This window comes from Hemiscyllium ocellatum, chromosome 34 (assembly GCF_020745735.1).
Source record: "Hemiscyllium ocellatum isolate sHemOce1 chromosome 34, sHemOce1.pat.X.cur, whole genome shotgun sequence".
Classification (NCBI taxonomy): Eukaryota; Metazoa; Chordata; class Chondrichthyes; order Orectolobiformes; family Hemiscylliidae; genus Hemiscyllium; species Hemiscyllium ocellatum.
In genome coordinates this window covers 21,026,454-21,970,459 of record NC_083434.1, presented here as the reverse complement: position 1 = coordinate 21,970,459, position 944,006 = coordinate 21,026,454, and the positions used below count along the sequence as shown (strand labels likewise).

Below are 944,006 nucleotides of genomic sequence, written 5' to 3'. Positions count from 1 at the left end.
GGCTCTCCAGACAAGTCAGTCTCGGTGCTTGTCCATACTGGTCAGGGGGTTTATCAGGGATGGTTCATGGAGTCATAGCGAAAGCAGACAACTCAAATCAAAATTGCCCTCAGCTTCTATGTGGTCTTCAGATTTGAACCAAGGACACAAGGACTCTAATGGCATTGACCTCCACATGAGATTGCTGAGCAGATATTCTGTGGAGAATGGCAGAAAAATTATGTAATTTTATTGAAGGAACACTTGAGACCTCATATCCATCAGTTTGCATGCAGTGGCAGCCATTTTGTGTAGTTACTCCATAGTGGACTTTAGATTCAAGATCACCGGTCTAGTTTCCAACAGAGTTCTTGGTTAAACCTGATCAGGTCCTGGGGATTTATCCACTTTTAACCATTTCAAGACATCCAGCACTTCCTCCTCTGTAATCTGGACATTTTGCAAGATGTCACCATCTACAGTCTACATCTTCCATATCCTTTTCCACAGTAAATACTGATGCAAAATATTCATTTAGTATCTCCCCCATTTTCTGCGGTTCCACTCAAAGGCTGCCTTGCTGATCTTCGAAGGGCCCTATTCTCTCCCTAGTTACCCTTTTGTCCTTAATATATTTGTAAAAACCCTTTGGATTCTCCTTAATTCTATTTGCCAAAGCTATCTCATGTCCCCATTTTGCCCTCCTGATTTCCCTCTAAAGTATACTCTTACTTTATACTCTTCTAAGGATTCACTCGATCTCTCCTGTCTATACCTGACATATGTTTCCTTCTTTTTCTTAACCAAACCCTCAATTTCTTTAGTCATCCAGCATTCCCTATACCTACCAGCCTTCCCTTTCACCCTGACAGGAATAAACTTTCTCTGGATTCTTGTTATCTCATTGCTGAAGGCTTCCATTTTCCAGCCGTCCCTTTACCTGCAAACATCTGCCTCCAATCAGCTTTCAAAAGTTCTTGCCTAATACCGTCAAAATTGGCCTTTCTCCAATTTAGGAGAAAGTGAGGACTGCAGATGCTGGAGATCAGAGCTGAAAATGTGTTGCTGGAAAAGCGCAGCAGGTCAGGCAGCATCCAAGGAACAGGAGAATCGACATTTCGGGCATAAGCCCTTCTTCAGGAATGAGGACTAAAGAAATCGACAAACCTGACTGCCCCGGCCGACCCATTATCTCAGCCTGCTCCTGCCCAGATCTCCCGTCCACCGCCTCCAACCTCATAGTCCCACAACCCCATACCGCCCGTTTCTACCTCCTGCCCAAAATCCACAAACCTGACTGCCCCGGCCGACCCATTGTCTCAGTCTGCCCTCATTCCTGAAGAAGGGCTCATGCCTGAAATGTCGATTCTCCTGTTCCTTGGATGCTGCCTGACCTGCTGCGCTTTTCCAGCAACACATTTTCAGCTCTTTCTCCAGTTTAGAACTTCAACTTTTAGATCTGGTCTATCCTTTTCCATCACTATTTTAAAATGAATTTAATTATGTTGTTTAGTTACTCAACTTCCTGTTGATGTTCTGGCAGGCAGCCCGAACTTAGTGCAAAAAGATACATGGACCTTGTTATTTTTACAGTTCTGCGTTGCTGATAAACATCTCATTCCAAGAATCCCATTTTTAAAAAAATCATTGCCCATCTTTAATTCCCCAAGTGGGAATCATTGCTGTGGGTCTGAGGTCATATATCAGCCAGACCAGGTGAAGATAGTAATTTCATTCCCTGAACAACATTCGTGAACCAGATGGGTTCCCCCAACAATCAACACAGTATTTGTTATTCCAATAGCCATTTCAGATTTTCTGCCATCTGCCCTGGTGGGACTTTACCTGGGGTCTCTAGAACTTTACCTGGGTCTCTGGATTAACTGGTCTCCAGCAATAAAACCACTAGACCATCACCTCCCCTACATGTTTAAAGGGTCTACACATTATGTGTCCTTCTGGCCCAAAGACAAAAGGCAGCAGTCAGCAGAATATTGTGCAAACATCACAAAACTAGATCACTCTAAAGGCCTCCAACAGGATATAATATCCAACAGTTGCACAATGAAATCTCATGAGAGCCAGCCTTGTTTGAATGCTCTCCCCGTGTCTTTGTGGGTCCCATCTGGGTGGTCCGATTTCCTCCAACAGTTCAAAGATGTGCAGGTTAGGTGATTTGGCCATGGTAAATGTAAGTTATTGGGATGGGGTGGGTGTGGGTGGGATGCTCTTTGGTGGGTGATACAGATTCAATGTAGCCTTGAATAGCCTCTACCTGCACTATAGGGATTCTATGAAATCATGACGCAGTGTTTAAAGTGTAATACATTGGCTACAGTCCTCAATGGTTCAAGGATCCCTGGCATCCAAGGCTATATATAATCAAGGATGTTTCCAGAATTGGAGGGTTTGGGTTATAGGGAGAGGCTGAATGGACTGGGTTTTTTTTTCCCTTCTGCAATGTTGGAGTCTGACAAGTGACCTATTAGAAGTTTATAAAATCATGAGAGGCATGGATAGGGTGAATAGCCAAGGTCTTTGTCATAGGTGGGAAAGCCCAAAACTGGAGGACATGAGTTTAAAGTGAGAGGGGAAAGATCTACAAAGGACCTGAAGGGTAGCTTTTACATACAGAGGGTGGTGCATGGATGGAATGAGCTGCCTGAAGAGGTGGTAGAGCCTGATACTATTACACCATTTATAAGGCATTTGGATGGGTATATGAATAGCAAAGGTTCAGAGGGATTTGGGCCAAATGCTGGCAAATGGAACTAGGTCAGATTGAATGTATAGACAAGTTAAACCATAGGGTCTGTTTCCATGCTTTATGATTCTATGACTTTAAGGGTCAGTTCACTCTGGAATCTGACTTGTCCAGTATTCCCATCAGCTGGGATCACAACAGAGGCCTATGCAGTGGCAGATTTACAGTGGTGGCCCTGTGAATGTGACGTAGCAGAGAAAAGATGGTGGTCTTTACTGTTATAGAGCACAGAAGACCTTTTTCCTGTCATGCTGGTCATCCCACTTCACAGTGCTGCCTGGGTCTGCATTTTGGCTGAATGTGGTGGCATGGCCTCCTGTAGCAATTTGCTGGATAAAGGACAGATGTCCTCCCCACTTCCCATTGACCAGTCCCTCCAGGTCACAGTTTGCAAAGCTGTGCATCCAAGGCTATATATAATCAAGGATGTTTCCAGAACTGGAGGGTTTGGGTTATAGGGTGAGGCTGAATGGACTGGGTTTTTTTCTCCTTCTGCAATGTTGGAGTCTGACAAGTGACCTTTGCTTTGCTTTGTTCTGAGCCTTAGAGGTGGAATGTCACAGTGTGAGAGACATTTCTTGGCTTGCAGCTTGGTTTTCAATTTGGCACCAGTGACGTCAACCCTGGAAGGATCCTGGCAGTGTCATTTACCATGGAGATATTTCACTCAGAGCTTTAAGGTTTTGCCACCAACTAACCTCAGAAAACCTTGCTCTTAAAGGTTCCTCATTCAGAAACCTCGGCATTTTCCAAGAATCAGTATCAGCAAGGTTTTATACAATGGATAGTAGAGCCAAGCTTCACCATCTTCCTTATTTGAAAGAAACAATACCAGACCTTTTCTAAATTGCCGTGCAAAACAATGATAGTGGTTAAAACAATTTCTGTACCTTTGCATGTGAATTTGAAATAAATTAAGAGTTTAAAACAAGAGCAAGAGTCAGACACTCAGCCTTTTGAGTCTGCTTTGCCTTTCAATAGGATCATGGATGATCTGATTTTAACCTCAACTCTACATTCCTGCGCACCTCCGATAATCTTTCATCCCCTTGGTAATCAACAATCAATCTGCCTCTACCTTTAAAATATTTAAAGATTCTGACTTTTGAGGAGGGGAATTCTAAAACACCTTGGGGAAACAAAAGTCCTCATTAATCTCGGTGGAACCTTCTTTCTTGCCTATAGCCATGCTGTTTGAAAAGTGCCTGATCTTGTCTGATTGTCTGATTGGTTAGTCCTCCGATGGGAGACTGTCTGGGAATACCCAGGTACAGTAAGCTTTTTTTGGTATAAAAACTAAAATCACATGGATTTCGGGGTTGGCTGGCTAGATGGATACAAAACTGGCTTGGTCAAAGAAGACAGAGGGCAGCAGTGGAAGGGTGTTTTTCAGAATGGAGACTGGTAACTAGCAGTGTTCCACAGGGATCAGTCTTAGGTCCTCTGTTGTTTGTAGTATATATAAATGATCTGTAGGAAAATGTGGGTGGTCTGATTAGTAAGTTTGCAGATGACATGTAGATTCGTGGAGTTGCTGTTAGTGCTGACGATTGTGAAAGGATACAACAGGATACATTGGCGATTTGAGCACAGAAATGGCTGATGGAGTTTAATCCAGATAAATGCAAGGTGATGCATTTTGGAGGATCAAAATTAATTGTGAATTATTCTCTAAATGGCAGAACCCTTGAGAACATACAGATGGGCGTGTAGGTCCATAGTTCCATAAAAGTGACCACACAGGTGATTAAGAAGGCATATGGCCTTCATCGGCCAGGGCATGGAGTACAAGAGTTGGCAAACTATGCTGCAGCAAAAAGAAAAACCCCTGTTCGGCTGCATTTGAAGTATTGTGTGCAGTTTTCATTGCCACACTTCAAGAAGGAAGTGGAAGCTTTGGAGAGAACGCAGAGAAGTTTCACCAGGCTGTTGCCTGGTCTCAAGGGCATTATTCATGAGGAAAGATTAAAAAGACTAGGATTGTTTTCACTGGAAAGACAGCAGCTGAGAGGAGACCCGTTAGAGGTCTACAAAATTATGACAGGCATCGATAGGGTGGATAGTCAGAGGCTTTTTCTCATGGTTGAAGTTTTAGTTACAAGAGGGCACAGGTTCCAGGTGAGAAGGGGGAAAGTTTAAACGAGATGTGCGAGGGAAGTTTTTCACACAGAGAGTGGTAGGAGCCTGGAACACACTGTCAGAAGAGGCACATTGGAAACATTTAATAGGCATCTGATTGGTTACATGAATAGGAAGGAAATAGAGGAATATGGACCGAATACGGGAAGAAAGTTTGTTTATTTTCAGTTTAGTTAGGGAATGATGATCAACTCAGACTTGGAGGGCCGAAGGGCTTGTTCCAGTGCTGCACTTTTGTTCTTTTTTTCCCTCTACAATTGCAAAAATGCAATAAAATGTTCCAGACAATTCTAATGTACTTTACGACTGCTTCAAATAGTTCAGCTTGAGCATCTTCCCGATAGAAAAAAAACTATGAAATGCAACTATAAATAGTTTGAAAAGACCTAATTTACATATATTATTCCCAACTCTAAAACCACTTTAAAACAGAGAGAAAATCACTTTCAAAACATTTGTGGTGTACAAGTAAAATTAGATATCTGTATATGTGGTGCTGGAAAAGCCCAGCTGGTCAGGCAGCATCCAAGGAGCAGGCGAGTCGACACTTCGAGCATGAGCTTTTCATACCTGATGTCATTCCTGATGAAGAGCTTATACTCGAAACGTCAACTCTCCTGCTCCTCAGATGCTGCCTGACCTGCTGTGCTATTCCAGCACCACACTTTTTGACTCTGATCTTCAGCATCTGCAGTCCTCACTTTCTCCTAGCTATCTGTATGGTCAGCCATGATTCAAAAGGGAATATTCTTGCCTCTGAGTATGTGGATTGAGTTCAAGTCTCACCTAGTCTAGTGTTACATATCAATGGAGAACTGAGGAAGTACATTTGAATGAGATGCTGAACCAAAGTCTCTCAGATGAATTCTAAAAGAACTCATGGCATGTATGAAGAACAGGGGAGCTCACCTTGGTGCTGTTGCCGATAACTATGTGGAGGAATGGATTAACAGCATGAATTCACTGAATGGTAATGTATGGGCTAAGAGGATGCTGGGGAGACACCTCATGGAAGAGACATTGAACTAACTGCGATCTGTCATCGTGCATATTGTTAGTCTGTAAATAAAAGATTGTTGTTAAGATGCACCTAGATTACTATAGACTCATTAAAGAGACAAAAAGATCACCAAAATGGTGAAGAAAGACGAAACAACCAAAATTCTACCAACGTCACTATAACAAATTCTACAATCATTTCTCTCATGGCTGTTTGCCAGAAGCTTCCCACATACATTTTATTGATGTGTTTCCTACTTTAGAACATCCTGAAAAATGTTTACATATAAAGTAAATGAAAATTCTTCCTTTTATTATTGTATATATAGAGTAAAATGGCTCATTTCACTGTGAATCATATGTAATATTATATATGGCTTTGCACACTATTTCTTGTGTGACAAAGGTCCCTGAACGAGATACTGCAGAGTATTGCAAAAATAAAAGCAATGGCAATCTTTTATAGGCACAGGAAAAACTTGCTTCTTTTTCAGCAAGGAAGCTTTTCAGTTGTAAACATCACACATTCTTGTACACATGAGATTCAGGAATATTACATAATGCACAAGGGAAAACTATGGATAAGTGGGATGGATAAACCAAGGGTATCTTTCTGTCAGAAATGGTGTATGTGAGGATTTAGAGAAATCACACTCAAACATGAAAGTGAATGTTAAATTCCAGAACGCGACTGTCAGCTCAAAGCAACACCTTTCTTCTGTTAATCCAACTTGATGGTCCAGAATTTGGAGCAAATCAATGAGTGAGGTATTTAAATAAAAATTTAAATAAGATAGATTGATTATTACTAACTCCATGTGTATTCAATACAGATTTCTTATAAATAAATATTTTTACTAAAAACCTTTTCAAATCTTCTACAGCACAACTATATATAAAACACAATACCAAAACACAAAATGATAGAGGTGGTACAACAATGTCATATCATAATACTATTAATGATAAACTACCTACTATTCTACCAGAACAAACATATCTACTTCAATCAAATTAAATAAAAATTAAATTTAGCTGAATTCAAATTATCTTAAATTAAGTTATATCACATTACTTCATTCTATTTCACTCACCAAACCTCCACAAAAGCTCCCACCCCTGGGAGCACCATGCATTGTATCTGCATTTTATTTCCCCAGCTTCCCCCTCTCAAGGCCCCACAGGCGCTCAAACTGATTTCCACAGCTATTAGCACGGCCCTAATTAATATTGATAATAAATCTGCATCAATATAATTTAGAAAGGGCTGCCATGTCTTCTAAAACTGCTCTGTTTTTTGGTACACCATGTTTGTGAGGTAGTTTTGGAGAAGCTGTTCCATCTCCAGCCTGCACCACCCCATAAGAACTGGGGGGTTTTCCAATGTTCAATTAATTGAAATGTTCTTCCTCGCACAGTGGGTGAGAATGTTACACGGTCTTTTCCCATGTTCCGCCAGGCAGGGCAAATTTGGCAACCCCAGAAGAAGAAATACCACTTTGAGTTCAGTTCCCAGGATGTCCTTCAGCTCCCTAACAATAACTCTCCAGTATCTCCAGATCTGACAACATGACCTGTAGCAGTGTGTGAGAGTGCCTATACTAATTTTACACTTGGGACACCCTGGTGATGGTCCTCTCTTGAACTTAGCTAGCCTCTCTGGCGTCATATGAGAGCTGTGTAAAACCTTCAACTTCATGGCCTGCGCTTTATTATGTATTGAGATTTTCTTTACATTTTCCTATATACCTTTCCATGTTTCCAGTGAAATATCCTCTCCTAGTTCCTGACTCCAAGTCCTACAGAGTCTCTCCACATCTTCTAAGGCACATCCTTTCTGTAAATGATACAGAGTACTAACTGAGAGAGTGCCCGTACAACAAAGCACTCTTTTCTCTACGTCTGACTTGTAAGGCTGAGCTAACAGCATGGTCTTCCTCTGTACATAATCCCTTATCCATATTTCTGACTTGGTTGGCTAAATGACATCAAGACCAACCCCTTGAATAAATTTCCCAAACAAGAGATTCCCTTATTCTTCCATAACTTAAAGCCGGAGTCCATTGCCCCAGATTTAAATTGTGGGGCTCCCGCCAAAAGGGTAAATGGCGAAGCCTTAAACCAATTGCCCTTGTCTTGACCCATTCATTATCCTCCAAGCTTTCACTTTATTTAAAATGATTGCTCAATCACAGATTTTATCTTATCCATGAATAATAAATTAACTAGGGGTCACCTTGATTGCGAGGCTTTAAAATCCAGCCAAATCAACTCCGAATTCCCCCATCCCCATACCCGTCAGCCACATTTGCTAATGGGGCGCTTATTTGATATTGCTTCCAGAAGGTGCAGTAGGTCCACCAGCCCCTCACCCTGTGGGAGCTGCAATTTAGTAAATTTAATTAGAGGGGGCTTGCAACATCAAATAAAGGACCCTGACCAACCATAGAGCCTCCGTAACACTTGTCTGGGTAGCACCAATGGGAACATTCTCATGGCGTACAACAGGCGAGGAAGAACATTCATTTTAATCAGGACTATTCAGCCTAACCATGATAACGGTAATCCCTCCCACCACTGCAGATCCTGTTTTATCCTCTCCAATAATTGTCCATAGTTAGTTTTACACAGCTCGTGGAAGGTAGGGGCAATAAAAATTCCCAAATATAAAAAACCTTTTCATGACCATCTAAACAGGAACTGCATTCAATCCTTCAGACCAGACTCCTCCACTAATCTCCCCACTGGCACAGCTTCCCACTTTGTAATGTTGATCCTGTAGCCTGAAAAACCGCCAAATAAATTAATTTTTTGAATCAATCGACGAACAGACTCCTCTGGATTGGCCAAGAATAAAAGGACAGCATAAGTATGTAGGGTGACCTTATGATCCCCCATTCCCACCCCTGGCGCCACTATTTCAGGATCCCTCCTGATAGCCTTGGCTAATGGCTCAATTACCAAGGTAAATAACAGCGATAAAAGAGGACACCCCTGTTGACTACCTCTCCCAATATTAAAGTTATCTGACTTAGTTCCATTTGTGATGACTGCCACCTTAGGATCATTATACAATACCGCCACCCATGTGGCAAAGGCTCCCCCCAGATCAAAGCACTCGAGGACCTCAAACAGCTACAGCCATTCTATCCAGTCAAATGTCTTTTCCATATCTAGGGAGACCACCAAACTTGGGACCAATCTTTGCTGGCATACCTGCACTAGGTTCAGTCCCCTCCTTAAATTGTTGGAGGAGCTACGGCCCTTGATAAAACCTGTCTGATCTTCTTTGGCTATATAGGGCAATACTTTTTCCAACCTCTGGGCCAACATGTTTTGACAGAAGTTTAAAGTCTATATTCAACAGTGAAATTGGTCTGTATGAGGCACATACTTCGGGATCTTTCCCTTTCTTTAAAATGAGGGAGATACTAGCCTCCCTAAAGTGGGGGGGGAGACAATCCTGTGTACAGAGGAACCTCGATTATCCAAATACCAATTATCCAAAAATCGGTTATCTGAAGGAGATCTCAAGATCCCGACAGAAACATCACATCAAAGACATGTTTCCAACGGTGATCGCGTCTTTTGTTCACAGTGATTAAACAGGCACTGTCTCCAAATGACTAACTCCTGCCCTCTCTCTCTCCCCACACTTTCTCTGGAGTTCTACGCAATGGTATACCCTAAATCCTCCCCTTCCGCACATAATCTCTCCAACATTGTCCTGTACAGGGCAAAGGTGGAACCTGTCAAAAAGGTCCAGTAACAAGTTGTGTGTGCATGTATGTGCTATTTGGAGATTCACCCAAAAGGCAGTAGCAGCAGCAGCAGTTTTGTTGTTGGTGTCCAGCCCAGCTGCCTCGGAGAGGGGCAGTGCAGGAGGGGGGCAATGTTAGACGGGGTTGGGGGCAGGGTGGCGGTGTTGGACAGAGTTGGGAGGTGGGGGGGCGGTGTTGGACGGAATTGGGAGGTAGGGGGCAGTGTTGGACGGGTTCGGGGGTGGGGTCAGTGTTGGATGGGATTGGGGGTGGGAAGTGGGGTTGGATAGGTTTGGGGGTGGGGGGCAGTGTTGGACGGGTTCGGGGGTGGGGTCAGTGTTGGACGGGATTGGGGTGGGGGCGGTGTAAGTCGGGATTATGGGCAGGTGGTGGAGTTGGACGGGTTGGGGATGGGGGCGGTGTTGGATGGGGTTGGGGGTTGGGGGCAGAGTTGGGGGGTGGCGGGCAGTGTTGGACGGGGTTGGGGGTGGGGGGTGGGGTTGGACGAGGTTGGGGTGGGGGGGCATGTTGGATGGGTTGGGGGTGGGGGACAGAGTTGGATAGGGTTGGGGCATGGCAGGCAGTTTTGGACGGGGTTAGGGGGTGGGGGCAGAGTTGGACGGGTTGGGGGGGCAGGAGCGGTTTGGGAAGGGGTTGGGGGTGGGTGGTGGCATTGTAAGGGTTGGGAGGGCAGGGTGGCAGTGTTGTATGGGGTTGAGGGAAGGCGGGGGTGGTGTTGGGGGCGGGGCCTCGCGTGCGATGTGGTGCTGCAGTCTCCTGAAACGGGAGCCGACTTTAAAAACTACGAGCCCCTGAGGAACGGCGTTTAATCAATTAACCGAATAATCGATTATCCTAATGAAATAGTGCCCACCCATCTCGTTTGAATAATCGAGGTTCCCCTGTATATGAATAGCTATACATCCCCAAAGGTGGCTCCACCAACACATTTATGAATTCCTTATAAAACTCACTCAGGAATCCATCTGGTCCCAGTGCTTTGCCACCCTTTATTGCTTCTTTCACCTCTTGTATCAATAGAGGTGTATTTAACAGGGAGAACTTCTCCGCATTTACCCTGGGGAAGTCCAGATTCTCAAAAAAGAGCTGCATTCTCATTGCACCATCCTCGCCGGCCTTTGACCGGTATCACTCTGCAAAGTATTTCCTAAATCTAATATTGATCTCCATCAACTCATGGCTAACTGTGCCAGCCTTCTCTCTAGCTGACATAATGGCTTGGGAAGCATTTTCCTTTTTAGCCAGATATACCAGATATCTACCTGGCTTATCTCCAAATTCAAACAATTTTTTTTAGCAAAGGAGACCTCTATTTTTTTGTCACCTGTGTGTGCACTGAGTCGGGAGCAATCCAGAGAGCCGTGACTCGCTGAAGCTTGACCAATGAAGGCCTTTTATAATATGCTTCCTCAGTTACCTTCAGCCGGGTCTCCAGCATCCGTTGTTGCTCCTCCCTCTGCTGCCTTCTAGTCGTTGAATACGAAATGATCAGGCCTAATAAATATTGCCGAATTACTGGCCGTACCCGAGTTTATATCCCAGAAGGCCCTGAACTCTCTTGTAAGGTACCTAATGAATTTGCTATCCCTTAACAGGAATGGGTTCATGCACCAGTGCCGTATGTCTGTTCCACCACCCTTGATTCTGAGATAGTTATATTCCCAATTTTGCTAGCCAATATTCTGTCCAAACAAGCCAATGGCATAAGAAACATGTCAATTGGCGTGTGGCACTTGTGTGGGTTGGAATAATAAGTAAAATTGCTTCCATTAGGGTCGAGATGCCTCCACACATCCACTAATCCCAACTCCTCACACATGCCCACCAACTGACTAGATTGCGTGGGCGTACCTGCCAGGCCCTTGGCATCCTGTCTACCCCAGGATCCATTAGGCGGTTAAAATCCCCTCCTATGATCATGTGGCACACCCCAAGAATCATTAATTTAGAAACTGCATCAATGAGAAATTTAAGAGGGTGTGCCAGGGGACAATAAACATTCAGGACACCATACTCTTCTCCATGTATTAGAGCATTAAGAATGGCAAACCGTCCATGTTGGTCCTTAATTTGCTCGTTCACCTGGAATAGCCACTCCTCTATTCTTGGAGCTAAAGGAGGAGAAGAATACCCAATCATAACTCCCTCCTTGCAGCTTCAGATGTTCCTTATCGGTTAAGTGCATCTCCTGCAGCAGAGCGATGTCAATCCTTTCCTTTCTAAGGCTTGACAGTACCTTCTTTCTTTTAATGGGGGAATGGCTCCCTTTTACATTCTAGGTGCACCACCTGAACAAATCACTAGCCATGGTCATCCAGGGCAGTCCGTGGTTACTCAAGAGGAGGAAATTTATCTGAGATGCAGCGAGCGAAGAAGACATTAACTCTATAAAGTCTAAAGATTACTCCTACAAAAACTACTACAGCTAAAAAACTAAGCACTACATTTAACGTAAGCATGGCAGATAGTGGCTCCACCGCTGCTTCAATCTTTTTTCGGAGTTTGGAAACTCTGAGAGCAAATGCTGCTGGCCCATTAAATCCAAAGGGGCCACCCCAGGAGTTTGAGTAATGGCTATGGGCACCCCTGACACAGTAGGGAAGTGTCCTGCCTGCTGTACTCCTATCGCCCATTTTCTTTTATTCACCTTCATCCTGATCTTAGAGCTGTCAAACCACAATTTTAGCAGCTCCAGGTCTTCAATAGCTTTATATTATCAATTCTTCTCCTAGAGGTGGTTACCAGGTTTGGGGTAAAGGTCCACCTTGCCAGGGGTTATGTCACAGAGCACAGCAGACTCCTCAGACTGCCGCCATCTTGGATCTCACTGATTTTGTTTTAATGGAGAAGGGCGAAATTGGAGGAACACCACCTTCAGGATAACTAAAGCCAAGGAATAAATGGCAACTTTGTCAGGATGCCCACATACAAGTGTCAAAACAAAATATTTTATAAACACACTTGGCCAACTAATATCTCCAAATGAAGTAGAGGAAAGGAGACACCATGGACGCTGGTGGACAGTGTTAAGACATATACCAGCCATGTCACACTAAAGAGAGGAGCTGAAAGGTTTATGTTTAGACCATTTGAGACAATATTTAGTCCTTTTAAAACTATGGTGATTGTTATTTAGTAAATGTGAACGTGTGGAACCATTGTCCGCCTATTACAGAACCTGATTTTGTACTGGTTTAGTGCCAAGCAATAAAACCAAAAATCTACTCTAAAATTTCATAAAATGAAAGATAATGTATATTACTTTCCAAATCCAAATGATGCAAAGGAAAAGTTGAAACAGAAGTTCTGTAGCATCACCTCATGGTGAGATAAGGAACTGTTATGAGTAAAGAAATTGGAATTATCTTTATAAATGCCTTAAAGGCAGCATAGATGCATGTTAGTACTGTATTGCTTTTTTTTAAAATATTGGCTTTCTCATAGGAAATGTTTACATTACAGATTCCAAAGCAACGTAAGAGTAGTATTTGGATGCCTTAGGCAAAAGTGAGGACTGCAGATACTGGAGATTAGAGTCAAGGCTAGAGTGGTGCTGGAAATGCACAGCAGGTCAGGCAGCATCCAAGGAGCAGGAAAATCGACATTCCGGGCAGGAGCACTTCAACAGGAATACTTTATTATAATTGGATGATCTCTCATTGATCACCGCACTGAGAGTGAATGAGAGTGAAGAATGAGAGAGAAAAATCTTGAAAAGATTTGAAATGAAATTTGAGATATGCTCAAGTACAAGGAAGTAACTTTGCTTTGACTGGAATTTTGATCTTTAGGCTTTTACTCTAGATATCTTCCTCAAGATCAGCAGGGATTAATATCACGGACTAGTGCTTGTTTTGGAATATATTAATGATCTGGACTTTACCATACAGAGCATAACTTCAAAATCTGCAAATGACACATATCTCAGAAGTGTAGTAAGGTAATGAAGAGAAAAGTAACTGCCATCAGGAAGCCATGATCAGAAATGGATAGAAATATGCCAGATGAAATTAAATGTAAAGTGTGAAGTGATTCATTGGGTGGAATCTTATTGGGAGTCTGAGTGAGATTTATGGCAGAATTAAATGAGAAGTCCAATGAGACCATTAGGAGCATTTCCCTGCATTTTCCATGCTTGCCTGGTGGGTTTCTCACTAGGATGAAGCAAGTTTTTTTTTAGATTTAGATTTAGATTTTGATTTAAATGTTATTGTCACATAATCAAGTACGCGATACAAGAATACAGTGGAAAGTGTACAATATTGCCACACACTGTGCCATCTTAGATATAAAATCTTAGTTACAAAAATAGAGAAATAAAGAACTGTATTAAAAAGTTGAGCACTACAGTCTTCTTAGTGTAAAAGTAGAAAAAAAGATAAAATTAAGACATCAAACATTACATTCCTTCCTGGAGCCATAGGCCTGGGTGACACAGTGGTTAGCACTGCTGCCTCACAGCGCCTGAGACACGGGTTCAATTCCTGCCTCAGGCGACTGACTGTGTGGAGTTTGCACATTCTCCCCGTGTCTGTGTGGGTTTCCTCCGGGTGCTCCGGTTTCCTCCCACAGTCCAGGTGAATTGGCCAAGCTAAATTGCCCATAGTGTTAGGTAAGGAGTAAATGTAGGGGTAGGGGTATGTGCTTCGGCAGGTCGCTGTGGACTTGTTGGGCTGAAGGGCCTGTTTCCACACTAAGTAATCTAATCTGCTCCAAATGCTCCAAGCTGGGTTTCCCCAAGAGGGTTTGCTCTCCTCACTCTGGACATGCTTTCACCCGCGCTGGGCTAAGACCCGCACGTGCTCACCAAGCTTCACCACCACTCACAAGTACGCGTTGCCACTGACTGCCGCTAAATTGTCAGACTAAGTGGTCTATTAAGGGGAGTTATAGCTTATTAAATGTTAAATTAATGGCCCACTTCCCCTCAGTAACTTCAGTTATCTATTTTATCCATTTTTGGAACTGAAGGCTCTAACAAGTGGCTGTGACCACAGGACCCCAACTATTCACAATGCATAGAATCCCTACAGTGTGGAAACAGTGTATCAAACAACAAGCTCAATATCAGTCAATGCATTAGTTCCATGCGAAGAAAACAAGGGGCGGGGGGGGGGGAAAGGGGGGTGGTTGGGGGGTGGATGGTCTTAACGGGGACAAGGGAAGGCCATGTCACAGGAAGGAGAGTTAAGTACCTTTTTCTTCAAGATTGGGGACTGCAAACAGGGGGAAAACAGATGGCAATAATTGTGAATTGCAACTGTTTCTGTAAGGGGGTGATGCAGCAAAGCATGAATGGGAAGGGGGTCATGTGGGAGGGAGGTTCTTCCATGGTCATGAGCACCCTAGTTTTCCAGGTGAGGGGATATGTTTGGACTGTTTGAGACAATACTTAGTCCTTTTAAAACTATGGTGACTATTATTTAGTAAATGTGAACATGTGGAACAATTGTCCGCCTATTACAGAACCAACCTGATTTTCTACTAGTTTAGTGCCAAGCACAAGTATGATCACAGTTGCCAGGGGCTAGGGCAGAAAGGTGGGCAGATTTTGGCTCATGTAAATGGATTAGGTTGGGCTTTAGAGATGAGTGTCGCCTCTGGGGTTCAGAGGAAAGCCTATTATGAAGTTCAGGGCCGCACTATTAAGTAGAGATGGAAGTTGAAAGCCACTGACAAAACACTATTGTTCCCCATAAATGGTGCAATGGGAAAATAAGCAATGCTGATGATAATAGCTGTGACTACACCTGGAATGAGCTGGACAAATGCCTTGACTTTGAGGAAATTGGTTGCAGGACCCTCTGATGTGAGGAAAGGGAAACAGTAATGTACATAGACTCATGTACTGTACAGGGCATGGACCTGCAAAGCCCATAATCCTTGGCCATCCTAATACATTGGCTCCATGTCTGTCATGCACCTCCCTGCCCCAAACATCAATAACCAGCTCATTCACACCTTTGGACACAGAGATCAGGGAAAGAAGAGAATGTTTTATGATGAGGGGCAATGGTGTCAGTAGAATCCATTGCCCAATGTAAGCCTTGTTTCTCTTGCTTCCACATGCTGCAGTAGGCTCTCAACACAAGACGTCAATCCATAATACATCCTGTGTGGATTGGAAGTTAGGAATCATGCTGGCATAGCTATATTTGAGAGACGCAAACAAACAGTGATGATTTATGCATAGTCCATTGGGACTGCAATGCCTAACTAAGGTAATGTGCTAAACATCAAGCTCTGTTTTTTTCCAGAATCATCACAAAAGTTAAAGTGTTTTTTTTTAAATACGTAGAATTCCCCAATTTGCCTGACTTTCAGACCCAGGTTAACAGAAAACATGGACCAGGTTTCTAAACATAACAAAAATTACTATTTATTCTTATAACTTTCTGAACAAGATGGGTGGGCACTATTTTGTTTGGATAATTGATTATTCAGTTAATTGATTCAACGCCTCTCCTCTGGGGCTCGAAGTTTTCTGAAGTTTCCTTTTTCCTCGCTCTGCCTGCCTTGCTCCCTCTCTCTGTCTCAGGGTTTGTTTCTGAGCCGACGCATACTTGCGTGTAAGGGACCTGCAGCATTGCTGAAACCTCCCCCCCACCCCCCTTACCCCCCAACCATCAGTTCAATGGGATTGATACAGTGAGCACTTGCTAAGTCTGCTCCCTGTTCAAGAGCACACTGGTAGCAGCACACTGCGTGCGAGCTTCCGCCCAACCCATCAGCCCCTGTCCGATGCAGCCACCGCCCAACCCATCAGCCCCTGTCCGATGCAGCCACCGCCCAACCCATCAGCCCCTGTCCGATGCAGCCACCGCCCAACCCATCAGCCCCTGTCCGATGCAGCCACCGCCCAACCCATCAGCCCCTGTCCGATGCAGCCACCGCCCAACCCATCAGCCCCTGTCTGATGCAGCCACCGCCCAACCCATCAGCCCCTGTCCGATGCAGCCACCGCCCAACCCATCAGCCCCCGTGAGCACCCTACCCCATTTTTTTCGGATAATCCAAAATTCGGATGATTGATATTCAAATAATCGAGGTTTTTCTGTATACTGTAACTATAGAAAAACAGTTATAAACTGTTAGCATCTAACTGTACTGGTTAAAATGCTAACCTCTTTATGAGCTGCCCTTACACATTCATACAGAAATGGATAGGAGACCAATATAGGCAGAGGGAAAAACTAAGTAGTTCCTGTTCACTGAATCGTCGGAGATGGTTCTTGTGCTGATTAGGATACTGTTTCTTGGTTTTCCTTCTCTGATACTTTCACTGGCCTTCAGGAAACAGTGGGTGGCTGGTTCACAGTGATAAAAGGGTTATTGGAGAAGATGAATTTAAGGATATTAGTATTAGTTGAATAAAGTGCCAAAAAAATGAATGAGATTGAAAGTTCATAACTCCCATAGTCCGCATATCAACATCACAGGTTAGTTATGGATATGTTGGTTTTCATCTTCCAAAATCTGTAGATATTAGAACAGTCTTTGTGAATTGCAGGGTTAAAAATGCAATCTTACTAATTAAAAAAAGGAAGGAGGGAGAAATCCAATAATTACTGACCAGTAACCTTATCATTAGTAGTAGAGAAAATGCTGGAGTCTATGATCTTAAGGTCCTTTGTCATATACTCCTTGGAATTAAACAAAGCCAACATGGATTTATGAAAGACAAGTTGTGTTTGACAAACCTGGTGGAGTTTTTGGAGGATATAATTGGTAGAACACATCAGGGAGAACCAGTTGGTATGCTGTATTTTATTTGCCTGAAACGTCAATTTCTCTGCTCCTCGGATGCTGCCTGACCTGCCGTGTTTTTCCAGCACCACTCTAATCTAAACTCTGGTTTCCAGCATCTGCTGTCCTCACTTTTGCCCTGTGCAAAATCAAAGCACATTGATTGCTATTTAATGGCATGGATTGAGAACTACTTAGTAGATAGGAAAGAGAGTAGAAAAAGATAAGCCATTTTTGGACTGAAAGGCTGTGACAAGTGGGTTACCATAGTGCCCCACTTATTCACAACCCATAGAGTCCCTACACTATGGAAACAGGTCAATCAGCCCAAGAATTCCACATTGACCCTCCAAAGAGCATCCCACCCAGACCTATTCCCTTACCCTGTAACCCTGCATTTCCCATGGCTAATATACCTAACCTACACATTCCTGAACAAGACTGGCAATTTGGCACTGCCAATCCTCCTAACCTGCACATCATTGGATTGTCGGAGGAAATCAGAGCACCCAGTGGAAATCCACACAGACACAGGAGAACATACAAATTCCACACAGGTAGTCACCTGTGGGTGGAATTGAACCAGGGTTGCCAGTGCAGCAAGCAGTTAGGAAGGCAAGTGATACATTGGCCTTCATTGCCAGAGGGTTTGAGTACAGAAGCAGTTCTAGTTACAGCTATACTGGGCCTTGGTGAAACTGCACCTGGAGTATTGCATGCAGTTTTGCACTCCTTACTTAAGAAAAGATAGATTTGCCATAGTGGGAGTGCAACAAATTTTCACCAGACTGATTCCTAAGATGTCATGTATGAGTACATACTTTCTAATAAACCTGTTCAGAAATGTTATGACATACCTGTTGAACAGGAGGAACTTGAATCCAGGCTGCCCAGCCCAAAGGTAGGGATCAGGTTCAGGGTATGTGGAGAGCTTGGGTCGACTGAACCTGTCTTTAATGGAGTTTAAAAGAATGAGAGGGGATTACACTGAAACAAAAACAGTTGACAGGGCTGGTCAGACTAGATGCAAAGTGTTTACCCTATCATGTTTTCTCTGTCTGGGGGGGTCTGGAGGAAGGAAGGGTTCACTGTCTCAGAATACATAGTAGTCCATTTCAGACTGAGACAGAGAGATGTTTCTGCACGCTGAGGTTGGTAAATCTGTGGAATTTTCTACCACAGAAAGCTGTGGAGGCCAGGATCCTGCATATATGTAATAAATAAATAAATTTCTAGCGATCAAAAGCGTGAAGGGGTTGAGGAAAAACAGTGGGAGCATGACATTGAGATAGATGATCACATTGAATGGTGCAGTGGGCTCAATGGGCCTAACAGCCCGCTCCTGTTCCTATTCTCTAGATTTCCATGATTGAATGCTCAGACTTGAACTCCTTGACTTTGTAGAGTAGTAAGCAACTTAGAGTCATAGAGCTATACAGCATGGAACCAAAATCTTCGGTCCAACTAGTCCATGCCATCTAGATATCCTCAATTAATCTAGTCCCGTTTGTCAGCATTTGGCCCATATCCCTCTCAACCTTTCCTACTCATACACCCATCCAGCTGCCTTTTAAATGTTGTAATTCTACCAGCCTCCACGACTTTCTTTGGCGGCTCATTCCATACATGAACCACCTTCTTCATGAAAATGTTGCTCATTAAGTCCCTTTTAAATCTTTCCCATCTCAACTTAAATCTATGTCCTCTAGTTTTGGACTCCTTACCCTGGGGAAAAGACCTTGGCTATTTATCCTACCCATGTCTCTCATGATTTTACAAACCTCTATAAGGTCACCCCTCAGTTTCCAATACTCCAAGGAAAATTGCCCCAGCCTATTCAGCCTCTCCTTATAGCTTAAATCTTCCAAACTTGGCAACATCCTTGTAAATCTTTTCTCAACCCTTTCAAGTTTCACAACATCTTTCCTATAGTAGGGAGACCAGAATTGTATGCAGTATTCCAGAAGTGGCCTAACCAATGTCCTGTACAGCATCAATATGACCTTCCAACTCCTATACTCAATGCACTGACTAATAAAAGCAAACCTACCAAATGTCTTGCTCACTACCCCATCTAACAGTGACTCCACTTTGACGGAACTATGAGCCTGCATCCCAGGCAACACCCCTAACCTTACAATTATGTGTATAAGTCCTGCTCTGGTTTGCTCTATTAAAATTCAGCACCTCACATTTATTTAAATTAAACTCCATCGACCATTCTTCCGCCTATTTGCCCATCTGATCAAGGTCCCGTTGCACTCTGAGGTAACCTTCTTCACTGTCCAGTACACCAGCATTTTTGGTGCCATCTGCAAACTTACCAACCATGCCTCCTATATTCACATCCAAATTGTTTATATAAATGATGAAAACCTGTGGTCCCAGCAAACTTGTAACAGCATACCGCTGGTCACAGGTCTCCTGTTCGAAAACCAACCAAAAATAGACTGTGGTATGATCTTTAAACTGCAGGAAAATATAGATAGTAAACCAGTAGCAACATGCAGAGGCAATTTACTAGTCTGATTATGCACAGTGGCTCAGTGGTTAGCACTGCTGCCTCATGGACCCAGGTTTGATTCTCACCTCAGGTGACTGTCTGTGTGGAGTTTGCACATTTTCCCCATGAATGTGTGGCTTTCCTTTGGTGCTCCAGTTTCCTCCCACAATCCAAAAATGTGCAGGTTAGGTGAATTAGCCATGTTAACTTGCCCATAGTGTTAGGTGCATTAGTCAGAGGGAAATGGGTCTGGGTGGGTTACTCTTCAGAGGGTTGGTGTGGACTTGTTGGACCAAATGGCCTGCTTCCACACTGTAGATAATCTAATCTAATCTGTTATGGACCAGGCCAGATGTCCTGGAAACATTTTAAGAAGTAACCCAGACCCTAACTTTTCTAGTTGTTTTAGGCAGGTGTAAGGTAGAAATTCCAGGAGTGATGCAGCTGATCAAACCACTTTGTTTCAAGTAAAACAGAATTTATTTACACACCACTGAATGATACACAAGCAAAAGAAAACAGAATTTAGAATAACAATGCTTTGAAAACCCAACTGGCTCTATCACAAATGAATGATTCTGTTTCAATTTCCTGCAACATCCCCATAAACACACCCCTTGGCAAAAAAAGGTAAATTCAAATCCAGGTTCTTACAGGAGAGATGTTAGAGAGAGAGGATCAGCCAGGGATCATTTGCTGAAGCATAGAACTTCTTTTCACTGTAGCTGCCTCTTTGGCCCTGGCAGTTTCTAACTACTGAAACTAAACCAGACTAGAAAAACACTGAACTAGGAGAACTGGCCACTCCCCTTTCATTGTACAACTGTTTTTAAAAGTGTCTAAAGGCCATTTCCCTGATTGTTGTCTTATTAGCCATTAACAAAGACCCTACGTACAGCCAAATCGGAACCTTTTTTTTTACAATCCTTCTTGGAAAAAATCGAAGGACAGCATACCTTTGTTAAAGGAGCAGCATTATCACACATCAAACTGCAGATTTTGATTACTCTAGTATACAAGCTCCTGGGAACATATAATGAAGTCTCATTAAATCTGTACTGGACATATTTTAACAAAGACTTTGCATGCAAGTTTGCTAAATAACTTGTCACCCTCTGTACCTTTTCAGCAATTGTTTCAGAAGAACTGAAAAGTTGGTCCCTGACTCCGTAATTATATTAAGTTCCATTAAAAAGAATAACAGGAAGTCATGAATATCTCTTCTCTCCCTGCATAAATATATCACAGAATATGGATGAGCTGCCAAGAAAATGTTTCCAAGGAGATAACACTACGAAAATATCTAAATGTAATCTAAAAGAATTACTGGTGTAATAATTTAATTCACAGATATTGACCAGTGAGCAGAACAAACCGAAAAATGTAGATGCAGTTTAAGGCACTTGTATATTTTCCTATATATTATATTTACACGACTAGCTCCGGGAGACTTATAAATTGTTTCAACACATTTTAACTGACCTAAGTTTTAACTGCTGAGATAGAATAAAGAGAAAGTACAGAATGAAGAGAAAAAGAAAATCATTTGCAATTTGCTGCAGTCAGGTCCTGATAAGTGAATAGTAGGAGCTATAAATGTGATTTTCTGTTGTTTTATGAATTCAAGATTTGAGTTAATTTTCAGAAATTCTCTGCAACGCCTCAACTAAGACTCTTCCACTGTTACAGACGTTTTGCTGAGAAGACTCAAGGCGAAAGAAGAGGTGCCGTTCTTGTTATTTCTTTTGAAGTGTTCATCAGCTGACACTTGACCAAAATGAAACTGCACTGGAGCGACCTCACACGGATTGATTTCAGTCACAGATTTACTGGTGCAAAACACATTCAATGCAAGAAAGTGCACATCGAAAAATGCTTAATTTAAAATTTAAAAGTTTAATCGACGTGCATCATCTACGTTGTGAGTGGGAAATTGACAAACAATGAAGTTGGAGTGGAAAATGAAACCTAGGCACCGCTGGGATTCGAACCCAGGATCTCCTGTTTACTAGACAGGCGCTTTAACCAACTAAGCCACGGCGCCGCGATAGCCTTTTGACTCCAAGATTACAAGACTCTGGTAGATCCGTGCAATTACTTGGAAAATAGTAATATATTAATGATATGCCTTTCCTGCTAGAACATTTACTATGCTACTATTAAGTTTATCAACGTACCGGTGCACCTTTTGTGCATTTCATATGTGGAGAGGGTGGGTGCAGTGCTGTCTTTCATGTCATAATGTTTCCATGCGCCCCCCTTGGCTGTCATTGACATGAGAAAGGGAAAGGAGCAGAGCCCCAGGAGCACGCGCAGCTCCGGGCCCGGCGACCATGGAACCCGGTGTAGCAAAAGCCCTTGGTCAGGTGACCAGTCCCAGGCTGCGTACCTCTTTCATTCACAGAGCCTGTCTCACTCACCTTTTCCTGTCGAATTAGATTCTCGCTGACTTGGTCTTGTTGCAGAATTCTGGGTCTTCTTCCTAACCTCAGCATCCCTGAGGTTCCTCGCACCTCATTAAGGAAATACAAAAGAAAATTTCAAAAAAAAAATGCTGGAAACGCTCAGCTGGTCAGGTACGTGTATGAATTTAGCTTTCTTACAATTAACATTTTTGACCAGAATCCAAAAGCATTAGCTTGCCTTTACTGATGTCCACTGTTTTGTCTTCTAATATCAAAGAATTGCCGTTGTCCTTCATTCATATGTAACTATAATTGCAAATATTACAGCAATATTGTTTAAAAGTCAAATACGCCTTTCTTAACGTAGTTTTTAAAGAAAAAAATCAGCGGTTTATGAGATCAGCAACGTTATAAAACGCATTTGGCTTTACTAAGTTCCAGGAAGGGTTCTTCTGGAAACTTAAGCCATTTTTTTAATTGCTTCACCCCAACTCCATCATGTGCTTATACATCCTAAGGATTGGTTACTAATAAGCTTCTAAATCAACATCAGTTCGTCCTTAAGAACCATGTATCTCCCATAATGTTTCAGTAAAACATCTAAAGTCAATTACAAAACCCCCATTTATCCGTCTGGCTTTGCATCAAATTGTCATATTTTCCTCTTCACGCATTCTCTGGATATTGTAAATATTTTATTTCCTACTTAAATTGCTTTAAATGTGACTTTTGTGATGCACCATTAGAATTTCTGTCTTCTGACCCTTTCCTCATATTTTCCACCTGATTACGTTTTTATGAAGTCCTTGCTTTATGTCTGGAATGTATTGCCTGGGAGTGTGGTCAAGACAGATTCAGTTGGGCTTTCAAAGGGGAATTGGAGAATTAAATGATGCAAAAATATTTGCAAGTCTTTTGGGGAAAAGGTGGGGACTTGGTCTGACTGAGTTGTTTTTGCAGGAGTTTCCATTGCAGCATTTTAGGCTAACATCTTAAGCTGAAATATTGATGGCATTTCCCCTATCATGATGTCAGAAGTGGGGATGTTTGTTGATGGTTTCACAGCATTCAGTCTCAATTATTGTTCCTCAGATAATGAAGCAGTCAATGAAAAAAGACCTAGACAACATTTCAGGCTTGGGCTTAATTGAGACATGGATGTCACTTATCAAACAATAATTTCTGGTAAGATAGAATCTAACCATCTCTCCTTGACATTCATTGCCTCTATCATCAATGATTACCACACCATCCACATCCTGGAAGTTACCATTAACCAGAGACTGAACCAGGCCCGTCGGATAAATACTTTAGCTATAAAATAGGTCAGAAGATGGGAATTCTGCAGTGAATATCTAGCATCCTGATCCTCCAAGGTCAATCCAATATATATAAGAGACAAATGAGAGGTGTAATGAAATACTTTCCGTTTGCCTGGTTGTGTGCAGTTTCAACAACACTGAAGAAGCTCTACACGACTTCACACAAAGTTGCCCAACAAATGAAGAAGGGTTATGAACGGATAGAAATGGTATCATCTCTACCAGTATACAGGAGTGTACAGCATGGCAGCATGTGAATGATAATCATTCTACCTCTCAGAGATTGTTTAATTAAAGAAGGAAGCATCCACAGTTTCTAATATAACCTTGGGTTTTCTGAACTAATAATTGCTTGGTAGTATAGAATTTAAACATTGATAAAGTTGACATGAAGTCAAAGCTTTTCATCTTGTATTCATCAGGACTAAAATGAAATGAAATCAAATCTGGAAAGCAAATAACAATTTAAACAGTATGAGAAGAGAATGCTGACTAGCTGTTAGCATGGGAAAGCTGCATGAAATGTTCTCTGTCATGCTTAGTTAACTGATTAAATTCCATCTAGGCAAGTCAATTCAGATTGGTCAGATTGTTGCCTTGGGGATACAGGAAGGATTGGCTGCCTCCAAAACTAACTAGCCCCATTGAAAATGGTACAATATATGGAACACTTTCACATATTGACAAAGAATGGTGCCCTATGTTTGGAAAAATATATCTTCTGATACGTGCAAATCAGTCACAGGTTCTGACTGATAAATTAGTTTCCAATTTAAGATAAATTTTTAGCATAAATATTAATATTATATTAAACTGTATCCAAAAGCAGAATCACATATAATGTTGGACACTATGTTCAGAATTTTGCAAGCATGGACTGGTTGACCACAGTTGAGTATGTGGCACACAGCAGACAGTCGAAGGCACATATGATATGATCTAATCCTCCAAGGTACGGTCTATATACTTGACAGTTCAGTGACACAAACTCATTCCATATTAATCAGTCAGACGATGTACAGGACATCTTTTTGGCTTCCTGTTAGTGGAGAATACCAATCATGTGTCTACTGCAAAGCACCAGCATGAGACACATAGCTTCAACCTTTGTGGACTGCTCATACATGTTGCTACCGATGGTTCAAATGTTAAATTATCATGGAGTTAGCCATGTAGTGTCAGAAGATCCATTGAAGCTCCTGAAGAATGATTCAAAAATCTATCTATTCAGAATTATTACACACTCCTGGAGCAAGCGGAACTTGAACCCAGGTCTCCTAGCTTAGAGGTAGCAACAATACAACTGTGTTACAAGTGACCCTGATGTGGGTGAGAATTGTAGCAGGTTAAGTTGCTTGTGTGTTGCAAATTATTGTTTAAATTTACTGGCAGATGATTTGGCTAGATTGTCATCATATCATTTGTGTTGCCCTTGTTTTTAAGGTTCTCTTTTCATTTCATACACTGGTAGTGCCCCATCCTCTACATTGGGAGGCCTAGGTTCAAGTCCAAATCACTCTAGTGGTATTTTAGACCACTTCCAAACAGGTCGATTAAGAAATATCTACACTTGGTTTGAGAGCATGCCTGAAACTACTGGTTTGTTCAATAGAGATTATTTACTGACATTGAGAAACTCTGACAAGCAAACTGATGCGCTGGAACAAAAATGAATCTACCCGAGAAAACATAGGCTTCGCCCTTATGGCTGCTATGTTGCAAATTAAGCGAGCAAAGGGCAGAACTTATATAGTTAATGGTAGGGCCCTGGTTGATGTCGTCAAACAGAGACACCTCGGGGTTGAGGTCTTTGAAAGTTGCTTCACAGATAGTCAGGGTGGTTAAGAAGGCATTTAGCATGCTTGCCTTCATTGCTTAGACCATTGATTATAGGAGTTGGGATGCCATGTTAAGGGTTGTACAGGATATTGGTGAGGTCATTTTTGGCATACTGTATGCAGTTCTAGTTCACCTTGCTATGGGAGGGACATTATTAAATTGGAGAGGGTTCAGAATGTTGCTGGGGCTGAATGGTATGAGTTATAAGGAGAGACTGGATAAGCTGGGGCTTTTTTCACTGTTGTTTAGACGGTGACTTGATAGAGTTTTATAAAATCATAAGGGACACAGATAAAGTGAATAGCAAAAGTCTTTTCCCTAGGGTGGGGTGTTCATAACTAGGAACTACCAGATAAAGTGGCAGATGCAGGTACAGTTACAACATTGAAAAGACATTTGGATAGGTACATGAATAGGAAAAGTTTAACCGGTTATGGGCCAAAGCTGGCAAATGGGACTAGAGTGGGAAACCTTATCAGTATAGTTGAGTTGGACTGCAGGATCTGTTTTCATCCTGTATGATTCTGTGACTTTAGATCCTTTTTTTGAGTTTTCCTAAATTTGACAACATAGCTAGTAAATATAAATTTGATAGGCTAAGGAGGAGGAACTTTCTTCTGATATTTGTCATACACGTTTATTGATGGCACAATCCCACAAGATTAGATTTTAGTGCTGATCAAGTCAGCGGAATAAGATTTTAAAATGAGTTGTGCCCTTTAAGATAATATCACCATATAATAGAATTAAAAAAAATAGAAGTTATTACAAAACAGTTAGTGTTCTAGTGGTATTAGCATTGAGTGTAATTATTGATTAATTGAAGGAGACAACAAGGAATTTGGTCATTCTACTTTCTGAAATTTTATTCTCTCCACTACCATAGATTGTATGTCACTGGATTGAAAATGTCAAAACTACTTTTTTTGAATCTCAAGTCATTGGATTTTAATGGAAATTATAGAGGGGCCACCAAAATTGGATGGATACAACTGCTGAGAGATTTGAGGCCCATTTGGCTGTAGAGAGCCCTTTGAACTATCCCAATTTAAATCAGGTAAATGTGAATTCCAGTTGTGGGTAACTCCAGAACAATGAACTGTGAACATAAGATAACAATAAACAAAGCAAATAATTTCTTGACACAGTGAAATGAGAATGTGAAACTTGCTGTCACGTAGAATGGTTGAAGAAGATAAAAGTGCGCTTAAAAAGGAGACTTAATGTCCATAGATAGGACAGGGGAATGAGACAACATGGAAGGGGGTAACTAAATTGGGAGGAGGCACTTCTTCCAAATGCTAACTTTTTGTGCTGGAGATTTTATGTAAGTGGCTGTTGACATTATAAAGGTAATGAGCTTCAAGGAGGACTTATCAGAACTCTCATAGATAATAAATTGCACTTACTTTTATTTGAGTGAGATTTCAAATTAAAACCAAATGTATGAATGTTATATATCTTTCTTCACTTTTTTTGTATCTTCGATACCTTGTACCCTATGACCAAACTAATGTGTTAGTGAGAACATATCAGATGCATTTCAAAATTGATCAGGTTTGCAAAGTGACTTATATGAATATCATAATAATATTTATTAGCTGATTCAATCACCTTTTGTGTATTCTAATGATTTTTGTCCATCAATATATGAAAAAGAGAACATTTTAAGCAAAAGCTATACATCAGAATAGTTTGGGAAATAGTGAGTTTTGAGAAGACTTGTAGCTCACATTGAGTTTCTGGATGTAGGTTTGCACGCTGAACTGGAAGGTTCATTTTCAGATGTTTTGTCACAGTACTAGGTAACATCTTCAGTGAGTCTCCGGACAAAGTACTGCTGATGACTCATGCTTTCTATTTATATGTTTAGGTTTCTTTGGGTTGGTGATATTATTTCCTGTGGTGAGGTCATTTCCAGTTCTTTTTTCAGGAAGTGGTAAATGGGGTCCAAGTCAATGTGTTTGTTGATAGAGTTCTGGTTGGAATTCTCATGCGTGTCTCTATTTGGCTTTCCCTGGGATGGATGTGTTGTTCCAGTCCGAGTGGTGTCCTTCCTTTTCTATATGTAAGGATACTAGTGAGAGAGGGTCATATCATTTTGTGGCTAGTTGATGTTCATGTATCCTGGTGGCTAGTTTTCTGTCTGTTTGTCCAATATAGTGTTTTTTACAGTTCTTGCACGGTATATTGTAAATGAAATTAGTTTTGCGTGCCTGTCAAGGGTCTTTCAAGTTCGTTAGCTGCTGTTTTAATGTGTTGGTGGGTTTGTCGGCTACCATGATGCCAAGGGGTCTGAGTAGTCTGGCAGTCATTTCTGAGATGTCTTTTATATAGGGGAGAGTGGCTAGGGTTTCTGGACGTGTTTTGTCTGCTGGTTTGGGTTTGTTACTGAGAAATCAGTGGATGGTGTTCATTAGGTATCCATTCTTTTTTAATACAGTGTACAGGTGATTTTCCTCTGCTCTGCATAGTTCATCTTTGCTGCAGTGTGTGGTGACTCATTGAAATAATGTTCTGATGCAGCTTTGTTTGTGGATGTTGGGATGATTGCTTCTGTAGTTCAATATTTGGTCTTTATGTGTTGTTTTCCTGTAGATGCTGGTTTGAAGTTCCCCATTGGCCGCTCGCTCTACTGTGACATCTAGGAGTGGCAATTTGTTGTTGTTTTCCTCCTCTTTGCTGAATTTTATGCCAGTAAGGGTATTATTGATGGTCTTGAAGATTTCCTCTAATTTGTTTTGTTTAGTGATGACAAAGGTGTCATCCACATAGTGGACCCAAAGTTTGGGTTGGACGGTTGGCAGAGCTATTTGTTCGAATCTCTGCTAAGAACCCTGATATCAGAGATCCCATGAGTCTTCCATTTGTTTGTCTGCAGGTTTTGTTTTTGAAGGTGAAGTTCAAAATGCATACATCAATCTGCATCAACCTTATCCTTATCTGTATGTAAGGATGTTAGTGAGAGAGGGTCATGTCGTTTTCTGGCTATTTGATGTTCATGTATCCTGGTGGCTAGTTTTCTGTTTGTTCAATGTAGCATTTGTTACAGTTCTTGCACGGTATTTTGTAAGTGACATTCATTTCGCTTATTGTCTGTATAGGGTCTTTCAAGTTATTTGAAGACTTTTCATATTGTATTAAGCTGAGAACAAAGCAGATGGAGCCTCTCGCCTGAAAGTTGAGATTCCTGACAACAGCACCACTTTTTAGTATGCCTTTCGTTCAGATATCCAGTTGATTTATTTATCCAAAGAAGAGACTATAGATTGTAAATGTTGACTTTGTTTTTCTCTCCAGAGGGCTGCCAGAACTGTTGCGCTTCTCCAGCACTTTGATTTTGGGTCCGCAATGTTTAGTTTTTTTCTTATCAGTTCATGGAATTGGGTATTGCTGCTTGTCCCTTGTTCCTGTTAGGAAGATGGTAGCAAACTGCCTTCTTGAACTGCTGCAGTCCACACATTATAAGTAGACTAATGCATGTCGTAGGAAAGGAGTTCCAGGATTTTAACCGAGTCATGGTGAAGGAACAGTGATGTATTTCCAATTCAGGATGATGTCTGCCACCCTTGACCTTCTAGATGGAAGTGATTGTGGGTTTGAAAAGTGTGGTGTGAGGATTGTTGGTGAGTTGTTACGGTGCATATTTTAATTGGTACACACCGCTGACAATGAGCAACTCCATAAGTCACATGACACCTGGTTATTTCCAACAGGTTTATTTGAAATCACAAGCTTTTGGAGCGTTGAAGCATCTGGTGAATCGATGACTCCGAAAGCTTGTGACTTCAAATAAATCTGTTGGACTATAACGCAGGGTTGTGTGATTTTCTGACTTTGTCCACACCAGTCCAACACCGGCACTGCCACATCATGGCACTAAGCAACTGTTGTGAAGGGAGTGGATGTGGTTTGCCTTGACAGAGGGTCATTGAACTCAAAACGTAGGCACTGCTTTCTCTCAATTGATGCTGCCTGACCTGCTGAATTTCTCCAGCAATTTGGTTTTATTTCAGATTCCCAGCATCTGCAGGTTTTTTAAAAATTTTATTTTAGTCATATGCTGGGTTGCATTCCAGTTAAGAGTTAGGGGGAGGGAGTGTAAGCACACCTGAGTTGCAGGTACTGTATATTGCGGCTGGGGAACATGATGCGGGACCCGTGGCTCCACCTGGAAAGTGTTGCCGCACCTCCGCGCAGGCTCCTATGGGGGGCGCTGGCTGTGGGAGGGTGGAGACGTGTCGTAAACAGTGGCGGGCGGCAGTGTCGCGCCGCGGGCTCTTCTCGGTTCGTCGCGCCCGCCCTGGCGCAGTGAGGGCTGCGGCCGACAGGAGCCGCCCGAACGGCAGCAGCAACCGAAAGGCGAAGGGAGAGAGGGGCGAGAGCCCGAGGCCTGCGTAGGCCTCACACACACACACTGTCTCGCTCTATCTCGGCCGTTAACACCGACAAGATGGAGAGCACCGAGGAGGGTGAGAGCGAGCGTGGGGTTCCGGGAGGGGGAGGGGGAGGGGGGGAGCCGAGGACTCGGGGGAATTGAACAGGCCGCTCACTGCTTTCAGGGAAGGCCCGGAGGGAGCGGGGTGGAAGGTAGACCTGGAGAAAGGGAAGCAGCGTTCGCCCAAAACAAAAACACCCTGGCGGCGCGGGATTTTTTCGGTTCAGAGGTTGTGCTTAAGATACCCTCACCCTCACCCTCCCCCCCCCCCCCCCCATTCCTCACCCTCCCACCCCCCCCATTTCTCACTCTCTTCCCCCATTCCTCGCCCCCTCCCACCCCCCATTCCTCGCCCCCTCCCACCCCCCATTCCTCGCCCCCTCCCACCCCCCATTCCTCGCCCCCTCCCACCCCCCATTCCTCGCCCCCTCCCACCCCCCATTCCTCGCCCCCTCCCACCCCCCATTCCTCACCCCCTCCCACCCCCCATTCCTCACCCCCTCCCACCCCCCATTCCTCACCCCCTCCCACCCCCCATTCCTCACCCCCTCCCACCTCCCATTCCTCACCCCCTCCCACCCCCCATTCCTCCCCCTCCCCCTTTCTGTTTATCCCCTCCCTCCTCCCCACTATCCCCCTCCCTCCCTCCCTCCCTCCCTCCCTCCCTCCCTCCTTCCCTCCTTCCCTCCCTCCTTCCCTCCCTCCTTCCTCCTCTCTCCTTCCCTGACCCCTCTCTTCACCCCACCCCCCAATGTGATCTTTATGGTCTTTGTTTTGTCAGTTGATTTTTAAACTAACAAGTGCAGTAAATATTTCCTACCCAAACAAGTTTCAGCATTTTGGTTTAGAATTCCAATCTGCATGAATGCAAAAGCACACAAGATTTGTTGTGATGATGCTGCAATTTTCAAAAAAGAAAATTGAAGTGCTTTTGCTGACTTCTACTTTCTGCATGTAGTAACTTCGCACAGGCTGCTTATCTGCCTCTGTAAATGAAGCATCATGTAGTTTTGATTACACTGGGAAGGAGAAGAATTGCTACGACAGAGCTTTATTTTTACTTCTAACTTTGCAGGTCTGGTGATAATAGCAAACATGCATTAAATCTTGCATTTACAAGTTTCAACAAACTTTATAGAATTTAAGATTATTTTAGCTTCACGATCTGGATAATTTAAACCATGACTATCATAGCTTCATCCAGATCTAATGGATCACAGAAGTGCCTCAAAGGTAGAATGCAGAGGGTAGTGGTGGAGGGTTGTTTTTCAGACTGGAGGCCTGTGACCAGTGGAGTGCCGCAAGGATCAGTGCTGGGTCCATTACTTTTGATTTGGATGCGAGCATAGGAGATATAGTTAGTAATTTTGCAGATGACACCAAAATTGGAGGTGTAGTGGACAGCGAAGAAGGTTACCTCAGATTACAATGGGATCTAGATCAGATGGGCCAATGGGCTGAGAAGTGGCAGATGAACATTAATTTAAATAAATGTGAGGTGCTGCATTTTCGGAAAGCAAATCTTAGCAGGGCTTACACACTTAATGGTAAGGTCCTAGAGAATGTTACTGAACAAAGGGACTTTGGAGTGCAGGTTCATAGCATCTTGAAAGTGGAGTTGCAGGTAAATAGGATAGTGAAGAAGGCGTTTGGGTCAGAGTATTGAGTACAGGAGTTGGAAGGTCATGTTGTGGCTGTACAGGATATTGGTTAGGCCACTGTTGGAATATTGCGTGCAATTCTGGTCTCCTTCCTATCGGAAACATGTTGTGAAACTTGAAAGAGTTTATAAGGATGTTGCCAGGGTTGGAGGATTTGAGCTGTAGGGAGAGGTTAAATAGACTGGGGCTGTTTTCCCTAGAGTGTTGGAGGCTGAGGGGTGACCTTATAGAGGTTTAAAAAATCAAGAGGGCCATGGATTGGATAAAATAGGCAGTGTTTTCCCTGGGGTGTGGGAGTCCAGGACTAGAGGGCATAGTTTTAGGGTGAGAGGGGAAAGATATAAAAGGGATCTAAGGGGCAAAGTTTTCACGCAGAGGGTGGTACATGTATGGAATGAGTTGCCAGAAGAAGTGGTGGAGGCTGGTACAATTGCCACATTTAAAAGGCATCTGAATGGATATATGAATAGGATGGGTTTGGAGGGATATGGGCCAGGTGTTGGCAGATAGGACTAGATTGGGTTGGCATATCTATTCTGCATGGAAGAGTTGGGCCGAAGGTTCTGTTTCCGTGCTGTACATCTCTATGACTGTGTGGCACTTGATTTTATTTTGCACTTACTGTATATGAAATATGTAGCATTGATGGAGCATGAATAGTCACAATTTATTGGAATTGTTTGATTAGTACTTCAAACCATTGGGGAAATTCCCTAGATGACTGACAACTCATTGTTCTTAATTGAGCATTTGGGACTTTTAAAAAGTATTTATCTTTTATTTGTGATGAATAGTTAAATCTAAGAGTAGGTGCCCTGTAGTATGGTATGGCTTTTGTCTGATTGTTTGGTTGAGGAGTATAGGATTGCCGAGCTGAGTTGATCTGGCATTGTCTCAGTTGAAGGAAAGTGAGCTTACATGCCCATGCCCATCCATTCCACAGCATCCACATCCACTTTTAAACTCGAACACACAAATCAAGGCTGACACTGTTGTGCGGCACTGAAGGAGCTTCACACTGTCTCTTTTGGATGAGAAGTTGCCTGCTTGGATGACTGTCAAAGATTCCAAAAACAACACTTTCCCAAAAGAACAAGGGTGATTTGCCCCAACCTCTTGGCCAAGATGTATCTCTGTATCAACATCACACGAACAATTTTGTTGGTCAATACCACATTACTGTTTCTGAAGTTTTGCTGTGTTTGATTGTTGTATTTCTACATTACAACAATGACTACACTCCAAACATACTTCATTCACTGTGAAGTACTTGATGACATTCAATGGTTGTGACAAGCTCTTTTTACCAGAGGGCAATCTGTGTGTTCTAGTTTTTTAAAAAAATCATGATGTTTCAATGTGTTTTCAAATTTTGCATTGAAAAGGCTCCTGTTTTTACTACAGCTATTCCTAAACTCAAAAGTGGTGTCAGACTACTTCTGCAGGTGCGAACTGCATTGCATCTCGCAGTTACATTGATTTACACACATTTGCTGGAACTTCACGCTATATTTTACCTTGTATACCTACAAAGGAAGGGTCAGTTGTTTTTGAAAGATGTCTGATTTTTTTGAAGTGTTCTAACTGTTGCACCATTTTGTGACTAACCCACTTAGAACTTTAGTCACTGCAAATTGAGCCAAGCAAATGAATTGATGAACTATTTGGTGAAGTGTGATTAAGCAATGTGTGACAATCTAGAATATAGATATGTAGTTTTGATGTGAATAATGTGTTGTAGTACCTAGCGTATTTGTGATCAGCTGATCTGACAAAGCATCTTATAACCAGTTAATATCCTTTAAAGTGCAGTCACTTATAACATAGGAAATGCAGCAGCTAGTTTGTGCACAGTAAATTCCCACAAACAACAGTATGATAAAGAGAGATGATCTGTTTTTGTGAAATGTATTGAGGGATAAATATTGGCCAGCACTCTGGGGAGTGCTCGTGCTCCTATTTGAAATAGTGTCAGGGGATCTTTACGTCCACCTGACAGATGAGGCCTCTTTTTAATGTAATCCAAAAGGTATCATCTCCAGCAGTGCTGCACAGACGCATCAGCCTAAACTCCAGTGCTCAAATCCTGAATGCATGAAACTTTCTGTACTCCAGTGAGAATCTGTCAACTAAACAACAGCTGGCAAAGTCAGAATCAGTTTTAAAAGAATACTATTCTTTTGTTAAAATGTATAAAAAATGCATAATTGTTGGTTTTAACTGAGGTTATTTCACCGTCTTTCCACTTTGGTGTTCTGCCTTTCTGAGGCACTGAGGTGATTTATGACATTGCAGATGAGATTAGGTAAATCGATACCTAAATCTGGCACCATCAAGTCTGGGAATTTTATATTTTTCCAAGTGATTCATTCCACTTATTTTAGCGATCAAGCCCTTTAGATACTTTGAGCTGAGATTATGGTAGTGCTGATTATTAAATGGTTTAATTTAAAGTATAAGTAGCTGCCAAAGGACTCAAACTGTCCTGGCTAAATGTGCATTCCAGAAGCATGCACCATTTCAAGTTTTGGGCAGGCAAAAGGTTGGAAGAAAACTGCAAGCCAGGGACCATCAGGAAATGCAGATGTCAACATTTTGGGTGTCGACTTCTGCACCTCCTGAAGCTGCCTGGCTTACTGTGTTCTTCCAGCCTCCTATCTGTCTACTTTGGATTCAAGTATCTGCAGTTTTTTTTTGTCTCTAACCGTTTCAAGTTTGACAGTGATGCTAGATTGCAGCTTTTGAAAAGACTCTTTCATGTGACAAAAAAAAGACTTCTAGGTTGACAATTCTACGATGACTCTGCATGATGATGGCAAAAATACATGATAATTTATTGACAACTTACTGACATCTTCTCACCTGACATTATTTAAACATTTTTTTCAACAAGGCAGACAAGTTACTTGGGCCCTTCAGGCTGTGAGTTCAGCCTACAAAGTGTCTGACTGATGTTCCCTGTTATTTTAGACAATATATTGGAACTGAGGGTCACTTGCTTCCACTCTGAACTAACAGCAATTGCAGCATCCAATGATCCAATCTCTGACTATGCAGACTCTGCTGTGTCTAGGTGGTACTTGAAAGTTGGGGTGGCATGGTGGCTCTGTGGTTAGCATTGCTGCCTCTGCGTCAGGGATTCTGGTTTGATTTCAGTTTTGGGCCAACTGCCTATGTGGAGTTTCCACATTCACTCCACATCTGCATGGGTTTCCTCCCCGTCATCCAGTTTTCTCTGACAGTCCAAAGACATCTAGGAAATGTTGATTGGCCATGGTAAATTTCCCCATAGTTTCTAAGGACGTGCAGGCGATGTGGATCAGCCACGGGGAATGCAGAGTTACAGGGAGGAGTGGTGTGCTCTTAGGAGGGTTGGCGTGGACTCAGTGGGCTGATTGTCCTGCTTTCATGCTGTAGGGATTCTCTGATTCAGTTGTGTAGGTGAAGTGTTTGGAAATTTGTGAATATTTTCCAAAACCTCAACCTCATTTCTGAGGCACATCAGGGACACAGTGGTGCATTCCTGAATGAATCTTCTCCATATTTGGTTGGATGCAAGCCAGGGTCTCTCACCAGTCAGTGGGAATGTTTAATCTTTTCAGGGGTGTGTTGAGGACCTTCCTAAAATATTCCCAATGTTCCACTAGGAGACTTTTGCCTTGAATTCATTCCAAGTAGAACAATAAAACAGACTGGAATTGTGAAGATCTTTTTAATAATGGATGTCTATTTAATGTAATCCAGAGAGATGCAGGTATATACACTGGAGTGGTTTTTTTTTATGGGTTGTTTCCAAACTTCTCAGTGTTTAAAAAAAATCGAATTCTCTAAGAAGCTACCTCGGGTATTGAGTAAAACCAGTAATTGGTAAAAACGTTCTGTTTCTTGTCAGTAACTCTCAAAAATGTGAATTTGCATTGCTTAGCGTTTTAAAAATAAAATTGTTCATGGGATATTCGCATTGCTGAAAAAGTCAGTGTTTATTGACCGGTTTAGTGAGTTTTAACATTTTAGTGAACTCGGGTTTAAGTCCGGCCACAAAAGCAGACTTCAGTGGGTCATAATGGCGATATTCAAAATCCTTGTCATCCTGCAAATTTGGGACTTCTGTATATTCTTTCCAGGTTATTCTAAACCTTTCCTCACTTTGTGACTTCTGTGGGTTTTTGAAAACAAGCTGTACTTTTGTTCCATTGGTCTTATGGGTATGAGGGTATAGTCCACAATGTTTTATTGCTTCGCTGCTCGTTTGATGCTGCCTGAACTGCTGTGCTCTTCCAGCACCACTGATCCAGAATGTTTTATTGCTGTCCAGCCAGCTTGCAGCTTCCATTACTCTCCAAGCGCACCTTTGACTGCCTCATGGAGGTGGCATCCTCCTCATTTAATTACAATAACATTCAAAATTTGTGCACCATCCCACAGATGGACCATATATATTCCCCTTAACCGATCTAGGCTTTCCCATGTCATCATTGGCCCCTTGTTCAGGTGAGGCATTTCTTTAGATCACCTGTTTGTACTCTTAGGAGCTGCAGATACTTGCACAGTGTGCATTTCAGTCTGCAGTACCAGAACATTCTCCTCACTGTCATCCTCTAATCTCTGCATGACCATATTTTGAATGTTTACTTTCCTGGTTTTAAGGGGCTATAAAAATAATACACAGGATATACAGTCCTCGTCACTTTTCACTGCTAGAGTCCCTCTGTTTCCCAAGGGCAGTAGCTTTGTTTGTCTGAATCCCTTCGTGGATATCTCGGGCAATCGGGTACAAATTCTGTGTGAGCTTGGGAACCGGGGAAGAAACTGACCGGACTGTTATCTCATCCTTCAGTTTCTTGTTCTCTTTTTCAAGCTGCTGATTTTTAAGGTGAGCTGTTTCCTGTATGGATCTTTTTGCAACTGTTCTTGAGTTGCTTTTAATTGCTCTTTAAATTTGGTAGCTTCACAATCATGGGCTGATCGGGACATGACTTCATTTCTCTGGCGAATTTGTCCCATTAATCCAAGGGACCATTTAATTCTGTCCTTATTTTTCTGTTGGGTGGTTTTTCCCCAGACCTGTCTCATGTCATCTAGGGTCCACTGTTTTTGGGGCACATTGTTTCTGCTCAATTTTGGTTAGGGTCTTCCCTAATGAGAACAGTACCTCAAGATAGTTCTGCAACCGCCGCAGCATTTCTTTCACAGTTACATCAGGAGGGACTCGCTAGCCTCTGGACGTTGTAGGCAGTTTCCCGGGGTCACTCATAATCATCCTAATTCACGTGTTTTGGGCACTTCCCTGCAATAGACCATGTTAGCCAATCTGAAGTCTAGACGCAGGGGATTCGAAATAAAATAACCAACGCTCAAAAGGTTTGGGATCGCCTTCAGGAACTAGATCATAACTGTTAACAAGGAAGCTTTTTACCCTCTAACTGTCAGTAGCCAGTCAGTTTAGCTGGTGTCCCCAGCGATTCTGTCAATTACGCCAAGTTGTGAGGTCATGTTCAAATAACAACCAAAATCGGTGAGTGATGGAAATAACCTCTTCCTTCAGCAATTGCAGCACAAGTTCGAGGCAGCAATAGAATCCTGAAATACAGTTCTTACAAGAGCCCCTTTATACGCAGCTCTTACATATATTAAAATCTCATTACTATCGTGCTGCATCTTTTTATCTATAGCACACAAAGGTTTGAAGGGCTTCTATCCTGGAAGACAGGAGATGAGTTAAAACATGCAGAGTGCTGGGTATTACTTTTGATGGGATTAGGGGTGTTTGTCTGGTTTGCTTGTTTAAGCAAGGGATGTCAGTTTTTTTAATCTTTTAAATTAGTAAATATTAGTAAAAATACTAGGCCTGTATGCTTTAAACAAGTTAGAAATCTTAAAATGAATAAAGGATATTAAACTGATTACTACAGCTGTGTGGTGAGATTTATTTACAATTTGCAGGTATGAGTTTCATTCATTCATGCAATTTCATGTAAATGCTGTTTTGTCAGCCAGTTTCTTAAAGGGATAATGGCCCAGTTAAAAGGGCTAAATAATATGATGTTTTGTGGAGACATGACAGGGATGGTACTGCAGCTTCTGGAGATTAGAGTCAAGAGTGTGGTGCTGGAAAAGCACAGCATGTCAGGCAGCATCCGAGGAGCAGGAATATCGACTTTTTGGGCAAAAGCCTTTTATCAAGGTTCTTGATGATGGGCTTTTGCCCAAAACGTCAATTTTCCTGCTCCTCTGATGTTGCCTGACCTGCTGTGCTCTTCCAGCACCACACTCATGTTCTGTATGAGATGGTTGGTGAGGGAGACTTGATGGAGGTGAAAATGTTCTGTATACTGAGGTAAACACTGCTTGTAGCAGGGGCTGATGAGGTGTGGGAATGCAGTGATGGGTTTGAATGGGTTGTTTTTAAACTTGGATACTACAGGACTGTGGTTTTGTAAATGAATGAATGAAACCAAGCTATTGTAATTAACGGGTTAGTAAAGGGTTATGAGTGATTGAATAGAAACATGGTATTAATGAATATTGCAAGCTGATGAGTGAGTTAATAAAGACCGGCTATAACACAATATTTTGCTAGAGTCGAGAGTGTGCTGCTGGAAAAGCACAGCAGGTCAGGCAGCATCCGAGGAGCAGCAAAATCAACATTTTCGGCAAAGGCCTTTCATCTCAATGCACAACATCTCAAACTACCTTTAAGCTGAAGACTGGATGTTGACTGCATCTTGCCGCATGACAGCATAGGCTATATCAGTATCTTAAATGAAATTGTGCAGTACTCTTGTGATGGAGGGAAGTTTGTTGATAACGCAGCTGAAGATAGTTGGGTCGAGGATACTCCCCTGGAGAATTCCTGCAGTCAAGTCCTGCGACTGAGTTGGTTGACCTCTGACAACCGCAGTCAATTTCGTTTGTGCAATGCATAATTCCAACCATTAGAGAATTTTCCCTTGACCCTTGTTGATGTTAGTTTTGCTAAGGCTTCTTATTGATAATGCCAAACGCCCTAAAGGTGAGTGCTCATTTACAGTCTACCTGTTACAGGGCGGTAAGTTATATGGCAGCATCTGATACATTTCAATAATGAGTATGTCGGGTATATTTTGATAATTGTGTCTCACCTTTGGTATCTAGCTACTGGGCAGCAAAATGCACATTTCTGATCATTAGAAAAATGATGTCTGTTGCCTGTCACAGAATCCAAGTGAGCATTAAATGTAGAAAATCAAACATGTAGCAATTGTCATCAAATTCACAAAATATGGCTTGGTCATAAGGACACAGGGTAGTTGTGGAGTGCTGTTTTTCTGACTGGAGGTCTGTGACCATTGGTGTCCCACAAGGATCAGTGCTGGGACTTTGTTTGTAATATATATAAATGATTTGGATGAGAACGTGGGTGGTCCAATTAGTAAGTTTGCAGACAACATGAAAATTGTGAATAGTGAGGAAGGTTTTCAAGGAATACAGCAGAATGTAAATCAGTTGGATGGAGTTAAATCCAGGCGAGTGAGGTGATGTATTTTGGGAGGCAAATACATAAGGAAAGTATTCGGTAAATGGCAGGATCCTTGAGAGCATTGATATTGAGAGGGATCTTAGGTTGTAAGTTTCCAGAGTGCTTGGTCAGAGTATTGAATATAAATTCTAGCAAGTCATGTTGAAGCTGTGTAAAACTTTAGTTAGGCCATTTGGAATATCGTGTGCAGCTCTGGTTGCTGCACTACAGGAGGGAATGTGTGGAGGCTTTGGACAATGTGCAAAAGAGGTATATCAGGATGTTAGGAGAAAATGTGGACTGCAGATGCTGGAGATCAGGATTGAGAGTGTGATGCTGGAAAAGCACAGCAGGTCCAGAAGCATCCGAGGAACATTGCTGATGAAGGGCTTATGTCCAAACTGTTGATTCTCCTGCTCCTCAGCTGCTGCGTGACTTGCAGTGCTGTATTTCAGGATGTTACTTGGATTGCAGTGAATTGTACAAACTTGGATTGTTTTCCTTAGAATGTCAGAGGTTGAGGGGCAACCTGATAGAAGTATACAAATTATGAGAGGCATAGATTGGACAGTAGTCTTTTTCCCCAAGGTGGAAATGTCTATTAGAGACCATAGGTTTAAGGTATGGGGGCGAAGTTTAGAGATGTGAGGCAAGTTGTTTTTGCACAGAAGATTAAAGAACAAAGTCCCAGCACTGATCCTTGTAGGACACCATTGGTCACAGACTTCCAGTCAGAAAAACAGCGCTCCACAACAAATAAAACAATGAGTTATTTAGACAGACTCGCACAGGTAGGAAGGAGAAGGTGAACTACGTGCACGCAGATTGGATGAGTTTAGATTGGCATCATAGTTGGAGATTTGGTGGGCTGAAGGGCTTGTTCCTGTGCTATACTGTTCCATGTTCTGAGTGACTCAAATCAGTGTGATTTCTTTACGGTGTTTTTATCAAACCTTGCATGCAGCTTAAAACCCAAATTCATATACAACGCAAACTGCCAACGAGCTCCTCAAACTTTGCACAGATTTCATTTGAAATGGGAGTAGCTGTGGAAAATAAAGCAACTACAAAGTTAATGTAAAGGCAAGGTCATCATGGTCCCAGCAGACCTCATTGAGAGAGGCAATTTGTGGCGACTTTAAGCTGAGCGGCATCACGTTTCCGGCAAGGGCTGAGATTGAGAAGACTGGACCTTGATGGTGACCGCAGCTGGTATGGGATGTGATGTTGGTGTCATTCTGTATTGCAAGTCAACTGTCCAGCCGGCTGGGCAACTGACCCCCATTTAGCCATGAAGGAATTTGTGAGTGATGTGATCTTTTTGTATTTTAGTCTTGCTGCATGTACCAAAAGTAATTACAAGGCTATCGTGTCACACATAAGTCAATTGATTAAGCTGGAATTAGTTGAGCAATATGTCAAGCCTAGTCTCACTTAGCTTTAAAATGTATTTTTTTGCAAGTCTTGCTTTTGTTCCATGTATTAAATCAGATGAGTAAAATCTATGGTAGTGCACAGAAATTGTGTTTCCATATTAATTGTTGCCTTAACTGTGCCTCAGTTCCTTGTCTCCTGGATTGGGGAGTGACTTCTTTAAAAAGTTGTTCAATTCCTGTAGTATTGTTGAAGGGGTAGGGTTCATTTTTTTTTACCAGTGAAGAGCTGAAATTGAGCACTTGATGGTTCAATCATGTCGGGTGTTTTTTTTTCTCACCTCCATACTTGGAGACTGGTAGAGGCTGTGAAAAATCTACTCCCAGGTTTCTGACTATTGTTTGCAAACAGCCATGTAGAAATGCTTGAAATTAGACAGAGTAACTCTTCTCACAAGTCCTTGATAATTCTCCCTAATTTATGATGGAAGGTCCGTGATATTTTCTCCGTCTGTGTACCACTACGAGGCACGATGATAAGGTGACATCATGTAACTTGGTGATGAAATGCCTGTGCCATTTGAAATAACCAAAATAACTGTGTTTATAAAGCAGTAAAGCACCCCATGGCACTTCAGAGGTGTGTTATCAAACAAAAAATTGATACTGTGCCAAATATGATTCAGCAGATGAGCAGAGCCATGGTCTTAAGGTTGGGCATTAGGGAATATTGTAAAGGGAAAACAGAGGTAAAGAAGCAGAGTATTTTGGATGGAATTCCAGAACTTAAAGCCATGATAGTTGAAAGCATAGCTATTTGTACTGGAGTGATTAAATATAAATCTTCAAAAGATCAGAACTGGAAGAACACGGACGTCTTGAGGTTTGAAATCTTTGTTCCAATTTTCATTCATAAAATCACTGTCTCTTGTTTGACATGTAGTTCCGGAGCAGAGACAGTCTCCCCTTCACTACCTCTCCCAAGTTCCTTTTTCATAGATGCTGGTGATCATTGTTTTGGGTGGACAATTCAGTAGGGAGTCTGAAAATTAATCCTATTTTTGTTCACCGATTGAAATGCTCCAGTGATTAGCGGACAAGAAACCAGACTCTTCTGCCTGCAGTTTGACTGCTTCTATGGTTTATATGCTTCAGAAAAATCTAACAGTTTGTTTGGAATGATTTCTTAATTTTGCAGCACGTTGTGTTGATCAATGAAATCTCTATCCTATTCTGCTAGCCTTTGTACTTGATCATGCTACTTTCATGCTAAACAGGTTGACCTCCATTAATTTGCTATTGAGAGAATTGTTAGGAAAATTATCTTGTTTTCTTACAGTCAAGGGTTGATATGACCCGAAATAAGACTTGTGCACACTTGAGGGAATTATAGTAATGTTCAGTTATCTTCGTTATGCACACACTAAGCTTTGTGAATTATAATAACTATTGAGATCCGTTTATTGCTTTCACCCATTCAATCCTAATATTGTTCTACATATTACTGTATTTTGCATGTTGTAAATTTCCATGGTGATCTTAACTGCTAGGTCTTAGTTTCATACTGTGTAGTCTCTAACTTTAGATTAGATTACTTACAGTGTGGAAACAGGCCCTTCGGCCCAACAAGTCCACACCGACCCGCCGAAGCGCAACCTACCCTTACCTAACACTACGGGCAATTTAGCATGGCCAATTCACCTGACCCGCACATCTTTGGACTGTGGGAGAAAACCGGAGCACCCGGAAGAAACCCACGCAGACACAGGGAGAACGTGCAAACTCCAACTTGGTGGTGTTTTAATGTTGACTGTTCAGAGATACAGCATTGTCCTGAAAATTATATCTGATTTAATAATTAGAGTCATAGTTGTACAACACGGAAACAGTCCCTTCGGTCCAAATCGTCCATGCTGACCACTTATCCTATTCCTGACAACCGGAAGTGGCAGAGACAAACCACGATAAATGCCAGTGGAAACAACGCAGAAGCGCTTCACAGGAGGCTCCCAAGCACTGAAGATGTCACTTAGACAGGGGACGAAACGTCTGCCACACAAATTCCCAGCTCGGCGAACAGAACCACAACGAGCACCCGAGCTACAAATCTTCTCACAAACTTTTGAATCCTAAATCAATCTAGTCCCATTTGCCAGCATATGCTCTAAACCCTTCGTATTTGTACCCACCCAGATGCCTTTTAAATGCTGTAATTGTATCAGCCTCCACCATTTCCTCTGGCAGCGCATTCCATACATACACTAGCCTCTGTGTGAAAAGGTTGCCCTTTAGGTCTCTTTCATATCTTTTCCCCCCTCGTCCTAAACCTATGCCCTCTACTTCTGAACTTCCCGAAGGAAAGACTTTGTCAATTTATCCTATCCGTGCCTGTCATGATTTAATAAACCTGTATAAAGTCACCCCTCTGCCTCTGTCGCTCCAGGGAAAACAGCCTGAGTATTCAACCTCTCCCCTTAGCTCAAATCCTCCAACGTGGCAACATCGTTGTAAATCTTTTCTGAACCCTTTCAAGTTTCACAACATCCTTCCAATAGGAAAGAGACCAGAATTGCACTCAGTATTCCAAAAATGGCCTAACCAGCGTCTATACAGCCACAACATTACCTCCCAACTCCTATTCTCTGACCAAGAAAGGAAAGCAAACTAAATACCACCTTCACTATCCTATGAGCCTGTAACTCTGCTTTCAAGGAATTATGAACCTGCGCTCCAAGGTCTTTGTTCAGCAACACTGCCCAGGACCTTACCACTAAGTATATAAGTCCTGCTCTGATTTGCTTTTGAAGTGCATAATCCCTTCTGAAATGATACTATGACCTGGAGTCATTTATGATCAACTTGTGGACTTAAACAGCGTGTGAGGAATTTCTCAGTCAAACGGGTGCAGCAGACATTAAATACACCACTTCAGGCCTGCATTTTATTCATCGGTTTATTGATCCGTTATAGTTGCTACTGGAAGACTGGCATAAGAAATTTCCAAAGCTTATTAAAGAGTGCACATGCATTTACATCTTTAATGCAGATGCAACCACCCTCTTCAACAAATGGATACCAACTAAAACATACTGAGCCAAGGGCCAAACTGCAATTGGAAGTATGCAACTGATGGATCAGATATTAGTGAGTTTTGAGAAGATTTGTAGCCCAGGTTGACATCCTACATCCAGATCAGGTATCATTCTTTGCCAGAAGCATCCTAGGGAAGAACACCGCTTGTTACTCATCAGAGTGTTCAAAAGGCCAAAACTGTTAAACCATGTCAACTGTTTGGCAGTTAAGTATGAAGAAATCCAGAAGGCCTGAATGACATCAAGTTTTTTTTTACTTTTATGGGTTCAGCAGATTGACTGACTATATGCAGTTCCAGAAATGTAAGATCCTAATGTCCAAAGACTAAGAGAAATACAACTAGTTAAGCTGATGATAATGCTGAGACTTGTGGTGTATGGATAATAATGCTACTGTGGAAGTTGTTACAAGGGCGGCTACTTCAATGAGGCATAGAGAAGCTGAACATCAACATGTTATCAGTCCTGAAGCATTCAGTAAGTAACTCTCATTGTGCAGCTGTTTTCAACAAGCAACCAGTACCAATGAAAAGGTATTTGAGTTACTGGACTTAGTTTCAAGAATTGTGAAGAGGGAACCATTGGTGAAGGTATAACAACTGTCCTTCTGTCTTGAAAAATGTTTACCAGTATTTCAGGACTTATGTTAAGAAGCTGGCAAATTAGGATTTTTCTCTGCAGAAGAAAGGAAAGACAAAGATTTAATAAGAGAGATTCAAGGTCATGTTGGAGTTATTTAGACTAGCTGAAGAGTCATTACTTCCAGTGGTAGAAGATTTGTGCAACCCGGAGACTCCGATTTAAGTTAGTTGGCAAAACAACCAGAGATAAGGCACGGAAAAACATTCTTTTATCATCCAGGTTGAACTGACCGAAAGGGCAGTGGAAGCAGATTAAATAGTAACGTTCAAAAGTAAATGAGTAAGGACTTCAAGGAGTAAAACGATTGCAGGGCTACGGAGAAAAGTAGGGAAGTAGCATCAGTTGGATAGCTTCTTCAAAGAACTGGAGGCACGTGGATTTTCTGAGCATAATTGCATTACTTTTGTAGGAGTTTGCTCTTGCAAATTTGCTGCTGTGCTCTTTACATCACTTTCTAGTGCATGAGATGTGCCAGCATTTAAGATGGCTAAAGCGATCCATCCACAAATGTGCCCTGATGCCATTAATGTAAAATATCTAGATGCATTTCCAAAAAGTTGTAATGCCCAAGTGACCTTTACTTACCTTGAAGCCATTTTGTCTGGTCAAAGGTGAGAATTGCCAAAGGGAACTTGGGATTAATGTAGCATCATTACTAATTGTGACTAAAGAAAAACCTGAAACTACCGTTGTGAGTATTCATTCAGAGGACAGAACTTATACACTTAATGGTAAGGACCTAGGGAGTGTGGCTGAACAAAGAGACCTTGGAGTGCAAGTTCATTGTTTCTTGAAAGTGGAGTCACAGGTAGATAGATAGTGAGGAAGGCATTTGGTATGTTTGCTTTTATTGGTCGGTGCATTGAGTATAGGAGTTGGGAGGTCATATGCAGATGTACAGGACATTGGTACGGCCACTTTTGGAGTATAGTCGGTTCTGCCATAATGCGGGAGTTCCATTCTTGTGCAATATAAGAACATCACATAATTGCAGCACCATTTAAACTAATGGGGCCGGAATCAAATTAAAACCAATGTACACTTTAAAAGTTCACACTATAGAAACACTGCCCCCAATTCATTCATCATGTTACAGCAAATTTGCACTAATAAAATGCATGTTATAGCAGAACAATCTGTACTGCACGCAATTCTAGTCTCCCTGCTATAGGAAGGATGTTGTGAAACCTGAAAGAGTTTAGGAAAGATTTACAAGGATATTGCCAGGGTTGGAAGATTTGAGCTATCGGGAGTTTCTGAATAGACTGGGGCTATTTTCCCTGGAGCATCAGAGGATGAGGGGTGACCATAGAGGTTTATAAAGTCATGAGGGGCAAGGGTAGGGTAAATGTTCAAGGTCTTTTCCCTCGAATGGAGGAATTTAAAACTCTTTAGTAGGTTTAAGGTGAGAAGGGAAAGATTTAAAAAGGAACTAAGGGACAACATTTTTGTGCAGAGGGTAATGCATATATGGAATGAGCTGCCAGTGGAAGTGGTAGAAGCTGGTACAATTACAACATGTAAAAGGCATCTGGATGGTATATGAATAGTGAGGGTTCAGTGGGATACAGGCCAAATGCTGATAAATGGGATTAGATTTATTTGGGGTAGCTGGTTGGCATGGCGTGTTGGACCATAGGGTTTGTTTCTGTGCCCATATATCTCTGACTCTATGACTCTAATTATTTTTATTGAAGATGGTTATGCTGGGCTTGCTCGTAAATTGTGGGGTGTAGATAAAAATGGACTTTAATTTTGACTTTTTCTTTACCAATCTTAGGTTGAGGATGTGACTGGGGTTCCCTATAATCATGGGTACTCCACCTAGCAGTGGCATTGACCACGAAAGCAACTTTTCTACATTGCTGCAGTGACTACTGTTTAAGTGCTGCTTTGGTGGTAAATCATTGAGATGTGATTAGATTGCTTAGTGTGGAAACAGGCCGTTCGGCCCAACGAGTCCACACCGACCCGCCGAAGCGCAACCCACCCATACACCTGCATTTACCCCTTACCTAATACTATGGGCAATTTAGCATGGCCAATTCACCTGACCCGCACATCTTTGGACTGTGGGAGGAAACCGGAGCACCCGGAGGAAACCCACGCAGACACGGGGAGAACGTGCAAACTCCACACAGTCAGTCGCCTGAGTTGGGAATTGAACCCGGGTCTCAGGCGCTGTGAGGCAACAGTGTCAACAAGACTAATCGTTTGCTATTACTATGTTTGAAGAGCATGTTACGATTTGTTTCTGCACAGCCTTTATTCCAACTTTAGTCAGTCTCCCTGATCTTTATTGCCATTATTATTCTGGTATGTATCACTGGCCGCCTTTTTCTTCTGTATTTTCTCATCAATATACTCACTTTGACTACTCTGTATTTAAATGTGCAAATCTCTTTTATCTTAATTGTCTTGGGATTTGCTGCAGTTTGGACATGTTTCATTCAGATTTGCTCTGGAAAATTACATATGCACTGATTCCTACACCTGTTTGGTAACTAACATTAGTTCTGTTTTATGCAGAAATCTTGCGTCTGCAGATAGATTCTGTCTATAGAACCTACTTCATGGTGATAAGTGTGAAATCAGCCCACCCGCATTTTTCTGACATGTTTTTGTAAAGGGAAATGCCTCATCATTATGTCTGCTCAGCATTCGCTGAGCTAACTTTAAGGACTGCAGAATGCTCAACATTTCTTCCCAAGTATTTTATTACTTGATTTAAAAATCGCAACTGCTTTGAAACTCCACAATATTGTGGTTAGAGCCTGCTCTCCTTTTCTGCTTTACAGTATCTGATCTTCAGAGAGACATTATTGACTGAAGTGTTGTAGAATGACCAATAACCATGAAAGTACTACGTCCCAAGTATTTCTTTCTCTTTACCTAGCTCTCAGGTGAATGTCTATGACTAACCCATTGTGCCCATTCAGTTTCTATCCTCGTTAACCTCCCTTTCAACATGGAACAGCATGGTGGCTCAGTGGTTTACACTGCAGCCTTACAGCACCAGGGACCAGAGTTCACTTCAAGCTTCGGGCAACTGTCTGTGTGGAGTTTGCACGTTCTCACCGTGATCTACATGGGTTTCCTCCAGGTGCTCCAGTTTCCTCCCACAATTCAAAGATGTGCAAGTTAGGTGAATTGAGTGAGTGGTGCTGGAAAAGCACAGCAGATCAGGCAGCATCTGAAGAGCAGGAACATCGACATTTCAGGCAAAAGCCATTTCTGATGAAGGGCTTTTGCCCGAAACGTCGATGTTCCTGCTCCTTGGATGCTGCTTGACCTGCAATGCTTTTCCAGCACCATGCTTTCGACTCTAATCTCCGGCATCTGCAGTCCTCGCTTTCGCCAGGTTAGGTGAATCGGCCATGCTAAATTACCCATAGTGTTCAGGGATGTGTAGGAGATAAATGTAGAGTAATGGTGAATGGGTTTGGGTGCGATACCCTTCGGAGGGTTGATGTGGTCTTGTAAGGTCAAAAGGCCCATTTCCACGCTGAATGGATTCTATGAATCTATGAAATGCTCTATCTGCTAAATTCAATTTATACAAAGAAGCTTTCAATTATCGCATTGCTTTTCCAGATGCAATGCTTCTGAAAGTTCAAAAGTATCACCTGTAAGGACTGCATTTAGTCAGTACAGCGCTTGTTACATGACACCGCATGTGGCAATTGGCTTATTGCAATAATATCTACTGGTTGCTCCTTAAGTTTCACTAATATAGGTAGTTCTGGCATAACTTGCAATTTGGCTATAATGTCGCTGAAGAATTAGGGAACTGACTTTTGGAGAAGGCTCACTTCCATTGGCAATAGCACAATTCCAACGGGGATCAGTTTGTGCACTTTGTCCTGTGCATGCGCCAATATGCACGCCAAATTCTCCACACCATTCTGCTTATACGCCGCTATCTGCACGTGTAACGTTGCCGGTCTTTGTGCCGTTCTGCACGTGCACTGAAGATTGTGCCTGTGAGATGTCTGCGCCCAAGTCTCTGGTGCATGCGCAGTATGGCACAAAGACAGGTGCTGATATCACGCATGCACAATGTTGGTTAGCAATAGAGCAACTTTCTGTGAGACGTACTGTACAGAGAATAGCTTTCTTACATTTTTAAATGTACCGTATTAAATTTATTTTTTTATGGTTTTAACCTTCATTCAGGCTGTGCTTATACTTGGTGTTACTTTGAGTGATTTTTGAGCAATGGTGAGTGATCGTTTTTGTTGGTCTATCCCAACTTCACTTTTCACATAGGCCCCATGATCTACCAAGTGTTTTTCTATTAAGTGAGGTTTTTCTGGAGCGCAACTATGGCATTATAGGAGAGCTACTTGTATCACTGTATGTGAATCTTTTCACCTCATTCTCAATCCTTGGCATCAAGCATTATTGCAACTCTCTATCCTTTTTTCTCCTGAATATCAGAAGTTCATTTCAGAATCATCAAGAATTGTCATAGATTTAGAGAGGTAAGAGAACTAAACCAAATTCAAGGAGTCAAGTGTTATAAAGGGACAATCGCTGCAAGTGGAATATGCAGTAAGACCAACCATATTTGGTAAGGAAGGAAGGTGTTTGCTACCTGGAACGCTGAATAAACAACTCGAACAGTGGCTCCGATGGAAGTTTTGAAGCAATAAACAAGAACGACTGCAGATGCGAGAGCAAGTCTCGCAACATCTGTAGAGAGGAAAACAATTAATGTTTCGAATCCAATGAGCCTTCTTCAGGATAGAAGTTTTGTATTGTGGAAACATCATCTTACAGGATATTAATTTGCCAAATAATTGAAATGTGGTTTTAGAGGAGAATAGAAAGATCTGCTGAGCAGAAAAAGTAACAAATGAAGTGCTTGGCAGATGTGCAAAGAAATTTGTTGAATGTAATTAGAAAATGTTAAAGTCCGGATAATATACATATCAAGAGGAAACTGATTTGTGGTAGATGTTAAAGAGGAAAGATTTCAAAGAAAAAGAAGTGAGACAGAATAACTATGTGGGTGGCATGAAAACTGAGGGAAGTTATTTTTAAATGAAAGGAATCTCAAGAAAGATGTAGAAAGACAATTGAGTTGAGGATTTGAGTATAAGTGATGGTGGTGATGAAACTCCAATCCATGAAACTGTAGAATGGGTTTATATTTTGTGCCATTCCTGGTTTTTTCCTGACTTTTCAGACTACAGTTTAGGGAAGGAAAGTGAGATCAGTACAAATGTTCTCTGGTGTTTTTTTTTGTTGCGTAAGTCCAATAATTGAAGTTGTGATAGCTTTTGAAGAAGTAATTTTGGTTGTTTTTAAACAATGAGAAAAAGTTGTTTGTGATGAATACTAGGCTGTAGTTGAGCTATCATTGCTGTGGGATTGCAACATAATTCTCCTCGACCAAAGACACTGCTTTCTGAGATGTAGTATCCCATTCAACAAGAAACTGTATCAACATTTGTGATACTGTTATGTGGCATATAATTGCAGTGTAGTGTGAAGCTAATTATTTTGAAAGTTTATATTCAAAGCATTTTCTAATGTTATAATCTGTCAACGTCATTTGAAAGTGAGCATGGCTTCATGTTTTTGCATCCGAAAAGAGATGAATGGAGCTTTGCTTAGACTGTTAGACTCTGCAATTGGCACATTTTCACGGTGTGAAGTATTAGTAACACTTTGCTATTATCAGCTGTGCATCATATATGGCTCAATAACGCACAGTTAGATATCTAGTCGTTTTTTGTTTTGTTTTTTTCTTGATTAACTTTCAATCTCAGTTAGCTCAGTAACTTCAGGCAGTGTTACACAGTGATGCTGCACATAAGTGATTGGAGGTGGAAGAATGAGGTTTGGGAAAGGTCTTACTTGCAAATCTCCTGCAACTAACTTATTTGTCTTGTGCTGCTTGAGTCATTCTAAATAAAAAATGAGGAAAGGTTTTTCATTAAAACAATATTTTTCTGCACTTTGAATGCTAATTGGAATTCTTCAGTATTTGCAGTTTTTAGTAAATTTATTTAATTTAACATTTCAGAATAGTTTATGGTGTAAGAGTTTACTGAAACTTCAATACTATAATGCTTTTCTTCTTCTTACAGATATATGTCGAGTATGTCGTTCAGAAGGAACCCCAGATAAGCCTCTTTACCATCCTTGTGTGTGCACTGGCAGTATCAAATTTATCCATCAAGAGTGGTAAGTTTGATATGTTGCATAATAAACTTTATCAAGCAGAATTGTGAAGAACGGTTAAAGTATTGTAAATAACATGGAAACTACGAACAACTTTCTGCCTACATTGGTTTTCTTGGATACAATTGCATAAATATTTGTACCGACTAATTTTGAAACATGTTTGTAGTTAATTAAAAGTCAAGAGTGTGGTGCTGCAAAAACACAGCAAGTCAGGCAGTGTCTGAGGATCATGAAATCGACGTTTCGGCAAAAGACCTTATTCAAGGTTCCTAATGAAGGGCTTTTGCCGGAAGCGTTGATTTTCCTGCTCGGATGCTGTCTGACCTGTGCTTTTCCAGCACCACACTCTGGACTCTAGTCTCCAGCATCTGCAGTCCTCTCTTATGCGTAGTTAATTTAAAACCTATCCACTGGCAGTAGATGTGGGAAATTAAAACAAGAATATTGAATGGTTCCAACGTGATTCCAAGTATTCTATTTTGTTTATCTAATGACTGAAGCATTTAATTGACGTTAGATGGAAAAACTCAATTTAAAACTGAGCTAATATCAGGATTGTAAAATAAAAAAGCTAGAAATGCAATTGTATCAGTATCTGAAAAGAAAGATTAATCCTTTTGTAGCTTCTAATTAAATATTTGAATTGTTGCTGGCCTGGGATTTATTCTCCCAATCCTCTTTCTCAGCCCAGGAGAAGAAGAATAATGATGATGCATAGGGAAGCCATTTAATACCACCAGTGCTGCAGTGCTAGTTGTTTGGTAGATCTATCGAATTAGTTCCACTCCCCTGCAAGATTAGATGCCAGCTGGAAAATTCTACTTAATATTTGCATCACAGTCTCCAACATTGTAGCTCTCCCTTAGTACCACTTCAAAGTGTCTATCTGGAGTATGTACTCAAGACTGTAGAGAAGAATAAATTTATAAATTTCTAGTCTGAGTGGGATTATTATAAACTAAGACAAGCTGAGAACTGAGTTGGGGGAAAGCAGTGGCATGGAGGTAATGAGGCCCAGTTTTCTGAAGAGTGGCAATTTCAAGAAGATTGTTGATCTGGCTTTTTTACGAGCGAAGAGTTCAGTGTTTCTGAGTGAAGACTCCATTCAGTGCCTCAAACAGAGCTGTACTTTTATTTTGTCATTTTGGTTCTTTGTACAGAGGGTGAACTCTGCCCCCTTTCAAGACAGTCATCTGGATATTTTAAAATCTAAAGGCGCTGATGGTCACTTTGACAGCTGCTGTCAAACCATGAGTGCATTAACTATGTGTGATGTTAGGAGCTGGAACTGTAGTTTGTAGGGTCGGAGCTGGAGGGTATGATGTAGAATACTAGATAAATAAGATGCGAGCTAGGGTTGCATACCAGGCAAGTAGGATGCCAGCCAGCTGGGTAAGGGACCAGCTACTAAGTGGATAGGATGCTGAGAGAAGATGATAGGTGGGTGGTTATGTGATGTAATGTTTTGGGGGTGGGGGGGGAGGAGGTGTGCTTGCATCCTTCAGCTCTTCCCTTATTGCAGTTTGTTAGACCTCCTTTTGGGTCCAAAATTTCTCCCAGTCCTCAGACTTTAAGTAAGCTGTAGCATTCTTAAAAGCCACTTTTCTCTTGGGGATTTGAGCTTTGGAAAAGTGTCATCAGCAGCAAACTTTGTAATATTTATTTAAACACTAGCCATTACCTGTCTACTGTCAAATCTTTGCCTATTTTGCAAATCATCGATAGCCAATTTGTCCTTCATACCCTCATCATTTCCTTTTGCTCAGATTTAAGACTCTAGTTTCAGAATGAACAATGCCACATTTGTGCAAAATTCTCCCATACTGTGGTTACTATTTCCCAAAAGGCCTTGCTCAACACCAAATCCAAAATTGTCTGATCCGTAGGTGTTCCCGAAACCCATCTTGTGTACGCTCTAGGGATTGGTACTCTATCATAGTTGTGCAAAATTGGTTCACCCAGTCTATGTTGATCTTGTGCTGAATGTTAGTACCACAGTTCAGTGTTCCGTTAACAAGTCCCACCAATATGGACTACCCTGTGTTGTTTCCTAGCTCTGTCCAAACAGATCCAACATCTTGAGCCTTCTCTCTAAATCCTAATCAATAATAAGTAGTTGTCTGAGTAGGAGTGCCTCTTTTTTGTTTCTTTTATGTATTCTGTCTCAGCCTGTTACTCACAGTGAGTCTGCTGTTAGGTAAGATTTTTTAAAAAATTTCATCGTTGAGCTGTCGCTTATTCCGAAATTCGAAAAATTCTGAATTCTGAAAAACAGCTCATTTTTACATTACTTACGGTGTGGAAACAGGCCCTTCAGCCCAACAAGTCCACACCAACCCGCTAAAGTGCAACCCACCCAGACCCATACCCCTACATTTGCCCCTTCACCTAACACTACGGGCAATTTAGCATGGCCAATTCACCTAACCTGCACATTTTTGGACTGAGAGGAAACCAGAGCACCCGGATGAAGCCCACGCAGACACTGGGAGAATGTGCAAACTCCACACAGTCAGTCGCCTGAGACGGGAACCCAAGCATTTTGGATAAAGGATTGTGTACCTGTACTGCAGTTCCTACAAGTTGCAACTGCTGGAAATGAAACTAAATTACACACTGTTAAATAGCTGCTTGCATGTAGTAGATACTGTGCAAATGTAGTGTGTACAATGAGGATTCATTGAACAAAAATTAAAACAAACTTTATTAAAGAATGCATGTGGGAATAATAATGACTTTTTTATGGTATGGGAGAGGCTGTCTTGTTGGAAAATTATTTATTTTTGTAAAAAGAGAAGTAAATAACCACACTTGACAGTATTAATATTTTTCACTTTCTTTCCAGTTTAGTTCAGTGGCTCAAACACAGCAGAAAAGAATACTGTGAATTATGCAAACACAGATTTGCTTTCACACCAAGTAAGTACAGCGGCTAAGATCTCAGTTTTGTGTACTTTTTGAAGATTGTTCTGGTCCTGCTGATTTTCTATCAATAATTATCTTAAGCCACACATTCCATACAGCTCGATGGTTGAGTAAGGAACTAGCTTTGAGCCATTGATGCCCTGTTAAGGTCAGTTAGTTGATTTGCTTTTGTGTCCTTCCATATAATAGTAGTATGGTTGGGATTGAGAATTTGGCAATGTCATTTGTCAACTCTTGCACTCTTCAGTACTGTTTGTTCAGGCATGGTTTGAAATAGAGCGTTCAGATGTCCTTTTGTAGATTGAATAAAGTGCTTGCATATTAAACAGTTGAGTTTCCATATTTTCACACTCAAGTTAACTTTGGTTTGATCACAAAGCAGTATTGGGGATGTTAGTTGGGGTTGCCCCTAGTTCCAGCAATGGAAACTGTTAACAGTTACAACTGTATTTTGCTTTAGGTAGCATAAACAGGATGAATATAAACACCAGATTATCAATAGTATCCAAACATGGCAAACGCTATATACTCTTGATCACGTCTTTTTATCTTGTTCAAATTACATACATGTTTCAGTTTTGAACTGCAGTCTTCACAGATTTGTATTTGTTTCAAATTGGCATCGGGCAGTTGTGTACATATTATCTTTTGGTAAGACTAAGGTTCACTAGTGGTTACTGGAATTGTCCGGAATAGAATTAGAAGCTTATAGCTGCTCTTAATTCTTTTGATGAATATAGCGATGCTTTCTCAATATATGTTTGTGTATCCAATGCAGAAATGGGGTAGAATATCCCAGCAGGAGTTAAATTTAGAACCTTGGAAGCCATGATACTTTGAGTATATATGTTTTATGGAACGAATGTATGGTTACTACATTTTTTCAAAAGGGAAACCATCAACTTCACTGGTTTTTTCATACTTTCTATATCAAATACAAAGGAATTACCAAGATGGCATGTCATATCAAGTGCAATTAGGGACGGATAATAGATGCTGGCCAGCCAGCAATGCCCATGAACGAGTAGAAGGTTCATGTGCACCTACAAAAATTGGAATTCTCATTTATTGTAATGAATATAATATAAAATTAAGAAAAGTTTGCTATATTGGTCAGACCACATCTGAAGTGTTGTATACAGTTTGGCCTCCTTATTTAGGAAAGGACTTGCTTGCATTAGAATTAGTTTATTCCTGGCTCACTTGAAAGATCTGGTGTTGAGGGCATTTTGTTTTAAGACAGTTGGAAATTTCCAGTGGATTTTAGAAGAATGAGAGGTAATTTTATTGAAACAGTTAAGATCATCTGGGGACTTGATAAGGTGCATATTGAAAAGTTCTTTTCCCATGTGGAAGAGACTAGGATGTGGGGCCCTCCAACTACATTTAAGATGGTGATGAGGAAAGCATTTTTTTTTTGTTTTTAAACTGTCGAATTAATTCCCAAAGACCAGAAGGAGCAGAGTCGGTGAACATTAATGCAGAGAGCGAATCTTGACTACAAGTGAGAGTTTCAAGGATTGGCCAAAAAGTGGTTTGGAGGCCATTGTCAGATCAGCTTGATCCTATTCAAGGATGGAGCAAGCTCAAGGAGCCAAATGGCCTAATTTTGTTTTTCACTTGTGTGTTTATATATTATCCAGTAACTTAAGCTTATATTCCTCATCTTCCTCTTCAACTTCAGTTGTTTTCTGAATGTGTCATTTAGTCATAGAGATGTACAGCATGGAAACAGAACCCTTCGGTCCAACTCGTCCATGCCAACCAGATGTCCCAACCCAATCTAGTCCCACCTGTCAGCACCCAGCCCATATCCCTCCAAACCCTTCCTATTCATATACCCATCCAAATGTTAAATGTTGCAATAGTACCAGCCTCTACCACATCCTCTGGCAGCTCATTCCATACACGTACCACCCTCTGTGTGAAAAAGTTGCCCCTTAGGTCTCTTTTATATCTTCCCCTCTCACCCTAAACCTATGCAGTCTAGTTCTGAACTCCCCGACCCCAGGGAAAAGACTTTGTCTATTTATCCTATCCATGCCCCTCATAATTTGTAATTTGCCATGGCACGAAATATGCCATTACTCCTATTCTTTTCCTGTCATTTTGAGTGACTAACTTAGATCAGTAATGATTTTTGCTCCTAGTCAGAAAGCATATCATAATTTCAATGCATAAAGAGTGGTTAGTCTGGGGATTTGGGTTTTTACTACTAGAGTAATGGCGACTGATATGGTGTGAGGCCTGATTGCAGGGCTGGGTAAATCTCTGGGAAAGGAAGAGTTGTATTAGTCCTGGGAGCTGATGGAAGGGTTCCCTTTTGCATGCCAAGCTCTTGACAGAGTCCAGCTGGATCCACTTGTGACTGAGATATCATTTATTTAATCAGAGGCCACATCGTTTAGTGCTGAACGAGGAATATTTAGTTCACAGCAAGGAAACATTGCTTTATTTTGGAGGCATTTTGCTGTGGTTATTTTTAGGAAATTTATTTAGGAAGTAAAGGCTCTTGTTTTTCGGGGAGGATTGAATGCTGTAGTGAGGTATTTGTTGGATTTTAGTGCTGTGGTGGGCTTCATGAGGGTAGGTTTGTTCATATGGTATGGTATGAATGTTTTGGATGGATTTAGATTTGTGATGAGACTTGGAAGTATTTAATGATGTAGTCAGAAGTTGTGGGGGAGTTAGTTCTGTGATGGGGTTGTTTTGGGGGTGAAGAGCTCTGGTCTGGTCTTAGGCAGTTTAGTATGGAGGTGGCATTTTACTGATGGAGTTAAATTGCTTCAGGGCTTATTTTACTTTGATTTGTCAAAATTGATGTTCTATTAAGGGAAATTTTTGGCTAGGTGAAGTTTCATCAGCAGGCTCTATCTGGACGCCCAGGGAATGGCACATCCAGAGAACAAGATTGCACCTACACCTTTGACCTGGATTCTGTGGATTAATATATTTCTACATTCTCATGAAGAGTTAGTGGTTAAGGAAGTAAGGCAATTCAAAATCTGGAGAGGAGTCATTCATATACAGGCAGTTTATTTTCCTTCAAGCTAGCACCTTCCAACAGTTGCTGCAGTCAACTGATCTCTGCATGTTTAGGATTTTGTCTTTCTTCCGCACATCGGTCAGTGAGGCTAAGACTGGGTCCAGAGGTTGAGAATCTGGGCTCTATAAAACCTTGTCAAGGCTACACTTGGAAGCTGGAATGTGAGAACTTCTAAACTGGCATGAATGCCAGTCCACATTCTGCAGCAAGTGTATATAACTGACTAGGAGCTACACAACCTTTGTGTCAATATCACTGTTTTACAAGAAATAAAGTTAGCTGTCATAGGCTATGTTTGTGATACCAGTTGAACTGACTGCATGGAGAACGTGCTGAGACCACCACGAGTGTAGTGTAAAGTTAGCTTTAAGATTAGAGGGGAAATATTTAAGAGACCTGATGGGTGATGTGTGGATGGAATGAGCTGGTGGAGGAGGTGGTGGAGGCAGGTTAATATGGTCTTTATTTGGAGGCGAATGGACAATTCAAAGTGCTTTGTAGCCATTGAAGTACCTTGGAAGTGGAATCATTGTTGAAATGTAGAAAATGTGGCAACCCAGTTAGCACTTCGGCAAACGTCTCTGATAATCAGTTAATCTGTTTCTGATATTGAATAATAACCGGAACACTGGGAGTAATGCCATTTTCTTCCACATTGTGTCGGAGGAATTATGTACATTCAACCAGAAAGGAAGTTGGGGGTTTTCTAATTAACAGTAAATTAAGCTAATGAGACCACAGCTGTTTATAAACATTATGACACCACTTTTGGGCATATTGACATGAATAATCCCGTTAATTTTATTCAAATAAAATGTATTACTGTGCAGTATGGTAATTCTGAAGACCATAAGAAATAGGACCGGGGTAGGTTGTTCGGCTGCTTGATCCTGCTCTGCCAATCAGTAGGATAATGGCTTATCTGCTGTTTATCAATCTACTTTCCAGTCATTTACTAAACCCTTAATTCTTCTACTGATCAAGAATCTATCCATCTGAGCCTTAAATATGCACAAGGGTTTTGCCCCCACAGCTTTGTCAAGGAGTTCCAAAGTCACTCAACTATCTGAGAGAAGAAATCCTGTTTGTGAGATAATTCATTGCAATTTAAAAGATGTGAGGTGGAGTCCCAACCTGTTTAACTTTGGATATGAGACATACAGCGAATCGTTCTAATGAACCCCATTAGAACTGCCTCCAATGAAGTATCTGTCTTTAAATAAGAGGACCAAAACTGTTCACAGTTCTACAGATAAGACCTCACTGGAGCCTTGCACAATTGCAATGGGATTTCCCTACTATTGTAGTTCAAGCACCATGAAATAAGGGCCAACATTTCAAAAGCCTTCCTGATTATCTGCTGCACCTGTGTTAACTTTGTGTTTTGTGCACAAGATCACTCCCAAGTCCCTTTGGGTCACAACTTTATTCAGTTTTTTTGCTATTTACATTATACTCTTCTTTTGTCCTCCCTTCCAAATGTACGGCAGCATGCTTTCCTACGTTAAACTCCGTTTCCCAGTATTTTATCCACTTGCTTTATCAATATTTCTCTTACCAAAGTGTTTTATCATAGAAAATACTTAAATAGTTCAATTCCTTCATCTCAAGGCAAGACCTGAGAATGTGTTTTTTTAGGAGCTTTATGTCTAACTTTTCCATCTGCACTGTTGCTGAGGCCTTGGTGATCCACCCGGCTGTGGATTTTTAGATTCACTGTAATCATACCCATTAATGTGGCAGATCTATATTATTTGCAGCTGCTTTGAAATATGAATGGCAATCAGTGCTTCCTGACAATCAAATCTGAGCTGAACAATCAGCTCTTCCATTTTGACCTCATTACTATTTTGAGTGGGAGCAAGTTTCAGCAAATATGTTTTACCAATCCCTGGATGCTTGGTTCTTCCTAGTGTTGGGTTTGTTTTTAGTGAAAATTGAATTTGCTTTTTTACTAGCCAGACCTAAAGTTTCATCAGTAATTAGACTAATAAAATACCATTAAATATTGCTGTATAAGTGAAGACGACGTTTGGTATGCTTTCCTTTATTGGTCAGAGTATTCAGTACATGAGTTGGGAGGTCATGTTGTGGCTGTACAGGACACTGATTAGGCCACTTTGGAATATTTTAATTAGATTAGATTGCTTAGTATGGAAACAGGCCCTCTTACGGCCCAACAAGTCCACACCGACCCTCCAAAGAGAAACCCACCCAGACCCATTCCCCTACATTTAACCCTTCACCTAACACTACGGGCTGTGTAGCATGGCCAGTTCACCTAACCTGCACATCTTTGGACTGTAAGAGGAAACCGGAGCACCCAGAGGAAACCCATGCAGACACTTGGAGAATGTGCAAACTCCACACAGACAGTTGCCCGAGGCAGGAATTAAACCTGGGTCTTTGGCGCTATGAGGCAGCAGTGCTAACCACTGTGCCACCATGCCGCCCTTGCGTGCAGTTCTGGTCTCCTTCCTATTGGAAAGATGTGAAACCTGAAAGGGTTCAAAAGAGATTTTACAAGGATGTTGCCAGGGTTGGATGATTTGAGCTATGGGGAGAGATTGATTAGGCTAGGGCTGTTTTCCCTGGAGCATCAGAGACTCATGGGTGACTTGTAGAGGTTTATAAAATCATGAGGGGCATGGATAGGGTAAATAGACAAAGTCTCTTCTCTGGGGTGGGGGAGTCCAGAACTAGAGGGCCTAGTTTAGGGTGAGAGGGGAAAGATATAAAAGAGCCCTAAGGGGCAATGTTTGCACGCAGAGGGTGATAAGGTGTATGGAAAGAGCTGCCAGAGGAAGTGGTGAAGGTAAGTAGAATTGCAACATTTAAGAGGCATCTGGATGGGTGTATGAATAGGAGGGGTTTGCAGGGATATGGGCCAGGTGCTGGCAGGTCGGGCTAGTTTGGGTTGGGATATCTGGCCAACACAGACAAGTTGGACTGAAGGGTTTGTTTTCGTGGTGTACATCTGACTCTGACGTTAGACATGAGGTGCATTGAATTTTAGCTGTAGGGAGGTAATGAGCCTCTGTTAACTAAAGAGATAATAGTCAGATGTATTTTTGAAAGTCTCTGGACTGACCAATTCAAATACTTTTATCATTATTGCATTTGTGTCATATTGGTCAGAAACAAATTGATGGATTTTCCGGTTAAAAACTATTACAGCACAAAGTTAGCATCAACTTCTTCCACTTTGTACAATGCTGTTCTTTTTCAAACTTAATGTCTTCTAGAATAAGCACATCAAACAATGATTAAAATACATCAAGGCAGTCTAGTTTTTGAAGGTGAGGACGAGGTGCGGCTCCTAATTGCCACTGAGATCGCAAGAAACAAGCAAATTTATTGTAAATTTTACTTCAGTTTTTAATTAAAATACTGATGTATGTTTAAAAGTGGCCATTTTAATTTGCTAGAATGTTGTGTGACATGGAAGTTAATTTATTTAACATAACTGTACTGAGCTTGCAAATTGATAATTCTAACATGGATTGATGCAACCTTTATGCTACCTTAATCCAACTATAGAGATTTTGTTTGGGCTTATTTGGATTGTACCAAAATTTCGTGTGTATATTGTACTTCCACAGCAATACAGAACAAAACTTGCTTTAGCTTTAAATGTCAATCCATTTTCTGTGCTGTGTGGAGAACAGTTTGACAAAGATTTGGATTTTGCAGTTGTAATGGTGACAAAACGCTATTCATTGCCATTACCTTATGAAAGAGACTTGCAATAACTGCAGGTATCTGCACATGCTGAGTTGAATGTGGAAGTTCTAAAGTTGCTGCAAAGATCTCTTCCCTGCTACCCTATAAGATGCATTGTATAAAGCCCTACAAACAGCAAACTTTTTAAAAAATACTGAATTGGTGAAAATGTATTCTTTCACATTTTCAGTGTTAAATGTTATGATTAATGCAATATGATTGCATTGTCTCTCAAATCCACTAGTCAATAGGTCATAATATAAAATTTTTTTTTCTAAAATTACCAAGAAAGTCAATGAAATAACTTGTCCATATCATGTCTTAAATGAGATCAATCAATTGGATTTCTTATTAAACACGATTTTGGTTTATTTTCAAAACAAAACTTAGTCAGTGAAGGAATAACACACAGTCAGCCCAAGAGATGTATGAATGCTTATCCTTCTAAATATTCCAAAATACATATACACACGTTCTCAACCACTCTCCCTCCCTCCCCTCGTTTTCAGTATTGGGAGATATCAGCTGACATCTTGTTCTTAGCAGATTTCTCTCCAACTGAAATAGGTAAAAGAGAAACTTTCTCTCCAAGCTAGTCACTGTTCAACAACGGCCTGTTACCAGTCATGTGATTTAGAAGAAGCTTTGCTTAAAAAGAGCCATTAGTGAACTTCCTTGAAAGAAACCACTCAATGTCGATAAAACTTGAAATAAATTATTTTTGCACGGTTCTTCACAGCCTGATTCTTTCATGCCATGTTGAAGAATTTGATTATCTTAGCATTTAAAGATCTCCAAATGTTGCATGTGATTCGTGAAATACAATTTGGTTTTTTACATGTAGCAGTGTAATAACACAGCTAATGGTACAACTTCTCTAGCCATGGACAACTTATTTTTTGTCAATTATGATGAATTCCAGGGAATTGTTTCAAGTGTGTTTTATAATCATGTCATGTTTTATTTCTAATATCTTTGTCCTACTTGTCCACTCACTGGAAAATTTGAAAAAAAAACAATTAATTTGCTTTACTTTATGGTTTGTATGCTGAGAATTCTTAAATGTGATTGCTTCTTGCCTGCTTTGTTGTTCCTTTTGCTAGATATTGTAGATCCCTTGACTTGGCATCAGATTTCTTTTAACATTGAGAGGAGTGAAATTCATATGAGTTTGCTATGTTCTTGAGGGTAGGTTTCTTCAAGCTCACTAACAAGTGCTGAATTTGTGCCAAAGTCACAAAACATAAAACCTGTAACTATTTTTGCCTCTTTCTTTCTATCCACAATGTCAGCTTTAGCTAGAAAGGTTCATTTCATGGGAGCAAGACTGAGTATAAACATTGTCCATAGAAAAGAAAGGGCAGCGCATTTACCAATTGAGTTTGGTTTGTTTTTTTTTGGTAAAATTATTCTGCAAGTGTAGAATTGAACAGCTTATTTAACCGATTATGCAATGTCTTGCTTGGTGCTATCTACTCTAATTCTATTGCAGTGCTTTTTTCCTCCGTTTCAAATTCATTACTTAATGTCAGGGATTATAATTGTATTTTATAATTATGGTAAGTTTCTGCTTCACATTTTGTTTTAGTTTAACATTGTGAGCCAGTAGTATCCAATGCATAGATCTAATGTTGCTAGCTTCTCTTTAAGTTCAGTTGTCACAGGCCCAAATGATGCAGCAGGTTAAACTTCATAAATTATTCAATTTTAAAAGAAAGTTGCAGTGTGTGGAATTCATCTTTCTGGAAATGAATTTTCAAGCTATCACCTTCCTGAGTATATTTTACAATGAGCACTTTATATCCAAAAATATATTTCAAAGATGTTAGGCCTTCTAAATGATCGTCTTTTAAAAATGGTTTTAATGAATATGTTTATTTTTAAAAAACTTGTTTCCTTTCCAGTTTATTCTCCAGATATGCCATCCAGACTTCCAATTCAGGATATTTTTGCAGGACTGGTTACAAGTATTGGTACAGCAATAAGATACTGGTTCCATTACACATTGGTGGCCTTTGCATGGCTGGGAGTTGTACCCCTCACAGCATGTAAGCATTAGACTACATTTAATACAGTTTCAAATCATTATTGACATGTACAAATGAAATTATAGTGCATTTTTATATTTTTGAATAATTTTAGGAAAGTTGGTTTGTTTTCCACACTTTATCTTAAATTTCCCAATTATGTTCAAATCTGAAACTTTTAAACTTAATGTTTTGCACTAAGATTAAGTTGGTCAATTGAAGTTATATAGTGAGGTACAATAAAATTTTGAATGATATACAGTTGATTCTGCTATAACATGTTTCTTCAACACAAATTAGCTTTAACGCAATAGGTCTATTTGTAGAAAGTGAACTGTACTTACCTACATTGGCTATAATGCAATTCCAGTCCCATTAGCTTAAATGGTGCTGCTATTGCATGATTTTCTGAGGACCTGAGAATGGAACTATTGCGAACTATCAGAACTGAATGTAGAGTCAAAGCTGGCCCTCCAACCCATTATATCCCTACCAGTTCTTTGTTAAGCCAACTCATTCTTCTCAGGAAATTGGTTCTCCAATTTTATTCATTCAAAAAGAATAATGGAATCTGTTGAATAATTATGGAAAGTAAGATTGTATTATTTTTAAATCTTATTTCCTATCCCTTTTAATAGTTTTTTAATGTTTGCTTAGAGTCTTGAGCCTTGTAGAAGTTGATGAAGCATGTTACAATTAAAGGCATTTTTGAGAAACTAAAATTAAATTCATTTCATTTATCCTATCTGAGGTGGCGATTAACTTCCAGTTTGTACACGTTCTACTGAATAAACAAGTCTTAATAAATATTGAACTATCTTAAAGTGTTACAAGATAATTTCCTTCATTGCATCCTGATTTAATCCATTAGAATGTTCGTGTCTATTTGACACAACTTGGACATTGTCCATTATTTTAAATGAAAACTTTAATTTGTTATTAATTCTGCTATGGCTTCTATTTTGTGGAATCTCTTTAAAAGTACCTTTCACTCCCTCGTCTCCATTTTGGCTTTTGTTGAAATGATCATAGCATCAGTGTGTTGGGGTTTGGGATCACATTACCACGATGCTGTGGAATGTTCCACTTTGAGCATGCCAACGAGTTTGATGCACCACCACCCTCCCCATAACTGCAAAGTTTAAAGCCAGAGAACATAACTGAATTGGAGACCACTTGTGCTTGACTAAAGGTCTGAGACAAAATATGGTTGTCCAAATTGATTGATTCCTCAATGCGGGAACTGTCCATAGCTGACAACTAATTATGATTTTGACTGGATTATGAAAATGACTACAAAATAGCAGGTTATTCTGCATCTGTATTTGGACCTTAAAATGGTGTATTTTATGTTGAACATCTCTAATGCAGGTCTCCATTTCCCTGATTTCCCTCTCTATAATCATATTCAAGATGAAATTCCCACAATGACTTGCGCAGGGTCTTTGGTACATTTTGCCAAATTTGACCTGTTTCTTCACTAAAATTTGACTGTTACTAGTTATGCATAATTTCTTCTACATTTTTTGATTTTCATTTGGAAATATGCTGAGATCATCATTTTGAAATGTATATGCAAGGTGATGAGTGCGCCAAAATGGTGAATGCTTGCTGTTTTGTGTAGGATGAAAATTTAAAATATTCTATTCAGAAAGACAATCATAGCTCAAGTGACATTTCACACTCCCTTTTTTCCCCCTATTTAGGCCGTATCTACAAATGCTTGTTTACTGGCTCTGTGAGCTCACTGTTGACACTGCCACTAGATATGTTATCCACGTAAGTTTTTTGTTTAAAAGTAATTTTATGGAGCAGCATAAGTACAGAAAATGTATAGTTCCTTAATATATTGAGACTTTAAATATTATTGGTCTCCATTCACTAACTGATTTGAAGTTTTAAATATTCTTGAATACATATGTGGTAACATAATCTTTTCTGTTCCAGTTTTTGTATGCTTCCTGAATCATTCTTTACAATAAGAGCTGGTATTTATTCAGACCTTTTTCTATATAAAACCTGATCATGATTTCAGTTTATTTCTATACATTTTTTTCATATGGAGATGTCTCAAAATATTTCACACCAGTTGTTTTCTTGAAATGTATATACCTCTGGTATGGGGAAACACAGCAATTGACTTTTAAACACTGCACTCCCGTGCGCAACAAGATAATTTCACGGCTAAGCTGTTGTCATGTTGGGTAGAAGGGAAATGTTGGCTGGGACAAAATAAAGAATTAATACTGTTCTCTGTAAACAACAAAAAAAACATATTAATGTAAAGGGGAGGCATACCTGTGAAATGAACTATCAGAGCAAGGAATTATTTTGCCTGCAGAGAAATATTCTACTATTTTTCGGGCTGCAAACTGATTTGTCAAGTAAAAATTTATTCTTAGCAGCTAACATGTAGTGATTACATTCAGCATTTCCCAACGGCGTAAACTTGGTTGTGCAACCTGATGTGATGTCAAGATTTTTAGAAGAGATGTGTCCAATGTTTCATCCTACAGTTCTGTCTTTCTGGTAACCACCAGTCCAAAGTGCCGAGCTTTGCTTCCAGGTTCGGTCTAATGAATTTCTCATCTGAAGCACAAGTACCAATAACATAATTTTTAATCCATCATGCCACTATGTTAGTGCCATGTTTCATTCCTTTTGTCATTGCTGACTTGTCAAATGCTACTGTAATGCATTCAGCTATTAGTGATACTTGTTATTTTCAAACAACATAAATGTTATTGCAATGCTTTCGTTTTCCTTTATTTCCTCACCCTATGCAAATCTCCCTTCTGTCAGCAATTTCAATTTGGTTCTGTGAAATCAAGTTCAAAAGGTGTTTTTGAATGAATTCTAGTAATTAGTACAAGTTAAACACTGGTTTTAAACAATTTCTGATGTGTTGCTTAATTTAACAATTGCACTTTTAGACCTTTCATAACTGATAGCACTTCTGGCTCAGATACTGGTTTTGTTCAAGGTTAGCCAATTTTGAATTTGTATATTTTTAAATGTACCCATATGTGGGGAAGACTCCTTTAATTCAGATATGGAGCTACAGGTTTTATGAATTGTAAACTTTGCATCATTTGTTTGAGCCACATGATAAGTACAGATTTGCCCAGTTGTACATTATGCATTAAAATTTCAAATCACTTTTAAGTGTAGAACTGATTCTGCATATTTAAACTTCTGTTCTGTATATTTCCAGAGAGAATCTGCTGGCAGACTCTTTGCAAGGTTGTTTTGTGGTAACATGCACACTCTGTGCATTCATTAGCCTTGTGTGGTTGCGAGAACAAATTGTGCACGGTGGAGCTCCACAGTGGCTGGAACAAAACCAGGCCCAACCGCCCAATGGAGTCGGACAAAATGAGGTAGGGGCTATAGAAATGAATTTTTGTTTGTTGCTGGAAGTAATAAGGAAGATGATGGGCAATGTAATTCAACCTTTACATGTGCTTCTTTCCTCATAATATATATTAATATTTTATTATTTGTATCCTTGTCTATATTATGTAGTTTAGGATTTTTAAAAATGATTTTGTATCTTCTAAAATCAAATTATTTTCCATCTTTTAAACATAATCATTTCAGTTTTTTTACACTGTTACTCTGTGTAATTATCCATCACTCCCAAGCAAAGTGCTCAGTGGTCAAAACATGAATTGTAAACAAGACTCTGTATACTACATTGACATTGCTCATTGTAATGCCAACTGGCTACATAGTACAGCAAATTCAGAACCACTTATTGTTTGGCAAACTTATGACAGTAGATGAGTTATGTTAAGAAAAGGTTGTAGACTGCAATGAACTGCATCATGTAGATACAGACTGAGCAATAGTAATTAAACATGTTAATTACACAATTTAAATATTTCTCTCTGTTTCCATAATGGTGATGTCTCGGCAGCAACGTTAATGCAGTGAATTTAAACGCCCACTTGTCCTTGTGCTGTAATTTGTATACAGGCTTGATGAGAGATACAAAGTTGAGAATTACACTTTGGGTTTTGACCTTTCTACTCCTTCCCAACTGACCTGAAATCTTTAGAGCAAACCTATAACATTTATTGAAATGTTTAATCATTGAATTTTGTATAATTAATTAGCAATTTCAATCCTGCAGCCTCCAGCAGCTCCCAATGCTGCAGCTGAGAACCCCCAAGCTGCTCAACCAGCCAACCAGGCAGAAAACCCAGCAGCTGGTGCTGCCGGGGTAGCTCCTGCAGAAGCTGAGAATGCCGATGTTCGGGTAGATGAGGGTGAGAATGAGGATGATGAAAATGATGATGAAGATGATGCTGTAGTAGAAGATGGAGCTGATGCCAACAATGGTGCTCAAGGTATTATGGATATATCAGTGGTATGTGACTTCAATAATTTAAATTGGTGCAAACCTTTCCTCTTCCAAATCCAAGAAGAATACTTTGGTGGTAACGCGTTAGTCAAGAGGTAGGCATAAATCTGTTCATTTAATCAATACTGTCCTTGTGCAAAACTGTAACTGCTACAAGCGCTTGCTTTTGCATGACATGTGCCCACCCATGGACAGCCATTTAGTTGTCTTCTGTATCTTGCCCAATGTCAGGATGTGCGTACATACCCAAATTGCTCATGAAAATTACAAATGGGGTTGAACGAATCCTTTGAGTAAGTTCTTTATCCTTCCTAGAACATTCCTTATGGCCCTCTTTCCAAAATGTCCTAGTAGTTTGTTGTCAATGTTTATATTGCAAAGTTCCAAACTGACTCCAGGCTCTCAGCAATCTGTTTGACTCTTAACTGCATTTTAAAATGGCCCAGTTTGCCACTCCATTGTATCTAACAGCTTAAGCTTCAAAAAAGGGTAAGTCGATTGGCATCAGAAATGGCAATGACCAACTCTGTCCTTTCGACCCTGCTGAATCCTCCAAACTAAGATCTGGGTTTAGTGCCAAAATTGGGAGGATTGTCTCGCTAGTCAAGCAAGCAGCCAGTCATAGCCATACTTTCAGAATTATACTGTATAATAAATGTCCCAGACATTGCCATCACTGCACCTGAGTATGTGCTGTCCCACCAGCAGGATAGACTGAACAAGGGTGGTGCTGCAGTGGTTGGGAGAGATTTATCCTGGGAGTGCTTAATGTTGGTTCTGAACCCCATGACATTTTAAGGTCAGATATGGGAAGGGAAACTATCTACTGAAAACCACATACTGCACCCCTTCCACTGATGAATCAATATTGTATTTTGAGAACCACGTAAAGGAAAGTGTGTCGCAAGGGCATCTGGGTGTACTTTGGGTTGGGGACTTAATGCCTGTAAGTGTCTCAGCAGTACCACTGCTGACCCAGCTGGCCAAGTCCCTAAGAGCATCTTTGCTAGACTGGGTTTGTGGCAAGTGGTGAAGCAACAACAAGGACAAGCATACTTTACATAATCCAATCTGCTTGCTGCAGATGCATCTGTCCGTGACAGTACTAATGAGTGACCATTACACAGTCCTTCTGGAGATAAAGTCCTGACTTTATATTCCAGATGCCTTGTATCATTTAGTAATGCAGTACCATGCGCTAAATGGGATAGATTTCGAACAGCTTTAGCAGAACTGCGGGCCACCAGCAGCAGCAGAATTCTACTTCTGCAACTTGATGGTTTGACATTGCAATCAAGAGTGTGACCAGTACTGATTCATTGGGAAATGCAAGAGGGCATGTCAGAGGCAGCTCCGAGCATTCCTGAAAATGAGCTATTGACCCGGTGAAGCTGCATCACAAATGGCAGAAAATGGATTGGATCTGAACTCTGCAGTCCTGCCACATCCTGTTGTGAATTGTGATGGATAATTAAACAACTCACGGGAAGAAGCATCCCACAAATATCCCTGTCCTCGATAGGTAGGCCCAGCATGTCCGTGCAAATGACAAAGCTGAAGTATTTGCAGCAATCTTCAATTGGAAATGCTTAGTGAATGATCCATCTCGGACCGGACCAAATTATGTAAGATGCCAGACTTCTGCAAATTCAATTCACTTTATAAGCTATCAAGAACTGGCTGAAGGCCCTCAATACTGTGAAGACAATGGACCCTGGCAACATTTCAGTAATTGAAGTACTGCAGAGGTTGCCACACCCTTTGCCAAATTGTTCCAGAAGAGTTAAAAGACTGTTTACCCAATCTCATGAGAAATTGTCCAGGTATGCTATATACAATTAAGCAAGTCAAATCCAACCGGTCAAATGGCACCCTTCAATTTACTATCAATCTTCAGTAAAGTGATGAACAGCATATATATATAAAAAAATGAACAGTATAAGACAGCACATATTTTCTCTTTTGAGACTCTCTGCGGAAATTGAAGTTGAAACTGCTCTGACCAGAACCCTAGGAAGGTGTTACAGTTTGAAAATCATGGATATTGTCAAGCCATGTAATAAAATGTTGCTTTTTAGAAGCTGTAAGAGGGAGAATTTGAGCCTAACAGCACTGAGAGTATTTCAAGTTAAGGAATTTCTGCTGATGACAGCCCTCAGATTCATTGAGCAGCGCAGTATACAAAAGCTATAAGTTAGTAGAGTAATGCAGAATATAACAATCATCCAGAGTCTGCAGATAGAAAGCATCCATCACTCTCGCTCCCTCTCCCGAGCGCTCTCGCCTCCTCTCCCAAGTGCTCTCGCCCCTGAAATTTCCTTGATTTTTCTGCATTCTTTTTCTTCAAAGAAAAAGTTGCACAAGAAAAGATCTGAATTCTCCTGATCAACCATCAAATCAAATGTCAGTCATTGTTCTTCAGGCAACAGTGCATTATCATTGTAAAAATCATAAGGAGTCTGAGAAATATAACTTTCCACCATGTGGTCTGAACTTTGTTCTTTTGGAAATTTGTTTACCCAGTGTTCTTTTTCCAGTTGTAAATATTAAAAGGTTTTTTTTGTAGAAAATCATAGAATCCCTGCAGTGTGGAAGCAGGTCATTTGGCCCACTGAGCCCACACAGCCCCTCAAAAAAGCATGCGACACAGACCAACCTCATCCCTAAAGTGCTGCTTTTCCCATTTGCTCATTCGCCTAGCCTGTACATCTTGTACACCATGAGCAATTTAGCAGGGTCAGTTGACCTAACCTGCACAGGGGAGGAAACCAGAGCACCTGGAGGAAACCTATGTCGACACTGAGAATGTGCAAACTCCACTCTCACAGTTGGCCAAGGCTGGAATCCTTGGTGCTGTACAGCAGCAGTGCTAACCACTGAGGCACTGTGCCACCATTTTTTCTGTACTGTTGTGATTGTGTTTATTGGGGTTTTGAGGGTGTATAGTTTGCATAAAATTAGAAAACTTTTATTTTTTGCTATGCGGAACATATTACAATATATTACCTACGTTAATGTTGCAACCTGATGGCAAATGAGTTAGTGGTATTGTCACTGGACTGGTAATTCAAGATCCCAGTTCTTGGACATGGGTTTCAATCCTGCCAGGGCATGTAGTGACATTTGAATTAAAATAAAACATCTGAAATTAAAAGCTACCTTCATGGCAACCATATAATCTTTATCAACGGTTGTAAATATCTGTCTCCTTCATTAATATTCTTTAGGAAAGGAAATCTGCCATCCCTTGCCTATTATGGACGATGAGAGTCCAGACGCAGAGCAGTGCAGTTGACTCTAAATTGCTCTTTTAAATTTTGCAGCAAGTAACTTAATTCAAGGGCAGCAAGGATTAGTAATAAATCCTTGGTCAGTCATTACTGCCCACATCATAGGAACAAAAATAATTTAAATTGGTAATTTTTATGGTCTCATTGGGATTTTATACATTTTTACATACTGTGGCCTGTGGAACAGTGGGCATGATTATTGGCATTTTTCACGGGTCCTGACAACAGCTCCATGAAACGGCACTTGCTTAGCAATCATCTGCTTACCGGTGGGAGTGATGGCGGCAGGTGGCTGTGGTTAGCACTGCTACCTCATCCCCTGGGATCAGGGTTTGATTCCAGCCTCCGGTGATTGTGTGGAGTTTGCACATTCTTCCCGTGTCTAAATGGGTTTCCTCCGTGTGCTCCGGCTTCCTCCCACAGTGCAGGTTATGTTGATTTGTCTATGCTAAATTGCCTTTTAGTGTCCAGGGATGTGCAAGCAAGGTGCGTTAGCCATGGGAAAGACAAGGTTACAGGGAAAGGGTGTGTTTGGAATGCTTTTCAGAAAGTTGGTGTGAACTCTATGATCCGAATGACCAACATCCACACTGTAGGGATTCTGTGATGCTCTGTTTGGCTTGTGCCAGGGCTAGTCAGCACCTGAGCTCATTAAAGCTTTTGTTCCATATATGGACAAAGGAACTGGGCGGCACGGTGGCACAGTGGTTAGCGCTGCTGTCTCACAGCGTCTGAGACCGGGGTTCAATTCCTGACTCAGGTGACTGACTGTGTGGAGTTTGCACGTTCTCCCCGTGTCTGCGTGGGTTTCCTCCAGGTGCTCCGGTTTCCTCCCACAGTCCAAAGATGTGCGGGTCAGGTGAATTGGCCATGCTACATTGCCCCTAGTGTTAGGTATGGGGTAAATGTAGGGGTATGGGTGGGTTGCGCTTCGGCAGGTCAGTGTGGACTTGTTGGGCCAAAGGGCCTGTTTCCACACTGTAAGTAATCTAATCTAATCTAATTTCAAAAACTGCATTCCAGAGGAGAGGTGATTATTACTGCCTTTGACATTAAGGCCGCATTTCACAATATGGTAGAAAGGAGCCAGAGCAAAACTAGAGACAGAGGGAATCTGGAAAAATTAGCTGCTGGTTAGTCATGTCAGTAACAAAAACCAGATGTTTGTTGGTAACAAGTACCAGCCAAATTCTATCTTCAACAAAATAATCTAACCACCGTTCCTTGACGTTCACTGACGCTACCTTCGTCGAATCTCCCACTATTGGAATTACCATTGACCAGAAGCTGAACTGGTCAAGCTTCATAAATACTGTGGCTATAAGGTTCTATCAAAATTGTGATAGAATCTCTCCCTACTTAGTTGGATGAGTGCAGCTCCAATAACAATCAAAACTTGTACTTGCTTAATTGGCACTGCATCCACAAGCATTCATTCCCTCTACCACTGACAGACTTTTCTAAAATGTACTGTATAAAATCACCAAGGCTCCTTTGGCAGCATCATAATGCATGGTCGCTGCCATCTAGAAAGGCAAGAGCATCAGATATACCACCAATTCTGAGTTTTCCTCCAAATCTGTCAAAATCCTGTCTTGGAAACATAAAATTACTCCTTCAGTGTCACAGGGTCAAAGTCCTGGAATTCCTTCCCTAAACAGTGCATCTACCCACACCAAAGGTGTGGTTCAAAAAGGCTCACCCCATCACCTCTCAGCCAACTAGAGATGGACAGTTAATGTTGACCCAGTTTGTTGAACCAACTTGCCCCAAATGAAAAAAAGATTCACAAGCTTTCAGCCAGTACTGTCTTCTGGAGTTATTGCAATTCATCTTGAAATTCTCTCAGCTTATTCCATGTACCCAATCTCATCACCCTACATTTGTTCACTTGAAATTATTCACGGCACTTTCCAGGGCTGGTCTTCAATCTGTTTGAAGCTTTTCTGCCATTGTTCTGCTTGTACCTTGTTGCTTACAGTCTCATCACATCTGTATAATCAAACCTGAGCAACTTTGTTTCTATTCTTAGGTGAAATATATTGATTGGAATGGTTAATGCACTCTGAATCATGAATCAGTGGTCTTAGTTTGTTTGAGTTGATTTTTGATCAGCTTCAGAAGTTACTTTTGCCCCACACCTCTACCCAACAATACACCTTCCCAACTCTTTTCTCTGTCATTTGTTAATGACAATTCTCTTGCCAAAGCAGTTGATGGCTTCAGTGCTGAAGGAGATTACTGTATAAATAAACTACGTTTAGTATGTTGGCAATTAATGGATTAAAGCTATTTTTCTCTCCTCAGATGATATGAATTGGAATGCATTGGAATGGGATAGAGCTGCAGAAGAGCTTACATGGGAGCGGGTATGTGATCACAAACTCTACTTCAGTTATTCTTTTACTATAGAGATTTTGAAATTAAAACTGACTTTCTTGAGTGCTTTTAAAAATGTTAATCGCAATAAAATTAAAATAAACAGTTACTTTAGCAGTGAGGGTAAGTGGCAAGAATATATTTTGATTTTAAAAATGCAACTTTCCCTTGACCTCAACACCTAATATAGACAACCCGATCAGTTCTGAATCATGAATTGCATTGAAGCACCTGGGTTGTTTTTCAGGCCTGGGAAGGTTGCCAGTCCGTATTGATAGTGATGGGCATCTGAAGGTGGACCTGTAGTATGCATTTGCCAGATCTGCAGAAGGGTAGTCACTCTTTATGAACAGTTGGAATTTCTCCTCCGAGATAGAAGAATTTTATATGAAAAACTAGTTGTGAGTACTAACTCAAACAGGCCAATTATTATCAGCTCATTTTTGTTTGCATACACATGCACAGACCATATATCTGCAATATAAAATCTGTTAGAGGTGGTTCATGCATCTCTCTTCTAAATGTTTTAGATTGCATAGGTAATCATATATGACTGCACCTTCTGGTATTTGCCCATAGCATGATACTGTATACTACTTGTTAGTTTGTTAGCGAACTAAGGTGATGAAAGATATTCAAGCCTTTAAGTTCGCTTCTAGCATGAATTTACAGATAATGTTTAGGGTATGTAAATCAAGATTAATTGAAGATATCACTGGTCATCAATGATTTGCTGCCCTTCGATAAGACTGAACTCTTGTAGGAAGTCTAGCTCGCATTGAGAGGTTCTGTGAAGGAGCAAAGTGGGACCAGGATGTTAACTGCTCAGTAAAATGAATTGGTCAGGGCTTTGGTGTAACTGGAGCTGAAATAAAATTAACTTGGGATGTAGTGTGAACAACATCTGATATGTCTGTGCGTGTGGGGCCAAGTTAATGAGAATGCAACTGTGTTGCAATGAAGTGCGTAGGGTATTTATACATTGGGAAGAAGGTTCTAAGATGGTCTGGTGACAAAGTTTGGGATAACTAATTGGTTGAGAATAATAGTTTGTAATTAGTCCTAATTATCTATTTTGCTCACTAATACCTTGATGGTTGCAGGTGAATACAATGGGGGCTGAGAGCTGAGGTGTTCTATGATGGCATTTGAGCAGCAATCTGCAATTGCAGGAACGTTTTAAACTTTGTAATAATAGTTGTTTATCTAGTTAATATTATGAAATTTATCACGTAATATTGTCACATATAACCATCACTAATATGCAGCTAAATGTCAACACTGAGTCATTAGTGCGGAAAAAGAAGCTATTCAGTCCATCAAGTTCATGCTGTTTTCTAATATATTTTTTCTTTAAGATGCTATGACATGGGTCTTCTATATGTTTTAAAGTTAATATTGCAATTTGGGTAATGTTTTGTATGCTATTCAATTTAGAATTGGTTATTTTAAATTGATCAATTAATGGTATTTTTGTATTGCGTAAATGCACTTAGTTAATTTGAATTACTGTATAGCTCAAAATAAGCTTTATGTGAGGAGTTAAAATAAATTTCGGGAATCAAGTAGTTGTGATTAAAATGTGTGCTGTTAAAACTCATCCACTTTTGTTTCATAGATGCTAGGATTGGATGGTTCCCTTGTATTCCTGGTAAGTTTTAAAAGGAGTTCCGTATTTCAAATAAGTCATCTTTATGCATTCAAGAATGGAAGAGAACATTGCAGTTGATGTACAGGAAACTTTTTATTAACCCCCACTTATGGGGGGAAAACCAAGCGTGTACTGGTTGATTCATGAAGGGCTTTTGCCCGAAACGTCTATTTTCCTGCTCCGCGGATGCTGCCTGAACTGCTGTGCTTTTCCAGCACTCTAATCTAGAATCTGGTTTCCAGCATCTGCAGTCATTGTTTTTACCAAGAGGTCTGTATAATCAATGTAAAAATACACACTAAGTAATAGAAATTAATCCATCACTGTTCTATTTAATTTCACCATGCACCCCATGTAAGTTTTATTAAAGTAATTATTTAGTAGCAGAGAACCTTCTCAGTCACATCCTCAACTGACAACTCAGACATTGCAGAGATTGCAATAACACGGTAAACCTCTGGTATTTCAGGGATGTAATGTTTGCTAGTTTATCGAGGTGATGAATCATTGGGTGCCCGTTAAAACAAAATTTGCTACACTTGTTAATGCTGTCGACCCATTTATAGCTCAGCAGAAATACACAGAAGGGCTTTTGTGTCTTAAGAGTTATTAGCTCATGGTTAAAACTGTAGATTCTTTATGCTTAGCTAGCTTAAACCTATTTTGTGCTTATATTATCAAACGTTTTGATAATATAGGAGAAAAGTAACATGGCCGACTTTATCAAAACAAAAATGGTCCTATTTAGGTCTGTAAATAAGTTGTGAGTAAACTTTATTGTTTAAATGTGATAGCTAAAACAGGAATGGTTTAAAAATCCTGCTTTTTAAAGAGCTTTGTAAAGTTGTCATTATTTAATCCAAACTGTTATTTTGTATTTTTCTGACAGGAGCATGTTTTCTGGGTGGTTTCATTAAATACGCTGTTTATTCTTGTGTTTGGTAAGTACCCCTTGATCTAGATCTTACATCTAATTATAAAATCTTCAAGTTAGAGTTGAGTAAGTAGTTTGTTTTATGTGCACATCCACCCATGGGAAGTCAATTATGGTAATGGTTGTGTCCCAGAACATATTCTCAGTTAATACTCAAAGCAAAAAATATAAATGTATGAAAGTAATTTATGGATTCTATTGCATTCTCAATAGCAGAGTAATTGATTCAGAGTGCAGTTCTGGATGGGATGTCATCAATGTTCCTTTTGTACTCATGCATTTTCCTTAAGTAAAGGAAGTAAAAAAATTTCAGTTCTACAAGAGTATAAATAGATATCCTGCAAGAGTTACCAGTGCTTTGGGACTCTGTTTTAAGCTGAATCTCTTCTTGGGCTATGGGTTTATGATGCTGAATACATTCAAAGGGCATTGTTACCCTAGTGACAACATAAACATCTAAAATAATGTTGTCAAACAAGGATGAACAATAACACTGGTGATGTCACACCACAGGAGGTGTTAGTTTAATATTGATCATGTTTGCTGGACAAGACCTGAGAAATCCACATTGCATTGAGTAACGCAATAGTAAAAATGTTTTAACTCTGGGCAAATTGTGGAAGCTGAGATGGAAGTATTGAATAAGCTATTTGACAGTGATTATAGAGTCCTCATGGCAAATTATAGCTTGTGTTCACCTGATCACCTATCGTTAGATTGGATTGCTTTCGAACCTTTTCAGCATAGAAATTCTGGGAGGTAAGACTCAGTTATTAAAGTGCCATGAGCATATACATTGGAGATATGTTGACTTGAGTCCATCGAAACTCTTAAAATGGGCATCAAATAATGAGTGAATGCTGAAATACCTTGCCTAGTTTTAGTCTGTCCCTCAGAGTTCACCTGTTTGCTGCAGTGTAGCTCTACAGTCACCAGACATTCTTTTATGTATTTTTATTGTGATTAATGATTTTCCACTGATCAAACTATAAGGCCAAACAACTAAATTTTATTTCATCCTCCCAAATTTGTTGCCAATGGGGATTGCTGCACAACAATTAGGAAATTAGATTCCTGGTTCATGGTTTCCACTCCATTGTAGTGTGTGTGCGTGAGAGAGAGAAACAATAATCTCGCTGCCTCTGCCTTGACTGAAATCATTTTATTCGACACCAATTGAAGAATAGAGCACTAAACATTTTATAGCTGTGTACACAACAAGAGGTCTTGGTCTACATTGGTACCATTGACTTTGGTAGGAAAGGAAATGTGGTTCTGGAATCAGAATTGAAGGAGCTGAATAGAAAACAAACAAGCAGGGCCTCAAATATAGTATTCTACGGATTATAATCCATAGGACATGCAAGTGAATACAATAAGGCAAGAATAAGACAGATGAACATGTGGCTGGAAGACTGGTGCAGTAGAGAGATCTTGAGGTTCCTGGGATACTGGTTCTATCTCTGGATAAAATGGCACCTGTACAAACTGAATGGGTTGTCCTGAACAGAGCTGGATTGGATCCCTTACGGGACATTTTGCTAGTGTTGTCATAAAGTCTTGAACTAACTTGACATGGATGTGGGAAGAAAGACTATTAGAGGAGTACTGGCATGTACACAGTACTTGGAGAGACAGATACTGCTGGTATAGAGATCAGAAAGTCAATAAGTTACAATGGAGGAAGCGAGAAATTAATGAAGTCTAAATCCGAGTAACTGCATGTTTCTGTTTGTACAATAAATATGATTGGGGTGTTATAGGCACAGATTGCCATGTGGAAATATATTGTGGCGATAGGAGATCTAGCTTAAGAAGGACTAGGGGTACTGGATGAAAGATATGCCTGGGCATAAAATGTTCTGAAAAGGTAGGTAAAGAAGGAGAGCATTGCAATGATGGTAAAAGTGGATATCCCAACAGGTTTAAAGACAGAATCTATCTCGCTGGAGCTAAGGAATAAACAAATTACTGTGTTTAGTGTAGTCTATAAACCATCAGCTAGCAGAAAGATGTAGAGGAACAAATTGGCATATCTCTAGCTTTCCTGCCAATGTTATAGAGTGGTTTGAACTGGGGATTTTAATGACCCGGTTGTACACTTGGACAGTGGGAGCAGTAAGAATGGAGAATTAAACATTTCTGGATTGGCTTCAGAAAAGCTTCCTACAGTAGTGTATGTCCAGTCTAACTTGAAAAGATGCACCATCGGATCTGGTTCTTGATCAACTTGGTCTACGTAATTTCCAAGTATCAATGGAGGAGCATTTGACAGACTGTTTAGGGTGATGATAGGAAAGAACATTTTCTTAGTGTGGATTATCTAATTAACTGTGGTAGAGCAGAATCAGAAGCTGGCCAGATGGGGTGAAATGAGACTTGTAGTTGAACAATGGAGTGCCTTCATTGAGGAGATGGTTCCCATCCAATCCAAAAATATTCTGTCAAAGGGGAAAAGGAGAGCAAAACCACTCCAGAGCTGCTGAATGAAAAAGGACAAGGAAATTAAAATACAGATAATTACAAATGAGATAAAGACAATTGAGAACTAAGAGGGATGAACTATGAAAAGTCACATTAAGATTTGTGCTGATACTATTTTTGTCTATACTTTTAGTGTGACTTATTAGAAGTAGAATTTGTGATTACACTGATAGTAATATTGATGCTTTTGTATGTTTCAGCATTTTGTCCGTACCATATTGGACACTTCTCGGTTGTTGGTTTGGGCTTTGAGGAGTATGTAAGTACCAATATATGGTGCGTGTCCTTTGAGACGATAATAGATAGTTAAACTAAATTCGTACAATGTCTTGGTATCATCTGTAAATATATTTATGTTGTGTAAATTAGTACCTGTGCTTTTTTTTGTTAAATGCTGTGGTAATCCAGGTTACAGTTGTGATTGTTTTTTCCCAGCAAATTGTTGGGAATTTTTGTTTACCACAAGTCAATGTATTTTGAAGAGTTTGGTGCCACATCCAAATAGTGCGATATGTTTTCCACACTGCGCTTGCTATTTTGAACAGCTTTATTTAAAAATAAAAATTATTTGAAAAACCTGTTTTTTAAAAAAAATACACTTTTAGTTTCCTGAAGAACTCATGTCTGTTCTGTCATTTTGCCCTTTTATACCATTGGGTTACCAATAGATATGAATATCTGGCAGGAGCACACTGTAGTAATTAGTGTGTCACATTGATTGTACTGCATCTTGGGTTGAATATTCCTGGCCCCTCCCTTGCTCACTCAATGTCATTCTTATTTTCCTTCCTATCCCAGATACTTTCATGTGTACTAATATCCCAGTTAGCATTAGCTACCTGAGCACAAACCAGCAATTTAATTTGAGCTTTTTTTTTGTCCGCCCCCACTGCATTCTGCCATCATGAGAACAGTATTTCTGATTAATAATCTGTTCTATAACTGAAGTTTCTTGAATTACTACATAGTTGCATTTTCATAGTTTCTAAATTTATAAAAGTACTTTAACTATACTTTGAAAAAGATAATTGTGAATGTTGTGTATTAAGTTATAAATGATGGAAATGCATTGATACCCTCATGCTGAATGGTAATGCTACCATTACAGAACAATATTAAATCTATTCTTAGACTTAAATATGTGTTTTCTTTATATGCAAAAAAATTATCAAACACAAGATCCTATGATTTTTGATCTTTTGGTAACTTTTATTGTAACTTTATTGATCTTTGTACCAATTGCTATTCTTTTTTCAGGTTCAAGCTTCACATTTTGAAGGCCTGATAACAACTATAGTGGGCTATGTACTCCTGGCTATGACTCTGATAATCTGTCACGTATCCTTCTTATTATCAGAATTGGTTGTGAACTCAAAGTAGCAATGTAGTCTTCATTACTAAATGGTAACAGTTTAAGAACTCTAAATCTGACACCCTCCAACATAAAGCAGCCTGTTTGATTGGCATCACATTCACTTCCTTGACCAACAAAACTCTAAGTGTGTACTATCTACAGGATGCACTGTAGAAATTCACCATTGCTCCTTACACAGAACCTTTCATACCATAGTGATTTTTCCATCCAAAAGGACAAGGGCAGCAGGTCCATGGAAACACCACCACCTGCAAATTCCTCTCCAAGCTACTCACTATCCTGACTTGATGTATATTGCTGTTCCTTTAATGTCACTGGGTGAATGTCCTGGAACTCCCTCACTAACTGCATTAAATGGCAGCCTACAGTACATGGACTGCAGCAGTTCGGAAGGCAACTCACTGTCATCTTCTCAAGGGCCACTATGGATGATCAGTAAGTACTGGCCCAGCCAGTGACACAATCCTATGAGCAAATAAAAAAAAGTTACTGAAGGTTATACACCAGTTAATACTGCAGGGAATTCAACTGTGCTGGACTAACCCATCGAACCATTCAGAAAAGCCTTTCAAGCAATGATGGTTCAGCTCTTTCAAGTTATGCAAATGTGAATTATTTCAGTAGCCTGGTCTTTATCTTTTATGACAACACACCATTCAAGATTAGGTCCACTCTCTGATATGGTTTGTTCTCATTGTACTGTTTACATAAAGCATTATTTTGTTGCGTTTGTTTAACTTAACTGTGTACAGGGCTTGGCTGCACTGGTGAAGTTCCAACGATCCCGACGTTTATTGGGCGTTTGTTATATTGTTGTGAAGGTATTGTTGCATTGTTACAACTATCAATGTGTTTTGTCTTAGATCTTTTGTGTGCTGGTAAACCTTAAAAATACTGTATCCTAATTATGATTCCATATGTTTATAATGTTTTTGAAGGTTTCAAAAGCAACTTTTTATTGAAACTCCGAAGTGAAAAGATTTGATACAAAATACAAAAAAGTGCCGAAAGTCTGTTAGAATCTGGGTAGAGAGAAAGTATTTTAGGTTGACCTTTCATTAGCATTGGAGGAGATGATGAGATGTATTAGGTTGTAAATAAATCAATGGGGAGATTGGAGAAAAAGAATAAAAGGTCCTGGATAGACTGGAAAGCAGGAAAGATTGATGTGGGTTGATAGCGCAAGGCCAAAGGAGCGATGCTTTAACAGGTAAAGAAACAAAGGATGGGTCTAGAGGATTGTGAATGACCAAATGCTGATTAGCTGTTGTCTGCCAGCAAAAATAAAGATAATTAGAAAAACCAAAACCAGGAAGGAATGGTAGACAACGGTTATGGTCAAAAATTGTTGAACTCTGTTGAGGCTAGTAGGCTGCAAAATGCCTAAACAAAAAAAGGTGTTTTTCTTCATTGTGCTTCATTGGAACAACCTCCAAAAGCTGAAGACAGAGAGCTGAGAATTACAGGCACTGTTTGTTCTCTCCCTTTCAATTGCTTTACAATGTTTTACATCTGTAAACGCTAATGAACGACTATCAAACTGAAATGTTATATTTACTCTCAAATAGGACCTAATTTGCTGCATGCTTCAATCATTTCTGCTTTTATTTCTATTTCCAGTGTTGATTGTATTTTATTTTTGGCTTCAGGTACAAAATATATTACCCATTGAATTTGCTTTTATTGTCAGTAATAAATTGACCCCAGTAAAATCTACTATGCTCTATTTTGTCATTGCTATCCTCAAGCCTTTAAAAAGGTCATTAGCAAAAACTTCCTTATTATCTTTCCAAACAAAAAAGGTTTTTGTTGATTATCAATGAACAAAGTCCCACACTAAGGGCATTCTGATTTTAGACCAGGTACGTAAAAATATTTCTGAATTAAATTCACAGCCAGATCGTAATTTAGTACGGCTCCTCGTTAACTGAAAATAATATGTGGGTGGCATCCCTCCAGGGTATAGTCTATGATTTGAGAGCAATCTCTTGGAGACATCTGAGTTTGGATCTTTAAAGTAGTGGTGATAATTTGAAAAATTGCCGCTGAGTTTGACAACTCACCTGACATAGTACTGCTGTGCATTTCTATGGGAGTCTTCCTAGCCCCTCGTTCTTAGAAATGTGCAGTGCAACGTCTGTTGTGGAATTTGATCATAGTGGAGGTGGGACATAGAAAATAGGAGACATCTGCCTTTGTCTTCCTTTCTTTTAAAGAACAAAGAAAATTTACAGCCTAGGAACAGGCCCTTCGGCCCTCCAAGCCTGAGCCGATCCAAATGTACTGTCTAAACTTGTCGATCAATTCCTAAGCATTTGTATCCCTCTGTTCCCCACTTACTCATGCATTTATCCAGACGCATCTTAAATGAATGTACCGTGCCTGCGTCTACCATCTGTGCTGACAACGAGCTTCAAACACCCACAACCCTCTGTGTGAAGTACTTTTGCCGTGTGTATCCCCCTTAAACTTTCCATCTCTCTCCTTGAAAGCATGACCTCTGGTTATTTGATCCTTCACCCTGGGAAAGAGTGCAGTTGTTTTGAAAGCTTCTTTTCCCAAAGGTCCCAAGCAATGCAACAGCTTATAAAACACCAATTACTGCTCCTTGAATTTGAGAAAATCTGCTCCAACAATGAAAGTACCTCAAAAAAAAATGCAATTCTTACAGCCACAATTTTTTTTCCTGTCCTCCATTTTGGATTACCCACAGTTGCAGCAAAAAGAATTATAATTAATAAGATTTGCTCAAGTGTACAGAATAGAGTTGTCGAATGTATTGATGGAGATTTTGTTTAACCAATGATGTGTCTTTATGTATATTATACAGAACATGTTTTTTTTTATTTAGGTGTCCTTGCTGGTAGTTGTGGAAATTGGTGTTTTCCCTCTGATATGCGGCTGGTGGCTTGACATCTGTTCACTCGTAAGTTGCTTCATGATAACGAGCTTTATCAGTGATTCATTGGAAAGTAGTTCTCGAAGTTTTATCCTGTATTTTTAAAAAAAGGTGTTTTAATCAAGTATGTTTTTGAATTGCTGTTAAACTTGTTGCACATGCTCATTTTCAAATCCCATTATAACCTCGCTCATTCCTGTATCCGTAACATAATCCAGGTCCATGATCTCTGCACTACACCAGTCTGGTCTCTTGAACCCACCTGATTTTAATCTCCACCGATGGAAAGCCTCAACAGTCTTAATTACCCAGGAGCATCTTGATGGAAATTTAGCTCTGTCATTCTTGAGTAACAGGCATTCTGGCTAATACGTTTGCCCATCTGTTGCTGTATTGACATTGACTGACCATTTCTCCATCCCACCTGCTCTTAAATGGAGCCCAGCTGTGTTAATCTGAGTGAAGAACATTTTAGCTACTTGAGCTCCTCAACATGCCAAAATTAGCTAATCAACACTGTTCGGTGTGATTTAAGGTCATTTAAGTTGAGGTTCATGTTCGCAATATTCTTATTCCAATTGATTTTTTTATATTGGGGTAATACTTTTTGACAAGGTTAACTGTATGAAACTTTCTGTGGACCCCTGTTTAAAATGCCTGCCTCAAAAGATGGCATGGACTGAATGGTTGGCTGAGCTTAGAGCCAGTAAGAGAGTTTAGGTCCAGGATTGTTTATGCTGTCTTGTGCTTCTCTAGTGCATTCTGGAAAGGATTGATGTTTGATAAGCCTCAAACATTTTCAGTCAGCCTTGGTATTTTTTGGGATAGATAGCAAACTGTTTTCTGGATTTTTCTGCAAGACTGTTCTGACTCTGTACTGGGTCTTCTGTTGAACACGCCTCGATGTGCTTGTCACTTAAATGAACAACTGATAAACAATTGCTTTCTTTTGCTTGATCTCTGACATGTAAGGATGCAGAATTCAATTACAACCATACTTTATGGCATTTCTCAGAACAGTGTCAATGTACAAATGTATAATTTAACCTGATTGTGTTACACTTGCATGAATGTTGCTAATCCAGGGAAAAAAAGCTGTCTGCTCACAACAAAAATTAAGGACTTTACAAGCCTACAGAAAACCAGAAATAAGATTTCATAATTTCAGATTTACTGAGCGAAAAGAAAGCTAGCATTTGTAAATAAAGCAATGACACATCTAAAAGGACTGTTAGGTTCTTAATAGTGAAATGGATATTGACTTTTAATCACTTTTAGCCTGGATTAAAAAGTGTATTTTTAAAAATGGGGCTATCATGAAATGTAGATTAGCTGCAGTGATGGGTCTGACATTTTGCTGATTTTAATCTGCTCCAGGAAATGTTTGATGCGACATTGAAAGACAGGGAGCTGAGTTTTCAATCTGCGCCTGGAACCACAATGTTCCTCCACTGGCTGGTGGGGATGGTCTATGTGTTCTACTTCGCATCTTTCATTCTTCTACTCAGAGAGGTGAGCAGATGTTAATTCAGCCATTCATAGACTTGAAGTTCTGCTGGGATTTCTGTAATGAAGTTATTGATTCCTGCACCTCTTTTAGGAGATGGTTGAAATCTAATGGCAACACAATCGTGGCCATCTTCACAAAGTTTCTCAATTCTGCTTCACAGTGCTTGAGTGCCTTGCTTGTGTCTCCTTGTTGTGTTATGCTTATATCGTTTGAAAACAGCTTGATTCTGCAACTTCTGTGTGTTCTCAGCCGAGTTATAGTGTGTCAAGCATTTTTTGTATCAGGCGTCTGTCGCTGAATTGCAACATTTTCCTTGCCTTTAGATAAACCATGCACTGCGGTTTTTCCTGCTAGATGAACAAATATTATCTTGTTCTTTTATTTTCTGAGCTAGGCATTCACCAAGAGGTTCACTACTGCTGTTGGGCAGGGTCTACGTTAATTTGGCAAGGTGATGGGCACTAGATTGCACAATTAGAAAGTAGAAACAAAATAAAAATATGGGTTAGGTAAGTTGGAGAGTAGCACACTAAGAAATAGAATGGTATTTGGAGGCATGAACAAAATACAAAAATTTAAATATTGCTGCAAAAAGACACTTTTTTTTGTATGCAAGTCATTGTTGCATAGGATTTTCAGTTGGGCTTGCACTTACGTGCATTGGAGGTGACATAGTTAATGTTCGAGGCCCTGTTCTTTGCAGATTGTCCTCAGTAAAGGCCTCACCTTCATTCGACTACACTCCTGGATCAATATGTTCAGCACACGTTGCAACATTGAACATTTCTTCCGTCTCCTGGCTTACTTTTTCCATCAAGACTCCTGCCCGAGGATGACGACTCGTGACTCCAACACACACCATTCACCTGGACACACTGCTGGCCTGTTAACCACCCTCGATCTCCATTTCCAACTGCCACTGTGACATACACCACCTCAACCTGTCCACCCCCCTCACCCACTCCAACTTCTCATCTTTACACCACACAGCCCTTCACTCCCTCTGCTCCAACCCCAACATCACCACCAAACCAGCAGACAAGGGGGGCAGTATGGTAGTTTGGTGCACCACCCTCCATATGGCTGAAGCCTGGCACCAACTCATAGATACCTTCTCCTACTGCACTCGTGACCACAGCCTCACCTCCCATCACTAAAACGCCTTCTCCCAGACCATCCACAGCCTCATTACCTTTGGGGATCTCCCATTCACAGCCTCCAATCTCATAGTCCGGGAACCCCACAATGCCCAATTCTACCTCCTATTCGGAATTTACAAATCTGACTGCCCAGGTCGACCCATTATCTCAACCTGCTTCTACACCACTGAACTTACCTTTGCATACTTTAATACTGTCCGGTCCCCCTTAATCCAGGAACTCCCCAACTACCTTCGGGTCACCACCCACGTCCTTCACCTTCTCCATGACTTTTGTTTCCCCGGTCCCCATCGCCTTGTCTTCACCATGGACATTAAATCCCCATGCACATCTGTCCGCCATAACGAAGGCCTCCACCTTTCACTTCTTCCTCTCACCCCGACCCAACCAGTACCCTTGCACTAACATTCTCATTTGACTGGCTGAACAGATCCTCACCCTCAACAATTTCTCCTTCCAATCCTCCCAACTTCTCCAGACCAAAGGCGTAGCTATGGGTACCTGCATGGGCCCCAGCTATGCCTGCCTCTTCAGATATGTGGAACAGTCCATCTTCTGCAACAACACCAGCACAATTCCCCACCTTTTCCTCCTCTACATTTGATGACTGGAGCGGTGCTACCTCATGCTCCCACGAGGGGGTTGAACAGTTCATCAACTTCACTAACACTTTCCACCCCAACCTCATGTTTTCTTGGACCACCTCAGATACCTTCCTCCCCTTCCTGGACCTCTCCATCTCCGGCAACCGACTCAACACTGACATCCACTACAAACCTACTGACTCCCAAACTATCTGGGCTACACCACCTCCCACCCTGCCTCCTGTAAAAATATTACTCCTTATTCCCAGTTCCTCTGCCGCATCTGCTCCCAAGAGGACAAATTCCACCATAGAACATCCCAGATAGCCTCCTCCTTCAGTACCAGCAATTTCCCTGTAGTTGACGATGCCCTCCAAAACATCTCCACCTTTGTCCTTGAACCTTACCCCTCCCAACACAACAAGGAGAACACTCCTCTGGTCCTCGCCTTCCACCCCACCAACCCCTGTATATTGCGTCATGCTCCACCATTTCCGACACCTACTAACAGACCCCACCACCAGAGAGATATTTCCATCCTGTATCTGCACTTCAGAGAGACCACTCCTTCCACGACTCCCTTGTCAGGTCCACCCACCCCCACCGCCCAACCACCACATCCGCCAACACCAACCCACCTTCCTCCTCACGCCGCAAAACCTGCGCCCACACCTCTTTCTCCCCCCCCCCCCCCCCCCCCCCCCCCCCCCCCCCCCCCCCATCCAAGACCCCAAAGGATCCTTCCACATCCGCCAGAATTTTACCTGTACCTCCACAAATGTCACCTACTGTATCTGTTACACTCTATGTGGACTCCTCTACATCGGGGAGACAGGATTCCAACTTGCAGATTGTTTCAGAGAGCATCTGTGGGACACCTGCACTAAACAACCCCAACACCCTGTCGCCGAACACTTCACCTCCCCCCTCCGACTCCACCAAGGACATGCAGATCCTGGGCCGCCTCCATCACCAAAGTCGAACTACCCAACGCCTGAAGAAGAACACCTTGTCTTCCACTTGGGACGGACCCATCACGTGGGATCAATGTCGATTTCACCAGTTTCCCCATTCTCCCCCCCACCTTATCCTCGTCCCAGTCTTCCAACTCGGCACTGCCCTCTTGAATGGTCCTGCCTGTCCATCTTCCTTCCCACCTTTCTGCTCCACCCTCCTATCTGATCTCTCACTTTCATTCCCACCATCATCTAAACATTGCATTCCCAACTACCTTCCCCAGCCCCACCCCCTTACATTTATATCTCACCCACCTTGGCCCACAAGCCTCATCCCGATGAAGGGCTTATGCTTGAAATGTCAATTCTCCTCCTCGGGTGCTGCCTGGTCGGCTGTGCTTTTCCAGCACCACACTCTCGACTCTGATCTCCAGCATCTGCAGTCCTCACTTTCTCTTAGATAGGAAGAATATGTATACATACTGCCCATTCCAACACAAAACAAAAACATTTATCTGGGCAACATTGTGACCAATGAGTCAATCTGCCTAGTTTAAAACTTAAACAAATCTTGGTAATTAATTATGTCTTCATTAACTGGTGAATTCTTAATGGCACCACCTTTACCGATCAAAGCCTATTTGGTAGCCAGTTAACACTTTTAAAATAATATTGCCATTTGATATTCCATTTGAATTGTCATGGTGAGTGCAAGGTAGAAAGCGCTCAAATACCCAAATACAGGAACGTCTAAGATAATTTCAGTGCATGTGTGAGTATGCATGAATCATTGTAAATCAGGTTGACGAACTGCTGACACAAGTCTGTGCCTGGGGTATTGCTGTGATAATGCCGACGTGGGCCAAAAAGAGAGCGATTGGATATTTGACTTTCTTGAATGCAAGTTGTTCTGGAAAGACGCAGAATGAAAGAAAGCAAAGTGAAGCATTGGTAATATTGATTAATAATGTTGCAGTCTAAAGAAAGGATGTCTTCTGGAGTGGGTGCATACCAGAATGTATTTGGTTGAAGTTAACAAACATTACTGGTGTCACTATAAAACTTGGTGTACTCTATTCACTTCCAACTAGTTGAATGGATTCGGAGAAATTTTCAGGGAAATTTGCATCGGTATTCAATAGGTGCAGGATAATTGTTTATTTTAAAATGGATTCTCCCAATATAAACTTAATATTTGGTAATGCAGAGAGGGTGAAACATTTCTGATCTGTTCATGAGAACCTTTTGATAATTTCCAGCCTTATGGGGAAGGAAGCATTGTTAGGGCTGGTTCTGAGCAATGAGATGGAAGTATCAGGAAAGGGAACAAGACCGTAAAACTATGCAGTTTGGATTGACCATTTAAAAAGAGCAAATTTGTTCAGATTTTGACCATCTACAGATTTTGCTTTTAGTTTGAATATTTGCTCTCAAATGTTTATTTAAAAAAAGAATATGCTAAATACTGTTGATACTTTGCTATACTATAATCGATGTGGTTAATCCAGAGTGATTAAAATTTAGAAACTTAGCTGTTCCTTAGTTGGGGAAACCTGATCGACCACACAGTTAATCACACAACAGTTTTTAATTTTGCTCAACTGAATTTTTTTAAGCCTCCTGCCTCTTTCACTACTTTATTGATGCTCCTAAGTGCAGTGTTTAATGTTTTGTTTCAGGTGTTGAGACCAGGTGTCTTATGGTTTTTGAGAAATCTGAATGATCCAGATTTTAATCCAGTCCAAGAGATGATTCATCTACCTATTTATAGGCATTTCAGACGCTTTATATTGTCTGTGGTAAGTACAGTATTAATGTTTGATTACTCTTGAAATTAAATTCTCTCTTTAGAATAAAGAATTTAACTTAAGAAGGAATGCACAATAAGAAATGGTAGCCTTGTGCAATTGAGTGGGCAGATGTTTTAGGTGAAAAAAGAATGAGCAACCTCTGGAAAAGTTTGTTTGGAAACAGAGAATTTGGCAGTATTCAGGTGAGTATGATTCTGTGAAGTACACATAGTGGAGTGGGGTGTGTGAACGTTGAGTTTTTGAACATTTTAATTTTTTTTCGTTGTCATTGTAAGAGTAGGTGGAGATCTACCAAGGAAATAATGGAAACCTCTAATTCCATCAGGGGTTTTTGTCGTAGTTGATCACTATTTTTCAACAATTGGGTTTCAGAGAAGCATTTTGAAAGTTAGTGAAACAAAAGTAATTTTTTTTGTTCAAATACTAAATCCTTGCAAATCTATCTGTAAACACAGGTATACTTACACATAAGTTTCATGTAAATAGGTTGGCACATATCAGACAGAATCTAAGTATAGAGATTTGAAGTTATGTAAATCTGAAAACTTTATTTTAATTTTTCATGTATAACTTGATTAAGATTCTTATCTTATTCTTTGCAGATTGTCTTTGGCTCTATTGTCCTCCTTATGCTTTGGTTGCCAATTCGTATTATTAAGACTGTAGTCCCTGATTTTCTACCATACAATGTAATGCTTTACAGGTAATACCTGTTCTTATCTATACTTGCCGGCATAACAACTTGTAACCTGTATGCACACTTCACTGAAAGTTCTGTGACAGCTGGGATCAAAGTCTTTTGAGGGTTTCTCTTGAGATTTTGTCAATGGCTACTTTTTGATTTTCAAGAACTGCTTTTTCATTCTCACTGATTCATTTGTATCCAGTGTATTCAGTGCCATGAAATTGGTGTGTAATTGTGTTCTTTGCTTTCTTGTTCACCTTCCCATTTATGATGGATTCCTGCGGCCAAGACACTGCTGTGAGTTTAGTAAGTGTTATGATCCCAGACCATACCAGCAAATTTTGCTATTGATCAAGGTCTAATAATCATTATTTGTAAATTAGACAAAAATGAAATCCAGGGGATTGAAGAGAAGGGAAAATTCAAGAGGAGAAAATGAAAGTTCTTGGCTATCAGAGGAAAGATTTGTACCTTTTTGTGTTCTAATTTGCAATCTTGTTAAACAATGTGTATCACTCGTTTAGTGTTTGCTTTTTTTGGTTTCTCTGCAGTGATGCCCCAGTCAGTGAACTGTCTCTAGAGCTTCTGCTACTGCAAGTTGTATTGCCAGCTTTACTGGAGCAAGGACACACTCGACAATGGTTGAAGGGTCTGGTCCGAGCTTGGACAGTCTCAGCTGGATATTTGCTGTACGTAGTTCTAACATTTTCTATTTGGTAATATTTGATACGGTAAGAATTTGGACTCTACGTTAGGTCTTGTTCGCAAAAGATTCGTGCAGGCACACGTCAATCCAAAGTGTTTAGGATAATACTTTGTTCGCAGTAGGAAATATTTACTGTGATTGAACAGTCTAATGTCGTGATATTGTTCCCTTATCCAATCTATTTTAAAGTGGATTTTCTAAGTGATAACACTTGGATTTCAAAGTCCAGACGAGGTGGTGGAGGCTGGTACAGTTACAACGTTTAAAAGGCATCTGCATGGGTATTTGAATAGGAAGGGTTTACAGGGATATGGGCCATGTGCTGGCAAATGGGACTAGATTAGTATAAGCTATCTGGTCGACATGGGGGAGTTGGGCCATAGGATCTATTTCTGTGCTGTAAATCTCTACGATTCTCTGACTTAATGAAGCTTTCACTCACCTTAGAAATTAGGTGAGATCTAATTGCTGTGTGCTGATTGCAAGCATTGGTGCTTGCTGCTTTGCTTGGGGAAAGCTGCTCATGTTGAATTAGTGATTGCTGGCACAGGTTTCTCCTTTCACACCATCAGTTTTAATCTAGCTGTAAGATGAGAGAATTGCTTTGCATCCATCAGGGTAGGCAGCTAAAAACTTTATTCATGCAGACAACACACTAGAACGAAAAATAACTCTGTCCCTTCACATTTAATTTTAAATGTGACTTGATAAACGAAGTAATCATGGTATACATATCAGACTATGGTAAATGTCAATTGTAAAAAAAAGGCTTTATTTAAAGAACAACACACCCTCTAAAGAAACATAGAATCACCAATAGCAGTCTCTAGATGAACATATTTAATTGTACACGTGCAAATTCCGCAATTTTCAGTTTCGGGAGCAGTAATGCTCATGGTCTTTTGATCCAGTCTGTCCAGGTACAGAAATTCTGATGTGTATCACCGATAGACATCTTTAAGAATAAATTCAGCGGAATGAATACTACATAGACACAATAAGTACCGAGTAAATCCATTTGCTGCAAAACTTCAGGATTTCTTATTGTTTAATATCTTGAATGCATTTTCTTCACGCTGTTAGGGACCTCCATTCATACTTGCTCGGAGATCAGGAGGAAAATGAGAACAATGCGAACCAACAGGCAAACAATAACCAGCAAGCTCGCAATAACAATGCCATCCCTGTAGTAGGGGAAGGACTTCATGCAGCTCACCAGGCCATACTGCAGCAGGGTGGGCCTGTAGGCTTTCAACCCTATCGGAAGCCTTTACAGTTTCCTCTGAGAGTAAGTGACTTCTAAAGTTTCAACCTTGTTTTAATACTTAATTATCGTCAAAATTCTTTAACAATATAAGCACAAGTGTAAATTTTTTGTATCTGTGTGTCAGATGATCATAACTGCTTGAAGAATAAATTCCTGCTTTTAAAAACAACGACAGATAGTGTTGCAAGTTTACTCTTACACAGGAATGTGGAATAGTTATTGTCTGTTGTAGTTTTGAAGAATGAGAGAGGCGAAATGAGTAGAACTTATGAATAAAATAAAGGTGCAGTCACTGTGATGGGGCTAAACAACAAGCCTGCAAAAGCCAGTGGGAGATAGAGGAACAGATATGTGAGCAGATCATAGTAAGCTGTGGGTGATTTTAATTTGTTCAGTACTGACTGAGCTCCTTTAGTGCCAAGGTCTTAGATTGGAGACAAAAAAATCTGCAGATGCTGGAATCCAAAATAGGCAGGAGGCTGGAAGAACATAGCAAGCCAGTCAGGAGGTGGAGAAGTCGACATTTCGGATGTAGCCTGAAGAAGGGTTACGCCTGAAAGGCCTTAGATTGGGCAGAATTTGGTGCAGCCAGAATAGTTTCTTGAAACAATGTGTGGATAGTCCAGTTAAGGAAGGACCCATACTAGACCTTGAATTGGGCAATGATCCTAGCTGATGGAAGTTTTAGAAACCGTGATCATAATCATAACATTAATCCTAAGTTTTAAGATAGCTATGGATGAGGGTAAGATTGGTCCACAAGTGAAAGTGTAAATTGGGTGAATTACAACCATATTAGGCAGGAAGAGGCAAAATTAGATTGGGGGAGGTGGCTGTTGCGGCACAATCCACATCTGATAGGTGGGAGTCTTTTAATAACAGTTGATTGGAGTTTAGGATCAGCATGTTCCTGTGAGGATAAAAGATAAGGATGGCAAAATTTTGGCCTGAATGATGAGAGTTATTGAAAGGAATGTTAAAACGGAAAAGGAAGCATATGTATGGTTTAGGAAACTGAAGTCTAACAAGGCCTTTGAGGAAGATAAATGAAATAGGAAAGAACTTAAACAATGAGTTAAGAGGTTGAAAAGGGGTCATAAAGTGTCCGTGGCAAGTACGATTAGGAGTGTCCCAAGGCATTTCATCTATATGTTCGGAGCAAGAGATTAGCTAGGAAATGGGTAGGTCCACTCAAGGGCAAAGGGAATTTGTGTTGAGCCTGAGGAAGCGGGTGAGGTCCTAAATGTGACTTTGCTTCAGTATTCACCAAGGAGAAGAACGTGGACAGTGATAAAACTAGGGAGGGATATGTTATTTTGGGGCATGTCAATATTAAGGAGGAAATTATGTTGGATGTCTTAGACACTTTTAAGGCAGATGAGTTAAGGGTCTGGTGGGATCTATCCTAGATACTGAGGGAGGCAAAGGAGGAGATTGCTGGAGTCTTGACAGAGATCTTTATATCCTTTTTAACCACTGGTGAGGTCCTAGAAAACTGGACAATTGTCAGTATTGTCCCTTAGTTTAAGAAGTGCACAGAGATAATCCAGGAAATTATTGGCTGGTGAGTCTTGCATCAGTGGTGGGGAGAATATCAGAGAAAATTCTTAGCAACATACTATACTTGCATTTGGAAAGGAATGGACTCATTAGGAATAGTCAGCATGACTTTATGCAGGGGAGGGTTTGTCTCCAATTTGAGTTCTTTTAGAAAATGACAAAATTAATTGAGGGTAGGGCAGTGCAAGTCATTCTGATGCAACGCACGTTTCATCAATGCGAATTGGCTACAACGCAAACTTTGTACTGAACAGGTATAGCAGTTTTCCATGGCACAGTTTTCTATAGTGAGGTTGCAGAGGAATGCAACTTCAATGTTAGACCAGAAGTAAAACATTTGGTAGGCTAGTCCAGCAGATTGAGTCATGTGGGATTCATGTTTTGTTGGATACAAAATTGGTTTATAGAAGGCTGTGGAAGGGTGTTTATCTGATTGGATGTCTGTGAACAGTGGTGTTCAGCAAGGATTGGTTCTGGGATATCTGTTGTTTGTAATATATGTAAATGTTCAGGTTGAAAATATATGTAATCTGAATAGTAAGTTTGCAGATGACATGAAAATTGGTGGTGTTTAGGAGAGTGAGGAAGGTTGTCAAAGGAAAGAGCAGGATATGGATTGTTTGGCAGAGAAATGGCAGATGAATTTAACCTGGATAAATGTGAAGTGATGCATTTTGAGGTCAAATGCAAGAAGGAAGTATGCAGTAAACGGGAGGACTCTTCGCAGCATTGCTATTCAAAGAGATCTAAGAATGCAAGTCCACAGCTCCCTGAAAGTGATGACACAAGTGGATATGGTGGTAAAGAAGGCATACGGCATGCTTGCCTTTATTGCCTGCATTGAATATAGAAGCTGGTAAATTGTGTTACAGCTGAATAAACTTTTAGTTAGACCATATTTGGAGGGGAAAGTATAGAAGCGACATGGAAGACAATTTTTTTTTCACGGGGAGTGGGTGCCTGGAATGCACTGCCAGAGGGCTTGGTTGAAGCAGATACAATAATAATGTTTGAGGCATTCACATAAATGCAAACAGGTAGGCAACAGAGGGATATAGGCTATTTACAGGCAGATAGGCATGGCATCGTGGTCAGCACAGACCTTTTGGGCTTAAGGGCCTGTTCCTATGTTATAATTATCAGCATTGATGAAATAATTTCGTCTGAATTAATTTCTGAATTCCACTACAAATCAAAGGTGTCAGGATCTCTAGAGCATGTGTACTAGGTTTTAAGTAATGCTGCTGGTGCATGAGCACCTGATCATGTTGCCTTTCCAGTTCATTAGCATGAATATCTAACATGTAGGCTGCATGTGGTTGCTGTGCATCACATCCCAGTTAAAATTTCTGCTTTACTTTGTGGGTAAGTTTGACTTTCCAGTGCAGTGCATTACAGATGTGCCAAGTGGGAAACCTTGTGTGTAGGAATTTCTCACTTAGCTCAGTTAATAATTAATTGGCTTTATGCTCGAAGTCATGGTCTCAAACCACACATTGGGAGGTAATTTTTTTTTAAAATTACTATTGCTTACTCATTATTCTTTGGTAAGTGAATAAATTGTAAACTGGTAAACAAATCCATTTGAAAATAGCTGCAAATACCCAAGGATATTTCTGATTGGAATTTGTGTTTGTAAAGTTACCATAGTCCCAGAGGGCTTGGAATTAAATGTTTTAGCATGTATTTTACTCAAATTTGTTCTCATTAGAGAGACAGAGAGGCGACTGGTAGTGAGTTTAACCGGAAGGTCACTATGTTTCAGATTCGTGGTAATCTCAACCGGTACAGGAGTTGAACTGTTGGCTTCACAAATCAGCTGTCCTGACGACTGAGCTAATTGACCTTAATTAACCTTTATAAAGTTAATCAATTCATTGTGTCCTTTTTTTAATAACTCATTTTTTAAAAACATGACTTGATAATCGGCATCATGCAATTCTGCTGATTCATGGCATCTGATTTTTATTTTTAAAAAATCAGTAGCGCTATCTACCAATTATTTAATTTTCTAGGAAATTGGTGGGTAGCAATTAAAGTAGTAAATAGTCCATTATAGCTTTTGAGAGTTATTTTCAGTGATTTCAAAACATATTTTCTCGGGTTTTTGTCCTCAAAAACATATTTGAATTTACTCCTTTTCTATTGTAATAAAATTGAACTAAGTTACTGTTCTTAAATGAACCAATGAATATATTTCAATGGAAAGAAGAAAACAGATTATTCTATTTCACTGCACTGGTGCATGCAAGATTTTGCATTTGTGATAATGCAAAAACACTTTTTAATCAGAAACTTGAACTCTAATTTAACTGACAACTTCTCGGTTGTATCCAATGCGGAAACTGTAGCCCAAGAGCTCAATTTGTTTTGTGGCAGTAAGCTATCATTGAAAATTGAGTTAAAAATCGCACCATGCCTGTTTATAGTCCAACAGGTTTATTTGAAAGCACGAGCTTTCGGAGTACTGTTCTTTCATCAGGTGTTCAGGAGCAGCGCTCCGAAAGCTAGTGCTTTCATATAAACTGGTGTGATTTTTAACTTTGTACACCCCAGTCCAACACTGGCATCTCCAAATCATTGAAAATTGAACCTGCTCTCCCTTATTGAAGTTTCAATGGTATACAAACTTAAGAGTTCTGATGAAAATATTGTAATTTGCTTTCAAGCCAGGTCTGTACCATTTGAAGTATTTTGATGTAAGCATTCTCATTGGCTTGAAAATAAATGTTTTGGCATGTATTTTAGAAAAATTTGTTCCTTATTTCATCTAGATTCTACTACTGGTAATTTTAATGTGTGTGACGCTGTTGATTGCCAGTCTCATCTGTCTCACTTTACCAGGTACGTGAATATTTAATATCCCTTGAAATAACTCTTATGAGCATACTTGCAGTTTATCATAAAACTTCTCTAAAATGTATTCTTTCCTGGTAATCCCCTCATATATTTTTATGCAGGGTATGTTGTATTTATTACATAACTTAAAACATGTTTAAGTGCAGGGATTTCAGAGAGCACTGAATAGCAGTCATATTCTGGATTAATGGTGCTGGAAGAGCACAGCAGTTCAGGCAGCATCCAAGGAGCAGTGAAATCAAGGTTTCAGGCAAAAGCCCTTCATCAGGAATAGCAGTCATATGTCAATAGTTCTTTAAAAATCTCTTGGCCACCTCTAATAGTGTGGATTTCAAGTTTCAGGCATGTGCTTGTAGATACCAATAAATGTTCTTCAAGATCTTGAGCCACCTCGGAATGTGGGTCACCATTCCAAAAGTAACATTGACACATTAGAAGTGGATTTGAAAAGATCACCAAAAGTGGGTGTATGTACACAAGACTGAGGAAAATTTAAGTAATTAAAATTTTTGAGTCTACATGATTAAGAGGAGACTTAGGTGGGTTTTAAAATGGAATATTCAAATGGTATTGATTGGATGATAATTAAGATGAATTGAATAACACGATTCAGTAGAATTTAAAATAACAAAATAATTAGGTTCCATTTTGCTCAATATTAATGGTTGTTTAAAATGATCTTCCAGGCAAACTGCAATTAACGGCCCTTAGACATTCAGAATGTGGGTATTAGTTTGGGTGAATTGTGATTCCAGACATCTAAGCTTTAAAAGCTCCAGTTGAATCGTTCAAAAGCCGATGTTAAGTCCCGAAAGATGTTCCTAGGCCTTGTTGTCTTGTTGAACTGTAATGTAGTTAATTTTACCGTGTTTTGTATTGCATTCAAGCAGTCACACCCTTCTGGCACTTATTTTGTTTCCAGTTTCAGCAGGCCGTTGGATTATGTCATTTTGGACTGGGAGTGCCAAAATCCACGAGCTATATACAGCCGCCTGTGGATTGTATATCTGCTGGTTGACTATACGAGCAATTACAGTGTTAGCAGCATGGATGCCACAGGGGCGAGATGTTATTTTTCAGAAACTAAAAGAATGGTCCCTCATGGTGAGTCAGTTCGCCTGAATTAAAATTGGTCCTGTTTTTGCTTACTAAGTACATATTCAGGAGATGCATTGAGTACTGTAGAAAGCTTAACTATTGCTGTAATTGGGGCACATAGCATGGAAATCAGAAGGAGTTTTTTTAAAGTAAAATGTTAAACCAAATATTTCTATAAAGTAATAATCTAAAAATAAGTTCACAGAATTGCTACAGTTGGCACAATTATTCTTGGTTCTGTCAGCATATTATTATGATGACTCTGGCTGATGTTGTCAGAAGGCAAAGTCATATATACAGGTCTGGCTAGAAGGATCATATGTTGATTTGTTTTGGATTTAGCAAAGTAGTCTTTCACTGAAATATAAACACACAATGTTGCAGATTTTGCTTTGACAATAAAACTAGTTTATTAACAGAAGCAATGAAAACCAAGCAGAAAAATAGAATTATCTGGAAGGTGACAGCCTAGTAGTATTATCACTGGACATTTAATCCAGAGACACAGGCATTGTTATGGGGTCTCAAATTTGAGTCCCACCGCAGAAGATAGTGGAATTTGAATTCAATAAGAAAAACTGGAATTAAGAGTCTAATGATGACCATGAAACCATTGTCAATTGTCAGAAAAAGCCACTTGGTTTATCAATGTCATTTAGGGAAGAATATGCCACCTTCGCCTGGTCTGGCTGACATGTGACTTATATTGACTCTTATTACCCTTTGTGATGAGTAATAAGTGCTGGCCTAGCCAGTCATACCCTAATCCTGTGAATGAATAATAAAAGACCAAACCATCCACCTGTAATAAAATTCAAGACTTTAAAGGGACAACAACTGTCTTTGTTGTATATTCTGGGTACCTCTGGTATATAATAGTCTCTTCAGGGTCCCTGTATCTAACAGCTTGGTAGATTTAAGTAACTTGTGACCATAAGATTTTAGGTTAGCATTGCAGATAGCTTCTTTCTGAAATTGTCACATACCTGAACCTAAATGCATTTAGCTTTAAGCAACCTGTTTGAGGTTTTACCCAATGCTTCTGGTCTGGGGTGAACTATAACACTTCATTCTAAGAGCCTAGTTCACTATGTATTCTTTCTTCTCAGGAGCACAGGTCCATACAACTGTCCTGTTCCAAGGATTTCAGAGGACTGCTGAAAACTCAAATTAAAACTGAAACCAAAAGCTTCCCTCTTTAAGCTATGAAGTTTCCCTTGAGCTTCATAAAAATCAAGTTTCAGATCTCTAGCAAAGCTTGAGTCACCATTATTTACCTTGCTGGGTCGCAATACAGTGTAAGATAAACAGAAGTCCACCAGTGGTGCACAAAAGCCCGTTCACTGTAAAGCCAGGTCTCAGAAACTGTTGTAAAACTAATCAGACTGGTTACTGTAAAACATAAATTAATTATTGACTTCAGACAAGCAACATCCACTTTTACACTGACTCATATCTAAACTTCGAATAAATGATATAAAATAAGTATAATCGTTTGAATTTTTACATTTATTTTTAAGGTGCCCAGTGAAATATTATTGATAGTATTTATTACTGCAGTCACAGATATGTGCATGTAATGTTTTTGGTGGAGGTGGAAATATGGCACAGAACTATGGAGTCTGGGCACGTTGTGTTCTATGTTTTTAAAATGACTGCAAGAGCAGGTCAGAGGCTAGGAATTCTGAATCAAGTAACTCATTATCTGACTCCCCTGTCCACCCTCTACAAGACAGGTCAGACTTGTGTTAAAATACAGTCTGCTAGTCTGGATGAGTGTTGTTCCGGCAACTTTGCAACTCCAACTTCCAAGACAAAGTAGCCCACTAATGGGCACCCTATCCACCGGCTTAAGAGTTCACTTCCTGCAATAACTGCAAACAGTTGCAGCAATGTGCATTGAGATGCAATGTGACTACTCACCAAAGCTCTTTCAGTGGCACATTCCGAACCCAGTGCCAAGCAGTAGGCACCTGGCCATACCATTGTGTTCTGTCCAGGTGAGGGGTAAATCTGTTCCTGTTTTTTTTTAACCCGTGGCCATGACAAAGATTTATGTACTGTTTAGTTCACAGCAATATCTCACTACTTGTTAAATGATGAACTATATTGATTTTTTGGAGCTGAGTGCACGGTATTCTTGAGTGAAAGAAAAAGGAATTCTAGTGATTCCTAACCCTGAGGACAAAGATAATAAAACTCAGCATCAAAAATTCACCAGCACCGATATAAACATTTGAAAGGGGAAAGTATATAGTACAGAAAGGAAGATCAATTTGTACAATTTCAAGAACTTTCTTGTTCAACTCTCACCTTCTCCAGATGTGTATCATCACATTACTAAACCGGTTCATTCAAAAATATCAAAAAAAATTATCCTTTGTGTACTTAGTGTTAAATTTTAAACCAAGGTGACAGTTGCTAATTGGAAGGTAGCTGATGCAACAGCCAAAGATGGTTGGGCTTGAGACTGTACACTGGAGAACTTTTAGTCTCTTGTGATGCAGTGGTAGTTTCCCTACCTCTGGACCAAGAGGCCCAGATTCAGCTGCTCCAGAGGTACGGGATAACATTTCTGAACAAGTTGATTGGGCACTGTCTACCTTGAGATGCACTTGCAGAGATGACCTGGAAATAACATGACTGATCTCCAATAGCCGCAACCATCTTCTATTTTGCTACGTATGACTCTTACCAATGGTGAGTCCCCCCCACCATTCCCATTTATTCTAGTTTTGTTCAGGCTCCTTGATGCCACACTAAGGTGATGGAATTCAACCCCCTGTCCATTTTGTCCATGTTTGGATCAAGACTGTAAGGAGATGGGGAGCTGAGTGACCCTGATTTAATCACAACGTTTCCTTGCTCATGGTTGACCTTATGCCATCAGATTTTGTGATCTAGAGTGAATTTTAAGGACTCCAATGCAACTTCCTCCCACCTGTATACCACTGTGCCACCACCTCTGTTGGGTCTGTCCTGCCATTGATGATGTCTCACACATTGTATGTAAGGTATTGTAGAGTTATGACCAAGTCAGGTTGTTGCTTCAGTAGTCTATGAAACTATACTTAGTTTTGCAACTATTTTCAGAGAATCCCTACTGTATGGAAACAGGCCCTTCAGCCCAACATGTCCACACCAGCCCTCTGAAGAGTAACCCACCCAGACTCACTCCCCTACCCTATTACTCTACATTCATTTACCCTGAAGCTCCCAGAGGAAACCCACGCAGATATGGGGACAATGTGCAAACTCCATACACAGTTGCCTGATGCGGGAATCGAACCAGGGTCCCTGGCATTGAGAGGAAATAGTGCTAAGCACTGAGCCACTGTGCTGTCCCAACCCCGAGCTATTAGTCATGAAGACTTTGCAACATCAACAGGTCATTCTCAGCGCCATAGTTGACACTAGGAGCTCTGTCCAGTTCGTTCCTTATGCTTTGAGTCTCTACCAGTCCATATAACTTTTTAGGGCATTTCAATATGGTCAGCCATATTACTGTTCATCTGGACACTGGTGAACCATTGGGTTTTAACGATGATCGGCAATGGTTTCATGGTCATCAATAAATGTCTGCTTCCAGGTTTTTACTGATTCCATTTCCACCATCTGCCATGGTGGGATTTGAACCTGACTTCACCGAATTTCTCTGGATTACTAAACCAGCAATACCATTAGTATACCTCCTCTAATACACTTCCCCAAGTATATTTACAGCTGACAATTTAAGAAGAATGTGACTGAAAATGCATGAATAGTTTTGCTTTGTTTTTTCTGCAGATCGTTAAGACACTAGTTGTGGCTTTGCTTCTAGCTGGAATGGTACCTCTTCTTTTAGGACTCTTGTTTGAACTAGTTATTGTCGCCCCCTTGAGGGTCCCTCTGGATCAGACACCACTCTTTTACCCATGGCAGGTATGTGAAGTGCCTTCAGTATATTCTTTGTCATGTTGTCTACACAAAATAACTAACACATCCCACAAAATATATTGGCAGAGGAACTATGGAAATAATTCAAATTGATATCCGTTTAATGTGAACATTAATTATACCTTCATTAGGCATACGATCTTAAAAACAGGATGGAAACTTTTTAGAATGGTTTTTAATATTTTATAAGTACTTTAATCACAGAACAACCTCGGTTATCCGAACTCTGTTATCCAAACAAAATACTCACCCATCTCGTTCAGTTAATCTAGGTGGTTCTGTATATACTAAAGAAAAGCAAGCTTATCTGATCATTTGTTTTGTGCCTGTTTTAGAACCTTTGTGTCAGACCCTTCCACTCTTAGCTCAAATCTATTGCACTCTAGTTTTAGACTCCTCGCTGTAGGAAAAAGACCTTGGCCATTCACCCTACCTGTGCCCCTAGTGATTTTAAAAACCTCTAAGATCACCTCTTAGCCTCCAATTACTTCTGGGGAAAAGAGCCATAGCCTATTCAGCCTGTACCTATGACTCAAACCTTCCAGTCCTGGCAACATCCTTGCAAACCTTTTCTGGGACATCTCATGTTTAACTACATCCTTCCTATAGAAGGGCAATCAGGATTGCATGCCGTATTCTGCAAGTGGCCTAACCAGTGTCCTGTACAGCTGCAGCATGATGTCCAAGCTCCTATACTCAACGTTCTGACCAATGAAGGCAAGCGTGCCAAGCACTACCACCACACCACCCTGCCTACCTGCGACTTAACTGTCATAGAACTATGCACTTGCACCCTAGTTCTCTTTGTTCGGCAACACTTCCCAGGGCCATACCATACACTGTGTAAGTCCTGCCCTGGTTTGCCTTAGCAAATGCAATACCTCACATTTAACTAAATTAAGCTCCATCTGCTGCCACTCAGTGTCAGTCAAATCGTTTGGTTTCTTTCAGCACAGCATCTGAATCAGTTTCTGGATTCCTATCATTAGAAACTACTTTAGACAGAAATACAGAGTCAGAGAAAAATAGCTTGCATTTCTTCCTTACTTCCTCTGAATACTTCAGAAAGGATTGCAAGATGCAGATTAAACATTTTAAAAAGTGGGCGGCACAGTGGTTAGTACTGCTGCCTCACAGCACCTGAGACCCGGGTTCAATTCCCGCCTCAGGCGACTGACTGTGTGGAGTTTGCACATTCTCCCCGTGTCTGCGTGGGTTTCCTCTGTGTGCTCTGGTTTCCTCCCACAGTCCAAAAATGTGCAGGTTAGGTGAATTGGCCATGCTAAATTGCCCATGCTAAATTGCCCATAGTGATCGGTGAAAGGACAGATGTAGGGGAATGGGTCTAGGTGGGTTGCACTTCGGCGGGTCGGTGTGGACTTGTTGGGCGGAAGGGCCTGTTTCCACACTGTAAGTAATCTAAATGTGCAGTTTACATATTGCTGTGTACTTTATATCCAGTGCATTATTTTTGATATCCAGTTTTGGAGACACATGCAGCTTGTATTTTTCCAGTGTTCCATACCAGATAGTCAAATTCCAGTTGATCTGCTTCAAGCAGTGTTTGAGAATGTAGTGAAAAGGATCAGTGGGTGTACTCTGGTTTTATGAAAGGTTTTCTGGAATTTTCCCATGCAGCCAAATGGATTAAAGGGAATTTCTATTTTAATGCCTCATTTAAGAGATCCAAACCTGTGACAAGAAGGCAGTGTTTCTTCAGTGGTGCACTGGGCAGTTTAGACTACTGCCACTCAAACTGAGCTAAAATGTTTGAGAAACTATTTAAGGGTACATTAAACTGACAGGCTGTTTCTAGAACCAAATATTTTAACATACTAGCAGCAGACAGTTGAATTTACACCAGTCAACTCGTGGTCATACTTCCAATCCCTGCCAACACTGCCTTTTGGTTATCATTCCATTAGTTTGTCTTCCTTTATGTGCAAGTCTGGGTCATGGCTGCAATGGTTAATGGATCATGTTACAGCAGAACTCCATGCTGTACTTCTGGCACCTGCACATCTGTACTTTTCTGGTACAAATCTTGAGATCACAATTAAGAACTCCTGCTATTATACCTTTTATATGTTATAATTATTCCTCAGTACAACTGAAGGGCATAAAAACAAACTATATCTCTACTGATGAGTTAACATAAACACAGAATTACATAAACCTAGCATGATTTCTAGAGGCGAACCAACACTTTACACATTGTATAACTAAATTTACAATGAAAATGGCAAATCTTCCAGTTGATTATGCCTCTTGGTTACTTACTGGATTAAGTTCTCTGTAAAGGAGTATTGTGATTTGAGTCATGTTCAGGTTTTGAAGATGTTCCATTCGGGAAAACAGTTTGTGGGAGGAATGGTCTTTCTAATTAAAGATATAACCACTTGTTGTTCCATTTTTTTTTCGGATTCTGATATTTTGGTTTTGTAACAGGATTGGGCTCTTGGTGTTCTCCATGCTAAAATAATTGCTGCTATAACACTGATGGGACCTCAGTGGTGGCTGAAAACTGTCATTGAGCAGGTAAAATTGAAAAAAATGTATGTCGTAGAAATTTTGGAGGAAGTGATTTGCTTTGTTGCTGTCATAGAGTCATAGTGCTCTGTAGCATGGAAACAAACCCTTCGGCTCTACCTGTCCATATTACACAGTTTTCACAATTAAACTAGTCCCAGTTGCCTGCAGTTGGTCCATTTCCCTCCATACCTGTCCCATCCACAAACCTGCCTAAATGTTTCTTAAATTGCTATATTGTACTCTCTTCTACTACTCCCTCTGTCAATACTCAATTATTTTCCAAATCAGCAACTGATTACAATGTCACAGTTGCAGTTAGTATCAGTATTGATAGAAACTTGTAAAATGGAAAAGAATTTTCCTTTGTTATTGTTGGGTACTGAAGGAGCTTTGTTGTTAATTCATTTAAATTTTAAAAAATTTTTAGTTTGCTTTAATGTGTTCAGGCAGAGGCCATCTTTGCAGTGATTCTAAAGTACTACTTTTATATTAGACTTTATATATTCAAGCTGACATCATTTTGAGTTAGCGCTGTGACTACCTTTGATTTCACTGCCACATACGCAAGCTCTTTTCTATAAAGTCCTAGAAGACATAAGCTATATCCCGAAATTGTTGGCAGGTGTGACTTTATAAACCGGGGCAAATAGGTCTATATCGGCAATTAGAATGCCTCTTAACTTTAATTCTGGTATTCTTGACCCCTCCTCCGTAAGGCTAGGAAATCAGATGTTGCCAGTTAATTAGCTTGAGGTTGTATCGCACCTGTTCTGCACCAGTAGGTTTTCATACTTGTTTACATTAAATTATGTTTCTAAGTAGTAGAATTAATACAATACTGCTTGTATGTGAACTTTTATAAATCAGCATAAACTTCCTTTTTTTTAGGTCTATGCAAATGGAATTCGAAATATTGATTTGCATTTTATAATTTGCAAACTTGCAGCACCAGTTATTGCGGTGCTGCTGTTATCACTCTGCCTGCCATATGTCATAGCTGCTGGTATTGTACCTCTACTGGGTAGGTACTGAATCATTTGCCTGGGATTGCTTGCTTAAAACTATTTGTTGGAATGACTGCTTGCTTGACAGTGTTTATTAATACATTATTCTGCTCGAGACTTCTGGCTGTCTGAGCTTTTCTTTATTTAGATGCTAAAGTTCGAAAATGGAGTGTAAATTATTACCTCTGAATGTACTTTCTCCATTATTATATAGTGAAGTCACTGCTATCTTGGGTATATTTGTTGAATAAATGTATCCAGCAGTACATACTGTAATAGTTGAAGCCATCTATAGATAAGACACTATAAATAAATCCTTTTCATGTAAACATTTATAGTCTATATGAATATTTCATAAAGTTGCCAGGTAATGGTTCACATCTTTGCATGGTACAAACTAATCATTTTAGCTTTGTCACTAAAACAATTTCTGCTTTAAAATATTGAAATAACTGAATTAGTAGACATGATTATACTGTCCGAAGAATCTGAAACACAAAAGTAGAAATTGCTGGAGAAACTCCAGTTTGGCAGCATCAGTGGAGAGAAAAAAAAACACAGACCTAAAACAGTTCTTACAGAGAGTCACTGGACTCAAAACATTAATTCTACATTTTCTCCACCAATATTGCCTGCACAGTTTTTGCTTTTGTGTGTTTTAGGTCTCCAGAATCCATTGTTAATTTTTTTGAATAAAAAAATCTGTTTCAAACTTTGCCAGTGATTTTGGATCATATCCCAGAAATAAATTGTTTGATTTCCAATTTTTGTGTATGCAGTGTATTGAGTATAAATTTAATTTGTCCTTTTATTCCCCACTGCAACATGTAGGTGTAACTACTGAGATGCAGAACTTAGTCCAGCGTCGAATTTATCCTTTGCTTCTCATGGTTGTGATACTGATGGGGGTCCTGTCCTTCCAAATCCGACAGTTCAAGCGCCTCTATGAGCACATTAAAAATGACAAGTAAGTGTACATTACTGAATGGTTTGCCATTGACCAGAGAATAAAAATAGTAAAACATTTGTATTATTTTCTCAACATGAATCTGCCCAAAGATCTAAATGTAGTTTAATGCATACTTAGGATTGAATTCAATGTTGTTCACTTACTAATGAAATGTAAATGTTAAGCCACAGAAATTTCATCTGTTCTTGAGATTAAATATTCAAGGTTTATTATAATATGTGAAAATTTGAATAAACTTTTTGTAGGTTTTTGATTTGGCAGTACCTTTGGGTAACTGGGTCATTTGAGACCCTAGTTGTGCTATCCCTTTTTCATGTCACCAAGGTAAGGATCCCACCTTCAGGATCCCAGGGTCAACAATGCATTTTTGATGTCTAAGGTGTTAAAACCTCAAGGTACAATGACTTCCTATAGGCAGTAAAATCTTCAGAAAAATGACTGTGATCCCTTAAGCATGAGGAAACAACCAAAAAAATGCACCATGTATTCCTTTTCCCACTCATATTTGTGAACATGGTAATCATTTAAAACACAATAGGAAAGTGTTGCATATTGAGGTTTGGAGAAATGAACAGTGAGATTGCCCTTGGTCTAGATCACCACCACTTGTACAGTGCATTTGTGTGCTGCTCAATAATGGGAACAGAAGAGCGTTGCTGTCTTGTCTTTACTGGTTTGTTGAAACTGGTGTAGGCAATATCTCCCAGGAATTCAAAAGGATTCATTAAATTAAAGACGAGTCTGTATTTCTGGAATGATTCCATCCGAGATGGCAATCAGAATTAATGTCAATATCTTATGCACATTAGGAAGATGTATCTTCATTTCCTGTTATCCTGTGATGTCGAGAAGCACAAAGTCAATTTGTTTATAAAGTTACTTTTTAAATCTGCAAGTGTGCAAGTTGTAGAAAGAGAAGGGTGGTCTGGATTTCTCCATTGGACTGTCTTGCTGATGCACGCTACATAAAATAGCTCGTTATATTTGTGTCACAAGTGACTGACTCGATTAATTATGTGGCTAAATACTTTTAACAGTATCTTCCAAAATGTGCCTCAAGTATTATCTTATTATTTAAAAAATTTACTTGCTTTGTTGTAATGTTTGTATCCTTTTTTGTTTTATCTGAAACCTAGGTATCTTGTTGGTCAACGGCTTGTTAACTATGAGCGAAGGGCGGGTAAACAAACCATGACGGCATCGTCACCTTCTGAAGAGTAATGGATGTTGACTGGCCCTGCCATCCCTCCTGTGTGCTCTTCCTCCTCCTCCTGCCCGCCCCCTTCTCTTCCCATCTTCCCATGCAACTTTTGCTAATGTCCAGCAAAAAGAGCCCAAAATTGTCCTGTTTTCTTCCCCAGTGTTGTTGATGATAACTGTATATGTGTAAATAGAATGAACATTCTGAGCCCCTTAAAGATAAATGAATGTGCATTGTAAATCTTAAAATATGTATATTAATTTATTAAATGTAGTCATCACTTTATTTGAACTGTTGTCCTACATTTTGGGAGTGACAATGGCACAGAAGCAATACAGTGAAGATGTGTTTGAAGACTTCATGAGCTCACTTTTTAAAAAAAAAAGTTCATACTGACTGGTGTTTTAATACTCTGAAATAAGAATAACTCTTAAACAGGGAAAAGCAAAACAAACCTATCAGTGCATTATACCAATTACATTTCTCCATATGATTTGTCATCTTCACGCAATAGTCATACTTAAATAGCATGACAATTTCAAAATTTGTTTGGAAGAAAATCCTTTTGAGATCAACAGTATTGCAGTCTATAGTAGAGCATTATACTGGTAATACCTCCACAGAAGCTCTTTATAGGTTGATGTATATTTGACAATATATTGTTCTCCCTAAAATCTCCATACAGATGTAATTCAGAAGTATCTCTGTTTTGAGATCTCTGTTGCCATACCTTCATTTGCTGTCTTTCCAGCAGTGTAAAGAACATTTTTGGTTAAGATTCAGGCTGTCTAGCTCAGGCGGTGACATGACACCTTGTAATTCATGGTACCTACACTTTGCTAAAAATTAGATAACTGAAAGATTTTAATCTATGATCTTCATTCCATAAATGCCAAGCACTGTGAATCAGTGTGTTCATTGAATTTATATTCTACCCAATATAACAGTGAGCAGCTGGTGATACACCCTAGTCCACCAGGAGTAAAGATAGTATTTCACATAAGACTAGTGTGTGTGTGAGGTGTAGAGAACATTTCATTTTGAACTTAATTGTTAAAAGACAGGCTTAAAAACAATTTGTCACTTTAAAACTATGTCTTACTAGGTAATGAAATCTAATATTGGCTAGATCTGGACACTAGTTAATGCAGTTTTCCCAAATTTGATTATATTTGTTTGTACATTTGAAAAGAATCTGCCAAAATGGCATGTGTATACAAGCTACTGTTTGATCTACAACTTCATTTTCACTGCAAGTACTAGTGAAAAGATAACGCATTATCAAAAGATGAAAAATTATTTTTTAAATATTGTACAATGCAGCTGATTTAAATGTGTGACTGCACTTGTGTGCAACCATATTATGCAGCCTACCTACAGTAAGCACCCAATACTAATGAAATCTTGCAACACTGACTAGAGTTAAAATTTCAAAAGTGATAAAGTCCAAGTTCATTTCCTCTAAGCCAAACTTTTTTTTAGTGGATCAACCCCAGCACCTTCAGGTGTGTGCACTATATGATTTCGTTATCAGCCAGAGGCGCACGAGCCTTTTGTAAAGGAATTATTCCTTTTCTGAGTTCAGGTCGTCCTTGACCATTAGAGCAGATGAGTTTCAGCAACAGCTGCTTAGTCCAGCCTCTGTTGGAGGCTCAATAAGTATCAACTAATATTGTGATTCAGATTAAAACTTCCCAGTCAGCAATCCAGCGCTCCATCAACTCACTACTGACTTCTCAACGAATGTCATTTTTGTGAACTTTGTTCTTAAGGACAATTTCATGTCAGTTTCCTGACTTCAAAACAACTTGACTTGAAGATGTAAACAATTGAAAAGTGAGTTCATGCAGTAACGAGTAGGTTCACCCTTTTGCTGCTTGCACAGAATTGCTTATCCTGTTTGATCATGGGCTATCTTCTCAGTTCAGAGCTGCATGAGTATAAATCTAATTGAAATAGTTGTCAGTGCAAGTACTGGTCTTCATTGCTTTTCCTTGTGATAGCAGTTGGGAGGGTCTGTTGAGGTGAGGAGATGTTACCATGGTGTTTTTAAGGGGGAGGGGGTGAACTGTTTTAGTTTCCATAATTTTGCCATGCTTCTACTAAGCATGTGTCTGCAATGTAATGTTTGCGGATGTTGCTGACCACCTGAAAATTTATCCAATTTGTATTTTGTATCTGGATTGGAATGATTTTTCCAGCCGATCAAAGAAAGCAAACCTCAGCACTGGTGAACAAATGAAGATGACTTCTGGGATGTACTGAAATGTCAACTGTAAATGTAATTTTTATTTTAACATTTAATACAGATATTAAACTATTCTGGAAAATTTTTGTATTTACAAAGGTGACATTTAGGATGGTATCATAAAACCTTTAATATAATGATATGTTGTAGATGCTTTCTCTATTTGCACCCACTTTGCAGTACATAATGAAAGACTGTTACTCTGCATGACTTTTCCTTCCTAGTCATTTCCTGATCATGTCCATGGCTATCTCAACTGAGCACATTTAGTCTAACATTCAGTTTCAGCATAATTAATTCAAGTAGCAGCTCTGACTCTTTCTCCCTGTTCACCAGGAATATACTTGTTCTGACTGAAATTAATTCAGCACACCCCAGGCAAAAGTGGTTTTAATAAATTTGCTGATCATTGAGTTGGCCCAATAGAAGGCATACAAGACAAGTAAGAAGTCATGTAGAATATCAGTAAGTATGACATTTGTAATCTTAATACTGTCCCATAATGTTGTCTCTCCTTTTTCAACACTTAAGATTCATCTAGTGTCTTACTCCTGAAATTGCATCAGGTAGGATCTATAATCTTGTCACTTCAGAAAATTTATAGGAAAGTTATCTTAAAATAGAAGATTGTATTGCATGGCAGGGTGGACTCAAAGGGCCATAAAATCTACTCCTTCATCTCCCAACAAGAGAAAAAATTATCAAGCCTTCTAATTGTCGTAGTGACACGGTTTGCTTTAGTTTTAGCACTTATGCAGTACCTAATCAAATGCCTTTTGAAAATACAAACCTAAAACACACATCATTAAAATACTATAGCCAGGGTAATATCAGTGAAACTTTCCCAATGCCTTCCCTGTCTTTTCTCCATCCCACTTTATCCAAAAAACCTGTGAAATCATTTCAGAATGATGAGAGTACCCTTGAAAGAATGCCGAGGGATTCATTGGAATGTTTCAAGGGATGAGAGATTTTTGTCTTGAGGGTAGTTTGGAGAAGATGGCCTTGTTCTTCTTGGAATAAGAGGTTCTGGGGAGATTTTACAAGGTCATGACAGGTATTGATAAGTTGTGCAAAGAAAAACTTTCTGTTGGCTCGTCATGCAAGTGATAAGGGCATAAATTTAAAATTTTGAATAAGATGCAAAGTACGTGAGGAAGAGCTGTTTTATACAGTACTTCCAAGATTGGTCAAATTGGCAAACATTATTTCAAAAGAGAAGTGGATGGGCACTTGTGGCGAGTGGAATCTACATGTATGCCACAATGACATTGACTCTTAGTAAGGCGCTAATTAAGTACGTAGTATTTGTTTAGTAAGATTATTTTGGTTTATTGATCTTGCTCAGTTTAAGTTTAAAGGATTTTTCCGTATTCATTTATATTTCTGACCTCCTTTCACAACAGTAGCAACTTCACACAGACTGGCAGTGCTCAAAGAATGCAGGCTCTCACTATCTTCAAGAGGCAACTAGGGAATGAATAAGATAAATGTCAGCCTTAACAGTGACATCCATGAGATGTAAGATTTCAAAAAAATAAGATGCAAAATCCTGCATTCAATCCATGATCTGTGCTAAATTAGCAGGTTGAGAACAGTTGACTTGGGGATGGGGACAGTTGATGGACATTGCTTAGTTTTAACCACTGGGTCATGAAAACAAAATGTGATTACTTCAAGGGATGATGGAATAAAACTTAGATGATGTCACACAAATGACTTACTGGCGATATCCGAATCGGACTGAATTTGATGACTTTGCTTGGGAAAATCAATGTGGACAGATTACTGAGACCATTTTTATTGCAAGCTTTCTAGCCATACGGCATCCTGTTTTAGACATAAAAATCATGCTGATAGTTTGGAGGGATTGAGGTTAGTGAGAAATGGTAGGCAGTCTGCATACATTTGCTTGTATGATATAACACTGTTTCCAGAATGGCTTGAGCCCTGATGAAAAATGCTTTCGGGCCTTGCTGTTAGAGATCTACAGCACAGGAAAAATGTTCTGTGGCCCTTAATGTCCATGCCATTCAAAAGTAACCATCTGACATCGTCCCATTCCTGCATTTTGTGCTTGATATGGGAGACTGTTCTATGATCACTACTGAAGTATTTTGCCTAGATAAGTGTGAACATTCATCAGTTTAGACTCGATTACAATTAGTCGTCATTTAGTAATTCTTCTGTCTTCATGATTGAGAATTTTACTGTGAAACTGACTTTAGAGCTTGACCTTTACCTGGCTGACTCATTCGTAGATACCTTAAACAGGTTTGTCAGATGCTAGAGAAGCCCAGAACTAGTATCTCATATTGAACGAAAGTTAATATTTTGGTTCAATCATATTTAAAATGTTAACTCAGTTTCTCTTTCCACAAATGTTGCCAGATCTGCTGAATTTCTCCAGCAATTTGTTTTGATATTTCTGGGTTTACAAGTTTAAATTTTTGAGACTATTCAGGATCTTTTAAACATGGGTCAAATGATCCCTCATTCTAATGACCTCCAATGGATAACAGGTCCAGCCTGTCCAAACTTTACTTATAAGGCAACCTTCTCATTCCAGGTGCTTATCTAGTGAACTTCATCCGAACCATCTCTATTTCAGTTGCACAACAGGATAAAAGCTGTACATGTTAGTGAGCCCACATCTCAAATACTGTCACACAGAAACATTACAACCTTCTTATGCTCAACTAAATTGTGGCTTATATTCTACCTCTATTTGACTTTCCTGTCTCGTGCCCATTTCTTCTGATTACTTCATCTAAAAGTCCATTGATCTTTGACTTGAGCACATTAAATGACTGCACATCCACAGCTCTAGGTTAAAGAATTATGAAGATTCTCAAACATTAGATTCCTTCTCAGGCCCACATAGCTGACTCCTTTTCCTGAGACTGTGCCTCCAATTCTTGACATATCACATTTTCTGTGAAAACTCTATTTTTAATGTTTGTTAGATCACCTCATTCTCCTTAAGCACAGGGAGAATAAGATGTTCTATCTACAATGTAAATTTCATGTCAAATAACCTTTACTTCATACATTCCAATGGGCTTTACATGTTTTTCAGCACTTCAGGAGGGCATTGTGGTCTTTTTTTCATTGATTCTTCATAGTGTTCCAAGCTTCAGTGCATCACTCGTAATGTGGGTGTATTTCCTGGCATGTGTCAGTCTGCAACACTCGTCAACAGCTGTTTGGGTTGTCCATTGCCTTTCAGTGCAATGAACATCTTTCACCAAGTTCATAGTGCTCCAGCAGCAGTACTTGTTCCACTCAAGTTGCTTCTCGGGACCTATAATGAGGGTATTGATTCAGTGTGAAACTCAATGAAAACCATCGCGCATCTCTAACTGTATGGCAAAACCACAACAGCCAATTTGATGAGACTTTAGATTGCAGGAAGGCTCTGACAAGAAAGGCCGTCCTTCCCAAAACTTGAGCTATGGCTTGATGCTTATCTGCCAAATTAACTGAAGGGAATAAAAATGTGAAGTGTTGGCAATTAGATCTGGCAGCATGTATAGAGAAATAGTTAATGTTTTGAGTCCAATATGAAGACTTTGGAATCAAAGTTATGTTCCAAAGTAGAATTACATTCAACTTGAAGCATTAACTTGGCTTCTCATTCTGCAGATATTGCCAGATTTGTGTTTCTTTAGCACTTCGCTTTTATTTCAGATCTCCAGTATATACAATTATTTTATTTTATTTGACTGCGAAGAATATATGCAGAGTCTACTGAATATTCCTGTGTAGGACAATTCCTCCTATCATTAGTCGAATGAACTTTTGTTAAACTTGTTTTCAGACATGTGTGTTTATTGTATACAGTGCAAAACCATAATCGTTCAACTTTGCTCTCACCCAGTCACTATAATTCCAGCAAGACTTATTTACTCTATTACCCCAATTCCTTTGGGTTTCCTCTGGGTGCTCCGGTTTCCTACCACAGTCCTAAAATGTGCAGGTTAGGTGAATTGGCCAAGCTAAATTGCCTGTAGTGTTAAGTGTAGGGGAATGGGTCTGGGTGGGTTGCGTTTTGGCAGGTCAGTGTGGACTTGTTGGGCCGAAGGGCCTGTTTCCATACTAAGTAATTAAATCTAAATCATTGTGATAAAGGTTAATATATAATTTGCATTCCAAATTGTTTACAATGCCTACTTTATGATTTATCAACCAAGGAATCTTAAACCATAATATCTATTTGTCATAGTTTGTTACTGGTTAACAAATATTCTTTTTTTAACTTTTCCTGCCAGCATGGATAATTTGACGTTACCCATATTATATTCCACCTACCGTTATCTTGTCCTTATACTTACCCTGTCTGTATCCTTTGGTAGATGACTTGCATCTTTGGCAAAGCTTAATTGCTTTACCATCTAACTTCATATTGTCCACAAGTCTGTAGACTTTACACTTGGTCCCCTATGAAAACCATTGATAGGCTGTAAATGACTGAGGTTCAAAAGTAACCTTTGCAGCACTTCAATAGTTAAAACTTTCCAACTTGAAGATAAACCATTTATTCTTCCACCCTTTTGTCATGAGTATTCCTCAATCCCATGAGCCCCAATTTTGTCTTCTAGCCCAGTGTGTGGAATCTTTTAAATAAACTATGTCACTGTTTGTGATGCTCTTGTCTCTGAGTCAGATAATTATGGATTTAAGACTAACTGTAGGGCTTGAGTGCAAAAATCAAGGATGGTACTCTACTGAGTGATGAGGCACTGCCATACTGTTGAATGTGTCATCTTTTGGATGAGATGTTAAACTATCAGATATCCCATCACAATATTTTGAAAAAAGAGCAAGGAAGATGTACAATATCCTCACCAAAAAAATCTCTTAATCACATTGAAAATCAGGTCTGGTTATCATTACCATGCATAGGTGAGTATCCGCTGAGTTTAATTTGGCTAGGGTATTTCCTACACTAAAATAGTGACTGCATTCATAGATTAGAATATGCTTCGGAATGTTCATGAAAGGTGCTATGTATATTTGAAGCCTATCAAATACTTCTGTAAAAATACAAACATATTGACTCCTCATCTTCGTTAGTCCTTAAAATCTCAGAAAAGCTCAGATTTGTGAAGCACATTTACACTGTTGACTGACTCAACACTGCTGACTCCATCAATTCATTATTGTCATTTTAAGCATCCTGTTACCACATGCCTAATAATAGAAGTGGAGACGATGCCAGTCTGATGTCAAGCTAGCTGAAGCACATGTCCGTATTTTTTCTCCTGTTTTAAGTCAGGAGTTTATGTTCATAACTTCAAAATCTGTGGGGACTATTTTGAAATGTAGGGAGTTCAGAAAGATCAAAACCAATGCACCTACAAACTCTCAGCACCTTTTATAAATGCTACAATTATGATCAAGGGTTTTGCTGGTTTTAAGGCTCATTAATTTATCTAGTACTATATCTGAGGCAGCTCACTGGTTAGCACTGCTGCCTCTCAGCGCCAGGGGATCGGGATCGGGTTCGTTTCCAGCCTCTGGTGACTGACTATGTGGAGTTTGCACGTTCTCCCCTTGTCTCCGTGGGTTTCCTCCCACAATTCAAAGATGTGCAGGTTAGGTTAATTGGCCATGTTAAATTGCCTATAGTGTTCAGGGATGGATAAATTTGGTGCATTAATCAGGGGTAAAATGTAGAATAACTGGGAATGGGTTTGGTTGGGATACTCCATAGGAGGCTCAGTGTGGACATGTTGGGCTGTTTCCACACTAGGGGATTCTATAACTATCAGTTCTTTATTTTCATTAAGCTCTTGCCCATACATTTTTAGAATGTATTTGTCTTCAACTATCTCTGCCTTTTTCAGTGGTTCTCACTATCACAGATACCAGCCTTAAGCCAATTCAATTCACTCTACATTATGTCAAGATACAGTTGGAGGCACTGGATACTGCAGAGACTACGGGTCCAGATAATGATCCAGCAATAGTACTGAAGACTTCCCCTAGCTAAGCTGCTCCAGTACAGCTACAACACTAGCATATACCAGACAATATGGAAAATTGCCCAGGTTATGTCCTGTTCACAAAAAGAAGGACAGATCCATTCCAGTCAAGTACTACCCAATCAGTCTACTGTTGATGATGAGTAAAGTAATGGAAGGTGTCATCAATAATGCTATCAAGCAGCACCTGATCAGCAATAACCAGCTCAGTGTTGCTCAATTTGGGTTCTGCAAGGGTCACTTGGCTCAAGATCTCACAACAGTCTTGGTTCAATCATGGACATAAGAGCTGAATTTCAGAGGTGAGGTGAGAGTGACAGCCCTTTACATTAAGACCATATTAAAGCGAGCATTGTATCAAGTAACCCTAGCAACGCTGGAAATAATAGGTATCGGGGAGCAAACTCTGTTTGGAGTAATACCTGACATTGGAAGATGATTGTGGTTATTGAACGTCAGTTATCTTCACTCCAGGATATCTTTGCAGGAGTTCCTCAGAGTAGTATTGCAAGCCCAACCAACTTCAGCAACTTCGTCAATGACCTCCTCATTATCATTAGGTCAGAATTGGGGATGACTGAATCCGTTGTCAATTGTTAAAAAAAATCTAGTTCACTAATGTCCTTTAAGGAAGGAAACTGTCATCCTTAACTGGTCTGGCCTACATGTGACTCCAGACTCACAATAATGTAGTTGACTCTTAATCAACTTCTGGACAATTAGGGATGGAGAATAAATTCTGGCCTAGCTAGTGACACCCTCATCCTGTGAATGAATAATTTAAAAAAGTTCTTCAGTAGGAACCTTGTATGGACATCTTGTTAATGCATAGTTTAGTCACCTTGGATCTAAACACAGGCCTGGAGTGTCATCTTTCTTCAAAATGCGTGAAGAGGATTCACTAAACAGTGTGATGGTCAGCTTTATAAATAATGTTTTCTTTAACCATGGAATCCAATTCCAGTGTGAGCATAATCGGAATGTGAATGCTGCTGATTTATGAGGAAAGTCAATGCTGGATTGGACGTCATCTTTCTGATGTAATATTGCCTTTAAAATGGCCAATAGAATCAAATGGTAGAGGTTGGTTGGGTCATTGATTGACTTTGTTGTGGTCTGGTATTAGAACTTGGTTAGCTTATGGAATTTGTGTATACATAGTTCAGTGCGTGCTGGTGGACCAATGATAAGAGGCTTCACTATCAATGGTGGAAACGTTTCTGGTGTCCATACAAGAAGCAATATTGACATTTAAAAGTGTCAATATTGGTATTTAGTGCATGTTGCTCTTTCCTTTCAGGATATATCACTAGGCTGTGGGTAAAGACCGCAGTCTTTCTGACAGCACCAAGGTAGCGTGTCAATTTGATATCATGTACTGTTTGACCGGGGTCTGTAAGCTGTAACATTGCAGTCAAGTCACCTTATGGACGTCATTGACATGATTGCATGCCACGAATGGAAGTTTGGAAATATGTTTGGCATTATTCATTGATTTGTGTTTTCCATATGCTCCTGTGGAGAATGGTGTTTCACCTTAGTTTTCTCCAAACACTTTGATATCTTGCAAATTTTAGCCCAATATCCACTTTAAGAATATAGCTGAATGAATCACAAAATGCTGGACAGTGTTTTAGTGGATGAGATCCACGTCTTGTACAAGCTTTGGATATTTTCCTGACTGGCTTGACGATACAATACTTGCTGCAAAACAAGAGTCACCAGATCTGCAGTTCTACATTTTAATAAAATTTTAGAGACATGCGAGGTGCTCATTTTGGAAAAGCAAATCAGAGCAGGACTTACACACTTAATGATAAGGTTTGAGAGAGTGTTACTGAACAAAGAGACCTTGGAGTGCAGGTTCATAGTTACTTGAAAGTAGAGTGGCAGGTAGATAGGATAGCAAAGAAGGAGTTTGGTATTCTTTCCTTTATTAGTCAGATCATTGAGTATAGGAGTTGGGAGGTCATGTTACGGCTGTACAAGACATTGGTTGGGCCATTTTTTGGAATATTGCATGCAATTCTGGTCTTTTTCCTATCAGAAGTATGTTGTGAAACTTGAAAAGGTTCAGAAAAGATTTACAAGGATGTTGCCAGGGTTGGAGGATTTGAGCATAGAGAGAGACTGCATAGGCTGGGGTTGTTTACCTTGGAGCGCAGAGGCTAAGGGGTGACCTTATCAAGGCTTATAAAATCATGAGTGGCATGGATAGGATAAATAGACAATGGGGTGGGGAGTCCAGAACTAGAGGGCATAGGTTTAGGGTGAGAGGGGAAAGATATAAAAGGGGCCTAAGGGGCAACATTTTCATACAGAGGCTAGTGCATGGATGGAACGAGCTGCGAGGGGAAATGGTGGAGGCGATACAACTACAGCATTTAAAAGGCATTTGGATGGGTATATGAATAGGAAGGGTTTAGAGGGATATGGGCCAAGAGTTGGTAAATGAGCCAAGATTAGATTAGGATATCTGGTCAGCATGAACGAGTTGGACCAAAGGGTCTGTTGCAGTGCTGTACATCTCTATGACTCTATAACTTTTAATGCATCAGTGGGTTAATCTTTAGATTTGTCCAGAAGTACTTTTCTGAAAATATTTGATAGGTATATAAGCAATGATCAGTTCTACCAGCCATACAATTAAGTTAGCATTGGTAAAATCACATTCTATACCTTTGCCTTGACACTTACCTATGAATTGTTCATATTTTCACCATGCTGTTGACAGTGTGACGTAAACTCAAGCCTATGAATCCTGAAATTGATGTGGACCTTAAGCTGATCTTTTGAAAATTGGAATATTTTGTCAGGACTTTTGTGATCAGCTCTCAAAATAATGGAGAATTTTATTCTTCATCCCCCAAGGATATAAGAATTTTGAATGCCTAACTTTCTTTATCAATTACTTGTTGATCCAAGAAGTGAAGACTCAATCTAACTTTAAATATTTGAAATTCAATGTTTAGATGTTTGCTTTCAATTCCTGCAGTGCTGCCTTGTGTTCTTTAAAAATGTCAGAATGAAAATCAATATTGAGTATTATGCTTTGTTTATTTTGTGTTGGCTTCACCTTTTTTTTCCTGTTGTAGCTTTAAAAGCAGTTGCTTTATAAATAGTAGGTTTGTGCCCTAATGTGGTGTTTGTGCTAAAAAGAGTAGTGATTGTCACAAACCACTTTGTTTTCATGTTTATTGCTACCTTTTCAAGAAGCAAGATGGCATAATAAACTGAGGTCTGGATACAGGTAAGACCTTTTTGGCATAGAACTTGTTTTCTTCCCCCCCGTGTTTTTACCCGTATTCTCCTCTATTTTACTCATTCTCTTAATTTCCTTGTAGTATCCTAATTTCTAAAATCCTCCAGCTTACTACACTTTTTGTCAACATTTCAAGACTCTTCCTTTATGACTATCTTTAACTTTTTGTTAACCATGGTTGGACCACATTTCTCGTGGGTCTTTTATTCCCAAATAGGAAGGGGTAATGGTTAGACTCTCCTTTATTGAAGATGGTCATTGCTGGCACTTGTGTGGCATAAATGTTACTTGCTACTTGTTAGCTCATGATTAGATTTTGTACAGGTCTTACTACATACAGACGTGAACAGATTCAGCATCTGAAATGTCATGAATGAGACTGAACAATTTGCTGAGATCATTATCTCAGACACATGTTCTGCTTTGCAGGCCGGTCCTTGGCTCAATACATTAAGATACTTCATACTGAGCTGGGGTTTTTTGCCCTTTTTACCGTGGTCTTGTTCCATTGAACTCCAATCCAGGCTGAGTGGAGAGGCAGCTACCAAGTTTACCCCAGCTGAAATAGGAATCAAACCTGGACTGTTGGCATCATTCTGACTGCATGTTGTGTTGTCACAAATTATGAATTTTCTGTAAGTTTGTTGTTGTTTATTTGTCTTTTATGTCTTTCAAATCAATTGCCAATTGACTTTATACACTTTATCTTTTATATCTATGTAATTTCCTTCTTTCACAATCAAGGCTTAATTAAGTCACTTTCAAACTCCAAATAAAAAATAATTTGTCCCCAGAGGTTCTGTTATGACAAGATTATGAATTAACCATGTATCATTACACAATATCTAAAATATTCTGCTCTGGAGAATGTTCTTCAACATACTTACCCAGTAAATGTTTTTGAAAACATTTCATGAACTCAATTTTATACATCTGTGCCTTATCACAGGTATTTGATCTACATACAGAATGGGCAAACTGATATTGTAGTGAGAGGATACCTTAGTTACATGTTTAAACTCTGATTGATGCCACTATTACTGTGAGGGAGCTTTTGAATTACTCCCATATTTTTCTGCCCTATGTTTCATAGCTGCATCTAAAATGTTTTTAAGGGTTTGTTGTCAGAATGTGGGTGCTGTAGGTGAGTCCATTATTTATTATCCATGCCTAATTGTCCTGGAAAAACTGGTGGTGAGCTGCCTCCACAAACTGCTGCATTCCTTTGAGTGTAAGTGCTCCGAGGAAAGGGTACCAGGATTTTGACCCAGTGAAGAAGTGGTGGTGTAGTTCCTATGCAGGACGGTGTGTGGACTGAGAGGAACTTTCAGGTGATGAAGCTCCCATACCTCAACTTCCCTGTTGATAGAGATCATGATTTTCAAAGGTGTTGTTGGGGGAGCTTCAGTGAATTATTGCAGTGCATTTTGTAGATGGCACTTGCTGCTGCTACCGTATGTTGGAGGGCAGAGGAGTGAATGTTGAATCTGATGGATGGCTTTCCAATCAATAGGCAGATTGGTCCTGTAAAGTCTTGTTAGAGCTGCATTCATCCAGGCAAGTGGAGCATGATCTATTACACTTCTGATTTGAGGACACAGCGGTTCAGTGGCTAGCACTGATGCCTCATAATGCAAGGGACCCGGATTTGATTCCACCCTCAGGTGACTGTCTGTGTGGAGTTTGCATGTTCTCCCCATGTCTGCATGGGCTTCCTCCGGGTGCTCCGGTTTCCTCCCATAGTCCAAAGATGTGAAAATCAAGTGTATTGGCCGTACTAAATTGCCCATAGAGTTCAGGAATGTGCAGACTAGGTGGATTAACTATGGAAAATCCACAGTTACAGGGTCTGGAGGGGATGCTCTTCGCAAGGTCAGTGTGGACTTGATGGCCTGTAGGGTTTCTATGATTCTATACATGGTGGACAGGCACTGAGGAGACAGGAGGTGAGCTATGTGCTGCAGAGTTCCTAGCCCCTGACCTACTTTTATAGCCACAATATTTGTATGAGGTAAAAACAATGACTGTAGATGCTGGAAACCAGATTCTGGATTAGTGGTGCTGGAAGAGCACAGCAGTTCAGGCAGCATCCAACGAGCAGCGAAATCAACGTTTCAGGCAAAAGCCCTTCATCAGGAATAAAGGCAATGAGCCTGAAGTGTGGAGAGATAAGCTAGAGGAGGGTGGGGGTGGGGAGGAAGTAGCATAGAGTATAATGGGTGAGTGGGGGAGGGGATGAAGGTGATAGGTCAGGGAGGAGAGGGTGGAGTGGATAGGTGGAAAAGGAGATAGGCAGGTAGGACAAGTCCGGACAAGTCATGAGGACAGTGCTAAGCTGGAATTTGGAACTAGGGTGAGGTGGGGGAAGGGGAAATGAGGAAACTGTTGAAGTCCACATTGATGCCCTGGGGTTGAAGTGTTCTGATGCAGAATATGAGGCATTCTTCCTCCAGGCGTCTGGTGGTGAGGGATCAGCGGTAAAGGAGGCCCAGGACCTCCATGTCCTCGACAGAGTGGGAGGGGGAGTTGAAATGTTGGGCCACGGGGAGGTGTGGTTGATTGGTGCGGGTGTCCCGGAGATGTTCCCTAAAGCGCTCTGCTAGGAGGCGCCCAGTCTCCCCAATGTAGAGGAGACCGCATCGGGAGCAACGGATACAATAAATGACATTAATGGATGTGCAGGTAAAACTTTGGATGTGGAAGACTCCTTTAGGGCCTTGGATAGAGGTGAGGGAGGAGGTGTGGGCACAGGTTTTACAGTTCTTGCGGTGGCAGGGGAAGTGTCAGGATGGGAGGGTGGGTTGTAGGGGGGCGTGGACCTGACAAGGTAGTCACAGAGGGAACGGTCTTTGCGGAAGGCGAAAAGAGGTGGGGAGGGAAATATATCCCTGGTGGTGGGGTTTTTTTGGAGGTGGCAGAAATGTCGGCGGATGATTTGGTTTATGCGAAGGTTTGTAGGGTGAAAGGTGAGCACCAGGGGCGTTCTGTCCTTGTTACAGTTGGAGGGGTGGGGTCTGAGGGCGGAGGTGCGGGATGTGGACGAGATGCGTTGGAAGGGAAATTGCGGTCTCTAAAGAAGGAGGCCATCTGGTGTGTTCTATGGTGGAAGTGGTCCTCCTGGGAGCAGATATGGTGGAGGCGGAGGAATTGGGAATATGGGATGGCATTTTTGCAAGAGGTAGGGTGGGAAGAGGTGTAATCCAGGTAGCTGTGGGAGTCGGTGGGTTTGTAAAAAAATGTCAGTGTCAAGTCGGTGTCATTAATGGAGATGGAGAGGTCCAGGAAGGGGAGGGAGGTGTCAGAGATGGTCCAGGTAAATTTAAGGTCAGGGTGGAATGTGTTGGTGAAGTTGATGAATTGCTCAACCTCCTCGCGGGAGCACGAGGTGGCACCAATGCAGTCATCAATGTAGCGGAGGAAGAGGTGGGGAGTGGTAATTACGGAAGATCAACTGTTCTACGTAGCCAACAAAGAGACAGGCATAGCTGGGGCCTATACGTGTGCCCATGGCTACCCCTTTGGTCTGGAGGAAGTGGGAGGATTCAAAGGAGAAATTGTTAAGGGTGAGGACCAGTTCAGCCAAACGAATGAGAGTGTCGGTGGAAGGGTACTGTTGGGGACATCTGGAGAGGAAAAAATGGAGGGCCTGGAGACCCTGGTCATGGCAGATGGAGGTGTAGAGGGATTGGATATCCATGGTGAAGATGAGGTGTTGGGAGCTGGGGAAATGGAAGTCTTGGAGGAGGTGAAGGGCGTGGGTGGTATCTTGAACGAATGTGGGGAGTTCCTGGACTAGGGGGGAATAGGACAGTGTCGAGGTAGGTAGAGATGAGTTCAGTGGGGCAGGAGCATGCTGAGACAATGGGTCACGTATGTGGGGAGTTCCTGGACTAGGGGGGATAGGACAGTGTCGAGATAGGTAGAGATGAGTTCAGTGGGGCAGGAGCATGCTGAGACAATGGGTCGGCCAGGGTGGTCAGGCTTGTGGATCTTGGGAAGGACATAGAACCGGGCAGTCTGGGGTTCCCAGACTATGAGGTTGGAAGCAGTGGGTGGGAGATCTCCTGAGGTGATGAGGTTCTGTATGGTCTGGGAGATGATGGTTTGGTGATGGGGTGTGGGGTCATGGTCGAGGGGGCAGTAGGAAGAGGTGTCCTCGAGTTGGCGTTTGGATTCAGCGGTGTAGAGGTCAGTGCGCCAGACTACCACTGCGCCCCCCCTTTATCCGCTGGCTTGATGGTGAGGTTGGGATTGGAATTGAGGGATTGGAGGGCTGCACATTATGAGGGTGAGAGTTTGGAGTGGGGGAGGGGGGTAGACAGGTTGAGGCAGTTAATGTCCCGGCGACAGTTGGAAATGAAGAGGTTGAGGGCAGGTAATAGGCCAACACGGGGTGTCCAGGTGGATGCAGTGTGTTGGAGGTGGGCGAAGGGGTCCTCGGAAGGTGGGCGGGAATCCTGATTGTGAAAGTAAGCTCAGAGGCGGAGGCGACGGAAGAATTGTTCGACGTCACAGAGTGTATTAAATTCATTGATGCGTGGACGGAGGGGGATGAAGGTGAGTCCTTTGCTGAGGACTGATCGTTCGTCTTCAATGAGGGGGAGGTCTGGAGGGATGGTGAAAACTCGGCAGGGCTGGGAGCTGGGATCTGGTGTGGGTGTGGAGCTGAGAGTGGGGTCAAAACCTGTAACTGGAGTGGGTGTGGTGGTGGGGGGAATGGGGGTGGAGTCATGAGCAGGGGTAGTGTTCCCTTCGGGGTTCTGGGGAGTGGGGTCTGCGGGAGGCGTGTCAACAGAATGCAGGTAAGTGGCACTGGTGGAGGCGGAAGTGGTGGCAGGCACGGCCGTAGGGGTGGCGGAGGTCACTGAGCATGTGGCATCAGCGATGATGTGAGGGACGGAAGTGATGTCACGTGTGATGCATGAGAATTGTGAGGGGCGGAAGTGGTTGTAGGAGTGGCCATGATGAGGGCAGAAGTGACATCATCAATCAGCATGGGGGTGGTAGATGCATCAGCCGCATGGCTAATGGCATCTGAGTCGTTTCCGAGGCCGGGGAATCTTCTGGAATGTTTGAGGAGCACTGGTTATGGAGGTCGGTAGATAAAAGTTTGTTGTACTTAGCAGTTTTTGATGTTTGAGATGGAATTGAAATACAGTTTGTTGAGGGTATGAATTCTCCTGAGGATGTAGTACAGAGTGGGTCCTTTGCAATTCTGAGAGAGTGTGGCCCTCAGCTGAGGCAGGACTGACTGTAGAGAGCTTAGGTGCCGGCGCATTGCTGCAAGAAACCAAAGGACTGTCCATCGGCTGACAGGCGCTCGTGCCTCCCCCCTCCGGCGGTCAATATTTATATGGCTGGCCCAGTATAGTTTCTGGTCAATGTTAACCTGCAGAATGTTGGTATTAGGGGATTCGGTGATGACAATGCCATGGAAGGTGTGATGGTTAGATTCTCTTTTATTGAAGATGGGCATTGCTGGCACTTGTGTGGCACAAGTGTTACTTGCTACTTGTCAGCTCATGATTGGATTTTGTACAGGTCTTACTAAATACAGACATGAATAGATTCAGCATCTGAGGTGTCATGAATGAGGCTGAACAATTTGGTATCATCAACTATCATCCACACCTCTGACTTTATGATAGATGGAGAGTCATAGACGAAACAGCTGGAGATGATTGAAACTGGGAAAGAATGCTGAGGAACTCCAGCAGAAATTTTCTGGGACTGCGATGATCTACATTTGACTATTTCAGATTACCTCTTTTCTTTCTCTCTCTACAGTCTCTTCCAAATTTTATTACCAGGCCAACTCCCGCCTGTTCCGGTTTGCCTGCCCCTTATGAAAGTCAAGGATCCGGTAATATTAAACTCCATATAACTGCTGATAGAATTGTGTCTCAAGACATGCGTGATGCAAAAATAGTCACCTTGTACAAAAACAAACCACATTAAATTGACAATAACAATTACTGTGGCATCTGTGTGTTAGGCATGGTTAGGGAAAGTCTTTGTTCACATTGCCGTGAGCAGGTTTGTGTAAAGGTTTGTAGCTTGGGTGCTGGTTGCAGTTGTTGTGGGTATGTTTGCTGAGCTAGGAAGTTGGTTTGCAGATGTTTCATCCTCAGTTCTCTGGAGCCTCCTGTGAAGCCTTGCTGTACAGTCTCAGAATTTATTTTGTTTCGTTCCCACTTCTTAAGTAACATCTCCATAACGGAGATGTGGGATTCACAGGGACAGGAATGGTTGCTTGATGTTCCAGGGTTTAGAATGTATAAAAAGAACAGGGAGGGTGGAAAAAGAGGAGGGGGGTGTAACATTGCTAATCAGAGAGTGCATCGCAGCTACAGAAATGAAGTTTGTTGAGGAAGGTTTGGAACATTTTGTCAGGATTTTTGGTGACAGTGATCACAACTGCCTCACATTTACAATAGCCTTGGAGAGGGAAAGGAGCAGTTACCGAGGGAAGATATTTAATTGTGAAAAAGGAAATTTTGACGCTATCAGACAGGAGTTGGGAAGTATAGACAGGGAACAATTGTTCCACAGAAAGGGCACAGCAGACATGTGGAGACTATTTAGGAGCAGTGATGCACAAATTTGTTCCTCTGAGACAGGTAAGAAGGGGTAAGATTAAGGAACCTTGGATGACGAGAACAGAGGAACTTCTCGTCAAAAGGAAGAAGGCAGCTTACGTAAGGTGGAGGAAGCAAGGATCTAGCACAGCTTTAGAGGATTACAGGCTTGCTAGAAAGGAGCTCAGAAATGGAGTGAGGAGAGCCAGGAGGGGGCATGAAAAAGGCTTGGCAAGACGAATTAGGGAGAACCCAAAGGCATTTTACTCATACGTGAGGAATAAGAGAATGCTCAGGGAGAAGGTAGGGCCGATCAGGGATAGCGGAGGGAAATTGTGCGTGGCATCTGAGCAGATAGGGGAAACCCTAAATGAGGTTTTTGCCTCAGGTTTCACCAAGGAAAGGGAACTTGTAAATGAAAACTTAGAAGAGCTGTGATACAGTCTTGACCAAATCAAGATCGATGAGGTTGATGTGCTGGAAATTTTGAAAAACATTATGATTGACAAGTCCCCAGGGCTAGACCAGATTTATCCTAGGCTGCTCCGGGAAGTGAGAGGTCGTACCGGAGGATTGGAAGGAGGCGAATGTTGTTCCACTTTTAAGAAGGGTAATAGGGAAATCCCTGGCAATTACAAACCAGTCAGTCTTACGTCTGTGGTCAGCAAAGTTGTGGAAAGAATTCTGAGGGATAGGATTTATGACTATTTGGCAAAGCATAGTGTGATTAACGGCAGTCAGCATGGCTTTGTGAGGGGCAGGAGAAAGTGAGGACTGTAGATGCTGGAGATCAGAGCTGAAAACGTGTTGTTGGAAAAGCGCTGCAGGTCAGGCAGCATCCAATGAGCAGGAGAGTCGACGTTTCGGGCATGAGCCAGAACTCAATTCTTTCTGAAGAAGGGCTCGTGCCCGAAACGTCGACTCTCCTGCTCATTGGATGCTGCCTGACCTGCTGCGCTTTTCCAGCAACACATTTTCAGCTTTGTGAGGGGCAGGTCATGCCTCACAAATATTATTGAGTTCTTTGAGGACGTGTCAAGACAGGTCGATGATGGTAGAGCAGTGGATGTGGTGTATATGGATTTCAGCAAGGCATTTGATAGGGTTCCCCATGGTGGGTTCATTCATAAAGTCAGGAAGTATGGGAGACAGGGAGATTTGGTTATCTGGATTCAGAATTGGCTGGCTGACAGAAGGCAGAGAGTGGTTGTAGATGGAAAATATTCTGCCTGGAGGACAGTGTTGAGTCGGGTCCCGCAGGGCTCTCTTCTTGGGCCTCTGCTGTTTGTAACTCCCCCTCCCAAATTCCCTCCCCCCTACCCTTTATCTCAGTCCGCTTAGCACACCAGCCTCATTCCTGAAGAAGGGCTTATGCCCGAAACGTCGATTCTCCTGCTCATCGGATGCTGCCTGGCCTGCTGTGTTTTTCCAGCACCACATTTTTTCAACTCTGGTCTCCAGCATCTGCAGTCCTCACTTTCTCCTCTGCTCTTTGTAGTTTTTATAAATGACTTGGATGAGGAGGTTGAGGGGTGGATTAGTGAATTTGCAGATGACACAAAGGTTGGAGGTGTCATTGATAGTATAGAGGGCTACTGCAGGCTGCAGCGCGACATAGACAGATGCAGAGCTGGGCTGAGAAATGGCAGATGAGTTCAACCTGGATAAATGCAAAGTGATGGATTTTGAAAGGTCGAACTCGAATGCTGAATATAGGATTAAAGACAGGGTTCTTGGCAGTGTGGAGGAACAGAGGGATCTGGGTGTGCAAGTGCATAGATCCCTCAAAGTTGCCACCCAAGTGGATAGGGTTGTTAAGAAAACATATGGTGTCTTGGCTTTCATTAACAGGGGGATCGAGTTTAAGAGCCGTGAGGTTTTGCTGCAGCTGTAAAAGTCCCTGGTGAGACCACATTTGGAATATTGTGTCCAGTACTGGTCACCCTACTATAGGAAAGATACAGAGGCTTTGGAGAGGGTCCAAAGAAGGTTTACCAGGATGCTGCCTGGACTGGAGGGCTTACCGTATGAAGAAAGGTTGGATAAGCTCGGACTTTTCTCTCCGGAGAGAAGGAAGAAGAGAGGAGACCTGATCGAGGTGTACAAAATAATGAGAGGAATAGATAGAGTCAATAGCCAGAGACTTTTCCCCAGGGCAGAATTGACTGGTACGAGAAGTCATAGTTTGAAGATATTAGGAGGAAGGTTTAAAGGAGACGTCAGAGGTAGATTCTTTACACAGAGAGTTGTGAATGCATGGAATGCATTGCCATTTGAGGTGGTGGAAGCGAAGTCATTGGGGATATTTAAGAGACTGTTGGACATTCACATGGATTGCAGAGAGTTGAGGGGTGCGTAGGTTAAGTTACTATATTTTACATTAGGATTAAATCTCGGCACAACATCGTGGGCCTAAGGGCCTGTTCTGTGCTGTACTTTTTTATGTTCTATGTTCTTCCGGTTGCCACTTCCGGTTATTCGTTGCAGTGGTTGGTATATTGGCTCTAGGTCAATGTGTTTATTGATGGAGTCCGTGGAAATGTGCCAAACTTCTAGGAATTCTCTGGCTGTCTCTGTTGGCTTCTTGGATTTATGACAGCGCATAAACCAACAGCCACGCTCAGGCAACAACTCACAAGAACAAAGGACCCAATACCCATTATGTGCAGGACAAACGTGGAATACAAGATTCTATGCAGAGTCTGCATGAAACACCATATACGACAAATAGGCAGACAACTAATGATCCACATTCATGAGCATCAACTAGCTACCAAACGCCACAACCAGCAATCCTGAGAATCTATACACACAGATGACAAGAGCCACAAATTTGACTGAACAACACAATTATAGGACAAGCCAAACAGAGGACAGTCGGAGAACTCCTAGAAGCTTAGCAAATTTCCATGGACTCCAACAATCAACACATTGACCTAGACCCAATATACCTATCACTGCAATGAGCAACTGGAAGCAGCAGGAATGAAACCAAATAAATTCCAACCTACACAGTATAGCAGTGCTTTGCAGGAGGCTCCACAGCATTGAGGATGTCCCTAGAAAGGGGACAAAACATCTGCAAATCAAATTCCCAGCTTGGAAAACATACCATAACAACTGCAAAACTCTACTAAATTGTATACTCTGCTGTACTGAAGTGCCTTGCTCCAAATTACACCAAACTGAACTGTATTGACCTCCACAGACTTACTGTATTGAATTGTTTTGAATTATACTGTATTGAATTGCAGTGAATTGTACTACATTATGTTGCGTTGTACTGAATTATATTGAACTGAACTGTATAGAATTATCCCAAATTATCCGACACTGAATTATATTGAGTTATGTAGAATTGTACTGCACTGAACTGTATTGAATGGAGAGAGTCTTCAGAGAGTCTTTGAAATCATTTCTTTGTCCTCCTGTCATTCTAACTTTCAAAAGTTAATTGGGGGCAGATGTTCATAGGTAAAGGGACAGCTAGAAAATTTGAAGCCTTCAAAAATGAGATAACGAGAGTCCAGAGGCAGTATATTCCTTTTAGGGTAACAGGCAAGGCTGGTAGGTCTAGGGAATACTGGATAACTAGAGAAATTGATATTTTGGTCAAGAAAAAGAGGGAAGCATATGTCAGATATACATAGCAGAGGTTGAGTCTTCTTTATACCTGAGAAGACTAAAAAGGTAGTGGGAGTATACTTAAAAGGGATATCGGGAGGGAAGAAAAGGGAACATGAGATAGCTTTGGCAAATAGGGTTAAGGAGAATCCAAAGGAATTTTATAAATACATTAAGGATAAAAGGGTAACTAAGGAGAAAATAAGGCCGCTCAAAGATCAGCAAGGGAGCCCATGTGTGGAACCACAGGAGATGAGGGAGATCCTAAATGAGTATTTTGCATCAGTGTTCACTATGTAGAAGAACATGGAAGATACAGAATGTGGGGAAATAGATGGTAACATCTTGAAAAATGTCCATATTTCAGAGGAGGTGCTAGATGACGTAAAACATATAAAGGTGGATAAATCCCCAGGGACTGATCAGGTGTACCCTAGAACTCTGTAGGAAGCTTGTGAAATGATTACTAGGCCCCTTGCTGAGATATTTGGATCATCAGTAGTAATAGGTGAGGTGCTGAAAGACTGGAGATCGGCTAATGTGGTGTCACTGTTTAAGAAAGGTGGTAAGGAAAAGCCAGGAAACTATAGACCAGTGAGCCTGATATTTGTGGTGGGTAAGTTGTTGGAGGGAATCCTGAGGGATAGGATTTACATGTATTTGGATTGGCAAGGACTGATTGGGGATAATCAAATGTCTTTGTGCATGGGAAATCAGGTCTCACTAATTTGATTGAATTTTTTGAAGAAGTATCAAAGAGGATTAATGAGGGCAGAGCAGTGGACGTGATCTACATGGATTTCAGTAAGGCATTCAACAAGGTTCCTTTTGTGGTAGACTGGTTAGCAAGATTACATGTAATACAGGGAAAACTAGCCTTTTGGATACAGAACTTGTTTGAAGGTAGATGACAGAGGGTCGTGGTGGAGGGTTGCTTTTCAGACTGGAGGCCTGTGACCAGTGGTGTGTCACAAGCATCGGTGCTGGGTCCACTGCTTTTCATCATTTAGATAAATGATTGGCATATAAACACAGGAGGTATAGTTAGTATGCTTGCAGATGGCACCAAAATTTGATGTGTAGTGGACAGCGAATAAAATTACCTGAGAGTAAAATGGGAACTTGGCGAAATGGGTCAATGCACTGAGTGGTAGATGGCATTTAATTTAGATAAATTAGAAGTGCTGCATTTTGCAAAGGCAAATCAGGGCGGGATATATATACTTACTGGTAAGGTCCTGGGGAGTGTTGCTGAACAAAAAGACCTTGGAGTGCTGGTTCATAGCTCCATGAAAGTGGAGTTGCAGGACAATAGGATATGAAAAAGGCATTTGGTATGCTTTCCTTTATTGGTCAGTGTACTGAGTATAGAAGTTGGGAGGTCATGTTGCAGTTGTGCAGGACATTGGTTAGGCCACTTTTGGAATACTGTGTGCAATTCTTGCTTCCGTCTTATTGGAAGGATGTTATGAAACTTGAAAGGGTTCATATAAAAGATTTACAAGGATGTTGGTTTGAGCTAGAGGGAGAGGCTGAAAAGGTTGGGGCTGTTTTCCCTGGAGCATCGGAGACTGAGGGATGACTTAATAGAGGTTTATAAAATCATGAGAGACATGAATAGGATAAATAGAAATGGTCTTTTCCCTGGGTTGAGGGTGTCCAGAATAAGAAGGCACGGGTTTAGGGTGAGAAAGGAAAAATTTGAAAGGGACCCAAGGGGCAAGCTTTTCACACAGAAGGTGGTACTTGTATGGAATTAGCAGCCAGAGGAAGTGATGGAGGTTAGTACAATTACAACATTTAAAAGGCATCTGGAAGGGTACATGAATAGGAATTGTTTAAAGGGATATGGGCCAGTTGTTGACAAATGGGACTAGATTAATTTAGGATACCTGGTTGGAATGGATGAGTTGGGTCTCTTTTTGTGCTGTACATCTCTATGACTCTAATGCCTTCTGTCGGCTGGACAAAGAAGATTTACTCAACAATCCTAAGCACATGGTCAGCCAAGTGGAATTGGTTTTGAATGGTAATGACCTGGATCCTGGTGCTATTTATTCCTTCAAGGATGCTGATGTTTGTCCATCTGTCTTCTCAGCTGATGCAGAGAATTCTTCTCTGTAAATGGCCCTGAGATTATGTCAATGTAGTCTAAGTTTCGGCTTCACATAGAAGTGTTGGAGGATAATTACCTTAAATACAAAGATTTTGTTAACAGCAAAGATGTCACAATTGTGATAGATGATCATCCCTGGGTGCATCTTGGTGGTGTTCACAGATTGGATTACTGCATTGATATCAGCCTGAGATAAGATGTGGCTCCCTGAAACAGGGAAGTTTTCTACATTTCAGAGGATTACTCTGTGGATCTTAATAGAGGGATTGACCAGAATTTGCCCTGGGATCGGGTGAATCTGACTTGAATCTTCTTGGAGGCTTTGAGGCTGAAACCAAACCTTACATGATTAAATTGAGTTGTGCCAAATTATAGTGCACGAAAATATGTGGAGCTGAACTGAATTGTACTGTACTGAATTGAATTAAATTATACAGCATGGTATTTGAACTACATTGAGTTTAACTGAACCTTTTTAAATTGCATTGAATTATGCTGCACTGAAATATATAGAGTTGAACTGTATTATACTACACTGAATTGAATTAAACTGTACTGCATTGCACTAAATTGAGTTGTAATGAATTATTCTGCACTGAACTATATGCAGTGGGATGTATTATACGACAGTAGACTGAACTGTACAGCCCTGACCAATGTTGAGTTGTACTGACCTACTTGCCATTGTATTGTCCAAATTTTTCCAGCTCAGTCTCAACACATCATCGTGCGTGACGTGAGCTAACATCCGCGTGCTGCCCGGTAACCGAGCAACCAGACTAACACAATGGTTGCCCGGGTAACCGGCGTCCTATGGCAGCACGGCTTTCCGCTGTCCCCGCCCACCAGCGCGGAGCGGCCGGAGCCGGGCAGGTAAGGTAGCAGCTGGTAACTGGCCATCACTGTTTCCCTGGGGCCGGCCGGGCTTCCCATACACTCACAGTGGCACAGTCAGGATAGGGGGGCATCAGGCACAGCGTGGGGCTGTAGTCAGTCGTAGAATGAGTCCGTTCTGCCCATTGTGCCTCTGCTGGCAAATCCCACTTTCCCTTTTCCTCACCCTTAGTCCTGTAGGTTACATTTTAAACGCAGTGAGGATTTGTGCCTCTGTCATTTCTTCAGGCAGTGAGTTCCAGATCTACACCACCTCTGGTAACTCCTCTTCTTGAAGAATCTGAGGTTAAGGGCCTAATGATGACCATGAAACCATTGTCATTGGCAGAAGAGCCCATCTGGTTCACTCATGTCCTTTTAAGGAAGGAAATCTGTTACGTTTGCCTGGTCTGGCCCAGACATGACTTCAAACCCATCGCATTGTGGGTTGGCGCTAAACTGTCCTATTGCCAATAAATGCTGACCTGGCCAGAGACACTTACATCCTGTGAGTGAATATATAAAGAAAACCCTATGAGGTCAAGGTCACCATGTTCATCCTCTGGGGTGTTTGGATGGCTGCTCAGGTTGACCAGTATCTGAGGAGTTCTGCTGCATCGAGGACAGGATACCATAAGCACTTGATTTTTACATGACTTGTTGGCTTGAGATTGCCTCTCCTTGGGTTTTCTCAGCCTCTGATATGCACTGGAAGGAGACCACACCACTTTTTATTTGGTTGTGCCAGGTGTTCTTTCGTGAGTGAGCTTCTCCCAGGTCAATTTCAAAAATTCCTAAGGGATGCCTTCAGTGTCCTTGTAGTGAGGTCTTTGAACTGCGTAAGACCAAACCACCAATCCATGCTCTCCTCAGAAACGATGCTTTGGTAAGTCAGTGTTAGACCAGCCCAATTTGGTGACTGTCTCAATATGTTGTGGATGCTAAGCCTGCCAGCGCAGGTCAGTATCTCAGTGTCATGTACATTGTCATGGTCTTCCAATGCTTTCAAAGAGAGCAGAAGTAAAAGTGGTTATGTTCTGAGGCTAGTACTCAGTACAGCTCTTGCTGCATAGATAAAGCAAAATGGGCAGGACCTATTGCTCTATAGAATTTCAGTTTATTTGTTGCTATTCATTCATGGGATGTGGGCATCGCTGTCAGGGTCAGCATTTACTGTCTAGCCCTAGTTGCCCTTGGGAAGGTGGTCATTAGCTGCCTTCTTGAACCACTGCAGCCTGATTTGGAGATTTTTAGTTCCAGGTTGATTTTCAAAGTCTACCAAAGGGGATGCTTGTTTTGGCAATTTTTGCATGTGTCGTCATACCCTTTGGTAGACTTTGAAAATCAATCTGGAACTAAAAATCTCCATATCAGGCTGTAGTGGTTCAAGAAGGCAGCTAAAGTGTCGTCATCAATCAAAACAAGCCAAAGAGAGTGTGTTAATTGAGGGGTTCTGGCTTTGTCTAAAACCTTTGAGTTGAGATCACACCTTCCTGCAGCAGGCTGGTATGTTAGTTATGTAGAATGGGTCTATATTTTCTGGAGTTTTGAAGACTGGCACAGCTTTCTGGAATTTGAATGTTGTTGACTTGAAAGTGTCCTAGAGTCTTGCATGTTATTAACATATTGTGTGTTGTCCTGATTATATTCCACATCTTTGGGTTCTCAGAGTTTAGTTTTATATATGTTTGTGCACAATTGGAATATTGTACAGTTCCATGAGTTAGCTTCTGTTTCTCCTCAATGTTGCACCATTCAATGGTGTGACTTTGTAGGATCTAGGTGTACGGCACATTATGGTACCTCTGTGGGTAACACATATCTTGAGGAGAATGACTCTGACCTGTCCTATGTACAGATTAGGCAGTTTCATATTTACACAGCAGTCATGCATCACTTTCATTCTCCCTCTGTATCTTGGAGGACATAAAAAAGTGGTAGCTTGGTAGGTTCCTCATTTGTCTTCCAGTTGTAATCTCTGCTGGTCACAGTAAGCCCATGTCCAAAGCTGTAGCTATATTTGTTCCAAGTTTGTAACAGATATTGAAATGATGTATTTTTACTAAAAGTCATTGTAGTTCAATTGGTAATTTGTCAGTGGTTTGTGCCAAATAATTTCCAATGGTTTGTGATCTCTATCTGCAACGAATTGCTAACTGAATAGGTATGTTTGGAACAACATTCCCTTTAAGCACCATGATCTTTGGGAGATTCCACATATGCAAATCAGTGTGCTCACACACATTGGCTTCTGTTTTTGGAAGTTTGGGAAAAAAAGGGAAATCTTGGTATGGAATCTTGTGATACCAAACACCAGAGCAACTATCTCACACTTAATGTTGGAAAGAATCAGGTTGAGATTGTGATTGACCATAGGATATAAATGCCTCTGGTTTGCTATCTTGTGTAATGCAGCTCCTAGCTCTTTCTAAGATGCATCGATTTCTAAGGTTGTCTTCTTTCTTGGGTCATTCTACTGTAGGATGTATGCTTCTGATGACAGTCTTTTTTTGAGTAATTCATAAATATGTCAATCCTCTTATCATACATATGTGTACACCTTTCCTTTAGAGTTTTCTTAGCAATGATGCTTTTTCAGGAAAGTTTTGTACATATGATGCTAGGAAACTAAAGTATTCTTGACCTCTCTGCATGTCTCCTTTGTCTTGATAATGTGCTTTATTTTTGAGATTTTGGAGAAGATTTGTATCTCAGGTTGTGGATCAGATTCTAAGATTGCTCACTGAGCTGCTGGTTTTGTTCTCAGATGTTTCATCACCACACTAGGTAACATCATCAGTGAGCCTCTGGTGAAGTGTTGATGTTCAGTCCTGCTTGCTATTTATCTGTCTCGGTTTGTTGTGGTGGGTGATATCATTTCTGGTTCTGTTTCTGAGAGGTTGGTAAATGGAGTCCCATTCTGTATGTTTGTTAATGGAGTTCTAATTTGAATGCCAGTCCTCTAGCAGTTCCTGTGTGTGTCTTTTTTTAGCCTGTCCCAGGTTGGATGTATTGTCCCAGTTGAACTGGTGTCCCTCTTTGTCTGTGCGTATGGATACCAGTGATAATTGGTCATTTCTTTTGGTGGCTAGTTGATGCTCATATATCCTGGTTGCTGGTTTTCTGCTTGTCTGTCCAATGTAATGTTTGTTGCTGTCCTTGCAGGGTATTTTGTATATGACATTTGTTCTATCTTGTTGTTGGCATGGGGGTCCTTTAAATTCACCAAGAGCTGTTTCAGTGTGGTGGTGAGTTTGTGGGCTACCATGAAGCCTAGGGGCTGAAATGGTCTGGTCGTCATCTCTGAGAAAACCTTTGGGATTTTCCAAGGCATAAAAGTGTCCTTGGCTCATCTGAATATCCAGTTCTGAAAGCAACACAGGATTTTAAAATAATACAGTAGTCCTGACACTGTGGAAAAAGAACTATATGAATGCAAGATCCTTGGGTTCTTTAATAGGATGATACCAAAACAAGCGGGACATTCAACAGTCAATTCTGTTATCGTGGGGTCATTACAAGCATACCATTGTGTTACTCATGTTGTTACTGGTAGAGTGGTAACATCAGTGATATAACATGATGTGATGAGTATGACAAGAACATTAAAGTTATAACATGGTGTTACTGTTATAACAAGATATTTATGCTATAATGGGGTGTTAATAATAAAATAGGGCATCAGTGAAATCATAGGAAATTTACCTTATAAGTGGGATATCACTGATGTAATGGGTGATAATGGCAAAATGGTATTAATGAGATATCAAGTACAACGGTGATCTTGTAGCATAACTGGAATATTAGTGATGTAACAGTATTATTTGTACAAGAGGTCAATAGCAAAATGGACTGTTTGTGGTAAACAGGGATGTTATGCTGAACCTTGTGTTTCTTGGCTATGTGTTGTTTAGAATATAGAACAGGATGGCACAGTACAGGCCCTTCAGCCCTTGATGTTGTGCCAACCTTTTATCCTACTCTAAGATCAAACTAACCCACATACCTTTTAATTTACTATTATTCATGTGCCTATCAAAGAGTCGCTTAAATGTCCCTAATATATCTGACTCTACTACACCAGTGGCAGTGTGTTCCACGTACCCACCACTTTGAGTAAAGAACATACCTCTGACATCTCCCCTGAACTTTCCTCTAGTCATCTTAAAATTATGCCCCCTTATGATAGCCATTTCTGCTCTGGAAAAAATAGTCTCTGGTTATCCCCTCTATCAATGCCTCTCATCATCTTGTACACCTCTATCAAATCACCTCTCATTCTTCTTCGCTCCAATAAGAAAAGCCCTAGCTCCCTCAACCTTTCTTTGCAACACATGTCCTCTAGTTCAGGCAGCATCCTGGTAAATCTCCTCTGCACCCTCTCTAAAGCTTCCACATTCTTCCCATAATGAGGTAACCAGAACTGAACACAAATGTGATCTAACCAGGGCTTTATAGAGCTTTTTTTTTAGATTAGATTACTTACAGTGTGGAAACAGGCCCTTTGGCCCAACAAGTCCACACTGACCCGCAGAAGCGCAACCCACCCATACCCCTACATTGGCCCCTTAACTAACACTACGGGCAATTTAGCGTGGCCAATTTACCTGACCCACACATCTTTGGACTGCGGGAGGAAACCAGAGCACCCGGAGGAAACCCACGCAGACACGGGGAGAACGTGCAAACTCCCACAGTCAGTCGCCTAAGGCGGGAATTGAACCTGGGTCTCTGGCGCTGTGAGGCAGCAGTGCTAACCACTGTGCTACCGTGCTGCCCACTGCGAGGATATGCTGCAGCATATCCTCGCAGGTCTTATACTGAATCCCCCTGCTAATGAAAGCCAACACACCATACACCTTCTTAACAACCCTTTCAACTTGGGTGATAACTTTGAGGGATCTAGGGACATGGACCCCCAAGATCCCTCTGTTCCTCCACACTGCTAAAAATCCTGCCTTTAACCCTATAATCTGTATTCAAATTCGACTTTCCAAAATGAATCACTTCCATGTCACACTTTTCCAGGTTGAACACCATCCGCCACTTCTCAGACCAGGTCTGCATCTTGTCAATGTCCCATTGCAACCTACAACAGCCCTCCACACTGTTCACAAGTTCACCAACCTTTGTGTTATCAGCAAACTTAGTAACCTGTCCTTCCACTTCCTCATCCAAGTCATTTATAAAAAATCATAAAGAGCAGAGGTCCCAGAACAGATCCCTGTGGACCACTACTGGTCACTGAGATCCAGGCTGAATACTTTCCACCTACTATCATCCTCTGTCTTCTATGGGCCAGCCAATTCTGTATCCAGGCAACCAAATTTTCCTGTATTCCATGCCTCCTTATTTTCTGAATAAGCCTACAGAGGGGAACCTTATCAAACATCTTGCTAAAATCCATGTACACCACATTCAGTTTGAGTCCAGCTTTTTGGAGGGTTTTCCACTGTAAAGCATAGCAAGATTTCTCACCATGCCTTCCCAAATGAACCTCATTAACTAACCAGTCTGCCCTTATGGTGTCCCTCCTGCCCAACTCTAGCTCCATTCTACCATGCACTATTTCCAGAATAACTTGGTACTCCCTGGATATCCAATAAAGGACAGGCATTTCTTGAACCAATCTTTAAAAGCTGCTGTGCACCCAGATGAGTATTGGCAATCCAGCATTGTCCCTTAACAGCAACAAATGGCTCAGCAACCACAATATCGCAATGCTGATAGCTCATAATGACATGATTGATATGCCTGTGCACCTACAACCCATTCTCGCACCCTGTTTGCTGTTTAACCAACAGGGCACACAGCTTACCCATCCTTAGCCACATCCCATCTGAATGTCTTCCCCAAGTCAACACTACTCTATACCCAGTGCCCAATGGAGATCCACAGCTTGTCATTGTTCAGCAGGGGAACAGTATATACAGGCAAACAATTAGATAGTTTCAAACATCAGCTTTTATTAACACCCAGCAAAAAGGAAACACAAATGAAACAAATAGAGGCTGCAGTTCACTTCCATCAAACACTGGCATGATGATATACAACTACATTTTACAGGCAATTATGGTCTGATGCACCCAGTTCTCATCTACTGAAACCTGGGTTTCGACCAGGTGCTGTTTGTCTTGTGGATGTCGACACTGTTAAGCTCTGACAGTCTCAGGGAGAGCTTTCTCCTTCGCAATGTCCTCATCCTCCTCTTGGGAAGACTACTCCCATTCTCAACATCTATCACATAACGTCATTACTTGCTTCAATTGTACAGAGCAGAGCACACCTGGGTGTAGCATGACCGGATGATTAGCCCCTTCCTTATATCTTAATGAGGCCTATCCTTGCCCTGTAGACTCTCCCTGTGTGTGGTGATAATTGTTCCTAAGAACTCTACCTCCTATAGCCTACCATGCTGGTATATCAGCTTATCCCCATACACCTTGAGTTTCCCTTGTTCTCACCTCTGCATATGTGTCTCTCACCCCACCACCCCCCTCACAAGCTTTGACTCCCCTACCTCATTTGGCAGTAATCCTTCCACTGCCCCTACATTCCCTTGTTGCATCCTCCTCAACGATCAATGCAGAGACTCTAGGATTGTATTTGCCCCAAGACCTGACTGACTTCCGACGAGCAGCCCCTTGGTATGACTGACTGGACTCCTGATTGCTGTCATTGCAGCTCTCCAACTCATGATATATGACTCCGCTGACTGCTTGTGATAGCCCTACAGGGCTGCCTGTTACCCCTCCCAGGACTGTAGTTTGACAGATCCCCTCACCATGCCCAGCCCAAGCAAACAAATAGCCATGACTAAGCCCCTGGATTGTGTGCAGACTATGCCCTTAAGTGATGGAATCGGCACCCCCACCCTGACTGATAGCATTCCTCCTTGACTGTACTGAAGAGCAGTCCCCACCTACTTTCCAGCATGGCTGTATAAATAGGTACTGTGTTTGCCAAGCAGATATTTGGCACATGGTGTGGGTGCTGGAAGAACAGGATGGTGTGCCATAGACAGGGTGGTTAAAAAGGCATTTGAACGTGTGCCTTCATTGCTCAGTCCTTCAAGTATTGGAGTTGAGAAGTCATGTTGAGATTGTACGGCACATTGGTGAGGCCTCTGCTGGAGTGTCCAGTTCTGGTCGTCCAGTTATAGGAAGGATATTATCAAGCCAGAGAGAGTTCAGAAGAGTTTACTAGGATGTAGCCGGTATGGAAGGTTTGAGTTATCAAGAAAGACTGGATAGGCTGAAACTTTTTTCACTGGGGCATAGGAGGTTGAGAGGCGACCTGATAGAAGTTTATAAAATAATGAGAGGTATAGATAGAGCTATTGGTAGGTGTCTTTCCCTAGGATAGACAAAGGGGCACACTTTTAAGGTGAGAGGAGAGAGATTTTAAAAAGACATGAGAGGCAAATTTTTTACACAGAGGGTGGTTTGTGTTTGGAATGAACTTCCTGAGGACATGGTGCATGCGAGTACAATTACAGTGTTTAGAAGACATTTGGATAGTTACATGAATGGGAAGGATTTGAAGGGATACGGGCCAGGAGCAGACAGGTTGGAAAAGTTTAGTTTGGAATTATGTTCAGCATGGACTGGTTGGACCAAAGGGTCTGTTTTTGTGCTGTATGACTGAGTCTATGTCCGCTCCCACTGGACAGATACCTATTGACAAACATGAGAAGCAACTTGTCTGTGCAAAAAAAATTGTTGATGCAGCAGTACTGATAGCCTTTATGCTTTGATTGATGTGGCACATTGTAATCGACATGGCATGGCATGGACGCTATTAGCATGCAGGTGATCGAGCGTTCAGAGCACGTGAGTAGCTCTGAGGATCTGTACTTCCTGAGTGTCCTGTAAATGGATTGAAGAGATGCCATGAGGATCATGATGTGTTGGCAGACGTCAGATACCAATGTCTGTGGATGAGCAGTGGGTGTAGCTAGTGCCCATAGGTTGTGCCCTGAGATGCTAAAGAATTTAACAAGTTAGAGCCCCCCTTAATTCGCAACTGACAGCTGCCTAGCAAGTAACACCCACCGCCATATAGCAGATACATAAAGGGTATAGCAAGTTGCTTCCAATGTTGAGAAAGCCCTCACTGGCTATCTCACACAATCCTGTCATGTCTCAGTCTCACCATCGTCCATGTTGGTTAGGCCCCTTTAAGATTTCATCTACTATTATTATTATTAGGGCATGTGATGTAACAATATTATATGTGTACCAGAGGCATTGGTAAAATGAGGAGGTTGGAGGTTTTTAATTCCTGTAACAGGGGCATTAGTAACAAGATTGGAGGTTATTGGTAAATTAGAGTATTGTAATATAATAGGGGCTGTTGCTTATTCAACAGTTAATAAAATTATATGGTATAATAAAATTAAAACTCCAGATGCTGGAAATCTGAAACAAAAACAGAAATTGCTGGAGGAACTCATCAGGTCTGGCAGCATCTGAGAAGAGAAAGCAGAGTTAATGTTTTGGGTCAATGACCCTTCTTCAGGGCAAAAACAATAGAGCAGTGCTGCTGGTGGGCAGTGCTTACAAATCATTATTTTTTCAATTAGTCAAACAAGGGATTTGTTGATGGGTTTTTGAAAAGAATTCTAAACAGCAATGGAATACCATGGGTGATTTGGTGATGGGGTAAAACAAACATTCAGCTTTGTGTAAAAGCACTCCTGGATTTAAAAACAATAAAAATGCAATGGACAAAAAAATGAAGTGAAACAAAGCCTAGTGTTGGGTTGGAAACAGAGACCTCATTTTGAAACCAGAAAGTCTTTGGTGCACAGGAGTGGATTGAGAAAAAACTCATAGGCAGGATCCTGGTGAAATTTTGTCCTCAAAGAGAGTTCCATTGGGGTTCCAAGGGGTTTAGATAGGGTTGACAGTGAGAACCTTTTTCCGCTAATGGAGTCAGCTGTTACTAGGGGACACAGCTTTAAATTAAGGAGTGGTAGGTATAGGACAGATGTTAGGGGTAGATTCTTTACTCAGCGGGTTGTGAGTTCATGGAATGCCCTGCCAGTAGCAATGGTGGACTCTCCCTCTTTATGGTCATTTAAGCAGGCATTGGATAAGCATATGGAGGTTATTGGGCTAGTGTAGGTTAGGTAGGCTTTGGTTGGCGCAATATCAAGGGCTGAAGGGCCTGTACTGCGCTGTATTTTTCTATGTTCGATGTAAAGCATGGAACAGCAAAAGTGTCATGTTCCCCCACCCTCACCCCTCCCGTCCCCTTACTAAACAACAGTAGTCAGGGGCAGTCAAGATACTGGACTACTTGGCTTGCCCCTGTCTCGCTCCACAGAACAAATGATTAATGCTGCATGTGCACTGAGATCCTGTATGTCAATTGCCTATTTAATGGCTTCATCAGTCTAAGGTCTGGTAAGCTACTTTACCTGCAATGTAGATAACAGGTTGAGGAAGGTAATGCACTAGCCATCCCCTGTGTTTAAAGAGCATTTCTAACTTCAGGTTCTCAATGCAGCAAATTCGGGGGAACAAAAATTTGTTACTTGTCATATCTTGTTACTAATTGTCAGGCTGTTGTCAAATAGGCTTGAGAAATAGATTTGATTCACGATCTGCCATCTTGGAATTTGTGACCAAATCCATATTTTTTTATTTAACCAACCTCTTCAGAGTTGATATAACGCACCTCTGGAACAGGTTAAACTTGAACCCAGGTCTTCAGGCTCAGAGATAGAGGCACTACCACTGCACCACAAGCTCTAGTTAATGACGCCATCCCCTCATTCCCAGCTGAGCCTGTAATCAGCTACACAAAGGACCTTCCCCCATTTACTATTCTTTAAAGGGGCAACCACACATCTTTTGTGTGATGTAGACTAGGTTAGATTCCATACAGTGTGGAAACAGACCCTTCGGCCCAACCAGTCCACACTGACCCTCCAGGAGCGTAACCCACCCGCCCTCTGACTAATGCGCCTAACAACTATAGCCAATTTAGCATGGTCAATTCAATTCACCTGACCTGCACATCTTTGGAATGTGGGAGGAAACCGGAGTACACGGGGAGAACGTGCAAACTCCATACAGACAGTCACCCAAGGCTGGAATTGAACCTGGGATCCTGGCACTGTGAGGCAGCATTGCTAACCACTGAGCCACCATGCCGCCATTATGTAGTTTTGTTTGCTGGTGCAAAGTCAGTGGCAGTCCTGTGGTCTGTGTTAATGGAGGAGTTTTGTAAGCCTTTTGGAATTGGACACAGGCAGCACAGTGGCTCAGTGGTTAGCACTGCTGGCTCACAGTGCCAGGAACCCATGCTCCATTCCAGCCTCGAGTGGCTGTCTGTGTGGAGTTTGCACGTTCTGCCTGAGTCTGTGTGGGTTTCCACTGGGTGCTGTGGTTTCCCTTCACAGTCCAAAAGTCAGCTGGATTCTATAATTTATGAAGGAAGTGGTGTTCAATCTTGAAACTTAGGTCAGAAGAATTGAGAGGACTACCAGGAAATCATAACAGGGCCATTAACCACAGTAAAGTTATAGAGTCATAGAGATGTACAGCGTGGAAACAGACCCTTTGGTATAACTTGTCCATGCCGACCGGATATCCCAAAGTAATCTGGTCCCAGTTGGCCCAATCGCTCGAAGCCCTTCCTATTCACGTACCTATCCAGATGCCTTTTGAATGTTGTACTTCCTGGTAGCTTATTTCCCTTTTAAATCTTTCCCCTCTCACCCTAAACTTACGCCCTCTAGTTCTGGACTCTCCCACACCAGGGAAAAGACTTTGTCTATTTATCCTATCCATGCCCCTCATGATTTTATAAACCTCTATAAGGTCATCCCTCAGCCTTCGACGCTCCAGGGATAATGGGCCTAGCCTATTCAACCTCTCCCTATAGCTCAAACCCTCCGACCCAGCAACATCCTTGTAAATCTTTTCTTAACCCTTTCAAGTTTCTCAACATCTTTCCGATAGCAGGGAGACAAGAATTGAACGTAGTAATCCAAAAGTGGCCTAGCCAATGTCTTTCACAGCCACAGCTCCCATACTCCCATACTCAATGCACTGATAAATAAATGCAGCATTCAAATGAGTTTTTCACTATCCCATCTACCTGCAACTCCACTTTCAAGGGACTATGAACCTGCACTCCAAGGTCAGCAGCACCTCTCCCCTGGACCTTAGTGTATAAATATCGTCCTCACAGTTATCTAAATTAAACTCCATCTGCCCATCTGATTAAAGTCCTGCTAAACTCTGAGGTACCTTTTTTTGCAGCCACCACTTTTGGTGTCATCTGCAAATTTACTAACCATACCTCCTGTGTTCACATCCAAATCATTTACATAAATGACGAAAAGCAGTGGACCCAGCACCGATTCCTGTGGCACACCACTGGTCACAGGCCTCCAATGTGAACAGCAACCCTCCAGCACTACCCTCTGCCTCCTACTTTTGAGCCAGTTCTGTATCCAACTGGCTAGTTCTCCCGGTGGGTTGGTGTGGAATTGTTGGACCGAAGGGCCTGTTTCCACACTGTAGGGAATCTAATCTAATCTAACCTTACTAACTAATTACCATGAGGAACCTTGTCAAATGCCTTACTGAAATGCATATAAATCATGTTCCTTACTTTATCTTTATCATTCCTCCTTGTTACTTCCTCAAAAAACTCAATCAAGTTAGTGAGACATGATTTTCCAGACACAAAGCCATGTTGGCTATCCCTAATCAGTCCTTGCCTATCCAAATACATGAAAGTCCTGTCCTTCAGGATCCCCTCCAACAACTCTCCTGCCAGTGATGGCAGGTTCACCGATCTGTAGTTCCCTGGCTTTTCCCTAACCACATTTTATAAATAGTGACACCTAGTTAACACCAATATCCAGTATTCCGGCACCTCACCTGTGGCTATCGATACAAGTATCTCAGCAAGGGACCCAGCAATCTTTTCCATTGCTTCCCACAGAGTTCCAGGGTACAATTGATTGCGTAAATGGAGCAAATGCAACAGAGGAAGGCAGACCCTTATGACCCATCAATGGGCACTTGTCCTACATCTACCTCAGTGGCATGTGAGGTGTGTGCTTTTCACTAAGAACATGGTGACAGGACCATGTCCCAGCTTCCCTATAGCTGTACCACCATGAAGAAGGTGCTGCCAATGGCCATCAGGGTCAGCATGGCTAGAGTGGATTGTTCCACTTCAGAGCAGGTGACATTAGCAGTTTGTCACAGTTAGTTATCCACCGCTGCATCAGGGAGGTGACAGAATGAGTAGAGACTTCACCATCTTCTTGATGATGAGCCAGAAGCAGAGGCAAGAGCCCTTGGAACTTCCAGACTTGGGGAATCCACAATGGCACAGAATGCCATGCAATTGCTGGTGTGTAAATGAATCTGCAGGCTCCACATGTTAACATGGAGATGTTTCACATCTACAAGGGAGATCACACCATTAACATCTGATTGGTATGCAACAACCCCCAAGATTCGCTCAGAGAACGCTGGCACCAGTTACCCCTACCTGCCACCTTCAGCCTACTGGCAGATAGCTGACAAGGTATGACCACTTCACCCTTGTCTCAAGATTCTTCTCTGCCATGTGATGATGTATGGTCAGCAGTGCCAACCAGTCAGGAACAAGCTAAGTAACCAGCATCGTACAACAATAGGCTTGTTACTTAGACCAATTGTGGGAGCTCTCCATTACTTAGAAGAGTTGTTTTCAGGTTCATGGTTATTTCCTGTGTGTTTTACAGCCTCACTATCATTAAGCCACAGAATTTGTCATCAGCCCTATGGAGGCTATCTTGGGAGAAAGCAGAGGAAGGGAAAAGGAAGCTCAATCAACAAACTGTGAGTGGGTGCTCAGACTCCAGTTCCACTCAGATCTCACGCTCGGATCACAATTGCTTCAAAATGTCGAACTTCTCAATCTATCATCTGTGCCAACACTGTGTCATCTTAGACAAGATTCTGAAATAAAGGTTACTGACAAAAAGCGAAACCCATTCCGTAGCAACCTTACCCAGCTACACTTCCAATAATATATACAAATCCTAACTACTCACACTGGTACATTCCCTGGTAGCTGTTTTATTGGTGACTTTGACTGTCCTATGCGCCTATGTGTATTGTTCCTATAGTGCCTGGCTGACAAGACTGCAGATGACCTTATAGGATAACTTTGAGCTGCTTGAGGTCTTGAGGACCCTTTCTTGGACTAGAGCAACACAACATATACAACAGCATGCTGGGATGACTTGCTAAGAGCCAACTGGCAAATCATAGAAATAGAAACACGAATGTTGGCATTCTGAATGAGGCCAGCAGACGTTTGCATCCCTGAAGCTATTAGCATTTGCCTCATTAATCTGACAAGGGCACAGACTGGTGGGCGTCTCTTGAGATGGGTAGGTATGAGGCCACACGGCCCTCATGATCTCAATTTGAGCAATCACTGGTGCTTCCAGTATCTCAACACTGGGATGTTGAGTGAACCTGTATGGGAAAATAAGGCGTTGGCTCCCACATGCCGCTTCATGACTGTGGGATCTACAAGTGCGACCATGGAGTTAGCTGCCACTTCCCTGCCAGAAAGGAGGGGTTCTCAATTTTGTGTGAAGCCTTGTGCAAAATTGGAGTCAGGCTGCTCCATGTGCCTCGATAGCTACCAAAGACACTGTAGCAGGCATACCAATGCATCATGTCATGCAAACCCATAGCATTGTCAGGGTTACTCTCCCAGCAAAGCTCTCATCTGACTTGCCTTGCCCTTATGAATACATGATGTCACTTCCTCCATTCAAACACCACCACTAAGAGTTGCTCATGAAAACCTGGGAGTTTGCTCTGATAGGTTGCTCCCATTGCTGTCCTGAATTTCTGGCCTAGTTTTCTGAAATGGTTCCAGCAGGTCCTGTTGCATGAGTAGTTTTCCTTGACAAGTAGCTTTTAAGCATGGTGTGCTGGTTTATCCACATTGCTGAGCTCCTTTTTTGAGCTTGCAGCCAGTCAGCAGCGGGTTTAGGTGGGACTGTTTGCTCCAATTATTATAAAGAGCCGTCAGTATGAACTTTGGGTTCTGCATCCTGCAACAGAACGTGACCAGGCATTGTTGAATTATCCCTCTTTATCACGGATCTCATTTCTATACTCTGCCTCAGACATCCTCCTGAACCCTGCAGGAATCACAGCCCACTCAGTAATAAGGAGCAGTTATTCAGGCAGCTGACAGCATATGCCAGAACCTTATACTCTGTGATTTAACTCCCAACAAAGTATAATACATAATTGCCAGTTCTACATGAAGTTCAGCAAAGCAACAATTCTATGTTTTATTTAATAGATATCATACTGATCTTGCAGCCATTGACAATTATTTTACGCAAGTGTTTGACTATTCAGTACTCGGCTATATTCATAATGAAAATTCACTTATAGTAAACATGCTTTATTCAGATTATCTGCTAGTTCACATATTAAAGTCACATTAAAAGTTTGATTAAGTTTAAAATGAATAAGAACGAAGCATTATTGGTGAAAAAAGAAATATTTTGAGGAAGCTTTTCATCTTGGTTCATTATGATTGATGTAAGAAAGCCAAGTTTCAAAGGGTTCAATGATTGATACTACACGACAGAAGGGTACTGATTCGTTGACAAGCCAACTCTCTTTAGTTGCAAATATGCCAGGGAACTATTGACCTCTGAGCTTTTGTTTAATTCAAGAAGGCAAAATACCTGGTTTCTTTCCTCTTGTCTGTAATTGGCTGGTTCCTGCTTCTAGCAGGTGTAAGTGGAACACATTGTGATTCTGATTTTCAATTGATTATTTGGATAATTCTTAACACATTCAGGATTGTTTGATAAATACTGACGGTCATGGAATCGTTTTTAACTTCAGACATTGTGCTCCAAGTATTGCAAACAAGGCTCAGTTTAGTGCACTTAGTACTCTGCCTATTGTGAAAGGATATGCCGTTTGGTACAATTTGCCAGTTATTGGGGCATACTTGGAATGGCACCAGCACTTTACCCCAGAAAAGTCTCCGTTTGACCTCAAATTATCCTGAATGGTAAGATATCTGAATAAACTTGGAGCAAGAGCTGGAGCTAGCCATTTCAGACTGCTACAATGTAGTAGTCCCAGGAAGGTATATTCCTTCAGAAGCATGTTGTCATCAAGACAGAAAGATGTTCTGCCTACCACACAAGTGGGTAATGGACAGGACCGGTTGAAAGAACAGTTAATAAAGCATCTTAGTCTTTACAAATAAGGACATAGAATACAAGAGCAAGGAAGTTATGATAAACCTGTACAAAACAGTAGTTCACCCCAACTGGAGCATTGCATCCAATTCTGAATGCTGCAATTTAGAAAGGAAGTCAAGTCATTAGAGAGTTTGTATAAAAGATTCATTTGAATACTTAGAAAGGATGAGGGACTTCACCACAGGAGAAACTGGAGCTGTTCTGTCTGAAGGGGAGATGGTTGAGAAGAAATTTGATCATGAGGGAAACTGTTCCTTTAGTTGAAAGGATGTGAGAGCCCCAGGGCTCCAACTTTCAGCTGATTGGTAAAATAATCTAAAGGTGACATGAGAAAAATTTGCTCACACAGCAAATGGGGAGCTGGAACACATAACCTGAGAGTGTGATAGAGGCAGACTCAATCGTACTTAATAAAATAAATTGAATCATTATCTAAAGACAGAAAGGCAGGAGATTGGCACTATGTCAGTTGTTCTTGCAGCAACCCAGCACAGATACAGAGGGCATATTGGCATATGTGAAGTAATCATTCGATGATTTTAGTATTAAATTTTCACTTTTCTGTTTTACTTACATTTCTAGATTCCCATCATCAAACAATCTTAATTTGGTTCATGCGAAAATGACTTGAGTATCACAGCTGTAATGTTCTGGATTTTCGGTGTGCTTCCCTGATATGGTCCTATTTTAGTGTCTTTCATTTTAATTCTTCTTTACAGGAGCCATGCCACTTCCTGATGTTATGTTCTGCGCTCAGCAGATTGAAATCCCACCTGAGTTTCCGGACATTTTAAAACAGTTTACAAAAGCTGCCATCCGGACCCAGCCACGTGATATTCTTCAGTGGTCAGCTGCGTGAGTAACACCTATGTATATCAGAACTAAAAGGTTCAAAATTGCATGTCAATTTGTATTGAGACCTTGAGTTATAAAGCCAAGGTTGTAAAAGAATAGAATTAAAACAGAACATGCTGGAAATATTCACCAGGAGAATCAGCATTCGTGGAGAGAAACATAGTTAATGGTCTTTCTTTGGAACAGAAATTGTTAGATGCGTAACAGATTTTAAACAGTGGAAGTGCTCGGCAGGTAAGGCAGCATGTATGGAAAGGTGCCTAACGTTTCAGGTCTTTAGCTCCAAAAGATGGAAGGTATGGTAGGTTTTGAGAAAATGAAGGAGACAGGGGTCGGAAATTAGTAAAACAAAAGAAGGTGTTTTATTGGGTGGAGAGCAGGTCAGATTAAATGACAAAATGTTTTATAGTACAGAGCCAAAATCCAGGCTCTGTAATTAGCTTAAATCTGTTATGTCACTAATACTTTGACCTTGATCTGAGTTTCTGACCCCATATATTCTAGCAGAAGCTTCTTTGGTGGTCAGTGTTCAATACTTTCACCTCCACAGTCCTGGTTCAATTCCCAGTCAGGGACCGAAGACTTGCTATTTTAGAGGGGCTCTTGGGATACAGTGATAGTATCTCCTGGATTCAGGTTCCTCCAGAGGTGCGTAATAACAGTGGATAAGAAACTTCTCACTTTAAAGAACAGCCATTTAGATGTTTGTCCTGCCCTTGTCTCTACCTGCCACAACATGCCTAATGCTAAATCTCTCACCCACATCTTTGTCTCTGTTTAACCTATGCATTTTTCCCTCTCCTAGCTGCCTTCCCCTCTTTTCCACCCTCTGGAGACTTCAATTCTTCAACATTCTGCTGCACGTGTCCTTGAAAATAAATAGCTCTTCTCATTGTTCATGTCATTCAGTTTTTAAATTGCAAAATTATTCACACATACTCATAAGCAGGAATAAAAAAAACACTTAAATGTACTCAGACTGTTTGTACATTTGAAGCATTATTTATTTAACAAAATAACCATAGTGTGGATAAGATATTTATGTTATCCCTGAAGGCTTTTTCAGCTTCACCTGTAGTGAACAAGTTGCTGTCTTTCCCTGTTCTCATTGTTTGAGACTACACCAGACTGTTTGCATTCCTACTTCAACCAGAGTGTAATCTGCTAATCCTCCTTGTCGCCAAGGTAACCTGCTTTTGCCTCTGTCATAGTGCTCATCTCCTTCCATGCTTCAGTGCATTTACCATTGAACCCCTCATCCATAACTTTCTATCTTTACATTTGCCAATTTCCTTGAACCTTCTATCGATTTAAGCTTATCCATTTCTGTTTTCCATTTCCTAAATCATATCAGGTACCACTCAAACATTTTTTTTGCACTGGCAGAACTGCGGTGGCTGACTGACAGGAAATTAATTTAAAGTTCTCTTACTTATTTTCATATCCCTCTAGGTCTCTCCTTCCCTGCCGTGATAATGTCCACAACTCTACAATTCAGATTTCAGCATTCCACCAACTTCGGCCTCCTCCACCTCCTCATTTTAATTGCCCTCCATGAACAGCTGGGAGAAAGTGAGGTCTGCAGATGCTGGAGATCAGAGTCGAGAGTGTGGTGCTGGGAAAGCACAGCAGGTCAGGCAGCATCCGAGGAGCAGGAGAGTCAGCATTTTGAACATAAGCTGTTCATCAGGAATCCCGATGAAGAGGTTATGCTTGAAACATCAACTCCCCTGGCCCTCGGATGCTGCCTGACCGGCTGTGCTTTTCCAGCAGCATTCTTTTTGACTCTCTGAACAGCTACTTATGTAGTTAGCTAGGACTTGATCTCTAAAATTTCCAATCAAAACTTCTCAGCCTCTCTACATTCCTCTCCACCGTATCGATTCACTTTAAAATTTATCTGTCTGATCATGCTTTTGGACACCTGTTCTAATCATTTATTATATGACTCAGTGTTCATTTTATCCGATGACCCTCTGGTCACATTTTGTTGCCTTACTTCATATTATTTGCTGCAATGATTCAGTTATGTCCTGGCCTTCCGTTACAAGTAGTTAATTTAATCTGAGATTGGTTTGGTTCTCATATTAATATAAGTTCTACCTTCAGTTTTAATTAGTCTTCATTTGTTCTGGAGAATCTTGTCTTGGCTCACTGAAACTGGATTTTGGCTTCTCTTGAAGTCTAAAGCAAACTGCAAATATTTCACACATTCAATGTACCTAGGGCAGAATGAGTTACTTTCAAATTTGCTTCATCTTTAGATGGCCATTTCATTATGTAACTCTGAGCTTGTGGGCATAAATTAAAATTGTGATGTCATGACATTTGTATGTTCAAAAAACATAGGAACATAGGACCTGCAGTAGGCCATTCAGCCCCTCATGCCTACTCTTGTCATTCTAGATTATGGCTGATCACCTACCACAATGGCATTCTCCCATGCTTTCCCATAATCCCTTGATGTCACAAACAATTAGACATTGATTGATCTCTATCTGAGCTTCCATAGCCCTTATTATTAGCAACAAGAGCTTTCACCCATTCGTGCCTTTGATGTAAAAACTATCCCAAAGTTTTCACAGAGGCTTAAGTTGAAAAATATAAATGTAAGTTATTAGGAGGGATGAGGTAGAACAGGGAGTAGCAGCAGTTGGGGAGACAGTGAGATAATAGAGGGAGTTACAGAGTAGGTGATTTAGGTGCTGATGAAGACATGGTTTCCAAAAGTGGGAGAAGAGCGATTACAGTGAAAGAACATAAACAGTTTAAGTAAGCTATAGCCATTAGTTTTAATACTGTCCCTTTCCTACAAAAAGTACATCTATTGATGAACCATTTTTGCTCTGATTAAGAACAGAATTGTCCACCCCCCTTCATTTCACCAATGCCCGGGGAATGACAGTGGTAGTTTTAAAGGAATAAAATGTAAAAGATGCTTTAAGAATTCTATCAGAAATATTACCTTCTCCAAGCTGTGACAAGATGGTGCATTCATAACTATTCTATAGATTACTGTATGGCTGAAACTAATGGCACATTCTGATCATTATTGTTAATTTAGGTATTTTTCAGCGTTGTCTAAAGGTGAAACCCTTCCAGTGAAGGAACGGTATGAAATGCCAGTGGCAACTCAGAAAAATAACACTGGTCTTACACCAGGTCTTCTGAAGATTCTGCACAATCAGGTACCATACTGGAATGTTAAAGAATGCCCTTTAAGACTGCTATTAGAAACAATCTGAAAATACACACCATCACTGCCGAAATGACCACAATTCCTTGCTTGCATTTATACTCGTTAAATGTTCCCAGTTTTTATTTGAAAAGACTGGGCAGATTGGACGCAGGGATTTTGTTTACCCTGGCTGTTTGTGCTAAGATCTTTCTAAGCTGTCTTTCATATTATCTATATTATTTGGCTGGGAGGTCGTCAGGATATGGGAAAGCCATTCCAGACTGAGTTGAGGGGAAATGTCTTTGCTCAGAGGCTGGTGAACCTGTGAAACTCTGCTGCAGAGAGCTGTAAGCACCAAGTGACTGAATATTTTTAAGAATGAAGAAAGTAGATTTCTAGAGACTAAATGTACCAAGGATAACTGGGAAGGAGCTGGGGAATACCATTCTGATAGAGGATCAGCCATGTTAAAGAGCTTCTACATCCTTCTGTGAATATGTTCCAGTGATTAATACTATTTTAACTAAACATATAAAAATTAAACTGGAGAGAGTGCAGAAGAAATTTACCAAGATGCTGCCTGTGCTGGAGAGTCTAAACAAATGAGAAAAACTTTGGTAGGCTGGAGTTGTTTACCTTGGCTATGCCAAGGTTTGAGATAGGACCTGATAGAGGTATATAAGATCAAGAGAAGCATAAATAGGATAGATAGGAAGTTATTTTCTCCATTTTCAGAACAATTAATAACCAAGCAACATAGATTTCCCATTAGAGATAGTGGTCTAAAAGGAGAATTGAGAATTTTTTTATCACCCAGGTAATGGTGGAAGTCTGGAACTCACTGCCTGAAAGAGTGATCGAGTAACCCTAATTATTTTTAAGCAGTATTTAGACATTTGCCTGCATTGCCATAGCCTCCAAGGTCAAGATTAGTGTAATCAGATCTTTGTTGACTAGTACGAACACAATGGGCCAAATAGCCCTTTCTGTGCTTTAAATGTCAGTATGAATCTGCCAAGCCAGTTTCATACTATGATCTGACTTATACAGTAGTATCAGCTGCTGGAATCATAACAAATTGGAGGCTTGTCTGAAATCCAGCTTTATTGAATAGAAGAGTGATCTGCGACATTTGAAAAGTAACAGGTACGCTGAGGTTCTGAACATAAAACAGGAGTGTTGTGCAGAAGTTTATTGCACAGATTAGGCTTCCAAAACAACTGTGAAAGTAACTAAGATGTTTCTGGAATTATAAGACATAAGTGTTTATTGTTTTATATCTTTGACTAAGGCTAAACTGAGAAAGTTAGCTGATAAATTAAAGATAGAATGAAAAGCAAGATCTCACAAGAATGAGATGCTTAAAGTAATTAGCTAGAATTAAGAATTAAAAGGAGAGAAATCTGAAATTGAAATGCCACAGCTAGAATTAGTGCCAATTCAGATAGAAGTGAAGAAAGAATTTGACTTAGATAAGACTTAGATAGACATGTTGATAATGAGAATCAGGTTCTGAATATATTAATTCAAAGGGAGATGTATTTCCTCATTGTTCAGACCATTTAAATTGTTGAAAGATAATGGAGCAAGTCTCTGATACTGACTGATGATACCATTTGTCTTATAGGAGGTTTATGAAGGAGAAAATATTACTAAGTGGAATATCAAACTAGTCAAATTGCACAGTGTTGCATTAAAGAATGATTTAGTAAATGGAGGACTTGTAGTTGGAATCATGGAACAAACCCCCATGGAAGGAAGTGATTTTATCTTGGAGAATAACCTGGCTGATCCAAAAATATTGGCCTCACTGAAGTTGTTGAGAAAGGGGTGCTGGAAAAGCACAGCAGGTCAGGCAGCATCCGAGAAGCAGGAGAATTGATGTTTTGGGGATCAGGCCTTCATTAGGAATTCCTCTTGAAGGGCTTCTGCCCAAAACATCGATTCTCCTGCTCCTCAGATGCTGCCTGACCTGCTGTGCTTTTCCAGCACCACACTCTCGACTGTGATCTCCAGCATTTGCAATCCTCACTTTCTCCTCAATGAAGTTGGTAGAACACCCAGCAGTGGTGGTAGAAACTGAGATATTACAGGAGGAGCACTCTTGATTGTTTCCTGGTCGTGTTTAACAAACTCTCTGGCTCACAGAATTGGCCAGGAAGGGGAGTAGTCTGTGAAAAAGGAGATGGTTTGTTAATTCAGTTATCGGATACAATTTTTGAAAATTTAAAAAGAAAGGATGAGGGCAAAGGGAATGATGTTGCTAAATTTATCACTGCAGTCAAGTGCTTAGGAGAATCCCTGTATTGTTAATGGATAAAATGTTTACATTGGTAGGTCTATGATAGGCAGTGTAATTGACTAGTTCTGTTTTTGACTTCAGCGCAGAAGAAACAAAAGCATAGATCTGTTGAGGAGAACCAGTTGCCATAGGAGATGTCTTGTGGAGTTTCCATGCTGGGGAACTTGATTAGAAGACTCCATGTTAGAACTCAGAATGTTTTGGCCCTTGAAATAGTGAAATGTTTATGCCAGCAAGCTAGGAAAACATCATAAAATTGTCTCTGAAATCAAAGAGAAAGAAACTAAAAGGAGTTGATCAAGTAGAAGCTTAGAGTTGTAGTAAGAGTAAAATTTCTCTGGACTTCAGGTTCTGTTAGAGAAAGCTTTGAAGGACATATTGAGACTTTATTTTGCTGTTTGTGTTCAGATCTTTCTGTCATATATCAATATAAATTATTTTGTTTCTTTTCTATTTTTGTAATAAGCATTTCTTCTGTTGTCAAATAATAATTGCAGTCTTGTGTGAGTATGTTTGTGACTAATCACCACATTAACTAACCAAATAAAAATTAACTATGTAATCTATCAAGTCTCATTTCATTCTGGGATCCAACTTGACTAGTCATGCCATAAACTGGGATTACAAGAGATTAGATTACTTACAGTGTGGAAACAGGCCCTTCGGCCCAACAAGTCCACATCGACCCGCCGAAGCGCAACCCACCCATACCCCTACATTTACCCCTTACCTAACACTACGGGCAATTTAGCGTGGCCAATTCACCTGACCCGCACATCTTTGGACTGTGGGAGGAAACCGGAGCACCCGGAGGAAACCCACGCAGACACGGGGAGAACGTGCAAACTCCACACAGTCAGTCGCCTGAGGCGGGAATTGAACCCAGGTCTCAGGCGCTGTGAGGCAGCAGTGCTAACCACTGTGCCACCATGCCGCCCACGGCATGGTAGCAAATGAGTCTGCGAGTCTGGTGTTGATCACAGATGGGAGAAAACCTCAGCAGAAATACTGACAGTTTGGGTGGCCTGAGTATGAAAATGAATGTCAGCAATGTTTTCTGGCATTTAAATAGGTGATCTCTATATTTATCACCAATATTTCACTTCTAAATTTGGAACCATTAGATTCCCTACAGTGTGGAAATAGGCCATTTGGCCCAACCAGTCCACACCGACCCTCCGAAAAGTAACTCACCCAGACCCATTTCCCTCTGACTAATGCACCTAACACAATGGGCAATTTAGCATGGCCTCTTCACCTGACCTTTATATCTTTGGACTGTGGGAGGAAACTGGAGCACCCAGAAGAAACCCATGCAGACACAGGAAGAATGTGCAAACTCCACACAGACAGTCACCCAAGGCTGGAATCAAACCTGGGATCTTGGTGCTGTGAGGCAGCAGTGCTAACCACTGAGCTATTGTGCTGCCCCAATGTTAGGTAGTCATTTAAAAGTAGGGTATTGAAGAGTGCAACGAAGAGTGATTAGGACAGAACATTGAATAAAAGAAAAAAACTGAATGCTAAAATAGTTTAAGATTAAATGGGCTTTAAGGGCCTTCTGCTCAGAACCTTTATCTTGGTGAATGAGAAGAACTCGGTAAATTGAAGGAATGTTCCTTCTCTTTTTATATATGTCTGTACGCATTTGTATTAGCTGCATTAGATTGCTATCGGATATGAATTGATGTTTGCTTTACATTTGTAAAGGTCCTTAAATATTACTGTACTGAAAATCAACATTTAAAAGCATGTACCTATGTGCTTTAGCTCTCTTCAAAGATGATTGTTGACGAGCTTGAGTTAATGGAAAAATGGAAAGACCTAGGATTGCCATTCCAACAACTACAAAACATTCTGCAACTGGGCAATTTACAGAATGAGATTGAATGGATGAAATTCTTGGCTCTTGCTTGCAGCGATTTGGGTGGGGTATGTATAATTTTGTAACCTGTTTATATCTGTAAAACTAACACAGACCTTAAAATGCCAAAACAGCCAAATAGACAATGAAATGTTCATGACACATTAATAGAGCATTATATTTGCATTATTTGTTGAATTTCTCACTTTCTCTGTTATTAGGTTGTACTAATAAACAAACTAGTGCAGCGCTATAGTACATGGCATGAACTGATGTGATAGATATGGTATTCATAAAAAGCCAATTATGTCATTTAATATAAAACTTACCACAAGGGTTACTTTGTTAGAGATTGCCAACTTCATGTCAGTGAATACTAATTTCTAGACTGTATAATAGGTTAACTCCAATAACTGGGTTAAAATAAGGTCCTTGACAACCATCAAGAGTCCAAAGACCAAGGCAGGTGTTTTTGTCATCCCCTCAGTCAACAGAGGCTTCAACTTAGATTGGAGCTCTTAATGGGGGAACGAAAATATCAAGATATGTCCTGCCACTCAGACTATATCAACAAATAAACAGAGCAACAGAGCATGTTTGTGGCTTCCATCCCAAGGGAAGATGGTTGTAAGGTCCTAAAATGGCATAAAAGAACTTAGAGCTTAAAATAATGTGTTTCCAGTGTCTTTGTGTCTCTCTCTATTTTTCTAGGATTTTCTGAATAGGCAACCCAGTTGACCACCTGAGGGGTTAGCATTCCACAGATTAAAATATTTAAATCCATGGTAATCAAATACAAATCTATTCCCTTTTTGAACCAAGACTTTTTTGAACTGAAGGTTCAGCTGCCAGTGATGAAACAAAGGGATGGGAGTGGATAAAAGGCAGGAGAAGGTTGCAGAATGAGCAAAGCTACAAAGGAGTTTGTTGATAAACATGACATTTTAAAATTTATTGGATTGGAGCACCAGGACTTATAATTTTGGAAAGGGTGTCTAGGTGATTAATACTTATTCAGTTTATTTAAATGTTTTGAATTTACCCCTTGTTTAGCTCAGACATTTCAAATTCCCCAGTGATATACCCATTGGCAAAACTAAAGCACTGAGTTAATCAATAATATCAAATTCTGTTAAGTAAGGTAAAATAAACAGCACACTCATTTGTCAACTAAGGACTATTTAACTGCCTGTCAAAAGATCCAAAATATTATACTTGTAGAAACAGTGGAACATTTTGACCCTGAACTATTTTCACAGTGATTCCTACCTTCAAGCAGTGACTAACCAATCGAAGTGAGGACATGGCCAGTTAAGGCGAATTGTTGAAAGAGATGTAGGCTTGTGAGGCATCAAGGATAGGTGGCCTGTTGACTGCTGACCACATTTTCTCCACCCACCTTCAGCTGTGCTCATTAGCCAGTCTGTGGAGAAGCTTCTCCTGCAAGACCGTAGTCTTACTGGCTGTAGCATTTATTTTAGTTTTAAAGTTGCTTAGAGGATAAGGAGGAGGTGTCCGCTTTTTCTTTCTGACCGTAACTGACAGGCTGGTAAAAGTTCTGGAGGGTCAATGCTATTTGTGAATTCTGATGACTGCTTTCCAGTATTATGAGGTAGCGACCTCCATTTGATGCTGACATCAGGGTTCTCACTCTAAAATCCTGCCCATACTTTATTTAAATGTTGTGCACAGCAGGAAGCAAGTGCCAAAACTGAGACATGAATGAGGCCACCACTCATAGCTGTCTCATACCACCATTGAAATGATTTTCTTCTACCTATTTGTCCTATTAGTAATCCAATGTACAGACTTTTGGACTCCTTTTTCCCAAGGTAGGAGCAAGTGGGACTTGGGAAAACATTGTTGAAGTTGGGAAAACATTGTTGAAGTTAAGGCTGACTGGGGATTTGCTTGTGCCACTTTTGCACAGTCAGTAAATCTTATTGTAGCACACTATTAATTGCATACTGTAATGAGGTTTCCTATTATAGTTACCACCATTCATATCAGCCTTGCTTATCATAGATAAGTGGCACAGTGGCACAGTGGTTTGCACTGCTGCCTCACAGCGCCAGAGACCTGGGTTCAATTCCCGCCTCAGACAACTGTCTGTGTGGAGTTTGCACATTCTCCCCATGTCTGTGTGGGTTTCCTCCGGGTGCTCCAGTATCCTCCTACAGTCCAAAAACGTGCAAGTTAGGTGAATTGACCATGCTAAATTGCCCGTAGTGTTAGATGTAGGGGAATGGGTCTAGGTGCGTTGCTCTTCGGGAGGCCGGTGTGGACTTGTTGGGCCGAAGGGACTGTTTCCACTCTGTAAGTAATCTAATCTAAAGGATATTCACTTATTCAGGGAAATTCTACTCATCTTTTCTCAGCTGCAGAGCTCTCAATTCCAGAGGCACTGTTTATATTGTACTATATTGGGAAATACTTATGCTGTAAACATCAACAGAACCATATGATCACATTTACAGACATATATATAAAATTCTTTTTAAGACTCTATTCAGTGCCCTGAAATATGCCTGTGAAATCCTAACGACCGACCCAATTGGAGGTGCTGCCCACATCGAATTTGAAACCTTCAAGTATTTGTACATCTACTTAGCAATGATGGATGAGGAAATTACGGAGTCTGAAATTCATGCAACTCTTCAGGCTTTACAGGAAGATGTGTGAGTATAAATACAGGTCAACTGTGACTTTTTGGGGACTTCTAACGTCAATTGAATGGATTTTAAAAAAGTGCAGAATGACACTTGTTGAATACTAAACTTAAAATTGAATACAGAATAACAACTATAAGACAATATTACATTAAGAGTTATAACGATATGAATATCAGCAGAATCTTATCATCACTTGCCTTTCTATGTTTGCTTTAATTCTTCATAAGGAATTCTAGGTAGTAGAATAGGTATAGTGCTGAAGGTAGTAAAATAATTTCAGTGCTCCAGTCCTCTTACACACCTCTATATCTAAAGAAGATAGGACATTTATAACCAGTGCCTCTGCGAATTCCACCCTTACCTCTGTCAGCATCTTCACATTTTTCTCACCTGCTCCTGGTGATTTATCAACTTGAAGTAAGCCAGTCTTTCTCAAACTTCCTCCATAACATTTTAGTCCATCTAGCATCTGAACTGTAAGCTCTTTCACTATGTCTAGGCAGCATCATCTTCCTTGGTAAAGAAAACTGCAAAGTTTTCATGTAGTACCTCAACCTCTGCCTTTATGTCTAGAGCTACCTTTGGTTCCTCATCTCCTCTTATTCTTACCCTTTTGATATTTAAATACCTTTAGAAGAGTTTGGATTTCTTTTCATGGTCTATTATGAAAATAGACGCTGGAAATTTGAGATTAAAAACAGAATAAGATGGCTACTTTTTCTTTTATTTTCTCTTGAAAAGCCTTTTTCAGCATCTCCAGCAGGATGAGAGTGAGAGCAAGCCAGGCCTAGTTGGGTCTGATGAGGCAGTGGTGGTTCAGAGCTGGCTCAGAATTCGTTCAGCTACATCTTTTCATTTTCTATTATTCTTAAACTATTGAAATGATACAGGGTTATAGTGACAAGTGAAATCTTTTCCCTTTATTTCATTGTAAGATGCACATGACAATAAATCATTGTCATTCATTCAATGTCCCTGCATGTTTATGCAGTGACCCTTTGAGCCATAAAAATGAAAATGATCATGAAACCTGAGTTGCCATGGCCACAAAGATGCTATATTTGACCACTGTCCTTTAATAGTGAGCAGAAAATCAGCCAGGATGCCTACTCCTGATTTCAATGCAGTTACCCCTTGCATCTGGTCGACTTCATCACTCATAAATATAACATCAGCTTGGTTAAGAAAGAAAAGGAACCTATATCTCGGAGGAATGCATAATCAGTGTTGAACAATAGAGGGCAGTCTATACTAGTGTGGAATGTGCAGCATTATATTGTAAGTGGATAAATGAAGATGATGTTACATGAATGGATGAAAGAGTGAAAAAGGAACTTTTAAAAATGTTTTTAAAATATTGTGTTTTAGAGCTTAGGGAGCAATTGCTGGATTTTTGGATTTTATACCTTTTACTTTTTTAGTGTAAATGATCTTTACCGGCAACCTACAAACTATAATCGTTTGAGTACATAACAGATTTTACATGACCTTCAGCCGAGCTGAACTTTGCCAGTGTTGATACGAAAGTTGAATTTTTATGGCACATCCCTGAACACCTATCCTCAATTTCTGATGATGTTGGATTGGATAATGCCCCCTGTCACCCCAAAATAGTTACATTCCTGGGACCGGAAGGATAAACAGGCTGTATGGCTTTGCTGAAACCCACCCCCAGCAAGATAACTTTAAAAATGATCCATCCTCCCATGGATTCCTATTCCCAGTCCAAGTACTTTTATATTTTAAAAGGAGCTAATTTAACTAGGTTTTCTTGAGGTAAAGTGGAGAGAATTTATTAGCTAAAAGCAAAATACTGCAGATGCAGGAGATCTGAAATAAAAACAGAAGGTACTAAAGAAACTCTGCAAGTCTGGCAACATCAGTGGAAACAGAAATAGAGTTAATGTTTTGAATCCAAGTTTGACTCTTCCTTGGAACTGAAAGGAGCTGGATAATGCTACGGTTATTAACTAATAAGCTGTGAGAAACAATAATAAAATGTGACCCGTACATGCACATTAGAAATGAGAGGCAAGTCAAGAAACTAAAACTTTAAAAACAATCTGAATCTGTCTTTGGCTTGCCCATGACAAATGGAGTGTGAAACATTGAGGTTCTTAATGTGGATGATTTTCATAGCACTGACATTGACAGTTGGATGGCTGTTTGGAAAATCTTGTTGCAGTTCATTCAAAAGTGGCCTTGTTTTCACAGCTGAAAAATGTGGTGCTGGAAAAGCGCAGCAGGTCAGGCAGCATCCAAGGAGCAGGGGAATCGACGTTTCGGGCATAAGCCCTTCTTCACCAGTCAGAAAGTGACCTTGTGTCCTTTTACCTGTACATGTGGAGGCAGCATGTGAGCCCTTGTCTGTGACTCTTCCCTGCGGATGGGACTTGACTCATATGCTGGCACTGTAGCATGTCAACTCTCTAGCTCCTGAATATACAGAGAGCAGGGCTTACAATTGGTTTTAAACCCTTTCCTATAAATTCCAGGAGGGATAAAACATACGCATGTCTTTCACCCAGAATTACCTTTCTGTCAACTCAGGTCATATTCACAACCTAGGATACAACCCAAAGGAGATCACAGGTCAATTTTCGAATAGCATCTCTCTTTGAATTGTTGCTGTCTGAAATTATCTTAACACACTTAAGGTACAACATTATATGATTCCTCTGGTGTAATACAAAAGGTTTTTTAGATAACCACCTGCTTTAAATCCTAAGCCATCTTTTGGCTTGTATGTCTAAAAAAAATACACGTGGTACTTAAAATTTTGATATACCATAATACACACTAGGGTTATGAACCATTGTCACGATAGAACCTCTACTAGCCTACTTGATAGAAAACCAACTGCTAATCCTTTTAGTTAGTTTTTCCTCATGTGTTTATCTAGCCCTTAAATATAACTATACTGTTATGTTTTCTGGTTCTCATAAATAATAACATGCGGCATGAATTGATTACATCTCTTATTTGCATGTGGTCTATGGACTGATATATTGTTGCTTGGCACCTGACTGCAAGGCAGTAGTAAATGCGACAGCCAGGATATATATTTGGATTACAATTAGATCCTATTTCTTTACAAGTAATGTAACATTTTCTATTTGTCTCAGCTACTCCTTGTGTTAGCTACATTTCCACCATTGGCTGGGTTCTCATAATCTTGCAAACACAAGATCATCCAAACTCTGCTGCCTGTGCCTTGACAAATAGCAAGTTCCTTTGCCCTATCACCTCTGTTGACCTGCTTGGGTTGTCATTCAATCAATGCCTTGTCTTTAATGTTTTCTTCCTGGTTTTCAACTCCTTTATTGCCCCGCCCTTCCATAACTCTGTTATCTGCTCCAGCTCAGCAACTCTTAGAAAGTACTTTGTTGTTCTAACTCTGCCCTTGATCTGATCCAGGAAGTACTCATCCTCCCTGCTGCTATGCAGTAATCCAAATTGTTTCAGTTTCCAGAGCAGTTAGGGAGACTTTAAACTAAACTCAGCAGGAAGATGGGAATCTGAGCACAAGGCAGAATCTTTTGGAAGTGATGGAGATTTTGGCTGCTGCACAGAGAACCGGTGAGATCCCTGTAACATCCTTTTTGTCGTACAGGTATTTGTCAAGCCAACAGTGAGACTTGTCCCAGAAATTCAAGGACCCCATGGGTCCAAGAGCTACCAGACAGATGAGGTGATGGTGTCGTGGTAAGGTCACTGGACTAGTAATCCAGAACTCCAGCCTAATGCTCTCAGAATGTCATTATGAATCCCACAAAAGATGTGCAGGTTAGGTGGACTGGCCATACTAAATTGTCCCCTATTGTGCAGGGAGGTGTAGGTTAGATGGATTAGCTATGGGAAATATGAGGTTACAGGGATAGGATGGGGGCTGGGTCTGGGGGGATGCTCTTCAGAGGGTCAGTGTAGACTCTGTGAGCTGAATGGCCTCTTTCCACACTGTATAGATTCTATATTTCTATGAGAAATGGTGAAATTTGAATTCATTCTTTTTAAACATCTGGAATTAAAAGCCAGACTAATGGCAGCCATGTAACCACTGTCAAATGTCATTGAAAAGTTATCTGGTTCACCAATGTCCTGTAAGGAAATAAATTGGTCTTCCTTACCTGGTTGGGCTTACATGTAACTCCAGACCCATAGCAATGTGGTTGACTTATGTTACTTACAAAGTTAGTTTATAGAATACTGAGTTGCAGAACCCAGCTCGCAGATTTCATATAGTCTTTGGATTTCTTGAAATTTTATCTATCTAAAGAAGGAACCCCTAAAATAAAATTCAACACAGATACAGACGATGATGTTACCTTATGATATAAAGACATTTGATAGAATAAACCAGGAAGAAAACATTAAAGACAAGGCATTGGTTGAATGACAATCCAAGCAAGTCAACAGAGGTGATAGGGCAAAGGAACTTGCTATTTGTCAAGGCACAGGCAGCAGAGTTTTGGATGATCTTGTGTTTGCAAGAATATGAGAACCCAGCCAATGGTGGAAATGTAGAACTTGCTAACACAAGGAGTAGCTAAGACAAATAGCAAATGTTACATTATTTGTAAAGAAATAGGATCTAATTGTAATCCAAATATACATTGAAAACCAAGAAGTAGCCCTCAAAAATAAAAAAAAGATCTTAAAAGGAGGCCTCAAGAAAACACTGTATTACAATGTGCTGGAGCACCCATTGAGAGTAGTCTAGAATCAGACCAAAGATTTTTTCAATAGACCATGGATTTTAAAGACCAAGAGATTGACAGAATTAGGAATAACTTATTATGAAAGTCTAGTATACATTTTAAAAAGTAACTTGTAATATGAGAAATTATTGTTTTGATTAATCTATTAGATGGTAGAGCATGACGTTGTCTTGTAGTTAACAAGTACAATCAACAAATCAGAAAAAAACTGAGTATAAAACATATATAACTTTGATAGTGCAGAACTAGAATCAATAAGGCTTTACAAATCACTGATAGTTATTTGCATCAAATAAAAGTACATTTAAAATTTTTACATTGTTGTGCAAGAAAGAAATAGTATTGTGATGTGTTGTTGCCCTGCCCACTGTCTCCTGGTGATGGTGTGATGTACATACATTGGCAGTAAACCAAGTTTTCGCATTGCTGCTGACCAGAATAGTGCTTTTACTGGGTCAGACTAGATTTGGATTTGATAAGCTTAGCTGAATTTGGATTGAGCTGAGTTTTGCTGCTGTTTATAGGCTGTTTATTAATCCCTACTGCTTATCTACCTACCTTAATAATAACATTACACAACCAAAACAAAATTCCAAATGTTTGAAGTCACAAACATGTCTTGTGCATAGGAAAAATAATAATTGTATACAGATAACTTTGTTATAACTGATCAAAAAATGTTAATTTGCTACTTTCCTCCTCCTCCTCATCAACAATGCAGAAAGTTGCTTTTAGGTTTTTAGAAAATAAAGCATTTTTAATATGGCAAAGCCTCCTGAGGCACTTCACGCAAGTATATGTTTGGATGTTCTTTGAAGGGTTGGTATGGACTCAATGGGACAAATGGCCTATTTCCACACTGTAGGGATTCTATGATTATACTGCAAAACTTGGCATTCATCCACACAAAGCGATATTAAGGATTGTAGTCAAAACGTTAATCAAACTGACTTTAAAGAGCATCTTAGAGGAAAGAGAGATAGAGTTTGGGGAAGGATTTCAGCAGCTTAGAGCCTGGGTAACTGAAAGCATGGGCAGTAACAGTGGCTTGACTCACATCGCGGATGCTTGAGGGGCTAGAATTAAATGAATGCAGATGTTTCAAAGAGTTGTAGGGCTGGAGGAGACTTCAAGGGATTGGGAGAGGGGTGAGTGGGCCAGCGATACACTATGGAGCAATATGAAAAACATGGATGAGATTTCTAAGATGAAGGTGTTGTTTGGCCGGGGCCATTGTAGCTCAGCAAGCACTGGGGTGATGGGTGAATGGACTGTGATCTAAGTAGAATCAAGAATTTGGCGGACCCAACTGGATCACTGAGGCACCCAATTAATCTGTTAAATTTTTTCCATAACCCAGTCTCTCAGAGTTGGGAATGACTTGCTTCCACGGCAGTGGGATGCATTCAGCAGTGGCTAACTAGTCCAATCCTGGAGCGGCAGACTCTGCCCCAGGTGCAGCAGGTGGTGTTTGAGGGGGGAGATGGGTGGACTGTTCTGGACTCTAAACGCTCTTTCCGCTGCTTGCACCTCAGCTTTCACGCATTCCACTCATGACGCTCGATATGGTTAGCACCTTTGCGGCTGCTTCTTCTCCAGTTGGTGCGTTTAGGACAAGCGCAGTTGAAAATGTTGTATTTGTTTAGGGAGACTTTCAGGGTGTAGTATTTCCTCTGCCCTTCTAGTGATTGCTTACCATGGTGGAGCTCAGAATGGAGCACTTGTTTAGGGAGTCTTACGTCGGGCGCGCAGATAATGTGGCCTGCCCATTGCAGCTGGTCACAATACTGTGAATATCGACAGGGGAGAGGATTCTCATGCTGATACACCTGTCCTGCCAAGGGATTTGCAGGATTTTGCAAAGGCAGTGTTGGTGATTACTCTCCAGGGATTTGAGGTGTACGTTGTATTTGCTCCATGTTTCTGGTGGATACAGGAGGGTGGGGTCCACGGCTGCTCTGTAGGCCACTTGTGTGATGATGGATTTGAGGTCTCGGATTTCAGACACTCTGTACCTCAGGTATCCAAAGGCTGTACTGGCACATTGGAATCAATGCTGGATTTCATTGACAATGTCTGCTCATATTGAGAGGCGACTCCTGAGATATGGGAAATGATCCGTGTTCTCTAGGGGTTCACTGTGGATCTTGGTAGCTGTGGGGGCAGGGGGCAGTGTTGTTTGTTCGGAGTTGGCTGGTCATAAACTTGTTTTCCTGATGTTTAATCTGAGGTCCTCATAAGCTACAAACTATCATTGAGGCATGTCCTGAGAGTGTCTGTACTCACAGGCATTGTCTGTGAAATGTAGCTCGATGACAGAAGTTGGAATGCCACTGGTGGCCACTTTCCACTGTCACACTCCTCTATTGTCGAGAGTGTAGTGCTGGAAAAATCCAGCAGGTCAGGCAGCATCCGAGGAACAGGAGAATCGACATTTTGGGCATAAACCCTTCCTCACTGTCACACCCCTCTATTGGCAATGCAGTTCTTTCAGGGTAATATCAAGAATTGAATAATTCGATTTTTATCTTCTAACTCATTGTATGACTTATTGGTTAGCTCAGTTGGTTGAACAGCTGGTTTGCAATGCAAAGTAATGTCAATAATGTGGGTTCAGTACCCACACTGACTGGGGTTACCATGAAAGACCTGCCTTCTCATTATTGCCCATTGTCTGAGGCATGGTGACTATCATTTTAAACTCCTCATCTCTATAACAAGAATGTGGGACTATGTTGACTTTACCTTTACCTGATAAGCCAGCTAACACACTCAATCAGTAAATCATACTGATAGAGCAATGTTCATTTGTCTGACTTCATGACTCAGTAACAGGAGGCTGAGAGTCTGTAATTGGATCCTCCCTAAATTGCTGGTTTACATATCTTGACTGTAATGCACAATCCCCCCATTGATCTGTTAATCCAGTCCTCCATTTGAAAGCTGAATGCTCCCATTTAATTTCATATCTAGAGAGAACAGACATGGTAACGTGGGTAAAATGTGACCTAATAATTGCATACTTTTGCTGAGATAGATCAGCAAAGAGTGATTGTACGTTCAGAATTAAGATCTCTATTTCATGAACGTAAATCCAGTGCAGTTAATTCTGGGTTCATGGGAAATCTAAGCTACTCTTGTTGATCAAAAATGTTACTTATTCCTTTAGCAGCTGTGGCTCAGAATTCATGGAGATTTTGCAGAGATCCACCACAATGTTATGCTTTTTGAATATTGGAAGTGAAATTAAAACCAGAAACCTCTAAGGCATGAAGATGCAGGTGACACGCAGTCTTTTGACGTTTTGGAATGCTTTCAAGTTTAGTCCAGAGAATAGGAATATTGTTGTTGGCACTTGTTGGGATTCTATGCCTTGATCCATTAATAATGTCATTACAAGTTGCTCCAAATTATTCACTAATTGGTAGTGTTGCTTGAGCTTTAGAAGTGGTCAGTGTAGTATAAAGTGCTCATATAAAGTTGACAAAGCATAGGAATTTTAGTTTTTGTCTGGCATTGACTAATGAGAGAAAACTAAACATTTCTGTAGAGTTCAGCTTTAATTTCAGTCTGACTTTTCTAGTTGTGTAAATTTATTATTTTCTATCTCAAGTTTTAGGAATACGTTAGGTGGTGATCATCTCCTTAATCCATTGTTTTGTTGATATATTTTTAGACCTGCATGATGTGCAAGTGCACTGTGCACGATGTGCTGTACAGGTCTTTCATAATCTCAGAACCTCCTGCCATTGGTCAGCCCAAACCTGAATTGTCCAAGTCTCACTGCATTTGGACCTGGGCTGTTTCAGTATCTCTCGAGTTGTAAATGGTGCTAAATGTGAAATCATGAGTCAACCTTCCCACTTGGGACCTTATGATGGAGGGAATGTCATTGCTGAAGCAGCTGAAGATGGTTGAGGCTAGGACAGTACCCTGTGGAACTTCTGCAGAGATGTCCTGGAGTTGAGATGATTGACCTCCAGCAACCGCAACCATCTTTCTTTATGCCAGGTATGACTGTAACCATTCAGGGAGTTTCCCCCGGATTCCCATTGAGTAAATTTTTGCCTGGCTCCCAGTCAAGGGCAGTCATTTTCACCTCAGCTCTGGAATTCAGCTGTTTTGTTCATGATGTAATCAAGGCTGAGTGGCTGTGGCAGAATCTAAACTGAGTGTCAATGAGCAGGTTATTGCTGAGCAAATGGTTTTTGAAAATACTGTCAATGGCACCTTCCATAACTTCACTGACAATGTAGAATAGACTGTTGGGGCAACAATTGATCATGTTGAATTTATCCTATTGTGTACAGGACATACCTGGTATGTCAGGTAAATGCCAGTATTGTAGCTGTACTGGAACAGCTTGGCTAGGGGTACAACAAGTTCTGGAGTACAAATCTTCAGTATTATTGCCAGAATGGTGTCAGGTCCCAGAGGCTTTGCAGCATCCAGTAAATCCACCCAGTCCTTGATATTATGTGGAATGAATTGATTGGCTGAAGACTGATATCTGTGGTGCTGGGGACTCTGAAGTAGAAATGGACCATCCTCTCGGCACTTCTTACTGAAGATCAAATACTTCAGTCTTACCTTTTGCACTGATGGGCTGTACTTCCCCTACATTGAGAATAGGAATAGTTGTGGAGCTATATATTGAATGTGACTCAGTCCTAAAGACACTCTATGTATATTTCAACCCAAAATGGAAGCTCCCAGAGACCAGGGGAATCCAATCCATTTGTTTCTTAGAGGGCTGTCACTTATTTTGGGTATGGATCATTGAAAAATGAGCTTATTCCCAACCACGTCATCATCAGAGTACGCAACAGAAGGTTGTCAAATTTTTTAACAATCAAAGGAATACTTAACTTTTATAAAAGTGATTCAATACGCCACAAAGCCCAAAGTTAGGGAGTCGAATCATGCAATGATCTGGGAAGTACCAAGGTTTCGGCTGAATCAGTTACTTGAAATAGGTCAAAAGAAGACAATACCACCCACTCAAAGGTCTTTACAGCTGGTGAACAAGTGTGAAAATAGTACAGCAGCCATTTTATGGAATACCACTGATGGCAATAATGATCAACGGGGGAGCAGACTGTTTCCACCATAGGAAAGCAGTTTTCCAGCTCTAAAAAGTTAGCCAAAACGAAAATGCAAGGGAAAGTCTCTAAAAAGCAGCACTTTAAATTGGGAATGTAGGAAGGAAGTAAAAATGGGAAGATAAAGGCAAAACTAAATCAGTCCCAACTAAGAGTTTCGGCCCAAAACTTTGACTTTCCTTCTTCTTGGTTGCTGTCTGACCTGCTGTGCTTTTCCAACCTCACATCTATTGACCCCAAAAATAAACTCTGGTCAGTTATATACCAAAAAGGAGAAGCTACAAAGTCCCAAAAAATTAAGATCACTACCACACTTAGCCACAAGGGACGGCAGATCCACATCCCAGAGAATCAAGGGATATCTTTATTAAGCAAAAATGCATGCATACAACTAAGTCTCTAAAAAGAGTGAGCAAAGTCCTACATCAAGACAATGATTTGGAGTTTTGACATTATTCCCATAGCTCTTCAGCCCTCAATATTCAGTCCAGCTCACTAAAATCACTGGGAAAAGCATTTTTCTTAAATGCAATACCTACTAGTGATGTGGAAGACATGAAAAGACAGTGCACTAAGTAAGATGTAACAGAGAGATGTTTCAAACTCAGTTAATGCTGCAAAGAATGTGGAACAGATAGCATGTGTGGATTTGTTGTATTTGTTTTTCCTCTGTACAAATCAAATAATGTGATCCCAAAGGTAGAGGTTGAATTCTCCATATTAAATCTAGCGAAATCAAATTTGAAGTTTGGTAATTAACTCCAAGAATAGAGATGTGGAATTATCCTGATGAAAGCTTCTTACCTCCTTGCTATCATGCATTGTGTTGCTAGGAAACCAGCATTGTCCTTATCATAAGGTCATTATGGACTTGTTTTTACTCTTTATTAACTTTAAAGGCCACAGACATTGTCTTCCATAATTTGGCATGCTATGCTTTTCATTTAGAATAGAAACTGATCTTTATATAACTCACTCTTTGTAGGTATAATTTTATGCCAGCTGGGAGTGGATAATATTAGGTGCTGTGAATAAACTATCTGTGTCTGCTTGTGTGAACAGGTTTTAGTTGCTGTATCTCCATTGGCCTTGCTTTCAGTTCTCTGGGCCCTTAATTTCTGAAATTCCCTCCCCACATATCTCTGCCTCTCCAGCTCCCCTTCTTCCTTTTTGACAGTCCTTAAAACCAATCTTTTAAATTAAGCTTTTGGTCATTTGTTTTAACATTTCATTCTTTGGCTTGTCATATATTGTTAGTAACACCACTTTGAAGTGTCTTGGACATTTTATTACTTTTGTTTTCTTCACTTGTGGGACATAGGCATCACTGACTGGCCAGCATTTATAGCTTGTGCCTAGCTGCCCTTTAACTGATGTCAACCACAATAAAGGCATTATATAAATAAAGTTATTGAACATTATCTTTATCTTTTAACCTCTTGCTCCTTTGGGACATTTGGTGATTGCATGGTCATACACTGGTGTTAAATACTAATATTTTGATCACTTGCACTATAAAAACCTTTAAGAACTGGATCTGAGTTTGAAGCGGTGAATCATTTTTAACTGGGTACACACACCTTTTCATGCAATATTCAGCTTATACTGAGAACCAGAGAGACCTCCAGCACTGACGTATGTGTTAATTGTCATCATATGAACTGGTTACCTAAGGAAGTGCTACTTTGCATTGACAAGGATTACAGGGGAATATTTTAAGAACTACCTCCTGGAAAAATTAAAAGGTGTTATAAACCTGTTACTTCCTTTTAAGTGATGGTGAGCCCAACACATATTTCTGGATGATAGTCACGTGGTTGGCCTTCTAATGTGGACAACATTTGGCACTCATAGAGTCATCTAGTATGGAAACAGACCCTTCAGTCCAACTCGTCCATGCCAACCATGTTCCCAAACTAAACTAGTCCCACCTGCCTACATTTGGCCCATATCCTGCCAAATCTTTCCTATTCATGAACTCATCCAAATGTCTTTTAAACACCACTACTTCCTTTGGCAGTTCATTCCATACATTAATTCTGAGGAAAAACATTGCCCCCATGTCCATTTTAAATCTTTCTCCTCTCACCTTAAAAATATGCCCCCTACTTTTGAACTTCCCCACCTTGGGAAGAGACCTTTTTATCTATGCCCCTCATGATTTTATAAACTGCTATAAGATCACCCCTCAACCTCTTACGCTCCATTGAAAAATGTCCCAATCTATACCCTCCAAAAACATTTCTGATGTATTTTCTGTGAGGTCACATGCCAAGAGCTCAGGCTCCAACAATGTTGGTTTTCATATTCATTTTCCAATTGTACCAGCCTCAACAGCTTTTTTTTAGATTATGTTCCAGATTTCCGTTATCCTTTGTGTGAAGAAGTAACTTCTAGCATCACCCTGAATTACCTGGCCTTCATTTTAAGATTATGCTCCCGTATTTTGGTCTTGCCCACTAGGGGAACCTATCTATCTATGTCTAGCCCATTAAAAGTTTTGATTATCTTTGACACATCAATCAGAACTTCCCTGAATACTCTGTATGCTAGGAAATATAAGCATATAAGCAACCTGTGTCTATAATTTAACACTTACAGTGCTGGTTATCATTCTGGTGGATCTGATGCACACCAGAGAGCTATATGTGATCAACCAGGTGGCTACCAATCGGAATTCTGTAACATACCTTTCACCCTTCATATTCCAGATCTTCCGAGATAAAAGCCTAAATATACTGTTCATATTTTAAGGGTGGAAGTGGGTAGTGCAGATGCTGGAGATTAGAGTCAGGAAAGTCCTAATGAAGGGCTTTTGCCTGAAATATCGATTTTCCTGCTCCTTGGATGCTGCCTGACCTGCTGTGCTTTGCCAGCACCAGTCTAATTTTGACTATTCATATTTTAAATTATATCTTGTACTTGCTCACTAGGTTTATTTTTAATAATATTTGTACTTGGATCTCCAAATCTCTCTCTTTCATCCACAACTTTAGCTTTATTCCATTTAGAAAATATCTACTATTCTTAAGTTCAAAATAGATAACCTCACTCATTTCCACATTGAACTCCACTTGCCACAGAGTTACAGACTTACTTTGTATACCTATGTATCCCTCTCCAACTTTCTATTTTAAGTTGCATTATGTTGCATCTACTAACATAATATTGTTAGTGAATGTAGATAATTGCTTCATGAGATACTTTTGAATCTTGTCTGCACTTTCATCCATTATGTCAATGTAGTTAAGACCTTATGTGCAAGAGCCACCTTCTCCCATTATCCCTCTAAAGTTTGCATATTTACAAGGTATTAGAGGAGGTAAATTCTACTCGGTCGGATTATCGGCACTCTTACACAGGAATCAGGATACTACGTAAACATGCTAGTGTGCTAGATCATGTTTCTGATTATCTGTGAGTCCTTTTGTCAATGTTGACCTTTACTTCACTGTAGCAAAATTAGGGATCCTGGTTCCAAAAGATGTGAGCCTAGGTAATAAAGATTTCCTGGGTCAGAGATTGTTTGAAATTTATAAATAGACCTGAATCTGGAATGTAAAATGAAATAAGGAGCCTTTATTTTGGTGGGCGAAAACATATCTTTTAAGCAGCCAACAATTCACCCTATGTTTCACATATTCTAATAAATCAGTACCAAAATGTTCAAAATAGTCACCTTTGTGTTGCCTACTTTAAAAACAAATCCTTCTGATCTTCAGTTGAATACAAAATTATCATTACACAACTGAATGATAAATGTGTGTTTCCAGGATGTCCAAGTTGGTGTCATGGGATTGCTTTTAATTGTCTTATTTAACATTTCTGCTCCTGTACAGGCTCATTAAAGTTATAGGCAGAACTGTCCTCTAGAGATCACTGAATTTCACTGGGAGTCTTCACACTAAAGCTTAATCTATACAATAGAAAAATAATTACTGACCTCATTATTTTGAATAGGACAGTTGTACTTCACAGTTAGAATCTGTGTGAAGGCTGTGTTCCTATCTTGTTTTAGAAGAGAAATGGTGTAATTGCTACAAAATTGGTGTAAGATTTAGCTTTGGCTTCAGAAGTGACAGCAATCAACATGTATACTTCATTGACATTTTACATATACGTAACAGATACAGTCAATACAGAGCAAAACTTTTAACCATCTTGTCAAGACCATAGTGATTTATCTGCCACTTGGTTAGTAATCTATGCTTGTTTGGTGACCTTTTTTGCCTCAATTTTAAAACATATGATCTAAGTTAAGTAGATTAGCAGTCAAGCTTTTTCTCAACAGCTTAAAAGTTAATTAATTTCCTTCAGAATTTTTTTTATTATTTATTCATGGGATGCAAATGTCACTGGCTGAGTCAGCAATCATTGCCCATTTCTAATTGCTTAGAGGGCAGTTAAGAGTTAACTACATTGCTGTGGGTCTGGAGTCACACATAGGTCAGCCTAGATAAGGATGGCAGATTTCCTCCCCTACAGAACATTCATGAACATGATGGATTTATATTATAATTGACAGTGATTACATGACCACATTTCTATTCTAAACTTTACTGAATTCAAATTTCACCATCTGCCATAGTAGGATGCGAACCCGTTTCCCCTGAATATTAGTCTGGGATTCAGGATTACCAGTCTAGTGATATTTACCACATTGCCAATCCCTCCCTGAGATAAAGTTATGAAAGGGATAAAATTGTTAACTGAAAAAATTAGAGGTACTGAGATTAAATCAAATATAGATAAGACAAAAGAATACTTATACTGAGAAATGTCTGATCAGTTCCTGTGGTATATTGTTGGAGCTTGTTGCTTGAGATCGTTCTTGTTAAAATGAGGAGGAAATCAGATGCAACAGCTGTGATGACTTCCATAGGTTAGCTGGTATTTCCTTATACAAATGGAACTCAACTGTAGTTTGAGAGAGAGAGAGATTATTTGTTCATCTCTAGTTCTGTGATTTTACATACTGCTTGATTTTCTTTCAACACAACAGATGGTTCCTTTCCATTTCTCTTTATCATCACTCAATCAAATCATTCCCCCTCTTACCTCCGAGTGTCTTCTTCCTGGAGTTTGGCACCTTGACTGTTTTTATACAGTTCAAAACTGAGTAGCAGGCATGTGTTGAGGAGTTAAGGGTGCCACAAAGCAGTAAGTTATGCTGAGTCGCTTTGAAGTTCTTCCTGTTGTCTGCTGTTCTCTTTGAAGTGGGGTGGACAAAGTCAAAAATCAAACAACACCAGGTTATAGTCCAACAGGTTTATTTGAAATTGGAAGCTTTCAGGGGTCCATTTCTTCATCAGGAGCGGACCATGTCCCTTAAGAAGTAGCAGAGCTATAACCTGGTGTCGTTTGACTTTTGAATGTTCTCTTTGAAGCTTGAATTCTCACACCTCCGTTGGCTGTTTACAAAGTCCTGATGTTTTATCAGTCTTTCCAGGTCTGTGTATTTCTCTATAATCCACACTGAAGTTGTAGTTCTATAATTAGGTGACGTGTAGCAGCCATTTTCTAACTCAAGTTAAACTCAGATTATTTTTACAAACATTCATATTATCATGACTCTTTTTAATGGCATTCCAAATGGCCACATATTAATTATTTAAGGTTAGTCCATTATTAACATAAATACCTTAGAAATTAGCACAAATTCAGCCTAACACCCATGATGCTGGCAGGGAGTTGCAGAATTTTGACCCAGCTATACTGAAAGATAGGTAGTGTATTTCTAAGTCTGAATGGTGGGTGGCTTGTAAGGACCTTACAGGTGGAGGTGATTCCATGCACCTGCTGCTCTTGTCCTGCTGTCAGTTTGACTACTGCTGTCTAAGGATCCTTGGTGGTGGAGTGAATGGAGTTGTGAGGATGTGATGACAATCAAGATGGCTGCTTTGCCGCAAACTGTCAGCTTCTTGAGTCTTCTTGGAGCTGCTCTCAATCAGGCAAGTGGGCAGTTCCATTACCCTCCTGACTTGAGCTGCCACTGACCTAGAATCATAGATTCCCCACAGTGTAGAAACAGGCCATTTGGCCCAACAAGTGCAAACCAACCCTTTGAAGAGTAACCCACCCAGATCCATTCCCATCCCCGATTACTGGACATTTACCCCTGACTAATGCACTTAACCTACACATCCCTGAACACAATGGGCAATTTAGCATGGTCAGTTCACCTGACCTGCATGTTTTTGGACTGCGGGAGGAAACCGGAGCATCCAGAGGAAACCCCACAGACATGGGGAGAAGGTGCAAACTTCACTCAGTCACCCAAGGCTGGAATCAAACCCTGGTCCCTGGCGCTGTGAGGCAACAGTGCTAACCACTGAGCCACCATGCCGCTTGGATCTCGGGCCCTCCAACTTGACTTTTATTACTCTGGACTGTTGAAGCCAGCCTATCAAGTTGCTGGCTCTTTGAAAATCTCACTATGGCCATTTCCAGGTTCCCAATCCAGAAATCGGCACTCCATCTGGATTATCTCCCTCAAATATAAATGGAGCACAATGTCTTAAGACATTTTAAGTGGATCAAAGGATCCTGGGCATTGTGTTCAAGAGGAGATTAAAGTGCACTGGATCAACATCCAGTAAAAGCATAGATTTACTGGTTTCATCTAATGATTACCCAGTGGTTAGCACTGTTGCCTCACAGCGCCAGAGACCCAGGTACAATTCCTGTCTCAGGCGACTGACTGTGTGGAGTTTGCACATTCTCCCCGTATCTGCGTAGGTTTCCTCCGGGTGCTCCGGTTTCCTCCCACAGTCCAAAAATGTGCAGGTCAGGTGAATTGACCACGCTAAATTGCCCGTAGTGTTAGGGGTAGGGGTAAATGTAGGGGAATGGGTCTGGGTGGGTTGAGCTTCGGCAGGTCGGTATCGGTTTGTTGGGCCGAAGGGCCTGTTTCCACACTGTAAGTAATCTAATCTAATCTAATCTAATCTAATTTATTCTAATCATTCAAGTGTTATTAATTCATTGTAGAGTCAATGGGAATCCGGGGAAAATATCTCCACTGATTGCATCATACCTGCATAAATGAAGATGTTTGTCGTTGTTGGAGGTCAGTCATCTCAGTTCCAGGACATCACTGCAGGAGTTCCCCAGAGTAGTGTCCTAAGCCCACCCCCCTTCAGTTGTTTCCTAAACAACCCTCCTTCCATAAGGTCAGAAGTGAGAATGATCACTGATGATTGTACAGTCTGCAACAATATTCATGACTCCTCAGATATAGTATCAGTCCGTTCAACAAAACCAGGACAATATTCAAGCTTCAGCTTGGTAGGTAACATAACACTAAACAAGTGACTGACAATGACCAAGAGATAATCTAAACATCATTCTTGATATTGAATGGCATTACCATCATTAGTCCCATACTATCAATCACTTGGGATTTATCTTTAATTAGAAAATGAACTGGACTAACCATATAAATACTGTGAAGTCAAAAGCTCGGATCTCTCCAGTGACTAATCCACCTTCTGACTCTCGAATGCCTGTTATCCTCCATTTACAAGGCACACATCAGGAGTGTGATGGAATGCCCCCATTTGCCTTGCTGAATGCAGCTCCAACAACGTTCAAGAAGCTGGACTCCATCCACAACAAAGTAGTCTGCTTAATTCACATCACAAACATTCGCTGTCGCCTCTGCTGACCATGTTACTGTGTGTGCTATCTATAATGTGCACTGTGGAAATTCACAAGGCCTCTTAGGCAGCACCTAAGTGACGATTGGGGACAATATTTCATTCTCACTAACACTCAACACTGGAGCCCCCCCCCCCAAGGTTGCGTACTCAGCCTCCTACTCTACTCACCGTATGGTATGGCAACTGTACCGTTCAAGATTGGAGAAGGTTACAGAGAGTGGTGAACTCAGCCCCGACAATCACAAAGGCCAACCTCCCAGCTATAGAATCCATCTACCAGACCCACTGTCAAGGAAAGGCCGCCAGCATTCTCAAAGATCCATCCCACCCTGGCAATGTTTTTCTACAATCTTTACCATTGGGGAGAAGGTACAGAAGCCTGAACACCCATATCAGCTGATTTCATAACAGTTTCTACCCTACTGTTGTTAGAATGCTGAATGGACTCTCAAACTCTTAACATTTGCCTGTACCTGTGTTTTTGTTTTGGCTGCTGTTTACCTATTATTTACTTATCTGTGCCACTTAACTATGTGATCTGCCTGTATTATTTGCAAGACCACTGTGCCTTGGTACATGTGACAATAAGTTCAATTCAATTCACCTTTCAAACACAACTATTTCCATCTAGAAGAACAAGGGCAGCAAGTATATGGGAACATCATCACCTGGAAGTTTCCCTCCTAGATGATAATTAATCTAAATTGGAAATAAATCATTATTCCTTCAATGTTTTTGGGTCAAAATCCTGGAATTTGCTCCAAACAGTATTGTAGGTCTACCTGCACCAATTAGTCTCCAGTGGTTCAAGAAGACAACTCACTACCACCTGCTCAATGGCACCTAGGAATGGGCATTATATATAGGTCCAGCCAGCAATGTCCACATCCTTTGAATGAACAAAATAAAATACTTTAACTCATCCTTATGTCAATCCAAGTAATTTCTCTTGTTCATTTGGGTTCCTGTGACTTTTCATGCAGTAAACTGATTAAAGAATTGTGCTTTACATAATATTTTTGTTAATTATTCCACTGAAGAAGACTTTTTCAAGTTTGTTGGTCATTTTAAGGCCACGGAATCTAATTGTTGTAGGTAAACAAACCCCACAATCCCACGATATAGTTGTTTGCACAAAGCATTTTGTTGTACCTATATTTTCTGAATTTTGATGTACCAACTTTAATGTACTTGTTATATATCTGTACAAAAGCAAAATGCCATGGATGTTGGCAATTTGTAATAAAGTAGAAGTATTCAAAATTATCAGCAGATTGGTTAGTATCTGTGGAGAGCCAACCAGAGGATGTAGTGGAAATAATACCAGAAAATGTTTGAAATACTGAATAGGCCTAGAGTAGCATCTATAAGCAAATGAACAGAATTAACAAATTGGATTTAATCCTTTCAGTATGGCACATGTTGGGGGGCTTGGAAGTCATCAGTGATCTGGTCAGATTCATAGCAATTGCTAAACCTAATTGATGTGGCAGCAATGTGGGAGATGTGAGCTTGCCACTTGATTGGCACTCTATCTAACACCTTCGACATTCAGCCCCTGTATTACTGATGCATAGCACTGTACCATCTACAGGATGCATTGCAGAAACTCTTATGGAGGGGTGTGGATAGGATAAAGAGACAAGGTCTTTTCCCAGGGGTGGGGGAGTCCAGAACTAAAGGGCATAGGTTTAGGGTGAGAAGGGGAGAGATATAAAAGGGACCTAAGGGGCAACTTTTCTCACAGAAGTTGGTGCATGTATGGAACGAGCTGCCAGAGGAAGTGGTGGAGGCTGGTACAATTACAACATTTAAAAGGCATCTGGATGGATATATGAATAGGAAGGGTTTAGAGAAATATGAGCCAAGTGCTGGTAAATGGGACTAGATTATGTTAGGATATCTGGCCGGCTTGAACGAGTTGGACCGAAGGGTCTGTTTCCGTGCTGCACATCTCTATGACTCTATGACACATCAAGGGTCCTAAGACAGCACCTTCCAAAGTGCAGTCACTACCACGAGAAGGACAGAGGTAGCAGATACATGAGAGTACTGCCACCTGCAAGTTCCCTTCCAAGTCACACACCATCATGACGTGGATTTACACTTTCATTCCTTCAGAGTTGTTGGGTCAAAGTCCTGGAATTTCCGACCTAACAGCAGCGTGGATGTACCTATACTTTTCACCTCCTGGATTGTGCAGTTCAAGGATGGACAATGCTGAAATGCCCTAATAAATTATATCCACATCCTGTGAATAAATAAACAAAATTTAATCTATAGTTAATCTATCCCTGCATTGGTTGGAGCTGAATGATCTATTGGAGCTGAAAATAACATTTAGAACTGTGGAACAATTCACACAGAAATTTATTTCTGATCTTTTGTGGGATGGATTAAATTTTGTAAACCAGAAGATAGAACATTGGTGAGAAGATTTACAAGCATTCCAAAAGTGAAACACTGATTTTAAACACTGACAGATTTAAATGGAAGACTCAAACTTATCTAAATGCTGACTCTTCCTCCATATACAGTTACAAATAATTGGTTTTACAATTTTTAGCTTAGCATGTGATTGTAACATTGCAATATAAGCTATCAATTGATTATTCATCTTTAACAAACTACAACAGAACTGTATATAGTGAGCAGTTTTCTTAACTGCTAGTTTTATTAAAGGACAGAATTAATTCAAGGATAGAATCATGAGCAGTCGATTACATTTAGGCCAATAGCTGCTGCTTGTAGCATTCAGTGAGTTCAGCCACAATTCATGTGACAGCATGCTACATAACAAATTACCCACTACCCAGTTTGTTGTTCTCAAGTTTGTTTATGGTAAATCAGTTGAGCCAGCCAAAGCATTTTTGCTAAGAAAATTGATTTTCAAAGTTGTTTTTTGTGTGTGTGTTTTAGTTATTTTAAGAACAGCTGTCATTTCATTAAATGTCTATATCCAAACTTTATCCTTCAGAATACATACCTATAGTGGCAATGCCTTTTTCCAATGCGTTAATGGTATCCTCCAAATATTCAGATGATTATGCCATTAAAAAGTACATCTGAATAGATTTAAAAAGAAACTCAACAGTTGTGTTGGGATATTCTTAATTTGAAGCTGTTCATAATAGTGAACACAGGCTTAAGGTGAGAGGGGAAAGATGCAAAAGGGTCCATGGGGCAATTTTTTTTCTCATAGGGTGGTGAGTGTCTGAAATGGGCTGCTACATTTAGTGATGGAAGCGAGTACAATTTCATCATTTAAACAACATTTGGATAGGTTTATGGATGGGATAGGTATGGAGGGATATCAACCAAGGACAGGCAAATGGGACTAGATTAATTGTGAAAACTGGGTAACATAGACAAGTTAGGCTGAAGGGCCAGTTTCCATACTGTAAACATCTTTGACTCGAATAGTATTCATTAACCCAGTATAGCACTGTGCTAGTATAGAGGCAAGAAACAATGGTGAGAGTGGGAGTGGAAGTGCAAGGCACAGACACTGTTTGTGAGGTAGAAATCATTGCTCTGAGAGTTGAATAATCTAGCATAAAGAAGCTTATTGGCAAAGTTTTGAATTAAAATTGAGAGGGGATCTTCAAATCAGGTCAACTATTCCTTTAGGTTTACTCACTCTGTTTGGCTATATTTCTACAGTCGAAGAGAGTGATGCTGGAAAAGCACAGCTGGTCAGGCAGCATGCAAGGAGCAGGAGAATCAGCGTTTCCTGATCAGGACGAAGGGCTTATGCTCGAAATGTCGATTTTCCTGCTCCTTGGGTGTTGCCTGACTGGTTGTTTTTCCAGCAGCACACTCTTCAACTCTGATCTCCAGCATCTGCTGTCCTCACTTTCTCCTATATTTCTAGAGGTTTTATTACAATGTTTCATTTAGAAGCGATCTTCCCCGACACTCTCACAACATGCCAACATGAAAGAAAATTCTCTCCTAATTAGATTGGTCTTGACTGACAACCACCTAATGAGGGAGCAGTGCTCTGAAAGTTAGTGCTTCCAAATAAGCCTGTTGGATTATTACCTGGTGTTGTGTGATTTTTAATGTTAATAGAAAAGGCCTATTTTTTAAATGAAGCTTCAATTATGTTATTACTAATAAATGAAATTGTTCAAAGAAAATGAAAAAGTGCAATTTGTTTCATGCTCCAACGGTTTTTCACTTGGTTTCTTTGATGCATAGTCACAGAAATTAATCTTCCATTTCTGGAGGCCAGGACAGTCTTGGAGGGTTGGCAACTCCATGTTTTGATTATCAGCATGTGATATACCCACCATGAAAGAATGCTGTTGTCAGATCTGTTCTTGGTAATGAATTAGACATTGTATGCCTGAATAAATCAAAGGACTGTGGATGCTGGAGATCTGAAATACAGAAAAACAAATTCCTCGAGGAACTCAGCAGGTCTGGCAACATCTGTGCTGAGAAAACAGAATTCACATTCCAAGACAAGTGACCCTTCTTCAGAACAATTACCTGAATATAGGAATGACAGTAACTTAAGTTCAGGTTGAAAATAGGTAGAGCAAAATGGATTTTGAGGATAAATGCGTTTGACTGGAAATGAGCTAATGTCCATGAAAAAGAATATAGCCCATCTTGGATGAGAATCGATGAATAGGAAATGACAGCAAAACATTAAGAGGCTTATGATGTAAAGGTAGGGAAAATATGATGCAGAAGAATACTGTGAGATATATAATCAGGATATAATCAGAAAAATATGAAAGTGAAAACAAGCTGGTGGTGGACATTTAGTTAAAGGGGGAGGAAAGATGAAATCTTGTGCTCAATAAAATCAGAAGTGCAAAGATATTTAGTAAGTATTCTACCTTAGTCTTTGCTTGTAAAAAACAGTAGAATACCTAATACTGAAGGACAGATTCAAAAGGAAACTAATTAAAAGGTCTCTAGGATTGAAGTTAAAAATCACACAATGGTCACTGGACCCGAAACATTAACTCTACTTTCCTTCCAAAAATGCTGCCTGACCTGCTGAGTATTTTTCCAGCAATTTATGACATTGTTTCTGATTTCCAAGCAAATCCGATACCTCTCATTTTTTTTTCAAAGAAATCTTTGGTTTTTATTTAAGACTTTGCATTACTGGAAAAGGAACAAAACCAAATATCTCTTTGAAAAAACATTGAGAGGTATCGGATTAAGCAGCTGTGTAGATGATGATAAATTAATGTAGGCTGAAGAAAGGTCCCTGAACCTGAAACATTAATTCTGCTATCTCTCAGTATGTATTGCCTGACCTGCTGAGTTATTCCAACAGTTCATGATTTCGTTTCTTAATTCAAGGAATCATGGTTTCCTGCCTTCTTCAAATCTTTTCCAGTAATTGATAAGCTTTCCTTTACAAGGTATTAAAAAGTGAATAATTTTAAAACTTTATCCCAAGAAATTATCTCCATTCGAATATAACTTTGAAGTAGAAATTTTGAAATCTATAATGTATGTGTTAAAAATGCAGAGTACTGTACTTGACATAATCAATTTTTGCAAGTCCATTTGCACATTGTCACAGTAACTATGGGGTTCATACATACATATATCTTACTGAATGAAAACACAGTAACCTTTATATGCACTGTTGCTCCTTACAGCAAAGCATGAGAAATTGGACATAGCATGAGCATTTACTGTAGTGGTATAGGGAAGTACTATCAGATAAGCATAATTTCTTAATAGATAAATAATGAACAACAATTCCGGGAATATTACCACTTTATTTTGCCTCCATTCTCATACTCTTAATCATTTCTTTTGATTTTGATTAAGTTAAAAATCACACTACACCAGATTAGAGTCCAACAGGTTGATTTGGAAGCACTAACTTTCAGAGCAGCGCTTCAAAATAAACTTGTTGGACTGAAACCTGGTGTTGTGTGATTTTTAACTTTGTCCACCCCTGCCCAACACCAGCACCTCCAAGTCAAGGTGACCTTCGATTTTGATGTACATTTCAAGTTATCCACAGAAATCAAATTTTTAATCTTGTGACCGAGTCCTAGAAATTGATTCGCAACACCACCAACACCTATGTATGCAGCAGCTTTAATATTTTAGAATATTGCAAAGTGCTTCACAGGAGTATTTTGAGCTAAACATTACAATGAGCCATGTGAAGGTATTGGGCCGGAGGACCAAAACCTAAGGCATGTTAAAGGAAGAAAGCAAAGCAGAGAGCCAGAAAAATGTCTGGAGCATATTCCAGCGCTCGGAGGCTAGAATACTGAAGACAAGAGTATAATGGTGGGACAATTAAAATTGGAAATGCAAATGAGGCCAGAATTAGATGAGTGTAGATATCTTGAAGGTTTAGGGGGTTTGAAGCGATTACGGGGCTAGAAATGTTAAGGCCAGGGAAGGATTTAAAAACCAAGATGAGAATCTTAAAATTGAGATGTTTCTTCACTGGGGAGCCATGGTGGTTCACAATGGCCAGGCATGGGCTAGCATCCTTGCCTTGCGTCCCTTGCAACTGTCAAGCTACAGTTGCTTGAATGGCCTACCCTGTCACCTCACTGGCATAGATGATTTAAGTTTTGCAGGTCAGTTTCAGAAGATGAGGGTGTCATTGCAAGAAATGTGGGGCAATGGTGTTTGGCAGTCAGGTGGATCACAGCTGCAACTATACAGCCCATTTCCAATAGCAGCTAATTCAGGTTTGCACTCGGTCACTCAAGTTCTGTTTTCCCATGGCCTAGAGTGGTCACTGACCTACGTTAGCTCCTGGTGTAACAACATGTATATTTAAGTATTTTCACCTGTGTATACAAATTTCTCCTTATGTCTACAATGTTCTCTCACCCTGTAACCCCCTGAAGTCTCTGTTCTTCTAATGCAAGTCTCACTTCGTACACTTCACCAGTTTTCATCCTACGTGAACACATTGAGTCAAGGTGCCACTGTTAATGATTGGGGACATTGCTATTTGCTGCTTCCCTTGTTGCTGTTGGAATACTTTACTCTTAAGGCAGTCCTTTGAGGAAGTATGCTGTAAGATAAAGAGGAAATAAGGTGTCCTTAACAAGAGGTGGCAACACAGTCAGGAGGGAGTTCCTTTGGGAACCCTCAACATGAACACTGGATCCCATGGAGTCTCATGGCATCAGGTCAAACATGGGTAAGGAAATCTGCTGATTACCTATCGCAACCCCACCCTCGCTCAGCTATCAATCTGTGTATTTGGGAATACTTGTCAGCAATGCATTCATCCAAATGCACTTCAGCTAAGTGCCTGAACCACACTGTAACTACATTTCCTCATCACATAGACAGAATCAAGTGGTTCATAGCATTATTGTCTTTGTTCAACTAGCTACGAGAAATAGCCACTCCTCTCTGTGGCACTAAAACACCATGTAACATTAGAAAGGAATTGTATGGACATATTTGAAAGAAAGTGTGACCTTAACTCTCATGCCCCACAACTCTTGTTAAGGATATTTTCACATGAGTTTAGAGCTTCTTGCTCCAATGCTTCCTATTGATGATCATTATATTGTGTGTCCTGTCCTTTGGTTCCCCCTCGTTTAATACTGCCTGGTTAACTAAATAAGGTGCTAGTACTGGCAATCCGTACTTAATAATGACATAATCTTGCAATTGTATTTTTGTAATAACAAAGTGCAGAAATAGATATAATTTAATTATCTCTAAGAAAGAGACTTTTAGAACTATTTTTAATGATAGTGTGTAACATGGCAAGTGATGGAATGCAGTAAAGTTGTACTTTAGATTATGAGACCTGAATTTGATGATTTTTTTTCTCTCATCATCTTGGAGGATCCATAAATCGTTTATTAATCACTTGATTTTTCTATTTTGTTTCAGGGATAAGCAAGGTGGATTGATACAACCCAGAAACTTCAAACGACTTAATAAAAAACAACCTGAAGCAAGTGCAGTTCCAAAATGACTAAGCATAATCTTTTTGTTCCTGCAAGATTATGTTCAATGTTGGTCAAAAAAGTATAACTTAACATAGAGAACAAGCAACAATTTACCTCTCCAACAAAAATCTTCATATATTCCACACTGATCATTTTCATGCTTAATAAAGTTGCATTGTTCCAAAGATTTGCAGGTTTTTTTTCTATTTTGTACATTTTGCTGTTGTTTTTTATGCTGACTGTAAAAAGAATCCATTTGTTGTAAAGAACTTGGGGGCATCCCTGAGGAACCGTTATGTGCAAATGAATGCATATATGACAGTTTAGAACTAGGTATCTTCAAAATAAGATAATCGCTAATAAATGCAATAAAGAATTCATCAGAAAATGCTTAGAATATGAAACGTGGAGGATCCAAGATGGTGGCATCCTGTTAGGATTGCATTTGCTGGGCTCCATGTTGCAACACCGCCCTGACAGAGCCAGAACTCATCCTAAAGACTTTACTGTGAGTAAAAACACAGTAAGGGTAAAAAATTAACTTAACTTTGTCCTTGCAGCTGGAGAATGCTGGGAAAAATGGAGGAAGCTCACCTGGGGCCGGGACCATGGCCCAGCCCACTGAAGCAGCAGGCTTGCTTACTCACCAGGCCCTGCTTGAGCTGGCTAAATCTCGTGAGGTCCTGGGGAAGCAGATCCAGGAACAAAAACGAAGAGAAGCTGGCTCCTGTATCTGTTATGCTGCAAGACCTGGGAAAAAGGACCAATGAGCTCGAGTGCTGGGCTGCAGGGGTAGAGGCAGAGACTGACTCCTCTAAGAGCCGGATTGAAGCCCTGGAAACACAGGTTTATTGAATCTGGTAGACAATCTCAAACAGGGCAGAAGAAAGAACCTGTGCATTGTTGGCATACTGGAGGGGATGGAAGTGAGCAGCTGGTGGAGTTCTTCGAGGAGTGGTTCCCAGAATTCCTTGATTTAGAGGTTGAGACGGGAAGGATAACAATTGAAAGAGCTCACCAGATTGCGATATGAAGGCCAGGTGCAGATCAGCGCCCACGTCCTGTCCTGGTAAGGTTCCATCACTATAAAGACAAGCAGAGGGTCATGGAAGCCTGTAGAGCCCAGGGGAGGGGCTTGAGCATGTTGGTGTGTGGCAGCTCCAGGATCGTGTTTTTTCAAGCTCTCTTGGCAGCAGTGGTCCGCAGAAGGAAGTCCTATGATGGCATCGAGAAGAGATTGAGAGAGCTTGGGATTCAGTATTCTTTAAGATATCCAGAGATGCTTCAGATCAATCATAATGGTTCCATACATTTGTTCGACTCGTCAGAGAATGCAAAGAACTTTGTGGACATGTTGACTTAAGTCGAATGGCTGAATAGGTGTAGAGGACAGAGCTGTTTGGGTTTGTTTTTCTTTAAAAAGGACTTGGTGGAGTCTTCTTTCTGGTAATAAGTTGTGTGAAATTATGTCCGGGATGGATAGAGTATTTATCTTTAATCTCTAAGTTATGTTAAGGGATGGGTGACATATTTATTTTTAGTTTACTTGTTTCTAGGACTAACCTTTTCTCTTCCCGGTGGTCAGTATATGTGACGTGACCCTAGCTGGTAGGAGTTGAGAGGGTAGTTAGGTTGTAGGATGTGTAGGTACCCTATTTGAATAGGGGTGTAAATTCTTCCAATCAGTGCCTTTGGCGATTCTTTGTTTTTCTGTGTTTGCTGTATAGAGTTTTTGTAAGTTTTGTAGATTTGTTGGCTGTAGTTATTTTAGTCTGTGTGGTTTTTGGGTTTTGTGGATTCTTTTGCATTAAAGCTCAGCAATCTGTAGTTCAGGTTCTTCTTCTCTGGAGTCTAAATGGTGCTATAGAAGGTTATGGCTAAGGATGTGTTTAAATGGAGCACCTGGAATATGAAGGGGAGCCATTCACCTGTCAAGAGAAAGAAGGTACTTTCCAGCCTTAAAAAGGAAAGGGTAGATGGTACCTTATTACAAGAAACACACTTGGATGATGCAGAGCATTTGAAGCTGCAACAGAATGGGTATGACTGGGTTTATTTTTCAGCTTTCAATATGAGGAGTAGAGGGGTGGCCATTCTAGTTAAAAAGAATCACCCATTTAAGTTATTAGAGTGCATCAAAGACACACACCGGAGATTTGTAATCCTCAAATCCCTTAACATAACTTAGAGATAAAAGATAAATACTCTATCCATCCCGGACATCATTTTACACAACTTATTACCAGAAAGAAGACTCCACCAAGTCCTTTTTAAAGAAAAACAAACCCAAACAGCTCTGTCCTCTACGCCTATTCAGCCGTTCGACTTAAGTCAACATGTCCACAAAGTTCTTTGCATTCTCTGACGAGTCGAACAAATGTATGGAACCTTTGATACATGAGGAAGAATACAGGACTTCAAATGTTTATTGTTCCCCCAGCCCACCCGCTTAAATTCTTAACCTTGCATCTTAATATGTGATCTTAGGAGGGGATTTCAGTTGTCTTATTGATCCTAAGGTAGATAGATTGCCCAAAGGCCCTCCCATATCTTCTTTGTGATCTAAACAATAAATAATAAAGGATTTGTGTGCTGAGTTGGGGTTAGAGTCATAGAGATGTACAGCATGGAAACAGACCCTTCAGTTCAACTTGTACATGCCGACCAGATATTCGAACCTAATCTAGTCCCACTTGCCAGCACCCAGCACATATCCTCCTAAATCCTTCTTATTCACATATCCATCCAGATACCTTTTAAATGTTGCAGCTGTACTGGCCTCCACTACTTTCTCTGGCAGATCGTTCCATACATGTACCACCCTTTGCATGAAAGAGTTGCCCCTTAGGTCTCTTTTATATCTTTCCCCTCTCTAAACCTGTGCCCTCTAGTTCTGGACTCCCCCACCCCAAGAAGAATATTTTGGCTATTTATCCTATCCATACCCCTCATGATTTTATAAACCTATATAAGGTCACCCCTCAGCCTCCGATGCTCCAGGGAAAGTAGCCCCGCCTTTTCAACCTCTCCCTGTAGCTCAAATCCTCCAACCCTGGCAACATCATTGCAAATATTTTCTGAACCCTTTCAAGTTTTACAACATTCCTCCGATAGGAAGGAGACCTGAATTCCACGCAATATTCCAACAGTGGCCTAACTAATATCCTGTACAGCCGCAACATGACCTCCCAATTCCTGTACTCAATACTCTGACCAATAAAGGAAAGAATACCAAATGCCTTCTTCACTATCCTATCTACCTGTGTCTCTACTTTCAAGGAGCTATGAACCTGCACTCCAAGGTTTTTTTGTACAGCAACATTCCCTAGATCCTTACCATTAAGTGTATGTCCTGCTAAGATCTGCTTTCCCAAAATGCAGCACCTTGCATTTATCTAAATTAAACTCCATCTGCCACTCCTCAGCCCTTTGGCCCATTTGATCAAGATCCTGTTGGAGGGCTTCCATTTTACCATTTTTTTAAATTTCAGAGTGATTTTATCATTGCAAAAATATTCTTTATTCATAAAATCATCTATAAGTACACACAAATTTTCTAGATCATATTTCTTCAGTCTTTGCTGAGAAAAAAGAACACAAACACTGGAACTTTGACATTTCTCAGAGCTTCTCCACAGTTGCAAAAAAAAGAGGCATTTTCTACTTCTGCAGCTAACTCTTTATGTTCATCTGTAGGCAGTGAGTTGGTCTGACAACTGAACAAACCTTTGTTATACTTGGGCAGAAACACCTGAGGCAGTGGTCTTTCCTAACTGTGCCTTGGTGGCAGCTGCCTACGCTTTGGTGCGTTCCTCAGCACATAGTCCTGGACATGGAATGTGTCTGCAACACTCAGGTAAAGGTAATTCTACACTGGGAAACTGACAGGTTTTGGGCTGGCCAAAGAGTTGATGGTCCTCCTAGCGCAGTCAATATTTGTCCCAGGGACAGCCTGTAGACCACAGGGCTGCTTAGGACAAGCCGTAAGAAAAACTACTGCATCCCCCTTCACACCTTCTTTGCAAAGGTACATTCCAGAGGAAGATGGGTGACAGTGTCTTCACCAGCACAGCTGCTTCAAGTGCAGGTGACGCATGGGGTGCACATGAAGGGTCTGATAGGTAGTACCATTCTCACCACTGACCAAGTGATGTCTTGGTGCTTGTTGGGAAGTTCTGGTGATGAGACATTCTGCCTAATGACTTTGACAGTATACTCAGGGAACCAAGCAACAAGATCCACCCTCTCCTTTTCCTGCAGGGACTTGAGGACACTACATGCTGATCACTTCCTGATGGACTTGCAGTCAAAGGTGTTTTTCCTTGCAATTATTTTTACAAAGGACAAGTGAATCAGAAAGTTTTTATATTGTTGGAAAAATATACTTCATTCATTAAAAATGTCTTTATATGCATATAGTTGCCGACACAGCTCTTTGTGCATGAAGAACAAACAAACATTGGAATTTGTCATTCTCTACAATTCCCAAAAATCCAAGGCATTTCTTATTTATACTGAACAATATATACATACAGTTGAGGCACCAAGAGGATCTGATAACTGGATGGATCCCTCCATTGGACTTTGGCAGAAAGACCTTAAGTGGTGGTCTTTCCTCGCTGTGCCTTTGCAGCAGCTGCCCCAAGCCTTAGTGCATTTGTCATGACGTAGTCTTGGACCTTGGAATCTGCCAGTCTGCAACACTTAGTCAAGATCAACTCTTTGCACTGGAAGTCTGACAAATTTCAGGCAGGCCATAGAGTGTCTTTCACCAAATTCATGGTCTTCTAGTCTCAGATGTTAATTGGCTTGGTGTGCAGCCCAGGGAACAGCCCATGGAGCACAGAGTCTCCCATCTCAGAGCCGCTTGATAAAAAAACACTGCTTTTATCTCCAGGTCTTCTTTGCAAAGGAATATTCCAAAAGATGAGTGACAGTCTCTTTGTCCTGTGTAAAAAGTGAGGTCTGCAGATGCTGGAGATCAGAGCTGAAAATGTGTTGCTGGTTAAAGCACAGCAGGTCAGGCAGCATCCAAGGAGCAGGAAATTCAACGTTTCGGGCCAGAGCCCTTCATTCCTGATGAAGGGCTCTGGCCCGAAACGTCGAATTTCCTGTTCCTTGGATGCTGCCTGACCTGCTGTGCTTTAACCAGCAACACATTTTCAGTCTCTTTGTCCCCACAGGCACTTCAAGGTTATGGGGGTGGTGCACAAAGACCAGGTGTGCAGGAAGAACCTGATGGGCAATGCTCCTCCCTGCACAGAAAGTTTGCAAATGAAAACCAAGATCATTGCTGAATGTCTGTTGCTGGCTGGCAATCTCCCTCAAACTCGAGGAACCACAACACATATTTTAGTCAGCATGTGTACCTTCATTGGAGGTGAGCGTCGCTGACTGTCCCATGCTTAATTAATCTACTGGAAGTCAATGAAAATGTTACAAGTACAGTGGACACCAGCAGCCCAGTAGATGTGATGTATCTAGATTTCCAAAAGGTATTCAACAAGGTGCAGCACAAACGACTGCAAAAGAAAAAGGTGTACAGCATTACAGACAATGTATTAACATGGGTAGAGGATTGGGTAATAAACAGATAGCAAAGAGTAGGGATAAGTGAGTACTTTTCTGGTTGGCCATCAGTGACTAGTGGTGTGCCTCGGAGATCAGTGTTGGGACCGCAATTATTCGTAATTTATACAGATGATTTGGAGTTGGGGACCATGTGTAGTGTGTCAAAGTTTGCGGATGACACTAAGATGAGTGGTAGAGCAAAGTGTGCCGAGGACTGTGAAACGTTGCAGAGGGACATAGACAGTTTAAGTGAGTGGGCAAAGGTTTGACAAATGAGTGCGATGTTTGGTAGGAATAACAGTAAAAAGGACTATTATTAGAATGGTTTAAAAAAAATGTTCCATGCTGCTGTGCAGAGGGTCCTGGGTGTCCTTGTGCATGACTCACAGGTGTGTCTGCAGGTGCAACAGGTAATTAAGAAGGCAAAAGCAATTTTGTCTTTCATTGCTAAAAGGATTGAGCAGGGAGGTTATGTTGCAGCTGCGTTGGGTGCTGGTGAGGTTCCACCTGGAGTACTGCATGCAGTTTTGGTCTCCTTATTTGAGAAAGGATATACTGGCACTAGAGAGGATACAGAGGAGGTTGACTAGGTTGACTTAGGAGTTGAGGGGGTTGGTGTATGAGGAGAAACTGAGTAGACTGGGATTATATTCATTGGAATTTAGAGGAATGACGAGGGATCTCATAGAAACATATATAATTATGAAAGGAATATATAAGGTACAAGAAGAGATGATGTTTCCACTAGCAGATGAAACTAGGGCAAGAGGGCATAGCCTCAAAATTAGGGGAGACAGAAAAACTGCAGATGCTGGAATCCAAAGTAGACAAGCAGATGGCTGGAAGGACAGAGTAAGCCAGGCAGCATCAGGAGGTGGTGACATCAATGTTTCAGGTGTAACACGTCTTCAGGACAGGGGGTGGGTGTAACGGGAGCTCCAGATAAAGGGTGGGGAGGCTGGCCTGACCTCCCAGTCACCACCCATTTTAATTCCCCATCCCACTCCCTGACATGACCATCCTTGACATCCACCATTGCCATAGTGAATCAAACTGAAATTGGAAGAACAATACCTCATCTTCTGACTGGGCAGCCTCCAGCCTGGACATTTAAATGCTGAGTTCCCCCATCTCAAAAACCTCCCTTCTCATCCCTGGCTCACTTCCCAGCCCCTCCCTCTGATTGACCCTTCCTTCCAGCTACCAACTGGATTCATCCCTCCCATCGACCAACCAGGTCATACCCTCTATCTGTGTTCACCTATCCCTACCTCACCACCCCAACCCTCCACCTTCCCCACCCTCTTCTTCATCTGTAGCTCCCCTTACACTCACCCCTGGCCCTGAAGAAGGTTGACACGTGAACAGTTGACTTCTCCACCTCCTGATGCTGCCTGGCTTGCCGTGTTCTTCCAGACTCCTGCTTGTCTACTTCAAAATTAGGGAGAGCAGATTTAGGACCAAGTTAATAAGAAATTTCTCCACCCAGAGGGTTGTGAATCTGTGGAATTCAGTGCCCAGTGAAGTAGTTGAGGCTTCTTCATTGAATGTTTGTAAAGCTAAGATAGGTAATGTTTTGAACAGTAAAGGAATTAAGGGTTATGGTGAGAGGGTGAGTAAGTTGAGCTGATACAATGGTAAGATCAGCCATGATCTTATTGAATGGCAGAACGGGCTCAAAGGGCCAGATGGCCTACTCCTGCTCCTAGTTCTTACATTCTTATGTATTTCTTATGACTGCTTTTTTCAAGTTTTAGCACATCTTGGATTTGTGGTGAATGTAGCTTTTGATACACTCCTAACCTGGAATTACATTGTTTTGATGATGTAATTGTTATCATTGCTTCTGGATTAGTTCCAAGTCTGCACTTTCTACTTTGAATTTGATCCAGATGTAATGTATTATTGTAGATTAAACAAAGTTCCATTCAAGCTAATTACTGTTGAACAGATTGACTGTACAAAAAAAAGCTGCCAAATTCTGCATGTGCAATGCATCTTAACCATGGGTGGTAGGTACCATTCTAAATATGGTTTGATATTTCCCATAGAGGGCTTGGTAAAACTTTATTACTTGCCTGTATCTTCTATCCTACATATGAACCACCGGTAATAACACAGACAACGAATTGTAAGGAAGCATACTGTGATAATAGGCAGAATCTTCTGAGACAATATATTGAAAGTTAATTCATCTGCTCTGTTCCTTTTATCCCTGTGCCTTGTCTCTATCTTCTTTTTAACCATACTCTAACTGTTATCATGGATTTTTTTTTAAACCTAATCTTTTGATAATTAAATTTGCAGAAAGGTCTGATCTACATCATTTTCAAATCATTCTGTACAGTCCACTCCTTTACTCTGCGAGGGTTTTGGTCTCACTGTATGCTGGTTTTAACTATTCTTTTTAACTCCTATTAACTCAGATGCAAGCCCAATTATCAAAATTACGTTTCCTGACTCATAAATTACAAGTTAGGTGAAATAGGCTGGAGGCTTATGTGAAGTATAAACACAGGCATCATCCAACCAAGTCAAATGGCCTGCTTTACTGCTGTAAATTCTGTATCCAGGCACTTTCCTACTAGTCACTCTACTAAATGATATTGTGATAGCTGACAAAACATCCCTAAGCTATTGGCTTACATTTTGTTTCTATAATTTTGGTCTTTACATCTTAACAATTCAGACCTGCATTTCACTTTTCTTTCAATCCCTTGCCACGTTAGTTTCAAAAGATCTCTATTTTCCAAACTGCACACTTTCTTACGCTAAATTAATGTTGTCTTCCTACTGTGTTCTGAGCGTGGCATTGTTCAGTAAGTTTCTTTATGCTAATCCTCGTTAAGTGTCTACTCAGCCATCAACAGCCCGAAGTGATCATTGCCTGGATCTCAGGCTTGCATGCAACCTATTTCCTGACTTTGAGGCTATACTAGTTGTTTGATTTTAGTCAGTTGCTGTTTCGCTGATATCTCCTCAATCTGAAAGCAATTGTGCTGTAATTTCCTCCTGTTGTTTAACTTGAAGTACCACCCAGTCTCTCTGAACCCAAGCAACAAATGCTGAAACCAAAACAGAAATTGCTGAAGAAACTGAGCAGGTCTGGCAGCCAAGTGTTGGAAGAAAGTAGAGTTAATGTTTTGAGTCTGGTGACTTGTCATCAGAATCATCACATGCTGAGTTCTCCTAGAATCCAATATGTGACACTTTTCTGCACATAACTTTATTGTCTCTCATCATTCAAGGGTAAAGCAGGAGTATTCATAATGTGTAAAATCAAAGAGGATTTTGGACCTTCAAAAAATGGGCACAAAGAGCCATTTTTACATGTCTTGCAACATTTTTACGGAGTGTCATTCTGCTGGTCAAAATAGGTCTATGGCTCAGCTAACTAAGTCAATGGTTTGTTTAAATGAAAGAATTATTTAAAGACAATTCCATGTCAAATGCCAAGCTTCACTCAGACACACATCTTGCCACATAACATGGGCACATTACTGTTCATAATGCTTCAGTATAATCCTTAAAGCAAAGGAATTCTTCTTGCAGTTTAACGTGAGCAGGTGCTAGTTTTCTGGCTGCGAATATTTACTCCATGTTTTACAAATAGTAAAATAGAAATTAGAAAACACAGCAACCAGGAACTCAGCTCAAGTTCCTCATGGTGTCCATCCAGCACACTAGCAATTGATCTAAACCCATATACATGTTCTGCCCCAAATCATTTTAATCATATTTTCTTCAACAGCCTCTTCTTAAATGTTGACAGTCTATGCTTGAATCATTGACTCTGATAGTACATTCCGCACATGTATGCTAGTCAGTCACTGTACACGGGCTGTTTATTTCAACTAGATAAAAGCTTTGACAAAGGGTCAGTTAGACTCAAAACATCAGCTCTTTTCTCTCCTTACAGATGCTGCCAGACCTGCTGAGACTTTCCAGCATTTTCTCTTTTGGTTTATTTCAACTATTATTTCAAAATTTTAATGTTTTTCATCAAATAAAATTTCCTGTTCTAAGAGTATAAAATGATGACTTCAAATTTGTACTTCTCATATTGATCAAGATATAATTTACTATATTCAAATATCTCAAACTTCTTGATATGGATTATTATCAAACAAAATTTGACTGACCAAAGAACAGTGCCATTCTGACAGGTGACCAAATGCTTCATCACAGAAGAATGTTTTCAGGCGTATTTTAAAACAAAATGAAATTCAGAGGCAGTGACATTTGAGGGACAACTTCCAACAGTTAGGACTGAGGTGCATGATGGTATAACTCCCAAGCTAAATGGAAGAATCACAAGCGCAATGCTAAGCAGCAACTCAGTGAATTCAGATTGTACATTTAATATAATGTGTAATCTTTTCTTCGTTGTGCACCTTACAAAACCCTTCACCTTGGAAGGCAAGAATTTTCTATTTAGTTGCTCCAACATTAAAAGTTGCAACTTAAATGTTGTTAAACTGATAATTGCTTGAGTTGGGAACAGTATGCAACATAAATTGCCTAAGGAGAACCCTTTCATATTTGGAAGTTGATCCCACAAGCAGAATACTTGCTCCAGTCATAACTCAGGAGCTGTAATTATAGTTGGCATTACTGAGTATACCACAGGACAAGTGTCTTCACCCCCATTGCAGTGTCATTAATCAGACTGTGCATCTGCTATATTCTGACTTGTATAAAGTTTAAATAATAAGGCTTGTTCTTCCCATGATTCTGAAGGTAATAAATGGTATTGTAGGGATTGTTCCAGAGTATCACAAATGACTAGTGTCAAAGAAGCCACTGTCAAAGTTCATTCCACTGTGAGGCGGCTATGTGATACCATGCTTACCCTGGGAAGCATTTCAATAACATTCTCTGTTGCAAGATGAAATCAACTCAAGAGGACAAAGAGGTTTTGCTGGCTGTCAAGATTTCCTCCAGTCCAGATTTTTTTCAAGTAGAATACAAACAGAAAATACTGGAAATAGTCAGCCAGTCCATCAAATTCTGTTGAGAGAAACAGGGTTAATATTTCGGGCAAATTCGTCAGACTGTAACTACTGGTACTCAGCTATTCAAACAGGAGTGTGGGCTGGGGGTTGGGTGGTGTGGTTGCAGGAGGGAGGAAAGAACAAATGGCGCAGGAGAGTTGTGTGAGGAAGGAGAGAGATGAAACAATAAAAGAAAATGCTGCAGGGGGAAAGGGACAACAAAAAGAACGAAACATGTTCAGAGCAGTTGTAAATGAAAAAGTAGAGTCATCACTAATAACTGCTGTTCAAGATTGAAAGAAAACATTTCTGGATGGACTCCAAATGTCACCTATTATGCATAACTGACAAGAAAACATGCCACTTCATTAAGCTGATATTGTATGTTAATGATGGGGACTGAATGATGTATTTACTTGACAGAGCTAAAAACATCAACAAAAGCCTGGTTCGACAGCAGAGTGTTTGTACCTGTAGCTGATGACTCCTTAGAAACCTTCTCTGACCAGGTCAGTAAAAATATCATGAGAACAGCAGAGACTTCCCTGAAAAACAGCTTATCACATTGCTGCAGGTCCTGCATTACACTGGTGACTACACTTCAAACTTACAAATATAATACACTGGTTTGAAGAGTAGTATCAAGACTGCCTGAGGTCGTAAAAGTTGCTTTTTGCTTTCCATTGAGTGCACCATAAAGAAATACTACAAATAATTAATGGCATCAATAGAGAGAGAAAGCAGAGTTAATGTTTCTAGTCCAGTGACCCTTCTTCAGTAGGGTTCAGAAGAAGAGTCACTGGACTCAAAATGTCAACTCTGCTTCGTTTCCACAAATGCTGCCAAACCTGCTGAATTTTTCCAGAAATTTCTGTTTTTGTTTCAGATTTCCAGGAAACACAGTTCTTTGTTTTATTTTGTACTAAAAATGTTCATTATTTGGAAAATTCACAGAGGATGTTCCACACATAAATAGTTGATTGCTACAGGCTGCACAGTAGTATCCAGGAGTGCGCGTTCAGCACGAAGATGAGAAGTCCCATGGGACTGCTGACTAAAAGGAATGCGGTGACATGGAGAAAATTAATGAATTGTCTGAGAGATCATTGCCGTACTCTGTGATCAGAAACTAACCACATTAATCTGCCACTGAATGATTATATCATTTTAAGGAAAGCATTATGCACTCCTTGAAAATGAGAATGATGACAGAAATGAACAGCTAACCTTTTTTTAATTTCAAAAATATACTTTATTCATAAAATAATTTGATGGTCTGTACAGCTGGTCATGCCATACATACATAAACATTTACATACAGAGATCAGAATTTACCATTTGTATATACAGGTCTGTACATTTATCAATCATATGTCCATATATTTAGCTGAGGCATCAGCAGAGCCCAAATGACTGCGTGGGCCCCCTGTTCTTCTTAGGCAGGCAGATGTTACACGATGGTCTTTCCCCTCAACACGTAGTCCTGGACCTTGGAATGTGCCAGTCTGCAACACTCAGTCGGGGTCAACTCCTTCAGCTGGTAGATCAACAGGTTTCGGACCGCCCAGAGAGCGTCCTTCACCAAGTTGACGATCCTCCAGGCACAGTTGATGGTCGTCTCGGTGTGCGTCCTGGGGAACAGTCTGTAGTGCACAAAGTCCCGCGTCACGGCGCTGCTCGGGACGAACCTCAACAAACACCACTGCATTCCTCTCCAGACTTCTTCTGCATAGGCACATTCCAGAAGGAGGTGTGTGATAGTCTCGTCGCCCCCGCAGCCGCTTTGGGGACAGCGTGCGGTGCGGCTGAGAGTCCAGGCGTGCATAAAGGATCTCACAGGCAGAGCCCTTCTCATCACCAGCCAAGCCATGTCTTGGTGCTTGTTGGAACATTCTGGTGATGAGACATTCTGCCAAATGGCTTTGACAGTCTGCTCAGGGAACCGCGCGATAGGATCCACCCTTTCCTTTTCCCGAAGGGTCTCAAGGACACTACATGCTGACCACTTCCTGACAGATTTGTGGTATGAGGTGTTTTTCTTCATAAACATCTCCATGAAGGACAGGTGATACGGAACGGTCCAACTACTCGGAGTGTTCCGTGGCAGCGAGGCCAGGCCCATCCTTCGCAACACCGGGGACAGGTAGAACCTCAGTGTGTAGTGACACTTGGTGTTTGTGTACCGGGAATCCATGCACAGCTTGATGCAGCCACACACAAAGGTGGCCATCAGGGTGAGGGTGGCATTGGGTGCATTTTTTCCCCCGTTGACCAGATCTTTGTACAGCGAGTCCCTTCAGACCGGGTCCATCTTTGACCTCCATATAAATTGGAAGATGGTCCGGGTGACTGCAGCGGCACAGGTTCTGGGAATAGGCTAGACCTGTGCCACGTATAACAGCAATGACAGTGCCTCACACCTAATGACCAGGTTTCTTCCCATGATGGAGAGCGACCGTAGCTTCAATCTGCCCATTTTCTGCCTCACTTTGTTGATACACTCCTCCCAAGACATGGCGCACACCCCAGCTCCCTCAAACCAAATACCCAGCACCTTCAGGTGGTCGGTCCTGACGGTGAAGGGGATCGAGGATTGGTCGGCCCAGTTCCCAAAGAGCATGGCCTCGCTCTTGCCTCGGTTTACTTTGGCCCCCAAGGCCCGTTCGAACTGGTCACGTATACACATGAGTCTGTGCATGGACAGCAGATTCGAGCAGAAAACGGCGATGTCATCCTTGTAACAGGGAGGCCTTGACCTGCAGGCCCCCGCTGCCAGAAATAGTCACCCCTCTCAGGCTCGCATCCTTCCTGATGGACTCGGCAAATGGCTCTATGCAGCACACAAACAAGACAGGAGAGAGAGGGCAACCCTGCTTGACTCCAGATCTGACTGAGAAGCTATCTGATTCCCACCCATTGATGGAGACTGTACTGACAATGTTGGTGTAGAGCAGTCTGATCCAATTTCAGATTCCCTCCCCAAAGCCCATTTTGGAGAGAGCATCTCTCATATACCTGTGTGATATCCTGTCAAAGGCTTTCTCCTGGTCTAGGCTGATCAGGCAGATGTCCAACCCTCTGTCCTGCACGTAGGCGATCATATCCCTGAGGAGTGCGAGACTCTCAGTGATCTTCCTGCCCGGTACAGCACAGGTTTGGTCAGGGTGAATCACCAACCCCAGAGCAGACCTGACCCGGTTGGCGATTACCTTTGACAGAATTTTGTAATCCGCATTCAACAGTGTGATTGGTCTCCAATTTTTGAGTTCCTCCCTCTTCCCATTCCATTTATAGATGAGGGTGATGATGCCTTTCCTCATGGATTCACTCATAGTACCTGACCCAAAGCATACTGACATACACCTCCAGCAGGTCCCATCTCTCCACGCTTCAGGCTCTCTGCCTTTATTCCTGATGAAGGGCTTTTGCCTGAAACGTCGATTTCGCTGCTCCTTGGATGCTGTCTGAACTGCTGTATTTTTCCAGCACCACTAATCCAGAGCCTGGCCAATTAAGTCCCACAGAGCAGAATAGAGCTCGACCAGTAAGCCGTTGTTTCTGGGAGTTTTACTCTTATCGAAGGACTCAAGGGCTTTGGTCAGCTCGTCCAGAGTTAGTGACTGGTCCAGCCTCTCCCGGGTTCTGTCGTCTTAGTCCTCCATGATAGAGGGCAGGAACAACTGGGAGGCCGCGCTGTCAGTCAGCTTCGAGTCATACGGACTGGCCTGAAGGATTTGTTGATCCTCATGACGTCTGCCTGAGATGACGTTCTCGAGCCATCTTCTTCCTTCAGGCTGCTCAGCACGGATCTCTCTTTGTTCACCTTCTGGAAGGAGAAACGTGAGCACGTCTCGTCCTGCTCCACTGGACCGGAAGATTATCTTGGAGGCCTCTGAGGCAAAGAGCGAGGCTTGCTGGCCCTTCATCTCCTTGAGATCGTCCGTGACATCGATCCCCATCGCCTGGAGCAGGAGCAGGTTCTGCATACTTGCCTGGAGCTGGGACAGATTTCCCCACCTCTCTCTCGCCTCCTGAACACCTTTGAGGATGAAGAACCTCTTGATGTTCCCTTTTACTGTTTCCCGCCAGTCCACTGGGGACTCAAAGAGGGGCTTCACGGTTCTCCAACCTGCGTAGTCCCTCTTGAGCTCCTCAATGTTTCCCGGGGTCAACAGCTTTGTGTTCAGCTTCCATGTTCCCTTAACAGCCCGCTGCTCGTCCTGTAGGTGACAGTCGGCCAGCAGGAGGCAGTGGTCAGAGAAGAACACCGGCTTGACATCGGTGGAGAAATGAACAGCTAACGTTCTGACCCATCACTTACTATTTTTCCAGAGCCATACCAAACAAAAAATGAGAAAGTTCTGCCTATTCTAGTCATGGTTCGTCCAGATTTCAATTCCCAGGAGCAAGCTATTAACATACCCAGTGTGAGCACCCATAGATTCCATGCAGTCTATCAGGAGTCAGATTGAGTGGAATTTACAAGGGAGACCCTTAACTCCTACAACTATTCACTGCCAAAATGCATTGAGGTGAGGGAGCAGGTGGTAAGTTTACCCTTTGCAGAATTTGTTGTGTCAGTCCAAATGGGATGTACTATACTTCTCACACAGCCAGCTTCCACCTCAAATTTCTCTGACCATCCCTCTGGTCACACTCGTCTCCACCTCTGTTTTTCTCACTCTCACGCTTCTTACAGTCACTCAACCAATAAGGGACGAGGTTTTCTCAAAAGCATGCTAATCAGACGACTTTGTCCAATCAACAGTGACAGTCACAATTGAGCTGTTAAACTCAATAAGTTTATTGTTGCCAGTCTGTCCACTTGGTGAAGCGAGAGCTACATCCACAGTCTTCATACATAGATACTAACAGGATAAGGGCACAGATTTCTTCAAATGTTGATGGCCAATAATCTGTATTAGAGTAGATGGTGTCTGTCTTATAAAGACTATGCAAATTGAGAATAGTTGTTGGCTAATAACTGCACCACGTCGTTAGACCGGTCTTCATTTCAACTCAAATATAGGCCCTGATTTGATTTGATTTATTATTGTCACCTGTACCTAAGTACAGTGAAACATTTTGTTTTGTATGCAATACAGGCAGATCATACCATACAAAATCACCCTGCCCGGTGATTGGACAGAGTGAGGAATATAAAGTTATGGCTGCAAAGAAAGAACACAAAAAAAGCAAGATCAATATTAGATTTGAAATTTGAAAGCCCCATCCAGAAGTCTAATAACAGCAGGGAAGAAGCTGTTGTTGAATTTGTTGATATGTTTAAGCTTTTGTCCCTTCTGCCTGATGGAAAAGACTGGAAGAGATTATAACTGGGTCTTTTGATGATGTTGGCTGACTTTCTGAGGCAGTGAGAAGTGTAGATGGAGTCAATGGATGGAAGATAAGCCTGTGTGATGGTTTGCATGACCCCCTCAAATAAAATGGGCCAGTGTCTCCTTACAATATGACACAACACACAACGTCCAATCCCTGTCTTAGATCTTTGCTTGTGGGTTCTCTGTATTTAGGGGCACAATGTATGAAAAAAAACTGTCAAGGAACTGGAGCTAACCTCTCAATTCCCTGTGTGAGAATTTGAAACTGATTTGCAAAACAAAGCTTCTCTGAGAATAATGATTTTCACCCAACCTGTGCACAAGCCAGGCGGAACATGAACCAGCGTACAGGACCCGAGAAAGTCCTAAATTCCAAGAGCTGACATGGTAGAATTTGAAGCTGTGTACTTAGAGCATAGTGCCTCAAATATATGTAAATATAGTCCTGCATAAATAAGAAATGCTTTGGGTTTTTTTTCACAACTGCAAGCAATTCCAAATTCCGATGTTTGTTGTTCTTCATGTGCAAATACTGGACTGAACTGCTTCAGTAGCTGTATATGTACATAAAGTTTGTTTTATGAATAAAGTATACTTTTGCAATATATATAAAAAAAAGCCTGGCCTCTGAATTACTCGTTCTTTGTAGCTCTTTCCTCACCAAGCGCACAGTTTGGCAACAATAAACTTATTGAGTTAACAGCTCAATTGTGGCTATCACTGTTGATTGGATAGTCATCTGATTATCATGCTTTTGAGTAAATAATTACTGCTCCATGAAAATGGTGAAGTTAAAAATCGAGGTGCCGGTGTTGGACTGGGGTGGACAAAGTTAAAAATCACACAACACCAGCTTATAGTCCAACAGGTTTATTCGAAAGTACTAGCTTGATGTTGTGTGATTTTTAACTTTGTCCACCCCAGTCCAACACCAGCACCTCGACATCATCACTAAAATGATGCAAGGCTTAATCCAGTGATTTCGACCACTGGGTGACCTGTTCAGAAGTTATAATGCATCTTATTTGTGACTAATGTAATTGTTTCCAATAGAGGGGGAAATAATCGCGGAAATAGTGTACGCTTGGCTCAGACGCACATGGTGTGAAAGTTTAAAGAGAGATATTGTAACACGATCTCAGAAGAGCAATGGCTTTACCACCCTTAATTACTGAAAACATCATTCCCACTGGTGACATTTCATTACTATTTTTACCGACTGCAACGGTTACGACTTGCTGTAAGAAGTTGAACAACACACGTGCCTCACTCGGGCTCACATTACTCCATGTAAACAGTAAATGGTTAACATCAAATTCAATGCAAATGACAGAAACGCGTGTTTGTCATGTCGACTGCCTGAATGAAAATAAAATCAGCCAATTCGGTCGTCAACTTATTGAAAGTTTATTTTTTCCCAACAAGTAAAATGCGAATTTTAAGGTTGCCAAAAAAAAGCCTCCTGTACTTAAAGAGGAAAGTAATGTCAGTGCATCCGATTACCCATCTGTTCGATTCAGCGCTGGCAAGGCCTGTCAATGACAGACTGAGGTCGAGAGCAGACAGTCTACTACTGCTGTCCTTGTCCACACTGCGACTTCCACCCAGTAATAAAGGAATCTAAAACAACTATATAGTATGCTCTTTAAAGACCATTGTTAATTAAACACTTACTGGAAACCGGTCACGGGGACACCTGTGGTAAATAACCGCGATGGAAATTCGAGTCTGAAAACCCAGCGGAATTCCCCCTCTCCAGCCAGAGCAAAATGTGTGCATGAACATGGTTTCAGTTACAGTGAGAGAGATCCCACTACAATGACGGCCTCCTGGCCCAGGGAGCTGGGGGAGAGCTGACCTTCAGGTCTAAGGGTGGGGCCGAAACGCTGATTTCTGCCCTCTCCCACAGTGAAGGGGAGTCAGCCAGCTCCCTGTAGACAGCTGGGGTAGGGGGAGAGGGGTGGGGGGAGTGTGGAAGGGTGAAGTGGAGGTAGACAGAGGGGTGGATTGAGTGAGGAAAATGAATTGAATAGGAGTACAGATAGGGAGTGGGGGAAGGGGGCGGAGAGGGGTGGGAGGGAGAGGGGAGGGTATGTGGGACTAGATTTAATGAGGAAGGGGAAGTAAATGAGCCTCCCCTCCACCCCCCATCCCGTGGTGAAGATCTGGGAGTTTGAGCTGGGATTCTCCCCCGGGCCGTGGGGATGGGGGCGGGCCGTGTGTGTGTGTGTGTGGAGGGGGGTGTCCCAATGACCGAGTGAGGAACACAGCAGCTTCAGACTCCTCCCGCTGCCGCTTTAAAGCCGAGCTCCTGTCATCGGATTAGAGCCGAGCCGCTGCCCCGTGTCTGTGTGTGTCAGAGCAGCATGGTCTGGAGCTGGAGCCTGGGGGGAGGAAGCGGCTCCGAGTGAGAGCCCCGAGCGCAGAGTGAGCGGAGCGGTGCGGCTTCAGGGCGGGCTCCGCACCCGGGGAGCGGCAGCGAGGACATGGGGCTTCAAGGATGATCGCTGATCGGGAGGAACCCACAGGGACAGGCACCGAGGGAGACAAGGAGCCCAAACACTCCCAGCCCACCCCACCCCACTCCACCATCCTAAAAATAAACCCCCAGGATCTTAACCCACTTTCTCCCCCCAAACCCAGGACCTTAATCCACTCCCCTTACCACCCCCAAAAGAACTCGGACCTCAGACCCCACCCCCCAACCCCCAAAGAAAACCCAGGACTTCAACCTACTTCCCCCTCCGCCCAATTTCCTAAGACTGTAGCCCATTCCTTTTCCCATCCAACCCAAAAGGAGCATCCTGGGATTCTACTCGTTTAATCTCCAAGGACCCAATTCATCAGGATTCAACACTATTTGCTTCCCCCATCCCCCCCACTCAAGGCCTTGAACCCCGCACCCTCACAACCCTCACCCCAGGACCCTTCATAACCCTCACCCCAGGACCTCTGTCTGAGGAGTCTGACTCTCATTCACCTGGAACTCTTCTGTCAGCAAAGAACTATTGCACACTCGGATCCAGGGCGATGGGTTCCCAGGGGTGGTAGTTGTGAGAGTTTCCCTGTCTGCCTCTCCTCAGTTCTCTCTTGTTTTATTATTGGGGACCCCACCACATGCTGCTGATGACGGAGGTGAGATTGGCAGAGGACAGTGGGAAAACCAGGACAACTGCCATGTCACCCAATACAACCCATCACCTGCAGGTGTTCGAAGAGGAGTGGGAGGATGCCGAGTTTGAGGAAAATTGTGAGGCAGGCAAGGAGCCTGATACCTACAGTGTCTTGTCAGATGATTCCTTCTATCCTCCTGACCTGCAGTCAATTAACAGTGAGGCTGAGATCGCAACAAGTGGCCCACTTAGCCTGTACCAGGCCTGCGCCATAAACAATGCCATTGGACTTAAGGAATTGATGTGTCAGGAGCTGAGTGAACAGGTGGTGATGGAGAAGGACAGAAATGGAAGGGTAAGTGAGGAACCGGGGCATGATTTATACTTGTACAAATACACATGTACACTTGCATATGCTGGCAGATACAAATGGACATGCTGCCAGACAAATACCATGCAGGCATGTGCACGCGTGCACTCACTCACACACACACACACCTGCTGCTAGGCACATGCATTCACTGCCAGATGCATGTTCACATTGTCAGACACAGATTCTCACATTGCCAGGTGCATACACATACATAAATACTGCTAAACCCCAACACCCACACTACAAATGAAAGTACACATACTGCCAGCCAACATGCATACACATAGCTTGAGGTCTAGACACTGACAGACATACACACTGTCTTGCACGTTCATACTCTGATGGACATATCCACTCTGAAGCATTTCTTTCCCATATATTGCATTTCCCCTTTGTTCATTTACTTTCTTTTTTTTATTTCTGGTATTCATCTCAAAAAATTGACAGTGAAGACAGTACAAAGTAAATAAAGTTGTAATTTTCTGATTATCAATTACAATATCACCCATGTCTATCATTTTACTCATAACTGCTCTTGTTGATATATTTGTAAAAACATTTATTGTTGTCCTTGATGAGTCTGAAGTTCTTTCTTCAAATGCCCATGTTTATGGTACTTACCATGTTTTTTATGTGTCTCCCAATCTGTGGGATCTCTAACGTTCATTATCTACATAACAGATGTTTCCTTTAATACTATGTGACTTTGCACTTGGAGAAAGTGAGGACTGCAGGTGCTGGAGATCAGAGTCAAAAAGTGTAGCGCTGGAAAAGTACAGCAGGTCAGGCAGCATCCAAAGAGCAGGAGAGTCAACATTTCGAGCATAAGCTCTTCATCAGGAATGAGGAGCTTATTGCTAGAAACGGCAGCTCTCCTGCTCCTCGGATGCTGATTGAAAGGCTGTGCTTTTCCAGCACTACACTTTTCTTGTTGACCAAGGTTGTTGAGTTATACACATGGAGCTGTTGTGTATCGGTCTTTTATTTTATCGTACATTTTTTGATCCCCTTCCAATGTGTATAAATAGTTTAAACCAGCAACAGCTCTGCCCAGTCTATCCTGCTCAATTCCTGTCTCGTCCTTCCAAAATCTCTCACATTTAAATTTTAAAACCTGAATTTTTGACAGCTGTATCTGGAATATGTTTTGCAGGAAGTTGTCTTGAATAGATTTTGACATATTTGCTGTTAGGAATTATGTTGCTTATCCCACTACATAAGGAAATTAAAGCTATGGCATTAAAACTCTGTGTCTTGTTTTAAACAACATTTTTTAAATCTCTATGTCTATGTAACCTGCTGTCTTTTCACCGCTGGCTGGACAGCTATAAACAGCTCCCACCACAGTCTTCCATTTATTTATATTCTTCAGTTATACACTTAATATTTTTACTTATTGGCTCATCTGTCTGACTAATATCCCCTCTTATGCTTTATTAGTATTCATTATTAATATTGATACTCTTTTTCCATTGTCCCTACCCTTTCTAAAGTTCATATAACCTGGAATATTTATCTCCAAGTCATACCCAGCACTGTAGTCAGGTCTCTGTGATGGCCACTGTGATCTTTAAGTTCATTTTTTGTCTAAATGCACTATAACATAGAACTTTTAATTGGACTTTTGTTGTAACCTAATCTCTGATGTTCTTAACACCCATTTTAACTTATCACATTCCTTGATTTTATCACTTCTGTTCAGTCTTTATCAAGTATGTATTTTGTTATTAACTTACATTTGTTACTGAACCTGATGAGCTGGATTTTGCTCTCACCCCCCCTCCTCTCAAGGAAAGCTTTTGCTTTAACCTCTTGGCTGTTTTAGCCCAAGCTCTTCATTCCACCCCACCCTATTTTCTCTCCCTATTTTAATTGAGTTGAAGTCCTTGTAAAATACTGATGTGATTTAGATATAGACTCATCTCTAGTTTTCACTCCAAGGCATTAAGAGATGGAGTTGAAGAAATTGTTGGTGCACTTACCATAACCATTAGAAACTCTCTCAATTTATGAATCGTCCTTGGATTGGAAAGCCAATTTTACTCCATTGTTTAAAACCACAATAAATAAGAGTGCCTATGGATATTATTTAAATGGTTTTCCAGTAAACATTCAACGAGGTTTTACCTCGGCAATGACTTATAGTTTGAGAATGCATGGTATTGTCAGCAAAACAAAAGTACTGGGAATACTCAGCAGGTTTGGCAGTATCTGTGAAGGGAGAAACAGAGTTAACGTTTCAAGTCAAAAGTAGCTCTGTAGCAGATCCACAGAACAATCAAATGACAAAACACTTAGTCAAAGTAGAATTTGAAGAGAAAGTTTCAGATTGAACTGGGAGGCAGAGAGGTTAAGCACAGAAATTACGCTGAAATACAGCTGAATGCATAACTACAGGAACATTGGGATAAAGGAAATCAGGGCTGTGTAAGATGTCAAAGTTAGAAGAAATAACAACTCTCAGAAAGGGCTCAAAGGCTGAAGGAAGTCGGAGATTATGGGGTAAAATTATGAGGGAATTGAATATGGGAGAAGAATTCCGTACTGCTCAGGAATCTGCAGCCAATGTGTATTTGGGCGAGCAGAGGGGTGATTGTTGAATAGGTGTCTGCTCCATAACTCAGTGACATCCATGGGTGTTGGATGTTTACCTCATGAGTATGCTGTCAGTGACTTAGATGTTGGAAAGTGGGCAAATTGAAATTCCTGTCATAGAGCTCGGGCCAATATGCCAGCTTGCTCAAGTCTGCTTTACCTTCCATTTAAAAAAAAGTCTAGTATCATTGAACTAATGCCACAATTTTTATTGCTAATCTTGTCTCTCTTCTAGCCACATTATTGGGCTCACTTCGTCAGGGTTCCACAAACAGCAATGTGGTAAATGACCAACTATATTGTTTCAGTGATGTTGATTGAGTGATGAATATTTGTCAGAACGCTGGAAGATCTCTATACCTCATCTTTGAAATTGACCATGGGATCCTGTATTTCCATGGGAACGCTCAGACAGGATCTTGGTTCAACATTGCATCCAAAAGACCCCTCTTTCTGCAATGGAACACTCCCTCAACATTGTGTTGGAATATCAACCGAGATCATATGCTCAAGTTCCTGGAGTGGTTTGAAGGTGCAACCTTCTGATTTAGTGGTGACAATATGATCACAGACCTGTGGTTGTCATTTGCTGTTCTAGCGTAAATATTCGTTTATACATGGCAGTCATCCCTATTCTCCTTTGTTTACAGGGCTAAGCATGAAAATAATCACATCTTCTTCTTTAGATAATCTTTCTTCATGTCAGCAGTTCACTGATTAGATTAGATTCCCTGCAGTATGGAAACAGGCCATTTCACCCAACAACTCCACACTTACCCTCTGAAGAATAATCCACCCAGACCCATTCCCCTACCCTATGTTTACCCCTGACTAATGCATCTAACACTACGGGCAATTTAGAATGGCCAATTCATCTAACCTTCACATCTTTGGATATGGGAGGAAACCCACACAGACACAGGGAAAATGAGGAACCTCCACACAGACATTCACCCGAGGCAGGGATTGAGCCCAGGTCCCTGGCGCTTTCAGTGTTTCAGTTTGTATTGTTATGGCCTGATGATGGGACGATTTCACTGTCAAGGATTAAAAGACTTCTGCAAATTTTGGCAAAGTGCCCAAGTCACAAGTGGCCTTTATCTCCCCCTTCACTATCAATTAATCCTGTAGTTTTACATGTTGTCCAGTGTATTTTTCTGCAGTGTAGAAATCACAGTTGCTGAGCTCCAGCCGAACACCTGCCTTTGTCTAAGTTGTGCAACATCATATGAATATACAGGTATACTCCAGTGCCTATGTTTCTGACCATTCAGCCCATCAAATGTATTCTGCCAATGAGTTAAATAGAATTAAGAAGTGTAGTATGTACAGCACAACAACAGCCATTCAGTCCAACAAATCCATGATGGTGCTGGGTTCCATAAGTATACTCCCACCTTATTTTATCAAGTTCCAGCAGCATAACCTTTTATCTTCTGTTTTTTCCAAAGTGTGTTTTCCTAGTATTCCCTGAAATGATTTATGCTGTGCACCTTGATAGAGACTTCCACATTTGCCCCTTTTTCTGGGTAAAGCTGTTTTTCCTGAATTCCCTACTGGACCTATTACTGATGACCTTACAATGGAGCACTGAGTTACAAGACTCAACCTAGTCTTTCCTAGAGAAAGATTTTCTTATTTCACTGACATTCCAGTTTGTTGGATCAGACATTATGTTTGCCAGTATGAAAAATAGCTTTTACGAGAGCCTTGCACCTGGATTTTCTTCTGTATGTTAACTGTATGGAGTGAGGAGAATTTTCAGCTCCCTGAACCTGTTTTCTAAAAACGCTGCCTAAAGTCAGATGGGTTGTTGGGTAGACCATGTTAAGAATTGTGGTGGATGGAGTGCTTCAGAGCTTGGGCACTGTCCAAAATTTTAAAAAAGTAACATCCTGCCCCTACCCCAAACCCCCATCTTCACCCTCTCACACATTTCCATGCCCCCTCCATACCAACCCCTGCCACTTCATGTCCTCTACCCACCCTTTTATATCCTGATGCCAATCCATAGTTGTCACACAACGATTTTTGCCTTTACACCTGCCAGGTCAACTGATTATAATGTCAACCATGGGTGGATTTCAGGATGCATGTTTGATTAAATAAACTAAAGTTCTGAGTACCTATTGCAGCCTTTATTGCATTGCAAAAGCTCTTAATCATAAAAAGCTATGTACTAAATTTGTATTCTTTTATCTCATAAACGAGCTGAAAAATGTGTTGCTGGAAAAGTGCAGCAGGTCAGGCAGCTTCCAAGGAGCAGGAGAATTGATGGTTCGGCATAAGCCGAACGGCACGGTGGCACAGTGGTTAGCACTGCTGTCTCACAGCGCCTGAGACCCGGGTTCAATTCCCGACTCAGGCGACTGACTGTGTGGAGTTTGCACATTCTCCCCGTGTCTGCGTGGGTTTCCTCCGGGTGCTCCGGTTTCCTCCCACAATCCAAAGATGTGCGGGTCAGGTGAATTGGCCATGCTAAATTGCCCGTAGTGTTAGGTAAGGGGTAAATGTAGGGGTAGGGGTGGGATGCGCTTCGGCGGGTCGGTGTGGACTTGTTGGGCCGAAGGGCTGTTTCCACACTAAGTAATCTAGTCTAAGCCCTTCTTCAGGAAACTGATTCCTGAAAAAGGGCTTATGCCCTAAACGTTGATTCTCCTGCTCCTTGGATGCTGCCAGACCTGCTGTGCTTTTCCAGCAACACATTTTTCAGCTCTGATCCCCAGCATCTGCAGTCCTCACTTTCTCCTAGTCTTATCTCATAAAGCCTGGTAACAACGATCATTGAGCTAATGAGTTTATTGTTTTTTATAACAATAAATATTGGAATTCAGAGCCCACATCAGAGTCTGTAACCGCTTGGAGTCATCAATCAAATGGTGAACTGACAGGCACGTACTGTGATAATTGATGGTTGTGAAATCAGTCATGCAACATTTGTTCAGAAATAGAAACTTTTTTTTCATGTCAACTGAATGAAATCATAAACTTTTTTTTGATACTCCAATCTTTTTTAAAAGGTTTGAACTAAGATGTTGAATTGCCTTGATGTCGACTGTATTGGTGTTTTTGATGTATTTGAACAATTCATGATTTTATGCTCCTTTCCTTTTCATCATCATGTCTCTGTTTAACATCCACCTTCCTTCTTCTAAAAGATATCTGATCTCTCCTGAAAGTGTCCTGGGATATTACAAAAAGGCATAGCATATCTCTCCAAAGGAGATCCCTGGCAATCCAACTGAATCACAAATCTCAGGCCCTGCTCCTGAGAGGTCTGATCTGTGTATTTCATATTGCAAGATCTCAAAGGAGTAGTGCATACAACTGCTGAGCTCTGTGGGCAGCTGCCTATGTGAAACATGAAAAGACTGGAGGATTTGAGCTATAGGGAGAGGGTGAACAGACTGAGGCTATTTTCCCTGGAGTGTCGGAGGCTGAGGGGTGACCTTATAGAGGTTTACAAAATTATGAAGGGCATGGATAGGATAAAGAGACAAGGTCTTTTCCCTGGGGTGGGGGAGTCCAGAATGAAAGGGCATAAGTTTAGGGTGAGAGGGGAAAGATATAAAAGAAACCTAAGGGGCAACATTTTCACACAGAGGGTGGTACGTGTATGGAATGAGCTGCCAGAGTAAGTGGTGGAGGCTGGTACAATTGCAACATTTAAAAAGCATTTGGATGGGTATATGAATGGGAAGGGTTTGGAGGGATATGGGTCGGGTGCTGGCAGGTGGGACTAGATTGGGTTGGGATATCTGGTCGGCATGGACGGGTTGGACCGAAGGCTTTGTTTCCATGCTGTACATCTCTATGACTCTATGACATTCTCTACCATTGCGAAAATCCAGGCCAAAATGATGCCAAATAATTATTTATTAAAATCTGCAACATTTTAATTCGCTGAATGCTCCTTTCCAAAATGATATTTTTGTTTGTATCGGATATCACTTTCTCTCAAAAGCAGAAGCTTGTTACTTCAACAGGATATAGAATCAAAACAGTGAGCAGATGTTGGCAATTTGAAATGAAAACAGGAAATGGTGGGAATATTGAGCAGGTCAGGCAGCATCTAGGGAGAGAAAAATGGAATTAACATTTTAGGTCAATGATCTTGCATCAGACAGAAAAGCAAATTCTATCTGAACAATTTCAACCCGTTGAAATTGGTGTGGTTGGGAAAAACATTGCTGTCTTGGCCGTTATGAGGCACCTCCCTTTCATGTGTGTTTTTGGTTTAGAACATATTCCTAAATGACTAATGTCACAAAATGACAATACTTTACAAGAAAAGTGCAAATGCCAGATCAACAGGATGTAACAGGTTTTAGACCGAGGATTCAGTAAATTAAACACATAAGTGACTCTGCCATAACTAATATGCGTTGTCTATGAAAATGCACATTTTTACATGACATTTTACATTTTTTCAAGTCATGATGATTAGTTTTGGTAAGTGAAAATAGCCTTTCAGTCAGTGGAAGATATTTAGATCACTGATCTGGACTTTAGCTCCATTTCTCCACCTTGGAGCTATATCCATTCATTTTGCTAACAAACAAAGAAACTATCAATCTTTGTCTTGAAATATTCAATTGAACAACCAATAAGAACTTTTTGGGGAAAGAACTTCAGATTTACATAGCCCTGTGCTGACCTCACTATCGAAAGTTCTAATTGTAATCTTTAATTTAGACCTTACTCCACTTTTCTGACTTCCTCACCCTTTCAAGTCTTTTGATCATCCAGAACTGTTTGTTTAGATTGTATTACAATTTCTTATACTCAAGGGAATTCAAGTGTAGTCTATGTCACTTGTCCTTGTTATTTAACTCTTTTGGACCCATTTATGCAATAAGGTTGAATGAAAGGTCAGTAACTAAAATTCTTTGATAATATTTAAACCAAACATACATGTGATAAACAGATGATACATGTGGGAGCTGGATGTACCAATTGATAGTCCTAACAAAGAACATTTCTGACTTTCACCACCATAATTAAACAATGAAAGGACTGACAAGCAAGCGTGATAAGGCAGTTCTGATTCCTATTCCCAAATTTGCATTCCTCTGTTGAAAATGTTTGTGCTGGGAATGCAAATTTGTACAGTTTAAGAAATAAATGTAAGTTCTATAATGCCTTTAACGACTTTAAGACATACTTTAGCAAAGGTCATTGACCTGCAACATCTCTCCACAAATGATGATGCCTTACTTCCCGAGTAGTTTGTGCATCATTTGCTTTCATTTCGTATTTCTAACATCTGTAGTATTTTGCCTTTTGTTTTACAACCAGCAAAGTATAGTCTCCATTCTAATTTAGGAAACATAGCAGCCAGATCATACACGGCAAGCTCATAAAATCAAAAATCAGATAATGACCAAAAAACCTTTTTGTTTTTAGGTGTGGGTGAAGGGATGAGCAAGAACTTGGTAAAATGTCCAAGTCCTCTTTAAAAATAGTGGCACAGGATTGTTTTCATCCAGCTGACAGAACAGATGAGCCACTACCTTAACGTCTCATTCAAAACATAGGATGGATTTGTATTTGTGTCTTTGGAATAAAGCTTAAATGCACAAGTTCTGATTCGAAGGTAAATAAGTTACTGTTGGCCCGCAACTGGCACTTAAGCACTTTTCCATACAGGGTGGGGATTATCATTCACTTGTATATAAGATTTCTTCCAGCTGGTGAGCAGTTGGGTTGCCTGGTGAGGTATGGAAAAGTGTATTTTACCCACTTTCATCATGAAAAACATTGAAAGTGACTTTACGGGTGTCCGCTGATTGTGTGGAGTGTCACACAGTCGCCACACTTTGGGAATTTAAGGGACCTCCAAATAATGATGTCCTGTCAGTAATTTTAAGAGATGGAATGAGGATGGGAGAAGACTATACCTTGCACCCACATATACAATATGTGCTCTGCGCATCTGAAGAATTGTGTCAGGATTGCAAATATATAAAATATTGTCTATCCAAACAATTCGCACAGTTGTGAACTTTAAAAACTGTTTAGTGGTCAACCCAGTAGTTCCATATTGTCTTTAAATTAAAGTTTCGAAGAGTTGCCTTGCTGTAAACTGAATTCACAAATCTCCTAGGATATGAACTAATCCACGGTTTGTTGATTATAGTTATGTTGTCATTTGATGTTAAAGAGAGCTTCATGCACTAGACTACCGCAGTTATTTCCTTCCATATAGGAACAGGGGCAAGGTAAGCTCCTCCTCCAATAACCGTCTTTTCTGGAAGATATTGCCTATACATTTTGGTCAATCATTTAACATCTGCCCACATGCTGACCCCATTTGCATAACCGAATCATGTTGCATCACCATCTCACTTAACCACGATGCGACTCTGATGGAAAATAGTTAACGTTAGTGAGAAGACAAGATGAATAGACAGATTATCAAGGCTGTTTGCAATTAGAATTTCTTATTTTGTAGGTTTTGCACTGGTGAGATGAATAACATTTCATATTTGTTTTGAAACCATGTTAACTATACCCGAGGAACAACCAGCTCTGCATTAGGGTCCTTGCTGAACCTGACAGTGCAGAGTGATTAGGGACATGTTCCCAGGCAACACATCCTCTCGGAACCTTTCTACTGTAGATCTCACATAATGACTGATCAACAACATGACTGATGAAAGGCTCAAATCTCCCATTTACCAGCAAGTGGCCAATAAAACTGAACAATTCAGCTACCTCTCTGCACAGTGCAGTGCATTTAGCTAACTGACAGATTGTTTCAGTCCAGTGGTTCCAGAAATTGCTATCATCTGGGAGTCTGTGGTGGGGACCATTTTTATATCCCACCTTGAAGGTTTTAGCTTAATATCATCAGTAACAATCAGTAAAGGGGTGAGTATATGCTGTTTGACCTTTTAAAATAAAATTCTACCTCCATGTGAGCTACCCTTTTATATTTCTTTTTAGTTTCTTTCTGTCTTGTTTGCATTATACTAATCATCGAGATCGACTGCCCCAAATCAACTCAATGTTATGCCATCTGATAAAGAGAATGCTGCCAGTTATGTTGTATTGTTATTTGAATGTAAAGTAATACAACATTGAGTAAGCTAAAGGCTGTTATTGATTTTAAAGCCCAAGTCCTGAGGACCTATTGGATTTATAATGTAATCATCATCAGTGAAGAAATCTCAGGGGTGAGATCCCACGAGTGAGAGACAGAATCCGAATGCAGTAGCTTTATCACAGAAAATGAGTTAGTTATTGGAAAGTTGCTGTCCTGAGCTTGTCAGTAGAGAAATATTGTATATGCTGCTGAAATATATTCTGTTTAGAGCTGAGTAATTAGTTGACTATAAGGTGCTGTGGGATGAAAGCCCCTCCTTCTTTCTTTCTTCCCCTCTCAGACAGCGCTGCTAGGTTCAGGCGGTCAGAGAGTCTCTGATTCAGTATCAAACTCAGCAACAATTTCTGAACCCAGTGTCAGTTGAAGAACTCCTGCATGCTGCCCTCTTGGAAGAGTTTGTGCTGTATCAGCTGCTCTTGAATCTGTTCGAGTGGAGGATATATAATTAGCAAGTTGATTACATCATGCAAAGGTATATTTAGTAATCTCTCAAAGGTTAAAAGGTGACAAAGGTTTTTATCTACTATGTGTGTTTATCGATGATGATTGCTTTGGGTTTGATGTGCTCTTAGATTTGACGATTCTTCAATATTGACCTGAAGTCTCCAGAAATTACTGATTAATTTCCTGGACACTAACAGAAACCAGCTGGACAGAAATAAAAACAGCCTTTTTAAAAGACATTTTCTTTGAACACTTTTTTTGTTTTTGGCTATAAAATATTGCAGATGGGGAAAATGTTGATCAAATGGATGGACAAATTGGAGGAAGAAAGTCATGTGATGAAACCACCAGGAACATGTCCAGTCAGATTTAGTAACTTTATTTGCTGCTGGTTTTTCTCCATCGAATCTAGGGGTTTCTGTGTAAAGCCCCCTTCCAGAATTTGAGCAACCTGTATTGAAACTTCATTGAATACTGAGTGAGAGCTGAACTCTGGAGCTGTTGAACGAAAGCATCACCTGCCTGTTCTGCGAGTTGCATGTAATGTCATGGCACTATTCAAATAAAAGCAGGGGAATTCTCCTTGTGCAAATTCAATTGACCCTTGATTACATATTTACTTATGGTGGGTGGGCTGCTGATTTCAGACCCATTCATTCTATTTTAAGGGTGAGCTCAGCACTTGGGAGGGCTGGACATCTGACCTAGGTTTCACATCTCAACAGCATGCCGTTCCCAATGGGCTAACTGGATGTTTGCGCCGTGTGTCTTCACCTGCCTTTTCCCATTTCCCACATGATCCCAGTTTATTTCTAAAGTGCCAGCAGCGTGCAAGGATGATCCATGCAGTTTCCAAACAGCAAATGCTTTGCATCGCTGAAAACCTCTATCACCTGATAATGCTGCAGCCAACAATAGGCAGCCTATAAAAGAATCTTTTTGTGAAATATTGCATTTCGGCCACAAATTTTCTTGTCTGACTTCAGCACCATTAACATAAAGATCTGAGAGCACAAAGCGGTCAAGGATGTTTTTCAAAATTAAATATCACTTGGAAATATTTCACATTCACTTTACTCATGTGCACCATTGGTATTTGTTGAGATTAGTTTAGAGAGTTGACTGTACTGGTCACCTCATGGTTAGCTTGCATTGACAATCATGGCATGTTAGGGAGAATTCTTTTATTGTGGAAGAAATAAGATTGGGTTCTTTTTGTTCGTTCTCAACTGAATGTTACTGTTAGTGCCCAGTGCCTCGTTACCACCCTGTAGAACATGGCTAAACCTGTAGTTTTAGTTAGCCCTCTCTATGCAGTATAAGAGACACTGTTCAGGACCAATCTCAGTGGGGATAAATGAAATATTGGTCAACCCAAAACCCTCTGAGGGCCCTGACAGTACAGAAAAAAAAGGGTGGCATGGTAGCTCAGTAGTTAGCAGTGCTGCCTCACAGTACAAGAGACATGGGTTTGATTCCACCCTTGGGTGACTGTGAGGAGTTTGCATATACTCATTTTGTCCATGTGGGTTTCCTCCCACAATCCAAAGATGTGTAGGTTAGGTGGATTGGCCATGCTAAATTGCCCATAGTGTTCAGGGATATGCAGGCTAGGTGGGTTAGGCGTTACAGAAATAGCATAGGAAGGTGAGTCTGGGTGGGCTGATCTTTGGAGGGTTGGTGTGGACTCAATGGGCCAAATGCTTCCACACTGTAGAGATTCTATGATTCTAACTGAGGAATTAATAATGGAAAATAATTTAAACTAATATTTTGCATTGGTTTTCATGGTGGAGGACACTACAAACATCCCAATGTTAACAGATGAGCAAGTTGCTAAGGGAGAAAAGATCTTGTAACAGTTCTCTATTACAAGGGACAAAGTATTGGACAAACTGATGGGATTAAAGGCAACAAGTTTTCTGCATCCAAGAGTTTTAAAGGAGATTGTTGCAGAAATAGAGAAGGCATTGGTTGAAATATTCCAAAAATCGTTGGATTCCAGGAGGATTCTAGTGGATTGGAATGTAACATGATGGCACTCTATAAGACGGAAGGGAGATGGAAGGTATAGGTGAGTTATCCTAACATCTGTTGTTGGGGAAAATACATGAGTCCTTTATTAAGGAAGAAATAGTGGGCTCTTTGAAAAGATTAACACAGTTGGAGTCAACATGATTTTTTTTAAAGGGAAACCACGGTTGACAAATTTCCTGGAATTGTTGTGGTTCTATTCACCGAGCTGGGAATTTGTGTTGCAGACGTTTCGTCCCCTGTCTAGGTGACATCCTCAGTGCTTGGGAGCCTCCTGTGAAGTGCTTCTGTGATGTTTCCTCTGGCATTTATAGTGGTTTGTCTCTGCCGTTTCCGGTTGTCTATTCCAGCTGTCCGCTGCAGTGGCCGGTATGTTGGGTCCAGGTCGATGTGTTTGTTGATTAAATCTGTGGATGAGTGCCGTGCCTCTAGGAATTCCTTGGCTGTTCTCTGTTTGGCTTGTCCTATAATAGGAGAAAGTGAGGGCTGCAGATGCTGGAGATCAGAGCTGAAAAATGTGTTGCTGGAAAAGCGCAGCAGGTCAGGCAGCATCCAAGGAACAGGAGAATCGACGTTGAGGGCATAAGGGCTTTTGCCCGAAACGTCGATTCTCCTGCTCCTTGGATGCTGCCTGACCTGCTGCACTTTTCCAGCAACACATTTTTCAGCTTGCCCTATAATAGTAGTGTTGTCCCAATCGAACTCATGTTGCTTGTCATCTGCGTGTATAGCTACTACGGATAGCTGGTCGTCTCATTTCGTGGCTAGTTGATGTTCATGGATACGGATCGTTAGCTGTCTTCCTGTTTGTCCTATGTAGTGTTTTGTGCAGTCCTTGCATGGGATTTTGTACACTAAGTTGGTTTTGCTCATGCTGGGTATCGGGTCCTTTGTCCTGGTAAGATGTTGTCTGAGAGTGGCTGTTGGTTTCCTGGAGTTCTTTGAGGATGCAATGAGATGATAAAGAAAAACTGGTAGATGTAGTGCATTTGGATTTCTAACATTTGATAATGTGCCACATAAAACTTTATTGTTTCAGAACAGGACCTCAAGGCACTAGGGGTAAAATATTACCATAGATTGGAGATTGGTTAATACATAGACAGAAAATTGGGATTAATGGGTCTTTTCAGGTTGGAAAGGTGCAACTAGTCAGGTGCCACAAGTATTGGTCCTAAGGTCTCACAATTATTTACTATCTATATTAATGACCTTGAGGAGGGGACCGAGTGCAGTGCATCTAAATTTGCTGACAACACCGAAATAGTGGGGCATTTAAGATGTAAGGAATCTATCAGGGAACATGGTGAGTGGGCAATAATCGGTAGATAGAGTTTAGTGTGGAAAAGTGTGAAGTAATGCATTTCGATGGTAAATATCAAAAAAGAGCAGACTATTGTTTAAATGGAGAGGGATTCTAAACTAAAGTTTATGTTTACGTGCATGAAACAAATGGTGCAAGTGCAACATGTAACTAAGAGTTTTGGCTTTTATTGCTCAGGGTTAGAGTTCAAAACTCAGGAAGTCTTGCTACTCTCTGTGCCACTGAGGTCACACCTAGAATACTACTCACTTGGGTTAGCTCGGTTGGCTGGTCAGTGATACCAACAGCGTGGGTTCAATTCCCACTCTGGCTGCAGGATTCTCTTTCTCATCCTTTTCCCCTTACCTGAGGCATGGTGACCCTCTGGTTAAACCCACCAGCATTTGTCTCTTTCTGATGAAAGTAACCCTATAGTTTTAATTAAAACACCCACATAGAAATATTTCTTTATCCATCAATAGCTACTTTTATCATTTTATTTCTTTACCATTGGAAACACTAATTAGACCGCTCCTCAATAATTGGAGCAAGGGGCTGGAGTCCAAGTTGAGTTTATGTATCTGTGCTCCTCCACTCAGTGATCCACAGACAATGTCTCCTCAACTCTGTTACTTCGTTCTGTCGTTTTTTTTTTCTCCTTTTAGAAGATCATAACCTGTCATGAAACTTGCACCTTTGTAATGTTTTTAGGGCTTTTCTGTAATCTGTAATTTTTGACTGACACTTATCCATGGTTTCACCATGAGTACCCATAAATAAAAAGGCAAACAATAAAATAAATGAGTCAGCTTCTGAAACTCTTCCTGCTGTGAGAAAGCCCCTTCAGATGGGGATTCCAACCTGGTGTCAACAGGACTGTTAGAAAGTCCCTCTGCCTTGTAATATACATCATGCCAGATACAGGGTCTGGAGAGGAGATGACACAGAGTAGACAATAGCCAGTGTTATTCATATCCTTGTTTGAAGCATTCCCTACCTATCAAGTGTTGAATCGTGTTTTGGCCCACTCAGTGTCCTCTCCCATACTATAAAAGTTCTCTACAGAAACTTGAACCAAGTGTAGAGATTGTTAGTTCATAATATCTTTTTAAAAAGTGGGGTAGGCCATTCGGCCCATCAGTGGTTCAGTAAAGTCATGGCTGATTGTGTCCTTAACTCACTCACCTGTCTAGCCCCCAGAACCCTTGACTGCCCTGTCGATTAAAACTTCTGTCTAACTTAAATATATCCAATCACCTAGCCTTCTACTAGGACTCTAGGGAAGAGAATGCTAAAGGTTAACAATGCACTCAGTGAGGAAATGATTCCTTTTTTTGTATCTTAAATGAGAGACCCCCTAATTTTTGAACTGAGTAGATACTGTACAACATGGTCATATTAATCATATGGTGCAGAAGATGGCCACTCAGTCAGTTTTGCCTGTGCTAGCTCTTTGAAAAGGCTATGAGGGAGATCCAAGATTGCGACGACTCAGCAAGTCTGAGTCTAAATTGCTCCTCCCAAGACCTAGGCAAAGTGGGCCACCCTCCCCCACCATACCCACCAAATCAACTAAAAATATTTTTTTTTTATTTAATGTTAATACTAAATTTATACAGTTAGTACTAAATTTATACAGTTCAGTCCCCTGTAAAAATGACTAGGGGGAAAGGAGCCCGCAGTTCTCAGCAGGCAGGAGCCCCACCCCCATCGTCCCCAGCTGCAAGAGAGGTGTCCACAGCCGCCCCAGGGGACTTACCTTCGATGGTGAGCCTCGCAGAAATAATCTCCAAACTCGACACGAAGTTCAATGCTTTCATAGAAGAGTCCCGAAGTCGGTGGAATTCCCAATCGGCCGCTCTACAAAAGTACAACCGAGACATCGAAGAAATTGAATGCCGAGTCGGAGGGGCAGAACTAAAAGCCGCGACCTCGGAGGCCATTGCAGAAACAGCCGTGGATTGGGTCCGGATTCTCGAGCAGCATGTCCAGACCTTACAGAAATACATTGACGACCGCTGGGCCTTCCCAAATGGGAAGAAGAAGGTCAGCTTACAAGGTTCCTTGGACAGTGGCTTCCACATTTATTGAATCTGGAGGCTGGATCAGGCCAGGTATGGGTAGAATGGGCCGGGTCGCAATACATGGGCCCGGCTCGAACCAGCACCCCCGCCCGGTCCTGTTCCGGCTACAGAGCTATAAGGTGAGGCAGATGCTCTTGGAAGCCTCCAGAAATCTTGGGAAAGATCCACAAGCCATGACTCATAAAGGATCCAAGATTATGTTATTTCAGGACTTTTCCCCAGCTTTGGTTCGAAAGAGGAAGGCGTTTGATGAAGCAAAGAAGTGTTTAAGGGATTTAAACATTCAATACTCCTTGCGCTACCCAGTTATACTACGCTTCAGCCATGAAGAGTCCGTGTTTAACTTCAGATCACTGGAGAAGGCCAAGGACTCTCTTACACAAATTATAAGAGTTAATTTATGTTGTTTTGCCCTACCCCCACTCTGGTTTAACCCCCCTTTTTTTTCCTTTTATTATCATACTGTTTAATATTATCTCCAGGGGGGGTGGGAAGAAGGGCTTATTTATTCATCCTTTACTTAGTGATTTCCTTTCCTTTTTATATATATGTGTGTGTGTGTGTGTGTGTGTGTGTGTATATATATACACGCGCCAGTGGGTCTAGTTAATGTAGATGGGGTGAAGGTGGCTACCTTATCTTATTTTATCTTTGTCCTTCGGAGCGAGGTTGTTTTCCCCTGTTATTTTAATTATTATTTGCTGAGACTGTAATTTTATAGTCATATATGTTCATATATGGTATTAACATTACCAAATATATCCAGGTGTTGGTGTAAGTGGAGGGGGGGATAGGGTACTCACTGTTAGTTCTAGTTCAGTAGTGTACTTGAATTTTCTTTATCCTATCATGGGGTGCCTGGGTCAAGGGTGGAGCACTGGTTGGGAGAGGTTATGATGGGTTTTTTGGAAAGGAAGTGATGCCCCCTGGGAATAAGGGGGAAGATCTCCATTTAAATACGTTTTATACTTTCTTTTTAACTATTTATAAATAGTTTTTTTTATTATATCGATCTGAATGTGCTAAAGAGCTTTTATTTTTGTGAATTTTATATGCTCTATGCTCAGGATGTTTTGGATAAATACGGGTTTTGTTGTGATCTGATGTTAACACATTCTGAGCATGTCTATCACTGCTCAGTTTATGTGTTATCCATTGGATTTTTTTTCTCTCTTGAATAATGTAAGAATTTTAATGATACACTCTCGTTAATTGTAAGTTAGATGAGTAGTTAGTTGAGTTTTGTTTTTGTTTTCTTGGTATTTCTGTTCTCTTGTTTGATAGATTTTGGTTATCATTTATTTAAGATTTAAATGTATATCAATGTTAATACTTGGGTCTTTTTTTTTAGTTTTCTTTTGTAAACTTGTGAAAAGAAAATATAAAAAAAAGAAAAGGCTATGAAATTAGTCCCATTCTCTTGATTGTTTTCAACAGCCCACCAAGTGTTTCCTTTCCAGGTACATATTCAATTTCTTGAGCTTCTTAAATATAGGTTTACTCAAAAGCAGCGAAATTATGGTGAACCTATATGACATTCAAATAAGGCCACTGCTAGAGTAGAGGGCACAATCCAGTTCTGGTCACTGCTCTTTAGGAAGAATGAGTGGACCCTTGAGAGGGTGAATAGGAGATTTCTGCTCCAAGGTTAGGCTGAAAAATTGGGGTTGTTCCCTTTTTAGGAAAGGGGATTGGGAAGAGGGAATATGATAGAGATGTAGAACGACAATTAAAAGTAAAGAGCCTTTTTAACACTGATGGTACAACAAGTAGGGGACACTAGATTTAACACTTTGGACAAGAATTATAAAGGGGGGGGAGTTTTTAACACAAGTGATTTTATTCCCCTAGAAACTCTGCCTGTGAGAGGAGTGGAAGGTGGAGCTAACATTGATTTCAGGAGAATATTTGATAGGAACTTGATGGAAATAAAATTGCTAGGCTGCGGATATAGAGCAGGACAATGGAACTGTCAGGATTGCTCCATAGAAAGAATGTATGGATTTAAAAGACTTCCTGCAGACAAAAATCTCTCAACACCTTAAAAAAAAACTCTTTCTAAGTTGTGTCCAGACAGCAGTGAATGAATTAGTAAAGTTAACAATAAGTACTTTAAAATGTGTCCAGGGATACATTCAGTGGCCCTTTTGCCACGTTATTGGTGGTTGCCATAAAAGAACAATGAACTGTCCCATAATATTTACTTCATAAAAATATATCAGCAGAAGCTGATATAGACCTAAACACGATTGACACAATGCTTGTAGCTGTTTGCATAATGAACTTCAGTTACCAATTCTAACTAAAAAAATCAAAAGAACTGAGGATGCTGGAAATCAGCAACAAAAACAGAAATTGCTGGAAAAACACAGCATCTGTGGAGAGAAATTGTTTTGGGGTCCAGTGACCCTTCTTCGAACTAAAGCAATTCTAACTGTTAGGGTTTAATATCGATTTCAGTTGTGCAAACTATCTATCTGAAGGGAATTCATTCACTCCCCTATACACCAAGATGCAGAGTCATGCAAAGGCTGCAATGGTCAATACGTGCACATGCTCCTGTGCTCGCAAATAGAAAGGAGATTGCTCATTTTTAAAAATAATGATCAACAGAACAGGACTAAGCTTGGGTGGGGAGGAGGAGAGTGGAATTGAACAGTCAGATATCCATTTCCTATTGCCTGAATGACTTGGTGGCTGCTTCATTTTTGTTTTGTAACAGCGGTATTCAGACCTCTCAAATATCTGTGTCTCACTTTTGTATATTTTCTTTCTTTATCACCTTTTTTTTTAACCTGTGCTGTCATCTGTGCATTCATTAAATCCTCACCGGTGGGTGATATCTTTTCCTGTCTTCCCTCTGACCCTTTCTCCCTGTCTCTATTCCTCTTTATCAGGTGTTTCTCATGATATCTCCAGTTTCTGAACAATGGTCACTGCCCTGAAATATTTGACCTTACCCTCCTTCTTCCAACCTGGCTTCAGTGTTTTCAGGACACTCTTTCCCAATTTTATTCCAGATTTTGAGCATTTGCAGGATTTTGATCTTTGTTGACTTTCACCTCAGCCCTCGTTTTGATCCATGGTTGTAAGATGAAATGCTGTAGTTTTGTTCCAGGTCTGTTTTTTTCAATCCTCACGGTGCAAACAATAGTCCATTTGTTGCTGAGAGTGGCCTTGCTTGGAGATTCTGTGATTTGTGATATCTCATCATTGGACTCTCTTCACCTTCATTAGACCTCAGTAATTTTGTATCACTGTTGACGATTTAAATGTTGGCTTGAAACTGTTTAAATACAAAGCTTTCATTTTTACAGTCGGTCTTATTGACTATTTAATTTTCCTCTTTTCTGTCAGCTTCTCACCAATTCTCTGCTTTTTCATGTGTTTCCTTATTTTTAATGTTCTCTTGGAGCAGCTCATCTATATATCAGAAATTCGCACTGTTGGTTAATTTGCAATTTTGCTCTGTGCTCCATCAAACTCCCTCTCTCTGAAACTGCTGGATGCCTTCTGTTTTCAGACTGGGCTGATGGTGGCCTGTTACCAGGGGTTCATGGACATTGTCTTTCTATTGGCTGGATGCCCCCACCTTGATGTCAACTGGCAGGACAAAGAAGGCAACACAGCTCTGATTATTGCAACACAAGCAGGTAAGAACTGGTTTGCCCACTGTATTTATTATTTCCAGTGCATTCTGACAGCAGTGCATCTGTGTTACCCCTCCATTATTCCCAATTTGGTTCCCAGTAGTTGAGGAGGTAGAAGCCAACCTGCTGTCAGACCTGTTCCAGTGCAATCCCACATTTTCAGTTGGATGCATCAGTTATGTGAAAGAGCAACTCCCCCTACCTTATTAATTTTATTTTGTACTTGATGATTTCGAAAATGGCTGCCCCCATTTCCCATAATGCAACTGATCTGCTAGCCCAGAGTGGTTCCAGTCCATCATCCCATTTGATTGTGATGACCTCTGATTGTGACTGCAAATAAAGCTAGTTTCTGTTATGCCCATGAAATATGGTTATGGAAGTAAAGGAAATGGTCATCCCCATCCTTTTTTAATTAAACACCTCTAACATTACCATTGGCAACCAAAGCTGAAGGCTGTTGTTTCTTTCGAGGCATTTTGGTTCAGCAGTCAGTGCGAAAACCGTAATTACTGTGGCCACACTTGGCCTTCCATCATTGGGTTGCTCTGCAGGTAACAGTTCCAAAAAGCAGCCTGAAAAGAAACATAGCAGTCCTAGCAGAGGATGGGTCACTGTACTGTGGTATTACAACCACGTCAACAAAGAGAAATTTATCATTGACTTTAGCATTCAACAAGAGTAATAGTCTTGACATATAACCGGAAGCCTTTTAGTTAAAAGCTTAAAGTAATTAGTTGGATCAGCTGTCAATGCACTGAAGGCCATTCAGTTCTGTCTCCTGTGATGTAATAGTTCTGCAATGATGGAGGTGGCTCATGATCAATGGTGCTTTTTATCAGTGCTAATGATTAATTCAGACGAGTACAGTCATTTATAATTAATGCCTAACAGAGTGTACTGTTGAAGAATGGAAGTGACATGCTAGTGTACTGGGCATGACCTGATTGTAACAACCTGAATACAGAAGAGATCACTCTCTTGCCCACTGAAAGCTGTTTGTGTTTTCCCCACTTTGCTCACCACACAATATCAGATTCCTGAGGACAGCATTCCTTATGGAGGCCTATGCTCACTCAAATCAAGGTGGACTGGGATACCAGTGTGAGTTAAAGTTCATAAGAAAATGTAATATTTAGTTTAAAGGCAAGAAGTTATGTTCTAAAAATAGTATTTTAAACCTGAATAAAGATAAATACAGGGGTATGAAGGTAGAGCTAGCTGAAATAAATGTGAAACCGGTTTAAATGGTAGCAGGAGCAGACTGTTAAGTCAATATTTAATAACTTGCAGCAATGATTTAACCCGGCAAGAGAGAGACTCATTGAGAAAGTTGTATCTTCAGTGGCTAAATATTTAAGTTACGGACAGTAGCAAATTGAAATAAACACAGTACAAATCTGCAAAATTTGATGGTAGATCAAAAACTTGTCAAATTTTAAAAACGAACAAAGATGACAGAAGAAATAGTAAAGAAGGAGAAAGAGTGTGAGAGAAAACTAGTTAGTAATAGCAAACCAATGAGTTTCTACAATTATTTCAGTAGGAAAAGAATAAAGCCTCTGGAGGATGTCTGGTGAATTTATAATGTTAACCAAGGAAATGGTGAAGGCAAAGTAGTTTGTGTTTGTCTTCACTGTAGAAGCTTCTGAAAACCTCCCAAAAGTACTTGAAAATGAAAGGCCCATGATGTAGAGGTGCTGGTGTTGAACTGAGGTGGACAAAGTCAGAAGTCTCATGACACCAGGTTATAGACCAACGGGTTTATTTGAAATCACAAGCTTTCGGAGCACTGCTGCTTCATCAGCTGAAGTGGGAAAATCACTTCACCTGAAGATAGAGCAGCACTCCAAAAGCTTGTGATTTCAAATAAACCTGTTGGACTATAACCTAGTATCGTGTGACATTTGACTTCGAAAATGAAAAGGTGAGTGAGATGGGGGGAATGTAAAACCCATCAACATCATCAGGTGCATGGAGAATTATTATTCCTAAAGTTGACAAGTTTCCTGCACTGTGTTGCCTGCACCTGAGGGACTTATAGATTATAGGGATAATAATGTTTCTCAATACCTCAGATTGCAGAAGATCCAAATAGATTGGGGTGGTAGTAGTGGTGGGGGGTGGGGGGGAGTGGGGTGGAGAAAAGTTAATGTCATGGTGGCACAGTGGTTAGCACTGCTGCTTCACAGCACCAGAGACCCGGGTTCAATTCCCACTTCAGGCGGCTGTCTGTGTGGAGTTTGCACGTTCTCCTCGTGTCTGCGTGGGTTTCCTCCGGGTGCTCCGGTTTCCTCCCACAGTCCAAAGATGTGCGGGTCAGGTGAATTGGCCATGCTAAATTGCCCGTAGTGTTAGGTAAGGGGTAAATGTAGGGGTATGGGTGGGTTGCGCTTCGGCAGGTCGGTGTGGACTTGTTGGGCTGAAGTGCCTGTTTCCACACTGTAAGTAATCTAATCTAATCTAAAACTTTATTCAAGAAATAAGAAAGTAGGAAAGCAGGTCAGTTAGATTAATATCTGTTGTATTAAGAGTTTAGAGCAAGATATTTAGAAAATTGTAATGTGATTAGGCAAAGCTAGCATTGTATTGGGATCGGTAAATCATGTTTAACTAATTTATTACTGTCTTTTGAGGATGTAACAGGCGGTGTATGTATGGGGGACCAATGGATGTGGTAGTATTTAGATTTTTAAACACTATTTGATAAGGTGCCACATCCAATGTTATTATACAAGAGCACATGATGTAAGATGTAACGTAATAGCACAAATGAAGGTAGAGTAGTGATAAACCTGTCTTGTTCAGGTTGGCAAGCTATAGCAAGTTGAGTGGCAGGGAACAATGCTGGCCCTCAACAATTTATAATCCATATCAATGTTTTGCATGAGGGGGCTGTTGTATGTTACTGGATTTGCCAACGACACCAAGATAGGTAGGAAAGTATTTTGTCAAGAGATGATAGTCTGAAAAAGGAAATAGACAAATTATATGTGTCAGCAAAAAGAAAGAAGTATAATTGGGAAAATGTGAACATGACCACTTTGGCAGGAAGAATTGAAAAGCAGCATAATCTTTAAGTGTGGAGAATGTGTAGAAATCAGTATTACAGAGGGATCTGGGTAACCTGGTACATGAGCAATAACATGTATGCAAGTATGGCAAATGATTGCTTGGTAGTGCATTGCTCAACCTTGGTTAAAGGACAAATGAAGTTGAATCCTTTTATCTTGCATTAATTAGGACTAGAATGCAAAAAACCATACTTGGAAAAGAAAGATCTTTGACTTTCTCACTCAGTTATTTTAGCCTTTACGTCTTGTTTACTGACAATTGTATTCCGTTTGATGTGCGAGAAAATGGTTGTCACCCAAACAGCATATTTGTGCAGAACCTGTTTGGTATATCCATGGCACTCATAATAACACAGATTCATCAAATAGTCCTTTAGGTTAATGCATATAAATCACAATGCTCAGACACGATCAATTTAGATGTCAGCGATTAACCTTCATTAATATGACCAGAACTGTGAAAATAATCTGATGTAAGCCTATCAACTTGAGATGTTGGTCCTGATTTTTGTGAATGAGGTGGGAAGGCTGAGTTGGGAAGCTTCCCAAGCTGACATCTCTGTCTCCTTTTAAAAAGGTGCCAGCCCCCAAGACCACACTGCTTAGCATTTATGTCAGGGTAGAGGCAAAGTCAAGAGCAAATGCATGTATACAAATATGGGCTGTATACAGTAATCATTGGTACCAATCTGGACTCATTGCAATCCAGGAGAGAACACGTTGATAGAAATTCAGCAATGCTGGTGAAATGCTGAGCTCAGTGAGATTGTGACATGTAACACTGGGATCAGTTCACTCATACAGTGATTTCAGTTAAAATAATTGCTAGTATCCTTTGGGTCACTTTTTTTTGTGAATTCTTTATGTGAGCATCGCTGACAAGGCCAGCATTTGTTGTTCATCCCTAACTGCCCTTGAGATCAAAAGTAATCAGATAGCTGTTGCAATTGTCAGTATTGTTTACAAGCAAAGAAATTGGCCTGTGGAAATCATATGACCATACAGCTCAAGTCTCTTGGTAGCGTCTTGCTAAAGATTGAAAACTCACCTGAAGTTTTGTGTTACACAGAAAATTGATATTACAGGCAGTTTAAAGTAGGCAGCGCAAACTGAAGGAACATGCTGTGACATTGTAAGACACAGATACCAGTTAACAGAAGCATGACAGTAAACTATAAAGCAGTAATTTAATCTGGCAGTTGTGTTGAGATTGCAAACAACCAAAGCTAAGCTCAGGTGGTTTTTGCTCATCAGTAGAACCCAGAGACTGATTTATGATCTTAATCTCATGGCGTTTCCAAGTTTTTTTTTAAGACACAAAGCAGTTTCTCAAGCAGTGACTGGAAACTGTTAGCCTGAAGCATTACAGGCCTGAAGAAGCCCAGGGAGTGAAGCATAATTATAGGACTAGGCCATCTAACCTGACCCATTATTCAGTTACATCCTCGATCTCCCATATTTTAACTTTACTCCTCCCCCGCCCGCCCGCCTTTCATCCATTTCAGTCTTAGTTTCGATATTTGACCAAAGCAATCTCTAAAGCTTTTCGGAGGAGGGATTTCTAGATGTCCGTCACGTTTTGTATGAATATGTTCTTAACTCACTCCTGAATGGGCTAGCTTGAATTTTAAGGTTGTGTCTCCCTTGTTCTGGACTCTCCATCACAGGAAGCAATTTCTTTATGTCTAACCTATTAATTGTCTTAAATACATTGATTAGATCACCCTGTTGAGAAAATCCACAGTATATGTCTTTCTGGAGGTGCTGTCCCAGATGGGGCTTAAGCAAAGCTCTGTACAACTGTAGGGTTCCTTCCACTTGTTTGGATTGGAAAAGTCCAAGGAATGGGCCAGAGAAGTGAAGCAGCACAGTGATGGTTAAGGTACTCAATCCAAACAAAGAGGAAATTAAATAGTGTGTGAATGTGAAGAGAGCAGTAGAGAGAAGGAGAGAATGTGAAGGGAGGAAATGGGGCAGAGACAGAATGGGACAATGTTCTGGGAAGAATCGCGGTTGTTGGAACTGGAGATCATGATTGAGAGACATTGCTGTCAGTTGACTTTAACAAATGCTGTGTTCTCCTGAATTTACCCAACCTCATTTACCCCTACAAAAGTAGGGAATTCAAGGCTGACACACATCTCAAAATTGAGAATCTGCATCAATGTATGATTGGTGGACTGTCAGTATGCAGTTGATGAACTGTGCCTGAGTTTGATAGTTCATTGCTGGAGCTGGTAGATTGCTGATGAGACCTGTTATCTGTTATAAGCAAACTGAATGAAATGTTCCTGTTATGTCTGGACACTATCTCTCCTGGACAAATTCCTGATTTCCTCTGGGAGTACGAATGGGGAGTGAACTGATACCTGGTTGACATCTAGCGGTGACAGTAAAACTCTGTGCCTCTGAGACCTTTGAAAGTCAACATTAAATTTGCTTTAAATTGTCTGTGGGGCAGAGACTGGGAGCAATTGACGAACCAATATTATTAAGCCAGAGAGTGTTCAGGAGATATTTACTAGGATATTGCCAGGAATAGAAGGTTTGAGTTATGCAGAGGCTGGATAGGCTGAAACCTTTCTCACCAGAGGGTAGGAGGTTGAGGGGTGACCTTATAGAGGTTTATAAATTCATGAAGGGTATAGATAACGTGAATTGCAGGTGTCTTTTCCCTAGTGTGGGGGATTTCAATATTAGGGAATGTATTTTTAAGGTAAGAGGAGAATGATAACAAAGGGGCAATTTTTTTACACGGTGTGGTTCATGTATGGAACAAACTTCCAGAGGGAGTGGTGAATGTGAGTACAGTTACAATGTTTAAAAGACATTTAGGTAAGTACATGAATAAGAAGTGTTTGGAGGGCTATGGGTCAAGAGCAGACAGGTGGGACTATGTTTGGGATAATGGTCAGCATGGACTGGTTGGACCAAATGGTCTGTTTTCGTGTTTTATGACGCTATGAACATTCATTCACCCTTTGCATGTTACTTCTATGGAGACAGTGGTTCAGTCATTCAGAACCATTACAACATCTGTCCTCCCATAACCGGTTTCATACATTATAATATATAACAGAGATTCATATTTCTTTCGATGATAACCCTTCCACCCATGCATTGTCATCAGGGAATCTCACAGTGCTGTCAGAGACCAACCATGATGATTACCCAATTAGTCCCAATCATCTCCCATAACCCAGCAACTTTTTCTTTTCCTTTTTTGAAGTGAATATTCAGTTTCCTTTTGAAAGTTACCATTCATCATACTTCCACCACCTATTCTGGCATTATAACAACATATTGCATATATTGAAAAAAATGTCTTCTCTTCCCTGGTTCTTTTGCCCAATTCATTTAAAATATATCTATTGCTGTGCATGTAAATTCACACATCTAGAACAAATTTACATTGATTTAAAATCATAGAGTTCCTACAGCGTGGGAGTAGGCCATTCAGCCCATCAAATCCACACAGACCCTCCAAAGAGCATACCATCCCATGTAACCCTGCATTTCCCATGGTTAACTCACCTAGCCTGCACATTCCCCCAACACTATAAGCAAATTAGCATGGCCAATCCACCGAGCTTGCACATCGTTTGGACTGTGGGAGGAAACCGGAGCACCCACTGAAAGTCCAAACAGACATGGGGAGAATGTGCAAACTACACACAGTCAGCTGAGGATGGATTGGAATCTTGGTCCCTCTCATGTGAGGCAGCAGTGCTAATCACCAGTGACACGTGTTTGGCACTGTGGGTCAGTGGCCAGCACTGCTACCTCACAGCGCCAGAGACCCTGGTTGGATTTCAGCCATGGGGTCTGTGTGAAGTTTGCATATTCTCCCCATGTCTGTGTGGGTTTCCTCCCACAGTTCAAAGATTAGTTGGATTGGCCATGGGAAACGCAGGGATAGGGAAGAGGATTGCTCTGGATGGGAGTTCTTCCAAGGGCCAGTGAGGACTCAATTAAAAAAAATCAAGAAGATAAAATATAGAGCTGAGCATAAAAATTGAAAAAATAAGGATATGTATTTCTACTTTAACTGTTAAACACATGCCTGGAGCTTTTATTCATTTTCATGATATGCTGGTAGACTATCGACTGTAATACATAGCTCACTAGAACAAATGAGAACCTGGACTCCTCAGAACAGTCTTACGCTGTGGGCAATTTGGAGTTGTCAGGGGGTTATCTGAGGAAAATTCAATCAGATGGCTTCACCCATCAAGATAGATTATGTAAAATAGAAAACAAAATATGATGAGCCAATGAGCTGTAGTCCAAATGATTTGACCAGCCAACACTATAAGTAACAAAAACAGAAACTGCTGGAGAAACTCAGCAGGTTTGGCAGCATCTGCGGTGAGAAAGCAGAGTCAACCTGCTGTGTTACTCTGGCAATTTTAGATTTCCAGTTTCCACAGTTCTTTGTTTGTTAAATTCATAAGAAATCTGTCTCCTAAGAACAGACAGGTTTCACAATGCTGAGGTTTCTGCTGGGGATACATTGGCAGTATGGTCTGGATATTGTATCCTGTTTGCAAAGGGTAAATTACTCCCAGGTTTCTGCACTTGCCTGTTAGCAAAGGTTAGAATTTGCCATCTCCCATGAATCAGCACACTTGAGCAGTTTAATCAATTTATGACTGGAACACAATATCCTTCAGCATCACAAGGAGCAGCTGAAGTGCCAAGAACTTTACCACTCTGCAGTTGGCTGATGATCTTGGCGTTATTTTTTAATTGGCTTCAATTGATTACTGGTCAGTGCAGTCTTCAATTCATCAATCACTGCCACAGACGACACATCCTTGTGGCTTTTAATTGCAGGTCCTTGATTACCAAAGGCAGATAGTCTAAATTAATCAAAGTTGAACTGTAAGTAGGTTAAACTGCAGTTGCAGCAACTGGGAATACACCACACCTAGGTCAGGCTGCAATTGATCTACTGGTCACTGCACATCCAGTAATTAACACTGGATTCATGTAACCACCCCTACCTATATACCACTACACCCAATCCACTTGGGCTAAATAAGATAAACTCATCCAAACTGGCACAATTATGAGACAATGCTGTGGCTTTAAGAGGTTATTTTGTTCTTTTTTTGAAAAAGGTTTTAAAACAGAGGTGCTGAGCTGTCTAATTGGAAAGCCAGCAAAGTAAATAACTCATGAGGCCTTGGGTTTCTTTTAAAAGTTGGAACAATACAAGCAGCCTGATGGGGTGTGGTCAAACTCCCACAGAACCAGGATCTTTTGTTTTAGTAGTTGCTGTTGGGGTCTTGAAGCAAAAGCTATTCTTTCCCTCTCTCGGTTACAAACACAAGCTGTGGGTTCTCTACCTGCCGTAGAAATTGCGTGTAAGATATCTGTTTTCTGAAATTGACTTTTGCCAAGAGTGTGTTCACTGTCAGTCAGGTCTGAAATATAGACCTGTGTTCAAATGGAACGGGCCAGAGGTTTTTCTAATTTTCGTTGATGTTGGTAATAAAACTGGTAAGACTATAAAGGTGATTTGTTCTCCCACCCTTTCACTCCCAATTTATGTTTGTGTTGATCCTCATTTACTCACTTTAGGAAATGGAGGAAAATATACTGTTAAGTTGAGCCTTTTTAAATCCACCTAAGCTCCTTCTGTCACAGTCTCAGGTGGGTGGAAAAATATCTCAGGGCACCAATTTGATGAAGAACTGAAGATTTTTACCTGGTGTACTGGATAATAATTGTTCCTCAATCAAAGCAAAATATCTGGCCATTATCAGATTCCTGTTCATGAGATCTTCAGTACAACAGTCACTTTAACTTCACAGGGGATAAAAGCATTTCATAAAATGCTTGAAGATTCCTGTGCTTTTAAAATGTAACAATAATGCATGTTCTTTTTTGCTATGGTCAGGTAGGTCATCATTCAGTGATGGATTCAAAGCTAGGTTCCAGAAGGGAAACACTGCTTTTTGCTGAAATATTTGTTTGTGTGGACTGAGACCATATGATTTGCGGTATGTAAACAGCATTGCACCGTACTTTTGACAGGACACATCACAATCACAAATTGCTTGCTGAACTATTTTCCCGGAATTGACATCGAGAGGAGGAATGCGCATGGTTTCACTGCCCTGATGAAAGCAGGAATGCAAGGGAAAACAGATTGTGTCAGAGCCCTGATGTTGGCAGGTAGGTACTGACAATCTGCTTGTCTTTGCATTTAGTTCCAATATAATCCTTATTAAAGGCGGAAGGACAAATCAATCAGACTGCTTACAAAGCATATGGAATCCTAGGTTTTGTAAATAGGGGAGTAAAGTTACAAAAGTAAGAGATGCTAAATCTTTATTTTCTTCTTTTTTGTTATATTACATTGAATTCCATGCCCACTGATCCTGGTGTGCCATTGAGAATGTCTCCAACACTGTACAATATTTTTGCCCAGATTCTTTTTTTTCTGTTTTCCATATTGCAGTAATAAGGGAAAGGGCGGCAAGTGTTCTCTGGGTCATGTGATAGGTCGAACATACTGAACGGAAAAAGTGTTTGAGGACTATGACTTTAAGTTACACTGGTTACACATTTTGCAACAAATCGTTTGGTTTTACATTTTGTTGTTAGTGTACGTTAAGGCTAGGCATTGTCAGAATTTAAGGAGGAGGTAGGTAAGTTTTTGAAGTATTGGGGATTTGAAGGTGATGAGCAGCTGGCATGAAAGTGGAGCTGAGATGTGGGTAAGATCATCCATGATTGTGCTGAATGGTGAGTAAGGCCGGAAGGGTCAAATGCCCTTCATCTACATCTATTACTGCATATCACAGTTTAGGAAGGATGTCAATGCATTGGAGACAAAACAGAGGAGATCCTGTGATGAGGAAATTTAGTTATGGAGATGCCAGAATACCTGGGATTGTTATCCTTGAACGTAAAGAGTTAAAGAGAGATTTAATGAGGTATTCAAAATTATGTAAGGTTTAGTCAGACAAGAAGAAATAATTTAAATAAAAGTACAGGGAAATTTGATAATAGAACAAACTTAAAGGCTTTGTATCTAAGAGTCATAGAGTCATAAAGATGTACAGCATGGAAACAAACCCTTCAGTCCAACTCGTCCATGCCAACCATATATCTTAACCTAATCTAGTCCCATTTGCCAGCACTTGGCCCATATCCTTCTAAACCGTTCCTATTAATGTACCCAGCCAGATGCTTTTTAAATGCTGTAAATATACTAGCCTCTATCACTTTCTTTGGCAGCTCATGCCATATGCACATCATCCTCTGTGTGAAAAAGCTGCCCCTTCAGCCCCTTTTATAACTTTCCCCTCTTACCCTAAACCTATGCCCTTTAGTTCTGGACACCCCTCATTCCAGGGAATAGACCTTGTATGTTTATCCATCCATGCCCCTCATGATTTGCTAAAGCTCCATAAGGTCACCCCTCACCTATTCAGCTTCCCCCTGTAGCTCAAATCCTCCAGCCCTGAAAGGATCCTTGTAAATCTTTTCTGAACCCTTTCAAGTTTCACAACATCTTTTCGATAGGAAGCACACAATATTCCAACATTGGCCTAACCAATGTTCTGTACATCTGCAACATTAACTCCCAACTTCCATACTCAATGCTCTGACCAATAAAGGAAAGCATACCAAACACCTTCTTCACTATCCTATCTATCTGCAACTCCATTTTCAAGGAGCTATGAATCTGCACTCCAAGGTCTCTTTGTTCATCAGCACTCCCTAGGACCCATTAAGTGTATAAGCCCTGCTCTGATTTGCTTTTCCAAAATGCAGCACCTCACATTTATCTAAAATAAGCTCCATCTGCCCATTGGCCAATCTGATCAAGATCCCATTGTAATCTGAGGTAACCTTCTTCACTGTCCACTACACTTTGAACTTTGGTGTCATCTGCAAACTTACTAACTGTACCTCTTATGCTCGCATCCAAATCCTTGATATAAATGACAAAAAGTAGTGGACCCAGCACTGATCATTGTAGCATACCAATGGTCACAGGCCTCCAGTCTGAAAAGCAACACTCCAGCACCACCCTCTGTCTTCTACCTTTGAGCCAGTTCTATATCCAAATGGCCAGTTCACCCTGTATTCCATGCGATCTAACCTTGATAACCAGTCTCCCATGAGGAACTTTGTTGAATGCTTTACTGAAGTCCATATAGATCATGTCCATTGCTCTGCTGTCACCAATCCTCTAAATTACTCCTTCAAAAAACTCATTCAAGTTAGTGAGACATGATTTCCCATGCACAAAGCCATGCTAACTATCCCTAATCCATCTTTGCCTTTCCAAATACATGTAAATCCTGTCCCTCAGGATTCCCTCCTACAACTTGTCCACCACTGACATCAGGCTCACTGGTCTATAGTTCCCTGGCTTGTCTTTACCACCCTTCTTAAATAGTGGTACCACGTTAGCCAACCTCCAGACTTCTGGTACTTCATCTGTGACTATCGCTGATACAAGTATCTCAGCAAGAGGCCCAGCAATCACTTCCCTAGCTTCCCACAGAATTCTAGGGTACACCTGATCAGGTCATGGGGATTTATCTACTTTTATGCATCAAATCAAATCAGTAAGTTTGGCTACGACACCAAATTCATGCATTAGGGATAGTTTCCTCAAGCAATATGTTATGGAGCCAATCAGGGAGCAGACTGGCTTGGATCTGGGAATTGGTAATGAGGCAATTTTAATAAATGACCCTCTGAGTAGAAGATCCCTTTGACAGCAGTGATCATAACAATATGGAATTTAATAATCAGTTCAAGAGTGAGAAATTTGGGTTGGATATGACTGTGTTTAACTTAAATAAAGAAAATTGCAATTAAATGAGGAAAGAGTTACCTCAAGCGAACTGGAGAGATAGATTAGCAGGAATGACAGTAAACAAACAGAGACAGACATTTAAAGAGAGAATTCATGACTTTCAGCAAAAATTCATCCCAATAAGTAAGAAAGATTCTAAAAGAGGGCTAAACCAACTATGGCTCACCAAGCAAATTATGAAGATTATTAAATTGAAAGCAAAGCATACAAGAAGCCCAAAGTCGGTATTAGTCGTGAAGATGGGATACATTAAGAAGCCAGCAAAGCAGGACTGAAAAGATAATATATCCAGAACAATTAAACTACAAGGGAAAATAGTAAGCAATATAGAAACTGACAATAAGAGCTTCTTTAAATGTATCATAAAGGAAGCGAGGTCAAAGTGAACATAGGCTCCTTAGATGAATAATCTGGGAGCACAGGTTTGGGGAACAAGGAAATGGCACAGGAGTTAAACAGATATTTACATCAGTCTTTATTATGCAAGATACTTTAAACAACAAATTAATACTAAAGAATGCAGGGGAGGAATTAAATGCCATCATTACCACTAAAGAAATAATATGACATAAACTAATGGGATGAAATACAGTTAAGTCCCCTAGCTGTCTTGTTTACATATAGGAACTTAAAAGAGGTAGCTGCAGAGATAGCAGATGCCTTAGTTATAATTTCCCAAAAATCCTTGCATTCTGGAGAAGTATTAGAGGATTAGAAAACTGCTACCCCTATTCAAAAAGAGGGGGGGGGGGGGGGGGCGGAAGAAAGCAAATACGTATAGGCTAATTAGCCATCTATTATCCAACATCTATTGTCGGAAAAGTATTCGAATCAATTACGGGGAAACTGCCATATCCATGGAATCATTTTCCATGGTTTCAATTACCTACAGTTTACCGCAGCCTGAACATATTATATGGAATGTTCCAGAACCAGGACCAGGGGGCTGTCGGGGAGGTAAATTTCCCATTGAAATGAATGGGTTTGCTCCTATCCATGGTATCGGGTTTCTGCAGTAGATCTTGGAACGTATTCCCTGCGGGTGGTGGGTGGGGACGACTGTATTAAGGAAGTAATAGCAGAACATTTGGAAAATCAATACCTCATCAAGTGGAGCATGGCTTCCTGATAAGGAAATTGTCTGATTAATTTATTAGTCTTTTTGAGCTAGTCTCCATGAGAGTGGATGGAGGGGAACCAGAAAATGTAATGTATTTGGACTTCCAGAAAGCACTCAACAAGATTCCTCAGAAAAGGTTATGTCATCAGATAAGAGCCTGTGGTGTTGGAGGTTGTATTTTGGCATGGATTGAAAAAAATTGGCTCATGGGCTGGAAACAGTGAATAGGGATAAGGTGTTTTCTTTCAGTTTGGTGATCTGTAACCAGGTATCAGTGCTGGGAACACAACTGTTTCCCACAAAGTGTACAAATGATGTCAAGAAAGGAAGTGAATGTAGCTAAATTTGCAGAAAACACAAAAATAGGTGGAAAGGCGAGTAGTGAGGATACAGTCTGTTTACAGAGATACATTGATGAGTTAAGTGAAGTAGCTGAAAATGTGTTGCTGGAAAAGCGCAGCAGGTCAGGCACATCCAAGGAGCAGGAGAATCGATATTTCGGGCATGAGCCCTTCTTCAGGAATGAGGAGAGTGTGCCAAGCAGGCTAAGATAAAAGGAGAGACTTGGGGGAGGGACGTTGGAAATGCGATAGGTGGAAGGTGGTAAGGTGAGGGTGATAGGCCAGAGTGGGGTTGGGGGCAGAGAGGTTAGGAAGAGGATTGCAGGTCAAGAAGGTGGCGCTGAGTTCGAGGGTTGGGACTGAGACAAGGTGAGGGGAGAGGAAATGAGGAAACTGGAGAAATCTGAGTTCATCCCTTGTGGTTGGAGGGTCCCTAGGCGGAAGATGAGGCGCTCTTCCTCCAGCCGTCATGTTGTTATGGTCTGGCGATGGAGGAGTCCAAGGACCTGCATGTCCTTGGTGGAGTGGGAGGGGGAGTTGAAGTTATGAGCCACAGGGTGGTTGGGTTGATTGGATCGAGTGTCCCAGAGGTGTTCTCTGAAATGTTCCGCAAGTAGGTGGCCTGTCTCCCTAATATAGAGGAGGCCACATTGGGTGTAGCGGATGCGGTAAATGATGTGTGTGGAGGTGCAGGTGAATTTGTGGCGGATATGGAAGGATCCCTTGCGGCCTTGGAGGGAAGTAAGGGGGGTGGTGTGGGCGCAAGTTTTGCATTTCTTGCAGTTGCAGGGGAAGGTGCCGGGAGTGGAGGTTGGGCTGGTGGGCGGTGTAGACCTGACAAGGGAGTCACGGAGGGAGTGGTCTTTTCAGAACGCTGACAGGGGAGGGGAGGGAAATATATCCCTGGTGGCGGAAATGATGACGAATGATACGATGTATCTGGGGGTTGATGGGCTGGTAGGTGAGGACCAGTGGGGTTCTGTCCTGCTGGCGATTGGAGAGGCGGTGCTCAAGGGCGGAGGAGCGGGAAGTGGACGAGATGTGGTGGAGATCATTGTCGGTCACGTCTGGGGGGAAATTGCGGTCTTTGAAGAAGGAGGCCATCTGGGGTGTTCGGTGTTGGAACTGGTCCTCCTGGGAGCAGATGCAGCAGAGACAAAGGAATTGGGAATATGGAGGATGGCATTTTTACAGGGGGCAGGGTGGGAGGAGGTGTAGTCTAGGTAGCTGTGGGAGTCGGTCGGTTTATAGTAAATGTCCGTGTTGATTCGGTCGCCTGAGATAGAAATGGAAAGTCTAGGAAGGGGAGGGAGGAGTCTGAGACGGTCCAGGTAAATTTGAGGTCAGGGTGGAAGGTGTTGGTAAAGTCGATGAACTATTCAACCTCCTCGTGGGAGCACGAGGCAGCGCCAATACAGTCATCGATGTAGCGGAGGAAAAGGTGGGAGGTGGTGCCAGTGTAGCTGCGGAAGATAGACTGTTCCGCATATCCTATGAAGAGGCAGGCATAGCTGGGGCCCATGCGGGTGCCCTTTGGTTTGGAGGAAGTGGGAGGATTGGAAAGAGAAGTTGTTCAGAGTGAGGACCAGTTCAGTCAGTCGAAGGAGGGTGTCAGTGGAAGGGTACTGGTTGGTACGGCGGGAAAGGAAGAAGCGGAGGGCTTTGAGTCCTTCGTGATGGGGGATGGAGGTGTACAGGGACTGGATGTCCATGGTGAAGATAAGGCTTTGGGGACCGGGGAAGTGAAAATCATGGAGGAGGTAGAGGGCGTGGGTGGTGTCCCGAACATAGGTGGGGAGGTTCCTCATTTCCCCTCCCCCCACCTTGTCTCAGTCCCAACCCTCGAACTCAGCACCACCTTCCTAACCTGCAATCTTCTTCCTGACCTCTCCTCCCCCACCCCCACTCCAGCCTATCACCCTCGCCTTAACCTCCTTCCACCTATCGCATTTCCAACGCCTCTCCCCCAAGTTCCTCCTCCCTACCTTTTTATCTTAGCCTGCTTGGCACACTCTCCTCATTCCTGAAGAAGGGCTCATGGCCGAAACGTCGATTATCCTGCTCCTTGGATGCTGCCTGACCTGCTGCACTTTTCCAGCAACACATTTTCATATCTGATCTGCAGTCCTCACTTTCTCCTGGGTTAAGTAAGTAGGCAAAAAATTGACAAGTAGAGCACAATATGGCAAAATGTGAAGTTCATTTTGGAAATAAGAAAAATGAATATTATTTAAATGGAGAAAAACTAAAGAAAGCTTCAACACAAAAGGATTTTGGGGGTACTTGTGCACAAAACAGGGAAAGACCGGATGTAAGTACAGCAGGTAATCAGGAAGACTAATGGAATGTTGGCTCAAAGGGAGATAAGAGAAAGGAATTCTTACTGCAACTGCTGGTGAGACCACACCTGGAGTACTGTGAACAATTTTGAACCCATTGTTTATGAAACGTATAATTTCATTGGAGGCAGTTCAGAGAAGGTTGATAAGGGGGATGCCTGGTGTGGAGAGATTATTTTGAGTAAAGGCTAAGCAGGTTGGGACTCTACTTACTGGAGTTTAAAGGAGTGAGAGGTGATCTCATTGAAACATCAAAGGATTCTTAAGGGACTTGATAGGGTAAATACTGAAAGGATGTTTCCCTTCATCAGAGAGTCTAGGACTAGAGGGCATATTTTTGGAATAAAGGGCTGCCCATTTAAGACCGAGATGAGGAGGAAGTCCTTCTCTGAGGGTTGTGATTTTTGGAAATCCTTTCCATAGAGAGCTGTGGGGGCAGAGTCCGTGTGTATATTTAAGGCAGAGATAGATTCTTGATCAGTATGGGGAAAGGACAGGGAAGTGAGCATGAAGAATATTGGATCAGCCATGATCTTATTGAATGGTGGAACAGGCTTGAGGGGCCGAACAGCCTACTCCTGTTCCTATTTCTAATGATTGGGAGGGGAGGAGAAATTATTTTACATTCATTCATGATCTGGAACACACTGGCTGAAACCACAATGGGAATTTATTCAGCAGTAACCTTTAAGGGGTAGTGGAGTTTTACTTGAAAAGGAAGGATTTTCAGGACTCTGGGCAAAGAGTAGCGCAATAGCCTTCATTTCAAAAGCAGGCAGAGTTATAATGACTTAAATTGCTTCATTCTTAGTTCTACATTTTCAGATCCAGGTATCAAAAATCCTCCTTTGAACTGTAGCATAGCTGATGCCTATAGCTGACAGTGACATTGAATAGGAGAAAGTGAGGACTGCAGATGTTGGAGAGTCAGTCGAAAAGTGTGTGCTAGAGAAAGTGCAGGAGGTCAGGCAACATCCGAGGTTCAGGAGAGTTGATGTTTTGGGCATAAAGCCTTCATCAAGAATGTGGCATTGCATGACTTGCAGCATAGTTACAGCGAGGTGACAGTTCAGTGGTATTATTTCTCGACTATTAATCCAGAGATTCGGATAATGTTCTGGGGACCTGGGTTCGAATCCCATGATGGCAGATTGAATTAGAAATCAATAGAAATCTGGAATTAGGTGTCTTATGATGACCTTGAAATCATTGTGACTGTTGAGGGGAAAAACCCATCTTGTTTACTCAAGGCCTTCAGGGAAGGAAATTAGTCATCCTTACCAGCCTATGTGTGACTCCAGACTCATAGCAATATGGATGACTCTGAACTGCCCTCTGGGCAATTAGAGAGGGGCAATAGCTAGCAATGCCCACATCCAGTGAATACATCTGAAAGAAAGAGCCTCTTAGCAGAACAGCTCCTTCTGACGTGTTTCTTGATGCTCCAACTCAGTTCAACCTTTTGGACAACAGGAAGGGATGTTTTTGGTGTCAGTGGCAATCATAACCACTGTAAGTTGATATGCCATCAAGGCAAAACAGCTTTAAAATTCCAATATGTGGCAAGACAGGCACTTATTGCTTGATGTTATGTCAAAATGGAGTCAGTTGTGGTTTTTCACCTCCATCCTTCAGTATTGAGAGTTCCTTAACCTCCCCTTCACTCTTCTCAATAGCTACAACCTGTGGAAGCTGATTCTTGGACTCATGCCCTCCCACTGACTGATGTTCAACACCTTGCACCATCTCATAGGTGGCACTCTTAGAGAGGCAGTTTTAAGGAGCCCACAAGAGTAGGAAATGTGATGTGCAGGGTGAGTTAATTAGATAGGATATGAAGTTTCAATTTCTCAACAACAGGTTGAGATTCTGAGATGAAAGTCAATAACATGTTTGTTGTGTTTTGTGAGTTTCCTTGTTTGGTTCTATGGCACAGGAGAGGGGAGCAGGAGAATGGAGACTCACCACCAACCAACATGAGAAAGAGAAATGGGGGTGCTTTCTAGTGGTGTTGGTGACATGGAGGAGGGATTCAGGGTATGACAAAATAGGATTAGAGGAATTAATGCATCACCTAGGAAGGGTGTGACAGTCTGGTTGTGGTGGGAACAGTCAATCATGGTAAGAAAGTAAAAGTCCAAGAGGAGTGCCTGTACAATGCAAATGTATCTCAGAATATTGACTGGTGGTGCTTGAGTAGATTTATAATGTTATAAATATCGCCACTGCGAGTCATGTTGGACAATGTCCTTTACAATGTGTCCTCTCTTCATTGGCTGTAGAATTGTTATGAAATCACACCGTCTTAAGTACAGAAAACAACTCCGCTGATGGACGTGACATGAATTTGGGCAGCTCAGTGTGTTGCCCGGAATGGAAATTTAAGTGGACACCACCTTATGGTGTTTGGACAATGATCTGAATTGATACTTAGATTCATACTGTTGCTTTACAATTTTATTGATCTAACTCCATTTATTAGTCATAGCATTATCACCTTTCCTCAAACTACAAGAGAGGTATTCCACAGGATCCCGTGCACAGCTTTTTTGCTCATCATGATTAGGAACTCTGACTCCTGTAGAACATATAAATTTGGTTGGTTTACACCCCAGATTTTGTTCAGAACTCTAAAATCAGTTTCTATCCTCTTAGGCATCCTTGGTTTAGATTAATTAGATTCCCTAAGTGTGGGCTTTGTGGGCGGCACGGTGGCACAGTGGTTAGCACTGCTGCCTCACAGCGCCTGTAGACCCGGGTTCAATTCCCGACTCAGGCGACTGACTGTGTGGAGTTTGCACGTTCTCCCCGTGTCTGCGTGGGTTTCCTCCGGGTGCTCCGGTTTCCTCCCACAGTCCAAAGATGTGCGGGTCAGGTGAATTGGCCAAGCTAAATTGTCCGTAGTGTTAGGTAAGGGGTAAATGTAGGGGTATGGGTGGGTTGCGCTTCGGCGGGTCGGTGTGGACTTGTTGGGCCGAAGGGCCTGTTTCCACACTGTAAGTCTAATCTAAAAAAAAAGTCCACACTGACCCTCCAAAGAGTAAACCATTCAGACCCATTTCCCTCTCACTAATGCACCTAACACTATGGGCAATTTAGCATGGCCAATTCACTTGACCTGCACATCTTTGGACTGTAGGAGGAAACCGGAGCACCCAGAGGAGACACAGGGAGATTGTGCAAACTCCACACAGTCACTGAGGCTGGAATCGAACCTGGGACCCTGGTGCTGTGAGGCAGCAGAGCTAACCACTGAGGGGAGTCCTATCAATTTTTTTTTCTTTCAGGAACTTCTATTGGAATGAGAATTATTGGATGTGATCTGGGAAAATTAATGTGTGCTGTAGTACGTTGCATTGCAGTATTATGGAGTCTATGTCAATAGTAAGGGAATTTGGATAATTTCAGTTATAGATCACTGAGCCAAGCTTGTCACTTAATTCTAGATAATAACCAATTCCACATTGCCTGAAGTCTATCTTAATGAAGTTACAATATTAAATTCTGAAAGAAGGAGAAATACATTGTATGTTTTGTTTCTTATTTGTATATGTTTGTTCTCTAGGTGCAGATATGAATGCCACGGATCCGGGAAGGGGTTTTACCCCACAACAGTGGGCACAGTTTACAGGACGGTATGAAACCATCTGTCTCATGCGTAAACTCCTGGCTAGGCCTTGTCCCATCCAGTTCAGTGACCGATATAAGCCCGAATGGCCAAAATTGAAAGAACTCGTAGCCAAAGCCAACGAGCCCAAGAACTGTTTGGAAAAACTCTGTGAGGCGATCACATCAACCTTGACTATCAACTTTCCCCGTGACCCGCAAGAGGATGGGCCTCTTGACCACATGGTCCAGATGACCACCGCCATCTCCAGCCCTTTTGTTGCCACCGGGTGTAGGACAGTCTGCCCGAGCAGCCCTCCTTGTGTGGGCAAGAGGAGGTTCACCGTGCAAGAGATCCTGAGGAAGCAGAAATCTCGGGACATGAAGGCTTCAGCCAAGGAGTACATCAAACACCAGAAATTATTTCAGAACTCTCATCTTGTCATGGTCTCGAAGAAGAAGGAACGGAGGGCTAGCCTGCCCCCACTGACCTCTCCCTCCAAGCATGTGACAGCTTCTTCCTCCAGGAGGGGAAGTCTGATGCCCTTGAGTATGATGAAGTGGAGTAGTGTGCAGCCTGGGATAGTGGTGCCTAAGGTGCGCATATTTAAGGCACCTACACCGACCTATGAGCCTGAGAGATCACGTAGAAAGAGCAGTGCAACGGGGGGCAGCAACTTCCTCGAATTACCACAGTGGAAATACAAGGAGCTGAAGGAGGAAAGAAAGAAGGCGGAGGAGGAGGAGAAGAGAAGAGCCGAAGAAGCAGAGCGTGAGAGAGCAGTGAAGCGAAAAGAAAGTCATAAAGTCAACAGGACCTCTTCAAACAGAAAGTAGATGTAAAACGAAGGAATTGTGATCTTGCACTTACAATTGCTTCTTTTGATCAGTAGCAAGGATTCTTAACCATGAGAAGGAGGGTGTGAGCTGGTAAAAGTTTCTAAGTTAGTCACGTTGACCAGTGAATGGGTAAGTGTGACATGCTGTGGAGAGTATGATTTTAGGAACAGAATACAGTCAGCTGTTCCCTGTTAATTAACAAAATATGACATTCTCGGAGATCTTCAGCTCAATGAATCAACCCTTGTTTAAATAGTATCAAGAGGACTATGGTACATTTAAAACTGCATAGGTTCTGGTCGGCATGGACGAGGTGGATCGAAGGGTCTGTTTCCATGCTGTACATCTCTATCACTCTATGACTCTAAATCTGTGATTATCAAAAAGCTTTATTTTTAATATGCCTCATGGACAGTTTAGCCTTCTGGTTAATATGCTGGGTATGGCAGTGTGAGAGACTGCTTTATACAGACTTGCTTGCACAGATGGTGCACCCTCCACATTTTCCTTAAGCATTGAACATACTGATCAGCACAGCCATCACGCACTACACCACTTCAATTGGTTGATAGGATTGAGCAGGCTGGCATGTCAACAGGAGTTCAGTTCAGTCCATTGAAGTAAATCGTACAGTGCAGTGGTGAGGCAATCGCATTAGATGTCCCATTACTGTATGATCGATTGATATTCCAAAATAGAGTAGAAACCACAGTTATTGACTGTCATTGGTTCACAAACCGCAAATGGATGTTTGCCTGCAGAGAAGTACGTTTGTTTTGGTGGTGACTGTATTGGCGGAACAGCTATGGGTAGCCACAGCACGTTCAAAGGGGAAGGTGATAGAGTAAGCTATGAAGTGATTAAATGGCTGTAGGAAAGCCGGCTGCTAATATCAGAATTAAATTTGCATTACTTGAATGCATATTTTAGAGAAAACACTTCAAAACACGGGAAGGAGGGAGGATTCTGGGCAGAAAAATCTACCTCTTTGGTCTATAATTGTCCTCTTCTCCTATCTCATCTGTGTTGCTGAGGGTGCTGAATTCCTCATTCACTAATGCTCAATGTAGTCATTATGCTTGGTTCTCACAACAGAATGGCAGTGTGGGAAATTTGGAGTACTGTCCTTGCACTATGGCATCCTTAGCTCTTCCAGGGCAGAGACTATGCCTATGTAATGGAAGTGAGTTCACAAAGGATTGGGAGTTAACACTCATCATTTTACGTGCAATCTTATCTGCCTGTTAGACTGCAATGTTGTCCATTTCTTTGTTTCAAAAAATCTATGTGAGATGCAAATACCAGCAATTCATTTCAGATTTTTAAAAGATGTGCAATTATTCTGAAAACTGAGAAGAACTGCCCCAGCTCAGACAAGAGGGTCAATTGAAGAGAGTGGGCCTCCCTATGTGGAAATGCTCAAAGACTGAAGGATTACAGAGTGAAAATGGGTGTCCCATAATAGATCTGTCAAATGAGAAACCCATTCATGAAGTTCAATGTTCTTTTATTGTCACAAATTCAACAGTCATGCTCAAGGCTGCATGGTCCAACCAACTGTCCCACAAAAGGTTATGAGCTAAAAGTGAGAACAGCACGTCCCCATTTGGTGGACCCCTGCTTGTGTTTGCGGTCCTGTGATTACCTCTAAGAGGAGAAGAATGGGAGATCGGACTAAATCCTACCTCTATCCCCTATGGCCATTGGGTTCCCAGCACATTTACTTTAGCCATAAGTGGGGGCCAACTGATGAATACCACTATTCTACTACACTGCTGTGCTACGTTATCAGATGTTCAGGGTGTGCTGCATAATCCCCTTTTCGTTCATGACAATGAGATGTACAAGTAAAAAATGTGCCACACAAAATGATCAGCAACACAAACTCAGTTAAACAAGGCCCTGGGCTCTACATGCAGAACAAGACTCAGCCTGTGACGTTGTTCTTGCTTCTCATGTGCTCCCCTTTTTATTCTCCTGAACTCTACAGAAAAAAAACACATTGGCTGGGGATGAACTTACAGGGCTCCAATCCACAATCTGTACTTTCTCATTTAGAAAAGTGAGCATAGGCTGGTCACAGTCCAGCAGTTAATAGGCTTGCAGCTCAGTAAGACGTAAAGTATTATCATCGCTAACCATCTTCTTATTTTTCTAACAGTTGAGCCAGCTGGGTAATTGAACACTTGGATTATTTAGATTAATTAAAGTTCCTTCTTCTTATGTAAATGCTCCTTTTCGTTTCAAGCCTATAAAATGTTCCTTATTGGCCTACAGCTCATTTGAGATGCCTGATTCCATTTGGTAACACCTCAGGCAGTTCATAGTGTCAATCTCTTCCTATTACCTTAGAAGGTGTCCAATGGCAATGTGAGACCAGGCTAGTTGGGGAGTATGCTCTGAGACAGTGACAGCTTTGCAACCTACACTGTTTATTGCAACCTACACAGAATCAGTTTATTGTCAGTATCATTTTTACAAGTAGCATTATTATTAGGATTATACTGAACATATTCCAGGGAAGAAATCACTTGGTGCTGATAATGTGATTCCAATTGATTTAGAAGGGCCTTCGCAAAAAGTAACCAGTTGCAGATCCATATGTCCACAAACAAGGTAAAGTTGAAAGATTATATATATATTGACCATCCCGCTACCATTGCTATGGTCTCAGCTATGGGCCAGTTGGTTGAATATTTGCCTGTGAAAGACAAGGTTCTGGGTTGAAATCCAGTACAGTAATTAATGTTGACACTCTAGTGCGGTACTAAATCATTATAATGTTAGTTATTGCCTTTCAGATGAGATGCATTTGCCTGCTATATTGGATACAAAAGATCTCTGGGTCAGGAGAAAATTAAGTTGAGGGAGATGGCTATTAAAGATCCTGGAGATACAAGGAGTCTGGGGCAATGTAGTTGGTGGATGGGGTTGTGGAGTTCATATGTGATAAACTAGGGTTGCTATGTGGTCAGCTTAACAGTTACCCAGAATTCAGACAATCAAAAGCCTAGCTTCCTGGTTAAGCAGAGCCCTCTGAATTCACTGGCATTAAGGGATTCCATTGCAGGAGAATTGCCTATTTTAAGCTTCAATTTCGTGGCCAGTTGACAAGGAATCTGCTATGTCTAATTCCTCAGGATCTCAATATGCAACTCCAGTCTATGATGCAGAAATGACTCTCTTCAATCAGAATTTCAGGATCACTATTTTAAGTGTAGAAGGGCTTTTAAATAACTTTACATCTTTAATGTAGTTTACAGCATTTGTTTTACTACAGCCCTGGACTGCATTTGGAGGACAATTTTAGATGTACTAATAATCATTGCAGACTGTCCAACCTCATCTTGTAGGATGATAGTTTTTTTTTACCTACATCAGTTATCCTCTGTAATCCTTCCTAAGTTTGCCTTCCTCCAGAAATAGCCAAAAATCCTTATCTAAACAGCAAGTGACATTGATTGCAACATTCCCCCCCCCACCCCCAAATAAGTTTTATAACTTTTCCAAAGCAAATGATTCTCAGTGTCCCAGGAGGAAGAACTTGGAATCTGTTCTCTGTTTATTGCCAGCAGCTAACTCTAACTAGCCTATGGACAACCAAGCACGGCTTCCAATCAACGATGTAGCATGTTTTAGCTCTAGGGTGGAATATATTTAACAACAAGGCAAGGAACTCAGGGATGAGGCAGTCCACACCAGCAATAGCACACAGGATACCTGTACACGTTATTTCTGTCTTCACTGCTAGTTCACCAAATAGCAATAATTATAAATATTTGGTCTCACCTTTTTCCCCCTTTGTGCTGTTTTATTGAAGGGGAAAGGTTTAAGGTAGGCCCATTATTGAAAATGTAAAGGTTGAACACTGTGTGAAAGTAAAATGTTTATGTGATTTTTTAAAATAATGTGCAATAACAAGTTATTTTTAATGTACCAGCTGTTATAAAACTACATGAATTGCATTTTAAAATAATTGTACAGACTTGCTTAATTGGTATTGGTGTGAACCTTTCCAAGGTTGATCCTTGTTTAAAAGAAACTAAATATGACAATAATTATATGCACTTGCAAAAATGCAAATATTGAATGTCATAAAAGCAAGACTGAATCTCACATTATAATCAATGTTGAAAATATGACTTCTTAATAAAAATAAACAAGCTGAAAAAGCAGACTATTTTTATTTTTCTGTCATTGAGGTATTATCCTTTTCAGCAGAAACAGGGTCCCAAGGGATTTCCTTTGCTGCATTTTTGGTATTTAGCAGCCAGAAGCCTGTGTCAGCCAGTTTTAATCTTCGAGGAGAAAGTGAGGTCTGCAGATGTTGGAGATCAGAGCTGAAAATGTGTTGCTGGAAAAGCGCGGCAGGTCAGGCAGCATCCAAGGAACAGGAGATTCGACGTTTCGGGCATAAGCCGTTCTTCAGGAATGAGGCATTCCTGAAGAAGGGCTTATGCCCGAAACGTCGAATCTCCTGTTCCTTGGATGTTGCCTGACCTGCTCGCTTTTGCAGCAACACATTTTCAGCTCAGCCAGTTTTAAGACCATCTAGAATACCTGACAATTGATTTCAGTCTACTCTCTCAGGCCATGCTTGTGCTGTATGACTGGGCAAAGTAAACTGTTTTCGCTTCTTAGCTTTGGTCAGTAAGAAGTAATTTTTAAACAAAAGGGAACTGCAGAACTCTTGGTAATTCCTTACCCTCCAGGACTATTAATTTTAAAACAGAAAACAGATTCTGTATAATATACAGTAAAAGCAGAAAATGATAGAAAATTCGACAAGTCATGAAGCATCGTGGTGATTTAAAAAAAGACTGGATTTTCACAGGTGCATTGGAACCCGATGTGGGCCAAATTGGTGTCCCAAATGTGGACTGAGCAGCCATAAAAACACTGGCACGTTTGTTCTGAAGTGGTCGTCTCCTAATTGGCTGCCTCATTTTCCGTTCTTTATTTTTTAAATTCACTCATGGAATGTAGACATTGCTGGATGTGCCATCATTTATTGGTTGTCCCTGGTTGCCCTTGAAAAGGTGGTGGGGACCTGCCTTCTTCAACTCTTGCAGTCTATATGCCAAAGGTAGATCCACAATGCCTTAAGGGAGGGAATTCCAGGATTTTGACCCAGTGACACCTCTGACCCGAGTCCAATCCAGTTAGTTCTGCTCAATGATCTGCAGAATTGGTTGACGTTCAGGATCTAGCAGGTTTTAAGCAAGTCTTTACAGGCAGGAAAGTATGGAAGAGGAGTAGAAGTAGCAAATACGGGATAGTTAACATGGTTTTGTGTGTGGGAAATAGTGTCTCACAAACTTGATTGAGTTTTTTGAAGAAGTAACGAAAAAGACTGATGAAGACAGAAGTGATCTATATGAACTTCAGTAAGGCGTTTGATAAGGTTATCAAGGTTAGATGACATGGAATAGAGGGAGAACTAGTTATTTGGATACAGAACTGACTCAAAGGTGGTGGTAGTGGAGGGTTGCTTTTCAAACTGGAGGCATGTGACCAGCAGTGTGCCACAAGGATTGCTGCTGGGTCCACTGCTTTTAGTCATTTATATACACGCTCTACTATAATGCACATTTTGTTAATGTGAATTCACTATAACATGATTGACAAATTGAGGACACTGTTTCTAAAGTGTGAATTTTTAAAGTATGTATTGGTTATAATGCGATTCTGGTCCCGTTAGTTTAAATGGCGCTGCTTTAACGCAATTTTTTAACGCAAGAGTGCAATAAAATGAACTCCCGTGTTATAGCAAAACCAACTGTGAATGATTTGAATATGAACATAGGAGGTATGGTTACTAAGTTTGAGAATGACACCAAAATTGGAGGTGTAGTGGACAGCGAAGAGTACAATGGGATCTTGATCAGATTGGCTAATGGGCTGAGGAGTGGCAGATGGAGTTTAATTTAGATAAATGTGAGGTGCTGCATTTTGGAAACGCAAATCACAGCAGGACCTGTCCACATAATGGTAAGGTCCTGGGGAATGTTGCTGAACAAAGAGACCTTGGATTGCAGATTCAGAATTCCTTGAAGTCACAAGTGGCAAAGGAGGCATTTGGTATCGTTGCTTATATTTGTCAGTGCATTGAGTGTAGGCGTTGGGAGGTCATGTTGTGCCTGTACAGATCATTGGTTAGGCCACTATTAGAATACTGCATTCAGTTAAGGTCTTCCCACTACAGGAAAGATATTGTGAAACTTGAAAGGCTTCAGAAAAGATTTACAAAGATGTTGCTAGGATTGGAGGGTTTGTGCTAAAGGAAGAGGCAACCTTATAGAGGTTTATAAAATCATGAGGGGCATGGATAGAATAAACAGAAAGGTCTTTTCCCTAGGATGGGCGACTCCAAAACTAGAGGGCATAGTTTTAAGGTGAGAGGGAAAAGATTTAAAAGGAACTTAAGCGACAAATATTTCATGCAGAGGGTGGTATGTGTATGGAATTAGCTGCCAGAGGAAGTGGTGGATGCTGGTACAATTACAACATTTAAAAGGTGTCTGAAGGGGTAAATGAAGAGGAAGGCATTAGAGGGATGCTGGCAAATGGGACTAGATTTATTTCGGATACCTGGTCAGCATAGGTGAGTTGGACCAAAGGGTCTGTTTCATGTTGTATATCTCTCTGACTGAAATACAAAGATAAAAACTGTGCCCTTAAAAAAACGTGGCATACTGAAGCTGGTAGATCAGATTTAAAAGCAAGGCCACATCTTTTGATAGAAACACAATTAGAAGAATTAGGCTAAATGACTCTTCAAGTCTGCTTTGCCGTTCAATTAAAACATGGCTGACCTTTTACTCCAATGCTCATACTCTCCCGATTTTGTTTCATATATTTACTGTCTAGAAATCTATCATTTTCTGTCTTGAAAGTACCCAATAACTGAGTTTTCATATTTGATGTATAGAACTGTAAAAGGTTTACTGTTCTCCATGAAGAAATTCTTCCTCAGCTCCAGTCTTAAATGGTTTACTGTCATTTTGAGACTAACCACCATCAATGTGACTTAAAATCTTTTTGCTAACAGGTAAAGTTGCCATAGTCCTACTGGACTTTAGGGCTGCTCTCTCATTAGAGACAGAGAGGCAAATGTTGGTGGTTCATTCTGAGAGTCACCCTGCCTCAGGGGAGAGATTGAGATTCCTTCATGATAAACTCAACTGGTGTGGGAATTGAACCCAGATTGTTAGCATCACTCTGCATTGCCATCCAGTCAACTGAGCTAACCAATCCTCTTGCTCTAAAATAACAATCCTTTATTAACAGGGTTACACTACCTCTTCCATATTGCCTATTCCTTTATAAATGTTGACCACACTCCAACATTTAGTTCCCAGCTTTGTTCACTAGCGACTGCATCTCCTTTATGGAAATGAAAAGTAAGTAAATATGAGTTAATTGTGCCATCAATTCATTTTCCTTTTAGGATTTTCACAACCTCTCATCTTATCTACTGATACAATATTAAGTATCTACGCTTTCCCTTCCTGTCACTTCCTTCCCTTACGGTTTTGCTTTGTCCTAGCTCTTTTATCACAACTTGCCTCACATGATCATTTGCAACCTCATCCCTGGTTAGTTTATTTTTAGTTCATTAATACTTACTAATAGTTTATCACTATTCTACCGTCCTAATTTACACAGTTCTGGTGAAGACAGGCTTAGCTGTACAGCTACAGCCTTCCCCAGTGCCCCATGAACACATTTCTCCCACGTCAACTCAAGTATGTATTTAAATCTCTAATCTTATTTATTCTATGCCCATTTGCACATAGCACAGGTAATAATCCAGAGTTTAGTGGTTCTGCCTTTCAACTTGCCCCGAGCTGTTTATACACTCAAAGAACAAAGAACAATACAGCATGGGATAGGCATTTTGACCACCAATTAATTAATGATGTGTCAGTTAATGATGTCTTTCTAAACAAAAACCTTTTGTCTCTCTGGTCTGTATCCCACAATTCCTTACCTATTCATATATCTGTTAATCTGCCTCTTAAACATTGCTGTTGTATTCACCTGTTCCACCTCCTCTGCCAGCGCTTAGGCACTTACTACCCTTGTATAAAAAGCCTGTCTCCTTTAAACTTAGCCCCCCTTATCTTCAACCTATATCCCCTAGTAATTGAAATTTCTATCCTGGGATAAAAGATAACTTCTATCAGGTTGCCCCAAATCCTTTAACATTCGGGTGAAAACAAACCAAGTCTGTCCAATCTCTCCTCATCGCTAATACCCTCCAAACCAGGCAACATCTGGTAAACTGTTTCTGTACCCTCTCTGAAGCTTCCACATCCTTCTTGTAATGTGGAGACCAGAACTGGAGACAAATGTGGTCTAACTAAAGTTCTATACAGCTGCATCATGACTTGCTAATTTTTATACTCTACCCCCTGACTGGTGAAGGCAGCCATGCTATCTGCCATCTTGACCAACTTATCCATTTGTGTTGCCACTTTCAGCGAACTGTGGACCTGGACGTCTAGATCCCTCTGTATGTTGAAGCTGCAAAGGATTCTGCCATTTACTGTATACTTCCCTGCTGCATTAGATCTCCCAAAATGTATCACCTCACATTTGCCCAGATTAAAATCCATCCGACATTTCTCCATTCACGTATCCAGCCTATCTGTATTCTGCTGTATCTTCTGGCAATCCTCCTCACTATCCGCAGCTCCCCCAATCTTTGTGTCGTCCACAGACTTACTAATCAGACCACCTACGTTCTCCTCCAGATATATCACAAACAGCAGGAGTCCCAGCAATGATCCCTGCAGAATACCACTGGGAACAGATATGTAGGATCACAGAATCCCTAAAGTATGGATGTAGGCCAGTCAACCCATTAAATCCCTCTGAACAGCAACCCACCCAGACCCACCTCCTACCCTATCTCTATAACCCTGCATATCCCATGGCTAATGCACCTTGCCTATACATCCCTGGACAATTTGGCCGACCTACTTAACCTGAACATCTTTGGGCTGTGGGAGGAAATGAGAGCACCCAGAGGAAACCCACCTAGGCACAGCAAGAATGTGCAAACTCCACATGTGAGGGTAGTCAGAACAACACCCTTTCACCACTACTTTGTCTCATATGGTTAAACCAATTCTGTATCCATCTTACCAGCTCACCATGGATGCCATGAGACTTCACCTTTTGCATTAGCCTGTCATGGCACATTTTGTTAAAGGAGAAAGTGGGGACTACAGATGCTGGAGATCAGAATCGAAAAGTGTGGCGCTGGAAAAGCACAGCAGGCAGACAGCATCCGAGGAGCAGGAGAGTCTATGTTTCAGACATAAGTCCTTCATTAGGAATGTTGGGGGAGGTGGGAGGGAGAAACGGCTGAGAGATAAATAGGAGGGGGGTTAGGTAGCTTTGAAGGCAATAGGTCCGATCAGGGTTGAGGGAGTGGGGTGTGGGGGGAGAAGGGCAGTGAGAAAAAGACTCAGATCCTTGTGAATGAAGGAGGAGAACTTCTTCAAGGTGGGCATCCGTAGAAGAGGCTTTACAGTAAGGTTACGGGTGTCGGGCTGGAAAAACACAGTGGGTCAGGCAGACCTTGCTAAAGTCCATATAGACATCTACTGCCCTGCTCTCATCAGTCATCTTTTTCACTTTCTCAAAATACTCAATCAAATTTGTGATGCATGATCTTCCCCACACAAAGCCACATTGCCTCTGCTAAAAACTTCACATTTTTCCAAATGTGAGTAAATCCTATCCCTAAGAATCTTCAACAATAATTTGACCTACCGCTGACATCACTGGCCTGTAATTTCTCGGATTATCTCTGTTTCTCTGTTTAAGGAGGGCAATAATGTTGGCTATTCACCGGCCCTCTGGGACCTCACCTGTGACTAAATAAACAGAAACTGTTTCCTAATCCGACCTAGGGCATTGATGCGTACAGCTGGATCCTTACCTTCCCACTGCAAGTACCTCTGCAGCCCAGTGAAGATGTGTTGCACTCTAGTATCAGGTTCGTGACACACCCTTCTGGATTCTTACTCTTGGATGCAGAGAGCTGTGTCTATATCTGACTACATTATCCCTGACTACTGATACATTTCAATTAACTCCCTCATTTAAATGACTTCCTGTACTATTGTGCTACAAAGTCAAAAATCCCAACACAAGGTTATAGTCCAACAGATTTATTTGGAAGTACAAGCTTTCGGAACGTCGCTCCCTTCAACAGGTAGCCAGCCTGATGAAGGAGCAGCACTTCAAAAGCTTGTATCTCCAAATAAACCTGTTGGACTATAACCTAGTGTTGTGTGATTTTTGACTTTGTCCACCCTAGTCCAACACTGGCACCTCCATATATTGAGCTGAAAATGTGTTGCTGGAAAAGCGCAGCAGGTCAGGTAGCATCCAAGGAGCAGGAGAGTCGACGTTTCGGGCATGAACCCTTCTTCAGGAATGAGGGAAGTGTGTCCAGCAGGCTAAGATAAAAGGTAGGGAGGAGGGACTTGGGGGAGGGGCATTGGAAATGCACTTTCCTCATTCCTGAAGAAGGGGTCATGCCTAAAACGTCGACTCTTCTGCTCCTTGGATGCTGCCTGATCTGCGCTTTTCCAGCAACACATTTTCAGCTCTGATCTCCAGCATCTGCAGTCCTCACTTTCTCCTACCCACATATATTGTGCTACAGTCAGTTCTTTCAACGACAATTTGCAAGAACTTCAAATCTAATGGACAATTGCAAAGCCTTAGGTTCAGCCATTTTTACCTTCTCACTCCCTTTATCTGCCTTGGTTTCAATCCCAACTCCCTCTCTGACTGTGGATTCTACTCAAAGACGTACATCTATTTCCTGGAAGAAAGTGCCCAGCAAATTTATCCCTTCCTGACATGTTACACTTCCTGCAAAATGTTTGCTAGCTAAATGATTCGGAGCTGGGTCCTCCAACCACAATTGCTGCTTACATTGTGCCTTGGATCACACAGATGTTCATAACCTTCCACATCCTGCAGCTCACACATCATGTGCTCTTCCATTTTTAAATAATAAAAGTAACATTTAATCAATTTAAATATATTTCTCCTGTCCTCCTGTGCTTTTATTCTTTTCTCATTCTACTTACCCTAACTCAAATTCCCAGTTAAGATACATAGGAAATGTTTACTCACACATCTAGTCAGCTATTAGCAAACCTGACTACTAATAATAAAACCTCACAATTACTAATGTATCCAAATTTTGAAAGGTAAATGAGAAAATATCACCAATCAACTACCCTTTTTTCTAACTTTGTGCTCGATTTTCTCAGAATTCAGAAAATTCACTTTAAAGCTATGGATTGAGCTCTTTCATGATGACTCCTAACCTGACAGTTTCATGACCTTTTACTAATTATCTTTATAAGATAGCTACTTAAGTGGTCAGCATCTCCTCTCTGACAGTATGAAATTCACTCCCAAGTGCACACACTGTGTCTAACTGTGGTCAATGATGAGCTACTCTATGAGTCTGGTTACTTTGTGTGCTTAGCAAAACAGCTGTATTTATATGACTCGAAATGCTACAAAGATGAGTGGGCACAGTTGGCTCGATAAACTAGTTCACACAAGCTTCCTATTTAACTAAACTGCAGCTGCCTCGCCAGCTCCTTCATACCTGATTAAGAACAAAAGAAACTTAAGTTTAACAAAAAGTGAGAGTGGTGGACTGACAATAGACATTGGTTAAAGTCTGTCCACTGAAAATGCAGGTGGACAGGATGAGAGCGAGTGGATCTTACGAAGATATGGGAGAAAGGAAATTAGGAGCAAAGTTAATGCGCCCTTCTATTTTGGGCAAGAGCTCAAGGTGACACCAAAGTAGTTAATAACATGCTGAGAGAGTTAACCCAAAAAGGACTGGAAAGAATATTTGACTTATCTCATGGGGGAGGCAGTGGCCTAGAGGTATTTTCACTGGATTGTTAATCCAGATACCCAGATAATGTTGGGGTGGTGGTTAAGGTTCGAATGCCTTCATGGCAGATGATGGAATTTGAATTCAATAAAAAAAATCTGTAAATAAGAGTTGTAATGACCATGACACCATTGCTGATTGTCAGGAAAACCCCTCTGGTTCACTAATGTCCTTTAGGGAAGGAAACTACCTTCTTTAGCCAGTCTGGCTATATGTGACTCTAGACCCACAGCAATGTGGTTGACTCTTAACTGCCCTCTGGGCAATTAGGGAGAGGCAATAAATGCTGGCCTATCAGCAATGCCCTCATCCCGCAAATGAATAAAAATGAAAAGGCTAATGTAACCAGGACATGTATGGGTTCTCAGTTGTAAACTAAACAAATCAAAGAAGTAAAGTAAGCATGAGTTCAGCCAGGTGAAGGTGGGTGGTGGTGGGCAGTGGTGGATGGAATCTGACTGGACAACCAAACAAAGAAGATGTGAAAGCCCTATGGGCCATCTTCATAGAGATGACAGTGTAGACAATCTGAACATTCATGGGGGACATGTATATAATTATCTTAGCAGCAAGAGAAATTCAGTTAATATGCTGAATTCTCTGTGGTCATTTATCAGCCATTTCCCATCAATGGAGGTGGCAACAGAACCAAATAGGCGAGAGGTGCCCATGAGGAACATCCTGTCTGTGTTAACTCTGACAGAACTTTGCAACTGATCCCTCTCCTCAACTTTCACCCATCATGTGTATTATTTCCCTTTTGAAAGCAACAACTGCGGGTGTTTTTACCTCCCATTCAATTGGGAAAGTTTTATCACATTTCTGTGTAGACATTTTTAGCTGACATTTTAACCCCTTGTGCTTTGTCTCTGATCCACACAGCGGGAAAACTATTTTGAGTGAAAAGAAAATTGCAAGCCATTGCCTAGTTTCAGAACAAGTTGTGAAAGTCTCTTTTGTCTCAATCTCGCTCTCAGCAAATATACTGATAGTGGACTATTTTACCTGTCAAGAATATTGTGGTTCTGTTCGCCGAGCTAGGAATTTGTGTTGCAGACGTTTCGTCCCCTGTCTAGGTGACATCCTCAGTGCTTGGGAGTCTCCTGTGAAGCGCTTCTGTGATGTTTCCTCCAGCATTTATAGTGATTTGTACCTGCCGCTTCCAGTTGTCAGTTCCAGCTGTCCGCTGCAGTGGTCGGTATATTGGGTCCAGGTTGATGTGCTTATCGATTGAATGTGTGGATGAGTGCCATGCCTCTAGGAATTCCCTGACTGTTCTGTTTGGCTTGTCCTATAATAGTAGTGTTGTCCCAGTCGAACTCATGTTGCTTGTCATCTGAGTGTGTGGCTACTAAGGATAGCTGGTCATGTCGTTTCATGGCTAGTTGGTGTTCATGGATGCGGACCGTTAGCTGTCTTCCTGTTTGTCCTATGTAGTGTTTTGTGCAGTCCTTGCATGGGATTTTGTACGCTACATTGGTTTTGCTCATGCTGGGTATCGGGTCCTTTGTCCTGGTGAGTTGTTGTCTGAGGGTGGCTGTTGGTTTGTGTGCAGTTATGAGTCCTAGTGGTCACAGTAGTCTGGCTGTCAGTTCAGAAATATTTTTGATGTATGGTAGTGTGGCTAGTCCTTTGGGTTGTGGCATGTCCTCGTTCCATTGTCTTTCCCTTAGGCATCTGTTGATGAAATTGCGCAGGTATCCGTTTTTGGCGAATACATTGTATAGGTGTTCTTCTTCCTCTTTTTGCAGTACTGGTGTACTGCAGTGTGTTGTGGCCCTTTTGAATAGTGCCTTGATGCAACTTCTTTTGTGTATGTTGGGGTGGTTGCTTTCGAAGTTCAGGACTTGGTCTGTATGTGTGACTTTCCTGTATACCTTTGTGGTGAATTCTCCGTTCAGTGTTCTCTATACCATCACATCTAGGAATGGGAGTTGGTTGTCCTTTTCTTCCTCTCTAGTGAATCGGATTCCTGTGAGTGTGGCGTTGATGATCCGGTGTGTGTTCTCTATTTCTGTGTTTTTAATTATTACAAAGGTATCATCTACATATCTGACCCAGAGTTTGGGTTGAATTTGCGGTAAGACTGTTTGTTCTAATCTTTGCATTACCGCTTCTGCTATGAGTCCAGAGATGGGTGAGCCCATGGTGTGCTGTTGATTTGTTCATATATTTGGTTGTTGAATGTGAAGTGTGTTGTAAGGCACAGGTCCAGTAGTTTGAGTATGCAGTCTTTGTTGATAGGTTCCCTGTCTTGTTGTCTGTTCTGTACGTCCAGCAGGTTGGCTATTGTTTCTCTGGCTAGGGTTTTGTCGATAGAGGTGAACAGTGCCGTTACATCGAATGAGACCATAGTTTCTTCCTTGTCTATGTGTATATTTCTGATGATGTCCAAGAATTTCTGTGTTGAATGTATAGAGTGTCTGTTTCAATTTCTGCTGTAGTTCTTTAGCCAGTTTGTGTGATGGTGTCCCTGGTAGTGATACTATGGGTCTGAGTGGAATGTCTGGTTTGTGCACTTTAGGTAGTCCATAGAATCTGGGTGTGTTGTTGCTTTCAGGTTTCATTCTCTGTAGGTCAAACCTGGTCATCTGTCCTTTTTTTGTAGGTTCCTCAGTGTGTTGTTTATCCTCTTGATGAGCTGTGGGGTGGGGTCAAACTCCCTCTTTTGGTAGATGTTGGTATCTGCAAGTAGTTGTTGTGCTTTTTGGATGTACTCTGCTTGGTCCAGGATGGTAAAAACAATGACTGCAGCTGCTGGAAACCAGATTCTGGATTAGTGGTGCTGGAAGAGCACAGCAGTTCAGGCAGCATCCAAGGAGCAGAGAAATCGACGTTTCGGGCAAAAGCCCTTCATCAGGAATAAAGGCAGTGAGCCTGAAGTGTGGAGAGATAAGCTAGAGGAGGGTGGGGGTGGGGAGAAAGTAGCATAGAGTACAATGGGTGAGTGGGGGAGGGGATGAAGGTGATGGGTCAGGGAGGAGAGGGTGGAATGGATAGGTGGAAAATGAAATAGGTAGGTAGGACATGTCCGGACAAGTCATGGGGACAGTGCTGAGCTGGAAGTTTGGAACTAGGGTGAGATGGGGGAAGCTGTTGAAATCCACATTGATGCCCTGGGGTTGAAGTGTTCTGAGGTGGAAGATGAGGCGTTCTTCTTCCAGGCGTCTGGTGGTGAGGGAGTGGTGGTGAAGGATGCCCAGGACCTCCATGTCCTCAGCAGAGTGAGAGGAGGAGTTGAAATGTTGGGCCTCGGAGCGGTGTGGCTGATTGGTGCGGGCGTCTCGGAGATGTTCCCTAAAGCGCTCTGTTAGGAGGTGCCCAGTCTCCCCAATGTAGAGGAGACCGCATCGGGAGCAAGGGATACAATAAATGATATTAGTGGATGTGCAGGCAAAACTTTGATGGATGTGGAAGGCTCCTTTAGGGCCTTGGATAGCGGTAAGGGAGGAGGTGTGGGCGCAGGTTTTACAGTTCCTGCGGTGGCAGGGTAAAGTGTCAGGATGGGAAAGTGGGTTGTAGGGGGGCGTGGACCTGATCAGGTAGCCACGGAGGGAACAGTCTTTGCGGAAGGCGGAAAGGGGTGGGGAGGGAAATATATCCCTGGTGATGTCTTTTTGGAGGTGGCAGAAATGTCGGCGGATGATTTGGTTTATGCGAAGGTTTGTAAGGTGGAAGGTGAGCACCACGGGCGTTCTGTCCTTGTTACGGTTGGAGGGGTGGAGGTCTGAGGGCGGAGGTGCGGGATGTGGATGAGATGCGTTGGAGAGCATCTTTAACCACATGGCATGGGAAATTGCGGTCTCTAAAGAAGGAGGCCATCTGTTGTGTTCTGTGGTGGAACTGGTCCTCCTGGGAGCAGACACGGTGGAGGCAGAGGAATTAGGAATACGGGATGGTAAGAGGTAGGGTGGGAAGAAGTGTAATCCAGGTAGCTGTGAGATTCGGCGGGTTTGTAAAAAACGTCAGTGTCAAGTCGGTCGTCATTAATGGAGATGGAGAGGTCCAGGAAGGGGAGGGAGGTGTCAAAGATGGTCCAGGTAAATTTAAGGTCAGGGTGGAATGTGTTGGTGAAGTTGATGAATTGCTGAACCTCCTCGCGGGAGCATGAGGTGGTGCCAGTGCAGTCATCAATGTAGCGGAGGAAGAGGTGGGGAGTGGTGCCAGTGAAATTACAGAAGATGAACTGTTCTACGTAGCCAACAAAGAGACAGGCATAGCTGGGCCCATACGTGTGCCCATGGCTACCCCTTTGGTCTGGAGCAAGTGGGGAGGATTCAAAGGAGAAATTGTTAAGGGTGAGGACCAGTTCGGCCAAACGAATGAGAGTGTCGGTGGAAGGGTACTGTTGGGGACGTCTGGAGAGGAAAAAATGGAGGGCCTGGAGGCCCTGGTCATGGTGGATGGAGGTGTAGAGGGATTGGATATCCATGGTAAAGATGAGGCGTTGGGGGCCAGGGAAACGGAAGTCTTGGAGGAGGTGGAGGGCGTGGGTGGTTCTCGAACGTATGTGGTGAGTTCCTGCACTAGGGGGGATAGGACAGTGTCGAGATAGGTAGAGATAAGTTCAGTGGGGCAGGAGCATGCTGAGACAATGGATTGGCCAGGGTGGTCAGGCTTGTGGATCTTGGGAAGGAGATAGAACTGGGCAGTGCGGGATTCCCGGACTATGAGGTTGGAAGCTGTGGGTGGGAGATGTCCTGAGGTGATGAGGTTCTGTATGATCTGGGAGATGATGGTTTGGTGATGGGGGGTGAGGTCATGGTCGAGGGGCAGTAGGAAGAGGTGTCCTCAAGTTGGCATTTGGCTTCAGCGGTGTAGAGGTCAGTGCACCAGACTACCACTGCGTCCCCTTTATCTGCTGGCTTGCTGGTGAGGTTGGGATTGGAGCAGAGGGATTGGAGGGCTGCGCGTTGTGAGGGTGAGAGGTTGGAGTGGGGAAGGGGGGTAGACAGTTTGAGGCAGTTAATGTCCCGGCGGCAGTTGGAAATGAAGAGGTCGAGGGCAGGTAATAGGCCAACGCGGGGTGTCCAGGTGGATGCAGTGTGTTGGAGGTGGATGAAGGGGTCCTCGGAAGGTGGGCGGGAATCCTGATTGTGAAAGTAAGCTCGGAGGCGGAGGCGACAGAAGAATTGTTCGACGTCACAGCGTGTATTAAATTCATTGATGTGTGGATGGAGGGGGATGAAGGTGAGTCCTTTGCTGAGGACTGATCCTTCGTCCTCAGTGAGGGGAATGTCTGGAGGGATGGTGAAAACTCGGCAGGGCTGTGAGCTGGGATCTGGTGTGGGTGTGGAGCTGGGAGCGGGGGCGGAGATGGTAACTGGAGTGGGTGTGATGGTGGGGGGAATGGGGGTGGAGTCATGAGCAGGGGTGGTGTTCCCCTCAGGGTTCTGGGGGGTGGGGATAGTGACATTGGGGTCTGTGGGGGGGGGCGTGTCAGCAGAATGCAGGTGCGTGGCGCTGGTGGGGGCAGAATTTGTGGCGACCATGGCGGTACAGGTGGCAGAAGTCACTGAGCATGTGGCATCAGCGATGATGTGAGGGACGGAAGTGATGTCACGTGTAATGCATGAGGAATTGTGAGGGGCGGAAGTGGTTGTGGGAGTGGCTATGATGGGGGCGGAAGTGACATCATCAATCAGTGTGGGATGGCAGCTGCATCAGCTGCATGGCTAATGGCGTCTGAGTAGTTTCTGAGGCCAGGGAATCTTCTGGAATGCTTGAGGAGCGCTGTTTATGGAGGTGGGTAGATTAAAGTTTGTTGTACTTACAGTTTTTGATGTTTGAGATGGAGTTGAAATACTGTTTGTTGAGAGTATGAATTCTCCTGAGGATGTAGTACAAAGTGGTACTTTGCAATTCTGAAAAAGTGTGGCCCTCAGCTGAGGCAGGGCTGACCGTAGAGAGGTTAGGTGCCGGCACATTGCTGCAAGCGTGGAGCGGATGATCTTGAAGGAGACCTGTTGCTGGTGTTTTTGAATCTGTAGTCTGTCCTGTTCGGGTCCGAACTTTGCTGGTTTAAAGGTGGTCCGGAGTCCGAGTGGGATAAGTTGGTTACGCAGGCAGGTACTGAGGAAGCAAATGTGGCTGTGGTAGCGAGTTTGTTTCAGGACATGGTTGAAGAGCTTCAGGGCAAAGGAAATGACCTGGGAGTTGCAGTGGGAGAGGGACTCCCTGAGATTCTTGTAGAGAAAGGAGGAAAACTTCTTCAAGGCAGGCATCCTCGCACTGTCATTCTGCCTTTGTCTGCTGGTAGCATGATTATGTTCTTATCATTTCTTAGTGCTTTTAGTGCTTCCCTCTACTTGGTGTTGAGATTATGTGTTTGTCTTTTCTTTGTTATCAGAGGTACGATACTTTGTCTCACTGTTTGTTGTGTCTCTTCTGTCAGTCCATTGTTCCTGAGTGTGCATTCTAGTGCTGCTAGGAAGTCTGCTGTCTTGGCGTCCCTATGGTTGTAGTTGAGTGTCTTGGCCTGTATTGTTCTTTCCGTGTCTGTGAGCTGTCTGTGGGAGAGGTTTCTAATCCAGGTGTGTGTTGTGGTGTCCTCTCTGTTGTGTGTTAGTTTAGCCATTTTTTCTCTTAGTGCCGTCTTTTTGCGGTGTGTGGTCCTGTTCTGTCCTATGGTGATGGCCTGTTCTATGGTCCGGGTCCATTTCTGATTGGTGGTTTTTGAAATTAACGATTTTTGGTGCGCAATTTCTTGTCTGTATTTGTATAGTCTGTTGTGTGCATCTGTAATCATTACCTGGATCATCCTGAATCCATTCTGTCTGGTTGTGTCCCTGGCTTGTGGGTTGTTGACTGACGGTCTGTATCTGACACATGGTGGAAGGATTCGATTCTTTCAGCACACACACTCCGATGACAAGCAACATGAATTCGACTGGGACAACACTACTATTATAGGACAAGTCAAACAGAGAACAGCCAGGGAATTCCTAGAGACATGGCACTCATCCACACATTCAATCGATAATCACATCGACCTGGACCCAATATACCGACCACTGCAGCGGACAGCTGGAACTGACAACCGGAAGCAGCAGGTACAAATCACTATAAATGCTGGGGACGAAACATCTGCAACACAAATTCCCAGCTCAGCGAACAGAACCATAACAATGAGCACCCGAGCTACAAATCTTCTCCCAAACTTTGAACACCTGTCAAGAATACTAAAAAGGCCACATCCTTTGACAGGGCTTTCAAACTTGGCACCGTGAATAACAGCAACAATTCCAAGTCAGTAAATCAACATTCTAAATTAGCCAAACAAAAAAAAATCAAAGAAGTGGAAATTAGAAACAAAAACGGAAATTGCTGGAAAAACTTAGCAAGTCTGGCAGCATCAGTGGAGAGAAGTCAGAGTTAATGTTTTGGATTCAGTGACCCTTCTTTGGGGCTTCTTTAGGGTCACTGGACCCAAAAATGTTAACTCTGCTTTCTCTCCACAGATACTGCCAGACCTGCTGAGATTTTCCAGCAACTTCTGTTTTCAATTCTAAGTTAACTTCTTGATGTCAAATGTCACTGTCCTTCAGCAGTTTAGGGAACATTTTAGTTCCTCCCCTCGCCACTAAAAGATTATGACAGTCGTGGAATTCTGTAGAGCAGTTAAAGAGCCAATATCCTTGTTTGTCTGCTGCTCAATGTCTTCCCCACAGCATAAAGCCTTACACATGCAAATTGATGAGAACTTTTTCATACATGGATAATTGCCCAACTCATGCTCACAATGGATAAATACAACGAAAACATGGGGCACTTAGAAAATGTAAACAGCAAATTAGTGAATAAACACAGCTGCTTAACTGCTCGCAGTATCTTTGCATTGGTCCCTGTGGAGACATATTCTATTGAGTGCATTACAACCAGGGTGATTTTCATGGAATCCATTTGCAGTTTAAATGCACAAAACTCACTCAAGCAGCAGGTAATTGGGTGTCATTCTTTTTTTTACAGCTGTGATCCCACCCAACTCTGACCTTGGCCTCTTAGCGATGTTCAAATTAACTCAACAGAAGCTTAAAGAATAGTACCCCATCTTTCAAAAAGGCATTAGACAGCCTTCAAGCCTCATTATTGATTTCATCCATACTTCCATTTTCTCACATAGCAGGTGCTGGTTATGATTCTGCTGTAACTGTTTAAAGATCCACTGGATCTTATTTCATTTTATATTTGCCCATTATCACCTATTTTTGTCTTGTATTGTCATACCTTTAAAATTGAACAACAACTGCCCTCCATCCCATCAAGAATCTCTTTCACTGTTGTTCTTTGCCCTTTCCCCTGGTTCTGCACTTCTGTTCAATTTTAAATCTCTTCCTCTTCCTTCTCATTGAAACACCAACCACCTGAAATGTTAGTGTTGCTTCGCGGTTCACACATATTCTGTTATTTGTAGCTGTTAAATAACTTTATCATTCAGTGGTCTGAGCAGAGTGTATATTGTCTGATGCTCACGATGTAGCAGTGAAGGTTTGAGACAATATTGTGATGTCCTTTTGCAGATTGAGATGTTAAACCAAAGCCCTGTCTACCATCTCAGGTGGACACAGAAGATTCAGTTGTCCAATTTTGAAGGTGGGTTTATTTTCTGAGGACAGTCTATGCAACTATTAGGACCTAGGCTCTGCTAGTCCCATCTTCCACCTCTCTGACTTTATCCTTCCTTAAGACACTCCTTAAAGTTTCACTCTTTGATCAAGATTTTAAGCACCTCATCCAATTTCTCCTTACATGCCTCGAAATGCTCCTATGTAGTGTCTTGAGATGTCTTATACATCAGCTGTTCTCCATAAATTGCTGAATTGGACAAAAAAAGTAACAATCCTTCCCTGTCTTTCTTGATTTGTCTGGTTCCTTTAACACAGTTGAGCAGTCTATCCTCTTCCAATGCCTTGTGTGCCTGCCTGGGAGGGTACCTATACTCCTGGTTTCGTTCTTACCTCTAAATCGTATTCATAATGCCAACTGCAAATGATTAGATTAGATTACTTACAGTGTGGAAACAGGCCCTTCGCCCAACAAGTCCACACCGACCCTCCGAAGAGTAACCCACCTAGAACCATTCCCATACATTTACCCCTTCACCTAACACTATGGGCAATTTAACATGGCCAATTCACCTAACCTGCACATTTTTGGACTGTGGGAGGAAACCGGAGCACCCAGAGGAAACCCATGATGACACGGGGAAGAATGTGCAAACTCCATACAGGTAGCTGATTGAGACAGGAACTGAACCCAGGTCTCTGGCGCTGTAAGGCAGCAGTGCTAACCACACTGCCACCCAAATACTTCTCTTCTCAAATCGCACTATTACCGCTGGTGTTCCAAGGACCTACTCTGACCCCTTGCTATTTCTCATTGACATGTTGTTTCTCTGTGCCATCATTCAAAAAAAAAAAATTCTGGTTTTCACACGTACATTAACAATAGCCAGCTCTATCCCATTGCCCCTCTAAATACTCCATTATCACAAAATTATCAGACTGCTTATCTGGCATCCAGCATCGGAGGAGCAGAAAATTTCTCTAATTAAACAATGGGAAAAAACCGATACTAATACTCAGCCATCCAGTTTACCAAAATATTTTTCCTTGCACAGAAAGAGAGAATAGAAAATAATCTCTTCCCGTGCATATCCAGGGAGGGTAAGTTTGAAAAGCCCAAAAGGAGAGATACAGGGTCCACTTTAATTTCCGTTCCTAAAATTTCTGTCAGGGTACTTGCTACTTTAGTCCAGTATTTACGAATCTTACGACAGGTCCATAGGCAATGTACAAGAGTGCCCACCTCTATTTTACATTTGGGACACATTGGAGATGCTCCTGCCTTAAATTTTGCCAATCGATCCGATGCTATATGGGCCCTATGAATATCTTCAGCTGGATAGCCTGGGTTCTGTTACAGATGGTGATTCTTCTGGTGTTTTCCTAAATGTCATTCATGTTTCTATAGAGATTTCTAGTCCCAAATCCTGATCCCATGTTTTAAGCAGATTGTCCATATCTCCTGATACTTCAACATGTAGTAAATGATAAATAGTACTGATGGAAGATACCCCCATTGGTCGTAGTACTCTACATTCTCTATCTGATTTATAAAGACTATCTAATAACGTAGTCTTCTTCTGTATATAATCTCGAATTTGGAAGTATCAAAAGAGGTCTCCATTAGGTAATCCGAATTTCTGACGCAGCTGTTCAAAAGACATCAGGACCCCTTCATTGTTCCTCGCCTTAGTTTCCATATATACAGCAGCGCGGTCGGAAATTGCTATACTACCTATTTTACTGGATGATATGGAATTTTAAAAAATTGAGGGGGCAAAAAACATATCAATTCTGGTATGGCATTTATGTGGATTGGAGTAAGAAGAAAAATCTCTGCCCTGTGGATGAAGACATCTCCATACATCTACTAATCCTAATTCTTTGTTCAGGTCCACCAATTATCTAGATCTGGGAGATACTCCTGCAGTACTCATGGGAATCCTATCTATTTCCGGATCCATAATACAATTAAAGTCTCCCCCTATAATTGTATGACGGGCACCAAGAGCCATCAATTTTGAGAAGGCTTCCATTATAAATTTAAAGGGGTGTGCCAGCGGGCAGTACAAATTTAGAATCCCATATTCCTCTCCATTTATAAGGGCTTTAATCAGAATATATCGTCCAGATTCGTCTTTTATCTGATTTAGAATTTTGAAAGGGAAATTCTTCCGAATAAGAATAAGAACTCCCCTACCTTTTGAGTTAAAAGAAGAAAAAAAGGCCTGATTAAATCCACCCTGTCATAATTTCAAGTGTTCTTTATCCAACAGGTGTGTCTCCTGTAGGAGAGCTTTATCAACTCTTTCTTTCTTGAGATTTTATAATATTTTCTTCCTTTTGATTGGCGAGTTACTCCCCATGACGTTCCAGGTGCACCACTTAACCAACTGATCAACCATAATTGTCCGGGCAAATCCGAGACCCCTCGGGAGGGGAAACCCTATCCAGAACATCCCGAGCATAGAGCATATAAAATTCACAAAAATAAAGGCTCTCTAATACACTCACAACAGTATAATAAAAAACTATTTCTAAATAATAAAAAAAACGTATTTAAATGGAGATTTTCCCCCTTGTTCCCAGGGGGTGTCATTTCCTTTCCAAAGGTCCATCGTATCTTCTCCCAACCAGTGCCCCACCCTTGACCCAAGTGATCCTCAATAGGATGAGGAGAATTCAAATATACTACAAAGCTAGAGTTAACAGTGAGCACACTACCCCCCCCCCCAACCACACCAACAGCTGGATATATTTGGTAATGTTAATACCATGTATAAACATATATAGCTATAAAATTACAACCTCAACAAATAATAATACAAAATAACAAGGGAAAACAATCCTGCTCCTAGAGACAGAGGTAAAATAAAATAACGTAACCACCTCCCCTTTGGGAGGGAGAAAATCGTTAAGTAGAGAACAATTAAATAAATCTCTCTCCCCACCCTCCAAGATAATATTAAGCAGTAAGGTAAAAAAAAGAAAAAGGGGGGGATATAAACCGGAGTGGGGGAAGGCAAACCAACATCCATTATCTCTTACAATTTATCTAAGAGAGTCCAAAAATTCCTTAGCCTTTTCCGGCGATCCGAAGTTATACACGGATCCTTCATGGTTAAAGTGTAGCGTCACTGGGTAGCATAAGGAGTACTGAATATCTAAGTTCCTTAAACACTTCTTCACCTCATCAAATGCCTTCCTCTTTCAGACCAGAGCTGGGGAAAAGTCCTGGAATAACATGATCTTGGATCCTTTATAGATCATGGCTTGGGAATCTTTCTAGAGGCTCCTAGGAGTTTCTGCCTCTCCTTATAGCTCTGCAGCCGGAACAGGACCGGGTGAGGACGCTGGTTCGAGCCGGGTCGCGTATTGCAACCCGGTAGGCCCATTCCACCCTGACCTGGCCTGATTCAGCCCCCAGATTTAAAAGCTGTGGCAGCCACTGCTCGAGGAACCCTGTAAGCTGGCCTTCTTCTTCCCCGTTCAGGAAGGCCCAGCAAATGAATATTTTTTCGGTGACCTCGATTATCAAGGTCATCAATATGATTCTCTAAGGTCCGGACTCGCTGTTCGAGAGTCTGGACCTGATCCACGGCCGATTGCACTGTAGTTTCAGAGGTCGCGGCCTTTAGCTTCGCCCCTCCGACTTGGCGCTCAATGTCTTAATGTCTCGGTCGTGCTTTTGCAGCGTGGCCGAGAGCAAGTCCCATCCACTTCGGAATTCTTCAATAAAAGCGTCGATCTTCGCATCCAATTGGGAGATAATTTCCACGAGGCTCGCCACCATAGGTAAGTCCCCCAGGGAGGCTGCAGACGCCTCTGCTGCAGCTGGAGAGGGTGGGGGAGGGGTTCCTGCTTGCTGAGAGCTGCGGGCTCCCTTCCCTTTAGTCATTTTTACTGAAGATTAGATTGTTTAAATTTAATACTAAGCAACTAATTAAATTAAACAGCTATTTTAAATGATTTGGTGAGTGTGGTGGGGGTGGGTGACCCACTTTGCCCAAGTCTTGGGAGGAGCACTGTAGACTCAGACTTGCTGGGTAGCCGCCATCTTGGATCCCCCACTCTTTAATGTTATAATCACCTCCAGCCCCTGAACCCTCTAAGATATTGGGTCTCGTCTTATTCCGGACTCTTCCCAATCCCCTATTTTACCTGCTGCACCATCGGTGACTGTGCCTTCACTACCCACCTCAGATGAGTGAACTGACAGCTCCCCTTGATGCCGATGTAGGCATTTGAAGACCTAGAAATGTCCAGATTGAGGAAACGGGAACTTGAGATTCTGGAAAGGGTACTCCAAATTCATAGCATACACTTTGTTATCTTTGCGTTTTCTTCTGGCATACTGTTGACCTCAGTTATGCCTTCTACAAAACTCTCAACATGTATACTGAGTCAGTGCGCTGTTGTGCGTGAGGTTTACACCATCATACATCATGCATAACATACACACAGGAGCATCCATACACACATACTGTATGAGTGTTTAGCCCACTTATCCCAGAAGCAATGACTTATCTATTATTTCTAAAATATCAAAAACAAAATTGTATCTCAGGTGCCAATTTAATTAAAATGGCTATTATTTGTTCAAATGTGTTTCAACAAAAGTTTACAAAATTTAAAACTGTAGCTCTTTTCCTAAAATCAAAAGCTTTCTTCAATTATCAGATATCAGGAGTCCAACTGGAACGACACTTCCCACAGATTTCGGTACGTTCGCTCGAAGGGTCATATCCTTCACTTGCGAGGCTGGTGGATGGAATGGTTGATCTGGTGTGAAACCGGCAGTTTCTCCACTGATGGGTAGGGCTTTTGGTGAGCAACTTGGGCAGCAGCTGGGGGAAAATCCTTGTCTCCCTGTGGCAGGAATGATAACAGCATAATTAGTTTCTATTCGACAATGTAAACAAAACTAAAATAATCCTGGAGAAACTCAGCAGGTCTGGCAGTATCAGTGGAGCGAGTTAAGTTTTGATTCCAATACCAGGGGTAAGCAATGACGAACAGGTCTCTGGCACAGGTCTGTCCCTGTTGCTCAGAGGGAAGGGGGAAGAGGAGCAGAGCATTAGTCATTGTGGACTCCATAGTTAGGGGGAACAGGAGGTTCTGTGGGAACAAGAGACTCACGGTTGGTGTGATGCCTCCCAGGCGCCAGTTGTCTCTGATCGTGTTTTCAGGATCCTTGAGAGGGAGGGGGAGCAGTCCACATAGGGACCAACGATATAGGTAGGAAGAGAGATGGGGATTTAAGGCAGAAATTCAGGGAGCTAGGGTGGAAGCTTAGTGCTAGACCTAAAGAGAGAGCTAAGAAGAGCCAGGAGGGACATGAGACGGCATTGGCTGACAGGATCAAGAAAAACTCTAAGGCTATATCGGGAATAAAAGAATGACTAGAGTAAGTTTAGGGTCAATCAAGCATAGTAGTGGGAAGTTGTGCGTAGAGTCAGAGGAGATAGGGGAAACACCTATCTCTAGTTTGATGCCTGTGCCATGTGTCAGTGAAGCAAGGAATAGGGAGAGACAGGAGTTGAACATGTGGCTACAAGAATGGTGCAGGAGGGAGGGTTCTGGATTCCTGGATAATTGGGGCTTTTTCTAGGGTTGGTGGGACTTTTACAAACAGGATGGTCTTCACCTGAACCAGAGGGGTACCAATATCCTGGGGGGGGAGATTTGCTAATACTCTTCAGGTGGGTTTAAGCTAATTCAGTTGGGAGATGGGAACCGGAATTGTAGTTCGGGTATACAGGAGGATGAGAGCAGTGATGTCAGAACTAGGATTTCAAGATCGCAAGAAGGCACCGGCAGGCAAGAAGTTGGTTTGAAATGTGTCTACTTCAATATCAGGAGCATCCGGGTGGTTTCCTGACACAGTATGTAGATGGACCAACAAGGGGCGAAGCCTCATTAGATTTGGTACTGGGTAATGAACCTGGCCAGGTGTTAGATTTGGAGGTAGGCGAGCACTTTGGTGATAGTGACCACAGTTAGGTTGTTTACTTTAATGATGGAAAAGGGATAGGTATATATCTCAGGCAAGAGTTATAGCTGAGGGAAAGACAATTATGATGCGACAAGGCAAGATTTATGATGCACAGGATGGGGAAGGAAACTGCAGGGGATGGGCACAATTAAAATATGGAGCTTATTCAAGGACCGGCTATTGTGGGTCCTTGAATAAGTATGTATTGGTCAGGCACGGTGGACATTGTCAAGTGCGGGAGCCATGGCTTACTAAGGAAGTTGAATTTCTTGTCAAGAGAAAGAAGGAGGCTTATGTTAGGATGAGATTTGATGGCACAGTTAGGGTACTTGGTAAGTTACAAGTTAGCCAGGAAAGACCTAAAGAGAGAGCTAAGAAGAGCCAGGAGGGACATGAGACGGCCTTGGCTGATAGGATCAAGAAAAACTCTAAGGCTATATCAGGAATAAAAGAATGACTAGAGTACGTTTAGGGCCAATCAAGCATAGTAGTGGGAAGTTGTGTGTAGAGTCAGAGGAGATGGGGAAACGCCAAATGAATACTTTTCATCAGTATTCACACTAGAAAAAGACAATGTGGTTGAGGAGAATTCTGAGATACAGGCTACTAGACTAGATTGAGGTGCATAAGGAGGTGTTATCTAGTTTTACACTTTCCAGAATTGCTGTCCCCTGGGCCAGATGGGCTTTATCCTCGGATTCTCTAGGAAGCCAGGGAGGAGATTGCTGGGCTTTTGGCTTTGATTAGATTAGATTAGACTTACAGTGTGGAAACAGGCCCTTCGGCCCAACAAGTCCACACCAACCCGCCGAAGCGCAACCCACCCATACCCCTACATTTACCCCTTACCTACCACTACGGGCAATTTAGCATGGCCAATTCACCTGACCCGCACATCTTTGTGACTGTGGGAGGAAACCGGAGCACCCGGAGGAAACCCACGCAGACACGGGGAGAACGTGCAAACTCCACACAGTCAGTCGCCTGAGTCGGGAATTGAACCCGGGTCTACAGGCGCTGTGAGTGCTAACCACTGTGCCACCGTGCCGCCCACAATCTTTATAACATAATTGTCTACAGGAATATTGCCAGAAAACTGGAGTATAGCAAATGTTCCCCTGTTCAAGAAGGGGAGTGGAGACTGGAATTCTAGACCTGTGAGCCTTACTTACTTTGGTTGTGGGTGAAGTGTTGGAAAGGGTTAAATGCGATAGGATTCATAATCATCTAGGACAGGAATAAGTTGATTAGGGATAGTCAACACAGTTTTGTGAAGGGTAGGTCATGCCTCACAAACCTTATTGCGTTCTTTGAGAAGGTGACCAAACAGGTGGATGAGAGTAAAGCGGTTGATGTAGTGTATATGGATTTCAGTAAGGTATTTGAGAAGTTTCCCCATGGTAGGCTATTGTACAAAATACGGCGGCATGGAATTGAGGGCGATTTAGCGGTTTGGATCAGAAATTGGCGAGCTAAAAGAAGGCAGAGGGTGATGCTTGATAGGAGCTATTCATCCTGGAGTTCAGTTACTAATGGGGAACCACAGGATCTGTTTTGGGTCCACTGTTGTTTGTCATTTATATACATGACCTAGATGAGGGCATAGAAGGATGGGTTAGTACATTTGCGGATGACATTAAGGTTGGTATTAGATTAGATTACTTTACAGTGTGGAAACAGGCCCTTCGGCCCAACAAGTCCACACCGACCTGCCGAAGCGCAACCCACCCATACCCCTACATTTACCCCTTACCTAACACTACGGGCAATTTAGCATGGCCAATTCACCTGACCCACATATCTTTGGACTGTGGGAGGAAACCGGAGCACCCGGAGGAAACCCACGCAGACACGGGGAGAACGTGCAAACTCCACACAGCCAGTTGCCTGAGTCGGGAATTGAACCCGGGTCTCAGGCGCTGTGAGGCAGCAGTGCTAACCACTGTGCCACCGTGCCGCCCACCAATTGTGGAATTGTGGATAGTGATGAAGGATGTTGTAGGTTACAGAGGGACATAGATAAGCTGCCGAGCTGACGGAAAAGTGTGAGGTGATTCACTTCGGAAGGAGTAACAGGTACGCAGAGTACTGGGCTAATGGTAAGATTCTTAGTAGTGTAGACGAGCAGAGACAGATCTCAGTGTCCAAGTATACAGATTCTTTAAAGTTGCCACCCAGATTGTTAAGAAGGCATATGGTGTATTAGCTTTTATTGGTAGAGGGATTGAGTTTTGGAACCATGAGATCATGCTGCACCTGTACAAAACTTTGGTGCGGCCACATTTGGAGTATTGCGTACAGTCTGGTCACTGCATTATGGGAAGGATGTGGAAGCTTTGAAAAGGTTTCAGAGGAGACTTACTAGGATGCTGCCTGATACAGAGGGAAGGACTTATGAAGAAAGGCTGAGGGACTTGAGACTGTTTTCATTAGAGAGAAGGTTGAGAGGCAACTTAATTGAGACATATAAGCTAATCAGAGAGTTAGGTAGGTTGGACAGTTAGAGCCTTTTTCCTTGGATGGCGATGGCTAGCATGTGTGGTAGTGTAGATTAGATGGGCTTCAGATTGGTTCCACAGGTCAGCGCAACATCGAGAGCCGAAGGGCCTGTACTGTGCTGCAATGTTCTATGTTCCATCCCCAATGAAGAGTCATACCGGATCAAAACAGCAACTCTTTCTCTCTGCACAGATGCTGCCAAACATATTCTATTTCTCTAGCACTTCTTATTTTTATTTCAGATTTCCATCATCTGCAATAATTTGCTTTCTTAAAAAATCTAATTTGTGGAGAATGATGAACCTCTTAGCGTCTTTCACAACCTTCAGGTGATTCCAAAGAATTTTACAGAAAATGATATTTTGGAATGTAGTCACTGTTGTAATGAAAATTGGCAGCTGACCTGTTTGCAGAACATTTGTAAAGACCACATGATTCTTTTTCTTTAAGAGAGATTGGTTCAGGGACGAGTCTTGGTCAGGACAGCAGGGAAAGCTCTATGACAGCTCTGACCTTTCTTTCAGTAAGGCCTGCACATCTGTCATTTTCAGTTAAGTATTATTTTCATTTTTAAAAAAATTCTTGTATTTAAGTACCTCACTGGTTTTGTTCCTCTCTAATGCTATAATCACCTCCAGCCCCTGAAATCTCTAAGATATTGGGTCTCGTCTTATTCTGGCCTCTTCAGCATCTCCTATTTTACCGGCTGCACCATTGGTGACTGTGCCTTCATAGTCACATACCTGTGGACATGACACTACCCAAAGAGAAAGCCATCAGACTTCTATTTCAAATAGTTCATGGGACGTGTTGCCTTCTATAGATATTTTCCAATCAACTTATTCAGAGATGTTACAACACATTTCTGGAGGAGGTCGGATTTGAACATGGGCCGCCTAGCCTAGAAGTACGGACAAGAACACTGAATCTCTAGATCTCTTTCTTAAGACTTCTATATGGGAAGGTTAATTGGTTCTCAGTTTCACAACAAAAGTTAAAGGTATGCGTGTCCGTTTTCAGGAGTGAAGTTTATTTTACCTTTCATTTAGATCATGGTTACCCCTGATTCTTAACTCAATCTGTGCACCTTTGATCACAATACTTTAATATCTAATCCCAACAAAAAGCCATCAATCTCAGTTTTGAAATTTCCAATCAGGGTTATCTTTAATACCTATTCAGGCTGAAAGGAGTTTCAGATTACTCTCTGTGCAAAGAATTTCTTTCTAAGGTCGTCACTTAATGGTTCAGTGAAGGTTTGTGTTAGATTCTTCCACCAAAGGGAGCAGTTTATCTCCATTAACCCCATCAAAAGCATCAAACTCCATCAATGCACCACTTTACTGGCCTTGCACTGGAATGCCTGTTTGAATCTACAATCTTCTGAATCAGAAGAGTCAAGAGATCAACCAACTTAACCATGGTTAATGAGTTTCTCCACGCAAGATTAGAGCTTACAGGATAATGATGTGGTTATCATGGAAGTCTCAGTTCAGCAAAAATTCTGTTTACATTACAGTAGTGACAACACTTCAAAAATCTAACTCACTGGCTGCAATGCATCTCATGAAACACATTATAAAAATGCAAGTTCTTTTTTTAAAAATCTTCCCATGACGTGACAGTTAAGCCCCTTAATCTTTCCTGAGTTAAAATTAATTCATTTTTACAATAGGTAATTTCCCAAAATTGAATGCGAAAGCAACCACGTAATGTGGACAGTCAAAGTGGTCCAGAAAACCATTTCCAAGGGTTAATTTCCTGAGGGGCTTCCTGTTGCAAGTTGTTTCTGCCAGGTTTTCCCTAATTTTCCCATCAACACCAAAATGACAGACTGCAAAAATCCCCAATCAAAAGGAATTGGCAAACAACTCTAGGCTGTTATTTTCAAATGGGCGGTAGATAAATAATCGAACAGTAGATATATAATAACATCAGTGACATATTTTAGAGGTAACATCCAGTAGTACATTCAGTATTGCTGTATAGAAACAGGCACAAGCCTGTCAAGTGACTACTCAACTCCTGAATGTTTAAACCCTAAAGGGTTGGTTCGGAGTGTCCAGCTACCTACATCCTTCTTACCATTAGAGACAAATCTCTCAAATAGAAGCTACTTAGAATGTTTAATCTGGAATACCATAGCAGATCAGCTTTTTAGCCCAGAGGACCAAATCTCCCCAAGTCTCTCCCTGATTCTAATGTCTTTCAGAGTTTTTATGGTGTATGAAACCCAGCTGCTCCTCCTCTGATCTTACTCTCAGCAAACTGTCTATCATCCAACTAACCATCCTGGCCTCAGTGCTATCAGTTCCCTTTCTTCAGTTACAACCCCCCTCTTGTTCAAATCAACCATCATCAGCCCTCTCAAACAAAATACACATGCAACTCCTCTGTCCTTGCAAACTGTCGTCCAGTTCTGATCTCTCTTATCTCTCCAAAGTCCTTGGACTGGTTTTCTGCCCTGCTACTGCACTAAAATAGCCCTATTTAAAGATGCAAATTATATATTGTGCAACTATAACATGATAAAATCTCTTCATTGGCCTTAGTCTGTTTGGCATCTTGGGCATGACTGACCATGTTCTTCTCTTCCTTGAACATCTCTCCACCAATGGCCAGCTGCATGGATCACTCATCTGATTCCCTATATCCAGTTATGGTCAAAGGATTACCTGCAATGGTTCACTTCCCACTCTTACACTGTTATCACCCAGGAATTTACCCTTAACACCTCCAATTTCTCATCTGGGTGGTGCCTTTGGCATCATCATCTGAAAACCCATCCGGTTCTACAGGTACACTTCCAGCTCTACTTTACCACCAAACACAACTTTCCCACCGTTTACAATTTGACATGACTAACCCTAATCCTATCGCATATCAGTTATCCAGTACTGGATGACTGGAGATAACTATTTTGAAATGTGTCCCTATCACAAACTCCATTTGCTAACCACCAACTCTAACCTTCTCCCCAGAAAAGGTTAGTGTGTGTGAAACTGGGCGTTTTTCAACTTTGGCTTTCTAATGACTAAGATGAACATCTATCTATGTATCTGCTTCATAATCAAGCCACCTTTCTTCCACCCAGTAACAGTGCTCTGCTTACGTCTCAGCTCACCTGCTTTAATCTTTTATTACATCTAAATTACACCTAATTTCATTAGGCTCCTGCCTGGCCTTCCACCTTTCAGAAACTTGAGCTCATTCAAAGCTTGCAGTCAAGTCTTGTTTATTTATCATCCCTAAACTGGAATTCAATTCTGTGGGGCCTTTCTTAAGCAGAAAAGAAAACTGAATCTGTACCTGCCAAGATGAAATATAGTACGTTAAGCGACCAACTTCCTACATTGGTAAATTAAGAAAAAAATACTTGTACTGGGCATTTTGAAATCTATTTTAAAAGAAAACTGTAATATTCTACTCACTTGCAACAGATTAACCAATTGAGGAGCAGGCGGCTTGGGGAGGTGGGTGGCCCTGTGGTAGGGTGGGGGCGCTATTCATCGGCAATGGGCTCCAAGCTGCCTACTACAGCCATCACTTACTTCTAGCTGTTTTGTGGCTCCTGCCTGATGCTATCTTTCTGAGGTATTTGTAAGCAGCTTTCTTGCTAGGACCGCAGCTTGGTGGGGCTGCTCATCATGGCCATGAGTCCCTCTATTGTGACCATCGCCTTGGGTGAGGGTCAGGAGCTATTACAGCTCAGCTCAGTCCGGCCAGCACCCCATAGACCAGGGTTGAAAGGCTGGTATTGGCAGGTGAAGGAGAGAAAGGGGGCATGGTTATTAGGAGGAGCTCCTGAACTTCAAGAACAGCTGGTATAGAGAGATCTGTTGCACCCAGGTGGGTCTTGGGGGTGATGACAGCATTTCGGGGACAAGGTGACAGCTTCATTGGGCAGTCTCAGGTCTGGTAGGTTCAGTCCCTGCTGTACAACTTGAACAGGGAGGATGGCACCTGGAGAGACTGCAAGTCTGAAAGGGAATGGTTGTTCCAAAGTGACATTAATTGTGTCAGGCACTGGAATGTACTGCAGTAAACAACCCTATAACAAATGTCATGGCACTCAATAATAATGTACCAATGTTAAAGTTAAATGAGGTACCTTTAAACACTAGGTTCCTGAAAGTAAACAATGGAACTTGTCAATAATACACAAAACCACTTACAATACACATAGGATCAGTCTAAGGTGGAAGCGAAAAGGCATTGAATGTTTTGGAGGCATTGAATGGTTAAGGCTTCAGGTGTTGACCCTTCTCTTTTACTCCATGTGCTGACAACTCAACTATACATTTCCAGCAACCTCAAACTTTTAAAATTGCTCTAATTATAAATAGACATCTCACCAAAATTGAAGAAAATGGAGAAGTAAATTGTGTCTTACCCTTGCTAAAGCACCAGAGATGATGATCGGAACAGTTGGCTTAGGGCTAAACAAGAAAAATATGATTAACACGACTGTGTCAGAGAGAATTGTTATGCTTTGATATTTAATACAGACAACAAAAACAAAACTCACGCATCATCAGAATTCTGCTCAGCCTCATGTAACAAAAAATCCATAAATAGCAACATTGAGAGAAAAGCAAGATACTTAAAACAATACCATTTCTGACAGCTGTGTCAATATTTTAATAGTTTACTATCATATCTTTCATTCACTTGCTGAAATGAATTTACAATAAGCCTTCATTTATTTGTTTGATCTCATCCTTTGTATCGCATTTTTCAAATTCAGGCCTTTCTATATATTTTGGATCTTTAATGTCGATCCATCACTTAACAGCTCACAGGATGAGCATTGTAATGACCTGCCTCCAGAAATGGGCAGGTTGGCATCAGGTGAGAGATATTTTTAAAATTCTTTAAAATATTTTCCCACTTGCCCAGTACAACCATACTTTGCAGCTAAAATTCAGCCCCCACATTTTTAATAAAGTTTGAAGCTTTTGTCTGTGAGTGGAAATTGTTTTTAATTTCAGAAATATACTTTATTCATAAACATATATTTCTCTAAAAACATAGACACTAAAGCAATTTGGCTCTGTATATAAAGAAACAAACAAACAAACAATCAGTGGAGTTTGACTCTATCCAACAAACAAACCAAAGACATTGCTTATTTATACAAGACTATATTAATATAAGACCAGAGGCTGCGAGAGGGTCTGATAACTAAGCAGACTTCCATTGTACTTTGGCAGAAAGACCTAAATAGTGGTCTTTCCCCACTGCACTTGGCACCAGCTGCCCCACCCTTTAGTGAGTTTGTCATGACACAGTCCTAGACCTTGGAATGTGCCAGTCTGCAACACTCAGTCACGGTCAACTTCTTGCTCTGGAAGACCAGGAAGTTTCAGGCTGCCCAAAACGTGCTCACCGAGTTTATAGTCCTCCAGGAGCAGTCAATGTTTATCTCGGTATGTGTCCTGGGAACAGGCCAGAAAGCACAGAGTCATGGAACTGCTCGGAATGAACCGCAATAAAAGCCACTGCATCAGTCAAATGTCAAGAAGGTGGCAAAAAGTCTGATTCAGCCTTATACAGTCACTAATGAGAAGGATAAGGTTTGTTGCTAGAAAAAGAATTGGAGGTGGGGACCTAGGCTAAGGGTCTAGTGCAGAAAAGTGAGGCTAGTGTAGGTACCAGCATAGTTTTAGCAGTATAGACTCAATGAACCGAAGGGCAACTTCTGTACTGTATGATTTTATAAAGACAATGATCTATTTTTAGGGTCAAATAGAAAGAAAAGGAACTTGTTGTTGACTTCAAATGCTTCTGTTCACAAACTAGTTAATGGGATGTTCTGGCATATTGAGACAGTAATATCAGTAAGCAGGTACACATGTGGCAACCAAAACATTTACAATCCTTTAGTTTAAATTGCCAAGTAGTGAAAGTAGAATGACTATTAAGATAAAACCCCAAAAGGACTGCAGACATTTTAAAAAGAAACATTTGAATTTCAGGGCCAGTACAAGTATTTTGCAATAAATCTCAAGTTACACTGTAACACCATAAAACTCATGTACAACTAATTCAACATGCTATAACTTTTGCAAGACTTTTTTTTAAAAAGAAAGGCCAAGTGATGGAGTTGAAATTCTCATCAAATCATGATTCTAAGGGTGCTTGTGGAAAGCTGCACTCTGCACCCCATGTAGAATTGAGCACTCAGGGGAACAGCAAAATGTTGATGTCCATGTTATTCTTCACATATCTCAAATCCTAAAGTTGCTGTCAATTTAAGCAATCACAAGGACTGTTGATAATTTGCCATCATTATACAATAAAATTGATACCTCTCTGTTTCTTTTTTTGTTCCAATATTTAGCTGGAGAAAATTGTCATCTATTCATTACTAGATGTTGGACAAGAAATCTGAGGCAATGAAGGGATTGAGAGGGATATTGTGGTGCTACTGCTTGGTGTCACCAGCATAGATGTTTGTTTTTGGGTAATGCCATCAAGGGACAGCACGTGGATGAAAAATGGGGTGGGGTGGGGGTGGTCCAAAGATAGATCCCTGGAGGATGCTAGGGTTAACGGTGCAGGAGGAGGAAGAGAAATTAATGCAGGCTATTTTCCAGCTACGGTTAGGTTGGTAAGAACAAATCCAGGTGGTCCACTCCAAGCATGGTGGACAAGAGCATTTACAGTGCAATAACAAAATAGGAAAGGGATTGAAAGTTTAACTTTGTCCATTACATATGCTGTTAGTTGTGCTTTTGACAATAGTAGTTGTTTGGTACTGCAGCCGAAGTGGAAAATTGATGGAAGAGATGCAAACATGATATTCTGGGAAAGATGGGCACAAATTTGTGAAGAGACAACATGTTCAAGGTCAAGGTCTTGTGAGATTAGCTGGAGATGGGTGGTAGATTATAAAGGTAAGTGATCAAGGTCAGTTTTTGAGCTCTCAGGAAGTTTGCATTGTTGCCTCAGTTTGAAAGGTGAAGGAGATAAAGGAAAAAAAAGACAGATATTGCATCATATTGTAGTGGATGGATACTGCAGGGTTCCAATAAAAGGGCAATAAAATGATCATTTCTAAAACTCCAAAGGCACAGCAACATTGTTAGAATGATGGCAACTAAGTTCTTTGTTAATACAATGTGTCTTGAATTTACTTAGAATTTTTAAAAAATATTGGGATGGGGCTATCACTGGTAAGACCAGTACCTATTGTGCACTCTTAGTTTTCCAGATACCACTGAGAAACTTGCTAGTTAGCATTCAATCCTTTTGATGTGTGACTGGAATCACCTCTAGGCTAGACTAAGCAATGACAGTGGATTTCCATCCCTTAAGGACTTTAGCTGGAATTCAGCGATAATCCAGTAGCTTCATTATCACTTTAATGACTGCCAAATAGAATTCAAACCCTTAACAATTTGTGATTTGAGGACTTTAACTCCTAATTAATGGATTATTAGTCCAAGACCCCTATACTACTTGTTTACTAGTGAATATAGTACACACCTGAGCATATTTTACACACAATTCAAATATTCCAACTGCAGAATTTGGAGGGGAAAAGAAATAAGGAAGGAATTTCATCCCAACTTCTGATTTATCAATTATTTGGATCCCCATTTTAGCTTACTGTCACCCATGGGCATTTGTTTGTACTTTTTAAAAAACACCTCAGCAGACTCTGTAGGAAACTAAAGAAAAATTGAGGGGATCATGTTGTGCACTCTCTTATCTATAATTGAATTTGATGCTGGGAAAAAGTGAAGACTGCAGATGCTGGAGATCAGAGTTCAAGAGTGTGGTGTTAGAAATGCACAGCCGGTCAGGCAGCATCCAAGGAGCAGGAGAGTTGACGAATCATCGATTCGCCTGCTCCTCGGATGTTGCTTTCCCAGCACCACACTCTACGACCTTGAACTTGATGTTCCTTTACCAAATTCAGGCACTAACTGAAGATGAAAAGTTGGGAAGAATAAAAAATATTAATCTATTCTTTTCCCATTTCTATGGAACTACAAATAGTCCAGTTGGGGTAATGAAAGGAAAAAGGTATGATGCTAATCTTGCTCGAGGGAAGAAGGGCTCAATAAGTCTCTTTCAAAAAATGAACTTCCCATTACTTTTCCAGCTGCTGCTCCCACCAGCTCCACAGCAAGTGAAGTGTAACAAATGGAAAAGAATTGCCACCATCCATCAGAGAATATATTTTGAATGCAAGACAAATTGACAGCGAGCCCACAGATGTTATCTCTCACAATCACAACTATTGTTATCTCCTCCTCTCGTGATCAACTGTTCCTGTAAATTCAATGCTCCAAGCAACTAAAATAATTTGGTCAGGAAAGCTTTGGATAATTATAAACCAGTTTTATACAGAATTTACAGCATAGAGATATGGCATAATTTGTTTATGCCAACCCTTAATGTTCCATGAGCCCCTTCTCGTGCTACTTCATTTAAGCCCATCTATATATCCTTTACTTCTCTTTAGTTCCATGTATTTACCTAGTTTTCCCTTAAAGCCTTCCATGTTATTCACCTAGTGGCTTCTTATATAATAAAAAACTAGAAGAATTGCAGATGCTGGAAATCTGAAACAAAAACAGAAATTACTGGAAAATCTCAGCAGGTCTGGCAGTAACTGTGGAGAGAAATCAGAGTTAAGGTTTCGGGTCCAGTGACCCTTCTTCATAACAGGTCTGAAGGAGGGTCACTAGACCCGAGCTGTTAACTCTGAATTCTTTCCACAGATGCTGCCAATCCCCATACGTTAAATGAGGACATTGGGCAGAAATGTAGAGAGAGGCAGGTGCAGAAATCAAAGGTGTCAAGCATGGTGGCCCTTCACTCACTTGAACCCAGCACGTCAGCCCCCACCCAGTTACGAGACAGGATGCAGTCCCCACTGCCCTGGGGCCCACGGAGAGAGTCAAATGGAAGCAGAGTCAGTGGTCAGACCCAGCATGAAGATTGTCCTGCAGGCATAACACATTGTACATGGGCTAAATTGGTGCTTAGTGGGAGCTGTACCCCACTGCAGAGGGAGGAACTATCCTCATGGGGCTGCTCACCAATCATATTGTAGGGAAGGAAGAATAATATTGGTATTAGGTGAGTTTCTAACAAGTTCAATCAACTCTTATTTATTTACTTCTGGTTGGGGGATGCCAATTTTGGCATTGCCCACCCTCTACTATTGGGGTGAGTTTTGGAGGGCCCTTGTGGCACAATGGCAGTGCCCCTACCTCTGAGCACAAAGGCCTGGGTTCAAGTCCCACCTATTCCATCACTGAGCAGGTTCATTAAAAATATCCAGCATCTCTGAACAGGTTGATTAGAAGAAAAGTAAGGTTCAACTTGGAGCCTAGTAGGGAGGGAACCTGGCCTATTGTAGCTGGTCCACCATGAAAAACACCCAGAGGGTACCACTGCTCCAGAATTCCTAACTAGGCTTAATCAGACACAACATTACAATAACAACATCTCGATCTTAGTTCTGGACTTCCTCACAAGAAACAGCATCTCTACACTCTATCAAAATCCCTCAATTTTAAAAGAAATTGAAATATTTTAAGTACACATTTTAATTTAATTAGCTTTGAAAAGAATTGGCTTCTCCCTCTCCAACACAGTGTCGTCTGTCAGTTTCCTCTTGCATTACATCCTGGCTCATCATGGTGATTCAGTCCAGGGTGGGAGCCCAAGTGATTGCACTAGTTGGTCCCACTACCATCTATTTTGCTCCCCTTAGTTTCCCCTCTTCATGATCATTTAAAATTTGTTGCCTAATGAATTGCAGAGCTTCAGTAAAACCCTCTGCTTTACTGCTGAACTTCAGTTTGTTAATCTTCCTCATATTTTCAAGAATTACTCCACCAGAATAACATGGTAATAAAAAAAAGTCAATCTGCAAAACATTTAATTATCTCAGGCATTATAAAACTTTCTGCTCCTTCCAAGTGATGTTGGCTTCCTCTGAGCACACGTGAACTATCTGTGCCACCTAGAGGTTGCTGTTGAACCATTCACTGTCAATTTAGGATGGATTGTGCCGTCCTGGGTCAGTTGCAGACTAATTGCCGAGATTGATTGGCATGGTTAGTTTACAACTATTTATTCAGTAGGAAGATTCAATCACAATATATTAAGTATTAGCATGGCTCTATTCTAAATTACCATAAAGATGAGAAAATGTATGCATAAAATATATTAATTTATTTTAAAATTGTGAAGGCGTTTGATTGGGCATGCAGTTGCTATTTCTTATGAGAAAGTCCAAAACTAGGGGCAACAGATAAAAGATCATATCTGATCAAGACTAACAGGGGATTCGGGAGCAGCACTCATATAGGCAGGAGCGCATCACAGTAAGGGAGAATCCACAGCCATAGTGAGGCTTTTCCCATCATAAGGACCCAAATTCCCAGCGGGACAGGCCAGATAACTTGATCATTTCCATCCCATTCTCAAGGTTTACCTTCAAATCCCTACAGCTTTTGATATAAATCAATTCAAAACCTCTTCGAAAGAGTTTTAATAACCAAAATTCCTTTGGCATGTCACTCAATCATCAAACTCAATGTTTACTAGCCATGACTTCTTTGTTTTAAGCTCCCCTTAGACCACAGTACAGTTTTCCCCTGTCCATTTTACACAATGTTTTGATATATTTGCTGCTCCTACATCAACCCTGAGCCACAATCTGGGAATTCCCGAGCTAACTGCACTTTATGAGTATCTTCACCACATGAACTCTGATGGTTCAAGTCCATGGTGCATAGCCACCTATTCAAGTGTAACTAGGATTGGATAATAAATGCAAATTGCGGGGTTCATCCCAAAAACAAAGCAAAACTACCCCATGTACAGGACACCATTAATTCTTGGAGGATAATGACTATTGCTCTGTAGTTATCTACATTCTTATATGAATATAGGCACAGAGTAATGGTTAAAAGATATTTTCTGGGCAGGATGAAGGTTTGAATTGGAGTTCTTCAAGAGTTGGTTTTGGGACACCTTTTCTGATATATATTAATGATCCAAATCATTGCGTGCAGGAGACAGATGACAAGATTTTCCAACTTCACAGATGACAAAAAACTGGGGAGCATTGAGGAGGACAGAGAATTACTACGAAATGATATTGACAAGTTGGTGAAGAGAACTCGAAGATGATAGATGCACGTTGTTCCCTCAGCCTTAGAGGGAATTACAGCTGCGGCATTATAGTTAAAGAGTCAGAACTTTCAAGGCAGTGAAGAATATTCAAAAACATCAACTGTGTCTCTGTGCTGTATTTATCTGTTTCTCGTTCTTCTAAGAAAGAATTTGCATTTATAAATCATCTTTCACTCAGTATGTGCAAACTCCTTCACAGTCAATGAGATATTTTTGAAGCTTAGTTACTGGTGTAAAGTTAATGTTGCTTATGCAGCTCATTTTTCCTCTGTGAACGATTGAAGGATATAACTGTTCAAATGTTGTACTTAGTTTTCCTATCAGCTTATGGTTCTCATCTCTTTCATGACAGAAAAAGTTCTTAGTTATGTTTAATGTCTGCAGCTATGCACTGTAACCTCATCAAAGGTGTGATGATTTCATTAACTGCTTGAGAGAAGCTGGAGAAGTTCACAACTGTCCACTGAATCCACAAAGTGATATGATTACACACCCACCACATTCTTTGATCATTTTTCTCAATTATACACTGCAGTTAGCGAATCTATTTATGCTTTCTTACTTTCTCTTGGTTGGTGTGAAAATGTTTCTGTGTCAAGTACTAAATTAGAAAAAGTGCTTTGTTCTGAACTTTAGATTATTGCTATAATCACATCTCAATTAACTTAATTAGTTGGCTTTGGGCACCACTGCAAATAAAACAATCTTGTATCTGCCAGCCATTAATAAACGGCTGTCTGGACTGCTCAAAGTCTGCAGGAAAAAAAACAAGAAATAAATGTAGTTTCAGAGTAGCTTCACATCAAGGGTGAAGTGAAATGAGTAATTGTTCCAAGTTAAGCAGGTGCAGTGTTGGAACTAAAGGGAAATTTTCTTTTGCTTCTTTGTAATTCTAAATAATACCATTGTTTGTTTATAGAAAAGAAACTCTCAAAACCAACAGAAGATTACCTCTTGCATTTAGGCATTGTGTTTCTGTTGACATTTTTACAGAGTGCAATTCAACAATTTAGCCTGTCAAAAAAAAGGGACCATTAATGTAAGTCTGTTTTAAAACGAGAGAATATAGACTTCCTCATACATTCCAAGTTCGCCACATTGTTGCAGGCAAAATGTTACACTATTTCACAAATTTGTTAAAAATAATAAACATTAACTGCTTCTTCTAAAATGTCCATTCCAGACACAAGTTATTTTAAACTCTTCTCGTACATCTGTCTTTGTCCAACTGGGATGAAAGGAATCAGTTTTGTTTAGTACAGTTATGCTTCATAATGCAGTAGCTTCCACCACTTCTTAAAATGGGAGTGAATGGCATGTAATCCTCTGTATATATAAAAGTGTTATTGTTGTCTGGGTATATGTCTGTTAGCTCTGTTTCGTTGACGTAGCCAGAATGTAAGTGCAAGAAACAGCGGAAGGAAATGTGGCAGTTACCTGCTAAAAGGCCAATGAAAAGAAATATCACAAACAATTGTGGAAGTAATGGGAATATCTTTTTCTGTTACGTGAACTGTCCGAACTGTCGAAATTGTATTCGGCCAGTAAAGGAGGCTCAAGGACAGGTTACGAAGGATTTCCTGGATATGGTGAAAGTATTAAATGAGTACTCTTCACTTTCGAAGGTGATGTTAGACTTAGAATTTCATCATTTTAATAATTCAAAATGAGGGAGGTTACATGTTAGTTACACAGCACACTACAGGTACTACATCTGGAGGACAGTGCAGAGTATCAGAGTCATGGAGATGAACAACATGGAAACAGACTTTGTCCAACCTGTCCATGCCAACCAGATATCCTAAATTAATCTAGTCCCAGTTGCCAACATTTGGCCCACATCCCTCCAAATCCTTCCTAATCATATACCCATCCAGATGCATTTTAAATGTTATAATTGTACCAATGTCCAGCACTTCCTCTGGCAGCTCATTCATACACGCACCATCCTCTGTGAAAACACTGCCCCTTAGGTCCATTTTAAATCTTTTACTTTAAATCTACGCCCTCTAGTTCTTGACTCCTCTACCCTGGGAAAAAACCTAGGCTATTCACCCTATCCATGCCCCTCATGATTTCACAAGTTTCTATAAGTTCACCCCTCAGGGAAAACAGCCCCAGCCTATTTACACTCTCCCTAGAGTTCAAACCCTCCAACCCTGACAACATCCTTGTAAAACTTTTCTGAACCCTTTCAAGTTTAATAACATCTTTCCTAAAGCAGGGAGGCCAGAAGTGAAGGTAGTATGTCAAAAGTGGCCTAACCAATGTCCTGTACAGCCACAAGAAAACCTATACTCAATGCACTGACCAATAAAGGCAAGCATGCCAAACGGATGAGTCATCTTATTAAGGAAAGATGTACAGAAGATTATCCGAATATCAATTGTCTGAATTTCTGATTATCTGAAAGGAGATCTCAAGGTCCCGATTGAAATATGACATCAAAGAGGTGTTTCAATCCTGATCGTGTCTTTTGTTTACAGGTACAATGATTAAAAATGAACGCGACATACTGAAATGCTGCTGAGAACATTTCTGGACATCGATGGGAGCCCAGGCACCGTCTCCAAATGACTGACCTCCGGCGCTCTCTCTCCCCCCACACTTTCCCTGGAGTTCTACAGAAGTGTGTGCCCTGAACCTCAACATTGTCCTGCACAGGGCAGAAGTGGAACCTGCCAAAAAGTTGCAGTAAGAAGTTGTCTGCGTGTGTGCTGTTTGGAGACTTACCCACAAAGGCAGCAGCAGTCTTACTGTTGGTGTCCAGTCCGGCTGGCCAGGGTGGGGGCAGATCGGCCGGGGAGCGGGGGCGTGGACAGTGAGTGGGGGTGGATGGGAGTGCGGGTTGGGGGTGTGTCCACGTACGATGTGCTGCTGCCTCGTCTCTTGAAAGGGAGGTGGACTTTACAGAAAACTCCCAGTCCAGAGGAAATCAATTAACCGAAAAATCAATTATCCGAGCAAAATAGTGCCTGTCCATCTTGTTCAGACAATCAAGGTTCCTCTGTAAATGCATTAGAGGTGGTTTAGAGAAGGTTTACCATACTAATACTGGAATGGGTGGCTTATGTTACATGGGAAGGTTGTATAGGAGGTGCTAGAGGTTAGAAATGTAAAGGGCAATGTGTCTGAAACACATAAGATCCTAAGGAGTCCTGGCTGATTGGATGCAGAAAGTAGTTCCCTTTTATGGGTGAATTCAGATGTAGGCATCACCTATTTAAAGTTAAAAATCACACAACACCATGTTATAATCTAACAGGTTTATTTGGAAATACAAGCTTTCGAAGCAGAGTGCTTTCGAACAGATATAACCTGGTGTTGTGTGATTTTTAACTTTGTACACCCCAGTCCAACACCAACACCAACACCTCCACATCACCTATTTAAGACAGAAATGAGATGAATATTTTCTCCCAGAGTTATAGGTCTCTGTAACTATCTTCCTCAAAAGGTGGAGAGAGCAGAATATTTGAATATTTTTAAGGCTAACGTAGGTAGATTCTTGTTAGGCAAAGGATACTGGGGTTGGTGCTATTCAATTTGGAGCCAATGTATTCTGGGTGATGCTTGATACGGCAGGCAGAGTTTTGGATGACCAAGTTTATAGATAGTGGAACATGATATGCATCAGAATAGTAAGATCCAGGGGTGTCAATGGTATGGATGAGGGTTTCAACAGCTGGTGAGCTTAGTCAGCAGAGAAGTCTGGCAACATTATGGAAGTAGAATTACGGAATTTTAGTAACGATGTGATCAGAAGCTCATCTTGGGATCAAATACAACACCAAGGATAAGAACTGTCTGTTTCAGTCTCAGTTATTTGGCAAGAAGGAGTTTCCTCTAAATGCAAAAGGTCTGTCTGTGCCTCAGACTAGAGAGTCCCCTAACACAATTGATCTCTTGGAACTCGACACACCCCTCATTGCATTATAGCCAGTCTCAATACCAGAAGCTTGGCTGTCCGTGCTATGTTCCCCTGGGAATCTATCATCCCCTCCATTTTCCAAAACAGCATACTTGTTTGAAATGGGGATAGCCACAGAAGACTCCTGCATGAACTGCCTACCTCTCTTATCTTTCCTGGAGTTAACACATTTATGTGACTGTATCTGCAACTTTTCCCCCTTCCTATAACTGCCATCCATCACAACCCCTTGCTTTTGTAAATTCCTAATTGCCTCTGTGTCTCCAACCGATCCATTCGATCTGATAAGATTCACAACCAACCACATTTATTGCAAAGTAACCCGTAAACTCTCCCTAAACTCCCACATCTGACAAGAAGAACATATCATTCTACTAAAGGCCATTTTTGCCTCTTTCAATCTACAGTGGAGGCAAGAACAATTGTAACATTTAAAAGGGATCTGGATGGGTATATGAATAGGAAGGGTTTGGAGGGATATGGACCAGGTGCTGGCAGGTGGAACTAGATTGGGTTGGGATATCAGGCTGGCGTGGACAAGTGGGACCTAAGGGTCTGTTTCTGTGCTGTACATCTCTATGACTATGACTATAAATGCCTTTTACTGGGTGGAGCCAGTCTCATTAAGACTGCACTATACACACACACACACACACACACACACACACACACATTTTTAAACCGCACTGGCGGTTTGTTGTCTGCATGGTGACTTTTAGCTCTGTACAGTCATGTGGCTGAGGGGGAACCCTGGAGGCTTGAGTATAAAGTTTGTGGCAGGGACCAAAGAAAATGGCTTCAGTCTACCCTTGCGAATTTAGATAAAATTATTGAATACATTGTTTTATATGGAAACAATAATCCAACCATAGTATGGTAGCTAGAGAAAACCATATCCAATTGAAGACCCTTAAAAGAATGTGTTTCATACTATTGCAATACATAATTCAGCGTAGAGACAGGAACATACTGTTGGCACTTAACATGGCTTCATGAAAAGTCTTTCAGATTTGTTTTACTTGAAAAGGTCACCAATATGGTAGATGAGCAAAGCTCAGCAGATATTTTTTACTGAGGCTACCCAAAAAGCATAAGAGGCTTCTCTACAAAATAAAATAAACGAACGCTTTGACAATTCATTCAATTGCAAACAACAATTTATCTTGCTTTTAAATTACAATTGTTCAATTAGCCACCTGGGGGCAGTCTAAGACCATCACATTGACAAAGACATCACAATGCAGAGTCTGATCCTCTCATCGTTAGCACAACTCCTGCATTTTCCAAATTGCAAGATTGTATGTGTGCTACTAATAAAGAGTATGTTGCAAATTATATTAATTTCTTTTGTACCTCACAGAGAATTCCCATCACATACAGTAGAATCTTTCTACACCAAAGCACAGCCTATTAAATTATGTATTTTCCAAAGGACACCAGTCCTAGTCACTCCAGACAGTGCTTCTTTTGCATTTTTAACATTATCTGTTTCTATTCAACAGCACCAGGATTGTTGTTATAAAATACCATTTGTTATTCTTAGCTCTTAATCATGAACCAGCAATGAGCACTAAGAACATCCCCACCCAGCTCACAATATTATTCAGGCATCTCAACAGCATTATATTAAATGCCATGGCAAAGATTAACTCAGTTTTCCTACAACTAGGTAAGTTTTAGGAGGTTAGAGGCTTTCAGTAAATTTGGAGATTAAATAGGTAGCAGTCAGTACACAAGGCCCTATTGACTTTTGAGCTAGTGAGTTTTCACTATGTCAAAGAGCTCCTCCTCCAGGATACTTCAATGAAGGGAGGTCTTAACTTAGTATTAATAACAATGATTTCAATGAGAAATTTCATGATATACTCAACATCTGCTAAATAACCTTGGTTAGTTATATCAACATGCTCTACATTAAATGTCAATTAATGAAAATATTACCAAAAGCAAAATATTGTGGATTGTCTCCAATGGGATTTTAGTTTGGCTCTTTTGGCTTGTTTGTTTGGTTCCTGGTTCCTTTTCTTGTTTGATCAGGTATATGCCTAACCCCGCCCTTAGAGCCACACCTCTACCCTCTGCAAACATCTCCAAATTACATTTATTTTCACACTTCTTCCAAATGAAACTGTACCCTGCCTGTTCTGGTCAACCCATGCCCAGATATTAGCATTATTTCCAGCATTCCTTGAATCACAGCTCTCACCACATCTGAAAATCCACATTCAATCCCACTTATTGCTACATGAGTGCTCTTGCGTCCTCTCATCAGCAGCGTTGCCTGGGTCAGCAGCATTTCATCCTTTTGATTCATCCACCACTTTGACAAAAAGACATTCTATTCAGGAGTCAAGGACCTTACTTCAGCAATTGGAAATCCATTGGACCCTTCTTGCCTTCCATTTTCCCCTGACCCCACCGTACTATCCCTTCAAACCTCACCCAGTGCCACGTTTTATCTGTTCTGTCTGACTCCAATGTTATTCAATGTAAAAACATGTTCAGCAAGCCCAGGGTCCACTAACAACACTGGCCTGCCGGGCTCATTATTATAGCCTGCTATTGCCTAACTGAACACACTTCTTCCTCTCCTAATGCTATACCTTTTTCCATGTTGTCCAGGCTCTACCAACCCTAATCCAATATTCTCTAATGCTTATTCAGGGTCTCTCTCCTACCTCAATTATTGTATGTGCTGATGAAGTCAGTGCTCTTTCTGCAAGCTGGACATTTTTTTTAAACTTTGTTTCAAATCTCCAACCTTCTCTCATCTTCAAATGGTCTTTCTCCAATTCTTCCTGCCCCTTTTGCAACATTTCTATCATCATTCACCAAGCTCTAAGACAAGTGCACTGGCACTGACAGGTACTCTGATTACACATTCTTAACACTATATAATCTACAAGGATTCTGGTCCATTTTCCAAGTTACTCAGTCTCACTTGTTGCGATGCTGCAACCTCCCACTCAAGTGCTTCTGATACACCATTCATTTTCCTCAGACGAGGTTTTCTCTGGAAATAGTGTTGAGTCAACCCTCAACTACGACTATCTCATTGCTGTCACTCCTTTTTCTTTCCTCTCAGAGTTATGACAGGATTCCTTGAATCCTCCATTTCACCAGCCCCTGCATGTAATGGATTACCTGCCACCTTAATAATGGCACCACCTTATCCTTTCAATATTCTAAAGCAGGACATCACAAACTGTGGGTCATGACACCAAGGGGGCTGTCAATCATAATTTTGGAATTGTGAGCTCAGAGGCAGGATTGGCTGAGCTGAACTCTGACTGAGTGTTGAAAGCTGGGTGGACTATATGAATCTTCAGGGTGTAGTGTAACCAGCTAAAACCCAAGGCCCAATTGTATTGTTGAAAAACCATATGGAGATTTCAGTGTTTTCCTAACACAAACCTTGTGAAAGAAAGTCTTCCCACACAGGTAGATAGGATAGTGAAGAAGGCGTTTGGTTAGCTTTTCCTAATTAGTTAGAGTATTGAGTACAGGAGTTGTGAGGTCATTTGCGGCTGTACAGGACGTTAATTAGGCCACTGCTGGAATATCACGTGCAGTTCTGGTCTCCTTCCTATTGGAAAGATGTTGTGAAACTTGAAAGGGTTCAAAAAAGATTTACAAGGATATTGCCAGGGTTGGGGAGTATGAGCTATAGGGAGAGATTGAATAGGCTAGGGCTATTTTCCCTGGTACGATGGAGATTGAGGGATGACCTTATAGAGGTTTATAAAATCTTGCGGGGGATAAATAGACAAAGTCTTTTCCCTGGGGTGGGGGAGTCCAGAACTAGAGGGCATAGGTTTAGGGTGAGAATGAAAAGATATAAAAGAGACCTAAGGGGCAACGTTTTCACACAGAGGGTGGTACGTGTATGGAATGAGCTGCCAGAGGAAATGGTGGAGGCTGGTATAATTACAACATTTAAAAAGCATTTGGATGGGTATATGAATAGGAAGGTTTGGAGGGATATGGGCTGGATGCTGACAAGTTGGGATATATGGTCGGCATGGACAAGTTGGACCGAAGGGTCTGTTTCTGTGCTGTACATCTCTATGACTCTATGGTACCCTGGAGTCTTACAGGTCCCTCACCCTACACCTGCTCTTCACCCCAAGTCACAAGTCTCTCTCACTTGTCTGCTTTTGCAGGTAACTTACCACTAAGTGGCTTTGCACTCCAATCCGACACCTATTGCTGTGCACCAAAGTGGGGTCTGGGCTCCCAGTGGGATAAAGGTTGCGAATGGCTGTACTGAAAGGATTATTTCCTCACCAACATCCTGTTCCACTCTTGCCTTATTTCTGAAACTGGCTCTCTTTCCCATGACAACATAGAAGCCAGGCGACTCATTCTTTCACCTCTGCCCTTACCATAGTTATCATCAGGTGAAATAATGATTTATCTGGTTTTTTAAAATTTGTACACAGTATTCCCTCCACACTTCACAGCCTCATCATAATGGGGAGGCCAAATGCAGAAGTGGTGGCTGCTTTTCAGAACATCTGCATTCAGTGCACGATCATGACTGAGATTTTCAGGTTGCCCTTTAATGCTGTTCTCAGCCCCCACATTTATCCTTTATCATCAACTCCAAAACTAGTCAATTGAAGAAAAGATCAGAATAATGTGCATACCAGAAATCTAAATAAAATCAAAATTTTGGAAATATTCAATGGGTACATCATCTGTGGGGTGGAAGAAGACATTTCAGGTCATGAGAGCAATCATTTTTTTTCCTTTCTCCATTTAGTCTCCAGCCACGAAAAGCCTTTCTTACCCCACATGTTGCCAGACTTTCCAGTATCTACTGTTTAGGAATAACTCAAAGAACAAGAACTTACATTTCAATTTGGCACTTTACATCTTCCAGACTCAACATGGAATTTTATAACTTCAGATCAACCACTGCTCCCATTGTTACAGATAAAAGAACAAGTCATGTTCTTCTAACGTCATTTTTGGCTCCTCTACACATTTTCTTTTTGTACACACTGTTTTGACCTGCTGAGTACTTCCAGAACTTAGATTATGCTAATATTATATTAGAGCTGAAAATGTGTTGCTGGTTAAAGCACAGCAGGTCAGGCAGCATCCAAGGAACAGGAAATTCGACGTTTCGGGCCAGAGCCCTTCACCAGCAACACATTTTCAGCTCTGATCTCCAGCATCTGCAGACCTCACTTTTTACTCTAATATTATACTAGGCTAATAACATTAAAAATCAAAGTAATGCAATGAATGATACTGAAGTAGCAGGACAGAAACTCAAAATAGACCCAAAAATAATAATAGAAAGATTAACTTCACCGTTCTGGAAGAGTAGCAAGAAAGCAAATAAACCTAGCAGAATGCTAAACCAGATTAGAATAGACTACTGCCTTTTAGAGAAACTACCTTTCACACTGTACTGGTTAGAATTGACAGTCAATACCAAAAGGTCTCAATAAAACCACAGTATCATCTGATTTCTCTAACCCTCAAAGAGAACCTCATTAATCACCAGGTGGCAGATCCAGAAGTGTCCTCATGATTTGTGTTCCCAGCTACTTTTATTTTCTGCAAGTTTTTTTTAGAACTGAAACATGCTAAGAATGGATATCATTTTCTTTAAGCTCGTTTCACAAGTCAAGCCAGCTACTGAGGTGGTTAACTACCCAGTGTTTATCATATCATTTTGCCTTCCAACATAACAGCCAACATAATCTGATACAATACAAACCATACTCTTGATTAAATGAAATAAGAATGGATTACAAAAAGATAGAGGGTGAGGGGAAATGTATGTACAGAAAGCGGGATAAAAATTAAAACATGTTGCTCAATGCAGCTTTCTAGAGAATGTTGCATGAAAACATGTGCTCCTCTCTTCAGTACAGTTAGTGAAGATTCTAGAGCAGCTTTCAATTTTATGAGAAATACAAATTATAGGACTTTAGAAAAATCTTAATACCCATCTAATTGGGCTTCTATTATTCTCTTACTCATGTGCTGCAACAATCATTTGATCCTAAGTCTACTGGTTGGCCAATTATGGCATTTAATCTCTCATCAGTCGAGTGGGCCCAAAGAGGTGGCGAGGAAAACTCCAGTGGTGGACAAGTTTAGACACTGCAGTTTCTTCTACCCATCTAGACACTTATAATGTTGCATCTCAAATTACTCACAAGCAGTGCACCAAACTACAACTTTCTGAAAGAAATTTCAATGAAGGTTTGACATCAAAATTCAAAAGCACACCACTATCATGTGCCCATAACCTTGTTTTACAAATTTACACATGCATTATACATATGACTCACCTACAGATATCTACTGACATCCATCACATTACTCAGTTGGTGCCTGACTTAACCAGATAGTAAGCTTTGTAGTTGGCGAAAAGTTGCTTTAAGTATTGTTTAAATTTGACAACTGAACTGAATTAATTTGGTGCCCTTGTAATTCACTGACAGTAAACCAAGTTTTAACATAAAAGTTTGGCTTTTCTAACACTTTATCACAGCTAAACAATTCAAAATACTTGAGAGAATTATACTGGAAGTTATGTAGCAAACAAAACTTTAGAGTTAATTTTCTATACATTATACAAAAAAAGTCATCAGCTTTGAGTAAAAAGTAAGAGATAGAGTTCCTGATGAAGAGCTTGTGCTTGAATTATAGATTCTCCTGCTCCTCGGATGCTGCCTGACTGGGTGTGTTTTCCCAGCACCACAATCTTTGACTTGAGATACATAGTACCGAGGGCTGGTATAGGGTGTTGCACACATCCAGACGGTAACACTCTCATGTTTTTCATCCATGGTGAACAGCAACAAACAGGATAGCTGCCTTTGATTTATTGTAGCAGAACTGCATTAACTTTATTCTGTGAATATCTGATACTGAATGTGGACTTTTGCAGAGACTGAAGTGGGAATTGGAGGAATGTAGCGCGTTCAATTTCATCTGCTATCCAAAGATAAGATTGGCAATGAAAAGTCGGAATGGCCCGCATATGTCTTCATATTCACTGTCAATGTAGCCTAGTGGGCTGCATTCGGTCTTTTGAGTCAGAAGGTTATGGATAATGTTTCATAGGACTTCAGCACAAAAATGAAGGCCAGCACTCCAGGGCAGTACTGAGGAAGAGTTGCACTGGCCAGCAGTGCCATTTTTCAAATGTAACAAACCAAGAGCACTTGTACCTTCTCAGGAGTAGGTAAAGATCTTTTGGCATTCAGTTGAAGACAAGTGGAGTAGGGAGTTATCACTTGTGTCAAACTCATATTTATCCCACAAAATCTCAAAAACAGAATATTTGGTCATCATTACATTGCTGTTTGTAGAAGTTTGCTGTGTAAAAAGATGGCTGCTGCATTTCCTAAGCAGCAGTGTTTCTGGCCATTCTGCTTATAAGCTACTCGTGTTAAAAGATGGCTTGTCATGCTACAAATTGACAACACTTCAAAACCACTTAAATTGTTGTAAAGCTCTTTGTGACATCATGTGGTTCATAAAGGACACAGTGTAATTCAAGTTCATTTTCACTTCATGCCTCGATCTCTGCTGGGAAGTGAGGTCAATAAGGCTCAACCCTATCACTTACCTAGACTTATGATCAAATTCAATACATAGGAGTATGGAAGCTATTGGTAAAATAACAGAGCACTGGAATAGTTCTGATACACAAAGCATGTATTGCCAGATATTTAGTAAAGGTGACGGATTGGTACCTTATCTTCTGTCATCCTACAATTTGTAATCATAATTCAGGTACTACACCCCAAACAATTGAAATGGTCTTCTATAAAATTCCTTCCTCTCCACTGCTTCATTATAATCTGCTGCTTTGATTAAGCTTAGATTCCTCCTCCACTGACTCAGTATATTTTTCTGTTTAGAAACTGTTTCCAAAAAGCACTTTGAGAGATCCTGACGTTAAAGGAGCTGCCACACAAATGCAAACTGTTGTTATATTTTCCTGTTGGATCAACAGGAGGTTGCACACTAAACTTTTGATACTTTTGCTGCCGAGTTATTTCTCAGAGATTTCTCTTTTGGGCCATTTACCCCTACTTCCACAGCCTATGATGTTAACCAAAGGCAATATACTTATTTGCCTGAGATATTAAACCAAGGCTAAGCCTGCACTCACAGGTGCATTTAAAAGATCTAATGATTCTACTTTGAAGAACAGTGGGATTCTCTCACTTCTCCTCGCCCATACAGCATTTATCCCTCAAACACCATCTCTAAAACCTGAGCAGATAGACAAGGCCTTGCTTTAACATTTTAACCAAAACACAGCACCTCTGACAATGTTGCACTCACATGGTACAACAGCGGGACTTTGAGCACAGAATAGGATATGCACAGGTTGTATGAGCCAGCTCTTGTTGGTTAAGATTATTTTAAGATCAGCTGAAACAATTACTGCATCACTCAACTGCGCTGCAGCCCCACATCCTAATCATTAATGGGAAAACTGAGAAGCTAGAAGACCAAAGGGCTCCAATTCTACACTGGTAGCAGTTTTCCTTTGGCTCTGTTTTATATGACACAGGTGTTCATTTGCACAAAGTTAAAAATTGTTAACTGAAACAATCCAAATTGTTCTTGACAGCGGATACAAAACTGGGTGTAGGTTTGTTCACTTAGCAGGAAGGTTCATTTTCAGACATTTCGTATCAGATAGATACAAAACTAGCACACAAAATATTACAGATAAATCCAGGATTTCTTTTCTCCAATGCTAATGCATTTTTTAATGGTTGATCAGCAACAATAACTTGCATTTGTATAACATCTTAAGACATTCAAAGTGTAGTATGATTGAAATGAACAAAAAAACATCACTTTGGCTACATTCTTTTACATATACATGAGCAATAAAAATTCATGCAATTGTTTATTCTGCCAGCAGTGTTCTGTTGATGGTTTTGTTTCCAGGGAATTCCAGGGTTGAGGATGAGATGGGGAGCTGACTGATTAGGCAAAAAAAACTCAGGTAAAGATTGCTTAGGAGGGAACAACAGCTGAACAGGCGACACTTGTAACCAGCAGGTGCAGCTAAAAACCCAATGAACAAATTGGAAACAAGAAAAGAGACTGGTTGGAATTGGAATTATATTTTTCTTGATGGAGACATGGGTCAGATGGATGGACAACCTATGGAGATGATTATCAATCATAGGAATTCTCCAGCTGTCCAATGTCTGATATACTGTGTCTGAAATGCTGCAATGCAGTCATTTCAGTTTCCAGTCTCTACTGTCTGAATTGTTTGAATGTGACTGGTGGAAAGCATATTAATACTTTATCATTTCTAACGAGTAAACCATTGATAGTGAGGGATTTAGAAATGTTGCAATTTAAACTACAATTCCAAATAATTGGACACAGGGGATGCAGAAAATATGGCAAGGAGAACATAGTCATGTTCCCTACTGCAGTTTAAGACATCAGGGCCAATGAACATCCTGATGAAGGGCTCTGGCCCGAAACATCGAATTTCCTGTTCCTTGGATGCTGCCTAACCTGCTGTGCTTTAACCAGCAACACATTTTCAGCAATGAACATCATATCAAAACACGTCATCAGGAAACAACATGATATTGATCTTGCTAGTTCTCTCTCTAAAACACACCTTAAGAATGATCATATTGACCAAGCTTCTACATTCCTGTTTTTACCATCTTCTGAGGTAGTTCAAACCAAATTGTGTTTAATAATGCTCCTATGAAGTAGCCTGGATCATTAAAACATACTATATAAATGCAAGCTGTTTTTGCAATCTCTTAAATTAATCCCCTGGTCAAACTGAATGGTGGAGAAAAGTAATGTCTATCTTAGTCTAACATCCTGACTGTCCTGCAGCAGACGTTGTAGCCAATTTCAAGAGGAATGTATTGCAGTAACATATTAAAATACAGTAAAAATCACATGGATGAAAGGACCATTGACTCAAAGTGCAACAGTTGATATTAGCTCACAACTTGCCTGAGAGGGGCATCGCGCAGTATGCTAAGTTAGAATCTCTATCGTCAATCAGTTTGAAAAATATTTATGCGACAAATTGCTGGAAGTGGGAGTGAATGACAACAGACTGAGAACAAAGTGCCATTCAAAACCTTGGTGAAGAGAATGGTTAGAGGAACAATGGAAAATGGAAAAAATGAATTGGGGTGAATTAAGGTTCAGTCAAATACTGGGAGGGAAAGAAATGTGCTTAATCAAAAAATTCAAATGAACATTTTAAATTAAGGGAAAAAAACACTCTTGGAACTTGCTGGGTCTAGAAATGAGATTGCATAATTTTTAAGTATTCCCTTTAATGGTTGAAGAGGTTGAGTGATAATGCAAGAACATTAATCTTGTTATTCAAAAGCTCAGTAACCTTATGTTGTTACTGTTTTATTAACAGTGCAAATACATCAATATCTTGAAACTGACAGGGATGTAGAGAGCAAACCTTTGTTTTTGCCAGGTTGAGAGTGGGAAATACAAATCACCGAAAGAATTCGTGGTAATTCAGAACTCAAAGTTGTAAACAAATTATTTCATTCACATTATATTTCCTACAAACTTTGGACCAATTCCTCTGATTCAATTCAAAGTACAGTAAAGAATCTCTCCTGGAAGGCCAATGCAAGGCCAAATTAATTAACATGACCAATTCCTGGTGCTGGAGGTTAGGGAAATGACATTGTCAGAATAGTGCAGCTTTACTTTTCAGATGGTGGGTAAGGTAAAGACAACTCAAATTCTAATAGAAAGCATATATTTTATCTTAGTGCAATGATTGCCAACATATGCCGGTTATTCCAATAGATCAGGCCATTTGTGTCTTTGTCCACTGGTTTTAGCTCTGAATTCTGAGGACTCTTCTCAAAGATTGGTTGTTTCAATGTTCATCTGCTGAAGAAATTATTCTACAGCTGTACTGAGGGTGGTTTTCTCGATCTTGCATACTTAAGAGTAAAGGGAAGACCTCTTAAAACAGAGATAAGGACAAACGTTTTCAGCCAGAGAGTGGTGAATCCATGGAATTCATTGCCACAGAAGGTTGTGGAGGCCAGGTCATTAAGTATATTTAAAACTGAGATATATAGGTTCTTGAGTTTCAGGGAGATCAAGGGTTTCAGGGAGAACGGGGTTGAGAAACTTATCAGTCATGATTGAATAGCTGAGAAAACTCGATAGACCGAATGGTCTAATTTCTGCTCCTATGTCATAGCGTCATAGAGATGTACAACACGGGAACAGACCCTACAGTCCAACTCGTCCATGTCGACCAGATTTCTCAACCCAATCTAGTCCCACCTGCTGGCACCCGGCCCATATCCCTCCAAACCCATCCTATTCATATACTCACCCAGATCCCTTTTAAATGTTGCAATCATACTAGCCTCCACCACTTCCTCTGGCAGCTCATTCCATACACGCACCACCCTCTGCATGAAAAAGATGTCCCTGAGGTCTCTTTTATATATTTCCCCTCTCACCTTAAATCTATGCCGTCTAGTTCTGGACTCCCCCACTCCAGGGAAAAGACTTCGTCTATTTATCCTATCCATACCTCTCATGATTTTATAAACCTCTATAAGGTCACTCCTCAGCCTCTGACACTCCAAGGAAAACAGTCTCAGCCTATTTAACCTCTCCCTATAGCTCAAATCTTCCGAACCTGGTAACATCCTTGTAAATCTTTTCTGAACCCTTTTAGGTTTCACAACATCTTTCCAGTAGGAAGGAGACCAGAATTGCACATAATATTCCAAAAGAGGCCTAACCAATGTCCTGTACAGCCGCAACATGACCTCCCAACTCCTGTACTCAAGATTCTGACCAATAAAGAAAAGCATTCCAAACGCCTTCTTCACTATCCTATCTACCTGCGACTCCACATTCAAGGAGCTATGAACCTGCACTCCAAGGTCTCTTTGTTCAGCAACACTCTCTAGGACCTTACCATTAAGTTTATAAATCCCTCTAAGATTTGCTTTCCCAAAATGCAGCACCTCACGTTTATCTAAATTAAACTCCATCTGCCACTTCTCAGCCCATTGGCCCACATGATCAAGATTCCGTTGTAATCCGAAGTAACCTTCTTTGCTGTCCACTACACTTCCAATTTTGGTGTCATCAGCAAAAGTACTAACTATACCTCTTATACTCACATCCAAATCATTTATATAAATGATGAAAAGTAGTGGACCTAGCACCGGTCCTTGTGGCACTCTATTGGTCACAGGTCTACAGTCTGAAAAACAACCCTCCACCACCATCCTCTGTCTTCTACCTTCAAGCCAGTTCTGTATCCAAATGGCTAATTCTCCCTGTATTCCATGAGATCTAACCTTACTTTCAGTCTCTCACGGAGATCCTTGTTGAATGCCTTACTGAAGTCCATATAGATCATATCTACTGCTCTGCCCTCATCAATCCTTTTTGTTACTTCTTCAAAAAACTCAATCAAGTTTTTGAGAAATGATTTCCCACGCATAAAGTTGTGTTGACGATTCCTAATCAGTCCTTGCCTTTCCAAATACATGTACATCCTGTCCCTCAGGATTCCCTTCAACAACTTGCCCACCACCGACGTCGGGCTCAGTGGTCTGTAGTTCCCTGGCTTGTCCTTACCACCTTTCTTAACAGTAGCATCACGTTAGCCAATCTCCAGTCTTCCGACACCTCACCTGGGACTATCGATGATGCAAATATCTCAGCAAGAGGCTCAGAAATTACCTCCCTAGCTTCCTATAGAGTTCTAGGGTACACCTGATCAGGTCATGGGGATTTATCCATCTTTATGCATTTCAAGACATTCAGCACTTCCTCCTCTGTGATATGGACATTTTTCAAGATGTCACCATCTACTTCCTTACATTCTACATCTCCCATGTCCTTTTCCACAGTAAATACTGATGCAAAATACTCGTTTAGTATCTGCCCCATCTCCTGCATCTTTACACAAAGGCTGCCTTACTGATCTTTGAGGGGCCCTATTTTCTCCCTAGTTACCCTTTTGTCCTTAATGTGTTTGTAAAAACCCTTTGGATTCTCCTTAATTCTATTTGCCAAAGCTACCTCATGTCCCCTTTTTGCTCTCCTGATTTCCATCTTAAGTATACTCCTACTGCCTTTATACTCTAAGGATTCCCTCAATCTAGCCTACCTATACCTGACATAGGCTTCCTTCTTTTTCTTAACCAAAACCTCAATTTCTTTAGTCATCCAGCTTTCTCTACACCTACCAGCCTTTCTGTTTACCCTAACAGGAATATACTGTCTCTGTACTCTCGTCATCTAATTTCTGAAGGCTTCCCATTTGCCATCCGACCCTTTACCCCCAATCAGCTTTTCAAAGTTCTTGCCTAATACCGTCAAAGTTGGCCTTTCTCCAATTTAGAACTTCAACTTTTAGATCTGGTCTATCCTTTTCCATCTCTATTTTAAATCTAATAGAATTATGGTCACTGGCCCCAAAGTGCTCCCCCACTGACACCTCAGTCACCTGCCCTGCCTTATTTCCCCGGAGTAGGTCAAGTTTTGCACCTTCTCTCATAGATACATCCACTTACTGAATCAGAAAATTTTCTTGTACACACTTAACAAATTCCTCTCCATCTAGACCCTTAACGCTATGGCAGTCCCAGTCTATGTTTGGAAAGTTTAAATCCCCTACCATAACCACCCTATTATTCTTACAGATAGCTGAGATCTCTTTACAAATTTGTTTCTCAATTTCCCTCTTACTATTAGCAGTGCAAGTTTTTTTTCTAATGACTTAAAATTTAAATTTAAAATGAACCCATGGTACCAACTTGAAGCTGTAAGGCAAAGATTGCTGATGAACCAAAAATGAATACAGATGCAATCAAGGACTTAAGTTAGTAAACCACAGATAAGTCATCTTGATTTCTATCTGATCACAGAGTATATTTTCATACTGAGCTGTCATATATACAGACTTAAAACAGGAGGATGGTGACGGATGTATCGGGAGATAAATAACACATCAGCTGCTAAAGCAAGGTTCAGGAATGCAATTTGAACTTTCTCTGGAGGATCCTTTAAAGGACTGGATATAAATGAATGTCATGCTGCAATTTTCTAAATGAAGTGGTTAAACGTCCAATCATGCAATCAATCCATGCTGAATTTGTATCTGAACCTGTTAAACCATCTTTGCTCCAAAAGCAGTGCAGTTTAATCTAAATCTTGTATTACCTTGGTAGTAGCCTGCAGTAACAGAGGTTACAGACAAATGAAAGCCTTGCAATGAGTCAGTTGTTTCTATACATTCAAATGATGTGGGGGACTGGGGTGGGCAAAGTTAAAAATCACACAGCACCAGGTTACAGTCCAACAGGTTTATTTGGAAGCACTAGCTTTCAGAGCGCAGCTTCTTCACAACTACCTGAAGGAGCAGTGCTCCGAAAGCTAGTGCCTCCAAATAAACCTGTTGGACTATAACCTGGTATTGTGTGATTTTTAACTTTGTACAAGTTCAAAGACTGCCCATCTCCATTCTGGTGCTGTTGTGTTATCAATAAAGTGTACATGTAAGCTTCAATAGTGAAACTAAAAACATGTTTGAACTGTTTCCAGATTGATTAGTATAAAGTGTTTTGCTTCTTGAGCCACTGTAGTCGGCAACCTGCTGTATAAACAATGTACAGTGGGCTGCAGTTAATCCCAACAATTAGCTGTGCTGGACATTAAGGAAAAAAGAGAATTAGCGAAAAACAGTGGAAGAAAAGAGAAAGACAAAGATAGAGGGAGCAAGGGGCAGAATCAGCTGCAGAGGGAGCAAGGGGCAGAATCAGCGGCAGAGGGAGCAAGGAGCAGAAGATTTGAGGGGAAAATAAGATGCATTTGTAAAGCAAATTCATGAGCTCAACATTTCAAACTGCTTTGCAGCTATCACAGATTTTTGAAACCTAGTGGTTTAATGCAGTAAAGTCATGTGAAGTTCAATAACAATAATGAGCTTATCTGTTCTAACACTGTTGGTTGAGCAGGAAACCCCCTATATTTCTTCAAAATAGTGCAATGGGGCAGTTGACACCCACCAAGATAGTACTCATTTAAGGGAGACATCTCTGCAGTGGTTTAACATCCTTTATAAAAGATAACACTGTGGAAATGCAGCATTGGCCCAAATTACATGCGCTAAGGTAGAGCAGCACCTGAATCCACAATATCCTGGCTCAAGGTAACTAACATGTATCACTGGTTATTTATCCAAAGCAAGTGGCAAAGTAAGATTCTTTGGCTGTTGTACTATGTCAGGCAGTTGATATGTGGTTATACCTTTAAGAGACATGCTCTTGTCATCATTATATCACAGCATCTGACCTAATGGCATAAAGGTCTCAGAGTCCAGCTCACAGGGTCTTCTTGAAACATGACATGTTGACGGGAGTGTGCTATACTACATCTGAATGGCTTACCTTGAGCCCAGACACACAATTGCCTGTGACTGTAATATACATATGTAGATACTACACCCTGTGATAAAAGTTAATTGAATTCTTTAACACTATGTGACCTACATCTCATTTGTATGATCCATATGTATCAAACCATGATAGTTGAAGATCACCATCTATCTCATGGTATCACATCACTTTAACCTCAGAAATGCGGGTAAGTTAGGAATCATAATTTGTGCATGAATAAAACAATGCTGCAGTTAAAAATCCAGGACATTATTCATGCAAGTAATTGAAATAAATACTAAAATCTCAATGAGCTGTAACAACACATTGACATAAAATTACTGCAGAGATATCTCCCTTAAAGCCCAGCATTTCTGAGCACCACTCACTTTACAGCATTTCAATGTCAAGATAATATGCCTCTGGAAAGTATTGCTGTGATCCAAAGTACAGTTTTTACATTGAGTGAAGTGTATTCAACATTTCAGTAATGGACCAAAAAAAAGACTAATTAATGCATTTGGTATTACTGAGAAAGAGGTGTCACTGCCAGAGCTTTAATATGCATTGGAACCAAGCGACTTATATGAACACAACAACTTATATTTATTTAGCACCTTTAATATAGTGAGCCATCTGAAGTGCTTCACAGAGGTGTAAATTAGGCAATAACTATGATAATGTCAAAACAGGATGTATTAGGACAAATTCCACAGAGTGCATAGACAATGGGATTGCAGGAAGAAATTCCAAAGTAAAGTGCATGGACAGCTGAAGGCATTGTGGCCAGTGCTGGAGAAATGGTGCGAGAGAGTGTGAGAGAAGTGATGTACAAAAGGTTAAAATTGGTGGATTGTGGAGGGGTGTAGGGCTAAAGGATGCTGCAACGACAGCCAGGGACAAAGGATGAGATTCCAAAATCAATGCATTAGTGGACAAGAAACTCGTGTCAGTCTATGAACTCAAGATTACTGGATGAAAGCACTTGGTATAAGACAGGAAGCTGAGAAATTTTGCATTAGTTCAAGATCACGTAGGGTTGAAAATGGGAGGTCAGTTAAAAAGCAATTGCTAGAATCAATTCCAATTGTAGGTCAACAAGCATGATCTGAATTAATCCCATTTATTCAGACAGTAAAAATTCTACAGCAGAATAATTACATTGATTCATTTAGACAATAAGCAATAAAGATTTTACAGGAGGATGCTGCAGTAACTCAAGCTCTGCTTTATTGTCAACAGTTTCTCCTTCACATGCTTGCCTCAACCCAACCCAGTGGCTTTTGATTCAACTGTTAAGACTACTACACTAAAAAAAATCAATTATGTAACTAGTCGGATGTTCATCATTTCACAGCCTTGAATAAATGGCACCTAGTCACCACTGAATACTTACTGTGACTTGCATTTTAACAGCATTTGGTTTGATGCCAGCTGCCTAAGAACAGCTGTACAATGTCTCAATTTAAAACACCTAATTAGCTTTTTATGATTGTTTTCTTCTGGTTTAAGAAGGTTTAATTTTGATTGCAAATTATCTGTTTACACAAGGGCCTTCCCTTTTAGCCTCAGCGCATAACTCCTGACTTTAAAATATGCAAAATAGAAACTATTTAAAATCCCTTACTTGATCAATTTAAGAAAGGAGTGAATTAAAGTGAATATGATAATACTCAACCATATTCAGAGAGCCATCTATTTTTGAAGCTTTATTTTAAAAAATCTGTCATACATTTAAAAGTTACAGTCTAGATTCACAAACGCTGAATAAATAACTAAACTGGCTGTTGAATACAGCAAAGATGTGTTGAATTTTTTAAAACATAGTTTAAAGAACTAGGTCTTCATAAGGAAGATTTTTTTAAAAAAAAGAAACTACCAATTTATAATTATCACAGCCGCAGCCAGATCTCCAGTCCAAGACAGAATACTGACATATCCATAGCATCTATAGTCATTGTTGCAACAGTTAATCAAAAATATTTTAAAGACAATAGCAGACATCCTTGTTTACGTTTCAGAAGTTCGCTAAAGGATGCACATAAATTCTGTATGAACAGTATGAAGCTATGTGGATTATTTTCCTTTCTAGATGTAAGACTTGAAAAAGGAAGACAGACAACATTTACTTGCCATTGATGGAAGGAGGGCCTATATAATTTAATTACATTCCTATTTACCCATCATGTTATTCCTTCCAAGTTATGAATAACTTACATTTATATAGCATCTTTAAGTAAAAACTCTTGCATTTATATTGTTGTTCTCATAATTACTAGATACCTTAAAGCACTTTACAACCTATGAGAAAAACCTTTGGAAATATAATTCCTGTTGTAATGTAGGAAACATGTCAGCCAAGCTGCAAAAAGCAATTTCCACAGCCAGCAATATGAAAATGACCAGATAATTATAATTTTGATTAAGCAGCTAGGATAACTTCCCAGCTCTTCTTTTTAAAAGCATTGTGGGATCTTTTATGCGCTCCTGGTGGGTAGATAAGGCCTCAGTTTGGCTTCTCATAGATGTGGAATTATGGTCCTGTCAGATATTTTAGGAAAAAACAAAATCAGAAAAAAAAGTGACAAGCCAAAAGGAGAAAAAATTAGGGCAAGAGTCCAAAACCTTTGTCAAAATCACGTGCACTTTTATTTTGAATTGCAGTAATGGGGTGGTGAAGTTGCAAAGCAATATAGTCTCTGATGTTCATTTAATTTCTTCCAGTTACTCAGTGGAGATCTAGAATTCGCCATTAATAATAGGGTCACAGCCTACCACAGCAGATTTCTTGTCATGTTGTGCTGCACATGAACTTCTTTTATGAACAGCGCACCTTCTGATTTTGTTTAAGAGAACTTAAATAATAGGAGAAGATTGCACAGCTGCAAGAATAAACAGAAGATAGAAAGAAATTCTTGGGTCATCTGTTACACATAATCGTGAAATCCCACTTATTTTGCTTATCCAGTAAATCAGGTTAAAAACACAGCCTGGAGCAATGCAGATCTGAACACTCCATTGTTTCACTGAAAACCAAAAATCAAACCCAAGTGATCCTGAACAGAGAGAATTAAAGGGCTGTGTGTAACCAGCAAAATGATAAAGCTGCATTTTGCTGTTACTTTGTTACAGGCAGTTAACAATTATTAACCTTCTATAGAAAGCAATGAAAAGGAGAAGAATGATAACAAGGATATTAGAATGATAGCAAGGATGTTAAAGCATGATGAATTTTACAGTATATGTAAAGAAGAAAATCAGAATTTTACTGAGGGTTATCAGTTGCACTGAGTCATCTATATATATGCAAGAATAAATTACACCATTTTTGGGCTCCTGATGATCAGCACAAACTTTTTTTTAAATTAAGTGATGACTGGAAAATTGCGACAGCTGTGTTGGGGCACACTGACCTTATGTCCAATTGTTTGATCTGGCATTTGGCAAAGCAAGGCTCTCTGCCCTTGCCACTAACTTGAGGCTTGCTCATAATAAACAATTAATTTCATTGCATGAGGCATGTTTAACATCACGTATTAGCAGAAGAGGAATTAAAAATGTTCTGCAATGGAACTCAAGAAAATGAAATGTTCATTGGAAATAGAGAGGATTTGATTTTAAAAATCAATGATATCGGCACAGAATCTGCCTGAGCTTAATAAAAATACATAGTTAATGTAGAACCATAGAAATGGGATGAGGAACAATTGTGTTCTTTTGGGATCTTTCCCACTGGGAAGCAGGTCTCTTGTGGCACTGCTAATGTTTCCACCACTGAGCCAAGTCTCACCTGCAACAAAGACGTGTAATAACATCACTGGAAAGGTTGATTACAAAATATAAAAAAAACTACAAATATTCGCTCATTTAAAATTAGCATTGCAGAGAAAGGAGAATGCAGTGAAGACTGGAAGTCTTGATTGTTAGTTTGTTTGATGTCAAATGATGTGGCGAATGTGGAACCTAATGAGAAGGCCAAGGGGGAAAAAAAAGGTTTGTTCTCACTGCCTCAAACAATCGCTTTTTAAATCCAGAAAGTTGGGTCCCATTTGGTTTTGGGGAACATAGAGATTACCTCTTTTAGATTCTCATATGCACCTGCTACATGACCAATCTAAAAGTGCCCATGGCAACCATTCATCATACAACAATGTAGTGACAGTATCTATTAATGATGCCCTTAAGCAAAGGACAGAACTGTGCACAGATCAGTGATGATGACTTTAAAGCAAAAGTAGTCTAATTGAGTGGAAGGGGGACAAATTGCAATTGAGGGGATATTTCACAGTAAACAGCCCATTAATTTTAAAACATGTAAACACTTTATCCCTTGTTTCCTGGAATATTCTATAAAGGTAGAGGTTAAGCATTTTATTTTTTGTTACTACTGATATAACTTTAACCTTCCCACTAAGAGACACTCCAAAAACAGAGATACCAACAGATGTCACTGATATTCTCTATTCTCCTCAATTTCAGATTAGAAATTCATCGTGTTATGGAAGTATCGTGTTATGGAAGTATCGTGTTACGGAAGTATCGTGTTAATTCTTCAAAGAAAAATACCATGGATGTTGGAAACCTGAAACAAACACAGATGATGCTGCAGAAACTCAGCAGGTCTGGCAGCATCTGTGGCAAGACAGCGGTTCTGAAAAGAGTTAAGAGTTATATCGGATTCAAAATTTATCTGCTCCTCTTTTCACAGATGCTGCTAGACCTACGCAGCTTCTCCAGCATTTTCTGTATTTGATGCCAATTCTTCATTATTCTAGCCATTGCTCATAGCATCAAAGATTGATTCCGAACATTCTTGAAGCAAATACAAAACAAAATCCAAGTACACACCCCTTCATTCTGCTTCCCCCATTTTGCATGCGATTGCAACAATGCTGGCTTTTGCCTCTTCCCCACTTCCTGGTGTCAATCACTTATTCTTCTGCTAATCTGGCTGTATTTAAGATTCTCACCAGCATATCTTTCTCTGGTCTTTGGCCTTCCTCTTTCTTCCTGGCAGTCTTAAGTCTATTGTTTACCTCATCACATCCCCCTCTCTCTCCACAACAGATGACCATTCCATTTCAAACTCTTTTTGGCTACTTTCTTCAATGCTCCCATAATCTTCACTGACCTCTTGATTTACGGCTTCTGATTTTGCCCTTTTTTTATAACTTTATAATACATCTCAGCATCCACAAATCATTAGTATCCAGACACTGGTTCCTGTTTTCTTGATGCTGTCCAAATTCCTGCACTAGATAACAAGGCTTGGTTCAACTTCCTTTTAGTTTCAGTGGTGAGGGGATGCAGTGGTGTCATGGCAATATAATTAGACTAACAAACTAGAAACTCAAACTAACGTAATGGGGTTATGGATTTGAACCCCACCAGACAAACAATGATATGTCTAGGCTAATGGCAACCATGTAACCATTGTTGACTGTCATAAATAAAATCTGATTTACTAATGTCCTTTCAGAAGAAAATCTACCATTTCAACTGGTCTGACCTACATGATATTCCAGACCAAAGCAATGCAGTTGACCCTCAACTGCCCATTGAAATGATTTAGTTTTATCATACTGCTACAAAGTCGAAAGATTGGTAGGAAACTCGATTTACTATATGGCATCAACTTCGGCACCAGAAACAACAACAACAGTAAACACATACTCGTTGACCCTGCAAAGTCCTCCTTATCAGCATTTGGGTGCTTGTGCTAAAATTGGAAGAGCTGTTCAACAGATTAGTTGAGCACCAGCCTGGCAGTGTCAGTAAAGTATGATTCAGTGAGTATGATTAATCACCAGACACCATCATCGCCATTCTTGGGCATGTCTTATTCCACCAACAGAACTTCACCAGGTGTTGGAACAGTGTTATCCAATCTGGAGGGAGCTTCCCCTGGGTGTCCTCAAAATTTACTCCAGATCCCATTAGGTCATCAGGTCAAATACGCACAAAGAAAATTTCTGTTATCTACAACTTACTGTATCCACCTCTGCCTCCCTGGCTGATGAAGCATGTTGAACACCACTTGCAGCAAGCACTGAAGATGCTAAAGGTACAGAATATTCTCTAGGTAGGGACTTCCACCCCAAGAGTAGCTCAATAACATCATGACTGGCTGAATTGACCAAGTCCCAAAGGACGTAGCTGGTAGAGGTAATCTGTGTTAGCTATTAAGGGAACTGACATGGGGGAATAATCGTCACTTTGTCCTTGACAATCCTACTGCTCCAACTGCACTTGCTCATGACAGCGTCAGCAGAAGTGACCTGTCTACCCTGTCTTCACACTAAAGAAATCCTCCATCATATTGGCAGTATTAACTTTGTGCTAAAATACAATAAAATTCAAAAATATCTAGCAACTCAAAAGATGGCATCCACGAGACAATGCGAGTCATTAGCAGCAGAACTGTATTCAAGCCCAAGCAGATCCAAGATGGTGGCGGAATACGATTCCTCAGCCAGAGCTCATCCGGTCCTTCCGTTTCCTTTTTTCTTTCAGCTCAGCATCGCAGCCTTTCAGCCTGGCATGCCCTCAGCGGGGATTTCCGGCCTCAAGGCGATTGCAGAGCGGTCCCCCAGTCTCAAAAGCCTCTCGATAAAACCCGACGCAGTCTAGAATCAAGGGCCAGTATGGATTAGAGGCCAGGTGCTGATGTGGACTGGCTTGGAAGGAATGCCATTCTGAACACTATTTCTTCATTTTCTAATTTATTCCTATGATCTGTAATGCTGGACCTTTTATTTCTTTATTTTTCTAATTTTTTTTCACTAAAGAATCTGTACATAGATACATTTGTACCCAAGATTGTGCTGTAACTGGCAACTTGTTAACTGTGCTCATTTCAGTGCGTGTGGCAATAAAGTTAATGCTAATTCTTTAACTTCATAGCTGCCCATTATCCCTCACTCTCTCATTGCCATCAAGCCAAGAGATTAACCTTAGTTCAATGAAGGGTGTAGGAATACATGCCAGGACCAGTACCAGGCATTCCAAAAAATGAAGAGTCAATTAGTGAAGCTATAACACAAGACTACTTGCAAGCCAAACAGTAAAAACAGCACACAATGGACAGGGCTAAGTAATCCCACATTAAAGGATCAAATCTGTACTCTGTGTTCCTGTTGCATCAGGCATGAATCTTGGTGAACAATTAAACAACTCACTGGAGGCGGAGGTTCCAAAAATCTCTCACCTCAATAAGTCCAGCACATTAGTGCAAAAAACAAGACTGAAGTATTTGCATCTATTTTCAGGCACAATGTCAAGTGAATGATCAATATCAGCCTTCGCTTCAGGTCCCCAGCATCACAGATGCTAGTCTTCAGCTAATTCAATTCTAGTATGAGCCCAGCTGATGTTATCACCTGACACATCAAATCCCAAACAGGAACTGGGTGATAGATCATATTTCGATTTATTTTGCTTTTAATAATGTGGCCTCTCACTAAAATATAAACATGCAGTGCTGCAGATTTTGCTTCAACTATAAAACAGAAGTTTATTAACAAAATAAATGAAGATAAATTAGAACATCCAAACCATCTATTTATAACACCAATGCAAACATGTTTAAACACACAACGAAAATATAACTATTAACTCCAAAACACTGAGTTTGCATTTCACTCAGGTCACTCAACTCCTTACCTAATTGCAACTTTCATCTAAACATGGACAAAAGACTGACCTTGAGAGGGGTAGTGAGTCCTTGATATTGAGACAACATTTGACTGAGTATTGCATCAAGGAGCTAGAGCAAAACTGGACTCAATGAGAATTAGGTTTAAAAAAAATCTCCCCGCTGATTGCAGTCATACCTAGCACAAATGAAGATGGTTGTGGTCATTGGAGGTCAGTCATCTCAGTTCCAATACATCCATGCAGAGTTGCTTGGAGTAACATCTTCAACTGCTAGATCAATGATCTTCTCCTGTTCTAAGCATCAGCTCTTGATATTTACTGTCATTGCTACTGCTAAATCTCCAATTATCAATATCCTGGGAGTTAAGACTTATCAGAAATTCAGTAAACCAGCCACAAAAGTATTGGACTATAAGAGCGACTCAGAGGGTAGGAACTCTGTGGCAAAATAATGACCTCTTGTTTCCTCAAAGCCTGCCCACCCCCTATATTGCAGAAGCAGGGGTATCAGGGAATATTCTGTACTTGCCTGAATGAATGCTGCTTCAGCAACAGTGAAGAAGATAGATACCATTTGATAAAAAGCAAGCACTTACTCCCTTCACCAACATAATGGCAGCACTTGCACAAGGTGCACTGCAATAACCCACCAAGTCTCCTCTGACAACATCTTCCAAACACACAACTCTAACCACCTAGAAAGATAAGGGCAGAGATGCATCAAAACACTAGCAACTGCAAGTTCCCCTCCAAGCCATCCTGACTTGAAGCTATAATTGCTGTTCTTTTCTCCTTGCTGGGGCCATATCCTTGTACTTCCTTCCCCTATCACTTGTGGGTGTCGCTAAAAGCGAAGGACAACATGATTCAAGAAGGCAGCCCACCACTATCTTCTCTAAGATGATGCATTATGGGAAATAAATGCTGACCTAATCAGTGATACATCTAATGAAATAATGAAAAACAAACATTTCTGTCACAAAGCACTTCACTATAATTCTGCCATTTTTGCCTGACCTAGCTAATCCATTGACTTCCTTAGATTTCAATATTTCCATCCTCTACTCACCACAAGTATATGAAGCTACTCAGTTTCTCCAAGTCTCTATCAACAATCTTCTCCCTTCTCCCCCATCCTTTTGTCTGGGTTTAAATAGTCTTTGGGACTACCATCTTCATTCCCATCTTCCAGGGCTTTTCTCCAGTTCTCAGAATTGGTTCAGTGCTAACTATTGGTACAATCCAACTTCAGCTTTGAAGCTCTCATTCTCACATGTTGCTTCTTACCATTTTCTGATATGCATTGTAAGTGCCTATTTAGTCACATTTATTTCTCAGGGACTCCATGAATTCGAATACATCTCCAGAATACCTCCCTAGCACTTAGTCATAAATCTTCTCTTGATGGACTTGATTAGTTACATGGGAAAACATTGGGAAGGCATTTTTAGCACACTTTGTCTCAAAACATAAACCGCTTCAGTGTTGCACTTGCAGACATGAACTGAGCCATCATTCATGGATTCCACTATTTTTCTTCAGTCCTGGATCTATGACATTCCCCCCTATTTTGAAGATGCATGGTAGGATTTTAATTCTATGGTAGCATTTACAAAAAAATGTTTTATGTTGTTTTAGATATAGTCATAAAAATGCTTTGTCTCCATGCCCTGGGGATTTTATCTTGCAATCAGAAAACAACTGAGTAGCTTGTTCAAGATTTGGACTCCATATTGACCAAGACCGGTCCATACTTTTGCTGGAATTTCATCTGATCCTATTGCTGTACCATTTTTAATTCCTGTCAGTGCTGTTCTGGTTTATTCCAGATCGATGCTAGTTGCAATTTCTTGGTATGTAGCTATTTCTTTTGGTCTTTGATTTAGTGTGTTGTTCATTCACTAAAGTATTGGCGCTGCTCTTTACTTTCACCCCTTTTCATGAAGGTTATGTCATTTGCATTCTTTATTCTATGCACATTTCTAAATATACATTTTGTTACACCCTTACTGATGAATGATAACTTAGCTGTGAGAAAGGGAATTCCCAAACTGTGGTCAGAGCTATTGTAACTATGAACTCCAAGGTAGTTGCAAAGCACAGATTTGCACGGACCTGGGATCAGTTGTAAGCCCTTTTAAATGCATGCGATTTTTAAAGCCATCGAGCCTGGCCCAATCCAATGAATTCTGAGGCACGATTGCTGGCACCAATAGAGACTAAACAGTATGAGGGGTCTCAGTTGTTTAGACTGCCTGTATCTCCACTGTTGGAACACCCATCATATTCAAAGCTCCTCCACCAGCATCTACCAAGTGTGAAGCAGTGAAACAGGCTCACAGCAGAAAAAAAGTTCAAGCAGCACTGTTTTAAGAGCCATTGCATTTTGTGTAATATTTTGCTTCAAGATGAACTCGCTTTCTGTCTGTGGTTCTTGCAAAATCAAGTACATTCCTCAGCAAGTCAAAAACATCAATTTCCTATTTCAATTAGTCATGATTTTGAAAAGACAACTCTCCACAATCCCTGAAGGTTTTGCACAGGTGGCAGGTGTTCCAACAATAATTGCATGTAAATCTCTCATGAAAAAAATAGAAGTGGAAGTCTGAAAGTTGTAACAGTATGAAATTTAAGTTCCCTTTCTCAGAAGACATTAAAGATGACAATCACACTGAGCAGCAGTTTGGAGAATTACTTGCAGATCAGCAGTGTAAAATGTGAAGTCACGTGACAGTTCTTCTTAGAATCTGCTGTGCTTACTTGAGACCGCATTTGACACATAAAACCATTCCCTCATCCAAATATGGTGAAGCATTAGTTAGTGAAAACATAATGAGCAGTAACTCTGAGTCAGAAGGTTGTGAGTTGAACTGCCGTTCCAGAGACATGACTAACATCTAGGCTGCCAATCTGGTGCGGCACTTTCGTTCCACTTTCGGGAGGAGAGACAAAGTCAACCATTCATCTCTTTTCCAAGCTGATGCAAAAGATCTCCTTGGAACAATTTCAAAGCAAAAACAGGGACTTCTCCTAAATATGGTGGTCAATATTAATTCCGCAAGCAACAATCACTAAAACACTTTGCTTTCTGAAGCATCTAGCTTTGTTGACTGGTTGCTGTACTTCATAAAATGGGAACGAGCACAAGCCCTGACATAAAGTAAATTCACGGTGGACATTCAGTTGCTCTTAAGAAGCAGACCTTATACTTTACAAAAGTCTTTACCCAAATACAGTGAACCATGTCATCAACATACGAGACTGCACTGATTTTTGGGGTTAGTCATGCACCAAATTACAATCTTGTGCTGAATGATTTTTTTTGGAGCAGTGTGAGCTGTATGATGTTTTTTCTGGAGAGTTTCACACTGAGGTCTAGCATGATTTCTCACTGTAACTTACCACATTCACCTCATTAACTAATGCCCTGCCCTGATGTCTGATTCTAGCCCCATCTTATCACATGCTGCTCTCAGATAGCTTGCCACTTCATGTGTATTCAATAAACTAGCTTCTCCTGGTGTCCACATTTAAAAAGCCACAGTGCACCTAGTGGAGTGTGGGCATGCTGATGCTGCCCACCTCATATTCACTCAGAAAATGTCAAAAGATGGGCATGGTGGTGCCACAATTCTCAGACAAGGCCCTGGTGGAAGGGATGGTGCAGAGGAAGGGTGGGCTCATCCCAGGGGACTAGCAGTGGAGGCTACACCACTAGACACTGGCAACCTGGTCCAAGGTCACCACCAAGGTCAAAGTAGTCTCCACAGAACAGAGGAAGGGTCATTAGTACAAGATCAAAGACCTTCTCCACTGTGCCAGGGTAAGTGCCACACTCTGTTACCTCATACTCATTCTCTGTTATTGCACCATCTCTCACCTTCGACAGCACCTCCCAAACCCAAGACCACTTCCATCTAGAAGGACAAGGGCAGCAGATAAATGGGAAAACTACTACCTGTAAGGTCCCCTCCAAGTCAGTCAGCGTCTTAACTTGGAAGTGTATTGCTGGTTCTTTGCGCTTGCTGGATCAAGATCCTGGAATTACCTCCCTAGGGGCATTGTGAGTCAAACTACAGCACGTGGACTGCAGCAATTCAAGAAGGCAGCTCATCACCTTCTCAAGGACAACTAGGGATGGGCAATAAATTTTGGTCAGCCAATGACGCCCACATCCCACAGATGAATAAACAAAAAGAATTAAGCCCTGATCCTATATGAGAAAAGAATCCTGACCCTCTCAGAAGGAGGTTGGGATCATTCTGGTGGTGATGCCAAGGCATCCATGATCCACAAACCAACAAAGTACCATTGTTCATTCCACTATAACTCTCACACAACCTTATTGTCAGGGTCATTTATCACATACACTTGCAATCACTGGCCACAATGAGGACCCAGTGGTGGCAGCAAATAGGGGCTTTGTCCACATGCACAAGGAGGAACAAGTTCATGTGGAATACAATGGCCTTTACAGTCTGCAGGAAGCTGCAAGAATGCAGCGATGCTATTGGGATGCAGCTGCTCAAGCCCTGTCATCTGGTGGAATCCATAGATAGACTGGCAGCTGCCATGGAGAACCTGGTCCAGCACCCTCCATTACCTCAGCCATTGACCCTCAGGGTCAAAGGCATGGCGACAGGAAACCTTGGGTGCACTCCAGGGTGCCCTTCCTCACACAGAGACAGATAGTGTCAGGAGGCACCCAGTTGGAGAAGGAACCAGATACAGGCTGTTCAGAAGTCTCCTTTTAGGACACTCCAGAGATCCTTGAACCTCCACGTACCTGCTCCCCTGACCCTTGCAAGTTGAAGATGAAGAAACTCTGATTGTCTCTGTCAAAGAAAAGCCCCTCAGCATGTCTGCATCTTCCAGAGGTTATCCAACCAAAGCCCCTAGAGCTGATGGGTCTCCAATATTGAGCAAGTTCTGTCCACCGCAGCTGCAGAACCTGGGAAAACACTAAGGCCTAGTGGAAGGGAAAAAAGGTAGACTTATTGAGGGCACTTTGGTGGCTCAAGTGATAGCGCCTCATGTAAAAATGATCACATTTGTATAAACTTTGGGGCAGCACAATGGCTCAGTGGTTAGCACAGCTGCCTCACAGCACCAGGGACCCGGATTCGATTCCTGCCTCTGGTGATTGTCTGTGTGGAGTTTGCACGTTCTCCCCGTGTCTGCATGGGTTTCCTCCGGGTGCTCTGGTTTCCTGCCACAGTCCAACAGTGTGCAAATCAGGTAAATTGGCCATGCTAAATTGCTCATAGTGTGAGGTGCATTAGTCACAGTGAGAAGGGTCTGGGTAGGTTACTCTCTTTGGAGGATCGGTGTGGACTTGTTGGGCCCAGGGGCCTGTTTCAACACTGTTGGGAATCTAATCTAATCTAAATTGGTTAAGCCCCAAATGGAACTGTGATGCATCATGATGCTGAAGTTCATGTCACACAGGATATCTGGCAGTCTCTCGCAGATGAGGATGACTCTCTCCACTCACAGGGTGAATCTGTAGATGATTATACTGTTTGATGTAGCTTCCGCAGGCTCTGATACATTTGGTGCAGAAGATGGTCATGGGAACGGGTGAGTGGGGTGTTAGTGTGGGGGGCAGTGCACTCCTAATGCTGTTCCTGCCTGGCTTCTGCTTTCTTCCAATGGCAAGTCTCAAGGTGTTCCACACCTTCTTAAATGCTCCTCCTCCACTTTGCACGGTCTTGTGCAGTGATTTTCAGGTATCTGTAGGAATGCCGCACTTCACCATTGAGGCCTCGAGGTAACACTGAAGCATTTCCTTTGTCCACCTGGTATTCATCTCCCATCTCAGACTGGAAGTAGAGCACTGGCTTGGGGAAGAAGGGCTTATGCCCGAAACGTCGAATTTCCTGCTCCTTGGAAGCTGCCTGACCTGCTGCGCTTTTCCAGCAACACATTTTCAGCTCTGATCTCCAGCATCTGCAGACCTCACTTTCTCCCCACTGGCTTGGGGAGTCTCATGTCAGTCATGCGAACAATGTGCCCAGCCCATCATAGCCAAATCAAGGGTGGTCAATGCCTCAATGCTGGGGATGTTGGCCTGGTTGAGGACGCTTGTGTCTGTGTTTCTTTCTTTCCAGTGGACTTGTAGGATCTTGTGCAGGCAGTGGTGGTGGTACTGCTCCAGCACCTTTGGATGTCTGCTGTAGAGAGAGTCCACATCTCAGAGCCATGTTAGAAGGCAGGAACCTTGCACAAGATACACCATGGAGCAATGCCTGTGCTGAAAGCCTTTCTGCAGCATGTGGAAGAATATTGAATATAGGGCAATCAGTCCTGCTGATACCATTGCCCTTTGCCTCCCGATTCTTTCCTTGGCTTGTATGTACAGAAGTGATGATGTGAAGAACTGGTCAGTGATATGTAGGGCAGGAGGTGTACAGCACAGAGGGAGAAAATGCCTTAGGGACTCCAGGTATTAGGAGATCCACTGGACAGTGACTTCAACAATTAATGGATCGGTGGATCTCTCCCTCACATGTTGAATCAATTACAGCTCTCAGTATTTTTGATTTCTAGCATGGTGGAAGGTGACACTGAGCACTCTTTGGCCAGTGGTTTCCAGTCTCCACCTCAATGTGGCGGTGAAACTCTGAACATTGAGATCCTGTTCCTGGTAGCCTACTTAACCTCATTGGCTTCATGCCTCCCCAAGTCCCCAAGCAATATCTACATATGCCTGCACCTAGCCACCTTACTCTCCTTCAGCCCTTGGCACGTGGCTATGCCAGGTATTATCATATACTGACCACTCCTTGAGGACAGAATGCTAATGATCATGGATGAAACGCCCTCCCACATTAACTCATTCCCATCCGTGCATAACTGTATACCCTCTTACAGCTGCCCTGTTCAGTCTTATACCCACATGATCTGATATGATTGCAGCATACCCCATAGATCACCCTAACTAGACAGTCCCAGATGAGAGGCGCCCAGACCATTGTACGTCTTCCCGACGAGGTTAGTCCTATCTGCAGGCTGACAGCTATGAGCCACAGGACTGACCATGAATCACTCCCTGGACTGAGGCAAGAAGTTCCCCAACTAGAACACCTTGACTGGACAACTGTGCATGGATACTCCCTTGGATAGGTATTGGGGATCACTCTTGACTTACTGTTCCTGGGTCTTCTGATTGAAAGATGGCTTTATTCTCTTCAATGAATGACTATTGCCCTAAGACTTCGTGATATGGCTGCTTGCTTGCTAGCTACACATGACGTGCCGCACATGGTACAAGTGAGATATTGACATTATACACTGCCATACATCATGATGGTCCCTCCCACTCCCTTAACTGAGGATTGCTGAGCAGCAATACATGCAGCATAGTCATGTGACTGCGCTAATTGGCAAGGCAGCATGTGGTTGACGTGAGTAGGTAGATGCTAAATAAATGCCAAATAAGTGGCTCCAAGGCACAAGAAAAACAGAAATTGCTCAAGAAAATTAGCTGATCTTGCAAAATCTGTGGAAAGCATGCCTCCGAAGAAGGGTCACTAGACTTGAAATATTAACTTTGCTTTCTGCCCACTGATGCTGTCAGACCTGCTGAGCTTCTCCAGCAATTTCTGTTTTTGTTTCACATCATCAGCATCCACAGTTATTTGTTTTAGCTCTGAGGTACAGCTTGGTTCACTCAGTGAGCTGGATACTTGTCTGTGTGTGCAAGTTGCCTTGCAGCAGCCTTTCAATGCTAGATGCTAATACATGCTGCAATGTAAATCGGTTCTTCCCACATATCCTGCAAGCAGATCCAAAAGGTGTTAAGATACTCCTCTGTTGAAGTGTACAGACTCTGTGGTTGTACTTGTTGATTAATTTGGATGTTATTCACTCCCTGCGGTTGTTTTACTAGTGAATCCAAAATGTTCACTTCTTCATTCATGCTATTTCAGGTCTGCTGCTTACTTAACATTCTTTCTTTAAACATGAAGAATTGAAGAGTTCCTCTTGAACTTGTGTTGCTTCATAGCCTGATTCAAAATCTGCCATAACAATTTGTTTCACAGGTTGTATTTGAATAAATTCAGTTAAAGATTCATCAATGATTTCATTGGGTGTGCTGCTTACTATTCTTCTCATCATCTGCATCATCTCATAAGATTGACTAATTCTTGACATTTGAATTTCTTCAGTGTTGACATGATTTGTACTAAATTTGCAGTTCCAGATTTCACAATGAGTTGTGAATCTTCAAAATCTTTGGAGATTCCGCTTGCCACCTAGGTTATCTACAGCGCTAACTGGGTTTTGCTTCTAATTATCCCAATGTATCTTGGTACACCTTCCTGAAGGAATCTGTATTAAATCAGTCTATAATCACTAATTATTTCACAATTGTAAATGACTATCAGTGCTCAAAGTCTCCATTCCTAGGCAACCATCTGCATGCTGGGTTGGCTATCCTTTTATATAATACTAAGGAATAGTGGTGCATCTTCTATGTCTCTTCAGTTTCTTGCATTTTTGCCTCAGCATATTTTGACTTCCTGGCTCCTGTCTCTTCTCAACTACATGAAAAAGAATTCTTACACCATCAGAGCTAATCTCAATAGATTCTGCCTTCTCTTTGAGCTCCACCATGCCCTATAAAAGCTCAATTGTTTATTAACAAGGGACAAATATTAGTTGAACAAATATTTCCTTAACCTGTGGTGCCATATGTGGCTGCCCCTTGACCAGTTATTGCATGACTTACATTTCTTTAAACAGGTGTGGCTTAATTGGCTGCATTTTGACATGTTCACAGTTGACTGAAGCTGGTTGAATATAGTTTGCCACTTGAATAAGGTCAAGGTTAAGGCAAGCATTCATTTTAACGAGTGAGAATTCTTAATTGTGAAATACATATATATTTTACATCATTTTTACTCTTTTACATCATTAATGTTGCAGATTGTCTGCAGCACATATTTAATATTGAGTCCTATATCCTTTGGAGCATGTAATTTCACTAGTGTAGGCTGCAATCTCTGTTTCATCATTCATAAATGATCTGAGAATATAGTGACACCTGGACCCAGTGTCAAGCTCAAACTTAATCAGACATCCATGGCTTCTTTCCAAACTCCTTCCTTCCAAAACAAGTTGATTCGACCATTCATTTTCCTTAGGAAAGGATGTTCCTGCTCTGTATTTGTGTGAGTAGCCACATGACATCCTGTTGTTCTGTAACTGTGACTTAGATCTGCACATCTTCCAAAACTGATGCAGTGTATAGCACTCTTTAATAGCTGGACACTGCTTGTGCCAGAGAGGATTTCTTGTTCTACAATACTGACACTGATTCTTAGAATTTGCTGTCCACCCTACTCTGCATGCTGGCTTGTGATATGTCCCTTTAGGATTTCTAAATATCATAGACTGAGTGGATTTGGCAAAGATCCTGTAATATGGCTAATGTCCTCTCAGGATTTCAGGGATGTCTTTTCTGATTTCTGCTTCCAACTTCAACCAAATGACTTTCTATAATGACAAATATTGTGGTCTGCACCAAATCTGACAAAAGATTCATCAACATGTCAGACAATTCCCTCACATATGAATTCTGACTTGAAAGCTCCACATTTTTTCATTACTCCGTGGAAAACATTTCTTAAATTATTTATGGAAACTCCAAGATGCTGATTTCTGTTAAATGTTGTTCTATCACGAATTTTTTGTGCTCTCAGATTAAAGTAATTATCAAAAGTATGCGTGTTTTTCTGCCTTGGTGAGTTAGTCTGACCTGAATACAACAGTTAACTTGTTCAACTTCTGATTTAGTGCCCAGTTTGTAAACTGCTCTCTCCAAGATTGTGAATTGTATTCTATTTGTCCTGTAGTGGAATTGCTCCTCCTTGGAGTGGAGGCAGAGGGATTGGGAGTAAAGGATCACATTTTTACAGCAAAGGGGTGTATCCAGCAACTGACTCAACACAAACATCTATTTCAAACCCACTGACTCCTGCAACTACCTTGACGAAATGCCCTCCCTCATACCCCTCCTGGAAAAAAGAGATCCCTTATTCCCAACCTCAATCTGCTCCTGGGAGGAGCAATTCCACTACAGCACATCCCAGATGTACTCTTATTTCCAGGACTGCTATTTCTCCTCCCACATAATCAACAATGCCCTACATCACATCTCCTCCATTTCCTGCACCTCTGCCCTTGAACCCCACCCCCACTTCTCACATTCCACCCCACCAATCTCCAGGGACAGCAAATTATCCTCTGCCATTTTTGCCAGCTAGTCAGATCCCACCACCAAACAGATATTTCCCTTCCCATCCCCAACTGCGTTCTGCAGAGACAATTACCTCAGCAACTTCCTCGTAAGATCCATGTTCCCCACCAACCCAACTGCCACACCTGGTACTTTCCCCTGCTGCTGCATGAGAAGCAAAACCTGTGCCCAAACCTTTCCCCTCACCTCTGTCTAAGGTCCTAAAGGATCATTTCAAATTTGGCAGAGACTTTCCTGCACATCCACCCACCTCATTTACTGCACCATGGCTCTTGACCTGGTCTCCTCTACACTGGGGAGATCGAGCACCAACTCACAGAGCGGTTCAGGGAATATATCTGGTCCACACACACCAAACAATTTCACTGCCCCATGGCCAACCACTTCAACACTCCCTCAAGGACATACAAATCCTGCCCCCCCCCCCAATCGCTAAATCAAAGCCACTCACCAACTGGAGGAACAACACCTCATCTTCCCTACAACCACATTGCATCAATACTGATTCTCCGGTTTCCATATCTTCCCACCACATCCCAGATCCAGCCCTCCAACTTTGCACTGCCTCGTGACCTGTTCTACCTGCCCATCTTCCTTCCTACTGATCCGCTCCACCCACCCCACTGACCTTTCACAATCATCTCCCATTTGCATCCACCTTATAGAAATTCCAGCTACTTTTCCCACAACCCCACCACCACATTTCTCTCTCAGCCCCCTTCCCACTCCACATTCCTGATGAAGGGCTTGTGCTGGAAACATTGACTCTCCTGCTCCTCTGATGCTGCTTAACAAACTATTCCAGAGGATGTACAATCACTTTAATGTGTGTCTAGAGTGTCACATAGGCCAAGCAGGTAATGATAGCAGATTTTCTCCTTAAAAAGGCCATCAGTGAACTGTGAGTCTTTTCAACAATTGATAGTGATGACATGGCTTTGAATCCAGATTTTTAAATTGAATTCAAATTGCACCATCGGTTTTTGTGAGATTCAAACCCATGTCCGTAGACCACTAAACTGGGATTCTGGATTACTAGTCCAGCAATATTACCACTGCCTTCCCTGGCAGTATTATCTCTCCTGCTATTTCTTCCCAATGCGATTATATATTTTTCCTACTTTAAAGCTTTTCAGACCTGTTGTGCAATAATGCATCTTTACTCTTGTTGCTTTAAAGACCTTTAATCCTGCAATACATCAACACTGCTTTGTTCCCTTGGCCAGAAAGACGTATAAATCTCTTGGATGGCAATGCTATACAGTGCTTGTTTACCTTGTGCAAAAAGAAATGCTGCTGCTTTATAATGTTTACAGCAGTATTGCCAAAAGGGAGGCTTGTTCCTTTTCCACAAGTAAAATGCTGACGTCTTCTTGCGGTTTATGCCATAGTAAACAGCTCCCATCCTTTTGCCCAACTTTATCGAATAAATCCTGCTGCCTGTGGACAGAAAGACTGAATGCAGTTTGCCTGACAATTAAGGCTTCCCAAATGATTCTCACTGTCCACAGGGCTTCTATTATATGTGATTGCCCTCCACTTTTAATAAAGAGTTTATTTGCTTCAATGACTTCTCCAAATGATACCTAGTTTCTGTAGCTTTATGAATTCTTCCCATCTTAACTGGGAAATTCATAAGCTTCACTGATGGATTTCCTGTTCTTATTGTGGCTGGAATAAAGTCATTGCTCTCCGCTTCTACTAGAGACAATCTGCTTGCATTTCTAAATTGCCTCTTTTATCCCACTAATTTTGGAATTGCATTGTTCTCGGCTGAAATTACTTCTGTGCCCTTTGATTTCCCTGACTGCAGCTGTGCCTTTTGGTGAATGAGTACTATGGTGTCAACACTCAATGAGCTGTAAGCACTTACTTTTATATAAACCTCAGCATTTTTAATGTATAACTGCACCGCTTGTTTCAAACCTTCAACTTCCCACCCCACAGGAGTTCTAACTTTATTCACGGAGCCTCCAATAATTGTTTGCGCTCTATAACTGGCCATGTAATTGTAACCGCTCTTACAGTTCATCAGCACCTGATGTAATCTGTAAATGCCAGGTGCAACAAGTGTACCAACGCCACATTGCTTCAAGCTCACACTTGCTTTGGTCATTCTCTTACGGCATCAGAAATACATCCCCCCTTGATAGCAGATTCTGTCCCCTGGAATCTTGCCATGAGTTTGTCTGCTACAGGCTGTCTGAATTCCTTGAATTGGAAATTTCTCTTTGCTTCATTAAAATTCAATCTTTAGTTCAATCAAATATGAATCCACACTAACATGTCTATGAGCATGCAATGCCAACTGCTTCCAATGCATAGTTGGGCAGACAGTAGCTACCCTCCCCTTTTACTGACTGGGATCTGCTTGTGTGTGCAAGCAAAGTAACAGTGCAGTTCCCAGTGTTTCAAATGTTTTGTTAGTAAACTCTACATTTGATTCTGGGGGATGTGGATTTATTTTAAAAGTTGCAATCCAAAAACCAGGGTGGGTGAGCATGCATTAGTCTACCTTAGCAAGGGACGGAGTGAAAAGAAAAGAATGTCAATCACAAAAAAGAAACCTTATTGTCTCGGGCTTATGAGAGAATTAACAATCACTTTAAAATCATTCAATTCGTTCTTTTTGCTTGACTTAATGCACCCAGCACAGATATCAACAAAAACAAAAGAGTGGATCTTAAAACATGTTGAAGGGCTTAACATTTTGACTTAACATTCACGGAATGGATGTGATTTTCAAAAAATACAAGATGACAATCCAATGTTGACCTCCTCCAACTATATTTTATTAAATCCTTTTTTGGAATATGGATGCCATTTATTGCCTTTGAGAAGTTTGAATAGCTGCAGTCCAGCTGGTGCAGGCTCAGCCTCACTGCTGTTAGGAAGGCAGTTCCAGGAGATTGATGAGAAATAGCAAAATGGTTCTAAAGTCGGCATAATGCCTGACTTGAGGACAATTGGCAGGGGGTGGTTATCCTCTATGGGGGCTATCAGATTGTTCAGTTGGCTGGAAGGCTGGTTTGCAACGCAGAGCGGGTATTTCAGATGTGGTAAGAGAAGGTGAGCTCGAAGCAATATAGCATTGGTACACTAGTTGCACCTGGCATTGGGTTCAATTCCCATTGTCTACCATGAAGGTCCTGTCTTCTCAAACTCACCATTCATCTGAGGTGTGGTGATGCTCAGGGTAAACTCACTACAGGTTCAAAATCAACGTTGAGGATTGCCAGGTCTGTTCACTTTCAAGACATATATCACAATCCAACCTTAGCTAGTGAATCAATAATGCAGGTATGACAAGAGATCCCAGAGAATAGTGATGGCACTCTGTGGGACATTGAGTGAAAAATAATTTAGCAAGCATGACTACATCCAGCTATTGCTTGATCTGTCTGAGAGATCCCTCTTCTAATTTTAATGCAAGCCCTCAGAGTAAAGCTTCACAGGGTGAATCTTGCCCGTCACTGCCTGCACATTCCACATTTTGTCTCATCATACCTTGGTCTCTCTCCCTATTCCTCCAATATTTTCTCATCCTTTCAACTGGCAACTTATTTCACCATTTTTACCTCTTCAACCTAATGTTAAAACCCTCTTTCTGCTTTCTGTCACCACTGGATTCAACTATTTCAACAATACCCTGGTCAGAATGCAATAAACTTCTCACTTTCCATAAACCTCAAGACTTCGGAAATCCTGCTGTTGGTATCTTGAATTCATCAAGTCCTCACTGATGTACAATGGAGGTTTCCTACTGTTACTTGTTTAAAGTATACACTTTTGGTTAAATTTCATCTTGGCCCAAACAATCACATTTCTGTAGGCTACTTCAGTGCTATCATAGAGTCATAGAGATGTACAGCATGGAAACAGACCCTTCGGTCCAACCCGTCCTTGCAAATCAGATATCCCAACCCAATCTAGTCCCACCTACCAGCACCCGACCCATATCCCTCCAAACCCTTCCTATTCATATACCCATCCAAATGCCTCTTAAATTTTGCAATTGTACCAGCCCCCACCACATCCTCTGGCAGCTCATTCCATACACGTACCACCCTCTGTGTGAAAGAGTTGCCCCTTAGGTCTCTTTTATATTTTTCCCCTCTCACCCTAAACCTATGCCCTCTAGTTCTGGACTCCCCAAACCCAGGGAAACGATTTTGTGCATTTATCCTACGCATCCCCCTCATAATTTTGTAAACCCCTATAAGGTCACCCCTCACCCTCCAGCACTCCAGGGAAAACTGCCCTAGCCTATACAACCTCTCCCTACAGCTCAAATCCTCCAACCCTGGCAACATCCTTGTAAATCATTTCTGAACCCTTCAAGTTTCACAACATCTTTCCAATACGAAGGAGACCAGAATTGCACGCAATATTCCAACAGTGGCCTAACCAATGTCCTGTACAGCTGCAACATGACTTCCCAACTCCAGTCTTCAATACTCTGACCAATAAAGGAAACATTATCTGAATTAAACTCCATCTGCCACTTTTCAGCCCATTGGCCCATCTGGTCAAGATCCTGTTGTAATCTGAGGTAACCTTCATCGCTGTCCACTACACCTCCAATTTTGGAGACATCTGCAAACTTACTAACTGTACCTTTTATGCTCACATCCAAATCATTTATGTAAATGACAAAAAGTAGTGGACCCAGCACTGATCCTTGTGGCACTCCACTTGTCACAGGCCTCCAGTCTGAAAAACAACCCTCCTCCACCACTCTCTGTCTTCTATCTTCAAGCCAGTTCTGTATCCAAATGGTTAGTTCTCCCTGTATTCCATGAGATCTAACCTTGCTAATCAGTCTCCCATGGGGAACTTGTCGAACGCATTACCAAAGTCCATATAGATCACATCTACCATTCTGCCCTCATCAATCCTCTTTGTTACTTCTTCAAAAAACTCAATCAAGTTTTTGAGACATGATTTCCCACACAAAAAGCCATGCTGACTATCCCTAATCAGGAATAAAGCTAATCAGTCCTTGCCTTTCCAAATACATGTACATCCTGTCCCTCAGGTTTCCCTCCAACTTGCCCACCACTGACGTCAGGCTCACTGGTCTTTGTTCCCTGGCTTGTCCTTACACCCTTCTTAAACAGTACACCATATTTGCCAACCTTCAGTTTTCCAGCACCTCATCTGGGACTATCGATGATACAAATATCTTTAGCTTCCCACAGAGTTCTTGGGTACACCTGAACAGGTCCTGGGGATTTATCCAACTTTATGCATTTCAAGACACTTCCTCCTCTGTAATATGGACATTTTGCAAGGTGTCACCATCTATTTCCCTGCATTCTATGTCTTCCATATCCTCTTCCACAGTAAATACTGATGCAAAATACTCGTTTAGTACCTGCCCCATTTTCTGTGGCTCCACGCAAAGGCCGCCTTGCTGATCTTTGAAGGGCCCAATTCTCTCCCTAGTTACCCTTTACTCCTTAATGTATTTGTAAAATCCCTTTGGATTCTCCTTAATTCTATTTGCCAAAGCTACCTCATGTCCCCTTTTTGCCCTCCTGATTTCCCTCTTAAGTATACTCCAACTGTCATTATACTCTTCGAAGGATTCACTCGGTCTATCCTGTCTATACCTTACATATGCTTCCTTCTTTTTCTTAACCAAACCCTCAATTTCCCCATACCTACCAGACTTTACTTTCACCCCAACAGGAATATACTTCCTTTGGATTCTCATTATCTCATTCCTGAGGGCTTCCCATTTTCCAGCCACCCCTTTACCTGCGAACATCTGCCCCCAAGCAGCTTTTGAAAGATTTTGCCTTATACCATTAAAATTAGTCTTTCTCCAATTTAGAACTTCAACTTTTAGATCTGATCTATCTTTTTCCATCACTATTTTAAATCTAATGGAATTATGGTCGCTGGCCCCAAAGTGCTCCCCCACTGACACCTTAGTCAGCTGCCCTGCCCTGCCCTGCCTTATTTCCCAAGAGTCGGTCAAATTTTGCACCTTCTCTAGTAGGTACATCCACATACTGAATGAGAAAACTTTCTTGTACACACGATCCCTAAATTCTCCATTCCTCTAATTTGGTTTTTTGCTAATACTACCAATCCCACTGCTGAAACTCACCTGAGAAACTGTGCCTTTAGCCATCTCGGGCCTGCACTCTAACAATCTGTCCTAAACTCCACTGTGTCTCTAACCCCATCACTGCCCAACTTTGACAAAACTTTGTCACTTCTTTTAATTCCTCTAGCTTTGGCTCAGCTGCCATTTATATCTAAGGATTTCTGCATGATGAGTAATGAGACTCTTATTTTACATTAAGGGCTCATTATGAGTGAGTTGATGATCTTATTGATCATTCTCATCTGAAGATCATGACCATAAAAACAGATCTTTGAGCAAATTCAAGTCAGCTCCATCACTGAACCAGGTAATGGTTTATTCATATTCCCACCTTCAATGCATACTCTTGAATATGATTTTTAGTTGGATAAATTTATCACTCAGCCTGTAATTGTCCTAGCACCCAACATCTTTTAAGGAATGTAAGTTTTATATTGTTTTATTATGCCTCCAAATTTACCTGTTATGGGGTGACTTTTAGCTAATGTGTGTAGCTGCTCCTGTCAGGATATTTGCTATCATTTTCTGATGCTTATCAGTCTTGCTCCATTCCTATGCAGCAATCGCAGCTCATTTGCAACTGATCTGACATTCATTATCCGACTACCTAGTTTATGCTGCGCTGCGCTTTGTCATCCAAGCGAGATCTCTGTAGCTTTACATGCCCAGTAAAACAACTGAACCAATGATTTTTTTCTGAGATGCTACTTTTAAGAGTTAACTTTTACCCTTGTAATTTCAAGAACCTCTTCGTTTGTCTGACAGTCAGTATGGATTTGAGGTAAACACCTTAGCATCAACATTTCAAAGTCCTCTATCTTGCGCCTTTGATCTTTAATGTCCAGGGTTGTGAGACATAAATAAAATTGGGTAGAATGTAGCATTATAAGAGAGCGTCTTTCCTCCTTGTTACATGTTTATTGGTAACATATCCTAATATTAGTTCAGGCTAATTTATAATCAAAGGTCTGCATCACATCTTCCATATTCTAATATCTTTTCTCCTAAACAGATAATTTTATTTGTTTATTCCAATGTGCCAATATCCACTTCAACTATTACTCTAATTTCTTCTAATGTAACCCTTCTAACTTCTGGTGCTTTCGCCATTTGTCATCTTTTCGTGCTCACACTCTATCCCCATTCCAATCCGAGCTTTTCTGGATTTATGATACTCTGTTTCTGAGCATTGTGCTGTCAGCATGCAGCAAGTTTACTATAATTCTTGCTTTCAATTTTTATATCTGGAAGTACACCTAATTCTCAGAATGTGTGTTGTGGGCACTTTTGATGACAGTACACATCTGTGTTGTACTGCCTTCTTCACTTGAAATGAATCAGAATACCCCACTTCCAGCTGCACGCATATTATTTGGTCTCATTATAGACTCTAAATCTCACTTTTTAAAAAAAAAACACTCAATGTGAAATGTCATCAACACATATATGGTGATACATATGATCAAATACATTTTCATAGTCTATGAAGAAAGGCTCAATGTTCTAGTTTAGTTGTTTTAAAAGTTCTTATTAGATTCCCTACAATGTGGAAATAGGCCCTTCGGCCCAACCAGTCCACACCGACCCTCCAAAGAGTAACCCACCCAGATCCATTTCCCTCTGACTAATGCACCTAACACTATGGGCAAATTAGCATGGCCAATCCACCTGACCTGCACATCTTTGGACTGTGGGAGGAAACCGGAGCACCCCCACGCAGCCACGGGGAGAATATGCAAACTGCACGTAGACTTCTTCCTATTGGTTTTCAACAATCGCTCGAATGAGAGATTAGAGATTAATGATTTTTAAAATGATTACCGTTCATTACTTTAGGTTCGTAAGTGACAACAAATATCGAATGCCTCATCCACATGGTTTATGTTTGATAACAAACTTCTGTTATCTCAGAGTCATAGAGATGTACAGCATGGAAACAGACCCTTCGGTCCAACTCATCCATGCCAACCAGATATCCCAACCTAACCTAGTCCCACCTGTCAGCACCCGGCCCATATCCCTCCAAACCCTTCCTATTCATATAGCCATCCAGATGCCTTTTAAATGTTGCAATTGTACCAGCCTCCACCACTTCCTCTGGCAGGTCATTCCATACACATACCACCCTCTGCATGAAAACGTTGCTCCTTAGGTCTCTTTTATATCTTTCCCCTCTCACCCTAAACCTATGCCCTCTAGTTCTGGACTCCCCAATCCCAGGGAAAAGACCTTGTACATTTACCCCCATCCATGCCCCTCATGATTTTGTAAACATCTACAAGGTCACCCTTCAGTCTCCGATGCTCCAGGGAAAATAGCCCTAGCCTATTCAACCTCTCCCCTTACCTCAAATCCTCCAACCCTGGCAACATCCTTGTAAAGCATTTCTGAACCGTTCAGGTCAACTCCATCATGGACATGATTACTTCATTAAGCAAGGGCTTCTTCTTTTCTGTCAATATTTATGAGGAAAAATCAGTCTTCTGCATCTCCTATTCTTCAGCTTGCAGTTTTCTTGACTAATAGTGGAGTCTGTACAGTGAGAGGTCCCAGGGTGTATGAGATACTAGCCTTATTAACGGTGCCTTTGGGTGTGTCACAACTTACTGGCCTCCACCTTCGAAGCCATTGCCCAATGAGCTTGATGAGATCTTCAGTTCTTTTCATTACTGCCAGACTTAATGCACATTAGAATGGGTGATAGCCTCACACAACTGAAAAGGTTGATTGTCTCCGTTCTGCATGACTGCTGAGTTCAGATCCCATAACTCACTCCTGATGTGCACAACTGGCTACTTGGAGGCATCAGTAAGAGCTGGAGGTTTGAGAGACAATGGCTTCCCCTGACCATACAATCCTTTTGACATGGGTGTGCAGCTTTGCAGAGAATCAAAGGATACTATGGCACTGGACTTAAAAAAAAACTTATATACCTAAATTGGCAACAACACCTAGGAAAGATTCCCCTTTGAAGAGCCATTATTTTTTTATTACCATGAAACAGCAAGCTTCTTATTCAATGTGTATCTGGCAAATTTAAGTCTTTCTTCCTATACCTTCCTCTTACTTTCCTACTTAGCTTCAAATAAAATGTGATGCTGCTATTTGTGCATATAAATTAGTCTTTCCTATTTATTTTGACCAGTTAAGCCCTTATGTTCTGTAAATCTTGTGCTTCTAATTTAGAGTACTGCTTATACTCATGTAAAAATCAAATTTTTTAGACTTTAAAAGGTTAAATTTATGGGATCGATTATTACACAGATACTACTTTTGAGGTACTGAAATTCAGGCAGCAGTCCAAAACACCATATCCATTAGCTTTAAATCACAATTACATGACATCTTAAATATATAAAACAAAAAAAAACATTCAAATCCTGCAAAATTGCTTTGTTCAACATCTTCAGCACCAAATAAAATTTCATGATCATCAGGATGAATGATATCACCGCACGGATCCTCTTCATCTTTGCTGTCCATAGTTAACGATAGTACATCATCAGTTTCTTCTTCTTCTTCTTCATCTCTGTCATCCCATAGTCCTCTGTACTGTCCAATGCATTCGAAATTCCATATTTGAAAATGGAGTCAGCTTTTATTTCCTACTACGAATCAACAATCCATTCACATATCTGTGGCAGTGATGGAGTTTACATTCTGCCTCCTTTTGTTTATGTTTTATTTTCTCCATCATGCATCCAGTTATTTCACTTCATTCTCATTAAATGGCTTATTGATACCAACATCTACTAGTTGCAAAACAGCTAAGTCTGCAGGGAATTACAGCTACATCAGTGTTATGTGATTAGATGGTATTAACAACATTCTTCACTGGATGTGATCGACATTGGTCCCTGGCAAGCAAACTCTTCCTTGCGTAGTCCACCAGGTCATAAATTCCAAACTTCCTTTATCCATTTTCTACATCCACCTTCATCCATTCAGCCTTGTGGATGCATAAGGATGACATTTCCTTTAGGAAATTTGTCCTTTGCCAAAGGTTTTTCTTTTAAAGCAGCCACCTGCTTTAAACTTAGTGCCATCTGCCATACAAGAACAAACTAAAATAAACCTACTTTTCTCATGGCTAGTGGTTTTCACAAATACTGTTTTTTTCTCCTTTTTGGTTGACAATTTGATTCTCCAGTATGCAGAGAGTAATAGGCATTCCATCCAGGTTTCTAATGCACATTAACTTGTAGCCTACCTTCTGCTGATCCCTGATTACAAACTGGTGAAATTGCAAGGTCTTGTCTTCTAGGTCAGCAGGTAGCTTCGTGCAATCGTAGTTCTCCGCCAAAGTACTAAGTCATGCCTTTTCGGGAACCTTGTGCACCATCCAGCACTTCCCTTAAAATCAGAAATTCCATTCTTTTTCTTTAGTTCTTTAGTGCACGGATTCAGATGGCTTCATGGCTAACACGTTTTCCATTTTGACGATTTAAGTACCCACTCAAACTTTTTTCTCCAGTTGTGGACACTTGCTAGGTTTACCTCTATTGGCTCATCTTTGTTTTAGTATTGTTTGACGTTGGTTTGGTATCTTTCTCTAGTCTCGGGTTTCTCCGAAAAACAAAATTCTCTTGCTGCTACATAGTTACTTGTCTTCTCTGCAACTTCAAAAACTTCCAGTTTAAACACTGCTGTATTTAGTTTGTTTATTCTGGGGGCATTTCTACACAAAATGGCGAAATTTCAAAACCTCAAATAGGTATGTGACTATTCCAGGAGATTAGTTGTCACCTGACTGACCTTACTTAAACTTACTCACCAAGTTGGTGTGAAGTGTACATCAAATCACAATAGCACAAAAAAAATCATTTCCTCATTGTAACATGTATGTATAAGATACCTTGACTCACAAATGTTTATCTTTTGTTATCTGTGAAGAACTAGGGTTGACCTTTACATGAGATATGGAAAATTCCAGATTTTTTGTCCAAAACTAGGGGGTCGACGTTGACAGGAGATTGACTTTTACTCATGTATACACGGTAGTTAGTTAATTAGCTTTCTCTAGCCAAATTATAATACACATCGTTGCTTTAAATCCCTTCAGTAAAAAGCACTCTTTTGCCATCACTATTTTACAGTGTAAAGGGCCTCATTTAGAGCAATGTAATCTGAGATGTGTAACTGTCAAATCACAAAGCAGAACTAAAACTGCTTTAATTGTGCTTGTGGATGTCTCCACATGGTAATGCACTGCATCTATCCATTTAAAAATTGTACAGCTATTATTTATCTGTGCATCAATAACAGCTCAAATTCCCAAGCCTTAGCTACCCTGCTTAAAATCTATTAAATTTTGCCAAAATATATATCTGAATTCTTAATTATATCTCCAATTCTTCACCCACTGCCAAATCCATAATCATAATTAATTTTGACATCCTTTTACACTCAGTTCATTTTATTCCATTGTTCTTCCAACAGTTAAATTCAATTGATTTTCTGTTGCTTTTTTAAAAAAAATACATTTCTTTTTAAACAAAATTCACAAGATCTGGCTATTGTTAGCAACACTTTCAAATTTCAACAAAGTGCAAAGTGTCTTAAGAAAAATAAATCTCAAGGCACAATGCTGGTGTTAACAATAGGTTCTGTTCAATGAATATTTTGTAATTCACAAACACATTTCCAAAGACGCAACACACTATAGTATATGTGGTGCTCTCAGGATAACCTGAATGGTACAACAACCTTCCTTCTCCAAGGGAATCAACAGTTCAGAATCTGTAGCTGGATTAATTCATGCCCTTTCTCAGCTGTATAAAACATAACTTTTATTAGCAAGAAAAAGAAACTAAAGTAAATCTGATGAGGTCTTAACTGGATTGGAGAGGCTTTGTTTCATACACTCACTCCAAGTGGCAGCACCCAGTGTTAAGTTTCGCATTGATGGAAACCTACATACATCATTTTAAATGCTTCCAGTACAACAAAATTTTCTACAATTTATATCTTGGCAATATATTGAAAAAATAACTAATAACACTGAACCACATCCATATATTTACTGATAAAAAAAATCTGGATTCATCATTTATGCCAGTTTTTTTCTTATCAATAATAGCTCCTTCTACCTTTAAGAATTTTATTTCTCTATTGGAGCAGGATGCAGAGGTAACAGAGTCAGAGACTTGGAGATATACAGCACAGAAACAGATCCTTTGGTTCAATTCCTCCATGCCAACCAGATATCCTACATAAATCTAGTCCCATTTGCCAGCACCTGGCCCAATCGCCTCCATTTTCTCTGGCAGCTCATTCCATATACACACTACCCTTTGCGTAATAAAGTCACTCCTTAACTCTATGCCCTATAGTTCAGGACTCCCCCACTCAGGGAAGAGACTTTGACTATTCACCTTATCCATGCCCCTCATGATTTATATAAAACCTCTATAAAGGTCACCCCCTCAGCCTCTGATTCTCCAGGGAAAACAGCCCCAGCCTGTTCATCCCCTCCCTAGAGCTCAAATCCTCCAACCCTGACAAAAATCCTTGTAAATCTTTTCTGAAACCTTTCAAGTTTCACAACATCCTTCCAATAGGAGGGAGGCCAGAATTGCACACAATATTCCAAAACTGGCCTCACCAATTCCTGTACAGCCACAACTTGACCTCCCAACTCCTATACTAAATGCTCTGACTAATAAAAGGAGAGCATACTGATCACCGCCTTCACTATCCTATCTATCTATCTATGACTCCACTGACAATTAACTACAAATCTGCACTCCAAGGTCTATTTATTCAGAAACAGTCCCCAGTACCTTACCTTTAAAAGGTATAAGTCCTGTCCAGATTTGCCTTTCCAAAATGCAACACTTCACATTTATCTAAATTAAACTTCACCTGCCACTCCTCAGCCCATCTGATCAAGATCCTGTTGTACTCGGAGGTACAATTGATTTTCCTGTCCTTCTTTCCTGTCCATTGCACCTCCAGCTTTTGTGCCATCTGCAAACTTACTAACCATACCTACTATGTTCACATCTAAATCATTTGTAAATGATGAAAAGCAGTGGACTCAGCACCAATCCTGTGGCACTTCACTGGTCACAGGCCTTCAGTCTGAAAAGCAACCCTCCATCACCACCCTCTGTCTTCTACCTTCGAGCCAGTTCTGTATCCAAATGGCTAGTTCTCCCTGTATTTCATGAGATCTAACCTTGCTAATCAGCATACCATGAGGAACCTTGATCCATATGGTCAGTAAGGCATTTGACATGTCCACTGCTCTGCCCTCTTCAATTTTCTTTGTTACTTCTTCAAAAAAACCTCTCAAGCCATGTTGACTATCCTTAATCAGTCCTTGCCTTTCCAAATACATATAAATCCTATCCCTCAGGATTTCCTCCAATAACTTGCCCACTACCAATGACATGCTCACTGGTCTATAGCTCCCTGGCTTTTCCTTATCACCTTTCTTAAATACTGGCACCATGTTAGCCAACATCCAGTCTTCTCGCACTTTACCTATGACTATCAATAATCAAAATATCTCAGCAATGGGCCCAGCAATCACTTCTCCAACTTCTCACAGAGTTCTAGGGTACACCTGATCAACTAATGGGGATTTATCCACCTTTATATGTTTTAAGATATCCAGCACCACCTCCTCTGAAATATGAGGATTTTTCAAGATGTCACCATTTATTTCTTCACATTCTATCTTCCACGTCCTTCTCCACAATAAACACTGATGCAAAATACTCGTCTAGTATCTCCCCGATCTCCTGCGGCTCCACATAAAGGCTGCCTTCATGATCTGAGGGGTTCTACTCGCTCCCTTGTTATCCTTTTGTGTTTAATGTATTTATAAAATTCCTCTGGATTCTCCTCAATCTTATTTGCCAAAGCTATCTCATGTCCCCCTTTTGCTCTCCTGATTTTTCTCGTTAGTATACTCTTACTGTCTTTACACTCTACGGATTCACGCAATGTTTGTTGCCTATACCTGACACATGGTTTCTTCTTTTCCTAACCAAACCTCAAGTTCTATAGTCATCCAGCATTTCCTACACCTACCAGCCTTGCCTTTCATCCTAACAAAGACATTCTGTCTCTGGACTCTTGCTATCACATTTTTGAAGGCTTCCTATTTTCCAGCCAGTTATACTTTCGTACATGTTTTTGTCAATATGCTCCACTCACTTTCATATTCCTTACTTTCATACAGTTTGAGTATTCTATCACAGAAAGAGGCCCCTCAGCTCAACCGGCCCATGCCAGTCATTAAGTACTTGCCTACTCTTATCCCATTTCTCGCTTCAATGCTTTATTTAAAAAGGTTAGTATCCCATATGTCTTCCAAACAAACTTTGAATCCCATAGGTCTTCCTAACCACAGAATCCAGCTAGCCTGTTGTTTTCAAGGATCCATGGACATGCACACCAGGGTCCCTTTAATCTTCAGTACTTCCTAACATTCATCATGCATTCCCTTGCAGTATTATTTCTCCAAAAAGGCATTACCTCATTTTTTAGGATTAAACTCCATCTGCCAATATTCTGCCCATTCAACCAGCTCATCTATATATAGTTTTCCTCCTCACTATTTACTAGACCACACTTTTGTGTGTCACCTGTGAGCCAACTAATCAAGCCTCCTACATCTGTGATTAGATTGTTAATATACATTACAATCAGCAAGACGCTCCATACCGAACCCTGCAAATACTATTGTACACAAGGTTCCAGTCACAAAAACAAACTTGAACCAGCACACTGTCTCCTGCCATAAGTCAAACTACTCTGGACCCCATGGGCTCTTAGCTTTTCCCATGTGACACCATGTCAGGAATCTGAATGAAGTCTATGTGGACTACATGAATTACATTACCCTTATCTACATAGCTAGTCATTTCCATGAAAAAGGGAAACCAAATTTGCAGACATGATTTTCCCAACAAAGCCATGGTATTCTTGATTAATCATCACCTCTCCAATTAGTGATTAATTCTGCCCCTCAGAATATTTTCCAAAAGTTTCCATATCCGTAATAATAGACTCACACTCAGCCTACAGTTCCCTGGTTTATCCGTACCACCCTTCTTGAATAAGGTGCCAACTGCCACATTAGCTGCCCCTGCTTTTGCCTCCACCTTTCCTGTGTTCAGGCAGGACTTAAAAATTAATGTCAGGATTGTTCCACTCTCCTCCCTCACCTCTCATAGCAGGCTGAAATGCATCTTATCTGGGCCTATGGGCTTATTCACTTTTAGGCTAGCTGAAACCCCCATTAATGCCTTCTCCCTCTCAATGCTAACTCGTTCACATATAGCAAAGACGCCCTCTTTGATTTCTATATCTACATCAGACTTCTCTATAGTGATGCAAAGTATTCATTCAAAATCTCGTTCAAATTCTGGCTCCACACAGGTCGTCACTTTCATCCCTAGTAGGCCTTTATTTTTCCATGATTAGCTTCCAAATATACTTATAAAACAAACTTTGGATTTCCCTTTATTTTACACATTTTATAAGAAAAAACATGCTGTCTTTGCTCTCCTATTTCAAGTAATCCTTTGCAGTTTCCATTGCAATGGTAACTATCATGGGCGGCACGGTGGCACAGTGGTTAGCACTGCTGCCTCACAGCGCCTGTAGACCCGGGTTCAATTCCCGACTCAGGCGACTGACTGTGTGGAGTTTGCACGTTCTCCCCGTGTCTGCGTGGGTTTCCTCCGGGTGCTCCGGTTTCCTCCCACAGTCACAAAGATGTGCGGGTCAGGTGAATTGGCCAAGTTAAATTGCCCGTAGTGTTAGGTAAGGGATAAATGTAGGGGTATGGGTGGGTTGCGCTTCGGCGGGTCGGTGTGGACTTGTTGGGCCGAAGGGCCTGTTTCCACACTGTAAGTCTAATCTAGTCTAATCTAATCTCGCTTTTACCCCATCCCTCATCTAATCCTGTACCTTCCTTGAGATCTAAGGTTCCCTGGCTTGTTGACTCATTCCCATATAGGAACGGGCATATCAGCTCCATAAAGACAAAGACAATTTCTTTTCGAAGAAAAGGCCTGTTCTCATGTCGGCCTTCCTACAAGTAACTGTTTCTAGTCTTCTTTGGCCGTGTGCTCCCATCACAGAAAAATATCATTCCGCAAATTCAGAAAATTAGCTTCATGTCCATCTTTGTCTTTTCCATAACTCAGTAGAATTTAACATGATTACGGTCACTGTCACCAAAATTTTCCCTCGCTAACAACTAAAATTAGGTTCAGCACCACCCTATCTCTAGTTGGTTTTCCTATAGCCTTGCCTAACAGGCTTTGCTGGATATTTTAAGAATTCTGTGCCCTCCTAGTCTTTCATAATTTCTATCCCAATTAATTTTGGGAATGTTCAAATTTCCTAATCCCTTATTATTTTTATACCTCAAATTTGGTAATATCTCTCCCTATTTGCTGTCTGTAGTGCAGTCCCAACAATGAATATCCACTTTTTAAGTTTATCCATGTTGCCGCAATATCATCCCTCCTTCACTTAGAAGGTGACTCCTCGATCATTGTGACACCACCTCCTCAAACCCACCTGAAGACTCCATCCTCCTCTCCCTGTTATTAACTACCACACTCTGCTTTAGGATTTGTAATCTTAGAGATTTGAAGATTAAGCTCCAGACTACTGTTTGCAATCAGTGCAGGAGATTTAAAAAAAGAAGAGGAATTTAAATATAAATGGAGTGCTGTTCTCAGTTTGTTTGAATGTCCAATCATAGAGTCATAGAGATGTACAGCATGGAAACTGACCCTTCGGTCCAACCTGTTCATGTTGACAGATATCCCAACCCAATCTAGTCCCACCTACTAGCACCCGGCCAAATCCCTCCAAACCCTTCCTATTCATATATCCATCCAAATGCCTCTTAAATGTGATTAGTTATATAATTATTACAGATGATGGAGAAGGATGATGACTGAGTAAGGTGGCTGAAGGCAAGAAGTCATATGAAGAAACCTCAAAGGACCCAACCAGAATAATAATATTTCTACTTTACTCACTAAAGCTGGCTCCATCTTGCTAATAGACCCTGGAGATAGACTATAATTTTTAAAGTCCAGATTAGAGAGTGTGCTGGAAAAGCACAGCAGGTCAGGCAGCATCCGAGGAGCAGGAAAATCGATGTTTCGGGCAAAAGTCCTTCATCAGGAATAGAGGCAGGGTGCCTGCAGAGTGGAGAGATAAAATAAGAGGGGGTGGGGGATGGGGAGAAAGTAGCATAGAGTACAATAGGTAAGTGGGGGTGGGGATGGAGGTGATAGGTCAGAGAAGAGGGTGGAGTGGATAGGTGGGAAGGAAGATAGGCAGATAGGACAGATCATGAGGGCGGTGCTGAGCTGGAAGCTGGAGCTGGGGTGAGGTGGGGGAAGGGGAAAATGAGGTAACTGGTGAAATCCACATTGATGCCATTGGGTTGAAGTGTTCCAAGGCGGAAGATAAGGCGTTCTTCCTCCAGGCGTCTGGTGATGAGGGAGCGGCGGTGAAGGAAGCAGGACCTGCAAGTCCTCGGCAGAGCGGGAGGGGGGAGTTGAAATGTTGGGCCACAGGGCGGTGGAGTTTATTAGTACGATGTCCAGGAGATGTTCCCTAAAGCGGTCTGCTAGGAGGCATCCAGTCTCCCCAGTGTAGAGGAGACCGCATCGGGAGCAATGGATACAATAAATGACATTGATGGACGTGCAGGTAAAACTTTGATGGATGTGGAAAGCTCCTTTGGGGCCTTGGATAGAAGTGAGGGAGGAGGTGTGGGCACAGGTTTTACAGTTCCTGCGGTGGCAGGGGAGGGTGCTAGGATGGGTGGGTGGGTTGTTGGGGGGGGCGCGGACTTGACCAGGTAGTCATAGAGGGAATGGTCTTTGCGGAAAGTGGAAGTGGGTGGGGAGGGAAATATATTCCTGGTGGTGGGGTTTGTTTGGAGGTGACGGAGGTATAAATTTTAAACAATATTTACATTTTATTTCAAAATTGAGCCATTTTGAATGGGCAGAATACTTCTTCCAAAGTAATGATAATCTGAAAAGCATCACCTGAGAGACTGCTGGAAGTAGTTCAACATTCAGGAGGGGAACTCAATAAATACTTTAAGGAGAAAGATTTGCAGGGCTACGAGGAAAAGGCAACCAAGCAGGACTTACTGATAGTTCTTTCAGTAGCTAGTACCAGTAGTATGGGCTGAAGGGTTGTACCATTCTATGACTCTACAACAGCTTACTGCATTTGGGTAATTAATAATGGAGGCTAAAGACATGGCAGACAAATTGAACAGATATTTTGTGTTGATCTTCACGAGGAGATAGATGTACCATCCCAAAAATAGCTTAAAATAGGAATTGAAAGAGTGGGAGGAACTCAAGAAAATACAATGATCGAATATGTTATCTATCAAGGATGTTCCAAATCCTATCGATATGCCTTTGAAGGCATTATGATTTATTGCGATGGGAATTGAATAAAACAAAAAGAGTAGGAAGATTATGTTTCAATTACAGGTAGCTCGCCTGTGACGCTGGAGTTGCGTTCCAGAAAATTTTCGCTTAATAGAAAAGCGCTCAATATAAATAATGGGGCCTAAGTGGAGTTAGGGGCAGACTAGCAAAGAATAATCACTCACCATCGCTCAAAAATTACCCAAAAGTCTAACGCAAAGTATAGTGCAGCCTGAACGAAGGTTGAAGTCATACTTATTAATGAAACAAAAGTAAAAACTTAACACAGTACATTTAAAAAAAACGTAAGAAAGCTGCTCTCCATACTGCACCTCTCACAGAAAGCTGTTCTCTTGGAAGCTGACTTTGCGCATGCACAGAATGATGCGGAGACTTCAGTGCTGACATTAGTGCATGGGCAGAACAGCACAAAGACAGGCACCAATGTTGTGCATATGCAGAATGGCGTGCACAGTGGCGCATGTGCAAAATGGCACAAAGATTTTGGCACATGCACAGAACGAAGCACATGAACCAATCCCACTGGAATCACACCATTGCTAACGGAGGCAAGCATTCTTGAAAATACTGTTCCCTAATTTTTCAATGACATTATACCAAATCGTGCCGCCAAAACACGCGTTATCCCAGAACTACCTGTATACAGGGCACTGATGAGCCCACATCTGGTGCAATGTGTACAGTACCAGTTACCATACTTACCATAAGACATAGGAGTGGAAGAAAGGCCATTCAGCCCATCGATTTAACTTTGCCATTCAATCATAGCTGATGGGCAATTTAACACCACTTAACCACACTCTCCCCGTAGCCCTTAATTCCTTGCGAGATTAAGAATTTATCAATCTCAGCCTTGAAGACATTTAACGTCCCTGCCTCCACTGCACTCCGTGGCAATGAATTCCACAGGCCCACCACTCTCTGGCTGAAGAAATGTCGCTTCATTTCCATTTTAAATTAACCCCCTCTAATCCCAAGGCTGTGCCCATGGGTCCTAGTATCCCTGCCTGAAGGAAGCAACTTCCCAGCATCCACCCTTTCTAAGCCATGTATTATCTTTTAAGTTTCTATTAGATTTCTCCTCAACCTTCTAAACTCTAATGGATACAATCCCAGGATCCTCAGCCATTCATCATATGTTAGACCTACCATACCAGTGATCATCCTTACAGTTAGTAGCTGTTCCGAGAAGATTTACTGGATTAACACCCGAAACGAGCAGACTGCGTGATAATGAAAGGCTTGACAAGCAAGGCCTGAAGTTTAGAAGAGTCAGAGGCAACTTAATTGAAACATGAAAAATTCTGAGGGTGCTTGACGGATGGATGTGGAAAGCATGTTTCCACTTGTGGAAGAGTCTAAAGTAAGGGATCAGTTTAAAAACAATGGTGCACCTATTTAAACAGAGATAAGGAAACATTTCTTTTCCTTTGAAGTCTGAATTCCTTTGGAATTCCTTTCTTCAAAAGGCAGTGGATGCAGGCCCTTTAATTATTTTAATGCAGTGGTAGATAGTTAGTTAATGAATTTTGAGAAGATTTGTAGCTCAGGTTGAGATTCTGGATGTAGGTTTGGAAGGTTCATTTTCAGACGTTTCATCACCATACTAAGTAACGCCTTCAGGTGAGCCTCAGAGTGAAGCTGGTGTTTCCTGCTTTCTATCTATGTTTGGGTTTCCTTGGGTTGGTGATGTCATTTCCTGTGGTGACATCATTTCCTATGCAAACGACATGGCCCTCTTTCACTAGTAACCTTACATACAGATCAGGAAGGACACCATTTGCACTGGGACAAGCCAAACAGAGATATGCACAAGAATTCCTAGAAGCATGGCATTCCAAATGGTACTCTATCAACAAATACATTGACTTGGCTTCCATTTACCACCCCCTGAGAAAAAGAACAGGAAATGACATCACCAACACAAGGAAAACCAAACATATAAATAGAAAGCAGGAAACATTGGCAGTGCTTCGTCCGGAGGCTCACTGAAGAGGTTTCCTCATATGGTGACGAAACGTCTGAAAATGAACCTTCCAGCTCAGCAAGCAAACCTACATCCAGAGTGGTAGATAGTTTCTTGGTTACCAAATAGATGAAAAATTAATTAGGGATATGCAGGACCATAGAATTGACATTAAAATCAGGCCAGCCATAACGTTATTGAATGGTGAAGAAGCTCAAAAAGACTGAGACACCCACTCTTGTTCATGTGTTTCCTAGCTCAGCATCTTTTAGAATAGGAAATAATTCATTTTGCTTAGTGATCTCAGTACCAATAAGACTTAGGTCAATCCCACAAAACTCTTGGCAGTCACGTTTATTTTTAAAACAATTAAGTCAATCCATAGCCCAAAAGAGGTTCATGAAATGAATTTAGTAAGCTGAGGAAATGTTAATTTCATTTGACAAGATTAAATAAATTTCCCATGTCTCACTTTACCTTGGCAACACAACTGAAGGAAGGCAATGATGAACAAAAGAAAAAAAAAAGCTGGTCAGTGCATGGAGTACTGATTTATTGTACCCTTCAAAACTGAATCAGAGATTGATTTTTGATTAGGGCAGAGATCACATCATACAAAGGGTATGATGACCATGTTTTTCTCAGTTGCTTTTAAAAATCACCTGACGGAGTTGAGGAATTGTCCACAATTCTTTCTTTAGTAGTTTGGGGTTTTCCCTTTTGTCTCTAAAGACGTTACCAGATGCAAGGGGCTAAAAAGTGACTGGATGGTTCATCATGATGCTCTCGCATTGGAGAAGCTAGATTCAGAAGCTCACTTTACCACCCAGTCAATTCCATTTATTTATACAGTTCCACAAATAGAGTTTAGACTATCTTTGAAATGAATTATACCCTTGTTGCTCCTTTATGAACAGAAAAAATTGCAGATCCCATGTTTGGTGCACAACCACAAATGAGATCAGAGCAAGCTAGACAGTGCAAAAAGATTGTTCATGTTTGCCATTTTTTCTTTATTATGCCGTTATCATCGATACACTAATCTCATGCTAAAACATACCTGTAAGTATAGCAAACTAAAACATTGCATCAGCTCACACTCTACTTTTTATAGCACATTTATCAATTGCTCCACGTGGAGATAAGTCAATCTCACCTGTTGCTTTCCCAGTCTTCACTCTCCTTGTCTTTCTCTGCTGCAGAAACATGGGGCACAGAGCCTGGATGTTTCTTCACAATTCGCATACCACCTGCTTTGACTGAAGACACAGCAGACAAATAAAAAAGTAAATAAAGGGCAGCAGAAAAAGAGAGAGAAGATCAAGTAGAGAAAGGTTGGGATGGGCAAGTGGGGGACACAGAGCACGAGAGTGAGACACAGAAGAAAATGCATAATAAAGTTTTACAAATCACTGTAAATCTTAATCCTCCTTAGTAGTTAGATTGTATCTTAAAATCATAAATGAAATCATTTACAGTACGACTGAACAATACCATTAACTACTTGTTGTGTGTGGCTGGATGCACAAGGTACAGTTTAGTAACAAAACATTCTTTTGAGGTACGAGCTTTCCCAGATGTATCAATTCTGCATTTACCTAATCACCCACATCTCTCAGTATATTGGCTCTCCTCATGACATGAAATTTAACAACTTCCTGAATTGGCAAAGTTAACTGTTACTGTATGAAGGCACATACTCAGAAAAATTGAATTAGAGTTGGAGATGATTGAATGAGCCTGGCGTTCATAGAAGTAGTGGATGGGAGTGTAGTCAAACTGTAGAACGAAGTGGAAGAAAACAGTGTTTGAAGAAGAAACAAAAATTTGCATTTACACAGCACTGCTGATGACTGCAGAACACCCCAAAGTTCGTTACAGCCTTTTAAATTAACTCTGAATTCCAATCACTGTTGCAATCTATTTGGAAAATCAGGGCAAGATTTCTTAACAGATTTCAGCATTTTTGCAATGACTGATGTCAAACCAACTCAGCAGCAGTTGCCCACTACCTCTCCCTCATTTGAATCTGCTCTGACAATTACAGAATCTGGGAATTTCGGAAAATTATAGTCAGTGTGTCCACTACTTCAATTAATCATTTTTAGCTTCTCTGCACAGATAAAAGGACTTTTGCTTTTAAAAACTATTCCCTGTAAGAACTAATCAATTGAAGGACAGTTGCTGGCGAATTCTGCCCTTTAGTACCCCAACGTTTTTATTCTCAGCTCTATTGTTCAGTGTCTTGACTTTCGACATGAATTTCTAAATTTTCCATCATCCGAACTCTTCCCATAAGAATGCACCCAGGGTATATCTCAATTCCGTGTAATGAGATGGAAAGCAACACAGGCATACAGGTCCCGTGGAATGGAATTTTGCATAGAGACAGACCAAGGGAGAAGGGAGTGGGAACACTAAAATAGCAATGGTGCCCTCCGATTTATTAGAGGTGGTTTTAATCTGCCTACTCAAAGTTTATTTTTCAACTTTAAAAAGAACAAGTTACAATGGTGTTTTGATAAGAGATAAGTTACTTAAATTAAGTTTAGCAGTACTAGTACACGCTAACCGCCAACTCTGACACTATGCAATAAACTTTAGGGGTCACAACTGGTTGAACCGGTGTACATTTCTGCTATTCAGCAGGAACCAGAATTATACTTCAGGTAATCTATCAAGTGGCGATTCAGGTGTTAAGTTAAAAAAAAGTCAATGTGTTTCTTTTGAAAACATTAGAGTTAAAAAATAAATTTAGAACTTGAGAAATTAAAAAATAAAAATATGACCATACAACCACAAAGTCTTCAAGGCCTTCTATCATGGAAATGAAAGATTGTGTTGTCTGCTGATAGAATACTTATTGAAAAAGTGCAAGTGCCCCAATTTTATAGTCAGTCGCCTTCTAAAAAAGCAAATCATATTCTAATCCTGCCTCCCAGATGAATGTCACTCGTGTGTGGAATATTAAACTGCTTTCAAGCAAGCCAATTATGTAATCATTCCTCACATCATCCGTGGAGATTTCGAAGACAGAAGTGTATCCATACTGTCTATGTGCAGATTAAAATAGGAAACCGAAGAACATCAACACACAACCAAGGTCAGTTAGTTAATTAGTTAACATTGAACTGGAATTTTATAGATTACATTATACGAAGGTCAAAATATGATAACTTTCTTGGGCTTTTAAAAGTTACAATAAAAGCTGCTACCAAACAGCCAAAAAAAAATTAAAAATCAACTTAAATCTGACTAAAAGAAATACAACAGACAGGAGGCTGGAAGAACACAGCAAGCCAGGCAGCATCAGAAGATAGATTAGATTAGATTTACAGTGTGGAAACAGGCCCTTCGGCCCAACAAGTCCACACCGACCCGCCGAAGCGCAACCCACCCATACCCCTACATTTACCCCTTACCTAACACTACGGGCAATTTAGCTTGGCCAATTCACCTGACCCGCACATCTTTGGACTGTGGGAGGAAACCGGAGTACCCGGAGGAAACCCACGCTGACACGGGGAGAACGTGCAAACTCCACACAGTCAGTCGCCTGAGTCGGGAATTGAACCCGGGTCTTCAGGCGCTGTGAGGCAGCAGTGCTAACCACTGTAACCACTGTGAAAAGCACTCCCATTTAAGTATTTTACATTTTTACTCTTTCTGGTTTCCCAATAACTAGTGTAACGTGAATTTCCAATTTGGACTGAGTTAGATAAACCTCTAGTTCCCTCCTGTCAGAAGGCAGTGGTTAGGGGAATAGAGAAGTCAATGTTTCAGCTGTAACCTTCCTTCAGGACTTAGGGTAGGTTTGGGGGCAGCTGCAGATAAAGGGGGAGGTGGGGGCAGGGTGGTGAAGTAAGGATAGGTGAAGACAGGTAGAGGGTACAACCTGGTTGGTCAGTAGGAGGAACGAATCTGATGGATGGCAGGGAGCAGGGAAAGGGAGGGGAATGTGCTGGGAAGAGAATCTGGGGATGGGGTGGGAGGTTATTTGAAATTGGTGAACTGAAATGTGGAGTCCTCCGGGCTGTAGACTGCCTAGGTGGAAGATGAGGCGTTGTTTCTCCAATTTGCGTTATGGTTCATTTTGGCAATGGAGGAGGCCAAGTCAATTATAATACTGAAGCAGAAATGTTCATAGTGTCTTTTGCAGAAGCACTCCCATTTAAGTATTTTACATTTTTACTCTTTCTGGTTTCCCAATAACTAGTGTAACGTGAATTTCCAATTTGGACTGAGTTAGATAAACCTCTAGTTCCCTCCTGTCAGAAGGCAGTGGTTAGGGGAATTGAAATGGGCGCTGACTGGGTGGTCTGGTCAGCCCCTGTGGACTTGGTTGCGATGCTTGGTGAACTGTTCCCCAAGTTTACGTTTGGTCTCCCCGACGTAGAGAAGACCACACTGGGAATACCTGATGCAGTAAACTAGGTTGGAAGAGAGCTGAAAATGTGTTGCTGGAAAAGCGCAGGTCAGGCAGCATCCAAGGAACAGGAGATTCGACGTTTCGGGTATAAGCCCTTCTTCAGGAATGAGGAAGAGGGGCTTATGCCCGAAACGTCGAATCTCCTGTTCCTTGGATGCTGCCTGACCTGCTGCGCTTTTCCAGCAACACATTTTCAGCTCTGATCTCCAGCATCTGCAGACCTCACTTTCTCCTCGTAGGTTGGAAGAGAGGCAAGTGAACCTTTGTCGCACCTGGAAAGATGTTTGGGAACCAGGATGGAGGTAAGGGAGGTGATGTACTGGCAGGTTCTGCATCTTTTCCGGTTGCAGGAGAAGGTACCTGAGGATTCTGGGAGATTGGTGGGGAGAGTGGCACAAACCAAGGACTGAAAAAAGGGAATGGTCCTTGTGGAAGGCAGAGAGAGGTGGGGAGGGGAAGATGTCCTTGGTGGTGGGGTCTAATTGGAGTTTGTGGAAGCATTTAAGGATGATGTGTTGGATGTGGAGACTGGTGGGGTGGTAGGTGAGGACAGGAGGGGACTCTTTCTTTATTCCTTTGGTTTGGGGGGGGGGGGGGTGCGGAGGTAGAGCAGAGCAGTGGAATAGGGATTGGAGGTGGTGCGGCAGAGAGCTGTCTAGATGATGGGGGAGGAAAAGCACATTGTTCAAAATAGGTGGACACCTGGGGAGCTTGGGAGTGGAATGTCTCCTTGATCGAGCAGGTGTGGCAGCAGCAGAGGAATTAGGAGAATGGGATGGAACTCTTGCAGGATACTGGGTGGGAGGTGAAGTAGTCCAGGTAGGTATAGGAATCTGTAGGTTTGTAATAAACGCCTGTCTGGAGACTGACGCTGGAGATGAAAATCGTGAGGTCAAGAAAGGGGAAGGATATCGTGTTAGTGGGCGGCACAGTGGCTCATTGGTTAGCACTGCTGCCTCACAGCGCCAGGGATCCAGCTTCAATTCCAGCCTCGGGTGACTGTCTGTGTGGAGTTTGCACATTCTCTCCATGGGTTTCCTCCGGGTGCTCCGGTTTCCTCGCAGTCCAAAGATGTGCAGGTCTGGTGAAGTGGCCATTGCCTGTAGTGTTAGGTGCATTAGTCAGAGGGAAATGGGGCTGGGTGGGTTACTCTTCAGGAGGGTCGATGTGGACTTGTTGGGTTGAAGGGCCTGATTCCACACTGTCTCCACACTGTCGGGAATCTAATCATTTAAATCGGAGATGAACCAAGTGAATTTGAGGGTGGGGTGGAAGTTGTGGACCAAGTCGATGAACTGCTCCAGTTCAGCCTGGGTGCAGGACGCTGCACTGATGCAGTCATTGATATAACTGTGGAAGAGTTGGAGCACGGTATCTATGTAGGTACTGAAGAGGGACAGTTAAATGTAGCCAACAAAGAGGCAGGCGCAGCTGGGGCCCATCCGGATGCCCATGACCATTCCCTTGATTTGGAGGAAATGGGAGGAGTTAAAAGAAAAGTTATGAGGGTGAGGACCAGTTCAGCGAGTCAGAGGGGGGTATTGGTGGAGGGAGACTGGATGGGTCTATTGGAGAGGAAGAAGCAGATGGACTGGAGGCTATCCTTGTGGGGTATGAACATGTATAAGAACTGCACGTTCATTGTGAAGGTAAAGTGCTGGGGACCAAGGGAACAGGAAGTTGCTGAAGAGATGGAGGGTGTGGTTGGTATCGTGGGTGTAGGTGGTTAAGTGCCTGACTGAAGGGCAGAGGATGGAGTTAAGGTAGAACGAGATGAGCTCAGTGGGGCAGGAGCGTGCCAAGATGATAGGTCAGCAAGGGTAGTTGGGCTTGTGTATCTTGGGGAACAGATAAAACCAGGCAGTATTGGGCTGCGGGTCTACGAGCTTGGAAGCAGTGGAGGGGAGATCACCACAGGCAATGAGGGCACAGATAGTGCTTTCGATTTTGGCCTGATGGGGGTTGCAGTGGGGTCACAGGCAAGGAGGAGGTAGGATGTGGTGTTGGGAGAGCTGGAGTTCGGCCTCTGCAACACAGACCACTCTAGACTATGACTGCCCCACCTTTGTCAGCAGGTTTGATGGTGAACTGGGGGTCGTTGTGGATTGAGTGGAGTGCTACACATTCCAAGGGGGTAAAGTTGAAATGGGTGAGGGGAGGGGTAGAGAAATTGAGGTGGCCAATGTCACATCGACAGTCTGCAATGTAAACTTAGGGAAAGATTCATGGAGCATCGCAGCCAGGTCCGCAGGGGCTGACCATACCTCGCAGTCAGCATCCATTTCAATTCCAACATGAACATCCTTATCCTGCTCCATTGCCAGAATTAACCACAGCACAAAGTGGAGGAACAACACCTCATCTTCCACCTGGGCAACCTACAGCCTGGAGGACTCAACGTTGAGTTCTCCAATTTCAAGTAACTTCCCTCCCCATTCCCCCCCCACCCCATCACCCCCCCATCCCCCCCCCCAAGTTCCTTCCTCCTCCCTGCCACCAACCAGATTTATTCCTCCCACTGACCAAAGATGTTGTACCCTCTACCTATCTTCACCTATCCCCACTTCACCACCCTGCTCCCGCCACCCCCTTTATCTGCATCACCTCCACCCCCCCCCTCACCCCCCCCCACCCCAGTCCTGAAGAAGGATTACATCCAAAACTCCAACTTCTCCACTTCCTGATGCAGCCTGGCCTGCTGTGTTCTTCCAGCCTCCTGCCTGTCTACTTTGGATTCCAGCATCTGCAGTTCTTGTCTCCAAAAGAAAGTCAATGCCATTCTTCTCTTTCAGATACCAATTAACTTGGTTATTTTCCAACATTTTATGATATACTTGTGCTGGTTCTTTAAAAGAGAATACCCCTGCTTATTACCCACAGCCTTGCAAGTTCTTTGTCAAGTACCTGTCTGACTCCATTCTTGGAATATTTATGGAACCAGATTCCAATACCTTCCAGATCATAATTCAAAACTAAAAAATAAAATTCTCATCTTCTTGCTAGATCTTTTGCTAATGAATTCAAATCTCTGACCTCTGGTTACTGAGCTACTCACCAGAGGGAACACTTTTCTAAACTCCTCAGCATCTTGGAAATGTCAACAGAACACTAATTAAAACCTCTGTTCCAAGGAGAAGTCTTCAACCTCTCCTCATAATTGAAGTCCCCCCACCCTGGTAAACTGACTCCGTATCTTTTCAAGGTGCTCAAAATAGTTTACCAGACTCCAGTTGAGGTCAAACCAGCAAATTGTGAAGTTCTACCATGATATATTCTGTTTCTACTTAACTCAATTTAAAACAAATAATAATGCAGATGTTTGTTTAATTATTTTTCAGCATTTCTATGTATGGATACAAGGTTCCTCTGTTCATTTGCACTTTGCAAACTGTACTTCGCATGTCGTATGTTTGCAAGCTATAGCAAATTTTCTTTCCACATTGCTCCTCTGAAAGTACCACACTTCAGAATTTTATATGAAAAATTATATCATATTTCTGGACATCTCAGCATTATGTTACCCTGAACTTTACAGCTATAACACTGCACAGCTTAGTTCACCTATAGGCTCGAGGATGCCACTTATCTGGTCAGAGATCAGATAATTCATATAGATTGTAATGTGTATGCAATCCAAAAAACATTTTGCTTGAGAACAATTTTGAATTAGCTTCCAGTCTTAAAAATGTCTATCCACCACTAGCCTTCTCGTCACTCAGCCAGTTTTATATTCACATCATATTTTCTTTAATTCCATGGGTTTCCATCTTCCTCATAAGCCTATGTGGTACTTTGTTGCATGACTTCTGCAAACACATGAACAAAATAGCTATCACGCTGACTTGTATCATTTATGACTCTTAAGTTCAATCATTCTGGGGATTATAAGTGCTTGGGCAAAAATCAATCTACAATTTACAACCAAAAAGATTAAAAGCCCATGGTTTAACAAAAAGAAAAAAAGAACAAAATGCCGCAGCATGTCCAAAAACTGAAATAGGCTCAAGCTCTTAGCACTGAATGACATTCCGTCCACTGGGTCTATGCCAGCCTTTTGAAAGAGCTGTTCAATTTGTTCCACTCCCCTGAAAATTTATCTCCTTTGAGTATTTATCCAATTAGGTTGGTGCTAAGTTGCAAAACTGAAAATGTGTTGCTGGAAAAGCGCAGGAGGTCAGGCTGCATTTCAGCTCTGATCTCCAGCATGTGCAGACCTCACTTTTTCCGCTAAGTTGCAAAAAAAGTACATTTGACCAATTGTCAGATCCAGTGCATGAGGGAATACCTGGCAGACATGCTGAGCCAAATGGCTGCCATCTATACAGTTAGATGACAGGTCACAAATTTATGAACATGAATGACACTAATCACCATGCAAATCTTTCATTCAAGTGACACCGTATTAACTCATACCATATTTTCCACTATTAGTTTCTTTCTGCATTAAAGTCATATTCCATCAAGTATACATTTACTGTTTGGGCATATCAGAAATGAAAAAGTGTGGTAGAAGATCAATAAAAGTTACAAATGTAATGCTTCTCTCTGCCACTGGGGAAAAGTTAACTTCTGTAAGTATGCACCTGCAGGTCAACCAACTCCAAACATCTCTTGGGGGTTGTTTTTAAATATAATGGCTTCCTTCAAGGTCTCTTGTCTGACTGTCACAATAATAATTATTCATTGCAAACAGGATTACGGTGGAAATGTTTTGAAGTGCCAGCCTGTATAAAATGAGAAGCAGAGGTTAAAGGTTTAAATGCAATTGTTCTAAATCAGGAGGGATGTGTGCTGTTATAGTGTTGCAGAAATGTGAAAAATAACAGAATCCACTAATAGGTTAAAATGCTCACTAGTCACAAAAAGTAGCTTCCAGACTACCGCTTAGAGCACGAACGTAAAACTGCAAAACCCGGGCAAAAGGTTGATATTGTAACTTTGTATTTAAGCTACAGTATCAAATCACTGGGTTGCCTGGTAGAAAATCTAAGCCCTAAGAAATGATTTAGAACTAACACCAATTCAAGGATTACATATCTTTGCATAGTCCACTCATCAACATTGCATATTGTGAAGTCACGTTTCTCAAAGAGAAAGAAAGTTAAACTCATTTCACCTCCTACTGCACTGTTCTTCACCAAGCTCAATACTGCTTTTCTTGACAGTGCATTCATAATGGTGTGAGATTCTATAGGTAGTCATGGCCCTCCAGCTCCAACTAAGCCACCCTTCAAGCACAACACACTCAACTGAAATACAACTGATCTAAACCCCATCATCCAATGCACATGCATTACTTAGAGCAAGGGTTTACTGACAGTAGTCTGGAGCAGGAGCCGTAGTCCTAGCTGATGTTTCCTTTCCTCACTCCAGATGAATAGAATTTACTAAGCTTCCACAACATATTCTGGCAGTGGACTCCTGACATTAGGCATTTATTGTGTAAAAAGGTTTTTTATTTACAGCTCCTCTGGTTCTTTAGCCAATCACTAAATTGGTGTCCTCTGGTTCTTAAATTCTTTAAACAAATAGATATTAGAGTTGTTTTTTTTCCTATTTTATTTGGACCTTTCACAATTTTGAAAAGTTCTATCAAATATTTTCCAAACCATCACTTCTCCAGGTACCCAGACACACAAGTCTATCCTCTAATTAATTAAGTAGAAGATACTTTTTTTGCCCTAGAAACACAAATCTTTTTGCACCCTCTCAATGCCTTTGCATTCTTGCTAAAGTTCTTCTTGCCAGAATTGAACACAATACTTCAGGTAATTCTAAATCAGTATTTCAAAAATGGTTCACCATAACTTTCTGGCTTATATATTCTTCTTGATTTATAAATTAATTTTAGTCAACCTGTTTCATCATGATGTGACAACTAGGGCAGGCAGAACTTGAATCTGGATCTCTTGTCCATTGGTAGAGAAACAACTTGCATCAAAAGAACCGGTCACCTTGATGTATAAAAACCCCAGATCGTGTACACCTTATTAACTGTTTTTTGATTTCCTTGATTTATGCATTTATATTCCAGGTTCACGCATTAGAATTATAGCCTTTATATTATATTGATCTCTCTTGTTCTGCACATTGTGACGTAAACACTTCACCATTCTCTGCATTAAAATTCATCTGCTGTATGTGTCCTTTTGAGGTCTCTCACACCTCAGCACAGAACACAATATTTTGAAGTGTTGTGTCATGTGCAAAGTTTTGCAATACATCCTGCAAACCTAGTCTAACTCATTAATATGGATCAAAGATTTTCAAACCTTCAACCAGCAGCATGAAGTAGGTTCTACAAAACAGAGGTGGCTACCTACCACCCCACCAACCTCCGTATACAGCGTATCATCCGCCGTCATTTCCGCCAACTCCAAACGGACCCCACCACCAGGGATATATTTCCCTCTCCTCCCCTATCAGCGTTCCGCAAAGACCACTCCCTTCGTGACTCCCTCGTCAGGTCCACACCCCCCACCAACCCAACCTCCACTCCCGGCACCTTCCCCTGCAACCGCAGGAAATGCAAAACTTGCGCCCACACCTCCTCCCTTACTTCTCTCCAAGGCCCCAAGGGATCCTTCCATATCCGCCACAAATTCACCTGCACCTCCACACACATCATCTATTGCATTTGCTGCACCCGATGTGGCCTCCTCTATATTGGGGAGACGGGCCGCCTACTTGCAGAACGCTTCAGAGAACACCTCTGGGACGCCCGGACCAACCAACCCAACCACCCCGTGGCTCAATACTTTAACTCTCCCTCCCACTCCACCGAAGACATGCAGGTCCTTGGACTCCTCCATCGCCAGAACATAACAACACAACGGTTGGAGGAAGAGTGCCTCATCTTCCGCCTGGGAACCCTCCAACCACAAGGGATGAACTCTGATTTCTCCAGTTTCCTCATTTCCCCTCCCCCCACCTTGTCTCAGTCGATTCCCTTGAACTCAGCACCGCCCTCCTAACCTGCAATCCTCTTCCTGACCTCTCCGCCCCCACCCCACTCCGGCCTATCACCCTCACCTTGACCTCCTTCCACCTATCACATCTCCATCGCCCCTCCCCCAAGTCCCTCCTCCCTACCTTTTATCTTAGCCTGCCTGGCACCTTTTCCTCATTCCTGATGAAGGGCTCTGGCCCGAAACGTCGAATTTCCTGTTCCTTGGATGCTGCCTAACCTGCTGTGCTTTAACCAGCAACACATTTTCAGCTCTGATCTCCAGCATCTGCAGACCTCACTTTTTACTCGAAGATATTTAGGAACTTAAAGCCCATGCAGTTGAATCTAACAATTCAAAAGAACAATTAAAATCAGGGACGTACCAATTGCAAAATTTTCAGAAGTGAGAGAACTGCTAAGATGATAGAGGTGTACAAGGTAATGAGGGGCATAGATAGAATAGATAGCCAGAGACCGTTCTCCAAGGCAGAAGGGGTCATAATTTTAAGGTGATTGGAGGAAGGTATGGGGGAGATGTCAGAGATAGGTTCTTTACACAGAGAGTGGCGAATGTGTAGCATGCACTGCCAGCGGCGGTAGTAGAGTCAGAGGCATTAGAGACATTTAAGCAACTGCTGGACAAGCACATGGACAGCAGTAAAAGGTTAATCTTAGATTAGGATAAATGCTCAGCACGACATCATGGGCTGAAGGGCCTATACTGTGCTGTACTGTTCTATGTTCTATCTCAGGGGATGCCAAAATTGGAGAAACGTTAAAAAGGGTGGACAGGGCAAAGACCATGAAGTGATAACTTCTGCTATAGGACAATCAACTCTAATTATTAACTTTATTTCCCTCTCAAAAAAAATGCTACCAGTCTAGCAAATTATGTCCAGCATTTACATTGCTTTGCTTTTCATATCTGCTGTATTTTGTTTATTGGTTAGTTATTTTTTTAAAACCAGGTACACTTAAATCACTTATGAAATATTAAATTTTGTACCAGATATCTTCAAATTTCTAATTCCAGCAGTGTGCCAGCTTATACTTTCATAACATCACAAGATATAGGAGCAGAATTAGGCCATTTGGCCCATCAAATCTGCCCTGTCACTCGACACATTTCTCAACTCCATTAGTCTGCCTTCTGCCTGTAACTTCAACTTTGCAGGTTGTTACCTGGTGACTTTTTAAAAATTTATTCTTCAGTGTTTAGGTCAGCGTTTATTACTCATTCCTGTTTTTAAACATATAGGAAATGTGACGTGGAGGTGCTAGAGTTAGACTGGGGTGGAAAATGTCAGAAGTCACACGACACCAGGTTATATTCCAGCAGGTTTACTTGAAATCACAAACTTTCGGAGCATAGCCCTTTTGTCATAAAATCAGGGGATACGCTCCAAGAGCTTGCGATTTCAAGTGAACCTGTTGGAATATAACGTGTTGTCATGTGACTTCTGACGATTTAGGAGATACACTTTTACGGACATATGATTTTAAAAGTTACCTACTAATAAAACACATTCGGAAATACCTAAAATCAGAATTTTACTTAACACCCTCAACAGTAAAGAGAGCAAGTTATCAGATTAATGGTGCACTCTTTGATCATTTAGTTTCTTACTATTGGCCTTTAAAGCTGTCACTCTGAAGCAGTCATTTCTGGAGCCCTGGATGGCAACGGAAGAAAAACCTCTCTCTCATTGCAAAACTACAACTTTAAATCTTTTTTTTTCGAAATTGAAATTCAGTCACCAAACACTCAGCAGCTTAAGCTGGGCTGAGATCCACTAATCTGTGCAATTGCATCACTTCGACTTTCTCTTCCTTACTTAGGTGAACTTTGCAGAGAAAGGGAAAATAAACTAATTATATGGTGCCATAAGCCGTCCTTCCTGACAGCTATGGCTTAAATACGTACCGGCAGGAAGGTGCCCAGCTTTGGTTTCCACTTTCTCCTTGGGAGGTGAGGACATCCTTACCCCTTGGATACTTTTCACTCACCCTTTGCTACAAAGTGGCAACGTGGCTACTGATAAACAGCAGCCGAGCATGCGCACATCCCAATTCCTCCTTCCTATCCACCCCGATGTGTCATCACGGCCCGGGAAAGAAAGGGTCTGGGAACGGGTATGCCATCACTGCGCAGTCGCAGTGCGGATCCATGACGTACGTGGTAGGAGGGCGAGCAACACATATGCAAAACAGCATTGTTATATCATTCGCAGACCAGCCACTCATAGAAGTCGCTGGAATTCTGAGAACCAATCAGAGGAGAGAGGGCGGGCACGTCTTTTGAATAGGGAGGTGCTTTCTGTGAGAGATTTGGATTTAGAGCTAACAGTGCACCTCTTATAGGTGCTCGAGAATGGAGAGGGTTAAAATTACCCAAATGTAAAGCACATTCTGAAATACCTAATATCAGAATTTTAAGTAATACTCTCAAAAGTATACTGAGAGAAAATTATCAGAGTTAGGGATTAATGGTTGTAGAGAACCCTATTGCAGCACAGAAGAAGACCACTTTGCAACTTTACTCTTCTCGTTCCCCATCAGCCCTGTAGTTTTTTTTTCTGTCTTGAGGTTTCACTTTTATCAAGGTGATTACTGAAGCTGTCCCACCATAAACACAGGCACTGCACTCTAATTTTAACTGTTTCTATGTCTAAAAATAATTTTTCATCATGTTGCTCCTGTGTATTTCCCTTTTTTTGATTCATTCGTTCATAGAATGTTGGTATACCCAGTATTTATTGCCCATCTCTAGTTGCCAATGAGAAGGTGGCAGTGAGTTTCCTACTTGAGTCACTTCAGTCCATTTGGCAGAACCATAATGCTGTTACAGAGTACATTTCAGGAATTTGACCCACTGACACTGAAAAGATGGCAATATATTTTGAAGTTAGGATGGTAAATAGCTTGAAGGATAACTTGCAGATGGTGGTGTTCCCATGTATGTGCTATCCTTGACCTTCTCGGTGCATAGTGGTTGTGGGTTTGTCATGTGCCAACCCGGTGAATTTCTGCACTTCGCCTTGTAGATGATACACACTGCTGTTACTGAATGCCATGTTGGAGGGACTGGATGGCAACACTTCCAAAAACAATCAAGCAGGTTACTTTGTCCTGGATGGTGTCAAGCGTCCTGAGTGTTGTTGGAGTTGTACTCATGCAGGCAAGTGACAAGTCCCTTAAAACTGGTGTCTCCGGTCCTCAATCCTTCTGCCAATTGGAATAGTTTCTCCCAATCAATCCTGTCTAGACTCCTCATGATGTTGAATACTCGTGTGTATGCATTATAGTTAATAAAATTGAGTCTGAACCATCTTGATTTATTCAGCCGTCAAAACAAGTGCAGCAGCTGATCTCATCTGATTTCCCTTCACCCACATCTTTGGGTTGCAGTTCCATTTTGTCACAATGATAAGATGACATTTGATTTCATTTATTTGGAAGGAAATATTTATAGGACTTTGGAGAGGATATGGTGGAACTGAGTCGACTTGAATAGTTAATTCAATGTGTTAGTACAGATATCTTTGAACAAATGGCCATCTTCTATGCTGCATGATTTTTGGAATCAATTTCCTGACCTTCAGATAACCAGGATACTATCCTTCCACTGTAATTGTCAATTATCCTGTTCACATGCACAGTTATAGATGAACCAGCTCATCAGAGTGTGGCACGGTGGCACAGTGGTTAGCACTGCTGCCTCACAGCGTCAGAGATCCGGGTTCATTTCCCGCCTCAGGCGACCGACTGTGTGGAGTTTGCACGCTCTCCCCATGTCTGCGTGGGTTTCCTCCAGGTACTCCGGTTTCCTCCCACAGTCCAAAGATGTGCGGGTCAGGTGAATTGGCCATGCTAACTTGCCCCTAGTGTTAGGTATGAGGTAAATGTAGGGGTATGGGTGGGTTGCGCTTCGGTGGGTCGATGTGGACTTGTTGGGCCGAAGGGCCTGTTTCCAGACTGTAAGTAATCTAATCACAGGGCTCACACTCACTAATTCTGCAGCATTTATAATCACAACCGAATTGCTTCATAAACACCAATGATCAATCCAATGGAATAACTTTCTCTACGAACAGTAGTAATTATGAAATTAGTGACTGATTCCTCTGTGTTGGCAGCTGTCTATGCCCTGAGCTCTGGAATTTCCTCTCTAAACTCATCATCCTCACTATGTCCACTTTTAAGATGTATCTCTTTAACCAAACTTTCAGTCACCTATCATAATATCTCAAATATCAATCTCAATTGCAAAGAAGAGCTGTTGGACATGAAATATTATCTCTGCTTCTCTTTTCACAGGTGATGCCAGACACTTTCTGCTTTTATTTTAGATGTCCAGCACCTGCAGTGTTTTGCTTTTACTCTTATAATTTTTTTTGACATTATACCAATTTTTGTCTGACTATCTTACACTGAATGCCTAGTGATGTTTCACTACATTCATTAGATGCATTTAAGTTGTTGCAGCAGGCAGTGTGAACATTTTAAAGATAATGATCTAGATGATGCAAGGTGCAAGGACTTGGATCGCTGATCGTGCAGAGGGTTTCTGTTTCTGTTTTGTAATTTCTATGTAAATCTATATTCCATGAAATGGATGATGTAAAGTTGTGATATACTATAATTACCTTCTCCTGGCAGTCACTTAGAGAGTGCAGCAGGTTTACATAAGCAATTTCCATTTTAGGCATTGATAATTCAGGATGTTATCTGTAAGAGACGGCACTTGTAAGGTTATTAATGTTGCAAATGTAAGCTGCAACAATGGCACCTATTCAACAATTTGAAAAATTGCCCAGGTGTATCCTGTAAATAAAAAACATGACAAATCCAACCCATCCATTTTTCACCCTTTACTGTCAATCATCAGCAACGTGAAGGAAAGGGTTGTCATAATTGCTCTTGCGTGGCACTTACTCAAGAATAAACTGCTCACTGCTGCTTATTGTGAACTTTGCTGGGACCACGCAGCTCCCTATTTAATTACAGTCTTGGTCCTAAGTAGTCAAAAGAGCTGAACAGTGAAGCGGGGTCAGAGTGACTGCCTTTGACCAAAGTCAACATCAATTCTCCAAGTGACTGCCAGGAGAAGGTAATTACAGTATATCACAACAACTTTACATCATCCGTTTCATGGAATATCGATGTACATAGAAATTACAAAACAGAAACAGAAACCCTCTGCACGAATAGCAATCCAAGTCCTTGTACCTTGTTTTCCTTCCATCATCTATGTTTTGGACTGTGGACTAAAATGTTGAACAGTCCAGCACAGGAACAGGCCCTTTGGTCCAGCATGTTTGTCCTGACCATGATGTCCTTTTAAACTAATGCAATCTAACTGTTCATGTGTTTGTCTAAACGCCTGTTAAATTTTGATATTGTACCTGCTTCTATCACCTCTCCTGGTTATGCATTCCTGGCACCTACCACCCTCTGTGTAAAAAAGAACTTCCTCGCAAACCTCCCTTAAACCTTTTTCCTCTCATTTCAAACCTTTGCACCCTAATTTTGAAAAAAAGTCATTCCGTGGGTTGTGAGCGTCACTGGCTGACCAGCATTTACTGCCCATGCCTAGTTGCCTTTGAGAAGAAGGTGGTGAACTGCCTTTTTCAACCACTGCAGTCCACTAGGGAGAGAATTCCAGTATTTGGACCCAGTGACAGTGAAGGTACACCAATATATTTCCAAGTCAGGATGGTGAGTGGCTTGGAGGGGAACTTAAAGGTGCTGGTGGTCCCATATATCTGCTACCCTTGTCCTTCTTGATGGACATGGTCGTGGATTTAGAAGGTGCTGCCTGAGGATCTTTGGTGAATTCCTGCAGTGCATCATGTAGATAATACACACTCCTGCTATTGAGCGTTGGTGATGGAGAGAGGGGATTCTTGGGGATGCAGTGCCAATCAAATGGGCTGCTTGGTCCTCGATGGTGTCAAGCCTCTTGAGCATTGTTGGGGCTTCACTCATCCAGGCAAGTGGGGAGTATTCCATCACATTCCTTACTTATGCCTTGTCGATGGTAGGTGGGCTTTCAGGAGTCAGGAGATGAGTTACTTGCCGTAATATTTCTAGCCTCTGTCCTCCTTATGTAGTCACTGCATATATGTAGTGAGTCTGGTTGAGTTTCTGATCAATGATAGCTTCCAGGATGTTGATAGTGGAGGATTCGGTGATGGTAACACTATTTAATGTCAAGGGATGGTGGTTAGTTTGTCTCTTATTGGTAATGTCATAGCCTGGCATTTGTTTGGTGCAAATGTAAGTTGACACTTGTTAGCCCAAGCCTTGATATTGTCCAGATCCGGTTGCATCTGGACCCTGACTGCTTCAGAGTCTGAGGAATTGCATTTGGGCTGAACATTATGCTATTATTAGCGAACGTCGCCACTTCTGACATTATGATGGAGGGAAGGTCATTGATGAAGCAGCTGAAAATGTTTGGGGCTAGGACACAGCCCTGAAGAATTCTTGCAGAGACTCCTGGAACTGAGATGACTGATCGTCAACAACCATGACCATGTTGCTATGTATCAAGTATCTCTCTAACCACTGGAGAGTTTGCCCCCAATACCCATTAATTCCAGTTTTGCGAGGGCTCCTTGATACCGCACTTAGTCGAATGCAGCCATGATGTCAAGGGCTGTCACTCTCACCTCTCCTCTGGAATTTAGCTGTTTTGTCTCTGTTTGAGTCAAGACTGTAATGAAGTCAGGAGCTGAGTTGTCCTGGCAGAACCCAAACTGGCCATTACTGAGCAGGTGCTGCTTGATAGCAATGTTGATGGCACCTTCCATCAATTTACTGATGATCATGGATAGACTGATGGGGCAGTAATTGGCTGAGTTGGATTTGTCCAGTTTTTCATGTGCAGGATATACTTGGATCAGGTAAATGTTGGTGTTATAACTGTATTGGAACAACTTGGCTAGGGGAGCAGCAAGTTCTGGAGCACAAGTCTTCAGAAATATTGCCAGAATGTTATCCCGGCCCGTAACCTTTGCAGTATCCAGTGTCTCCAATAGTTTCTTGATATCACATGAAGTGAATTGAATTTGCTGAAGACTGGTATCTGTGATGCTGGGGACCACTGGAGAGGGCCAAGATGGCACTTCTGGCTGAAGATTGCTGCAAAATCAGCCTTATTTTTTGCACTGATGTGTTGAGCTCTTCCATCACTGAGGATGGGGATAATTGTGGAGCCGCCCACCTCTAGTGAGTAGCTTAATCGTCCACGCCATTCACGATTGGATGTGACTGGGCCTGCACAAGTTAGATCTGATCCGGTGGTTGTGGATTGCTTAGCTATGTCTGTCACTTGCTGCTTATGCTGTTTGGTGTGCAAGTAGTCTTGTTTGGTGGCTTCACCAGGTTGACACCTCATCTTCAGGTATGCCTGGTGCTACTCCTGACATGCACTCCGGCACTGTCCATTTAACCAGGGTTGATCCCTTGGCTTGATGTTAATGGTTGAATGGGGAATATGCGAAGCCATGAGATTGCAGATTGTGCTGGAGTAGAGTTCTGGTTTTGATGGTTCACAGCGTCTCATGGATGCCCAATCTTGAGTTGCAAGATCTGTTTGAAGTCTGTCTCAGTTAGTACGGTGATAGTGCCACACAATACATTTAGTTCAATGCAAGAGGCCTAACAGGGAAGGCAGATGAACTCAGGGCATGGTTAGGAACATGGGACTGGAATATCATAGCAATTACAGAAACATGGTGCAGGGAGGGATAGGACTGACAGCTTAATGTCCCAGAATACAAATGCTACAGGAAGGATGGAAAAGCAGGCAAGAGAGAAGGGGGATTGATGATTTTGATAAAGGATAGCGTGACAGCTGTACTTAGGAAGGATATTCCTGGAAAAACATCCAGGGAAGTTATTTTGGGGGGAACTGAGAAGTAAGAAAGGGATGATCACCCTATTGGGATTGTATTATAGACCCCCTAATAGTCAGAGGGAAATTGAGAAGCAAATTTGTAAGGAGATCTTAGTTATCTGTAAGAATAGTAGGTAGGGGATGTTAACTTTCCAAATATTGACTGGGACTGCCATAGTTTTACGAGTTTAGATGGAGAGGAATTTGGTAAGTGTGTACAAGAAAATTTTCTAATTCAGTATGTGGATGTACCTACTAGAGAAGGTGCAAAATCTGACCTACTCTTGGGAAATAAGGCAGGGCAGGTGACTGAGGTATCAATGGGGGAGCACACTGGAGCCAGCGACCATAATTCTATTAGTTTTAAAATAGTGATGGAAAAAGATAGACTAGATCTAAAAGTTGAAATTCTAAATTGGAAGAAGGCCAATTTTGACGGTATTAGGCAAGAACTTTCAAAAGCTGATTGGGGCCAATGTTCACAGGTAAAGGGACAGCTAGAAAATGGGAAGCCTTCAGAAATGAGATAACAAGAATCCAGAGAAAGTATATTCCTGTTAGGGTGAAAGGAAAGGCTGGTATGTGTAGGGAATGCTGGATGACCAGAGAAATAGAGGGTTTGGTTAAGAAAAAGAAGGAAACACATGTCAGGTGTAGACAGGATAGATCGAGTGAATCCTTAGAAGAGTATAAAGGCAGTAGAGTATACTTTAGAAAGGAATCTGGAGGGTAAAGAGGGAACACAAGATTGCTTTGGCAAACAGGGTTAAGGAGAATCCAAAGGGTTTTTACAAATCAAGGACTAAAAGGTAACAAGGGAGGGAATAGAGCCCCTCAAACATCCAGAAGGTGGCCTCTGTGTGAAGCCACGGGAGATGGGTGAGATAATAAAAAAGTATTTTGCATCAATGTTTACTGTGGAGAAGGACATGGAAGATATAGACTGTAGGAAAATAGATGGTGACATCTTGAAAAATGTCCATATTTCAGTGGAGGAAGAACTGACGTCTTGAAACGCATGAAGGTGGATAAATCCCGAGAACCTGATCACGTGTACCCAAGAACTCTAAGAAGTGATTGTTGGGCTCCTTGCTGAGATATTTGTATCATTGATAGTCACAGGTGAGGCGCCGGAAGACTGGAGGTTGGCTAATGCAATGCCTCTGTTGAGAAACATGGTAAGGACAAGCCAGGGAACTATAGACTGGTGAGTTTGACATCAGTGGTGGACAAGTTGTCGGAGTGAATCCTGAGGGACAGGATGTACATGTATTTGGAAAGGCAAGGACTGATTAGGAATAGTCAACATGTCTTTGTGCGTGGGAAATCATGTCTCACAAACTTGATTGAGTTTTTCTTTGAAGAAGTAACATAGAGGATTGATGACAGCAGTGGACGTGATCTATATGGACTTCAGTAAGGCATTCGACAAGGTTCCCCATGGGAGACTGCTTAGCAAGGTTAAATCTCATGGAATACAGGGAGAACTAGCCATTTGGACACAGAACTGGCTCAAAGGTAGAAGACAGAGGGTGGTGGTGGAGGGTTGTTTTTTTTAGACCGGAGGAATGCCAGAAGAATAAGTTCTGGGTCCACTACTTTTCGTCATTGAAATAAATGATTTGGATGTGAACATGGGAAGTATAGTTGGTAAGTTTGCAGATCACACCAAAATTGGAGGTATAGTGGACAGCGAAGGTTACCTCAGATTACAACAGGATCTTGACCAAATGGGCCAATGGACTGAGGAGTGGCAGATGGAATTTAATTTAGATAAATGCAAGGTATTGTGGGGAAGCAAATCTTAGCAGGACTTGTACACTTAATAGTAAGGTCCGAGGGAGTGTTGCTGAACAAAGAGACCTTGGAGTGCAGGATCATAGCTCCTTGAAAGTGGAATCACAGGTAGATAGGATAGTGAAGAAGGCGTGGTATGCTTTCCTTTATTGGTCAGTGTATTGAGTATAGGAGTTGGAAGGTCATGTTGCAGCAGTACAGGATATTGGTTTGGCCACTGTTGGAATATTGTGTGCAATTCTGGTCTCCCTCCTATTGGAAGGATATTGTGAAACTTGGAAGGGTTCAGAAAAGACTTACAAAGATGTTACCAGGGTTGGAGGATTTGAGCTATAGGGAGAGGCTGAACAGGCTAGGGCTGCTTTCCCTGGAGCGTCGGAGGCTGACGGGTGACCTTATAGAGGTTTATAAAACCATGAGGGGCATGGATAGGGTAAATATACAAGGTCATTTCCTTGGATTAGCGGAGTCCAGAACTAAAGGGCATAGGTTTAGAGTGAGAGGGGAAAGATACAAAAGATACCTAAGGGACAACCTTTTTACGCCGAGGGTGGTACGTGTATGGAATGAGCTGCCAGAGGAAGTGGTGGATGCTGGTACAATTGCAACATTTAAAAGACATCTGGATGGCTGTATGACTAGGAAAGGTTTGGAGAGATAAGAGTCGGTGTTGGTAAATTGGACTAGATTGGGTTGGAATATCTGGTTGGCATGGACAAGTTGGACTGAAGGGTCTGTTTCCATGCTGTACATCTCTATGACTCTATGACACGATGGAGGTTATTCTAAATGTGAAGGTGGGACTATGCGGTGGTCACTCTTACTAATACTGTCATGGACATTTGCATCTGTAGTTGGCAGATTTGTAAAGATGAGGTCAAGTATGTTTTGCCATCTTGTTGTTTCCCTCACCACCTGCCACATAGTCTCGTGGTTATGTCCTTTAGGACCTGACCAGCTCAATCAGTAGTACTATTTCCAAATCACTCTTGGTTATGGACATCAAAATCTTCCACCCAGAGTATATTTTGTGCCCTTGCCATCCTCAGTGCTTCCTCTACGTTTGCTCAACATGGAGGCATACAGATTCATCAGCTGAGGGAGGATGGTACTTGGGAATCAACGGGCACTTTCCTTGCCCATGTTTAACCTGAAGTTATGAGACTTCATGGAGTCTGGACTCCACCCTGGGAAAAAGACTCGACTATCCACCCTATCCATGCCTCTCATAATTTTATATACAATGCAAGTTAGTCCAGTTTCTCCTTATAGCTGATACACTCCACTCCAGGCAACATCCTAGGAAACCTCCAAATCATTCCTTTGGTTTGGCAAAAGGAACTGCACACAATACTCCAAATGTGGCCTAACTAAAGTCCCATTCATCTGTGACATGACAGGCCAACTTTTGAACTCAATGCCCCCAACCCAACCGATGAAAGCAAGCATGCTGTATGCCTTCCTTACCACCTTATCCACTTCTGTTGCCACTTTCAGAGAATGAAAAATTAGCTAAGATACTTCATGAATCAGCGGGGGAGAACACAGAATATGGAACAGTAGAGCACAGAGTCCAGACAAATTGGTGCTGTGTGTTTGCATTTGGGGCAAACCTACCCAGAGACAGACTTTTGATTTGATTTTTAATTGTGTTCAGTTGTTGTGAGCTTAGGAGAGCCCAGCACATCATTAATGTTCTTATTGGACTGGTTGTTATTGAAGAAACCCTGTGGGAAAAGGGGGAATTAAAACAGAAGAAGACTGAATCCTCAGAAGCTTGCAGTATCAACAGCTCTCTCGATTGCCTTACTTTGGAAAGTTGACCTCTCCAACTCGATATCAAAAACGTGTATTCACATTTGCAGAAAATAAGAATATTAGACTCCCCAGATAAAGCTCCTGGATCCAACCAAGGAACCAGGAAACAGCAGAATGATCATCACTGTGCAAATAGCATTGAATCAAGGAAAAGGACTGTTAAACCAACCTGTCTAGTTTTATAATGTTGATTCAGTACTTAGATTAGATTACTTACAGTGTGGAAACAGGCCCTTCAGCCCAACAAGTCCACACAGACCTGCCAAAGTGCACCCACCCAGACCCATTCCCCTACACCTAACACTACGGGCAATTTAGCATGGCCAATTCACCTGACCTGCACATTTTTGGACTGTGGGAGGAAACCAGAGCACCCGGAGGAAACCCACACAGTCAGTCACCTGAGTCGGGAATTGAACCCGGGTCTCTGGCACTGTAAGGCAGCAGTGCTAACCACTGTGCCACCATGCTGCTGTGCCACCCTGTGTTCCTCTGATGATTTTCTTCCCCTTTTTGTGTTTGTCTGGTTTTCATTCCATGCGCGTTAGGACGTGTTCTAAAAGGCATGTAGATTAGCAATTACAATAAATAGTAATTTTTTTGGTAAATGGAAAGACCTGGCATGCATATTTTAAAGACTGAATTAGACAGTCTGTTAGAATTGGGCAAATCGGTTGTTTAATCAAATATTCAGTCATAATAAATCTGGAAGCAGTGGGGTATGATTTCCAATGCACTATTCTGAGCGAATCATGACTAGGGAAAACCTCTGCACATATTGGAGTCATATCTCATGGAAAAAAAATTGGTTATGATATTTGGAGGTCAATTATTCAGTCTCAGAACAACACTTCGCTTCAGGATCCTCAGGGTGATATCCTAGGCCAAACTATCTCCAAGAATGTGTGAAGAAGCCTCTTATTGATTACTACCTACTGATACCACCCTGTATAGTGAATGAATACTTCTCTATGCTGAACACCATTTGGCGAAAACATTGAGGGTGGCAAGGGTACAGAATGTATTATTCATCAGGAAATCAATCCTACCTTATCACCAAAGGGGGACTCGATAGCTCCATTACTAACTCAGCTGATTGACCCTAAAGGACAAAGCTACTAAACTGGGTCTGAGGCAATTGATGAATAAATCACCAAGAGGCAAAAAATTACTTTACCTTATCATTGCCATCTACCTGTCCCAGATGCTGTCCATGACAACATCAGTAGGAGTGACCACTGCACAGTCCTTGTGGAGATAAAGGTGCGATGATGATAATGAGGTCAGCCAGGTGAACCTCATAGAATAGGAGTTCCCTGATTCGGACTGTTAACCTGGTCCAATCAGGGAGTCCAGATTGACCTATAAAAAGAGGAGTGCCAGGCATTCTGACACTTTGAGGGTTGACTCTGAGGGAGCTGGATCAATGTCAAGGACTTTTCATGTGTAAATAAAGGGTGACTTGGTGGTGGGATACTGGCCTCTGTGGAGATATTTCAGAAACCCTGTCTTCACTTTGATGATACCCTCCATTGTGTTGTGAAGCATTTCCACCATGCTAAATGAAACAGACTTTGACCAAATCAAACATCCATGAGGTGCTGTGGGCCATTAGGAGCAGAAGAATTGTATTCAACCGTAACTTACAATCTCCTGGCATTGAGTGATACCCACATCCTGAAAATTAATAAATAGGGCTCCTCCAGGTCCACAACTCCTTTAATTCAGCACCTTTGTTAATTGTTCCCAAATTTATCAATGTGGTAAGGTCTGGGATCGATTTTCTAAACCTTTCCACTTTGTTTTCCTTCTTTTTAAGACCATAAGAAATAGGAATAGGAGTAGGTTCTTCAGTTCCTCAAGCCTGCTCCATCATTTAACAGGATCATGGCTAATCTAACATTCCTCACGTCCACTTTCCTGTGTTTTGTCCATAACCCTTGACCAAGCTTTTGTCCATCCAACCATATAGTTCTTTACATGGTTCAATGTCACACTTTGTTTTGTAAATTCTGTGAAGTATCATCAGATGTTTTATTACAATAATTTCACTCTTAAATATCTTGTGAAATGTGCGACATCAATCAGATTGCAAAACATCTCTATTTGAGCATTTAACTTTCTCTGCTAATTTAAAATTATACTTTGACAATCTATTTTCTTTGTTCTTTGCTGCTCCACAATGACTTGATTTATACCCACCAGCTCTATCTCTGTCACCTCATTTGCAAATACTTCTGTATAATTCATCCTTTATGTAAAGCAACTGTGAATGCACAACAGATTCAGCCAATGGGTTAATGTCAACTTGTTATCAAGTCTGGAAACTGGAAAAGAATTATATATATATATCTCCTGATATAGCTTTAAGATGTTCTCTGTTCCTAAATGTAGGCACCCAAATACCGTAAAAAAGACAAAGTTACGGGTGCTCTATGGGGCTGCATTCCCCCCCAAAAAGGCAAAATTAGAGGTATATGTGTATGTTTTGATTGTCATTTCAGAGATGTGGTTCAGATGGGTTTATTAAGACTAAGAGATGAATATTTAAATGTTAACATCATTTAGGAAAGATGGGTAAAAGGAATATGATGCAAGGGAGTGGTCTAAATGAAGAATGAGATTAGTTCATTAGAGGATCTTAGATTAACAGTTCAAAATGTGGAATCAGATTAGATGGAGCTAATTAACAAGTGTCAGCAAACATAGAAAATTGGAATGGTGTAGGCCCTTTGGCCTTTTGAGCTTGTTCCACCATTCAATATGACCATGGTTTATGCCGCTTTCTCCCCATACCCTTTGATCCCTTTAGTTCTTAGAACTATATCTAACATTCAATATTTTGGCCTCAAATGCTTGCTGCGGCAGAGAATTCCACAGGCTTACCACTCTCTGGTGAAGAACGTTTTTCTCATCTCAGTTGTATGCTTAGACTGGAATCCCTGGTTCAGGACTCCCTGGTCATCAGGAACATCCTTCTTGCATTTACCCTGTCTAGTCTTTTGGAATTTTATAGGTTTCAATAAGGTTCTCCCTTCCCTGCACTCCTTCTAAACTCTAGTGAATATAGAGGAACCTCGATTATCCAAATACCAATTATCCGAAAATCGGATTTTCCAAAGGAGATCTCAAGGTCCCAACAGAAACATTACATCAAAGACGTGTTTCCAACAGTGATCGCGTCTTTTGTTGACTGTGATTAAGCAGGCACTGTCTCCAAATGACTGACTGCCCACCCACTCTCTCTTCCCACATTTTCCCTAGAGTTCTACAAAGGGATGTACCCTAACACCCCCCTGCTTCCCCAGATAATCTCTCCAACATTGTCCTGTACAGGGCAGAGGTGGAACCTGCCAAAAAGTTGCAGAAAAAGTGGTAGTCCTGATCTTGATGTGCAGTCTGGCTGCCCTGGAGAGGGTGTGGACGGTGGGGGGCGGTGTTGGATGGGGTTGTGGGGCGGTGTTGGATGGGGAGGAAGTTTTGGGGGTGAGGAGTGGTGTTGGACAGGGTAGAGGGGTGAGGGGGTGGTGTTGGACGGGGTAGGGGCGGGGGATTGAGTTGGATGTGGGGACAGTGTTGGACGGGGTTGGGGTGGTGGGGGAGGTGGTGGTGGTGGCGGGGCTTCGAATAATCGATTATCCGAACGAAACCATGCCCGCCCATCTCATTCGGATAATCGAGGTTCCCCTGATAGTGCTAAATGATCCGAACTCTCTTCATGTATCAGTCCTGTCATGCCAGGGATGAGCATGGTAAGGATTTGTTATACTCCTTCCATAACCAGAACATCTTTCCTCAGGTAAACAGATCAAAACTGTACTCAGTACTCCATGTGTATTCTTTCAAAGCCCTGTGCAATTGCAGTAAGACATCTGTGCACCTATACTTGACATTTCTCACTATGAAGGCCAATGTACCATTTGCCGCCTTCACCACCTGCTGCACCTGCATGCTTGCTTTCAGCGATTGGTGTACAAGGCCTCCCAGGTGACCTTATAGAGGTTTATAAAGTCATGAAGGGTCTGGATAGGGTAAATAGGTAAGGTTTTTTCCCTGGGGTGTGGGAGTCCAGAACGAGAGGGCATAGGTTTAGGTTGAGAGGAACAATATGAAAGAGACCTTAGGGGCAACGTTTTCATGCAGAGGGTGATGTGTGTGTGGAATGGGCTGCCCAAAGAAGTGGTGGAGGCTGGTACAATTGCAACATTTAAGAGGCATTTGGATGGGTATATGAATAGGAAGGGTTTGGAGGGATATGGGCCAGGTGCTGGCAGGTGGGACTAGATTGGGTTGGGATATTTGATCGGCAAGGAGGAGTAGGACCAAAGGGTCTGTTTCTGTGCTGTACGTCTCTATGTCTCTATTCAGTCATGTGAACATCAATTGAATGTCAAGGCGAAGTAGATAGTTTGCCTCTTCAGGGTGATGGTTACAGCCTGGTATTTGTATGGTGCGAATGTTACTTGCCACTTTTTCTCCCAAGCTTGAATATTGTCCAGGTCTTGTTGCATTTGAACATAGACTGCTTCAGTATCTGAGGAGTCATGAATGGAGTTGAACATTGTGCAGTCATCAGCGACCATCTACACTTCTGACCTTATGATGGACAGAAGGTCGTAGGTGAAGCAGCTGAAGATGTTTGAGCTTACGACACTAGCCAGGAACTCCTGCAGAGATGTCATGGAGCTGCGATGGCTGACCTTCAACAACCACGTCCATCCTCTTCTCTGTCAGGTATGACTAACCATGAGAGCTTTCCTCCTGATTTCAGCTTTGCTGCCAGCGCTCTTTGATGGCACACTTGGTTGAATGCGACCTTGATGTCAAGGGCTGTCACTCTCACCTCACCTCTGGAATTCAGCCCTTTTGCCCATGTTTGAACTAAGGCTATAATGAGGTCAGGAGCTGAGTGGCCCTGGCAGAATCCAAACTGGGCATCACTGAGCAGGTGATTGCTGAGCAGGTGCTGCTTGTTAGCCCTGGTGATGACAACTTGCATCCGTTTACTGATGATCAATAGTAGACTGATGGGGCAGTAATTAGTGGGGTTGGATTTGTCCTGCTTTTTATGTACAGGACATACCTGAGCAATTCAATTGGCTGAAGATTGGTATCTGTAATGCTGGGGACCACTAGAGAAGGCCGAGATGGGTCATTCACTCGGCACTTCTGGCTGAAGATTGCTACGAAAGCTTCAGCCTTATCTTCTGCACTAATGTGCTGAGCTCATCCATTAGTGAGCTAATTGTGGAGCCTCCTCCAGTGAAGTTGTGTAGTCATCCACTGCCATTCACGATCGGATGTGATAGGACTGCAGAGCTTAGATCTGATCTGTTGGTTGTGGGATCAGGTAACTCTGTCTACCACTTGCTGCTTATTTTCTTTGTTATTTTCTTTGTAGTCTTGTTTGGTGGCTTCACCACATTGAGATCTCATCTTCAGGTTTGCTTGGTGCTGCTCCTAGCATGAGCTGAAAATGTGTTGCTGGAAAAGTGCAGCAGGTCAGGCAGCATCCAAGGAGCAGGAGAATCAACGTTTTGGGCATGAGCCCTTCTTCAGGAATGAGGAAACTGTGCCAAGCAGGCTAAGATAAAAGGTAGGGAGGAGGGACTTGGAGGAGGGGCATTGGAAATGCGATAGGTGGAAGGAGGTTAAGGTGAGGGTGATAGGCCAGAGTGGGGGTGGGGGCGGAGAGGTCAGGAAGAAGATTGCAGGTTAGGAAGGTAGTGCTGAGTTCGAGGGTTGGGACTGAGACAAGGTGGGGGGGAGGGGAAATTAGGAAACTGGAGAAATCTGAGTTCATCCCTTGTGGTTGGAGGGTTCCTAGGCGGAAGATGAGGTGCTCTTCCTCCAGCCGTCGTGTTGCTATGGTCTGGTGATGGAGGAGTCCAAGGAACTGCATGTCCTTGGTGGAGTGGGAGGGGGAGTTGAAGTGTTGAGCCATGGGGTGGTTGGGTCAGTTGGTCCGGGTGTCCCAGAGTGTTCTCTGAAACGTTCCACAAGTAGGCGGCATGTCTCCCCAATATAGAGGAGGCCACATCGGATGCAGCGGATGCAGTAAATGATGTGTGTGGAGGTGCAGGTGAATTTGTGATGGATATGGAAGGATCCCTTGGGACCTTGGAGGGAAGTAAAAGGGGGAGGTGTGGGCCCAAGTTTTGCATTTCTTGCAGTTGCAGGGGAAGGTGCAGGGAGTGGAGGTTGGGTTGGTGGGGGGTGTGGACCTGACGAGGGAGTCACGGAGGGAGTGGTCTTTTCAGAACGCTGATAGGGAAGGGGAGGGAAATATATCCCTGGTGGTGGGGTCCATTTGGAGGTGGCAGAAATGAAGACAGACAATACGATGTATATGGAGGTTAGTGGGGTGGTAGGTGAGGACCAGTAGGGTTCTGTCCTGATAGCGATTGGAGGGGTGGGGCACAAACGTGGAAGAGCGGGAAGTGGAGGAGATGCGGTGGAGAGCATCGTCGATCACGTCTGGGGGGAAATTGCAGTCTTTGAAGAAGGAGGCTATCTGGGTTATACGGTATTGGAACTGGCTCCCAGCATCCCCTCCTGCACTTTCTATTGAACCAGGGCTGATGGTTGAGTGGGGGGATTTGCTGGGCCATGAGATTACAGATTGTGCTGGAGTGCAGTTCTGCTCCTGCTGATGGCCCACAATGCCTCATGGATCCCTAGTATTGAGCTGCTAGATGTGTTTGAAGACTGTGCCATTTAGTATGGAGATAGTACCACAAAATACAATGGTGGCTGTTCTCAATGTGAAGTTGGGACTTCATCTCCACAAGGACTGTGCGGAGGTCACTATTATCAATACTCTTACCATGGACAAGTGAATCTACAGCCAGCAGATTGGTCAGGATGAGATCCAGTATGTTTTTCCCTCTTGGTAATCTCACTACCTGCCACAGACCCGGTCTAGCAGCTATGTCCTTTAGGATCCGACCAGCTTCATCAGAAGTACTGCTGTCGAGCCACTCTTGGGGGACATTGAAATCCCCCAGGCAGAGTACACTTTGTCTTCAGTGCTTTCTCCCAATGTTATTGAACATGCAGGATTCAACAGCTGAGGGAGGATGACACATGGCCATCAGCAGGAATTTTCCTTGACCATGTTTAACCTGAAGCGACAAGTCTTCATGGTGTCTGGAGGCAATGTTATGGACTCTCTGGACAACTCCTTCCCAATTGTGTACCATTGTACTACCACCTCTGCCGCTGGTGGGACAGGACATATCCAGAGATAGTGATGGTGGTGTCTGGGACATTGTCTGTAAAGCTTGATTCCGTGAGACAGTTCTTTCAGCTTTGGCACTGTCCCCCACATATTAGTAAGGAGCACTTTGCAGGTTTGGCTGGGCTGTTTCTGCCATTGTCTTTTTCTCTGCCTAGGTTGATGCCAGGTGATCTGTCCAGTTTCATTTCTTTGAGACTTTCTAGCAATTGGTACAACTGAATGGCTTTCTCGGCCATTTCAGAGTGCAACTGAGAGCCAACCACGCCGCTTTGAGTCTGGAGTCACATATAATCCAGATCAGGTGAGGATGACAGATTCCATTCCCTGAAGGACATCAGTGAGCCACATGGGTTTTTGTCTGACAATCAGCAATGATTTCACAGTCATCAGTAGATTCTTAATTTTTATTGAGTTCAGATTTCGCCAGCCGTTGTAGGATTTGAACCTGTGTCTCTGGATTGATAGTGTAGTGATTATACCACCAGGCCATTGCTTTCCAAACTCTCCGAAGACTTTTATAAGTTTAATAAGGTCGCCTTTCATTTTCCTATGTTTCAATGAGCACAGGCCCAACCTACTCAACAGCCTGTCAAAAGATAGTCCCTCCATACCTGGCACCAGCCCAGTGAGCCTTCAATGGACCATATACAATGCCAATCTATCTTTCTTTAGATAAGGGATCCAAAGCTTTTTACAGTATTTCAGCTGTTGTCTGACAATGTCTCGTTTAGTTTTAGCAAAACCTCTCTGCTTTTATTTTCCATTGCCTCTATACTACTTGACTTCCCTATTACTAGGAGAAAGTGAGGACTACAAATGCTGGAGATCAGAGCTGAAGAAGGGCTCATGCCCGAAACGTCGATTCTCCTGCTCATTGGATGCTGTCTGACCTGCTGAGCTTTTCCAGCAACAAATTTTCTTACCTATTACTAGGTTTTGTGATTCATGGATAAGGACTCCCAAATCCCTCTGTTCTCCATTTAAATAATATTCAGCTCCTCTATACTTCCTGTCAAAGTGCATAACCTCACATTTCCTCATGTTACATTCCACTTGCAAAATGTTTGATCAATCACTTAACCTGTATTTGTATCTCCGCCAACTGTGTCATCCTGACCACTTGCCCCTCTATCTGTTTTTGTGTCATCTGCAAAATTGGATCAGTATTTTCACTTGCTACATGCAAGCCATTATTATATTGCAAATCATTGCAGACCCAGCACTGATCCCTGTGGCACACTTAGTTATAGGTTACCATTTTGAAAATATCCCCTTTATTCTGACTCTCTATTTTCTATTAGTTAATGAGTCTCTACCTATGCTAATGTATTACCTCCAACACCATGGCTTCTTATTAGATGTTGTAGTGAGATGTTGTAGTTTATCAAATGCCTTATGAAAATCCAAATATATTACACCCTCTGCTTCCCCTTTATGTAACCTCTCAAAGAATTCCCATAAAATATAACAGGTATGATTTCCCTTTCATGAGGTCACGCTGACTGCGCTTGATCATCTCATTTATTTCTCTGCTTTTACATCCTTCTCATCGACTCACATCTTTCCAATAACAGTCATTAAATTAACTGGCCTATCGTCAGTTACTTTCTGTCTCCTCTCCTCTTTAAATAAAGGTGGACAGGAAGGAAATTATGGTGGAGTAATCTTATTATATAGGATGGAATAAATATGATAGCAAGAAATTATCTTGAACAGGAAGATGTAGAATCCATATGGTTGGAGGTGAGAAAGCAAGAGGGTCTTTCAAGTTCATTAACTGCTGTTTTAGTGTGTTGGTGGGCTTGTGGACTACCATGATGCCAGTCTACTCAGACCCCTTGGCATCATGGTAGCCCACAACCCCACTAACACACTAAAACAGCAGCTAATGAACTTGAAAGACCCTATACAGACAACAAGCAAAACAAATGTCATTTACAAAATACCATGCAAGAACTGTAACAAACACTACATTGGACAAACAGGCAGAAACTAGCCACCAGGATACATGAACATCAACTAGCCACAAAACGACATGACCGTCTCTCACTAGGATCCTTACATACAGGTAAGGAAGGACACCATTTTGACTGGGACAACACAACTATCCTAGCACAAGCCAAACAGAAAAATACACAAGAATTCCTAGAAGCATGGCATTCCAACCAGAACTCTATCAACAAACACATCGAGTTAGACCCCATCTATCACTCCCTGAGATAAAGAACAGGAAATGACATCACCACAGGAAATGACATCACCAACTCAAGAAACCCAAACATATAAATAGAAAACAGAAATTATCAGCAGTGCTTTGCCCTAAAGCCCGCTGAAAATGTTATCTAGTAGGGTGACGAAACGTCTTGAAAAGAACCTTCCAGCTCAGCGAGCAAACCTATATCCAGAACCATGATTTCTGCAAAACATAGATTTGTGTGGGTCTTACAAGTGATATGTGTTTAATGACTGTCACCACCTGACCGCACGGGGATCTACAGTAGAGGAAGAGTTTACATGACTATGGCAAACCAACTATGTGCTAAGTCCATTTGCAACTCTCCAAACATCTCCCTTTGCACGAAAAACACAAGAGAAGTGTTCACTGTCATTAGTAGTTACTTAAGTTACTGAATATTCATGGTCACAAAGAAAATTATAATCACTTTTAACTCAAGTGATGTGGCTGTGATTCACAACTAAAGTACTCTGGGTATATTTATGGGAAAGTTCAGCGCATTTATAATGTTGCTTCCTATTTGTAGCCTGAGATTCCCGAATAACTGTGTCATGTATAATTCTATTTTATCTTCATTTCTTTTAAATAATAAACTTTAATTTATTGTTAAAACCAAATATGTAGCATTGTGTGTCTCAGTGTTTCAGTGAAAGGCCACCTCATGAAAAAATTTATCAAACACTGTAAGAGCGGGCTCGTCTAATCATAGCATCGATTGCGATCATAAGAGAAAGCCAACCACAAATGCATCCATTATCTCTACAGCTACCTCCTTCAAACTGAGAGATGTACCTCATCTGGTACTGGAGATTTATCAACTTTCCACGCAATTAGCTTAACATGTCATTCCTGATGAAGAACTTATGCTCAAATCGTCGACTCTCCTGCTCCTCGGATACTGCCTGACCGGCTGTGCTTTTCCAGCACCACACTCTTTGACTCTGATCTTCAGCATCTGCAGTCCTCATTTTCTCCCAACTATGTCATGTGTGTAAGTTAGAAAATTTTAGGAACAAAAGGACAGAATTAATCAATGCAGCCTGCTCAGCCATTCAATGAGATCGTAGTTAATCACTTATGTCAATGCCATATTCCCGTGCTATCATCCTATCCCTTGACATGAGTAGTATTCAGAAATATTTCAAATTCTGCCTGATCCTGCTCCATCAGGCAGCTTCCACAGACATCTGGGCTAGAGAATTCAAAGATTCACCATCCTCTGAATGAAGATGTTTCTCCTCAGCTCAGTTTTAAATGGCTGATATCTCATCCTGAGATCGTTTTCCCCCATTCCCCGGTTTTAGAGTCACCAGAAGGGAAAACAACATATCTACTCACCCACCCTAACCCCATGAGAATTTTGTAAATTTCTTCAAAACTCCAGAGAATTTTGCTCAATTCCCTCAATGTCTCCTATTAAGACAATCTCACCACCTTGAGCATTAGTCTGGCGACTTACATTCTGCTCCCTCTATGACATAAGTAAGAGACGAAAGTTATACACTGTACTCCGGGTGCAGTTTTACCAAAGTTCTATACAACTGCAGTAAGATATATTAACTCCTGTGCTCAAATCCCCCTGTCATGAATTCCAATATGCCATTTGGCTTCCTAATTGATTGCTGCACCTATTAGTGATTCATGAACAGGGATGCTCAGGTCCCTCTGAACAACGACTCTTCTCAACTACCCACCATTTAAGAAATCATCTGGGTGGCATCCTATAGGGGTCTGAGTGATAAAGGCTATAGTGAGATTGCAGAAGAATCAATTGAGAAATCTTGTGAAGCCAGTTTAGCTATCGGGAGCATCTCAGTCCATATTTTATGCTTTTGATGAGCAACATAATGAGATTCTTACTAGGCAGCAGCAAGTTGCCAATTAAGAATTATAGCGAGATAAATTCTTTATTAATACCACAACTTAGAGTTATAGGGTCATACAGCATAAAAACGCACCCCTTGGTCCAACTTGTTCATGCCAACCAGCTTTCTCAAACTAAACTAGTTCCATTTGTCCACACTTGGCCCATATCCCTCCAAATGTTTCCTATTCATGTACCTGTCCAAATGTCTTTTAAATGTTGTAACTGTAGCTGCCCCTCAGCTCCCTTTTAAATAGAGTCATTGAGTCATAGAGATGTACAGCGTGGAAACAGATCCTTCAGTCCAACCCATCTATGCCAACCAGATATCCCAACCCAATCTAGTCCCACCTGCCAGCACCCGGCCCATATCCCTCCAAATCCTTCCTATTCATATACCCATCCAAATGCCTCTTAAATTTTGCAATTGTACCAGCCTCCACCACTTCCTCTGGCAGCTCATTCCATACACGTACCACCCTCTGTGTGAAAAAGGTGCCCCTTAGGTCTGTTTTATATCGTTCCCCTTTCACCCTAAACCTATGCTCTCTAGGTCTGGACTCCCTGACCCCGGGAAAAGATGTTGCCTATTTATCCTATCAATGCCCCTCATGATTTTGTAAACCTCTATAAGGTCACCCTTCAGCTTCCAACGCTCCAGGGAAAACAGCCCCAGCCTGTTCAGCCTCTCTCTATAGCTCATATCCTCCAACCCTGGCAGCATCCTTGTAAATCTTTTCTGAACCCTTTCAAGTTTCACAACATCTTTCCGATAGGAAGGAAACCAGAATTTCACACGATATTCCAACAGTGGCCTAACCAATGTCCTGTACAGCCGCAACATGACCTCCCAACTCCAGTCCTCAATACTCTGACTAATAAAGGAAAGCAGATCAAACGCCTTCTTCACTATCCTACCTACCTGCGACTCCACTTTCAAGGAGCTATGAACCTGCCCTTCAATGTCTTTTTGTTCAGCAACATTCCCTAGGACCTTACCATTAAGTGTATAAGTCTTGCCAGAGATTTGCTTTCCCAAAATGCAGCACCTTACATTTATCTGAATTAAACTCCATCTGCCACTTCTCAGCCCATTGGCCCATCTGATCAAGATCCTGTTGTAATCTGAGGTAACCCTCTTCGCAGTCCACTACATCTCCAATTTTGGTGTCATCTGCAAACTTACTAACTGTACCTCTTATGCTAGCATCCAAATCATTTATGTAAATGACAAAAAGTAGAGGACACAACACTGATCCTTGTGGCACTCCACTGGTCACAGGCCTCCAGTCTGAAATACTACCTTCCACCACCACCCTCTGTCTTCTACCTTTGAGCCAGTTCTGTATCCAAATGGCTAGTTCTACCTGTATTCCATGAGATCTAACCTTGCTAATCAGTGTCCTATGGGAACCTTGTCGAACGTCTTACTGAAGTCCATATAGATCACATCTACTGCTCTTCCCTAATCAATCCTCTTTGGTACTTCTTCAAAAACTCAATCAAGTTTGTGAGACATGATTTCCCATGCACTAAGCCATGTTGACTATCTCTAATCAGTCCTTGCCTTTCCAAATGCATGTACATCCTGTCCCTTAGGATTCCCTCCAACAACTTGCGCACGACTGATGTCAGGCTCAGTGGTCTATAGTTCCCTGGCTTGTCCGTACCACCCTTCTTAAACAGTGGCACCACGTTTGCCAACCTCCAGTCTTCCGGCATCTCACCTGTGACTATCAATGATGCAAATACCTCAGCAAGAGGCCTAGCAATCACTTCTCTAGCTTCCCACAGAATTTTCGGGTACACCTGATCAGGTCCTGGGGATATATCCACATTTATGAGTTTCATGACATCCAGTACTTCCTCCTCTGTAATCTGGACATTTTGCAAAATGTCATCATCTATTTCCCTACAGTTTATATCTTCCATATCCTTTTCCACAGTAAATATTGATGCAAAATACTCATTTAGTATCTCTCCCATTTTCTGCAGCTCCACACAAAGGCTGTGCTGATCTTTGAGGGGCCCGATTCTCTCCCTAGTTACCCTTTAGTATTTGTAAAAACCTTTTGGATTCTCCTTAATTCTATTTGCCAAAGTTATCTCATGTCCCCTTTTTGCCCTCCTGATTTTCCTCTTAAGTATACTCCTACTTCCTTTATACTCTTCTAAGGATTCACTCGATCTATCCTGTCTATACCTTACATATGCTTCCTTCCTTTTCTTAACCAAACTCTCAATTTCTTTCGTCATCCAGCATTCCCTATACCTACCAGCCTTTCCTTTCACCCTGACGAGAATCCAGAGAAAGTATATTCCTGTTATCTCAATTCTGATTTCCCAGCTGTCCCTTTACCTGCAAACATCTGCTCCCACTCAGCTTTTGAAAGTTCTTGACCAGTACTGTCAAAGTTGGGCTTTCTCCAATTTAGAACTTCAACTTTTAGATCTGGTCTATCCTTTTCCATCACTATTTTAAATCTAATAGAATTATGGTCGCTGGCCCCAAAGTGCTCCCCCACTGACACCTCAGTCACCTGCCCTGCCTTATTTCCCAAGAGTAGGTCAAGTTTTGCACCTTCTCCAGTAGGTACATCCACATACTGAATCAGAAAATTGTCTTGTACGCACTTAAGAAATTCCTCTCCATCTAAATCTTAATATGATAGCAGTCCCAGTCGATGTTTGGAAAGTTAACTTCCCCTACCATAACCATCCTATTTTTCTTTCATATAGCTGATATCTCCTTACAAGTTTGTTTCTCAATTTCCCTCTGACTATTAGGGGGTCTATAATACAAGCCCAATAAGGTGATCATCCCTTTCTTATTTCTTAGTTCCATCAAAATAACCTCCCTGGATGTATTTCTGGGAATATCCTCCCTCAGCACAACTGTGATGCTATCCAATATAAAAAATGCCACTCCCCCTCCTCTCTTGCCTCCCTTTCTGTCCTTCCCATAGCAGTTGTATCCTGGAAAATTAAGCTGCCATTCTTGCCCATCCCTGAGCAATGTTTCTATAATTACTACGATATCTCAGTCCCATGTTCCTAACCATGCCCTGAGTTCATCTGCCTTCCCTGTTAGGCCCCTTGCATTGAAATAAATGCAGTTTAATTTATTAGTCCTACCTTGTCCCTGCCTGCACTGACTGTTTGACTCACTTCTGTTCTCAACTGTACCCGTCTCAGATTGATCTCTTTCCTCATTATCCCCCGGGTCCCACCTCCCCACCTTACTACTACTCTCCTGAGCAGCTCTAGCAAATTTCCCTGCCAGTATATTAGTCCCCTTCCAATTTAGTGCAATCCGTCCTTCTTGTACAGGTCACTTCTACCCCAAAAGAGATTCTAATGATCCAAAAATGTGAATCCTTCTCCCATACACCAGCTCCTCAGCCATGCATTTGTCTGCTCTATCCTCCTATTCCTGCCCTCACTAGCTTTTTAGCACTGGGAGTAATCCAGATATTATTACCCTTGAGGACTTACTTTTTAAATTTCTGCCTAACTCTCTGTAATCTCCCTTCAGAATCTCAACCTTTTCCCTTCCTACGTCATTGGTTCCAATGTGGACAATGACCTCTTGCTGGCCCCTCTCTCCTGTGACATCCTTGATCCTGGCACCAGGGAAACAACACACCATTCTGCTTTTTCTCTGCTGGCCACAGAAATGTCTGCCTGTACCTCGGACTACAGAATTCCCTAACACAATTGGAAGCCGTTGTACCCCTCGTTGCATTAGAGCCAGTCTCAATACCAGAAACTTGGCTGTTCGTGCTACGTTCCCCTGAGAATCCATCACCCCCTACATTTTCCAAAACAGCATACCTGTTTGAAGTGGGGCTAGTCACAAAAGACTCCTGCACGAGGTGCCTATGTCTCTTACCTTTCCTGGAGTTAACTCTTCTATGTGACTGTATCTGAGAATTTTCCCCCTACCTATAACTGCCATCCATCACATACTGTTGCTCTTGTATATTCCTCAGTGTTTCTAACTGTCTCTCCAACCGATCCATTCGATTTGATAAGATTCGTATTCAACAGCATTTATGGCAGATGTAATCTGTAGTAACCCTTAAACTCTCTTTAAACTCCCACATCTGATAAGAAATACATATCACAATACTAAAGGCCATTTTTGCTCCTTCAAAATCTACAGACCCAGAAAATATTCCTCTACAAAACACTGCCCCAGGTTAAATTAATAGTTGTGACTTATATTTTAAGTTTAATCAAGAGATATATCTCCAAAAACATATAAACAAGAAAAAAACCACTCTACTCATGATTGCAGCCTTTCTGTTGGACACACTTAAAACAACGATGAACTTATCTGATTCTGTGCTGTGAACTTCGTCCAAACAGGTTCCTCGAAGATTAGTTGTGAATTTCACTGTTTGTTAATTTTCCCAGACGCACTCCGATGTCTAGCGTTCAAAACAGCAAAGACAGTAATTGTGCAGGTTCTCTCTCTCTCTCCTGCACTGTCCTCACCACGTGCTTCCTTTTAAAACTGTTGTTGTTTTGACTTTTTTTTCCAAAGTTTCAAAACAATGCAACAGCATATGAAACAGTAAATGCTGCTCCTGAAATTTGAGGAAATCACCTCCAGCACTTAAATACTTCAAAAAAAGGAGCAGCTGTTACAACCAGAAATTTTTCCAGTCCTCCATCTTGGATTACCCAGAGTTAGCTTTTTCTTTTCTCACCTTAAAATTATTTCCCCTAGGTTTGAACTCCCCTACCCTAGGGAAAAGATCTTTACTATTCATCTAATCTATGCCCCTCATGATTTGTAAACATCTATAAGGTCACACCTCAACCTCCTATACTCCAGGGAAAAAAAAAGTCCCAGCCTGTCAAGCCTCTCCTTATAATTCAAACCCTCCAGTCATGGTAACATCCTTATAAATTTTTCTGCATCCTTTCCAGATTAATAACATCCTTCCTCTGGCAGGAGAACCAGAACTATACACAGGATGGCTGGAAATGGGAAGCATTCAAAAATGAGATAACAGAAGTCCAGAGATAGCATGTTTCTGTTAGGGAGAAAGGCAAGGCTTGTAGGTGTAGGGAATGCTGGATGGCTAGAGAAATTGTGGTATTGGTCAAGAATAAGAAGGACGCATATGTCAGGTATAGTCAGCAGGGATCAAGTGAATCCCTAGAACAGTATAAAGGCAGTAGGAGTATACTTGAGACAAATTGGGAGGGCAAAAAGGGCACATGAACTTTGGTAAATAGGGTTAATGAAAATCCAAAGGGATTCTACAAGTACATAAAGGACGAAAGCCAAAATAGGGAGAAAACAAGACCCCTTAAAGATCAGCAAGGCCACCTATGTGTGGAACCGCAGGAGATGGGTGAGCTACTAAACTATTATTTAGTATTACATATTGAAGATGTAGAACATGAGGAAATAAATAGCAACATCTTATAAAACATCCATGTTACAGAGGAGAAGGTGCTGGATGTCTTAAAATGCATAAAGGTGGATAAATCCCAAGGATCTGATCCGGTGTACCATAGAACTCTGTGGGAAGCTAGGGAAGTGATTGCTGGGCCCCTTGCTGAGATATTTGTATCATCGATAGTCGCAGGTGAGATGCCAGAAGACGGGAGGTTGGCTAACATGGTGCCACTACTTAAGAAAGGTGATGAGGAAAAGCCAGGGAACTATAGACCAGTGAGCCTGACATCATGATGGGCAGTTTATTGGAGGGAATCTTGAGAAACAGGATTTACATGTATTTGGAAAAGCAAGGACTGACTGGGCATGGCCAACATGGCTTTGTGCATTGGAAATAATGTCTCACTAACTTGATGGAGCTTTTGAACAAGTAATGAAGAGGATTGATGAGGGAAGAGCATTGGATGTGATCTATATGGACCAGCAAGGCATTCACCAAGCTTCCGCATGGTAGACTGGCTTGCAAGCTTAGATCACATGGAATAGAGGGAAATTTAGTCATCTGGATACAGAATGGCTTGAAGGTAGAAGACAGAGGATGGTGGTGGAGGGTTGTGTTTTAGACTGGAGGCCTGTAACCAGTGGTGTGCCACAAGGATGGGTGCTTGTTCCACTATTTTTTGTCATTTACATAATGTAGGACGTCTGATTAGTAAGTTTACAGATGACATTAAAATTGGAGCTGCAGTGGACAGCGAAGAAGTTTACCTCAGAGTACATTGGGATCTTGATCAAATGGGCCAATGTGCCGAGGAGTAACAGATGGAGTTTAGTTTAGATAAATGTGAGGTGCTGCATTTTGGAAAGGCAAATCAGGGCAGGTCTTATACACTTAATGGTAAGGTTCTAGGGAGTATTGCTGAACAATGAGACCCTGGAGTGCAGGTTCATAGCTCCTTGAAAGTGGAATTGCAGGTAGATAGGATAGTGAGGAAGGTGTTTGGTATGTTTGTCTTTATTGATCAGTGCATTGATATAGGGTTGAGAGATCATGTTGTGGCTATTCAGGACTTTGGTTCGGCCACTTTTGGAGTATTGTGCGCAAATCTAGTCTCCCTCCTGTAGGAAGGATGTTGTAAAACTTGAAAGGTTTCAGAAAAGATTTACAAGGATGTTGGCAGGGTTGGAAGGTTTGAGTTATAGAGAGAGGCTGAATAGCCTCGGGCTGTTTTCCCTGGAGCGTCGGAGGCTGAGGGGTGACCTTATAGAGGTTTATAAAATTATGAGGGGCATGGATAGGATAAATAGGAAGGTCTTTTCCTTGGGGTGGAGGAGTCCAAAACTAGAGGGCATAGGTTTAAGGTGAGAGGGGAAAGATATAAAAGAGACCTAAGGGGGAATGTTTTCACCAGAGGTGAAATGTAAGTGTGATGCATGTGTGGCATGAACTGCCAGGGGAAATGATGGAGGCTGGTATGATGACATTTAAAAGGCATCTGGATGGGTACATGAATAGGGAAGGTTTAGAGGGATATTGGCCAAATGCTGGAAAATTGGACGAGATTTATATACGATGTCTGGTTGGAATGGATGAGTTGGGCTGAAAGGTCTGTTTCCATGCTGCACATATCTATCTATGATTCAGTACTTCAAAAGTGGCTTCACCAGAAGGATTGGAGGAATATGGGCCAGAGCAGGCAGGTGGGACTAGTTTAGTATGGACTGGATGGACCGAAAGGTGTGTTTCCATGTTGTATGACGCAATGCCAAACGTCCTGTACAACTGCAGCATAATGTCGAGCGTGGCGCAGGAAAAGCACAGTAGATCAGGCAGCATCTGAGGAGCAGGAGAATTGACGTTCCAGCACCACGCTCTCAACTCTGATTTCCAGCATCTGCAATCCTTACTTCCTCCTGCAACTTGATGTCCCTATTCTCCTCAATGGTCTGACCAATGAAATGAATGTGCCAAATGCTGCCTTCACCGCCCTATCTGTTTTGTTAATGTTCAGCATCCGATCCTACCAAATATGCCAAAAAAGGTAAGTGATAGTAAACCTCAACATAGGGACCAGAGCAGGTACCTGGCGACTTCAGCTTGTCACTTGCTCCAAAAGACCTGTACATTATACACTGGCACTAACTTTGTGGGGCACACTCCATGGGCACATGGATCCATGGATATTGGATCCCAACATGTGCCACCCTCTGAAAACCCTCATGGCACAACTGTGATCCACTTACAGGACACTTCTGCACTTCAATGCTGCACCTCATGTCAGCTGAGTGACTATCATTGTGATGCGACAGCAAGACGCTGTGCTCAGGGAGGTGCACCCAGCTCATTGACCGGACCAGGATTTTCATTTACTGTCATAGCAACCTCTTACTCTGAGCTTACCTGGACATTCATATCATCCCTATTTTTATTTCCTTGCCATTGTGTGTTTTGTAACCCAGCCAAAGCTGCCATGGTCATTCACTTCTGTCTTGCGGGGCTATTTAACACAGACTGTAAGCCAAGAAGCTTGTTAAGGTTTTCAGCAGACAAGGGGGATAGCCTTCACTTAGTGGATACCAGCACACTAAGTCAAAGGCAGCATTCAATCCTAGTCAGTCACCCAGCCAATAGAAGCAGAGTCAAGGTCCTCTCCTCATAAATGTTGCGTGCCAAATAACACAGCCCATCTTGACTCTTTCGGTGCTATTGAGAACTGCCTTCATCCTGGAATGAGAGCGAGATATGAAGGGAGAAGAAACAGCTGTAACTTTTGGTGCAGCTGAGAAGTTGAATAGACAGCGCAGATAACATGCATGGTTAGTGGAGTCGAGAGAGAGTTAGGGACGACGTTGCAACAGTGGTGACAATGGTAGAACATGAGTCTTGGAAACAGGTGGGTTACGTATTGGAGAGAGATTGGTGGAATGTATGCTGGCAGAGTGGACCTTCTCATTGCCCTTCTTCTTAGAACTCTGGGCATTCACTGACCTGGGTAAAAGCCTCAGACCAGGCTGGAATGATGTGGTGTCACAGCCTGCACTGCTGGTCCTGGAGGAAGAGGAAACAGGGCAACAATTTCTCCTTGTTTGCTATGTGCGAGATAAATGTCAGGGCAGCTCCAGACTGACTGTGCTTGTCTGATGCACAGTGGACTTCTAAAGGTGACACACATACAAGGGATGCTGGGCTTTCTGCAGATATCCAGAGAATGGGAAGTTCTTCTGAGAATGGCACACAATAAGACGGGATAGAATTGGACATGAGAAACAACTTTTAGAGGTGGAGTCAGTAGTTAATAAGATACATTAAGAAATCTCATTGGGTTCGATGGCAAAAATCCCTCCAAAAAATATGATGCAACTCACATGTAGACAGAAATAAAATTAGTTCCCCGTCTTTCTGTTGTTTTCTATCAAAGAGGATAACTTCACACTTACATTATGTTCATAGAACACAGAGCATAAAACATAGAACATAGAACATAAAACATAGAACATAGAACAATACAGCGCAGAACAGGCCCTTCGGCCCTCAATGTTGCGCCGAGCTGTGAACTATATATTCTATCTACCATGTTGTGTCTGTTCACTTTGTTTATGTAAGCATCCTTGAAGTCTTCTTGTATCCTCCTCAAAATTTATATTTTGACTGAGTTTCCTGTCATTAGCAAGCTTGGAATTATTATATTTGGTTCCCACAGCTAGGTCATTTTTGTAGATTGTGAACAGCTGAGCTCAGCACTGACCTTTGCGATACCCTCCATGCTGGCATTCTGAACTTAACCTGTTTATTTCTACGCTGATTTTTGTCTGTTGACCAATTTTCACTTTATACCAGTGTATTTCTCATGCGCTGTTTTTATAAACTAACCTCCTGTGTGGGATTTGCTGAAAATCCAAATGTACCAGAGCTGCTAGTTCCCTTTTTGTGATTTTAAGGTATATTTTAAAATAATTTATTTTAGAGTTTGAAGTTTGTACTGTTAGCATGTGTGGTATTTGGTCTGTATGTATGTTTGAGGGATTTAATTATTCACTTTTAAGACTTTGTGAAACCACGGTTTGTAAAAAGAAAAACAGAGCAAGATGGATAGTTATAGGAGGCTAATTTATTTACATAGGAAAGTGTTTACAAGCAAACAAAGCAAACAACATTGCAGAGCAAACTTCAGTTAGAAGGATCTGAATTTTTTTGGGCTTCAGCGCGGCATTCATAGCTTGAGGAAAGTTTCTCTTATGGAGAGGGACACTTTTTGACGATTCTGTGAAACTAAATTTTAAAATCCTGATTTTTTTAAAGAACTGCATCACACTAAACATGGAGTGGTGTAAAGTCTAGAATCATAAAATCCAGCAGTGTGGAAGCATGCCATTTGGCCCATTGAGTTCACACCGAAGAGAATCCTCCCAGATTCACCCCCTTACCATATCTCTATAACCTGCATTCTCCATGGCTAATCCACTTTGCCTGCACATCCCTGGACACTATGGGCAATTTAGTATGGCCAATTTAGTATGGCCAATCCACCCTAACCTGCATATCTTTTGACTGTGGGAGAAAACCAGTACACCCAGAGGAAACCCACACAGACAGGAGAAGAATGTGCAAAATCCACACATAGTGACCTGAGGATGGAATTGAACCCAAGTCCCTGGTGCTGTGAAGCAACAGTACTAACCACCATGCCACCCAGTGCCTTTATGCTGAAATGCCTGAAGAATTAAGTGATACTCTGCACAAACAGAAGCGGCATGTTTTAAACATCACCAACTTAAAATTCAGAATCAGTCATTATGGAAAAGGTAAGTGATATTTATTTAAGTCTGAATCTTGATTTAACATGAGAATAAAAGCAATATTTAGGTCTGATAATACTTTAGTTTGAAATGTAAAAACAGTAGTGTTCAATACGCCAATCTACAGTCAGAGTTTGGTAAGGCTAAGTTCACAGACCATGCCATAAGGTGTTGCTGGTTCACTTTCAGTGATAAATATTCCTCTGAGTGATGTGTGCATGGAGGTAGATAATCTCTTTCTATAGGCTGTAGTTTTGCTGCAGCGTTTCTCTCCATAATGGTCCAGTCTGATCTCTGGGATACGTTTCTATTGATCAATTGTCCACAGTCAGTTTCTTCCTTCCGTCTCCTCTACCTGACATTTAGTTAACCTTACAACTGCTGGTGTCTGTGATACTGTCATTTCTCTATTGAATTTCCCTTTCTTCCTCTCTGTACTTCAAAATTTGCACTTACAAATTAAATTGTCTCTTATATTTTACATTCTCCACTACACAAATTAACCTTTTTGAAACATTTGAATATTCAAAAATGTTATGATCTAACATTGTTGATTTTCTTCCTGATCTTTCAAATTCCTTGTAGACTCTTTCTTTCAGATAAACTCTAAATATCTGGTGTTACTATAGCAATTCCACTTCAAGTACACTGACCAATCATTTGTGAACAAAAGCAGAAATTGCTGGAAAATCTCAGCAGGTCTGGCAGTGTTTGGGGAGAGAAATCAGATTTAATGTTTTGAGTCCAGTGACCCTTCTTCAGAATTGGAGCAGTTCTGAAGAGGGGTCACTGGACCCAAAATGTTAAATCTGGTTTTTCTGCACAGATACTGTCAGACTTGCTGAGATTTTTCAGCAATTTCTGTTTATGTTTCTGATTTCCAGTGTCGGCAGTTCTTTCAGTTATTTTGTTCAATCATTTGTGAATTTCAGTGATGACCAGCATTTTCCAAAATGTCAAATAGACAAAACTCAAAAAAACCCAGTGATGACCAGATTATAATTAGTTTTAGAAAGTCTTGATTCTAAATGATTTTATTCCACTTTTACAAAGCTTTCACAGTGTACAATCAGCAGACAGTAATGAGGTTTATAAAACAAGGTGACATCTCAGCTCAGGGAGAAAGTGAGGACTGCAGATGCTGGAGATCAGAGCTGAAAATGTGTTGCTGGAAAAGCGCAGCAGGTCAGGCAGCATCCAAGGAGCAGGAGAATTGACGTTTCGGGCATGAGCCCTTCTTCAGGAAAGAAGAAGGGCTCATGCCCGAAATGTCTATTATCCTGCTCCTTGGATGCTGCCTGACCTGCTGCGCTTTTCCAACAACGCATTTTCAGCGCTGACATCTCAGCTCAGACAATGCATTAAAGGTGTGAGGTCAGAGTCTGTCTGTATCCCAATCTTGAGTCAGACAGGTTCTATTTCCAAAGTAGGAATTTATATAATGTTATACGGATTGACTGCCTGCAGTGACTGTAAGTTGTGTCCTTTTTGAGCAAAAATAGAATGTATCTGCAAAAACAATTCTGCAAATGCAAATTCACCCCAAAGACCCCATATGTGTGCGTCTCCACATGAGTGCACGTGATAGAGGTTTTGCGTTTGTGCATAGATAAAATCCTCTCAGCGCCCCACAATTCAAGAACAAAGAAACATAAATATTCCTTCATTTTGAATGTATTTGCTTGGCATCAGATTTCAGTGTCACCTGCATTATATTTATAATAAGAATTACCTTCAACTTAATAATTTCCACATTGTTTAACATCTAAGATCTGTGATCAGTGCTCAGTTGATGGAAACCGAAGCTGTTGACATCAAAGCTGTGGATTCATGTTTCATCCATACAAAACTACACCAAATCTCTCTGCCGTGTACACGCTGTCTCTCAGACACACACACTCATGCTGCCCCACACACCCACACCCACACATACACCCGCTTACAGGGTTACACTCATGTACAAGCTCTACCAAGCATGTACGCACGCAAACACACTCTCCCTCACGTGCACTCACACTCACACTCATTCTCTCTCCCTCACGTGTGTGTGTGTGTATATATATATATATGTATATATACATATATACATGTATATATACATATACATACATACACCTCTCCTCCCCCACACACACCCACACAGACCGACAGACAGACACACATACGCATCTTTGGGGTGAATTTACATTTGCACAATTGTTTTTGCAGATACATTCTATTTTTGCTCAAAAAGAACACAACCTACAGTCAATGCAGGCAGTCAATCCGTATAACATTATATAGATTCCTACTACGGAATTAGAACCAATCTGACTCAAGATTGGGATACAGACAGACTCTAACCTCACACTTTTAATACATTGTCTGAGCTGAGATGTCACTTTTTTTATAAAACCCACTTCAGTTACGTCGAGAATGTGACTTAAAAAAAGTTCTGGGATTTACATATTAATGAACCGAAACGTGCAACCCATTCTAAAAGATGAAAGACTTAACAGCAATCTAAGTTTGTTCAATACATCATTTCAGTTGCATGACACTGTGACCTTTTGCTATAAATTATGTGTCTTACGATCCTTCCCCATGAGTTACCTGGTGAAGGAGCAGTGCTATGAAAGCCAGTACTTCCAGATAAACCTGTTGGACTATAGCCCGATGTTGTGTGATTTTTAACTTTTGTTCACCCAGTCCAACATCAGCACCTCCACATCATGAATTGAATCAAACAGCCCAATCAAGTTCATCAGTGCGGGTAGTAAATGTGTTTTTCAGACAGTCAGCCTAGTTTGGGAAACAGTTAACATTATTTGCTGTTTCTTTAACTTATGAGTGTTTTAATAAAACTAAGTTTGAACTGCAACCCTTTGTCTCAAATAGTAAGGGTACCTGAGTAGATGTGTTTTATGAGTAAACTGGTCCAGTGATTATGTAGAATATTCACAGCAACACTTCTATACTTCAGTTATGTGGGAATAGATGTAAGCATTGCTGCTGCCTTGTCTTGTTGATTCTGTGCTGAATGGTTGTTCACACCAGACTGGCTTGATGGCAGTCAGGCCTAAGGCCCAATATCAGATGTCAAGCAGACCTAAGGCCCAACATTGTGTCAGTCAGGCCTGCGGCCCAATATTGGGTGTGAAGGAGGAAATTTTGGATTTAATCATTCATGTGCTGCCCTTGAGAGTCCAAGAATGCCACATCTAAATTCCTACCTGCATTTATCTAATAGACTGTCTCTTTAAATGAACCCGAGCAGGACATGTCTATCTCTGAAACTGTGGTTCAGTCTTTTGTGCTGTTCCTGACCTGCACTTGCAATCAGTCTTGAAATGCCTTGATTTTAGAATTTTCATTTTTGTTTTCAAATGCCTTCATGGCCTCACTTATCCTGATTGCTATAGCTTTCATCAGCTCCACTACCTTCAGATATCTTTATGCTCTACCAAGGCAGATCTTGTTTGGACTTCTCATTTTAATTGTTCCAACATTGGTGGCTTTGACTTCAACAGACCAGGACCGAGTCTAGCACTTCCTCCTTAAACCTCTCCATCTCTACTATTCTCTATGTGTAATATCTTCTTTAAATTTAATTCTTTTACTTTTGGTCATCTGTCCTAATATAGCTTTATGAGACTCCAAGATAAATTTTATTCGATAACCCTCCCATGCAGCGAATTTGGGTATTATACAGCATGCTAAATGTAGTATTAAATGCAAGTTGCCATCGCGAGGTTGGTTGTTTCCGAGGAGAAACCCCTTTTAGTGCACACAGAGCAACCCAAGCATGAAAATATTTAGCTTGACTCCTGTGTGTATTCCATTTCTTGGTCACGTTGCAAGTCAGGAAGCACTGCCCACCACAGAGTAAGCAACAACTGCCAAAAACAAATTAATATTTCCACGGCTCAACTGAAGCATACTTAAGCCAAAAAGCATCTCACTCATCCACCAGCCATTTTATAGTTGAGCATTGTCTGAGGTACGGATTGTTCAATGAACCTGTGTGACCCGAATTTGCAAATGGGTATTGTATCAGCCTGTCAGGTTGCGTACAATCATGATGCCGCCCGTTCTTTTGTGTCTGATGCTTCCAAGGTTCACTGGTGTCAAAGCCTTCTATAAGATGATGTGTTGCAGTGTGATTCTTACACTTATCAAATTAGTTCGAACAGTCTAAGATTTCTCAAAACATAAAAACTGAAATGTGACCTTTTGGAGATATTCGAGGTCATGAAAAGATTTGATAGAACAGGTGACAAAAAAGTTTCCTCTTTTGGACAAGAGCAAAATTAAGTATCATAAATATAGGACAGTATAAAATGGATTCAGCAGTGACTTTGTGAGCCAGGAAGTAGGTGGAATTTAGAACTCTCAACCATGGGGAGAGGCTGAGGTGAGTAGCACAATCTACTTAAGACAAACACATGGCGGGAAAGGAATAGAATAAAACACGTTGCTGGAATAAGACGAAAAAGGGACGGGAGGAGGTTTGTCTGAAGAATAAACGCTGTCATGGCTTCATTGAGTGAAATTATCTGTTCCTGTGCTGCAAACACTTTACAACACACAACAAAGCAAATTGTATGGTCATTATCACATTGCTGTCTGGGAAACCTTGCTGTGTGCAAATTGCTTGTCATTTGCTACTTCTACTATAACAATGACTGCATCTGACTGCAAAGGCTGAAGTGCAGCTTGGAATATTGTGAGCTAGTGAAAGATGCTGTATAGTTTGTTCTTCCATGAAGAATGGTGCATGACCAGATGCAGCAAAATACTTGTTTATTTTTAACGTGGAAGACTGTAATTTTAATTTGGGTTAGAAAGCTGCATCAATAACCACAATCTTTTTACCATACTTCTTGTTGTATCCTTTGTCTGGTTTAGGATCTGATAACTTTAGACAAAGTTTTAAACTGTTGCACTATCTCTGACAGAATTAACTTAAACTTAATTTTGCTTTATAAGAATATTTTATTCCAAACAGCAGCATACTATCATATTAACCTGCTTGTCAGTTCGTCTCTGGTGGTATTGTGCTCTGTGGGTCCAGTTTAGAGAATATTTTAATCTGTGTTGACCTATTTATTGCACTTGGGTTGAAAATGAGTTCTTGTTAGATTAATTACTTGCGTCCATTTAAAAAGCAGATGCAGCGATTAAAACAAGGTCAGCCAGGTGGGCCTCATAGAATATGGGCTGTTAATCTGGTCCAATCAAGGAGCCCTGACAGACAGAAAGAAAATGGGTCAGAGGTTCTGTTTGCTCTGAGAGCTGGGTCTGAGGAAACTGGGTCATGTGTAAATAAAGGGTGACTTGGTGACAGGATACCGGCCTTTGTGAAGTTATTTCAGTAGGTATAATATTATGCGTAAATTGATTATAATTTTTGTTTCACAAAGACATACAGGGTGAAGGCTGTATCTGTGGGTCCAGTTACAGTGGTTTACCGCAGCCTGAACATATTACATGGAACATTCTAGAATCAGGGACTGGGGGGGCTGCCAGGAAGGTAAATTCCCCATTTAAGTGAATGGGTTCGCAAATATCAGTGGTTTTGAGCATCCGCAGTAGTCTTGGAACATATCTCCTGAGGGTACAAGGGGACTACTGTATTCCAAGGTGACATCCTCAGTGTACAGTGAAATTGTTAAGTGCAATGTTTTTGAAAAATCAGAATTTACAGCATGCAAGGAGCCCATTTGGCCCATGGCATCTATAGTGTTTTTTGACACTGCCTTAATCCATCTCCCTAAGCCTACAATGATTTCTCTTCCCCCACCGTCAATAACAACAATGTACATTTATTTTCTGTGGTTAACATAATGAAATATTCCAAGGTCCTTCAGATGAGCATTATAAAGTAAGATGTGTGATTTGTTTAATTGCTTAGGACCATTAGTGTTGTATGTATGGCTGTTCACATGTATTACCTTACTTAGAAGTTAGAACATTACAGTGGAGTACAGGCCCTTCGGCCCTTCAGCCCTCGACATTGCGCCAACCTGTGAAACCAATCTAAAGCCCATCTAATCTACACTATTCCATTATCATCCATATGTTTAACCAATGACCATTTAAATAGCCTTAATGTTGCTGAGTACACTATTGTTGCAGGTCGGGCATTTCACGCCCTTACTACTCTCTGAGTAAAGAACCTGCCTCTGACATATGACCTATATCTATCACCCATCAATTAAAAGCTATGTCCCCTAGTGCGAGCCATCACTATCCAAGGAAAAAGGCTCTCACTGTCCACCCTATCTGAACCTCTGATCATCTTGTATTCCTCTATTATGTCACCTTTTAACTTTCTTCTCTCTAACGAAAACAGCCTCAAGAACCTCAGCCTTTCCTCATAAGACCTTCCCTCCAGGCGTATACCCTATAGATGGATTCTCGGACTTAGTGTGCATTAGTGCAGTTTAGAAAGAACATTGCTCACTCAACACCCTCCCAATTATTTTGCCAATTGCCTTAGAATTTAGTGTAACCTCTGATTCTGATTGTTATGTAAATAGAAACAAGTTCTCCTTATTTGAACCATTGCATAGTTTTCAACACCTTTAGTAAATCTCATCTTAACACTTGGATTCAAGATGGTACAGAATGCTTTCCCAATGGTCCAACCCTTGAAGGCTGCTGTTGCAGCCACTTTACCTGCAAGGGAGGGACACGTTCATCACATTTTATCTCTGATGTCACTGCCTGTGATGGTGCATGGATGTTTTGTTCTAGCAATGTAGTGGTCAGTAAAATTGCGACATTGTAACTTCCCTCATTGTAAGGTCCATTTACTCATCGAACAGTGTGGTCTTCTGATGGAGATTCCATACCAAATGGTGGACGAAAGAAATACCTGCATCTGGTCATTGCCCTGCTTGGCACTGCGGTTAGGGCAACGATTGGATGAGGGAGTAGAGGCATGATGTGACTGTGGGCGGAATGAGTGCTGGCATCTGATTCCAGACAGATAGCAGTGATGTCAGTGGCATGGACTTCCTCTCCTCATGTGGTAGCAGAATCACAGAATGTTTACGAGGTGAAGGAGGCCATTCAGTCCATTATTCCTGCACCAGTTCTACCACCTCAGGTCAATCTCTTTCATTCCATGCTACATACTTCCTAACTAGTTGCTGTGTAACAAAGCTTTTTCTCGCATTAGCTTTGCTTCATTTGCACATCACTTTAAATCTATGCCCTCTTGTTCATTTTGCTTTAACAAGAGGGAAACGCTTCTTCCATCTACTCTGTCCAGCCTGTCTACAATTTTGAAAACCTCTATCACACCTTCTCTCAGCCTTCTCTCCAAGGAGAACAGTCCCAACTTCTTCGATCTAACCTCATCACTGAAGTTTCTTATTCCTGGAAATGTTCTTGTAAATTATTTCTGCACTTCCTTCAATACTTTGAAGTCTTTCCTACAATATGGCACCCACAGCTACATATAATACTGCACTTGAGGTCGAACAAGTGTCGTGTGCAAGTTCAACACCAGCTCCTCGCTCTTGTACTCTATGCCCTAATAATAAAGCTGAGAACACTGAAAGCTGTATTCACTGATATCTTGGCCTGTCTTATTAACTTCATTGATCTATGCACATGTCCACCCAGGTCCCTCTGCCTCTGTGCACCATTTAGAAGTATACCCCCTATTTTATATTGTTGTTCAAACCAAAATGCATCACTTAACACTTCTTTGCATCAAACCTATAAATCAACTTCTTCCTGTCCTTTTGGAGTTCCACACTGTCTCTGCACAGTTTACAGTTCTTCCAAATTTATTGTTATGTGCAGACTTTGACATTGTTCCCTGCACAGAATGGTCTAGATCATGAAAATATCTCAGAAAGAGAATGGATTCTGATACCGACTGCAGGGACTGAACTACAGACCTACCCCAAGCCGGAAGAATATCCATAGACCACATCACTCAGTTTCCTATCACTCAGTTAATTTTGTGTCCATGTTGCTACTGTCCCTTGTATGCTATGACCTTTGACTTTCTTATAGATTTGTTGTGTGACACTGTATCAACCGCCCTATAAAAATCCATGTGGCCCACATCAACAGCATGAATCTCACCAACCTTCTTCTGTTACCTCCTCAAAAAATTCCAGCAAGTTAGTTGAACACAATTTCATGTTGTCTCTCCTTAATCATTCCACTTTTTTTTCCACATGATGACTAATTCTAGCCCAAATAATTGTTTTTGGTGACGATGCACTTATTACTCTGTGAAGGGAGAGAGGACTCTTTTGTCCAAGGACAAAAGGGAAACAAATGATATTCAGAAAGTTGGTCTATATCTCAAGGGTGCAAATGTGTTGCTGGTCAAAGCACAGCAGGCCAGGCAGCATCTCAGGAACAGAGAATTCGTCATGCTCGAAACGTCGAATTCTCTGTTCCTGAGATGCTGCCTGGCCTGCTGTGCTTTGACCAGCAACACATTTGCAGCTGTGATCTCCAGCATCTGCAGACCTCATTTTTTACTCTATATCTCAAGGGGACTGAAACGGAATGTGGGAAATTATGTTCTGCTCTGGGCAACTAAACTCAGGAAGGATTTAATGGCCTTGGAGGAATAAATTCACAAGGTACATTTAAATAAAGTTAGGCGCCTGTCGGAAATAAAGAACTGATGACAAACAAGGAACAAGAAAGGTAATCACAGTTCTCCATAGATTTTAAATAGAATGCTGAAGTGCTAATACATAGCAAAGATTCCAGCAAAGGAGAGGAGAATGATGACAGGGTGTGTTTGAAATGTTTCATATGCAGACACGTATGTTGCATTGCTAACTGGCAGATTATATAGGGATCATTTGTGATTAAACTGGCTTGTGGATTTGAATGATCAGAATGTCAGGTGATATTCATTTGCCACAATAAATCAGCTGAGCTTTTTACAGGAGAGAGCTCTGTAAACAGTTTTAAATACTAACATGATTTGATCCTTTACAAATGTTTGAATTGACATCTGCCCTGTGGTGTGATAAAGTATTGCGAGGACCCTTTCATAAATCTTACAATGATCCATTTTCAAATAAAGATCAGAATCATTATTCCCAAATTAACCAGCTGTCCATCTGCTCCTTGCCAGCCTCATTTGAAAGCAGGATTACCTGTGTAGTGGAATATTGGGCTACATTTAAGGTGATGATGAAAAGGCAGTCCCAGCAGTCTGAAGTTGTAGGGGTGGTGAGGTTCTGCAGTCAGACTCCTGATGAAGGACTTACGCCCAAAACATTGATTCTCCTGCTCCTCGGATGCTGCCTGACCTGCTGTAATTTTCCAGCACCATACTCTCGACTCTGATCTCCTGCATCTGCAGTCCTCACTTGCTCCTTCTGCAATCATCGCCCAGGCGATGAAAGGATGGCCACTGGGAATGAGGTTCACTATTGGATTGGCATAGGCTGGTGGAACAGGAGGCAGCCTTGCTATGCAGTGTGGTAAGTTCCAAAGCCAAAACATCAGTGAGGGCCTCAGTTAGCCTGAGGTTGGCCCTCCTAACCCTGACCCTATTGCTGGTAAAACTCCAGAGAAAGTGAGCAGGTGATGGACATGACATTTCTTACTTTTCACTTGATTTTCCAATCTATCCTGTCACCTACCAACGTACTCCTATGGTTCCTGGGTATGGTGGGGCAGGAAATCTGGCACCCGTGTCTATGCTTCCAAACCTTTCATAATTTTAAAGGCTTATTAGATAGTTTTTCAGCCTTCTCTTTTCATAAAATATCTACCTTGGTCAGAGAGTCATACAGCATGGAAACAGACCCTTTGGACCAACCAGTCCATGCCAAACATAATCCCAAACTAAATTAGTCCCACCTGCTTGCACCTAGCCCATATTACTCCAAACCTTTCCTACTCATGTACTTACCTAAGTGTCTTTTAAACATTGTAACTGTACCCAAATCCATCACATCTTCAGGAAGTTCATCCCACACATGAACCACCTTCTGTGTAAAAACATTGCCCCTCATATCTTTTTAAAATTTCTCTTCTTTCATCTTCTTCCCCAATCTTAAAATCCCCATCTTAGGAAAAAGACTCCTACCGTTAACCATACCCTGATGATTTTATAAACCTCGATAAGGTCACCTGATTAGAGGCAGATGTTCACAGGTAAAGGGACGGCTGGAAAATGAGAAGCCTTCAGAAATGAGATAACAAGAATCCAGAGAAAGTATATTCCTGTCAGGGTGAAGGGGAAGGCTGGTAGGTATAGGGAATGCTGGATGACGAAAGAAATTGAGGGTTTGGTGAAGAAAAAGAAGGAAGCATATGTAAGGTATAGATAGGATAGACAGAGTGAATCCTTAGAAGAGTATAAAGGAAGTAGGAGTATATTTAAGAGGGAAATCAGGAGGGCAAAAAGGGGACATGAGATAGCTTTGGCAAATCAAATTAAGGAGAGTCCAAAGGGATTTTACAAATATATTAAGGACAAAAGGGTAACTAGGGAGAGAATAGGGCCCCTCAAAGATCAGCAAGGTGGCTTTTGTGTGGAGCCACAGAAAATGGGGGAGAATATTTGGCATCAGTATTTACTGTGGAAAAGGATATGGAAGCTATAGACTGTAGGGAAATAAATGGTGACATCTTGCAAAATGTCCAGATTACAGAGGAGGAAGTGCTGGATGTTTTGAAACGGTTAAAGGTGGATATATCCCCAGGACCTGATCAGGTGTACCCAAGAATTCTGTGGGAAGCTAAAGAAGTGATTGCTGGGCCTCTTGCTGAGATATTTGTATCATCGATAGTCACAGGTGAGGTGCCGGAAGATTGGAGGTTGGCAAACGTGGTACCACTGTTTAAGAAGGGGGGGTAAAGACAAGCCAGGGAACTATAGACCAGTGAGCCTGACCTCGGTGGTGGGCAAGTTGTTGGAGGGAATCCTGAGGGACAGGATGTACATGCATTTGGAAAGGCAAGGACTGATTAGGGATAGTCAACATGGCTTAGTGTGTGGGGAAATCATGTCTCACAAACTTGATTGAATTTTTTGAATAAGTAATACAGAAGATTGATGAGGGCAGAACAGTAGATGTGATCTATATGGACTTCAGTAAGGCGTTCGACAAAGTTCCCCATGGGAGACAGATTAGCAAGGTTAGATCTCATGGAATACAGGGAGAACTAGCCATTTGGATACAGAACTGGCTCAAAGATAGAAGATAGAGGGTGGTGGTGGAGGGTTGTTTTTCAGACTGGAGGCCTGTGACCAGTGGAGTGCCACAAGGATCAGTGCTGGGCCCTCTACTTTTTGTCATTTACATAAATGATTTGGATGCGAGCATAAGAAGTACAGTTAGTAAGTTTGCAGATGACACCAAAATTGGAGATGTAGTGGACAGACAAGAGGGTTACCTCAGGATCTGGACCAGATGGGCCAATGGGCTGAAAAGTGGCAGATGGAGCTTAATTCAGATAAATGCGAGGTGCTGCATTTTGGGAAAGCAAATCTTAGCAGGACTTATACACTTAATGGTAAGGTCCTAGGGAGTGTTACTGAACAAAGAGACCTTGGAGTGCAGGTTCATAGCTCCTTGAAAGTGGAGTCTCAGGTAGATAGAAGGCGTTTGGTATGTTTTCCGTTATTGGTCAGAGTATTGAGTACAGGAGTTGGGAGGTCATGTTGCGGTTGTATAGGACATTGGTTAGGCCACTGTTGGAATATTGCGTGCAATTCTGGTCTCCTTCCTATTGGAAAGATGTTGTGAAACTTGAAAGAGTTCAGAAAAGATTTACAAGGATGTTGCCAGGGTTGGAGGATTTGAGCTATAGGGAGAGGCTGAACAGGCTAAGGCTATTTTCCTTGGAGTGTCGGAGGCTGAGGGGTGACCTCATAGAGGTTTACAAAATTATGAGGGGCATGGATCGGATAAATAGACAAAGCCGTTTCCCTGGGGTCAGGGAGTCCAGAACTAGAGGGCATAGGTTTAGGGTGAAAGGGAAAGATATAAAAGAGACCTAAGGGGCAACGTTTTCATGCAGAGGGTGGTATGTGTATGGAATGAGCTGCCAGAGGAAGTGGTGGAGGCTGGTATAATTGCAAACTTTAAGAGGCATTTGGATGGGTATATGAATAGGAACGGTTTGGAGGGATATGGGCTGGTTGATGGCAGGTGGGACTAGATTAGGTTGGGATATCTGGTTGGCATAGACAGTTTGGACCGAAGGGTCTGTTTCCATGCTGTTCATCTCTGCTGCAAATGTGTTGCTGGTCAAAGCACAGCAGGTTAGGCAGCATCTCAGGAATAGAGAATTCGACGTTTCGAGCATAAGCCCTTCATCAGGAATAAGAGAGAGAGAGCCAAGCCGGCTGAGATAAAAGGTAGGGAGGAGGGACTAGGGGGAGGGGCGATGGAGGTGGGATAGGTGGAAGGAGGTCAAGGTGAGGGTGATAGGCCGGAGTGGGGTGGGGGCGGAGAGGTCAGGAAGAGGATTGCAGGTTAGGAGGGCGGTGCTGAGTTGAGGGAACCGACTGAGACAAGGTGGGGGGAGGGGAAATGAGGAAGCTGGAGAAATCTGAATTCATACCTTGTGGTTGGAGGGTTCCCAGGCGGAAGATGAGGCGCTCCTCCTCCAGCCGTCGTGTAGTTGTGTTCTGCCGGTGGAGGAGTCCAAGGACCTGCATGTCCTCGGTGGAGTGGGAGGGGGAGTTAAAGTGTTGAGCCACGGGGTGATTGGGTTGGTTGGTTCGGGCGGCCCAGAGGTGTTCTCTGAAGCGTTCCGCAAGTAAGCGGCCTGTCTCACCAATATAGAGGAGGCCACATCGGGTGCAGCGGATGCAATAGATGATGTGTGTGGAGGTACAGGTGAACTTGTGGCGGATATGGAAGGATCCCTTGGGGCCTTGGAGGGAAGTGAGTGTGGAGGTGTGGGCGCAAGTTTTACATTTCCTGCGGTTGCAGGGGAAGGTGCCGGGGGTGGAGGTTGGGTTGGTGGGGGGTGTGGATCTGACAAGGGAGTCACGAAGGGAGTGGTCCTTGCGGAACGCTGATAGGGGAGGGGAGGGAAATATATCCTTGGTGGTGGGGTCCGTTTGGAGGTGGCGGAAATGGCGGCGGATAATACGTTGTATGCGCAGGTTGGTGGGGTGGTAGGTGAGAACCAGTGGGGTTCTGTCTTGGTGGCGGTTGGAGGAGCGGGGCTCAAGGGCGGAGGAGCGGGAAGTGGAGGAGATGCGGTGGAGGGCATCGTCGATCACGTCTGGGGGGAATCTGCGGTCCTTGAAGAAGGAGGCCATCTGGGTTGTGCGGTGTTGGAATTGGTCCTCCTGGGAGCAGATGCGGCGGAGACGAAGGAATTGGGAATATGGGATGGCGTTTTTACAGGGGGCAGGGTGGGAGGAGGTGTAGTCCAGGTAGCTGTGGGAGTCAGTCGGTTTATAATAGATGTCTGTGTTGAGTCGGTCGCCCGAGATAGAAATGGAAAGGTCTAGGAAGGGGAGGGAGGAGTCTGAGACAGTCCAGGTGAATTTCAGGTCGGGATGGAAGGTGTTAGTAAAGTTGATGAACTGTTCAACCTCCTCGTGGGAGCACGAGGCAGCGCCGATACAGTCATCGATGTAGCGGAGGAAAAGGTGGGGGGTGGTGCCAGTGTAGTTGCGGAAGATGGACTGTTCCACATATCCTACGAAGAGGCAGGCATAGCTGGGCCCATGCGGGTGCCCATGGCAACTCCTTTAGTTTGGAGGAAGTGGGAGGATTGAAAAGAGAAGTTATTCAGGGTGAGGACCAGTTCAGTCAGTCGAAGGAGGGTGTCAGTGGAAGGGTACTGGTTAGTGCGGCGGGAAAGGAAGAAGCGGAGGGCTTTGAGTCCTTCGTGATGGGGGATGGAGGTGTACAGGGACTGGATGTCCATAGTGAAAATAAGGCGTTGGGGACCGGGGAAGCGAAAATCCTGGAGGAGGTGGAGGGCGTGGGTGGTGTCCCGAACGTAGGTGGGGAGTTCTTGGACTAAAGGGGACAGGACCGTGTCGAGGTATTGGGAGATGAGTTCGGTGGGGCAGGAGCAGGCTGAGACAATGGGTCGGCCGGGGCAGGCAGGTTTGTGGATTTTGGGCAGGAGGTAGAAACGGGCGGTGCGGGGTTGTGGGACTATGAGGTTGGAGGCGGTGGATGGGAGATCCCCTGAGGTGATGAGGTCCTGGATGGTCTGGGAGATGATGGTTTGGTGGTGGGAGGTGGGGTCGTGGTCAAGGGGGCGATAAGAGGAGGCGTCCGCGAGCTGGCGTTTGGCTTCAGCGGTGTACAGGTCAGTGCGCCAAACTACCACCGCGCCTCCCTTGTCTGCGGGTTTGATGGTGAGGTTGGGATTGGAGCGGAGGGAGTGGAGGGCTGCACGTTCTGAGGGTGAGAGGTTGGAGTGGGTGAGAGGGGTGGACAGGTTGAGTCGGTTGATGTCACGGCGGCAGTTGGCTATAAAGAGGTCGAGGGCGGGTAGGAGGCCTGCACGGGGTGTCCAGGTGGATGGGGTGTGTTGGAGGCGGGAGAAGGGGTCGTCAGAGGGTGGGCGGGAGTCTTGGTTGTGAAAGTAGGCACGGAGGCGAAGGCGGCGGAAGAATTGTTCAATATCTCGCCGCGTGTTGAACTCATTAATCCGAGGGCGTAGGGGAACGAAGGTGAGGCCCCTGCTGAGGACTGATCTCTCATCCTCAGAGAGGGGGAGATCTGGAGGGATGGTGAAAATCCGGCAGGGCTGGGAGCTAGGACCTGGTGTGGGACTGGAGCTGGAGCTGGAGCTGGGGGCGGGGTTAGGGGCGGGGACAGAGATCGAAGTAGGGGCGGAGTTAGACGTGGTGACGTTGCTCGACGTGGGGGCGGGGTCATGCGTCGTGACGGAAATAAGCGTGGGGGCGGGGTTACGTGAAGCGACGGGAGATGGCGTGGGGGCGGGGTTATGCGTAGTGACGAAAGACGGCGTGGGGGCGGGGAAACCTGAGGATTTGTGCTCCTGCAGGTTAGTGATGTCAGTGGGGGCGGAAGTGGCTGCGTCGACGGCAACCGGAGGGGCGGAAATGGTTGCGGCGACGGAGGAGTGGTGGTCATTCCCGGTGGCCGCGTGGGTCGCGGGTCCGTCGGCGATTGTGGAAGCGGTTGTGTGTGTGGTGGTCACCGGGGCAGTTGTAGGGGCGGCGATCGCGGGGGCTCCGAGGTCGGTGGGGGCGGAAGTGACGTCACGGTCGGCGGCGGCCTTTGGTGCCGCGGGCGCTGTGGAGGCCACATGTGTAATGGCGTCCGACAGGCCTGTGGAAGATTCTGGAATAGTTGAGGGGCCACGAGTGTGGGGGTAAGTACATGAAAGTTTTTGGTACTTACTGTCTTTAATCTCTGATAGGGCTAGGAAGAACTGTTTGTTGAGTTTGTGGATTCTTCTGTAGATGAAGAACAGCAGGGGTCCTTTGCAGGTCTGTGAGAGTGTTGTCCTGAGCTGGGGTAGGGCTGATTGCAGGGAGTGTAGGTAGCGACGCATGGCTGCAAGGGTGGAGCGGAGGATCCGGAGGGAGGTCTGTTGCTGGAGGCTTCGGATTTGTTGTAGGTACAGGTTGTCCTGGTTGGGTCCAAATTTTGTTGGTTGGAATGTAGTTCGGAGTCCGTGTGGGATCAGTCGGTTCCTTAGGCAGGTGCTGAGGAAGGAGATGTGGCTGTGGTAACGGGTCTGTTTGAGAACGTGGCTGAAGAGCTTCTGTGCAGAGGAGATGACCTGGGGGGTGCAGTGAGAGAGGGACTCACTGAAATCATTGTAGAGGGAGGAAGAGAGCTTCTTCAAGGAAGGCATCCTTGTAAGAGGATTCGCAGTAGGTTAAAATCTTCGAGTAAAAAATGAGGTCTGCAGATGCTGGAGATCACAGCTGCAAATGTGTTGCTGGTCAAAGCACAGCAGGTTAGGCAGCATCTCAGGAATAGAGAATTCGACGTTTCGAGCATAAGCCCTTCATCAGGAATAAGAGAGAGAGAGCCAAGCCGGCTGAGATAAAAGGTAGGGAGGAGGGACTAGGGGGAGGGGCGATGGAGGTGGGATAGGTGGAAGGAGGTCAAGGTGAGGGTGATAGGCCGGAGTGGGGTGGGGGCGGAGAGGTCAGGAAGAGGATTGCAGGTTAGGAGGGCGGTGCTGAGTTGAGGGAACCGACTGAGACAAGGTGGGGGGAGGGGAAATGAGGAAGCTGGAGAAATCTGAATTCATACCTTGTGGTTGGAGGGTTCCCAGGCGGAAGATGAGGCGCTCCTCCTCCAGCCGTCGTGTAGTTGTGTTCTGCCGGTGGAGGAGTCCAAGGACCTGCATGTCCTCGGTGGAGTGGGAGGGGGAGTTAAAGTGTTGAGCCACGGGGTGATTGGGTTGGTTGGTTCGGGCGGCCCAGAGGTGTTCTCTGAAGCGTTCCGCAAGTAAGCGGCCTGTCTCACCAATATAGAGGAGGCCACATCGGGTGCAGCGGATGCAATAGATGATGTGTGTGGAGGTACAGGTGAACTTGTGGCGGATATGGAAGGATCCCTTGGGGCCTTGGAGGGAAGTGAGTGTGGAGGTGTGGGCGCAAGTTTTACATTTCCTGCGGTTGCAGGGGAAGGTGCCGGGGGTGGAGGTTGGGTTGGTGGGGGGTGTGGATCTGACAAGGGAGTCACGAAGGGAGTGGTCCTTGCGGAACGCTGATAGGGGAGGGGAGGGAAATATATCCTTGGTGGTGGGGTCCGTTTGGAGGTGGCGGAAATGGCGGCGGATAATACGTTGTATGCGCAGGTTGGTGGGGTGGTAGGTGAGAACCAGTGGGGTTCTGTCTTGGTGGCGGTTGGAGGAGCGGGGCTCAAGGGCGGAGGAGCGGGAAGTGGAGGAGATGCGGTGGAGGGCATCGTCGATCACGTCTGGGGGGAATCTGCGGTCCTTGAAGAAGGAGGCCATCTGGGTTGTGCGGTGTTGGAATTGGTCCTCCTGGGAGCAGATGCGGCGGAGACGAAGGAATTGGGAATATGGGATGGCGTTTTTACAGGGGGCAGGGTGGGAGGAGGTGTAGTCCAGGTAGCTGTGGGAGTCAGTCGGTTTATAATAGATGTCTGTGTTGAGTCGGTCGCCCGAGATAGAAATGGAAAGGTCTAGGAAGGGGAGGGAGGAGTCTGAGACAGTCCAGGTGAATTTCAGGTCGGGATGGAAGGTGTTAGTAAAGTTGATGAACTGTTCAACCTCCTCGTGGGAGCACGAGGCAGCGCCGATACAGTCATCGATGTAGCGGAGGAAAAGGTGGGGGGTGGTGCCAGTGTAGTTGCGGAAGATGGACTGTTCCACATATCCTACGAAGAGGCAGGCATAGCTGGGGCCCATGCGGGTGCCCATGGCAACTCCTTTAGTTTGGAGGAAGTGGGAGGATTGAAAAGAGAAGTTATTCAGGGTGAGGACCAGTTCAGTCAGTCGAAGGAGGGTGTCAGTGGAAGGGTACTGGTTAGTGCGGCGGGAAAGGAAGAAGCGGAGGGCTTTGAGTCCTTCGTGATGGGGGATGGAGGTGTACAGGGACTGGATGTCCATAGTGAAAATAAGGCGTTGGGGACCGGGGAAGCGAAAATCCTGGAGGAGGTGGAGGGCGTGGGTGGTGTCCCGAACGTAGGTGGGGAGTTCTTGGACTAAAGGGGACAGGACCGTGTCGAGGTATTGGGAGATGAGTTCGGTGGGGCAGGAGCAGGCTGAGACAATGGGTCGGCCGGGGCAGGCAGGTTTGTGGATTTTGGGCAGGAGGTAGAAACGGGCGGTGCGGGGTTGTGGGACTATGAGGTTGGAGGCGGTGGATGGGAGATCCCCTGAGGTGATGAGGTCCTGGATGGTCTGGGAGATGATGGTTTGGTGGTGGGAGGTGGGGTCGTGGTCAAGGGGGCGATAAGAGGAGGCGTCCGCGAGCTGGCGTTTGGCTTCAGCGGTGTACAGGTCAGTGCGCCAAACTACCACCGCGCCTCCCTTGTCTGCGGGTTTGATGGTGAGGTTGGGATTGGAGCGGAGGGAGTGGAGGGCTGCACGTTCTGAGGGTGAGAGGTTGGAGTGGGTGAGAGGGGTGGACAGGTTGAGTCGGTTGATGTCACGGCGGCAGTTGGCTATAAAGAGGTCGAGGGCGGGTAGGAGGCCTGCACGGGGTGTCCAGGTGGATGGGGTGTGTTGGAGGCGGGAGAAGGGGTCGTCAGAGGGTGGGCGGGAGTCTTGGTTGTGAAAGTAGGCACGGAGGCGAAGGCGGCGGAAGAATTGTTCAATATCTCGCCGCGTGTTGAACTCATTAATCCGAGGGCGTAGGGGAACGAAGGTGAGGCCCCTGCTGAGGACTGATCTCTCATCCTCAGAGAGGGGGAGATCTGGAGGGATGGTGAAAATCCGGCAGGGCTGGGAGCTAGGACCTGGTGTGGGACTGGAGCTGGAGCTGGAGCTGGGGGCGGGGTTAGGGGCGGGGACAGAGATCGAAGTAGGGGCGGAGTTAGACGTGGTGACGTTGCTCGACGTGGGGGCGGGGTCATGCGTCGTGACGGAAATAAGCGTGGGGGCGGGGTTACGTGAAGCGACGGGAGATGGCGTGGGGGCGGGGTTATGCGTAGTGACGAAAGACGGCGTGGGGGCGGGGAAACCTGAGGATTTGTGCTCCTGCAGGTTAGTGATGTCAGTGGGGGCGGAAGTGGCTGCGTCGACGGCAACCGGAGGGGCGGAAATGGTTGCGGCGACGGAGGAGTGGTGGTCATTCCCGGTGGCCGCGTGGGTCGCGGGTCCGTCGGCGATTGTGGAAGCGGTTGTGTGTGTGGTGGTCACCGGGGCAGTTGTAGGGGCGGCGATCGCGGGGGCTCCGAGGTCGGTGGGGGCGGAAGTGACGTCACGGTCGGCGGCGGCCTTTGGTGCCGCTGTTCATCTCTCTGACTCTATACCTCATACCTGGGGACATTCTGGTAAATCCTTTCTGAACCCTCTCTAGCTTAATAATTTCTTTCCTATAATAAGGTGACTAGACTGTACACAGTAACGCAAGAGGTGCCTCACCAACGTGCATGCGTTTTTATGCTTTTTGTATTTTGACACAGAGCACAGTACCTCCTTTTTGGTCTGACCATGGTTTGATGCAAGGTTTGCATAACGTCTCTATTTTTTAGTTCTATCCTTTTATAAATAAACCCCAGAGCCTGATTTGCTTTCCTGTCCATGTGGACATGTGCAGCAACAATGCTCTAAGATCCCTTTGCTTCGGTACCTCATTTAAAGTTTTATTTCTGAAATCTTTAAATGTGACCTTACTTTTTCTGCCAAAATGTAATGCAACCCAATTCTTAACATTGAAATCCATTTGCAAATTCGGCAAGTGTGTTTATCTCTTCCTAATTTGTCAATGCATCTCAATTTTAGCGCTGTTGAAAGTAGTCACGTTGCCAGCACAGTAGGTAGTGTTCGGGCCCCTGAGCCAGTCTGCTCCAGGCCAGTGATATCCTTTTCTCTCTGTCCTTTTCACTGTTTTTTTTTTACTTTTCTTGTTTCTTTTTTCATCTTTTGAGGCTGGAGTGGTGTCGGCATGGCATCGGCTGCAACATCTGACAGAAACTGACAGCCTTTGACATCCACAAGTCCCTTTTAAATACTCTATCCTTCCTCTTGAGAACTTGATCTATGCAAGTTTTTTGCCAAGAGAGTGAGACTCCTGATTTCCCCGACCCCAGCGATAATTACCTGTGGAACACTACCTTAAAAGTCCTTAAGGTAGTGACACGCTACCTTTAAAAGTGGCAAAACACGTTTCACTGAATCTTCCGAGATGTATGTGGCAATAAAATAATTTATTCATTCATTTAAATTTTGAAATTGTGGGCTGAATTATCAGGGCCCCCACATAAAGGTAGGCATATGTCACTTTTAAGGCAGTGTTCCACAGGTAATAATCACTTGAGTCAGGAGTCTCACTCTCTTGGCAAAAGACTTGTACAGGCGTTGCTCAAGGAGAAGGAATGGAATATTTAAAGTGGCTCATGGATTTCTGAAAGTATCAGTTTCTTAACGGCAGAGGAGAGGCAAGTAAGTAATCGACTGCTATCATCACTGCCCCAGAGCAACATCCCTGCTTGATAAGAGGGTCTGTAGGTCAAATGAGGAGTGGCATTGGTAATGCTGCCCAAGTGGTTGAGAGAATGGGTGTTCAGCACGCAGGATTTAAGCGGAGTTGGACTCACCTGATGTTGCAGGCTTTGAAGAAAGGGGGTACAATGCCAATGACAATTGGGTGGCTACCTGTCCAAAATGAAGACTTCAGCCGACAATGGAGGCACAACTCTTGGATACTGGGCCCAGTGGCGATGAGGGGCAACATCTTTTGCAAGGCCAGAACCATCAGCGCTTCAGCAGGGCATGGAAAAGGAACATAGAACATAGAACAATACTGCGCCAGGTCCTTCAGCCCTCGGTGTTGCACTGACCTGTGAACTAATCTAAACCCATCAACCTGCACTATCCCATCCATTATATTAGTAAGAGAAACATTATTGCTAAAGTTACGAGGATCCCTGTGGATATACCAGATAGTCATTTGACCAGACCGTAAGATGTTCAGCCTTATCCCCATCCAAGCCTGTATGACATGATTAGATTGGGTGGACTCTTCAAGATTAGCCCTATCATAATCTAATACCTACACCATGAACCAAGGTTGACTCTGGGAACTGCTTCCAAACATCTCTCAGACTTTAGATAGTATCTATTTGTGTAAAGTTAAGTGCTTTTGCACTTGCATGAATCCTGTATTCTCAACTATTAGGCCATTCAGAGGCTTTAATTCACATATGGAGCAGATCAGCCTAACTGATCATACCATTTTAATTCAATGAATTTGTTGCCAGTCAATCCTTATTATATGTTACAGTAAAACAATGCTGAGCTCCTGTCAGGCTTTACAGTGGGAATGTCACAGGAAAAGAATTCAATTATTATTTGAGATTTGAAAACAAGGTGTAGCCTTGAAAATTCAAACTTGACTGACACCAATGAAATAACAATTGTAAGCAATGTAAAGGGAGCTGCCAACTCTTGGCTATTTCACACGACTACATAATGTCAACTGTTTACATGTCAGGATTGTGAACTCCCAAATTCTCAGAGCTGCACAGATCTATGTATTGTGTAATGTTGCTGAAATGTCCAAGGGCAGAACTTTCCCAGCTCATGAATGACATGGGTGATGGTAAGAAAGTTTTAAAATATCACAAGAGTTGGTTCTTCTTGGCATTAAGAGTTCAAAAGACCCATTTTCTACCAATTGTTAAAAGGGGAAATGAGATTCTCACCAGCCAGTGGCAAGAAGTATATTTGCATTCGTTAGCATCTATTATCTTCTCATTATTAGTTAATCTGGCCTCATCTATACAGTTTCCCATTCTCCAACATCCTGGACAGAAACTAGTTGGTTACAATCCCTGAAATGAATGCCAAAACAGTTACCTTGCTGCTTGCATCTCTGGACTTCAATCTTGGACACGAGACATCAATATCTCAGGGCATGTTCCATGGGCAGTGACTGTACACACCTCAGTTTGATTTTTGATTTGATTTCTCATTGTTACATGTACCGAGCTGCAGTGAAAAGTATTTGTCTCGTGTGCTAACTTGACAAAGCATACCTCGCATAATTACATCACGTAAACAGAACAGAATGTGTTACAGCTACACAGAAGGTGCAGAGGAAGATAACCTCTAATATGAGAGGTCCGTTCACAAGTCTGTTAACAACAGAGAATCAACAGTTCTTCAGTCTGTTGGTATACTTCCAACAGAGGATAGAAGAAAGTATAACCGGGGTGGGAGGGGTCATTGATTATATTGGCTGCTTTCCTGAGGAAGTGTATATGGGGTCAATGGAAGGACAGCTGGTGATGGAATGGGCTGCATTCACAACTTTCTGTAATTTCTTTCAATCTTAGGCAGAGCAGTTATCATACCAATACCATACCATACATCTGGATTGGATAGTTTTTACGGTGCATCTGTAAAAATTGGTAAGAGTTATTGTAGACATGCTGAATTTCATTAGCCTTTTGAGGAAGAAGAGATGTTTGTGTGTTTTCTTGACTGTAAATGGATCAGGACAAATTGTTAGGGTGATATTTATTCTGAGGAACTTATTGCTCTTGATCAATTCCACCTCAGTTCCATTGATAGAGGGAGGGACATATCATCCACTCCGCCTCCTGAAGTCGATGACCAGCTCCTTCATTTCGCTGACATTGAGGGTCTTTTCATCATGCCAATAAACTGTCTATGTCTTCCCTGTACTTTGTCTTGTCACTTGTTGAGATCTGATGTGGTGGTGTCACCAAATTTGTAAATGGAGTTTAAGGTGAATTTGGTCACGCAGTTGTGAATGTATAGGGAGCATTGTAAGGTGCTGAGTACGCAGCCTTGGGGCACTGGTGTTGAGGATTATCCATGGAAGAGGTGTTGTCTCCTATCCTTTCTGAAAGCGGTCTGTGAGTCAGGAAGTCGAGGATCAGTTTGATTTATTATTGTCACTGAAAAGTTTTTTGTTTTGTGTATAGTAGAGCCAGATCATACCATGCAAAGTGCACAGAACAGAGCGAGGAATACAATGTTACGGCTGCAGAGGAGGTGCACAGAGAGCAAGATCAACATTAAATTTAAAATTTGAGAGGTCCATTCAGAAGTCTAATGACCTTGGGGAAGATGCTGTTTTGGTTGGGCATTTATATACACTTTTATATCTTCTGGGGCCTTTGATTATGTTGGTTGCTTTCCTGAGGCAGCAGGAAGTATAGATGGAGTCAATGGATGGAAGGATTGTTTGTGTGATGGACTGGGCTGTGTTCACGACTCTCTGTAGTTTCTTCAAGTCATGGGAAGAACAATTGCCAAACCACACAGTGATTCATCCAGATAGAATGGTTTCTATGGTGCATCTGTATAATTGGTAAGCGTCCTTGTGGACTTGTTGAATTTCTTAGCCTCCTGAGGAAGTAGAGATGTTGTCATACTTTCTTGATCATTGCACTGACGTGGATGGACCAGGTCACATCGTCGGTGATCATCATCCCCAGTAGCTTGACACTCTGGACCATCTCTACCTCAGCACCACTGATTCAGTCAGGGGTGTGCCTCCACTCCACTTCCTGAAATCAATGACCAGCCCCTTCATATTGTTGAGTTTGATGGAGAATTGTTGTTTCGACACAATGCTGTTAATCACTCTATCTTTCCTGTGTTTGAGATGGTTAGTGTCATTGGCAAACTTGTAAATGGAGTTGGAGTGGAATTTGGCCACATAGTTGTGAGCATATAAGGATTATAGTGGGCTCTGAGTAGTTGTTGAGGATTGTGATGGAGGATGTGCTGTCGCCAGTTTTTATTGATTGTAGTCTGTGGTCAGAAAGTCGAGGGTCCAGTTACACAGTGAGGAGCCAAAAACCTAGGTCTCGGAGTTTAGAGATGAGTTTAGTTGGAATTATGGTGTTGAAGACAGAACTGGAATCAATAAGCAGGAGTCTGACACAGGTGTCCTTGTTATTCAGACGTTCCAGGGATGAGTGTAGGGCCAGAAATGGAGTGTGGAGGGACGAGACCAAGGTCTTGAGATTTGGAGATGAATTTTGTTGGAATATCTGTGTTAAAGGCAGAGCTAAAGTCAATAAATAGGAGTCTGCTGCAGATATCCTCCTTATCCAGATGTTCCAGGGATGGGTTAGGGCCAGGGAGATGACTGCCGTGGACCTATTATGATGATAGGCAAATTGTTGTGGATCAAAGCAATCCGGGAGGCTGGAGTTGACGTGTGTTCATTCCATGGACATTGATGTCTGCCACACACCAGCTTCGTAGGATATGTGGAACAGTCCATCTTCCGCAACTACACTGGCACCACCCCCCACCTTTTCCTCTGCTACATCGATGACGGTATCGGCGCTGCCTCGTGCTCCCATGAGGAGGTTGAACAGTTCATCCACTTTACCAACACCTTCCATCCCGACCTCAAATTCACCTGGACTGTCTCAGACTGTCTCAGCGTTCCGAAAAGACCCCACCACCAGGGATATATTTCCCTCCCCTCCCCTATCAGCGTTCCGAAAAGACCACTCCCTCCGTGACTCCCTCGTCAGGTCCACACCCCCCACCAGCCCAACCTCCACTCCCGGCACCTTCCCCTCCAACCACAAGAAATGCAAAACTTGTGCCCACACCTCCTCTCTTACTTCTCACCAAGGCCCCAAGGGATCCTTCCATATCCGCCACAAATTCACCTGCACCTCCACACACATCATCTATTGCATCCGCTGCACGCGATGTGGCCTCCTCTATATCGGGGAAACAGGCCGCCTACTTGTGGAACGTTTCAGAGAACACCTCTGGGACACCCGGACCAACCAACACAACCGCCCCGTGGCTCAACACTTTAACTCCCCCTCCCACTCCACCAAGGACATGCAGATCCTCGGACTCCTCCATTGCCAGACCATAACAACACGACGGTTGGAGGAAGAGCGCCTCATCTTCCACCTGGGAACCCTCCAACCACAAGGGATGAACTCAGATTTCTCCAGTTTCATTTCCCCTGCCCCCACCTTGTCTCAGTTGAATCCCTCAAACTCAGCACCGCCGTCCTAACCTGCAATCTTCTTCCTGACCTCTCCGCGCCCACCCCACTCCGGCCTATCACCCTCACCTTGACCTCCTTCCACCTATCACATCTCCATCGCCCCTCCCCCAGGTCCCTCCTCCCTACCTTTTATCTTAGCCTGCTGGACACACTTTCCTCATTCCTGATGAAGGGCTTATGCCCGCAAACGTCGAATTTCCTGTTCCTTGGATGCTGCCTGACTTGCTGCGCTTTTCCAGCAACACATTTTCAGCTTTTGGCATTTAGCCCTCATAGTCACAATTAAAAGGTCACTATATTTGATGTTGCCTGATGCTTAGCACAGGCACAAAGCAGGCAGCTTGTTCTGGTCCTCAGTATTCATGGGTTAAGGGGTTTGCGATATTGTATAGCATCATGCAATGTTAATCTCACTCCCACAGCATGTACCAGCAGATAATGTGGAAAACACTCCACACGTATTTATCAACCAAACAGCCATACGTCAAAGTCGAAGAATAATAGTGGCCAGGCATGTCAAGGGGTGGCCGCTGTCAGGGGATTCCAGTACGGTTAGGCAAGGGCATTACTCGATCACAATCAAGAGGCTTATACATAATCAGTTGGACACTTGTTGTCTGTTTCAATCCAGTCTGGGAGGTGGGCTACAGTTGTTCCAATATGTCCAGTGTGAACAGTCTGGAGATCCACTGTAAATCAGTCAGGGAGCTGCACACAATCAGTCACTAGTCTGGTTGTTCTTCAAATGGAAGTGCCCATCAAAGTTGATCTTTGGAAGGGCCTTGAGCAATCCTGGGGATCAGCAGAATGAGTCAAGGGGGTATATTTCCAGGGGACACTGCTGCGTTAGCACATTTGAGGAATTCATTTCTGGGGATTGCAGGCAGCAAACTGGGATATAGAGGGGAGAGAGTGTGTTGCTGGAAAAGCACAGCAGGTCAGGCAGCATCCGACGCACAGGAGAATCGACCTTTCGGGCCAGAGCCCTTCATCACCCCATTCCCGATGAAGGGCTCGGGCTTGAAATGACAATTCTCCTGCTCCTCAGATGCTGCCTGACCTGCTGTGCTTTTCCAGCAACATAACCTTAACTCTGATCTCCAGCATCTGCAGTCCTCACTTTCTCCCTGAGATACAGAGGGGAAATGATGGTGACAGAACATAAATCAACACAGTGGTGGAGATGGGATGTGGTGGTGACTGCAGGAGGAGTTTTATTGGCAGTTACGGTGCTGGTGCTATGGATCACTGTGGTGGGCATGGCTAAACTAAGGTTAGTTTAGAGGTTAATTAATAAAGGCTGCACATGTAATTCCGGGTGGTAACTCCCTGTGCCCAGCACAAACAGCCTTCCACATTCAATCAACTAAATGTGAACTGCAAATACAAAATGGCTGCAACTAGACCTGGAGTGCACTGAATCAGTGTGTATTTTCAGTCTCAACATGCAGGCTCCACATTTAACTGATGTGAGCCCCTTCCAGCAGATTACACTTTTAATCTGGCTCAGTGGGTCACACTGCTGCCTCACAGCACCAGGTTCCAGGTTCGATTCCAGCCTCGGGGTACTGTCTGTGTGGAGTTTGCACATTCTCCCTGTGTCTGCGTGGGTTTCCTCTGGGTGCGCCAGTTTCCTCCCACAGTCCAAAGATGTGCAGGTCAGGTGAATTGCCATGTTAAATTGCCCATAGTGTTAGGTGCATAGTCAGAGGGAAATGGGTCTGGGTGGGTTACTCTTCGGAGGGTCGGTGTGGACTGATGCTCCGAAGGGCCTGCTTCCACAGTATGGAATCTAATCAAGTATTTTACAATGTTGTTTGGAGTCATCTGTAATCCTTATGATTGTGCAACTGAAATGCATAGATTATCCAACTGTGTGAGGTGTAGATGCTGATGACAAGCAATCTTCTCTATGCCACTGGTCATTGTAGATTTGAAAGCAGTCAGCTCTGTGAAGCTGAAGTAGTTACAGGTGACCCTTAAAAGCAGCGTCTTCAGGACTGCACAGATACTACAGTTGCTCATTGGCTGCACAGGACACAGAACTGATTCCTCTCACTTTCAACTGTACATATTCTAGAACATTCTCTTGTGTGCAATGTGCTCTTTGTGGGTCTCAGTACTCATGCAGCATATACCATGTCCTAATGTCTCTTTCCAACATTTCTGATGCTGCAATCATCAGAATGTGCTCATGTGTCAAAGGTCAAGGCAAAAGCATTCCATGGCCCTCCTTGTCAAGTGCTGTCACTGTATGAAGGAGAACACTAATTTGTCACTTGGTGGTGATGTGAATGCTGACTGTTCACACTACTAGGAATTTAAAAGGCACCTTAGAGGAATGTGGGCCAAATGTTGGCAAATAGGATGAGATTAATTTAGGGACAGCATGGACAAGTTAGACTGAAGGGTCTGTTTCTGTACTTTACAACTCTATGACTCCATCTGTTATTTTTTTTTGTTCTCCACACAGGTTCACTGCAAGGGTGACAGGTCAATCCAGCTGCAACAGAGGCTATCATTGCTGTTACAAATGCACAGAGAAATGGAGGAACAAATATGTCCGCAAGTCCCAGGCTAGCAGCAACCCTCAGCAGATGCTGAGCAGCAGCCTCATAAGGACACAGTTGAAGGTCCCCTCAGGGTTACAGGAGGTCGAGAAGATGTTTTCCTTAATGTTATTTCCTCTGGGTGTGAGAGGTACAATGTTCCTGTAGGCTTCGGACGTCCCAGGACATTGTCACAGAACTATGCCAAGTGCCGGATTGGGAGCTGTGATATGGAGGTGTTGGGGAGAGTGGGTATCATTATCTTGTGGCTGCGAAGGTCACAGCTGTGCCAAACTTTCAAGCATCTAGCTCCTTCCAAGGATCCACTGGGGATCTGTGAGGGATCTCTCAATCCTATACTCATAAATGTCTCCACTGCAACCAAAGCAATTTGTGTGACTGCTTCACCTCATTTCTGTGTCACAAGGTCACTCACTATTGCAGCCCAGGCAATAGGATTTAGCAACATAGCTTCTCCCAGGGGAAGGACGTGATTGGCTGTGTGAATGTTGCACTGGGAGAGCAATTTCATTACACAGTTGGATTTCTCAATAGAAAAATGGTTAAATTCTACCAATATGCAAGTCAACAGTGATTAGCAATACCACAGCTTAAACATTTGCTCCTTGAACCTAGTAGCCACCTATATCCTTGAGAACTCTCATGTTCTTGCAGTGTTTCAAGGGCCAGATGCCTTATATGAATGGCTATAGGACTACCCTCTGTGAATATGGCTGATTCCATTACACAACCCCTGACTGAGGCCAAGTGCTGTTACAACATAACCTATTCTTTGGCCATAGAGTAGTAGGGAGAATGATACAATGCCTTGAAGATGGAGTTCTCCTGTTTGGATCAGGTCGGAGAGCTCTCGCACACTTTTGGACAAAGCGTATCATGCAATCCCAGCATGCTGTGCTCTGCACAACTGGAGCAGGCAATGAGGAGATATGATGGATGCTAGAGAGTGTAAGAGAAGGAACAGTCTTCTTCTGAGGAGGACGACATTGAGCAGATGGGTCATCACCTTCTGCAGGACACATGGCTGCAACCACGGGAGCTACAAATCAGGCAGCACTGAAATGACACCCAATTCCTGTCGATGAGAACTGGGTGCAGTGATCATTCAAGGACTCTAAAATTGCTGGTGTTACAAAGACAATTCTGCTTTGGTACAAAGAGGCAACTTCAGCTTCTGTTTTTTTTTGTTCTCCTCTTCTACGAATGAATAAAAGTGAATGTTTTGAAATATTTGATGTCTTTCCTGACCTATATTGAAGAACAATAAGATTCTTGATTACTCTGGCAGCTTTGGGATGATGACATGAGAAATCTCGTTAGGCCTTGTGGAAAGAAATCCTCCATGAAACTCAGCAAAAATGACACAACTTATTTCCAGTAAGATTCAGCACCAAGTACTTACTATCATTGCTGTGTCCGAAGCAGGAAATCTCTATAATCAGCAATCTTGGCTCACACTGAGCCTGAAAATGGACTATACTGTACTTCCAAATTGAAGTTGGAGTTCTGAGCTTCCAAATTTATTTGCATAATCTGAATGGACCAGTGTAATCAAGTAACATGATAATATCATAAATTATTTTCCTTGCCTTAAAAATATTTATTAATGTATTTTAGAGTGGTAATCTGGTGCAGTTTTCCTTAGCAATACAGCTGAAAGTGGGCAATCACAAAAGTTAAGCAGTTTTGTAAGATTATCTAGTCAACCACTTCTGAGTCATCTGATTTTAAATCACTGAAAATAACTTGAAACATCTATTTACTAGTTTCATGGATGAATACAGTTGTTTCCTTAGTAAATTAGTTTCTTAAAACTTACAACAAAGCCTCCTTTAATGATTGGAAATATAAATGAATTTGTGGAAACTTGCGATGCAACATTATTTCAGTCTGTGGTGCTCATAATTGGGGACAGGACTACCTTCAAACATGATGTTTCTCAAACCAGCGCTAATGATCGCAGAAATCTGAATATACTTGACATAATTTGTGCTTACATTCCCATGATCTGTATATCTGGTTTGATCAATTTCAGGGAAATGGTTAGTGCAATCTCCAGGTATGTACATTGCAAACCATTGAGTTATCTGGCAACACTGGATCATTTTATACAAGATACTGCAATGCCTTTGAGCTTAAGCCAGTTATGCATGGTACAATCCGTGAGAATTTTCAAAGCCATCATATAGAAGGGAATTACTACAACATTTGGCTGTATTGCATTGCTTAAAGAAACTTTTTTGAACTTTGTTTAAAGTTTTTAATAGCATCATTTATTATCTTTTTTTTAAATCACATCACCCAGATTCTTTCCGACTGCGGTTTAAAGGCTACGTAACCCAATATGCTGCTTACCCTTATAGTTTCTTTTTGTTCGTTGTCGACAAAACACACTGTAAAAAGCATTTAACAAATTTAAATCTCATCTATCTACATCTACAAACTGTCAGCAGGACAATTAGCTAGCCATCAATTTCAGAGTATTTTTTTCCTACAATTAAAATTCATAGTGTCTTTTTTTTGTTTGTTTTTTTCCTCTCATTTGGCACCAATGAGTACTGCTGCGCTATTGTTCCCAAAAACAAAGTTGCTTTAAAGCGGGCAGTATCCCTTTTATGTTTGCCTATGCAACTTTATAGCCTGCAAAACTCTGCAGAGCGTTCTTTTAAGGCCAATATGCGGTGCCTTGCGACGTACAATGTGAGCTTTGCACGAAAGGTTCCAGTTTGCATGGGGCAATGTTTTATGTACAATAGTTGCACGCCCACGAGTCCGTTCATGAACTCAAATGTGTTGAAAAGGGACAGAAACATTTCACTATCAAACCCAGGAGCTCTGTGATGGGGGCCTACACTTCTCAGTAAAGACTTAGGGAGGGTGTATGGTGGTGGGATCATTGTCATCAAACATGCTTGTTGTGAAAACTACACTATTTTGTCCACCAATGGATTTTTTACAAGACCCACCAACCCCTCCCTCCATGGCCAAATTAAATATTGGGTAAAGTGTGAAAATCAATACAGAGTACTATTTGGTAGTAGAACACTGTGTTTCTCAATGTCAATTGAGAGTAATATTGGACAGGCTGTTTTGAGGAGTAATTTTGAGTGGTGCAAAAGACAATGGAAAGTAATGAGAAGCAACCAAAGTCTTCACCAGATCCCATGGGTTTCCTGCCTGGCAAGTTGGGCTAAAATTGACATCCATTCCCAAACCCCCCCCCACCCCCAAAACCTTTCTCCTCTGAAAGTTCAATGTGCTTGAAGCCAGAAAAGGGATACTGCAGATTAATACGAACAGACTTTATGGCACATCGGAACCATTGTTGACTTTGTATGAAGAGAAAGAAACATGGAAAAAAAAGACTTTTTTTCTTTTTTTCCCTTGACTTTTTTTTACAAACATGGATGACAAACTTCATTATTTACTGTTAACACTGTATCATAAACAAAACCGGTAGAAATGAAAAATTGTCTTCAAATATCTACATCTAAAAGTTTAGGCAGTGAGAGAGAAAGAGAGAGAGTGTCTCATCAGTTGAGCGTGTGGAATGATGTTCATAATATCAGCGACTGATGGGAGTTTTCTGTTAGTGATCACACAAACAAATCCACATACCAGAACAAACAATACTGCTAAATACTTCCTTCAGTTAATTACTTCATAATAAAAAAAGAAAACTCAAAAATTCACACATCTGGTCAAATTTGCTTAGCACATTTTTTTTTGTCCGTAATTAAAACAGTATTAAGAACAAGAGACGGAAGGAGTACTTTGGCATTGCTGTAATGGACACAATGCTCTCATTGATCAGTAATGTACATCCAATACTTCACAACAAAGCATAAAGAACCCAAGAAGGCGGCGAGAGAAATGATCTTGCTGTACAGAAGATTACCCGACTGCAAACTACAAGCTGTGACACACAATCAGTTGAGAATGTTTGTTTCCAAGAGGTGACAGACTGTCCCAATAACAATTGTAAACACATTCAGGTTCTTGTGCTTGACCTTTGACCTGGCCTTTCCAACTTCCCTCCAATCACTTTCAAACACTTTCCATTGCCAACTTCATTCCTCCCCACAATGCCATTTTCTTTGCACACTTTTGACACTCTTTCACCCCTCCCCCCTGCCTGAGCACAATCCTGCTTCACTGGAAGCAAAGCAGAAACTTTGAATCCTTCCCCCAACCCTTCACCACCCCCACTCCCCCTCCTCCAAATTCTGGTGAGTAAATTTTCCAATTTCTTTGTATGAGCTGAATGTCACTTGCATTTCTCTCCGTACTTATCCATCTGACCGCCATCTGTTATGATTCACCTGATGACTGTCCTACGGAACAGACCACTGATAGACTAAGACTTGCTGAAAAATGTCTTGTGGTATTCATGCACATGCACAGTTCCCAGGGTCTTGTATTATTATTCTTTTCTTGTGTATCTGCCTCCTCTGCTCAGACCCAAGGGGCCAACTGCTTAGACCCAGGAGTCGGGTGAGGCTGGGTAATGGCTCGTCTCGTAGTTTAACTCACTATAGGGACGGGCAGCGGAGTAGAAATCTACATAATTGCCTGTTGACTTCAGACCGAGATGCATGTTGTATTCACTGGCTGCTGGGCGACTGTGCACTTGATCATCAAAGAAAGAGTCATCATAATTTCCTGTCGAATTTTGATAGGGTTGATAGGTGTCATAGTCTTTCCTACTGGGTTCCTGTGCCACAGGTTGTGATGAGACCTACAGAGAGTACAAATAGGCATTAATGCTTATTTTCCTATAACAATGGTGACCTGCACTTAACGTAATACAAAGCCCCAAAAATTTGAACAAATGAGGAGACATTGGGATGGATGATCATCCATTTCAACAAGTGTTTTAAAGGAAGAGGGGCAGATGGCAACCGCTACAGAAATTAAGTCCTTGGCAGCCATGGTAGACATGGTTGCCAACAATGAAGCAATTAAAATTGGGGATGTTGAAGAAGATAGCATTGGGGGAGTGCCAATATCTCAGGGGGACTGTAAGTAACACTGCAGATTGCAGAGATTGAGATGACTGAAGCTACTGATGGATGTGAAAACAAGTTTGAGAATCTGGGTAATGCCGCTCAATTGTGATCGCATATAGGTCGGCAAGTACGGTGAATGATCGGGTGAATGGAATGTTATAAGAAGTAGGACACAGAAACTAGAGCTTTGATGAGCTTAAGTTGATTGAGGTGAAATTTGGAAGGCCAATGTGTGTAGTCACATTCAAAGGTGCAGATGAGGGTTTCAGCAGGAGACCACCTGAGGCAGGAATTAACTCAGGTTTTGTAGTGACGTGTGTGTGTGTGTGTGTGTGTGTGTGTGTGTGTGTGTGTGTGTGTGTGTTTTCAGAAGCCTATTTTGGCGTCAAATATATCACGAAGGTTGAAATCAGGTTGGTTCTGCCTGGAAGCTGAGGGAGAAAAAGCATTGAAAATATATAAAAGAAAATTTTATTGCATTTGGGTGAGTGTAGAAAATCAGAATTTTATGTGTGAAGTGTAATACTATCACATGATCTGAGCATTAGATGAAAGAGGATTGATGGACATCATCATAATGTCTAACATCTAGAAAGACCCTGGCATCAAATGTATGGAGCAATGCCACCTGAAAGGTAACCTCCAAGTCACATGTTGGAAATCGTGATCCCCTCTGAAACAGTCATTTTAATATTGCACCTCTGATATTTCCTGTGTTGCATGAGGCCTGAGTTACAGTAATACTTAGCTTCTAAAAGTGTGAACAGAACATTTATCAGGTGCCACACTTCCCTGGTTTGGTTCCTGACCTCATTATAGCCTTGGTTCAAACGTGGACAAAAGTGTTGAACACTGGAGGTGAGGTGAGAGCGAAAGCCCTTGACATCCAGGCTGCATTTGATTGAGTGTGGCAACAAGGAGCCTAAACAAAACTCAGAATCAATGTGTATCAGGCAGACTCTATGCTGGTTGGAGACATACCTGGCTGATAGGAAAAAGATTGGGGCTGTTGGAGGTCAGTCATCTCTGCAGGAGTTCCACAGGGTAGTGTCCTAGACCCAACCATCTTCAGATGCTTCATCAATAACTTTTGCTTCATCATAAGGTCAGAAGTTATGATAATCACTGATGATTGCACAATGTTTAGCACAATTCATGATCCTCAGATACTGAAGCAGTCCATGTGCAAATACAACAAGATCTGGACAATATCCAGGCTTAGACTGACAAGTGACAAGTAACATTCGCACTACACAAATGCCAGACAATTGCCGTCTCCAAGAGACAACCTAACAACTGCCCCTTGACATTAAATGGTGTTATTATCACTGAATCCCCCACTATCACCATTCTTGGAGTTACTATTGACCAGGAACTCAACTGGACTCACACATAATCATAGCGGCCACAAGAGTAGGTCAGAGGCTACTACTGCTACGAAGAACTCACCTCCTAACTCCCTAAAGCATGTCCACCATTTACAAGGTACATGTCAGGAGTGTAATGGAATACTCTCCACTTGTCTGGATGAGTCCAACTCCAACAACATTCAAGAAGCTTAACATCATCCAGGATAAGGCAGCCCATTTGATTGGCACCACATCCACAAACATCCACTTCCTTCACTACTGATGCTCAGTAGCAGCAGTGTGTACTATCTACATGATTCACTGCAGAAATTCACCAAAGATCCTGAGACAGCTCCTTCCAAACCTAAGACCACTTTTGTCTTTTAGAAGGACAAAGGAAGCAGATGCATGGGAACACCATTATCATTTGCAAGTATCCCTACAAGCCACTCACCATCCTAACTAAATATACTATCGTTCCTTCACTGGCTCAAAATCTTGGAACTCCCTCCCTAAGGGCATTGTGGGTCAACCTACAGCACACTGACTCAGTGGTTCAAAAAAAAACAGTTCACCATGCCCTTCTCAAGGGCAACTTGGGATAGGCAATAAATGTTGCTCAGCGAGTGATCTCCTCATTCCATAAGTGAATAAAAAAAATCAAGAGGGCAGCTCACCACTACCTTACAAAGACAATTTGGGATGGGAACTAAAATGTCAGTGATACCCACATCCCATGAATAAACAAAAAATTTAATGAAAATCTATTAACCATTTACAATATAGATCTGAACTTCACTGGGACTTTCTTCACAAAGGCCTCATGCATTCAGACATCAGTGATGAAGCAGTCTAACTATTACCATTTCTATTTTAGCATATGATATATTCCCTCACGAGTTCCTTTTGCCCATGAAGTGTTTGCATTATGAACATTTTACATTATCTTACATTCACCCCTTGCAAAGTCACTGTGGCCATTCATGAATCAAACAGATAGGAGCTGCAGTGGTTTGACCAGTTAGCCTGACTGTGGCCTCATGTTCTTTGAAGGACATCTAGGATTGGTGCCTTCCTGTACAGAGGCATGTGAATCATCCAGTGTATTAATCAATCTATCTTGTTAGTCATTTGTATATTTGGCCCAGTGGTGGAAATACCTTCAGCTGGTGGATATATGTACAGATCTGTCTCTCCTTCATTGGAGATGGCTACATCAGGAATGTCATGAGTGACAAAAGGATTTCTTGAGCATTGCAACAACCAATGAGGTGGTGCCATGCAATAATTTGACCTTGAGTTACAGAGAGTAATGATTCACTCTGATCAAAAGGGTTTAAGCTTGAAAATAAAAAGATCTATCCCACGATTGAGGTGCAAAAAAGTAGGCCTTCAGAGGTTCCTTAGGATCTAATCTATGGATGGAATGGTGATACAATTGGAAAACATGTCTTTAATGGCTTTAAGAGCTTCCCAGTCACCAAATTGTCCAGCTCAATAATGAGTTCCACACTGTTGAGCAGGGAGACGGCCTGTCAGAATCGTAAATCTGAGACCCAGGGTGTAAGCAGAACACTTCTTATAGACCCAGATAATAGCTAGAGCCTCAGAGTTTTCAATGTTGTTCTATATTTGTAAGTGTCCTGGAAGTATAGTTTATCATTCCATGAGAACTGTCAAAATGAATTCAGAACAATGTGGCCCCTTGACCAATGGATGATACATCAGCTATGACTATGGTGGGTAGGTCTGTGTCATAGTGGGAAAGTGTTTCTGTTGAAGTGAGCAGTCACTTGATTGTATTGATTGCTCTGTTTGGCATTCAGCTCAGTACCAGAAATTGTCCAGTTTAAGGAACTGTTGCAGTGGTCTGTTAAGGTGAGCTAAATTGGGCAGAATCATTCCTAGCCATTTAACAAAACCCTGTAACATTTAGGCATGGTGAGAAGTCCTGACGGCTTTGGGCTTCTGAAAGTCTGCTTTGTCACAGGAGCCCATGGCCTAGATGGCTGACACTGGATTTAGAGAACTTGCATTTATGGTTAAGTGTAAGGCACATAACTTGCAAATGTTGCAATACTATTCTGACCGTGGAATCATACTTGAGGATGTTGTTCATGTGACAGATAACTCCCCTTTGAGTCCTTCTAAGATGCTGGTCACTGTACACTGAAAAATCTTAGGTCCTGAGGCAATTCAAAATATTAGTCAACTGAAACAGGTATAGCCAACAAGCACGATACACACCATTAGCAATTTAGATTGCTCATCTAACAGTAGCTGTCAGAAGCCACTGTTTGCATTGAGCTTAGTAATAAAACAAGCTATTTGTTCACCTCACAAAGCTGTCATCCACAGATGCCAAGGGATGGATTTCACTTTCTACAGCCTTCTTTAATCAACTGTACAAGGTTCACACAAATGTGTAGTTGAATGAACAGTTAAATGGTTTGTGTCACTGGCAATATGTGTATAACCTCCTTGTAGTGTGAATTCAGTTTCTTGCCTTACCTTTTTCCAAGAATGAGTGTGGACTCTTATTTGGAGTAAACAAATGTACTGGTTTGACATCTGGCTTTAATGTAATATAATAAAAAATTGCAGCTTCCTTAGATCCATGAATAATTTTAGAAATTCTCATTTGAATTCTGCAGGTTTGTTTTGATTATTTAGTTCCTCCACCTTGCAGCTAAGTTACAGTTCCAAGCAAGCAGTTCAGTTCAAGAATGTGCATTCCTAATCTTGAATATTGGAGGGGTTTCTGTAATTTATCTTTCATCACATTGAGGTTCAACAGTCAATTGCCCTTTCATTTTTAGTTGAAAGCTCCCTGGACCATGAAGTTTTGTGTGAGATGGCTGGAGAAAACCAGTCTTTAGCAATGAACTCCTCTTAAGATTTTGCAACCCTTGCCCAAGAAAGGCACTTCATGTTCATCTGTACATTTCATTTCTTGGAACTGATTTTAAAAAAAAAATGCAGGTGTCACTGGCAAAGCCAGTGTTTGTTGCAAATCCCAAACTGGTCTTATTCTGTGTGGCTTGCTAGGCCATTTCAGAGGGCAGTTAAGTCCGCGCCATCACTGTGGAGGTGGACTCACACACAGGCCAGACCAATTAAGTACACAAGCATGAAGATGGGTTATAAAAGATTGTTGACTTCTCTACCTCCTGATGCTGCCTGGCTTGCTATGCTCTTCCAGCCTCCTTCTTGTCTGCCTTGAATTCCAGCATCTGCAGTTTTTTTTGTCTCTGACCAATTATGTACAGCAGACCTCCTTCCCTAAAAGACATCAGTGAACCTGATGTTTTTTTTAAACAATAACCAATGATTATTTTATTATCAGAATTACTAAGACCAGTTCTATATTCCTGTTTTTCATTGATGAACTGATTTTCTAAAATCAATTAAGTTCCACCATCTGCTCTGTCCTGAGAGTATCAGCCTGAGCCTCTGAATCACTCACCCTTGTGATTGTTCCAAAAGATGTCCCTTTAAGTCTCTAAATTGAAATTGGAGGATTTCAGCTGTAACATACAACTTTAAAATGCCCCTTCCTCTTGCAGGAGTGCCAGTCTGCACTAACGGCTGTACAAGCTCAGCACCAATGTCATTCTTTTCTGCCACAATGTAGACTTGGAGCAATGGTAGTAACTGCGGTCCTACCTTTCACTGCTCTGCTTTCTCCCAGGCACTCCCTCCTGTCTCCACCTTAGCTGGCATTTAGTAGTATAGCAATAAAAATGTGCTGCAGATTCCTGGGGGGCTTGTACTGAATCTTACCTGGTGTCAGAAGTTTTCCTTTGAAAGCTGAAGATGCAATCAAAAGCTTCAAGGACCTCATAATATTTAATGGTCTCTTCAAACATCACCAGTAGAGCTGCTGATTGTAAATGGGAACACAGCAGATTCCGTCGAGGTTTCTGAGTAGGTCACAAAGTGGTCCTACGTGGATGGAATCAGTGACAGCTGTTTTTTTCCAGTGTGGGGTGAGGTTACGGCATCCCAAAAAGTCTAAGGGCTTGGGCAGAGCTAAGGTTTTTACTATAATTCTGTACACTGTCAGTCAGTAATCATTGGGGTTTGGTATTAATGAATTGGTCTGAATATGGCTTTGGGTGTTTTCTGCTGGGCTGATGTCATTCACTGTCCTGCTGTGATCAGGGTTGGCTGGTATTCCTTGTAGGTGTCTCTCAGAACGTGCCCTGCCTCTGTCACCATGTACTAACATCACAAACAGGTTTGTAAAGTTTCAGACAGATAAGGACTAGACAACCTGTTACCGTTGCAAACTGATGAACATTTATTCACTATTTACACTCCAAGCAGAGGCATGGGAGAGCTATCAGGAGGCGCGGTTAGTAAGTTTGCAGATCAGACCAAATTTGGTGGCATAGTTAACAGTGAAGAACGGTCATCTAAAATTACAAAGGGATCTTGATCAACTGGGCTAACAGGCTGAGGAGTGGCAGATGGAGTTTAATTAGATAAAAATGATAAAACAACAAGGGCAGAGCTTAGACAATTAATTGTACACTCTGAGTAGTGTTGTTGAATCGCGAGACCTAGGAGTTCAAGTATATAATTCTTTGAAAGTCGCAGGTAGATGAGGCGGTTAGGAAGGCGTTTAGCACACTTGCCTTCATTACTCAGACCATTGAGTGTAGGGGTTGAAACATCATGTTGCAGTTCTGCAGGACATTGGTGAGGCCACTTTTGGGGTACTGTACAGTTTTGGTTGCCTTGGTATAGGAAGGATGGGAGGGGATTCATAAAAGATTTATGAGATTTTGCCAGAACTGGAGGGTCTGAGTTATGAGGAAAGGCTGGACAGTCTAGGACTTTTTCACGAGAGTGTTGGAGGTCAAGGGGTGACCTTATAGAGCTTTTATATAATCATGTGTGGCATAGCTAAGATGAATAGCAAATATCTTTTCCTAAGGTTAGGGGAATTCATAACCAGAGGGCATATTTTTAAGGTGAGAGGAGAAAGATTTAAAAGGGACCTGTGGGGCAACTTCTTCACACAGAGAGTGGTTTGTTTGTGGAATGAACCCCCAGAGAATGTGGTAGATGCAGGTACAGTTGCAACATTTAAAAATATTTGGACGTGTAAATGAATCGGAAAAGTTTAGTTGGATTTGGGCAAAATGCAGACAAGTGGGACTAGATTAGTTTTGAAAACTTGGTCGGCACAGACAAGTTGGACCGAACGGCCTGTTTCTGTCCTGTGTGACTCCATGTCTAGAGCCTTCTTCATTGAGGTCCTGGATCCATGAGAGCTGAAGGAAAGGCAAGTAAATGGAGTTGAGGTGAATCAACTGAATATCAGAATATGGTTGAGTGGCTGAATAGTGTACTCCTGTTCCTATTAGCATGACCAGATGGATCAGAATTTCAGTTATCACGTTTTCCTACTAAGACAGTATACAATTCCAGTTTCCTAAGGTTGCCCTGGGCTGCTCTCAAGGGTTCTAAAGAAGTGGCAAAAGCTTACCAAATTTGGTCAGGGAATAGGAATATCATGGGTTTGTGCTCAGGGACAAAGTAGGCAGAGTAGCTCAAATTATATGGATAAATGATTAAATCTTTCTGGCAAAGGGAAATAAAACTGGTTTTAGTAATGCAACACTTCCAGCAGGAGTCAGATTCAATTTGATTTGCATCTTTGAAAGTTGACTAAAGTGATCCGTCTGATTCCTCTGTTCTGGCTGCTGCCTTATGGGAATTGCACAGATTGGAAAATACACACACACACACACACACACACACACACACACACACACACACACACACACACACACACTCACTCTCTCTCTCACGGAAGAACCATTTTCACCACCTACGTTTCTTCTCTGTGCTATGTCCATGCTATTCAAGATAACCAGGTACTGAAAGAGGAAACTCTGCTCCCTATTTATTTTTAACATTGTACTGTTCCTCTGCTACAGTAAATTATAAACCTTTGAGATATATTTGGTAACTTAATCATGTTGGTCATTTTCTGAGCCCAGGCGTGGTGCACAATCCATACTCTAAGGCCAAAGAAAAGTTCCCATTCCACAGGCATATTCAACTTCCTGGAACTTTTCACCACCCAACCCCCACCTTAACCCCTGTATTTAGGAACGGATAAGTGAAATTTTCCCTCTTTTAAATGAGGCCGTGTTACTTTACTGTTTTTTTAAAAAAATGCCCGGTAGCATTTTCTTTTTCTACTGGTTTGTAAATGTCATGGAATTTACATTGAAACACTTGTGTGTGATATCACTGTGGCAGAAAGGTTAATTGGGTTCACTTCTTCCTCAAACAATGCAAGAGGAAAAAGGAGTCAAACTCCACTTGAATGGCAAGTGATGTAGCAATAGTAAGACAGAGAAAAGGTGTTGCGATTCACGGATGGAAAGAAATATGTTGACAGCTGCTGTAGGTCAAACACATCGATCAGATGTTCTGTAAAGTTTGTAACAAACCTGGTTGTGCTTGGTACCTTCAACGGGCGTCGCATAGGAATTTCTGAAGCCTGATCCGGCTACTACAGAAAGCTGGGCTGTTATAATTAAAAAAAGACATAATCAAAATACTTGAAAGTTGATGTCAAGGCTTGTTGAACATTAGGGTGAGCAGTGACTAAATCCTCTTAGGTCAGCACATGCAATTCACCACTTAATATAGCCAAATTATTAGCTTCCTTTGAAACTTTGTTACTCTTGTAATCTTTGGGTCCCTTCAAGCTTGATCAACCTTGGTCTTAACTGAGCTGTAGATCTAGGCCCTTTACCTTGATTTGTCACAAAAATAATTCAGGTCCAAATTGGATGTGGAAGACTCCTTTGGGGAAATTCAAAGACAAAGGACTTATGCCCAAAATGTTGATTCTCCTGCTCCTCGGATGCTGCCTGACTGGCTGTGCTTTTCCAGCACTACTCTCTTAAACAAAGATAATTCAGTGTGGGAATCACAGCACTGACAATTTGCCAGCTTGTGTTTCATGATATGTATCACGTACACATTATCGTTATAGCTAATTGCATTGAAAACAATGGTTCCAATAGTGTTCTCCAAAACACCTGTAATGATGCAGTGACTTTAAGGGGTGTATTTTGTCCTGGTTTCTTTTAAGAGAGAGGTTATGAGCGGTCTGTGATAATGTAAACTGCTTGTGAATGCCTTTGTTTTTTTTAAAAAGTTGGAACAATACAAGTTGCCTGGATGGGTATGGCCAGCTCTCCCAGACCAGGATTTCCAGCTTTTTTAAAATTTTTAGGTTTAGCTCTAAGCAGTTGATGTTGAAGTCTCAACAGGGTCGAAAACAACAGTACATGCCTTGTGGCTGCTATTCTTTTAGTTTTCACTTGATATTTTCTCTCTCTCTCTTTGCTGCTGGGTTGCATGTAAGAAAATCTGATTTCTGAATTTGCCTTTCTGCCAAGGGTTGTATTATGGGAAGTCACAATATTGGAATAGTTCATTAATAATAGTTACTGTATCTATTATTCAGTTAAGTTTTCTAATTTTTTTTTAGATTAGATTACTTACAGTGTGGAAACAGGCCCTTTGGCCCAACAAGTCCACACTGACCCGCCAAAGCGCAACCCACCCATACCTAACACTACGAACAATTTAGCATGGCCAATTCACCTGACCCGCACATCTTTGGGCTGTGGGAGGAAACCGGAGCACCCGGAGGAAACCCACGCAGACACGGGGAGAATGTGCAAACTCCACACAGTCAGTCGCCTGAGGCGGGAACTGAACCCGGGTCTCTGGCGCTGTGAGGCAACAGTGCTAACCACTGTGCCACCGTGCCGCCCACACGGTTAGGCTATTCTAAGTTCTCCTTTCTGTTGTTGTATTTTAGCTACAAGGTTTGAATAAATTGTGTTTTGCTTAACGTCAAGTAGCTTGACCAGTCGAATTGCATCTGGAATACAGAACTATACATTTGCCTTTAAAATAAGAGGAAGTTACGGTCAAGGCTACCTTCTTCAAATATCTTTAGGAGGTCTGGTCTGGTTCATAGCACACCATTTCTAAAAATTCCCTTTCACAGGATGTGGATATCACTGCTAGGCCAGCATTTGTTGCCTGCTCTTGATTGCCATTCAGTAGGTGTGGTGAACCTGGACAGTATTCATTTTGTCAGAACCCACAGGGATAAAGAAAGGCGAGGCCATAGAGAAATTTGAACACAAGGTAAGAGTACATTTTAAAATCAAGATGCTGCTGGACCAGAGGCCAATGTGGGTCAGTAAGCTCAGGAGAAACCGTTGATTAGGACTTGGTGCAAAATAAGATATGAAGTTTATGGAGTGTCTAATTTAAGAGAGCATTGGAATAGCTGACTCTGCAGGTAACAAAGGCATGGACAAGGGTTTCAGCAGCAGATAAAGCTGGACAGCCAAGGACAAAGATCATTGGAATGTGAATGTCTGCTGATTACAGTGTCTACTTGTAACTCAAGCTTGACTTGTTTGTAGTGTTCAGATTTGAACTTTGGACACTACTATTGGCTGAAGATTTATAAATCAACAGGTTATCTTTCTAAGAACTCTATTTTTCTCCAACTCCGCCCGGTGGGACACCCCCCCCTTACCCTATTATTGGCAGCCATTTTGACCGTAAAATCTGGAATTCCCTCCCTCAACCTCTCAGTTTCTTTCTTCTCCTTTAGATTCCTTCAGGGATTCCAACTCCACAGGGCAAATTTAACCGCAGATGATTTTCTTGTCGGCCCTTGCAAACTGCCAGCCAACAAACACTGGCAGTGCTACCCAGAGATAAACATAAATCTTCACCAGGGATCTTCACCTCATTGGCAACTCTGCCTTCAGCTGCGGAGCCCTTAAGTTCTCCAACTCCCTCCCTAAATCTCTCTGCGTCATTCCCCTCCTGAAATTATTGTTTACTATTTAGTTCTTCAAGCAAACTTTCAGTCGGGTGTTTGACAGCTCCTTATGTGGTTCAGTATCAAAACCTGTTTGATTATGCTTATGTGAAGTACATTAGAATGTTCAAGGGTGCTAAACTACATTAAATGCACTATATCAATATAAGATTCTGTTTACCACTCGTCTTTGACATTCCTGAAATATTCATACTTAAAATTCAAATCCACTCAGCTCCTGTCGCCACATACTTTTGACTAAGATTGTGTGATGAACATTGCTATAGAGCGCAGTGACATCAGTAAACATGACAATATTTTCACCGTATTGTTCTGCAGCCATGGAAGAACTCAACAGCAGTTGAATAGCTCAACTTAAAAACCATCTGATCTGTTCAGTCCCTTGCTCAAGTGCTCATTCATAAGTAAACCAGGGTAGTCTGACAAGGAGAAAGTAAGGGCCTGATAACAGGGGTTGAGGGACAGGGTTGCTGTGGAGGGTCAGAATGGATCTGGAGCAAGGGTCAGGAGAGGGCAATGAATTGCACTTTATAAGTGGCCTGGGTTAAAGAGATGGTAGATAAGGAACGAGAACTCCTGGTTCTGATGACTCAACAATAAATCCCACTGTGAAGGAAGATCAATAAACGTCAGCTAAGCATAGGTCATGATTTGTAGATGACAGTGTTGGGCTGGGGTGTACAAAGCTAAAAATCACACAACACCAGGTTGTAGTCCAACAGGTTTAATTGGAAGCACTAGCTTTCAGAGTGCCACTCCTTCACCAGGTGGACAACCACTAGTGCTTCCAATTAAACCTGTTGGACTGTAACCTGGTGTTGTATGATTTTTAGCTAAGCACAGGGTTCAGCTCAACTGTAGTGACATTTTCATAGCCTTATCAGACTAACCTGGTTTACTTATGAATGAGCACTTGAGCAAGGAATTGAACAGATCAGATGGTTTTTAAGTTGAGCTATTCCCAAAAGGTAAGGGAATGAAGTGGACAAGAAAACACTGGAGGATATTTCACTTCAGAATTTTTAAGAAAGATGTGTTTTAGTCACTCACCTGGAAGAGTGTCTTTTCTGGAGATATGCTCTCCTTTACTCCCATGGTAGCCAGAGTTGGTCCCGGTTGTGTCATAGTCAGACTTCCTCTCCTTTAGGTTAATCACCTCTCGGGGAGAGGCTGGGGCACTCGCTGGAAATAAGAGAACAATACACGAATCTCATACATTTCCTGAAGCATCTTCAAACAGACACAGGTCAGTCCCTCATGAAACAGGCAGAGTGTTCCCTTTGTCTCAATGGTAAAAATGCTTGTAGGGGGTGCAAGGCAAAAATTTGGGGCAGAAATTAATCTTAGGGTGGGAGTGCAGAATAGTGAATTGAAAGCTATTCAACCTAACACACCGAAAACAATGGGAGAGAACATCACTGTGCTAGAAACTCAAACAGTGCGCTCACAGCCCTGAAGTGTAACTTGATTCTGCAATGTATTGTCTCAGAATTGGGAACAACATATTCCAATTCATTAAAAGGTAAACACCTTGAGCAAAGATGAACCGAAAAGGCGAAACTGACAATTGTGGTGAAATGTGTAGTGAGGAACACTGTTCTTATAGAGTCAGAGAGTTATACAGCATGGAAACAGACCCTTCAATCCAACCAGTACATGCCAAACATAATCCCAAACTAAACTAGTCCCACCTGTCTGCTCCTGGGCCATATACCTCTAAATCTTTCCTATTCACATATTTACCTCAGTGTCTTTTAAACATTATAACTGTGCCCACATCCATCACTTCTATGAGTAAAATGTGTCTAAGAAGAGGCTGGCTGTTTCTGTTATCACTCATTGTCAGAATCTGAAATCAGTCTCTGCTTGTAAATGAAACTGCTGCTATGGAAAGCAACACCTGTGAAGTTATGATATAACTAGTATTTTATCGCAATTTTCACAACCTCAGGATGTTTCCATGTGGTTTTTTTAGTTAATGAACTCTAAATTGAAATCACCATTTTGATGAAGGTTATGCAGCAGCCATATTGTATAGCAAAGTCCGACAAACAACAGTATGGTGATGACTGTGTAAGATCATGAGAGGCATGAATAGGGTGAATGCATTCAGTCTTTTTTCCCAGGGTTGGGGAATTGAGGACTAGAGGGTATCAGTTTAAGGTTAGATTGAAAAGAATAAAATGACACCTGAAGGGCAACCTTTTTACACAGAGGGTGATACGCATATGGAATGAGCTACCAGCGGAAGTGGTTGAGGCAGGTACTTTAACAACATTTAAAAGGCATTTGGACAAATACATGGATAGGAAAGAATTGCAGGATATGGGCCAAGTGCAGGGAAATGGGGTTAGCATGGATGGACATTTTGTCCGGCCTGGACCAGTCTGGGCCAAAGGGTCTGTCTCTGTGCTTCGGACTCTGTGACTGAGTAATCTGTTTTACTGATGACGGCTGAGGGGGATGTATTGGCTGAGGAACCGGGGTGAATCTCCTTACTTTTAATTGAAGCTGTGCAGTTCATCTGCTTATGTCCACCTGAGAGAGCAGTTGAGGCCTCTAGGAGTGCTGTACTCCCTCAGTACCGCATTGGACTGTCAGCCTAGATGTTGTGTTCCATCTATGGAGTGAGATGGGAAGCCCCCATCTCCTTACTCAGAGGTGACAGTGCTCCCACTAGCCCACCCAGAAAAAGCATCAGCAGCAAGTAATACACCAGAGAAAACGTTCAGCAAGGTAAAGAGCACAAAAGACAACTTCAAACACTGTTTCAGATGGTCAATCACATCTGTTCAGAACCAATTAAAGAGAATTGGAAATCTCAGCAGTAACCGATTAAGTGGGTTAATAAAACGGAAAGGATTAATGGCTGAACACGACTGCTCTTTCTGTCCTGGATCACTTTGAGAATAATTAGCTACAACTATTCAGGACCATCTGAAAATCTTATGTTCAGCCAGAATTTGGTGCCTTGAGAATTTTGTGCAAAAGGAAAATCTATCCTTTAAAGCATTAGAGCTCTGAGCCTTTAGGTTAGATTAGATTCCCTGCAGTATGGAAACAGGCCCTTCGGCCCAACAAGTCCACACTTACCCTCAGAAGAGTAACCCACCCAGACCCATTCCCCTACCTTACATTTATCCCTGACTAATGCACTTAACACTGTGGGCAATTGAGCATGGCCAATTCACCTGAACCTACACATCTTTGGATTGTGGGAGGAAAACAGAGCACCCAGAGGAAATCAATGCAGACATGGGGAGAATGTGCTACCCCCCCCCCCACACACACACACAGACAGTCGCCCGAGGTGGTAATCCTCCCCTGGTCCCTGGCACTATGAGACTGCAGTGCTAACCACTGAGCCACTGTGCCACTTTGTCGTTCCTGTTTGTTGAAAAGCTCAAAAAATTGAATGTGCTTACCAGCTAAGAACTAAAAAAATGCTGCAGAATTTTGTCTTTGTGAAAAAGGTTAACGTTTGGAGAACAAAGTTACCTCTTTTACCGGATACAACCTGCTTGATATTCCAATGGTGCACTCCAGCAAGTCTAGCTGAAAACAGGAGTACAGGTTTCCTCTTTTAACAGTAATAGATATGATTTATCCATTCCCCAGCTACCTGCATTAAAAACCATCAATGGCTTGTTACCTTGGCAAATCTTTGACAGAAAATCTCTTTTTGACAACTGACAATTTTATTGCACAACCGCTGGGACAAGTATTCTGACCTGAGTTCCATCTGGGAGTTTGATAGGAAGCCAAATACATGCCAAGTCAATAAATGTTTTCTATGGCTTTTATTTAGCCATCTACCTACCCAGTGTACAACCCCTAATAAACAGACAAGAACAGTGTTGCCAAGTGTTGCTTCGGAGATTGCCAGGGAACCATGATATTCAACATCCTTCCGCTCTGCAACTAAAGCTGCAATGTAACCTGTAACTCATCCCAGCACAACAACTACTGAAAGTGGGATGTGAGGAAGCTGATTTTAAAATGAACTTGCACAAGTGAATTATTTTTGCAGTTGCATATTTAATCCAAAGGATAGTATGAAGACTTTCCACCAGACAGGTTCACTTGAGTCATTTTTATTTTGAAAATAGAACAATGACATGTGGCCTGAAGGTTGAAATTTGTAGCTGTGAAATGGTTCAAACACTTTAGCCCTTTAAAAAGGAGAATATACCACAAAACAAAATGTGCTGTCTTATTACCTACAAAAATAAAGTAACACTAGGGTGAGAGCGGAAAGATTTAGAAGGGACCTAGGGGCAACATTTTCACTTAGAGGGTGGTGCGTGTATGGAATGAGCTGCCATAGGAAGTGGTCGAGGCTGGTACAGCTGCAATATTGGATGGGTATATGAATAGAAAGGGTTTAGAGGGCATCTGGATGGGTATATGAATAGGAGGGGTTTAGAGGGATATGGGCCAAGCGCTGGAAAATGGGACGAGATTAGGTTAGGATATCCGTTTGGCATGGATGAATTGGACTGAAGGGTTTGTTTCCATTCTGTACATCTCCATGGATCTAAGACTCTAACTTTGTTTTCTGGTGGGCTCTGAGAATGGAGGGGGCCAGTTACTTGAATATCCTAATCGAAAGTGAGTTACATTACACAGTCACAAGGCAATGAATGTACCGCTGTGTTTTTGACGGGCTAAGGGGGAAACAGCCAGTCAGTTATGGCCCAGCACAACAGGTTGATCACAGCAAAACTACCACATCTGAAGGTCTATCTCATACCACATCTGACACCATGAACTTCAGTTCAGTCTTTCAAAAAGTACTGAGTTTTAGATACTATTGCTCGAGTGTCATGTATTTGTATTGACCCAATAATGTAATAATTTTAACATAAAGGTAAAGAATAACTTGTGCAGATTTATGATATTTTAGTATTTATAGTTTTAAAAAAAAAGTAAAATCTGAACACTGAAAATAACGGGCTTTTAAAAAAGAATTGTGCTGTCAAAAGTTCTGGTTACTACAGAATTCTGATTACTACAATGCCATATTACACAAAGTATACTGTATTACTAAACACTGAGTGCCATCAAATGTCAACACTTTTGTTAATGATCTGTACTGAATAAGCTTGAGTACAGTGTTATATGTGGAGTGACAGATAGTCAAGGGTACAAAACAGGAAGGTGGACGGCACTATTAAGGGGTTTAAGTGGTACTGTAGTGTTTATGCCATGATTTATGAATGGCACTCAGACTGTGACTGAAAAATATTTGTGAGTATTAAATTCTTGCTGTTTATCATTTTGTTTGTTCAAAATGATCACTACAGATAACTTAGTGCAAGACTGAAGGAGCATGCCACTACTGGAGGTGCAGTCACAGATTCATAGTCATAGAGATGTACAGCATGGAAATAACCTTTCTCAGGAGAACATGAAACATCTCAGGGCACTAGTCAAAGCAGAGCAGGAGAGTTCTCCATGATATCTCAGCTATACAATCCCTTAACCAATATCACTAAACATCAAATAATATGGTTCTTATTAAACTGGACTCCTATTTGTGGGCCCTTTTGTACGTGTCTCACATGTTACAATAATGATTACACTTCAAGTATTTAAATTAATGTGGAAGGGCTTTGTGAGACCCGCTGTTGTGAAAGGCCGAGCTAACTGCACAGGTTTCTTCCGGGGAAACCAGCTTTGGGTGAACATGGGCAGAACTTGTGTACATGTGGCAGGACTGGATTCAGATTTGCTTGGGGACCACGGTTGGTGCAATTCTGCCCAGCTCCCATTAAAATTTGCTGGAAAGACAGTGGTTTGTTTTGGCACTGTATTTCTCAAAGCCTCTCCTTGCACTGATGCCTTCACCGACCCACACAACAAATGTAAACTTCTCAATAACCTCTGCCTAATTCCACATGGTGAACAGCAGGTGAAAGTGGGAAATGAGATTGTGAAATCCTTATGACCACATTTCTGGTGTGTGGTTCTTCAGACTTCTGGTAGAGTCAAATATGGAGAGTTAAATTTAACTTGACGGCAGAACACTTTTCAATCTATTCCCGTTGTTCTGGCACCTGCAAAACCACTGGTAATAAATATTGGTAAGGTCACATTGTTACAATAAGTAGACATTGCTGGACAATAAAAGACAAAAGGGCATTTACTTTTCCTTCTAACATTGGTCACTGCCTTCACACAGCCATTGAACTGCCTGACTGTCAGCCTTATGTTAAAATCAGACTGTTCCACTCCAATTTGGTACAATGGACTCTTGTGTTTGCAGTCTTGAGTACTCATGGAAGATACATTCACTGTTCTGGAGGTCTGTGTTATGGGGAGACCTGCACTACAGATTTATATCTATTAGCACCTCCAGCTCCCTGGCACTGGTAATTCATTCCAGCTGAGTTCAAGCTCTCTCGGGTAAGATGCTGAAAGGGCTTGAGAAAGTTTGCAGCAATAAATACCAATGCCTTCTAAAGCTGAAGTAAGGTAAGGGGTTTTGTGGAAGGAATAAACCTATTAAATAAAGATAATAAAACTAATCGAAACCTAGAAATACCTTGAAGGTCGTAACAAATCTTTGTGACTGATTGGATTTTACAAGAAACGCTGATAGGAAGACTCACTATTCAAAGCTCTTTTTTTCCCTTTTTTCTCAATGACACATACAATTTCAGGTCAATTTCACAGATTTAATATCAACCAACTAGTGATCTTTTACATGTTCTGGCTCATTTAGAAGTGCAATTGCAACAGATGAGTTACTGCAGTAGAATTTAAATAACATTCTCCGAGATTACTTCTGTTTCAGATCAGTCCAGGGTGCTTGGGCAAGTTTCTGCAAAATTAACTCTGAGAATGCCTTATGTGAAATTTGACACAACTTCAGAAAACGGAAGCGTGGTTATAGCATAATGTTACGCGGAATGAGTTGGGAAATCTGACTAGAGAAGAGGATCTGTTTGTGGTGTGTGTGAGAGGCATGAAATAGCTGAGAAATGCTGATAAGTGAAGCATTCTGCGGAGACTCAACTAATCCGGTTCAATTTCCATTTTCTTATTTAATTAGAGGGTTAAGCACGAGAGATGGCACCTAACATGTTGCTCCCACAAAGGAGATAACCCACTGTATCACTCACCAATCATCTCATTAAGACTGGACACGCAAGTGAAACAAATATCTTACCCTATAACTGGCCTCAGTACTGCCAGCCAGTCTAAAACCAGCAGCTCCTGGGTCTCCAAGTTCAAGCCAATTCCCCAGAATTCCGAGACCAATGGTGAGATGCTAAGTTTTTTTCTTCTTCAGGGCAGGTTCCATGAGGAGTGAGGGTGTTCGAAGGCAAGATCAGGAAGTTGAATTTCAGGGGCTACCCTCTAGATTCCAACCTCACTCACCTTTCCATGGTCAGCCATTTGGGAAACCTGCCACCTTTTTCACCCACTAGGATGGCAGGTGATCATTGAGCTGGCGAGTTAAGTTCTTATGTAGCTACTAATTGATCACTTAAGGGCCTTAATTGTTGATTAGTCAAGGAAGTCTCTTGCCTAGCATGTAATTTTCAGAGATGGAGAGGGAGTTGTGAGTTTTTTTCTGAAGCCAACTTGCCAACTATTTCCCCTCAAAGCTACCCCTGTCTTAACATCCAGGGAAGGGGATAATCATGCCCAGTATACATAGTTACAGACAATTCCATCCAGAAATGCTTTTATGTAGACTGGTTGACCTCCTGACTCTAGTTGTTCTCTGTAATTCCTACATTACAACAATGACTACACTGTTTAAAACCATTGTGAAAATTGGCAGTAGAGTTTTTCACGTTCAGAGATCATGAAAGTTCTTTCAATATTTAACTTTCTATTTCTTTCTTTAGTCTGATTTCAAATATCATTTGGCACTGTGACTCGGGCATGCTGCTTCAACTTGGGAATTGGTTACTTCCTCAGTTTGACAGACATCATTGTGTGCAGAATGAAAAGAAGGTACACTATCCAGTTCACAGAGCCAACGTCCACTTCTGTGAGATGAAGATGGTTCTATAAGAACGCAACATGGTGACATGAGTGTATAGGCATCTATTATGTTCAGACATGATCACACTGGTTTACAGCACGGAACTGTAATTGTATAATGATGCCCATCAGTCTTGCAAGACCCGATGATGCATTCAACTCAATTGCCTGCAAAAAAATCAATTCTATTTTGAAACAAGGTGATGCTCCTCATTCCCTTCTTAATGCCAGTGCAGTGATATGTGGGTCATCTGACACTGATGGATAATAAAATGTACAGACAGAGTAGTCTCTCAGTATAGCTTCTCTGAATAAAATATCCCCCTCCAGCAGGGTTAAAATGACTCCCCACTTTTACTTAAAGATAGCTACTTGACTAAAGCATTTCAATATTTAAATATTTTGGAAAGCCGCATCCTTTCATTTGATCAAAAGCAGAATCACAAAACAAAGTCAGAGGATCTAATTCATTAATGTTTTCCTTCAGATGTTATCAGCTATTCGGAAAGTGTTGAGTGTTATTCTAGAATGATCACATATGTATATCCTGGTGCACAAACGAATGACCACACAGGTTGTGGAGCACCAGGATATGATCCCATGGTATAGATTTTGGACCGTAAGAGAATTATCCTGCAGCTGGTTATGAGGTACAGAGATAAAGTCCCACAGATACTCCTGGGTGATCCCAGAGATAGGTCAGCATAATGACACCAGAATAGGCCTTAGGACACAGACATAAGATCCTCAAGGTGTCTATGGCGGTACATGAGTAGGACCTTAAAGGTAAAGTTCTGTCATATAGGGATGTGCTTCCCACACTTGGTAATTGGGTTTGATTCTGTGGGTCACTACTGAGCTCGAGGTGCATAACTTCTCATGTGTAGGTACTGAGATATAGTGGTTTGATGACAGAAGTAAGCACTTGGGTATGGAAGTATTATCCACAGTTTGATCCTAGAGCACAGGGGTATGATTCCAATAGTAAGAGACGTTTGAGAGTGGTGACAGCAGTTGCTAGGCCGAAGGGGGTCTTAAATGATCCTGGTTCTGGACCCTGATGACTGAAAACTTTGGCACTTCTGGTTGAATATAGAGACCAGGGCACAACCAAGGTCCCAGTCACAACACTTATGGGTGTGAGCTGACTCAGGAGTAGAGGGTGGCTGTGGGGAGGCTTTGAGAGATTTCATGAATAAGGACATCTGGCATTGGCAACTGCTAACACAGGAGGCAAGACTATGATCTGTGAGGTAGAAGTGGTGGTGGTGGGAGGAGGTGGGCAGGGGTTGTTAGTGTTGTGAACAAGCTGCTGGGACTTTAGTTGCTGTGGGTGCATATAGCACTGCATTTGGTCCTCCGGTGAACCGATGGCCTGGGTATGTGTCTGTGTGTGTGTGTGTGTGTGTGCGCGTTCATGTTCATTTTGTGCTGAATGAAGACCCTTTCCTCAGACTTGCAACTTCCCTTCCCATTACCTGCCCAATCTCCTCACTTGGTCCTGTCAGACTGTACCTTTGCTCAGGCTCTGTCACAGGACACTGTTCTCGGCGACTGATGTAGCAGTGTTGAGATTTGCTGAGGGTACAGGGGTGAGGGATATAGCTGGCACTGTAGAGAGATGGGGGTTTGTGGGCAAAAACAGGGACAGTGGGATGAAATGTCTGAGGGGGTGGGGGCAATGGTTAGAGAGTTGGGGAGATGATTGACGGTTTGGCAGACAAGGTGGGTGAGGAGTGGGAACCAAGGGAATGATAACATCATTCCTGATGAAGGGCTCCGGCCCGAAACGTCGATTTTCCTGCTCCTCGGATGCTGCCTGACCTGCTGTGCTTTTCAAACAACACACTCTCAACCAAGAGGTGATACTCCAGTGTACATTGCAACCCATAGAGTAAAATAGCAAAAGAGTTATGGTGACCTTTAATAACAGACTGCATGCACCTCAGACTTGGAGGTTGAATCCAATTTGGGGCAACATACTTTAAAAGGAATTTCAAGACTTTGGAGAATGTGCAAGGGGTTTATTAGGATAGATCCAAGCTCTAGTTATATGAAAAGGCAATAGAATCTAGGATTGTCCTCCTCAGAACACGGACTGTCGAATAGAGATTTAATACAGGCATTGAAAATCATGAGTGGCTTTGACAGAGTAGATTGGGATAAAATTGTTTCCAAGAGAGGCCAGTCATTAACTAGAGGCACAGATTTGTGATAATTGGCAAAAAAAAGCCAGAGATGAGGGAAGTTTTTTTCACACAGAATGTTTTTTTTAGATTAGATTACTTACAGTGTGGAAACAGGCCCTTCGGCCCAACAAGTCCACACCGACCCGCCGAAGCGCAACCCACCCATACCCCTTACCTAACACTACGGGCAATTTAGCATGGCCAATTCACCTGACCCGCACATCTTTGGACTGTGGGAGGAAACCGGAGCACCTGGAGGAAACCCATGCAAACAAACGGAGAACGTGCAAACTCCACACAGTCAGTCACCTGAGTCGGGAAATGAACCCGGGTCTCAGGCGCTGTGAGGCAGCAGTGCTAACCACTGTGCTACTGTGCTGCCCATGTTAGGATCCAAAATGAAATGCTTGGAAGGGCGGTGGAAGCAGATTCACTGGTAACTTTAAATTGAGATCTGTACATAAAGGGAAAAGATGAAAACACTAAGGGGAGGGGCACTAGTGGATAGATCTTTCAAAGCGACCTTTGGTTTGTGAGTCAAATAATCTTCCAAGTTGTATCATTCTATGATAAGCAATTAGCCATTTTAAGTGTCAACTTTTGAAAATGTTGATGATTGTATGTCAGAGCGCTCAGCAGCCAGATAACCAAATCACAGTGAGGCTTACCCGAACGATTATTGGGGGACATCCTGACTGGTGATATGGAGGGAGTACGTGAGGAGGAGTAGGGCCTCTGTCTGTCCCGTTCTATTGTGGAAGCTGAGGCCACAAAGTGATATTGAGACCATCCGTCCTGCAAAATAAAACAATATCAGTGCATTAAATATTATTAGTATGATAGTATAAATGTAGGTAGGGGCAAAGGGTACCCCACGAGCATTCCCAGAAGGTAAGAGGTTATCCATTAATACAACCAAATAAGATAAAAAGAAAACTGTTTAAAAATGGGGGAATGCCAGCCAGCATGAAGATTTCAAAATCACACGTGATCATCCAAACATCAAATCTAGCTTCAGTTTTATTATTCAACCTCACAACATGGGAAACCCATTTCAATCGCAGCAGATATGGGTGGCAAAATCATCATGTTAAATGAGTGCCATTTTGGGTGGAATTGTGAAGTCATATTGATTACTAAATGAAGGACTGAAGAAATATGAAAGGAGCAAGTAATCATCATGAGAAGATTTAACGAGCATAAGAACCAGGACTAGGAGTAAGCTGTTCGGCCCCTCGGACCTGCTGTGTCGTTCACTATGATCATGACTGATCTGATGCTCATTGCTTCCACCTTCCTGCCCTTATAAGGTCCTAATGCTCAGAGGTGCTCACACAAAAAGATAATGAGAGAAATGCTAAATCTTTTTCAACATGCAAGAAACAACAGTCAGTAAGAATGGTATAGCTTCCAGGCAGAGATCAGATCAAGAACTCAAAGCAATATTTTGATTTGATTTGACTTAATTTGATTTATTAGCATGATATGTACCGAGGCACAGTGGAAAGTGTTGTCTTATGTGCTTTACAGGCAGATCATATTGCAAACGTTCATCAGGGTAACAGAACAGAGTGCAGGATACAATATTACAGCTGCTGAGAAAGTGCGGTGAGATATCAACATTAACATTAAAGTCCATTCAAAAATCTGATGACAGCAGGGATGAAGCTGGTCTTTAATCTGTTTATAAATATCAACTATCTGGGAGTTATTACAAGACAGAAAGCTAATTAAAGGGTTCAAACAAGTTTCTCAAACAATGCTGGTGATCAGAGAATGATTACAAAGCACTATTGTAATGGTTCAGGTGAATATCTCAATCATGACATCAAAATATTTATAGCAATCACTTGAAGACTGTGAGGAGCTGATTCTTGATATTATCCCTGAGTAACTGTAAAAGGTATCCCTCCTGGTTTTGGACTCCCCCAACAGAGGAAATAGTTTCTCTCAGCTGCTTTACCGATCCCTTTAATCATCTTATATACATCACTCGGCTCATTCCTTAATCTGCTCTAGTCAAGGAAATACAAACCCAGTCCATGTCACAACCTGAGCTGGGGCAGGAGGGCTAAGACAGCTGATGAATTTGCAACTCCTCCTCTTCAACAAGTAGCCAAGATTTCTAAATTAGTGTGTTCCACTTATTATAGAACACTTGAGACAAAGTTACAAATCTACATTTGGGTCAGCATGATTATAAGAATTTAGTGGACCGTCAGTGGTCTGGGATTAGGATGGAGTTGAAAGTCATCGGTTTTCTGTTCAGTACCACCATACCGTTCTTGTATGGTTCAGTGTCAAAAGATAACTTAAAACTGTACAGGACAAACACCAGCATTAATGAAACTCAAGTTCTGTTGCTCTTAACACTGTAAGCTTATTGAATCCACTTGATCCTGGCTAAAACCTTAGAACACCATCCTAATTCATCAGTTACATGAGGTTAAATTAACTTTGTATTTAATATCAGTGAGGTCAGATTTTCCACCTTCCTGATCTTTTCCTTTGCCTCTCTGAGTGGTGTTTGCAATTTCCTGAGACAATCTGACATTCAATTTATCAATCACAACCGAGTCACATGCCTTTCCAAATAGACAGACTTGTGCCAAAATGGTAGCTTCTTTATTTCTCCATACGGTGTTACAAAAAGGTCAACCATCAATTTACGTGAAATCAGAAGGGCACACAACAAGCCAGCTAGTCTCTAAAGGTAAAAAGCTAATATCCTACTGAAACTTTACTGGCAATTGGTTCTGATAAATGTTGATTTTTCTTTACCAAATGCCAACTGAGAGCTTTTATGTTCTATTTTGGATCTTCCCCATTTACTTCTACATTCTAAATTTTATGTTGTACCTTAATACTTCACCTGTTAACCACAGTTCTCACCTTTTGAGTCAGAAATGTCAGAGATGGGGAGGAGCAGGAGGGGAAAGAGGTACTGGGAGTATGATGAGGGCAAAGTCATAATTGGGAAGGCAGGGGACAGAAGGCTAATGTACAGGGTTTAGTGCTGCGAGCATGAGGTCTGTGATCAAAAGATTTGGGGGAAGGACCTCTGGGGCTGGAGTTCTGTGCTGAAGTAAAGAATCTGCAGTTTATGACTGAAATTTCACAGAATACTTCCTTGAGCAGTCTGTGCGGAGGACATCAGCTCTTTTGGCCCAGGAGATTTAAAGAGCCATGTAGCCTAGGGAAACAGAGCCTCTGTTCACCACATAGCCTGGGGAAACAGAGCCTCTGTTCACCATGTAGCCTGGGGAAAGATAGTCTTTGTTCACCATGTAGCCTGGGGAAAGATAGTCTCTGTTCACCATGTAGCCTAGGGAAACAGAGCCTCTGTTCACCATGTAGCCTGGGGAAAGATAATCTCTGTTCACCATGTAGCCTGGGGAAAGATAATCTCTGTTCACCATGTAGCCTAGGGAAACAGAGCCTCTGTTCACAATGTAGCCTGGGGAAAGATAGTCTCTGTTCACCATGTAGCCTGGGGAAACATAGCCTCTGTTCACCATGTAGCCTGGGGAAACACAGGCTCTGTTCAGTTACTGGGATTACAGCTGGTCCTTGCCTTCACTTGCTATTAAATTTAGGCCATGGTGTCAATTGATTCCTTCAGACCACGACATTACCAACTTTGATGTATTAATTAGTCCCTCACTCATCTTTAGCAGGAGCCTTGACGTGGCCTAAATTTGACTTTAAATTTAAAAAGGCACGAATGGGGGTTCAACTGCTATTCTAAGACCATTTTTGGTCGGTCAAAATCAAGGCCAACGTCTTGGTGTTTTAGTAGAAAGTACATTGTAGGAAAGAAAGTTATCTGCCATTGATTGCTACAGTCGGATGAAAAGGCTTCAAGAGACTTGAATTGAAACAAGCTGCATTGCTATTCCCATGAAAAATAACACTTCCCAAAACATTGATGTCAACCACCTAGAAGGACAAGGAGAGAAGATACATGTTGTAGATTGGTCTGAAGGGTTAATGCAGAGAAGTGCCATAAGCTACATTCACTACAATGATCCCATGTAAAAGTGTGGACAGAACAGAATCTGAAAGGACTGAGACTAACATCAGATCCACCTCAAGGTTTCTGTAGCAGTGTCTATCACATCATTGTAGTCTGCAAATGGTTGTAAGTGTGCAGTAAACTATGTTTTATGAACTACAAGATACGCTGTAAATGTGCCAACAATCTAGTTTTCCTCAATCATACCAGACCGTGTAGTTTCCTTAAACAGGATAGTAGCAGCAACGTTTACATGTGCAGCAGCTCATGCAGATAGTAAGCCAACGTGCCCACGTGTAACCACCATCACCTCCATGCTCGGCACAAAGTCACTTCCCATTCATACTTGCTTATGTGCTACTATTCTTTCACTGTCGCTGGATCAAAGTGCTGGAAACCAACATAACAATACATGTGGGAGCATCATCACAGTAAGGACTGCAGCAGTTCAAGAAAGCTGCTTACCATAACTTTTCAATGGCAACTAAGAACAGTCAATAAGTACCATAATGTCCATATTGAGGAGCAGGAGAATCCTGGTGAAGGGCTTATCCCCGAAACGTCAATTCTTTCTGCTCCTCAGATGCTGCCTGACCTGCTGTGCTTTTCCAACACCACACTCTCGACTCGGATCTCCAACATCTGCAGTCCTCATTTTCTCCTCCTCCATAATGTTCGTATCCCAAGAATGAGAGAAGGAAACACTGACTGACAACTAGCTGTGTAGATATCAGTCTAGTGTATCAGCATGCTTCATGCTATACCTACTGTGATGGTTCTGTTGGTTTGTATGGGACATTTCCTTGATTTATTTAGTTCCACTTCAATTTTTATGATTAAAACCAGGTGTCTGAGGTTTCAATAGATTTCATGAGGGGAGAGGATTCTGATATTTTGACATCCAATGGACAAACAGTTGTGTAGATAGAAACTGCCCATTCTGAACTTTCTCCTAGACTGGCAGTCCTGCAGAACCCATTGAGATTGAATGTTGGTAGACTAAAACTTAGGTTTAAGTAAAGGCATAGACATCAGTACATCTTTATTATTATTAATTTGAAAATTAATTTTTGTCAGCAGTTTTAGCATAGAGCTTCTGTCAATTCAGAGAATTTATTACACAGTGACAATTTTGAGATTAATAAGACTGACTTGTTTTGGGACTTTGTCTTGAAATTTAAGGTCAATGGAAAGGTGTCAGGTGACCTGTTCTGCAGTCTGACAGTAAGCCTGGATGGTTTGATTGTTTGAGATCAAAGGAGGGTTTACATTGTTTTCCTGTGAAGTAGGTGCTTGAGGCAATGGAATCAGCATGTATCTGAACAGTGGAAATGTAGACTCCCAAAACAGTGTTCAGAACATTGGGTGTTAAATAATTGTGCTTTAAAATTCGTTCAAGATGAAAGAGTTGGGCTCTTAAGGATAGTAAATTAGCATGGCTACCCAGATTTAAGATCTAGTGTGATTCACATTGTCAGGGAGAAGGATACAAAGGAAGCCATCATAAAGATCGGATCTCACGCTTTCCTAGAGTATTACAAGGTACCATAGACAGTGTTACGAGTGTGACTGGACCTGGGATAAGGGGAAGCAACGAGAGGCCAAACCGAGCTTTTATGTTGCACCTTGAAAAAAAATATGTGGGAGCACATACCTTAATTGAAAAGATAAAGTTGATGGGGAATTAAAACAAAGTTGGAAGAGTCATCCAGCTTGGGCAACAGGAAGTACCTCTGGTTCAGGAAAATCTCATTGTGAAAGACAGTTTGAGGGAAGAAAAGAACATAAACAAACCTTTGGGAGCTAAGAACCACTTTGGGAAAATTCTAGAACAGTGAATCCTACTGCAAGCATAGTGTAATATAACCCGTGAAGTGTATTTCTTGGTTGAGCAAAAAATAAGGGGTAGCATTTCACTTTGCAGCTTAAAACATAAATTGCCTGTAAAATAGTGTTGAATTAATAATGTTTTAGTTACTTGTTAAACCAAATGTCTAAAATTGCCGCAAATAGCTGGCAATTCAAATGGATGGCATGGTGGCTCAGTACTTAGCAGGGCTGCCTCAGAATGCCAGGGACCGAGGTTTGATTCCAGCCTCAGATGACTGTCTGTGTGGAATTTTTACATTCTCCCTGTGTCTGGGTAGGTTTCCTCTGGGTTCTCCAGCTTCCTCCCATAATCCAAAGATGCGTCGGTTAGGTGAATTGGCCATGCTAACTTGCCCATAGTTTCTAGAGAGGGATATGCAGGCCAGCTGGATTAGAGTTGAGATTGTGGTGCTGGAAAAGCACAGCATGTCAGGCAGCATCCAAGGAACAGGAGAATAGACGTCTTGGGCAAAAGCCCTTCATCAGAAATCAGCCCTTCATCATTAGGCTAGGTGGATTACCCATGGGAAGTGTATGGTTACCAATATAGGGTAGCGGGGGGGGGGGGGGGGTGGGTGGGTGGGTCTGGGCAGGGATGCTCTTTGGAGGGTTGGTGTAGACTTGATGGGTCAAATGGCTCGCTTCCACACTGTACGGATTCAATGATGAATTCAAATTTGTCCTTCAAAGTTATCTGAATCAATGGGAATTCTAACAATTCTAAAAGAGTTTGTATTTGAACTCCAATATCTGCCATCAGTGGTAGAGCTCTCAGCACTGAGGCAGTAGGTCATAGGGTGAAGTTCCACTCCTGGCAATTGAACACCAATCTAGGTTGACATTCCATTAGTACTGAGGAACTGCCACACTTTTGGATGAAGCATTAAACCAAACACCCATCTCCTCTTTTAGGTGGATGTGAGGCATCCCATGAAAGGGAATTATCCGATATTTATTCTTCAATGAACATAACTAAAACAAATTACCTGGCAATTATCAGACTCTTTGTTCTGCACTATTTGACACTGCATTTCCTACATTACTGCAATTCAAGGCACTTAACATCCTCTGAGATGTCCTGAGGTGCTGAAAGATATTATGCAAATACAAGTCATTTATTTCTTTACTTGTACAGTGCCACATTTGGAAGGCTGCTTTGACTTTAGGAGATAGTCTAAAATGGGCAATGCTTCAATAAATTCAATACATTGTACAATGACTGACTGAAATGATGCCAGCTCTATTATACAATAGCAGTCACAATTATCTCCATTTAATGCTGACATTCATTGTCCTGTCTGTAGGGTGTCAGTGCTCATTCCTTACAGGCCTTTGGTACTGAGCATCACAGAAATATTTGAGGAGCCTGAAGGAATTAAAATTTCACTTATGAAGTATTGTCACGTGTAGACTCCTGGTTTTGAAGAGAATGATTACAAGAAAGGGAACGGACTATACCAATTGTTTGAGTATGTTTACTGCATTCCACTAAACTAGAATTCACAGGGAATCATTACCACTTAGCATTAAGACAAGCCATGGGCTCTTCAAAGCAAACAAAACTTACTTGACCATTTATTTCACAAGTTAATTTTATTTTCTAGATCTCATTGTCCTGTTAAGTTACAACCTGAATTGCTCAGTTTTACCTGCAGGTGGCAGAAAGGATCTTTACAGCTCAACTTTTAAAATACTAGATTTTTAGGTTAGATTCCCTACATTGTGGAAACAGGCTCCTCAGCCCAACCAGTCCATATCGACCCTCCAAACAGTAACCCACCAAGACCCATTTTCCTCTGACTAATTGACGTAACACTATGGGGCAATTTAGCATGGTCAGTTCACCTTATCTGCATATCTTTGGACTGTGGGAGGAAACCCATGAGACAATATGCAAATTCCATACAGACAGCTACCCAAAGCTGGAATCAAACCTGGGACCCTGATGCTGTGAGGCAGCAGTGCTAACCACTGAGCCAATATGCTTGATAGGACTGTATGTGTTATTGCATAGCACACATAACAATACCTTGCTGGACACTGGACACCAATTGTTCAAGATACATATTGTAGTGAATATTGTGATCATTTAAAAAGTAATCCAGTAAAAATAATTGGAAGGACAACAACTGGGAAGTTCTATCCAAAGTAAACATGGCTCATTTCCCTGTTCTTTCCCCTCCTTGACCTAAGGTTATAGCAGTAAAATTGTGTCTCTTTCATTTTCTTCATATTTGTTTGATCGTTATGAATAGAATTAGAACTGGGGGATAATGGCAGACAGGTCATGTAACAAGACCACCAGGAATACATCCAACCAGAGACAGCAATGCCTGATGCTACATGTGTTGTATCATAGAATCCCTACAGTGTGGAAGCAGATCATTCAGCCCATTGAGTCCACACCGACCTCCCACCCACAAAGAGCATCCAAAACAGACACACCCCCTACCCTTTACTCTGCATTTCTTATGATCAATCCACCTAGTCTGCATGTCTCTGTGCACTATGGGTAATTTACCTAACCTGCAGATCTTTGGACTGTGGGAGGAAATGGAGCACTCAGAGGAAACCCACACAGACACGGGAAGAATGTGCAAACTCTACACAGATGGTCACCCGAGGCTGGAATCAAACCCGGGTCCCTGGCGCTGTGAGGCAGCAGTGCGAACTACTGAGTCACTCTGACAGCCTCCTATTGGCAACTGGTAATATTGGGTGTCAGTCAGTAGTCGCGTCCGTCAAAATGAAAACCAGATCTGGTTACTGGATTTGGTATAGCGCAGTACTCTGTTGCAACCATCTCCCTTTCTTTGATTGGATCAGACAGCCTATTTGATTTATAGTGGCAGAGAATAACTACCAGTGACTTTTCATGAGAAGAGTTCTTACCTTGAACCAGATAAATTTTGTCACTTAGTCAACAAGCATGTACAAGTTACATCAGTAAATTATGCAGTGTTACTAAAACCATGAGGTGGTAGGTTCTTACTTGAGATTCTCAGCTGTTCTGCCTCTCTCTACCCAAGACCTACGACATGTTCAGCTTAATTTAGACTCCAACATTAACTCTCCATTAAGGATTACCTTAGGATCATAGAGATCTTCAGCACAGAAAAAAGCCCTTTGGCCCCTCAAATTCACATTTTACTTTATCTCACAAGATTGAATCCACAGTCGGAGATGTTCCAAGGTGTTTCACAGGAATATTACAAATCAAACACAAGCACTAAGAGGAAGGAAGACAAAAAGATTGTCAAAGGAACAGGTTTAAAAGAGCATCTTTGAGGAGGAGACAAAGGTGAAGAGGTTTCAGGAAGAGAATGCTTAGGGTCTTGGCAGCCAAAGAACAAGCCAATTGGAAAGGTAGATGAAAAACAGGGATAATCAAATGGTTCTACGTCATCTCCATAGCAACTTTTTGCAGCCTCAACTTCTCTACTTCCCCCAGGAAGTTATGAGCTTTGTTTTTGGCATGGGGCATTACATCATTATTCACAATGTGAGATTTTATTTTGAACACAATTAGCCGAAGAATTTTCCACTGCACCTGCACTCAAGGTCTGAATATGCACCTCAGAGAGTCAGTGCAACTTACCTCCCCACCTGCCTTTTCAGACAAACAGTTAAAGAGCAACAATCCAAACCAAATTACACTGCTCAAAGTTATAAAATCTTCAAGATTCAACACATGCTACAATGAAGTCCTTGTACCATGTGTATTGCTTATCTCCAGAGGCTGTGAAGCATAGTGACTCCCTGGGATTCTGCAGCACTGAACAGTACTATTATGCTCCAGGGAGTCCATTCTATACACGTAAAGTAAGAGTAACGTAAACTATATCTAGAAGTGATTCTATCAGGAACCAGCATTGTCCAATAATGAAGAAACCAAAACAACTGCAAATGCTGGAAATCAGAAATCGCTGGAAAAACTCAGCAGGTCTGGCAGCATCCGTGGAGAGAAAGCAGAGTAAATGTTTTAGGTCCAGTTCTGAAGAAGAATTATTGCACCCCAAATATTAACTCTGCTTTTTCTTCATAGATACTGCCAAGACCTGCAGAGTTTTTAAAGCAATTTCTGTTTTTGTCCCATAATCACTTTTGTTTCACGATTGATTCATTCTCTTATCTTGTCTATGTATTTCAGCCATGGTTCAGTGGTAGCAGTCTAATATCTGAGTCAGAGGTTGTGAGTACATTATCTCAGCTGATTCTGCAGTGCAATACTAGGAGAGTACTGCACTGTCAGAGGTGCTGTCTTTCAGTTGGATGTTGAACAGAGACCTGATCAAGCAAATATACTTAACATTTTACACAAACAATTATTACTTGTCTTTAATGATTGTGGTATGGCATCACTGGGTTGACCTGGTATGTCATATCTCCAGAAGGTCCTGGTGGATATACTGAATAAAATGCAGGGAAAAGGTTACAATGCAAGTTGAAAGCTCATGCACTGGAGATACACTTACAGTAAATCTGCAAAAGAACATGCATATCATGGGGAGAGTTTAAGGTAGGGGCAAGATAGAGGGGACGAGCAGCTTGCAGAGACAGCGAGAAACAAATAAATGTACACCAGATGCAGAAAGACAGTTGGTGTTTCTATACAATGAGAGAAAGTGGATGAAAACCTTGAAGGAGGAAACAGCAGGGAACAAACCTAAGGCACAGAATGAGAGACAGGCAGGACAAGTATTTCGAAAATGACACGTTTATTTTTGCCTGCAAGCAGCTTTGCTGAAATCAATCAGTGTTCATCCACTTGCCTTTCTCTCAGAAGGTGATCCCAGGTAAGCTGATAGCTTTCGCAGCTTTTACCCCGAGGCACCAAACAAATTGTTCCTATTACCAACAAGGGCATTTCAATTCCCTTTGCTTTTGGCCACGTCAACAATTCAGTGGTGATCGTGCGACCTACCGAGTTGGGCAATCAAGCAAGCATCCTATACAAGGGGAAAAGTGCTTGAGGATTGTTGGATTGGTTGTTACAGAACTTCCAGCTTCTTGCCTTGTTCCAAAGATTGGCATCACTAGAAGTTGCCATCATTCATATTCATTCATGTGCTCAAAACGATGCACAGGCAATTGATATATTACTTTTTTTTACTTTCACACTGAAATATAAAGAACAGAGTAGTGCTGTAATTCATTAGGAAACAGAATCTTTCAGCATTAGGCCATCCCATTCTGTACCAACTGATTCAACCATTTAGATGATATGTTCCATTCTTCTTCCCTTTACTCACAGAGTCATATACCACGGAAACAGACCCTTTGACTAAACTAGTCTGTGCTGACCAGGTTTATTCAAGTGAACTCTTTTACATTTGGCCCAGATCTCTCTAGACTTTTCCTATCCATGTGCCTTTCAAATATTGCAATTGTATCCACCTCTACCACTTCTTCTGGCAGCTCATTCCATATACGCACTATCCTCTGTGTGAAAAAAATGCTCCTCAGGTCCCTTCTAAATCTTTCCCCTCTCACCTTAAACTTATCCCTGGGGAAAAAAAAATCTTGGCTGTTCATCTTATTTAAGTCCCTCATGATTTTACAAACCTCTGCATGCTCACCCACAGCCTCTAACGCAGCAGGGCAAAAACTCCCAACCTTTCCAGATATCTCAATCCCTCCGGTATTGGAAATATCCGCGTAAATCCTTTTCCCACCCTTTTCAGTTTAACAACATCCATCCCACAGTAGGGCGACCAAACATGTACACAGTACTTCAAATGTAGACTTACCACCGTCTTGGACAACCATAACATGATATCCCAGCTCCTGTACTCAATGCTGTGACCAATTAGGGCAAGCGTGCCAAACTCCTTCTTCACCACGCAGTCTACCTGTGACACGACTTTCAAGGAACTAGTTGGTCTGATTTGATTTCATGAGATTTATTTATTGTCATGAAATTTATCACAAATACAGTGAAAAATGTTGTTTAGTGGCAGAGCAATGAGATCCTTAAGTGGCTACTTAACGGTCTCATGTGCCCTACAGGAGAGAAGGATGACCTTCCTCCTTTATTCCTGCCCCAAAACTGGTCAAGGGGAGGCAGGAATATGCCTTTGTCCCACCATTGCAATCTCCTGTTCAAAATAATAGCCCTGCAATCTTCAACCTCACCTCGGAGAGGGCATCAAATTCTACTTCTTGTGTCTCCTTCCACAGATAATGTCTGACCTCCTGGGTGTTTCCTGCAACCCATTCACACCCTCTTGATGCCACTCATGGTTAATTCAAAGTCAACCACACCCCTATGCTATTGCTACCAGCAAACTTCTACCTGCTGCATTCAAGTCAAGATTCTTTATCTCTAGTACACATGAAGAGAATAGAAAAGTGAAGAACTAAATGTTTTACCTTCTTATAGAGGCTCCTCAGATCGCGATACTGCCACATACTGTTCAGAACTTGAGATGCTGCCTTCACCACCTTCGGTGAGTGCCTGTTTGTAAAACACCACAGCTCAAGTTAGAAATCACTTTAACCCTTTGGCAGATACAATTAACATGACTGAAAATGTCAAGAAAACAAAAATAGAATTATTTCTCAAGGAAAAGAAGGGAATGAAGCTGATATATTAAGTTGGTATGGATCAGCCTTCTCAATCATTATCTAGCAAGCTTTTTGTTTCAAATTAAAGTTTGAAATAAATAAGTCTGAACAAATGGCTTTTAAAGGTTAATGTAGTGTATGATTGATTTTATTCAGCAGTTGGAACTTGAAGATCTGCATATTTATTCTCCGTGAAAAGAAGCAAAATGTGGAACTATTATTCCTTTTTAATGCAGCAGACTAATTTGGATAAATCTGCAATTGATGGGCAAGAATACCAGTGCAGAGATGACTGGTGTGAGAATTTAAGGTACTCACAGTCATTAGGCACAAGCTAAAGGGAGGAAACAGAGCTCCACAGTAGATTTTGAACTAGAATTGGTTGGAAACTTATGAACATAAATCTGGCATAAAATCTCCGTGCATTTTTTTTACATGCAATATGTCAATTTACTCTCAGCTGTCACTTAGAATTCAGTGATTATGCTCTCACCTTTGAGCCAGAATGAAGTGGTTTGAAATTTCACTATTGGGACTCAAGCACATATTTCGGCAGCCACTCAAATGCAGTCCTGAGGGAGTGATGCACCATTGAAGTGCTGTTCCTTGGATGCAACATTAAATCAATGGTCCATCAGGCCTCTCAAGTTGACAATCCCAAGACATTACTTCAAAGATGAGTGAAGTTTATTCTTGGAGTCTGGTCAATATTTACCCCTCAATCATCATCAAAACAGATTTTTCAGTTGTTATTTCATTTCAGTTTGTGGGGCCTGGCTATGCATATAAAGAATACCTTGTTTACTACATAACCATTATAGTATTGACAATGTGTTATGGTATTACACTTCAATTGCTGAGGTGACAAAAGGTGCTGTCTAAATTAAGTCTTTATATCCATTTCCTTCAATGGATTACAGTGAAGTTGTCTGTTGTGAACGTGGGAGCAAGACGCTCTTCCTTACTCCCTGTTTCCGACTGTCCAAATGTAGCTGCACAACCCATCCCAACATCTTCAATGACAGAACCAATGGTGTTATCACATCATTCTGAAATGGATACATTGGCACAAAGCGACTAATTAGCACACTTGATTTTAACTCATTAATAAAAATGTCTCTCCTAGCAAGGTTGAGTCATGAAGAGACATTTATTAATCAAATCTAAAATGTTTTAGCAGGCTTTGTGCGATGGATAATGTTGAAACCTGAGTATAGCTACTGAGGTACAGAGCAGCTCGTGGTCAAACAAATTACTTTGGCAATGCTGAAATATTCAGGCGATAAGTTAGTTGGTTTCTCAGTATTGATGAATAATAGTCACATACAGGGCACACTAATGCTCTTGATGTTTAATTCCTGATTTTCTTCTTGTTCTCTTATATCAAATCACCACTAACACAAATACTCACAAGCTATTCATGTGAAATGTAACTGCTGAACACCAAATACAACAGCATTACAAATGAAATCAATGCTGGGGCATTATATTGTTCTTAAATTTTAGATTTTTATCTGCATGTCTTGAGAGGCATAAAACGTTGTCTTCCATCTTCTGGTCGATGCGGTGTTTGGGTTTGATGAATTTCAGGTTGGATTTTATGACATCGAAAGGAGTTTTAATGAAGAGTGAAATACTTGGTTCTTTGGTTGAAATTCATGAAAAGGGACAATTCTACATAGACAGGCTGATTATATCAGTAAATTTGATTGTGAAGAAAGTGGTGAGGGATTTTGTTGGGATGGGGGGAGTCTTTCTTGTCATCAAGATGTACAGGTACCTTAAAAGATACATACCACCCTTCTTCTGCAATTAATGTATATTATGTTTCAGCATGAATAAACTTTTTCTCCATTTATATTGACAGATTTATTTTACAGGATGAGGGAGAATGTTACAAAACTCCTTATACATTCTCTTTGTTCCACACTTTTCACAGGATTTCTACTGGAGGAAATGGCCATTCTAATGTATAGTGTGGTTCATGTGAACTAACACTAAATACTGCTCCAACAGCGCTGATTTCATGCACAACTTATGCAATCAATTATCATTATGACAGATTAAGTTGCATTTTTTGATTTATTCGCAGGTTCACAGTTTTGAGATAGTCACATAAAAGTACAAATTTGCAGAACTGTTGTTTAAAAAGCTGAATGAGGGTTGTAAAATTTTAGGAAAGTCTGCAATATAAGTATGTGGAAATCTATATGTAAGTCAGTATATGTGAATGTATATTGTCAGATCTCGACCCTACCTTCGCAATACTGATTTGCTGTTTACTTTCTTGTCTATGTTTATGAATAGGTCAGTTCATTTTTTGGAGCACTGTTCCCCCACCCCAACAAAACCTCATCAAATTTTGTCACCCTATCCTAAGCAAATGCATATTATGTGGCACAGTAGTTAGCGCTGCTGCCTCACAGTGCCAGGGACGTGGGTTCAATTGTACCATCACGCAATGGTGGGTTCAATTGTACCATGTCTGTGTCGAGTGTGCACATTTTATCTGTGCCTGCACGGATTTCCTCCGGGTGCTCTGGTTTCTTCCCACAGTCCAAGGATGTGCAACTTATGTGGATTAGCCTTGGTAACTGTGGGGTTACAAAGATGGGTGGGTCTGGGTGGACTGTTCCTCAGACAGTTGATGTGAACTTGATGTGTTGAATGGGCCACACCAAAGGGATTCTATACTATTCTATACTATGTCTGGAGTTAGAATAGTGACTCTTAGTTACTGAGGATATACTGTACAGATATAACTGTGATAAGCTACAGCATTTTCTACAAAGGTGATTTAGAAACCTCCTCAAAAATGTCTGAAGTATGAAAAGAGGTCTGGATGAGTTTCCATTTGTTCATGGGATGTGTGCATCACTGATCAGGCCAGCATTTATTGCCCATCCTTAATTACCCAGATGGAAGTTAAAAGCTAAAAGTGAACCTCATTGCTTTGAACCTGGAGTTATGCCTAGGTTTGGCTCGGTAAGGAAGACAGATTTCCCTAAACAACATTAATGAACCAGGAGGATTTTTAACAGCAGTTGAACATGGTCACATGACTTCAATTAGACAAGATTTTAATTCCTGATTTATTGTAATTACTGAATTCACATTGCATCATCTTCTCATGGTGGGGTTCAAACCCATCTCCCCAAAACATCAGGCTGTTTCTGGAATATGAGGCTGGGGGTATTACTACCATACCACTGCCTCACCATGTGTGTAGAATGGATACTTGTCATTGGACAGCCTACATCACAACACACAAGTTTTACTTCCATTTACTACATTGGGGAAAGAGCTAAAATTATCTTCTAATTCATTAGTGGTTATTTGAGGCTGTAACACAGGGTCATGATCACACCAAGAGGAAGGGCTGGAGACACGACTTACAGGACACATAAATCTCTGTCATTAAACAGATATCCAACCATGGAAATTATTGATCCAGATTTATCATGGGTATATATATTCATTTTGAGAGTTCTTTGGGGCAATGGCAATGTCCTTAGTTCTGCAGCCAGGAGGTTTTGATTCCAGTCCCATACAGCTTGATGTATAGAAGTCGGGAAGCGATGTTGAGGTTGTACAGGATATTGGTGAGGCATCTTCTGGAGTACTGTGTCAAGTTCTGATCGTCTTCTTGAAGAAAATATATTATCAGACTGGAGAGGGTTCAGAAGAGATTTACCAGGTTGTTGCCAAGAATGGAGGGTTTGACTTATAAAGTGAGACTGGATAGGCTGGGACTTTTTTCACTGGAGTATAGATGGTTGAGGAGTGACTTTATAGAGGTTGATAAAATGATCAGTGGTATAGATAAGGTGACTGGCAGGTACCTTTTCCTTAGGATGGAGGATTTCCAAGACTAGCGGACATATTTTAAGGTGAGTGGAAAAAGATGTAAAGAAGACATCAGGGGCAACTTTTTTTACACACAGACAGGTTAGTGTTTGGAATAAACATCCAGAGGAAGTGATGGATTTGGGTGCAGTTATAACATTTAAAAGACATTTAGATATAAGTACATGAGTAACAAATGTTTGGAGGGATATGAGCCAAGAACAGGCATGTAAGAATAGTTTAATTTGGAATTATGGTCAGCATGGACTGGTTGGACTGAAGGGTCTGTTTCATGCTGTGGGACTCTATTCTAGGGTGATGCTCTATACCTTGACTGAAGTGAATAAAATAGTAATTGGTGGAAGACTGCCAAATTTAACACTTCTGCTCAAGCTCAAAGCTGGCCATATCTTGAGTGATTTCTCAGTCTGCGAGTGTTTTCTTATCTCTAACACCTTTAACAAAGGCAAATGTCAATAGCTTGGAGCTGCTGGTGTCCCAAGTTCAGAACCAGTCACCTATCCCAGGTGAAATCGCACTGTAGTTCATTCTTATTGGACAGAAGAGACTGGCTGAGCTGCAATTGCCCGGAATTTGAGCCAGTAGCAGAATGGAAGCAAGTCAGTGATTCCTCAGCTTTTATAATTAATCCCCCAGAAAAAAAATCATGGTTATGCAGACTAATGCTCATAACTTACAGGTCTTTCAGTCAAAGCTTTCTTCATCAGCATAGAATCATAGGTAAGTATAGCTGAGAAAGGAGCCACTCAGATCATGAGGTCTGCATCAGCTTTTTCAAAGTTAGAAACTCAAGGCAACTTAATTCTCATCTTTCAGCAGGAAAGCATCTTCTGTGCAATATATTTCAGACAGTGGACATGAATTAAAATATATTGTTGTATTTTCCAGTTCCAGAACTAAAAAAAAAACAAGCTTTAAAACTAAATGCAAATCCTTGATCTGTGTGTATTAATGGCCTGATGTGCTAGTGTTTGGAGTAGTGTACCGTGTAGACCACAGCTTGAGGATGGCCATGAAGTAACTCTGCACTACAAGTAAAATGGAAAAGACACTTTCTGTTCTGTGTGCTGCAAGCCAGCTTCTGTCAAATGGAAACAACTGAAAAGAATTCCAACTAAGCTGCAAATTCTATTTATGGCTACATGTGACTTTGTGAGTTATTTGGAATTCTCTTGTGACTGATATTGAATCTTATCTTGTTTGGATTCACTTCTTATCTATAATCTGTGTGCATGTGTTTCATGTTACAATTTCTTCTAGTGTTTCATAATAAATAAACTCACCTGTTAATCAAGAAAGTCTGATTAAATTGGCTTCTTTTAAAACATAAGTTCATTTGGTCTGGATTACTAGCAAGAAGGGATCTTTAGTAAATTGACTAACTGAGGGGGTAGGTGAAATGAAACAAACATAATTTTCTCTTCGCATAGCTGTGTAGCTCTCCTTTTCAAGTCCATACTTATGCAAGTGGTTGTTAATTTTCTCTATAATTATTGTCACTAAAAGCTTTCCTACCACCAAAACTAAAAACTTACAGGCCTGACATTGAAAGGTTTACCCTGTTCCCCTTTTTGAACAAGAGTATTTTGTGATCCTCCAGTCCATTGGACCAGTCTTCTCCCAACTGAGGGGGACTGGAAGAATGTGAGCAACACTTTCATAATTACTACCTTTACTTCCTTCAGCAGCTTATGAAAACTGGGTGACCTATCCACTTTAAATAATGCCAGCTACCCTTCTCTATCTTTATCTCATTCATTATTCATACAATCTCCTTATTTCCTACTGTTTTGGCAAAATCATTTTCTTTGCTAAAGGCTGCTGCAAAGTACCTAAATTCTTATCTCCACCATGCCTTCTGTTTCCACAAACAGATCTTTATTTGGTTAATAACAGGCTCCTTGGCAAATTTCTTCCTATTAATATACCTAAAGGATCCCTTTTAATCTTAGCCGCTGATCTATTCTCATGACATCTTGTTTTATTTTTCACTCTTGCTTTATATTTCTTGACATACAATCTGATTCTTTATTGAATCTGCTACGTACTTATTTTTTGTGATTCATTTTATACCCTAGTGTCTTCCTCAACTAGAATACTGTGATTTTGCTTGCACTCTATTTTCTCCCCAAGGGAATACATGGACCGAGACTGAACCAAAATTACTGCTTACTACAACTTGCCCCTTTATATTTCTGTCGTACGACTTTGACTCAAATTCATCAAGGCCAGACAGATTGCTCCTCAATTAGTCTGTCTCCAGTTAATTATTTTATTAGAGATTGCTCATTAACCACCTTCATTATTGATACAAACCTTATAGCAGTATGATCACTATTCCTGAACTACTTCCACTGTTTAAGTCTATAACAGGAAAGTTAAAAATCACACAACACTAGGTTATAGTCCAACAGGATTAATTGGAAGCACACTAGCTTTCAGAGCGCTGCTCCTTCATCAGGTGGTTGTGATGAAGGAGCGTCGCTCCGAAAGCTAGTGTGCTTCCAATTAATCCTGTGGGACTATAATTTGGTGTTGTGCGATATTTAACTTTGTACACCCCAGTCCAACACCGGCATCTCCAAATCGTAACAGGAAAGCTCATTGATGTCCCAGCAGCAATCGAGACCCTTAGATGTATAGTTAATGGCCACTAAGGGTCATCATCCTGCCAAAATACAACCAGCAGCAGACAAGGCTGTGACAAGCCTGGTCTCGTTTGCGAGTGGACTCCCCAGCAAATACCTGATTCACTGGTATTCAGAGATGGATTCAGGGACCCAGCATTCAGCATTTTCATCTGAAATAGGACTGCCAACTGTACACTGATGTCCCAGACCTTCTGGGAATTGAATAATAATCTTTAGGACAGCAACTAGGAGAAAGATTGTATTTTTTAACAACAAAACTTTCGTAGTTATAAAATATTGGGGGAAATAATTTTTACATCAACAATCCAAATTAGTCTGGTTGGCTCACAAAGAGACTGCTGCCTTTCTAGGAGTGAGGATTCAGGGCATGGTTCAAACTCTGATGCCATATGAATAAAACCTCTATGAATATTTTTGTAAAATTAACAAAGTTCAAGACTTACACAATCAATGGTAGGGCCTTGGGTAGTGTTGTAGGATAGAGAGTCCTAGCGGTACAGGTACATAATTCTTTGAAATTTGCATTACATATAGATAAAGGGTGGTTAAAAAGGCATTTAGGACGCTTGTCTTCATTGGTCAGAATCTTTGAGTGTAGGAGTTGGGGTGTTATGTTGAAGTTGTACAAGACATTGGTGAGGCCTCTTCTGGAAATACTGTGTCCCGTTCTGGTCTCCTTGTTATTGGAAAGATATTATTAAGCTGGAGAGGAATCAGAAGAGATTTACCAGGATGTTGCCAGGAATAGAGGGTTTGAGTTATAAGGAGAGGCTGGATAGACTGGGTTTTTTTCACTGGAGTGTAGGAGATTGAAGGGTGACTTGAAAGAGGTTTATAAAATTATGAGGGGTATACATAAGGTGAATGGCAGGTATATTTTCCCTAGGGTGAGGGATTTCAAGACAAGGGGGCATATTTTAATGGTGAGAGGAGAAAGAATTTAAAACGATATGAGGGGCAATTTGTTTTGCACAGTAAGTGATCTGTGTGTGGAAAGAACTTCGAGAGGAGGTGGTGGAAAAGGTTACAGTTACAATGTTTAAAGGACATTTAGATCAGTGCATGAATAAGAAATGTTTGGAGGGATATTGGTCAAGTATAGGCAGGTGAGACTAGTTTAGTTCGGGATTATGGTGGTTAAAGAAAAGTTGGATTGACGGGTCCATTTTAGTGTTGTATTACTCTATGAGAATATGCATTAAGCCTTTGGCCTCTGTGCCTTGATACAGTGAGATCCTCAGACACAATGGCATCACCTGGAGCTCAGAAAAACTGTGCCCAGTTTACATACTTGTCTCCTTTACTCTTGGCAATGCTGATGAGTTTCTCGATTCCTCCTGAATCTCGCAAGGCCTTGGCATTTTCCATGTTTTTAGTGATGACTTCATGCAAAGCACAGCAGATGGCAGTTATTGTCTCGTCGGAAATGGTTTTGCTGACTGCACTTGTGCCGGTTCCAGTGCCAGTGCTGCTGCTGCCTCCAGGAAGACGGTGGACAAGATCTCGCATGGCATATTTGCCTTGGTGGAAAAGGAGAGAGAAGGAAAAAGACAGAAACATGATTAGATCATATTTGGGAGCACAGCACAGAGCACTATTCAGGGTCTCCATATTGCAACACATAGAGAATGGAGGTACTGGAGAAGGTACAAATGTAATCCAGAAGGATCTCAAAAATAAAAGGCTATACCTAGCAGGAAATCCAGAACAGACTAGGGACAGTTGAGGTTATTGGGCAGGCCACTCAGTCTTGGGCCTATTGTGGCCCTTAACTGGTCACTTAAATGCCCCATCAGGACCCTAAGATGGACCAAGCCAAGTGGATAACTTGCTTAGAGTGGTGCTGGAAAAGCACAGCAGGTCAGGCAGCATCTGAGGAGCAGGAGAATCGACAAATTCCTGATGAAGGACTTTTACCCGAAACATCGATTTTCCTGCTCCCCGGATGCTGCCTGACCTGCTGTGCTTTTCCAGCACCACTCTAATCTTGACTCTAATCTCCAGCATCTGCAGCACTCACTTCTGCCAAGTGGATAACTTGGCAGCTTTCACTGGGTGGGATGATTACAGGCAAATGGATTTTCATTGGGGTATTCCCTATTCCCATTGAAAGCACCTCTCCTTTACTGGGCCATGGCCCTACTGCTTTAAAACTCTCCATTTAACATCTCAGATATGGCCCCCAGCCTAATCACTGGGACGTACGTTCAGGACCCTGCAGATACCCTAGATTTAGCTTCATTCCAGCTTCCATATACTTCACTTTGGGGTTTGACTGCAATGCCTGCAGGGGCCACCATCTGAACCTGGTACTGATGGGACTACAGAACAGTCTGATTGGCCAGCAGCTCTCTCAAATGGGACTTGCCCCCAAGTGGAACAGAGGTCTCACCCCAAGTCAATGAACACCTCATTGAGTGTAAAATGGTAAGGATAGCTGCATTTCTTTAGGCTGGATCCCAACTAACATTTCAGCTGGTGGGGGTAAAGAACAGAGCATTTTGTAAACGCCAGCCCAATGTAACATTAATACGTTCAGAAATTTACCTGCTGTTTATTAAGATCAAGCTAAAAAGAGCCTACGAAATGGCCAATCCTCCATTATTCTCTAAAATGATAAAATGTCTGCCACTTAACGCACAAGATACACTGCAAAATAATACTTCAAAAATACAAATTGTAAAGTGCGTTGTGATGTACTGCAGCTCATGAATGGCACAATATAACAGAAAATTCATCCTAAATCACTTTTAACAACTCTTTCATTTTCTTTGAATCAGTTCAAATCATTAAAATGAAACCCAGATCACTAAAATAGACTAACTATCTCATATTTATTTTTATTCTCATATTTGCTGCTTGTGGGGCCTTGCTGTGAGCAACCTTTCACATTTACCTGCAGAATATGAGAAATTTCAAAAGTCATTAATTGGCTGTAAAGCACTTTGAGCATGCTGAGGTCATGGATACAGCAATATAATTTCAAGTTCTTTCTAAATCCCCTTCAGCAAACTGAAATAGCACTTGGCAGACCCAAAAAAATTATGTTGCAATTTTAACAAGCTGATAGCAGACTATAACATCTCCAGCAAAGATTTCTTTTAAGCTTTATGCTAATCATTGATAAAGGGTGTTGGAAAATTGGTTTGAAGAGTAAGGCTTCATCCAAAGTGATTAATTAATGGTTCTAGTGAGGATTTGCCTTATAAAACCTGCATTTATATCACAGTTTTAATGGTGCAAAGCACCTCAATGGAATGCTAATGGAGTTTGATGTGAAGCCACATAAGAAGACATTGGGGGAGGTGAGCAAAAGGATTTATGGAAGACTTAGTTTATCAGAAGTATTTTAAGGGAGGAGAGAGAAAAGCAAAGCATGAGTGAGTGAAATCTGGAGTTTACTGCTGAAAACAACTGAGAGCATGGTCATTAATGGTGGAGCGGTGAAAATCAGAGAGGCCAGAATTGAAGGACTGTGGAGGCCTCAGAGTAATGTCAGGGAGGTGGTTTTTATTGTGTCCAAAGAAGAATGAAGCCTTTTAAGAATTTGTTAAAAAAAAAAAGATTTTAGAATCACGCTAGTGGCGAAACAACGACTAAAGTAAATGAGAAAGTGAAGGATGGTGATTGAATTGGTGTGGATTATGTTTCAGGCACCAGAGGTTCTCATAAGCTGAACTTTATCGAGAGTGTAAGGTAGGAGGCCAATTTGAATATTACACCAGTCAGATCTCAAAGTAACAGGTACAGGTGAGATAAAGGGCTCTTATGCCAGACTACTGGCATATGTTGTCAACACTACTCTTCCAAGTTATAACAGCATATATTTCTAGTTTAATTGCCACAGAAAGAGAAAGATATTTGTGCTTCTACACACCAATGAGCTCCTTGTTTCTGACATCCAAAGCCATATTTCGTAATGCCGTGGCAACAGCACACACAACACGGTCATTGTCTATTCGCAGCAACTCCACGAGAATGGGCAAACCTTTCTCCTTCCGGACTGCAGCACGGATGTAAATAGACCACTGTGAACATAAACAGCAACACATTGGCAACTCAAAACAGAACTACTGTTAAAGGCTGGCCAACAACTACTATCTAGCTGTGAAAGGAGAGTATAGGCTTGAGGCCTGCATCCCCAAATTTTAGCATTTTGTATTCTCGCATTTAATTTATGCTTTGCTCTTGAATTTGATACAATCTGCATTAAACCTATACTGAACTTTTAAAATAAAAACCGAAAGTGCTGAAGAGAGAAACATGGTTAACATTTTGAGCCCAAAACTAATTTTCAAATCATATTGAGAGTCATCATGGACTTGAAACATTAATTCTCCACAAATGCTGTCAAACCTGCTCAGCCTCTCTGACACTTACTGTTTTTGTTTTAGATCTCCAGCATCCACAGTGCTTTCTTTTAATTCAGTTATTAAAAGGTACTTTGCAGATCTTGATTTTGGACTAAGTGTAATTAGCTTCGATTAAATCAAATAATTAATCAAATATGTAACAGTAATCAGCTGTAATATTATTAACAGTGGATTTGTTTATTTCTCTAACTCCTTTATTTGCTTTCCATGGTGATCAAAGCAGGTCATTTTAGGAAACAAATCACAGAGTGTTGGAAAAACTCAGCAGGTTAGATTACTTACAGTGTGGAAACAGGCCCAGCAAGTTCACACTGACCCGCCAAAGCACAACCCACCCATACCCCTTACCTAACACTACAGGCAATTTAACCTGACCTGCACATCTTTGGACTGTGGGAGGAAACCCACGCAGACACGGGGAGAACGTGCAAACTCCACACATTCAGTCACCTGAGGCAAGAATTGAACCCAGGTCTCTGGCGCTGTGAGGCAGCAACGTTAACCACTGTGCCACCGTGCCGCAACAGTTGTGGAGAAAGAAACAAAGTTCACATCTCAAGTTTCATATGATTCTTCTTCAGAATCCAGTTATTCAGTTCTGAAAAAAAAACATATCGGACTTGAAATGTCAACTTTGCTTCTTTCTTCTCAGACATTGCTGGATCTGCTGAGTCTCTTCAGCATTTCCTTTTGTTTACTTCAGATTTGCATCATCCATAGCATTTTACGTTTATTTGTTCATTTGTTTGGAACTGTTGTTTTGTCTCAATTAATATTGAGAGTTGAAATACAAACCAGTCCAGTGGAATGGTCAATTCTGGTGTGGAGCCAGGAGATGGAGTTTGGTTGATGGACGGTAAATCTGATTGATGGCAAGTAGGTGACACCATCGAAAGGATGTGTAAACAGCCAAATCCATAAGACCACCGTGTCTGGTCAACCGTTCAATGAGATTATGGCTGATTTCTACGTACGTCCATTTTCCTGCCTTATACAAGTAACCCTGCATTCCGAAAATGATGAGAAATCAGTCCATCTCAGCCTTGAATAACTTAAGAACTCAGCCTCGACACCCTCTGTGGTAAAGATTTCTACAAATTTACTACCCTCTCACAGAAACAAAATCCTCCTCATCTCTAAATTAGTGATTACTTACTCTGTGATTGTGCCACCATCCTAACCTTTCCCACATTCACGCTGTTAAGCTCCTTAAGAATCAATAAGATTAAGTATGTTTCAATAAAATTTCCTCTCATTCTCCTAAACTCTAATGAGTAAGCCCAATCCACTCAACTTCCATTCATAAGAAAATCCCTCCATAACTGGAATCAACCCTGTTAGGTGTTTTCTACAGGCCTCCTAATAGTCCTAGAGAAGTAGAGGATAATATTGCGAGGATGATTCAGGAAAAGAGTGAAGGTAGCAGGGTGGTTGTTATGGGGGACTTTAACTTCCCAGATATTGACTGGGAGAGCTATAGCTCGAGTTCATTAGATGGGTCGGTGTTTGTCCAATGTGTGCAGGAGGGTTTCCTGACACAATATGTAGACAGGCCAACAAGAGGTGAGGCTATACTGGATTTGGTTCTAGGTAATGAACCAGGCCAGGTGTTAGACTTGGAGGTAGGTGAGCACTTCGGGGACAGTGACCACAACTCGGTGACTTTTACTTTAGTGATGGAGAGGGATAAGTGTGCGCCGCAGGGCAAGAGTTATAGCTGGGGGCAGGGAAATTATGATGCAGTGAGGCATGACTTAGGATGTGTGGATTGGAAAAACAGGCTTCAAGAGAAGAACACTAATGAGATGTGGGGATTGTTCAAGGAGCAGCTACTACGTGTCCTCGATAAGTATGTACCAGTCAGGCATGGTGTAAAGGGCCTTGTGAGGCAGCCGTGGTTTAGTAAGGAACTGGAATCCCTTGTGAAAGGGAAGAAGGCGGCATATGTAAAGATGAGGCGTGAAGGTTCAGTTGGGGCGATAGAGAGTTATAAGGTAGCCAGGAAGAATCTAAAGAGAGAGCTAAGAGAAGCGAGAAGGGGACATGAAAAGTCTTTAGCTGGTAGGATTAGGGAAAACCCAAAGGCTTTCTATAGGTATGTCAGGAATAAAAGGATGACTAGGGTAGGTATCGGTCCAGTCAAAGATAGTAGTGGGAAGTTGTGTGTGGAGGTGGAGGAGATTGGAGAGAGACTAAATCAATACTTTTCATCAGTATTCACTCAGGAACAGGACACTGTTGCTGACGTGAATATGGAGTCACAAATGATTAGAATGGATGGCCTGAAAATATGCAGGGAAGAGGTTCTGGGAATATTGGAGAGGATGAAAATAGATAAGTCTCCTGGGCCTGATGGCATTTACCCTAGGATCCTATGGGAAGCTAGGGAGGAGATAGCAGAGCCATTGGCCTGGATTTTTATGTCGTCATTGTCAACGGGAATAGTACCAGAGGACTGGAGGATAGCGAATGTGGTCCCCTTGTTCAAGAAAGGGAGTAGGGATAGCCCTAGTAACTATAGGCCAGTGAGTCTGACTTCAGTGGTGGGCAAAGTCTTAGAGAGAATGGTAAGGGATAAGATTTATGAACATCTGGATAGGAATAACGTGATCAAGGATAGCCAGCATGGTTTTGTGAAGGGCAGGTCGTGCCTCACAAACCTTATTGAGTTCTTTGAGAAGGTGACTAAGGAAGTGGACGAGGGTAAAGCAGTAGATGTTGTGTATATGGATTTTAGTAAGGCGTTCGATAAGGTTCCCCATGGTAGGCTAATGCTAAAACTACGGAGGTATGGCATTGAGGATACATTAGAGGTTTGGATTAGGAATTGGCTGGCTGGAAGGAGACAGAGGGTAGTAGTTGATGGACTAAGTTCATCTTGGAGTGCAGTTACTAGCGGTGTACCACAAGGATCTGTTTTGGGACCATTGCTTTTTGTTATCTTTATAAATGATCTAGAGGAAGGGCTTGAAAGCTGGGTAAGCATGTTTGCGGATGACACAAAAGTCGGTGGAGTTGTGGATAGTGAGGAAGGAAGTGGTAGGTTACAGCGGGATATAGATAAGTTGCAGAGCTGGGCAGAAAGGTGGCAAATGGAATTCAATGTAGCTAAGTGTGAAGTCATTCACTTTGGTAGGAGTAACAAGATGATGGATTACTGGGCTAATGGTAGGCTACTTGGTAGTGTGGATGAGCAGAGGGATCTTGGTGTCCATGTACACAGATCTCTGAAAGTTGCCACCCAGGTAAATAGTGCTGTGAGGAAGGCATATGGTGTACTGGGCTTTATTGGTAGAGGAATTGAGTTCCGGAGTCCTGAGGTCATGTTGCAACTGTATAAGACTCTGGTGCGGCCTCATCTGGAGTATTGTGTGCAGTTTTGGTCGCCATACTATAGGAAGGATGTGGAGGCATTGGAACGAGTGCAGAGGAGGTTTACCAGGATGTTGCCTGGAATGGTAGGAAAATCTTATGAGGAAAGGCTGAGGCACTTGGGGCTGTTCTCATTGGAGAAAAGAAGGTTTAGGGGAGATTTGATAGAGGTGTATAAGATGATTAGGGGTTTAGATAGGGTCGACACTGAGAACCTTTTACCGCTAATGGAGTCAGGTGTTACTAGGGGACACAGCTTTAAATTAAGGGGTGGTAGGTATAGGACAGATGTTAGGGGTAGATTCTTTACACAGCGGGTTGTGAGTTCATGGAATGCCCTGCCAGTAGCAGTGGTGAACTCTCCTTCTTTATGGTCATTTAAGCGGGCATTGGATAGGCATTTGCAAGTTATTGGGCTAGTGTAGGTTAGGTAGGATTCGGTCGGCGCAACATCGAGGGCCGAAGGGCCTGTACTGCGCTGTATCTTTCTATGTTCTATGTTCTATGTAACCCAGTGAACCTTCTCTGGACTGCCTCCAATGCCACTCTACTTTTCATTAAAGTAGACCAGTGGACCAACACTGTTCACAGTATCCCAGATACGGTGTGACTAGTGTCTTATACAGTTTTAGCAAGGTTCTCCACTTCAATATTGCACTCCATTTGAAATAAAGCCCCAATTCCATCTGCCTTCCTTCCTATTACCTGCTGACAATTACACTGGCTTTTTGTGATTTACGCACAAGCACTTCATAGACCTTCTGCAGTCTTTCTCCATTTTAGTAATATTCAGGTCAATTTTTCCTGTCAAACTTTATAACCTCATATTTTCTGACATTATATTCTCTTTGCCAATGTTCTGCCCAATCACTTAACCTGTCCATATCTCTGTAGATTCCTTGAGTCATCTCATTACCTGGCTTACCATCTCAGCCATCAAGTCCTGCAGACTGTAAGCCTTGTGGTGCGCGTGTGAAGAACTTGTTAAGGACTCATGGTTGTTAAATTCTCATTGTGAGAAAGTCTCAATAGAGGCCTCAAAAGAGGTTAGATTTTGGACTTGACGAGGAACATCATCCAGCATTGCTGCTAAGTGGATGAATACCATGGAGGAAGGAACATCACTGGAGAGTCAAATCCCATGTAGTGTTAGTCAGAGACTTGGTGATGTTGGGAACTGTACCATTTTAGGGAGCTGGCTTGATACACTAATTTAGGGTTACCACTTGTGCCATAATAAAGTTATCTACCTGTCTTTAGATATATAAAGTAGGAAAAAGTGCTTTACTCTTTTTTTTAACAAAGTCACTCTTTTCTCCCTTTTATTATTAATACATGTTGAATAAAATTGATATCTTCATGCATTATATAAAACTGAGTTATTCATTCCTTTGTGACTTCAAAAGAGACTTTTACACTCAACAAAAGGTGCAACTCCTTCTGGACGGGCATTCCTGCTCATCGAAACCAGCTAATTTGTGATGTCCTCAATCATAAATGGATGTAAAAACTGAAAGAACTGTGGATGCTGTAAATCAGAAACAAAAACAGAAGTTGCTGGAAAAGTTCAGCAGGCTTGTGAAGAGACTTCAAAGTTAACGTTTCGGGTCCGGTGACCCTTCCTCCGAACTTGGTTGAACAGGCTTTTGGTCTGGAAGTGGGTGGGAAAATTTCCTTTAAAAAGTAAACGGGTAACTTTTGTCTGATCTGGATCGGTAACAAGGTTGGGAAATTTAGGCTATTAATGAGCCAGTGCTTAATTCACGGAAGCAGATTCCTTAGAAACTTTCTCACAATGAGAATTTAACAACCATGAGTCCTTATCAAATTCTTCACAGTGGAAACAATTAATGTTGATGAATTCAAATGCAAGCTGGCTACATTTCTTGCAGAATGGTGTAAAAGTAGATTGAAATATGATAAATGTCAGATGTTTGTGAGGTTCAAACAGTTGCGAGATCTTACAGAGCGTATAAAGGCAGATGAGTCTGGCCACATGCTGATGAACAGTATTTTCCAGAATATATGTATAAGTGTGCATGAGCGACCATTCCTATAATCCTCTAATGTTTATGCCATACATTAGCATAACGGGACTCAACAATTATTCTACCTTTGACCAAAGCTTCCCAAAGCTGTGTACCCATCGTGCTTTCTTTCCCTCCCATGCAGGCCTGATTCAGACAGATTGACCGAGATTGATGATTACTGAACAATTATTTTATCTGTCTATCACACAACCACCAGCATGGTAGAAGGAAGATTAAAAGCAGCTAGACCTTTCTTTAAATAGAAAAACAAATTTTAATCATTAGTCAGATAGGCAGACTTCATCCTTATTGCAACAGGGCTGACTAGAATTTTGCTTCAGTTCTACTGATTCTTTCAGCAGTGATAGAACAATGCTGTCAAGAAAGACTTGCTTTGCATAACCTACTCTCTGATACTTGGCTTGGGTACTGTCAGAACCATTCAGCTCCTGACTTCGGTACTGCCTTAGTTCAAATATGGATGAATGAGCTGAATTCCAGAGGTGAGGTGAGAGTGAGTGATCTTGAGATCAAAGCCACTCGTTAGCTGGGATTGGAAGGAAAATCCCCCATTGGTTGGAGTCATACCTGGCAGAAAGGAAGATGGTTGTAGTTGTTGGAGGTCAGTCATCAGCTCCAGGACATCGTTGCAGGAGTCCCTGAGGGGAACGTCACAGACCCAACCATCTTCAGCTGCTTCATCAAAGACTCCTTCCATCATACAATCATTATTGGATATAGTCGCTGATGATTGCACACTGTTCAACACCATTCACACCTCCTCAGATACTGAAGCAGTCCGTAGCCAAATCCAGCAAGATGTAGATAATATCTAGGCATGGGCTGACAAGTGGCAAGTAACATTTCAGCCACATAAATGCTCACCAAATGACTATCTCCAATGAAGGAGAGTCTAACCATCACCCCTTGACATAGTATAACCATTACTGAATCTCCCACTTGGTTACCATTGGCCACAAACTGATTAGAACTAGCATTATAAAGACTGTGATGACAACAACAGGTCTCAGGGTAGGAATTTTGCAGCAAGGAACTCACCTCCCTACACCTCAAAATCTGACAGCCATCTATGAGTTGCAAGTCAGAAATGTGAGAGAATACTCCCCACTTGACTGGATGAATACAACTCCAATAACATGGAAGAAGCTCGTCGCCATGTAGTAAAAAAGCAGTTTGCTTGATTGGCATCACATTCACAATATTCATTCGCTCCACCACTGATGCTTAGTAGCAGCGGTGTGTACCATCTACAGGATGAACTGCTGAAATTCACACAACACCTTTCAAACTCATGACAAGTACCACCTAGAAGGACAAGGGCAGCAGCAATATGGGAACATCATCACCAACAAGTTCCCCTCCAGGCTACTCAGCACATGAGGAAATATATCACTGTGCCTTCAGCATCATTGAATCATAAATCTGGAACACCCTCCCTCATGGCATTGTGGGTCTACCTACAGCAATTGATAACAGTGGTTCAAGAAGGCCTATTGCCTTTTCAAGGACAACTAGGGATGGGCCTAGCCAGTGTCATCCAAATACCACAAGTGAATTAAAATAGTATATTCTTGGGGAGACCCCATCTAGAGCACCATGTTCTCCTGTGATAAAGAATTACCCAAATTCCTAGTATATTGAGAGAGATGTTTATAATATTAACAGATTCAACAGGGTGACAACTTCCCCTGAAACAAGAATCAAGAATGAAGGACTATATTCTTCAAAGTTGGGCCATTGTGGAATGAAAACAGGACGATAGCAGCTGTTGCTTCAGTAAGAGGGATTTGGTTTAGAGTTGATCTGGTCTGTTGCTGCTTGCATGAGTTTCTAGCTGGACTGGAACTGTTACAGCTATGACCTCAAATTTGGTCAAGAGTGCTGATGGATTTGCCTCAGGAGCTTTTACATGTGGACTGGATGTCTGGGGACCTTTTTCCCTGGAGTGTAGGAGGCTGACAGTGATGTTATAGAGGCTTATAAAATAATGAGGGCGTGGATAGACTGAATAGCCAAGGTCTTTTCTCCACGGTAGGAGAGTTCAAAACTAGAAGGAATAGGTTTAAGGTGAGAGGCAATTTAAAAGGGACCTGAGGGGCAATGTTTTTACAAAGGGGAAGGTGCACGTACAGAATGAACAGCCAGAAGAAGTGAGTATAATTACAACATTTAAAAGACATTTGGACAAGTACATGGAGAGAAAAGGTTTACAAGCATATGGGCCAAATGCAGGCAAAAGGACTGGTTCAGGTTGGGAGACTTGGTGGGCATTGATGAGTAGGACCAAAGGGTCTGTTTCAGTGCTGTTTGACTCTATGGAGCTTTCCTGATGACAAGTAAACATTTTGCTTAAAGCTTTCAGGTGCACTGGCATTCCTGACTGAGCATTCATTAACGTACAATAAATCTCATTAATTCCCTAGCATGCTGGAATTATTTTCATAGTACTAAGCCTTTTAGGTAATCTTTCACATAAAGATTAGCAGAAATCTGCAATTCTCTCCCCTAAAGGGATGTAGATGCTTGAAGAATAGGAATTTCCAGGCTTGAAATACTTTCGATGGCTCTTTATTTCGGAAGGATATTAAGAGAAAAAGAATAAAAGTCAATAAATGTAACTGGGGTGTACATTGGCTATAATTTAATTGAATGGTGGAATATGATTGAGCTTCTAAATATTCTACTCCTGTTCCTCATGATTCTATTGCCAGTTATGAGCCATATGCTGCTGTCCAAGTGGGAATTTTGGAATATGTTTTGATTTTTGTCATTTCCAGTTAATGTAAATGCATCACACTGTGAGCAGGATGGCCAATCCTAAATTGGCCTTGACTCACTCAGGATAATCCAGTATAGGCATGCTCTCTGTGATGTCCTGCAGCCTACTCCTTATGACAGGTGAACCCCACCCACCACTGTCGGGGCACATTCCTGCTGATTACACACATTGTTTTGCTGCTGAATGAGAAGATCATTAAGGTATATCAGCACGGGTACATGAGCACCAAGCCTGCATTGACAGATACAGGAAGAGTCATCAGTTCCTAGGCCTATGATTGTCTGAGTGCTTTGCTAGTAGGAAGAACAGGGCATAGAGGACTGTTCTAAATGAGAGGTAGTTCAGTGCTGTCAAAAAGCTGCACTTGATGAAAACCAATAAAGCATTATATAATTTGTGTGCCTGAGTTGTTTATCTGAAGTTATCTTTTGTTTTTGTGTCCTTGTCTCACTCCAGGCAAAGTGTATGTTCATCTATTTGTGAAGCAAGGTCAGTGAGCGGTTAAGTGGTTGGCATGGTGGCTCAGTGGTTAGCACTGCTGCCTCACAGTGCCAGGGACCCGCGTTCAATTCTTGCCTCGGGCAACTGTCTGTGTGGAGTTTGCACGTTCTCCCTGCGTCTGCCTGGGTTTCCCCCCACAGTCCAAAGATGTGCAAAGCACAGCAGGCCAGGCAGCATCTCAGGAATAGAGAATTCGACGTTTCGAGCATAAGCCCTTCATCAGGAAGGGCTTATGAAGGGCTTATGCTCGAAACGTCGAATTCTCTATTCCTGAGATGCTGCCTGGCCTGCTGTGCTTTGACCAGCAACACATTTGCAGCTCTGATCTCCAGCATCTGCAGACCTCATTTTTTACCCAAAGATGTGCAAGTCAGGTGAACTGGCCATCTAGATTGCCCATAGTGTTAGGTGCATTAGTCAGGCATAAATGTAGGGGGGGTGGGTTGCTCTCTGGAGGGTTGGTGTGGACTTGTTGGGCAGAAGGGCCTGTTTCCACATTGTAGGTAATCTAATCAAGTAACTTCTCTTTTGTTTTGAGTGGGAATGTTATCTGTTGTGTGAGAGCACTGTTGTCGTGTCAGTATTGCTATAATAGTGGCTGCAATGGAGTGACAGAGATTGACTGATTGGGCATGTGCAACCTTACAATGTTCACTCACACTCACAGAGGCCAATAGCACACACCCTGGCTGAGTCCAGCAGATCATTCATCCTCACATGGCACTAGAGCCAAGTTCTCGTGAGTCTCCTCCACAGATATCTCTGTCAAGCTGTCTTTGTCAGTTGGGATGGCCTCCTGTTCACACCTCCAAGGAAAAGAACCTCCCTTTTCTCCTGGACAGGCTTGAGGAGAATCTCTAAGGGCGTATCGCTGAAGTGTGGTGCTGCATTTTTGCTTGCTCTAGGACATCACCAGAAGTGGGTGGGGTTTTGAGCAGAGGTTGGGTGATACTCCTGGGTTGCAGAGAGTGAAGTGTTGTCTGTGCGTCATTTATAATGGTGCCTGCAAGTTGGAACTCACTAGGTCAGGTGAGGACAGAATTTCCTGTCCATCTGCCCCTAAATTTGCTGTTTTTATCCATTCATGCATCTGCAATGAGCTAAGAAGAAAATAACAGCATGAGAAAACCTGACCCTTCCCCCTGAGCTTTTGTTTTTAGTCCCACCTCCACACTTAGTCTCAAAAAAAGCAAGCTCTGTGCAATCTTCAAGTGCCACAGAGTTAGAATTTCGATCAGAGAATACAGATGTGATTGAAGCTTCATTTTAAAGTCATCTGTTATTTTTATATTTCTACTATCAAATTCAATGTCCATACTATAATGGTAATTGTCAGTGCAAACGTGTTTTGTTGTAACTGCAGATATTAAGAAAATGACAGATTGTGTGTCTTCAGAAAAGGAATGGAATGGTATTTGTCCACCACAGAGTATATTATTATAATAGTAAGTCATTTTGCTGCAAAAGGGCTTTAATTTATTAAAATATCACAGCACACATTAATACATTCTATTTAAAAATCAATAGTTGTAGCACTGCAGTTTATTAAAGGTTGCGGTAAAGCAATAGCATGTCCCAGTGTTTTATTGCAACATTATTTTTCACTGTTTCCACATCCTACTCTAATTTAGCAGCTGCTATTTTCATGAGATTGTAAAAAGTGTCACTTTGAAGTACTACATCTAGTATCTCTAACTTTAGTCTGGTCATCAACAAGGAATCTTGCATGGAACGCAACCAGACACTTATTACTTTCACCATTGTGCTCTATGCATGCAGTGTGTACCATCCACAGGATGCATGACAGCTCTTCAAGTAGCACTTCCCAAATCTGTGGCCTCCACTATCCAAATAGAGAAGGGCAAGGTGAAAACATCATCACCTCTAAGCTCCCCTCCACAGCACATAACATGCACACTTGGAAACATATTGATACTATTCTTTTATTGTTGCTGTGTCAAGATCCCGGAACTCTGATCAAGGATCATTCAACCCAAAACATTAACTCTGATCTCTCTCCACAAATGCTGCCAGACCTGCAGAGCTTCTCCAGCAATTTCTGTTTTTGTTCCTGGAACTCCTTGTCTATCTTTTAGGAATGCATCCGTCACGCAAATGCAGGTGGTCAGGAAGGCAGCTCTTCACTCCTTTCTCAAGGGTAACTAGGGATGGATAACTGACCATGCTGGTGAAACCTGTAACCCCAGAATCCATAGGATTAAAAAACAACAAAGGCACTGAGAATGCAAGATATAGCCTGCAATTTAAAGCTGTTTTCTTGATGAGCAGGGCAGCCAGAAATGACTAATGCTCGAATGCTCAACAACTACATCGTGACAACAAAAGCTATAAACTCTCACAGAACCATGAACACCTGTCAAAATTGTACTCCATGGCGTAAAGCTGAAGAACAAGTCCTATCTGACGGCCATGTGGATTCTCTCTCTTGGGATCATCTTTCACAGCTCTGCACACAACCACTTGTAGATCAGAGGTGATTTTTGGTCATAATTAATTCTGATGCTGAGGAGTAGCCTAATTTCTAAGTTTCTGGTGAATCCTGAAACTTATATTTGCTGCAGGCTTGTGCTGTTACAATGACACATTGACATTCTAGAGGTTATACAGGATACAAGTCTCAGAAAAACAATGAAAGGACAGAAATAACGCTGATAATTGATCATCATCAATCACTTGATTTTCATTTATATTCATTTCAATATCCCAAAGTCAGAATTACATCCAAGGAATCAAAACTAGTGTCGTCTTCATGTGAGCTGCAACTGGACTAAGGCATATGTTGAGGGGCTAAAATTTTGTCTTTCTTTTTCTTTCAGTGTAATCTCTTATGTTGACTTTTTTTATTTGCCATTTGCTAACGTAAACTTGTCACACTCTAATTAAGTCCTCCCATCATTGGCAACACTGCAACAATTCTACTGGCAATTACAGTGTGACATGTTCACAAAGGAAAATCTCATTGTGAAGAACTGATAATGCAAAAAATTGAGAGCAAGTGTGCTGCAGTCAACTTTTCCTTCTTTGGATGGCAGCTATTGTAATATACTCAATTATCTCTTTTCTTTTAAATATAAAGTTCTGAACGTAAAATTACCTTGTTATTTTATTACTTGTCCATGGGATGTAGGAGTCACTTGCTCAGCCAGTTTTGTTACGGAACCCTAACTGTCTTAGCTTCCAAGGGTCCTTTCAGAGGGGCAGTTAAGAGTCATTGGGTGCTGTGTGTCTGGAGTCACATGTAGACCAGATCAGGTTAGAATGACAAATTTCCTTCGCTGAAGGGCAGTATTGAAGCAGATGGGAATTTATGGCAAACAACAATATCCACATGGTCACAATTAGGTAAGCTTTTAATTCAATTTTTAAAAATTTAGTTCAAACTTGAGCATCTGCCATGGTGAGAATTGAACCTATGTTCCCATAGCATAAGCCTAGGTTATTAGTCTAGCAGCATGGTCATTACACCATTGCCTCCCCTTGAAGAAAAGCAATATTTATATTTCGCAATGTCATTGCACTTAAGCTGTACAATGTGAGAAAACCAGGTGAGGAGGGAGAATGGACTTCCCTCTTTTTAACTTACTCTTGATTGGTCCCAACTAATATTTTAACTTTCTTTTTAATCATGAAGCAAAGTATAGCCTGCTTGAAAGTGAAGTAGCAATTGCCAGGGTTGAGTGAAAGACAGAGAAATTTTGTTACCTGCTAATACAGAAAACAATAAGAAGAATCATGATGTCAATCACACACACAAACATTAAGTAATATGTATAAAAGGGACAATGTCTAGTACGGAGAGGGAGAACAATGATTTGCAGTTTAAAGAATCCTCAAAGTCCTTGAAGTGTTATCACCTTAACTAGTGGTCTCCAAACCTCTTAAACACATTTTTAAAAATGTAAATGAAACTTGGGATCTATCCTTAAGAAAATATAGAATTAATAGCATATTTTAGTGCTCTGTAAATCTAAGACCAAATATGTATTCATTTTGTCCTCTATTCACCAGGTCTCAATGGGATACTTGTGACTGTACATTGTCTGCCTTGAAGGAAGCGTTGTACTTTGAAACTGTTCCAAACATAAGATCCATCGAATGGGTATCTGTAAGCCAGGTGTGATACTCTTAGTTAGGAGAATGCTACCTCCCAGAGGTGTAAAAGTCAAAGTAAAGAGTCAAAGTAAAGTTTCACTTCAAAAGCACAGGAGATGTAGTGTATATCTTTTCTTCTTTACAAATCCCCCAAAACCACTGTCCCTTGTTCTGATTCTCAGCTTGATATCATTTTACATAGTAATTATCTCCATGCAAACTCCACCACTACTTTTTAAATCAAATACCTGATAGGATTTGGTAGTCAACCCACCAATATCTACTTGAAGGAAAGGATTTGAGACAAAGATGAAGTTTTGTTCCATCACATCTAATTACCAGCTGAGGTGACCTGTTGAGTTCCTCTGGTAAATTTGCCAAGTATACACAGAGATTTTCTGGGGGCGCACTTGATCAACATATAGAAAAAGTGCACTAACTGCAGTACTAAAGCCTTATTTGCCTGTGTTAGTTGGCACAGTTGGAATATAACACAAAGAAAATTGTGTGTGGAACATTTCTTATTGAGATTCATAACCAGAGCTGTTGTTGCAGCAGTCTGATATAAAAAAGCCCTTCGATTCCTACAGCAGGTATTCACCCTAAAGCCCTTTCCATTAACCTTCCAGGTGAGAATCTTTTGGTTTCATTGATGTGTATATCACGATCAGAATTGTGTGGATGTAACCCTGCAGTCTCCTCCAATTTTTTAGTCAATATTTTGAAGCGAGCAAATCAGATGCCATCAATCCTCAAAATAGGGCATCCTGTTGATACCTTTTCAAAGGCCGAATTCAGAACTTGAATCTATGTTCCTGATTATACACATTGCTACTATTTCTGGGATTTTCAGAGAAAGCTCTGAATTCATATTGAAAATTAGGAACTGTTCTGATATACAAAGGGAAGCTATTTTTGTTGGCTGAGTGCTTATTGTAGATAGATTTCAAATAATTGGCAAAAGAACTTGAAAGGAGATAAACAACATTCAGTTAAAACCACATTTTTGAATATATTACTTATCAAGTGTTGGAAGCTGAGCGTAAGAAACAAATTTCACAACACAATCAATAAATCCTTGCAAAGGGAAAAACAATGCACGGTTTTGGGCAAAGTGCAAGATAAAAGAACTAATTGCATAATTTCTTTAAAGAGCCAGCACAAGTTCCATTTGGGTGAATGGTCTCTTTCTGCATTATACGATTGTAGGTATGTTCTATATCAACCTGTTCAGAGATGTTAGCGCACACGTCCAGAAGAGGTGGGACTTGAACCTGTATTTCCGAGCTCAGAGGTAGGCTCACCACAAGAGCCCTCAATATATGTTAGCAAGATAGGAGTGTAGAAAGATCTTAGAGACACAGAGAATCTTTAAGGGGTTACTGGCAATCCCCTTTAGTCAGTTCAATTGACTAAGGTCAAGACATTCCACTGCTGAATGGCCAAGATCAGGAAAAAGGATCTTATTTTTCACTTGCCTTCGCAAGGCCTGTTGAGGATTATTAAGACAAGCTAATGACAGTAGAATTTGAACATCAAACCTTCATCTGATTGAAATATTTTGGACTTTTACACAGTAGCAGCTTTATCTATTTAACCAAGACCTAACATGGGATTTAAGATGCTAACTTCTGGACTTCCAGCTGTTGTTTGCCACACTCTGAACCTAATGCAAATAGCATCCCATTTATATGTCAAAACAATGTCTGAAAACAACATTAGATTAACTTGAGAGCCAAAAATTCTAATTACTTCTCCTGTCAGTTATGGACAAAGGTGAGGTGCAAACCGAAGGCGTGAATAAAATCAATAACCTGAATAAAGAAAACAAGACTTGCCCAATAGCTTTTTCGGTTAATTCTGTGTTAGCAGGAGACAAAGTCATACCTATCTTGGCTTCAGTATCTGGGCTACTGAGTCAGTTGATCTCAACCAGGGCCCTGATCGTGACCTTCATTAAACATAATAGAATACTAATCACTATGAAGCCCCTGATTTATTAATTCTGCCAAAGTGCTTCAACATGTATGAGTGGGACTTTGGGTGAGGTGCTGGTCAGATTCAGCAGCATGCTTCCCACAGGCTAAAAGCTATTTAGTGACACTAAGTTCACAGATGACACCAAAATAGGTGGTGTAGTGGACAGTGAAGATGATTATCTCAGAGTACAACCTTGATCAAATGGATCCATGGGCTGAAGAGTGGAAGATGGAGTTTAATTTAGACAAATGTTAGGTGTTACATTTCAGTAAGGCAAACCAAGGCAGGGTCTTTACAGTTATTGATAGGGCCCTGGGAAGTGTTGCTGAACATAGAAACTTAGGGATGCAGGTACACAGTTTCTTGAAAGTGGAGTCATGTGTTGACAGGGTAGTGAAGAAGGTATTTGGTACATTTGCCTTTATCGGTCAGTGCATTGAGTATAGGAGTTGGGAGGCCATGTTGCAGCTGTACAGGACACTGGTTAGGCCACTTTTAGAATAATGCACACAATTCTACTTACCCTTCTATAGGAAAGATGTTGTTAAACATCTGCAAGGATGTGCAAGGACATTGCCAGGACTGGAGGGTTTGAGTTGTAGGGAGAGGTTGAATAGGCTGGGGCTTTTTTCCTTGAAGCATAGGAGGCTGACATGTGGCCAAAGTCGCAAGGGACAGGGATAGGCTGAACAGCCAAGATCTTTATCCTAGGGTGTGAATGTTCAAAACTAGAGGGCGTAGATTTAAGGTGAAAGGTGAAAACTTTAAAAAGGGCCTGAGGGGTAATGCTTTCATGCAGCGGGTGATAATAAGACCACGAGACATACGAGCAGAAATTAGGCTATCCAGCCCATTCAGTCAGCTCTGCAATTCAATCGTAAGTGGCTGATAAGTTTCTTAAATCTGATTCTCCCACTTTCTCCCCATAACCTTTGATCCCCTTGATACTCAAGAACCTATCTATCTCAGTTCTAAATGTACTCAATGACCTGGCCTCCACAGTCTTCTGTGGCAATGAATTCTATAGATTTACCACTGTCTGGCTGAAGAAGTTTCTCCTTATCTCCGTTCTAAAAAGTCTTCCCTTTACTCTAAGATACATGTTTGGAATGAGCTGCCAACAGAAACGATGGTGGTGGGTACAATTACAACATTTAAAAGGAATCTGGATGATTATATGAATAGGAATGATTCAGCGGCATATGGGTCAAATGCTGGCAAATGGGACTAGGTCAGTTTGAGATGCCAGGTCAGCAGAAATGAGTTGGACTGAAGGGCCTGTTACCATGTTGTATGAATTTATGAAAAGGTTGAGACTCGAAGGGAGATTACAGAGAGTTAGGCAGAAATTTAAAATGGAGGTCCTCAAAGGTAGTAATATCTGGATTACTCCCAGTGCTACGAGCTAGTGAGGGCAGGAATAGGAGGATAGAGCAGATGAATGCATGGCTGAGGAGCTGGTGTATGGGAGAAGGATTCACATTTTTGGATCATTGGAATCTCTTTTGGGGTAGAAGTGACCTGTACAAGAAGGACGGTTTGCACCTAAATTGGAAGGGGACTAATATACTGGCAGGGAAATTTGCTAGAACTGCATGGGAGAATTTGAACTAGTAAGATGGGGTGGGGAGTGGTGCTGGCGGTGGGTCCCAGGGAGATAATGAGGAAAGAGATCAATCTGAGATGGGTACAGCTGAGAACAGAAGTGGGTCAAACAGTCAGGGCAGGCAGGGACAAAAGAGGACTAATAAATTAAACTGCACTTATTTCAATGCAAGGGGCCTAACAGGTAAGGCAGATCAACTCAGGGCATGGTTAGGAACATGGGACTGGGATATCATAGCAATTACGGAAACATGGCTCAGGGATGGGCAGGACTGTCAGCATAATGTTCCAGGAAAGAAATGCTAGTGGATGTACCTACTAGAGAAGGTGCAAACCTTGACCTACTCTTGGGAAATAAGGCAGGGCAGGTGATTGAGGAGTCAGTAGGGGAGTACTTTGGGGCCAGTGACCATAATTCTATTCATTTTAAATTAGCGATGGAAAAGGATAGATCTAAAAGTTGAAGTCCTAAATTGGAGAAATGCCAATTTTGACGGTATTAGGCAAGAACTTTCGAAAGCAGATTGGAAGCAGATGTTCGCAGGTAAAGGGACGGCTGGAAAATGGAAGCCTTCAGAAATGAGATAACAAGAATCTAGAGTAAGTATATTCCTGTCAGGGTGAAAGGGAAGGCTGATAGGTATAGGGAATGCTGGATGACTAAAGAAATTGTGGGTTTGGTTAAGAAAAAGAAGAAAGCATATGTCAGGTATGGACAGGAGAGATCGAGTGAATCTTTAGAAAAGTATAAAGAAAGTAGGAGTATACTTAGGAGGGAAATCAGGAGGGCAAAATGGGGACATGAGATAGCTTTGGCAAATAGAATTAAGGAGAATCCAAAGGGTTTTTACAAATATGTTAAGGACAAAAGGGTAACTATGGAGAGAATAGGGACCCTCAAAGATCAGCAAGGCAGCCTTTGTGTGGAGCCACAGAAAATGGGGGAGATACTAAATGAATATTTTACATCAGTATTTACTGTGGAAAAGGATATGGAAGATATAGACTGTACAGAAATAGATGGTGACATCTTGCAAAATGTCCAGATTACAGAGGAGGAAGTGCTGGAGGTCTTGAAATGGTTAAAAGTGGATAAATCCCCAGGACCTGATCAGGTGTAATGGAGAACTCTGTGGGAAGCTAGAGAAGTGATTGCTGGGTCTCTTGCTGAGATATTTGTATCATCGATAGTCACAGGTGAGGTGTCGGAAGACTGGAGGTTGGCAAATGTGGTGCCACTGTTTAAGAAGGGTGGTAAACACAAGCCAAGGAACTATAGACCGGTGAGCCTGACCTCAGTGGTGGTCAAGTTGTTGGAGGGAATCCTGAGGGACAGGATGTACATGTATTTGGAAAGGCAAGGACTGATTCGGGATAGTCAACATGACCTTGTGCGTGGGATATCATGTCTCTCAAACTTGATTGAGATTTTTGAAGAAGTAACAAAGAAGATTGATGAGGGCAGAGCAGTAGATGTGATCTATATGAACTTCAGTAAGGCGTTCGACATGGTTCCTCATGGGAGACTGATTAGCAAGGTTAGATCTCATGGAATACAATGAGAACTAGCCATTTGGATATAGAACTTGCTCAAAGGTAGAAGACAGAGGGTGGTGGTTGAGGGTTGTTTTTCAGACTGGAAGCCAGTGACCAGTGGAGTGCCACAAGGATCGGTGCTGGGCCCTCTACTTTTTATGATTTGGATGCAAGCATAAGAGGTACAGTTAGTAAGTTTGCAGATGACACCAAAACTGGAGGTGTAGTGGACAGCGAAGAGGGGTACCTCAGGTTACAACAGGATCTTGACCAGATGGGCCAATAGGCTGAGAAATGGCAGATGGAGTTTAATTCAGATAAATGCGAGGTGCTGCATTTTGGGAAAGCAAATCTTAGCAGGACTTATACACTTCATGGTAAGGTCCTCGGGAGTGTTGCTGAACAAAGAGACCTTGGAGTGCAGGTTCATAGCTCCTTGAAAGTGGAGTCGCAGGTAGATAGGATAGTGAAGAAGGCATTTGGCATGCTTTCCTTTATTGGTCAGAGTATTGAGTACAGGAGTTGGGAGGTCATGTTGCGGCTGTACAGGACATTGGTTGGGCCACTGTTGGAATATTGCGTGCAGTTCTGGTCTCCTTCCTATTGGAAAGATGTTGTGAAACTTGAAAGGGTTCAGAAAAGATTTACAAGGATGTTGCCAGGGTTGGAGGATTTGAGCTATAGGGAGAGGCTGAACAGGCCTGGGCTGTTTTCCCTGGAATATCGGAGGCTTAGGGGTGACCTTGTAGAGGTTTACAAAATTATGAGGGGCATTGATAGGGTAAGTAGGCAAATTCTTTTCCCTGGGGTAGGGAAGTTCGGAACTAGAGGGCATAGGTTTAGGGTGAGAGGGGAGAGGTATAAAAGAGACCTAAGGGGCAACTTTTTCATGCAGAGGGTGGTACGTGTATGGAATGAGCTGCCAGAGGAAGTGGTGGAGGCTGGTACAATTGCAACATTTAAGGGGCATTTGGATGGGTATAAGAATAGGAAGCGTTTGGAGGGATATGGGCTGGGTGCTGGCAGGTGGGACTAGATTGGGTTGGGATATCTGGTCGGCATGGACGGGTTAGACCGAAGGGTCTGTTTCCATGCTGTACATCTCTATGACTCTATGACTCTGTGACCAATATTTACTCCTCAACCAACAACACAAAGCAGATTGTCATGTCATTATCACAATTAATTCAATTATCACATTAACTCAATTGGACTCACCACATAACCACAGTGGTTACAGCAGAGGTTAGGAATACTGTGGCAAGTAACAGACCTCTGACTCCTCAAAGCCTGTCCACCATCTACAGGGCACACTGAAGCTCAGTAGCAGCAATGTGTACTATCTACAAGATACACTGCAGAAATTCACAGAAGATCCTCAGACAGCACCTTCCAAACCCACGACCATTTCCATCTTGAAGAACAAGGGCAGCAGATATATGGAAAGATCACCACCTTCAAGTTCCCCTCGAAGCCACTCACCATCCTGACTTGGAATAACATTGCCATTCCTTCAGTGTCACTGGGTCAAAATGCTGGAATTGCCTCGCTAATGGCAATGTGGGCCAGCCCACAGCAGGTAGACTGCAGCGGTTTAAGAAGGCAGCTCACCACCACCGTCTCAAAGGGCAAATAGGGACAGCAATAGATACTGGCCAGCCAGCAATGCCCACATCCCACAAATAATACATTTAAAAAATCACTTTGTGGAATTCTTTGTGTGTAAAATAGCCAGCTATCGCATTAAAGAGGTATTCAATCCTTTTGAATTTGGAGAAGAATAAAAATAAAATAATAGAGAACAAAAGAAACTCAGAGCATTTAAAAGGCTTAAGGGCTGGTCAATAATTTCTTACTTATAAAATCATTACATTTCAATTGCTTTATTTAATCATTTATATTTAGGCATATAGTAAGAGAAGTCAGACAATAAGCACCTCAAGCCTGTTCTGCCATTTAATTAAATCGTGGCTGATCTGTATCTTAATTCCATTTACCCACTGACATTTTGTCGCGTTAATACTCTTGCCTAGCAAGAAATCAATTAAATCAGTTCAGAAATTTTCAATTGACCTAGTCTCAGCAGCTTTTGGAGAGAAAGATTCAGGAGATTCCACTCCTCTCTGTTTGAAGAAGGGCTTCTGATTATAAGGTACTAAGACCATAAGACGTAGGAGCAGAAATGGCCATTCAGCCCGCTAAGTCTGCTGCCATTCAATGAGATCATGGCTGATCTGATAATCCTCAACTCCACTTTACTGCCTTTTCCCTATAACCCATCAGTCCCTTACTGATTAAAAAGATGTTTATCTTAGCCTTGAATATATTAAATTACCTAACCTCTACAGTCCTCTGCACAGATTCATTAGATTCATTATGAGAAATGAAACTCCTTCTCATCTCTGTCTTCACTGGGTGATCCCTTACTTCCTTACACTGAGATTCTGCCCTCTGGTCCTCGACTCTCCCATAAGGGGAAACAACCACATCGCATCCAACCAGACAAGGCCCAAAGAATCCTTTGTGTTTCAATAAGGCAGCCTTTCATTTACTTAAACTCCAATAAGCAATGACATCACCACTGAGTGGTCTAGCTATAATTTTAACATTACGCTCCTTGCTCTAGATTCCTTACTGAAGGAAAAATTTATATGTGTCCACATGTCAATTCATTTAATAATATTATAACACCTTAATTAGATCACTTATTCAATTGCTACGCCTGAAGGATTAAAAACCTTGTGTATGTAACCTGCCAGCATAATTTAATCACTTGAGCCCAGCACAATATTGGTGGATCTGTACCTTCCTTTTATCTTCTTTAGTTGCTCTGAGCTGAATACTTGTGCAAGCATGGAGTGCAGTTTGGTATCCGAATATCCACACTTGATTGTTTCTAGAGGAAATCCAATTTATCTTCACATTTCTGATTTGGTAACCATTTTCCTCTGGTCTCTTTGAGGGATGGGAGTGCTTCATGAGCAAAATGCAGACTGTCCTGGCGAAACTGTGATTACCCATTCTTAATTGGGCACAGGAACAGGATTTTCTATCACTTAACAATTTTATCTGGTGGTGCAGGGCTTTCAAAGCTCCTTAGAAGCATGGCAATTTGAGAGTTTATGAAGAATTTGTACATGCTGCTGAAGAGTTTGGAACCTACCGAAAGGGGAGTGTAAAGTGTTTTCACGCATTCACATGTCTCTATTGACATTACGTTGTAATGTAAATGTGTTTTTAGTGGAGTGAATCATCATAGGTTTCCATCCTGAAAAGTGAAGTTGATCTTTACAGTTCCCGGTCATGTGTACTTACTCATATGCATTACACTATTTTTTTCAAAGTCAGACAGCAGCATTAAGCAGTGGAAAATGTAACAAAATGTCCTCTCGGCCTGTATGGCCATCCTTTCTACTATAAAACACATGGCTCTGGCTGATTAAACAACAGGTTTAATGTTTTAAAAGATCTAACCACTTGACCAATACTTTGTGATTCCGATACTTTAAAAACTAGTCCTCATGAGTAAAAACCTGTTCCCTTCCATCAATTGACAGGTTTTCTGATGTGAAACTGAAATGATCACCTTCTCTGACAATACTCTTTTTTTAGATATTGGTGGACATTATTAATGCTTAGCTGAGCTTCAACTACTATTGGGTTTCAATGCAGTTGTTGTTCCATTGGTTGAGAAAGAATGACAGTTTTGAAAGTTGTTATATCAGATTGTCCTGCTGACATGATGCAAACTAATAGGATTACAAGTATTGCATTTTTCTTCCACTCGGAAGAATGCATCTTCTATATCATTGAAAAGAAAGCATTTGTCAGTTGGTGAGAGGTTTATTCTTCTCCGTGAGGGAATATAAAGTATGTTCCATTAGTATTGCATGAAATCTGATGATATGTACATAGTTGGCGACTGGCAATGGTGGATTCACAGGGGATATCAAAGTCACGTAGTTGATTTTAAGGGCATAAGACCATAAGTCATAGGAGTGGCCCATCGAGTCCACTCTGCCATTCAATCATGGCTGATGGGCATTTCAACTCTACTTACCCACATTCTCCCCGTAGCCCTTAATTCCTCGTGACATCAAGAATCTATCAATCTCTGTCTTGAAGACATTTAGCGTCCTGGCCTCCACTGCACTCTGCGACAATGAATTCCACAGGCCCACCACTCTCTGGCTGAAGAAATGTCTCCGCATTTCTGTTCTGAATTGACCCCCTCTAATTCTAAGGCTGTGTCCACGGGTCCTAGTCTCCTCGCCTAACTGAAACAATTTCCTAGCGTCCACCCTTTCCAAGCCATGTATTATCTTGTAAGTTTCTATTAAGTCTCCCCTTAATCTTCTAAACTCCAATGAATACAATCCCAGGATCCTCAGCCGTTCCTCGTATGTTAGACCAACCATTCCAGGGATCATCCGTGTGAATCTCCACTGGACACATTCCAGTGCCAGTATGTCCTTCCTGAGGTGTAGGGACCAAAACTGGACACAGTACTCCAAATGGGGCCTAACCAGAGCTTTATAAAGTCTCAGCAGCACAACGGTGCTTTTATATTCCAACCCTCTTGAGATAAGCGACAACATTGCATTCGCTTTCTTAATCACGGACTCAACCTGCATGTTTACCTTTAGAGAATCCTCAACTAGCACTCCCAGATCCTTTTGTACTTTGGCTTTACGAATTTTCTCACCGTTTAGAAAGTAGTTCATGCTTTTATTCTTTTTTCCAAAGTGCAGGACCTCGCATTTGCTCACGTTGAATTCCATCAGCCATTTCCTGGACCACTCTCCCAAACTGTCTAGATCCTTCTGCAGCCTCCCCACTTCCTCAGCACTACCTGCCTGTCCACCTAACTTCATATCATCGGCAAACTTCGCTAGAATGCCCCCAGTCCCTTCATCCAGATCATTAATATATAATGTGAACAGCTGCAGCCCCAACACTGAACCCTGCGGGACACCGCTTGTCACCAGCTGCCATTCCGAGAAAGAACCTTTTATCTCAACTCTCTGCCATCTGTCAGACAGCCAATCCTCAATCCATACCAGTAGCTCATCTCGAACACCATGGGCCCTCACCTTGCTCAGCAGCCTTCCGTGTGGCACCTTATCAAAGGCCTTTTGGAAGTCTAGATACACCACATCCACTGGGTTTCCCTGGTCTAACTTACTTGTCACCTCTTCAAAGAATTCCAACAGGTTTGTCAGGCACGGCCTCCCCTTACTAAATCCATGTTGACTTGTTCTAATCAGACTTTGCTCTTCCAAGAATTTAGAAACCTCATCCTCAATGATGGATTCTAGAATTTTACCAACAACCGAAGTTAGGCTAATTGGCCTATAATTTTCCATCTTTTGTCTTGATCCTTTCTTGAACAAAGGGATTACAACAGCGATCTTCCAATTATCCGGGACTTTTCCTGACTCCAGTGACTTTTGAAAGATCTCAACCAATGCCTCCGCTATTTCCTCAGCCACCTCTCTCAGAACTCTAGGATGTATCCCATCGGAGCCAGGAGATTTATCAATTTTAAGACCTTTTAGCTTTTCTAGCACTTTCTCTTTTGTAACGGCAACCATACTCAACTCAGCCCCCTGACTCCCTTTAATTGTTGGGATATTACTCATGTCTTCCACTGTGAAGACCGACGCAAAGTACTTGTTAAGTTCTCATGGTTGGCATGGGAGGTATAGCAATCTCTGATGCATGTAGGGCGAGGTACAAGGGACAATTGATCACTGTTGGGAGCTGAGGTACTGTGTTGGAGATTTGTGACTGGTCTTCCGCACAGTACTCTGGTGTGAATCGCAAACTAAGCTGAGTATCTCTCTCTGGTATGCAAGAGCAAAAAATAGTGTGTGAAGCAACGCATGGCTCAAAAATTTGGCCTGTCATGTCTGGCATTATTCCTAAACTGAGATGTACCTTGAACAATTACAAGCTATTAGGAGGTATTTGACAATCTGATTTTCCCATTCCATATTTAGCCTCTACTCAATGCCCTACTCTTTTGCACTGATGGAGGGAACATTTATTGCCATCTAACCCTGAACAAGCAGGCATCTGATGATAGTGAGCATTGTCTAGAAACTAGAAATGTTTAGTCTGTCTAAATTAATGGCATCAATTTGTTCTCTTTGAATAAATATTGCAAGTGAACTATTTTGGAGATAATGACACAAGAGTACCAGAACAAAGCAGAAACAAAATTGAGTAAAGAAAGCTTAATGGATGCAGGTTAATCTCATTGATAATTCAAAATGAAAGTGAGTACTCTCACAGTAGAGCTTCTAATTTAAAAGGGTCACAAATTCCACTGGCTAAAAGATTCTGGCAATATCTAACCTGTTACTATCGCTAGTACAGCAACATGAATTTTCACTTCTATAGCTCAAATAACTCAGCAAACTGTTTCAATGCACTTTGCATGAGTGCAAATAGAAAAGACACTAAACCACCTATGGATTGACATAAGGACAACAAAGACATACCTGTGGAATATCTGAAAGGAATAGGTGAGACAGAGAGACAGAATGATTTGGAGAAGGCTTTATAGGAATTAATGGCAGAAATTCAAGGATGCACAACTCACCTGAATTGGCAGAAGGCAAAGGTTTTGGGAGGGTTGGCTAGTGAAGGTTGTAGAGTTGGGAGTACTGCAATTATTCAAGGGTTTGATAACTGCAATAAGAATTTTAAAGGCAGGAAGAACAACATAGAAAATAATATTTGCAAGCACAAATTTGAATGACTTACCTTCCAGCTCCCTGCAGCCAAATTCTGTAAGGCTCCTGCTGCCCCCTCAAGGGTATCTGGATTTGAGCACTCTGACAAAAGTGTGAGGTAGGGTTTGACGATTGAGGGATGCCACAGGAGCTGTATGCCCTTTGGTGGGTCTGTTGCTTCTGGAAGCGGTCCAACACCATCCCACTAAGGAACAAAGAGGGAATACAAATTAAATCTCCACGCAAAGTGAAGTGTCTTGCAACAATTTCTTTAGCCAGCACAGAATGCTGGCAATGCTACTGTACAAAACTCACGAATGACAGAACACCGACTTGTACCACAGCAGCTGAGCATTCGGTTACAAACACAATTTGGGAGCGGAGAAGAGATAAGACATCTAATGATTTCCCAATGGGGAGAAAGAGAAATTTGGAAGTAAAATCCTGTCTGCCTAACCTTTTCAAAAAACCTTCATGAGAAAACCCAGAGGAAAGGTGTTAAGATCATTTCCACTTCATGAAATAGAAATTTTCACATCTTTTTCCAAGTTCACGTCAAGATTGTTCCATGTGGCTTTTAGCATCTCAATCAAGACCATCCATTTTACCTCAGCACCCAACCGGAACCAAGAAAGACATACATTAATAAATATCTTATTCTGGTTTTCAAGTTACTGGCTTCCTCCCCAGTTCAGAAGACTTCATCCATTTTTGAACCTGCTGAGCTGGGTACACAGCCAGACCTTGCTCTTGTGTTTGGGTCACTGTTTCAACCCACAGCAACCACACTCCTCATTGCTACCAAACCCATATCTCTTTTGCCACCACCAACACCACTGATGCAGCTAAAATACGTACAAATTTCCAGTGACTTCAACGAAAGTAAATAATTACGTACGTGGGAATGAGTATAAGAACAGGAGTGAACCATATAAACCATCAAGCCTATTTTGCCATTCAATTAGATCTTCTCTGAACTGTAGCTTAACTCCAATTACCTGTCTTGGTAACTTACTTTTTCTTTATTCTTTCACAAGATGTGGCTGCTGTAGAAAAGGTCAACATTTGTACCCATCTCTAATTGCCCTTTAACTGAATGGCTTGTTGGGCCAATTCAGAGAGCTGCTAAAAGTAAATGCCATTCCTGGAGGGTTGGAAATATCATGTGGGTTAGACCAGATGAGGATGATAGATTACCTCCCCTAAAAGATACTTGTGAACCAGATGAGCTTTTCCAACAATTTTTTAAAAATACATTCATGAGATGAGGGCATCACTTGTTAGACCAGCATTTATCGCCTATCCCTATATGCCCAGAGGGCAGTGAAGAGTCAATAACATTGCTGTGGGTTTGGAGTCATAAGTAGGCTAGACGAGGTAAAGATCATTCCCTAAAGGACATCAATGAACCAGATGGGTTTTTCTTGACAATTGGCAATATATTCCTGGTCATCATTAGACTCCCAATTCCAGATTTTTATTGAATTCAAATTCCATCATTTGCAATAGTAGGATTTGACCCTGTGTCCCAGAACATTACTGGATCTCCTGGTTTAACAACCCAGTGATAATATCACTAGGCCATCGCCTCTCCTAATGGATAGTAGCTCAAAGGTTACCATTACCGAGACTGGTTATTTTAAAAATCATAATACATATTTATTGAATTTATCATCTACCAGCTACCATTGTAGGATTTGAACAGATGGACAGTTAAGTAAAAAAACGCAGAGACATTTTGTTTACCAGGAGGTGTTGGTTGTAATAACTGTACATAAAGTGCATATAAAGAAAATCTTGCGGTAAACTAAGAGCGTGAAGATATAATACGAGTAATCTAGTTCAGCCGTAACTGACATGCAAGAGGATTACCATGATCCCAAACATTTTTATTACTTGTGTGAGGAAGTCTTCCCTGATGTCACTCCTAAACAGCCTAGCTCTAACTTGAATGCAATCTGAACGCCCCTTGGGAGATGTAAAACCTGCTGCCTTTTTGCTATCATTCATTTTACACCATCAGGCAAAGTCTATACCTATCCAAAGTGTCTGCGATAATCAGCATGCTCAGCATCTTCCCCTACAATGTGATTTATACATTCACTTGTGAATCAGACAATAACTCACCAATAACTACTTCATCTGTGAGTTATCTCAACAATCTTCCTTGCAGAAACAATCAGCACATTTTTCAGAGAAGCAGTGAGTATCTTCCACTCATGTTCACATTTTTTTAATGTGATGGGGATTTACTGTATGAAAACATTTTCATTGATAAATTTATCTGCACTCTACATTCTGATGTGTCTTTATCTTCCTCTCTCTGTAGACAATGGATGATGTATTAAAAAGAGACTCTATTCAGACAGAGAACTCAGAGGAATAGGAATGGTGCTCCCAATATAATGCAGCTGAGCAAGTCCTTACATCTTCACTTTGCCATTGCTTATCGAAGTACTGAGTCGAGGATAATAAGGCTTTCCTCATGGGGCCAGTGGAGAAGGGACAGGCAATGTGAAACTGCTAGATCAAGGGAGTCATAGGGGAGAGAGAAAGGAAGATTTGCATTTGTGCAGATCTTTCACCAAGTCAGCGCATCCCAAAGCACTTAACAGTCAATTATTTATTTCTGAAATGCAGTCACTGTCTTGAGAAACATTGTAGCCAAATAGTACATAACCAGTTCCACAAAACTGGTGACAATTAGTTTAAGTGAGTGATGTCAGTTCACGGATATATAATGTCCATGACAACAGACAGAACCTTCCTCTAAAAGGTAACGCCCCAGAGCTTTATTACATTCAATTGAGGGGAAAGATGGGGATTCAGTTTAACATTTTAGCTGGAAGATTACACCTCCTGAGTGCATCGCTACTACCTGCCTAGATTATGCACTCAATTCTCTTAAATTGACATCTTCTGACTCAGAGGTGAGATTGCTCCTTCTGGAACGATGGCTACACCTGAGGAAAATTTCTTATCTTCTTCTGCCATTGCTTATTGCTTATGAAGAAGAAGATAAGATTTTCTTGACTGAGAGAATACAGCAGAAAGAGGTAACATCAAATTGCTCTGATAACAGTTAGATTAAGAACAGCATAGGCCAATTCTGCCTTGTCTAGCTTGCTATAAGTCCCAGTATTTCAGCTTTCCAATAAATTTATGGACTTGAAGTGTCGCTTAATGCTTCATAAACTCTCCTTCATCAAATCCTATTGCTTTTCCACACTATCCACACCTAGCTTTCAATCAAAGTATAATTATTATTTTTATACAAAAATATACAAACTAACAGTTACTGCCACTGAATTCTGATTACTCTGTGTATGAGCAGGAACTTCCTAAACTCAGGCCTGAATTTACGTTTCAATAAATTGAACATAGTGGTTTTCCCATTCCAATGCCATGGATTACTTGATAGCCATTCATATTTGAAATGATCCTGTGATTACCTAAGGAATTTCCAAAATCTCTTATACTTTTTAGTGCACTTTGATTTTTTTTCTCAGCCTAACCTTTATGGTTAATCCTGAGCTGCCCTGAGAGGTGCTCCTTCTTGAATTACTGCATTTGATATAAGTCAGCAGCTTTCTAGACCACTTTTGAAGGTGGTTAAGAACCAATTATTTGGGCAGGGGTAGCCAATGCTTGAGGCCTTTAATACTTGCAATCATTGTGCCACTAGGTGATGATGTAATCAGGTTCAGAGATTTATCATGGTTCAGGAGTCAATAAAGTTCAAGGGCTTGGATAAAATGTGGACACAAGTGATTTCCAGTGTCCTACTTGTTCTGAAGTTGGAAGAGATGGAGAAAGGAATCAGCACAGCCTATTGCTCCATAGAGGAAATGTAGTAAGGAATGAAATACTAGTACCTTCGTACCAGACAGGCTATAATCTGGATTGTCCAATGTAAAATTGGGCATCTGAGTGAGGCTAGAGTCACAGGCAAGATAGAGCATGAATAGCATGTTACCATCCTTAAAGAGCATGACAGAATCAGTTAGGGTTCAGGACAATCCTTCAAAACATACCCAACAAAGAATATTTCTTCCCTTGTTGACTCAGGGGTGTCTCTCAAGGAATTAAATGCTGTGGGTTATAGTGGTGGTTGGGGTAGGGAGCAAAGCCTGGGATAAGGAGTGTCTACTCATGATATCTCAGTCACTGTCAGTGCAGGGATGACTCGTTGGAGTAGATATTCTTTTCCTGTCCATCATTTACATTGCATTTACTGCCTATCCCCAGCTCATAGAATTCCTGCAGTGGAAGCAGGCCATTTGGCCCATCAAGTCCACACCAACTCTCTGAAAGACATCCCATCCAGACCCACCCCCTCTACTATATCCCTGTAACCCTGCATTTCCCATGGCTAATCAATCTAGTTTGCACATCCCTGGACACTATGGGTAATTTAGCATGGCCAATCCACTAACGTGCACATCTTTGGACAGTGGGAGGAAACTGGAGAACCTGGAGGAAACCTACAGTTACCGAAGAGGGGAATTAAACCGGCTCCTGGTGCTGTGACACAGCAGTGCTAACCACTATGCCAGTGCACAGTTGCCCAGAGAAGGTGAAAAAGTGCTTCCTTCTTGAACCATGGTAGTGGTTTTGGGCTTGTGATGATGCTGTCACTTGAATGAGGTTATTTTGTCTTTGGGTTTTTTTCAAGAGAGGTCGCAAAGGCAGAGGTGCTTAAATATGTGGAAATGTCTACTTTAATAATGTCAGGGGAGTGGCCAGTTCTCCCAGTTCAGTTTTTTTTTCTCGTTTGGTTTCATTGCAGCAGAGAAGTAGCTGGCAACAGTAATAGATGCTGCTACAATGCAAGAAGGCTCCATGTTTCAGCAGATGATCCCTGACTGAGTTTTCTCTCTGAAATCTCTCCTGCCTGTAAGAACCTGTGTTGGAATTTACCTTTTGCCAAAGGGTGTGTTTATGGGATATTACGGGAATTGGAACAGCTCTTTAGTTAGGTTGTTATGTCGTGTCGGTTAAGCTTTCCAATAGTTGATATTCTAAATTCCATTTTCTTTTGCTCGTATTTCAACTGTAGTGTTTAAATAAACTTTGTTCTGCTTAAAGCCGTTAGGTTTGACCAACTGCATCACACCTGGAATATCCACTCACATCTGCCTTTAAAATAAGAAAAAGTTAGGGTTTGGGCTACCTTCTTAAAATATTTTGAGAGGGTCTGGCCTGGTCCATAACAGGCTTTAGTGGTTAACTAAACCGAGTGGTTTGGTTGGACGTTTCACGATCATTTACGAGTTAGCCATGCAGTGGTGTTGGACTGGAGTCACATACATGCCAACCTGGATAAGAAAGGCAGGTTTTCTTTGCTACAGTATTGCAATGAGCTAGCTCTGTTTTCGTGACAAAATTCTACATCACTTGAGTGGTGCTTTACAATATCCTAAAATGGTACAAGATTATATTGATTCCCATACATACTACTGGTGAGAAGGTGTCTTTACAGTGTGTAGAATCAGCTGGAGAGAGAAAGCCTGTAAAAAGCTGCATTTGCATAGTATCTTTCAAAATCTAAGGGTGTCTCAAAGACCACTGGCCCAATTAATTATTTTTGAAATATAGTCACTGCTGTTTTTAGGTAAGTACCACAGCCAATTTGCGTAGAGCAATGTCCCAGACACAGTAATGATCTATGCAACCAGTGCTTTTATGGTGGTGCTAGTTCATAAATAAAAGCTGCTTGGGGCATTGGAGGAATGGCCCTACTCCTTGTTGAATATTGCCGTAGAATCTTTTACATTCACCTGGGATAGTTAACTTCAATGCAATACGTACGAAAGTTAATTCACTTTAATATGTGAATGGCAGGAACTTAAAATTGAAAGATAAAATTGAGGATACAATGTAAGCTTTTAACATGGGGGACTAAATGATACCTGTTACCAAGTCCAATTCTCTCCTCCCCTATAACCTCACTTCATTTGAACATTACCTTACAGTTCCCCATTACCCCATTCATGAGCAATGCTACAGGAAATTCGTTGGCAAATTTCTAATGTAGCTTATTATATCTATTCTACACCTTTAAAAAAACTTCAAACATTCATTCATCCAATATCTCCAAGGTACCATTATTTCAAATCTGCATCCAGTTTGAAATTCTGTTTGAGTGAGAATTCTCTTTATAGCAGTTGCTGGATACTTGATGGCTAAGTTGTCTGAGGCATCATCTGACATGACTAGAATTGTGGTGGGCAGGGTTGGGGGACTCAGTCTCATCTTAAGTAAAGAATCGCTGCCTGACAGGTGGCATTGTTTTTGGTAGGAGAACAAAACAAAGAATAGCAGATGCTGGAGATCTGAAACAAAACAGAAATATCTGGAGAAACTCTGGAGGTCTGGCATCATCTGGAAGGAGAAAGCAGAGGTAATGTTTCAAGTCCAGACTCACAATGCTGACTATACTTTCTCTCTAGAGATGCTGCCAGACCGGCTGAGTTTCTCCAGCAATTTCTGTTTTTATTTTTATTGGTAATTCCTTCACAGTTCCCACAAGAAACCCTTGCTTAGAATTCTCCACTATTTTTAAAATTATTTAAATTTAAAAAGGTTAAGATTTGAGGTAGAGTCCTTCTTCTGACCCTCTCATTTTATAGGATTTGTTCCAATTGGATATGAAGCAGTATGTATTATTATGATCATGATTTTTGTGTTCTTTGCGACATTTACCTCAGATCTTATCTCAAAATATCCTCTGACAGCCTGTTTACAGGCAACACCAGTACCCTCATCTGCTGCGAATACTAATGTGCTTGCTTCAAAGGCTTCATACACAGCTGTTGGTCTCTCTCTCTATCACTCTCACGTCTTAATAGCCACATTTCCTCACTGCTTTCACTGTCTTGAATGCACCCAATCCTCTTGAATACTGCAAGCTCTCTTTCCTTTTACTTATTGACCCAATATCCTTTCATAGCAACTCAGTTTACTTTTGTACATTTGTTGGATCCTTCTCTAGTACGACAAGAACTTGCATTTCTGTCATGCCTTTAATGTAGCAAAATACATGAAAATGCTTCACAGAGGCGTATTGGCTCATAGAGAGAGAAGTGGTGACATAGTGGTAATGTCACTCTTTACCAGTCTCCAACCCCAGGTTAATGCTTTGGGGACATGGGCTTGAATCCCACCACAGCAGGTGGTGAAATGTGAATTCAATACGTATCTGGAATTAAAAGCTGGCCTCTTGACAATCCTGTAACCATTTTCAATTGTCATAAAAAACCCATCTGGTGCCTGATGGCTGCCATCCTTATCTGGTGTCTATGTGTAACTCCAGATCCATATCGATGTGGTCTCGATGTGACTGAAAATCACCATATCGATGTGATTTGTGCCCTCTGTAATGGTTCAAGCTGCTCAATTCAAATCAGGATGTGCAACAAACCCTTACCAGTATCACCCACATTCTGAATGATTGAAACAAAATCAGGTGAAGTGACCAAAAATATCTGGTCAAAGAGATATGTTTTAAGGAGCACCAAGAAGTGAAGAGGTTTAGTCAAGGAACTGCAGAGCTTAGTACCCAGACAGGATGTCAACATAGAAGCAAAGGAAAAATGAGAGAGGCAGGAGTGCAGAGTTCAGAAGAACATTACAAAAGTAGTGGACGGCAAAGCCACAGCGGAATTTGAAAACAAAAATGATCCAATTCAAATCAATAAACGCGGGATGATCATTGAATGGGACTTGTTACGGATGGGGGTGAAGGGGGGACGAGTTGGGGGATTGGTCTTGTTTGGAAACATCAGCTTTCAAAGTGATTTCCTTATACTGAATGGGGAACTACAGATGGACAAATGATCTGTTAAATCTAGATCTCGTGTTCCAATTTATCCTCAAAAGTATTCAACTTTCTCAGTGTGCTTTTCCTTGTATATCGATATTAGCTGTCCTTGGATTTGAGAATGGCGTCTACTCAAGGTTCCTAGTTTCTGATGTAGGCCATCGCGTGACTTAACAGGCCAATTCTCAATCCATAGATCTTTGGGCGCATGGGGCAAGACTTTTGACATACAGTTTCCCAATTAAATCACTTTCCAGCAATGATTATACCTTTTATTGTTTATTTTATTGTTTATAAAGGAATTTCAGATTTCTGGTGATCATGAAAGCTATGTAAATACAAATCTTTCTGCTTTCTTCCTTTCTTTGATTTTTCTGCCATTACTCTAAAATTGGCTCAATTATTTTTAAATTGAAAGCCTCCTATTAATTGCTGTAGCCTGAACCATCCCATCAAATTCAATTACAGTATAGGGACATCACTGGTCTTTAAGGTTCCTCTGGTACAGGCTAACTTAGCTGTGCTGCTCAATGTCAGCTCCATGTTATATACTGAGATGTCTTATCATGTGCCATTCTATGCCCTTACATTTTAAAAATCACCATTTTCCCTCAATTGACATCACTTTCCAGTCTTTTGTAGAAGTCCCTTTAATTTGCTCAAACAACTCTATATCAATCTGACAACTTTGCCCAAGGAGTCTACAGCAGTTGCCTGTTATTACTTTCCTCCCTGCTACTGTCACAGGTTTCCACTCACATTACACCTAACAACCTGAGAACATGTCTGCATCGTCATTGATTCTCAGGTCCTCTCTCCTTCTCCATCTGTCACCGCTCTGTTCATTCTGAAACTTGCTGCATACCATCTAGATTTAATTTTCAGTTAATTTAACAATATCAGGCTTTATTATCTTTCTTTAGTTAGCAGTAAAATAGAATTAATTTGTCTTTGCCAATCTAACTGTCATGTGGAGAATGTGCAAACTCAGCGATAATATCTCTGCTGCCTTACTGTCTGGATTTGATTTACTATATGTTACAGAAAATAGATACTAGTGTCTTCTTCCAATTTTCTCTGGCGATGTTTTGCTTAATAGATATTATACTCCTCCTGTTTTCCATGAAAGAACCTCTTCAGCTTAGACTGTGTTGTAAGCGTTTTTCTTAAGCAATCTATTCAGAAATGCTAACAAACACATCTGCAGCAGGTGGGACTTGCACTGAGTGTCCTGGCTCAGAGACCACTGGACCATAAGTGTTCCCTGTCTTCTGTGTAAGCACTGTCCGTGTATAAACACTGGCTCCTTACCAATTTGTCTTCATGAAAATGCCCTTGCTGCTTTTGTTTTTAACATTATATCTTCCTGATGAACTGTTGTTGTGATGTGGGCTTTGCTTTTAGCAGTGTATCTATCTGATGTGGCAATGTTTATGTCAGCTCCTGAAATATAAGAACTAGGTGTGAGTAACCTGGTACTGAACGATTCAGTGGATGTTTATGACAGTTCCTGATATGTACCTACATTGCAGTCACAGGCACCTTAGTTCCATTAAAAAGGGTGGTACACTTTCATCAAAGTATCATGCTTCAAGTGGTCACTATAAAGATGGAGTCTAAAAGGGGTCCCAAATGTAAAATAGGTGGAGGTACTCTTACCCACTGCTTCTGGACATGACACAGGTCCCGTATTTAGTGGAGCGCTGTAGCGGGGGAGATAGGGAGAGTTGAGGATTGAAGTTAAATTAGACCCGATATCTCTCCTCCTAGGTCTACTGAATTTATCATCTTTACATGGGTATGTGTAGAAACTATTTATTATTCTTACTTACTGTGCACAGAAGAATATTCTGATGAATTGGATGTCTGAGAACCCACCGGGCTTGTTGGTACAGCGGAAATTAGTTATGGAGCACATTCCCTTGGATTTTTTCACAAATATGGAGCACCACACAACAGACCTCTTTTATAAGGCATGGTAGACCTTTTGGAGTTATTTGGACACAGATCTGTCTGCTATCTTAACTAGGGTGTTTGTTTAACCAGGATGGTTAGGTTTGCTGAGCCCTGGGCCCTGGAGGGGGGACTCCTGAATTAATACAGGTATATACACAATGCTTCTGTTTATTGTTTGGGAGCTTTGTGCTGAGCAATGTTATTTTGTGTTCTTTTGGTTTTTTTGTTGTTTTATTAGTCACTTACTTATTTATTGGTGTTGTTTTGCACAGCGTTTTGTTTTGTTTTGTATTATAGGGTAGATTAGTAGTTAGTAGATAGTCGTATTGTAATTTGCATTTTTAAAATTATACTGATATTTGTTATATTTTCAATAATTTAACATTAAAAAAAATTTTTTTTGCTAATAAATATACTTACAAAGAAAAAGGAGTCTAGATGTTCGTACCTTCTGACCACACATTATGATGCAATGATATAATGAATATACCTCTAAAAGTTCTGGTACATACTAATTGTGATACTTGATACAACAACAGGTGGCATGATGGCTCATTGGTGAGCACTGCAGCCTCACAGCACCAGGGACTTTGGTTTGGTTCCACCCTCAGGTTGACTGTCTGTGCTGAGTTTGCGTGGGTTTCCATTGGGTGATCTGGTTTCCTCCCACAGTCCAAAATTGCCCAAAGTGTGCAGGGTAGGTGGATAAACAAAGGGAAATGCAGGGCTACAGGGATACAGTAGGGGGAGTGGGTCTGAGTGGGATACTCTTCGGAGAGTCAGTATGGACTCAATAGACCTGTGTCCACTGGGTAAGGATTCCATGAACTGTCTCATAAACCTTACAATTGGGTCTTTTCTAAGAGGTATTCAAAAGAATGTTCCTTCTCACAAAAATAGACATTTATCTAAACTTTTTTTTTGGAAAAGTAGATAATCTGAAAAGTACTTTTTAAAAATGCTTTTCAGAACCACAAAATGCCAGAAAGCACACACGCAAAAAAAAGAATACTTCTGAAGTGTGGCCCTTGTTTGTTTAATTCACTCATGGGATGTGGATGTTGCTGGCATGGCCAACATTTAATGTCCATATCAATTACCCTAGAGATGGTGAGCAATCAATTCCAACCATTCCAACATGTGGTGCAGGCACTTCCACAATGCTGTTTAGAGATAGTTCCAGGATTTTGACTCAATGATGAAGGAATGGTGACACATATCCAACACAAGATGATGTATAACTTGGAGGGCAATTTGTGTTGGTGATGCTTCCATGTGTCTGTAGTCCCTCCAGCCAGAAGAGTTATGAATTCTAACATATAAAATGTAGCAGCTACATTGAAAACAATACATTCTGCAGCTGGCCATGAGCCGATTACTAGATTGCCTATTTTCGTGATGTTGGTTGAGTCTTACATTTTGACCAAAGCACAAGGGAGAATGTGCTTGCTCTTCAAGATCGTGCTAAAGGAGGTTTTATATCCATCTAATAGGGCAGATTGGGTTTCAGGGGCATTGCTCAGCTGTATTACTTCACTTTCAACAACGTAGCACTTTCTCAGTGCTCTGGGATGTCATGGGGTTGGATAAGGTGTGTTACCATCGCAACTGTTTTCTTTTCTTAAACATTTTATGTGGTGACTCAATTTCTTCCTTTAACCTTGGGAATTTGCTTCTAACAGAAGTTACCTCAGGGCTTCTTTTGAAGTCAATTGTGAGTTACATGAAGGACTAACTGATAAATGTATGTGTTGTGTGCTTTTCCTTTCAACTTATCAAATGTCCTAGCCTCACTTTAAAGAACAGACAATGTCAATGAGGGATTTTTAATCGGATAGAGAGCACAAGAGTAAATCAGTTGATGTTTGTTCAAATTAATGTTTAGCTGATGGTGTGAGTCTTGTGTGTAGTTTTGGAAAGGAAGTTCAAGTTCCAGTAAATGAACAATGCAGATTCACCAGGCTGGAATCAGGGATGGGAAATAGCAGCCATGAAGAGAGACTAAAACTACAGAAGCATGCAAGATTAGAGTGAGATTTAATGGAAGTTTTAAAATTTTAAAATTCCTACAGTGTGGAAAGAAGTGATTTGGGCCATTGAGTCTGCACCAAACCTCCGAACAGCAATCCACCCAGACGCGACCCTCGACCCTACCCGCCATAACTCTGCATTTACCCTGGCTAATCCACCTAGCCCACATGTCCCTACAGGAACACTACAGATCATTTCTTCTGTTTGGCTACTCAGCGAGGAGGGGTCGTAAGGAGGTTGTAATGGAAAACTGTCCTTAACAGGGAAAGAAGTAGGAATATCAGAATGTCTTTATGTGAACCATTGTTACAGGCACAGCAGAGGAGAGAGCAGATATACTGAAGTATGGAAACATATAGGCCCACAGAATAGCGCTGGGCAATGTGATTTGTACTTAATTGCTACATAGAAGACCCAACATAGACACAATTGATATGTGGCTGCCTTTGTCACTAAAAGGTTCTAAATTATCCTTCAAACAACATTCACAAATCTGACTTTTTGGTCATTACCATTTCTGGGGACTTATTGAGCACAATTTGTTGATACACTTTGCGACATTACAACAACTACTATATTTCAATTGCTTTAAAGGACTTTGGCATGTGTTCAGGTTGTGAAATTTGCTGTATAATAACAAATCATTTGCAGTTTTAAAAATTGACATGTTAAATGTGTTAACGAAAAAGTCAGCTAGCATTTTGAAGCTTGCTCAAGTTTCATGTCTTGGATATAGACAGAACCAAGGAAGTTGACTCTTTGGAAAGTAGGTGACTTGTAGATAATTTATTCAAGATTATAAAGGAGATAGACAAAACTAATCCTGGTACATTGATTACAGTTGTAAGGACATACCACTCTATGAGCTGCTGATTATGATGAAGGCTCACCATCGTCCTCTTTAAATGGAGGAAGCTACAGGGCCTGCTTGGTCTAGTGAGGTAGAGGAGAACCACTTTCTAGTCTAACTAGAGGAGTCTCTTGCAGAGTAAAAATCACATTTTATTGTACGTTAACAATACGTTGAATGTATCAGGTTACATTGCTAGACATGCTAGCTATTGGTACAGAGACTTTGAGGAGGACCAGATGTCAGGCCTCACTCTTTTAAGATCTGTTCTGCCCAAATTACATCTTCATGAAGTGCTGCTTGCAGCACTCCTCAACATTGACCCTTTCAGACCCATACACAACAACTGCTATTGTGACAGGCCTGAAAGCTAGGAGATCTACATTAAAAATCAAGAATTCAGCCACTAAATCAGGCAGACCTTTTTCATCTATATAAGGCAATACAATGGCAGAATGAATAGCTTGCAACGTTATTTATACAGATGGCATTAACGAATTCAACAGTCAATTAGATGGCTTTCTGTCAGCTGTACTTCCTGTGGCTGGATTTCTGGTTGTGTGGTTATCAGTCATCCTCTGATCCCTTCTGCCTCCCTGAGTCATTATTTGGATTGTTCTACCATGGAAGCTATCACAACCCTATCATATTCTCCCAAGTGCACATTTCCAATAGTCCAAAACAAGAACTTAAATTGACTGTTTTATATTAATCCAATTAAAATGACTCCTACTGCTTATCAGGTTGGGAACCCCACCGGCCTGATTTTTGATTAGAATCACTGAATCATGTAGCATCAATACTGGCTGTCTGTGCATTTGTAACCTCTTTGAAAGATTTATCTCACTAGCCTTACTCCATGGCTCTTTCTCAACATCCTGCAAATCTTTTCTTTGCAGGTTTCTGAGGAACATGGTGTAAAGATAGGTCAATGAGTTTGTTCTTTTAATCTGATCCATTCCTTTTACGAAACCATAAGCAATCTCCTTAGTTCAATTTAAAAGAGACTTTAGACACAACCAAGCCACCCTGTTGTCTGCACACCTACACTGGCAGGTGAACTTGCAAGGAAAGGTTCTGCCAGCAATTGATTCTTCTAGAAACTATTTTTGTATTGCACCTACAAAGAAAGACAGTGTAAGAAAATTTCAAACTCATTTGCTGAAATGTGGACAGGCATCATCTTCCATTGCTATGTTATGGCACCTTCTGACAGGTGAATACTTTTTTCTCCGTTGCTATGGAGATGCTATCACTGCTAATGGTAAACTCTTACATCAAGATTTGGTCTTTTGGGATCTACAAGCTAACAGAGCTCTCCTCTCTCTTTCTTAAAAGTAGGAAATGATCCAGCTAACGTCACTTTAAATTTCTCAAATTTTGTCCGTACATCAGTTGGAAATTTTGTCCGTACATCAAGAGCAATCTTGCTCACTGGCACCATTCTGTTCTCCATTTTCTCTTTTTGTTTCTTGTCTTCCTCCTCTGATAAAGGCCATATTCACAAAATGTCGACTCTCCTACTCCTCAGATGCTGCCTAAGCTCTTGTGCTTTTTCCAGCGCCACACGTTTTGACTCTGACTTTCCAGCATCTGCAGTCCACATTTCCCCTCCTCCTCTGAGGGATATAGCCTCCTTTTCAAAATGCCTCTAGCTTGGGCTTGATTGGACAGGTAGTGGTCACTTTCCAATACTTCCTGTTCTCCACCAGCCTACCCTCTGCTGTGGCTATTACTTACAAATGAGTCTTGATAGAGAATCTCAGGAGATTGTTCCACAGTGTGGCATATAACATAATGATTTTTCATGAAATTACGAGTAATGGTATGATTTATAAAATAAACTTGTAAAGCCTTGTAAAAATAACCAGGGTTGAAACAGGTAACTAAAATGGGATGACTTGGTGAGTTGCAAAATTGAAAAGTGTTTTATCCCTTGGGATGGACATTGCAGGGATAAATGTCCACCAACATTTTCCACATCAGTGACTGGGCTAAAATCTTGACCACTGGCAACAACATTCCATGAGACCTTAAGACATAGAAGTAGCAGTAAGGCCATTCGGCCCATCAGGTCCACTCCACCATTTAATCATGGCTGATGGGCATTTCAACTCCACTTAACTACACTCTCTCCGTAGCCTTTAATTCCTTGCGAGATCAAGAATTTATCATTCTCTGCTCTAAAGGCAGTTAACGTCCTGGCCTCCACTGCACTCTGCGGCAATGAATTCCACAGGCTCACCACTCTCTGGCTGAAGAAATGTCTCCTCATTTCTATTCTAAATTGACACCCTCTAATCCTAAGGCTATGCCCACGGGTTCTAGTCTCCCCGCCTGACAGAAACAAAGTCCCAGGGTCTACCCTTTCTAAGCCATGCATTATCTTGTAAGTTTCTATTAGATCTCCCCTCAACCTTCCAAACTCTAATGAATTCATTCTCAGGATCCTTAGCAGTTCACTGTTTGTTAGGCCTACCCTTCCAGGGATCATTCGTGTGAATCTCCACTGGACATGCTCCAATGCCACCTTCCTGAAGTGTGGGGCCCAGAATTCTAAATGGGGCCTAACTAGAGCATTATAAAGTCTCAGAAGCACATCGCTGCTTTTACATTCTAATGCCCTTGAGATAGATTCCATCAACATACAGTGCTGGAGCTAGCAGTTTTGCCAAGAATTGGAGAGTTCCATCCAGCATGGAGGTTGTTTCTGATCTCAATCAGATCATAATTTCAAACAGGCAGCGTCTGCCTCTCGTGGTGTCAGACTAATTCTGTAACCGTCATGCCACACATCTCCAGACAGATTCAAAACACCTCCACGCACACAGTTCATCAATACGACACATTCTAAAAATAACATTGCTGCAGAAAGTCTTTAAAATGTCACTTTGCTGTCAACTAACATAAAGGGCAGGAGCAGGTGGCAGGAAGATCAAAGCCCAATGGGAGACCGAGTAAATATTTAGCACAGTAACAGGATAAAATAGGGTGACGTTTGTCTCACAGGATCCTTTAAGGCTGTGTAGGAAAACAGCAAAGCCAGTGGGACCACCTGAAACAATTGGTCTACCATTGTAAGCTACTGATTGACGCTCATTTGATAGTCCAGACAGATAAGTGCATGCCTGTCCCAGTATAGCATTGAGAGAGCACTGCACTGTTAGAAAGAAAGATTTGCATTTACATTGCGCCTTTCATGATCACAGAACATTTCAAAGTGCGTTACAGCCGATGAAACGCTTTTGAAATGTGGCCGTACAGTCAGACACAAGACGGCCAAGTTGAGCACTGTAAGCTCCCATAACAGCAATGCGATAACAACAAGACAGTCTGTTTTTGTCATGTTGTTTGAGGGACGAATATTGACCAAGGCACCAGAAATAATACCCCCAAAAAATGCTCTAGGCTCTTTTTATCATTGACATAATGTTCCAATTGTAAAAGTGACACCTATGACACTTCAGTGTTTCCACAAATTTACAGTGGTGTCAATTTTAATATCTGTGCTTAAGCTCTAATCTAGAACTGGGGTGAGAATCTGATGAATATCTGGATGGGCCCAAACTGTTCTGGAGTTTGTAAGAATGAAATGTGGTGTTATTGAAATACCCAAGATTGTGAGAGTGTACACAGACTTTAATAACCTAGAGATCCCAGAACATGTGTTTTGCCATAAGGTTTTGATCATTTGAGATAAGGAAACATTTCTTCACTCCACTCTGAGTTGTGAATCTGTGTTATTCTCTGTCCCAGGGGGTTTTGGATGATAGATCACTGAATATATTTAAGGCTGACAGAGATAGAATTTTGTTCTCCCAGGAATTCAAGAGATATGGGATGTGAGCAGGAAAGTGGAGTTGAGATCGACCAAGTGTATTGAATAATGATTTAATGGGAACATTCTTAAGTTTTTAGTCCACAATGTTACGGCTCAGGCAGTAGTATAACCCACTGAGCTACAGTTGCTGCGTAAAGTGCTACATTGTCAATGAGATGTTAAACCCAGGTCTGATCTGCTCTTTCAGGTGAATGTAAAATATCCCCTGAGTGTTTTACTGAATAGCAGGGGAATGTTCTCCAGTGTTGAAGTCAGTATCCATCCTTGTTTGTGGGGCCTTGCACTGTGCAAGTTATCTGCCAGATATACCACTTTACAACTGTGCTGATACTTTAAAACCACCTTACTGGCTCTTTAGGGAATCCTGAGATTGTGAACAATGGAACATTATTGGAAACTCTCCATTTTACTTCTTGGTCGTACAGAACTTCAACATTGCTAAAAGCAGACATAAAATTTAAGCTTTTCACCTTGCACCCATCAGGACTGAAACATAAGAAAATAAACTTCTAGAAATGAAGTATCAATTTATACAGCAGTAGCGGGTGCTGATTCATTGGACAATAAGTAGCAGGGAGATCTGAAATGAATTGGGAATTTTAGTAAACTGATTATATTCAAACCAGGCACATTGACTCTGATCAACATACCAGCTCAGTTGGTTGGATGGCTGGTTTGCGATGAGGAGGGATGCCAACTGCATGGGTTCAATTCATGCACCAGTGACATTACCATGAAGGTCTCATCTTCTCAATCTCAACACTTGCCTGAGGTATGGTGACTCTTGGGTTAAACTCACCACCAATAAGCTGTCTCTAATGAGACAGGTGCCCTGTGGTCCTCTGGAACTATGTTAATGTTACTAATCTACCAGGTGCCTTGATGAAAAGGTCACTTGCTGAATATACACCTTTGATTCTGACAGGTGTCTGGTCTACCCTACAATACCCTGGGATGGGAAGGTGTCTCAAACATTTGAGCAACAGATGAAGTCAGTCATTTCATACTGCTACTTTGTATGAGCGCTAAATTTCATTATCAGAAGGTTACCGTCAAGTCATAAGGGTGCACTGCCCACTACAGAAATTAATAATACGGTATATGAGTTACAATGATGCTTTGATGACAAGCATGTAGACTGAATGTCCCAACAGCTTGAGGGCCTTATCAAACAACGTATCCCCAGGGGTATCATGTCACCCAGCCTGTGTTTGCAAAACTCAGAACATAATGTCTAATACTAAATGTGATTCTGTGATGGACAACATTTACAATGGATTAAGTAATCATGATTGAGTAGAGAATTGCATGAAAACCAATATAAGATTAGTGAATAGGTCTATAGTGTGATTTATTTGCATGTGCTAGAGGTCCACATATTCATACGCATGGTCCTGTTCCTGTAGGGAAAAGGAATATGTCTCCACAAAAACAAGGAAAGGTTATTGGAGAGAGCCCATCCCCTGCTGCATCCCATGGTAAATTGCAATTCCCTTCCTAAAATTGGTTTTCTTACATTTCAGTCCCGATGATTGCAACATAAAAAGCTTCGACATTTTATGTCCCTTTTTAGCAATGTTTAACATGTTGAAATGATGCACCAGCTATAGAAGACTGCATTGGTTTCATACTACATCTAGAACAAATGTCTCAAAATTAAATGGGTTTCATTAAGGCTTGTGTTTTTTTCTTGAAAATCATGTGGTTGAGAGTGAACACCTATGTCAATCTCAACCAGTAACTCTCTCCAGTCTGGAGGACTATAATTGAACTTTCTCATGTTGAGGGGAGCTAAGAAGCTGAGATGCAGTGGACCCTACAACAGGCAGCTGAGAGAAGATAAATGCCTGATCAATTAATTTCCATTGGGTCCATGATCATGGCTAATGCCAACTGGACTTTGAAGAAGATTAACACAGCATTCACAAACAACCCCAAACATATTTAAGTGCGATGTTTTTTCCTTTGTGCATCAAAAATCTTTTCCTAGAGTCACACACTCTACACAAACAGCTACAAATCATCTCAAAACTCACTCACACACTTGCTAAAGTCAGTAAGAAGTAACTTCAAACAGGTCTTCAAAGTCATTTGTACAGTTTGAAGTTTGTTCTTTACATTTCTGCCATGTTTCTTTCAAATGGATTCATGCTCCACAAGGTTCTTAACTGCCTGATGTGACCAAGTTTAGGCAATGGGAGAAAATGCAAAGGATCACTCAACTAGTGCTACTCTCCAGAATGATAATAACCTTGGCAGTGATTTTCAGATAACGAGAACCATTTAATTGGTCCTAATGGGAGGGGGCACAAGGTTGCTACATTAATTGCTTAGCTCATTAAAAAAAAACTGGCTCACTGAACAATTCTCCTATTGGATGGTGAGAAATAGACTTCAGAACGATCTTAGGGCAGTAGAAAGTTTGCATCATGTCAAGGAAATGCATGGGTTTTTAAAGTCTGCCATTATTTTGTGGTTGCACGTTGCGCTCACAATAAATAAAAGGTGACTTAGAAAATACTCCTGTAAAACCACCAACACCAACCCATCATAAGATCGCTTGATTTAACAAGAAGGACAGAGCCTAATTAATTGACTACTTAGCTGCTCAAACACTAATCACAAATTGAGTTCACACGAAGCCAGAGATGAGTTGTCCCCACTCCTCAGATGAGATGGATTATCACCTGATTTTGACCCTTCTTTTTCTTCTTCTTCTTGCCCCAGCAACCTGAACTCTCGCTGTCTTTCCCGTTGCTGTCGCTGCACAGTAACCCATCAAATTCATCTGTGCCCATCTGTTGTCCCTGGGCTGTTTCTGCTGCCAGCCGGTAAGAAAGGTTCCTCAAGATGCAGACGCAATTCTCAATTGTCTAGGAGGAGGGAAGACAGGCCAAAATTAATAACATTGCATTATAGAATTAAAAAGCACAAGGGGCCTTTTGATTCATCACGACATCCTGATTCTTTGAACAAGTTATACAATTTGTCAATTAGCCCTGCTCACCTTGTTCTGTTCCCACAGCTCTGCAGATAAAAGAGAGTTGAAAGATGAGATCTATTTACACAAGAGCAACTAGGACAACAATGATTCCATTTTCACATCTAACCAGCTATCTGCTTCCTGCAGTATTATTTATCCATAACTAACGGCAAATGCCGTAGTTTTGTTGATGCTTTGATGCAAGTTCCAACTAACTGTGTCCCAACCTGCCATTGATCATTGAAATTCAGGTTGTTAATACTGGGCAAACAAATGCAGCATGTCCAATTATCTTCCTTTGCTGACTCCAATCACCAAGTCACCATCACCTCACCTGGTTGATGCTGTGGTACAAGTCTCCAGTTTAGTCTCCACTGCTTATTATTACTGGTGGCAAAATTATCTGGCATTGTGGGAATGAATTATTAACCTCCAGAAGAGTGTGTTGTTTTTTGCTGTTTGGGGTTTGCATGCTGGGGTTGGTGAATGTTTAAATGAGCATACTGTGAAAATAATAATCCAACAACATCCGCTTGTCAGATCAAGGAATCATAGAATCCCTAGTGTGGATGCAGGCCATTCTGCCCATCGAGCCCACATTGCTCCTCTGAAGAGCATCCCACTCAGACCTATCCCTCTACCCTATCCCTGAAACTCTACTTTTCCCATAGCTGATTTACATAAACTACACATCCCTGGGCTATTTAGCATGGCCAAGCCACCTAACTTGCACATCTTTGGACTGTGGAAGGAAATCAGAGCACCCGAAGGAAACTCATGCAGAGAATGAGCAAACTGCACACAGGGAGTTGCCCAGCATTGGAATTAAACCCAGATCCCTGGTGTTGTGAGGCAGCCACTGAGCCACTTTGCCACCCATGTGAAACTGTAAATCCTGGATGAGATTTATTTCTGTGGCATGAACTCAATGCGTAGCTATCTTGCATACTTTTAAACAAAACCATACCCTAGGCTTTGGGCCATGGATCAATCACATCCCAATATTGAAAGAAAGCTTTTGAATGAATCCCTATCTTAATGTTGTTTTCTCATTTTGGAAAAAGTTTCTTTGTTGTGAGATAAAGTTTGTTGCTTTATTATTAAGCACAGGAAAGTAAATTGCCTAAAATAGTTTGCCTATGTCATGAGTGAAACTTTTCTGAATTGACACTATAGAAATAACAAGTACTAATTCTCCATCTTAGCAGTCTTCCTGTGATTAATGCAGACAGTGATGACACATTGAGTTAGACCCCATCTACCACCCCCTGAGAAAAAGAACAGGAAATGACATCACCACAGAAAATGACACCACCAACCCAAAGAAACCCAAACATATAAATAGAAAGCAGGAATTACCAACAGTGCTTCGCCCAGAGGCCCACTGAAGATGTTACCTAGTAGGGTGACGAAATGTCTGGAAATGAATCTTTCAGCTTAGCTAGCAAACTTCACCCAGAACCTCAACCTGAGCTACAAATCTTCTCAAAATTCGCTAGTACTAAACTTCCTCTGACAATTGTGATATATCAGACCACATGAACTGGCACCTATTCGCCTGACCATTTCATGCTCCCTTTGTGGGTTGATATTCCAGGGAGTCAAGTAATGCCTTCTTCTGTCTCTATTTCAATGTGAAGCATTTATACAACCTCTTCCTTAAATTTGAGGCAGCTTGAATTTAGATCTACTACTTAAACTTGTGTTTTAGGTATTTGGAGTTCATTAGAATGATTCAAATTCTGGAACTGTTGCAGTGTGTTGCTATGCTTTACTACTTCTCTGTAATTATCTAGTAAACATATTCCAACCATTAGTTATAACCTGGTGCAACCATCTGACTATATGACATATATTCCCTCTTGCATTGGATAGAACAGTGTTCTAGGAATCAGCTGTATGAGAGCTCACAGAACTTATAAAAAGCAAAATTTCAGTTCAGAAGATACTGTGTCTGAAATGTAAACTGCTTATATTCTTAAAAGGTAAGTTAAAGTTTTCTTAAGAAAGTGAATTTATAACTTCGTATGTTGATGTTCTACATAACTCATGATAATATACCTCTAGACATTCTAAACAAGACTTACATGCTAAATAAAAACAAGAAGAACTGCGGATGCTGTAAATGAGAAACAAAAACAGAAATTGCTCGAAAAGCTCAGCAGGTCTGGCAGCATCTATGGAGAGAAATCAGATCTAAACGTTTTAGATTGAGTGATTCTTCCTCAGAATGGGACTTTATATCTTGTTATTTGTGAGTAAATTTTCACAGACATTTTCTCCTGAAGATAACCTGTATTGATCACCATTAATTTTTGGTAGGAAATAAAGCTTTTGGAAGTAAATTATCACGTTTCTGTAAAGTCAAAGTGTTTAGTGTTGCTGCAAACCAAAAATCTCAATCCCCTTTATTCCAGTGACACTGCATAAGACAAAATAAAATCTGAAAATTGTCTTACCTTGCTATCAATCTCACTGCTCCCCAGAGCGGACTGAATCACATACAGCAAAGCATCGGTGAGGCCATCACATTCTCTCATCCTTCTCCGTGCCTCTTCACCAGCTGAGCTCACGTTCCTGCAAAGGGTGAAGTACAATTGAGAATGTTAGACTAAATCCTCATTAAAGGACTAACTGGAAAAATTACAGGGGGAAATGACACACATTTACGTGACCTGAGCAAGCACAAACAGAATCTAAGGAGTTGTTCTCATAACTAGAACTATGTTGGCATAAAGTTAAAGAGTTCTATAACTTGCAATCTTCAAGAGTTGTGGAAATGGCTCCATATCAATACAGTAATATAAAGATGACACAGAACATATCAGTGGCAGCTCTACATTTATGTGCAAGCCACGGATTTCCTCCACAGTTTGACTTGGGAGTTATCCTGGAGATTCCAGGTCAAAACAGGCAGGTTGCTAATGTTGACAGGAAATATGATTTCATCAAAGCCATGTCTTCATTTGTTTGCATTTTCCAAAAGATTGTTGTAGAGTATAGGAAAATCAATGTGATTGGAATATCAATGTTAAAAATGAGCAATTTGGATATCAATTGATCTCTTCAATATATTAGTTTGAAAAAGGAATATCTGAGTGGAGGAGGGACATCACTTTGCTCTATTATACATGATAGTCTCCTCATTGTTGACAGAATTGCTTTTATGTATTATTGAACAGCTGCCACTCAAATCGATGTCTAAGTTATTGAATGTTGGAGTCTAAATGGTAACTTATACAAGTGGAAATAATGTCCTAAAGCAAAACTTTCAAAATGTGAGGTTGAATCTTCACTTTGAAAAGAGGGACATGAGAGTATAGTGTTTTGTATTCTGGATCCTCAGGAAAGAAGTGTCAACTTTCCTTGCTGTAAATAAAGTATAAAGATTTGCAACACTGAGGTTATTAAAATATTCACAACCATCTGTTGGCCCGGAGTTTTATGCCACAATGACTCCTCACACAGTTGCACTGTTTGTTCTTGCAGTTCCATGAGCTGACTTTGAAATGATTCAGCCTCAAATCCCCAGGAAGCTATTAAAAGTGAAAACAATTGCAACTTAAACACTCCGCTGTGCTTTCAAAGAAATCTCAATAGTTTACAGAAAAGCTTTGTGGAGATTATTTCTTTGTCATTCTCTTCTGGTCTCTGCATTAGTAGATAAAAAGGCAGTATTTCCCAGCAAAATCTTCCTGAAAAGAAAAACATTAACTTACCTCCCAAAGTATATAAACCCAAAATTTAATCTTTCACTGTTGCACTGGAAGGACTCAATGTTTACACCAAGAATTTCTGAGTGAAAACATCAACAAGTAGCAACATTGATCAGAGTTAAAAATCACACAACACCAGGTTATAGTCCAACAGGTTTATTTGGAAGCACTAGCTTTCGAAGATCTGCTCCTTCATCGGGTGAACAACCACCTGATGAGGGAGCAGCGCTCCGAAAGCCAATGCTTCTAATTAAACCTGTTGGACTATAACCTGATGTTGAGTGATTTTTAACTTTGTACACCCCAGTTCAACACCGGCATCTCCAAATCACAATATTGATCAGGACCTGGAAGATCTGCTGGATAGATTTGAGAATTTCTTTTCTGATCTCTTTTCCCTTAACTAGTCTGGGTTTCTGTCTGCTTTCTTTCTTCTCCAGAAGATTACCGAGCATTCAGGTGATATGGGGAGTATATATGTTGCAAAGTTGTGTTGGGCAAGCTATATGGACCAGAGAGTCATTTTCCTACAGAATCATAATTTCTTTGTGCCTGCTATTAAGTAGCTGGGGTCCATACATTCATATCGCAGTGGGAGCCATCATACGTTCTCCACAACTCATTTCACTCTGCATGATAACAAGAAACGTTGATGGCACTGGCTATAGCAAAGGCTGTAAGCCCTGACAACATTCTGTCAATAGTACTGAACATCTGTGTTCTAAAATGAGCTGTGGCCCTAGCTACATTCTATCAATATGACCACAACACTGGCAACCAGCCGAATCTGCCCGGCAACATTCTGTCCCCAAAAAGCATGATCAATCAAATCCAGTCAACTACCACTCAAATTGGTCTGCTCTCAATCATCAGCAAATGGATACATGTCATTGACAGTGCTGTCAACTGGCACTTAACACAACAATAATCTGCACACAGATGCTCAATTTGAATTCCACCAGGGACAGCATGCGTCAGAACTTGTTACTGTTTTGATGGATTCATAGTCAAAATAGCTGAATTTCAGAAGTGTACTGAGCGTTATTGTCTTTGACATCATGGCTGAATTTTACCAAGCGTGGCAAGGAATCTCAGCAAAACTGGAGTCAACAGAAATCAGTGAAAAATCGCTACACTGGTTGGAATCATACCAAGCAAAAAGAAGATGGCTGTACTTGTCGGACATCACATCAGCCCCACTTCAACAGAGCAGGAGTTTCTCAGGGTAGTGCCCTAGGCCCAACTATCTTCAGCTGCTTAATCAATAACCTTTCTTCAATTTTAGATAATTGATAATTATATAGTGCGTCCATTTGTAACTTGTCAGATACTGAAGCAGTCCATGTCCATACACAGTAAGACATGGACAAATTCAAGCCTGGGCTGAAATGTGGCAAGTCACATTAATGCCACACAAGTGCCAGGCAATGACCATCTCCAATAAGAGTATCTGACAATCTCTTCTTGACATTCAATGGCATTACCTTTGATGAATCAATATTTTGATTAATCAAATCTCCATCTCCAAATCATCAATTACCAACGAAAATTTAGTGCACGAGCTCTATTGTGGCTTCTAAAGCAGCTCTGGGACTAGAAACTCTTTAGCACCTGCCGACTTCACAAAATCTTTCCACCATCTACGAGGCACAGGTCAGGAAAATGATGGAATTATGCTGATCATTATAGCTCACACAAGACTCGAGAAGCTTCATGGTATCCAGAAAACAAAACCTTGCTTGACTGACTCCCAGCCTTCATACACTTTCTTCACCACCGATCCATAAAGGTAGCAATGTGCACCATACTTATTCCTGAGTACCTTGCAAACTTGTGATCTCATCACTGAGAAGGATCAGGGCAACAGATGCATGGGAACACTAATACCTGTAAAATCCTTTGCAGTCAACACAGTCCATGGAACCATCATCCTTCAGTGTAGCTGGTTCAAAGAGCTAGAATCATGTTCTTAACATTACCAGTAGATGCACCCACACCGCATGGATTGCGAAGGTTTAAAAACGTGCTTCACCATCATCTTCCCAATGGAAAGTTGGGACAAATAACAAATTCTGCTCTTGGCAGTGATCCTCATATTTCATGAATGAGTAAAAAAAAGAGAAAATGATGCCCTTGAACTTCCCGTCACATGAAAATCCAAGTGGAAATTGTCACTTTTAAAAGATGTAACTTGATGAAATGAGATTTGCAGGTCTGTACCAGCACTGTAACGAGCAGTGCTGCAGTGAAATGCTGACCCAATGTGAAAACTCACTTAAGTGACATCCCCCAGATTCAGTGAATAAACCAATTAATTCTTCAACAAACTTTAATGGCTGTCTGTTCAAACAGATGCTACCTTCCACCAACCTTCTTACAAATGCCTGAGCACCATGACAGTGCTTTCTCAGTGGAAAGCTATTCATGACATGAATATGATTCTGTGACAATGTGCCTAAGTGAAATTTGTAAACAATTATTAAGGTACTCTACTCACATCTGTGCCAGCCAACTGCTCAACTGCATCTGAGCTGCATGAGCAGCTTTGTTCATCATTGCTTCCCTGTAGGTGTGCCAGCTGACACAGACTCTGTGAAACTGCTGAGCTGGGTGAGGATAGTCAATCTGTCTCGGGGGGGATTGTCATGTAGTTCAAGGGACAGAATTTTATACTTTGATCCATGCCTACATCCCTCTTGTTCAGTCTCTAAATCAGCAAGTCCTTGAAACTGCCAAATAAAGGTATGTTTTTTACTCAGTCAGAGAAGTAAAAGTAAGAAGAATGAAGAACAGAAAACTGAAATTGCAGAGTGTGGGATATAACAGAGAACAGTATAACACAGAGTATGGAATATCACACAGTGCCGGATATCACTGAGTGCCAGATATCACAGAGTAAAGTATAACACAGAGTGCAGGATATCACAGAGTACAGTATAACACAGAGTGCTGGATATCACAGAGTACCAGATATCACAGAGTGCCGGATATCACAGATTGGAGGGGTGTCCTGGAAGGTGGGAGTCAAAATGAATGTGTAGACAAAAGGAGATCAAAGTGATGAAATTGTGGGGCCTAAAGCCATCATTTTGGGGCCTGGAATGTGCCTCGTCTACTTTGGATATGTAAGGTATTTCAAATATTTGATTAGATGAAGCTAGTCACTTCAGGCCAATGATATACAGTGGCCAAACCAGTGTGTTTTCTGTGAACAGGATGTTGTTGTCAAGCCATTCTGCTTTCCTGACAAAGATCTAATATGGTACATGAATTTCAGTGCAAATGTGATGCCAGGCACATTGGTCATACTTCCTGACTATGGATGTCCCACTGGCTGTTCAGATTAGATAGAGTACTGACCATGTGCCTGTGCTTGCAAAACTCAGAACATAATGTTGAATGTTCAAAGTAATTGTGCCCACAGGACAACACTTGCGAGCGTGCCATGTATTACACTAACAACCAATATAAGATAATCAGTCGGTTTTGCAAAGTGGCTCACTGGGGCTTGCTCAGAGCTACATATATTCATTTACAGGGACCTGTTGTTTGCAGTAAAAAGGAACACATTCAGGCATTGCACCTTTTTGAATTAAGCAAAAGCAGGGGGTAACAGCTCCCTGACACATCCTCCATCACAAAACCTTGAGCAATGAGAGTCATATTGCCAACCAATCAGCATCCTTTCTTCACACAGTACAAATTGTTGCTCCCTTTGAAAGCTGGCATTCTTCCACTGGTCCTGGTGAAAAGCCTTTAACAGCATGCCTCTTTTTCACTCACATTTGCACAACTACGCGATTAAATGAGATCAGAAGCTGCTTCACTATAATGTGAGGCCTATTTTTAGCGGGGTCATGCTGCATTCTATTTTTCATAGGAAAACCCAGGTCACTGTGACAAGTCAGTGGTAGAATAAATTCTGAACTGCGAACGAGTTAGGAAATCAAAAATATTTAGCTGCTCTCGGTGACTCAGTGGTTAGCACTGCTGCCTCACAGCGCTAGGGCTCTGGGCTCGATTCCAGCCTTGGGTGACCGTCTGTGTGGAGTTTGCACATTCTACCCATGTTTGCGAGGGTCTTTTCCTGGTGCTCCGGTTTTCCCCCATATTCCAAAGATGTGCAGGTCAGGTGAATTGGCCATGCTAAATTTTCCACAGTTGGCAGGAGCATTAGTCAGAGGTTACTCTTTGGAGGGTCGGTGTGGACTTGCAGGGCCGAAGGGCCTGTTTCCACACTGTAGGGAATCTAATCTAATCATTATGTCACTAGGATGGCTCAAAATGAATTTCGTTTTAAATGCAGTTATTGTTGTGTTGTAGAATAGTGAGGGAACTCCATAGTCTTGTGCCAGCTGAAATTACTTGATAAATTGAATTGGTTTTTCCCACGTGATTTATTTTCATCTATTTATAATCCAAAGGTGGCACTGAATTTGCCACTTTCACCATAATCATGCATGAGGGCAGCTTGTACAGACAAGGATCATATTCCCTTGAGTTTAGAAGATTAAAAGACAATGTAAATGAGTTGAGATAATCAGACAATTTAACAAAGTAAACGGAGAGCTCCTATTTTTTCTGGTAGGGCATTCCAATACACAGCCAGACAGCCCTTCAAAGAGGAGCTAGGTCTTTCAGAAATTAGATCAGAAAAACTTCTTCTCAAAAAAGGTGGTGAAAGTCCAGGTTTCTCTCTCAAAATAAATCATTGAGGCTCGGACAGGCTGGTATTGATGGACTTTTGTTCACTGTGAGGATAAAGGATGACAAAATGAAGGCAGGTAAGTCGAGTTAATATTCAGAGCCATAATCTAATTGAAAGGCAGAACAGATTTGGTGGGCTATATGGCCTACTGCTCCTTTTGTGTTTCATTGTATACTGACCAAACATTGAGGCTATTGAAAGGTTCACAGAGTGGCTCAGATCAGCACTAGTTGAAGCTAACATAAGGCAGCACACACGACTTTACTCAAGGCAGCCAGTTAAGAGGCTGCTGCCAGGAACAATGCCCCATTAAGAATGACAGCCAGCCTCTCTGAACCACTGCCTCAACTTTTCAACAAGCCCCATTACCTGCGAGATCCTTCAGTTACAACTGAACCTTGTGCGCAACCGCATGCAACGCTCGAAGCAGCTGCATCTGGTGTGGGGATGGGGGTGGGATAGAGATTGTCACACATCTCCTGCTGGAAGGTGCATTTGTAATGGAAGTCTGGAGAGAGATACAGAGATTTTTGTCCAGGCTCATCCCTAGCAGCTCCTTGACGCAGGGTTCTGTGTTCTACGATCTGCTCCCTGGGACCCATACCAAGACAAACATTAATTCTGCCTGGAGGATTATCAATTTGGTGGAAGATGCTCTTTGGTATGCTCGTTGGTCTTCCAGAGAAAGGAGTTGACCTCAACCGAGTATCACATTCCAAGGTCCAGAGCTATGTGCTGAGAGACGCACTAAAGCTTGGGGCAGCTGCTGGCAAGGCACAGTGGGTCAAGACCACAGTCTAAGGTGTTTCTGTTTGAGCTAAATGGGTTTTTGTTCAATTATTGGGCCCTCCCGGTGCCTCAAATATATATAAATACAGTCTTGCACAGCCAACAAATGCCTTGCGTTTGTTTGCTGGATAGAGTCAAACGCTAACATTTGTCCGTTTCTTCAAATGCTACAGTCGAGACATGACTGCTTCAGTGACTATGTATGTGTGTAAAGATATTATGAATAGAGCATATTTTTGAAATTAAAAAAAAAATCCAACGGCTAGCAGCTTGACTGTAGATGTGGTGACTGCTCAGGCTGCAGGAGGGAATTCTGAGATGCTGTTAAAGGGCCAGGAAGTAAATTTGCTCCGTGGGCTGGGCCAAGTTGAGAGACTCAGAGTGGTGAGACGCTCCACTGGCAATGTTGGAGCTGCAGGGGTGGCTACTGCTACTGGAGGGGGCCTCCATGGGAAATGGAGCCTCCAGGAATAGAGGCACCATGCATCTTAGGGCACCATGGTGTCAATGTACCTTGCAGTCGCCCTGAGTGACAGGGAGTTGTACTGACAACATTAAAATACTGGTGGGCCATGAAATGGCTGTTAAAGAGGTTGATAAGTGGATTAATCCAATTACACATCCATCCCATGGGCAGTTGAGTCACTGCATCTCTGTTGTTTGAAAAATCCCATGATGGCAGCTTGACGCTGCACTCCTCTCCTGACTCCTTCCTCTGCCATCTCAACAAGATGTGCGCATCCCTGCCCAGCTCTGCAAGGGCTCGTAAAATCCCCACCATAACTTGCAAGACACTATTAAGTAAGGTTAAGTACCAGGAATAGAAACTTTGCTCCTAAGAGACTACCCAGTAATTAGTTTTTTTTTGGAAAAAGAGAATTGATTTAGAAAAGTCAACATTCCATTAACACTGATCCTTTGTTAAATGACATACTCATCCACAGGACTCGCTAAATGATGCACCAGAAAACCTGGGGGAGTTACAACTCATGCTTTACATTCTAGAAATAGTTCCATTCAAGGGAAGGCCACGTCAGGTGGCACACATCGGCTCATTGCAGCTATTTAATAGGTCAGTCGTTAATCGAGGCTGTTAGCTTCCAGATTGGAAAATTTGCAAGAACGATCAACACAACACTCAAAAGGGCTGAATTACAAATAATGACCAGAGGGTCAGTACTTCATTCAGCATTTACAATCGTCCCAAACAATTAAGTCCAACACATAACTAACTGACAGGGCTCTTGTGGTGCAGAGGTCATGTGCCTCACTCTGGGCCAGGCGGTCCAGTTCCACACCCCACCTACCCTGGAGACATGTCGTAACTTTTCCAAACGACTTGATTAAATATAATGTGAGCAGCTGGACTGTATCAGAAATGGCATTAACTATTTGCCAATACCAGCAGCAAAGAAAGACTTGCATTTATTCAAGATCTTTCAGAGCCTCAGCATTTTATTTTATAGGTACTTTTGAAGGGTAGCCATTGATGGCACGTTAGACATACGGAGGTGGATTTGTGCACAGCCTAATTTAGCTTTTTCTCTTAAAGAGATGTTTTTTGAGGATAAATGTTGGCCAGGATTCTAGGGAGAACTCCACTGCTCATCACCATGACAGCAAAGTCCCATATAATCAATGACATAGTGCAAACTGGGCATCTCTGACAGTGTAGCATTCTCATGATTCAGCTTCTTCAGCTCGGGATTTTACGGGATGGAAGTGGCTCCATCCACAGGCTAGGAAGTCAGTGAAGTCAAGGAAACGCTGGACGGGATTTTACCTACATTAAAAAGCTGTCTCCCCACATTCGAGATTTTCACTCCCTTTGAGGAAAGTCTCCTGACCCCAGCGCTGCTGGCCAATCAAATGGCTGTCAGGTCTCAGTCCCAGCAAACCTTCTGAGGTGGGGGTGGGTTCGGCCGCTGGCTGGTACTGCAGTAGGTCCAGACAGCCCCTGGGTGAGGCCTCAGAGTGCAGTTAGCTTTGTCAGGGACACTGGGCCAGAGAGGCAGGTGGTGGCTGTTGGAGGGTGGTATTGGTTGATCATAGGGGCATCAGGTTGGCGGTCATTGTTGTGATAGCAGGAGCTCTCCATGATCTACGAGGTGCTTGAGCAAGGGCAACAACAAGGTGATGGGTGTGCCATCTCTTTCCAACACACCCAACCTCAGACACGCCAGCCCACCCGTCTTCCATCCACCTTCCTTCCCGTGTGGCACAGTCTAGCTTGTGTGTGAGCCATGATACTACAGGCTGAATTTTCCATGAATGGCAGACGCCACTCATGTTAAGAAAGAGCACCGCATTACTGACTGAGCATTCCAATCAAGTGTGGAGCTGTACTTTAAAACCTGATAGGCCCCTCATATTGCAGCATATTTGGGAGGGAAGCCAACCACGCCCCTTTTTCACAAAAGTAGTTACCATATTCTGCGGTATAAATTCCGCCATCAAAGACAACCATAGAGACAACCAGCGAAACAGACCCTTTGATCCAAATCGCCCACGCCTACCTGATATCCCAATCTGACCTAGTCCCATTTGCGAGCACTTGGCCCATGTCCCTCTCAAACCATCCTATTCATATCCCCATCCAGATGCCTTTTAAACGTTGTTTTGTACCAACCTCCTCTGGCAGCTCGCTCCACACAAGCACTACCCTCTGCACGAAAACATTACCCCTCAGATCCTTTTTAAATTTTTCCCTTCTCACCTAAAACCTTTGCCCTCTCGTTCTGAACACTTCCACCCTTGGCAAAAGACTTTGGCTATTCACCCTATCCATGTTCCTTATGATTTCATAAAGGAGAGAGTGAGGACTGCAGATGCTGGAGATCAGAGCTGAAAATGTGTTGCTGGAAAAGCGCAGCAGGTCAGGCAGCATCCAAGGAGCAGGAGAATCGATGTTTCGGGCATGAGCCCTTTGTGAGTCATTTCCCCTGGGAAATGACATCACCAAGGGCTCATGCCTGAAACGTTGATTCTCCTGCTCCTTGGATGCTGCCTGACCTGCTGCGCTTTTCCAGCAACACATTTTCAGCTCTGATTTCATAAACCTCTATGAGGTCACACCTCAGCCTCTGACATTCCAGGGAAAATCTGCTCACCCTCTCCCTTGAGCTCAGACTCTCCAGTCCCTGCAACATTCTTGACAGTCTTTTCTGCAATCTTTCACATTTAATGCCATCTTTCTGATAAAAGGGTGACCAGAATTGTATGCAGTATTCCAAAAATGTCCTATACAGCCATAACATGATGTCCCAACTCCTATACTCAATGTTCTGACCAATGCTGAATGCCTTCTTCACCACCCTGTTTACCTCTGACTCCACTTTCAAAGATCTATGCACCTTCAACCCACTTTGGCAGCTTCTATGGAAGGGTAAGACCATAAGGTAGGCATCAAGTTCGGATGTGAGGTCGGTATGGTGCCAGGTGGGTATGACACTGGGGCAAACAGAGCCAGGATGCCAGGCAAGTGATTTGGCTATCATGGTGAAGTGGAGATACCTGGTAATGGAGGAGCAAGGGCTGGATGGGGCATTAGGTCCCATATAGTTGGGCAGGGAAGGGGTGCGGTGTCAGGTCCAAGTGACTGTGGGTCCCACAGGATCTGTTGGGTCTAATGGTGGTTCCAGAGTTTGGAGAGCTCTGGGGAAATGGGGTGTCTGGTTGCAGGAAGGGAAGAAATAGTGTGGTCAGAACACAGGCAAATGGGACGCCAGGTCCCCTGGAGGGATGAGGTGGTGTTAGGTCAGGCTCCTAGGGGTGTAAGTGGTTTGGAGCTGTGCAGTGAGGGAAGGTGTTAGATTAGAATAGGTTCCCTACAGTATGAAAACAGGCCCTACAGCCCCACAAGGCTACACCAACCCTCCGAACAGTAACCCATTGAGACCCGTTCCCCTTCCCTATATTTACCGCTGACTAATGCACGTAACAGTCTGGACAATTTAGCATGGCCAATTCACCTGACCTACGCATCTTTGGATTGTGAGAGGAAACCCACATACACACTGGGAGAATGTGCAAACTCCACACAGACAGTCATCTGAGGCGGGAAGTGAACCTGGGTCCCTGGTGCCGTAAGGCAGCAGTACTAACCACTGAGCAACAATGGCGCCATGGTTGGTTGGATGGTCAAATTACTAGTTACCCAGGAGTTAAACTAGCTTTTCAGTAGTTTAGTATTTTCTCAGTAATCATTGGCTTAACTGCAGCAGAATCTTCTGAACTGCGAATGAATGAATCAATAGCCTTTATTGTCACATGCACTCAAATGGGTGCAGTGAAAAGTTTCTAATGTTGCCTCTCAGCACCATCATAGGTACAGGGTACTTAGGTACAGATACTTTAAGCATTGTCACAGAATTGAAACAGTAAAATAAAGAATAGCATGGGAATACAGAGTTAAAAAGTCCAGAATGAGAATAACATGTGTCGATGAAGTACTCAAGTTACAGTCCTCACAGATTTTTTTTGACATGAGTCCGTGCCCTGCGGGCTTCAGGACACAAGGCCACACTACCTCCACATGCTAGCCTTCATCCAGGACTCTGGCTCACACTCACTCAGCTCCCACTCCGGTACCCGACCCACACTCACTCAGCTCCCACTCCGGTACCCGGCCCACACTCACTCAGCTCCCACTCCGGTACCCGGCCCACACTCACTCAGCTCCCACTTCGGACCCGGCCCACGGTCACTCAGCGCCCACTCCGGTACCCGGCCCACAGTCACTCAGCGCCCACTCCGGTACCCGGCCCCACACTCACTCAGCTCCCACTCCGGTACCTGACCTGTGCTCGCTCCGCTCCTACCCCAGGACCTGGCCCATGTTTGTTCTGCTCCTGCTCTGGGAACCGGCCCACGTTCGCTCTGCTTCTGTTCTGGTACCTGGCCCGTGCTCAATCTGCTCCCGCTTGAACCTAGTTGAAAATGTGTTGCTGGTTAAAGCACAGCAGGTCAGGCAGCATCCAAGGAATAGGAAATTCGACGTTTCGGGCATAAGCCCTTCATCAGGAATCAGATGAAGGGCTTATGCCCGAAACGTCGAATTTCCTGTTCCTTGGATGCTGCCTGACCTGCTGTGCTTTAACCAGCAACACATTTTCAACTGTGATCTCCAGCATCTGCAGACCTCATTTTTTACCGCTTGAACCTAGCCCACCCTCGCTCTGCTCCCGCTCCGGGACTTGACTGGTGCTCGCTCTGCTCCTACTCCGGTACCCGGCCCATGCTCATTCTGCTCCCGCTCCAGGACTCAGCCCATGACTTGCTTTCCTCCTGCTCTGGGGCCTGGCCTGCGACTTGCTTTGCTCCTCTGGAATTCAGAGCAACCCACGCTTGCTCTGCTTACACTCTGTGACTTATTCTGTCCCCTCCCCAGAATTCAGGCCATGCCCACTCGGCTACTGCTCTGTGACTCGGTCTGCGTGCTGTGTTGCCACCCAGGCTTCAGCTGCAACTTGTACCCCTTTGTCTCATCTCCATTCTCCAGGTAGGGGAAGGTAGTTTAAGAGGTTGAGGGGTGGGGGAAGAAAATCTGCTGCAAAGAGGAAAAAAAATTGAAAAAGGGAAAGGAACTGGTGAGCAGAGGAACTCCAAAAGCAATGTCTTACTCTGCTGCCATCTTGTATCAATGACATAAATGGTTACTTTCAGAGAATTCCAGGCAAAGTGGAATTGCCCATCGGAATCTTTAATTTCATGGACAATTCCCTCATAGTCTGCTACACGGGAATGCTGCATGGTCCTGATATGCAATTCCAATCCCACTCCGGTACCTGGCCCACACTCACTCAGCTCCCACTCTGGTACCTGGCCCACAATTGCTCAGATGACTATTTGGCCTTCTAAATATCTGGGCTTGTATTTACACCTCCTGAGCAATGAGTTCTGGGAAAGGGGGATGGGTGAACTTGAGGTGGACACACAACAGTAGAAGAGCAGTCCAGAATACTGTACTGTACTCCTCTGTACTACACACAGTAATGTCTTTTGACATGACATTTTATTGCCTGCTGCTGAAGAAGCAGCTGATTGCAAAACAGTTTCCTTGTGAGGCGAACTTGAAACAAGACCTCATTCACGCAAATACGAGGACTTTTATTTATTCACTCATGGGATGTGGGCATCACTGGCTGGCTGTTCTCAATTACCCTTGAGACTGGTATTTATTTAAGGTAGCCATTTCTGGGAAGTAGCCTCAAGCAATATGATCCCAGGTGTACTTTAGGTGCAAGCCCTTATTGAAATACTGCCCTTGAATTAAGTCCTAATCTGCCCCAGCTACCCCAGTTACTAGTCAGAATACAGGGAAAGCAATGACCAATTTCTACCCCAGCACGCGGATGGCATACCATCATCCGCTGCAGAAAATATTTGTCCTCTGAACTTTATAAAAGTAATCTATTAAAGTTGAGTTATGGATGAAGGCTTGAATTTTTCTTTCTCTTATGAGTCCTGCGCCTGAGCGACACTTTGTCAAAATGATAATGGCATAAATCGAGGGCAGTAATCAACGCAAGTGTTGCCACTTCTGAGATGTAAATGTATCCCAACTCCAGGAGGGACCATGCCACAGAAGAATTATACAATCATAACTAATCCCGCACCCTTCTATTGCATGTTAGATGATGCATTTTACAGCCACAACACGCACAATATTCAGCTGCTCTCCTGAGCATTTGCAGTGATTAAAAACAGTGCAACTACATTACAAATTTATGAGCCAGACAACCATTTTAATATGCCCGCACACTTAATTTTGTTTTCAGGAAAGTGAATTCATACTTTTATTCTCCAACCCAGAAAAACTCAAGGATAGGTGAGCATGTCAGGACATAAAAACAATCACATCAATTTTTCTCTGCACTGTCCATCCATTCCTCATGCAGTGCCTTGCATGCTGTTATGGCTAATAAGACTTTATCAGCTCTGGCTGCCACAGCATTCCAGGCCTAATTAATTAATTGCAGATACCCATTCTATCAGAACAGGCCTCTATTCTGATTTTGTAAAAGTAATGCAGGTCGTACAAATATTATTTAATACTTCCAGCCTTGATCAGCTCTGGCTTTTGCCCTCTCAGAATCAGAACAGTTGGGGTATCTTGGACTGTCAAGTTGTAAGGCTGTTTCCTGAACAGTTCTACTGCAGGAATATGTTTCTAGGTTTCAAGTCATCTGATCATTGAATAATACAAGAGCAACAAAATGGACATATCATTGCCATTGAGCATAGGCTGCATTTAATAGAGATTGCTCTGAGACTGACAAACACTTAAAACATTCATTAACAATGATAGGACAATGCACAAAAATAGATGTGCCAGAGGCTGCATGCAGACTCATCTTTCTAGAAGCTTTGATGACACAAAACTGATGGCATATATTAGCTGTTTACATGTTTGCCATTATCTCTTTATACTACAATAACATGTGAAATGTTGGGCTACTTCTGAAGGAGAGAGTTGCAGACAAACGTCCTAATCTCCTTGCTTATAACAACTACACACGTGGACAATAACATTTTCAAGAAACATGAAATTCCCAGAGTTCCTTTTGGAGAAGAAGACATTAGGATTCGTTAAGTAGCCCAACACATTAAACAGTATTTATTCACTTGTGGGAAAAGTAAAGGATCGGCGATATTTGAGCCAATACTAGGTCTTGGCATCTGACTGATAACTCCAGTGTCACATTAAACCAAAGGCTTCTATCGTGGATTTAAAAGATCCTAAGACATTATTTGATGAAGAACAGCTGTCTTAGACAGTCTGTTATCACTCAACCACCATTGGTAAACTTGCTGTTTGAGGGAACTTGATGTGCGCAAATTGGTTGCTGGAAATCAACAATAAACAAAAAAAATTCACTAATATGCTCATTTTTTGAAAGGTGCTACATAAATTCAGCATTCTTCCACTCTTAGGGCTGAGAATATGAGACCAGTCATCAAGAAACCGAATATGTATTTGCACAAACCAAAGTATCTTTGTGGCTACCTTGTTGGACATGTAATTTAAAGGTACAGCAGGACAGGCAGCATTCAAGAAGCAGGAAAATCGACGTTTCGGGCAAAAGCCCTTCATCACGAGGCCGAAACCAGCTTTTGTCCGAAATGTTGATTTTCCTGCTCCTCGGAAGCTGCCTGACTTGCCGGGGTTTTTAAGCACCACTCTAATCTTGATTCTCATCTGCAGTCCTCACTTTCTCCTTTATAATTTAAAGGCCTGAACTCAAGAATACAAGTCCCATCATGGCAACTGGAAAATGTCAAATCAGTTAATTAAATAAATCTGGATTTTTAAAAAAAGCTAGAATCAGAAATGGTGACCATTACACCATTGGATTGTTATAAAAATCATCAGGTTTACAAATGTCCTTTAATGGAATGAAGTCTGATGTTCTTACCCAGTCAGGTCAATATTTACCATTGTGTCTGCCACAGAAACATAGCAAGTAGAAGCAAGAATAGGCCATTTGGCCGGATGAGCCTGCTCCACATTCAACATGATCACGTTTGATAATTCAACTGAGTACCCTTCCCTGCTTTCATCCACACCCTTTGATTCCTTCAGCTCACAAAAACATATCTAATTCTTTCTTGAAAATATTCAATGTTTTGTTCCCAATTGCTTCCTGTGGCAGAGAATTCCACCAGACTCATCATTCTCCGGTTGAAGAAGTTTCTCCTGATTTCAATCATAAATGGTCTACCTTATATCCTTAGACTATGTCCCTTAGAGGAGATCCTTCCCCTTCGCCATCAAACCCAGGAGATCAATGCTGACTCAATGGAGGGCATACTAGGAACAGCATGAGGCGTGCCTTAGAACGAGGTGTCAATATAATGAAGCGATAACACATGACCATTTGTGAGCAAAACAGCATCAGCCACATGCAATAGGCAGGGCTAAGTATGATTCCAAGCCATACCTTCATTGCTGCTAGTTCAAAATCCTGGAATTCCTTTCATAATAGCGCTGTGAGTACCCTACATCCCAAGGACTGCAGCGGGTTAAGACATTTGGTCACTACCAACGTCTCCAAAGCCATAAGGACCAGAGGTAAGTGCTGACACAACCAATAATGTCCATGTCACAAGAACAAATTAAAAAGATTCTAGGCACACAGCCTTGCGGTTGACTCTTAACTATTCCCTGAAAGGGCTTTGACAGCTGTCTCAGTAAAAGGGAGAATGTAAAAGCACACCTAGTGAGGCAGGGAAATTTGCCAGTGACCTCTGCATACTTTATCATTTCCTCGGTATTGTCCCATCATGCTGTTCTGAGATAATACACAACATTCTATCCAATGACCTGACAGGCTGGTTGTGACTTTTCCAATTGAAAATCTAAATGCAAATTCCATTTGAAAAGGAAGAGCTGGACCAGTTACAAAAAGAAAGAAACCCACAAGAGTAGTCAGCATCTCTCGAGTAAGTAAATCTGAATGATCAGCAACATTCTGGGCGAGAGCCAAATGCGTAAATGCTTCAGCTGTTTACCTGCCCCTTTTCTGAACCCATTCTGAATGATATGAGATGTCTGGTAATGGATATTGTTACAGAAATTATAGCTTTCATTCACAGAATACATGGGAAGTACAATCAATACCATAATAAGATAGACAGATAGACAGGGCAGTGTTGATTGGCAATAATGAGGCTAATTATCCATTACACTGTTCACCCAGAGAAGGTCACTTTGAAATATGTGTACGCAGCCTGAACACTATTTTGCTTTAAAGAAACCATTAGTATAAAAATCAGAATTTTCTTGTTGAATTTGCACTGTTACAGGGGAGGTGATGGTTAGTGGTATTATCGCTAGACTATTAATCCATAAACTCAGCTAAGGTTCTGGGGCCTCAGGTTTGAATTCTACCATGTCAGATGGTGGAATTTGAATTCAATTATAAATATCCAGTACTAAAAATCTACCGAAGACCATGAAACCATAATTAATTGTTAGAAAAATCCATCCAGTTCACTAATATACATCAGGGAAGGAAATCCTCCCATCTTCAGTTGGTCTGGCCTATATGTGACTCCAGACCCACTGCAATGTGGTTGACTCTCAACTGCTCGCTCTGCAAAATGGCCTTGAAAACCACTCAGTTGTACAATTGCTATAAAATCTCAACAAAGAAATGAAACCAGGCAGACCACCTGGCATCAACCTAGATACTTACAAAGCCAATGGCAAAAACAGCCCTGTCAACCCTGTAAAGTCCTCTTTACTAACATCTGGGGGCCAGTGCCAAATTTGGGAGAGCTGTCTCACAGAGTAGTCAAGTAACAGCCTGGCACAGTCATATTTATGGAATTATACTTGACAGACAATGTCCCCTTGGACATATCCTGTCCCACCAGCAGCAGGACAGACCCATCAGAGGTGGTGGTTCAATTGAATACAGCTGGGACGGAGTTGCCCTGGGAGTCCTCAACACTGACTCTGGGAACCCCATGAAGTCTCAAGACTTCAGGTTAAACATGGTCAAGGTGGAGATTTTCAATATTCACGAGTAAGAGTGGCTCAGCAGCAGCACTACTGATCGAGCTGGTCGGGTCCTCAAGGACGTAGCTGCTAAACCGGGTCTGCAGCAGGTGGTAAGGGAACCAACACATCCTTACCAATCTGCCGGATGTACATCTATCTGTCAGTGACAGTATCAGTGAGAATGACCACTGCACAATCCTTGTGAAGCCAAAGTCCAGTCCTCACATTGAGAAAACCCTGCTTCATGTTGTGTGGCACTATCATGTGCTAAATGGGACAGACTTCAAACAGATCTAGCAACTCAAGATTGGGCATCCATGAGGTGCTGTGGGCCATCAACAGTAGCAGAAATGTACTTCAGCACAACCTGCAACCTCATGGCCGCATCTCCCCCACTTGACCATTACCATCAAGCCAGGGGATCAACCCTGGTTCAATGCAGAATGCAAGTGGGCATGCCAGGAACACCCTCAGGCATACCTGAAAATCAGGGGTCAACTTGGTGAAGCTACCAAACAGGACTACTTGCATGGCAAACAACATAAGCAGCAAATGATAGACAGAGCTAGGCGATCCCATAACCAATGGATTAGATCTTAGCGTTGTAGTCCTGCCACATCTGGTCATTAATTGTGGTGGACAGTTAAACAACTCACTGGAGAAGAAGGCTCCACAAATATCCTCAATGATGGAAGTGCCCAACATGTAAGTGCACAAGATAAGGCTGAAGCTTTTGTAGAAACTTCGGGCAGAAGTGCTGAGTGGATGATCCATCTCGGCCTCCTCTCATGGTCCCCAGCATTACAGATACCAGTCTTCAGCCAATGTGATCCAGTCCACATGATATCAAGAAATGGTTGAAGACACTGGACACTGCAAAGACTACGGGTCCTGGCAACATTCTGGCAATAGTACTGAAGATTTATGCTCCAGAACGTAGTCTCCTCTGGCCAAGTTATTCCAGTACAGTTACAACACTGGTATCTATCCGACATTGTGGAAAAATACCCAGGTATGTCTTGCTGATAAAAAACAACCTGGCCAATTATCTCCACATCAGCCAATTCGCGATCATTGGTAAAGTGATGGAAGATATCAACAACTGTACAATCAAGCAGCACCTGCTCAGCAATAGCCTGCTCAGTGATGCTCAGTTTGGGTTCTGCCAGAGCCACTCAGCTCCTGACCTCATTACAGCCTTGCTTCAAACATGGACAAAAGGGCTGAATGCCAGAGGTGAGCTGAGAGTGACAGCACCTTGACCTCAAGGATGTATTTGACCAAGTGTAGCATCAAGGAACCTGAGAAAAACTGACATCAATGGGCATCAGGGGCAAACTCTCAACTGGGTGGAGTTGGTCCTGGCACACAGGAAGGTGGTAGTGGTTTTTGGAGGTCAGTCGTCTCAGCTCCAAGACATCTCTGCAGCAGTTCTTCGGGGTAGTGACCTAGGCCCAACTATCTTCAGTTGCTTCAAAAGTGACCTTCCCTTCATCAGAAAGTCAGACCTGGTGATGTTTGCTGATTGCACAATGTTCAGCTCCATTTGCAACCCTTCTGATACATGTTCAAATGCAACAAGATCTGGACAATATCCAGGCTTTGGCTGACAAATTGCAACTAACATTCATGCCACACAAATGCCAGGCAATGACCATCTCCAATAGAGACAAGCTAACAATTGCCCCTTGACATTCTGTGGTGTTACCATCACTGAATCCCCCACTATCAAATCCTGGGGTTACAATTGCCCAAACATTCAACTGAACTCGTCACATAAACACACTGGATGCAAGAGCAGGTCCAAGTCAAGAAATACTGCAGCAAGCAATTCATTTCCTGACTCCCCAAAGTCTGTCCACCATCTCCAAGATACAAGTCAGGGGTGTAATGGAATACTGCTCATTTGCCTGCATGGGTCCAGCTCCAACAACACTCAAAGAAGCTTGATACCATCATTTGATACAAAGCAGCCTGCTCGATTGGCACCGTATCAACAAGCATCCACTCTCTCCACAAACTACTCTCAGTAGAAGTGGTGTGTGTTATCGACAAGACGCACTGCAGCGATTCACCAAACATCGTTAGACAGCACCGTCAAAACCCACGACCACTGCCAACTAGGAGGACAAGGGCAGCAGATACATGGGAACACCAAGTTCCCCTCCAAGCCACTCACCATCCTGACATATTGCCATTACTGCACTGTCACTGGGTCAAAATATCTGGAAATGCAAGGTTAGTGAAGGTTTGTAGCTCAAGTTGAGGTTTAGGGTGTAGGTTTGCTCGCTGAGCTGTAGGTTTGAAATCCAGACATTTCATTACCTGGCTAGGTAACATTATCAGTGGTGACCTCCAAGTGAAGCGAAGCTGTTGTCTCCTGCTTTCTATCTATATGTTTGTCCTGGATGGGGTTCCTGGGGTTTGTGGTGATGTCATTTCCTGTTCGTTTTCTGAGGGATTGATAGATAGTATCTAAATCTCCAACCACAACGCCATAAACAAACACATAGATCTAGATACCATCTATCAACCCCTCAGAAAACAAACAGGAAATGACATCACCACAAACCCCAGGAACCCCATCCAGGACAAACATATAAATAGGAAGCAGGAGACAACAGCTTCGCTTCATGTGGAAGTCGCCATTGATGATGTTACCTAGCCAGGTAATGAAACGTCTGGATATCAAACCTACATATCTGGAAATCTCTCCCTTAATGGCGTTGTGAGTCTACCTGCAGCACAGGACCGCAAGAATCCAGCTCACCACCACATTCTCAAGAGCAACAAGGATTAGCAATAAAATGCTGGCCCAACCAATGATGTCGATATCCCACAAGTGAATAAAAAAGACCTGCAATTGTTCTCATGAAACAGTTTCCCCGCCTGTTGATTGGTGCATGACTGATACCAGCAAAAAACCTTTCAGCAAGCAAACAACGGTGAGTAAATCAAAGACTTTTCATCAGAAATGTCAAAATTCTTCAATGAAAATCTGTGTTTACACATGGAGCATTTGCTCAGTAGGAGAAAGCTGTGGTCAACTCATAGTTCAAGGCGTTCAATGTTTGCATATTTGAGCAACACACTCACTTTCAGCATCTTTTATTAAAGCATTATTTTGTGACACTATTAAGTTGCAGACTAGCTTTACAATGTCAGCAATGGTTTGTGTTCATTCAGCACTAATAAAGCATTAAATAAAAAGAGTTTCAACTTAGCGTTATAAAGCTAAACTTGACACAGAAACCACAATATAAACTTCTCTCATGTTCAAGAGGCAGATAATCAAAAACCTGGTCAAACAGGTAGAACTTTGCACAGCCAGCTGAAGGCATGGCCACCAATGATGGGCTTACTAAAATTGGGGTGCTCAACAGGTTTGAATTAGGCATGTAGGAATCTTGGGAGCTGTGGAGATGCCATGTTAATGAGGAAAGAGGCCACTCAGGATTTGAAACGTAGGATGAGAATTTTAAAATTGAGCTGCAGGTTATTGATCCCTGGGGTGATGGGTGGGACGACAGTCCATGGTGCAGGTTCAGGTACAACTGCAGCACATTGGGTGATCTCACTTTTTTCAGCAGAAGAGGTCAGGATTGTGTTGGAATAGCCAACTTCACATAGGTTTAAGTTCTCACTGCCTCAATCTCTCTGGTAAGAACAGTTGTTTTTAAGTCTGCCATTAGAGCAGTTTGTGATATTAGCCTTGACTCCCTGATGTGTGGTGACAATCACAGATATATGTTGTCCAACCCAGCTATTCTCATCAGGCTCCCTCATGGCAATCTTCCATTGAAGCACGTGACCATACATCTGCAATAAAAGCTACACACTAATTATGTTTGACAAATGACCCTTCTCACACGTTCAAGAGGAAGTTTAAAAAGCTGAGCATTTTGAACGATATATCAGTGTGGTCTCTGCCTGTCAAATTCGAGATTCAGCAGCAATATCAGCAATGGGGCTCTCCATACAATCTGCTATGCCCCATGTGAAAATGTTGAAAACCTGTCCTACCAACACAGATGATGAGAGGATGCCTAACCAGTTCCAATTGAAAGTAGAAAGAGGTTTATTCCCTGTACTACTGGATGAGGCTTTTTACGGGTAAATTAATGTTCTGTTATCTTGTTTCACAAAGAAATCACTGAACTACAGACCAGTTTAAAATAATTGGATGGTTCTTGTCGACAAGGATAAAGCAGAAGTGCAAAACGATTAATTCTGACATCTGTGACAGCTTGAGGATTCCAACGTTTAATAAATGTGTTCAGATAAAGACACAGAAGCTCATTGTAAATAGTAGAGTAGCCTGTGGTTTAAGGTCTAATGCTGTCTGCTAGTAAAGCTGCCTTTCTTGTGCATACTGAGGACTCCACTCGGGTCCTTGATGGTAATTGCAAAGTGCTGCAGTTTATCTGTACAAAGTTAAACTAAAAATGAATTTCCTGCACTTTCCTTGGGACTCTGACCTGTTTGCTCAGCCCCAGATCATTGATAGCTTTCCTGTTTTGAATTGAGAAGGCGACGTTCTGCTCCAGGTACGTGTGAGCACATAATCCAGGCTGACAGTTCACAGTAAAACAATGCTAAACATACTGTCTTACATTAACATTTAAACTTAGGATCTGTCTATATTCAAGATTCCACAACATTATTTCAAAGAAGAGGAATGGCATTCTCTCCAATTTCCTAACTTAATATTTCATCAACAATGCAAACAGTTCTTCCCCTCATTAGCATATTTCTACCATAGAATCTTGCTGTTCTGCCAACACGGTACGTCCCCATTTTGAGTTAAACTGTTTTCAGTCATTCTGCTTTAAACTTGACCAGTTGATACAGCCTGTAATTGAACTTGGTTTCGAGAGTTTTATGTTAACACCATCTTATGCAAGATCTGTGCGGCATTGACTGATCTGTGACATTTTATTGTAGCCTCCCTTGTCCCCTGACCCTCCCAACTGCTGCCAATCTTCCCTCTTAGTCCCAGTCACTGTTGACCTTCCAACCCACCATGTCTCCAGCTTGTGGCTCATCTCTCTCACTCAATGCTGGTCTTCCTGCCTCTTGCTGGTCATTACATGAGCCCTCATTCATTGCAAGAGTTCAGGGCAGGAAAGTGCTGAGGAGTGGCAGTGAGAGGGAGTGTCAGGGAGAAGAAGGAATACTGAGAGGGTGGATCAGCAGTGACTGGGAGAGTTGGCAAATCACGGCAGTGATCGAGAGGGTTGAAGAGGCAGAGATTCGGGAAGCAGGAAAGGCAGTGAGTCAGGGAGACAGGACTGAGCGAGCGACTGGGCTGGAGGGTCCCAGAATGGGTCAGGCAGCAAGATAGAGGTACGGGATTAAGCTGGAGGGTGAGGAAAGGAGAGAGACAGTAAGTTGGAGGGTTGTGGAGTGGTTGAGGCAGCTAGTTGATCAATGAGAAGGTGAGGGAGTGAGCTGGAAAGTCATAAAAAGGAGATGATGAGCTGGAAGGTCAGGAATGGGAGATGGAGTGAGCTAGAGGGTCTGGAGTGGGAGCAACAGTGAGCTGGAAGTGTGAAGATTGAGGCAGACAAGTAGAAAATCTGCAAATTTCTTTTATACTTTTAAATTTATTCTATTTTGAAAATTATTTACTTTAAGAACATCGCTTTTATCAATTTAAAGTATTCCAATGGTACAGGGTAAAATTTTTCAATGTTGTTTTCTGATGAGAAAGAGTCCTCTCGAACCTAATTACACCTTATACATTGTTAATAATGGGAAAATCTGACTGCTACCATTGTTCATTTAAAGTTGAATTTTTCAAATACTTAGCCCCAATGTTAAGGGAGGTATGACTGCTCTTCTATGCTTGAATCTTTCTTCTTGATATTTTGTGAAAACACTACCTTACTGTAACACAGGTACAATTTTCTTTTCTAAGCGTCCGCTGATCAATGCACCGCTAGAGAAAGAAAGAGATTCAGTCATTCCTGCCAGCCCTCAAATCCATTAAAAACATTCAAAAGTGCTACAAATGTCCTTAACCAAAACTAGAAAAGTGAGTTCAAATTATCTCTGTGGCCTTCACATCTCCATTATTTTAATTTTTTAATTTAATTGGCGGCCTTTGTTTTGATCTTTACCATAAAATGTAATGAGCAGGAGAATCGACGTTTCAGGCATGAGCCCTTCTTCAGGAAGGCTCGCTCATGCCCGAAACATCGATTCTCCTGTTCCTTGGATGCTGTCTGACCTGCTGCGCTTTTCCAGCAACACATTTTCAGCTCTGATCTCCAGCATCTGCAGTCCTCACTTTCTCTCATAAAGTGTAATGCTAAAGTACAGCTTAAATGTGTAAGCATCAATAAAACAAGAATGGGTCAAAGTGAAAGCACAGTCAGTTTTTCTTTAACACGATGGTTGTGTCCTTGCGCAACCCCATGTTACAGAAAAATTGTGGATTACAAACAGCTCTTAAAGTGTTGGCGACGCAATCGCGTTACAGCTAACGCACATTTTAAAAGGTTGTGCGTTCGAAACAACATGCTCAATTCGCCAATCGCATTACAGTGAATTCGCATTGCTGGTAAAACAGAATGACTGTACGAAGAATTCTTCTTACTTTTGAACCATGTGATTAGAGTTGAATTGTGCAGGGAATTAATAATATAATAGGAGTTCCCCTCTCAACAAACATACATAAACGATTCCAGTAACATTCCACATTTCATTGTGATTCACCAGCTAAAACAGAGCTTATTAAATTCTGTTTAACTACTATGAGGAAGGAATGTACATTTAACATTTATAGGCAAATGTGACAATATATCACAGTGTTGGAATCCAATCAGTTCACCTTTGGGAACTGGCCATTGATCCTTCTCAGACTGACAAGTTGAAGGCCTCCTTCTTGTAGGTGCATTAAATGAAATGATTCTGACAATTCCAATCCAGCTCAAGCCAGTTCCTAATGGGCATGAATCCAGTTTAAGATTGCTCACAAATCAATATTAATTGGCACTAACCTGCCAATCACCTCATACACATTTTCAAAAGTGGAAGAGCGCCTCAGTCCACTGGGGCTATCTATGTATTCGTCTAGGAGTTGTATCCGATGTGTATGTCATCAAGCTTAAGTATATTATACCTTAAATAGATCCAAGCTACATGGCCACACAAACGTCCCTCTTATAGCTAACCCAAAATCTCACCACTTAGTAGGTCTTTCCTAGGTCATGATTTGGAGATGCCGGTGTTAGACTGGAGTGTACAAAGTTAAAAATCACACAACACTAGGTTATAGTCCAACGGATTTAATTGGAAGCACTAGCTTTCGGAGCGACCCGCCTACATCAGGTGATAGTGGAGGGCTCGATCCTAAAACACAGAATTTATAGCAAAAATTTACAGTGTGATGCAACTGAAATTATACATTGAAAAATACCTTGATTGTCTGTTAAGTCTTTCATTTGTTTGAATACCATGTTAGTTTCACTTCTTTCATGTGTAAATCACAAAACCTTTTTTTGGTAAAGTTGCATTCTCAGGTTAGCTGTAACAATGGGTGATAGCTAGACAATATGTTGAAGGTATTAGCCCCCTGTATTGTCTGTCTATGCCATGATGTTTAGATTGATTCTAATCTAAAAAGTGAGATAACACAGTTTTACATGAATTGATGCAGTTTTTGAGTTCAGAGTTTTACATGGATTCATGCAGTTTTTAAGCATGGGTGGCACGGTGGCACTTGGGTGGCACGGTGGCACAGTGGTTAGCACTGCTGCCTCACAGCGCCTGCAGACCCGGGTTCAATTCCCGACTCAGGCGACTGACTGTGTGGAGTTTGCACGTTCTCCCCGTGTCTGCGTGGGTTTCCTCCGGGTGCTCCGGTTTCCTCCCACAGTCACAAAGATGTGCGGGTCAGGTGAATTGGCCAAGCTAAATTGCCCGTAGTGTTAGGTAAGGGGTAAAAGGGGTGTATGGGTGGGTTGCGCTTCGGCGGGTCGGTGTGGACTTGTTGGGCCGAAGGGCCTGTTTCCACACTGTAAGTCTAATCTAATCTAAACAATGTAACTCTGCAAGTACAAATTCACCCCACAAAATATATATGTGCTTGTGGATCTTTGTCTGTGTGTGTGTGTGTGTGTGTGTGTCTGTCTGTCTGTCTAGGTTGGGGGTTGTGAGTGTGAGAGAGAGAGAGAGAGAGAGAGAGAGAGAGAGAGTGTGTGTGTGTGTGTGTGTGTGTGTGTGTGTGTGTGTGTGTGTGTGTGTGTGTGTGTGTGTGTGTGTGTGGTGAGTGTAGAGTGTCTTAAGTCTGTGAGGGGTGCATGTGTGAATGTGGGAGTGTGTGTGCCTGTCTGGGGTGGGGAGTTGTGAGTGTCTGTGAAAGAGAGTGTATGAGTGTGCGCATGGGTGCAGAGTGGTCTAAATTTCTGAGAGGATGCCTGTGTGAGAGTGTGGGAGTGTGTGTGTCTGTAAGGGTGCGTGTGGGTGTCTGTGTACATGTGTGTCTCTGTGTATGTGTGTATGGGAGTGCCTGTGTGCGTGTGTGTGTGTGTGTGTGTGTGAGTGTGAGTGTGTGAGAGTGTCTGTGTGTGTAGGGGCATCTGTGTGTGTGTGTATATGTCAGAGTGTGGACATAGATATCACCATTATACGTGGGGACACCTCCCACCTTGTACATGGCAGGTACTCATGTGACTCAGCCAACGTTGTCTATCTTATACGTTGCAGGCAAGGATGCCCTGAGGCATGGTACATTGGGGAAACCGAGCAAAGGCTACGACAATGGATGAATCTGCAACGAACAACAATCAACAGACAGGAGTGTTCTCTCCCAGTTGGGGAACCCTTCAGTGGTCCAGGATGTTCGACCTCGGACCTTCAGGTGACCATCCTCCAAGGCGGACTTTGGGACAGGCAACAGTGAAAAGTGGCCGAGCAGAGGCTAAGTTCAGTACCAATAGGGAGGGCCTCAACCGGGACCTTGGGTTCATGTCACATTACAGGTGATCACCATTGCACTATACACACACAGCTTCACTCCTACACACACACACACACACTCATAAACACACCCTTACAGACACACCCACTCTCACACAGGCATCCTCTCAGAGACTTAGACCACTTTACACTCATTCACACACACACACACACTCTCTCTAACAGACACTCAGAACCCCTCACCCCAGACAGGCACACACTCCCACACTACACATGCAGCTCCTCACAGACTTAAGACACTCTACACTGACTACACACACACACATACAGTCTCTCTCACACTCACAACCCCCAACCCAGACAGACAGACACACACACAGATGAAGACCCACATGCACACATGTATTTTGTGGGGTGAATTTGTACTTGCAGAGTTACATTGTAATTTGCTCAAAAACTGCATGAATTCGAGTAAAACTCTGTTATCTCACTTTTTAGATTAGAATCAATCTAAACATCATGGCATAGACAAGAGAACACAGGGGGCTAACACCTTCAACATATTGTCTAGTTATCACCCATTGTTACAGCTAACCTGAGAATGCAACTTTAAAAAAAGGTTTTGTGATTTACACATGAAAAAAGTGAAACTATCATGGTATTCAAACAGATGAAAGACTCAACAGACAATCAAGGTATTTTTCAATGTATAATTTCAGTTGCATCACACTGTAAATTTTTGCTATAAATTCTGTGGTTTAGGATTGAGTCCTCCACTATCACCTGGTGAAGGAGCAGTCTTCCGAAAGCTAGTGTGCTTCCAATTAAACCTGTTGGACTATAGCCTGGTGTTGTGTGATTTTTAACTTTCCTAGGTCAAGTAGAGAGAAGCATTATACTTCTCATCTTGCTGGGCTCTGTGTGACCCGGGAGGATTTCACTGTCTGTAAAGGATTTTGGGACATGCTGAAGGTGTGAATGTGTGCAGCATAAATTGAAGTCATTCTGTCTGGAAAAGCTTGATATTGATACAGGCTGCCCAAACAGGAAAAGGTAGACACATTCCCTCTGCAAAACCTCATGCTACAAGCTCACAATACTTAAAATGATTGTTCAAAAATACAGATGAGCACTGTGAGTTGATATACATTTCAAAATGTAATTGAAGGTCAAATGCAGCAGAATTATATTATTATAGAATAATACATCATAAAAAGATATTAAGTAAGGTACAAGTGGGTGGATTGCTAATCACCACACAGATCCCAACTTGTGCTTGGAACCTGCTGTTAATGAAAACTCTATTTAAGGCTGAAGTTCCTTACAGGCCATTAATTACAAAGACAGCTGCTGCTCCTGATGATTATGAAGGTGAGAGGCAGAGGACAAATCTGTGAGACTATCTGCATTTCAAAAAAAGTAACACATTCTCAATGAAAGAACTTGGTGGGGGAAGTCTCTGTCCCTGCCCGACCTTAGCCTTGTTGCTTTTTCTATTTATGGCTTAATTTCAGGCCTCAACAATTTCCGGCTGTCCACTTTCGTCCTCTAAGTTGCCAAGCTCCAGATGCTGTTTTTGACCCATGTGTTGTAGGTAAAAAGCCATTTATTAGTTATTTAAATCCTTGAATTATCTTTATGCCTCTGCCACACATAGAGTCATAGAGATGTACAGCATGGAAACATACCCTTTGGTCCAACTCATCCATGCCGACCAGATATCCCAACCCAATCTAGTCCCACCTGCCAGCACTTGGCCCATATCCCTCTAAATCCTTCCTAATCATATACCTATCCAGATGCCTTTTAAATGTTGTAATTGTACCAGTCTCCACCACTTCCTCTGGTAGCTCATTCCATACACACAACACCATCTATGTGAAAACATTGCCCCTTAGGACCCTTTTAAATTTTCCCTCTCTCACCCTAAACCTATGCCCTCTAGTTATGGACTCCCACACCCCAGGGAAAAGACCTTGTCTATTTATCCTAACAATGTCCCTCAAGATTTTATAAATCTCTACAAGGTCACCCCTCAGCCTCTGATGCTCCAGGGAAAACAGCCCCAGCCTATTCAATCTCTTCCTATAGATTAGATTAGATTAGATTAGATTACTTACAGTGTGGAAACAGGCCCTTCGGCCCAACAAGTCCACACCGACCCGCCGAAGCGCAACCCACCCATACCCCTACATTTACCCCTTACCTAACACTACGGGCAATTTAGCACGGCCAATTCACCTGACCCGCACATCTTTGAACTGTGGGAGGAAACTGGAGCACCCGGAGGAAACCCACGCAGACACGGGGAGAACGTGCAAACTCCACACAGTCAGTCGCCTGAGTCGGGAATTGAACCCGGGTCTCAGGCGCTATGAATCAGCAGTGCTAACCACTGTGCCACCATGCCGCCCACAAAGCCCACAAGCTCAAAGCCTTGTTGACAAGGCACACAGCATCAGAGTACTAGCTGGAAGCATTTTCTTCCTTTTCTTTTGGATGTTACCTCTGATGGCTTGAGAGAACCCCTTGAAGTCCCTGGGCTAGAGAGAGGAAACAATATCCAAAGAAAAATCTTGTTTCTAACCTTTAGTGGCTGGAACACGTACTTTTTCAGATATATTCAGAATACTCAGCAGTGCCATACAAAGGGAACTTTAGCAGTAGCTAAAGGGCACTAACTAAAAGAACAGAAACAACAGATGCATAAGAAGAGTAAAAAATGAGGCCTGCAGATGCTGGAGATCACAGCTGCAAATGTGTTGCTGGTCAAAGCACACCAGGCCAGGCAGCATCTCTGATCTATTCCTGAGATGCTGCCTGGCCTGCTGTGCTTTGACCAGCAACACATTTGCAGATGCATAAGAAGGTCTTCCCATCACATATTCAATTGGGTAGAGGTGAGAATGGCACCTGACCAAATTATCAAAATTGTCATGGGGGAAGGATGTTAAATTCTGCCCAAGAAGGAGACAGTGAGTGACAGAGTTAAAGAAAGAAAGGGAACTGATTAAGACAGTGTTTGAAAAGGTTAAAAATAAAATGCTGCAGTGGCAAAGCATTTGTCTATGACTTGCCTGTGCGCCAGAACACACTTGCTAAACCCTGTTCTTCCCACATTTCTCCCTATTTCTAAAATTGTCATCAAAATTTAAGTCAACCACCACATTTTCAGTTGCATTCTGACACTCTTCCTTCAGCTCCTGGTGTTGTGCATCTGTGTGGGACATCGTTAGGTCAACTGCAAGTTAATACAACCTCTCCTGCTGAAACATTTGATGCCTTAGCAAAATGCTGCTAATAGGATCTTTTTAACAGATAAATTGAACTTTGTTGCTGATCTATTTTCCATACTTACAAAATTAATGACCTTTTTTTCTCCCTACCCTTGCCTTGCAATTACACAGTATACATTATATCCTTCCATGTCAAAGTGCCAGGTTTTCTCAGGGATTAAGGATAACAGCGTAGATTAGATTTAAGATTAGATTCCCTACAGTGTGGAAACAGACCCTTCAGCCCAAACCGACCCTCCGAAGAGCAACCCACCCTGATCCATTCCCCTACATTTACCCCTGATTAATCCACCTAACACTGCAGGCAATTTGGCATGACCAATTCACCTGACCTGCACATCTTTGGACTGCATGGGCCCAATTCAGTAAATCCAGCCCCTGAACTCCGCACCTACTATTTTCACCAGAGAGTGGTGGAACATAGTGGGTTATAGCTGCTGAGCCCTGATTCATGAAGGAGCTACATACCTACAAATGCAGCTGCCTTCCGGTAGATGCAATCTCCTATTGGATAGGGCCAGGAAATCTTTTTGATTTGTTACAAATAGACATGAAAGTGCATTAAAAAGTAGATCGACTCTTTGGAATTGTCAGACTGTCAAGTCATTTTAAACACTAAGCTCCTTAAATTTTATTTCAAAAAAATAACCAGCTGCAACTGCTTGCAATTTTGTCTCTGACATGAACTTGAGCAATATCATTATAAGATTAGTGACTGACTTCAGAACCTGCAATTATCACAATGGAGTGGGACTTGTGTGTTTATCATTTTATTGACAGCTCCAAGTGGTTAGAAATGTTTTGATTGTTGCTGTGAATGGTAATAGTTGCTTTCATTCCAGATTAAGTACTTGACAAAATAGATGTATTGAATGGGCTTTTATCAATGACAGTAAAGTCATCAGAAGATACTTAGAACTTTATTTTACTCAATCTTAACACTGTTTCTGATGTCTGTCTATAGTGGATGCCACGTGAGATGGCATGGAGGGTACATGGATATAGGGTGGTAGTGGGATTCAAGGATTGGTGTGAGTTGCAATATATTGCCATCAAGTCTACAGAGCTATGAGGTTAGGTAAAGGGGCTTAGGCTATCATGGCATGTACGGTGTACTCTGAAGGGATGAGTGGGAAGGATGAGTAGGTATAGGAAGTATGTGTGCAGTTGGTGGGGGGGAGTAATGGGGTGCAATGGATGAGGGTCAGAGGGGTTTTTTTGTTTTGTTGTATGTTGCACTGAGACCCCAAGCTCCACATCATGGAGGTGTGCCTTATAAAAAGCCAACTCTGCACCTGGCAAATCCTGCATCTGCCTCCAGGCTCTTTCAAAGATAGACTCCCATTAACACCCAGCTTCTCTGAAAGAAAAGTTGAACATGTCGGCACTTTTTTGCCAGGTCAGTGATGTCATGAATATTCTCAACCCTGCAGTCCCTAATCAGGAGTGAAAATTAGTCGAAAATGTTTAAAGACAGTGCTGTGAAGCGAACTGTGAATGTAAAAAGGGAATAGAAAAATCTTTGCAGCTTCAGATAGGCAAGAGAAATCAATGTATTCCACATATACAATGTCAAACTGCTTTACATCAGTGCATTAAACCTACAATGACACGACAGCCTCTACATGGACATGAATATAATAATTGGATTACACAGACATTTGCAGCGACTTGTGACAGACATAAAATATACAGTAAGTGTGGCTACAACAAGTAAATGGTGGGATTGAAAACAAATTTATAAGCTGCCAAAATGACAAACAGTGGATAATAAATAGTTGCCAGAGCGCAATTGGCTCCTCAGCTCTGGATGGGTGATTGGGACGATTTACAGGTGGTGGCAACGCTAGAGAATTATTCAAGTTTTTTTCTTGGAGACAGTGAGTGAAGGGGGCAGGGAGCAAAATTGAGAGAAGGACGTTAAAGGACTATTATGAACAGAAGGTGAAAAGATTCACGCTGTGCTGTGAGCTCTTGTGTTTAATTGAGACCACTAACATTTGGAATTTGCGATCTCCCAGGCAGAATCTTTGTTAAATGTTACAATGTTTCCTCGCAGTTGCTTCCATTCCTCCAAATGTCAAGTTGATTGATGCACTCCTGAAAGCTGCAGAGAGCAATTCGCTGTTCGAGGAGACAGGGGTATGCATAGCAACCACTGACAGTTCTTGGCGGGGGCCGGGAATTCCTTGTGACCAATAACTCAGGGAAGCTGGGCTACGGCCTTGACTCCATCGGTCAGAAAGTTTGTGGGCTCAAATACAGTTTTACAACAATAGTAGTAACTCCCAGCTATAAACGAGTGGAGACAATGGCTCCGTGCTATTATTACTGGGCTGTTAATCCAGACACCCAGGTAGTGTTCTGGGGGCATGGGCTTAAATCCTGCCACGGCAGATGGTCAAAGTTAAAAATCACACAGCACCAGGTTATAATCCAACAGGTTTATTAGATTAGATTACTTACAGTGTGGAAACACCGACCCGCCGAAGCGCAACCCACCCATACCCCTACATTTACCCCCCACCTAACACTACGGGCAATTTAGCATGGCCAATTCACCTGACCCGCACATCTTTGGACTGTGGGAGGAAACCGGAGCACCCGGAGGAAACCCACGCAGATATGGGGAGAACGTGCAAACTCCACACAGTCAGTCGCCTGAGGCACGAATTGAACCTGGGTCTCTGGCGCTGTGAGGCAGCAGTGCTAACCACTGTGCCACCGTGCCGCCCACAAATTTGGAAGCACTAGCTTTCGGAGCGCTGCTCCTGCATCAGGTGGCTGTGGAACAGGATTGTAAGACACTGGCATCTCACATTATGGCAGATAGTGACAGTTGAAATCAAAAAAAATCTGGAATCCTTGTCAATTGTTGAGAAAACACATCTGGCTTACTAATGTCCTTGAGGGATGGAAACTGTCATCCTTATCTGGTCTGGCCTACATGTGACTCCATACTGATAACAACGTGGTTGACTCTGAACTGTCCTCCGGGGAATAAATGCTGGCCCGTCCAGTGACACTCTTATCCTACGAACGAATAAAACAAAACGGTGCTGCACTTTTGGAACTGATAAATTTCAGAAGGAATGTTAAAAAATTCATATGGGTGGAGGTGAGAAATAACCAAAGGAAGACACTGATGGGAGTAATTAATATGGTCCCTAGTTTTAAGTATACTGTATGACAGAGATTAAATCAGAAGATAATGAGGGCAAGTAATAAAGAACTAGATTAAGGGCGGCACGGTGGCACAGCGCCAGGGACCTGGGTTCAATTCCCACCTCAGGCGACTGACTGTGTGGAGTTTGCACGTTCTCCCCGTGTCTGCGTGGGTTTCCTCCGGGTGCTCCGGTTTCCTCCCACAGTCCAAAGATGTGCGGGTCAGGTGAATTGGCCATGCTAAATTGCCCGTAGTGTTAGGCAAGGGGTATATGTAGGGGTATGGGTGGGTTATGCTTCGGCGGGTCGGTGTGGACTTGTTGGGCCGAAGGGCCTGTTTCCACACTGTAAGTAATCTAATCTAATCTAATTAATGGCAGATGATTTTAGTCTTCATACAGTTTGCGAAAAGCAAATTAGAAGAGGTTCCATGAGGAAGAATTCGGGACAATTACCGAGCAGAATATGTTGTAGATCTAACCGTACATCAGATTATTTGTGGATCTGGTAATGAGGCAGGTTTAATAAATAATCTTAGATTAAGAGATCCTTGAGGACACAGTGACCACACTATGATAGAATTTAGTGTTCAGTTTGAAAATGAGAACCTTGGGTTGGAATCAGCTGCGCTAAATTTAAATAAAGTTAATTTCAAAGGCATTAGGGCAGATCATTTGAAGTGGACTAGGAAAGAAATTTAGCAGAAAAGGTGGTTGAAGAACAATGTTTAAGAAAATAACTTATGACACAAAGAAAGCTACAGCCAGTAAGGAAAAAGGATTCTAGGAAGGGGATAATCTGGCCACATTTAACCTGGAAAGTTAAAGATGATATCAAATTGATAGGAAAATTAAAACAGAGTAAAAAGTGAGGACTGCAGATGCTGGAGATCAGAGCTGAAAATGTGTTGCTGGTTAAAGCGCAGCTTTAGGAATTTCAGGAATTCCTGAAGAAGGGCTCATGCCCAAAACGTCGAATTTCCTGTTCCTTGGATGCTGCCTGACCTGCTGCGCTTTAACCAGCAACACATTTTCAGCTCAGGAAAATTAAAACAATCTGGCAAAGGTTACTGTTAAACAAGATGATTCGGATGGTATTAACAATCAACCAAAGATAGCAAAGTATAAATAAAAAGGTGGAAAATAAGCAAAAAGGGTAAACAGGCAAGTAATATAACTATGGACAGTAAGAGCTTCTTTAAATATATAAAAAGGAGAGAAGCCAACGTGAACAGAGACCCATTAGCGAACGAGGTTAGAGAAATAATAACGGAGGATCAGGAAATAACTATATTTGAAAAAATAATTTGCGCTAATCTTCATAATGGAGGACATGAATATTATCCCAAAAACAACAAATCATGAATTAAAAGGGGGCAAGGAAGTATATACAAACCAATACAGGGATGAATGTTGGACCACAATTATTTACAATAGAGGAACCTCAATTATCCAAAGGACACAGAGGGGAGTATTTTATTTGGTTAATTGAATTCTGGATAATCGAATGCCGGTTAGCACTGTCTAGCCAAGCATCGGGACCTTGCGATCTTGCTGGATAATCCGACATTCGGATAATCGAAGGCCGGATAATCGAGGTTCCTCTGTATATATAAATTATTTTGATAATGGAAGTGAATGTACATTTGTCAAGTTTGTGTATGGCACAAAATAGCTGGGAAGGCAAGTAGTGAGCATGACACAGAATCAACAGAAGGTTAAGCAAATGGACGAAAACCTGGCAGATGGAATATAATGTGGAAAAGGGGAGGTTTTGTAGGAAGAGAGGAGCTGGATATTAATTAAATAGAGAGACTGCGGAAAGCTGCAGCACAGAGGGATGTGGGTGCCCCTGTTCATGATTTACACAAAGATAGTATTCAAGTTCAGCGGGTGATAGAGAGGGCAAATGGAATGTTGTCCTTTTTGTCTTTTTTTTTGGCAATGATCTTTTAGCTGTGCTGCTATTTGTCAGGGAGATTTGCTGGATGATGTGCCATGTGTGTCATGTTCTAACACGTATTTTGTTGCTTAATGCCATAGAATCATTGATACAATGGTTGCCAGTCACAACACAGAAAGCATCCAAAATGCAGAAGAGGTTAACTTCAACACAAACACTAACTGTCAGAAGTGATTTCTTAAGTTTCCACCAATTTCTGAAGGACGTATTTGAGAACAACAATGCACTCTTTGCAAAATGATTCACCCGAAAGGTATGTATGTGTCTCTTACAAAGAGGGTACAATGGAATTGGTTTATCTAAATCTGAAGGTGTAATTTTAACCTTGACATCAGCCTGGAGTCTCTGTCATGCTTGAGGGTGTATTTCTGCATTTGCTGGGAACAGTGGTGAAAACATTCCACGTAGAAGATGGATGATGACCTCTGCATTGAGAGGTCAACAGGCAAGATTAATTACTGCACATTTATCAAGAGAATCTGCGGCTGATTTGCAGTAACTGACAGACAGTCGAATACAGATTGTTTGAAGTACAATCTAGACACAGGAGGTATTACACGGAATACTGATTATAAAGACAACCAAATCATCAATACAACACACATTAGATTGTATCTGCAGGTATCCTATCACAAAATGTTATGTTTTCGCTCCTTTGCAGCACTACACATTTTATTTCATGTATTTAATTTATATAGGTTTACAAACATGCAGCTATAGTTTTTCCAATTTTAACATTTAGCGAAAATACTTGAGGTGGAGTTCCTCTCAATGCTAACAGAAGATCTCCTGGGCACGTACCAGATGGAGAGGATGCTATTATTAAGGCCTTGTCCGATTTACAGTGCATGCATTCAACATGGGAAGTCAGGCAGGCACAATCAGGGGCCTTTCTGAGGGCCTCTGTATGTTTCACTGGAATTAAGACAGAGACCAATCTTCCTTTTCACCTTTCAATTGATAGATATGTATTTAATCAACATCAATATTCAATTGTGTAACATCTTTAACACAGTTAAATATTTCATAGTGCTTTATAAGTAAGCCATAAAACAAAAATGTGACAAACATGGAGGTTAGTCAGGGAGGTAGGTTTTGAGGAGCATCTTAAAGGGGTTAAGGCAGGTGTAGTTGTTTAGCAAGGAAATTTTGTGTGTAATGATTAATTTTGAGGGTATTGATTTGACAAATTTAGACTCCAATGCCCATCTTCCCTACAGCCAACCAGTTGGACCAGATTGTTCTGATTAACCTGACTTAATACCGAATCACTTACCTGGGCTGCTTGCCACCTTGCACTCTGACATGTTACCCACATGGCACCCTATCCTCCACCTTGCTGGCATTCTATACATGGCAGATTACCCCTACACCAGCCTGCACCCTCCCTAGCTGGCACACTACTTATTTGGCACACTACCCTGTACTCATCTGGCATCTCGTTCCATGGCACCCTACACTTACACAGCTGGCACCCTACCTTCCCAGCACACTAACACTACATTTCTCCACCCACGTCTCCAGCCAATCTATGTCTTGCTGTATTCTTTGGAAATCCTCACTATCCATAGCTTTCTCAGTCTTTGTGTCATCCACAAACTTATTGATCATGCTATCGACATTCCTTCAAATCATTTACATATATTACAAACAACAGGGATCCCAACAATGATCCCCGTGGAACACCACTATCACAGTTTTCTAATTTAAGACATACAGGCACGGAATTTCCCGGATTGTCCCTTTTTAAACAAAGGAACAACAGTGACTATTCTCCAGTGCTCTGGGAACTCTCCTGTAACTAGAGAGGATGCAAACATTTCATACAATGCCTGAGGAATATCCTCCCTTGCCTCTTTCAGCATTCTGGAATTGATTCCACCAGGTCCTGAGGACCTGTCTTCCTTAATGCTTTTCAAAATACTCAACACTTTCTCCTTTTTTATATTGACATGCCTCAGAATACCTACATACTCCTCCCAAGACTCATCATCCACCATTTCCTACTCCTAGTGAATACTGATGTAAAGTATCCATTAAAGACCTTACCCACTTCCTCTGGTTCCAGGCGTGAATTCCCTCCTTTGTTCTTTAGTAGATGCAACATTTCCCCCGTTACGCTCTTGCTGTTATACAAATATATCAATGAAATGGCATTTTCCTTAATCCTGATTTCCAAAAACATTTCAGGGCCCCTTGTAGCCCTCCTGATCTCTTGTTTGAGTTCTTTCCTGCTATCTTTGTATTCTTTGTGGGCTCTGTCTGTCTTCAGTTTCCTAAACCGTACGTATGCCTCCTTTTTCTTTCTGACTAAGCTCTCGATTTCTCTTGCTATTCAAAGTTCCCAAATCTATCCATCCTTATCCTTCATTTTCACAGGAACATGCTGGTTCTGAACCCTAACCAACTGGTCTTTTAAAAAGATCCCCACATGACACATGTGGATTTGCCCTCAAACAGCTGCCCCCAATCTGCAATCCCCAGTTCTTACCTAATATTGTGGTCATTAGTCTTCCCCCAATTTAATACTTTCACCTAGGCCTACCCTTGCCCATATTCAAATGTAACTTATAACTTGCAGAATTATGATCAATGGTCTGCCACTGAAACACCAAATGATTGGTGACAGACCCAAGCCTTGGGGTGAGAAAGTACATCAGGGTAATTAGAACAGATATTCCAACTCCTAGTAATTTTAAACTGTACAACAGACAAACATAATCTTTTGCCCTCACAATAACAGAATGAAGGTTGTGACAACTGACCTCAAGCACCCAGTGGCATTCCGTAAGACCATTGATGTGTGGAGCTGAATTTTTCGGTCTTCCTGATGAGGAGAAATATCCCAACCAGAGTGTGGGATGATGATCGCATTGGTAAGTACCACAAGTGCATCCTGGATAATTGGCATCTTCAGCGCATCACATGATGACAGGTTCCACAGAACACCTTGATAAAGGAAGATATTAAGATATTAATATGTTGGCCAAGGGGAAAGGTGTTTGGGAATGAATTATGCAATATAAAGCTGAAAACCCCATTGCAATTCTGATTTGGCTTTTATATTTCAGCAGAAGTTCAGAGATATGAATAAAAAAGTTATTATGCATTTCTTTAAGAACACCAGAAGCAGGAAAGCAACAGAATTCTCTGCATTTATTTATTTTTTACGATGGAAACACTTCAATGGATCACACCAAGGGAAAAACACCAACTGCTGATAAGGTTTGAGACTGAAAGAAAGAACACATATGGCACCTTACATGGAGGCATTCCTTTTGAACCTCAGCAGGTTATGATGTCGAATACATTGACTGAATGGGTTGTTGGAACATATTCAATAATAATATTCAAAGGGGATTTAAAGATATATATAGATATCAAAAGTTAACAGCTAACAGAACTATCGGGAAAGAGCAGCAGAATAAGATTATGTGGTTCGCATTCAAAAAGCTGGCACAGGCGAGTTGATCCCAGCAATCTCCTTCTGGGCAATATGATTCTGTATCGATAGCACAGCGCATTAATATTTAATTGAATGCAGGTATGACGACCTTCGGAGGGAGACATAAAGTAATTATGAATGTGGCAGCTAGTATAATAGAAATGAAATCATTTTCAGCTCATTGATCAATGATATAATAGTTAATTATAAGAATGTGTATATTTGTAATTTACAATCAGAAAAGGAATATAGGAAAACAAACTGGAACAGCGATTTAAATTTGATTTGGATTTAACTCAAAGAACCATCATCTCAAGGGGCCTTGTTACACTTGAATGTAAATGTTTTGCCTGATTTGAACTTTGCATACATTTTTAAACTTTGAAGAAGAGAAACTTTGCTTGTAAGAGCATTTTCTTACCATCACTGATTGAATGGACAACAATATAGTTAGTTACTTGATAATGCATGCTCCTGACAAAATGCCAGTACAATGTATGCTGTTTGGTTGATTACCTACATAATCTGACTAGGGACTCCATCTCTGCAACGCACTAATTCAATGCTTGTGGATGCCACACATTTTAAACATTTGGTGGCTAAATCTAATCTAGAACAAAAATCATGGAACAATTTGTCCTGGAACATGATGCATCAGATTCCACCATGAATTTGGTCTGACATCATGACTCAATTGAACAGGCTAAGGTCATCTGGGATGAGGAGTACAAGGTAAAAGCTGAAACAGGAAGAAAATGAAGGGTTCAAGTCAGGCCCTGAGACAGAAAGCAAAGGTTTAATCGATATTATGAAAAGGGCCTTTAGTTATTCACAACCAATAGAAAAGGAAGAAAGCTAGAAAAGAAACTGTCAAAAGTTCCACCTCATCCCAGATCTTAGTCCATTCAATCAAGTCATAACTTCATAATAGCCAAATAGGTGTCAGCTGTGCTAGTTTGCAAACACAAAGAAAGCACAAGGAAGATTACCCGTGTTCACCAAGGTGGACTGCAACGTTTTGTTCTTAAAATTTCTCTGTGGAACTGCAGTGTATCGAGCTGCTGTCTTGCAGCTGGCTCTATCTGATTATTGCAAGGGGAATGAAATATGAAAGTAGAGATGTTTTGCTGCACTTGTACAAGACATCAAGGAGATCGCATTTAGAATACTATATAGGTTTGGGTATCTTATTTAAGAAAGAATACAATGAAAAAGCAGTTTAGAAAAGGTTCACTCGACTAATACCTGTGAGGTTGTGGGTTTATCATATGAGGAAAGGTTGAACTTGTATCCAATGGAACTTAGAAAAATATAAAATGATCTTTATAAAACATAAGATGCTGAGCGGTACTTGACAGGATGATTTTAAAAAAAGGATGTTTCCTCACGTGGGACAGAATTGGGGACAGGTTAACAATCAGTGTCTCAACTGAAGATGGAAATAAGGAGAATTATTTTTCTCTCAGAGGGTCATGTGGATGTGGATCTCTCTTTCCCAGACAGTAGTGGGGACAAATGGATTCTTGACTGACAAGGGACTTGTACATTATCAGGGTTGGTGTTAATGTGGAGTTAGGACCACAATCAGATCAGCCATGATGTTATTGAATGCTGAAGCAGAGTTTAGGGAGTGAGAGGTCTACTCCTGGTTTTCCTGTCATTATGCAAAACTATAGTAGTGTTAGCCCTTTTGTGATCCTAATTACAGTTAACATGAATTGCAAAATTATTCCTATCTCTAGCTAATCAGCAGGCATATATTTTACTCAGTTGTGTATTCTGAGGAGTTGTAAGTATGCTAAACAAATAATAAGGTGACTTGTAATTGACCTGGTATTTTTAAAATAACAATATTTGTTAATTATATCTGTACATGTATGTCTTATTTGGACTGACTCCCTCTGATTTTGGGTTTGTGTGGAACATTATGTCACGATTCACTGAAATGGTCGCACTCTGTGTGCACAAACGTTGTGAGCAGACAGACTTGGAAAAATCTGGGCTGGCACTGCCAACGCACCATTGCTCTCGCAGTGAAGGTGTCTTTCTGATGAGACAGTAGCCCTGTCTCCCCATCCAGGATCCTATTTCATTATTTCAAAGAAGATCTGGAGAATTCACCCTGGTGTGCTGACAAATCCCTCAATCAGCGTCATGAGAAACAGATTAACAGGTCATTCCCATTGTATGAGTTTACAATGTGCATCTTGGCGAGTATGTTTCACAAACAACAAGTGAACATTCTCCAAAAAGTATATCAGTGGCTGCAAAACACTTTGGGATAGCTTAAGGCTGTGAAAGTGTCAAGTAATTGCAAGTCTCCCTTTTTGTGTGCATTAGTTGTTTTAACTTATCCTAAATTCACAGAATTGTGCTGTTGAGGTGTAAATGAATTAGACCTTTTCAAGCATTGCACTGCATCTGTTAATTCTCATGTCTGAAACTGCTGGAAGACTGTATCTTTTTCTCATAAATGGCTTTGAAAGTCGAAATAAACCTTCCTCTAAAGTCAGGATTTTTACCAAGTGTTGAAAATGTGTTGCTGGTTAAAGCGCAGCAGGTCAGGCAGCATCCAAGGAACAGGAAATTCGACGTTTCGGGCACAAGCCCTGTTCCTTGGATGCTGCCTGACCTGCTGTGCTTTAACCAGCAACACATTTTCAGCTCTGATCTCCAGCATCTGCAGACCTCACTTTTTACTCGAAGATTTTACCAAGTGTTAGCTGGCAATTAGATTTAATTTCAGATTTTGTTTTATAAATTTAGGATTCACATTGACTATCAAACAGAGGTCATTCTCTATTTGGCAGTAAGCACCAGGTTTTTCTCTGCCCTCATCAGACTGGAGCAGGTCAGTAGAAATAACATGAATAACAATGTTCATGATTTTGAGATGCCGGTGTTGGACTGGGGTGTACCAAGTTAAAAAATCACACAACACCAGGTTATAGTTCAAAAGGTTTAATTGGAAGCACACTAGCTTTCGGAGCGCCGCTCCTGATGAAGGAGCGACGCTCCGAAAGTTAGTGCGCTTACAATTAAACCTGTTGGACTATAACCTGGCGTTATGTGATTTTTAACTTAATACATTGTTGTATGACTAGAATTTCAGTCTTCAGAAGCTCATTATCCAGGTGCAGGCTGATGCTTGTTTATCCTCCTCAGGGAGATGAGGGTGATCTTCCTTGAGCATCTCTTTTAACACCCAGGTACTACTCTGGACAGCAAATTGAAAGACAACGTAAATAACACACACAAACAGAATTTGCTGCAAAAGCTCAGCTGGTCTGGCAGCATCTGTGGAGAGAAATCAGAGTTAACCTTTTGGGTTGAGACAACCTTCCTCAGAACTGTCCTGAGATGCCACCAGACCTGCTGAGCTTCTCCAGCAATTGCGATTTTTGTTTCTGATTTACAGCGTCTGCAGTTCTTTCAGTTTTTAATGTGAATATCTGGAAGAAATTAGCCGAAACTTTCACAGTCAACGACAAGATCATTGGGCGGCACGGTGGCTCGGTAGTTAGCACTGTTGCCTCAGCGCCAAGGACCCAGTTCGATTCCAGCCTCGGGGACTGTCTGTGTGGAGTTTGCACATTCTCCCTGTGTCTGCGCAGGTTTCCTCCAGGTGCTTCAGTTTCCTCCCACAATCCAAAGATATACAGATTAGGTGAATTGGCCATGCTAAATTGTCCATAGTATTCAGGGATGTGTAGGTTAGGTGCATTAGTCAGGGGCAAGTACAGGGTAGGAGACTGGTTCTGAGTGGGTTACTCTTCGGAGGGTCGGTGTGGACTTGTTGGGCCGAACAGTCTACTTCCACACTGTAGGGATTCTAATTCTAATTCACCCTGGACAGGTATTCCAGGAATTTGTGAAACAGGTGACACAACTCGAGGAACTGCTCATAGTTCATCTTACCAAATGTCTGTGTTTCTTCATTCACCACAGTGAAGCCTAAGCATAAGGAAGTTACCTCATATTGACTAGGTCTTTAAATAGCCCTATCTAAAGGCCTTCTTAATGGTTTTTACTTCAGGTATGAGTCGGAAATCTTTTCTCTGCAGATGTCCTGGCCAATTTTTGTATGTGACTATTAAGTAGCTTGTTGATGACTGCAATTGTTGCCGTTTATTTACTAATGCACTCACATATACTCTACTAACTACACTGACTCCACAATGTCGTGAAGGCAAGAAGATATTCATACTGGAACATTACATGTCCTCGTGTCATGTAATTGTCTTAAAATTACAGGCCTGACTGATTTTAGATCTATGCAATGACAGTGGCACATTTGGGCATAAGTGAGAGATACATCAGAATGCACAATGCTTGTTGTCTGATACCGTGCAAAATACACAGGAGGCAGCCAGGAGGATTGATCATTTCTTGGACACATATTGGTGTTGCAGGATTGAATTTCACATCCCATTACTGCTCAAAATACTTCAGTCACGCTCTCTTTGCTGAAGCAATCAATGAGTTTACACATCATGCAACATATATTGCACAGGGTGGCAGGCAAATTTGCCCTTGAAGTCTCAAAACCCCCTGGAAAAATTCAAACACAGAGTGACTAGAGAAAAGTCACCCCATACGCAGGACAGAATGTGTGAAGAATTTCTCCTCCAATCATAGCCCTTGCTTTCCCATGCTCCTCCAACCATAGGTTCTCTCCCTCCTACTTTTCAAGAAACAGAATGTATGATTGGTTGATCAGCAAGGACAGGAGGGAGAAAAGCTGTGATTGGAGGCGCTAATCTGGCAGATCCCTGAGTGTGAAGCAGACTTCCAGCCTGAAGCAGGCTGTAGAGGAGAGCTGTCGCTTGGCCTGTTTGAGTGAACCCACTAGGGCTAGGCACAATGTTTAGACAGTCCAGGGATGGAGACGTATATCCTGCCCCAATCCCATCCCCATGAGTTTCAACCAGTTTTTGAAGTGGGTTTTTTTTTAGATTAGATTACTTACAGTGTGGAGACAAGCCCTTTGGCCCAACAAGTCCACACTGACCCTTAGAAGAGCAACCCACCCAGACCCATTCCCCTACATTAACCCCTGTCCCTTATCACCACAGCCAATTCACCTAAGCTGCACATTTTTGTGCTGTGGGAGGATACCGGAGCACCCAGAGGAAACCCACACAGACACGGGGAGAATGTGCAAACTCCACACAGACAGTTGCCTGAGGCGGGAATTGAACCCAGGTCTCTGGCCCTGTGAGGCAACGGTACTAACCACTGTGCCACCGTGCCGCCCTGGAGTTTCAGCAGGTTGGGGGTGTCCAATTTTAGTGGGTGAAAGTTGACCCTGAATTTGAGCTGGTCAGGGAGTGGATGTGGAGTTGGGAGTGTTTAAAGTGGCCCTGAGTTTAAGCCAGGTACTGGTGGGGGAGATTTAAAGAAAACATCATACATGGGTGAGCAACACTGGCGAGGCCAGCAATTATTGTCCAGTTGCCCAGAGAGCAGTTAAGAGTCAAACCATATGACTGTAGTTCTGGAGTCACAAGTAAGCCATACCAGGTAAGGACATTAATGAACGAGATGGCGAGTTCTACTAACAACTGGCAATGGTTTCATCATTAGATTCTTTAAGATTTTCTTTTAAAATAAAACTCAAATTTCAACATTTGCCATGACATGATTTGAATGTCAATTCCTAGAACATTACCCAGGTGTCTGGATTAATAGGTTAGTGTTAACATAATGAAGCCACTACCTCCCAGTGGGTTCAAGTTTCAGGTCATCAGAGGGGGCTTTATGGAACTGTTTGACATCCTGTATCATTCCACTCAAAGCTGCTTAGATTTATGTTCTTGACACTCGAGTGATGTACTATTTAATAAGTCTCCTACATCTAAAAAATAGATGATTTAAACATAGTGCATTGAATTGTATGACATTTACCTTCATCCAAAGCAACAAATGTCAGCAACAAATCTGCTTCACCCTCGTTTTTCTCTCAGGATGCAACTTAATGAACTTTTGTTTATTTTACAGATTTTTTTGAAAATTGTGCTTTGTTTTCTCATAAGTGCTTGTTGAACATGATCAAACATTTACATTATGGTGCTGTTAATAGAAAGAAAAACTAACAATATTTGATATTTTACTTAACTGTTCGAAAAAGGAGAGGAGAGATCACACTGCTTGGAGTTTTTTATAGGCCTCCGCAGAGTTCCAGGGAGGTGGAAGAGAGGATTAGCAAAATCTTTCTGGGTAGGAGTGAAAGGAAGAGGGTGGTCATTATGAGGGACTTTAACTTCCCCAACATTGACTGGAAATACTATAACTCTAGAATGTCGGAATGATCAGTTTTTGTCCAATGTGGATGGGAGGGTTTCCTGACACAGTATGTTGAAGGGCCAACAAGAGGGGAGGCCACACTGGATCTGGTGCTTGGTAATGAATCAGGCCAGGTGTTTGATTTAGTTGTAGGTGAGCACTTTGGAGAGAATGACCATAATTCAGTTATGTTTAGTTTATTGATGGAAAGGGATAGGTACATGCCACAGGTCAAGAGTTATCGATGGGGTAAGGGCAATTATAATGTGATTAGGCAAGAATTAGGAAGCATAGAATGGGGTAGCAAAATGCAGGGGATGCAGGCAATGGAAATGTGGAGCTGGTTTAAGGAACAGATATTGTGTGTCCTTGATAGGTATGTCCCTGTCAGGTAGGGAGGAAGTGATAAGGTAAGGGTACCATGGTTTACTACAGAAATTGCATCTCTTGTTAAACAGAAGAAGGTGGCTTATGTGTTGATGAGGGAAGATGGTACAGATGAGGCGATGGAGAGATACAAATCAGCTAGGAAGGATTTAAAGAGAGAGTTAAAAAGAGCAAAGGGAGGACATGAGCAGTCTTTAGCATATAGAATAAAGGAGAATCCAAAAGCTTTCTATAGGTATGTGAGGAATAAAAGGATGATTAGGGTAGGAATAGGCCCAATCAAAGACAGAAGAGGGGAGTTGAGTGTGGACCCTGTGGAGATTGGAGAGGTGCTAAATGAAGATTTCTCATTGGTTTTCACACAGAAAAAGGAGAATATTGAAGAGGAGAAGAATGAGGTACAAGCTATTAGACTTGCATTCCTGATGAAGGGCTTATGCTCGAAACGTCGAATTCACTATTCCTGAGATGCTGCCTGGCCTGCTGTGCTTTGACCAGCAACACATTTTCAGCTGTGATCTCCAGCATCTGCAGACCTCATTTTTTACCACAAGCTATTAGACTAGAAAGGATCGAGGTTAGTTACGAATAGGTGTTATAATTCTAGAAGTAGTGAAAGCAGACAAATCCCCTGGGCCAAATGGGATTTATCAGAGGATTCTCTGGGATGTGAGGGAGGAGATAGCAGAGCCTTTGGTTTTGATATTTGAGTTGTCATTGTCGACAGGTTTAGTACCAGAAGACTGGAGGATTGTAAATGTTGTGATGGGCAGTAGAGATGACCCAGGTAGGAAAGGTTTTGGAAATGATTATAAGAGATAAAATTTATAATCATCTAGCAAGTAACAATTTGATTTTAGATAGTCAACATTGTTTCGTCAAGGGCAGATCCAGTCTCACAAACCTCATTGAGTTTTTTGAGAAGATGACCAAGCATGTAGATGAGGGTGGGGCAGTTGATGTGGTATACATGGACTTCAGTAAAGCCTATGATAAGGTTCCACATGGTGGTCTGTTGGAGAAAATGCAGAGGTATGGGATTGAGGGAGATTTAGCAGTTTGGATTAGAAAGTGGCTTTCTGAAAGAAGGCAGCGAGTGGTTGATAGAAAATATTCAGCCTGGAGTCCAGTTACTAGTCGTGTGCCACAAGGATCTGTTTTGGGACCACTGTTGTTTGTCATTTTTATAAATGACTTAGACGCAGGCATAGGTGGATGGATTCGTAAATTTGCAGACGACACTAAAGTCAGTGGAGTAGTGGACAGTTTAGAAGAATGTTACAGGTTGCAGGGGGACTTGGATAAACTGCAGAATTGAGCTGAGAGGTGGCAAATACAGCTAAATGTGAGGTAATGCACTTTGGGAAGAATAACAGGAAGGCAGAGTACTGGGTCAATGGGAAGATTCTTGGTAGAGTGGATATGCAGAGGGATCTTGGAGTACATGTGCATAGATCCCTAAATGTTGCCAGCCAGATGGATGGTACTGTTAAGAAGGCATTCGGTGTGTTAGGTTTCATTCATAGAGGGATTGAGTTCCGGATCCACAATATCATGCTGCAACTATACAAAATGCTAGTGTGGCCACACTTGGAATATTGTGTACAATTCTGGTCCCCATATTTTGGGAAGGATGTGGAAGCATTGGAAGAGGTTTAGAGGAGATTTACCAGGATGTTGTCTGGTCTGGAGGGAAGGTCTTATGAGGAAAGGTTGAGAGACTTGGATCTGTTCTCATTGGAAAGAAGAAGGTTAAGAGGGGATTTGATAGAGACATACAAGATGATCAAAGGATTAGATAGGGTAGACAGTGAAAGTCTTTTTCCTAGGATGATGACGTCAGCTTGAACGAGGGGCCATAACTACAAATTGAGGGGTGATAGATTTAAAACAGATGTCAGAGGCAGGTTCTTTATGTAGAGAGTGGTAAGGGCATGGAATGTCCTAGCTGCTAATGTAGTCAGCTCAACCACATTAGGGAGATTTAAACAATCCATAGATAAGCACATGGATGATGATGGGATAGTGTAGGGGGATGAGCTGAAAATAGTTCACAGGTTGGCCTGTTCTGCACTGTATTGTTCTATGTTCTAACTGTCTGCATGAGGCCTGAATTGGTAGCGCAGTGAGAGAGGTGGGAATGGTCGATCTCATGGTGGGTGAGCAAGGGGTATTGATTCAGGAAGAAGGACATGTGCATGTGTGGCTAGGAGTTGGGAGAGTAATTTAAAATATGTAAACAAAACACCTTATTAATGGATTTCAAGTTAAAGGACATTAAACAGGGCCAACAATAACTCAGTGGTTAGCACTGCTACCTCACAGTGCCAGGGACCTGGGTTCGATTCCAGCCTCAGGTGACTGTGTGGACATTCTCCCTGTGTCTGTGTGGGTTTCCTCCAGGTGCTCTGGTTTCCTCTCACAGTCTAAAGATGTGCAGGCTAGGTAAATTGGCCAAGCTAAACTGCCCATAGTACTCAGGGATGTGTAGGTTAGGTGCATTAGTTAGGGGTCATTGTAGAGGAATGAGTTTGGGTGGGTTACTCTTTGGAGGGTCGGTGTGGACTTGTTGGGCCAAATGGCCTGTTTCCACACTGTAGGAATTCTATGAAAATATATATGCATGTAATTGATCACTCATATCTTTTCAAAGAAAAAGAATACTATGAATGACAACGCAAATGGTGGTCATAATGAGTGAATGAGTGTAACTTCAAAGAAAAAGGGTTAGTGCAAATGTAAAAGGACTCCCTAAAAATCAAAAATTGGTCACTGCTAATTAAAATGTGGCCCTTGAGAAAATGTCAAGAGAAGCCTTCGAAAAGAAAATATTCAGCACCTGTGCTGACTCTTTACAAGAATGAAGGTGCACAAAATTGGGGACCACTCAGAAAATTGGTTACAAGACAGGAGAGAGAAAGTAGGGCTATCCCCCATCCAACATCTTCAACATTCATTCACCTCACCACCAAAACACTATGGTTACAGTATGTATGATGTATAATATGTAAGATGCACTGCAGTATTTCAGCACAACTCCTATGACTGCACCTTCAAAACGTGCAGACTATTTATTAGAAGAACAAAGGTAGTAGGTGGATGGGGGAAGACGATTACTTACAAATTCCTCTGTATGCCTCTGATTAGAACTGTATTGCCATTCCTTCACTGTTGCTGTATCAAAATTCTGGAATTCCATTCCTTACAACATGGTGGTTAGTGTTGAAAATGCGTTGCTGGTTAAAGCACAGCAGGTTAGGCAGCATCCAAGGAATAGGAAATTCGACGTTTCGGGCATAAGCCCTTCATCAGGAACATGGTAGTTAATTGATCACTACATGGACTCCTGCAGTTTAATAAGGCATCTCACCATCAGCTTCTCAATGGCAATTAGGAATGAGTAATAAATGCTCACCTATCTTGCACTGTACATATCCCATGAGCAAATGAACAAAATTAATTTACTTTTATTATTTTATTGGCAGAATTATAAATGGTGAACATTTACTCCCCTCCCCTATCAGGATCTCAAGTTTTCACTATATTTATGATGGAGGAATAGAGGAACTTGAACATATTAAGTCTATTGATGTCACCAAATTAGGTGGCAAAATAAATAGTGTAGACAGAAAGTTGCAAAGAGCCATTGATAAATGAAGTGACTGAACAAAATTGTTACTGATGGAGTCTAATGTACAAAAGTGTGAGATGATCCACACTAGACCGAGAAGATGGATTAGAGGATCTCATAAATGGTGAGATGCTAGAGTTTCTTTAGGGATAGAGAGACTTAAAGTCCAAGAACAAATGTTATTGAAATCCAGTGGACAAACTTCCCCAAAATTAAAAGGATAATGGAATGCGGGCCTTCATCTCAAGAGAGTTTGAATGAAACAGGTACATGTTATATTATAGATGCACAGAGTTCTCAACACTATGTGAAGTACTATTCAGCTTTGGGCACTGCATCATAGGAAAGAGATTCTGATCTTGAGAGAACTGAATCACAATTTCATCAACATGATACCGGTGAATTATGAGACTAGACTGCATAGACTAGGCTTTTATTTGTTCAGTATGGATAAGGTGCATTGATTGAAAATGCAGAATTCTTCATTTTCGGAAGAGCAAGGTCATTTGAGTATTTTAAACACTAAGATTGACAGACAATTGTTAAGCAAGGGTACTAATGGATAGAGAATGAAGGCAGGTAGATGAAGTTAAGATACAGATCAGCTACACTGCAACCGAATGGTGGAGAGTCTAACTGTCTTCCTACTGCGTTTATGTTCATATTGCTATGTTCCACTGTGCACTTGGGTACCTGGAAGGAGCACCTAATTAAAATCATACATAATATTGATAATTGAAGACAGGACTGGAGGATGTTTGTTTCTGAAGAGATGTCCTTGATATGTTCATATTAAGAGAAAACTGATTTCAAAAATACCATTTGTTATACAATGAATAATAATATTGATGGAGATCAAAAACAAATTATATATAAACTGGTTAAAGCCCACCATAAAGAACAGGCAAGATAGAAGCATAAAGAAATATGGATTTGCATCGAGCATTTCTGACCACACAGTACACCTCGAAATGATTCCTAGCCAATGAAGAACTAGTGAAATGTAATACAGGAACTGTAGCAGCCTATTTGCAGGCAGCAAGGCACCACAAACAACAATGAGGGAAACTATCAGTTAATTTGCCTTCTTTCTAGTGCTGTTAGTTAAGTGTCAATTATTGGCCAGGTCACTGAGAGTGAACCTTTCTGCTCTTTTTCAAATCGGTGTGGATTCTTTTCTGCCCACTTGAAAGGACAGAGAGTTTACCATCCATATGAAAGACCTCCCATACATCAGTGCTGCACTGGAACCACAGCCAGATGATGTGTTCAAGAACATATGAGATACTGTGTAAATCACTCAGATGCAGTGAAGTCAACATGGACACAGAGTTAAGGAATTTGGGTTTGATGACTGATTCTCAAGTCACTTCATTGAATTTGTGTTCAACGAAGAGACCAGTTATTCGTCATCCAGGTTGGTATCTGAGACATGTTCTTAAACTACATCTTGATGGAGTCACAGAACCATACAGTAGTAATTGTGATGAAGTCAGCCAGCTTTACCACAGTTATGGACGTGGCCAGACCCCCTCAAAATATTTTAAGAAGGTAGCACAGGCCCTAACTTTTTCTTATTTTAAAGGCAAATGTGAAGTGGATATTCCAGGTGTGATGCAGCTGGTCAAACTTCAGTTTAGCAAAACTGAATTTATTTAAACACTTCAGATGAAACTCAAACAAAAGGAAACAGAATTTAGAATAACAACTATTTGAAAACCCAGCCAACTTGATACAACAACTCAACTAAGGAGCTGTTCCAATTCCTGTAACATCCCATAAACACACCCCTTAGCAAAAGGTAAATTCAAACACAGATTCTTACGAGCAGGATGAAACAACTTCCAAAGAGATTTCAGAGAGAAAGCCAATCAGGAACTATCTGCTGAAGCTTGGAACCTTGCTCTGGACTCCAGCAGCTTCTGACTGTCAATTAAACCAAACTAGAAATAAACCTGAACTGGGAGAACTGGCCACTCCCCTGCCATTGTTAGAGTAGACTTTTTGGCACCTCTGCCTTTCCAATCTCTCTTGAAAAAAACCAAGGACAAAATAACCTTTTTAAGATGACAGCAAAGTCACAACTGCATAAAATATGAATTCCCTGATTGGGGCTGTTAACCTGGTCCAATCATTGAGCCCTGGCTGAAAGATAAAAAGAGGAGTGTCAGAGATTCTGACACGTGGGGTATTGACTCTGACAAGGCTTTGCCAGAATCAAGGATTTTCCAAATGTAAATAAAGTGTGACTTCATGATGGAATACCAGCCTCTGTGCAGTTAATTCACATATAGCACAGAAGCACACCCTTCAGCCCATCGTGTCCATGCTGACCAGGTTTCCTAAACTGAACTGGCCCCATTTGCAGATCTAATTGCAACCATTACCTATGTGTGGAGACAATGCTTTGCAGCTTGCCCCTTGTATTGCAGGGATTGTTTGATGACTGAGACTTCTCAGTTTGCATGTGTGTAGGGTGGGTTTTTCCCCCACACAATGGGATCCATTCTATAGGCTGTGAGGTTGGCTTTCAGAGTGTCAATAGTCTAAGTTTACAACATCCTACAGTGCAGATTCCCACGGTCAGCTGGTTGTATGATACCACCTTTGACACACTGAAATCCTGTATATCAACCAAAAAGCTGAGTTCTGATGAGTCTCTCAAAACCAGCTATATGCTGTGCAAGACCTTCACTGTTTGGAACTTTGTCCTGTCCACTTAGTTACAGATATATATCTTAAGCAACGAAGATATTGCTTTGTGAGACACTGGTAGGCTAAACATGTCTATAGTTATAGAGAAACAATGTAGCAAACACCCTAATATTTGGATAAGGTACGTTGATGGGAAAGGGTAAAAAAATAGTTTGCTGAACTACAAGGAGCCCCAGAGAATCTGCATTTTTTATTGAAATGCTTGAAAGAGAGTTTCATCAGTCAGATAGTACCTTCTATTTTACTACCCTTGAGATTCTGAGAAACCATATAATACCAAGAAATGTTGAAGCACAAAGCCATTGAACTGATAAAGAAGCTAAGAATGTTAATATTTACAACTATATTACACATTCAGAATAGTAAGAAAATTATATAAACGCACAAACTGTAACAGAAGGACTGTGTTCAACAACCGTGAACTCTGGAGATCTTATTTTCCTGGCTTAAGTTGAAGGAATGAACTCTGGATAAGTAAAAACTCAGTTTAGGAGTGAATTATTTTACCATCATTGACTCAACTCAGATAAATGTAACTGGCCATCAGTATAATCAAATGCCCAAGCATATGACTGAATAATCTCTGAAATAGATATCTGTTTCATTGGCCCTTCCTGTTGCAAATTTGATGAGTGTAGATATCTCTCTGTTACCTTTCTAAAGTTTTTGTTTTTCAGGTCAGAGGCAAATCTTCAGCTATTTTATGTCCCGTGGCTATGTCAAAGAGGTTTGGAGCATCATATTAAAAACACAGGCAAAAAGAAAATCCATGAAACCACATTTTTTCAGTCAGTACCATTTTCATAAACATTTGCATCATTTCTGTCATTTTTCTGCCACTAATACCATTACTTAAACCAGTGGGTTTTCCAAATGAATCTCTCCTTGGATTAGGAGAAGGGTGAACAGAATGGCTTGATGTCAATTTGTGGATGTTCCTATTCCTAAAGAATACTTGCACTGCAGAGTGGAACCTCCAAAGGTCTGCCAAACCAAGATCTTGGAGGTTGTTCATCTCGCGGTGTCTTCAGGCATTAAAAGCGATCCATATAGTATGGAACTGGAGTCATATGAATGGCAGACAGGATAAGGGAGACACAAATCCTTCCCTGAAAGGCATTAGTGAACCAATAATCTGGTCAGCTAATCCACAAATTACAAGGTTTCTGAAGTTCCCAATTTAATATATTGTAGAATTTGAACTTCCAACTGCTGAATTGATGGCCCACTACCATAGTCAAGAAGTTAATGTGAGAATGGCAAAGGAGATGTGCTTATGGAGGCTTACCTGAGCCGGGTGGTTTAAGCTGTGTTGTTTTCTGCTGTTTGACCTACAGACTAACATACAAAATCCACACAGCACACCGACTGGGTGTTAAAATCATATGGCTCCTAAATTTTGCATGTTGACCTCCAACTAAACTCTTTTCCTTGGTAAACTGTTCGCAATAAGCTCAGTCCAGGGAATGCTCTTGCCTGATGTTTCTCCACTACTAGTATTATCAACAGCCTGGTTTAAGGGATAAGCTTCAGCTTTTACTGAATTCTGCAGTCAATGGTATATGTGCAAGGGAATACTGTGACTGCTTACTCATTCAAATATTACCAAGTAAACTATGAGCTGAGGTAAGCAGAGACACCATGGAATAAAATATTGCCGCGGCTAGGCAGTGTGCAAGATAAAATAAAAGTGATGCTTTAATAAACCCGTGACACTTGTATTTCCAATATATAAAAGCCCATTGATTTTCCTTTCACAAAATAAGGATCAAAACGAGCTAAGCTGAGCTGTAATCGCAGTCCTTAATCAAAGTACCAGACAGAGGGACACATAACTGACTAGAAACATAGACCTGTAGCTTGAAAATGGATTGCTCCTTATACACTCACTTCAACAGACACAGATTCTGTAGTTTGCCATTGTCAGTCACCGAGGACTCTGCGGTTCAGGCTGAATAGGATGCAAAAGCATTGCAAGCTCAGGTGCAAATTATAGTAACTTATCTGCAGTAAAATCTCAATCACTCATTGGTCCTGTGATCACTGACCTTCAAGAGCTGCTTCTCTGCCAAGTTTCTCTTTCAAAATTCCGATCCTTGTTTTCAAATTCCTCCATCGTCCTTCTCTCTCTGTAAACCCCTTGCAACCTTAAAACCATCTGGCATCTCTGAGCTCCTCCAATTCTGACACCATGTCCTATCCAGTAGTGGCTTGAGCTGCTAATTTCATAAGCCACAAAAATTCTTGCCTTAACATTTCTGTCCCTTTACCTCCCTCTCCTCCTTTAAGGATCTACTTAATATCTATGCTTGCTATTCTCAGACTCACATGGCTCTTTCTTTATTCATTCACAGGATATGAGTGTTGCTGGTAAGGCCAAGATTTATTGGCCCGACAGCAATTGAGAGACAATCACATTGCTGTAAGTCTGGTGTCACACACAGGCCACACCAGGTACGGATGGCAGTTTCCTTCTCCAAAGGATATTAGTGAACCAAATGAGTTTTTCCTGACAAATGACTGATAATCATTAACAAAAGCAGAAATTGCTTGAAAAAGTCAGCAGGACTGGTAGCATCTGTGGAGAGAAATCAGAGTTAACATTTCGAGTCAAATGAACCTTCCTCAGAATACTACCTCTGATTTCTCTCCACAGATGCTACGGAGGAGTTCTTTTGGGTTTTAATCGTTTTAGAACTTTTAATCCCAGATTTTTATCAAATTCAAATTCCACATTGGTGGATATAAATTCCGGTCCCAGATTAACAGGTTTCCAGATTACTAGTCTAGTGATAATACCATTAGGCCATCACGTCCCCTCCAAGTATCATATCCTGTCTCACAATGATGTGTCTTGGAAGTTTCTAGATACTATCAGGATGCAAACTAAACAAAACTTAATGTTGCCATCATGTTAAAAATATGCCCCATTGATAAAGGAGCACCATCTTGATATTGTGAGTGTTTCACACAGCAAATTACACCCAGTAACACAGGTGGGATCAGAGGCTGAACAACTTTGGCTCGAAGTATTTCTGGAGGCTTGATCACATGACTGTCAATCACACAATATCTGATCACATGACATGTGCCTGCATTCTGTAAGTATTATGGCATTAAAACATTGGGCCAGTATAATGGTTTTCCAAGAACAGCTCGGATCAACAGGGAAAGACAGTGCACAGACTTGAGGATTTATTTGGTTTGAATTGAAAATCAGTTTTTCATTCAATGAAACTTCAGGACCACCCGTAAGGCGGATAGGTTAGCTCAGACAAACCTGGGATAAATTGGTAACACTCCTGAAATTTCAATCTGTCTGCTCAATCTTACTTTTAAATGACTTGGTTTTATTATGATTTCATCAGTGCGATTATAATTATGGACTGTAATGGTATAAAAGCCTGGTGTTAGGCCAAGCAGAATGCTCTGGTGATAACCTTCTATACCACCAGATGCTTATTATACTCATCACTTCAGAGGAGTAGCAGCTCCAGTAATGTCTATGTTGCATTACTTATGCTAAATGGAACCCTGGAGTGTTGGAATGACATATTGGAACATACTTTGCAATGCCCGAGTTCTGCAATGACATTTTCCACACTTCCTGCTCCAAATCTGCTTTTCACACATTTCTCGAAACTAGTTCATTTTGAAGAATTGGTTCTCTCACAGAATGCAAAGGGATTCTGCAACCACTACACACAGTCAGATGAGGGTGAGTGGCAGCCTCTCCTGGGCTCTCATAAACTTGGAAGGGTGGGGGGAGGGGTGACGATATTATTTAAACTACTGCAAGCTTCATTTAAATTCTCAAACAGTAATGGAGGACGTGTTTCTGAGATGTCCATCAACAAATGGATCTTTTGGTTGTTGAGAACCTGATCCAGCAGAAAACAGACTTCTCATGATCAACGGCGCATTTCATTGAAATGGGACAATGATGCATTTCTTACATTGCAGCATTGACTGTATTTGAGAATCTTTGTGCTACCTGCTCATTTCCATGACTGTAGTATGCAACCGAGTGCTAAACCTGTGACGGAGTGGTGGCACACTCAGCAGGAAATGGTAGTTTCTGTGAAAATTGCACCAAGTAAAGTCAGCTTGCACTTATTAACTGCAGCTACCGGCAATTCATTCACCCTGCCTGACAAATACACAGGGGACAGGATGAAACCCAAGTAATTATTATACTGCAGGCCTCAGAGAGGGAAGCTGGGTTCTTGGATGCAGTGCTGAAAGGATTAGTGCAGGAAATTGAGAAAACAGAGTCACTCTATCCCTACCAGGCCAGAAGGCCTTCCAGACAGACACTGCAAAATGGCAACAAGTATTGACCAAAATACCCTCGGAACTGGATACGGAAGCAGAACCATTTCAGTGGTCTCACATTGATTTTCCACATGCACCACACTCCAATACACTCAGTAATCTTGAGCAGTCAGGATCTAACATTCAGATCTCTAACTCATTTGAGTGGGCGGCACGGTGGCACAGTGGTTAGCACTGCTGCCTCACAGCACCTGAGACCCGGGTTCAATTCCCGACTCAGGCGACTGACTGTGTGGAGTTTGCACGTTCTCCCTGTGTCTACGTGGGTTTCCTCTGGGTGCTCCGGTTTCCTCCCACAGTCCAAAGATGTGCGAATCAGGTGAATTGGCCATGCTAAATTGCCCGTAGTGTTAGGTAAGGGGTTAATGTAGGGATATGGGTGGGTTGCGCTTCGGCGGGTCGGTGTGGACTTGTTGGGCCGAAGGGCCTGTTTCCACACTGTAAGTAATCTAATCTAATCATCCTCAAACTTACTATTGATACAAATCTTGTCCACATACTTCCAAATATGACATGCACATCACCTGAGAACATTGCAAATTCACTGACATCCTTCAGTCTTTCTTACAGAATTGAGTGGGTTTTAATAACAGCAGCAATCAGGCTGCATCAGACACTACTGCAATAGCTAGGAGAAAGTGAGGACTGCCATGTTCATCACATTCCTGATGAAATTATATCATCATGCTTTCACACACTCCTTTCCCTCACCTCAGCCTTCCCTCTGTGCAATTATGATTTCAGATAGTCAAAGACAGCTGTCTTTTCAGCTAATGATGGTCTAGATTGGAGGTTCAGTGCAACAGCAGACATTTCAGGAAGAAACATCATCTTTCTGCCTGACATTCAAATCCATTATGTTAAATTCTGGCACTGCTTAGTTTTGAGAATAGTGTGGAAACTGAATATCCACATGATGAGTCAAAATCATGTGGAATGCACGTGCAAACGTCCACCAATTGGATTGTAGCCAGGTCTGGGGGAAAGGACAGAATATGTGGCAACTCACATAGAACAATATTGCACACAGGTACTTGCACAAAGGGCGTAGATGAGGATTAGAAGTTTTTAGAATTAGGTTCCCTACAGTATGGAAACAGGCCTTTCAGCCCAACAATTCTACACCGAACCTCTAAATAGTAACCCACCTAGACCCATTTACTCCTGACTAATACACATAACACTTTGGGCAATTTAGCACTGCCAATCCACCTAACCTGCACATCATTGGATTGTAGGAGAAAACTGAAGCACCTGGAGGAAACTCACGTAGACACAGGGAGAATATGCAAATACCACACCCAAGGCAGTTCCCTGGCACTGAGGGAGCAGTGTTAACCACTGAGCCACCGTGCCAATTCTGATAGACTGTTGATGAATGCATACAGGAAAGCAAGGTCCATTAAGTGGGCCAGCCAGACAGCCTGCTGTCACCAGCTAGAAATATGGAGGGCTTCAGGTCCAAGTTGGCACAGGGCTATGCACAGACCTTGATGCTTGTCGCTTTCAGCATGGATGTAGTGGTCAATTCTAAGACAGCACATATGATACATCATCTGATCTCTGGTGTAGATGTAAACCATGCAGTCTTCCTGACATTTTGAGATCTCTGCTTGGTGCCATGCAACGCCTAGCTTTGGGCCATGACAGATTACTGTCATTATGGCCGTAGATGTAATGCTCACAGAAGCTTGCCAGGTGGTGCAGCAATCTGACAGCTTAGGATTGTTGAGATACTGTTCTTAAGGTCTCAATGGAACTTGAGCCAGTCCTCTCTTCTATAATCATATCATAATGTCCCCAAAGTGTAGAAACAGGCCATTCAGAGTTACAAGTTCACACCAACACTCAAAGAGCATCCCACCTAGACCTATCCCCTTACCTTATCCCTGTAACCCTGCACTTGCCATGGCTAATGCACCTAACCTACACATCCCTGAATACTATGCGCAATTTCGCAAGGCCAATCCATCTAACTTGCACGTCTTTGGACTGTGGGAGGAGACTGGAGCACCTGGTGAAAACTCTTGCAAACATGCAAACTCCACACAGACGGTCGCCTGAGGTTAGAATTGAACTCGGGTCTCTGGCGCTGTGAGGGAGCAGTGCTAACCACTGAGCCAGCATTTCATCTCAGTAGCATGCCTTCTCCCCCACCTGCCACTGAACCAGTGCTCCTTTTGTTGTCTGCTAGTTATTCACTCCAGACTGCTTCTACCTATGCCAAGGTGATGCAGTCAAAGCTGAGCCCAAGGCTCAGAGCTGCTCAAGGTCCTTTGGAGTCTCCCACATTGAATTCAGCAGCCTACCATCAAGTATGCTGCACCTCAATTGAAGGGTTGCATGAGAGGTCTAGAAAGGTACCATTCGGAAAGGTACTAAGGATTGCTCTAGTGTGAATGGGTAATTAGTATTGTACAATATACTGGTTGCTTCTTTGGATGAAGTTGATATGAAATTACCACTTTCTGATTTTTTTTGGCTAGTTGGCAGGTGTGTGGTGCAGTCTGATGTCACTGGAGCACATTCAGTCCCTGTACTTGCTGTGGTAGTTCACAGAGGCCTTCCCACCTCAGGCGACTGACTGTGTGGAGTTTGCACATTCTCCCTGCGTCTGCGTGGGTTTCCTCCCACAGTCCAAAAGTGTGCAGTTAGGTGAACTGGCCATGCTAAATTGCCGGTAGTGTTAGGTGCAGGGGTAAATGTAAGGGAATGGGTCTGGGTGGGTGTGCTTCGGTGGGTCGGTGTGGACTTGTTGGGCCGAAGGGCCTGTTTCCACACTGTATGTAATCTAAAACCTCCTTACATCACCTCAATCTGATGTGGAATGGTGCCCTTTAAACTATACAACCACTTATCTCTTCCTTTTTCCTCTCTCTCTGTAACAGACAGAGATGTCTATGGTTTCTTATGGAATTTGAACAATTACCTTAATTCATGACTGTGGCCAAGAGGAGGCTATGATAAATGACGACAGAAGGAATGGATAAAGTGTGGCAGTGTTGACCACTGGTCATCTGGGGACTCAGTGGAACTCTCAAATAGCTCATGTGGCTCATGGATGTGCTGGCTACTTCTGCCACAAATTAGAAGAGAGTCTCCTGAATGTATTGGAGAACTTCCAAAAGCGCACAGCTTCTTCCAAACATCCATCCTTCTGACTTCTCTCAATACCTGCAGCAACCCAGTGGTTCCGCTAACTGCAGCAGCCAATAGACAGCCAGAAGAACCTCACGTAAGAGTTGGTTGGCAAAGTCTTTGAGTAGCACTCGGTATTGGTGGGTGGGGGGAGAGGGGGCATGGTGCATGTTCAAGTGAAGGCATTATCAGGTATGGAAAACTCTGAAATACCAATCAAGTCAGCACTGACTCCCATCGAGATCTGGCCATACTTCTGGTGAATGTATGAAAGCCTGACCTACTGTCCTCCACAACTCGGTGCCTGGTATGGACTGCATCAGAAGAGGCTGGGAATAGTTCCACACCATGTTTTCCTCATTTAGATTCCACAATGCTGAAACCAGCAGTCCTGACTGGCTAGAAACAGAAGTTACAGGTAGATTAGGTAAAAACAAGGACTGCAGATGCTGGAAACCAGAGTCTAGATTAGAGTGGTGCTGGAAAAGCACAGCAGGTCAGGCAGCATCCGAGAAGCAGGAAAATCGACATTTCAGGCAAAAGCCTATTCCTGATGAAGGGCTCCTGCCCAAAACGTTGATTTTCCTGCTCCTCAGATGCTGCCTGACCTGCTGTGCTTTTCCAGCACCACTCTAATCTAGTTACAGGTAGACTACCTAACCTGTTGTTGTTCCATTGAACTGTATTCTTTCATCTTGATTCAAACATTCCTTCATTTGTTCAGTGACTACCTTACAGCTCAATCAAATTTATTTAAAAAAATGTCTTCTTTCTGTTTATGGCACATTCTTGTGCACAAATTAACAGAAGCATTTCTTGCTTCACAACAATATCACAGTACTTCAAAAATGCTGCATTGCCTATAAAGTACATTTTATTTCGGGTCAGTGTGATATCCCACAGCCTCACCTTTTAATCTAAATTCTGGTAAGATGTTCTGTAAAGACATTAAAATCCAGGATCTACTCAAAGTGGGTTAAATTATAACTCCAATATAATCAGACCCATTCACCACTTTTGTTTTAATAGCCCTCATTCAATTTGCTGTGTATGTTGGTGAAGGTGACTGAACTGCAATAATCCTTTGCAGTTGGGAATAGGTCAGATTTTTCGCTTGTTTTCTAAATCTTGCCTTTAAGCAGTTTGAACAAATATTCAAACGTGCATCCTGTTTAATCCGTTTATCAAAGATTGAAAGGAACGTTGGCTTGTTTTAGTGCAAGTAATGTGAAAACTGCTCATTATCACATCTGCCACTGTGTGCATGATTAAACACATTAATCAACATGGTCTTGCAATGCACTATTATCACAATACTGCTACGACATAACCAAAGGCACCTCCAGAGTGGCTGATTCCCTTGCCACAAATCCAGTGGCACAATGCAGAACACAGAGAAACCATAACTCTTACTGTCTGCATTGCTCCAAGGCGTGGTGCTGTTCCCAGACTGGTTGAGCATTAGTTTAACTCCAAAAGGCAACCTTCATCAATTTGTTTTCGGAACATCAGTGATACTGGCAAGACCACATTTTGTTGCCCATCCCATGGGCAGCATGGTGGCTCAGTGGTTAGCACTGCTGCCTCACAGTGTAAGGGTTGCAGGTTCAATTCCACCCTTGTCTGTGTGGAGTTTGCAAAGGCTCCCCCAGTCTGCATGAGTTTGCTTTCGGTCCTCCCATAGTCTAAAAATATGCAGGTTAGATGGATTGGCCACGCTAAATTGCCTAAAGTGTCCACGGATATACAGGCTATGTGAATACGCCTTGGAAAATACAGGGATGGGGGTGAGTCTAGTGGGATGCTCTTTGGTGTGGATTGATGGGCCAAATGGCTTGTTTCCACACTGTAGGGCTTCTATGATCTTCATGTATTAAGGTCATTCAATTCTCTGAGAAGTATCACGCTCCAGAGCTGCGTGAAGAATTAGAAAAATGTATAACTTTCTTTTCCAAAGGTGGGACAATCCACTTTAATTTCTGTGTCATCCAGATACTCTTTAAACCACTTAACAACAAACCCTCTCTTCGAAATCCCACATTCAGGGACTTTCTTGGTACAAACCCTTGTGTCTGACAAGGCTGTATCTTGATCCTCAGAATGAATTCCAAAACTCTCACCCATTATCTAACTCCTTTATTTTGCCACTCATAAATTTATCCTCCCGTTTACTGGTAAACCCAATTTTTCACATTTGTGAGGATTCCACTTTCTGTGATGCTCTTTGGCCGTTATTTTATCATCTAACCTATTTAAGCCCTGACCACTGCTTCCACAATTTCCTGTCTGCAAGGCTAATTATTATATGATACCCATCTCGCATTTTGGAAGTCAATTTCAACAGTGCACATCAGTCTTCTGATACAAGAGTCACTTTTGAACTCAGTATCAATATTTGCACTGCATTTCTTTCACTCCATTCACTACCAGGCCACAAACATGACTTCTTCGCTATCATCCAGAACATTCAGTTGTAAAGAGTATTTTGTTTTAATTTGATTGTAGACCTACATTGGAAAAGGACTGTTTTCTTTTAAAAACCAAGGGTTGGTGAAGGAATTAGAAAACAGAAGAACTGTGGATGCTGGAAAACTTGGGAACTATACAGGTTTCTGGACTCAACATCAAGTTTAACAACTTTAGGGCATAAGGCACTTTCTCCCATGTCTTTGACCCATCCCCTACACACCAGGCCTTGTAATCACATGACTGCTATTACACACAACTCATTGTTAGTCACTAATAGTCCCCATTAGTAGCTATTCATGCAGTTCTGGTCTCCTTCCTATCGGAAAGATGTTGGTGAAACTTGAAAGGGTTCGGAGGATTTGAGCTATGGGGAGAGGCTGAACAGGCTGAGGCTGTTTTCTTTGGAGCATTGGAGGCTGAGGGGTGACCTTATAGAGGTTAATAAAATCATGAGGGGCATGGATAGGGTAAATAGACAAAGTCTTTTCCCTAGGGTGGGAGAGTCCGGAAATAGAGGGCATACGTTTAGGGTGAGAGGGGAAAGATATTAAAGATACCTAAGGTGCAACTTTTTTCATGCAGAGGGTGGTACATGTATGGAATGAGCTGCCAGACGAAGTGGTGGAGACTAGTACAATTGCACCATTGAAATCATACACCCATCCAGGATTTGGATGGGTACATGAATAGGAAGGGTTTGGAGGGATATGGGCTGGGTGCTGGCAGGTGGGACTGGATTGGGTTGGGATATCTGGTCGGCATGGACAAGTTGGACCGAAAGGTCTGTTTCCGTGCTGTACATCTCTATGACTCTGTTCATTCTCCGAGGCTGATCATTATCCAATTCTTTCTTTGTCTGACTGTTCTTCTCTCTCTTTGGGGCTCTATCACCACCTATCGTTAACACCATACCCCCCGCCCCTCCCTACTGTCTGCATAAAAGCCAACTTTTATAGAGCTACTATCAATTCTGAAGAAGGATTACCTGACCTTAACTCTGATTTCTCTCCACAGGTGCTGCCAGACCTACTGAGCTTTTCCAGCATTTTCTGTTTCTGTTTGTGGATGGGATTGCTGTTCTTTTTAAAAGCCATGATTAGAGTGGTGCTGGAAAAGCACAGCAGCTCAGGCAGCATCCGAGGAGCAGGAAAATTGACGTTTTTGGGCAAAAGCCCTTCTTCAGGAATTCTAATGAAGGGCTTTTGCCCAAAATGTCGACTTTCCTGCTCTTCGGATGCTGTGTGGCCTGTTGTGCTTTTCCAGCATCATTCTAATCTTGACTCTAATCTCCAGCAGCTGCAATACCCTCTTCTGCCTGCTCTTTTTAAAAGCCAATCATTGAAACTCATTTCTCAAGCAACCGGGGAGATTGGTGCCAGGTGGGTGACACCGGGGGGAATGTGCATGAAGTGAGATTTATTCATGCAGGCTCTGATGGGAGAATATCAGTCATAATTTTAATTCCAGTACAGATATGTTTAAATTTTCAAACAGGCTTACCAAAATTTGAAGGAAATGAAGTGGGGGGATACTTCATGCTATTTGTAAAAAATGGTGTTTATAAAATCACGATGACATAGCTAGGGTAAACAGAGAAGGTCTTTTCCCTGGGGAGGGGGAATTTATAACTAGAGGGCGTAGGTTTGGGGCGAGAGGGGAGAAATTTAAAAGGAACTTAAGGGGCAATGGTTTCACATTGAGAGTGGTGCGTGTGTGGAATGGGCTGCCAAAAGAACTGCTGGATGCTAGTACATTTAAGAGGCATCTGGATGGGTATACATAAATAGGAAGGGTTTAGAAGGACATGGGCCAAATGCTGGCAAATGGGTTTAGATTAGTTTAAGATATCTGGTTGGCATAAACGAGTTGGACTGAAGGGTCTGTTTCCATGTTGTATGCATCTATGACTCTATGAAAAATGAATTGGAGTCTAAGACCATAAGACATAAGAGCAGAAGCAGTCCTTTCATCCCATCAAGTATATTCCATCAATCAATGAGATAATGGTTATATCTGATGATCCTCAACTCCATTTTCTTCCCTTTTCCTCATAATCTTTCATTGCTGAACTGATTAAAAATCTGTCTATTTCAGCCTTAAATGTACTTAATAACCTAGTCTCAACAGCTGTCTATAGCAAAGAATTCCATAACCTTTGTTGGACAGCCTCCTTTCCTTAGTTAAGGGGCCCAAAGCTGACCACATTATTCCAGTTGTGGTCTGATGTGAGCCTGATATGATTTTAGTAAGATCTCCTGATTTTTATACTCCATTCCCTTTGAAATAAAGCCCAACATTTCAATTACCTGCTGAACATTTACACTAGCTTTTTGTGTTTTACACACGAGGACTCCCAAACCCCTCTGTGCTGTAGCTTTCTGCAGTCTTCCTCCATTTAAGTATGTTAATATTCTGTCCTCAATTCTTCTTGCCAAAGTGCATTTTTCCACATTGTGTTCCATCTGTCAGGATTCTGCCCAAATTCTTAACATGTCTATTTCCCTTTGCTTACTCTTCGAAACATCCTCATTACTTGCCTTCCTACCTACTTTTGTGTCAGCTGCAAACTTGGCTACAGTATGTTTGCTTTCCTCATCCAAGTCATTATTAAATATCGTAAATAATTGTGGCCCCAACACTGAAGTGAGTGGCACTCCACTAATTACAAATTGCCAGCCTAAAAATGCTCCTCTTATCCCAACACTCTGTCATCTATTAGTTACGCTTTGGAGCAGCCGGTGTTGGACTGGGATGGACAAAGTTAAAAAGCACACAACACCAGGTTATAGTCCAACAGGTTTATTTGGAAGTACTAGCTTTCAGGGTGCTGCTCCTTCATCAGATAGCTGTGGAGCAAAGACCATAAGACACAGAATTTATAGCAAAAGATTACAGTGTCATGCAACTGAAACTATATATTGAACAAACCTAGATTGCTGGTAAGTCTTTTATCTTTTAGAATGGGTTGCAGGTTTTGATTTATTCATATGTAATCCCAGAAATTCTTTTAGAGCATAAAAAGTATAGTTAGTAAGTTTGCAGATGACACCAAAATTGGAGGTGTAGTGGACAGCGAAGAAGGTTACCTCAGATTACAACGGGATCTTGATCAGATGGGCCAATGGGCTGAGAAGTGGCAGAAGGAGTTTAATTTAGATAAATGTGAGGTGCTGCATTTTGGGAAAGCAAACCTTAGGAGGACCGATACACTTAATGGTAAAGTCTTTGGGAGCATTGCTGGACAAAGAGACCTTGGAATACAGGTTCATAGCTCCTTGAAAGTAGAGTCACAGGTAGATAGGATAGTGAAGAAGCTGTTTGGTATGCTTTCCTTTATTGGTCAGAATATTGAATACAGGAGTTGGGAGGTCATGTTGCGGCTGCATAGGACATTAATTAGGCCACTGTTGGAATATTGCATGCAATTCTGGTCTCCTTCCTATCGGAAAGATGTTGTGAAACTTGAAAGGGTTCAGAATAGATTAAGGTACCTTCTCCCATATCTTTACCCCATCCTCTACACACCAAGCCTTCTAATCACATGACTGCTATTACACACAATTCATTGTTAGTCACGAACAGTCCCCATTAGTAGCAATTCATGCAATTCTGGTCTCCTTCCTATTGGAAAGATGTTGGTGAAACTTGAAAGGGTTCAGAAAAGATTTCCAAGAATGTTGCCAGGGTTAGAGGATTTGAACTATTGGAAGAGATTGAGTAGGCTGGGGCTGTTTTCCCGGGAGAGTTGGAGGCTGAGGGGTGACCTTATAGTGGTCTTTTCTCTGGGGTGGGAGAGTCCAGAACTACAGGGCACAGGTTTAGGGTGAGAGGGGAAAGATATAAAAGATACCTAAGGGACAACTTTTTCATGCAGAGGGTGGTATGTGTATGGAATGAGCTGCCAGAGGAAGTGGTGGAGGATGGTACAATTGCAACATTTAAAAGGGATCTGGATAGTTATATGAATAGGAAGGGTTTAGAGGGATATGGGCTAGGTGCTGGCAGGTGGGACTAGATTGGGTTGGGATATCTGGTTGGCATGGATGAGTTGGACCGAAGGGTCTGTTTCTGCTCTGTACATCTCTATGACACTGTGATTCTGAGTCATATTCTTGAGAAAACTTAAGGTTTATTAAAAAAAGGTGACATCTCAGCTCAGAAAATGTATTAAAGGTGTGAGGTTAGAGTCTGTCTGTATCCCAATCTTGAGTGAGAATGGTTCTAAATCCAAAGTAGGAATTCATAAAATATTACACGCATTGACTGCCTGCAGTGCTATAAATTCCCTGTTTTATGGTCCTGCTCCACAGCTACCTGATGAAAGAGCAGTGCTTCAAACTCTAGTGCTCCTAGATAAACCTGTTGGACTACAATCTGGTGTTGTGTGATTTTTAACTAAACTATTAGCTAGCCAACATTCCACCCATGCTATTAATCTAACCCCAACATCAAAGGCTCTTATCTTATTAAACAGGTTAGCATGTGTTATCTTCTGAAAATCCAAATAAATTACATCCATTACTTCCCCTTTATATATCCTATTTGTTAGCTCCTCAAAGAATTCTAATAAATTTGGCAGGCATGATTTCCCCTTTATAAAGCCATGCTGACTCTGCTTAATCATATTATGTATTTATAAATACTTTGCTATTACATCCTTTATAATAGAGTCTAACATTTTCCCAAAAACAGGCATTAAGTTCACTGGCCTAGAGTTACCTGTTTGTTGTGTGCTTTCCTTTTTAAAATAAGATGTTATAGCTTTTCAAACCTCTGTGACATTTTCAGAATGTAGTGATTCTTAGATTCTTACTCCTGGTGCATCCATTATCTCTGCAGCTCTTTCTTTTAATATGTTAGGATGCATTCCACAAGATCAAGGGTCTTATCAGTTTTTTGCCCCATTAGTTTCTCTTGGGGACCCTTTCTCTAGTGATAATTATTGTACATATTTCCTTTCCTCCTTTTGTCTCCTGATTAATATCATCCAAAAATTTCTAAACTATGTCCTCTACTATGAAGATTGATGCAAAATATTTATTCAACTCATTTCCTGGCTCCCCATTATTATTGTTCCAACTTCATTCTCTAAGGGACCTATTTACTATTAGATTACTTACAGTGTGGAAACAGGCCCTTCGGCCCAACAAGTCCACACCAACCCACCACCCACCCATTCCCCTACATTTACCCCTTTACCTATCACTACGGGCAATTTAGCATGGCCAATTCACCTAACCTGCATATCTCTGGACTGTGGGAGGAAACCTGCGCAGACATGGGGAGAATGTGCAAACTCCACACAGTCAGTCGCCTGAGTCAGGAACTGAACCCGGGTCTCGGGCGCTATAAGTCAGCAGTGCTAACCACTGTGCCACCGTGCTGCCTTTGCTCTTCCTTTATATAAATTTTAATAGGATCTTGCTGTCCACCTTGATATTACTTGCAAGTTTAACTTCAAAGTTTACTTTTGCCCTCTTTATTTTGTTGGTCATCTTTTATTGGTTTTTAAAACTTTGATCATCTTCTGGTTTACCAGTATTCTTTGGCACATTGTATGATTTTTTTTCTCTCACTTTGATGCTCTCCTTAACTTGCCCAGTTAAATATGGTTGGCTCATCCTCTGTCTAAAATCCTTCTTTCTCACTGGGTAAGAGATGACTGGGCACTGCTCATCCAGAGTAAGTTGACAGGTAAAGCACAGAAAATTTATGATTCAGACTCAGGCAATTTCTTGGGTTATAACATTCCTATATAAAAATTGTTGGCTGCACACTATCTAGTGCTTGACGCTTGCTGACAAAGGTTCAGGAATTTAAGGGAACAACCAAGGGAACCATATACTGAATTTTAAAGGGTTAAGAAACATTTGGGCAACTGTTTGTGGATCGTGTAGGACCATTATAAAAAAAAAACAGGGGCATCAATATATTCTTACAATTAAGGAAATGACAAAACAATTCCAAGAAGTTAAACATTTAATGCTAATCGCAGCTAGTGTATTACTGCAAATAGTTATGTATTCATTAATGCAGTTTTGTTTTACTTATTACTTTCCCAAATGAATCTGCTGGGTTAGCTCCATTTGAATAGATTTATGGTGATGAAATTAGAGATAATTTTGACAGGTAGATAAAAGCAACAGAAGGTGAAATCACAGGTGAAGCTTTTTAAGGGAGATTATTCTCTGACAGGAATTTTAAAAACTCATTAACTTTTGTAATAAGAACCCAGGTTGAGGACCAATGGGCTGCAAATGCTAGCTTGGCAGCAATAATTGCTGATTATTATCAGCTGAAAATCTCCCCCCCCCACCCCCGTCACTGTCATAAATGTGAAAGAGATGCAAAGTGGGAGAGTGAAGGAAAGTATCAAGGGAAAGAATGAGTAGCTGGGAATGTAGACAATAGACAATAGACAATAGACAATAGACAATAGACAATAGACAATAGACAATAGACAATAGACAATAGACAATAGACAATAGACACAGGAGTAGGCCATTCAGCCCTTTGAGCCTGCACCGCCTTCCCCTTCAGTATGGAGGGTGGAAGTGAAAATCAGAACCTAAGGCCATTCCAGACAAGATGGGACACATTCATTCAAAGTACTAGAAGTTGTGAGGGAAACTAATGGAACATGTTGCTGTCCATAAGAGTGAGTCTGAAAAACAAATTCAGAAGGAAATGAGTACGGATCAGATTGTAGCTTTAATTACAACTATGAGACTGGAGGTAGACATTGCTGTGAGTGCTGAAAAGGTACGTAGTGTAGGTGATATATATGAAGGTTTTGGTCTTAATGGAAAAAAACTCCCTTTTCTTTAAATGAAGCTTCTGAGCTGGTAACAATACTAAGGGCTACAAAGGCTATCAAACTCTCTTGCTGGAGAAGGTCTTTGTTTTCCCTCCAGAGAGTTCATTGAAGGAGAAAGTGTTGGCACACAGTGTACACTGTGATTCCGTCGTTTTAAAAAAAAAACAATTGGAGTGTGACTCGATGTCTGGACAAGTGGTATTTAGATAGTTAAGAATTTGTCTGTGGAATGAGTTGACTTCCTCCTGGGGTTTGATTGAAAGGAGTGAATGTTATGGCTTCACCTCTAATCATACTGCAGTTGGGGCTAAAGAGATGGAATGGTTGTAAGAATAGGTTTTGTGTACTTCTCCACTATTAATCACCAGAGATTACAGTAGCACCACAAGCAAATGTTTGGATAGCTGAAACTGTATTGAAGAATTTGGATAACTGAAAAGTTGTATTTTGCATTGTGAGATTCAGAAGCAGATTCAGAGCGAAATAAGTTAGCACAGTCAGCTCACACTGAAGAGGAAGGAGCTCCAGAGTGCTATTATATATTAAAAATGTCTTATATGGAAGTTGAGACTTCCTCACAAACTTATAGGGCCATAAAGCATGAATAACTGATCCTCCAAGCTCTGATAGTCAAGGATGACATCAGGGCATGGCTGAGATGATATTTGTTCGATAGAGCAGAAGGTCAAATCCATTTGAATGGAAATTAGGAATTCCAAGAAGGAAACAAAATCACTGATGGGTGCAGTCTATACCAAATAATAACATCACATTGGGGTAGGCAATAAACAAGGAAATAACTAATGCCTGTAAAAATGGTACAGCAATTATCATGGGGGATTTTAATCTGCATGTCGATTGGTCAAACCAACTCGGTCAGGGTAGCCTTGAGGAGGAGCTCGCTGAGTGTACCCGTGATAGTTTGCTTAAACAACATGTAATGGAACCGATGAGGGAGCAAGCTATCCTAGATCTCGTCCTGTGTAATCGGACAGGAATAATTAATAACCTCATACTTAGGATCCTCTTGGAAGGAGTGATCACAGTATGGTTGAATTTTAAAATACAACTGGATAGTGTGAAAATAAAACCCAGGGTTCTGTGCTTGAGAAAGGGGGACTATGATAGATTGAAGGAGGACCCGGCTAAAGTAGACTGGAAACCGAGACTTTATGGTGGGGCAGTTGATGAGCAGTGGAGGACCTTCAAAGCAATTTTCCAAGTGCTCAGCAAAAGTATATTCCAGTGAGCAGGAAGGACTGTAAGAAAAAAGGGTAATCTGCCATGGGTGTCTCAGGAAATAAGGCAGGCTATCCAAGGGAAAGAGAAGGCATACAAAGTGGCCAAAAACTGCCGGAATCTAGAAGGTCAGGAAAAAGTTTAAAGGTCAACAGCCACAAAAAGAGCAATAAACAAAGGTAAGGTAGTGTATGAGAAAAAAACTAGCACAGAATATATTTATAGATTTATAGAAACTTTTGTGAAGAGTGGCTAAAGTAAATGTTGGACCTTTACAGGATGAGAAGGGGCAGTTAATTATGGGATATGATGAAATGGCTGAGCCATTGAACAGGTATTTTGCATCGGTCTTCACAGTGGAGGATATTAATAACATGCCAGTAAGTGACAAAGAGATGAACGTAGGTGAGGACCTGGGAACAATTATTATTATGGAAGAGCTAGTGTTGGGCATGCTAATGGAGCTGAGGATAGATATGTCTCCTGGCCCTGATGGAATACATCCTAGGGTACTAAAAGAGATGACTGGAGAAATAGCAGGTAGACTGGCGGTAATTTTCCAAAATTTGCTGGACTCTGGGACAGCCCGAACAGATTGGAAAATAGCACATGTGACACCTCTTTTTAAAAAGGGAAGTAGACAAAAGATGGGGAATTATAGACCAGTGAGCTTAACCTCTGTTGTGGGGAATATGCTTGAGTCTATTATTAAAGAAGAAATAGCAGGACATCTTGAAAGAGAGTGTTCCATTGCATAGATGCAGCATAGGTTCATGAAGGGCAAGTCATGCTTAACAAATCTTTTGGAATTCTTTGAAGACATTTCAAGCAAGGTGGACAATGGAGACCCAGTAAATGTGGTGTACCTAGGCTTCCAAAAGGCCTTTGACAAGGTGCTGCACATGAGGCTGCTGCATAAGACAAGGATGCGTGGCATTGGGGTACTGTATTAGCATGGATAGTGGATTGATTAGCTAACAGGAAGCAAAGACTAGGGATAAATGAGTGCTAATCTGGCTTGTAATCAGTGACTAGTGGTGTGCCTCCGGGATTAGTGTTGGGACCACAATTATTTACAATTTATATACATGATTTGCAGTTGGGGACCAAGTGTGTAGTGTCAAAATTTGCCAATGACACTGAGTTGAGTGGCAGAGCAAAGTTGGCAGAGGACTGAGAAACTTTGCAGAGGTACATAGATACATTGAGTGTGTGGGCAAAGGTCTGGCAGATGGAATACAATGTTTAGTAAATGTGAAGTCATACATTTTGGTAGGAGTAACTACAAAATAGATTGTTACTTGACTGGTTAAAAAGTTGCAGCATGCTGATTTGCAGAGGGACCTGGGTGTCCTTGTGCATGAATCACTGAAGGTTGGACTGCAAGTCCAACAAGTAGATGTGATCTGTGCGGACTTCAGTAAGGCTTTCGACCAGGTTCCCCATGGGAGACTAGTTAGCAAAGTTAGATCTCATGGAATCCAGGGAGAACTAGCCTTTGGATACAGAACTGGCTCAAAGGTAGAAGACAGAGGGTGGTGGTGGAAGGTTGTTTTTCAGACTGGAGGCCTGTGACCAGTGGAGTGCCACAAGGATCGGTGCAGGGTCCTCTACTTTTTGTCATTTACATAAATGATTTGGATGCGAGCATAAGAAGTACAGTTAGTAAGTTTGCAGATGACACCAAAATTGGAGGGGTAGTGGACAGTGAAGAGGGTTACTTCAGATTACAACAGGATTTTGATCAGATGGGCTGAGTGGCAGATGGAGTTTAATTCAGATAAATGTGAAGTACTGCATTTTGGGAAAACAAATCTTAACAGGTCTTATACACTTAATGATAAGGTCCTAGGGAGTGTGGCTGAACAAAGAGACCTTGGAGTGCAGGTTCGTAACTCCTTGAAAGTGGAGTCACAGGTCGATAGGATAGTGAAAAAGGCGTTTGGTATGCTTTCTTTTATTGGTCAGAGTATTGAGTACAGGAGTTGGGAGGTGATAGTGCGGCTGTACAGGACATTAGTTCGGCCACTGTTGGAATACTGTGTGCAATTCTGGTCTCCTTCCTATTGGAAAGATGTTATGAAACTTGAAAGGGTTCAGAAACTATTTACAAGGATGTTGCCAGGGTTGGAAGATTTGAGCTCCAGGGAGAGGCTGAACAGGCTGGGGCTGTTTTCCCTGGAGTGTCGGAGGCTGAGGAGTGACCTTTATAGATGTTTAAAAAATTGAGGTTCATGAATAGGATAAATTGACAGTCTTTTCCCTGGGATGGGAGAATCCAGAACTAGAGGGTATAGGTTTAGGGTGAGAGGGGAAAGATATAAAAGGGACCTACGGGGCAACATTTTCACACAGAGGGTAGTGCCTGTATGGAATGAGCTGCCAGTGGAAGTGATGGAGGCTGGTACAATTGCAACAGTTAAAAGGCATCTGGATGGGTATATGAATAGGAAGAGTTTAGAGGGATATGGGCCAGGTGCTGGCAGGTGGGACTAGATTGGGTTGGAATATCTGGTCGGCATGGATGGGTTGGACCGAAGGGTGAGTTTCCATGCTGTACATCTCTATGACCCTCAGTAATTAGGAAAGCAAAGGGAATTTCTCTCCTTCATTGCTAAAGGTGTTGAGTTTAAAAGCAGAGAGATCATGTTACAGCTGTACAAGGTAATGGTGAGGCCACACCTGGAGTAGTGTGCAGATTTGGTCTCCTTACTTGAGAAAGGATGTACTGGCACTGGAAGGGGTGCAGAGGAGGTTCACTAGGTCAATTGAGTTAAGTAGGTTGGCTATGAAGAGAGGATGAGTAGATTGGGATTATATTCATGGAGTTCAGAAGAATGAGGGGGGATCTCATAGAAACATATAAAATCATGAAGAGAATTGATTTAAAATAAAAATAGATAGGATGTTTTCACTGGTGGGTGAGACTAGAAGAGGGCATGGCCTCAAGATCAGAGGAAGCAGTTCGAACTGAACAGAGAAGGAACATCTTCATCCAGAGGGTTGTTAATCAATGGAATTCGTTGCTCAGGGAAGTAGTTGATGCTACATCAGTAATCGTTTTTAAAGCCAAAGTAGATATTTTTGAAAAATAAAGGCATTAAGGGATATGGTTAAAACATAGGTGAGTGGAGCTGAGTGCATGAAAAGATTAGCCACGTTCTTAGGGCTAAGCAAGAGGCTGGATGGCCTACTCCTGCTCCTAGTTCTTATGTTCAATCAAACCAGTCCATGCTGACCATAATCCCAAGCTAAACTAGAGCCTGAGCTTGGCCTATATCCCTCCAAATATCTCTTATTCCTGTAATTATCTAAATATCTATTCAGTGTTGTAATTGTATGTGGGAGAAAAATCTGCTACCCTGCCCACCCACAGCATGACCACACTAAAAAAACACAGAAGCAGGCCAATGAAACACAGATCAAACCTGCCAACACACAGAACACACCCACAATGCCCCAGTCTTGGCCTTACAGGCTAACATAGAAGCCAGACATGGCCAAGCTACTCCCAGACCAGAGTATACACTTCCCAAACAGCCTTCAGAGTAAGCTCCCAGCCCACTTAGCACTGCGGTCCCAGTACCCTTAGGGCAGGCTCATTTCCCATTGAAACCGATACCATCTAAATAAAGAGGCAGACCGAGAGGCCCTGGCAGACTTCGCTCATAGGAGGAACACAATGGACAGAGCTGGATGCCAGGAGAAGGAACATTTACACATTTGTACGGATGGGAAATACAATGAAGAATCCTCTAGAAGACATTCTCACCCACTCACAGAGATGGCTGGAATATCCTGTGTCAATTACAAATGAATTGCTTCAGCTGGATGCTTGATTAATTTCCATTCAGTTTATTCTTGTTTTAATCACTTTACAATTTTCACCATTGCATTGTAACTGCTTTACAATGATCACCTTTGTGTTGTACCTTTATAAAACATGCCTGCACCTTCCATCCTGGGAACAACATTCTGGCCATCTCTGCAGAGAATTGGTTCTGTGTCAGCCTGGCCAATTTCTCTTCTGTGATATTGCTTTGTTTAATAAACCGCTTGTCAATTTCATCGCAATCCTCATTTGCGGTCTCTGATTCATTGGGCTGAGTTTCTCCGACACTGTACTTGCATTTATCACTTCTTCTGGAAGTTCATTGCACACATAAACCATTCTGTGTTTAAAAAAATAGTTGCCCCTCATGTCTTTTTAAAGTCTTTCTCCTCTCACCTTAAAAATATGTCCCCTCGTCTTGCAATTCCCCACCCTAGGGAAAATACACCTACTATTCACCTTATCTATAACCCTCATGATTTTATACCCTTTATAAGGTCACTTTGTGACCACTTTGCTCCAGTGAAGAAAGTCCCAGTTTCTCTCTATAACTCATACCCTCTATTCCCAGCAATATCCTGGTAAATCTCTCCTGAGCCCTCTCCAGCTTTTAATAACGTCCTTCCTATACCAGGGCAACCAGAGCCAGACACAGTACTGTAGAAGAGACCCCACAAAGGTCCTGTACAACCTCAATATAACGTCCTAATTCCTATCCCCAAAGATCTGAGCAATGAAGACAAGTGTGTTAAACACTTTAACTACCCGACCTATACGTGATGCAAACTTCAAAGAATTATGTACTTGAACCCCTAGGTTTCTCTTTTCTAAAACATTACCCAATGCCCTGCTTCTAATTGCACATGTCCTGACTTTGTTTTAGCAAAATGTAAAACCTCACATTTATCCAAACTAAACTTCGTCTGCCACTTTCCAGCTCATTCACCTAATTGATCAAGGTCTCTTTGTCATGTTAGACAACCTTCTTCACTGTCTACTATATCACCAATCTTTGTCATCCACAAAGTTACTAATTATGCCTTTTATATTCTCGTTTAAATCATTTATATAAATGACAAACAAAAGTGGACCAGCACCGATCCCTGTTGAACACCATTGGTCACAGACTTGTGGATGAATGATAGCGGTTGTTCATCAAATTGTGCTACCAGGTAAGAAGATATCTCAAGTCAGATGTGAAATTCCAATGGCTGACATATAGGCAAATCAAAAATATAAGCATCAGTAAACAGATATTTTACATGGCCAAGATGAAGTGCAGTTCTATAAAACATGACATGCATGTCAAGTGGTAGGAAAACTTCAATATGTAATCAGGACAGATGAGATTCCCTATAGTATGGAAACTGGCCATTTGGCCCAACGAGTCCAAACTGACCCTCCAAAGAGTAACCCACCCTGACCCATTCCCCTCTCCTATATTTACCTCGACTAATGCACCTAACACTAAAAGGCAATTTAGCATGACCAATTCACCTGACCTACACATCTTTGGATTGTGGGAGGAAACTGGAGCACCCGGAGGACACCCATGCAGACACGAGGGGAATGTGCAAACTCCACAATGACAGTCCCCCAAGGTGGGAATCGAGCTCAGGTCCCTGGCGTTGTGAGGCAGCAGCAGCAACAGCATCTCTTACTTTTAGAAACATGCAGGAGAGTGCTTGTGTATTGTGAGAACTATTACCAAAAACAGAAAGCAGGACATCAGTATATTAAGGATATGATAAACTGATTCCTAAAAATTCAACCTTTAAGGCCAATCACAGCGAGGGTGTTAGGACAATCAGGAATGAAATCATTATAACTTGGAGGTGCTGCTGTTGGACTGGGGTGGACAAAGCTAAACAAATCACATGGCACCAGGTTATAGTCCAACAGGTTTATTTGAAAGCACTAGCTTTCGGAGCACTGCTCCTTTACAACCACCTGAAGAAAGTGCAGTGCTCTGAAGGTCGTGCTTCCAAATAAACCTGTTGGACTATAACCTGGTGTGATTTTTAACTGAAATCATTAATGCAACTTTTGTTTTACTTATTATGGACTACAGATTGTGAGACATTCTGCTCAGTGTTCTGACGATATACCTAATGTTTTCCAGAAAATCATTAGCAGTTTGGGTACAAAACAATGATGTTAACTGTGTATCACCTATAAACACAGGGAGTTTTGGAAAGATACCATTAGACTCTCCAAACCATGATCAAAACATACAGCCATGGGACTGGGACAAATGATTACATTTCTTACAGTTTGCTACCACAGTTTTCCCAAATGAATATATGGATAAAGACCATTTGGATAGATTTATGGTTATGAGATTAGAAATCCAGTGAAATTGTTTGGTGAGAAGCTCTTGAATCAAAAAGATGAATCCCAATGTCGGATTGTGTCCAAGTGTCCAGAGTATGTGCAGTAGCACAAGAAAATTTGAAAGGTTCACAAGCAAAAATGAAAGAATTGCCAGATAAAAATTCAACAATGAGTGTTTCAAATGGGAAATGAAGCATTGATATTGTAACCTCTGCAAGGTACACCCTGAAAGTGAAATTCAGTGGCCCATACAAAATGTTTAGGAAGGTTAGTAGAGTGACTTATCTAATAAATACTCCAGATCATTGGAAGAAGAATCAGTTATGTGATACAAATATTAAAAGGTATTATCATAGGCAAGAGGATAAGTAGGGGCAAGTGTGTCAGATAGTAAGACTGGAAGGTGAAAGAGACAAGAACAGCAAGTAGAAGGAGAGTAGTAAGTCGGTTCTCAAGGCAAACCTCTTACAACGCAATTAGCTAACATAAATACTGGGACAATTAGACACTGTGCCCTCATACCTAGAGGAAGGACAAGACAGAGATCATATGAGACTACTTAGATAGTAATAGGTAATCTGTAGGGATACATGTAGATTTGAAAAGACAGGATCGTTGAAACAGATTCCTTATAGATTGAGCCCAGAAAAAGAAGTTCAAGTAGAAACAGATTCAATACCTACTAGAATATTCACTTGATTAAACCTAGTCAAAACAGCTGGAGCTCACCAGTTATGTTAGTCCCTAAACTAGACACATCAACGAGTACAGATTATAGAAAAATAAGTGCAGTCAAAAAGACAGATGTATACCCAATTCCACAGTTAGAATTCTATATTGATAGTGCTGGCAGTGCCTTATTCCTTTCAAAGATTGATCTACTGAAGGGATACTGGTAAATACAATTAACAACAAGGGCTAAAGAAGTATCTGGTTTTGCTACATCCAATGGGTTCTATAATGTTGAGTGATGCCATTTCAAATAGAGAACATCCCAGTTATATTCCAGAGGTGTATGAATCTAGTTGTAGCTGAGGGCTATGCAACTTATTTTGTGTGGGAACAGCACACAAATTTTTAGATTAGATTTCCTACAGTGTGGAAACAGGCCCTTCAGCCCAACAAGTCCTCGCCGACCCTCCGAAGAGTCCAGATCATTGGAAGAAGAATCAGTTATGTGATACAAATATTAAAAGGTATTATCATAGGCAAGAGATAAGTAGGAGCAAGTGTGTCAGATAGTAAGACTGGAAGGTGAAAGAGACAATAACAGCAAGTGGAAGGAGAGTAGTAAGTCTTACAACTCAATTAGCTAACATAGCTCCCATTCCCATCTGATTAATGCACCGAACACTATGGACAATTTAGCATGGCCAATTCACCTGACCTGCACATCTTTGGACTGTGGGAGGAAACCCACACAGACAGAATGTGCAAACTCCACACAGACAGTCACCCAAGATTAGAATTGAACCTGGGATCCTGGTGCTTGAGGCAGCAGTGCTAACCACTGAGCCACCATGCCACCCCCGTGAAACATTTTAAAGTTGGCTGTCTTGGTGGTTAATTTAGCAAAATTTAATTCATACAAATAAGAACAATTTATCCCAGACATATCACAAGACAAGGTCAAGTGATGCTGTGGACAAATAAAGTAAAGGCTTTAACAGAATTCCCTGTTCCTAAAACTAAACAGGAAATCATGAGATTTTTAGGAATTTGAGGTTTCTACCAGAGGTATGTGCATTATTTAACAAGTTTGTCAAATAGAACAGTAAAAGTGGTTTAGTCAGCAGAATGCTAGTCATTTTGGTTTTTGCTGATTGTGGATGGAAATGGTAAAAATACTATTATAAAACAAAGGATTGTGGAAGTGCTGCATGTTGTAAAAATAAGTGACTGAGACTTATTGCAAGTGGTACCTATGCTAGTGCTTAGTTTGAGCAGTTTGGAAGATTGGTGGCGGATGGGCTAGCAATAGGGGTGTGCATAAAGTGAGATTAAGCCAGCAACGAATAGCTAATTGCTTTAAGGAGCTGTGACCAGTTATGGATGACAATAGGCTATCTGTCTGCTAAAGACTGTGTGATTGGTACTTGAGTAGCTGAGTCACTTGTGAATGTTAAAGATATTGCCAGGAGACTCTGGAAAGGGAGGTGGGGTTGTCTCACTGCAATAGAAAGTATCTGATGCCAGAAGAAAAGCCAGTTTATTTTCCCTCCCTAGTTTCTGTGAGCTCTTGCTTTTAACCAATAAGGCAGGTAAGTTAACATTTTCAAACCAGTTGTTCTTTCTGCATAGAAGTGAAAAGAAGCTGGAGAAGAGAGATTGAAAAACACCAAGTCGTAATAACCAAAATGATCATCCCAGCAAATTCTGTGGATAGGGGCCACTTGCCTTTTTTTCCTCAACCTATAACTCCAACGTTTTTTTGGCTGTCGATATGTTTATGTAGAATGGATTCAGAAGTGGGGGGTGGGGGGAGGGCTTAGAGTTTAAATTATTAGAGTTATACGTCAACATTTCATGTATTGCATTGTAGCTAGAATCTCCTTGCTTTCTTTGAAGTACAGAAACCTAGTCCATGCTTTCTGTCAACCTGGATTTAGGATGACAGGTAAATTGGGGACTTGCGCATGCTTTGATAAAATCTTTCACTTTTGTGACAACTCCAGGAATAGTGGGGCTTGATTTCCAGTGCATTACCCCAGTGAGGTATGACACAGCCAATATTTTAACCTGTCAACCACTTTTCCACATGAAGTCCTAAAATTTTTGATTCTTTCATTTATTAAACTCTTCAGCAAGAACATCACCCAAGTACCCACTCTGTGCAATAGTTTGTGGGTGTGACAGTTCTGTCATGTGTAAGACCATCATGCATATGACAGAGTTGTCCAATTGTTGATCTAGTATATTCTGTTCCATGAGCCCTTCACCACCAAACATGTGAGTGTTTAAACTAAATGGTGACTTGTTCACTTGTATCTGCTGCTCAGAGTCCAAAACATGAGGAATAAATCTTAATAGTCTGAAACTATTGTTTGATAAATATTGTTTTAACATATTGTCATATCACTTTACCAGGGCCTTACCATTCCCTCTGACCTTGTCTGGTGCATGCTAAGCCTCTCGATTCAACATCTGAGGCTGTGCCTCAATGCAGAATATGTGTTGCTGGAAAAGCGCAGCAGGTCAGGCAGCATCCAAGGAGCAGGAGAATCGACGTTTCGGGCATGAGCCCTTCTTCAGGAATCTGTGCCTCAATGCACTCCAAATTACAGATTTCACGATTCCCATGAAGCACTTTTATTACCTTGTATGCTTCTTTCTTTGTTTTGGTATGTACCTTTTCCCCATTCTCTGTTCTCAATCTTGCTTTCTTCTGTAATATTGATCACTGTTGTGTCAAAAACCCTGTTGCGTGACCAAAACTCTAATCACTGCCATTTTTCATTTTGAGGCTTTGTATCTCTAATGACCCATTAAGGGGCTCTGTTGGATATTCAAACACTTCCATTTATTTGAAATATGCAGCCTACACATGATCTCATGTGATATATCTAAAGATCTGTTGAATCTCCTGATGTGCCTTTAAGATAAATAGTAATGACTGTATTTCTAAAACACTTTTTAGAATTGAAAAATTATTAAATTATTGTATATGTTAAAAATCTCAACAAATTAAGAACAATACAACCTTTGTCTTTACCCAGACTAAACACTATGAACTAAACATCAAGTCCACCTCCTTCCTATGCTGCGGAGGACTGGCATTAATATCCTCACCCTCCTCTACAAGACCTTTCACAGATACAAAACATCCCATTAACAACAAATTATCACATTCAGGCGACAAGTCTAAGATACTAAAACACCAAGGCATTTCACAGGAGCAACATCAATCAAATTTGACACCAAGCTATATAATGTATGTTATAGGGTGCAAGATCAGAAGCTCAGCCAAACAGAACTTGGGGAAATAAATAGCGATATCTTGTAAAGTGTCTATGTTGCACAGAAGGAGGTGCTGGACATCTTAAAATGTATAAACATGCATAAATTCTCAGGCACAGATCAGGCATACCTAGAACTTTGTGGGAAGCTGGGTAAGTGATTGCTTGGGCCCTTGCTGAGATATTCGTATCATCACCAGGCACTGGTGAAGTGCTGGAACTCTGGAGATTGGCTAACATGGTGCCATTAATTAAGGAATGTAGTCAGGAAAATCCAGGGAACTTTTGACCAGTGAGCCTGCCATTAGTGGTGGGCAAGTTGTTTGAGGGGATTCTGAGGGTCAGGATTTACATGTAATTGGAAAGGTAAAAAATGAGGTCTGCAGATGCTGGAGATCACAGCTGAAAATGTGTTGCTGGTTAAAGCACAGCAGGTTAGGCAGCATCCAAGGAACAGGAAATTCGACGTTTCGGGCATAAGCCCTTCATCAGGAATGTAATTGGAAAGGCAGGACTGAATTAGGGATCGTTCAATGGCTTTATGCGTGGGAAACTGTGTCTCTAACTTGATTGAGCTTTTGAAGAAGTGATGAAGAGGAATGAAAGCAGAGTTGTGGACATTATCAAACACCTTACTGAAGTCCACATAGACAATGTTCCACATAGTAGACTTGTTAGCAAGGTTGCATCATCACATGAATTGTAGGGAGAATTAGCCATATGGATATAAAATTTATGTCAAGGTAAGAGACAGAATGGTAGTGGAATGTTGCTTTTCAGACTGGAGGCCTGAGACCAGCGGTGTCCCGCAAGAATCGCTGCTCGGTTCTCTGCTTTTCACCATTTATACAAATTATTTGGATGTGAATACAGGAGGTATTATTAGTAAGCTTGCAGGTGATACCAAAATTGATAGTGTTGCAAAGAAGATTATCTCAGAGTACAATGGGACTTTGATTGGATGGGCCAATGGGCTGAGGAGTGGCAGATGGAATGTAATTTAGATAAATGTGAAGTGCTAGATTTTGGAAAGACAAATCAGGGCTGCACTAATACATTTAATGGTAGGGTCCTGGGAAGTGTTGCCGAACAAAGCTAACTTGGAGTACAGGTTTATAGTTCCTTGAAAGTGGAGCAGCAGGTAGGCTATAGGAAGGGTTGGGTTATTTTCTCTGGAGCATTGGAGGCTGGGGGGTACCTTATAGAGGTTTATAATATCAAGAGGGGCATGGATAGGGTGAATAGTCAAGGTCATTTCCCTAGGGTAGGGGTGTATAAAATTACAAGTTATAGGTTTAGGGTGAGTGAGAAAGATTTAAAAGGTTCCTAAAGGGCAACTTTTTCAGATAGTGGGTGGTATGTGTATGGAATGAACTGCCAGACAAAATGATGGAGGCTGGTACAATTACACCATTGTAAGGACATCTGGATGGTTTTATGGATAGGAAGGGTTTAGAAGGGCCAAATGGGACCAGAATAGGTTAGGATATCTGACCGGCATGGACAGGTTGGACTGACGGGTCTGTTTCCATGCTGTACTTCTCTATGGCTCTATTGGAACCTTTTAACATGTTAAAAGTATTAATCAGACCACACTAAACCATTACATATTTACAATATTACACTTAACATTGATTATCATTTCCAAATTCATTGCATTCCCAACTCTTCCCCTACTTTTAAAACTCTATATTTTAATTTGCCTCTTGCATAGTAACACACACAACCCAATTGTTCCTTTCGTTCTTAGGTTGACATTCATCCTATCCCATCACTCCATGAAATACTCCAGGGTGCCTTTCATGGTTCAAGGAATTTTATAGAAAAACTGCTGCTGTTAACATTCCTGTCACATTGGACTTACACTCAAAGAAAATCCTAATACTGTACTTTGTGACCTCAACCACTCCAGTCCTGAATTTGATCTTGTTTTAAGGTTTCTCATGACTTCCCAATGAATTGTGTGATCAATGTGTAATACTGCCAAGGGCTAGGCTTCAGGAAGAGTGCTCTACTGTACTTGCCATTGGTCTCAATTCAGATGGCCTTGACCTCTTGGTTCCTCAACTGCCTCTTCGATTAGACCTCATTTCTCACACGAATAGTTATCCACACCCCAAGCTACAAGCTACATCTCCTGGGATTTAAGTTTCAGTTTTGGAAAATGACATCTAGTGGTCAAATGATTCTTGAAAAGCTTCACTTGCAAAACAGTTTTGATCCAATCTCAACTTCTGTTGAGATGGCATTTTTGTGCTGTTCGAGTAATGTCACCTTCCCTAGGCAGCAAGACTTGAACAACTTCAACGCTTGGTAACATTTGTACCACACAAGTGCCAACTAATGACCATTTCCTATGAAACAGACTCTAACCATCAGCCCTTGATGTTAATTGGCATTACTTTCACTTAATCCTTCACGACCACTATTCTCGGGTTTACAATTAACCAGAAACTGAACTGGATTAGCCATACAAACTCAGTGGCTCCAAAAGCAAGTCAGTAGCTAGGAATTCTGCAGTGAGAAACTCAGATCCAGTCTCACCAAAACTATCTACCTGTAGAAAGTCTAAGTCAAGACTGTAGTGGGATACACCCCACTTTTTGTTCACTTGTGGGATATGGGTGTCTCTGGCAAGGCTAGCTTTTATTGCCAATCTCCAGTTGCCCTTGAGAACAGGGATGTGAGTTTCTTATTGAACTGCTGGAGTCCATATGCTGGAGGTATGCCCTCAGGGAGAGAATGCCAGGACTTTGACCCAGTGAAGGAATAGCATTATATTTCCAAGTCAGGATGGTGAGTGGGTTGGAGGGAACTTGAAGGAGTTGGTACTCCCATGCATCAGCTGCTCTTGTCCTTCTCATTGTAATTGGGCACAGGTTTGGAAGGTGCTGTCTCAGGAACTTTGAATTTCGGCAGTGCACCTTGTAGACAGTACACAATGTGCTGCTGGGAATTGGTGGTGGAGGGAGTGCATGTTTGCAGTTGGGGGTTGCTTTGGCCTGGATAGTGTCCAGCTTCTTGAGAGTTCTTGGAGCTGCACGCATCCAGCAAGTGGAGAGTACTCCAACACACTCCCGACATCTGCCTTGTAAATGGTGGTCAGGCTTCGGAGAATTGGGAGGTGAGTTACTTGCCTAGCAGAGTGCAGTTCTTACAAAACTCAAGAACCATCACGACAGAGCAGCCCACTTGATTAGTAGCCCATCCACCACCTTTTCATTTATTCCCTTCACCACTGATGTATACAGTAGCAGCTGTATGTATCATCAATAAGATGACTACAGTGACTCACTGAGGTTCCTTTGACAGCATCTTCCAAACCTCATACCTACCACCTGGAAACACATGGGCAGCCGATATATGGGAACATCAATACTTATGAGTTCCTTCCATGTCACATGTCAGCCTGTCTTTAAACTATATCACTGATTCTTCACTGTTGCTTGTTCAAAGTCCTGTAGTCCTCCTCCTAGTAGCAGTGTGGGTATCCTTACAACCCATGGACTGGAGCAGTTCAACAGGCAGCTGACCACTATCTTCTCCAGTGCCATTAGGGATGGCACTAGGTGCTGGCAACAAACAAAACAAAAACAACAAAGACCCATTTTGAAAATGCTTGAAGAGATGCAAATGTCCTTGAAGGATGGTACTGAAGCCAATCATGCAACACCCTCATCCCGGTGATCTCATAACAAATGCAAAGTGATGCAAAACTGTAATGTGAGGCATAAAGTACTTGTGATGCCAAAGAAAAGGTCAATTTGTTCTAGTTTCATAATAATGAGCGCTGATTGTCATTAACTGTGGGGAATTATAAACTTCTGTCAAGTTAACACAGACTGATACACATTCTGGCTATGTTGTTATCTTATTCATCAAAACTGCACAAACAGTTCCCTGAGGCTACATGCTTTGACAGCAAAAGAAAGAAATGAGTAAATATATCATGACTATCATGCTCATATTATTAAGTCTGTCACTCTGTGGGATACCTCGTCAATGAACACAAATCACAGTTGCACGGCACCTTCCCTGGCGGTTTGATAGTGTCTAATTATACTTGCCTAACAGATTAAAGGTGCTATAGATAGCATAGCAGTTTGCATGAAGTGCAGACTGAAGCACAAAACTATCCCTTGCCAGCAAATAACTAGATATTACTCATGGAGGTATTTCATGCTGAAGCCTTATGTTTCACCTCTTATTGCATTTCCTCCAGTTTTCATCATAATGTGGTCTAGCAAATCTGACACTACTAATATTGATGAAATGGTTACCATTGCCAAAGGATGAATTCTCACACAGTCTTATCTTTTGTTAGAAACACGATCAAAAAATTGTTAAATCTGGTTGGCACTTTTGCTTTCAGCTAATCAAAAGAAGTATATTAATGTACTTTCCTTCATATGACTTAAACCACTCATCTGACGCCAACCAAAACCTCACTTTTTAACATTCCCTTTCAATGTTTTATGTGTTTGTTTCAATAGTTGATGCTACAAAATTCCACATTACTGACATTATTGGTGTAAAGTTATATTTGTCTACTTCCACTTCAATGACTTTTGTGATTAACTTACCTTGAAATCATTGGAACAAGAGAAAACAATCAAAACTTGCAGCCTGCTCTATCATTCAATTTGATCAGAGGTGATTTGTACTTTAAACTCACCATCCCCTAGAAATCCTTAGCCTCAACAAAGATCTGTTAATAGAAATACAAAATAGCTGAAATCTGCAATATAAACTGAAAAATGTTGGAAATACTTGACAGATCAGGCAGTATCTGTGGTGAAAAACAGAGTGAATGTCTCAGTTTGATACATGATGTTAACCCTGTTTCTGTCTTTGCAGTTGCTGCCCGATCTGCTGGTTTTCTTCTTAAAAGTCTATCAATGTCAACCTCGAAAGATCCAAGTGTCTAATAGCAGCAGCTGTTTTGGAGAAAGAATTCTAGATTTCTACTGCTCAGAAGTGCTTCCTAATTTTATTTCAGAATAGCCTAGCTCTAACTTTAAGGTTGTGCTGGCTTCTTTGGTACCACCGTCACAAATAGACCATGCGTATCTACCCTATTTATGTATGTTTACCTTACTTCATTAATTTACACTCCAATCACCCTTTAAGCTTTCCAATTTTCTTATATGCAAGAAAAGCATCGTGTAAAAATGTCCTAGCGAATAAACCCTTTCAGTTCTTGTATCATTCTAGTGAATTTTGTACTTTTGCCTTACCCAGCGGCACGACATTCTATCTGATATGGTCAGAATTGAACAGATGGGGTCTGACCAAGGAGACTATTCTCATTGTTCCCACTGGTGATTCAGACAGTGATTCCATTTGTTATCACCCCAGCATTAATCTCAAAGGTATCTATCACATGACGGATTACTAAAGTCCAATCTAAAAGGGGAGAAGCAACTGTAATGGAAAATCCAAGTTGGTTTTAGCTTGATCTTGATGTGGTAACTCAACTCATTCAAACAATGGGAACAAGGGTTCAAAAATACTGCAGCGAAGAAGTGCAGAAAAGGTAGAGTCATACCTGTAACTAGCTCCCTGATCTCCACGTCAGGGGTCTTCCGAAGCAGTCGTACCAGTGCTGGAATTCCACCACAGTTTTTCAAAGCAATTTTGTTGTCGTCATTTGCCTTCCCATATACCAGGTTTCTAAGGGCTCCACAGGCACTGCGATGCACTTCTTGCATTCGATGGTCCAACAGATCAACCAATAACTGGATTCCACCTTGTCTTCTTATCTACAAGATTAGAATGTAAAAGAGTGAATAATTAATCCATTAAATGAACCATAGTAATCATCAAATGCCTAAAGGACAACAGATTGTTTTAGGTACGTTCGCTGAACTGGGAATTTGATTTGCACACGTTTCGTCTCCTTTCTAGGTGACATCCTCTGTGCTGTGGAGCCTCCTGTGAAGTGCTGCTGTACTGCGCCGGTTGGAATTTGTTTCATTTTGTTCCGCTGGTTCCAGTTGCTCGTTGCAGTCGTCAGTATATAGGGTCTAGGTCAATGTGTTTGTTGATGTGGCCTGTGGATGAGTGCCAAGCTGCTAGGAACTCTCTGGCTGTCCTCTGTCTGCTTTGTCCTATTATTGTTGCATTGTCCAGTCAAATTTGTGGTCCTTATCATCTGTGTGTATAGATACTAAGGCTATCTGGCTGTGGTGTTTAGTGGCTAGTTGATGTTGCATGAATGCAGATGGCTAGTTGTCTGCCTGTTTGTCCTATGTCGTGTTCCGTGCAGACTCTGCATGAAGTCTTGTACACCATGTTTGTCCTGCACATGATGGGTATTGGGACCCAACTGACACAGTACAACAGCACTTCACAGGAGGCTCCACAGCACTGTGGATGTCCCTAGAAAGGGGTCAAAACATCTGCAAACCAAATTCCCATCTTGGCAAACATACCCACAACAACTGGAACCGGCACCCGAGCTACAAATCTTTACACAAACCTTGGAAAGCAGATTCTTTGACTTAATTCATTTGTCTCAAATATTAAAAAAGGCAAGGTATCCAAACATATACAGGTACCCCTCACTTTATGACCACATTGCATACTATAGGATCTATTGCACAAAAGAGCCTGGACTTCTATTGCAATATCATGAAGTTGTATTAATGGGTTGTTCTATCCATAATCTGCTGTCACCATATACGATGTCTCAAGGCAGAACTTGATGATGTAGAACATTATACACAATATTTGCTTTTGGTCTACTATAGACTAGGCCATGTAAGAAGGAAGTATCATTAAGATGCCCTAGTATGTGTTTATACAAGGAAAATAGCAACAGTGAGGTGTCACTATCACAAGCCTTTGAAACTCTTGTGATTTCATCCTCCTATATTCTGTGAGGAAAGATTTGTTTTTAAAAAATCCGATTTTCCACAATTAATGATTGTTCTCAACTCTCAGTTGTTCAGTGTATTTTTCCCACCAGTATTACTGGCTTCAGTCATAATTTTAAGACTAAAGACACTTGTCCTCACTCAAGCATATTAGCATCCCATCACAGAGTTCAATGGGTAAAGCACAGCCCAAGTGATTAACTCTGCTTTCCTTCTTTCTGGACGTTCTAATAGCCAACAGTGCACATTGAACTCCTGCCTTCAGCATAAGTGTGTCATTTGACTTACAGATGGAAGGACGTGCCATCGTGGCAATGTTACCAGATTAGTACTATGGAATCCAGGCTAATGTTCTGGGGACAAAGGTTCAAATTCCACCATGACAGATGGTAAAATTAGAATTCAATAAAATCTGGAATTAAAAGATGACCTAATGGTGACCCATTGTAAACCCCATTTGATTCATTAATGGACTTTAGGGATAGAAATCTGCCATTCTTACCTGATCTAACCTACATGTGACTCCAGACCCTTGTGATTGGTTCTTAACTGCCTAGCAAGCCACTCCATTATATCAGACTACTGCAAAGCCTAAAGAATGACCAAATGGCAACAGAAATGACAATGGCAAACAGTCCTATCAACACCGCAAAGTCTTCCTTATCAATAGAGGTGGCACAGTGGCTCAGTGGTTAGCACTGCTGCCTTATAGCACCAGGGACCAGACTTGATTCCACCCTTGGCGACCGTCTGTGTGGTGTTTACAAATTCTCCCCGTGTCTGCGCGGCTTTCTCTGGGTGCTCTAGTTTCCTCCCATAATCCGAAGCTGCACAGGTTAGGTAGATTGGCCATGCTAAATAGCCCATAGTATCCAGGGATATGCAGGCAAGGTGGATTCGCCATGGGAAATGCAGGTTTACAGGGATAGGGAGGGAGGTGGGTCTGGAGTGGATGCTCTTCAGAAGGTGAGTGTGGACTCGATAGGCTGAATGGCCAGCTTCCACGCTGTTGGGATTCGATGATCAGAATTGCGGTGACCAGAATTGTAGCAAATATTCTAAATGTGGCACAACTAAAATTCTATATAGCTCCAAATCACTTGCCAATTTTTGCTGACTGATGAAGGTAAGCATGCCAACTGCCTCTTGACCAACGTTTTCCACATGTTGTGAACCTATATGCCTAGATCTGTCTGTATGCTAATGCTTCTAAGGTTTCTGCTATTTACTGTATACTCCCCTCCTGCATTCGAACTTCCAAAACACATCACCTCACATTTGTTCGGGTTAAATTACATCTGCCATTTCTCTGCCCAAGTCTCTAGCCAATCTATCCTCTGGCAATCCTCCTCACTGTCCACAGCTCCCAATCTTTTTGTCATCCACAAAATTATTAATCAGACCATCAATACTCTCCTCCAAATCATTTATGTATTTTACAAACAATAGGGGTCCCAGCATTGATCCCTGCAGACTCCACTGATCACAGATCTCCAGTGAGAAAAACATCCTTCCACTGCTATTCTCTGCCTTCTATAACTAAGCCAGATCTATATCCACCATACCAGCTCACTGCAGATCCTATGTGACTTCACCTTCTTTATCAGCCTTCCATCAGGGACCTTGCTAAAGTCCATAAAGAGCTGAAATGTGTTGCTGGAAAAGCGCAGCAGGTCAGGCAGCATCCAAAGAGCAGGAGAATCGACGTTTCAGTCATGAGCCCTTCTTCAGGAATTCTGATCTCCAAAAGTCCTCACTTTTTCCTAAAGTCCATAAAGACAACATCTACCACACTGCTCTCATCAATCATCTTTGTCATTTCCTCAATTCTACCAAGTTTGTTACACAATTTTCCCTATACAAAACCATTTTGACTATATCTAAAAAGCCCATATTTTTCCAAATGTGAGCAAATCCTGTCCCTAAGAATCTTCTCCATAATTATCCCTACTACAGATGTCAGGCTCACTTGCGGGTTATTTCCCAGATTATCCCTGTTGCCCTTCTTCAACAATTGAACAACATTGGCTATTCTCCAGTCCTCTGGGTCTTCTCCTGTGACTAAACAGAATACTTAAAGAGAAGATATAAATTTCTCATTTGCCTGCCTCAGAATTCTGGAATAGATCCCATCGGGTCCTGGGGACTTGTCTAACTTAATGTTTATCAAAAACCCTAACACTCCCTTTTTTAGATCAAAATGCCCTAGAATAATAACATACTCCTCTCTAAAATCACCATATCCTTCTCCTTTGTGAATATTGGTAAGGACCTTGCCCACACATAAATTCCTTCTTTTATCCTTGAGTGAACCTAGCTTTTCCCCAGTAACCCTCCTGCTCCTTATAAATGTATAAAATGCCTTGGGATTTACCTTAATCCTGTTTCCCAAGGACATTTCATGACCCCTTTAAGCCCTTCTAATTCCTTGTTCAAGTTTTTTCTTACTTTCATATTATTCCTCTGTCTTCAATTTCCTAAACTGTACATATGCCTCTTTTTTTGTTAAGTAAGCTCACAATTTCTCTTGTCATCCAAGATTCCCATATCTTGCCATCTTTATCTTTCATTTTCATTGATAGATATTCACCCTTAAACAGCCACCCTCCTAACTACTTACCTGACATTGTTGTAGTCAGCCTTCCCCCAATTTAGTACTTTTACCTGAGGACTACTCTTATTCTTATCCATAACAATTTTAAAATTCATGGAGTTATGATTACTGTTCCTAGAATGCTCCCCCACTGAAATCTCAATCACCTGGCTGGGTTTATTCCCCCATAACAAGTCTAATATGGCCCCCTTTTTGTCTTCAGTTTACATATTGTTTCAAGAGACCCTCCTGGACACACCTACAAATTCCATCCCTGCCTCCCATTTAAGCCTCTGGCACTAAGGGAGTCCCAGTAAGTGTAGGGGAAATTAAAATCTCCCACCACAACAACCCTGTTGTTTCCACATTTTGCCATAATCTGTCCACATATCTGTTCCTTTAACTCCTCCTGGCAGTTGGGAGCCCATAGCATATATCTATCAAAGTGACTTTACCCTTGCTACTCCTGAGCTCTACCTATATGGCCTTATTGGATGAGCCCTCCAAAACGTCCTCGCTCTGTACAACTGTGATGTTCTCCCTAATCAATAACACAATTCCCCCACCTCTTTTACATCCCTCTCTATCATATCTGACATCTAAATCCTGGAACAGTAGGCTGCCAGTATTGCCTCTCTCTCTCAACAACATCTCTGAAATTGTTACAACGTCATAGTTATATGTGCAAATCCAAGCTCTAAGTTCATCTGCCTTATTCTTCATGTTTAAAGAAATACTCTTCAGAATGCCAGCCCCAGTTCAGTCACCTCTCCCTGTCTGTTCTTACTCTTAGCCTTAACAGCCTTAGACTCTAACTCCACCTCAGTCACTTCACTTGCTGACTGACTGGTGTGGTTCCCATCTCCCTGCCACACTAGGTTAAATCCTCCTGAGTGACTCGAACAAACCTCCCTGCTAGTGCTTTTCCAGTTTAGGTAAAACCCATCTTTCATGTCCAGGTCCCAAATGCCCTGGAAGGCATTGAATGATCCACATATCTGAAGTCCTCCCTCTCTACCCCAGCTCTTTAGTCATGTACATTACTGTACTATCTTTCTATTCCTAGCCTCATTGGCATGTGGTACCAGAAGCAACCTCAAGATGACAATCGTTGATGTTCTGCTTTTCAACTTACTATCTGACTACCTGAACACCCTTTTCAGGACTTTGTCACTCTTCCTGCCTATGACATTAGTACCAATGACCTCCGGCTGCTTGCCCTCTCTTTTGATAATGTTCTGAACCCACATAGGATCTTCCTTGACCTGCATGGATTGGTTAGAGCGACAGTTGGACACACTTATTGACATACAGAAGGCATAAAGCATCATAGACAGACGTTTTGGAGACATGGTCACAACCAAGATTTATATAGATGGGTGGATGTCTGCTACAAGGGGGCAGGCAGATAGCGCAGGGGTCCCCTATAGTTATCCCCCTCCTTAACAAGTATACCACTTCGATACTGTTGGGGGGGGGGGGGGGGTTTAATTGATCAGAGGATGGTGATAGCAGCAATCAGAGCGGTGACAGCGGCTCTCTTGTACAGTAGGGAGGGTCAAAATGCAGTAGAGTAGGAGTAATAAGGAACTCTATAGTCAAGAAGTTCCTGGGACCACAAAAGGTAGGCATTTCTGTGACCAAAAGAGTCTCCAGGATGGTGTGTTGCCTCCTACGTATCACTCCAACTAGCAGAAAGCTAATCCCTGTCTTAGATTAGCCATTTTCAGCTGCTTCATTAATGCCTTTCCCTCTATTATAAAAGTCAGAACTAGGGAAATTTGCCGATGATTGCACAATGTTCAGCACCATTTTTCTGATCTCTAATAAGAAAGCAGTCCATGTGCATGTGTAAAAAGACCTGGATCAAACCTCAGTGCCAAGCAACATTCAAATGTGGTCAATAACATTCATGCCACACAAGTGCCTGGCAATGACCATTTCCAACAAAAGTGAAGCTAACCATGTCCCTTTAACACTCCATGATTTCACCATTACTGAATCCTCCACAACGATACTCTGTCAGTTACCAATAACCAGAAACTGATCTGGACGAGCCACTAGCTAAAACAGCAAGTTGGCGCATGGAATTCTGTTGGGGAATGTAATTCACTTTCCAGCTCCCCAGTATCTGTGCATGATTTACAAGGCACAAATAAGGGGTATGATGTGATACTCTTAATTTGCTTGGATGAGTGCAGCTCCAACAACACGAATGAAGCATGATGCAATCTAGGGCAACATAGGCTACTTGATCAGCACCCCATTCAATATCTTCAACTTCACTCGCTCCGCCACTGAAACACAATGGCAACAGTGAGTACAATCTGCAAGGAGCACTAGACCAAGCTCCTCCGAAAGCTCAGTCCAAAGTGTGATGTATATTGGCGAGAAAGACAAGGGCAGCAGTTGCATGGGAAAGCCATCACTTGGAATGGGGATTAAACCATAAAAAGGACTTTGGGGTTGATTCCGGTGGAAAAACACAGGATAACATTTGTAAATGTTAATTCCTTAAATGATCCCTCACCCATCATAGCTCACCCCTCCAAACCATCACAATAAACTTTTTCTACTGGGCACTGACTTCTGTTTCGGACTATGATTATGTCTTTGGTATCATTGACCGGTATTTCAATCATTTGTATAACAAATAAAAGTTGATTCAATGACCAAACACAGCCCTAGCTTTGTCCCACCCCACCACAAGTCATAGGGTCACTACTGTGTGGAAGCAGGCTGTTCAGGTCCACATGACTCTCCGAAAAACATCCCACCCAGACACAAACCCAGACACTATCCCTGTTAGCCTGCATTCCACATGGCTAACCCACCAAACCTGCACAACCCTGCACACCAGCAGCAATTTAGCATGACCAATCGATCTAGCCTGCACATTTTTTCGACTGTGAGAGAAAACTGGAGCACCTGGAGGAAACCCACACAGACACCGGGAGACTGTGCAAACTCCATACATACAGTCGTCTGAGGGTGGAATCAAACCCAGGACCCTAGTGCTGTGAGTCAGTATGTTTCACCACAGTGAGAACTAGTTGGGAAGAGGGCAGCAACAGCCTGTGATATTTCTTCACAGTAAATGTATGATTGAGAACATAAGCTGTTATTAATATTCCTGTGCATGCGTTAAAAGAAAAGCTTTAGTGGAAAAAGTTAGAAATGGGCTGGTATTCATCCAAGTTCCTACTCTGCACAACTCAATTAGCTTATCTAAAACCCTAAGAATTTAAGTCTTGGACACTCATTGGCTGAATTAGGGAATCTACAGGACTAAAAAAAAGGTGAATCATTCAGTTTTGGGCCTCATTTGGTGGAATACTGTTGGAATTCTCTCTGCAGCAAGGCTGCTTTAAGAATTGGAAACAGCATTGCACTAGCAGATCTTTGACCCCAACAGCCTTTTTTAAAATCTATCTTTGATAGAACTCATAGAATAAAAGTGATCAAAGAAAATAGAAGAAATTTGGTATAAGTAATGCACCTGCAATCTTTCCTCCTGGGAGATTAACTTCATTCTATAACACTTCTAGCTATGGCCCGTTGCTGCAGTACGATCATTGTTTTGGAAACAAAAGGGCACATCAGAGGCATTTTCCGTGTCTGGAATATCTGGATTCTGAGATATCTATGAAAAGAACATGGCCAGAGAACTTCTGGGATGTCTCCCCTCCCTGTCTCTGTAAGTGTGAAAATGTTCTGGAAGTGGCTTCATTTTCAAAAACTGCTGATAAACAAACCTAAACATCAGATTATTCAAAGGCAAGTAAGGCTAAACTGCCTCTGAGTCAGGCAGATTCAGGAGTGCATCCAGCAATATGAGCCCAAAACCTAGGCTGACAGTCACATTACATTACAGTTGGAATTTTGTATGAGAGATTAAACAGAGGTCAGATGAACACAAAAAGATTTCATTCTACTATTTTGAAGATGACTAGGAGAGGCCTCCTTGGTGTGTACACCAACATTTATCTCAATTTAAACCAAGAGACACAGATGGTCATATGTTAAAAACCATATTAAAAAAGTACTTCATCAGGTTGCAAAGTAGTTTGAGACATCCAGAGGATATAAAAGGTGCTAAAGGAAAACAAGTTATTTTTTGTTATTGTTTGATCCCAGCTATTTAGAACACCAAAAGCTCCTCACTTTTGCCTAGTTGACTTTAACCTTATTGCAAATCCTCTTGCAAGGATGCCTACCTTGAAGATGTTCTCTTCCTCTCTCTACAAAGATCATTCTTATCTAGTTTCTCCCCAGCTCCACCCCCCTTCCATTTATCTGTCCACCCAGGAGGCTTATGTTAGGATAAGAGATGGAGACTCAATTAGGGAAGGTGCTTGAGAGTTCCAATTTAGCCAGGAAAGACCTAAAGAGAGGAGCTAAGAAGAGCCAGGAGGGGACATGAAAAGTCGTTGGCAGATAGGATCAAGGAAAAGCCTAAAGCCTTCTACAGATATATCAGGAATAAAAGAATGACTAGAGAAAGATTAGGGCCAATCAAGGATTGTAGTAGCAAGTTGTGCATGGAGTCCGAGGAGATAGGGGAAGCGCTAAATGAATATTTTTCATCAGTATTCACACTAGAAAAAAAACAATGTTGTCGAGGACAATACTAAGATATAGGCTTCTAGACTAAATGGGATTGAGGTGCACAAGAAGGAGGTGTTTGCAATTCTGTAAAGTGTAAATATATATATGACCCCCGGGCTGGATGGGATTTATCCCAGGATTCCCTGGGAAACTAGGGAGGAGATTGCAGAGCCTTTGGCTTTGCTCTTTATGTCATCATTGCCTACAGGAATAGTGCCGGAATACTGCAGGATAGCAAATGTTGTCCCCTTGTTCAAGAAGGGGAGTAGAGACAACCCTGGTAATTACAGACTAGTAACGTAGGATTTATAATTATTTAGAGAGGAATAACTTGATTAGGACTAGTCAATACAGTTTTGTGAAGGTTAGGTTGTGCCTCACAAACCTTATTGAGTTCTTTGAGATGGTGACCAAACAGGTAGCTGAGTGTAAAGCAACTGATGTGGTGTATATGGATTTATTGGGGTGTACAGACAACTCCTTCCCTTAAATCTTTCTTGGTGAAGAGCTTATGCCCAAAACATCAATTCTCCCTGGGCCATAAGCTCTTCACCAGGAATGGTTTAAGGGAAGGAGTTGTCTGTACCTGTCACAACACAGTCACTCTGCCAGCCCCAGACACACCCCAACTCCACTCCCAACATTTTTCCCTGAAAATCCAGGCTGTATGTAGTGTCAGCTGTACCTCAACAGGGAGAACTCTTTTTCATGTCAGATGGGAATAAATTCAAGCTCATTCTAGTGACTTGAGGACATAATCAAGGCTGACGTTCCAGTATATTGGGGAGTTGCACTGTTGATGATGAGCGTATGCCTGAAACATTGATTCTCCTGCTCCTCAGATGCTGCCTGACCTGCTGTGCTTTTCCAGGGCCACATTTTTTGACTTCAAATGAGATAGCCCTGATGAGTGAGTTGTGAACAGGCTAGTTGTACTGATCCACTTTTTCCTACTATTTCCTCCTAAAATCCAGTCTTGGATGCAGGATTGTTTGCGTAGATAGCATTTAAATCACCTATGCCAAGTTGCTATGGAGGAGACTGTGGGCCCTCTTCTTGAACTACTGCAGTCCCTGAGGTTCCCATAGTATTGGCCCATTATCGTAACCTGCTGATGTTTAAGATGATAATATATCCAAGTCAGAAAGGTATGATGGTACTCTTACAGCGCTGAGAGTAAAATCTCAGCCATTTTGTGGTGCTGATATTGGTAGGTGAAGGACATCACTTCCCCAAACTGTAAAATCATGAGATCTAAAAACTTGCAACCAATGGATATGACCTTCAAAAATACGACACACAATAAGCCAAACCTCAGCATAACATACAGAGGTGAACTATATGGAAATGAAAGGATTAAATTTGATCTTGTGGAAGTGACTGACAGCTGAACTCTGGATCATTAAAAGACTGGAACATTGGCCCAGATTTTCTGATAGCCTGACAGTCGTTATTCTACAGAGATGGGAGTGACACATGGGAATGCCATGGTCGCCCCATTGTAACAAAAATGAAAGTTTCCGTTAGGCAGTTCTCCTACATTTGGAACCATCTGAAATTCTCCATTTAAATCTTAGCATTTGATATGTTTTGATGAACATATGAAGGAAAACTCAGACTATTAAGTTCATCGTCTAACTCTTGAGTAAGTCTTAGACGGCTCCAATTTGTAACTTACGTAACGACAACAACACCTCTCCCAGACCCCTTGCAGCCCTCCCTCTACCACCACCACTGACATCATATTTGACCTGACATCCATCCCTTGCTGCTGGCTATGCTCCCTGCCATCCCCTACTCTGGACCCTAACCCCCTTCCCCAGCCGGCTGAACATAGTCCGAAGTGCCCTGAAAACCTGCTGGTCTGGTCCTGTCGAGACTCTATTCCCGCCTTCCAGCGCCAACAGGGCTTTCCCAATCCAACATTGCTGTTGTTTGGGCCCAACACCCTCTGATTTGACACCCAACCTCCACATCAGACTTGATTTCCCTCAACCACCCTACGTACCTTCAACACTGCACCACTTTTTCACATAGATCAAACCTGGAGACCCCACCATGTGGTCAGGATTGCATTGTTTTCTGTTATGGAAAGACATTATGTCTGTACAGTCTTATCTAAGCCAAGATGTAGGTTAAAATAAAGATGAAATGGATGTTAAATATTGGAAAATTCAGCAGGATGACTGCAGAGAGATTTATTTGTGATATTGTGAATACCGATATCATCATAAAAGGAGAACAGAGCCTGGTTACTGCAGTCAGAAGGGTGGAAACTAATGATCTGTAGATGCAAGTCTACAATTAGTACCCATAACAACTAGTTATGTGGGTGATTCTAAGTTTCAGTCAAATTGTTGGATCGTTTGCACTGAGGGAGATTTTTAGCTGCAGACATATGGTAGAAGGGCTTGAACTGTAGCTGTTTATGTAAGGTTCCATCAACCACTGTACTGGAACTTTGCATTTGTGGGTTTGTCTAAAATTCCAGACAAGTCACAGGGGGACCAGTACTGAGCAGGAAATCAACAGAGTTCGCCCTCCCCTTTCTGGACCTCTCCACCCCCATCAAGATTGACCAACTCAACACTGACATTTTCTACAAACCCACCAACTCCCACAGCTACCTGGACTACACCTCCTCCCACCCTGCGTCCTGCAAAAATGCTATCCCTTATTCCCAATTCCTCTGCCTCCATGGCATCTGCTCCCAGGAGGACTGGTTCCACCACAGTACACATCAGATGGCCTCCTTCTTCAAAGACTGCAATTTCCCCTCTCACGTGGTTGATGATGCCCTCCAGCGCAGCTCATCCACTTCCCACACCTCCGCCCGTGAACCCCACCCCTCCAACCGCAACAAGGACAGAATCCCTCCCCGATCCTCACCTTCCACCTACCAACCCCCGTATACATTGCATCATCCTCCGCCATTTCTGCCACCTACAAACGGACCCCACGACCTGAGATATGTTTCCCTCGCCACCCCTATCTGCTTTATGTAAAAACCATTCACTCCTCGTCACGGTGGCACAGTGGTTAGCACTGCTGTCTCACAGCGTCTGAGACCCGGGTTCAATTCCCGACTCAGGCGACTGACTGTGTGGAGTTTGCACATTCTCCCCGTGTCTGCGTGGGTTTCCTCCGGGTGCTCCGGTTTCCTCCCACAGTCCAAAGATGTGCGGGTCAGGTGAATTGGCCATGCTAAATTGCCCATAGTGTTAGGTAAGGGGTAAATGTAGGGGTATGGGTGGGTTGCGCTTCGGCGGGTCAGTGTGGACTTGTTGGGCCGAAGGGCCTGTTTTCACACTGTAAGTAATCTAATCTAATCTAATCTAATCAAAGGTCCACCCCTCCCAACAACCCACCCTCCTCTCCCGGCACCTTCCCCAGCCACCACAGGAATTGCAAAACCTGCGCCCGCTCCTCCCTCCTCACCTCTGTCGAAGACCCCAAGGGAGCCTTCCACATCCATCAAAGTTTCACTTGCACTTCAATACATGTCATTTCCTGTATCCGTTGCTCCCGATGTGGTCTCCTCTACATTGGGGAGACAGGACGCCTATGCAGAGCACTTCAGAGAACATCTCTGGGACACCCGCACCACCCGACCCAACCACTCCGTGGCCAAACACTTAAACTTCCCCTCTCACTCTGCCAAGGACATGCAGGTCCTGGGCCTCTTCCATTACCACACCCTAACCATCCGACGCCTGGAGGAAGAACGCCTCATCTTCCATCTCGGGACCCTTCAACCTCATGGCATCAATGTGGATTTCACCAGTTTCCGCATTTCCCCTCTCCCCATCTTATCCCAATTCCAACCTTCCAGCTCAGCACCGCCCTCATAACCTGGCCATCTTCCTTCCCATCTATCTGCTCCACCCACCCCTCCGACCTATCTTCTTTACTCCCACCTCCATCCACCTATTGCACTCTCTGTTACCTTCCCCCTTGGCCCCACCTCCCTTGAATTTTCTCTCCAACCCCAAGGCTCCCAGCCTCATTCATGATGAAGGGCTTTTGCCCGAAATGTCAACTGTCTTGCACCTGGGATGCTGCCTGACCTGTTGTGCTTTTCCAGCACCACACTCTCGACTCTAATCTGTAGTATCTGCAGTCCTTGCTTTGGTCTAGTTGATTTAAACCTTTACAGACGGCCATTTACAGTGGTGGGTGGACTGAGAAAGAATCAGCCTGCTTGATCCTAAATGGTATCAGCCTTATGGCATGTTAAGATAAATTCTCCATTCATAAACACTCTACAGCAAGATATGTTGCAAAAGACCAAAAGTCAGAGATGGAATGATTGCTCCTTAAGCAACCTTTTCAAGCTTTGTTACTCATTGGGATGCTTTAATTCACTCTATCATTTCCTAGCAGCATTTTCAAACTGAATAGCAGCAAAGGGACTAGTTATATTAATAATAAACCCACACTAGTGATAACGTCCACTTAATTCATTGGTAGTGCTCCTGCCTCTGAATCAGCAGGTTGTGGTGATCTCTCAAAAGCCTTAATTACAAGTGCAGTTTTCAGTGCAGTGCTGAGAGAGGACTTTGATGTCAAATGTGCCATCCTTCAGAGGAGAGTTAAACTATAACCTTGCATCTGTTCAGGAAAAAAAAATGAGGAACATTTCAAAGGTGAGGTGGGACAACCATTTATCTTGATGTCAGCTAGTAATTCATCTCGATATTGTTTGTGGAACCTCGATGTTCAGGTTGGCTGGGGTCTTTGCCTATACAGCAAGAGGAGACTAGACTTCAGAAATAATTCGTTGGTTATGAAGTTTTTTTCTAATTCACCATGTATATTCAAGAAATTGAGAGTGTGGTGAAGGAAACGCACAGCAGATCAGGCAGCATCCACGCAGCAGGACACTCAACGTGTCGGGCAAAAGCCCTTCCTGATGAAGAGCTTTTGCCCGACACGTCGATTCTCCTGCTCCTCGGATGCTGTCTGACCTTTTGTGCTTTTCCAGCATCACACCCTTGACTCTAATCTCCAGCACCTGCAGTCCTCACTTTCTCCACATTCAAGAAATTGTCAGTCTCCCGTAAAAGCCAACCTCTGACCTTTGATCCTCAAATCTACAGGTTTGCATAAATTGTATGCGTAAGCTGACCCCTGACTTTGGCCCAGGTGCCGTTATCCCATCATCTGATTTGTATTGGTGGGAACAGCGCAATGAGCCTTTTTCACAATTGCTCTTTACTCCTTTAAACATCAAGTAAAAAGTGAGATCTGTAGATGCTGGAGATCAGAGCTGAAAATGTGTTGCTGGTTAAAGCACAGCAGGTCAGGCAGCATCCAAGGAACAGGAAATTCGACGTTTCGGGCCAGAGCCCTTCATCAGGAATGAGGAGAGGGTGCCAGGCAGGCTAAGATAAAAGGTAGGGAGGAGGGACTTGGGGGAGGGGCGATGGAGATGTGATAGGTGGAAGGAGGTCAAGGTGAGGGTGATAGGCCGGAGTGGGGTGGGGGCGGAGAGGTCAGGAAGAGGATTGCAGGTTAGGAGGGCGGTGCTGAGTTCAAGGGAATCGACTGAGACAAGGTGGGGGGAGGGGAAATGAGAAAACTGGAGAAATCTGAGTTCATCCCTTGTGGTTGGAGGGTTCCCAGGCGGAAGATGAGGCACTCTTCCTCCAACCGTCATGTTGTTATGTTCTGGCGATGGAGGAGTCCAAGGACCTGCATGTCTTCGGTGGAGTGGGAGGGAGAGTTAAAGTGTTGAGCCACGGGGTGGTTGGGTTGGTTGGTCCGGGCATCCCAGAGGTGTTCCCTAAAGCGTTCTGCAAGTAGGCGGCCCGTCTCCCCAATATAGAGGAGGCCACATCGGGTGCAGTGGATGCAATAGATGATGTGTGTGGAGGTGCAGGTGAATTTGTGGCGGATATGGAAGGATCCCTTGGGGCCTTGGAGAAAAGTAAGGGAGGAGGTGTAGGCGCAAGTTTTGCATTTCCTGCGGTTGCAGGGGAAGGTGCCGGGAGTGGAGGTTGGGTTGGTGGGGGGTGTGGACCTGACGAGGGAGTCACGAAGGGAGTGGTCTTTGCGGAACGCTGATAGGGGAGGGGAGGGAAATATATCCCTGGTGGTGGGGTCCGTTTGAACTCAGCACCGCCCTCCTAACCTGCAACCCTCTTCCTGACCTCTCCGCCCCCACCCCACTCCGGCCTATCACCCTCACCTTGACCTCCTTCCACCTATCACATCTCCATCGCCCCTCCCCCAAGTCCCTCCTCCCTACCTTTTTTCTTAGCCTGCCTGGCACCCTCTCCTCATTCCTGATGAAGGGCTCTGGCCCGAAATGTCGAATTTCCTGTTCCTTGGATGCTGCCTAACCTGCTGTGCTTTAACCAGCAACACGTTTTCAGCTCCTTTAAACATCAAAAATGTTGGCAGGTAGTTAGGGACTGACATTGCTTGTTCAATTCAGCACCATGGCCAGCAACCAGTGTGAGCACCTGTATTCACAGTTTGTTACTTCCAGAAACCCAGCATGGATTTCAATCCCACTAAAGTATTATCTGTGGGAAAATTAACCCCCTGCGTTTTGCCTCAATATTCTGTCTCTGCCTCAGGCGACTGACTGTGTGGAGTTTGCACGTTCTCCCCGTGTCTGCGTGGGTTTCCTCCGGGTGCTCCGGTTTCCTCCCACAATCCAAAGATGTGCGGGTCAGGTGAATTGGCCATGCTAAATTGCCTCTAGTGCTAGGGGTAATGTAGGGGAAGGGTGGGTTGTGCTTCAGCGGGTCGGCGTGGACTTGTTGGGCCGAAGGGCCTGTTTCCGCACTGTAAGTAACCTAATCTAATCATAAATTCAACGATTACATATGTATCTGTGGTACTTTTTCCTGGGTGGCCATTGCTGCCAAGGCAATGTGCATTTCTAATTGTCCTTGATTTGAGAGGCTTGCTGAAGCATCTCATTGGGCAGTTTAGAGGCAACCACAATGATGTGGACCAAGTGTGGATGGAAGAAATCTGCCCCAAAAGGCATCAGTGAACCAGATGTTTTTATGACAATTGATAGTGGTTTCATGGCCACCATTACTGAGACTAGTTTTCAATTTCAGATTGAATTTAAACTCCACCAGCTGTCCTGATGAGATATGAACCCATGCTTTAGCCCAACATTAGGATTACTAGTCCAGTAACATTACCACTTTGCCACTGCATCCTCTAAGTAGTTTAAGCTGTCCTAAGGCACTATCATAAGGTCCAATCCATTATTTTTAAGCTCTCAGGCCACAAGGAGCAGTTAAAAAAAATTGTGAATGTTCACACTGGAGAAAGAAGATAATATTATTCAGGGGTCACAGGATTAGATAAGGGTTAAAGATGGATGTAACCAGAGTTAATATGCAAACGTTTTGCTGGGAGCCAAAAATGATGATGCCAGCTTATTGGTGTTAAATTAAGGGAAGAGTGCTACAGATTTCCCATATTCCACTATGCATTGCAAGCACCATAGTAACATAGAGGACCATAATAGATACCCCATCCCCACCCCCATTCCTTATAAAATCCAATAACTAGAAAGGAGATTTCCCATGATAGAGAATGAGTCAGAGAACATGACCGAGAAGATAATAAATGGTGTGTATTTGAGTGCTTACAGAAGACGAGAAAAATAAATGAAAGAGATGTGGAGCTAAAATTTGGTTAACATGTGCCCAGTTAGTGACAATGTTTGATTAGCTGAAATAGAGGTGTATTCTGCATGTAAAGAAGGGATATAATCCAAGTTTTAGATTAGATTCCCTACAGTATGGAAACAGGTCCTTTGGCCCAACAAGTCCACACCAACCCTCCGAAGAGTAACCCCCCCAGACCCATTCCCCTACATTTACCCCTGACTAATGTGTCTAACACTATGGGTAATTTAACATGGCCAATTCACCTGACCTGCACATCTTTGGATTGTGGGAGGAAACCAGAGCACGAGGAGGAAACCCACGCAGACACTGGGAGAATGTGCAAACTCCACAGAGACAGTTGCCCAAGGCTGGAATTGAACCCAGGTTCTTGGCGCTGTGAGGCAGCAGTGCTAATCACTGAGCCACTGTGCTGCCCTATTTTGGACAGCAATGCCTACCCATGTCAGATGTGATCAGAAAAACCAAGTCAACAAGAGTGCTCGTTCCAGCTCTGGTGCACTACCAATGACTGTTGTCAGCTTTCTCTCGGCCCTCCCAACTACTGCCCACAGGTCCCAAAATTGTTGCCACTCCACTTTCAGAATGTACTCTCCAACCACAGCAGATCTTGGTTTGCAGCACATTACCATGAGTTGGGACAAGCTCCAACAATACCTCACAATGTAGAGAGTTGTCAGGCTCGTCCTGACAAAGGCAGGACAAATCTAACCTGACCAATTTCCGCCCCATCAGCCTACTCTCAATCATCAGTCAATGACAGAAAGAATAATCAACAGTGCTAGCACATGGATTGCGTCAATCTGCTCACAGAGGGTCACACCGGGTTCTGCCAGGGCCATTCAGTTCATGACCTCATGACAGCCTTTGTTCAAATGTGGACAAAAGAGTTGAATTCTAGAGGTGAGGTGAGAATGAAAGCTTTTGACACCAAGGCTGCATATGACAGAGTGCAGCATCATGGCTAGCAAAATTAGAATCAATAAAAATTTGTGAAAAACCCTCTGCTAGTTAGAGACAAACCAGACATAAAGGAAAATCCATGTCCAAACGCAGCAAGGCCTGGACAATACTCACTAGGAGAAAGTGAGGACTGCAGATGCTGAGGATCACAGCTTAAAAATATGTTGCTGGAAAAGCGCAGCAGGTCAGGCAGCATTAAAGGAGAAGGAAAATCGACGTTTCGGGCAAAAGCCCGAAGAAGGGCTTATGCCCGAAACGTCGATTCTCCTGCTCCTTTGATGTTGCCTGACCTGCTGCGCTTTTCCAGCAACACATTTTTAAGCTCTGGACAATAGCCAGGCTTGGACCTACAACTGTCAAGTACCCTTTGCACCACATGTGTGCCTTTTCTAATGAGACAGAATCAACCATTGCTCCTTCAAATTCAATGGAATTACCATCTCTAAATTCCCCATTATCAACATTCTTAGGATTACCTCTGTCCAGAAACTGAACTGGATTAGCCATAAAAATGTTATTTCCACAAGAGCCAGTCAGGGGTTATAAATCCTAAGTGAATAACTCAATGCCGGACTCAAAAGCTGTTCCCCATCTACAAGGCACAGGTCAGGAGTGAGATGGAATACAGAGGAACCTTGATTATCAGAATGTTGATTCTCCAAATTTTGGATTATCCGAAGAAGATTTCAAAGTCCCACAAAAACATTAGATCAAAGAGGTAAGTGCATTTGATTTACCTGTACTAAAGGAGATGTGAAAATGCTGATAAAAACAAAGAAACACAAGCAGCTCAAGCATCAGCGACTGGATATTTTTTCGGTAAGGGTTGTTACACAGGGCTTTGCAAAAGTAAGTGTTTTACGGGGTATTCCTATAACTTTACTGGGCTGTTCATTTAAAAACAAGGCTGAGAATGTAAATGCATGCGCAAGGTGCTGCTTCTATCTTTCTATCATGAGACTGAGTTCCCGGAAATTGACAAATGCTCTGACGACTGTCGAATCTGTTCGGGGCTTTGTTTAAGGCTGGGATTTGATACATAGTATTTATGTGATAGTGAGTCCTTCTCATTTTAACCTGTAATTTGTGGACTGCAAGGATTAATTTGTTTAAATGGCAGACTCATTAAAATTATAGACTTTTAAAAACTTCTCCAGTATGGCTTCCCTTTTTTAAGGTAAAATCGATTATCCAAGCGTAGTAGTGCCCGCCCACTTCATTCAGATAATCGTGCTTCTTGCCTGCTTAGATGCAGGAAAAGCAGCTCACTGGATTGGCACCAGATTCATAAACATTCACTCCATCCACCATTGATGCATGGTGGCTCCCGTGTGTACCACCTACAAGGTGCAATGTCGAAATTCACCAACGCTCCTTTGAAAGTACCTTTCAAACCAACAACAGCTACCATTTGGAAGAACAAGGTAGAAGATCTATGGGAACACCACCACACGCAAGCTCCCCTCCAAACATCTTGGACTTAGAAGTATCTCATAGTTCCTTCATAATCACTGAGTCAAAATCCTGGAACTCCTTACTTAATAGTATTGTGAGTCTATCTACAGTAAATGGGGCGGCACAGTGGCTCAGTGGTTAGCACTGCTGCTTCACAGTGCCAGGAACCAGAGGTCGATTCCTGCCTCAGGTGACTGTCTGTGTGGTGTTTGCACATTCTCCCCATATCTACATGGGTTTCCTCTGGGTGCTCTGGTTTCCTCCCACAATCCAAAGATGTGCTGTTTAGATGAAATGACCATGCTAAATTGCCCATAATGTTAGGTGCATTAGCCAGGGGTAAATATAAGGTCGGGGAATGGGGCTGGGTGGACTACTCTTTGAAGGAGTTGGTGTAGACTTGTTGGGCCAAATGGTCTGTTTCCTCACTGTAGGTAATGTAATCTAAATAGATAGCAGAGGTTCAGGTAAGTAGCTCACCACCATCTTGCAAGGGTTTCTATGATTGGGCTAAAATGTGGCTCTAACCAGCGGCACCCACACCTGAGAATGAAGAAGAACAACTTCTGTAGCCTCCTCTACTACATCACCTTTCCAGTAACTTCCTGACCCTCCAACAGCAGCCTCTTATCTATCCCCCAGCTCCTGCACACCACCCTTGGAAATCATTCCTTCTGCTGTCAATTCCTGATGATCTGGACACTTCTTTCTCAACCTCTCTGATATTCCATTTCCCACTTTTAGGACCCAGTTTTTCTTAAAAAAAAAGTACTTCTCTGATTACACTTTTGTCACTTGCCATAATAAGTGTCATTACAATTATATAAACATGACAATGGAGGGCTCACATGGTGCAGTTGGTAATGTGTTCATGTGTCATCTGCTCCAGAAGTGATAATAACATCTTTGAACAGCTTGATTAAAAATATCATAAAGCCTTGATAAGAATTGATTTGGTGCCAATATTTTTTAATGATAATTTATGTGAAGCAATTTGGGACTTTTACTAAAATATTCTTTCCAACACACATGAGAATTCTTGTTTAACTGTCAGGTATGAAATGAGCTCCAAATTCCATCTTGATGAGAAAAGAACTGGCTGCCCTGATTTTTTGCAGCTTACGATTTATGTTTCAACTTGGCCATCCGTGAATTAACCCAAGATGAACACAGCACTAATAAAAAACTATGGTTGGAATCTTATAGGGGTCTGAGTGATGCATAGCATTAGCCTTGTTGGGAGGTAGATACAGTAGCAGAGATAGAGTGAGTGTGATGTATTGGAGAGAAGATGGTTACATTTACACTGGCGGAGGGACAATGATTGAACTTCCTCTTACAGGGCTGGGCATTCTTACAGATGGCTGAGATTACATCAATCTGGTGGCAACCTAAGACCAGGCTGGTATCATGCCCTCCATTGCTGGTCCCAGTCCTGCCTCTGCATTACCCCATCGACGACCCTGCCCACACAGCAGAGTGCCAACTTCCCTGTTTACCATGTCTGGGGAGAAGTGTCAGGAACTGTTCAAGGAGTTCCAGACTCACAGTGTATGGTACTCAACAGGCTTCCAAAATGGTGTAGATGAAAGGTTTCTTTCAGTGAATACCCAAATATTGGTCTGGGAGCGGTGTGCATCAAGGTTCGAATCAAAGTGGGGCACACCATAGGGCTGGGTTAGACATTAAATGAAGCAAGTTTGGTAAGAGACATGAGAGATCTTGCTGGGTCTCACAGGAAGAATTCCCTCCAAAACAACTTGATGCAGCTCTTAAATACTTACCACGTGGGTCAGCGGCCTCCACTTGCAGCGGTGAGAGTGAGACTAGGGGGCTGCCGGGCAGGTACATTTTCCCCTTAAACATTCACCTCGTGAATAGGCGGAACGAAGGCTCAACAGGGATGGATGTGGACATGGGGATTGCTGGGCACGTGAACTGATATGTTCGGGCTGTGGCTAAACCCGATACACGACACATGTAGTGTCTCCTACGTGTCGTCCTCCTCTAACCAAAAAAAGACGACCGTGTGTGGAGGCTTGGTAAGGTAAAGCTTTTTTAAAATTAATTCAATCTCTTTTGGCAATTTAGAGCAGAGGGGATGAAGGCTAGGCCAGTTGCATGCTGCTCTTGCAGGGTGTGGGAGATAAAGGTCACCACTGGTGTCACCTGCGAGACATGCACTCCAACTCCTCACAGATTGCGTTAGGGAACTGGAGCTGGATGAACTTCGGATCATTCGGGAGGCTGAGGGTGTAATAGAAAGGAGTGAAAGGGAGGTAGTTGCACCTAAGTTACAGGATAAAGATACCTGGTTGGCCATCAGGAGAGGGAAAGGTAATAGGCTGACAGTGCAGGGACAACCCCTCCGTGGCCATTCCCCTCAATAATAAGTACATTGTTTTGGATACTGTTGATCGGGGGGAAAGCCACAGCGGCCAGGTTTCTGGCACTGAGCCTGGCTCTGTGGCTCAGAAGGGAAAGGGGGAGAATAGGAGAGCGATAGCGATAGGGGATTCAATCACGAGAGGAATAGACAGGAGATGGTGTGGTCGCAAGCGAGACTCCCGGATGGTGTCAGGGATCAGGGATGTCTCAGATTGAGTCTACAAGATTCTTAAAGGGGAGGGAAAGCAACCAGAAGTCATGGGACACATCGGTACCAATGACATAGGTAGGAAAAGAGATGGGGACCCGAAAAGTGAATATAGGGAGCTGGTTGGAAGTGAGAAGGGAGGATGAGCAGAGTAGTGATCTCAGATTTGCTACTGGTGCCACGAGCTAGTGAGGCTGGGAGTAGAGAGCGAGTGCAGATGAACACGTGGCTGCAGGGCTCGTGTAGGAGGGAGGGCTTCAGATATGTGGATCATTGAGATACCTTCTGGGGAAGGTGGGACCTGTGTGAGAAGGATTGGTTACTTCTGAAGTGGAGGGGCAACAAAATCCTGCGCGGAAGGTTTGCTAGAGCTCTTTGGGAGGGTTAAAACTAGATTGGCAGGGGGGTGGGAACCTGAGCTGCGGATCAGATGATGGAGTACATAGTGAACAGCCAGATACAACGTGCAGGGAGTCTGTGAGGAGGAACAGACAGTTGAGAGGGCAAAGGTGCAGTCAGTGTTATGGGTTGAAGTGTGTCTATTTGAATGCAAGAACTGTCAGAAATAAGGGTGACAAACACAGAGCATGGATCAGTACTTGGAACTATGATGTCGTGGCTATCACAGAGACTTGGATATCACTGGGGTAGGAATGGTTGTTGGATGCTCCAAAAGGAATGGAGGGGAGGTAAAAGAGGTGGAGGAGCGGTATTGCTAATCAGGGATAGTATCACAGCTGCAGAAAGAGAGATCATCAAGGAGGGTTTGTCTACAGAGTCAGTATGAGTGGAACTCGGAAACAGGAAAGGAGCAGTCAATTTATTGGGAGTTTTCTACAGCATATCCTCCCCCCCAAAAGCAACAGAGACATGCAGGCGCAGATTGGGAGGCAGATTTTGGAAATGTGGATAAGTAATGGGGTAGTTGTCATAGTAGATGACTTTAACTTCCCTAATATTGATTGGAACCTACTCCTAGTTCAAATAGTTTGGATGGAACAGTTGTTAGGTGTGTCCACGAAGGGTTCCAGTCTCAATATGCAGATAGGCTGACTAGAAAGGAGGCCATACTAGATTTGGTGCTGGGTAACAAACCATACCAGGTGACAGATCTCTCAGTTGAAGAGCATTTCGGTGATAGTGATCTCAACTCCCTGACCTTTACGATAATCATGAAGAGGGAGCGGATGGTATGGGAAAGTATATAATTTGGGGAGAGGAAATTATAATGCTATTAGGCAGGAACTGAGGTGCCAAAATTGGGAACAGATGTTCTCAAGAAAATGTACCACAGAAATGTGGAGGTTGCTTCGGGAGCAATTGCTGATAGTGCTGGACAGATTTGTCCCACCGCGCAAAGGAAGGGATGGTAGGTTGAAAGAACCTTGGGTGACAAGGGACGTAGAACATCTAGTCGAGTGGTTGAAGAAAGTTTCCTTAAGGTTGAGGAGGCAAGGATCAGACAGAGCTTTAAAGGGTTACTAGGTAGCCAGGAAGGAACTGCATAATGGACTTAGGAGAGCGAGAAGGGGGCATGAAAAAGCTTTAGCGGGTAGGATTAAGGAAAACCTATCTACATGTGTGATGAACAAGAGGATGGCCAGAGTGAGGATAGGACTGATCAGTGATAATGGAGGGAAATGTACACCTAGAGTCAGAGGAAGTAAGGGAGGTCCTTAATAAATACTTTGCTTCAGTATTCAATACTGAGGGGGACTCTGATGTTTCCTAGGACAGCATGAAACAGAATGATGTGCTAGAACAAGTTGATATTAAGAAGGAGGATGTGCTGAAACTTTTGTAAAACGTTAAGGATAGATAAATCCTCTGGGCCAGATGGGATATACCCTGGGTTTCTACAGGAAGAGAGGGAAGAGATTGCTGCGCCTTAAGGCAATGATCTTTGCATCCAGACTGTCCACTGAAATAGTGCCAAATGATTGGAGAGTGGCAAATGTTATTTCCTTGTTCAAGAAAGGGTGTGGCGATAATCCTGGGAATTACAGACCAGTTAGTTTTACATCCGTGATGGGCAAAATATTGGTGAGAATTCTGAGAGACAGGATTTATGATTACTTGGAAACCATAGTTTGATTAGGGAGAGTCAGAATGGCTTTGTGAAGGGCAGGTCATGCCTCACAAACCTTACTGAATTCTTTCAAGATGTGACAAAACATGTTGAAGGTAGGGCAGTGAACATGGTATATATGGATTTTAGCATGGTGTTTAATATGGTTCCCAATGGTAGGCTTATTCAGAAAGTGAGGAGATTTGGAATATTGGGAAACCTATCTTTCTGGACACAAAATTGGCTGGCCCATAAAAGATAGAGGGTGGTAGTAGATGGAAAATATTCAGTCTAAAGCTGGTGTTCCGCAGGGTTCAATTCTGGGACTTCCGCTGTTTGTGATTTTTATAAATGACTTGGATGAGCAAGTGGAAGGGTGGGTTAGTAAGTTTGCCGATGACATGTAAGTTGGTAGAGTTGTGCATACTGTGGAGGGCTGTTGTAGGTTGCAATGGGACATTAACAGGATGCAGAACTGGGCTGATAAGTGGCAGATGGAGTTCATCCTGGAAAAGCGTGAAGTAATTCATTTCGGAAGGTTGAATTTGAATGCAGAGTATATGGTTAAAGACAGGATTCTTGGCAGTGTGGAGGAACAGAGGAATCTTGGAGTCCATGTCCATCGATCCCTCACCCAGGTTGATATGGCTGATAAGAAGGCGTATACTCTGTTGGCTTTCATTCGCGGGGGGGGGGGGGGTTCAGTTTAAGAGCCACAAGGTTATGCTGCAGCTCAGTACAGCCCTGGTTAGACCACACTTGGAATATTGTGTTCAGTTCTGGTCGCCTCATTATAGGAAAGATGTGAAAGTTTTCAAGAGCGTGCAGAGGAAATTTACCAGGATGCTGTCTGGACTGGAGGGCATGTCTTATGAAGAAAGGTTGAGGGAGCTTGGTCTGTTCTCATTGCAGCGAAAAAGGATGAGAGGTGACTTGATAGAGGTGTACAAGATTTTGAGAGGCATAGATAGAGTGGATAGGCAGAAACCTTTTCCCAGGGTGGAAAATGTCCATCACGAAAGGGCCTAACTTTAAGGTAATCAGAAGAATGTTTAGGGGTGATGTCAGAAGTAAGTTCTTTATACAGAGAGTGGCAGGTAAGTGGAATGCACTGCCGGTGATAGTGGTAGAGTCAGATACATTAGGGACCTTTAAGTGATTCTTGGATAGGCACATGGACGATAGTTCAATGAAGGGTATGTAGGTTAGTCTGATCTTAGAATAGGATAAATGGCCGGCACAACATCGAGGGCTGAAGGGCCTGTACTGTGCTATAGTGTTCCACGTAGTTATAAAAACTCGCACTTATCAAATCATAGAGTCATGCAGCACGGAAACAGACCCTTCAGTCCAACCAGTCCAAGTCAAACATAATCCCAAACTAAATTAATTCCACCTGCCTATTCCCAGCCCATATCCCTCCAAACTTTTCCTATTCATATACATATCCAAGTGTCTTTCAAATGTTGTAACTGTGCTCACATCCATTCAGACTTATAGGCAAGTTAACCCATCTACTACTCTTTGATAAGCTAGATAATGAGAAACTCAAGTTAATTCTAACAATTCTGCACGTTCCAAAATCCACTGTGATTTTCACATTATTGAAACTTTCCAATGCTCTTTGTGCTGCCAGAAACAATGAAGTGTGTGTGAAATAACTGGTGAGTCTGCTCATCAATTTACAGAATCAGATCTGGGTTACAAATGGCCAACCCATTAACCAATTGCTTGTGAAGTACTGAAAATAAATTCATGGTTCCTTCAAATATCTATCTCCAGCCTTTACAAAGTAACAGAGTATTTTCTGCTGCTACTGAAAACCAACAACAATCAAACTAAGGTGGAAATATTGGCCATACAGAAACACCTTCTCAAATATGTTTTTTTGTACATGGAAAGTGAGAAGGATCAGATTCTGAATTTCTTGTTCTGGCAAAGGATGATCTATACCATGGCCACTCATAATTGTCTAGTGTTCGAGGAAAGTAATGGAAACGGTATAATTTATCAATCAATGTTATATGTTCTGTAAACTGAGGAGAACAAAGGAAACATGAAGATCTACAATCCTGTACGTGATTACAAACATACGTTTCTTCTTTTACCCAGAGAGTGGCTAGAAGGTGGTCGTCACTTTCACAAAATAGAGCTTGGGTGAAGAGCACAAATGCAGTTAAACTGAAGCAGGAATAATTGATGAGGGAGACATCAATAGAAGCTTGTGCTGATAGAGTTGGATGAAGAAATGCAGGGGAAGATTTATGTAAAACATAAACACCTACACAAAGCAGTTAGGTGGAAGGGACCATTTTTACTTTGTACTTTCTATATAATACTTGCAAATTTATGCAGACAGTGTGAAAAAAATGATGAAAGTGTCTGTTAGGGATGTGCGTTTGTGCGTGGGTTCCATCTTGTACTGAGGACCTAATATTTTGTGATTAAAAGGAATGTGTCTGCAGAAATGTTTTGATGCAGGTAGTCGCTGAGATATATCGAAAGCAGGGCAACCCCTTTCATGGCTGCTCCAAGTTAGAGGCAGAGAAGTTAGCTTTCAGTTCTGCATCTCATTATGAGAATATGGTAAACCATGTGTTATCATGACCATAAAGACAGTTGCGTTTACCATTCTCCAGAATGTAGCCAATTTAGCAGTGAAAACCTAGGATCTGTATCATAAGCTCATTTGGTACAAAAATTGGAAATTTGAGTGAAATTGTGGATTTACACCTTGATCAATATTACTCTGTTACAAATACTGTACCTTTACAAGAAGGTTATGCTTATTTAATTCAAAGTTAAACAGAATGCTCTCAATAGACGGATGGTGACCATACTTGCTGAGGATTACAGCATCGCTAAATTGTTATAACGTAAGAAGAGACCTTTTGCTCCATCATGCTTGTGTTGGCATGAGAACCTCACCAAGTGTTGTTCTTCTGCTCACTCCCCACCAACACCCACTTTGTTCTTTTTCAAAATTCCTTCTGCCTCAATTGAACCTGCCTCCACTACACTTCCAGATAGTGCATTTCAGATGCTAATCCCTCATAAATCTGCACCATCTTTTTCTTAATGCTGTCTTGAGTGGGATCGTCTTCTCCCTATTTACTGTGCCCAGAGCTCTCATGACTGTAAATATTTTAATATTTTAACCTCTCCTGCATGCGCTCCAATATTTTCATCTCCACCTTAAAGTGCAGCATCCAGAATTGGATTCAGCTGAGGCTGAACTAGTATCCTATATAAAAGCAAGATAACCTCGCTTTGTTGGGAAACATGCCCATTTGATCTGGTTGTCACGAGTAAAGAAACCTAAACTGTTGAAAATCAAATGACAATTTTCACATCTTGAATTTAAATGTAGAGGCAGACACGCAGACAGAGACAATGGAGTTACCGCTGTCAGGGAGAAGCAGACAGTACTACTGCGATGGAAAGCAAAGTGAACTATCACTGTGTTCATAACAAAACGTAGTGCTTGAAAAAGTCTTGTTTTTTGTTTGAAAGGAAGATAAATGTCAACGAACACAGAGTTAGCAAAATTGGCTTTGCGGATTCTGTTTTGGAATGCTTGAGACCAAGTGGGTCAACTATTGAAGGACACTGTAAGATTTCATCTGGTTAAATAGAAAGAAGTGAGCCAACTGAAAACTGAGATTAACTTGGCACTTAATCTTATAGTGATACCTATCTGACGAAGTGTGGTTTAAATAAAAAAAGTTTCATAAGGCCATTGTAATTGTTAATTAATTAATATAAAAGCACCCTTTCTTTAGTTTGATATGGTCACTACACACCTAATGTTTGATTTATGTTGAGTTTAGCTTGCTTATTCAAGAAAAAGTCTTAAAATATCAAGCCTTGTCCTTTGGTTGTTTCTGGAAAATTAATTTCTTTTCTAAAAGTTATTAGTTACTCCAGGCATCAAAACATACTTTATTAATATTTGAATTAAATACTTTTAACTGATTAGAGCCGTGCGATATTATTGACCGAAACCTTCCTACTTTGGATATTCACTTGGATACTCCAGCAAGTTGCTATAAATATATTTCAACCATCATTCCAAGTTTAGATCTATTTCAAACTAACTAATCACTTCCATTTATCTCATCTACACTTTAGCCACTATAATGGAACTTGAATACAATGTCCAGAGATCCACTACCAGCCTAGTGGAAACTTGTCATCTCACAAAATACTTTGTTTTTAATTTCATATCTTGTAGGACATGATGATGTCAAGGCCATCCTTTGTGTGGTTGGAATTCATGTCCACATTCATTCTTCCACTGGCCATACGGTTCAGACTCTCAGAACGTTGGACAATAATTCTACAATTACAATTTAAACTGTTTTTTTTGTTATTTCACACAATGAGTACAAGGATTTTAGTTTGATGTCTGAGATTTATTTTTCTTAAGTGGCCACATTTACATTTAGGCAGTGGCATATGCTAGCGATTTGTATTTCAGATAGCTTAGTAATCAAGTACAGAACTGGAGCCATGCCTAACACACTTCCATTGACTTTGATTTACAGAGATGCACACTGCAAACGTGCACTTTCTAGCCCAACTACAACAGTGTTGTTCCCATTTATAGGGGCATGAGTGAATCCCAGTCACTGTGCACCATCTGTATATGATTAAACATCAATAACATACTAACATGTATATGCTGTTGTGTTGCAGCGGTAGGGTCCAGACCTCTGGGCCAGGCAGCCTGAGTTTAAATAGGAGAAAGTGAGGACTGCAGATGCTGGAGATCAGAGCTTAAAAATGTGTTGCTAGAAAAGCGTAGCAGGTCAGGCAGCATCAAAGGAACAGGAGAGTCAACGTTTCGGGCATAAGCCCTTCTTCAGGAATGAGGAGGGTGTGCCAAGCAGGCTAAGATAAAAGATAAGAAGGAGGGACTTGGGGGAGGGGTGTTGGGAATACGATAGGTGGAAGGAGGTTAAGGTGAGGGTGATAGGCCGGACAGGGGGTGGGGGCGGAGAGGTCGGGAAGAAGATTGCAGGTCAAGAACGTGGTGCTGAGCCTGAGGGTTGGGACTGAGAAAAGGTGGTGGGAGGGGAAATGAGGAAGCTGGAGAAATCTGCATTCATCCCTTGAGGTTGGAGGGTTCCTAGGCGGAAGATGAGGTGCTCTTCCTCCAGGCGTCGTGTTGCCATGGTCTGGCGATGGAGGAAACCAAGGACCTGCATGTCCTTGGCGGAGTGGGAGGGGGAGTTAAAGTGTTCAGCCATGGGGTGGTTGGGTTGGTTGGTGCGGGTGTCCCAGAGGTGTTCTCTGAAACGTTACGCAAGTAGGCAGCCTGTCTCCCCAATGTATAGGAGGCCACATCGGGTGCAGTGGATGCAGTAAATGATGTGTGTGGAGGTGCAGGTGAATTTCTGATGGATATGGAAGGATCCCTAACCATGGCAACACGATACCTGGAGGAAGAGCGCCTCATCTCCCACCTAAGAACCCTCCAGCCACAAGGGATGAATGCAGATTTCTCTAGCCTTCTCATTTCCCCTACCCCCACCTTCTCTCAGTCCCAACCCTCAGACTCAGCACCGCCATCTTGACCTGCAATCTTCCTCCAGACCACTCCGCCCCCACCCCCTCTCCGGCCTATCACTCTCACCTTAACCTCTTTCCAGCTATCATATTCCCAATGCCCCTCACCCAAATCCCTCCTCCTTACCTTTTATCTTAGCCTGCTTGGCACACCCTCCTCATTCCTGAAGAAGGGCTTATGCTCAAAACGTCGATTCTCCTGTTCCTTTGATGCTGCTTGACCTGTTGCACTTTTCCAGCAACACACTTTTAAGGCCTGAGTTTAAGCCCCATCTGCTTTAGTGGTTTGTCATAACATTCCTGAACAAGTTGATTAAAAAACCCAAGACTGACTACATGCAATGGGGGGAAAGGAATACAACTGACATGACCCTAGGCAGAAATCACTTCAGTTTATTTTCAGCAGATTTCTGAAGAGAAATGCCACCTTTCTTTTCTAATACATTTATGGGATGTGAGCATCACTGGTGAGGTGAGTATATATTATCTGTCTTTAATTTTCTTTGACAAAATGGTGACGAACTGTTTTTATTTGAGACATTGCCATTTGTATCATTCTGAGAAGTACTAACATTTAGGCTCAGCTACAATGAATAAAATGCAATACATTTCTAAGTCAAGATGCTGCAAGGCTTGGAGGTCTTGATATGTTTCGGTTGCTCTTGTTCTTCAAAATGATAAAGATCATCAAAGGTGATGTTGAGGATGATGCCCTGGTGAGTTGCTACATACATTGAATAGATGACATACACGACAGACATGTTGTGCTGGTGGTAGAGGGACTGAATATTTAAAATGACAGGTGGGGAACTGACCAAATGGGATACTTTGCCCTGAATCATAAAGTGCTTCTTGCACTTACTCAAGTAAGGGACAGTATTTTATCAAATTCCTGATGTGACCAGTAGGCAGTAGAAAAGCTTTAAAAAATTAGGAGATGACCTACTGATTACAGAATTCTCAGGTTCTGACTTGCTTTTACAATCACATTGTTAAGTTTTAGTTTAATCATAGAATCCCTACAGGATGGAAACAGGCCCTTCAGCCCAACAAGTCCACACCGACTCTCCGAAGAGTAACCAAATCCTTTCCCCTACCATATTACTTTACATTTCCCCTAATGCACCAAACAACCTACGTATCCCTGAACACTATGGGCAATTTGGCATGGCCAATTCAACTAACCTGCATACCTTTGGATTGTGGGAGGAAACTGGAGCACCCAAAGGAAACCTATGCAGACACGGGGAGAATGTGCAAACTCCACACAGACAGTCGCCCGAGGCTGGAATCAAACCCAGGTCCATGGCGCTGAGACAAGAGCGCTAACCACTGAGCCACCATGCTGCCCCAAATGTTAAATCCCATGATTCTGAGGCATTTAACAACAATAATGCCATTTAATGGCAAGGCACAGATTTTAAACTTTTTCTTGTTGTAACTATCACTTCTCCAATTTAAATGATAGGTCTTTGCTTTGGTCAGATGTTTTATAGAGGAATAGCGATTAAATTACCATAGCAGAGTGGTGCAGCAGAAGTGTGCTATGCCCATAACCCAGAGGTCGATGGATCAAAAGCATCCTCTGCTATCTGCTCAATTGCCTTAGGGTAGCACGGTGGCTGAGTAGTGAGCACTGCTGCCTCACGGTGCCAGGGACTCGGGTTCGATTCCAGCCTCCGGTGACTCTCTATGTGGAGTGTGCACGTGTCTGTGGGGTTTCCTCCCACAATCCAAAGATGTGCAGGTCAGGTGAATTGGTCATGCTAAATTGCCCATAGTGTTAGGTGCATTAGTCAGTGGTAAATATAGGGAATGGGTCTGGGTGGGTTACTCTTTGGAGGGTCAGTGTGGACATGTTGGGCCGAAGGGCTTGTTTCCATACTGTAGGAAATCTAATCTATATGTTTCACCTCCAAACTGGCTATGGCAGTTCTAATTATCAAAATTTGATTACTATTGTTATACTGATTTTATATTATTATATAGATTATTATTAAACAAATTTATATTCAACTTGTTCACCTTTTGATCTGGTTCTCTAGCTACTGGTTACTGGCCTTGGAAAAACCACCTTCAAAGCAACCGACGATGAAAAATTAACGCAAAATTAAATACAAAGGAATAGTTTCAAAGAGGAGAGATAAGTTGAGACGCATTGAGTTCTTTCAAGTGAATACTGATGCTTAAGATCAAGGCATCGGATACACCACTAGCAATGGTAGGGCAATTAAAACTGAGCATGTGCAAGAGGCCAGAATTGCAGGAGCACAGAAATGACAGGATAAAACATATAGAATATAGAACATTACAGCGCAGTACAGCCCTTCGGCCCTCGATGTTGCGCCACCCTGTCATACTAATCTGAAGCCCATCCCACCTACACTATTCCATGTACATCCATATGCCTGTCCAATGATGACTTAAATGCATTTAAACTTGGCAAATCTACTACAGTTGCAGGCAAAGCAGGCAAAGTAGTAACTTTACTACTCTCTGAGTAAAGAAACTACCTCTGACATCGTCTTATAGCTATCTCCCCTCACTTTAAAGTTGTGTCCCCTCGTGTTTGCCGTCCCCATACTTGGATAAAGGCTCTCCCTGTCCACCCTATCTAATCCTCCGATTATCTTGTATGTCTCTATTAAGTCACCTCTCAACCTTCTTCTCTCTAACAAGAACAGCCTCAAGGCCCTCAGCCTTTCCTCGTAAGACATTCCTTCCATACCAGACAACATCCTAGTAAATCTCCTCTGCATCCTTTCCAAAGCTTCCACATCCTTCTTATAATGCGGTGATCAGAACTGTACACGATACCCCAAGTGTGGCCGTACCAGAGCATTGTACAGTTGCAGCATAACCTCCTGGTTCTGGAACTCAATCCCTCTATTAATAAGGGCCAAAACACTGTTTGCCTTCTTAACAACCCTGTCAATCTGGGTGGCAACTTTCAGGGATCTGTGTACATGGACACCGAGATCTCTCTGCCCATCTGCACTCCCAAGAATCTTACCATTAGCCCAGTACTTTGCATTCCGATTACTCCGACCAAAGTGTATCACCTCACACTTGTCCACATTAAAGATGTTTGCCACATCTCAGCCCAGCTCTGCTTCCTATCTATGTCGCTCCACAACCTACTACATCCTTCGTCACTATCCACAACTCCACTGACCTTAGGATAGTGGGCTTCATGAAATTAGAGGGATGAGGGAGATTTCAAGACAATAACAAACACTTTAAAAAAAATCAAGCTACTGGTGGAACAGGAGTCATGGAGACCAGAAGTGATCATGAAAGGGACTTGGGTACAGGCAGCTGGGATTTGGACAAGATCACCTTCATTAAGGCTGGTGAATTGTAAGCTGGCAGAAAAGCATCAGAATAGTCAAGTCCACAGGTAACAAAGGCATAGTTAAGTGTTTCAGCTGCAGAAGAGCTCAGAATGAGGCCGAAGTACACAATACTATGCTGGTAGAATAAATGATTTTGGGTATAGTGAGGAGACATTTGAAACTCATCTCAGAATTCAACAGAACTATGAGATATGCTCAGTTCAGCCTCAGATATTGGCAAGGGACTCAAGACTGTAGTATTGATCTCTCTTATATATTGCTGCAAAGATTTCTGCTCATTAGGCACTGAATGTCCAGTGAAACATATCACAAATCAGTGATGGTGGATGGGTTGAACGAGGTGGCAGTGTAGTAGAGTTTGGTATTGTCATTGTAGATGTGAAACCTGACTTGTCATTAAATGCTGTTACCCCAAGGAGCAGCATGTTAATGGGAGATGTGAAAAGGCCAAGAATAAACCTTTTAAGAATTCCACAGGTAATGGCGCATGTAAAGTGGGAGCAGGTGGTATAGAGATTGAGACATCTAGGGAGGATATTCCAAGGTTTAGGACCTTGACATGGCAACCAGCTATGAGGAAATTGGGAATGGTTGGGTGGGGATTGGTGAGGGGAGCTAACGGGGCAGAGTGTGGAGGTGGCAGAGGCCATGAATGAAGGAGCACAGACTCATGTGAGAACTGTATGGCTGGAAGATATTACAGAAATGGGGAGAAGTGAGATGACAAGATTTGAACAGAAGAGCAAGAATGTTAAATTCAACACATTGGAAGCACAGAAATGGTGGTGATACATTATAGTACACTGTAGTAAAACAAAATATGAGAATTTCAATGTCATTCTTCAAACTGAGTAAAAACTCAGTCTTTTCCATTCTCTGTTTTGATTTCAAATTCAGGCACCTACGCAAAAGGTAGATGCTGGAGTTCTCAAACAAATCTAGTTCAAGTATTCACAGCAGGAACAATATTTTTACTTCAAAAAGGTGGCTGCAAGTATTATCCTTTGCATAAAAGCATAATAAAACATGCTGCAGAGGTTTCCTTTGAAGAAAGTGAACATGTTCTAAATGCTGATATTTCCTTGTTATACATTGAACTTCTCCAGGGATGAGCACTGAATCAATACATCAGAAGTTGCAGAACTCAGAAACGGTTTGACTATCTGAAATTAATTCTGTTTTGAGTTTGTGTGCAACTGACTGCAATAGAAAGTCATGCTTGGTCGATAACTTACAGTGTTCAACTCATCTAAATGCTTGATGCTAATAAGATTAATCTCAACACGAACAAAATAGTTAACTTGTCCTGTAAATGCCTATGAGCTGATAAGTAAGTTAAACATGGATGGCCAGCTTAAAAATCAGATGGCACAATATATAAATTTGGATTAGGATCTGGGTGTTTAAAATTCTTAGATTTGTTTGAGAACTCCAGCATCTACCTTTTGTGTAGGTTCCTGAAACTGAAATCAAAACAGAGAATGGAAGAGACAGATGGTGAGGTTTACTCAGTTTGAAGAATGACATTGAAATTCTCATATTTTATTTTACTACAGTGTACTATAATGTATCACCACCATCTCTGTGCTTCCAATGTGTTGAATTTAACATTCTTGCTCTTCTATTCAAACCTTGTCATCTCACTTCTCCCCATTTCTGTAATATCTTCCAGCCATACAGTTCTCACATGAGTCTGTGCTCCTTCATTCATGGCCTCTGCCACTTCCACACTCTGCCCCGTTAGCTCCCCTCACCAATCCCCACCCAAACCATTTCCAATTTCCTCATAGTTGGTTGCCATGTCGAGGTCCTAAACCTTGGAATATCCTCCCTAGATGTTTCGATCTCTATACCACCTGCTCCTGCTTTACATGCGCCATTACCTGTGGAATTTTCAAAAGGTCTGTTCGTGGCCTCCTCTCATTTTGAGGACTTCAAAACATAAGTCATAATGCTGCAAATGTATCAGATATTCTTTGTGTTCAGTGACAAAATGCAAACTGTACAAGACAACCTTTCACCAATATAACTTGAGAGGCAGTCCTGAAGGTACAAATGTATAAGAAATAACTTTTGCCTTTCACAATCTCAGGACGGATCAAAACACTTTACAGGCAATGTATTATTTTTGCAGTTTGATCACTGTTTGTAACATGGAAACAATGCAGCCAATTTGTGCACAGGAAGGTCACCCAAACAGCAGTATGGTAAGACCTGACCATCTCGTTGAGTTATGTTGGCTGTAGAGTTAGAAGTGACCAGAACAAAAACCTTACTTTCCTTCAAATATGTCATGAAACCCACCTGAGAAGGCAAATGGGATCTTCCTTGAAAACAAATTCTTAATTTACCCTACTAATGTGTCAGCATATTTTCGAGGCTCATGTCTCTGGGAACAGGAGTTGAACCCCAGATCCTCTGACACAGATACCGAAATTCTACCACGGGACCATAGCTGATCTAATTAGTTCCAAGAGCCACTGTGTCAATGGGTTATCAAGAATGGGAGTTCTCAATTTGGTTTGTGGATTTCCTAAAGAAAGGGAGGAGTCGGCAGCCATAACCTAAAGGCACATACATAACTTTTGAGAAACTGAGCATGTACAGAATTGCCTGTTGGTCATAAATATTTCAATGTTGTTGCTGGGTTTCTGAAACCCAATGATTAAAATTAACAAGGCAAATACAGCCAATCAGCAGCTACACCATATTCCAGAGCTGCTCTGACAGGTAACTGTTTCCTACAGTAGACCATAAATGTGACATCGCACAATGCTTATATTTCAACTTTTTTTAATGCTTAGCCATTTCAATAGATGGGGAAACTGGGTTACTAACATTTGAAAGTACAATTAAGAAATACCACCTTATGTTGATTCCGAAATAAATAATTATTATTGTTGATGCTGTTTAGCTATTGACTGTAGCTAATATTGGCATGTGGACGGGCTTCATAAGTGGGTTTCAAATCTTCCATTTGTGTTGAAAAGACTTTACGCTAATCATCTAGTGAGTAAATAATTGCTAAGCATAGCTGACTGCTGCAGGGATGAACAGTGCTATTTCTAAGTAGGAGATTATTATTTTAAACTGGACAGCAATGTGCACTTCCACTGTGTACTCACCTCCGCCTTGATCTTATTGTCTCCAAAGCACAGGTGTTGCAGGTAGGCTGCAGCATTGGACTGCACTGAAGGGAACTGATGTTGCAACATCTGGATGACCTCTGGCAGCTCAGGATCCCGCCAACCAAACTCCCTGTGGAAATATATCAAAGTGATGCTGAAAGGTATGGAATGGTTCATTAGTTCAGCTGAAACAACACACAGATTTGATTTAACAATACACAGATGTTTTGAATAAGTGAGCTCTCCTCTGACTCTTGTTGGGTTACAAGACACAGCCACAAACTCCTCAACATGAGCAATATTCACCTCATTGTGTCCTGATCAGATTGCATGTGATATTAGTTTGATAGTGCTGTTCCATATCATGTCAATGGGTCATTTTTTGTTGCTCTAAACCTGTCCATGAAATGACTCTTGAATTTGATGGGGCTGTCACCTTTTATGATTCTGCCATTCAGACATCATAAAGTGGACAGGAATATAACGAGGGGAGGAGCAACAACATTGTTGACACATATTCTCAGCTCGTGTGTTTATCTACAATGATGAATTAATGGGCAATTTTGAGAACGTGAACAGATCATTCTATCTTTCGAGTGTTCTGAAACATTCAAAGATCGTGATAAATCATATCCGAATTCCATCCCCTTCTCTTGGCTCCACATCCTTATTAGCCCTCATTGGTGAAAAAAATTAATCTTGGATTGCGAGTTTATTAACTGACTTGTCAACTACTGTTTATTTTTTGCATGAGACAGTTTCAACCTTCATTCTTGAATGTCTTGGCTTGGAAATGAAGAAAATGACCCCCTTTCCTAGACTGCCACAGCTTCTGACTATTTAACCTAACAATCCTTTCAAAATCTGAAATACAGCAAGCAAATCATTATTTACCATTGGATACTCCAAGGGAGAAAACCTAGTTTATATAATGTCTCCATAAAATCTAACCCTTAGAGACCTCATAATATTCTGGTGAGTGGTGCTAAGAGTTGTACACCGTCTTCCAGATATTGTTGAATCACGGCAAAGTAGTATATAACCTAGAGCAGAATTACTTTTACATTCTGCTTCTTTAATTATTATAAAGGCCACTATTTCTTTCCACCTTTTTGATTACTGTTGTACCTAATTACAACATTTTAGTAATTTGTGCATATGGATCCAGAGAGTTTCTTAAACCTCTCCTGTCCCTAATTTTTGACCATCTGAAACACTGTCAAAATTATCCTCCTCTGATCCAAAATGGATAACTCCACACTTAATCTGCACTGGAATCCTTTTACATCTATGGACTTTTCTTTGTTGTCAGATTTTTTGTTCAATCTGATATTCTGGGTCAGAGGCAGGGACACTACCACTATGCTGCAAGAGCCATTCTTATGCCAGTTATTTTAAAAGACAATGACATTTGTGTGTCATGAATTGCCCTTAACAGGTCTCTATTGATGTTCTCTAATGAGTTCAAATTCCTCTAAGTGCTCAGTCACTGAGTCCCTAATTGTCGATTCCAATAACTTCCCAAAGCAGATGTTAGTAAGTAAAAGATCAATAATTTCCTGTTTTATTTCCATCTCCCATCTTGTCAAAATAACAACATTCCTTCGACTTGCATTGTACTTACTTTTCCTTTACTGTGAATACAAAATGGCGGGACCCATAAGGTAGGCATGAAATAAAAACTGAGAATGTAGAGTAACTTAAATCAGAAGGTGACACACCAAAGTCCAGTTAAACTTCCAAAATCTAAAAAAAACCGAAAAGGTAGGAAAACTGCTGAGGCAAGGATTTGTATGTCATTGAGGGATTTGAGAAGATGGATTTGTAAAGCTCACACACCGAACTCTGATTTCAAGAAATGGAGACAACACTGGATGATTTTGAGGGAGTTTAGAGGGATAAAAGAGAGAGATCAGAGCAACAAAATCTCCTACTGAAGATAAAAGTGGAGAGAAAATGAAGGTTAAAGTTGACACAGAAATGTTGGAAGCTAGTGCTAAGATAACGAAGTTATTTTTTCTCATATTTATTCCAGATTGCCAGAGAGGTAACCTGTTTGCCTCTGTCTAAGTTTTTTGATCTGTACATCCTTACGTATTATGATCTGCTACTACTGCTTGTAAACAAAGCTTTTCACTGTACCTCGGTACACGTCACAATAAATCAATCAATAAATCAGGTGATAAACTAACCTCTTTCAAAATAGCAGCGATTTTTTCATCTTAAATGTGCTTAGATTTGACAAAGAGTTATTTTGCTCAGACTGATGGGATATAAGTGCATTGTAAGTGAAAGAAAGCTTGCTGAAGGCAGTTGCAGCAATGAAGGTGATCTTGAAGTTATACTTGATAACATTGGCCAAAGAGATGTAGGTCAATCAAGGACAAATAGAAAGGTTTCAGCTATTAGTTTGACTTAGAAAAGAGTTTGAAAAATTGAAGGAAACAAGGTGTTTAATGCCTGATTGAAGTAAAAGCAAACTGCATTGATTTAGACAATGAATTGAAAGGGCCCTGAAAGTTGTGTTTATTGGGAGTATGTAACATTTAGGAAGTTGATTTAGCGTCTTGTGAAATCATCGGTGTTGGTCGATGGGTGAAGGAGGCTACTGCTGTGAGAACACAACAGGATAGCAGAAAATACAAAGCCCTGTGAAACATTCAAGTTAGAGGGTCAACCATCAACACCAGCAAAGACAAATCACAAATTAAATACATGATATGCATTTTTATACTCACCGATTTTCGCAATTAAATGAATTGCATATTTGACAACCTTAATGTACAACATTGGCAGCATTTGTGTAAAACAGAGTAAAAGCAGAGTATTTTGCAAACAGTTGCTACATCTTTATTCTTTGTCAAAAAGTTGGTTAAATGTCTGTTTTTCAAATTTCAAACTAGTCAAGTGATGAAATTTAGTTTTAGAATATGTTCTTCCTGAGAGTGCAGTTTCATTGTTTCTTCATTAATGACCCCTTCAAGTTTATCAGAAAATGTTTAAACTGCTTACATGGGTAGATGAATATTTAATGATGCTGTTTATAAAATAAAATAAAATGTGCATTTACACACAGCCTTTCATGGCTTCATAATATGTAGAAGTTCTTTACAACAAATTAAGCACTTTAAGGAGTATGGTCACTGTAATGTAGGAGATTCTGGCAGCATTTTTGCATACTGCATGGGCCCTCAGACATCAATTGGATAATCACCATCTAATTTTAAATTTAATGATATTATTTGAAGGATAAATATTGACCAAGTTACTAGAGAGACTTCACCTGTGCGGTGGTTGTTTCCTTTCATCTGAAATAGCAGATGAGACCTTGCTTCAATGTCTCATTGAAATAATGGAACTTCTAACAGTCTAGGAGTGCTCCCATTACTGTAACTGTTAGCCTAGATTATTTATTCAAATTGATTGGGAGGAATTTGAACTGGCAATCATCTGACTGAAAAGCAAAAGTTCTACTGTTTTAGATTGATAAGAAAAAGACAGATCAACGACAGTGAAAGGCCAGATATTTGGAGCCAAGCCCCTCAGGTATGTGTGTTGGAAAAACACTAATGTCCCCAGGTTTTGATAGACTTGCATGATAGCTACAACAAAAACCGCAAGGTGTAACAAAAATATGTCCATTGTGACAATTACAGTTGAGGATGTGGTGAGATATATTGCAGCATTAAATAATACAAAGTGACAACATACTGTGGGGATGCATTCACATGAAGAAGCAATTCAGTCATAGAAGAAGTACATGCAAAAAGCATTGCATAAAGGAATACAAGCAAGGTAGGGTGGCCAAATCTGGTTCAGAGGATTCCTAGAGGTTTCAAACATAAGCTCCTGCCACCAACTCCTCCTCCTGGTCAAAGAGACCTTCCCCCTTTTCTTCAATACTTTGAATAATTTCCTTCATGAGTTATAAAATAAAATGAGAATTACGCAATATTTTAAATTCCCCGTTTCTTGTGACAGTGGCTCGAAGATTAATATTTAACTCTAGGACGATCATGAAGAGTTGGCAACCAGAGAGAAAGGCAGTAACCAATATGGGAAGTTAAGCAGAGTTAGCCATTCACACATCACACAATGCAATGGCCAAGCACTTCCATGGGTCAAATCATGATGCTCTCATAACCCAGCACTCATATTGAATGGAAACATCTGTAGACACAGAGGTAAACACACATTGCAACTAATGCACACAGTTTACAACATTTGAAGACAGAATAGTAGTCTTGCTCAGACAGACATCTCTATGTGGTTTTGAGACTTGGATTGTACCTTGTGCATGACAACAATATCTATGATATTAATTTTCAACAGGATGCAAGATTTGTGCAATATGTTACATGTATGTACATCCAAATTAGTGCACCATGCTTTATGGCGTGATAATGTGGTCTAATTGATGTACATTTGCTTCTTCAGAATAACCCACTTGTCCAAGTTGAGTTGCTGAGTCAAAGAGCAAAAATCACTACATCTTTAACCAGGTGAACTGGACTACAGCACAGGTGAGTGCATCTGGGCAGATCAGAATAATTTTGATATGGAAGTGACAATAAGCAGCAAGTATCGGACACTGTTCCAGTGTAGCACACTTTCCGGGTTGTAAGGGAATTCAATCCAAGTAGGTCAACTTTAAGAAAAGAAACGTTCAAACATGTAATCCATATTGACCAAGCTTGACAGATCTGAGGCTCATGTTGCTTTTATTTAACAATGTTTAACACCAATAGTGCTGTCTTTTAGCATACATGCCTGAAGGTCGAAGCTGACAAACCATTCCTCTTTCATGTGGTGAGATAACCATTTCTCATGTCCTGAACACCCAGATGAATGGGATGGGTTATCATGAAAAGGAACTGATATTCTAGTATTTTGAACTTTGAAACAGCTGGTATCATTGCAAACATGTAGCTGTGTGCTGTTCTCCCCATGTCTGCGTGGGTTTCCTCCGGGTGCTCCGGTTTCCTCCCACAGTCCAAAGATGTGCGGGTCAGGTGAATTGGCCATGCTAAATTACCCGTAGTGTTAGGTAAGGGGTATATGTAGGGGTATGGGTGGGTTGTGCTTCGGCGGGTCAGTGTGGACTTGCTGGGCCGAAGGGCCTGTTTCCACACTGTAAGTAATCTAATCTAATTTTGAGTAAGGTGCCCTGCAGATTCAGAAGTGTGTAGGCACAGAGGAATATATGCCTGCCATACAGTCAAGCAAGGCTGCACAGGCATTATTGAGTGCATCTTGCTCTGTGAATGGTACTGACTTCAGAACACTACTGAATATGATCGTCCTTTTGAGGAATACTGCTAGAGCTAAGTTTGCACTGGAGGTGATGTGGTACAGGATATAAAAGGAAAGACAGGAAAAGCAATAGTGGTAAGAGACCTAATATTTAAGGGTTCATTCAAGGATTTCTCAGGCCACAGGTGTAACTCCAGAATATTTAGCACAGGGAGTAAAGGTACGAGTAAAAGGAAGGTCAGAAAAGAGGTAGCATGAAGGAAGCAAATATTTCAAGTTGTAGCAGGTGTTTCTGAGGCCACAGAAGTAACTTCAGGACATTATATTTCTTTTTGAATGACAGGGCCAAGGATGTCACTGAATGTCTGCAGAATATTCTGAGGTGGGGATGATGATTAGCTTAAGGTCATGGTTCATATTTATATCAACGACATAGTTAGAAAAGAGAAGCGGCCTTGCAGGCAGATTTTAAGGAGATAGGGAGGTGACGACTGGCAATATGAATTCCAGACCAATATTTTGGGGACAGGGCTTTGAATCCCATTGTGGTGAAATTTGAATTTGTTAAAAGGCTGGCATAATGGTGATCATGTAACCACTGTTGATTGTTTAAAAAAATCCATCTGGTTCAACAATACCCTTTATAAAGGTCGCAGAGGTCTGCAGCACAGAAAAAGGCCTTCACCCCATCGAGACTGTGCTCGTTAATAACAACCACTTAACTATTCTAATTCCATTCCTAACACTTGCCCCCCCCCTCCCCCCCACCCCATAGCCTTGTATACCTTGGCATTGCAAAGTGCATCTGAATATGTCTTCAATGTCATTAGAGTCTCTGCCAGTACTACCCTTACGGGCAGTGAGTTTCAGATTCCCACCATACTCTGGGTGAAAAAAATCCTAACATCCTCTCTAAACCTCTTGACCCTTACCTTAAATCTCTGCTTTTTGGTCAATGATCCCTCCACCGAGGGGGACTATTTCTTCTTGTCTACCCTGTCTATGTTCATCGTACTAGCAAACGTCTCAATCATGTCCCCGCTCAATCTTCTCTGCTCCAAGAAAAACAACTCCAGTCTATCCAATATCACTTCATAATGGAATTTTTCCAGCCAACATCCTAGTAAATCTCTTTTGCACCATCTCGAGTGCAATCACATTCCTTTAGAGAATCAAATGAACCACTCTTACCCAGTCAGGCTTACATGTGACGCTCGGCCTACGACAATGTGGTTGACCTTGGACAACCCTCTGGGAACAAGGGATGGGCAATACATTTGGCCTAACCACCAATGCCCACATCCAATTGCCAAACAAAAAGAATTAAAAAGTAAGAGCATTAAGATATTTAGATTCCTCCTAGTATGAGTATGTACAGAAAATGGAAGGGTGAGAAATCAAATACGTTACTGAGGAAGTCTTGCAGGAGAGAGGTTTTAAATTTCTCGGGTATTAGAGTTGAGTTTGGAGAAGCTGAGATCGGTACAAGCTGGACAGGTCACACATTAACAATTATCTTAACAGGGAGGTTTGTTTTGAGCTTTAGAGAGTGGTAAACTAAATAAATGATGGGAACTTGAGGACAGCAGGAAAATCAGCAGAAGCCAGAAAATTAGTTAATGAATAATCAAAGATTAGAAATGGGTGACGAAAGAATTGTTTGATGGTTAATGATATCTATTTCATACAAGGAGCCTGTAAGGCAAATGTGTTCAGCACACAGATAAACCTTTGGACATATTGTATCATAACTATTACTGAAAAGTGGCTTCAAGGGCAGAAATGACAGTTCAACATTCCAGATTATTCCGTTCAAGATACTCAGATATAATACAGGAGGAGATGAAAGGAGAGTGGCAATATTGGCTAAAGAAACAATCACAACTGCGAGGAAAGTGATTACCCGGAATTAGATTGGATGCACAACACAGAAATAGGCCCTTCAGTACAACCACGCGATGCCAGCATTTATACTCCACTTGAGTCTGCTCTCATACTTCCTTATCAAACTCTCCCATTATAGCCCTCTAATTCCTCCTTCTCAAATGCTTGTCTAGTTTCCCATTAAATTAATCTATATTATTCACTTATTCACTATATTATTCACTTTAATCCTTCCTTTTAGTGGTGAGTCCCACATTCTCAACACTCTTTACAAATTGCTTTCTTCCGAATTTCTGATTTCTTGTTGACTCTCTTATATTGATGACATCTAATCATGCTGTTCCACACTGATGAAAACATTCTCTCTGCATTCACACTCACAAAACCTTTTATTATTCTATTCCCGTATTTGGTCCCCAGTCAGCCTTTCTTTTTCAATAGAAAAAAGACCCAGCCTGTACATTCTTTTCCACTAATGTATACCCACGTATTTCTGTTATCATCCTTATAAACCTTCACTCTGTCCCTTCCATTCCTTTATTTCTTTTGTATAGTGCTCTTTGAGCAAAGATTCAACACAGATTTAGAGTAACATCTGCATTTTTCAAGTATATTTCTCTACAATAAATATGAGTGCTCGCTTTGCCTTTTTATTACCATGCTAACCTCACGTGTAATGTTTAGCAATTGATGCATTCATACTCTGAGATCTGTTCCTCTACCTCAGCAAGACTTATAACTTACAGGTAATATGTCACCTTCCTACCAAGCATATTATCTGATGTTAATCAGTATTTATTTACGGATTAGTAGCCACTAAAAGGCATCTTTCTGCCTCTGTCATTACAACAGGGGTGAGAGGTGACGACTAATGCAAGATGGGCATCCGAGCAGCTTTTCCTCTGTGGGCTGCTGTCAGGAAGGAAGAAGAAATACCTTTGTTGTGGAAGAGAGGAGTATCATATGCCCATCAGCTGATCATACCTTCCCCTTTCAGCCTACATTTGCTCCACTCCTCCCATAAGTCCCTACACATGGGTTTGCCAGACCCAGTCAAATCCCTTGGACTTACCCAAAATCCAGGATCCTCAACACATCTTCTCATGCAGTCCCAGCAACATGGTCACTACTCGAATTTTGTGCTGTTGGGACGATAGACCTATCTGTCAATCAGACTGACCAGCAGCTCTCTAAGATGCGATTTCTTCGATAGGGGAACAGAAGTCCCACTCTAAATCAATGAAAGTGGCCCCTAGTGTACTGCCACTGTGGGGAAGCTGGTTCCCAGGTGGGTGGGTTTTTCCATTAGTGGGACAGGAATATATGTCTAATGCAATATCCAGCCCAATGTCTCAGCATTCTCATAATTTCTGGTTCCTTCCTGTAAGGGACTACCTCCAGCTCTCCTGTTTTATTATCAGTGCTGTGTGCATTGTTGTACACAGGATTTCATCTTACTTTAGGCTTAACCATTCTATAAACCTTCTCTTCGACCACACTCTTCCTTTGTCATCAATATCCTTCCCTCTTCTATTTCCAGTTCTTTCCTTCCCAGTTTTGTCTGCATTTTAGCTGCTTATGTTACCTCTGGATTCCCCCCCAACCCCCACCATCTTTCTGGTTTTAACCTTTTGCCATCTCCCCATTTACTCTTCCCACCAGAACACAAGTCCCATTCCCTTTCAGATGGAGTCAATCCCATTGGTACAGCTCTTTCCATTCTCAAAACTGTTTGCAGGGTCAAGTGAAGAGGAAGTCCACTTCCCCATGTCAGCTTTTAGCTTTTGCATTAATTCTTCTGATGTCTCCCCCATACAAATATGAACATGGTCAGGCAATAATTCAGAGACAATGACTCTCAAAGTTCTCCATATTAGTTTAGAGTCTGACTCCCACTGATAAGATCAGTGGAAAAGTTATAGGGGATATAGAAGTCATTAGGAGAATGTTCTTAGTGCGTTGAAAGCTTAACAAGAGGGAAGTTCTGTATTTCATATGGAATCATGTTACAGCAGTGAATAGGACCTGAATAGAATGGCACCCTCTAACTCCAAGTGTGATGGCTGGACATGGGCAAGCACAGGGTGGCAAGCAATTAATAACTGGCAAGCAGTTGAGGACCAATTGTATATGGGGATCAGCTGGAAAGGTGTCATCCCTGTCAGGGCGGTCACAGATCCACACTTAAACAGCACCTAGAGAGACATCCACTTGCTACTAGCCAGCAGCAATATTCTGCTTTTCTGAAAAGAAACTTGGAACCTAAACCAATACTATCCCCTCCCGTCCTACCACACTTGGAACTCTCTGGAGTTGCAAGCCAACACCATGCACCCTCCCTCAGCCACCTTGGAATTTCCACACATTATCTCCATCTGGAACTACTGAACTTGCCCACTGCCCTGTCACTATCAAACTTAACCCTCTCCCTATTACCTTTGAGGCACCCTTGATTATCCTCAATTCTCCCAGTCTCAACACTGAATATCTTGATTGTTACCTCAGGGATGCCTGGGCTTCAATGGAATGAGGAAACAGGTGATGTTTATGCGTTAACTAAGGGGAATTTGTTTAGAACTTGACTGGGTGTCTAAATGGGGAACAGGTAATCAGTGTTTGGAAATTTGTGATTTGTAAGTTGCAACAAAGCTTTCACTAGAAAAGTATGTGCCTGGACTTTGTTGAATTGTCCATTAATGCTTGTGTTTATCATTGATTGCCCATCTATCATTCTTAAATTACCTTTGATAGAGATTAATGTTCCGTTGGTTGTCCTGCACCCTCCCATGACCTGTTTCAAGGTTTCCACATCTCTATGTGTGGATGAACATTTAGGTCAGCATGGACCAATTTGGGCCAAAGGGCCTGTCTCTGAGCTGTAGGATTCTATGACTCAATGCCTCTTCCTCAAATAGCCATGCTCTCATCTTACTGGACAGTCATTACCTTCTCTCCAATGGACTGATTTTCCTGCACGGATAACAACTGACACGCAATACAACAGCTCAATGTTCCCTCCGCTGGTTCAACCAACTTCACCAAACATGAAAATCAACTTTGACTCACTCCAAATTCACCAGGAAGTCTACCCCTCCTGCTACTTGGAATCAGTTGTGAATCTGAAGGCTCATATTTCTCATTTGCTACTTACAGAAGATAAAATTTAATCCAGTGACCATGTGTTTTAATGAGTACTACGGCAATAAAGACAGATTCTCACTATTTGCTGTGGGGACCATAATTTGCCTTGAATCCACTGCTAGCTTACTTCCCAACATTTATCCTTTCATTGGGAAGCTAATATTTTGCCTCCTCAACATTCAAGTCTTTCTGCCTGCCTGTCTGTTTAATTTCCCATTAACCGGGAGCTTCATTAGACCTCACTTTCAAAGAATAAATCTGGGCAGGAGGAAGGGAGATGACTGGAAGAACATTTTAGTGGTCTTCATCATAATTCAGTTCTGAAGAAAGGTACATGGACCCAAAACATTAAACTCTGCTTTCTCTCCACAGAAGCTGCCAGATCTGCTGAGTCTTCCTAGCAGTTCCTGTTTTTTGTTCTAATTTCCAACATTCACAGTTCTTTTTTTTGTTTATCAAAAAGTTTCAGTTGGTGAAAGGTCAATGTTACTAAACTGAGGTGTGATTTGGCCAGTGTAGATTTGAAACAACTACTTGTTGGATCAGGGCTTGGCAGTTATTCAAGAAAGAGTGTTCAGAACAAATCTGATTCCAGAAAGGAAAAGTATGTGACTCTAAAATTTAGAAACCCTCTTCTTGATTTAAAAATATAGGCAATAGTACATAACAGAGTAAGACAGAAAAATGAAAACTTATCGTGGTTGTGGGTATGCTGAGCTGGGAAGTTGATTTGCAAAACGTTTCGTCCTGTGTCGAGGTGACATCTTCAGTGCTTTGGAGCCTCCTGTGAAGCACTGCTGTACTGTGCCTTCTGGAATTTATTTGATTTCAGTTGTTCGTTGTAATGGCTGGTATATTGAGTCCAGGTCAATGATCTTTTTGATAGAGTCCATGGATGAGTGCCATGCTTCTAGAAATTCTCTGGCTGTCCTCTGTTTAGCTTATCCTATGATTGTTGTGTTGTCCTAATCGAATTTGTGGTCCCTGTCATCTGTATGTGTGTGGCTAATAGGGACAGCTGGTCATGGCATTTCGCATCCACAAACACCAAAGAGCTAGAAAACGCCACAACCAGCCGCCCCTAGTAGCCATACAGGCAGATGATAGGGACCACAAATTCGACTGGGCCAACACAACAATCACAGGACAAGATAAACAGAGGACAGCCAGAGAATTCCTAGAAGTATGGCACTCCTCCATGGACTCTATCAACAAGCACATTGACCTGGACCCAGTATACCAGCCACGACAACAAACAACTGCAATCAGCAACTGGAAACAGCAGGTAGGAAACCAAATAAATTCCAGAAGCTACAGTACAGCAGCGCTTCAGAGGAGACTCCAAAGCACTGAAGATATTACCTAGACAGGGGACAAAACACAAAAAATTCCCAGCTCAGTGAACATACCCACAACTGGCACGCGAGCTACAAATCTTTACACAAACCTTGAATGAAAACTTTTGTCAGATGGCAATTGTACAATACTGAATAAACCTAGTAGGATTGAGAATGTGCAAGGCTGAAATTATAAGGGATTTTAAGAAAATTAAGAGAGGATATGAAAAATTACTGGCAAAGAAAATTGAGGAAATTTCAAAGACTGTCTTTAACACTTCAAGAGCAAGATAAAAGAGCTGGAGATCAAAAGTGAATTTGTGTGTAGTGATGCAATATGTGGCATGGTTCTTAGAAAATATTTTGCAAGAGCATGGGCTTTGTGGTTATGGAGAAGGGATCTTAAATATTGGATGAAATTTACTGCCCTCTTCCAAGGTGAGTTTGGAAATGGGAGTGGGGGGCAGTTAATCAGGCAAAATGGTGCTAGGTGGGGTCACTACTATCTTACTGCCTTTGCATCCATTTAGTCTGGGCTTGTGAATAACCTTATGCCTTACCAACTGATATTAAAATGTATAAATAATGACTGCTTAAGGACCTCAACATGCCACTAGTATTCAACCAATTGAAGGCAAGGTGATCACCATGTGGTGTGTTTTCTTATTGGTACCAGTTAAGTAGAGATTGGGCAAGAAGAAGAGAGGGTGGTCCCATACTCAAAGGCGCTCAGTTCAGTGAAGGGCCTGGTATTATGAAGCAGGAATCACTGAGAGTCACTCCTCTGCCCTGGCTGCTTCCCATGGTCTCACCACCACACAGCACCTTCCCACCACACCCCCTCCCTCCCTGATCCTGGATCTGCTGTCACTCAGCTAGGTACCTTGGGAATCCTTGACTCTCCCAGGATGTATTTCCAGCAGCAGCCATTGCTGCATTCGTGGCACTGTATGCAATGTATAGCCACAAGCCTTTGATCAGCTGGCACCTCTCGAGGGTAGAATTTCCATCCCTGATGGCCTTAGTTCTGAGAATGCCTACTACTGGCAATTTAGGTGGCACTTAGACTGGTACTTAATTCCATAGGGTCTTCCCAAAAAGGTGATGCAGGATTCTCATGAAACTGTACAACCTTTGGGTGAAATTTTTTTTAACTGCATGGGTGGCACAATGGCTCAGTGGCTAGTACTGCTGCCCCACAACACTAGGGACCCTGGTTCGATTCCAGCTGTGGATGACTGTCTGTGTGCAGTTTGCCCATTCTGCTCACGTCTGCATGGGTTTCCTCTGGATGCTCTGATTTCCTCCCACAGTCCAATAATGTACAGGTTTGGTGACTTGGCTATGCTAAATTGTCCATAGTGTGCAGGGACATGCATGCTAGGTGGATAATCCATGGGAAATGCAGGGATTTCCCATAATGCATGGGAAATGCAGGGTTACAGGGATAGGGTTATGGGGGTGGCGCTGGTAGGATGCTCTTTGGAGAGCTGCTATGGACTTGGTGGGCCGAATGACTTCACACTGTAGGGATTCTATGATGAAACCTCACTCATTGGATGGATTAACATGATGAGAGAAGGAAGTATTACTGAGGAAATTGCCAACCAGATGAAATTGATCCCAACTTGTTAAATGCTATGCCCTTCATTTTCCGTTCCTCTCTGACCTCGGGTATGGTACCACAAGACTGGAGGACAACTGACATTGTACAATAAGTGGAAGCAAAGGTTGATTGGCCAGTCATCCTACCCTCTGTGGTAGGTAAGTTTTTGGGAAGTTTCTGAAATTTAGACTGTTACTTAGAGATGCATAGTAAAATCAAGGGCACTCAGAACAGTTTAGTGAAGAAGTGGTCGCATCTGACAAACTTGATTACATTCTAACACGGAGGTAACAAGGAGGCTTGTTGAGGGTAGTATGTTTGATGTGGTCTACATGGATTTTAACATTGCTACTGACAATATGTAATATTGCAGACTGATCAGAAAATGAAGAACTCATCCGATCCAAAGTGAAATAGCAGAATTAAAAATTGGCTTAATGGCAGGAAACTAAAAGGTTATGACCAGGAAGTGTTTTTGTGACTAAAAGGCATTATTCATTGCGGTCTAAAGATTCAGCACTGTATCCCTTGTTAATGTAGAATGTCATAATTATTTCGACTCAAATGCAGGAAGCATGATCGAGACATTTGCAGATAGGCCAAATCTTGCCATGTGATTGATAATGAGGAAGAAATCTGTTGACTTCTTGAAGATATTAATGGACTGGCCAGGTGTTAGAAAAGTTGCAAATGAAATTCAATCAAGAGAAGTGAGAAATATTGCAGTTACGAACAAGAAGAAAACTTTGGTAATTCATAATAATTGGCAGGTTTTTTAAAACTGGAGAGGAACACAGGGACCTTTAAATATGTGTGTGCAGTTCCATTATAGAGGCGTGAGAGGTAAATGAGGAGATGAAGCAAATATGTAGTCTGAATTGGCTGAGGTTTTGGGTTAGGCTTTATGAGCATTGAGGCCTTATACTAAAACTGCATAAGATACTAGTTAGACCCTAATTAAAGAACTGCATGCAGTACTGGTGCAGTACATGAGGTAGAATTCGATCACAAAAGGAAGGGTATAGAAGTTTATAAGGACATTCTCATAATGGAGAGTTTTAGCTATGAGGAATGATGGAATAGTCTGGGTTTGTTTTCTTTGGAACAGATGGTGCTGAGGGGAGATCAAATTGAACTGTGTAAAAATTATGAGAAGGTGAGACAGAATGGACAGGAAGGATCGAATTAGATTTGCAGAACAATAACCAGGGGAGATAGTTTTAAAGGAATTAGCAGAAGGATTTGAGGAGAAATGGGAGTAATTATTTATTACGTACTGGTAATCTAGAACTCCTGCCTGAACCACCTTTTGTGGACTAAATTCACAAAACATTTAGAAAACTACCTGAAGGAGCAAAACGTACAGTGCTACTCACCAAGAGGTGCAAGATGGAATTAGACTACATGGTTTTGTTTTGGGCCATCATAGCAAGACAGGCTGAATGGTCTCCTCTTAAATGTTTGTTCCTCCTCCTTCAAAGGAATTCCTGGATGGGTCAGAAGGAAACCACCACCGATATACATTGCGAAGTGTGCATGACTTTCTAGGGGGATCACTCACAATCTTGCATAAATTGTTGTACCTTTTGCACGTACACTTTGTACCTCACTTAGCCCATGTTACGTGCTCTATGCATTCAGTTATTCACACCCTATTACAGAGATTTCTAATAAGCAGCTGAACATTTCAAGGTGAACAGTCACAAAAGACCCTTGCTATGCAAGTGGTACCAATATTAGAAAACCTATTTGTTTCGTGATGACCAATATGTTGGAAATGGTTGTATTTTCTTTTGTGCGATGTTCCTTTAAGATAAAGGGGCTTGGGAGCATTGCGAAGACGAGTTAATTGGTTTCCTGATAATGGAATCATTAGATTTCAAGAAGTGCTCACGTGTCCTGAGGTTGCTATGGGGATGAACAGCAAATATGCAAAGGATAAATAAAATTCGAACTGCAGTGAGGTGGGCTCAGGCAGTGTTTTCTGTTTGGAAGCTCAGAAAACATTGAAATTTCAAGTAAACAGGGACAAAGGAAGGTTCACTCCAAATGGAACCGTTTTCTGTTTTGCAGCCTGGAAACAGATTCTGCTCTTGAAACAAATCTCTGATAATACAGCAGAGACTGCTCCCCTGTCTGTTATTTCATTGGAAAGAGCAGAGAGCTGAAGGCAGGAAGTGGAATTAGATTGGTCAAGCCTCTTTTTTACTTCTCAGAGTTTCCAGTCTGCAGGCTCCAGCCACCTTCTCTTCACCAGAGATGTGCATCCCTTTACAGGCCCATCCCCAATCAGGATAATCTCAAGGCCTTCCCCTTCTATTTGGGAAAAAATGCCTGAATTATCCCCATCCACCACTATCCTCATCTGCCTGGCTCAGCTAATCTTCACTTTGAACAACTTCTGCTTTAGCTCCTCTCACTTTCTTCAGATCAAAGGTGTGGCCAAGGGTACCTCTATGGGGCCCAGTTATGCCCATCTCGACATGGGGTTTGTGCAATATTCCTTGTTTCAGTCCTGCTCGAACCCCACCCACATCACTTCTTCTAGTGCAATATACATTAGCACTGCATCACACCATGAGAATGGCATTGGACCATTCACACCACATTGTACTATTCAGACTACGTTACAACCAGCCAACGTTGATGTTGATGTACAAAGGGACATGGCTGTCCTTGTACATTGCTCAATGTAATAGAACATGCATGCAGGTCCAACAAACAATAGGAAGGCAAATGATATGCTGGTCTTCGTTGAGATTTTGAGTATAGGGCAATGAAGTCTTAGTACAGCAACACAGGGCTTCATTGAGAACACACTTGGAGTTTGAGATTTTGGAGAAGGTTTGTAGCTCAGGTTGTGGAACAAGCTGTCGGTTTGCTCACGGAGCTGGTGGGTTTGTTCACCTGTAAGGTAACATGATGAGTGAGCCTCCGGTGAGTGATATCATTTCCGATTCTGTTTCTTGATTAGGAGTAGTCAGTATGGCTTTGTGCGTGGGAGATCACACCTTACAAATTTGTTAGAGTTCTTTGATGAAGTGGCCAGGAAGGTTGACAAAGGCACAGCGGTAGAGGTAGTCTACATGGATTTCAGCCAGGCCTTTGATAAAGTTCCACATGGTAGGCTGCTCTGGAAGGTTAGATCGCATGGAATCCAGGGGGGCCTGGCAAATTGGATATAAAATTAGCTTGATGGTTGGAAGCTGAGGGCAATAGTGGAAGAATCCTTGTAGGACTGGAGGCCAGTGATCAGTGGAGTGCTTCAAGGGTTGGTGCTGGGCCATTATTGTTGTCAATATCAATGACTGGATGAGAATGTACTAGGCATTAGATTAGATTAGACTTACAGTGTGGAAACAGGCCCTTCGGCCCAACAAGTCCACACCGACCCGCCGAAGCGCAACCCACCCATACCCCTACATTTACCCCTTACCTAACACTACGGGCAATTTAGCTTGGCCAATTCACCTGACCCGCACATCTTTGGACTGTGGGAGGAAACCAGAGCACCCGGAGGAAACCCACGCAGACACGGGGAGAACGTGCAAACTCCACACAGTCAGTCGCCTGAGTCGGGAATTGAACCCGGGTCTACAGGCGCTGTGAGGCAGCAGTGCTAACCACTGTGCCACCGTGCCGCCCACTAGTATGCCGCATGATTAGTAAGTTTACAGATGACACTAAAATAGGTGGTATCTTGGACAGTAAGGAAGGTTATTAGAAATTGCAGCAGGACATTGATAAGCTGGGAAGTGGGTCGAGGAATGGCAAATGGACTTTAATGCAGATAAGTGTGAGGTCTTGCATTTTGTAAAGTTAAATCAAGGTAGGAGTTTCATAGAACATAGAACAATACAGTGCAGAACAGGCCCTTTGGCCCTCGATGTTGCGCTGACCTGTGAACCATTCTCAGCTCGTCCCCTTACACTATCCCAAAATCATCCATGTGCTCATCCAAGGATTGTTTAAATCTCCCTAATGTAGCTGAGTTAACTATATTGGCAAATAGGACATTTCACGCCTTTACCACTCTCTGAGTTAAGAAACTGCCTCTGACATCTGTCTTAAATCTATCACCCCTCAATTTGTAGTTCTGCCCCCTTGTCCAAGCTGACGTCATCATCCTATGAAAAAGACTCTCACTGTCCACCCTATCTAATCCTCTGATCATCTTGTATGTCTCTATCAAATCCCCTCTTAGCCTTCTTTTTTCCTCAAAAGATCTTCTCTCTAGATCAGACAACATCCTGGTAAATCTCCTCTTCATCTTTTCCAATGTCTCCACATCCTTCCTGTCATCGGGGCAACCAAAACTGTACACAATATTCCAAGTATGGCCGCACTAGCGTTTTGTACAGTTGCAGCATGACATTGCGGCTCCAAAACTCAATCCCTCTACTGATGAAACCTAACACACCATATGCCTTCTTAACAGCATTATCAACTTGGGTGGCAACTTTCAGGGATCTATGCATATGGACTCCAAGATCGCTCTGCACATCTACACTACCAAGAATCTTTCCATTGACCCAGTACTCTGCCTTCCTGTTATTCTTCCAAAGTGAATCACCTCACATTTAGCTGCATTGAACTCCATTTGCCACCTCTTAGCCCAATTCTGCAGTTTATCCAAGTCCTCCTGCAACCTCTAACATTCTTCCAAACTGTCCACTACTCCACCAACTTTAGTGTCATCTGCAAATTTACTACTCCAGCCACCTATGCCTGCATCTAAGTCATTTATAAAAATGACAAACAGCAGTGGTCCCAAAATAGATCCTTGTGGCACACCATTAGGAACCGAAATTTACAAGGACATTGCCAGGAGTCAATGGTCTTAGTTATAGGGAGAGGTTAGGTTTTTTTCTTTAGAGCATAGGAGACTGATGGGGGGAATCTTATGGAGGTGTATACATCGTGAGAGGCATGGATAGGGTGAATGTACTTTGTCTTTTGACCAGAGTTGGGGAATTGAGGTCTGGAAAGTATCAGTTTACAGTTAAAAGAGAAAGAATAAAAGGGAACCTGAGGGGCAACATTTTTACACAGAAGGTGGCATGCATATGGAATGAGCCGCTAGCGGGCGTTGTTAAGGTTAGCAACATTTAAAAGACACTTGGACAAATACAAGGATAGGAAAGGTTTAGAAGGATACAGGACAAGTGCAGGGAAATGGGGTTAGCGTGGATGGACATTTTGGTCAGCATGGACCAGTTTGGGCCAAAGGGCCTGTCTTCGTGCTGTAGTACTCTATGACTCAATGACAGTAAATGATATCACCCACTATAACAAACCAAGACACACAAATTGCAAGTGGGACACAACATCTATGTCTCATCGGAAGCTCATTGATGATGTTACCTAACATGGTGACAAAGTGTCTGAGAACAAACCCACCAGCACAGTGAGCAAACCACTAACACTTTGAGTATTGTGTGAAGTTCTGATCTCGTTAGCACAGAAAAGGTATACTTGCCATCCAAGGAGCATAGTGAAGAATTCACGAGAACAAGTTCTAGGACAGCAAGTTTACCCAATGAGGAGAGATTGTGTTGACTTAGGCCTGTATTCAGTTCCTTGGATGCTGCCTGATCTGCTGCGCTTTTCCAGCAACACATTTTCAGCTCTGATCTCCAGCATCTGCAGACCTCACTTTCTCCTCCTAGGCCTGTATTCACTGGAGTTTAGAAAATGAGAAGGGATCCAACTGAAACCTATAAAATTCTGGCAAGGCTGGACAAATCTGATGCAGAGTTGATGCTTCCCTTGGCCAGAGGTTCCAGAACAAGGGGTTACAGTATATACCATTAGAACAGACCATTTCAGACTGAGGCAAGGAGAAATTTCCTCAATTAGATGGGTGAACCTGTGAGAATCTCTACCAATAAAAGCTCTGGAAGCCAAGTCACTGAATATATTTAAGGAAAAAATAGATTTATAGAGGCTAAGCAGTATGAGGACAGAACAGGAGTATTGCATTGAGATAAGGATCAGCCATTATCATTGTGGGTGTAGATTGGCTTGATAGGCTTGTTCCTATTTTCTATGCTTCTACTACACCATTCGCACTGTTGTACATCATTCACACCACATTAGAAATGAGCCAATATTACATTACATGAGCTCGTATTCACTTTATTTATGTTAAAGAGGGTGGAATATGTGTAATGTTTAGAGTGAAAGAGAAAATGAGTAAAGGATAAGTATGCAAGTTATTAGAATTATCATTTTGCATTGATTTAAATATCAATAATTTGGAAGCAAGACTCTTGCTTTAAGAAAATTTAGACAGTTTCCACATGGTGCCACAGGGTAAATCATTAATTAGGAATTGTATGCATTAATAGTGTTTTGGGTGAAAATATTAAGACAGGTCAGAGGGTTCATTCAGCCATTTGGGAGAATAGAACAGAACACAAACGTGCAGGCATTGCTCTCCTGAATCTGTGGCTCATAAACAGATTTGTCAGACTCATCTGAGATAAGCCCTGACACTGCCTCATGCCATATCTGATTTAATAGCAAGCAGTGCTGCTGTCACTGAATTCAAAGATGAAAATCTTCCACATCCAAGCACTTAAAGACCTTAGGTGGCACATAAACATAAATGATAATATTTGTCTGTGGTAAATTAGGCTGCTCAGTTACAAACAGAATTGCCCAAATATGAACCTACCCTTGTAATTTTTAAATTACAAAATGCTTGCATGACTCAAACAGATCATTTAGTCCAACAGTTCCATGTCAGTGTTTATACACTTCAAGAGCTTCCACTCTCCTCATTTTATCTGATCCCATGAATGTATTCTTTACATTCCTTTCCCCTGCATATGCTTTTCCAGCTTCTCTTTAAATGCATCTATGCTATTCACTTCAACTATCACATATAACTGCAGCAAGTTCCAGTTCTAAACACTCTCTGCATAAAGAAGTTCCCTTTGGATTTATTAATGACAATCTTACACTATGGCCCCTAGATCTGATCTCGCCTGATAGTGAAAACATCTTCTCCATGCCTGTCACATTGAACTCTTTCACAATATTGAAAACCTTTACTGGGTCACCTTTCAGTATTCTCCTTCTGTAAAAAAGAGCTGCATTCTAGTATTTTTTTCCTCTCTACTATTTGCTTGTATTTGTAGTTGTGCAAACCTGTTTTATCTCTAATGTTTGGCAGCATTGATGAAAGCCAGACTTTGCCTCTGAGTTTTACACTTTAGTCGAGGGAAAATCTTTCAGTTATAAAAATTTCAAAGGATTTTACAAGCAATGATTCCTTTTGAGGCGCAGTCCCTTTTGGAATGCAACAGCTCCCACAGAGCAAGCTCCAAAAAAGATAAATGCCATATATGACTAGGCATCACCAAAAACGTTTTGCCTACACATTACCATATTAAATACTATCACAGTTAAAGCAACTTGGTTGCCAGTATATAGACAGTAATGTTAAATGCAACATAAAAAACTTGTTTTTAATGTGCTTTCAAAGTAGAAACCTGTCCCCCTGTAAGTCCAAAAACAATCTCACAGTAAATCCCACAGGTGAGTGGCAATCTTTCTGTCTCAGACTCACAATGTTGTACATTCAAACTCCACTGAAAAGCCTTTTCATAAAATTTACGCCAACACTCTCAGTGCAGTATGATGTATTTCTTCAACCAAGGCCCTGATCGTCCTTTCAGATATTTCAAAGTGTAGCAATAGAGTTCCTCCAATGTCTTGGCCAACATTTATAACTTAACTGTCACCTAACAGTATGATGTGGAGGTGTGAGAAATGCACTGGGGTGGACAAGGTCAAAAGTCATATGGCACCAGGTGATAGCCTCACAGGTTTATTTGAAATCACAAGCTTTTGGAGCGCTGCTCCCTTGTCCCATGAAGTCACTTCAACTGATGAAGAGGCAGCACTCTGATAGCTGTGATTTCAAATAGACCTGTTGGACTATAAGCTGGTGCCATGTGACGTTTGACCTACAAAAAGAGTAATTGGGAAATGATCTCATTGCTATTTGTGAAGGCTTGCTTTGTGCAACTGGCTGCCATGTTCCTTTCATTTTTATACTTCTTTGATGAATTCCTTCTTTAGCTGTAAATTGCTTTGAGATATCTGCGTTTGTGAAAGGTTCGATTTAAATGCAAAATCTTGCCTTTTCTTTTTAGTGTGTTGGTTAAGACATGGTCAAAACTGCATAGAAATAATCCTTCTTGTTCTATGTTGACAATAAAAGTTTGAGAATGATATGGCACAGAGGGAGGTCTTTCCAACTGTTTCACATGCTTTTACCAACTAGTGTGAAAACAACGCATGACTTAATCACAAGAATCAACCTGGCTCAGTTGGCATTATTTTTGCCTCTGTGTCAACTGTGGGTTGAAGTTCTAGGTCAGGATAGGCTCGGCTAATTCATACAGATGTACAGCATAGAAACAGGTCCTTCGGTCCAACTCGTCCATGCCAATATCCTAAATATCCTAAATTAATCAATCCCATATCCTAGAATTTGCCCCATATCTCTCTAAACCCTTCCTATTCATGCTACCCATCCAGATGCCTTTTAAATATTGTTACTGCACCAGCCTCCACTACTTCATCTGGCAGCTCATTCCATACACACACCACCCTCTGTGGGAAGAAGTTGCCTCTCAGGTCCTTTTTGTATCTTTCCCCTCTCGCCTTAAATCCATGCCCTCTAGTTTTGGACTCCCCTACACTGGGAAAAAGACTTTGGCTATTCACCATCTCCATGCTCCTCATGATTTTATAAATCTCTGTAAGGTCACCCCTCAGCCTCTGACAATCCAGGGTAAGTGGCCCCAGCTTCTCAAACTCTCTAGCCCTGTGCTCAGTGCTGTGGTACACAGAGAATACCACATGGTTGCAGGTGCCACCTGTCATAAAAATGCTTGAGCCATTGTCCTATCTTCCTGTTCCAGTGCATGTTAAAGATACAATGCATTATTCAGGAAGAGAATACTGTTCAGCATAGTATCCTGGTAAAATTCCTCCTTCGACCAACACCACCAGCAGCACTGATCAACCACTTCTGCATTTTACTGATACCTGTGGTCGTGCTTGGGAATGTAGGAAAAAGAATTAGCCTTTCAATCCTTGAATTTGTTCTGTCACTCACTTAGATAATGCCTAATGTAAATGTGAACTCCATCTCCCCAGGTTGGTTGCATAACAGCTCTTAAATTTTCAACTGAACTCACTTCTTTGTAGGAGAGAATTCCAGATTTTCATCACTTTATCATGAAGAAGTGATTCTTGTGGTCATATCTGTACGACCTAGTTTTAATTTTAGTTTCATCTTACCTGTGTCTAGACTTCCCTACTTGAGAAGGTAGTACTATCAAGACTTTTAATCACCATACACACATGAATTAAATCATGCAACCATGTACTATACTTAAAGCAGTCCACAAACCATGCCATATAACAGACTCAATACATCTTGAAGCTTTTTCATGTATTCCAATATTATGATATAATGCCTTATAAATGCAAATATTTATCTATTATATATTAAATACATAGCAGATGCATTTGTCATCATCAATTCTTATCGCCATATCTATGACACTTACTCTTGTAAAATATGTCATGCTATAACTATACCTTTTCTTTATCAGTGCTATTATGGGCAAGAAAGTGTAATTCCAACATAACAAGTTTACATTGACAGTTCGTGTATATCTTCACATCCTGGTCCAATTACACTGTTTCACCTGAAGACTACATTTGATTTTGATTGTCTGCGCAGTGTCATGGGAGAACTACTCATTTTTATTATCACTTGAAACAAACATTAAAATGTCAGTGAGTGATAACACTGCCATGGTTATGATGTCCTCAATCCCAAGAGGGCAAGTGTGGATCTTCACATGCTAAATTTCTTTCCAGCTCATCCTGACATTTTCTCTGTTAATGAACAGAAGAAAATACATTTAAAACCGAAAGGACTGCGGATGCTGAAAATCAAAAGCAGAAACAGAAATTGCTTTAAAAACTTACCAGGTCTGGTAGCATCTGTGCTGAGAAAGCAGAGTGACCGTTTCAGGTCTAGTGACTGTTCTAAAGGGTCTCTGGACTGGAAATATCAACTCTACTTTCCCTCCACTGATGCTGCCAGGCCAGCTGAGAAGAAAATTTATCTTCTGGTGCTTTAGTCAAAAGGAGGAATGATGTGAGCAGGGACTATGAGATCACACTAAATGAACAACTTCTTTGCACTCAGAAAAAGTAATCAGAAGTATATGTTCAACATTCAGTTCAGATTATTCACTGTGTGAAAAGTATGTTTCATGCTGTCTTAGAGATTTGTTTCAACTACTGTACTTCTGTTCCAAGTCATTGTTTAACTGCAAAGATTTCCCAATCTTAGAGAGAATGGACATGTGCCGAAATGAATTTGGAAGGCAATGATAGGAGGCTTGTGCCCTTTTGCACCCCATCCTTTGCAATCTGGTACAAGGTCACCCACTATTTCTTCGGTGATAGAGGGGGTGAGTCACGAGGGGATTGGGAATGTGACATATTTCAAATCCAATGTTCAACTGAAATCTTGTTTTCCTTTTCAGCTGGGCACAGTATCCCATAGCATTATTCCACAAGGAGCAGGGGTTCCCACCCAATTTTCTGACCAATATTTATCCTTCAAATGTCATCAATAAAATAGATTCTCTTGCCATCATCGTATTACTGTTTCTGGGGCCCTACTCTACACAAATTGACAGCTGTGTTTCTCTACAAACATGGACTACACTTCAGTATAAACTGTTTCATCAACTGTAGAGTGTTTCAGTATATCCTGAGGTGATGCAAGGAACAGTATAAATGCTTGACTTTAAAACTAAATGTTTTTTTTAGAAAGCAGAAGTTTATATTTGAAGTGATACTGAACAGAAGAATAACAAATCCATCTTGGCAATCTTTAGGTCATTTTCTTTCAGGCAAACATATTGAAATATTCAAGTGCTTCTCAATGGCAGTTCAAAGCTAATCCAAAATGAATATGTTAACATACACACCTAATATCTAAAAAGGCTTTGACTAAGAAGCACATGATGGAATAAAATAAAGTCCACAGCAGCCTTTATTAAACAATTATTTGGCATCACATAAATTCTTGGCAAAGATAATTGGCCACAGCCTATTAAGTATTTGACATTTATCTACTATAACTCATTTAGTTGTCCAAATACTCCTTGCAAATACATAATGATGGACTTGAGTGATTAGACTAATCTTGTGCCACACACTTTAGTAGCAATGTGTGGTTGCATTTTATGGTCTAAACTGGTGAATTTACAATGTCCTTTAGATTGAATGGAGACAAGTAAGCAAATCTCCTGCCTACTTCATCATAAAAAGTAAAGAATTTTAAATAATTTCTTTTCTCAAGCAACAATGAAGAAAGAAGTTATGTGTAACATATGATTTCCACTTCTAGGGGGGAATGTGTTGGACTGAGATTTTCCTTCCTTTGTGAGTTGGTAACAAGGACAGACCTGAGACAAATGCTTAACAGAAAGGCTATAATTGGAACTGTTTCCGAAATCATGAGTTGAAGGCTTTAGTGTTACAGTTTATGTCATCAAATGCAGAGGCAGGTTTTGACAGTCCTCCTGTCTACATACTTCGAAAGAAAGATAAATTTCATTTTACAGAAAGCCAGTCTATTTACAAAGGTGTCTTGCAAGGTGGAACTGCACCCACCTGGTTCTATTCTTAACTGTCTATTAGTATCCAGATACCTAAATGCTTATGACATAGGAGGTGGACTAGGTTATTCAAACCCTTGAACCTGCTCTGACATTCAACAATAACATGGCTGATTTTCTACTTAACTCCAGCTTGCCCTACCGTTCCCAACTCTCTAATTCTCTCACTACCTAAACTTTTACAAGCTAATTTGAATATATTCAATGACTGGAAATCCTAGCTCCCTGGAACAGAGAATTGCAAATTCCCAATCCTTTCAGTCAAGAAAGTCTCAGCGATAAATGGCTGATCACCTATTCTAGGATTGTGACTTCAAGTTCTCAGTTAATGTTCTTCTTTATTCACAGGATGTGTGTTTTGCTTACCAGACCAGCATTTATTGCTCAATCCTAATTGCCAAGATGACTGTCAGGAGTCAACCATATTGCTGTGGGTCACATGTAGGCCAGAATGAGTACAAATGTAATATGTTCTGTAAAGGACATTAGTGAACCAGATAGGTCTTTCAGACAATCATTAATGGCTTCATGGGCATCAGTGAACCCTTATTTCTAGATTTTTATTCAGTTTAAATTCCATCATTTGCGACAGCAGGATTCAAACTCAAGTGCCCATAGCATAACCTGGGTCTCTGTAATATGAGTCCAGTGGCAATACAGCTAGGCCATAAGAACAAAGGAACTGGAGGAAGCTATTCAGCCTTTCAATCTTGTTCTACCATTCAAAGATCTCATAGCTGATCTGTAGCTTAATTCTATATTACCTGCCTTTGGCCCATATCCATTAATATCTATGCTTGACAACAAGTTACCCATTCCCTAGAAATGTGAAAACAGATAGCAAAGGATTCTATTGGTATCCAAAAAGAAAACAGTAAGCAAAGTAAATGTTGGTACTCTATACATTGAGAAACTATAGAAACTCTTGCTATCTATTTTTACATTTCTAGCTTGCTTTCTTTTAACCATTCACTCAATCTGGCTATATCCCTTTGCAGCTTCTTTGCATCCTTCTCACTGCTGATGTTTCTACCAAACTTTGTATTGTCAGCAAACTTGGATGTGTTATACTCGGTCCCCTCATCTCACTTAAATTAGTGGTGACAACTGCTGGGTCCATCAGTGACTGGTAAGGATACACATCTAGTGAACCTGAAAGAGCTCCTTCCCTTTCTTGTCCAGCTGAGGTTGCACCTACAGCCCAGTGGTGTATGAATCAACAATATCCTGCAGCAAAGCAGTTACACTGATTTACTTACTCGACTGTGTCTGTGCAGACACATTCCAAATGATTAAATATCTCCCATAATGCTCCCCTCTACTAGGTCCATGTCCCCTGAAAATCAGAAAGATCTTAATACTTGAGACAGAGCTTGTGCGGAACATTGATGAGGAAACACAAGAGGAAGAAGATTGTCTGGTAGCTACAGACATTGAGTTCATTGCATAACCCCAAGTACAACAAGGTCCAGATTTACCTGGCCCTTATCAGGCTGGAACACAGGTGGGTTGGCCAATAAAAGTAAATGGCCACACATCACACAGCTAGAAGTCCTGCCTCGGATTCCATCCTCTTTGATATTCCAGAGGGTGGGGAGAGTGTGGATCTCAGAATAGGTCCAGTCAAAGGCCATTTCCTGAGGGAGAGAGCAGGGTGGAGGTGGAGAATCAAACCAGCTAAAGGGAGATGAGGACTATGTTGTGGGACAAAGTTATGAAGTTGGGAAGGATTCAGAAAAGGTAAAGAAACATGCTTCCCGTTTCACAGGCTTTTACCTTTGAAGTTAAAGTTGCAGCAGCCATTGCAACTCGGGGAGGATCCAGCATTACGAACTTTGCTTGTTTAGGTTATCAAACCTTTGGCGCTGCCTGCCCTTTCATGGACATCAGGACAATGGATTCTACCTGGGCATCAGGAGGGGTGCAGCTAGAAAAAGGTATTGCCCACTCTGAAATTGAGGCCATTGAATTGGGGCTACTGAGGCAAGCATAGCCTGCACAAAAAAGAGCAGAATGTCAGGAGGGAATCAGGATCCAGAGAGACGAGGGATACAAAGGATAGGGGGAGACAGAACACGGAGCAGAAGATCTACAGGCAGAGGCAAAGAGACTTGATCATGACTGAAAACAAGTATTGAAGGAGTGTGAAACTCAATGGAAAGCTGGTCATGATGACCTGTCTCTTTATTGGACATTTGTGGCATCTCAGCTCAGTGCACATTGGTGCATCATGCTGATGACTGAATACTTCTTGACTGGAGATGATATTAAGATCACAACTGACAAGGCATTTTGTACTTAGACGGCAATAGGTCCAGTGACTTGCACAGTATGGTGGTGCCCTGCAATGTTCTCTTACAATATTGAGAGGTATAGATAGAGATGTTGGTAGTTGTCTTTTTCCCTAAGATGGGCAATTTCAAGATTGGGGGAACATTTTAAAGGTGAGAGGAGAGAGATCAAAAGAAGACATAAGAGGCACATGTTTTACACAGAGGGTGGTTTGTGTCTGGAATGAACTTCCTGAGGAAATGATGGATGCAGGTATAATTACAATGAATCAAAGACATTTGGATGGATATATGAATAGGAAAGATTTGGATGAATATGGACCACAAGCAGACAGGTGAGACTAGTTTAGTTTGGGATTATACTCGGCATGAACTGGGTGGACCGAAGGGTCTGTTTCCGTGCTGTGTGACTCTATTAGTACTTTGGTCTCAGTGGCTCTCTGCTGCACTCTGCATAACATGGTTTTCTGACAGACATGGACCTTGGGAAAGGTGATGTTCTTGGGTTGACTCACTGGGAGGAGTGAGGTATGAGAGAAGGCTGATTTGGAAGCAGATGGAGGTTATGCAGAAAAGAAAGGTGCCCCTGTTGGGTAGTCTCCTCCTCCTACTCTTCTGGAAGATGACATTCCTTCCCTCCCTTGCAGTACCAGTACTCCAGCTCCCTGTGCCATGTGCTACCTTCGGTCCCAGATATGCACTGGAAGGCTTTGACATTTACATTCTCTCAGGGAGACCAGCAGCATCAATGATTGTTATTTTAATTCAGTCGTCATTCCTGTCCTCATTAGCACAAATTGGCAGAAAGGTCTGACTCATATATGTTGATGTTTGATAGCAACTGTAACTGTTCCTCTTGAAATACTGTTGCTAACTCTCGTCTGATGCTCTCACTTTTTCTTCCTGTGGTTATATCATTTCGTTCTGTGATATTTTTATTTACTCATCAATTCTGACACCCCCTAAACATCTTGAGCTGAATCTCTAGGCACTTGTAAACATACGTTATTTAGAGGGAGAGTTTGCTATCCTTTCTTGTCTGATTTACAGTGACTGAAAATTACATAATATTAAAAACTAGGCTGGATTGTCAATGGTTTGGCCAACTCAGATGCCTGTTCCCCTTTCTGACAGACATATTGAAGCAGGGGTACTTCCGTCACAAGCATAGGAAACCTGTACTCTGCAAGATCATTCGAAATTAGTGCTGCATTCATCTTTAACCCATTCACATTTTCAATGCCATTTTAAACAAGCTATTCAAGGATCAGCTGTGTTTGATGTGACTACTTAATATAAGTGTGTTGTTTTTATGACAAATTGAGCACTCAAGAGAACTTAAAATCTTTGAATGGTCTCACAATTGTTTTTGTTTTCAGTATGGAGTGTGAATGAGTGAGAAGCTCCCTTGGATTGTTAGAATTTTTCCAAAAAAATGCCACATGGATTCTGAGATCCTCCATGATCAATATTGTTTGAGCAGCTATGGAGGTAACACTAAGGTAAATGTTGGCATGAAGGGACACGAGTTGGTATAGAGCAAACATGAGGCATGGAGAGTGAGCAGGAGGCATGAGTTCAACTGGAAGAATGGGAGTGGGTGGAGGACCTAACAGCTTCTAAACCAACTGAGATGAAGTCCCAGAGTAATGAACAGGTCTTTGGACCAGCTCACATTAGCTCTCACACATTCCAATGGCCACCTCTGATTGGACTCTGCTCCTGCCTCCTGGACACGCTGTACCACTTCCCTTTAAACTGGTGCCTCTGCCAAGCTAGGCTATTTCTCAATGTGAGCTACTCAGCTTGGTGGCTAAATTCTGGTCAATGGTTTCCAAGAAATATTTTTTTCAACTGATTGCTCAGTTTTTCATTTGTAAGCCTATTTGAGTCTGAATATGAATAAAGTATATTTGGACAGGTTCAGCCATTGGTTTGTGGAGGGATGTTTCTGGCTTTTCTATCCCAGAGTAGCAGTCTGTTGTAAGAGAATCAATGGATTGGAATTTGAATTTTCCTTCAATTTATTTCTGTTAACTACTAATTAATCAAGCAAGTTTTGTGGTTAGAGCATATAGACGATAAGAGGTGCTGCATCTGTCACCTATAACAAGTGGCGTTCAGTAAATATATACAATACAACTAGAGTTAATTATAATGCTTTCACTCTTTGGAATTGTGAGCATGCCAAGGCTTTCAATTGTAAGTTGCAGCTGTAAATGTTCACGCACAGACATGCAGTCAGCAATGAAAGCACTACAAGGTTATGGTAAGGGCTTGACAAGGGTGAGCAGGAAACTTGCATCAGGTTATCTGGCGACAGTTTGCAGAATACAAATAGGGCCATTAACCGGGTAAATGGAACTATTGGGTAGGCTTACCTTGGCAGCTTCCTTAAGGTGTGCCATCTTCTCCCACATCTGTTCCCAGTTGTATCAGGTGCTGCGCGCAGGGTTGAGCCTGACCGCCACTTTCTGCAGGGCATGCTGCTTTGCTGAACTCTGGAGTGGCAAACAGAGCAACCCTCCTCACACCCAAGTCATATAGCAGCACCTTCACGTCATCAGTTATCAAGCAGGGCGTTTGAGTACTGCACCATTCCATTGGTAGCCCACCCTCTGTTTCCTGAATCCATGTTGATTGTGCCAGCCCCTAAGTATTGCATGCTAGAATTTGAAACCGCCCAAAAAACACCTTCAGTAAAGCTCTAATATATTTGAGATAATTTGTAGCATTTTGAAGGTTATTACAATATTTGGTCCTCAATGCAACCACTTATATTTAAGTGGCTGCATCTCTTTAACTGCGAGCAACCCAGTAAAGTAATTGGGTTAGGGGCACATATAGAAATCTGTCCCCTATAATCTACTCTTATTTACACATTTTCAGTTTTAATTATAATGCCCACATTCATAACAAAATCTTTCTATGCCACACTAATTCCAATTGGCATTATCACTTGCAATGCCAGTCAGTTTTAGGTGTACCAGTTACTGGGGAGCAGGGAGTGGGTGGAAGATAAGTAGGGTACCATTGCAATGTTATTTTACATAATCAGTTTACATTGTAAACAAGGGTATACAAATCTATAATAAAAAAGGTGACACAGAAATGGCTGGAGGCGTAAGATTTGTAACATAACCGAGATGTCTTTTGCTAAAGTTATTCTTCTAGAAAACACTGATGACCCTTATAAACATATTCGCCAGTGCAGCCTTAACTATTGCTGCACCAACACACCACTACAGTGAAGTAAAGTGGCTAATATTCATCTGGTTAGGCATTCCGAAAGATTTTACATGTCAGTTTTTCTAACAAATTCTGAAAGAAGTTTTGTTCAAAGCAGCGAATGCATCAATTCTCCTTGATAAAGTTTACAATGATGCAACACTACAGCTTATGGCTCACTTGTCCCCAAGTATTGTAGCTTGTATTGGAGCCTCCTTATGTAGAATGCATTCTTCCACTAACTGCCTGGACTAGCTATCCATTGCACTTTACTGGTCTGGATTTTCACTCGGACAAACAACTTCTTAATTATCCCAAATATAGCTAATGTAATCAATAATTGAGAAGAATGCATTAGAGCATGGCAACTAGTATTTTGATGGAGGTGGATCGTATTCTGTGCGTGCGCATTGTGAGGAGAAAACTGCCCATTAAAATTAGCAGCAGCCTCTAATATTGTAATTATGTTGCTCTCAGTGTGCATCAATTAGAATTGGCAGGAACCAGTCTGAACTTTGGAGATCCACTTGGATCCAGCCAGTGTACACTGTCTGAACCTGGTCCTGAACACTTATGTAGGAGGTCAGGTATGCTCTTTGGAATTAATAAAAGTAGGCTGGACTGTGCAAAAAATATGTATAAACTCATAGACTTTGAATGTCATTGGAACAGTGAAAACAACTGTCAAAAGAATCAGTAGGAACTGTCAAAGGCAACTAACCAAAGGAGCTGCCACGCTGTCAAGGAATTTAAAGGTACTGCTATTTAAATCTTTGGGGAAAAACAAAACATCTGGAGTTAAAACAAATCATCATTTGCTATTTCACTCTCTCTGTTGACATATGCCTGAGGTTACCATTACTGGATTAGTGCTACATGACTGGTTTCACAACCATTCATTATCACAGTCAGATGCCTGTCATTTCACAGTTTGTAATCAAAATAAGCAGAATTTATAATGTGATGTCTTTCTTCAATATAATGAAGTTGACAATTCAAGTTTATTTGATTTAATCTCCACATTAGCATTGAGATCAGCTCATGGTTGAAACGGGTTGAACAATTATAGATAGAAAGGAAATAGGTAGTGGATGGGTGTATGGGCTGATAGAAGTTGACATAAAGTTGGCATAAGGCCTAAAGAATGTCTACAGAGCTTGGGTAGAGGGCAAAAAGTTAGCAAGAAGACTACAAAAGATAATGGGGCTTGACACAAAGACATGACTTGGCATGGAGAATATGAGTTGGTATAGTTAGAACATGGAGTGGGTGTGTGGATGACCTGAGGGCTGAAGGATGGTTCATGATACACTGCCTTTTTTAAAAAATGCAACACATAGCATGGATGCAAGCCTACCACCCAATTGAGACCGAGTCTCTACTGCCCTAGTTCTGGAAACCACCAGCCAATACCAAGTGAACTGTGCCACCCTGGAACAAATATTCACAACATCTGGGCCAGTTTTCCCAGGTCGGATTTGAGGGTCCAGTGGTACTGGTTTGACTCAGTGGTACTGGTTTCAGAGTAGAACTCCAGGCTAGAATCAAGTATTTGGTGATTAATTGATTTCTTCTACATTAGCTGCCTGGCGGCACCAAGGAAACAGTGCATTCTGTTGCTTCTGGCCAAAGTAAAGAAAATACTTAGCTGAGATGTGCCTAGTGATTTGTTTGGCATAGATCACAATCCAATATTCCAAAGCATTATACATCTCCAAGGAACACTGGACACAGCTGTGCAAGGAGCAATTGGTGCTCAGTAATGCAGATAGAAATGGTAGAAGAAAATATCACATGCAATGGATTTCATTTACAGATCATCTTTAACATTGTAAAATGCCCAAAGGTACTACTAAGCTAATTTCCTACTCAGCATTCATCCATCCAGTAACATCAGATTCTATCTAATAACTTTTCTTTCAATCTTATGGTGGGAAAATGGTTGTGTCTAACTATGAACAACAGCAATGAGATTCTAAAAATAAATCGTTGCCCCGGAACATTTAGAGGATGAAAAAGGCACCAAATTAAATAAAATGTGTCCTTTCTTATTTATGATTAATTACTGAATAATTTGTCGTAAAAATGTCACACAAAATGGTTGGACTTCATTGAATACAACATTTCCACAAAGTGGCACTCATAAACAACCTAGCATGCAGTAGTGTGGTGCAAACTGTATGCAGCAAAATGGCACTATGCAACAAGTTGTCCCACACATCTCAATACATTGCCTCTCAGTCTCCTTGACACTGTGTCACATTGCCAAACTATTGGCAGATATCTCTATACTAGTTGGATAGGAAACTCAGACGAAGATCCAAATGTTAAGAATGCCATTGGCCGATGCCACGAGTAGAGGTTGGCACCTGCTCTGACGTCATGTTGAAAATGGTAAGGCCAATAAAAGTAAGAGGGTAAAAGAGAGCAGTAAGGACTGTACATTGCCAAACCACTAATCTGAGATTAACTTTAAAAATAAACATTTCCTTGTTGAATTCTATTTTATGCAATCATTTGCTTGTAATTCCTTTAGTTTGATCCTCTCCTACAATTATTGACTGGATGAGATAACTGTTATAAGATTAAGACATCCCATAAATGGGATTTAAAAGGAATGTGAAGAATGATCCTGAGGATTAATGTTGGGAAAAAAAGACTTGCATTTGTGCAGCATCATGTGTGACCTCAGGACCACACCAAGATGCTTGACAAAGTCAGAAATCATACAAACCAGATGAGCAGAGGGATCTTGGTGTCCATGTACACAGATCTCTGAAAGTTGCCACCCAGGTAAATAGTGCTGTGAGGAAGGCATATGGTGTACTGGGCTTTATTGGCAGAGGAATTGAGTTCTGGAGTCCTGAGGTCATGTTGCAGTTGTATAAGACTCTGGTGCGGCCTCATCTGGAGTATTGTGTGCAGTTTTGGTCACCATACTATAGGAAGGATGTGGAAGCTTTAGAACGAGTGCAGAGGAGGTTTACCAGGATGTTGCCTGGAATGGTAGGAAAATCTTATGAGGAAAGGCTGAGGCACTTGGGGCTGTTCTCATTGGAGAAGAGAAGGTTTAGGGGAGATCTGATAGAAGTGTATAAGATGATTAGGGGTTTAGATAGGGTAGATACTAAGAACCTTTTACCGCTAATGGGGTCAGGTGTTACTAGGGGACATAGCTTTAAATTAAGGGGTGGTAGGTATAGGACAGATGTTAGGGGTAGATTCTTCACACAGCGGGTTGTGAGTTCATGGAATGCCCTGCCCGTATCAGTGGTGAACTCTCCTTCTTTATGGTCATTTAAGCGGGCATTGGATAGGCATTTGGAAGTTATTGGGCTAGTATAGGCTAGGTAGGATTCGGTCGGCGCAACATCGAGGGCCGAAGGGCCTGTACTGCGCTGTATCGTTCTATGTTCTATGTTCTAAACCAGATTGTAGTCCAACAGGTTTATTTGAAATCACAAGCTTTCAGAGCGCTGCCTCTTCATCAGGTAAAGCGACGAAGGAGCAGCATTTGGAAAGCTTGTGATTTCAAATAAACCTGTTAGACCTGGTGCCATGTGACTTCTGACCTTGTCCACCCCAGTCCAACACCAGCACCTCGACATCAAAGACACTTTCCAGCCAATTTCACCTTTGAAATATGCCACAGACACTGACAAAGATATTGTACCTGCATATGTGCAGGAAAGATATCCTCTGGTATTGCATTGCAAATCAGTACAGCCATATTTTAACTAGCGCTGTTACAATATCTTTGTCAGTGTCAGTGGCACATTTCAAAGGTGAAGTTGGCTGTAAAGTGTCTTTGATGTCGAGGTGCTGGTGTTGGATTGGGTTGGACAAAGTCAGAAGTCACATGGCACCAGGTTACAGCAGCAGGTTAATGAAGAGGCAGCGCTCCGAAAGCTTGTGATTTCAAATAAACCTGTTGGACTACAATCTGGTGTCATATGACTTCTGACTTTGTAACGCATCTTGGTGTGGTCCTGAGGTCACACATGATGTTGTAAGATAGTAAATGTGGCAGCCAATTAATGCACAGGAAGGTTTCACCAACAGCAATATAGCATGACCAAATGATCTGGAATTTGGAGATGCTAGTTGAGGGATGAATTTTGATCTGGAATGGAGGGGAAATTGCTCTTCTTTACAACTAAGTTGCAGGACTTTTTATGTCCACCTGACAGAAGGGGAAATAACCTTATTTTATATCTCATTCAAAAGATGACACCTCCACGGCCCTCAGGGTGAGCTGAGAAACAAATTGATCAAGACTGTCTATTATCCTGAGGCAGGATCCACAAAACCATTTGAAATATATATTGTGGAGTGTGACAAACGAAGACAGTGAAAGGGAAAAAAGCAGCCAAGTTTTGATGGAAAATATGCAATGTATGGACTTCATATGAAGGCTTTGCAGCTCAGCATGTAGGGCACTCTGCAGTTGAATGACCTGTCATCACTGACAATTTCCACACAATATTCATGACAGCAGAATACAAATAGACAATTGAGAGAAAGAAACATTTTGCATCTGAAACTTGGATAGTGCAAAGGACAGAATTACAGGTAACAGCGCTAGTTAAAATATGGCTGTACTGATTTGCATTGCAATACCAGAGGATATTTTTCCTGCACATATACAGATACAATATCTTTGTCAGTGTCAGCGGCACAGTGGCTAGCATTGCTGCCTCACATTGCCAGGGACCTGGGTTTGATTCCAGTCTCGGATGACTGCCTGTGTGGAGTTTGCACATTCTCCCTGTGTCTGCATGGGTTTCCTCCCACAGTCCAAAGATGTGCGGGCTCGGTGAATTGGCCATGCTAAATTGCCCATTGTGATAGTTGCACTAGTAGTGAGTAGGTGAATGAGACTGGGTGGGTTACTCTTCGCAGAGTCAGTGTGGACTTGTTGGGCTGAAGGGCCTGTTTCCACATTATTGGGAATTTAATCAGATATCAACATGTGCATCTAAACAAAAAGGTTGACACAACAAAAACTAATAATATAGTTCAAATTGACTATTTTGTGTTTCAGCAGCCAATAGCACATTCTTGTGCCTAGTCTGTCTTCATTCATCAATTATTCAATCTGTTAAACATTGACAATAGTTTGGACAAAGATAAATGATCAGAACATGATGATGAATACTCAGAATAAGATTCCCAAATTCCAATGTTGAAAATTAATTGTGACATATAATTTAAGGAGACCTTCTGGTTAAAAAAAATGAAGAAAGAAAATTATTTTGAATAAAATATTGAAGAAAAATTTCATCATCCAATGTGGGATTTTAAACGGTGATCTTGAGGTTAAGAGCACCGTTATCTATCAGCTGAACTGGTTGGGCTGAAGGATTAGATTACTTACAGTGTGGAAACAGGCCCTTCGGCCCAACAAGTCCACACCGACCCACCGAAATGCTACCCACCCATGCCCCTATATTTACCCCTTTACCTAACACTATGGGCAATTTAGCATGGGCAATTCACCTGACCTGCACATCTTTGGACTGTGAGAGGAAACCGGAGCACCCGGAGGAATCCCACGCAGACACGGGGTGAATGTGCAAACTCCACACAGTCAGTCGCCTGAGTCGGGAGTTGAACCCAGGTCTCTGGTGCTGTGAGGCAGCAGTGCTAACCACTGTGCGTGCCGCCCACTTCTTGTACAAAGTCTTTCCAACTTCTTCACTGACTTTCCACTAAATATTGGCCTCACATTGGTTTAAAATATCATTTCAATTGCTGGTATAACAGATACAGACACAGCACATTGAGAGCATTTATAAATTGTCCTTTATTCATATACAATCACAAGAATAAATACCTGGGCACTAAGCAGCAGGTCTAAGTAAGGATAAGGAATCAGTGCAGGCTTTGTGGGCCGACGGTTCTGTTCTGTATTGTATAAAAATGTTGTTATAAGTTAGGTATCTGACAGTTCATTAACAACTGACTGTGCACTCTGTGACATCTCAGCCTTACATACACAGTCTGAATTATATAATTAGTTAGATTGCTGCTGCATTACATATATAGTTGACTGGCTAACAATCTGAACAGTAGGCTGATTATTAACTGAATGTAGAGAGTAAAAAGACCTTTAATACGACAGTGTCACATGTTGGGATGTCATCTAGATGCTTTAAAGTTCTATTAGAGATCTGTGCTGCAATATGACATCTTATGGCTTGGTCCTAATTTAAATGAATAGCAGGGGAGTGCAATTTGGGAATTGTCCAGGCCTCCCTCTGCCGCTTCTACAATATCCCTATTGTCGTCCAATGTTCCTACTATCTGACAGACCTGAGCAAACTTGCTTGCCCACCTCTGAAGCTGTGGTATTGTTTCAGTATGTTTATATGACACAATTGATTCTTTAACAATATTTATCAATCAAATAATTCACATCAGTAATTTTCTTGCTTACTCTTTATGTGTCACTGAATCGGGTCTTCAGTGGTTTGTTCTGTAAAAGTAGTAGGACTAATACATTATCCCTGGTGGAAATGTTTGAGTTCTGGTCTGATTATTTGCCCATATAATTGCTATTTGTGAAATTATAAGGCTACTTTGGGTCATATAACAGACGTAGTGAGTTGCTCCCAAACCACGAACTTCTAGATTTTTCCTTTATTCTTCAAGCAAATTTCATCGATTAATTTCAAATGACCGTTTATCTCTTGCCAATAAACTAATTCAAGGGGACTAAAAACAGTAGATTTGTTGGATGAATCCCAGGTAGCAAACAAGAGAAATCCTTGTCACTTATCCCAGTCATGAGAAGTAACTCATGATACCATTGTCAAAGGTTTGATGTTACTGTCCCAAAATCATGCTTGACAATTGGCAGCAGGCTGAGGAATTTAGCAACATTATACCCACACTACTCATAATGTTCTGGAACATCTTACACAGGAATTGATTCAACTGAATCATAGTTGCTAATCCATTTAAAAAGGACCTAATGAGCAACTTTTTCACGCAGAGTATGGTGCACATTTGGAATGATCTGCCAGAGGAAGTGGTGGAGGCTGGTACAATTACAACATTAAAAAGGCATCTGGTTGGGTACACATCAATTCCTGTGTAAAATGTTCCAGAACATTATCAGTAGTGTGGGTATAAGGGTGGTACGTGTATGGAATGAGCTGCCAGAGGAAGTGGTGGAAGCTGATACAATTACAACATTTAAGAGACATTTGGATGGGTATATGAATAGGAAGGGTTTGGAGGGATATGGGCCGGGTGCTGGTAGGTGGAACTAGATTGGGTTGGGATATCTGATTGGCATGGACGGGTTGGACCAAAGGGTCTCTTTCCATGCTGTACATCTCAATGATTCTAAATGCGATCAAGGAAACAGAGTGATCATAGTAAAGACTTTTGGTTATTTTCTCTTCCTATACAGCGATCTGGTCAATACCTAAAAAAGCTTCTTGTCCGGTACCAAATTAGCACATTGCTGTTTCTACTTGGCCTCACAGCTGTCGTCATGGGTGCAGCCTGTTTGCCCTGTACTCAGTCAGGGTCATTTGCTTGCACGACTTGGGTGTCCACCAAAAAATTCTATGGATTTAAGCAATGATTTCCAGTGATCAGGACAAAACTGCCCCAACTTGCTGCAATGGAGGCCGTGATGTAGACTGTGTGATTTCTACTCGCTTCTAATATCATTACTTTTTAGACTTTCGCATTTTCAATTAATGACCAATCAAATTGTCTATGTGTCCGAACAATTTAACAATTCTCTTAATTATTTCTATGGCCATGGTGAGTTTTTTTCCGGAACAGTTTGTGAGGTATCCTCCAGAATTTTTTTTTGTCGACATTAGGGGTGTTTATGATCACACAATTATGCATCAAATTTCTGGACCTATTTTTGTTTTAGGGTTTGGGGAAACATGAATAGTTTGGTGAGAGTCCTTTCAGTCTTAGTTTCAATTTTTGGCAGTTCTGCAGAAATCTTTGGATGAAGGCGGATGTATAAAATGGTGTTCCTGAGAAACAGAGAAGATAGTTTGATTTGTTAACATGAGGTTACCTTGGGATAAGGGTTTAATGATAGTCCCAGGGTTTGGATAAAAGTCTGAAATTATTCGAACCTGATAACATTTAATCTTAGATATATGAAAGCTCCAGGGAAAGGCTGTCAGGTTTTCGTGACTCGGAGCTGAAGCTGCAGTTAAATCAAACACATTGAGGTGTCAGAGAAAGGGATTCTCTGATGTCAGTACTTTACAATGGGTACTTTTGGGTACGGTACAAGGCAGTTTGTTGGGATATGTAAAGGAGTGTTTTGGGATTAATGGATTATACTTTTACTGTGGGTTTAAAAATCTTTAAATTTGTGTTATATGTTCATTAAGGGAACAGTTTGGATGTGAATTTGCAGTGCAGAGTAATGCCAACATCACAGGTTCAAATCCCACATGGCTGAGGTCACCATAAAGGTTCCACTTTCTTGACCCCACCTCTCACCTGAGGCATGGCAATCATTAGGTTAAGTTCATCACCAGTCAACTCTCTCTAGTGAGAGAGCAGCCCTAAGGTCAACAACGAAAAAAGAGGTTTCTGGAAAAACTCAGTATGTCTGGCAGCATTTGTGAAGAGAAAGCAAAGTTAACGTTTTGGGTCTGGTGACTCTTCCTCAGATCTAAGGTCCTCTGGGACTATGACAATTATTATGATGTAAATAGATTGGAATATTCTGTTTTATCTTCAATTTTTGGTTAATAAACCATAGAATCCCAACAGTATGGAAACAGGCCCTTCTGCCTAACAAGTCCACACCAACCCTCTTAACAGTAACCTACCCAGACTCATTCCCCTATCCTATAACTCTACATTTCCTCGACTAATGCACCTAACACACACATCCCTGAACACTCTGGGCAATTTTGCATAGCTCAGTGGTTAGCACTGCTGCCTCACAGCACCAGAGTCCTAGGTTCGATTCCAGCCTCGGGCAACTGTCTGTGTGGAGTTTGCACATTCTCCCTGTGTCTGCGTGGGTTTCCTCCGGGTGCTCCGGTTTCCTCCCACAGCACCAAAGATGTGCAGGTCATGTGAATTGGCCATGCTACATTTCCCGTAGTGTTAGCTACATTAGTTAGAGGGAAATGGGTCTGGGTGGGTTACTCTTCGGAGGGTTGGTGTGGACTAGTTGGGCTGAAGTGCCTGTTTCCACACTGTAAGGAATCTAATCTAATCTAAACCTGCACATCTCTGGATTGTGGGAGGAAACTGGAGGAAACCCACGCAGACACGGGAAGAATGTGCAAACTCCACAAAGACAGTTGCCCGAGGCTGGAATTGAACATAGGACCCTGGTGCTGTGATTCAGCAGTGCTAACCACCAAGCCACCATGCCGCCCAAATAAACTTTTGATTTATTGTTAAAACAAAATCTGCAACAATGCATTCTCAGGTTTCAATGATAGATTATTTTGTTAAATCAAAATAAAGCAAATATGTATTATATCAGATTCCCCTACGGTGTGGAAACAGGCCCTTCGGCCCAACCAGTCCACACCGACCCTCCGAACAGAAACCCACCTAGACTCATTTCCCTCTGACTAATTCACCTAACACTACGGGCAACTTAGCATGGCCAATTCACCTGACCTGCACATATTTGGACTGTGGGAGGAAACCGGAGCACCCGGAGGAAACCCACGCAGACACGGGGAGACTGTGCAAACTCCACACAGACAGTCACCCAAGGCTGGAATCGAACCTTAGACCCTGGTGCTGTGAGGCAGCAGTGCTAACCACTATGAGATTTCTGCCAGTAAATCTAAGGGACAAACTCATAAGCAGAAGGATAACCTATTTTTCCCCATCTCATAATCTGAAGAAGACACCTCTGCAAGTTTAAACTTCATGAGCTTTGCTACTCAGATGTCTGCATGAGCAGTGTCAGGTTTTCTATGGAGCACTACATTTATTTGGCCATTCTTTAAAACTAAATAAAACATTTCTCCATGTCACTTTCCTCAACCTTTTAGATTGTATGTACAAATTTAAACAGCTCCACACTTGGCTCTGAGTAGATGACAGATCCTACCTCATCAATAATTTCCATTGAATACAAGAGAATCCTCGTCTCATCCTTTCTAAATTCTTTCTTCACTTGCACAGTCACACATTTCAGCTCGTCAGTGAATTCTAATGTCCAAGAAACCTGTACAGTTACAGTTGGCTGAATTTCTTTTGCTTTAGTTGGCGGAGTAGATTCTAAGAAAATCCTTTTTTGGAACTCCCTCCAAGGAATAAAAGATGACTTTTGGTAGGTTTATAGCTCACACAGTTTGCTGAGCAGACTTGGAAAGACAGAGAAATGAGACAACAAGGACCTGTTGCTGTTCAGACACGTCAAATTGTCTCTCACTGGTTTCAAAAATGCAACACTCTCACTCTGCTCACAACTAGGCCACTTGATCTCTCTCTCTGCATATTCTCTGATTGTATAATTCCAGCTGTTCCCTGTTGCTGTTGCATCCATTGTCTTTTCCTTAACTTAGTACTTTGTGCAAGATATATATTTTTGAATTCACATAATCCTCTAAAACTTTGGATCGCATCGCTCCATAATAAGATACTGTTGTGTTTCATAAGAGTATCTCTGTGATGTTTCACCATCTGTAACAGTATTATTTAATCTGAACTTTCCTCTCGATATCTGAAGTAACTGTGCAGAGGTCAGTTCCTGTCACCTAGTCACACTATTTGTTAGTGCACAGTCACTGGCTATAGCCAGCAAGCTTGGAGTCATTCCTCAACTGAGGAGATTCTAATCTCCTGGCTATTTTTTTTGTCAGTTCCCTAAACAGAGGAGATTCTAAATCTCCTGGTTGTATTGGTCAACGAAGCTTTCTGATTGGCACAGGTTAACAAAAACTAATCAAGAACCTTGTATTCAAGCTGGTTCCAATCACTACAGTCTCTCTGTTTGAAGTAGGTGTGAACCCACAAAAGTACCATAATTGTAGCCTGAGTCTAGCTTAAATTGGTTGCAGCTGTATTGAAGGTGTACTTAAACTGGGAAGACCTCGTGGTTTTAAAAAAACGCTGTTTTGATTGCTGGATAGATGAAATAGAATCTATTTTAGAAAATAAGAAAGCCCTCTGATTAATTCAAGGTTGATTAGATTAGATTACTTACAGTGTGGAAACAGGCCCTTCGGCCCAACAAGTCCACACCGACCCTCCGAAGAGCAACCCACCCAGACCCCTTCCCCGAACACTACGGGCAATTTAACATGGCCAATTCACCTAACCTGCATATTTTTCGACGATGGGAGGAAACCGGAGCACCCAGAGGAAACCCACGCCGACATGGGGAGAATGTGTAAACTCCACACAGAGGCTGGAATTGAACCCGGGTCCCTGTGCTGTGAGGCAGCAGTGCTAACCACCAAGCCACCTTGCCACCCACCTAACTCTCTTGGTTAAGAGCGTTTCTAATTTTTATGAATTATTTGCGTAAGCAATTCTAACCAGACCTTAATTTGACAGTGCTGGAGTGCTGCATTTCATTAAATGGAAACTTGATGTATTATATGAGATGGCAGACTGAATTCAGCTTAATCTTTGCATAAGGAGTCTGGTGCACCTTCTTGTGCAGGAGGAGGGGCTGAGTGCTCCAGAGGTCTTTCACTTATGGCACACTCTCTTTTCTTTACAAGTTACAAACATGTCCACCCTGGAGTTAATACATTAAAAATTACAGGTTTATTGGGAACATGGTAGAGAAAGAGATAAAAGATTAAATGAAGAAGTAGGAAAGCAAGGGAGAAATACAGGAAGAAAAGGTGAAAGAAAAAATGAAAAATACAAATGAAACAAGAATGAAAGGAATAATACCTGACAAGATGAATGACAAAAAGGAAGAGAAAGACTTGCATTTTTATATCATGGTTAACATAGTAGATCCATAAACAGTAGAGTATCAGACTTGATTTACAGCTGGGTTTCTGGAATGGGACTTGAACCCACAACAACTCTGAGATGAGAATGCTGTTGCGAAAGCACTGCAGCTCAGCACTGTAGCAGAGCAGCTGTAGGAGGGTGAAGTGGCAGAAGAGTGGTTAGTCCAAATTCAAACCAGACCAAATGTGATAATAGCTTTTCTCTGCTGTTGGCTGTTAAGGGCTTGATGTAAATGAATTGCAGTTATACAGTTGAAAGTCAATTCCTATTAGGGAAAAAAAAAATCTTGCATATGTGTGTGTGTAGTAATTTTCATGATCACTGGACTGTCCAAAGCAGTTCAGAATTTGAAGTTGTTGCAAACATGGCAGCTTATCTGTACACAGAAAGGCCCCACAAATTGCTATGTAATAATCTTTTTGCTGGCAATGCTGGTTTTGGAATAAATGTACACCAAGATGTAATACAGAACTTCCATTCTCATCTTCAGAACAGTGTCATGTGATATTCAAATGCCACCACCTGGCTTAAGTATTTGGAGCATTCATATGGACTGAAGTGGTTTGGAAAAGGAATAAAGAATAGCTTAAAATGGCCTCAGCAATCACATGACCAAAGGCTGACCAAAGTGAAATAAATAAAGACAACATGAAACAAAATGAACATTTTATCAAAAGGAACTGAATCTTTTTAACCCAGTCATGAAAGAAGGAACCCTTGTCTCCTGTTTTGATTTACACCTTTATAATAATTTCCGCCAACCAGAAATGAAAGACATAACCTGCAATGATTCCACTTGTAAACAATAACCTCAGAGAGAGAAACTCACAAACCAGCTTCTGTTTCAAGGAAATGCTTTTCAGCAGAGCAGGGAGGCGGATGTTTGACTGCTGAAAATGTGTTGCTGGTTAAAGCGCAGCAGGTCAGGCAGTATCCAAGGAACAGGAAATTCGACGTTTCGGGCACAAGCCCTTCATCAGGAATGAGGAAGGGCTTGTGCCCGAAACGTCGAATTTCCTGTTCCTTGGATGCTGCCTGACCTGCTGCGCTTTAACCAGCAACACATTTTCAGCTCTGATCTCCAGCATCTGCAGACCTCACTTTTTACTCGGATGTTTGACTGCAACGGTAACCAGTTGGAGAAAATGATATCCTGGCCTCTCAAGAAAAACGCCCAGTGCCAGAACTGATCAAAAGAAACATCAGGACACCAAGAAATCAAAGAACATTTGAAATATCCAAAACTGTTGAGGATACAAGATATGAATTAAACCACTGTGATCTCAAGTTTAAAATTTCTGCCTCAAGGACACATTAAGGACTTCAAACTCCATCTTTCTTTCATCTTCCTTTCGTACTGGGCACTATCTCTTTTTAATGTTGCACTTTTGAGAATGTATGCTTGACATCACATCTTTGTTATCTCTTCTCGGGGTTAGCAGATAACAAAATTGCTCTTTTCATTGAATTGTAACTGGCTCCTCACAGAGACAACATCATTTGTAACACCAATTTTATCAAAAAGAGTTTTAGCCTCTTTAAAAAATAAAGCATAAAATCTTTGTCATGGCCAACTAAGAGGAGAAGGGAGCTAATTCACCTTCCCTCCTTCACCTGATTGTAACTGTACTGGTTTTAGTTGGGATAAAGGGTTACTGCAATTGTACTGATACTTGAAGGGCTTTCCCAGGTATGTCTGAAATTTGCAAATACGCTACAATAGTGAGAAACGGCTCCATTTCGGAATGGCAGGCAGTGACCAGTGGGATACCGCAGGGATCAGGACTGGGACTGCAGTTTTTTACAATATACATTAATGATATAGAATATGGTATCAGCAATAACATTAGCAAATTTGCTGATGATAATAAGTTGGGTGGCAGGGTGAAATGTGATGAGGATGTTAGTAGATTACAGGGTGACCTGGACAAGTTAGGTGAGTGGTCAGATTCATGCCAGATGCAGTTTAATGTGGATAAGTGTATGGTTATTCACTTTGGTGGCAAGAACAGGAAGGCAGATTACTACCTCAATGGAATCAATTTAAGTAAAGGGGCAGTACAGAGAGATCTGGGTGTTCTTGTACACCAGTCAATGAAGGTAAACACGCAGGTACAGCAGGTAGTGAAGAAGAGGGATTGAGTATAGAAGCGAAGAGGTTCTTCTGCAGCTGTACAGGGCCCTGGTGAGACCACACCTGGAGTACTGTGTGCAGTTCTGGTCTCCAAATTTGGGGAAAGACACTCTGGCTATAGGGGGAGTGCAGTGTAGGTTCACGAGGTCAATTCCTGGAATGGCGGGATTACCTTACACTGAAAGACTGGAGCGACTGGGCTTGTATACCCTTGAGTTTAGAAGATGGAGAGGGGATATGATTGAGACATATAAGATTATTAAAGGATTGGACACTCTGGAGGCAGGAAACATGTTTCTGCTGATGGGTAAGTGCTGAACCAGAGGACACAGCTTAAAAATATGGGGTAGACCATTTAGGACAGAGATGAGGAGAAACTTCTTCACCCAGAGAGTGGTGGCTGTGTGGAATGCTCTGCCCCAGAGGGCAGTGGAGGCCCAGTCTCTGGATTCATTTAAGAAAGAGCATTCAAGGATAGTGGAATCAAGGGTTATGGAGATAAGGCAGGAACAGGATACTGATTAAGGATGATCAGCCATGATCATATTGAATGGTGGTGCAGGCTCGAAGGGCAGAATGGCTTACTCCTGCACCTATTGTCTATTTTATTGTCATAATAGTAACTGTCGTAGAAGAGACTGTGCCCTCACACGAATAAAACTTTGTCAACCTTGGAATGTTTGGTTCTGAGACACATTGCCCAGAGTAGAAACCTATGCAACTTGCTAGCACAATCATTCACTTGATTAGTAGTAGAGGACACCATTACTTGACTATAAAGAATAAATTAGACTCAATTCATCAACATTTATGTGAGATTGTCCCACATAATGCACAGTTTGTGTTGACAGGACATTATGAAACAAAAATACTTATAACAGCCAGTAGTCAAGTATGTTTTTAATCTTCTTTTGCATTTGAAACGAAATCAGCATTAGAAGTACTAGGTGTTTCTTTAATTTCACCAGATGAGGCTTATCCCATAGCAGAGTTTGAAGCCACTGTATGATGCCATCTTAACCAGATAGTAATAATTCTTTCACTTGCAAGTTCTTAACAAAGAATAAAATTGCTGTGGGTCTGAACTGATCTCAGTGAAGGCAATATGTCTTATCCACAGTAATTAAATGACAGTGGATGCAATTTTGCTGTGACAGTTTGAACCAGTGGCCATTATACATAGATGGTTGGAATGCTTTGCCATTTGAGTTTTATACAAAGTCATTTGGTACTTTGAAATTGCTCAATTATATGCTATTACATATCAGTAATAGATTAGTTGGTAGCCCTCTCACATCTTATTCAGAAGGTCATGGGTTCACGTCACACTCTAAGATTCTGAGCACATGCTCTGGGTTGACATTCCAGTGCAATACTGAAATAGTGTTAGACAGTCAGAGAAGCCACCTTTAGGATGAAATGTTAAATTGAAACTCCATCTCAGATAGGGGTATAAGAACAGTTAGCATGCATTTTATGAACAGCCGGTATGTTTTCCCAGATTTCCAGGTCAATATTTATCCCTCAAGCAACATCGTTAACAGGTTAAAACCAAAAGAACTGTGAACACTGTAAGTCAGAAACAAAAAGAGAAGTTGCTGGAAATGCTCAGCAGGTTAGCAAGGATGGGTTAGCAAGTTTGCAGATGACACAAAGGTAGGAGGTGTCATTGGCAGTATAGACGACTGTTGTAGGCTGCAGTGTGACATTGACAGGATGCAGAGATGGGCTGAGAGGTGGCAGATGGAGTTCAACCTGGATAAATGCGAAGTGATGCATTTTGGAAGGTCGAAATTGAAAGTTGAGTACAGGATTAAAGACAGGATTCTTCAGAGTGTGGAGGAACAGTGGGATCTTGGTGTGCAAGTACATAGATCCCTTAAAACTGCCACCCAAGTGGACAGGGTTGTTAAGAAAGCATATGGTGTTTTGGCTTTCATTAACAGGGGTACTGAGTTTAAAAGCCGTGAGATCTTGTTGCAGCTCTATAAAACTTTGGTTAAACTGCACTTGGAATACTGTGTCCAGTTCTGGTCGTTCTATTATAGGAAAGATGTGGATGCTTTGGAGAGGGTTCAGAGGAGATTTACCAGGATGCTGTCTGGACTGGAGGGCTTATCTTATGAGGAGAGGTTGACTGAGCTCGGACATTTTTCATTGGAAAAAAGGAAGAGAGGGGACCTAATTGAGGTGTACAAGATAATGAGAGGCATAGATAGAGTTGATAGCCAGAGATGTTTTGCCAGGGCAGAAATTGTTAACACGAGGGGTCATAGTTTTAAGCTGTCTGGCGGAAAGTATAGAAGGGATGTCAGAGGCAGGTTCTTTATGCAGAGAGTTGTGAGAGCATGGAATGCATTGCCAGCAGCAGTTGTGGGAGCGAGGTCATTGGGGATATTTAAGAGACTGCTGGACATGCATATGGTTACAGAAATTTGAGGGTTCGTACATTAGGTTTACCTTACTTGAGGATCAATGGTCGGCACAACATCGTGGGCTGAAGGGCCTGTTCTGTGCTATACTGTTCTATGTTCTAGGTCTGGCAGTATCTGTTAAGAGAAATCAGAGTTAATGTTTCGGATCTGGTGACCGTTCCTCAGAACTGAGGTTGGTTCTGAGGAAGGGTCACCGGAACCAAAACGTTAACTCTGACTTCTCTTCACAGATGCTGCCAGACCTGCTTAACTTTTCCAGCAACTTCTGTTTTGGTGACCATGAACAGATAATCTGACCACTAGCACATAGCCTTTTGGAAAGCTTGCTCTGCTTGTGTTATTTCCGAAATTCAAATCGTCTCTATACTTCAAAAACTCCTTAATTGTCTGTAAAACAGACTGGGGCAACCTGAGGTCACAAAAGGCACTATATAAATGCATGCTTGTTTTAAAATCTTACAAGTGTCATCTTTTCAGAAAAGTTTTGAGATTTTGATGTCACGAGGCGATAGTGTCATGCAATGGTTTTAAAAATAATGTCCTATATCTGGTGACAAAGGTGTTACCTACTGATTTTTTTTTGTACATCAAATGTGGTATATTTAAACACTGCTGCAGCATGAAGCTTTGCATTGTTGGAGATCAATTCAGAGTGTACTGATTTTGTGAATCCCCAATTGAACAGTTTTCAGTGATTTAGTTTGACATCGATTTTGCACAATTATAACTGTAATATATGAGGATGACCAGACCTCGGTGAACTTCATTCTCTGAGGTGTTTGCACACCATTATAAATGACGTTTTTGGAGAATTGATAGGATATTTATCTGTTCACTTTCCAGTAGATGGCTAACCAATTAATCCCAGCGGTTGGGGGTTAGGCGCTGCTACAACACAGAAATGTTCTGGCAAATTAAGATTCCAAATTCAATCAGTCATGAGGTGACTACTGTATTTTGACCTATTTTAAACCATTCATCAAAAACTCATCTTGCTTGCTGTCAGCAGGGTGTGGCTGGGGGATGGGCACAAGGAGGAACTGTTTGTACAGTTAAGTTTGTTGACAGCGCACTCCACCTCAAGGCATTTTTTGCAATATTAAAGTGAGCTGGTAGCTATGTCAGCGTGACTGCAAGGTGACTATAATCTGCCAGCGGCCTTTTTCCCAGGATCAGGATTAGGTATTCACCAAATGGGAAAATTGCAAACATTGGAAAAGCATCACACACTCCAAGCTCAGGTCTGCACATCTGCATTCCTTCAGCATGATGCTTCTTTTTCCATGTTAAACTCTTCGCTTGGCACTGGACAACCAAAATATTCAACATAGTGAGTATTGAATATGATGTAATCACAGGTTGAAGTCGACAGTTACAGTATATAGTCAAAGCTGACACTATAATGCAGCTCAAAAGGTGTGCTGAGTGCACTACTTTGCAGATGACATGCTAAACCAAATGAGTGTCTTCCCTCGGCTGGGCATTAACAATCGAGTTGCTATTTGGAAGAAGGTCTTCCTGCTGAAGTTAAATCAGAGTCCGTTCAGTTATCAGACTTTCCCAATGCCCCAGTGCATTTTAATATGGTCTTGGGTGTGTCAGAGATGTCTTTGGTTTGTTTGCATAGAGTCAAACTCCAATGTTTATTTGATTCCTTTATAGGAGAAAGTGAGGTCTGCAGATGCTGGAGATCAGAGCTGAAAATGTGTTGCTGGAAAAGCACAGCAGGTCAGGCAGCATCCAAGGAACAGGAAATTCGACGTTTCGGGCATAAGCCCGAAACGTCGAATTTCCTGTTCCTTGGATGCTGCCTGACCTGCTGCGCTTTTCCAGCAACACATTTTCGCTTTGATTCCTTTATATGCTATTTTACAGAACCAAATTGTATTTGTGACTATGTATATATACAAAGATTTCTTTTGTGAATAAAGTATATTTTTGAAATAAAGAAAAAGCTGTTCTGAAGAATATGGATGTGTTCTCCCTGGAATTCAGACCATCACTTATGACTCAAAAAAACATTTCAAAAAGAAAACATCATCTGATCTTGATTTCATTGCTGGTTGTTCAGCAGAACTGCACATGACTTGGCACAAATTGTGTTTTATACATCAACTCAGTGAGCACAGTTCAAAAGTAGTTGTTTGGTTTCATCCTGAAGTTGTGGAAGGCAACATATGAATGCCTTTTTCTTCTTATGCCCTCGGTTATTTTGAAAATGATCACAAAAAGCTAACAGGAGTCAGCCCCTGCTACCATGCAGCATCTCCCTTGCAAAAACTATAAGGATGTGTCATCCATCTTCTTTATTGTCATCCAAGAAACTGCGCTGAACTTGTGTAATAGTGACAGGAGAGTGCAGTTCTATGTCTATACCAAGCTTTCTGTGCCAAATGAATGGCATTGGCTGAGCCCCTGCTTCACATTCAAATATAGAATGTTAGCTTATTCCAAGTGGTAAGATGCTACATGTGCGAACTGTTCCTTGTATGAGGATAGTTAAGAGTGCATTGTTAATGATAGAAGAAAACAGCCTTAAAGGAATGGGTGGTACTTTGAAATTCCATGATTTGGCAAGATGAACAGAGGAATAAAACCAATTGTATGAACTTCACAAGTTCATGATGTGACAGCACATATTTTAATAGGGATATGCATCTATTTTGTGTGTGTTGGCATGTGAAGTTCTATGTCTGAGCATGTATGAGTTATGTGTCAAGGTATATGTTTTTGGTCTGAGTGTGTAGATGACACCTGAGATAATGCACTTGTGGGTGTGTGGATGTGTACTGCGCTTCACTGTCTTTTCATATTTAAGGAATTCACAGAATAATTCAAAGTGAGACGCTTCACTGGATTTCACGGTGTTCTCCACTTGTGACCAATTAGAGGCATCATGCCTGGAAGTCAGTTGCATTCCGTTGTCCTTCCAAGGGAAGAGCTAAACTACTACCTGCATTATTGACACATTCTGATAGTTTTTGCAAGGGACACGCTGCATGGTGGCAGGGGCTGACTCCTGTTACCTGAATAACCCGCATGTTATCTTTCAATTACACAAACATTTCCGTACCAATTAATTACAGATCACATGGTGGTAATTCATTCCCAGCATGCTCCTTTGTAAATGAAAATATACATTAATTATAAGTACTGCCAATTTGAGCCCTTGTTTATTCAGTGACAAGAAAACATGAGCTGAACATTCGAGTTTCTGCTCCTGTAATGACTCAACCAAAGCAGGCTATCATTTTTGTAGGTTGCAAATGGACATGTTCCTCTCCACCTCACTGAACATTATTGGTCAGAGTCGACAGTAAACCGCCTGGCCTTCTTTGTAAACCAAGCTCATCCCGAAAACATAAACCTTACAACCTTCCAAAGTGCAAGGTACTGATGTGATACAAAAGCTGACAAATGCTCGCATTGAAAACAATGAAAACAAATTTGCCAAAAGATTAATGCATTGTTTGACCATCAATTGCACACAAAGAAACTGCAATAAGCAAATATGGCGCTAATGATCTAATTGCCCATTTGATTTCTTTTTCCCTCAGTGATTATCCTTTATTTGCCCTCAGCGCAATTTAATGATTACATACTTTCAAGCCAGGAACTCATTGCACATGCTTATTATTATAAGCTTGGCCATTATACGTTCATTTGTGAAAAATAAAATAGGATTGCCAATGTATTTAAGTAATATTTTGCTTTTCTTTCATTTCTACGAAGCAGTTAAACCAAATTAGTCCAGAATATATTGCAAATCTACATTGAACTATCTAATCCCAGCGAAAGTAACAATTGATCTCAGAATCTATGGGTAAGGCAGGGAAAAAATGGTAGGAATTCCTGCAGCCAATTACTCTTCCCACTGGAAAAGAGTGAATAAGTACGCACGTGTCCAAATTTCAAAATGCAACCATGTGTGGGGTATAAAACATGCACGTATGCAAGTGTAGTGTGTGTGAGCATTTACTATGTACACATTTATGTTTATGTATGGGTAGGAACGAATGCATGTGAGAGTGTCTATACAGCAGTGAAAGCTGATCGAGATGGAAACAGGATTGTCCTTCATCGAGAAATCCTCTGCAGCCAGTTAACTAGTTGATAACTACAGGCAAGGTACACAACTGACCGCTGGGTGATATACTTGACATTAAACATTAGCTGTAACACCAGCCAACATTATAAATCCTGTGCAATACTGAGTTTGTAAATCAAAACTAGCTATTGCCTGGTCTTCCGTTTGAACCCAAACCTCTCTCCTTACCTCCAGTACCATCCTGCCTTTGTGGGAACAAAATCATTGATGGGCAACGATGGCTTGCAAAATACAAAGTAACCTGAAAATGGCAGCTCCAAGTACTAAACAAGCAATAAGGCAGACATTGCTGAGTAGAATGGGCCTTTATTTCTATTTTAGCAATGGATAAGAACGAGTTGGAACAACCCATCCGTAAAGTCAGCTGTCCTGTAAGGACTTACTTTCAGATTATTCTGGAGAACATGACCATCACACTGAAAGTATTATTTTGCAATGATAAAGGAGAGAAGTTTGAGATTAATGTTTCTGCGCACCCGAACACCATCATGAACTGCCTAAACACTAGGCTTCACTGAGTGACATTTGTCTGAACATTAAGTTAGATAATGCTGTAAAATGAACTCCTCCACAGAATTAGCCAGACATCTAATTTCCCTTCCTGGTTTGTGAGGATTTTTTAAAAAAACTCTGAAGCAGAATCTAATTATGGAGGAATATTACAATCAGCAGGGACACTTCATTATCTATTGCACAAACCTCCAGCCCTAATTAAAATTCAAAAAACCCATCTCCTCAGAAGAATATAATGAAGGTTGTCAAAAGGTGCTTTCATTGAAAATTATAACGCTGCTAGACCCACCCCATCTACACCCCCTTTGACTGTGACATGCAAACACTCACCCCAATAAAACAAGCACAAAAAAAATTTCAAAAGCAGGAAGGCTCCCAATGCAATATTACAAAATTTTTTCTCTCAAATTTCAAATCACCTGAGCATGAAGCTGATGTGAATCACAAACCACTTAATATGATAATTGGCTCTGAATCCATACTTAGGAAAACTGTCAGATCCATTTTAACTCATCCCAACTACAACCATCATTAATAAATATTGATTTTTTTTCTCTTTCACAATTACATGAGCTGGTATCAATAGAGTTCTCATTACACCAAGCTCATGTTTTTAAACCATATTTTTCCTTGGCTTTGAATTAAAATTTTAAAAAGATGGCACAGAAGGAACAAGTTAGACTGTCAGGTCTATACAATCCCTTCAGTGCGGAATGAAGCTATTTGGCTCATGGAGTCTTCACTGATCCTGCAAAAAGCATCCCACTCTCTAGCCTATTCCTGTAACCGCACATTTACCATGGCCAATCCACCAAGCCTGCACATCCCTAGACAGATTACTTAGCATAGCCTGTCTGCCTAACCTGCACAAGTTCAGACTGTGGGAGGAAACTGGAGCAGCCAGAATAAACCCACATAGACATGGGGAGAAGATGCAAACTCCACACAGTCACCCAAGGCTGGAATTGAACCTGTGTCCCTGGTGCTGTGAGGCAGCAGTGCTAACCACTGTGTCACCTTGCGATATGTCAACCACTTATGTCAGTTCTTTATAGAATACTCCAGTCAGTTCCATCTCCCTGCTCAGTCCTGTAGCCTACACTTATTCTTTCTCTTCCAGTACCCTTATAAGCAGCAGGATCCAGGTCAGTACATTTGTGGGGAATTGATGTCCCTCTAGTAGGGTCAGCACTCACAATTACTTTGGCTTTAAGTACAGGCATTTAGGCCTCTTCTGCTTCACACAAGAAAGAATTTGCATTTATAATGCATGTTTCCTAACCCTAAGAGATCCTAAAGCACTTTGATGCCAATGAATGACAACTGAGCTGTAGCACAGTTGCATTATAGAAAATGTAGCAGTTCTTTGCGCACAGCAAGGGCCCATAACCAGCAAAGAAATATTTTCTTGTAAGTGATGCAGGTTGAGGAATTAACATTGACCAGAATAAACTCCCCTGTTCTTCTTCAGTGACCTTCAGTGTGAATGTCACTGAATTTTGTTACATCTGCCAAAGAGGAAGAGAGATCTCAGTTTGAAGGCAGATGGCAGGAAGTGGTGTTCTACAGGAATCAGTGCTATTATCACCGTGGCTCACAACTTGTATTACAATTTAGACGCTAGAACTAAGAACACAATTTCTAAAGATGTAGGTGACATCAAAATCGGGAGGGAAAAGTGAAAATAGTCAATATTTGGTGGAGCTGAGGCATCTTTCGGTGCAATCCTTTGGGATTGTAAAAAGGAATAATGGTGTATTGGTGCATGAAGAGTGCTTAACCTCATTTGGACAGCTGAGAAGAAACTGTGTAAAAGATAACTGGAGTTAAAACAAAGTGATCTGGAGTTTATGAAATAATGAAGCGTATAGAGTTAACGATGATTGTCCTTTCGCTAGGATGGGGGACGTCAAGACTAGGGGGCACATTCTTAAGGTGAGAGGAGAGAGATTTTAAAAAGATATGAGGGACAAAACGTTTACACAAAGGATGGTTTGCATGTGGAATGAATATCCTGGGGAAGTGGCAGATATTCCTAAGATATGCAGGTCAGCTGAATTGGCCATGCTAAATTGCTCATAGTGTTAGGTGTATTAGTAAATGTAGGGTGGGGGAGTGGGTCTAGATGGGTTATTCTTCGGAGGGTTGGTGTGGACTTGCTGGACCAAAGGGCCTGTTTCCATACTGTAGGGAATCTAATCTAATCTGTAAAAACAAATTACAACATTTAAAGGATATTTGAAGAAGTAAATGAATACTTCAAGGAATACTTGAAAGGATACGCGCCAGGAGTAGGCAAGTGGGAATCATTTAGTATGTGATTATGTTCGGCATGGACTAGTTGGGCCAAATGGTCTGTTTCCATGCTATTTAACTCTATGATAGATATTTCAGAGGGCCTATCGCATTAACCTATTATAGGATTTGTGATGCATGACTGATTTCCCAAACTATAGTTTTGACAATGGGGTGACTATCAAGTGAACATTTAGATGGACAACTCCAACTGATCATTGAATGGAAATATTTGTTCACATAAGGGATTAACACTTCAGTGAAATGTTTGATTTCATAAGGGATTACTTGAAGAAATTTCTATGTATTGATTTTTTTGTTATCAATGAGAGTGCTTTCTCCTATTGTGATATCATTAAAAGATATGGTTAGCATGGCTCCCAAGGTTTGCTCATGCTTGGCAAGGAGGGAGAAGTGGGGTACGGATTGGCATAGGGAATATAATGGACAACAGCATTTATAGGAGGCATATGGTGGCACAGGAGATACGAATGGCTATAAGGAGACAGATAAAAAAGCATAGGGTGGCATGGGTCTAAGAAGGGCCATATGGGATGGGTAGATGGACATTGGTTAACAGAGACTGAAGGTCCACAGGAGGTGGTATGGGAAATAGGTTGGCATGGATGGGATACGGAGTATTCGGCAAGCTTTGACCACTGCCAGAGTGCTTAGGCAGGCTTTCCACCCAAACCGCCTCAGGAACCAATAACTTTCTCCACTCTTCCTCAGTCACCTGCCTGATTCCCACTCCAGCCATTCCACATCCGCCTTCCCCCCAACCGCCAGCCCACACCTCTCCCCACACCCATCCCACAGACCAAAAATGGGAAGTGCGCATGGCCATTTGAAAGGTCAGACGTGCAGAGGTGAGATTTCTCCTGATTCTGTCCACATAATGTGAGCACAAATGAGGACCTCACTGTCACACAATCAAAAAATATTTATTAAAAATTAGCAGGGAAGGTGACAGTAAATTTAAATGTATTTAAACCATATATTTACGTGTAGCTTTTGATGGAATTAAAAAGATACAATAATGCTTCACAGAGTCATCAGACATACATTCAAGAAAAAAAAACTTCCATTTTCTTATAGATTACCATTTTCTGAGGGTGCTTTCATCAAGCATCATTGTCTGGGCAATGTACCAAAACAAGTTGGTGAAGTCCTGTCGTATTTAACACCATATACACCGTGACAGAAAATATCAATCCAATAACAAATGTCATCATGCCAAAAAGACTTTGTTAATGTTGCATGATGCATATAATTATTTTATTTCTGGGCACAAGTTGCAGTACCTGACCTATTAAGTGGCACTCTTCTCTATGCATTTTCTCATGTCCATGTCTTTCTTGCTGAGATTAGTCACAGTGGGAATGAGCTGAATTAATATCAGCAGTGAAGGTCAGTACAAGAGCTTCAACTATTCCACTGTGCAAGTTTAATTAAGCTCCTTTGCGCTGTTTGTTCGTAACCCCTTCGACCTAGTTCTCCTCATAGCATCATCAACTTATAAACAAACTGTGTTGGAGTATAGAGATAAATAAACAGGCAATAATGCAATATAATTCCTTAAAGCAACAGTGATTAGAAACAAAGTCTGTTTGAGCCTGAGGACATTAACTCAGGCTCAAAACAATGCCTGGGTCATTGGTAGGAAGACGGCATCTTCAGTAGCCTGAAGTCTTCACTAACCCAGGAAAAACACTTCGTGAAATGTAAAAAATGAAATAGCTATTATATAGTACTAATTAAAAGTACTATATTTTCTAAAACCTACAGTAAACAGATTTGAATGTCCTAAGTTTCTTGAAAGGAGCATAAAGCTGTAAATTATGCATACTAGGACAAAGAATAACAAATTAGGATGGAGGACTGGTTAGAGACTTTAAAGGGAGAGACAGATACAAACAGAAAGAGGTTTGTGGAAAGCTTTTTGAAGCTTAACGTTGAGATGGCTGAGGGCAGTGTTGCCAATATGGTGTGTGAAGGAGTGGGAATACACAGGAGGTCAGAAGAATGCAGAATTCTCTGTAGAACTGGAGAAGGTTACACAGATAGTGAAGATCAAGGCCACAGAGGGATTTCAGCATGAAGACTGACTTATCTCAGTATTCGTTGTTTGAAGATCCTATGGGAAGCTAGGGAGGAGATAGCCTGGATTTTTATGTCGTTATTGTCAACGGGAATAGTACCAGAGGACTGGAGGATAGCGAATGTGGTCCCCTTGTTCAAGAAAGGGAGTAGGGATAGCCCTAGTAACTATAGGCCAGTGAGTCTGACTTCAGTGGTGGGCAAAGTCTTAGAGAGAATGGTAAGGGATAAGATTTATGAACATCTGGATAGGAATAACGTGATCAAGGATAGCCAGCATGGTTTTGTGAAGGGCAGGTCGTGCCTCACAAACCTTATTGAGTTCTTTGAGAAGGTGAGTAAGGAAGTGGACGAGGGTAAAGCAGTAGATGTTGTGTATATGGATTTTAGTAAGGCGTTCGATAAGGTTCCCCATGGTAGGCTAATGCTAAAACTACGGAGGTATGGCATTGAAGATACATTAGAGGTTTGGATTAGGAATTGGCTGGCTGGAAGGAGACAGAGGGTAGTAGTTGATGGACTATGTTCATCTTGGAGTGCAGTTACTAGCGGTGTACCACAAGGATCTGTTTTGGGACCATTGCTTTTTGTTATCTTTATAAATGATCTAGAGGAAGGGCTTGAAAGCTGGGTAAGCAAGTTTGTGGATGACACAAAAGTCGGTGGAGTTGTGGATAGTGAGGAAGGAAGTGGTAGGTTACAGCGGGATATAGATAAGTTGCAGAGCTGGGCAGAAATGTGGCAAATGGAATTCAATGTAGCTAAGTGTGAAGTCATTCACTTTGGTAGGAGTAACAAGAAGATGGATTACTGGGCTAATGGTAGGCTACTTGGTAGTGTGGATGAGCAGAGGGATCTTGGTGTCCATGTACACAGATCTCTGAAAGTTGCCACCCAGGTAAATAGTGCTGTGAGGAAGGCATATGGTGTACTGGGCTTTATTGGCAGAGGAATTGAGTTCCGGAGTCCTGAGGTCATGTTGCAACTGTATAAGACTCTGGTGCGGCCTCATCTGGAGTATTGTGTGCAGTTTTGGTCGCCATACTATAGGAAGGATGTGGAGGCATTGGAACGAGTGCAGAGGAGGTTTACCAGGATGTTGCCTGGAATGGTAGGAAAATCTTATGAGGAAAGGCTGAGGCACTTGGGGCTGTTCTCATTGGAGAAGAGAAGGTTTAGGGGAGATTTGATAGAGGTGTATAAGATGATTAGGGGTTTAGATAGGGTCGACACTGAGAACCTTTTACCGCTAATGGAGTCAGGTGTTACTAGGGGACACAGCTTTAAATTAAGGGGTGGTAGGTATAGGACAGATGTTAGGGGTAGATTCTTTACACAGCGGGTTGTGAGTTCATGGAATGCCCTGCCAGTAGCAGTGGTGAACTCTCCTTCTTTATGGTCATTTAAGCGGGCATTGGATAGGCATTTGGAAGTTATTGGGCTAGTGTAGGTTAGGTAGGATTCGGTCGGCGCAACATCGAGGGCCGAAGGGCCTGTACTGCGCTGTATCTTTCTATGTTCTATGTTCTAAGATGCACTCACCACAAACAGATCAACAGACATTTACAGGTAACTACTGCAGTTGAAACTACTTTACCAATTTAAAATGCAGGCTTCCCCAAATTTTGGCAATGCATGAAAGACTTGAAATCTGAGCTATGAACTTGGCCTCTGCCGCATCAGTCCAAAGTGAACTTGTGCTGCTCTCTGAAGGAAAAGGAGGCATTGCTGGGGCCACATTTAAATCTTTCAGTGGAGGCAGTAATTGATTTGCAAAATGCTGAACATAGATTTGTGATCATTGGAGAAGCCAGTAGAGGAGCTTCTGACAGTTAAGTTTGCAATATCTTGACACTTTTAAAAGCCATTTTATGGTAATATTTTTAATGTAGTGATTAGTTATAAGACTCGATCTTGCAAATGCAAGGTAAGTTAACCATGACATTGACCACCATTTAGCAAATGTGAAAATGCATTACAGTAATTATTCCATTGAAAAAAGTGCTAGCATGCACAAAGACTGTATAGCATTTGCTGGGAAACTGTCCTTATCAAACTTAGAACTGTCATTTAAAGTGATCTGGCTTTGAAAAAAAAACTGCCATTCAATTAACAGTAAAAAAATTGTAACCACTACTTCTTTCCAATAATCGTGAAGCAATCTGCTTTAATATGGAGATACTAAAATATCTGTTCTTTCAGTTTCAGAGTCATGGAGTAGCAAGTTAATGGCTTGCATCTGTGGCTTATGAATACTTGGCTGAGTTCCAAAACTGTCTGCTGCGTATGCTATGACAAAGCTGCTTCAGAGAATGATTGCCAATTATAAGAGGTTATAGCACACTCAACTAACTTTATTGTGTTTCTTGAAATAGTTGCTTGCATCATCCATTATTTAGGAAGTAATAATAGAACATTTGGAAAGTCAAAATGCAATCCATGAAAATCAGCATGGCTTTATGAAGGGTAAATTGTATTTGATTAATTTGCTAGTGTTTTTTGAAGATGTAACAAGCAAAGTGAATAATGGGGATTCTGTAGATATAGTAGAAGACCATACAGGGGCAGCATGGTGACTCAGTGGTTAATACTGCGGCCTCACAGTGCCAGGGATCCAGGTGATACCAGCCTTGGTTGACTGTCTGTGTGCAGTTTGTACATTCTCCCTGTGTCTGTGTGAGTTTCCTCTGGGTACTCCAGTTTCTTCCCACAATCCAAAGATGTGCATTGGCCATGCTAAATTGCCTATAGGTTAGATGTGTTAGTCAGGGGTAAATATAGGATAATAGAATAGGCAAATGGGTCTGGGTGGTTACTCTTCACAGGGTTGGTGTGGGCTTGTTGGGCTGAAGGGTGTGTTTCCACACTATAGCAATTCTATGATTCATATATTGGTGTATAAACCCCTGAGAACTTTACACAATGCATATAATAGCTACACAAAACACATGGTGGGGTCATGGAGATAAGACAGTATGGAGCATATGCAAAGACATGGAGATGGAATGAGCCTCTATGGGGATCTGAGTGGGAATGGAGCATATGAGATTATAGAAAGCTGAAACGGCATGAACAGAGCAGCTGATCTAAGTGGGTGGGTACAGCATGAAGTTTAAGGTGTGGGTAAGTGATATTGGGAACTGGGTTACTGTCTCTGAGAACGAGACAGGTGTCTAACTAGCTCTCCTGTGCTTCTACACTTCTCCTGCACTCTGTCTAGGCTCAGAAAACTCTACCACAAACCCAAACCTTGCACATGATTTGGGACATAACGGACAAAGTTTGTCATGAGTAATCTGTGTGTTTTGGAAATCAGGAAAAGGCTCAATCCAAACTTTGGGCCTGCAACAGGAAAATCTTGCCCTTGCTGTTAAACTTTAAGTGAAAATAAATTAACAGCCTGAAAATGTAAGTGTATCAGTTTAGAGGGTTATATATTAGAGGATTATATTTACACCCACATTTTGTACAACCCAAAAACAATGCAGTTTAGTTGATTACATAACTTCGTTGATTGCCCAGATTTAGTTCGTGCTGGTGCTTTCAATCTGGAAAGGAAACAATCCTGAATGTGAACTTGGAGCTTTGTGGATTAATGGCTCATCCATTTATTTTCTCTTGGTCGTAGTTACTTAGCCACACAATCAACATTGTCTATGCTGCTCTGAAAGTGACCTATTAGGAAGAAGCTTTACAAGTGACAACGGTTCTCAAAAGAGGGAAGAAACAAATGGTTTTAAGCTTTTTTGCACTTTATCCGTGCATTTATAAAAGACATGACATGCAGTTTACATAGCTGTAAGGAACACAAGAGAGAAAATACTTCACATCATATAAAAACATACCAGACCACTGAATGACATCTCAATGTTCAACAATTTAAACCATAGAAAGGTAATACCTGTTTCTTCCTGAGCTCAACAAGAACAACAACTAACCAGTAATATAGAGCTTTTACTTCAGTGCAGTAAAAAGTGAGGTCTGCAGATGCTGGAGATCAGAGCTGAAAATGTGTTGCTGGTTAAAGCACAGCAGGTCAGGCAGCATCCAAGGAACAGGGAATTCGACGTTTCGGACAAAAGCCCTTCATCAGCATTCCTGATGAAGGGCTTTTGCCCGAAACGTCAAATTCCCTGTTCCTTGGATGCTGTCTGACCTGCTGTGCTTTAACCAGCAACACATTTTCAACTCTTTTACTTCAGTGCACCCAAATCAAAAAAATAACATTAAATGAGAGGGAAAGATTTTGTTCAACAGCAAAATATGACTTTAACAACATTGAATTTCATCTACCTTCACCTGGTATAACTCATTCTGCAGATTCTGAGTTGACTCTTTGGATTTTGCAGTGCTCTCCTAGCTTGGTATTTCTTGCTTGTTTGATCATGATACATTGAGCTTCTGATACAAGGTGACGAGCATAAATTGGGAGCCAGAGATGAGGCAACTCACCTCATGTCTATAATAATGCATAATGGGATTGTACTTTTCCATTCAGATTAAATCCCATTGCTGGAATTGACAGCAGTCACCCATGTTGCTCTGGAAGGTAATGGGACACTGGCTTAGAATTTTCTAGCAGTAACCAGCTATTTCAGTGAGCTACTTTGGGAGAGCTAGGGCCAAACAGGCAGGCCATGGGGATGAGGTGTGGTGAAAGGGTTGTTTAAGTGATGGCCAAAGCTGTTGGCAAACATCATCATGGGCAATAAAGTGCCCATCAAGGAGAGCACCCTGTAAAACCCTCTGGGAGGCTGCAGATCAGCAGGATTTACCTAAAGGTCTCATCATATGGCATTAAGCCCTTCCAATTGGGACTAACCCTTATTAAGTAACTCAATTAGATGCCTGGTTGTGGGAGTTCAAAACTAGGGGACATATTTTAGAGGAGGAAGTTTTAAAAAGGAAATGAGAGGCGTATTTTCATACAGAGACTGGTTTGTGTGTGAAATGAAATGCCAGAGGAAGTGATGGGTACAGGTACGGTTGCGACATTTAAAAGATCTTTGGATAAATACATTGATAGGAAAGGTTTGGAGGGATATGGGCTAAGCATAGGCAAGAACGATTAGTTTAATTTGGCAATATGGTCGGGTGGACGAGTTGGACCAAAGGCTCTGTTACCATCTGGATGATTCTATGACTATGCTAGTAATGCTCCCATCCCTTGCAATAGGCTACGGAAACAGGAAAACATTGCCGTCCCCTCACAATACCATTTTCTTGCTTTACAGCCATACCTCCCATTTCCCAGCTCATCACCACAGGGTATCCAGCCCAGTGTTTCCTCCCCTTCAACCAATCTTTCATTCATTCTCAGGTTTACCCTTATCCCAACCTGGGAGTGCAATTAGTATCCTGATCTCTGGTTAACATGTGCACTTTTGTCAAAAGCTTTGGAAAAGTCAAGACACACTGAGGCTACAGCATGTATCAAAGCTCAATAGGGATTTCACTGCCTCAAACAGGTTGCAAAGGATGGCCATGCAGAGTTTAGTCTCTTCTGAATTGATGGTACTACTTGTAAGACGGACAGACAGTGCCTTGCCAACATCCATCACTGAAACAACTTCACTAAATCAGATTATCTAGTAATTATCGCATGCTGCCTGTCATTTGCAGATTGGCTGTCACCTTTGATAAGTTACAATATTTATGCTTCCACATTTCAATAATATTTATTTGGCTGGAATAGCTTTGGGACATCCCGAGGTCAAGAACGGCATGACATAAATTCCCTTTTATTCATGTTGACTTCTTTTAACAAGATTATTATTGCACAGATAGCCATCAATACTGTTGGGAGTTGTCCTGCAACTACAGTAATTAAAGCATTTTTGCCGATTGTGCATTATTTATTGGATTTCATCCTCCTCTATGCTTACACACACACACACACACACACACACACACACAGTTAAAATTGATAACTGAGACTATTTCTGAAGGTTGTATAGAACATGCACCTCTAGTCTGATTGATTAACGTGGAGGTACTCTTCCCATTAGCTTCAAATGGCGACCTACTCCAAAGATCATTCAAAGTATTTGAAATTAATCAATATGCTAGGCAATACAATTCAAATATTCAAGTAACACTTTGGGATTATTTACAGCACATTAATTTTTAAGTTATTGGTGAGTACAGTTTGATCACGAATTGTGTGTTCAGCTAACTGCATTATGCAGTTAACAGATAAAAACGTGATCATTCCTTCTTTTCCGTTACTTTGCCAAAGACATTTGGATCTACATTTGTAATGCAAACAGACAGCAGTTATTGCACAGCCATTGGAAATCTATGAAGAGGCAGGTAGCAGATAGTCATCCCAGAAATAAGTAATCATCTCCAGAAGTTATTTTAATGCTGGAGATGAATGGAGTAGAACTTTCTTTGTCATCTCAAGAAGGTTAGTAAAGTTTGAAATTTTTTTTAAGCATAGAGTATTTTTTCATTTATCAGTTTAACATCTTCCAAACTTACCGAGCAGTTAATTGCCTAAGAAATGGGGTTGGATTTTGTGCTCCACAGCCAGTGGGGTTTGAAGATGGGGAGGCAGATGGACTTTCAGCCACATACACACCCAGTCCCCATGTCTGAAATTCTATAAAGGAAGGTATCTTTAAGTGGCTAATTCAATGTGCTCGTAACCCAGGATTGCATTTAAGTGTGTGTGTGTGTGTTGGGGGAGGGTATGTTGGGGGGTAATGGGGGGTGTGCTTACATCATACAGAAGGTCCAGCAGCTTTGTTTCTTTCCCAGAATGTTAGGTAGTGAAATTTGAGTTCAATTTTTTAAAGATCTGAAATTAAATGCTAGCCTCATAGGGGCCATTTAACTACTGAATGACTATTGAATGATTGGTTCCCAAATGTTCTTCAACGAATTTTCAACAGGGAAGAAACTTGCTGCTCTTACTTGGTCCACATGTGACTCCCAATCCACAGTAAGGTCATAGATTCTTAATTAGGGATGGGCAATAAATGCTGGTCTAGCCAGTGACACCTACTTCCTGTGAACTCATTTTAAAATATGATTTAATTCCTGAACAGGTAAAAGTAATTTTCAGTTTGGTGACCTGCAGCCTCCATGACTCAAGATTGGGTTCAATAACTTTAGACCTTGATCCCATCCTTCCAAGTCTTTTACCCATCCCACACCTGGTCCTGTTACAGCATGGGTCGGTGTAGCACTGTCACCCATTCTCAAGATTTGCTAGGCCCATTATCACATTATATGGGTTACATTTAGCACGGCTCACCCATTTCCTCACTGTGATCTCTCATGATCACTTATTCAACGTTTCTTCTGTCCTGGCCCACTATACATAATCTCCTCTGTTACCTACTCCTTTCATATCTCTCTAGGCTCTGTCACCTCCTCTCCCCTCCCTCTCACGTTCCCCACTTAGGCTTCAGCATAAATGCTAACAGCTCTGATAAAAAGTGCTGGATTTGAAATATTAACTCTGCTTTCTTCCCACGGACGCTACCAGATCTGCTGAGTTTCTCCAGTAATTTCTGTTTTTATTATATAAATTCAGTCTTTTATTATATAAATGCAGATCAGTCTTCCGTACACTTGGTTGCAAATGACCTAAAACTTTGCCATCTTAAACTTGGTGCCCTGTCAATACAGCACACACTCACTTCAGCAAGAGCAAGCTCAGTTCAGAATATAAGAAATAGAACTTGGAGTTGACTGTGTGACTCCTCAAACAATTCAATCATGGTTGTTTTCTGTTTCAACTCTACTCTCCTAGAGCTCATTGGGTCTTTGTCATAGAGACGTACAGCATGGAAACAGACCCTTCAGTCCAACTTATCCATGTCGAGCAGATATCCCAACCTAATCTAGTCCCACCTGCCAGCACCTGGCCCATATCCCTCCAAACCCTTCCTATTCATATACCCATCCAGATGCCTTTTAAATGTTGCAATTGTACTAGCCTCCACCACTTCCTCTGGCAGTTCACTCCATACATGTACCATCTCTGAGTGAAAAAGTTGCCCCTTAGGTCTCTTTTATATCTTTCCCCTCTCACTCTACACCTATGGCCTCTAATCCTGAACTCCTCCATCACAGGGAAGAGACCTTGTCTATTTATCCTATCTATGCCCCTCATGATTTTATAAACCTCTGTAAAGTCACCCCTCAGCCTCCGATGCTGCAGGAAAATCAGGCATAGCCTATTCAACCTCTCCCTATAGCTGAAACATTTTAAAAAGATTGATTATGACTATATGACAAACTGGTCTCAACGTCTTCACCTTGAATTCTGCCTCATCACGTACCATCAACTACTGAGGTTTGTTCCATGCACTCCATTCTGATGGCATCAAAATATGGGAAAAAAATCAATAGCAATTATAGGCTAGAGACACTGGGCTGCGATATGTTATCAACATGGTTCCATATGAGTTACAATTCCATCAACTCCAACAGGTGACCTGGTGCACAGGGTCTGATATTCTGGTTGCTTCTTAACTCAAGTATTACAACTTTTCAAACAAGCCAGATTTTGCTTTATTATCCCATTACACGGCTGTCCAGATCCATATTCTGTAGCAGCCTAATCCTTTATTAGAAAGGATTACAGCACAGCTGTACAAACAGGAGCAACTGTCACCTTTCCAACAACACATCATCATATCCAAATCACTTGCCTCCTGTCTTTGCACCCAAAGACAACAACTGTACCCAGAGACTGGTAACAAGTACAAAACTGCCCAGGAGCTGACCGTAGGTAGAACTGTACTCAGGAACTACCACAAGCTGAAACTGTCAATTGGAGCGCTGAATCACAGCATGTTACAATTAACACTTGGTGGTTATGTATACAGGTAGTTCTGGGATAATACGCATTTCAGCAATGCGATTTGGCTATAATGTCGCTGAAGAATTAGGGAATGGCATTATTGAGAACGCTTATCCCCACTGGCAATAGGGTGGTTCCAGCGGAGATCAGTTCACATGCTTCGTTCTGCACGTGCACCAAAATCTCCACGCTGTTCCACGCACATGCGATGTCAGCACCAGTCTTTACACCGTACTGCGCATGTGCGATGTCAGCACCAGTGTTTATGCCGTACTGCGCATGTGCAATGTCAGCTGCTGAGACCAGTTTTCTGTGCAAGGTACTGTACAGAGAGCAGCCTTCTTACATTTTTTAAATGTACTGTGTTAAATTTACTTTTGTTTCATTAATATATATGATTTCAACCTTCATTCAGGCTGTGCTATACTTTTGGGTGATATTTGAGCGATCATGAGTGATTTGTTTTTGCTGGTTTGCCCCTAATTCCACTTTTCCCATAGGCCCCGTTATTTCTATTAAGTGATTTTTCATTAAGTGAAGTTTCACTGGAACGTAACTACGGCGTAATGGAATTACCCGTAATTATAAACTTTCTAATACAAAGAAGCAGAGCTAAAAGGAAAACTGCAAAAAGGTTCAATTCTTTCCAATATGAGTGTGTACAACACAGACTTAATGAGATTTTTAGAGAAGGAGAAATAATTCAACCACAGATACAGGAAGGAAAGTGAACTTTATTCTGTTCTGCAATCATCCAATGCTCATACTGATCCTATCATTTCTTCAAAGTAATAAAGCTTCCAGTGACATTTACAGAAGCTGTGGTTGGAACACTACTTTATCGACAAGGTTACTGTATCATTTCTATGAACTTCCAACAATTTTTGACCAGTAACTGAAACTAAAGCACTGTCTTTACAAAGAGAGAAAGTGCCATGGAGATGATGCTTTATGTCTGCTTTCTCACCCTTCCTCTGTTAACTCCTGCTGAGTCAGATTTCCAGGAATTCCAGCAATCAGAGCACTCTCACCACAGAGTCGAAGGAAGGCTGTATGTTTAAGCTTCACTCCAGTGGTTAAAGGATATGACTTTAGCTGACATTTCAGTACAGTGCAGCACAGAGGAAGTGCTGCTCTGTCACAGGTGCCACCTTGAATGCATGGCATTAAATCTCCACCTTCTCAAATGCACATCAAGCAATTTGTGCCACTATTCTGTAAAGTTCAGAGAAGCTCTTTGCTTCATGCTCTTCAATATAGATCCCTCAACCAACTTGAGAACAGCTGATCTGGTCATTCTCACATCATTCTGTATGGGACCTTAAATGCAAAGTAAGTTGTCACTCCTACATTCAGTTTGAAGTGAACTCCACAAAGTGCATTGCTCACTGCACATGAATGTTTCAGAAGTTAACAAGAGAACATCTAGCATTTCCTCACTGAACAGCACCACGACATGCACCAGATCTCCTGTTCCAATTATCTTGCAAAGCAATTCAAATATATACACAAATACATGGCTTTAGCACTTCTGTGGTGATTACACTGATGTAGAGTTTGCTGGAAGTAACATCACACTAAAACAAAAAGAGAAAGTGTGGGGACAATCAGCAGGTCTGGCAGTACCAGCAGAGAGAAAAACAAAGACAACATTTTGAGTCTAGTGACCCTTCATCAGGTCCTTAAGGTTCTGTATGGTTTTCTGGCTAATTATATCCTATCAGAATAGCTCAGTTAGAAATTGGCAATAACAATGACACATGTTTCCTGTTCCATTGAACTGTATAACATGATTGGGCTAGATTCGTGATGGGCATCTTGGAGGTACAATATTTTATTTTGTACCTGAAGCCAACACTGCTACATGCAGATTGTTGTGTCAGTCTGGAGCATCTCAGGCTGCACATGTCTGCATATACATTGTACCACAGGCTGCTTGCTCTTATCACTAAGCAAGGCTCTTCAATTCCTTAGGTACTGCAGTAGTCCTTTACTTACATCAGCATATACTCAGTTATCAAATACAGCTCTTTAGTGAAGCGTCTACGTTTTCACTGATAGAACAGTCATGTGATCAGTTACATCATGGTTTACTCAAATGGTAAGCATAGACATACAAACAAAAGTTACCAGCAGCAGTGAGTTTTGTCCCTTAAGATTCTTTTAAATAGTTACTTCATGGCTCCAATTGGCCTCCAGTTCAGAAGGCCATCCTTGATTCTTCCTGTTTTAATTGGGAAGCTGATAAGCTCTGCACTGTAAGTCTTATCACCCACAATGTGGCTCCCCTCCTCCCCATCCCCTGCAGAACAGTGGAGGGGCTGTTCACACTGCTACTCTTGCCACAGATGCTACCTGACCTGCTTCGTATTTCCAACCTTTCCACTTTTTATTTTATATCAATAATTTCTCTGAAATGTGTCACTTTATCCAATGTGTTGTACATTAATTAAAGTTCTCTGCAATCTGTAATTTGATCCAGTCATCGCAAAGCTGGTCAGCAGACTCCAGGTTTAACAGCTGCTGAGAGAAGAGATAGGCATTGTGAAAGTCTTCTTATCTAGCATTATGCAATTATAATTATCGTGTTTCTTGGCTGATAACATTTCAGACTTGGTGACCTCAATTAGTGGGTTAGTTACTTCTTTGGAGTTTTTATACATTTTTGTTTCCAGTTAAAAAAATCTTCAATCTAGAATGAAGTGATGAAGGTCAAATTTTATAGCTTTAAGAGTTATTAAAATTCAACAACCTCTGTGATAATGTCATTTTTGTTGGTTAATCTGATGTGGTATCAAAGGAGGGTCAGCAGACACTATGGAAGAAGATATATCAGGCTCCTTCTCAACCCTCCCCTAGCATCTAAGGGCACGTTGAAAGTTAGTGTTAAGAAAACGCTCGCGTCCATTAGGGAAGAAAGTATGTGCTCCTCACCCAGGTGGGTCTAAACATGCCTCAGTCACAAACCAACATGGTTGAGTTTTAACTGTCTGGGAGGGAATTTGGCTCTATCAAACCATATTAAAGATTCAAGAAAGTGGCCCACAACATTTTCTGAACAGTAGCTAGAGATGGACATAAATGATGACCTTGCCAGTGACTCCTACATCCAGGGAATTACGATTTCTATATTCAATTAGCAAAATACAACTGAAATATTTAAGAGACATGTTGAATGATGCTTCATTAACTAATCTAATGTAATTATTTATTTTAAACTACATTGATTCTTCTACCTCAACATGTATACAGTAGACATTGAGAAGGTGCCTCCACTTATCAACGCTGGCTAGAATTAGGGCCATAAATATATGGTAGTCACTATCAAATCCAAAAGGGATTTCAGGAGAAATTTTCCTTATGTATAGAGTAGTGAGAATGCAGAACTCACTGTGAGAAGGACCAATTGAAAAGAAATAGCACGTATACATTAGGTGGAACCTAGATAAGAGTTTGAAGGAAAAACAAATTGAAGGCTACGCTGAGAGGGTTGGATGAAGAAGGGTAGGATGTAGCTTATGCGGAGCATAAACAGCATTGACCATTTCAGCCTGATGACTTGTTTTTGTATTGAGGACTGTGCAAGTCTGTGTAATTTAATTTGACTGTGCATAACACAGAGGAATAGAAGCAAGGTGCAAATGATTCTGGCCTTAGGCATTATAAGAATTTTATGGATTTTAGAACAAATATTTAAAAGTTTAACTCTTTAAAGATGAATTTGCTGCCTCTTGACCATATTACTGTGGTCAACCAGTAATGCAGCCAGCTTTGGTTCCGTCCATCACTGGAACTACAATTGACTTGGAGTGACTGAGGTGCAGATTCTCATGTGGCCCATGGATATACAACATCAAGTCTATGGGAACAGCCTATGTTTGAGGCCAAAGGGAAATGAATTTCTGTTGCTGTGCACAAGCTATTTCCTACATTGCCTACATTACAACATTGGTTAGATTTCAAAAGTAATTCAATGGTTGTAAAATGCCTAGGGATGCTGTGAGGTCACAAAAAAAGGTCTATACAAATGCAAGTCTTTTTTTCTCTAAGAAATATAGATTTAGGACAGTGGACAGGGAAAGTTTGTGTGAGTGTTATGAGACTAAAGCATGCATGACAGAAGTTAATGACTGAAGCAGAGACTGTCATCAATTAAGATTTGGTAAAGTAAAATCAGTAAAGGAAAAGGTCAAAGATTGCTCATTTGAAGAATACTGCAGGGGCCATCTGGGTTAAATAGTTTACTTCCATGTTGTAAATCCTATGTAGATTTTTGTCATTTTAAACATTTATCTCAGTTGATAATTCCAGCACTGGTTCAACATCTCCAACTGTGCCAGCAGTAAGCTTCTGTTGACCCTTTTTCTGTTTTGTGTTAATTACTTTCTCAGTAATTAGTGTCATCAGATGTTTAAGCCTAAAAAAACTCCAAAATAGTGTTTGCCTGAAGACAGCTTCACTAGTTAACAAAGAAAGATGATATAAAATCCTTTTTACTTCAGTACCTAGTGAGAGAAAACATTAGATGAATAGGAAGCTACCATAAGCTAACTGGAGTACTATGCCAAGAAATGTAAAAATATGGCACTAGAAATTTAACAATGACATCAAATTCAGGACAGAACTGATGGAACTTGATTCAATAATTTTACTGAACTGGAATGCAATCTGGATTAGCAACGGAACAGTACCAAATCACAACAGGTAAGGCAAAAGAGTACTGTGACATATAATCCTGCCAAACGATTTCTTGCACAGCTTCCAATTTCACCAGGTCACTTCACTGACTGAATGACCTCGCAGCAGGGAAGCAGCAGGAGAATGGAGCAGTCGAGCCAGAATGGCTGAAAGAGCAGCTGCAATGTGACTGAACAATTGACCTGAAATGAAATGGTCGCATGATGACTAATATTTATTAGCTACACACATTTTAACAGTGGTTCTATACTCTTCTCCCAGAGCTTTCCTCAGAACACTGCATTAACTAATAAATTACTCTTACATAAATTAGGAAATCAAGGTAATAGTTGGTTGACAATCCCTATTTGGTGGTAAGTGAGTGGGAATTAACATGAACGCATGCATAGGAGAGGAATTTCTCAAGAAGCAGGTTTTGACACCTCATAATTTCAAGAATTATTTTAAAGCTATGATCTAATATTCTTGCCATAACCATTCTCTCCATCCCAAAAATACATCCAGTCATCCCTCTTGAATACCTCTATACTATTCCCTTCAATGGTCTCCCGACTAACTTATTCCTCTTGTTTTTTGCCTTTTGTATGAAATAATTCACCTCAATTCTCTGTTTTCACCAATTTTACACATCTTCCCCGCAGCATGAACATGTTGATCTCATTAGTTCTCTACACAATCCTCAACTTGAATCACTTTTCCAAATCCCTCCCTTCCTAAAGATGCTTCTTTAAACCTATCTCTTTGGCCAACTGTTTATTGCCTAGATTTTGTGAAGCACTGTTATACTATTGCTAAAGGTGCTGTAGAATTACAAGTTGATGTTAATGGATTGTAGTGGAAAGTGTGCCAGGGCTGGCAGAGAAGAAATAATGACTGTGTAGAGGGCTCAAGTAAATACTTCTAGTTAGCCTCATGAATTGAATAGTAATGTCATGAGGAAAAAGAGCACTAATTTCTGGTAGTAGTTTACATGCCAGTGGAGCAGCTGTGTCTGTTGCTTGTGCTTCATCATCTTCATTCTATTCTGCAATATTTTTTCTAATCTTCATTGTGTAGGATTTATCCCTCAATAAATATTTATCAATATTTATCCCTCAACCAACATCTCCAAAACAAAAGTTGATTATTTCATCACCATCATGTTGTTGTGTGTGTAAACTGACTATTGGTGTTCTATATTAAACAGCGATTACACTTTAAAAGCATTTATTTGTCTTTCAAGTGCTTTGGAAAATTCAGAGATTTTGAAAGGTGTTTAATATGTGCATTTTATTCTTTTTTTTGTCCTGTTTTAGTCTTGGGCTTAATCTTTTTCTATAAATTGCTTTGCCAAATAACAGAAACTACCAAAATTTAGAGGGGTGTCTGCAGAAAAGATCAATATATTCTTTAACAAAATAAAGAATTCAAGATAAAGATTAGAATATAGCTGTTCAACAGAAACACCAACCAGCTTGTTAAATTAAAGTGCTTAATTAAAGGATAGAAAGGAAAAATCCAATAACTTTAATGTTATTATCCCTAACCAGAAAAATAGATTAAATATTGTACTATCCAGTCAGTCAAATCACTAAAATCTAATTAACTGTTAGCTATAATGGAACTGTCCAGTTAATGCAGGGTGTCCGAACAGATGGGCCCCATTAAACTGTTGAAAGATCATCATTTAATACTCCAGTTACTATCTGTACTTGTCTTAGTGTCACAGTGTGTCAGTTGATAAGTTATAAAACCCATCAGCCTCGTTTAGTATTTCCCAAGCAGAATTCTGCTTGGTATTAACTATGTGTTCTAATATTCATAGATAACTTGATGCAGTACCTCGTACATAACAAGTGTATGTTTTCATGAATGTGGGAAATGTATCTTTCTCAAATGCTTGAAGCATGGAACAATCACATCAAAGCATCAGATTCAGGATGGTCACAGACTTTCACCTTGTAATGCACTCTGTCGGTGAATGTGATTCATCTGTTTCATTGTGGGAGCTATTGCATATTTATCTCTATAGCAGAAATCAATGGGTTCAAGGCCTACTCTGGCATTTTGGACACACAATCTAGGCTGCTATATAGCACGTAAGAAGAGCTGCACTATCAGAGGTACTGCCTTTTGGACAAGACATTAAAAGAAAGAAACTATTGTCTCTCTCAAAAATTAAAAAAAAAAGTCCATGGATACTTAAAAGAAAAACAAGGGAATCCTGGAACATATTTATCCCTCAGCAATTTGTGTGACCACTGCTATCTGAGTCACCTTACTGTGAACACATTGGCAGTTTGTGTTGTACAACAGCAAGGAACTGCAATGTAATCCATTGGCTAAAACCCACTTTCAGACATTCAAGGTCATAAAATGCACTACATAAGTGCAACTCTTTCTTCTATATCAGTGAAATTTTAGAAAGGAGGCAAACAAATGAGGAATTCAGCACGTTGCTTTCATCTAATCTATTAGTACATTCGTATATTAAGCAGACTGCAGCCCATAATTAATCAATCGTGAAAAAGTAGCAGAAATGTTTAGGAAATGTATTCCAGAGTCACATCAACTACATCTAGCAAATTACATACTAAAACTGAATGGTTGTCATGACACAGGACTTACAACAAATGCTGGCAGAAAAGTGAAGGGACAAATTGTGACAAGAGGCAGCTTACAAATAAGAAATGCATTATTTACAAGAATTTGAAGAATATGTTGGTGGAAAATAAATGAGTTGGGAGCGGATGTGTATGATTATATGAGAATTCAGGTGAAATTTACACTGTCCATTTACACTGAAAACCCAACGGTCATGTGTAAAGACCTGCTACTGTAATGACAGTAGATGCTATTACATTCAGGACGTAATGAGCCGAAACTATGAAGTAAGGAGTTTCAGGATTCTAATCCAACAAATTGAACATGGAACAGTACAGCACAGGAAATGGCCCTTTGGTTCACGGTGTTATGCCATACATGACCCAAATTAAACTAATCTATTCTGTCTGCCCTTGGTCCATTCCTTGCATATTCACATGCTTATCTAAAAATCCCTTAAATGGCCCTAACATATCTGCCTCCACCACAACCCCTGGCAGCACATGCCAGATTCCTACCAATCTCAGTGTAAAAAACTTGCTCCTCACAGCTTCTTTGAACTTTTCCCCTCTCATCTTAAATGCATGCGCATTAGTATTAGACAATGCAACTCTGAGAAAAGGATTCTGACTGTCAACAGTATCTATGTATCTCATTGTTTTATAGTCTTCTATCAAGTCTCCCCTCAGCCTCCGCCGCTCCAGAAAAGACAACCTGAGTTTTTCTAACCTCTCCTTATAGCTCATACCCTCCAATCCAGGCAGCATCGTGGTAAACCTCTCTAAACTCTCTCCAAAGCCTCCACATCCTGCCTGTAATGTGGTGACCAGAAGTGAATGCAATACTCTTAAGTGTGGCCGAACCAAAGTCTTACAGAGCTGCAACGTGACATCCTGACTCTTGTACTCAGTTCCCTGAGCAATAAAGGGAAGCATGCTGTATGCTTCTTTACCACCATATCTACTTGTGTGGCCACTTTCAGAGAGCTATGGACTTAAACCCCAAATCCCTCGGTTCATCATTGCTGTTCGGGGTCTTGTCCTTAACTGTATATTTTTCCTTAAAATTTGATCTCCTAAAGTGCAGCACCTCAAACTTACCCAGATTAAACTCCATCTGCTCTTTCTCCACCATATCTACCACTGATCTATATAATACTGTATTCTTTGACAATCTTCTACACTATCCACAACTCCATTGATCATAGTATCATCCGCAAACTTACTAACCCACCCATCTACATTTTCATCCAAGTCATTTATATATATATCACAAAAGCAGAGCTCCCAACACTGATCCTTGTGGAGTATGGACCTCTAGCCGGAAAACCACCCTTCCACCATTACCCTCTGCGTTCGATGGCTCAGCCAATTCTCAAGTCAAGCAGCCAAGTCACTGTGCATCTTAATCTTCTGGATGAGCCTGCCATGAGGGACCTTGTCAAAAGCCTGAATAAAATCCATGCAGACAACATTCACTGCTCAAGGAGCCGTGGCTGACAGATATTAACAGGAGATTCAGAAGGTCTCCTCAGTCTCAGAACTGGCTTTGAGCTGCATGGTCAGAGCCCATATATTGTGCAGACAGAAATAAAAAGAGACTTGGTGATGGGATACCAACCTCTGTGCAATTATTTCATGAGTGCAGCATCGAACCACAAAAAACATTCAGCGTCATCCAGGACAAAAGTGTGGTGTGGAGGAGCCGGTGTTGGACTGGGGTATACAAAAGTTAAAAATCACACAACACCAGGTTATAGTCCAACAGGTTTATTTGGAAGCACTAGCTTTCGGAGCGTTGTTCCTTCATCAGGTGACAACCACCTAATGAAGAAGCAGCGCTCAGAAAGCTGGTGCTCCCAAATAAACCTATTGGACGAGAACCTAGTGTTGCAGGACAAAGTAAGCAGCTTGATTGGCACATCATCCACTGCCTTAAGCATTTACTCCCTCCATCATAGGCTTAGAGTGGCAGCAGTGTGCAACGTCTGCAAGATGCACTCCAGCAATAAAATAAGGTTGCTTCAACAGCACTTTCTAAACTTATGTTCATCACCACCTAGAAGAACAAGAGCAACAGATAGATGAGACACCATTGCCTGCAAGCTCCTCTCCAAGTCATAAGCCATTACAGTACTTGGAAATCGGTCACTGATTTTTCATTATGACTGGGTCAAAACACTGAAACTCCCCATCTAATAGCATCCTGCAGCGATTAAAATGGTTCCTCAACAGTTAGGAAATTAGATAGAGGAAATAAATGACAGCCTTGTCAGCAACAGCCAGTTCCCGTGGAAGGATAAATAAAAGCAGAACTTGGGCTTGCCAACTATGATTGGATGCATTTGTAGAAGCTTTGTTACATGACCTTTAGCCATCAACCACTCCACCCATTCAAGTAGTCTTTTTAACAAGCTTGAATATGGTTATAAATAATAAGGAAATATGTTCAATAAGAATTTTAAAAAAGTACTGTTTTCTTTTTACTGTAACAATGGTTTTCCTTCTGGGTTTGCAGAAATATCCAGGAGATTAATAAATAATTCTTGAAGACTCCAGGACAATCCTGGAGAGTTGGCAACCTTAGAAAGGGCTGCACCTATTGTGCTCACCACAATGTGACACAGTCAGCTCCCAAGGATTTGAAATTGCATCATTAAAAATGACTGCTCAACAGCCACACACTCCCTTATCTGAAACTTCACCAACGCTGAGGGAAGATCTGCTGAATTTTAATATCAAATTAAAGGAAAATTCTAATTTTTCACAGGAGGTTTAAGGATTAAAAACAAATCGCAGATAGGAAAGCAAAAGACAGGGAGGGCTCGTGCAGTCAAGAAATGTTATGGAATACCACTAGAGAGCTAGAGGGATCTTTTTGGAAGCCTTCAACATATTCAAGTATTGTAGTCAAACAGATACAAAAGGATCCAGTATTTCACAACATATTAATGTTTTCAGTTGATTTTTCTCCCTGATAGCTTTGAACTCCTGCATTGCACGGAGAACAGCAAAAGATTTTTTAAAAAACTTCAAAACTGATGTGACTAGTACCCTCTATTGAAAATAAAATCATCCTCATAAAAAGAGGAATTTATCTCGACTACAAAGCAAAGTGAACTATGTTGGTATATGTCCTGTTAACAATCAAAAGACTTTTTATTGTAAAGCATTCACCAAACATGGCAAATACAAATCCTAGTTAAAACTAAAGCTGCAATTACCTACCTACCCTGCAATATTTTATAATTTGACACCTTCCCACCTCCCTCAAACCATGCCTCCTCTCCTCCATTGTTAAACACACAAGAGGAATTGAATATATTCAATTATTTATCATAATAAATGTCAGTGAACCAACCTGAAACCAAAGTGGTTCTAGTTGATGAATCCAGACAATATGTCGCTGCAATAATGTTTGTCCCTTTGAAAGTAATAAGCAACTTGAACAAAACCCAAGGAGAACATTGTGTGCATGGAGACAGAAACTTAACAGGCATTGTACAACAGTTCAGAACTTCCCTGAACATCATGCAAATATGTAGTCTATGCACATCTCTTTCAATGCCTTTTCATAGGCTTTTGTCTTGACGGAAAGTGACAGCACTGAGTTCTGAGCCAAAACTAAGAGACAAGAAAAATATTTTGACATGGAAGCTTTGCCCTTTATGTGGAAGCTCCAAAGGTATCAGTATATTATTAGTACAATTTAAATTACACACTTAATGTTTCTCAATAAATAGACATTCACTGATAACTCTTGAACTCAGATCAGAAACCAAACAGTTTCAGTACTTGCCAGTTTTGGAAAGCAAAGACAGAGAAAGATTAATTTTCTTTTTAAAAAGAAAGGAACTGCTTCAGAGATGACTCAGTAGCAGTATCACAGTAGGACATCCATGTTTGAAATAAGGTTATGCATTGAAAAAAATTGTAGCAGCTCTCTTGCACATGGAATTACTAATATGCAATCTGGCAATGGAGAATGTGGCAAAACCAGAAAGCTCGTTGTCAATTTAGCGACAAACATTGCTTGTCACTTAATAATCAAATGGCTTTGAAGATGGTCCTGTAATTGGTCATTCTCTACATCATCTTGGACTATGCAGTCCAAGGGGGACAGTGCACCAATCAGAACAGGATGAAGCAAAATAGTGTCTGAGGTGCTCCTCGAGCTGGGAGTCATTGTATTTGGGTTTCAAGAAGGAGACAAATCTGTAAACCTCCTTTGGAGGGAACAAAGATTGAAAAAAAAATACCTGTACTGCACACATGCACCTCCCAGTAGCATGCTGAAGAATGGCTGTTATAAAAAAGCTATTATAAGAATGATGAGGTTCCAAGATATGTGAAAAAGACTTTTTAAAAATTTTAAAACTGGTGAGGGAAGGAAAGCCATAAATGTATATTTGTACTTTTTAACAGAATTTAAGCATCACTGTCATTTATTGCCCATCTGCAGTTGAAGGGTTATGGTGACCAGGCAGGAAGGTGGAGTCGAGGTCGAGAGAAGATCAGCCAAAGAGAAGTGGCTCAAGGGGCTGAATTGCCTTCTCCTGCTCCTAGTTCTATTACTCACAAGAAGTTGGTGAGCTGCATTCTTGAACTGTTGCAGCCTATGTGATATAGGGACATCCACAGTGCTGTTGTGGGAGGTGGCGTCCTGGATTTGAATATAGTGACAAGGAAGGAATCTATTTCAAATTCAAGATGTTGTGTGACTTGGAGAGTAACTTGGATTTGGCGCTGTCCTTATTTTTCTGGGTGGTAAAGGTTGTAGGTTTGTAAGTTGATGTTGAAGGAGCCTTAGTCAATAGCTCCAGTGCCACTTGTAAGTGCACCTCGGCCACGGTACACTAATGGTGGAAGGAGCAAATGGTTAACCTTTCTCTGTAATGCCAAAGTTGATTTTCTTAATAGCATTCTGCTGGGAATTAAAACAACTTTAAAGAAGCTGCCACTCACCTGGGGTCTTTCTGAATGCTGTCGATGGAAGGTGACCTTGCCAAAGTACCTTCAGGCGGGATGGCTGGTCCAGACTTGCTGTATGGTGATTCCACTGAAGGACAGTATTGCAGTGTCCGGTAGGGATCTCCGTAATTGGCTGCTGGGCCAGTGGCGTAGCTGGGTCTCTGGTAGGTCGCGGTGTTCTGGCTGCCCGTGCGCTGCAAGGATACGGAGTCAACAGCGGGGGAGGGCGGGGCTACAGTGGGAAAGTAGGGACAAAGCAAGAAACTGAGGACCTGCTCACAAAAATGGTTCACCAGGTCTAGGCAAAAGGAACACCACATATATGTACAGGGTGGGTGTAAGGGGGGACACAAAATTAACGTCAGAATCCTGTTTAAATATTTCACAGTCAGAAAATGAAACAAAGCAAAACACACATCACAGCTACAGAAAATCCTGGGAGGACTGTCTTCTCGTTTAATTGTCTTTAACTTTAGGGACTTGACTCCCTGACAATTCTTTGAATTTATTATGAGGTGGGGAATTAAGGGATAGGGATCAAAAATGAGCAAATCAAATTGGGCACAGATCAGCCGTGACATCCCAAAAGCTTTGAAACCAGCTTCAGTGTCAGCACGGGTTGAGCTGAAAGCTCTCATGTGTGAAACAGAAAGTTCTTGGTTCCAATCCTCTGTCAGAGGTCTACTTGCAAAATCTAGCCTGAAACTCCAGTGCAGTACTGATGGAATGCAGCACTGTCAAGAGATGTGGCTTTTGGATGTGATAATAAAATAAATACTCTTAGATAAACATAATGTATCACAAGATACAAATTTGAAACGAGGAATTTCCCCTGGTCCTGGTCATGTTAAAACACTCATTAATGTCTAATATCAAATGATCAAGTTATGATCTTAATGTTCCACAATGGTGCCTTTGACATGTCTTTCTTTTACCTCAATGGAGAAGTCACCCCAAACTGTGGTTGACAGGGCCCTCAACTGTATCTGATCCATTTCCCCCAGTGTGCCTTCCCCTCCCTCCTTGGATGCTGAAAGGATAGCCTTCATCCTCATTTCCCACCTTACCAGCTTCTAAATTCAAAGGATTATCCTCCACCATTTCCACTGCCACAGCATGATGTCACACACTAAACATATCTGACTCTCCCATGTCCCCATTATCATTCCCTCGGGACTGTCCCCTCCATGACATCTGGTCCATTCCTCTATCATCCCAACACCTCAATACATTCCACACCCTCAACGTCTTCACACCTTCCTCCACAATCACAAATGGCACAATAATTTTCCCTTTGCTTTCTCTCTCCTCACTGTCCGAGGCCCCAAACACATCTTCCAGGTGAAACAGTGATTGCCATGTCCTTCTTTCAATCTATTGTCTATTGCATTGCTGCTTAAAATTGGTCTCCTCGACACTGAAGAGACTGAATACAGACTGGGTGACCATTTTGCAGACCCTTCCTATTTCCATATCGCAGTTCACTCAATCCACAAGAATGACTCTGACACCATTCTACTCTCATACTAACATTACCATCTGGTGAAGTCCAACACAAGCTAGAGGAAGGGGATCTCATATTTCCATTCAGCATTTTACAGCCGTCATGGCTCAACCCTGAGTTCAATAACTTTAGATGGTTAACTTTGTCTTCTATTTTGATATTTCTGCCTCTTAACCTAACACAATGCAGTGACTGTATCTTATTTCTCATTGCTTTGTTTTTACTCAGTTCATCTTTATTTACACAGATAAGACGAAAATGCTATGGCTGCTGGCAGTCTGAATTCAAGACAGAAACGTACTGGAAAAATTCAGTAGGTCAGGCAGCATCTGTGGAGAGAGAGATAGAGTTAATGTTTCAAGTCTGATATGACTGTTCTTTAGAGCTGAAAAGAAGTGGAAAATGGTAGCTTTTATGCTGTAGACAATGTTGTCCACCACTTTCCAAACCCCGCTCTGACGAAGTCATATTGGACTTTGAGTCATAGAGCTATACAGCATGGAAATAGACCCTTCAGTCCAACTCGCCCATGCTGACCAGATATCCTAAATAAATCTAGTCCCATTTGCTAACATTTGGCCCATATCCCTTTAAACCCTTCCTGTTCATATATCCATCCAGACGCCTTTTAAATGTTGTAATTATACCAGCCTCCACCACTTCCTCTGGCAGTTCATTCCTTGCATGCACCATTCTCCGTAAGAAAAGGTTGCTCCTTAGGTCCCTTTTGAATCTCACCCCTCTCACATTAAAACCATGCTTTCCAGTTCTGGACTCCACTACCCTGGGGGAAAACTATTTGGGGACTATTCACCCAATCCATGACCCTCATGATTTTATAAACTTTGATTAGGTCACCCTAGGGAAAATAGCCCAGTCTTTTCAACCTCTTCCTCTAACTCAAACCCTCCAAGCCTGATGACATCCTTATAAATCTTTTCTGAACCCTTTCTAGTTTCACAGCAACCTTCCTATGGCAGGGAGACCGGGATTGCGTGCAATATTCCAAAAGTGGCCTGACAAATGTCTTGTAGTGTTGCAACATGACCTCCCAACTCCCATACTCAATGCACTGACCAATAAAGGCAAGCATACCAAACACCTTCTTCACTATCCTGTCTTCCTACAACTCCAGCTATAAGAAGCTATGAACATGCACTCTCAGGTCTCTTTGTTCAGCAACACTCCGCAGGACCTTACCATTAAGTGTATAAGTCCTGCCCTGATTTGCCTTTCCAAAATACAGCACCTCACATTTATCTAAATTAAATTCCATCTGCCACTCCTTGGGCCACGTTTTCGGTGAAGTGACCCTTCCTATTTCAATATTGTCTGCCCTCTAAAGGCTGTGTCTTTACACTTGACATTAAGAACAGCTGCAAATCAGGATATTTAAAAATGATTTTAAAACGGCAAAGTGTACACTAAATAAGTAAACATTTTCAAGCAGCTACTATGAAAGGTGAAATTGCCAGGGTGGGTCTGAAAATTTAGTGAGGGTGATAACATGTTGTAACCCCAAAGCTTCAAATATTCTTCGTTGATCAGCTTTGCTTTCTAAGGTTTGGGTTAAAAATTGATGCTATAAACATCATGTGTATTATATAGTTGTTTGCAGAATATTTTGATCAACTGAAGGAAGCCTGAAGAGATTGGAATATCACAATGGTCTTTGGTTGGATAGTAGGACCCGTATACCTGGCAGTGCTAAAATCACGGATGAAGAAGAGGAAATGCAATAGGAAGGACAACACTGCTCCAGCTTCTCACATTTGATCACTCTCCAATGAAGTTTGTTGGAAGTGCATTTAAATAGTAGCTCAGGATATCTTTAACAGAGTGTGGGACTATGCTGGCTATTGCAGGGGTCCCCAAAGGACATGAGTTCAGATCCTGTCCACTTAGATCCAGTTGCCAGAAAAAGGATAACCACAAAACATTTTTAAAAAGCTAGCTCATCTTCCATGAAAAGGAATTAATGACCCTAAACATGATGCCATGTTTCATTCCACTCAGCTCGAAACAGCACTTTTGCTGAGCAACTGTGGATAGGCAGAGAACCCAAAATACTGACACTCTGAGAGTAAGATAAGAGGTTTGGTTGAGATGTTGCTCCCCATGGTGTAATACACAACCAGCATTCACATGCCCCAGCAGCTGGCATTCCTGCTATCATAGCCAACAGAAGGAGAGAAGTAAATCATTATTAAGAGCTTTCTGGCTGCACAGTATCGTGTTTAGCGCTCTTGAAAGCAGCTCTTAAAAATGCATGTGCTAATCTGCGATGAATTAGCTGATCTCATTACAGTTAGGAATCCATAACTGTCCTCAATCTGCATAAGGGGGAAAAAAACTGTCAAAGGTTCCAGTTCACAGTGGCTGCTGTTGACTCCTGCTAAAGAATATGGACACTGAGTGAAGGCTGTGCGAGAAGCAGCACGAATATTTTCATGCTCCCACTGTCAAAATATCAAGAGTAACTTGTATTATTGTACAGTCTTTAAAGTGGTAAAGCATTTCACAGCACAGAAGTGTCATCAGACTAAAGATTAATATTTGAAAGAAAGGTCACAGGAACTGAAATGTTAACTCTGCTTTCTCTCCACGGATGCTGCCAGACCTGCTGAGTCTTTCCAGCAATTTCTGTCTTGGTTTATGTTTTACAGACCAGTTTAAAAGGGAGGGAAAGGCAAAGAGGAACAGGAAAACAATTCTGAAGTTCAGGATCTCAGGTAGCTGAAGAAACAGTCACTATCGGTGGGGCAAAGGAAACAGGGAAGTGATAAATGAACAGAGTGGACTAGAGGCATGAATTGAGGAACACAGGAACGTTGTAAGGATGAAAGATATCACAGTCATAGGAGAACTAAGATCACAAAGGGATTTGAAAACAATAAGAAGTTTATTGGACAAGTGCTGGAAAGGCTTGCAAATTAATATTGCCCATTTCTTTGTATAAGAAAAGACAAGTGACTCTGAAATAGTGCCCTTGCAAGAGATAAACACAAGGGGCAGAAAACAAAATCAGGTGCCTCTATAAATTTACATGCAAGCACTTTGACAAAATAGTTGGTGGCAAGAAGGAGCATTCATGATTGGTAACTGAATGCAGTTTTGTGAACTATGTTGTCTAACAGGCATCAGTCTCTGCTTACTGAATGATAGATTTGTCTGCCTATGATGCACATTTGTGTAGCATTGTTCTAAGCACATTGTATATTTAAATAGTGCAAATGACATGTGGTACATTTAGAGAGTGCAATTGACTTGTGACACATTTAAATAATACATGCATAATACAGCATTTTAAATAATGCTAATTACACAAAGCACATTTAGCAAATTTCTTGATACACTTTTGACTCATGAAAAAAATCACAGGGCATATTTAAATAATGCAAATGACTTGTGGGTCATTTAAATAGTTAAAAGAGGTCTTCCTTTATACAAGTCAATTACGGAGAACAAAACGTTTCTGATAACTTGAATTTAAAAAACCCTTTGGCCAAATTAATTCTGAGAACAACTAATTAGCAAACCACAGCTCTCAGCTGTTTTTAACTAGACAGTATTAACTTCCTCCTGGATCAATGATCTGCTAAAGTGTTAAACCCCTCAGGAGTGTTGTGGTAACAGGAAAGCAATTCACATGCCATAGAGCTGACTGCTATTCTGACAAACATGTGAAATATCATACCTCCTCCCTGGATTCTCAAATGGGGACATGATGGGTGAATGGTGTAAAGATAAACATCTAACACATCAAGTTTATCTTTCAGGTGTTGGCTATCTTGCTCCCATTTTCACCGTGTTGTGTTTTTAACTTCAAGCTTCTGGGAACGTGACAGGAGAACATTGTATTCAATCAGTTGCTATTTAACTAGCTTTGGGGGGGGGGAGTGAATCTATGCCTGAATAAGTTGCACATCATTGTGGTGTCAAACAGCATTTAGATATATTGAGTTGTTTCATACTTTATAAAATGACTCACGCTGAAGTACCAAACAATTAAAGGAGATTAGCAGAGATGGCTTTAAAAAGTGAGGGGAAAGCGGTAAAACGGTTTGCTGGCCCTACCTAGGTTCTACAGAGAAAACAATTAGATAATGACCAGATAATCTGTTGTAGGTGATTTGGAGCTTTGCAATGACCTGGATACTGGGAGTTCTCCTCTGATCTTTTTTAAAATAATGCTGCAAGCGAATAATTCACCAAAGAGTCTTAGTGTAACACCTTGTTTAAAAGACTGTACCTCCCTCAGTGGTACATTGAAATGTCAGTTTATTTAATGTTCAGGTCTTGGGATGTTGGACCTGAATCTAGGACATACAGACAAAGAGGAAAGAGACTAAGCAGGGAATAATGGAGAAAGAGAAAATTAGGCAGAAAATAACATAGCCCTGAAAATATCAATGCATTTATTAAACAGTTACATGAGCAAAAAGTGCTCAGCATGCTGAAATGTTTATCAAAGAGCCATAGAGATAACTGAGCAATCAATGTGAAGTGCTCCACTGACTGGAATTTAGTCTCTCATCTCACTAATGGGATTTGAAATCTGCAGGTGGATGATGCAACTGCTAAGGTGACTTTTACTTTAGATTTATTCTCAAAAACTTGCACTGAATTTTAGCAATGAAAACTCTTTGTACATAACCATGGTGATTCACCATTGTCCTTGAGATCTTCTGTGTCAACTTATGATTGTTGATGTCAGTTGTTCCCATGCTGAGACCCAACACTTTAATCCTTTACTGTGCTTCCAATGGACACATTTTCAACCAATACTTTTAAACCCCAAAAAATATATTTTGACTGTATGACATTTTATTAGACTTTACTTATTATGCTGTTGAGAAAGCCAATGAAGAAGATCGGTTTTCACGCACTTAATATGCGCTCAGCTTTCTGAATGTGCTTTCTGGGTCACTAGATAAGCTTGATAATTATGAGTACGTGGGATTAAAAAGAATTTACAGCTGAAAGAACATAATTGAATTATTTTACTTTCTCCATGTGACATTTTTCATCATCAAGTCAACTATACAACAAAATGCAACCATACCAACCTTATTCATTTTCTCCTTCCAGTGGAAACATTTTTTCTTTATTTAATCTATAAGAACCCTCCGTATTTTTGAACATCTTTATTAAATGTCCCTTAACCTGCTGTATTCTAAGGAGAACAAACCTAGTTTCTCAAATCTCTCCACATAACTGAGGTCCCTCATCTTTATTACATACTGAAAGATTTTATCGCAGTCTAATGCATCAGATTTCCATAACCAAAATATGAAAAATATATTTTTCTCCCTACTGTGAGTGGTGGTGGTGGGGGGGGGGGAGGTGGTGGAAAGTGGTTATTTAGCTTTTTGAGTCTGTTTTGTTATCTAATCAGAAAATGGCTGATGTGCATCACAATTGTAGCCCCCCGCCTGGATTTCATATCCCTTTATATGTTTGCCTAATAAAGTCCATCAATTTCAGTTTTGGAATATGCAACGATTTCTTAACAGCAAACGCTTTTTAAGTGAGAGAGAGCTCCAGATCACCATTCTACTTTGTGTGAACAAATGCTTCCTAGTGCCACACTGACTCTAATTTTAGCGTTAAGCAAGTTAAGATTACTGTGAAGAAAGGAGGTCAGACAGAAGCTTCAGAGGACAATGTGTGAGGACACTGCCTTGGGACAGAGCACGCATGGCATGACATACTTTAACCACCTCATTAACATCACCCTTTAGTAGAGTCAGAGAACAGATCACCAGCTGTTGATCCTGAATACATAACATTATGTGAATCAAAAACAGAAATTGCTGGAAAAGCTCAGCAGCTCAGGCAGCAGCTGGGGAGAGAAGTCAGAATTAACATTTTGGGTTGAGTGACCCTTCCTCAGAACTGATGGTAGCGAGGAAAGATTGAATAATGTGCAAAAGATACGGTGGGGGAAGGGGATAACGAGTAAACGATAGGTGGGGATAGAGCCTAAAGAGAGAGATCGTCAGTTGGGCAGACAGAGGAGTGGATAATGATCTAGCTAGGAGGGTGAATAGCTATTAATAAGGGCTGTTCGTGACCAACAATGGGTTATGTGCAATAACAGACTATGTGATAACAAGGCGTGGTGTGCAGGGGTTGTGGTAAGGACATGAGAGAACTCAGGCCCTGAAGTTGTTAAACCAGAAGGCTGCAGGGTGCCCAAGTGGAAAATGAGATGATGTTCTTCCTGCTCGCGCTGAGCTTTGCTGGAGCACTGCATCAAGCCTGAGACAGAGATGTTGGTCAGGAAACAAGGTGGTGCGTTGAAGTGACAGGAAATTGGAAGCTAAAGATCTTTTTTGCAAACAGAACATAGATTTTCTGCAAAGAGGTCATCTAGTCTTGGCTTTTTTGCCCCAATGTGGAGGGGCAACGAATGCAGTTGGCTAGATTGAGTGGAAGGTGTATTTGGGGCCTTAGATACTGAGGTGGGAGGAAGTAAACGGGCAGGTGCTACACCTTCTGCAGTTGCAGGGGAAGATGCTATGGGGGGGTGTTGGGAGTGAAGGAGGAGGGGACCAAGGTGCCCCAGAGGGAATGGTCTCTGTGCAAGACTGACAAGGGAAGGGAAGGGAATATGTGCCTTATATTGTGTGATATTGATTCAAAGTTAGAAAGGGAAACAAAGAGTGATTATTTTGTTGAAGCGCATAAGGAGCAGTAGAAATACTATTAACAGTTTTTATTCATTCATGGGATGGAGGTGTTGTTGGCTCGGTCAGCATTTATTGCCCATTCCTAATTATCCTGGAGAAGGTGGGAGTGAATTATCTTTGTGAATTACTACAGTCCATAGGTATAGGGACACCCACAATGCAATTAGGAAGGGAGTTCTAGGATTCTGACCAGTGGCAATGAACAATTTAGTTCCAAGTTACAATGTTTGCAGTTTGAAAGGGAACTTACAGGCAGTAGGTTCTCATGTAGCTGCTGCCCTTGTCCTTTTAGATTGCAAGGTCATGAGTTTAGAAGGTGCTGTTGAAGGATCCTTTGTGAGTTGTTGCAGTACCTCTTGTAAATGGTACACATTGCTGTCAATGTGAATCAGTGGGGAGGGAGTTAAAGGTGGTGGATGGGGCGCTAATTAAGTGTGTTACTTCTTCCTGGATGTTGTCAAACCTTTTGAGTGTTATACAAGCTGCATTCATCCATTCAAGTGGAGAGTAATCCAATACATTCATGATCTGTGCCTTGTAGATGGTAGACAGGCAATGGAGACACTTTCTGGAAAATTCCTAAACTCTGATCTGCTCTTGCAGCCACAATATCTATATGGTTGAGCAGAATCTGGACTATACCAATGGTAACACCCAGGATGCTGACAATGGGGAATGTCAAGGGATGATGGTTGAATTCTCTCTTTCTAGAGATGGCCACTGTCTGGCATTACTGTACTGTAACTGTTATTTGGCACTTATCATCCTAAATTTTATTAACTTTCTTTTCTCTTTACTGAAAACAACGGATGCTGGAAATCACAGCAGGTCAGACGGCATCCATGAAGACAGAGCAAACTAATGTTTCGAATTTAGAGGACTCTTCATTAGAGTTGATGTGAAGCATGGTTGGGGGGTGGGGGGAGCATTTATGCTATAGTTTGAGGGTGTGCAGAATATTGTCAAGAGTATAGTGATGGGAAAGCACAGCAGGTCAGGCAGCATCCGAGGAGCAAGGAAAAAATCAACGTTTCAGGCAAAAGCCCTCCATCAGGAATTGCATAAGGAGTGCATAAGAGCTTGATGAAGGGCTTTTACCCGAAACATCAATTTTCCTGCTCACTGGATGCTTCCTGACCAGCTATGCTTTTCCAGCACCATACTCTTGAGTCTAATCTCCAGCATCTGCAGTCCTCACTTTTGCCGGGGTGCAGAATATTGCTGTGTCTCCTGCCAGACCTGAAAGGACAGACAGTCCCACCGGGACGTTTTGGGGGGGGGGGGGGGAGATGAGATAACAGAATGTAACAAGCTATAAGAAAGGGGAAGAAATGGGAACTGGTTGACAGTTTGAAGATGTTGAACTTAATATTAAGTCCAGAGGACTATAAAGTGTTCAGTCTGTAGATGAGATGTTGTTCCTCCAATTTGCACTATGATTCACTGTAACACTGCAGCATGCTGAGGACAGACACTGGGGCATGTGAGCAGGACATTGTGTTAAAATGACCAGCTACAGAAGAGATTTATTATCTCTATTAACCTCTTTTATTCCAACTAACATCCTATATAATCTTCCTCCTCCCTAGTTTCCCACTGTTGTGAAACCGACACAACAAACGCTGCCTCATACCAAATTAATTGTCTACCAGCCTGCCAGACTATGAAGAACCTCTTACCCATTGACCCCTCCTCAGGTTTCACTTTCACCTGCAATCTCAATTCCAACAAATAAAACAATGGCCAACATCATCCTAGCACTATCTCATGCCTCCTCCGATTGTGGTAGCACCGACATCTTTGAATCAGGACATTGTGTGTTCAAACCCCACAGAATTAAGTATTCTATTGAGATGGACATTTGGAGTGTCACCTTTTGAATGAAATGTTACATTTTTTTGCCCGAAAAAGTGGATGCAAAACATCCCATGACATATTTTGAGGAACAGCAAGGCCAGTGCTCCGACTTATAAGTATCCATCAACCAACATTACTTAAAAAAAGCCTAGATTATCAGGTCTTTATTGCTGCTTGAGGGAACTTGCTGTGCACAAACTGGCAGCTGTGTTTCCCAGACTACAAAGTGAATATACTCCCAAATGTGTTACTGACTCCAAAATGCTTCCTCCAATTGTGAAATATACAAAGCAAAGGGGCATGCTTGATCCTTCTCGGAGTTTAGAACTTTGCTTGGTTTTTGCTTCGTGAATAAGCCCTTCACCAATAAACACAGCTGGCAAATAAAGTCTAGCTTACATTTTGTTCCATTTATTTGATACTTATTTTAAATGCATTATGTCAGACAAGCATTAGTAGTTTACAAAGCATCAGCTGTAATGGTTCTTAGGACAGAATGTACCATACAATAAAGAAAAGAACTAAAATTTGGACCTAACAATATAAGAAAGATAATTTTGAACTATTTAGAGTCATACTGCACAGAAACAGACCCTTTGGTCCAACCAGTCCATGCCGACCATAATCCCAAACTAAACTTATCCTGTCTGCCTGTGCTTGGCCCAAATCCCTCCAAACTTGTGTACTTTTAAACGGCGCAACTGTAGCCACATCCACCACTTCCTCTGGAAGTTCATTCCATACACAAACCACGCTGTTAAAAAAAAACCCACATGTATTTTTAAAATTTTTCTCATCTCACCTTAAAAGTATGTCCTCCCAGTCTTGAAATCCAACATTCTCGGGAAAATACACCTGCTATTCACCTTATCTACACCCCTCATGATTTTATAAACCTCTGTAAGATCACCTCTCAACCTCCTTGTCCCAGAAATCTCAAATAAATAAAAATGCTGGAGAAACTCAGTCGGTCTGACAGCATCTGAAGAAGAGGCTTGAAGACGACTCTTTGGATTTGAAACATCAACTCTCTCCAATTGGTAATCTGTTTTAAAACCTTGTTCATTCTACAATTTTTCAACTGCTTTTCTGCGTTCGTTTTGAAAAGAATGTAAGAAAAACGGACAGGAGTATGCTTTGAGCCTCATGAGACTGTTCTGCAATTCAATAAAATGGGTGAACTCTTGCAATACCAGCATTTTCTTTTTGCAGCAATACTCAGGTTCTATACAATCAAACAGTAGTTATAGAATTACCAATTTGTTTTGTGAGGAATTCTCCTCAACCTCCTCCCTATGGGGCGGCACGGTGGCACAGTGGTTAGCACTGCTGCCTCACAGCGCCAGGGACCTGGGTTCAATTCCCGCCTCAGGCGACTGACTGTGTGGAGTTTGCACATTCTCCCCGTGTCTGCGTGGGTTTCCTCCGGGTGCTCCGGTTTCCTCCCACAGTCCAAAGATGTGCGGGTCAGGTGAATTGGCCATGCTAAATTGCCCGTAGTGTTAGGTAAGGGGTATATGTAGGGGTATGGGTGGGTTGCGCTTCGGCGGGTCGGTGTGGACTTGTTGGGCCGAAGGGCCTGTTTCCACACTGTAAGTAATCTAATCTAATCTAAATATCCAATAGCAACTTATCTAATACGAACACTGATCCCATGTTTTCATGCAGTATTATGTTGTGTGCGTTTTTTGTTTACATCAACTTGCAAAGTCAAGGACCAAGATTTCAGTTAGAATCTGGTGTAACTTCAGTATTAAATGGTTAACATAGATTTTCATGGGGCTTTCAAATGATTTTCCTCCAAAGTTAAAAGGGCCAATTTTTGGATCATTGAAAAAAATGTTCAATCGTTACCCAGATATCGCTGCTACTTGGATGATCGGAAATGCAATTCTACGCATTTGAAGATAAGGAATGCAAGCTCCTGGCCTGGCATAGGCAGCTTCCATTCAAGGTAATGTTTCATGCTGTGAAATGGCATGGGCAGCTGACCTGTACAACAAAGTAGTCGTGATACTTCACTTCCTATGAACAAGTCTTCAGACAGACCAGTCTCAACCTGCTGATTAAATGTGACATAGGCATGTTTTATTTAGTCACCGGGTGCCAAAAATAGGACGAGTTGCATTGCAAAGCTCAGAAAAGTTTACACAGAGTGATTTTCAGGGGCAGTTAGGAGTCGAACCTGCTGGCATGGGAGTGAGATCACATGTAAACAAAGGAGCCAAGTGTTATGAAACAGGAAAATGGAGTTAAGACCACAACTGGAGCAGCCATGATATTATTGAATAAGAGAGTAGGGCTCGAAAGGCTGAATGGCCTACTGCTACTCTTGAGTTCAATGATCCCATGTTTCCTTTCCTGAAGGACATCCCTGAACCAGTGGGACCAATTCAATCACTTCATTGTCTCTATTACTGATGTTAATGTGAAAGAAAGAATAAAAATTCACAAACTGCAATAAAAGGACTTATTGTGTTCTCTAGGTGATTCATTCAGCCCTCTGGGTTAGAATCTAACAACATATACTATCTGACCAACTCACACAAAATACCACATTCAATAAAAAATATTAATGTGTAATGACATTAAATGTACCCATGGCTCCAAAAACTATGTATTCCAAGGCCAGATGCTTAAGCTCTGGTTTGAGGGGGATACTGCACAGGGAAGGGGCAATTGCAGCTGTCTTCTTAGAGAAGCCCTAGAGATCATATACTTTATCAAGCACAAAGAGAAGATGTCACGACAGTATTAAGGATGTGTCTATCCAAAGTTCATCTTCGTCATCCCTTGAGTAGCCTGCAGCCTGAGAAGCCTGGAGTTGAATTTGATCAGGTTTTGTTAAGTACATTGAGATAGAGAACTGGGAGAAAATGTTCCGCTTGAGAAGGAGCTTGTGAGTGGCTGAACAGCACAATCTTGGCTCACAGCTGTTGATTTCATAAAGATGCAGTGAAGGATAGGCAATGCTGTTAAAGCTAATGTTGATAAGAACTTGCCCATGGCATTTATTATGCCTTTAGTTTATCTTTGAAATTGTTGACTTTCTTATAATTCTCAGTTCCCAGAGTCCCTTTACATGGGGTTGCTGAATGGAACAGATTGTGAGATTGTACTCATTGCTCCAAAAATGAACAGCAATGAAACTTAGATGAATAATAATCTTCCTTTCAAGTACACAATTGCCAAATTTTCAGAAGCAATAGGAAGACGACTTCAGTGTTGAAAACCAGCAGATACACGGATTCAGGACAAATTCCTGCACATCATCAGCTAGGGACACAGCCACGGGCTGTACTCCATCCTTCACAAATTGGATATGCTCCAATGCAACCTCACTGTTGCCCTGTTGTAACAGATATTTTCAACTGGCTGGTTACATCCTTTATAATCTTGCAAATTGGCCAATTTATAACACTCTGCAGGGTATTGTTTTTGGTAAAGTGGTTTATTCCTGCCCAACCCTAGTTCCCTGGCACAGTAGGTAAATCATAATTGATGCCAGGAGCAATTTTTCCAATTCAAGTCAAAGCATTTATTTATATTTAACTGATGTTTCCCATCACAGGCAACACTTGTGCTTAAAAATACCTCACAGACAATTCTCCCTAGATGGAAGGAGAAAATGCATAGGAGTCATCTACCTACAGAGTCACAAATATTTAGCAAATTTCCTGAACCATACTTTGAAAACTGGCTTGAAAGGGGCTCTTGTGGTGAGTTGTGTTATATCATCGCTGGACAGGTAAATATCTAAAAATGGTCTGGCCACAAAATGAAAGTAGCTTAAGAAAAAATACCAACTTGCATCTCGAATAATGTAATAAATATTTCTGAAGACACTGCAGAATAACATTGTCAATTTTTAAAAAACTTGACGAGTCAAAGGGAAATATTCAGACAACTGACCAAACAGAAGTAAAAGGAGGCCTTGAAAAGCATCTAAAAGGAGAAGAGTGGTTTCTGTTGCTTAGGGTCCAGATAGCACGACTGTCAAAGGAAGGAAGTGGCAGATGGATAAGAGATCAACATCGGAGGAATCCACAGATTTCTGATGGGCATAGAGCTGATGGAGTCTACAGTGTTGGGGAAGGGTGAAGTGATTTGAAATTGAGGTTGAGGATTTTTAAAACAGGTGATGACCAGAAGGAGAACTAATGTCCACTACACCACAAATTTTGGTGTCACCAGCAAACTTACTAACCATACCTCCTCTATTCACATTCAAATCATATATATAAATATCAAAAAGCACCCGATCATGTCCCGGGATTTATCCAATGTTACACATGTTAAGATGCCCAGCACTTCTTCATCTCTAATACGGAAACTTTTCAAGACCTCGCTATTTATTTCTCCAAGTTCTCCAGCTTCATAGTTTTCTCCACAGAACATACTGATGCAAAATACTCATTTAGTATCTCACTCATCTTCAGCAGTTCTACACGTAAGCAGCCTTATTGATCTTTAAAGGACCGTATTCTCTCCTTAGTTACACTTTTGACCTTAATATATTTGTAGAATTCCTTTGGATTCTCTTTCACCCTATTTGTCGAAGCTATCTCATGTCCCCTTTTTGCCCTCCTGATTTCTCTGTTGGGTATATGCCTACTGCCCTTATACACTTCTAGGGATATACTCAATCCCAGCTGCCTACATCTGACATATGCCTCCTTTTGCTTTACAGAGCCTCAATTTCCCTAGTCATCCAGCATTCCCTATACCTACCAAGCATGCCCTTCACACTAACAGGAATACACTGTCTCTTGACTCTTGTTGTTATGAGCTAGGCAAAATTTTGGATTAGTTCAAACTTAAAGCAGAAGATGGGAGATTGGTCAGGGGATCACCAGAACACTGAAGAAATAAAACAAAAAGTAGACAAAGAGAATGCAGGAAAGATTGAAGAGGCCAGCTGGAGTGAAAGTATCTATGCACTCTGAGACTCTCATTGCACAGAAATGAAAGGCAATATTCGTGTGTAGATTACTGGGGCAGGAGCCTGTGAATTGGAGGGGAAGTTGCTACTCTAATGAGAGACAAAAAGACTTCAGATGCTGGAATCCAAGGTAGACAAGCAGGGGACTGGAAGAACACAGCAAACCAAGCAGCATCAGGAGGTGGAGAAGTCAACGTTTTGGGTGTAACACTTCTTCAGGATTGAAGAATGGTCACACCCGCAACGGTGATGTCTCCATCTCCTGATGCTGTCTGGCTTGCTGTGGCCTTCCAGCCTCCTGCTTGTCTACTCTAATGAGAGATCCACTAGTCTGCTTTGTCTCTAGCGAACCTGACAGTGTGCAGGCGTAAATCGTGATCCACACACTGTTGTGAAGCTCAAGCTGCCTAATTAGCATCTCTACATGTCAGCAGGCCTCATTACCACCGTACATTTTAAGCAAGCGGGACAACGTCTTTTAAATTAAAAGGTTCCTTTTGTAAAATATGCATTAATTTTGAACACAACAACTTGAATCATTACTGTTGGCAGTTTTGGGACAATGTTACATCAGTGCCAATGACAGTCATGGTCCATTTCAACATGCTTAGATACTAAATAAGCGTCCTCTACTCTGAACAACATTGAGGTTGGGAAGTTTTCAGTCTAGGAGTGTGGTTTACCTACAAATATGGGTCATGTTAAAGTTAAACGAGCAAAACATGTTAACAGGTCAGCTTTATGGAGCTAGCTGTAAGATGAGTGCCTCATGGTGACGTTCACATGACTGTAGCAAGCGAGGACTGCAGATGCTGGGAATCAGAGTCGAGAGTGTGGTGCTGGAAAAGCACAGCAGGTCAGGCAGTATCCAAGGAGCAGGAGAGTTGACATTTCAGGTATAAGCCCTTCATCATGGGCTTATGCCCAAAACATCGATTCTCCTGCTCCTCAGATGCTGCCTGACCTGCTGTGCTTTTCCAGCACCACACTCTCTATAGCAAGCCAGGAGGTACATTAATACAGTATTGTATTTCTAACCCAAAGTGGACTCAACTCCATGAAGATTTCTGGTGTATAACTCAGCTCTAATCCATCAGTGGACCGTTTGACTGCTCTTTTCCATATTTCTTGCCAACCAACACACAGTCTGTCAATGTGAGATTTCCACTTCAGTGTCCAATGAGGAAACTAAATAAGATCATCCAAACTCACGACTGCAAGAGCACCTACAGTTCCTTTATAATTTTCTACTCTGTTGTACAGTTCCCTTAGACAGAACCTTGTTCTTATATGGAAGTGATCCTAAAAACAGAAAGCAGCTTTTAGGTTTTCCTGTGCAATGATTTTTTTTCTCATCTCATTACACATACATACATGAGTAAAATGTCAAATTTCAGGGGCAGACGGCAGAGGTTTCAGTCCCCTGCCAGGAACTTTGGGACCCTAACTTCCGGTATCTTATCTCAAAGGAACCCCCCACAGCACTTCACTCTCTGCAACCATGGAGCTTCACACAACTTCTGCTCATCACCCCCAACCATCCAGAGATGTCATACTCCAGGAAAAAAATGTGATGCCACACTTTAGCATTTTTAGAGCAGGCTGTCCAATAAAGAAAGAAGGTTCCCAGCTCTCGGAATGGCAACAGGAGGCCATCCTGACTGTCTAAGTTGGCCACTCAGAGATAGGTATGGAGGCCAAGAGAATGTGGCTTTAGAGCCCTAAGAGGATGAACGACCTGCTGCATTCTGTCAGGGTGTGTGCCACTGGCTACAGAATGTTGCGTGCCCTTGTGAATGTGAGTTGTTGGTGACTCTTAGGTGCCCATCTTTTCAGAATTAAATGAACGATGAGACATGATCTGGATATTGATGTGAAGAGTTGATTCTGAAGTTATCCCCCCATCCTCTCCGAGCTAAGGTCTTGAATGAGTGCTGACACAATAGTGTTTTTCAGGTTCTCTTTCAATTCCCTCACAGTTTGCAATGTACAGGCAATTTGCAAACAGATCTAGGGCCTAAAGAAGTACCGTATTGGAGTTGAAACATGAACTTTGTTTCCCTCTCCACAGAAGCTACCAGAGTTTCTCCAACACTGTGTTTTTATTTCAGATCCAGGGCCCCTCCTAGTTGCAGAACACATTGTTTACAATGTATTCTATTATGAGATGATTTAGAAGAGATGGTGGTTCTAAGTTCTTCATATGATTATTTCACACTTCCCTGCCAATGTTAATTGGTCACAGTTAGACTAGCCTTCTTTCCTAGATTTTCACTGAGTTTGAATTCAAATCCATATCCCTGGATTATTGGTTTGCAGTTACAGATTGCTAGACCAGTGACACTACCATTACACTATCAACTTTCCATCCATTTCTGTGCTTTTCCCTGATCCCACTCCCATTTAGGTTCCCATGGCCAGCCTTGGCCTTACATTACCTCTTATTCAATTTGCTCATTCATTCTCCTGCTCTAGAGCACATAATTACCCTACTATATTCTCTACTCTAAAAGTATAGCTTCCACTGTTCCTCGTTTCCCTTGACCCAATCGTTAAGATTCTCCCCGTTGCTAGATTCCCTAACAATCACATCTTTTCACTTCCATTCCACATAACCAACATATTCTTGAACATTGAGTGAAATCCCCGATGAGTTAATTTCTGTATGTCTGCCACTGTCAGGCTGGCATCAAACGGCAGTGCCGTTGTCTTATTTAAGCAGGATTGTTGGCCAGGTCAAGCTTTGCCACGTCCACTGTGAGTTTCTCAAGAAATAGGAGCCAAGCTAATGATGAAGTTTACTCTCAGTGGAACCTGAAGGAAGAAATCCACACAGCCAGCTACATGCTTCATACACACAATCAAGTTTGTGAACACGAGCTTCCCATTTTTGGAAGTCTGTGGCAGATCCTGGATGATCATGGCACGGAGGCTTAGTGGTTAGCACTGCTGCCTCACCGCACCAGGGTCCCAGGTTCGATTCCAGCTTTGGGTAACTGCCTGTGTGAAATTTGCACATTTTCCCAGTGTCTGCATGGGTTTCCTCCCACAGTCCAAAGATGTGCAAGTCAGGTGAATTTGGTCATGCTAAATTGCCCATAGTGTTAGGTTCATTAGTCAGAGGGAAATGGGTCTGGGTGGGTTACTGTTTGGAGGGTCGGTGTGGACTGGTTGGGCCGAAAAGTCTGTTTCCACAGTGTAAGGAATCTAATCTAATCTAATTCCACCTGGCATTTCATGTTAACACTGTGATTAAGTCAAGTCAGACAAGAATTTTCTTTCCTTGTTTCTTCAGAGCATAAAGACAGATCAAAGACCTTTTAAATGATGCTGAAAGTAGTTTTTGTTAGATAAGTGTACCCAGTGATATGGCGCTATGATAGACATATGCAGTTGAATACAAACTAGCCATTGAATTTCCTCCATAAACCATCTTACTTGGCCTTCCTCCTTTAAAATGCTCCTCAAAACCCATCTTTTCAGTCAAACTTTCACCCTAATATCTCCTTCTCTGGTTCAAGTTCAATTTCTGCCTTTTTACATTCCTGTGAAATGCCTTGGGCCATTAAAATGTATCTAATTTTTTTTGCTGTTATAAACTATCACGTGGTTCTGACAGACATAAACAGTGATTTGATGACTGAATTATCAAGTTTTTGATTGTCTTTTTGTCCTGAAAATTCTGAGAAGCTGTTTCTAAACAACAGTAGCAAACTTTATTACCATTCTACGACGTTTCGAGACAAGGTTATCTTGCTCAGCTTACTGCACACAAGCCAACAGTAATATCAGTGTGAGAATCAGCAAGACACAACACATAACTGAATCATCTCTACTTCAGATTGTTATCTCTCCAGGTTTTGTCTTGGAGACTCCAGGAATTGAAGATTAATCTCCAGGACAATTCCACAAGCAACCAAGGGAGAAAAACTATAGCGAGTTAAAGAAATTGTGTGGGTAAAAACAATGACTGCAGATGCTGGAAACCAGGTCTAGATTAGAGTGGTGCTGGAAAAGCACAGCAGTTCAGGCAGCATCCAAGGAGCAGTAAAGAAATTGTGTGTTTTCGAAGAATTGCTGTCAACACATTTTGCTGAGTGGTTATAAAAATATTGGAGATAGGAGAAAGGTTGTTTGACTGACTGTCAGGGATCATCCATTTGGATGTGAAAAGGTCAGTTTGCATGACTGATGTGGGAAGTTTTACTAAACCAATCGTGGAGGATCATGGAAGCACAGCCCTTGGGTGTAGACAGTGATGTGATAAATGCTCCATGATGAGTTAGCCTATCTAAGCCGGACTAAAATAATGGCTGTGTGAAATAAACGATGGCCGATATCAGCAGTTACAGAGTCTGGACAATTTGTTCCCTGGGATATTAGGTCAGAATTATCAAATCACAAAATCCCTACCATGTAGAAGTAGTCATGATTTGGAGATGCCGGTGTTAGACTGGGTGTACAAAGTTAAAAATCACACAACACCAAGTTATAGTCCAACGGGTTTAATTGGAAGCACACTAGCTTTCGGAACGATGCTTGAATCACCTGATGAAGGAGCGTCGCTCCGAAAGCTAGTCTGCTTCCAATTAAACCTGTTGGACTATAACCTGGTGTTGTGTGATTTTTAACAATGTGGAAGCAGGCCATTTGGCCCATCGAGCCCACACCAACCCACTGAACAGCATCCTACACAGACCTACCCCTCTACCCCTATCCCTGTAACTTTGCATTTCCCACGGCTATTTGATCTAAACTATGATGCTGAGGTGCTGATGTTGAACCAGGACAGACAGAAGTCACACGACACCAGGTTACAGTTGAACAGGTTTACTTGAAACCCTAAGCTTTCGGAGCACTGCTTCTTTGACAGTCCACCTAAACTACACATTCCTGGACACTTTGGGCAATTTAGCATGACCAATACACCAAAGCTGCACACCTTTTGGATGAAGGATACTTTGGAAAAGTCTTTGTTGAGCTTTGAGGCAGCGATGGATAATAATGGCTTTAAAGATAAGATACATCTCTCATAGCATTTTTTTGAGGGCAATAAAATAACAGTTTCTTGCTAATTTGTTATTTTCCTGGAAACTTTTCTAACAGCCATATGCATGAAAACTGAAAAGTCCCAAATGAAGTAACAGGAGAAGTTACCTACAGTTCCTGCTCATTAATTCAGTCAAACAAAACGATAATTCAAACTTGTCCAGCAGCAGCTTTTGAAAATACCTTGATGATCAGAATAAATGTTGATCTACCAGAGGTGTGCTATTGGTGGGGCTGGGTGGTGTATCTACAGCACAGCAACTACTGTTCCTTGCATACTCCACCTGCCCTCTCTATTGGTTACAAATGGGTCAGCCACACTACTTGTAGAAGTGCCAAGGAGTTCGTCCTGGTATCCAAGCCAATATTTATCCCTCAATCAACATTAGTATGACAAATGAAGGAAAAAGGCCACAGCCTGTCCAGCCTCTCCTATAAATCAAACCCACTAGTCCGGGTAATATCTTTGTAAATCCTTTCTGCGAGAGTGGCATGGATAGGGTGAAGCATGAGGGGCATGACATAGAGTGAATAGCCAAAGTCTTTTTCACAGGAAGGGGGAGTCCAAAATGAACTGGCATAGGTTTAAGGTGAGAGGGACTGGATTTGAAAAGGACCCAAAAGGCAACTTTTTCACACAGGGCTTGGTGCGTATATGGAATGTGCTACCAGAGGAAGTGGTGAAGACTTTTACAATGACAACATTTAAAAGGCATCTGGATGGGTACATGAACAGGAAGGATTTAGACAGATACGGGCAAAATGCGACAAGGTCAGATTGGGATGTCTGATTGGTGTGGACAAGTTGTACCGAAGGGTCTGTTTCCCTGCTATATGACTCTAAATGATCTGGTCATTAACTCAGCATTGCCTGTGGGACTTTGCTGTGTGCAAATTCATATTCTACATCACAGTAGAATTTCACACTTCAAAATTATTGAATTTGTTGTGATGCGCTTTGGAATGTCCTGAGGTCGGCAAGGGTGCATTATCAGTGCAAGCTTGATTTTGTTTTATGTGTAGGCATTTCACTAGGAGCTATGATGCATGTTAAAGTTTCAGAGAAGGGCAGGAGCATCAGGTGTATAACTTATCAAAATACAATGCTAGAGTGATAGAGTCCAGCTCGGTGATAAGCACGACAGCTTTATATACATCACTGTACCTGTACTAGTGCGATATGTTCCTGCAAATGATGCCTGCAGCGGGTCTCCTTGGCTTTGACTTAGGCTCCTCATAGGGGGCTTTTGATAGACTCTATCTTCATATATGGGGTTGATGTGGTGCTCTGGAGACTGCAGTGGGCGCAGGTCTGGGCCCAGGTGGCTGTGCTGGCTGCTGTAGGAGGCACGGGAACTGGCTGTGGTGCACGAGAGAAAACAACACTTTGAGAGTTCAAGACCCACAGTCAGCACAAACAGAAAAAAACCAGACAGATTCTGAGCCTGCAAGTTGAGTGCACAGCTCTTTGGCGGATGTGAGACCAAGGTCCTATTCCTCACTTTGTTAGGAAATAAGACAGCAATCCTGAAATGTCAGGGTACGTGTGTGATGACAATCCAACCTACTCAGGAGTTACCTGACAAAGCTGAAAAGGCCCCTTGGTTTACATGGCACCTGGTTCTATCATCCATTGCAGACTGTGGGCAATATGGATTATCTGATATCTGATTCATAGCATTCGAACAAAATCAACTGAAATGAAACCTTGGTACATAGCCACAACACGGACAGCAGATTCATGCCATTTATCAATAAGTGCCATGGGTACCCAGACAGAATTTGGCTTTTGAAAGACTCACAAGGGCCCCGGTACAATTGGAAGCAGGCAACAGATGGCATGCAGCACCAAACAAGAGGCAGGCAGAATCTGGTAAAGCTTTTGGCATGGTGCTGCTCTGGGGACTCTCCCCCCCCCAAGGTTAATTGAGGGAGCAATAATGGAGAAACATGAGAGGAAACCCAATGATCTTACATTCAGGAAATACCTGCACCAGGGAGGAAGAAGACAATACAAATAAAGCAACACGTACTGAAATGTTTGGCAGGGTGCAGGTGGGGAACAAATCGATTGATTAATTTAGTAATAACTGACTACATCACAAAGAGACAGGACACTGTGCAAGGTGTAGAAAAACAACAGAGAGGCAGGAAGAATGCAGGCAGATGCATGTATGTAAAGAGCATTGTAGGATAGAGTTGAGTGAGTTAATCCATTTGCACCACAGCTGACCTGGCAGGTTGGAAAGTGTGGTGACTATGATGCCCAAAACATGCAACAACATTTAAAGCACCCTTTAAGCCATTAAAGGTATCTCCTTTTCAAATGAAAGTGTGTATGGATACCTATGTACATACATACAGGTGATGCATGAGTAAATATGTATCTCCAAGATAGAACGTACATGAGAGAAAAACAGCGACAAAACAATGTATGAGACACTCTGCAGAAAAATTTCAGAATGCATATGTTTACATGTAAGATACATGTGTGTAGGTGTCAGGGAAAGAAAAGAATAGGATTTGCACACCTGGCCCTTTGGTATGTGCATTTGTGAGAGAGATAACTGGTGTGTGCACGTGTTTGAAAATTAGATGTGTGAGAACAAGAAACTGTATGCTTCTGTATCTTTGGAGACTGAGAATTGTTTATTGACAATATTGGGTCGATGGATTAATATCAAAGTAATAAGGTCAATGAATACATGATTCATAGCAGATGCACAACAGCTCCAGTTCTGGTAATGAATATTTTGGATGGAGAAAATTGAATTGTCCTCAAGACTCTGATAAAAACAATCTTGAGCAAATAATAATTATTTTCTTGGACTAAAGCATTACTTTTATATAATGTCTGGGTGCAAGTAGATGTAATTGTGAGCACTAAAGAATCACTCTGACCCTGAGATGAACTCTGAGCAAGGTCATCATCTCACTAACTGGTGAAGGAGGCTCCCGGTTACTTTGATTGAGCTGTACATATAACAAATATCTCAAATTAATGGCTTAATTCCACAGCCTTGACTCAGAGATCGAGCTGAGAGTAAAAGGCAAATATTGCTATAGTGGTCCTTGAAATACTACTTTGCATTAAAGGCGACAACGAGATAGAATCAGCAGTAATTAGCTCAAATGAATCAATCTATTGTCTTGAACTTTTTCCTGCTCTGCTCAGCTTTCTGTTTTACAATCTTCCTCCTCCAGTAATTGGGAAGATCATGGAGTTCCCTGGAATGTTTTATGACAGGCTATTTTTGTTGTATCTGTTCTAGCGTTCTGTAACTACAAAAATACCTCAGCAGAGAAATGGTAAGATTTACCCTGGGAAGGAGGGAAGGCTTGCATTCACATATGGCACCTCATGAGCACTGAATATCCTGAAATGCCATCAACCAGACAAGTGCTTTAAAAATGTCTTCACTGTTGTAAAGTATTGATAAGTGGTTCTGGTACAATATTTGATCAGGCATTATTTTGTAGGTCACAGTAGCAGAATGCTTAAGACACATAGGAATGTTTGGACCAGGAATAAGACACCCACTTCCTATATTTGACCTGCTACTTGCTGCACCTCAACTCCATTTTCCACATCACTGATCACCTTACGCAACAAATCTTCCCCATCATTTTGAAGTTCAGAATTCCAGACTTCTGTTACGGTTGTATGGATAAGAGATTCCTGAGTTTACTTGCGAGAGGGTCTAACTCAAATTTTAAAACTTATGCTCCCTTGTTCTTAACTTCCTATCCATCCTCTCACCATTCCAAACAGTTTGATCTGGTCAGTCCTCAATCCTCTTACCTACGGAAATACAGGTCAATTTTATACAAGCAGTCCTCATAGATTAACACTCCAAAACCCTCCATTATCACCCTAGTGGAGCTCCCCCTCTCCCAAGGAGTTCAAAGCTGAATGCAAAAATTATTATTTAAGTTTCTCAGTATGAGATATTTTTTCCTAAGCTTGGAGGATAGTGAACAAGCATCACGTATCTTGGCTTGGGCAAGATTCAATTCTGAGTGGATATTTGCATGAACTGTCCACAAGGTAACAGCAGTTTGATTGGAAAAAGTAGCATTTCCATTTGAGTAAACTTGTCATCTCCTCACCCTCTCCAACAACTCTGTGACCTTTCACAGAATCATAGTCTTAGAGTCATACAGCATGGAAACTGACCCTTCGGTCCAACCAGTCCATGCTGACTATAATCCCAAACTAAACTTGACCCACATGCCTGTGCTTGGCCCATATCCCTTCAAACATTTCTTATTCATGTACTTATGTAAATATCTTTGAAACACTGTAACTGTACCTGCATTCAACACTTCCTCTAGAAGTTCATTCCACATGCGAAGTACTCTGTATAAAAAAATTGCATCTCATGTCTTTTTTAAACCTTTCACCTCTCCCCTTGAAACTCCTCCCCCACCCTAAAGAAAAGGCAAATGCCATTCACCTTACCAAAGCCCTCATTATTTTACAAACCTCTACAAGGGCTACATTGGGTTGGGATATCTGGTCAGCATGGGTGGGTTAGACCGAAGGGTCTGTTTCTATGCTGTACATCCTCTATGACTCTGAGGTTACTTCTTCACTTCCTACACTCAGTGGGAAAAGGTCCCAACGTCTTCTTGTAATTCACATGCTGATGTTGAGAAGTTGTAGCAGTTTTTCTGGGGCTCATACGGCCTTCTCCTGATCATATTTTCTCTGTCGCTAACTTAATTCTGAAGGTAAATGAGTGAAGAAAAGCATTTTAGACAGATTTTACAAATAAAGCACTTGCTAACATTTTGAGCACTTCTTTTTGAGCTGCCAAATGCCTATTCTTCCTCCCTAGCACAGACATTCATCACCTTGTACATCAAGGCTTCCACCTTTCTTCTTTTGCCATTAAGTATTGCTACTTTACACACAAATCTGTTCTCAATGTCAATATGGATCAGCTACTCTTCCCACAGTAACATATTCCAATATTCACCCAAATCTCTGCCTCCCATTTCCTAACTTACTACCATATTCCATTCATCCATCACCACCGTTCTCAATCTTGGAATGACTTGATTTTGTGTTTAAATCACCTCCCTATTGCTGCAACTTCTCCAGATGGTCTTTGCAGAACAGAGATAGTGTGGCAGAAAATATTAGGGAGGGAATTCAAGAGGTTAGAGCTTGGGCAGCTGAAAACAAGGTCATTGCTAGCACAGTGATGAAAACTGTGAGTGGGCCAGAGGGCTGACTGAGAGGAACGCAGAGACCTTAACAAATGTGGAAATGAAGAAGGTAAGCAGAAAGATTGAAATTAAGAGCTTGTTCTCAATCACCAACATAACGCTCCACCACCAAACAACTCCCTCCCAACACTTTCTAACCAATTCTACCACTTCACAGAATATGATACAGGAGGGTGATTCTCTGCACAATTCAATCAAACACAACCTAGTCTGCAAACTGCTGCAAACAATTATGATGAACGTCAATCAAGTCAAAGCATTTTTAACTTGGAAAGCTGAAAAAAAATTATTTCTGGATTTAATTGAAAGGCAAACATAACTGACTCAGCTATGATAAAGATAATATTTCTGACCTTCACATTAATACTAAAGAACGTAAAAGGCGCTTAAGACTTTGACATAACATTCTGCAGAACAGCTACATAGAATTAACCTCTGCCCTTTGGTATCCATTGTGGGAAGGTTCACCTAAGGTCGGTTTTAGCATTACCATTCTGGATTATACCAAAGACACTGCTCTTAAAAGCTACTTTTGTTTGCTACATATAAAGAAAATATATTGTACTGAATTTTACAGCACAGCAACAGGTTGGTGCTCATTGTTGATGCTCTACACAAGTTTTCGCCATTTCTATTTACTTTATCTACCCCAATCAACATGTCCCTCTATTTCTTTCTCCTTTATGTTCACTTAACTTTCACTTTAATGCATGCACTTGCTATTCCATGCTGTTATATATGCTATGTTGCATTTTTGGGAAAAGAATGAGAAGAATCTAACTGCCTAAATGGGAAGATAAACAATTGAATTTAGTGGCATAAATCATTAAAATATGCAGTAATGGCAAACAAAACTGTAAGAAGTGCAAACAAGGCATCACAGTTGGTTTCAAGAGGAAAACATTAAAAAGGTTACGTTTTACCATTTAAAACCTAGGTTAGACCACATATGATCTCCACATTACCGAAACATTTGAGAAAGATTTACAAAGATGTCACCAGAATGGAGAAGCAAACCTAACTGTCAGGAAATACTGGAACTCTTTTACTCAAGAAAGGACCAAGAGATGGCCTGATAGAAAAAAAGAGAGTCATAAATAATAGCAGGAGAAGTAAGCCATTCACTCTGTTCCATCTTTCAATATGACCCTGACTGATCACCTATCTCAAAACCATTTACCCACATCCTTCTCATATCCCTTTCAACTTTAATGCCAAGAAATCTATCTATTTCCTTCTTAAATATATTGAGTGACTTGGTCTTTTTCTTGCACAGGGATATTTTAAATTATGATGGATTAAATATTAAGCAGATGTTTCTACCTAGCAAGGGCTATTATTTTAAGATAGCCACGAACAAATCTGTCATGTAAAATGCTGTGATATGCAAATCACCTCAACCGCCCCACGTGATAGTTATTTACACATCCTTTCCACTCAAGGGAGTAAATTAGCTTCCCTGAATTCATGAGAGTGACTATTTTATAAACATAGTCTTTAGTTTTATACTCTACCACAATTCCAAATGTCTTCTCTATGGCTACTCTGTTGAATCCATCTATAATTGTAAACACCGAACATTCCTCCATGGAAAAGAGCCACAATTTGTCCAGCTTTTTCTGATTGATGGACTGTCTCAATTCTGAAAGCAACCTTGTAAATCCTCCCTGCACATATCCAATATACTTTCTCGGAAACAGCGAAACATCTCTCTTGATGATAAAGGTGTCTATCTGCCAAACTGAATTACCTGCCAGACTTCCAGGCCTCTGGAGAGTAGAGCGCTCATACAAGTCCTGTGGGTGCTTGCCGTATGGATCAGACGGATGGCCGAGGCGTTTGGTGGGCGACAGCGTGGCATAGCTGGGCTGGACTGAGCTGGCCTGGTGCGCGGGCGAAGTGGCGGCAATGGCTGGGGGTGAGGGAGAGAGGGCTGCCGAGGACACCACGATGTTGACTGGGGAGCTGGTGCTGTAGGACTTGGAAAGGCGGCTAGGGGATGCCATTTGCTTGGGGGAGGCAAGCCGCTGAGCGCTGTAGACACTGCTCTCTGCAGCCGAGCCTGCTCGCTGGAGCTTCGGTGGTGAGCCTGTCCGCTGGAGGGACATGGGAGAGCTCACTCTCTGAGCGGGAAGCGTGGCACTGACATAGTAGACTGAAGACGGGTGCTGAGAGTCAGGCAGGCGGAATGCACTCCCTTGGCTTGGCACAAAAGCCTCCCTTGACTGCGATGCAGAGTGGGATGGAGAGCTCTCTGAACCCGAAGTACGACTGGTGTCACCAATCCGGTTAACCTGCAGTGAGCGGGACGGGAGGTGGGAAACAGACAACTTTACTTCAGAAGGTGGCATGTTAAGTCAAAGTTACAACAAATACTGACATTTATATGGCACCTTTCACAGAGTAAAAAATTCGAAGACACTTCACAGGAATATTATCAAATCGAAGTTTGACACAGACCCACATGAAACGCTGTCCAAATTTTAAAAGCAGCAGCTTCAAGGACATGAGAGAGAATGCTAAGGTTTAGGACTGAGGCAGTTGAAGTAGAATAGGAGAATCTCTACAGTATGGTTGCAGGCCATTTGGCCCATCGAGTCCACACAGACCCTCCAAAGATCATCCCATCCAGATCCATCCCCATACCCTACCCCTATAACCATTCATTTCCCATGGCTAATCCACCGAGCCTGCACTTCCCTGGACACTATGGGGCAATTTATCATGGCCAATCGATCTAACCTGTACATCTTTGGACTGTGGGAGGAAACTGGAGCACCTGGAGGAACCCATGCAAACATGGGGAGAATGTGCAAACTCCACACAGACAGTCGCCTGAGAGTGGAATTGAATCCAAGTCCCTGGTGCTGTGAGGCAGCTGTGCTAACCACTGAGCTACTGTGCTGCTCTTTAGCTAGCACATGTGTGAGAGGTCAAGTTTGAGGACTGCATATATCTTGGAAGATTAGAGATGACAACAGAAATGGTGAGAAGTAAGGTCGTGGAGGGTTTTGACTGTGGATGATACCGGCAAATTCAAGACACGGCTAGAACAAAATCTAGTGTAGGTCATTGAAACAGAGATGATAGGTCAACAAGACTTGGTGCAAGTGTATGGACAATAGATTTGAATAGTGGACGACACGATGGCACAGGGGTTAGCACTGCTGCCTCACAGCGCCAGAGACCTGGGTCAATTCCCGCCTCAGACGATTGTCTGTGTGGAGTTTGCACATTCTCCCCGTATCTGCGTGGGTTTCCCTCGGGTGCTCCGGTTTCCTCCCACAGTTCAAAAATGTGCAGGTCAGGTGAATTGGCCATGCTAAATTGCCCGTACCGTTAGGTAAAGGGGTAAATGTAGGGGAAAAGGTCTGGGTGGGTTGCGCTTCGGTGGGTCGGTGAGGACTTGTTGGGCCACAGGGTCTGTTTCCACGCTGTAAGTAATCTAATCTAATCTTAAAGAGCTGAAGGTTATGGAGAGTTGGTTTACACAGTAATATGTTCCCAGGCACTTTGCAGGTAAGCAGTCAGACTAAAACTGACCCCAAGATATAAAGTGAGGTATTAAACAAGGAAATAAGGCAAGTTTTAAGGAGAATCTAAAAAGACAGAGAAGTGGAGAGATTTAAGGTGGAATTCCAAAGCTAAGGGCCTGGATTGAAGAAGGCACAGAGAAAATGTTGAGGCAAAGGAAGACGGGAAGAGGAAGAGGAAAATGTTGAAGTGCTGCAGAACTCTTGAAGGAGGTAAAAACCTGAGCAGGAGAGAACGAAAAGCTTTCCTGGGAGAGTTTTCTAGTATCCTGCGACAATGTCATATTTGCAAACTTATTGCTCAATGTGACGTTTTGGTCAGTCTGCTGGAAATTTCAATCATATTCTGGATCCTGGGCTCTGTATATTCCCTTTCGGGTTAGGTAGAATAATGCGTATACTGTTCTCAGTACATGCTGATTTATATCAAAAGGCAAGCCTCTGGGTTCGTTACCCTGGCATCTCCAACAATTAAAGGTTGATCTCCTAAGTGACCAGGCAGAAAAATCATTGGCAGTAAAACCAAATTTTTTTTGGAATTCCCTTTGAGCACTTTTGCTTATAAATTGTGAAAATATCAGAAAGACTTTGGCTCGTTGGATCAATTGGAAGCAGAACTCTCTAAGTTATCTTCCTTTGTTTTTTATTTATTTTAAGTTCATGAGAATGGTGCCAATGCATGGTGATGTTATAAACTTTTCATTGTATTTTATGTTTAATACATGTAACAATAAATGATTCAATTTAGTTCAGAAGGTTAAATGGGACACTTAGCACAGTGACTGGACCAGCAATCTAGAGGTTTCAACTAACTGGTTTATAGAAAGAAATCTGCCATCCTTATAGTGTTCACAACAATACAGTTGATGCTTAAATGCCCTGCAAATAAGTCACACAGTTGCATCAACCTGCTATTAAAAAGTCTATCCAACAGCAATATAATTGTACTCACACAATGGAGATTGCAGCAATTCAAGAAGGCAGCTCACCACCGCCTTAAGGGCAATTAAGGATGGACATTAAGTGCTGGCCTGTGGTAGCACTTATATGTCTCTCAGAATATGCCTAAGAAGAATTAATAGCCCTACAACTTCTAAGATGTTAAACAGTAAGCCATTTAAAGCTGCAACAGTTATGAACAGGAGGTGTGAATGCCTCAACTGGCCAATTGTCTGCTGTGGCTCTTGCATCTTGGTCTGAAGGCATTGGGTTTATGTTCCACTCCAATAATTTCTACCCAGGTCTAGGGTGGGATTCTGGTAGAGGACTGATGGAGACCAACACTGTTAGACATGCCATGGTGTTTGAGATTTAGAATGAGATCTAGCCTGCTCTCTCAGACAAAAAGAAAATCCTATGTTACTGTTCTGAAGAAAAGTAAAAGAGTTATTTATTCCTCAAGCAACACCACTGAAACATATTCTCGAGTCATTGATTTCAATGCTGTTTGTGGGAACTCATGTGCACAAATTAGCCTCCACACTTCTATTATACAAGAGGACAAACAAATCATGAAGTGCTTTGGAAGTGTAAAGTAATTTGGGATGTACCGAGGTTGTGAAAGGTGTCATACAAATGCAAGTTCTTTCTTCCTCCCATGCTTTCTTTTGAAATGCTCATTCTCCTTATAGACCTATATTGTGTACCTGACTGTAGTTATGAACACCGACACCTGCTCCAATCTGACCACTGGAGGTCCTCCCAGAGAGCTGCGATGTGGTTGAGTCACCTCGGGAGAGGGTCTGGTTGCTATGGTAACTGCCGGAGTACTGGTAGGAGCCTTCTGGATTGGCATTAACATGTGAGGCACTCTGGGAGAGAGGGTTGGACCCTGTTCAAAGAATTATTTGAGAACACAGTCAACAGATTTGTCATTGAAGCAGAAAAAGTGTTTATAAGTTAATAAATCTTTTGTTTAGCCAATATAATTTGAAACTTGTGGCCTTTCAAGAATGTGACCACAGAAGTTTCCTAAGTGAATGAGCCGATGATGAGCAGTTTATTCAACTAGCCAGACAGCAATAAGATAAACAAAAAAACAAAATGAAAGAACCGTGGATACTGGAAATCAGAAACAAAATGTAATTGCTGGAAAAGTTTAGCAGGTCTGGCAGCATCTGTAGAGAGATTTCAGAATTAAAGTTTCAGGCCCAGTGGTCCTTCCTCAGAACAGTAATAAGCTAAATATTAAACCAAACTACTCTTACTTTCAGTTGAAGTGTATTCGTGGTGGTCCAGTATTCCGGACTCTTGAAGGGACCTCAAGCAGGAGTCCACTAGCTCCAAGCCACTGGCAATTTCATCGTCCGCACTTTTCTGTGCATCTGAGGTATGCATGTGCATGATTCAAAAGAAGGTAGAGAACAGGGGAGTGATTAATATACACTTGGTCGAACCAACTCTGAAGAAAGTTGAAAGAATTCCTCCTTTTGTCTCCTAGAAATTACTGCAGTTATTTATCCTTCCATTTAAAATAAATGGCACCCAGACACATCATTAGTTGGCACTGGTGCCCAATTAGTGCCAGTTTTGTCAGTCGTGATTTAAGAAGCTGCCAGTGGATGAGTCCCAGCGCAAGAGGCTGCAATGCTCCGTTTCCCCTTGCACTACAAGCAGACAATCTCCGTTAGCTCCAAGCTAATCTTGGGTAGCTAATCTGTATTGAGGTATGAAGGAATGCAAGTAAAGACTTCACATCTTATAATTGCCATCCATTGGGGGTTGGGATGGATGCAGCAGGCAGATTTTCAGCATTTAACCCCTTCAAGGGAAGAATATTAAAAAGTGAATTTACCTTGTATGTGCCAGCGAAAGGAATCCTCTGTCGAACTACAAATATAAAAAGAGAAAAAATATGTAATCCATCATGTGTGAATTGTCTGTCATGTAACATCCTTCAATATAAATAGCACAGCCACGGACATAGTATTACAACAACTTAGATTTGAATCGTATCTTAATATACTGCAAGGTCCTAAGGTATGTGATTTGATGAAATTTAATGTATAGAAATTTAGCAACTTGGTCAGAGATAGTTTTAAGGAGCATATTAAAGGATGACAAGGATGTATAGAGACAAAGAGGTTTAGGGAGAGACTTTCAGAGCTGAGCCTGGTGGTTGCTGAAGGCACAGCTGCCTATGGTGGAACAATGAAAAACATGGATGTATAGGAGGTCAGAACGAGTGCAGCACTGAGATCTTGGCAGCTCCTAGTACAGGAGGAGGTTTGGTGAAGCCACAGGAAGATGTGAAAATAGATTTGAGAATTTAAAATTGATTTAAAACTGATTGAGAATTAATCTGGATTTTATTTTATTTTAGATGTTCTAACTTTCTCCATCCCTCTTCCTGTAGGCTCCTATAGATATTCCCATGAGTACCATGTACCCCACAGTATGCTGACCTGCTTGCCAGGTGAGTGTTAGATGGCTGTGTGACTGCAAAGACATTGCGGCCTAACCTAATCTGGTCTTCATGCACTGTGCATAACTCCAGCAGAGTTTGCAGGATGTTTATACTGGATGCAGGAAGCCAAGTCAGCTTCATCCTCTCCAATCTCTTTTGTAACACCCCCATGATCCAACCTGCTCATTCACAAAACTGAAAACTCATCGCAAACTGCGAATCAACTTCCGAGTCCACAGTGCTCAGCTGTTCGCTGGATAAACTTACTGAGGCATTGCTTTTTGTTTACTTCAAGAAAATAATGAGGAAGCCTCTTTAATCACCGCTATGAGTGTTCATCTCTCTTCAAAAAAGAAACAAACTAACCATGAATACAGAGATATTTAAAAAGAATTATCCACAAGTCCTCCTGGATGACTCTCAGGGTTTCTTTGTATTGTCACATCTCTGGAGTAGGTGGAACTTGAACCCAGACCTCCTGGCCTAGAGATGGGGTCACTACAAAAGCCCTCAAAAATGGGAACACATATCTTGCCCTCATGTAAATAAAGACAGAATGCTGGAGAAACTCAGCAGGTCTGACAGCATCTGTGGAGAGAAAACGAGTTAATATTTCGAGTCCAGTTCAAGTATTTCTCAGAACACCTTGTCTCACATTGGGATATAGAAGCGTCTGTGATATTTCTGCCCGGGTTTGAAAAGGTGAGAACCTTTGTATTTAGTGTAAACGTGATATCTTCTATACAACAGAAATAAAGCTTTTGGATCACTCTTTTGTGGGGGTAGCATGACTTTGTATAAATTGTCAGCCAGTTGTACATCTCTTTGGTTATTATTTCGATTATGTTAATTTTACTCATTAAAAACATTTCAACACAATGCTGTGTCTTGGGCTGTCATGCTGTACAACACTGCTCTCCCAGAACCCACTGCACATAGAACTGAGCTTCCTTTCTAATCCTGTACACTGTCCCATACTGGAACCATCTCTTCTTCGCTCCCAGAGCTGCCAGTTTCTGCACGGTCAGTTCTGCTCATTTCTCTTCAAATGCAAACAACTTTCAGCATTTATGATTACAAGAGGGGGTAAATATTCCACTCAAATGGAATGAAAGCCAGGCAAATTCACCAGGTGATGACCCATTCATTCTGTCAGTTCATCCATTGTCTGACAATGATGGCAAGTATTTCTCTCTTGGATGTTTTCACTTATCAGTGCCCCTTTGCCATTGCTTGCTTCCATATTTTCTTATTATGATGCACTTATATTGCAGTAATGTTGGGAATTGTCTCAATGTCTTTGATCGACAGACTATCTGCAATTTTATCCTTTTGAGGTCAATCAAATGATCCTATTTTAGAAAGCCTGGCATTCCTACTGTGTTTCATTTCATCAGGGTAGATTGAATTTGAAGTTACATGCTTTGTCTCAATACAGTCTGAAAGGAGTGCCTAATGTTGCAGTTATCCTGGATATAAATGTCCAGCAGAGAATGCAGTCTATAGCACTTACAGCATGTGCCTCTGTGCTAATGAAATTTGCCACTTTACACAGTTGTTGACGAAGCTATCTGAATGAACCTGCTTGAAGTCTCAATTTCAGCTGATTGAACCTCCCTGAAGGCCTGACTTTGCTGAAGACCTTGAAAACCTGACTGGAAATCAACACAGCCTTTAAACTGCTGGGACTAGACTGCAAAACAAAGTTGGCATATTTAAGTGACATATTTGTGACCAATTCGTATGGTGACAGCCATGCTTGATAAATGTGAACATGTCAGGGACTCTAATGTTCAAATGATTCAAGAACATGTCTTTGTCTGTGTCTTTTCTGGTTAACCCTGCCATATTCAGAAACCTTCACAGGGACCACTGATAAGCTCATAATCTGAACAGAGAAACTGTAATCATAGTGGATGACAAAGAACTGAAATTTGTGTCAAATCTTCAATTTACACAAGCATTACTGTTGAAAGAGTGCCCTAGATCATGTGAAGTTCAAAACTCTATAGTATCATCGACTTCATCAGCATTATATAAGCAGCAGATTCTGTCGAGAAATCTGACAATTTTGTTGATTTCTGTTGGGCAGTAAAAATTCGTATTCCAAGGCTATAATCGGTTTGTACAGAAATTGATGAATTGTCAGAGAAGCTAAAATGGTACATTAATAACAACACGGATTACACATCAACACGGATCTTCATTCAGCTCTCATTGTGTACTAAAAGATCAGACTTGCAGTACACTAGCACACACTAAAGAGATGTTACAACATTGAAAATTGATGATAATAAGTACAGGTTGCCTGACTCTCATATTGCGCATCAATATTTTTCAAATCTACAGATTAATAGCGTAGCAGATACCTCTTTCCTTCTCTTACGCAAGCACCAAATGACAATAAGGATTTTAAGTCAAACTTCATGAAGGGCTTGACTAAGTGACTGTGAAAGATTTGCCTGAGCTAAATGATTTGCCCTATAAAGTAACTATACAGCAAAGTAGGTCATTTGCTTTTTGTCATTTATATAAATGATTTGTATGTGAATATAGCAGGTATGGTTAGTAAGTTTGCAATAAAATTGGTGGTATAGTGGACAGCGAAGAAGGTTCCCTCAGAGTGCAACAGGACCACAATAAGATAGGCAGAGGAGTGCTAGATAGAGTTTAATTTCAATAAATGTGAGGACCTGCAATTTTGGAAAGCAAATCAAGGCAGGACATATACACTTAATGCTAAGGTCCTGGGGAGTGTTACTGAACAAAGAAACCTTGGAGTGCAGATTCATAGTTCCTTGAAAGTGGAGTCGCAGGTAGACAGGCTAGTGAAGAAGGAGTTTGGTATGCTTGCCTTTATTGATCAGTGCATTGCATATAGGAGTTGGCAGCTGTACAGGACATTGGTTAGACCACTTTTAGAATTCTGCAAAAATTCTGGTCTCCCTGTAGAGGAAGGATGTTATGAAACTTGAAAGGGTTCAGAAAAGATTTACAAAGATGTTAATGGGGTTAGAAAGTTTGAGCTATAGGGAGAGGCTGAATAAGCTGGGGCTATTTTCCCTTCCGCATCGGAGACTGAAGGGTGATCTTATTGAGGCTTATAAAATCATAAGGGGTATGGACAGGGTGAATAGCCAAGGTCTTTTCCCCAAGGCAGGGGAGTCCAAATTTAGAGCGCGTAGGTTTAAGGAGAAGAGAAAAGATTTAAAAGGGATCTAAAGGGCAACTTTTTCACACAGAGGGTGGTGCATATATGGAGTGAACTGTCAGAGGAAGTGGTGGAGGCTGGCACAATTACAACATTTAAAAGGCATCTGGATGGATACATAAATAGGCAAGGTTTAGATAAATATGGGCCAAATGCTGACAAATAGGACTCGATTAATTTAGGATATCTAGTCGACATGGACAATTTGGACCAAAGGTTCTGTTTCCATGCTGTACATCTCTATGACTCTATAACTCCTTTTAAATGGAACTCAAACCGAGCAGAATGAAAACTTTCCAAGCTGAGGATAGCGTGTGAATTTGTATTGAAGGTTCACACCGCATGAGCAAACATTGTAGAGATACTCAAAAGAGCTGTAAACAATTGGATATAATAACCTTAACAAGCCATTCGGCCCCCTCGTTCTCCTCACTAAACTGAAAGGTAACAGAGAGGTTTTGAAGAAAACCATCGCAGCCTGTAAACAGAGTCTGGTGTCAGAACTGTGTGTTCCTGATTTTCTTTTGTTCCTTTCCCAGCCCTGATATTTGTGTCATTTTATGTTTGAGTCCATATGTTAATTTTTAAAAGGGACAGAATTTAAGATATTATGAGCTTTAAATTAGTAATTTGCAGTTGTCATCAGTTAAAAAATGACCAGTTTGCTATAAGTAGCTGTTTTCTTGTTAAGTATGGAGACCTAATGAATGTTTTCTTTTTACCTGGGTTTGGTAGTCAGGTAGTTAGGGATTTTGCATAGTTTGAATAAATTTGCACATTTGTGATGATACCAGGAAGACGGAGGCTTGATTTCCAATGTACTATCCAAGCTGGTTGTGACATAATTTCAGGGCTTTTCTGGAACGCTTTGGAACAGAAATAATGTAAGCTCGGGTGTGGAGTGGGTAAGTGATAAAGGATAAAAGGAAACATCAAGTGTTCCTGACCATCAGAAGACAATTCAATGAAATTTGCTTTAAAAGGACTGTAACTGAATTAGTCCTTTTGGTCCAAGTTGCCACTTCTATTTTCCTGAAGCAACCTACCCTAAATGTTTGCAGATATCACTCTGAAATGGTGAACTGCACTGAAGGATTGACCTGACATTACAGAGGCCATTGGTCATACATGGAGAACCAAAGCTGGTGTCACATTTAAATATTCAACTCATTTGAATACCATAACAGTTTCTGGCAATGCACAGTTAAGAAATTCAGATAAATAGTTTGAGATTTCCTGTGAGAGACTACATTATATGATTGTTTTCTGTTTCTTTGTGCTGGTTTACATGAGGTCAGAGAGAAGCCTTTTCCATTGACATTGGCTATGGAGGTATGAACATCTGATTTTTAAAATTTGATTTGGTTTATCGCTGCCAATTATACTGAGATACAGTGGAAAGTATTTTGCATGCTCTACAGGCAGATTGTATCATAAGTGCATCGTGTAACAGAACAGAGTGAAGTATACAGTGTTACACCCGCAGGGAAGATGCAGAACATAGGAACTGCCTGATGTAGAAGGACTAAGGTATTTAGTTCACCTTCTATTATTCTGTCGTGGCGGGATATATCAATTACTATAGTTGTTGGCGACATCACGGCCGCCTGTCTCTTACCAGTAAGTCCATAACAGATTGAGACAAAAGGGTGGTGAGGGCTAATTCCTTTCAGCCCGAGAAGATAGTTTTGTAAAGCAGACAGGGCCTTATTCAGAGCAGTTGGATACGTGCCCAATTCCTGGTTGTAGGAATTGCAATCAGTTAATACTATTTCACACATACATGAGTGATGATAAAACATGAGAAAAGGATTTTCCAAATTCAAGAAGTTTAGTGTATTTTTATTTTGCTTGCACTGGTTAATAGGCTTACATTGAGTCAAAGCAACAGTTAATTCCAACCATAATCCAAAGTCAGAAAGTCCATTTAGGCAGTCCTTAAGCAACCATTCAGATGAGTACATTTATGTACCCATAGGTGACCAGGAATACACAGTTACAATTGTAATGTTACATGTAAATCATGTGAGTCAGAACAACCAATCTCAATGCAACATAATTTATCTGCATTTTGCATGTCCACAGATTCACATTAAGTGCAGGTTGGGTACATCATGATTCTGCCACAACCATAGCTACTTGCATTTAAGGTTATTTTTTAAAAGAAATACTTCAAGAAAACCAGTGTTAAGGGATATGTAATAAAAGGAGACATTCGATGCAGATTTCAACGGGCCAAATACCCTCTTTCTGTGGTTTAAGTCTCTGATTCTAATCCAAAATGCACCAATTAACACACAATGAGATAAACAACTTAAAAATTAAGGGTGAAGACATGAGGGAGAATCTAAGTAAACAAGTGTTGGAGGTTCTATCCTATATGGAGATTTATTCACACAGATTTTTCAGAACACAGATATACATAACAATGTCAATAGAATAACACACATTATCCTGCTGTGTTCTGCCCGAGGATATTTCTCACTTTGACAGCATTGTAAAATACATCATTTAGCTGATCATATTGGTATTCATTATAACCAATCTGCTGAGGTGATTGCCTGGCTTATGCCTACCATTTCCAGTATTCGACACTTCAACAGTGACATGTAGCAATTTAAAATTTTCCACGGCTCTGCCCAGCCCTATCACTTTAATTTCCCTCAGCTCCAACCCTCAGAAATTTCTGCTTACCTGTGCACCTCTGATGTTCATTGATATATCATTGATAGTCATACCTTTAGGCCTGACTCCTGACCTAATTTTAAGATTCTTCTTGAACCTACCTCTTTCCAACCTGAATATCTTATGTGACTTGGTGTCAAATCTTCATTTGACAACATTTCTGTGAAGAATTTTGGAACATTTTGATACATGAAATGCACTACTTAAATGCAAATTGTTGGAGAAGGGAGAACACATGGGTGACAGAAAATGAATGAGCACAGGCAAGTACTAGCGGACTGACAACTGAACTCTCAAATCCAGTATTCCTTCTGAAAGCAAGCCTTGGGATTCGGATCTGATGTGGCTGCATTTCATGGAATGATTTCAAAGTGTGCCAAGCTCTGCCAAAGATTTGGGTGAATATGGTCAGATCAATGCATCTGTCTGTAGATCCACTGGCCAATACAGCGTGAACTGTGGTGGAACACACATTAATCAAAACCCTCACGTCAGATTTAAGTTCAGTGGCTATCAGTGCTCTGAGGTGCAAATGCATTTCCCTCAACTTGATCTGCAGAATCAGTGGTTATATTTGTAAATATTTGTCCATGGAAAGGCTGACAACATCATCAAAGAGCCCTTGCACCCCGGTAATGATCTCCTCCAACCTCTTCTGAAGATACAGAAGCTGAACATATGCACTAGCAGGTTCAGGAACAGCTTCTTCCTGGGTGTTATTAGACTGATGAATGGACTCAAATAATGCTGATCCTGCTAAAGTTGAAGTCTCCTAGTGCACGCCCTGTGCAATGTAACTTGTATGCCTCCGTCTAAGCATTTTGATCTGTACATCGTTGCTTACTACGATCTGCCTGTGTTGCTCGTAAACAAAGCTTTCAGTGCGTGTGGCATTAAATAAATAAATAAATCCTACAATGAGCAGGAGGCCCATCCACAAAATTGTGCTTTTCCCATGATGTTCCATTTGGCAAACATCAGCATAAGAGTTGAATTGACAATGAAACATAAAGGCCACAAGGCAAGGCAAACTAAAACCACAGAAACCGGTGTAGATACAAGCAACAACTGCTCGACCCTATAAGAGAAAAAGCATTGCAAAAGATGTATGTGATTTCAAGGCAGTAAATCATTTTAGGACAACATAGTAAGGAGATGTGGTATTCTTCTCAGATCACACATTTTAATGACTGTAGCTAATATTTTAGAAACATACCAAGGTGAGTACACCTGCTTATCTTCTGTTCGCATATTACTCCTGATGACATGTTCATGGCTTTGGGTTTTGAAGAAGAGGCCAAAGGTCACTGTATCTGATAACAAACAGCCTGTTCTCTCAAGTAGGTTCACCAATGCACATTTCATAATTTAACTGTACAACATGTGATTAAATGCAGTCATTGCAATGATTCGAGCATATAAAGTTAAACTGGAAACACTTCTGGCAGTGGCAGAGCCTGGTTATCAGGACATCGACACAATATCGAATCAGACAGCTGCAGGTTGAAGTTGGATGGCTGCCTACAGCAGTTGGAATGAGTTCTCAACTATGTCGTTAGTCAAAATGAGAAGGTCCGGATCTCCAGCCAAGTCCTTAGAAGGCCTATTATCAACATCCAAAGAAATGATCGCCACCTGGCCTATCCTGTCAATTCTACGGAAGTAATGGTGCAGTTAGGCATGCAAGAAAAAGATAGCTGGATAGTGTACAAAATCCCATGCAAGGACTGCACAAAACACTACATAGGACAAACAGGAAGACAGCTAACAATCCGCATCCATGAACACCAACTAGCCACGAAATGACACGATCAGCTATCCTTAGTAGCCACACACTCAGATGACAAACAACATGAATTTGATTGGGACAACACTACTATTATAGGGAAAGCCAAACAGAGAACAGCCAAGGAATTCCTAGAGGCATGACACTCATCCACAGATTCTATCAACAACTACATCGACCTGGACCCAATATACCGGCCACTACAGCGGACAGCAACTGACAACCGGAAGCGGCAGAGACAAGCCACTATAAATGCCGGAGGAAACATCACAGAAGCGCTTCACAGGAGGCTCCCAAGCACTGAGGATGTCACCTAGAAAGGGGATGAAATGTTTTACCATGATGTTGCCTGGTATGGAGGATTTCAGCTATGAAGTAAGATTGGATAGACTGGAACAGAGGAGGTTGACAGGTGACCTGTAAGAAGTTTATAAGATTGTGAATGGCATGGATAGAGCGGAAAATATGAGGCTCTTTCCCAGGGTGGAAGGATCACTTACTAAGGAACACAGGTTCAAGATGTAAGGGAGTAGGGTGGGGATTTAAAAGAGACGTGCAAGGCAAGTTTTTCACACAAAGGATGGTGAGTGGCTGGAACACATTGCCAGAGGAGGTGGTAGAAGCAGACACAACAGTAGCATTCAAGAAACACCTGAATGAAAATATGAATAAGAAGGGAATAGAGGGGTATGGATCCTGTAAGTGAAGACAGTTTTAATATGGAAGGGCAGAATATGTTGATGCAGGCTTAGAGGGCTGAAGGGCCTGTTCCTGTGCTGTATTATTCTTTGCTCTGAGACAACTTGTTGCCTCTCCAGCTCTTTCGTGAATAACCTTACACTGAAGTCTGCTTACTGACTTTTCTATCCGACAGGCCATTTTCTCCTCAATGCTATCAAAATTCTTCTTGATTCTAAACATCATTATCAAACTCTATTAGGAAGGGAACAATCCCATCTTTGCAAAGTCATCACAACACTGAAGCAGGCCATTTATTATAACTGGTCCACGCTTGCGATTAAGTCCCACACAAGCCTATTTTCACCCTGTTTTAATCTCACCCCATTAACAGAGCTTTCTATTAATTTCTCCTTCATGTGCTTATCTTGCTTTGCCTTAAATGCATTTACGAGCGTGACATCAACTACTCTGTGCACCTTCTCTCGTAAAATTCACGTTCACACTTAGATAAATTCCATAATTATTTCAATTTCTTTGAAAAAACAAGGAAGTTTTCAGCTTTACAGTCCCGCTCCAATTGAAATTAGTCTGATATCACAGAGGCTGGTGGTTGATTGACTGTGAATTCATGCAAAGTAGTTCATTGTCTTTGCAAACAAGAGAAGGGCTTTCGACAGGAAGATGTGCAACCAGTGAGAACAAAGAAATCTTTTATTAATAAAGTTCCAGACTTTTGAACATGCAGGTGCAAATGTCATTTTAAAAAAAATTCTGAGGAAATAAGTTTTCACCTTGAGTAAAAAATCCCATTTATCTTGGCTGGATCCTGAACTGTGCTTGATACAGTAGATTCATCAAGCGAAAGGTCAATTCCGTAAAAGTAACCAAGGTAACAGTACACAAATGAATCAAATTCAAAACCAGGCCAACATTTAGCGGGTCCACTTTTTACACAAATAACCAATTCATTCTCCCAGTTACAAGCTGATGGTTTAAAAGGAGTTGAAAGCATTCATGCAGCTGAGCCTATAATGGGTGCCATACATGACTTGACACAATTCTCCAAGAAGGTAATTAAACTTCTTCCCTTTATACTTCCTATGTTCCCCTTGCACATTCCCTTTAAAGTTTCCATTATCTATATTTCTGCTGCAGTTCTTCTGTTCAGTAAAAAATTACCAGGTATCAATCAGAAACTGAAAAGTCTGATGACATATTTGGTAAAGAGATAGAATCTTGCAGGAGATTAACACCAGCCGACGCTGTCTGAATGCCACATTGCAACGCAAGTGGCAGCTAGGATTCAGAAAGGCTTAATACCAAATTTAAACAATTTTTAAATTTCTAGATGATTAATTTTGAACAACCTGGACTACAAAAGGAGGGAAATCTGCTGGATACTTGGATTTCACTTGGCTTTCTGAATGAATTAGATCCACTAACAACTGAAATATACAACAATGTATAAGAAATGTCAGACAGTTGCAAGTTTCACAAAACTTGGACATGTGTCATTTTCCTCAGTCGTTGCTGCATTATGTTCCTGGAATCCTCTACTTCGCATGCACTGCAGGCCTTGGCATGAGGTGAAAAGCAGTCTTCTCCTTCAGGTGGTGTACAGGTGACAACCCAAGCTCTCAAAATGGGAACAAAGCAAACTCATTAAACCCAAATTTCTGGCTCTTGGTTGCCCAGCAGCATTGTTACAGAATTCTGGTCATCTGAAAAAGCAAAGAGTGGGCCCGTTCGAAAAAGGTTTGGCTACCCATTGCTGGTTGAAAGGATGCCGTTCATTTCTAAAATGCTATTTTTAAATCACTTCCTTGGAGAAGTACTCTGGTAACTTTGTAGCAAATTCAAAAACCTCTCAACCTTTCCAAAACTGCAATTGCTGCAAAGTGCACACATTAGCTTTTTCAGCCTTACAAATGTTTCAAAGTTATAAATGCTCTGGCAGATCTTCTATGTATCATTTTATGTTCCAATACGTTTGGACTTTGTATTTTATACAGTACTTTATATTTTTAAAACTGAACACTGCAAAAAATGGTCACCCAGTCACCTCTGAATCATGGAACTACCCACTTCTCTAACAAAGGAACGAAAGGAACACACTGGACTTCCAATTGTTTCAATGCCTTTCTTGAAACTAATTCAAAATGGTAATTCCAAATCAAATGGATAGTTCAAACACAAAGGAAGGTCTGAATTTTCTCTCCTGGGTCACAGCAAAGAACAAAGAAAATTACAGCACAGGAACAGGCCCTTCGGCCCTCCAAGCCTATGCCGATCCAGATCCTCTATCTAAACCTGTTGCCTATTTTCCAAGGATCTGTATCCCTTTGCTCCGTGTCCATTCATGTATCTTTCTAGATACATCTTAAATGACACTATCATGCCTGCCTTTACCACCTCCGCTGACAAGGCATTCCAGACACACACCCCCCCCCACCCCCCACATAAAGAATTTTCCATACTTATTTCCCTTAAACTTTTCCCCTCTCACTTTGAACTCATGACCCCTAGTAATTAAGTCCCCCACTCTGCAGAAAAACATCTTGCTATCCACCCTGTCCATACCTCTCATGATTTTGTACGCCTCAATTCCCTCTCAACTTCCTTCTTTCCAATGAAAATAATCCTAATCTACTCAACCTCTCCTCATAGCTAGGGCCCTCCATACCAGGCAACATCCTGGTGAACCTTCTCTGCCCCATCTCCAAAGCATCCACATTCTTCTGGTAATGTGGCGACCAGTACGGTACATAGTATTTCAAATGTGGCCGACCTAAAGTCCTATGAAACTGTAACATGATCTGCCAACATTTATACTCAATACCCCATCCAGTGAAGGAAAGCATATGCCTTCCTGACCACTCTATTGACCTATGTTGCCACCTACAGGGTATAGTGGACCTGAACACTCAGATCTCTCTGTACATCAATATTCCCTAGGGCTTTTCCATTTACCGTGTAGTTCACTCTAGGATTGAATCTTCCAAAATGCATCACCACACATTTGCCCGGATTGAACTCCATCTGCCATTTCTCCGCCCAATTCTCCAAACCATCTATACTCTTCTGCATTCTCTAACAGTCCCCTTCACTACCTGCTATTCCACCAAACTTAGTGTCATCGCAAACTTGCTCATCAGACCCACCAATACCTTCCTACAGATTATTTATGTATATCATAAACAACAGTGGTCCCGACACAGATCCCTGTGGAACACCACAGGTCACAGGTCTCCATTTTGAGAAACTCCCTTCCACTAATATTCTCTGTCTCCTGTTGCCCAGCCAGTTCTCTATCCATCTAACTAGTACACCCTGGACCCTTTACCTTCTTCATCAGCTTACCATGGGGAACCTTCTCAAACGCCCTAGTGAAATCCATGAATATGACATCTACAGCCCCTCCCTCATCAATTGACTTTGTCACTTCTTCAAAGAATTCTGTTAAGTTGGCAGACATGACCCCTGCACAAAACCATGCTGCCTAAAAGCCCATTTTCTTCCAAATGTAAATAGATCCTATCCCTCAGTTCCTTCTCCAGCAGCTTCCTTTCCACTGACGTCTATAAGTACCTGGATTATCCCTGCTACCTTTCTTAAACAAGGGGACAACATCAGCATTCTCCAGTCGGCTGGGACCTCACCCATATTCAAGGATGCTGCAAAGATATTTGTAAAGGGCCCAGTTATTTTATCTCTTGCTTCCCTCAGTAACCTGGAATAGATCACATCCAGACCAGGGGACTGGTCCACTTTAATGCCTTTTAGAAGTTTGAAGATTTCCCACCTTTGCAATCATGACTTGGGAAAAGTGTCCCCAAAGTTGAAATTTTCGTAGCCAGATGGCTGTGTTCTCTGACAGACCAGGCAACCCCAGAATGAATACAGAGTCATTAGATGAAGAGGCAGGCTAGGTGGAAGCTCTGTCTTGGGGTACTGGCACTGTCAAGGTTGTAAAAATATCATATAACTGCCCTCCACTATTCACCAGATTTGTCTCCTATGTTATCCATGCCCATAAATACCAATCTATACTACCTCATGTCTCCACCTACCTACTCATGGCTCCTCATAACGTCCATGCTAACTGTCACACCCTGCTCATCCAATGGTTCTTTTTAGTCCCTGTAACAACTTATGATCCTTCATTAACCCTCGTTACCCTCTATTACTACCAATGTCCTCCACATACCAAACTTGCCCTTACACCTACTATAGTAACTCTCAGACTATGGACAAACCATACTGATGTGAAATAAAATAAAGTGTTAAGTGTTTATTGTAGAATTTTTTTAAAAGTCTCAATCATAAAAATCCAGTCATTGTAAACTCTTTCAACTACACAATCCATTATAAGAACAAATGTTCTTGCATTGCTGAATTCCTAATAAAAAGTAAATACTTGAATGTACAGACCAACTTCAATGAGCCTCTAACCACTTGGAGCTGTCAATCAAACTGAAATGTGGGAGACATCCAACTGTGATACTGGAAGGTTGTGAAAATTATATCTAGCACTATCCATTAAAAATTTAAGGCCTGTGTCAAAGAAGAAGAGTAAAATTTGTAAGCAGCTCTTTAAATGAAACTACAGGTGGCTTTTCTTCCAAATATTCAAAGACCAGGAAATTTAAATGTCTTGACGGTGTTGCGGTTGCATTTGGCAGTTTAACATCATAATCAAAGATACATCTGGTCTCTCTCAAAAAGGTGCTGACTTCTCCCATAGACTACCTGACCTCCCAAAAGATATGGACCATACCTAAAAGAGTTACTGTACTTCTCAAAGGAATCTGCAAAGTTCAGACTTGTTCCAAATAGGTCTACTCTACATATATCATGTTTTACACAGCTAGGTCATCAAAATCAGACATAGGTTGAGGCAGTGGTTGATTTATATTGGTAGCTGCTTCAGCAAATGCTCAAGTTTGAAGTATGATCTACTTTCATTGTCACCCCGTTAAGACTGCAGATGTTGTATTCAGGGACAGGATTTTTGGATCTCAGCCATGTCTGCCATTTTTGCAATGATGGAGAGGCCAAGAAACTGGTGAGCTCCAACTCTTCATAACATAGGGTGAAGGACAAATCAACATTTGGATAAAAGACTCTAAACCTGAGAAAGTCACATGACAAGACAACCATGTTTGTTGTCTATTCTTAAAAGCCAGCAGGAACTACTGGTTGATAAAAATAACTCTACCAAAACCATTGAACCATTGAGGATTATTCACTTTACCAGACTGTCACTTCACCATCTTCATTTAAGGAAACAGCTCTGCTACAAAACAGACTGAGATAATTTATAAGTTGTTTTTTTATCCTCATTTTTATCTAAGTTTTGAGTGAGTGGACAGAGATGAGTGATTGAAATCTCACTTTCTAAAAGTCTGTTGCTCGAAATAAATTTCTTTATCTTACACCTGATAGAAAGCATGCAAAAGATATTATTTAATTGGGGCACACTTGTGGTAAATAAAAACACACCGTGAACATAAAAATATTGATCATGATAATAGAGAGGAGCATGTAAATTCAGTCTATGACTATTTCTTTTTCCAAGGCAGGGCTATTTCAGTTTTTCACCTCGGTAAAGCATCTGCTTTCAATTTTACTCATGTGTCAGGCAATTTCTGTAAGGTATCTGCACAGGTATCAGGGAATTTAGATCTAAAATTACGTGAAGAAGTTCAGTAATGTGAGAGTTAAGTTTAGTCTTTGAAATCTAGTTTTTATCTAGAGTCCCATGGAATGCAAACATTTTCATCAAAAATGCATGCTCATAATAAAAAAAAACAAGTTATCATGGGATTTGGGGCTCAGAGCAGAGCAAAACAAATTTGCTTTAATTCATCGAGTATGTTACAATGGATGCATTTGTATGTTCAAAAATGATGCGGTACAGATCCTATGCAGACCTTTTCAGACCATGTTGTGTGTTGAAATCACAGAGTCTCACACTAAAAGTCCTACTGTGTGTTAAGCAGTTGTCTGACCCAAGCAACATCACCACAGAGGCCATTTATAACTCATTGAACTCCCCCATGATACTGTAACACTTTGTTAGCCCTTATTCACAGCTATGGGAAAAGAGGCTGACTTATCCATTGTGTATATGCTCCCAACTGTACAAGAGATGGATAAGGTTCAAATATTCTCTGCTGAGACTATTATTGTGACGTTCAACATGACATAAAATCTACTTGCATTCTGTGAACAGAACACTAGATGGCCCTAAAAACTAGATGTTATAGGACAAACAGGAAGACAGCTAACAATCCGCATCCACGAACATCAGCTAGCCACAAAACGACACGACCAGCTATCTCTAGTAGCCATACACTCAGACAACCAGCAACATGAATTTGACTGGGAAAACACCACTATCATAGGACAAGCCAGACAGAGAACAGCCAGAGAATTCCTAGAAGCATGGCATTCATCCCCAAACTCCATCAATAGACACATTGACCTGGACACCATATACAAACCACTACAGCTGAAACTGACACCCGGAAACGGCAAGAACATCCATCAACAGACACATCGACCTGGACCCCAGATACAAATCACTGCAGCTGAAACTGACACCCGGAAGCGGCAAGACCAATATAAATACCGGAAGAAACATCAAAGCAGCGCTTCACACGAGGCTCCCACCGCACTGATGATGTTCCCTAGCCAGGGAACGAAACGTTTGCAGCAAAAACTTCCAGCTCGGCGAGCAGAACCACAACAACTAGATGGCCCGCCTGTGGTGAACAAGTACATTGCAGCATTGAAGTGTCCATTGAATTCCATTGTCTTTCTTTGACGGATACAGTGACATCAGGGCAATACATTGGGTATAGGGTCAAACAGTGAGGTTGGGTAGAGCTAAGAGTTCAGGAGTTAATGACTTTTCTCTGAAAACAAAGGGTGCTACAATGGAATTAGGGATAGTATGGTGAGGTTGGGGATGATATAGTAGATGTTGCAGATGAGTCACTTTAATGCTTTTAATGAATTCGATCGCTGCCAGAAATTGAACATATACTTAGGCTTTATTTCCTTCCAAATGTCCAATAAATCCTTAGCAATTCCCCAGTATTGTCTTGGGAACGTCTGTAATTCTTTGCAATTTCCTATGACATGGTGCATTTCACACATGAAACTGTTAAAACAATATGAGACACACAGGTAAGAGCATTACAGCATCTAGCATTTATCTGGACTGTAAAGGACCTAGAAATAAATCCTCCTCATTTACATTTATATATTTTCTTCATTTTGTTAAGACTGCTGTGTTCAAACAAGGTAGGCAGAAGTGGGTACTGCAGATGCTGGAGATTACAGTCAAGATTAGAGCGGTGCTGGAAAAGCACAGCAGGTCAGGCAGCATCCAAGGAGCAGGAAAATTGACGTTTCGGGCAAAAGCCCTTCATCAGGAATGAGGCTGGGAGCCTTGGAGGTGGAGAGATAAATGGGGCAAGGGTTGGGGGAAGATAAATGGGAAGGTGGATGGAGGTGGGGGTAAAGGTGATAGGTCGGAGAGGAAGGTGGAGCAGATAGGTGGGAAAGAAAATTGACACGTGGGACAGATCATGAGGACGATGCTGAGCTTAAAGGTTGGAACTGGAGTAAAGTGGGGGAGGAGGGGAAATGAGGAAACTGTGAAGTTGATGCCATGGGGTTGAAGGGTCCCGAGGCAGAAGATGAGGCAGTCTTCCTCCAGGTGACAGGTGGTGAGGGAGTGGAGGAGGCCCAGGATCTGCATGTCCTCAGCAGACTGGGATGGGGAATTGAAATGTTCGGCCATGGGGCGGCGGGGTTGATTGGTGCGGATGTCCCGGAGATGTTCTCTGAAGCGCAAACAGGGCAGACAAACAGGAGGCTGGAAGAACACAGCAAGCTAGGCATCATGAGGAGGTGGTGAAGTCAACATTTTGGGTGTAACCCTTCTTCAGGACTGGGACTGGTGATGAGGGGAGCTGCCCAGAAATGGGAAGATTTAAAGGAAAAGTTATTGAGGGTGAGGACCAGTTCTGCGAGGCGGAGGAGGGTATTGATGGAGGGGGGGGCTCGATGGATCTGTTGGAGAGGAAGAAGCTGGAATAAGCTGCCAGAAGAAGTGGTGGAAGCTGGTACAATTGCAACATTTAAAAGGCATCTGGATGGGTATATGAATAGGAAGGGTTTGGAGGGATACAGGCCAGGTGCTGGCAGGTGGGATTAGATTGGGTTGGGATATCTGGTCAGCATGGATGAGTTGGACCGAAGGGTCTGTTTCCATTCTGTAACATCTCTGTGACTCTAAGCGGAGGGCCTGCAGGCCATCCTTGTGGGGTATGGACGTGTATAAGGACTGCACATCCAAAAGGAAGATAAAGCGCTGGGGATCAGGGACCTGAAAGTTACTGAAGAGGTGGAGGGCATGGTTAATGTTGTGGAGGAAAGCGTCTCGACCAAGGGGGAGAGGATGGTGTTGAGACAGGAAGAAATGTGCTCAGTGGGGCAGGAGCATGCGGAGATAATGAGTCGGCTTAGATGGATGGGCTTGTGGATCTTGAAGAGCAGGTAGAACTGGGCTGTGTGGGGCTGGGGGACTATAAGGTTGGAAGCAGTGGAGTGGAGGTCACCACAGGCAAAGAGGTCACAGATAGTGTGAGTGATTTTAGCCTGAGATCATTGTGGGGTCGTGGTGAAGGGGGAGTAGGGCGTGGTGTCACAGAGCTGGTATTCGGCTTGTGTGACAGAAAGGTCCATCCTCCAGACCACCACTCTCCCACCTTTGTCCATAAGTTTGATGGTGCAATGGGGATTGGTTTGGAGGGAATGGAGAACTGCACATTTCGAGGGGGTGAGATTGGAGTGGGTGAGGAAGATGGAGAAATTGAGGTAGCCAATGTCATGTCAGCAGTCAGCAATGAAGAGGTCTAGGGCAGGTCAGAGGCTGATGGGGGGGGGGGGGGCTCCAAGCAGAAGGGGAAGGGCAGAGGCAGGAGAAAGGGTCCTGGGAGGGTGATGGGGAGCTTTTGTTGAAGAGGAAAGCGTGGAGACACAGTCAATGGGAGAAGAGCTGTCTGTTGTGGTGAGTATGGAATTTATTAAAGTGGGGGTGGACATCCATGGCTTGTGTGTAGTCATGCAGTCCCTTTTGGAACCTTTTGCTGAACCTTCAACAATGCAATTTCAACTGTGATGAATCTCTGAAACCCAAACAGAGTTTGCAAGAAGCCACCAATGCCTGGTAAAGGACCAAATGTGGATGCTCCCTGGTCTTGATCTTCTATAGAATTCATGCACAACCCAAAACAGTATCTGTGCACAAAATGGCAGATGGAGATACCTGATGCACAACTAAAATATTCAAAACTTATCCATAATTTCACTGACAACCCAAAGCAGGCCAGGCAACATCTAACAATCGAATGCCTAATTCACAATACAAAGGAGCTATTACACCCCAGTGATCATGATGTAATTATCTGGTGCAACCACCCAAATACAAAATTATAGTGTTTGCTCTGCATTCATATCAGCTATGAGAAAGATACTGTGCATTCAGTAAAAGTTTCTACAAGCAGAACAATTTTTTCAAAAGCCAGTTTTCCAAAAATGGATATGTGTAGCCTAAACTCTTCCAATTTGTCACTTTATTTGCTGTTGTGTTTTAATAATAACAATAGCAATAACTAAACTATCAAGATTTCAACTAATGGCCTTGGACAAGTGATAATGGTCCCTCTTCATTGTAGCAGCTTGTGCGTAACTTACAAGGCACCGCATGGGTGGCACAGTGGCACAGTGGCTAGCACTGCTGCCTCACAGTGCCAGAGACCTGGGTTCAATTCCTGCCTCGGGCAACTGTCTGTGTGGAGTTTGCACATTCCCCCTGTGTCTGCGTGGGTTTCCTCCAGGTGCTCCTGTTTCCTCCCACAGTCTAAAAATGTGCAAGTTAGGTGAATTGGCCATGCTAAATTGCCTGTAGTGTTAGGTGCAGGGGTAAATGTAGGGGAATGGGTCTGGGTGAGTTGCGCTCCGGCGGGTTGGTGTGGAACTGTTGGGCTGAAGGGCCTGTTTCCACACTGTAAGTAATCTAATCTAATCTTACAGGTACCTCCTTTCAGAAGGACAGCCTGCCAATATTTACAATGGTTCTACCGAAACTGAGAGGATTGCCAATGTCAGCTGACCAGTTATGTACCCATTCAGTACATACCACACAGATGGGGGTCATAACTAAACACAAATCTCATTCGGAGATATTTCATGTGAAGAGGAATTAATAAAGGAATAGCTTTGTTCACATTAGATTCAAAAATATCATAACAATCAACAAGTCCTAAGCACCTAGTTCAGGCAGTCCTGTATCCAACACTGGATTCCTGATGAAGGGCTTATGCCTGAAACATCGATTCCCCTGCTCTCCTGATGCTGCCTGAAACCTGTTGTGCTTCTCCAGCACCACACTCTCCACTCTGATCTCCAGCACCACACTCTCCACTCTGATCTCCAGCAACTGCAGTCCTCACTTTCTCCAATATCCAACACTCAAAGAGAGGACAAAGAAAACGTTAACAACACATTCTGAAGTTCTCCTCGAAGCCTGGCAGCACTGACCATAATGGGATATAGGGAGATTTCTGTCAATTAACTGGAGTGGCAACAAACTGTTCATTGTGCCTAGAATCCTGGTGCCTTAATGATGAAGGTGGTAAATGGCAGAGAGGGAAAGAAAAGCAAACAATTGTGAATTCTCAATCCCACTACTTCAGGGAATGTCCTGACCCATGAGCAAGATCTGCAAATCTAAAAAAGTCATAGGAAGGGCCACAACAGAAATTTGCAAACCTCAAATTGATAGCCTCAAATTAAGGGATAATGGATGATGATGACAATACATGCTCTGCAGTATTTATGGCGAGCTGCATGATTAAGGAAGAACTTTTTGAGAAGATTGTTGAGATTTTAAACCAACCTCCTATTTGTTGTTCTTTTGGCCTCATCACCAGTTGTCCCTTGATCAATACCACTGACCAAAGAGATGAAGCTGTCATTTCTCTGAGTGCTGATTGTGGCAATCATTTGAGCATAAAGTGACTGGAACATTTCCTTACGTGACAAATGTGACTACAGAGATTAAAAAAAACCTAGCTGTAAAAAAAACTTTGGCTCACTCCAAAGGATACTAAAGGTGTTACTAAAATTTATGTTCTTCTTTCCACGCATTCAAATTCAAAGATGCCTTCCATTGAACTCCTTCTGTGTACAATATTAAATCAGTTGTACTTGTCCCAAATATCAGAAAGGTGCAGTTAGACCAATGCTGGAATCATACATGTTTAAAGTAATCAAAATTACACCTACTATTGCAAACTATTTATATTTAATTATGTTTGGTTTTGAAAGAAACTGTTCAGCCTTATTTCATGCCTGATACCATTCCATAGCATGGAGGAACAGTTCATTAAACTGCTACCAGTCGAATCCCAAGAGAATGTTGAGTAGTCACTTGTCTTTGCACAATGATTGGACTTTACAGCATGGCTGGGATCAGGAAAGCTCTGGGAGAAGAACAAATTGCAAATGATGTAATGAAGTATGTACATCATACACAGAGTTGTCATTTTACACACAGAATGGAAAACCACTACAAAGCACTCTACTCTTAGTGTAAACGAAAAATTAGCTTGCTTGTGGAGAAAGAGGAAGTTCTCTTAGATATTTTTAATCAACCTGTTCAGAGATGTTATGACATACTTCTGGCATTTGAACCCAAGTCTCTTAGCCCAGGCGTAGGGACACTACCACTGCATCATAATAGCCCCTTTTGGAAGACTCCAAATATTTCTTTCAAATCATTCTGTTCAGAGTAGTAACAACATATTTCTGGGGCACATGGAAAATGAACCTGGGCCTCCTGGCCCAAAGGTAGGGACAGTGTCTTTGTGCCACAAAAGTCTCATTTGGAAGGTCTCTACCACTATAGATCTTAATTGCCATAGGTGTCTATCTGCTGCAAACTGGTTGATAGAAATTAATTGCCATGGTTATCCAACAACTTCATGATCATGGCAATATGCAACTATCAGACTGATAGGACATAAAGCTGGGTCATTTCCACATCTCCTATGCTTTTAGAATATCTTGCAAATAAGAGCTCAAAGTGTACACTGAAAGCTTGTGTCATTTTGTGCACACTCAAAATTAAGTACCAAATCTTATGTGCGTCTCTGGACAAGACATAAGAATTTATAGTACTTATAAGGTCTTGTTTCTCATTCTTCTGTTTTCTATCAAGGTCACAATGTTTGGCAATTGCAGCTTAGTTTCTTAAAGTTAGGTGCCCATGATCCTAAACACGCTCCTTTGAACTGACCTGCAGTTCTAAACTACGGTGAGCATATGTGGGACTGGGAACGCCAACATGTTTCACAAAGAGTGTTTTCCCCATCGAGTAACTGAAGGTTATATTGATGGTTATGTAACAAACTTGACCTAGAGCTACTCATCATTGAAGACATAATCAATGCTACTGAACCATCTTTGCTTAGAGCCTCTGAACTTTAATTACGCTCTCAAAAACAGAGCTAAGATTGCTCATACAGTTTTCTAGCAATTTCCACAGATAAGAAAATGTTTCTAAAGCCTCTTTTATTCAAATCAAAATTTAAATCAATGGGAATTCTGCCCACTGGTTGGAATCAATCTGAAAACAAAATAAGCTGGTTGCAATTGTTGGAAGTCAATCATCTCGGTGCCACAACATCACTGCAGGAGTTCCTGAGGGGGACTATCCTAGACTCAATGATCTTCAACTGCTTCGTTGATGATCTCCTTTCGACCATAACATCAGACGTGGGGATGCTTGTTGAAGATTGGATAGTTTCAGTACCATATAGTGAAACACAATCTGTGCCCACATGCAGCTTGAGGACTAATAAGTGGTGAGTAACGTCTGTGCCACACACGTGCCAGGTAAGAAAGAGAAATGTTGATGGAAGTTTGGATGCAGGTTCAACTAATGCCACTGCAACTTGCCCTTGAGTGTGGTAGTATTGTCATGTGGAACAGCAGTGCCTGTACTTATGAACTTGAACCCATCTTAAAGGACAGCATGCATCTTGTCAGCTTTGTTTCATGTGGCTACTATGGTCCCTTTGTTAGGCTTGCAGATACAGATCTCTGGGTTTGTCTTCAACTCATGCAGCCCTGCCAGACATTTACATTGCATAGGTTAACCTGACAAGTCATAAGTTACTTCCAATAAAATACATGCACAAAATCTGCATATTGTACTTTTATCACTGAGGAAGTGACTTTCCCTGCTCCATCCCCATGGCAATGCCCTGACCAGAGTCAATTTACCTGGTGTGAATTTAATCAGACCTGTTAAATGGTTCCTGCTGCATCTCCATGCTAAATATAATCCAACTAAACAGCATACTCTTCACATGCTGCATATATTGTTGTTTCTTTTCTAAATTGGTTTTGCTGCATTTCAGAGCTGACAAGTGTAAGATGGAAAACATTGACTTCATGTCATTTTTTTCCAGCAATGTTTAAGTCCAGTACTAGCAACTAATTATTTGTGTACTTGGTGTGATTGTGGTCTCAATTCTACTTCCTGTCTGCTGCCCGTAAATCTCAACTCCCTTGTCTGTCAAAAATCTATCTAATCAGATTGAATAAATCCACGATCCAGCCTCTTGTTTCATGAGAAATAGAATTCTACAGATGAATGACTACCTGAAAGAAGAAATTTTTCATAATTTTCACATCAACATCAGATGGTGTGGTTTAAGAAGATAGTTCACAATCATTTCCACAAAGATATTTATGAATGGGCAATAAACATTGGCCTTATCTGTTACGCACTCGTTCTAAGAATGAGCATTAACAAAAATGTTGTTTGTCTGGTTGTATCCTGGCCAGTATAGTCCAAGCCTGATTAGTATAATTACAGCTTGACTATCGTGATTGTGGTCTAGAAGAAGCTATACTGCTGTGATCTAACTGTATATGATAACTACAATGTGCCTCGTTGATTTTTCCAAGAAGGGCTAAAATAATCAAAAGAAAATTTGTGCTGATATCCATAATGCATGCAGAGCTTAAGGGCAGAAAATTCTGCACCTTTCTTGCACATCATGAATATGTAAATTTATATGCTCCACCTGTTCAGCTACAAATGTAATTTTTATTAAAGCTCTCAGATTTCTAAATACTTTAAAACAACAGGTTGGTTTTCTTTTGGTGTTGTGAATTCATCTGCATGTTTGTTTTTGCCATCTGCCCTAATGTCTCCCTATGTAGTTATGCATCATTTTGCTTCTAATGTTTCTGTGAAGTGCCCTGGCATTTTACTGTGTTGAAGCCACAGTATAAACAGAAGTTGTTGTTGCTGTTGTTATTAAATGATATGCATCTTTAAGTGCCCAGCTTCACAGGATATCTAGGAAATACATATAACAGTCATCACCTTGCAGCAGATCAGCAACAATACATGTGCTGTCTTCCAAATGTCACCTGGAGCTTGATTGGTCAGTTTGTTAACTCTGAATCTAATTGTTGTTTGTCCAAGACTGACTCTAGAAACCTCAGGTAACCCAGGCTGACACATAGTCCTGCACCGTCCAAACTATTCTCCTTTGTAGAAACATTAGGCTAAGGACTGTTTGCCAAATCAGATGAAAGATAAAGATCAAATGGCATTACTTTTAATGAAAGGCTAGGGAGCAACTTCGAGTATTCTGGCTAATATTCATGACTCAACCAATATCACTAAAACAGATGATCTGGGTTTTACCACATTGCTGGTCGCTGCATGCAAATTAGCTGCTGCATTCTTTATACTATAACAGTGACCGCACTGCAAAATGCTATATTGGTATAAAGTGCTTGGAGATTTACTCAGTTGTGGAAAGAGGTACAAAAGTGCAGGTTTTTCGCATAGGATGAGTGAACTTGCTTCTTATTGTGCTCAAGCCTCATACAGGCAGTACCCGTTAATGTGACAGGTTCTCACATATATACAGGAACACAACCCAAAACCGTAAATGCTGGAATCACTGAGTAAACTTAATTTTGATCAAGGTCATCTGGACAGGCTGGAGGTAGCCCCTGACTGTGCTATTTGGAGGAAACCCTGATTGTATTTTAGGCACATTGTACAGTTAATGAGCTGATATCAGGCTTCTTTAATGGACAAGAGCCTGCCTCCAAAACTGTCAGCTGTAGCCTGCCAGTAATAGTTCTACATCCAAACAGAAACAAATTGATAGACATATCAAATATCCATTTAGTCCTGATTGAATAATTTCAATGACCCAGGCTCTAGTGTTTTCTGAGAAATAGAATTCTACAGTTGAATGATTCTCTGATAGAACAGACCTTTCATCATTTTCACACCTACATCAGATGGACCTGTTTAAGAAGACATGTGCCTGCATTCCACAATAGATGACTGGACTGGAGGTCACCAGAGTGACTCAGGTAGATTGCAGCAAGTATAATTTATTGGTGAAGACAGGCAGGGGGTTGCTGTGATCACATATGTCATTGCTTCTGTTGGTCAAAGAGTGCTTGATTTGGACGACCCACTCTTTGAGCCTCAGGGAGGCCGTCTGGATAAAAGGCCCTTAAATGGTGACTAAAGTGGCATAATTGGCCTGTGGTGACAGAGTACCCTTCCACCTTGTTCACCAGGTAAGTTAGCATGGGTGTGAAAACTCAATGGAAAATCCACCTCCCACTCGTCTTCCCTCACCATTCCCCAGACAGTCACTGGAGGGCCGGTAATGGTTTAGGTTGGTATTATGTTCTCATTCTGATGGAATTGAGATGATTTGCCAAGAACAATTCTGACACCTGGTTGAAGATAAATATCACAGCACGGCACAATAGTTTTTGGCCAGAACACAGGGAATTCCTCTACTCATGATTGTTTAGTACCATGAAATGCAATATTAGAATTAGAATTCCTTCAGTGTGCAAACAGGCCTTTCAACCCAGCAAGTCCACACCAACCCTCCGAAGAGTAACCCACCCAGACCCATTCGCCTAATACTCCACATTCCCCTTCCCAATTACCTAACCTTCACATCCCTGAACACTATGTGCAATTTAGCATGGCCATTTTACCTAACCTGTGCATCTTTGGACTGTAGTAGGAAACTGGAGCACCCAGAGGAAATCCATGCAGACACAGGGAGAATGTGCAAGCTCCACACAGTCGCCCAAGGCTGGAATCGAACCTATGTCCTTGGCTCTGTGAGGCAGCAGTGCTAACCATTGCGCCATCATGCTGCCCTATGGGATCTTTTACACCTACTGGATGGGGAAGGGCGTGAGTTCAACATCTCATCCAAAAGTAAAGAATTCTGCCAATGCCACTCTCATCCTCAGTGTTCCAGTAGAGGGGATTGGCCCAAATTTCACGCTAAAATTTACGGAAGTGGCATTTTATCCACAACTCCTTACTCATATTGCCACCACTGAACCAAAGGTACTTCAAGTTATTAGACTGACTAGTCATACTTTTTTAGTATGTTATAAGTTTAAATTGCTACGCTTTACATGTCATATGTTGGATAACATCATGGCAGATGATCATTTAAAGAGGATTCCCAACGTAATCCTTACGTTCAGCTGAACAACAACTGATTCATCACATTTAATAATAAAACACAAACGCATACTCAATAGTTTCCTCTGCTAACTTCAATAAATCCAGAAATGCATTACTTTAAAACTTATTTGTGGATTCATTGAAGCACAGTGTAAAATAACAAATGTTGCAAACTATGATAGCACCTAATCAGGTAGCATTTTGATACAAAACTACAGATTTCACCTAAATCATGCACTTTCCCTCACCCCACACACTGCAAAACGGGAAACTGCTGGACAACAGTTTCGTTGGGCGTGTACAACACTTCCTTTGAGCAACAATACAGAACAGATCAAGACTGTTCAATAAAACGTAAGGAATAACTCCGGGTGCCGAGTTAAGGAATGAGAAATGGCCACTCAGGTAAGCCAAGAAGCTATGTTATTCAATCCAAACATCAGATTTGCATTATCAGATTTGCTCTGAAGCAGCTGAACATGGTGATCAACCCTGGACTGTATTATGCTCACTGTCAATTAGGATTCATGATCTCTGTGGGTTGGAGAAGTTAAAAACAGGGACCATCCATCTGCCTGGAAGATACAGATGATATGTGACTACACAGCTGTAAAACAAGACAAAAAGAGAGGAACAGCCTCAATCTCCAGATAATCCAGCTGTATTCAGTAGCAAGGAACAGGTCATTCCCTGTAGTAAATGAAACAATGTGATCCTGCTGATTAAACACAGTGCTTTTATTTTGGACTGGTTGAGGAAGATGAATGCAACCATTATTTATCCTGACATTACAGATGTTTGTGATTGTTTTTAACTTCAGAGTGTTCTAATAAATGTGAAGGTTGACAGCTGTGAAGAACAGAGCATTTTCTACTTGGTGACAACTGCCTGGAACAACTGTAAACCTGCCATGTACGCTGTGGATCAAGGAGAAGTGCCATCTCTTAGACGGCAACCAAAACACAGTGTACCTCTAGCATGGTACAGTGCTCCCACACTCACAAGCTGTGAACCCAATTTAATCTTTCTGATCAGATTTAATCTAGTAAATTTGCAGCACAGTGGTTCAGGGGTGAGCACTGCTGCCTCACAGCATCAGGGAACCAGATTAGAACCCACACTCAGGCGACTGTGTGGAGTTTCTACATTCTCCCAGTGTTCGCATGTGTTTCCTCCAGGTGCTCTGGTTTCTTCTCACAGTCCAAAGATGCGCAGGTTAGGCGGCTTGGCTGTGCTAAATTGCCCATAGCGTCCAGGGATGTGCAGGCTAGGGGGATTAGCCATCGGAAATGCAGGTCTGGGTGGGATGCTCTTCAGAAGATGGGAGTGGTCTTGATAGACCAAATGGACTATTTCCACAGTGTAGGGATGCTGTGATTCTTTATGCTTTTCAGAATTGTGGGAAGGTGATTCCTGCGATTCTTTACAATGGAAATACAAGAAACGGACTGCCCCTTTCCCCCCCCCCAACATATTGGAACATTCCTCTTCTGGCACAATGATCTCTATATGGTGTGTACGATATCCCTACAACTGTAGGAAACACTGCATTTCAGAGAATGGCTCTGGGAGTGAGAGACTGGGAAGTTAGATGGAAATATGGATGAAAAAAATGGAATTTTGAGGCAATTCGAAAGAAAGAGAGGAGAGAGGTGAAACGAAGCGAGAGCCAAAGAACAAGATCAGTCTGATCAAAAGTTCAACTTGCAATTCTATGGTGAAAGGGCAAAGAAATGAATAAAGAGAACAGAATCAGTGGACAGATAGGGAGGGGCAAATTGCAGATGAATTTACAGTTGAGGACATGGGTCTAAATTGTAATTTGCTAAGAAACAGTGAGTCTGTCAAGGTCAGTGAGGAGCAAGGGAATGATGAATGGACAAAACACAAAATGACAAAAGGTATGAGTGCAGAGTTATTGAACGAAAGCTGAGTGATTGTTAACATGGCACTAGCATTGGACGTATGGAAGTGATAAGTGCGACGTTGCGTGGTGGAAGTGTGATAAACATGTTTACCGTAAATGAAGGAGGAAACATATACCACATAAACAACACAGATTGATTGATTATAACATTCGATGGAAAAAAACCCTTTATTTGCTTATTCAAAAAGATATTCTTAATTTTAAAATTGTGTGCCCTGAAATTGGGAAGAACATAAACTTAGGGCACAGTTCATCCTTCTTACAGCAGCTACAACAAAGTGCATTTAGATAGCTGCTTAAACCAGTCAAAAAGTTTTAATTCAATAAAAATTGTTAACAAGCAAAAAATGTGCAGACATGAGAACTGTTAATAAAAAACTCGATCAATTGATCAATAGAAAAGTTTCATACATGGTCTTAAAGCAGAAGAGGAATGGAGAGGTTTAGGAAATTCACTAGCTTTGGGTGTGATGATAGAAGGCATAGCTGCTAATGGTCTGGCGAAGTTAAGAAGATACAAATTAGGAGCAGGAGAAGGCCATTTGGCCCATTGAGCCTGCTGTGTTATTAATTAAGGACACAGCTCATCTAATTGTGGCCTCAAGTCCATTTCCCTGCCTGCACTCCCCTCTACCAACCAATAACCTTCAGCTCTCTTGTAGATCAAAAGTCTGTTGAACTCAGCACTGAATATATACAACAAGACAGTCTCCACTGTTCTCTGGGGTTTACAACTTCAAAGATTAACCATAGAGAAAAGAAATTCCTCCTTATCACATGAAACATGACAAACCTGACAAACCATATCAGAATCTTACACATGTCAATAAGATCACCTCTCATTCATCTAAAATCCACTAAGTGTAGACCCACCCTGCTTAACCTTTTGCCATATGACATCTACTTCAGGAAGAAATTGGGGTTGGAATATAAGGTGAAGGCTGAAGGAATTTACAGAAATTGAAAAGGTGAGAACACTGAGATTTGAATGTAATGCCTTATTCCTAGTATTATTGTGCACAGAGAGCTACTGCAGACTTGAAAGGTGTTGTTTTGTACAGTGAAGAGTTCATTTTTCCCCTCTGATCCCTTGGAATCAAAATACCTTCAGAAGTCTTGCTCAAAATGGTTAGAGGAGAAAGTGAGGACTGCAGATGCTGGAGATGCAGGAATCTGAAGAAGGGCTCATGCCAGAAATGTCGATTCTCCTGCTCCTTGGATGCTGCCTGACCTGCTGCGCTTTTCCAGCAACACATTTTCAGCTCAAAATGATTGGACCAGAGTGTGTAACTACATCTGAAATGAAAACCTGAATATTATAACAGGGTTTTTATTACATTTTTTTTTCCAAGTATTAGGTTTAGTTATCATCTACAAGAAGAAGTGAGAGAGATGGACTGATGGTAGTCTTGGGAAATGGTGTACTTCAGCTAATTTTAGGAACCTAGATAAGATGACATTAGCTGAGATCAAAGTACCCCACACTCAGCAGAACATTATATCATTTCCCCAAGACCATGAGTGTAACTGCCCTCGACATCAAGGAACATGTGGCACAAGGAGCCTTAGAAAGCAGGAATCTGGGTGAACAATTGTCTGATGCCTGGAGTAAAACCTAGCCAAGGAAAATAGTTATGATTGCTGGAGATCAATATGCTAGCTCTAGGATATCTCTACACTAGTTCCTCAAAGTAGTGGCCTAGGCCCAATCATTTTCAGCTTCTTCATCAATGACTCTCAGTCCATAATAAAATCAAAGATGGGGATGTTTGTTCATGATCAAAGAGCATTCAGCACTATTCATGACTTCTCAGATACTAAAGCAGTTTGGCTTAAATGCAGCAATACATGGACAACATTTCAGCATGGACTGATGAGGGACAAATGACATATGCACTACCTAAGTGCCAAACAATGGCCATGTCCAATAAGACGGTCGAACTAGCATCCCTAACATTCAATGGCATTACCATCATCGAATTCCCCACTATAACATCCTGGGTGTTATCACTGATCATAAACTGCACTAGACCAGATATACAAATACTGTGCCTAGATGAACGGGTCACAATGAATTTGATTAGGTTCTTTACAGTGTGGAAACAGACCCTTTGGCCCAACCAGTCCACACCAACCCTCCGAAGAGTAACCCACGCAGACCCATTTCCCTCTGTGGGCAATTTCACATGGCTAATTCACCTGACCTGCACATCTTTGGACTGTGGGAGGAAACCGGAGCACTCGGAGGAAACCCACACAGATATGGGGAGAATGTGCAAACTCCACATAGACAGTCACCCGAGGCTGGAATCGAATCTGGGACCCTGTGCTAACCACTGAGCCAATGGTCTCTTGTTTTACAAAGGAAAGCTGCTCAAGGAGATATTGCGCAATACCAGCGGATGGTTTGGCACTGAATAATTTACCTGCTAACTCCTCAAAGCACATACCAGGAATGTGGTCCTGACTTATCTAGATGAATGCAGCTCCAGTACCACTCAAAAGGTTAGACACCATTCTGGGACAAGGCAGCCTGCTTGATCAGTACCAATCTAACATCTCCAACATTCATTCCATCCTAAGCTGGCACACAGTAGGAACAGCATTTCTTATCTACAAAATACACTGCAACAGCTCACAAAGCCTGTTTAGATAGGCCCTACCACCTAGAAGGCTAAGGGCAGCTCCAGATTTGGAAATACATTACCACTCCTTTGTTGTTGCTGGGTCAAAATCCTGGAACTTCCTTCCTGACAAAAACGTAGATGTACCTCCACGCAAAGATTTAGAAAGGCAGCTCACTGCCACCTTTTTAAGGGCATTAGGAATGGGCAATAAATGCTGGCCTACCCAGTGTTACCTACATCCCATGTGTGAATAGTAGAACGAAGAGTAAAATATCCTTGAGTGCATTAGTGTGATAATTTCACAAACCATCCTTGTAACCTTTCTGAATCAAATTGCTAAGACCAAATTAGAGATAAATTGTGGGCATTCTTTTGTTGAAGTTCCACACAGATCAAAATTGTTCAGATTTCACACAGGTTCAATAACAAGAAAAGGACAAGTATTTTTTGATTCAGTTCCCTGGGAAGGGGCAGCGCATTTGCTTGTATGCATCATTAACTTGGAAATTTATCTGGAGACTCCAAGTTGCGAGAGACTTGCAACTTGAGCAGGTGATGTCAACTGATGCTGCCAGTGCCATATTAAATGTTAATTTGAGATGGTGCCTTTCGATGAGAAATTAAACTGAAGCCCAATCTACCATCTCAGGTGAATATAAGAGCTCTTACAGCAAAGAAGAGAAGGAAAACTCTTCCGGGTTTCATGCCCATTGTGTATCTCTCACTCAATTTTATTTGAAATAAATGACATGATCACTATTACTGTCCACTGGAATTCTTGTGAGAAAATTGGTTGCTGTATTTCTTACTTAGCAAGATGGACTACACTTCAGATGTCTTCAGTGAGCGATGCATCTATGAAGTGCTTTGAACTGTGAGGCCAGGAAAAATGAGAAACATTCAATAACATCAGTAGAATGTTACTCACTGGGATCAATACAGACTACACTTCTATTTCAAGTTTAACTTTAATTTGTTAACTAGCTCTGGTACTGTGAAGAGAGTCTCTGATGTGTCTTCAAGGCATGGCAGACGCGCTGTGCAGACATCAAACATGCGGACAAACAAAACTGATGGGCTGGAAAAGTGCAGCAGAATGGTCAAGCTTGCACCATCATATCAAGGCAGGAGCATAGCAATTAGATAGCATCTCACTCACCCTGCTGGCTACTTTCACTGTTTCTGCTATACAGCTATACGAAACATATCCCAAGAGAAAATCCAAGACAAATAGGAAACAAGGACGTGTTGAAAAGTCTTCTCTAACACCCTCAGGTCAATATTTTTGAAGGTGAATGAATAATTACTGAATCAAATTCTGCAGGATATCTCATTATAAGAGATCTTTATATAGCAAAAGAAGCATCTCATTTTAAACAGTACTAAAAAGCTATTACAGGTACGTTTACTTGCAGACTGGCATTCTCGATCTGCCTAGCAATTTTATTTAGTTTCCTATCAGTAACATTGGTGAGGATTTTCACTTGCTTGACAGTGGGGCCAAAGGTACCGGGAAGCACAAATAACTGGCAGCAGTGAGAATCAGCCCCTTTCCCACCATCAATTAAGGTCCTTAAGTGGTCAATTAATGACTATATAAATATATCATGCAAAAAAAAAGTGTCATCCAGTTCACTGTGTCCAGTAAGTGTGGGGGCTCTTGTGGTGCAGTGGTAGTGTCCTACCACTAAGCAAGAGGCCGAGGTTCAAGTACCACCTACTGCAGAGGTGTGTCATAATATCTCTACACAGGTTGGAAATCTGACAGTATGGAAATAGGCCTCTTGGCCCAATAAGTCCACACCGACCCTCTGTAGTGTAACCCACCCAGACCCATTTCCCCCTGACTGATGCAGCTAGCACTAGAGACAATTTAGCAAGGCCAATTCACTTGAGCTGCACATCTTTGGAATGTGGGAGTAAACCCATGCAGACACAGGGAGAATGTGCAAACTCCACACAGACAGTCACCAGAGGCAGGAATCGAATCCAGGATCCTGGCGTTGTGAGGCAGCTGTGCTAACCGCAGAGCCACCGTGCCGCCCATCGACAGGTTGATTAGAACATACCGGGCTGACGATATCTGATCGATAAAACAGGGAAGCCTGCCCACTGGGTTTGTGTGGGGGATGTGCCATGCTTTGCCTCAATACAGTATGGGAGCAATCAGGGGCACAGATGGACAACAGGGATGTAGTGACCTCATGGCTAATGTCTCTGATCACCCCAACCCATCTTCCTGCCACCTGCGTGCTGTGACCCTTCTCCCCACAGAAGATCTTTCTGGTCTTTGGTGCTGTTTCACTGCTCCACACAGTAGCTGCCTACCTTGAAGAGCTTCAGGTGGGATGGGACATTGCTGTCTCAGGAAGCCAGTGACTGAGAAGCGTGCCTGGTGACCCAATGAAGTGCCTGATTGGCACTTGACCTGGCAGGCTTTTTTGTTGCTGGGATGGGTCGCAAAAGACACTCACTTCCACCAGACTTAAAAGGGGCAAGTCTTGGTCTATGTTCCAAATGGGTCTCCTTCCACCTTATTTCAGCATATCCTATCAACAACATTATATACCTTCTTCCCTTACGTACATAGCTAACTTTCCAATTAACCTTCCAGTTAATGTATTAGAAATGGACCCAAACTGAGAATCAAAAGAAACTATACCGGCCACTGAAAACCAGAAAATGTTGGAAACAGACAGTCAGCACTGGAAAGAGAAAATGATGGTCAGGTGTTGAATGTGAGCCAGTCACCTAAAATTCACTCCCTGATATCACCAGAAAAGATAACAGCTACAACAGCAGCAGCATCTCTTGCTGTTGATTGCATCTTTGCTGCCCTTTAATATCATCTTGTTTAAAATCCCTGCACTCTCCTGTGAGAAGCAATGCTCAAAGTGATTAACAAAGGAATTCAGTTGAAACTTGGCTTTGCTGCTAATTTGGAATACTTTTGTTCAATTATTGCAAAAAAAAAGTTTTGATGGTTATAGCCAAGAGGTATTGTTTTGTATGGAAGGAACATTTCTTCTGGTTGCTACATAAAAACGTAGGAAAGACTGCAGCCAACTTTATAGTGTTAGCTGGTTCTACAGGAATGTGTTCCTGATGTTATTGGCAGTAACAATTAGAGAAAATCATCACTAATTTACCATGACCAGATAAAGTCTAATTCTCCCTCCTCCCTCATTTACCAATAATATTCCCAAAAGGGCTTCTAGCTGCTTTGATACTATTCATTTCCTCTTCCTAATGGGTTTTGTACTTTCCTAGTGACTGAAATTGAATACACTTCCACATTACAAATGGTTCTCTGGTGTCTTGGCTGACTGATAACTTCATATTTTTTATCCTAGGAATTGAGCAACAGTATTGGGTGAGAGCCATTAGTTACAGAGACAAAAAGAATAATAATTGTGGTCAATCCCAATGCTATCTTCACCGGATGTAATATATACTGGTAATACATTGAGAGAGTGTCAGCCAATCTTATCATCCTTTTGTTCTAAATGACTGAAGCTATTTATAGTATACCTATCACATAACCATGCTGAAGTTATCTAACTTGCCATAGGTGAAGAGTCAAAGTCAAGAATATTTCTTGTGTCATTATGTCAACATGTATCCACTGAGGACTTTCCCTTGATTAAGAAGTTAACTGATAAAATGTTTATGATGATTGAATGATTTTATAGGGTAAATGGAGAAAATCTCTGGTAGGTAGTCCAGATCAGGGGAGCATAATATACTACTGGGAAATTATGTTATTACAACCTGATAAACTGTCAATCATTCCCTTGGCTTTGACAGAATTATATACGCCAATGATATTTGAAAACTCCACTAGGAACTCATAATAGTTACAACTATCAAAACATCAGTTTCTTAACTGAAAGCCTAAAACTGAAAAAAAGAGATGGTGTCTTCTCCACTTTGAAGCAGATTGTCAATAAATGGAGGGGGAATAGGCATTTCTTTTTTTTAAAAAAAGGCTTTCAAAAGAAGTATATGTTTCTTTTATACTCAGAATTGATTGCACATTTAAATCTAAGTACCTAAACCATTCAGTAGAGCTAATGGTTTAGAAGAGCTAAACCATTCAGATGTGTTAAAAAGGGTCATGGAAATCTAGAACAGTCCCCCTGAATTGTTGTTGAGGTTCAATCTGTTTAAAATTTCAAAACTGAGATTGGAAGATATTTACCTCAGAAGATATTAAGTTATGTATAGACTACTAAACAGAGTTAAGGTATAGATCAGTCATGGATTCAATGGGGAGAAAGGCTGTAGGGATTGAATTGGTTCCCAATATTCCTGTGACGGTGGAAACAAGGAAAATTCAATGTACGAGCAAATATAGAAAACAAAGCACTAGATTTTAGTACTATTATAACTCTTTACTATTTGAATTTTACAGCAACATGGATTACAGGACTTCTATTCAATGAATGGGGTCTGGTTACATTCAGACAATTTACTGTGTTAACAAAGTGCAGAAGGAACTCATGTGATTATCCTGAAGAGTGGCACAACTAGTTTCCATTTAAATTACTGGCCTGAATTTTCCTGGTGGGAGGAGAAATCATGGGTTAAGCACTGTCACAGTTTTGCAAACACACATCTGACTCACACATGACTTTGCCAGGATTTCTGGGGCTTTTTTTTGTTTGAATTTGGTGTGGAATGTTTAACCTGCAGCAGCGTGAGAAGTATAAGTACGTAGCTAGACTGATTGGATGGCTCAGCTTTGTTCTCAGAGACAGAAGGACAACTCCCAAAATCATTTGAAGGCACTTTAAATCCATTCCTCATATGCCACCTCATGCCCCTTCAGATCTCCCTATTCCATGTTCATTCCTCTCAGTTTCTGCATGACATCTCTATTTCCCCAAAATCATTCATCCCACCTGCCTTCCATCAGTTCCCATGGTAGTTAATGATACATCTATGGCATTCTTCTAACATATTCTCCATAACCACTCCCCCAGTATCCATCAGAGACTAGACAACAGCACAGGAAATTACTTTATGTGCAGGTGTAATTAAAAATCTAGGGTAGGGCAATGAAATTGTTATTAAAATGTTTTGGTGCTGTAAGTGAAAAAATGCCTCTCTCTATAGGGAAAAGATAAATCCTTCAAAGGCCATTACATTGTGCAAACAAATAACATTGCCTTCTGAAACCAGTTCAATGGGGAAATTATGTTATTACAACTTGACAAATTGGCAATCATCCCCTAGGCCTTCACAGATTTATATACACCAGTGATATTTGGAATCCCACTAAGAACTCATAATAATCACAGCTATCAAAACATCAGTTTCTTAATTGAAAGCCTAAAACTGAAAAAAAGAGATGGTGTCTTCTCCATTTTGAAGCAGATTGTCAATAAATGGAGGAGGAATAGGTACTTCAAAATAAAATCTTTCAAAAGAAGTATATGTTTCTTTTATCCTCAGAATTGATCGTACAATTAAATCTAAGTACTGAACATGTCAAGTAGAGCATACTAATGTATTATTCTACATTTTAAATGTATTCTGGCATTTTCTCAATTGAAAATGTTTACATTGGTAGTCAATATAATGGTTACGTTATTGTAAGACAAAGCCATATAAAGAATCACTGCACTAAAATACATCTACATTACGTTATAACATCTGATAGTGATACTTAAGTGGAAACATTTTACGTTTAACTGTTAGAACTTCCCAATTCCTGAGCAGGCTTTTCCCAGTTGTTCTCCAAGAAGCTGCAACTTTTATAGGTTTTGCAGAATCTGCACCAGCACATGAAAATAGTGCAGAAGAAAAAACCGCTTTCTTGGGGACTTTGCAATGAGGTCCCCAAATGTGTAAGAGATGCATGTGTGTTTTGTACCCAAGGGCTTCCCAACTCATGAAAATGACCAAAATAAACATGGTGTGGAGTCAGGAAAATGGAATAAAATTATTTTCCAGTACAAAGCACATTCTGCATGTGTTGACCTGACTTGCATCTGCACTGGGAGACAAAAATCCAGCCTGATGATATGCTAGAATTGTGCAACCAAAACCATTAAGGCTATAGATGCACTGAATGTTAATTCCAGAAGTTAGTCACAGGTCTCACATTATGAAAATGACGGAGTACTTAACTGCATGACTTATGTGGTGCCTGTATTATGTACAGGCTCAAAACAAATATTTATTGTCTGTTACCATTATTGTTGAAGAATTAATATACTAATTAACAAGCAGTGTGAGTCCTCTGCAAAATTATTCTTACCTGTCAATGATTCCTAATTGAATGCAATTAATCTTTCACTGCCACTCAAACGTTTTCAAAATTAATTCTGTGTATTATTTACATTTTCTGAAATCATTAATTTTTAAAACTCCTACATCTCAGATAAAAGATTGGTTTTAACAACAAGTTCATTACTATAACCGTGCAAGTTGTATAACAGGTCATCACAATGAGATGTTCTGGTTCACTTTTAACCAAGGTGTGATGTTGGAGGGAGTGGCAGTGTGGTTTGGAGGGATTGACTCCTCTAATTTGTCCTCCATGGCAGCAGTCAGAACAAACCAGATTCCAACCGTTATTATCCACAGTCTTGAATTGCAGTCAAACAATTCTAAATTCTCAAGGCCTACAACAGCTTGCAAATAATGGTGCATCTTGGACAGTGAATACAACAAACAGTGTTGGTGCTGATCCTTTTTCTTTCATTCTATTTACGTTGATTTGCACTTTAAACAACTAGTGGAGGGCAGTCAATGAAGTCATGGCGACCTTTTCATGGCGATTCTAGACACACTCTTTTAAACATTGCTTCAGCTATCACAGAAACAAAATGTGAGTTAAGATTTGTCTTCACTGGCTGGCTATCCATTCTTTCAGTTCACTTGTAACTCAAGTTGTTTTTCATTAGTGAAGGCTGTGGCAAAAATTTTTTTAAAACTAAATAAAATCTCAGTATTTACCACTTGTCGATCTAGTTTGCATCTGTTTGACTTTAGTAAAGTTATTACACTCTATTCTGATAATGTAAAAGGATATTTCACAAAGCATGATGGGGCTTGATAAGGTAGCCATATATATACTGCTGTCACTGAAAGGACAGTTCAACACCACGAGCTATAAATCTAAGAATGACATTAATAATAATTCCAGTCAAATATTTAGGAGAATTTGCTATATGCAAAATAATACAGAAACATGAAACATGATATTACATGAAGTAGCTGACTAAAACAGTTTTGATACACATAAGGCAAAGGTATGGAAGGATTTATTGTTCAGCTGGGATGGAACATGATAGAAGAAGATTCATGCAGACCCTACACACCAGCATGGAGCTCCTGGAATAAATGGCCTGTTCCTGTGTTTAATATTCCGTGTAATGAAATTCCTCATAATCAGCCTTGTTCTTTACAGGGGAAAATCATTACAATACAAAGACACCAACCTTTTCTGGTCTCCAGTCCCATGCAACTTAGAGAGGACAATACTGGTAACCAGATATTAGAGTCAGATTGTTATATAACTCTTATCTAACTTACATTGCAATGTGGCAAATGTAAGGGTATTTCTGAGGCCATAGGATATATGCATCAAGTCATGAGTATGGCTGCCATCAGTATACTTTTCCAGTACACACATGATGTGGCTCAGTGGTTAGTACTGCTGCCTCACAGCACCAGAGTTCCCAGGTTTGATTCCAGCCTTGGGTAACTGGCTGTGTGGAGTTTGCACATTCTCCCCGTATCTGTGCGGGTTTGCTCCGGCTTCTTCCCACAGTCGAAAGATGTGCAGGTCAGGTGAATTGCCCATAGTATTTGGTGCATTTGTCAGAGGGAAATGGGTCTGGGTGGGTTACTCTTTGGAGGGTTGGTGTGGACTAGTCGGGCTGAAGGTAATCTAATCAAATATATTACGAGTGTTTGCCTGTTCTCAGAGATGATGAACTGCATCCAAGATGTACGTCACTCCTGCATCGAACATTGTCTGTGTGGCTCAAAAGTTTATTTTGTGAGCGGCAGCTCCTTCTACAGCTGGTACAAATAATAACATTGGCCTGAGGTTGCCCTATCCTTTCCAGCAGAGTCTTTTTTCACCATCTGGTCATTTTTTTTCTTTTTGGTCTCTGCTCATTTCATATCTTTCCAGACTGCTTGTCTGCAGATAAACCGGTCAACAGAGAGGACCTTAAATGCATTAACTCCAGTCCTGGTCAACTTGAGATTTTGCTTACTGCGGTCTTTGTATTGAAGTATGTTGCCATCAAATGTGCCATTGGGGAAGCAGCCATCATCCATTCAGCTCACATGACCCAGCCATTAGAACTACATTGATTCAAGACAGTCAACATACTGAGGATCTCTTCATGCTGGTGTGCTTCCAGATTTGGCATTTGGCTTGCAAGGAGATACCAAATATTCACTCATGGTAATGGCCTCGGATGCTCTTCAGCCACATTTCTTGGCATGAATAAGTTTGAAAACGTAGGTGCTCAGACCATTTGGAAAAGATACAGCTTTGTATTTTCATTTAGTTTGCTGTTGCTTTGTGCATAATTCATGCATGGCACTGATTAGATATGGAATAAATTTCCTATTCCATTCAACAGTACACTTCCAATACAGCACTGAAACATCATGTGTGTACTGGAAGAGTATACTAATGGCAGCCATACTCATGACTTGATGCATATATCCTATGGCCTCAGAAATACCCTTACATTTGCCACACTGCAAGAGTTATATAGCACTGAAAAAACCATGCCACTTTGGCATGCCCACTCTATCCAGGCCATTCAGTATTCTGTAAGTTTCCATGAGATTCCCCCTTATCCGTTTAACTTCATCAAGTACAGACCCAGAGTCCTCAACTGTTCCTCATATGACAAGCTCTTCATCCCCGAGATCATTCTTGTAAACCACCTCTGGATTCCCTCCAATACCTGCACATCCTTTCTTAGATTAAATGCCCAAACTGCACAACATTCCAAATACAGTCTGACCAGAGCCTTATTCTCTACTCCCGTCGTCAGAGACTGTCAAAATGAATGCTACGTTACATTTGCCTTCCTAACTGCCAGCTGAACTAACATATTGACCTTAAGAGAATCCTGAACTAGGAAGAAGTCTCTCTGTGCATCAAATTTCTGAAACCTTTCTCCATTTAGAACATGGGAGAAAGTGAGAACTGCAGATGTTGGAGAATCAGAGTTGAAAAGTGAGGCAGTGGACAAAGCACAGCAGGTCAGGCAGCATCCGAGGACCAGGAAATTTCACGTTTCAGCAGAAGCCCTTCATCAGAAATGTGTGAAAATAGTTTGAAAATAATCAATGCCTCTATTGTCCCTACTGAAGTGCACAACATCACCCTTACAACAATGTATTCCATCTGCCATTTCATTGCCCACTCTCCTGGGCTATCAAAGTTATTCTGTAGCCTTGCCACTTTCTCAACCCTGTCCCTCTACCGTCTTTGTGTCAACTGCAAACATAGCAACAATACCCTCAAGGCCTTTGTCTAGATCTTAATGTATAATGTGAAAAGTTGCAGGTCCAACACAGAGCCCTACAGAACTCGAAAAGTCACCAGCTACCATCCTAAAAAAGACCCCTTTCCCTCCACTATCTGTCTTCTATTAGTCCACCAGTCGTCTATCCATGGCAATACCTTACCCTCTAACATCATGACCTCTTATCCTATTTAGCAGCCTCCTGTGTGGCACCTTGTCAAAGGCCATCTGGAAGCCTATATAGATTGTGTCCACTGGCTATCCTTTGTCGAACTTGCTTATTCCCTCCTCAAATAAACCTCAGAGTTGTGAGACATGACCTCCCCTTGACAAAGCCATGTTGAGTCAATCCTATTTTACAATACACTTCCAATACTCTGCAAACTCATCCTTAATAAAGGACTCTAAAATCTTACCAATGAACAAGGTTCAGCTAATTGGCCTTTAATTTCCTATCTTCTGCCTCCCTCTCTTCTTAAACAGGAGTGTTGCATTAGTACTTTTGCAGTCTTCTGGGATCCTTCTTGACTCCAGCACTTCCTGAAAGATAACTAGCAATGCTTCCACCTTCTCAGTGATCTCATCCAGAATGCTGGGGGTACAGTCCATTTGATCCAGGTGATTGACCCACCCTCAGACCCTTCAGGTTCCTTAGATTAGATTAGACTTACAGTGTGGAAACAGGCCCTTCGGCCCAACAAGTCCACACCGACCCGCCGAAGCGCAACCCACCCACACCCCTTACCTAACACTACGGGGAATTTAGCATGGCCAATTCACCTGACCCGCACATCTTTGGACTGTGGGAGGAAACCGGAGCACCCGGAGGAAACCCACGCAGACACGGGGAGAACGTGCAAACTCCACACAGTCAGTCGCCTGAGGCGGGAATTGAACCCAGGTCCCTGGCGCTGTGAGGCAGCAGTGCTAACCACTGTGCCACCGTGCTGCCCCAAAGCACTTTCTACTTGGTGATGGACACTGCACTCACCTCTGCCCCCTGACCTTCTTGAACTTCTGGTATGCTCCTGGTGTCTTCCACTGTGAAGACTGATGCAAGTACCCATTCAGTTCCTCTAGCATTTTTTTGTTCCCCATTACTATTTCTCCAGTCTCATTTTCCACAGTCCAATGCCAACTCTTGCCTCTTTCTTATATTTTAAATATCTAAAAAATTCTTGTAACCTTCTTACATATTACTAGCTAGCTTACCCTCATATTTTATCTTTTTCCATTGCTTACTGCTTTTTTTCAATTGCTGTTTATTGGTTTTTAGATAAGTTAAGACATATTAAAAATTAGAAATGAGATATTAAAAATTTAAAATGTTTGAAATTAGAAACTAGCATAAATTAGACATTCTTCATTGTACTTGTTCTTAATACAGCTAAGTGTGTTACAATAAATAGAATTATTTTTACTATTACTGGAGAAAACCTGTTCTGGTTTACTTTCATCATGGGTACTGGGCAGTCAAGCAAATTGTCCTTTGATGCTCTCATTGGGACTTCTATACATTTTGTGACAACTTATGGATCAGCGAGGCATGATTATTGGTGCATTCTCCCAATTCAGAACTAGGAGTCACTGTTTTAAACAAAGGCTTACCACTTGAAACAGAGACAAGGTGAATTGTTTTTCTCAGATAGTCAGGAGTCCTTGGACTTCTCTTCCTGGGAAGGTTTGGAAGCAGAGTTTTTGGCAATTTTTAAAGGAAGAGATGGTTAGACTCTTGGTAAACAAGGTGCTGAAAGTTTATTTGGGTGGCAGTTAGTTTTGTTGTATGGTGGAACAAGCATATGGGGCCAAATGGCCCCTGTTGCTCCCTGATTGTACGTTTGTAGATGAACACATTTTGTACCAACTATTCATTCATCCTCTGATATCAATGAACCAACCTCAAGTGTCCTGGGTTGTGTACTTTTCCTGCCTACGTGGCTCATGTGTCACAATTTGTGCGAGATTGGGAAGTCTTAAAACAATGCAAGAGCATGGCAGGGAGCACTGGATAGCACGTACCGAGTGTAAAAGGGGAAGATTAAATTGCCCTGACACAACAGCAGAGACTTTTAGGCTTTGGCGACATAAAAAAATCTTGTGATGTCACTGGGAAATGACCTCACGGACAAGGAGTTGAATAAGTGCAGAAGAAAGATGAGCTTTGGAAATATTCATGAATGACATTGCAGGGAGAACATCAGTTAATCAAGGGGGATCAGGAGCCAGTATGGGATGAGTAATGACCTTGGTAAACAAAACTGGTGTTTAGTCTAAAGTAAGAGCATATAAAGCATAAGGTAAGATTCCTTGTATATATTTACATTCTTTAAACAACAGTAAGCAAATGGAAAGAGAATAATTTCAGGTGGTAAGGCAACATAGCCAAGTGGAATTGTCCCTCCTATGCGATGTGAGAAATGAAGGAATGTCCCAGTGTGCAGGATGCAGTTCCAGGAGCAGTTACTGGAATTCACATTTTGCACCTGAAGTGGTGCTCAAGTCACCATGTACTATTCACAAGGCTGAGATCAACATGGATAGCATGTACACAATGAGGTGTTCACACTGCAGGTGAAGAATCCACAGGTAGAAAATGAATGGATTATCATTAGACAGAGTAAAAGCATGAGGAACATAGTGCAAAAGTCCCATGATCTATTTCTGTTTCTAACAGACTCCCTGGGGGAGATGGTTTCTCAGGGAAATGTAATAAGAACTAAGTCCACAAAACCAGGAGTGGCTCAGCTTTATGGGCAGTGGGCAGGGGTGGGTGGGAGATTAAAACAAATCATGCACAGAACACTTCCCTTCTATTATAAGGGAAAAAGATAGATGCGCTGTGGGCAGAGATGTGACACCGGAAAGATATGGTGGGTCAAAGACATCACGAAGTGGCAGCAAGAAATTGTGAAGAGGAACAACAAAAAGAGCTCATGGTCTATTTCAGTGTCAATGATATGGGAAAAACAGAGGGACGAGATCCTGAAAACAGAAAATAGGAAGCTAGGAAATAAATTAAAAATAAGGACCTCAAAGTGGTAATCTCAGGATTACTTCCAGTGCCACATGCTAGCAAGATCACAAATGGGAAAACAAAAAAGACTTCACTGGAGTCTCTCATTAAGCATTTTAATTTTCAGAAAGCTCTTGATGATGTCATATAAGAGGTTAATGTGCAACATCAAAGCACATGGTCATGTACTGGCATGGACTGAAACTGGTTTACACACAGGAAACAGATTAGGAATCATTTTTCAGTATGAAAAGTGATCTCAAGTGGGATACTGCAGGGATCAGTACTTGGGCCTCAGCTTTTCACAGTATCTCCACAAGGTGCATCAGGGAATCAAGTGTAATACTTCCAAGTTTGCTGATTACATAAAAGTAGTGGTGAAAAGGAGGTAAAGAAGTTTCAGAGTGATTTAGACAAGGTGATTGTGAGCGAAAATACATGGCAGGTGCAGTTTAATGCAGATAAATGTGAAGTTGTCCATCTAAGTTGGAAGAAGACAACAACCAAGTATTATTCCAATGGTGACTGATTGAGAAACATTGATGTGCAAAAGAACCTGAGTGTTCTTATGAACAGGTCACTGAACGTAAGCAGGCAGGTGCAGCATGCAGCTGGGAAGGCAAGTGATATGTTGGTCTTCACTGCAAGAGGGTTTTTTATATTCATTCAGTTGTCTCTGGCTGGGCGAGCATTGCTCATCCATAATTACCCAGAGGGAAACGTCAAACACATTGCTGTAGGTCTGGAGTCACATGTAGGCCAGACCGGATAAGGATGGCAGATTTCCTCCCTCAAGGACATTAATGAACCAGATGGGTTTTTCCTGACAATCAACAATTGATTCATGGTTATCATTAGATACTTAATTCCAGATGTCTTTAATTGAATTCAAATCACACCATTTGCCATGGTGGGATTTGAACCTGCATCCCAAAAACATTATGGGTTTCTGGATTAACAGCCCAGTGATGATACCATCAGGCCAGTGCTTCCCCAAAAAGTTTGAGTAAAGAAGCATGGACATCTGAGTAGAGCTGCACAGAGCCTTGGTGAGATTGCACCGGTAATAAAGTCTGCAGTTTTGGTCCCCTCACCCATGAAAAGCTGCACCTATCACAGAGGGAATGTACAGGACAGAAGGATGTTGTGTTAGGACAGATTGAGTTAACTAGGCTCGTATTCACTGGAGTTTTGAAGAATGAGAGGGGATTTCATTGTAAAGTATAAAATGTCTGACTGAGTTGAACACACTGGATGCAGGGATGTTGGTTCCCGAGGTGGGAGCTCCAGTTTAAGGACATGGACTTCAGTAAGGTGTTCGACAAGGTTCCCCATAGGAGACTGATTAGCAAGGTTAGATCTCATGGAATACAGGGAGAACTAGCCATTTGGATACAGAACTGGCTCAAAGGGAGAAGGCAGAGGGTGGTGGTGGAGGGTTGTTTTTCAGACTGGAGGCCTGTGACCAGTGGAATACCACAAGGATCGGTGCTGGACCCTCTACTTTTTGTCATTTACATAAATGATTTGGATGCTAGTATAAGAGGTACAGTTAGTAAGTTTGCAGATGACACCAAAATTGGAGGTGTTGTGGACAGCGAAGAGAGTTACCTCAGATTACAACAGGATCTTGACCAGATGGGCTAATGGTCTGAGAAGTGGCAGATGGAGTTTAATTCAGATAAATGCGAGGTGCTGCATTTTGGGAAAGCAAATCTTAGCAGGACTTATACACTTAATGGTAAGGTCCTAGGGAGTGTTGCTGAACAAAGAGACCTTGGAGTGCAAGTTCATAGCTCCTTGAAAGTGGAGTCGCAGGTAGATAGGATAGTGAAGGCGGCTTTTGGTATGCTTTCCTTTATTGGTCAGAGTATTGAGTACAGGAGTTGAGAGGTCACGTTGCAGCAGTACAGGATATTGGTTAGGCCACTGTTGGAATATTGCATGCAATTCTGGTCTCCTTCCTATCAGAAAGATATTGTGAAACTTGAAAGGGTTCAGAAAAGATTTACAAGGATGTTGCCAGCGTTGGAGGATCTGAGCTACAGGGAGAGGCTGAACAGGCTGGAGCTGTTTTCCCTGGAGGGCCGGAGGCTGAGGGGTGACCTTATAGAGGTGTACAAAATTATGAGGGGCATGGATAGGATAAATAGGCAAAGTCTTTTCCCTGGGGTTGGGGAGTCCAGAACTAGAGGGCATAGGTTTAGGGTGAGAGGGGAAAGATATAAAAGAGACCTAAGGGGCAACTTTTTCATGCAGAGGGTGGTACGTGTATGGAATGAGCTGCCAGAGGATGATGCGGAGGCTGGTACAATTGCAACATTTAAGAGGCATTTGGATGGGTATATGAATAGGCAGGGTTTGGAGGGATATGGGCCATGTGCTGGCAGGTGGGACTAGATTGGGTTGGGATATCTGCTTGGCATGGACGGGTTGGACTGTTTCCATGCTGTACATCTCTATGATTCAATGGCTTACATGTGGTAGGCCATTTCATTCTGAGATAAACAGAAATTTCCTCATTCAGAGGGTGCAAAGCTATGGAATTCTCTTCAAGAGAATTCTCAAGGAATTCTCAATACAAGTGTCGTGGAGGTGAGTACAATTACAACATTTAAAAAGTACCTGGATGAGTAGATGAATAGGAAGGGTTTAGAGGGATATGGGCCAAATACTGGCTAATGGCTCTCGATTAATTTAGGGTATTTGGTCAGCATGGACGAGTTGGACTGAAGGGTCTGCTTTCGTGCTGTACATCAATATGACTCTACGACAAAGAAGGAGGCAAATTCACTGAATATATTCAAATAAGAAATAGATCAATTTCTAGACATTCAACTGTATATTTTTGCTAAGTATACCCCTAACTCCTAAATCTTAGACCACGATTGGCAGTTGATCCTTTCAGCTATGTGACTCCAGGCTTTGGAATTATTTCCCCAGACCTCTCCACTCATCTCTGTTCCTTTAAGAACTGGCTCTTTGTGAAAGCTTTTGATCATTTGTGTTCTTAGATGATTCAGTGTTAAATTTTGTCCACAAAAGCTCTCATGAAGCACCCTGGGACAAGTTACCTCATTAAAGGTACAAAATAAATGCAGACAGTTGTTAAGTGCTCATTTGAATTTGATGTGCTGTGCCCAACAGAACTACAGTTATCACTGTACAGTTTATAAATATAGAATGCAAGGACAACACAATACATCAGGGTCTTTTAATATGGGGGTACTGGTTTCTTTTCTTTGAGAAGATTAGAATGTTAACAGTGCTGCAATCCTTCTCAAAATATAAAAGCAAATAAAAGAACATTAATCACTAGTCTTGCCATATTTAAACCACATTAAATAATATCTCTATGCTGCCTCCTAAAGATTAATAACTTCATTCTATGATAATGGTTACAGCAATTTAAATTTCCTATTTTAACATTTCAAGTACACAGTAATTATATTATCACACTCTTGGCCAGTTCAATGCATTAGGTTTAGTGAACGATTCCAGTTCTCCACAAGGCTCAAAGGACACTAGAGCTCAAATATGCATCAATATTCAGACTTAGTTGGAGAAGTTTGATCAAAACGAACAGTCTGTGTTGAATAGATCTGTTTCACTTTTCCTTTTTTTTCCTCCCTTATATTATGCCTATTTTTGCATCACAGACTTTTCTACTTCCACAAAAAACACCGACTCCCAAGGCTCACATCGGTTTAAACCAGAGGTGTTTTCTGGCTGTTTTATGAAAGACCATCACAGCCCAGTGCAATGCTTACCAAACAGAATTCAAACTCAGTCCTCATCTCTAAGTAAGCACACAATTCCTGATGGGTGGGATATTTGCGCCAGTCTTGACTGATGCCTTGTATGATTGATCAGCTCAACTAGCCAAGAGATATGTAAATTTTCCCTCCATGGCAGAAAGAGGTTGGAACTCTTTCTGAGTGTCAAACTTGTCCCTTTATTGGTTTGGAGACAGATTTTCCATTTAATTAAGAGTGGTGGACAAGTTTTCAAAATTGGCCAGTCAATCAGTGGTCTACCATTTTCAGAGAAGCTCTAGGCTGCCATGCCTACAAAGGGACTTGCAGCCAGGGGGACCACTTTGTCTGGGCAGCCTCTGTCTCTTCGACCTGGACAGGTAGCAAGGCCCTTCAGCCATGCCTGGAGTTGGGCATCTAAACTGGGCTCTACAGGTATGGGAAGCATAGACAGTGAACAACTGGATCCCTCATTGAAAACTCATCTGTCAATGCAATGAGAGAATTCATCATTGATATTGGATGAGGGTATAAAGCCAGGCTGGAGCTGCAAGAGAACTTCCTACTTCTCTGTGAATAAAGCTGAGATTATTTATCTGCACCTAAAGTCTCATCTGAAAGAATGCATTTCCGACATTGCAGCACTGCCCCAGTATTGCAATGGGAATGAGTGTCTCAGGTATCTTGCAGTAGACAATGATCTCAGAACCTACAGACTCAGAGGCTCCTGTTGAATCACAGCTGATCGCTGAAGATTGATTTGCTTTTGTGCAAATTTATTTTGACAAAAAAAGTATAAAATTGAGCAACAAGATGGAAACTGAGTGTACTTAAAATTGCCCTTTACATCAAAAAGTGAATTTCTTAGTGTTTTAATAAGCACTGGAAATAAAAGGCTGAAATTTAGTTTTAAAACACAAACCCTCAAAATTCAAAATTATCTACTGTATATTAAGAGTTGGCTGTTGTAAATAAATGTCTGAAGGTTGGAAGTAATTTACATGCACAAGAAAGGCGCAAGAATCAAAGTTGATGCTAGTTTGGTAATGAGCAAGTGCTGAAATGTCAGAGGTGCTGTGATGTGGATAAGACACTAAAATGATGCCCATAGAGCCTCCAGGTGGATGTTATGGATTTCTATGTACCTTATTGAAACAGAGCAGTGAGTCATCATTCAAGTGTCTTTGTGATTAATGCAACAAAAACAAATTAGTCGTTTGTCATTACTTTCTGCTTGTGTATGCAAACTGGTTTCCACTTTTCCATTATTATAGCTGTACAATACCTGGAAAGTATTTAATTGGCAGAGAGCACTTCCTGTGGTCATGTAAGGCATAGTTAAATGCAAATCTTTCCTTTTCATCTCCAATATATTTCTAACAAAAATAATAAAATCCAGGAGACTTATCTCAATTCCTGCAGAACAGCACTGAAGCCACTGCTGAAATCACAGCCACCTGGTGGAGTGATGAAAATTGGGAATATGACAGAAATTAGAACTGAAACTACAGATTTGATGTGATTGATTATTGTCACATGTATTAGGGTACTGTGAAAAGTATTATTTTGCATGCTATCCAGACAATCAAACCTTAGATAAGTACATCAGGGGATAAAACAGGATGTATAATATAGTGTTACAGCTATAGAGAAGGTGCAGAGAAAGATCAAATCTAAGATTTGAGAGGCCCATTCATAAGTTTGATAATAGGGAGCAAGAAGCTGTTCTTGAATCAGTCGGAACACATTTTCAAATTTTTGTATCTTCTACTCAATGGAAGAGGCTGTAAAGAATATAACAGGTGTGGGAGGAGTCTTTGATGATGTTGGCTGCTTTCCCAAAGCAGCGGGAAGTAGATACAGAGTCAGTGGAAGGAAGGCTGGTTTGCGTGATGGATTGGGCTATGTTCACAATCCTCTGTAATTTCTTGTGGTCTTGGGCACAATAAGGGGCTGAGTACGCAGTCTCATGGGGCACTGGTGTTGAGGGTAATCATGGAAGAGGCATGGTCACCTCTTCTTACTGACTGTGGTCTGTGGGTCAAAAGTTGAGGATCCAGTTCCAGAGTGGGGAGCAGAGTCCTAGGTCTCTGAGTTTGGAAATGAGTTTGGTTGGAATTATAGTGTTGAAAGTGAAGCTAAAGTCAATAAACAGGTGTCCTTGCCATCCAGATGTTCCAGAGGTGAGTGTAGGGCCAGTTAAATGGTCATGGACCTATTGCGACGGTATGTAAATTGTAGTGGATCAAGGCAATCTGCTAGCCCGGAGCTCATGTTTGCCATTACTAATGTCTCGAAACACTTCATAAGGATGGATGTCACAGCCACCAGGCAGCAATCATTAAGGCATGTTGCCTGATCTTTTGTTGGCATCAGCATGATAGTGGCCTTCTTGGAGCAGGTGGAAACTTCATAACAGTGTAAGGAGGGGTTAAAGGTGTGTGCGAATACTCCTGCTGATTGGGCAGCACAGGATCTGAATGCATGGCTGGGGTCTCCATCTGGGCCAGTCACTTTCCTTGGGTTCACTCTCAAGAAGACCGATCTGACGTCTGCAGCAGTGACTGTGGGGACACGTGCATCTGTGGCTGTCAGGGCAGGTGACATCATTTCACTGACATTCTGTTCTGTCAGTGATTCTACTCTGCTTCACTTTGTAGCCTGTTACCTCGTGTAAGCCTTGCCACAGTCAACATGTGTTCATGTGATTAGTCTGGGACTCTAGGAGAAAGGGAGGACTGCAGATGCTGGAGATCAGAGCTGAAAATGTGTTGCTGGAAAAGCGCAGCAGGTCAGGCAGCATCCAAGGAGGAGAATCGACGTTTCGGGCATGAGCCCTTCTTCAGATTAGATTAGATTACTTACAGTGTGGAATCAGGCCCTTCGGCGCAACAAGTCCACACCGGCCCGCTGAAGCGCAACCCACCCATACCCCTACATTTACCCCTTACCTAACACTACGGGCAATTTAGCATGGCCAATTCACCTGACCCACACATCTTTGGACTGTGGGAGGAAACCGGAGCACCCGGAGGAAACCCACGCAGACACGGGGAGAATGTGCAAACTCCACACAGTCGGTCGCCTGAGTCAGGAATTGAACCCGGGTCTCTGGCGCTGTGAGGCAGCAGTGCTAACCACTGTGCCACCGTGCCGCCCCTTGTGCCACCGTGCCGCCCCATGGAATGAGGAAAGTGTACCCAGCAGGCTAAGATAAAAGGTCGGGAGGAGGGAGTTGGGGGAGGGGCGTTGGAAATGCGATAGGTGGAAGAAGGTTAAGTTGAGGGTGATAGGATGGAGTGGGGGTGGGGGTGGGGGCGGAGAGGTCAGGAAGAAGATTGCAGGTTAGGAAGGTGGTGCTGAGTTCGAGGGTTGGGACTGAGACAAGGTGGGGGGAGGGGAAATAAGGAAGCTGTAGAAATCTGAGTTCTTCCCTTGTGGTTGGAAGGTTCCTAGGTGGAAGATGAGGCGCTCTTCCTTCAGCCATCATGTTGCTATGGTCTGGTGATGGAGGAGTCCAAGGACCTTCATGTCCTTGGTGGAGTGGGAGGGGGAGCTGAAGTGTTGAGCCACGGTGTGATTGGGTTGGTTGGTCCGGGTGTCCCAAAGGTGTTCTCTGAAAAATTCCGCAAACGTTCCGCCTACTTCCACAGCCTTCTGTGGCAATGGGTTCCACAGATTAACCACTCTCTGGTTGAAGAAATTTCTCCTGATCTCAGTTCTAAAAGGTTGTCTGAGATGCCTTGTGGTTTGTGGATAAGTTTTGGGGAATCAGGAACTGAGTTCCTCATTGCAATATCCCTCGCCTCTCTGACCTCCTCTTGTATCTCCTGTGTTTATGTGGTGAGAGCAATGATAATTAAACATTCAACAGTACAAGTGACTTGCACTGGGCCTTATAGCCAGATTGGATCATAGTACAAACCTCTCCTTCCACTTGGTGGGAAGCTTAATCCCAAACAAGAGGTGTATTTACGTCCAAAATAGAGTCAGGTCAGGTGGAATGAGACATGAGATGTCAGCCAGTGAGTAAAGAGGATAACATCCACCACTTTCTGTCATTATTATTGATGCTATAAGATCAGTGAGAAGTATGTTGAGATTTAGGCTTGCACAAGATTTCTGGCAGAATTCAGGGTTGTGAATGTGTCCTGTTTTACCAAAACCCTGATTAACTCTGCACATTACAGATAATGCGATTGATACTGATGGACTCAATCTGCTAGAGCAGTACCAATCTGCTATTGCTGCAAATTAATCCTGCAGAATGGGTGTGTGTAAATAAACTTTGTGTCACATTTTTCAGGTTAAGAAACTAATTTGTCTCATTAACAACATTACTATGCATGACTTTTCAATCTTTCTATCTATCCTGAGATTTAATGAATTAAACATTCTTTTGCTCTGTATTCCACTGGATGCCAATGCAGAGGAAGTGGTGGGAGCTGTTTATGTAACAGACAAGAAATGGCTGCCCTATTTTCACACTCACTGAAGATTATCCTTTATGAAATCAGTCACTGCAACATGATTCTGAGGGACACTCTCTGCAACTAATTGTATAGACAAACAAACTTCTGGCGGGAAAACACTGGGTTAATGTCTTTTGCCTCACTGTTGACTCTTACAACACCTGGACTTGATCAGGGATTGGTGTTTCACATCATAATTGAATCCCTAAATATCGACAAAAACTGAAAACAGTCAAAACCTGGGAAGAAAGTCACAAAAATCTACAAAAGCGAGGCCATTCGCAATCTGCAAATTGGTTTTCATAAAACAAGTCGATGAAGGCATAAATGATTATATTATCATCGGAGAACTATTTCATGTCCAAACTAAAATGACTAAGGTCAAGCCAAATTTGGAGATCCTAGGTTATTAAAGGATTTGAAAACAATAATAAAGAAAAGACAAATTGCATTTAGTGAAGGAGATCCAGACAAACTTAATGAACTGAAAGGTAGGAAAGGAAATACAGAATGTAAAAGATACGTAGAGAGCTAAGTTGCATAATTGTTTGGGACAAAGAAGCCTTGAGAGGCCTGCAAGTGTATGCATAAAATGTCGGGCTGAAAAAACAGAAAAGACCCTTAATTCTCTTAATTAATGATGTGGGGTGCTGGTGTTGGACTTAGGTGTACAATGTTCAAAATCACACAACACCAGGTTATAGTCCAACAGGTTTAATTGGAAGCATGAGCTTTTGGAGCGCTACTCCACCTGATGAAGGAGCATCGCTCCGAAAGTTAATGCTTCCAATTAAATCTGTTGGACTATAACCTGGTGTTGTGTGATTTTTAACTTTCTCTGAGACAATCCTTGTAATGTTGAAAAGGAATCAAGCAGACATTTTTAGTGAGTCTGAAAACAATGAATTTGAGGACCATGCAGTTGTGCAACAATCTTCACCTCGTGAATGAAGTTCTCATGTTATTTTCAACAAATGAGAGGTAAAGAAACAATTCAAGTGAGTAAGTATATGGAATGCATGCAGCCCAGCTCAGGTTGGTGGGAGAATATTTAACGTATGTACCCATTAGTTGGTAATTCCTTTATGTATGGTATTTCAAATTATTTGATGCGCACACTGTTTCTCTCTACTGGAAATCAGTTATCTTCTTTCAGGTTCCTAGGATGTCAAGGCCTGCTGAGCTGAATTATTATTGATCAGTTATTCTAATGTCAATAGCAAATAACTGTTGCAAATGCACTGTGTCAAAGCACCTTTTAGAGCCACATGTTCCAAGTATTGATCAGTCACAGTTTGTCTATCAACCTTATAGGTTAGTAGACAATACTGTTGTGAGTGGTGCTGGCAAAACACAACAGGATTCCTGATGAAGGGCTTTTTGCCCGAAACGTCGATTTTCCTGCTCCTTGGATGCTGCCTGACCTGCTGTGTTTTTCCAGCACCACTCTAATCCAAACTTGTGGTTCCAGCATCTGCAGTCCTCGTTTTTACCCAATACTGTTGTGAGCACACTTCATTTCATTCAATAGCAGTCGGATAGATAAGGCAACTATGTTCATGCTACCTTTGCTGGTTCCTCTTCAGCTTTTAGATTAGGTTAGATTCCCGACAGTATGGAAACAAGTCCACACCAACCCTCAAAACAGGAAACCAGCCAGACCCATTCCCCTACCCTATATTTACCCCTGACTAATGCACCTTAACACTATTGGCAATTTAGCATGGCCAATTCACCTGACCAATACATCTTTGGTTTGAGGAAGGAAACCGGAGCACCCGGAGGAAACCCACGCAGACATGGGGAGAATGTGCAAACTTCACACAGACAGTCACCCGAGGCGGGAATTGAAACTGGATCTCCGGTGCTGTGAGGCTAAATGGTAGGGGAATGGGTCTGGGTGGGTTATTCTTCGGAGGGTTGGTGTCGACTTGTTGGGCCAAATGGCCTGTTTCCATACTGTAGAGAATCTAATCTAATCTAAAATGCTCTGCAAACTTTTAAATTGAGTGAGAAATTGAAAATTCTTGCAACAGATCTTACTATCCTACTTGGATTCAGAGAATTCCTTCATAGCAGGACCCACTGGAGATAAATGTTTAGATTAGACTTAGACTTACAGTGTGGAAACAGGCCCTTCAGCCCAACAAGTCCACACCGACCCGCCGAAGCGAAACCCACCCATACCCCTACATTTACCCCTTACCTAACACTACGGGCAATTTAGCATGGCCAATTCACCTGACCCGCACATCTTTGGACTGTGGGAGGAAACCGGAGCACCCGGAGGAAACCCACGCAGACACGGGGAGAACGTGCAAACTCCACACAGTCAGTCGCCTGAGTCGGGAATTGAACCCGGGTCTCAGGCGCTGTGAGGCAGCAGTGCTAACCACTGTGCCACCGTGCCGCCCACAAATCTCCAGGATTTATTTCTATTCCACATTAATGAATACTGGATCTCCTCAGGTTACATACTTCCATCATTGTTTTTCATTATTTACATAAATAATTGATTATCAGAGCACAACAACACAACAACCCTTTAGTATGTGATGAAATGGTAGTTCTGGGTCAATTAAGTTCTGACAAAGTAAACTGTAACCTTTTGGTCGAGGTGCAAAGATTGTCTAAAACTGAACAAAAAAGTGACAACAGAACACATTATAACCTTTAGAGAAAAGCCAATTAATGATATTGTTCTTGTGGAGATTCATGATGTCGACTTTGGAACAGTTGCTAACTGTAAATATTTAAGTATAAAAGTAGGTGATAATTGAATGGGAAGGAACAGTGCAAAGATGTAGTGGCCACGGTACATTCACAACTGGACTACTTCAGAAAATGAAAATCCATTAAGACCATAAGAAGTGGGAACAGGATTAAGCAGTTCGGCCTCTTGAGCCTGCTCAATAGATCATGGCTGATCCGACATTCCTCACATATATTTTCTAGCTCTTTCCCTGTAATCCTTGATTCCTCTTCTGATTAAGAATCTATCTATCCCCGCATTAAAGACAAGGCCTCTGTCCCCATAGCTCTCAGTGGCAAGGAGTTCTGAGAGATGAAATCACTCCTCATCTCAGTCTGACATAGGCCCTCTTTAGGCATGGTGGCTCAATAATTAGCACGGCTACTTCACAGTGTCAGGGTCACAGGTTCAATTCCAGCCTCGGGTGACTATGTGTGTGGAGTTTGCACATCTTCTCCATGTCTGTGTAGGTTTCCTCTGGGTGCTCCAGTTTCCTCCCACAAACCAATGATGCGCTGATCAGGTGAATTGCCCATAGTGTTAAGATTCATTAGTCAGGGGTAAATATATGGTAGGGGAATGGGTCTGGGTGGGTTATTCTTTGGAGGATCAGTGTGGACTTGTTGGGCAGAAGGGCCTGTTTCATACTGTCGGGAATTTAATCTAATCTAATGCTGAGACTGTCCTCTGGTCTTTGAATCTCTGATGAGGTGAAACACTATCTCAGCATTAACCCTGTCAAACCCTTTATCAATCCTATATGTTTCAATGAGAGCACCTCGTATCCTTCTAAATTTCAACTTGCTTTAACCTTGCTGATAACACAATTCATCCACATCAAGGATCATCCTAGTGAAAGTTCTCTGAACTGCCTCCAATGCAACAATATATTTTCTCAAATAAGGGAACTAGAACTGTTCATAATACTCCAGATGTGGTCTCACCAGCACTTTATCCAGTTGCAGTAAGATTTCCCTACTCTTGTATTCCAACCCCCTCGTTAAGAACCATTAATCCACTAAACTCCCTGATTACCTGCTGCATCTGTGTGCTAGCTTGCTGTGTTTTGTGCACAAATACCTCCAAGTCCCTTTGTGCTGCAGCTTTCTGCAACTTCACTCCATTTAAATAATATTCTACTCTTTTGTTATTCCCTTCCAAAATGAACAAACCCCTTTTCAGTCGATCCAACAATCGTGTAATGTTTCTACACAGCTGCAGTTCAGAGTGCTATATGCACTTTGGGTGGCTCCTGGTTCTGTGGTTTTAGGAAAGTGAACCTTTAGGGTTACTGAGATTGTTAAACCAGTCAAGAAATGTATTTGATGAGCAGATATTTCCTGATGAAACCAATGAATTTCGACAAAAAGTGAGAAGTGACGTGAAATACAAGATTCACCACATTCAGTTTCACTGTCGGTTACATTCATTGAAATGGCTAAAATCTCACAGATGTAGGACAAATCAGTTCTTCAATCATTTGTAACCTTCTTGATTACAACATCTAACAATGATGAATGGGTGAGGAGATGCATTCCTGATGCATGATATGGATTGACTGACTAAATATTTTAAATTAACTGAGATAGTTCTTAATGTTTTAATTAAAATGAGACTTAGGTGATAGGGTAATTTTCTTTTTCTTAATATTTGCGAGAATGTAATTGTTGAATGAACAAGTGATGTACCCCAAATTAATTTCTGCATGGGTAATAAAGTGAATTGGATTGAATTCAATCAGCAGTCCCTCAGCTGAAGTTAATGAGCTCATGACACAGCTCAATATTAATCAGGCAAAATTTGGGAGACTTTGGCTGAAAGAAAATCAAAAGCCCTTGAAACTGCAATGAATTTGTGATGTCAGAGGATCCTGGGATATTAGGTGTAAGATCTCACTGTCAAAAAGTTATTAAGATACAGTAGTCCTTCAGCAAAGAAACCTTTTAAAAAATTGATTCATGAAATAGGGGTGTCACAGGCTGGGCCAGCATTTGCAACCATTCAATATCCCGAAGTGGCCCTGAACGGACAACTACATTGCAGAACAGTGCAACCTCAGTTATCTGAACATCCATTATCCAAACACTCATTATCTGAACAAGATCTCACTGTCCCAAATGTTATCCAAACATTCGATTATCTGAACATTCGATGACCCGTACAAAATACACCCCTGGCCATTTGTTAGGATAATGGAGGTTGCCCTGTAATCTATAATCACATATCGGGCTAGCTGGGATCGAATGGCAGATTTAATAAAATCTTAAATGATTTCATCAGTGAACCAGATGGGTTTTTACAGCAATCAATACATGGTTATTGAAATGAATCCGCAAAGGCCGTCAAAATCCCATCACCAAGTCACTCTTACTTTACATGTGCATAGTGCATGACACTGACCCAGCTAGCACAGAGCTGGCTCCTCCAGTGAACAAGAACCCTTGACAGTCCTGTTTATATCTGTCAGCCAGGGCTTCCTGATTGCACCATTAAGGGAACACATATTCTATACTGTCCATCTGGCTGACCTCATTCCAATCACTACAGTCATGTTTACACAGGCTTTTAATTCCAGATTTCTTAATTTGAATTCGACTTTCACCATCTGGCATGGTGAGATTCGAACCCAGATTCCTCGAACTTTAGTCTAGAACTCAGGAGTACAGGTCATGTGACATTACCATGAAGCCACCACCTTCTCAAGGAGGAGGGAGAGGAGGGCAGGGGTCACACTGCCTCCAAGCTGCACAGCCAGAAGACTTCCGCACAATTTAGTCAGCAGCCAAGACACTGGCTTCACTTCCAGAAGCTGCTGCCGCATACAGACCTTAGAGACCCGCATACAGACCCTTAGCAGGTGAAAAAAAGGAATCACAGAATCATGCAGACTGGTTCCTTCAGCCCTTTGAGTCTGTACCACCAAAAATACATTAAGTCTACACAAACCACATTTTCCAGCACAAGCCTAATTATCATGACATTTCAAGTGCTTACCCATGAACTTTTTAAAAGTTGTGAGGTTTCCCACCTTAGCCACCCTTCGCGGCAACACATTCCAGACACCCGGCATCCTCTGGCTGAAAATGTTTCCTTCAGATCTTCTCTAAATGTCTGGCCTTTGACCTTACAACTATGCCACCTTGTTACTGACTGTTCAACTAAGGAACACATCTGCTTTCTAGTCACCCAGTCCAGGCCTCTCATAAATTGAGACACCTTTGTCAGGGCCCCCCCACCCCCAACCTTCTCTGATCCAAAGAAAACAACCCAAACTCATCCTGCTTCTTTTCATTCTAAAATGCTCCACCCCAAACAACGTCCTGCTGAATCTTCTCTGCATCCCTTTCAGTGCAATCACATTCTTTCTACAGTTGGGTGACCAGAACTACACATCATAAACCAGCTGTGGTCGAACTGAAGTCCTTTGAAGCTCTAATGTTATTGTGCTCTTATAAGCTAAGCCTCAACTGATAGAGGCAAATACCGTGTGCACCCTCTTAACTCCCCTATTAAGCTGTCCTTTCACCTTTAGGGATCTGTGGACAAGCATCCCAAGAGCACGCCATTCTTCCTGGCACCCTACCATTCATTGAATAGTCTCTTAACTTGTTATTGAATCCAAAATGCATCACCTCACACTTGTCAGGACTAAATTCCAGGATTAAATGTTGACAGTTTCCTTGTCAATAATTGGAGACTTTGCCTTAATGCGTCATTCCACCCACGAGATCATAAAACGATAGGAAATAAGTACAGCATTAGGCCGTTCAGCCGCTCAAACCTGCTCCAGCATTCGATCGGGTCATGGCTGATCAGACATTCTTCATGTTCAACTTTCCTGCATTTTCCATGGAATCCTTCATTATCCCACTGATCAAGGATCTGTCTATCTCAGTCTTAAATATACACAAGGACTCTGTCCCCACAGCTCACTGTGGCAAAGACTGAGAGAAGAAATTCTTCCTCATTTTAGTCTTAAAATTGGCATCTGTTTGATATAACTCCACAGAGGACAGTATCCCATTACTAAGTCACCTTTTATTTACACATGAACTTGACTAAAGTGCTGTCTCATACACTAGGGATCAAAGAGTCAGTATCTCTGAGACACTTTTTATATGTCAGACAGGGTCCCCTGATTGGACCAGATTAACAGACCCAATCAGGGAACTCATATCTTATGACGTCTAGCTGGCTGACCTTGTTATAATTGCTACACCATTTATTCTAAGACTTTACTATGTGGTCCTAGACTCTCCAAGAAAGGGCAACATTCTCTCAGCATTTGCCGTGTCAAGTCCCCTAAGAATCGTACATGCTTTAATTAATTTTCACTTCTCATTCATTTAAACTCTAGTAGGCCCCAACATAGATGGAGTCATACAGTCCTACATCACGGAGCCAGGCCCTTTGGCCCAAACAGGTCCATCCACGCCAACCCCATTTCCCGGCAATTGCCCCATATTCTTCTAAAGCTTCCCTCTCCATGTATTTATCCAAATGCCTTTAAATGCTGTTAATTTATCTGCCTCAATCACTTCTGTTGGCAGCTCATTCCATATGCAAAACACCCTCACTGATGTCTCAGAGAATACGCTGTTTGGGCTTTATATCCACCAGCTCAGAACCTTTCACCTTAGTGGATTATCTGTTTAGATTAGACTTGGCAGCACAATCTGGTGAGAGTATCACTGACATGTCTCTGCAGCAAGAAATGCCCAAAGACTCTGGCACACAAAACGCCAGGCACCTGCTCAGGCCTAGGGAGAAGATAATCCCCATGATATCATTTATTAATAACACTGGTCAAATACACAGAGACACAGAAGCATGAAGCAGGTTTATCAAAAACACTTGGTAAACTGGATTCAAGATTGGAAGAGATCACCATGGACAGGGTGACAGCTGCCATGGGGTCCCAGGTCTAGCTGAAAGCTAGGTGGCTGCTGGAAATGTACACAGACCTATATTTCATTGGTTCAGCCACTAGTGCTCTGTATCAGTGACAAGGTGAGATGGGCCAGGGGACCGTGACCTCACTCCAGGCATCTCTTCCTCTCAAGGAGACACAGTGATGACAGCAGCATCGAGATTCCCCAAACGTTTCCTCTCAAGATAATTCAGAAGTGCCAGGTCTCATTACCTCCACCCTGCCCATGATCTCCAACCATGCAGATGCTATAACCAAGAAGTTTGAGCCTGTATCGAGGCAGGACACTCTCTGGATGTCTGAACCCTCTAACCACAAATGCTTGGGGTCATCCTTCTAAACCTTCCAGGCCTACATGGTCCACTACATAGCAAACTTCCTCCACTCCAGCTATGGACCCAAGACTGCACTTAAATGTAGTGGCAGGACAAGCAACAGAAAAAATAAACCTCTGAGGGCACTGGTTTGGCCTAGATATCACATCATTGTAAACACCACTTACACATTTGTGAACATATGTACACTTTCACTCGTCACGTCTAATCAGCTATCATTCTAGATATATGATTTGGTTGGGTGACTTTCATGTTCAAGTTAAGCAGCATCTCCAGACATACTGAGGAAGATAAAAGTTATATCGGTGAGGTATTGCTCATCTTTGAGGTGTAACCTTGGATAGCAGCAGGTTTTAAACATCCTCCAACCCTTGACATTCATGAGTATGGCCAAGACTTAGCACTTCAATGAGAATATTCCTGAGGCCAAAGATAACTTGAATGTCTTGTAATAGATTCACACCTCTGCTCATGTTCCACATTTCTGATCACCTAGCGTGTGGGACTACATAATCATTTATAAGTGCACACTGAATAAGCGAACACAGGCACATTCCAGGTTGAGTGATGATCAATACTCAACACAAACACAGTTCCCTACAGCAAACATGCACACTCCATCTCCACACACCAAAAACTCTGTACATGTGGAACAATGGGTTGCAATAGATGATAAGTAACGGAGAGGGTGCTTCAACACGGAGATGGCATCTCTCCAGCTTTTCTCGATCTGCAGTTATGAAACAGATGTAACGGCTACACCACTGAGTAAGGAGAGGGAAAGCACATCCACAGGGCAGCCTCAAGGGTTGGGTCGTAAACATCTAAGATACTTCAAAACAACTAAAATGGCACCTGCCAATGCAGTAAACTGGAGGCCGACTGGAAAACCTCATTCATCCTCTTTTGATTGGCCCTGACAAGATCGCTAGTAAGCCTAATCAGTATGTGTCACATGGGACAGGTAACCCGTCACTTACAAATAGCTGGCACTTCTTGGTTTTCCACCTCTGTTCCCAACCTTGGCATTGCCTGAAAGTCCAGTCAAAAGATGGAGATAATCCATTGAAAATATTTTTTAAATCCTCATCAACCTGAGCAGAAGCTAAGAATAAAATTTGAATTGTCATCTGGAATATGTGGATGTAATTTTCTTCATAACCACAAGATAATAAAAACTGTAAAAGTCGCACACTGGTTCAGTACTGTTCAAATTCATCACAACATATTTTGATGATTACAATCTATGGAAGTGAAATTATCTTCACAGTTTGATCACAGTAAGAGAATTAAGGTCAAATCCAATAAGGCTAACTCTCAAAGCAGCCTTGTGAGATGAAAGTATTGGGAGATAGACTGGCATTGTTGGACTGGATCTTGCTTTAAAAATAGTGGTGTGTTAATGACACATGTTGACACTAAAACACAAATCAGTCAGTAAATTCATGGATTAAAGAATATTGTGAATCTCCAGTACCTGGTTGATTTATTCCACTTTATTCTGAACAAGTACTAGCTCACCATTATTTTCTCTTTTTTTTCCTAAAAGGTTGCTGGAATAAAATTCCTGCTTAAAGTATGGCTAATAATTCACAGCGTAAGAGTTCTTTTAACTGAAGCTGTCCATGTTCAAATGCAACAAGATCTGGACAAGATCCAGGCTTGGGCTGACAAGTGGCAAGTAATTTTAGCACCAAATAAAATGCCGGGTAATAATCATCTCCAATAAGAGACGATCTAACCATCGCCCCTTGATATTCAATGATATTATCAATTTAACCCATTAAAAATTTACCCCCAGAGCAAAACATTTCTTCTAGTTAGATGTAGTTCTTAGACATTTAAAAATGTCATTTTTTTGAAGGGATCTAGTTCTTTCCTGTTTCTGTTTCCTTTTCATCCACAGTTTGTCTCCTGTGATTTATTTCCAGTCATATAACAGACTACATTCCAACTTACTTTCCTCCACATTCATAGTTTTTACTTCTTAACCCTTAAATATGACTAGTAAGATGATATACCATTAACAGGGGTCCCAAAAGCCCCTTTAACCTCACCATTTCATTATCACCTTGTACTTTCAGAAATGTTTATAGCACAGAATGTTTAAACTGAAGTGTGCGTAGGTATGCTGCAAGCTGTCGCACTCCAGCAAGATCGGGGTTTAATTATTGTTGTCTGGTCACAACACACTCTCGAAGGGCTGTCTTACTGAATATGACTCAAGAAAAAGTCTCATATTTCTTTTGACCCATTGAAGTAACCTTCAATACGGCACACTCTCAGTGTCTACAACTCCAGGCTTCTTTTATCTGGCACCTTTAAAGTAGCAACATAAGAGCATCAATTCAAATTTAACATTGGACCACACAGGAGGCTATCAGGACAGGTGACTAAAAACCTAGTCAAGGAAGAAGGGTTTAAGATGAATTTTTAAGGAGCAGAGAGAGATACAGAGGCAGAAAGATTTAAGAAGGAATTCCAGAGCTTAGGGTCAAGGCAGGTGGAGGGATTAAAATCAGAGTTGTGTGAGACATCAGAGTTAGAGGTGAGTAGAGATTTTAAAGACATGTCCAGGTGAGATGATTGCTGACAAAAAAAACATATGGAGAGTGAAGCAATTGAAAAGATTTTTAAAAAGGACAGAAATGTCAAAATCGAGATATCATTGAACCATCAACTACTGTAGACCAAGAAGTTTTTAGCATCAGGTCAAAGCAGCCCGCTTGAGTGGCACCATATCCACTTCCTCCATTACTGACACTTAGCCGGCACAGTGTGAACGATCTACAATATGGACTGCAGAAATTTGCCTATGATTTTTAGACAGCACATTCCAAATCCACGACAACTTCCATCTAGAAGGACAAGGGAAACAGATACATGGAAACACTACCACTTGCAAGTTCCCCTCCGAGCCACTCAGCATTCTGGCCTGGTAGTATATTGTCGTTCCTTCACTGTTGCTGGGTCAAAATCCTGTAATTCCCTCCCTAAAGGCATTATGGGTCAACTGACAGCACATGGACTGCAGTTGTTCAAGAAGGCAGCTCACCTTCTGAAGGGCAACGAGGGACAGGCAATAAATGTGGGCCCAGCTGGTGAACTCCATGTCCAATGAATGAATAAAAACTACTGAACAGCACAGGGGTAATAAGTAAATGGGATTAAAAATACAAACAGCAGTCTTAGAAAAGTACAAGCTTATGTATGATGGAATATGAAAGCACAGTTATAAATATGTGAATGATCCATCCAGATGTGCATTTAAAACCATGCTTACAGTGTAATAAGACTGTATTTATAGATGGCTTGTCGGCCATGCACAGGGCTATGTATAAAGCAGCCTTGGTTCATTACATCTGTAAATGCTAATCCGTCAATAGTTCATCAAAATGGGTCAGTTTACTGACTCATTATTCACCAAATACTAGAGCCTATTGAGTGTAAATGTCATTAAACTGATCCAATTATCAGAACATAAAACCTGCATCTGCCAGAAAAAATATACATATTTATGCTCTGCTTCTGGATCTAAGCCCTGCTGGGCAGAATTCTTTTTCTAGCATAGGATGTGGAGTCTGAATATTGAAAGCGCTATGGGATTCTCAATGAAATGGTTGAGATGCTCATTAACGGCCCACTCTAGATTCACACTAGTCTAACATACACAGTCAGCTTATCCACAATTAACTGCCATCAGCATTTCAGTTTTACAAAACACTTTCTCATCAATAGTGTTAACATTTCTGTGAGGAAGGTACACCTCAATTACCCATTTCGTTGATACTTGCCAAAACAAAGGCACATTAATGGTTGAATCACTAAGGCTCTTCATTTGACATTCCCTCTCCTCCCTCGGGAGCTAGGGAGGTCTTTGTTCTGGTGTCTCTCACCTTGCATGGGGAAGCAAACATCGGTATTCTAGTAGGTGGGGTACAACATTGTACAAGGGGAAAGATCAATAACAATGCTGTTTTTTTTATTTCAAGCTATCTGATATATAATTCCTTACCTTGCAATGTTCAGGCTGCAATGAGAATACAAAATTAAAACAGTGAAAGCTCACTTTTATGACGACTATTTCAGACTGCAGTGTTCTAACTGGCATCAGCATTAACTAATCATCAATATTTTAAATTTGTGAATTCTAGCTACAGATAGTGAGACAGAAATTGGTAACTGTAGCCCCTATTTGCAGTGCGACAATTAAACCTAGAGTCTCCAGATGGATTAGAATTGAAAGTAAAATACCCAGCAGGGAAGCAATGAAATGTGATGTTCCCAGGGGATAGTCTCTGTGATGAAACACTAGGGTGTAAGCATGCTGTGTTATATCAGCATGCATTCACAATTTTAATGGAAATGTTAGCCCATTTAATATAAGAAATGTCATCCAATTACATTAACATGTTCACACGCAAATTTCAAACATTAATCAAGAGGCTTTATTTTTATTTCCAATTTCTTATTTTTATTACTACTTTGACAGAGAACTATATTGAGCTGAAAATGTGTTGCTGGAAAAGCGCAGCAGGTCAGCTAGCATCCAAGGAACAGGACAATCGACGCTTCAGGGATAAGCCCTTCTTCAGGAATGAGGCAGTGGGAGGATTGGAAAGAGAAGTTGTTCAGGGTGAGGACCAGTTCAGTCAGTCGAAGGAGGGTGCCAGTGGAAGGGTACTGGCTGGTACGACAGGAAAGGAAGAAGCAGAGGGCTTTGAGTCCTTCGTGATGGGGGATGGAGGTGTACAGGGATTGGATGTCCATGGTGAAGATAAGACGTTGGGGACCGGGGAAGCGAAAATCATGGAGGAGGTGGAGGGCATGGGTGGTGTCCTGAACGTAGGTGGGGAGTTCTTGGACTAAGGGGGACAGGACCATGTCGAGGCATGCAGAGATGAGTTCAGTGGGGCAGGAGCAGGCTGAGATAATGGGTCGGCCGGGGCAGTCAGGTTTGTGGATTTTGGGCAGGAGGTAGAAACGGGCGGTGCGGGATTGTGGGACTATGAGGTTGGAGACAGTGGATGGAGAAGGGCCTCATTCCTGAAGAAGGGCTTATGCCCGAAACGTCGATTCTCCTGTTCCTTGGATGCTGCCTGACCTGCTGAGCTTTTCCAGGAACACATTTTCAGCTCTGATCTCCAGCATCTGCAGTCCTCACTTTCTCCCAGAGAACTATATTGAACAAATGTAGACTTGGTATTACAGCCACATTCAGGTTTTCTTTGCAATGCAATTGAGTGAAGTCGGCAAAAACATTCAAAATATATAGATCATAGACTTACTCAGCATCAACTGCTGCCAGAAAGACCTGAAGAGACTGTCCCTCTACCAACCAACAACAAGGTTCTAGAAACCTAACGTATGTGCCATGATTGTGGTTCAGCACTTAAGGAGTTGAAATTCTGTAAAGAAGGACTAATTCATACCTTAGTCTGATGAAATGGTACCATGAAAATGTCTTATGATCAAGCATCGCTCCTGTATAAAGTTGCAGCAACGAATGCTGTGGATTGAGGAACAGCAGCAGCCGTTCTAGAGTACTTGACATGAACACAAATTGAAAAAGCATAAAGCACGGCCATTTGAACTCTTGTGACTATGCCAGCTCTCCAAAGCGCTGTCCAATGAGTTACTGTTCTTTCCTGTTTAAGCAAAATACGATGGCTCTAAATAAGCACTGGGGGACTACAGAATGATTGACAGCACGACTCAGTCTATATGACACAAGGAAAAGCAAGCGCAACCAAATCAGCCACAATCACTGGATTTGCAACACGGTGCTCTTAAAGTATTCAACGGCCCTCAAAATTGCTCAACTGTTCTTAACCAGACTTCAAAAATAACAGATCTTGAACACAAAGTTTATAACTTAAACAAAAAAGTTACAAATTATTCTTGCATTAAGAATATAACTTTAGCAGAACACAAAAAATCCACAAGGCAATCTAATTAATAGTACAGTCCAAGCCCAAACTCTTTGAATTTCAACTTCCACTCATACACCAACAGGCAGATACAGTTACGAGAGAAACTTAAAAAAAAACAAAGAGTTGTATTTCACCAATTTGATAACCATTTCAAAGACGAATAACAGGTCTTCATGAAACCGGTCGATAATGGGTTGGATTGCAGGCATTGTATATCTTGCTTCAATTCTGAAGTCTCCAATCAATGCAAACAGTTTTCAAAGAGCTCTGGAGACTTTTACTTACTTTAGCCAGGCTGGGATCCTTTTCTCAGAACGTTCAACAAGTCAACAACTGGAGAATAACTCGAGAGAGAGAAAAAGCAAAAACTGCTTCCCAGTGTGTAAACTTCTAAAGTAAAAGCCTCTTGCCCCAAAACCCAGCCAGCACCAGTTCACTCTTGGCTTTCTCTTTCTTTTTTCAACATTCTCAGTGGTTGGATGGTCAGTCCTGGTCCTCCCTTGATTGACCAATTCAACATTCATTCCTGATGAAGGGCTCTGGCCCAAAACGTCGAATTTCCTGTTCCTTGGATGCTGCCTGACCTGCTGTGCTTTAACCAGCTCTGGATCTCCAGCATCTGCAGACCTCACTTTTTACTCAATTCAACATTCAACCAGCTACCAGTCCCTGAGCTCTTAGAGCAGTAATTAGCCTAGCTTTGCCGCTCCTCTCACTTGTAAAATTGCTGTTGTATACAGCTGTAAATGTTAACTGTTTTTTGTAAACTGTTTTGTAATTTGTTTAATAAAATATTATAAATAGGGGAAAAAAAGAGCAGTAATTAATCTGCATTCTCTTTCAAGCCAGCTTGTAAAAGCAAGCATCTTTTACTCCCATTTTTTAAGTAGGCTGCTTTTTAACAAAGATAAAAATAAAAGAAGATAGTGATAATCACAACAACTATGAATTGAATAAATCCCAGTCAACCACTGGTCATTCTGGAGAAGTACACTGGTGTATATGGCCTTAGGTGGGGTCAGACAGAAGTGGCACCCAGTCAAAGATGATAATATTTTAATAAATGATCAAAAACTTGGTCAAACACATCATCTTTGAAGAGAAGAGAGAAGGAGAGAGGTATAATAGTTTTGGGAGAAAGTTACAGAACTCAGTGTCTAGACACTTAAAGATACAGTCACCAGGAGCAGAGGTGAAGGGAGAGTAGAATAGAAACAAGAGGCTAGAGGCACACAACCACACATTTTCTGTGGGGTTGTGGCACTGCAGAAGGTTCCAAGAATCATCAACATGAGAAATATTGAAGGGATGGTACAGACTCGATTACTCGGAAAAATAATTCAAAATGTATTATTGCAGAGGGTTGTCTGGTTATGATTCTGTGAATTCAAAACTGTGGAGCACTACTGGAGGTGCAATGTAGCCAGCAGCATCACACCCACAGCATTCAAAATAAATCAGCTCAGCTCATGCCTGCAACCTAAATATAAAAATGTACATATCCCATCACTGCATGTGCATATATATTATTTAGAAGCTGTAGGTGTTTGAAAGACAGCAATAAGGCTGCAAACCAGTTATTAATATCTCATAGCTCTCTTTTAAAGAGCAGTATAAACTATACGTGTAAAACCCACACACAGAGGATTACAGGAGATATCCAGCTTGTCTTGTGGAACAAAATTTACTATTTGTTTAAAAAAATGAAAATAGAAACTGCTGTAAAAACACAGCATATGAGGCAGCATCTGCTTAGATAAACTGAGTCAACAGAGGAAGTTTGAATCCATCCCACTGACAAAATCAGGTGTACTGTTGACTATGTGCCATCCCAATTCTATTTTTTGTAAAGTCAGCATTCCACTCAATTCCATGAATATTCTGCCTGGACATTTAGGTTAAAATTAAGTCAGTAAATTCTATATTTACAGAATGCTAGAATTTGCTCTCAGCAGAATTTTGCAGTTGTCACACCAGAAGGGTTCCTCAGAAGAACAGGCTGGTTTCCACAATTTTTAGGCAGCATTCTCTGCCTGTCATCTGGAAAAACAAATGGAACAAGGTGGAAGAGGCAGTTATATATGGCGGCAGATGGCAATAAAGGCAGGATCTTACTGCTCTTTAGTCAAGCCACTCTATTTGCAATAGATCAGTTCATGTTAACATGCTTACTCTGAATGTGTTGAATGCACAGAGGAGATGATAATGTGCTTCTTAGTCAGTGTAGTCAGATGTCACAGATGAGGTGATGAGTGTCTTGGCGAATGATGTGGTGTTGGTAGACCTCTATGGTCTCCCTGACGCATCTTGTATGCGAGTGCATGATGGATGAGGTAAGTCCATTAAGTTTATGAAGTCTGAAAATAGCTGACTTGTTCCATTCACTGTGTTCGCACTCAATAACTACCACATCCAATGCTCCTACTGTAGACTTACGTCATCCATCATGCACTGGCTTACAAGATTCATCTGAAAGGTGAGGGAGGTTTATCAACATCACATTACCCCCCACAAGACAGTGGCCCTCGCATTGTGACATGTGGCTATCTTTATTCAAGAAACACATTTCCATCAATTCTGAATGGTTGACCAATCATTAGCAAAACTGTGTAACATGTATCTGTTTCTTGCAAAAATCAACAGTCCCACCATCACCGGTAAGATCTTACCCATAATTCTCATCATCCACTATATAGCCATCTTTTTCACCTACTCTAGTTGTTCATTTGGATGATGGTGAGAGCTTGCTCCCAGAAACTTTTAGCCTTCTAACATTTGCTCAACTGTTCCGAACCATACTTTAAAAATAACAGATCTTGGACACAAAGTTTATAACTTAAACAAAAAAAAGTAACAATTTATTATAGTATTAAGAAAATAACTTTAGCAGAACACAGAAAAACTGCAAGGCAACCTAATTAATACTACAGTCTCAGCTCATTCTTTGAATATAATCCTCCACTCACACACCATAAGGCAGATACGGTTAAGAGAGAAACTGCTCTTTTCAGAGAAAGGTTTACTTGGTATAACTGTAGAATTGTCTGTGAAATTCTTCAAACAGCTTTTGAATTGAAAATACGTCCACGATCTGCTGAAAGGAAGTTGCTTTAAAAGTATTAACTCTGTTTCTCTCCCGCAGATGTTGTGTGACTGGTTAAGCATCTCTCAGAGTTCCCACACTTATTTCCACTTTCTGCAGGTCAATGGCAGTTTTATTTTCTTATAAATTTAACAACAGATTATTTCTGAACGGTGCAGGAGTTTATAGGAATTTACCTGTATTCAATAGGTTTGTGTTGAGACAATGTGCTTTCATACAAGTGTTCTTTATTACTTTGACAGCACTATACAGCAGCAGTCACAGCATGCTGCTGTGGGTTACCTTGGAAACAGAGCTTGTCCAAACACTCCTTAAACAGCTGAGAACTGGTTTTCGTATCAAGCATAATAAATTGAGATGTTCTACAGGTTTAAAATTAAACTACAATAAAAATCAATAGAATAACGAACAAAAAGTCACCTTTCCATCTAAGCAGCAAAGCATTTATCTTCAAAAAAGGTTGTAAGAATAAGCCCAACAATTACAGACCAGTCAGTCAAACTCCAGTGATGGGGATGTTTTGGAAACAATTACTCAGGATAGAATTGGTTGGCCAGGAGGAAAAAAAAGTGAATAATTGGGAAGAATCAACATGAATTTCTAAAAGGTAAATTGTGCTCAATCACCTTGCTGGAATCTTCTGAAGATATAACAGCAAGTGTCATGGTGCATTTTAGCATAGACAAAGTCCCTTTGCCTCATTTTGTCCGTACTCGTCATCAGGCACCTATCTACTCTAATCTCATTTTCCAACACTTGGCCCATAACTTTGTATTCTATGGTGTTTCTAGTGTTCACATAAATAATTCTTAAATGTTGTGATTTCTCCTGCCTCTACACTTTTCAGTCATTGAATTCCAGATACCCACACACTCTGGGTCACAAAAGTTCCCTTCAAAACCCCTTGAAACCTCCTGCCCCTTGTCTTACAACTATGCCTCCCAATAACTGACCCTTCTACTAAGATGAAGAGTTTATCCCTATCAACCCTATGTATGTCACTCATAATTTTGTAATCCCCAGACAGGTTCTCCCTCAGCCTTCTCTCCTCCAAAGAAAACAACCCCTGACTATGCAGCGTCTCTCAAATCATCTCAAACTGGACAATATCTTGGTGATTCTCCTGTGCACCATGTCCAGTGCAATCCCATTTTACCTATGAGGCAACCAGAACTGCACACAGTCTTCCAGCTATAGCCTAACTAATGTCCCATACAGATCCATCACAACCTCCCAGCTCTTGTATTCTATGCCATGACGAATAAAGGCAAGTTATATTTTAAAGAGTCAGTTAGAGTAATGTTGCTGATATGGTGCATGTGGACTTTCAGAAAGCCGTTGATATAGTGTTCCACAACAGAAATGTGAGTAAAATTCATGGAAGAGCTGATGGAACAAACGGAGCAGTAGCAATGTCAATACAAAATTATCTGAGGGATAGAAAATAGAGTATTGGTTAATTGTTTTTGGTTTGCAGGTAGGTTTCTAGTGGGGCTACCCAAGGGTTTGAAATTGGGAGTCTTGTTTTACCTGATACAAATTAATGATCTAGATCTTGGGATAAATTCAGGATCAATTTCAATGTTTGTAAATGAATTGAAACTTGGAAGCAATGTAAATGGTGAGGAGGACAGCACAGAACTTCAAAAGGATATGGACAAGTTGGTGAAGTGGGCGGATCAGTGCAAGAGAAGTTCAATGCACTGAAGCATAAAGTTATACATTCTAGCGTGAAGAACTCGGACAGACAATAAAACATAAGGGGCACGACTCTGAAGGGAGTGCAGGAGCAGAAAATCTGGGTTTTATATATATGCACAGATCATTGAACGTGGCTGGACAGATGGAGTAAGCAGTTAATAAAGCCAGCAATATCCTGCTTAATAGGTGTATAGAGTAGATGAGCAAGGAGTTGATACTGAATTTTTATAAGATACTTGTTAGCCCTTAGCTGGAACACTGGAGAGTTTCAGGTGTCACACAATGGGAAGAACATGAATGTATTGAAGATACTGCAGAAGAGATTTAAAAGAATGGAGATGAGGAATGAGAAACTTCAGATAAGAAGATAGATTTGGAGGAATTGGAACTGTTTTCCTTGGAAAGAAGCTAAGAGTGAAATCTGATAATATTTTTCAATATCATGAGGAGATTGAATACAGTAGATTTGCACTGTTTTGAAATGATCAAGAATGAGATGGCACAGATTTAGAGGGACTAACAAAAGAAGCAAATGCAAGGTGAGACAAAACTTCTCTCACAACAGTGGGTGGTCTACGTCTGGAATACATTGCCTGGAAAAATGGTGAAGGCAGGTTAAAATTGAGGCATTCAAGAGGATATTGGATGGTTATTTAAGTAGAAACAATGTGCCAAGAGTTAAAGGAAGAGAAAGGAGAATGGGACTAAGTCAAGCTGCTCATTTGAAGAGCCAGTGAAGACACGACAGGCCCAACGGTCTTGTTCTGTGGCATAATGGTGACATGGTGGCTCAGTAGTTAGCACTGCTGCCTCACAGAACCAGGGACCTGGGTTCGATTCCACCCTCAGGTGACTGTCTGTATATATATATGCACATTCTCCCTGTATTTGCGTGAGTTTCATCTGGGTGTTCTGGCTTCCTGCCACAGTCCGAAGATGTGCAGGTTACATGGATTGGCCATGGCAAATTGTCCATAGTGTCTAGGGATATATAGGCTAAGTGGCTTAGCCATGGGAAGTGCAGGGGTGGGTCTGCATGGGATGCTTTCCAGAGGGTCTGTACAATGGGCTGAACGGCTTGCTTCCATACTGTAGGGATTATATGGTAATGTGTGTCTGATTCTGTTAAGAGAGGTCATATCCTAGGCATGAATCGTAGTTTAAATGAAGAGCCTCTCCACTTTTGCCAAAATGGTAGAGGAAGATCAAATGAATCAATCTCCATCAAACCCAACATCTTTCATTCTCTTTGTGGGCTGGAAGATAAACAGAGGTGGGATGTAATTTGCACATCTATGATTTGTGGAAGCAATTGCACATATTAAATTGCAGATGCCTTCAAGCAAATCTGATGATGCAGGGCTCTGTGCTCCCCCAGAGGCTGTTGTCAAAGACACTTTCCAGGACAAATATCAACTGCTGCTGGAGGACCATCAATTTGGTGAAAGGTGCTCTTTAGTTTGCCCAAACTATGTTGGTCTTCTGCAAAGAGTACTTTAGGAGCAAATGTTGCAGATTGTCACATTTCACGACCCAGCACGATGTGCTGAGGGACAGATTAAAACAGCAGATGGAAGCAGAGGTCTTTCACTCATAGTGCACCAAGGGTCTGGTAACTCTGTAGAGCTCTCTGGGTGATACAAATGTTGACAGTGTCATGCACTGCAATTTTATTGCGGCATCTCAGAGTGCAACATGCTCTACGGAGAAAAACTGAACACTATTGGACTTCCTCTAATGTGTCGTTTGAAATGTTCCGCAATGAACTTTCAGAAATTTTATTAGTAAATATACTTTGCAAAATACAACATAATAAATATTAATCATAATAGTAGATGTTGTGAGTAATACACACTGAGCTGATTTGCACCTTATGTGAACTTTGAATGGCAGTATAATATACTCGCATACATTTTATAAATAAAAATATATTTGTGAAAGAAGAAAGTTTAATCACAACCTAAATGCTGCTGGGTAATGGATATACTCCCATTGTAAACAACAGGAACACAATCAGAAGATTAATTAGATCAAATCAGCTACAGTGCCAAACACTGTTTAAATTGTAAGCAACAAAACAAGAAGCTAAGAGGTTTCTGCCAAGTTGACTACTTTGAACTTTGCTGATTGAATTGTAGAATTTGCAACCAATACTTTAATTAAAATAATGTGCATCAAAAGCAATCCAGCTGTAAACTCATTGAGACAATTTGACACACATTTCCTTGTGAAATATTGTTCTCCCTGCCATTTCTTTCTATAAATTTCTTGTAGCAGCAAAACACAGGTTTGCTTCTTTGCTTTCTATAAAAGCAGGGATGCTTGTTTGAGTAATAATTACCTTCATATTGAATCAATGATCCTGTAGGCTTGACACACATGATTTCTGAGAATATCATATGTGACAAAAAAAAAGTAATTGCTGATATGGTGATAATCATGATCCTTTATCAGTTGAGCATATCCAGCTTAATGCCCATCATTTGATTTACCGTTGTCCAATTATTTAGACAATAAGTTTAAGTGTTCCCTCCCATTACTGCTCTCGTTCCCTTTAGGTCAGTTTGTAAAACATGCTCCATTGACCAAGTTTTTAGATGCCTGGCTTAATATGTGTTTGTTGTCAAATATTGTTTGATAGTTCGAGATACCTTAGGACATTTTACTGTGTTAAATACGCTACATAAATGCAAGGTTTTGTTGTTGGATCACTCCAAAATGCCAACTATCAGGATACAAGGTGACCCCAAGTAAAATGCATTCATTTGTTACTGCAGTACTGGCTAAGCACCAGGAATTGGGTAACCGTGGGAAAATGTTTCTGATGACCTATAAGAGGACAGTGGGAGGTTTAAACCAGGCGGATTTATACTGAAGCCAATGTTAGCAAAAAGAGCGGTTTAATTACAGAACAGCCAATTACATTGTTTAAAACCTTTAATTAAGCAATCTTCAACTGAGCATTTCTATCAGTGACAGGGCGGAAAGACAAGAAAAGGAACTGAGGGCTTGAAGTGAGTTCAAGAAGGTTGCTTTGCTGCTTTAGAACAAGCCTTTGGTGTTATAACAATGATATAATACCACCTGCATATCAATGAACAGATCGACTGCCTATTAAGGCATATGGTTCTCTCAAAAGCCAGAAACAAAAGGAAATTTGAAGTGTCGTTGACAGCTCAAATTGAGGAAACGCGGTTGCTCTATTATTGCGCGCATCATTGTCTTAACCTCTTTCAACTGAATTGTTTGTTATTAATACAGAAATGCCATCAGATTACAATGGCATCAATCATTACAGTGCGTAAGTCAGTAATCGATTTTATATGTAAAGTGCTGAGAGATAATCTCCGTTTCTGAACGTAAACTTTGACTGTAGAACTGGAAAGAAGTGCAGAAACAACTACCTCGATCAACCCTGAATGCTGGTCTCCTCAAAGAAGTATGAAGTCCTATCAAAAATAGTTCCTCTTTAGTCAATTAACTTACTTTCATGAGATAAGATATGTAGCAGACAAGACATTGCAAAATTATACAGATATGGGGCAATACGTATCTGTTCAAGGCAATCATATGTTCTGAGCGATTTTGAGAGTAAGTTCGAGGAGGTGGACACAGTGAAGGTTTTAAAGAACAAATGTTTCTACTACTTCTGGGACCATTGAAATTCCATTCAAATCGCTTAATGTTCTGAGGGATTGGACATTAAGAGGAAATGAAATCAAACTATGTGATACAAGATCAAGAGTTTGTGTTCATGCTTTTGCTCAATGAATTCAAAGAAAATTGCATTTATGTAGTGTCCTCAGAACTGCTCAAAGTGCTTTACAACTGATGAAGCATTTTGGAAATGTAAGGCAGAATCTTGTGGAAGTGAACTGGGCCTAGGCTAGTGAAGAGTGGGAACAGTCCTGCATTTCCTTTCTTTGGGAAGGCTTCCCACATTTTGTGGCAATCAGGCTCTGCCCTGGGACCAAAAACTGCAGGGCAAACTGCGGGGCAGGAGTCTCACCTGCCAAGAATTGGCAACGAACCATTCTACTGAATCGCTGTGCTATCGTTAAGTGTGGTATCTGCTGTCAGAATAATAACCTACCTGAGGTGTAAAGGTCTTTTCTGGATCCTAGAGCGGAGATGATCATTGGCAGAAAGCATGCCACTGGAAGTGAGTCAAGGATGGTCAGCAACATTGGCATGGAAAGGTCACTTTAAGCACAATTCTGTCCATCAAGTGAGGACTCTCAATCAAGTATTAAGGGCCTTTGAATGAAGAGCTACCCACTCTCAACCCCCTCCCTCGTACCCAGCCAAGCAGGATGGTCTTTAATCAGACCTTTAGGTGACTTCATATATGAATCACAAAATGGCCTCAGTTCACAGGGAATGGAATATAAAAATAGGGAGGTCTGGCTAAAACTATACAAAGCACTAGTTCGACCACACCTGGAATATTGTGAAAGGTTTTGTTCTGTTATCTCAGGAAAGGTGACTATTGGAATTGGAGGCAGTTCCCAGAAAAGGTTACCAGCTTGATCCTCGGTATGTAGGAATTTTCATATGAGGCGGAGTAGAGTGGGCTGGACCTGTACTCATTGCAGCTCAGAAAAAAACGTAGAGACCTTATTTAAACACTTTTAGGGGGCTTGACAGCAAAGATGTAATGAGTATGTTTCCCCATGTTGGAGAGTCTGGGACAAGTGAGCATAATATCAGAGTAAGGGGTCACCCAATTAGGGCAGGGATGAGGAGGATTCTATTTTTTTCTGACGGGACTGGATCTTTGGAATTCTTTAACACGAGAGCTGCAGAAGTTGGGTCAATAAGTATCTTCAAGGATCAGATATGTTTTAATCATTAAGAGAATCAAAGATAATGGAGATAAAACAGAAAAGTGAGGTTGAGGATTAACAGATTAGCTGATGAACTTACTGAATGGTTGAATAGACTTATTGGGCCAAATGGCACTTCTGCTCCTAAGACTTATCACAAGTAGACATTTTGTTGCTAGTTGAAGGTAAATGATGGCCAGCACTCTGGAAGAACCCGCTTTGCTCTCCTTTTAAATAATGCCATGGGATTTAAGTCCACCTGAACAATTTGCTATAAATTCTGTGTTATGATTGAGCCTTCCACTATCACCTGATGAAGGAGCGACGCTCCGAAAGCTAGTGTGCTTCCAATTAAACCTGTTGGACTATAACCTGGTGTTGTGTGATTTTTAACTTTGAACAAGGAGTCAGAGATTCATTTTAATGATAATGCAACACTCCCTTAATATTGAACTGGAGCATCAGCTGAGACTATAGGCACAAGTCTCACATGTCAAGTTTGGACACACAACCTTGACTTAGAGCTAAGTGTGCTACCACTGACTGAAGGATGTTCCAGTTAAAATAAGGCACATAACAATCAATCAATGTCATTATATAATGTTCATGCTCATATCAGACAGCAATGCTTCCGCTAGACAGAGATTAGAAATATCACATGCAGTTAATGGTCTTTCTCAGGGTATTATTGTAGAGAGAATTAAAGACCACGTAAGCTGTAGTTGGTATGTTGGAGGAAATGAGTCAAGTATCACTCACTGTCATCTGAGTACTTGGCACCTGGCACGAGCTGAAGGAAAATGCAAAGCATTCCATCTCATTAGGATGAGCACAAATTTCAGGCCTATCCAGAGAAGGGAAACCTCAGAGGTTTGTAGAGCTGAATAAGGTGGCAAAGATGGGCTGGGGCAAAACGATATGAGAACTTGAATCAGAGGATGAGGATATGCTATTGGAGTGGGAACCAAAATAGGTCAGAGAACACTGGAGTAACAGGTGGATCAAACATAATGCAAGAAAATGAAGTAATTAACTTGCACCTGTCAAAAACGTGCATGTGTTTTAAAATAATAATTAATTTTAAATTTAAAATAATTAAGAGGCTAAAAATAGATCACTTACAAAGCTCTTCCATACAGGAAGTAAGGACTCGTTTATAAAAATGCTTGAAATACTTCACAAATTACTAATAAAAAGCAAAAATTCAACATATGGAGATATACAAGAAGAAAAATGGCTCCACAAAGAGTCTTCCAAAAGCAGGTGCTGAATTCTTCAAGCATCAAATCGGACACATACTGAGCTGAGCTAAAATTTCACAACTCATGATGCTTATGTCGAGAGACCTATTTTACCTTAAAATGCAAAAAGGAGTTGTGGAAGTCAAGTGGTGTGAATGAACATTCCGAAATGTGTCCCCACTGCTTCTTCCCTACTCCCAGCTAGACAAATCCAGAAACTCCCTCGTCTTGTGATTTCAACTGTAGCCAGTCAAATTTTTCAAAATTATTAACTTCAAGAGAGAATATCACTGTCACGATTATGTATTCCTAATTATGCAAAATGCTATCCCTGTTGCTTGACCTGCGATGTGCTTCCAAAAAAAAACTGAACACATTAATATTCATAAATGCTTTTCCTTGATGGATTCAATTCCAACCTTTTGCACTAAACTGTCACAACAATGTGCTTCCTGAGCTGAATAAAAGCATACTGTTAGCATCTGCCTTTGGGATCATCCCTTTGTAAGGGCATTTAGTGATTAAAGAGACAGTATTTCTTTTGTCAGACTCTAATTGGGTTGTGCCAACGGTATTAACCTCTTCAGTGCTGAATTTCATGCAAACAAATACAATGTGGTTGACTAAGAAGAGCTTCCCAAGCAAGATTTTTCTTAATGGTTTGCTGTAAATACAATTTTTGTTTGATATTTTCAAGCTTTCTCCCGCTTAGTTTAAACAATCAGTTTCAAGTTCAGTGTGTGCCATTTAACTTGATGTATTCTACTTGAAAAACAGTAAAATGTCCCAAAGCACATCCACAGATGTGTTCAATATAAAGGGATAGAGGTAACCAAACATTTGGTTAAACAGGGAGGAAAGAGAGGCTGAGATACATTGAAGTTTAACGAGACAATTCCAGAGCTTAGATGGTTTGGTGTTATTTCACAAAGAAGGTACTTCAATAGCATTAATTGGCTGCAAAGCATTTTGGAGAAAGTGAGGACTGCAGATGCTGGAGCTCAGAGTTGAGAGCGTGGTGCTGGAAAAGCACAGCAGATCAGACAGCATCTGAGGAGCAGGAGAATCGACGTTTCAGGCATAAGCCCTTCATTAGGGCGGCACAGTGGCTCAGTGGTTCGCACTGCTGGCTCACAGCACCAGGGTCCCAGGTTCAATTCCAGCCTTGGGCGACTGTCTGTGTGGAGTTTGCACATTCTCCCTGTGTCTGCGTGGATTTCCTCCGGGTGCTCCGGTTTCCTCCCACAGTCCAAAGATATACAGATTAGGTGAACTGGCCATGCTAAGGTCAGTGTGGACTGGTTGGGCCAAAGGGCCTGTTTCTGCACTGTAGGGAATCTAATCAGGAATGAGGCTTGTGAGTTGGGGCTGAGATAAATGATGGGGGCAGAGGTGGGAGTAGGGGTGGTGGTGGGGGGGAAGGTTGTTGGGAAAGTGATAAGTGGATGAAAGTGAGGGAGAAGTAGATAGATCGGGGAGGGGGGAGTGATGGACGGATCTAGAGGGCGGTGCCGAGTTGGAGGTTTGGGACGGATAGTGTGGGGAGGGGGGCAGGGAATGAGGAAGCTGTTGAAATCCACATTTATCCCGTGTGGTTGCAGGGTGCCAAGGCAGAATATGAGGCGCCAATCTTGCACCAATTCCACTAGAAAGTCCCAGATGGTCTCCTTCTTCCACGAGCACAACTTCCCTTCCCATGTGGTTGACGATGCCCTCCAGCACATCTCTTCCACTTCACACACAACCGCCCTTGATTCCCACCCCTCCCAACGCAACAAGGACAGAACCCCCTTGGTCCACACCTTCCACCCCACCAACCTCCGCATACATCGCATCATCTTCCACCACCTCCAAACGGACCCCACCACCAAAGATATAGTTCCCTCCCAATCCCTATCAGCGTTCCAAAAAGACCATTCCCTCTGCGACTCCCTTGTCAGGTCCACACTTCTGGTACCTTTCCCAGGAAGTGCAAAACCTGCACCCACACCACTCTCCTCACCTCCGTCCAAGTCCCCAAGGGATCCTTCTACATCTGTCAGGAATTTACCTGCACCTCTACCAATGTCATCTGTTACACCCAGTGTGGTCTCCTCTACATCGGGGAGAAAGGACTCCTTGCACATTATTTCAGAAAACATCTCTGGGACACCCAGACCCAACAATCCCACCATCCCGTGGCTGAACACTTCAACTCCCCCTCCTACTCTATCAAGGACGTGCAGTACCTGGGCCTCCTCCACTGCCAAACCATTACCACCCGATGTTTAGAGGAGGAATACCTCATATTCCGCCTTGGGACCCTGCAACCACACGGGATAAATGTGGATTTCAACAGCTTCTTCATTTCCCCTGCCCCCACATTACCCCAGTCCCAAGCCTCCAACTCGTCACCACCCTCCTGACCTGTCCATCACTGCCCCTTCTGACCTACCACCTTCTCCCTCACCTTCAGCCCCATCACTTTCCCAATTACATCCCCCCCAACCCCAACCCCCTCCCATTTATCTCAGAGTCTCGATCCACAAGCATCATTCCCGATGACGTGCTCATGCCCGAAACGTCGATTCTCCTGCTCCTTGGATGCGGCCTGACCTGCTGTGCTTTTCCAGCACTATCCTCTTGACTGCAAAGCATTTTGTGCTATCTTGAGGTGATGAACAATTCCACAAGTCCCTATGTTTCTTCCTTTCAATAGAATTGCGGTGGATATATTTTCAGAGTTGGGTATGTATCACTTGGTTGTGATGCATGATAAATAGGGTAATTGTTGTAGTTTCTCAGGTTGTGGAACATTCCTAATTAATGAACTCTGCACCAATGCTGCGAGTTACTGAAGTTTTAAAAAATATATATAATTTCATGTTTAGGCTCCAAGGACTTGTTGTAATACATCAGAACTTTCATAACCTTACAAAGTACTACATAAAAATATGCTACAGAGGACAATGAGTGCTATATTTTCCTCCAATCTTTGTTAAATGAAAGGTCTGAGCAAATATGCTTTTCCAACAAAGCATTTGCAATTGTTTCCCCACTTTATACAGCTGTTGATCTCAAATAGTAAATAGAAGGAAAGAAAGAATTAATGGGTACGCCCTTTCATGTAAAATGAATAAATGTAACACAAAGATTTAGTATCAAGTGATCTCTGTAACATGCTTCAGCCCTCGAACTCCCTGGGCTACTTGTGCTCCTCCAGTGCTGAACTTTTGCACATTCCTGATTTCTCTCACTGTGCGACAGCAACTGAAGGTGCCCTCTTGACGTCTGTCTGCTTTTTAAAACAATTTCTTTGACTAAACCTTTTGTCACCTGCCTTAATATCTCCTAATTAAGCTCTGTATCCAGTTTTTGATAGTGTTCCAATGAAACAGGTAGGGCACACTATGATATCAAGGCACAACACGAAGTGGCTGCATTATGTGTTATAGGAATGCAGCACAGTAGCTCAGCCATAGTGGGAAAAAGACTTAAGTAGAAACCTTTAAGTTATAAACATGTCCAGAAGATAGAAATTCATCTTGAATAGCAACACAAAAGAGAAAATATCATACTGTTGACTATGATATTCAATTCTTTTTGATGCACTAGAAATAAAAATTAGTACAAATACATAACTGGGAGAAATGTGTAAGTGGGAGAAATGCATGGATGGACGACACAACAATGTCCAAGCAATTCAAAAGATCACATATTCACTTTGAGAAATTGAATCATAGGAGCTTTGATGTTTAGTTTGCATCAGACACATACATAGCTCCAATGGCAAGTAGTTTTACTTCATACAGGATTTCGCATTTTGACTTGCCACCAATGTGCACTCTTTAATATCTCTGTAATGCACTACACCCATGGAATGTATAAAAGAATTTAAAAAATCAAATTAGATTTAGTTGAATGTAATGGCAAAACTAGCTGGTCATCAGTGTGCTGCCCTGGCATCTCCGATTCTGTGTCGGAACCTAGCTCAGACGGAGTGAAAGAAACTCCACATGCAGACTGAAAGGCTGCACTGGAAATGGGGTCGAATGGTCTCAACTCAGCTCTTCATGTTCACTAAACTTTCCCTAATTTGTTCTTAACGTGGTAATAAAAGCAGTGTTTATGTGGAAAAGGGAAGCAAAAGCTAAGTATGGGGAGAGCGTGGGTAAGCGGCGTTGAAATGCCCATCAGCCATGACTGAATGGCATACTTTCACTCCTATTTCTTATGGTCTTAACAGGGGAGGGCAAGGGGAAAAAAAGAGAAGAGAAATAAGGGGAATGAAGGAGAAAAAGAGAGAGCAAGTATTATATTTCTAACACCTTTACAAACAGTAAGATAGCTAACAGTTCTTTACAACTTAGGCTCCAGTTAAACATTTCAATTACGCAACAGTGGCTGGATAAGGTATTGATGTTGGGGAAGAATGGAGGAACTTGCATTATAGCTGTGGAAAAAAGACTTGGAGATGTTTGATGCAGATCCTGGATTGAAAACATGCCCCTATACCAATATCCTTCAGATTGATCAGTTATGTTTAATGCTTATGTTATATGTCAACAATTAAGCAACATTGGTGTCACAATATAGCATTCGTTGCACTCCATCAATTCAGAGGTCCCATCCAAGCTGTGCTTGAGTTGCACTGATCCTAACAGCAATTTATGCCTCAGTGGAGTTTAAGTGGAGTGCAACACAGCTGCATCAGGCCAGGGAGATGTTGGGCACACTTGGTTGCAGGTTTGGGTCAGATTAGCATTCGCTGTACTCGGCTGCTGCAGCGCAGAGGAATGTGGGTGCTTGCAATGATCAAGCCAGTGCTTCATCCTACTAAGCAGCTCCAATGACACAGGTCATGAGACCTTGAGTTTAAGAACCAGCAGTGAAGGTGAACTGGGAAGAACATGAAAGGGTAGTTGAGAGAAAGAGTTTTAGATTAGATTACTTACAGTGTGGAAACAGGCCCTTCGGCCCAACAAGTCCACACCAACCCGCCGAAGTGCAACCCATCCAGACCAATTTCCTTACATTTACCCCTTCACCTAACACTACGGGCAATTTAGCATGTCCAATTCACCTAACCTGCACATTTTTGAACTGTGGGAGGAAACCGGAGCACCCAGAGGAAACCCACGCAGACACGGGGAGAACATGCAAACTCCACACAGACAGTTGCTTGAGGCGGGAATTGAACCCGGGTCTCTGGCGCTGTGAGGCAGCATGCTAAACACTGTGTCACCGTGCCGCCCTCAGACGGACTACCTGATGAAGCACAGAACATAAAATAGTTTAGTGCTAACAGAACAGTTCAAGATGCCACGGGAAGTAGGAATTGAGACACATTCAGAACCATTTCAGGTCAGTTTTATTAGAATGGCAGCACAGGATTTTTGTGGTGAAATTAAAATAATCGTCATCTATACACTGGAGAGGCCTGTTCCTAACTATATATCTAAATACAAATAAAAGAAATGAATAAACATATAATTACACAAAAACATAACTTTATATCATAAACCTAGTTTCATATACATTAACATGCACTTATGTAAGTACAGTTCATTTGCTGTTCAAACATTATTATAATGGCACTCAGTGAGGCCATGTTCTGTTGCAGCTGTCACTTTGTGTTGAGGTGCCAACTGCGATAATATATGAATACAGTGTGGCTTTTTCTTAAGAGTTCTTTTCTTAGAGTTAAACATTTCCTGCAGCAGATGTGATTACAGCATGATTCTCCAGCAAGGCGACAGTGACCATTTACATGACTACTCAAGCATATTTATTTGTGTTTGTGCATTCACAGCAGAAAGCCTAAGGGATCCCGGGTGAGGGGATTTTGGGTAAAAGTAAGCCTGTAATTTACTGTTAGTTACAGCAGTATCTTACTGGAGCTCATTCCAATGCACTTAGTACATCTACATGGCTTATATCCAGAAGCAAACTCCTCTTTTTGTCCACTGACTCAGTATTCATTTTCCCATCCTGTTTGTTTCTCCATTACTGCATAGCGTTTTGAATGTGCTTTTCAGCATTTGGTTCCAAATTGCTCACTTTGAGAAAGCAGCCAGTACTTTCCGGGGTGAGGTCTAAATGTTACAATTCGCTAATTCACATAAGCTTCTGTTCAATAGCCTTGTCATAATGTTAAAATGTATTTTAGGTCAATGTATTCAAAGGTGAAAATAGTGCTGACAGTATTTTAAACACTCCTGTACAACGAGATTGTTATTCAAATGCAGAAAAATATTTACCAAAGAAAATGCACTGAGACCTGCCACTAAAGCTTACATTTCCACTCTGCTCAATTTAGCCTCAATTGTTTTGAACTAATCTACCACCAAGCCAGTGGGAACAGTTGAAATCAACATTCATTGCACCATCATTCACTCTCATTTGTTATTCCTTTGGACTCCTTAATTCTCTTCATCGTCTTTCTCTTTATTTTAAATTAACAGGTCTTAAACCTAATCATTGTTCCTAGCCACAGTCCTGTACTGTACTTTCCCATCTGTTCTTTTTAACCCAACTCATAACTCACATAAGAGGCCTTGTTACTTCATCGTATTTCTCAATACATCAAGGATGATAAAATTACAATCTACAAAGTGGAGATAAAAACTTGTTAAGAGTTAATGTGATGTGCCAAGTACATATGGTGATGGAAAAACTAAAAGATGAAGTAACAGAGGTCTTTTTTTAATATGAAAACAGGTCATCTCACTGAGTCACTACCGATTGTTAGCAGCTGCATTTAGGAATTATCACTAAACTGATCTTACTTTGACTAGCTGTGAAAAGCTGACTGAAACTGCTCAAAGACTTGACTGGTTTAAAGGCACTGCCTTGCCTTCTTCCTACCTCTGCAACCTCTGTGAGCTTTGTAAAAACCCGTCTCTGTGAACTCTGTCCCACACACAGTAATTCTCCTTTTGAGTATCCTGATTTTCACTGATCCAGCATCGGGAGTTGTGCCTTCCATAATCAAGCCCCTACATTGTGGAATATCCTTCTTAACCTCCACTTTTTTCTCATCCTTTAAAGAGCTCTGTAAAAGCTCTTTCTTTGACCAAGCCTTTGGTCATTATCCTGCTGCCTCATGCAGTCAATTCCAAATTTTGTTTAACTCTCCTGTTAGGCACTGTGGGAGATTTTACAATGCATGCTATAAATGTGAGTTCATACAGTCATAGAGATGTACAGCATGGAAACAGACCCTTTGGTCCAGCTCAACCATGCCGACCAGATATCCTAAATTAATCGAGTCCCATTTGCCAGCACTTTACCATATGCCTCTAAACCCTTCCTATTCATATACCCATCCATATGCCTTTTAAATGTTGTAATTGTACCAGCTTCCACTAATTTCTTTGGCAGCTCATTCCACACACACACACCTCACTTTGTGTGAAAAAGTTGTCTCTTCGGTCCCTTTTAAATTTTTCCTCTCATCTTAAATTTATGCCTTCTAGTTGTGGAGAACCCCAACCCAGGGAAAAGACCTTGTCTGGTAGAAATCAGAGTAGAAATCATCAAAGTGGCTCGGTGGCTCAGTCATTAGCACCAGGAACCCGGGTTCGAACCTAGCCTAGGGTAGCTGTCTGTGTGGAGTTTGCATATTCTCTCCGTGTCTTCATGGGTTTACTTCAAGTGTTCTGGTTTCCTCCCACTATCCAAAGATGTGCAGGTTAGGTGAACTGGCCATGCTAAATTGCCCATAATGTTGAGTGATATGTAGGTTAGGTGCATTAGTCAGGGGACATGTAGAGTAATAGGTAAAAGAATGGGGCTGCGTGGGTTACTCTTCTGAGGGTCAGTGTGGGCTTGTTGGACCGAATGGCCAGTTTCCATACTGTAGGGACTCTATGAAACCTTTTCAATGGGAAAGTATTTACTGAACTCCATTTAATATTTCTTGAGTAGTTTTGTAAATGACTCATACTGTGATGATGAAGAGTCAATGCTATTTGCCTGATCTAAACAGGTGTGTCGGAAAAACATAGTGGTGCAACTGGTTGGAACATTAGAAATTGCAGAGGGAGAAAAAACTTTGGACTGAATCTTATATTGATTTGGCTCAGTCCAAGACGCATGGAGGTTTTGGAGAGTTTCTCATTGCAAGGCCCTGCCTGTTTTCTCACCCTACCAACCCCTATTCGCACACTATCTTACCCTTTCCTGGAGCAACTTATTATTCTGCAGATATGTGCTGAAATAATGGCATCCCTTGCATACAGCCCATTGACCAAATGCTGCTGTCTACCTGGACAAGAACTGACATTCTGAAGTGTCCTGATCAGAGTGGTGCTGGAAAAACATAGCAGGTCAGGCAGCATTCAAGGAGCAGGAAAAATTGACATTTTGGGCAAAAGTCCTTCATTAGGAATGTTCGGATGCTGCCTGACTTGCTGTGGATGCCTTCCTTCTTAAGCAGCGGTGTAACATTAACCAATTGTCACTCTTCTGGGACCCTCTCAGACTCCATTGATTCCTGAATCATCACTCCCAATGTCTCTATAATCTCCTTAGCTATCTCCTTCGGAAAACAAAGGAACTTGGGAGTCCTAGTTCAGGATTCTCTTAAGGTAAACATGTAGATTCAGTTGACAGTGAGGAAAGCAAATGAAATATTAGGATTCATTTCAAGAGTGCTAGAATACCAGAGCAGAGATGTACTGCTGAGGCTGTATAAGACTCTGGTCAGACCACATGGAATATTGTGGGCAGTCTTGGGCCCTGTATCGAAGGAAAGTTGTGTTGGCTCTGGTCTCTATTCGATGGAGTTTAAAATGATGAGGGATGGGATTTGATTGAAATTTACCAAGTATTGAGACAGCTGGATAGAATGCACGTGGAGAAGATGCTTCCACAATAGAGAGAGTAGGACCAGGGGGCACAGCCTCACAGGCAGTCAGAGGATAGTTATGCTGTGGAATCAATGCCATCCAGAGCTGTGGAGGCCACACCACTGAGTGTATTGAAAACGGAGATAGGTTCTTGATGGGATGGGGATCATGGGTTACAGGGAGAAGGCAGGAGAATGAGGTGAGAAACAGATCAGCCACAATAAAATGGCAAGGCTGACTCAAAGGGCCGAATGGTCTAACACTGCTTCTATATGTCTGTATTTCCATCAAGTTGGATGACCATGGTGCCCTTTATAACTGTGTTGAATGCAAATCCTGAACTTCCTTATAGTCTGAACAAGCAGCTAAGTCCCAGGGAAAGCATTGCTTTGTTTGACAATTCTGGCTCTGAGCTTTTCTATCAATTTAACAATATTTACTTCAATAAGATTAAGAGATATCAGGTGTTTGCAATTTCTGCTTCTGATACTTTAGGTGATCTGGGTTAGTGTCACTTTTATTGACCTGAACAGATAGAAGTTAATTTTTGTTAAAGAAACTTTAAAGTTATGAAACCTTGATTTCTTATAGGTTTTTCTGAATAACTTATTGCCTCTATCCATTGCATGATGGGTAAGCAGGTAAACAGCTTGGCATCTGACAGCTCCTGTGGCTATCTTCAAGCTCTTTCCCAGGTCAGCTGACTCAGATGTAGCTTGTACCTGCCTCCTGGCAATAAAGATCATGCCACTGAAACCCCTTAGACCCCGAGGAGTAAACCTGAAACTGGCAACTTTCTAGACTCCTTCGAAGGTAAAAATCCTTGACTTCAAGGCAATTGTTGACTGGAAAAATGAAGCAACAAGCTTGCCTTTTATTTAATACAGTTTGTACTTCAATAAAAGGGAGGCACCTACCAGTAGAAATTGCTTCAGTGGCTGATAAATATGCGAAATAGGAAAAGCAATCTACTGTGTTGAAGATGTCTGTTTGATAATGCTCAAGGGAAACGTAGCTCTCTTGCTGCTTTCTCTGAGGTTGAGATCACATTTAATCCGTGCTGCAAATTCTAGCTGGTCATTAACAGGTACAAATAAACAGACTTCAAATTGCAACAAATCATACATTTCAGTTTTTGCGGTTAGCTTGCTAGCATTTGAAGTGCCATTCAAGGATTTTTGAGGTCACTCAACTGTGAAAGGCCTCTGTCAGAGGATATTTCGTCTCTCTCTAGTCTGGACCATTAACTTTGAACACGTCACCTCACAGAACAGAAACTCAACAAGGACTCCAAACAAGAACGGAAAAACACATTATCCAAGTCTCAGCTCAATGTGCACACATCAAAGGACAGTGGAAACCAGGGATATATTTCAATTTTGCTTCAGCATCGCCTTTAGTTTTGGAATATTGCACAGAAATTTTGTACACAAAGCACATCGTTGTCACAACTATTCACCGAATATTAAACTAGAGCATAATTGGCTCGGACAAGTATGAAAAACCTGTCCAAAGGACTCACCCTCTATAATTACCCATGCAAGAGACAAGGCCAATTACTGCCATCTTCAATCTTTTCAAATATCTTTTTAAATGTGCATATTTTCCAAATAAATAGCACAAACTACAATGATGAAAGAGAACATTCCATCTACTTTGTATGCATGCATTTGGTTAGATTTACTAACTTCATTAAAATCTGGGGCTCTTTACTTGGAGAGAAGACTGGCGACTGACCTGGTAGAAATCTTGAAAGTTATTAAGCGGTTTGGGGGCTGGCTGGCTCATTTGGCTAGATGGCTAGCATGTGATTCAGAGGAACACCAACAGCAAAGATTCCATTGGCTGAGTTGGACATGGGATGTGCTTCCTTGCACTGAGCATGCAAGATGCAGAATGGTGCTCCTCAAGCATTGTAACTCATCTTCATAATAGAGAGAGATACCTACAGTCTCTCTAATAGACAGAAATACCTCCCAGACAATGGATAATTACCAAACGGTAAAAAGGCCCTGATGTACCATATGTATTTCCACTTGTGGGGGAGTCCTAATCTAGGAGTAAATATTTAAAAAATCTTAAATCCGATAAGGAGTTTAAGAGAAACTTTCTAAGCCAGAAATCATTTAGAAGTTTGAAATGGCTGCTACAAGGATTATTTTAGATAAATGGCCTGTACATATTTAAAAAGCTACAGATGAGGGAGAAAAAAATGAAATGCTGCTGGTTGGGCGAAGTTGTTTGTTTCTGAGCTATTAGCTCAGTTGGCTGGATGACTAGTTTGCAATGTAGGGTTACAGCAACAGCACAGGTTAAACTCCTACACAAGCAGAGGTTACCAGGAAGGCCCTGCCTTCTCAATCTCATCTCTTGCCTGAGGGATAGTGACCCTCAGGTTAAACAACCACCAGCCGTCTCTCTCTCTCTCTCTCTCTCTGAGAACAGCCCTCCAGATTATAGCAATTTACCTTTAGTTAAATTCCACTGAATCTATGAGAATTTATTGCCTATGGACTCATGTCAAGAATGGTTTCTGACTATTTCCATGGGGAAAAAAAAATCACTCAAAAATTACCTTGATGCAGGTCATGGGAATGAACTAATCTTGTAATGTCTTGGCAGCTCGCTGTTTTGTACACATTGACGTTGATGTCAACCACAACAGGTAAATACATCAATCAGTCTGAGATGCAGAAAGTCCACCAAAGATTGAATGTGCCCTAATTGAGGTGTTTACAATGATTAATGGAGTTTATAGGTTGGACAAACAGAAGCTGTTTCTTTCTGATGGGGCTGTTCCCGAACAAATAATCTTAAAATTAAAGCTCAGCCTCTCAGAGGAGAAGTTAGTAAGTATGGTCTTTCCATATAGGATAGTGGAAATCGAGAACACCCCTCTTCCAAAAATCAAGCTTGATTTTTATTTTTGTTAAGCAAAGCTGTTGCGGGCTTATGAAACTAAGAGGGTAAATGGGGTGTTGAGATATGGATTTACCAGGATCTAATTGGATGGCAGAGCAAAAGTAGAGGACAGAATGGCCTTTTCTAGTAGCATATGTTTTAGTTGACAGATCAATTACATTTAAATTAGACTTTATGATACTGGTAGGAAGCCCACTGATTTTGCTTGTTTAGAATTAATATATAGAATTATTTATTTCATGAATGAACGGAAATCTCAAAGCCAGATGACGGTTTGGTCATTCACTAAGTCAAATGGGATTAGCCCACCATTTAGAGGGTACTCTCCTTGATAATGTGACACTGCTGCTTGAATCTCTCGATAAGTACATAAAGAGTTTGTACTGAGGCGCCATTGCAGAAGGTTGGCTGCACAAGTGTCACGGCCTGGCCTGTGCATATTTAGCAATATTTAAAAATGTATATAAAATAAACCTATATATTATCAATCAAGTCTCATTGTTCACATTAATTAAAGGGCCAAAGAATTTCACCTGATTGTTTAAATGTTGTTTGCTCAATCACCCAGGCCCTTGTCAATATCTTAAGACATACCCACCAGTAAATGAGGCACATAAAATTTTACTCATTTCTCCAGTAGTGATGGCCTTCTTGTGAATGCTCACATGGCAGAAGGATTCCTGGCTAAAGTTTTAAGCGCAGAATGTAAAACCCATGAATGACTCTTTGCAGAAACAAAATACCTGGGGGTGGGATCAGACGTCTGCCAGAGCCTCATCTATATTTTTAACTTGCCAGCCATGCCATCTGTCACTCTGGTACTATCCCAAAGGCACAGCAAGGAGGCCAAGTGACTTCAAATCAAATGAAAATGAATCTGAGCTTCTGAATGGTTTGCCCAACTCAGTAGATGTGTGTGAATTATGGACTAAAATCAGCCCCTTCATTTTACCTATCAAGCAAACATAAGTCCTGTAATACAAACCCATATCCACTACAAATTCCACTATAACAGTACAGGCAAACTGTGGTGGTATGAAAATCACTGCATGCATATTTACAAGAAAGGCTCTTTGCACCTGAATTTCCAGCAATATTTTGAATAGTTGCAGATGTTGTCCATTTCAGACAAAAAAAGGCCAGATTTTTTTTGCCATCAAGATGGGTAGCTTGTATCAGGAAAACTCCTGACTTGTCAGAGCTAACATGGCATAAATCGCCTCTTCATGCATATTTTCCCATGGAAAGGCAAGGCAGAGAAGAATCCAGATTGGTATGTCCTCAGAAATAGTCTAAAGGTGAATATGGGGACAGGGCACAGTGGTCATGTGCTGAGAGCGTTAGGTTAATGGGCCAGCCTTGCTTCTCTAGGGAATCATCCAGTTTTTTTGGTTCTCTTTCAGGCCCTCTAGCCCTCTGTGCAAGTTACTCTTGACAGTCTCATTAATACCAACTGTCAGCAAGCAGTACATTAAAAGAAAAATAAAGAATTGGCACTGATGAAAACGAAATGCTCACTTCCACAAACAACAACTTAGTAGCAGTGGTAATACTGAATGCTTTATAGCATTTTTATTGAGCTGTTAACAAAGGGCTGACTAATATATGATGGGTCAATTTGGGTGCAGTCCAGCTGAAACTATAACATCTATGTTACCATAAGTAGATAGTAATATAAATAGGGAACAGACTTGGGAGAGCTTGTTCTGGGAATATTACCTAGAATTCTAAATTTTCATGGATTCATTGTGACTCCATACCTTAATGAAAAAGATAATGGCACCCTGTATCCAGAAATGCTGCCTGACAATTTATACTTAGAAACTAACTTGGGGAATTATTAGTAGGGAACAGAGAAATGACAGCAAAACAAAATCATTATTTTATCTCAGTTTTCAGTGGAGGACACTAGTAGCGTGTCAATAGTAAGACGTAACGCAGAGATTGTAGAAAGGGAAGGACCTTGAACAATCATCACTACTTGAGGAAAAAATACTGAGCAAAATATTGGGATTGATGGCAGACAGTCCCCTGGGCCTGATGGCTTACATCCTAGCCTCTTAAAGGAAGTGGTAGCAGAGGTAGTGGATTATAATATGCCCAAATTTCCTGGATGCGAAAAACGATTCCAATGGATGGGAGAAGTGCTAATTTAAAACATCCTTATTCAAAAAGGGAGGGAGGCAGAAAGCTATAGAACAGTTTGTTTAACATCTGTCATGGGAAATTATTAGAATCCATGATTAAAGAACTAATAACAGGACATTTGGAAAGTCAAAACACAATCCATTAGAGTCTACACGGTTTTATGAAGTGTAAATCAGGTTTGACTAATTTGCTACAGTTTTTTCAATATGTAACAAGTAAAATGGATAATGGGGATCCTGTAGATGTAGTGTATCTGGACTTACAGATGGTATTTGATAAGGTGCTACACAAAAGATTCATGCACCAGTTAAGATCACATGACTTGAGGGGTAATATATTAGCTTGGATAGAGGATTAGCCAACCTAAAGAAAGAGGAGATTCAGGATAAGTCGGTGTTTTTCTGGTTGGCGAGATAAAACTCGTGAGATGCCACAGGGTTATGTTCTCAGGCCCCAACCATTTACAATTTATACTAATGACTTGGATTCAGGGATATAGCCAAATCTGCAGGTGACATTAAAATAGTTGGGAAAATAAATTTGTAATAAAGATAATAAGCAATTTACAAATGGATACGGGTAAGAAAGGTGAATGGGTCAAGGTTTGGCAAATGGAGTTTACTGTGGATAAGCATGAGGTTACCCATTTTGGTTGGACGAATAGAAGGGCAATGGCCCAGAGGTATTATCACTAGACTATTAATCCAAAGACCCAGATAATGTTCTGGAGAGTCAGGTTTGAATCCTGCCATGGCAGATGGTGTAATTTGAATTTAATTTTTAAAAATCTGGAATTAAGAATCTATTGATGACTATGAAATCATTGCTGATTGTTGGAAAAACCCATCTGGTTCACTAATGTTCTTCAGAGAAAGAAATCTGCCATCCTCACCTGGTCTGACCCGTGTGTGACTCCAGACCCACAGCAATGTGGTTGACTCTCAGTTGCCCTCTGAAATAACCCAGCAAGTCACACAGTTATACCAATTGCTACAAAGCATCAAAGAAATGAAGCCTGGCATTAATCTAGGCACCGGAAAAAACAATGGCAGACACAGCCCTGTCAAACCTGCAAAGTCCTCCTCACTACCAAATGGGTCCTTGTGCCAAAAATGAGAGAGCTGTCTCACAGCCTAGTCAAGAAACAGCCTGATATAGTTATACGCATGGCATCACACCTGACAGAACATTGTCACAGGCACCATCATCACCATTCCTGGATATGCCATATCTCACTGGCAGACAGAGGTAGCAGAGGTGTCTGCACAGTGGTCTAGAGTCCGGATAGAGTTGCCCTGGGAGTCCTCAACATTGACTCCGGATCCTACGAAGTATCATGGCTTCAGGTTAAACATGGGCAAGGAAACCTCATGCTGATTACCACGTTCCGTTCTCCCTCGGCTGATGAATCGGTACTCCACCATGTTGAACAACGCTTAGAGGAAGCACTAAGGATGGCAAGGGCACAAAATATACTCGGTGGTGGTGGGGTGTGGGGGATGGAGTTCAATGTCCACCAACAAGGGTGGCTCATGAGCAGTACTACTGATCGAGCTGGTTAGGTCATAAAGGACATAGCTACTAGACTGGGTCAGCAGGAGGTGGTGAGGGAATCAACAAGAGGGAAAAACATACTTGACCTCATCCTTACCAATCTGCCGGCTGCAGATGGATCTGCCCATGACGTATCCGTAAGAGCAACCACTGCACAGTCCTTGTGTAAATAAAGTCCTGCCTTCACATTGAGAATAACTTCTATCATGTGGCACTCTCACTGTGCTAAATGGGACAGACTTTGAACAGACATAGCAACTCATGCTGGTGGCTTGGCAGTTCTCCCCTCAACTGTTCAATTTTTCCCAGTCTGTAATGAGCATCTGTTAGGTGCTGAGGGCCATCAACAAGAGTAGAATTATACTCTAGTACAATATGCAACCTCACAGCCCAGCATATCCCTCTCTCAACCATTACCATCAAGCCACTGTTCAATGGAGAGTGCAAGAGGGTGGAGCAGCAAGGAGGTGAGGTGTCAACTTGGTGAAGCTACCAAACAGGACAACTTGCATGCCAAACATCATAAGCGGCAAGCGATAGACAAAAATAAGTGATCCCGTAACCAATGGATCAGATCTAAGCTCGACAGTCCTGCCACATCCAGTCGTGAATGGTGGTGGATGATTAAACAACTCACTGGAGGAAGAGGCTCCTATCATCAATGGTGGCAGAGCCCACACTATTAGTGCAAAAGCGAAGGCTGAAACATTTGCAGCAATCTTCAGCCTGAAGTGCCAAGTGGATGATCCATCTTGGCATCATTCAGTGGTCCCCAGCATTACAGATAATTTGGCTAGGATGTCAGCCAATTTGATTCACTCCACGTGATAGCAAGAAACAGTTGGATTCCTCCATCTCCAGACCACAACAACACGATGGTTGGAGGAAGAGCACCTCATCTTCTGCCTAGGAACCCTCCAACCACAAGGGATGAACTCAGATTTCTCCAGTTTCCTCATTTCCCTCCCCCCACCATGTCTCAGTCAAATCCTTCGAACTCAGCACCACCTTCCTAACCTGCAATCTTCTTCCTGACCTCTCCGCCCCCACCCCACTCCGGCCTATCACCCTCACCTTGACCTCCTTCCCCCTATCGCATCTCCAAAGCCCCTCCCCCAAGTCCCTCCTCCCTACCTTTTATCTTAGCCTGCTGGAAACACTTTCCTCATTCCTGAAGAAGGGCTTATGCCCAAAACATCGAATCTCCTGTTCCTTGGATGCTGCCTGACCTGCTGCGCTTTTCCAGCAACACATTTTCAGCTATGAAGAAATGTTGAATAGTTAAGACTTATACCCTCTGCACTATAGAAGAATGAGAGGAGATCTAACGGAGGTAGATAAGATGCTAAAGGGGATTGACAAAATAGGTACAAAGAATGTTTCCTCATGTGGTTCAATCTAGAATGAGAGGCCATAGCTTTGGGATAAAGGGTAGTAGATTAAAACAGAGATGAGGAGAAATGATTTCTCTCAAAGGGTCAGGAATCTGCTGATTTCGCTACCTCAGAGTGTGATGGATGCTGGGACACTGAATAAGTTAAAAGAGGAGACCGACAGATTTTTAACTACAAATGGGTGAAGAGTTATGTATAGCAGGCTGGAAAGTGAAATCGAGCCAAGATGAAGCCAACTATGATCATCCTGAATGCCAGAGCTGGTTCAAGGGGCTGAATTGCCCACTTGTACTCCTCATTCTTTTGTTCTAGTACTGTTTTTGCTACAGTGCTATTTTAAAGTATACAAGATAAATTGGATCAATATGCGGCATTTGCCAAATTTACTGCTTTTTTTCTTCTGGGGTGGGTGAAAACCTGGGCCGATATTTTTAAATGTAATCCTTTATGTCTTGGAGAGTACTGGACTCCTCTTAATGAAGGGGTTAATGCTATAGTACCTTTCTGTTTCTTTGAGAAACTAAAATGAGGATTATGTAAGACTTCTACTCAGCACACAGCTAAAATATATTGTGTATCTCTCATACAACAGGTCATGAATGAGAAGTAGTAATTAGGTAATCTGCAAAAAAACAAATAGGTGGGAAGGCAGGTGGCAAGACTGACACAAAAAGTCTACAGAGGGAAAGAGGTTAAGAAGGTGGGCATAAACCTGGCTGGTGGAAGGTAATGTGGTAAAAATGTGAGTTATGCACTTTCGCAGGAAGAGTAGTGGAGCTGAATATTATTTAAATAAAGATTGCAGAAAGCTACAACACAAGAGAGATTTGGGTGTCCTCATCTATGAATCACAAAAAACTAGCAAACAAGTTCAGCAGGTAATAGGGAACGCAAGTGGAATGTTGATCTTTATTTTAAACGAATGGAGTACAAAAGCAAGGAAATCCACCTAAAACCATACAGAGCATTAGTCCAATCACAGCTGGAATACTGTGAACAGTTTTGGGCTCCTTATCTAAGGAAAGATGAACTGGCACTGGCTGCCGTTCAGAGAAGGTTCACTAAGTTCATCCTGGGAGACGCTGAGTAGGTTGCGCTTCTCGTTGGAGTTTAGAAGAATGAGAGGCAACCTAATTGAAGCGTACAAGAACATTAGAAGACTTGACAGGCTAGATGTGAATAGATTGTTTCTCCTTATGGGAGAGTCTAGGACCAGAAGACATAATCTCAGAAATAAGGGGTCACTGTTTTAAGGTCTTGATAAGTCGTGAATCTGTGGAATTCTTTACCACAGAGGACTGTCAAGGCTGGGTCATTAAGTATAATCAAGGTTGAGAGAGACTTTTTCTTTCGTTAGTAAGAGAATCAGGGTTTATAAGGAAAATGCGGAAAAGTGGAGTTGAGCATGATCAGATCAGCCATGATCTCACTGAATGGCTGACTAGATTCGATGGGCTGAATGACCTCCTTCTGCTCCTATGTCTCATGATGTAATAGTCAAACAAAGCTATTTGAATGGCTGAACTAATATTTTCAGCAAGATTTTCAGCTAGGAATCAATAGCACTCTTGTCCATGAGTCAGAACTTCAAAGAACTAAGCATGCCATTTCTACACTAGGGGAATACTGCACTATCAGAAGGGCCAACTTCAGCACAATATTAAACTAAGCTCCCACTTGTACTGACAGCTGAAAATAAAAGATTTTGCAGCTTTGTCTCAAAGCACAAGGCAGTTATCTCTGACAGGCTAAAGTGGGTACTGCAGATGCTGGAGTTTAGAGTCAAGATTAGAGTGGTGCTGGAAAAGTACCGCAGGTTAGGCAGCATCTGAGGAGCAGGAAAATCAGGTAAAAGCCCTTCATCAGGAATGAGGCTGGGAGCCTCAGAATTGGAGAGATAAATGGGAGGGTGGTAGGGCTGGAGGGAAGGTAGCTGAGAGTGCAATAGGTAGATGGAGGTGGGGGAATGGTGATAGATCGGAGAGGAGGATGGACTGGATAGGTGGGAAGGAAGATTGACAGGTGGGACAGGTCATGAGGATGGTGCTGAGCTGGAAGGTTGGAACTGGGGGTTACAGACCTATCACCATTATCCCAGCCTCCATCCCCTATTGCACTCCCAGTTACCTTCCCACTGAGCCCCACCCCCCTCCCATTTATCTCTCCAAACCCCCAGGCTCCCAGCCTCATTCCTGATGAAGGGCTTTTGACGGAAACGTCGATTTTGTGGCTCCTCGGATGCTGCCTGACCTGCTGTGCTTTTCCAGCACCACTCTAATCTTGACAGTTATCTCAAACATTTTGACCAATATTTATCTGTCAAACCAACATGACTGAAAGCTAAAAGACAATCTGGTCCTCATTACATATTTGATTGCAGGATCTTGCTGTGAACAAGTCGACTGCCAAATTCCCCTTTGCTACAACTGGCCTTCCAGCTGTAAAGCTCAGTGGGATCACCTGAGGTTCTGAAACATACTGTATAAATGCAAGCATTTTTTCTTCCTTCATTCTTTGTAACTAGGTTTGAGCCCATAACTTCCTTGTTAATGAATTCTTTCACTGAAGCATAAAGTTCATGCTCCATAAAGTGTGTCTTACCCCTTAATAGCTCTTGACAAATCGTTTTGCATCAGTTCCCTGCTAGGTCAAGCAAATCAAAGTTGTTAACAAAGATAGCGTAAAAAAATGATCAAGTGTTTGGACTTGCACTATTATCGGATGGCTTAACCTCCTGTCAATTATAAATTGACAAGAGTGCAACAGTAATTGAAGGTGGCCTTGTTGGCAAAATTACCTTGGCACCATTATGAAAATAATGGATGTCGTCATAAGCATTCCAACAATGCTCATGGGAACAGCAGTAGGCCATTCAACCCTTCCAAACACTTTCCCCCACACCCCCCCCCCCCCCATTTGTCTGGACCATGTTGACTGGCATTTAAAACCCTTGCCTAATTAAAGTGATCAATTATCAATTCTAACATGCCCCATGAATGGCCCAACCTAACCTTAAGGTTGTTCACCCTTGTTCTAAACTCTTCCAACAGAAAAAAAAGTAATTCTCTCTACTGATACAATTTCTTCTAAAAGGAACATCCCTGGTTTGCCCAATTTGTTGTCAGATCTTGACAGCTAACAGATCTTTTATTAACTACTGGTAGCCTCTTGTGACAGCAAACTGTCGAAATCATTCATCAGCAAGTTTGTGAAGCCACCCCACTCCAACAAGGAACACTGACTTTTGAAAATTAAATGTGTCAAGTGCAGCATTCTGAAGAATGGAATATTATTTAAAAATGTCTGTAGCAAGTGACCAAAAAAAAGCTAGCTATATCTCATGGGTTCAAAAAAGGACTGAGATCCCTAGTGGCAATCTAAAACTGCCCCAGTGGATCATTTTGAGTCTATATTCTTCTTTAAAATCTGCAGTGTGACATAAGAACTCCTAAATATTCCACTTAACTCAATCCAATGAAATTGCTAATGGCTTACATTAAAAAAAACTGATAAAATGAACAATTAGGTTTGCAGCTTTCCATATTTGACACTTAATTAAATACCCAGGGTGCACTCAACAGCAAGGTTGCTGACTCACAGCACAACCAAATTATGTTAGTTGGAAAAACAGCAAGGAGCCATGAACCGACATGACAGGTTTGCCCAAAACCACATATACCGCTTGATGGATTGCAACCTCTGGTAGCAAGCTGTAGTGTCATAGTAACAATGTGGTCATTACTCAGCTGTGTTACAAAATACCACTACGCTTAAAGAGACTTAACACAACAGTGAGAAAGAGAGTGGCCCATGTGTTTTCTCCAACCTCTATAATCCTGTCAATTGTACTTCCCAAGTTAGTTATACACCAAAGCATGGATTGCAAAAAAACCTTCAGTGACCTGCAAATAATATACCAGAACTTAACTCTTCAAGGGCAGAGTCCATACCACAGAAAAGATTCAAAAGTAAGGCAATTGTCACCGTTAGCAGGATTTATCTATCACAGTGAGCATTTCAAGGGCTGCATATATCATTCTCTTGTACTGTATATCATTCTATTTTACTTTAATGCTGACTCTTTAGAGGCTTTTGATTCCGTGATAACCACTTTTACAGGTTATCGATTAAAAGAGGGATTTATGGCCCAGACTGTCACTTTGAAGGACTGTGTACTAGTGATCTCAGCAGGCCTGTGTGGGAGATTGCAAATTCCTTTATGATAAAACACTTGTAACACAGCCTGTAAAATTTCTATCCAAAGCTTTCCATCACTTCTGTAGTGAACTGTCAATGCAAAAGAATAATAAACAAATATGAAAGCACTTTGTATTAAGCTGATGACTAATTAAGTTATCAGATCCCCCCCATCTAATCATCGCTGGGGTACACATGTAGACTGTATTGTGGCTTGGAGGAGTTCAGGGCAAGGAGACACATCTTTAAAATCAGAGTCAGACCATTCAGGAGAGATGTTAGGAAACACTTTTCCATGCAAACGTTAGCAGAAATGTGGAGTTTTCTCCTACAAAAACAAAACAGTGGACTCAGCTCGATTAATAATTTTAAATTCTAAATTGACTTTGATAAGACTAGAAAATACTATTGAGCTGAGAATGGAGTATGGAATTAACTATGGATGTCTTCTCGTATTCTTATGATCTGGTTGCTATTAACAACTGATCCACCATCAGGAGTTGAGTCTCTCTCTTTAATCACCTTAACAACTATCAAGGAGTTAGGAGTCCCTGCATTGCTTATTTTCTCACCAATGATAAGGACTTTGGTGTGGCTACATTGGTTAATCAATGCACCCATTGTTAGAAGTTGGAGTATTTTAGTAGTTAATAATAGATGCTTACAATACACAGTGTAAGTCTTAAAATATTGAATTACAGTATTTCAAACTGCAGCGATTTATTTTAGGAATTATGTCGCTTAATTTTTCAGGTGTCAAAAAATAGCAGATTGATATCTGTTCTGCCATGTAAATATCTCAACTCCAAACTCCAAACAGTGACAGAATCTTAGAGATGTACAGCATGGAAACAAACCCTTTGGTCTAACTCATCCATGCTGACCAGAAAGCTTAAATTAACCTAGCCCCATTTGCCAAAACTTGGCCATATCCTTCTGAGAGAAAGTGAGGACTGCAGATGCTGGAGATCAGAGCTGAAAATGTGTTGCTGGAAAAGCGCAGCAGGTCAGGCAGCATCCAAGGAGCAGGAGAATCGACATTTCGGGCACGAGCCCTTCTTCAGGAACATTCTTGAAGAAGGGCTCATGCCTGAAACATCGATTCTCCTGCTCCTTGGAGGCTGCCTGCCCTGCTGCGCTTTTCCAGCAACACATTTTCAGCCCATATCCTTCTGAACCCTTCTTATTCATATATCTATCCAAATACGTATTAAAAAATGTAGTTGTACCAGCCTCTATCACTTCTTGAGTCAGCTCCAGCTGATTCCATACATGCACCACCCTCTGTATGAAAAAGTTGCTCCTTTATTCTCTTTTATATGTTTCCCCTCTCACCTTAATCATATATCCTCTAGTTTTGGATTCCCCTACTCCAGAGAAAAGATCTTGACTATTCACCCTATCCATTCCCCTCCTGATTTTATAAACTTTTGTCAGGTCACCCCTCAGCCTCTTATGCTCCAGGGAAAACAGTCCCAGTTTATTCAGCTTCTCCCCATAGCTCAAACCCTCCAACCCTGGCTATATCCTTGTAAATCTTTTCTGAACCTTTTCGAGTTTCACGCCATCTTTCCTAAAGCAGGGAAGCCAGAATTGAATGCAGTATTCCAAAAGTGGCCTAATCAATGTCCTGTACAGCTGCAACGTGATATCCCAACTCCCATGCTCAATGCGCTGACCAATAAAGGCAAATACCTTCTTCACTATCCTGCTTATCTGCTATTCCATCTGCAAGGAACTATGAAGCTACACTACAAAGGTCTCTTTGTTTGGCAACACTCTCCAGGATCTTACCATTAAGTGAATAAATCCTGCCCTGATTTGGCTTGTCAAAATACAACACCTCACATTCATCTAAATTAAACACCATCTGCCACCCGTCAGCCTATCGGCCCATCTGGTCAAGTTAAGTTCTTCGGTATATCTATCAAAATCCATCATTCCAACTAACAGATATCATAGAACAGAGCAAAGTGTTGCCCATAGTGTTGGGGTGGATGTATGGGCGGGTTGCTCTTCGGAGGGTCAGTGTGGACTTGTTGGGCCGAAGGGCCTGTTTCCATGCTGTAGGGAATCTAATCTAATCAAAATGCTAACAAAAGCAACTCCCTCATTTTGGCAGAAAATACTTCAAAATTTCAATCTACACTCAACTATTTTTACTGAGACCTTTGCTAAAGTAAGAGAATCATTGAACAGCCATTTAGTCATAACACTGATGGATACCATTCAGCCTGTCGTGTCTATCCCACTACCACGCTTCTCCCACACAGCCTATATACTTAATCCTTTTTTCAACAATTACTCAATTTACTTTTGAAAATTGAATCTATCTCCACAACAGTCACACCAATGCATTCCAGGTCATAACCACTTGCTGCATTAAAAAAATCTTTTACCACTTGGATTGTTGGATCTTTCGCAAATCGTGTGAAATAGGATGACTTTCAATGGTGGCTTTTTCTATTGACCTATGCTGTCCGGACTCTCCATTATTTTGAACACCGTTTTTCAATCTCCAATCCTTCATGAGCAAGAACAGCTTCTTCAAAGTTAATTGATCTTAATACTTCAGGCACACGTGTCAACATTCTGGGGGGTTATCGTTGAGCAAACATGTAACCGGGCTGGGCATTTAAATACTATAGCAACATGACCAGGTCAGAGCTTAGGCTTGCAATCAGTAATTCACCTCCCACTGCTTGTATAGTCTATAAGGCCCAAGTAAAGAGTGTGGTAGAATATCTCCCTCTTTCCTGGATGAGTGCAGCTCCAGAACACTAGAGAAGCTCAACTCCATAGAGGAGAAAGTAGCCTGCATGACTGGGACCACATCCACAAGCAGGTACCTTGGAAGAAGTTACAAGACAATGGAGTACTCAATGAAAGGCAGGACATTAAGAAGCTCAGAAGAACAGAGAAATCTTGGGGTGCTTGTCCACAGATCCCTGAAGGTGGCAGGATAGCTCAACAGGGGAGTTAGAATGGCAAATGGGTCAGTCATTTGTCTCTGTCAATCGATGCTTCGATAAAGACAGAATAAGGTTGGAGCTCTGCAGGAGTTTGGTTAGGGAATAGGTGGAGGATTGTGTGCAGTTCTGATCACTGTACTATAGGAAGAATGTAACTGCACTGGAGGGGGACCTGGATGTTGTCTGGGATGGAGCAATTTGGCTATGAAGAGAGGTTGGATAAGTTTGGGCTGTTTCCTTTGGAGCAGAGAAGGCCGAGAGGGGACCTGATTGAGATTTAAAAGATGATAAGGGGTATTGACAGGGTGGATAGAAAGAAGCTGTTCACTTTAATTGACGGGTCAATAATAAGGGGGCACCTTTCAGGGCAAAAGGCAGACGGCTTAGACAGGAGGTGAGAAAACAACTTTTTTTCACTCAGAAGGTGCTGGAGGTCTGGAATGTATTCCCCAGGAGGATGGTTGAGAACGGTAAGCACATAACTTTTAAAAATCACTCGGATGAGCACTTGAAATGTCATAACATTCAAGGCTATGGGCCAAGTGTCGAAAATGGGAATAGTGTAGGTTTGGTGTTGGAAAAGCGCAGCAGGCCAGACAGCATCCGAGGAGCAGGAGAATCGACGTTTCGGGCATAAGCCCTTCTTCAGGAAGGAGGCTGGCATGCCAAGCGGGCTGAGATAAAGGGTGGGGAGGGGTGGGGGGTGCTGGGAATATGATAGGTGGAAGGAGGTGAGGGCGAGGGTGATAGGCCGGAGAGACGGTGCGGGCAGAGAGGTGGGGAAGAGGTCTTCCCTACCTCTCCGCCCCCACCCCCTCTCCGGCCTATCACCCTCGCCCTCACCTCCTTCCACCTATCGTATTCCCAGCGCCCCTCTCCCAAATTCCCCCCCCAACCCCCCATCTTTTATCTCAGCCCGCTTGGCACACCAGCCTCATTCATGAAGAAGGGCTTATGCCCGAAACTTCGATTCTCCTGCTCCTCGGATGCTGCCTGGCCTGCTGCGTTTTTCCAGCACCACACTTTTCAACTCTGGTCTCCAGCATCTGCAGTCCTCACTTTCTCAGTGGAGATTTGACATAGGTTGTCAGTCCAAACTCGATGGGCCAAAGGGCCTCCTCCGTACTGTATGATTCTATAACTTTATAAGCTGAAGCTCAGGTGATTCAGCCTTCTAAAGGTTGTCTCAGCCCTCAGCCAAGCTTCATTGTCAGGAAGCATTCATCCATTCACCCACCAGCTCTTTGTACCACCTCCACCAACTCGCACATTCACAGACAAACACTGGCTGCCAGTCTAACAATGCCCTCTTGTGTTCAAATCCCTTCACAACCACACCCTTCCTTTCATCTGTATAGTGTACCCAACCACAAACTCCCATGATTTTAAGAATTAAGAATTGAGCTTAAAGGCTTAGTGTTGAATTTTGTCATAATTTATTGAACACAAAACTTCCCTGGTTAACACTGAGAACAGACAGCTCTTTTTTTTTGAGTAAGCAATTACAAAATAATTGATTTTGAAAATCATTCTATATCACGTAAAACGTTTTGCAGAAACCACAATCAGGATAAGATTGGACTTAGGAAACTGTATTACAATCATAGTCTGTTAATTGTGAGAGCTTGGTGTAAATCAAAGGGCACCATTTATTGCAGCACATCTGCAAGTAGAAACTACAGAATACTCATCTCAATGCAGCTATTTAATTGCACATGCTACTGGCAAGATCAAGATCAAAGGATTCCCCTCCTCCATTCAGAGATTCTGCGAGCTTCCTTTTAACCATTGTGAACACTCAGATACACAAATCCATACCAATCTTAAAATGACAGCAAGGTGTATTAAGAATTTACGAAAAGCCAATTAAATCTATTTAAACAAAACAACTCCAATTGCATAAAAATAAAATGCTGATTGTTTAACATATGAAACAAGTTAAAACAACCTTGATCCCTTCATTATTTGCATTTTGCATGCACTATATCATTATCAAAATATTTGTCATGCAATCCACAGTACACAATTCCATCTAATATATCCTTCTGTGATTCTATAGCATAAGTGGCTTTATTTGTGTAAAATTACAATTATCTTTGCATTATCAACATGATTTTGTAATAAAATTTTGCATAAAATGTGTCAGCAAGGTAAAATATGTTTAAAGAAATCTCACATTCACAAAAAATTAGTGTCAACAGAAGGTTACTTCCTGTTTCTTTACTTGCAACAACACTTCGCATTTAAAATTTCCAGGTTTTACATTTACAAAGCAAATGCCTATGTAAACAAAATTTTCATATTGTAATTACACCTAATAATGACATTGTAACACCTTGATTTTTGGATTTCTGGACTCCTTAGTTGTAAGGTGCTCCAAGGTTATAAGATATAGGATTTGTAATCATCTGGAAAACGAATAATTTGATTAGGGATAGTCAACACAGTATTGTGAAGGGTAGGTCGTGCCTCACTAACTTTATTGAATTCTTCGAGAAGGCGACAAAACAGGTGGATGAAGGTAAAGCGGTTGATGTGGTGTTTGTGGACTTCAGTAAGGTATTTACTAAGGTTCCACATGGTAGCCTTGTGCATAAAATATGGCATTTTGGGATTGAAGGTGATTTAGTTGTTTGGATCAGAAATTGGCTAGTTGAAAGAAGACAGAGGGTGGCAGTTGATGGGAAATGTTCATCCTGGAGCTCAGTTACCAGTGGTGTGCCACAATGTGTAGGTTAGATGGGCATTAGATTAATTTCACAGATTGGCGCAACATCGAGAGCCAAAGGGCCTGTACTGCGCTGTAACATTCTACGTTCTAAGTCTGGACTGCAGAAAAACTCCCAGCTTTCAACCAATTCTCTACTGTTTCCCAACCTGTTTTAAATAGTATTGTATTGTGAATTTAACTGTAAATATTTTAGATACAATCATCTGTTTTACAAATAAGGATTGAATGAATGACATGAGACTGGTAAACTGTATTTGACCTTCATCCATGGCCCTCAACATCTACTGCTGCTTAGTCTGAAGACGACACACTTAACTCTCTGCACGGTGCTATGGGACATCGATAAATGTTTCTTTTGTTTTCTTGTACCTGCGTATTTCAATTATACGTATACACATTTCAGTACTGCGCTGCAAGGGAGGGAAAAATATATCAAAGAAGAAAGGAGTAAAAAATCAATGGAGAAAGGAATCAAGTAACCGCCATAGGTTGCAATGAAATTAACTCAGAGAAAGTGAGGATTGCAGATGCTGGAGATCAGAGCTGAAAATAGTTGCTGGAAAAGCGCAGCAGGTCAGGCAGCATCCAAGGAGCAGGAGAATCGACTTTTCGGGAATGAAGCCTTCTCCAGGAATGAGGAAAGTGTGCCCAGGCTGCTTACTTGTAGAACGTTTCAGAGAACACCTCTGGGACACCCGGACCAACCAACCCAACCACCCTGTGGCTCAACACTTTAACTCCCCCTCCCACTCCACCAAGGACATGCAAGTCCTTGGACTCCTCCATCGCCAGACCATAGCAACACGACGGCTGGAGGAAGAGCACCTCATCTTCCGCCTAGGAACCTTCCAACCACAAGGGATGAACTCAGATTTCTACAGCTTCCTCATTTCCCCTCCCCCCACCTTGTCTCAGTCCCAACCCTCAAACTCAGCACCACCTTCCTAACCTGCAATCTACTTCCTGACCTCTCCGCGCCCACCCACTCTCCGGCCTATCACCCTCACCTTAACCTCCTTCCACCTACTTCGTTTCCATTGCCCCTCCCCCAAGTCCCTCCTCCCTACCTTTTATCTTAGCCTGCTGGGCACACTTTCCTCATTCCTCAAGAAGGGCTCATGCCCGAAACGTCGATTCTCCTGCTCCTTCGATGCTGCCTGACCTGCTGCTTTTCCAGCAACACATTTTCTGCAATGAAATTAACACCAATATATTGAAAGCTAACATAGAGAATGTTGGAGGAACTGAGCAGCATCTGTGGAGAGAGAAACAAACTTAACATTTTGAGTCTGTTCTGATGAAAGACAATAGGGTTGTTGATAGTGGAGAAAGAGAAAAAGAGACGTAATTAAGATGCAAAATTGAGAAAAATTACCCTCTATATTGAAGGCAAAATAAGCAAGACAAGACTGTGTGTGTGTGTGTGTGTGTGGTGGGGGCAGAAGAATGTCAGAAAATGGAGGACAGCCATAATGCAATCATTGTTTTAAGTTATTGAATTCAATATTGAGACCTCCAGGTTATACATGCCTAAGCAGAAAATAAGCTTATCACTTCTCAAGCTTGCATTGTGTCTCTTTTGAACATTGTAGCAGGGCCTAGACAGAAATGTTAGTATGGGAGCAAGGTGTTTTATTGCAGTGGCAGCAACTGGGACATCAGGGTCATTCCTCCAGACAGAACGGAGGTGTTCCCCAACCCAGTCTGCGTTCAGTCTTGCCAACATAAAGGAAACCACACCGTGAACATTCCATGAAGAAAATATTCCACAATAGGGCAGAGTAAAGATGGGGTAGCTTGGTACCCTTCATTCCTCCCCTCACCCTTTATGAGGAGGAGATCCTGACTGTAACCATCCTGAGTAGGCCCCGGAGTGGTGTCAGAGGCTGGCTTTGGCTTACTGCACTGGGATCCCCTGACCGGAGGGAACCCCCCCGACTTGCTTGATGGCTGCTGACAACTATGTCAAGCTGATTGTTTGCCTGCACTTAATGGCAAATGAAGGCAGTAGTAACATGAGCCTAGTATTTCTGGCTGAAGGAGAACAGTTGTGGCAAGAGGAAGCAAGGCTGGGATGCTTTGAATATTCAGTTAGGGTCGAGGAGGGAGTGTGAGGACAGCAAGCAAACAGCTCAGGGATGTAGCCGAGCTCCGTCCATGAGCTGGGGGCGTGTGACTGAGTATAATGACCTTGTTGCATCATTACAATGACAGTTGTCAATGCAACCTGAAGAGCAGCGTTGAAATGCACGATATAAGGGGATCAGAGGCCTGGAATGAGGATTCTTGGAGGCTGGGACATATTGCATGCCAACATCCGTGGACATGGGGTTCATTTGACTGGTGCCCATGAATGCGTTCTGAGATTAGATTAGACTTACAGTGTGGAAACAGTGCCTGACCATTTGGAACAATTAGCAAGCTGAATCCACCAGGTACCTGCTCTGATTTCCATGACAAGTTTTCCTGACATCTAGTTTGTATGACAAGTTTGGTGAGATCACAACCAGAATATTAATGAGGTGTGTTAATTCATTAATTGTCACTTATATCTAAAAAAAAGACAGAAGTGTTTTGTCGCCATAATACAGCGCCATTTTGAGTTACAAAAAGAAATTACATTAACAGAATTCATCTTCTTTACAAGGGTTCTACAAACACAGCTCCAGGCTTTGTGCAAGGTCTCATGGGCCTCAAGGAGTCCACGCTTTAGGCGTACTGCAGCCAGGAATCCCTGTTCCAGGCACTGCCACCATCAAGACCCCGCGTCTGTGCTGCGAACTTACTGTAGCCAGGAGTCCTCTTCCAGGCACCATGACCGCTGCGGCCAATGACCCACTGAGCACAGCCATAGTCGATAACAAGAGTCCAGGCTTCAGGCCTACTTCAGCCAGAAGGCCTTACTCTGGACACCGCCACCGCGTCAGCCGAAGCCCCAGTGACACTGCTCCAGTTTCCTCACGACATCAGAAAATGAAAAAAAAGAAAAGGGGAGGGAGAGAGAGAGAGAGGGGGGGTGGGGAGGCAAGAAAGAAAGAAACAAGCAGACTACCAATTTGTTGCAGCCCAGCAAGAATCTCACCACTTTGCTTGTGAGAAACATAAAAGATTAACTCGATGTCCAGAGGGCCTGATTCTGCCACACATCTTGTAAATGACCATATCACTCAAACCTCAATATGATTCCACTCCAAAGGCATAGTTTTCATCCCAATTTTCAACGTATTTTCCAAATTCAGGAGATAGAAAATGGGGCTTCTGGGAGGCTAGGTGATATTATTAACGTCCATGAGCAAAATAAAGGCTTAAAAAAATGAACATGATGAATGTTTTTAATTGAACCAAAATGCAAAGAGCTGTAGGTGTTAGTTCACACAGGAGAAAAAGAGCTTCATAAGACATGTAAGCTCTTGAGTTATGAGACTTGTTCAAACTACAAAATAACCAGGGGATTGCATTGTTTCTTATGGCATGTCTTCAGTTTATCAGACTGCCCTCATTAAACAAAAACCATTACTAATGACTTCAATGTAATGAGAGTCAATTGGTGCCTGAGAAAGCAAAGCCTTGTAAATAAGTGTTAAACATTAACTACATCAACATTAAATGCCATTTACTGTATTCCACAGTGACCATTTTAGATTAGATTAGATTATTTACAGTGTGGAAACAGGCCTTTCAGCCCAACAAGTCCACACCGACCCGCCGAAGCGCAACCCACCCAGATCCATTCACCTGCATTTATCCCTTCACCTAACACTACAGGCAATTTAGCATGGCCAATTCACCTAACCTGCACATTTTTGATGCTATGGGAGGAAACCGGAGCACCAGTAGGAATGTTATGAAAGACAATGAAAGATGCATCAGTTGAATTTTAAAGAGAAAAGCTACCTTAAGCAAGCAAATTGGCCTGAATTTTACCATGGGTATTAGGACTACACACTGGGGTGATAATTGGACAGTGGACAATCATCTGATTGGGCTGGTCCAATCAGGGAGCTAATAGCTCTGTCAGTTCAGTTGTGGCACTGAGTAAAGTGGTGGCTGATGAGGTAGGCAGGAAACCTCAAGAACTGGGCCAAGTAAAAGTAAAGCATGGGGTTGAGGGCTGGAGGGAAAATGCCCCCTGGCAGTTTGGTGGGATTTCACAGGCTGCCATTATTGCCCCCTACCTACTGTTCGCACTTTAGAATCTGGCCCCCTAAGCTGCTACTGGGAAGACATCTCTGTTTAGCTGGTGATCTCCCCATGCATCACAACACCATAAAATCTCCCTAATTGAGGCTTTAATTGTGCTAATTGACCTCCCACCACCTTAAATTCAGTGTGAAGCCTATACAAATTCAGTTCCCCCTCTGGTAGAACAATGTGAAGGACTCAGTCAGCCATTGGAAATTTTGTTAGGGCACCGTTGAAGTCTTTTATGAACTAATGCTTTTACCAATCTAGCTGTTGCAGATGTATCTGTCCATGTCAGATGGGAAGAATGACTACTGCACAACATTGTGGAGACCTTTCCTAATAGGAAGAAATCCCGCTATCATGTTACGTGACATTACCACTGTGCTAAATAGGAGAGGTTTTGAATCTATCCAGCCCCTTAAAACTGCCTCCATGAGGCACTGTGGGCCATTAGCAGTAGTACAACTGACAGTGGTCTGACAATAGTACAGAAGATTTGTGTTCCTGACCTAATTATGTCTCCAGACAAACTGCTTCAGTACTGTTACTGCACCAGCAATGTGGAACATTGCTCAGTTTTGTCCTGTCCACAAAAAGCAGGTCAAATTCATTCTAACTGCTACCTTATTCGTCTACTCTTGATCATCAGCAAAATTGATGGAATGGACCGTTAACAGCGCTGTCAATTGGAGTTCTCTCAGCAATAACCTGCTCACTGATGCTAAGTTTGGGTTTTGCTAGGGTTACTCAGCTTGTATCCTCATAACAGCTTCAGTCCAGTCTGGATATCAAGGCAGCATTTGATAGAGTGTGGTATCAAGGAATACTGGCAAAACTGGAATGAATGCGAATCAGCAGAACACTCTCTTGGGTGGATCATACCTAGCACAAAGAAAGACGGTCAGTCATTTCAGCTCTAGGACTTTTTTACAGGAGTGCCTCAGGGTACTGTCCTAGGACTAAACATTTTTAGCAGCTTCATCAGTGACCTTTGCTCTGTCATGATCTCAGAGGTTGGGATGTTCACTGATAATTGGACACAGTACCCCATCTGTCACTCCTTTGATTGTGAAAGAGCCTGTGTCCATACTCAGCAAGATCTGAACAATAAAGGTTAGGCCCGTTACCTCACAAGTGCTCAGCAATGATCATCTCCCACAGGAGAAAATGGCACTACCATATCCATTTAGTTTCAATGCTATTACCACTGTTAAATCCTCCAGTATCAACTTCAATCTTCAACAGTGGAGTGGACAGATTACATCAGCTACAATTAGGCCCGTGAGTGTCTGAACAATGAAATAAGGTTTCACACATTTTTTTGTTTAATTCATTTTCTGGCATGGGTATCATTGGAAAACCCAACATTAATATCTCATCCTTAGTTATCCTTCACAAAGTGGTGGCAAACCGTCTGCCTGAGCTGCTGCAGTCAATGGGCTGAAGGTATATCGAGTTGGGGCTAAGCATTCGATCTGAACTGAACTGAATTGCTCTATAAATATTTTGGCTACAAGAATTGGTCAGAGGTGACAAATTCTACAGTGAGTAACTCATCTCCTATCTCCCCACTGCCTGTCTAACATCTGCCAGGCTCAAGTTAGGAGGGTGATGAAACACTCCCCACTTGAATGGATGGGTGCAGCTCCAATGATTCTTAAAAAGCTCAATCCTATCCAGGACAAAGCATCCCACCTGACTGGCATCCCATCTGACTGGCATCCCATCTAACACCTTTAATATTCACTTTCTCCATGATCAACACACAGTGGCAGCAGTGTGTATCAAAAACAACATGCACTACAACAACTGACCAATGAAGGCACCCTCCAAATCCTCCACCTCGACCACTTGGAAGGACCAGGACAGGAAATGCACGGAAACACCACCATTCGCAAATTCCTATCCAAACCACATACCACCATGATTGGAAAATATATCACTATTCCTTCACTGCCACAGGGCTAATATCCTAGAACTCTCTTTTGAGCAACATCTGGGATTTACATACACCACATGGGCATAACAGTACAAGAGGCAGCTTACCACCATCTTCTCAAGGACCGTTAAGGATGAAGAATAAATGTCACCAATACTGACATCCCGTGAACAAATAAAATAGGCTTGGAATAAATTCAAGTGAATGCCATACAGATCTGAGTGTGTGCTTTATACTTAGTTAATTCTGACATAGAATATTACTGCTATAAATTTTATGTGGTACTCTCTTAGTCTTGAGAAAAAAAGGTATCAAGTCGAAACAAGTGCTCTCATTGTAAAGGTAAATTCTATCACACCACCTTCACATAAGTCAAAAACAATTAACCTATCAATATACATATGTCACCAATCCTTCATCATTAGATTAGATTCCCTAGAGTGTGGAAACAGGCCCTTCAGCCCAACAAGTCCACATCGACCCTCCGAAGAGTAACCCACCCAGACCCATTTCCCTCTGACTAATGCACCTAACACTATGGGCAACTTACCATGGCTGATTCACCTGACCTGCACATCTTTGGACTGCGGGAGGAAACTGGAGCAAATCCACAAAGACACAGGGGGAACATGCAAACTCCACACAGACAGTCACCTGAGGCTGGAATTGAACCTGGGATCCTGGTGCTGGGAGGCAACAATGCTAACCACTGAGCCACCGGGCTAGGTCAAAATCCTGGAATTCCATAGTATTCACTTTAGACTGCAGCAATTCTGGTAGATTTTGTCATTGCCTTCTCAATGGCAACTAGGGATGGAGAATAAATGTTAACCTTCCCAGTGACACCCATATGCAGAGTCTAAAATATTTAGATTCACTCACAAAGCCCTACTATATCGTTTAGGTTTTGCACAGGTCTGACTTGAGCTGATGTATTTGGTTGCCTCCGCCCTTCAAATAGCTTTTTGCATGATCTTCCTTCACAAACAGTTCTTTTTTTTTGCATCAATACCAATTTTTCCAGGAAAATGAATGACTTTTTAAAGACGTTAACCCGCACGTAATGAACAATCTGTCAGGCTGGAGGTGTCAAATGATTCCTCGGACTATTTTACCACAATGACATATTTACTGTACGAAGTGGTTGACGGATTGGTCCAGAGGTGCTATCTGTCTGTTCTATTAATGTCCTGTGATGATATGTTTCAGCCTCTTAGGGATGTCACCAGTCTCACAGCTGGGCTGCAGTTAGGTTTTTCATGTACTTAACTGAAATTTATTGGTAAAACGAAAATTGGCTCCAGCCACTCAAACAGACCAGAGCTAGTGGCAGACTACACTGCAACTCATCTAATGATTCAATTTGTATCGCAGTTGGACTAGAGAACGCATTCAGACTGAGTGATCAGTCTTCTCAGGCGAGAAAAAGGAATAAGACAGCCAAGTTCTTATTACTAAGCAGTAACTTCTACTGTGGGATTTTCAGGGGATGCAATAGTGATCATTACTTTGTATATCTGGGCATTATGTATGAAAGATGTGAAAACCTTGTGGATTTAGTAGAATGGAGCTAGGGATGAGGAACTTCAATTATGTTGGAAAACTACAGAAGTGTGATTGATCTCCCAGCAGTAAAGGTCATGGGGAGATTTAATCAGGATATTTCAAAATGCAAAGGGTATTTGCCAGAATAAGTAAGGAGAAACTGATTCCACTGCTGGAAGAGTTGATAACCAGACGGCAAAGATTTTATCACAGATGATAAAGAATGATAAAAAAAACCCCATAGAACTGTGGATGCTGGACATCAGAAATAAAACACAAATTGCTGGAAAATCTCAGCAGGTCTGGCCGCATCTATGGAGAGAAATTAGAGTTAACGTTTTAGATGTAGTGACTCTTCTTCAGAACTTATAGTAGCTTGGATTTTTTTTATAAAACAGATGGTAGAGTGGCTGGGGGAAGGGGGTAAGGAATAGTGGAGATAGAACCCGAAAAGTGAGAACAGTTGAACAATGAAATAGCTAACAGTCAGCTTAGGATGATGAATAGCTGTTAAAAGGAGGTATCAGTGGCTAACAGGAGACAGTGTATAATAGCAGACCATGGGATAACAAAACCTGGTGTGTGAGGATTGAGGTAAGGACATGGAAGAAGGTGCCTCAAGCCTCAAAACTGTTGAACTTGATATTGAGTCTAGAAGACTATAGAGTTCCCCAGTCGAAAATGAGGTGCTGTTTTTCCAGCTTGTGCTGAACTTCACTGGAACACTGCAGCAAACCTGAGACAAAGATGTTGACCAGGCAACATGGTGGTGTGTTGAAGTGGCAGGCAAGTGGAAGCTCAGGGTCTTTTTTGCAGGCAGAACATAGATGTTCTGTGAAGTGATCATCCCAGTCTATGCTCTGTTTCCTCAATGTGGAGGAGACCACGTGAGCAGCAAATGTAGAGTAGATTGAGTGAAGTGTAGGTAAAATGCTGTTTCACCTGGAAGGTGTGTTTGGGGCCCTCAGATACTGAGAAGGGAGGAGGCAAACAAGCAGGTATTACACTTTCTGTGGTTGTGACAAAAAAAATGCTTTTAATGCATCTAGTTATGATGATCAGCTGTGAGCTGCCTAAAAAAAGTGGTGACACTAAATTCAACAGCATCTTTAAAAAAGGAATTGAGTATATACTTGAAATTAAAATGTTTGGAGCACTACGGTGGTAAAAGCAGGAGAATGAGACTTAACTGTATTATTTTCCAAAGAGTCAGCTGAGGTACATTAGGCTGAAATGCTTTCTTTTGTACAATGCAATTCCATCACTGAGAGACAGTCAGCCACAGATACCATCAGTACTGCAGAACTTCATGAAAAATAAACGTCTGCAAGAGTCATCAGATAGTGCAGCCAGCAATATAGGGAGTGTCAGCTTGTGAAAAGTAAATGAGATCCTACAATGCTGCAGAAGCAAACTGTTCTTGTGGGCTCTGCTAAAGGTTGGCTCCGAGAAGTTTGTTGCACAAATTTGCCCACTACTACTTTTAAGCTTCTTTCCAAGTCTTAATTACACACAAAAATATAATTGTATGACAGAACGATTCCTAAAATTGGGCACATTGGGGCAAGTGCCCCTTGCCCGGCGCTTTGGTGAACCTCACATAGGGAGTATAGGCACCTGGGGAGGAGCTGGAACCCTGGAAAGGGGGTGAACTTAAATGGGTGGGAGTGGCACACAGTCAGTTTCCTGTTTAATTTGAAGGCCGCAAGGTGTCACCAATGCAAAGGAGCTTCATGAACTTACAGGCTATAATTTGACAAGGACAGACATGTGGAGATATTGAAGAATCTGCAATGTGGTAAAAATGTTCAAATTGGAAAAGAAACCTGGAGAGCCATGGAAGGGGGTAGGGAGGGATGTGGCTGTCACTGAGTACCTGACCATGTCATCCCATGTTGACTATGGTTGTAGTATTTTCTCAATTGTGCTTAAAAAGTGAGAACCACAGCTCTGTACATTTTGTGACAAAACAGAGTGTGAGCCATTAGATACTGTGGAGCTGTCAAGTTTCAGGTGATGTGAATCATGAGTGACAACATCTAATCCATTTGACTGGGTAGCTTTCATGTGATTTACTCATTGGCTTTACATTTGGCGCAGTGCACAAACCTTAAAGTCACGGAGCTATAAGTTATCGCAACCATCATTATTAATAAACTAGACTGAGGAAGGGAGTATTTGCTTTTCACTTGAACACTTTAAATGTTACTTGGAGTTTTTTTAAATTTGTGAATGTCTGGTGTTGTTAAAATAAATGATTTTAATAATAATGAATGGAAAAACATAATTAGAATGAAAGAAATTTATTAAAATTATATCGCATCTTTGCCTAACTTAAGACTCTCTCTCTTATTCCTGATGAAGGGCTTATGCTCGAAACGTCGAATTCTCTATTCCTGAGATGCTGCCTAACCTGCTGTGCTTTGACCAGCAACACATTTGCAGCTAACTTAAGACACCCCAAAGTGCAACCAATGAAATACTTTTCAAATGTACTCACTGTCGTAATCCAGGAATTACCTGCAAAGTAAAAGTTCCCTCTACTCTATCTTCAGCCTAATCTTAAACTCACAAGAGATTATTAAAATACTTACATTCTTCCAACCTGAGTAAATGGGAGCTAGATGTTAATTGATGCTGGAGTGGAGATAGAAGTATGTTAGGGAACTTCATCTGTAGCAGCATTATGAGGACACTTGAATTAAATGGACCACAACAATTCAAAGAGGAAGATTTTATTATTCAAGGATATATTAATATGCACCGATATAAAAACATGCATCAAGGGGTCATGATACATTATTATTACTATTTTGAACCTGGGATTCATTGTGGTCAGAACCATGTATAGCTTTAAGTTTGCACTGTATTTCTATATTGCATGAGTTAAGAAGGGGACACATAGGGTGGAATCTTATAGATATCTGTATTATCTGAGCAGTGGCAAGAAACGTGGTAGTATTGCATAAGACATCCAGCAAAGCCTGGCTCAAAGTTGGAAGCAACTCATAGCTTTTCTTAAGTTCTGAGCGACAAGGCAATATTCTCACTAGGGAGCAGCAAGTTGCCTATTATGGGGGTTTGTTACTCATAACAACCCTAAATACATAACTTACCTCAATGGCTTACCTCTCATCCTCACTTGTAGGACACTTAGAATCACAGACCTGAATTTGTTTTAGGGGGAGTCAAAGGCCAATTGGTATTATCGTTGGATTGTTAATCCAGAGACCCAGGCAATGTTCTGGGGACCGTGGTTCAAATCTGCCATGGCAAATGGTGGAATGTGAATTCAGTAAAGAAACAGCTGAAATGAAGAGAGTCATGATGACCATGCATCCATTGCCAATTGTCAGGAAAAACCTATCTGGTTCACTAATGTCCTTGATGGAAGAAAACGGCCATGCTTACCTGGTCTGGCCTATGTGTGATTCCAGACCCACAGCAATGTGGTTGACTATTAAGTGCCCTTTGTGTAATTAGGAAAGGGCACTAAATGCTGCTTGAGCCAGTGATTCCTTCATTCAAAGAATAAAAGAAACTGCAGGGTGCACTGATAACCAACATCAAAAGGCTGCTGCAAGGCCTCTTTACATGCACACAGACGGACAACCCAATCACGAATTAGACCTGAGACTATCTCAGGGCTATTTGTTTGCTCTCTTACTGTTTGCTCTGCCTGGATGCTGACAGTATCCCTACCTTGCCATGTCATGCCTGTTAGACTTTAGGCTCTGGCTGAAGCATCAATGTACTATCAGTATTGCTATACTGACCTCCACGATTTGTCTTGCCTATCAGTCGGTATCTGTACAGGCAAGGGGTTGGGGGAGAAACTTGTTGTAGGGAATACCAAGATTCCAAGCTAACACCAACTGCACACAGTCTTCAGTCCAGTCAAGGGAAGGCTACTGTTGGTTGGTCAGAGGGCCCCAATTGTGTCAGTTGCAGGATAGTCTACACATAGTGCAGGAGTTTGGAGTTTGGCCACAGTATGTTATCGCTACTCATGGTCAGGGGAATCTATTCGATTCCAGCCTGGGGAGTGGGCAGATGTCAGAGCTATCACAAGCATTGAGGGTGATACTGGACCATCACTTGTACAGCTGCAAGGAAAGCAGTCAGGGGTCTGGTCAGTCATGTTTATATCTGCTTATCAAAGTTGGTCACAGGCCAGGGGTGTATACAAACCTGGGGCCTGTGTATTAATCATTGAAGAGGCTGGAAGGAGAGGCTGTAAAGGCAAAGAGAGGCTAACTGGTATTAGGCAGTGAGGTGGTTCAGGCTGGGAGAGGAAGTGGAGATACGTGTAGAGATGGGATCAAGAACTGTGATTGGGGGGGGGGGTGGTATCTCCAGGTATGAATGGGAGCAGGAGAAAAAGCTTCTGAGGGCATGGTATACTATTAAGGGTGTGAGGTAGTGGTGATGGTTACTGGCGGTGACTATCATCTTGGCCTCAACAGTGGGAGCACAGAGGACCAGGGAGGGCATCATTAAGGTGAAATCATGGGATCAGGGCCAAGGAGGACAGTTGGGGGGTAGAAATTGACTGTAGAACACACAGTGAGGTAAAAGAGGCCAGAGAGGTTAGTTTTTTTTTGTGGAGATGATACCTGGTGACCAGGCAAAGCCCTTTCCTGATGAAGGTGTCCAGTATGAGCTGTGTTCCTTTGTGAAACTGCCATGGACGCTATAAGAGAATGGAACATTGCTTCATCATCTCACATGTATGAATGAAGATGGAATCTACAAATGCTATGAAAAACTGAATGATCAGAGAAACAGGGTCACACCACAGCAGATACACCCCTTTTTGACATAATGCATTGGTCACTCAACTGCTGTGGCACTTTCACCAAGTTGGCGCACTGTGCTGCAAGAAGACGTCATGGTGGAGGAGAATGCAGAGCTCCTGAAGATGTGGTGTTGCTGCTTCAAACAGTCTTTGTGGATGGGCCTCCAATATACTCAGGACACAATGTGTCACATCATTTTGTTGTGCTGTACTTTTGTACAATTGAAGAAGCAAACAAAGCAATATCCTTGATGCAGAGGAATCGGGAGAACAGAAGCAATCTTTTGTGAAGATCACAATGTCACTGTAAATCATAGAATCTCTGCAGCGCAGTTACAGAGCATTCGGCCCATTGAGTCTGCACCGACCCTCCAAATAGCATCCCACCAAGACCCACCAACCTCACTCGATCCCTGTCATATCGCTTTTACCATGGTTAATCCACCTAGCCTGAAGAGGAAGTTCTTCTTGGGCATGAGCGTTCCTCTGCATCAGGTGCTACAAGTCAGATGGACACCAGGTTCCATTCGATGAGAGCTGGGTGTGGCAGAATATCGCTGAAAATGTGTTGCTGGTTAAAGCACAGCAGGTTAGGCAGCATCCAAGGAACAGGAAATTCAACGTTTCGGGCCAGAGCCCTTCATCAGGCCCGAAACGTCGAATTTCCTGTTCCTTGGATGCTGCCTAACCTGCTGTGCTTTAACCAGCAACACATTTTCAGCTGTGATCTCCAGCATCTGCAGACCTCACTTTTTACTGTGGCAGAATATCATAGACTATTGAGCAGTCATTGGTTAATATGCCAGACTTTGGTTTATTTTGTGGGGGACAACTACAGCCTCTATTTGTCTCACATGTTTACTTTTGCTACTCTCAAACAAAAGCTGCTGTCTGAAATCATCTAACTGCTCTCCTGAATGTGATGTACTCTTAATAGATAATGACAAATGTGGGCATGCAGTGGGCATTGGGAACAGAGCACCAGTGACTTAGAGAAGATGTTTAGACAGAATTAAGGACAGGTGAACTGCATGCCTGGAGATTAAACAGCAACTAGGGTGAGAGAACTGGGTTTCACATGTGAGGGAGTGTCAGCCATTCTCTATGTGGCCACTGTATCATTATGTTGTCAGTGAGGAGCAACGCCAGATGGCCAATATTTTGTCTGAGGGCACAGCAACCTTTAACAGTCAATGTGGCCTCAAGAGTTGCCAATTTTTCAGCAGATATCGGGGGAATGGCAAGTTCTTCGAAGAACAGTGTGTATTAAAATGGGGCTAGAATTGGGTAAGATGGGCACCGTAGGAAACGGATAGTCAGTTAATGAGACGAGTTTAGTGTGATACCACATGTGAACATGCAAGATCTCATGCAGGTAACCCTGCAAAAAAACTAAAACAAAAAGTAACATTTAGCCAAAATAGTAAAATTTAGCCCACAGTTTTGGTTTCATTTTCAGGTTCTGTAAATAGTGACAGTTTCCATGGAAAGTTGATTAAATGCATTTTAATGGAATTATTTTCCAAAAATTAAAACTGTTGAGGTGAAAACCACAGTGCTTTAGGAAATAAAGGTAGAAAAAAAGAAAAAAAAAGTCAGGCTGATGGGTTATGGGTCAGACTTATGACACAGGGAAGTAGAAACAGAGACAAAACTCAGTTTTATGGAAAAAGAAACATCCAGAAGGTTAGTGAGTGTGCAGGTCTCCCTCCGAGAGATAAGTCAGCCAGACGGGGAGAAAAAGCTTAAGATCAACTGTGCAGTTTAGCAGTATCCAAAACAGTCAGTACAGGAGAAAGGAATTACTGAGTGGCTTAAAAATCAGTGAGAGAAAAACTCCCAAAACAAAGGTTTTAAAAGTGTAAGAGAGAAGGATGTCCTCGAGGCCAGTGAACACATGGCCTTAAGGAACATGTTGAGCAGTAAGTGACCTGTCTTGACATTTGTTAAAAGGCTCTCACAATACAACTAACGAAGACAGTATTCAGCAACTGCAGATCTTCACTGGAAAGGAGCCAGCGCATCTGATAAAAATAGAAATAGGGTGACCCTTCAATGTATCTGTAAGGATGTTGTGACAATAAAGGGGTTTCTAATATTTTTAATAAAAGACCACCTCAAATAGTTATTATATAGATTAAAATGGTTTGTGTTATCATAACCTTGTTTAATAAGCATTTTTTTGTTAAAAGTACATTGATAGCATCTTGTGAATATCATTAGTGACTGACTACCAATTATAAAAATTAAACTGATGATCAATCAAACCAGGCTTCATTGTGGGATTTCGCTTGTCCATTATTACCATCAGCTGGGATCATAACACAATTCAATTAATGGATTTCATCTTTCATTAATTTGCATGAAACTGAAGGTTAAAAATTCAGGTCAAAATTATGGAAGAGTCTTTAAGAAGCCTGACAAATCAACTACTGCTGTCCTGGTCTACTGCTTATCCTTAATTCCTCCAGCATGGATACCTCATGCTCCATCTGAATATCACTGTTCTAGGTGATCCAGTGCTACTCAGCACCAACATGGAAGAGAACATTGTGCAGATCCAGAATGAGGGGGATAACAACATTAAGGTCATTCTGCTGTGCAATGGCAAGACTGAATCAATGCATCCTGAGCAGGTACTGAGCACGAGCAGTCAATTTTAGCAACATCCTCTTCAGAATTTATGCGAATTTATGATTAGTTGGGGAGTCAGATAATCCAGATTTAAGGGGCTGATGTTGGCAATAGAAAAGCACCAACCTTTGTAAAGAAATCAATAGAAATGGAGAGGAGCAACAACTCAGAGAAAAAGTCCCAGCATTGATGATTATGCCATATATTTATTTAACGGCAACAGCAGGGGACAAGGCAGCTGTCCAGTCACCTGCGATTTAGATGGAAGAAGGAGAAGCAAGTTTTCTGGCTTCACAATTACCTCAGAGCTTGGCAAAATACTGCTTTTAAAACACAATGTTTGCCAAAAGCACTCTGACCTGATGCAATGGGACAAGTTGTACCACAAGAATGGACATCACATTCAGCTCTTTCACACATGCTTCTAAATCTATATTACTGCAGGACTACTTTTTCACGTCACAAGAAAATAATCTGTAAAAGACAGAAATTAATTTGTATGGTGTGTTCGTTATCAATACTGCCATCGGCCTCAGACACGGATAGAGATAGGCTTTAGATAGGGTGGTTGCAATTTTCCCTTGAGCATATTAACCCTCAGGGTTACCAGTTGGCAGACTTGTCCTCCTCCTCCAAATTGAGGGACTGTAACTGGCATGTTCAAAGCAACTCCTAATTTTCCGACATTGCTTGCTCGAAGTAAACTAGTAACTGCCATAAGGTATGCTAAGGAAAGGTCAATAAATAAAATATCTCCCCAGTCAGAAACAAAAAGTAACTTCAGCAACAACAATGAACAAATACATGTAAGGAAATGCCAATGAAGTCAAATATTGCTTTAAAAATATAAACATCCAAAACCAATCTGAAAAGCCCAATTCGCCTTTCGGAAATTGACTCCGAATGGCAAAGGGAGATGCGAAAGTAGTCACAGACCCCTTGGATAATGAATCTGAGGAGACAGTTTCGAGGAACAAGAAAATTGCCCAGGAGTTAACAGATATTTTGCATCAGTCTTTATGGTGGAAGACACTTTAAAGATTCCAGTACCACAAAAGAATAAAAGGGAGGAAATGCCACCATTATCACTAAAGAAGTAGCATTATTCAAACTAATGGGGCTAAAGGCAGGTAGGTCCCCTGCTTCTGATGGCCTGCATCCTAAGATCCGAAAAGAGATCCCTACAGAAATTGTGGATGCCTTCGCTCTAATTTCCTGAAAATTGCTGATTCTGGAGAAGTATAGAAGGATTGGAAAACCGCTGATGTGAGACCCTTATTCAAAACAGAAGGAGGTGAAAAATAGATAACTATAGGCTAATTAGCCTAACATGCATTGCTGGAAAAGTGTTGAAATCAATTATTAAGGAAGTAGTTGAAGAACATTTGGAAAAATCACAATCTGATCAGGTAAGAGTCAGTGTGGCTTTGTGGAAAGGAAATTATGCCTGACTAATTTATTTAAACTTTTGAGCAAGTCTCAACCAGAGTAGGTATAGGGGAACCAGTGAATCTGTGGACTTCCAGATGAGGCTTAACAATTTACCTCACAAAATGGTGTTGGAGATAATATATTGGTGTGGATGAAAAATTGCTCATGGGCAGGAAGCAGCAAGTGGGAATGAGGGGTTCTTTTTTCAGGTGGGTAACCTGTGACCGGGGGGGGGTTCCAAGGGATAAGAGCTGGGAATGCAATGTTTATGACATATAGAAATGACTTAAAGGAAGGAAGTGAATGTACTCCAGCCAAGTTTGCAGACAGCACTGAAATAAATGGACAGACAGGATGTGAGAAGGATACAAAAAGCATACAAAGAGATATTGATAATTGATAGGTTATGTGAGTGAACAATAAGTTGGCAATTGGAGTATAAAATGGGAAATTGTGAATTGTTCATTTTAGAAGGGAGAACAAAAATTAGAATACGATTTAAATGGAGAAAAATGACCAAATGCTACAGGACAAAGGGATTTTGTGCATGTAGGTGCAGCAGATGATCAGGAAGGCTAATGGAATGTTGGCCCTTATTTCAAAAGGGAGTGGAGTATGAGCATAGGGAAGTCTTACTGCAATTGTACAAGGGGGTGGTGAGACCACATCTGGAGTACTGTGGTCCCCTCATTTAAGGAAAGATAGAATTTCATTAGAGGCAGTTCAGAGAAGTTTCACTAGGATGAGCCCATACGAAGGGACTGTCCCTCGTACGAGCAAAGGCAATCAGACTGGGATTCTACTCAATGGGGTTTAGAAGAATGACAGGGTGATCTCATTAAAATAGACAGGATTCTTAAATGGCTTGACAAGGTAAATGGTGAGAGGATGTTTCCCCTCATGGGCGAATCTAGGACCAGAAGCAGTATTCTCAGAATGAAAGGGAGCCAATTTAAGACAGAAATGAGGAGGAAATTCTTCTCTCAGAAGGTTGACATGCTTTGGAACTCCTTGCCACGGAGGTCGGGGGTAGAATCCTTGTTATAATTAAGGCAGAGATAGATTGATTCTTGATCAGGGTATTGAGGATTACGGAGAAAGAGCAGGAAAGTGAACATGAGGAAAGTCAGATCAGGCATGATCCTACTGAATGGTGATACAGGCTCAAGGGGATATCCAGCCTATTCCTGTTGCTATTCCTTATTGTTTCATGGTTTTCTGGTCTTATAGATGAGTGATGTACGAAGACAGTGCCTCCAATCATTGACAAGGAAGTGGTCCAACATTTAACCCTGACAAGTATGAGGCGGTGCACTTTCAAAGAATATTCTTATTTCTCATGATCTTTTTTGACTTTGGTCTTTGTAGATGACTGCCAGAGAGCAGAACTCCTAGCCTCTGACCTACTCTTGTATCCCTGTATTTATCTGGTGATCCAGTTTATTTTCCGGTCAATGGTAAACCCTAGAGTGCTCAGAGTGGAGGATTCAGAAACGTGTAAGGACTGTGTCTTTTTATTTTATGTTTTTAAAATCTGGGGACTCGAATGAGAAAGAGCTTTTTTAAAGGAAGTGTTTGAAAGAGAGGTTGAAGTTTTGAAAGCAAGTAATTTCATACCCATGGCAGGTACCATGTAAACAGTGACATGAGCAAGCAATGATCGCAGTTTGAGTTGCAGATGATTTCGGTACAAGGTGATGAACTAATACAGTTTTGGTTGGCAACAAGAAGGTGATTGGTCTATATACTAGTGACCAGCTCTGAATGACAGAGACCTGCTTGCCTGTCAACAACTATGTGGTTGGCTCTTAGGAACTGAACAGCTTAGACAGAGAAAGAGAGCAAGAACAGCAGACAGAGACTGAAGGAGTATGTGATCAGGGAGCATCCAACATGTGATCAGACCAGTTCCCTTATTGCATCTCTCAACAACCAGTGAAAGTAACTGGAGAAAGACGATTGTAGCAAAGTGTTAGCCAGAAGAATCTCAAAAATCATCTCAATAATAGTACCTGGGAACAAAGATTAATGAACGGTTTTAAAAATTTCCTTCGTTGTTTCCAATTCCCTCCACACTCATGCTTCTCCCCATTTCTATGATGGCCTCCAGTTCAATAACCCCCTGGAATCTTATTTCTAGAATTCTAGCCTTCTGGGCATCTCCAACATTTTTCACTCTCCTGCTGATAGTGATGCCTTGGCTTGTGTAGTCCCTGGGTGCTGGATATCGCCCCTTTTGCTTCCCACAACCCTCATAAGCATCTGCTTATCTTCCTTTGAAGAAAACTATGGAGGAACTTTGTACATCCGGCATTCCATTATCCGAATATCGGATTATCCAGGAAAATCGCAATGTCCTGATGCTTGGCTAAACTTTATTATCTGGCATTCGATTATCTGCAATTCAATTAACCGAATGAAATACTCCCCGCCAGTGTCCTTTGGGTAATCGAGGTTCCTCTGTACTCAACCAAATTCTTGAGGAGTGTCTTATGTATTTTACTGTGCTAAAAATGAAATGTTGACAGAGCAAAGAAGGTAGGTAAACAGTGGTTGTAGAGTTGGATGGGGAAAAATATTCTATATTGGAAATCTGTTGTCCTAATTTCCCAAGGTGACTTCTTTTGAGGGTGGCAATCAATCTGATCTGCAACAGACCTCCAAAAGTGACATTAATGTTTGATGGTCATGTTCTTGGTGAGACCTCCTATCCAATAGAAAGCAAGAGAAAATAAATGCAAGTGGGTGTTATTGCTATAAACACCAATTAAAAGTCAATGCAAATCACTGTATGTGCCACTAGATGATTGCACCTGAAATGATACCACAAAATCTTCTCATTATTTGTCTGTTATGATAACAATGGGGCTCCATTTTTGTCTTCTGGCACTTGAATCTTGAATTTGCCCTCCCATCTTGCAAAAGAATCAAAGTAAACACAGTGACCTACGTTTTTACCATTCAATCAATACAGCAGTGATTCCAGACTGCCTGAAGCCAAGGACGGCTTCTTCTTTCTGAAAATTCACTGAACAACCCACCAGGTCCCAACTTCCTCAATTTAAAAGGAACAATTGATCAGAAAAAATTCTTGTTGTATTTATTTGATAATGTCAACAGCTGTGAATGAACAGGCCTCAGCACAGTGTGCAGAGAACAACATCTTACTTAAAAAAGTATACCAAAGTAAAGTACTTTGTTACAGTGTAAAAATTATTTTTCTCGCTCGGTACTGTGCTGTGTAAAATCTATATTTAATACCAAGGCTTGATTGCCTCAGACAGGCAGCATTATAGTAGCAGTTTGGATTTCTGGATACTATAGTTCGCTTCATTTCAAGAGCGGACTCTTAAACATTGATCACAACCATGGTTTGAACAGATATGTTTTATAGCTCACCAAGAGTAGTGGTAAATTGCTTTCTACTAGAGTGATCTTGTGGTTTATATTCCATTTATTCTGGTATTCACTGATCATACTAGAATCCATTTCTTGCTGCTTAATATTGCTGTATGTACAGAACTCTGCTCTTGAACACAGTGGACCATTTACATGCCCAAAATCGTTCACCATATCTAACATTGTTCACTTATCAAATATTACCTAAACATAGCCAGTCACTAAAATTCTGTTTTTGACAATCCAGTTTCCTCAAATCATTTTGGTCAACAGTATTGTTAATGGCTCTGTCTGCCAGAATTTTCATTGCTCCATGAGCTCCTCAGTGCTGTGTGTATTCATTCACTCATTGTGTTCTTTACATCACTGATCGATTAACGCTATCCACTTTGTTGTTGTTAATTGGACTCTCGGTTTGTCCACTTTGTTTGCCTCATGCAACCTCACAGCAAATAACTTCCAACTGTATCGTGGTGGTATAGTGATTTTTTAACATCATCACCTTTTCCAAGCCCTTTGATAAGACAGTGAGAATCTCATTGCTTTCAGTTGTCCAAAGATATAGAGCTAGATTGCCCATCGGAGAACCTATTTAATTATCATTTTATTGATTGGCTCTGTATTGTGTGGGTGACCTATTGTGCTGGTGTAATTAGATTCAGATAGGACAGTGGGGACCAAGTTTAGGAAAGAAATAAATCTACCAGTCATTAATAGTCTGCTTAGTCTCATTCTGCAGGTTCACATAGCAAAATAGCCACTTATGTGAGGAATTGAAAGGATGATAGTTCCCCTGGAACCTTACCCCAGCATAAATCACTGACCTCAGGAGAGGAGGGAATTTGCAGCAAATGGTGTGAGCCTCTCTGAGGTAAATTTCAATCACAAAGTTGAAATTAGTTTATCTTGCTGTTTTAATTAATGTTTCACAAATATGCACATGAATTCTCTTAAATGAGCCATGCACCTAAAGGTCTAGGTTCTGATAATGTAATACTAAGCAGTTTTCATCAAGCTGCAAGCTGAGATACAGCATTACACAGCCTGGTTTTGTTAAAAGATTGGAGAGGAGATGTTTTCCATTAAAAATGTTCAGTGAACAAATTAGATGTATGCAAAAGTTCACAAAGGGAGTTGGGGTGGGGTGGGGTGCGAGGTGGAAGTCATGGAATGATTTATACATATGAATGAGAATTTTATTACTGATATGATACACTCAGGGCATGTCATGCATAGATTCTGAGCCTCTCAATTCATGTTAATGGGTATGCGTTGTATCATCATTTGGAATAATAACAAGGACACCATTTTCCAAATAAAACTGAAAATCCTGCAGAATTACAGCAGGTCTGGCCTAATTTAGGGAGAGACAAATGGAGTTAACTTTTCAAGTCTGATATGACTTCTTCAGAATTTAAAATGGTTGGAAAGCTTTATGCTGTAGAGGAACAGATGGTAAAGGAGCGCACAGCAAACGTCAAAGGGGTAACTAGGTGGTGAAGGAAAAAAAGATGTAAAATAGGCGTAAATGCATGTGTGAAAAAGAAAACAAAAACAGCAAAGTCAACAAGACATGGGTTGTGTGAGAGATGCGTAATAAACATGGAGATCAGATGTCACTCTTTGAATTAAAATGTTGAGTACTATAGGCTGCAAATGGAAATTGAGGTGTTGCTCCTCCTGATCATGTTGCAATTCCATTTCCCAATTTTACCAGAGATGCAAGCTCATTTCAATGTTCCACTGTAACCTTAGAAGATCAGCCCTGTCTGCAGTAATCTAGTTGCTCTGCACTGGTTAATTTCCAGTCATGTGTGGAAAATACATGCTGAAGAGGGGCTTCACCAACATGAGTAACATCTTCCTCTCCTTCTGTGGCACCATGCTCCAAAGGCAATTCATCTTCCCTCACAGGTATTGCAGCTCCTTCTATTTACACTTTTCCATTTGGCAAATAATGAGCTGAAGACTTGGGGAGGGGTTGCCAATTACATCATGAAGAGGAATGAAAAGGGATAACTCAGATGCCAAGATAATTGATATCCTCAAAGGAATACCAATGCTGGAAGGTGACTTAGACAACTTTTCCCTCAGAAAATAGGAGAGAGCAGCACTGAGAGGAGGTATTCTCCCTGTAACCTTTGGGAATAGACCTATTTTGTTTTGTCATCCAGAATAATCTGCATGATATACGGTGAAGCCTTACTTACCAATGAAACATTTTGCACTCTCTGTAATCCCTTGAGATGTACTGGTAATCCAGCATTATAGCAATTCCTCTCCGTCATGTGACACAGTAAAATGCTGAATAATTTACATACCATTGATCACTTATCTTCTTCCATGCCTGCTTTCCCATTCTGCAACTCCATAACAACCCTCTTCAAGGTTCACCTTTAAGAAAATTATTCACTTGTCATGTAACACAGGCTTGGAGACCTCAGTTAGTCTTGTTCGTCATTGCTGAATTAGCTTTTGCTGGATTCCACAGAAACACGTTTCACTATTCGCCAAGAATCCACATACACCATGATCACAACATATCATCATAGCAAGAATTTGGGAGTAGAAGTTCCAGGGCAAGAAAGTGCTTGAGTTTAGAAAGTTTAACATGTAACAAAGCCATTTTGACAACCACAAACATCTAAAAATCGCTGCGGAACCTATTAAACCCACTGTACAAAGTATTTAAGAAAGTTAAATAAAACACAGCAGCCATTCAATGAAAACCTTGAAACAACTTGAAAACAAACCCTAATAATTCCCATTTGTAATTTAGTCACCACAGAATTCTGCTTCCAAGAGTAATTGAGTAGAAAAAATGGTTTATTTCATCCAATCACAGAATAAATTTGCAATCGACAAGTCTACATTTTAATGATTAGCTGTGCCAGACTAGAAAATTGCACTGAAAGAGATTATTTCCCCCAGGACACAGAGGAACTATACTAACACCTTAAATGAATTCCAATTGTTAAAGGGAGCATTTCTATTTTTTCTAAAAAGAATTCAATTATTATGGTACTGCAAATTTCTATTCAGCAGATGTGAAGGTAGGAGAGCGTGCTGTTATAACAAGATCTTTCGGAACTTTGTTGCTCAGACAGAAGTTTGCAAAACCCTTAAGTAAATGGCATAAAAAATATTTAAGATATCAAGTCTTTAAATCTGCACCATAGGATATTCTTCTTTCCTTCATTGTCAAGGGCCTGTATCTAAGCCACTTTTCCATGAAATGTATCATTTTACATCTAATACCTGGTATGACTAGGCCAGGAACAGAACAACACATTTCCTTTATTTTTCTCAAACAATCGAGTTTCTCAATAGATTTGCAATAGAGTCCTGGCAGACTCAGATTAGTTGTTAGCCGTAAATGCACTTATCACTTTATTCTAACTAAACTGTATTTGCATCAAGAACAAATTCCCTAATTGTCGTCGTTTTTGTATCCACGAGAAGAATGTGAAACAGTGAAAGTGCTTGCATCTTGTTAAGTTTATCACCTGAATGGGCTTCTGTGAATGTAACCACGGTAAGACACATTTCATGACAAGAGTATTATGGGCTCTCTAACTGATTGGATGGGGAGGTGGTGTGGGAAGGGAATATGCCTCCCAGGCATGAGCATCTCACTGAAAGTCAGCCCACAACATAGGGATGGGGGTTTTGAACTCCATTCTCCTCAATTATTGGGGATGGACATCTTCCTCTCTCTTTCCTTTACTGAAGACTTCAGTTCTGATGAAAGGCCACTGTCCAGAAAATGTTAACTCAGTTCATCATCAGAGGTACTGACCTTAGATTAGCGTGGAAACAGGCCCTTTGGGCCAACAAGTCCACACCGACCCTCCAAAGAGCAACCCACCCCCCCCTGTGACTAATGAGTCTGACATTATGGGCAATTGACCTGACCTGCTCATCTTTGGACTGTGGGAGGAAACCCACAGGGAGAATGTGCAAACTCCACACAGACAGTTGCCTGAGGCTAGAATTGAACCAGGAACCCTGGGGCTGTGAGGCAGTTAGTGCTAACCACTGAGCCACCGCACCATCTTACCTACTGCACAGTTCCAACACATTCTATTTTTCATTCTAGTAGGAGTGCCTGTAGTTCCTGACTCAGAGCTGTAAGTGCTAACCATTCAGTTGAAGGCTTGAACAGATTATCAGTCACTGATTGCATTTGTGTAAAACTAAATGTTCCTCCTGCTGCCATTAGAATTTAAAACAGCCAGCAAAATCCAATAGATGTTAAAACCATACATATTGAAATTACTGATGACACTAGACCTTACTTTTGATTTGCAACTATTTGCAATCAAGCAAAATATTTAGCTCTGAATCCGTGACGGATACTTGGCTTATTAAAGTTCAAACTGTATTTAATAAGTTCCACATGTGTGGTTTCCTCTCTGCTCCTTCTCACAAGGCATTGTTCTTCCATTTGGAATCGTGCTTCTCTGTGTGTAGGAGACCTGTGGAAATCGGACTCTGAAAGGGGAGCACCACCTAAAACATTTCTTCTGGAAACTTACATTAACTCCTTAACCTTAACATGCTACTTCAATAAATAATGCATTCACTTTTGTTTTATTTGGACCAGACTTTTTGAATTGCAGAACCACTATCCCCACAGTCATTAGTAAGAACCATTACACATCCGGCTCTGAACTTCCTCCTCAAATTGCGAGGATGGGGAATTCTCTGGAAGTTCCATGGTTTCCCTGGATTTGGAGGATGAGCAACATGTCTTGCTCTTGAAGGAACAAGAAAGACTTGTGTAGATCCACCCAAGGGCTATTTTTTACTGATCAGACATTCCTTTTTCCTATGTCAGCAGAAAGCTTGGCAACATTCCTGGGTGATATTTTGAGGGATTTTATCACATGACATTCAACGACTCTGCCTTCCACTTCTGCCATTGGTCAGTTGATATGGATAAACTAGTCAGTATTTCAGAATCTGCTTTATGTATCCTGTAGTTATACCATACAGCCAAGGGTACATTGTGAGTTTGATGACTGTTTCAAACCAGACTTTCAACAAATGAATGAAAGATAAATGTCTGCATGATCTGTTTTTCTACTCAGAATTCACCAGATGACGGTTTTATTCTTGGACACTGCAGAATAATCCAAGAGGATTACACTAAATATTTATGTTTCAGTGAGCAATCACCTCAAAAAAGAGAAGAGACAAAATATGATCTAACAAGCCAGATTTAAGACTGGGATTTGACCTGTCCAGTAGTAACATTGCTGGGATCATACAACAGGCATCCACTTACTGGACAGATAATTGTGTTCTCCACCTGGTGGACACATTGTATAGTGACGTCTTAGGAAGGGTTTGCTGATTGTCAATCAGGACAACTACCCTCACAACCATTTAAAGTAGCAATATATCTATTTTACCAGCAATCAGACAGACACATTATTGTATGCTGTCCCAGCCATCATTTGCTCTCAAATTCTATTTCTTGCCCACTACATTCCCTTTGCACCTCACTGAACTTTGGGTGGGCTAACGAATATCAGAAGATTAATTCTGAAGCTACACAAAGATTGATCTACATTTGCCTTTACACCCAGGCTCTTCACCTGATGTCATAGAGTCATAGAGGTGTACAGCATGGAAACAGACCCTTCGGTCCAACTCGTCCATGCGGAGCAGATATCTCAACCCAATCTAGTCCCACCTGCCAGCACCTGGCCCGCATCCCTCCAAACCCTTCCTATTCATATAGCCATCCAAATGACTGTTAAATGTTGCAATTGTACCAGCCTCCACCACTTTCTCTGGCAGCTCATTCCACACAGGCACCACGCTCTGTGTGAAGAGGTTATCCTTTAGATCTCTTTTATATCTTTCCACTCTCACCCTAAACTTAAGCCCTGTGTTGGCATCCCTTTAAATGTGAGTTACTGGCGATTTATTTTGGGCTGGTTCAGAGGGTTAGCTTGGGTTCAGGTAGGCAGCTATTCATGTTCTCCCAGAAACAAAGCCATTTCATCTTTGAACTGTGATAGGTTGCTAATCTGTCACACTAAGCTCTACCCTGAAAACCTTAAACAGAAACAATTAGCCAGTTGATAAGTATCAAAAGAAAAGGTCCTGGACTCATGATATGGTCCATTGTCAAGTTAGACGGACCTGTGTTTAGATGATATTACATACTCCCCAGTGAGCTTGAGTGGGAGAGTAGAGGAGATGGGAAACACTGACTGATAATCTCCTCGATTAAATATCCAAACAACTGTTGCATACCAAGGGAAGTCTTCACTTACAAAATTATTACTTACCTTCATCTTCTGCTTTGAGCTAAAAAAGATGAAAACAGTACAAACATTCAGATGAAAAACATTGTATTGAACCTTATCACAATTTGACCAAGTGCTACAGAATTGAGAGAGATTTCTCACTGTATCACCCCAAATCCACTTTATTAACTCGCCTCTGAGACGATAGTCTCTTCCGATGCCAGCCTGATTCTGCCATTCGGCATACCAGAAGAGCCCACCACTGCCAGGATATGCTGGAATGGATTATCATCCCTGGTGCCAGTGCCATCTTTAAAAGACTATTGATGGACCCAGAAAGGAACAGAGTCAGTCTGGAGTTACCTTGCGCGGAGACCGATACTTGCCCCTGACATGACAGCGATGGTGAAACTGCTGCCTCACTTTGTGGGCACGTTACTGGGGGCCCTGCTGGATGGGGTGGTGCAGAGAAGGGACATTCTCTTTCCCAGTGACTGGCAGTGGAGGCCATGACACCAAATTACACCAGGATGCCACCCAAGGTAGGGCAGTCTCAGCCATCTGGGGGAATTCCCAGCAGTGTGTGAATGCGGTAAATGACTTTTTTCATTTCATCATGTTAAGAGCTATCATCTTCTCTTGGTATCCTCGCACCTACTCCATCTTTGCCACTGTAGGTTCACGTTCTGGCACTCTCACTTGTCTGAAACATCCTTCCTCACTCACCTCAAGTTCCGAAAACACTAACCCTGTATGCCTTTGCACAATCTACTCATTCATTCAGGATGGGACAACGGAGGACATTTCCCTACCTACACCAGCATGAACAGCCTGACCACCCCCTTTCACCCCACTCTATCTTCCTCTTTCTTGCACAGCATTAGGTAACAGCTCACAATTTAGCAAAGAGCCAAGACAGGTATTGGGTTGCCTGGCATTTGGTCTGTTACCACTTAGGAGGATAGGAGCCTGACCCTGATGACCCCAGGTAGCTGACTGAACGTGTCAAAGCCCCCTGGACTGCTTTCAGGGAGTACTCTAAATGCACTGCAATGGGGCCCCCTAACTGAAGGCTGTCTCCGCTGACATAACAGAAGCCTGCTGATAACTTTCCTGGCTTTGTGTCCAACACAGCAAGGCAAGTGGGAAGTAATGGAAGACTGGAAGCTCGGTGGGGGGAGGGAACTCAAAAAGCACAAAAAGGCAAGACAAGACAAAGGATCCTGGTACGCACAAGGAGAGTGAATGCTAAGAGAGCAAGTGAGCAGCTCTCCGATGCAACCTGGTCTAATCTGCAAGCTGTCCCTGGGAGCAAAGACTGTCCTTGCAGTCGCATATCAATGCTAGTTGCTGGTACCTCCTGATGCGTTCCTTTGATGTTCAGAAACAATCTGTGCAAATGGATTGGAAAAACAGGCATCACAAGGGATCTGGGAGGCTGGCAGGTGTCAAGTGCCACTTGTGCCAGAGAGGGTGGCAGTTTAGTGCAGCACATTGCCCTGAGATGTCATTGCTGGGCGTCAAAGATAGCGGTCTGGAGGAGCAAGTGGCGAGCTGAAGTTGGCATGTATCGAGTCTGACTGCTATGTTGGGATTTGCTGACGGTAGTCTCCTTGTGGTGGGTGTAGGATGGCAAGCTGCATATCAATGCAGTAAAATTTGTAGTTGAGGCCAACAAAAAGCAATAATCCCTATTAAAAAGGCATCCCACTGCTGCCTAGTGAGATCTTGAATCCTGGAACTCTGCATTTTCAAATAAATGAGTTGCTCTGGCATCAATAAAGGCTTTGCCTGATTTCTCAAACAATTCCCTCTCATTTCTCATGGAAGCCCACACTACTCTGGGCCCAAAAAGGATCTGACCCAAATAATTCAAACCATGCCAAGACTCTGCTTAAATCATTCATCCTAGATTGGGATTGATTGTTAAAGTGAGCAAATAGTTCTGATCACATTTATCCAACTTGTTCCTCTTCAAACAGTTTTAGATTAGATTAGATTAAATTACTTACAGTGTGGAAACAGGCCCTTCGGCCCAACAAGTCCACACCAACCCTCCGAAGAGCAACCCACCCAGACCCATTTCCCTACATTTACCCCTTCACCTAACACGATGGGCAATTTAGCATGGCCAATTCATCTAACCTGCACATCTTTGGACTGTGGGAGGAAACCAGAGCACCCGGAGGAAACTCACGGGGAGAATGTGCAAACTCCACACAGACAGTTGCCTGAGGCTTCTTCCATTCATGCAATCTTGCCTTGCATGTTTGCACAGATTTATATCAAACAATTGAAAAGCAAATTCGAAAGTTTCAAGATTCCATGGAATTCAAAATTCATGCACGCTTGGGTGTTCAACTTTAGGAGGCTTCACAGCCATACCTAATTCATCTCAGTGTCAAACCATTACTTTCAATGCACTTTGAGCAAGATTGTGGAGGAGTGACAGCTCAGCCAGCAAATTTCCACAAGCCAGTTGAAGCTTGTGGAACAGATATTTGGAATAAACTACAGCACTACCAGAGCAGTGCAGCCAATAACAGTGCTGCTGAGTCTGTATGTCTCAGGGTGGCATAAATGGCAGCCAGAACAGTCATGTGACCAAATCGGCCAATGGCAGAAGAATGTTCTTGGTACAGTACATCCCTTGACAGCTTCCAGCACTGAAACAGTCGTAATGGCAATCAGATGTGCTTGGCATTGCAATTCTTCAACAGATCGTCTTCAATCATCCCCTGCTGCGTACTACAGAAACCAGTGAGCTGACGGCCTTGAGTAGCAGCGTGTAATGTGATTTGCAGTCCGTTTAAATCAATCAGCTACTGCGCAAACAGATGTTTCAAAGCTGCAAAGCAGTGAGGGTTGGTTGCTGACAAATTAGTCAGAAGCTATCTGTCTCAGTGGCTCGCACCTCGGTCACCTGGCCTTGTGTTTCTTACCAACAGTGGTCTCCAGCAGAGGGTTTTTTTTAAAGTGTTTATATAGCAGCATGTTGCATCTCACCCGCCAGCAGTAGCTTCATTATTCAATGAAGAGCTGTCGAACAAGTAATTGGGCCACACAAATTTCATCTCACATTTCCATGCCTCATTTCTGTCACAAGTGGTTCCTGTTAATTATGAAATGCAATTTTGTCGACGGCTCCTGATTGCTGAATCTTCCTGCATATTATTTCTTGGAGCTTCATATGTTTTGCCGGCCAAGTATGTGTATGAAGTACTTCTTTCACCAGTGTACACAGAACTAATATTCAAATTGACTGAATTAGTTCCTTAAGTCTGGCTGATGTCAGAACAAAATTCATTAGGGGGTCAGCTATTAAGCTGAGTTTCCCAAAACCGTACTTGTTGTCAACACTTCCACTAGGTGGCGGAGTGACTGAGTACACACCGAAACACAGCTTTGTACTGGCTGAATGGCAACTGGCAGGAACAAATTTGGGCATAAAAATTGACAGCCTGCACACATTGATCCCTATGGAGCACCGCTTCTCACCCGTCGCAAGTCTGAGCAGCTCCTCGGAACATTCTGTAAGAGGAGGAGGAGCTGAAATCTGTTCGTATCTTTTGTCCCCAGTTTTGCCATAGAATCCAGACAGGCTGATCTACCTGGTGATCCAGTGTGTAAGGGGAGCAAGTTATTTTCTGGGGTTTACAGATACACAACTTGTGTGGCAAAGCCTTCCCTTCCAGGCACTGGCTCTCCTGCACCCTCCGTCTGGCCCAAAGTTCATAGACTATCCACCAAACCTACTTGCACCATGGCAAAAGTGAAAACTGCAGAGGCTGGAGATTAAAGTTGAGAGCGCGGTGCTGGAAAAGCACAGGAGATCAGACAGCATCCGAGAAGGAGAATCGACGTTTTGGGCAAAAGCCCTTCATTAGCCCTTCCCGCTGTGCTTTTCCAGCACCACATGCTTGACTCTACTCACACCATGTCTCATCTAAATGTTGTTGGGCAATGTACCTGTTCTCCATTGTAGTGAATGATGGGTAATCTGGCTATGTGCATTATGGGAAAGGTGATGCCAAATTGCCACAAGCCTCTAAATCAGTGCTGGCATCGACGGCCATCTTGGTGTTTACATCATGCACTCAGTTTTCAATACACACTCACTTGCATTTGTTACCATTCAATTAGATCATGGTCAAATAGTTTTAGCTCTATTTGTTTTCCTTTCATAACTGTTTTAAGTTGTTTTTATTAGTCTGAGCAATTAACTTCAGTTTTAAAAATTTCAGTTGACCTAGTTGCAACTGCTTTTTTGGATGGGGGTGGAATATTTTTCAGATTTCCACTATCCTTTGTGTGAAGGAACAGTTGTACAAAGGCTTAGCTAATCTTAAGGTTAACCTTCATTTTGTGGATGTGCCCACCAGACAACAGAGAGAAAAAGAGAGAAATTATCAACTCCTATAATCATCTAATATAATTCAAATAGACCACCTCTTAATCTTCCAAAGTCAAGGGAACACAACCTGTTAGCACAATTTAACTCAAGTTCTCATCCATGTTACACCCATATTACCACATGGCCACCACATCTTTTGGTCTAAGCCCCTCAAAAGTTTGTGCTAATTAAACTAGCACATCCCAAATTATATGTACTTGAAATTTATTATACCAATATTAATTATTGTATCAACACAAAGATTAAGAAGAAATAATTACGTGGGTCTTTGAAGTTCAAATATGACAATGATTACAGAAAGCAAGATTTTGATACAGAGATGTGCCGAGAGGTTGTGTTCGGAGTCGTGTTCAAACACAGCTACAAGCTACCCAATTCCAGTTCTGTAATGGATAAGGTGGCATTGATTAGACAAGTACAAGAATACCCACTGGTGCTCCATATTAGTAAATTGCAGTGTGTGTATCTGTTGCTTTATAGTTTGTCTCAGCAACTAAGTTACATTCATCCTACCCAAATATTGCTTCATATAGTCTAATGACAATAGACTTTTGCCCTGAAAAATTGGATTAAACAAGATAAATAATATGACAAAATGGAAGATCACTGCCAACAAAAAAAATTAAATAAGAACTGGATTTATACAACCAAACTAAGTCTACACAGATATATGAGGTTGCTTATGGCAGGATGTTGAACATCAAGTCCAAATAACTGTTGCATTCACATCAACAAAGACTCTGTGAAAATGAAGTAGTCTATACAGGATCTAGGTAAAACCAGATTCAGGCTAAGTGGCAGATACCATTTATGAAATATTAAGTTATTGTTGGCTATCCCTTGCTTCAATGTGATGTCTACTCAAGGTTTCAGGTTTTTGCCATAGATCTTCATTGTAACTGAATTGGCCAAATTTCAAATTATTGATCTTTGGACATAAGGTAGGAATCTCGCCTGAAGTAGCAAGCTTTGCAGTGTAGTATTTGTTTCCTTTTTTTCCCTACTTTGCTCTTCCTCTACTTAATCATTAAAGCATTTCGACTCAAGCACGATGCAGCTTGATGAACAAGTTGTCATCATATTGAAGGATTTGTCGCAAAGTCATCCAGTAATTAATATCCATGCTGGTGTGCTAAAAGTTTCAGCCTGTCTCAGAGACACTTTGTCTTCTCCTTGAATGCTAGCCACTTGAGAATTGAAGGAATAGGAGTTTTGCGTTACAGATCATGAAGCAGGCTTCAGGAAAGACACTATCTGCAGGTACAAATCACATAACACCAGGTTATAGTCCAACAGGCTTATCTGGAAGCATGAGCTTTGGGGGCGCCACTCTTTGTTCAGGTGGTTGTGAAGGACAGCGATCCGAAAGCTATTGCTGCCAAATAAACCTGTTGGACTCTTACCTGGTGTTGTGTGATTTGTAACTTTGTCCACACCAGTCCAACACGGCACCACCACATGACTATCTGTAGTGATCCTTGAACACAGTGGGCAATTTTGAGTGGCCAATTCACCTAACCTGTACATCTCTGGATTGGAAGGAAACCAGAACACCTGGAGGAAACCCACGCAGACACAGGGAGAATGTGTAAACTCCACACAGACAGTTGCCCAAGGATGGAATTGAACCCAGGTGCTTGGTGCAGTGAGACAGCAGTGCTAACCACTGAGTCACTCCTAAATAAAGGTTGACTTGGTGACGGGATACCAATCTATGTGGAGTTATTTTGCTAACATTTGTTTTACAGTCTTTCCACTGATTCCAGAGGTTGTGGAGAATGCAGTATTGATGGAATCTTTTGTGTCACTGATATACAGACCAGGTCTCAGTGCAGTACATGAGTATAGAGTGACGAAAATGACTCTTTACACCAGGGCTTTTGTTGTTGACGTGGAAGTCTTTCTTGTCAAACACTCACTGCCATAGTTTGTCAGGCTGAAATGCTGCAGCTGACCCAGTGTTAAATTCCCCAATTAATTCTGGCCTTATGAGAAAAGGTAGGTACCAAGGTTTGGCAAGTATGCAACATCTCTCTTTCAAGATATGTTGACAGTGAAATATTTGGCTGACCAGGATTGATACATGAGTTTTGTGCTCGCAACAGCTGAAGACAGGGCAAAATTATAGACGGAAACAAAAGGTGAGGCTATCACTTCTAAGTGATTGCCTAAGGCATCAGACATGAACTTCTGGCAATTACACGTGCAGGTATCCAATACCAGAGAAAAGCTAAATTACTGCCGATCACCTTTCTGTTCCCCGATAGTTTCATTTTACAAGTCTGGAGTTTCATTGTTCAGAAATTTATGATTGTGGCAGATCTTGAAGGATTTTTAAAAAAATTTGTGTATCTCTCTCTTTATTGTCATTTTTCCCTTTTTTATTTTGTCTGTTGTCCAAATTGCATTTGAATTAAACGTTCCAAATTATACTAAAGCAAAACACTGCAACAAATGAAAATCTGAAACATAAAACAGAAAACGCTGGAAAAACTCAGCAGGTCATGCATTATCTGTGGAGAGAGAGACTTGAGAACTTGATGATGCAAGATCATCAATCTGTAACATTAATTACTTCTTTCTTTTCAGATGCTGGCTGCCCTATCCAGTACTTTTGAAAGTTTTGTGTTTAGTTATAATTTAGAATGAGCTGAAAATGTGTTGCTGGTTAAAGCGCAGCAGGTCAGGCAGCATCTAAAGAACAGGAAATTCGACGTTTCGGGCATAAGCCCTTCATCGGGCTTATGCCCGAAACGTCGAATTTCCTGTTCTTTGGATGCTGCCTGACCTGCTGCGCTTTAACCAGCAACACATTTTCAGCTCTGATCTCCAGCATCTGCAGACCTCACTTTTTACTCTATAATTTAGAATGACTGGTTTAGATTCTGCATTCTGAATATACAGTCTCAGGTTTGGAATGCAGAGTCAGGGCAATTTCCAGCTCTGTACACATAACCTGGGAGAAAATACCCTGAACATCAGGTTTCCATTTACTGGAGTCTTGGAGCTATGGGAAGAGACCTGGAAATAGTGCAGAGGCCACCAATTGCAATGGTGGGCTAGGCAAAAGTTTTGCCTTGGTGAACAAGCATGCCTCCTCCTTATGGGAGTTCTGTTGACAGTTCCAATAATTTTCTGCACTTTTTACATACGGTCATGTCTACTTTTAACAATTCAAAAGTGCATTATTACCTCTCCCTCTGGGCACCTGACTTCATCCATGGCACCATATGCAAATGGGCACCTCAGTTTTCTAAAAGGATTCCCTTCCTATCTAGGGAGCTCCACAAGGTTTACGCCTGCTCTAGCTAATGGAAATCAGACAGAGCTATTTTAAATAGACAGTTGCTTCTGGAAATCCACGGTCTACAGTGTGGAATCTGGCTCGATCCTCTGCAGCTAGAAAGTGGGCAGTGTCTCGTTCAGAGGATGAACTTCCAGACTCTGGCCTCTAGAGCCATTTACATGCAGAATGGTTTGGCCTTTACAAAAATGGAAGACCGCATGTTTCAATGAGGATTGCACAGTTTGATTGACTGAGGAGGCATTCTGTTGCTTGCTCTTCTCACACATGCTAGAGAGACCTCTACATGATATACTGCACTGAAAACCGTCTTTGAAAAACTATGTTGCTGCTGAAATGTCCACAAATATCTGTAGGCAGCTGTAAATACTGCAAACACTGATCTTGTGCTGCTGACTGCATAATCCAGGCCAATAATTTTTTTTATTTGTATGTATATGGGCTACACAAGTAAATTTGCCCCAGCACACTAAAAGGCTTGAAACAGACACCTGGAAGTAATTTGTAGCTTTGCTATCTGAACAGCAATCTACTGGAGCTGATTACCTGTGTCTTTTCCGTTGAAATCTGAACAACTTTCATTCTTTGGGATCAAGGGAGGTTAATCAACTCTTTCAAATAAAAGACCAGAACTAATCAAATAACTGCTGAATAAATTTAAAATATAAAGCTGAGCATCAGATTTGACTATATCACACCTGATGTTTGTATATAAGAAGACAATGCATACTGCTTTTTCCTCAAATATCAGATATAGACAACTATTAAAATCTATGACAGATACACACAATTTCAGTAGACCATGTTTCGACGTTATGAACCTGCACCCAAAAACCTGCTGCTCCTAACTCAACTCACACTAACTTCTGGTCACCCATAACCCCTGAGTCAATTTCGTCCTCTGGCAGCTCATTCCATACACACACCACCCTCCACATGAAAAAGATGCCTCTTAGGTCCCTTTTAAATCTTTCCCATCTCTCCTTAAACCTATGCCCACTAGCTTTGGATTCCCCCACCCGATGGGAAACACCTTGGCCATTCATCCTATCCATGTCCCTCATGATTTTATAAACTTCCCCTCAGTCTCTGATGCTCCAGTGGAATTAGCTCCAGCATTTCAGCCTCTTGTTATCTATAGCTCAAACCCTCTAACCCTGGCAACATCCTTATAAATCTTGTCTGAATCCTTGCAATTTCAAAGCATCCTTCCTATAGCACGCAGACCAGAATTGAACATAGTATTCCAAAAGTGGCCTAACCAATGTACTGTGCAGCCGCAACATGACCTCCCAACTCCTGTACTTAATGCTCTGACCAATAAAGGCAAGCATACCAAATGTCTTCTTCACTACTGCCTACCTGAGACTCAACATTCAAGGAACTATGAACCTGCACCCAAAGTCTCTTTGTTTGGAACACTACCCAGGACCTTACCATTAAGTATATAAGACCTGCCCTCATTTTCTCTACCAAAACGCAGCACCTCACATTTATCTAAATTAAACTCCATCTGCCACTCCTTGGCCCATTTATCCATCTGATCAACTCTGAGGTAACCTTCCTGGCTGTCCACTACATGATCAATTTTGGTGTCATCTGCAAATGTACCAACCATACTTCCTATATTCACACCCAAATCATTCATATAAATGTTCTTTAATAACATTTTCTAACGCTACAGCTAACTGAGATGTTCATGATTCTATAGTTCTGATCTTCTTTGCATCCCTGTTTCCCAATACTCCATCAAAGGTAGCCTTTATCTCCATAAGTATGAAGCCCTACACCGAAGCTCTTCCTTCATTTAAGTCACTCACTTGAACTTTATTTATTGTTTTTTTTTCTAATTTCATGTGCTTTTTATCAAATTTTCTTTGTCAATTGTCACATGAAATGCGTTGGGATGATCGTCGCCACATAAATTATTGTTGATGCAATTTTATTGTCAAAAGCTTTGTACACATTCTGAATCAAATGAATTAGAAATCTTTTCTCAAGTGAGCCACTGATTACTGAAAGCTCCAGTGGCAGTATCCCACTCAGATACTTAGAACACACGGACAATCTGAATTCCCGTTTACATCAATCATAAAGGAGTTAATAAATAAACAGTTTCAGCTTCACTTAACTACATTTATCTGAATAAGCAAATACAATGCAACCACATTGTTGCCTCTTCCCCTGGAAGTTGTTCACTTTCATTGCAATACACTTCCTTCTAGTGGATTCCTTGACATGGATGGCTTGTATGAATTGAGGTATTGATATGGATGTTTGTAACGCAAGCAGAAAAGGTTTTTTCGAAGAACCCAGCTTTGATTTAAGACAGCTTTTGGCAGAAAGAAGTACCATCTGTAGAATACCACGTGACCGCTCAAAGAACCAAGTCCTGTTTTTAAGCCAGTACTTACAATCATAATCATAAAAGGTAGTGGTGTGGAGCTCTAAACATCCAATAGCTACACCCAACTGTTTGATCATTGTATGTTCATTTTCTTGGCACACAAATCTCTTTGCTCAGAACGAAAAAGCTAAAGTTGGACCCAATAAAAAGGTCTTAAAATTACAAAAGGACTGTATAGAGTTCATGCTAAGAAAAATGTTTCCATTTGTGGAGAGAGAAACTTAGGGATTGTTACTAATAAATCCAACAGAGAATTCATGAGGATTTTTTTTACCCAGAGAACGCTTGTCCAATCAGTTCTACTATAGCACAATGGTTGCATTCTTGTGCAAGCCCATGTTATAGAAAAATCACGCTTTAGAAACAGAGCTTAAAGTGCTGGCAACGTAATCGCGTTACAGCCAAGGTTGTAAAGGTTCGTGCTTTAGAAACAATGTCCCCAATTTGTAAATCACATTACAGTGAATTTGCACTGACAAAATGCATATTATAGCAGAATGACCTGTAGTATGAAACATGGAGTAGCTGGTGTAGGTGCATATTTGCATTTAACCAAATTAAATAATAGGGAAAGGAATAGATGAAATGGGGTGAGAGAAGGCCCACATGGGCCTCAAACACTGGCATGGCTCAGGTGGGTTGAAAGGCATGGTACTCTGCTGAGAAGTCCATGTAATCTTGTGTATGTGAGCAAGTACTGCTTCTATTTAGACCTGCCTTTTGGAGGGTTCAGCTGATTCACATTGAAGTAAACCAAGATGAAGACAGTGGAGGATATCATGTAATGCAATTTTGTTTTTCAAGTGTAAGATTAGAAACGAAGGTCACCAATTCTAGAGGAACTAACCAACCAGGGACTAACAATACTGTGATGGTAACCTGACTTTACAAATCAATGCTCCCTATTGCTGATGCAAAATCCACAGGGATCAAATTCCCACCAAACCTTTGGCAACTTAGGGTAAAATGGCAGCCAAACCGCACACAGCAGTGTTCCACAAAATGTTGTTGGTCAGACAACTGGTCATAACTTCCCTGCTCCTCCTTGAAAAAGTATTATTGATCTTTTATGTTCACCTGAAAAGGACAGATTGAGCCTTGGTTTAATAATTCGTTCAATCGCTCGCTCAGGAACACACTAGAGTATCAATGGAGGCGTTATGCATGAGACTTGATCCCACAAACTTTTTACTCACAGGAAAATGTGCTATTAACAGAGTCCCAGAAAGTGACTGCAAATATTCAGAAGCTACTTGCATTGCATGATGGGAAAATCCAAATGGCAAGGTTCAGTTACACAGTGATGTTGCACTCCAAGTACCATGACAGGGAAGTAAAAATGCAGATTTCTAATTCATGTATGAAATTGCAAATCTTTATTACTCCATTCTGAGAGATTTCGTTCCACCTGCTCAGGGAGAACAAGGAAGTTTGAGTGAAAGTTGACAGGCTGCTTTCCTGAATCACCTAGAAACTGGTATTAAAACAAAGCCAACCATTACCTAGGAACAGTCCATCTGTCCATTTTCCCAGTTGCAAGTGAGAGAGATCAGGAAAGCCCAAGAAGGAGCATACAATTCATTGCGGAAAAATTCCAAAATTTGGTCAATAATACTGACTAGTTAGTGGACACTCACCTATTGGACTGAAGGGTTAGTCCATATTTTGTGCCTAAACCTCGGAGTCAGCCTTGAGCCCAAATTTTCTGACTCAAAAACAAGACTGCTATCGCGAAACCATGTCTGGAGCAACTTAATCTACGCTATAGAATGCTGTCTATTGTTACATTAGTATTCCTTCACTCACTTTCTAGAGAGAGCCCTATTTAAAAATCTGCAAGTAGCCATGTGTACACTTTGGATGTGGACTTGGAAACAGTGTAAAATTCTGCACAAAAGACAGCTATATAACTGTTAAGCAATAATTATTCAATGTACATTCTGAGCATGATTGCGAAATTATATGGGACCAAGGATTTTTATACCAATGTATCTGAATTAGAAACTCGTTGCGAACCTGTCAAATGTGCAAAGAGCAATCATCTTAGATGAGCCAGCTGAACATGACAAAAGGTTAAAGATAAATTCTGTCAATGAACACAATAGAAAGTGTACTGCTAAATGGAAGACATATGCATTCTGAATCACATCAAATTCATACAAGCTGCAAATTATTAAAAAGAATCAGCAGGATATCCTTCATAAACATTTTAATAACATATATATCACGTAACTCACAGTACTTCAATGTCATCAAGATACACTTACACTGAGATTCAATTTTACTATCTTTTAATATTTTAAAATTATTTCAAACTTTTGTTAGACTGCACCATAGTGAAACTCCTATGAAACACAGAGTGAGACTGATAGGAAACTCTGGCAGCAATAAGATACTTGTTACTGTCAAACCTATTGATGTGTACTAGATTGTATTCCTGGAGCATTGCTTCTACCTATCCTCACATCTCAGCCTTGATTTTCACTCACGTAACTACAACAGGCCAGTCAGTCCTTTGCCGGTACTGTCCCCAAAAAGCAGTCCCAAATCTTAGGTAGCAGATTATAGTTGGTTAGGGATTATATTTATCTCATTTTTTTGTTATCACTGAGATACTCTGTAATGTTCAACAGCAAATATACTTTTGTCAGTGTCTGCTTTAGTTGCATTGGCAGACTAATATTCAAGGGCTTATGCTCGAAACGTCGAATTCTCTATTCCTGAGATGCTGCCTGGCCTGCTGTGCTTTGACCAGCAACACATTTGCAGCTGTGATCTCCAGCATCTGCAGACCTCATTTTTTACCAGACTAATATTCAAAGTCCATTAACACATACAATCAAAATGTGGTTACTGTTGCAGAAATTAATAAAGTTATTGGAGGATTTAACAATCAGGGTGGATCAATGAGAACCAATAGATGTAGTATATTTACATTTTTTAAAGGCTTTCAATCATGATGGGGATAACAATGTCGAAGTGAATCTTTTTTAGTATCAATGGAGAATTGATCATTAACATGAACAGTTGAAATAAATGGGTCATTTTAAGATTGTTAAACAGTAACTAGTAGAGTGCCACAAGGATCAGCAATGGGGCCACAACTTTTTACAATCGATACTAAAGACTGGGACTTTACCGAAGAGATAAACGATATTCCTCCATTCTTTTTCCCAAATCGATATATAACATATGTTGTTCCTTTTGATCAAGATTCTCTCTACAACCTGTCAAAGGAATACTTAGGATTTTATAGATTGTTTCTCATGAATATTATTAGTTCTAATTCATTACTGCGATGAAGTGCTCCTTTAAGGCGGATCTGTTCTGCCCGGTTTCTCTTGGAGAGATGTTGGAAACCTGGTTCCGAGATGTCTGCTGCATGGAAAGCAGAGTAAATAGCATTGGACTTTTAAATAAAAATTAGACGAAAGAAGCATGAATGGGTGGAATCAGGCTCTCACAGACCCAGGGTTTTAGATCTGCTTTCATTTGTTAAGTTGGGGCTTTTGAGTAGAAACTGCTAGATACAGATCTCGCTCTGCTGCTGCAAAACCTGGAGTTCTGTCTCTACTGGTAGATTCATATTTGAGAAGTTTCCTTTCTCCTGGACTGGAGAGAGAATGCGAGCGAATCTGTTTTGCTGAAATTGCCTTTGCCAAAAGGTGTGGTTATGGGATGCTGCTATTCTGGAACTGTTGTTGAGTAGTAGTTAAAATATATATCATTTCAAGTACTTTGATAGAGTTAAAATAATGCCAATTTTTTTTGTATTTTAATGTGGTGTAAGAATAAAGTGCTTAAAGCCTAGCAGTTTGACCAATCCAATCACATTTGGAACAGACCGCCGCATTGGGTTTTGGCTAGATGCTTGATATGTTTTGAGGGGGTTTGGTCTGGTCCATAACATTACTGTGTTCACTAAGTCTTATTATGAACAATTATGAAGTAAAAACAAAAGATGTTAACCCATTTCACATCCTGTCTCCATTGTTCCCTTTCTTATCTCAAAACTGGATTACCTGTGTATTACAAAGAGGTCATGAAATAGCAAAACTCATGAACGCCCCAGTTCAGCAAACACATGAACAATAAGGGCAACTAAGTGATACCCTGGTATTAATTATTTGTGGGATACTTTAAGTTTTAATGTTTATCATCTCACGGTGGCACAGTGGTTAGCACTGCTGCCTCACAGCGCCTGAGACCCGGGTTCAATTCCCGACTCAGGCGACTGACTGTGTGGAGTTTGCACGTTCTCCCCGTGTCTGCGTGGGTTTCCTCCGGGTGCTCCGGTTTCCTCCCACACTCCAAAAATGTGCGGGTCAGGTGAATTGGCCATGCTAAATTGCCCGTAGTGTTAGGTAAGGGGTAAATGTAGGGGTATGGGTGGGTTTCGCTTCGGCGGGTCGGTGTGGACTTGTTGGGCCGAAGGGCCTGTTTCCACACTGTAAGTCTAATCTAATCTAATCTAATTATTTCTACTTCAAAGTTAGCTCGTAGATTTACAGTAAAAAAAATCAAAACATGCATACATTGTATACTCAACTTGCACAACTTATAAAAGAAGGAGACAGTGATAGAAAGAAGGAAGATAATTGATAGACTTGCATTTATATAGCACTTCATGACCACAGGGCAGTCCAAAGTGCTTCACAGTCAACAAGACACTTGTTGTATCTAACAGCAGTGCTGTAATATACAGTCAACTTGTACACAGGGTGTGATTTTCTCTTCCCTGATGTGACATGAATAATAATGAGAAAGATAGACAAATATGCTCATATAAAGATCTGATTCACAGCATCACAAGAAAAAGCTCCAAATTTCCTCAAAATCTAAAGAAGATTTCAGAATCATGTCGATGGATGGTGACTCCCTTACTTCCACACATTTATATCTCATTGAAAAACTCATTTCTTCCAATATTTTTTCCTTCGCTGTGAAGCTAGAGTGTCATTGCTTGTAAATTAGAGTAGGTGTCTGACAGCTGTGGCTGGTCAAAGACTTGTCCTGGCCATCAGGAAATAGCTTTGTCACAATAAAAACCCTGTAGGCTACATGGTCATCATCCTCCAGTATCCTTCATCCATCTAAGTTGACATTGGCCAACCACCAGCCTCACCACGCCATCATTCTTGCTCTCAGACCCACTCAGACAACACTTCAGAGTGCAGAGACGCTCATGACTTGCAGGCTTCCACATAGTAGCTTATGTGCTGGGATACACACCTCATGCACCTACACATGTTGCTTTTGCAGTTACATGGTCACACATATCTTATGGCTCTTGGCTTGCTTAGAACACATTCACTTTAACACCTACTTGGAGGCTGCCAGCCTCTGGATACTTCACATTTTGCACTAGGAAAGCAGTTGTGGGAGCTAACACTAAATTTGCAGGCTCTGTGTGGGTTGTTTTGCTTTCCTAGCACACACAGCTTTCAGTGCTTAGTTTTAGGCTGCCACTCTGTGGTTTGCATTGCTTTTTAGCACAGAAGGAGATGTATGCATCTTGTGGTGGTGTGGAGCAGTAAACAATTTATTGTCAGATGTGGTGGACATATCTTTGTGTGATACTAGGCTATGTAAATGTCAGATTTGCAACATGTGCAGCAGCTTAAGTCGCAATAACGCTGCATATGCTTCAAGCAGATGATGAAGTGGGAATATCAAAGAGGAGGAGGCATTTGTTGGGTGAAGAGGAAATACAGTCAGTCAGGAGGTACTGCCACTTCAATATCAAGGACTCCTCCAATTCTGGTCCACAGGGTTGGCCATGGTCAATCAGCCATTTAGACCTACCAGTGTATTGGTCTCAGCATCCTTGCAGTCTGGAGATAAGTCCATAGGTAGCCCTGCCAGTCACATACAAACAATCCAAGATTACAAGTGGGTAAAAGGGGTGCTGTTGGGACATCCCAGAGTAGGCCAGTTTTACTGCATTGAGATAAAGGGTGCTGCTGAGTATGACGGAAATGAATGGAAGGGTAGTTAGTTGCCATGCATGTCGTGGTGTCGTGTCCCCATTGGGTGAGTAGGAAATGTAGAGGGCAAGAAATGTTTGTAGTTTGGGAGGACAAGCAGCCAGGGTGCTTGAGTGAACATGATGCATGCAATACTGAGCCATGCTGATCCTTGATGAGATGTGTGCACAATGGTAGAGTTCAAGAGACTGCTGGCCCTGTGACTGTGTGGTGACAGACAAATGACAATGGTACCCGAATGTTGTGAAGTACAGAAGATCACTGATTTTCTACCTTTGCTGCTCGGAGTTCCTTCTTACCCAGCACAAAGCACTGACGCAGATGACAACTTGGGTCTATGCTGGTCATGTCTGGTTGTGATGCTTCCTGTGGCAGTCAGCTGGAAAAAGAACTGCCTTCTTTCCCAATATTCCATCCAGTGACATTTCCAATTCACCATGGACAAAGCGAGTAAGGAGTGTTCCTTTCCTCTAAGCTGTGTGCTCAGCAAGGAAGGGGGAGCATTACAGCCTGAGAGCAAGTCCCTGGTTTGCAATGTCCGAACCACCGTGCAACTGGACTAGATAAAGGTGGCAGAGGCATGGAGACCTGAAGATCACAGCAGTGGCAAACAATTCAGCCTCTCCGGGTAAACCATTCCATGAGAACACTGCCTTCGCTTGGCACGACTTTTCTACACTTTGCCTCATGAATTATGCAACTGAATTTTTTGGCAAAGTGGGCAATGTAAATTTCACTTAACAAAACTCGATTACTGGAAATTAGGCAAATTCATCCCTGAGTGAAGTTCGACAAACACAATGAGACAAAACAACTAGAGAATCCATTTCTTGTGATATTCTGCCACGAAAGTTTTAATCTGGCTGTTTGACTGTCTTGATGAGGTGGTGGCTCATTCAATGGCACATTCAGAATCTGTGGCCCTTTGAAACTTGTAGATTCAAAATAAAATCCCTTTTCAGACAGAGACAAAACTAAAGTTTTGGTGGAGTTAAATATCATTCATGTAGGGTATGCATTTCTCTTTGATTTTTGAGCATAGCACAACTGAATACAGCCAACGACTTTGTTCAGCCTGTACTCACAGCCATTGTTACTGTACCAGATTGTAATCATAAAACTTTGGCCATCAAAATCCAAAAGCAGTCAAACTTTAGCTGCAGAACTTTTTGTTAGGTCTTACTTCACATGTCGAATTAACTTGTGTGCCCTGCTCACTTCATACTCCTTCACACTCCATGGGATCGTGAAATGCGATGAACTATCCCCCCCCGCCCCCAAAAAAAATGGATTTCATTCAGTGAATACAGAATGACATTGTGTTTAACGAACTTAGGAACACATCCTGACATGGCACTGTTGCAATGTCAGATCTCCATAAGTATCAGAAAAAGTCCCTTACAAATAACTAAATTGATCTTTACGTTCTGTTACCTTTCATTTTTAGATCTGATGCTTCAGAAAATTTGTATTTCTCCTTGAAAAGTCTGCTAATACTAGGTCAAATGATATTAAAAACTGCGATTGATGTATTTCTGTTTGGCAAAGACAAAGAAGAGTTATATAATCAAAGGGACTAAATGGAATTAAAATGCAGATCATCCATATTATAATTAAGTTGTGGGACAGTCTCAAGGCACTGGACGGCCTATTCTGGCTCCTATGTGTCACAACATGTAAACTGCAAATGTGAGGCACAATCATAAGCTCATGTAACAAGAAGTTACAGCATGCTGGGAATTTCTGCCTGACTGGACTGTGCTCCCACAGCTGCCTGAACTGGCAAAAACAACTGCAAGAGACGCAAATAAACTGCTCGGCAAACTGGGTCTTTCGCACAGTGTGGAGATAACAAGAAATAAGGAATGGCTAATAGCTCTTCAGCTAAATGCAAGGATCTTCTTGGTTTCCAACATGGTGCCCTCTCTATAAATAGAATTTATTAGTGAAGCTCCCTGTGTGAAAGGAATTTTAAGCAGGCAGCTTGGTGCAGAGGAAACACCAGTGTGAGGAGGACAAAAAGACAGAACATTGCCAAGAGAGCGTTTACTATTGTGCACATTCTGTTCATGACCATTAAAAATACCACAGGTAAAAATAGAGAGAGAAAGAAATACCACCAACTAATGGACAATGGAAAGTGGTAAACCACTTACAAATTTTGGGAAGGCTGCAAGAATTAGTAAGATTTCCTTTATGATTTCAGTGGTAAATGTCTGTTTTGGTTTCAGTTGTCCAACACCTTTTGGATCACTAAAGAGCAGCATTGTTTTCTCGCTGCAACTCAACTATCGTGACTACACTTCAGAAATAGTTAATTGGCTTTAAAGTGCTTTGAGATATCCTGAGATTGAGAAAAGTATGATAGAAATGTAAGTGTTTCTTCTTTGACAGCATTACCATGAAGATAAGTCACAATTTAATCCCACGAATATTGTCTAAGGCCCCATGTACAGTCACCATCCAGTACTGTTCAGAGTTGATGCCACACAGCTTGTTTGTCAACCTTTTTGAGGCTAATTAAACATTGAGCGTGGAAACTGTTGCTGCACCCTTAATCCAGAATTTTTAAAAAATTCTCCACTCCATCATCCACAGTATAAGGCTCGCACCAGATGGTCCTTAAAACGGTGATGTACAAGAATATAGATCTCAATTCATAGGAAAAGTACAATCACTATCTTAAATGTCTGATGAACTTTGATCTGCAAACAAGTGTCTAGAGAATCTGCCACTGGTTTCAAGAATGCTTCACAACACTTTTAAAAAGAATTTTCATTAATAGTGAAGGAATCAATTGTGACTGTCTTGGTCCATGTGACTTGACAACCCTTGACCTGGAAGCAGTACCAACGAATACAATGGTAACATACAAAAGTTGTGCGGATAAATACAGAGCTTATGTAAAGAAAGGAGCTGTTAAGAACAAAAGAAAGCTTTAGTAGAGGGAAAACATCAGAGGGGATACATGTACAAAGGTGTTGTGTATGCAAGAGACAGTTAAATAGGACTGTAAGCTTAAGGAAGGTTTAGGGCAAGGATGGTAAATTGGACAACATTATTGTGGCTGCTTCAGTTTTGTTTGAGATGACTTGACAGTTTTTTCTTGAAATGGGTCAAAGGAAGTCCTGATGAATCTGTGTCATCAAAACCTTATTGAAGGAATTTCTGCAGACATTTGGGCAACTGCTCCCTCCAGGAGTCTTAAATGGAATTCAGTTACTACCCCATATGTTAGGAGAACCAAAAAGGTCATCCTGGCTAATATTAGCAGCCTCCAGTAACAGAACACTGTGTAGTGATATCTGGTGATATCTCTGGCTCTAACTCACATGCAAACCAGCTGATTCTTTCAGCAGGCACTACACAGGAGGCTTTGGAGGGGTGGAAACAGAGGTAAGGAGGAGAAGAGGTGGGGTTGGATTGCAAAGATTGCAAAGGGTTGGGAATAGTAGCTGATGGAAAGGTAACAGGAATGGAGATCACGAGAGTGTGAGAGCACAAAAGAGAACAAGAGAGCAAGAAAGAAAGCACGAGAGACAGCAAGAAAGAGTGAGAAAGTGAGAGAGCAAGAAAGAGAGCAAAAGTGTGAGAAAGAGAAAGAATACCAGAAAGACCATCAATGATACCCTTACTGGCATAAAATTCACTAAAGAGGAGGAAAACAACAACAAACTGCCGTTCCTAGATGTCACAGTAGAGCGAACAGCCAATGGGGAACTTCAAAGCAGCGTCTCCAGGAAAACAACAAATGCAGACCAAATACTGAACTACAGAAGCAATCATCCCAACATCCACAAACAAAGCTGCATCAGAACATTATTTCAACGAGCCAACACACACCGCAGCACAGAGGAACTACGCAGAGGAAAATCACCTATACTGTGTATTCAAAAAGAATGGGTACCCAATAAACACAGTCTGCCGATTTCTCAGCAACAAACCCAAACAAGCAGACAAAACACGTCCAGAAACCCTAGTCACTCTCCCCTACATCAAAGACATCTCGAAAATGACTGCCAGACTACTCAGACCTCTTGGCATCATGGTAGCCCACAAACCCACCAACACACTAAAACAGCAGCTGATGAACTTGAAAGACCCGATACAGACAATGAGCAAAACTAACATCATTTACAAAATACCGTGTAAGGACTGTAACAAACACTACATTGGACAAACATGCAGAAAACTAGCTACCAGGATACATGAACACCAACTAACCACAAAAGGACATGACCCTCTCTCACTAGTATCCTCACATACGGATGAGGAAGGACACCACTTCGACGGGGACAACCCATCCATCCTAGGACAAGCCAAACAAACAAAGACATGCATGAGAATTCCTAGAAGCATGGCGTTCCAACCGGAACTCTATCAATAAACACATTGAGTTAGACCCCATATACCATTCCCTGAGAAAAGGAACAGGAAGTGATGTCACCACTGGAAATAACATCATCACAGGAAATGACATCACCAACCCAAAGAAACCCAAATATATAAATAGAAAGCAGGAATTTTCAGCATTGCTTCGCATGAGGTCCACTGAAGATGTTCCCTAGTAAGGAAACAAAACATCTGGAAATGAATCTTCCAGCTGTGAGCAAGCCTACATCTAAAACCTCAACCTGAGCCATAAATCTTCTCAAAACTCGCTAACAAGAAAGTAAGCAATGAGCACGAAAGCAAGAAAGCAAAGATAGAGTCAAGAGAAAAAGTAACAAAACATTTACGAAAGGTAAAAACCTGAAGGGAATGTGGCTCCATTCGATACAAATTCATTTTAAGGGAAAGAGATATGGACAACCCTCTTTGTGTCCTGGCATGTTTAGTCAGGAACTATTACATAAATTTCACCATTTCATACTCGCCTATGTGTTTCAATGGTGAGTCTCTTGATGAGCTATCAGTGTCACAAGGTTTCTGAAGGAGTAGGGAAACTTGGAGAAAGACTTCCAGATTTCTGTATTTAACTGCACATGAGCCATCACTTCAAGCTGCTGTTCAATTTAGTGTAAGGAGAAGCACTGCTAACCTCACTATTATGTTTTACCACAAGATCTAAGCCCACATAGTCCCATAATTTAGCTTGACTCCCTTTATAAGTTACATCCCCACCTCACTGGCTGGAAGTACTTGATTGTCTATTTTTAAAATGAGATATAAAGGGAGAAAAAATGGCCCCTTTTTAATTACTAGTTTTTGTCTCTATACTCCCACTGAAAAGTGAAGAAGTGTCCTGGTGGAATATTAAAGGATTTTTACATTTAATTACAGCTCTGTGTTGTGCAGTTCCAAGTACAGCTGTTTAAATTTAAAAGAATCCACAATATGACAGAGCCTCATTAGCTTCCAAGGTACTCAAACAGCTAACATAGTTTAGAATCTGACTTCCAATCCTCAATCCTCGAGCCTTCTGAAGCTGTCAAGCTTCTCAATCACTCTGACAAGGTCTCTAACTGGAATTTATTGGCTCACTTCCAACTTGCCACCCATGGTCTCACCCCCATGATGGTCTCATGGTGATAATTCACAGGGTGGCCTTCCTAGTTAGGTAATTGTGTGACCACCATCCCTCAGGGAAAGAACTTTGATTTGATTTATTATTATTATCATATATACTTAAGTATAGGGAAAAGCTTTGTTTTAAATGCAATACAGCAGATCATAATATACAAAGACGCAAAGATCATAGGGTGGTTTGAACCGAGCGAGGAATACATGGTCGCAAAGAAAGTGTACAAAAAGCAAGATTAACATTAAATTTGAAATTCGAGAGGTCAATTCAGAAGTCTAATGACAGCTGGGTAGAAGTCGTTTTTGAACCTATTGGTAAATGTGCCTAAACCTTTGTATCTTCTGTCTGACGGAAGAGGTTGGAAGAGTTTATATCCGGGGTGGGAGGAGTCTTTGATGGTGTTGGCTGCCTTTCCGTGAGAAAGAGGACTGCAGTTGGACTTAATGGATGGAAGGTTGGCTTGCATAATGGTATGGGCAGTGTTCACAACTTTCTGTGGTTTCCTTTGGTCCTGAGCAGAGCACTTGCCTTACTAAGCCATGATGCATCCAATCACACTCTCAAGAGCAGTTGGCCAATTTTACTGACTGGTGGCTGAGCAAAACCAACAGCACCAGAATTCAAAAGTGGCAGTCCAGGACTGCAAACAGACCGTGAGCAAAAAGTCCATTGTGATAGGACTTTGGAATAAGTTTGAAGTTTCAGGTTGGCAAGAAATCAGGAATCCTCGAGGAGGTGAAGAAAGATACTGAGGGCTTGGAAGCTGGGAGTGTGGAATAATCACTAGGTAGGAAAACATCTTGGAGGGCACTCCACATTAATGTTGTGGTTCTGCTCGCCGAGCTGGAAGTTTTTGCTGCAAACGTTTCGTTCCCTGGCTAGGGAACATCATCAGTGCTGTTGGAGCCTCGTGTGAAGCGCTGCTTTGATGTTTCTTCCGGTATTTATATTGGTTTGTTCTTGCCGCTTCCGGGTGTCAGTTTCAGCTGCAGTGGTTTGTATGTGGGGTCCAGGTCGATGTGTCTGTTGATGGATGTTCTTGCCGTTTCTGGGTGTCAGTTTCAGCTGCAGTGGTTTGTATGTGGGGTCCAGGTCGATGTGTCTGTTGATGGATGTTCTTGCCGTTTCTGGGTGTCAGTTTCAGCTGTAGTGGTTTGTATATGGTGTCCAGGTCACCATATACAAACCACTGCAGCTGAAACTGACACCCGGAAGCGGCAAGAACAAACCACTATAAATACCGGAAGAAACATCAAAGCAGCGCTTCACACGAGGCTCCAACAGCACTGATGATGTTCCCTAGCCAGGGAACGAAACGTTTGCAGCAAAAACTTCCAGCTCGGCGAGCAGAACCACAACAACGGATACCCGAACTACAAATCTTCAATCAGATTTTAAACTCCACATTAAGTAGTAACCTACATTCCATTCTGCCTTTCCATCTGAGATTGTGAAGTAGTAACCGGTCCTCCTTCGGTCTGCCTTCCCCAGGAGCATGTATTATTTTTGACCGGGATGATAACCATTTATTGGCCAGTTGTGGCCACAATGGGCTCCAGGGTGGATGAGCTCATGAAGTCTTACCTGTTCACCTTGTTATGGGATAGTTTGGGGCTCGATGGGACGCTGTGATCTAGCTACTGTTCTATTTTATGTAACCCCCTCCAAACCCACGTCCCCGTCGAAAATGAGCTGGCTGAGTGACCGTGAAATTTCCATTTGATAAAATTTCACACTGCCCATTTGCTCATTTTCTCTGGTTCCTCAAGTCTGGAAAACACAGTGATGTTTTCTGTAAAGTTACTCCCAATACAGGGTTGATTAATGCATTTTCCTCCAAAATTGTTGTCAGTTGTTGCAAAGAGAAATGTTCACTAACGTTACAATTTTGCTTAACATTTTCTAATCAACTATGTTATTACACACGGTGAGAGTCAGTAGGACTTGAACCTGGGGTTCAAAGAATATTACCACTGTGCCACAAGAGTATAGCACCGTTCACAATGGGAAAGAGTCCCAAGGAGTTTAGAGGAAGAGAAAGAGGTGGAAGGTTTTCAGATGAGAATTTCACAATTTAGAACAGTGGTATCTGAAATTACAGTTTCTAATGGTGGACCAAAGGAAATTAAAGATGCACAAATGTCCAGAATTGGAGAAACAGGAAGATCACTAAGGGATGGAAAATCTTACAAAGTCAGAAACTAATCCAGGTTGAAAAAGACAGCAACTCTGATGGAGGTGAGAAAACAGATAGGTATAAGAATCGAGGAGTGAATGAAGATATGTGCAGGAAATACCATGCATTTCTGGTTATGGCGATGCATTTGTCATGAGACAAATTTTAAATCAACTATGATTATTTAATTAGTCTCTCTCTTTCTTTCTTTGTTAGGGTTTGACAACATCCAGGATTGGCCCAGAATTTTGGAAGTTTTGTTTTGTTTCTTGGGAACACATTGGTTTATTAGTTGTAAAATAGTAGTGATGGAACAAAGCAGATGATCATTTGGATAGAAACAACATGTAAGGACAGGGAAGAGGCAAGAGAATGGCACCAGGTTATAATGCTCAATGGACACCTAGTACAGAGACAATGAGCCAGATGACCTCCTTCTGTGATAGTGTGCACATCATTAGGCAGTGAATTCCAGCTTCCATATTCCACTGCTGCCCTTCCAACTTCTTGAGGGGACCGCATCACTCCTACTGGGGGGAAGGGAAATGCCTTTGTGTGCTCAGACATTTTGCAGAGGGAATCTGACTGCAAGCAGATTCAATGACCCAAGCCAGTGATCTGTACAACATAGTGCCAGTGATACCCTAATCACCATCCATGAAGTTACAATTTGTGATAATTTGCTGTCTTTGGTCTCTTGTCTCCAAGTAAGTGTCAATGAGTTCACATGCACAATAGTTAATAATTATAGTGGATAGAGGTTGTGAAAGTAGTAGTATCTCTCAACAGATTAATAGATAAATATCCACAATACACAATTCTATATTGAAGATTATCCCTGAGTTACCACAAATTCAAGATGAATTTCCAGAGAATTGCGGGGAGCAATGCCAGGGAATAAAAGTTCATCCCTGCTTTACCACAAATTCAAGATGAATTTCCAGAGAATTACAAGGAACAATGCTAAGGAATAACGTTCATCCCTGAGTTACCACAAATTCAAGGTGAATTTCCAGAGAATTGCAAGGAACAATGCCAAGGAATAAAAGTTCCAAAAAGAACTAAAGCATCAGGAATATATTAAAACTATTCAAATTTGACAAACCAATTGCTCAAATCCCTATGCCTGAAATTTGGTAACAAACCACTTTGTTTGTAAGTCTTCTGCATCCTTGCCCAATGGTAACCAATAAAGCACTACCAATTTAGCCTTTTGCTCCCACTTGGAATTTTTAGAGTGTAATGGAAAACAATTAACAGTAATTAAACACCTGTTTAAAACTCTCCTAATTTTATTTTCTGTTGAAATCAATGATTGATCTGTGAAATGAAGCAGCAAAGCACAATGACCTGTTTACAATATCGCATAAATTCAAAACCTGCACCTTAGGTGGCATTGGCATAATGGTAATGTCACTGGGATGGTAATCCCTGTGTTAATGCTCTGGGAGCATAGGTTCAAAACCACAACAGCAGATAATGGAATATGATTTTTTTTAAAAATCTGAATAGACAGCAATGATGAACCATGTAAATGTTGTTAATTATTGTGGAAAAAAACCTTACACCTTTGGTCCCATTCTTTATAATTAAGTGGATTTCCACTTTGAGCTAAAATCCAAAGCACCGATATTAGGAACCTGCTATCCTGATTCAGGGAGTGAGGCAGACTCAGAAAATCAGAAATGACTGTCACGTTGAACATCTAACCACTGTGCTGTCTGCAGAATAACACATAGCTAAAGCCATAAGGTTCATGGACTTATGAGAACAGGATATTATATAGCTGAAGTGATATAAAAAAAAAACCCAGCTGCTTGCATTTTGCATCCACACTTCCCATTGTCTGCCAAGTCCATGAAAGGCGGAAAGATCTGCAAAATGGTCACTGGTCAGATCGGAAGGGCCTATACATATTTTGAAATAAATAATGAATTGCTATAGTGTTCCACAGCATTGAGACATTCCTGTCTATAACACCAGTATCTGCAAGAACATTGAATTAATTCAAACTACGTAATGAGAAAAATCTTGCTTATCTCTTAGAAACCCATCCTTCCCAGTTGCACAGTCAACCTACAAAATGAAATTCATGCAATGTGCCCTCTCCCTCGAAGACTCAATGTTTTTGCACCAATATAAATCTATATCTAAATCACTAATTAAAACAATCCTCTACCAATTAGAGTCCAGCGGCCAAACAATCTGCCTTCTCCTCTCCGGTGCCTTGAACTGGTATTCTTATGAATTGTCCTGATTACTAAACAAAAAATCTCTAATGTATCTTTTTTCAGCGATACTCTGTACAACCGAATGACTATTTATAAGTCTATATTCTAATTACATAATCAATTCATGTGAAATATAGAGCATTGATCCATCTACTATATTTCTGTATTTGTTTTAGGATACCATGAATGAAATTGTTTCTGTGTTTGAGTAGCATCCGAACATTAAATTGCTATGGACCTTGCTCCTCAGCTTCTGTTTAATGATTAAGTGGACTGAAGATGCATACAGACATACACTCATAAAGAGTTGATCAGTGATGTCCAAAGGCAGCAGAACAGGGAAGCTAATCAAATGTGTGTACATTTTCACCATTTAGGTTGCAATAGCCCAAGAAAAATAAAATTCTCCATCTCTGCTTCACACCCCAGCTTCCACCATGTCCCTCTAAAGACTACCATACACTGTTGGTAATTCTCATACCCAAAACCTTCATTTTAACAGTATCTCAAGAGATGTCATAAATGTGATATAAAATCAAACAGTTTGGGACCAATGGCCTACTTTAATCCATACCTAATGCTGCTCATGCTGCCTGTGTCAGATCCCAGTTTACATCGCTCCAACTGGCTGGCGACAATCTGGCGCTCGGCCTCCAGCTCTCTAGTTAGTCTTTCAAACTGCAGCTCCTGTGATGGGAAAAGAAAGGGATATCAGTCAAGAGATAAGGCAAGAAATGAAGCATGGGGAGGGGGGTGGAGGCAGGCGACAGGATAAGCGGTTTTTCTTTTATACTGCTGTCAGGTGACTTCAGAGTCAGGACACAGAAAATTTGTACATATGACCAAAGGCAGCACAAAGGCAGTTGAAGAAAGCAAAAAAATCAATAAAATGTCTTGGTTACAAAAGTCCTTTTCATTTGTCTTCCACTGGTCATATATCTGACACATTTGCACCTCAAGCATTTCCAAAGAGGATGCAACTCTTAGTTGTTATACACTATGCTATATACCAAATTTAAACAGTGAAGTCCATCCGTTGAGTAAGAGTTTTATTTCAATTAACTACACTCCATAAAACTCTCAGACTAAAGATTACTAGCTCCCCATATTTGTACAACCAATTCTCAGCTAATTAACCCTTAATTAAGATATCCATCACTGTTCCCTCATTCAATTAAATCTCATTTTTTATTAGATGATAATAACAGTTAGTATAAAGAATTGTATTTATATTGTGTTTTACATATCTTCTGAATGTGCCAAAGCATTTTGCTCACAACAGAGTAATTTCAACATGCAGCCACTGTTGTCAGTCTGTAGTACAGATTGAGGACTGCAGATGCTGGAGATCAGAGTCGAGAGTGTGGTGCTGGAAAAGCACAGCAGGTCAGGCAGGATCCAAGGAGCAGGAAAATCGACGTTTCAGGCGTAAGCCTTTCTCCAGGGAAAGGCCATTTTCCTGATGAAGGGCTCATGCCTGAAATGTCGATTCTCCTGCTCCTTAGATGCTGCCTGATCTGCTGTGCTTTTCCAGCACCGCACTCTCAACACTTTTGCCAATCTGCATAACATTGCTTAAATATTCATGTGTTAATGACCAAGAAATGTTTTTGAAAAAGCAATGTTGGTTAAGGATTGGCTGAGACACTAGACAGAACTTTTAGGCCCACCTGGGAAAGCAGGTGGACCTGAATTTAACCCCTCCTCAAAGATGGTACCTCCAAAATGCAACACTCTATATTTCATTGGAGTGTCAGCCTAGATTAAGTGACAAAATTGGACATGAACTCCCAATCCACTGACTCTATGATCACAATTTTCCCACTGAGCTATACTAAAACTACAAACAGGACAAGAATCAACTACACAGCCATTCCGATGCCTTCTTCTCAAGTACTTGCAGAATGATAGGAGTTGGTAAAGAGGTTACAAACTTATTTGAAGATAAAGCAGTTGTGTTTGTATGTTATGTTTACGTAAACTTTTCTTGCTAATCGATTTTATTATTAAGCCAATGAAAGTTTAATTAGATGAAAAAAAAGAGGGAGGGTTGATGGAGAATGAGCAGGGAGAGCAAATGAAAGCAAGATTACTGTTGTTTCGATTAGATTACTTACAGTATGGAAACAGGCCCTTCGGCCCAACAAGTCCACACCGACCCGCCGAAGCGCAACCCACCCATACCCCTACATTTACCCCTTACCTAACACTACGGGCAATTTGTCTATGAGTATCTGCAACATAAACAAGATGCTGGAGAACCTCAGCAAGTCTTGCAGCAGCTATGGAGTGAGAAGCAGAGTTAACATTTTGAGTCCAAGTGTGAATATTCAGAGCTCTGAAGATGAGCCACGTCAGACTTGGAACGTGAACTGTGTTTCTCTGTCCACAGGTGCTAGCAGACCTGCTGAATTTCTCCAGCCCTTTGTTTTTATTTCAGGAAAAGCTGATCTTGGTCAAGAAATGCCACGCTTAATCATTGTATCAGCTCAATAACAGACACTGCAGGTGATTGCAACCTCAGACTTGTATGAGTATTAAGGTCTTTTGAAGTCACTTCCAAGCTGGTTGATCACCACTTTTTGGTGACAGCACTGTTTTATTCAAACTACCTAATGCCTCTGCCTGAGTCAAGTCAGTAATTTCCTCCTAACTGCCAAGTGGGGATTGTCGATCAGCTAGTAGCACTGTTACCTTGGTCTAAAAGGTTTTGGACCTCCCACACCAGATAGATGAACTCAAAATATGGGGGAATACTCCAAAGCAACACAGATGAGTCTTGCACTGTGGAAGGGACATATCTTTTTGGTTAAGGTCATATCATCTCACACAGATGAAAAGAGAGAAAAAAAAATTGGCACCATATTAGAGAAGAGTAAGAGTGACCCTAGTCACTGACAAACACTTACCTTTCAAGCACCATCACCAAAAAGATGTGTTATTTCTCACAGTGATGCCCACAAGCCCCCAATCTCTTGCATCTTTTCAATTCAATGTTGGAAGTTGCAGTCTACTTTCACAAATTACTAGACTCTAGCATGCACCATAGATAGTTACAGTTGGGAGGAAATTACAATCGGTTTACAACTATTAGTCCCAGCAATTGATAAGCATCTATAAGAGACCAAAGAAGGAAGTGCAGAATAATTTTGCACCATTCTCAAGCACCGCCTGATAGTAGGTTATATAATAATAACTGGGGAGCAGGTTTGTCTACTTCTGGCCAAGGACTTTGGAATGGAGAAACAAAATGAATGCTATATAAAATAAAGCTTAAATTGCATCACTGAAAATGGATCCAGAAATGACTAAAATAATTCTTGTGAATCCAACCATGCATATTGTAAACACTGGGAGGTGGAGTGAATTTAGTGTTCCAATTTCATCTCAAAATTCAGGTACATATTGTCAATGATTTCAGGTCCCTTTGTCTTGTTTTCTGATGTAATTTGAGCACTCCAATTATAAACCCATAATAATTCCTGAGTATTCAATAAACTGCATGAAAACAATCCAAGCTCTAGATTAAATGACAGTATTTTAAAGCTCCTAACTATCTATTACAATTGAATATGGCCAAACACTCCTTAATTCTTGCCCACTTTATGAGTTTTACTTAATCTAACGGATGAAACGCCATTCTACACCACTTTGCAAAATTCTAAGATTTGCGTTTCCATTTCTCACTTAATCCAAAGGACAAATATGTCCCCCTGGGCTTGTGAAATGACAGTCAGGTCTTCTGTGGCGTCCAATGCACAACTGATGCTGCCAAAGCTGTCCTGTGCCCTCAAGAAAGCAGCAGGTCCTATGTGCATTTTGGGATGGGAGAGTTCATGGGCAACAGCAGGTTCTCATCCTCTACCTATTAAAAAGGACAGCATATGTAACCTAAATCAAACATCTGCCCACAGACAGTGCCACTGGAGTCAATTTTTGAAGGTCAGCGCTGTCTGGTTGTTACCTGAAATATTATTTCCCTGTATGATCTGACCCATTGACTGCATATTCTGAACGAACACGGACGGATGTAGTCACTGTTCTGAGTGTGTTCATCTGGTCCAGTTATACTAGACTTTTCCTTCCCCGTGCACCCCACCCCACAAGTCTCTGACTTGTAAAAAGAAACCCATCAAGCTGCAGCTGACATTCTTCTACCAGTCACAATGGCAAGAAAGTTTGTTCGCACCATCCCTTACTTCAACTCAGACCTTTCACATTCGCAACACCACATCAATCTCACTCACAACACACTGAACACCTTCTGGCCAACTTCCAAAGCAAATGTCCACGAAACAAACCATGAATGCTCTTCGATCTTCTTGGTGCCTCGTTGCACTTGGCCCAGGACATGGCTTGCCACTATCATGTGTAACACAATGCTTCGGCTACCAGGTCCATTCTAGTCAGCCCTTCTCTAACATGCCACATACAGATTAGCACTTACCCCTCGTGACTATTAATTACATTTCATGAAATTCAGATCCAAAACGGCCATGACAACCACACAAGTGGACTTAGGTGTCTCCTCTTCACATATTGCAGAATAACCATCACCTGGAATAACCACCAGCACCAGGAGGGAACTGCAACCAGGTTATCCGAACTTGATCTGAAAATACATCTGCAGACTGGGGAGGCACATCCCTTTAGGGCACAGAGTTCCTCCCAGCGCCACCAGGCAGCTTGACCGAAGATAATCAAGATGGTCAGAACCTCGGGCCACCACCAGCAAAGGTGACTCCAGTGCAGTGAGCACTTTACTGTATTGCAGAAAGTCAACAAAGTTAGGAAGGTTAGGGATCCCTTTATTTTGAAGGAATCTCATTGTCCCCTAACTTTACTACCACTCAGCCACAAGCACCATTTGCCAGACAGCTCTAAAAAAGTACAGCTTCCCCTGCTGACAGGGATGGTCCCATCAGATGCATGATGAAGTCAACCCCCAAAATCCTCACAGCCACATTATCAAGAACTATCAGCTGGTTTCAGGCAACAAGGAAAGCATTGCAGAAGAGCGACCATGGGTGGAGGACACGGGCCTCAGATAGGAAGGATATTAATAAGCTAGGAAGGGTTCAGAGGAGACTTATAAGTATTTTGGGTATGGAAGGTTCGAGTAAGAAAGGAAGGCTGGATAGGCTGGGACTTCTTTCACTGAAGCATTGCGAGGTGACTTTAAGAGGTTTATAAAATCATGAAGGGTGTAGGTAGTATTAATAGTAGGTGCCTTTTCCCTCGGACAGGAGATTTCAAGATTAGGGGACATACTTTTAAAGGTGTGAGGAGAGAGGTTTAAAAAAGACATGAGGAGCAAATGGGGTGGTTCGCATGTGGAATGAAATTCCTGAGGAAGTGGGGGATGCAGGCACAGTTACAACATTTAAAAGACACTTGGATAAGTACATGATTAGGAAAGGTTTGGAGGGATATGGGTCAGGAGCAGACAGGTGGGATTAGTTTAGTTTGGGATTCTGTTCGGCATGGACTGGTTGGACCGAAGGGTCTGTTTCCATGCTGTATGATTCCATGACTGTGTCATATAAATTCTATGACTTTATAGACCATCACACTGCCCGAACTAGTGAAGTTGTGTTGAATAAGACAACTGTCAATTCTAACGGTGACCAAAAGTCACTTGTGTAAAATGTCAGCTATTTACAATATATTTATACAGTATTTAAATTTCCATATAGGCAGGAGTCTTTATCTCATCCAGCAACTGAGCCTTCAATCCTTTGTTGTGTTTGCTCATGGATGTTTCCAATGGCCTTTCCTTGGTGTCACAAACAGCTGCCCGCTGCCTCTCAGGTTCACTTTCAAACTCATGGGAAGGATCCGATCATGAAGCTGATCAGATGGAATCTGCTCACGACTGCAGCCTGCACAGACACCTCGTAGCCTCGAAAGGTGATGTTGCCTCCCTCATTTCTGGGGTCCTTCCTCTTGACTTTCATCCTCACTTCCTCCTCTGCATGAATTCTTCCATGTTCACCACGTCCTCAGAGGAGGAGGAGACAGTCCTTTCCTCAGCTTCCTCCAAGTCTGATACATAGAACACTTGTTCAGTGCCAAGCTATGGAAAATGTGCAGGCTGGAATGATTCCACATATTCTATGAGGTGCAGACTGTAGTGCCCCTCCTGTGCAGTCATGGAATTTCAATCTCACCATAAATACACTAATGGCTTGTTCAGTGTGAAGATAGCTTTTGTACCTTTTATGGCGACAGTGATCAATGGAGGAGTCTGAGAAGCTAAGTTTCCCTGCGTGTGTGTGGTCATGTGCCTGTCATTTACAACATTTGTGCCAGCCCAGATTCCCTTAAGATGAATGACTCATGGCAACAGCAGCTGAGCACGTGTGCTGAGATCACTCATTGTGGTCACAGAGGAGTGAATGTTTTAATACACCTGTTTGAATTCTGCATGGATGCTCTTATTCACAAACACATGCAGCTGATCACATCCTGCACTTCAGGGAAGTCTGCAACAGAGGCAAATTCCAACTGTCACCCTATTCGTGCATTATCTCTCTCTCTCTCATGAGGTAAGCTTCCCCACCCTTCCATCAATGACACTATGGATCACTTGTGTACTGCTGATTTTGACTTTCAACAGTCTGCTAGCAAGACAATGAAGGGTGATGGTCACCTTCTGGGCCACTGGGTGGGGAGGCAGGTCCCTTACCTTCAGGTCTCATTGAAGAAGGATGCAAAGCTCAAAATCTCCACCTCTTGGGAGAGACAGTATCCTCTGATACTGTCTCTCAGTCGTGTTTGTGTAAGTTACCCTATTCATGGAATCACACAGTACAGAACAGGCCCTCTGACTCATTGAATTTGTAACAACAAAAACCAATACATCTACACCAGTCCCCCTTTCCAACACTGGATCCATAGCTTTGAACATGATAACATTCCAAGTGCTGATCTGAGTACATTTTAACGGTTGAGATTTCCTGCCAAGCAGTCCATTCCAGATCCCCATTATACTTTGGTCAGAAGAATGTTTCAAGTCCCCTCTAAACCTCCTGGCTTACCCTTAACATTATGCCCCCTTGTTCTTGACCCTTCCACTGAAGGGGAACAGCTGCTTTCCATGCACCCTGTCAATGCACCCCACACCCTGCCATTCTGCCCTATAATTTTATAAACCTCACCCCAGCACCCTCTCAGCCTTCTCTGCTCCAAAGAAAACCTAAGCTTATCCAGCCTTTTTCCATAGCTAAAATGCTGCATCCCAGGCAACATCCTGGTGAATGTTCTCTGCATCTCCTGCAGTGCAAGCACATGCAGTGACCAGACAGTACACACTACTCCAGCTATGGATGAACCAGCTTTATACAGCTCCAATACAACCTCCTTACTCTTATAATCTATGACACCACTGACAATGTCTAGTGTCCCATAGGCAGAGCGTCTACATTAATGGTGCTGAAGTGGAGATGATCGACAGTGTCAAGTTCCTGGGAACAGTGATCACCAACAATCTGTCCTGGTCCACCCATAATGACGCAACAGTCAAGAAAGTATAACAATATCTCTACTTCCTCAGGAGGCTAAGGATATTTGGCACGTCCACAAAGACTCTTACCAATTTTTATTGGTGCACCATAGAAAGCAAACTATCTGGATAAATCACAGTGTGGTATGGCAATTGCTCTTCTCAAGACTGCAAGAAACCAAAGAAAAGGTCGTGAACACAACCCAGACCATCATACAAACCAGCCTTCCATCTACTGACTCCATCTATACTTCCCTCTGCCTCAGGAAATCAACCAACATCAAAGATCCCTCTCCCCCACAATTATACTCTCTTCCACCATCTTCGGTCGGGCAGAAGATATGAAAGGGTACATGTATTCAAAATCATATTCAAGAACAGCTTCTTCCCCATTGTTATCAGATTTTTGAACAGACCTGCTAAATATTAATTCTGATTTTGCTCTCTCTGCACCTTCTCTGCTGCTGTCACACTGTACTCTGCATCCTGCTCTGCTATCCTGAGGCAGTTTGTATGGTATGATCTGCCTATATAGCACGCAAAACAACACATTTCACTGTATCATAATGCATGTGACAACAATAAAAATCAAACAAATGCTTTCTTAACTGTCCTGTTAACTTGTTTGGCTGCCTTAAGGGATCCATGGACAAGTACTCCATGATGCCTGATCCTCAGAGCTTCCTAGTTTCCTATCATTCATTGAGTACTCCCTTGTCTATTTTCTTCTTCCAAAGTATATCATTTCACACTTTAACAGGGTAAATTCATTCCATCTGCCACTGATCTACTCATCGGATCAATCTGTCCATATTCTCCTGTAACTTTAAGCCTTCTTCCCCATTATCAACACCCGGCCAAACTTTACATCATCATCCCCAAATTTCCTTCCATATTATGTCACAAACAATAAGGGACCCAGCAGTGATCTGTACAGTAGGCCACTGGGCACTGGCCTCCAGTCATACAAATAGCCTTCTATCAGCTCCTCTGTCTCCTATCATCTTTGTTTCCTTGAAGCTGCATAGCAGCTTTGCACACTCTGATGTTTCACACATGGCAACCAAATACCATTGATTCCAGAAGTCGCTGCTGCACAATGGGGCCTTGGAGGCCAACATAGCTGGTAAGACAATTAGAATTAACACTGTTTACCACTAAGCAAATATTGGATCCAACTTGCCCTGGATCCAATATGCATTTACCTTCTTTATCAATCATCGATGTGGAACCTTGTCAAAGGCTTTCCTGAATTGTTTATGAACTACACAAATTGCTCTACACTCATCTATACGCTTCTTCTACACCATTTGGTTGGGTATTCCATCATTATTTAATTATTTATTTCTGGTGCCTCCTTCTTGTAGCACCATGTCCCAGGGTCTGTGAATGTGAAAGATAAGGCATTCCAGGTTGGTGCTGCTGCACTGCGCCTCGATGTACTGAAAGTGAGATTGTGCTGTATCTATGTCAAAGTTAGGATTTAGAAATGGTGACCATAATGCATAGCAGCAGAAGTCAGCCATTCAGCCCATCATGTCTGCTCCACCTTTCAATGAGATCATGGCTGATCGGATAATCCTAACTGCACTGAACTGCCATTTCCCCATAACCCTCAATTCACTTACTGATTACAAGTCTGTTCATCTCAATCTTGAATACATGTAATAACCTAGCCTCTACAGCATTACAGAATAAAGATTTCCACAAATTCGCTACTCTTTCAGAGAAAAAACTCCTCCTAATCCCAGTTTTACTCTGAGATTACGCCCTCTGGTCTTAGACTCTTCCACAAGGGGAAAATGACCTTTCTGCATCTACCCTGTCAAGTTCCCTAAGAATTTTATATGTTTCTTACTTATCATTCTTCTAAACTCCAGTGAGTACAGAAGCAACCTATTCAACCTCGCTTCATAAGACCTTCCTTATTCAGGATCAGGTTAGTAAACCTTCTCTATGCTGCCTCTGACATGACTGCTAAAGACTCTGAGGCTGCAATGGAGATCTATTGATGCCAAGTCTAAAGTTGTGCTGGGTGTAACCTGCAGCAATCCACCATGCACTATCTCATTTCTGGAAGGGAATCCCTGGACTGGCAGGTATTCTTTGCCATTTTAAAAATGGAGAAAAACAATAGAACCAAGTTGTTCCACTCCAATCCCAGGCTCTTCTTGACCTGGTAGAAGTGGTCATACCTTGAATGAGGAGATAATTCCTAAAAAGGTGCAAAAATGAGCAGCAGGGAAGAAAAATGGTGCTCGTTAAGAAAAACATTTTTTTCCAAATCTTTTACTACGGAGGCCCTTCATCAGCGGAACCTGCATATCAGGCTTTCCAGATCCATACAAGAAAATGCCGTGAGAACAGAAAGCCACAGGAAAATTGGAACAAAATACTGTGGATACTGGAGAAACTCAGCAGGTCTGGCAACATCTACAGACATAGAAACTTAGTTAACATTTCAATTCCAATATGACTCTTCTTCAGAATCTAACTCTTTGCAGTTGATCACAGAATCGGATTTCATCCAGTTTATTACAGAAAATGGGATTTCCTGCTAAATTTTGTGGCTGGATTCCCATCTTGGTAACAAGATGAAAATGCAACCATTGATATCCTCTGATATACAGCAATACTACACAATATGTTCAATCCAAATTATACATTTGCTCTCAACGTTTCTTACGAATAGAATATCCATTCTCAGCATGATGTCAATTTTTGCCTGATTTACCCTCCTGTAAAGCAGTTTGTGACACTGTACATATAAACAGAAGTTGTTGTGACACTATGACCTTTTTATGGTTATTTTCCTCCACAATGATCCAATATTTCAAATGAAATTGCTACACAGGTTTGGAAAGCAGTATAGTTAAATTATTCTTGCGTTTTTTTGATTCAAATGCAAGGGAATTGCCAGCAATGCAAGTGAAGTATTTTAGGAGTTGAACCTCTGCCAAAATTCACAGGCTCCGCCACATTCAATGAATATTGCTTAGTGATCCCGGGGGACATTTTCCTTTAGCAGCAGAGTTTGTCGATCAAAGCAACAGACTAATGATGGACCTCCTATGTGTAGCTTCAATCCTGCCAGAATGAAAATGGCATGTCTAAGGCAGTTGGGTCTAGACAAAGCTCAAACAGTGAAGTCTCACCCGTGAAGTTCCCACTCCAATGCCAAGTTCTGGCCCAAAATGAAACTAATGTTTGCTATCTGCTCCTGTTGGACTTTTGACCAAAATAAAGGAAAAGTTATCCATTAAGAAGAATCATGTATTCCTTTAAGAAACACCATCTTACAAGTTGCATTCAACTGTAAAATGATCAACTGTGTGCTCATTTTGTTCCACAGCTTTGCTCCACCCTAAGCTATAATGTCCTTCAGCTATAAGATTTCTCGGATATTCAATTTCTGGTCTTTTGTATACCGTTCACTTCCTTCACTGCAGCACTGGCAGCCATATCTTCAGCTGCTCAAGCCCTCAGGTTTGGTGGGGGGAATTCCATAGCGAACCGCACCTTTCTCTCTTTAAGATGCATCCTAAATTGATACATTATTGACCAAAACAATGGATGCTTGACCTTGTGGCAGAATTTTTCCCGTTCCCAATTGAAGGGGGGATTGGAAGGAAGACAGGAGAAGAAGGCACTGGATCAGTGAGGCACGAAGTTGCTCCCTAAGGAGCTAGAGGTGGGGTGCGAGTGTCAGGGTCTACCAGCCTCAAACAATCTTGAAGGCAACTTGAATATTTAAATGCTGGAATGTGAGCAGACTGCAGGTGCCAGTGGATCTTCCTACTGAGCTAAAAGATTAGCAGGTGCTCAGAGGCCCATCAAGGCAGGGAATGCAAGCCACAACTGTGCCTAACATTACAACAGAGCTACACATTGTCAGATATCACAAAGTACTTCACAGCTAATCATTCAAGGCCCTATATAAATGTAAGTCTTCCTTCATTGTTCTAAGAGTCAGATATATAATATTAATGAGAATGGTCTAATAATCAACGCCTGACAACTGATTGATTAAGTCTGTGGGTTAGTTTATTTGAAACAATAAAGCACATTATAAGCCATGAAGTGGACGTGACAAGAAAGCAATAGTTTTCTGTGAATGCAATTTGCAGAATCACAGCAGAAGAATGACCATACAGTCACAACATTCTATGTACACAGCACACGGAGTCCTTCAAAGTGAACTTTCTTAAAAGCAAGGTACAAATACAACAATTTACCTTAGGCAAGGGCAGTGACCAACAAATTCACAGCTTCAGGAAATGTGGGAGAGGAACAGAACTGGTACGGGCCAAGGGCACCTGCCTGAATAATGCAATAACATCAACATCTTCAGCGAAATGTGTAAAACCCAAAGTCTTGGCTCTTATACTGTCAGGAGTTCAACACAATGGGGGGGGGGGGGGGGGGGCAAGAAGAGCATCTACTCCACCTTCCCATTCCTGATCTCAGTCCCCGTAACCCTGAAATCTCTGACTGCAGCCGACTTTTCTGGGGCACTGTGAAATTCTGAAGCTTCAATGTTCCATTGTAAAGAAGCTCTTTAAGCTCCTGCTTGGTCAAAATCGCACTGATGAAAAGAAACTTCAATTTTGGAAAGGATGTTCCTCTGGGATCCCAGCTTGAACACTGAACAATCGTTTTAAATCAGTGCAAACCTCCTACGGGGGACCCTAACTCATACATCACTCAAGAGAGACTACTGAGGTTACCTATCGACACTCAACATGACAGTAAAAACGTTAAGCACCAGGAGAGAGAGGGATAAAAGAGGCATGAGTAACACACACAAATCACCCTGCTCTCTTTTTTTTCCCGAAACAGGGAGAGTACATGCATCCCATGATACCGCACATGAAATCAGACAACATAAAAGCTTTACATGTCTCAGGGGGTTCAGGATTGAAGACTATCATTTCTAAACTGGCGGATGGGGAGGAGGTGATTATTTCATTGCCTGAGTGGATTTTTATCATGACATAACTCCCCAGCCACATTCCCCACCAACCCCCACCCCACATACTGTAACTCCGTCTCGCTGACCTTATCCAGGTCTCTTTCATCTCTTGAATAAAACGAATCGCCTGCGGTTGGTTTTCACATGCACTGTGTTTCGAATGTTAAGAGTAAAATAAATGCTACCCGGTTCTGCCAAGCTAAAGTTTCGACCGGGTGGGGAACAGTGAAAGCAAGCAGTGAATTGTCAGCCAATATCGAGGCATTCCAGAGGGAGGGTTATAACACGCTCGGGAGATCTTCCTGCAGTTGAACTAGTCCACGCCTTGCTTAAGGGAATGAGAATATAAAACATGCCGCTGTGCTGCGGGATGTCTCTGAGGAGGAAGAAAGTCCCTGGTACTTTAGACTAAAAAGAAAACGCGAAATAACGGATTTCAGTCTGCGAGGCTAAATCTCCCTAACCTTCTCCGTGCTTCTATCGGGCAGGAAAGTGCTGTCAGGGACAGCGATGCACCAGATGAATGGAGAGACAAAGCAAACTCACAAGACCTTTTGCAAACAACAAACACAGACACAGGGAGAATTAGAGAGAAAAAAAGTAACTGCTACTTCATCACACACCCCCCCCCAGAAGAGAGAGAAAATTCCGAACTCGTGTACCTTAGCATGGATCATGCTATGCAAACAGCAAAGGCAAACACTCCAAGCCCCTCCAAGCTGACATCCCCCTTCACGGCGAGCAAATAACTTTTGTCAGTCATTAGCAAACGCCTGGGCCAGTGCAGGCAGCTGAAGACTCGCCGCTTTCTACAGTAGAATAGAGTTCACCCAGGCACAAAGGTCTCCATAGCAACCGCTGCATTTCGACCCTTGTTGCCATTATTTATGCAACATTTCACCACAAAAGGCCCTCCTCGGTCCTCGTGGAAGCCAAAATCCTGCGAATTTCCCAATCAGCGCTCTCCCCTTTTCATTCCGGAGGTGATCAGCATTCCGCCGACAAGAGGCAGGCTGATTAAAATTGAGATGCTTCACAAGGGGGTCGGATCACATCGCTGGAAATAAGCTCTGAATATGTGCAACCCGGAAGCAGTATGGAATTTTTTTTCTCTTCTCCTTCGGGAGCAGCTTACAGGAATGTTCAGGGAGGAGTGGATAGTCATTCCTATTTCTCAGATATTTTGTTGAGCACAACGAGTCGGTCGAAAAAGAGATTGGCTCCTTTGCAAACAGTCCTGTTTGACCTTGCTCTAACAGCATCCCGGGATAATCAAGATATGCAAACAGATTTATATAGAATGGGGCCATTCTACTCATTGTTGCTTTGCCAGTTGTCTGTCAGAATTAAAACTGAGTGCTAAGTTCCATTTTCTTTCATATTGTACTGCAACTGTTGTTTTCTTTTCACAATACACAACCGTTTGAACATTATTATCTGCTCTCAACATTCTATTAGCTAGTGCATTCCATCACATTTTTTTCCCCATAAACCTCATTCAAAAATGAATACAATGCAGATAAAATATCTCATTGACTGGACTGATAGTGGGATTTAAAGTTTGAAACAAAAAAGACGTTGGATTGTGTTCTCCGGAGTTTTGGAGGTGGACGAGTGACTTGGTCAATGCATTTCAAATGATTAAAAGATTTAATAAGATAGTGAGAGATAAACTATTGGAGTTTTTTTCTATTAAGCTCCATGTGGCTGGATACAGAACGCGGAGAGTGGGGAGGGGGCAGTCTTCGCTACTACAGCCAGACCAGTCAGCAGCAATATTACAAAGCACCTCTTCATACAGAACGTAGTGGAAGTGTTGAATTTTCCCCATCAAGTACTGTGATGCTGGGAGCCAAATGTATTTTAAAGATTTGGATCATTAGGTTTTTATTAGATTGGAGTATTAAAGGATTTGAAAAGCAGATAAAAAATATGGTTCAGCAAATAATGGAAGAATAGGCTTAAGGGGTTAAATGGCCCACTCCTGTTCCTATGTTCCAAAGACTGGTCCACAATAATTTATTTAGTGAAATTGTTAGGACCGATGCCCATTTTTGCTTTTTTCTGCACCTATTCCAAACAGCAAATCAGCATAAATCAGCCATGAGGGCTCCCTATTGGGCAAATTTACAAAGGATCAATGACAAATGAGAAATAGGATTTTGCAATTAACGCTCTGTGAAAGCTGTTAAGTAGTTCACAAACCTATCCTAGCTTAGTCTATTGCCATTCCACTACTAAAACATTACACTACTTCCACACCGTAAAACCTATAATACAACCTCATACCAAAGATTTCAATTTTTCAAAGTGCAACCTAGATAACTACAGAGACTACAGTCTTGCATTAATGTTTGCAAAGTGACAGAACAGATTTTTAGAAGTAACTCGATTATCATCTATAACATAAATTAACAAAGTCAGTGGTCAACATGGAGTCAGGGTGTGTTGTTTGATATCCTCCTTGACTTTTCATAAAAGTGACCCTGGAGGTGGGTGTTGCACTTTGACCTCTAAAAGTATTTGACAATATTTCTCCGAAAAGGCTATTTACGATTAAAGTAGTCTGATGTAGGGAGAGTTCTGACACATAGAAGAAAGTTGAAGGGTGTGAAATCAGTTCTGAGGAAGGGTTACTGGACCCGAAACATTAACTCTTGATTTTTCTTCACAGATGCTGCCAGACCTGCTGAGCTTGTCCAACAACTTCTGTTTTTGTTTCTGATTTACAGCATCTGCAATTCTTTCAGTTTTTATACACAAAAGGAATTCTGAGATGGAGAAACGAAGTCCACGGAAGGATATGAACATGAGGAAGAAGATTTTAAAACTGAAACTTTGATGGACTTTGAGCAAATGTAAGGCAGCAAGCCTAGGAATGAGTCAAAATGCATAGTAGTGGGTAGTTGGCTTTGAAAAGAGGTGACTATGAGGCAACCTTATGCAGACAGATATGATAAAATGTTGACAAAATGTAGCTGGAAATTATACTTCAAACTAAACTACAAAAGTAGAACAAGAGATGGTAAGTTTAATTCAATGCAGGTATAAGCCAATTTGGGAACAATGACAGAAATGTTCTCTTCCCATTTAGATTTGATATCCTCTCTGACCTATCACCTCCAGCCCCTCCCCAATCCACCTATTGTACTCTTTGCTACCTTCTCCCCAGCCCCATCCCCCATTTATCTCTCCACCATGGAGGCTTCCTGCCTCTATTCCTGATGAAGGGCTTTTGCCCGAAACATTGATTTTCCTGCTCCATGGATGCTGCCTGCCCTGCTGTGTTTTTCCAGCACCATTCTGATCTAAACTCTGGTGTTCCGCATCTGCAGTCCTCACTTTTGCCCAGTTGATTTTAACCTTACTGCGAATCCTCTTGCAAGGATGCCTACCTTGAAGAAGTTCTCTTGCTCTCTCCACAAGAATCTCAGTGAGTCCTCTCTGGCCTATCACCTCCCACCCCACCCCCATTCACCTATTGTACTCTTTGGTACCTTCCCCCCCAGGCCCCACACCCCTCCCCATTTATCTCTCCACCCTGGAGGCTTCCTGCCTCAATTTCTGATTAAGGGCTTTTGCCCGAAACATCGATTTTCCTGCTCCTCGGATGCTGCCTGACCTGCTGTGCTTTTCCAGCACCACTCTAACCTAGAATCTGGTTTCCAGCATCTGCAGTCCTCACTTTTGCCTATCTATCCAATTAAAGTACACAAGACAAAAAAGATTAGTTTTTTTTAGATTACTTACAGTGTGGAAACAGGCCCTTCGGCCCAACAAGTCCACACTGACCCACCGAAGTGCAACCCACCCATACCCCTGCATTTACCCCTTACCTAACACTACAGGCAATTTAGCATGGCCAATTTACCTGGCCCGCACATCTTTGGACTGTGGGAGGAAACCGGAGCACCCGGAGGAAACCCGCGCAGACACAGGCAGAACGTGCAAACGCCACACAGTCAGTCGCCTGAGGTGGGAATTGAACCCGGGTCTCTGGCACTGTGAGGCAGCAGTGCTAACCACTGTGCCACCGTACCACCTACAAAAATGGGAAGTAAAATGCTGCTAGGTGTTGTAATCATTAAAGTCTAAAAGATTTTTAATGGTAGAACAAAGATGGACTGAATTGCCAACTTCATGCAAACTGTCTATTGCATCACCTATGTTAATGACTCTTTGTAAGTGCTTAATTGGGTGTAGGATGTATTAAGATGTCCTTTAATCTTGAAAGGCAATACTTAAACTTAAGTTCCTTATTGACTGGCTTTTTTTTCTGTAGCATCACATCTTTAATTTTATTTAAACATTTCCTTTCAGCTAATTTATTAATTCCACTGCTTGCCTGAGAGTTTTGAGTCTTTGGGGTGAGTTTTACTAGAAATCAGCTAAATGTTCATTTTGGTGTGTTTCACAGAGGACTTGTTTCTTTGTGCAAGCCTTTGTAACATTTCTCATCTTATTTTCTGAAATGTTCCTCATTCTCTATGCATGATGCCTGTGGCATGCCACTTCTCATATCTTCCCTCTTCACACAGATTGAAGAACTCACCATTTCTGGGACCAGCCAAGATTGGCTAGTGCCATATTTAAATTGCCATTTTGAACTAAATCAAGTGCTCAGTCTGGAGTTCCCTGCACAGTTCATGGAGGTTGCCTCAGACACAGCAGACAGAAGAAAGCTGGTGCCCCAATTTGTCCACACAGACTTAGAGATCCTGGTGGAGGGGGTGCCAGAGGTATATGTTCCCATCCAACTTGCCCTGAGATGTTGGTGACTGCTGTCAGCCTTCTCTATTTGGTCTTTATTCCTGGCTGATCTTTATCACTGAGAACTGTACAAGAAACAGCTGCAAAAAGTCTGATTTTGTCTTCCTAAGTTCTCCAGAAGTCAGTTTTACCTTCCTGAATATGAGGGTGCCAAGTCGAGTTGTAGAATCCATGCACTGTAATCAGCAAAGTAAGTACAAGTTATTGTTCTTTCATGCTCTATGTGCTTCGATGGATCACATTGAATTTACAGCATAGAAACAGACGACTTGTCTACAGCTTCTAGCCTATACAGTTGAAGGCATGGTAACAAATCATGGAGCGATAAAATGAAGCTTTGCATAGACTTTGGAGAGGAGGTTTTGGTGAAACAGGGGAGGACCATGGGGGCATCTGAAAGCAAAGAGAAGAATTTTAAAACTGAGCTCTTGGTGGACAGGAATACGTTGGTGCTCATGCTGTTCAGGAACCTTCTCCTTCCCAATACCGTCTCAGTGTATTTACATATATTTTATTCCTATTTCCCTCGTGTATTTATTTAACTTCCACCTGAAATATATCTAGACTTCTCAACTCCCTCATTCTGTATGGTGGCAATTTCCGCACTCCAAGTCCTCCAAATAATGGTCTTGGTCCTGGATTCTACATTTGAGTTATTGGTGACTTTTTATATTGACAAGCTCTGGTAATAGATTCTGTTACAAATAGAAAGATTCTCTCTACCAGAATTCCAGCCTCAAGAGCTCAATCAGTTAATGTCTCAACTTTTTCTGGAGATAAGAATGCAATTTTCTCCTGATAGAGTAACCTCTCACCTTTTGAATCTGTTTTGCATATTCACGAGTGCCTCTATGTTCTCATAAAATAGAGATCTGAACTGTGTGCAGTACTTTCAAATACATACCCATCCAATGGGCTGGTGGACTAGTGATGCAAATGATAAAATGTGGATTGACAATGTTGGGTACACCTTCATTTTGTAACTCAGGAGATGAGCCCATTGTTCAAGCAGTGTCTCTGAGTATCACCATTTAATTATGCACCATCGTGTGGAATTTCCTGTTTGCATGCAATTGAGATATTGTATCCAAAGTGGGCTTGAAATTGAGCTAGTTGAGTTACTATTCAATTTTCTGGTAAAGTCATTTTCACAGTCACAAAAATTATTCCTATTTCAAAACCATGCAATGTAATGTAATGGCACATAATTGTTTTCTTTCTCTTTAACTCCATTAATATATGGTGCAATTTTATTCTTAAAGACAGAAATGTTGGTTGCAGCATGAGCAAACAAAAATAATTGTCTAAGAGCAGTAACCTAATTTAAAATATTTAAAAATTACTTAATACACAAAATCCATTCAAATATCTAATAATTTCATTAATGCTCATTAATCAGTTTGTTGTTAAGTTTACAAAGAGACCTTTTAGATTAAAGGTGCCAATTGGGGCCTGGTTTAGTTGATTCAACCTGGGCCGCGTTGTGTGTGTGATATATACACATATACAACCAAAAGATATCCCCAAAAATCAAAATTTAGCCCTCAAGTACATTCCAAGTGGAGCCCTTAAAATGATTGACCCTTGCCTTCTCCCTTGTCTGTGTGCTTTAGAAGTACAGGAAACTATACTCTACATTGTGTTTCAAAGCCTTTCTGAGAATAGCAATGAATGACAAGCATAAATGAGAGACAGCAGTATATAGAGGTCATTATACCCTCTGTTCTCCCAAGACTAGATCCCAAAGGATCCAGCAACAAAGAAGAATGATAATTGCTAGACAATAAAAGACAGTGTTTCATTTAGTTGGCTTTCTGCTGTTCTGGTACTTGCAGGATACAATGATAATGAAGTTGTTGACAAATCATGGCAATCAATCTTTATCAACTAGTCACCAATGGTCTCAGACACAAGGCAAGAACAGCTCCCCAGTCATTGGATCTTTGATTCCCAAAATTCTAAGTCATCTGTTTCTCCCTATAGGAAAAAGTACTGCCCACAACATGTCATACTTTGAAGTTCTCATTTACTTTACCCCAAAATGTTATTTTCTAAAAGGATTCTATCAAATTTGTATTTGAATTAATCAATTATATTTGCTTCCACTATTCCAAAAATCTGTTCCACAGACTGACCATTTGCAGAAACAATGGCAGTGGTATTTACTCTGGCTTCTTGAAAAACAATCATAAATTAACTCGAAGAAGCCTTTGAAAATCTTTGACAGATTTATCGCTTGTTAGCCAGTAAGCGGGGGAAAATGTCAAAGGTCGGGATGACATGTTTGTTTTACAAAATGGGGATGTTGTGTTGGATGTTGTGTGATGTAATGCAGACATTGTTGGGGATAGGAAACTTAGGGAAGCCAGAGATCACAAGTTGAGTGATGGACATCAAGGAGATATTAGACATCGGGACAGGAATCTGATAGTGTTAGGTAGGTGTTCGATATCATGGGGAAGTCCAATATTGGATATTTTGGGTACGAATTAGGACAGTAGGGGAGGATAGGCATGATGGAGGAAATCAAAAGATGGATTTGATGTCATGGGTGGAGTTGGTCAACATGGGCCATAGGTCGGACATCTTGGAGGAATCAGAATTCGAAGGTGAATTGGAGACCCCCACAGGAGAGTCAGACATTGCAGTGAGATGCCAGACACAGTGGAGGGATTGGACATGTCTGAGAAGTCAGATATTGCAAGAAGTAGGTAGGTGGAATCAGATCACTCAGGAATCAAATGTTATGAAGGACCCTGACAGATGGAGAGACACACAATGAGAGACATTAATTTATAGGGCAGCACGGTGACTCAGTGGTTAGCACTGCTGCCTCACAATGTCAGGTACCCAGGTTCAATTCCAGCCTTGAGTGACTGATAGTATGGAGTTTGCATATTCTTCTCGTGTCTGCGAGGATCTCCTCCGGGTTCTCCAGTTTCCTCCCACAATCCAAAGATGTGCAGGTTGGATGAACTGGCCATGCTAAATTGCCCATAGTTTTCAGGGATGTGTAGGTTAAGTGAATTAATCAGAGGTAAATGTAGAGTTATAAGGTAGGGGAATGGGTCTGGGTGGGTTACTCTTTGGAGAGTCGGCATGGATTTGTTGGGCTGAATGTTTCCATACTGTAAGGATTCAATGATAATATAGAATCACAGACATGCTACAGTGCAGAAAGAGACCAATCTGCCCATTGTGTCTGCTCCAGCTCCCCGGACATTTTGGCTTTGTGTCAATCTGCTGCCTTTTCCCCATAAGCTTGCACATGCCTCAATATGATGTGAATGAAGCGAGGGAAAAGTAATGTGAATTAAATAATTGATGGGTATATGCAATGTAAATGAGATCTCTTCTTTAGAAGCTGAAGGTTAACAATTAATTCCTTGTGACTCCTCCTTGTGATAGCAACATGGTTGAAAGAGGTACTACAAAAAATGGTGAGTCTGGAACAAGTGGACATTATCTTAAAATTAGAGTTAAGCTATTCAGATCTAAAATCAAGAAGCATATCTCTAATTAAAGGGTAGAGTAAATCTTGAAATGTTTCCTCCAAAAGGCTGTTGAGGTTAAGTCAAGTGAAAATCTCAAAGCTGAGATGAGCAGAGTTTTATTAAGTTAAGGAGTTATTGGGAAATGGAGCAAAAATGTTTTAAGGGAGTTGAGACACAGATCTGCTATAAGCTAAGTAAGTGGCAGAACAAGCTTGAGAGATTGCACAGCTATTCCCAGTTCAAAGTTCTTCACTGAAGATTCACAGAGAATACTGGACACAATATAAGGTGTAATTGCAAGGGTCAGATGCCATTAACCTCCCAACTGAGGCATAAGAGGTATGTTTGCCACTTGAATGAGATTGGATTACTGTCATAAAATACACTCAGTAAAGTTTGATATGATTCATAGCAGATTATCAATCTTTAGTACTGTGTATACTTTGCAGGAAATGCATTTTCAAAACAATTCTTTGACAGAAAATAATGTTACTCAATAAATGCTGGAAAGCACAATGATTACAATGTTGGTTCTTTTCTAACTTAACATAATTATAGCAATAGCTTAAAAACACTTGCAAAGACAGGCCACAGCTCAGAGAAATTAGGATCATCTTTAAAGATCTGTGACCTGACTGAATGCTGTTCAATCTCCTACCTTGCAATCTTTGTAAACTTGAGATCTTCCAAAACTCTGCTGCCTGAACCCAACTCACATTAGGTCACATTCAAACAGTAACCTCCCACATTCAAACTCTCTTTCTTTGTTTCCTAATTCCCAGGTTAATGGTAGGACCCTCAGGAGTGTTGTCAAATGGAGGGACCAAGGGATGCAGATGCATTGTTCCTTGACAGTAGCGTCATGAGTAGACAGGGTGGTAAAGAAGAGCATCGAGTACAGGGGTTGGGACACATGTTACAGCTGTACCAGACATCGATAAGGCCACCTTCAGAGTACTGGGTATAATTCCGGTCACCCTGTTATAGGAAAGATGTTATTAAACTGGAAAGGGTGTAAATGAGATTTACAAGAATGTTACTGAGACTGGAGGGTTTGAGTTACAAGAAGAGTCTGGATTGTCTGGGAATTTTTTTCCCCGGAGCATAGGACCTGAGAGGTGACCTAATAGAGGTTTATAAAATCATGAGAAGCATAGATAAGGTAAATAGCTAAGGTCTTTTCCCCAGGGTATGGGAGTCCAAAATGAGAGATATAAGGTGACAAGCAAAAGATTTAAAAGAAACCTGAGGGGCAACCTTTTTATACAGAGGGTGGTGCTTAACTGGAACAAGTGGCCAGATGAAATGGTGGAGGTGAGTGCAATTACAACATTTAAAAGACATTTGGACAGGTACATGAATAGGAAAGCTTTGGAGGGATATGGGCCAGAAGCAGGCATGTGGAACTAGTTTAGTTTGAGATTATGTTTGGCATAGACTGGTTGGACTAAAGAGTCTGTTACCATGTTGCATGACCATGACTATAACTCTCTGACTATGGTCTCTATCCACAAGAGAACAACTAAGTTCTTCAAGTGAGTTGGGTTTAGGCAGCAAAGTTTTGGAAGATCTCAAGTTAATATTAGACTTGCTAAACACTGAATGGCAGTCCACCATTTACTTGGTTCAGACTTTTAAACCTGCTGCTAAGGAAAAGACACAATACACAGCCTCCTGCAACCTCAGAACACCTCAAAATGCTCTTGAGACAATAGACAATAGGTGCAGGAGAAGGCCATTCTGCCCTTCGAGCCTGCACCACTATTCATTATGATCATGGCTGATCATCCTCAATCAGTATCCTGTTCCTGCCTTATCTTCATAACTCTTGATTCCACTATCCTTGAGAGCTCTATCCAACTCTTTCTTAAATGAATCCAGAGACTGGGCCTCCACTGCCCTCTGGGGCAGTGCATTCCACACAGCCACCACATTCTGGGTGAAGAAGCTTCTCCTCATCTCTGTCCTAAATGGCCCCTTATTTTTAAGCTGTGTCCTCTGGTTCAGCACTCACCCATCAGCAGAAACATGTTTCCTGCCTCCAGAGTGTCCAATCCTTTCATAATCTTATATGTCTCAATCAGATCCCCTCTCAGTCTTCTAAACTCAAGGGTATACAAGCCCAGTCGCTCCAGTCTTTCAGTGTAAGGTAATCCCGCCATTCCAGGAATTGACCTTTTGAACCTAGGCTGCACTCCCTCAATAGCCAGAAAGTACAACAAAATACTTTTGAAGAGCAGTCTCTGTTGCAATGCAGGAAATGCAGCAGCTAATTTGCATAGAATGAGACTCCACAAACAGCTCCGTGATAATGTGCAAATAACCTGTTATTTTTAGTGATGTCAGACGAAAGGCTTAATATTGGCCAGGACCCCAGGGAACAAGGTCCCTGCTATTCTTCAAGATAAAGGCAGAGAATCCTTTATGTCTAGCTGAGGGCTTAACATTGCATTCAAAAGACAGTGAGCTGAGTTTCCTTGATCAGTTCAAACAAAACCCTGTCACAAATTACTCCTGGACTCCTCCATGGCTCCTTGACATTGAATGTAAATTTTCTGGAAGGCTTCCCATCCATTGAGTATTTCAGAGTATATCTTCAACTACCTTTCACTGTAACTTTGTCAAGTGAAGATTTCATTGACATTCTCTGTAGCAGAACCTTGTGTGACCTTGCCTTTCAATGCATGGGTGCCCATGTTGCTGTTGCCCCTTGTCCTGGTTGCAGACTTGTTCCCAGTGTTTCATCAGTGGATATCCTACCTCAAGACTTTGCAGTAAGGCATTTGGACTGCCAGTTTTTGAGTTGGTGACTCTGAGCACGAACCAAATGATACTGTGTCTTCTTGGTCATCCTCTGTTGTCTGGCCAGTCAAAAAGCAAATGGGGACAAGGGTACGATTATAGTGAGGGAAGAATGGAAATTTTAATAATGTACTTGTTTAATGACTATAGTTTGTAAGTCAGAAGAGAGTTCAGGATGAGAGGGCAAGTGTGATATGTAAAAGGATTAGGTAAGGGGACATGGTCTTCTCTGACAATAGCAACTTTGATTCTGACCAGCACCATCTTCAATAAGAGTAAAATTCCAGCTCTGCTTCTCCCCTTCTGGTTAATCCTTGCTGCCTCTTTTTTTGTCTTCTCTTGCAAAGAAAGAATGTGGTGCAATGTGTTTGGTCAAAGTGGTTGCTATGGTTAAATAACCAGCAGTGTGCGAGTTGTGAGATGTGACTATGAGGCTTGAAACAGTGCTAAGTATGTGAGAGTGAAGCATATGAATGCTATGTATGGGTTTTTGGGGGTTGGAGGAGATAGAGAGAGAAAGTGGAATTCATTGTTAAGAGATTCTTATTAGGTGAGCAATAGCAGGGTGTGATGAACTGAGAAGTGGCTGAGGCTCAGCAGCCATTGTTAGGACTGGAATAAGCACTTATTGATTTTGACCACTGATATGAGGCCATTGTATGTCAGCAGCCATTTCATTGCTGACATTGATCTCTGGGGACAAATGTTCCCAATGCTTTCTTTTCATACTTCAGGAGAACCTCTTTCTCCTCTTGAGGAGACAGGTCATGTCTCCTCCTTTTCACATTCTCCATGAAGATTTCTGGTGCTGCTCTGGGAAATCTTACAGCATGCTCATTACAGTCATCTTCCAGTCAGCGTTCTTCATACACAACAGTATTCTAAGTGATACCAGAACCTCCAGATACTACCACGCTCCTTTCCTTTAAGAAGCACAGGCTAGTTTTATGCGCACGAGCAAGTAATGGTAATGAGCCCCTATATAACCAATGAACATTGCAGTTAGTGTTAGCTGAGTGCAGTAATTATGATAATGATCAGGCAGCCTGAGGATGGCATGTAGCCCAGCATTGCATGAACAGGCAAGGGATTATCACACTTTATAATTCTTCCACCCATTTTCAAGGCTCTCTAATTATTTGAATCCTCTCCTGCCAGCCTCCCATCTTTCATCCTCCATCAACTTGAATTAGCTCAAAACTCTGCTGCCAATGCTCACACCACACTGGCCATATAAAAGTACACACACTTTTGTCATGGCCATGTAAGTTATGCCTGTTCTTACTTTGAGGTGCATTTTTTTTTGCAAATTAAGATGTTTTGTCACCAGGACCATAAGAGGGACCCCATCCAGTGCAGCCTGATGGTGACAGCCTGGATTGTCCTGTCAAGTGGTTTCCTTCAGGACTGTCATTTTACTGAGTTCAGTGGCATGGCCCCTAGAATCGATGGCTGCATTGCAGCTATGGCAGTGTCATTGCTACAGATGGACACTGCTAAGTCTGCAAAGTGAAGGAAATGCTGACCGAAATATCAAGGCATTCTCAAAGAAAGGTACAAAGGCTCAGACGATGCTTGGGCCGATTTCACATTCTTCAGCCATGGGTGCAGCTTTTGCTGCTTGTGGGGTTTGGAACAGCCATGGTGGAGACCACCCCCCACCCCCAGAAAAACACTATGTGGTTGGCCACCCCCCAAAAAAAATGACGTACAGATAGGTACACAGATTCCTTTCCATCTTAATAACTGCATTATTACTATGAAGCAAAGGGGTGCTGTTACCATAGTGATAATATCATTGCAGAGTACGGACTACAACACTATTAGCACTAGGCGTTTTAATTTAAATGCTGTCATGGGGATCATGTAATTAGTATTCATCACAAGAATCTCCCTTGTCGAGGTGACTCCTCCCAACATGAGTAACAGAGGAAGGGATAATGTTCTATTTGGACATTTAAGTGGGTCCATCAGTCACCTATGGGGTGACCATGTCATTGAGGATCTGCCACTCGTAATACAGTAATGTAACGGAAGACTACAGGCTCCCTTCCCAATTCCTTACCCCGCCATCAGCTCTTCTACCTATCCATCTTTCACCATAGGACTTATAACGCAGAGCTTGCAGTTTTCTTGTTGTTGTATTCAACCAAATCAGTCTGGATTTTCTTCATTCATTTTTTGACATATAATGAATTGAAAGAATTTATCCTTTCTAGTCAGTGTGTGAAGGAAAATTAACCCTTCTTGAGGGCTACACATGTGTCAGAGATTACATAAAACACCAGGACTCCTGTAATTCAGGTTCATGAAGAACAACAGCTTGAGTTTAGGAATCAGGAGCAGAGGCAGCATTTACTCCTTGTGTAGGTGCAGCCAGGAGGATGGAAAGTGTTCTCCTCTTCCATGTGGATGGAATGCTTTTCATTTGGATGATGTTTAACATAATATCAACCCGTTTCCCCCACCTACTCCCAACACTGGCTGTATTCTCTGCTTGGAGACTGATTGTAACCTGATCACCCCAAGATCACAACATTAACCTCTGCTGCCTATTGCAAACTCCACCCCCTCTCCCTAATACTAATGTAACCTTTGCCCAGGCACCAATGTTACTCCTTAGTCTCATACCAATAGTATTCCTCTGTGATGACATTACCTGTACCACCACACTGAGTTCTAACACTAATAGAGCCCACCTCACTAATACTAATCATTACATCCACACATTACAGCATTAATATTAAAACATCTGTGGTGCTATTAGTGTTGTAGTCCACCCTCTGCATTTATGTTATTACTGTGGCAGCAGTGCCCCTTTGCTTCATAGTAATAATGTAAATTACCATGGTGATGATGGAAATGAATCTGCGTAGCTATCTATACCTAAATATTTGAGGGTTATCACAATTCCTCTGACTGGAAGTAAAGAAAACAAACTGATATTCAATACTCACCAAATTACCTCCCAGAGGTTGATCAAAATGCTATTAAATTGCTCCAAATTATAGCCTGAGCAGGAATGTACAAGGAAGTTTTAGTCTACAGCTAGTTGTCAGATATGGTCTGCATATGTTTCTGGACTACTTTGTTTACCCTACATTAGATATATACCATGGTATAACTGGAATGATTTTAATCAGAGAGAAAAATCTGAGAATGTATACAGCCACTTTGGAAAATGGGAAAAATAAGTGAGGAGTAACGCTTTTCAAACCACAAACCAGATTTTCATCATTGATGTCTCACTTCACCCAATGCTTTGGCATTATTTATTCTGTTAATTAACTTTGTATCTGGTTAGCTCAGTTGGCTGGTCAGCTGATTTGCAATACAGAGTAAAGCCAACAGTGTAGGTTCAATTGCTGTATCCATGTGGTTATCATGAAGGACTCTCCTTATCAACCTCTCCTTTACCTAAGGTATGGTGGTCCTCAGGTTAAACCACCGCCAGTTATCTCTCTCTAATGAAAGAGCAGCCCTGTGGTCCAGTAGGTCTAGGGCAACTTTACATACTCTACTATTTAGATTTACACTGCACAGAAATAAGCCATCAGCCTAGCATGTCTGTGCTGGCCCCTTGAACAAATGATTAAATCATCCCACTGCACCAGTTGCTCCCCATAGACTTCTCAACCTTTTCTTTGCAAGTAGATATCCAATTCCTTTTTGAAAGTTCACACACATCTTTCTATTCAGAAGGCTTGGGCATTAGTTTAAATCAAAGACATGTTGCCTTTAAGCAAATTAAGTGGTTCAAGATGGGATGCCTATAAACATTCTTATTGGACCTTGTTATGGCAGAATACAAGTGAACAGGAATATTTGGAAATAGAGCAACCTAGTTAATTAACACAGACAGTCCTATTAACAACAATCTAAGAGCAGAGGCCAGGATGTCAGTATTGATTTATTTATTTTGTACTGTAACTTGAGGAAAGTGCAAACACATCCAAAGGAAGGTCAACAAAGAACTGAGTGAATGATGGGACTGAGATTGCACCTCTGAACCAAGAATTAAGAACAACCGAGATGGAGGATGAATTAGAGTTGGTTAATTCAAACAATTTAGCTACAAAAAGAGAAAAAAGCAATGATTGATTTAACAGACAGAGAAAAATGTCAAAAACATTTTATTAAGAATGAAAGTGACAGATGAAATGGTATTAACTTAACACCAAACATGACAAAGGCATATCCAGCTCATGATGCTGTGTGAAGGACTCCCCAGTAACATCTCATGGATATCACCACAATTGAGAGAGAGTTTGCCCCAAGAACTGGTCAGGTAACGGTCAGACACTGTCACACTGATTCATACCTCTACAGCCAATGCCCCAGAATCCTTTGTCACTATTTTTGGGTACCTCCTGTCCCAGCAACAAGATGGAAGTGGTGGGACCATGGTTTATAGAGGAAGGGGGTGAATCTTTGAGTCCTCAAGATTGACTCAGGTTCCCATGACGTCTCATGGCTTCAGGTCAATAATCGACAAGGAAACCTGCTGATTACCATGGACTGTTCTCTCTCATCTGACAAATCAGAACTCTTTGGTGATGAACAGCCCTTGGAAGAAGTATTGAGAGGTAAAAGGGCACAGAATATAGTCTGGCTGGGGAACATTAAACGTCATGGCGTAAGTTCTTTAGGATGTAGGAACCAAACTTGGGCCTGCATCAAGTGGTGAAACAATCAACACAAGGAAACAAACCTACTTTATACATATCAAGTTACCTATTGCAGGTGCATTTTATTTATTATTCTTTCTTTTATTATGCTTTGCTCGCTAGGTCATCATGTTGTTAATAGGACTGTCTGTGTTAATTAACTAGATTGCTCTATTTCCAAATGTTCTTGTTCACTTGTATTCTCATCCCTAAATGTTCTTGAGAAGCTGATGATCAGCTGCCTTTTTGAATCACTGTAGTGTGTGCTGTTGGTAGGGCCACAATGCTGTTAGGGGCAGAATTCTAGGATATAGAACCAATGACATTGAAGGAATGGCAAAATATCTCTAAGTCAGAATGGGAAGTGTCTTTAAAGGGATCTTGTAAGTTGTGGTGTTCCCATGCATCTGCTGCTCTTGTCCTTCTGTAGTGGGTTTAGAAATTGCTATCTAAGTAGCCTTGGTGAGTTATTTCAGTGCATCTTGTTTTCAGTGCTACTACAGAAAGTTTGGTGATGGTGGAGAGTGAATATTTGTGGATTTGATGCCAATCAATCAGGCTGCTTTGTCTTGGATGGTGTCAATTTTCTTGAGTGTTGCTAGGGCTGCATTCATCAGGCAAGCGAAAGGCTTCTCTCATATTGCTGACTTATGATTTGTAGATGGTAGACAAACATTGAGGAGTCAGAAATTGAGTTCATTGCTGCAGGATTCCTACCTTTTCACCTGCTCTTGTAGTCACTGCATTTATACAGCTATTCCAGTTCCATTTCTGGTCAATGGTAACCCTGAGAATATTGTAAGTAGGGCAATGTAGTAGTGCCATTGAATGTCAAGGCATATTTGTTAGATCCTCTCTTGCTGAAGATTGCTCTTTGCCTAGCACTTGTGTGCTGTGAATGTTCTTTGCCATTTGTCAGCCCAAGTCTGGATATTGTCCAGGTTTTACTGCATTTCCATTTGGGCTGCTTCAGTACCTAAGGAGTCAGCAATGGTGCTGAACATTGTGCAATCATCAGTGAAGATCACCTCTTCTGACGTTATGATGGAGAGAAGGTCTTTTGTGAAGCAGCTGAAGATGGTCGGCCGAGGACACTACTCTGAGGAACGTCTGCAGAGCTGTCCTGAGCTGAGATAAGACCTTTATATCATTAGACCCAGGATCATAGTAGACCATTCAGCCCATCAAGTCCGTTCCTCCATTCAGAGTGGTTATGACTGATCTGATAATCCTAAACCCTGCGTTCTTGCCTTACCCCACAACTTTTCATTCCCTTGATAAGCGAATTAGATGACTGATTTCCATCAACCACAACCATCTTCCTTTGTCCTAAGTATCACTGCAACCACTGGAGAGTTTTTCCTCTGAAGTGCAAGAATTAAAGGGTACTCAGGGATGAGCAATAAATGCTAGTCATGCCAGCAATGCTCACATCTCATGAACGAAGGAAAACAAATAAAAGTAGTGCAAGAAAAAAATGAAACCTTTATAATTTGACATTCCAAAATCTTAATGATTTACTGAATGAGACAGGATAAACTGATTCCTTTCTGGATCAATTAAGTTGAGTTGTATTATATCAACAATGATCACATTGTTAAACCGACGCCTAAATTGGTGGAGACCAGTCCTAGCTTTCTGTGGAAACCTTAATCGCAATTACTGTACAAATCCGGCAAGTTCTTAAAAATAACAGGGATGACAAAGATGCCCTTTTGGCCTAATTTTGGGTGCAGCAAATCACTGGCAGGTTCTAGAGAATCGTAAGCCATGCTTAATCTAATTGATTTTCTGGGTGATTTGTGCAGGAATTTCTGTGACTTAGGTCAATATATAACTGTTTTATCATCAGCTTATTAACTTAAAATTTCTGTATGTACACAGAATAAACACTTACTAATACTTCACAAACCTACCAAATCTTTTTACCATCATATTTAGTCAAGACGACAGGGGAGTAGAGTTAATGTCTTTGGATTAGTATTTCTGAGGACTAAGCTAATGCTGTAGCTACACATGTTCATGTCCCAGCACATCAGCTGGTGGAATTTAAATTTGATTAATAAAACTCAGATTGTAATGATTGTCTCGATGATCATGACCACAAAACAATCATTAATTGTCACAAAATCCCATGGAGTTCACAAATGTTCTTCAGGAAAGGAAATCTGTGATTTTTACCTGTCTTGGCTTACCTGTGAGTCTAAACCTACAGCAATGTGGTTGACTCTTAACTTGCATCTGAAATAGCCAAGTAAAGCCCGTTGAAGGGACATTAGAGATGAGCTTTTTTGCAGAGACCCCTACACCCGATGAAAATACAAAGAACCAAATCACACAAATATCTGTTAAGCAGAATCTTGGAGGAATATATCCAACTGGAAAACCCACTTGACATTCTTTAAACGTGTCCTATGAGATATCCATATTCTCTTCAGATGGCCATCTCCAGAGGTTAAGCAGATAACACTGTTAAGCAGTTTTCCAGTTTATCTTTCTGTTTCCTTTTCTCTTATAGACGCATTTCATTGTGAAAGCACCTTCGCTATTTGTTTTAATGACTTACTATGGGCGGGAGTTCCCTATTCTAACAGTCCTTTGTGTAAAGAAATTGCTTTTGATTTGCCTGTTGGATTTCAGAAGATTTATTAAGATTTAATTCTGCAGATAACTTCACTGACTAAATCAAAAGTGCTGCAGAAGCCAATACCTGGGACTTATCGAGTCCTTGGGATGTACAGACATCCACAGTACCATTAAGAGGGAAATTTCAGGATTTTGTCCCAATGTCCCTGAAAGAATGACATTGTGTGTTGGTAGTGAAGGAAGTGAACGTTGAAGGTGGTGCATGGGTGGGCTGCTTTCTCCTGGATGGTATCAAGCTTGTTGAGTGTTGCAGGAGCTGCACTTATCTGAGCACGTGGACATATAATCATGGTGATTATATGTGAACACACAGATGGTGAACACACATCGTAGAGACAGGAAGTAAGTTACTTGCTGTGGAATTCCTAGCCTCTATCCTTCTCTTATAACCACAATAACTATACGGGTGATCCAGTTCAGTTTCTGGCTAATGATAACTCCCAGAATATTAATAGTGGGGATTTCAGCAATAGTATTACTCTTGAATGTCAAGGGATGATGATTAGGTTTGTCTTTCTGGAGATAGAACATAGAACATAGAACATAACAGTGCAGTACAGGCTCTTCAGCCCTCGATGTTGCACTGACCTTTGGAACCAATCTGATGCCCATCTATCCGACACTATTCCATTTTCATCCTTATGTTTATCCAATGACCAGTTAAATGCCATTAAAGCTGGCAACTCTACTACTGTTGGAGGCAGAGCTTTCCACGCCCCAACTATTCTCTGAGTAAAGAAATTATCTCTGACATCTGTCCTATATCTATCACCCCTCAATTTAAACCCTCATGCTAGTCATCACCATCCAAGGAAAAAGGCTCTCACCGTCCACTCGATCTAAATCTCTGATTATCTTATTTGTATCAATTAAGTCAACTTTCTTCTCCCTATCAAAAACAGCCTCAAGTTCCTCAGCCTTTCCTCATAAGACCTTCCTTCCATACCAGGCAACATCCTAGTAAATCGCCTCTGAACCCTTTCCAAAGCTTCCACATCCTTCCTACAATACTCCAAGTGAGGCCACACCAGAGTTTTGTACAGCTGCAACAAGACCTCGCGGCTCCAAAACTCAATCCCTCTATCAATAAAAGCTAACACACTGTATGCCTTCTTAACAACCCTATCAACCTGGCGACTTTCGGGGATCTATGAACATGGACACAGAGATTTCTCTGCTCACACTGAGAATCTTACCACTGCCAAGAATCTTACTTTCCATTAACCCAGTATTCTTCATTCCTGTTGCTCTTTCCAAAGTGAGTCACCTTATACTTTTCCGCATTAAACTCCATTTGCCACCTGCCAGCCCAGCTCTGCAGCTTATCTCTGTCTCTCTGTAACCTGCAACATCCTTTGGCATTATCCACAACTCCAGCAAACCTTAGTCTCATTTGCAAATTTAATAACCCATCCTTCTAAGCCATCATCTAGGTCATTTATATAAATGACAAACAACAGTGAACCCAAAACAGATCCTTGGAGTACACCCCTGGTAACTGAATTCCAGGACGAAGATTTTCCCATCAACCACCACCACTAGCCAATTTCTGATCCAACCACTAAATTATCCTCAATCCCATGCCTCCATATTTTGTGCAATAGCCTACCATGGAGAATCTTATCAAATGCCTTACTGAAATCCATATACACCACATCAACCACTTTACCCTCATTCTTCTGTTTTGTCATCTTCTCAAGGAACACAGTAAGGTTTGTAAGGCATGACCTACCCTTCACAAAATTGTGTTGACTATCCCTAATCAACTTATTCCTTTCCAGATGATTTTAAATCCAATCTCTTATAACCTTTTCCAACACTTTACCTATAACCAAAGTGAGGCTCACCGGTCTATAATTACCAGGGTTGTCTCTACTCCCCTTCTTGAACAAGGGGACAACATTTGCTATCCTGCAATCGTCTGGCACTATTGCTGTAGACAATGATGACATAGGTTCTGCAATCTCCTCCCTAGCTTCCCAGTGAATCCTAGGATAAATCCCATCTTGCCCAGGGGATTTATATATTTTCACACTTTCCAGAATTGCTAACACCTCCTCCTTGTGAGCCTCAATCCTGTCTAGTCTAGTAGCCTGTATCTCAGTTTTCTCCTCGACAACATTGTCTTTTTCCAGTGTGAATACTGACGAGAGACTTTCATTCAGAGCTTCCCCTATCTCCTTGGAAGCACAACGTCTCACTACTATCCTTGATTAGCTCTAATCTTACTCTAGTCTTTTTTTATAATTCCTGATATACCTATAGAAAGCTTAGGGTTTTCCTTGATCCCATCTGTCAATGACATCTCATGTTCTCTCCTGACTCTTCTTAGTTCTCTCTTTAAGTCTTTCCTGGCTAGCGTGTAACTTTCAAGCGCCCTAACAGAGCCTTCACGTGTCATCCTAACATAAGCCTTCTTCTTCCTCTTGACAAGAGATTCAAATTTTTTCATCATTGTCTGGCGCTTGTGTAGCATGAATATTGCTTGCCACATACATGCTCAACCCTGAATCTTGTCCATGTTTTTCATATGGACAAAGGCTGTTTTAGTATGGAAAAATCATGAACAATATTGAATATTTTACAATCATTGGTGAACAACCCCATTTCTGATGTCTTATAAAGGATAAGTAATTGGTGAAGCAGATAGGGATGGTTGTGCCTGCAACACTACCCTAAAGAATGCCTACAGACACTTCCAGGATTTAAGATGACTGAAATCCAATAACCACAACAATTTTCCCTTGTTCTAGATATGACTCCTACCAGAGAGAGTTTGTTTCCTTTGATTCCCATTGACTGTAGCTTTGCTTGAATTCGGTTAGTCAGAATGGAATTGTGCTGCTGTTTTTTTTAAAGGACATACTTGGGCTTTTTTTTACATTTTTGGATAGATGTCAGTGTTGTAACTGTACTGGAACAGCTTGTCCAAGGCTGCAACAAGTTCAGCAGCAAAAGTCTTCAGTATTTTGACCAGCATGTTGTCATGGCCTGTAGTCATTGCAACACCTTGTGAATTGAGCTGTATCTTGGTTGCATATAGACTGAATCAAATTGCCTGAAGACTTGCATCTGTGATGCTGAGGACTTCAGGAGCTGGTCACCTCAAGAGGTCATGGACATCTCATAGCATTTGTTCAAAGAACAGCAAGTGAATTATATCCAGTTGGCGAGACTCCTGGGGGATTCATCGCATTATCACCCATGTCAAATTACTGCGTCTCAGACAGATTTTATTTGCCAATCTCAATATTCTTATAATTGATGAACAAAGCATTTAAATCAAGTTGTTAATAATTTTTTTTCTCTCTGTGTTGTTCACAGAAGAGTCCGATTTAATTACGTTTCAGTCCTAGAGAACTGAGGCCAATCTTGGCAGGATGGCAAGATTAGTGTGTTATTTATGTTATGCATCTAAGGGAATATATAGCTTGCACCCAGATCCCCTGGGTGGAATTATACAGGAACACAAGCAACGTGGCCTGTGGTAAGATTTTTGGCAGAATCTGACATGAAGTCTGGGAAGGCCAATCTTAATGTTAGGAACATCTCGCTCTACCTTTTATGCATTTGCTGAACAGCAAGCTGTGTTCCTCAATTGGCAGTGGTGGGTTATTAATTAAGGGGCATTATACCTTGTTAGACACATTCTTAATGGCCCAACTTGCCTCATTAATATTCAGCTTACTGTCTAACCAAATGTGCTGAACAAACTAGATGTCAAGAATTCTTGACATCAAAGTCAGAGTATAAATATGGCAGCATCAGTTGGCCACGTCTTCCTTAGGATTTCCACGTTGGACACTGGTATCAACGTCTGAGGGCATGCTCCTTGGGCACTGGCCACCATGCAATAGTGGAAGTGGTACAGCACGAGCCTTGATAGGAGATGGGTACTGCAGCAGAGATAGAATGAATGTGAGGTATCAGAGAGATGATGATAGTACTCATTCTCACAAGTCACTGACCTTCTGACTCTGCTTGGCATTCCTCCAGAGGGCTGAGACTGGACTGACCCAGGTGGCAACCTTGGACCCGGTTGGCGGATGTGGTGTTGGGGCCTCTATTGCTTGTCCAAGGGATTGAGAACATTCCACGTCTGGACCAGTTTAGGACCTAACAGGATCTCCAGATCCCCACCTTCGAAGCAGGCCACCAATGTCCCCCTGCCTGCCACATCTCAGACAAGTTTCAGGAACCATGGAGGGCAGCTCCAGACTGATGGCACTTGTCTGAGTGCACAGCAGGCTTTCAAAGACAACAAGGAAGCAGGGGATGCCTGTCATTCAATGGATATCAGATGACTGGTGAATTATTCCAGGAATAGTCCATGGTAATATAGGGGTAGAATCAGAGGTGAGTGATGGCGTGAGTACTTAATGTGGTGTGTTTGGTAAGATACGGCCAAGAAATCTTACTGTGAGAATCCCTCCAAACATCTCAACCCAACTTACACTTTCTCAAAAAAATGTAAATACAGCCCGATGACATGTTTGAAGGACAGTTCCTCTGGTTTCCTAGTCAATATTAATCCTTCAGTTAGTACCACAAGAGAAAACAGACCGACAACTCACTAATCTCATTGTCATTTGCAGAACCATGCTACACATCAATTACAACAGCATTAACAAGTTTCTACACTTCAAAAATTGTTAATAATTGTAAAATTATCATTTAAACTGTATTTGCAATGTCATTATCTTGTACTAATTTGGGAAATCCTCATGGCACTTGGCTGTGCCAATAATAAAAATTCAATGATTCAGCATCTTTCAATAAAGACAGAAGCAAGCTATTCAGCCTGTAAGCTTGAAATCAACTTCAATCAGATCATGATTATTCTGTTCCTCAACCAAATTAATTTGCCTACTCAGGAAAAAAATTGAACTCTCAATGACCATCTTAATGTACTGGTCAATAGGAAGAATTTCTTAGGGTTGTTCTCCTTTCTCTCTGCCACTAAGTAATCAATTCAAAATTATCTTAGCAAAAACAGCAGTGGAAGGTGATTCCAGCAAATAGCAGCGTTGTCCAAAAGTATGTGTGTTAATGGTGTCAAAGCCAAAATATGATTTGGAGATGTCGGTGTTGGACTGGAGTGTACAAAGTTAAAAATCACACAACACCAGGTTATAGTCCAACAGGTTTAATTGGAAGCACACTAGCTTTCGGAGCGACGCTCCTTCATCAGGTGATGGTGGAGGGCTTGATCATAACACAGAATTTATAGCAAAAATTTGCAGTGTGATGTAACTGAAATTATACATTGAAAAATTGATTGTCTGTGAGTTTAACCAAGGATCTAGCCAAATGGTTTACTGACATATTACAGTCATTTCAATTTCCTACTGAGTTTATGTCCATAATTTATGCATTTCTACAAAGCAGAAAGAGCTGTAAATATGAATACCTACATGTAACATTACTTATCTGCAAAAGTTCGCCACGTTACTGAAGTCTGAAGTAAAGTGCAGCATATTAGTTTGCAGTTATATCAGGAGGTGGCAGAACAGAACACGCGAGAACTCCAAAATTGAACATCCAGCATATACGACGCACAAGCTGAGCCTTGTAATTCCTTCCTTTTTTTATACAGATAAATGGATAACATATCCAATGCACAGCAAGAAAAAATAGTTCATCTTTTGTCCCATGATTGATAACCTTATTAAGTCAATTCTAAAGTAAAGCATTTCCGAACATGCTGCTTCACTCACCCGTTGCATGAATATAATAGCCTATTAGGCAACAAACATATGTGCAAAACTTAATGATGGAAATATGGCCATTCTCTCAATTTTAAAGGGGAGGTCACAATTTTACTGCAATAAAATTGCTTCTCTTTTCATATCTTTTGATCTCTTCGCCTACACAAAGAAATTGAAAATCAGAAATTCATTGTTGATGAGGATTGCTTTTTCTCTGGATCCACCAGTGTTATGGGCTTTGTTACAAAGACACACTTATTGTTCAGTTCATTGGCCCAAGGAATGGTGGTGGTGGACTCTCTCCCTGAGACCTTTGCTTAAAAAAAACTTGACTATCTCCCATATTCTACCACCCACTTTCTACCTCTGCCTCCCCACTCCAAGTCCATCACCAGCCAGTGCTTATTTTTCAAATGAGACATTAAACAGCAATTACATCTACTTTTTCATATGGGTGTCAAGAATTTCATGGCAAGATTTCAAAGAACAGCATTGGCACATTTCCCATTGTCCTGGCTGATGTTTGTCCATCAACTGATATCACTAAAACAGATCCTCCGCTCATTGATCTCATGACTGTTTGCAGGATCATGCTGTGTGCTAGTTGACTGGTGAGTTCCTCAACAATGGTGACTAAATTTCGATGGGTATATCATGGCTGGAATAAGCACTTGAGATATCCTGAGGTTGCAAAGCAAATCTTTGTTTTTCTTATACACAATGCATTTGTACATAACTTCTTACATAACGCAGGATCACATAAATTTTAACAGATGTGGTCAACTACTGTGGAAGTTAAAGAGAAAGTGCAAAGTCCTATTTGTCCACTTATTTAGATTTCTTCTGGTTGCAGGGGTTCAGTGGGTTTGTCTATCACCTTTATTACTTAATCTAAGACCTTTGCGAAGTAAAGTTGGAATCCTTCACAGTAACTTAACTATGAAGTCACGAGGAGCAGTTTCCTTTCATTATTGCAAGTTTGCAATTTCTTATACATTTGGAATCATACACTATGTGTTCTAATGTGGCTAGGGAATGTGATTGCAGACCTGTGTGATTTTTGAGTGAGAGGTTTTGTTGGGACTGTCAAACTTTCTAACTTGCCTTTGCCCATAAGCTGCCAATATTCTTTGTTGTTTGGAGAAAACATTGCCATGACTTAAGGTAGCTCCCAGGTAATTTCTCTTGCATATTTTTCTCCCAGTCCATGGCAAACATGCCACACACAGTGAGCTGTATGTTATAGTTCCAAAAACTCCTGCATCATCTTCATTTGAAACATTTTCAACTTTGGGACTGATGATGCTCATCATTCTTGTCTGCATTGCTTGCCAATCTGATTTCCATAGCTGGAACAAGAAAGCTGGCAGAAGCAGGCAGAACATAGCCATATTCCTTCCTTGTGTTCATATGTACTTGTGAAAACTAAAGCTTGAAGCTTAATTAGGCACTTCACACACAGATGACCAAACAAATTACAGAAGCTTTTGAATTTTGAATGTAAATTTGTTCTGAAGTCATAAAGAAAGCATTAGCAATTTTTGTTTCACAATATGTACGTCCAAAACCCTTTGCTCCTCTAATATTCAATGACTCGCAACATAAAGAAAATATTTAACATTATCTTTCTCAAATCTAAAGTGAAAGAACTCATATCTTCATATTGAGCTCTATCTTTGTAATTTTCCCACTCAGATTATTCTGCCTCTGACCCTTTTTAACTTTACTCTCCCTCTATATGACTTCTTGTCCCTTGCAATTCAGTGTGTAATCTAAAAGTAGCCTGCTATTCAATGATATCAACCATGCTCAGAAGATACCACACTTGACTCTTGGGTAGAGGAGTCATGGTTAAAGCACCAAGGAAGAGATTTGAATACAAAATAATCAATGCAGTTGCTTCACTGAAGTCCTGAAAAAGTGTTACGTTGTTGGTAATGCTGTCTTTTGATTGAGCTGTTAAAACAATGACTCCTCTGCCTTCTCAGGTTAATGTGAAACAGCCTATAATACTATTCAATGAAAAGTAAGAGCGTTCCCTCTCAGGTCTTGGCCAATATATGTCTCTTAACCAACATCATTAAAATAGCTTAACCCATTTCTGTTTGTGAGATCTTGCAATGTGCGAATTGACTTCAAATGTAAAACATCATTCAAGGTATGATATAAATGCAAATTCACAGGAATATAGGAACAGGAGTACAACTTTCAACCCCTTACATCTGTCCCAACATCCAGTACAATCATGAATAACCAACCTCAGTATTCCAGGTACTTCATTCTTTTAAACCCGTTATAATCAACACATTAATATATTGGGGATAAAATCCAAGCCTCAGTAGTGATCCCTGGGAGAGACCACTTGTTAAATCAGCCAATCAGAGAACAAACTCTGTTGCCCTTTTCCTTCTCCTTCCTCCTATCTAATTACCAGGCACAAGGCTAGCCCTAGTGATTTGTGATTAGGTTTTTGTTTGCTCATAATCTAGTTTATGGAACATTACCAAACTCATTCTAAAAGCCTGCACAACAAAAACCCAGTGACACCTCTCTATCCATTGATCTAGTGATCCACTCAAAATTATCAACTGGATGAGGAGGGATGAATTGGCTCCCCTCTTTTTACCTGCACCCCGTCCCATCCCCAGGTTGGCCAACATAAAGATTAGAGTGGTGCTGGAAAAGCACAGCAGGTCAGGCAGCATCAGAGGGGTAGGAAAATCGACATTTTGGGCATAAGCCCTTCACCAGGAACCCATCCTCTGTAGGGCTCCTGCCCGAAACATTGATTCTCCTGCTCCTTGGATGCTGCCTGACCTGCTGTGCTTTTCCAGCACCACTCTAACCTTGACTCTAATCACCAGCATCTGCAGTCCTCACTTTCTCCTGGCCAAAATAAACCCCGATAGCAGCTTTACCTTACTTTAAAGAAGATGTAACTTGCTAGATCATCAGGATCAAATAAGCAGCCTATTGCAAGGTGTTCTTGAGTGAAAGGAATGGCAGTATTATTACTTGCTAACCCTGAGAAAAATAAACATGTTATGATCTAGCTGATGGTGAAACTGGATAAAGCAAATCTCTCAGTGAAAATTGGCTGGATAGACTGTCAGAAATATTCTTGTTTTTTTTCACTTGGTGGACAGTCACTGAATCATATTCACAAGAGGTGGCCAATATCCATTTAATAAAGGAATATTATATGTATAAGAAAAAAGCAAACTATACAAAAACTATTTGAAACAGTTTAAAAAAAGCTTTGTGGGTTTTATTAATTGGAGCAAAGAATGTAGATGCAAAGAAGTTACAATAAATATTTATAATTACAGGTTTGGTTTCAATTTGAGGATTGTGTTCAATTTTAGGCACCTCATTTTAAAATGTAAAGACATGAGACAAGTTGCTTGAAAATTTACAAGTTTATTGTGGGATGAGAATCTTCAGTTAAGTTGATAGATTAGAGAAGCTATGGCAGTTTTACTCAGAGAAGGAAGGTTGAGGGCTGATTTCATACAGGTGTTCAAATTCATACAACATCAACACAGAATAAAAACTATTTCCATTGGTAGAAAACCAAAACTGCAATACAAAAGTTAAAGTGTTTGGCAAAAGAACCCAAAGCAGCAGCAGAAAAAAAAACCCTTTTATGTAACAAATGATCAGAATATGACTTACATTGCCTGAGAGGGTGATGCAGATTCAATGATGACTTTCAAAAGGGATACCACCAAATACGTGAATGGAAAGAAAATTATAGGGGAGCAGGAAAAAAAAGTGAGAGAATAGAACTAGTCAAATTCCTCCTGCAAGGACTTCCTGGGCTGATAGCCTTCTTCAGTGTTGTAGCTACCCAATGATTCGATGTAACAAATGCAGCTTTGAATGGGTTTTGCGCTGATTACAACAGGAAAGTACCTTATGCATGAGGTTGAGCCATCTGGGAGCTGCAGAGTCAAAATATTTGGAGTTTTCACATGAATTGAGATTAACCTATTCCATGCCGTTTATAATACATAGAATGCGTCAGTACAAACAAATCTACAACAATGGAGTCAGCATAAGTTTTCATGTGGCTTCTGTATCAAAGACGACTGCTGGTATGAAGTAATCTCAGTGTTCTGTCTGTGTTAGTGTTTATAACATATCCCATGAAGACTGGGTTCTTGCTTAGACAGGTGTCGTTAAGCTTATTAATAATACTAACAATTCAGAGTGCTGCAACATCTTAGACTTGCCCATAGTCTTGCTTCTGTGCTTTCTAACTAAATAGAACAAAAAAAAACTGCAACCAACCTACTATTATTCCTACTACTACTGCAGGTGAGGTGGATACGTTTATATTTGAACAATGTATGTCATGATGCGATATAAGTGTCTTAAAGTTATATTACCTGTCTGGCCTCGGATCTATGTCATAACACTGCACAGAATCAGATAAGTTAATTGTTGTTTTACGTCTGTCCAAGAGAAAGGCTGCAGTAGTGAGTATAGTGGATTCTTTTTTAATTATATGTTTTTGGAGATAAGTCTCTTGATTAAACTTAAAATATAAGCCATAGCTATTAATTTAACTTGGGGCAGTGTTTGTAGAGGAATAAGACAGTGTTATTTTCTGGGTCTGGAGATTGTGAACGAGCAAAAATGGCCTTTGCATTAATACGTACTTCTTGTCAGATGTGCGAGTTTAAAGAGGGTTTAAGGGTTACTGCGGAATATATCTGCCATAAATGCTGTTGGATGCGAATCCTATCAGATCGAGTGGATCAGTTGGAGAGACAGATAGAAGCAATGAGGAATTTGCAACAGCAACAGGATGTGATGGATGGCAGTTATAGGAAGGGGGGAAAGTCTCAGATACAGTCACATAGATAGGTTAACTCCAGGAAGGGTGAGAGAGATTGGCACTAAGGAGTCTTTTGTGGATATACCCATTTCAAACAGGTATGCTGTTTTGGAAAATAGACTGTAGGGAAATAGATGGTGACATCTTGCAAAATGTCCAGATTACAGAGGAGGAAGTGCTGGATGTCTTGAAATGGTTAAAAGTGGATAACTCCCCAGGACCTGATCAGGTGCACCTGAGAACTCTGTGGGAAGCTACAGAAGTGATTGCTGGGCCTCTTGCTGAGATATTTGTATCATCGATAGTCACAGGTGAGGTGCCAGAAGACTGGAGGTTGGTTAACGTGGTGCCACTGTTTAAGAAGGATGGTAAAGACAAGCCAGGGCACTATAGACCAGTGAACCTGAACCCGTTGGTGGGAAAATTGTTGGAGGGAATCCTGAGGGACAGGATGTACATGTATTTGGAAAGGCAAGGACTGATTTGGGACAGTTAACATGGCTTTGTGCGTGGGAAATCATGTCTCACAAACTTGATTGAGTTTTTTGAAGAAGTAACAAAGAAGATTGATGAGCGCAGAGCAGTAGATGTGATCTACGTGGACTTCAGTAAAGCATTCGTCAAGGTTCCCCATGGGAGACTGATTAGATTGGTAAGATCTCATGGGATAAAGGGAGTACTAGCCATTTGGATACAGAACTGGCTCAAAGGTAGAAGGCAGAGGGTGGTGGTGGAGGGTTGTTTTTCAGACTGGAGACCTGTGACCAGTGGAGTGCCACAAAGATCGGTGCTGGGCCTCTGCTTTTTGTCATTTACATAAATGATTTGGATGCGAGCATAAGAGGTACAGTTAGTAAGTTTGCAGATGACACCAAAATTGGAGGTGTAGTGGACAGCGAAGAGAGTTACCTCAGATTAAACAGGATCTGGACCAAATGGGCCAATGGGCTGAGAAGTGGCAGATGGAGTTTAATTCAGGTAAATGCGAGGTGCTGCATTTTGGGAAAGCAAATCTTAGCAGGACTTATACACTTAATGGTAAGGTCCTAGGGAGTGTCGCTGAACAAAGAGACCTTGGAGTGCAGGTTCATAGCTTCTTGAAAGTGGAGTCGCAGGTAGATAGGATAGTGAAGAAGGCGTTTGGTATGCTTTCCTTTATTGGTCAGAGTATTGAATACAGGAGTTGGGAGGTCATGTTGCGGTTGTACAGGACATTGGTTAGGCTACTGTTGGAATATTGCGTGCAATTCTGGTCTCCTTCCTATTGGAAAGATGTTGTGAAACTTGAAAGAGTTCAGAAAAGATTTACAAGGATGTTGCCAGGGTTGGAGATTCTGAGCTACAGGGAGAGGCTGAACAGGCTGGGGCTGCTTTACCTGGAGCGTCGGAGGCTGAGGGGTGACCTTATAGAGGTTTACAAAATTATGAGGGGCATGGATAGGATAAATAGACAAAGTCTTTTCTCTGGGGTCGGGCAGCCAGACCTAGAGGGCATAGGTTTAGGGTGAGGGGGAAAGATATAAAAGAGACCTAAGGGGCAACTTTTTCACACAGAGGGTGGTACATGTATGGAATGAGCTGCCAGATGATGTGGTGGAGGCTGGTACAATTGCAACATTTAAGAGGCATTTGGATGGGTATATGAATAGGAAGGGTTTGGAGGGATATGGGCCGGGTGCTGGCAAGTGGGACTAGATTGGGTTGGGATATCTGGTCGGCATGGACGGGTTGGACTGAAGGGTCTGTTTCCATGCTGTACATCTCTATGACTCTATGACTTGGTTTTCTTCCCTTTCTTTTAAAGAATGGACATTCTTACCAATAAACATTTTCTGGAATGTCACATCATGATACCATCTAATTGTCTTACAGGTACACTGCTTGTCTAGCCCAGGTGCTCTGCATTATTACAACAATTTTAACAAGATAAATTCACACTGCCTGTGGACAACAATTTCAACATCTGTATTGTTTGTCCAGTGTCATGCAGGGCATAAAAAGGACAAATAAAATGATTTGTCAATTTGTAACTTATAATCATCTAATCACGTGCTGCTTACAAATGCGTGGTAGTCATTGCAGTTCTCTGGTCATTATCTCTTCACTATGTTACTCAAAAACTGTTTGCCTCACAATTATTAATCTTGCCTAGTGTTGGCACTGTCCCACATCAATTGTTGGGAGTGGAGCAGTAATCAGTCTGAGCCCTGACAATCACCAACAGTAAAAAGATCTCTCATGTCAGAGGACTGATTCCTGAAGAAGGTCTGCAGAATTTGGCATTTCAGTGTTCAAAGGAAACTGCTGTAAAAAAGTACCTAATAGAGATACAAAAGGCACACAATAATATCAAAAATATAAAGCTAGAAACTTGGTATGTGTCATGTAAGGACAATTGGACCCAAATTTGAAATGGCAAAAGGATAAAGCCAAAAAGCTACACCATGTGTAATAAATATTTAGTTTGAATTCCCCTGGAGTGTATGGGAGGGGAGATTCTTGGATTCATTTAAGACAGACAGAAAGGATACTATTACGACACACTTGGTTTTGAGCCCCACTGCTCATGGGGTTGCCTCACAAGTTAATGAATTAATCCAACCATACAAAGTCCCCAATTTGCCTATCTCATGAAATCAGGTTATCAAAAAACACATACCTGTGCTAAACAAGAGCTACCATTCATTACAAATAAATGAATTCTAGCCATGGGTAAACAAAATTATGAATTATCACGATATAACTCCATTATTAATGTTCTAATCCTCTTTTAAATCCCGACACAGAGACAAATTAAAAAAAAGTTATGGGTTGACTGAAAAAAAAATTGGGAACACACAATTCAATAGCTCAAGGCTATAGAGTTCTTTGATATGCCACTTTAACTTTCCCAAAATTTTGTGTCCTTCGACCATCTTTCTCCAGGTTCTTTCTCTTCTTCATAGGAGGCGTAGGGTGATTGGTACACCAATCAAAAAGTTTCTTCGGTACTGGTTCAAGGCAACAGTTTACAGCAACTATTCGGAGAAAATACCTTACTTTCTTCAGACTTCAGGTACTATTACTACAGAAGGATAAAGATACAGTAGTGTTCCAGTGGTCTAGAGTCTCCTCCCATCTATTGTAAATCACAAGCTGTTTGCCTGCCCAGGAGTCAATCAGAGAACTACCATCATGTTGATGACTTCGGGGATCCACAATTGGTCACATTTCCACAAATCAATCAGTGACCCTGTTGCTGACTAAATCACAACCTGGTGCCCTACTGTCTTTTCTTACTCACTCCACTGCTTTCAAAGCAGCGGTGTAAACACAACTCATAATGAATTCCAATATCTTTGTTTTAAAATTTGTCTCAATTCCTTCCACAGTTCTTGTTTTTAAGCAAGTTCTTTCCCATTTCAGTCCACAATCAAAAATGAAGAAAACAAAGAAGATGATATTTTTTACAATACCTTTTCCGAGATGGATGAAATAAAAATACTCTCTTACTAAACCAACAACAATATTCATGAAACTGAGTGAGAAATCTTTTTCTAAGAAAGACTGTGCTATGGTGGAATTATTGGGAAATAATTGCAACACAAAAGCTCAGACAATTTCCATATCCTCTCTCAGTACTGTGTGTGACTGGCTCTGATGTCAAACGTTAGAACTTCAATTTTCCATCATACCTTAATTAGATAAAGACTCCCTTTGTTTGGTATTTATCAGAGAAATGTAAATACATTGACACACAAAAGATAGTATCAATCCTGCAGGAATGCAGGCTTTGAGCCAGACAACAAGGACCGGTGTTCATAATCTGACTCACGCCCCTTCAAGTGACAATTGTCATTGACAAGGCAAGATTGGTAAAGCACCTCTTATTATTACAACATCATCTACCTCTCTTGAAAACGTGGGTAGGAAAAACAGCCTTCAGGACTCCCACTCGTGACTGCAGAGAACAATACCAATCCCTCCTTTTAGACCCTGCCCTATCACAACTATGTTCCTATTTCCTCCCTCCATTTGACTGGTCCCCTGTACCAAGCTGCTGTGGTCAGTTTACTTATGCTCCCTGCAGTCCCCGTTTCTTCCGTGCCGCTTGCAACAACTTTATAACTGCTGGACTTTGAAGGGGCTGCAGCTCCTACATTTTAACCCTCGGGTCGTCATACCTGCCTCATCTGCAGTCGTGCCAGCCTGTCCCTGATCATAAACCAATTTTGAAAGACCTAAGCTGATACATGTGACTGCCCTCTGCAGCAAAGTGTCCAGGTAACTCCCCCTTTGCCTGATGTAGCACAATGTCTGCAGCTCAACTCGGATCTGAAGCTTTTCAAGGTGTAAACACTGACCATGGATGTGCTCACTCTACATGATATTTCGGTCTAAGGAATGTGTTCCAGCATACATCAAAACCTGAAAATAGAGTTTTGGGATGTTATCAAAGCAGCATTTGTGACACACAATGACAGATAGTAACTATTTCCAACAGACGAGAATTGGAACAAAAATCAGAAATTTCTAGAAATATTCAGCAGGAACTGGCAGCATCTGTGGAAAGAAAGCAGAGTTAATGTGTCAGGTCCAGTGTGACCCTCCTTCAGAACTGAAGAACTAACATGCTGAAGGAGGGTCACTGGACCCAAGACATTAACTTTGCTTTCTCCTCCTGAATATGTTCAGCAATTTCTGATTTTGTTTCCGATTTTCAGCATCTATAGTCCTTTTTGGTTGGAAGAAAACTGAACATTTCCCCATTCTGGCCAGTGACTATACCATGGTTGAATATTCCACCATCAGCTTTCTATGGATCACTACTCCTGAAAACTTTACTGGACAATTCTCCACTACACCCCAAACAGCTCACTGTCATATTCTCAAGGGCAATGTGTTGGGCCAGGCACTGAAGCAGTGAAAATCTATAAGATGCACTACATCTACTTGCCAAGGCTCCTTTGACAGCACTTTCCAAACCTATGACCTCTGCCATCTAGCAGGGCAATAGACAATAGACAATAGGTGCAGGAGTAGGCCATTCTGCCCTTCGAGCCTGCACCACCATTCAATATGATCATGGCTGATCATCCTTAATCAGTATCCTGTTCCTGCCTTATCTCCTTAACCCTTGATTCCACTATTCTTGAGAGCTTTATCCAATTCTTTCTTAAATGAATCCAGAGACTGGGCCTCCACTGCCCTCTGGGCATGATGCATAGGAACATGTCTACCTGCATGTTCCCTCCAAGTTGCACATCATCTTGATTTGGAATTATATTGCTGAACCTTTAATATGTTGCAACAAAATCCTGAACTTCTTGATGCACAATGGACATACCTGCACCACAAGGACCCATTGACAATAGGTTTAAGACAGTAGCTTACTCTAGAACAATTAGGATTTGGTCAATAAATCCTGGCCTCGCCAGAAATACCCACAGTCCATAAATTAACAAAAATGGTAAAAACAAAACCTGTCTAATTTCTCTGAATACCATTTCAGAACCCACAATATTTTCTAGAGATCCCATTATATCGAAGGTAAGTGGACCAGTAAGAGATCAAGCACATGGTGAGTGTTATCTTCGGCACTACTTTGGAATGTTTGAAGAGGTCAGGAAAGCATTTTCCACATTGTTTTGCCTCACTTGGGCCAGAGATTTTTTTTTTCATTTTTCCTCTGTATTTCAAGGGTGTGGGAGTTGGGTAGTCAGTCAGCATGCTCCAGGAATCATGTGGACCAGCTGGTCTTCTGCACCCTTTTGATTCATGTGTTTACATGTTTCAAAAAGGATCTTCATTTAAAAAAAAGAACAATAAAATGAAACTGATCTGGACCAGCAAATTAAATGCTAAAGCTCCAACAGCAGCTCAAAGGCTAAAACATTTTGGCAAGTGACTCTCCTAACTTCATAATGCCTATCTACAAGGCCAGAGTCATACGATAGAATACTCAGCACATTGATGAATGCAGTTCCAACAGCACTTAAGAAGCTCAACATCATCCAAGACAAAGACACTCATTTGAGTGGTATCCAAGCCATCTCCTTCAATTGACTCCCTTCACCACTGACAGAGTGATGTAAAAAACTGTCTATAAGATTCACTGAAGCAACTTATCAAAGCTCCTTCAACTGCATCTTCCAAATCCATGACTCTTAGCACCCAGAAGGATAAGGGGAACAGATACATTGGAACAGCACAACCTGCAAAGTTCCCTTCAAGTTACATGTCAGCGTGACCTTGAACTATATAACCATTCCTTCACTGTTGCTAGGTTAATATCCTGGAAATGTCTTCCTATCAGAACTGTAGATGTACTTACATCATATTATATGCATCAGTTCAAAAAGGTAGCTTGCCACCATCTTCTCAAGGGCAATTTAGAGTGGGTGATAGATGATGGCCCTACCAGAAATGGTACAAAATATTCTGCTTTCTACTACACGTAAATGTTAAAATTTTCATTGGTTTCATCTACTTTTCTGTAAAATTGCACTGTTGACAGTGCAAAACAATACCTTGCCTGAGGTGGCAGGAAGACCTGAGCCATCAGATGAATGCCAATACATTTTTGTGCCGCTAATTTAAAAGTAAGACATAATCAATACAGCATTGGCTTTCAGAGAAATGAGGAAAGGATTGATCATCACAGTCGAAAAAGGTTTAAGATCTCCTGAAATATAAATGGTACTTCCAAATGTGACCTGTGAAGCAAAAAAGGAATCAATGTCCAGCCTGTTTTCTCATAGTCTGAAAACAACAACTTTCTTCTAGCTGTCAATATGATTGCAAATTAGTCTCCTTGTCCATATTAGTTTCCAACCAATATTTAACAAATGGATCCAGAGAGTATAAGTTCACCTTTCATGTGGGTTGCCAACTCTGGTATTTCTGGAGATCCTGTCACATCACCTTCCACCCTCAAACCAGTTAAACCACCATTTCTTTAGTGAGTACTGTCATATTTTGAGAACTGATAAATAAAAATTAACTTTTTGTTTAAAATTTCCTATGGTTTATCCATAGGTCACTTTGGAAATTCATTCTTTCCTCCCTGCAGAATCCAAGTCAACCCTACTTCCATCAAGTGCAGTCTGCTAGAATTGCATGATACCAGGAAGCTAGGCCATATACATCCAAAGGTGGTAGCTTTACACACAAGCCTTTAACCAAGTTATTTTCAGTTTGTGAAGGGTGAACAAACAGAATAACTGGCTATCTAATCACACTCTATGCTACACATATAACCATAATTTTAAGGATAATTCCTATTTTCAACCAATAATTTTCTATGCACTCTTCCAATAGGGGTCACTGGAGGGCTCTCAGATGCAGGGCCTTTGACCAACCCAGTCCAAATACAGCAACAACTAGAAACAATTATATCTCCACAGACTGAGAGTGAAACTGAAGTCATCCATCAGATCTTTATTTCCTCCACTAATTGAATGATAAATGTTCACAATTAATACAGAAGATCACTATAAGTCACTTTATCAAAACAATATTTAGAATTAGATATACAAAGCATTGCAATAGTCACATACTTGCCCTGAGATTTGCACTCTTGCTTGCCTGACTGACAGTTTCTCTTCTCTAAATCATCCTACATAGGATCTCAAATAGCAGTAGAGGTTGTTTCAAGAGAATATGCTTGCACTCAATTGTATACTAACATGCAAAAGTCAATGTTTTCACACCATAAGTACATCAACATAGAAGGGCTGGGGTGGGTGGGAGTGCACAGTGGTTGGCAAAAGGTTTGGAGTATTTTCACTGTTAAAAGTCCTACAACAAATCCAAGTATTCGTGCCACTGTTGTGGTATTGCTTTGTATGTGTACAGCTTTCAGCACTTTTTTAAACTGACAACTCATTTGGTCATTTATTTGTTTCTGCTCTTGCAATCTGAAACGGCTTGGAACTGGAAATATAGTTTAATCAATGGCATTGAGATGAAAATCATCACTATGCAAATGAAGGAACAGGTTAGCATCAGCTGGCAGCCATTTTTATGTAATATATACAGAACAGGTTTCAGCAGTAATACTTTCCTGCATCTCCCAGGCAACCACCTATATTGAATGTCATCAGCCAAGATGCCATTCAAAATGCCGAATGGGTAGACTCACAGGAAGCATCCCAGTTTGTAGTGACAATGCTGGTGGTATGGACCATCACAGAATCAACTTCATCGAGGTTAATTTGGAAAGGTTGGGATGAGACATTATCAGCTAAAGAACAACTAGTTGCTCTGCCCGACTAAAAATCTGGATAAGCTGTGGATGCTGGTCACTGGAAATACTTAATCCAGACGGTACTTTATATTTTAAAAAAATGGGTACGTTACACTGCTCATTTCAATGCTTAGTTCCAATGACTAAGCAATGCATTTTTAGCTGGTGCGTACTCAGCTGTACACTGGTATATCTACAAATAATTTTGGAATCTTATCTTTAGCAAGTGTCTATGGCATCGCAATGCATCATTGGTCTGAAAAATGAGTTTAGGACTGTAAATAATTGAACAGTTCTCTTGCAGAAAGTAATGTTCTATTTATATATATATATATTATAACAGTAATATGAGTAATTTGAGACATGACATTAGTGCTGCATGCTTCGAAGAACAACTGACTATAGTTTCACTTCAGTGTGGTTTCCCTTCACTGGGTTTCCCTCATTTTATATTTGGGCGTGTTGCAGATTAATTGGTAAGAAATTGATTACTATCCTTTGCCAACAACACCATTATACTTGTATTATGAGATGAGCAGGATGGTAGAGGATGAACTGGGTGAACCTTGATCTGATTTTCTAATGTCTGTAAGGTCATGCACTTAAGTCTGCAAACTAACTGTGGTCCACAGAAATAAGCAATGGGGACTAAGCTAGCAATTCTCAGTGTTGTTGTAGAGAGTTCTGGAACTTCTCTTTCAACCCTCTCACTTTGCAAATACTCAAAACAACATAATGCACCTTTAAAGTGCCCTAGAACTGGATGAAAATTAATTGGCTGGTGGAATGACGAAAAGAAAAAAACCTGACAATGAATATTTTTTGCTGAAAGTAATAAGATGAGTATGAATCCATACTTGCTTATTAATTAGTCCACTGCTGGTTTAAAATCATGAAGCAAGTGTTTACTTTTGCTCTCAATTGTAAATGGAGCAAAGGAGAAAATATAAACAAATAGTTGACAATGATCAAAAGTGTTATTGCTTAGTAACAATGCAACAAAAAGCAATGCAGCAAAAAGGGTTTCTACTGAGCGATACATTTTCAAAGCCTTACAATAATGACCCACAGTTGGCAGCAGGAAAATGAAAAATGATGATCAAACAAACGAGTAACCTCTTGGCTCTGTTTCCCAATATGATTCCCGAGAGAGAACTCAAATCTCAACACTAATTGGAAAGTGAGATCATTGCCATGTTTGAGACTTTAATGTGTAGCCCACTAGCTGATGCATCATTCTCTTGGTCTAGTTTAAAATTAGCTGCATGACAGTGATTGCGAATGGGATGATTCCAAGGTGCAACATCAAAACAAACCAGGGTCTGTCGTACAAAGAAGCTGAAAACCACTCTCATGCTATTGAATGAAATTTCCTCCAACTCAATCAGGAATTTTTCATAAATGGCATTTACTGGGAGGAAGAAACACCAATTGCAAGATGCCATTAAAACAAGTGGAAAATGTCTCACTCAAGAGTAGATTTCCTCCAACTTTACAAATAAATCTTCAAGTCTTTCAACATTGCCCAATTTACTTCGATTTTCTCATCCATTTTTTAATGACGGACTTTCACAAAAGTTATAGATGGTAGCCAACAGTTGCAATTTGAAAATGCTGCCAAACAGATGGGGCCAGATTTTCCCATCACAGTACTGGGCTAACTTGCATGGGCAGCTAAGGAGGAAGCTGGGGCGGGAGTGGGAGGAATGTAAATATAAATTTCCCAGCTGATTTCTGCCAGATGTCATTTTGATTACTGCAGAAAATGTGGTGGGTGTTTGACTAAACACATGTTAGAATGACATGAAGGTCAGCTATTTAAATATCTACCTCAATTTTGCATTTTTCCAAGTCTGAAATCTTCAGCAATCTGAGTGGATTCTTGAAGCCTGTGTCCAAAGTATCAGGTCAGTCAGATCATTGACCTTGGGGAAATCCTACGGTAAAATCAGGAACCTTTTGACAAATAACTTTAATGGGTATTGCCAACTTCAAATGTCCCACTTAGATTCTTTATGACAAGCTATAGATACTTGTAATGCAGTGATTTATTACATGGCTATGTCCTTAAAAGATAAGCAGCTATTAGATTGATCAGCATTATGTAAATGTTTAGATGCATCAGAGTGCTATCTAAATAAATGTTTGGATGTACAAAAGTCGAATATTGCTAAAAATAAACACAAAGTTGAAGCTTTTTTGTCCTGTCACATAAGGACTATCACACAAGAAACCAAACTTATATAGGGAACACTAATTTATATAACATTTGAAGAGGATGTTGGTTAATTTGACCATGGTTGGCGTTGAGATGAAATTGGGATGGTTAACTTTCAAATTTAGCTTAAACATTCAGATGAATCAGATAGTGTCTAATTGGTCAGAGAATTTCCATGAATAATACAGTAGGGATTGGCAGTCTCATTGACCATTTGTTCAATGAAAATTCACAATGCATGAAGTATTTTTGTGCACATAGAATAGGACCCAATATATGAAACTGCTAGAATATGCAAATGTGTCACACCGTGAGCCCAACTAATAATCCAAATTGGTTTCTGGTATCTATCTTAGCACAATCAAAATGATTTAATAAATGTTCTAATTAGCAGAATCACATTTACTGTTAAACACCTTGTTCTGGGGCTTGCAAGCATAGGCTGGTTGATCATTATTAGCATACAGCCACCGAAGTGATGTATGATTCTCAATCGATAGAAGTACTTTCACCATTGGATAAAGGGATCTTGTGCATTGGAAATTGAGAATTGAGTATTATTGTGGCATAGGGTCACAGTGCTTTGATTTTTTAAAAAACATTGTTCCAGTTCCATGGGCATAAGGGATTATTATATTCAACACTATAGGGTCTGTTTATACAGGTGGACAATGCAATTGTGGAATACTTGGCTAAGTTCCACACTACACAAATGTATTTATCTCAGCATGCAAGTTTGTTTGATTGACAATTTTATAATGGTTTAAATGCATTATGTCTCTTTAAAGAGAGTTTCAAATTGGTGTTTTCTTATTTTAACAGATTTTTGAGTACTTTAAATGACAAATGTTAATTTTCAAGTGGAATTTGAATTGCTATATGTTTGATACTAATTCTATGAGCACTTAAGTGCAGCATTGTTTTCAAGCAGACTTGGATGATTGTTCATTTGGACTGTTTCATGAGAATGCCAAATATTTCCCAGTGCTTGTCAGTGTTATCAACAGTAGATATTGGGTCCATGGATGCAGAGTTTGTCCGGACATGGGGGTGAGAAGTGGGCATTAGAGGTGGCTAGGTGTCAAGGACTATGTTGGGTGAGGACTAGGATGCCCACATATAGAACTGGACTAACTCCTAATGAATTGAGGTCGACCTGAATTGGTGGAGTCAGGAGGGTAATGCGGGTTGGGTATTGTCAGGCTTGGAGAGCTTTGTTGGGTAGGAGGTGCAGGGTTGTGTGAAGTTATATTTACATGTATTTATGTGAAGCTTTTAAAACCCTCAAGGTGAATAATTCAATGTGTCTACAATAAAGGAGAAAAGAAAAGTTTTTTTTGCCTTGCAACAATGTGTTCTAATACTCAGCAAAACAAATAGAAAATGTTCATGTAGAATGATAGTGTGCTGATTTCTTTCAGATAGAAGAAGATAATTCAGTGATAAAAGACCAGTAACATCAGCAGTGCTGTTTAGTGGTCTCCAAATTAGTCAGGGCAGAAGAAATGAAGTACTGAATGATTTAGATACCTATTAGAAGAGAGCTCCTGAAACCAACTATAGGACCAAATTACTGCAGATGCTGGAATCTGTACTGAAAACAAAAAAATCCTTGAAATCACAGCAGGTGAGGCAGATCCATGACTGTAGGAGGGAACAGTAAAACTATGGATGCTGCCTGAACCACTGCGATTTCCACCTTTTTTTTATCTTTAGTCCAGAAACCAATTACCATGCCAATAGATCAATTAAGTTTAAAGTGGAAACTTTAAACTTTCACTGAGATTTGAATATCTGTAAGGTTGTAGTTGATGTTAAAAGGGTTAAATCTTTACTTTTGGTATTTGTAATAAAATGGTTTCAAATATCCTAGTTCGTGGTGTTTTCCTTTTGTGTATAATAAACCTTTATGTTCTTTATTAAAAGTACATTTGCAGCCTCTTGTGAATATGTTCTGTATATTGTAGATAAATAGCAAACATAAACTTATGGTCTATCAAGCTAAGTTTTACTCTGAGACCAGTATTGCCATCAGTATTACTTTGAGACTTATCCAGTATTACCATCAGCTGGGATCATTACACAGTTTATTGAATTTTTACAGGAAGTTGGCAACATGTCAATTTTCATGAGTTTCATGAAAGGTTTCGCCCAGTGAGCCCTCGTGACATTTCTCACATTACCTTCTCACACTCACCTCATTAGGCCACCAAGGTGGCCCATTTGGCATAACCTGCCTTTGGCTGCAGGTGGGAATAGTCGCCACCAAGATCATAGAACTGCTGGTGCTGACACCATACTTAAACCAAAGTTGTATACCAGGTCAAACATTGTCAGTGAGGAGTTGCCATGCACATTTGCTCTCAACATGTCGGATTCCGATAATTGGCACCCTGCTTTGCTGAGAGGGACCCAGGTAGATGGAGGATGCAGTGGAGGGCCATCCTCTTCCCACAGGACTGACAGGGATGAATACCACTTGGAGATCCTGCCAACTTGATCTGAGGTTGTCACTCCTCGTCAGTGTGATAGCCATGTTTTGGAGTAACTCTTGAAATGCAGGAAGGGAGTCTATGAGGGTCTCCACTCCCCTAGGGTAATCACCATTTTCTCTCTATCTCACGCTCATTCTCTTTCAGTAACTGAGGTTTGTGGTTGATCACTCTCACTATTGTATGTAACATCTTCACTCACTTGCTCTCACCCACACAATCCCTCCAGGCTATTAAATCTGTAGGACCCCTGCACACCAGTAAGATTCTCATTTTTATCCTTCAGTATCTGGTTAGAAAATGGGACTTCCTGTTTTTGACGTCGAGAATCACCTGACCACCAATCTCACAGGATCTTCCCAACTTACTTAACAGAGTCCATGGCGTTCTGAGGCTGGGAAAATTCCACCTTTCATGACCTCAGGACATCACAGTCAAATAGATACTTTCCTGAAGTATATCCACTGTTGTAATGTAGAAATAATGACAGCTAATTTGTGTACAGTCCAATCCCACAAAATGTGAGAATGATCAGATAATCTGTTTTTGATGACATTGGTAGAAGGAAGCTTTGGCTGGGAGACTGGGAAAACTCTCCAGGCTGAAACAGTGCCTTGTGATCATAACAGCCTCCTGAGAGAGTCCATGGGGCCTCAATTTAATGGCTTCACCTGAATATCAGCATCTCTGACTATGCAGCACTCCTTTAGAGATGTATGCAATAGAATACCCAGATCATTTTCTTTCTTCACCTTCTTTAATCGCAATTTTTGAAAATAGTGGTAATGTTGCACGTTAATCTTGTTTATGCTGCC

General features: G+C 41.5%; 5 protein-coding genes and 1 non-coding gene across 9 annotated transcripts; 3 read left to right on the top strand and 3 right to left on the bottom strand.

Annotated features, from left to right (window-relative positions):
- Window positions 1–21,882: 21,882 nt before the first annotated feature.
- Window positions 21,883–21,956, bottom strand: trnat-agu (transfer RNA threonine (anticodon AGU)). The gene has a single exon. It is a non-coding gene; the product is annotated as a tRNA-Thr (tRNA).
- Window positions 21,957–29,708: 7,752 nt separating this feature from the next.
- Window positions 29,709–107,700, top strand: marchf6 (membrane-associated ring finger (C3HC4) 6). Its single transcript, XM_060850088.1, has 26 exons — window positions 29,709–29,950; window positions 50,281–50,377; window positions 53,223–53,296; window positions 61,976–62,119; window positions 63,805–63,877; window positions 65,313–65,478; window positions 66,234–66,450; window positions 72,062–72,123; window positions 73,752–73,784; window positions 74,674–74,725; window positions 77,403–77,461; window positions 78,460–78,540; window positions 79,330–79,398; window positions 81,429–81,503; window positions 82,854–82,988; window positions 87,366–87,485; window positions 88,100–88,200; window positions 88,734–88,871; window positions 89,972–90,176; window positions 94,490–94,559; window positions 95,497–95,678; window positions 99,459–99,593; window positions 102,057–102,146; window positions 103,029–103,161; window positions 103,976–104,111; window positions 105,251–107,700. Exons 1-26 carry the CDS (start codon window positions 29,932–29,934, stop codon window positions 105,333–105,335), a joined length of 2,751 nt encoding a protein of 916 aa, XP_060706071.1. The 5' UTR covers window positions 29,709–29,931; the 3' UTR covers window positions 105,336–107,700.
- Window positions 107,701–129,982: 22,282 nt separating this feature from the next.
- On the top strand, window positions 129,983–157,621 carry ropn1l (rhophilin associated tail protein 1-like). The gene is made up of 6 exons (XM_060849901.1): window positions 129,983–130,003; window positions 145,997–146,132; window positions 149,197–149,320; window positions 153,383–153,544; window positions 155,979–156,154; window positions 157,570–157,621. Exons 2-6 carry the CDS (start codon window positions 146,002–146,004, stop codon window positions 157,619–157,621), a joined length of 645 nt encoding a protein of 214 aa, XP_060705884.1. The 5' UTR covers window positions 129,983–130,003; window positions 145,997–146,001.
- A 42,151-nt stretch (window positions 157,622–199,772) lies between these two features.
- On the top strand, window positions 199,773–241,590 carry LOC132832219 (ankyrin repeat domain-containing protein 33B-like). Its single transcript, XM_060850014.1, has 4 exons — window positions 199,773–200,929; window positions 220,039–220,168; window positions 229,282–229,422; window positions 239,453–241,590. The coding sequence occupies exons 1-4, from the start codon at window positions 200,579–200,581 to the stop codon at window positions 240,328–240,330; spliced, it is 1,500 nt and encodes a 499-aa protein (XP_060705997.1). The 5' UTR covers window positions 199,773–200,578; the 3' UTR covers window positions 240,331–241,590.
- Window positions 241,591–265,406: 23,816 nt separating this feature from the next.
- Window positions 265,407–351,854, bottom strand: dap (death-associated protein). The gene is made up of 4 exons (XM_060850090.1): window positions 351,649–351,854; window positions 339,503–339,605; window positions 273,738–273,783; window positions 265,407–265,719 (listed from the first exon to the last, which is right to left on the bottom strand). The coding sequence occupies exons 1-4, from the start codon at window positions 351,701–351,703 to the stop codon at window positions 265,600–265,602; spliced, it is 324 nt and encodes a 107-aa protein (XP_060706073.1). The 5' UTR covers window positions 351,704–351,854; the 3' UTR covers window positions 265,407–265,599.
- Window positions 351,855–414,203: 62,349 nt separating this feature from the next.
- LOC132832251 (catenin delta-2-like) lies at window positions 414,204–902,342 on the bottom strand. Of its 4 annotated transcripts, XM_060850084.1 has the most exons (23): window positions 901,987–902,341; window positions 900,588–900,672; window positions 889,423–889,535; window positions 734,134–734,168; window positions 733,547–733,663; window positions 732,986–733,170; window positions 729,557–730,100; window positions 723,737–723,931; window positions 702,519–702,756; window positions 655,081–655,200; window positions 625,456–625,588; window positions 590,130–590,343; window positions 542,764–542,947; window positions 505,390–505,507; window positions 502,635–502,820; window positions 483,479–483,652; window positions 458,275–458,425; window positions 455,689–455,917; window positions 447,685–447,769; window positions 436,097–436,223; window positions 426,289–426,420; window positions 422,804–422,880; window positions 414,204–414,710 (listed from the first exon to the last, which is right to left on the bottom strand). In XM_060850084.1, exons 3-23 carry the CDS (start codon window positions 889,434–889,436, stop codon window positions 414,450–414,452), a joined length of 3,519 nt encoding a protein of 1,172 aa, XP_060706067.1. In that variant the 5' UTR covers window positions 889,437–889,535; window positions 900,588–900,672; window positions 901,987–902,341; the 3' UTR covers window positions 414,204–414,449. The 4 variants fall into 4 exon arrangements, with proteins under 4 accessions (XP_060706067.1, XP_060706066.1, XP_060706070.1 ...); XM_060850083.1 differs by lacking the exon at window positions 900,588–900,672 and having other exon boundaries at window positions 901,987–902,342; XM_060850087.1 differs by lacking the exons at window positions 723,737–723,931; window positions 900,588–900,672 and having other exon boundaries at window positions 901,987–902,342.
- Window positions 902,343–944,006: the final 41,664 nt, after the last annotated feature.

What these genes read in the sequence shown, in the direction of transcription:
- LOC132832251 (XM_060850083.1), bottom strand. An exon ending in AAAAGAAGGGTCAAAATCAG is followed by an intron (nt 483,653 to 502,634) that starts GTGATAATCCAT and finishes TTTGTTCCTTAG; the next exon opens with TGGGATGGTGTTGGACCGCT. An exon ending in TGAGGAGCCTCTATAAGAAG is followed by an intron (nt 436,224 to 447,684) that starts GTAAAACATTTA and finishes TTTATTTTGCAG; the next exon opens with GACGGATGGTCTCAATATCA.
- marchf6 (XM_060850088.1), top strand. An exon ending in CAGATTTGCTTTCACACCAA is followed by an intron (nt 53,297 to 61,975) that starts GTAAGTACAGCG and finishes TTTCCTTTCCAG; the next exon opens with TTTATTCTCCAGATATGCCA. An exon ending in TCATTCTTCTACTCAGAGAG is followed by an intron (nt 82,989 to 87,365) that starts GTGAGCAGATGT and finishes GTTTTGTTTCAG; the next exon opens with GTGTTGAGACCAGGTGTCTT.
- ropn1l (XM_060849901.1), top strand. Translation starts at nt 146,002, where the DNA reads ATGCCACTTCCTGATGTTATGTTCTGCGCTCAGCAGATTGAAATCCCA. An exon ending in ATTCTTCAGTGGTCAGCTGC is followed by an intron (nt 146,133 to 149,196) that starts GTGAGTAACACC and finishes TTGTTAATTTAG; the next exon opens with GTATTTTTCAGCGTTGTCTA. An exon ending in CAGGCTTTACAGGAAGATGT is followed by an intron (nt 156,155 to 157,569) that starts GTGAGTATAAAT and finishes TTACTTTTTTAG; the next exon opens with TGTAAATGATCTTTACCGGC.
- LOC132832219 (XM_060850014.1), top strand. Translation starts at nt 200,579, where the DNA reads ATGCTGCTGATGACGGAGGTGAGATTGGCAGAGGACAGTGGGAAAACC. An exon ending in AGAAGGACAGAAATGGAAGG is followed by an intron (nt 200,930 to 220,038) that starts GTAAGTGAGGAA and finishes TTCTGTTTTCAG; the next exon opens with ACTGGGCTGATGGTGGCCTG. An exon ending in CAGAGCCCTGATGTTGGCAG is followed by an intron (nt 229,423 to 239,452) that starts GTAGGTACTGAC and finishes TTTGTTCTCTAG; the next exon opens with GTGCAGATATGAATGCCACG.
- dap (XM_060850090.1), bottom strand. Translation starts at nt 351,703, where the DNA reads ATGTCCTCACCTCCCAAGGAGAAAGTGGAAACCAAAGCTGGGCACCTT. An exon ending in AGCTGGGCACCTTCCTGCCG is followed by an intron (nt 339,606 to 351,648) that starts GTACGTATTTAA and finishes CTGTGTCTTCAG; the next exon opens with TCAAAGCAGGTGGTATGCGA. An exon ending in GAAGACTGGGAAAGCAACAG is followed by an intron (nt 273,784 to 339,502) that starts GTGAGATTGACT and finishes TTTCTTGTTTAG; the next exon opens with CCCTAAGCCAACTGTTCCGA.